General features: G+C 36.8%; 2 protein-coding genes, 2 long non-coding RNA genes and 2 pseudogenes across 4 annotated transcripts; 3 read left to right on the top strand and 3 right to left on the bottom strand.

Moving 5' to 3' along the window:
• Window positions 1-211,705: 211,705 nt before the first annotated feature.
• ZNF804B (zinc finger protein 804B) lies at window positions 211,706-723,709 on the bottom strand. The gene is made up of 4 exons (XM_058725168.1): window positions 723,241-723,709; window positions 310,902-311,045; window positions 221,284-221,414; window positions 211,706-215,434 (listed from the first exon to the last, which is right to left on the bottom strand). Exons 1-4 carry the CDS (start codon window positions 723,346-723,348, stop codon window positions 211,762-211,764), a joined length of 4,056 nt encoding a protein of 1,351 aa, XP_058581151.1. The 5' UTR covers window positions 723,349-723,709; the 3' UTR covers window positions 211,706-211,761.
• LOC131508324 (60 kDa heat shock protein, mitochondrial-like) lies at window positions 374,783-375,834 on the top strand (annotated as a pseudogene).
• On the bottom strand, window positions 546,823-547,041 carry LOC131511283 (U2 spliceosomal RNA; annotated as a pseudogene).
• TEX47 (testis expressed 47) lies at window positions 692,371-694,462 on the top strand. Its single transcript, XM_058725169.1, has 2 exons — window positions 692,371-692,528; window positions 693,180-694,462. The coding sequence occupies exon 2, from the start codon at window positions 693,373-693,375 to the stop codon at window positions 694,132-694,134; it is 762 nt and encodes a 253-aa protein (XP_058581152.1). The 5' UTR covers window positions 692,371-692,528; window positions 693,180-693,372; the 3' UTR covers window positions 694,135-694,462.
• A 4,750-nt stretch (window positions 723,710-728,459) lies between the features above and the next one.
• Window positions 728,460-758,526, bottom strand: LOC131509441 (uncharacterized). The gene is made up of 3 exons (XR_009260503.1): window positions 758,493-758,526; window positions 735,190-735,266; window positions 728,460-732,163 (listed from the first exon to the last, which is right to left on the bottom strand). It is a non-coding gene; the product is annotated as an uncharacterized LOC131509441 (long non-coding RNA).
• A 327,188-nt stretch (window positions 758,527-1,085,714) lies between these two features.
• LOC131509443 (uncharacterized) lies at window positions 1,085,715-1,095,537 on the top strand. The gene is made up of 3 exons (XR_009260504.1): window positions 1,085,715-1,085,829; window positions 1,086,803-1,086,993; window positions 1,095,415-1,095,537. It is a non-coding gene; the product is annotated as an uncharacterized LOC131509443 (long non-coding RNA).
• Window positions 1,095,538-1,153,433: the final 57,896 nt, after the last annotated feature.

The following is a 1,153,433-nucleotide window of genomic DNA, read 5'->3' on the forward strand; positions in this document are numbered from 1 at the left end:
CAAAGCAGGAAAGAACATCCAATGGAAAAAAAGACAGTCTCTTTAACAAATGGTGCTGGGAGAACTGGACAGCAACATGCAGAAGGTTGAAACTAGACCACTTTCTCACACCATTCACAAAAATAAATTCAAAATGGATAAAGGACCTGAATGTGAGATAGGAAACCATCAAAACCTTAGAGGAGAAAGCAGGAAAAGACCTCTCTGACCTCAGCCGTAGCAATTTCTTACTCGGCACATCCCCAAAGGCAAGGGAATTAAAAGCAAAAGTGAATTACTGGGACCTTATGAAGATAAAACGCTTCTGCACAGCAAGGGAAACAACCAACAAAACTAAAAGGCAACCAACGGAATGGGAAAAGATCTTTGCAAATGACACATCGGACAAAGGGCTAGTATCCAAAATCTATAAAGAGCTCATCAAACTCCACACCCGAAAAACAAATAACCCAGTGAAGAAATGGGCAGAAAACATGAATAGACACTTCTCTAAAGAAGACATCCGGATGGCCAACAGGCACATGAAAAGATGTTCAACGTCGCTCCTTATCAGGGAAATACAAATCAAAACCACAGTCAGATACCACCTCACGCCAGTCAGAGTGGCCAAAATGAACAAATCAGGAGACTATAGATGCTGGCAAGGATGTGGAGAAACAGGAACCCTCTTGCACTGTTGGTGGGAATGAAAATTGGTGCAGCCGCTCTGGAAAGCAGTGTGGAGGTTCCTCAGAAAATTAAAAATAGACCTACCCTATGACCCAGCAATAGCACTGCTAGGAATTTATCCAAGGGCTACAGGAGTACTGATGCATAGGGGCACTTGTACCCCAATGTTTATAGCAGCACTCTCAACAATAGCCAAATTATGGAAAGAGCCTAAATGTCCATCAACTGATGAATGGATAAAGAAATTGTGGTTTATATACACAATGGAATACTACGTGGCAATGAGAAAGAATGAAATATGGCCTTTTGTAGCAACGTGGATGGAACTGGAGAGTGTGATGCTAAGTGAAATAAGCCATACAGAGAAAGACACATACCATATGGGTTCACTCTTATGTGGATCCTGAGAAACTTAACAGAAACCCATGGGGGAGGGGAAGGAAAAAAAAAAAAAAGAGGTTAGAGTGGGAGAGAGCCAAAGCATAAGAGACTGTTAAAAACAGAGAACAAACTGAGGGTTGATGGGGGGTGGGAGGGAGGGCAGGGTGGGTGATGGGTATTGAGGAGGGCACCTTTTGGGGTGAGCACTGGGTGTTGTATGGAAACCAGTTTGACAATAAATTTCATATATTAAAAAAATAATAATAAAAACAAACAAAAAGAAAAACAAAAAAAAAACACAAAAAAATACTACATTAGTCTAAGCTTGGATTCCCTGAAAGCAGAGCTGGAGACAAAGATGTGTATGCACATCATTAACTTCCAAGTATCATCCCAAGGCTCAGTGATCAACCAGGAAACTGAAGCAGAGAATGGGGTAAAACAAATACAAAAGGCCCATTATTAAACTGGCCACTGTTACAAAGAAATGGCATTTATTTACACAGTCCCATGGGACCTTTTAAGGAACCTTTTGAAGTATGACTGGGGCATTACATTTTTAGAATGTATTAGTCATAAGTGAGTACTGAGCCTTTTCACTGGCATTTTATAACATAACCACAGTCTCAGAGCAGAAAATGCAAAGTTCATGGCATGTGTCCACAGCAAGGGGACATTAGGTTGCATGCACCAGTGTGAATCCAGTAAAATAAACCTTGGCTTGAGGAAGAAAGGAAACAGATGTACCAAATGGGGGATGTCCAACACAGTATCAATTTTGAATTTTCCTGTTTTATTTTGATAAAATTGGCTGCAACCAATACAACAACAACACATCACATATATTTAAAGTCCTAACCATTCACCTTCTGGTATGGAAAAGTAATAAACATTAATGCTAGTACAAATAAATTCTAGAAAACATTCAAAAAGTGAGGACAATGAGTGGATTTCAAAGGAGAGTCAAAATATAGGAAGCAATGGAATGTTTCATATTTTGTAACTGGGCAGAGCAACTGAATACACATTTTTCTAAAGACAGCAGACAAATAGTCAACGGGTACAGAGAGGGGCTCAACATCACTAATTGTGAGGAAAATGCAAATTGAAAGCAAAATGAGATACCACCTCACATTTGTTAGAATGACTGTCATCAAAAAGACAATAAATGTTGTCAGGAATGTGGAAAAAAAGGAGCTCTAGTAGTCTGTTGGTAGGAATTTAAATTAGTGTAGCTATTGAAATAAAGTATGGAGGTTTCTCAGAAAATTAAAAATCAAAGTACCATATAATCCAGCAATTCCACTTTTAGGTATATTGCCAATGAAATGTAAACAAGATCTCAAAGAGATCTCTACAGTACCAGGTATATTGCAGCATTATTCAGAATGTATATTGACCACATTCTGACTATTAGTGCCCTCCCGCGACCAAGGTGACACAATGCCACCAAGAGGGCTCCCCTAGGCCCTTGATCTCCCCACTGAGAATAAGAGTTCAAGATGAACATTCAGGTCCCCCATAGCTGTGGCTTACTTTCTGGGAGGCCCACTAGGGTCATGCTTCACAGGAAAATAGGTGGTAATCAATGGGGCTTGGTAACTGGAGAGCAGGTTATAATGGGGAAGGGTGGGACTGGCTGCAACCAATCTTGATAGACTGAGTTACTACTTGTAGGAGCACCTGAAGATAAATCCCTGACTGTGGCTTTGCCCATCTGCAGAGCTAAGAGGGTGACCCCACTGATCAGAGAAATCAGTTTACAGTTCTTGCTGGCCTTGGAGCCTGTTCCACCACTGCACCCAGGCAAGGAAGTTAATTCATATCCCTGTCTACTGCTGAGTGTCACCTGAGCCCCACCTGGCCAGGAAATCTATGGCCACAACACCTGGACATCTATGTAGCGCAGAACTTGAGTGGAGAGTCTGGCTAGCAGTTCTGCCCTTTTGTAAAGCCAAGTCAGAGGTTCTGTCTGACCAGGGAGCTCAGGTACTGTTCTGCCTGATTTGGGATCCCAAACACTGAGCCTTGTTAGACGAGGCTCGTTCTATGTACCACTCAAGCAAGGAATATAATCTGTAGTGCCACTAAGTCATGAAAACAGCCCTGGCTGACCAGGAAATCTAACCAGACCACCTGGAAAGCTGTGCAGTCCATCCTATAGCCTAACAGTGTAATAGAGCAGAGGCCAGGCAGCAGCTCTGCCAATCTGTAGAACAAAGGCAGTTGCTCTGTCTGCCCAGAGAGCTCAGTGAACATTTCTGCATGAGTTAGGTCCCCAAACCACAAGCCAGGTTGGCCTATGGTTTGCACTGTTGTCCTGTCTAGACAGTGAGGCTAATTCCTAGGCCTACCTACTGCTAAGTGTGGCACCCAATCCTATGTAAGAAGCCTGATCTGACAATCCAGGCAACTATAGAGACCATAATGCAGCCACTCTCATGCAGGGAACCAAGTCAGCAGTGCTATCCAACTGTTTCCATCGAATGGTACCATTCCTCCCAACCTCAGAGATTCAGCAGGCATCTCACCCAAATATAGACCTTGATAGCAAGACACATCTGACCAGGGATGTTGCTAGCTTACCCATCCAGAACCCTGAATTGAGGTGATTGGTAAGGCTCTGCAAAAGCAAACTTTTTTTTTTTAATTTTTTTTAACGTTTATTTATTTTTGAGACAGAGAGAGACAGAGCATGAACGGGGGAGGGTCAGAGAGAGGGAGACACAGAATCTGAAACAGGCTTCAGGCTCTGAGCTGTCAGCACAGAGCCTGACGTGGGGCTTGAACTCACGGACTGCGAGATCATGACCTGAGCCGAAGTCGGCCACTTAACCGACTGAGCCACCCAGGCGCCCCAAAAAGCAAACTTTTAAAGTAAGGGAAAGAAGACTCTTTACTCAAATGTAAAGATACCAATATAAGGAATCAAGAATCATAAAAAATCAGGCAAACATGATACCACCAAAATAACCTAATCAAGCTGAAATAACTGACCCTAAAGAAATGGGTATCTCTGAACTGTCTCACAGATATCAAAATAATTCTCATAAAGAAGTGAAGTACAGGGGCGCCTGGGTGGTGCAGTGGGTTAAGCGTCCGACTTCAGCCAGGTCACGATCTTGCGGTCCGTGAGTTCGAGCCCTGCATCAGGCTCTGGGCTGATGGCTCGGAGCCTGGAGCCTGTTTCCGATTCTGTGTCTCCCTCTCTCTCTGCCCCTCCCCCATTCATGCTCTGTCTCTCTCTGTCCCAAAAATAAATTAAAAAAAAAAAAAAAAAAAAGAAGTGAAGTACAAGAACACAGGCCAGAAGAGAATGGGATAATGTATGAATAGTACTGGTAAACAAACAAACAAAAAAACCTGTCCACCAAGAATATTATACCTGGCAAAGCTGACCTTGAGAAATGAAGAGATACTTTTTCAAACAAACAAAAGGTGAGGGAGTTCATCACCACTAGCTCTGCCTTACAATAAATGCTAAATGTAATTCTTCAAGCATAAATAAAGAATGTTGGGGTGCCTGAATGGCTCAGTTGGTTAAGTATCTGACTCTTGACTTTGGCTTAGGCCATGATCTCATGGTTTATGAGATTGAGCCCTTCATTGGGCTCTGCGCTGACAGCATGGAGCCTGATTGGGATTCTCTCTCTCCCTCTCTCTCTCTGCTGCCCCTCCACCTCAAAATAAATAAAAATTTAAAAACAAAAGAATATTAACATCATAAAAAAACTTATGAAGGTATAAAACTTATGTGTAATAGTAAATATATAGTCAAAGATTCTCTAATATTGTAATGCTGGTATGTAATTCAACACAACTTTAAGTTAAAAATAACTACAACTATAATAATTTCTTATTGTGCACTAATATAAAAAGTTATAATAAACATAATACATATAATACACATAATAAAAATACACATAGTATTTTTTATTAACAAGTGTTGCAGAGGATATACAGAGAAAAAAACTCTCATGCACTTTTAGTGGGAATGTAAATTTGTGCAGCCACTATGGAAAATAGTATGGAGGTTCCTCACAAAATTAAAAATAGAAACACCATATGATTCAATAATTCCATTACTAGAACTACCCTAAGAAAATGAAAATACTAATTTGAAAACATATATGCACCCCTATGTTTATTGCAGCATTATTTACAATAGCTAAAATATCTAAGCAATCTAAGTACCTATCAGCAGATGAATGAATAAGGAAAATGGGGTATATATACACAGCTATAAAAATGGATGAAATCATGCCACTTGAGACAATATGGATAGATCTAGAGGGTTTTGTGCTGAGTGCAATAAGTCAGGCTGAGAATGACAAATACCTTATGATTCTAATCATAAAGGGAATCTAAAAAATTATACAAACAAACAAAAAAAAGAAGCAGACTGATGAAAAGAGAGAATAAACAGATATTTTCCAGAGAGGAGAGGTGGGTGGTTGGGAAAAATGGGGTAAAGAGAGAGAGAGAGAGAGAGAGAGATACAGATGTCTAGTTATGGAATGGATAAGCCACGCATCTAAAAGGCACAGCATAAGGAATACAGTCAATGATATTATAATATTGATTTAACAGGATAGATGTGAGCTACAACTGTGGTGAACATAGCGTAAGTATAAATTTGTCAAGTCACTAAACTGTTCACCTGAAACAAATGTAACTGTGTGTCAACTCTACTAAAAAAATAGATAAATTGTAACATCAATAACCTAAAAGAAAGAGGTAAAAGTGTGAAGTTTAGGAATGCTATTGAAGTTAAGTTGCTATCAGCTTAAAATAGAATGTAAGAAATACTTTTTTATGTAAACCTGGTGTTGACTACAAAAGAAAAATCAGTAGTAGTTATGTAAAACATTATGATAAAGGAGTAAGAGCAAATTTCCACAAAAAGTCATTAAATTCACAAAAGATAGCTTGCACAAACATGCATCTACAACACAGTGAAAAAATGAAAAATCATGACAGTTGTTAACTATCAATAATTACTTTAAACATAAATAAATTAAATTCTAAAAAGACAGTATTATTATCCATAGTTGAATGGATAACAAAAGTTCCAGCAATATGCTACCTATCAAAGACCCATTGTAACTTTAATAACAAATAGAGTCAAAGAAAATGGAGAAAGATATTTCAAGCAAATAATATGTAAAAGAAAGCTGGTGTAGCTATAATTCTATCAGACAAAATATACTTCAACTTAAAAATGATCAAAAGAGACAAAGATCTTCATTATTAAGGGATTAATCCGTCAAGAAGATATAACAACTACACATATTTATGCATCTAACATATATAAAGCAAATACTGACAGAACAGAAAGGAGAAATAAACAGCAACACAAAAAGATTTGGGGACTTTAATACCTCACTTTTGACAATGGATAGATCCTCCAGTCAGATTATTAATAAGGGAAGAGTAGACTTGAACAACACTACAGATCAAAAGGACCTAACAGACACATACAGACATTCCACAGAATAGTAGAGTGTGCATACTTCTCAAGTGCACACAGAACATTTTTAAGACTAGATTATATTTTATACCACAAAAGAAATATTAGCAAATTTAAGAAGACTGAAATCATACCAAGTGGGTTTTCTGACCACAATACTATGAAACTAGAAATGAGTAGTAGGAGGAAAGCTGAAAATTTCAAAACACATGGAAATCAAATAACATACTTCTGAATAACGAATGGATCAAGGAAGAAATTAAAGAGGACATGAAGTGTCTTTAGACAAATTAAAATGGAAACACAATATACCAAGTTATGGTATGCAACAAAAGCAGCTTTAACATTGAAGTTTATAGACATAAATGCATACATCAAAAAAATAGACCTCAAAAAAACAATCTAACTTTATACCTAAAGGAACTGGAAAAAGAGCAAATGAAGCTCAAAGTAAGCAGAAGGAAAAAAAAATCATAATCATAAAAAAAATAACACAAATGACATAGAGTACAGGAAACTAATAAATAAAAATAAATGAAACTAAGAGCTGGCTGTTTGAAAAGATATAGAAAGGTGAGAAACCTTCAGCTAGACTAAAAAAAAAAATAAAGAAAAAATAGCACATAAATAAAGTTATAAATGGAGGAGACATTAAAACCAATACTGCAGAAAGAGGGTCATAAAAGACTATTGTGAACAACTATATGTCAACAAAATGAACAACCCAGAAGAAATGGAAAGCTTTCTAGAAACCTATAACTCACCAAGACTGAATCAGAGGAAACAGAACAACTGAACAGGCCAATAAGAAGATTGAATCAGTAATCAAAATTCTCCCAAGAAAGTGAACCCCTGAACCCTGGATATATAACTCCATTGGTGAATTCTACCAAATATTTGAAGAATTAACACTAATATTTCTCAATTCTTCCTAAAAAATTCAAGAGGAGGAAATACTTCAAATTCATTTTACCAGACCCACATTATCATGATACCAAAGTTGTAAGAGGGCACTATGAGAAAATCAGAGGCCAATAACCCTGATGAATATAGATGCATAAATTCCCAAAAGAATAACAAAATTTAGCAGACTTTAAAAATATCATACCCCATGATCAAGTAGGCTTCATTCCTTGGATTTAAGAATGGTTCAATATAGGTAAAGTTAATCTATCTGATAACCAATCTATCCAATATTCTATATCACTCTATCTCTCTATCTCCCAATCTATATATCCATGCTTAATATATGTGATATGTGATATATGCTTAATATATGTGATATACAATTTGATGAAAATCCTAAGATTATCTCAATAAATGGAGAGAAAATATTAGATAAAATTCAACATCCAATTATGATAAAAACTTTCAACAAATTAGGTATAGAAGGAAGGTATACCATAATAAAGGCTTATATTCTCACCAAAAAAAAAATGTGAAATGATGGATGTATATGTGGTAATCACCTAGATAGTAGGTATCCATACACAATGTATTAATAAAAGAATTAGAGATAGTAATGGGAAGTTTCAGCTTGTGATTTTCCCCTGGGAGAGGATCCAGTTGTTGTGGAGGTGTAGTGTATACCTGATGTCTGATAGGAAAAAGTCACCAACTTTCATTTCAGAGGACCACTGGAAAGGGATTGGAGGAAGTAAGATTTCTGAAGAGTCAAGAGAGGCATTTCAGAATGGAGAGAGCCAGAGAACTCCAAACATAAAACCTAAAAGTATAAAATGTCTAGAAGAAAATTTGATGGGATAAAATCTTTTTGATGTTGGTTTAGACAAAGATTTAACTGCAGTGCTAAAAGTATGATCCTTAAAAGAAAACAGAAAACCATGTTTGACTTTACCAAAATGAACTTTCATCCTTTCAGAGATGGTGCTGAGAATAAAAACCCAAGACACAGACTGAGAGAAAATATATGTTAATTACATATCTGATGTAAAGGACTTGCACCTAGAATATATAAAGTCCCCCAAATTCGAGGCTAACAACTCAAGAAAAAAAAAAGGCATTTGGTGAATACTCACCAAAGAACCTATATGAATGGCAAAAATTAAGTAATGTTCAAGATTAGTCACTAGGGAAATTAAAACCATGATGATGTTTCATTATATACCAAATAAAATGTTTAATATTTTAAAATGTCCACTCCAACTATTTGCAAGAATGTGCCACAACTGGAACTCATATACAATGTTGGTGGGAATGTTAAAATGAAGCAATTCTTTGTAAAACAATTATGCCATGTTTAAATATGTACCTATGTTAGCACTATTCTATTCCAGTGGAATAGATGGAAAATTAATGGAAATGGAAATGGAACAATGGAAAATAATGGAAAATTAATATGTGAATGGATAAACAAATTGTGGTATAGTCACATGATAAAATATTACCAAGCAGTGGAAACATGAACTTTGCGGTGGGGTGTATATTTCTTGTCTTAACAGCAGATAGGGTTTCAGAATGTATAAAAATGTAAAAATTACATAATTATAAACTTTTTACAGGTTTAGTTTGTTGTATATCCATATATTTCCAATAAGCATGCCTTAAAATAGTCATAGGATATAAACAAGTAAAGCTGAAAAAATAGAATTTATGCAATGTGAAATTCAAAATATTATTTCTAGTTTTCTTACTTTAAGAATCCAGTGTAGAGGGTAGAGAGATGACAGAATAGGTGGACGCTAATCTTGCCTCATCCCATGGATACAACTAGATAACACTAACATCAGTGTAAATAACCCCCCCCCCCCAAAAGACACAAAGACTGGCAGAACAAACTCCACAACTAAAGGTAGAGGCCACATCAAAGAAGATAGGAAGGGCAAAGACTCAGTTTGGGAGCAAAACAGACAGTGGTTGTCCGTGATGGGGAGGGAACTAGGGGGACAGAGAATAGCAAAAACCAAGACTATCACATTTTGGAGTCTGCATGGGGAAGACAAATTCTTTTAATATTTGTCCTTAAAAGAAGGGCCAATCTCATGAGTTCTTACAACTAGCAAGACTTAAACCCTGGAATTTTAAGTATCAGCCAGCTCAGATATTAGAGAGCCTCGGGGGTGTTAGGAAGCTGAGTTCATACTCTAAAAGAGATAGCAAAATAAAGAGCCGGCAGGGGCGCCTGGGTGGCTCAGTGGGTTGAGTGTCCTACTTCTGCTCAGGTCATGATCTCATGGTTGGTAAGTTCAAGCCCAATGTCAGGCTCTGTGCGGACAGCTCAGAACCTGGAGCCTGCTTCAGATTCTGTGTCTTCCTCTCTCTCTGTTCCTCTCCCACTTGTGTTCTCTCCATCTCTCAAAAATAAATAAATGTTAAACAATTTTTTTTAAAAAGATTCAGCAGAGATACTGGAAGCAGTTTTTGAAAAAAATGCTGTGGGTAGATGGGAGAGAATTATTTACTCATCTTAGATAATGGTCTGGAGAGACAGGGATCATGGGGATACTCCTCCAGGAACAAATGAGCTATCAAGTGCCATTCCCTCCCCTTCCCTACCAGAATAAACACACTGCCACCTGTGGTGACCAGTATGGGATTGACACCCACTACCTAACTTACATAGACCATGCCTTCCTCCCTCCATGCTTTGGTGTATTTGCCCTTCCCAGTCACATCTGCCTCAGTCCCAAGGCTGAAGGCCTTCTACCCCAAAAGACTGGTGGAAATATCACCAGCACCATGTCCCTGACCTGTACCATTTGCAGGGCCTTAGATTCAGAAGCAGTGGTGACAGGTAACATTCTGCAAAAAGGCCAGCACACAATTTGGTAAAATGCACTCCACCCAGTCAGGGACCAAACACTGGACACAACAAGCAGAGTCTCCACAGACAATAGGACTGAGGAAAAAGAGGCTAGAACTCAACAGTGGAACATATGCAACACACACAGGAGACATTCCTTAAATCAGTAGATCCTGAGGAACAGAGGACACTGCACTTCAGGGCGCTATAGGATATCTTCTTCATAAAGCCATTACCTTCAAGAGCAGGAGACATAGCTGACTTTCCTAACACACAGAGAAACTGACACAGAGTGCTAAACAAAATGAGGAGACAGAGAAATATGTCCCAAATGAAAACAGGACCAAACCATAGCAAGAGCCTTAAGCAAAACAGATAAAAGTAATATGCCTGATAGAGAATTAAAAGTAATAAGAGCACTAGGTGTTGTATGTAAGTGATAAATCACTAAATTCTACACCTTAAACATATATCACAGGATATGTTAACTAACTTGAATTTAAGAAAAGACTTGAAAAAAATATTGATCATAAAGATACTCACTAGACTTAAGAAAAGAGTGGGGGCCCTTACCACAGAGATAAAAAAGAACCAGAAATGAAAAACACAGTAAATGAAATTAAAAATAGACTTGATGGAATAAAAACTCAGGCTATATGAAGCAGGGGAACAAATCAGTGACATAGAACTCAGAATAATGGAAAGTAACCAAACTGAGCAAATAAGAGAAAAAAATATGCAAAGTGTGAAAAAATTTAGGGAATTTAGTGACACCATCAAGTGTAATAACATTCACATTATAGGGAACTTAGAAGAAGAGAAAAGGAGGCAGAAAATTTATTTAAGGAGTTAATAGGTAAAAAGTACCTGATCTGGGAAAGGACACAGATATCTAGATCCACGAAGCACAGAGATCTCCCCAAAAATTCAACCCAAGGAGGTCCACAACCAAGACCTATAGTAATTAAAATGGCAAAAAGCAGAGATAAAGAAAAAAAAACTTTAAATCAGTAATTGTAAAGAAAGCAGGCTTTTTTTTTGTGCAAAAAATAAGGATCTCAGTGGATTTTTCAGCAGAAATTTTGCAGATCAGAAGGGAATGGCATGATAAATTCAAAGTACTGAAAGGAAAAATCTCCAGCCAAGAATACTCTATCCAGCAAGGCTATCATTCAGAACAGAAAGACAGATAAAGGGTTTCTCAGACAAACAAACAAACAAAAAAACTAGAGTTCATGACCACTAAATCAGCCCTACAATTATTAAAGGGGATTCTGTGAGTGGAAGTAAAGACCATAAGTGAGAATATGAAAAGTAAAAAACACAAAGCAGTAAAAATAAATATTTCAGTAAAAATCAGTCAAGGGACTTAAAAATATAAGGATGTAAAATACCTAAAATTTGGTATATACCTAAAATTTGGTATATACCTAAAATTTGGTATATACCTATAATGCAGAGAGGAGAGGAAAGGAATAAAGAATGGGTTCACATTTAAACAACCATCAACTTCATATAGATTTCTGTATGCAGAAGATGTTTTATATAAGCCTAATGGTAATTCAAAATCAGAAACCACTGATATGCAAAGAATAAAGAGAAAGAATTGATATCACTAAAACAAGCCAGTAAACCATGAAAGAGAGCAAGAAAGGATCAAAGACTACAAAAGCCACAAAACCAGTAAAAAAAAATAGCAACAAATACTTATTTATCAATAATTACTTTGTAAATGGAATAAATATTCCAATCAAAAGATATAGAGTGACAGAGTTGATTAAGAAAAAAAAAATAAGACCCATCTGTATGCTGTCTACAAGAGACTCATTTCACAGACACATGCAGATTGAAAGTGAGGGATGGAGAAATATTTATCATGCAAATGGATGTCAAAAAAAAGCTGAGGTATCATTACTTATATTGGACAAAATAGACTTTAAAACAAGGACTGTAACAAGAGACAAAGAAGGACACTATATAGTTATAATGGGGATAATCCAACAAGAAGATATAACTGTATTTATGCACCCAATATGATAGCACTGAAATATATAAAATAGTTAATAACAAACATAAAGGATCTAATTGGCAGTAATACAATTATAGTAGGGAATTTTTAACCCTGCACTTACATCAACGGACAGACCATCAAAAGAGAAAATTAATAGGAATCAGTGGCTTTGAATGGCATACTGGATCACATGGATTTAACAGATACGTTCAGAACATTCTACCCTAAAGCAGCAGAATACAGGTTCTTTTCAAGTGTGTATGGAACAATCTCCAGAAGATATCACATACTAGCTACAAAACAAGTCTCAACCAATTCAAAATGATCAAAGTCATACCAGGCATTTTTTCTGACCACAACTCTATGAAACCAGATATGAGCCAGTAAGAAAAAAATCTGGTAAGATGACAAATACATGGAGGTTAAATAACATGCTACCAAACAACACATCAACCAAGAAATAAAAGACAACATAAAAAATAACACTGAAATAAATGAAAACAAAAGCAAAATCTTTGGGATGCAGTAAAAGCCGTTCTAAGAGGGAAGTTTATAGCAACACAGGTCTGTCTCAAGAAGAAAAATCTCACCCAATGTAACCTTACACCTCAAGGAGCTAGAAAAAGAAGAACAAACCAAACCCCAAAACAGAAGAAGGAAGAAAATTGTAAAGATTAGAAAAGAAATAATATAGATACTAAAAAACAATAGAACAGATCAATGAAATCAAAATCTGCTTCTTTAAAGATCAACAAAACTGATAAACTTCTAGCAAGACACATCAAAAAATAAATAAATAAAGGGGGGACCCAAATAAAATAATAAATGCAAATAATTATAATATTATAAAAATTATATGCCAACAAACTAGAACAAGTTGATAAATTCCTATAAACATGTAACATTACAAAAGTGAAACATGAACAAATAGAAAATTTGAACAGATTTTTTACCAGTAATAAAATTGCATCAGTAATCAAAAAATTCCTAACAAAAGTCCTGTAGCAGGCAGCTTCACAGGCAAATTTTACCAAACATCTAAAGAAGGGTTAATGCCCATTCTCAAAGTAAACTAAAAAATAAGAGGAAGGAAAACTTCCAAATTCATTCTGAGGCCAGCATTGCCCTGATTCCAAAATCAGATGAAGATACCACAAAAAGAGAGAATTACTGGCCATTATCTCTGATAAACATAGATGCAAAAACCCTCAACAAAATACTAGCAAACCGAATCCAACAATATATTTAAAACATTATTCACCACAATCAAGTGGGATATATTCCCAGGATGCAAGGGTGGTTCAATATTCACAAATCAATCAAAGTAATACAACACATTAGCAAAAGCAAGGATAAAAAACCCATTTACACTTCAATAGATGAAGAAAAAGCATTTGACAAAGTAGGACATCTATTATGATGAAACCCTCAACAAAGTAGTATTAGAGAAAAAATACCTCCTTTATATGAAAAACCCACAGCAAACACCATCCTCAGTGGTGAAAAACTAGAGGTTTTCTAGAACTCTGAAGGTCAGGAACAAGACAAGGATGTCCACTCTCACCACTTTTATTCAACAGAGTAGTGGAAAGCTGTAGAAATCTGTCAGATCCTATACAGTAATAATAAGGCTGCAGAGAGGGAAATTAAGAAAAAAAATGTTACTTAAAATTGTACTCAAAAAACAATAAAATATCTAGGACTGAACTTAATCAAAGAGGTGAAAGACCCGTACTTTGAAAACTTTAAAAACTGATGAAAGAAACTGAAGATCACACAAACAAATGGAAAGATATTCCGTGCTCATGAATTGGAAGAACACATATTGTTAAAATGTCTATACTACCTAAAGCAACCTACAGATTTAATGTAATCCCTATCAAAATGCCAATAGCATATTTCACAAAACTGAAATAATTCCAAAATTTGTAGAGAACCACAAAAGACCCCAAATAACCAAAGCAAACTTGAAAAAGAAAAACAAAACTGGAAGTATCTTAATTCCAGAATTCAAATTATATTACAAAACTGTAGCATGGTATTGGCATAAAAATAGATACCTAGATCATTAGAACAGAAAAGAAAACCTAGAAATAACCCCACAATTATGTTGCCAATTACTTTCAATACAGGAGAGAATATACAATGGGGAAAAAAAAAGTCTCTAACAAATGGTGTGGAGAAAACTGAACAGCTACATACAGAAGATAAACTAAACCACTTTCTTACACCATACAGAAAAATAAACTCAAAAGACCTAAGTGTGAGACCTAAAACCATAAAAATCCTAGAAGAGAACAAAGCAAGGGAAATAAAAACAAAAATTATCTATTGGGACTACATCAAAATAAAGTCTTTTACACTGTAAAGGAAAAAAATCATTAAAAGGCAACCCAGGAATAGGAGAAAATATTTACAAATGACATACCTGATAAAGGGCTAGTATGCATAATGTATAAAGATGGGGCTCCCAGTTTGTGAGTTCAAGCCCTGTACTGGGCTCTGCGCTGACAGCTGAGATCCTGGAACCTGCTTCGGATTCTGTGTTTCCCTCTCTCTCTACTCCCTCTCTTTCTACTCCTTCCCAACTCATGCTCTTTCTTTCTCAAAAATAAACATTAAAAAAATTAAAAATGAAACAAAACCCCCCAAAATGTATAAAGAACTTATACAAATCAACACCCAAAAAACAATCCAATTTAAAAATGAGCAGAAATTGGGGCGCCTGGGTGGCTCAGTCGGTTAAGCAGTCGACTTTGGCTCAGGTCATGATATCGCGGTCCGTGAGTTCGAGCCCTGCGTCGGTCTCTGTGCTGACAGCTCAGAGCCTGGAGCCTGGAGCCTGTTTCAGATTCTGTGTCTCCCTCTCTCTCTGCCCCTCCCCTGTTCATGCTCTGTCTCTCCCTGTCTCAAAAATAAATAAAACGTTAAAAAAAATTAAAAAAAAATGAGCAGAAAACATGAACAAACATTACTCCAAATAACACGTACAAATAGCCAACAGAGACATAGAGAGATATTCAAGGTTACTGATCAGAAATGCAAATCATCAACTGATGAATGGATAAAGAAATTGTGGTTTATATACACAATGGAGTACTACGTGGCAATGAGAAAGAATGAAATATGGCCCTTTGTAGCAACATGGGTGGAACTGGAGAGTGTGATGCTAAGTGAAATAAGCCATACAGAGAAAGACAGATACCATATGGTTTCACTCTTATGTGGATCCTGAGAAACTTAACAGAAACCCATGGGGGAGGGGAAGGAAAAAAAAAAGAGGTTAGAGTGGAAGAGAGCCAAAGCATAAGAGACTGTTAAAAACTGAGAACAAACTGAGGGTTGATGGGGGATGGGAGGGATGGGAGGGTGGGTGATGGGTACTGAGGAGGGCACCTTTTGGGATGAGCACTGGGTGTTGTATGGAAACCAATTTGACAATAAACTTCATATATTGAAAAAAAAGAAGCACAAAAAAAAAGAAATGCAAATCAAAACTACAAGGAGGTATCCTCTGTCACCTGTTAGAATCACTAAAATCAAAAACACAAGAAATAACAAGTGTTGGTGAGGATGTAGAGAAAAAGGAACCCTCTTACATTGTTGGTGGGAATGCAAACTGGTCTAGACACTGTGAAAGACAGTATGGAGTTTCCTCCAAAGGTTAAAAATACAACTACCCCATCCAGTAATTACACTAGTAAGCATTTACCCAAAAAATACAGAAACACTGATTCAAAGGGATACTTGCACCCCTATTTTATTGCAGCATTATTTGCAATAGCCAAATTATGGAAGCAGCCCAAGTGTCCATTGGTAGATGATTGGATAAAGAAGATTTAGTATATATATATACAATGGAATATCATTTGTCCATAAAAATAATGAAATCCTGCCGTTTGCAGCAACATGGATTGAGCTAGAGCATTATGCAAAATTAAATAGGTCAGAAAAAGACAAATACCATATGATCACACATATGGAATTTAAGAAACAAAATAGATGAGAAAAGAAAAAAAAAAAGAGAGACAGAGAGACAAACCAAGAAACAGACTTAACTGTAGAGAACAAACTGATGGTTACCACAGGGGAGGTGGGTGGGGGATGGGTGAAATAGGTGATAGGTGATGGGGATTAAGAATATACTTTACAGGAATGATGTATAGAATTGTTGAATTACTGTACTATACACCTGAAACTAATCCAGCACTGTATGTTAACTATACTGGAATTTAAATAAATAAATAAATAAATAAATAAATAAATAAATAAATAAATCTTTTTTAAAAAGTTTAAGAATAAAAACAAAATACAGTTTTGTAGCTACCCAAAGGTCATTCTTTCCTTTTTTTTTTTTTTTTTTTTTTTTTGTAGTGGTATACTGAATTCTGTGTGGGTTAATGGGCTCTCCTCCATTGTTGCAGTCCCAAAGTCTCCTTTCATTAAAGAGGAGAAACATAACCCAAATAGAGTTGTTAGTGGATTCCTTAATTCCCTAGGCGTTAAATCTTAAATAAAGAGATGTAAGGTGGGGGAAACAGTTGGAGTTCATGAATCTTGCAGCAGAGCCTTGAAAACCAAAACCAAAACCAAAACCAAAATAAAAACGAACAATGAAACAAAACTATCGATAAGTTTCTGTAACTAGAACTCTGAATCTTTTCCATTTCCTATTGTTTCTAGTTCTATAGCCTTTTTTTAATTCTATGAATGAGTTGCTAATTTAGTAGATTATTTTATGATTAATTTATCCAAAGAAATTTTTGATTACTTATGGAAAAACAACAAAAATTGTTAAAAGGGAAAAAATGGGAGGAACATGTTAAATTTAGTGTCTCTCAATTCAATATAATTGAAACATATCTTTGTTTCCCTTAATATTTTGTGAGTAAAACAGTGCATTTCTCTTTTTCTGTTTTGTTTTGTTTTGAGAGAGAGAGAATGCAAGCAGTGAATCAGGCAGAGAGAGAGAATCTTAAACAGGCTCCATGGTCAGTGTGGAGTTCAACATGGAGCTCAATCTCATGACCCCAGGATCATGACCTGAGCTGAAATAGAGTCAGAAGGTCAACTGACTGAGCCACCTAGGCACCCCAAAGCATTTTTGTTAAGTGAACTAATGAAGTTTGGTATGTTGGGAAGAAACAAGAGCTTTCAGCCATTCTCAAATAAGCAGGAGTTGGGTCAAAGACATTATAAGAATTCTTTCAGACAAAGACTATTTCTGCTGTTATTAAATTTTCATTTCTCTTATTTGTTGATAATGATGGAGATAAAGAATTTTCATGTATGTTTACCCATCATTCCTTACTTTGGAATACTTGCTTTGCTAGGCTTACCAGAAACAAAGCTAGAGATTTATACTAAATCCATGACCTTTCCTTAGTAATCTCCTTTGTAACTATCTTCCTTCACTTAGGCCCTCTAAGCTTACCTTTATACAGAATACTTCATGTTCCCCTTAGTTCTCTGTACACTCCTTACTTGTGTAACATCATCTAATCTTTGATAGCTATGTATGACTTGGTGACCCCTAAGTCTTTTTCTCCCTTAGATCACTTTCATGGCTCCAGACTTATTAAGCCACCTGCTTGTTAGACATCTTGCTTTAAAGGCAATATGACTAAAACTGAACTCATCATCTATCCCCACCATACAGCCTGACATCTATTCCTAACTTCACATTTCCTGAATCCAAGTTACTCGATCTTTTTTCACACCACATCCCAAAAAATCACAGAGCATTATAGTCTTAATTTATGTTTCTATTGCCTGTGGTGATTCACTATTGTATGCAGAGTATATTGCCTGAAATATAATGACTCTTCAATGAATGTCTCCTAAGTGTATTAAGGAATGTTCCAGATGACTATTTCAATTTCACTGGCCTACTTTGAACCAGCTATTAACCTTCTTCTTGACTGTTTTTAGTTTCATACTTTTCTTAAAGGTTTTCCATACTTTTTTCCAGAGTGATTTTATGAAAACAAATAAAACTGATCACTCCCTTTTATAAGGCTTGCCAATTACCTGCCAATTCCTGGCAGACGCCTTAGTTGGTCCTACCTGAACACTGTCTCCCTTTCTCTCTAATAATCTTGACCATCCTCCATTATGCCATCTGTACTTAACGAATTTAAGTTTCTTAAATGCTTCGTAGGTTTGTTTGTTTTTTTTTGCTTCAAAAATTATTGAAGATGATTTTTCCCTGCTAACACAACTGTATTTCCTGGAAAACCCTTATCATAATTCAGATATCAGATTAAGTATCATTTTCCAATCAACCATCTTAGATTTCATTAATTTAGTGAAGTATCTTCATTTTGTTCTCCTATAGCCTTTTGTATTTCCTTGTACTTAAATTAAATACCATTTCTAATTAACAGTAAGCTCCATGAGGACAGGGGCCCATCTTATTCACAGACACATGATGAGACTCTAATACAATGTCTGATGCAAGGCATTGCAATGCAAAGCATTAAGCTTTGTTGTTAAATAAATTATTCAAAATTATTTTAAATGTGTCTGTGATTGACAAAATTGAAAATTTAGATCATTTAAGATCTTTTACATTCTTCAATTTCATATGGTCAAAGTTGTGATTAGATCACTTTTCCTATTTTAATGGTGAAGTTTTACTCAGAAATTTGGATAGTAAGAAAATTATAAGAGCCATAAGAACAACGCACTTTTTAAAATCAAATATATTTCATGGTGCCTAGGGTTATGACAAGTGTTAAATAGGAGAAGAAATACACAAACGAATTGATGTGGTACAACTCATTCCAGTAACAAAATGAATAGATGTTTAGTCCAAACACAGAAACATTCTTAATATTTTCCCAGTGGTACTGAGATCAAGTGCAAAAAGAACTTTGTGAAAGTGGTGCAAGAGGAAAGGGCTAAAAAGTCAATTTCAGTGAACAAAGGAGTCAATAACTCAAAATCTTTTGATAGTTAAAACCCTCCAAATAAATAATCCAAAGTTCTACATATAGAACTTTAGTGCATTTGGTGATTCTTTAAAAAATCTGAAAATAACACAACTCTGGATACCACTGTCTTGCAAAAAATCTGTAACCCTCTTTTTTTAAAAACCAAAATGTTCAGAGTTTGATCTGTGCAACAGTCAAATGAACCAGTTCCCTATTAAATTATTGTGAATTTTTTAAAAAAAGATCTAGAATATAAAGAAAGGACTCTTTCAGTATTAACACGAAATGAATTATTTCAATTTATTTTCAAGTATTCTTATTCTGGGGAGTAATACTGAGTTCACTTTGAACAATTCTGACCTGATGAAAATAAAGCAAAACCATAGTAAATAAAATACAAAGGTCCCTTGTTAATTTCCTTATTAGAGTTGTGGATGAAGGAGTTGTTAAATCATAGAAATTCATAAATGTTTTTTTTTTTTTTTTTTTTTTTTTGCTTTGAGCTATTTGACCTCATCTCCAGTGGAAATTATCTCCGTTCTACCTCAATCATCCACTATTGTGTTTATACCCTTTATGTTGACACCATTATTAAAAGAACACCTTCAATATTCCAATTTCAAGCCCTTGCCTTCTTTTCTTCCCCTCTTCCTCCTCCTCTCATTCCAGCTGGATTAAATCACTCATTTTTTTCATGATCAAGCTTCCAAGTTAACTTCCAAGTCAAATTGTACATTTCATTACTAAAATCCTTTACTTGCAAAAATCCTTCTGTTGACATCTTCCCTCCTTTATGTTCACCAGTTGAACTGCAAATCTAAGTAATCTAACACTTTTCTTATATTATACCTGCAAGTAGGAAGCTAAATTTTGCTATAGATCATTATGCAGACATATTAAGTGGACTTTCAGTTCATAACCACAAGTCTCAAATTAGTACTCAACACTATCTAGACAATTTTGTTATATTTCCATAAGTGAGAATTCTCATGGACAACCTTTTATGCTACAACACAGCATTTGGCTCTTTTTCTTACCTTTTCCCAGAATAATATAAAAGTAATCTATAGTTGCTATCTCCTTATCTGCATTTTCTTTCAAATCCTTTTTGATCAGGCTTTTGTCTTCTCTACTTTGCTGAAATTGCTCTCATTAAATTCACTAATGATTTCCATGCTTCTCACTGGACTTGAACACAACTGGCAACTATATAATTCCTGCTTTTTTTCTTTCTTTTTTTGTTTTTTGCAACTACACTTTCTTGACTTTTTCTCCTTACCTTTTTTGATTGTTCCCTTTGTCTACCCAATCTTTGAAAATTGAAGTGCCTTAGAACTTGGTTTTAAACTCTATTCTATTATTTCTCTAAAAAGTCTTCCTCTATAATCTCACCCAGTTGCATTGCTTGAAATACCAGGAATTGGGCAGTAAATTCCAAACATACCTCCTCCTATCTAACTATTCCCCTAAGCTCCAAATTCATAAACCCAACTGTTACTTAAATGACTAATAGGCATCTCAAATTAACCATGTCTAAAGTATAACTTTTTGATTTGTGCCTCTCTTCCAATGACATGATTTTTCATCAATCTTCCCTATCTCACTAAAGAATATTATCTTCCACTCAGTTCCTCGAACCAAGAGGACCGTTGTCATTCTTAGTAACTTTATTTCCCTTACCACCACTCCCCTCAACACACACACACACACACACACACACACACACACACACACACACACAAACACACTATTAAATCATGTCACATTACCTCTAACACACACACCAAATTTGATTATTTTTTTAATTCTTTGTTGCCATCACCCTCATCTAAGACATCATCATTACTCACTGGGCCATAGCAATGGCATCTTAACTGAGTTTCTCACTTTGTAAACTTGGTTAGATAAAATTTATTCATTTAGAGCAACCAAATTAATCTTTTACAATGAAAGGAAAAATTAGATAATTTCAGCCCTTGCTGAAAACTTTTGAATAGTCTTTCTGGGCACTTAGAAAATCCGGATTATTACCATGGTTTATATGTCATTTTTCTTTAGGATCTTGCCCCTGCCAAACTCAGTCACCTGATTGCTCAACCCTCTCCTCTTTGTTTTAGGTATGTTGGTGTCTCATTGGTCTCTAAGTCAGTGCTCTTGTCCCAGCATCATACCTTTGCATTTGCCATGCCTTTTGCCTAGAATATACTTTCTTTTGTCTGTTCCTTGTCATTCATGTCACAGAAAGAAAACTATAAACAATGTGGCCTTCTCATGTCCTGTTTTATTGCACGAATTTAGTTTATTTACAGTACTTTTCAAAATCAAAAATCATCTTTTGTGTATTTATTCATTTGACATCTTGTTTCCTTCTTCCCCACCACTTCTCCCAAGATATAAATGTCTTAAGGGCAAGGACCTTGCCTGTTTTCTAATCCTATTTTGAGTGCTAACAACAGTAATAAAAATGAGTATAAAATTGGTATAAAATATGCAAAATTATGGACAAAAGACTTCTTACTAGGATGTCCTTCTCAATAACTAAGTAATCATACTTTGGAAACATTTGACAATTTAATTTTGAGCTACTAGAATTAGCCATTTCAAAGTTATATATTGTAAATGGGATGTTCTGTTTACTCCAAAGGATAATATTCTTAGAATGTATGGTACTTATGTAAAAATATCTTTGAGAAATTTCATACACACAGGTATATGCATTTATATTATATAACTCTTCTTGATATAATAGTTTCAAAATTTCTTAATTTTTTTAAAATTTTTTTAACGTTTATTTATTTTTGAGACAGAGAGAGACAGAGCATGAATGGGGGAGGGTCAGAGAGAGGGAGACACAGAATCCAAAACAGGCTCCGGGCTCCGAGCTGTCAGCACAGGAGCCCGACGCGGGGCTCGAACTCATGGACCGCGAGATCGTGACCTGAGCCGAAGTCGGCGCTCAACCGACTGAGCCACCCAGGTGCCCCAAAATTTCCTAATTTTAATGATACATCACAGGTATTTATCCCTTTATGATAACGTTCCATAGCATTTCAATTAATTTCCTTTGCTACCAGTAATAGATGAAGTGAATGACTTAAAAACAGACTTTTGAGATAAGCGCAAACATATACTTATGTTCTACTCTTATTGTAGCCATACCCACTTGGAGAAACAATGTAGAGAAAAACAAGAAGGAAAATTTTGCTTTTCTGCTTTTGTTGAAGTATCTTTAGAAATGCACTGTTGAAGGAAAGTAAAGCTTAGGGAAGGGAATCAAGAGTTACCAATCATGAAACATAATCACATGTGAATTTTGAAAATTTCTTAATGGCAAAGTTCCACATATTAAGTTACACTGGCACTTAAGTATTAAAGATTAAAGATAACATCTAACATTCAAAGTATATTGCAGTAAAGAAATTATTTTTAAAATAGTTTTTATTCCTTTTTAGCATAGATTATACTTACTCATGAAAGCCTTCATTTAAAATTCTAAATGTCATATCATCCCTTTCTAGAAGTTGAAAATGCTCAGCTCCTTATAGGACCTATAGGATGTGCCAGGAGGATATATTGTAATTCAAACCTATGGGAAGTTTTTTCTAGAAATGAGTTAAGGCATATTTGAGATATAAAATTTTTAATTTTCTGAGTTTTAAAAATTGATTTATCGAGTTCTGTTTTTTTAAAAACGATAGTAAATATACCTTTAAAATGTTTTTTTTTTTTTTTTTGCACCTGCTTTATTTTTATTCTTCAGGACAATGGAGATAAAAATATTATCGTCATCCAAAGAGACTTGAGCATGTTAGCCTAGCAAATAAATCTTGGAAACTTAGAATATTTTAAGAAAATACTTCATTTTGTAAAAGACACTTGGACAGCTTCCTTACTAATATTTGTCTAGGAATGCATTCAGCTCTTCCTCTGCCAAGAATTAGTTTATACCTATCATTTGGTTCCTCTATTTATTAAATTAATTTTGTTCTATATTATTCATTTTAAGCTAGACACTGATATAGGCACTGGGGATAAACACACACAAATAAAAATACTGTTCTACTGGAGAAGTAGTTTAAAATCTAGTAGTTTAAAATATAGTGGAGAGTTACAAATGTACCAAACATTGGACAATACTATCATTGTTACAATGTATGTGCACGTGGATGTGTATGTGCATGTGTGCATATATAGAATATGTAGATTATATTTATTATATATAAATACACAATGTAGTAGGAGCACAAGATTGGATCTCCTGATCTTCTCAGTTAGGGTAGTGTCCCAGAACCTGCTCACACCTGTGTAGCCCAGTCCACCATCCCTCATCCCAACAATGAGTTGTCTGCTCCAGTATGAGCTTATTGAAAAGGACTGGAGATGGCTTAAAGCAAAAACTGGGTAGCAAAGACATGCAGGAAAGCTAAAGAACAAAACCGCAAGAACTACAGATCCAAGCAAGTTGAGATTTCCATTGTCCACACCAGCGAGAAACAATTATGCAGTACGTAAGAGTTTAAAGAATGGAATCAGGATGGTGGTCAAATGAACATAGATGAAGTGGTGTAAGGTGACAGGTTTAGAGCACAGTCACAGCAGCTGGGAAACCACCATACTGGTTGGCAATTTACTGCTTGATCCTATCTACCTTGTATCTTTCATCCATCTGAGAACTAGCTCTGAAACAATGTGGTCAGGTTTCTTTTGATCACTTCAAACAACTGGGAAATGATAATATAGAAAGAATCAAACATCTTCCTTGCAAAGAGTTATAGTTATAAATAAGTAAAATTTGAAATCAAGGGCAGTATATACCACAGTAATCAAGTTCCAGAGATGTTGACTTTGATCTCTGTTCACTGTTAGATCTTGTTAAATACCTGGTAAATTCCCTGGCCTTAGCGAGACTCTCTATGTTCTGCCCATCAACCTTGTACATATTTCCACTCTGTTTAATTTTGCTGTCTATATTCTAGAGGATACTCAGAAACTGAACCTCATCTGAATGTTGTTATTGGTTGGTGCCTTCAAAAACAGCAATCTCCTTCCTTCTCCATACCCCAAAGAAAATGGACTTCTACCACTTATATAACCCTGGCCTGTGCCTACTTTGCTTGCTTACTCATTCTTTTATCTATCTGGAGCCAATTATTAATGTTTCTTTGGACTCCCACTCTGTTTTACATTTCTCCTCATCCTGGATTTTCACAGTGAGCAAAAATTTCTAATGTCAAATGACAGCCATTAACCAGCTGCTTGATTATATATATATATATATGTATATATACACCTACACACATGCATACCCATACACATACACACTTATATATAACCAAATATAGTGGCTGCCTCCCCTTGTTTAGCTGACAGTACTATTTTTCTTTTATTCTTCTGTAAAATAGTGCCTATATTACTTATCTGTACCAGGTACTACTGTTAGCAGTTTATGTATATTAACTCACTGAATTCCTATAACAACCTTACTGAGTTAGCTAATATTATTTCTATTTCATACATAGAAAAAAAAACCCTCAAAGTACTAGTAGGTTAAATGGCTTGAGAAGTTTCCAAAACTGCCAGGTAAGAGAGCTATGATTCACATCTAGGCAGTCTGGCTCCATGTTCAAAATTTTAAGGGTGACTCCATCAGATAGGAGTTTTAGAAAATCCTTACGAAAGCACTAAAAGAGGGACTGGTTTTTGGGGAGAGGGGGCTATGACAGGGAAGAATCAAAGTAGAGATTTGATAGCAGTGAGTAGCAGTGAGTCTACTTAAATCAAGGCAAAATTTTGAACTTAAGCAGTGTCATTGGAGATGAGAGGAGAAAGCACTGAGATGAAATCAATAGGACACAATGACTGACTAGTAATATGGTCTTGACTTGTCCTGACATTCTTGATGGCACAAGAATAATAATAAAAAAAAATCCAATGATTGACAAAATTTCTATCATGTCAAGGAATAATACTTTACTTAGTTTTGAACACTATTAACAATTCCATCTCCCATGTCCTTTAAGAATATGTTGATACTTTTCCCCCCAAGGCTTCATTTCTCGTAATCTGATTAAACCCTTCAAAATCCATTTCTAAAATAGTTTTCACATTCCAGCTTTATGTTGAAGAGGACTAAAAAGAAACACATGAGCAATAAATGACATGGCATTTGGGACTTGTCACTATTAATACATACTAGATACTATTTGCATACAAGAGTTTAAATTTAATAAATGTGTCATTTTCAAATATGTTTGCTTGTGGAAGACATATTATAGGTTCTATTATTTAATGTAAAATTATGACAAGGTAATAAATTAGTCATGATTTTGTATTCTATTACATGACAACATCATTCTTGTCTTATTTCTGTTAGGCATTTTGAAAAGACTTCTCCCTGTTTCCATATATGACACCTTTATATGCTAATAGTAGCTCAAGAGTATCAGGGAAATACTTGATTTTTAGTGGAAGTATACTCAGATATATGGAATAAAAAATGAGAAAAGTATGCCTACCTCACAACAATTACAGCACTTTCATTATTTCTATGAAACTGCTTAATGTATTTTTTTTTTTTAGTTCTTAAACTGTATTTCCCAGCAGCTCTCATTGATGTTTCAATGAAAGGGAGCATGGATTCTCATTTAACAATCCTCATATTATTCTAAGATGCAAATTCTTTTTAAAATAAGTTTTGTCTTATTTTAGAGCAAAACAGAATTTCATAAATTTAGTAAACAGTAAAAGATATTTTATTTTTTCAATATATTTTATGAAAATTTGTCATCTGTTTATAAAAACAAAGATAAAATTTAATCATGAATTTAACGTAATAGGACCACAAAGTCAATTTTACCAAAATCTGTATTCTTGGTGGTAGCACTTTATAGTCTACAACCTTAGGTAAGTTGCTTAAGCTTTCTATGCCTTAGTTTCATTATATTCAAAATGGAGATAGTACTGCCTGTTTTATGAGGTTATTTTCAGTGAGATAAAATATGGAAAGCATTCAAATAATTCTTGGGACATAATGGATATTAAAGAAAAGTTACCTACTATTTGTATATTATGGGGATAAATCTCATCTTGTAAATTGCTTTGCTACAAATGGCCATGAACAATATAAAAAATATTTCTTTAAACCTGTATTTTAAAAACTAATTACCTAAATGTATATTCATGTGCTTTATGAGAAATCACTGTGTTGCTAAATAATAGAGACTTTTCAGGTTTTTGAGGCAGGGATCCTAAAGAGGACACTTAGAAAAAAATGCTCTGGGATAAAGTATAATAATCAAGTATAAATACAGAAATTTATCCAGGAAAATTTAAGACACTAGAGTGTCCTAAAAAGTAAAAAGCATAAGTAGAGTGACCAGTATCTAGTTCTTATGGTTGAGCACATAGGAAGTCATGGAGGGAAGGAGGAGAAGCAAAGGTGTAAGAGCAAATCAAACAGAAGAAGGAAATCAGAAAATCATTTCAGTTTCCAGAACTTTCTCAGACAAGACAAAAGACACAGAATCAGAATACCAGAAACAAGGTAACTTAGCTTTAGACAATGAAAGGAGAGAAAAGTATTCATAATAATCTGTTTGTTAAAATAAGGTATAAATTCTTCAGTTTTTAATACAGACCCAATAAGCCCAAGCAAGTTATGGACCAGTTATAAATCTAGAACCACTTCCTATGGGGAATGATTAAAATCTCTGGAAGCACATCAATCATAAAAATTATCTGAAAGGGATTCTAACAGGCAGAGTGTTCTTAAATTAGAATTTTATATGTTGAATTGATAAAACTCTTTTTGAAAGAAAAATAACATTTTGTAAAATCCACACGTGATCATTTTTAAGTTTATAGGAACACTAAAAAGTAAATATTTATTAGCAAAGTCTTACACTTACACTATCCATAAACAACTGAATTTTCTATTAGGTAACTGCAGCCACCTCTCTAGAATTTATAAAAATAAAATAGAGATAAATATTGTTGATTATTGATTGATAACCATTGATATGTAGATAAAGGGAATATTTGAACTCTAGATAAAAATATACAATATTTAATTTTTAAAACGTTTAAAATTTTTTTGGAGAGAGAGTACATGCAAGCAGTGGAGGGGGAGAGAGAATCCCAAGCAGGATCCACAGTCTCAGTGCAGAGCCTAATGAAGGGCTCAATCCCACAAACTACGAGATCATGACCTGAGCCAAGATCAAGAGTCAGACGCTTAATAGATTGAGCCACCCAGGTACCCCTAATTTAAGAAAAAAATAAATTGAAGTATAGTTGATATACACTATCATTTTGGATGTACAACGATTCAACATTTACATACATTACAAAATATTTACCATAAGTGTCATGTGTCACAATACCGTCTTTACAATATTGACTAAGTTCTCTAGACTGTGACTTCCATCTCCATGACTTATAACTGGAAGTTTGTATTTCTTAATTCCTTTCTCTTTCACCCATACCTCCACAGTTTTCCCTATGGCAACCATCAGGTTGTTTTCTGTATTTATGAGTCTTTCCTAAGTGTTTTAATTTTTAACTTCTAAACATAGGTGAAATAATAGGGTATTTGTCTTTTTCTGGCTTATTTCACTTAGCATAATACTTTCTAGGTCTATCCATGTTACCATAAATGACAAGGTCTCATTCTTTTTCATCACTAATATTCCATTAGATATGTACACACTACATCTTTATCCATTCATCTATAAATGGATATTTAGGTTGTTTCCTTATCTTGACTATGCATATACTCCACAATAAACATAGGGGTTGTATATATCTTTTCAAATTAGTGTTTTCATCTTTTTCACGTAAATGTCCAGAAATAGAATTATTGGATACATTGTGGTTTTGACTTGTATATCTTTATATGTATCTAATAACTCCTAATAATTAACATTGCATATCTTTTTATGTATCTGTTGGTTAATCTGTATGTCTTCTTTGGAAAAGTATCTATTCAGGTCCTCTGCCCATTTTTTTTTAATCAGATTTTTTTGAGTGTTGAGTTATAGAAGTTCTTTATATCTTTTAGATATTAACCTCTCACTAGATATACTGTCTGCAAATATCTTCTCCCATTCAGTAGGCTGTCTTTTTGTTTCATTGATTGTTTCCTTCACTGTGCAAAAGCTTGCTAGTTTGATGTGGTCCCACTTGTTTATCTTTGCTTTTATTTCCCTTGCATGAAGACACCAATCACAAAAATATTGCTAAGACCCATGTGTAAGAGTTTACTATGTTTTCTTTTAGGACTTTTAAGATTTCAGGTCTTACACATTTAGATTTTTAATCCATTTTGAGTCTATTTTTGTAAATGGTGTAAGAAAGTGCTCCATTTAATTCTTATGAATGTAGCTGTCCAGTTTTTCCATCACCATCTGTTGAAGAGACCATCTTTTCCCTATTGTAATCTTGCCTCCTGTATTGTAGATGATGAATTGACCATATAAGCATGGATTTCTGGATCTATATTCTGTCTATTGATCTGTGTATCTATTTTTGTGTCAACACCACCACACTATTTTGATGACTACAGCTTTGTTGAAATCTGAGATTATGATACCTCCAACTTTTTTCTTGTTTCTCAACATTGCTTTGTCCATTTGAAGTCTTTTGTGGTTGCATAGAAATTTTAGTATGATTTGTTCTAGTTCTGTATAAAATGCTATTGGTATTTTGATAGGGCTTACATTTAATCTACAGATTGCTTTAGGTAATATGGGTATTTTAATAATATTCTTACAACACATGAGCATGGGACATCTTTCCCATTATTTGTGTCATCTTCATAGTTTTCAGAGTATAGATTTTTTACCTCTTTGGTTAAATTTATTCCTAGGTATTTTATTCCTTTGGGTGCAATTGTAAATGAAATTGTTTTCTCAATTTCTCTTTCTTTTAGGTCATTAGGGTATAAAAATGCCACAGATTTCTGTGTATCAGTTTCATATTTTGCAACTTTACTGAATTTATTTTTCTAATAGTTTTTTTGATGATGTTTTTAGAGTTTTCTATCTACAGTATTGTCTCATCTGTAAATAGTGAGTTTTACTTACGAATTTGGATAGCTTTTTGTATGATGGGTACTATAACTTTCAGTACTATGTTAAATAAAAGTGATAAAGTGGTGGAAGTGGACCTCCTTATCTTAATCCTGATCTTAGAGAAAAAACTTACAGATGTTCAGCATTAAATATGATGTTATCTGTGGCTTTATTACATTGAAGTATGTTCCCTCTATACCCACTTTGTTGAGTTTTTATCATGAACAGATGCTGAATTTTGTCAAATGGTTTTTCTTCATCTATTAGTATCAGGACTTTTAGCCTTCATTTTACTAACGTGTTATGCCATATTGATTGCCTTACAGATACTGGACCATCCTTGCATTCTTGGAAAGAATCCCTTAATATTTGTGGTAAATTATCCTTTTAGTGTATTCTTGAATTTGGTTTGCTAATACTTGGTTGAGGAGTTTTGAATCTATGTTTATCAGGAATATTGGCCTTTTTTTTTTTGGTTAAATTTTTGTTGTGTGTGTGATTTTGATATCAGGATAATGCTGGCCTTGTAAAATGAATTTGAAAGCATGGCTTCCTCTTCAATTTTTTTTGTAATAGTTTGAGAAAAATACATAGTAACTTTTTTAAACGTTTGTTAGAATTCACCTATGAAGCCACTAGGTTGATTTTGATCACTAATTTCATTACTATGAATCAGGTTGTTCAGATTTTCTTTCTTCCTGATTTGGTCTTGGAAGTTTGTGTTTCTAAGACTTTATCCATTTCATCTAAACTGTCCTGTTTGTTGGCATATAAATTTTGTAATGGTCTCTTAAAATTCTTTATTTCTGTGGTGTTGGTTGTAACTTTTTCTTCATTTCTGATTTTGAGTACTGTTTCCTGACAAGTCTGACTAAAGGTTTATCAATTTTATTTCTTTTCAGAGAACAAGCTCTTAATTTCACTGCTCTTTTCGATTGCTTTGTTAGTCTATTAGTTTATTTCTTCTCTGATCTTTATAATTTTCTTTCTTCTATTAACTTGGGGTTGGTTTCTTCTTCATTTCTTATATCCCTCTAGGTTTAAGGTTAGGTTGCTTGAAATTTTTCATGTTTTTTTTAAAATTTCTTTTTAATGTTTATTTTTGACAGAGAGAGACAGAGCACAAGTGGGGGGGGGTGGGCAGAGAGAGAGACACACACAGAATCCAAGGCAGGCTCCAGGCTCTGAGCTGTCAGCACAGAGCCCAACATGGGGCTTGAACTCACGGACTGCGACATCATGACCTGAGCTGAAGTCAGATGCCCAACTGACTGAGCCACCCAGACACCCCTGAGATTTTTCATGTTTTTTAATGTAGGCCTTGATCACTATAAAATTACTTCTTAAAACTGCTTTTGCTGTCTCCTAAAGATTTTAGACTGTTGTGTTTTCATTTTAATTTGTCTCCAGGTATTTTATTTCATCTTTGATTTCTTTTTTAACTCACTGGTTGTTTAGTAGCATGTTATTTAGCCTCCACTGTTGTGGGTTTTTTTCCATTTTTTTATTATAATTGATTTCTAGTATACCATTGGGGTTAGAAATGATGCCTCAATGATTTCAATCTTCTTAAGTTTATTGAGGCTTGTTTTATGTCCTAACATGTAATCTATCCTGGAGAATGTTTCAGGTACACTTAAATAATGTGTTATATCATGTTGATTTGCAGATATTGAACCATCCTTGCATCCTTGGAAAGAATCCCTTATGAATGTTGTTTTTATACAGAGTGTTCTATATAGATATGTTAAGTTTATCTGGTCTAAGGGTCATTCAAAGCCACTATTTCCTTACTGATTTTATGTCTAATCTATCCATTGAATGTAAGCTGGGTGTTAAAGTTCCCTACTATAATTATATTACTGTCAGTTTCTCCCTTATGTTTGTCAATATTTATTTAGTCACTCCAATGTTTCATGCATAGTTACACTTGTTATACAGGTTGTTGGATTTGTCCTTTTATCATTATGTAATGCCCTTTTGTCTTGTTAGATCACACAAAATAGATTTAAAAACAAACACTAAGTATGGCTATCCTAGCTTTCTGTTTCCATTTTATGGTATAGGTTCTATTCCTTCACTTTTAGTCTGTATGTGTGTTTAGGTCTAAAGTGTGTCTCTTGTAGGAAAACTATAAACAGGTCTTGTTTTTTTTTATCTTTTCAGTCATCCTAGGTCTTTTGATTGGAACATTTAGTTCATTTGCATTTAAAGTAATAATTGATAGGTAATATATTTAGTGCCATTTTGTTAATTGTTTTCTGGATATTTTTGTAGCTCTTCCCTGTTCCTTTCTGTTTCTCTTGTTCTCTTCCTCTGCAACTGATGACTTCATGTTCTTCTTGGATTCCTTTCTATTTATTTTTTTGTCTATCTATTATAGGTTTTGGTTGGTGATTACCAAGAAGTTCATCTAGAACATCCTCTCTCTATATAAAATCAATTGGTCTCTATATTTTCAATTGGTCACCCAAGTTTGAACACATTCTAAGGGCACACTATATTTTTACAAAGTTGTTTTATGCATACAAGGTCTTATCTTTATTGTATGCATCTTTTAATTTTTGTAGATAAAACCAAGTTTGCGAATTTTGTCTTTCAACCTTTATACACCAGCTTGAAGGATTTTCTTTACAACCTTTACTATTTGTCTGCTTTTATTAGTGATATTTTTCTTTTTTTTTTAACTTTTAGTTATGGCCATTTCTTTTCCACTTAAAAGAAATATTAGAGGAACTTCTTTAAGACTGTAAGACTGCTTTAATAGTAATAAACTTCTTTGACTTTTGTCTGGAAATTATCTCTCCAATTCTGAGTGATAATTTTGGTAGAGTGTTTGTAGTTATAGGCTTTTTTTTTCTTTTCAGGACTTAAATTATGCCATTCCCTTCTGGCCTGCAAGATGTCTGTTGAAAAAGCAGGTGAAAATATAATGGACTATCTAAAACAAATATAACACTGTCTTGTTGTGCTTATGACAGGCAAAATTCAGATGTATGAGAGACACAGCATAAAAGAGGACATGGAGGCATTGGAGTATATTGTTGCAAAGCTTCAACACTATGTGAAATGATACAATATTGTTTAAAGTAAATTAAGATATATTAATGTTATATTGTTTGTGTTGGTGAAACCATTAAAATTAAAAAAAGATAAAAGTAAGAAGTCAATAGTGGAAATAACACAGAATCATAATAACCATTTTGTTTTTCAAAATGATAAATAAAAGGGAAAAAGCACAGGAAAGACTAAAAACTACCAAGAAAAATTTAAATTGTAACAAAAACCTATAATTTTATATATAATATTCTAAACACCCAACCCAAAACATTGTCTAATTAAATTTTAAAAGACAAAAAAAACCCCACAACTCATACTATTAAAATATATCTATTTAATATATGAAAACATAGATATGTTAAATTAAAATGATGGGAAAGATGTTTAATAGCACTAGTAATTAGAAGAAAGATGGATTGGCTATACCAGTACCAGACAATGCAGATTCCAAACAAAAGATATTATCAGAGGTAAGAAGGGAAAAATCATAATCATAAAAAGAAATCATTAAGAAGATACAATTTTATGTGTATATTCACAGTTCCTTCAAAAACTATGAATAAACTGAGAGAACTGGTGAAAAAAATAATTTGTAATTATAGGGAGAGACTGCACTCTCTCCCAGAGAAAGGAATGCATGAAGACTATCATTAATCACCATGTAAGTGAATGTGTCAAACAACAACAGCACAACACACAATTTGAAGCACTCACCAAACTTTCACCAGTTTCACCATTCATAAACAAAAAACAAACTAGAGTTAGTAATAATTTAAAAAGATATCTTGAACATTCCTCAGAGACTTGAATGTTAAAAGGACACTTCTAAATAAGATTGGATCAAAGAGAAAGTCACAAGAGACATTAGTAAACATTTTGAATTAAATAAAAAATACATTTTTAAGCATGTGTGCAATGCAGCTCTAGTGCCTAGAGTTTATACATCATAAGCTTATATTAGAAAATAAGAATAATCTCAAAGTACATCTATCTCATCTTGTACCTTAAGAAATTAGCAGAAAATTAAAGTCAAAGCAGTAAGGAAAGAGAAGAAAACTTGGAGCCAACATGAATATAAATACAGCTACAAAAATAGAGAAGGATTTGCCAAAGACAATGATAAATGACTTGTATACAGAAAATATAAAGAACTCTCAAATTTTGCTGAAGAGAATATAAATATCCTATTTATTTATTTATTTATTTATTTTTAAAGTTTATTTATTTTGAGAGAGAGAGAGAGAACAGGTAGGGGCAGACAGAGAGGGGAGAGAGAGAATCCCAAACAGGCTCTACACTGTCAGCATAGAGTCCAACATGGGCCTTGAACTCACAATCTGTGAGGTCATGACCTGAGCTGAAATCATGAGTCAGACACTTAACCGACTGAGCCACCCAGGCACCCCAAACATCCAATTTAAAACAAAAATTTACAAAAGGACAGAAACTCACACAGACATGCTGGCAAAGATATGGGTAGCAAATACGCCTGTGAACCTAAATTTACTCAGTATCATAAGTCATTACATCCATGAAAATATAAGCTATAATGAGATATCACTACACATCTATTAGAATGGCTATAAAACAAAACCAAAACAAAAACAAATAAACCAACAAACAAACCCTGGAAATTCTGAGTTCTGGTGAGGATGAGGTACAGATAGGGCCCTCAGACCTATTTTTGAGAATCCAAGGGGATATGACCATCTTGGAAAACAGTTTTGCAGTACCACAAGAAGTACAACACACACTATGGTATGATGCAGCAATCCAACTCGTAGGAATGCCATGTTTCTCCAAGAGAAAATTTCTCCCAGAGAAATGAAATAAGACTTGCATACAAAACAAAAAACAAAAAAACTATTGGTGAATATTTTTAGCAGCTTTCTAATTGCCAAGAACAGGAGAGAATCCAAATGTCAACCAAGTGGTGAGGGGATAAACAGATTGTGGTGCAGCTAAATGATGATTTAACATTTAGCCAATGACACGAAATAACTATTAACACATGTAGCAACACTGAGGAAACCAAAGGGCATTATATTAAGTGAAAAAAGTCAAATTTGAAAGTCTGTGTGCTTTAAGATTTCATTTATATAACATTCTGTAGAAGGCAAAGTCATAGGCATAGACTTCTTACCAGTGGTTGTCAGGGGACATGAGTGGAGGGAGGGGATGACCACAGACTTGTGCTCAGGAACCTTTTGATGTTGCAAATATTATCTATATTCATTATGGTGGTGGTTATGCAAATTATTTGTCAAAACTCAAAACTATACACTTACAGGTAAATTTTACTCTAAGTAAAGAGTTACTGAAAAACATGAGAAAATGGGGAGCACCTAGGTTGTAGATATACAGGTTTTAATGTACATTTTTCAACTTTGTTCTATGCTTGGAAGTTTTCATATAAAATATTGAAAAACAAAAATTTTCCCCCCAAAAGAAAATCCTTATGATAATATCAGGAGAAAAAAGTTACTAATAAAAAGCAAAAAATTTTTAGATGAATTTAGCCTAAACAAACTACAAAGTATATAATTTTCCACTTCAGAGTCACAGGAGCAAGTAAATGACTCTAAGATGCCATTTTATCAGCATTCATCTAGTCATAAAAATTCACATTTGTATTTACCTTCAAGTTTATAAATTCAATGTTACATATAGGATCTCTTTTGACCTAAACAATAATTAAGTTGGATAAATGGCATTACATTCCAGATCTAGAAGCATCTACAGAGCAATTTAGTAACATGCATTAGGTCTATAAACCAAGACCAATGACTCCAAATCCTGTGTCAATTTTTTTTTGTAAATTTCTATATTGAAGCATAATATTCAGAAAAATGCATATATTGAAACAGAATATGTACTCAGAGAAGTGCACAGATAAAGGTACAGTTCAGTGGATTTTCACAAACATCCATGTAGCCAGAAATGAGATCAAGAACTGGAAGATCCCCAGCATACCAGAGGTACTTTAGTCTTTTTTAAGGGAGATCAGTGTAGGAAATAAAAGTTTCATAAAAATTTAATGCAGTGGTGCTATCGTCAATATAAATAACCCTCCCTTTAAGGGGTCTTTAAATAGTCAACTATTTTACTATATTTTAAATGATTACTTATATTTATTTGCATACAGCATTTTAGGAACATAGATACAGGCAGAGCAGTAGGAAAAAAACTCCCAAATAGCATCGATTGGTAGTCAGCATTTATGCAATTACAAGCAAGTCTATATAAAAAATTTATATTGATTGTTTTTAGCCATAAGCATGGTTAGAATGCATTGACTAATGGGATTCACTTCACTAGTCAAACACAATTTTTAAGATATTTATAAGCATAACCAAGATGACCTTAACGTTCTTCTCATTTTGACTAGACCTTAGACAAATGTCTTCCTGAGTATGGAATTAAGCACAGAAATAAACTCATTCATGTAAGGTCAACTAATATTTTGACAAGAGAACCATTATTCAATGGGGATAAGATAGCAACTTTAATAAATTTTCTGGGAAATTACCTCAAAATTAAGCAAAGACTTAAACAGGAGACCTGAATCCATAAAACTTTTAAAAGAAAACATAGGGGAAAAGCTTCCTGATCTGTTTGTCTTGGCAATGATGTTTTTGGATAGAACACCTAAACACAAGCTATAAAAATCAAAATTAAACAAGCACGACATGCAAAAAAAAAAAGAAAAGAAAAGAAAAAATGAAAATAAAAATAAAGAAAAACAGAAAGAGGAAAAAAAAAACCCCACAAATCACTCAACTTAAAAAGTGCAAAAGACCTGAATAGACATTTCTCTGAAGATATTCAAGTGACCAACAGGTACATAAAAAGGTGCTCAACATCACTCATCAGGGAAACACAGATTACAACCAGAAGGAGATCTCCCTTCATACCTATAAGAGTGTTTAGCATCAAAAACATAAGAGATAACAAATGCTAGTGAAGATGTGAAGAAAAGGGAATCCTCATACACTGCTGGTGGGAATGTAAGCTGATGCAGCCACTATAGAGAACAGTGTGCAGGTTCCTCAAAAAATTAAAATTAGAACTCCCCTATGAACTAGCAATTCCACATCTGAGTATGTATCCAAAGGCAACAACAGCGAAAATCACTATCTTGAAAATGTATCTGCACCCTGGTGTTCATTGCAGCATTTATAATAACCAAGACCTGGAAACAACCCAAGTGTCCAGGACTAAGAAAATGATTCACACACACACACACACACACACACACACACACACACACATTATTCAGCCTAAAAGGAAGAATTAAGTACTGCTATTTGTGACCACACAGATGGACCTTGAGAACCTAACGCTAAGCGACAGAAGTCATATTGAGAAAGACAAATACTGTATGACCTCACTTCTTATATGTGGAATCTATAAAAACAAAACAAAGCCCAAACTCATAGATACAGAGAATAAATTGGTGACTGACAGAGGTGGGAAGGAGGGTTGGGGAAATTAGTGAAGGTGATTAAAACATACAGATTTCCAGTTATAAATAAGTTCTAGGGCTATAATGTACAACATTATAAGTATGGTTAACAAACTGTCTATTTCAAGGTTGCTGACAGATTTAAATGTTTTCATCACAAGGAAAAAAATGACAATTACATGAGGTGAGGAATGTTAATTACATTTGTAACAATTTCACCATATATCAAATCATTTTGTTATAAATCTTAAACTTACATAATGCTAAGTGTCAATTATATCTCAATAAAGCTGGACAAAAAAAGATCTGGAAAGTATCTCTTGGAAACATAATCACCACAAGAAACAGAGCCCCTATATGCCAGGGTCTGTGGGAGGGTGGGGACCCAACTTTGATAACTGTGGATTAGTCAGCACAGATGGCAGTAACCACATGACCATCCCCGCTCCTCCAACACCCTCCAGTACTTTTCTACTAGCTCGCCCCCGTGCTTCACAACTCTCTTGCCTTTTGTTGCAGGGGAGTTGAATTTTCTCTCTCTCTGCTACTACAAGGGCCTTAAGGTAAGTCTTCCTTGCCTATTAATTCCTTCTTGCAGTTTTTCTTTGCTAAGCACCGCCTATATTCTAGGTGATATGCTATAAACTCAGACCTTGGATCTACTCAGGTAAATAATTAAGCAAATATAAAGGGGTGTGATCAGTGCAGTATTCACACATTTACAAACTTGCTATAAAAAAGCAGCTAAGACAGGGTCTCCCCTCAACCCCCACTCTCTGGAGTAGGAGGGGTGTTAGGAAGTTACAGATTAGAAGACAAAGCTGAACCATGAAGGAATTATGGAAAAAAGCTTCATCATATGAGGGGAATTTACCAAGACAATACAGCATGAATGACAACATGGGGGTGCAGCAGGATTCTCCCACAGAGGGACAGAACACCGAGGCCTTTCTTTCCAGGAAGCAGCTTTATACTTGCCAGCATAGGCTCAGTGGGCTAAGACCCCAAAAGGCTGAGCCCCTAGCAGAGTGGGGTATAGCCTTTTATGCAATTTCTACTTGTTTGTCTTTCATATATGGTGACACATTTAGTCTGATGGGACACGGTCCAAGTTACAGAGTGTGTCAGAGCTATGCGTACGTATATAGGAGTTGATTGGGTCACCTTGCTGTCCTTTGTTCTGAGAAGGCTTCCACCACATTCCTTAGGGAGGGGCTCTACCTCTGCCACAGGGGCACAGAACAGAGATCATGATGTTTGGGGAATAAGAGGTCAAGAGTCGCTGTAACATAGTGTTAGCATGTTGGTGAACCAAAGAGTGAGATCTTGTTGGGGTGGCTGGTAGACCGACCGCATTCAATTTATGAAAATTTAAGTAATCCCAAGTAGTCTGGATGCCAGGAATTGTAAAGGGAATAGAATTAGATCAAAAGTGATGAAATACAGGTGTCTGAATATTCCTCTGCTAGCAGTGTAAAGGTTTATTGCTGGTACACTGCATCTTCATTAGGATTTGGGTGGGACAAAGCCCTTACTTTGTAGGGCCTACAGATTTCCCTGACATCAACACTCCCACTGTGGCTGATTTCAAGCTGCCAAATGTTCAATAACCAGATTTCAGATCTTCCTTACTATTTAACAATTGTGTTCTCATGAGCCAGTGTAGTCCGTGCTAGAATACCACTGGTGTCAGGGGAAGAGAATGGGCTTTGTCTAGGTGAAATAGAGGAGAATATGGACTCATAAAGCAGCTGTGTTTATGGATAGGAGGAAATCTAATTAAGGGCATTATAGACGTGAAGCTAAGGGTCCACTAAGAGGTGTTAATCACATTATAAACAGTCTTTTCCCTAAGGGCCTTTTAAACAGGCAACTACTTAAAAGTCAAATAATGCACATCAGAGGTCAAGTAATGCACCCATGGTCACCTACTTTCTCAGTGTCAAATCCTGGATTTAAACTCAGTCTGGCGCATTCCAAAATCCTACACAAGGTTGAGGCGTTTGACTCAGGTTCACCTGGAAAATGAACCTAATGGGATTGTTCTAACAATTAACATACTATATATTCAAAACACCTAAAACAACACCTGATATCTTTAAACATTTATGAAAGGGCAGCTAGCATTAATATTGTAATTACCATTATTCTGGTCTTGCCACAACCAACATGTTTAGTTGAAGGTGTCAGGACAGTGACACAACAATACATCAGAAGGTGTTAATACAGAAAGCAATTTTCTGTGCTTAAGAGGTTTACAAGCTGGGGAGAATAGTACATTTAAAGTGAGGTGGGTTTTGCATTTTATTTGTTAATCCTCTCTGCTCCAAGTATAAACTAAATCTTATAAAAACAAATCTACTTAAATTGGAAGATCAGCTTCTTTTCTATCATCACAGTGGAATAGGCTTGACTGGTAATGGTCAGCTCATCACATTCCCTCAGCTTAAAAGCTAAGATAATGGCCCTGTAAACAAACATTGTTCCTTTTATTGTCCTGCTAAAATCAGAAGTAGAATTGAGTTTTGAATTATTCAGGTGATGTTCATAATCCTCAAGGAACTGAAAACTCTGTGTCCCGTGGATTATTTCCGACAGGAGAAAGACACCAACGTCCAGCCCAGCTTTGACCACTGGAAATTATATAACCTGTTGTCTATGTCTCGCACCACTGAGTTTAGCATCTGGGCAACGAGTTAGCTGCACTGCGGGTGAGATAAACCTTTTGATCTATGTACAAAGTAAGAATCTTTTTGGCCACAGCTTTATAACCTCTGGTGCTTTGGACCTACAAATAAATCACTCATAAAATAGAAAATCTGGCAGAAAATTTGGGACACTAAAATAGCCTGCAAATTATTTAATTTTAGAAATTCAATAACTGCTATCAAACACACATGATGAAGATAAATGTATCTCTTGCAATTTTCACAGTTTGGCACACCAGAGAATACCTGCAAGGCAGGGTCACCAGAGCTGGGATTGTGTTCACACTTTTGAAATTAAGTCCTTGATAAAGAAAATATCTTCGCTCAAAATTGAAACATACATTCACCAACAAGAATCAACACACAATAAAGTACTGCTTCTGACTGAACAATTCCTGATAGTACTCAATGCAAGTCAATGCCAAAAGAATGCATGTCACATTACTTACTGCAGAAAAATTGCTATGTTATGTAATTCCATTCTTTTTATATTCATTAGTTTTGTTTAATGTTTATTATTATTTATCACCCTAAGTTTCAGCCTTGGCATACACATTCTCACTGTGAAAACAGTGAGTCATTTGTTATTTTGTTCTGACCAAAAATAAACATACTACAGATTTGCAATAAAAATTATAACTGTTTTGCATGTAAGCATGAAAGGGATGTTTGCAACCAAAGCATGATGTTCCAAAAAAAAAACATTTAAATTCTGGGACGAAGGGCAAGTTGAATTTCTTTTCTCAGCAAAGTCTCAAGTGGAAAACAAATATTTGCCCTATCTCTGGAGTGAACTTTGATTCTGTTTGTTTAAAAGGAAAGGGGAGTCACATGATGAGAATTATGTGAAGTAAAATTTTATAGGGCATCTGTTTGAAATCTTTTTCCCCTTAACCACCCCCAATTGAAATTTTAATTCACATCGGTGGAGGTGAACTGCCAGTTGGCCTCACACCCTCTGTGGCATGACTCTTGAATCTATTTTCTCGATCTTTTGTGCATCCCTTATGGAGGGGATTGTGATGAAGAGATGTTTTAAATACAGCATGCTAACAAAAAGTTTTAGGGGTAGTGAGGTCAACAGATCAGGAAAACAACTGCTATTGAAAATAATAAAACAGTACTCACAGTTGCCAAGAGGAGGGGGCACAGCATGCCACGGGAAGCCCCACGGATGAGCAGGGAGGGGGAAGTCTGCCAGGGGGGCGGAGGTAGGGAGAGGAGCTGTGGGCAGGGGTCTTTATTGTGGTTTCCTCGGATAAGCACAGGTGAGGCAGGGCAAGCAGATTTAGCACTGGCTAGTTTGATATTTTCACTGGGCCCCGGGACCCTCGTTTTCTGTTACCGGGCCTTGGGGCTCATTAAGGCAGCTGTGTAATGGCCTGGAGTACAAGAGCCCAACTGGTTAGTCATATGGACTCTGCATTGGTTGGTCTGTATTTGAAAAATACATCCTTAGGAGGAGGACTCCTCCTGAGAGCGGGGCGGGGAAGGCAGAAGGACAAGGCAAAGTGATTTAAACATATTATCCACTTTTCCAGAATGAGGCAGGTCCAGCGCATGCATGCAGGGCAGCTATTAAATGGGGAAATTTACAAAAGCTACAAACACGGTAAATACAAGAGGGATGACTTACTGTCGTACAACCGAAGCATACGACACACGTAGAGGGTGCTGTGGGCAGACCACGTTGTTTCCTGTCACAGGGCTGTTGAACCAACACTGCTTGAGATCAGCTGCTAAGGGATCACAGCTTTCTCCCCTGGAGATGTGCTCTCAGCCAGTGGTGCTCAGACTTTGCTGTGTATCAGAATCACCTGAGGAGCTTGTTAAAACTACAGATCACTCGGCCCCACCCCCAGAGTTTCTGATTCAGCAGGTCTGGGCTGAGGTCCAAGAAACTATCATTTCTAACGAGTTCCCTGGCGATGCTGATGTGCTGGTCTGGGGACCGTACATTGAGAACAACTGCTCTAAACTGACAGGAGTCACCTCCACTGGGGATTATACCCTCCAGAGTCAAGGAATGAATGATAGGGAGTGTAAAAGTCCAGCTAACTTGCCTCAGATCAGGATAATTCTGTGCTGCGATCCATGCTCCAGAGCTCTACATGAGAACAGCCTGTGGCAGCTTACTCTGTATTTTTACCAGGTGTCTTGCCCCACCCAGAGCTGTTTCCCTCAGTCCCTTAAAGGTTTCTCCTTAGTAAACCATGGACGCAACACATACTACTCAGTTTTTGTTTTTAGGATACCCAACTTAAGAAAACAGATTTCTACACAAACTATCTATTACCAAAACTTCATCTAAGAATTATTTTATCATTTTAAAATGTGTTTATCCTCAATATTCTTATTGATCCTTAAACACAGCAATGGTTTTTGATGGTGGTCAGTAGTAGTCAAAATGCTCAGAAGGATGGAAAGTGTAAATAATGGAAAAAAATGGAGGTAATTGGGGATATTTGTAGAATAGAAAACAAAAGGGAGATTAGTTACCCTTGTCAAGAATATCCAGGATCTACTTACTGATGGCATTTTTTTTTTAACAAGGTGAATTAAAAAGAAATGATTCTACCTTCTGGCACTTTACACTATAAGGGATTGCCTGAAAATGAATTTACATTTTTGGGAAAGGATGAATTCACACACTGAGTATTAGGGGCAATGGTTTGATATCTAAACTAACTCCCCACAGTTGATTTATTTCAATTAATAAAATGTAATTAAATTATATGCATGAAAGAATAAATGAATTAATATACACTTAATAATCTAAATATATCAGATATCGAGCTACCCATTTTCTCCTATACCATTTATTTCATCCTTACGATTAAGGACTCTGAACAAGTTTTCAGAAAACAAAGAAATTTGGTGTATTTTTAAAAGATAAAGCAGAGAAAGAGCACAGACCCACTTAGTGTTGCTATTTTCCTGTCAATAATATAATGCTGTTAATACTGTTAACTGATTCTAATGAAGTAATATATGATTAGTGTCCTAATTAGTGTTACGAATGCATGAATAATTAATGTCATGCTTACCAATGATTTCAACAAAACAGTGCAAAATGTGGAACTACCTCTCCCTCACCCTCTTTCAAACTTTTGAACAAAACTTACTAAATTTAATTCCAGCTCCAGAAGAAAAAAGGACAAGTATTTTTGACCTCTACTTCCTTATCAGAAGCTAAAACATGTGATGGATGAGGTGGAATAGTGAGAAAGAATTGGAGTAGATATTTCTTAAATTACTACTGAGGACAATTCATGCAATGAATTTATGCAGTTCAGGAACGAACCTGTGTTCCAAGGCTATGGTTTAAGAAAAATAGTTTTGGTCTCATCAGACTGTTTTAAGATGCAGCATGTTGTAGTAGAATGAGTCCAATATCGTGTGTTCAAATTCATGTTTTCCCACCATTTTCTGTTTTATCTAAATCAAGTTATGATTGTTCTGGGTCTCAATTGCTTTATCTCTAAGTTGGTGACGTTAATGCCCATCTCGATAGTATGTTGCAAAGATAAAGTAATGTATGTAGAGTTTTATACATCATAGCCAAAATATCACAGGTTCACAATTTCCCCTACTTTTAATTTTGTCTATGGCCCCTTCTTTTAATCAATACATAATATGTGGTCCAGTCAAGCTAAACTACTATTATCTATAAACAAATCCTGTAGGATCTAGCCCTCCTACCTCTTTACACCTCATGCAATTCACCTTAATTGCTGTTCTATTTTTCCTAGCCTTTCTAAACTAGTGTCCACAATTCTCTAATGCAGTGTGGTTTATTCCTCCTACGAATATCCAAGGATACATCTTACATGAAATTTGGCCTATTTTGCCATGTATTACTCTTGTACACACATTATATCTTTGATGTTATTGAGTGCCGTGTTTTATTCTACCTTTTACAAGGGTGCCCTTTGTATACGTCCCTGTAGAAATAATGACATGAAAAAGCATGATAACTATGTTAGCAGTTGTCTGTTTGCCTCCCACACTATATCATAAGCTCTTGGAAAAGACTATGCATTTCTTCTATTTCTACGTTCTCTATTTCTCTACATATTCCTCTACATACTCTGTGTCTCTCTGCATTTCACCTCAGTAGTGCGCTTGCATTGGTACTTCCACTTTTGCAACCATATGGAAGTTCCATTGTAGAGGCATATATATCCAAGTCAATGTTTCATCTTGACAAATTTAGTGGAAGTTTTAATATGTTCAATAATTTAATGGCTAAAATCGGTAGCTACTAAGCTGAAGAAGGGACATTTGATACATACATGATGGGAGAGCCCCTATTGTGTTTGATCTTCTTAGTGAGACAATCACAGGTTATGGGTCCAGAGGCCATTAGATCCTAAGGGACCTGGAATCTCCAAGAAGTAACTCACAAGTCATAATCAGGTGGAGTTAAAAGTACCTACCATGTCATTGGAGTCAGAGCTTCCAGGACCCCTTCTCTTAGCTGGTGACTGTCCTATCTTCCTCCTGAATTTCCTCAACCTCTGTAGCTACTCTTGCTGATTTATGATTAGTGGATCTGACTCTAGTTCCCAGTATTACTCATCATGATGTGTTATCCTCATGTGGCCCTCCTGATCGCTTTATGTTTTACTCCAGAGTGAGACTGGTGTGATTTTGACCCTACACTGATACCTAATATCAGACTGCTTTCCATTCATCTTTTTTAGTACTGCCCGTTGTCTGACTGCTGAATCCTTCCTAGCATTACAACCAAATGTAATCTTTTTTTCTGTGAAAACAACCCTGTAAAAATATGGACATAGAATATTTCCACCCCTTTTTCCCCTAGACTTAGCAGAACTTGTTCTGACTTATTTGGGTCCTCCTTATCATCTTGCCACTGAGGCTTATTAATTTTGTGTGCAATGTCAGGAAAGAGAGGTGCACAAACAACACTGAGAAATCACCTCACACCTGTCAGAATGGCTAAAATGAACAACTCAGGCAACAACAGATGTTGGCAAGGATGCAGAAAAAGGGCAACGCTTTTGCACTGCTTGTGGGAATGCAAACTGGTGCAGCCACTCTGGAAAACAGTATGGAGGTTCCTTAAAAAATTAAAAATACAACTAACTTAATCCCAGCAATTGCACTACTAGGTATTTATCCAAAGGATAAAAAAAATACTGATTCAAATGGGCACATGCATCCCAATTTTGATAGCAGCACTATTGACAATACCCAAATTATGGAAAGAGCACAAATGATTATCAACTGACAAATGGATAAAGAAGATGTGGTGTGTTATATATAAAAATACACACACATAACGCAATATTAATCAGTGATCAAAAAGAATGAAATCTTGTCATTTGCAACAAGGTGGATGGAACTAGATTGTATTATGCTAAGTGAAATACGTCAGAGAAACATAAATATATGATTTAACTTTTATGTGGAATTTAAGAAACAAAACAGAGGAACATAGAGGAAGGGAAGGAAAAATAAAAACAAAGAGGAAGACAAACCTTAAGAGACTCTTGAATACAGAGAACCAACTGGGAATTGCTGGAGGGATATCGGCTGGTGGGATGAGCTCAATGGGTGACGGGCATCAGGGAAGGCAGTTGGGATGAGTACTGGGTGTTGTATGTAAGTGGTGGGTCACTAAATTCTACTCCTGAAATCATTATTACACTATGTTAACTAACTTGGATTTAAATAAATAAATGAATGAATAATGAATGAATGAATAAATAAATAAATAAATAAATAAATAATAAAAAGAGGGGTGTGTTTTTCCATGGACATCTCAAGGAATAGGGACTCTACAGGCCTCCCCAGGTCCTCATGACATATAACTTTCGGAACCAATTCACAGGCAAAACCTGAATCTGAATCTGCCATATAGAAGCCAGGAAGAAACATCTGGATGGATGTTTTGAAGACATACAAACTATAGCTATGTGTTTCAGGAATCACTCATAAAGAAGGCATAGGCAATGTTGTCTCTAGCAAGCAGAGTAATATAATTATGACACCTCTAACAACACTTAGACATAAATAGTCAACCTATGTGGACAGGTAATAGATCACACCTTTTGGCAGAAACAAAAGCAGAAAGTACAGTTGTTTGGTTTTCAGTAATATGAAATACCAGAGTTTTTTCAAAATTTTGGACTCCCAAAGAATATGCGTTGCACTGCTGGGGAGTATGCTGAAAATAAGTTTTCACCGGGTAACTAGAGAGTTGAGAAATGTAACCAGATGTTTCAAGCAAAAGAACATCAATCCAGTCAGAGATAATATGTTGGTGGGTTATGTCAACATGAGCTATAATGAGGCCAAGACCAAGGCCATACCCATGGAAAAACCATCAGGGATGAGAAACAGTGATGAGCAGGAGATGACTATATAATGATCCGTGCTAAATTGCATAACCTTTTTCAGAGAATAAATCTGGCATGCAAGAAAAACATCACCAAATCAAACAAAAATCCTCTTAGACACCTCCACACTCCAGCCTCAACAAAGTGGCCAATTTCCAATTGTTGGATATTGGATAAGCATGACTCCAAGTGTTCTGCATGTTGCATTTCCATTGTTCTGCCGAGCTTTGACTTTGTAGACAGATTGTCTGGGTCTCATTTGAACCTATAGGTCTTTTAATAAACATGTACATTCCAGTCTCTGAAATGCAAATAACTTTCATGATCACTCGGGAAACGTGAACTGCAAGCTATTTCTCTATTTTATCTCATTAGCAAGAATTCATTTTCCCTTTAGATATAAATATGATGCTTTGGTAAAAAATACAGGATTCTGTGAGATACATATTTTTAAGTTATATTTGCATTATAGTTATTTTTAAATTTAATTCCATTTTCAAAGGAAAATAAGGCAACCTGGTTCTTCATTGAGATATATTTTAACTTCATGAGTTTATGTGTCTTACAGACAAGGCTTGAATAATACATGAAAACTTGACTTCACCATTTGTTTAAAACTTGAAATCAAGATGCATTTTACTTTCATCTCAAGCATTAGTAGAAAAGGCGAGGAACATCATTTTCCTAACTCTAAAGTCCAACTGCATGGCCAATCAAGGTTGATTGATTGAAGATGTCAAAAGAGTGGCAGCCAATATCCTCCAGTCTGCTGACCTTGCTTCCAGAAGACAGATTAAAGCAGGCTGTCTTTTTCTAAATTCAAATGGATTGGGGGGAAAAAATCTTTGTGCCTTGATCCATTAGGGGGTCTGTGCTTAATTGATCTTTGACTCTACTGCAGCTGAACAACTTAGTGACACTGACATGAGCACTTGTTTACAAAATGGTAAGTTGGGATGATAGTTTACCTCCACCTTTTAAACAGAGTAACAAAAAAAATAAAAAAAAATAAAAATAAACAGAGTAACAACTTAATAAGGTGATGGAAAAAAACTATACAAAAACTATGAAACAGCCCCAATCAAGAAATATTCTATTAAATTGCCAACATTTAAAAGTTTTCATTAGCAGTGATTGGTTGCATACCTTGGTAAGCTTCATATCCATACACCTAGCATATTTGCTGCTGATGTTTTCAGTATTTAGCCTCAATATTATTTTCAATATTTAAAATCAGCTTGCTATAATACAAAAATAATTCCTGTATACCTACTGTACAGTGACTACAGGCAGTGTGCAACTCACTACTCTTCGGTTAAATAATGGGTTGTTTGCTACTTCAAGTTACATAAGAACTTCGGATGGCTGTATAACTTGAAATAATTTTTGGTGTCAATTTTTATTATAAAAACCAATTCTTAAAAGTTTTAAGGTAATATCCTGTTGTAGATTACCATGACAAAAAGCTGCAAGTGTTCTTTCATGGCAGTGATTTTCCTTTATTTATAGCAAATTGAAAATATTCAATTGCTTTCTATCAAGTTATATATTTATTACTTGCAAAATTTATAAGGATATTTTGAATTAATTTCCTTGGCAGATAGAGAAGTGAATTTTCATTGGATGTAATCTCAGCATAATATATTCACCATAAAATTATAAAGTTTGGATGTAATAAGAAACATACAGATAATATACTATGTGACTTTAGAATATCCTCCTCTTCAAACATATGTAGTGATTCATTCATTTTCTATTATTTTATGTTAAGAAAATAAAATTTCCCTCATGGATCCTTAAGCATTCTCAAGAAAGAGTGTTCAAATACTTAATGTATTTGATATGTGTGTTTGTGTGTTTGTGTGTGTGTGTGTGTGTGTGTGTGTGTGTGAGAGAGAGAGAGAGAGAGAGAGAGAGAGAGAAAGAGAAAGAGAAAGAGAAAGAAGGAATTATATTAATTTATCCATGTGTGTACTTTGTTGAATAGTCATCATAATAAATTTCATTAGATCTAAAACAGCATCAATTGCAAGATGCATTATTCTATTTACTAACATAAAAGATAATGTCTGCCAATTAAACTGTGACACAGTACTAAGCTGACATCAATTGTATGATACATTCTGATTTCAGGGATGTAGGACATGCAAAAGAAAGTACACCTTAGACTAACTGAACTATGGTAACTTCATCCTGTAGCTCACACAACCATGCTCTTCCCAGTGATTCCTCTGGCCAGTAAGAATGTGAACAAGAAACACACTATGCTGGTGTTCTTTCATTTGTGTCACAGTCTCCCATGTGGTGTCATCATCTTCACTGCTTCTGACAGTTGGAGTGTTCCAAAGTTCACTCCTCAGACTTCTCTCCTCTGCCTATTTTCACTCCATAAGTGGTCTTACCTAATTCTTTGCCTTTAATTATCACCTATGTGGCAGATGAATCAATCTTCAATTGTGAGATCATTTCCAACCTCTCTCTGACCACTGTTCCAACTACCAGTGTGATCCTTCCACCGGAGACCTAAAAGCCCCAAATTCTGAATCTAACACAGAATTCTTGGTGGCTGCTCTTCCCAGGTCTCCTAATCTCAGTAAATGGCACCAGCCATCCAGCAGTTTCGACCAACAATTTAGGAGCCTTTCATGATATTTTTTCTCAAGTCCCCTATCCACTCCTGTCAGGTCTAATTTCTTTTTCTTTTCTTTTTTTTTTCAATATATGAAATTTATTGTCAAATTGGTTTCCATACAACACCCAGTGCTCATCCCAAAAGGTGCCCTCCTCAATACCCATCACCCACCCTCCCCTCCCTCCCACCCCCCATCAACCCTCAGTTTGTTCTCAGTTTTTAACAGTCTCTTATGCTTTGGCTCTCTCCCACTCTAACCTCTTTTTTTTTTTTCCTTCCCCTCCCCCATGGGTTTCTGTTAAGTTTCTCAGGATCCACATAAGAGTGAAACCATATGGTATGTGTCTGTCTCTGCATGGCTTATTTCACTTAGCATCACACTCTCCAGTTCCATCCACGTTGCTACAAAAGGCCATATTTCATTCTTTCTCATTGCCACGTAGTATTCCATTGTGTATATAAACCACAATTTCTTTATCAATTCATCAGTTGATGGACATTTAGGCTCTTTCCATAATTTGGCTATTGTTGAGAGTGCTGCTATAAACATTGGGGTACAAGTGCCCCTATGCATCAGTACTCCTGTAGCCCTTGGGTAAATTCCTAGCAGTGCTATTGCTGGGTCATAGGGTAGGTCTATTTTTAATTTTCTGAGGAACCTCCACACTGCTTTCCAGAGCGGCTGCACCAATTTGCATTCCCACCAACAGTGCAAGAGGGTTCCCGTTTCTCCACATCCTTGCCAGCATCTATAGTCCCCTGATGTGTTCATTTTGGCCACTCTGACTGGCATGAGGTGATATCTGAGTGTGGTTTTGATTTGTATTTCCCTGATGAGGAGCGACGTTGAACATATTTTCATGTGCCTGTTGGCCATCCGGATGTCTTCTTCAGAGAAGTGTCTATTCATGTTTTCTGCCCATTTCTTCACTGGGTTATTTGTTTTTCGGGTGTGGAGTTTGGTGAGCTCTTTATAGATTTTGGATACTAGCCCTTTGTCCGATATGTCATTTGCAAAGATCTTTTCCCATTCTGTTGGTTGCCTTTTAGTTTTGTTGGTTGTTTCCTTTGCTGTGCAGAAACTTTTTATCTTCATAAGGTCCCAGTAATTCATTTTTGCTTTTAATTCCCTTGCCTTTGGGGATGTGCCGAGTAAGAGATTGCTACGGCTGAGGTCAGAGAGGTCCTTTCCTGCTTTCTCCTCTAGGGTTTTGATGGTTTCCTGTCTCACATTCAGGTCCTTTATCCATTTTGAGTTTATTTTTGTGAATGGTGTGAGAAAGTGGTCTAGTTTCAACCTTCTGCATGTTGCTGTCCAGTTCTCCCAGCACCATTTGTTAAAGAGACTGTCTTTTTTCCATTGGATGTTCTTTCCTGCTTTGTCAAAGATGAGTTGGCCATACGTTTGTGGGTCTAGTTCTGGGGTTTCCATTCTATTCCATTGGTCTATGTGTCTGTTTTTTTGCCAATACCATGCTGTCTTGATGATTACAGCTTTGTACTAGAGGCTAAAGTCTGGGATTGTGATGCCAACTGCTTTGGTCTTCTTCTTCAAAATTACTTTGGCTATTCGGGGCCTTTTGTGGTTCCATATGAATTTTAGGATTGCTTGTTCTAGTTTCGAGAAGAATGCTGGTGCAATTTTGATTGGGATTGCATTGAATGTGTAGATAGCTTTGGGTAGTATTGACATTTTGACAATATTTATTCTTCCAATCCATGAGCAGGGAATGTCTTTCCATTTCTTTATATCTTCTTTGATTTCCTTCATAAGCTTTCTATAGTTTCAGCATACAGATCTTTTACATCTTGGGTTAGATTTATTCCTAGGTATTTTATGCTTCTTGGTGCAATTGTGAATGGGATCAGTTTCTTTATTTGTCTTTCTGTTGCTTCATTGTTAGTGTATAAGAATGCAACTGATTTCTGTACATTGATTTTGTATCCTGCAACTTTGCTGAATTCATGTATCAGTTCTAGCAGACTTTTGGTGGAGTCTATGGGATTTTCCATGTATAATATCATGTCATCTGCAAAAAGCGAAAGCTTGACTTCATCTTTGCCAATTTTGATGCCTTTGATTTCCTTTTGTTGTCTGATTGCTGATGCTAGCACTTCCAACACTATGTTAAACAACAGCGGTGAGAGTGGGCATCCCTGTCGTGTTCGTGATCTCAGGGAAAAAGCTCTCAGTTTTTCCCCATTGAGGATGATGTCAGCTGTGGGCTTTTCATAAATGGCCTTTATGATGTGTAAGTATGTTCCTTCTATCCTGACTTTCTCAAGGGTTTTTATTAAGAAAGGGTGCTGGATTTTGTCAAAGGCCATCACGTCTAATTTCAAAATTAGTTCGAAACTGGCCAACTTTTTGGTCACCTCCACCACTCTCACTTGAGTCCTAAATTCCCTGTGCTTTCTCAGGTGCTGTTGTCTTGGACTTTCAGCTGGTCTTTGTGCCTCTACACTTTTACATTCTCCACAGTGGGGCCAAAGGGATATTTCTGCAAAGTCAATCTTATATTATACTTCTGCACAAATCCCTTCATTAGTTTCCAAACTTAGAAAAGTACAAACCTTTCTCTTCTATGGCATATAAAGTCTTACAGTATCTGGCCCATTGGTATCTCCTAGTATCATTTCCTAGAACTCACTTATGTACACACACACACATGCACACACACACACACACACACACACATACACACACACACAGATTCACTAGGACTACACTAGACTGTAGGATTCACAATTCATGACTGCTACTGGAACTTGTTTTTCTTATTTGCCACTCAATAGCCAGTACTTGAAACACTGACCGACATATAGCAGATATTGAATAAATACTGATGATGGAACGAATAAAAGAATGAGTGGATGGATGGACAGATAAAACAGGAAAAGGCTTTGTAAACGTGGATTCATTGTCTCCTCTTCCCACCGCTGGGATCTGGTGCAATACCGAGTGGTAACATATCTAAAGCTGAATCTGGGAGTGCTGAAGAAATGTACAGAGTTATGAAGGTCAAAGACTTGACTTTTGTCCAGGAATAGAGACGTTTTGGTTAAAGAACTGTCTTGAGACTACTGGTGTTTTTAGTCAGTGCTGCTAACGTCTTTAGTATAATGGTCAGTTACAATATTTGCTCCTAAAAGTCCCCAACTAACATTAAAAACATGCTCTTCTAAATCTCAGGCACTCTTCAGATGATCATTTCCCTTGTTTGTCAGCCTGGCAGTTGCGAAGTTAATGATCTGCCAGCTATCAAGCACCAAGGCGGGGAAGATGTCTACCAGACATTCAACTAGATTGCTGTCCAGACTGCTGAACCTAAGGCTAGGAATTTGATGTCAAAGCTCCTCACTGCTGTCTGGCTATTAGGCGTGTGAACAGCAGAATAACTGTTGTTACTGAAATTCATCACAAAACGCTCTGTCCAAAACTTATGCTGAGGCACTCAGTGAAATCTGTCTCTGTGGGGCAGAGGGTCATCTGTCATCTTGAAAGAAGCTTGTGTGAGCTCTGGTACTCTGAAAGGGTTTCTCTAATATGAAATATTTATGTGAGAATGGGGACTGGGTGTGACTCTGGGGCTGTGGAGCAAATGATGGTACTATTTTTGCTCTAAATCAGAATGTTCTGGCAGTAGATAAAGCAGTCTGAGATTCTGAAGCTGTTCCAGTCATGTGATTTTCTGGCTTCACAATTCCCACCCGATGCTGTGTGCTCCTCCCCCATGGCTGTGAGCTTATTAGCCTCTACCATTAAGGGAAGCTACCAGCAAATCACCGCAGGTAGAGAGACTCCATTTATGATGACTTTCTGTAATGAAATGAGCATTTTCTTCCCTTGGTAGAAATTACATTTCTTAATGGTTTGGTGACAGTAAGCTGTCTTTACACTGGAAATTGTGGGGTTTTTTGTTTGTTTTTCCACTTTAAAACCATTTCTCTTAGGTGGATATGAGAAGCTTGAAAGTTTGGAAAGATGGGCAACTAATGACCCTATCTAGGGAGACCTGGATGACTGATTTAGTCTCAGGATACCTAAGTCACAGAAAGAGAAGACAAAAGGTATCTCAAGAATTTCGTGGGTATTACAGGGTAACCAAATGATAAATATTAGCAGAAAAATCAACTTGACAGAAATGACACAGCGAGTCAGGATCACTTCTCAGAACTTCTAGGAAGTTCTAGGCTGAGACCTGATTTTAAAGTAATTGGAGAAGGAATTGTGTCTCACAAACACTTCCTCATGTGAAACTCCAGGATAATAATAGCTAATCCACAAAATTGTTGTGAGAACTCAAAAGAAGAAAACACACAGAAAAGCACCTGGTAAATTGTGAATGGCAAAATAATATTCAAAAGTAGTTTTTGTTATTACTTTTGTTGAGTGGGAATGAACCTCAATTACTGCCACAGCTAGCAGAGAGATGTTGAACTTCAACTTAAGGAGGAAATGGCTAATTGGACACATCCAGGTTTAGAGCATCAAACACAGTTTACATCTCTATCTACAACTCTAGATCTCAATCTCTCTCTCTCTCTCTCTCTCTCTCTCTTTCCCTGACAAAAAACATACATATACATATACATATACATATACATATACATATACATATATATATATGTACATATATATGTATATATATGTGTGTGTGTATATATATATATATGTACATATATATGTATATATATGTGTGTATATATATATATATATATATATATTTACCCTCTTGTCTCTTCTTGAAAAATAATAAGAGATAATTGGTCAGGGATTAGGATGTGTTCTGAAAAAGGAAATTTACTTTAGGTGAGCCCAGATCATAAGAAATAGCAATTCAGTCTTAGAATGTATTTAGAAGAATATTTAAACTATGTAGGTAAATGTCTCTAGCAAACATTGACAGCCTGTAGCAATGCATTCCTACTATACTCCTAACTTGAGGCATATTAAAAGTGACAATATGTGTACCATCCTCAATTGTAAAAAAATGAAGCTCCTCACAGCTGAGGGCAACTAGTTAGGTGATTAGTGGCACCTAAACTCTGCCAGGCAGCCTAAAAGCTGAGGAGATCAAAATACCGGAACACACTGCTTAGAGATCTCAGGCTTTAGATCTACAAAGCATCAGATGCTGGCAGCAACTCCTACTACCTTGTGAAAGTCACCTAATCTCTCTGAACCTGCATTGCCACATTTGTAAGACTCGGATAATAATCTTTTCCCCCAGGTACTCTACATGAGGTTCAGATGACATGGTGTTTGTGAAAGATGAGAAAAGTAAAGCAATGTATAAATTTTTGATATGGATACCAAAGGTAATTTGAGTTTTTCTGCTGATTTATCAAGGTTTAGATGCAACTGAGCAACTTGGAGCTGTGACTATACTTAAAAATATAGAAGTTCTATAATGGAAAGTGGTAAAAGCATATTGGACAGGGTGGAAATGGAAGAAAATGAGCATGATTTTGTCACCACATTTGTTGTTGAAGTTGTCGCCACCCAAATGAGATGGAATTTTGTTTTTGAAAATGAAAGACAATTATTTCCCCACATTTCCAAAATATGCAATTTCTGCTGTTATTTTACTATTTTATATTTCAATATTTAGGTCTCTGAATGTCAATCCAGAATATACCGTGTTGAAATGTTGGGTCAGTGTCTGAACCTTGTTCTTTTTCAAAGAGGACAATTGCCTAATCTCCTTTCCAGCCAAATGATAAAGTAAGGTATTCTAAAAGAAACAAGCTCAACTTACTGTATATTTAACACATGAAATATTCCTCTTTTGTCCAATTACAGAGCCAAAAGCTTTACTTTGGGAGTCAAAAAATAGATTTGTAGAATAAAAGACCTATTATTTACATTCTGTCCCTACTTTTTCTTACAATATCAGCAAAAATAATAAAGGGGCAGGGGATGGGGGAGAAAATAGGGAAAATAATTCTGTTTACATTTCTCTCAAGCTGGCCTGGCTGAAAATTCTAGCAATGGATGGCTTGATGGTTAAGAACACCAAGCACTATCTCCCTTGGCTGAAGATCAAGTCTTGTCTCATTTGTAATTTTCTCAGTACCCTTGGCTAAGGAAGAAGTACCGTGAGATTGAACATACCTGCTTCCACCCTGAGTCCCAGTGAGAACAACCTCTAACTAAGTAGACCCTCTTGCAGATGAGGATAAAAAGCAAAATATACCGGAACACACACACACACACACACACACACACACACACACACACACACACACGAACTAAAAACCATAGTAGAGAGAGCTAAAGAGAGATGACATGGTATTATTATTTCATTTCTCACTTCATGGAGAGTTATACTTTGATAAATCACATAGGCACTGTCTTTCAAATGTAGAAGGACTCTTCAGAGGTAAGGGAGAACATTTTTACTAATAAAAGCAATGATGAATTAATTATGTTATCAACATGAAACTTTAAGTAGGTGTTTTATCATATTCAGCCTTGGTATGTTTTTTTGAATTTGTGATAATGGAAAATATGAACTATACAACCTATATTCCAAATATATTTTATGGCATTGCTTTTAGGTTCTTTAAAATAAGAAGTATCATATTTTCACTGAACAGAATTAAAATAACATGTATATTCACAGAAAATAACCATAAGGAAGAAAACTGGATTATACAACATGGACATGGGAACATGACAAGAACAGGATAGGAAACCACACGTGGTGTCAAATAGTCAGAGGCCAAAGCAATCTTGTTTCTTTGGCAAACTGTTGGACCTTCTTTTTCGGGGTGCTCTGGCATCTCCCTTGCAAGTTACTACAGCACAAATCAAATTTTGTCATGTCTACTTCTAACAAATAGAAAGAAGGTGAAATTCTTGTGTGATGCATAGAAGGCAGCAGTGCCTAGCTAAAGATGACTGTGTTTATTTCCCATGTACAGATATAAGTGGGAAGGGAAACACAGTCCATAGGAATATTATTTTACCAGTTGACACATTTGTTGAGAAGGGTCATTTCTTGGTGATTGTCTTAATCTTATGTGATTCAACTTTTCAACTTTTTTTTTAATACTGTATCTGTCTTCAAGTTCTATGCACTCATGAAAACACCTATGATGATACAAACTAGAAAGATATTTCCGATGACCATTCTTAATCTTCTTTTCTCTTGTCTTCTGAATTTCTTTCTTTCCTAATTCCACCATAAAACAAACCTACTTTTAGAAGGATCCTAGAGGAAGTGGTTACTTAGGATAAGTGAAGACTCTACAATAGAAATGGGGACCAGGAAGGAAGAAAAACCAGGCACCCAGAATCAAAATATAATAAACCTTCTTTCTCGGGCTACTGAGGAGTTTTGCTTAGGCAAGTACATTCTGGAAAGTGACTGTGATTATTTATTTTAGTTTAACAAAATAGATATTCACTCTCAGAAAAGCGATGACCCAAACTGATGGGAAGTTACCTGCCTTTGTGAGAAGCTACATTGTCCAAAGGTACGGAATAGAGAAAGATAAGCAAACCCAGGCTCCCTGAAGAGTCTAATCACATAACTGACTTAGAAGCAACTTCAAAGCTGCCAGAGAAACTATTTGAAAAGCCTGCCAGTGTGTCAGATCCTGCTGCTAGCAAAAGGTCTTTCAAAGGCTGGCATCTGGGTCCTGTGATTGCTATTCAGAAAGGGTGGCTAGGACTTCATGCTTAATCTCTGGTGATCATGTGCTCTGGCCATTACTGGACTATTTGGACTGTGAAGACGGTTGTCTTGATTCACGATGAAAGCCTATCTTGTGGTTTCATTTCTGAATAGGATTCTTTCACACTGTCCTTTTAGTTTACTTACCATTTTGCAGTGACTTGAACATGTGTTTGCTCTGTGCCATGAATTGAGTAAACTCTCTTTTTCACAAAACAGGGTTAAAGTTAAAAACCCAGCCTTTTGCACACCTGTGGTTCAGAAATCTCGTAAATGATGAGCTTCATGTCCTCTCTTTTTAAAATACTATTTTGAGACAGTTCTTTTATTATGACAGATCCTCACATTTGTTTTATTCACAAATTTCTTTAATTCACCTCCATGTAGCAAGCAATATCATGTAGCTGTTACACACATGAAAAAGCCTGTCGTATCTCCTGTCCCTTCCCCCCACAATACTCCCTGCCATGTCCCATGTTGACATGGTCTCCCCTGACTTTGTGAGTAATGGAAATCCTCATGCCAGTATTTTGGGAAAAAAATTGTTCTAATCTATGTTAGGCTTGACTAAAGAGGTTACGAAAACTGTACTTCTCTAGTTAACCTTCGTTTAGCCACCCTGTGGAGGTAGCTTGCAGACAACTCATTTCACTCCCTTTTGTCTGCATGGCTCACTACCACTTTCACCTTCCTTTAGCTCACTTCTAATGACTTGTCATACAACATCCTCCCCAATTGTACGTAGTCCATTAGACAATTACATCTGCTTGGAATCCCTTCACAGAAGGGATTCTCCTTCACAATTCTCCTTCAAGTGCACGTACCAATAACTGGCCAATGTTTCAATGGTTTTCTTCCTCTTAGGTCTCAGTTTTATACTTGGCTACCCATCATCCTCTCTTTCCAAATATCAGTCTGTGGTTCTAACCCGTTGTACTGAAACAATCCTGGTCTTAAGATGAACTCCTGTGTGATTAATGTCACTAGCTTGAGGCTCCTGCAATAATCTTCATGCAAGTATATAAAATTCAGTATAAAACTAACACGTCGCTGAGAAAACTCTACTTGAACACTGGCACTTTTCTTAAGTCCGTTCATTATTTTTTTTGAGAGTATAATTATTATTCACAAAATTGTGGAGAATTCGTGAACCGTAGAGAATTTTGAAAGGATTACTGATTTCTAAGATTTTTGCAAACCAATATCCAAATTTATAGAATTATAGCCATGGGAAATGTAAATAGAGCTGTAGGCATTTGTTTATTTGTGTAAAATTGTCTGTAATGTTAACTGAAGTTTCGACTCATATTTAAAAGAGGAATAGAGCCATAGATGTGGTTTTGCAACCCTTAATTAAAATCCTTGATATGCTGGCATCTTTGGCTTTTCAACTACTATCATGAACACTTAGGCCTGAAGAAAAGAATAAGGGTTGATAAGCTACACTCACTTTTATAGCATGTCCAGCCAAGCTTTTAATTTTGATGTGCAACTGATGAGGGAAACAGACTTACATACATAACAGTGGAGGAAATACATACCTGATATTTAGATTAACCCAATTTTTAATTCATAAAATATAAATGAATGGTCAAGTATAATTAGGCAAATGAGGAAAATCAACAGCATATAAAAGAAAGACTAACCAGAACTGTTCACCCAAAAGACGAAAAATCTCAGAAGTAATTCAGGAAACAGAAAATATTTTTAAAATTCTAACTCACTTATATACACACAAATTTATAAAATAAGAGTCAAATGCTTTCAAAAGGTAACAAGGGAAACTTCAGGGAGCAGGAAAGAGTCCTTTGAAATTAAAACACACATATTAAGAGAGAGAGAGAGAGAAAGCGAGAGGGAAATGGCAGAATGCAAAAGTTAATAAAAAGGGGATAGAATCTTAGTTACAGAAGACTAATATAGGAAGTAGAAATCCAGCTAATAAAAAAATAGAAGGGAATATTTTCTAAGAAATAATTGACTTAATTTTTCATAGTTGAAGACAAATATCTTTAGATAATATGGTGCTTCATATTTTCCTACACTATGGTGTAGGAAAAATGAAGAAAATCCCATGTTTTGATAAAACCTAAACTGTCAGAGTGCAAAGATTAGAAAACACAAAAGATTGTAAAAAATTTCCAGAGAAACATGGCATGTCTCTGATAAATGTACAAGTAATCAATTTGCACTAGACTTTGTGATCGCTAATGTGATATGTTGAAACAAAGGAGTAATATCTCCCGAGTTTTAATAGAAAATGGTTGTATACCAAAACAGTAAATGCAGCCTGGGTTATTTCATTTAAAAGAGGTAGAGAAGGAGGATTTGTGGCTGTTTGTATAATTATATATAAAAATACAAAATATAAATATTCAAGAGAGTACTGAATCTTGGTTGGTGTCTCAGTATTACTGTTTAAAAGAAATAGTCTTTGGGGTGCCTAAGTAGCTCAGTCGGTTAAAGCGTCTGACTTTGGCTCAGGTCATGATCTCACAGTTCGTGAGTTCAAACCCTGCACTGGGCTCTGGGCTGACCGCCCAGAGCCTGGAGCCTGCTTTGGATTCTGTGTATTCCTCTCTCTCTGCCCTTCCCCCACTCCTGCTCTGTCTCTCTCAAAAATAAGTAAACATTAAAAAACTTTTAAAAAATAGCCTTTGTTATTTCATTAACCCCATCATTTTAGTTCACTTGTTCGTGAAGTGTTCCACTGGCTCACAGCATAGTTTTGAGGATGATGTGAAGTAATTAGTTTGAACATGCTTTAATGACTGTTAAAAACATAATTTATTTTTTTTTTTTTTTTTTTTTTTAAATTTTTTTTTTCAACATTTTTTATTTATTTTTGGGACAGAGAGAGACAGAGCATGAACGGGGGAGGGGCAGAGAGAGAGGGAGACACAGAATCGGAAACAGGCTCCAGGCTCCGAGCCATCAGCCCAGAGCCTGACGCGGGGCTCGAACTCACGGACCGCGAGATCGTGACCTGGCTGAAGTCGGACGCTTAACCGACTGCGCCACCCAGGCGCCCCAAAAACATAATTTAAAGATAAGTTTCTCACCTCTGTTTCTTATAACTCCACTCAACAAGCTACTCAGTCAACATCACCGTTTTATTTCAGGAGGATTCTTGGATAGAATATTTCTTGTGAAATTTTGATCTTTAGATAGTATATCTTCTGATACACTATGATGGGTTGGGAGCTATGGAATGAAAAGGGAAGGCAAAGTGTTTGTAGTGCTCTATTAATTATCTATGTCCTGTATCAGTAAAAAGTTTGATTTTTGTTTAAAAATTTAGGTTGCAATGGACATATACTACTGTTAATCTACTCGCTTTTGAATCTGTATTCCCTGATCTTTTTGCAATGAACTAATGAAAACACAGTACTTTCTCAGAAACCGAGATAATTCCATGGCCTAGGAGAACTTGGGTGGCTCCCCTTCTCTATGAAACATGTGCCTATTTCAGGGACAGTTTGGGAGCACATAATGGATTCTGGAAGTGATGCGGGTTGTTCAGTGAACAGTGAAATGCCTTTCTTTATCTCAAAACACTTGCACTGTCCCTGTTCTTTTATACATTGCTAGCCTGCTTTACTCAAGCCTGATGGCCAATTTCTCTGTTTACATCTTCTTTTCTGTAAGGTGAGTACATGCACATATTGCTTTCATTGAAGTTTTAATCCACTTTTTGTAAATACTATCCTAGCAGCTCCTATTTTCCTCTAAATTTCCATTATTTTTCACTTGAAGGGGGCACACTAGTGTGTTTCAAAATACACATTCCTATGGGAGTGCCAGTTAGTTTTTAATTATGAATGGATGAAAGTGTCAAATGGATTCTTTTGATTGAAAGAGTGCCAGTGATATATTGCTTTGTCATCAGAATTTAATTTCATTATAGGAATATGAGTGGCCACTGAACATTTTTCCTTTGGATGACTACAAGTGCAATGCAGATTTCAGCAGGTGGCTGAGTAGCATATATAAACTCTTATGATCAGAGTAGGGATTAGCTATTATGGATTGTCCATATCGATGAATAATTTTGCATATAAGTGATGTTTGTGGGAGTCTATGATTGCATACATCATTTCTCCCAATTAACTTACATTAAATTTCAATTGTCTTTTGAATTTCAGCAATCCCTGGGAAGGGGGTGTGGGCGTGTGTAGGTGCCCTTTGAAAGAAGTATCATTTAGCCTCTGCCTTCAAGTATAGAAACAGGGACATAATATTCTTTGCAATAAAAATAATCTATGTTGCAGCTATGTTCTTTCCATAAATGGGTAGATGGGTCACAGTAAAAGGGCTGTTTTGCTGTCCCTAAGAGAGGATGGAGTGGCCACAAGAAGTTTCTGTGTAGTGCCTTCAGCCACTCGTTTTATCAGGTGCTTTTGAAATGTGTATCAGTTCTATCTGCTTGTCTTTGTGCAAAGCATGTGTATTCACTTCTGCTTCTCTAGTGGTCACTTCTGTTTGAAGATTACCATATTTCTTTGTAAGAACTCTCCTGATCTGTTCCCTGTTATCTTCGTGTGACTGATAAGGTATGTTACTTTTATCACCCCTAAGACCTTTGGAAATAAATAATTTAATTTGCATGAATAAATTTCTTATGGAGATACATTAGATAGGCAGCTAAAGGAAGGTGACTTGGATAGTTAATTGAATCTGCTCAAGTAGTCACAAAATACATTTTTCAGCTGAATTCTTCTTGTGTATATATTATTAATTCCCTGCTTCTCTATGAACATGTCTGCTGCAACTTTAAAATAAAAGACATACAAACAGATGCTAAGACAAGAGTTAAAGACTAAATCAATATTATGTCCACTTCCTAAATTGCACAGATATGTTCTTCAAAAGCAGCTCAGATAGGGGCGCATGGGTGGCTTAGTCGGTTAAGCGTCCGAAGTCAGGTCAGGTCATGATCTCACGGTTTGTGAGTTCGAGCCCCGCATTGGGGTCTTTGCTGACAGCTCAGAGCCTGGAGCCTGCTTCACATTCTGTGTCTCTCTCTCTCTCTGTCTCTCCTGTGCTCATGCTCTGTCTCTCAATAATAAATAAACGTTAATTTTTTTTTTTTAAACCAGCTCGGATAGAATAGATGGAACTATTCACAGGAGTTATCTGTGAATTATAGTAATGTCAACAATTTAACTTTTTTTCTCCATAACTGCTGCCTTAAACATGCTCAGCAATGAGCATGCAAGACTTTTATGATCAAGATACTATTTGAATAATTTTTTATTTAAAATTTAAAGAAAGAAATTATTTGCAAAAAAGAAAGTTTACGTAAACACTATAAAAAATATGACTGGGTCAAGCCCTTGGGGTCCTCTACTACATAAATCACAGAAATCTTAGCATAGTAATATCAGATCATGAAACTGCTTCCCCCCCACCCAGGTGAGTAGACTGAGTAGGTGATAAAAATGTTAAATTACCTTTCCAATGTCTCAGTGGCTGGATCCAGGGTTCCTAACCTCTGACAAGAGGTTTTACATTATATAAGGCTCCCTTTTTTTTCCTTTTGAGTTTGTTTTTGAGAGAGAGAGAACGCACATGTGAGCAAGTGGGGGTGGGGGGGCAGAGAGAGAGGGAGACACAGAATCTGAAGCAGGCTCCAGGCCCTGAGCTGTCAACACAGAGCCCAACGTGGGGCTGGAACTCACAAATCATGAATCATGACCTGAGCTGAAGTCGGATGTTTAACCGACTGAGCCACCCAGGCATCCCTAAAAGCCTCCTCTTGATGGAGAAGATACTTCTAAGAATCAGACAACAACCTAAGTAAACAAAAAAATTCATCTTTCCTGCCTGACCTGTTATTCCTTTATTTCTTATGCTGAATTTTCATTCTCAAATGAAAATATCCCTATTTGTTGCTAGAACAGCAGATAGCATAGTAAATGGAGAAATACCACACTGAATCAATATTAATTTTTCCACGTATTCTCATCCATTTACCTCTTACCAAGTGTCTCAGACATGTAAAGCAATGGGTAATAACTAAGTAATACAGGACGACATGGGATATAACATGTATGTTGAGATGAATCCTGGAAAAGAAGCTGTTGGGCTTTGCTTGCTGGTAGGAGCTCTCTGAAGCCTCCAAGCTGGTGAGGTTCTGTCTTCTCTATCATTTCAGCAGAAGTTGCCAGGGAAACGAGCCAGCACAGACGCTGATAGCGTTAGTTAACTGCATAAATCGAGATGTTCTCAGGACCTGCACATTTCCTAGACTTTTCATTTGCCCGATCTTACAAGTTTCCTGCTACAGTTTATGATAAAGTGAGGGATTGTGTTTTGTTTTGATCACTTTTATTTAAAATACTCTTGACAAATACGTGGACTTTGTTGTCAGCTTCTGTGTTTGCGTGCTAGGGCTGCCAGAACAAACTGCCACAGACTTTATGGCTTAAACGACAGAAATGGATTGCTCATGGCTCTGGAGATGAGAAGGGCGCGATCCAGGTGTCAGCAGAGTTGGGTTCCTTCTGAGGGAGTGGGAGGAAGAATTTGTTCCGAGCCTCTCATTTCACTTGCTGGTTTGCTGTCAATCATTCATGTTCTTTGGCCTGTAGGTTTCTCACTCCAATCTCTGCCTCCTGTTCACATACTGTTCTCCCTGTTTACGGGTCTGTCTCCAGGTTGCTCCTTTTTATAAGGACACCAGTCACATTGGATTAGAGTCCACCCTAATGACTTTATTTCAACTTGATTACCTCTGTAAAGACCTTATCACATTCCTATTACATTATGAGATGCTGGGGGATTAGAATTTCAATATAAAAAATTTTGAAGGACATGATTCAACCCATAACAGCTTCTGACTGAAGCCCCAACTAGGCTATACCTTTAATACTTCTAACCTTCAATGAAATGAAGCCCAGAACCTCTCAAAATCTACATAAAGAGACCATTCTTTTATGCTCTGACACATTTTCGAGAATGACTGAATGTTATCCTAAGGTTTCCCTCCTTGGCTTTTAGTTTGCCTTCTCTGTTGCCAGGTTGGCCCACTCAGGCCTCTGTGCCTTGCTGGAGATTGGGTTCTCCAATCCGATTCTCTCATCAGTTCCAGGGAGGCATGTTGCTTGCAGGAGTTTTGGCTTCCACTGCTCAGTGAACCTGCTCAGGCAGCTGTTCTGCGTTGGGACCCAGCAACTGCCTTTGTATCGTGAGAGTATGGACTTTCTATGAAATCGACCCTACCTGCCAAGGAATACTATGTCAAACTCTAATTCCCCCTCTCTTGCAATTGCCTGCAGGTACTTAGGGTTAGTTTGACAATCTACCTTCTTCTACAACTGGATCAAGGGTCACTCTGTGCTTTCCCTTACGTGCCATCCCTCATTCCTACCACCCATGCAATGAGTCTGCCATTTTGTGAGCAGAGTGTTAGTCGTTTCTCTGTTTGCCACACCAGCGAGTTCTCAGGCACACACCTGGGAGCAAAACCAACTCCACTTGATTTAATTGCCATGTATAGCTTAGTTACAGAAACTGATATGTATTTGCTTGGTGAAACAAACACTTTCTTTCCCTCACTGTTCTGCTTTGAATTTATCATCTTGCTAAAGCTCACACAAACTAACTCTGTGTACATATAATCAATTAAACCCTTCAGTAAGAGTAATAGCGTGGAGTGCCTACTATATGTGAGGAAGTCTGAAAAACACTTCATAGATAACACAGCTTTAGTCTACAGAAGATCCTCATGAGGGATGCAGTATTGCTTACTGGTTACATGTTTTCCATGGATAAATTACTAACATTTATTGAAGGTTTACTATAAACAAGGCACAATTCCACTCATTTCATGTTTGTTAACTTATTTAAACCTTAAAAAAAAACCTTATGGCTATTATTTGTGTCATTCAGGGTCTCTGCAGGAAAAGGATGGCTCAAACTAAGATGTTTTAATGCAGAGATATAATGAGGAAATAACACTGAGGTACCCAGATCCTCTTGAGATGGTAAGATGTACCACCTCGAGAGCCAAAGGGACTAGGGAAGGAAGATAACTGATGTAGCCAGAAAACAATTGGAGCCCCCATGGGAGCTAGAGCATGATGTAGGGGTCGATTGGCAGGTGCAGAAGTCTGGAAGCGATGATGATGCCATTGAAGACAAGAAGGAGAGAAGAATGAGCAAATCATCTTTAAAGACAGATTCTTGAGGATGTGCATATTATTTCTGCTTCTGTCCCACTGATCAGAACTTAGCCTTGACACCATGCCTAGATGCAAGGGTGTTTGGGGATTTCAAATTACACTGTTAATTATGGACAGTCATGTACCTAAATCAAGTCTAGAGAGAGAGGATATTTGAAGGCAAAGGAGAGTTTCAAGCAATTGGATTGAAGTTAATTATTGCCTTAATTTATTCTGATACATTATTGCTCTTAGGATATATTAGTTTCTTCCCTCTAATATTTTTTCAATAATTCTGATTTGTTCCAACTCTTAAAAAAATTCTTCTCCACTCCCTTTCATACCCAATGTACTTTCTCAATATATATGTTTCCCGGACTTGTTTACTTTTGATTAGCCTCTAAGCACCTCCCCCAGGTAAATTACAGCTGAGGAAAGATACACTAAAGAAGAGAGGCCTTAAATAATTATAAATAAAAATGCACATCTGTATGCATTTTAAGGGCTCAGAACCATCTTAAAACTTTTTTTTTTTAATCTATTTAGTTACCTTTCACAAGTAACAGGTACTTGTCGGTAGATATGAGCTTCTTGTGCTGAAGGAAATCAGGGTTTATGCCTACTTATAAACTACTTTCCTGAACCCTGAAAGCCAATTTAGCATTTCATGTCACTTTCAAAGTTTTTCTCACTTCAACAAGAAGCACTCATGTTGTCTGGGATGTTTGGTAATTGAGTTTCTCAAGGAATATGTGACACATTGTGATGTAGTGTAAAAGGATTTTAGAGCTATCCATTCCCAGACCCTTCATAATCGGCTAAAAATATATTTCAGTGTCCCTTGCCTGTGCCTCAGGAGGCCCTTCCAACCTCATATTTCTTAATCTGATCTTATTTTCTGGCCATCAATTTGATTTCTCAGCAACTGGCAGTGCTTGGTCTTTTTTGAATAGCCTCATGTCTATAAATCTTTATCTCTATTTTTTCAATTTTCCTCCCAGTGTCTGTTGATCTTAACCCCTGAATTTTTATCACTTGTAGCCTGAATTACAGGTGACCTTTTCATTGCTCTCGGTCAAGTTTCCACTTAATAAGGTTGGAATGGCCCTTGTCATTTAAAAAAAGAATAATGAGCAGTCCTGAATGAAAGGTGGAGAATAGAAATACCCAGGAAGAGGGAGGGAGGCAGGGGGTAGGGGGAGAGAGAGAGACAGTAAGGGAGAGAGAAAGAAAGGAAAAAACCCAGTGCCTTAAAAGTTGAGAGCTTCACTGACTGTGTATTTTTCCTTCTTGTTTATATCTAATCTACTCCATTTCCTGTTTTCTGGAAAAATAGCTGAAAACTTGAATCTCATACTGAGCCACTGTGAATAAACCAAATATGTTATATGGTGAATAAACTACGATTTGAGGGAGAAAAAGATCAACACTTTTTCTGTTGACCTAAATGTACCTTCGTATAGTAGCAAAAGGTAAATCACTTATAATTTTGTATTTTCTGTGTGATTTTTTTGTAGTTATGGAGTTTTTAAAAAGTGCTTCAAAGAGGTAACTATTTCCTTGTGTAAAACATGTCTAGTCCCTCCCAACCTTCTTTGGACCTGAGAAATTTAATTATGAGGCTGGACAGCATCTGATAGACATCCATTTTATGCAAACAAAGTTTTCTTTTTAAGTGTTCACCTTCTCTCCTCCTGATTCTCCGACAAATCTGTCAGATTTGTAGTTTGTTGTTCCACATGCATGAAGCAGTTAGTCTATGATAACTGCTACAAGAATAAAGCACAGGTTTCACTGCCTAGGAATTTGGGCCCAAGGGAAATAGACATGCTGTTAAAAGAGTTCACCTGAGGATGGGAATACTTCAACTTAATTCTTTAGATACACTTCTTATTGTTTAATATACAAAGCAAGAACTTAACGACAATGCCAGAAGAAAATAAATCTCTGACATGATTCAGAATACTTTGGCAACATGAAAATCATGCTAAGTTAAGATAATGACAATCAATACCATTTGTAAAAAAAAAAAATGAAGGGATAAATACAGAAGAGTGACATATAGTATGATGTGCGTGTAACAGCCCCAGCAACGACTGCCTCTCCTGCTCAACACCATTGCAGGGTTTCCTCTCTTGAGTGATGTGGAAATGAAGCCACTGTGTATATTCCATTCAATGGGTGTATTTAGGCTTAGTTTGGTCTAAGAGATTAATAAAAGTATACTTTGAAAACTTTCTAACTTAAGTAACAACCTTTAGCAGCTGTTGAGGGAAATGACACACATCTAGAAAACTAGTTTTATATATATATATAAATATATACACATATATATATACATATACACATATATACATACACATATATACATACACATATATAAATATATACACATATATATATACATATATATATACACACATATGTATATAATATTATACATAACATATAATGTATAAACAATATATATTGTATAAATAACATACAAGATACATATGTATCTTACAATAGGTTATATTAACATATATGTGTATATGTGTGTATAGATTGATAGATAGATATACACATGCAAAAAAAATTGAGGACTCCAAACAAAAGCATCTATTGTTTTCTGGGAAGTCCCCTTAAATAATTAATCAAGATTCTCTAAGCTCAAGACAGAAGATTATAAATATATTTTAAAATGCTATCAAGGAAATGGTCTATTATTAAGATCTGTTAAAAAAAACATACTGTCAATTGAACTATTTCACATTTTCTTACCACAAAATTTCACTTTATACTTACTGAAAGATATATTTTTGTGGAATTTTATCCCATATTACTTCTGTACATGCATAAAAATATATGTGAAATAAATTAAAATTTTCCTAAAAATTTCTTCATATTTAGAGTTTCAAATTTGTAATCTTTGGAATCTAGACAGATTTTCTATCTAAAGTCATGAATGCCCACAATTTTCACAAAATATCAACCTCTGTTCCATCAAAAGCATCGGTGGCACAGAATTTCTTAAAATAATCTATAGAAGCACTAAAAGTCCTTAGAGATGACTCCTAAGGTGGCTTCACAACTGAAGGAAGTCAGCCTGCTTGCTTTCTTAATTTGGGGATAAAGCACAGCCCTCCACTTCCCCACATGTTCCACCTCATCCACAGTCTTTTGATTCCCAGGAAATACAAGAGGGCTATGGTACTGTCTGTGAGATTCTCTTCTAAGCCACTGACACCCAAACTGGACATTCTGATCTTACACTGCACGTGAGCAGGCGATGACAATTGTCACCTCACCACAAGTGTAAGGCACGCTGGATTTCAAGGGACATTAATATGTGGAGGGAAATGCACTGCAGAACTAATAATACACATCATTCCTTTTAAAGGTCAAGCATGGCATTAGAATGGGGATGCTCTGACCCTCAACCAAACATTCTGAAATCAGTGAGTGTGCAAAGGAATGACAGCAAATTTCCTTCAGTGAGCTTGACCTCAACACTTCTATTTTCTACCTAATGACAGAGAATTCCTTTGGGGGGGGAGGCAATGTAAGAGTAAAGCAGAAGTTTATCTGTAAGAAACAGTGTATCTAAAAAGGCATTCCTTCATGTATTTAAAATGTGAGTAATTTGTTTCAGATATTCTCAATACTCATCGCCAGGACTTGCCATTAGCTTTAGGGGGGTGGGGGGAAGTTGTTGTTGTTGTTTTTTTTGGAAGATCTAACATATTATAGTATAGTAAAAAAAAATTGAAACTAACATTTTGGATGTCTGAATCTTTTCTGCATATAGTGTGTTAAACAACAGGGACTCCTAACAAAAATTTAAAAAATTGTTTTCAACATTAATAAATCTACTTCCCAGAAATAAAAATGCACATGACTGTAGCCAACTTCTGTTTCCAAGAGGTTACAGTAGATGTAGTTTTTCCTATTCCTCTAAGTACAACAGAAAATTATACACAAAACATTATGTATAAAACAATCATTAGAAGATGCTAAAAGGTAGAGAAAACAAAGCAGACTGACTAAGAAACTTGCAACCTGAGGAATGATATTGTGCTGTGTTCCCTGGATTTTCTTTTTGCCTCTTATATCCCACAGTGGGAACTGAAGATGATAACAATCTGTAAAGGCCAACAGGTACATGGTAGGAAAAAAAAAAGCACCAGAAAAGTCTGCTTTTTTAAGCCAAGGGAACAAGCTAGGGCAGTCTAGTAAAACAGAAGACTCTTAGACAATAACTACTCTAGTCCAGCCATACACTGCAGAAAAAACCTGGGGCTCTCACCCCATTCAACCCAGTAATGGCTATGTGGTTAACCTAGACTTGCACCCTACGAAGTTGTAAAAGGTACCCCCTAACTCCCAGGTTCGTGTCAGAAAAGGTTAAGATGGGAGACTGGACTTCTTTTCCCGCCAACTGGTTAATGAAGCTCTCCACCACCTGTGACATCAGTGCTGACCATGTGGGTACTCTAAATGTCACCAGCATCTGGCAGTTAGGAGGTGTCCCTCTCCCTTACCAGTGGGACGATGTGAAGAAAAGGCCTAGTGGAACCCGTTAACTCCACTATTTGCTCTCCCTTCTTTGCCATCAAAATCTTCTAAGGGATGCCTGCTATCTCAAGAAACCTTGGTCTCTTTCATCTCTAGTCCTGCAAGCTTTCAAGGCTCTGCCTTTTGGTTCCTCAGTAGCCAGTACTATGCTTTGTCAAGTTTCATACGACACTGATGTCAACTCTAAGTACAAATAGTACATGTATTTTCTCTTTGTTGCCTACTGTTAATTGGATTTTAGAAAGTTTTGTGACTATATAGCCTGCAATGGCATTCTACTTTTTTGAGAATGTGTCTTCTCAAATGTCGATTACATTTTGTTTAATGCCAGTGTAAAATTTTGAAAAAAAGAAAAGAAAAGAAAAAAAAAACTGAGGTGAAAACTTGAGAAAAAAGCCACTTACTATAGAAGACTGAACAGAAGGCTTGAGGGAAGCTGGATTTTAATGGTTCCATGAGGACGACAGTGAAATACCAACTTCTTATGTACAAGAAGAAAATAAACTGATTAAAAATTTAAGACATCATTTTCCAGATTGTCTGTCACTTGTAGAAAAATGCAATCCTAGTTGATGTATCTGCCATTGTGTGTTCCACGCCCTCGCAGAAATGTGACTTGTTCACAGTGTTTCCCATTTTTAGCTGTTAAATTAAGGCAGTAATTAGATTTGAAAGTGCCCTGCAGGTATTTAGATATTCAAGAAACAGTATGAACAAGCTTTCTAGAGTGACTGCCATTTTCCACACATGGATTAGCATGGGGTATAGTTAAATCAAAAATGAGATGAAAGTCCTGAATCTTGACTCCATTTCAGAAGAGTAACATGAAACTGACATTCCAAAAGCAACAATTCTGTAATGGCTTAGGCTCCATCTCTTGATAGCAGATTGACAGAACTTACCATTTGTTGTTGGTCTGAACAAAACCAGAGTGCTCAGGGAGAAAGATGCTGTGTGGTCTAACGCCCTCTTGATTCTCAGCCCCTCACTTAGAGCAGCATATGGCTGAGAGACCTAAAAGCTTCTTCAGGTTGATACACGAATAAAGGATTATTGTGGGACTGTCCATAGGATTAGAGGGCTGAGAAACTATAGAATCCAAGTTAAAGGAAACCATAAATCATTTTATTCTAGTTTTAAATATTGAAAGGGTTTTTCATTCTCCCATAGGTTGTTCATTTCATGAAATAGTTCTAATTTCTTAGGAAATTCCTATTCCTTTGGAAAACTCCTTAGAAAATAAACTTCAACATGCTGCTTCACATTTTACATGTTTCCTTAGAGGAATTGCTGGTCACCTCATTTATTGGGTGGTACTGGGTCCAATAACTGTCACACTCTCTAATGTCATGTGTTCATTTCCTTCATGGTATTCATCATATTCTCGTTATTACACCTATTTTTCTACCTGTTTATTGTCTCATGCTTCCAACTTGGGTGTTAATTTTCTTAGTGAAGAGATTACATCTGATCTGTTCATCCTTGACTTTTTAAGTTATAACACGTAGTAGGTTCATGATGCATTTGTTGAATAAGTGAAGGCATGGGTTATTAAGCAAAAATGAAAGCCAGGATTTATGACATGCTATTAATTTCAAGAATAAATGTATAACTTTGGAATTACTGTGAAATGACTTGAAAAATTACTTGAGATCCTGACCTACCTGGTATTATAAAAGCTCACAGAATTCTTAGTGGTATAAGAAATGGAACGTTCCTGCCGAGTGACCACTGTAATCTTTGAATATGCTTTTTAAAAAACATTCTAAATGGCTTAATAATACTTTCAATTCTTGTATGTAGTTTTAAGAAACTTGTTAAGTTACCTGGATTTAGTCAAAAGAATGTTGTTACAATGGCCAAATATATCTCAGTTGGAATACTTTACTGCAAAGCTGCATACACAAAGAGACTTGAATGAAAGTGACAGTATACCAGCAAACGGTGCTTGATTGATTTTTCCCCCCAAATTCACCTGAAACCATGTATCTTTCCTTTGAATGCAGTCTTCAAATCCATCATACAACTTTTTAGTAAAAGAGTTTTAGTCTTATTTGAAAGCTCATGGCATTTCTGACAACTTCCAAAGGAAAAAAAATCTATTCAAGCTGGAATTTTAAAAAAATGCAATCCTACAGTTTTAGAAAATATTTTTAGAAAATATAAAAAAATTTAGAAAAATTTTTAGAAAAAAATGTGGATCATTTTTCCACTCGGGCAACATGGACACTAAGAGTCTATATTAGGACATCATTTTGCAAAACAACGAGGCTTCTTTTAAATGGGAGGCTAAATAATTTACCAAACCCTTGTATCCGACCATTACACACTTTCTGTTATTTTTTAACATTTCTCAACTACCACAATAACCAGCTGACATTGTTTTGTCCTGGATGCTAAATGGCTTAAGAATATGACCTATAGTTCTATTAATGTCACATTAAAGCCTCACCTTTTAAAATTTGAATTATAGTGTGGCCCAGAGGTCTGTGTTAAAATCCCAACATACCACTTTTGGAAGCATGATCTATTAAACGTGTTTGGCAAATTATGGTCCATTAGCCAACTCTGGTTCATTGCCTATTTTTGTACATAAAGTTTTAATGGAACATAGCCATGCCTGTTCATTTACAAATTGTCTATGGCTGCTTTTGTGTCACAAGGACAGCGTTGAGTAGGTGCAACAGAGACAGTATGGCCTCAAAACTGAAAATATTCACTATCTGGCCATTTACCGAGAAAACTGCTTACCCTGTATTAAAACATTAGTGACAGCTAACCTGAAACTTAGCTATGCTTATGAGATTCCATATATTCCACATTGTAGAGGACAAGACAAGTGAAAGTACAAAGGAACAATGTCTACTTATATCTACTTATGTGGCCCTGGGTACACCAATTGGGAATCCTGGAGAGGCACATGGAGTGCATGCTACCCCAGGGGTTAAATGAAGAAAGAGTTGAATCAATGGGAGTGCACCCCAAATCAACTTCAGCTACTCAATTATTTTGCCATCAGGGTTTTGGTAAACAAAGGGGTAAAATTAAAAAGAAAAACAATGCAGGGTCTTTAGTAAGTTTCTATCTGAGTCACTTTTGATTACAAGGGCTGTTCAATGATACCCTGATTATATATATACTGCTTCTACATGAAGAATGACAGCAACAAAATATCAAAAGAATTACACCATTTGGTTCTCTCCTGAATAAAATAAGAAGGAAAAAAAACCTGATTAAAAAATTAAACTACCATTATTTTACATTTTGGCATCTCACATTTTATTAGCTTATTCATAGTCATAAAAAAATTAAGAAACAGCTTTAGTTTTATAGCACTTTAATAAGCAATCCAAAGCACTTTCTATAGTTTTATCATAAAATTTAATAATACACAAAAATAGCATTTTCTAATGTCATCAACACCTAAAAACATAAGGAAACCAAGTTCAGATATGTGGTCTCATTGAAAACCCCCAACTAAAACTCAATTATCAGTTAGAAATTTACATCTCCTTTTGGGAGAAATATAAACATGTGCTTTACAATGAGATATATTTTTCATCAAATATGTGGAAGGAAAACTTTCAGTTTCTTGACGACCTCCCAGGAAAAGAAAAGGCAAATTCAAATATCAAAATAACAAACCAATTATGTATGAATTAGCAGCTTTAAATTATTGGCAAAAATTCCTAGAACTGAGACACATGTCATCCCACCAGAGTGCCATTAGGGTAACAGCAGCTACATGTGCTGTGACCCAGCAGGAAGATGGAACAGTCACAGCAGTTAGCCCACAAAAAGTTACACACATAAGCTTTTAGCAAAGATGGATGATTAATATGGACCAATTTAACTTCCTGCCACTAAGCAACTAAAAGCCAGTTAAATATTTGAAACAAAGATTCTAAGATATTGGACAGTAGGTAGTATAGAACAGTTATTCCTGAGAGAGAGGAAGCAAAAGAGATAAACCCTGTGATTCGCCTACCTTACCACATTGGGAGAGTTTCCTTTTACCTAAAGCAGGAATCCTCAAGGATCTTATTGTGAGACTGGGACAGCCAGGTCACAGGGCATCATTATCTGGACTTTAACTTATCCTGCAAGAGGTTGTATAAATTTATGCTCCCTGCAACAGTGCATGGCAGTATTTTTTCCCTATTTTAACCACTATGGGAGTAATATCTTATGATTTTGATTTGCATTTTCCTAATGACTAATACCTTTCACATTTTTTAAATGTGAAAAGGCTTTTATTTGGCTTTTTGTTTATTTGGATGTCTTTGTTCATCGGCTATTTGGATGTCTTTTTTGTAAAACGTCTCTAAGTCTTTTATACATGTTTTTCTCTGGGTTTGAATTATTATTTTTCTGATTGATTTGCAACAATTTTTGTGTGTTCCAGATTTGAATGATGTGTCATTTGTATTGCAGAGATTTTTCTCCCATTCTTTGGCTTGCTTTTTTATTCTTTCGATGGTGTCTTCTGATCAACAGAAGTTTGTAACATCACTAACACCCAATTTGTCATGTATGTTTTTTTCTTAATACATTTTAGATTCTGTTCAAGAAATATTTACCTATTCACACAGTGAGAGATTTTAAAATAATCATCTAAAAAGTAGACAGAAATTAGGGGCACCTGGGTGGCTCAGTTGGGTAAGTGTCCAACTTTTGGTTTTGGCTCAGGTCATAATCTCACGGTTTGTGAGATTGAGACCCACATCAGGCTCTGCACTGACAGTAAGGAGCATGCTCAGGATTCTCTCTCTCCCTTTCTCTCTGTCTATGGGAGGCTGGAACCCGGTGCCAGGCTGAGACCGGGTTGAGCAACAGCTCCCTGTTGACTCAGCCAATCCGGTGGTTCCCCCACCCATTCCCCCACTTGCAAAGGCATACGAAAGCCTTGTCAAGGCTGAGAAATCTAATTCCTGAAGCCTGTGGTCTGTGGGTGTTGGCAGTAATGTTACCCCCCTTTCTACCCCGGGTCAAATAGAAACAAACATGGGAACTGTGTTTTGCTAGAAATCTATCAACAGGACCTTGCTGTGACCCGTTTAGAAAGTTCACAATGTACACAGAACTAAATGTTTCGGTTGGCAGCGATCATGTGAAACCTGTTTATTCTTAGAATGACCTGACCCATAAGAGTCTTGATATAAAAGATTGTGTACAGCAATAATAAAGCCATCACTTGGGCCATCAGCCCAGGGGACCCTCCTATTCCCAAACTGCTTCTCTTCTTTTCTTTCTTACATTCCCCTACCCTCAGGACGCTGATCTCAGTGTTTGTTGCGCCAGTCGCGACACTGTCCTTTCCCTACTCTCTTGCATGTTCTCTCTCTCTCTCTTAAAATAAATAAATAAGGGGCGCCTGGGTGGCGCAGTCGGTTAAGCGTCCGACTTCAGCCAGGTCACGATCTCGCAGTCTGTGAGTTCGAGCCCCGCGTCAGGCTCTGGGCTGATGGCTCGGAGCCTGGAGCCTGTTTCCGATTCTGTGTCTCCCTCTCTCTCTGCCCCTCCCCCGTTCATGCTCTGTCTCTCTCTGTCCCAAAAATAAATAAAAAAACGTTGAAAAAAAAAATTAAAAAAAAATAAATAAATAAGCTTAAAAAGTAGACAGAATTTAGTAAGGATATAGAAGCTTTCAATGACAGCACAACTAACAAGTTGATGTGATGGACTAGTATAGAACCTTGTACCAAAGGACAAAGAAAATAAAATACTTTTTAAATATACACTCCTTGGGTCTATTTCATAATGGCTGGCTAATACCAATCAATACATACCAAGAGAGCTTAAATTTTCAACTACCTCTCCTAGTGCTACACATTCATTGAATATATGAATAACATGCAAGTTATAGCAGCTGATAGTTTTATTAAGTGTTTTGTTAATGTATAACATCGATTGTCACCTTTTTCACTTCTAGGACTATACCAATATCACCCCATATCCGCAATATCAGAATTGACTTATAATCCTATAGTAACACAAAGAACCAAAATCTTAATCGGTTAATGAAACAAAAATGTATTTCATACCAGTTCTACATAATAGTGCATGCAACTGAACATTGAGTCATGGTTATTATAAGAACATGGTAATACAGTACAATCTAAACTTCATGCCAACTGGTAAAGGCTAGAAATATTTTCTTTCAAAGTACTACTGACTACTGCATACAAGAGACATATAAAAATTAATCAAGTACTAGATTACATGTCATAAGAAATATCAAAGAATCTGAATCACATAGAAATAACCCAAAGTCACATAAATTTAAAAGTAGGGAATCAACAACTGAAAGCTAACATCCACTCCTCAAGATATTTGGAATAAAGATAATCATGTAAAATCTTCCAAATCAAAAAAACAGACCAAATAAGAAGTTTTCATAGAGAATGAAACATATTTAGAACTAAACTAACAATGAAAACGCAATATGTCCAAACTTGTTAAATGTGGATAAAACAGCAGTTTCACAATTCATAAAACCCTTTGGTCTTAAATGTTTAAATCAGAAAATAATAAATATGGAGGATGAATCTTAACTCAAGAAATTAGGGAAAAGAGAGAAGACTGGGTGGCTCAGTTGGTGAGTGTCAGACTCTTGATTTTGGCTCAGGTCATGTCCTCAAAGTTCATGAGATGAAGCCCTGCATGAGGCTCTGTGCTAACAGAGTGTGGGGCCGGCTTGAGAGTCTCACTCTCCCTGTCTCTCTGTCCCTCCCCTGTTCACTAGCAGTCTTTCTCTCTCTCTCTCAAAATAAATAAAGGTTAAAAAAATAGGAAAAAGAAAACAGAGTAAACCTAAAGAAAGTGATCATAAAAACTTAAAAATAAGAGCAAAAATCAATAGAAATTAATGAAAAAAGCAATTTTATGTATAAAGACAAAAGTGAAGTTGCTAAAAGAGACACTATGATAATATGATACCATTTATGCATATTTAAACTCTTTAAGCAGTAATGTGTACTATGTATGGACACATACATACAAATGCAGTAAAATACATAGACATGCCTGAGAATGATACACACCATCTATAGGAAAGAACATAAGGTGAAGACCAGAAAATGAACTGTTTGAAAGCATGGACCTGAGGTCTCTAACATTTTGTTTTAAAAGAAAAAAAGGATATCTGAATTAAACATGCAAAATGTTACAATTTATTAAATAAAATCTCACTGATGTGTGTTAGGTATCAGTTTTATTTTCATATTTCTCTATTTTAAGTGTTTGATAACTAAAATATTAGTTTTAATAATGATAAAATATATATATCAAAAGTTGTTTAAATGTTCCTACTATTAATCAAATAGTTCCATTCTTGACAATTTATTCTAAAAAATTAATCGTTAAGAAAACACTGAAGGGCATGGGGAATTAGAATATAGATACACATGTTAAAAGCAGATAAAAATATTAACATTACAAAGTAACGTGGGTTTTGTTTTGAGTAGTGACAATCAAGTTTTGGAAATGAAAACTTTGTTTCTCTGAGTTTTGATTCTACAGGAAAAGAATAGCGGTGTCAAAGCCCTCATCAGCTATTATTTGGTGAGGTAGGCTGTGACAAAGCAAAATGTTATTTTATAGCTGTAAGAAATATAATTATTACCTGAAAATACACTGAGGCTATAAGTAAGGGGAAATGAAAGGAAAACTGTGAGTTGCAAAGCTGATCCTTGTCCCAAGGCCTAGAGCAGAACAAGTTTGGTGACAGACTCTGTTATATGATTTGCTAAAAGTTTCCCAAACACAGCTTCTACACAGACAGCATGTAAAGGCCTCTTTCTGCTTCACTCACCATCCTAAACACAAGCACCAAATACTGTAATCATCTTTACATTCACACAGGAAGAACAAGTCCCTTGGCTTTCTACCCACACTCCAGTTAAATTATAAAAGTTGTCAGAATACTCTTTAGTACAATAGTTTCTATTGCTATATTCAGAGAGCCTAAAATGGAAGCAAACCTTTTCCTTTAAGAAAGAAATTAAGAGGATAAAAATTGAGTTTAAAATGGAATTAAAATGGAGACATCTCAGTGATGTTTTTGTTATTTCAACTCAATGAAACACAAAAGCTGTAAAGACATCAATAAAATTTACAGGAACTATGAAATTGATTTGACTTGATATAATCCTGAGTGATAGCTTTAGGTAAGCCTTCCTCTTTCTTATAAATTACCTTGAGCAGAACTCTTTATGAAATAACATGTCATTTACCAAAATCCTGTCATGTTATGCTGCTCTGCTGGTGAATGCCTCCCATTAAAGTTGGGCCAATTACAAAATACAAATGCTTGATTTTTTTTTCTTCTTGCCAACACAAAGGCCAAGTGTCTGAGAACATGTTGTGTGGGTGGAATTAATTTTCTTCTTGTTCCAAATGAGACTGTATACCTGTATTTCTTGGGATGCTACCAATTCTTGGAGAAGGCTTCTAAAGCCCATGACATCATTGTTACATCCTTCCTCAGGCTACAGCTAAGCAAGTGATGGATTAGCTATGAGGATTTTTTCATGATGTAGCAATCCCTGTACCTGGTGATACAGTGGATAGTAACAAAGGGATTTCCCAGAAAAGTATTGATTTTCCTTCAATTTGTAAAATTAATTGAGGAGAAGTTGTAGCTAGTTAAGATCACTCTCTTAGTACATAATTGATAGATTATTTTTATTAGTATAATTTCATGTAGTTGTATACTTAATTGCATAAAATTCTATTGCTGTTGATATTTCTTTGGCTAGAGTTTTTCTAACCAGAATATTTTATAGTATTCTGATCATTTTTAATGTGATAATTTCATGCATTCCAGTGATAGAAGATTTCTATTTCCTATTGGGAAACTGTGAAGGAAAAACTTAGATTTTTCCTTCCTATGTAAAGAAAAACACAGTTCTTCCCTACTATGCCTTTCTTCCCTGAGAATCTCCTTTACCACTCCCACGGAACACTTCTGACACTTCTGGTCACTGTGTGTGTGTGTGTTGTTCCCCCCACAACAAGTAAGTCTTCGACACAGGTGGGTGTTCTAGAGTTTTAAATTCTGACACTATCTACCTGGAGAAGCATCAGATCTCACAAGTAAGGGCTCAGTGCCCAAGACTGCCCCCTACCTCCATTTCAGATGTCAGTTACCACTCATAGTTCTGACAAATAGTTACGGATCAGCCTCCAACCATCTCCTATTCAGGTTTGGTGAATCTGCCAGAGAAGCTCAGAGAACTTCAGAAAGCACTTGCTTAATGTTTATCAATTTATTAAAAGATATGATAAAGGATACAGATGAACAGCCAGATGAAGAGATAAATAGGGTTCTGTAAGAATCCTTCGTGCAAGAGTTTCTGTCCCCATGGAGCTGGGGTACATCACCCTCCCAGTGTGGATGTGTTGGCCAAGCTGGAAGCATTCCAGACCCCCTACTATTGTAATTTTATGAAGGCTTCCGCATGTAGGCATAATCAACTATTACCTCCATTTTCTGCCTCTGTCCCTTCTGTGGAAGATGGAAAACATGACTGAGAATTCAAAGTTCTCCATAATTTGGCTATTGTTGAGAGTGCTGCTATAAACATTGGGGTACAAGTGCCCCTATGCATCAGTACTCCTGTATCCCTTGGATAAATTCCTAGCAGTGCTATTGCTGGGTCATAGGGTAGGTCTATTTTTAATTTTCTGAGGAACCTCCACACTGCTTTCCAGAGTGGCTGCACCAATTTGCATTCCCACCAACAGTGCAAGAGGGTTCCCGTCTCTCCACATCCTCTCCAGCATCTATAGTCTCCTGATTTCTTCATTATTTCTAACCATGACTTGGTCTTTCTAATGACCAGTCTCCATCCACAAGCCCACCAAGAGTCACATCAATAGAACAAAAGTTGCTCCTAATGCTGTTAAGAATTTACAAGGGTTTCAGAAGCCTCATGTCAGGAATTGGGTCAAACATAAATATTAGAACAACAGATATTCTTAATGTTCTTATCACTTAGAAAATAACAAGAGTTTTATAAGCTCTGTGCCAGGAACTGGGGAGATATATATATATATATATATATATATATATATATATATATATATATTATTATCATCTCACAGATACTAACTTCAACTACTTGAAATGATCAAACTTTTATAAATTGTATCTGAGACAAAGCAAATAATAAATAAAAGACTCCATATGTTTACTATGCTTGTTAGAGGTTAATTATTTCTACTGGGATGTGGTCATGAATAGATTAACATTTCCATGTCCATAGATACAAACTAGAACACCAAAGCAAGTGTAGGCACACCTTTAGTAAACTTCTGCAGCTGCTTTTTCCCATTACTGATGTATTTCCTTATTCATTTGTGAATAGACAGATTCAATGTTTCTGCCAGCAATGGATAGTTAGATACTTAATTATTCAATATAGCTTCATGTTTGAGTGTAAATAAACATTCCTGCCAATTCCTAAAGATAACTTTGTGAAGGCCCTTAAAAATGTGATGAAAATACTGTCTAGGGCAAGATGCGATTTCAGTCAACGCTGTCTTCCCATTGCTAATGGAGTACGGTGATAGCAGAGATAATCCAGGGCACAGGGATAATCCTATGTCCTAAAGATTTGACTTGAAGAACATCATATTTTATAAAGCAGATTTACTTTTCTGGTTAGCTGACTCATGGCTAACAATCAAATGTGTTGGTTTTTCCTTGGAGAGTGAAACCTGAACTACATTGGGTACCAGAGTAAACGAACTTGTCACTGCTACATCTGTGGTTCCCTGGCCACAGAAATGGATGGGCTGCATTTGTTCACAAAGTATTCAAAATATATTAGATGGTAATAATTTTCATTAAATTCATTGTTCTTAATGCATTTTATTTTATTTTTTTTTAATTTTTTTTTTCAACGTTTTTTATTTATTTTTGGGACAGAGAGAGACAGAGCATGAACGGGGGAGGGGCAGAGAGAGAGGGAGACACAGAATCGGAAACAGGCTCCAGGCTCCGAGCCATCAGCCCAGAGCCTGACGCGGGGCTCGAACTCACAGACCGCGAGATCGTGACCTGGCTGAAGTCGGACGCTTAACCGACTGCGCCACCCAGGCGCCCCTGTTCTTAATGCATTTTAAAGCACTTCCAAGATGATTTCATTTGGACCTTTCAATAAATTAGAGACGACTTAAATTTAGCCATTAAAAAAGAAATAATTTGGGAAAAGTTTTAGCATACGTTATGGCTATAAAAAATTCACCTTATTGTATGTAATATTGCCATTCTTTATTCTAGAAAATTCTTCCAAGGATGATACTAGTCATGATCACCAAATTACATAGCACTTTTAACATTTCATGTACTCCAAGAGTTTTATGATTTCTATTGCAGGACTATCAACTTTCTGCTTGTCAGCATCCAGTCATTTATTATAAAAAAACAGGCTATCCTTGTCAGGTGCCCATCTGTCAAACTCCTAGGGACATCGTGATTTACTCTCCTATAGAAAAAAGCATTATTGCCTACAACCATGACAGAGTTCAGATGTCACCCTTATTTAAGCATTCCTTACCACTTTAATAATAATTTAGAAGTTTCTTCTAGGCCCACTTTATAAAAATAGAAAGATTTGTCATTCTTAGGCATTACAGGTAAATCCATTTTAACTTTCACAACTCCTTAAATCTTCCGAGTCTTTCAATACTATGTTAAAAAAATATATACAGCGTCTCTCCCTCATTTGCTACAGGCTGTTTTCAGGCTCAGGCTTCAAAGAGCCATTCATTAAAATTAAGTCCAGCTATAGGTATTTATGCTGATATTTTATTTTATTTAGTTTAGTTTATTTATTTTTGAGAGGGAGAGGGGCAGAGACAGAGGGAGACACAGAATCTGAAACAGGTTCCAGGCTCTGACCTGTCAGCACAGAGCCCAACACGGGGCTCGAACTCATGAAACGCGAGCTCATGACCTGAACTGAAGTTGGATGCTTAACCGACTGAGCCATCCAGGTGCCCCTATGCTGACATTTGAAATACAGAGTCATGGGCAAATACTCTCATATGAATGAATTATCTTCTATTTAGCTTTATTTTTTGTATTTCCTGCTCTAATACTTCAAGGTCCATGATCTTGCATGTTCACTCAGTACCGCTGGTTCATATCTTCCAGGTGTCCTCTTCCTTCACACATTTATAGAACTGCTTTCCAGCTGACGTGAGATATACTAAAATCAGATTCTGGTTTTTGGCCTACAGGCAATATGGTGGTGAATTTCAGGAGAATGACAATATTTTACTAGACACTGGAGGTCTTTGCATTGTTTCCATATTGAATTCAGAGATTTAATAATCTTGGGCTCATCCACTCAAAATTTCCCATTCTAATGAACTTTGCTATTATGATGCTGGCATTGACATCAAAGATCTTTGGAGACTGCTAATTTAATATCGATGGTGGCCCTGACAGCCTTATGATTATAATCTGGGCCTGTCTTTAATCATAATCTGCTATGTGTCTGCAGTGTATTGGAATCTCCTTTAAACCATAAAAGTTGTCTGGTTTCCATAGCATCCCTTATGTTAGCTGCATTGACCTTATAATTTTATGTTCCAAGCTCTCTGATTTCATTAAAACAGATATCTCAAACCACAATCTTCATAATTATCATTGTCTCCTTAGTGATTAAATGATGTACCCATCCGATTTCCTTAAGCTTTAGATACCACTTGCATTCATCAAAATTAACCATGGGTCAAATTTTCAGTAGTTGTGGTGTTACTTCATGCCAAGAGTTACTATCATCTTGGAGTGCCCGAGTGGCTCAGTTGGTTAAACGTCGGCTTAGGCTCAGGTCATGATCTCGTGGATCGAGTTTGAGCCCTGCATTGGGCTCTGTGCTAACAGCTTGGAACTTGGAGCCCCGAGCTTCCTTCGGATTCTGTGTTTCCGTATCTCTCTTTGCCTCTCCCCTGCGTGTGCTCTGTTTCTCTCTCTCAAAAATAAATAAACTTAAAAAAAAATTTAAAAACCAAACAGGGGCGCCTGGGTGGTTCAGTCGGTTGGGCGTCCGACTTCGGCCCAGGTCATGATCTCAAGGTTTGTGAGTTCTAGCCCCGCATGGGATTCTGTGCTGACAGCTGGGAGCCTGGAACCTGCTTTGGATTCTGTGTCTCCCCCTCTCTCTGCCCCTCCCCTGCTCATGCTCAGTCTCTATCTCTCAATAATGAATAAATGTTAAAAAAAATTTTTTTTAAATAATAAAAAAACAAACAAAAAAGGAGTTACTATCATTTCACTTACCAAAAGACAGGTGAACAATACAATACTAAAATCAAACTCCAATATCTGCATTTGTGAGATATTCCTAGTACAAGTTGCTTCAACCCAGAATCCCTAAAGTGTAGAGCTTGAGGAATAGATTGTGAGCTGGGGCTTTGTGGGAACGAAGATGGGTAGTTACAGGAATTAAATTTACTTAATAGCTTTGGGCTATACAAATGATCTATTTCATATTAAGTGATTTGTAGTTAAATTCTGGTTTTCAAGAAAGGTTCCATTTCACCTAAGTTGTAAAATTTTCTTTCTCTCTTTTGCTTAGTCTTACTAGACGTTTGCCAATTTTTTTCATCCTTTTCAATGAGCCAGATCTTTATTTTAGTGTTTATTCTCTATGTTATTGTTTTCAAATTCATTGATTAATGCTCTTATTATTTTTCTCCTGCTACTTGGCTTAGGTGTATTTTGCTCTTATTCTCTATGTTTTTGAGATAAAAGCTTAGAATATTTCCTCTTTTATAATTTGTGTATTTAATACTATAAATTTTCCTCCCAATCCTACTTGTGATATATGCAAATTTTGATATACTATATTTTTCTTTATATACAGTTTGATACATTTTTAATATTTCCCCTGTGACTTCATCTTTTAATAACGAGTTATTTAGTGGTATGTTGTTTAGCTAAAAATGTTCATTAAATTAATATATTAAGCTGCAGCTACTATGCTATATACCTGATTATGGGACATCAAGTAATTATGCATGATATAATGATACTAGCAGGAATTGATCTGTCGATACATTATAATCCCGTTAAAGGGTTATTTTTAAAAATGGTGTGAAGGAACATTCTTCTAGTGGCTAAATTTGTGAGCAGTACACTTGAACATCCACTTCATCTGAAGGGAGAAACAGTCATAGATACAGATACATACTTGTGGAAAATAATGAATACCTCTGCTACTTGTCCAGGAGCCTGAAGAAAAACAATGAAATGAAAAAAGAAAAAGAAGCTTTTGGAAGAAGTAAGTGAACAGACTGACATAAACAGGCACAAATAGTCTTGAGGTCTTTATATCCTGTGTAGATGACTACCAGAAAGCAGATGCCATAGAAGGAACTCTCAACTGGATGGACAGAATAACCTGTCCTCTGCAACCTACTTCTTGGCAGTGTAGTGCTTATGTAATGGATCTATAAACGAAAGAATCATAGAGGCATAGTTGGAAGCTACACAGGCATACCTCATTTTATTGTGTTTCACTTTATTTCACTTCACAAGTACTGAAGTGTTGTTATTATATTTTTAACCAAATTGAAGATTTATGATAATCCTGCATGACTAAGTCTATCAGGGACATTTTTATAACAGTATTTGCTCACTTTATGTCTCTCTGTGTCCCATTTTCACAATTCTCATAATATTTCAAACTTTTTCATTATTGTTTGTTAGAGTGATCTGTGATCAGCAATTTTTGATGTTACTATTATAATTCTTTGGGCACCATGAAATGTGCTTATTTAAGACAGTAAACCTTGTCAATAAATATTGTGTGTGTCCTGACTGTTCCACTGAATGGCTGCTCCCTTCTTCTCTCTCCCTCCCCTAAGGCTTCCCTATTTCCTGAGACACAACTATATTGAAATTAGACCAATTAATAACTCTACAGTAGCCTCTAAGTCTTTTAAGTGAAAGGAAGAGTCACATGTCTATCATTTTATTTTTATTTTTTTAAGTATTTTTTTTTTTAATTAAATTTTTGAGAGAGAGACAAAGCACCAGCCAGGGAAGGGCAGAGAGAGAGGGAGACACAGAATCTGAAGCAGGCTCCAGGCTCTAAGCTGTCAGCACAGAGCCCTACACAGGGCTCAAACCCACAAACTGCGAGGTAATGACCTGAACCAAAGTCAGACACTTAACCGACTGAGCCAACCAGGTGCCCCACATGTCTCTCATTTTAAATCAAAAGCTAGAAATAATTTAGCTTAGGAGGAAGGTGTGCTAAAAGCTGAGACAGGCCAAAACCTAGGCCTCTTATGCCCAGCAGTTAGCCAAGCTGTGAATGTAATAGAAATGTTCTTAAAGGAAATTAAAAGTTCTACTCCAGTGAACATACAGATGATAAGAAAGCAAAGCAGTCTTATTACTAATATGGAGAAAGATTTAGTGGTTTGGATAGAAGACCAAACTAGCCACAATATTCCCTTAAGCCAAAGCCTAATCCAGAACAAGGTCCTAATTCTCTCCAATTCTGTGAAGGTTGAGGGAGGTGACCAAGCTACAGAAGAAAAGTGGGAAGTTAGCAGAGGTTGGTTCACCAGGTATAAAGAAAGAAGCAATTTCCATAATGTGAAGGTACATTGAGAAGGAGCAAAAGCTGGTGTAGAATATGCAGTGAGTTATCCAGAATGTCTAGCTAAAATAAGTAATGAAGATGGATACACTAAACAGTTTCAAAGTAGACAAAACAGTCTTCCATTGGAAGAAGATCCCATCTAGGACTTTCACAGCTAGAGAGGAAAAGTCAATGCCTGGTTTCAAAGCTTCCAAGGACAGGACGACACTCTTATTAGGGGCTAATGCAGCTGGTGACTTTAAGTTGAAGTCAATGCTTCTTTACTATTCCATAAGTCCTAGGGCTCTTAGGAATTATGTGAAATCTAGTCTGCCTGTGCTCTATAAATGGAATAACAAAGCCTGGGTGACAGCCTATCTATCTACAACATAGTTTGCTGAATATTTTAAGCCCATTGTAAGAACTACTTTTCAGAAAACAAAGATTCCTTTCAAAATAGTACTATTCATTGATAATGCCCCTGGCTTCCCAAGAACTATGATGGAAATGTACGAGATTAATATCATTTTCATGCCTGCCAACACTCATTATGCAGCCCATGAATCAAAGAATCATTTCAACCTTCAAGTCTTATTACTTAAAAAATACATTTTGTAAGGCAGTAGCTGCCATAGATAGTGATTCCATCTGCTGTATCTGGGCAAAGTAAAGGATTCACCATAGACGAATAAAGAACATCTAGATGCCACAAAGAACATCCGTGATTCATGGGAAGAGGTCAAAATATCAACATAAGCAGGACTTTGGAAGAAGTTGATTCCAAACCTCATGGATGACTTTGAGGGATTCAAGACTTCAGTGGAGGAAGCAACTGCAGATGTGATAGAAGTAGCAAGGGAACTAGAATTAGAAGTGGGACCTGAAGATGTATTCACCTGAAGTGAACTGCTGCAGTCTCATGATAAAACTTTAGTGGATGAGCACCGGCTTTTTTGGGATTAGCAAAGGCAGTGGTTTCTTGAGATGAAATCTTCTCTTGGTGAAGATGTCAAGATTGCTGAAGTGACAGCAAAGGATTTAGAATATTGCATAAAGTTAGTTGTAAAGCATTGGCAGAGTTTGAGAGGATTGGCTCCAATATTAAAAGATGGGTCAAATTCTGTCAAACATCATCACATGCTACACACAAATTGTTCATGCAAGGAAGAGCCCACTGATGTGGCAAACATTATTGCTGTCTTATTTTAAGAAATGGCCACGGTCACTCCAACTTTCGGCAACCACCATTCTTATCAGTCAGCAGCCATCAACATCAAGACAAGACCTTCCATTAGCAAAACATATTACAATTTACTGAAAACTCAGGTGATGATTAGCATTTTTATCAATGAAATATTTTTAATTAAGGTATGTACATTAAAAAACATAATTCTATTGAACAATTAATAGAATGCAGTGTAAACATAAATTTTATATGCACTGGGAAACCAACAAATTCATTTGTCTCACTTTGCTGCCATATTCACTTTATTGTCATGGTCTAGAACCAAACCTGCAGTATCTCCGAGGTATGCCAGTACCTGGCCCAAGCAACCTGAATTCCCACACCTACAATGATCTATCTATTGCTACTGATTATTACCCAAACCTCTGTAGCACAGATTGATACTTAATCTCTGATTTGGTATAATTGCTCAATGAGATGAAATAGCTTACTCAGTGAAAGTTTGATGACATTGGATCATTTCCACCATGGTGGAAGGGACACTTTGTATTTACTGGAACTGATACTGAATATCAGTGCCTCTACCAGTACCACATATTGAAATTATACAGAATACCAGATTTGGGGGGAGTCATCCTACAATAATGCCTCAGTTCAAGGGCTGATTTAATAACCAAGTAGTTCCATTAATAGATAGGTCTAAAGGATTTATTGGAGAAGCAGACAGGTGGATAGATGCATGGAACTGATTGCTAAAGACTCAGCTTTTGTATCAGCTTAGCTTAAACACATAAATCTTGAATATTATCTTCCAGGATTTGGGATATGATGTAAACCAATGGCCAAAACTATGTCTTGTGTCTGGACCAAATAGAATAGATGAGTCTAAAGCCTATGGATATAAGTAGGAATGATCTTGTCACTACAGTAGCTAGTGACTTTACTCATGGAATTTAAACTTTCTATCCCTGAAATTTTAATTTGTAAGCTCCAATAGAAGTCTTGATTCTTTGTCAGACATGGGGGGATACTTCCACCATAGAACATAATAACTCTGTTGATACCTGAAACTATCACCTGATTACTTTTGGCTTCTCATGCCAAAAGAATAGCAGTTATTTAACTGTAAAGGGAAGTTGACTTCAATCATCAAAAAGACCTACAGTTACAACTACACAATGGAAGCAAAGTCGATCCAGAACCCAGGTGATTCACTGGATGTCTTTTGGTACTTCTGTGACCAGTGAAATATGTGAATAGATCTCTGCACAGCTGAAAAAATCATGCTCCTCTGGGTTAGAATTTAACATCTAAGTCACTCTAGAAAGCAAGCAAGCCAGGTGAGAGAAAGTAATATCCAAGGAAGAGAGCAATCCTAAGTGGGCAGTGGAAGAAGGAGACAATAAATTTAAGTGTTGGCTGTAGGGCTAGCTGAGGCATTTTAGACTATAGTTTTAGTTTTCTGAAATTTGTGAATACTTTTAAAGAGATAAAACCTGTGCATTCCCTGTTAGAGATGATATGATTGCATCCTGTTCTCATGTGAAATCCAAATATCATAAAGGTTGTAAGCAGATCTGAAAGGCAACAAGAGACGGACTATACCAGACTGAGTTTGTCTCTTCAGTCTCAGTCTTTCGCTTGATGGAGAATACTGATGCCACTCTTTCATTTCCTCTTCTGTCACTACCCACAGTGGCAGCCTACCTTGGGAAAAGAATTAAAACTTAACATAGACCCTGTTGCTATCATCACAGAGTGGGCCAAAGCAACACAAATACTAAGTCTCATGAACTGGACCCACAGAGACTCTAGTCCTTTCCATCTCTTTCTGACTCAGTAGTAGTACTAAGACCTGGCATTTAACATGTAGCTTGTCCAGCAATTGCCTAGCCATGCTGCAGAACACAACCCAGAAGACCTTAATGCCCATGGAGAGAATATTTTTAAATGAAGGACAGAAAATTCAAGAATTCTGGCAGGTAAATATCTTTCCCTTCCTTCTCCCAATGGACTTTACTAAGGCAATGTGATTCTACATGGCTTTTCTGGAAGACATTTTTCATTACAAATAAACATCTGTTTGCTTTCCTTCCTTCTCACCTCACTTCCCTTTCCTCCCTAATCCTCAGCCTGGAACTGCACCTCTCAATAAAACCTTACCACAAAGCTTTTCCTCATGCCTTGTTTACCAGGGAACACTTGATAAAAAGTAAAATAACAGTAACAAAATTAATATGAAGTAAAATACGTAAGAAAGTAAAATAGTCAGTTTATCAAACAAAATATACATCTTATATTCTACAAAAATATTGGAGGTATACTTTCTAGAAGTAGACATAAAGAAACAAAATCCTTGCCTAAGCCACGAGTTCATAAGGTAATCAAAAACATAATAATCAGAAATTAACTTTACTCTGCAAAGTAGGTAACATCAGACAATCCTAGATTTCACAAATGACAGAAAATACCTGGTCTCCTCCCATTTGTTTAAATTTTTGAGAATTAATACTATGGAGTGGTATCCCAGAGAGTTACCACTTATTTTCAGGGAGATTGGAAAATAATCCAGAAAGCATTTTGTAATAAAAAATCAATTTCCAAAACTCTTGTGTTTTCTGCCAAGTGCTATAGTACATACTAGGTTCTGTTGAAACAAATATGTCCAATGTCAAAAACTCTTATAAACCAATGTATACATATATGTGTGTACATGTATAAAGGAGAACAGCATGGTTTCTAACACAAGTATGCCAAGGGTTTAGAGGGGGTACAATAAATGGATTAGTTAGTTCTGCATGAGAACAGCAGGAAACAGCCACTTCATCAATGACATGAATTGTATAATGAAATTTGAATACACACACACACACACACACACACACACACACGTGCATGCACACACACAAAGGTTTTAATTTTCCTGGCAAAGGAATCAGTGTGAGGCTTGACACCGTAACATTTTGGGAGATTTGATGAATTCAAAGTTGGATCTTGAGGTCCTGGAATACCAGGTGAATGGGAATGGTGAGAAATAATGTTTAATAGGTTAATATAGGGAAGATTGCCAGATAGCAAAGAACCATTTACACTCTGTCAAAGTTTAAACTTTCTCCTTGGGAAATGGGAGTGGTGATGTTTGACAAGTAAAGATAGGGCAGATGGCATAGGGCTGGTTATAGCATGAAAGGATCTATGCCTTCCTATTGGGAACCATTTAGGGGTCTTAACCAGTGAGCCATAACATAAATTTCATTTTGGAAAAAATCATTGTGACAGTAATATGAAGAACAGGAATGGCTTTGGGAAGAGGTGGCAAAACTAGGGGTAAGAAATCATGTGGACATTGTTATGATAATCAAGCCAAGAGATGACAAAAGCCTGAATTACGGTTAGTAATGAAGAGCTAAGAAAGGAGCTGCTGGGATGTTAGGCAGTTAATATAGAGAGAAGCAGAGCACACCTTGGATGCAAAGGAGAATTCTAACACTATGATGATCATCATCATAAAAAAATTATACAGAGCTCACTTTGTGTTAGGTATTGCAGTAAGCACTTTGCATAAATTAATATATTTATGTTTAATCTTAGTTTGGTGACCAGATGGATGGCAGTTCCATTTATAATTCAGTATACCTGGGAAAAACAAGTTTATAGGACAAACCACACTTCTCCTACTTAGTAGCAAAGTCAGACAACTTCTCTGAATCTCAGTTTTTATCAGCTGAGGATAATTCCAAACTTGCAAAATCACTGTGCTATTTTTTTAAATTTCTTTTTTAACATTTATTCATTTTTGAAAGGCAGAGAAAGTCAGAGCGTGAATGAGGGAGGGGCAGAGAGAGAGGGAGACACAGAATCTGAAGCAGGTTCCAGGCTCTGAGCTGTCATCACAGAGCCCAAAGTAGGGTTCGAACTCAGGGACCGCGAGATCATGACCTGAGCCGAAGTCGGACACTTAACCAACTGAGCCACCCAGGCACCCCAGTTTTTTTAAGGAGATACAATACAGAATGCACCATAACACATAGTAAGCATTCAAAAAATAGTGCCTTCCCTCCCTTCTTTTTACTTTTTAATTTAAAAAAATATATCTACAGCAGAAAGTGCTTTTTAGCAAAAGAAAGACTTTAATCATAATATTAAAATGCTAGATTATACTAATATTGTGCCATGGTTTTCAAATTTGGGTTCATGATGGCAATTCTAGGTATTACTTCTAGACATTTCAATTTGTTTTTTGGTAAAATTCTACTGGAATAATTTAAAAACTTAATACTATGAATTTTAAGTTCAAAGCTATAGCAAAGTTACTGCAACATTATATCCCAATAGGCAAAAGACAAATTTACTGTGATTATCTTACAGACTTTTTTTTCCTTTTTTAGTAATTCAAAACATAGCTTTGGGTAAGTCTAAACTATTATGTAGTCCATATATCTTATTGGAATTGCAATTTGTGTTTAAATAATTTTTCTTTTTTCTTTTCTTCCCTTCCCTTCCCTTCCCTTCCTTTCCCTTCCCTTCCCTTCCCTTCCCTTCCCTTCCCTTCCCTTCCCTTCCTTTCCCTTTCCTTTCCTCTTACTTTACTTTCTTACTTTAACATCTCATTAGCCAGTTCGATTTCTGTTGTACCCACTAAGCCTTTATTTAAATTTACCAGTTGGGCTGTTATGAAAATATGAGATACTGTAAAGCACCCTCACTGGGTGGGTAGTACGGCTTAATTGTCCAAAGCATGGATTCAATCTCCTTGAAAGTACTTCTGACCTGTGATAGCTCACTATTATTGCCAAGTAAATTATGTCTGTGTCTCTAGCACATGAAAATGTTAAGAATGCAGTACATCCATTTTGTGCATTTATTCCTGAAACGCTCATGACCTTGACTGAGAACAAACAGATAATTTTTACAAATAATACTTTTTGTTTGCCAACAATCCTCTGGAGGGAAAAGAAAACATTCTCTGGAGTCCCCAGGGATTATCAACTCACCACTGAGCTCTCAGCTATCCCTTTGCTGGCTTTTCACTGTTCAGAGATGGCCAGATTCTCCTAATATGGCAAGTATTCATTGAGATTACAGTATCTATTTTGGAATCTATGACCTCAAAGTACCAATTAGCACACTGTTGTCATCACTGACTATATCAGACACAACAAGGTTTTTCTGAAGACAACCAGTTCACAGATATTAACTAAAGCCAAACTGAATTAGTCACTCCATGTTCCTTAGGGCAGACATTCCAGATGTAATGAGGAGATTTCCAGGGGAAAGTCTATATCATAAATTGTCAGATACCAGAAAGAAAAATAAAAGCTTGAAATCAGCTAGAGACTTCAGACCAACAATGTTTTGCTGATACTAATGAAAGTGTCAAGTGTGAACTATCATATCTATGTTAAAAAATACAGACTGCCTGTCTATTTGATTAATATATTTACACAGCTAAGATATTTATAGGTTTAGAAGTTATAATTCTGAAAAAAAAATTGTTATCTCTCCTGAGCAACCTAACCTCAGAGTCAAAGTGTTTTAAGCATAAAGTTAGCTTCATATTTCGTTATTTCCAAATTGAAAATAGTTGATCAGATTTTTATATCATATGATTGTCACGCTTTTTTAAGAAGAAAAACAGAAGTTTATATACACTTTAGCTTTTATTATCATTATTGAATCATACTACACATTTCATCATTTTTTTTTATTTTGGCCAAGAATATCTGATTTATTAAGAATGCTTTTGTTGAGGGACATTTAATCTTTCTCCGATTTTTAATGAGAGAGCAAAAGAAAAAGGCAACTAAAGCGATCTTTCTGCTAGTAACAGTGTTAAAATAAAAACAACTATTTCATGTAAATACAGCTTGAATAATTAATCACAGATGGTGTTGAAGTTCCTGTTTTAATCAATGAGAATTTAGCCACAAGAAGAAGAAACATTTTGTGCTCCTGCTTAAAGGAAAATTTATGTTTTGGGAAGTTAGGTCACAGAGCACTAAGTTGTATTCTGTGTCAGTATCTTTTTCTTAAGTCTACGGCAATAATCTGTCACAATGAACCAGCATGAAACACCAGAGCCAATTTTAACAAGGTAAATTTGAGATACAAATTGAATGAGAATAAAATATTGAAATAAATAAAACAATCAGCCTGCTTTTCCTTAAGTGAACTATGGGTAGGAACAATTCAGATGGTGGGGGGTAGTATTTATTAATACTACCATTTTACACAGCATTTACTTCTTTCAGCTTTTCAGCCTAGAAAAAGAAAACTGCTAATAAATCTACCTCGCATATAAATTGGTTTTCTTGGTTTTTACAGAAGAGTTCCTGGTTTTGTTAAGAAGTCAATTACATTTTCTATAATGTGTCCCTTAACATAATAGACCTTTCATATTGTAGCTCTATTATAAGTACATTTGAATTGTATTTCACTCAGGTTTATGAAAGTATAATTAAAATATATACTACAGAGTACAGAGCTTTAATTTTCAAAATATCACTACTGGTTAAGATGTAAAGGAATCTGAATCAGCAGCAGAATTTTATTCCATGTGTGTCCTATACTATGTTTCATAAAATGATCATATATCTAAAAATAATATACAAGGACACTGAGGTATAGGAATAAATGGGACCAATCAAAATAATTACACTTATTGGCAAAATGCAGCTGGAGGTTTTACAGCATATATGCTAAATATTGGCTAATGGTGTTGATGCATTATTTTCTGTTAAAGGTATATTATTTCTTTTAAAGGTGTATTGTTTCCTTTCAAGTTATATTATACATCACTAATAATCTTATTTTAATAATTATATTTGAACCCCGTATACCTTTAAAAGAGTCCCAAACATGTACTTTTTCAGCAGTCCAGAAAATGACATTTTAAAAAAAAATGTAAGTTATAAATATATAAATTTTAAATTTAAAACTAATGCAAAATCCATATCATAACTAAGCTATGAAAACTTACAGGACAGTATTACCAAGTCCAAATCAAGGAGTCATATATGGAGAAGCCATTATCAAACATATTATAGCTGTTCAGATAGTGCAGGAAAGAGACATATGACACTGTTTTATAAAAATTCTTCCTTTTGGCTACCTTCATGGTGCATAGAATAGCACACCACAGCACAGAAGAAAAAAGAGATTTAACTTACCCACTTGTACAGAGAAAACATTTCCCTGAGTTTGGAATTATGTCAAAAATGTCTGGAAGTTTGGTCCTTGCTTTAAGGCAGATTCAGAAAGGCATCAATGCAGTCTATTCCCTTGGATTCTGTGTCAAAGTCTCCCTTTCCAAAATCCCATCTTCCTCCTTGCAAGATTCTAAAGTGTTTATAACATCTACAGACCTAGGTTCTTGATGTTCATGAGCAAAGAAAAGGAAGGTTTTATAGACAAAAGAGGGTTACGTATAACTTGCTGGTACTCTATGTACAGTAAGCAAAAGAAAATCCTCAGCATTATCATCAAAGTTTTCGTGAAAGGATTTGACTGGCTCTGGTATGAATAATCGGTGCTAGAATTGTTACCATACACAATATAAATGGAACAAAAGATTTGTAAACAGATTCAGTGACAACTGTATAAACCAACATATGTAATACTGAGATACGGCAATGGACTTTGTGTCAACATTGCCAATTATCATAGCTCCACTCGCTTTTTTAAAAAAAAGGAATGAATTTTCAAGAAAAAGCTGGCGAAGATGTAGAGAAATGGGAACGCTATTGCACTGTTGGTGGGAATGCAAACTGGTGCAGCTGCTCTGGAAAACAATGTGGAAGTTCCTCAAAAATTTAAAAACAGAACTAGCCTATGACCCAGCAGTAGCACTGCTAGAAATTTACCCAAGGGATACAGGAGTACTGATGCATAGGGGCACTTGTACCCCAATGTTTATAGCAGCACTCTCAACAATAGCCAAATTATGGAAAGAGCCTAAATGTCCATCAACTGATGAACGGATTAAGAAGATATACAACAGAATACTACTTGGCAATGAGAAAGAATGAAATCTCACCACTTGCAGTAACATGGATGGAACTGAAAGATATTATGCTAAGTGAAATAAGTCAGTCAGAGAAAGATACCATATGTTTTCACTCATATGTGGATCCTGAGCAATTTAACAGAAGACCAATGGGGGAGGGGAAGGGGGGAAAGTTACAGACAGGGAGGGAGGCAAATCATAAGAGACTCTTGGATACTGAGAACAAACTGAGGGTTGATTGGGGGTGGGGGAGAGGGGAAACTGGGTGATGGGCATTGAGGAGGGCACTTGTTGGGATGAGCAGTGGGTGTTGTATGGAAGCCAGTCTGTCAGTAAATTATATTTTAAAAAAAAGAAAAAGAATGCTTCAAAGCTTTTGTAATCAAATCAAATTATGGTTATGAAAGCAATTTGTAAATGTAAGCTCATATATAAATTTTAGCTGTTATTAAGCCATATAACATGGGTAGGGGCATCATACCCAACGGTTGACAACTTTAGCTATTCACATTACCTAGGAAGCTGTAAAAAATATTGGTACTTGGGGCCCACCCCCAGATATTCTGATGAAATTAGTTTGGGATGCAGATGGACATCAGATCTCTTGGTAATTCTAATATTCTTTCAAGGATGAGAACTTCATTTGAGTATATAATATGGGCTTATTAATTTGCCCATATTATTTCTAATACCTATCATGACTAGAAGTAACTATCATCCCCATGTTTGAGAATGAAGAATCTGAAAATCAGAGAAGTTAAGAAAAATTTCCAGGTCCACACTGGTAACAAATTCAGAGCCTGGAAATGGAGCCAAGTATCTTGGTCCTCACACTTAACCCTGGCATTTTGAAAATATCATACTACATATGTGATTATAGAGCAAAATATGTATGACTATTATTTCCTGGGTAAAATAAAAAATCAAGTGTTTAAAAGGCGAGAGTTTATTGTTATGCATTATTAGTGCAATGTGCATTGCTACGCTCATTTTGGAAAGTCATTTGCAAAATCTGTGAAAAGATTCATAAGTTGTTTTATAATAACTAACAGTAATTGCATGCTTACTCTCTGATGATCCATTCCCAGGCACTGCATGTGGATGACCTGATTTGCCTATCACAGGAAATTTATAATACAGATGCTATTATTCCTATTTTACAGATAAAATGAAAATGTTTTACAAAAAAAGCTTGAAGGGTTTAATCAACTACCTGAATATAATACAGACAATCAATGACAGAATTTGATTCAAACCCATCAGCCTGTAGTTTGACCCTATTTTCTTTTAACTAATTTTGTATTTATGAATATGTCCTAAGGAAATAATCCTGAATAAAAAATAAGCTATATACATAAATATCTTTACTGTAGTATTCTTTTTTAAAGGTAAAAAAATTGGTGAAAAAAATCAAAATATTCAGCAACAGTGGGACTGTCAACTATATGATGAATATTTGCACACCTAGTAAAGATAATGTTTACAACAATTATAAATGTGAACAAATGTTTATGAGGTCACTTCCACCTATACATAGGAAGCTAAAAATTGTAAAAACTGTCTCTTTTTCACTTGCAACAAGAAAAATCCAGATAATTTGTAGAATCATAATTTTTATTGATCTCGTAATGGGGCTAGTGAACCTAAATCAGGTTTACCAATTCCAAAGATGGACAAGCCTATCCAAGGAGACACGGGGCTCACAGAAGGTCTCTCCTGTGGCAGAGCAGGGTAGAAAGAGGCGGCTGCCATACAAATGAGTAAGAAGAAATTAACATTTTCATGAATTTTAAAACGTCGGGTATGTGCCAACTTGTCATTTGGTTGTTCTGGGACCCCAACACTCACTTCCCACTCACTTAAAAACACATCACTACGTGTATCTATCAGACACTCATTTAGGGCAATATGTAACACTGGTCAAGGTTCACTGATTTTGGTTGTTATTAGGTGAGTGGGAGACAAGAGAAGGAAATCATCTTTTTTTAAAAAAAATTTTTGATGTTTATTTTATTTTTGACAGAGAGAGACAGAGCATGAGCAGGGGAGGGGCAGAGAGAGAGGGAGACACAGAATCTGGAGCCGGCTCCAGGCTCCGAGCTGTCAGCACAGAGCCCAACGTGGGGCTTGAACTCACAGACCTCGAGATCATGACCTGAGCCAAAGTCAGATGCTCAATCAACTGAGCCACCCAGGCGGCCCGAAAAGGAAATCAGTTGAAGTGATTAGTAGGCATGCATTTTTGTGATTATGAACATCACTACCTAGTATAATATTATATAAACCGTATCATCCCATGATTTTGGTGTTGGCTCCTACTGTGTGTTCCATCAACTTCAGGCAGCAGAGCTAGAGGTACCTGCCTTACCAATGAAAGAATATTGACCCTTTTCAAAAAACTAATTTTTTTAAAGCCAGGTTTTAGGTTCACAGCAAAATTGAGGGGCAAGTACAGAGATTTCTCTTATACCCTCAGCCCCAACACATGCATACCTTCCCCCATTATCAACATCAGTCACCAGAGTGGTATGTCTTTTTATCAAAGATGAACGGGGCGCCTGGGTGGCTCAGTCAGTTGAGCTTCCGACTTCGGCTCAGGTCATGATCGCACGGTCTGTGAGTTCGAGCCCCGCGTCGGGCTCTGTGCTGACAGCTCAGAGCCTGGAGCCTGCTTCAGATTCTGTGTCTCCCTCTCTCTCTGACCCTCCCCCATTCATGCTCTGTCTCTCTCTGTCTCAAAAATAAATAAACATTTAAAAAAAAATATGAACCTACACTGACACATGATGATCACCTAAACCTCACAGCTTACATTACAGTTCATCCTTGGCACTGTATGTTCTATGGGCTTGGACAAATATATAACGCCATTTATCCACTATGATAGTATCATAGAGTATTTTTAGTACCTTAAAAATCTTCTGTGCTCCAGCTATTCATCCCTCATATCTGCTACCCCACCCCACGATCTCTGATATTTTTACTCTCTTCACAGTTTTGCCTCTCCTAGAATGTCATATAGTTGGAATCATACAGTAAGTAGCCTTTTAGATTGGCTTCTTTCACTTAGTGTTGTGCATTTAAGGTTCCTTTATGTCTTTTCATGATGTGATAGCTCATTTCTTCTTACTGCTGAATCATATTCTGTTGTCTGGACGTACCACAGTTTATTTTCTTTCACCTACTAAGGGACAACTTGGTTGTTTACAAGTTTGGACACATGAATAAAGCTGCTGTGAAAATCCATGTGCAGATTTTGTGTGGATATAAGTTTTCAATTCCTTTGGGTAAATACCAAGGAGCATGGTTGCTGGATCGTACGGTAACAGTACATTTAATTTTATATGAAATCAGCAAACTGTCTAAAAGTGGCTGGACTAATTTCACTTTCCCACCAGCACTGAATGAGAATTCCTGTTGTTCCACCTGCTCATGGCATTTGGTGTTTTCAGTGTTCTGGTTTCAGCCATTTTATTTTCTCATCTGTATATTTTTCTGGGAAGTATTGGCTTTTGTTTAAACTATATTTTTTCAAATCCACCTTGAAAGGAATTAGAGGTATTATAAATATTCGTAAGTATTATGTTCTAGGTTCTCTGATTCCATATTCTACAATGGATTTTGCCAATTCACAAGGGAAAGCCAGGCTGAATTAAATGATTGTTTACTATTTTAATTGCAACACGCATGTTGTGATTTGGCCCCTTAAATAGTTAATTATCCATTGATTTAATTCTGAAACTACTTAGGGTATTTTCAAAAGATGGTTATATCATTTCTCATCATATCACTTATACTCTAGTGGTGAGTGAAATGATTTCACATAGCATTTGGCTGTAAGACCTTTCATTTAGGAAGGCTAAGATAATTTTTCTCCATTTTGTTACATTGATGGGATAAAGAGGAGACGTACATATACACAAATTACTCACCCAAAAGGAAAATCACACATACAAACCCACAATAGGCATGTATAATGCTATACCAGCATGTATTTTCTTGAACTAAAGCTTTTCTACCACAGATTTTGGGTAAAACTATTTCTGCCATCTGTGTACAATATTTAGAGATGGTGAGATGTTGCAAATTCAGATGACAGTAAGTTCTGGTTCTTCACACTCATTGCATCTGGGAGACAGGTTTGAATTAATCTTGAGTAGCTTGACTGCCATGAAATAAATCTTCAGAATAAAACTGAATTGATTGTGTCTGTGTTTTTGCAAGTGTCTTTTCAGAATACAATTTGACACTTTTCCCTTCTCCTGGGGGTGGCAGTTTGTTGCTGGTTATCATTGCTGCTTAATGAAAGGGCTTTCAAATGAAGAAACTAATTACTGTATAGTTTCAAGAGGTTTCATTTCTCCCTTCCATTCCTTCCCCCTCTCCACATCCTACCCCACACATGCATTGTGGGAGAAAAGAGTTATGTTTACTTATAATGAATAGAAACATATTCTGGCAATAATGCATTTTTTGTAAACTTCGATGATAAGAGATTGAGAAGAGGTATATCACAGTTTCTCAGGAACCTAGGCTTGGGTTAAGCTCAGGGAAATGAGAATGACAATGGAAGCCTGCCTCTCTGGGTTCCTTTAAGACTCTTTAACTAGCAGAAACAAAATATACCCTGGGTTTCTTTGAGCTTACAATTTCAATTCTAATTCTGGCTACTCATCTTTGAAGAAACAGGAGGCACCCAGCTCAGGCCCAGCATGTAATTGGACCTAAGTCATAGCTTCTGCCTGTAATTATGTCCCTGAAGTCTGATGGTTTAAAGTGGGATCAGGGCCATGTTTTTAGCTTCTTAAATGTAGGCTTATATTTTTGGAATGAAAAAGATTGCTTGATTAATTTCTAGGATATATATCCTCTAAATATTTAAAAGTAGACTGTTAAATTATAATAATTAGTAAATTAGAATCAGAGGTGAGGGGTGTGAAGAATAAACATAGAGAAATAAAAATGAAACACCCCAACAAAAATGACACCTGCTATTAGAATTTACTTATTGGAGAAAAAAATGGCCATGGACTTCGTCAATATCAAGATACTATAGACTGGTAAACCATGCTGCAAGTTTATACTTGGAATGAGAGGTGGGAGGCTTTGGATGTGAGCTGGAAGGCACTGAAGCTTAGCAATTAATTTTATTAATATTGGATTATACTATGAAAAATGAACAGCCAATCCCCAGCCACAGAGATACCAAACTCCAGTTTTAACCCATTTTGATAGTCTTAGGAAAAGATTCTGATGAGGCCCCAAAAGATGCTTTCTCCATATCACCTAGAAAATTCCAAAATGGAAATAAATACTTTATGATAGCAAATTAAGGGAAAGCGTCAAGCTGAATAAACAAATGGGGAAGGAAGTAATGAGCATAGAGTTCAAAAACAAAACAAAACAACAAAAAAGAGAATACAGATGGCATATTGTCTTAGGATTCAAGCAAGGGATTGGCATGTTTTCTTAATCGGTTTTTGTTATAGTTATTGCCCTTAATGTAATACCCAGTGAGTGATTATTAAGACATAATAGTACTTACTCTCTGGAAAGTTCAGAATTTTAACTTCTAGGAAGCAAAAATCTAGATGAGCAGCTAAATTATCAAAGGCATTCTCCAAGGCAGGAATAAGATTTGAGTCTTTGTGGCTAGAATTATGTGCTCTTTATGAATATTCCATTCTGAAAGGGTTTATCAGGGTTGCATTGTATGTGAGGACAATAAAAATAATAACCCCTGAATCAGCATGGTGTATTTATGTATAGAATGTATTTTCATATGCATTCTCTCATTTGAGACTAACAGTGAGGCCACTGTTTAATGAAGTGACACTAGAAAGAGGTATGTATATCTTAGTGTTAAAGACAAATAATATCCAGAAAGAATGATATGATCCCTTGAGTTGGGTTAAACAGAAAGTGAGAATCTAATGTCTTCTAAATACCTGGGACTGAGAGTATTTCAACTCTAAACTTCATTACAGCACAGCATATCTCAATATACAGTATATCAATGCACCAACCTAAGGGGAAATACCATGACTTTAATTCCTGCTTATTCTGAGAGGCTTCTAGCTCAGTGGCCTTTTTAATAGTCCTATTTTTATCTTTTAGAAACTTTTACCCAAGGGTGTTCTGATGGCTAAAAATACTGAAACTCCTCTATATCTTAGTCTCTCCAAAAAAATAAATAAATTAGAAAAATATAAATCATTTTTGTCACATTGCAAATTAACTTAGAGATATCAGTAATGACTTAGACTGCTTTAACTTATTGCCTATTTATATGTTTAGCAATCTAATTCATGTAAAGTCTTTCTATTTGAAAGGTAAGATGGATGGGACTCCTGATAGGTTCAGATGTTTACAGTAGTAATTTTACATGAATAAAGAGAATGCCTTTACTTTTTGGCAACATCAACTTCAGGTAATATTGGTGTATATGTTTTTTTATATTAATATGAGAGCTAAACAAGAAGGGTTAACATTTTTGTGAAGGGAAGAAACTGTCAATCATCAAATCAAAAATATTCTATACTACTAATAAAATTACGAAAGCAAAAGACATAGAACAAGGTTTATGAACCAAACTTTTTCTTGGAATTGGACCACCTATCCAGGCTATAACCGGTTGCCAATTAGGAAGTTGAAAGGACACGTAAATGTTAGTGGTGTGGCAAATGTGTGTATGTTAATCCGAAATGCTTGGGCTTTCAATCTACGCTATATTTCCCATTAAAATACTGACTCAAGGTCATTCTTTTCCTCCCTTATCCCTCACATGTAGCCATCAACAAAAGGTTTTAATGAAAGTGATGCCACTTCAATAGATACACCAGTAGGTGAGATAGTATATGACAAGTTGTTTGAATTGAGTGAATGGAAGAAACAGCATAAGATCATGATATAAATTTCAGCTATATAGTTTATCATTTCTATTTTGAGACTTTGGAAAAATTAATCCAGTACAGGTGAAACAAATTGGTCAGAAGTCTGCTAACAAATTAGTAGAGACTTAATTAAGGTTTTGGCCTGTGGACTGTGAGCCTGTAGCTAAACCATAGACCATTCCTATGTTGAACTTCACTTATATCACTGCTATCTCATAAAAAAAGCATATTATTCTTCCATAGATTCCTTGGAGGTAGGGCTAGTATAAATCAAATTTTCCCCAGCTTCTGCTTCTCTTTTCGAATAAAATCTTAGGTTAAACAGAATAAAATAACCTCTTTACCCACAAGACATTTGGGGCTGGACCAAAGAGAAAGTTTAGATTAGGAAAGAAGTGAGGGGCTAACATTAATATTGACATTCTCCCTCTATCTCTTGCAGGTGGCATGGCGCTGGAGGAGGAAAGGCACTGTTGCAACTAAAACCTCAGATACTGGAAGACAGTTACTCTTCTTCAACAAATAGACTATAATTCTGGCTCCAGATATCTGTTCATTTTCTACTTCTTACTGGTTAGAAAATTTTGGCCAGTGACAGACCTAACAGGCTTCAGAAAAGAGAGAAACTCTAAACACAACATATCTAATGGTTCTTTTGCAAGTACTTCCACTAATTAATTTAGATGTATGATCTACGAAGTAACACATACTAATTTTTATATCTACAGTAATATGCAAGGTCCCTTTTAACACACCCGAGATAGGTCTGGAGTATCTGGTCATCCCACATAACTCAGCCAAAATCACTGTTGCTCATGTCTAAAGAGGTCATTCAGGACTGAAGAAGTTTTCTCACTAACTCTACATACACATTTGTCGAAGAAACTGTGGGTGCAACTCTCTCTTCAGGGAAGACCCTGAATGCCGCAGCTGCTGGGGGTGCTGACGGTAGACAACTTCCCCCTATCAGATCCTTCAGGGGTTGTCTTAGCTGCAGAGAGCTGCCATACCCAAGGTCATGTCCCTTCTTAGGATGACCTATGTACAATGACTAAACGACATGGGTATGTAAAAGCTTGGTTACCTTAGACCAACGCAGGACAACTCTGAGGCACCCTTCCAACTCCAGACCTCTCCAAGCTGATACTGTTGTTGGGATTCACAGCACCTTCATTTCTCTCACTGCTTGATTCTGCTTTCTTCCCTTCCCTTCCTTTCCCTTCTCTTCCGTTACCTTCCCTTCCTTTCCCTTCCCTTCCCTTCCCTTCCCTTCCCTTCCCTTCCCTTCCCTTCCCTTTACTTCCCTCCCCTCCCCTCTCCTCTCCTCTCCTCCCCTCCCCTCCTCTTCCCTTTCCCAGGCATCAATGGATGCTCAACTGCATGTTCAATTCTCTCCAAATCCACTTCCTGGCAAACATGCCTGTGACAATATCTCACCATTTTTTTAAATTTGCCTCAATTTCTTTGGGCTATGATCTACTTTTAAAAGCAAGTAGTTACAACTTCTGGATAGGATATCAACCTAAGCATCTTTGCCCATCTCCTTAAAATGATTCCAACAACGTTCAGTCCATACTTTATGTAATAAAAGGAAATATGCACCATAACTAGATTCTAGGGATTAGTGACAAGCAAAAATTATTAGCTTAAAATAAGATAATAAAACAAGTAATTATAATCCAGAACTGCAAGAGTGATTCAGTATTAGAAAACCTAACAATACCAGCATCCAGAGTTACATATTAATAGAGAAACAGTATACGATTTTATTACAATTGCAGAAAAAAAGCATTAAATATTTCTACAAATATTTTTAATTTAAATGATCATAAATGAGAAACAAACTTCCTTAATTTGATAAAATATATTTGTAATACCATAAAAAAATCTTACATAATTGTACAGCTTTAGACATAGTTGCATTAAAGTTAAAAACAAGTATGGGGTGCCTGGGTGGCTCAGTTGGTTAAGCATCTGACGCTTGGTTTCAGCTCAGGTCATGATCTCACAGTTCGTGAGTTTGAGCCCTGAATTGCTCTCTACCTTGGCAATGCAGAACTTGCTCTCTCTGTCTCCCTTTCTCTCTGCCCCTCCTGCTCCCGTTCTCTCTCTCTCAAAATAAATAAATAAACATAAAAAAAAACACAAGTAATTATATTAGTTTTCTATTGCTGTTTAACAAATTTTCATAACCTCAGTGACTTAAAATAATACTTCTTTGTTAGCTCACACTTCTATAACTCATCAAGTTTATTGAGATCTACATTTTAAAAATGAACATCATTCTACCCACCAGCAATACTCAACTAAAAATATAGTAAGTGAAAAATTATAACTTTTAATAGTATACATAATATTTTTATTTATATTATTCTATTTTTTCATGTTCACAAATAGTATTTTGAACATTTCTCCATGTTTTATTTCCCAGTAAATGTATATATAATATATATTATAATATATTTATATTACACTGAACATTATATAATAAACATACAAATATATTAATATATATATATATATACATAAATATTAAGTGGGAAATAAGTAAAACAAAGAATTATTAAAAATGCTATTTAGAAACATGAAAAATCTGTAATTTGGGGCTTATATCATTTCTGTTGATAAGAAACTCAATTGATCTCAAATTATTTGTGTATTTTATGAAACTAGGATCAAATCTTTAATTTTTCAAGGAACATGAAGAAATTATTTTAAAATTCATAGAGAACTGAAGTTCAAGCATCACTAAAGAGCAGACTCAAACTAACAGATCCCTAAATCCTTCTTAGAAGAACATACTAAAAACATATCTTTTCATGCTAAACTGTTAAATATTTCAACAGAAAAATAAGCATGTAATTAAAAGAAGAGGAAACAAGAATGGCCAATAAAGTTATGAGTAATATACAATGACACAGGGAAATACAAATCAAACCATTAATGAGACAATATTTTATACCCACTGAATATCCAGAAAGTGTAAAAATCTAGTAATACTAAGTATAGTTAAGGAGGTGGGGAAAGAGATAATTGTATATAGAGTTATATACAAACACTGAAGTCTATTCTGGAGAGTAATTCAACATTAGAGAGTATTTAAATATGTCTGAATGATTACCTAGGAATTGCATCTTGGAATACACTGGCGCCCTTCAGTATAGTAGTTACTAGTCACATTTGACTATTTAAATTAGATTTATTTTCAATACATAAAATTTAAAATTCCATACTATAGTCTCACTAGATATATTTCCAGTGCTGGTGGCCACCTTATTTGAGAGCACAATTTATAGAATAGTTCAATTATCACAGGAAATTCTTATTGCACAACCCTGTATAGACCCTGAGGAAATTCTAATATATGTATATTGAGCGTGTCAATATATAATGCTTTATATTGTCTTTGCTTGTAACTACACAAAAATAAATAAGGACAGAGGGAAAGGGAATGGAAGGGAAGGAAAGAGAAGGGAAGGGAAGGGAAGGGAAGGGAAGGGAAGGGAAGGGAAGGGAGGGGAAGTGGAAGGGAAGCAGAGGGGAAGGGGAAGGGAAGGGAAGGAACAAAAAAGGAAAAGAAAAGGAAGAAAGGGAGAGAGGAAGGAAGGAAGCAACCATGAACCAAAAATGTGGTGAGGGTTCAAAGAAAAGTAAATTTGGGGAGGAAGAAGATAGATATTGGTCATTGTTTTGGGGATGTTAAAGTTTGATATGCCCACTAATTGCCCTAGCAGGCATGCTGTGTAAGAATTACACAAGGTTAGAACTCAGGGGAAGTGTGATTTAAGTCCACAATTAATACATTTCCATTTGTTCATTTTTAAAAAAAAATGTGTATTAATTTATTTTGAGAGAGAGAGAGAGAGAGAGAGAGCAAGGGGGGAGAGAGGAAGAGAGAGAGAGAGAGAGAGAGAGAGAGAGAGAGAGATCAAAGAGGAGAGAATTCCAAGCAGGTTGAGCCCTGTCAGGGTGCAGCCCTATGCAAGGCTTCATCTCAGGAATCCTGAGATCACGACCTGAGCTGAAATCAAGACGCAGACCTTCAACTGATAGAGCAACCCAGCCTCCCTAGACAGCTCAATTTGTTCAACTAACCCTTAAGAACAAGGAAGTTTTCATGAATGGTTGTTATATCCCTATATTGTATTTTCAGTAAAATGAAATAAAAGATTAGATGTTTTATGAATGTTTCTCCCATCACTGTCAAGAGTTAAAGATTTGTGAGTGTGGTTGTGTTCGCTGAGGAGAATGAAAACAAAGTTAATAGTGAGACTTTTTTTTTAAGTGGATATATTGCAATGCAAATGCTCCAAATCTATTTTAAAGAATTTCTTTACATATAGCAAACTTGCTCAAATGCCATATACACAAAATGAAAAGGTCCACTGTATACTCTTCCCAAACATCAAAAAATTAACAATACCTGTTCTTTTCCTTATGAATGTGAGATAGATAAAAGCGATGGGTTATTTTCATGTTCAGTTATTTTCAAACATACAGGCAAAATACAGGAGTCTATTTCCATGAGGTATATATTATTGGAATAAAACACAAATCACTTTTAACCCCGTTTCAAAGACAGCCTAGAATTTTACATCTGCTTTGTAAGGCAGTTTCAAAAAGGCAGGCTGGCAGTATGTCTAAATAATATTATAAGAAATTCTGATAAAAGGCTTAAGGATGACTTTCCTTTTCACTATGAACAATGGTTTATATTGAATAATAGGTGAGTAAAATATAAACCTCTGATGTCTTACAATGTAACTAGGATTTGTTGGTTCTTTGCTGATGTATTCTTTGTAAACAGCTTCCAGAAATGTGTTCCCTGAGGCTAGATGCCACTGTTTCTCCCCCCCACAATAATAAATAAATAAATAAATAAATAAATACATACATACATACATACATAGATAAAACAGCAGGGGCTGCAAAATTCCATATCCCTTATTCTTATCTAGCTTTGGCCTGATGGAACTTTTGAAAATTATCATTAGAGCAAAGATTATTTTTGTCACTGTAGTCAAGTGTCTATTAGTATTTCCTTTCAAAAGTGCTTATGCCTCTGGTTTTTAAATTTAGGCCTACACATGCTGTGGCACGTGCCCCATAAAAGACTCTCCTGGTTTTCTTCAGATGCTTCCATCTGGTTGTATACTGTTCCATGCTAAATACAGTAAATAAGCTGTAATTATGTGTTATGCACAATTCACTATGCATCTTCATTTTGCAACATTAAGCAACAAAACAATGTGCTTTCTCAAAGGAACTTGCCATCTGCATTTTGCACTCCAAGATGGGAACAGTGAATGTAAAAGGTAATACGATGATAATGAAAATGAGAATTGTTATAGACCTAATAAATGACTGCAATTATCAGGCATTACTGCACTGCTACTTGTCTATACCATCTACAGAAATCTTGAGACCAGGAAAGGGATGGGTGCATTCAGTCAGAGGAGCAGAGATGATCGCGACCACAAAACGTGGCCTCACACCCCCGCTTCCTTGTTTGTGCACATTTTCCTTTTCCTTTTTTCCTCCTTGGTTCTCTTTCTCTTTCTGTGATTTCCTTCCACCTCCCCCACATCTTCCTCAAACACAAAACTGCATGTGTTATTAGGAGGCTAGGGGAACAATAATTATTGCTGTATTTTCCATCCTGACTTGGAAGTTCTGGGTCACTGGTGGGGGTGATTTTACAGTTACGCATTTGTTCTAGAAGTTTTTATCATCTTTCTGCAGCCAAAAATCCACAGGGGAAACAACATCCAGAAATGAGTTTCAATGGGAGGAAACCTCATCTCTGCATTGGAAGTGCTTCTTGTCAGTTCCCTTGTTATTCAATGGGTGGCATGTATTTCTTTTTTTTAGTTTCTCCTTTGGAAAACAGAGACTGGAATGACATAAATTACAGAAATCATTGAGAAGTGATTTTCAGTTTTTTCCCACACTTGGAGTTCTTCTGCCCATGAAGTCATTAATTATGTCATTTTCTTATTTTTTAAATTCATGAATAATTTGGTTAATAAGTTTAGGGGACATTAGCCTATCAGCATGAGAGTCTGAACATAGCTGTACTTAAAAAAATTTTTTTTTACATTTATTTAATTTTTGAGGGACAGAGTGTGAGTGGGGGAGGGGCAGAGAGATAGGGAGACACAGAATCTAAAGCAGCCTCCAGGCTTTGAGCTGTCAGCACAGAGCCCAACACGGGGCTCGAACCCACAGACTGGGAGACCATGACCGGAGCTGAAGTCAGACACTAACTGACTGAGCCACCCAGGCACCCTGAACATAGCTGTACTTTTAAGTCTTATTTCTATGTGTTATTAGAAAAAAAAATTCAGAATTTATGATCTTTCATAGCATGCAATGCAGGTAGCTCTATTTCCCATACATTTTTGGAAAATGATCTTATAATCAGTTTTGTCACAGAAGTGGGGGGAACAAGTAGCAGTAAAGCCAATTCCTCAAATATTAAAATATAATCTTTCACTCTTACTCATCGGCTCCCAGCTGTCCCTCATCCTGCCAATCAGTCTACTTCATTGTTTTGGGGGAAGGAAAGCCAGATTTTGTAACATTACACGTCCTTATTTTGTCATGTAAGCATTACGTGAAGGCCCACATCTTTTGATATTCCAAGCTAAGTTTTTTGAACTCAGAAAACTTTCTTCCTTTCAGAAATGTGTATGATTGAAAAATCAAAAAAAGATTTTAAAAGTGGTAACTTGCTATAAGTTATAATAATACATTTAGTTTCTCAGCTAACTGTCCTATTTTTACTGGGTTATTTTGTATCTCCCTATCTGGGGCAAATATGTGCTTCCTCAAGTAATGACAACTTTTAATTCAATAGGCGGTGGTTTGTGAGGCAATGGCAAAATTCCATGAAGGAACAGCTTATCAACCTGGTATTACATCCCCTGCCCCGTTAACATTGTCATAAGCCAGAGAGCTAATGGAATCATCCTTCATGAAGCTTTCTTTGCTATTCCTCCTGAAGGACCAAGGATTCTATAAGCTACGTATAGTGATCTCTAAGAATTGTGGTGGCGAATAATTGCTTAACTTCCAACTTACTTCCTATTTACATTATTTCTGTAAATAACAATTTCTTTTAGAAAATTACATCATTTTTATTACAAATAATCCATTGGGAAAATACAATTTCTGTAGTATATATTAAGTAGGCAATGCTTAACTGATTTGTAAAATAATGTTACAAACATTAATATAATGTTTGAAAATATATCCAAGTCTATGAATATTCTATTTCTCTGAGTTTGGGACATACATTTCAGGTGAGACTTATTACAAAGGGATAGACTTTAAAGAATAATTTCACATTTTTACATGTATAAAGATTGTATTTTTACAAGTACATGGAATGAGCAGTTGACCATTTTCTAAGTTCTCACACTTGTTAATGTTGACATCTTAAGTGCAAATGAACAAAAGTCTTTGTTGTGAAGGTTTCCCAGGATCTGATACAGTAAACCTCCTACAAATATTCATCTCTTAATTGTTTATTAATAGGGGGGTATACATTAAGCCCTAATTATAAACTTATACCTTATTAATTTATTTTCATAATATTGCTGGCTAGTAGCAAAGGTAAATAATTGTCCATTTTAGCACTCTTTTCCTTTCCATCTGGTGGACATAATACTTATTAATTAAATTAATACAATGGCAGCAGGTGATAAATACTAGTAAAGTTAGTAAAGTAAATAATAATATATAAAGTTGAATTATATGCAATTTAATCATTGAAAGCAAAACCCAAGAAATCCAGTTTATGAGTTTTATAACTTTTTAGCTCTCTTTTATGATAACATCTCTAGTTGTCACCTGAGATTGATACATGGTAAATCATGATTTTATATTTTTTATCAACAACATGGGTATTTTGCCAGGAAAAACAGCCTGGGAGATCTTTCGAAAGAAATTTGCCTCTCTGATGAATTTTACTCCCTCCTTAGAAAATGACCTCCCATCATCCCATGGTTTTTCTGTCTTCAAACTCCATTCATTCTACCTCTGTAATGTTCATATCTGTCTCCCCTTCGTATTTTCAGCATTAAAAATCTCATTTTTTATCTTTTAAGGACAAATTAGTGTAGTAGCTCCTTAACTAGATACCTTTCCTCTATCTTTTTATAGCCTATCTCTTTCCATTATCATCATCAACATAATCTTTCTACAATAGATTTCAGATGACTTCCCTACTTAAAAAAGGAAAAAGAAAACTTTTTTTCATCTTCCTCGTTGGGTATTGACTGAAGTCCAAACTTCTTAGTAAAGACATTTAAGAACTCTTTGCAATATCTACTTCATATGGGAACTTTTCCATAAGACTTCTGCAGTCTCCAGTTGCTGTAAATTATTAATTTTATTGCTTATTTAGCATTTTGATTCAACTTGTGCTTTACTTTTGTCAAATACATAAGACACTTTATATTATAACCACTTCAGTTATTGCATACCATACTCACCAAATATAACCTATTCAAGGACAGACACACACTACTATCTACCAAATTACATACTGAATATACTAAAATATGCTTAAATTTGCTTGTGTGTGTGTGTGTGCGCTCATGTATCCCAACCGATGAGGTGTGAAGTTTCATCTTACAATTTTAATATTCACTTTCTATACTATTTCCCAGAAATGGATTCATTCATCACTCATAAATGTTCATGTTGTGTTTATATAACTGCCTAAAAATATCTTTTTCTTTGCTACTTATGATGAGGTCGTTCGCATGGTGATGTTATAATTTGTACAAACAATAATTACCTACCAAAACGATAGGATTCATTTTCTCCTCCTACTTTTTAAGGTCCTGTTCACCATTTTTTAATTAATGTCATCATTTTTCCATTTCAAGTACTGAGCACTCAATATGTATCAGGCATTATATTAAATTATATATACGTATACATAATATTTTACATTATATACTATACATGCGTATATGTATACACATATATATACATATATATGTGTGTGTATATATGTATGTGTGTGTGTGTGTGTGTGTGTGTGTATATATATATATATATATATATATATATATATATATGTATATATAAAACTTTATCCAAACAATCCCATAACAGATATTATTCCCACTTATAGATAATAAAATTGAAGTTTAGAGAGGATAAATAACCGCCCCACATCACAGAAATGGAATTTGAACATCCATCTTTCTGGCTTCAGAACTTATGCTTAAGTTATGCGTAAACTCTCTTTTTATGATTTTCTCCTACTTCTATTGTCCTCCTTCCCTTGCTTATTTTCTACCTTATCCCATTCTTTTGTCACCACTCTGAATTTCATACCTAGTGGCTAATCCCTTGATCAAAACCCATCTTCTACAGAAACTGTCTCTGATTCTCTTAGTGCAAATGATGATGGGAATGATGGCAATCATGCCTTCACACTATTTGTTGAGTGCTTGCCCTGTGCTAAGAATTTTATATCCATTGTATTTTAGCATTTTCTTAAAATTTTGAGGATAATACACATATATCAGTTTGCAGATAAGAATATTGAGGCTTAGGGTGATTTTGTAAATGTCAATAGCAGACATACTTTCTGGTCTGGATATAAAAGTTTTATCTAACTACTGTTCATTTTTTATCCTTCTTTTAAACTTAATTGCTACCTAATAATTGTGTGTGATTTTAGCTTGATTGCAAAAAAATAATTGCAAACTCTCTTGGAGTCTAGCCGCCTTAGGGAAATAACAGGAGACATTTTACAATTTTTTGAAAAATGAGTTAAAAATTCTTATTTAGAGACACATTATGGACACACAACCACCTAAATACAGATCTCATTGAAAGTTGTAATTGTTAATGGTTTAGATTTTTAAAAACAAGAAAGTATACTTCTAGGGCTTATATAAGTAACATAAAGATCTAATGACAATGTCAGATTCGATTAATAATTTGACAGAAAACTAAAGGCAATGAAAACCGTGACATGAGTGATATATTTTTCTTTAAGACTGTGATTGATGTTTCCACCTTGTCATAGGTGGCATTCCTTCTATGTTACATCAAATAAAGACATCTTAATTTGTTCAGTCATACCTTCAGTAGAGGAAGTAGGGGTGCATTTGTAAGAGGTCTCAATGTGTGTGCAGCAAAGAATCTAGTTTCCCTGCTTCCCAGGCTAAAGGTGATTTATTAGCACAAAGCACATTATCAGCATTTACACAGTTTAAATATTATCAAGAACCTGGCATGCCTAGATGGCTCAGTTGGTTAAGTGTCCGACTCTTGATTTTATCTCAGGTTATGATCTCACAGTTCATGAGTTTGAGCTTTGTGTCATCTCTGCACTGCTGGTGAGGAGCCTGCTTGGGATTCTCTCTCTCTCTCTCTCTCTCTCTCTCTCTCTCTCTTCCCTACCCTCCCTCTCTCTTTCTCTCTCTCAACAACAAAACAAACAAAAAAACAAGCAAGAAGCATAAGAAGCTATTTCAATTCCTGTAAATAAGGTAGGCTGTGGTATAATAGCAACAGTTAAACCCCAAAATATCAGTGGCTTAAAAACACAGGTTTCTTTCTTGCTCATGTTATATATACTGGGCATCGAGCAGCTCTCCTAAGTAGTCCTCCTACAAGTGGTAGTTCATTAAGCCAAACCTCTCCCATCTGTAGCTATGCTACTGGAACTCAAGGTCACAAACATTACAGCAAAAGAGAAAGAGAGAGGTGGAAGATGCCGTGGGACGCCTTACATGGTCAGACTTGGAAGTGGCTTATGTTGCTTTCTCCCACATATGTACCTTTGATGAGCACTCTCTATGACACATTATATTAGTTTATTACTATTATAATAAATTATCATGAACTTAGCGGTTTAAGTAATACAGATTTAGTATTTCGCAATGCCAGATGTCAAATCCCTGAAATGGATTTCAATGGGCTGAAATTAAGGGGTCAGTAGGGCTGCATTCCTCCTAGATACCTTAGAGAGGAACCCACATCTTTACCTTTCCCAGCTGATGGTGGCTACCCACTGTCCTTGGCTTATGGCCTCTCTCCTCCGTCAATATCAGGCCAAGTCCTCAACCTACCATCTCTCTCAACTGCTTCCCTCTTCTAGTTTTAAGAATTCTGTAATTACATTGAGCCCACCCCAATAATCTAGGTTAATTTCCTTATTTTAAGATCAGGTAATTAGTAATCCAATTCCATCTGCAATCTTAATCTCGTATGCCAGGTTGCCTAACAGATTCAGGGGTCCTATGGATCAGAAGGTAGCCATCTTTGGAGGGTCCTTATTTTGCCCACCATACATACTATCATTTTACCCTAAATTTGTATGGTACATATTCTAGTTAAAGGGTCAAGATTGTCATATTGGCTAAAAATAAGTGAGACCAAAAATAGCCTGTCTATAAGAAATCCACATTAAATATAAAAACATAGAAATGTGAAAAGTAAAATAACAGAAAATGATATAACATGAATATACTAAATAAAAAAGAGCTAGAGGACTCAACCATACATACTTCAAAATCGACTATTACAAGAGATAAAGATATTTTCCTTTATTTTTTTATTATTTTTTAAATGTTTACTTACCTTTGAGAGAGGAAGAGACAGAGCATGAGCAGATGAGGGGCAGAGAGAGAGAGGGAGACACAGAATCCAAAGGAGGCTCCAGGCTCTGAGCTGTCAGCACAGAGCCTGATGCAGGGCTGAAACTCATGAACTGCAAGATCATGACCTGAGCCAAATTCAGACGCTTAATCGACTGAGCCACCCAGGAACCCAATACGTTTTCTTTTAATACATACAAACATCAAATATTTGAGCAATGCCGGGGTTACTGGTGCTGACTCCCCACAGTCAAAAGTCCATGTATAACTTTTTGACTCCAAAAACGTAACTACCAATAGCCTACAATTGAGTGAAAACCTTACCAAATACATAAACAGTCAATTAACACGTATTTCATATGTTGCTGGGTTTTATACTATATTCTTATGCTAAAGTAAGGTGGAGAAGAGAAAATGTTTTTAAGAAAATCGTAAGGAAGATAAGGCATTTTTACAATGGTGTACTGTGCTTATTGAAAAAAAAAAATCTGCATATAAGTGGACGCACCCAGACACACCTGGTTCAAACCCATGTAGTTTAAGGGTCAGGTCTAAATCAAAAATCTGTTGGAACTAAAAAGAGAAATTGATAAATCTATAGTTGTATTTGCAGAATTGAATACTCTTTTTTCAATAATTGCTAACATAGAAAAAGTAAACAAAAATCTGTAAGAGTGTAGAAGATTCAAATGACACTGTCGCTTAAAGTGTTCAAACAGATTTATAGAAAAAAAGTCTATCCGACAAAGCAGAACATGCATCCTTTCCAAGTGCACATGGAACATTCAAAAAGAAATACTCCATTCTGTACTATAAATCGCCAAAAATATTAAACATTGAAATCATACAAAGTGTGTCCCACTAATACAATAGAACCTAACTGTAAATCAAAAGCAGAAAAATATCTGGAAGATCTTCAAATGTTTGATAATGTCACAACATATGTCACCAGGGAAACTATATACCCTAAATAAATGAAAATATATGTTTACACAAAGTTATGTAATCAAGTATTCACAGCATTAATAGCATCTTTGTTATAGCAAAAAATGAAGAAAAAACAACCAATGTCTATCAAATGTACAATGGAAACGTTACTTAGCAGTAAGAAGAAATGAAATCTCAATATATGCGGACACATGGAGAGAGAGATTGAGAGAGAATGTGCACATGTTTGCATGTTTCTGGGGTAGGAGGAGGTTGAAAACTACTTGCTTTGGACACAATTTTATTACATACACATTTTACCTTAACTAGATGTTATGCAATTTTCCCTATTCTCTGATACAGAATATTCTTTTCAAATGCTTTGTTGCCATTTTGCTTCCCCCAAAGGACCAAGAAGAAGATATTAGTCCCCTTAAAAATTTCTCTCAGCTGGCACTTTACAATTTAATCTATTCAAAAATAATTTGTTTTCTGTATACAGGTGGGGTTTTACTTTGTTTTCAACTGCCACTTAGTCTACAGACATCAGCTTAATGGACTGAGAGTTCCAGCAACTTGTAGCTCAACTCACCCGTGGCAAATTGAAAGCCATTCTTGTCCCCATCAAATGATTGCTTACAGTCATGAGAGCCCTTATAATGTTTGCTAAGAATGGGAAAAGATTGTGTCTTTTAGATGGAGATAGGATTATATGTGAGAACTGCAGTTATTTTGCAGAGTATCTTTAGATTCCGTGCAGCCACTGGAGACACAAAGCGTACGGGGATGGATGGAAAACTTAAAATTCTTCAGCAGTAAGATAGGAGCTGCGTTGAGGTTCCTTCACCTTTGTTTCAGTTGCCATGTGTTCACTTGGGGCTATTTTTAGCTGCCTTAAACTTCTATACTTTGCAAAAATTATAATTCCTTGTTATTTCAACATGGCTGCGGTACCAGTTAGAATCAAATAGTGGGTTTATTTCATGAGCTCCTTTTCTTGAGAACCGCAAATCTTCTTACCCACTCATTAGAGTTTCACACATAGGCTGGTGGAACTCAACATGAAAACACCACAGCTCCAGTAAATTAAGGAGCAAGGACTTCAAAGTCATTTATAATTTAACAGCCCCACGCATGTACCCACAAACACGTACATCGCCACCATCAGCACCATCACAAACAACAACCAAAAACTTGGGTTTTGAAAGCTGAAGTGGATCTGTTTATTCAATATTTACAGTTTGTTTTTGTGAAGATATTTTAAGTACACCGTTTTTTTGTTTCCAGTTCTCAATGTTTTATGAGTTTTTTTGGAGTAAGTAACACATTTAAACATGCTTTCCAAACATTCACGAATTGTTGCCAATTTATGAAATAAACAAACTGGCAAAGTGATATTATTTTTTTTTCCTGTTGAACTTTCTTTATATCTAATTTTTTAAAGATTTCTTGAAATAAGTATTCAACAAAAAAGATACCCTCTTGCATGGCCAAATATAATAATGTCTACATACTCAGTCTGTTCAGGATGTCTGCCATATTCTATATGAGGTCCACAAGAGCTAGAGGCTGGGACACACACATGGAAATTTCCCTTCTGAACAATGTTCAAGGTCCCTTACCTAGGGATCCTTTATGATATCCCTCTAGTAATATCCTTATCCTATTCCTTATATAATCTCTAACCCACAGTTCCCTAATCACAAATCAAACTTCAAATATCAATATATCTGAGAATGGTGGTATGTAAAGGGTAGCAGTCAGAATTGAGCATAAAAGAACAGAATACGAGCATAAAAGACCTAAAGATTCTGAGAGCAGTAGAGAGGGTTTTAGTCTGTTGTGGGAAACAGCTCTAAATAGAGTCCTAAAGGGCCTGAAGTCAACTGTTAACTATCGTCAAGTTTGGTCAACATACAGCCTTGTCTAGACACGAATAACAGTAGTAGAGGCTGGGGTGCCTGGGTGGCGCAGTCGGTTAAGCGTCCGACTTCAGCCAGGTCACGATCTCACAGTCCGGTCCGTGAGTTCGAGCCCCGCGTCAGGCTCTGGGCTGATGGCTCAGAGCCTGGAGCCTGTTTCCGATTCTGTGTCTCCCTCTCTCTCTGCCCCTCCCCCGTTCATGCTCTGTCTCTCTCTGTCCCAAAAATAAAAAAATTAAAAAAAAAAAGTTGAAAAAAAGAAACAGTAGTAGAGGCTACTTACTCTCCTTTAAAGGGTTAATATTATGTAAAATATTCTGGCGTGGAGCTATCTTCATCTTTTCTTTTTCCTCCTCCTGATCTTTTTTCTCTTTTTATTTTTTTATTCCAGGCAGAAGGATCATGGTATCTAGAGGTATAGGTTAGAAATAGAGATCTCTATCTATTTCAAATTGCAAGTTATAATGGTTATTTTTAGAGAAATATATATCTGTGAGAAGATTTCAAAATGTTAGTAATAATCATAGTTATCACTTATTTAATATCTACTATTCTACATTCTTTATGCTGATGGATCAAATTAAATATCTCAACAACCCTGCCAGTCAGATATTTGTGGTTCCATTTTAAAGGTAAGGCAATTGAGGCTTTGTGAGACCGTGTAACTAACTGAGGCCACAAAGCTAGTACAAGTTTTGAATTCAGGTAAGTCTGTCTCTAAAAACCATACTTTCCCACTTTAGAATTTTAATTACTTTTTTCTTAATAAGTAGAAGACAGGATTTTTTTTTTAACATACTGAAAGTACCTATTTTACCAGGGAATTAGTTGTTGGTATTTTCATTTTATCTCTACTTTGGGATTAGCATGGATAAGTGACTCTCTCTAGAAGATCTCTTCTCATTCACAGGATTCTCTATAACTTTAACATTCACAGCCAAATTTTAGTGTTTTCTTTTATTATGCTTGAATGTCAAAAGGTTGTATAACCCAGAGAGAGGGGAGTGAGGATAGTGAAGCATTCCAGATGAAAAACTCTGGGTTTTTCAAGAAATGAGAGAATGTTTTACTTAAGAGACTATTCTTTTCTGGTTGGAACAGGTGGTGTGTGAAACTTACTAAAATGATGAATAATGAGTTCTTTTTCCATCTGTCTATATTAAAATAAGTAACTTAACTGAGATTAATATTATCAATTTTATTAGACCAACTTTATATATTTTAAAATAGAAATAATTGTACTCTTGATAAAATGTATTACTGTTATATTTCTCCCTAATGATCATGATTATAAAAAAAAAAAGCCTTACATGAAAAAGAGAGAGAGGAAAGGCAAGAAGGAGACAAAGATAATAAAAAAGAAAAAGCAGCATCCATGGTTATTTTATTCATTAGTATTGTATATTTTCCAATATTTAGGTCTGAGGATCATTGGGAAGGTGCTGGCTCTGGGACCATATTTAAGTTTGGCTTATTTTTTAAAAAAAATATTTATTTATTTTTGAGAGAGAGAGGGTGAGTGTGGAGGAGCAGAGAGAGAGGGAGTGAGGGAGGATTCCAAGCACGTTCAACGCTGTCAGTGCAGAGCCTGATGTGGGGCTTGAACCCATGAACCTGGAGATCATGACCTGAGCTGAAATCAAGAGTCTGATGCTTAACAGAATGAGCTGCCCAGGCATCCCAGAGTTTGGTTTATTTATAAAAATTGATACTACTTCTTAAAGCAGGAAGAAATCTGTGTTGGGAGTGAGTGAAAGCAAAGTTGTGAGTCATCTGAAGTCTCAACCTTAGACGCTCCCCTGACATCCCACTGCTAATTTCTTTTGTCCACCACACAGGGAGAAAACAAGAAAAGGAAAAGGAAGCCTTGATACTATTTTTCCTCCATTTGATCAAAATATTTTAAAATAAGTGACAGACCAATGATTATTATTTTATGTAGTATGAGTATCAATGACAAACTATCTTTTCAACAGTGAGTGGAATAAAAACAGAATATGAGCTCTACTTCCAGATTTAGCTCAACATGTGAAGAGTTTACAATCTGTCCCTCAGTCCTTACAACAGGAAATATTTGGCAAAACTCAAAATCAGTGACTTTTTCTTGGACTCATCAGAGAACTGATGTTAAAGGGAAAAGTATTACTGCCAAATCTGGAAAGGCAGACAATTCAGTCACAGGAGAGAACTGCTTCCCCAGAGAAGAAGCCCCTGGAGTCATAATCAGATAAGAACATTTAAGGGGTAATTCTGAGGAACTTCTGGAGCCTGAATGCAGTTTACCCTCAGAGTGAGAAACTCTTGAGGTCCAGGTTTAAGAGGTGTTACGTCTAGGAAGCAGATTCCAGCTTACCTCTGGCAGTGAGAAAGGAAGATTAATCATTGCAAAATATGCCCAGGACATTCTCCATTTTTACTTCCCTATTTTTCCTCTCAGTGTTTTTTTTAGGCTCCGTTTTTGATGCAGTCCTTGATCGTGGCTTCAGATAGCACATACCCTTTAGGGGGACTTCTGAGTTGGATTCTCTATCTGGATTTGAAAGCAATAGTGACCACGTGGCTCATGGTTAGTGGAGGAGGTAATAACAGTTGGTATTTAGAGAGAACATAATTACTAATGTTCTGACCTATGGTTAAGTGCAATTGAGTATAAGTAGAAGACAAGACATTGGAAAATCAAGTGGCTGCTTGCATTGATCATTTGATTGCATTGATCTTTTGGTAATACTGCAAACTTTGAGAAAAATTAAAATGACAGGCTTATAGCATCTATTTTACATATGAGCCAAAGTACCTTTATGGAAGCTTACAAAAAGGCTCTCACATATTGTTTCTCTAGCACAGTGGGCTGAAAATAAAGCCTAAGATCTGAATATAAAATGGCAAATCCAGAAAGGAGACCAAATGTGTCATCTTAAGAAGTCTCATATGTTAAACAAGGGTCCTGGCCAGGAAAGAATGGGCCCCTAAAATCTGGGATGGTTATATTTGAATAAATAATCTTGAGAAGACAATCTTGCTGAATTTTCCATAATATTCTTGGTCCGTAGAGACAATCCTAAAAGAACTTGTCAGAAGAAAACACCTGCCCTTTCCTAGGAACTATGTACTGACTTGACCTAAAGCAGGGGTCTGAAAAGATAATGTTTGTTTTCTGTAAAATATGTTCCTAATATGCTTCACTGGTTCCATACCAATCAAATCTCATCACATTCCAAGAAGAGAAGAATAGGTTTTACTCTCAGAAGAAAAGTCCTAAATATCAAAGAAATTAAAGGCCTGGTTAGTGTATGCCACCAGAAACCAAGGAACCAAATATGGGAATGGATCCTAACTAAAGGTTATAGACCATGAACGTAAGGGTGGATATGCTTCCATTACACAACAGAGGCAGAATACAGCATGTCTGCATCCTAGGAGATTCACTGGTGCATATTTGGATGTTCCTCTGCCCATTGATAATTGTGAATTAAAATTTTCAGCAGTTATAACCCAACAAAGCCACGTTAAGATTTCAAACCCATTAAAACGAATGCTGTGTCACTTCCTGAGATAAGCAACACTGATTTGTTGAAGTGCTGAGAGAGGGAAAGGGAAAATCAGAAAGTTTGGGTGAAGAAGCATGATGAGAAACATCAATTCTGCACTACCAGCAACAGTTTGAATATGGACCTGCTTTACAAACCTCTTTTAGTCTTTTCGGGAGATTGCTCCGACTTTGAGGAACTAGGTTTACACCTCTCTTCCCGGGGAAGAATTACATGTAGTGTTCTTATGTGAAATCTGGAGACGGTTAAAGGCTGTGAGTAAATGTAAGGGGTTTCTGCCTTCTGAATCTACTTGGCTTCACCTGATCCTCGAGTTTTGACAGTTAGCTCTCTGGCCAGAATGGGCTTAGGAATGACTCATGCCATGACCTCAATTATCAAGCCTAGGTTATTGCCACAGCCCTCAGTGCCATCACAACCATCACAAACCAAGTAATCCTTATGCCCCAAACACACACATACACACAATCTTGGAGGAACTGATTGCAACAAGCACTAGCTGGGCTGGACCTCTGGAAGCCCTCATGTTCTTCACACTTTCCCAGAGAGCCCAGGTGGTACAACCTAGAAGTGTAGGAGAATTAACTCATGAGCTATACTTTGGAAATAGGAAACAAATGATAAATAGGAATCAATAGGGAATTCACTAGCCTTTCCTCCCTGCTTCAACTTCCAAGAGATGGAGCCAACCACAAAGTTAACTCACCAAACAGAGCTATCAACTATGCTTCTCTTTTGTAAATTTTCTTTCTTTCTTTCTTTCTTTCTTTCTTTCTTTCTTTCTTTCTTTCTTTCTTTCTTTCTTTCTTTCTCTTTTTTTCTTTCTTTCTTTCTTTCTCTCTTTCCTTCCTTCCTTCCTTCCTTCCTTCCTTTCCTTTTTTTTGAGACACAGAGAGAGAGAGGGAGAGAGAATGAGAGCAAAAGTGTGTGCATGCTTGCTTGGGGGGTGGGGCAGAGGGAGAGAGAGAATCACCACATGGGGCTCACATCTATGAGATCATGACCTGAGCCCAAATCAAGAGTCAGATGCTTAATCAAGTGAGCCATTCAGGTGCCTCTCAACTATGCTGCTCTTGAAGTTGTGGTCCATGTGGTACCAAGCCAACTTGTATTTGTTCTCCTTCCATTATGGTCTCTCTTCTTTTATCATCCACTTTTGCTACCAGGAATTGCCCCCTCAGCTACTCCCATTAAAATATAAGGATTTAAGTTTTGCCTCAGGTTATATCTTCAAGGAAACTCAGATTAACACAGTCTTCTTTAGTCTTGGCCAAGCCAATAGTAAATCCATGTAAGGCTTTTAATGAAAAATAGGTGATACAGAGAGAGCAATGCAAATTCGCTCAATACCATTTTTTCAAAATTTCTTGAAAGTCAGTATTTCTTAATTTTATGTAGTTTAATACATTTTTTAAAAAATTTTCTTTTAATGTTTATTTATTTTTGACAGGGAGAGAGAGAGAGAGAGAGGAGAAAAATTCGACAAGGGAGGGGCAGAGAGAGAGAGAGACCAAGATACAGAATCCGAAGCAGTCTCCAGCCCTCCAGACATGGGCTCGAACTCACCAACCGTGAGATCATGACCTGAGCCGAAGTAGGACGCTTAATCGACTGAGCCGTCCAGGTGCCCCTACAGTTTAGTATATTTTAAATTTTAACATTTAAATTTTTTAAATTTAAATTATTTTCATTCTGTTTTCTGATCAGCTGTGGACCTTGATTTAGCTATCTCTATAGATAAAGATGGGTATTTAGAACTACATATATCTATATATTTATTGCTATATACATAGGTAGACTTTTAATTTTTTTTTTGTTTTTAAGAATATTTTTATGATTTCTCTTTCTGTCACTGGAGTATAAGTGAGAAATTAACCCACGTTAGTTTTTAAGTTTTTAATGTTTATTTATTTTTGAGAGAGAAAGAGCTTGAGCAAGGGAGGGGTTAGAGAGAGCGGGAGACAATAGATCCAAAGTGGGTTCCACCATGACACCACAGAGCCTGATGAGGCACTTGAACTCATGAACCATGAGATCATGACCTGACCAAAGTCGGATGCTCAACCGATTGAGCCACCCAGGTGCCCCAATCCATGTTAGCTTTAAAATGTTTGTTTTTAAAGATAAAGATGGGGGAGGGGGGGTCAGTAATACAATTTTGCGAACTATAGAACATCCAAAATGCAATTGTTTCTTGTGCATACACAGGTAATAAAAACATAATAAAAGACTTGTGAGATTTTATCATTAAAAAGGAGTTTAGATACCATTTTAATCTAGGAATAAAATCATATTATATAAATTTATTGTATTTTATATAAAAGGATAAATGACGTCCAGAAATAGGACCAGGAGTTAGGACTACAACCCAGCAGAGCCAGTTTGCTTTCCCACTTCTTGCCTGGCTCCAGCTTATACTCATACATTTTTGTTGCCATTATTTAATTTTTTAAAAATAGGAAAGAACAAGAGGCTTATTTCACAGAAATAAGACTTCACAGAAGTCTGATACTGAGAAATTGCTCCGATCTGTTCTTAGTAGAACAGCCACAATCAGAGTAAAATTGAAAGAATAGGTTTTCTTTTGTGGCAGCATTTATTAAGATTATTTAAATAAAAGACAAATTCAAGGGGGCAAGTTAATGGAGAATTCCTGGAAATATGTTGAGAAGTAAACAGCACTTCTAACAACAAAAACAGTCCTCACATCTACTATGCACTAACGATTATTTGAAAACTGAGTGACAGAAAGGTTTCCTCCATTAGGTGTATCAATATGTTTTGGTTTATCAGACAAGAGCATCACTTAATGCTAAAGCCAAGAATCTTCAGATTCTTCCAAGTGTGTAGACTAAGCAAAGTTTTGACAATATGTTTTAGGCTGTTTCTTCAAGTATCCTCATTTTCCCCCAGAGTCTGTTTCTCAAAGTAGATTAGAGAATGAACAATAATGTCAAAGCATTGGAATGTTTGGAATGTTTGACATTAGATTCTTTTTTTTTTTTTTTTCCATGAGCACTGCTATGTAATTCCCTTGAGTTCAGTGGTTTGTGAATTTTGGATTCTTCACCTAACTTTTTAGAGTTGCATATCCAAACCATGCTATCTCCTTCCAGGATGGGCAAGTTCATTTCACCCAGCCATGAAGCTGAGGAAGCTCCTAACATTTTACCCTAATTTAAAATCCATGCAGAATATACTGTGGCTGTTGCCCAACTTGGCAGCTTTGAAAATGCAGAGGGCATGGTGATATACACCCCAGGAAAGGCAGGCAAAGAAACAATTTTAACAATCGGCTCTCTACCCTTACCTTGACATCCATCCTGGGTTCTTCTTGTGAGCAGTGCTATCCAAATGGCAATTTGTTATGAAATCCATCCATTCTACAAAATGAACAAATTGAGATGATAACTTGAATATGTTTGGAAAACACCTTTAAAATGATTGCTTTGTGCAAGCTGGGTCAACAGAGCCAAATAATACTGTCCTGGTGGTTCCACTCCCTTCACCTAAGGCTGTTCTCAATTTCTTCCCCAGCAAGAGAATTCTATCACTATGGCACTAACCCCGGAAATGACAGTTATGTCTCCACTTTTGAGGAATAACACTCTAGGACTTTATCTAGTGTTGGGCCATTTATAGCTACACAAAGAAACTTCTGTTGATGAAAAAGTGATACTGTTTTCAATAAATCTCTAAATGCCCCTAAGTTTTCCAATGCCAGAATACTGACTCTACTTTTGCATACAGAGCATTAGGCAGGTCCCATTTTTGCCTAGGTCTTGGCAAACCTGATTATTTTCCTTTAAGTGCTTTAATGGCCATGGGAAGTGGTATCAAGCTGACCAACTGGACTGCTGAATGTTCAGTTTTTACATGGGCTGCCGTTCCTGCTGCACAGTCAATAAAATGATGTGGAAGATGGCTCCTCTTTCCAAATCCAGACTCACCAGTAGCCAAATATCAAACACAAAATATGCTTTTCACCAAATGTCAGTCAACTTGGGCAGAAAAATATTGAATTCACTATAAACTAAGAAGCTAAAAATTATTTCCTAGTATTTGATCAAGAGCAGGAAATGGGGTCTGGATCTAGCACCTGTGTTCTCTCTCTTACAAACTAAGTATTCACCAAATTTAAATCCCAAGAATATTTGTCAACCTAGCACTTATCCTCAGTGCCTGGCCACAAACTGATGGAGAAGTTGACTGATTAAAATGGCACCTACAGTACTTATTACAGAGAGATCTTGAGCTAAATATATGGAATGATAAAATCATACCATGCTCTGAAAATCCGATGAAAAATTTGCAGACACTGCATATTTTAGCACCACTATCTTTTAAATTCTCCAGAGGGAAACTCCCCTCTGAACTTGACATTTTTGAGATAGTTATACCTCCAGTAGGATCTTTAATGCCCAGAATATCTCCTGAAATGTCTGGGTACTGGTAGGGGATTAGGATACCAGGTAGTATATAGAGAAGAAAAGAAATAATATTTAACTTCAAACTTAAATGGAAATAATTCAAAGAAATATATTAAGACCTTATTCATTTCTTGAAGAACTATTAGCACTATCTTCTTTCTTTTGACTAAAACCACATCCTTTCCTTATGCTGTATAAATTTTGATGTTCTTAATGCCTCGTGATTTAGTTAGAAGTAAAAACAGTGAATAATATGGCAATAGGCTATCCTGATTGTGAACATCTTCCTCATTCCTGAAAAATGGATAGAAAACAATATCATTTAACAATGTCTATTATTTTAAAGTTTCAGAAAGAGATTGAAAGTTATCTAAATTTGATTGTATGTAGGATTATGAAAAGAAGTTCATGCTGACTTTTAAAAATAATACCAATAACAAAATGGTAATACTAATAATATTATTTCAAGTATCCACTATGTACCAAGAAATGTATTCGTTTTTTTCATATGTTGCATGAGATAGGAATTATTTCCACTTTACAGATGAAGAGTCTTTACCCAAGACTAAACTAACAGGTAAGTGGAAGAGGCAGAATTTGAATCTCTACATGCAATGACACCAATATATTATAAATCCTGCCCTGCAAAATAAGCTCACATTTATACTTTATTACTTAATGCAACACAAGGTTGCCTGGCCTATTGGATGTGCATGCCCCAAGACCACCATCAATATCTCCCTAGTGCTGTTTTATGCTAAGGTGCTGTTGGCACCCTTTAGGCCCATTAATGAAGTCTATGCCTTTCCCTCAAATCTTCCTTATGCCAGTAGTATTCTCCATTCAATGGGAAAAGTCTACTGATCATAGTGTTTTATCCAACATCCTCTTTATTTATAGTCCCTCATATTTTCCCTATAGCAATGAAATAGTTTACATAGTTGTTATTGTTTCATTGTGCAATGAAATTTTAATTTTTTACATTTCTTTTTAAAAATTTTTTTGACATTTATTTATTATTGAGAGAGATACAGAGAGATACAGAGCATGAGCAGGGGAGGGGCAGACAGAGGGGGAGACACAGAATCTGAAACAGGCTCCAGGCTCTGAGCTGTCAGTACAGAGCCCAACGTGGGGCTGGAACCCACAAACCATGAGATCATGAACTGAGTTGAAGTTGGATGCCCAAGTGACTGAGCCACCCAGGCGCCCCTAATTTTTTACATTTCTGATTGTGACCTCATCTCTACAAATATCTTTGTGGACCCATTATATTCCTAAGAGTTATATCTTTTTATTGGTTTCTAGTTGGCCAAAGCACTGGATGGCCAACATGTATACAAATATGTATTTCCTAATTTGTTTTGAAGTACTATGTGTCCTTGATGTTAGCTTCTGAGCTTTTCTCTCACTGGTATTTTCCAGAAAATTACAATGTCTACTAAACTTCCCTACCAGTTGTATTAAAAGTCAATATCTCAAGTTCATTCCCACACTATGTTCGGGTGAAGGACATGTGTTGATTTATTCCGATCAGCTTTTATATCTCCAGGTGCTTTGGAGAGATAGGGAGCACTAATATGACGCCAAGTTCAACAGAGATTCAAAACCTATGGGTTTTATCAACAGACATGAAGCTCTCAAGATATATTATGATAGGGAAAGTCACAGAAAGGTTTCTTATTAAACAGCGTTTTTGTTTTTATTTTTGTGGTTAAGATTAAGTATTATTCTAACCACCTTTTTCTCCTTGGAACTTCTCTGGCAGCTGTTGAGCTGTGCTGAGACAAAAAAAATGTAAAAAAATTTTTAAAAGAAAATTAACACATATAATTGTGTAATTTATAGGAAGCACCCTAATTTGTTCCTTAGAGGTAATGCCAAATTTAATATTTATAACAATTTTGTATTATTTCCCTACTTTTACAGATAAAGAAATAAAGTACTGAGCCTTAAAGTAAATTTTTAATGGTCATGTGGATACCAAAGGGCAAAACAAAAGCTGAAACTAGGACTGAGTGATTTGAAAGTTCATAGTCTTTCACTAAACCACATTGTTTTAACTAGAAGACTGAATCCTTATAAATGTCCAATTAATTCAGATTTTAATTCACTCTTCTGATAGTACATTGCTTATCAGTATAGATGTCAAACTTTTGAAACTAAGTGTTACCTAATTATAGAAGATATTTACATGAAACCTGTACCAAAAGGAAGTTGGGAAACTTACTCTAATTGTCCACAGATTTAAACCATCTTTAGAGCTTCCTGTAATAACTTTAAAATTCATGCAAAATTTGCATCCTACCATATATCTGTTTAACACAAAAACTATTTTTTTCAATATATGAAGTTTATTGTCAAATTGATTTCCATACAACACCCAGTGCTCATCCCAAAAGGTGCCCTCCTCAATACCCATCACCCACCCTCCCCTCCCTTCCACCCCCCATCAACCCTCAGTTTGTTCTCAGTTTTTAACAGTCTCTTATGCTTTGGCTCTCTCCCACTCTAACCTCTTTTTTTTTTCCTTCACCTCCCCCATGGGTTTCTGTTAAGTTTCTCAGGATCCACATAAGAGTGAAAACATATGGTATCTTTCTCTGTATGGCTTATTTCACTTAGCATAACACTCTCCAGTTCCATCCACGTTGCTACAAAAGGCCATATTTCATTCTTTCTCATCGCCACGTAGTACTCCATTGTGTATATAAACCACAATTTCTTTATCCATTCATCAGTTGATGGACATTTAGGCTCTTTCCATAATTTGGCTATTGTTGAGAGTGCTGCTATAAACATTGGGCTACAAGTGCCCCTATGCATCAGTACTCCTGTAGCCCTTGGGTAAATTCCTAGCAGTGCTATTGCTGGGTCATAGGGTAGGTCTATTTTTAATTTTCTGAGGAACCTCCACACTGCTTTCCAGAGCGGCTGCACCAATTTGCATTCCCACCAACAGTGCAAGAGGGTTCCCGTTTCTCCACATCCTCGCCAGCATCTATAGTCTCCTGATTTGTTCATTTTGGCCACTCTGACTGGCATGAGGTGATATCTGAGTGTGGTTTTGATTTGTATTTCCCTGATGAGGAGCGATGTTGAACATCTTTTCATGTGCCTGTTGGCCATCCGGATGTCTTCTTTAGAGAAGTGTCTATTCATGTTTTCTGCCCATTTCTTCACTGGGTTATTTGTTTTTCGGGGGTGGAGTTTGATGAGCTCTTTATAGATTTTGGATACTAGCCCTTTGTCCGATATGTCATTTGCGAATATCTTTTCCCATTCCGTTGGTTGCCTTTTAGTTTTGTTGGTTGTTTCCTTTGCTGTGCAGAAGCTTTTTATCTTCATAAGGTCCCAGTAATTCACTTTTGCTTTTAATTCCCTTGCCTTTGGGGATGTGTCAAGTAAGAAATTGCTACAGCTGAGGTCAGAGAGGTCTTTTCCTGCTTTCTCCTCTAGGGTTTTGATGGTTTCCTGTCTCACATTCAGCTCCTTTATCCATTTTGAGTTTATTTTTGTGGATGGTGTGAGAAAGTGGTCTAGTTTCAACCTTCTGCATGTTGCTGTCCAGTTCTCCCAGCACCATTTGTTAAAGAGACTGTCTTTTTTCCATTGGATGTTCTTTCCTGTTTTGTCAAAGATGAGTTGGCCATACATTTGTGGGTCTAGTTCTGGGGTTTCTATTCTATTCCATTGATCTATGTGTCTGTTTTTGTGCCAATACCATGCTGTCTTGATGATGACAGCTTTGTAGTAGAGGCTAAAGTCTGGGATTGTGATGCCTCCTGCTTTGGTCTTCTTCTTCAAAATTACTTTGGCTATTCGGGGCCTTTTGTGGTTCCATATGAATTTTAGGATTGCTTGTTCTAGTTTCGAGAAGAATGCTGGTGCAATTTTGATTGGGATTGCATTGAATGTGTAGATAGCTTTGGGTAGTATTGACATTTTGACAATATTTATTCTTCCAATCCATGAGCAGGGAATATCTTTCCATTTCTTTATATCTTTTTCAATTTCCTTCATAAGCTTTCTATAGTTTTCAGCATACAGATGTTTTACATCTTGGGGTTAGGTTTATTCCTCGGTATTTTATGCTTCTTGGTGCAATTGTGAATGGGATCAGTTTCTTTATTTGTCTTTCTGTTGCTTCATTATTAGTGTATAAGAATGCAAATGATTTCTGTACATTGATTTTGTATCCTGCAACTTTGCTAAATTCATGTATCAGTTCTAGCAGACTTCTGGTGGAGTCTATCGGATTTTCCATGTATAATATCATGTCATCTGCAAAAAGTGAAAGCTTGACTTAATCTTTGCCAATTTTGATGCCTTTGATTTCCTTTTGTTGTCTGATTGCTGATGCTAGAACTTCCAGCACTATGTTAAACAACAGCGGTGAGAGTGGACATCCCTGTCGTGTTCCTGATCTCAGGGAAAAAGCTCTCAGTTTTTCCCCGTTGAGGATGATGTTAGCTGTGGGCTTTTCATAAATGGCTTTTATGATCTTTAAGTATGTTCCTTCTATCCCGACTTTCTCGAGGGTTTTTATTAAGAAAGCGTGCTGGATTTTGTCAAAGGCCTTATCTGCATCGATTGACAGGATCATATGGTTCTTCTTTTTTTTTTTATTAATGTGATGTATCACGTTGATCGATTTGCGAATGTTGAACCAGCCCTGCATCCCAGGAATGAATCCCACTTGATCATGGTGAATAATTCTTTTTATATGCTGTTGAATTCGATTTGCTAGTATCTTATTGAGAATTTTTGCACCCATATTCATCAGGGATATTGGCCTGTAGTTCTCTTTTTTTGCTGGGCCTCTGTCTGGTTTAGGAATCAAAGTAATACTGGCTTCATAGAATGAGTCTGGAAGTTTTCCTTCCCTTTCTATTTCTGGGAATAGCTTGAGAAGGATAGGTATTATCTCTGCTTTAAACGTCTGGTAGAACTCCCCTGGGAAGCCATCTGGTCCTGGACTCTTATTTGTTGGGAGATTTTTGATAACCGATTCAATTTCTTCGCTGGTTATGGGTCTGTTCAAGCTTTCTATTTCCTCCTGATTGAGTTTTGGAAGAGTGTGGGTGTTTAGGAATTTGTCCATTTCTTCCACGTTGTCCAGTTTGTTGGCATATAATTTTTCATAGTATTCCCTGATAATTGCTTGTATCTCTGAGGGATTGGTTGTAATAATTCCATTTTCATTCATGATTTTATCTATTGGGGTCATCTCCCTTTTCTTTTTGAGAAGCCTGGCTAGAGGTTTGTCAATTTTGTTTATTTTTTCAAAAAACCAACTCTTGGTTTCATTGATCTGCTTTACAGTTTTTTTAGATTCTATATTGTTTATTTCTGTTCTGATCTTTATTATTCTCTTCTTCTGCTGGGTTTAGGCTGTCTTTGCTGTTCTGCTTCTATTTCCTTTAGGTGTGCTGTTACATTTTGTATTTGGGATTTTTCTTGTTTCTTGAGATAGGCCTGGATTGCAGTGTATTTTCCTCTCAGGACTGCCTTCGCTGCATCCCAAAGTGTTTGGATTGTTGCATTTTCATTTTCGTTTGTTTCCATATATTTTTTAATTTCTTCTCTAATTGCCTTGTTGACCCACTCATTCTTTAGTAGGGTGTTCTTTAATCTCCATGCTTTTGAAGGTTTTCCAGACTTTTTCCTGTGATTGATTTCAAGCTTCATAGCATTGTGGCCTGAAAGTATGCATGGTATGATTTCAAATCTTGTATACTTATGAAGGGCTGTTTTGTGACCCAGTATATGATCTATCTTGGAGAATGTTCCATGTGCACTCGATAAAAAAAGTATATTCTGTTGCTTTGGGATGCAGAGTTCTAAATATATCTGTCAAGTCCATCTGATCCAATGTATCATTCAGGGCCCTTGTTTCTTTATTGACCGTGTGTCTAGATGATCTATCCATTTCTGTAAGTGGAGCGTTAAAGTCCCCTGCAATTACCACATTCTTATCAATAAGGTTGCTTATGTTTATGAGTAATTGTTTTATATATTCGGGGGCTCCGGTATTCGGCGCATAGACATTTATAATTGTTAGCTCTTCCTGATGGATAGACCTTGTGATTATTATATAATGCCCTTCTTCATCTCTTGTTACAGCCTTTAATTTAAAGTCTAGTTTGTCTGATATAAGTATGGCTACTCCAGCTTTCTTTTGACTTCCAGTGGCATGATAAATAGCTCTCCATCCCCTCACTTTCAATCTGAAGGTGTCCTCAGGTCTAAAATGAGTCTCTTGTAGACAGCAAATAGATGGGTCTTGCTTTTTTTAGCCATTCTGATACCGTATGTCTTTTGGTTGGTGCATTTAGTCCATTTACATTCAGTGTTATTATAGAAATATATGGGTTTAGAGTCATTGTGATGTCTGTAGGTTTCATGCTTGTAACGATGCCTCTGGTACTTTGTCTCACAGGATCCCCCTTAGGATCTCTTGTAGGGCTGGTTTAGTGGTGATGAATTCCTTCAGTTTTTGTTGTTTGGGAAGACCTTTATCTCTCCTTCTATTCTAAATGACAGACTTGCTGGATAAAGGATTCTTGGCTGCATATTTTTTCTGTTCATCACGTTGAAGATTTCTTGCCATTCCTTTCTGGCCTGCCAACTTTCAGTAGAGAGATCCGTCACGAGTCTTATAGGTCTCCCTTTATATGTTAGAACACGTTTATATCTAGCTGCTTTCAGAATTTTCTCTTGATCCTTGTATTTTGCTGGTTTCATTATGATATGTCATGCAGAAGATCGATTCAAGTTACGTCTGAAGGGAGTTCTCTGTGCCTCTTGGATTTCAATGTCTTTTTCCTTCCCCAGATCCGGGAAGTTCTCAGCTATTATTTCTTCAAGTACACCTTCAGTACCTTTCCCTCTCTCTTCCTCCTCTGGGATACCAATTATGCATGTATTATTTCTCTTTAGTGCATCACTTAGTTCTCTAATTTTCCCCTCATGCTCCTGGATTTTTTTTATCTCTCTTTTTCTCAGCTTCTTCTTTTTCCATAATTTTATCTTCTAGTTCACCTATTCTCTCCTCTGTCTCTTCAATCCGAGCCGTGGTTGTCTCCATTTTATTTTGCAGCTCATTGATAGCATTTTTTAGCTCCTCCTGGCTGTTCCTTAGTCCCTTGATCTCTGTAGCAAGAGATTCTCTGCTGTCCTTTATACTGTTTTCAAGCCCAGCGATTAATTTTATGACTATTGTTCTAAATTCACTTTCTGTTATATTGTTTAAATCGTTTTTGATCAGTTCGTTAGCTGTTGTTATTTCCTGGACTTTTTTTTGAGGGGAATCCTTCTGTTTCGTCATTTAGGATAGTCCCTGGAGTGGTGAAGAACTTCGGGGCACTTCCCCTGTGCTGTCTTGGATAACTTGAGTTGGTGGGCGGGGCCACAGTCAGACCTGATGTCTGCCCCCAGCCCACCGCTGGGGCCACAGTCAGAGTGGTGTGTGCCTTCTCTTCCCCTCTCCTACTGGCATGATTTACTGTGGGATGGCGTGGTCCGTCTGGGCTACTTGCACACTGCCAGGCTCGTGGTGCTGGGGATCTGGCGTATTAGCTGGGGTGGGTAGGCAAGGTGCACAGGGGCGGGAGGGGCAGACTCAGCTTGCTTCTCCTTTGGAGATCTGCTTCTGGAGGGGCCCAGCAGCACTGGGAGGGAGTCAGACCCGCCAGAGGGATGCATCCGCAGAAGCACAGCGTTGGGTGTTTGCACGGTGCAAGCAAGTTCCCTGGCAGGAACCGGTTCCCTTTGGGATTTTGGCTGGGGAATGGACAAGGGAGATGGTGCTGGAGAGCGCCTTTGTTCCCTGCCAAGCTGAGCTCTGTCCTCCGGGGCTCAACAGCTCTCCCTCCCATTGTCCTCCAGCCTTCCCGTTCTCTGAGCAGAGCTGTTAACTTATAACCTTCCATATGTTAAGTCCCGCTTGCTGTCTGAACACACTCCCTCTGGCCTCTCCACTTTTGCCAGCCATACTCTGGGGCTTTGCTTGGCCGGCGGGCCACCTCTCTGCCCCAGCTCCCTCCCACCAGTCCGTGTAGCATGCACCACCTCTCCACCCTTCCTACCCTCTTCCGTGGGCCTCTCGTCTGCACTTGGCTCCAGAGACTGTTCTGCTAGTCTTCTGGTGGTTTTCTGGGTTATTTAGGCAGGTGTAGGTGGAATCTAAGTGATCAGCAGGACGCGTGGTGAGCCCAGCGTCCTCCTACGCCACCATCTTCCCAGGATCGCAAAAACTATTTTAAAGTTTCACTAACCATAAAAACACAAAAGCCAAACTAACTTGTCATGTTGACTAATGGGTTTCTGTTGTTAGAGTTCTTCTAAGGATTTTGTAAAATGGGCTGAACCAAGACTCAAATGTCATTCCATATATAGTAGTCCTTGATATGGTCTACAAACTCATATCTGCTTACCCCGGGCTATTCTTCAGACTTCATTTCCTCTAAATTCTTCTTGAATCAGTTCAGCCACATTACTTTCCTTCTCTTTCTGCCAAAACCTCACCTCGGGGATGTTTCAACAAAACACGTGCCTCCACCACCACCTGAGTTAACGCAGTGTATGTGGTGGTCACATGTTATCCCTAGACGCTCAACTCCTTAACTATGGGCTCTGATTTAACAGGAAAGACACTCAATGAGTTCCCCTTTGACTCTTGCTTCCTCTATTTGTTTATCTCAGGACCAAAGACCCGAGTGAGTGCACCAGATTAGCAAATTCTAGGTCACATGGCTGATCCCCAGATCAAGGGTGTCAAGAAAAGTGAGTTTCAAGTTTCTAACTTGAGAAATGTTTCTTCACATAGGAAATCCTCTAGATGGAAGAAAGCAGCTCAAAACATGTGGCATGGGCCAATAATAATAGTAATAGTAATAATAATAATAATAAGCAAATGTCATTGTCACTACTACGTTTCTAGCACCTAGAAGCACGGAACATACTTGAACCATTCCACAGTAGTTATTAGGTGAGTGAATGAACATATCATGCTCATGTTCCAGGTAACGTATTTTCCTCATGCTGGTGTTCAAATATTTTGAAAGTTCAATTTGCAGAAACTCATACATATATTAACAGTTTTTTTTCCACATTGTTTTGGAAATCCAAAGCACACCAAAGAAATAGAAAAGTGATGTTTTCAGGTTTCCTTCTGGTGAAAAGTTTTTAGTATCATCCTGCTGAGGTTCCAATGAACTCCACCATACGATGGCTGCAGTGAACCGAACTGGTGAGTCAGTCTCATTTATCATCTTAGGGAAACCCTCATCAGAGGGCTTTTCAGTATAGAAAGATAGATAATGATTCCTATCACTTATTTTGCATTAATAATCTGAACAGGTCAACAATTTCTTGTCTAAATCCTGTTGGGGCAGATATGTTTAGACTTTCAGAATTTTGAGATATTAGAATGTTTATGCGTACATACGCCATATATTACATAACATTCTCAGCTGAGTCTAGGGCTATAATCAAGCCTATTACTGCATGTTCACTGAAACATAACATAACCTACTTAGTAAGGTAATGACCCTAAATAGCCTTACATCTGTTCATATGAAGTTTTATTCTCAAATAAATGATAGAACCGATTTGGCTTTCAGAAGGTTTTGGATTTTGGAATTGAGAATAAGAGTGTACAGACCCATGAATGTATCAAGTGTCAAAGAACGAAGACACTCACATGTTTATTGTTGCTGTGATCAACGTTCTTCATTCAGCCATTTGACTTATTTTTAGTGCTCTGATTGGACATAGAAATTGAACACAGTCACTTTTTTTCCCTTTTGATTTATTCAGCTTAGAAAAAAAAACAATAAATTTATATTCCCTACACTTACTTTCCTCTCCTTAAATATAAAACTCAGGTCTTAACTAAAGTTTCTAACAGCATTCTGCAGTTTTCCCCCTAATTCTGCTTTACTTCATTCACTAGCTCCTATGAGTGCCTGCATGATACCATCATCAACATTTAGTTTTTTCATTCAGTTCTACTTAGGTTCTCACACTACCTTATTCTATTTATTATAAGATTATATTGGAATTTATTGTTTTTCATACTTACTAAAGTTCCCAGATGACACATAAAGAGATTGTTCAAAAAAATAACAAGTCCAAAATAAAATAAGGTTTAAAGGGCAAGAATGAGCAATAAAACATTATTGCACCTGTTCATTGCCCATCTAGCTAGAATCAACTCAAATAACACTGATTAATGTTCTGAAAATCTCTTAAGTGGGATATTATTTGATAAGAATTGCCTACCACACCATCATTTTTAATTATGATTTTCTTCTCTCTATAGTTTTCTTTCTTCTATACTATTAACAGATAATGACTAAAAATATCCCTGGATCCTCAATACTCAGTAAAAGGTATATATCTTTTATTTACAGCAATTTTTGTCAAATAGTATTAAACAATGTTCCCTGCTACTATCTGATCTCTACAAAGTACAGTGCTGTGTGAATAGGAAAAACCAATTTAATTGCAACAATAGGCTTGGCATCTAATATTTTTAAACGATCAATAGTGCAACAGATATTACAGTCTTTCCTATCATATAGAATTTCTAACTTTTACACTGACAAAAAGCTATTTTGGGTGAGCCTTCCAAGGTAAGATGACTACATGATATTTTTAGTTTTATTTACATTTTACTAATACTCCTCTTTTGTAACTAAAAATTAGTAGTTTTATTTACAGAGTCCTGAAATTTTATAAATTATATTTTTAGAATACAGAGAATTTAAACATTATACAGATACAGATACAGATATTTCTCTCCTTTTTTGGCAAAATTCTCAAAGAAATCTCCCTCAATTGTAGTGAATTCTTTGACCACAGTAATTGGAAGGGCAAGGGTAAGTAGTTAAGGGAAAAGTGGCATAAATCCCACCTGAATTCTCTGAATTCTCTTGAATTCAGAATATTTCAACAGACCAACATTACCTATTTCAAACACTGCCCAATGTCCTGAATATTAATATGTAAAAGATGTGGAAAGACTCAAAGGCGGTCACAGGTTTTTGATGTCTTCATTAAAGCCTCTCAGCATTAATAATTGGAATTGTCACTTTGTTCCTTAGAAGTTTTTAATCCCACCACCATGTAGCACAGAAAGTGTTTGACAGGCTGGAGAAAAAAAATGCTTTTCTTTTGTAGACAAAGAGAAGAGAAATTGTGAAAGGAAAAGGGGGAATAGAGAACCAACAAGAGACCTAGACAGTGATTGTATTTGTTAAGATGTAAATATGAAAAATAGAAATTTGAATATTGTCTTAATATTTATGCCCAAGCATAGCCCCTATGTAAAGGTTTTCTATAACCCACAGTATGTGTATCCTAATTTGAAGACTATGCTCTAGAATGAACTTTATCCTACATTTTAATCTATTCTCTCCCCTACAGAAGCCAACTCTTAAGTGCCCTGATTTAAAAATACTGGATTGAGATTTTTGACGTCAGCAGAAATTTATTTCCAGACTACCTAGCAGTGCTGTCATGTGTGTGGAACCCAGGTGTCATTTGTGTCTTCCAGCCAAATGGAGGTCATGTTCTTTTTACAATTTAAAATGAAAGAAAATAGATAAGGACTCTAACCCGTAGTTTTCTTTAACCCTCATCTCTCCTTTCTACTTTATGTGGTCATTCTCTTATTTTTCTGACAGGGCCAGTCACATCTTGTGAGCCTCCTTCCTTGGACTCCTTCTGGCTCTCTACTATGTTCCTGGGACTCTTCTCTCCATGATTCACCAGGTTGTCCCAAGAAACTAAAAATTCTTCAACTTTCATCATAGTAATTCAAAGATCTCTTTATCCCCATCTGGCTATGGAGAGGGGCACATATCATATCTTATACTCAAAAAGATTTTCTGTAAATATTCCTAAAGGAAAAGGAGTTGTCAGGGTGCGTGGGTGGCTCAGTCAGTTCAGAGTCAGACTCTTGGTTGCAGCTCAGGTCATGATCTCCCAGTTCGTGGGTTTGAGCCCCACATCAGGCTCTGCACTGGCAGCATAGAACCTGCTTGGGATTCTCTCTCTCCCTCTCTCTCTGCCCCTCCTCCACTCACACTCTGTCTCTCTCAAAATAAGTAAACTTAGAAAAAAAAAAAGAAAGCAAAGGGAGTTGTCTTGCTGGGGGGGAATTCCTATAAGCATATTCTGTTTATATTTGTGTCCAGTGTTAGTTTGCAATTTTTTCTTTCTTTTCTCTGTCATAACTCTTCATGTTTTTGTTTTTAGCTGAAATTATATAGACCCTATTATCCAGAGAATCTTCTTTTATTGCTATATTTTGAATAATATAAACTTTGTCTTATGTGGATTATATTAATAGACTTTCTAAGAATTTGGATATTTTTAAAATCATTTAGCCCATGCAAATTTGCTTCTTCCCCCCACCCCCCCAACCTTGATGGATATTGTGTTGTTTGGAACACTTAGTTTTTGTTTCCCATTGTACACTAGCTAGTGACTTTGGTTTGTACATCTTCAAAATATTTTTCTCCTTAAAAAAAATTGAAAACTAAAATGAGATTCTGTTTGTTTGTATACACTTAAAGATCCCTTATGGGAAGTTAATACTGAAATATAATGTTTGGCCTTTTCATTAGCCATGAAATATGGAGGGTCTAAATCCAAGAACATATAAAAATTAAAGTGTGGGTCTTAGACATATTAATTATCACCTAATAGTTTTGTCTGTTAATATGTTCTTTTAAATACTACAGGTGGCTTTCCTAGGTTGTACTCTTCCAAAACAGTATATTTCAACACTGGCTGCATATTAGAATCACTTAGGGTAAAATTAAAATACTACAAATACCCGAATCTACCCCCAGAGATTCTGAGTTAGTTGGTGTTGGATAAGGGCCCACATTTTTGCAGCTTTTTTGTTTTTGTTGCTATCGTTGTTTGTTTTTAACAAATTAGGTATTTCTAATGTGCAGAAGAATTGAAAGCAACTGTTCTAAAGTGAGGGTATGTTTCCATTTTTTCCCCATCATGGCAATTTCTAATTTTAAAAATTATCATTCATAATAGCATTGAGTATACAATGAATTTAGGAAATAGCAAAATGCATGCAAGAACTTTATGTACAAAATTACAAAATGTTTTTGAATGCAATTAAACAAGATCTAACCAAAAGAGAGACAAATAATGTTTGTGGAGAAGAAGGCTCAATATAAAGATTTCAGTTTCTTTCAAGGTGGTATGTTAATTAAATATGAACCCACCAAACAGGATTTTTTTTTAAGTTAGGAAAGCTAATTCTCAAATGTATCTGGAAGATCAAACACTCAAATCCAAGGCATTCTCAATGAAGACCAGGTGAAGGGATTCATATAAAATATCAATTGATTATAAACAGTAACAAAGACAGTTTACATGAGGGTGGTAACAGGCATGAAGACAATCAACTCAGTACAGTTTTACATCTTTTTAACACTTAATGAATTCTGGTTTTGTTTTAAGGTTTGGTGATATTGCAATACAGGACAAAACAACAACAACAACACTGTTCCTGTGGAGTTTAGGTATATCTGAGGAGAAAGCAGCAAATGAATTGAAAAGTAAAACATATTAAATGGTGATCGGTGCTCTGGAGAGACAATAGTGAGGAAAATGTGTAGAAAGTACATGTGTGTTTGTTGAAGGGGCAAGTGAAATTGAATTTTAGGTAGGGATACCAGCGAAGTCTCACTGGGCAGGTGATGCTGGACACAAAAACCAGTAGAAATGACAAATGACTGAGAGAACTGTGATGTTTCATGATGCACATCGTGGGAGAAATTATTAACTAGTTCTGAGACAATATTTGTATATATTTGTCTTCTATCTCATATGTATTTTTTTTTAATTTTTAATGTTATTTTTGAAAGAAAGACAGACAGAGTGAGACTGGGGGTGGGGGGTACAGAGAGAGGGAGACACAGAATGTGAAGCAGTCTCCAGACTCTGAACTGTCAACAGAGAGTCTGATGTGGTACTTGAACTTATGAACCGTGAGATCATGACCCGATCCAAATTTGGACACTTGATCGACTGAGCCACCCAGGCTCCCCTCATATATATATATATATATATATATATATATGAAATATATGTATGAATTATCCAATTGAATTCCAATTGATTCAAATATCCAATTGAATTAAAGGCAAGTGTGAATAACAAAACCTTCTAAGTATTAGAAAACAATATTAAAATATATATTTAGACATTGGAATAGGGAAGGATTTTAAAAATAAACCCTAAAAGGCCAAACCATAAGGGTGCAGATTCACATATTTGCTTACTTTAAAATGATTCCAAGATACTGTAAGGTGAAGACGATTTAGAGGTACAAGTTTCCAGTTATTAAATAAATAAGTCACGGGGATAAAAAGTGCAGCAGAAGGAATATAGTCAATAGTAATCCACAAACTTTGTATGGTGACAGATGGTGATGGTACTCACTGTAGTGACCCTTGCCTAATGCACAGAACTGTTGAAGCCCATGTTATACACCAAAAACGAATACAGCATTGTATGCCAACTATACTTCAATTAAAAAAAAAGGTACTTTTAAGCCATAAATTTGAAGGAGATATTTTAAATTTTTTAAATTAATTAATTAATTAATGAATATCCAATTTAGTTAGCATATAGTGCAACAGTGATTTCAGGAGTAGAATCCTTAATGCCCCTTACCCATTTACCCATCCACCCTCCCACACCCCCTTCAGTGACCCTCTGTTTGCTCCCTATACTTAAGTCTTTTATGTTTTGCCCCCTCCCTGTTTTTATATTATTTTTGCTTAAAATAGCATATTAAATTCCTCATGTGAGTAAAGTCATATAAAACATTTTTAATCAAAAAGGCACTAGAATAAAAAATCCATACTTTAAAAATGTATAAAAAGTCTTACAAATTAATAAGAAACCAACATTCAACAGAAACTATTTAGTAAGGAAAAGTTAAGTCACTCAAAGAAAGAAAAAAAGAAAACAGGAACAGGCATTTCACAAGAGAGGGAATAGGAGTGGTTAATCAAAATATATAAAGATACACAAACTCAGTGGTAATCAAGGAATGTAAATTTAATTCATAATGAGATACCCTTTTGGTCTGACTAAGCAAAACATAAATAACTCTGCCTATATAAAATTGTGGTCGGGATATTAATACCGGGAAGTTGTACTGTATTATTGGTAGAAGTGAATATTGGCAAAATCGCTTTAGAAAACCATGTAATACGTGTCCCTTCTTGGATATATTATTTTCCCTAATAAAAAATTAAATATTAGGTAGGGCTTCTAAGACATCAGGAAGACTTTGGCTCACCCATAGACAGGTGGGAACGGAGGAGTGGTATAATCTGACATACACTTTACAAGCACAGGCTGGCTAGCTGCTCTTTAGACCATGTACTCTAGGAAAGTTAGGCAGAAGTACTGTGATTAGCTGGGAAATGCCTCGCACTAATGTTGTAGCCATGGAAATAGTGAAAGTGGTCCAATTCTTAAAGATCAGATCTGATATGTAAGGCCAACAGGAGTTAAGAATAACTCCTTTTAGCTGAAACAGCTAGAAGATAAATTGGCTACATAATGCTAATCATACATTTTCCTGTAGCATTTTCTTCCATATTGTCTGCTAGGCTGGTGACAACCCATCTCCCTATGTTTATGCAGTACTAAAGAGATCAGTACATCATTTTAATGTTCACTTTAATGACACTGGTAATTAAATTTTAAAATTTCTCTAAATATGTAGAATTGTAGATAGCCACTACTAAGTTTGCTGATAAACCGTTTCTAACCTTGAGGATACACCAAGCAGTTAGGGAGAAAGAAGAAAAATGTTCTGTTCAGCTTTGCTTTGATATCTCCCTTTCAAAGAGATTTATCTTATTGAAAGGGAAGGACCAATCTCTGGGAATTGCTGGTGTCAGCTGCTACAGGCAAGGATGATTTCCTTCACTTGTTTCCAAAAGGTCAAGAGACTGCAGGCAAAACCCAGCATGGCAACTGACGTAATTAGGAGAGAAACAGCCTGTTCTCTAGAAAAGTCCATATCCCATTGGGTATTGTGCTATTATGTTTATGCCAAAACATTAAGACCAATATAGGGCATGACCCCATAGCCAAAGAGGCCAATTTGTGATTGGGACAGTCTGTTTTCTCGCTAATGGGTGTGCTTCAGGGGAGAAAAGGATTAGAGTCAAGGATAAATGAGATAATGTGATTGACTTGTTAGAGGCTATTTTACCCTCTTTTACTGTAGGCACTTTTTTCCTGACCCACATACTAGCAAACTGCATCAGAGTAGGTGCTCAATATTTGCTTTTATAAAAATAAAATCTTTTGAATAAATGTGAAATCAATTGGTGCTGTGAGTGCAGCAGGTTAGTATTTGGCCATGGCAATGTTTTCCTAAGTCATCACCATTGATTAATGTTGTTATGTGGCTCATTAAAAAAAAAAATAGCTTTCAGGTCTTCTTTACTTCACCTTTTTACATATCTCTGATGACTCCACTTTCCTGAAATTTCTTGATTGCTGCCTGAGGTTCCTTACTCTCTTCAGCCCTGCCCCATCCATTTTCTACTATAGATTAGGGCCCTATTCATTTTCATTGTACTTGTAATATTGTGTGTGTGTGTGTGTGTGTGTGTGAGAGAGAGAGAGAGAGAGAGAGAGACAGACAGACAGACAGACTGCTATGCCATCACATATGCTTCATATGTAACCACTCACGCAAAGTTTCTATTTCAACACTAATCCTTACTGACTGAAAGTCTCTTTCTTATTTTCTAAGCTATAAGTAATCACTTTTTCCCTTCTATATTAGATTTCCTCTCGGTCTCTCATGAGCAAAATATAAATCCAGTTCCAGTGTAGTCCAGACAAAATGAAAACAAAGGTGTGGTGACACAAGTCAGTAAGTAGATACTCTGAGGGGGCAGGGATGGAGGTGCGGGCATTGTCCCAGGAAGAAGAATGAGAATCCTTTCTGTAATGTTGGAAATGTCCTGTATCCTGTTTTGAGTGGTGACTTCATAGGTGTGTATGACTGTAGAGTTAACACCTCCACATTTTAATGTAGGTAAATAAAAAAATAAAAAGAATATAAGAAAATAAAACAAATTTTAATTATTTTCCATTTATCATTCTGCCTAATAACTTCTGTCTATTTAACTAACACAGCTACTTCTTCTGGTGTGTCTGTCGTCTCAAACATAGTTTTAGTCTCTGCTTCCTCCAGACAAACACTCAATATGTGGCAAATATAATAAACAATAAGTAAATTACTTAAAAGTAATTGTCATGGACCAAACATCTGAAAAGGAAAAAGAGTGTTATTGAACCTTCAAAATACATTTTATAACCCCACATGAGTATCATTTTATATGGAAGTAAAAATCAGCGCTGGGAAAATCTCTTATTTGGTAGCTACAAAAAGCTAAATAAACATAACCACCCATTCCTGGAAATGCCAATTTCCTTGATTGAGGATCAGGGAGGAAGTCCCCAAAATGTTTCCTCTAAATTTCTTTCTACCTATTTCTATATTCATTACTGTATTTGCTTTATCTATATAAATTTGCACAAATAAGGATAGAGATTTTGGAGTTTAGGAAAACTATTAGGAATTAAATACCTAAGGGATAAACATAGAAACAAACAACTGAAATGAACTGGAAGTCAAAGTCATTGGAGAAGTAAAGGGCAAAGAACTGAGAGGCCAGGTTATTAAAAATATCTTCTAAATAAATGTGGAAAAGATTTGGACCAGAAGACAGCAGTATCTTTGATGAGACAGAGTTCAGATTCTAAAGAAGAGGGCATTCTTTGGAATTCATGGCATTTAAAAATTTCTGGGTGAATAAATAGGACTTTTCATAGTGATGCATATCTGTTGGCAACAACTAAGGTTGATCAATCACACTGTACTGATCCAAGAGCTAAAATCATCATCACAGGTTTGTAAAAGACTGAAATGGTTCAGTATAGAGTTAGAGGTAAGGGGTGATAGAGCAACAGTGAAGGGAAGGCAATAGAGGGGGCAAGGTATACATCTATCTTCAGAATCAGTGACATAAAAGATGTGAAAGACAAAAATGACCTCCATGTGAAAGAACTCTAATGAGATATTCTCAGAAGGAAACCAGGTCTCAGTTCAAACAAGACACTGTGAGAAATATTCAGAAAAGAATAGTGAAGAAACACAAGATTGTGTGGATTATAATCTCTGAGTACTAAGGAACACAGTTGAATTATTAAGCACTTCAGGAAGGCTATAGAATGAGATCAGGTGAGGTGTTAAAGAACAGGGAATGGAACTTTTTTATTACACTTCTTGTGGTGCCAGGATAAAATTCACCAAAGGAAACTGTGGTGGTGAGACTCTGGGTTTGGAAAAAGGTTTGGTACTGGCCATGTTTCAAGAGAGAGAAAATGAATGAATGATCAAGCTATCACAAAGATAACATTATCAAATCAAACTCCTATAAATAATAGATATTACCCAGAAACATTATTTGCTACTTAATTCGAGGATGCAATTCAATCAAGACCCATAAACAAAGCAAGGAGAAGTTTGGAACATCAAGTACAGCTCCCCAAATCCTTCTCAAAACAGTCCTGTTGTACTCTAGCCAAGAGTAATAGATTTTATCTGTAATGAGGTGTATGAGTTACCTTATGGAACAGGGAGTGTTTAAGACATATGCTTCTTCTACCTAGATAGCTATATAGTCTATGTGACATTTTTCATGGAGCCATGGAAAGCTCCTAAATGCATAGATTCCAGATTTTCTACTGTGAGGAATTCTAAACCAGGAGCAGCCTGCTAAAAACATTCTACACCTAACGACTCTCCTCTTAGGAAACAAAAGCTGTCTATGTCAAGAAGTTCGGTTAACATCAAATTTAAAAGGTGACTAGCCTGGGACAACTTCTTTCCTTCCCTAGAGAGCTTATCTCCAGTGAGAGATAAATTGATCGCAAGAAGCTGCTTTAATGGCTTCCTCTAAGACTATTATTATTTTATGAGCACTTTTTCATTTTAACTTTCAATCCTAGTGATTATTTTCCCCATGAAGAGAAATGGTGAATGGCTATCTGAGAGTTTATCTCATTATCTCAATATAATTCCCATGTGAGAGCAACACAGAAGCTTCTTCTGATTTGGAGTCAGAATGAATATGTCATCTCTGCTTACAGTTGAGTTATCAAAAATGGTCTGCATTGGAATCTTTGGGGGAAATAAAACTAATTTCACATAATTTAATAACTCCATTTTAACCCCTTGAGAGTTCATTTAAAATATTTTTAAAGACAAATGCTTGCTAATTTAGGTTTTATAGAAGTGCCTGTAAGATTTTTGGGGAAGGGCAATGTTGTATTTTGTTTAAATATGTAGATTTGATGAAAAAAAAAACCGTTTTGTTTACTAAACCAAGATGGACAGTATTTTAAATGTTTTACAAATTTGTCAAATGTGGGTTGAAATATTGGGAACCCTTCTCTAATTTTTGATCATGCTTTATATTCTGGTTTAGTTTATGGCTACACACTTGCTTGCTGGATTCTCTGGCTAAATGTGTATATGTGTATGTACGTGCATGCCGGCATGCTAGACTAGAGCAAGAACCATTAAGACTTCTAGTTACCTTATCTTGATCATTGCATTACCATATAAATAGTTCAACCACACAAAGGTGACTACTTACTTCAAATGATGTATATGTTATAGTAAGATAAACAAAAATTATTAAACAGAAATTTACTTAAGAGCTTAAAAATTACACATCTTTACCTTCAGACATTAATTTCCTGCTTTTGCTGATACACATACATACTCATCAAAATATTTCACTCAATATAATAAACTTTTAGATATGGCATGGCCAAAACAATACTTTGAAAATCACAGTTTCCACTTTAAAATTCTCCACATGCAAAGAATATCCAGATACCATGGAGATATGCAGAATATCAAAGACTGAAGAGATGGGGAAATGTTACCCAGAATACACACAGGGAAGACTCAAGTTTTTATTCTGGTTTTGACCCTGAACAGTTATGGTTTGTGCCAATCAAATGCCTTTATCTGTTTAAGCCTCGGATTTTTAGTTGCTGTTGTTGGTCTGTTTTGCATTTTAATCCACAATCTGAGAGACTTGAATAGATTTGTTGTGATCCCCTTAAGCACTAGTATTGCATCCTTTGATAACCTGGAAAATACTGTAGCTAGCACAGAGGCATGAGCAGAGTTGATCTTAGGAATACCATGTAGTCCATGTCCTAAAAAGCACCCAAAATCACCTTTTGAGAGTCCATTTGTTTGTATCTTTTGGGTTAAGTCTTTGAGTGCTTTTAATAAATATGCCTGACAACATCATTAGTGTGTGTGAATACTCCAGCTTTCTTCTACCGAAAGCTTTTGATACCAGGAGGGTAGTAGAGAGATTTTTGAGATCCTGGATGCTTAAGGATTGTATGGGAAAGAACCAGAGAAGAGTGCTAACCCAGAAAGAAGGTGGGGAAAAACTTTCTCCCCATCTGATAGGTGTCAGGGTCTTCACGGAGATGAAGGGTGTCCTGATCCTTGAAGGGTGTCCAGCCTTGGCTACTGTCTCTGGCTGTAGGTCATTCTGCTGCTTTTGACCTCCCAGACCCACAATATAGGTGATGATATTCCCTGATGAGGAAGCAGGGGCTCACTGAGCAAGCCCCCTGTTAGAAGCATGAGTGGGAGCCACTATCTCATTCAAGGAAAAGGATAGCAGCTTGTGATTCACTGAAACTTACTGATCTGTACTAGGCTATCTGGATATATCAATTTCATCTTTGAAAAAGATATATCAGATCTGCTTATTTTTAGAACCCCTGCCACTCATTAGGTGACTGTGTATTTCCTTTTGTTCAAGCAAAATCTCATGTATCACCTGCTCCAAGCCCAAATAATAGTTGATTCTCATTATATCCAAACTGAAGACTGCAGTCACAAGGTGATACATTAATGATGTGATATCTTGTACCCTGAAGTACTTCCTCAATGCAGAAAATTTCTACTGTCTTATGCAGAGCACAGCGCACCTGCAGAAATTTAACCTGCTCAGCCTGGCTAATGGTAGAATGCTAATGGAGGAAATGTTAACTTTTCATTCTCTTTGCATGCTGGATAAAGAGTTGATGTATACTGCAGAGAGCTAATCAAATGAAAATAGAACAATAAAAGCTACCTAAATTTTGGCAATATCTTATTGAGTTGGTTTTTTAAATTATTTACTTAGAATTCATAAAAAATCTAACTTAGGAGAAGAAAGCATGTTTTAAAACTCACTTTCCTGGAAACTTTTGGGAACTCATTTTCAGTAAGCTGAACCATCTGGACAATTATCTCTCTGTAAGATAAGAAACCATAGAGAGGCCAGAAATGTTACTAAAAGTTGATATTTTAGTTTAATGGCATTGCACAGATTCTTAAACTTCAAAAGTATCTTTGATATCATCTTGTTTGATCTTTCAGTTTAGGAATTTCTTTCAGGACATCCTGCTGAAATACCTCATGTGACAAAGAACTCACCACCTTGCAGGACAACCCATTTTATTTTTAGATAGAATTTAGCAATTAAAACTATAGTTAGACCCACTTTCTTTACATCAAAACCAAGTTTCTTTCTGATCTTTTTTTTTTTTTCTCTTATTGGTTTCAGTTTGCCCGTTGCAATTAGGCTGGGTAAGTTTTATTCTAATGCTTGATTTCACTGAGTTATTTTTTCACTTTCTTGTTAAATATCTCCATTTCTTCCACTGGTGTACAGGCTTTCCAGATCCTCACAATTTCTACCTGGCTTTCCTTGGACACACTCATGTTGGCCAACCATCCTTTAAAAAGACAGCCTCTAGAAAATACTCCAAAGAGATAGGCATTTTGCAGAGTGTGATTTTTTTTCAAATAAATTTAAGTTGAAAATGTATTAAATAATTGCTGTAACATTGTGTTAGACCATGCACCAGGCTTTGCCTCTATTCCCCATTTCACACCATCTTATAATTTTCCTTGATTTGCATTCCCATTGTCCCTTCATTAACCTCATCTACTGGGATCATCTCTCTGATTTCCATGAGCAAATGACACACACACCACATGGTGCTTAGCTAATATACCCTAGCTGTATTTAGGGCCTCAGATCCTCTTGTCTGCAGGAGTTTCAAGGGGCTGAACCCAGAGAAAGCTAACCATAACTAAACTGGATCATTTATTTCACCTGTTGGTTAAAGCTCTGCCACTAGGCTCATCTTAAGATTGCCATCTGTTTAATTGTGTGCTAGAGTGAAAAGGCAACCGGTCTGGGAATCAAGAACCCAGGAATTCTGGTTTGACAGCAGTGTGGCCCTTCTTACACCACTTGAACTCTTATTTCCAGTAACATCGCTCTCTTTCTTGGTCTCCTTGCCACTCAAGCCCAGAGATATAATGGCACTTCACTGATGCTAGTGTTGTACTTTGTTGGTTTCCTTAACCTCTTCATGCCTCTAAAAACAGTTCCTTCAGCTACCCACCTGTCAATATTATTTGTTTCCTGATACCCTGGTTGATAACCTCTCTAAGCCACAGTTTTCTCATCTGCAAAATCACCTAACAATACTACTTACTTTACAGCATTGCCCTGAAGGTTAGTGAAATAATATGAATATGTAGCATAGAACCTGGTAATTTTGTAATAAATGTGATATATTTATATTATTGTTGTTATTAAGAATTGTTTACAGAGAATATAATGTTTTCTCTCTGAGAAATTTTGTTGGATAAAATGCACAGTCCTTCCAGCACAATGATTTATTATCTCACTTGTGATTCTTGCCCAACAAACAAACTCAGTTCTCAATATCAAAGCCTGTACTTAGTGATGACTGTTAGTTCTATCAGTGTCTTGCAAGAATGCTAGAAGAAAACTAAGTTTTTTTATGGGAAAAAAATTAGCAGCTTTTTTCTTCTTAGAAAAATCAATATGAACGTGTGGCCAGTTTCAAAGTCATGTTCCATGGAGAAGTGAGTGTGTACTGCCAGTTACAGTAATGATTCTGCTAAGTTGTATATGCATTTATAGTCTTCTCAAAATTCCAATCAATGTTTGATCCATGTTCTCAAATGAATAGCTCGGTTAGACTCCTGGTGTTATCACAATCATGATGTTTTCCTGTATATCCCAGGTAGTTTGAAGACCAAGGGAAGGACTGAGATCCAGGGCCCTTTCTGTAAAGTTCTTGTCTTTGCAGTTTTTCATCAATTTACATAGGAGTCTGCTCCCACTAATACTTTCTGCAAAATACATGTTATGTACTTCTCTTGCTAACCTGGAATTGCTTTCCTACATTTTATTCTTTCCATATGTATTGTCTGTTACTTTCAGTGCTTTCGCTGATGACTGCATTCTCTCCCTCCATTGCTGGAGCCATTGAAAGAAGAGCCATTTGGGGTCTGTATTTTGACTGAATGCAGAAGGTCCATTTCCCAGTACTAAACACTTCTGATGTAGGATCATTAAGCATTCCCTAAGCAAGAGTAGTTTAGGTGCCCTTCAACTTAGCCATCATGCCCATATTGTGGTGCTTTAATGGATACTTAGTGCAAGTTCACTGTGTTTTCACGTATGTGTGTGGTTATCACAATCTGAAAAAACAATGGGCCTCAATAAAAGAACTAAGAAAAGCAAAATCTCTATTGATCTCTGAAATACTGCTTGCTGTGTTAATGCTCACCTACTACACATGGCCATGTAAGAAGTCTGTTTTAAATATTGTAGTTTCCTGAAGCATCTTACATTAGGCATTCTGAATATAAAATATCCATCAGGAAGAATTCCTGATAATCCATAGTCCCTATTCTCCAAGCTAAATGTGTACATTTACTGCATATCACATTCTCCGAGAACAGTACCTAAGAAAGTACTGTTCTGTGTGGTGTGAGCGGTGTTTTATGACTTACTCATTTGAGGAATGGGTGTCTTAACTCCAAGACAGAGTCCATCAACACCAAATATCTCTATAACAGTATTTAGAAGGATTTGATTTATTGCTGTTGTTTTTAAAATTCAGACTGTTTTTAACATCTTTAAAAGCTTTTATTTATCTATTTTTTTAATTTTTAAATTTACTTGTTGTCAAATTAGCTAACATACAGTGTAGTCTTGACTTCAGGAGTAGATTCTCGTGATTCATCACTTACATACAGCACCCAGTGTTCATCCTAACAAGTGCCCTCCTCAATGCCCAACACCCATTTTCCTCACTCTCCCAACTCCTCACCCCCATCAACCCTCAGTTTATTCTCTGTATTTAAGAGTCTCTTAAAGTCTCTATGGACTTCTGTTAAGTTTCTCAAGTTCCACTTATGAGTGAAATCATGATATTTGTCTTTCTCTGACTGACTTATTTCACTTAGCATAATAACCTCCAGTTCCATCCATGTTGTTGCAAATGGCAAGATTTCATTCGTTTTCATTGCTGAGTAGTATCCCATTGTGTGTGTGTATGTGCACACAGTTCATAACTTGATGGACATTTGAGCTTTTTCCATAATTTGGCTATTGTTGAAAGCGCTCCAATAAACATTGGGGTACATGTGTCCCTATGAATCAGCACTCCTGTATCCTTTAGATAAATCCCTAGTGCTATTGCTGGGTCATAGAGTAATTCTATTTTTAAATTTTTGAGGAACCTCCACACTATTTTCCAGAGTAACTGCATCAGCTTGCATTCCCATCAAAAGTGCATTCCCATCAAAATTTCCCCTTACTCCACATCCTTGCCAACATCTGTTGTTTCCTCAGTTGTTAATTTTAGCCACTCTGACCAGGGTAAGGTGGTATCTCAATGTGATTCTGATTTGTATTTCTCTGATGATGAGTGATGTTGAGCATCTTTTCATGTGTCTGTTAGTCATCTGGATGCATTCTTTGGAAAAGTGTCTATTCATATCTTCTGCCCACTTCTTCACTGGATTATTTGTTTTTTTGGTGTTGAGTTTGGTAAGTTCTTTACAGATTTTGTCTACTAACCCTTTATCCAACATGTCATTTCCAAATATCTTCCCCCTTCCATCAGTTGCCCTTTAGTTTTGTTGACTGTTTCTTTTGCTGTGCAGAAGCTTTTTATCTTGATGAGGTCCCAATAGTTCATTTTTGCTTTTATAATTCTTGCCTTTGGAGACAAAGAATCCTTGCTAGACAAGAACTTGCTGCAGCTGAGGTCAAAGAGGTTGTTGATTGTTTTCTCCTGTAGGATTTTGATGGTTTCATGTCTCACTTTTAGGTCTTTCATCCATTTTGAATTTATCTTTGTGGATGGTATAAGAAAGCGGTCCACGTTCATTCTTCTGCATGTTGCTGTCCAGTTCTGCTAGCACCATTTGCTAAAGAGACTGTCTTTTTTCCATTGGATACTTTTTCCTGTTTTGTCAAAGATTAATTGGCCATACATTTGTGGGTCCATTTCTGGATTCTCTATTCTATTCCATTGGTCTATGTGTCTGTTTTTGTGCCAATGCCATACTGTCTTGATCATTATAGCTTTGTAATACAGGCCAAAGTCTGGGATTGTGATGGCTCCAGTTTTGGTTTTAGGATTTTTTTTAGGATTGCGTTGGGTATTCGGGGTCTTTTGTGTTTCCATACAAATTTTAGGATTGTTTGTTTTAGCTCTGTGGAGAATGCTGGTGCTATTTAGATTGGGATTGCATTGAATGTATAGATTGCTTTGGGTAGTATCGACATTTTAACAACATTTGTTCTTCCAATCCATGAGCATGGAATGTTTCTCCATTTTTTGTATCTTATTCAATTTATTTCATAAGCTTTATATAATTTTCAGCATACAGATATTTTACCTTTTTGATTAGGTTTATTCTTAAGTATTTTATTGTTCTTGGTGCAATTGTAAATAGGATCTATTCTTTGATTCTTTTTCTGTTGCTTAATTATTGGTGTATAGAAATTCAACTGATTTTTGTACCTTGATTTTATATCCTGTGACTTTGCTGAATTCATGTGTCAGTTCTAGCAGTTTTTTTGTGGGGTCTTTGGGTTTCTATGTAGAGTACAATGTCATCTGTGAAGACTCAAAGTTTGACTTCTTTACCAATTTGCATGCCTTTTATTTCATTTTGTTGTCTGGTTGCTGATGCTAGGACTTCCAATCCTATGTCAACAACAGTGATGGGAATGAACATCCCTGTCGTGTTCCTCATATCATGGGGAAACTCTCAGCTTTTTACCCTTGAGAATGATATTAGCTGTGGGTCTTTCATATATGGCTTTTATGATATTAAGGTATGTTCCTTCTATCCTGACTTTCTTGAGAGCTTTTGGTAGGAAAGGATGCTGTATTTTGTCAAATGCTTTTTCTGCATCTATTGACAGGATCAGATGGTTCTTATCCTTTCTTCTATTAATGTGATGTATCATGTTGATTGATTTGCAAATATTGAACCAGCCCTGCAGCTCAGGAATGGATCCCACTTGATCATGGTGAAGAATTATTTTAATATACTGTTGAATTAAATTTTCTAGTATCTTGTTGAGAATTTTTGCATCCATGTTTATCAGGAATATTGGCCTGTAATTCTCCCTTTTTGCAAGGTCTTTGCCTAGTTTGGGAATCAAGGTAATGCTGGATTTATAGAATGAGTCTGGAAGCTTTCTTTCCATTTCCATTTTTTTGGAACAGCTTTTGAGAAAAATAAGTATTTACTCTGCTTTAAATGGCTGGTAGAATTCTCCTGAGAAGACATCTGGCCCAGGACTCTTATTTGTTGGAAGATTTTTGATAACCAATTCCATTTCTTCACTGGAATTGTTCTTCCAGTGAAGAAATTGTTCTTCCCATTTCTTCACTGGGTTTGTTCAAATTTTCCATTTGTTCCCTTTTTAGTTTTGGTAGTGTGTGGGTGTGTAGGAATTTGTCCATTTCTTCCAGATTGCCTAGTTTGTTGGCATATAATTTTTCATAGTATTCTCTAATAATTGTTTGTATTTCTCTGGTGTTGGCTGTGATCTCTCCTCTTGCATTTGTGATTTTGTCTATTTGGGTCCTCTCACTTTAAATAAACTCTCTTGTGTCCCCCCTTGGAGCTGCTGCTTTCCATGCAAAGCTATGCACCCACATATCCAGCAGTTCTTGGAGCTCATCAAGAGTGAACACAGCCTCCCTGGATCCCAAGTATTGAGAGACAGGCAGGGCTTCCAGGTTGGGGATCTGCAGTCCATGCTCTGTATCTTTGAGTATTCAACTGATGGATTCCTTCAAGTAGCAGAAACTTCTATCTCATGAGCACCTCTGAGTCTGCACTTAGGATCTCAGTTGGGCCAGCTGCCCATTCCTCTCCTGAGGTGACTGCATAAACTGCCTACATGACAGGATGACATGAGGTGAATGATATAGGCACTGTGAGGTGCAGTTAGGCCACTATGAACCTTCTGATGACTTATCACAGAGGAGGTTGATGGGCTTCTGGACCTCCTCAGTAAATCCCAAGTAACTGAAAGTGCAGAAAGCAAAAACTTCCCCTAAGGGTGGCTGGGAGGGGGGGTGGTGGGGTGGGGGAGGTGGAGGGTTGGGGGGACAACAACTGAAACTTAGCAACAGCCAGATGGAAGAGACTTTGGGTGCCCTATGTGGGAAGGGCAGCTTCCTTACCCTTTTCCAGGACCTCCACATGAAAAATTCAGAATTTTATAAAGAAAACAAATGGTCAGTTACAAAATAAGTAAATTACCTATTGAAATGAGAACTGTTTCCATGTAAACATAATCAGCTTGATAGCTACAATGTACAATGTTATTGGAATACAAGCCACTGCCGTTGCAAAGTAATCTTCCTTTGCTCACAGCATTTTCTGATGTAATTGTACAAAGTAATCCTCACATCTCACTGCATGGTGGTCACTGGTGTAAGGATTCAGAAAAACTCCTGATCTAAGGGCAACCAATGTCTTGACTGAGTTATTATGATTCTTTCCCCTAGAGGTCCATAACTTAGACCAGACAAATCCAGTTAGTTTTCTCTGAGCAGCTGAACTAAGAAACTAAAGTCATATAGATCCAATGCCTGACATGATTTCATAGTGACCATTAGGAGGGATACTGTGCTATATATGACACTAGGCAGACCTGGACATAAAAGAAAAGAGGAGAAATATCAGAGAAGCTGAGAAAAAAAAATAGTTCCAGGTTCAGTGAGAGAGGAACAAAATTCCAGCCCACCCCTAATTTTATGAAGGCTAACTCAAGGCTCTCCATTTTCTGGGTTTTTTTTTTCCCCTTTTATATGCATCAGACAAGGGTCTGAAAGTCTCAGTTCCTCATCTTCTTGTCCAAAATGCCTTGATTTTCTTGTGGGTGATGTATATATAGTTCTTGTGTCATTCTTGTCTCTCAGGAGAAGTAACATTCTTATGCTGGGGGCCTTATCTATTTCTCCATAGGAATTTGCTTTAAAATTATTCAGGGATTATGATCTTCATACTTGTGTTTCCCAACTCATTTAATTTTTGCAGTGTTCTACAAAATGTCTAAAATTGACTATAAAAATATTAATAGATATAATATATAAAGAGACAAATCTCAAAACATAAAAAAGTATGTAGTGTAAATATATTCTTCTTTCACCCCTCTGTGCTATCACCACCCATGCCTTACTCCAGAGGCCACTGCTACTCTGAGACTTAGACAATATTTCCGGTTTTTATAGTTTGCTATTTTTAATATTTTGAGTATGCACTGCACTGTATTTCAAAAATGTAGTTATAAAAAATGCACAATTTCTTTTCTCTCACCCTTCCCCCTCAGTCCCACAACTTTCTCTTCCTGGGAGAAATTAACCTTACCATTTTTTTGTGTACGCTTTTAGAATTTGTAAAAATTTTAACAATGTTTTTAACCAGCTGTTTTTGATAAAGAACTGATATACATCACTGTGTAAATTTAAGGCATAAAGTTTAATTTACATATACTATGAAATGATTACCACAAAAGACTTCACTAACATCTATCTTTTCAAATAGTTAAAACAAAAAGAAAAATCTTTTGTTAATCTTCATTAAATATTTGGTTAAATTCACCCGGGGAAGCCATCTCATCCTAGGCTTTTCTTCATTGGGTAATCTTTGATTACTGATTCAGTCTCCTTACTAGTAATTGGTCTATTCGGATTTTCTATTTCTTCCTTATTCAGTCTTGGTGGGTTGTATGTTTCTAAGATAGTTTCCATTTCTTCTAGATTGTCCAGTTTGTTGGCATATATTTGTTCATAGTAGCCTCTTATAAAACTTTATACTTCTCTGGCATTATTTGTAATGCCAAATAATTGTTTTTCACTTATAATTTTGTTGATTTTGGGTCCTCTCACTTTTCATTGGTTAGTCTAGCTGTGGGTTTTTCAATTTTCCATATCTTTCCAAAGAACCAACTCTTAGTTTGGTTAACCTTTTCTTTTTTTTCTTTTCTTTCTTTCTTTCTTTTTTTTTTTTTTTTTTGGATTTTATTTTTTTCTGCTCTAATGTTTATTATTTATTTTCTTCTGCTAACTTTGGGTTTAGTTTGTTCTTTGACTATTTCCTTACTATGTAGAGTTAGGTTGTTTACTTGAAATATTCCTTGCTTCTTAGTATAGGCATTTATTCCTATGAACCTCCTTCTTAGAACAGCTTTTGCTGCATCTCATATGTTTTGGTATGTTGTGTTTTCACATCAGTTTATCTCAAGAAACTTTTTTTATTTTCCTTATTTTTTCTTTTGTGATACAGTGGTTGTTCAGGAGAGTGTTGTTAAATTTCTATGTGTTCATGAATTCTTCAGTTTTCCTTTGTTGGTGATTTCTGTTGTGTCTATTGTAGTCATAAAAGGCAGTTGGTAAGATTTCAGTCTTTTTGACTTCACTGAGACTTGTTTTATGTCCTAACATATGGTTTATACCCCTTCAAAAATGTTCCTTGTACACTTGGGAAGAATGTATATTCTGCTGTTGTTGGATAGGAAGTTCTGTTTATGTCTGTTAGGTCCGTTTGGTCTATGGCCTGTTCAAATACACTGTTTCCTTATGATTCTTTGTCTAGATGATATATCCATTGTTAAGAGTGAGGTATTAAATCCCCCAACTATCATTTTATTAGTTTATTTCTCCCTTTAGCTCTGTTTTTGTTTATATATGTGAGTGCTCCAATTTTGGTCAGATAAATATTTACACCTATTTTATCTTCTTGATGGTTGACCTCTTTATCATTATATAAAACTATCTTCTTTATTTTTACTATTTTTAGTTTGTTTGTTTCCAAAGTATAGCTACCCATGCTTTTCCTTGGTTATTATTTGTTTTGTTTTTTGTTTTTGTTTGTTTTGTTTTTTTGGTTTTTTCCCAACCCTTCACTCTTAGCCTATATGTGCCTTTAAGGTTAAAGTGAGTCTCTTTCAAGCAGCATACTATTGGATTTTATTTTTTTTTTATCATTTAGCCATGGAAATACTTTATGTATGTACAAGCAAATTGTCTCTTAGCTCACCCCATTGTTAACATGAAATAGTGATGTATTATGCACATTTATGTGTGCTTTGCTTTTTCTACTTAATATATCTTAGAAGTTATTCCATAATGATATATAAAGAGCTGTCTCATTCATTTTCATGGCGACTGCTTCCATGTATGGATTACTTAAATCGTCAGCTGACTGACATTTAGATTTTTTTCCTTCTTTTGAATTATGAGCAGTGTTTCATATGTTTAGTCTACATTTATGTTACGGTCATTTGTAATATTGATAGATATTAGTAAACTGCACTCTACAGAGGCTATACCAATTTACAATCCAACCACGAGTATGAGTCTATTTCCTCACAGTTCCTAATATAATAGCACATTAACTTTTGATTTATGCATCTATGTATTAATCATACCATATATCATATATTACTAGATATATTATTAGATATAAAATTATTCAATATATACTTAAATATTATATTATCTTTGCTAATCTGAGAGGTAAAATATTACATCTCATTGAATTATTTTGTTTTGTAATTGAGTCTTATTTTATATATAATAAAAGTGTTCAGCTCAAAAATTTTTACGTATGTATACACCTGTGTAACAACCATCCAAAATAAGACATAGAACCTAACCAGTACCCCAGAATCTCTCTTGCTTATTTTTGATATCCAACTTCCCCAGAGATAAACACATTCTGACTTTTACCACAATAGTTTTGTGTATTTTGTAATATAAATTATTGAATATAAATAAAATAATAAATATCAAGACTTTTGTTTCTGACTTTTTTATGCAACACCATGTTCCTGCAAATCTTGGAAATTCATTGTTTTATGTTATATATAAAATTCCATTTGTTAAATATATCAGCTCTGTCTTTTTAATTTTGTTTTTAAAATTTTGGAATTTTCTATTTAAGTGAGATTGATATCTTGTTTTTTAAAGACAATTTGCATTTTTAATAAACTTTCAGCAAGAGGTTTTTTTCCTTTTTCTATTAAGAATATGCAACTATATATATGATTAAGTCTTATCATATATGTATTATATAATCGTACATGTATTTAGACATTGTTTATGTCACAATTATTTTTCCTATTTGCCAATTATCTTTTAAATACTTCACCTTTCTTATATGATTTTCATCAATTTTTAACATTCTAAGAAAGATCTACATTCCAAGATTATTTTTAAAAATCCATGCTTTCTTCAGTGATTTTATAGTTTAATTTTCTACATTTAAGTATCTGATAAACTGTATTCTAGTAAAAAGTGTAAAGTATGAATTCAAACCAACCCCCTGACAATTTCTCTTTTTCAGAACCTGACTTTCAGATATTGCCTTACAAGAAAGTTGTGTGGACAGTGGTCTCTGTGTCGGCTACTTGTCACACAAAAACAAAATTGAGCCTCAATGTGAGATTCAGGCAGGGAAAAGACATCTCTTTTCCTCAAATAAATTTCAAAACTGTGTAATGCTGTGTAATTAGACCACAAACTAGTATACGATAATTGCTTATGAATGTTTTCTTCACAAACCCCACCCAAATGAATACAGAAATAAACAAACTTTCAGGAAGATACTACTTTTCTCCCTGCACAAGATTCTGTGCTGGCTCCCAAATCACTCCTTTACTAACAGTGGGGATTTAAAGCCGCAAAATATCCCTGGCAATGAACAATGGTGACTTTATCATGTAGTATAACACTAGATTCATCAATTTGCATTCCAGCAAACATGGTCCCAGTTAGTTCAAAATAAAACAAACCAAAAAAAAAAAAAAAAGTAAAGTAAATAAAAGTTTCTCAGTGGCTGAGAAAAGTCTTAAGTAATCAATACATTCCCCACAGAAACTAAGGCAGTGGAGGAAAGGAAAAGAGATGTAAATCGAAAATTGCAGGAGCATCACTCTGATGTAATTTATCTGGTATAAAATGGAATAAAAAGACCCATTATTTCAACACTTAACTGCAGTGTTGCTCAATTTCTCCAAGCTGCTCTATCTCATATTTAAGTAAGATGTACTTCTGAGAAGGCATATCATCTAAAATCATTCTGTGAGCATAATGACCATGGGCCTGTGGCCAATATGTTACAGAATGCACAGTACACAGAGGAAGAATGAGCCCCAAAATTTAGAGAATGCAACTCGCCTGAGCTAGAACTACTAGACCAGGTCTGTAAAATATTACTTTAAGTTTCTTAAACTAGGTTAGCATTTTTCTTATCCTATGGTCTCTTTGCAGTTCAAACTAGAGCAAAGAGCATTCTGCATATGAGATGTATATTAATAATCTGCCTTTTGCTGAGAAAGTCCAATACTAAACTGCTCAAATAAATACTTTAAGCAATTATCACCTTTAAATAAGGCTAACTTCTGAGTTCATCTCAAAAGCAAACTTCTTTAGTTTACCTTCAGGACCAATCTGACTACTTTGGGCAAAGTCTCTTATAGAATTTATGGACCAAGAGACAAGAAAAGTGCAATCATCAGAAAAAGGGGCCAAGTTAGAGTGAGTTTGCAAAACTATTAATTTCCCTTTTGCTAAGTAAATGCCTGTTTTGATTCCCAATATCTAATTATGATTTTTGATGAAGTCAATGAAAAAAGATGTACTAGAAAGTTAAACACTGTTCAGTGTAAAGGACAAATGACTCGTGAAAGTGATGACAAATGAACGCTAGTCAGAATTTCCATGTAAAGACACATATGTCATGGATCTAGATTCTGTGCCTGGAGCGTTGGACTCTGACATATTCTGTGACGCAGTAGAGTAAATAAATGGCTCTGTTTCATTATAAGAATGTGTGTGATCTGGAAATGAATAGTAATGAAGGAATGTTTAAGTTTGAAAATGATAAATGTGATTAAGTATCAAGATCTATGCTTATTAAATTTAATCATCTGAAACAATAAAATTCAATTCAGTGCAACTGACATTTATAAGGAAATTCATACATTTCATGCACTGTGCCGAAACTTTAAACTTAGAAACTATTTTTTTCATTATGAAAGTATTATGGTAATTTTCTATTTCCAGGAAATAAACTCATGTTCAAATCTCCCTCACCTAGATGCAACTTGAAAAATGACAGAAAATATCTGAAAATTAAGATTAGTGATGCACATGAAAACTTGTGAAAAATAAGAGGGATTCACAGGACACTGAAGCTATAGGACATCCATGACAAGTGATACTGGAGGGTAAGCCCAGTGCTTGGCACAGGCAAGCTATGCCAGTAAGGTGGCACAGTCCCATGTGGGAACACTTATAAGTCAACCATCCCAAGAGGTCACCCCACTATAGTCACAGAGGAAATGGCTATAGCTACTAGAAGACAGGATGTTAAGGATTCACGAAAATTAAGACAAAAAAAATCTGAGGAAGGCCAATATTATCATAGAGGCACAACAATAAAGAGATCTTAAGTTGAAAGAAATTAAAGTTATGAGAATAATCACAAGAAAGCTTTAAAATCTGTATGTGAGACGATGAAAGGAACCATCACTGAAATTAAAACAGGATGCTATAAAACAAAAACAGATGATAAGAAAGATCTAATGAATGAAAAATTTAGTTGTTGATATGAAAACAAAATAAATAGGTAAAGAGCAAATTATACATTTTGAAAAATTAGTGACCAAAGATCAAACTTAGAAGTTCTTCCAGAATCAAACAAAAACCTAAAAAACAAATTAGAACTGATAAAAAACAAAAGAGCAGAAAATTATGGAGAAAAGTAAAGGTTGTATTTGACAAGAACAATGACTTAGAAAATTTTCAATTTAATCACTGAGGGAGAGAAAAGACACCGGGAGTAATTACAAAGAGGTAAAAAACAAAAACAGTAATTAAGTACCAGTAGAAAAAAGAAGTAAAAATTAGAAGAACAATGTTGGTAATTTATACCAGTAAATTTGAAAAACTAGTTAAAATGAAACATGAACAAATTTCCGGAGAATATCAAAAATTATTAAAAACAAATTTTAAATATGAAAACATGCACACATACACAAAATTACCAAAAGTACAGATATCTTTATGGAATCTTCAAGGAAAGGACAATTATCATCTAATGCGAAATGTTTGAGAACACAGAACTAGCTCATTACTGACCAACTGATTTTACAAGGCATGATTTCAGAGTACCAATATCAACAATAGACAAAAACTGAAAAACAGAAAATATACAGCTTTTTCTTATAAACATAAGTGAAATGAATCCACAATTTTAAAGTGCATAGAAATAATAAAATTCAACAAGACTACTGTATACAAGTTCAACATACAAATTCAATTATTTCTACACAAAAGCAACAACCAACTAAAACTTACTTTATGCATTTTATAAATGTATGATACATTAGTTTTGTTTCATAGTATATAATAAGTGGTACAAGCATTTTATGGACACATTCCAAGAAGGTTTATAAAAAATGAAGAGTCTTAAAGTCTAGTTATGTAACTGTAGGGATGTGTCAGTTCTATGTAGAGATCAATTCTTGTAAATTGCTCTATAAATCCAAATTAATATCTTTTAAAATCCCATCAGAGTTTCATGGAACCTCACAACCTAGGTGATAAAATTAATTGAAAGGGTAATTATGTACAAATTAATCAAGAATTTTTTTTGAAGCATGAGGTTGAGTTGATATAAAGTCCTTTAAAGAAAAATCAAGATATGAAACTATGCTAATTAAAACAATAGTGTTACAGCAACAGTAGGAGAATAAATGTTGCTGATATTGCTATCAGTATCAATATGGGAGATATATTGTATGCATATGCATAAACAATCACACGTGGGTATACCTGCAATCTATATGAATCTATCTTATACTCTGACAATTTGACTTATTCTTCTCCCTTAAAAAAATGCTGCAGAACTCTACTGTCTGTGCCCATAACACTATTTCACTGCTTTTGATAACAGTGAAGTTATCCCATTTCATGGATATAACTTTACATGAAATAATTTCATTATTTATTTGTAATTACATTATTTTCAGTAAGTAACCTTGTTGACAATCTTACTACCTAATATGAAGAATCAGTGAGGAATATTCCCCTGAATGGAATTTCTGGAACAAAGATATACAAATTTTAAGTTAAACAAAACAGTATCCCATGTTCTTTGCAGAAGATCAAGTTTACTGTCCCACCAGCTGTGCTTATAATACTATTTAAGCCAAGTCTTTGTTTGGCTTATTTGTGTTGAGTTACACACAGAAACTCTCTCCTTGATCTAATGGTAGTTTCCCCATATGTTTTATTTAAAATATTTACAATTTACTTCCAGACGATGATAGGAATATGCCCTTACGTTATTTTTTCCCCATACAGCTAGATAGTCTTAAAAAATCGTTTATTGGATGGTGGTTAATTTTTCCACTAGTATGAAACACCACCACTCTTATAGCTAAAGAGCTTTGTAATTTTGAGCTATACTGTAAATCTGCCTGGTTTTCTAGTCCCAAATTCCTTTATATGGTGAAGTTTTGTCTCATACATTTTAACGAAAGGTAGGGCTACAATATCCTTTCCATTTCTACATTCATAAACCGATTTTTATTATCTTTAGCATTTTAAAAACTTGTAAAACAAATCCATAGCTTTATTTTCTAAAAATGCTAATTTAGAATATATTATAAATAAATGTTATATATAGTTAAAAATATGCCTCAGAATAAATCAAACAAAAATTTCAAAACCTATGTTAGAAAATATGTAAAACTCCACTGAAGTACATTAAAGGCAATGTAAGGAAAGAGAAAGGCATGTTTTTCTTAGAGAGACCAATAATATATTATGTCACTGATTTATAAAGCAATCAATAAATTCATTTCTACCTCCAATCAATGAGCAATGGTGTTTTTCACCTTGATAAAATGATTATAGTTTCCAGAATAACACACACACACACCACTAACAACAAAGGAAAAGATGGAATAATTTGATTACATTAAAATACATTCATGCAGTGACATCCACAAGATGGCAGAGTAAAGGGTTCCTCACTTGTGTTCCCCGTCAGGAATACTAATTTGGCAGCTATTCACGGAAAACAGTGAATTTGTGGGGGCTTTGGAATCCAGCTACCCTGCTACCCATGCCCAGGTAGCAGGCTCATAGACTGTGGTCCTAGTTACAGACCTAGAAACAGCACTAATCTCTGTAGATTCAGTCATAGCCTGTTTGACCTGCCACCAGAGCCATCTGCCAGGGACATGGCTGGGAAGAGTCATGTCCTATGTTCCTGGGCCCCAGGTAACAAGCCCTCCAAAATCTGTCTTTTGTTGTAGGCCCTGAAGCATCCAGTCACCTGGCTCTAGCTCCTCTCAGTCTTGGTCCAGAAGCAGTTCTATCCTTACAGGGACAGCACAGAAGATATACACACTGAGGCAGGCCCATCAAATTTTGTCTGACTGCGTATCCTGACACTGCTCTTTAACTTGGCTCTAGGCCCTCTCATCTGGAGTTGGGAGTAATCATGAATGCACAGGAGCCATGCAGGAGACACACTCATCCAGGCCCAGCGGAGCAGACCTGCTGACGTTGGTTAGATAGCACATCCTGGAAAGGCTCTATATGCAGCTCCTGTCCCTGTTAGTCATAGTCTGGGAGCAGTACTACCCCCTCAGGAACAAGGTGGAAAACACCTGAAGGCAGACACATAAGAATGCAGCATGACTTCAGATCCTGAAGCAGCCCTGTGAGCTACTGGCAAGGCCATCAAGGCAGGTCTGCCTATCCAGGGACCAGACAGGATCCATGCCCACCAGAAGCCCTGGAAACAGGTACACCAATCATGGATCTCATAGGAGACAAAGGAGGTAACCATATATAATTATATCATCAAGATAATATATAAGTTGTAAACATAAGTGCAACCACATTTAAGCACTTCAATGTATAAAGCAAATATTAACAATTGGAAATGTAATATGAAAATTATTTAAAAATAAGAACATAACTCTTAAAGACTAAGTGGGAATTTGGAGGTAACTAGAATTCAATTATGCTCACATTGTATTAATGTATATACGTCACATAGAAGAAATTGTTCCACTATTTGTCATAGTTCCAGAAACTTTTCCCCACGGCCTTTACTTTAGTTTCAAGTCCTGCTTAATCCTTTTCAGGGTTACTTTCTCAAAAAGGAAAGGCTGAAGGCATGCCTTAAAAAAGGCATAAGAAAAGAGCAATCAATTCTGCATTTAGTTTATCCAAAACAACAGAATATACATTCTTCTTGAGTGCACATGGAATATTCTCCAGAATAGATCACACAAGGGGTCACAAATCAGCCCTCAACAAGTACAAAAAGACTGAAATCATACCTTGCATATTTTCAGATGACAATGCTTTGAAACTCAAAATCAACTACAAGAAAAAATGTAGAAAGACCACAAATACTTGGAGATTAAAAAACATCCTAATAAGGAATGAATGGGTTAACCAAGAAACCCAAGAAGAAATTAAGAAGTACATGGAAGCCAAAGAAAATGAAAATGCAACAACCCAAAACCTCTGGAATGCAGCAAAGTCAGTCATAAGAGGCAAGTATATAGCAATCCAGGCCCTCCTAAAGAAGGAAGAAAGGTCTCAAATATACAAGCTAACCTTACACCGCAAATAGCTAGAAAAAAAAAAACAAAACACAACAACAAATAAAGCCCAAAACCAGCAGAAGAAGGGAAATAATAAAAATTAGAGCAGAAAGCAATGATATCAAAATCAAAAAATAGTAAAACAGATCAATGAAACCAGGAGCTGGTTCTTTGAAAGAATTAACAAAATTGATAAGCCCCTAGCCAAATTGATCAAAAAGAAAAAGCAAAGGACCAAAATAAATAAAATCAAGAATGAAAGAGGAGAGATCACAACCAACACCCCAGAAATACAAATAATAATAAGAGAATATTATAAGCAATTATATGCCAACAAATTGAGCAATCTGGAAGAAATAGAAAATCCCTAAAACATATAAACTACCAAAATTGAAACAAGAAGAAATAGAAAATTTTAACAGACCCATAACCAGTAAAGAAATCGAATTAGTAATCAAAAATCTCCCAGAAAACAAGAGTCCAGGGCTGGATAGCTTTCCAGGAGAGTTCTACCAAACATTTAAAGAAGACTTAACACCTATTCTTTTGAAGCTGTTCCAAAAAATAGAAATGGAAAGAAAACTTCCAAACTCATTCTATGAGGACAGCATTACTGTGATTCTAAAACCACACAAAGACCCAACTAAAAAGGAAAACTAGACCAATTTCCCTGATTAACATGGAGGCAAAAATTCTCAACAAAATACTAGCCAACCAGATCCAAAAATACATTAAAAGAATTATTCACCACGATCAAGTAGGATTTATTCCTGTGAGGCAGGGCTGGTACAATATCTACAAATCAATCAATGTGATATATCACATTAATAAAAGAAAGGATAAGAATCACATGATTCTCTTAATAGATGCTGAAAAAGCATTTGACAAAATACAGCATCCTTTCTTGATAAAAAACCCTCAAGAAAGTAGGAATACAAGGATCATATCCCAAGATCATAATAGCCATATACGAAATACCCACCGCTAATATCATCCTCAATGGGAAAAACTGAGAGCTTTCTCCTTAAAGTCAGGAACATGACAAGGATGTCCATTCTCACCACTGTTACTGAATATAGTGTTGGAAGTCCTATCCTCAGGAATCAGACAACACAAAGAAATAAAAGGCATCCAAAGCAGCAAGGAGGAAGTCAAACTTTCACTCTTCACAGATATCTCCACATGATACTCTATGTGGAAAACCCAAAAGACTCCACCAAAAATCGCTAGAATTGATCCATGAATTCAGGAAAGTCACAGGGTATAAAATCAATGGATAGAAATCGGTTGCATTTCTATATACCAATAATGAAGCAGCAGGGAGAGAAATCAGGAATTTATCCCATTCACAATTGCATCAAAACCCATAAAACACCTAGTAACAAATCTAAATAGGTGAAAAACATATACACTGAAAACTGTAGAAAGCTTATGAATGAAATTGAAGAAGACACACACAAAAATGGAAAAATATTCCATGGTCATGGATTGTAAGAACAAATATTGTTAAAATGTCAATACTACCCAAAGCAACCTACATATTCATTGCAATCCCTATAAAAATAACAGCATCATTCTTCACAGAGCTAGAACAAACAATTCCAAAATTTGTGTGGAAATACAAAAGACCCCAAAGAGCCAAAGTAATGTTGAAAAAGAAAAACAAACCTGGAGGCATCACGGTTCCAGACCTCAAGCTATATTACAAAGCTGTAATCATCAAGACAGTACGGTACTGGCAAAAAAAATAAAATAAATAAATAAATAAATAAATAAATAAATAAATAAATAAATGGAACAGAATACAGACCCACAAACGTATGGCCAACTAATCTTTGACAAAGCAGGAAAGAATATCCAATGAAAAGACAGACTCTTCAGCAAATGGTATTGGGAAAACTGGACAGCAAAATGCAAAAGAATGAAACCAGAGCACTTTCTTACACAATATACAAAAAATAAATTCAAAATGGATGAAAGACCTAAATATAAGATAGGAAGCCATCAAAATCCTAGAGGAGAAAGCAGGCAACAACCTCTTCAACCTCAGCCACAGCGACTTCTTACCTGACATGTCTCTAGGAGCAAGGGCAACAAAAGCAAAAATGAACTATTGGGACCTCATCTAGATAAAAATCTTCTGCACAATGAAGCAAACAATCAGCAAAACTAAAAGGCAACTGATGGAATGGAAGAGGATATCTGCAAATGACATATCAGATAAAAGGTTATTCAAAATCTATAAAGAACTTATCAAACTCAATATGCAAAAAAACAAATAATCCAGTGAAGAAATGAGCAAAAGACATGAATAGATACTTTTCCAAAGAAGACATCAAGATGGCTAACAGACACATGAAAAGATATTCAACATCACTCATCATCAGGGAAATACAAATCAAAACCACAACGAGATATCACCTCACACCTGTTAGAATGGCTAAAATTAACAATTCAGGCAACAACAGATGTTGGTGAGGATGCAGAGAAAAAGGAACTCTTGCACTGCTGGTGGGAATGCAAACTGGTGCATCTACTCTGGAAAACATTATGGAGGTTCCTCAAAAATTAAAAGTAATACTACCCTATGACCCAGCAAGTGCACTACTAAGTATTTATCCAAAGGATACAAAAAAAATGGTGATTCAAAGGGACACATGTCCCCCAATGTTTATAGCAGCACTATCGACCATAGCCAAAGTATGGAAAGAGCCCCAAGTGTTCGTGTTCATCAACTGATGAATGGATAAAGAATATGAGATACACACACACACACACACACACACACACACACTGGAATATTACTCAGCAAACAGAAAGAATAAAAATTTGCTATTTGCAACAACGTGGATGGAACTAGAGTGTATTATGCTGAGTGAAATAACTCAGTCAGAGGAAGACAAATATCATATGACTTCACTCACACGTGGAATTTAAGATACAAATCAGATGAATATAAGGGAAGGGAAGCAAAAACAACACAAAAACAGAGAGGGAGACAAACCATAAGAGACTCTTAAATACAGAGAACAAATGGAAGGTTGCTGGTGGCTCTTGGGTGGGAGGAAGGGCTAAAGGGGTGAAGGGTATTCAGGAGGACTCTTATTGGGATGAGCAATGGGTGTTACATGTAAGTGATAAGTCACTAAATTCTATTCCTGTAATATATATATATATATATATATATATATATATATATATATATATAATATTATATTATATAATACATACGTAATATATTATGTAATATATATGTAATATAATACACATAATATACACAATATATGTAATATATTATACAATGTATATGTAATATAATATGTAATATATATGTAATATATATTATATGTGATATAATATTATATATATATTATATTTTTTAAAAGTCATATCTAAAAAGAATCAAGTTCCCAATATCCAAGATGTTAAATCAGGAAAATATGGTGAAAATTTTTCCCATGGAAACACTGTTACATGTGGTTATTAGGTTCTTTAGAACTGTCAGTTCTATATCTCACAAATTTCTGAATTAAAGTTTTTGTAAGCCAGCTTGGGAAAAAATAAGTTGCATGAAGAACAATGGTATTAATGAAATCTATTATCATCTAATATATTTAGAACAGCCATACTATATAGTTTTCTCTCATTTATAAACAAATAAAACCCATCAGTTCTGTAGACAGGGAGCCACAGATATAGCAGTGACAAGCTCATTTACTCTGGCACCCAATATGGTTCAGGTTTCACCATCCCAAAAACAGTGAAATAGTTGACTGTTAGCCGCAACCCAGGGGAACCAGGAAAGTAAATCTGCTTTATAAAATATAGTGTTCTTCAAATCAAATCTACATGACATAGATTTATCCCTGTGTTCTTGATTATTTCTGCTATCACTATACTGCATTAGCAGCAGGAAGGGAGTGTTCACTGAATTCTCATCTTGTCCACATCCCCTATTTTTATGTTATTTTTCAAGGCCCTTCATGAAGTTATCTTTAGAATTGGCAGGCATGTTATTTACACTCATATGTGAAGCTGTACTGAATAATTAACTATCTAACTGTCCATTGCTGACAGAAACATTCAGTTTGTATGTACACAAGTGAATAAGGAAATAGATAGCAATGGGAAGTAGCCAGCTGCAGAAGTTTACTAAATGTGCCTGACACTTGCTGTTCTAGTTTATTTTTATGGAAATGGGAATGTTAAACTATTGGGGATCACATCCCAACAGAAATGCTAACCTCCAATCCAGCATATTAAAAGTATTGACTCTGTTATTCATTATTTCCTTTGAATCCTCTCAGATGGGATTATATAAATAGTTGATCACTTCGAGATGTGGAAGTTAGTATACAAATAGTAATAGAAATCTGGTATTCATTGGAATGAATAAAATCACCATGTAAAAATATTATCAGAACACTAGAATACATTCTGGTTGGAAAGACTGGCTGAATAGATGCCAGCAGCAGTAGAATCTTATGCAATTAAGTATAAACCTGCATGAAATCTATTAATAAAAATTAATATGTCAACTCTGTAATAAGATAAAAGATTGGTCTTAAAGTGCTACAGTTTCTCCTAAATTACTTTTGCAAACAGAAGGAAAACCAGGTTTGTGTTGCAAAACCCCTTTGTTACTATGCAATGTACCATTAGGTAGAAAAGTTGCTGTATCACACAAAAATCCTTGTAACGAATCTATCACATGTTCAGGGTAGCTGAAGAGTTATGTAACAGTGATGTTATGAGCTTCAAAACCCTTCTCCAAGAACTGGGAGCATACTAAAAAATACAGGTATAGAGTCTCATTTGGAAAAAGAAGAAAACTCATTCCACCCAGACAAAGATTTCTTGGGACATTTGACCTTGGTGTTGGCAGAAAGGGAAAAAAAAAATTAGACAGCATTTGTAGACTCTAATTGCCTCCACCTCAATGGAAGGCATTCACTAACAGAGCAGAACACCAAGCAGGATTTTGGTAAATGGCATGTTATTTCATAAGGAGCTCTGCTCAAGGTAATTTATAAGAAAGAGGAAGGCTTTCTTAAAGCTACCACTTAAGATTGTGTCAAATCAAGTCAATTTCATAGTTCCTGTAAATTTTATTGATACTTTTTCAGTTTTTGTATTTCATAGAGCTGAAATAACAGAAACATTTCTGAGATGTCTCCATTTTAAACGCAATTTTTATCTTCTTAATATCTTTTTTAAAAGAAAAGGTTTGCTTCCATTTCAGGCTCTCTGAATATAGCAGTAGAAACCATTGTACTAAAGAGTCTTATGACAACTTTTGGTATTTAACTCGAATGTGGGCAGAAAGCCAAGGGACTTGTTTTTCCTGTGCGAATGTGAAGATGATTATAACATTCGATGCTTGTGTTTAGGATGGCAAGTAAAGCAGAAAGGAGGCCTTTACACATTATCTGTGCAGCAGCTGTATTTGGGAGAGTTTTGGCAAATTGTATGATGGGGTCTATCCCCAGACCTGCTTGCTCTAGGCGTTGGGACCAACTCAGCTTTGTAGCTCAAACTTTTCCTCGTATCTATTAACATTACACAATCATTGCCCTAAAACTGATATTCCATTCATTTTCCTTCACTTGTAGCTTCAGGATAATTTTGGCTAATTATTACCTTTCTTGTAGTTATAAAATAAGAGCATTTTGCTTTGTCACAGCCTACCTCATGAAATAATAGCTGATGAGGACTTTGACACCGCTATTCTTTTCCTGTATATTCAAAACTTAGAGAAGCAAAGCATCAGGGTTGATTTCCAAAATGTGATTATCACTGCTTAGTCTGAACAATACTACTAGGCTAGGAAACCAGTGGGAGATGTTCTCTCTGTACCCCAGGAGAGCCTGAAAGGACCCTATACTTGGTTTCAGCACCTTCCAGACAAAGTCCACAAGCAATCCCCCTGGCCCAGAGACCAGGTTGGAAACACTTATGTTTACACCTCAACGAATCCTGAAAGGGTTCTGCATTCAGTTTCAGCCACTCCATAATCTGTTAATATATGCACAATATAAAAAATAGATAAAATATGACCTCAATAGCATAAAATGTGGAGTATGGAGAAGTAAGATTGTAGCATTTGTATGCAACTGAAAATCAGCTGTTATTAGCTTCAAATAAACAGTGAGATTTATAAGATGTTTCAAGGCAACCTCATTGTAACCACAAAGAAAAAAACTATAGTAATTACACAAAAGACAGAGGGAAAGGAATTAAAGTTTATTCTACTAATAACAAAAATAAGGGATGAACACAATCAGAAAATATTAACAAAATGGTAATTTTAATTCTTTACATATAAATGATTAATGTAAATATAAATGAGCTAAATTATCCAATCACAAGACACAGAGTGGCTACAGGGATTAAAAATAAGATACAAGGGGGGTGCCTGGGTGGATCAGTCGGTTAAGTATTGGATCAGGTCACGTTCTCACAGTTTGTGGGTTTGAGCCCTGTGTCAGGCTCTGTGCTGGCAGTTCAGAGCCTGGAGCCTGTTTTGGATTCTGTCTCTCTCTCTCTCTCTCTCTCTCTCTGCCCCTTCCCCAGCTCACACTCTGTCTCTCTCTCTCTCAAAAATAAACAAACATTAAAAATTAAAAAAAAAAAGATACAAAGATATGCTGCCTACAAGAGATTCACTTTAATTTTAAGGACACACATTAGCTGAAAGTGAAGGGATGGAAGAAGATACTCCATGTAAGTGGTAAATAAGAGAGACCTGGGGGAGGCTATATACATATATCAGAATAAATAGATTTTCAGCAAAACCAGTTATAAGAAGCTAACTAGGACACTATATAGTACAAAGGGGCTCCATTCATTAAGAGAATACAACAATTGTAAATATATATGCTCCAATATTGGAGCAACTAAACATTCAAAGAAAATATTAATAGAACTGAAGGGAAAACAAACAGCAGTACAGTAATAATAGGTGACTTCTATATTCCATTTCAACACTGTATGGATCATCCAGAAAGAAAATTAATAGGAAAACAGCAAACCTGAATAATACTATAGACCAAATGGACCTAACAGACATACACAGAACATTCTATTCAACAGCAGCAGGATACACATTCTTCTCAAACACATATGTGACATTCTCCAAATAGATCACAGATTTGGCCACAAAGTAAGCTTTAACAAATTTATGAAGATTGAAATTATATCTAGTTATCTTTTCCAATCACAAAGGTATGAAACTAGAAATTAATTACAGGAGGAAAATTCATGAAATTCATAATAGATGGAAAATTCACAAATATATGGAAATTAAAAACAATCTCCTGAACAGTGGGTCAAAGAAGAAATAAAAAAAAATGAAATCAAAAAGGATTTAGAGACCAATGAAAATAAGAAAACAACATATCAAAACTAATGGGATAAGCTAAAGCAGCGCTAAGAGGGAATTTTAGAGTAATAAGTGCTTATATTAAGAAAAAAGAAGTATCTCAAATAATTCACCTAAATTTACACCTCCAGGAATTAGAAAAAAGGAGTACAGACTAGGCTCAAAATTAGCAGGGGCAAATAAAAGTAATAAAGATCATAACAGAAATAAATGAAATGCATACTACAAAACAAATAGGAATAAATCAATGAAACTAAGAGTTGGTTTTTTGAAAAGATAAATAAACTTGACAAACCTTTACCCAGACTAACCAAGCAAAAAAAAAAAAAAGAGAAAGGACTCAAAATTATTAATGAAAGAAAAGACATTACAAATGACACCACAGGACTGCAAAGGATCATAAAGCTTACTTAGAATAAACAGATGCCAACACATTGGATAATCTATAAGAAATGGATCAGTTTGTAGAAACATACAACTTACTAAGACCGAAACGTGAAGAAATAGAAATCTAAACAAGCCAATTACTAGGGTTTTTTTAAATGGTTATTTATTTTTGAGAGAGAGTGAGAGAGAGATTTGTGAGAGAGGCAGAATGCGAATGGGGCAGGGGCAGGGAGAGAGGGAGACACAGAATCTGAAGTAGGCTCCTGGCTCTCACCTGTCAGCACAGAGCCTGACTCTGGCTTGAATTCACAAATCATGAGATCATGACCTGAGCCAAAGTCAGTCACTCAAACAACTGAGCCACCCAGGTGCCCCAAGACCAATTACTAGTTAAGAGATGAATCAGTAATCAAAAACCTTCCTCAAAAATATACCCAAGACCAGATAGTTTCACTGGTGAAATCTACCAAACATTTAAAGAAGAATCAACATCAATCTTATTCAAACTCTTAGAAAAATTAAGTAAGAAGAACCATTTCCAAACTCATTTATGAGGCCGTGATTACCCTGATGCCACAGCCAGATACAAGCAAGGAATACTCCATGCCAATCAATATTCCTGATGAATATAGTTGCAAAAATTCTCAATTAAACTCTAGAAAAACAAATTCAAAATTTCATTAAAAGGATCCTACACCATGATCAAGTGGGATTTATCCCTGTAGGATGGTTCAATGTATGTAAATCAGTAAGTATGATAACACCACATTAATAGAATGAAGGATAAAGAACATTTTCTGTCCATAGAGGCAGAAAACAACGTTGCCAAAATTCATAACATTTTCATGATAAAAGCTCTCTGTGGGTACAGAAGGAACACACTTCAACATAGCAAAGGTCATATATGACAAGCTCACAGTTGATATCAGACCAAACAGTGAAAAGCTGGAAGCTTCTAAAATCAGGAACCAGACAAGGGTGGCCACTTTCACCAACATAATACTGAAATTCTAGACAGAGAAATCAGACAAGAGAAATAAAAGCCCCACAAATCAGCAAATAAAATTAAAATGGTCTCTGCAGATGACAAGATCATGTACAAAGAAAACAGGACTCCACCAAAACACAGATAGAACTAACAAGTGAATTCAGTGAAGTTGGAGGATACAAAATTAACATACAAAAGTAAGCCACATTTCTATACAATAACAAATATTTGAATGAGAAATAAAGAAAACAATCCCTTTTATCAGAGCATCAAAAACAATAAAATATGTAGAAATAGATTTAACCAAAAGGTAAGATATCTCTCCCCTGGAAATTACAACACTGATGAAAGAAATTGAAGACGCAAATAAATGAAAGGTATCTGTGTTTATGGACTGGTGGAATTAATATCATTAAAACGTCCATACTACCCAAGCCATCTATAAATTCAGTGCAATCTCTATGAAAAATTCAGGGGCATTTTTCACAGAAATGAAAACAATCTGAAAATTTGTATGGAACTGCAAAAGACCCTGAATATCCAAAACAATCTTGAGAAAGAACAAAGCGGAGGTTTCACGCTAATTTCAAAGTATACTACAAAGCACAATACTTATAGTAATCAAAATAGTAGCCAAAAAACAAAACAAAACAAAAACTAGATATGTAGATTAGTTGAGTAAGACAGAAAGCCCACAATAAGGTCATGCATATATGCTCAACTGATATTTGACAAGGGAGCCAAGAATACTCAGAGGGGATAAGATAGTTTTTTCAGTAAATGTTGCTGGGATAGTCACATGAAAAAGAATAAAATTGAACCCATATCTTACATCACTCATAAAAATTAATTCAAAATGCATTAAAAACTTAAATGTAAGAACTGAAAAAAATAGCGTAGAAGCTCCTGACATGGGTCTTGGCTATGGTTTTTGAATATGACACTAAAGTACCAACAAGAAAATAAAAAACAACCAAGGGGGACTGTATCAAACTCAAAATCTTTTGCAAAGCAAAAGTAACAATCAGAAAAAAAAAGTAACAATCAGCAGAATGAAGAGGTAACTCATGGAATAGGAGAAAATATTTGCAAACAATATATCAGATAGGAAATTAATATCAAATATATATATACACACACACATATATGTGTATATATATACACACACACTAAGGATCTAGACAAAGTCTTAGGGAGATGATGTTTAAACTTAGTCTTGAAGGTTAAGTAAGAGCTAGGAGAAGAAGAAAGAAGGTGCAGAAGGTGGGCATTCATGCAGCCTGAAAAGAGGCTCATGAAACTGCACAGAAACAAGGAACAGCTTGGTATTAATGCATTGTTAAGTGTAAAGCAGAGGGGTTTGGGAAATAGAACTGGAGAATTAAGCAAGGCACCTAGAATGGAGAACCTCATGTGTGCCATGTTGGGAAGGCTGGTCTTTTTCTATTGATTCTGGGTAGCTAGTAAAAGGTTATAAGCAGAGAAGGGTCATGATCAGATCCGTCTTTCAAGGGACTGCTTGGGTTGCTCAGTCAGTTAAGCATCCTACTCTTGATTTAGGTTCAGTTGGTGATCTTGCTGTTCATGAGTTGAGCCCCACATCGGGCTCTGTGCTGACAGTGCAGAAACTGCTATTCTGTCTCCTGTCTCCCTCTCTCTGCCCCTTCCTTGCTTGTCCTCTCTCTCTCTCTTTCTCAAAAATAAAATAATAAACATTAAAAAAAAAAAGAAAAAAAAGATCAGCCTTTTAAACAGACCATAGAATTGAGAGGAAAGTTTGAGAGTCATGTGATAAAAAGAGATTATGGAAATAAATTTTTTTCTTAAGGTTTATTACAAGCTAATAAGGAGAAGTCATAAGAGATCAAAAGATATAAACAACATCCAGTTCTTGAGTACCCAGAAAGACACTTTTGCTTTTTTTTTTTTTTTTTTTTTTTTTTTTCACTGATAATGGATACATTTAATAAAATGGGACATAATGAAATGGAATAAAACCTACCATCAAAAGGCATTAAAATAAATATTTTATTTATTTATTTATTTATTTATTTATTTATTTATTTATTTTTTAATATATGAAATTTACTGTCAAATTGGTTTCCATACAACACCCAGTGCTCATCCCAAAAGGTGCCCTCCTCAATACCCATCACCCACCCTGCCCTCCCTCCCACCCCCCATCAACCCTCAGTTTGTTCTCAGTTTTTAACAGTCTCTTATGCTTTGGCTCTCTCCCACTCTAACCTCTTTTTTTTTTTTTCCCCCTTCCCCTCCCCCATGGGTTTCTGTTACGTTTCTCAGGATCCACATAAGAGTGAAACCATATGGTATCTGTCTTTCTCTGTATGGCTTATTTCACTTAGCATCACACTCTCCAGTTCCATCCACGTTGCTACAAAAGGCCATATTTCATTCTTTCTCATTGCCACGTAGTATTCCATTGTGTGTATAAACCACAATTTCTTTATCCATTCATCAGTTGATGGACATTTAGGCTCTTTCCATAATTTGGCTATTGTTGAGAGTGCTGCTATAAACATTGGGGTACAAGTGCCCCTATGCATCAGTACTCCTGTATCCCTTGGATAAATTCCTAGCAGTGCTATTGCTGGGTCATAGGGTAGGTCTATTTTTAATTTTCTGAGGAACCTCCACACTGCTTTCCAGAGCGGCTGCACCAATTTGCATTCCCACCAACAGTGCAAGAGGGTTCCCGTCTCTCCACATCCTCTCCAGCATCTATAGTCTCCTGATTTCTTCATTTTGGCCACTCTGACTGGCGTGAGGTGGTATCTGAGTGTGGTTTTGATTTGTATTTCCCTGATGAGGAGCGACGTTGAACATCTTTTCATGTGCCTGTTGGCCATCCGGATGTCTTCTTTAGAGAAGTGTCTATTCATGTTTTCTGCCCATTTCTTCACTGGGTTATTTGTTTTTCGGGTGTGGAGTTTGATGAGCTCTTTATAGATTTTGGATACTAGCCCTTTGTCCGATGTGTCATTTGCAAAGATCTTTTCCCATTCCGTTGGTTGCCTTTTAGTTTTGTTGGTTGTTTCCTTTGCTGTGCAGAAGCTTTTTATCTTCATAAGGTCCCAGTAATTCACTTTTGCTTTTAATTCCCTTGCCTTTGGGGATGTGCCGAGTAAGAGATTGCTACGGCTGAGGTCAGAGAGGTCTTTTCCTGCTTTCTCCTCTAAGGTTTTGATGGTTTCCTGTCTCACATTCAGGTCCTTTATCCATTTTGAGTTTATTTTTGTGAATGGTGTGAGAAAGTGGTCTAGTTTCAACCTTCTGCATGTTGCTGTCCAGTTCTCCCAGCACCATTTGTTAAAGAGACTGTCTTTTTTCCATTGGATGTTCTTTCCTGCTTTGTCAAAAATGAGTTGGCCATACGTTTGTGGGTCTAGTTCTGGGGTTTCTATTCGATTCCATTGGTCTATGTGTCTGTTTTTATGCCAATACCATGCTGTCTTCACGATGACAGCTTTGTAGTAGAGGCTAAAGTCTGGGATTGTGATGCCTCCTGCTTTGGTCTTCTTCTTCAAAATTACTTTGGCTATTCGGGGCCTTTTGTGGTTCCATATGAATTTTAGGATTGCTTGTTCTAGTTTCAAGAAGAATGCTGGTGCAATTTTGATTGGGATTGCATTGAATGTGTAGATAGCTTTGGGTAGTATTGACATTTTGACAATATTTATTCTTCCAATCCATGAGCAGGGAATGTCTTTCCATTTCTTTATATCTTCTTCAATTACCTGCATAAGCTTTCTATAGTTTTCAGCATACAGATCTTTTACATCTTTGGTTAGATTTATTCCTAGGTATTTTATGCTTCTTGGTGCAATTGTGAATGGGATCAGTTTCTTTATTTGTCTTTCTGTTGCTTCATTGTTAGTGTATAAGAATGCAACTGATTTCTGTACATTGATTTTGTATCCTGCAACTTTGCTGAATTCATGTATCAGTTCTAGCAGACTTTTGGTGGAGTCTATCGGATTTTCCATGTATAATATCATGTCATCTGCAAAAAGCGAAAGCTTGACTTCATCTTTGCCAATTTTGATGCCTTTGATTTCCTTTTGTTGTCTGATTGCTGATGCTAGAACTTCCAGCACGATATTAAACAACAGCGGTGAGAGTGGGCATCCCTGTCGTGTTCCTGATCTCAGGGAAAAAGCTCTCAGTTTTTCCCCATTGAGGATGATGTTAGCTGTGGGCTTTTCATAAATGGCTTTTATGATCTTTAAGTATGTTCCTTCTATCCCGACTTTCTCAAGGGTTTTTATTAAGAAAGGGTGCTGGATTTTGTCAAAGGCCTTTTCTGCATCGATTGACAGGATCATATGGTTCTTCTCTTTTTTTTTGTTAATGTGATGTATCACGTTGATCGATTTGCGAATGTTGAACCAGCCCTGCATCCCAGGAATGAATCCCACTTGATCATGGTGAATAATTCTTTTTATATGCTGTTGAATTCGATTTGCTAGTATCTTATTGAGAATTTTTGCATCCATATTCATCAGGGATATTGGCCTGTAGTTCTCTTTTTTTACTGGGTCTCTGTCTGGTTTAGGAATCAAAGTAATACTGGCTTCATAGAATGAGTCTGGAAGTTTTCCTTCCCTTTCTATTTCTTGGAATAGCTTGAGAAGGATAGGTATTATCTCTGCTTTAAACGTCTGGTAGAACTCCCCTGGGAAGCCATCTGGTCCTGGACTCTTATTTGTTGGGAGATTTTTGATAACCGATTCAATTTCTTCGCTGGTTATGGGTCTGTTCAAGCTTTCTATTTCCTCCTGATTGAGTTTTGGAAGAGTGTGGGTGTTTAGGAATTTGTCCATTTCTTCCAGGTTGTCCAATTTGTTGGCATATAATTTTTCATAGTATTCCCTGATAATTGTTTGTATCTCTGAGGGATTGGTTGTAATAATTCCATTTTCATTCATGATTTTATCTATTTGGGTCATCTCCCTTTTCTTTTTGAGAAGCCTGGCTAGAGGTTTTTCAATTTTGTTTATTTTTTCAAAAAACCAACTCTTGGTTTCGTTGATCTGCTCTACAGTTTTTTTAGATTCTATATTGTTTATTTCTGCTCTGATCTTTATGATTTCTCTTCTTCTGCTGGGTTTAGGCTGCCTTTGCTGTTCTGCTTCTATTTCCTTTAGGTGTGCTGTTAGATTTTGTATTTGGGATTTTTCTTGTTTCTTGAGATAGGCCTGGATTGCGATGTACTTTCCTCTCAGGACTGCCTTCGCTGCGTCCCAAAGAGTTTGGATTGTTGTATTTTCATTTTCGTTTGTTTCCATATATTTTTTAATTTCTTCTCTAATTGCCTGGTTGACCCACTCATTCTTTAGTAGGGTGTTCTTTAACCTCCATGCTTTTGGAGGTTTTCCAGACTTTTTCCTGTGGTTGATTTCAAGCTTCATAGCATTGTGGTCTGAAAGTATGCATGGTATAATTTCAATTCTTGTAAACTTATGAAGGGCTGTTTTGTGACCCAGTATATGATCTATCTTGGAGAATGTTCCATGTGCACTCGAGAAGAAAGTATATTCTGTTGCTTTGGGATGCAGAGTTCTAAATATATCTGTCAAGTCCATCTGATCCAATGTATCATTCAGGGCCCTTGTTTCTTTATTGACTGTGTGTCTAGATGATCTATCCATTTCTGTAAGTGGGGTGTTAAAGTCCCCTGCAATGACCACATTCTTATCAATAAGGTTGCTTATGTTTATGAGTAACTGTTTTATATATCTGGGGGCTCCGGTATTTGGCGCATAGACATTTATAATTGTTAGCTCTTCCTGATGGATAGACCCTGTAATTATTATATAATGCCCTTCTTCATCTCTTGTTACAGCCTTTAATTTAAAGTCTAGTTTGTCTGATATAAGTATGGCTACTCCAGCTTTCTTTTGGCTTCCAGTAGCATGATAAATAGTTCTCCATCCCCTCACTCTCAATCTAAAGGTGTCCTCAGATCTCAAATGAGTCTCTTGTAGACAGCAAATAGATGGGTCTTGTTTTTTTATCCATTCTGATACCCTATGTCTTTTGGTTGGCGCATTTAATCCATTTACATTCAGTGTTATTATAGAAAGATACGGGTTTAGAGTCATTGTGATGTCTGTATGTTTTATGCTTGTAGTGATGTCTCTGGTACTTTGTCTCACAGGATCCCCCTTAGGATCTCTTGTAGGGCTGGTTTCGTGGTGACAAATTCCTTCAGTTTTTGTTTGTTTGGGAAGACCTTTATCTCTCCTTCTATTCTAAATGACAGACTTGCTGGATAAAGGATTCTCGGCTGCATATTTTTTCTGTTTAGCACACTGAAGATATCGTGCCAAGCCTTTCTGGCCTGCCAAGTTTCAAAGGAGAGATCAGTCACGAGTCTTATAGGTCTCCCTTTATATGTGAGGGCACGTTTATCCCTTGCTGCTTTCAGAATTTTCTCTTTATCCTTGTATTTTGCCAGTTTCACTATGATATGTCGTGCAGAAGATCGATTCAAGTTACGTCTGAAGGGAGTTCTCTGTGCCTCTTGGATTTCAATGCCTTTTTCCTTCCCCAGTTCAGGGAAGTTCTCAGCTATAATTTCTTCAAGTACCCCTTCAGCACCTTTCCCTCTCTCTTCCTCCTCTGGGATACCAATTATGCGTATATTATTTCTTTTTAGTGTATCACTTAGTTCTCTAATTTTCCCCTCATACTCCTGGATTTTTTTATCTCTCTTTCTTTCAGCTTCCTCTTTCTCCATAACTTTATCTTCTAGTTCACCTATTCTCTCCTCTGCCTCTTCAATCCGAGCCGTGGTGGTTTCCATTTTGTTTTGCATTTCGTTTAAAGCGTTTTTCAGCTCCTCGTGACTGTTCCTTAGTCCCTTGATCTCTGTAGCAAGAGATTCTCTGCTGTCCTGTATACTGTTTTCAAGCCCAGCGATTAATTTTATGACTATTATTCTAAATTCACTTTCTGTTATATTATTTAAGTCCTTTTTGATCAGTTCATTAGCTGTTGTTATTTCCTGGAGATTCTTCTGAGGGGAATTCTTCCGTTTGGTCATTTTGGATAGTCCCTGGAGTGGTGAGGACCTGCAGGGCACTTCCCCCGTGCTGTGGTGTATAACTGGAGTTGGTGGGCGGGGCCGCAGTCCGACCTGATGTCTGCCCCCAGCCCACCGCTGGGGCCACAGTCAGACTGGTGAGTGCCTTCTCTTCCCCTCTCCTAGGGGCGGGATTCACTGTGGGGTGGCGTGGCCCGTCTGGGCTACTTGCACACTGCCAGGCTTGTGGTGCTGGGGATCTGGCGTATTAGCTGGGGTGGGTAGGCAAGGTGCACGGGGGCGGGAGGGGCAGGCTTAGCTCGCATCTCCTTAGGTGATCCACTTCAGGAGGGGCCCTGTGGCAGCGGGAGGGAGTCAGATCGGCTGCCGGAGGTTTGGCTCCGCAGAAGCACAGAGTTGGGTGTTTGCGCGGAGCGAGCAAGTTCCCTGGCAGGAACTGGTTCTCTTTGGGATTTTGGCTGGGGGATGGGCGGGGGAGATGGCGCTGGCGAGCGCCTTTGTTCCCCGCCAAGCTGAGCTCTGCCGTCTGTCCGGGGGCTCAGCAGCTCTCCCTCCCTTTGTCCTCCAGCCTTCCCGCTTTCTGAGCAGAGCTGTTAACTTCTGACCTCCCAGACGCTAAGTCGCGCTTGCTGTCAGAACACAGTCCGTCCGGCCCCTCCGCTTTTGCCAGCCCGACTCGGGGGGCTCTGCTTGGCCGGCGAGCCGCCCCTCCGCCCCGGCTCCCTCCCGCCAGTCCGTGGAGCGCGCACCGCCTCGCCGCCCTTCCTACCCTCTTCCGTGGGCCTCTCGTCTGCGCTTGGCTCCGGAGACTCCGTTCTGCTAATCCTCTGGCGGTTTTCTGGGTTCTTTAGGCAGGTGTAGGTGGAATCTAAGTGATTAGCAGGACGCGCGGTGAGCCCAGCGTCCTCCTACGCCGCCATCTTCCGGAACTCTCCCACTTTTGCTTTTTCTGACATTTAGCAATAGTTGTGATGTTTACAGTGACTCAACCACACTTTTTATCCAGTTTCCTATTTAGCCATTAACATATATTTATGAATAGTTTTAAATCATCAGTACTGTACACATTAGGTGCTCAAAATTAATTTTTTTTTGAGAGAGAGGGAGGGGCAGAGAGAGGGAGAGAGAATTCCAAGTAGGCTTTGTGCTGACATCCCTGACATGGGGCTTAATCCCATGAAATGTGAGATCATGACCTAAGCTGAAATAACCACTGAGCCACCAGATGCTCCTCAATAATTATACTGTTGATTTGTTGTGGTTGCTACACAGGGTTGAGCATAAGGCATGGAGCCATATAATAGTTTGGGTTTTTTTTCCCCCCTCTGTGTGAAGTTAATTGGACTATGTAGAAATTTAATTCTCAACTTGGCCTGAAAAAAAAAAAAAAGAACCCTCTCTTTTTATCATCTCAGTAGGAAACTCATTTTAGGCATTTTAAGCATACTTTCATGATTTTGACGAGATTATCATTATCATAATCATTATTATTATCCCTCATTAAGTTCCTGGAATACAAGGACATACCATCTTGAGACAGGAAGCTTTTTAAATAGCCTTCACCTTTTTTTTACTGCAATAATTACAGCAAATTTTGAATTCTAAGACCCTTTATATTGTCTAGGCTAAAATCCTTAGGTCCTTTGGTTAATATTTGTCCTCATTTTTTTAGAGATGTGTTGATAGCCTCAAGCAACCCAATAAGATTTTGTAAACACACACACACACACGCACGCGTGCACGCAACTAATAGCTACTGTAGAAATATGTATAATGTATGATTTTTATCAGGTCTTAAAGAATAGATTTCCTATAGCCCAAAATATGTTTCTAGTCTAGGCAGTTACTATACTGTACAGAAAATATATAACTTAGACCAACATTAGCCACACCATACAGGAAAAAAAAAAAACAACCTCACGTTCTTACTGAGCTCTCTGTACCAGGATTTCTGCTTTCCAATCTAGACTGCACATTGCCACCAATGAGTGTCATTTCTCTGAGGCACAATTCTGGACATGTACCTTCCCACAGTGGAAGACACTCTAATAGATCCCTTTTGTTCACCTGAAAAGGCTGGCATTCAAAGCCTTTTGTTGTCAGGTGGCTGCACATTTACTATCAGCCAGGCACTCCTCTGGGTGAAGTGGAGATAGCCGTGAAGAGGCCTGACTGGAAGGAGTTTGTATATTGTGGCCGAAATGGAAGGCAAACATGAGGAAACATAAAATGTGGTTCTGTGCCATGAGGACTACATGACAGGATAATATGGTATGACAACATGGGAGGTGCTTTAGTCAGGCGGTCAAAGAGGAATTTCTGAGGAGAGGAAATATGAGTGTGTCTAAAGGTTGTGAAGGAAAAGTACATGAAAACATTTGGTATGTGACATTCCAAATGCAAGTAGCAAAGAAGACTTTGATATGTAACACCCGCCCTAAAATTAAGGTAGAGGAAGGGCCAACCAAGTGTTCAGGAGGAGAGGTATTCAGCAGAGCTTATCACTGGGCATGCAAGAAGGAAAAAAAAATATCTTCATTGACATGATTTTCAACAGGCTATGGGTGATGAGGATTGCATTTAAGAGAACGCAGTGTAGCAAGAATCTTCATATTCATATATGGTTCGTGATGTGATACTTCTTGTGCAATCCAGCACATTTATCCTATGTGTGTAATTTTATCTTAGAAATACACAAAATAAGGGAGTGGTGGGTTGTGAAATCTCCCAGATGTGTTTGGAAAGTATTAACTGAAGAGAATTCACTCAAAGTGTCATCTGTGGTCCCATGAGAAGGGTGGTCAAAGATCCTAAGAAGTGGAGTTTTTTTTTCTCTCTCAAGACACTTCATATACCATTTTCTAACAACATGATTCACTCTTTTACAAATTTATGCATTAATTTAGTAAATATTGAGGGGTCACCACGTGCCAAAATCTATAATACTGTCTGGAGATATGACAGTGAGCAAAACAATGGTGGCTTATGGTCTTTTCTTCTGGATGTAAAAGGCCTTAACTTTAAGAATCCAATTTCATACCTCATTATGGTCCCCTATATTACCTGTTAGCACATTTATTTGGCAAGAACCTAATAAATGCTTGGAGGGAGAAAACCTGAATTAAAAAAAAAAATGAAGAACCAGAATGAACGTACACCTGGACTCAAATCTTATATAGAAATCCTAGGGAAAGCTGCTGGCTTAAAATCTCCTATGGTAAAGCCTGGGCTATTCTTTAACAAATGCAATGGGATTTGAGTGGAAGGACAACCTTTCTTAACTCATTGCTCAGGAAGTCCACAGCAGAAGAGAAAACTAATTGTGCATGGTAGCCACGATTCTTAGATGCCTTATTGATACTCTTGATGAGGGGACATTCGGAGCCCCAGACAGAATTTACTTCAGAAAAACGTTTCCATAATCAAAGAAAGAGGCATTCATGCCATTGGTTTAATTTGAAGAAAGATGCCTTGCAACAATATTATGGAGCCTTGTTCTTACCCTAGGTTTCTAGTTCTGGGGAGTTAATGGAGTTCTACAATCATTTTAGGCAGAACCATGCCCCTCCCACATTACACCACATCTAAACTAACAATCTAAGACACATTCTGATTAAACAATGTATGGTATTACCCACTGTCAACACAACTGACATATTCCACATGGCATGTATATTTTAATAGTATTTTTTTACTAACTGCATCAACTTGAAAATGCAGAGAATGCTTTGCTACAAAGAATAGTTCCCTGGTCTCTAAGTACAGATGTTTGTTCATGAAAAAAATATGCACATGCTAAAGGGCCAGGTTGGCCACTGTTATTGAAGGTAAGGCATGAAAGAAATTGGGAGAGCTTTGAGAAGCTTGATTCCAGCAACAGCAGATGCTATAAGACTGACCCCAGATGAGGGGGGGTGGGGATTCCCCTGGGCACTAGCAAGCCTGGACATGCGAGAGGGGCTGCTGCATCTTTTATATCTGGACATGTCCTCCTCTCAGGGGTGTAGAGGCACCCATGATTCTGGGGGGCTCCTGAATATTCCTGAGGGGTATGACTCCTGGAGCCACCCCCTGCTGCAACTCTTAGTTTCTCATTAGATGTAAAGGCAAAACATGAGCTTTTATTTCAGGTCTTGTAAAACATGTCATCTTGTGGTAATAGTGGTTTTGCTGGTAGGATTTTTCTTTGAAGTCTTTAGTACTTCTGACTGAAATCAGATAATTTGCATCTTGGTCTCACTGCTGCCTCATTTGCTGGAAGTGATTCCTATATCTGCATCTTAGTACATAACCCAATGCAAACTGCCACTGCGGGGGAGGGGGTTGCATTCATTGAACAATTTACTATAAAACTATCCAATTCTTGCATAACTTATGCTTAGCCACTTACTTTGCTGATGGAAGATTCCAGGTGCCTTACCACTGATAAACTCGTTATAGTTAGGAGAGTAACTAATATATTGTATTTGGATAGTATTTTATGATTTACAAAGCTTTTTAACTTGTATTACCTCGTATCATATACATGACAACCCAGAAGAAAGAAGATGCTTTTTCCATTTTGCCAGTAAGAAGCTAAGGTTCAGGAATGTTACATGTTCACAGAAATACAACTAGAAATTGAAAGGACTCAGATTCAGGCTAACAGACTTAGAAGTCTCTCTTTTTGCCAGTGCTACGCTGTCTTCCTAAAATGGGTACAGCCCCAGCAGATCCCTAATTATACCGTAACAAGCAGTGCACTTCTCTCTTTTAAGAGCGAAAGGGAGTCCTCTGGTTTATACCCTTGGCTCCAGGCATGAGAGGTGCAGGTTTTTCCTCTGGAACAGGGGGCATAGATACAGCCAGCATGCCATGACAGAGCAGCTCTAGGTAAATACTAATACTCTGGACTAGCAACTCCATATCAAGTTGCCTCCGAGAAGTAGTTTGAATGCAGCTTTGGCAGGCCCCTTTAGCTCTTTTTTAAAGATCAGATACTTATGGATGGGGTGCCTGGGTGACTCAGTTGGTTGAGTGTCTGTCTGACTTTGGCTCAAGTCATGATTTCACAGTTCGTGGGTTCGAGCCCCACATCGGGCTCTGTGTTGACAGCTCAGAGCCTGCAACCTACTTCAGATTCTGTGTCTCCCTCTCTGTCTGCCCATTCCCCAATCATGCTATGTTTCTCTCTCTCCCAAAAGTAAATAAACATTAAAAATAAATAAATAAAAATAAAGGTTAAGTACTTATGGAGTACCCACCATGCCCCAGGACTTGCTAGGCACTCTGAACAAGAGGATGTGGTCTCTGCCCTGGGGGAACCTATAATTTAGTAAACAGGACCAACACATCAGTGATGAAACTGGTTCTTGGCATGACAGGGAGGCAGAGACAGAGAGACATCAAGAATGACAGAGTAAAGGTTTCTCTGTACAGATTTGCTACTTCAAGTCGTGCTGCTGTGTTGAGATGCCCTGTTCTGTGTACTCTCTTTCCTAAAGACTTGAACAGTAAAATCTATTTTTTTTCCAATGGGAAGAAATAAAACTTGAGGAAGCCAATAGGACACAAACCTCAGATTCTCCAAAGGCTTGATATAACCCAGCTTTAATTTCAGAGCTGAGTTTTTATGATAAAATCAGACTACCTCACAAATAAATTCAGCATCGACTCAGTTCAAACAGGGAAAGTTCACAGCAACCTTCTGACAGATGTTCAAAAAATGCCAATGGTTCAGGAAGTAGGAATAAAACCAAAGATGGAAATGCAACATTAGGCTTTACAAGAGCCTGGTGAGACTGTCCAATCTGCATTTTAAGCAGTAAGTACTGAAGGGTGGTTCTTTCATGAGACCCTTCTTTCTGACTCCCATGTTTCATGGGACAGGGACCAACAGTGCAGTGGCCTCCTGTGGTACACTGCCTCATCCCCCTCGTCACCAGACCTCAATTTGCCCACAAGTGCACACCTCTTGGCTCATTTTTGGGCCTTGGGCCATGAAGGAACCTCATGCCTGGGCCTGGAGTAGGTGTGCAGCAGTCTTGAACCAGGACTCAAGTTGAACCAGAATGATGCATTTTTCTGGAGTTCAGGTACCTGCCCATGAGTATTTTTCACCTGGGGAGATTTCTTTAAAAGCTAGACCTATTGATCTTTAGATCTTGGAGAGCTGCAGCAAACTGATAGAAACTGAAGTATTCAATCAAGTTGGTGGAATGTACGTGTTAGAAATGTCATGATTTTTATTCTGTTGCTCTTTAACTTCATAATGTACCATGAACGTGGGAGTCAGAGGTAAAGAAGTCCAGAATAACCAGGCTATTTCCCTAGGGCATTGATGTCTCCAGTGGGGACCTGTCATTGTCAGATTTTGGTTCCTAAGTTACATTTTTCTTACATTAAAAGTTCAGAGTAAAAACCAATGTGTGTCTGTCTGCCTATCTATCATCTACCTATCAATCTATCTATCATCTCTGCCATCTAATCTAATCTAATCTAATCTATCTAGGTTTAAGGCATGTACCCATTACTATTACTATTAAAAAGGCTGTAGCAGGAACTTCTGGCTGAATTTGACACCAGACCAGCTTTGTCAATAAAGTCTGACCTTTCTATCTGAAATTGTATGCATGCTAAAATGTATTGAATTAAACAGGAGAAGCCTGAGTAAGCAATACAGTCATACAAGGCCAGTGAGGCCTCTGAGATGAAATTAAACATAAGGGAGGTGTCTGCCCTCTGCATAGTACTCTGTCCCAGCTGAGTATTGGGGTAGCAGCAGTCTGAGCTCTGCATAGTAAGTTCCCGCTGGTATTACCTTTGGCATCTTGTTGGAAAAACAATTGTGTGTGTGCTTGTGTATGTGTGTTGCAGGTGTATGACAAGCTGGATCACAAAGAGGTGTAACACTTGGGGCTCAGTTGGGTTTTGCTGTAAGATTTCACTGAATGAGCTTGAAACCCAGGCTACTCCAAGACTGCTGGGAAAGTCTGCAGAGACTTATATTAGCATCTGAGGCAGCAAGAAGGCCCTGGGACTCAATGATACCATACTGCATTCGGGGCATTGCTTCATGGTTAAATGCTTTAAGCAATAACTCTAACATCCTACTTTGGCTGTGGTGGCCCTGGAAAATAGCAAAACCAACAGACTAGGAGGTCAATGTCTTATCAACTGGCTTTGAGGAGCATCTCTGAAACCCCAATTTCACAGCATGTAACTTTCAGTACTAAAAAGAAAGGAAATGCTGATCTTTATAAAGAACCACCAGGGAATCAATGAAAGAATTTGAAAAAAAAAAAAAAAAGCAGAAGGAAAAGAATATACCTGTGGCTAACTTGTGAGGTATTGTCATTTGACCATGCTGTGAATGTTGACTTTATCACGGATTGAGATCTGAGGGTATAACAATTATGCTAGGTTATGGACTGAATGTTTGTGCGTAACTCCCCAAATTCAAATCCTGAAGCTCTGTCCTCCAATGTGATGGTATTTAGAGATGAGACCTTAGAGAGGTAATTAGGGTTGGACAATTAGGTCATGAGAGTGGTGTCACCAATGGGATTAGTGCCCTTGTAAGAGAAGATATTAAAGGGCTTGCTCTCTTTATCTCCCCCCATATGCACAAAAAAGAGGTCCTATGAGCAGGCTGAAGGTCACATACAAGCTCAAAAGCCACCGCCTCAGAGTGAAGCCTATTTTGTGGGTACATTGATCATGGACTTCCCACCCTCCAGAACTCTGAGAAATTTCTGTTGTGTAAGTTCTACCCAATCTGTACTATTTTGTTATGGCTGCCTGTGCTAAGCTGGTTTGGAGGGGAAAAAAACAAAAACAAAAAACAAATGTGATTCTTCATCTTATTTGGGCAAATAGAATTAATAAAACTAATTGCAAAGCACTGTGAAATGAGCTCTGAGTTTCTTTCTTTCTGTTTTCTCAAGCCAGAGACTGACGACCAATTCTTCTGCTCATAAACCATCTACAAAATTTACAAAATGACTACAAAATTCTACCACATCTGAATGTTTTAAAATGTTAGTGAGAAAAGTTTTGCCTGTGTACATTTAGAAACTTGTAAAGTATTGTCATTGATTTCAAGTTTAATGCTCTTTTCTGTAAAGTCAGTTTTGTAATTGACTTTATTGTTATCATTGTTCGTCATTTCTCATCATTGCTTAAATTAGGAAACACTGATGAAAGTGAAAACAAAACTCAAGGGAAAAAGTATTGTTTATACTGTGGGATATTTGAATGTTCATTCAGTTTTATAATCAGATCACAAACAGCATCAGTAAGCAAAGCACAATAGTAACGCAGACTTTTGCCTACTCCCTATTTTTTCACTCTGCTCTGCCTTTCTGGGTCTGTAAAGTTTCATGTCATTAGTCCCCTGCCACAATTTATCAGCCTTGGCAAAGATTTTAATGACAACTGGAGATCATCTCGCTCTGGGAATTGTTATTTACATTCTGTATCTCTAGTGTTTGGCTAATAGTTAGCCTTAAATGAAAAATAATTTAAACACCACAGTTGTCTTTGGAGTTTATTGTGATACAATCAGAGTCCTAAGGGGTGTTCTGCAAAATAATTTGAGATGAAAGAAAAAGGCAGAGAGAGAAAGCAGTTTAGGTGAGCTAAGACAAACTAGCACCTAAGTAAAGGGGGTGATAGGATTCTAGAATGGTAGAGATTCGTAGAGGAAGATTTCAAACATCAGGTGGTTTGATGGCCATCCACTATACTCTCTTATATTTCATCGCAGGGAGCATAATCGACCAATGGATCCAGGTGACATACTCTGAAATCCATTGATATGTCTGCTTGGGGGCCATGCTGCTTACCATGCTCTCACAGCCAGTGACTAAATGCTACAGGGATACCTAGCCAGGCCACTTCCTGGGGGATATGAGACTCCTATGACTGGTGACATTGGCTCAAGTATTCTTTGTTGGCTTTGCTAAAACTTCGCTTGAACTGCGTTTACAGTCTAAGACTTTTCCTACTCAACCTTCCTTGCTTCTTTCTTCCTTTCATAGAAATTAGACCTGTATCTTGCTTTAACAATTCTCCCAATCTATTCTGACTCCCTCTTGATTTTTCCTCATAGGCATTTTCTCCATTAAATTTCTTACACGGCTAATAGCAGCATGGTATCTGCTCCTCAGAAGACCCTAATTCACACAGGTGGGAAGGTAAAGATAATAAAAATAGTGTTGAATAATAAGATTCTGTGATCCTTGCTGTTATCAAGGATATCAGCTGACCCATCTAGGAGTTTTCTCCAAGATAATTAAGGCTGAATCTCGAGGATATATCAGGATACTATTTGATATATTCACACCTGTGTGATGTGAGTTTAAAGAAGCTGGTATGTTTGGAGCCTAGGCAGTCAAGGCAGCTGAGGAAAGCAGTAGTTTATTCTTAATCTTAACCTGAAGTCCATAGATCAACTAAGACACAGGGAATAAATGAGCATCAGAGTCCATCTAAGAGGGCAGAGAGGCTCATGGTCATTTTTTTAAAATACCAAACCCAAATTTAGGGTTTTTTCTCCAGTCTCATTACCTTGGTAAAATATTTTGTTTTTAAGTGGAAGGTAAGCAGTCACATCAATAGTCAATACTTACTAGCCCTTGTATGTGCCAGACACTCTAATAAGTGACTTAAACTACAATCTCATGAGGCAGAAATTATCATTATTATTCTGTGATAGATGGAGAAACTGAGATGCAGAGAGGTTAAGCAGTTTTCCAAGTTTCCATAGCTAGCAAAAGATGGAGATAGAATCTGAACTTGGGCAGTTGGAGCCTCAAGCTCTTATTTTTTAAAAGTCATTTTTTTAAATGTTTATTTATTTTTGACAGAGAGAGAGAATGAATTAGTGAATGAGTGGGGGAGGGGCAAAGAGGGAGGGAGACACAGAATCCGAAGCAGGCCCCAGGCTCTGAGCTGTCAGCACAGAGCTCGACTTGGGGTTCACAGACCTCGAGATCATGACCTGGGCCGAAGTCGGCTGCTTAACTGTTTGAGCCATCCAGGCGCCCCTACCCAAGCTCCTATTTTTAACACTATAAGGCATGTGTCTCAGAAGTTATATTTTCTAAGACACAATTTTGAGGGGAAAATAAACTAGAATTTTCAACTATCACATGCCAGTTTGTTTTAGTCAGGTTGTATACAAAACACTGAAGATAATCATTGTTATCTGTAGCTTTCTGAACCAGCATTGTTCCAATAACTAACATGGAGACACATTTTTGAGGACAAATACCCATCTGGCACAGACCACTCAGCCTTGAAATTAGCCATGAACTTGACCTGAATATATCCATTTTAACTTTTTTACATGCAATTAGCATATTTTGCAAATTTGCATGCTTTTGAACAGATGTTTTTGTTTGTTTTCTTTTTCCTGACACATGGCCCAAAGTCATTTTTTGTTTTAGTTTTTTTTTAATAATTCTCAAATTAATCAGAATGAAGAAACAAAGCTATATATTTTATAAAAGTGTGAGATTAAGAAACAGACACAACATCAAAATACTCTCTGAACTGATCTGAATCTCTTCAGTTCAAATTCTTTCAAAAGAAAATCTCGTATTCCCTTCCTTGGTCTTTTTTTAAATTTTATTTATTTTTATTTTATTTTAGAGGGAGGGAGAAAGATCATTAGCTGGGGAGAGGGGCAGAGGGAGAGTGACTCCCAAGCAGACTCCACACTCAGTGTGACTACACAACACAGGGCTCAATCCCAAGATCCCAGGATCATGACCTGCACGGAAATCAAGAGTCAGACGCTCAACCAATTGAGCCACCTAGGCGCTCCAACCCTCATTGGTCTTTACTTTAATCTTTATTTCTGCTTGCAAACAAGGTGTCATGAAATAAAATACACTTTACAGTATATCTTTGTGTGTGTATATATGTATGTGTAGATATGAAATCCTAAATGAGAAAACAAAATAAATGGATAATAAAAAAATATTTTGAGATTGTCTATAACAGACCAAGACATTTAAAATATATACTTTTTCTTTGAGAAAAATCATCACTCGGAAATATAATTGCCTTAAGTTCTGACCATGTATTATTATATGCCCTTCTATTAACTTTTTTATATTGATAATTCTAAGATACTATTTAAAGTAGGTTCTGAAAAAGTGTTGGCAATGTCTACATTTATCATCTAAGAATACACCACCTTCCTGGAAACCATTGATGGGGAGTAATTTTCCCACCTCCTCCCAGCCTTCTGGTCTTCACCTTTATTCTACATGGGTAGGCTTTGTTTCCAAGACATGAGACCTGAAAGATGGTTCTGAGTAATATTCTGCCTAGAATATGCTTGCCCCCAAGACAAGTCACATGCTGCAAGGGATCCAATGTAGCCGTGACATCCTAAGTGCTGATTTTAGAGATTCTTTCCTTCCTCAATGCAAGGGAGATGAAGTTTTCATTGAAAGGGAATTCAGTCTGATTCTATCTGTTCACTTGCCAGGGATTTTATATAAACTAAAAAGAAATATTGTAATCATAAGCAATGTTTGTCAATTATAAATATGTCATTTCATAGATCAATTGGACATGACTAGGCACCTACAAGTGAGAATTTTTTTTTTTTATTTTTAAATTTTTTTTTAAGTTTTATTTATTTTTGGGACAGAGAGAGACAGAGCATGAATGGGGGAGGGTCAGAGAGAGAAGGAGACACAGAATCTGAAACAGGCTCCAGGCTCCGAGCTGTCAGCACAGAGCCAGACGCGGGGCTCGAACTCACGGACCGCGAGATCGTGACCTGAGCCGAAGTCGGCCGCTCAACCGACTGAGCCACCCAGGCGCCCCTACAAGTGAGAATTTTAATAAAGCCTATGGTTGTCTATTGTAGAGTCTTTCGAAATAAATCTGACAGATTAGGAATTTTGCAGTAAAATACTCTCTTTTTCAATGAACTAGAAGATGTGGTATGGGAAATTTAGTAATTAATGCAATGTTTAAGAAAATTATATTCTGCAACAGAGCAACATTAGGTCTTTTAAGTATTTTTTTTTAAGTTTATTATTTATTTTGAGAGAGAAAGAGAGAGCGTGCAGGCAAGAATGGAGGGGCAAAGAGAGAGGAGAGAGACAATCCCAAGCTGAGAGCATGAAGCCCGACATAGGGCTTGAACTCACAAACTGTGAGATCATGCCTTGAGCTGAAACCAAGAGTCAGATGCATAACTGACTGAATTACCCAGGTGCCCCAAGAAAATAATTTTTTAAATAATATTTTGGAAGTGCAAAGCAGCAACTGTCAGAAAAAAATGTGGTGAGAGACAAAGCCTATATAACAGGCTGCTATAAAATAGATTCCTGGATCACTTTGCACTATTAGAACAGCACAATTTTCTATCCCCAACCCCAGGATTCACCCCTCTGCCCTTTCCTTCTTGCCAAATGATTTGGACTAAAGGAAGGAGAAAGAAGAGCAAGTATATGGATTTAGCATAAAAAGTAGAAAACACAAGGGACAAAAAAAAGGCAGGAGGCATTTTAAATATTTTGGTTTTTATTCACTAAGAAGAAATGAATATTTAAAATTGCCAGAATCAGAACTACTATTTCAGTCCACTTTAAGAAGTAAAGTAAGGCATCCAGCATGTTTGATGGAGCATTTATATAGGAATTTCAGCTTGCTCTGTGATGGAGCTTTTGTGTTTAGCCAATTTATTTTGTGATCTATTTAGGTTTCTCCCCACTCCCACCAGCGAAAATACTCTTTTAATTGGCTATAGGTAGCAGAAAAGTGTCTATAAATCCATCTTTTCCAAGGTATAAATGGCTGAAGTAATTTTGCATTTTGATAGGGAAATATGGAAGAAATGCCTATGGTGAATTTCTACAATAAATACAAAGCTTGAAAATTCTATGATGGAATTTTAGGCAAAAGGGGCCAGTTAATGAAAAGGAAAGATTTTTTTTTCAGTTGTGGTAGGCAAGAAGAAAGGAACTTTAATGAAATAATCAATGGGCATTTAATTGTTATTGACTATTTTCTGCTAGGACTTAATGGGCCTGCAAATAAACTATATGAAAAATTAACAATTAAATACCAAACTGCTGTCTTGCATTTTCTCTTCTCTTCTATAGCTATGCTATATTTCCCAGACTCCCTTGAAGTTGGATGTATCCATATGACTGAGATCTAGGCAATGGAGTGTGAGCTAAAATTATTTCTAGGCCTAACCTGTATAAATATTTCATATATTCTCCCCATCTTTTCCCCATACCCTGTCCAGGGAAACTACAGATGGTACCCACGGAAGCTTTGGGAGCTGTCAGTTGAAACCATTTAGCTTGGTTTCTTAAATACCATAAGAAGATCTATTTATTCATTTAGTAGTTCTATTGAAGGTAAAGTTTACTTAAAGCAATCTACAGATACAGTGCAATGCCTATCAAAATACCAACAGTATTTTTCACAAAATGATAAGAAATAATACTAAAATTTGTATTCAATCACAAAAGACCCCAAATACCCAAAGCCATCTTGAGAAAGAACAAAGCTGGAAGTATCCCATCCCAGATTTCGAGATATACTACAAAGCTGTAGTAATCCAAACAGTACAGTACTGGCACAAAACAAACACATATATCAATGGAAAAGAATAGAGAACCCAGAAATAAACCCATACTTGGCCAATTAATCTATGACAAAGGAGGCAAGAATATACAATGGAAAAAAAGACACTCTTTTCAATTATTGGTGCTGGGAAAACTGAATAGCTACATGCAGTAGAATGAAACTGGATTAACTTCTTATACGATATATAAAAATAAACTCAAAATGGATTAAGGACCCAAATGGGAGACCTTAAACTATAAAACTCCTTAAAACATAGGTAGTAATCTCTTGGACTTTGGCCGTAGCAACATTTTTGTAGATCTGTCTCCTTAGGCAAGGAAACAAAAGTAAAAACAAATGACTGGGATTACACCAAAATAAAAAGCTTTTGCACAGCAGAGGAAACCATCAACAAAACAAAAAGGCAATCTACTTAATGGAAGAAGATACTTGCAAATAATATACCCAAAAGGGGTTATATCCAACATATATAAAGAACTTATACAACTCAACACACACACACACAAAATATGAATCCAAATAAATAATGGGTAGAGAACCTGAAAGACATACAGAGGGCCAATGGACACATGAAAAAGTGTTCAACATCACTAATCATCAGGGAAATCAGAAGTACAATGAGATATCACCACATACTAGTCAAAATGGCTAGATCAAAAATAAACAAGAATTAACAAATTTTGGTGAGGATGTGGAGGAAAGGGAACACTTGTACATTGTTGATGAGAATGTGAATTGGCTCAGCCACCATGGAAAATGTTACATAAGTACCTCAAAAAATTAAAAATAGAAATACCATCCAATCCAATAATTCCACTACTAGAAATTTACCCAAAGAAAATGAAAACACTAATTCAAAAAGATATGTGCACCTCTATGTTCATTGCATCATTATTTATAATAGGCAAGATATGGAAGCAACTGAGTGTCCATCCATAGATGACTGGATAAAGAAGATATGATTGTATAGCAATGAAATACTACACAGCCATAAAAAAGAATGACTTCTTGCCATTTGTGACAACATGGATAGACACAAAGAGTTTCATGCTAAGAGAAATAAATTCGAAGAGAAAAACAAATGCCATATGATTTCATTTATATATGAGATCCAAAAAACAAAACAAATGAACAGCAAAAACAAAAAACAGAAACAGAAACATAAATACAGAGAACAAACTGGTGGTGGCCAGAGGGGAAAGTGGAAAGAAAGAAGGATGGGTGAAATATGTGAAGAGGATTAAGAGGTACAAACTTCCAGTTTAAAAAAAATTTTTTTGACCTTTATTTATTTTTGAGAGAGAGACAGAGTGTGAGCAGGGAAGGAGCAGAGAGAGAGGGGGACACAGAATCTGAAGCAGGCTCCAGGCCCCAAGCTGTCAGCACAGAGCCTGACACGGGGCTTGAACTCATGAACCTTGATTTCATGACCTGAGCTGAAGTCGGATGCTCAACCGAATGAGCCACCCAGGCGCTCCACAAACTTCCAGTTTTAAATTAAATAAGTCATGGGGTTGGAAAGTGCAGAATAGGAAACAGTGAATAATATTGTCTTGTCTTAATTATATGATGACAGATGGTAACTACATTTATTATGGTGAGCACTGCATAATGTAGAGTATTGTTGAATCACTATGTTGTAAACCTGAAACAAATACACCATTTTAAGTCAATTATACATCAATAAAAAAAGAAAAAAGAAACTTTAATAGTTTATGAAAAATAAACTTCTATTAAATTTGCATCATTATAATTTCTGGAGTCTAATTGTTATGATAGATCACTCAACATTCTAAACAGTGTGATACTCAGCTCAATTACAGGAAAACCAAGAGGTAAACTTTTTATTCCTTTTCTCTTACCAATAAAAATCAGACATAAATTTTAAGTGATTATACTTGTAATAGTTTTTATGGAAAAGGAGTTTCCAGCCTTAAGCTTATTACATTATAGTAAGAACCATTGACATTTGTGAGTGTGTCTATTTTACCACTTACTATATTCCTTTAAACAACTTGAGAAAATAATTTTTAAAAAAACATCTTATAGGGGGGCACTTGGGTGGCTCAGTCGGTTAAGTGTCCGACTTCGGCTCAGGTCATGATCTCACTGTTCTTGGGTTCGAGTCCCTCACTGGGCTCTGTGCTGACATCTCAGAGCCTGGAGCCTACTTCAGATTCTGTATCTCCCTCTTTCTCTACCCCTCCCCCTCTCATGTTCTCTCTTTCTCTCTCTCAAAAATAAATAGACATTTAAAAAAATTTTTTTTTAAAAGTCTATTAAAGGAGCCTGGGTGGCTCAGTTGGTTGGGGGTCTGTCTGACTCTTGATTTCATTTCAGGTCATGATCTCGTAGTTCATGAGATCTCTCTCTCTCTCTCTCTCTCTCTCTCTCTTTCTCTTTCTCAAAATGTAAACAAACGAACATTAAGAAAACATCTTACAGAATAGGCTATGGGTTAAATAAAACATACTATATAAATAAAAACCAGTAGTTATTATTCTTGATATTATATTCATCAGTCATGAAGAAAGTGACCATTTAATAATTACAATAGCTAACACTTGCAGAACATTTATTGCATACCAGTTACTATTCTAAGCATTTTTACATATACTGAACCATTTAATTCTCATAACTATGAGACACTGCAATGACTTTTGACACCAACCACCCACAATTGTGATAGACATCACAGATTAAGCACACAGTCCTCCACAACACTGTTTTGTTGTTCACACACCAGCTGCAAGGTCCGGGGCCCCACGCCACTCTCACTTCTGACCGATACAAATTTGAAGATTCCTACTACCTCTAAAGTTCAATAATGTGCTATAATATGAGGGATACATTAGCAAGAGACAAGATCCTAGAAGATATTTGATTCCTAGTCCATCAATTAGACCTTTGGATGGGGTATAAAGTATAGTCATGTGAGTCAACGAATAAAAACATGAAGCATGATGATTACAGCATGATGTTATTAAGCCTATTACACAACAAGAACTGCAAGCTCTCAGAAACATTCTCATTTCATGTAAATTTCCAGATGTATAACTATATAGTTACATTTTAAAAAGTAGGAACTATAGTTAGGATAATTTTAAAAAAAATTATAAGAAGGGGAGTGATAGGACCAAATGGCAACTTTGCTCCCCCTCAGAACTATTCCTGGAAAAGAGATCACTGAGGGAACACTAGAATACAGAGGTGAGGCTGAAGCACCCCCTGCATCATTGAGACCAAGACAAACAGCACTGGAAATGTAAGAAGAGGAGCTACGTGCTGATTCGACTGTGTCTCCCCCAGACAAGAAGAGCACTATGCAGAGGTCTTCCCTGAGCCTATGGTTCCTCAAGTGGAGGAAGAGAGCATCGGGTAGACATTCAGCTCCCCCCCTACATTGTGGGTTGCTTCTCAGAAGCTGTTGCTCTGACCTCACCCCATTGGGATTACAGGAAAATCCATAGGACTTAACCATAGGGAATTCGAGATAGAGAATAGGGAAGGGACTTGCAATAACCAGCACTAAAATTTTGGCAGACTGAGTTCTTACCTGCGGTGCCCAAGTAGTACTCTCAACAAGCAGCTTCTCATCACCAGAGCCAAAAGGGTGCAATCTGACCAGAAAACTTGGCGGGGTGCAGGCTTGCCTGATTTGGGTTTTCCTGCAAAGACCTCTGCCAGCCCTGGAGGCTCGTCAGCCATCCCCATACCCAGGCAAGTTTGCTGAGTCATAGTTGGGCCCACCATTAAGTATAGCTTCCGGCCTCTCCTGACCAGAAAGCCTGATGGGGAATACTGGAAGCTGCATAGCCCAACAGTGCTTGAGCAGAGGGTGTAGCAAGCAGAGCTGTTCACAGAACGAATTCAGTGGCACCATTTGGCCAGGGAAGGTGGAGGTTGGGTCAGTTTCAGTCAAAACCACAATCAAAAAACCTTGCTGGGCTTGGAAAGTTCCCTTGCCTCAACTTGGCTGGGGAGTGAAATCATAGCCTGGCCTGCAGCTGAGTAGTTCCCAGCCCCTCCTAACCAGAAAGCCTTATTGGAGGGGCACCTGGGTGGCTCAGTAGATTAAGTGTCTGACTCTTGGTTTCAGCCCAGGTCATGATCTCAAGGTTCTTAAGATCAAGCCCCACCTCAAGCTCTGCACTGACAGTGGGGAGCCTTCTTGGGATTTTCTCTCTTGCTCTCTCTCTGCCCCTCTCCCACGCTCTCTCTCACAAAAAAAAAAAAAAAAAAAAAAAAAAGGAAGCCTTATTGGAAACAGCTGGGAGGCAGCTTAGAGCTGGCCTTTAGGTCCCAACCCCATTAAAAAGCTGTCAGTTCTAATCAACAAATCAGTAAAGTTACAAAATACAAAATTAGCATACAAAAATCAGCTGTGTTTCTATCCAACAACAATGAATTATCTGAAAAAGAAATAAAGAAAATTATGTCACTTGTGGTAGCATAAAAAAACAATAAAGTGTTTAAAATTAAATAGAATAAAAAAAAATACTTGGAATAAATTTAACCAGGGAGGTAAAAGATCTCTCTACAGAAAACTAAAAGACATGGATGAAAAAAATTGAAGAAAACAAATAAACAGAAAGGTGCTCATGGAATGGAAGAATTAATATTATTAAAATGACCATACTACACAAGCCTTCTATAGATTCAATTCAGTCTTATCAAGATTCTAATTTTTTACAGAGGTATAAAAAAACCCTAAAATTTATATGGATCCATAAAAGACCCTAAATAGCTAAAGCAAGCCTGAGAAACAAGAACAAATCAGGAGGCATCACACTTACTGCTTTCAAGCTATTATATACAACTATAGTAGTCAAAACAGTATGGTAATGGCATAACAGACACAGGCCAATGGCACAGAGCCAAAAGTTCAGAACTTAAACCATTCATGTATGGTTAGGTAATAGTTGGTCAGGAAGTCAAGAATATTCAATGGAGAAAAGATGTCTCTTCAATAAATGGTGCTGGAAAAATTGGATATTCACATGTAAAAGATGGAAACTATTCCTCTATATTAAATCATTCACAAAAAAAATTAACTCAAAATAGATTAAAAACTTCAAATATAACACCAGAAACTATAAAAGTCTTAAAAGGAAACACAGGAAAAAAGTTCTCTGACATGAATTTTTGCAATGAATTTTTGGATGTGATTTCTAAGCCACAAGCAACAACATATAATGTAAACAAATGGGGACACCTGGGTGACTCCATCAGTTAAGCATCCAACATCAGCTCAGGTCATGATCTCACGGTTGGTGGGTTCTAGTCCCACATCAGGCTCTATGCTGATAGCTCAGAGCCTGGAGCCTGTTTCAGATTCTGTGTCTTCCTCTCTCTCTGCCTGCCCCCCATCCCCCACTTGCACTTGTCTCTCTCTCTCAAGAATAAATAACGATTAAAAAAATTAAAAACAAACAACAACACGTAAAGAAGTGGGACTAAATTACACTAAAAAGCTTCTGCACAGCAAACGAAACCATCAATAAAATAAAAACACAATCTACAGAATGGGGAAAAATATTTGCAAGCCATGTATCTGATAAGGGGTTAATATCCAAAATATGAATAAGAACTCATACAACTCAATAGCAAAAAACAAATTAATCCAACTAAAAATATGCAAAGGAACTCATTAGGCATTGTTCCACGGAAGATATATGAATGGCTTACAGTGCAAGAAAAGGTGTTCAACATCACCAACCACTAGGGAAATGAAAATCAAAACTACAATGAGATACCACCTAATACATGGTAGAATAGACATCATCAAAAAGACAACAGATAAGAAATGCTGGTGTGGATGTAGAAAAAAGGGAACTCTTACACCCTGTTGGATTGCAAATTGATAGAGCCACTTTGGAAAACAGTATGGAGATTCCTCAAAAAAATAAAAATAGAACTACCATATGATCTAGCATTTCCAAATCTGGGAATATATCTGAAGGAAATGAAAATACTATGTCAAAGAATTATCCACCATGTTTATTGAAGCATTATTTACAGTAGCCAAAAAGTGGAAACAACCTAAGTGCTCATTGGTGGATGAATGGATGAAGAAAATGTGATATAGAGAGATGATAGATGATAGATAGATAGATAATAGATAGATATCATTCAGTCATGAAAAAGGGAAATCTTGTCATTTATGACAATATGAATGGACCTTGAAGGTATTATGCTAAGTGTAATAATTTAGACAGAGAAAGACAACTGCCATATGATCTCACTAATATGTGGAATACTAAAAAAAGAAAAAAGAAAAAAAAAGGAACTCATAGAAAAGGAAATCAGACTTGTGGTTACCAGATGTCAGGGATGGGAGGAGGGAAATCAGATGAAGATGGAAAAAAAGTACTAGCTTTCAGTTATAAGATAAACAAGTACTAGGGATATAATGTATAGCAGGATGACTATAGTTACCACTGTTATATGATATACATGAAAATTAAGAGAGTAAATCCTAAGAGTTCTCATCACAAAGAAAAAAACATTTCTTCTTCTTTATATTATATCTGTATGAAATGATGAACATTGACTAAACTTACTGTGGTAATCATTTCACAAGAAATGTAACTTAAATCATTATGCTGACACCTTAAATTTATATGATATGTAAGTCAATCATATCTCAATAAAACTGGAAAAAAATTATTAAATAAAAATAAAAATAAAAATTTATGGAGAGCTTGAGTGGCTCAGTGGTGTCTGACTCTTGATCTCAGCTCAGGTCTGGATCTCAGGCTTGAGTTCAAGCCTTGAGTTGGGATCAATGCTGGGCATGAAACCTACTTAAAATAAGTTAAACAAACAAGCAAACAAATAAGAATTTGTAAAAACAAAAGGAATGCACCAACATCTTTTATCTTAAGTTACCATATCATTATGGCATAATAATAATATAGATGGAATATTAATAGCAGTATTAATAATAATCACTGGCAGAAGGAGGAAGAGTTGAATAAATTATAGTACACTACTGTCAAAAATTTTAATGTATTTCAGGCCTTGATAAAACTCATTGGAATTGAATTAGGTAGTATATTTTAAAAAAACCTAATTTATGTGTGCTTTAATCCCCATTTCCAAGATTTGAACTTAGATAGGTAATGATAAGAAAAAAACTACATCTATGAAAATGTTCATTGAAGGATCTTTTATATTAACAAAAAGCTAGAGAAGAGTCTAAATAACAGTAAAATAGGGCATTGTTGTGTAAGTTATGGTATAAACACTCCATGCAGTTTTCTGTGTAATTTAACATGCTGATTAAGAAACAATGTGGCATGAAAGAGTTATAATGGTCAAAGTAGGGTACAAAAATCACAAGGTATACCATTACTCTAGAGCTTGACAATCTTGACCTTGTCACAATGTTTTCATCATTCTTGTGGGTTTAGAGATGGGACTAATAGGTTGGAGCAATTGTCTTTTAACCTGCTGGTCAACCATGGTTGCTATGCTCTTTCCTGGAATCTGTCTGCACATCTCGATTGAGGAAATGTGAATAACACTGGCAACTTTTGGATTAGCTAACTCTACCAAAATATTTAAATGCCCTACTCTCTAGAATCTTCATTAATGACGGGTCCCTCAAATTGGCACCTGAACTCATTGCCTCTTAATGAGCACAGTCCCTGGCACATGATCCCACTTCAAGATACAAAGTAGACAAAGTAATGTGTGGTCCCAAACACTCACTCTTTGAGAATTTTTCTCAGTGTCACAGTAGGTTACCGAATTCTAATGCAAATACCACCTACACAACTTCAGCAGGCAGATTCATTCTCCACTGGTAGGGTTCAGGATACATTTGCTTCTTCAAATTTGACACAATGATTGTGAAAACTCAGCTCTGACAGGATTGGCATATGAGGAAAATTGATGAGGGCAGAAACAGAAAGAGAAGAGGCATACCCAGGATGGCCAGTGTAATGCTTCAAGGACATGCCAGAACTCAGCCTGAAGCACTGAAACATCTCTGTCAGTGGTGACAGAACACACCCCATGCTGCCATCAAGGTGCAACAGCTTAATTTGAAACAAAGGAACCAAGGCTGGTGCTGCAATTCAAAGCACGACCTTCCAAGGAGAAACATATGGATATGGACCCAAAAGACACCTTTGCCTATGTAACAAGGAAGCCAGAAAATCTCCTTTATCAGTCAGACTTTATTGATAACAAATTCCTTTATCACCGGCAATGACAATCAATCACAAATCAGGAAGAGACCTTTCCCAGTAAGCTCACGCTTTCACATGGGTGTTTTTTTGTTTTTTGTTTTTTTTTGTTGTTTTTTTTACGACTTTCATTCTACTCCTAGACTTAGGATAAAAAGGACGTTTGGCTACTACTCAAGCTGGTGAGAAAAATAAAACAATTGGGATAACAGACAATAAAAAAGCTTATGAAAGGGCTACTGGCTATCAGATATGTAAGAGAATGACTGCATGTCAAAGGCATATCTAACAGTCATGTCTTAATAAATAACAGCCACTAGGTCAATTGAATGACGACCTAGAATGCCTATCCTCTTAATGAAACAAAATTTGTCTGGAGAGTTTGCCAAAATCTAGAAGTTGGCTTCATACAGACTGCTTTTCTAAACCAGCGATCTCCAAAATCTTCACCTTTCTTTGAAATCACATTTCTCCACCTGGACATGCATTAATTGCTGACAACAGCAGCCTACTGCTCAACTCAAACTCAAACACATTAGTATCTATGTAAACATATCATCAGGCCATATATTACTATTACATCTCCTATGCATATGCAGCACATTTTAAATCATTCAATAGCAAGAGATCTTGCACTAGTGTAGTCACAAGACTCCAGTCTCAAGACTTGTATCTCAGTCAAGATATGTTTAACAGGAGTGACACTGAATAAAATTTAAAAGGAGCAGCCCATTGAAAAAAGATGTTTTTTCTCAATTCATCTTTCTTTGAAGGAACTAACCAAACAATTATCATTAATTAACCAGACAGTAATTTTTATCTTACGCCATTTCATGAAATAGACCAAATGTGGTTTTGGGAACAAAATAGGTACCTAGGTACAAATACAGGCTCTTTCATTATGTACCGAGTGCCATTAACTTCTTTAGCACTGGATGTTATTTATCCTAACACACATTTTGCTTTTTTTTATTTTGTTTTCTTTTTCCTCCACTAAAATGTAAGCTCCAGAAGAGCAGACTGTTTTGACTGTTCATGCACTGCTCTGTCTCTTGCATATAGTAGCTACTTCATGCATATTAGTAAAATGAGTGAGGAAATCACTCTCCAGAGAATTTCCAGCTTGTCCCACCACATGCACAGAGCAGTAGGGACACTATGTATGGGGAAGTAGAAATATGCCCCCAAATGATGTTAGTAATATTGCCTCTGACAGGATCAAACAAAATCCCTGAATTTATAGAGGTTATGTGATAAGTACTTTTACAAATCAATGTAAAATTTAAAATATGTTTTAACACTTTATGCATGTCTGTACATTTTACAACTTTAAGGAAATTTATCACAACCCATGGCTAATTTAAAAATTAAAATAACATCTAGGGATGCCTGGGTGGCTCACTCAGTTAAGTATCTGACTACCACTTAGGTCATGATCTTGCAGTCCATGGGCTCGAGCCCCATGGCTTTAAGCTGACCGTGTGGAGCCTGCTTGGGATTTTCTCTCTGTCTCTGTCTCTCTCTGCCCCTCCCCCACTCACACTTTTTCTCTCTCTCTATCTCAAAATAAATAAATAAACTTTAAAAAATTAAAAAACCATTTAAACAGCCTTTCAAGTTCGACAAATATTTGATCAATTAATCACGAAGGTTTTTTTTTCACTTTTACCCTTTGTTTGAAAATATATACTTTAATTTACAAATTATAATCTATTTGATAAATTCCATCAAACTTTGCACACTGGCCCTCAGTAAAACAACATTGCCTCAAATCAATCAGAAAGCTGAGAGTCTTCTTCAAGTTTTGCAATCATTATATTCCTCAAGAACTATTTATTGAATGCCTACTATGTTCCTGTATGAGTCTAAGAAATAAAAAAAAGTGTTGAACAAAAGAGGAAGAAATCATGCTCCCATAAGATTTCTTTTAAAAATTTATTTCTATGAATATGAATTTAAACACATATAACCAAAAATATAAAAGTAAATTTAAATAGAATAGTAGGGTATTTATTATTGTAAGAAACGATTCAAAGTGAATAGTATGAATAGTAAAGTACTCTTTTTATATTGGGTGGATAAGAAAGTCTTCTCTGATGAGGAGTTATTTTTTAAAACACCTGAATGAAAAAAGGGAAGGATTTGTAAGAGAACCTGAGAAAAGAACGTTCCAGTCAGAGAAAAGAGCAAATGCAAAGCTCTGTGTGGGAAATGCTTGGCTTGAGGAACTGCAAGATCAGAGACAGAGACAACAGAAAAGGAGGAAGTTGTAGAGATTGTCAGAGGTCAGACGAAATTGGATTTTAAAGTCTGTTGTAAAACCATTGGATTTTATTCTAAAAAAAATTGTGAAACTATTTAAGAGATTTTTATCTTTAGGATAGCACTGTATCTCCCCTCTGTGGTTCTGGCTGTAGAAACGGGAGATCCAGGGAGAACAGGTAGGAGGCTATCGCTATATGACAGGTGAAAGAAGATGGAATATACTGAGAAGGTAGCGATGGACATGATAAGAAGTCAGTTTTGGGGTATACTGTGTAGGTAAAACTGGCAGACATGCTGACAAGCTGGTGATAAGGATGTGAGATGTGAGTGAGAGACATCCAAGAGGATGCTCAAGAGTTTAACATGAGCTATTGGTGGGTCAACTGGGTGGCTCAGTCAATTGAGCATCTGATTCTTGATTTCAGCTCAGGTCATGATCCCAGGGTTGAGGCATTGAGCCCCATGTCGGGCTCCGTGGTGAGCTTGAAACCTGCTTAAGAGTCTCTCTCTTTCTCTCTCTCTTCCTCTGCCCTTCTTCCCATTCATGCATGCCCTCTCTCTAAATAATTTTTTAATTAATTGATTAATTAAAAAAGCATGAGCTATTGGGAGACAGATAGAGCTCTTTACAGAGCTGTGTAGCACTGGGGAAGGAAAGGATTTATGGAAGCAAACCAAGAGTTGCTTTTTGGACACCGAGTTCCTGATGACTAGTAAACATTCAATGGAAGTTTTGAGTGAGTCATCAAATAAGTAAAAGTAGAAATGAAGGGAAGGTCATACCTGAAGATATAAAGTTGAGAGCCACTAGCATATAAAAGGTTCTTAAATGCCTGATACTGAATCAGATCACATAGTGTGTATAATGGAGGTTAGACAATGTTTAAGAACTAAGCCCTTTAGTTATTCCAACATTTAAAGGTTGGGAGCCTAAGGAGGCTCTGGTAGTGAAGGTGGGGAAAGGAAGGTTGCATAAGAAAAAAAGAAAAGAAAAAAAACAGACAAGGAAAATCAAAGTGCATAGTATCCTAGAGTCGAAGAAAATTATTTCAAATAGGAAGAATAATAAATGCTGTTGAGAATAGATTGACTATTATGGAGTTTGAAAGGGACCTTTCTCAGGAATGTCCTGGTAGGTTGGATTATGATAAATGTGTTCATCTCATGTCCTTATGATCTTATGTCCTCATGAATTTCTTGACATTTGTTTATGCCGAAATTTCTAATATTACTTTACTTCATCTATTGAGCACACTGAGGCTTCAATTCTGTCAACAATATTGGCTTCGGATTGGAATAATGGAAGTTAATAGGCTTTATGGAATTTGTACAATCCAACAATTTATTTGTATACTTATATTAACATTACATTAAGTCAAGTTAAAGGAACTTTGAGCTTTGACTGGATAATGTCAAATTTGTCCAAATGTCATTGTCCAAAATCGACAGTTTGGTAGTAAATATTACTACATGAGATAAAGATACAATAAAAGTAAATGTTCTGATGAAAAAATGATGCAAAATTATTAGCCCCATCATCCTTTCCACCCATCATTTGATTTTGCCTTTGTTTTGGTCACTGCTGAACAATCCTCTTAACTGCTTAGGGAATGACTAATTTAAAGGGGGAAAAATCATGCTCCAGGTATTTCCTAATGATCTATTTCTACAATAAATTTTCTTTATTCTCTTTAGGTCTTGGAAATATGGGAGAAATCAATTTGCTCACAAACTATAAGTAATTAGTGATAAAGGACAAGTGTGTATGAGAATGTCTTGATAATGAATGAAAAAAATCCATGATACCATACTAAGATCCAGCAAATGAGGGCAGAGATTATTTAAGGAGTAACATTTAAATCATATTCCCACACTACTGGTCATGCTTGATTAAAGCAATTCCCTAGTGAGTTGAGTTCTTCTGAGAATAAGAGCTTATTGGGGTTATTATTTTCAGAGTTTACATTAATATTATTATAAATGTGCAGAATACCATCATGTCCATATTATCAGTTAGAGAATGCATTCCAGAAACTACTTATAGCAGTCTGTTAGAGCATTACTAAGTATTGTTAGTTTTTGAAACAAACAAATGGAAACAGAAAGACTTCACATAGTATTTATATAATAGGTGTCAACAAAGAATGCATCTATAGAACTTTTAAAATCATATTTATTTTTAGTTCAAGGAAACAGCTTTATTTTATAACACTAAAATTTTAAGAAATAGTCTAAGAAATCCCAGCCTTTAAATATATAATATAAATATATACAATAATAAATAAAATGTTAAATGCATTTTAAATTCAGCAGTGTAAAATACAGAATATTTCCATATCATTTTGATTTTGTATTTATATTTTGGTATGATTTTATTAGAAATGCATGACTAATACTCTTATACCATTAAGCTTTTTATTGAAAAAAATATTATTGCATTGAACTACAGTCCAAGTAATTTATTAAATAACCTAAAAAAAAGCTGCTTTGCATGTACAATAGTGCAATTTACTTAGCCACACTATAATAAAAAAAGCATTTTGTACAGAGAATACAAAATAAAATTATTGGATTATATATAATATTGCCAGACTATCATCCAGTTTAATTACAAAGTAAATACTTTAAATAGGACTGAGTAAGGTAGGAATTGGTTTTAAACAGCTACATAACCAATTTACATTATCAACTATTTTATAATCTCTCACAAGTGGAAGGAACTGAGAGTTTTTAGCATGGTAGAAAGGAAATCTTTCTTAAAGTTGATTGTTTCAATGAGTGAATGTGTTTTGGAAAACACTATTTTGAACTAATATTTCTCTTTTCAACAAAGAGAAAGGTCTACGACAAAAGACTGGAATATATTCATTAAGAACGTACACTGGCATACATAGTCACATGTACACACATACATATTTTGTACATTTCCAATTTGTCTGATTTATGTTTCTGCCAAGATGATCTTGCTATTTCAAAAAGGCAGTGAGGTGCAAAAGGAGGCAGTGACTTTGGGAAGGGAATTAAGAAAGTGGATTGAGAGGTTGCCCTCTGATACAAAGCTGCATAAAATGAAAAAAAAAACAGCCCCTTTGGCTTATCTCTCTAATATTGGCTTATTCTAAACCTTACCGATTCAGCCACTGCTTCCATTTTAATATAGCTTAATCCAACGCAATACAACAATCACCTTCAAATGTCTACCTAATAGAAGCAGTGGATAATATTTTTGCTGGAATGAAATGATAACCTTTGAAAATCCTCTAGACCCAGGTTTATTGGCTGGAGAACTCATATTTTAGTAGGAAACTCCTATCTTTTTGAAGTAGTTTCAGTCAGACTCAAAGAGAAGTAAACTCTTGACTACTATATGGAAGTGGTCACCCTCTTGCTTTTTCATAATTTTTCTGTTTCCCAACAAGAGCACAGTTCTCTTCCGGAGTTCACTCATTTAAAGATTCAAAATTAAATCTCTTCATGAGTCCTGCTAAGCCAGAGATAAGCACTAGGCCAATTTTGCCCCTAAGTACATTAGCTACGTACACTGATGTGTGAGATTTGGGTTCTTTCTATTGTGCTTTTAGAAAATTGGATATGACATCTACAAATTTCTCTTCAGAATGTTTAACCATCTCTCTGAAAACTTCTGGGGCAATTTTCCTGGAAAATTGAAAAATGTGCTACCTGTTTGAGATGACCAGCAATGTTATTTCACTAATAATGAGACAGTGAACTCGCCACGCAGCCTGGGAGGACATCTGGATGTTTCCTTCATATATATCTAAAACATTCAGATAACACGTGGTACCCTAAAGGCTAGAGCATCTCCATATCTCCAATTACTGTTCCAAATGCTTGGAAAGCATGATGGCATTTAATCGTTTACAAGTATCATGGTCAAGTTTAGAAGCTGTGTGACTGCCATCATTGGGAACTGTGCGAGTAAACAACAACTTCATGCGTGAAGGAAATAGCCCAATCCAGCAATATGAACCTGAGCACTTTTACTGATTAAATATTCCATTCAATTGGAAAGCTTTATAGGATTAATTTCTTTGAATATATTTCAATTCAAAGATACTAGGGAGATTCTGTTAAATCCTGGCAGAAACTGAGAAAAAAAAAGTCACCATCAAATCCAGGTTCTATAAATGAAATCAAAACTTTTTAGGGGATAGCTCTGTGAAGTATCTGCCTAAGAAAAGACGCTGGGAAGTCGGAGCTTTCCAAATTACTTCCTATTTTCTAATCATCTCTTATGTTTTATAACATATATAAAGGTGAACTCATAGAGAATATTGAAATACAGTTTTTGAATCCCACTGTATTTTTTCAAGCTGAGTTGGCAGGGAATTAAAAAGATAAACTTCCCCAAGTTTCCAGTTCTTCATACAAAGAATTATTTTGTTTAACCATACCCTGAGTCCAGGAAGGCTATCTATTGGTGGACTGGTTCTTAGTGTCTAAGAAAAATATATAGTGTGGATGTGCATGTGTGTTTGTACGTGTGTGTGTGTGTGTGTGTGTGTGTGTAAAGATTACACAGACTTTCTTAAAACATTTTCAGCTTTTAATTAAGCATTTATAATTTAAGACAGTTACAAAAAATACTTCAATGAGCCAGAAATGTGAAAGAATAATCCCATGAAAAGAATTACTCCATAAATATTAGACAATGAGTATAACAGACATTTAATGCTAAAAATCAACTATCAAATACTTATGTGAATGGAAGGAAACAGTACTGAAAATATAATTCATCACAGTGACATTTTTTAAAGGATCCATTTTAGAATTAAATATATATTTAGAATTCTATTTCATTTTCTTCCAGAGTGTATTTCACTTAAGTAAAAAAATGTTCAGGCCCACACTTACTAATTTTGAGAAAGAGGATGGCTCAGCATATTCTCCATAGCAAGAAAGGCATTTTGAGTATTATCAGAAGGAAAAATTAATCCCAAACTAAGCACTATAAATCCGCACCCTGAAATTTGGAAATTATCCTAGAGGATAATTGAGTAGATCATTGATCACAAGCAAAATTCTAGTAAAACTCTTTTGAAAATCCTTACACATTTTACTCAACCAAATGTACAAACATACTTGGATATTTCAGTGATGGAGATTTTACAACTTTATACAAACAACTCAGTTTATTAAGGTTTTCTTCATGTCGAGTCAAAACCTACATATTTATAGTATCTACTCTCTATGCTCTAAAGAGAATAGAGACTATCTTCCACAAACACACTTCCATGCTACCAACCAGACATGTAAAGTTAGAAGGTTAATTCTCATCTTCTTTCCTCGGCAAGTGTTCTTTTCTTTGGAATACACATAGTCTTTATTTTTCACATGGTATCTACCAGATTCGGTTCCTTAGAATATTAGTTCTATGGGATGGTCTACAGGAAGAAAACATATTTCTGACATTTTTATCTTTGGGAATTCAATCTAGTCTGCCCCCTCTCGTGGAAATGTCTGGTAAAATATCGCTTGTCAAATGGTCTGAGATATGTTGAAGTAATTAAATAACCATGTAACTCAACATTCTCCTGAAGTATATGAAATGGATTTTTTTCAGTTAATTTTTGTTAATTCACCAAATTCATGTTATTCATGAGTGTGAAAACATAAGATTCACCTGGTCTTAATTAGTCAAATCTGCCATTTGTGGACACACTTCAGTTTGCCAATAGTTCTCTTAAATTGTGTCCCAGAACAACACTTGGTTTTTCACAAGTGCTGTGTGTTTTCCAAGTTCTAGAAGAAATCCGTCTTCCAATTCTGTATGATTCCTTCAGTACAACCTAATAGGTCAAAATTTTTTCACCAGCCTTTTCACATCATTAGGTTATATGGAGTTGATAATCTACTAAGCCCTTCATTTTATTGATGAAGTTAGGCTGTATGTGTATAAGATTTTTTAATTAAAAAATGTAGGATCTGACATCTGTTCACACTCAATTTAACCTTTCAAATTTTGCCCTATTTTATGCTTTTAAAATTTTTTCATGTTGTATTTTGCCATTCACTATATTTGCTATTCCTCTTGGGTTTGTGTTTTTCTCCTCTTTGGTACAATTGTTCCATGATTTTGTCTATGTTTTATGGAGGTTTTTATGACTGAGTGCAATACAAAGCCTCATAACCAATCTCTACAACCCTCTCTCCAGTTTGGAATTAATGCAGGCTTTACTACTCCCTAGGTATAGTTGTTTGGCTATAAAACATTTATCGCACAGTGCTGACTATTATCCATAAGGATATTTATAAGACTCGTACAATGTCTCTCTGTAAAATTCCCCATGTATTTTACCATTTTTTGCCCCAACCACAATGTCTCTAGTAAGGCAACAGGTGAGCACTACATGACTGAAGAAATACTCAAGTTTCCATCTTCTTCTTGACTCAGCAACATGTGACAAAATTGATCATCCTCACTTAATTTGAATCACTTTCATTACTTGCCTTATATAGTTCTGATTTTTTCCTATGTAACTTGGAATTCCATCATGAGCTCATTTCTTAGTTCCTTGAACTGTTACATACACCCTTAGAGTGACCTGGAGCTCAGTCTTTGAAACTTTTTTCCACCCTACCTACCCCTAATAATAGTATTAAAGCTAATGGCTTTTATATACTTACTATGCATTGATGATTCACAAAAGTGTATGTCTTTTTCACACCTCTACTCAAACTTCAGATCCATATTTCCAACTGCCAACTCAATATCTCCACTTCTATAATAACTAGACACTTCACACAGAGTATTTAAGCTGATCCTCTCTTACTCTGCTCCTCCCAGTGTTCCCATTTCAGTTAACTGTAAATCCACCCATGTGCAAAAACTATTACAGCATTTCTAATTTGTCTCTTTCTTTTACACCTTACACTCAATATGAAGCACATTTTCTTAGCCCTGCTTTCAAAATAAATCTAGAGTCTTGTACTTCTCAACATTTCCTCCAGACTACTGCTGAGCGAGTCCTTGCCTCTCTTGTCCGCACTCCATCTACTAATTGGCTTCCCTACCCCAAACTTTACTCCCCTGGAGATTAGTCACAATGCAATAGCTGAGTGACCCTAGTAAAATCTAAGATGAATCACGTTTCTCCTATGCCAAAATCCCCAGTAGCTTCTCACCTCACAATAAAAGCTAGTCATTAAAATGGTGGACAAGATCTTACAAGATTTTGTTCCACAATTATTTCTATGACCTTATCTCCTATAATTCTCTCCCATGAAACCTTTCCCAGCCAGTGTTTTCCTGTTATTTCTTGAGCATGGTAAGCACATTCAGCAGCTTATTGAAACCTGGTCTTGTCTTAGTCTAGAATGCTCACTCTCTCACATCCTTCAGGTCTTTGCTGAAATAACACTTTCTCAGTGAAGCTTCCCTGGACTACTCTATTTAAAATAGTGCTTTACCTACTACCCCCACCTGAGTCACTTTATCTGCCTTTCCAATTTATTTTCCTCAGTAGCATTTATCATCATCTTTCATAATATATATTTCACTTGTCCATTCTGGTTTTTGTTGGCATGACTCAACTAGAATTAAACTATATGACATTATGTTCATTAGTTTGGATCATTACTATATCCCCAGCAGTTAGATTACTGTCTAGGATATGGCCCTAGGTATGTATTTGTTGAATAAGAATGAAAATAAAGTGGACAAATGAGAAATAAAATGCTTTTGTATTTGTACTCTTTGTTCTTAATGTACCAGTTATAGTTACCATATAGTTCCTTTTCATAAAACATTATGTTTCACATTTTATTCATAAATATGCCCACTTTTAAATCAGTAATATCTATATTCAACATTCCTCCCATTATAAAAGTAAAGATACTCCAAAGATATTCAAGCTTCTCTTCTATTCTGCATCTTTTCTCAAGGACAATTGATATCATGAGGGCCTCTTTAAGCAATTCTAGTACTCTATGCTGAAATTCTTTCAAACATGAAGATTCAAAATCATTTGTATTGGCCGGGAAATGATTTTCTTGATATGTTCCAAATTCCTCATCCATATTTGTCTTGTAATACTTTGAAAAACTTCCCGCTTAACAGAGAAAGTGTAATGAAATTAGATTTAGGTTACACTGCCATTTTGCTTTGTTAGTTTCATGAGATCATCTGCCCCTACCAGTAAGCACTAAGGAGAAGCAAAAATATTAACCTCTTTTGATATTTCCAATAAGTGATATATTAAAAAGACATTAACCTAATCTCTGTTCATTTTGATCCACGGATTTATGGCAGTTTAACAATTACTCTGAATGCTTTCCCCATTCAGTTCAGACTGGATTGTTTAAAGGACTAATTTTTTTTCCTGCTTATTCAATATTTATAATTGTAGCTTTCCTCATGTGATGCCACAACTTTTACAATTTCTCACTCTGGGGTACAAGTTATTTTCTCTTTAAATGGTGAAGACTGCTTTACCATAGTTCAAGATAGTATATCCAGTGAACATTTTCATCACTGATGATACAAGACAAAAGTTATTTCCATGCCATCAACTCATATCAATCTATCCTTATTAGTCAAAATGAAGTGCCCAATAGAGGTTCTCTGATCTGAGATTAAATTGTTGCAAAGACAATTACAAAAATTAATCAGGTACTTTCTTTCTCATAATAGGACTTTTAGTGTACTCCCATAATTACTCTGGCTTGGCTCTATGTGAAATTTGTAATCTGTTTTAGGAAATAGTCATCCACATTAATATATATTTTTTTAATCGGCCGGGCCATTTGTCATTTATTTTTATAATAAATATTCTATTTATTTCATTTTACTGGATTCACCTAATGTTTATTAATGTTCTTTTATAATGATTTTTATGAAGTTCCCTGCAAGTATACAGAGGATTTTTTGTTTTTGTGTTTTTGCTATTTGATGCCTTTCTTCCATTTTCTATTCTTTTTAGATAAGTTAGACATTCTCGCTGCCATATCTCAGTCAAAATCCCCATCTTGCAAGTTTCTGGTGATACCTAGGAACTATATATTTTCTTTATGTTACAATTTAAAAATGACATTATCTCCTTTCTCTGTCTCTGTCTGTCTCTCTCTATTACCAGTATCAAAGATATCCTTTCCTACTATTTACCAAGTATTAAGAATTTATCCTCTCAACTTCATTTTCCTCCTCTGTAGGGAGGAATGATAATGTTAGTCTCAAAATACCTTTGTGAAGATTAAATGGAATAATGTAGACCAGGTGCTTAGCCTGACTCTACATAATAGACACACAATATGCCTTCAATGAGGATAGCTCTCTTTCCTGGGAAGCCCAGGCTGAAAAAGATGCCCATTGCCCATCTCATGTAACAGAAGAGCTGACGTCATCATACACACAGTAGATGGCTGATCACTCCATTTCTGTTTAGTTGATTTTCTCTGAAACCCATGTTTATGCGAAACGTGCAGTCACATGAGTTTGTCTTTCATTTTAAGAATATAAAATAATAAATTTAACTGGGGGGCCATTTAGAATAGTGATGCAAGAAATGCAGATTCTGTGGACCAAGAAAACATTCTGAATAAGTTAAAAATATTTAAGATCATTTGCCAAATTACATTAATGGTGATTTTATTCATCACCATTCAATGTATTTTACTGATATATCTACTACAATTGAGTAAAATGAACAAAATTATTTATAAGATTTTCTCAATAACTATGATGTAAAAATTCTGACATTTCCAAACCTTTACCTCTCTACTTACACATACTATTGGCTGAACCCAGTAAGATTTCTGAGTAGAAGAATAAAGAAAACTTAATATTTTAGTCCCTGTAGTATTTGAAATATTAACCAATATATTTAAAATCTTGAGTATGTTTTATTTTTTATTTTGCATTATCAAATATTAATGCTAGCTTATATATGTTTTCTTATACCAAAATTATTAAACATTCTTAATTTAGATATTGGTGACTCTTACATTTACAAAATTTTCTTAACACAGATGTGTATGAAATGAAGATAACCCAGTTTCTCCAGAAACTCCACAATACAATGTGTGTGAAGATTGTTTTTCATTGAAGAGTAGCTTCCAACTTGAATCAATCATTTCCTATGAAAATATAAATTATTTTGATTGAAACAGATTATATTGATTGAAAGCCTAGACAACAGTTAACCATAGGAATTATTTCTCTGATCTTTTAGTATTGTCTGATGTATACAAACCAAATGTGCAATTCACTCACTTGCTCAACACCCCCTAGAACATACAATATTATGTTCCATTTGATTGTTTTGTAATATCAATGATTTGCCTGAATGTTTTCTGTTATCATTTTATAACATTATATGAGAACTCCTGCAAACAGACCCTTAATGCTTTTCCCTCTACCGTCCAGCAAGTTATTTTCAATTTGCTCTGTTATTTATGCAAGTTAAAAGATATTCTTAAAATGCTCCTATTTTAGTATTGGCAATTCAGTTCTTACATGTATATACTAGTCACATTTTGAGTGGCACCAATATTTTAAATCTTACAATAGTCATACCACTTTAAATATATCATTTTGTAGGTAGTGACAATTTGTTTTATTTATCCACAAGAGGGGCTTCGACACCTATCGGTTCAAGTGCGTTGGTACATTTAAGGCCTCTTTCACTCCGTTTAACTGCTGCATCTGACTGGAGCAAGAATGGTGGCAAAGATCTTGACCTTGAAACACTGGTTGGATTAAAGGATTCAAGTGGATGATAGAAGCCGTGGCTGGGTTTAAGTGAGGGCCAAACAATGCGGGGATCAATGCGGCCGAGGGCAAGGGCTGCAGCGCGATGTGCGGTGGGTGGAAGGGGGCAGCAGTGACCAAATGCAGCGGGTGACCCGCTAAGAAAGTGGGGTGTGCGGGGATGATGGTCGGAGTCAGAGGTGACAACGTGAACGGCGTAAAATGTGGCTGGGAAAGAGGATGTAGGTGAGCTATAGGGAGGGGACCACCATGGGAATTTATGGAGGCAGAAACAGCAAAATGCTGCAGGAAGGTGTGGTGGATGGTGGTGATGGAGGTGCGCTGGTGAACTGGTACCGTCTGGACCGCCGAGGCCGGAGAGAAGGCAGTGGGCCCCGAGGCAGGCACAACTCGACGATGCTTTGAGAGGAGCTGTTTCTGCACGTGCTGCTGGGCTTGTAGCTGTAAGAGCTTATATTTATCTATTTCATCAGGAGAAAATGTTATTGGCTGCTGAATTAAGGGGGGAGAGCTAGATTTATGGCACACTTCTAATTCATCTTCTATTTTGTCATGCTTCTGCAAAGTTCTGTCAGAGTAAGAGTTTATATTCCCCTCTACGTGATTCATATGCATGCTTACATCCTGTAAGTCAGGATTTATTTGGTCCTCTTTGGTCTCTGTGGAATCAGTAACACCAGTATATCTATTAGATGGAAAAGCACCAGGGAAATCATTTGGTAGTGGGTCACGGCTTTGAATAAAATGTTGGACTTCGCTAATTAAAGGTTTTACTGGTTCTTTTGTTGTTGGGTTCTTTTTCATGTTTGGTGACTGTGAATCTGCTACTACATGAATTATACCTTTAGAAAGGTGGTTATCACAATCAGGATCTACTAAAACATGAAAATTGTTTGTCTGTGAACTTTTGACTTTGTCTTTCTCAATAGTTCTTTGAATTGTAGTGCCTTTATCAATTCTCTGTTTACTTGTGTTCTGTGTTTTTTCAGACAAAGGCAGTGCGGGTCTGTTACAGCCCAGTGGCGTGAATTGAATTGTGCATTGAATTTGTGAATGAGCCTCTGATTCATTTTCACAATTCTTTGAAGAGACCTCAAAATTAGTTGATTGTTCCTGACACCTCTTGGCTTGCACTCTTTCTAAAAGGCTTTTGGCTGTCAGGGGTGTTCTCTCTCCTTCTGTAATGGCCAACTCTGTGCTTTCTAAAGGGCTGGTAGAACAATTTCTTAGAAGGCAGCTGATATTCCCAGAGTTATACTGCAGGGATTTTACTTTTCCTAGGTCACAAATACGAGGGCTGTCCAACGACTCTTGACTTCTCTCATTTTTACTTAAGCAATAAATTCTCTCTCTTGAGTAAGAGCCCAATCTGCTGTGCTGAGGTCCCTGGCAGTTTGGTGCTTCTTCACTATTTCTAGAACAGGAAACCTGTGAGCTAGGATCACAATGGGCGATTCTCCTGGATTTGGGCCCTGAAAACTGCTGTTGATTTTTGCCCAGTTTATATCTTTCTCTGCACCGACTGTATCTATGTTTTGAGAATTTTTCATTCTTAAATGATTCCCACAATCTGTAGTTGCGGTCTCTCTGTATTTCAGACGGCAGGCAGGTGCTCTTTGCTAACTCCTCAGACACGCAGAGGCAGTTCGGGTTTTGGTGTCTCCCTTTGTGCCTTTCAACTGGGTTGTGTTCTCTTTTACAAAAGTACAGCAAATTGCCTCTGCCCTTGTCACTGGACTTATGAACTGAACAAGTAGTTCTCAAGCTGGCTGTGCTGCCAGGGTATGTGTCTGAAGGGCTAGAAGTTCGATTCAGAGACAACTTTGGAGAGTTTCTCTTATAAGTTTGGTTTCTACATCTAGAAACCCTGCTGGTCATGCTGATGTGGTTCCTATTCACAATTACACTAAAGTCCTTCCCATGATCACTATGACCCCTCACTGGGTAAGGACTAGAATTCCAGGTAAATTGATTTGCATCTTCAAAATCTGAATGAGGATCGCAAGGGATCAGTTTTGGTTCTTTAGTCCTAGAGATGTAAGGAGAAAAAGATAGGCCCTCATTTACATCATTTAGAACTACCCTTTGGCAGCTTTGCCAATGGGTCCTTGAAGGTTCCTTAAGTCCATTATCACTATTATCATTGTTTTCTACACATTTCTTTAGAGAGATATCAAGGAAAGCAGGCACTTCAGGATTTTTCATTTCCAAATCACTTGCACTAAAATTATCTTTACTCATATTTGGCTCAGAATCACTGTAGCCCGAATTACATTTTCTCCGGAAACTTTCCCAATCTGGATTAGCTATCATCATCTTTGGTTTCAGAGATTGATCATTTTCTTGGATCAATTTCTGTTGGTCTTTGATTAAACCTGAGACTTGGCTCTCTATTGTAGTCTTCATTTCTGAGGGCTCCTTAATCAATTCTCTTTTTAAGTCCTCTGAATCACGGTCACTCTTTGTGTTCCGAGAAAGCTTAAAATCAAAATATAATGGGTTGCATCCGTAAGAGATACAGGGCTCCGTTTTTGTAAAGAGCAGAAGTTCCGTGGGCCACTGGAGAGTGGTGTGGCCATCCTTACTTTGTACATGGAGAAAAGGCAATGGTTTAGACTTCACGTCATGTGGACATGCTTCTCTTACAAGCCTTGTTGCATTTTTGCCAACTCTTTCTGTTTCATCTAAAGATTTTTCTCTCTTCTCCATTCTGGAGTTGGGATTCAGATGCACTGTACTGTTTTGTTTACTTGGCTCCAGTGATGGAAACTCATCCAGACATTCAAATATCCTGGCATCACTGTGCCTGTAAATGTTTGGTGAGCTGGAGGAAGCATTTGCTTGGCATGAGTGATTAATGCAGTTTTCTGAAGTGTTCTTCGGTGTACCTCGAATTTCTTTTTCTCTGCTGCAAGGAGTAAAAGCCACATCTGAAAGATGAATATTAGATTTAGAGAATGAAGCATGAATGCCAATCGAATCTTCCAGTGTTTCATCAATAGAGTCATTTTTGTCTTGCACGATTTGAGAGCTGATGGAAAAGGTATTGTGTAAAACATGTTCCAGATGGCTTGGTGTGATGTTTATGTCTTTTTCCTTAGTAAGAGGTACGTCCTCACTTGCAAACCTGCGGCACTTACATTTCTCTGCAGTTTCTTTTGCTTTATAGCTGGGGGACTTGTTACAATCGTGTGTTTCTTCTGTGTTCTCACTAAAAACTGATGCTGAAGACTCTAATTTTAGATGTACTTTTTTGGAAAAAGAAAATGATACTCCTGTCCTGTGATTTGCATTGCTGAGGTCTGAAGATGTCTGTGGTACCCGGTTTCCGAATAAATAACGTCTGTCCATTGGTAACTGGTGTCGATTTTGCATGGTGGGCCTCTGTTTATCAGAAATGCTTCTGGGGAGATTCTTTCCTTTAAGGAGAAGAGTGTTCTTCATGCACGACACCTTTCTTCCATTCTTAACTGGGAAAATTCCTTGCTGGAGTTGCTTTTCTATGGCTACCCTGGGAGCTTTGTATGCTGGTCCATTTCCAGAAACACTGTAGACACAATAAATATTTAAATGATTAAGACATTAGATTTGAAATCTCATGTATATGTGAACATTTCTTAGTGTTTCTATGATGAGTTATGCTATCTACAAACTATGTCTATTGGAATATCACCATTTCACTGTGTTTATATAACTCAGTATATCTATGTTTCATAGAGGCCATTTCTAAAATGCATCACTTAAATGTGCTCTTTTGAAATTAGCAAGAAGCAATAATAGGTGGATATCTATGCTAGTGCTGCAAAAGAAAATAAAGTACTGCATTTACATCCCAATATATGTCCTGCAGAACCTATCAATTTTTTTGGAAATATAGATTTAACATTCTTTCACAAGGAGTTTTTCAATCAGTGACCTCCCATTAAATAAGAAATAAAATGGAATTAAAAGTCACTTCCAAAGTGTAAAAATATATATATTTAATGTCATTTTTGTATAAGTGCTACCATTTCATAATTTTTGTTGCCTCGGTTTTAAAATTTCTTCATGTTTGCTTACTTTGGAAAAGTGTGACTATTTCTTTCTCCATGACTTATTACCATTTTGACCAATTATAACAAATGCATAAAAAAGTAACACACATTTACAAGCCATCTCAGTATCTCAATTATTTGAAATCTTTTCTTTTGCATCTTCCTCACCCAAATACTTTCTTTCTAACTTTCCCGCATACATTTGTTTTATCTTTTAACAGCTTTTGTAAAGACTATTCATTCTGCTGAGCTTAATTTGTGATTCAATCTGAGAACTAGGAATAGCAATACACCGAAGAGATGAAACTCTTTAGATTAAAATTGTCTCTTCTATGTTTACCTTAAAACCTCTACTACAAAACAAGGTTTGGGCGGAGGTGGGGTGGTGGAAGGCAACAGAAAACACATCATTTATCTGATCTTTTGCTTTGAGATGGCTTTCTTTTCCTTCTCCTTTTCTTTATCCACATGCTTGGATATGTGTCTGTTTGCTTCTTTCTAGTTTAGATTTTTATTTTATTGTATTCATTCATTTGTTACTTGAGTAAAGAATACTAATAAACTGGTATCTTTTCCATACGTAGCTTAAATTCTAATGGAGAGGTATGTTTTCTGAGCCCTTTTCTGAGAAGTTCTTTCTTGTTGCCTTCACCTATGACTGATTTGGCCAATCAGCACAGAACTCTGGAATCCCATTCCTCTTGTCCACCAAATCTCATATATATAAAACCTTGGTTTGCGATAATAATTCATTCCGAAAACATGCTTGTAATCCAAAGCAATTGTATATCAAAGCGAATTTTAAGAACCATTGGCTCAGTTGTTATCATGTGACAGTTGGCATCAGGTACTACTCCTATTGAAAGACACTGCTTGTTTATCAAGTCAAAACTCATTAGAAATGTTTGCTTGTCTTGCGGAATACTTGTAGAACAAGCTGCTTGCAATCCAAGGTTTTATGGTACTTTGCTTCATTGTCTTTACATGTTTAATATCATAGAAAAATACTTACTAATCCTCCTTTTATTCATTTTTGAAAGGAATCTGTTGTGCACTTGTGTGATTTGTAATTTTCTTTTTCATTTATATATATTTATAATATTTACAACTTACATTTTTATTGTAAGTACTATCCACAATATATTGTTATTTTAGATTATATATATACATATATATATATATATACATATATGTATATATATATATATATGTATATATATATATATTCATATATTAGATGACATATATATATGACATTTTTACCAGACCAGAGTTACAGATTGATTTCTTGGGTTAATTTTCACTAGTACTGTTGGGCACTTTCAATTCAATTTCTTTAGCTCAGTTGTATTTTCTTCTCTGATTTCTCTGATTATTGCTTCTTCTCTGTCTTAGCTTTTTATGCTGGAATTTATATGTTAAATGTGTTGGCTTTCATGAATATATCTCTAGGTCTTATTATTTATCTCAATACTTTAGTGTCTTTAGTCTGTTTCTCTAGTTCAGAAGGAATTTCTTGTTTTTAATTTCTGTTTTACTCTTTCAGTTTTTTACAATATCCAATATTTCATTTACTATGCTCATATGGATTTTAATTTATCATAGTTTCAGCCACCATTCACTTTTTAACAATTTCAGATTGTTCCTTCTTCATAAACAAATTTAGAATTATACTCGTCCCTTGAATCTTGTGGAAAATAAATTCAGAAAATTTTCAGTAACTTTTCCATAATGAAAACTTTCTTCTTACTCGTTACATTAATCTTCTTTTTGTGAATCATTTTTTTATGTTCTTTAGAGAGGTTGTTGAGGCATTTTGATATGAGGAATGGAAAGGAACACACTAAGATAGTGTATGGCTTATTCAGTATTTCTTTCAAACAGAAAGGAAAATAGAAAGCAGAGAGGTTAACTGTAGTTATTGGTCTTTTAAAATGCCTGCAGTCTGGGGATAGAAGGGTAAGGGAGCAGAAACATCTGCAGCTCAGAATTTTGCCTCAGTGTTAAAGAGTTTCTTTTCCATATTTAGTAGCCACACTTTTGCTTAAGTAGGAGCTATACTTCTGTTAAGTTACCTTCTCTAGGAACGTCAATTAATCTGATATTATCTGCACTTAGAAATTATTTCAAAAGCCTGGTGTATGGATATTAGCATTCTGCTTCTATGATTCCATTATGACACAGATATGTTACCATTTTTATATTATCTACCTATATTTTTTCCTCAATAATATTTTTTTTCTTATTATCCTGGCACTGTTTTGTGTATTTTCTTGCTTTGATTTATGTTAGTCTAAATGTTCTTTTCTGTATGGTTGTTTTATGTGACAATTTATCTCTCTAATGTGCAAGCTTCTCCCTTTTATATTCTTTTCAATATTTTTAATCATCTTTACTCTTATTGTTTTTATATTATATTTTGCTCTTCTTGTCCTTAATTTTTGTTCTTACTGTATAATCCAATCTACATTTATGATTATATTTTTTCACAAGTTGTAGCATTTTATCCTCATTATTAATCGTTTCTACCTCTAGGGTTTATGCTTTAAACTGTTTATCTCATTGCTTTCTAAACTTTAAGTTCCCTTATCATAAATCTAGTTAATTTTTGTATTTTGGAAAATCCCAATTTTCTATCTTTGTGGTTTTCAATTCTATTATTTTAATACTACTTTATGCCTTTTAACATAATTAAAGTTTAATTTTTATAGTTATGTCCTTACTTACAATTTCACTGTTTTCTCTAGAACTTTCTTTAATTTATTTCTATATTGTCTACCTAATTATTTTTTATTTATAATAAAAAAGTGACCATAAAGTTAGCCCCTTCATACTTATTAATAGATTGTCCATTCTAATAGGTCTCCCCAAATTCTAATTCTTGACAAATAAAAACATGCACTATTTAATTATCTTCTTGTAAAAGAATACTTTCCAACCAGGCAACAAAACATATCAAATATGTTTGATGCATATTTTCTTTAGATGATATAACATGATCCATCTCTTATATTCTCAGAATCAGTGATCTTATAATTTTTTAAATTTGGAAAAAAATGTCCATATCAATATGCACTATACTTAGATTTATACATGTAGAAGTTTACAAACCGAATGACTCTTCACCCCCATGCAGTAACTGGGCTTGCTAAGGAAACAGGTTGGGCTGAATTTCCCAAGAAATGGCCAAAGTTGACTGTCCTTTATAAGATTCATCAATAGTTTTCTGCCATCATTTTTTTTTCATCAGTCCAACTGCAATATTCTTACCACTAGTAAATTCTCCTCTCTTCTCCATAGAAATCATAGGAGAATTTTCTTGTTATGTGCACCATCCTACTGAGAAGACCTTGTTATGAGAATCATGGACAGAGAAAGGTTGTTTAGGAGAGGAATACAGATAATTTTTTTCTTTTTCATTTTATTTCTTACTTTCATTTTTCAACTAAGCTGCCAAAATGAAAATATTAAAGAATTCTATTAAGTGACTTCCCTTAGGCCATGAGGCTGCTTAAGCAAAAAGAACAATTATCTGGAGCGCAGAGGACAGGTAGCAGCAAAAAATGTAATAATTTTCCTAGTTCCATGTTTTGCATATGGAAAGCTTAACACCTATCATTTCCCTAACAATATGAGGGAAAAACAAACAAACAAACAAACAGAACCTAGAAAGACTGTCTATCCTATAAGGAATGGGCTTGAGTTTGTGTTTGTTTAGTTAATATGATTTTCAGCTCAACCTTAATCGAGTAGAATTTTTCATTTGTTTTAATTTGGAAAACACTTAACGGGTAGCATGGCAAACTCAGAATTTTTAAACAGAAGCATCATCATCATCATCACTATCACTATACCTCCCACAGGAAAATAAAGAAATGTAGAAGCATGACAACTTTCCAATAATAAAAAAGGATATATGTTTATTAAGGCTACTAAGATTTTTTGTTGCATGGGCTGAAAGGACCTATCTAAAGGTTGTCTCTCTACAGTAAGATTTGTCCCCTCTTTTATATTCTCATAATAATCTCATAATAAATCACTCAAGAATTAACATATTCCCCACATTTTTTTCCCTACATGCTACCATAATTATCATTAGACATTTCCTTCTCAGTCCTATTTTGACAAGGACAGTTTGATATCTTATTGACACTGTGTTCGAATAGCATAAGATCCTCATTGTATTGGCCAGTGGAAAGCTCAGTACCAGATGTGGGTCCCATTTCTATGATTGTGTAGGAGCTCAGGGCATACATTTTTATATTAACCTCACCTCTGGATACATGTGTTTTCCAAACTTCATTGTTTCCTTATACCAAATTTCTCACTTATTTTTAATAGGATTATCTTCTATGTATTTTTTTGAGTTAATTAAATTATTCTAAGATAGTGGTACAAATACCTAAATATGTGTAAGGTAAACACTGTGTTTTTACTCATAAATTGATCCTTAAAACAAATGTTTTCTTAGAATCAAATTTGAGGTCTAATATATTATGGTACTCAATTATTTGAGTCATTCATTCTCAAATTTATTGCATTTTGTTTTTCATTTCAACAACAGGGGTTTAAATTGTGGCACAGAGCTATAAATTTCACAATTCACTAGGTTGCTGCCAACTGCATTAATTAGCTACATTAGGTGTTTTACATTATGATTCATATGAACACAAACCACAATGTGCAAACTTAATTGAGTTCCAGGTAACAATCTCCTCACTTGGAAACATTCAGCAGTTCCAAGCTCATGAAAAACAGCGATTTTTCAGCTACAAGAATGTATTAGTATAATGCATGTTATAATTATCAATTTAAATAGCAGGGTGTGGTAAATTTAACTGCATTCACTACATCATTTTTTTTTTTTTTTTTTTTGTCATCCAGACAATGATAAGTGTCATTTATTCTAGGTTCAGGTATGTACAGGGAAATGCAGAGAAGATTTATTTCCTCCCCAGATAGATGCACTGTTACTTAAGGTTTTTAAAATTATTATTACAAAAAAATAAACAAAATAAACATTATTACAAAACTTAAAATAATTACTAAAAAGCTCTATGGGCCCATTTAAATCAGCTGGATAGAATAAGTGCCAGTACATGAGAATCATTCTTAGATCATTTCATGAAATAGCACATAAAATTAACAACAATGGGAAGGAAAAAAGTCAGATACCAAAGTAACTAATTTATTAGCCTTTAACTATTAAAACATTTGCCCTTAAGCATGTCTTTTGATTAATTATAATTTGCTTCCGTGTGACAGTAAATCAAGTAAATTTATCTTGACATTTCCCCAATGATTGAATAGACCTTTTTTTGGAAGAGAGTTTTGAACCATCTGAGATACCTCTAATTCTTACCATTCAGACTGTTGCCTTAACTCAGCCAGCTGGTGAAGCCGTTTAAGTGCTTTTTCTTGTTTCTTCTCATCTTTCCATGACTTGGAAGCTACATTTCGAGCAAACTCCCGTTGCTTTAATTCTTTCAGTCTCTATGGACAAAGAATAAAAACAGAAAGGGTACTATAAATAAGTAATATCTTTTCTACCTGTAAGTCTCCTTATTAAACTTTGTCTTGGGTGCACAGGTGACTTTCTGGATAGAGAGGGTAAAGCACTATTTCCATGGGTGTTCTTCTCTTCTCCAAGATAAAGTTAGTTGTCAACTGGCTTATTTATCAAAGCTTGTCACAATCACTACAGAAATGTCCTGCCCAGTGCTTTTTGGGACCACTGTGGCTACATAACTGCAATCATTTATGTGTCTATGAAAACATAAATGGCAGAATGTGTGATATATGAATGAGGGTGAAGGGAGAAGAGGTTATGGGGTGCACTTTCCTCTCCCTACTGCCCACAGTCCTCTCACTTGTGAAACATGCTTAGTCTTATTCATGCAAATTGATACTATTAAATATACTGGGTGAAATGAGCTTGTTTGATTTAAGAACATCTATTATTGGGAAAGATGCAGTTCAAAGCTCTAATGAGTGATTCTTAACTCTTTTTTTTTTTTTTTTCCTGGTGGAGGTATTTATCCAATGCAGATTTCTATATTGTATCCAGGAGGATAAAGATAGGTCAGGATTTAAACTCAGGGAAGATGGTTGCTTGGCTTTGCTTGATTTAAATTAACCTACCACTTCTTTTAATTAATCTTTTCTCTAAAACAATTGACTTACATGCAAATTGGATGTTACTCATTACCTGTTGGGATTTCTACTTCAGAATTTGCCATTAAGCACACCCATTGATATTGAACAAATTGAGAAACAGCCACAATCAAATGAGCATCTTGAAGTTTGGCATTTAATCCTGAATTGAGAATATATTTGAAGATTAGTCTCTCTTAACTAAATTATTTTAAACTGTCTGAAATCTATACCCATTCAATTTGTTTTCATTTTCCAAATCAAGTCTAGAAGATATTTCCCAGGAATGGCAAAAACCACATAGCTATCAAGTGAGGTTATAATGCTGTACTAGAATACTGCCCACCCATGAAGTGAGGGTACAACCTTTAATGGTCATTAACGTTGTTCCTGAAAGGGAACATACTTCTGTGAGATGGTGGCCAGATAACCACACCTGGGCTAAGTATCTGAAGAAGGAGGCAAGACCAACCTTTCAAAGAGATAATATTCTAGGCCCAATGAACAAGAGTTTCACAGAACTAGAAGCAGCCACAGGGGCAATAGTGGAGCCAATCTGAATTCAATTTTTGACAAATGCTTTACAGGCTTTAAAAAAAAACAGAAAATTTCAAGAATTAAAATTGTGGCCCATGTGTTTTAAACAAAAAAGGATCAACAGTTCTCTGGAGTCGATAAATAGCAGAGTGTCTAAACCTTAAGGAATAGGCATGGTCAGAAGACAGAGAGAGGCTTTTAAAATCTCCGTTACTACTTTTCCTCCTACTCACACTTCCTCAGTCCCCATATACATAATAATCTAGTCTTCCAGTGAAAGCTTGCCTTGTGAGCAAAGACCTTTTGGAAATTGTTCTACACAATTTAAGGGCCCACATAAAATGAAGTTCAACTGTGTCAAAGAGAGAATATGGCTACATAAGTAAAGAGCAGAGAGATTGTTTTTTTTTCTTTACTCTGTTACTACAGAACATAAAATACTCTATTATATATATATATATATATATATATATATATATATATATATATATACATTTAATTTTTTTTTAATGTTTATTCATTTCTTGAGAGAGAGAAAGACAGAGCATGAGCTGGGGAGGGGCAGAGAGAGAGGAAGACACAGAGCCCGAAGCAGGCTCCAGGACCTGAGCTGTCAGCACAGAGCCCAATGAGGGGCTTGAACCCACAAACCGTGAGATCATGACCTGAGCTGAAGTCGGATGCTTAACCAACTGAGCCACTCAGGTGCCCTAAAATACTCTATATTGTATTTAATATTTGATATGACTGGTATGTAAAACCTGAATAGCCTAGGAGAGGAAATTTGTTCATTTACTCACATCTGACACTTTACTCTCATTATTGGAATTGTGTTTGAAACTTCCGGGTATAACTCTCTTTCTTTAGCCCCCCAGTTTCCAGGGCTGCACCTTTAACTCTGAGTTATAGAAATGAGTGAAAATTCTGTCTTACTCACCCAACAACAAATATTGTCAACTACTACTATATAACAAGGATATAAAGTTGTCAAATCAGTAATTTTCCCTTCAGGAGATACAGACAAGGGAAGAGGTATTTTCACAAGACAGTTTTGTTTCTCAATAGGGGTGGACACAAGATGTGTTAGAAGCATATAGGAAAAGTTAAGATAGAAGGGGGTGGGTACAGATTTGTTGTGTTAAGGAAGTCAGCCAAGTTAACATGTGTCTAAGGAACACAGAAAACTAGAGGAGATTTTGTTTAATGACATCTAGCCATAGATTTGGCTTAGCAAATGCTGAGTGCACAAGGCTGCACAGAGGGGAAAAAAAACAAAACAGAGAGCTACAGAGAGATCCCGTCAAATTTTCAGCATACTGAATTACAGCACATGTATATGAAAAAACTACTCCAAGCCAAGAAAAGGGCCACCTGAAAGAATTAATGGCATCAGTGCCTGGCAGGCATATAGGGTCAGGAAGAGTGTTCTCACCAACAAAATGGAACAAACCCACAGGACACTGAGTATAGAATTCATGGAAATCTTGCCTCAGTAGAGAATAATTTGCTGTGGATTGAGCATTACTTTGGATTTGCCTAACGAATCATAAAAGCAAGAGCTACAAACATAAATCTGACCATAAGTAACTTAACTGCATTTCAGAACCAAATTTAAGGAAATTTATAGAAATATAAAAATATTCAGCAACAACAAGGAAAAAATTAATAACCTCTGACATGCAATCAAAGATTAAGATCAAAGATTATCAAGAAAGCACGAACTAAAATGAAATAATCAAGACCAATACAGAACCAATACAGAGGCTAGAGTTGGCAGAAAAGTACATTAAGACAGTTATAACTGTATCTTCTGTGCTCAAAAAGTAGAAGAGATGATTGTCAACTGGACAATTATGCAGTTAGAGTCTCTGAAGAAGGAGGAGGGAATATTTGAAAATATAATGGGTGGAAATTTCCAAATTTCCTGAAAACCCACAGATCTCCCAACATCTCAAGTGCAAGTAACATGAAGAAAACTATCCCAATGCTTGTTATTATCAAATTTTAAAAAATCAGTCAAAAAAGTGGAATTTTTAAAAGCACCTCAAGGGAAATGACATATTCCTGCACAGAACAAAGAGTAGGATGGCAAAAGAATTCTTCTTGGAAACAATACAAGTGAGAATACAGGGGAGCAGCACATTTAAATTCATGGAAGAAAATTAAAAACTTCTCGGAATAAAATTTTATACTTTGTGAAAATATCTTTTCAAATGAGGTGAAATAAAGATATTTTAAGACATGAAACACTGAAAGAATTCCTCAGCGCACCCCCAGGATAAGAAATGTTAAAGAATATCCCTGGGCAAAAGGAAAATAATACCAGATAGAAATGTGTGATTACACAAAAGAGCAAACACCAAAAATAATAACTACAGGATAAATAAGACATATTTCTTAGTGTTTAAATGTACTTAGACCATTTAAGCAAAACAAGTAGCTATGTTTGGGGCAATTTATAACAAATTATACATAAAATGTTTGTCAACAATAGCAAAAAATCCAAGAAGGAGAAATATGTTGAAAGGTCTTATTCAATACTGAACTGGTAGAATAACAATTGAAGGCGGATTGTGATAAGAAGTGGACAATATGGCAACCATTAGTCTAATAAAACAAAGTGGTTTAGCTAATAGGATAACAAAGAAGGTAAAAGGAAATCATTACCTCTACTCAATCCAAAAGAAGGTAGAAAAAAGTATAACAGGAAGGTAAAATAGATGGGACAGTTACAAAACAAACAGTAAGATAACAACTAAAATCTAAATACATCATTAATCAAATTAAATATAAATGGTTAAAAAAAACACTGGAATTGAAAGTTAGAGAGTATCAGTTTGGATTAAAAAGTGAGCTCCAATTATATGTTGATTATAAAAACAAACTTTAAAATACAGCTACAGTGGGTTAAAAAAATATAAAAAGATTTACCATGTCAACACCAGTGAAATAAAGCTGGCAGGACTCTATCACTATAAAGCAAAGAAGATTCTAGAGCAGATATACTATTAGGAATAAAAAAAGGGCTATTTCATAATGATATGGAGTAAATAAATCAGAATGACAAGATAAGCCTAGATGTTTCTACGTCTAACAACAAAGCTTCAAAATACACAAAGCAAAAGATAAAACTGCAAGGAGAAAAAGTTAAATCCACAATTATAATAGGAGTTTTTAATGGCCTTCCACCAAACAGAATGCTAATCGCAGATATATATTTCTGGAAAAGGTTACACCGAGGTGACCAAAGCTCTTAAAAAAAGACCCTTCCAACAATTGATTTGTCTAATGAAAAGAGAACTGGACAGATAAGGAAACCTTTCCAAAAACATATGGGTCAAATTTTGCCAACTTCGTATTTTAGCTTGAGTTTTCCCAAGTTTCTACTTTTCTTCTCGTGTCTACTTATTTAAACAATGGCATGCGCTAAACTGTCAGTAATCTTACTTAGTTTAAATAGAAGACAAACCAATTGGAAAATAATAAAAGTTCTTTGAGAGTATATAGTAGATCAGTCCTTACTGAGAACAACACAAGACAAACGTATTTCAGGAAAAAAAAAATTACTTACTCACACATTTACAAAGATCTGTAGAAAGCTCAGTGATGGTTAATGACTTGGGATGAACAGATCAGAGCAGGTGAGGTTGAATCTCCCTGGGGGAGTAAGGAAGACAGAAAGTAGCACCTAACAATAGGGGGAATTAAATGAAGTGTCTGCTTTCCAGAGGTGTGGGATGGTAGACAACACAGTATAGGGCTTAAGAGAAGGATTCTGAAATCAGTTAGACCTGAGTTTGTATACTGTCTCTGTCACTTACTAGCTTTGAGTCTCTAAGGTTACTCAATCTTCCCAAACTTCAGTTTACACATTTGTAACCTGGAAGACTATCACTATTTACCATGTAGAGTTCTTGGAATTAATATTTGAGTTGAGAAAAGTATAACACTGAGCACAGCGCCTGATACATACATTGCAAATGATCAATGAGTCTGAACTATTATCACTATTAGAGGTAAGGAATGGTCAGATTTTATGGAACTGTGGGAAGCAGCGTCAATAAAGAGCCCTCGATTTACCTGACAGTGGGGAGCCATTAAAAACACTTGATTGGTATTCTTACTGAAAACCGAGTGTTTAAGTAGTTTTCATCTGGATTTTACGAAACTGGTAGGTGTAGTCTTTTCTAAAGGAGACTACGGAAAAAGGAAGGAGGCTGGGTATGTCCCTCTTCCTTGTCTTGAACAATTTATACACATGTATTTTCTGTAAGTCCAAGATCATATGTCACTCCCAAAGAAAATTATAAATTTTGGATTAAAATACGATTTGTTGTCAGACTCTTTTTTGATAAATCTTATTTAAAGTTTGCTCTTGGGTACTTGCATTATCCAAAATGGATCTCAAGCAAGAAAGAGGGTAAAAGTATTTCCTAGAGGGAAATGGGGACATCTAGTTCATGTCGTTGTTATTTTGCAAAGGAATTTAAAGGAGAGATTGCAGAGCAGATGGTCTTCCTGGTTCTGAAGAGAGGCTACCTGCCATGGTCCTTGCCCAGATCAAAAGCAATTTAATAAAGGACAGATGCAGGGGTCAAGTCAAAGGAAATAAAGCAGCCCTCACATATCTTCTCCAGTTTCACAAGGTGTTTCATTCGCTCTCAACCAAAAGTACCATAAGGCTTATGGAGATATATTTGCTAAAGCACATTTATGAAATATTTGGAATTTAATTTTCTTCTTAGCTTCATTTTAAAAGCACAAACTAAGCAATCTTTATTTCCCTACCTGCCAACATGAATGCTTGGCACACACATTGCAAGTGGAGTTCAGCTGTGAATAAATAAATGAAGAGGCAAATTGATCAGGTCAGTGAGTCTCTATGTGCTCGGAATGGTAAAATCCCCACTATTATTGCATACCAGTCAGAATATGCATGTCAGCACCTGTCCACTGGGGTAACCACTCCCCGTTCATCTTCACTGGAGCAGAACAGCACATGTGAAACACATTTACTCAAGTATCTACTTTCTCCATGTCTTAAATAGAATAATTCCTTTCATTCCTGCACTTACATCCATAGATCCCAGGGTAATTTACTGGCGTTAATGTTTTTCTTCACAGAGGAACAAAACCCCAATGCAAAAGGTCAAAATTATTAACTTCCTTTTAGAGGCAAAGCAACAACATAGGGGGTTAAATGGCACGATCCACACCAAAGCAGACACCAAGAAAAGAACTGCGACTTGAAAACAGAATGTCTCATCCTCATAAAAGTCAGGAAAAGTCACAAGAATTTATGAAAAATTCAAGATATTTATAATAGTTTCATTTTGTGAAATTAAAAGTCTATCCAGTTCTGAGATATTGTTCATTGTTCAGAAATGTTTTTGCCACAATGATTTGGGAGACATTTATAGATAATTAACAATAATCTTAAATGGGAGAGGGCATAATGTGAACAATATGATCAAGACATAAGAATTAAATTCCATAAAAAGTCTTTATTTTCTACATGCTGAAATGGGACTTGCCTTATTTTCTGCTTTTTTGCACATCATTTTTAATGTGATCTGGTAGTCATACAAACACAGGGAGTGAAACAAACTAAAATATTTTAAGGTCTCCCACCTTAGAAGATACGGTTTGGGCCACTCACCAAGGTGAGTTCCCTGCTATCTTCCGGAATGAATGCATCTGCACATATTCCCTCTGATAGCATTTACTCCTCCAAGGACCAACAGAGCCACGAGCAAGCCAAAAACAGGTGAGACGAAATGAACCTGGAGCCACTACTCTGCCTCCACCCATTTCTTCACAAGTGCTTACAGCAGCATCTGGAGGATCCTTCATATCCCTGCTGAAATGGGAGTTGCCGGACTCTCAAATTAATTGCTGATGGCCAGCCCACTGTACTTTGACGATCAGGACCTAGAGATTCCTTGTTAGGCTCATTTTTGGACTCTTCAACTGGGTAAGCCCAATGTTCAGGAGAGACACAGGTATGAAGACACCACTGCTTAAGCATGAGTTTGGGGATGTGTCTAGATTCTAAAATTATCTGAAAATGTAGTTAACATAAAAGAGGTTTCTTTATAACCCCAAATAGCTTGAGATACCTCTGTTGCTAAAGGAAGGGGATATACTCAGGTGTGTAAGGTATGTGCCCATGGCAAGCCACCATGCCACCCCCTTCCAAGGCCCAGGATCCCCTGAGAAGTCCTCAAACAGCAAAACAGACAGCTGTAGTGTTTCCATTTCTTCTGAGCAGTTCCTTCCACCTTCTAGCTATTGTGGTCAGGATCCAAGTCAGCTATGATACCAGACACGAACCTTTTACTGAGTTTTTAATTGTAAGGTTTATTTACATTCTGTACTATGGCATAAAGTTTTTAGTACTTTGTAAGCCGTACTGTATCAGGCAAGAATATAGCCAATAAGATGACGACATCCTTATCTCTAGTAACTGTTGTGAAATGATGAGCAGTATTACAAAGGAAGTGCTTTGGTGACAAGTAAATGGAAGTTGCTTTTCAGACTGGTTTAGTAGCAAAATCAAGGAGCTTTTAAACTCCAGCCTTCTCCATGTTCACAGCATGATAAGAACCCATACACCATATTAGAATAGCATTAATTCTAATATGTGTCCGCACACATTAAGTGTCTGCAGAAAGTATGTCCAAGTTTGGAGAAATCCAGCATTTCGGGAATGAACAAATAGAAATTCATTAATTAAAGTTATGACTTGTGTAAACATTTGATTAGACTAATACTTAGTTAATAAGACCTCAGAAAAATAATTGTGCATCCCATCACAGTACACACCATGGTAAATAAATTCAATATAAGAAACACAAGAATGTAGACCAAGAAAATCCAGACACCTTTCCCCATGCAACAGGGTTTCAAAACTGCAACTATTTCCCTAGAGAAAAAGTAGAGAGTGTCAAAATGTTCCATACAATTTTTTTATAGTCTAGTATGTAAATTACTTATAGTTTATCTTTAAAAAATGTTATTCATGCCCCAAAATGTTCAAGTAAATTTTACAAATCTCTCTTTTAGAAACACTTCCAAGTGTCAAAATGTAGTTAGAATGGGTATCAAAGGGTTAATGAGTTAAAGTATCAAATGTGTTTAGAATATTTTGCTGTGTGAGGTTCATTTCTATCTGGCATTCCTAGTCATGTGTGGACTAGAACAAGTCCTTAAAGGAATATTTTATTTGTTTATTTTTTTTTTTTTTTTTTTTTTTTAAATTTTTTTTCAACGTTTTTTATTTATTTTTGGGACAGAGAGAGACAGAGCATGAACGGGGGAGGGGCAGAGAGAGAGGGAGACACAGAATCGGAAACAGGCTCCAGGCTCTGAGCCATCAGCCCAGAGCCTGACGCAGGGCTCGAACTCACGGACCGCGAGATCGTGACCTGGCTGAAGTCGGACGCTTAACCGACTGCGCCACCCAGGCGCCCCTTATTTGTTTATTTTTAAAGATCATGAGAATTAATCACATTCTTTGTGGGAAAGTTTTAGGAAATAAATGATGTGCACTGAGCCCAAAACGTCTAAAAAGGAGATCTTACAAGAAACCCATGGCAAACATCTGCCCTCCCAGAAGACCATGTGGTTGTTGTCACGATCCCATCTTTGTTTAGCAGTACCTAAGGAAACCCTGACCTGATGCACTCTGACCCAGCTACCCCACTGCTTCTTTAAGAGCAATTCCTTCTATTTCAGAATCTTGTACAACCTAACATTATATTGATTTTTAAAAGCTCTTTCAATTTCTACTTCATCCTCCCACTCTTTCATACCCTAGTTGTGGGTCAGTGACACCGCTGAGAACATTGCAGGCAGAATTATTTAATCTGAACATACCTGCAAATGAATACTGTCTTAGCACAGGGAAAGTGTTTTCGAGATTTCTTCAATTTCCTAACCAAATGCTATTTGGAAATAGAACTGTCTTTGAGAAGAAGCTATTAAAATAGAGACAGAAACAGAAATGAGACATTAATGAAATTAGAGTCTGGTGTAAAATTGAATTTTGGATCATGTTACACTTACACAATAAATAGAGATGATATTTTAAAGCTAAAGATAGAGCATTCACGTGGGTGGTGTGTTAGACACCTGACTGCAATGACTTAGTCTAATAAGGTTAATTTTATCCTGATCCAAGAATCTATACTCAAGTATACACCACAGTACTTATAACCTTCTCTAGAAAGGCCAGAATCCAATCTCCTTTAAGCTTTTAGTTTCCTCCAACTTAAACACATGACTGTCTCATCCTGGCTGCAATATAATGGAGAAATATCAGGCATCAAAACTGCATTCCAGGTAGGAAGAAAGGAGAGCTAAGGGCAAAAGCTAATTCTGTACTTTTTTTTTTTTTTTTTAGTCCTATAAACAACAGCTTTTTGGAAGCTGCACCAAGTAGATTTTAGTTGCATATCACTTGCTAGAAGAATGTCACATGCCATTAGCATTTAAATAAGGAGTATGGTGAATCCAGGATTTTAGCTAGGCATAAGGCCACCCCTCAAATAAATCCAAGTTTTGTTAGTAAGGAGAGAGGGTGGAATGGACATTGAATAGGTAAACACAGCGTCCCTTCTACTAAATTTGCTAAATGTTGACCAAAGGGATGGTTGCAGTTAGTGTTCATCCAAGTGCACTGCTTCTTTCAGACAGAAAATTCCTCTCTACAAGCTCTAAGCCACTGGGCTGCAAAACAGGATATGGAGAAGTTTCAAGGTATTGTAGTCTACATCTTCATAAAAGCCTAAATTTAAAGTTACTAATTCTCTTATAAGATTTCAGATTGATTTACCTCTTTAGTACATTGGGTTAGAAGTAGATAGAGGTCAGCAAACTAAGGCCCATGGGTCAAACCTGGCTCTACGCCTATTTCTAGAAATAAAATGATAATGAAATACAGCCATGCTTCTTTGTTGACATCTCATCTCTGGCTAATTCCAAGCTAAAATGGCAGAGTGAAGCTTATGCAACAGAGACCATAGGACTTGGAAAGTCAAATATATTAACTATCTGACCCAGAAAGTTTGCCAACCCCAGCAAGAGAAACAATCCTGTTTCTGTTCAAAATGAGGGAGGTAGTTAATTCCATATTTATACACCACATGGGATATTCTCATAGAGAGAAATAATGAGATCCAGGAAAAACAGTAAAGCAGATAGTAGCAGGAGAAAGACATAATGGTATTTGGAGGAAAATACCAGTTTTAATTAATGGACAATAATAAATCTGTAACTGTGAATGCAAAACTACCAGCGCTCACAGAATAACTTCTAGTCTTCCTATTAAGATCTTGATTTAGCTTTAACATTCCCAGTTTCCTATGGGAAGTCTCACTGAATCAAGCCTGACTTTGTTAACAAATCAAGCCCTGAATATTCTCACTGAAATAGGATCTCGCAGAGCTATTAAATGCACAGCTAATTTTCTGAACTCAACAGATTGTATCGTTTCTTATTTCAAGTGTTTCACTGATAATACTCACAGAAAACATTAGGCAGATATGAGATTCATGGCTTTTTTCTATACTTTTCCTATCTTTGCATGGAGGTACTGGTGAGGAAAGAAATAAGGAAAATATAGATCGTTCAGTCAAGAGTGTCCTAATGTTCCTAGAATAAGAAGCATCATATTTGAATAACACTAAAGAGACTCACTGGTTCTGGGGTAGGAGAGTTTTGCAAGTAAAACTGATTAGTCTTCAAATACTTTTATTCTGTTCTTGTTTTTCAAAAGTATAACTCCATTTACTAAGTGCATTGTGGGAAACTTCTGATAAATGCCCCCTTGCTAAATGCAGGAGCCTAGGGAAACCAAGGTTTTACTGAGCATACACTTGAGAAAAAAAAAAAAAAAAAGATTTTAGGCAAGATTGTGAAAGCAACTCCTTTAATTTGACCCTTGATTTCTTTACCTTCTTAAGTAAATTAGACTTGATTTTTTTAATATTTAGGGCAAAATTTATTTTCAAAGCTTACATTTCCTAGACTATAAAAACAAATATTTCTAAAAGCCCACTTTAGTTATTTTCTCAATAATTAATGCTTCTCTGACAAGGAAATAATTTGATTGAAAAAAGTGTTATTTTTAAAACTGGAATTATTTGACCAAAATTTCATCAATATCTATAGTTACTATTACTCCAAAATAGCATTTCATATGTTCTTTCTTATAGTGATTGCAAAACTTCTTGGAAAAGTAATCCAAATGAATGTATTTCCACTAAGATTACATTTATACTTTAATTTACAGTGACAATATACTTCATAAATCTTAAACTTCCAAAACACTGAAAGAATTGTCTTGTTTCCAAATTGCCCACTCTCAGATACTTCAGTAAAGTATAATATTTAAGCAGAATATAAACATAAGTGTGCATTTCTGAAAATTTACAATAGTTATTTAAAATTGGGCCAGTGTTTAATAGACTTAAAAAATTGATGAATGTATTCACTATTTCAAAATTATTACAACAAAGAATATTTTTAGTTGTGTTTATGCTTTTTCTCACACTGTATGCATTATTCATTGTGTATTTTATATCTTCAAACATATTTATTACATTTTTTTAGGTTGAACGCAGGGGCACCAAGAAAGGCTGCTAAGATTTACTTTAACTTTTAAAAATAAAATAATTTCATTCGTAAAGAAATATACTGTAACTGTCAAAGAAACCCCAGTTTTTCAATGATCAAACTAACGAAGTCATAATGTTTTACAATACCCAGTAGTGTTGAGTTTATGAGAAAACAAGCACATCCATTCACTCTTGGTGTGAGTGCAAACTGATGCAATCCCTTCAGAGGGTAATTTGGTAATAGCAATTCCATTTCTATATGTACCATCCTCCTGACTCAGCAGTGCTACTTCTAGAAACGCACCTCTCAGATAGAATTACACGTCTGAACAAAGTCTATTCCTTGTAATATTTATGGAACTAAGTTCAGGGGAAGAAAAAAAAAAAAAGGCTGTTTAATTCCGGAGTCCTTATTCTTAACCACTACTCAAATTGCCTGTGATAGCTTCTTTCTGGGAATGACACACAGTTATAACCATATTTGTAAGCTGTGTTGCTTTCTATTCCTTTTTTCTTTTTAAACTTTTTTTAACATTTATTTATTTTTGAGACAGAGAGAGAGCATGAGCAGGGGAGGGTCAGAGAGAGAGGGAGACACAGAATCTGAAACAGGCTCCAGGCTCTGAGCTGTCAGCACAGAGCCGGATGCGGGGCTCGAACTCACGGACCGCGAGATCATGACCTGAGCCGAAGTCGGCCGCTTAACCGACTGAGCCACCCAGGCGCCCCTATTCCTTTTTATCTAAGTCTCTTCCTTATACTTGGTCGTGAAATTAGTCAAATAAAAATTTAAAAATAATTAGAAAACAGAGAAAAAGTCTACCATATTACTTTTTTTTTGTTTTAAGAAATATTTGAGTATAGAAAAGAAATTATCAAACTCAGGGTCTAAAGAATCAGTGGCCTCAAAATTTACTTTCTAAAGGCCAGAGTCAAATAATGTCAGAGCTTTTGTTTTCTAGAAGCTTTTAACTTTTCTAGAAAATAAAACAGTGCATCAATTGAGATGAGGATGTTTTAAGGAATTGAAAATTAAGATTTATGATAGTGAGTCAATGTAAAGCAGAAATAAGAGTTGCAGGAGTCAGGCAGAGTAAGAGCAAGTTGAGAAATGGGCAACATCCAGGATAGGATTCTTGGCATTGGTGAAAATATCAGGGGGTTCTTTCTATTTCCTTCCTTTGAAGTGTTCAACCAGCCATTACATTCAAATCTCTAAAAAATATCACAAAGACACAATTTTAATGGAAAATTTAATGCGATTATGCAATTAACTGAAATCTGTGATTCAAGTAAAAACCTTCCACTTTGACATTTCAATTAGTGGTTGTTTGGGGACAAATTATGCCTGGAGATGAAATCTGTTTGGATAACTCAGTTATCAACAGCTATTTAATGATGCTGTTTATTTACCCCTTATTTCATTTAGCTTAGTTTTAATTGAATTCCATAAATCTTATTAACCATGGTAATTCAAAATTTGGACAATAAATTATTAAATTTATGAGTAGCAGTAACTTCAGAAGGCCACACATTTCAATTTTCCTAAATCAAGCCATCTAACCATTAGTTGTTTTACAAAGTGTTAGAATAAACATAGAGATCATTAAAAAGCACACATTGTTATTCAGTATAAATAAATAGATACGAAACAATAAGTGAATAAGTTTCATAGGAAACTTCAAATAAATACAAATGGGTCAAAAATATCTCCCTTCAAAAATTAATACCTGAAATAAGAAAAAAATGTAAATATATAAAATATTCCGCTGAAGACATATCAGCAAAGCCTTTATTTCCTTCGAGTTTATGTAATATTTATGTTTATCATATTTATTATCATGGTGAAAAATTGAAAACAAGCCCGAAGTCCAAGTATAGAAATCGGTTAAACAAGTCATGATACAAACATTTCATAAAACACTTGCCACCAAAAAAAATCTATGCTGAGGGAAAAAAACTTAATAACCTTGGAAATGTACATTGTAACAGATACAATGTTATTCAAAAATTACACCCTGTTGCAGCACCAAGGTGGCTCAGTCAGTTGAGCAACCAACTCTTGATTTTGGCTGAGATCATGATCTCACAGTCATCAGATGGAGCCCTGCATCAGGCTCCACTTTGAGTGTGGAGCTTGCTTGGGATTCTTTCTCCCTTTGCCCCTCTTCCCTATGCACTCTCTCTCTCTCTCTCAAAAACAAACAAACAAACAAACAAACAAACAAACAAACAAACACCCCACCATAACACCATGCTCCTCTTCCTCCCTGCTAACACATTTTTTTTAGGGTTTTATTTTAGTATTTGAGAGACAGAGCACAAGCAGGGGAAGAGCAGAGAGAGAGGGAGACACAGAATCCAAAGCAGGTTCCAGGCTCTGAACTGTCAGCACAGAGCCGGATGAGGGGGATGGACCCACGAGCGCAAGATCATAATCTGAGCTGAAGTCATATGCTCAATGGACTGAGCCACCCCAGGTGTCCCCTCCATTTTTTTTTGTTTTTTTTTGGTATTATGTGGCAATTTCTTGACCTCAGATGTACATGTGACGCTGATATCGCCATGGTCATAAATAAAGTCCTACAATTTGGCCATAAGAGAATCGTAACAGACTCAGTTCCCATGCTCAAATCAAATTGCCAAGTGACCACTATGTTCCTCCCTGAAATGTTTTAAAATATTTAATAAACATTAATCAGGACAGGATGGCAACAAAGTAGTATGCACAAGACCCAGTTAAAAGTATAAGTGCTTTAAAAAAAGTGCAAATGCTTTATGTATATTAATTCCCTTAATCTTCACAGCAAATCTATGACATAGATGTTATTACTGTCATTCCATTCTACAGATGAATTGAAGATGGCTAGAGGCAGAGTCAGGCCAGTTTAGAGTGTGGCTCTAATAGCCAAAATATGCCCCTCTAATGCAAATCTATCTCAAAAGCAATGGAGAGAAATTCTTTCTAGGTGAAAATATTTTGTGCTCTTTTGAATTTTTAACTCTGTACTGCTTTTCAGAACATTTTTCCCTTTCTCTTTAGATAGAGGAAAATGAGATCCAGGTAGGATGAAGACCACGTCTTTTGCTCTATGCCACTCTGTAAGGCAATAGTCAATAGGGACTTGGACATAGACTGGAGGTCTATGCTTTAGAAATCTAGCAGCTGTCAAGTTTCTGTGGCTGATGCTTCAACTGACCCCGACAACTGAGTTTTTGATGTTGGCAGCTTTTGCTGAAATAAAATCATTATAATCTAATCAGAAACAAGTTTGAGGGTGATGACTTTAAGAGAGACTGACCTTCAGTTCCTCTTCAGAATTTTTAGCTAACAAATATTTTTAGCTAACATTCTTTTATATACACATACATAGACATGTACACATACATAGATACATGTCTCAAAACATGTTTGATACATGCTCAAAAACATCCCCTGTATTTTCATTTTTACCATAAATACAATGTTTGTAGTATTAAAGGAAAAAAATGCACTGCACAAGCTAAACAAGAAGGAACACTTTATTCAAGACTATTGCAATAGGGGAGAGAAAATGAACACAGCTTCGCTGGAACAAAAGGAAGGATTTTCAATGGCTGGGGTAAGATAATGGAGAAATACTGGAGGACATTTTGGGGAGCTCTATCAATGTGATTAGGCCTTCTATGTTTGCTAATTGTCCCTTCTTGAAGTTAGTTTCCTATGTACCCACAGAGACTGAGAGATAGGAGTTCAATAAATACATTTCAAAGGCACAACTCCCATGGCCTGAGGGAGGCATTCTGGATTGTGGAAGATTTACATCTCTAAGTGACAGAAAGAATTTACAACTGCAAGTTTTCTAAAGTTAGTGCTCTAAGAAAACAGCATTCAGGGGCCTAAAGTCAGAAGGAAACCTGTCTAAAGTTTAATCAAGCTTAGGGGAACGTTAAGGCCATCTTGGTCAATGGCAAGTTTGGAAAATGCATGTAGAAAGAATTAAGAATATGCATTACCTTTACTTATTAACAAAGGTATCTATCAACATTTTGGTGTTTGCCCTTTCAGTGATTATGCATCACTTATTTATAAATATAAATTTGTCCTACATGCAATTTTATACTCTTTTCCACCCAATTCTTATCAGAGCCATGGAACAAGTGAAATCAGATGAAAATCTGTCTATAATAACTACAACAAAACAACAAGAAGCCCCATGAATTACAAGATTTTTATGTGTCAGGCATTCTGGTAAGCCCTTTACTTCAACAATCTGATTTAGTTTCCCCAAAAGCTTTTAAGTACAATTTGTACCCATACCCCACTTTTTTACATGAGAAAATTGAGTCTAAGAGATGCTGAGTAAGTTGCTGAGAATTATATAACTAACGGTCAGTTTTATAGAATTTATTTAGTATTATAGACTTTATAGAATATAGCTGCCTCCCTCCCAAGCCCTAGCTGGGAAGGCCTATACACTATTTTCTCTGACAGAATCTTTATGTACTTTGCAGCTTTTCATTAACCCTCCCTTAGAATCATGACATTGTCATCACCAGGACTTTTCAACTATATTTTGAAAGTCATATTTTCTACTCTACATAAACTGTATTTTATAAAACATACACCCATGAAAGCTTTGAAATGTTCATTTGGGATTTAGCATCTGAAATTTAGAATGTTTCTGTGCCAGCAACAAAGAAACATCTGCTTTTTCCTTGGTTAACAAACAAAACCTCTACAATGCAAATCAGCTTCAGAAAAATTATTATTTACCAGGGTACAATTACGATCCAGGAAGTATCTTTGTGTTTTTTTTCCAAATGCGTGCAACTTACCATAAGTAAAGCCAGTTATTTTCTTTACTATACTTCAGTCCAATTTAATAATTCCCAACTCAGGTTTACCATAATCCAGTAGGTCTTAAGAGAAAATCTCAATGCTGCTGAATTTCTCAAAGGAATTTAGTTTGAATTCACTTTTAAATAAGCCTAATCCAGTACTGTTAGCAATATGGTGTTAAATTCAAGATTATCAAGAAGTGGTAAAAATAACTGAGCATGTCTTGACTGTTAGTGCTATTCTGTGTGAGGCAATTGGCGAGGTGTTGTGAATGAGAGATGAAAATATGACACACAGCAAAGAGCATGCAAAGAGAAAGGAGATATGCACATGGTCTCCAACAAGAATGGTTTACTTATTAGCAACAGAAAATACTAAAACTAGGGATGATTTCTTGGAAGGGTACAAAGTATCTTACTCCAAGACCTGGAAAGTGTAGGTAGACTGAACAATGGAATAACAGGAACAAAAAAGCTGTGAACTGAGATGATTTTATCTGTCAATAGAAGATTGCATCCCTTCTGTGGGCACACAAATGGCATTATTCTGTCTCTGTCCAGCATGCCTATCTCTATTTTGGAATATATTAGACCTAGTATGGCCAGTCTAAACTAGCTGTACCATGACCCGACAGATCCTCTGACTCTGATTTCTAAGTCATAGAAGGAAAGAATGTACCTGAAAAAACTAAGGCCATAGGTCTATCCAAATCCCACTTACCTTGGACAGAGTGGGTGAGAGCTGTGGCTTAACTTGAATTCAGCAAGAGTTGCAGGTATAAACAATGTGAGAAAAGGCCATAAGCAAGTTCTCTAAAAATTGCATATAAGGCAGAGGAGAAAAAGTTCAGCACAGAAAATTATTGTGCACTTGTTACCTACACAATCTATTTATTTTTATTTTTTAAATGTTTATTTATTTTTGAGTGAGAGAGAGACAGAGTGCAAGCAGAAGAGGAGCAGAGAGAGAAGGAAACAGAATCGGAAGGAGGCTCCAGGCTCTGAGCTGTCAGCACAGAGCCTGATGTGGGGCTCGAACTCATGAGCCATGAGATCATGACCTGAGTTGAAGCTGGACGCTTAGCCAACTGATCCACTCAGGCACCCTGGTACATACACACTCTTAATGCACAGTGGAATGTGCTAAGTACTCAAGAGATGTAGACCTATTGTTATGATAGTGAAAATATAAAACATTATTTATTTTTGGTCATTTATATGTATATGTATTTATGTATATACACATATGTATGTACAAACAATTGTAACATGTGACATATTCAAGGTAATAACTCAAACTATTATGTCATGAGTTTTTCACATAGAGTTACAGCATTTGAAGTGAGCATTAATAAAGATATTGATATCTATCATTAATTTAGTGCCTAATTTATGTTGACACTTATGAAATGTGTTTATGCATTATATCATTTCATTTTTAGAGCAACACTATAAGTAGACTCTATTATTTTCCCCATCTTAAAGAAAGAGTAAATGGCTCTTAGAGACGATAAGGACTTGCTGGAGACCACATGTCTAAGTAACAGAGGCATGATTCTGACCCATATTTCTTAAACTAGTTCTCCTAATCACTATGCATTACTGTCATGCCAAGCCCTGATGCTCGTAGAATGTTTTTAGAGAGATGGTATTCTAATATGTCACTTGGAAGACTATAGGAGCAGACAAGAGGATGGGAACATTCTGGAGTATTCAAGGAACACAGAGGAGCTATTTTTAGCTGAAACATGGGATGCACAAGGAGAAGAAAGAGACCAAACCAAAAAGATCAATCTGGTTCTGAGCATGGTGGGTCATGAAAACCATGATAAGCAGGAGAAAAATTAAGTGAAATAATTCTTGAGGAAAGTATGATGGTAGTGAATAGGGTGGGTTGGGAGGAGAAAATACTGAGTCATAAAAATCTCATGAAACTATTGCACTGTCCTGTCAAGATCATCTACTGCAGTCCACTTTATTTAGTTGATGTAAATAATAAGCACCTTGCAGCCACTCATAAATGAATGAACTGTGTAGCCAAGAGATCAGCTAAACTAATAAGGTGAAAAGCTGTCAAAGTAAGTGAGTAGAAGCTTAGGATATCTATTACTGTTTCTTTTCTGTCATTTATTTCAGAAAAAAATGTAGAAAAATGCCATTCTCTGAAATTCTCTATCTAAATGCAAGGCAATTTTTCTCAACTCCCTATGCATCACCAAGTCCTATTTGACTCTACCTCTAAATTATAGTCTATATTAATAGTTAGTTTTTTGTCTCTGATGCTTCCACCTTAACCCAGTCATCATCATATCCTGTAGAGCATAATAACTTTCTAGCTAGTCTCAAAACTGCCAATTTCACCCTCCCTTACATCTATCCATGGTTCACAAAGCAAACAGAGCAGCCAGTTCAAAAAATCTTTCAGATTAAGCCTCTTACCTGATTAAAAGTTATCAGTGGTTTTGAAGTGATCTGAGACTAAAATCCAAAATCATTAGAAAGGTCTGTCATACTATGACATTGTTATTTATAAGAAATATGCATTTGGTGTTCATCCACAGCTTCTGGCACACAGCTCCCCAAATCTTTGAGTTTCCTGTGTTGAGAGTGACAAAGCTATCTTTTGTTATATACATGAAGTTGCTTTTGGGCTTCACCTAAGGATGGGAGCTGGTTGCCAGGAGAACTAACCACAGAATCCAGAGGTTGGAACTTTCAGTACCCCCCCGCCCCACCACCACCTGACCTCTGGAGAGGAGAGACGGACAGAGATAGAATCAAGTGCTAATGGTCAATTATTTTTTTTTTAATGTTTATTTATTTTTGAGAGAGAGAGAGAGAAAGAGACAACACAAGTGGTGGAAAGGCAGAGAGAGAGGGAGACACAGAATCTGAAGCAGGCTCCAGGCTCTGAGCTGTCAGCACAGAGCCCAAAGCAGGGCTCAAACCCACAAACCATGAGATATGGGCTGAGCTGAAGTCGGCCACTCAACCAACTGAGCCACCCATGCGTCCCCCAATGGTCAATTATTTAATCAATAATTTAATTAATTGCCTATGCAATGAAACTTCCATAAAACCCTAAAAGGAAAGGGTTCTAAGAGGTTATGGGTTGGTGAACACATGGAGCTTAGGAAAATGGCATAGCTAGAGAGGGCATGGGAGCTTTGCAACCTTTCCTCAAACATTGCCTTATGCATCTCCTCCATCTAGCTGTTCCTAGGTTAAATCCTTTTATAATAAACCAGTTTCTAGTAAGTAAAATGTTCTCTGGGTTCTGTGAGCTACTCTAACAGAGAGGTTATGGAAACCTCTGATTTATAGCCAACTGGTCAGAAGAACAGGTAACAACCTGCACCTGTGATTAGTGTCAGGGGGTCATGAGAATGTCCAATCTATAGCCAGTCAGAAACACAGCTAACAATCTAGTCTTAGGTTCATGCAACCTTGTCTGAAGTATGTGGGGACAGTCTTGTAGAACTGAACCCTCAATTCGAGAAGGCTGATGCCACCTCTGGATAGAGAGTGTCAGAATTGAGCTGAACTGTAGGTGTATTAAGCAATGCTTGTTGAAATGTTGGAAATTGGGGAGCCCTCCCTACCCACATTGAAACTGGGTTTAAGAACACTAACAAATACTATACGTGATTTAGACAGTCTGTACTTTTCCAGCTTCATTCTCTGTTATTCTCCCTGTCATGGTCCCCACATCCTATTGCTCTTCAGCTATACTGACTTCTTTCTATTATTTACATACTCCATAATCTTTCTCAATTCAGGAACCATGCCCTTGCTGGACTATGCTCAACTCTTCTTAGATGGTCAATGCATTCTCATCTTTAGAATCTAGGACTATGCTATCAGAGAGGTTTAACCTAACTGATCATTTAAAACAGCTTCCAAACTGTTTTAGTACATCACAGAGGAAGAGCATTCTTTAACCTATAAAGAGTGAAAGCTGCTGTATGGTGTTCCAGATCAAGGGAAGAACATACACAAAGATCTATACGTAAGAGAAGAAGACCTATGAGGCTAAAATATAGATTCAAGTAGAGTAAGGACAAAAAGTAGGGGAAGGTAAGAGATAAGGTAGGAGTGGTTATTGGGATATGCAGGGCTTTTAAAGCCAATATGATGAGGTTAGGCTTTATTTTGAACTGTTCAGTGGTTTATGAGAAGAAAAGTAATGAAATGTTTTCAGCAGGGGAGTGTGACCATGATTGCATTTTAGAAACATGAAGGGTACTAGTGTATAAGAGGGGGAGAGGGGTAGGGAAGACTGTAGACAAGGGAACTAACCAAGCAGGACATGATGGTATCCTCACATAAAAATAGGTGGCTGTGGGGTGAGGGCCTAGCAGAGAGGAATACTTTGCACACAGAATGAGGTGTTGGGAGATTACTCACCAACTAGAAACCTATTGCACTCTTGACACTACTGCTACTAAAACCAATTATTTATTTCAATGAGATATTCTGTTTATGTTTTTTGGTTAAGGCCATTAATGGTTTAATTAAATGAGTGCCTCTATTCTTATCATAATGAGAAGAAGATGTTGTAAATAGATTGATACACTTATTTTTAAGAGCTGAAAGGGAGGAAACAGTTAACTTTCAACTTAAAACATTATTTTAGGTGCTGGGGACTTGAGAGCAGTGAGTCGCGTCAGAGGTATGTAATCCAAAATGAAAACTAGATACTCCCAAAATGAGCAAATTGCTGAAAGGTACTCTAAATTATGCAGCTGAGTTTTGTTGTTACTGTTATTATATTGGAGAGGTTTTTTTTTTTCACATTTGATTTTGACGTTTTAAAAATATATCTCACTTCTTCTGAAAATGCTTTCACTTGTCATATGTGAATAAAACTTAAAGCAGAATCAGAAATTAGAATCCTAGAAAGGAGGAAGAAGCAAATATTTCCACTGTAAAGATCAATACAGATTTCAGGAGTGACATCATCCAGATGGGAGACCTCAGCCTCTAACCCCCTTCCAAAGATCAACAGTTAGATAGCCATGCAAGAACAAAAATAGCTGTAGATGGGGAACCTGGGTGGCTCAGTAGGTTGAGTGTTCGACTCTTGATTTTGGCTCAGATCATGATCTCACAGTTCATGAGATCAAGCTCCACTTCGGGCTCCATGCTGATAGCTTGGAGCCTGCTTGGTATTCTCATTCTCTCTCTCTCTCTCTCTCTCTCTCTCTCTCTCTCTGACCCTTCACCACTCACATTCTCTCAATCTCTCTCTCTCTCTCTTCAAATAAGTAAATAAATAAATAAATAAAATACACAAAAATTTTTAAAAGGCTCTGGGAGAGTTCTAGAGTCTACCTAAGAAACGTCAGTAACATGGTAGAACAAAATACTTGAGAATAACTGTGTAAAAAGGGAAGAAAGATAGCTTCATTTTGCTTGCATCATCCTATCCCCAAGCTGTCATTGCTCAGTGCCAAGAAGGGAAACCTTAGCTAGAAGGAATCCCTCCCAAATAGAGAGCACCATGAGTGGGCAGCTTTCCCAGCGTAGCTGAGATGTACAGAGCTATCTAGGAATAAGGGAGAAGAAAGAGGGGTTACCAATAGCAGTCACGAAATGAAAGATTTATAGGCCAAAAACTATAAGACAATGAGGAAAGCAGAACACTCAAATAACTTTTGTGTTCACAGATCAGAAGAGTTAACATCATTAAAATGCCCATACTACCCAAAGCCATCTATAGAGTCAATGCAATCCTTATCAAAATTCCAATGGCATTTTTCACAGAAATAGAAAAAACTATCATAAAGTTCATATGGAACAACAAAAAGACCCAACATAGCCAAAGCATTCTTGAAAATGAACAAATCTGGAGGCATCATACTTCCTGATTTCAAACTATATTATGAAACTATAGCAATTAAAATATTATATTACTGGCATAAAAACAGACTGAAACGTGATGAGGAGGAAGATAATTAAATGCACACAGTTCCATAAATGGATGGAACAGAATCCAGGACCCAGAAAAACCCATGTCTGTATTTGGTATTTGACAAAGTATTTTGTCAAAATAGTATTTGACAAAGTAGCCAAGAATACTCAATGGGGAAAGAATAGTGTCTTTGATATATGGTTTTGGGGAAACCATATATTCACATGCAAAATAACAAAATTGGATTCCTGTCTTATGCCATTCACAAAAATTACCTTGAAATTGATTGAGGTCTTAAATGTAAGACCTAAAATCACAACTCCTAGAAGAAAACAGGGGGAGAAGCTCCTTAACGTTGGTCTTGGCAATGATGTTTTTAATACAATACCAAAGTACAGCCAACACAAGGAAAAATGAAATGGGACCACATCAAACTAAAAACCTTCCAGGTACCCAAAGACACAATCAGTGAAACAAAAAGGCAATCTATTGAGTGGCAGAAAATACTTGTAAAGCATTCATCTCATAAAGGATTAATATCCAAAATATATAAGAACATATAAAACTCAATAGCAAAAGAATGAAAAATAATGGGCAAAGGATTTGAATAGATATTATACCAAAAAAGACACTCAAAAGGCCAACAAGTGTGAAAAGATGTTCACCATTACTAATTATCAGATACTAAGTATCACCATTACTAATTACAATTATCAAAACTGCAATGAGATAACACTTCACACCTGTTAGAATGGCTATTATCAAAAATACAAGAAATAATAAGTTTTGGCAAGGGCGTGGAGAAAAGGGAGCCCTTGTGCACTATCAGTGGGAAAGTAAATTGGCGCAGCTGCTATGGAAAAGACTATGGAGATTCCTCAGAAACTTAACAATAAAAGTTCCGTATAATCCAGCAATATCACTACTTTGTATACATCTGAAGAATAGAAATCATTATCTTGAAGAGATATCTATACTCACATGTTCATGGCAGCATTATTCATAATAGCCAAGACATGGAACCAACCTAAATGTCTGCTGACTGATGAATGGACAAAGAAAATGTTGTGTTTATCTAAAATGGATTATTCAGCCCTTACAAAAGGAAACCCTGCCATTCATCACAACATGGACACACCTTGAGGGCATTATGCTAAGTGAGATAAGTCAGAGAAAGACAAATAGTGTATGATCCTACCACATACAGAATCAAAACTGTTAAACTCATAAAAATGATACAATGGTGGTTTCTGGAGGCTGAGGGGTGGAGAAACTACGGTGGCGTTACTCAAAGTGTACAAACTTTCAGATGTAAGATATTCTGGAAAGCTAATGTACAGCATGATGATTAAAGTTAATGATGCTATATTGTATACTTCAAAGTTGCTATTAAGTACAGCCTTAATGCTCTCACTTTAACAACAACATACTGGTAATTATGTGAAGACTGTTAACTAACCTTATTGGGGTAAACATTAAACCATATATATGTGTGTGTCAGATTTACATTGTACACCTTGAACTTATACAGTGCTATATTTCAGTTATCTTTCAATAAAGCAAAATAAAAAAGCAACAAAGTTTCAATCTCAAAACAGCAAGAAAAAAAATTAAGGCTTTATTTTAAATTGTTAATGAAAAACCAAATCAATTCTATGGTGGTAAAATAATATGTTCCAGATACCTGGTGTTGGGGTTGTCTAACCCGATAATATGAAATAACAGAACTCCCAGAGTAACATATGAATAGTTGGTCAAAAGACCATCTTTCTTGAATATTAATTGCATCATTTAAGCTTGACATAAAAACTGGAAACCAGACAATTAACTCTTAAGATCTTAGACAAGAATGTACAGTGTTAGTAATTTATGTAATTGGTAGCTCATAAGCTTTGAAAAACAGAGAGGTGGAAAGAAGGGCTGAATATTTATTATGAAATTTGAGAAATCTGATTAGTACTTTTATCAAGGTATAGGAGTATTTTCTGTGAAAATGGGCCAGAAGGGTGCCCAAGTCTAATCCATTATTTTCTTAAGTAGTTGCTCTGGAATTACCCCAATTCCAAAACAAATCACTTCTTAGATTTATGTTTTTAACCTGTTCTAGAACTGGCCACTCTCATACATAACCGGTAGGAATGTAAAATGAACCTACCACTTTGAAAACACTTTTGCCTTTTTTTTGTAAAATTAAGCACACATTTACTCTACAATACAGCAATTTCATTCTCAAATATTTACTCAAAAGAAATGAAAATACATATATATATATAAAGTATGATAAAACTTGTACCAAAAATTTCAAGGTAGCTGTATCATAAAAGTCCAAAGTAGAGAGAAGACGGTTTCCAATTTAAATTGCACTCAACAGGAGAATGGACGAATTGTACATATAACTGAAGAGTATTTCACTTCATATATATATATATATATATATATATATATATATATATATACACACGTATACATATATATGTATATGTGTGTGTGTGTGTATATATATATATATATATATATATATATATATATATATAATGAAATACTCTTCAGTAATATAGATTATAAACAACTGGTACCTAAGAAAACATAGATATATTACAAAGTCATTGCACTGAGCTCAGGAAGCCAAACAAAAAACAACACATACTATATGTTTCCACTTATAAAGAGAGCTGAGATGATGGAAATGTTTTAGATCTTTATAATAGTGCTGATTACAGAGACACAGACATTTGTAAAACTCATTAAATACGCATGTGAAAATATTACCTAAGAAATAACTGAACAAATAGGGCACAGATTAGCAGTATTTCAAATCAGAGGAGACTAAAGAGACATAGGGGATTGGAAATTAGCGTTGATATCAGTCTTAAATTTCCTGACTTTGTAACTCTTCAATGTTTATGTGAGATAGTATCTTTACTCTTAGAAAATGCACACTGAAGTATTTAGAGTCAAAGGGGCATGGGATCTCCAAATTATTCTCAAATGATTTAAAAAATCACATCTGGGGCACCTGAGTGGCTCAGTAAGTTGAGTGTCTGACTTCAGCTCAGGTCATGATCTCATGGTTCATGGGTTCGAGCTCCACATCGGGCTCTGCGCTGACAGCTTAGAGTCTGGAGCCTGCATCAGTTGCTGTGTCTCCCCCTCTCTCTGCCCTTCCCCCCCTCTCAAAAATAAATAAACATTAAAAAATAATTTTAAAAAAGCCACATCTGTATTTCTATGGAGAAAAAAAGTTAATAAATACTATAGAGAAAGTAGAAAGAAACGGTGAATCTAAGACCTATGGGATGTCTTTGTGCTATTCTTCTAAATTTGAATTATGTTAAAACAAAATCACCCCACACATCAAGAAAATAAATAATAAATATGCAATTGAAATTCAGAGTTCTATAGCATATATAAAATATGGCAGAATTAATGTGAGCCTAACCCTTTTAGGAACTATTTTACAATTTACTTATCACAGACATAGCAGAATCTCAGACAATATTCTGAGGACTGTGCTTAATCTTACAGTTGGGTTTCCCAAACTAATGTATGATTGAAGTGAACAATTAATTTGGGAGAATATATTTCAAGGTTGATGACTGTACCTCAGTATAATTAATAGTAAATGATCATTAACCACTTAAATATGAAGACCAGTTGCCTCTGGAAATAATTTGTAGCTCCTAAAGAGAAAACATGTCAACAACACAACACAAAGAAACGCACGTATGTCTAATTTTATTACTTCAGGAAAGCATGTGTCCAATTAGTTGAACTTAGTAAAAGACCATTCAAAATGAGTTATAGAAAAGGGGAATTAAAACATAGTGCTAGTATTTTTTATAATACTAATTGAATAATATAATTGAAACTGTAACTTGGCCAGCCAAAGAAACTGGCTGCTACTGTACTAATACAATGGTATTAAAAGATTTAGATTATATGGAAATATGAAAAACTTAAGAGCTATGTTAAGTGTGTATTGTTTGCACACATAGCTGTTAGTTAATGCAAAGCAATAAAAGCTACAACTAGTCATATTTGACTCTTAAACGATTTCTTAACAAAGTATGTACAGAACAAATCAATAGTAAAATAGTTAAAACAGAAACCCACGCTCTCCTCATTTAATGTATGAGACAGGAATCTTGGGCCAACAGCTTATTGAGGAGAAATTCTGTGGCTCAAAAAAGTTACAGAGAGTTCTGGACATCCAAAGATTCCCTAATTAGAGATATACCCTCAGTTAGTATATCCTAAAATATATTTTGCTTTTAGCCCCTGACTATTACGAAGCATATAGCTTTTAACACTGAAAATTAGATGAAAAAGTTCAGGGAAAAACGAATGGAAATCTAGATAAAGTGAGATGATATCAATACGCCCAGAGTCTTGTTTGTTTTATCCTGAATAGTCCAATTTAAAAATATTAATTGATTTAATAAACAAGAAAGCTTAGTGTTCTGAAAAAGCCAATATTTATTATAAACAAATTATATGGTTTAAAAACCTTGAGACTGATTCAAATTTGCATACTGTTAACATAATCTGTTTTTCATTCTGCCCCAAATCCAGTGAAACGAGAGAAATGTAATTTTATAAAATGCTAAATTATTGATAAGAGTGGAAGCCAAATAAACAAGTAAAAAGCCCTATTAAGGGACTATTTTGACCACTTCAGGAAGATGAGAAATGGAGAGAAATCATTCAGTGGGTAATAGGAGCACAAAACACGTGCAGAAAAAAAAAATGACCTTCAAGGTGAGAAAATCTGCAGGTCATATGCAAAGTCGGAGTCAACAAGAGAGTTTTGAAAGTGAGTCACTGCCAAACTGCATTTTCAGCAACTGTGTTGCCCAACATCTTGTGCTGAACAGTGGGTGGAAGTGATATGTGTTCCTACATCAAGGACAGGGTGCAGCCAATGACAGCAGAAGTGTAAAAATGAGCCCAGAGAGCTACCGACTCTCAGGAGAAGCAAGAAGCTCTCACTTTCAAACTAAAAATGATCAGAATCCTCAGATAATAACACACTGTATCTACATAATTACCAGAGGCAGACTAAGACACATTGAACTACCAACCACAGACCAGTCAGCAGGAATTCTCAAATGCAAAAATTATATACTGCCAAGAATAGTCAAATAGTTGGGGAAAATTAGTACCATGAAACTCTTCACACAGAAGAACCTGAGAAAACACATTTCTCATGATCAAAATCAGTTTCTAGGCTACAATGGAGTGGCATTTCAAATGGTCTGAGGGAAGATGATTTTAAAACTCAAATTTTATACTTGGTTAAATTAGCATTCACTTGTGAGGGCAAAATGCAACTATTTCCAAAAACTTTTTGAATTAAAATCTAGAATAGATTTCTGGCATCTGCTTAGGTTACAACCTTGCAGAAGAAATTTGGCAAGGTCATTGTGTCCACCAACAATAGAAAAGACCAGAAAATCTCAGTAAAATTAATTTCCTTTAATTTCCTGTTCTGATTTATGTTTTTAGCTGTGTCTTTATTGTATTAGTTTCCTGTGGCTACTGTTAAAAACGACTACAAACATGGTGGCTTAAAACAACAGCAATATATTCTCTTAGAATTCTGACAGCTGGAAGTCGACCATCAATTCCATGGAGCTGAAATCAAGGTGTTGAGAGGGTCCAAATCACCTCAGAGGGTCTAGGGGAGAACATGCTCCTTGCCTCTTCTAGCTTTTGGTGGCCTGCCAGCCTTCCTTGGCTTGTGGCTACATCACTTCGATCTCTGGCTCTCTGATGACACAAGAAAGGAAGCTCTTTTCTTGTGTCACCCCATCTCACTGACTTCCCTTAGAAGGATGCATATACTTGCATGAAAGCCAATCCTGGTAATGCAGGATAATGTCAGCAATAATGCATTTCAAGATACTTACTTGATCATATCTGCAAAGATTTTTTTAATACAAATAAGGTTGCCATTACTGGTTACAGGGATGAACACCTGATATTTTGGGGGACAACTATTCAGTCTACTAAACTTATCATTTCATTTCTTGATGCTTTGGACATTTTTTTTTCAACGTTTTTTTTTTTTTTTTTTAATTTATTTTTGGGACAGAGAGAGACATAGCATGAACGGGGGAGGGGCAGAGAGAGAGGGAGACACAGAATCGGAAACAGGCTCCAGGCTCCGAGCCATCAGCCCAGAGCCTGACGCGGGGCTCGAACTCACGGACCGCGATATCGTGACCTGGCTGAAGTCGGACGCTTAACCGACTGCGCCACCCAGGCGCCCCGATGCTTTGGACATTTTATTTTGAGGCTTGCTGGGAGAGAAAAGCCTTTGTGTTTGTTGTTGTTTTCTTTGTTTTTGTCAACTCTTTCTTTTCTTCATTTCTTAAGTGACCTGTCCCTGGGTTCTCCAGGCTAATCAGGTCTTGAGGTAGCGACTGGCTTTTCTGTTCCATTGTGGTCTTTGCATTGTGACAGGCACATGGACATGCACCGTTCCTAGTGATTGGTTTGGGAGCACCCCTGGCTAACAGCTTGTTAAAAGCAATAGCCATAGTTTGTGTTTTGTCACTGTTTGTGTTATAGTTTTGCAATCCCTTTGACACTTTTCTTGCGTGAGGAAGCCTACCTCAGGGCTGTATTTCAAGCAGGAAGTTTCAGACTCCATCTGAGTGGATTGCATTACTCTTTACAATTGTGGAAATATTTCTGCTTGCGTTAGCACCACCCATGACCTAGCAGGATTATGTCACCTTTGTGTTTCTGGTCTGATTCTAGTCTACAGAGATATTAATTTCATTTAGAACCTTGCTATATCACTTGTTATTGGTGTTGTCTATGTGCACACTGTGCTTGGCATTGCCATATATTTGAAGCAGAGTGTTGTGTCATAACCTAGACCTACTATGCCGTCTATACAAGGGATTCTAGTTGATCTTATTGACTTGTGGTCTTTAATTATATTAAACTGTGGAAAAATGAGTATGAATTTTCACAAATTATCCTGGTTTACATTCACATGAAGGTCAGATATATATCCTTAGGCGTTCTACTGTAACTTAGCATTAGTTATGTGCATTTAAAACATTATCAGAGTTTGGGGTGCCTGGGTGGCTCAGTAAGTTGAGCGGCCGACCTTGGCTCAGGTTATGATCTCACAGTTCATGAGTTTGAGCCCTGCATCAGGCTCTGTACTGACAGTGCAGAGCCTGGAGCCTGTTTCAAGTTCTTTGTGTGTCTCTCTCTGCCTCTCCCTTACTCATGCTCTCTCTCTCTCTCTGCAAAAACAAATAAACATTAATTTTTTTTTTAAATTGGAAAAATAGGGGCGCCTGGGTGGCGCAGTCGGTTAAGCATCCGACTTCAGCCAGGTCACGATCTCGCGGTCCGTGAGTTCGAGCCCCGCGTTGGGCTCTGGGCTGATGGCTCAGAGCCTGGAGCCTGTTTCCGATTCTGTGTCTCCCTCTCTCTCTGCCCCTCCCCCATTCATGCTCTGTCTCTCTCTGTCCCAAAAATAAATAAAAAACGTTGAAAAAAAAATTAAAAAAAAAAAAAAGAAAAAGAAAACATTGTCATATCATTTAAGAAAATACTGGTGAAATTCAGTTCTCCAGAAGTTTCTGAGATTCTCACATTAAAAAAAAATAATACACAGCTATTATATTTTCTCCCCTAATAGCCAAATAAAAGATTAGTAATTAACATTTGAAACTCAACTTGGATAAGAAATTTATAACCATGCCAACCTATCAATTATAGCTATCATAATACTATGCAGACCTTAACAAAGTATCCCTTAAAGAAATCTATTCTACAATACAAATCCATGAGCACCAAGATATATGATTAGCTTACACAGGACACAATTCTACCATTAAATTTTTAACATCAATCATGAAGTCAAAGATGCAGAGAGTCAAGATATTTTTAAAGTTTACTACAAGGCATTAATGGTTGGACAACGATTAGATACTATATCACAGATACTGAAACAGAAGCATCTTGCAAAAATTCTCCTGTGTACATTTCTGATGTTGGATCTTACCATCACATATGACTGATAACACATACACACATACATACACACATACTTGCACACATTAGTACTAAGCAAAAAAGTTAATTAAATTTGAAAACCAACCAAAATTATCTTACATTATTTGACTACACATTTCTATGTGCCTATGCAAGCAAATTTAGGATACATATAGTCCAAACACACACACATATACACTAAAACACAGATATAATATTTTTCAGGAGGATGAAGAAACAACTTATAAACACTGTTTTTGTGATTTAGAGAATTCTATCTATACTGTTCAACAGATTGAAGTGATAAAAAGACTCTGAGGGGTGTTGCAACATCTGTGGATCCATACGAAGTACAAATACACAATAAAGTTTCAAAATGATAAGTTCTTGGGGCGCCTGGGTGGCTCAGTCAGTTAGGCATCTGACTCTTGGTTTCAGCTCAGGTCATGATCCCATAGTTTGTGAGTTTGAGCCCCACATCAGGCTCCATGCTGACAGTGCAGAACCTCCTTGGGATTCTCTCTCCCTCTCTCTCTGCCCCTCCCAGCTCACTCTCTCTGTCTCTCTCTCAAAAATAAATAAATAAAGTTAAAAAAGGATAAGTTTCCAAATATTTTAATACCAGTTAATTTAAAAATTAATTTAAATATGGTCAAATGTCCAATTAAAGGGGTACTATGTTATAATCAAATGTCTTTTCAAAGAGCCTCAAATTCTATTATAACTACTGGGTTAAATTATTAGGATTTTATTTTGACTGTCAAAATATATTTACTTTTTTTCTCTTGAAACATACATAAAATAGGTTGTATAATGTAACTTTAATTAACCTCAGAGTGTTCAATTGTATTGTACTCTCAAAAATAAATATTTTGTGGTAAGTTTGAGATTAGTTACTGTTTATGTTTTAGTGAATCTCCCCCATAAAAATACAATAGACCTTCTAAGAATTTGTGTCCTAAGGCAATGTAATCATCAACTTCTATATACTAGATGTGAGGATATTCAAAGTCTTTTATGTAAACAGGCTAGTATATAAGGACACATTTGGGTAATTTACACAAAGTCAATAGATCACTTTTAGAATGCCTAGTAGGTACAGGTAAGCTTTCTTAGATAGTGGAGATGTGTTAGTAACAGGAACAAAGAGTAATCTCGATCCTCATGGAGGTTACTTTCTGTGAGAAGAAGAGACAAATAAATAAATAAATCATTAAAACATATAGCATAACATGATAAAAATTATATAAAAAACAATAAAGTAGGAAACAAGAGATATGAAATAACAAAGGGATAAGTTGCAAATTTAATAGGCAGTCGAGAGAAGTCCCATTGAGGGCTGCCCGGTGGCTCAGCCTGTTGAGCATCCAACTTCATCTCAGGTCATGGTCTCACAGTTCAGGAGACTGAGCCCCACACTGGGCTTGCTGCTGTCAGTCTAGCGCCTAGAGCCTGTTTCAGATCCTCTGCCCCCCTCTCTCTGCTCCTCCCCTCTTGCACTTTCTCAAAAACAAATTAAAAAAAAAACATTAAAAGAAAAAGAAAGGTCCTATTGAGAAAGATGGAATTTGACTGAAGATCTGAAATAAATAGGGGAATCAGCTGCCTAGATATTAGGGCAAGAACATTCCAGGCAGGGAGAACTACAAGTGCAAGAGCCCTGAGGACAGAGTAGCTAGGAGGGATGCGTCAAGAGAGCAATGAGTTAAAAGAAAGCAGTAGGAGGGGGCAAAACCTTGTCAGCTTGGCTTCTAATTTAAGACAGACACAAAGGAGTTGGAGGGTTGTGATCCAAATAATAAGAATGATTTGATTATTCTTTTGAAAATAGACTAAGTGGAAGATGGGCAAGCAAGAACAGACGTAGATAGACTGGTCATAGGGCTATTGCAGTTACTTAGACAAGACCAGGGTGGTAGCCAACAAGGTGGTAAGTAGTTGCTATAGTTTTACAGGGACACACTTTCCTGATTTCATGACCAATGAGAGACAGAAAGAGAGAAGTCAAAATTTTTGGCCCGACAAGCTGGAAGTGGGACTTTACTTTCTGTGAAGGGAATGACTCAAGGAAAAGCGGGTTTCTGAGAATAAAGATCAAAAGTAAGATTTTTCATCTCTTTTAAGGCCATTTTAATTTTGAGGTGCCTTTTGGAAATCCAAATGCCCATACTAGTCTATTAATTAACATAACAGTCTAGAATCAAGAAAGTGGCTCATTGAGAAGCCATACATTTGGAAATTTTCTATTCCCTACCTCAAGAAGACCAGGAAAAATCACCAGGGACTACATAAGATAGAAGAGGGAGAAGAGTTTGTGGCTTGAGCCCTGGGACATTCCACCATTTAGAGATAAGCAAGAATCCTCAAGTGAGAAGAAAACAAGCTGTCAGTGAGCATGGAGAGAAATCAGGGTACAGTAGTGTCCTGGATGGAAAGTTTGAGTAAGTAGGTGAGTAGGAAAGAAAGGCAAAGAGAGGAGCTAACAGAAAACTTTTGGATGTACAGACTTTTTCATAATAACTGGAGTCAATGCTGAAGAGGTGATCAGAAGCAGGCAGGTGGGTTGTGTGGTACTAGGAGTTGGGGGAATTTCTCCTCTACGTGCACCTACTTTCTTAAATAGAAAAAACGTCATCAGTTGAGAATGAAGATTGGCGAGGTAGCACTGGAGGTTTTAGCAGAGAGATGATGTAGAATAGTCATCTATCGGAGTGGGAGAGCACATAAAATATGGACTTCTAGTATGACTGCTCTTTTTGACCCAGGCACAGATTTGGAAGACCCCTGTTTGGAATATGAGGTGCAGAATGTGGTGAAGAACTTAAGAAGCAAAAAAAATCTTTCCTCAAGATGAATATGTACCCTTAGTGATACAAAAAAGAACTGCCTCAAATATGTAAAGACGTTTTACCATTTTTCAGAGAGATGCCAATATTTTGTTTTGTTTCTTTTTCCATGTTTTATTTGTTGGAAGTACTGATGACCTAAGAAATGAGAATTAAATGGGAGCTCTGGGGAAAATGTAAATCCAGCAGCCAAAACACCCATCATGCAACTGCAAATCAATGAAACATTAACTATTTGAACCTTTATTATGTGCTAGGTATCAATGTGAGATCGGCAAAGGGAGCTTCGTGAATAGGAAAAATACACCAGAAATAGTAGATTAAGTCCCATTTATCTTTTTCAGTTGTCAATTTCCTAATCACGTTATACTTTGCAAATGAGAAGTATCAAACTGAGCAAATCGAGAGCTTCTGGCGGCAAATATTTATAAATTGGCTAAATGTAGATAAAATTCTAATATTGAATTAAAACCTGACCACTTTAAATAATATCAAGTTGGAAATTAATTGTAATAAAATGAAACATTTATTTAATCAATAACTCCACCTAGGCTTTTGCACTTGCCTTTTATCTGTAATCCAAGAGATGTCAGTAGAAATCCTGATGAAAGCATTCTTTGAAAGAAAGAAAAGAAATGTAGTGCCTTTCTTTCATTAGACTTGGCATGATTTCCATTTTGATGGCTGTATTGTCTCATGTTGCCTCTTTGTAGTTAGTAGCATGAGGTCACTGTTTTCGTCTGTCCTTTGAAGTTGAATTTTTCTTTTAAACTCTGGTTTTAGTAAAATATCCTCGAAATTGCTTGCAGAGGTTTGCTTACTTTGGGGACACCGTGCTTAGGGTTGTTATAAAAACTGATTAATTACTTTTTAAATAATTATCTACATCTGAGAAGCTGCCTTTTAAACAGCTGAAACATTTTTTAGAATCATAAGAAAGAACTGTTTTATTTTTTAAACCTAAAGCGACACAAGCATTTGAAATCAATTTAACAGTATTTGTTTTTCTCTGCTTCACAGTGTCAGGAAGCAGGAAGGCAGCATAAGTGCAACATTTGTCCCAAAATTGGAGAATGGATAAATGGAATTGGAGTTGGCCTTTCCAATGTTCTGAGATAGTTAATTAAATGCTTCTTCGTTTTCTTGATCCTATGGTGGAGGGGATATATATTGTTTCTTTACAAAAAATGAAATAAACAACCACAAAAACCTTCCACCTAAAATCTAAGAGAGGGAGAAAAATGAAGATGAAAGAATTTCTTCCTTCCACAACTCTCAAAGACTTGCTGTGTTACAAATAAAGTTCAAAGGATCATTTTAAGAGTGACAGGAACATAGCAGGACATAGAGTAATACAGAGCCACAAAACTCAATAGTTATTTTGTGGACTATGCTAAAAATCATACACTGAGAAGGTATCTGTTGTTTTGAAGCCTGCCTTCAACCTCAATTACCTTTATTTAGAATTACTAAAAACACCATCTCCATAACTAAACCATAAATATGTACATTTGGTTTTTTGGCTCCTGTTCTATTTGTGTTTATGGTACAGATTCACTACATTATGTATCACATTACCTCATCGTTAAGACATACAGTAGTCCCCCCTTATCCACAGAGGATACATTCCAAGACCCCAGGGGATACCTAAAACTGGATGGTACTGAACCCTATATATATACTATGTTTTTTTCCTACACATACATACCTGTGATAAAGTTTAATTTATAAATTAGGTATAGAAAAGATTGACAACAGTAACTAATAATTAAATAGGTGATTAATAATAATGCACTGTAATAAAAACTTGTGAATGTGATCTCTCTCTCTCTCTCTCTCTCAAAATATCTTGTTGTACTATATTTCCCCCTTTATCTCATGATCATCTGAGACGACAAAATGGTGAGGTAATGAGGTGAAGTGAAGTGAATGATGTAGGCATTATGATGTAGTGTTGGGCTACGACTGACCTACTGATGACATGTGAGAAGGATCATCTGTGTCCAAACTGAGGTGGACCATGGGTGACTAAAACTATGGAAAGCAAAACCATGAATAAGGGGGAACTACTGTACATTTTAGGCAATAAATTGTAATTGATTTTCAAAAACAACCTTCTTCATTTTGCCTGTGAGGTACTCAAGGCATAAGTTCTTATCCCATTTTAGAAAATATGAAATTGAATCGCATGAAATTGAAAATGAATGAAAATGAATTGAATATGAAGTTACTCAGGGCACCTGGGTGGCTCGGTCAGTTAAGCGGACAACTTTTGACTCCGACTCACGTCATGATCTCACGGTTCGCAGGTTCAAGCTCTGTGTCAAGCTCTGTATTGGGATTCTCTATCTTCCTCTCTCTCTGCCCCTCCCCCCACCTCTCTCCCTCTCCCTCCTACCCCCCCCAAAATAAATACATAAACTTTAAAAAACATTACTAATTCATATATATGTATATACTCTGTGCCAGGTACTTTCTAAGTCTTATGACCTAGAAGACTGAGTAGGAATTCAGTGGGGAAGGATGTTCCTGGTAGAGGAAACAATATGAGAAAAGATAGGGAGATGCTAAGGAGCAAGACATTTGGAAGTATGGCAGATACCTCAAGGTGGCTGAAATATGGAATGTGCAGCTGGAGAAATACTATGAGAGAAGACCGCTAATTGAAGAATTTAATACTAAGGAATTTAAACCTTATCCTATAAGTAAAAGGTACACATTGAAGGCTTTTAAGGATCTTCAGTTTCCTAGAAGATTGGTCTGGTAGAAAAATAAATCAGGTAGAATTATGCCTGCTGTGTGGAATGGGGGAGATAGGAGAGTATGGACACATCAGGAAGTTGCTGGCATACTTTAAGGGAGTATGATGACAAAATTGTTTCAACGTCGATGGAATGTAGGGAAAAGAATCTCGAGACATCTAAGACGGAGGTGGGTTTGCTAGCATTGCACATACAGATGAGAAAGAGAAAAACCAAACTGGCTCTGATCTTTGTAGGTGCTCTGAGAATTTGGTAAAGTCATGGGATGAGACAGAAACACGGGAAGAGGAAGAGATTTAAAAGTACTTATAAAAAGTCTAATTTTTTTTTTTTATGTGTTCCTGCTGATAGGTATTTGGAAATGCAGGTTTGTACTTCAGGGTGCTGTTCTGAGCAAAAGATACAGAATTTGTTCTTATTGTCATTTAGATATATTCACATATACAAAAAAAAATAATCAAGCACAAAGATTGCATATTGGGCTAAAATAATAGAAATCTAGAGAACATTTATTTAATAAAGAGATAGCAGAAGAGCAAAGGAAAATAATTCAAAAGCAGGTGCAAGTTACAAAGATATGCAGGATAGATATAATTTATAAAGACTAAGAAGGAGATAACTCTAAGAAAGAAGTAGTCTTGAAACCCTTTCAAAATTCTCTTTCAAATAAGTAACACCCCAAATTTAGGAGTATATTTCCATTCCAATTGATTTTTAATTTATTTAAATGTTTATTTATTTTTGAGAGAGAGAGACACACACACACATAGAGTGTGAGCAGGGGAGGGGCAGAGAGAGAGGGAGACACAGAATTCAAAACAGGCTCCAGGTTCCGAGCTGTCAGCACAGAGCCCGACTCAGGGTTTGAACTCATGAGCTGTGAGATCATGACCTGAGCTGAAGTCGGACTCAACCAACTAAGCCACGTAGGTGCCCCCCACAATTGATTTTTAAGATATCAGTGCAACTTAGTATATGCAGCTTTAGTCTGGTAAAATACTTTTCACTGTTCCCACTACACACACACACACACACACACAGAGTATTATCAAATTTTTGAGCTAATGTCTCACCTGTTTCACTATATTTTTTAAAATAAACATCTGATGAAAATGCTGCTTTTCCAAAAACCAATAATTTTGGGGCCAAATAAACATAATGAGAAAGGATGTATGGGTAAAGTGACAAATGAAGTACAAAGTCTAATTCCTCAAAGTAAAAATAGAGTTCACCTTGAAGTTAACTAACAGGTCCATATTAAGATAACATCTGTGGGGTAGTGACTCATACAAGAGGATCTTCAGAGTTACTTGGAGTATACTTGCCACTTTGGTTTCATATGCAGAACTCTATGTTAAAGAAAAGCATATTATAATTGTTATATCTGCATCTTTGTCCCTGTAAAGGATCATAGATACATAGCCTTCCTATAGTTCTTACTGAGGGATATTTACTTATAGTCAATGCTACTTACAAATTTGGGAGTTCATATTATTTATAATACACATTAACATCTGGCAGGGCAGAGAGTCAAAATTCTGAAATGTAAATATAACCTTTATCATGAGCTGTGTGAGGATGGGAAAAGAGAGAAAATAAGTCAACCTTGGGGCCAGACTGGCAATATCAGAAACGGCAGTGACAGGGGTGTTAGGACAGCTATTCTGGTGGCTTGTTAAAGACAAATAGGCAAGTTGCTCAGCGGAGGAATAGAAGTGGCCCTATTCCAGAGGTCAGTGAAAGCCCTGACTGACATCTTCAAGAATCTATTTGGAAACCTCAAATCCTCTGACAAATAGGGGGAGGAAAAAAATCTAAGCGTAGACAATGGTATTATACTTGCATCAATTACTTGTGCTCATGGCTGTAGAGAATCCATAATACCATCACTTCTTCCATTAGTCGAGATGTCTGCGATAGAATGGAGTGACCAGAGGTCTCTCCCTAAAAGGATTGCAGTTCGGGAACTTACGCTGAGGCCCTAGTGAAAATTAATGTAGCTGCACCCACTGCAAGGCCAGTTTCCATCTCTGCCGGCAACTACTGCCAGGGGTCAAGGCCCAAGCAGATGGTGGGTGACACTGCAGACAGAGATGTATTACTCCTGTTGTTCCTATTTCTTAATTAAAGTGGAAAAATAATTTGTATTTTCACACAATGTTTTGGTTTTCTTAGCAGAATCATTATTAACATTGTATCATTTTATTCTTATAATTATACGAGTTTTTGTTTTAGGTAAACTTAAATGGAATAAAAAATAAATTCCAGCAATACAAGAAAAGACAGGATTTGATCTTTTTGTATTAGTTTAAATACAAACTGTTTAAGTTGGCATGTATAGCCTTCACCAATTAGGGATCAACCTAAGTTTCTCCCATCAACCGCACTTGAACATAAGCTTCAGCTCTATGCACATTAAGCTTTGAGTTTCTCCTTATTATCACCTCAATTCCACGGCACTCCTTTCTGATTTTGTTTCCATTGCCTAAAACGTCCTTTTTGTGCTCATTTATTATTTACTATAATAATTTATCCCAAATCACAAACATATAAACATACTTTGTCCTCTGACCTTTATTCCATGCTCCTGGAAAACAGACTCAGGGACAGATACCCTTCTCCACAGCCTTGCCATTTTGTCCATCATCAATCACAGCAGTCTTTCTTCTGACTCTGGAGGTCACCTCCCTACGCTTCCCAACCCTGTTCTTTAGGCAGCGCCTACAAATCACTAGGAAATGGTGATTGAGATGAAAACTATTTTATCATTCTAGATACAATTTTATATCCCACACACAAGAATAAAATAACTGCTTAATTAGGTACAAAGATATGATATGGGAGGCACACAAGGAGCCTCTTGATGCTCACAATATTCTGTTTTTTGATTGTTTGAATAGTGTGTTCACTAAAACAGGTAAGAGAGTTAACAGGTTTAGAGTACAGGTAGGTGGATATCAAAGATAAATGTCAAAGCTTGGAATGTCCTTGGATCACCCTAATTAGATATGTGGGGTCACTTAGATGTTCAGGACTGAAGCTCCAAAACAAATTCTAACTTAAGAGGACATATTTCAGAGTCCCCCGTGTAAAAACTTAAGAAAAATCATGGGTATGGATGAGGTCACCCGGAGATCATGTAATGTGGGAAGACAAGAGAAAGAAAGATGGAACCTTAAATAAAACTCCTGATATTTAAGGAGGATCTGGGGGAAAGAAGCTTCTATGTGCTCAAGAGGGGACAGTTAGCCAACAGCAGAAACACAAGGGGAGACTGAGTAGAGATTGAATTTCTACACTGAAGGGCAGTGGTCAGAGTCTAAAGCCAGGTCAATTGAAATAAGAATCAAAAGTGAAAGCATATTTAGGCTTTGGGAACGTGAAGGGCACTCGCACCATTAGCTTTCAGAGGTGCGTTGGGCTCCAGAGACAGACTGCATTAGGTTGAGATATGATACAGAAAGGACAGTGAGTGCAGGCTACTCTCTCTCAAAAATTGGTCCTGAAAGAGAAACAGAATGTAGGACAGATGTTGGAAGATGATGTGTCAAACCTGAAGGAAGTTTTTTGGGTTGTTGTTTCATTTTGTTTTGTTTTTCTTTTTTCATTATGATTATTATTATTAAGATTGTTATTATTTTGGAGGAGGCTTGGCAATGTTTATATGCAAAAGGAAAATCTCTACTAGATTATAAAGTTGGGTCAGTTAGTAAAACAAAGGAGGAAGTGAAAGAGGGTTATACAAAACTAGCTTTCAACATTAAGAGGAACAAAGGAGAGGGGCGCCTGGGTGGCTTAGTCGGTTGAGCAACCGACTTCAGCTCAGGTCATTATCTCACGGTTTGTGAGTTCTAGCCTCACCTCGGGGTCTGTGCTGACAGCTTGGAACCTGGAGCCTGGAGCCCATAGCCTGCTTCGCATTCTGTGTCTCCCTCTCTCTCTGCTCCTCCCCTGCTCGCACTCTCTCTCTGCTCCTCCCCTGTTCGCACTCTGTCTCTCTCAAAAATAAATAAACATTAAAAAAATTTTTTTTTAAAAAGAGGGACAAAGGAGGTAGGTATGGATATAGATAAAAATACATTCACAAGTGATGAAATTGAAGAAGCTTGTGTGTTCCAGTCTTGATTTCCTCTGTTAAGTAGGAGGCAGTGTTTTCTGCTGCTATTGATATTGTGAGTATTCACGGAGGAGGGATCTGCATTAGTTTTCTGGGGATTCCATGACAAGGCACCACACACTTAGTCCCTGTAACCAACAGAATTTTATTCTCTTACAGTCTGGTAGCCTGAAGTCTGAGACCTTTTTCGCTAAAAGGGGATGCTGTCTTTCTAACAGTTTAGGAAGATTCCTTCCCTGCCAAGTCTTCCAGCTCTGGTGTTCCTTGGCTGTGGCTGCAGAATTTCAATCTTTATCTTTATCTTTCCATGGCCTTTTCTTCCGTCTCCCTGAGAGCCTCTTATAAGGACATTTACTGGATTTAGGGCCCCTTTATATCATCTAGGATGCTCTGATCTCAAGATCCTTAACTTTATAACAGCCACACAGAACTTTTTGTTTGTTTGTTTTAAATAGGTCTCATTCACAGGAGAGGGAGATATGGGGGGGGGGGGAACATATCTTTTTGGGGTCACCAATTCAACCACTATAATATCCAGTGAGTTCTGTTATAAGAAGGAAGACTTGAGGGGCGCCTGGGGGGCTCAGTCGGTTAATCGTCCAACTTCAGCTCAGGTCACGATCTCACAGTTTATGAGTTCGAGCCCCATGTGGAGCTCTGTGTGCGCAGCTCAGAGCCTGGAGACTGCTTTGGATTCTGTGTCTTCCTCTCTCTCTCTGATCCTCCCCCACTCACACTCTGTCTCTCTCCCTCTCTCAAAAATAAATAAACATTCAAAAAATTAGGAAAAAAAGAAGGAAGACTTGAATACATTTTATAGTTTTCTCCTGCTTCAAACTCATAGACATGATTTTATCATATATAAAAAATATATATATAATCTCACTCAAAAACAAAAAGGGGTCAGTCTGGATTAACTGGAAACCCTGGCAAATCCCTGAAAAAATAGAAAGCAAGAAGAAAAAGAGCCAGAGAGCAAACCACAGTGGCAAAATGTAAAAGCAACATTCTCATGGTCTATGCTGGGAAGGCATGGAGTCTGTGAAAAGGAGGGGGCCAAGGAGGGACACACAATGTTATTTTACTTTTATTTAAAAAAAGTTTTTAGGGGCGCCTGGGTGGCTCAGTCGGTTAAGCGTCCGAGTTCGGCTCAGGTCATGATCTCACGGTCTGTGAGTTCCAGCCCCGCGTCGGGCTCTGTGCTGACAGCTCAGAGCCTGGAGCCTACTTCGGATTCCGTGTCTCCCTCTCTCTCTCTGACCCTCCGCCACTCATGCTCTGCCTCTCTCCCTCTCTCAAAATAAATAAAAATTGGAAGGGCAGAGAGAGAGGGGGACATAATGTTTATTTCTGAGACAGAGAGTCTGTTGAGCCCAACAGACTGAGCCAGCCGGGTGCCCCAGGACACACAGAATTATTAGTTATGATATCAGAGCAGGAGCCACCAGGTAGGTCACGTTTAGTGAGAGCAATTGAAAGTTCTCCCGTCAGAAATGGTAAGTGAAACACTTTAGGAAAAGAGAAGCACACATGTCTCCTGAATGACTAATATTTGGTTGTGAGTACCCAACTTAAAAAATTAACTGCAAAGGGATACTGCTCTCTGAGTCACAGAAAAAGAGGACAGGCAGAGGTTAGCTTGCATGTATGTCTCTGAACAAAGAGGAGACAATCATACAGGATATCTCAGTTACAAAGTTAAGTGTACAAATAAGCTACAAATATTGAATAGACTCCTAAAAGAAAGACAGATGATCTAATCAATGGAAAGCTTACATATGACCAGAGTCAACAGCAATCAAAATAGAGTTTTAAAAATACACTTAATATATATTTATTATTAATATCTACAGAGAGATATGGGAAGATATCACATCCACAACAAGAATAGGTAATTGTGAAGTAAGAAATGATTACAAATTTTTGAAATGTAAAAAATACAGTTGCTTTAATTTAAGAAAAAAGTACAAAAAACAACAAAAACAATCAAACAAACAAAAAAAATACTGTGACTATAGAGACAAGAAAGGAAGATGGACACATCTGATAAATACCTAAGTGCCCTGAAGCACCAAGCCCAGGAATGTTTATAAGTAACACCAGAGGTTACATAGATGGAAAGCATGAAAGAGACATAGAGAATGGATGGAACATTTGCACATCTCTATAAAAGTAATCTTAGTTGTAATAAAAGCAAGTACTTACATACTATTTAAAATATGCCAAGCAGTGATCTAAGCAATTGACATTATACAAATGTATTTAATCCTCACAACTGGCCTTTGAAGAAGAGAAGTTAGTGACTCACCTAAGGTCACATAGCTAATAAACAGAGAAGCTGGGAAATGAACCTTTGCAACCAGGCTCCGGATAGCAGCTATTAACCATTATGTTCAGCTGCCAGAGCATGAAAATAGTAAGCACAGACAGGAGATCTAACTGAATAAGTGATAGTAGAGAAGCTCCCATAACTAAAGAAAGACACAGAGCTTCTTTGAGGACAAAGGAATTGAAAGATAAAACGAATCAAATGGCAAATGGCGCATCTCTAGTCCATATTTTATATTATTTATTCAGGGTTCCAGACTAATCAACAAAGTTGACAAGGATGGAAGATTGTTGTGTGTTTTGGTAATTCATAAGGTGTTTTTATTGTTTATTTTGGTTTAAATATTTATTTATTTTGAGAGAGAGAGAGAGAGAGAAAGCGCCTGAGCGAGGGAGGGGCAGAGACAGAGGAAAAGAAAGAATCCCAAGCAGGCTCTACACTGTCATCAGAGAGCCCAGTGCAGGGCTCAATCCTACAAACTATGAGATCATGACCTGAGCCAAAACCAAGAGTCAGACAGTTAACCACTGAGCCACCCAGGTGCCCCTGTTTTCATTCCTTTATAAGATTTTCTAATGCCACTTTCTTTATAATTAAGGTTAATTAGGGGGATATACAGAAGTCTTAGAGCTGTATTTTCCAAAAATATTTCTAGTTACTCAACATGAAAACGTAAATACAAGCAGCACAACGAACCCACAGAGAGTGAGTCAGAGGAAAGAAGGATTCCAGTGACTACAGTATAAAACACGATCCCTCGCTATACAGATGTCTGTAAATTTTATTATCTTCACCTGTATTTGATTCTCCAATTATAGTGTTACCTTGACTAGGAATAGCTACTTATTCAATCTACTTGATTTTTCCTAAATTATTTTGTTTCAACACAACTACAGGCACATCTTGTTTTATTGTGCCTCACTTTACTGCACTTCAGACATAAATTGTGTTTTTTACAAATTAAAGGTTTTTGGTAATCCTGTGTTGAGCAAAGCTATCAGCACCATTTATCCAGCAGTATTTGCTCATTTCACGTCTCTGTGTCACATTTTGGTAATCCTCACGGTATTTCAGACTTTTTCATCATTATTAAATTTGTTATGGTGAACTGTGATCAGTGACCTTTAATGTTACTATTGCAGTTGTCTTGAGGCACCATGAAATGAGCTCATATAAGGCTACAAATTTAATCAATAAAGATTGTGTGCATTCTGACTGCTTCGCTGACTGGCCATCTTACCGTCTCTCTCTCTCTCCTCAAAGCTCCCTATTCCATGAGACACAACAATATTGAATTGAGGCCAATTATTAACCCTACAATGGCCGCTAAGTACTCAAGTGAACGAAAGAGTCACACATCTCCCACACGAAATCAAAAGCTAAAAATGATTAAGCTTACTGATGGAGGCATGCCCAAAGCCAAGATAGGCTAAAAGCTAACCTGTGGCACCCAAGAGTGAACCAAATTGTGAATGCAAAGGAAAAGTCCTTAGAGGAAATTAAAAGTGCTAACCTAGTGAACACACAATGATAAGAGTAAAACAACCTCACTGCCGATATGAAGAAAGTGTGCATGGCCTGGATCGAATATCAAACCAGCCACAGCATTCCCTTAAGGGAAAGCCGAATCCAGAGCAAAGCCCTAACTCTCTTCCATTCTAAGGGAGGTGAAAAAGATGTAGAAGAAAACTTGGAAGCTAGCACAGTTTGGTTCATGAAGTTTAAGGAAAGAAGCCATCACATTAACGTACAGGTGCAGGGTGAAGCAGCCAGCTCTTATGTAGAAGCTGCAGTAAGTTATCCAGAAAAGTTAGCTAGAATAAGTAATGAAGGAGGCTACACCAAGCCACGGATTTTCAGTGTACACAAAACATCCTTCTATTGGAAGAAGATGCCATCTAGGACTTTCTTAGCTACAGAGTAGTCAATGCCTGGCTTCAAAGCTTCAAAGGAAGGCTAACTCTCTTGTTAGGGGCCAATAACAGCTGATGACTTTAAGTTGAAGCCAATGCTCAGTTACCATTCCCCAAATCCTAGGGTTCTTAAGAATTATGCTAAACCTACTCTGCCTATGTGCTATAATTGGAAAAACAAAACCTGGATGAATAGCACAAGTAATAATAATATAGTTTACTGAATATTTTAACCCCACTGTTGAGGTCTATTTCTCAGAAAACAATATTCCTTTCAAAATATTACTGCTCAGTGAAAATGCACCTGGTCACACAAGAACTCTCTCTGATGGAGACGGAGAATGAGATGAATGCAGCTTTCCTGCCTCTTGACATATTGTCCATTCTTCTACGGTTTGCTAGGTCATCCATTCTGCTGGGTCAAGGAGACATTTTGAATTTCAAGTCTTATTATTTAAGAAATACATTTTGTAAGGCTAGATATGCTACAACTAGTGATTCCTCTGATGGATCTGAGCCAAGTAAGTTGAAAACATTTTGGAAAGCATTCACCATTCTAGATGCCATGAAGAATATTTATAATTCATGGGAAGAGGTCAAAATGTCAACATAAACAGGAATGTGGAAGAAGTCAGTTCCAACCCACACTCATGACTTTCAGGGGATCATGACTTCAGTGGAAGAAGTAACTACGCATGTGATGGAAAGAGCCAGAGAACTAGAATTGAGAGTGGAGCCTACAGATATGACTGAATTACTGCAATGTCATGATAAAATTTTAATGGATGAACAAAGAAAGTAGTTTATCAAGATGAAATCTACCCCTTGTGAAGATGCTGTGAAGACTGTCAAAACAACAACAAAGGATTTAAAATATGACGTAAATTTAGTTGATCAAGTAGTCACAGGGCTTGTGAGGATTGACTCCAATTTTGAAAGAAGTTCTACTGTGGGTCAAATACTATCAAACAGCATCTCCACCTCATACTACAGAGAAAGGAAAATTCAGTCTACAGGGCAAATTTTTCTGTTGTCTTATTTTAAGAAATTGCCACAGTCACTTCAGTGTTTAGTAACCACCACCATGATCCCTCCGCAGTCATCAACATGGAGGTCAGACCCTCCACCAGTAGAAAGATTATAACTCACTGAAAGCCTAGATGATAGATAGCAATTTTTAACACTAATGTATTTTTTAAATTAAGGTATGTCTTTTTTTTTAGATATAACACTACTGCACACTTAATAGACTGTAGTGTAAACAACTTTTATATACACTGGGAAAGCAAAAAGCATTTTGACTAACTTTATTGGAATAGTTGCCTTATTATGTTTGTCGGGAACTAAACCTGAAATATCTCCGAGGTATGTCTGTATGTAGCCAAAATTAATTATACTCTTAGGCAATTGTTACACATAGCCTCACTGCCGTGGACAAAGGTCCATTTTCAATTAGCCCAAGTGAGCAGGATCCTGAGTAATTATGGGGAAAAAGAAATATTCTGATGTGATACCATTTAAGGTTGGCATATTTGGACGGGGTGACTTTATAAGGCATGGGGATCTATATAATGCACCTCAAAAAGATGTAGAGCATCCAACTCTTGATTTTGGCTCAGGTCATGATCCCATGATCCAGGTCAGGATCAAACCCTGTGTTGGGCTCTGTGTTGAGTGTGAAGCCTGCTTGAGATTCTCTCTTTCTACCCCTGCCCCTCTCCTCCACTTGTGCCTTCTCTCTTTCACTCAAAATAAAAAATTATTAGTAATTTTTTTCATGTATAAAGGGAATTGCTGTTAGCATAATTTCATGTGACTATTTACACAAAACAAGCTAGGGGCATTAGACACATGATGAAATTAGAATACAGAGATTATGTTTATAAAAACTACTATCAACTGAAATTATAATTTCTTTCCCAGTATTATTTCTGCTATACCATGAGATATAGTATTTTACCTAGAAACAATTAGAACTTTATATTTAATATGTTAATTTAAAAACACATTTTAAAGGAATTCATAGAAGGATTTTTGATAACTTCCTTTAGGAATTAGTGTTAGTATTTAATGTCACTGTGTGATTGAGGAAAATTTCTCCTGCTGCAGGAGATGATCCAGCCTCTTAATTCAGGTTATTATGTGTGTTTGTAATTAAACTCAGCACAGTTGATGAGAAGAAAACATCCTAAAATTTGCTCTTTAATGAGCCATTTTATAGAGCACTAACACGCTAGGAGCTATAGCAACTTGTCTAACTCAATCACCTGGCCCACAATAGCATCTGAAATTTCATATACCTATGCTACCTAAAAAATAAAAAAAAATAACCAATTCTGATATCTAACAAATTAAAAGTAAATTAAAATGAAACATATGCAGTTTAGAGAATAATAATTTTAAAAACACCTATGAAATCACCACTGGCTTTAAGCAAGTGAATACTGTGGGCACCATAAAGGCCTCTGTTCTAAAGAACTAACTACACTACCAGCCTAAAGCGTGTGTAAATCACTCACTTGACTTTCATTATAACTTTATCATCTATGTATGCAAGCCTAGACAGTATGTTGTTGCCTCACATGTTTTGGAGATTTATGTGAATGGAATCATACCCTATGTATTCTCCTATGAGTTGGCTTTCTTTGTTTGCTCATTATTATGTTTTTGAGGTTCCTCCATCTGACTATAGTGGTGACAGAATGTTTATTTTCAGTGTTTTATAGTGTTGCACTGTATAACTATTCCTCAGAACACTTTGTCAACCATTTCTGATAGCTTATTTGAGTTGTTTCCAATTTCTTGCTTAAAAACAATTTTTATAAGAATATATGCATCAGAATATATCCTTATAAATAGTCTGGCGGCAAATGTAACCAGAGTTATTCTAGTCTATATGCGTGGGAATGGGTTTGCCTCGTCACAAACATACCTGTGCCGAATTACTGGTAATGAAGATCACCAAAGGGTTTTTATCATTTATATTAGTCCTGTCAATAATACTGAATAAGTTTTTAATTTGTGAAATTTGGTGGCTTTGATTTGGAATTGGGTTGTGTTGTAATTTCAAGTTCCCAGACTACTATTAAAAGTTAAGGTTTTTAAAAAAATAAAGCTTTGAAACATTTGAATATCCTCCTCTGCAAAATGCCTATTTATTTCTTTTACTCATTTTTTTATGAATCATCTGTTCTTACTGCTTATCCTCTGAATAGTAATAATCTGCTATTTATAAATACTATAGATCTTTTATATATTATTACTTCTATTCTCCCTCTCTGTACGGTGTCTTTTAATAAATATAAGTTGTTTTTTTTTTTCTGTCATGAAAGTTATCAATCTTCTTTTAGGCTATGTAATTTTTATTATTTGATTAAAATTCTTGCTTCCACCACAATTATAAAGATATTTCCTTAGAGCTATGCAAGTAAGTCTTTAATTCATCTAATACTTATTTTGGTAGAGGGTGAAGTAGGAATCAATTTGATTTAGGTATTTTAATACATGACCAAGTTTTCCAATATTATTTATTGAATAGTCTCTCCTTTCCCCACTGACTTGCAATATCCACTCTTCTATAAATCAAATTTGCATTCATGAATGCAACAGTTCCTGGGTTTGCTATTTTGTTCCTTTGTTTACTTGTCTATCTCTTCATCAACTCCTCTATGTCTTAATCACTATACTTTTTGATAAGACTTGGTGCTTAAAAGGAAATTTCAGGGACGCCTGGGTGGCTCAGTTGGTTAAATGGCCAACGTCAGCTCGGGTCATGATCTCGTGGTGCTTGAGTTGGAGCCCCATGTTGAGCTCTGTGCTGACAGCTCAGAGCCTGGAGCCTGCTTCAGATTCTTCTGCCAAAAGAATTGATCATTATTTTTTAATCTAATTATTAGGTATTTTACATTTATCAAGTTATTGTCATTTTTATCCGTTAATACAGTTATATTCTCCAACTGATTTTTACTGCTGTAAAATCAGCAGTAAATGTTTCCTTTTGAATACTGTTATCTAGTAACATGACTGATTTCTAAATTAACTCTAATAATCAGTAAGTTCAATTATGTTATCTAGATTTAATGGCTGTGCTGTTTCTTCCATTCCAATTTTTATACATTTTACCCCCCTTATCTCAAGGCATTAGCTAGAGCTTTCAATGCAATGTTAAGTAGAAATTGTGATAATGGGAACCTGTGACTTGTTTCTAATTTGAAGAGTTTTCAACATATACCATTAATATGATGTTCATTGTGGTTTAGTGAGAATCATTTGCTGTGCTAAGAAAATTCCCTTCTGTTTTTAGTTTTCTAAGGATGTTTATCCTCAGTGGATATTAAATGTAAAAATTTCCCCAAATACCTTCTGTAGGAATAATGAGGTGATTTACATTAATTCACTTTGTAGTAATAAATGGTCTTCACATTCTTGGGATAGATCCAGCTTAGATCATGCTATATGTTTTTGTTTTATAAATTGCTAGATTTAGATGCAAATAATGTATTTAGGTTTTTGTATCTGTTCACGAATCATTTTTGGCCGGTAATTTTCCCCTTTTCATTTTTTATATTTTTCTGTTTTTGTTGTAGGCCTTTCCTTTTTTATATGGTGTGGAGAAGTTTGCATAAACTGAAATTATAAAAAAAAAAAAACAAAACAACAAAAACCTTGTGTTTCAAGCTACCTGGACCTGGTATTACCACAATGAGATTTTTTAAAATTGTGTCTATTGGGGCACCTGGGTGGCTTAGTCGATTAAGCATCCAACTTCTGTTCAGGTCATGAACTCACGTTTGGTTCCTGCGTTCAAGCTCAGCATGGGGCTCTGTGCTGACAGCTCAGAGCCTGGAGCCTGCCTCAGATTCTGTGTTTCCCTCTCTTTCTCTGCTCTTCCCCCACTCACACTCTGTCTCTGTCTCTCTCAAAAATAAACATTAAAAAAAATGTGTCCATTATTTTGACAATAATAGAACCATTCAGATTTACCAGTTCTTCTGGGGTCAGTTTGGATGAGCTGAGGTTTTATAAAATTCATTCATTTCACCTAATTTTTATATGTGTAAAGTTTTCATAATATTCTTGTATTAGGTGCATAATACAAATAGTATCTCTAGTTTTATCTATTTTGTCTTTCAACGTGGTATATGTTGGGAGCCTTTTTATTAATCATCCAGGGAACATATATATCATCAATGTATTCAAATAGCTCTCTTGGCTAGGTTGATCCTCCCTCTTGCACTTTTTATTAAATTTTACTTCTATGTTTCCTTTTTTCTACTTTATTTGATTGTCTCCTTAAATTATCTATCTTTTAAGTGGGATATCTGGCTTATTAATTTTTAGATTTATTTCTGTTCTAAATTAAGCTCTTAAGCTATACATTCCCCTTTACTACATTAGGACATGCCAGAAGTTTTGAAATGCAGTAATTTCATATTTGTTTACTTACAAATAAATATTTAGTATTTCCTTTTTTAATTTTGATGATTTAATTTGTGAGAATTTAGATATATATTTTCTAATCTCCAAGTATGTGAAGTTTTTTAGCTGAGACTTATTATTGATTTCTAATTTAATTCCACTGTGATTGAAGACTGGCCATTTTAATCCCTTTCACTACTTAAACAGTTATAGTCATTACATTTTATTCTTTTAGTGATGACCTTAGCTATTGTAACACACACTCTAAACTAAAGAAGCACTAAAATTAGTGTTTTTACTCTTCAGCTGAGCAAAACAAAGACTTTATATATTTCAACTTGAATCATACCCTCCTACCTTACATGTTACCTTTTGCCTTGTGTTTCAGTTCTTTGTTTCATTCCGTTTGGAAGGTATTATTAAGTATTTTAGATAGTGATTTTTCATAGAATTTATGCACATATATTTCAACACCTTTTTTCTAACTTGTTATTATATTTCAGACTTTACTTCTGTTATCATTTTTCTTACACCTGAAATTCATTCGCTGGAATTTAAATTCAATTTAGGAAGAATCTAAAGGCTGTAAATTCTCTCAGTGTTTTTTTTTTTTCCCTGAAAATTGCCTTTATTTGTCCTTTATTCTTGAAAGATAGTTTCACTGACTCTACAATTCTAATTTGACATTTATGTTTTCCACATATCAATAATAATTTTTCATTGCCTTTTGCCCTTTATTCTTGTTTATGAGAAGCCAGGCATTAGTTAAATTACTGTTCCTTTCTCAGTAAACTGGATGTTTTGTTTTGGTTTGGTTTTCACTGCTTCCTTTTATGATCCATCTCTGGTCATTTTGATGATTTTGGTTGTTTTTAAGGAAGAGAATCCCATGAGGGGCAGAGAAAGAGAGAGAGAAAGAGAGAAGCAGAGCTCACCCAGGGTTCATGTTTTACCTGAAGCAGGGCTTGAGCTTACCCCATGCGGGGCTCAAACTCACAAACTGAGATCATGACCTGAGCCAAAGTCAGATGCTTAACAACTGAGCCACCCAGGTGCCCTGACCATTTTGATGATTTTACATGTGATTTTCATTTTATTTATTTATTTAAAAAAATTTTTTTAAACGTTTATTTATTTTTGAGACAGAGAGAGACAGAGCATGAACGGGGGAGGGTCAGAGAGAGAGGGAGACACAGAATCTGAAACGGGCTCCAGGCTCTGAGCCGTCAGCACAGAGCCCGACGCGGGGCTCGAACTCACGGACCGCGAGAACATGACCTGAGCCGAAGTCGGACGCTTAACCAACTGAGCCACCCAGGCGCCCCCATTTTATTTTTTGCTTGGGCTTACTTTGTTCTTAAGTCGGATAAGTCTGTTTTTCAATAATGTTGAGAAATTCTTATTTATCATTTCTTCAAATAATAGATTTTTCCTCCCTTACCTATAGTAATTCTTTCTAAAAGTCCAATTTGAGACACCTTAGACTGTTGCAATCTCCCCTTGATGTCTCATATTCCTTTTTCATAATTTCCAGACAAAGGTCTCTATGATGAATTCTGAGTATTTTCTTCAAATACTTCTTTTCTAAATCTCTGTAAGGTCATGGCTAATTATTATTCACTGAGGTTATTATTATTATTATTACTATTATTTTGTTTTATGTCTAGAAGCTTATCTATTTTCCAAATATTCATGAATCTCTTTTCATTTGCCTGTAGTTTCATGCTATTCCTTCATTATAAAAATCCTAGTCTTAATTAAGTTTATAATTTGGTGTGTGATATTTTCAGTTTTACATCTGTGCGGGTATGATCCTAATGTTTGTTTTACTCTTTCTCATTCATGGAGACCTTTAGCTAGTGTACTTTGTGACTTTTGTCCATGAGTTGTTCATTCTCCTCAGAACTTTATCTTGGGGATGATGTGAGGCCAGAGTTTACGCTGCCATTCCTCCAGAAAAGAGTGTCATTTTCTTGTGTAAGTTGTCTGACATGATCTTAAAATAAGCAAATTTGAGATTCTTCAAATAATAAAAATTGTGAATTAGAATCCAAGAAGTACTTAAATTTATTATTATTTTTTTTTAGTCTGTACTCCTAGCACCATGGTATGGTGACAAGTTTCTTTGGAATGTCTTTGGTCCATACTTTGCAACACTTAATTTTGCCCTCTTCTCTCACCCTGCCCTTCCTCTACTACCACCACACAGAGGATAGAAACAATAAATCCCAGGTTTATTGCCTATGCAATGTACTTTAGGCATTCCTCAGTCTTTATCTTTTGTGCCCAGGTCCCACAAAGTTGTTTCTAAAAAGGTCAGGTTTCCAGAATTCCATACAATTCTTCGGGGAAAGACTATCTTGGATCCTAACTTTCCACTCAGGAGTTCTAATTTTCCTCACAAGCTGGCCTTTGTGGATTTCCCTTTTTTGTACAATTTTAGCAATGGATGTCTACCCAGCATCATCATTAGGAGGGTTCTATAGTGTATCTAGTGAAACAAACCATCTGAAAGGAGGTATGTATGCTATTTTTCAGATATATTAATATCATAAAACCTATGTATAATGTAATATTAAAGTAGATAATGTTTGCAAAGCTAAGAAGAGTGCCTCACATGTAGTAAGTTTTAAAACATTTCATCTATCAGGGCACCTGGGTGGCTCAGTCAGTTAAGTGTCCAACTTCAGCTCAGGTCATGACCTCACAGTTCATGAGTTTAAGCACCATGTCAGGCTCTGTGCTGACAGCTCAGAGACTGGAGTCTGCTTCAGATTCTGGTCTCCCTCTCTCTCTCTGCCCCTCCCCCACTCATGCTCTGTTTCTCTCTCAAAAATAAATAAACATTAAAAACTTAAAAGAAAATAAAACGTTTTATCTATGTAAGATCATTATAAGTGAGATGTGGTAGATGTTGAATCCTCTATGCACAGCTATATAGAAAATTCAGAGAGATCACATGTACCACTCCAGGTTTCACACCTCTTGACTATCACAAACCTACAGTGTTGAAAACAGCATTATAAATGTGCAAATTTGTGCTACATTTACCTTACTTACATAGTTAAAACAATTTGATGGGATAATATTGTCAGTTCTGGCATTCCTCCTTTCTAGGAGAAGTTGTAATCTCTACCCCTTTGAATTTATTACGCAATAGATATGTTAAAACTAGTTAAAATATCAACTCTTTCCAATTTATGGAATATGTATTTGAATTATAAAATTGCCCTGACACTTTATACTAAATAAAATTGCTCTTGAAGCGTTGTTCCATAGTTTGCCTTTCCAATGCTTATTTACCATGTGGTTTTTTTTTTTCTAATTTAGGTATAACTGACATACAACATTACATCAATTTCATGTGTACAACTATCATGTGAATTTCCAACTCCAAAATAAGTTTGTATTCTATATTCAATAGCAAGGGAAAGCTGAAGTTAGAAAAAAACAAAATAACTACTTCTTTTCCTATTAAGCTTAACATAATGGCTAAGATTGCACTTCCAACTTCCCTTGAAAATGTCTCAAACATATTTCTTCCTTTATGTTTCCTTAAATACAGGATAATAAAGTTATTAAATACTCAGCTTTTTAAAAATCCATACAACATCCTTTCCCAACATGTAGAGTTGCCAAATAAAACAGAATGCCTAATTACATTTAAATTTTAGATGAAAGATGACCATTTTTACAGTATCCGTATGAGCCATGCATATTTTTGACAGTCTATACGAAAAAGTACTTATCGTTTCTATGAAATTCAAATGTAACTGAGTATGTCATTTTTGTTGTGGTGGTTGTTTGCTAAAAACAGCTACCATACTATTATGGCAGCATCGTACATGTACACACTATAAATAGACTTTTTCTAAAGTACTAATAAATTACGTCCCCATATGCTTTCTCAAGTGTTTAGTGGGCCCCAAATGATTAATTTTCTTATTTGTAACAGCTTGACCTCATTTGTGTTTTAGTCATACATTTAAGTTTATTCACAGAGGCCAAGTTCTACAATATCAAGAGTAATGAAGGGGCTTCTTTTAATTAATTAATAAATAATTTTACAAAAGACCAGGTGTTTACATTAGAAGATTAATGTCAAGTGGGGGAAAACTATCAGATTACATTTTGTGATCCTGCAAAGTCAGCAAGTAGGATTCTCAAGCACTCATCTTGGTCTCTGTTAAAAAGAAAACAAAAACTTCTCTCATATAGATCATCTCATATATCAACAAGACACTCCATATAGAAACCCAGAAAAACTCCACCAAAAAATGGCTAGAACTGATGCATGAATTAAGTAAAGTCATAGGATACAAAATCAATTTACAGAAATCTGTTCCATTTCTATACACCAATAATGAAGCAGCAGAAAGAGAAATCAAGAAATCAATTTCATATACAATTTCACCAAAACCCATAAGATACCTAGGAATAAACCTAACCAAAGGAGTAAAAGACCTGGACTCTGAAAACTATTAAACATTGACAAAAGAAATTGAAGGGGACAAAAAGAAATGAAAAACATTCTATGTTCATGGATAAGAAGAATAAATATTGTTAAAATGTCAATACTACCCAAAACAATCTACACATTTAATGCAATCCCTATACAAATAGCAACAGTATTTTTCACAGAGCCAGAATAAACAATTTAAAAATTTTTATGGAACCAGAAAAGACCCAAAATAACAAAGCAACCTTGAAAAACAAAAGCAAACTGGGAGGCATCACAATTCTAGACTTCAACTTATATTACAAAGCAATAGTCATCAAGACAGCATGGTACTGGCACAAATATAGACACATAGGTCAATGGAACAGAAAAGAAAATGAAGAAATGAACCCACAACCATATGGTCAAGTATTCTTCAACAAATTAGTAAAGAATATCCAATGGGAAAAAGACAGTATCTTCAACAAATAGTATTGGAAAACCTGGACAGCAATATGCAGAAGAATGGAATTGGACCACTTTCTTACATCATACACAAAAATAAATTCAAAATGGATGAAATATCTAAATGTGAGAAAGGAAACCATTAAAATCCTCTAGAAGAACACAGGCAGTAACCTCTTTGACATTGGCCATAGAAACTTCTTACTAGATATGTCTCTTGAGGCAAGGGAAAAAAACAAAAGCAAAAATAAACTGTTGGGACTTCATTAAGATAAGACATTAAGACAATCAACAAAACTCAAAGGCAGCCTATGGAATGAAAGAAGATATTGCAAGTGACATATCTCTGAAGAGCTTGTATCCAAATTCTAAAAGAACTCAACACCCAAATAACAAATAATCCAGTTAAAAAATGGGCAGAAGACATGAATAGACAATTTTCCAAAGAACACATCCAGATGGCCAAAAGACACATGAAAAGATGCTCAACATCAGTCATCATCAGGGAAATACAAATCAAAATTCACATCTGTCAGAATGGCTAAAATCAACAACACAAGAAACAACAGGTGTTGTCAAGGATGTGGAGAAAGGGGAACCCTCTTGTGCTGTTGGTGGGAACGCAAACTAGTGCAGCCACTCTGGAAAACAGTATGGAGGTTCCTCAAAAAGCTAAAAATAGAACTATCCTACAATCCAGAAATTTGCACTACTAGGTATTTACATAAAAAACATAAAAATACTAATTTGAACAGACACATGCACCCTGATGTTTATAGTAAGATTATAATAGTCAAGTTATTGAAAGAGCCAAAATGTCCATCAACTGATGAATGTATGAAGAAGAAGTGAGATATATATACTCATTCAGTAAAGTCGTAGGATACAAAACCAAAGTATAGAAATCTGCTGTTTCTATACACTAATAATGAAGTAGCAGAAAATAAGTATAAAATATATATTATATTAATGGAATATTAGTCAGCCATAAAAAATTGCAAAGTGCCATTTGCAATGATATGGATGATGCTAGAGAATATTATACTAACTGAAATAAGTCAGAGAAAGGCAAATATCATGATTTCACTCATATGTGTAATTTAAAAAACAAAACAAACAAGCAAAAGGACAAAAAAAGAGAGAAACAGAGGCAAACCAAGAAGCAGACTCTTAACTGTGGAGAACACACTGATGGTTACCATAGGGGATGAGTAGGGGAATGGGTTAATTAGGTGATGGAGATTATACTGGATGTTAATGGGAATTTAAATAAAAAATTTTAAAAAGATATAAATGTTTAAAACTTAGGAGTCTAAGAATATAGGTAAACACCTGTGCTTACCCTATGGAAACTACAATGTGTATAATGTGCCCTTTAAGTAACATCTTCATTCAGTAAGATATAAGAGTTTTTACATGTATGTGTGAAAGCATATGGGAATAGCCGTGTGCTTAACTGGTTGATACTACAAAATATATAATTCTTCTTTCAAGTAACATTTTCATTCTTTAAGATATAAGGGTTTGTACATTTTATATAGGAACATGTGAGAATAACCTATGCTTATGCTTAACTGATTAAAACAACAGTGTATATAATATATATATGTATATATATATACACATATCACCTCAAATATATGTAATATAGACAACGTGTACCACATGTATACACTGTGTATATCACACATCATATACCACATATATATATACCATATAATCATGCTATATACCATATATATTATATATACATTATATGTTTTATCTCATATATAGCATCGTAATAGTCAAGTTGCTAATATATGAAAAGTTTGATTTTTTCAGAAGATTATTATTATAGTCTTAAAGCCAAAATATAGTTGGTAGATTTCACCTACAATCTTCATCATAACTAAACAAGTAGGTTCAATAAAGATCCAGGAAAACATAAACTTTACATATCATCCAAGAAATGCAGTATATTATATCAGGAATACCATCTACAAACATGGGTAACTTGAATTTCATATTATGTGTCTCTTCTGAACGTTCAGATTATGCCTAAATGTCAACATCACATGACAAGAACTGTTGAACCTTCTAGCATTTTATGAGTGTGTGTGTATATGTGTGTGTGCATGTTACACTTTTCAAATTATTTCATTCATATGAAAAGACTTTGTCTTTTGGCTTCCAATTTTGTTCAGTACGTTCACTTGAGGACAAAATCAGTATTATGAAGCTGTTAAAAAGTAGCATGACATTTCACAGGCTGCCTAGAAAGCTTTTAAATGTTAGCCAACCGTATTACGTCCCTGAGAGAAAGATTCAAAGCTACCGGAGGGTTTTTTTTCTTTTGTATATACATTTAGTGAGGCATAGTGTGGTTTTCTTAAGAGCATGTAGAGCTTTGTGCAGACAGAAGTGGGTTTGAATTCCAGCTCTCTCTTTTTCAGTATTTGTTACTACTGACCTTTCCCTTTGTGTGATAACACACCGCTGGTGGTTCTCCATTCACTCAGGGTGCTCCATACAAAAACTATGGCTAACACTTCCTTCCTTATCTAAATTTAAAATGTTGGAGTTCCTCAAAGCTGGGTGCTAAGGCCTCTTTTTTTTTTGGCCCTCTTTTGATTCAGTAGTTTCTCCCAGGTGATCTTTCGACTTAAATTATATTTAAATGCTGATGACTTCCAGGAATCCCGACCTCTCTTTCTAAAAGTCATTGTACATATAGGGCACCTGGGTGACTCGGTTGAGCGTCCAACTCTTGATTTTGGTTCAGGTCATCATCTCATGGTTTCATTCATTCAAGCCCCATATCAGGCTCTGCACTGACAGCACAAAGCCTGCTTGGTATTCTCCCTCTTCCCTACATTTTCTACCCCTCTGTTGCTCACGCTCTGTCTCTCTCAAAATAAATAAACTTAAAGTAAAAAAAAAAAAAGTCATCATACACATCCACACAGACCTTGAGCTGCACAGCTTGCTGCCTTTGATCTGTGATGTACAACCTGCACAACTGCACATGGAAGCCCTTTCTGAGATCTGGAACCGCCTAGGTAACTGAATTTGGCAGATGCCAAATGACTTGAAATGACTCCTAGGCAACTGATTGGTACTTAGATTTTTCGATCTTCATCTTAGGATGACAATCATGGCTTGGTTAGAGTTTACCAAATACAGCTCTCTACTCACACATGCTCCCTAGTTACCTTGGTGAATTAGAGCCATATTTTGCACATACTTAATATTCAAGGACAAACCTACTAGTCTCAGCACACTGGTCACTCAGAGGGCAAGTTTCCATTAGTTATCAGTTTAAGGTAGCTTTTCTCACTGAGACTTATAGAGTAGACCAAAAGTGCCTGGAGTATTGCAAGTGTATAACAAGTATGTGTTGAAAGAAATATTCAGCAAATGAAAATCTGACCAGGCCAGGGTTCTTGACCCAGCCATGTAGAGATATCAAGACCCAAGAGACAGGCTGACATGGTACCCTCACTGACATCTCAGGTCGTCTAGCTCTTCCTAGTTGCAAAACTATGATTCTGGCCAATATCAGAATAGCAAAAGGCTTTATTAGTGAGAGAACATATATGCAAAACCCCAAAAGGTCAAGGAGCAGGACAGGCCCACCTGTTTGACTAGAACAGCATCTGGGTCAAAACCTCAGTGCTTTAGGTAAACTTACTGTAAAGCTTAGCAGTTCACTGACAAAATGTAGAACGGTATTACAATAGCCATTCCTCTAGTACTGCCCCCCACCTAGTTAACACATCCATGACTTTCCAATTTGGATGTTTCTGTTTGGACTCTTTTGGAAGAATTAAAATCTCAGCACATAAACAAAATAATGAAATATTCTTTGCCAGTAAGGATGGTCATTCATTGTGTTCTCAGTATAAAATTCTGGCAATAGATTTCTGTAATTTCTAATACAACACAATACGAAGAATCATCCTACAATAATTTGACCATTGCTAACAACTATGAAATTAACTGTCCCGAGAATTTCTTTCCAATTTAAAGAGGGTTAAATTGCTCATTTGCATGTTGATTAGCATTCACTTTAAAATCTGGCAAATGTAATTCCTCTGCATCCAACATTTAATGACAAACTTAGCATATCTAACCATTAAATTTAAAGGGATCACTACTTTGTTTACTAGATATTTTTAGATAATAAACTCATTATTCCATACTGTTTCCAAATATTAAAAATGCTGATTTATTTTCTTTCCTTGACATAAAAAAAAATGTTCCCAGTGTAGCAGATACAGCATTTCATAATAAAGCCCAACTGTCTTCACAAATGTGTAGGTTTAAAATAAAGAATCGTGTAAGCTGACATTTAACTTTGGAATTTGTTGCCATAAGGCAAAACCAATCACTGGCCTGTGTTCAGTGGCATTTAATAATTAAAGTTTTTCTCCTATAGCACTGCTATAATACATAGTTATTTAATGAGCAAATAAAGAACATTATTTAACCCTTTATCAAACTCATAAGCTCTGTTTCAATACATAATTTAGAAGAACAATACATAATTAATAAATTTTACAAACATAACAAATAATTAAATGTAATTTTTATGTTATATATGTTTTAGAAACAGCATGCATTTTTTAAAGAATTTTTTTAATATTTATTTATTTTGGAGACAGAAACTGCATGAACTGAAGAGGGCAGAGAGAGAGGGAGACAGATAATCTGAAGCAGGCTCCATGGTGTCAGCACAAAGCCTGACCTGGGGCTTGAACCCACAAACAGAGATCATGACCTGGGCCAAAGGTGGAACCTCAACTGAGTCACCCAGGTGCCCCATTCATTTTGAGATCTAGGTTTTTGGGTTTTGTTTTTTTTTTTTTGCTTTTACTTAAACAGAGATCAAATTCAAATATGGTATAATTTTAAGTTGTCCTTATTTTTATATTATTTTATTTTATTTTATTTTATGTAGTTTTGGTGCAAGGGATAAGCTAAAGGCTTCTTGCATATAGAGTCAAAACTATCCACAGATTTACCACCAGCAAGTTCTATATTGCTCATACATTGGAAATAGGGAAACACAATTAATTGCTTTAGTGACATAAAAGCAGGGATGATAAATGAGAAGGCAGATAATTATCTGTAACCATTTGAAGCAGTGGGGGAGCAAATGTTCTGTAACTATATAGATTTAATTAAATCCACTTGAAGTTTTAGCAATAACTTATTTCCACCAATATTCATAAATGTAGTCATTATCTGACAGGTCAGTGTCTGTACATACTCAACACTGTCCTAGGTGCTAAAGTGGCAATAATAAATAATCCAGTCTTATCAATTTTGGATCTTGCTAGTGGGATGAACAGGAAGTTAAAAGTTAAGTAGCTTATGTGCTCTGAGGGAAGAAAGTACTGGAGACCATGTCAGTTTACAACAGAAGTGTCCAAAATGCTTTGAAGGATCAGGACAAGCTTTGTAGAATACCTGATAAATGGAGTTTTACAAGATGAGTAGGACACAGCCTGGCAAAGAGAAGTTGGTGGGAAGTATGGAAGATCACAGGGCATCGCTCTTTTAGGAGGAAAGTTAAAAAGAAAAAGAAAAAGGTGGGCTCTTCTACAGCCTTTCACTGAACATTATCCTCCTTCTCTACAGTTTTTGTAGTGATTCAAAAGGACTACAGGAAAAAGACATTTCCACTGGAGGAACATCTATGATTGGTGATGGAATCACAGACACGGACACAGACCCTCACATTTTGTCACACTGGTGACCGCTGCAGTGGCTCTGTCCACCCAGTGTGAGATAATTCACCCCACTGAGCTGCAGAGAAAACACAATCATATCTGGGAGAGAGTACTCAGCAGTAAAGGGTGACATTTCTTTTAATTAGATGCAATGGTAATAGAGTATGTACTATGAGTCAGGTTCTGTAGTGATTTAGTTCTCCTCAGATCTAGGTGTTTTTATCCTTTATAAATGAGAGAACTATAGCTGCAAGAATAGTGAAACAGACTGGCTGATAAGGACTGGAGGGCAAGTAGTGTATTGGGGAGGGCTGGGAAAAAGTGGCAGGGAGTAGGGCCAGGCGTACAGATAAGGGAAGAAGGCCAGTAAAGGGCATGCTATGAAACTACCCTAGGGAGCAAATGAAAAGCCCGGGAAAGGGAGGAAACCCACGTCTCAGAATTGTCCTGTCTATGGAGAAAGGGACTGGGATCTTTATACTCATGAGAGTCATTTGTTTGGGACTCTTGGGGGTGGGTGGTGTTATTCCAGCATCTTATCTCCTATACATAAGAACAGAATAGCCTTCTGTGGTTTCAAGTAGAAAAATAAAAACAAACCTCTCAGGCACAGACGTGTAGGCGCTGACATTTGGGAGCAAACCAGAGAACACTGAAAGGTCTGAGCAATGGGGACAGGGCACCACCACTATCTGTGACAGATACTCTACAGTTTAGAACAATCATTACAGACAAAATAATAAATAAACCATGACTAGGAACGATTTAAAGTTATGTGAGTCTCTCATGCCTTTAAAACAATATGCCAACCATATTTTGAAATACTAAAGACCCATCTTCTTAAAACCAGTGGCAAAAGCAATTACACATTACAATAAAATAGGAAAATTTTAAGTGTTGAGCAAGAAATTATGCTCTGGCCCCAAGGTTCACACTGTGGTCTAATATTAATAACTTGGAGCAGAGAGTTGAAGAATATGAATATGAAATCAGAAAAAAATCTAAGGTAAGAAAAAAGTAAAAGCAGTTGAGATGTACAAAATATAAAATGAAGACTATATGTAGAAAATATAAGAACTATGTCAATTATAAATCAAGCAAGAGGTCAGTAAGGAAAAGATTCACTTCTAAATTATAAATAGCAGAGGTTATTTAGAGACAAGATGCATGGTTAATAATTTTTTACTTAAAAAAAGTAGCCATAAGACTTAATGCTAGTGGCACAAAACACATACTTTTTATAGAAAAAGAGAAGGAAAGGCCTTTCACCTGACCCTGGGCTTTGTATAAACAATCATAGGCAAAGTTCACCTAATCATGAGGCAATTTATAGACATATTCCTTCTAAAAATACTTCAGAAGTAACTCACAAAAGTTGGAAGGAAATAAAGTGTGTGTGTGTGTGTGTATGTGTGTGTGTATGTGTATATATATATATATATATATATATATATATATACACATATCTCTGTCTATATCTAGACATAAGCACACATATGTGTGTGTATATATATATATATATATATATATATATACACACACACACACACACACACACACACACACACACATACTAGAAGTATAGGAAATATAGGCTAGGTTGTGTCAGTACTAACTAGCAAAATGACTTTGGAAAATTATTAAACATCTATAGACCTCAGTTTTCTGTTTACAAAACACCAGTTTGAGTGTGATGATTTGTACGGTAACATTTAAGAGGGAAGCCTTCCAAACATATTAGTAATTAGAACCAGACATTTTATTTAATATATTTATAGAGTGAGTAATTTATGGTAAAGGGGTAAAGAAGTATATATTTTAATTTAGAATTTAGATATGACTTACCAATGTGAGAATGTGTTTGCCCAAAATTAAACACTCATTGAATAAGAAAGAACATATGTAATGAAAATGGTCTCAATTAAACTTTGAGTATTTTCAACACAATTTTCAAAACCACTGGAATGAAAGTCAATCTGCTACATTCTATGAATATCAAGAAACTCCACATTGTTAAAAAATTCGTAAAAGTGTAAGAAAAACTTGTATTCTCCATGTCAGTGTATCTCTAGGTATAAATAAACTGGTCAGCACACAGGAGCTATTCTGGTCTATCACGATTACCAACCCCAGAATCAGTCATTTAAAATTAGTTTAGGGGCACCTGCGTGGCTCAATCAGTTAAGTGTCCAGTCCAGGATACGATCATGCAGTTTGTGAGTTTGAGCCCTGTATCAGGGTTTCTGCTGTCAGCAGACAGCTCTCTTTGGATCTTCTATGCCCTGCTCTATCAGCTTTTCTCTCTCTCTCTCTCTTTCTCTCAAAAATAAATAGACATTTAGGCACGCCTGGGTGGCCCAGTCAGTTAAATGTCCAACTGTTGGTTTTGGCTCAGGTCATGATCTCACAGTTCATGAGTTCAAGCCCCACGTTGGGCTCCGCACTGACAGTGTGGGGCCTGCTTGGCATTCTCTCTCTCCCCCTCTCTCTCTCTCTGTCCGCCCCTGCTCTCTCTCTCTCTCTCTCTAAAATAAATAAGTAAAACTTTAAAAATAAAAATAAATAAATAAACATTTAAAACAAAAAATAAATAAAAACAGTTTACATATCAGAATGCTTTTAAAGAGCCTAATTTGAAATTCAACTGATGCACACCTTGCCATGTTCATGAGCATAATCAGGCAGCCAGTTGTATATATTTGGGGTATTTTAAAAAGAATAGGATTGAGAACGGAACTTAGAAAAGTTAGAGTGTTATGATCCTCTGAGGAAAAAGGAAGGAGTGAAAAGTCAAGATTTGATAAAAAGCTGAAGCAAAAGGAAGAATGAGGATATAAGCTGGCCATGCTCCTGACCCCGGGAGTCGCAGGCCCTCTCTCAAGGCAGAGTGTCACTTCAAGAAGGAGTAGGGCTCAGGGAGTAATGCTGTGTTTCCATTTTGTTTCATGATACACATTTATGCTTGAGTTTTGCCTCTGCTGATCCACATACCTATTCCATAGACTTTGAGTATCTTTAAACTCACTCAATCCTGCCCTGCACAAACCAGCCCGTTACCATGCTTAGAGCTTCAGCTCATTTCTTGTACCCACCTTTACTAGTATCTTGGCCTTTGAGGCTCTCAAATTGAGATTCTACATTTAGACCCAAACAGATCCAAATGGCAACAGCTACTTTCAAATACATAACAAATCCTCATTGTACAGAAGTGATTTGATGTATCGTGTGGCACCAGAAGAGAGAACCATAAACAGATATTACATGTAGACATTAACAGAAGGTAAACTTGAGGCTCAGCAAAAAAGATATTTTCTAAAGATAAAGCTTCTTAAAAAGAGAGGATAACCCTACACCAGGCTAGAAACTCTGGTCTGCCACCTCTGACCTAGTCTCAAAATGCCAAGACGTCTTTGCTTCCCTAACAATTTTGCCTCCACGGGGTCCAGTTTCTAACCTTTGATCAACATCATGAACTCCTCTTTGTATTTGTGCTTCTGGCTTCCTGGAAGCCACTGGAGAAAGGCAAGGCATTATAATGATTAGCCCAATACAAATCTAAATTAGCAAACTGCATTCCAGCTCTATTTGCCTCTTGGCAACATTTTTATTCAGTTCAGAGATTCTCTAGTTCAGTGGCTTTTGGAATTTTTTTTTTAATTACACTCCACAGAAAGAAATCAATTTTATGTCATGACCCAGGATACTCATACATATCTATTTAACTGCAACAAAATTTCATGGAACAAAGCTTACCCTTACAAAATGTAGTGTGCTCTAATATTTTCTGTTTTATTCTATTTTGTTTTGAAATATACTAGTTGCAACCCACTGAAGTGATTATATGAGCCACCAATGGATCGTATACCCGTGTTTGGAAAAGTAGTAGTTTCATGATTTAGGCATGTATGCTTCAGTACATGACTCCTAAAGTCAAGAGAAGTCATAAATGTCATCTTTTTCTTCTACATTTCACAATATGCATTTTTTTTTTTATTAAATTTTTTTTTTTTTTAATTTATTTTTGGGACAGAGAGAGGCAGAGCATGAATGGGGGAGGGGCAGAGAGAGAGGGAGACACAGAATCGGAAACAGGCTCCAGGCTCCGAGCCATCAGCCCAGAGCCTGACGCGGGGCTCGAACTCACGGACCGCGAGATCGTGACCTGGCTGAAGTCCGACGCTGAACCGACTGCGCCACCCAGGCGCCCCCACAATATGCATTTTTACAAGCATTGTTTTACCAATGCTCTTGTTCCCCTAGTTCTGCCCCACCCCCTCCTCTCCAAATCCTCTTTGCTAGGCTTCGATGGAATCCCAGCCGGCCTACTGAAAACTTCTTCTTCTATTATTCCCACTCTCCTGGCCCCTAACTGCCCTTGTATCTTGTATCTCTTTCCCCCACTTCATTCTTCCCCTCTATAGACAGATATTTTTGGATCAGTTCTCTCCTATTTTGGCAAACAATGAAAACAACAACAACTTCCTTTGAGTCAGCCTTCTGTGAAGAGTAGCTATTTTCTTAACTCATCATTTGTCAATTAATTACTCTTTTGAAACTTGATAAGGGGTTTTAAACGCTTTATTCTCACTATAAGTTTTTTGTGTTTATTATTTCTCTGCCTGGATTGGAAATGCCTTGAGAATAGCAATTGCATGTTGTAGCTCTTTGGTGTGTAATTTCCCTGACTCATTTAGTGCATTGCAGGCAGCAATCAGCAGGCACTGAATGACTGGAATAGTTGGAAGATGTCATGACAGGAAGTTCACATGGTCCAGCTTCTCTGGAACATATATAACTCTGAACCTAAGGTTCTGCAGGTCGTACACAGGCATGGAAGCCACTGATTACCTCACTCCAGTTTTTCTGGACCGTTTTCATCCCTGCACCTCCTGCCTAGAGCTAGGATACTATACAGATAGATTTGTTTACAAAGTCAAGGCGATAAAAATAACGTTTTGTTTGTTTGGAAATGTGTGGAGTACTTTAGCATGAATCGTCTTAACCCATCATCATCACCTGAGCCTTCTCAGCAAAGGGGGCAGATCTATGAGCCCCACTTCACATCTGAGAAAACCAAAGGCATTCATTAAACTAGAAAGATAGAGCTGAAGTTACAAAGCTACCATGTGATCAAGCCAGGGTTTCAATCTAAGCCTTCTGACTGAAAGCTTGGCCTCTTCACTATGTCAAGTTTCGCCCTCAATCAAGAAACAATTACATGCAGATTTTCTTCTAATCAACTAAGTACGTACATATGTGTTTTGAAAACTACAAGCTCCACATAAACATTGAGCTATAAATGCTATTGCGATTCTTGTTCCCATAACACTTCTATTTTTAGAGTCCTCCTAGGTTTTTTTCACAATTACTCTTTCCCTATAGGATAAGCGAAGCAGGTGTTACGATCACAGTATTCAGATGAAGAATTGATGCTAAGAGAAACTATGTGGCTTCCCCAATTTCTCACTACTCAGTGGTGGTAGAGTCACAGTTGTGGGTGCACGTCGGGCGTTCCACACACTGTTCCACGTTACCTTTATAGCCTTCACAATGTTAAAACCCTCCCTAATGTTTACCATATAAAGTCTGAAAAACTGACTTGAACTTTAATAATTAATTATAAAAGAATATTCTAACCCTAAAAACAAGACTGCAGGATTCTAAAAGTGCTGATCAGAACATTTCAGTGGAACTGCAGAAAAATACATTATGATATGTAATTTACTAATACAAACCTCATTCGTTTCCTTATATAATAGAATCAGCTCAGAAATCCAAGAAAATTATTTTATAACCCTAAAATTATGTATATATATAATATATACTTTATATATTATATATATATATATATATATATATATATATATATATATATATAATTCTCATACACAGGAATATAATTTTAAATCTCACTGCAGTTAAGAGCCCTTAAAGCCTTGTAGTTTGCCAGGAAATGAACATCATGAAGCATATATTTCTAATAACACTATGAACAGGTGAACATCCTATGTACTTCAGATAGACTGGAAAACTCCACTTTTAATTATCGTGAGAGAGAATCAATTCTTTCTGTATGTATGAATGGAAGTTTGCTGTATGTTAGTGAAATGAATATTGATCTTGTTCTACTTTCTTTCAGTCTCCAAGGAAGTTTTTCTAACTCTCATAATACTTGGCTTAGTATTTTAGAATTATGTGCATAGTTGTCTTGCCCTCCTCTTCTCACCTCATTTCCCTCATTTCTCTAGGCATCTCCACGTTTTCCCAAAACTTCATCGGTTTCAAAAATGAGACCAGAAGAGTTGGTCATTATGTATATATAAGCTTCCTGAAGACTAGAGACATATCTTACTCCAATTTTCCTCTTGAACCACACCGGGCAGATTTCTGCAAATGATAGGCTAAATAAACATTGGTTGACTTTAATGAAATGTGAAAGCTGAACACTAATAATTTACTCATGGTTATTACCAAATGCAACTAGACTCACTACACATTATAACCTGATTTGTATTTGAGAAGCTACAAAAGCTTAGGAATCAGGTTTAAAAGTAGATATGTGGTTATGGAATGAATAAGTCATGGGAATAAAGGGCACAACATAAGGAATAGAGTCCATGATACTGTAATAGCATTATATGGTAACAGATGGTAGCTACACTTGTGACCACAGCAGAATGTATAAACTTATCAAATCAATGTGTTGTTTACCTGAAACTAATGTAATGCTGTGTGCCAACTACACTCAAATTAAAATATTTTTTAAAAATAGATATGTGACTCCCAATTAAAGATTCAGAAATAAAGTGGTTTTGAAGAGGGGTTTGATTCAAAATATTTAACAACTTTTATTTTTAATAAATATTTAATTAGTACCTATTACTGAACACTTACTCTGAGTGCAAAGCATCGTAGCAAGCATTGAAAGAAAACCATTTCAGTTCAGTTCAGTTCAACCAATCATTTAATTCTTCAAAAAACAATTTTGGCCCAAGTTAAAACCCATCAGTTTTTCCTGCATAAGAAGAATACGTTTGATATCCATAACAGCTTTTTTAAAAACTGCCATAAGGAATAGGTGGCTGTCACTGTTAGTATTGGTCAATTAAGTCATTTTTTTGATTATATGTCTTGATACGGAATGTTTTTGTAAAGGGAAGCTCTGATACGGCTCAAATTATGTATATCAGCATATTCAAAATTGAATCAAATGTATTTCAGTTTCCTTAATGATGCCTAGAACATATGGACTTCCATGAAGTCTGAGAATCATTCAAAATTTCAGTACAAATTAATCCCATATTTATCACCATTACTGTGTGGGAAAATCTTTTTGTTTACTTTCCGTTAGCTTTTGAATTTATGAGGACTTGGCTATGATGTATGGAATGAAAGCTCAATGTACTTGTCTTTCTGCCAACCTTCATTCAAATTTTATACCTTAACATACTTCACACTCATATATTTCTCTGGACAGACAAGTACCAATTTACAGTAGAGTGAAGCAAATTTTGACTATCTTTCTAATTTTGAGGCTTATCATTTGATCATCTCTGATGAACTAGAAAACTGAAACCCCTAATAGAAAATAGGAAGATAAGGATTCTATTACACATACAAATATTTTAAAAGCTTTGTTATAAAAGTGGTATTTGTTGTGTCAAACACAGCATTGAGCAACTTTATAATGGTATTTAATTTTATGGAAATCCTATGAAGTAGGTATCATTTACTGCTCAGAGAGGTTATATATATTATTAGATCTAGGGTTAGAACCTAGTTTGATTATAAGAGTCCTTAATTACTCTGGGCAGCGGTCATAGTAAATTCAATACACTTCCTCCTGTTAGACTAATTAAAATAAAACAAAAGGCACTTGCTCAAATTAAAAAAAAAAGAAAGAATAAGAAAAAAGACTATTACAAAATAATAATTCCAAGCAAAAGGAATAATTTTAAGTTTATATACTTCAACCATTAATGAGTTTATATAGGCAGACTTCTGGATATATTACCAGTGGTTCCAGACCAAGGCAATAAAGTGACTATTGCAATAAAGTGAGTCAAATTGATTTGTTTTGTTTGTTTCCCAGTGCACATAAAAGTTATACTGACACTATTCCATAGTCTATTATATGTGCACTAGCATTATGTCTAAAAAAACAATGGACATACCTTAATTAAAAAATGCTTTAGTACTAAAAAGTGCTAACCATCATCTGAGCTTTCAAAGAGTCTTAATCTTTTTGTTCCTAGTGAGTCTTGTCTCCATGATGATGGCTGATGACTGATCAAGATGGTGGTTGCTGAGCACTGGAGTGGCTGTGGCAATTTCTTAAAACAGGACAATAATATTTGACCCATCAACTGACTCTGCCTTTCATGAACTATTTCTCTGTAGTATTCCAAGATGTTTGATAGTATTTGACCCATAGTAGAACTTCTTTCAAAATTGGAGTCAATCCTCACAAGCACTGCCACTGCTTGATCAAATAAATTTATGTAAGATTCTTTTTTTTTATTTTATTTATTTTTTTTTAAACGTTTTTTTTTTATTTTTTTTATTTTTTTGGGACAGAGCGAGACAGAGCATGAACGGGGGAGGGGCAGAGAGAGAGGGAGACACAGAATCGGAAACAGGCTCCAGGCTCCGAGCCATCAGCCCAGAGCCTGACGCGGGGCTCGAACTCACGGACCGCGAGATCATGACCTGGCTGAAGTCGGACGCTTAACCAACTGCGCCACCCAGGCGCCCCAAATTTATGTAAGATTCTAAATCATTTGTTGTCATTTCAACAATCTTCATAGCATCTTCACCAGGAGTAGATTCCATCTCAAGAAACTACTTTATTTGCTCACCCATAAGAAGTAACTCCTCATCCATTAGAGCTTCATCAGGACATTGCAGTAATTCAGTCACATCTGCAGGCCCCACACCCAATTCTAATTCTCGGGGGATTTCTATCACATGTGCAGTTACTTCTTCCACTGAAGTCATGATCTCCTCAAAGTCATGCCTGAGGGTTGGAACCAACTTCTTCCACACTTCCGTTTATGTTGATACCTTGACTTCTCGTGAATCACAAATGTTCTTCATGGCATCTAGAATGATGAATCCTTTCCAGAAGGTTTTCAATTTACTTTCCCCAGATCCATCAGAGGATCTACAGGCTATAGCAGTTCTAGTTCATGAAATGAATTTTTTTTAAATAATAAGACTTGAAACTCAAAATGGCTCCTTGATCCCTGGGTGGATGGTGTGTTAGCAGAATGGATGTTACGTCAAGAGGCAGGAAAACAACATTCATCTTATTCTCCATCTCCATCAGAGCTCTTGTATGACCAGCTGCATTGTCAATGAGCAGTAATATTTTGAATGGAATCTTGTTTTCTGAGCAGTAGGTCTCAACAGTGGGCTTAAAATATTCAGTAAACCATTTTTTATTTATTTATTTTTTTTTTTTTTTTAATTTTTTTTTCAACGTTTTTTATTTATTTTTGGGACAGAGAGAGACAGAGCATGAACGGGGGAGGGGCAGAGAGAGAGGGAGACACAGAATCGGAAACAGGCTCCAGGCTCCGAGCCATCAGCCCAGAGCCTGAAGCGGGGCTCGAACTCACGGACCGCGAGATCGTGACCTGGCTGAAGTCGGACGCTTAACCGACTGCGCCACCCAGGCGCCCCAGTAAACCATTTTTTAAATAAAAATGCTATCATCCAGCTTTTGTTGTTCTATTTATAGAGCACAGTCAGGATATATTTAGCATAATTCTTAAGGACCCTAGGATTTTTGAAATGGTAACTGAGCACTTGCTTCAACTTAAAGTCATCAGCTGTCTTAGCCCCTAAAAAGAGAGTCAGCTTGTACTTTGAAGCTTTGAAGCCAAGCACTGAACACTCTCTAGCTAAGAAAGACCTAGATGGAATCTTGTTTCAAGAGAAGGCTGTTTTGTTTACACTGAAAATCTGTTATTTGGTGTAAACACGTTCCTTGCTGGTCTTACTTAAATCTCCTGGAGAACTTGCTGCAGCTGCCGTATCAGCACATGCTGCTTCACCTTGCACCTTTATGGTAACGTGATGGCTTCTTTACTTAAACCTCATGAACCAAACTGCTTACTTCCAGCTTTTCTTCTGCAACTTCCTCACTGCCCTCAGCCTTCATAGAATCGAAGAGAGTTAGGGCCTTGTTTTGGGTTAAGCTTTGCCTAACATTTGGGAATGTTGTGGCTGGTTTGGTCTTCTATTCAGACCACTAAATCCTTTTCCATATCAGCAGTAAGGCTGTTTTGCTTTCCTATCACTCAGGTGTTCATTGAAATAGCACTTTTAATTTCCTGAAAGATTTTTCCTTTGTATTTACAACTTGACTCACTGGTGCAAGAAGCCTAGCTTTCAGCCTTTCCCAGCTTTTGACATGCCTTCCTCACTGAGCTTAATCATTTCTAGCTTTTGATTTAAAGTGAGAGACCTGTGACTCTTCCTTTCACTTGAACACTTAGAGGCCACTGTGGGGTTACTAATTGCTGTACTTTGATATCGTTGTGTCTCAGAGAATAAGGGAGGCCTGAGGAGAGGGAGAGAGATGGGAAAATGGCCGGACACTGGAGCAGTCAGAACATACACACATTCATGATCAAGTTTGCTGTCTTATATAGGTGTGGCTCATGGTGCGCCCCACCCCCCCGCCTGCCCCGCCAATTATAATAGTAACATCAAAGATCACTGATCACAAATCACCATAAGAAATAAAGTAATAATGAAAAAGTTTAAAATATTGCAAAAATTACCAAAATGTGACACAAATACACAAAGTGTGCAAATGCTGTTGGAAAAAATGGCACCAGGAGACTTGCTCAACACAGGGTAGCCACAAACCGTCATTTGTAAAATGAAGGAAATAAAGTGAAGCACAATAAAAGATATTATGCCTGCATTTAATAATTCCATTTTGAGAACAAACTCATTATATTATCTAGGTATGTTGTTCATACTTTATTTTGAGATATAAGTCAGAAAGTTGTATCACGTGTTTTAAAAATGCTAAGGTTCGTCAGGCTCTGGGCTGATGGCTCGGAGCCTGGAGCCTGTTTCCGATTCTGTGTCTCCCTCTCTCTGCACCTCCCCCGTTCATGCTCTGTCTGTCTCTCTCTGTCCCAAAAATAAATTAAAAAAAAACGTTGGAAAAAAAAAATTTAAAAAAAGAGGGGCGCCTAGGTGGCGCAGTCGGTTAAGCGTCCGACTTCAGCCAGGTCACGATCTCGCAGTCCGTGAGTTCGAGCCCCGCGTCACGCTCTGGGCTGATGGCTCGGAGCCTGGAGCCTGTTTCCGATTCTGTGTCTCCCTCTCTCTGCACCTCCCCCGTTCATGCTCTGTCTGTCTCTCTCTGTCCCAAAAATAAAAAAAAAAAAACAAAAAAAAAACGTTGGAAAATAAAAATGCTAAGGTTATTTACTGAGATGAACTTATGGCTATGTCAAAGATGCAGCTGTCTTTTCTCAAACAGATACGAACTCATTTCTAACAGTTCTCTGTGTAAAACTAATAGAGTCACACTCCAATATAAAATATTCATGTTTTTATTCTCTGCACTGGAGTAGATATAAGACTACTTCTTCTGAAAAAATCTTGGCTCTGTTTTTCAAGTGTTCCTCCAACCTACACCTGAACAGAAACCCATCTCAACATTGATACAGACTTACTTAAGCTTTGTCTCTTTAATAATCAGAATAAAGCATAGAGGTATGTCTTTAATCCTTACATGAAATAGTTACATTCATACTTACCAAGAAATCCTCAAGGATTTCACTATGTATTCACTTTTCTGCCCAGAATTACTTTGTTAATCATACTGGCATGTAACTTTGTACCCTGGCATAGTTTTATTGGTCATCTCATAGAATTACCTTTAAGGAAGCCATCAATAATAGTTAACCTAAGCATTCAAGATTGGTGAAAACTCTTTTAGAAAAAAAGATGCTAAAAAAAAAAAAGATGCTAAATTTGTGAGCATAGAATTTTTCATAATATCCCTTTATTATCCTTCTAATATCCATGGAATCAGCAGTAATTACTGCTCTTTTGTTTTTAATATTAGTAATTTGTGTCTTTCTGTCTCCTTTTTTTAGTTAAACTAAAGTTTAATCAATTTATTGGTCTTTTCCTAGAACTAGCTTTAGATTTTATTGACTTCCTCTATTGCTTTCCTGTTTTTAATTTCATTGATTTCTGCTCTGATTTTTATTTCTTTTCTTCTGCTTGCTTTGGATTTAATCTGTAATTTTTCTCTATAGTTCCTAAGGTGGAAGCTTAGATTATTGTTAAGTCTTTCTTTGCTTTTTTAAAAAATTTTTTAAAATGTTTATTTATTTTTGAGACAGAGAGAGACAGAGCATGAACGAGGAAGGGTCAGAGAGAGAGGGAGACACAGAATCTGAAGCAGGCTCCAGGCTCTGAGCTGTCAGCACAGAGCCTGACGCGGGGCTTTAACTCACAGACCATAAGATCACGACCTGAGCCGAAGTCAGACGCTCAACTGACTGAGCCACCCAGGCGCCCCAGTCTTTCTTTGCTTCTAATATAACATGCAACAATATAAAATTGTTTCATAAGCTCCACTTTGGTTGTATCCCACAAATTTTTACAAACTGTGTTGTATTTTCATTTAGTTCAAAATATTTTAAAATTTCTCTCTGAGACTTTCTTTGTTTCATATCATTTAGAAGTGTGTTGTTTAATCTCCCATTATTCGGAGGTTTCCAACTATCTTTCCATTATTGATTTCTAGTTTAATTCCCTTTGGTCTAAGAGCAAATTTATATATATATATATATATATATATATATATATATATATATATTTTTTTTTTTTTTTTTTTTCTTTTTGGTAAGATATGTTTATGACCAGAAGATGGTCTTTCTAGGTGAAATCTTCACGTGAGCTTGAAAAGAATGTGTATACTGATAATGTTGGGTGAATGAAGTATTCCAGAGATGTCAATTGATCAAGTTGATTGATGGTACTTTTCACTTCAACTATCTTCCTAATTGCTTTTCTACCTGCTGAACATACCAGTTACTGATATTATTTTGAACAAATAGTTATCTGCTAAATCAATTGAGAGCAAGAGAAATATAAGACTTTATTTAACCTTCATTATTCCTTCTCTAATCATCTTCTTTTCTTTATGTGAAAGGAGTTTCTGATGTATATATTTTCTTTCTTTCTGTAGAATTTCTCCTAACAGTTCTTTTCAGGTAGGTCTACTGGTGACACAGTGCCTCAATTTTTGTTTGTCTGAGGAAGTTTTTATGTATTTTTTTTCTGTTTTTGATTTTCTGCAGCTTGAATATGATACACCTAGGTGTAGATTTATGCATTTTGTCTCCGATGTTCTGATTAGTGTCTCTGAGCTTCCTAGATCTGTAGTTTATTGTCCCTAATTAATTTTGAGAAACTCTCAGTCATAATTACTTCAAATATTTCTTCTGCTCGCTCTCTCTCCCTCTCCCTCTCTCCTTTCCTTCCTCTCTTCCTCTCTCTTTCTATTCATTCTGGTAATACCATTACATGTATTTTATGCTTTTATAATGTTCCCACTATTTTTGGATAATCTATCTTTTTCATTACATTTTTTTCTCTTTGCCTTTCAGTGTTGGCAGTTTCTACTGGCATTTTTTTCAAGTTCACTGATTCTTTCCTTAGTTCTGTCCAATCAATTCATGAGTCCTTCAAAGGCATTCTTCATTTCTGCTGCAGTTTTTAGAATTCTTATTTCTCATATTTTCTTTTATTCTTTATTAGTTTCCATCCCTCTTCTTACATTACCTATCTGTTCTTGTATAATGTCTACTTTTTCCACTAGAGTCCTTAATCATATTAATCATAGTTGTTTTAAATTCTCAGTCTGATAATGCCAACATCTCTGCCATATTTGAGTCTTATTTGAAGTCTTGTTCTGTCTCTTCAAACCGTGTTTTCTGTTATTTACTGTGTTTTGCAAGTATTTTCTTGAAAGCCAGACATGATGCATTGGGTAAATGAAACTGAAGCAAATATGCCTTTAGTGTAAGGTTTATGTATATCCAGCTAGGGATTTGGGTCTTTCCTCTTGTTGAAACTATAATTTCATCAGGGCCTAACATTTCATCTGGTGTCCATGTATTTATCTCCTCTGTTGTTTTCAGGCTTCTCTAGAGGCTTCTTGAATAAGATTAGAGATATGCCATTCTTTCTGTTGCATTCCTCTACTATTCTATGGATGTGGTGGTAAGGTGTTGGCGGGAGGAGGCGAAGTGTTCTGGAGTCCTGTGAATAGGTCTCAGCCTTTACTGACCTGTTGGGCTATGACTCTCTCAAGTGCTCCTCAGGGCTGATCTCTCTCTCCCTCATCACCCTTAGTTGAGACAGGAAGACTAGAAGGGGAGATGGGCATTTCTCTTCCCTGAGGTTGGCAAAACAGTTTTTTTTTTTTTTTTTTAGTTTTTTTTGAGGGTATGTCTTGTTAAGAAGCCCAGAATGCTCTGACACATTTTTAAATGATGACTTTTCCTCTTCTGCTGCTTGAAGCAGAAGGGGATTTTTTTTTCTTTCATCTTTAATTTAAGAACACGATAGGTCTCCCAGAGGTAAAATTTATAAAAGCATGGTGGCCTGCTTGAGACAGCCCTCTACCCACCCGAGTTTTACCTCAAACTTATCCACACTGAGGCTCCAGCAATTCTTCAGTATACTGCTAATGATTCCCTCAAAATCCTCACACTTCAGCTTTGCAAAGTTGTAATTTCTTATATCCCCTGGTCCAATTTTGGGGAAAGCAATTTGCCCCATAACCTCAGTTCACTGATGGTTCTAAATAGAGCTGTCGATCTTTCAGTTTGTTTAGTTTTCATCTGTTTCTGTGGATGGCTGTGACAACTTCCAAATTCTGTACATAATGGACCAGAAACTGGAAGTGCTCACTTATTTTTATATCTATAGAATACAAAGTACCTAGCACAAATGAGTTTTGAACAAATGACTGAAAGAGTGAATTACTGGATGATTTCCATATCTAATCGACAGAATTACATGGAAATAGGAAAGAAATAATTAATTAAAACTGATTTACGCATCAAGCATGGCTTTCTGTGGTCTGGCCTTATCATGAACATTTCTGGGCAGTGACTTCCAGCCATACAGTTCTGTAATATCTTGTTTTTTTGATTATAATGGGTATAATTTTATCACTTAAATAACCAGATTAATTTATGTTTCAAGGGAGGAGCTCACCTAGTGCCAGACACTTAACAGATAATACTTAATAGATAAGGAGAATAACATTGCCATTTGTAGATCTTCAACAATGCAATAATAGAAGCTATCATTAGACATTGTAGGATTAATTTTATGCATAATTCATTCAGCATGGAGCTACCATGATATGCTGAAATATTATGTCAAGAAGCCGTAACATAATTTTAAAAGAAACTAAAAAAAAAAAAAAAAAAAAAGCCTAGGAAAAGTAAACCTATAGATCTGTAAATGCAAAAAGCATATACATGGTAAAGAACCAAGACTCTGCTGTATGATTTTTCATGATATCTGACATCTGATATACATCAAAGTGAAGTTGCTGAATTGTATTCAGAAAGTAAAAGCCTGACATAGGTGTTATGGCTCCAGGGACCTAATGCTAGCAGCACATTATTATTTTTTCTTCACTGCCAAGTCTAAGCCTGAGATTAAATCAAGAGACAGAAAGTTGCATTTAACTACAAATTTACACAATCATAATTTCAGAGATAAAAAAATTTATTATTAAAAAATATTTATTATTAGAGGCCCTCCAGGTTAGCCTCCCATTTGGCGAAAGAATCCCTCAAACAGTATTCTTGAGAAATGAGCCCCAGCTTCCTTTGGAAACCACACTTTGTGAAACATGCCTCCATCTGCTCTGTTGAGCACTTACTATATGCTAGGCAATGGGCCAAGATTTTCATGCATTGTCCCAATAACTCTGTGAAGAATATAGTGTTGGTTCTATTTTACTAAGAAAAAAAAAAAAAAAAATATATATATATATAGGCCTAAAGTGGTGGGAAAGACAAGAGGGAGGAGAGAGAAGGGAAGGGACAAGTAACAGACAAGGTAGACCAAACCACTGAGGTGAGGACTAGCTGACATTAATCCAGCAAACTTTGGTAGAGAAGTAAAACTGGAAAAGTAGAGGTTGGGACTCAAAATAAGAAAACCAGTTAGCCCTTATAAAAGAGGAGATGGGCCAACAGATCCCCTAGTCTACTCTGGCAGAAAACTGAGGTTTGCTCTCTGGAAAAACTGAACCAGGTAGGATTTAGTCTTAAGAACATCTGATACAGTTTAGGGCTAAGCTATAAAACCATTTAAAATAAGGAGATTAAGTGAAAATTTGCATACAAGTGAGATTTCAAATTTCTTTTCTGTTCATGGCTTCTGAAAGCTTCACAGATACTGACCCCTGTAGGTCATTCACTGAAAAAATAATAATAATTACTACTTATCACACCATACTGAAGGTTGCCATCTGGTAAACTCAACCCATACACATAAACCTTCCAATCAAACTTTTGGTCCCTTAGTTATAAATAAGACTGTCAGGTAAACAGCCAAGTACTACAAAATATATGAGGAATGCCTCAAGCACATAAACTGTAGACCAAACCAAATGTGCATTTGCTTGCTCTCTCTCACTCTCTGTCTCTCTCTATTTCCCCCCACACACATACACACACACAATATGAAAAAATGTTCAGTAGAAAATCTGGAAGATAATATTGTGAAAATCTCACAGAATTTTGACCTAAATACTAAGACATACACATTAAGACATAAATATTAAGACATAATATTAACAGCAAGAAAAATAATAAGGAATTTGGAAGATTCATTCTGGAATTATAATATCCAAATAAGAGAATTTTGAAAGGGAAGAAAGAGAGCAGATGAGGAAATTATCAAATATAATATTTAAAAAATCCCAAAACAAATGACGAGATTTTCCTAATTGAAATATTCTATGGAATGGCCTGCACAGTGATTGAAATTTGATTCATAGAAAAGCAAGTCATTATAGGATGTTAGCATATTAGGAATCTTTGGAACAGTGTGCATGGTGTGATTTCCCAGACTTTATGTGGAACATTCCCTCTTCCTGGAACATTCTCCCTCAGATAGATGGCTGTAATCAATGGCTCCCTGTATCTTCTAAGTTTTATCATTGTCTTTTCATTAAGGTCTTCACTGAAGTCCCTAATTAAAATTCTGTTTGCCCAGAGCACCCCCTCTACACTCTACTCTTATTTTCCTCCATAGCACATAGGACTACCCAGTGCTCTGCATATTCTATTATTTTCTATCTTCTTTTTTAGAAGAAGATCTTATTTTCTATTTTCTGTCTTCTTTTTCTATTTTCCCACACTCACTGTGATGTCAGCTCCACAAGTATGGAGATGATTGGTTTATTACTGTATCCCCAGTAACTGGAATGGTATCTGGCCCATAGCTGGCTGTAAATAAATGTTTCTTGTGAGAAGAAATAATGAAGAGAAATGTCTAAATGTTTTCAGAAAGAAAGGATTGGGATTAAAGATGACATATGACTTTTCAAGAGCAACATTAAAGTTGAAACCCGGTTGAAAAATAAATCAAGTATAAAAGTAGAATAAGCACATTTACATTTACCGATACACGTGGGTCCCACAGTTTTACCTTGTGTGTCTTAGGAAGCTTCTGGGGACTAGGTTCCAGCAAAAGGAGGAAATAAGATATAGGAAGTCATAAGATCAAGAAAATGAGGAATAAAATCTTGGAGAGAAGCAAAAGCAGTCACAGGATGATGATAAAAAGAAGTCTTAGAACAATAGCTGTGCAGCAGGAGTGGAGAGCAACCTGTGGGGGCTGGGGTAGAAAGAGAGAGGTCCCTACCACCTATTTCTCTAAAATGGGAAGGAGGGGAATAAAAACCAAAACAGAAGTGACCTATTGCCTCATGTATCTGACATTTTGTATTAATACGTTGTTATCAGAGGCACTGGTGGTTCAGTCAGCTAAGCAGAACTCTTGATTTTGCCTCAGGTCATGATCTCACAGTTCACTTCAAGCTCCACATCAGGCTCTGCGCTATCAGCGTGGAGTCAGCTTGGAACTCTCTGTCTCCTCTCCTGCCCCTGCCCCTCTCTCACATGCTCTCTCTCTCTCAAAAATAAATAAATAAATAAATGTTAAAAAAAGACCTTGCAGGGCGCCTGGGTGGCTCAGTCGGTTAAGCGTCCGACTTCAGCTCAGGTCACGATCTCGCGGTCCGTGAGTTCGAGCCCCGAGTCGGGCTCTGGGCTGATGGCTCAGAGCCTGGAGCCTGCTTCCAATTCTGTGTGTCCCTCTGTCTCTGCCCCTCCCCCGTTCATGCTCTGTCTCTCTCTGTCCCAAAAATAAATAAACTTCAAAAAAAAAGTTAAAAAAAAAAAAGACCTTGCTATTATATATGGTACATAGTTCAGAGATAAATTTGTAATAGGCAGTGATAGAAAACGAGGCAAATATAAGAGTAAAGCAATTTCTAACTCCAGGAAAAAAGAGTTGTACAAAAAAGAAAACATAATCATAAGGTAATAATATTATATATGAAGCTCAGACAATTTAGAAGCCACAGTGACATAAATTCTGGGTATCGACTTACCACAATAAAATAGAAATCTTTATGGACTGACAAGATGTAAGTGAAAACATATGAAAGCAGAATAATATGTAAAATAAAATCACATTTTGTGTTTACATTTACTATAAAAGTTAACAATTTGATGTAAATGTTTAGACACTTATCTAAAAAGATAGGGACCAAATTGTTACTACATACTTTTACTCATTGTTCTATACTTCTGATTTTTAATTTTTGATACAAGCAAGTATTCAAGCATCTCTTTTAATAATTAAATTTTGTGTAAAATATAGATCCAAAATGCAATTTTAATTTTTACATAGTATTCCAGTTTATATGTATCATAATTTAGTCATTCTCTGTTTTTTTTTTCATTGTAGGTTTAGCATGTTTTCAGTATTTTTCTATTTTAAACATCCTATACATCAATCTTTGGAATTCATTTGATTATTTTTCTAGAATACATGCCAGATGGAATTGTTGATGGGAAAATTCCCATTTTAAGTCTTTTGCTAAATAATCCAAAACTGAACATCAAAAGATTGAAACAATTTATATCCTCATAAGGACTGTTTACCAGTGTTTGTTTTCTCACATCTTGTCAACACTGAGTAGGATCATTCTTTTATCATATTTGACAACCTTATAAAAAAAACTCTCCAAGTTTGTATTTAGTTGATTATTAGTGATGTAGACCATGTGTTCATGTGTTGCGAGCCAATGGCAATCGTTTGAATGCACCCCTTCTCACTTTCTCTCCTTGTCACTGCTATATAATGATTTCTGATCATCTCTCTTGGGCTTTTAGCCTCATATCTTATCACAGAGCCAAGCTCTTGCCTGGTGTACCATCTCTTAAACTGCTTTTAGATATATTTTTCTAAATCACAAATCTGATCATATCATTTGCTTGCTTAGAAGCCCTTGAAGACTAGCAATTTCCTACAAAATAAATTGTAAAATTCTTCAAGGGGCACACCAAATCAGCACGGATATGAGCTCAACTATTTTCTAAATTATAAAAATGGGTTTTTATGACAGCCTTTCTTCAATAATTATAAAGAATGTGGGATTAGGGGCCCCATCTTCTTTACTATAACATTCACTCTATCGAGTTAAGAAGCGTTTAAGGAGTGACATCACCAAGATGTCAAGGTAGGCTGTCCCTGATTTCACTCCCTTTTAAAAGAAGAACAGTTAATAACTGATTAAAAACAAGGTACTACTATGAGACTCCTAGAAAATGGCAATGAGGATGAAGCACCCCACCGCACCTCAGAGCCCAAGACAGACCACATTAGAAGGGAAAGAGAAGCAGCTAGACATTGATGTTATTGCCCTGCCCCCAGGCCAGTGAAGCACCACATAGAGAGATCTCCCCTGAGTCTCTGGTTCCTTCAGGAGAGACAGGGGAACCTAGGCAGGGACAACTGACCCCCACAGCACTGTTGGTCACTTGCAGAAGCCTCTACTCTGATCTCGCCCCACAAGTACTGCAGGGGAGTCTTTGGGCTCAACCACCAGGATGTGACAGAGAAGTGGGGAGGGGCATGGAAGAACCCGCGCATGAATCTTGGCAGGCACAGTTGATATGCCCAAGTATTAACCCAAACCAGCGGCTTTGCTAATTTGAAGAACCAAGGCAGTGGTGTACTCTGGCCAGGGAACTCTGTGGGGTATAGCTCTGCCTTATTTAGATCCTTAAAATGAGGAATTTGCTGGTGTTAGAGCTGAGTTTGCCCAACCCAGGCAGGGAGGTGAGTCATAGGTGTCCACCATTTGTGGAGAGTGTTTTCAGGCTACATCTGACCACCGCCGCTGGCCACAACTCCTGGAAGCTGTGCGTCCTAGTGACACTTGAGCAGAGCAGTGGGATGACAGAATGGATTGTCCCCACATCAAAGCTAGTACCCAGCAGAGAGGGTATCTGTGCTACACACAGGCAGAGGGATTAATTCATAGCCAAGCCTAAGGGTAGTCCCAGTTCGTCCCATTGGAGAACTTGTTTGAGAGATTGAGAGTTACCTGGAGCATCCCCTTCCCTGCCCACTCAGACGAGGGAGCCGAGACCCAATTCTACCTGCCAGAATAAAACAGGAATAATGCTCCTTGACATGGCTGTTGGCAATGGTTTCTTTGATATGACACCTAAAACACAAGCAACAAAATCAAAAATAAACAATTGGGACTAAGTGAAACTCAAATACTTCTGCAGAGCAAAAGAAACCATCAACAAAGTGAAAAGACAGCCTACAGAATGGGGGGGAAATCTGCAAGCCATGTATCTGATAAGGGGTTAATAGCAAATATATAAATAAAATTCATACAACTCAATTGCAAAAAACCAAATAACTCAATTTTAAAATGGGCAAAAGAACTGAAGGGACCATTTTCCAAAAAAGATAGACAAAAGGCCAACAGGTGCAAAATAAAGATGTTTAATATCACTAGACATTAAGGAAATGCAGATTAAAATCACAGTGAAATACCATCTTATGCCTGTTAAAATGTCCATCATTAAAAAGACAATAGTTAACAAAGGCTGGTGTTGATATGGAGAAAAGATAACCTTTTGTGCACAGTTGGAATTGTAAATTGTTATGGCCACTATGGAAAACATTATGGAGGATCCTCAAAAATTAAAAATAGAACTACCATATGACCAGGCGATTCCAGTTCTGGTAATAATTTATTTTTAAAAAACCCAAAAAACTCAAAAGACACCTGCACCCCCATATTCATACAAGCATTATTTATAATAGCCAGGACATGGACACATCTTAAAAATCCATCAACATTATACAATGGAATATTATTCAGCCATAAAAATGAGAAAATCCTACCATTTGTTATGTGGATGAACCTTGATTGTATTATACGAAGTGAAATAAGTCAGAGAAAGACAAATCTTTAAAAGTAATCTTAGTAAAAGGGATCAGAGTTGTGGCTGCCAAATGTGGAGGGTGGGAGGAGCGGGGATTGGAGGAAGATGGTCAATAGGAATACAATTCCAGTTATAAGATAAATAAGGACTAGAGATGTGATGCACATGATAACTATAGTTAACACTGCTATATAATATATAGAAAAGTTTTTAAGAGTAAATCCTAGGAGTTCTCATCATAAAGCAAAATATTTTTTCCTCTGTAACCACCCACAATATATGTAAATCAAACTATGCTGTATACTTTAAATTTACACATTAATATATGGCAACTATTTCTCACTAAAACTGGAAAAAATAAGTGATTTATCAACGGTGGATGAATATACCGACGTAGGACAGAGTGGTATTCACTTATTCTTTTTAAAACATATTTATGGAATCATTACTATGTGCCAAACACAGCTCTACACTTTAGAGAGACAAGGATGGATACATGGCCAATAGAACCAACAACACCCTCCTCTTCTCTTTGTGGAGCCAATGGCAGGGAGGAGGGGAGAGGACAAAAAAAGAAAAAGAAAAAATTGTGTTTACAGAGTAATAAGCAATGGTGTGCTGATACACAAACACTCTGGAAAAATCAAAAAAACCCAAGAAGCATTGTTTGTAGTACTTGTGTTTTCCCACCACAAACCATGGCTGATTTCAAGCTACTGATGGTTGAAGAGCCAGCTCTCAGAATTCTTATACATTGAACAATTGGCTCTGGAGAGCCAGCACAAATAGAGTCTGACCACCACTGAGGGCAAACAGAGTACTAAGGTTGGGAGAACTGACAACTGTCCACTTGAGGTAGAGTTACAAAGCAGAGATCCTCCCCCCAACCCCCACCCAGAGAAAGTGACATTGAACTACCACACAAATGAAGAGAAGAACCAGGAAGGTTCACATGGAAGAACATTACAGAGAGATACACTGCAAATGTCTTAAAGCAGGAAAGCACTTGGCACATCTGAGATACAGGAAGAGCTAGAATACAGATTTTTAATTTATTTTTTAATCAGGAGACAACCTTAAGATCAAAAAGGCTTTAACTAAAAAAGGTTGGCAGCAGCATTTTAGGAAAGCTGAATTGTGAGCCAGAAGCTAAGATCTTCTTTGAGTCTTTTGCACGTTTTTTGCTAATGGAGGTTCCAATTACTGCTGGGTAATTCCAGGGGGTGGGGTCAGTGAGGTGTGTATATATACATTTATATTCACATATACATTTACATATACATATGAATGTACACATACACATGCGTGCGCGCGCGCACACACACACACACACACACACACACACACATAGCAGAAAGCTGGATTATAGAATGCAGAATATAAACGAAGATAAGTAGTATTTTATTTCACTAGCATGCATGCTTCTGAGAATTTCCATTCCAGATACTTGAGTCTACATTTCATCACCTTTGCTGATCCTACAAATTAACTAGACCTTGAAGTTTTTTTTGCCACATTAAGAGGACTAGTAACTTAAACATATAATGGTGAAATATATTATCAGGACAATTGGGGCAGTATTTGGAGAAAATTAAATCCACTTGGGGCACGTGGATGGCTTAATCGGCTAAATGTTCTACTTTGGCTCAGGTCATGATCTCATGGTTTGTGAGTTCGAGCCCCACATTGGGCTCCATGCTGGAAGTGTGGAGCTCGCTTGGGATTCTCAGATTCTCTCTCTTTCTCCCTTTCTCTCTGCCCCCCACCTATTTGCATTTTGTATTCTCTCTCTCTCTCCCTCTCCCTCTCTCAAAATAAATAAGTAAACTGAAAAAAAATCAAATTGTAGGAGCAAAGCAAGGGGTAATTGGACTGAATTTGTTGAGCAGTTGTGGGAGTCTTCCTCTTGGAGACAAGACGGCAAAGGTGATTCTGTTCTGTTATTTTATCCTGAGCAGGTAGATTTGGGGAGAATCCAAAATCATATTTTAAGAATGAATCAGTTGGAGTTGAAATTCAGGCTTGACAAGTTCTCCTGAGTGAAAATAAATCCAGTCGTGAGGCAAATGAAAATTAGGAGGATTAAATGTCACATGTGGAGGATCTAAAAGTGGATTTGTTTTTTATTACTGAAGATATTTTCTTGGATTATTTGTATGGGGATCAGGCTCCTTTGTTTTTTCTAAATTGAGATGAGCCAGTATGTCTCTGAGGCAGGAGAGATTTTTATTGCATGTAAGGATGTGCAGTTTTCATTTCAGTATTATACACTTGTGGCTAACTGTCTTGAGAAAAGAATTATGACTTGTAGAGAGTCTCACAAGAAATTAGCTGTTATTAACATGTTAGCTATATTAATAGTTACACTGCTGTCTTTATCCAAGTGACTATAATTTGTATATACATTCAAACTGCTTTAGTGGTAATGCTCAACATTTACATGGAAACATAAGTTCAAGGCAATAGCTAAAACAATGGAGTTATTTCCAAAAATGTGAGTTATATATAGAGCTAGGTTGTTAAAGCTAGAAATTTATTTTTCCGCTTATTGAATATCTATAAAAAATTCAGCTTTTTTTTACTGACAAGAAATCTTTCTCTACCAATAATACCTAAGAAAAATATCTTTAAAAAAACTTTTTTTAATGTGTATTTATTTTTTGAGAGAGAGAAAGAGAGACAGAACACAAGTGGGGGAGGGGCACAGAGAGAGAGAAACACAGAATCTGAAGCAGACTGCAGGCTCTGAGCTGTCAGCACAAAGCCTGATGCAGGGCTTGAACTCAAGGACTGCAAGATCATGACCTAAGCCAAAGTCAGATGCTTAACCAAACGAGCCACCCAGGCACCTCACCTAAGAAGAATACCTTAATTTTTTATCAAATTATAGAAAAATTATATTAAATGCCCAATGGAATTAAATTAAAGCTATGACTCTCAGGCTATTTTACTTTATTTTTAAAGTCATATATTTTGACTTACTTCTCTAGAATTATAATATATCTCTGAATAATATAATCTTTATAATAAAATAACACAGGACACTGCTATTCAGGTACAAGACAATAAAAGCTTAGAAATCACTTATTCAACTGAAGGAGCCTAGGGAATAATAAAAATTCAGATTACCTTGCTTCTCATTCTAAGTCATTCTACCAATGAGTAACAGAATTCATTTCATGTGAATTTAGAGTCACTTCAAAGTATACCAAAAAGACCATACTGTTGGAAGTTCAACAGAAGAGGACAGATATTTTGTCTGAATCCACATGGAAAATAAAATTATAGAAGCTATTCATATTACTCAGGCCAAAAAATATTCTCAGCCAAATCCTCACCACTATCATTATAATCATCATCACAATCAAGAAGAGCCCTTACTGAAGCAAGAACCAAACAGACATATTTAGCTTTGGAATTTGAAAAAAAAAAAAAAAGACTTTTGCATGTTTTACTTTAGTAAATACTTCCTTTTTCTGTATATAAAATTCAGTTTCACTTAAAAGGGAAATTGTAAACCCAGCTTCATTTAAAATTCAAGCTATTGTCAAAATTTTAGGCTAAAATAAATCTTTAGGTAAAAAAAATTTCAACATTACACAAGAAAGGAGTCTTACAAGGTCTACAGCACATTTAATTATTCCATTATTTTCCAAAGTGGACTTTTGTACAAAATTCTGCACAATGTTAACAGATTTTGATCAAAGAGAATTTGGAAAATGCTGTCAGGTCACCTTACCATGAGATCTCAGCTCTTTGAATATCCAGGTAAAAATTGTCAATCTCTGCATTAAATACGCAGGAATATATGTTGAAATACAGCCACGAACGAGATGGGAGGCATCCCAGGCAGAGGGAAGATTAGGAGCCAAGATGAGCAGGTGGGAAAGCATAAGGCATCTTTGAGAAACTGTAGGGAAATTCTGGAGTTGCAGAAGACAAATCTGGAAATGGAAGCCAGAGCCAGACTGTGGACGTTTTGAATTGACAGGCTAAGTAGTTCAGACTCTTGAAAAAGTCAGTCATCACCCCCTGAACGTGGTCATTTAAGAAGATTAAATGGCCATAAATGGGTAGCCTGGTTTAGAGCAGGGAAACTACGGGAGATGGGGAGTCCAGTTCGAAGGCCCTAGCAAAGATTCAAAAGTGAGATTAAATACGAATGGTGAAAAGAGATTGCAGAACGAAGACCGAGAACAAGATCTACTGGAAAAGAATGAGAGGAATGAGACACAAGAGCTCCCCAGGATAGTGACGGTGACTTTAGTGGCCAAAGAGAGAGAATCTGTTGCAGTTTCTCTGTGGGTGGATCATGTTCTGGAACCGCCGCATGTCTTGATGTAGGTTTTCTATCATATAAGACCTACCACTTGTCACTACACAGTTAATTTCTAGTCATTCTTTAAGAATTCTAGCTTAATTGTCATCTCTTCTTTCGTAAGTCAGTTTTGTACACTTAGTATCTTAGGTATACAATTGCTAGTACACTTATGGTGTGTGGATGTGTCTGTCTCCCCAGTTGGGATGGCAGCTCCCAACTGAAGTTAGGGACCAAATGGGTCCAGTTTTCACAACTAGCACAACAGTACATAACAGAAGCTCAACGCTTGTTTGGTGAAGGAGCATACCCAGGAACATTAGAGCACTGATAAGCCTAAAGACACACAGAAATAGGGACACAGATAAAATAGAAGGCTGGAGGAAAGTTTGTTTTATCAACATGTTGGAAAGCCAATGGAAATAAGATTGAAGGAACTAATAAAAAGGGAAATTGATGAGACAGAATTCCAGAGTACAAGAGAGGCTGTAGCAGGTAGAGCAGGTGTGGAGAAATCACCCTCTTAGGAGTCCAGTGCTTTCTACAGTTTTGAAAACATGTCTCATGCCCTTCTATTTCCTCACCTTAGCTTCTTGTGTTTCCACTGTCAAGAATGCCATCCCATCTTCAGCCTCAAGTTCAACATCTACTTCTGCATGTTTAAAGCACAGATCATATGTAGCTATCCCATGAGAACCTTCTCTGGTTACTTATTTTTCTAATATATATATATATATATATATATATATATATATATATATATATATATCATATATATTACATATGTGTGTGTGTGTGTATATATATATATATATATATATATATATATATATGTATATCATCTCAAGACCACCTACATAAAATCCACTGAGAGTGATGCTTATGGAAATTTCTCTTTATAGACATATTCCATGTAATTAATAATGAATGGATGATAGAATTAGAATCATCATTTTACAACTTGAAATGAAGTAATAGATTTAAGCAAATGATCATCGATGGTTACAAAAATCATTAGTGGAAAAAAGTGAGGTACTTAATGATGGATGGATCAAACAGCTATTATCTAAACCCATTTCTCAAACTTAAAGTCATAAAAATAGAGGCAATTAGACATCATATGCCTCTTTACACAAGGGTACAATGTGCCTTGTATTTTTGCTAAGAAAAAAGTATGAACTTGAATTTGTCTAGATCTCTATATGTAACAATCAGTTTAAAAGAAATACAGAAGACAGAGGAAATGAGAAAAGACAGTATTGGATTACATTTAGCAAAATCCTGAATATGTCTAATTTTTTCAGCAGATAAATTGCAAGAAGTAAACATAAGGAGGGAATGAAAAACCTATAGTTGAAATATATATTCAAAGAAACTTAAACACGTGTCAACCAAAAGTATGGATATGTATGTGTGTATGTTTAGAGAGAGCAAGCACATGCATGCACTAGTGGGGGAGGAGCAGAGGGAGAGGAAGACAGAATCCTAAGCAGGCTCCATGCCCAGCATGGGGCTCGATCACAATCACTGGACCCTGAGATCATGACCTGAGCTGAAATCAAGAGTCAGTTGCTTAGTGGACTGAGCCACCCAGGTGCCCCAATAATGGATATTTTGGACCCTGTTTGAAATTCTCCATTTTAATCATTTTAAAATGCAAGTTCCTGGGCCCCACTCAGAACTATTGAATTAGAATACCTGAAGGAGAGGCTGGGTATCTGCATTATCAAGTTCCAAAGTGATCATTATGCACACTAAGTTTTGGGAATCACAGTCCTAAAACAGTTTATTCCATGTCCTTGCTCTTGACTGAAAAATACAATAAATTATGGATACATGCCACACCTTTAAAAATAGAAACTGAACCTTGGATCTCTCAAGGACAAATATTTTATATGCACTCAGTAAATACTAGGGATGTTAGTCAAAATATTTGTTGTTGTTTAGTCTGAATAAATATTTTAGGTCTAGATTATAGAAGAGTTCCCCACACATTCCAAGATATCAGATCCATTTGGCATCAGGAGTGTACACCTTCTCACAGTTGTGAGCCACAGTCAATCCTCTGACCAAGTGGAATCTCTTTCTTAGTGGATTTAACACTCCTAATTCTTAAATGGCCAAAATCTTCATACCTCATGCAACAAGGATAAATGCTAAAAGGATAAGAATAATAGCCTCCTCTTGCATAGAGAGATGGAAAGAGAGGATTATAGTAGCATGCATAGACTATCCAAACTGATAATGTATATATATGGCCCTTTAGGGAAAAAAAATGAAATGTTTCTATATGAATTACCTCTCAACTTAGCCTCTCAGAGTTTTCGTTTATTTGTTTGCAATGGTCCATTTATTAAGTAATCACTTTGACTTTCCTAAGAGGGTATTCTTTGGAAAAATGTAACCTTTTAATGAGAATTGTTTTCCTAAAGTCCTAGTTTTCGCTAAACCTCAGAAATCTTGAAAGAACCCATGGGGCGCCTGGGTGGCGCAGTCGGTTAGGTGTCCGACTTCAGCCAGGTCACGATCTCGCGGTCCGTGAGTTCGAGCCCCGCGTCAGGCTCTGGGCTGATGGCTCAGAGTCTGGAGCCTGTTTCCGATTCTGTGTCTCCCTCTCTCTCTGCCCCTCCCCTGTTCATGCTCTGTCTCTCTCTCTCCCAAAAAAAATAAAAAAAATAAAAAAAGAAAGAACCCTATAACAGAGTCTGTCCAGTGCTCTCCTTTTGCCACTATCTAGTTAGGTGATTTTGAATAGGTCACTCTTTTTACTGGGTTCTGGCTTCCCCGTATGTGTAATTCTAAAATAAATATCAGCCTGCTTTTAGATCTTCTTTAAATTCACCTACAGTTTTATGTGACTTCTAGGAAAAAAAAAATATTTTACCTAACATTTAAACAGAAAACAACCTTTCAAGAAAAAAAAAAATGGTTTCACCTCAGCATCTTAGATGACAATAAATAAGGCTAAATGCATACATTCTGTTGTGAAGGTACAAATCTAGGAATAAGAAAGATTTTTCCCACTCGGGCTTACCTGCTTATGAGCGTGATCGTAAGAATTAATATGATTGTCAAACTCCTGGTGCTTGTGATACTGCTTGTCACATAATTCACAGTAAAAGTTTGCTTTTACATCTTCCAGGGCCTTTGCTGTGGACTTCTCCTTTTCTGGAAAGTCCTTTAAAGGAGGAAAAAATGTTGGTTATATTTCTCTCTCATAGCATAACCAGATCTCACATTAACCAACTGGTTATTTAAATTTACTATGACTGAAAGAATATGGTGAGGCTCATTATTTTTATTTATTTACTTTTTTTATTTTGGAAATTCATGGCACACTGGAAATAACTTTCAACTCAGCCTCATTCCTAACTTATCAACAAACACAGAATGAATTCCCCCAAAGAAGCCCACAGTTGCAGCTTGGTCATTCTCTTTCTTGCCATCCATTTCCAGGTTGGTCTACTGACTCACCTAACTGAAAGAATCACCACAATTTCCTCTGCCAATCCAATGGCTGATCTCAAACACAAGCCTCCACTATGTCCTTGAAGCACCCATTACTCCAAGGCCTCTCTACTATAATATTTTATTGGGACATTGATGACATTGTTTTATATCATTCATTTACTGCTTCATGTGTTTTAGCCTCACTGAAACTGTCAGTGTTGGGACTTGCTATTCTATGCATACAATGCCTATTCCCACCTTGTCAAGTTGATGAGCTCCTACCCCTTTCCCAAGGCCCAGCCCTTTGTCCCCTCTGGAATGCTTTCCCATGGCTTTATCGGAAGGACAAAGTGCCCATTTCGTTTCTTGTTACCAAACACATCCATGAACATTCATAAACATGTCTTCTTCTGATATTATCCCTTACGTTTCTGTTTCACACAATTCCATCCTCAGCCACTGATCTATCTACTCCATACAGTCTCCGTGGATAACCTCCATTCACACTATAGCTAGGGTCATATTTATCTGCAGTCTCTAACTCCAGGCTAAGCTTCTTCGAGAAACATCAGTTCATGCTAGACACGGCCAATGGGTTTACCACATAGTTTTCAAAACCATTACTCTTATAATTTTGACTGTGCTTTATCACAGACAGAGTTTTGGCCACATCACTCCCCTGCTTCAAATCCTCTTGAACATAGAGAATATAGTCGGTGGTATTGTAACACCACTGCGTGGTGACAGGTGGTAGCTACACTGGCGGTGAGCATATAGAGATGTTGAAACATTATGTTGTACACCTGAAACTAACATAACGTTGGGGGTCAATTATACTTCAATTAAAAAAGAATAATAATCCTCTTGAATTCTCTTATTTCCTATAGAATAATAGCGATGAATACTTACTGAGCATAAGCTATGTGCCACGTAGTAAGCTGAGTATGTGGTGAATTATCTCACTTACTCCTCACACCAACCCTATAAAAATAAGTTCTCTTTTAATCTACACTTTACAGAGGTATCAATCAGCACTTAGAATCACACACTCAAATCACACACTCATGGCCACTGAGTAAGTGGAGGGGGGATTTGAATTCAAATAATGTATGCCTAGCGCCCTTGTTAATAAACAAGATGCTTTGCTATCTCCCTTGAGGCCAGTCCTCTTAATGTACCATACAAGCTCCTCCCTACCTCATCAGCGTCATATTGCATGAACCCATGCTCCCATATTACCCCCCTTAATTCTATAATCAGACGAAGTCACATGATATTAGATTATCTTTTTTCATGTCTATGCCCATACATCCTCTGAGGGCAGGAACTGTTTTATTCAACTTTGTGTCCACAATGCCAAACAATTGTCTAGTCCAGAGTTACCTATTTAGTATACATTACATAAATTAATGGATAATAGTAGCCTACATATTCACACCTTCTGCCATTCTGCAAGTCCTCTATTATCCCAGTGCCTAAAGAAAAGAGTGACTGGCACATAGAGGGTACCAAATAAATATGTATAAAGAATGAAGAGACAGGGGGTGCTGAGTGGCTCAGTCAGTGAAGCGTCTGCCTTCAGCTCAGGTCCTGATCTCAAGGTTTGTGAGTTTGAACCCCACATTGGGCTCTCTGCTGCCAGTGCAGAGCTTGATTCAGATTCTCTGTCCCCGTCTCTCTGCCCTTGCTCCACTCACACACACACACACTCTCTCTCCCTTAAAAATAAATTAATAAACTTTATAAAAAGGATGAAGAGACAAAATAAAGGATGGACTTTAGTTCTGTTTCTCTAACGTGACTAACACTCTATAGAAAGAAATCAGGCCATTAACCTGAATCACAGGACCATTGCCGACCAGATAAGAAAGCAAGCAAAGGGAATGTAGGCAGATCATCACAGGTTGGGCAACGTGACGGAGCAATGAATTTAGACATGGGAGCATAATGATTCAAGCCCAAATATAAGAGGCTAACACAACATGGCACAAAAAGCAAGCAGGATGGGAGTACCATTAGCAAACAACAAAACTAAACCAAATATCTGGACTGTCTATGTAAGAGAATTAAAGTAGCAATTTGGTTACATTCTAGGCTAATGGGGGATATAAAAACTACTGACAGGATGTATCCAGTAATGAGAACACGGACTTCAATTTCAGGACAAAAACCCAGTTGCTCAAAAAATTGAAATAATGGCTTGTTAACGTAGTCACTTGAGAACTGAGGCAGAGGTGTAACACTGAGGTAGAGCTCATTCTTTTGAACCAGTAGCCTTACAGTTAGAGGCAACCATTATTTCTCATCCCATCTTTCTCCAGGGATCATTTTACATGTCCTTTACATGCCCTGTCTAAGTTCAAAGACTGGGACTAGAGACTACTTAGGTTTACCCACAGTTTTTCTTACACGATCACGACACTAGAATAACAACCTTAGAAAAGTGACCATGTGCCTTGGATATGGAAAACCTCTGCTTCAGTGATCAGAAGTGCCTCGGCTTCATTAACTGGAAGTGGGTGGTAACTGAGAATTCAGGGGAGCTAAAAATAACCTCTCATGTTATTCCCGATTATGTGGAGGATTTTTTTTAATGTTTATTTATTTTTGAGAGACAGAGCAAGACCGAGCATGAGCAGGGGAGAGGCAGAGAGAGAGAGAGAGAGAGAGAGAGAGAGAGAGAAAGGGAGACACAGGATCTGCAGCAGGCACCAGGCTCTCAGCACAGAGCCCCACGCAGGGCTCAAACCATGAACCCTGAGATCATGTGACCTGAGCCAAAGGCAGACCCTTAACCCACAGAGCCACCCAGGCACCCCTATATGGAGGATTTTTATAACAACAGCTCAATGACTAGGGGTGAGGCTTCTGCAATTACTCTTGGTATCTTCATCTACACAGCATTTATTACTAAAAAATACTTTAATTATGACATTAAGTGAATTTCATTGCAAAATTTATAATTATAAGAGAGTTACCAACATTTAAGCCATCTCCTGTGAATGTCCACATTTCACCTTTATCAGACTAAACTGCATACCCCATTTCTTAATTCATTTTTCTTGCCGGGAAATGGTGCTGCTATCCCCATATTCCTTCCTTCTAAGGAATTAATGATATTCCCCAGGGCATATTCTAGTTCCCTTATTAAGAGAGGAGGAATACATATGTGGGAAATAACTGCCATTAGCATAGCACACAGAGGTCACAATCTCGGGTGTCTATCAAACCCAGAAGTAAGAGCATAAACTTAACAGCAGGTAATTGGGGGTCAGAAGTGGGGAAGCTGAGACCTGAGAATGAAAGTCTCAGGCAGAAGAGAATATAAGTCAAGAGTTGGATAGGGTGAGAGGAATCACAGAGGAAAAGAAAAAATAGTAATAATAAGGTTTGTTAAGCATCTTTGGCAAAATTGGAAACTGTGGTTGGCACTAGATCTACTTTTAGTAAAAGAACCATAATCCAGTGGTCCATGTGTGAGGTGGGCCTGTTCTCTAGTGTGAAGTTGAACTGTCCATGGAGAAGGAGCTGAGTTGGTCTAGCTGTATGTACCAGAAGACTGGAGGGCAAGGGCTCAGACTAGCAGACTAGTAAGGAAGGTATCGTGTAGTGTAAATCTACCAGCTGAAAGAGGCCACTGATGTTCAGTAACTTCATGAGCTCTAGAAAATCAGGCAATGGTAAAGCAGGGAACATTATCCACCGTGTCATGCTTCTTCACCCATCCAGTCATTCATTCTTCCCTCTAACCACACACTCATCCGACTAACCACTAAGTAGTTATACATTCAAGAATTGTTAAAAAATAGAATTACCCTCTGATCCGTTAATCACACTAGCTGGTATTTACCCCCAAAATACAGAAGTACTGAGTCAAAAGGATACAGGCATTATTGCATATTTACACTGAATGCCATGTTTATTGCAGCATTATTTACAGTTGCCAAATAAGCAGCCCAAGTGTCCATGGACAGATGAATGGATAAAGAAGATTCATACATACATATATACACATATGCGTACATACATTCACACACACACACACACACACACACACATATATATAATGGAATATTATTCAGTCATAAAAAAGAATGACACGTTGCCATTTGCAACGATGTGGATGGAACTAAAGAGTATAATGCTAAGTGAAATAAGTCAGTCAGAGAAAGACAAATACCATAAGATTTCACTCATGTGGTATTTAAAGAAACAAAACAAATGAACAAAGGAAAAGGAGACAAACCAAGAAACAGACTCTTGACTATAGAGAATAAACAAAAGGTTACCAGACGGGAGGTTGGTGGAGAGATGGGTGAAATAGGTGAAAGGGATTAAAGAGTACTCATCACGATGAGCACTGAGTAATGTAGAGAATTGTCAGATCACTAGATTGTACACCTGAAACTAACACAACACTGTATGTTAACTATACTGGAAATAAAATTAAAAACATATAATTCTATCATTGCCTTGCTAGTTATTCAAAGTTCTCTTTCACACTTTGCCTAAAAGGAGGCTTTAGAAGCTTATTTAACAGAAAAAAAAGTAACATTTATGAAGTAAAAGAAAGCCTCGTGTTAACCATTCTCAATGATTCATTAAAAGGTTGAAAAAGAATTATAAATTGAATATGACAGTTATCTTAACAAGAGTCATTTTTAAAACATTAGGTATTGCCAGTGGGCATTTTATGTTTCAGTTCAATAAGAATTCTGTAGTAATTAATTACTTTTAATAATTAATATTTTGGGTGCAGGGAGGGAACATGGACTTTTTCACACCAAAAATTTACATTCATGCAAATAACAGGGACATATCTAATGTGGCAAGAATTCTGACTAAAGTAATGCTTTTAATTGGAAATATGGCTATTTTGCTACCAAATTATTTTATTATCGTAATGATGATTACACAGTAACACCCACTGAGCATTCATTGTAAACTGGAAATCTGCTAAGCACTTCACACTTGTTAACTCCCTTAATCTTCCAAATAACCTGATGAAGTATTATCTATTATTATTCCATATAAAGGTATGGAAGACAAGGCACAAACATGTTTAGAAACTTGCTAATCACTGAAAAGCAGAGACTAAATTAAGAATCAGATCTGCCTGACTTCAGAACTATTAATCACCATGCTAAAGGCTGTCCCAATTACTTAGGTTTTATCCAGTTGCCACAAAATTTCAAGCTGCCTCTGCTAACATTTTGTGGATTTGGGATGATACCAAGGCCCTAGCTCCCAGAGAGTGTAAGAGGAGTAATTATAATTTTAAAAATCTATTAAGTTCTTGAAGCTGAGAGATAGGCACTAGGAAAATACAAGGTGGTAGTCTTGTTTCTGCTGGTTGTGAATATGTGCCCTGGTTATTAAAAAGGAAACGGAAAAAATCAATTGCTGCTCTTCATATCTCCTTGATGGTAATACCAGCTCAGAGCTTTGAGGATTGAATTCATATTCTTTGTATGAAAGCTCACATTTGACCTTTCACTATTATGTGTAAGAGATTGCTTTAAGAATTCTAATATTCTCTAACCTGTTCTATTATATTGTCCCCAAATAAGATCCTGCTTCAAAGACAGTGCATTCCCCTCCTCTGATCAAGTGGCTGTCATGGATTCGGAAAACTCTTTTGGTCCCCATTGTCTTCCTGAATCTTTGCAACAGACTGGATAATGGAAAACTCACTGTAGGGGGTTTTATTCATTGATTTATTTTATTTTTGTGATAGGGAAAAAATATTCCTTGGAGACTGACTAGCTTGAATCTCAGCCTCTCTCTTATAGAAGTTTCAGTTATTTCAGTATAAATTAAGGAGAGTAATGAGTAGCTTGCAGAACTGCTGTAAGTATAAAATGAGTTTATTTTTATGGAAGCACTTAGCATAATGCATGGCAAAAGTAGAACTTGATGTCTAGATATTTTGTGTGTATATGTAAACATGGATGCATCATTGTATGCATGTGACACTAGGAAATTATTTTTAAAAATACCATTCTCTCATGAGTCTACAAAGCAACTTTAATTTTCTGATGGAAATTTGAGCAAGTGAGAGGAGCCCATCTCAACCTCACTCGACCATCTCATCTGAAAGCATGATCAGTTCATGCTAGTCAATGCAAATTTGGTTGATGCAATTAGGAGATTCAGAGGTTTTTATCTCATGATAATTGTTTAAATTTTGGACTATTTTGGAATACCACACACAGTCAAGAGATCATCATATGCACTCATACTTGAACATTAATATTACTAATATTGATTTTCCTAAAGATGTCACTAGTTTCTTTATAAAAAGAATGCTCTTTGCATTATAATAGCATCTACCATGGCACTTTTTATTTAGAAAAACTCAATAAATACTTGTTGAATAAATAAAACTCATGAAATAAAAGGCAGAGAATGCCATTCCCACTACATAATAGATAGCATGGCCTGCCCTGGCAATTTAAGTCATATCATGGAGAATGGAACTGATGAAATGATGGCAGATCGGTATGATCCTAAACATATGAGGTTTTAGGAGTTTAGAACAAGATATATATATATATATATATATACACACACATTTTTTTTTTAATGGAGAGTCTAAGGTCTAAGGAACTCAATGAAGGATTATCCTAAAGTAAGGAAGGGTAGTTCTGCACACAGATTCACAACCAGAACTACAGATTCTTGACTTTCAGTACTCATCTGACCTTGCCATAATCAACTTTTCGCTTTACAATTCATTAAGAATCTGGTAATGGGTTACCCGACTTGGACTAGAAAATGACCAGAGTTATACCTTTCCATCAGTGCCCACGTAGGTGTGATGTCAGCCACTTCCTAGATTTGAACGATTTTCCCTTCTTATTAATAATTCATTTCAGGTACCCAGATTAGAAGACAAATACAACCACATTAAATATATGAACTCTTGCCTCTGTGTAGCATGTTGTGGAGACAGTTTGGCATCATTTCTAATTTGGAAAGAAATGACAAATTTCTGACTTACTGGCAAAATGGCAGAGTGAAGATTGCATTTCTGATCATGAAGTAACAATTAAATACTTAGGGTTTGCTTGTATAACTGCTTATTTTGGAAAAGCTTCCTAACTGGCTGCACTTGAACAGAGACTATTTTTGAAAAATACATGCATTTCTATTAGAACCACTGTTCATCAGCATTCTACACCACCAACTACATCTTCTTCAGCATATATTAATATACTTTTCTTCCACCAGAAAAACAATTTAGAAAGAGAGTAAGGCAGTCTCAGACACACCCTAAGATAATCATAACAGTAGCTGTTGCTTCATTGCTTACCTACGCTTGTCCACCATGAAGGCAAAAAGGGGGCCGGTATAATTTCCAGATTGCTTATCGATTGAATACAGGTGCTACAATGTACATGTTTTAAAGGTCATGAAATGGTTTGCAGAGGTTTTTAACAATCGACGAAATAGTAAAATACACAAAAGCTGATGAGCCTTGCTGGACACAATATATTAGCTCATCAAGATGCAAGGACTACCAAACAGTATACTTGGGTTGGGGAGAAAAAGAGGGTGCATGAACAGATATGCAAACTAACCCAGGGTCAGGGAAGTGGTTGAATCCATTAAATAGCAGTGCTTGGCCTGCTAACACCCATTAATGAATGCATGAATGAATAAATATATTGAGTGAAGGAATAAATACATTCGATTTCTCTTTCACTTTTTGTCTGGGTGCGTATTGTGCTATAAGGAAGAGCATTGGAATGCTGAAATGTGTATGGTGGTGTCAAAACCCATATAATTGTACAAATCAAGAGTGAACCCTAAGATAAACTACAAACGTTGGCTAATAACAACATATCAATATCAGTTTATCAGTTGTATCACAGTAACCTACCACACAAATGCAAAATAGCAATAATAAGGGAGATTAGTTGTAAGAGTTGAGTAGATAACATGGGGATTTTCTGTGCTTTCTACCCATTGCTTCTGTAAACCTAAAACCGTTCTTGAAAAAGGTGTCTCTTGAAAAAAAAAATGTACGGCAAAATTACATTTTGATAGTCCTACTTTCATTGCACTCAAAGAAAAACAATGTACAGTGTAAAATTAATCTGATCCGTGCTATATTATGCATATAGCTGAGCTTGAGGCTTGCCATGTGACAAATGCAAACTTCTTTGTATGGAATGATCTTGACACTCTCAGTTCCTTTCTGTCATTTTCCCTGAGACAAAGAGCAGCCCTTGTCAACCTTCAAGAAAGGCAACCTCCTGGCAGACCGTATTTACAATCATTAGATCCAATGGAAGATCAAGGGCAAGATTTCTACACTTGAAAGAAAGATCCTAGAATGTGTCTATTGTGTGGGTGTATAAAACATGATAAGAAAAGGAATTTTCTTCCTCCAGACTGACAATACTGTCCCATTTATAAAAGTAGTAATTACCACCCCATCAATTCAGCCCACAGATAAGTATAACTGTAATGAATATAGACATATTGCATTCATCTAAATTGAATACATTTAAATGAATACATCCATTGTGGATTAGACAGAAAGTGCCTTCATTTAGCCATTACTCCTGCTGTAACTACTTATTGTAAAAACGCAATTAATAGTGTCTGACATTTCATTTTCTAATATAAGAGAAATCAATGAAAAATGTCAGGTAACTAAGTTTTCTAGAAAGTTGCAAGTGACACCTGCTCAATTACAAGACTTTTTTTTTAATTCAATATTTCAAGCGGTTATTTAGGGGAGAAATGGTCATTAAGAGATGCTGATCTAGACACTGTTTCACTGTGGCTTGGGAACTGGCTTGCAAGTATGCTCCCTTAAATAGATTGAGGTGATTGTCAGGTAAGTTCTCATTCCCAGGGCTTCTCAGGTTCTTCCAGTACTAATCTGTTCAGTTCTAAAAAACTGGGTTTACTTTCCACATGTGCTAAAAACAGGCCCAGGAACTCCCGAAGTGATGTATGAAAAGAGGATAGTGCCAATGGCTTTGCTTTTAAGGACATGCAAGCCAGATAAATGCCAAAACTCCAAGGGCATTGTCTGTTTTCCTGAATGTCTGCTATCATGCCTGATAAAATGTCTACTACATTTGGTTTATTCGTTCTATAACCAGGGATGTTTAAAAAGTGACTGTGCTCACAAAGGCACTTCATTATTTCAAACTGGCTGCTTCAGGCTTCTCTCTATTGCAATTCTAATAGGTAATTTACTTTCAAACTTAGAGAAAACTAGCTATTGTGAGAGAAGTATGCTATACTGAAACTCTGTGACTCAGATCTTGAAGTATTAAGTGCAACCTGGGAAAATGTGTCAAAGTAAGGAAAACCTATTAAAATGCTAGCTTGAGAAAAAGGCATTCACATGGGCTAAAAGAAATGCTATAAACTAGATTATGTTCATTTCAGGATCATGAAATGATGCACAAAAGCTTGGCTCCGTTGTCATATAATTTGGAAGAACTATTTGTCATTTATATTTTATCTATTTATTATTAGTCTCACAGAACTTTGCAAAATATAGTTTAGTGACTTCAGAAATCCCTAAAAAGGAAATGTGCATACCAGTTTTATGGTTACACACTTGCTTTTTGAAAACAAACTTAAAACACTTGTCATTTGAAGTCATAAAGCCTGATTACCAGCTGGAAACTGGGTCATAATGGTAGCACCGATGGTACATCCCACCCACATTGTGGCCAAAAGACTATAGTTGCTACAAATTTTCAAAGTTGCTTGAGCACTTGGAGGATCCGTACTTATTTAACACCAGTACCAATTTAATAAGCCATATAGCTGTGCTCCAATCTATTATGTGTGTGCACGCACACACATAGCTGTATGCACTGCGGATAGAGCAGGTCTAAAATCAGAAGGTAGCTACAGTAAAATAGAAGTTGTGGGTCCATTGTAAAAGAAGGGGAACAGAAAAGTTAGAGTCATTATAGAAACATGTAATTGGAAGGGACTTCAGAAATTCTCCACATAAAGAAATTTAATCCAGAAGCTTTATGGTTTGCCCAGGCTGATGTAGGATAAGTAGCAGATTCAGGATGAGAATTCAAGTTCTTGACTTGTATCTCTGAGACCGATGGTAGAGCAATTAATTCTATTTCTTCACTTGGAAAATGAGATAGACTTAAGGAACTAGATTTTTGTGTCTCTGAAACACAAGAAGTACAAATGAATATTCAGTGTTTTAAGCTGATATAGATGTAGATATAGATACAGAATATTCCCTTTCTTAAACCACACAATCAAAATCTACTTAACAACATACTTAGAAAATTATGTTCTTGCTCTTGCAACACCAGAAATAGAAAATTTTCAGTTTTAAACAATCCCATACAGAAGGAGAATCACCCTCAAATGTACCATCCCCCCCTTCCCTTTATTCCACAGAGCTATGAAAAAAAAAAGCATTTAGAGCTTTATGAATCCATAGATCATTACAGATAGTTATCTGGGATTGAGCACTGAATTTAGCCAGTACTAAAGACTGGCTCTAGAAAGGAGGAAGTTACCATCTTTTCTGATATTGGAGGGATATCTGAGGTGAAAAGAAAGAAAAATCAAAAAAACAAAAGAATTCATACCTCACCTTTCTTTTTTTAACTTTTCTATGCTGCCCTTGAAGGAGTTTGGTACAGGGTAGGGATTTAGTTGTGCTATGAAGGTTTGAATTAGTTACTGTGCTATTCCACTGTGCAAGATAATGTAACACACAATTCCTATTTTCAAAGACTCTCAGACCACCTGCAGGGATAGAATTAATTCACAAATTGCAAGCCACAACACAAAGGGATATATAATCATTTGGCTGGGATTTAAAGTGCTATGTGTATTTAGAGAAGGGAAATAGCCATGCTGTTTGTAATGTGCCAACATACCTAAGCAGAATAAGCCTATTATGATAGAATTTTATAATGAGTTTAAATTAATAGTCTTGGATTTACTTTTACATATAAAAATGAATAATATTTGATGGGCTCTTTAATTCTGGAGTTTATGAAAGTACATAAGTATTGCTGAGCATGAATGAGCCCACATCTTGTGATGTGACTAATGCAGATTTTACTCTATGTGCCAATAAACAAGAAGCCACACAAACTTTAGGGAGGCTGTGATTCCTATCCTCCACTTCCTCTTCTATTCCAGCTGGTATTATTTCCGCTCAGTAGCTAAGACAGGAATGATGTTCCTGCTTATACTGTTCCTCTGTACACTGTTTGTGATTGTTTTCCCAGGACATCTCTTTTGGACTCTGCGTCTTGTGTCAGAGTCTTTACACAAAGTCTAAGTTCACTTTGAATGTCCAAAGCACAATGAAGTGATCTAAAAAAATTGATTCCTATAGAATGTTTTCCCTCTATCCATTATGTCAGAGAAAATCCTGACTGGCTGCTGTCTGCCTAAATACTCTGGAACCTGTATCCTTATTAATGGCTGCATTTATCAGCAAATCTCTAGTTTGTATTAGCTGCAGTGGTGGCAGGGGACATTTATACCCCTTTTAGTAGAAACAAGTCTCTTCTATAACATAAAAAGAAAAGAGAGCCTTCACTGATAAGAAACAACTTCTAATAAATAAATATATTAGGCATTCCCTAGGAGCAACAGCATAGGCTTAGGCAAGAGAATCCCTCTTCATTTACTGCATGACCAAATATCACAATGGCTTTATGGCTTTACTTTGGATTTCCCTGTAGGGTAGAATGCCAAGAGACAGAAAACAAAAAACAAACAAACAAAAAAAGTGGTAGTAAAACCTGCATGAGGAATATGGACAAAGACATAGAGTAAGAAAAAGAGACACATGGGATAAATAGAAGAACCTACATTCTCTCATAGAGGAGTAGGATACAAGGCTAACGAGGAGGAAAGAACCAGGTTTGTGGCACTGAAAAGTAAAATTTTAACATAATATATTGGAAGGCATAAGTCATAAATATTTTCCTTAGTCCTAGGTAATTTTTTTAGCCAATAGCTATTTGTGGGGGTCGAGAGGGATATAGCTCTTCTAGGATTGTCTATGATTTAATTTAAAGTATAGGAAGGTTGGGGCGCCTGGGTGGCTCAGTCGGTTAAGCGGCCGACTTCGGCTCAGGTCATGATCTCGCGGTCCGTGAGTTCGAGCCCCGTGTCGGGCTCTGTGCTGATGGCTCAGAGCCTGGAGCCTGTTTCAGATTCTGTGTCTCCCTCTTTCTCTGACCCTCCCCTGTTCATGCTTTCTCTCTGTCTCAAAAATAAATAAATGTTAAAAAATTAAAAAAATAAATAAAGTATAGGAAGGTCAACAATACTTACATTTCATATGAACCATCTTGACCTTTACATTCTTAGACTGACCAAGTTCAGATCAGTGTTCCTCAAGGGGAAACATTTTGCCATGGGGTATTCTTCAGGAGTCCACACGTTTTGTAGTAAATTTGTCTCAGTTGGAAAGTCATAGACCAGGACAGGAATTCAAAGATTGGAAATAAATATTTATTAAGTTCTTACTGTGTTGGTATTGCTGTGTTAGGTGCTGCAGGAACCGTATAAAACTCAAAAGGTATTATTATCCCTACACTAAGAGAATGTACAGTTAGCCAATGGAGGCAATATATGAGGGAAATAAGGAAGTACTTTGCATAATAAAGAGTAAGAGCATTTAGGAGATAGAGATTGGGGTAGGAGTCTGAAGCCTAACTCAAGGCCCTTCATTGCATTACCTAACTTCCATAAAACAAGAATAAAAATGTCATTGTCAGAGAATGAATGTAACAATGAAACAAGTTCAAACGTAAAAAGCCCCTAACGCAGTTTCAGGCACTACACGTAACTATAGTGTAGATGGATAGATGGAGACAGAGATAGATGTATGTGTCTATTTAGAATAAATATAATCTTAAATGTGGAGGAAGTGGGCAAAATGGAAAGATGGAGTGGGAATGGAGCCTAGGAAGGCCTGTTTTGAAACTAGTTATTAAAAATGGAGGAGGCAATATGTCCTTGTGATCAGGAGTATAGTTCTGTATCAGGCAGCCTGAGTACAAATCAAAGCTCTATTCTTCACGTGTATAGGACACTCATCAATTCCAACTACGTGTGTGCCTTCAACTGTGAAACAGGAGTGAGCGATAACAGTAACCCACAGGGCCACTGAACTAATTACAGAAACAAATCAAATGAAATACTTGGCACAGTACCAGCCTCATATTGCTATTTGTTACTTTGTGTATATTTCCGAGGCTTGGGAGTTTGTTTTTCACTGTGCTTTTACAGAGTTTAACAGCAAAAAGAAAAACATGGCATTGGATTTGAGTGTGATATATTGGGCCAGTTAAGGACAAACAATGGGCAAGTTATATAGTACAAGTGTTTGAGCTGGTAAAGGAGACTGGAGGAGAGTCTTTGAGGACTGCACCAAAAAATACTGGCTCCAGTAGGGATGGGGAGCTGCATGGCCCATAACCAACACCCAAACAATGTAAGTATGTAAGTATAGGCCCATAAAGTCCAATAAAAAGAATTTCTTCCCACAGGGAAGAGATGTTATCTGTACCCGACTGAGTGATGTACTGTGCAGATGACAAGTTTTTCTTCCTATGGGACCTGTCTTTCTGTTGCAAACTAAAGGGAAAAAATTCAATGCAAAAACAAGCGGAAGCTTCAGTCAGCCACTTAATCATGCTCCTATGAGAACACTAGTGCCCTTTATTGCTGACTCTTTTATTTCCAAACTCCCCGTGGTGCCATATTCCAGATAAGTTACTTGTTAGAAATAATGTTCTTTGCATTAAACATACATTTTCCTTTCTGTAAATAGACGCTGCTTTCTACTACAGATGGTGAGCTGAGCTGGCTTCCTGACCTGGCCTTTTGCTACTGTCTTTTGGATTTCTGCCTTTGGCACAAGTACAGATGGACTAATTTTTTTTTTATGCACTTTTGTTGCTATTGAAAAAAAGCTTTAGTTATTTTCTGTTACAGTTCTATTACTCTATAAAAATTATAATTTGAAAGTTTGTAATTTATAACATATAGTAATCTACCTCTCAGAGAAACAGTAAGTAATGTTCACTCATTCTGCAATGGCATGTTTTGACTTCTACTCCATTTATGTGAAAATATTCCTTAGGTCTCACGACAAATAATCTCAAGGTCACTTTATTTTTTATTTAGTATCAAACACGTGCTACCTTATACTATTTTTCACTAATTGCAACATGACCTAATTTCTTCTATATTTTCATTGAAAGAAAAAATATTCTTACAAATGATATTAATATTGTACAGAAAAAAGCACTCACTCAACTCAATGTAACCACAAACTTGGAAGGTGATTAGAATTCATTTTGAGCCTTACATATTTTATTATTAATAATAAAAATGCAAGAATCAATTTCATAGGCTCTAACTAAACAGGGTGCCCAGACTCATGCCAATTATTTTATCTCTTCAGCAAAACTTTCAAAATGTCTTATGTGTGTATATGTTTGTGTGGTAGTATCTCCATAAAATATTTCCTTTTCACCTATCTGCCTTAAATCAACTCATTATTTGATCAAGCTATATTATAATCAAACATGAATTTGTGAAGTTTTAATTATCTGTTGATTTTGTCACTTCTTCTGTTGGCCATTTAGTTAACATTTTCATGAAAACTTGGATACTCTAAGGTCAGTGTTCTATTTATCAGTCTTTAATGACCAGCTCTGTAGGTTGAAACACACCAATAAGATGTCATTATTTTACAAGATGTTTAGCAGCATCTAAGCATTCAATTTGCTAATCAATTGAAGAACAATTTATTCAGACAGAAATGAGGTCATGTTTCCTCAATATTTGAGATGAAAAAGTAGGAGATTTCCCACTTTCTTGTGTCTCCATTTAACTAACTTAAATTTAACTTCACCAACCTATGCATAAGCTGTCTTTTACAGTGTGTTGGGGAAAAGAGCAAGAACCTAAGTGTGTTCTTAAGAGCTAAATACGAATTCCAATGAGTAATCAAGTGGCAAGTATATTAAATTAAAAGCTAAGATTCCTGTTTCCTCATAAGTAAGTTTTCAAAAACATTTCTCCCCTTTTTATTTTAACACAGAAGTTATAAAAAGGAGATACCTTGTGCAAACTTTTAACGTATGCAACATGTGATTATAATCAGACAGCCCATGGAAGAAAAAAAGGAAAAGAAATGAGATATTACACAGATAATGTCTTTTGGTAGAAGATAAATTTGCAAAAAGAGGCCATCAACAAATGGAGAGATGGTGGTGTGCCTAAAACTTGTACCTATTTTGCATCTGCTTTTTAAAAAACAAAAATTAAATGTTTATTTATTTTTGAGAGAGAGAAAGGGCAGCACATGAGCAGGGGAGGGGCAGAGAGAGCGGGGGACAGAGGATTCTATCCTGGCTCTGTGCCTACAGCAGAAAGCCCAGTGTGGGGCTTGAACTCAAGAACTGTGAGAGCATGACCTGAGCCAAAGTTGACGCTTAACCAACTGAGCCACCCAGGGGCCCCTTGCATCCTCTTCCTGTCAGACTTTTGTGAGAATGTATCTTGGCTCTAAAGGAATTCTTAAGCTTGCTATAGTCAGGCACTAAGGACTTTCTGTTCTGTTTTGTTTGGACTAGGAACTGAAGAATTTGAGGCAGAATTCTTTTTTTAATTTTTTTAATGTTTATTTCTGAGAGAGAGAGTGCACACGCACAAGTGGGGGAGGGGCAGAGAGAGAGGGAAACAGAACCTGAAGCAGACTCCAGGCTCTGTGCTATCAGCACAGAGCCTGATGCGGGGCTCGAGCTCACGAACTGTGAAATCATGACCTGAGCTGAAGTCGGACACTCAACCGACTGAGCCACCCAGGCGCCCCTGAAGCGGCATTCTTAAACAACTCATACACCTTACCAAAAAACTAATTAAATACTAATGTTTTATTTTTTGTCCTAACAGTTTCCCTTTCTTATTATATAAATGGGATCATGCCATATGTACTCATTAGCTCTAACTTTTCACTCAGTGTCCTTGTTTTGGACACTGTTGTGTGTCCAATCCATGTTGTGTGTGTCACTGGCTCATGTTTATCAGAGGATGACATTCTATTATATGGCTTATATCACTGATGTTTATCCATTCCCCATTAATGGGCATTTGGCTTTTTTCTGGTGGTACTCTGAACCGGGGAAGGAGTAGAAGGGTTGTAGAGGTAGAAGGAAGGAACTATAAAAGGGCACTAGAAAACATTTGGTCATATATATTATATAATAATCAAATATATGTGAGGATATCTTGATTGTAGTGATGAAGATTTTGTAGGCATATATAATATGTCATAACTGATTGAACTGTGCATTTTCAATATGTGCAGTGTGAAAATAGCAATGATTAGTCTTTCTAATTTATTTTCCATACTCCTAATAAGAATTCCTTATGCTCCCATTGTTAAAAAAGGATATGGGTAGATATTATCCCAAACATAACAACATTAACATTTTCTTCCAGTATATAATTATTTCTTCTTTATCCCATTCTAAAAATAAAAATTATTTTCATAATTTTACATGAATGACAAAAATAATTTCATTGCCAGATAAAGTTTCCTTCACACATTTACCTTTCCAAGGGTAAGGTACAACTTAATACGGAAAATATGTTTGGTGGAGGAACTTCTAAAACTCCTGTTCAGATTTCTCCCCCTGCCACTTGGCTACAGTATTTTTATTCTGCTCCCAACATAATATTCTCAGGCAATGCTTTTTTTTTTTTTCCTTTTCCATGTGTCCTGCTTGGCCTGGTGATGTATGTTACCTTTATTTTATGGAAGTGATCAAGAATCCTTAAGTTCCTGATGTGAATACTACTGAATGTCATTCAAATTCTTTTTTTAAATATAGATTTCATGATTCATTACAGAGATTACAATATTACTGAAGTAATAACGAGTGGTTCACTTGAGGAGATAGTTAATTCCCATACCTTATAGGCATAGCCTTCAGCTGATGAGTTATTCAGCATTTAGTTAAAGGTAAATTTAATAATCCGGTGGGCTATCTTTTTTTATACTCTATTAGCGTTTATGAGGCATTAACAACATTCAGGTGATAATTTTGTGTTATAAAAGATAATTTCTCAGGGCTCCTGGGTGGCCCAGGAGGTTAAGCATCCAGCTCCTGACTTCGGCTCAGGTCAGGATCTCATGGTTTGTGGGTTCTAGCCTCACATCAAGCTCTGCAATGGTGGTACGGAGCCTACTGGAGATTCTCTCTCTCTCTCTCTCTCTCTCTCTCTCTCTCTCTCTCTCTCTCTCTCTCCCACTTATGTGCCCTGTCTGTCTCTCTCTCTAAATAAATAAGTTTAAAGAATTTTTTAAAAAGATAATTTCTTGTACCTTTTGGCCACTTGACAGTAAACGTGGAACATCATGGGCAAAAAACAATGAATTATATATTAAAATTAATTGCTCACTTGCATATTTTGTAGATTCATAATGAATACTGAAAATTAAAATGTTGATAAACACTGATATTATGATTCCCAAACTTTTTAGAAATACACATGATAATTTGATATGAAAATGAACATTTTACCTGTTTTATGTAATTTTTAATTAATGGTACTCTTGAGAACTTCTATTTAGGTTGGCTTCAAAAAAAATGTTTTTAGCAAAAATTTATCTTACCTGAACTGGACACATATTTTTTTAAAAGTTATTCATATAAGGAAAATGCAATAAACAGTGTGTGAGCCCAGTTTTGAAGCAGGAAACTAGGGAGACCTCAGTTCTGTACCCAGCTTTGCCTCCAGCTAAGACGTGTGCGGCATCCTTCATTCTCAGTTTTCCTGTCTTTAAAAGAGGGGTTTGGTTAGTTGACAAGTTTCTTTTGAACTCTAAGATTGTGCCATTAATTTTTGTGTTTTTGGAACAGAATTTTTTTTTTTTTTAAGTAGGCTTCATGTCCAACATGGAGCCCAGTTTGGAGCCCAGAGTAGAGCTTGAACTCAACACCCTGAGATCAAGACCTGAGCTGAGATCAAGAGACAGACACTTAACCAAAACTGAGCCACTGAAGTGCTTTTGGAACAGACTTCTTAAATATCAAAATGTATGTTTGAGGAGAAAAAGATGCAGTTAATAGACTATCCTGACAATAAAATGAGGAAAGAGTTTTGGGGGGGAGGAGGTTGAATTATTCAGACTTGCTGGTTTCTGCAACAATTTACTCAATGACAGAACCCATGGATACTTCTCCAGCCCTTTGTCACTGTAGACAAAGCCCAAGGAACAAGAAGACATTAAACCAAATGACACGTGTCATACATTAAGAGTTAATAATATCAAAACCTTCCAAATATCTTGAATCTAATTATTTCTGCCAAAAAAAGGCATCTGATTATATAATTACAGTTTAAATGTGTTGACGCCCACTTATTTAACCTGTTTTTTACTTTGTTTTTGTTTTCAATTTGTTTGGAGTTCCCTTAGTTTCCACTCAGTCAAGATAAATGACTAAAATAAATTAACATAACGTGTTTATTGATGTACTTGCACATTTGCAATCCGCTAGTGAGAAAGAATATGATGGGACTGAAATTGGTAGGGTGGAAAATATCATTTCGATTAAATGAGCTTCTGCATCAGAAAGCCAAAGAAAAAGATTTGGCACTTGAAAGAATCAATCCCAACCAGTAAGAGCTCAAGCTGATTCCCTGCCAGTGGTGGTGAATGCAGTGATTAGAGGAGGGAGGCCTTTGCATTTCCAACGTGGAGTTCCGCAAGCCACATTCCAAGTCTAGAGTGAAGAATTAAGCCACTTTCCTAAATAAATAAATAAATAAATAAATAAATAAATAAATAAAAATTAAAAATAATTTTTAAAAAGCCCCTGAAATTTGTGCTTTTTCAAATAAAATGCTGAGTAACTTTGGAATTACATTCTAAGATCATCATCAAGGTTGACAGAACCTACCATATTTTGACAGAAAGATTTAGAGTAGAAAGGCAGGAGTTAGAGAATTTGGTTTGTCCAATCAAGGTCCTTGGAATGATTGTTTCCTTGGAGATTATATTGCAAAGGGCTCTTATTATTTCTAAAATGAGCAGAAGAAAAGTGATTTTCTCTGTTTCCAAAAGATGTATTTATAGAAGCAACACAACTACTAAGCCATATCACTCAAGACTCATGTAGGTGAACAAATATATTGTTTTCTTTTTCTAAACATCTTTTTTAATCAAGAAAAGATTACTATTTGGGGAAGAGTTATTTATTTTAAAATCAGATGGCTTGGCACAGGGCTTACCAAGAGCTACTGCTCAGATAAGGACAAAGTTGTTTGCCCTTTTCTGTACAAAAAAAAAGAGTTGGGGTGGGAATTTAACCTTTAAAAGGAATACAAACAGAAGAAAAGAATAAATTCTGAAAGTGTTTATAATCAGGTGTTTGGTTTTAGACATTTGGCTACATGATAAGAATATTTTCTTTTCCTTTCTGTTTTCACTTATTTTGCCTCTTTGAGGATAATTCTTATAATATAGTCTTACCTAAATCTTACTATATTAAACAAGCAGACTTTTTCTATAAAAGAATAAAAATGTTGTTATTTATAGTGAGATATCTTATTTACCCAAAGATTAACTTTAAGGTACTGCAAAGTAAACTTGCTTTTAAAAAGTGCGTTCTTTTTTTTAAAACAGGAATTAGTACTTTATACTGTGTATACTGTCATTGCTAAGATATTTCCATTTGTGGAAGGAACGATGTGTTTTATAAATACTTTTACCTTGTTTACATATGTGTTAATGGTGTTTTTATAATTTAAAAAATTTACAAGGTTTATTTTTGACAAAGAGAGAGACACGGCATGAGTGGGGGAGGGGAAGAGAGAGGGAGACAGAGAATCCAAAGCAGGCTCCAGGCTCTGAGCTGTCAGCACAGAGCCTGATGCTGGGCTTGAACCCATGAGCTGTGAGATCATGACCTGAGCCGAAGTCAAATACTTAACTGACTGAGCCACCCTGGCACCCCAGTGATTTATAACTTTTATACAATATTTTATCACAATTTAAATTGACAATATATACATATTCTTACTGACTGTTAAATTGTCACATTTCCTTTTCTATAGTTAACTTTTCAAATGGTCAGTTGAACATACCAATATATGTATATAGGCACATACATTTTAATCTAATGATAGAGTTGTTTCACATACCTTCAATATATTTTTTAAATTTCCACTTCAGTTTTTTATTATTTTTTTAAGTTTATTTAAATATTTTGAGGGGAGGAGGGGCAAGAGAGAGGGAGAGAGAATCCCAAATAGGATCTGTGCTAACAGCACAGAGCCTGATGTGGGGCCCAATCCCACCAACCATGAGATCATGAACTGAGCTGAAATCAAGAGCCAGGTGCCCAACCGTCTGAGCCACCCAAGTGCCCCACCTTCAATATTTTTAATTCAGTAACTTTTTAAAAAATATTAATTTATTTATTTTGAGAAAGGGAGGGGCAGAGGCAGAGAGAGGGAGAGAGAGAATCCCAATCCACACTGTCAGCACAGAGTCCAACACAGGGCTCGATCTTACAAACCATGAGATCATGACCAGGGTTGAAATCAAAAGTCAGACACTTAACCAAATGAGCCACCCAGGCACCTCTTGAGGCAGTAAATTTTCTTTTTTTTTTTTTTTCAACGTTTTTAATTTATTTTTGGGACAGAGAGAGACAGAGCATGAACGGGGGAGGGGCAGAGAGAGAGGGAGACACAGAATCGGAAACAGGCTCCAGGCTCCGAGCCATCAGCCCAGAGCCTGACGCGGGGCTCGAACTCACGGACCGCGAGATCGTGACCTGGCTGAAGTCCGACGCTGAACCGACTGCGCCACCCAGGCGCCCTGAGGCAGTAAATTTTCTATAGCACAAACCCTAATCCAAATAAAAAATCAAAACTTTCTCCCTGATTTCCTGGAATAGTCCTAATATATAAAAATCTTGTTTGGTTATTCCTTAGGACAACCAATTTTAAATGTGTAAAATATGTTAATTATAATACTGATATTAAATAAGCATCTAAGTTAATACATATGTTGTGGATTCTTCAAATATGATTCTCTAGGGCGACATGAGTCTTAGACTCCAAACATGGTAACAAGTGGATAGAGTGGCCTGCATAAAGAGCAACAACAGAGTCATACAAGCTAGAGAACTCGATGAAATCCATGTCTGCAGTGAAGGAAGAGTTGGGAGTATTTTTGAAATACCACAGGAAAACAAGCACTAAAGAAGAATTATTTATAAATACTGAAGGTCCTGAAGTAACATGAGCACAAAATTCAAAGAGAACAGAACAAGAGAAAGAACTGATATTTAAAGTTGACACACCCTATGTTAAATACCTTATAAAGACCACATTACATCAGTAACCATTTATTCTTCTCTCTGGGAAGGCTGGGGGGAGGAAGAGATAAAAGAAAGACATTTATTCTTTTTCCAAACTGTTACATCATCCATGAAATGAATCTATAAATTGGATTCTGTAAGCCACTCTACTAGGTCTGCAATTTCCACTACTATTTATTAGAGGAAAGTTCAATATATAAATCAGACAAAAGTGTACTGCTTTAAATGAAGCGTGTGTGTGTGTGTGTGTGTGTGTGCCTGTATGTGTCTGTGTGTGTCTGCATATGGAGGATTGGAGTCCCGCAACCCGTGGGCTTGTCCAGAGCACTCTTGAGTGTCTCTGAACAACGTGGAGGCTTGCACTCAGCTAGGCCAACTCGAAGTGACTTTCGCCTCACAAACTCAGTGATTCCATGAAGCTGTTCTGGTCTTATTCCAAACTCCTTTCCATACATCTAATCTTAAAGCAGACCAGCCTTTTCAGGATGGAGAGCCAAGCAGTAGTTTCCCTGTTTACTGGAGTTTGTATGATTTCACAGTGACAGCAGCTCATAAAAAGGCTAACGGTATAAGAGGTTGGAATTAAGGGCCCACAAAAAAATGTGTTTTTGACTGTCACTCCTCCTGGCTTCCAAGTGACTCGGGCCTCCCAATAAGATCCCGCATTCGGAAGCTGCATTTTCAAATACCAGAAGGATTTAGACATGATTGTGCAGATGGCTGTATAAATAAAATGACTGTCACTGACTTATTTTTCTTCAATAAAACGAGTGCTATGATTCTGGCTAATCTTGTCATAGCCATTTTACCATTAAGGCAGGCATTATTTGAAAATTAAAAGCATTCCACTTTTCATTCACATCTGAAATTTGTTCTATCTGAACGTGCAGATGTACTTAGAAATGCAGGATGTGGAGCCAAAGAAGAAAAAAAAAATGATTAAGCAGGGGGAAAGCCTGCTACATCATTCCTTCCTTAGAGAAAAAAAAAAAACTATTTTTAAACAGGAAATTATTTTTATAGATTTTTTACTACCAGTATTAGCCTGACTTTTCTCTTGCATGGATGAGCAGACCAAGCTAGACTATTCCTCTGGGACTTTCAAGAGAACTTTATGTGCTCTAATATATCTTACATATGGTTGCCCAATAAATAATATCATTCGGATCACTTGCCTAATGAGCAAAATGCATATGCTCAATTCCTCCATGATCTAGCTCCAGTACACCTTGCAGTCTTATTTCTCATGGTGCTGCCACACACATCTGGCATCCCCATCCAGGTAAGTGACTCACTATTTACTCTCAGTATCTATTATTTTCCTTACTCTGTACCTTTGCTTTAACTCTTCTTCCCGGAATGCCATTCTTATGCTTCCTCATGTTTATATTCCAGCCAACATTCAAGACTGAAATCATTTGCTATATCTATTCCATGAAGCCTACTGTGGTCACACTTTCCAAATGTAATCCTTTGCCACGACCACCCCCCTCCCGCCCCCGCTGTTGCCCTTAAATACTTTTCATATGATCTGTGTCAATTCTACATTGCATATATACCTTTTCTTTGGTGTCTATTTCTGGAAAACATAGATCACACCCATATTTTGCTAGGATTTAACACTTTTCCTAGTACAGAGTAGACATTCGAAGTATATGTTTTTGAACTAACATGTGGGCAGAGAAACTCTGCGTGTAGCCAAAATCCAATCCTGAGCACAATCAGATAACAGTAGATCAAATCAAAGAATACAGATGAGCAATGTAAATATTCAGTCAACTCTGGTCATTTCTGCTGCAGATTAATTTTCCTATATTCATGGTGCAACTCTCTCTGCTTTCCACCCTTGTGGAAACAGAGGCAGAGAAAGACTCAGGGGTCTGTCTTTTAGTTTTCAGGAGAAAGAGCCAAACTTGCTTATTTACAAAGTTATCAAGAAAAAGTTTTTATTTTTGAGAGACATAGAAAGACAGAGCACAAGTGGGGGAGGGGCAGAGAGAGAAGGAGACACAGAATCCAAAACAGGCTCTACGCTCCGAGCTGTCAGCACAGACCCCAACACGGGGCTCGAACCCACAAACCATGAGATCATGACTTGAGCGCTTAACCAACTGAGCCACACAGGCACCCCTCTGATAGCTAATTATAAAGCATATCCATCCAAGAGCGTCAGCCAACAGCAAGAAGTTATTTCTTGAGTTTTTATGTAGCACATGTTTATCATTGACAGTAATTACAAATATACTAGGCCCCTCTTACCATGTCTTCACATCCATTGCACTAAATTTTTCTACTGCCATATATAATTCTCATGCACATTATAGTATGTTTTATTCGCTGAATTTTGATTACTGATAAGGTCAAGCTCAAATTAGCTTAGCCTTACTTTGGAGAATGTTTTAACAATACACCTAAGTGTCTCTTTACATGTTATCACAATTTTTAATTCATGAATGCTACCCGCAATACTATGCTTCCCAAAAATAGAATGGATAAAAGCAAGTGATTTAGTATCTGTAATTAGGTAGCATACCACTGTAATAGCATCTTTAAGAAAGGGCAATTTCCTATTTGATCTTGTTTGAATTAAATGTCATCTGCTCAAAGTTAATTTGTTGGAGTTTCTATCTGATTTTATCCTCAATTCAGAAAGCTTACAGGTTGAAATATTAAGAATGTACTCTATTGATTTGGTGGCTAATGGAGAATAAACTGGCACTTAACATGTCTCTTAGGGAGTTGCTCTTAGCAAGAACATTTATTAAAGTGTACCTTATTAAAACATAACTTGCAAAGAGTAAGGGAACAAATCATAAATTCAGCAAGTTTTTACAAAGTGGACACATCCTTTCAGCCAGCACTCAAATCAAGAACTGGATCATCATCAGTGCTGCAGAAGATCCATCAAGCCCTCTCACAGCCCCTGTTCTGCAAAGATAACCAATCTAACTCTATGACAGTCCAGTTTTGCCTGTGACAGATCCTGTTCCCTTTGAGCTGCCGTAACAAATATTATACACCGAATGGGTTAAACCGTATTTATTTCTCACAGTTCTGGAGGGTGGGAGGTCCAATATCAAAGCACCAACAAATCAGGGTCTGGTTGACAGCCCACTCCCTGGTTCATGGAAGGCAATTTCACTTCAGAAGATACGTTGAAAATATTCAAGGCAGTATTATGAGAGTTCTTGCTATGTCCTCAAAAGGGGAAAAGAGCAAGGGGTCTCTCTGGGGTCTCTTTCTTAAGGGCACTAACCCCATTCATGAGGCCTTTGCCCTTATGACCTAATAAACTCCCAAAGGCCCTACCTCCAAATACCCTCACACTAGGGATTTTAACATATGAATTTGGGGTGGATGCAAATATTCAATCCATAATAGATAGATGATAGATAGATAGATGGATGATAGGTAGATGATCGATCGATCGATCGATCGATAAACAGACAGACAGACTGATTCATCAACATATGTGCTTTTGTGCCTGGTTTCTTGTGTGCAAAATTATGGTTATAAGATCCATTTATATATTGCCTGTGATGATATCTTGTTTGTTTTCATTGCTCTATGTTATCCCAATAGAGGACTATACTACCATTTATTCATCCATTCCATTTTTGAAGCACATTTGAGTTGATTTCAGTTTGAGACTATATAGAATAGAACTGTAATGAATATTTTACCATACCTTATGAAGTGCAATTACTGGGTCTTATGATATATATATATATATATATATATATATATATATATATATATATAAAGTAACTATTTTTATAATTCTGTAATATTCAGTAGTTTATAACAGCTTAACTTAAATTACTCAAGTATTAAAATTTGGCTAAATATCAGTGATATCTGTATAAGAATTACAGGGAAGAGAGATTTGGGTAAATATCAGTGATACCACTATAAGAATTACAAGGAAGAGAGAGCACTATTGATTGGAGAGGACTGGGATATAAAGTAAAATTCTGTAACCTTGAATCACAATTTACAGACACATGTTTCATCCAGTAAGGGATTAACTTTTTGAGTGAAATAAGTAAGACCATTAAGTTTAGGTCCTTTTTTAAATAATGTGGGACAGAGAGAATTCATGGATTAATTGATGCCCCAGGAGGACTTATACAACAGTGTCAAACTGTAATCAGTGCCTTGAATTGTTGTTTCTAGAAACCCCAGGTCTCCATGGCATCACCGTTGGCATCACTCATTAGCTTCTGTTTAATGCATTCTCATCAAATACTGTGATAGAATTAGTGCTACTCTTCAAAATTTATTCATTTGAGGATATATGAGTATGAAATATACACTATCGCTATGTCAAAATGTTTGCTTAAATTTTTATTCCAGAGTCCAATTCCAAAACTAAGGTCATGTTTTATTACTTCAAAATCGGGTGGAGTGGCAGGGGTGAGAGTGGGGACAAGCCTGCTTTAAAATTTAAATTATGAGTGATACACAATCCCCTGAGTTTGCTTACTCACAATGAATTATGTTTATTTATAAACACATATATTTCAAATAATTTATTTTTTTAAGTTTATTTATTTGAGTGAGAGAGAGCAAGAGAGCCAGTGGGGGAGGGGCAGAAAGAGAATCCCAAGCAGGCTTCTCACTGTCTGAGGTGGGGCTCAATCCCCAGAACTGTGAGACCATGATCTGACCCGAAACCGAGAGTCAGAGACTTAAGTGACAGAACCACCCAGGTGCCCCAATATAAACACCTATATTTCAAATACCAAGTTCTACAAATGTCAATTAAGTATGTTAAATTTGCTACACTGCTATAAAACATACATGGTAAGAAATCTCAATTTTACTCTATTTAGGGGGCAAAATAATAAAATAAAAAGTGCATCTACAGTTAGTAAAACAGCTGACATGGCAAAAGAGAAAACAGATACATTGCAGGGAAGAAAATCAACAAGGATTATGCAGGTGACCTTCTATTTCTAGACTGAATTGACTGAGGTAGGCACAAGCACCCTACACGGAATTCTTGCTTAACTGAAGAGTTCGATGAGAACATCTAGCTAACATTTTGAAAGACAGACTCTACTAACTGCTATCACTTTCTCACTTCCCATGTGCTCTTGTTGCAAACTGGTACTTTTCTCCATCTTACACTGAAATGTTTCTCTCAGAAGTCATCCAAAAGTGATATTTTCCAAACCAAATGTATCTTCTAAATCCTCATTCAGATATTCTAGTGCCCTCCGTTTCTTCATCCAGTCTGTGCGTGTCTCAGTTACCAGTCCCTAACCTATCAGGCTTTGTTTCTTTGTCTAGTTTTATTTAAAATATGGTGACAAAAATTCAAAGTACCCCCTAAGTGCCAGGGTTTGATGAGACCATGAAATCTTTTGACAACTATCCCACACTGTAAGTCAATTACACGAGTCCAGTTCTGAAAGGGTCAGGCTTTCATCTCACAAAGAGCCCTTCCTGTGATGTCAAAACTCTACTGTCTGGCATTCCAGAATTCAAGTTTGAAATGACTCAATTATTATATTAGCTGGGGGGAAGCAATATACTTTGGATTAAGATCCTTTGAAATCAGATGAGCCGAGTTCAAATCCCATTTTTGCCACTACTAGCTATTTGCCTTTGAACAAATTAATCCTCATAGGCCCTGTTTTCCCCATCCATGATTTTATGGTCTGTTAAAAATGTTTCCTATATAGAGTTATTAGAAGGAAGAAATAAGGTAATGGACATAAAAGCCCCATGTGACTTGTACTCTTTAAACCCCAAAAATCGATTATTTTTGTTATTCTTACTGTTTTGTTGTCATTTTATTTTGAAGTAGAAATGGGGAGAGCAAAAGCACATTTTGTAAACTAAGCAGAAACCAGAGTTCAATTCAGGCTAGAATCAGACCTTATTAATCATTCATATAAACATTCTTCCTGGTATATTTTGTCCCACAGTATTAATATTACCATGAATAAACACAATATTTGATAATGTCAGATATTCCAAGGTAAATAAAGGAAGACATGTTAGAGGTGTTGGCCTGTGGGCTGATTGTTAAAAGGTGAGTTAAAAAAATTGGTGGGTTCAGGGCAGGTGGTTCAGTTGGTTAAGTGCCCGACTTTAGCTTGAGTCATGGTCTGAGTTTGTGAGTTCAAACCCAGTTATCGGGCTACGTGCTTGGGATTCTCTCTCTCTGTCTCTCTGTCCCTCTCTCTGTCCCTCCTCCAATTGCACTCTCTCTCTTCCAAAAATAAATAAAAACAGTTTTAAAAAAAATTGCTGGGCTGTTGAATGAGGGAAGAGTGATTGAGGCAGATGTGTAAATACTTCCCTCCTCTAATTCCCTCAGCTTCTTCATTCCCAGTTCATCCCAGGTATAAACTGGGAGAAATACACCTCTACTCTTTCTGAATTCATAGCCTTAATAAAAATGACCAACCCATGAGCAAGGAGGCCTAGAGATAAAGTTACCCACCATTTTTGTTCACTACAACAAAGAACAAGTTAGTGTAGCCCTAGTTTCTGTAACAAGATGTCCATTACTAAAGGAAAATAGATGGACACATTCATTAATTAGGCAAATCATTCTGGGCCATGACATCAAACTTAGCATATCACTACAGCCTGAAAAAGATAAAATACCCATTTCTTCCCACTTTAAAATGAAGAGTAAAATTCTGTTTCTGATCATACCTATTTCAACTCAGTATGTGTTTTCATATGAAACATATGACCAAGAAAATACTTTATGACTTCATTTTAAAATCAGCAAATACAGTGCCTTCCAAATAACTATTTCACAGATGTGTTCCATCTAGGTTCTAAGTATACAAACAGAAAGTTGAAGCACGTATATTTGAAGGGCGCTGAGGGGCGCCTGGGTGGCGCAGTCGGTTAAGCGTCCGACTTCAGCCAGGTCACGATCTCACGGTCCGTGAGTTCGAGCCCCGCGTCAGGCTCTGGGCTGATGGCTCGGAGCCTGGAGCCTGTTTCCGATTCTGTGTCTCCCTCTCTCTCTGCCCCTCCCCCGTTCATGCTCTGTCTCTCTCTGTCCCAAAAATAAATAAAAAAAACAAAAAAAAAAAAACAAAAAAAAAAAAACGTTGAAGGGCACTGAAATCTGGCTTCTCATTTTATCCAGAGGTCTTTAAAATTTTTCAGTAAGAGCACCCTTTAACTGATCTTTAAAGCACCAACCTGAGGGCTTACCAGTAGCTTCCTGTTCATTCCAGACCATGGAGCCTGAAGCCTAGAATGCGGTGAAGGCCTGCCCTAGCACACCATCCTCGGGCATTCGAATACTTGACCTCCCGGCCCCCATGCCATATGCTTACATAAATTATTCATATTTCTTCCCAACCTGATAATGCACTTGTTCTTTCTACTGCAATTATATCGCTTAATTGAATATGTCATATTGATAAAATATAAGTTTGAAACGAAGGAGCTGTTTCTATGAAAACCAGATTTAATCCTTCAGAAAGATCCAAGAATTGATGTTATTGAATTACATGTGAGGACAGTGATATTAAAATATTGGGGGATATAGCACAAATCTAGAAAGGTTTGGCATTCATATTGCTTCACAAGTAGCAATTAAATTCTCACTCTACTCTGAATAAGCCAAGGAAATTGAGGATGATGCATTAGGATATATTTCATGTAAGAAAGGGTAATATGCAAATCCACTCCAATAAGCAGATCCATGTTCAAAGGAAAGTACTTGGCTCTACTATAAAAGGTGAAGGAATATTCTAAATTAAAATTTTTCACCTCTGTATGTGTCCTGTCTCATAATTTCTGGATTTAATGGATAACTTTTTATTAACTAACCAACCAACCACAAGTCCCAATGGCATTAGCTAGTAAGGCTGCCCATTAGAACTCATCAGGCACAAGGCAAACAACATCAAATTCCCTCTTAAATGCATAAAATTAAAAAATAATTTGGAGGTATTAGCACAACTATAGCTCAATCCTTTCCTAATTTTTTTTTCCTCCCTCAATTTAGCTCTGATACGTGCTAAAATAATGTGGTAGAACAGTTTGCTCACGTATCTAAAAATAACCACTTCAGGGATTTCATTGTACTTCAGAAGGTCTGTGAACAAATACTTGTTTTCATGCCATTGGTTTGTGTTTTCTTAACAGGATTTCCTACTGAAAAAACTTACAGTAACCAGCATATAAATACTATGAAGACTACAAAAGGGAGAAATAAAAAGAAAAAATGTCCATCTTGATATAAGGTAATGGAGAGTTATTTTCTCAGTGGATAAGCCTATTTCTGTTAATAAGATTGTCAATTCCCCTAATAATTTCATTGAATACCATGTTAAATATAGATTATTAGTATTCAAAGTTAAGCACCATGTACAGGTTTTGTTTGAATGTGTACTGTATCTTATGTTAAATCTTGGTATCTGTGCTTTAATGACCATTTTATTTTACTGGTATTGCCAGAAGAGGTTTTTGGTGGTTTCTTTAGTTTGCATTTAAGATGCCATAAAACATGAAACTAAGAATAATAAGAGACTTTATGACAAGTTGTATAACTTAATGGTAACCACTTGGACCCCTCATTTTTCCGTTTGAGATTCAAGTCTATTTAAATAATGAATGCCATAATCTGCATTCTACCTGAGCTGAAATATGCAGAGTTCAACGAACTCTAAAGCATTTTTATAGCAGGACTTTTCTTTTATTCTCTTCATAAAAGTCATTCTTTAATTCTGGCAACTCTTATCCCAACTGTTCACAATTTTTTAAAAGCACTGAAGAAGCCAGTACCCTTTGCATATGTCCTAACTTTCTTGTTGGGAATGAGTTGCTTTGTTTAAAATACAGCTTGGTGACTCAGTTTCATGTGTTCTTGCTGCATAGAAACTCATTTCATGTTGGAATCCCAATATGCAAAAATGAATATCAATAAAATAATGACATATGAGGCAGTATAACCTGAAATCTTTGCATTTGTGGGAACCACAGGATAGAATACCAATCCAGCACCTCTTCTTTATGCAAAGAATTATGCAAAATCTATGGGCCCCTGGGTGGCTCAGTTGGTTAGGCATCCAACTTCACCTCAGGTCATGATCTCGCGGTTCGTGGGTTTGAGCCCCGTGTCGGGCTCTGTGCTGACAGCTCAGAGCCTGGAGCCTGCTTCAGATTCTGTGTCTCCTGCTCTCTCTGCCCCTCCCCTCCTCATGCTCTGTCTCTTTCTCTCTCCCAACAATAAAAAATAAATAAATAATTAAGAATTATGCAAAGTCTGGTGGCATTCTGAAATCACTTCTTTGGCAGAAAATAGTAATGTAGAAGTTATTTTATAAACAAACACAATGAAATTTTCAAGGCATAAATTAAAATGTCTTGTAAAACTACTCAAAACACATTCTGATTACAAAGACATGGGATGACAAGCAATAGGTCAACACTGACTTGCAATGATTGTATTTAGGAACTCATTCATTTCTCTTCTAAAAGCATCTAACAACATGATTGTATATTTGAGCTGTTTTTCTTCATAGTTTCTTGGAGAAGGTGAATCAGGTTTCTTTCTAAATCTATTTCACAATCATACTCTCTAACCAGAATCTGCTGTTCGGAGTGCAGGATTTCTTTAGAGACTGTATAAAGAAAATAAAAATGACTGCACTTAGTCTTTGTATTAATTTTCACTGGACATAGACTAACACATAAGGTATTTAAACATGTCTCTGCAGATGCTTCCAGATGTTGCCTTTTGGTGTCTTCATTCAGTTCTGGCTTAATTACCTCTTCTTTGGCTTCTTAAAATATGAAAAAATATTCCTGTATAGTGCTAAAATCTTCTTTCAGTGCTAAAACTCCCGTCTTGGCTTACTCCTGAGCTGTAAGTCAGAGAGGTTTCTGACTTCCCCCCAAATTACTAAAATCTCCATCATTGGACAATTATGCCAAAAAAGACTTCTCATTTCTCTTCATTAATTTTCCTGTTTGACTTTGCAATATTTTATGGTTTTGTTTTTGTAAAGTACAGATTAATCATTATTTTACCAATTCAATTTAACCTACTTGAGTATAACACTTTGTGACATTATTTTCTATTTATCTTCCATGCCTTGCATAGACCTCAGATATTTCTTTATCTGTAGAGACTGTGTCTCATTAGCAGGATACCTGAAATTCAGAGATAGGTCAGTGGCAAAAGGTAGTCTGGTGATACATATATTCCATATTGGAGAAAAGGCAGAAAAGCACTATAAAAATCAAACTACTTTTTCCCCCATAGCTTTCTGGTTGTAGTATGAGGCAAAATAATCAGTTTGAAACATAAACTTTGAATCTGGCAGACCTGGACTTAAATCCTGATTATTCTACCCATTAGCTGTATAACATTGGGTAAGTTATTAGATTGTAATAAACTACTATTTCCTCATATTTAAAAGTAAGGTAGAAATACATGTCATACATGGTTGCTATGAGGACTAAATGGCATAACATATATATATAATATGTGGTATAAAGGCCAACACATTGAAAACACTGTACAAACTGTCACTATTAAATTTTCCTTCTCATTATTTAGCATCGAGACAAACGGTTCTAAATACCTAAAGGTTATAGACATACGGCATCAATGTTCAATACAGCAAAAGAGGACTGAAGGATGCATCTAAACCATCAAAATTATATTTTTATAGTCTTCGAGAAAAGAGAGAAGTCTGTTAGAAACTTCAAGTTTGTCACAAAACAGTAAAGATAATGCTAAGTTTGGAACTGAATAAATACCTAAAGTGAACATCTTTTCAGTATTGTTTAAAGACACGATGAAGAGAGTTACCGGGAACATCAGCGTTGAGAATGACAAAAAACACGAATCACATATCTACTGCTGCCCTGTGAACATACTACTCAAAGTGCATCACTTAAGCTCCAAAGTCTTCCTGAAAGCTTACTTTTCAGTCTATGGCAACAGAAATGGGATCACTTAGCACTGTGCTTGTTCACAAAATTGACGAGCTATCAAAGTTGACTTGCTGACACTTTTTTCTAACTCCCCATGATACTTGCCTCAGAAATGGAAAGGTATTGGGCACTTGTGAGATCACATGATTCCTGACATACAACTACAATTGGCTCTGTTTAGTATTTCTCAAACTGCTGACCCTGAGAACACTGCCACATGGTCATAATGGGCAAGAAAAAGCGTCTTTTTGCAGTCAGTTATTCTCTGGGTCATTTGTATGCTAATGTCAATGAGAACTTCTACAGCAGATTATGCAATATTATCAAAACTCAATGGGGCGCCTGGGTAACTCAGTCGGTTAAGCATCCGACTTCGGCTCAGGTCATGATCTGGCAGTTCGTAAGCTCAAGCCCCGCGTCAGGCTCTGTGCTGATAGCTCAGAGCCTGGAGCCTGTTTCAGATTCTGTGTGTTCTTCTCTCTCTGACCCTCCCCCGTTCATGCTCTATCTCTCTCTGTCTCAAAAATAAATAAACGTTAAAAAAAACTCATTTGATAAGAAAATGAATATTTTGAGTGACATATTTTTTTAATTAAAAAATTTTTCCAGTTTTACTGAGACACAATTGACATATAATATTGTATTCGATTTAGGCATACAACACGATGATTATATATATGCTTATATACAAATGATCCCCACAATAAATTACCATCCGTCACCTCACAGTTACAATTTTTTTCCCTTAATGACAAGAACTTTTAAGATCTACTCTGTTAGCAACTTCGAAATACATAATACAGTATTATTACCTTTGAGTGATATGTCTGAATTTCAGGTATCGTGCTAATGAGACAAGAACATGTTTCCAAACATGTTCTTGAAGCATGCTTGAGGAAACATTGTTTGAAAGATACTAGTTTTGTTGTAAAAAATCCTTTCAAACTAAAGAAATGCAAATTTATTATTCTCTTGTGTAAAGGTATTGGCTGATATTTGCCAAGATATCTAGGGAGAAGAAATGGAGAAAGGAAAAGAGGAAGAAAGGAGAGAGGGAAAGAAGGACGGGAAGAAGGAAAGAAGAGAGGAAGGAAGAGAAGAAAGAAAGAAGGAGAGAAGACAGAAAGCAAGGAAGGAAAGAAGGGAAGAAGAAAGAAAAGGCAAGAACAAAGGAAAAAATGGAAGAAGAAACTGGTTCTAAGTGGTTAAAAAGACAATGTCTGCATTTAGGATAATCTTTTTTTCTTTGTTTCGAAGGTCTAGGTGGAAAAGGTTTATGAAGCAGGTAGCAGGTATAGATTCAACCAACTGCTCTACTGTCTACCCAAACTCTTGATCATACATTGAAAATCCATAAATATTTCATAAAGATATTTTTATTCTTGCAACTGGACAACATTTCAGTTATAGCTGCTTTTTGTTGACTAGATTTACTGCTGACAGCCTAGGAGTGATGGAAGTAAAATAAATAAAGGAAATACAGATAACACTAAATGATATAGAACTCACTTTTTCTATCTTCCCCCAAAAGGTATACTGTCATTGCATTGGCTGACTCTTTACCACTTTCTCTGCCTTAGAGAAAACAAATTAAGAGATTAAGCCCCCAGCTCCCAACCCCCCAAAAGAAAGAAAGAAAATGGAGAAAGGAGTTTCTTGATTTAAAAAGTAATGTACCCAAAACAAAACTTTTAAGGGAAGAAATACTGAGCTCCTATGTTTGTCTTTAACTGCAAAAGTTCTTTTTTTTTTTTTTTTTTTCAACATTTTTTTTTATTTATTTTTGGGACAGAGAGAGACAGAGCATGAACGGGGGAGGGGCAGAGAGAGAGGGAGACACAGAATCGGAAACAGGCTCCAGGCTCCGAGCCATCGGCCCAGAGCCCGACGCGGGGCTCGAACTCACGGACCGCGAGATCGTGACCTGGCTGAAGTCGGACACTTAACCGACTGCGCCACCCAGGCGCCCCATAACTGCAAAAGTTCTTAAAGCCACCAGTGGCCTCTGCTGGCAGCTGTGATTTCACTATAGGAAAAAATAAAAGTGGTTAGTACATACAAAGAATTAAGTAGGATTTTTTTTTCCAAACTAGAGGGAAATTTTACAAAAGATCTACATTAAGTTGAATCATCACACCGATTCATTACATTCAATCAACAACTGCATAATATTTTCCTAGATTCTATTTTTGGTTCAAAAGCTACTTAGAAGTTTCATTTTGGTCATATAGCTAAAATGCATTTGAAAAACTACTGGGTTAAGTGGTATCTTCATAGTCACCTCCAATCCCAAATTTGAAGTGCTGCATGTGTTCATAAGATGAATTTATAATAAAGCTTCGGAATTAACTGCAGAGTTGAACGTTTAAAAAAAATAGAAGGAAGGGCCCTAGGGAGATATATATCCTTATTTCTTATTTCAAAATGGTGACCAGTTGTAGCAAATTACATTTACATTCAATAAGGCTTCTCTCTTTTCTCCCAATAGAGATGTCATTCATATGCCTCAGAATACAGTACACAGACACAAAGCTGATTCCATAATAATAGATATTATTAGAATGTCACAAATAATATACCACATGATAAATCCTAAATATGTTCCCTTTATCCATCACGTTATGCAGTCATTATCTATAAAGGCCATTACCAACATGCTATGTATGAGAAATTTTATTACGTGTAATATATGTGGTTAAAATTCACAATCTCATATTGGTATAGAAATTAACCATTTTATACATCACTATCCTAATACATTTCCTACATCAGAAAAGGAACTGAAATGTAATAAATATATGAGTGAATGCTTTCATAATTTAACATCTCTTGAAACTGGAATTAATAATGCCCACTTTTACCCAGATTTTGAGATATTTTACCAGCTCTTTACAAAGAGACAAGAAATTCTTTACCAAAAAACAAGTTTCCTATTCAGAAAATAATACTCGTAAGCAAAAGCAATAAAACTTTTGTTTCTTCAATAATTATAACTGTTTTTACCACTTCTAAATTAAATACTAATAAAATCATGCATACTTTTTATTGCACTAGCCATTGTTTCATATACATTAGTTTATTCCAAGAGAATTGTTTTTAATATAAAATTGCAAAGCATCAAGTTCATGTCACCTAGGGAATGTTCTGTGGGCTTCCGTTTCAAAGCTTAGCACCAAATTCAGTATGTACGGGTTCAAGAAGAGTGTTGACAGGCCTTTCTCTAGATGAATCCTGCTGGGTTTTAGAAACTGCTTGATTTCAGAAGTCATGCTGTGCTACTAATCAGAGCACAATTGCACAATATGCTTTCACATGCTACAAAGGTCTCTCTGCACAGCTGTGGGAGTCAGTCCTGGGCTCTCAGGCAGAAGTCACAAGCCCTGTCCCTCCCAGGGAATGGAAACCTAACCATGAGGCAATCTCTCCAGGAAAAGTGATTTGAGTATTGCAGGATATGGTTTCCTGGCAGGATGTTCAACTTTGTATGAAGGGAACGAGTGAATAGCAGGACATGGAAATTGATGTGTTTGTAAATAGCACTAAATATCTGGATTTCTAGTCTTAGTTCTGCTACTAAGCTGTATTACTTTGGACTATGTGACTTTGACCTTGTTAATTCCCCTCTTTCAGCCTCAGTTTCTTCCCCTAGCAAAAGGAAATAATGATATAGGATGACAGCCAAGAATTTGTACTATAATGTGCTTAGCATGAAGAAGGTATTCAGTTCAGATATCAATTTAATAGCTATCTAAAAAGAAGCCAAAATCAAAAAGCCAACCAAAGAAATACATACAAATTAAGGTATTCTAATATCTGATAAATGTCTTTATTCTTTCTGATCAGTGCCTCATAGCTCTTGTCTGCTCATTCATGCAAAACAGGGTTCATCTTTTTTGCAGTATGAGGTATGTTCCATTTTGCAACCCTGTGTTATTTAATGGTTACTGATAAATTTAATGTGAATTTCTCTCAGTGCTTTTGGTACTAAAATTGTAAACTGTTTTTTTTCATGGCTGGACAATTTTATTTTGTAAGGTTTACTTCAACAATGGGGAAGTACACATAAGGTTTTGGAACCACTGCAGAGCATAATTTTTAAGCATTCTCCAAGATGTCACCACATATGGTTATTCATCACCACATCCTAGAGCATGTCAAATTTTATTAGTGTGACATGATGGAATGTGACAGGAGAGATACTATTGAGTCTGATTTATTGTACACATGCACACATACAAAGCGTAAACAAAGATGTCACACGAAGTGCTGTCTCAAGGCGCAGGTGCCAAAATTACAGGTTTTCTAAGCCAAGGTAAACTAGAATAATTAATTATCAATTAAGAACTCCTTCAGAAGTATGTTTAATAATGAGATATCCTATAAGATAATGTCCGCCTTAGAATTACCACTGTTTAAACATATCAAGAAGAAGAGAAAGTGATGAGTAGATATGAATGCCACGGCATCTTTCGGCCACACAAACATACGTCATCACTCAGCTAGCTAGCTATGTCTTTATATCAAATACGAGCTTGATCTGGATTCTTCTTTGCTTTGCATGCTAAGAAAATATTCCAATGACCCTGTTGGAAGGATGGCTGGCTGTCTGGGAACTTTTAAGTATTTTATAATCCTTAAATTGGCTCTCATTCTTAAGCCTTCCCTAAACCCATGCAATATTGTAAACCATAAACAGAGAGTTCTTACTCTACCGTGAATGTTTTCTTCTTAAAGAATTATTCAACAGGACATATGTAAATACTTCATTTCGAGTCAGTGAGCATATTCTACACCCATCATTAAAGATTTCATGAGTTAAGTACTAGAAGTAAGAAATTACTCATTTATGGAATATTACCAGATGTTAACTCATGAAGTTAGTGAAGATCACTAAGGGTCTGTAATAACAGGAGCCTCTGTTTCATATACATCCCCTCTGTTCTCTGCTTTACCTACACCATTGCCTTTAATTCTCCCAGTTGTTTATGGCACTGTAACTTATAACCACTTTATACATGAAGACACTTGGGCTCAAGCTGATCAGGTAACATGCCCAAGATCACAGAACTAAAAAATGGTAAAACCAGGCTCTATCCATCTCCAGGGACCTTGCTCAATTCAGTCCATAACATGGGTTCTTTGACGCTCCACAGATCTGTGGGTCGTGGGATTTCTAACTGCTCATCCACTTTTGGCTTCAGTGTGCCCGGGCCCAAGCTATCTCTGGATTGAGGTTGCAGATTGGGTCAGAGTGAGCTTGTGGACATGAGTAGAGAACTGAATGATTAATGCAGTTCAACTTTTATTTGGCCAACATTCACCAATGTCCATGTTTGTGAAAGATGCCATTTTTAAGGTTGGGGAAAAGAGATGCTGAAGCAAATCCATGGCACTTAAGGTTACTGGGAACCTCTGGGACCCTATCCCTTGGATAATAACTCAGACACTGACAATGGAGTCCTGGAATGTGTTTTTGTTTAAGAGCTATTCAAGTGATTCTGGTAATCAGTAAGTCAGGAATGAGCTATATACTATATGGCAAGATAAATATTTTCTAAAAGTACTGATGAAGTTCTCAACACGAAATGGTTTATCTTTGTTGGGCTTTTTAGGAAATGTGTCACAGGAAAGGAACCTTTGAACTAGTTCTTAAAGAATGATTCTTCTTTTCGTAGGTGGAGAAAGACATATGTAAGGCTGTGAAGGGGAATTTTTAGTAGAGGGAAATCGTTTTCAAAAACATGGAGAATTAAAAGTTGAACTGCAGAATAGAAGTACAGGAGATGAACTTAGGAAAATCATATGGGTTCTAAGATGATTTACATGATTTACTAAGTATAAACTATAATTCACTGAGGAATAAGTAGGCATTTTAAACAAGGGGAGAAGACTATTATTTTGGTGGCAGTTAGAAGGAGAATCAGAGTGGGGGAGAGCCGAACAAAGACACAAGTTAGAGGATCATAGCAATACTCAAACTCAGAGAAGATGAGAGCAGGACTGACACAATGGTCCTGAGAACACAAGGTGTTTCAGAGATGAAGCTGAAAGAACTTAGTAATGGAATGAGTATGGAGGGTTTGAGGAGGAAATAGGAGGAAAAAGTGGCTGAGATTTTTAGCTGAGGAGGTTATATGGAGAGCAGTAGCTTTAATTTAAAAAGGATACTTGGGGCGCTTGTGTGGCTTAGTCGGTTCAGTGTGCAACTTGGGATCGGGTCATGATCTCACAGATCGTGAGTTTGAGGCCCATGCTGACAGCTCAGAGCCTGGAGCCTGTTTCAGATTCTGTGTCTCCCTGTCTCTCAGCACCTCCCTCTCTCGCACTCTGCCCCACCCCCCAAAATAAACAAACTTTAAAAAAAATTAAAAAAAAAAAAGAGGATACTGTATGATGATTTGCTTTAGGGAAATAAAATTCAGTTGTAAATTGAAGAACTCTATGGAACATTTAGGAGATGTTTGTACCAGAGTCTAGACCTCAGAAAAAAGTTTGAAGCTAGAGCCAAGAAAGTAATTCAAACCAGATTCATACTGTGATGTCAGCTCAATATATCCTTTGTTAAGCCCCAAGAGTTACCTTAGGGTTAAGTTAGGCTTGTTGTCATAAGGAGAACACCCCTATGAGGCTTTCTGAAATGGACACATAAATTCCAAAATAGTAGAAGTGTAAGTTATTAATTTCTATTAATTATATTTTATACTATTAGTCATTAAGCTAAGTATATTTGGCAAGTTTATCCAATTCACAGTATAAACTTTGAATGTATTTTTCACTTCAATTTCCATCACTTATTCTCAGCCTTTTTTGAAAGGAATTTTTCAAGTCAAACCTGCTTTCCTTGATCAGACTTACGTTCACACCTGACTTGTCTTTTACCTTTTCTATGCAAGTGTGCACAAACAAGAGGGAAGCTGAAAAACATTTCAACTAGACGTCAGAGAAACATGTGGACTGATTTACCTCCTATCAACTTGGTTTATAAGTTTATTTTCAAAGTGAGGCACACATGGGGAGTTGAGTTAAGCACAGTGTGGTTAAGTCTAGGAAATCTCGAGATGTTCATCTATATGCAATCTATTGTGCAACACTCAGTCATTCGTTCATGCTGAAGGGTCAGTGTCAATTAGGTAAGAGGCACAGTATTAAACTTTGGAGGTCATAACATGATTACAGGGCTATGTTTATTTCACCACACACTGCCTTTCAAACACAGCCTTTGTATTTCAAAACCTTTCTTCCCTCAGCATCATGGACATTCTATTCCCCTTAACTTTACAATAACATTCACCTTTGGATTGGCTCTTCCTGACTCAGAGAAAGATGACTGCCGAAGATAATTACTCTGTTGTGATTAATGAATCCTTTTCAAAATTGCAGTCACCAGATCGGAAGTCAGATAACTTTTATAACATCAAAGAATACTATTATCAAAAGACTTTATTCCTTTTAATTTTGTTGAAAAAAAATCTGATGTCCTATTACATTTTAGTAGATGACAATATGTTCATCAAAGAAGTGTTTTAGTACATGCTTACAGCTTATAAAAAGCTTACAAAAATCAAAAGCTTTCTCACTAATTGTGGATGAAAATTGATGGTTGAGAAAGACGAATCACTAATTAGCCTAGGAAATCTTGACATTTCCTTTTTATTAAATAGGATGTGTTAATTAATTTGTATTTTAGATAACATAACTTTGGTTTTAAATGACTTTAAAGAATAAGAGAAATTTGGATCCTAACTATGTCCAACCCAAGCAAATCCCATAATTATAGGGTGCTACCCCGGGTGCTTGTTTTCAGCAAGTCTTGTTTCATGTGCATCCTGGGACTAAATATAAACAGCATGCCTAGCTGAGAGCCTGTCCCACAGAAGTTTGCTCCTGCCTCTCCTCTTGCATCTGTGCTACTCTCAAGTAATGAGGGTCTTTTGAAAGCCAGGTGTGTGAGATTGAAATGCAGAAGGGGAGGGGAAATCCCACAACTGCTTTTTCCATCTCCTACCTCCCTCCTTGCTCACTGGTTATCAGGTTCTGAATGGTTCTCACTGCAGCAATTAAATGCCCAGTAATTGCCATCCTTGGAGAAGAAAGGTAAGACACAATCACTTGAGTCTATTTTATCTTTGACCTGTATAGAGTTTCAGTCTTTAAGTGTACAGGTACCATTTACAGTTCTCATTTTTGCCAAGCTTAGAGATAACTCTACAGGTAACACAATGTCATGAAATTCGTATCTTTCAATAATCACTCTGAATGTAAATGGACTAAATGCTCCCCAATCAAAAGACATAGGGTATCAGAATGCATTAAAAAACAAGATCCATTTATATGCTGCCTGCAAGAGACTCATTTTAGACCCAAAGACACCTGTAGATTGCAAATGAGGGGATGGAGAGCCATCTGTCATGCTAAGAGATGTCAAAAGAAAGCCAGAGTGGCCATACTCCTATCAGAGAAACTGGATTTTAAAACAAAGACTGTCACAAGAGATGAAGGGCATTATATCATAATTACGAGGTCTATCCATCAAGAAGATCTAGCAATTGTAAATATTTAGGCCCCCAAATATATTAGTAACAATTAGCAACAATTGCAATTAGTAACAATTAGTAACAAACATAAAGAAACTCGTTGATAATGATACCACAATAGTAGGGGACTTTAATACCCCACTTACAACAATGGACAGATCAAGTAGGCAGAAAATCAACAAGGAAACAATGACTTTGAATGACACACTGGACCGGATGGACTTAACAGATATATACAGAACATTTCATCCTAAAGCAGCAGAATACACATTCTTTTCAAGTATACATGGAACATTCTCTGGAATAGATCACATACTGGGTCACAGATCAGTCCTCAACATGTACAAATAGACTGAGATTATAGCATGCAGATTTTCAGATCACAACAATATGAAACTTGAAATCAACCACAAGAGAAAAATTTGGAAAGCCCTCAAATACGTGGAGGTTAAAGAACATCCTACTGAAGAATGAATGAGTTAACCAGAAATTAAAGAAGAAACAAAACAAAACAAAACAAAATACATGGAAGCAAATGAAAATGAAAACACAACCATCCAAACGCTTTGGGATGCAGCAAAGGCAGCCCTAAAAGGAAAGTATGTTGCAGTTCAGGCCTATCTCAAGAAGCAAGAAAGGTCCGAAATATACAGCTGAACCTTACACGTTAAAGGACATATTTTTTTATGTTGTCTAAGAGAAGTAGCACAAAAGCAACCATTGGTTAAAGAAATTCATCATCATCGTAACAATCATCATCATCATCGTCAACCCTCCAGCAGAGGTAGGCTTCTCTAAAGATACAGACATAAGGAAAAAGAATCAATGCTTTTTGAATACCTACTATGTTCCCAGCATTTTCACATACCTTACCTCACACTACTCTTATAGCAATGGGCAGAAGTCTGTTCTGTCACTCCCATTTTATAGCTATGAAGTGGATTGTCATAGAAGACTATATGTAATATGATAATTTTGCACAACTGGAAAATGTCTTCCAGGATTTCAAAGTCTTCTACAGATACCATAATACATCTTATCAAAGAAGTATCCACTTCTCATTTATCCTCTTGTATTTTGGAAGGGGAGCAGTCCTAGGAAGCCAACAGTCAGTCACTTGGTCAGTCCCTGGCACCAAGAGGGGACTGATGAGCCCTGAAGATGGGGTGTGTTTTTCCAACTTCTTTGTTTGTTTGTTTGTTCGTTTGTTTTTTCTGTGCCCAGCTAAAACACTACATTTTTTCCGGTCCCCTTTGCAAGTACTAACCACTGTGCATGACTTTCAGGAAAGCACCTGAAGACTGAGAGGAACACCTCTGGTGGCTCTTTTTTTTTTTTTTTTCTTATTTTATTTATTTATTTTTTTAGTACCCATTAGAGTGTATGGCTCATCACAGGTCCTGAAATGCTGCCATAGAAATTCCAAAAATTATGCTGCTTGAATCCACTATAAATTCAAGGACTCTAACCCAACATTTTAAGCTATTGTTTGTTTTTTTTTCATTTTCCCAGATTACCTGTTGTCATTATGAATTCAAATTGTCAACTATACCATACTCTATGTAAAATCATAATGTATCGATCTAACTTTACTAATTCTAGGTCATTCTTTAGCTATAATAAAAATCAAAAAGTATTCTCTATATAGATATTTTTTCCTTTATTTAAATTCTGAAAAAATACCCTAACATGTTAACAATATAGGTTCCATTTATTATTTTTTTAGTAATGCATTTATGTTTTGGCCTTGTTAGAGAATTATACAATAAGCAAGTGATTTTATGTTAATCTATTAAAATAAAAGATAATTGAAAAAATTATGTTTCAATTCCTGAGCACCAAAACTGATCTTGAGCTCAAGAGAAAAATGTAAAACAGAAGTTATAATTTTCTCTCAATATTCTTAACTTCATATTTATTCATTCATAAGTTATATGTATAAATTATGATAAAATACTTGGCTAAAAATTCTAAATAATATTTATTGAATAAAAATTAAATGAGCAAAGTCCATTATGTATTATTTTTTATAAGACATGATTGCAGTTCAACTAACATATTCACATGAAAGATTTTTTTTTTAAACTTTTGACATCTTTCCCTCATTTTTCCCACTCTCTACCCTCAGGGAATTTATCCAAAAATGAAAACAGTAACTCAAAAAGATAACTGTATCCCTCTGTTCATTGAAGCACTATTTATAATAGCCAAGTTATAGAAATACAAGTTATGTGACCACCAATGAATGAATGGATAAAGAAATTTGTGGTACGTATATACAAAATGGAATATTCTTCACACATAAAAAAGAATACAGTCTTGCCATTTGCAACAACATGGATGTCAAGGACATTATCTTAAGTGAAATAAGTTAGATGTAGAAAGACAAATACTGTATGATCTCTCTATATGTGGAATCTAAAAAAGAAACATAAAAACCAAGGTTACAGAAAACAGATTGGTGATTGCTGGATCACATGCTAGTCCTAATTTTAATTTTTTGAGGACACTTCATACCGTTTTCCACAGTGTCTCCACATTCTTGCCAACACTTGTTATTTCTTTCTTTTCTTTCTTTCCTTTTCTATAAGAGACATTCAAACAGATATGAGGGATATCTCATTGTAGTTTCTATTTGCATTCTATTTGCATGATAATTAACATGATTAATGATGTTAAGAATTTTTACGTATTTGTTGGTTGGTCTTCTGTATGTCTTCTTAGGAAACATTTCTATTGAGATCTTCTGCCCATTTTTTCAAATTTTTATTTATTTATTTATTTTTTGCTATTGGTTGTATGAATTCCTTATATATTTTTGAAATTAACCCTTTATCAGATGTGTGATTTGCAAATATTCTCTCCCATTCTGTAAGCTGCCTTTTTATTCTGCTAATGGTTTCCTATGCTATGCAGAAGCTTTTTTAATTGACATAGTCCCATTTGTTTATTTTTGCTTTTCTCTTGGTGTCAGATTAAAAAAAATCAAGAGGTATACTGCTTATGTTTTCTTCTAGGAGTTTATGGTTTATGGTCTTCTGTTCAAGTCTTCAAACCATTTTGAGTTTACTTTTGTTTATGGTATAAGATAGTGGTCCAGTTTTCCCAGTACCATTTATTGAACAGACTGTCCTTTCCCCATTGAATATCCTTGACTCCTTTGTCTTAAGTTAAATTGACCACATATACATGCATTTATTTCTGGGCTCTCTATTCTGTTCTATTGATCTTTGTGTCTATTTTTATGCTGATCCCACACTGTTCAAACTACTACAGCTTTGTAACAGAATTTGAAATAAGGGAATGCGATGCCTCCAAGTTTGTTCTTTGTCAAGACTGCGTGGCTAATCTCTTTATGTTTATTTACTCATTCTAGAAAGATATTTTAAGTTTCTTTTCTACACAGGCAAATAGGGATTTATAGAAATGAAAAACACTATCTCTATCAGCAAGAACACTATTATCTAGGAGAGGGAATCAGGCAGATCAACAAACAAGTGAGTAACAACATAAATGATACAAAGGAAGTAATGCTAGAGCACAACAGATAAACACACGCTGGGGAATAAATTCTTCCTGAAAAAGAGAAGGTCAGGAAACATCTTAGAAGAAGCAATGTTTAAAGAAAGTGTTGGGGAAAAAAAATCAAGTGATCATCATCAAAGGCAGGCATTCTAGGCAAAGATCACAGAATACGCAATGACATGAAGACATGAGAGGGACTGGTATGTTTAGAAAACAGCAAGTAGTCAGGGTGAATAAGCAACTGCATGGTGGAGTATCACTGGGACAGAAGATTCGTGAGATAAAAGAGCCAGGGTTGCCTGGGTGGTTCAGTTAGTTGAACCTACACCTCTTTGGCTCAGGTCGTAACTCCAGGGTTGTGGGATTGAGCCCTGCATCAGGCTCTGTACTGAGTGTGGAGCCTGCTTAAGATTCTCTCTCTCCCATTGGGGCACCTGGGTGGCTCAGTCAATTACCTGTGTGACTTCGGCTCAGGTCATTATCTCATGGTTTGTGAGTTTGTGCTAACTCACAGCTGTGCTAACAGCTCAGAGCCTGGAGCCTCCTTCAGATTCTGTGTCTCCCTCTCTTTCTGCCTTTCCTCCACTCATTCTGTCTCTATCTCTCATAAATAAATAAACTTAAATTTTTTTTAAATTTTTAAATAAAAGATTTTCTCTTTCCCTATGCCCCTCTCCCCCACTAGTGCACATGCATGCTCTAAATACATACATACATACGTACATACATACATACACACATACATACATACCAATGGCCTCCCATGCCATAAACCAGTCTTGATTAGTAGAAAATGGAGAAAAACAGTGGCAGAGAACCAAATAATCAGGTTTTCACTTTTGAAGCATCACTGACAGCAGAGTGGAAGACAATTCTGGGGATGTGAGGCCGGAAGCTGGGTGACCTGATAGGAATCTACTGCAATATTGAAGACACACATGGTAAGATGTTCCACTAAGACAGCAGCATGAGTTTTGAGGTGAGAGATGATATTTTAGAGCCGTACACTTGTAGCATTTACAGAACTAGCAGCTATTTGAACATGGGGCATTTGACAAAAGGAGAAATCTGGGCTTACTCTCTTCTTTCTGGTTGGAGGATCAAATGGATGTGTTGGATTTATCCAGTGTGAAGTACCATGGGCCAGACGGTTAGAGACAGCAAGCCTAAGGCTGAATAACTCTTCTCTTTCAATTTTGTGATCTCTCTTGATTCCAAAACCTTCTGGCAGTCCAGCCTCCTTCCCTTGCTGTTCTTCCCTCACGTCTTCTCAGTTCCTCTCTCCACTAGAGCTATTGAGTCAGGGGATCTGAATGGAGTCCTCCACAAGGACGTTTCAAACAACATATGATGAAGAAATTTTTGAGCACATGTTATTTTTATGTTGATGATAAAATATAAAATATGGTAGTTACACACAAGTAGGCTTTTGAGTGTTAGTTTCTAATAATTTTCTGTTATCACACTTTTTTTTATTCTGGTAAATACACATAACCTAAAAGTTATGATCTTAATCATTTTAAGGAGTACAGTTCAGTGTTACTATATTCATTCATATCATTGTGCAACCGTCACCATCTATCTTCAGAATTCTTTTAATCTGGCCAAACTCTGTATCCATTAGACAATAGTTACCCATGACCCTTGACGACTTCCTGCCTTCCTTCCTTCCTCCTTCTCACCCTCCCTCCCTCTTTCTCTCCTTCCTTCCTTCTCCCTTTTTCTTTCTTTCTTTCCTTCTTCTTTCTTTCCTTTTTCGTTCTGTTTTTTAAATTTATTTTTATTTTATTTAAATCCAAGTGAGTTAAAATATAGTGTAATAATGGCATCAGTAGTATTTAGTAACTCATCACACCCATGTAACACCCAGAGCTCATCCCAACAAGTACTCTCCTTTTTAAATTTTTTTTAATGTTTATTTATTTTTGAGAGAGAGAGAGAGAGAGACAGAATGTAAGTTGGGGAGGGGCAGAGGGAGAGGGAGACAGAGAAACCTAAGTAGGCGCCAAGCTCTGAGCTGTCAACACAGAGCCAGACATGGGGCTAGAACTGTGAGATAATGACCTGATAATGACCTGAGCAAAAGTTGAAAGCTTAACTGACTGATCCACCCAGGTGTCCCTACAAGTGCCCTATAAGTACTTAATGCCCATCACCTATTTAGCCCATCCCCCTAGCTGGCACCCCTCTAGCAAACCTCAGTTTGTTATCTGTATTTAAAAGTCTCTTATGGTTTGCCTCCCTCTCTGTTTCTATCTTATTTTTCCTCCCCTTTCCCCATGTTCATCTGTTTTGTTTCATAAATTCCATATATGAGTGAGATCATATGATATTTATCTTTCTCTGACTGACTTATTTTGCTTGGCATTAATACAGTCTACTTCCATCCACCTTGTTGAAAATGGTAAGATTTCATTCTTTCTGAATGCTGAGTAATATTCCATTGTGTATAGATAACACATCTTCTTCATTGATTTGTCAGTCAATGGATATTTGGGCTCTTTCCATAATTTGGTTATTGTTGATAGCACTGCTATAAACATTGGGGTTCATGTGCCCCTTCGAATCAGCATTTTTGTTTCCTTTAGATAAATACCTAGTAGTGCAATTGCTGGGTCATAGGGTAGTTCTGTTTTTAATTTTTCGAGGAACCTCCATACTGTTTTCAAGAGTAGCTGCACCAGTTTGCATTCAGACCAACAGTGCAAAATGTTCCCCTTTCTCTGCATCCTTGCCAACATCTGTTGTTACCTGAGTTGTTCATCTTAGCCATTCTGATCAGTGTGAGATAGTATCTCATTGTGGTTTCGATTTGTATTTCCCTGATGATGATTGATGTTAAGCATCTTTTCATGTGACTGTTAGCCATCTGGATATCTTCCTTTGAAAAGTGTCTATTCATGTCTTTTGCCCATTTCTTCCCTGGATTATTGTTTTTTGGGTGTTGAGTGTGATAAGTTCTTTATAGATTTTGGTTACTGACCCTTTATCTTACATGTCATTTGCAAATATCCTCTCCTATTCCATATGTTGCCTTTTATTTTTGCAGATCATTTCCTCTGCTGTGCAGAAGCTTCTTATGTTGATGAGGTCCCAATAGTTCACTTTTGCTTTTGTTTCCTTTGCCTCTGGAGACATCTAGTAAGAAGTCGCTGTGGCTGAGGCCAAAGAAGTTGTTGCTTGTTGGTTCCTCTAGGATTTTGATGGTTTCCTGTCTTACATTTAGGTCTTTCATCCATTTTGAATTTATGTTTGTGTATGGTGTAAGAAAGTGGTCCAGCTTCATTCTTCTGCATGTCACTATCCAGTTTTCCCAACACCATTTGCTGAAGAGACTGTCATTTTCTCACTGGATATTCTTTCCTACTTTGTCAAAGATTAGTTGGTCATGCATTTATGGGCCCATTTCTGGGTTCTCTCTTTTATTCCATTGAGTTATGTGTCTGTTTTTGTGCCAGTACCATACATCTTTTGATTACAACTTTGTAATATAGCTTGAAGTCCAGAATTGTGATGCCTCCAGCTTTGGTTTTTGTTTCCAACATTACTTTAGCTGTTCAGGGTCTTTTGTTGTTCCAGAAAAATTTTGTGATTGTTTGTTCGAGCTCTGTGAAGAATACTGGTGTAATTTTGATAGGGACTGCTTTGAATATGTAGATTGCTTCAGGTAGTATCGACATTTTAACAATATTTGTTCTTCCATGAGCATGGAATGTTTTTTCCATTTCTTTGTGTCTTCTTCAATTTCTTTCATAAGCTTTCTATAGTTTTCAGCATACATATATTTTACCTCCTTGGTTAGGTTTATTCCTAGTGGGGTTTTTTTTTGGTGCAATTATAAATGGGATTGATTCCTTGATTTCTCTTTCTGCTGCTTCATTATTGGTGTATAGAAATTCAACTGATTTCTGTACTTTGATTTTATATCCTGCAAATTTGCTGAATTCAGCTATCAGTTCTAGCATTTTTTTGGTGGAGTCTTCAGGGTTTTCCACTTAGAGTATCATGTCACCTACAAAGAGTGAAAGTTTGACTTCTGCCTTGAAGGTTTGGATGCCTTTTATTTCTTTGTGTTGCCTGATTGCTGAGGCTAGGACTTCCAACACTATGTTGAACAACAGTGATGAGAGTGGATATCTCTGTCGTGTTCCTGACCTTAGGGAGAAAGCTCTCAGTTTTCCCCATTGAGGATGATATTAGCAGTGGGTCATTCATATATGGCTTTCATGATGTTGAGGTATGTTCTTTCTATCCCTACTTTCCTGAGGGTTTTTATCAAGAAAGAATGCTGTATTTTCTTTCTTTCTTTCTCTTTCTTGCTCTTTCTTTCTTTCTTTCTTTCTTTCTTTCTTTCTTTCTTTCTCCTTCCTTCCTTCCTTCCTTCCTTCCTTCCTTCCTTCCTTCCTTCCTTCCTTCCTTCCTTCCTTCCTTCCTAAGAGTTTTTTCCCCATTCCCCCTGCCCCATACCCCAGTCTCTGGTAACCATCATTGAATCTGGAGGACATTATACTAAATGAAATAAGTCAGACATAGATATGGAAGATATAGATATACATAAAGTCAAACTCATAATAATATAGCAGAATGGCAGTTGCCTAATAATAAAAATAGTTTATAATCTTCATTTAAAAAGAGATATGACATCTTAGTTTTTGTTGTTAAAATCTATGCATACACTCATTGATGATATCTAAAAGTCTTAAAGATTGAGGGATATGAGAGAAGGCCAGTCAGCATACATATGGCCAATGACCTAGAAAACTTCAGTTTACCTATTCTACAGCTGCTTGTCATCTGAACATGAGCAGGCAAAGTCTCAGAATATATGCAAAATGTCAATCAGCAGAAGTAGTAATTTAGACTACATTTTAGAACAAGAAAATACTTAGGCAAGTTTATTTAGTTGCTATCATTAACATCAAGAAAATAAGTAATTGTATCTTATATGTTTTATAAAGAATAACAGCTTTGCTGAAGAATGATAATATATTTATGAAAAAATTCAAGCCACAGAAAGAATCAAAGACTAAAATTTTAAATCACCTAAAACTGGGAAATTAACTATCCTTTAAAATTGTGTGAACATTATTTTGAACACCTCTTTCTGCATGTGTAAAGATAGTATAGTCAATGTATTGAAAAATAGGATCATATTCATACACAATTTTTAAACAAAAACATTCTAATTTTATTTGGATTTAGCAGAAGAAAGTACACTAAAGCTGAAGAAATTGCTAAACTTCAGACAAGTTTTTTTTTTAATAAGACCTATGAGTTCTTAAAATATCTCTCTAAAGTAAGGATAAATTTTTTGAAAAGCAAATTGGTAGTTTGAAGAAAAATGTGCTATAGTTTGGATCAGTATTAGTTGACTCCTTGCTATGAAAGATAATTAGCTCTTTTACATTACTTAAAAATATCTGGCAAAACTCTAAACAAAACATGACAAGCTAAATCCATATAAACATAGTGTAAATTATCTGTAAGTCAATATGAATAATATAAATAATAGTGCATATTGTCCAAGTTGGATGAATCCCAGGAACAGCAAGGTTTAACACTATACTTTTATTAGTGTAATTCATAGGTTAACAATTTAAAAAAACAGAAAACAGCAAAAAAATTATCAAAATTGACACACAAATTCCTGACACCTGCATGACAAACAAACAAACAAACAAACCAATAAACAAAACCACATCTGTGTCCTGTTGTGTGATCCTTACACAGCGTTTCTCCCTAAGGGTAAATATTCAACAGTAAAGATGGTCTATGAGTTGTGGGTTCTTCTACACCACCATCTCCCCCATATACCAGTGCCCAGGTTTATAGTTCCATTCATAGGCTCTTTAGACAGAGTTCCTGGCACTGTTTTCAGGTAAATTGCTTTCCACATAAGGCCAGAATAGGTTGACTTAGATGCTTATTCTCTATCACATCTTGTTCTATATTCCTGAATACTTAACAGTTTTATATTTAGTATAAGTTGATTTACCATCTTGTAGTCAGAAACTCATTATGAATGTTAAAAATTAATAATAATCATGAAAAACACCTGTGGTCTCTGTACTCAATAAAACAAATTATTTTCCATGAGTTCAGTTGTACGTTGGTGGTTAAATTATTTCTTGAGAAGAGACCACAAGGGCTTTTAATGTTGACAACTGTATTTCTAGATTGGAGTATGTGTATTACAATCACATGGGAACAGATGGATTATGACACCAATGACAGAGCAGATTAAGTAAATAAATTAATTAATTTGATCAAGGAGTTTCTAATAAAATATAAGTAGTAAAATCCCTATGCAGCCTTTACTAGTAATGAGATTTCAGGGGTCAAAAAATACCACACTTTGTTTTCCCCCAATTCTCACCTGAACCTCAAATGTAGTATTCCAAATTTCAGATCTGGTGGTGTGTGGGAAGGGGGGGATTATTTTGAGTCTAGTACTTTTTAATTACTTTAAAAATGGATCAAAATAAACATGACTTTGTATCACAATCCAATAATTTGATTTTCTGACCTCTTTAATCTGAACTTTTTTTTCTTTCTAGAATGTCTACTCCAGTGTACTTTATAGCTATTATACCAGTTCTGATGTACTAACTGCAATTGAATATTTAATAACCTGTCCTTCTTTCTTTAGACTGACACACCCTAAGCACAGATACTAATTTTTCAAGGGTTTAGGGTGTGCCATAGCTTCATAGGTAGAAACTCACCAAATAATATTTAAGGGTCTCAAAATATTCATACACCATCATACACCAAAGAGGATGCTATGTACCCTGGGAAAGATTAGCCCCCTCAAAAAGCCTGAGCCTGGTGCTCCTTCCTGCTCCCTTCTCTGGAATACAGCTCTAGTTTGATCCCTTTCAAACGTACCCCTTTTGTCTGTTGGGGGAAACGCTTAATATCCCAATTCCATCTCTTGACAAGTTACCCATGACCAACTATAGAAATATAACTTAAATGAAAGGGACAGAGGCACCTGGGTGGCTCAGTCAGTTAAGCGTTGGACTTCAGCTCACATCATAATCTCCTGGTTCTTGAGTTCAAGCCCTACATCAGGCTCTGTGCTGACAGCTCAGGGCCTGGAACCTGCTTTGGATTCTGTGTCTCCTCTCTCTGCCCATTACCCCCTCGCATTTTGTCTGTCTCTCTCAAATATTAGTAAAAAACATTTAAATTTTTTTAAGAAATAAATGAAGGGGATATTAGAAGGATCTGTGACCTCTATAGTTCTTAAATCTTCCAGACACTCTTAAAACCCTCACACTTTGCAGGTAAAGTGACATGCAGAGAACATTAAGTGACCTATGTAAGGGCAAAGATTTAACTAATGAAAAAACGGGACTGGAGGTTGGGCCAGCAGATTCCTAGCCCTGTGCTTCGTCTAACAAGACAATGTTTCTAAGTGCGTTCACTGGATCATCTTAATGAGAATCAATGCATGTACTTATACATTTGTAAATTCTCAGCCCCACCACACAATCATAGAATCAGTTTTCCAATGGGAGAGCCATCTATAATATTCAAAATATTTAACAATAATTATGGCACAGATATGGACTGTTCAAAATAGAATTAAATCTAGGTCCTAAAGGATACCAGCTGTCAACAATGGATGTTTGGTAGTGGTATTTACCAGATGAATATCAGGGCTGACTTGATATAATACTGAGAACCCTGCATAAGCCCCTCGCTCCTGCCGATTTGGTGCTCCAAAATGGGGATTTACTATTTGTCTCCTTGTGCCAGGACTGCATGAATTTTGGAAGTATGAACTCTCTGAGATTAAATACTTAAAATAAAAATAGATTTGAGGATTTTTCTCCCCACATGTTAAGTGATAAAACTCTTATCTCAAGTTTTAGATAATGACTATTTGACATTAAGATATGAAAAGTGCTTTGGCATTTTTACAATAGAATAATTGAAAAGACATAAATTACTGTCTTTGAATACTTGTTCACTACATGTTATTTACCAAGAAGAAAAATAATAACTCCACTGTCACTATTGACTTATTATCAATGCTGGCTAACTTAGGGTAACTGTAGGAATTAAAAGTAACTATAATCACTATAACTATAATCAACGGAATGGCAGATTTGTGACTTTCTTTATACAGTAGTATTTTTAAAAACTTAAATTCTTGGCCAAGGTTTTGTACCTTTATTTTGAATGGATTCCATCTGCAAAGGTAAGCCATGTAAGTTCAAGACTGACAGTTTAAATTTTGTTATTTGGGGTTTGTTTTCCTAGGAAACCCTTGGGAAATTGATTTGAAATACTGAATGGGAATTCAGTGAATAGACACTAAAAATTTACAATGGACAAATAAGATGTGACCCAGCCCAGAGAACAAAATGAAAGGTTCGTGCAGTAGGGTCAGTAGCTCTGACTTCAATTTCAGCTCAGAGGTAACCTTCTAATACCTTCTTCCATTGAGTGACAGGATAAGAAGCCAAAAGCAGAAAATCAGCCTAATTCTCCCAGGCAGCAAGTCAGAAATTTCCAAAGAAGCCCCGGGAGTGACTCAAAAAGAGCAACTAATTCTCATAGGCATCTGTCGACTTGATTGTTTATGGCTAGCTTGTTCCTTTTTTAAGGTAGTAAGAGAGAGAAACAGACTGAAACTCGAGATTTTTTTTTTTTTTTAAACAGGGATATTCATCAGAGAATAGAAAAGATTGAAGAGAGTTCAAAAACGGGACAGTTCAACAGGTGTAGTCAATACAACATCATTTATTAGATTCTTCTGGGTAGTGTCTATCTGATGATGGCCTGTGGTATGTGATTATTAAAAGTTCTATTCACAAACCTCTTAAGTGCCTGCATTTCAACAGCAGCAATTTTCTTGGGTAAATCAGGTTCTTTTGATTTCTTTGGAGAAAATATTGATTTAATTTTCAAATCACTTTTTATTTTATTCAGCAGACTACTGATATTAATATTTTTAAATAGATATTATTTTAGAGTTGCTTCAGTAAGATAATCTACATTTTTTCTTTGTTTATGGTAGAGAAAGTTAAAAGTAAAATACAAATAAAATAAGATTTAAATTTCCAGGAGAATGAACAACTTGCCTATTTCTGTTCTTTTTTTCTGCTCATATACTCTTATTTGCTATTTGTATGTCAGAGGTATCTGGAAGCCACACTGTATTTAGTTATACCATACACACTGGAAACACTTTTACTAGCAAACGGTATGGATGAATAATATTCAATCAGAAACGATAGCTAACATTTGTTGGGAAAGTACTATGAGTGAGTTACCCTATTAAACATTTCACAAGAAGTAACTTAGTTAACCAGTGATAACAATCCGAAGATATAAATCTTGTATCCATGCAGCTGGGAAAATTAAAATTAAATGATTTGTCCAAGATTACAGGCATCAAAAGTAGCAGAGTTAGACTAGGAATCTACGTTAGCTTGACTTCATAGAATATTCTCCATACTCTACATTTTCTCTTGCTATATGTAGGTAAATTATGTAATAATTACTAACTACTATATTCAGGAACTTAAAAAGTAAATGTATTTGAATCAACATGACTAAAGTTTTGACATTTCCCCCCTTAGTATTAGGCCACTTTTTATGTCATCTGCTAGTACTTACTAATAGGAAAACAAATGCAGGCACAAGACTAGGGCTGGAATCCTTATCATCCTTTCACTGACAACAAAATCAATAGGAATCTGGGCTCTGCTCTCCAATATCTGGGTTAGAAATTCAAATGATGATTGATCAGTGGTTGGAAACATACATACGGCATTCTTATAGTTTGATTTATTTTCAGGTCTGCTTGTAGAATCGCTTTGTGATCACATTTTTTTTTTCTATACTTTACACATTCATGTATAAACACTTTAATTGTACTATTTATCTTCAACGCTTTTAACTTAAACAGTTCATTTTATCCTCTTTCAACTGAGCCCCAGTATACACGTCTGTCCCAATTATAGTTACCTTGACTATTCTGCTTCCCTTAGTTCCAGAAACGTGCAGAATTACTTCTCAAGTATTTCAAGGTGTACCATTTTGAAAACTGTCTATTTATATGGCAGACTTTAGGAAGAAAAACTGTGAATGTCTGAATGGCTTTACTTTATTTCTATAAGTCTATAGGACATCTATAGGAAACTACCTCAGCTTATCATTTACACCCATTGCTGCATTTTAAATGCATTGCAATTTACATGTCTCCTAATTTCATTACAAGCACTCTTAGAAGTACTTGACTGGCAATTGCTATTGCCATGTTCATTATCCCTACATTTAGATTAATGTCACATCCTAATATGCTTATAAGTAATTCTGTAGTTTTATGGGTACATTATTGCATCCTACCAAATGGGCTTAAGCTATAAGATCTTTTTTCTGTCTCATTTCTGATAGATGTTCATTGATTTTCTTCATCATCTTTTGAGTATTTTTAAATTTACCAAAAAAGTGGATCCCATCAATATCTCTGACCACGTACTGATGTTTACAGATGTTCCATGGTAATAATGTTTCTAGGGGATGATATTTTAATGCTTCCCTGTTGGAGGATAATGAGTTTAAACATCATTTGGAAGCTCAATGATCTCTTTATTTGGAGACTGATTCAGAGTATGCTGAAGATCCTAGTTCATTTTGATTTTATGCCAAAAACTTTCTGGGAGTGGTAAATGCAGCACGGAATTCAGGAGCTAAGTGGAAAATATGTCTAATTTTTGTGACTTTAAAGATGAAAGAACAGATTTTGTTTTTTTTTAATTCCCCAACCTAAGCTTTACAGAACTGAAAATTTAAAAAAAAAAAAAAAAAAAAAAAAAAGAGGTTTTATCCTCTGGATTAGTGCACTGATCTCAAATCAATTATAATGAATGTCTCTGAACAACCTAGGGAAGGAAACACATTGTATTCATCAATTTGTTCACTAAAATGGAGCATAGGATCTGGTCCACAGTATGAAATAAGTACACATTTGTGGAAAGAATCAAGTTGTTAAAATGATTACATGATTTTGTTCATGATTACAATTAGTTTATAGAGTGTAAACGACTCCTTAAATCAAAATCTGATGATTTTAAGAGCTGAATAATGCTATAATCAGAAAACCAAAGAACTGGTTGTCTTCTCCTACCTAACACAGTGCTGGACACACCGTATATGTAAAGTAATATTTAACGTATGAATACATTAGTGAAGTCATCAAAACAAATATAACTTCAATGTTTAAACTATCACACTATTTGGTCACAGTATCACATGTTTATTGTTGAAATGATTGTCTTTTCAAGATATAACCATGGTTTCATTCCTGAATCCTCCCATGTGTTCATTTATTACATATGAATACTAGCTCTTTTTCTTTTCTTTAATTATCTATAAAACATTGTTCTTTGGTGACATTTTTTGAAATATAAATATATAATCATGTAAAGCTCATTTGACTTTTTGAAGGTCTAATGCCATTTTAGATTTAGAATCTTCTTGAAAAATAAAACTTAAGGCTTCTATTTCTTTTTTATTGCAATAGAATACTAGCAAATACCTACTAGATATTATTCACTTTGATCTATCCATTATTTTAAAAGAAAAGAATGCATATTAGCCTGGATCCTAAAGCTTACCACTATTTTTATGACAATTTTTTCCTTAAAATAAAATGACATGCATGAATTATAGGATTCATGGAAAATAAAGAAAAGTATAAAGAGAATTTTAAGTTCATATGACATTTCTGAATGAAAGTTTTTGTGTTTCTCTAAGCTAATTCAAATATATTTTCCCTGTTATTGGGAGATTATAAAGGTTTCATAAACCGTACTAAGACTTTAAAGAAATGAATATCTATACTTTTTTTTTCCATTCACCAGGAGTAACTATAAATAGATACTCTTCATACAAGGATATGAGTTGAATAGAATGTGTTTATCTAACGTTATTAGAAAGATTATATCTACATGCTAGGACTTCTATACCAGAAATAATTTAAGGCAATTTATACCAGCTCATGTTGGAATAATGGGAAGAAAATGACATATACTCACTGTGTTGAAATTTGTAGGAAAATGTTCTTGCAGAACTCCCATAAAATGTTTAATTTCAAAAGCAAAGAAAAATTTCATTCTCATTAGGATAGCTATTATTCAAAAAGAAAAAAGAACAAAGAAAAGAAAAAGAAAGAAAGAAAGAAAGAAAGAAAGAAAGAAAGAAAGAAAGAAAGAAAGAAAGAAAGAAAGAAAGAGAAAAAGACAGACAAGAAACTAACAAGTGTTGGTGAGGATGTGGAGAAATTGGGGCCTTTGTACATTCCAAAAGCAAGTTCAAAGCTCATAAATTTTGAACTATTTTTCAAGGTTAAAAATAATTCTAAGACAAAAATGCACTTGATATTTCTCAGGGGTTTTTTTTACTGTGATATGATCAATAAAGAATAGTAAGCCAAATGAGAGCTTCATATTCTGTTCATTTATGCAGTTTCAATGTGTTTAGAACATATAAAAATGACTAATTTTGTCATCTCCCTTTTGGTAAACACATCTAAGCTAGTGAGAAGCACATTTATATTTCCTGTCAGACAAAAATATGTGGAAAGATGTCAAAAGTAGACAGGACATACATGATACCTTTTCTCACAACTAAAATATATCTTAAAATATCAAATTTGGTACTGAGAGTAAAATGACATGAGCTAATAAAAAACCTTCATCTTAATACCATCTCTCTGCATCATATGGAGTATATTTTTTATGGAATGTATAAGAAAGACGTAAGAATATCTACGCATCTAATGACTTACAGAGTAAAAGAATTTATAACAAAGACCTTTGTGATACGAGTTCTGTTAGGAAATAGCTTAAGTAGCTAAAGCAAATGCTAATTAAAAGGTTTTAAAGTGAAAATGGGGAATGGGCTAGATGGGCAATGGGCATTAAGGAGGGCACTTGTTGGGATGGGCACTGGGTGTTATACATAAGTGATGAATCACTGAGTTCTATTCCTGAAATGATTATTGCACTACATGTTAACTAACTTGGATTTAAATTAAAAAATAAATTTAAAAAACTAAATAAAGTAAAAATGTGGCAAAACAAATTAAACTATGATACAGACAGAAGAACTATCAAGAAGTGCTGAGGAGGAGTCGACTGCTCACTTAGAGACAGGTTGCACAGACACCTTTATGCAATATTTGGAAAATATCCAAGATCAGCAAATACCTCAGTTACTTTCTTGGCTTTTACATGGCTCCATACCTCATATCAATATGCACCAGAATGCCCAACTTTGACATATTTTTCAAGTCAGAAAAATGCGCCCTGGGGATTAACATGTATAGATTTCTATTGGAGGTCAGGCATAAAAAAGAATGGTGATGAATACTTGTAATTCGATCCTCATTTATTTTAGCAGTTTAATTATCAAATATAATCAGTGTTTCCTAATCACTCCGTAGCTGAAAACAAGGGTTCATGTTGGATGATTTAACAGACCGTAATGTAGGATTTATAATCCAAATATCCTTTTCCTACCTCTGAAATACATATGTAAAGAAATAAGATTAGGAAAATGCACCTGTTTAAAAATAACAAATCTTAACCATTGGCCAGAAATCTGTGTCCATAAAGGACATGCTCAGTAGTTACAAAACACATTTTCCTTTGAAAGTGAACTACCAGGAGAATAGGATGTTTAGCAATCCATACAATGAAGAGCATTAAAAATGTGGGATATTACATCTTGGAGTAAAGATCAGACACACTGAGCTAAGTTGTTCTATGCAGCCTTGCGCAAAAAGATCACTGAAGAAGACAGGCATTAGAATCTTCCAGAACTTTGCTCCAACTTGAGTGATTTCTGAATCCATACACCCGAGACAAGGCAGGGAGTTGGAGATAGGGAGGATTATGGGAAAAGTGTGCAGAGAAGCACTTAGATCAGACTCTCTAGATGTGCAGTCGTGGTGGGTACTCTACTGAGCAGAATGCCTCCCAGACTTAGCGGGCTCTGTCCCAATTTCCTTTGAAGTCCTAAGAAAGTAATCGATCATTCTTGATTCATCATTTCTGGGTGCAGAGATCATGCTCTGGTGAGCAGGCCCATTTGTCATTAAGGTTGGCCTGAGACAGCGGAGGGCAGAAAAGGGCAGCTCGGTTCCCACTCTGTCACGCGTTTGCCTGGAAGCTGCAGCTTTCCTACATTTTCTCCTAAAACTGTCATCTTTCCCATCAAAAACTTTCACATAAACACGTGGTGTGTTACTCTAATGGATAAAGTCAATCAAATATATTCTGGTTCTAGTTGCATTTATTAAGTTCAAACAAGTCCACATAGGTACTGAAATATGTTAAAGGTATTTTGTTTGCTTGTTTTCCAGGGGGATTTTATTTAGCTTCCCCCTCTCCGCCCCCCGCTCAGGTTTAGTGACTAATTTCATGAGAAAATAGGCCAATTCACTGAAACAATCCTTTCCATGAAAATGAGAAATCCATTTCCATATAATGGCAAGTCACATTAATTCCCTGTGACTTAGGTCCTTACACAAAAAATTGGGAGAAAATGATGCTTTTTGTACGTTTCTCAGAGGTACTCCAGGTAGTAATGAGATGGTGTCTTTAGAGTCTAGGAGTTCCCTGAGGAGATGTACAATACAACTCAAATTACCACTCCATTATGATTTATCTTTGCTTTATATAAGCTGTTTACTGTTAGCAGCATTTTCCATGTAGAAACCTTTTATATTGCCAAAGTGCATTAGCCAATGTTTATTTCTACTCCTTGCTTGTAAAGGGTCGGAGGCTACAAAACAGAACTTTTAACTGCATTAGGTGTAACTATTGTCTTCCAGCACTAATTTGTCCTTCCTTAAATGACTTCTATACAGCAAGCAGCTTTGAAAATGTGAGCAAGAGCTCCCAAGGGACAAGTGAAATGCAACACAGCGGTAGAGGAAAGCTAATTTCCAGTCATGAAGGAAATGGAAGATGGGCCCAGCTAACATTGTAAAACATACAGAGATAAACAGCACACTCTCTCCACCGTGCCTGGCCTTATGTGCAAGGAGCTGAGGTCCCTCTTGCACCCTCTCAGCAAGTCAGCCCTCCGGGAGCTACCATTCTCAGTCATTGGGGCCCCATCACCAAGACTCAAGCTTACTATCTCTCACTTTCAGGGCCCAGGATAGTCTCATCCATTTTTTTTGTCTCCTGCCGAGTGAATCTATAGCACTGGTTCTTCTCAGGTCTCAGGGCTGCCATCTTAGTTTATTCACCTCACCTCTCCTAGAGTATTCCGGCTGCCACCAGCTACCACCAGGCTGTTTTTCCTGAACCTGAACCCATTTCTACTTTGAACTCATCTAGTAAACTTGTGTCCGACTTTTGCCTCAATCTCAGGACCCTCCATCATTTAAGTTAAAGCACTGTAATGGAGCAGTTTAAAACACTGGGGTGATGGCCAAAAGATTGCACTTCCAATTGCTGACTGTTCTTTACCAGCTGCAGGACTCTCCAGAAAATTGCTTCTTTAATTCTCAGCTCCTTCAGCTGAGAAGTAAGAGAAATAATCCTTCCCTCTCCCCCTCTCCAGGGGGTGGTTGTTAGGAATAAGAGACAATGTAGGCAAAGTGTTGAGCACAATGTCCATCACGCTATCTGTAACAAGTAGTAGTTGCTGTTGTTGCAAAATCTGGCTTCATTCCAGCCATGAAAATCACATCTTTTAAGAGTGGACAACAGTAAGGGCCCCTGGGTGGCTAAGTTAAGCGGTTAAGCATCTGATTTTGGCTCAGATCATGATCACACTGGTCATGAGATTAAGCCCCATGTGGGGCTCTGCGCCGACAGCAGGAAGCCTGCTTGGGATCTTGTCTCTTTGCCCCTCCTCCACTCATGCACTCTCTCTCAAAATAAATATATTTTTTTAAAGAGTATACAACAACACAATAATAGTGATAGTAGCTAACATTTGTTCAGTACTTCCTAGGTATCGGGTCTTAGTGTAAGTGCTTGACATACGTCAACCCATTAATTCTCAAAATATTCCCTTAAAATAGATATGATGGTTGCCTTCATTTTACTAACAACAGAAGTGTGGCACAAAATGATCACATGATGACTAGGTTACACCAGGAAGTGGGGGGGAGCTGGGACTCAAATCTAGTAAACCTGGATCCAGAGCCTGTGTTCCTGGCCTATGCCTCAATGGTTCCCCATTCCCTCCCTGGAACCTGTGGGCTGCTATTTCTCTTTTTTGGAATTTCTTCCCTTTCAACTCTAGAGTTCCCTATCTTACGCATTATTCGAGTCCCACTTCAGGTCCCCCTTTTCCCAGAAAATGCTTCCAGTTCTCACTGCATTCATTCTTTTTCTGAACTCTAACAATCCTGTGTTACATAATGTGGCACTTAATTACACACTGCATCATATTATTTTAAAATTTTTCTCACCCATGTTGTTTGCCCTTAGTAGCCTTCTAGGACCTTGAAAGCCACAACTCTATCTTTCCTATGCACAGCACAGTACTGAGTCATTGGGGTGGGTTCTCAAATCAAGACATGGAGATTGTTACATATTGTAATCTTCTGCATAATATTGCTTTGCCTGTATAGTGCTGTTTCCTGCATTTTATATATGCTACCTCATTTGAATTGCAGGCAATTATTCACATACAAAAATACTCAGTAAGTATTTGATAGGTCATGTTACCAGGCTTGAATGGAAAGCAAGCTTAGTATCTCTCTGGAACCCCTCTTCTAACCCAAACTCACACAATTTCTGAATCGTCCTCAGAAGAATGAGGAGCTGTGACAGATAAAAACAATTTTTCTAAAGTTTGAGAATACCAAGTTTGGGGATCCGCAGAATCCTTAGATAGATCCATTTTTTTTTTATTTAAGGCATTTTGAGAACTTATAATTTTCTAAGAAGACAATTTCCTTAAGAGTCATACATAAGTAGAGCTCTTACCACCAGGCAATTTCCTCTGACATTTTCTTTAAAATTTCGATCTTTCCTCTTTCATTGGATGACTCCTCCTTGCAGCTTTTGGTGTTTTGCTAAGTGCTTCCTTCCCCCTCCTCTGTGATTATAGCCTCTAACATGGCCAGGCGGTTATGAAGTCCACTCTTTAATCAACATTTGTCCATGTGAGGCATAATTGGTCTTTTCATCTTACTAGTGATGATGAGCTGCCTATCCAGGCTGGCAATATTTTATTACTTCTCAGTAATACCCCTCCAAAATGGAAATAATTTAATGTTTGGACTATTTTGGCAGCCTTTCTGACTCTCAAATAAATTGTGCTAAATATAAATCCATGTTTACTGAGAGACCTCCCACAGTGTTGAAGATATTTTGATTATCTTTGAAATTAGAACAAAGCCGACTTAGATATTGGGCTTTTAAAATGTAATTCTCTGTACAAGGCGCAGCACAAAGTCAATTTCAGTTCTATGTTCCCTCCAATCAAACATCTTCACAGAGAGGTGAACTTGCCTTTATCCTTTCTAAGGAGGGCAGGTAGCATTCCAAAGCCATACCACTTCTGGCTTCCCCATCAGGTTCCTAACAGTCCAAAGGAGGGGAAATTTATAAAATGTTTTCTTATGCTTCCATATAGAAAACATAAATGACTCAGATGACAAGTAGTTGATAGAACAGTTCTTCAAACTATACAGTATATCTGAGTTTTATACTTGGGCTCCTAAAAGGAATTCATAAAGCTTAATCCCTAAGTTCCTAAAATACAGGAAACTGGCACAACAAAATTTCTTTCATTTTGTCCTCTGGTAATAAAATACCCAATTTCCTAAAGGAAAAGACAAACATTTTTGAGTGCTACTGTGCCAAGCAGTTGGCTACACACTTTTCACAGATATTACCTAATTATACCTTAGATACTTTGGAGAAATTTTAAGCCTGTTTCATGGGTCAGTGAAATAGGTGACTATCTTTTCCTGTGACAGATTGTGAAGGTCACAATTTTAACATCGGTGTTTTTTAAGGGCCTTGAAAAACATATACATTCTAACTGTGACAATATTAGGGGTATTCAGTTATAGTTGTTGAACTAGGTCAGGGGAACCTAGAATAAATAAATAAAGGACAAAAAAAAAAGAATCAATAAATATTCCTTTTGGTTCTAGTTTTCTTTATTCATTTATTTTAAAATGTTTATTTATTTATTTTTGAGGAGAGGAGGGGCAGCGAGAGAAGGAGAGAGAGAATCCCAAGCAGGCTCTGCACTGTCAGCACAGAGCCTGACCTGGGGCTTGAACCCATGAACTGTGAGATCATGACCTCAGCCGAAATCAAGAGTCAGATGTTTAACTGACTAAGCCACCCAGGTGCCCCTCCACTTCTGTCTTATTGAAAACATTCAGTGTTTAAAGTTTTTGGTGTTGCTGTTGTTGTTGTTTGGTTGGTTTTGTTTGTTTGTTTGTTTGTTTGTTTTTTCCCTCTCCCTAGCTTGGGCCAGTCCCAGTCTGGTAAAACTGTCAATGAAGATGCTGCTTCTCTGTTATTCATTTCACTTCTTTCCTTCCTCAAAGTGGTATTTTTGAAGAGAAGCTTCATGCAGAATAGCAAAGCCTTACATGGCTGGTGCAGTCATAAGCTGCATCAGAGTATTCTCCAGGGTAGGTGTGTAGTCTCTCTTTCCTTCTTGGATGTATTTGTGGTGTTTTCAGAGGCACTTTCTCTGGGTCATCTTCTATATTACAATTCCCTTGATAAGTCAATGCCTCCTCCAGGAGGCTGCTTTGCTCCACCTGGACTGCTGGTTCCTCTCCTGGGTCACTTGTGATTGAGGTCATCCTCCAGGGACATGCCCCTTCAGAATGGCAGATGGGCCACAGCGTTCTAACATGAATCGCTCAGGGGGCCCCCCAGAATAGAGGGCCCCTCTTTTCCAATGAGATGCAGCTCCATTCTCTTTACTCTATAGGCAGGTATACCATTCCAGTTAATCTTTGGGCTTTTGACCTCTCTTGGTGAGAATCAGATACTAATTCCACTGGAACTGATTTCATAACATCTCAAGATATAACGTACCTAGTATGGTTTACTGAAGGCATGAAGTTTGATCGAGGTTATATTTCTCCATACTTTATTAATACATCAAAAGGTCAGAATGTGAATTCTAAGATGCATACATTTTATTGAGCAAAAGGAAAATTTCTAGTGTCCGGTCCTTTGCACCTTTTCTTGAAATTGCCAATGCTCACCATAAGCCCTTGGTCATAATTGCTGAAGATACTGATGGAGAAGATCTGAGCATACTCATTCTGAAATTAGCTAAAAGTTGGTCTTCAGGTTATAGCAGTCAAAGTTCCAGGTTTTGGAGACAAGAGAAAGAAACAGCTTAAAGACATGGCTATTGCTACTGGTGGCAGTGTTTGAAGAAGGACTGACTCTAAATCTTGAAGATGTTCAGCCTTACAACTTCAGAAAATTTGGAGAGGTCATCATGACCAAAGATAATGCCATGCTCTCAAAAGAAAAAGGTGACAAGCGTCCAGTTGAAAAATGTATTCAAGAAATATATTGAACAGTTAATATCACAATTAGTGAATATGAAAAGGAAAAGTTGAATGAACATCTGGTAAAACTCTCAGATGGAACAGCTGTGCTGAAGGGTGGTGGGACAAGTGATGTTGAAGTGATTGAAAGGAAACACAGAGGTAGAGATGCCCTCAATGCTATAGAAGCTGCTATTGAAGAAGGCATTGTTCTGGGAGGGGGTTGTGGCCTGCTTTGGTGCATTCCAGCCTGATTCAATAACTCCAGCTAATGAAGGTCGAAAAGTTCGTACAGAAATTACTGAAAGAACACTCAATATTCCTACAATGACCATTGCTAAGAATGCAGGTGTTGAAGGATCACTGATAACTGAGAAAATTATACAAAGTACCCCAGAGGTTGGTCATGACACTATGCTTAAAGATTTTTGGGATATGGTGGGAAAAGGAACCACTGACCCAGCTAAGTTTATAAGAACTGCTTTATTGGATCCTCCTGGAGTGGCCTTTCTGTCAACTACAGCAGAAGCTGTAGTCACTGGAATTCCTTAAGAGAAGGACCCTGGAATGGGCGGAATGGGTGGCATGGGAGGTGACATGTTTTAATTCCTAGAATAGCGCTTTACTATTGTAAATGCACAGTGAGAGGAAGGTCAAAGCAGTGCTCCTCAACAATAACTTCAGAGACATCAGCTGAAGGAAATGACTGAGGAAAAGGCTGACTGGTGGTTAAGAAAATCACAATACGGAGCCTGGGTGACTCAGTCAGTTGAGCATCAGACTCTTTGATTTCAGCACAGGTCAGGATCCCAGAGTCATGGGATCCTTCACTGAATGTGGAGGCTGCTTAAGATTTTCTCACATTCGCTCTCTAAAATAAAATTTTAAAAAGTCATATAACCATCAGTTACTAGTTTCAACTGACAACATTCAATGGTTTACTGCGGTCACCATATTACATGCCTACAGACAACTTATTTTGTGTCTTTAAATAAAAAGACATTTGTACGTTCCTGTACTGAATGCAAGAGCCACGTACCAACGTACTACTTTCAACATAAATCACTGGGGCATTTTTACGACTATTCTGTTAAAATCGGGATTTTAGTGCTTGCCATCTCCAGATGAAAAGTTAAGAAGCAGCCTCTCTGTGGAAAGCAAGAATAATTGTGTGGAAAGTAGCTAAATATCCAATTATGTGACAACCTTCGTGTAATTAAAATTTAAATTTTAAAAAGAAGAAGAAGAAGGAGGAGGAGGAGAGGAGCACATGTCCTGGAGCCAGGTGTCAGACCTGGGCTCAAATCCTGGCTCTGCCACCAACCTGCCAAATAATCAGGAGGAAGTTACTGAAATTCTCCATGCCTGCTACCCTAATCTGTGAATGGTGACACTAACTGGTGGTATTCTTTAACCTCATCAGATAATATGGGGGTATAATAAATATTAATGTCTTAGCACAGTTCCTAGCTTATAACAAGCACTCAGAAAGTGTTAATTATCACATACAGAAGAGTCTGGCCTCTACTATATTAGTCTCCACATTGGAGACCTCAAATCCAACTAGAAAGAAAAGATAGGTTTGTGCTCTGTTTCTGAGAACATTCTGTTACATTATTTTTCTTGAGTACAGCATATTTATTTCCATTCCCTTCCTGTTTCTCAAATGATTTGTGGTCATTTTTAATAAATGATAAATATGCAATAACAACGTTAAAATAAGGGTAAAGCGCTAACATGTAACTGAGGTAGATAATTATGTCCAATGTGCAAGCCAATGGAATTTTTAAAAATTGAGTATTAATTTTAACTCCAGACATAATGGAAGTCATAATGACCCAAGAAAATACGATGCTGTGTAGTTCTCATCCCACAAAGAGTTATCACTTTGCTGAGTTACTTGAACTTCAAGTTTTGAATATGTAAGACAGTGTCTCTATAAAGCTTCAAGTATAAAGGAAGGAGCACTGAAGATTAAAAACCAAACAGCAAACAAACAAAACAGCTTTCCAAAGGTCTCTTTTGATAGTACTGTCTTCAATATATGTGGGGACTAATATTCAAATATTAACAAAAGCACGCGTTCTCAAACTTCAGCACGTGTAAGAAACACCTAGAAATAGGGGTACCTGGGTGGCTCAGTTGGTTAAGTGTCTGACTTTGGCTCAGGTCATGATCTCACAGCTCGTGAGGTCGAGCCCTGTGTTGGGCTCTCTGCTGACAGCTCAGAGCCTGGAGCCTGCCTCAGATTCTGTGTCTCTGTCTCTCTCTCTGCCCCTGCCTCATTCCTTTACCCTCCCTCCCTACCCTCCACCCCCTCAAAAATAAACATTTAAATAAAGCTAAAAAAAAAAAAAAAGAAACACCTAGAGATTAAATGAAGATTCCTAGGCCTGCCCCTGAAAGAAATGGGGGTGCAGAGTGTCTAAGAATCAGCTATAGATGGGCACTAAAGTAAAGTTTGCTACAAGGAGGGCTCGGACCTTGCTCACAAACACTCAGCCAAATGTGGGCACAGCTGCTCTCACTGGACAGCAACCACTTAAGAACCACAGATAAGACACAATTATGAAGTTCTCATTTCCGTGCCTCAGACCCTCTTTGGAAGGCGACAATCTTACTCCTACTACTCCTAGCAAGAGAGTTAGTTTCAGAATTAAATGGGTGCTTTTTAATGATGCATCAGATGCAAAGACGATTTAGTTATTTAGCAGAAAACACAGGTATTTTAGTATTTAGTAGAAAATAAAGATAGTGAAAAAGTATCTTTAATTACAAAACGTTAATAACCATTCGAAAAATATGAACAAAGTCTATGAAAATGGAGGGGGGTGTTAACATATTCTACACAAGGGAAAAGAAATGGCCAATAAATACATGAAAAGATGGTTGACCTCATTATTAATAACATAAATTCAGACTGAAATAAACAACAGTTTTTTATGTATCAGACTGGGAAAGGAGAAAAGATCTCTGTTAACACATTCATAATGATATACAGATGAGCAAAAGGGCATTTCCATACACTTAGGTTGCAGAGAAAATTGCTACATTTTCGCAAAGGAGATCTAGCAATATGTGTAAATTTTTATACGTGCTAATTTTGGCTAAAACAATTACTCATCTTAGGGCTTGGCCCTGAAAAAAAATAACTGTGTATATACATTTACAATAATGTATAAAAATGTTAGTTTGGCAACGTTCATCAAAGTACTCTTTAGGAAAAAAGAACTTAAATGCCCAACAACTAGAATTAGTTAAAAATTATAATATTCATTACAATGCAATACTATGAAAATACTAAAAACTACAATGTGTAATTATGATGTCCACAAAAATGCCCACAAAAATATTTAAGTGCCAAAAGTTATGAAAACTTATGCATAGTCTGATCCCATTTTCCTATGGAAAAACTGATTGCATGGGGTAGAAAAAAATCCTAAAGGTTTTACATCACCATAGTAATTACAAATGTTTGTAGTTAAAATAAAAATGGACTTTAATGATTTTTTTATCTTTAACTTGAATTTATCATCAGAAAATACAATTACATCTTTTTTCTTAAAAATATATTAAATAAAATTAAAACAAATGTGCTTTAACCACGTAAAGTAGGTGATTTGTGTGAATCAAAAAGTATGTTATTCAGGAGTATAACACTATGGCTTTTCTTTGGCACCAAAAAGAACTACATATTAGCTGGGTTTACATTTCTTTCTCTTAACTACTTCCTTGGATATCTAGTCACTGTAGAAATATCTGGGAGTTACACAAAAATCAAAATTGAGTGCAAAGACACATTCTGACCTGTACTTTTAAAAGTACTATATAACTTTCCCAAGAAGGAAATATTCTGATCACTGAGACACTTTCAGTATTTTCTCTTCAATGCCTCAGAGACTTCCACTCAAAATAACTCTACCTTGAACAATACAATAACTTGGGGAAGAAAAAAAAAAAAACTGTTATGGGAATTGTGTTCCTCCAATGTGTAAGGAGAAAAATAGTCCAAAAAAACAAACCCAAGACCAAAAGGAAAAAAAAAAAAATCACCATTCAATTATTTTTACTCTCATAGTTTCTTGAAGAGTTCATTTCTGAATTTTTACAAAGCTCCTGAAAATCGATATCAATATTTACTTATCTCTTCTAGTGTTTTCCCAACATGAATAATGTTTTGAAGTAAACATTTGCCTTGACACAATATGTATTTGAGCCAGAGATGGTTTTGTCTCTGGTTAACTTATAAGCTGCTCTATTTTTCAGAATCCACCACGTACAATTGGGAATTATGATCATTATCATTATTGAAGTTTCTTGTCTTTGTAGGCTGCTTTGCAATGTATAAAACATTTTTACACGCAATGCGTCCCTTTCATTTTTATTTTCTGACATTCTTGTGAGGTAGGTAGAGCAGATATCATTTTCCTGAGAGAGATGTGAGTTATAAAAGGTAAAGCTATTTAGGTAAGATCTATTTATCTTGTCACCATCTCAGTACACTAATGGTGCTTTAACAACCTACAGGTCTTCGTGTGGGATCACACAGTGTATAATTTACAGAAGAGACAAAAGTTTAGTCTCAAATCTCGGTGAATAAAGAACCCATGGCCTTGGAACCTGTAGAAGGAGATGAACAGCTGGGCCTTTATGGGTTCCAAAAACCATAGTGTCACCAAAAGAAAATTGAACTTATTTTTTTAAGAAGTAAAAAGCCTGAAAATAAAAGCCTTTAAATTCCAACAATGTCATATAAAATTTTGATATGTTTTTGATAATAACTAATGATATACCCTTGACTAATATTCTTGTTTTCATACATGAACAAGTTCTAAAAATTATTTGTAAGGTGAGCAAAGATTATTAATAAAACAGAAGCTCATCAATCGGGGTCAGAATTACTTTGTGCTTTGACTGGAGACTGGTATTAATACAAAACTGGCATTAGCTTCACTTCCCAGAAGTTTTAAGACTGTTTAATCTAATGTTCCCCCAAAGGGTATTCCATGACCATGGAATCCTCTTGAAAACAGATTTAGAGTTGACTATTTTTAGAAAACCCAATATACGACACTGCCCTTTCAGACATTCATAAGGCAAAGTGGTATACTATAAACGGCCATAGAGGTTTATACAATATGCATTGCCCCAAATTTTTCAATCCCTTCTTATAAAATCTATTTTCTTCAATAAAACCTATTTAACTTTCAGGGAACCAGAATACCAATATGTTACTTGAGACTTTTGTTGTTGTTGTTGTTGTTATCACAGAAACAAACTAATTTTGAAATAATAACCAAAGGGGGAGCCTGGGTGGCTCAGTCAGTTAAGCGGCTGACTTCGGCTCAGGTCATAATCTCGCGGTCCATGAGTTCGAGCCCTGCGTCGGGCTCTGTGCTGACCACTCAGAGCCTGGAGCCTGTTTCAGATTCTGTGTCTCCCTCTCTCTGACCCTCCCCCGTTCATGCTCTGTCTCTCTCTGTCTCAAAAATAAATAAACGTTAAAAAAAATTAAAAAAAAAAAGAAATAATAACCAAAGAAAAATATCTCTTGTAAAATACATTTTGTTCTCTCATAAACATTATAGGATGCTCATTTTAAATTACCTTAGATTATTGGAATTTCAGCACAGTGCTCTAAAATTAGCGGTTGCAGTCACTTCGGAGCAAAGGAGGCAGACACAAAATACTGATTGTTGTAATTTACTCACTCTGTTCCATAACAAACATGTCAAGACCTAGAGGCAGGAAGTGTAGGATCACTCATTACTCTAGAAATAGCAAAAACTTACTCTCTAAGCATTCAAAAAAACAGTGTGCCCAAGTTTTAAATTTTATGTTTTAATTAAAAAAAAATTTTTAAGCTAAAACTGGAGCCAGGTTTCTTCCTTCTTTAATGAAACACTCAAGAATGTGTGATCATATCCAATATTGGTTAAGTAAGACTATTAGGATTTTTTTTTAGTGAAACTCAAAAACTAGAGATTTATCGATGTATAAATTGGTTTCTTTGAAAAAAGGATTAAGGAGAATAGCAAAAAAAGTACAATTTGTTTTGATAATTTCTATTTCTGTATTTATAAAAGGGGTGGTTCTGTAGCTTGTGTGTGTATATACATGCTGTGCATCATACAGATATATTCATATTGATATCTATATCTATATGATACAGCAGAATATGTTCATATGACCACTTCAGGAAATGGACTGCTCCTGTTTACAATGATCTTATTAGTATAACATTAAGTTGTTAAACCTCTATTTAGCTCTTCTTATGGCTGCCATCACAGATGTGACAGCCAGCTCATCACCAGAATCAGGCCCGTTGTTAGACACCCCCTTAAGCTTAAGAGATTAAGAAGGAAGCCACGTCATTTTCCTGATATTTGTCATAGTGACAAGCCAGAATTAAGTAGAGCTGGAAAGAACTAGGCAATCTTGTCTCTAGAGTTTTCTTCTTGAGAAGAATGAAGGTCGATCATTATGCCAAATATTGGTCATGGGAGCAATAAAAAACACAACACTACCCAACCAGTCCTGGATTGCCTACAAATGTGGACAAAGAGAAGGATGCTTAAATGAGAGCAAGTCTTTCTGAGATGAGACTGCTTCCCATATTTTCTTCAAGGACCTTGAAGTTATCAAAACGCAGAAAACTGTACTTTAGAATTACCAACCAGATCCCTTTGTGCATTTGGTCCTAAATAAAAACAAAGATCTCTACTTACCTACCCCCGTAGACCACACTGTAAAATCATGATCACTGATTTTTGAGACAGGCTGATAGAGCTTTACTATTTTCTCTTTATGTAAACTTTGATAAATGGCTTATTCTCCCTAAGCCTCAGTCTTCTCACCTATAAATGAGGGATCACTGTCATTTCACAGGATTGTTATGTCATTAAAGGTTATGTATGTGAAGTGCTTAACACATTTACTGGCTTACAGTAAGTGCTTCATAGTAACTAATGTTATTGTATTATTGGCATTCACATCTACCAGTCGCCCAGGCAGAGAGAGCACTAGGAAAACATCTCTCCTGTTATTTCACTATGTGTGTTCATCTGTGGTTCCTCATTGTCTTTCCCCTAAATTCCCCCCAGCCAAAGCTTCTTCCCTTGCATTTTCATCATTATCACCAGTCTTTCTGTTCAGGACAGAATTAATTTACAGCTAAACTGGGAAAGAGTTTCCTTATTTCTGGGGATGTGTTGTTACCTGGATTTGGTTGTTTTAAGAGAAAAACAGTGGGATTTATGATGGGCTATTTAAACCCAGAACTCCCTATCTACCCCCCCCCCATAACTGTGTTTACTGATGCTTTTCATCCAGCATAAACTATTAGACAGCCTACCATGACAAGTGATAAGGGGAGCAAACATACCCCGCTGGTAATTTCCACCTTAGCTCTCCCAAAGTCAAGATTTGCTGCACTTAGTGCGGCAAACTGTGGGTGCTAAATGATATTTACTCTCATTATCATCATAGTTATCTTTCTTTTGTGTGTGTGTGCCTTGTTCCTAACAAATAAATTTACCTCTTAAGGACAGATAAAATGTTTTAGTCATCTTAGGATCATCAGTTTCTAGCAGAGTGCTGAACAAAAAGAAAGCCGTTGATTATATTTGTTACACTGAACTGAACAGAGCCACAAAGAATTTCAGGATAACAATTTCTAATAGGTTATCAAACATCTGTAATTATCTGAGCATTAGGGAGGACCTTGACATACCGAAAAATTGATTTGCTATAGTAATACACCTCAAGTATTCTATAGTCTTGAACATGTAGCTGACATTCATACATTTCATTTTAATTGCTCATACTCTTGCCCCTCGTCCATTAAAATTTTCTTTAATGTTTATTTATTTTTGAGAGAGAGATAGAAAGAGAGAGAAAAAGAGAGAGAGAGAAAATGAGCAGGGGAGGGGCAGAGAGAGAGGGAGACACAGAATCTGAAGCAGGCTCCAGGCTCTGAGCTGTCAGCACAGACCCCGACATGGGGCTTGAACCCATGAACCGCAAGATCATGACCAGAGCTGAAGTTGGACGCTTAACTAACTGAGCCACCCAGGTGCCCCATCTTGTCCCTACTCCTAACTCACAAATAAGTTATTCAAAATAATAGTAACACTCCTTCCCTTCTTTCCTTCCTTTCCCTCCTTTATTCCACAAATGTTTACTTAGTTACCACTCTATACAAGCACTGAACCAAATCCTGGGGGCTCAGAATTGAATGAGATATTTCTAATATCTTCTAGGAGTTTATATTCTGTTGAGCATAAGAGAAAGGAAATCTACCTTTCAAGTACCAATGAAAAGTAGTATCAATACAGAATGCACCAATACTATAAAAGAGCAGAGGTGGGTCAGGGATGACTTTCTATACACATTGGGGTGGTTATACCCAGTGCAGATTTTGTGAAAGATAGACTGCAGTGGAATGAAGAATGACTGGGACACAAACAGACCGTGACCATGGAGTACTATTTCAGGAAATAGAATATAGAAAGAAATGTAATGGTTAAAAGTTGATTAGCGTTGTAAGACAAAGCCAAGGTACAAGAATGTGAATTTTTATAAGAGTAAGGCACAGATTGCTTAGATTTATGATGAATTGCCAGTAAGTGGAGAAAAATGGAGAATGGTTGATGGAGCATGTTCTCTCAGGAGATAGGATAACCTGGCATCCAAACCACACTAATCATAACGCCTTATTAAGGGGGTGAAGGAAACTTAAATCCCACCACATCCAACACTGTGCTATCCAACACTGTAGTCACTAACTATATGTGGCTATTCAACACGTGAATTGCAATTAATGTGACTGAGGAACTGTAGTTTTAGTTCCTTTAATTTTAATAAATTTAAATTTATTATAAATAACCTTTGTAGCCAGTGGCTACCATATTGGACATTGCAATTCTAATAACTACTGTGTTTTCTTCTGTGTTTCAATTGTATAAATAAATAAAATTTCAATATACATCTATTATGATTACACAATTTAATATGAAATAATTTATACATATGCATGTGTATAGCATTTTATTACTTATCTTTTAATAAATGCTATTGTGGATGGATGTTAATTCAAAGAATTCCTAGTTATACAGTTGACCCCAACTCATATACACCCAGGCACATACAATTTATTTTGAGAATAAGTTCATAGTAGTTTGGAATCATCAAAGTTTGTTTCTGTGCAGTTCATGTCTCTGTGACACTAGATCTGAATTTAAACAGTAATTTATAAAAACATACTGATAGCATAATGATATAAAAATAAAGAATCAGACATTGATTTACTTTAATTCTATGTTTGTGTATAACTCTTTGGAGTATGTATTAAAAATTTGGAAATTTGCAGAAGACTAGAAACTGAACTTGGAATGTCATAATCCACTTCTATGATAGACCACTGTGTGGATTTATTTTTTTGTTTTCTAAAAATACATTAATGTAATTTAAAAATACAACATATTACATTTTTGTACTATAACATTTATTTCTTAATTGCACATATTCATGTAAAAGTTCAGTAAAAATGTTTAACTGTATTACTTTTCTAGTCATCTTAATCATTTATTTAATTTCATGATTATTACTAAAAATAATTCTGTAATATAGAGGAAAATGTTTAAGATAAGCTGTCAAGTCTTCTAGGTACATTACCATATTGGAGTCATCTTCACAACCTATACACAGTCTTGACAGAATATAAGTCTTACTAGGTAAAATTATAGGAAGAACTCATATTATTCTTATATATGGATCTAACCCCTGCAGGAAACCAGAGACTTTCATGACTTCTAACCTAAAAAGCAAATATTTGGTGTAAGCACAAACCAATTGGTTCTCTACTGGTTTGTCATAGTCCTGTGGAGCAGACAGCATGGTGGTTTGAGAGAGCACATGCTGTGAATTCACACCTTGGCTTTGCCACTTAGACAAGTTCCTTAACCTTTCTGAATCTCAGGTGCTGCCCTTATAAGATGGGAAAATGACAGACATATTTTCTGATGACTAACTCAGATAATATCCATGCAATATCTTAGACAGTAGGTGCCACATAAGTGGTGGCTCCATTCTTATTAGAAAAGGCAATGCAACAAAAGTCCATATTTCACAGAAGACCATGGGGGAGGGGAAGGAAAAAAAAAGTTATAGAGGGAGGGAGCCAAACCATCAGAGACTCTTAAAAACTGAGCATAAAAAAAAAAAAAAAAAAAAAAAAAAAAAAAAAAAAAAAAAAAAAAAAAACTGAGCATAAACTGAGGGTTGATGGGGGGTGGGAGGGAGGGGAAAGAGGGTGATGGGCATTGAGGAGGGCAGCCATTGGGATGGGCACTGGTGTTGTATGGAAACCAATTTGACAATAAATTTCATATTAAAAAAATATTATCTTCTCTAAATAAAACTAAGACTGTATTCTGACCAAAATAAATAAATAAATAAATAAATAAATAAATAAATAAAAAGAAAAAGCAATGCAGATTCCTGAATTATCTGACTCAACACATTGGTCATTAACATCCTCAAATATCTTCCTCTATTGAGAAGACTATTTTAAAATTATAATCATTACTACTATTATTATTTTCCTTTGCAAAATATTTGAAGTGCTATCAAAAATTGTTTTTTTTTTTTAATTTGGGGGAAGAGTGGTGGGTTTTTTTTATTCTTCATTTTTTTAATTTATTTTTGTGTGTGTGTGTTGCAGCATTTATTTTTTTTTATTATTTTTTTATTATTTTTTTATTTTTTATTTTTTAATATATGAAATTTACTGTCAAATTGGTTTCCATACAACACACAGTGCTCATCCCAAAAGGTGCCCTCCTCAATACCCATCACCCACTCTGCCCTCCCTCCCACCCCCCATCAACCCTCAGTTTGTTCTCAGTTTTTACCAGTCTCTTATGCTTTGGCTCTCTCCCACTCTAACCTCTTTTTTTTTTTTTCCTTCCCCTCCCCCATGGGTTTTTGTTACATTTCTCAGGATCCACATAAGAGTGAACACATATGGTATCTGTCTTTCTCTGTATGGCTTATTTCACTTAGCATCACACTCTCCAGTTCCATCCACGTTGCTACAAAAGGCCATATTTCATTTTTTCTCATTGCCACGTAGTATTCCATTGTGTATATAAACCACAATTTCTTTATCCATTCATCAGTTGATGGACATTTAGGCTCTTTCCATAATTTGGCTATTGTTGAGAGTGCTGCTATAAACATTGGGGTACAAGTGCCCCTATGCATCAGTACTCCTGTATCCCTTGGATAAATTCCTAGCAGTGCTATTGCTGGGTCATAGGGTAGGTCTATTTTTAATTTTCTGAGGAACCTCCACACTGCTTTCCAGAGCAGCTGCACCAATTTGCATTCCCACCAACAGTGCAAGAGGGTTCCTGTTTCTCCACATCCTCTCCAGCATCTATAGTCTCCTGATTTCTTCATTTTGGCCACTCTGACTGGCGTGAGGTGGTATCTGAGTGTGGTTTTGATTTGTATTTCCCTGATAAGGAGCGACGTTGAACATCTTTTCATGTGCCTGTTGGCCATCCGGATGTCTTCTTTAGAGAAGTGTCTATTCATGTTTTCTGCCCATTTCTTCACTGGGTTATTTGTTTTTCGGGTGTGGAGTTTGATGAGCTCTTTATAGATTTTGGATACTAGCCCTTTGTCCGATGTGTCATTTGCAAAGATCTTTTCCCATTCCGTTGGTTGCCTCTTAGTTTTGTTGGTTGTTTCCTTTGCTGTGCAGAAGCTTTTTATCTTCATAAGGTCCCAGTAATTCACTTTTGCTTTTAATTCCCTTGCCTTTGGGGATGTGCCGAGTAAGAGATTGCTACGGCTGAGGTCAGAGAGGTCTTTTCCTGCTTTCTCCTCTAAGGTTTGGATGGTTTCCTGTCTCACATTCAGGTCCTTTATCCATTTTGAGTTTATTTTTGTGAATGGTGTGAGAAAGTGGTCTAGTTTCAACCTTCTGCATGTTGCTGTCCAGTTCTCCCAGCACCATTTGTTAAAGAGACTGTCTTTTTTCCATTGGATGTTCTTTCCCGCTTTGTCAAAGATGAGTTGGCCATACGTTTGTGGGTCTAGTTCTGGGGTTTCTATTCTACTCCATTGGTCTATGTGTCTGTTTTTATGCCAATACCATGCTGTCTTGATGATGACAGCTTTGTAGTAGAGGCTAAAGACTGGGTTAATCTTCATTTTTAAAAGAAAAGAAAATGGTGTACCTGAAGCAGTATTATTTTAAGAAAGGAATTATCTGTGATATCTCTTTTATGCCTCATGAGGGCCGTTAGCTCAATTTTACTAGTATCTCTATACCTTGTGCCATTTCTTTTTTCAGTCCATTAGAGGGGAAAAGATGCTAGGTAGGTCAAAGGAAACCAACTCACTTGGGAATGCATTTTGCTAGCAATATTGAACATGTTGAGTTAACAAACAAAAAACAGAGCAAGACCATCAAAAACTCATATTTCTTAAATTAAGTAATTTTAATAGGCTTTATGCTTTGGTAGTTTCTCATGTCAGGATTATCAAATTAGGTGAGTCCTGAGTAATTAGCTTGCTTGATAGAACTGAGTGGGCACAGCCAAGTGCTATGTATGTGTCCTGTTCCTTATTCTAATTTCTAATTCTCTTCACTGGAATTCCCTAGACCAGATGCTCTTGACTTACAGAAGGAAATAGTAAAGTGAGTGCAGAGAAGACAAACTAAAGAGTATCAGAGTTAGAGATGAGAGCCCTTTGGGTAAGTAGTTACGTAGTTTTAGGATTATTGATTTATTCTGATTATAAGAAGAATGAGGAAAAGCAAGCTGAATTAAGATTTCAATACCTCATACTTCATAGAGGTATTTTTTGCCAAAAAGGTTTTTCAGTGAAAAAAGGGCTCCCGAATTTTATAAACTGACCAGTGATAATACAGAGTAATATTTTTACCTTGAAGTTGACAATCTCTCCCTACCCCAGCTTCATTTTTTAATCCACTTGGGAGAATTACAAAAAAAAATAGTGATACCTGTTTCAGGCCTCTTGAAAGATCCTGATGTGATTTTTCTGGGGTGAAGTCTAGGCCAGGCATCAATAATTTTTAATGTCTCTATATAATCCTGTTGTGCAGTGAGGATGAGAAACCACTGTTAGTGACGCTAAAGACTACAGTGGCCACATGAGATCATGTATGCCAAGAGCCCAGTCCAGTACCTGGAAGATGGTAAGTATTCAAAATGTTATATTCCTTTACTCTTTCATTGAAGTGAGTCTAAAGATGATGCCCTAATTGACATGATAGCTTATAAAATTTAACAAGAGTGTATATGTTGAAAGACAGCTGACATTGACCTAGACAAAAGTGGGAATGGATCATAGTATTCTCCGCAGTTGGACTTCCTTTCGTGTCAGATTTGTCATTGTCACCTACATCACCATCATCACCATTATCATAGACCTCATCTAATCTCCTAGGGCTCCTTCCTGCAAGAAAACTCTAGAGTGATGAATGGTGGGGACAGGGAGTTGGACAAAAGTGTGACAAAGACAAATGTTAATGAGGATTTGGGATTTTACCTTGTTCTGCCCAAATACGTTTAAGCCTGCTTTTATTTTAGTGAACTAAAATAAGCAAAAGATAATAAACAGTTTGTTACTGCACTTTAAGATGGAACTTAATTTCATAACATTAAAAGTATGAGAACCAGGGGCACTTTATGTTATAGATCCTTTTCTTTCTCTTGAAAAACTCATTACTGTGTACTATAAAACTGAGGAGGTAACATTTTGCTTTCATTTAAACAATGCTGGGCTCTATTTCATCATTTGCTGAATGATATTTTTCCTGTAATTTCTGAGAGAAGACAGATTTTGCAATAACTAAGTGAAAATATTCAAAACTTCATTTCCTGTATATCAAGGTAAACAGCCTTAGAACTATGAAATGATTACAATAATTAATGGAATGACCATATTGTTAAGGTAGTGCTGAATGCAGATAGGAAAAACTACGTGGACCTGCCTCCCAGTTCTGACTCAGCACTCCAAAGGGAAAATATTTAATTGCTCTGAGCCTTAGTTCTTTTAGCTATGAGATTATAATACTTTGAAAAATAATTGTAAGATTAGGAGTTAATCATGTGGTAGTATTTTAAAAAGTATGTCAAACCTCAAAAAAGAAAGTTTTTACTCTGCATCATGTGACAGAAAGTACATCCAGTTCCTTTCTGGTCTAAAATTAGTTGTTCCTTGATTGCACTTTGCTGTTTTCAAATGCAAAAACATTCTTCGAAGCACAAAAGAATTTCTCTTATTGTATATCAAGCCTACAGCACAATCAAAATCTGCTGACACATGGTACATTTTCCATCACTTGTAAAGGTAGTTGAACAGAAAAAAAAAGAAGTATTCGCAAACAATCTTGAGAATATGTCACAAAACTCAAACTCTAAAATCTTTACTGGAATATTTTTAAAATCTCCAAGCATGATTTTATATTTATGTGCAAACTATAAAAGAAAGCATCATGATTACAACCTTTCAAAACTTGTTTTTCCAGTCACGTGGTTTATGATTATGGGAATTTGAATACTAGATTTTCTCACTGCCACAAATACCATAAGTTTCACATACCTACAATTCAGTCAAGACAGCATCAACAATATGGCTGAAAAGCATCACAATTTGAACCTCTTCAGACTTCACCCCATTGAGCAAATTACTTGAACTTATCCAACTGGGCGTCATACTGGGGAATGGCTGTATTTGGAGTCATGATTGGAGAAAGCCTTCAAAAAGTACAATCTTAATTATTTTAAAAGGTAACCAGGGAGTTAATCAGTTATGGTAAATAAGCTATAAGAACACAGAATGTAGAGTTGTTTTTTCTTTTCTTTTTTTTTTTTTTATGACAAACTTGGAAAATTCCCTTACCTGGGTAATACTCAAGTTGAAAGAAACATATGAGATTCATTCTGGCAGAACATAACCCAGTAGCTGTCATACATATCTTTCTCTGTAGATGATGCATGGGGCTTCTATTAGATTCCCACAGCTGCTGTAACAGATCACTACAAACTTGACAACAGAAAATTCAGTCACATTTCGGAAGGTTAGAGGTCTGAAATCAGTATCATGAGACCAAAATCATGTTATCAACTGGAGCACATTTGCTCTGGAGACTCCCGTGGATAATCTGCCCCTTGCCACTTCAGCTTCTAATGGCTTCCAGAATTCCAAGGTTTGTGGCACACTAGTCCAGTCTTCAAGGTGAGCATCTTCACATCTCTCTCAGTTCCATCTTCGTATCATCTTCTTGGTCTCCATGTGGTCCAATTTGACTCTTCCTCCCTCTTATAAAGATACATATGATTGTAGGCAGGGCCCATCATGATAACCCAGGATAATAGCTCTACCTCAATATCCTTCATCATATTGCAAAGTCTTTATAGGCGTTAAGATCTGATGTATTGGGGGCCATTAATCAGCCTACTACTGTGCGTTAATGGAATGCAGCCCATTTAAAAGTCTATTCTTGTTAAACAAGAGAGAGAGAGAGCTTCCAATTATTACCTCATAATTTTGTTGTTAGGAGGAGATATAAGGGACTATGTTGAAAAATAAACTAGGAATTAAGACTCTGGGTATAATCTCTTTCATGAAAATGAAGTTACTGTACTGTTAACCAGTATAACTGGTGAGGAGGCTTTATTATCTCTAGAAATGAAGACTAATCTTTGAATCCTTAAAATTAATTTTAGGTACAATATATTTCATTTCTCTTCAAAGCTGTACAAGAAATAGTTACAGGTAATTTTATTTTAATCACACTGATTATGAAGACTCACAATACCCCCTTTGGGCATTAAGGTCAAACAGAGAAATGGAGTCTCACTCTTCCTAGGACTTTTCATGTGGAGTGGGTGATGCAGAACACTCAGTTATAATGAAACTACCTTCTATTTTCCAGGTCTTTTAACTAAGGCAGAAACATAAGGTTTTTAATAAGCATGATTGTCATAAATCATATACATATTAAACCAGAGACAGCACAAATACTTTAGTTTGGTGTCTTGTCTTTCTATTCTCAATTTAAAAAATCCTTTTCATTGACCTCTTAATAATTGTTTAATTAATACTCACTAATAAGGAAGACTGCAATTAGCCTAGAGCTTGATTTCTCCATTAAGAAATGAAACAAGGTTACAATAGATAAAAACCCTGCAAAGAACTATTATTTCTTACTTAAGTTCATGGTACAATTATTATTTAAATATGCATAATTTATTAATGTAATCAAATGCCTATCTAATCAGAGAACTATGAAAAAGCTAAGGGAGAAAAATCATGAATATCCTAGTATATTTTAACATTGTCAAGTCTACTGGACTTGAGACAACAATACCAGCAGCCTAGAAAAATAAACATATCTCAGAAACTCTTTACTTATTATTGCCTAGAATAAACAGCATATCGAAACAGTTGAAAAACTATAAATAGAGAAAGAAAATTTGGCCATGCTGAAAAGACATCACTGTTGGTAGCTATTAACCTAAATGAAGAGGACACTGGACCTACGCTCAAAAACGATTTATTCTTTTGGGGCGCCTGGGTGGCTCAGTCGGTTGAACATCCGACTTCGGCTGAGGTCATGATCTCACAACTCGTGAGTTCAAGACCCACGTCAGGCTATGTACTGACAGCTCAGAGCCTGCAGCCTGCTTCAGATTCTGTGTCTCCCTCTCTCTCTGCCCCTAACCCACTCGCATTCTGTCTCTGTCTCTCTCAAAAATAATAAATAAACATTAAAAAAAATTTAATGGAGATTTATTCTTTTAATCCATTTTAACTGCACAGTTGTAGTTCTGAATAACATGGGAAGAGGTCAAATGGGAATAGACTGGTTCAGGTTAAACATATATACTTTATTATTATTTTTCCTGAAAATATGAATAATGAATCTGTATTAATGGTAAGGATTTCTACAGACAGAATTTGCACACATCTGTATTCATGTGCTACTTCAATAAACAAGTTTACTGAAAAAAAATCTTTATAAAAAAATCATAAGCATATGATGCCTTTCAGATCATTTAACTTTTTTCTCTCATTATGTCCACTGCGTATTTGGCAAATTTATAATACTAGTTTAATGCAATTTTATATTTGTAATTTAATTTATTTTTCTCTAACATAAAATATTTTATGGACCTTATATTTTTGTTTGACCTTATGTAAGGCAGAACGATGTTATTTGGAAAGCCAAATTATGTGAAAAATATTTATTTCCATTCTACCCATAAAACAAATGAAATGTAATAGTGTTTTTGAGGTAGTATGTCCATTAGTTGGCTGGATCTGTCATCCACTCAACACATTAAAAAGTCAGGAATCAAACACATAAGGGCTAGAACAAATGATTAATGCTTGTTTTGGGCCACAACTTCATTTATTAATAAATTATTATTAAAGGATATTATTAAGGATTGACATTAAGACTAAAACCAAACTACCTCTCATTTCTGGACCTAAGCCTGGGGAGGTGCACGATTTAAGCAGAGAAGGATTGTGCCCTATTTCCCATTGGGATATTTAGATCGACAGTGCCCTACACTCTTGTGATTGGGGTCATTACAGCATGGCTGGTTGCAACCTCAGAGCACCCACATAGGGGAAGATGGACATTTTATGGGAAGCCAGCCATGTATCAGAGGATAGCCACTGAACACATATCTTCACCACAGCACACACAGAAGGAGGGATATGAAAGGAAATTCTTTGCAAAAGGAAAACCACATTAAAATTGAATTAAAGTGGTCACTTCAAATTTCAAACTGATGACCTTTAAATTAAACACTTCAGCTCCAAGCTACCCACACTCAAATTAATAGGAATTAAGAGAAGAATTCAGAGCAAAGTGAAAACATTAGAGAAAATAATCATTTTCCCCTTTGCACGCTTTGGAGTATAAATTTTCACTTCCTTACACATATTTTAAAAAGTTATCTAATACAACAGCAATATTCAAAGTGAAGCATGCATGCATGTAGGTGTTAATAAAGACATCCCAAGGGCTATAGGGTTATGACATCTTTACAGGAATCAACTTTCAGGCATTCAAATTCCATGTGTCATCTTGCCAAAATGTATCTCTTTGAGAATACATCTGGGGTCAAGATGTCTTGCTCTTCTCTCCCACATTGCCTTGTCTCCCAGTGTACGATTACAGGCATAACTGCCCCTATGTGTTATCTTAATATGGTACATTTCCCTGGGGTGGGAAAAGCTTCAGGACAACTGATAGTGAGCCAGCACAAAACATCAGTCTCTGCAAATCTTCCCAAGAGTGTAAGCTTGTGGTAGATGTCTTCCTTATCTTTCTATTAAGAGCAAAGTCTGGCATCTGAAATTAGATCTTCTGGTCGATGTGTGCAATGTCCAGATTTCAAGTATACTGTTGCATGGACAGCAGGAGTGATGACAATTTTCACTCAAAACCCTTGTCTAGAATGTTTTCAAAGAATGCTCTTAGTGGAAAGTTCATCTTATCAGTCATAATTTGCCCTTAGTTGCCCTTCCTACTCCTCTGTGCTCTGCTGTGCATTTTAAGGGAGGTAGGGCCTCTCTCTAAGTCACACGTTCGAAATTTCTTAGCCAAATTCCTCCCACTGGAGGAACTCACAGGTTAAAGGAAGACAGGAAGATAGGAAAAAGACTCTCTAGCTGCTGGTCTCTAGACCGTGATAAAGGTAAATATTCAATGCTTTTTGCAATCCTTGTCCTTAAGCACAGAACCACATCCTTAGATGGAACATCAGTGCTCAGAGTCTCTCGGAACTCCGAGAACCTACCTGGGACTGCCTCTTCTCCATGCACTGGCTCCAGGAAACCCACCATGGTTCTGATCCCTAGTAACCTCAGATCCTGCCATTCTTCCCTTAGCTGTGATCATTTGTCCCTGCGGTTAAAATCTAAAAGATTTCTCTGTCTGCCTTTTTCAATTCCTTTCCTATCTATATAATATCAATCTTATGCATTAATTCTCTATGATTGTATCCTGACAGGGAGTAAAGAGAGCATCAGCAAGACATTAACATCAGTGGCACTAGATTCCATTCAAGGAACAAACTCATATTCAGACTCCATGCCTTATCCACCCATCTATCTGAGAACTGGACTGTTCAAAATTTGTAAATCTTGGGATTTACAAATTTGTGACAACATCTGACATTGCTGCATTGCCGTTACCCTCAGTAATGAGAAAAAGCTTAGTGACTTGTTTCACTGACCCACATCTCAATTTTACCTGCATATTTTGCATGATTTCAGGGAGAAGGAGTTGGAAATTTCCACTTTACTTCCAATAAATCAATGCTAAGTTTTAAAGTAAAATATTGGAAATAAGTTATTCTAATGTTTTCTTGAACATTTATTCAGGATCAGAGGGGAAATATTTGTATTAGCTGTTGTCATATTATTACATACTAGGAATTTATATTCTTTTTTTTACGATGGCCCACGTATCAAACTTGTTGTTATTCTTCAACCAGTTCTCCATTCATTTATTAATTGCTTGGGAGAAATTTTGTCCAGGTTAATTCTTTACATTTTGTCCAGATTACTTCTTGCATCTGTGCTGGGAATCATATTCCTTTACATTGCTTTGGGAAAACATCTCTGCATCTCTGTACCTTCCAACCTTTTCCTAGTTCTGTGCCCTCAATATACACACATTCCAATTTATTCCAGTTAAATAATGATGATCATAATAATGAAAATGACCATTGTGCCAAGGGTGGCAATTGTAATACTAATGCCAAACTGTTCCTCGCCCCTCTATCATCTCTCTCTGATTATACTACACCCCTGTCTCAAGGTAAGCATTTTTTATTAGCTGTATATATTCATGGCTTTAATTCATGTCCATGAATTATGGTTTGCCATTGCATTTTTCCTCTTTATGCCATTTTATTACATTTGACATTACTGACAAGTTTCTTTCTTGAAATTCTTTTGTGGCTTCCAAAGCAATCTTTTCTACTATTTATTTTTTTATTTTTTTTAAAGTTCATTTATTTATTTGGAGAGAGAGAGTGCATGCGTGAGCAGGGTAGAGGCAGAGACAGAAGGAAGACAGAGAATCCCAAGCAGGCTCCATGCTGTCAGCACAGAACCTGATGTGAGCTCAAACTCACAAACTATGAGATCATGACCTGAGCCGAAACCAAGAGTCAGACGCTTAACTAACTGAGCCACCCAGGTGCCCCTCTACTATTTATTGTTTAATTTTTTATTTCACCTCTGACATTTTCACTATGGTTTCTCCCTGGGCAACTTTTCCTATATCCACCTTAAATTTTTATATTTTCTTACATCGTAGGTTCTTTTTAAGCAACATCATGTATATCTATGGATTCAATTATATGCATGTTGAAGATTTCCACATCTTTATATCCTGCCTAGTTCACTGTATTCCAGATCCCTTTATTCAATTTTATGTTGGTTGTATTTATCCGGTTTCCATGTGGAAATTCAAATTCTAAATATTCAGTATCTAACTTATCACTATCACTTCAAGATCTTATGCCCAAATGAGTGACAAGACCCGTCTAGTTTCCCTTTATCAGAGAAGTAGAAGTAATCTCTAATTCCTGTATCTTTACTCTCCACTTAAAATAAGCATTGAGCAGTGCTTATCACTGCAACTAATTATTGTAATCTTAATATCAACAAAATTGTTAATATTGTTGGGATGTCAGCGCTTCCAACTTAATCTATTAGACACAATCCCAATCAAAATTCCAGTAGTTGATACACCTTATGTGTATCAAAAACACTGATTTTTTTTTTTCAACGTTTTTTATTTATTTTTGGGACAGAGAGAGACAGAGCATGAACGGGGGAGGGGCAGAGAGAGAGGGAGACACAGAATCGGAAACAGGCTCCAGGCTCCGAGCCATCAGCCCAGAGCCTGACGCGGGGCTCGAACTCACAGACCGCGAGATCGTGACCTGGCTGAAGTCGGACGCTTAACCGACTGCGCCACCCAGGCGCCCCAAAAACACTGATTTTAAAGAAGTTACAGAAAGGCAAAAGAACCAGAAGAGCCACCACAATATTGAAAAAAAAGAACAAAGTTCGAAAACGAACACTACCCAACTTCAAGACTTACTATAAAGATAAGATATAGTGATCAAGACAATGTGGTATTTATGAAAGAATCAACACCTGTTCTTGCTCAGTGAAACATAAGAGGATCCAGAAACAGACCCACACAAATCTAGCAAACTGACATTTGACAAAGGAGCAAAGGCAATCCAAAAGGAAAAGGATAGTTTTTTCAACAAATGGAAAAACTAGACATCAACATGAAAAAAGAAATGAATCTATACATTAACCCTAAACCTTTCACAAACATTAAGCCAAAAAAAAAATCACAGACCTAAATGTAAAATGCAAAACTACAAAACTTCTAGAAGATAACATAGGAGAAAATTTTGGTGATCTTAGGTATGGTAATGAATGTGTGTGTGTGTGTGTGTGTGTGTGTGTGTGTGTTGTGCGTGTGTGTGGACAGAGAGGGAGGGAGGGGAAGAGAGAGAAAGAATATACATAACATAAAATTTACCATTTAACCATTTTTAAATATACAGTTTGGTGGCATTAAGTACATTCACAATGTAGTCCTGGCAGTGAGTTTTTATATACAATGCCAAAAGCATGATCCATAAAAAAATTGAAAAGTTGGACTTCATTAAAATTAAAAACTTCTACTTTGAGAAAGACAGTGTTTTTTATATATACATATATTAATACCAAATGCTGCCGAGGATACGGAGTAACAAGAACTCTTACTTGTAGTGGGAATGCAAATTGGTACAGCCACTTTGGAAGGCAGTGGGTAGTTTTTTACAAAGTTAAATATATTCTTACCAAACAATCCAGCAATCACACTTCTTAGTGCTTACCGAAACTGTTAAAAACTTATGTTCACACAAAAACTGCACACAGATGTTACAGCAGCTTTGTTTATAATTGTCCAAATTTGGAAGCAACCAAGATGCCCTTCAGTAGGTGACTAGATAAAGTGTGGTACACTGAGACAATGGAATATCATTCGACAATATAAAGAAAAGGGCTATCAAGCCACTAAAAGACATGAAGAAACTTTAAAAGCACATTGCTAAGTGAAAGAAAGCAATGTAAAAAGACTACACACTGTATGATTCCAACTATATAACAAAAGGCAAAACTGTAGAGACAGTAAAAAGATCAGCAGTGTCCTTTGATTGAGTGAGGTGAGGGGATGAAACCATAAAGCACAGGGTACATTTAAGGCAGAGAAACTATTCTGTATGATACTGTGATGGTGGATGCATTACATTGTGCATTCCTGTTGATCCCCATCCCGTAAAACCATACCACACAAAGAGTGAGCCCTCATGTAAACTGTGGACTATTGTTGATAATCATGTATCAGTTTGGGTTTAGGTTCACCAGATTAGGTTCATCAATAGTAGCAAATGTCCATCCTAAAGTAAGAGGTTTAGGATAGGTATATTGAACTCTTAGTACTATTATTTTTAATTTTTTTTAATGTTTATATTTTTGAGAGAGACAGAGAGAGACAGAGAGAGACAGAGCATGAGTAGGGGAGGGGCAGAGACAGAGGTAAACACAGAATCCAAAGCAGGTCCCAGGCTCCAAGCTGTCAGCACAGAGCCTCACGCAGGGCTAGAACTCACAAACCACGAGATCATGACCTGAGCTGAAGTTGGACACTTAACTGACTGAGCCACCCAGGCGCCCCTCCATTCAATTTCTCTATAAATCTAAAACTATCCTAAAATGTCATCTATTAATTTAAAACACACATGTACACACACACACACACACACACACACACACACACACACACTGAGGTGTCACTTAAATCTGTTCCCTTAACTCCATCCATGCCGGCACTCCCTTTTTCAGACCCACGTGGTAGCTCACCGGTATTGCTGTAACAGCCCTCTATCTAGTAAATTTGCCTTTAGTTCATTCAACCTAAATCCATCTTCCACAAGGCATCCACAGTGTTTTCCTTCTCAATTGAAAATTTCATCATGCGGGGGCACCTGGGTGGCTCAGTCTGTTGAGCATCTGACTCAGGTTTAGGTCATGATCTCACAGTTCATGAGTTAGAACCTTGTATTGGGCTGGCAGTGCAGAGCCTGCTTGGGATTCTCTCTCTGTCTCTCTCACTCTGTCTAAAATAAGTAAATAAACATTAAAAAACAAAGAACACAAATTTTATCACGGTACTTTCCTGTTTCGAATCTTTTAGGACCTCTCCATCTGCTCACTATTTAACTGGTGTGGTCTTTGATCATCTGGCATTAGCAAACAAATTATAGTTGTATTGTGCTGTTCTATTTGACACTGTGATACTCCCAGCTCAACTACCCACCTGTAACAAGCCCCCTATGTACCAGCTAACTTTTTCTAAAGCGCTAACTTGTCCACTCACCTCTGTGGTATTCTTCTGAAGTCTAAGTTGAAATCACTAGTTTTCTCATCTGCTTGCCACACCAGACTGGTGTACTTAAGAGCAAATGCACCGAGGTTTTGCCCTTTTTCCCAGTTCCATATGCATCTTTATATCAGCAGGCCCTGAAACCAAGTTTGGTTCAAATATGCACATAATATATTCAGTTTCAACATGTGAATTAATTAAATGTGTACCACATTAGACAAGGGACCTCAGGTAGGACACAAACATTCTCTTTAGGGGCAGAGTGGCCAAATATTGTTTTTCCTCTGATAGAAGAGGAAAAAAAATCAACAAAAGGATAACAAAGATGAAGCTCAGACGTGCTAGTGAATTTTGGCAAAGAGAGAAAATGATTAAAGATCTGCTTGAAGAGGAGGAACGAGGTATTAGAGTAAAGGGGAGGATAAAAGAAAGACGTGTGACAGTTGACAAATTCCCTGACTTCAGCAATAACGCAAAAGCAGGGCAATGGAATCTGTGGCAGGGAAGTGACCATGAAAATGAAATCAGAAGGTAAAAGACTGAAAAGTTCCTGGTGACTGAGCCTAGGGACTGTGTTATGGCCCAGATCCTGCCAGGATGACAGCAACCAGCACTGGGACAGATGACAGCTTGTGATAGCACTGGCAGAGAAAGCAATCGTGTTTAGAGAGAAAGATTTTAATGTAAAATAAATTACTATCACGAAAGAACATTTAATGTACACTTAGGATGTTTTGGCTCTTATCATAACTGTAGGAGAACAGCCATTCCTTTATTACTTCACAGTATTCTTATTCTTCCTTCAATGTGCTGGTCCAACAAAGAGACAATCAAATACATCACAAGCATCATGTTTTCATTTAAAATAGGGAGATGCATTAAGTAGAATCATGTTGTCAAATTATTTGCCATGATCCAAGTATTCTCCCAGTAATTACACCTAATGCATGATTTATTCCAGGTCTATTAGTAGATTAAAAATATTTTTCTCCTTTATTGATGCTCTCTTACTAATTATACCCAAACATGATTTACTTCATGGTTATGAATAGATTATAACTATTAGTTGGACATTTTTTTCTCCAATACTAATGACACAACTCTGCAGGAAAGCTTTTATTTATGAAATATCACTATGGTTTAAACTTAACAGCAATTCACAAACTAGTTTTCTCCTCTCCCGCTAGTATTTTCAAGCAATCTCTCTCAATTGGCTTCTTCCTTTCTAGCCAATATTTTAAAGAGATTATTCTTTCTAACTCTTGCCCTTCTGCTAACCACTTCTTTTGGGGCACATTTCTTTCTTTGTCTTAGCCATATCGTCTTCTCCTTCCTCTTGCAATTTGTCTTCTGCAAGCCTTTCTATGAAAATGGTTTTCTAAAAAGTCACCACTGACCCAGATCTTGCCCCATCCCACAGAATCATTCTCCCTGACCTTCTGTGGCACTAGACAGACCATTAAAAAATGTCTTCTGTATTGTTACTGTTTCCAGATAAATATGATCATCTTTCTAGAGACGAACTTTGAGATTGCTTAAGGAAAGTTAACCCATTCTAGAATAGGAAACAGTTTCTAAAAATGAGGTCTTTTTGAGACAAGGGTGGAAATCATTGTATAATATTCAAAGTATCCTTTTCTTGAAATTCTTTGCTTATTCTCCTTCCTCATAGCTCATCCTTCTTTAGAAGCTGCTGATCTTTTTCTTCCTCCTCTCTCTTGAGAATCCCCTGAAGGATCAGGATTCAAGCCTGTGCTTTTCTCTGTGTGTACTTTCTAATATGTAAGCCACACATCCTGGCTCTCTATAGGTGGGAAGTGAGGGGGGCGGGAAAACAACTAATTAATTTCATACTATCATAACTAATGACCACTAATAAATAAAGGAAATAGTCCAGCACTTTTAATTCCATATTGCTTTTGCCTACATTCCCTGTTTTCTTTGTAAAGCAACATTACACTCAATTGTCAATTATTTGTATCAGTTCACATGTTTTATGGTTTCTTCTCTTCCCTCTGTTGACTCAGTCCCCTGTTTGACTACCTGGCTGTGACAGTTGTTGGAAATTGGGAGGTTTCCTTTGCTGGCTCCAGACACATGACCCACACTACAACCTCCCCAGGCTTAGCTCTTCACTCCAATCAAGAGACCTCCTGGGAAGGACCCACTCTCTGGCATCTCAATTCCCCACCCAACATGGAGCCCACAGGAAGTTTGCAAATTACCTCCCATGCCACTTAGTAACATCTGAGCCCTTTGGGAAGTTGTCTCTGGCCCTCCCTGTTTCTTGCTTTTGTATAAGTCAAGACTGAGACATAGGATACAACTCTGCCATTCTTACACTTCCAAGAGGATTCCAAGGTGTTCCAACCACCCATATTCAAGGGGTAGGAAACAGAATGCATGTGACCACACTGCATCTTTCTTTCTTTCTTGTTCCCCAAACTACCCACCCTCATCCCTCACTTTTCTCCAGTTCAGAGGACCAACTACCTTGTCTGACAACAAGAAAAAATGATGATTTTTGTGTATTCAAACGCATCCCCTAATCAAGTTGTAACTCCTGCCTTTTAAACTTAGAAGCTTAAAAATATAAAGTCTTTGTTCTCAGCTACAAATACTTCCTAAGCACTAAGAGTCCTTCTATAGAGCTTCTAATAAGGGTCCATCAGTGATTGAAAATACCAACTTCTATTTCACATAACACTCCATCATAGTTACCACACACATATGGAAAATGTTACAAATGTATTTAATGGCAGTGGTTAATGCCATATAAATTCATGTAAGATGATCAGGGAACTTTTATATTTCAGCAATATAGCCTCAAGTAAACATCCTCTAAGAGAATAAGCATCAAAAGAAAAGAAAAGAAAAGAACCATCATTATGCTAAATAGTGATTTTCAATATCAAAAGGATTGGAAACCAATGCACTAGTGAAATACATAAATTTATGACATCAATTATAAATAAAAAGTGTTTCACTTATTAACTAACATTTAAAACCAGCAGGCTCATTTCCATTTGGACCACATTCTTGAAAGACTCACCATTTGCTTCATTTTACTGTCCTGTCAATAACTAGGCCTTTAACTACTGGAGCTGCATCCCCACTTATGTACTTTATCTGAATTTCAGTACTATATTTACAACTCCCGTTGAACATTTCTAGGAGGAGTCACACAGCCATCAACTCTCTGAAGCTTCCAACCAAAGTCATCATGTTCCTTCCACCAAAATCCTGGTATCCTCACTATAGTTAATGATACCACCTGCTTCCTACAGTCATCACCCACCCCCTGCTTGAAAATGTGGTAGGTCCTTTATTCCTGTGCTCTGGCCCTTCCTCCATCTTCAGCTGGTTCTGTTTTCATCTATGAAACCACACTGAACTATCTCCACTCACAGTTGTCTCCCTTCACTACCCCAGTCCAGCCTTTGTTAAAACACATACCTGCATTTCTAGTGAAACCTTCTACCCAGTCTTCCTACCCTCAAGTCCCTCTTGGTGGAGGTAACAGGCTTCCTAAAATATAGTTCTTTCTCATTTTATTTCTCTTCCCTGGGATTTAAAATAGCTTTCAATTGTATTCTCATTTACTCATTCCGAGCTCTGAGAGTCAAGCCTCTCAATAATGGGGACCACTTCTCTCATCTAAGTCTCCAGTTTCTCTTTGTAGGAACACTACAAAGTGTTCAGGCTCAGACTAGCCCCCAGAAGCATCCACCATCATTTCCTCACCTCACTCCCCTCAGTGTATTATTTATCTTGCCTTAAAGGCATTTTCTTTCTTTTTTTTCTTCATTCTATTCCTATGTATTCTTTTCTTTTAATGTTTATTTATTTTTGAGAGAGGGAAGGGACAGAGAGAGAAGGACAGAAGATCTGAAGTGAGCTGTGTGCTGGCAGAGAGCCTGATGCGGGGCTTGAGCTCACAAATTGTGAGATAATGACTTGAGTCAAAGTCGGATGCTTAACCAACTGAGCCACCCAGGTGCCCTATTCCTATGTATTCTTAAAGACCGAATATTGCTTCTCTTCTAAATGCTATGCTGACTGATATAGAGCCTAGACTATGTGTGTCTTGCTGTATCATCGGATTAAACCACTTAAGATGTAGCACATAATACTAAAAATCCCAAGTAATACTGTAGTATTACAAACATTGGTTCCTAATACTTTAAATGATTATATAAAGTTTCACAGAATACCTCAGGATAAGTGATTATGCTTTTTAACATGTGTTCACTGAAAAAGCAGAAATATGTGACATTAAATTACATATCTCAAACACATTAAACTGTTTTTGAACTCATGCATTCGGCAAGCTTTTCTTGAGCGCCTACATGTGTTGGCTCTGTGCTAGGTACTAGGTGAATAAGACTGACACCACCTCTGCCCTCTTGGAACTTACATTTCATTTAGAAACCCTTTATTTTAATTTTGTTTTAATATTTACTTATTATTGAGAGTGAGAGAGCGAGCATGAGTGGGGGAGGGGCAGAGAGAGAGAGAGAGAGAGAGAGAGAGAGAGAGAGGGAGACACAGAATCCGAGGCAGGCTCCAGGCTGGCAGCACAGAGCCCGACGCGGGGCTCAAACCCACAAACTGCAAGAGCATGACCTGAACTGAAGTCAGACACTTAACCCACTGAGCCACCCAGGCGCCCCTAGAAATCTTTTTAAACACATTTGTAACACTATATAGAATCAAAGTGTGAAAAGCAATATAATTTTCACATTGCTTTTATACCAGCTACTTGAAATTAATTACTTTTGTAATTAATTACCAAAATTGGTAAATTTTTGCATATCTTTTTCTGTAGTGGGAAGGAGGACTTTTCGCTCCTTTTATAAATGTGAGTTACAGTTGTTTATAGTCCTCAAAGTGAAAAATAATTAAGATATTTGATTATTGTAAATAGATCTAATTTTATAATTTCAGTGAAGTGCCTATTTATGTTCACCACTAAAACTGCACTCTTTATCAAATAGAGAGTATCATGAAGAGAGTTTAAAAATAACTGTCAAAAGTGCAACGTAGCTGATAATAATGCAAAATATTCACTTGTGACCTGTCTGTCTGGATGCAGCCTTGCCAAATTGGTGATTCACACACCAAGCAAATAGCTCAGAGCTAATAAGTCGTGCTAGAGGGGCTGGTGCATATAATGAATACAGATGACTGAGTTTTGCTATAGTGACTGTGAGGAAATGAAACGCTTTTGAATCAGTCTGTGTGTACTAAAACTGCTACATTAAAGGATTTCACTCTGAAATTGCACTGCTTTTTGTATTCCATTAATGAATTCTGGTTTCAAGAAAAATGATTAAAATAGATAGAACACATTTATTTATTCCTGGGGGTGGTTTGATATGAATTACATTTGAAGTTTTCTGATGAAACAGTGGTAAAATCTAATATCTAATCTAGTATCTAATATCAATATAAACTTGATATATACACCGTATCTATAATATATACTCTTGAAACTACCTTGCTATTATGGTCTCCTGTCATTTTCCTAAGGGAAAATCTATTAAAAAGAAAAACACCTATGTTTGAAACACTGTGTTTAATCTGAGTTTATCTAAATGCACATCGTTAGTCTCTACTTGGATTTTAGCCTTCAGAATTTACCTCTTCTTTAGGAACCAACACCTAAAGTTTGAACCCTCTTTCAGATGAAAGGGGTAAAAACTGTTTTGTGTAACCAACTGGGGATTGGCAAGAGGTCATCCTTGCAGTTAACCTGGTCTGGATTTCACTGACACCCAGTTAACATATCCCAGCTTTGCATCTCTGACCCTGAGTTTTGTCTTTATAACTTGTCTAACACTTCTAAAACTAGGGGTCTGCCTTATTTCTGACAGTTGATAGTTCCCCTGGGTGAGATGATGTCTTACCTCAAAACCCCAGCCCAAACCCTACTGAGCATTTTCCCCCATGCAGAGATGTTTCAACCAGAAAATCATGGGCATTGACTTGTGCCTGAACCACTAACCGCCATGCCCATGCATCAACTCCAACCCTCCCACTGGAATGGTTTGATACCCATGATGCCTATTGTCTACCCACACTGCCAACTCCTCTCATTTGTCACATCTGAGCACCATTTTCCTTTTGCCAAACTGGATGTTTTCCCAGCCCCTACAACAGGCTCTATTTCCTAGTGGCTGCTGCTTCCCAGTGAACAGGTGGGTTTCAAAATATGTCTGCACACATGTAAGACATATTTGAAATGGAATTTAACATTTTTTTTTTTTTTTGGAAAATGCTTTGCCTCAGTCGGTTAAATGACCAACTCTTGATTTTGGCTCAGGTCATGATCTCACTGTGGTGAGATCCAGGCCTGCGTAGGGCTCCATGCTGAGTATAGAGCCTGCTTGGGATTCTGTCTCTTTCTCTCTCTTTCTCTGTCTCTCCCTCTGCCCCTCCCGCACTCACACATACACATTCTCTTTCTCAAAATAAGTAAATAAACTTAAAAAAGAAGAAGAAGAAGAACATGGATTCTGAACATAACCCAGGGCTTGAATCCAGGCTCCATTTTCTACCATGTATGACCTTAGATAAGTTATTTAACATCTCAGTTCCTCCTTCCCTTTTAAAATTGAAATATAAATTATTCCTTTTTCCTACCTCAGATGCTTTTTCTAAAAGTTTGAACTAGGGGCACCTGGGTACTCAGTCAGTTTAAGCATCCAACTTTGGCTTAGGTCAGGATCTTGCAGTCCGTGGGTTTGAGCCCCACATTGGGCACTGTGCTGACAGCTCAGAGCCTGGAACCTGCTTCAGATTCTGTGTTTCCCTCTCTCTCTGTCCCTCTCCTGATTGCACTCTGTCTCTCTCAAAAATAAATAAACAAAAAAAATTTTTTGAAAGAGTTTGGACTTGATAATATAAGTGCTCGTATCAGTACCCAAGCTACTGCCCAAAAACATTATTATATTATATTATATTATATTATATTATATTATATTATATTAATTAGTTCTAATTATATAACTGCTGAATGTCTTAAATGCTAACTATATGGCAGCTCAGTGATATGATGAAACACAGGCTTAACAGAGTAGGTAATTTTACTGGAATGTTTCATGAACAGTTGGCACAAAAACTGGGTAATGCGTTTGTAAAACACAACAAATCCTCTTCAAGAAGATGGGTAAAATAGACTTTCCGTCTTTGTGGGACTTCCAACTCAACAAAACCTCTTACAAACGTAAGCAAAGTAGAGTATTTCTACAGTGATATAATCAGGGTCCTGGGTTGGCGGTTTTTCACTGTTGTAATACATATTCCATCTCTTTCAAAATATAAGCACGTTATTATGTTTCCATTAACTTCTTGTTAGGTTTTATCTGAGTCAGCTTTTGTGATTTTCTATAACTTTCAAACCACATACTGATTGGACCGCTGATTCATGATTCTGTTTAACAGCCAGCCTCCAGCTTGGCTCTTTGCTCCTAACTCATTTAATATTGGTCTTCATTTAAGTTGATTGGATGCTAGCTGGCACTCTTCTGACTCAAACTATCTCCTCCTTGAATTGGGTTTCATCACCCTTCGTTATTTTCTCTGCTTCCAATCCCAGTTTCATCTGCAGACTCAGAAATTTTGTTTCAGTGCCATCATCCAACTCATTTAGGTATATTACAAATATCCATGCTGCTGAAATTAATCTATGGCCCACAGACAAGATATAGTCAGACTTCAAGTGAAATGAGCCAGCAAGAATCACAGAAACAGAGCTTATGCTTTTCTCTGAAGCAGGTACAACAGTCCTCAAAGTGCTTAAAGGGCAAGTGGGGAGAACCGAAGGAAGCAAGGGAAGGTCTACACAGCCATGCAGCTGCACGTTTCCCATTACTTTCGCTTAGGGACTCAGCATGAACCTGAATACAGGATTTAGCCCGAAGCAATCTGGGCGCCTTTCTGAAAGTTAGTTCTTGCAACTGAATGACTCTCCTGACAAGCAAAGATTAAGGATCAACAATGCTAGGGATGAAATCTAGGGAGTGAATAATTCAACACTGCAGGTGTGAGGACAATCCCAGGATTCGAGAACAGCGTCTGCTGGGAAAGTCGACCAAAATACCAAATTTCATCACGAAATTTCAACTTGATTTCATTTTACAGAGGCATAGTTCCCTGGAAAGGGCCCATCAGCCATTTAGAGTAAATTAACTAATTAATTAATCAACATAAAAAAGAAAATTATACATGTCATGAAAATTAACTTTGAAGAGGAATATGATAGGAAACCTACATTCAAAAAATATAAACAAAATCGATCATTTCAATCTTTAAAAGGATACAGAAAAGAGTAAGACATTTTTCTGAAATTCCACACATCCTTTCAGACCAGATTATCTTAAAATCAGGAATGGGAAAAAAATACCCATTCAAGGAACAACTGGGGAGGTAATGACAGTGAATATATGTCTCTCATTCCACAATGCATAGATCACTCCTGTGTCGAAAAGAAATCAAAAGATAACCAAAGACTCTGAGAAAGGCCAACTAAAAACAGCATTTCATAAAAACCACTGTGTGACATCAACCTCAGTATCAATTCCCCGACCAAGTGCCCCTCCAGTCTCTGGACAATTGTTACCTCCATGGTTCTTTTCTACCTATCAAACTTTCTCTTCTTCTCTCTCATCCTTGCCTAGTGACACTGTGAATTTCCCAACTTATTCTGCCCCTGCCTAGATCTCCAGATCTGCCACACTTCTTTCCAGGGCTCAGTTTTGACACATACTTGTCTGGCTAAGCCTTAGATTAACCATTTGTCATACGCTGGGATATTGATTTTTTCAAACTGGGTTCTACAGACATGAATTTGTGATTAGGTCTAGAAAGAAGTTGTAGGGGAGCTGCAAAGGTCTGAGCAAAGAATAGTTTTGTGTATCTTTTAAAGAGTTTACAATTTTGAAAGTAAATATTTTGTATATCAAATTTGAACATGTCAGAATTCTCATTTGCTAACTTTTGTACTTACCTGATAACTTAGTTGCAGGCAAAACTTGTAAGAGAGTATTTCCTGCCTTGCCATAGCATCCATTTAAGTTTTTGTAAATTTATCATTAAGAATACTAATGATTTACATTGATCTTTGTTTTCTTTCATACTTGTGCATATCTGTGTAATTATTTGTCCAATACCAAGCAAGGCTCAGATATATCTTTCAACACATGTTCTCACTTTGGCATAATTGTCTCTTGAACAATTGTGCACAAGAGAACACAACTGTATTGTGACAACAGCACCTTAGAAGAATTTTAATGTTTACATTTTTGGGGGAGACTTTTTAAAAAAAATTTAATCTTTATTTTTGAGAGAGAGACAGAGTGTGAGCAGGGGAGGAACAGAGAGAGAGGGAGACACAGAATCCAAAGCAGTCTCCAGACTCTGAGTTGTCAGCACAGAGCCCGATGCAGGGCTCGAACCAATGAACCGTGAGATCATGACCTGAGTCGAAGTCAGATGCTCAACCGACTGAGCCACCCAGGAGCCCGAAGGGTGGGAGGAGACTTATTTTTTTAACTTTTATATTTATGAAAAAACTGACCTATGCTAGATATTCCTAGAAACTTAATTTTGAAACAAGTATTAGTTACTCTTGCTCCCCTTTAAAGCTTCTCAATCAGTTTAAATTGAATCATATCCTAAAATTGCAAGGCAAACTATCTTTTTAGATCTGTTACCATATGTAATGAGTTTTTAATATGAATATTAATGTTATCAATACTTGTATAAGCAAAATAAAATAAAGAACCTAACCTATACTAAAATTGATATAAAAGTGCAATCATGACGTGTATCTTGGAAAAGGGACAGAAACTCAAAATGTATAAACAAAGCTTTGCTATTAATAAGAACTATGTTGTAGAACTACATTGCAGCAAGGGAGAAGGGTCCAACAGTCAGGGTCTGAAAATTACTATACCTCAATTACAAATGCATCAAAATTTCAGGCTTTTTAAAAAATATCTGGTTATACCCAAAATATCCTCCAAGAATTGTTTTATGGACATCAGGACAGTAGTGGAGGTAAGATCTCTTAGAACACTAAATAGGAGAAAGATGACCCCTCAGTGCTCAAAAAAGAAAAAAAAAAGTGGGGGCAACCGGGTGGCTCAGTTAGTTGAGCATCTGACTTCAGCTCAGGTCATGACTTCGTGGTTCATGGGTTAGATTCCACATCAGGCTCTGTGCTGACAGCTCAGAACCTGGAGCCTACTTCGGATTCTGTGTCTTCCTATATCTCTGCCCCTCCTCTGCTTGCACTCTGTCTCTCTCCATCTCAAAAATAAATACACCTTAAAAAAAAAGGTGAACCTAATTACTTAGAAAACTTGAAAGAGGTCATTGGAAAGAAGAACTAATAGGACATATTTTAAATGAGCCCAGACATATGTTTTCCTCCAGCTTTACTGAGATATAAGTGACACATAATATTGTGTAAGCTTAAAGTATGCAACATGATGACTTAATGCATGTATATACTGTGAAATGGTTGCTACATAAGTTAATTCACACATCTGTCATTTTGCATAATTGTAATTATTTTGTGTGTGGTGAAAACACATTAAAGATCTACTCTCTTAACAACTTTGAAGTACGTAGTAGAGTCTTGTTAACTATAGTCGCCATGTTGAATATTAGATCACCAGAACCTATTCATCTTATTCATCTGCAAGTATGTACCCTTTGACCAACATCTCCCCAGTTTCCCTTACCATCCAGCCTCTGGAAGCTATCATTCTACTCTGTTTCTGTGAGTTTGGCCTTTTTTTAGATTGAAACTGTGAGTGAAATCATACAGTATTTGTCTTTCTCTGACTTAGTTCACTTAGCATAAGCACTTAGCATAAGGTCTTTCTATATTGTTGCAAATGGCAGGGTTTCTTTCCTTTTTATAGGTGTATAATATTCCATTGTGTATGTATACACCACATTTTCTTCATCCGTTCATCTGTCTATGGACACTTTGGTTGTTTCTATACCTTGGCTATTGTAAATAATATTTCAGTGAACATGAGGGTTCAGATATCTCTTCAAAATATTAATTTCAGAAGTCAGAAGTCGGATTCCTTTATCATATGGTAGCTCTATTTTTTAGTTTTTTGAGGAGCTTCCATACTGTTTCCTATAGTGGCTGTATCAATTTACATTCTCTACAATAGTTCACAGAGGTTTTCAGGGAATCAGTCTTCTTGGGTTAGATCTAGTTATGAGGATGCTGCTGAATCTATAGTTGGCCAGCTTGTTTTCAGAAGTACAGGCAGGTGTAGATCCTGTCTGCTTCCGGATAGACAGAACTGCCTCTAGTATCCTGCTCAGTAGGATAGCAGAGGGACAATGGTCTGCTTCAGGCCCCACAGTTGGGGTCTCAGGTAGTAGGCCTATTATCAGATGTTCAGTTAGTGTGGCTCCCACTAGATCCATTGCAGGGCTGCTGCCTGGTCACTGCATGGGTCCCTGGATGAGCAGAACTGGCCCTGGAGCATGGCTGAGAAGGGCTAGAGCTGAATATAGGGCTCTTTCAGAACTGTAGCATGGGCACATATGGTAGTTTCTCCCTCTGGCACCCTGGAACCTAGAGTGCTGATGGCCAGTTGGAGACTGGGGCTTTAAGGAAGCTGGAGCTATGTGCGGCACCCTTTCAGGATCTCTGGGGACACAAAAAGGAATGTCTCCTACAGGATCCCTATACCAATAGAACCCTGAAGACTTGGGTGGGATGGGCTGGAGCCTAGTTACAGGGTCTTTCCAGAATCTACATTCTGACCAAGTTTGGAAGGCTTGCTTCCAGGGGCTCACAGACCACAAGACGAGGGGAGCTAGAGCTGGTTCATAGGCCATTTCAGGGCACACAGCTAGGAATGAGGTCTATATGTCTATTACCCTGCACACGGATGGGTGTGATTCTTCCTGGGTCCCTTGGCCTGTCTATGGTCCTGATGCCAGACCCAAAGCCAGACAGAACTGTGATCAAATTCTCAGGGTTATCGAACTGTTTCCATTTCTATAGCCAAGACCACAGCTGGTGAGTCAGCCACCTAAATGCCAATCTGCCTTCTCAAAATAAATAAATAAATAAATAAATAAATAAATAAATAAATAAATAAATAAATTAAAAAAAAAAAATACCTATCTTCAGTCTTGGACTACAGCATAGTTTCACAATGGCCCACTTGGATCTCAAAGTTTCACAAAGGCACTTTTGTCCATGGATGAATGCCAAATTATTGTGGTTGATGGGAAGGGTACTTGTGGGAGATACTTATTTAGCCATTTGTCAATATCGTCATACACATGTTTGAGAAGAGGCAAGTCTTTTGAAATATTTGAAAACAAAGGAAGTGACAGTATTTCTTCAGAAGAAGGCAGTAGGGGAATTGAGAATTTATATCTGTGTCATGATGTTGGTTCACCAAAATCATTGTTAGTTGAAATTTTTAGAACTTTTAGAATATGTGACCTGAAGGACCTAGAATATTTGCAATATGATAGTTTTCAATAAATATTAGCCTTCTTTTCCTTTTTCCATTCTTCCAAATGTGTTTGAATGACCGCTAGACCCTGTGTTTGATAGTACCAGAGAGTGCCTGTAATGTCCTTGATTAAACTATACCCATATATTTATGGAATTAACTAGAAAACAGTAAGCTCTGTATTACATGGGCTTCTGAGCCCCGCGTACTAGAGTAAGCTTCTAAGAGTAGTGAAAGGAGCCGTCCCACAACAATTTGAGTGGTTTCTCAAAGAGCTAACTCAGTTCCAGACAAATTGAGACCATTTGGGTTAAGTGCCCAGGTCCTGAACTAAAAGATGCTTTGACCTGAATTACTGAAAAGTCATCCTTGGACAGTATGGACATTTCTATATCCACTGATGGGCATCCTCCTCAAGAGGCCAGCTAAACAACTCTTTGACTCCTTCAGATACACCTTACTCCTATCCATACAAGTGTAGAGGTCAAATCCCCTTTCTATCTCCCAAGAAAGAACATATTCCTGGCCAATAATGAGTAATTAACAAATACTAGACCCTAAGACAGGATGATGTGAATATACACAGGGAATTTTGGGGGAAGTGCAACTATTCTGACAGGGTAGTTGTAGATACATGAAGCTAGCTATACATTTGTCAGTACCCACAGGCCTTTAAATAACAAAAAGTAAACTATAATGTAAACCAATTCTTAAAAATCATTTAGAAGTTTGAAGGAATTCCAGAATGGACTGCTCGATGTGATAAAAAAATCCCACTGCATTACAAATTATGAAACAATCTCTCTAATGACTAGAAGAATTAATTTGGGAAATGAAAGGAGACTTCAAGACTAAAGGCAAAAGGAATGGACATTGCACTGTACTCTAGTTGCTGTTGTTTTCCACGGAGGTAGAGATAACAGTTCTGAAATCATTTTCATGCATACTGGAATTGAAAAATTAAGTAAATGGATGGAGGATGGTTAGAGTTAGTTTTCCTACCATTGGTGTGGGAGGTCACACGTAAGTGAAAGGGAGAGGCTAGAATGATTTGAGCAGTGATGGTTAATAGACATAACAGGATGAACTATTTTTTAGTCTAATATAGACACAGATGGTTATACGGAGAAAGATTTATAGATACAAGTATATGCATCGCTTAGTATACACATACATATTCCCTTCAAGTTCCAGTTAAACTGGCAGAGAAGCAACAACATGTTGGCAATGAGTACACCTAACACTCAGATCTTGGTTTCTAATATTCTTTCTAATAAAAGGAACCAGGAAAATAAGGAGATATACAAGATAAGTTGCAATATCTTGCAGTGCAAGCAAGAAAGTGCTTAATATATAATGTTATATTTATATTTACATAATATATACTTATATATATACTTGTATATATATAACTTACATAATATATACTTATATATTATATAAATATATACTAGATAAATATATTTTATAAGTATTGTACAATATAAATATGTTTATATCATTTATTTATTTATTTATTTATTTATTTAAAAAAAATTTTTTTTTCCAACGCTTTTTATTTATTTTTGGGACAGAGAGAGACAGAGCATGACCGGGGGAGGGGCAGAGAGAGAGGGAGACACAGAATCGGAAACAGGCTCCAGGCTCCGAGCCATCAGCCCAGAGCCTGACGTGGGGCTCGAACTCACGGACCGCGAGATCGTGACCTGGCTGAAGTCGGACGCTTAACCGACTGCGCCACCCAGGCGCCCCATATTTTTTTTATTTTTTTAACATTTATTTATTATTGAGAGACAGAGAGGGACAGAGCAGGGGAGGGGCAGAGAAAGAGGGAGACACAGAATCCGAAGGAGGCTCCAGGCTCTGAGCTGTCAGCACAGAGCCCGACGTGGGGCTCGAACTCACAGACGGCGAGATCATGATCCGAGCCGAAGTTGGACGTTTAACCGACTGAGCCACCCAGGCGCCCAATATGTTTATATTATGTAATGTAGAGAGGCCCAAGTGCCAAGTAAAAATCTCCCAATAGCCAAAGGTGGAATAATTTGAGCAAGAAAATGAATAAAGTAAATATTGGAATATAATCCAAAAGATAAAATAAATATCCTAAGTCCATATAGATATACATAGGAAGAGGAGAAAAATTTCTAGCATGTAAGAATTCCACATGATTTATGTGGATACTGTCCCCCTCTCCCACCCCAAAGAAGTAGACTATAAGACTAAATAGGCATAGGATGATGAGGAAAAGCAAAGAAAAAAAATGCCTCGACCTCATAGTTTCACACATTTACTAAACCCTAAAGGACAGCCCTGACCAGACAATATTCCATTGGAAGGCACTGGATCCTTGCAGGTGGTTTCAAAGAGTGGGCCATAGAGGGGAAGTGAAAAGACAAAAGCAAGCCCATCACTGCTATGTATTATCTACCTTTGCAAAATAAGTTTGAAATTCCCAGAAGTCAAATGCTTATTTACCCTCTTTTGATCATAACCAAGCCTGTACCAGGTTTTCTTTCTTTCTTTCTTTTTTTTGTACATACTTTAGTTTGATGGAGCCTAGTTATCTACACTCTATTTTTACTGAGAAAACTAGTTTAAAATCCAGTGTCTACTCAAAACTCTCAGACTGCTCAACCCAAGAAACAGGCAAATCCAGAAAACAAACCATTTTCTTGTAAACATGATACCTATTATTGCACAGTTGCTTCTGATGCTGATTTTGCTCAGTCATATCATGCTTTAAAGGAAATTCTTTGTCTCTCTTTAGAATAGTGTACAAGTTACTCCTAATTTATATCTAAGTTAGCTAATTTGAAAAAGTTTAATTACTTTTTTTTCCCCTGATATTATTCTAAGGTGATTGGCATTCCTAAATCCATGAGACATGCTACAAATTACTAAGGACAATTCTTATAGGGTTTATTATTTTTTCTTAATATTTTTTTTTTTTTAATTTTTTTTTTTCAACGTTTTTTATTTATTTTTGGGACAGAGAGAGACAGAGCATGAACGGGGGAGGGGCAGAGAGAGAGGGAGACACAGAATCGGAAACAGGCTCCAGGCTCCGAGCCATCAGCCCAGAGCCCGACGCGGGGCTCGAACTCACGGACCGCGAGATCGTGACCTGGCTGAAGTCGGACGCTTAACCGACTGCGCCACCCAGGCGCCCCTCTTAATATTTATTTTTGAGAGAGAGAGAGAGAGAGAAAGAGAGTGACCATGAGCAGGAAAAAGGCAGAGAGAGAGGGAGACAAAAGAATCTGAATCAGGCTCCGCGCTGTCAGTGCAAAGCCCAACTCGGAAATCTAACCCATGTACCATGAGATCATGACCTGAGCGGAAGTAAAAAACTCAAGGAACTGAGCCACTCAGACGCCTCACCAATTCTTTATATTATCTAATGATAAGACTATCATCAAATTGTTCTGATAAAAATAAAGTAGAATCAGAAGAGGAAATGAGAGAGATAATGAAAATAAAACAAAGTAATACGTAAGATCGTGAAGGGGAACAAAATTTGCCACTCCATAAAGTGTCTCTGCCCTGTGGATTATTTTAGGCTGATTACTTTTAAAAAGCAAAGACTTCAGAAAAAGTCTCTAGAAGTTGTTGTTGTTGTTGTTGTTTTTCTTTTTAGTCTCCCTTCTAATTGCCTAAGATAATTTAGATAGAGGACCTGTTCCCAGAAGTGAGCTATCACCCTAGATAACTACAGTATAATATGAACAAGCTGTGGGTAGACAGGGAGGAACCCAGCAACGTCTGTTGTTAAAATTCATCTCTAGGTCCCATTGTTTCTGTGTGGCCCAGCAAACATTTGTTTACCAAACATTTTCTCTTTTCCATAGTCCTAAGAATTGTGTTCCTTTCAAGTCCTCTACTTCTCCTTCCTTCTCCTTAGCTCTAGATGGCATATAAGCCTAAACTGCCTGCTGGTGGGCTTCAGACTCTGTGGAGCCCCTTTATACAGTTAAATTGGATTTTCTCCTGTTAATCTGTCTTATGTCAACTTAATTCTTTGTTTTTAACATTTATTTATTTTTGAGAGGCAGAGCATGAGCAGGGGAGGCAGGAGAGAGAGAGAGAGAGAGAGAGATACAGAATCTGAAGCAGGCTACAGGCTCTTAGCTGTTTGTTAGCACAGAGCCTGACATGGGGTTCGAACTAATGAACTGCAAGACCATGACCTGAGCTGAAGTCAGATGCTCAACCGACTGAGCCACCCAGGTGCCCCTCAACTTAATTCTTAAACCAGCCAGAAGAACCTTAATGGGTAATGTAAATTTTTCCTCATCAGCGGTCTGCTCTTCTCTATTTAATGTATGCCTCAACTTTCCTCAAAATGTGACACTTGTTTCCTAATTCTAATCATCCCCTTTATTTTGAATTATGTATGTAATTCCTCACCATTTTTGCATTTGACTCAATCTGTTTTATTGTTTTTTTTAAATTTTGTAATGTTTATTTTTGAGAGAGTGACAGAGCACCAGTGGGCGATGGGCAGAGACAAAGGGAGACAGAATCTGAAGCAGGCTTCAGGCTCTGAGCTGTCAGCACAAAGCCTGCCACAGGGCTCGAACCCACAAACCATGAAATCATGACCTGAGCCAAAGTCAGATGCTTAACTGACTGAGCCACCAAGGGGCTCCATTAATTGTTTTTTTAAATGTTTTCATTCCATTTATACTTTGTGTCTGTGTCTGTGCGTGTCTGTGTTTGTGTGTGTGTGTGTGTGTGTGTGAGAGAGAGAGAGAGAGAGAGAGAGAGAGAGAGAGAGAGAGAGAACACAAAAGCATGCATGTATATTTGTGGTCATTCTACCAAGACAGATTACAAAATTCTTAAATATCAGAATAGTATCTTTGAATTTTCTGAGGGGGAAATGGAGTAAGAAAAAGCCTTCCAAAAGCTTTATAGTTGTATGGACAACCCAAAGTACTCAAATTACCAGTGAGGTAATTCTCTTCTTGATAAAGTGGACCGTAATGCTAGTTTTCTATTTTATCCACCTTTATAGTCTAATAGTCATCACTAGGCAAGTGAATATTTGGAGCAGTCAAGAAACTAAAACTCTAACTATATATGGTATTGTGGTTTAAAAGTATTTTATCACTTTTATGTTGGTAATGTTTTCCTATGTGCTAAGTACCGTACAATTCATTTAGGAGATAAACTACACAGTCATATCCTGAAAACGTTCTAAATAACTGCCATTCTCCCTTGACACCTTTTTAAATTTTTTTAAAATTTTTATTTAATTTTGAGAGAGAGAGTGAGTCCAAGCAGGGGAGGGGCAGAAAGAGGGAGACACAGAATCCGAAGCAGGCTCCAGGCTCTGAACTGTCAGCACAGAGCCCGACGCAGGGTTCGAACTCACAAACTGGGAGATCATGACCTGAGCTGAAGTCAGATGCCTAACCGACTGAGCCACCCAGGTGCCCCTTTCCCTGGACACTTTTTTTTCCTTCTTACATTTTTTTCCAAGACTTAAATAATTTTCATGTTTATTCAGGCCACAAATATTTACTGAGTACCTATTATATTCCAGGGGCCCTTCATTAGCTGCAGGTGTAGCAATGAACAAAACAGAAATTTTGTTCATGTGGATCTATTATTCTCTTCCCATTTAAATATTGAAATTATGATGAGAAAAGTTCAGTCCATGAAGTATAAATTTAATCACTCACCCATTACTAATTAATGATATAATAAGAAGAGAAAGCCCAATTGCCCACTAGAGGTTGAAACCTCGGAATATTTTTTGTGTTTAATTTCTTTTTCTTTCACAGTTGTGATGATCAGATACATATGTTTTGCTTTCTCTAAATTTAACGATTACTTTTTAAATCTGAGAAAGAATTCAGGCTTTTTTTTTTTCTAAATGATTTAAATACACAGATCTCTGGAAGGTTCTTCCCATATATTTCAGATAGCACAGCTTAGAATCCATTCTAAGTAAATACTATCTTGCTGAGGATTATTCAGTATAAATTTACATGAAAATCAGTACATGAACCATCTTTAGAAAGTAAAGTTAGCAGAAAATACCACATCTGCACTTTGAATATTCACTTGCCACCTGCACATTTGCAAGGAGTATCAAATTAAAATAACATTGACCTGAGAATGAATTGAATTCCATTTTAATTATATTTGAATAATTATATTCTAACATATTTAGATGTTTTGTTTGAAAGTGTTTCTGCTTTTAAGATAGGTGAGTATGCTGAGATGTGTGTGTGTGTGTGTGTGTGTGTGTGTGTGTACTGGGATGTGTGTACATGTATGTTGTGGGTGTGTATGTACCAAAAATTTTTTTTAAAGTTTTTTCCCCTTCCATTTAGGAAGCATTTTAATATGAAAATACTTGATTTAGACTACCACTCATTTTTATTTCACAAAAGGAGTTACCAGGAAATTTTTCAGACATTATTTCAGACATATTTTTTCAGACATTATTCAGAAATTAAACACAAAAAATATTTCATATTTAATATGAAAATACTTGATTTAGACTACCACTCATTTTTATTTCACAAAAGGAGTTACCAGGAAATTTTTCAGACATTATTTGCTGTCATAGCAAAATTCAAATAAGAACATTATATACTGAGGTGTATGATTCTAAATATGCCTATTTAGAGAAATGGGAAAATGTTTCCAAGACAGAGCAATCTATATGTAAGCACAGCACATTTTTAGGCAATAAATACAATAAAACATTATGTCTTGTTACAAAATGACAGTAATTTGAAATGTGTAGAATTTCTTCTTTAAGAATTAGCACTGAGCTGAGAAATAGTTTACCAAATACAACATCAATAGAAACCAGTTATTAAGAACAATTCTTGAAGGTCGCTGCATGTAATCTTCACAGCAATCAACGTACATTTAGCTTTTCCGCTCTGCTTTATTTATCTTTAGTCTCCTAAGTAAGAGAAGATGAGGCAAAAGCTTATGTGATAACACTTTATGCAGGAGCACAGGGAATGAAGAGTGAGAATAAAGGGGAGTGAGGTGGCAGCCAGGGGCAGGGGACAGCAAGTATAAAGAAGGAGAGTGCTGCTGAGGTGGCCACAGCTCTGTAACAGGCAGTGTTGTCTCACCAGCCATCTTTGGACAGGCATTACGTAGCTACTGCATGTTTGAAAAGTCTAGGTAGGGGTAGAAGAAGAAAGAAGAGATCTGCTAGTTCTCATGTCTCATTGTGCAAACTGCCTCCACACGGTGTTAATTCCCAGTGTGTTCAAGTGATGCAGAGCTGACCCGAAGCAGCAAGGTAACATGAGGTAGAAGGTATGGGCCACTGCAGAGTTTTGTTCTCAAATAACAAAAGCGATATTAGAGGCAGCAGCCATGACCTTTCTCCAGGATGGTGCAAGTCATTACCAAGGGCACCACGGCCAGAGAGCAAAGCAAGCGCAAGAACCTGGGGTAAAGAAAGTATAAGCTAAGTCCAGTCTGCTCTACGTGGGGTCTTTGCCCATAAGCCTAATGCAGAAAACATCTTTGAGCTTTTTCAGAATTAACTACAAATCATTCTTAAAAGCCAGCAAAAACGCATCAGTAGATAAGCAATATAAACTATTGTTTATAATAGATTTTAAGGAGTTATCATATATTCTAAACTTCTTAGTGATCTGAGATCCATTACTGTCTCCTGCTTCTACTGTCTTTATTCCGTAGGAATAAACTCCCAATGGAGTTGGAATGCTGGCTCCATCTTTTAGAAGTTGTGTAATCCTGAGGCATATTTTTCCTTGTCTCTAATACCAAACATACTGATCTTAGAGAGTCATGGTGAGAATTAAATGCATTCATATACAAAAAGCACTTAGGAAAGGAGAGGATGCAATACATGTGCTACAGTAATCTCTATTATACATTTGTTGAAAGATCTTTACTGCTGATGAGTTTCTAATCAAACATGGCCATCTCTCATACAATATCTTTTGATTTGCAGTTAGCCAAGGAGGGAGGACTGCCCAGCATATATTATCTGCCCAGCATATAATAATATGTTTCTCACAGTAGGTAAGAAGAAGAAAAAACAATTAAAGATTTAGAAAATGGAATGAGTGGAAAGTGGAACCAATCACAAAGTTGTGTGTGTTACATATGAAGACAAATCTAAGTGGAACACTTGAGAGGACCCACTACCAATGGGTCCCACATTTTAACACAATTTTAGTGACATCTAGTTTAACGTTTACAGATCAGTGGACACCAAAAATACAGAGTCAAATAAACAATTCTGTGGCGAGATCTATCAATAAAATCACTTATGTATCAGAACTATTTCAGTGATACTAAACTTGCAAATTCAAATACTTTTAATATTTACATTGATGTTGCAGGGGTTTTCTTAATGTTGAGATGCATTTGTTTCCTGTCTACCTAATTAGCCAAAGGATTTGGAGATTGTGACTTTTGGGATTTTGAAACCTTATAATCATGTTTACTTAAAATATGGAACCCTTTTTGTAATCAGAAAATATACAATAATTGAGATGTCATAATGCCATTTTGGCACAACTATAATTTAGATAAGGGCAAATCAAGAATTGGAAATAGTCACCGTTTGTCTTAGCCATTTTCATATTTATGCCTTAAACTTCTTTTTTTTTTTATATTACCAAAGCTGAAATCCATTTAAACTTCCGAGCATACATCAATTCTGTCTTGCCACTTCACTGGTGCATTCTAAAAATCAATATACACTAAGTTCTTTAAAAATTGTACTTCCTTTCATTTTTGAGAATCTATGCTATGAACTAAAAAGAATAATTTGGCACGGATTCCATTTCATACAAAGACAAATGTCCATTATAACGATATTGACAAATTACTTACATACAAGCTTCCAGGCAGAATTAAATTGTAAGAAAAGCCCTGGACTAGATCTCACTTTAGCAAACTTTGAAAAATCACCCATAAAATTTTGCATCCTGGAAGTGCACCATCTGCTGCATGATTCAGTGTTTAACCTTTGCCAAATAGCATTATTAAATGACTCAATTGTACCTGCGACTAAGACAGGACAATTTAATCCCAATTTATTACACATAAAAAGGCCCAGAAACTTTATCTTATCTCTACACCCCCAGTTTTTTGCACTTATATTGGTGATATAATTTTTATGTCAATAAATTATTCTCACCATCCAAATACCCTGATTGGCGTAATTTAGTAATTACGTTTCACCTGATAAAAGAGCTAGCTGGCAAGTGCAGGAGCTATAGAGGAATGAGCTATGATCTCAGGATATACATTTGTATGTAAATTGTCATTTTCATATGTAGAAGAGCATATGTAAGATCTAAAAATGCTCTCGTATAGAATAAATAATGGCTGAACATTACCTTTCTATATCATGAAATGCATAATAAACTATTTTTATAAATTACTTTTCATGCTATCACCAGACCCTAAAAAGGTTTACTTTGTCAGTACCTGAATCATCTCTTTAGGAAACTGCACAACGAAAGCCTATTGCTTGTAAATTAAAAAAAAAAAAAAAATCAAATCACAGCAGGCAAGCAGAACAGGAAATGATAACAGAATCTTTCCTCACTGCCTCACCAACTATCTCATATTTAGTCAGTAGATTAAGTCATGGAAGATTAAAGCAGAAGCTTGCTCAGGGCATGTAGAAAATGCAAAATAACTGATTTGCAAAAATGTAAAGTGTAAAAGAGGAAAAATGGGTTGGAAAAGCAATCAAGTTTAAAAAGTCCCTGAAGAATCTAAATATCACTCTATTACATTTTTGAGAGATTGCCATAGTTTGAAGATAACCCATTAAATCTATCAAAGTAACCGACGGGAGGGTAATCCAAATGATAAAGCCATTCTAATGAAATGCAAAGATTAAAAAGAATTAAAAGTGACAAGTAAAATCCATTAGAGAACAGCCTTTAACTACTGTAATCAGAAGACGATTACTTACCTTGTCAATTAACAGCTGTGTGCCTCCTTTGCACACAGACAAAAGATCCTGCAAAGTGTCACAGAGACACTTGTAAAATATACAAAATGCAGTCATTTGAGTGGTTCACAGAGTATGCGTGCTTCCAAGTGAAACATCCAAACATCATTGAATCTACCAAACCTACAATTAACTATGCTTCAATGGGTTAACAGTCACTCTTGCAGAGTGAACGTGGCAGATTTGGGAAGTAATTAAAAGCGGCAAAATAATTACATTTCGATTCATCAACTCTGCGTATGTTTCTCAACAGCTAGAAAAGCTGTACTTAAGTAGGGGGAGAGTTCCTGCCCAAAAGTGTTCGGAAACGTTAACCATGCATCCAAGAGAAACAATAATGAGATTCCTGATTTGGGGGACTATTAAACTAAGACTCCAATCATTTTCTTTGCCAAATTAATGTACACCTTAAAGAAGAAAGGGAAAGAAGGTAGAACTTCTCAAACACAGAAAACAGCTCAATTTATAAATGTTCACTGATTTTTCAAGAGAACTTTGATTTGGACAAGCATATCCTAAACCTACAGAATAAATGCTGAACAGGGTTATCTGATTTGGGAAGATTAGCCTAAGGAGAGTTCAAAAAAAAAAGAAATCAAGTACAAAATCAATTCATCCCCTTGAAATGAAAAAAAAGTGGTATTTTTTCCCAAAGCCCATATTTGTCTTTTCTATTAAAATAAAATGCTAGTGTGAATGATTATTTATAGAAATTGCCAGACTTCAGGTTTCACCATGGGATTTTTATTTATTATAAACTACTAGTAAATAATATTTTATTGAAGAAGCTTTAAAAATCTGATCTGAAAAAGAAAAGAATATATAAAATGGAAATGAGATAAATAATTAATAGTCAGATAACTCATTTAATTTAGAGAAATTACTTTGTTAAAAATATAACTATTTGCTTTATCTAAACATTTCAACACATTTATGGAGACATTATGAAGTCAGTCTCAGTAATTCATCCGGCTTCCCTGACCTTTTTGGTAACAAAATCTATGTCAGTTTCAGCAGTGCAAAAGTAAATGGCTAGTTCCAATACTGATGGAATAAGCCACATTCTGAGTGTCTTGACACTGAGTTCTCATACTCGGCATAGTTACTCCTCGCCATGTGTGAAATATGAATAGCAGCCATCACCTGGGAGAGTTTGTGTAGCCTGGCATCCCATGTGCCTGAGAGGGGGGCCCATGATCAATGGACTTCTGCTTAGCCCTATATATCACTGTTTATGCTCTATCATCCAATAGCTCTTTCAGTATCTCAGTTTCACAACTGTTGATTCTCCTGGGTTTGAGGTTCCTCTTGAAATCTAATCAGAATGCTAGATTCTGTCACTCTGTCTCCTCAACCACCCTCCATGCGTCACTTCCACTCTTGAGCCTGGCAACGGTGCTCACTGACTGAAAACTTCTCAGAACAGTGTTCATTGCATAACTTAGGGCACTGCCACTGTTGAGTTACTCCATCCTCTGAGCTCTACCTTTAGATCAAGTTACTTTGCATGCCCATCCAGGTTTTGAACACTTGCACAGCTCACCAAGACCAGTGAGGCCTACAAGCTATCTAGGTATCCTTGTTTTAGTCCACCTATCCCCAGCTTCTGCCATTTTTCCAACAGTTATCACAAGGCTTTATAATCAAACCCACAAAATACACAACATGGCTGAAATCATGGTGCTAGCCTTAGGCATCATAGTATAGGCTCCATGCACATATGAAATGTATTTGGAGCTCTTTAACCACCATTTTCTTCCCATTCTCTGGGGTTTAAAACAAAGATAAATGAGAAGTAGGTTTCCTTCTGAGGTATCAATTTAATCCACAGGTTACAGCTTTTAATTTCTGAAAACAAAAATATCTTCAAAGATGAAATGCCTCAACATGTGCCATTAAGCTTAGATTAAGTTAGAGGAAATTTAGTATTTATTTTGGTTGGAGTTCTTTTCAAGGTGTATGGGTTTTGCTAAGCATGAAATGTGAACTGGTCTTATTCAACCATATAAAGTTAGACACACTTTTCTTCAAACACATTTCTGAGTAAGTATTATAATAACCAATTTGGGAAGAAGTGAAAAATGAGAGTGGAGTGTAGAGTAACAGTCAATATCATTCATTCTTGGCTTGCTCCTTTATTTCTTTATAACACTGCTGAGTCTCAAACATTATAGCATTTTCCCCCCACATAATTAGAAACAAAGAACCAGGAGAATTCCTTTGGAAAGGAAGACACAGTCAATGAACTGAAATTATTAACAAATTTGATTATAAACACATACTACTTTTTACAGAGTTCACAACCTTTCATAAAGTCCAAATAACTGCACATATTCATTCAGGAAAACCTTATAATATTATACCTTTTATTGTGGTGTATATGTGTTTGTGTGTGTGTGTGTGTGTGTGTGTGTGTGTATGTATGTGTATGTACAAGCAGATTCCATACCCTACTACCATATTCACCCTTGCTAGGCCAATTAGCAGAATTTCAAATTATGTAAAAGCTAAAAAAAAAAGTTTTCTCTTTAAAGTCCTCTTTATTGTAAAGAGGATCTTTATGTCAAGAGTTTACAAAAATAAAACCCCCTTGGAAACTCCTGCTCCGAAAAACATTGAACAGAAAAACATCAAACAAAACAAAATTGCTACAAAAATGCTTTCTCTGTTAACAGTAGATACTAGTCCTCAAATTGCCAATAAACATGATTACCTACAAATTGAACATCAAGGGAATTATCAAGTGCTGCTAATTTAGTTGAAATACTAAAGATGTTGCTGGTGGGAGAGTCTAGGTTATGGGAATAGTGGTCTAGGTTGTATGGATTCCTCAGGAAAGATTTACATGGGATCGGAGCTCTAACAAAGACAGCCAGAAGGAAAACAGAGAGCACAAAGCAGTTTATTAAGGACAGTACACTCTCAAGGAGGGAGGCCAGTTAGGCCCAGAGGTCACAACTGCCCTGAAGCTACAGCAGTCCTTTCCTTTTGTGCGAATGGGGTCTTGCATCATGGACAGGGTGGTCTCTAATGGAAGTTGCTTCCAATCATTTGGGGGCCACATCTCACAGGTTTGGAGGAGGAGTTTTTGACCCTACAAGATTTGTAATGGAACCCTCATGACAGCCTTTCCCCCATGGGGTAGGGGGGCTATAACTGCCATGCAAATGCATTACAATGAGTCTAGGGGTTACTCTGCAGCAGAGGTGAAAGAGGAGAGGGCATGATCTGTACCAGTGGCTCTTGATCTGTTAGCCCCAGGGTTTTGGAAGCCACAAGGTCAGGATGCTGTGCCCTCAGACTTCCAATGTATAACCTATTTATCACCGTCCTTTCCTCCAATTCATGTCTAACTAACTGCCTACTCTATCATTTCCGCCCTCAAGGACTTGGGACTCTAGAATCTTTCAGATCAGAGGTATGAAGTCTCCTCAGGGCTTTCCTTCCACTGCTCCTATCTACCTTCTGCCTAATGAAATTATCCTTAGAGAGTTAATTTCCTTTATACTCCATGAGAATTTCCATTTTTATATTTAGATCCCTATGAATATTTTCCACTAAATAGTGCAAGATCCCTGGGTATCATATTTTTCCAAATAAGAGATATATATGACTTAATAATTTATTTTATTTTTAATCACTTAGATTAGCCCTACACATTAGCTCCATTGGAAGGAAAGTAACAGTGAAATTTCAGATCTAGAAACCTTAACCCCTCTCTCTCCCACCTCCATCCACAACCTGATGATGGCATTTCAGATGAAGACAGGTTTTCTTCTTTTTTTTTCCTTCACATGGGTCATATAAAAAACTATATAACACAATCTTCCACTCCTTAGTGTGAAAAGATTAAAAGTATTTTATTTTTGAATTCTGGATTTGAATGAAAAAAAATATAAAAAGATTATAACAATAGGTGCTTGTGAGAAAAAGAAAGTGTAAGAAATGCTTCAGACCAACTTTGCCCACTTTACAAGTTTCACTCTGAGTAAGGCTCACCAAGAAACATATGGGGATAAAATAAGAGGTATTCTGGATCTTTTATTATTTAAATGATCTCTCTTGTATTTGAACACACATTTGTATTTAAGTTTTGAACTAATTTTGGATGACTCATCAGTTGTCACTTTGTACTTATTCCATTTCACCAGTGCAATATTAGTTAGCATTTATTAATAATCTGAAGGGAATATTCACCCATGTCCCTTCATGTGACACTGGGATCATATTTTGATTGCTCGTGGAGAAATAATTGCTGTACAGTACATAAACAGTTGATATAATTTAAGTCCCAAAATTTACAGACAGAAAGAGGAGAGGTTCACTCCACACTCCATCAAGACATAATTCCTAGAGTTGGATAATGTTAAAGTTTCCAGGACACTTAGAAATCATTCAAGTCAATTCATGGAGTTTGGAAGAAGTTAAGATAATCCTTTAGATTTGCAAAAGAAAAGAAATAGTTTCAGACATAAGGGATAAAGTATAGAAAGTATACTAAAGTATTGGGATCCCTGTGTGGCTTTGTTGGTTAAGCATCTGACTTCAGCCCCTGTCATGAGCTCATGCTTCATGAGTTTGAGCCCAGCGTCGGGCTCTGTGCTGCCAGCTCAGAGCCTGAAGACTGTTACAGATTCTCTGTCTCCCTCTCTCTCTGTCCCTCCCCTGCTCATGCTCTGTCTCTGTCTATCTCTCAAAAATAAGCAAATATTTAAAAACTTTTTTAAAATAAGAAAGTATACTAAAGTATAGAAAGTAGGGAAGAGTCATTTGCTATTGATAAGTCATTGATAGGATGATCTGTAACACTACTAAAATAAAGCAAGATGAGCAATTTACTCAATAGAGATGAAAAAGTGTGAAGAATCAACACAGTTAGATATTTTTAAATGGTGAGGGGATAGAAGAAATATCTATTTTCCAAAGATGTCCATGATAGAGATCATGCAAATCTACAGCTATACCTCAGAATGCTCTTCATTTAATTTAAAATTAATTTGCTTAAATCTTGATCCTCTGATGATCTATTATTCTTCATCTCTCCCTGATTTCCTTCCACAACTAAGTTCATATATATACAGAATACTGTGCTTGCGCATAGAGTGCATAATGGTTAACAAAACCAGCCTTAGAAGAACTTATAAGCTTATAGTGGATTGGAAGTAAGCAATATTGATCAAATATCTGGATAAATGTAAATGTATTACTCTGATAAGAAAATATACAACGAGTTATGAGAACACTAAAGAAAGGAGGTATACCAAAGTAGGGGAGGTTGGGAAAGCATTTTTTTTAAGTTTATAAATTTTGAAAGAGAGAGAGTGTGTGTGCACAAGCAGGGGAGGAGCAAAGAGAGAGGGACAGAGAGAATCTCAAGCAGGGTCTGTTCTGTCAGTGTAGAGCCCGACACGGGGCTCAATCTCACCAGCTGCCAGATCATGACCTGAGCCAAGATGAAGAGTCAGTCACTTAACCCACTGAACCACCCAGGCACCCCAGGAAGGCATTTCTGAAGAACACATGGTCCTGTTTGGTGCCTTCCCTGTCTAGTTGGTAAATGAACTCAACACTACCTTTAATTTTGTTCATTTGTTTTTTCTATTTTCAAGACACTAAGTTTCAAATTTCTGACCTTCAAATTGACCAGCACCCCTGACGAAGGCTGATTTTTTCTCAAACATGAAGGGCAACCTTAGCTCTACTAGATAGACAATAGCAAAACACAGCTCATCTCTGTTGTTCCAACATCTCTTGGTTAACTGTTCCTGCCTCTGAAGGTCTAGATTTGCTATGACTATTGTAGATGTTCTTACTAAAGTTTATGTATCAAACAAAAGCATTCAGGATACATCAAACTCTCCCCATTTCAATGTAAAGAAGATCATCGGTTCATTAATTTTTGACAGATTTCTAACTGTGGATGAATTTGAAGATGTATTAGAGGTTTAGACATTTTCCTCAATAAGCTTAGGGTGTGTATGTGGGAATTCTTTATTATAAAAAAATAAAATAAAATAACACAACACCATGCTTTAGACATGTTACAAAATGCACTTAAAATTTATAGGAAGAAGACAGCTCTTTATCAGAGATCTCTTCTCTTATTCCTGAAGATTTCTAGATTATGAAGCTGAACTGAACTGGTCCACTCATCAAGAGAATCTTCCCAGGACACACAACCAACCATGAGGTAGCTGGATGTGATGATGTCCGATGGTGAAGGGCATAACCATAAAGTGTCAGTTTGATCTCTGCAGATTGTTATCCTTATTAATTAAAATCCTAATAACTGCAAATGAAAGAAATGTTCTTTGGACATAGCTTACTACACGTTTTCCTATCACAACAAAGAAGGATTACTTCCTAAAAGTGATGTAATCCTGCACATTCAGTCTTTGATATGGTGTGATTTTAACCAGAGTAAATGATCCAAATAACAATATCCAGTATTGATTTGATTCCTATGACTTGTGTTTCACAGAAATCCCATAAGGAAACAGAGCAAAGGATATGCTCCTTTTTCAGGTGGCCAGACTTAAACACCATGATTCTTCTTATAGGCTCACATGCACAATAGGCCTTTTTTTTTTCAAATTTAATGAATGTCAGTAGGATTTGATTGAAGTACCTTGAAAATATACCCAAATTCTGACTGCTTCCCACCACCGCCACTGCCACCACTCTGATCCAAGTCACCATATTTGTCCTCAACTTACTGCAATATCCCCTAATTGCTTTCTCTGTTTCTGGACTTGTCTACGTCCAGTGTACTCACAACCCAGCAGCCAGAGTGATCTTATTAAAAACCTTAAGTCAAATCTCATCATGCCTTTGCTCAAAGCCTTCACTGGTTCCCCACACCCTGCAGAGTGCTGAATAATCTAGCTCCCAGATGTGTCTGTTCTATCTTCCCACATTCTACCAGCACCCTCGACCTTGTTCACTACGCACCAACCGCGACGGCCTATTGCTGCTCCTTGACCATAACTAGTATTGACCTCATCTCAGTGCTGTTGGGTGTCCGTTTTCCTTTTTGGAAAGCTTTTCCCCTATATATCTGTATGGTTAGTTTACTCAAAAGTCACTTCTTAGAAGGGCCTTCTCTGGCCACACTATCTAAAATATTTATTATACTACATCAGTTCCTGTCCTGTTTCTATGTGTTTTTCCCTTGCACTTAATATCTAAATTCTATGTATTTTACTTCTCCGCTTTTTAAAATTACTTGCCTGCTCCAACTAGAATATAAGTCTCATAAGGGCAGAGTATTTATAAGTTGTACTCACTGTAGTTTCTGCATACCTAGTAAGAGCATTTGGCAGAGAGGAAGAGCTTAATCAGTATTTGTTGACTAAGTGAAGTTGAGTAAGTGAAGTTCCCAGATGTTAAACCACTGATGAAGGTCATATGGCTAAGAATGAAGGATCTTGTATTCATATTAGGTCTTTCTTACCTTATGGTGTTTTATTTATTAATTTGTGATGCCTGCCTTTCGTAAGTGGCACTTGCTACCTTCTAAACATAGAACTTCAGATAGAATGTTCAAATTTGGAATATTTACCCTAGAGCCTGACTTTGGTAGAGAAATGACGAGGTAATATTTTATCCTCCAGCTCCAATTATTAGAACACCTAACAGCCATATTCAAGAAGCACCGCCAGGCCTGTATTTTGATACCTCTATCCCCCAATTCTAAATGGGATCTCTACATCTTATGGGCCTTGACAAAAATGTCTTCTTTGCTTAAACAAGTATGTGTGGCTTGGAAAAATCAATGGAGATTGGATACACTTTCACATCAAAGTGACACTTACACTTTGAATCCTTCAAAGCTAGAAGAGTTGTGGATAAAACAGATAAAAACAAATAAAGCAGAGAAAAAGAGTCATAAGAGTCACAACTACTAGGTCAGAATTGCCATAATAAACAACTGGATCCCTACTCCATCTCCTTCCATCTCCTGAATGTATACAGTTGGCCTTGCTTTACCTTGTACAATCATGGTTTAAACACAATGGGCAATTATGGAAAAAAAAATTTTTTTGAAGGTGTACAATGGTGGAAGGGAAAGGAAGGAGGTTAAGATCAATTTTATTTCTCAGATTCCCTAACTCCTTCTTCTTCTTCAGTTGTCATTTTATCCCCTTACAGAGGAGCAAATAAAGGTGGGGATACTTTTGATGGCAGTTGAAAAAGTTTTCCTTAGAAAGAAAATATCTAAGTAATGAAATGTTAAAACACAGCTTTAGCTAAGCTGCAATACTTTTGTTTTATTTTGCCCTAAGACCTTTATTTAATTCATGTGATTGCAAAATATTTAGATAATATTTTAAAGAGGAAGAAAACCCTTAGGTTTTCCTGTCATAGTAAATATCCCTCACTGATGGGAATAAAATGTCATGAAAGCTTGTGTATTGGCAGAGAATAAGAAAACAAATACAACACAATTTCTAGCCAAATCAAAAAGATTCTATTTTCTCAACAATGAATTTCAAAGACTACTGCATACTTGTCTTTAGAGGAAATAGCAAGTTAGAAGCAAGACCAACAATTTCTAAAATTCTTAACTGAGTATTTCCATGAGTTCATGCTACACTAAAGGCAGATAAAACTTGGGATTTGTTTTTCTTAGCACACAATGTACTGATTAAACTTCATTCCCCTCAGCACTCAAGTCACTGAAGCAATAAAATATACTGAGGGACTGTGAAAGTCTGGACAAGTTAGTTTGTCTTCATGGGAAGATCCACCTTACTAATGAGAAAGTATTTAGACATTTGAGATACTCTAACTCATTCTCTCATTAGTAGGTTTGTAAACATTTAGTCTCCTCGAGTCTCCCAACTGCCAGAGAAAGCTTTTATTAAAGAGTAACGCCTCCTGAATATTGCTCTTACTAACCTTATTTATTCTACAAGAACTATTTTGATACAAAGATGGTTCTCAAAAGTGTGCACTCATTAACCTGAATAAATGTGAGAACGATAGTTCAACTAGGTGGCATATAATAAAGATTCCCCAGTGGCTTTTCTGCAAATATTTTTAAGGTAGATAGCACTCCAGGTGTTTCAATTAATGTTGACATAGTTAAATATTTTTTCAATGTTTATTCACCTAAGTTCATTGGAATCCCCTTAAGGAACTTAAGAAAAGGAGAGTTTGGGGGATGCTAATATAACACATGTCATTTAAATTTTTTTTTTTTTTGCTTTTAGGAAGAAGCAACACTAATAATATAATTAAAATGTTTTTAAATTTAAATGTGTCTTTTGAACTTGAGCAAAACATAAATTGCTATAGCACCAAAGACCATGTGGTTTTCTCTCTTCTTTCTGTTATTTTAAATTATTACTGAAGATTAAGTCATTTCATTAACTCACTTCTCACCCAATTAATATACAGGTTGCTCTGATTATTAAATGTGTAATTTTTGTAGATGTTATATCTTACATATCTTATAAACTTCTACATGAAATAACATCATCAGGAAGTGCAAATAAAAACCAGAATGAGATATCACATCACATCTGTTGGGATGGCTATTATCAAAATGACAAGCAATAACAAGTGCTGGTAAGAACATGGAGAAGAGAGAACCCTTCCTTAGGCACTGTTGGTGGGAATGTGAACTGGTACAGTCACTATGGAAAATAGCATGGAGGCTCTGCAAGAAATTAAAAATAGAACTACCATATGCTCAAGCAATCCCATTTCTGGATACATATCCAGAAACAGAAACCAAATTATTATCTTGAACAGATATTGATACTCCCAAGAAAACTGCAGTATTATTCACAACAGCTAAGGTATGGAAACAACCATTTAAGTCTGGAAACAGACTTAAAAAGGAAGAAAATCCTATCATTTGTGACAGCACGCATGAATCTGGAGAGCACGGTGCTAAGTGAAATAAGTCAAATAGAAAGAAACAAATATCACACGGCATCACTCACGTGGAAAAAAAAAGTTGAACTCATAGAAACAGAATAGAATGGTTACTGCCAGGAGCTGGGGAGTGAGGGAAAATGGGGTGAAATTGGTAAAAGGCTACAAATTTTCACTTATATAATGAATATGTTCTGAGGATCTAATGTATAGCATGGTTGATAATATATGTATAACCTTAGAATAATTAGAACTTATTGGCTGACATAAATAAACACTCTGATAGTTTTTTAGCCATGGTTATATCCAGACACTTAAATAATATCATCAGCCTTCTTTCTTTTAAAAAAAAATTTTTTTAACGTTTATTTATTTTTGAGAGAGAGAGAGAGAGAGCGAGCAAACAGGGAAGAGGCAGAGAGAGAGGGAGACACAGAATCCGAAGCAGGCTCCAGGCGCTGAGCTGTCAGCACAGAGCCCGACACGGGGCTCAAACCCACGAACCATGAGATCATGACTTGAGCTGAAGTCGGACACTTAACCAACTGAGCCACCCAGGCGCCCCAAAGCTTTCTATCTCTCTGTTTCTCACCTTCCTTCAGTGTTTTGTTTTGCGTTGTGCTGTTTCCTAAAGACTGCTGCTTGCCTTGTGGTGCGTGCTGGCCATACAAGCTGAGTAATACTGCAGAAAACCTGATTCCAAATGCCTGAAGTAGATTATGTGATCATCTCAGAATCCATCCAAGAGATGCAATTCCAAGAATGGTACCATCTTGGATAGTATGTGAACCTCTATCAGTAAAGCTAAAACTTTGGGGGGAAAAAAGAATGATTTTCTAATAATGAGTAAATGATAAATGATTAGTGATAAATCAATAGATCAAAAGTATTAAAAGATCTACAGACAAAAGTTTATTTTACAGCTGAGTTCTATATAACTTCTAACAAGAGGTAATTCTGATGCTATCCAAATTTCAGGTTTTATTTTGAGTCAACAAAACCAGTAGAACAAAACTGAAGATGATGGTGTAAAACAAAACAAAATAAATAATAGCAAAAGTTCTTTAAAAAAAGAAAAGAATTAAGCATCTAGAATGGGGCGCCTGGATGGCTCAGTCAGTTAAGCTTCAGACTCATGGTTTCCGCCCCACATTGACCTCTATGCTAACAGTGTGGAGACTGCTTGGGATTCTTTCTCTCCCTTTCTCTCTGCCCCTCCCCTGCTCATGCTTTATCTCTCTCTCTCTTTCTCTCTCAAAATAATTAAATAAACTTTAAAAAAAAAAAAGGAATCTTGCACATATCAAAAGCAGAAACATGGGCACCTATGGCTCAGTCAGTTAAGGATCTGACTCTGAGTCAGGTCATGATCTCAAGGTTTGTAAGTTCGAGCCCTGTGTCAGGCTCTGTGCTGATAGCTCAGAGCCTGGAGCCTGCTTCACATTCTGTGTCTGCCTCTCTCTCTACCCCTCCCCCATTCATGCCCTCTCTCTCTCTCTCTCTCTCTCTCTCTCTCTCTCTCACTCTCTCTCTCTCTCTCTCAAAAGTAAAGAAACATTAAAAAAAATTTAAATAAAGCAGAAATGGAAGAATGGCTGAATAACAAATGTAGTAAAATGAAGGGAATGATCAAATAATTATGAAAGTATATTCAGAAAACCCATTCTATATAAAAATAAGTCTATTATAATAAAATCTTTAGGTGGAATAGCACAGAATAAATTATTTTTCTACGGAAAATCTATTTTAGTGAGCATCTTTCTGGTAGCCCATTACATGTGAACACTCTTCCCCTATATAGGAAATGATTCACATTATGAATTCATGCCTCTGCAAGGTATAAGCTGAAAACATACTTTCCAAGCTTTAGTTACTAAGAGCTATTTTGCATAATATATACATGATTTTTACAAATCAATAAAGAATTCAATCAAAAGTGCTCAAGTTACTTTTTTTTTCTTCCTGATTTCCAGTGGTCACTGTTTTTAGTTAACAGTTAATCTTTTAAAAATTCATTAAATGTGTTTTGGCAAATTATTTTAAAATTTTCTGTAATTTATTATTTTATCAATTTTTAATGTTGGGTCAATAGCCATGACTTCAAACTGGCTCTCCATAATATCTGATTAAAGGTTTTTAACTGCTTCCTAATTCCTTTAACAAGATCTCTGCATACCCCGGCCTAAACACATTTAGAGAACCCATTTATTACCCAAGTGCATTTGTGAGGCTTCAGCTTCCTTTTCATGATACATAATAGAAGAAGATAAAAATAAGAGTTCACACCTGTGATTTCCAAGTGGTGTCTTTGTATTTTCTGTACATAGTTGAAACAAGAAAAAATAAACAAAAAAATAATCTCTAGACTTCTTAAATAACAGGTTATTATGTGCTGTCTTCCTGCTTATATGCATATAGGCTCAGATGACCACTCTTCTGAATTCATCCTTCTTTGAGGGCTCCTAGATCATTTTGTGTAAAGTCTATCCATATTCTTATGTTAAACCACTTATCCAGACACCTCTGTGGCAGTGGCCCAAATTTCAGGTATTAGCCTCGAAGAGAGGCTCAGATTGAATGAGTTAATGCAAGTTCATACTATATTAGATACCCATAAGTTTAAATACTACCAAAATAATATTTCAAGGATAGTCCAGTGTTCATTCTTTTATTGAAAAGGCATTGGTCGAGTATTTCTACAACCTGCTGGACAGGACAAACAAAAGTGGGGGGAAAAAGTCATGGTAGTACTTTCTACTCGTCTTGACTCCCACGAAAGTTTTAAATGATAGCTACCCAAGTCATTCTAACTGTGGAAAAGGAAGCGTACCAGAGACTCCGAAAAAACTGTAATCTAGAATGGAAGCACTAGCTATCCTTCCATTATTTATGTGAGTATCTCTCCTTTGCTGAGTGATCTCATTTCTTCTTATTTCAGAATGAATCGTTTTAAAGGCTGGGCCATGGAAATTACTCTTCTAAGTTTCAGATCTCCACCTACAGAGAAACTAAAATTCAACCCTTCCCTTTCCAAGTTCAAACTCTGGAGGAGGGTCTCTGACCTGCTTAGCCTACCTCAACTTCTCTTCCCCTTCTGATCACCTATAGCCAAGGGATTAAGTTTTTTGATTGACCACAATTGGGACAAGTCTCCATACTGATAAACTGGCCAAAACAATTAGGGTTTATAAGAAATAGTAACAAGAAAGACTTCATGATCAGGGTGAAAGAAAAAAGAACTTTTTAAAAGAATGTTCTTGGAAGAGAAATTAAATATATGTGTGTGAGTTTGTACTTTCTTCTTCACACTTGATAACCTTTATTTGAAAAGAATTGAAAATATTTCTCTTCATAGAAAAGCATATTTCCTTTTGTTAAAATGTGGTAATGTCAAACATTTTAAAGTGGAACTATAACAAAATGGACCTGAATTTGAGAATGAGACAATTGTGATCTAATGAGACAGAAAACAGGATACAAGCTAGTGACTGAATTGGCCATTTACTGATTATTGCTGTGACTAATGTTTGGTGGAAAGTACTGCTTTCTGATAGCAGAGTTTCATTTATAGTTTTTCTTGGATAATTATGCCTTTGCCTAAATTCCTCTGGCCCCAGCATCACATGAGATGACACTGTACAAACATTCTTAACTTATAAACGTGCTTAAAACAAACATAAAGAATTAATAATTAATATTGTTATCAAAGCATTATTTATGTACAGTAGTTTCCTGATTATGATGGTGTTCATATTATTTTGAACCCTTGATAAGTAGGAATTGGGACAATGCTATAATAAGACAGTAAATCGTTTTCCCTTTCTCTACAACTGGAGGTATGAAAACCCATTTGGGAGCAACGTCTTCTTGACTTTGAGGGAAAAAGAAAACCACATTAACAGGATATTTGGCTTCATAAAAGTTGCATCTACAACTAGCCACAGAGGCCATGAACAATGGTAAGAATTCTTACTAGAGGCCATGAACAATGGTAAGAATTGTTACATGCTCTACTTCATGGAGGTTTCACGACAAACAAGGAGGTAGATCCTATTGTTATCAATTTATAGATAAAGAAACTATGTGGAGAGAAGTTAGTTTGCTTGTTCCAGCTCACACAGCTAAGAAGGAACTGAAATGGGATCAGCAGTCAAAAGCCTAAGTCTAGTATTTAGCCTCTGGACTACAGCACTCCAATGATGTTCCATTGTATTCAGAACCAAATCAGAAGCTCCTTATGACCTGAGGGGGGTGGGAGCACCTCAAGGTCTGGCAGGCACCCTTCTGTCCCACACAAGCTTCATTTGACTTAGTGTGTCCCAGCCACTCACTGACTTTCTCTTTCTCCAATTCACCAAGCTCTTTAGCAAGTGAGAGCTTTTGCACTTGGCTCTACCTTCAAAATATTTTTTTTTCCTGTCTATCTGGGACCATAGTACCTAAAATAACTCTGCCCCCATCCATTCCCAGAAGTAAGGTTCATCTCCAGGACACTCTACCATTTTACTTCCTTCTCAGCACAAAACATGATCTAAAATATATTGTTTACTTTTAATTATCTCTGTGTTTGGAGATATACTTGGGCAGTAGGTAGCAAGAAACAAAGTATTCATATCCTTTAGAAACAATTGTTTTGCTTCTACCCTAGGGAAATGAACTCAATAATAATAGTTAACATTTATCAAGCGCTAAGTTGATGGCAGGCATCTTGCTTACTGTTTTAAGCCTATCATCTCATTTAACTCATGCCCTATCCCCTGCCAGCAGGAACTATTGTTATCTTCATTTTCAGAGGATGTGGAAACTATGTGAGGGAAATAATGCCCAGTCATGTCCAAGGCCATTCAAATAAGTGGCTCAAAATTGAATTTATCCAATTTTAGCATCTATGCCATTAAGCGTAATACTAAATACTGAAGAAAACGCTATAAAAATTATATAGCAATTATTTCCAATAGTGTAAAGATGGACTGTAGCATACAGATCCAAATATGACACAATCACAAAATGGAATATTGTGTAGTCATTAAAATAACGTTTATAAAGATCATAGAATAATATTCAAAATGCTTATCTGGGGCTCCTGGGTGGCTTAGTTGGTTAAGCATCAGATTCTTGATGTCAGCTCAAGTCATGATGTCACCGTTCATGAGATCAAGGCCCACAACAGCATGGGATTCTCTCTCTCCCTTTCTCTTTGTCCCTCTCCCTCCCTCTTTTTCCCTCTCTCCCTCTCTCAAAATAAACTTAAAAAAAATTAAGTTAAAGCTACAAAATCTTACATATGATATAATTACATAAGTGAAAAAATTAATTCTGCATTAAAAATATTGAAGGAAATGAATCAAACAGTGATTGTGTTTGGGTGGCTGGATTATTCATGCTATTTCCTTTTTTCCTTTTTTTTTTTCTTTTTTAAAACTCCTAATTATCCTTAATGAGCCTGTAATAGTAATGGTGTGAATTTTTAATTTCACATACACAGTCTTATCTGAGACATTTAGACTTTAATGATACATGAGTTTTCCTCATGGTGGGAGGGCTCTACCCTTCTCAAGCCCTTCACAGGACTTCAAACTCTATTTAACTGAATCCTTCTGGATAAAAAGGATTATATTTTCCAGTCATGACAGGAAGGCCTCACACAGGTTTCCTTCTTGCATAAACACAGCCACATGATTAATAAACAGGCCAACACTGGAAACACGACCTCTTTTGTCTTCTGCCTACTGGGTATTAATAAATCTCCGCTGGTTTAGCTGGTGTAGGAAAGGGCCTGCTCATCCTCTGTGTTATCCAGTCACTATTTACACTCAATGAGTCCAAATCCAGTCACCAGCCTTGAGCACCAGATTTAAGCCCATTATTTCAGAGGCACTGGCCTCTTCCCCTGGGTCAAAATTCAGCTCAGCATCCACACTGATCCAGATTTCTAGCTGCAATCTTTTAAGTGTCTCTAAGTGTCTTGTTCTTTACAGTTCAAAGTTTCTGGACTAGATGGGCCCACACTGACTCTTTTCTGAATTATACTTTCTTAGGTAAGTGTTGAAATTAATCTGTTCATATAGAGTTTAATAGTGAGATTCTCAGTCACAATGCAGATATTTAAATGGCAAAACACAAATTCTTAAAGATTCCAGATAGACCCCTTTTCCCCAGTACTCTAACACATCTAGTCCATACCTTTATTTCTTCCTCTTTCCGAACTTTCCTATCTGTTCCAGTTCGGTGCAACTAAAGCCTCACACAGCCCAGCATTTAGAAAAATGTAAGGATCATTTTTTTTCTTTTTCTAAACCGAGTGTTTCTTTTTAGAAATATACTAAAACTTCTGATCACATTCACTCTCCTTGCAGAGAGAACAGTGAATAGAAATATCTATAAATCAGTAATATCCCCAGGCAAACATTTGGTTTTTAGTGACATTGTTTCTACTTCATAAAATATTCATATATCACAACAGGGTACTTCATTAGGTAGAATATAATAAACGTAGTATCGAGCTACAGTAATATATAAAATACTCTAAATGTCATATATATGTAATATATAGAAAGTCACAAAATTGAGCATGTTGCTACAAATTTAAAAGGATAAGGGTCACAATGTTTTTCCCATTCACAACTACCCTGTCCTAATTTTCCAACAATAGTTATAAAAATGAAATGGCATAAATAGGAATTTATTTTGTTAGCTGTTTCTGAATATTTGATATTTAAAATGTTTTTAAGTACCAGCATTTACTACTTTGTCATCCACATTGTGTTAAATATTTTGCATGAATTATCTCATTGAAGCTTTTTAATTTTTTAACATAAACTCGGTAAGAAGTTATCATGATTCAGTACCTTGCCTAAGGTCACACAGATGTAATATGATGAAATCTGGATATGGACTCAGACTGTGTGACTTCAGAGCCCCTGTGGTTCACTATTGCTATTAAACTGCTTAAATTTGTAAGAATTTACTTGTTAGGATACACATGAAGCTATTCGCTATTATGTAATAAGCATAAATTGTAAGAGGACAGCCTTTCTTAATTATTTCAGAAGGGACAATTTTAGCCAGTAATACCAAGAATGTTATTATGGACTTCTGATGTTTCAACTTGACTAAGCTAAGTTGTGAGAAAGGAAGGGAGTCTGGCAGTCGTCTTGTATTATACACACAACTTATTTCAGTTATTCAATCAGACATGAATCTAGGTGCTGCTGCGAAGGTATTTCTGCAGATATAATTAAAGTCCCTGAGCAACTAACATTCAACAAAGAAGGTTTTCCTGGATGGCCTTGACCAAGGTGAGCCCTGAGAAGGGGCTATACTCTTTCTCATGATAGAGTCCACAAATAACAGCTTGTTCTGCAATTGCTGCCCCTTCCCTGGATCTTCCCTACAGATTTCAGAGTTGCTTAACCAGCTTCCATATACAATTACATAGGCCAATTACTTGTAATACATATCTCCCTAAAGATGATAGGTAGATAGGTAGGTAGCTATGTTGGTCAGTAGGTAGATAGCGAGATAGATCGATAGATAGATAGATAGATACATAATTTGCTTCTCTTATTTTTTTTTTATTTTTTTTTAACGTTTATTTATTTTTGAGACAGAGAGAGACAGAGCACGAATGGGGGAGGGGCAGAGAGACAGGGAGACACAGAATCCAAAGCAGGCTCCAGGCTCTGAGCCATCAGCCCAGAGCCCGACGCGGGGCTCGAACTCACGGACCGCGAGATGGTGACCTGAGCTGAAGTCGGACGTTTAACCGACTGAGCCACCCAGGCGCCCCTTGCTTCTCTTATTGAAGTCTGACTGATACAAGTTTTATCAGTATCAGGTTTTGGTTTTGTGGGGCCTGAAGCTTATAGTTTGGTGCATGAGTGGATCCTCTTTAAGAAAAAAAAAAAAAATATTTTAATTTTTTTTAAAAAAGAAAAGATATTAGACATTTAGATATGAAACTAAATATTTAAGATGATAAAAGAATCATAAGAAATAAAATTTTAAAAGCTGACAAATATCACAAACATCACATAACACAGAATAATATTTTTATTATGAACTGCCTGACAACTTTAAAACACTTTTCTATCTATAATTTTTAACTGCATACTCCTTAACTGCCTCTCCATATGACAAATATTCAGTACTACCATTTTCTATAAAGAGAATTTAAAAATAATCTGTCCTCCAGCATCGTTGATTGAAATCTTTTATTAATGACAGTTGTGATCAGATGTCAACAAAACCCAAATTCTTTACTTATAAGTTTAACCTATTGATGGCTACAATAATTTTCTACCAAATGACTTCAGGCTGCATGTATTTCAAGCCCTGATTCTCCTCTACTACCTATATACATAGATTTTGGGGCACCATGGGACATATTTTTATTGCAATATCATCTTTGGCACAGTACCCCCAAGGCACAAAAGGGAGAACTATTCCCAGAAGCCAACCCCACACCCAGCAGCAAGCTACACCTTATAAACACAAGGTCATGACTGTGAACAGCACCAACGCATCTCATTAAAACAAAACCAAGTCTATCTTCAAGTGAAACCCCTCTAAGAACCCAAAATGGCTGAAGCTACTCCGACACTACCAGATTTGAGGTGAAGTATAAAAGCAGGAGGTAAAAGAGATGACCATCTTAACTGTGCATGGAATATCTTTCTTCTACTAACTGTACCCAGACATAAGATCAGATTGTGGTCAACTGAAAAATGGCTGCCCAAGATGTTCACCACCCAATCCCCGGGCCTATGCAAGTCACCTTATATGATAAAAGAGACTTTAAAGATGTGAATAAGTATTCAAGATGGGCAATTCTCCAGGATTATGAGGTGGGAACAATGGAGTCATAATTGTCCTCATAAAAGGGAGGCAGAAGGTCTGAGGAATGGAAGGTGATATGAAGATGGAAGCCAGAGGTTAAAATGATAAGAGGAAGAAGCCATGAGCCAAAGAACACAAGCAGCCTTTAGAAGTTAGTAAAAGCAAGGAAAACAGAGTCCCCTGGGAATTCTCTAGAAGGAATACAACCCTGCCCACAGTTTGGATTTAGGCTCTTAACCTCCAAAACTCTACAACAATAAATTTGTGTTCTAACCATTTATGTTTGTGGTAACTTGTTAGAGCAGCAACAAGAAACTAATACACATGTACACATTGCTAGGCCTCTTCCAGGGCCTTCCAAGGAGACTGTGCTGGTGAGGGGTTCTGGGGCTTAAGCTTTATGTATCAAAAACAGAACAAAACAAAACAAAAACAAAATCAAATAAAACCTGTAGATAGTGCCATGAAGAAACCCTAAGCCCTGAGAGAGAGTCAAAGTGGAAGAGGGCTCTGGGCCATCTGGGTAATATGGTGCCCCTTTAAGTAATACATTTTGTTGAATATTCATGTAAAAAGAAATCTCAATGCTGGCCCCAGCAGGCTGCCATCAGGGCTGAGAAGAAAGGCAACCCATGGCAGCGCCACTCTGAATAATTTAATTCTAACTCAACGTGCCTTCTTCTAAACACATTTTCTACAGTTAATTTACTGACACACAAGAGAAGCTCCTCTCAGAGGGTCCTTCTTCTTGTCAGATGACTTCTCAAACTCTTGCTTCTAACCGCAGACAGTACTCATCTCTGAGAAAAATTATGGTGATCTTTTCCCCCAACTCATTATGTTTTCAGTAATATTTCAGTGGCCTTTGTGAGCCGGCACCCTGGGCAATTGCCCCTCTGACCTTCTCCCGAAGTCTGTTCTGGAGATAATCATGGAAACTTGTGCCCACCCTGTTTCTTGTTTTTCTGGACAGCTCTTAGATGGAACTAGTGTATTGCAGAAAACAGAGCATTAGTTTTTGATTCCACCAGACAATCTAATCCTGCTTCTCATACATTCTACCTGCTTATAGCATGGCCACTTCATGGCCCTGAGCCTCAGCATCAACTTCTTTAACTGATGCTCCTAATATCGACCTTACCACCCACATTTAGTGAGGATTAGAAATAAGCACAAGGGAGCTTCCAGTTTTCCATAGGCATCTGGTGGGTAAAATCAGAGATGCCACCAACACCCTGTAACGCACAGGACAGCACCCCATTAGGAAGGGAACCTAGGGTTTCAGAAACCTTTATCTAGGACAAAGTTCAGGACTTTTGCTCCATGGTTGTTGAAGAGATTTATTTCTAAAAAAAAACAACCACAAATGGATGTACACCCACCAAGATTGAAAGTCTAATCAAGCCACATTTAAGGTTTACTCAGCTCTAGAGTCTTCAGTCAGGAAGCCATTATTATTTCAGCCAATGTGAGTTGTTTTTAAGTTATTGCTCTGAAAGCTTCCTCACCAGTGCAGTAGATGTGGAGCTGTCCTGGACAGCTTCTCCTTCAACAGTGCACTTGCTAGCCCAGCTTCAGGGAGTGCTGTTGGTGGATCACCAGCTTTCAGTCCTTTGGGGATCATTTCTAATATAAAGAACTGCCTCATCCAAAGTCCTGCCCTCATGAAGCATACACACTCCAGTTACTGGTTGAGGCATGGGTAAAAAGCTGTCATTTGGACCCAATGTATGACAAATCTGAGTGGTCACAAAAGGTCCAGAGCTCTTTTGTGGGGTCAGCCACTGCTGTTGTTCTGGCCCACAGTGCAGCTCAGCCTCTCCCTCTGCCGAGTCCTGCTTCCCCCACCTTCCTTAACAAACATCCTGAACGTTAAACTCTCAGTTTGTTTCCTGGAGGACTCAATCCGTATTGCTGATACACCACCAGCTCTAAACTGTGCAATAAATATTAGCTGATAGTTTATTGAAAGTGGTACACAATGCTAGCAGTCCTAAACTATAATATTCCTGAGGGCAGAGACTTTATCTGGTTTATTTATTAACCATAACCAGCACCAAGACTAGTGCCTCGCTACTCACATATTAATTCAATCAATTGCGATGCAGTGCCTTTTACGTGCGAATGAATAAACAAATGAATGGATGACTGAATGAAATACTGACACCACAGATGTGAGCAATTTTAGTTAAATCATGTGGAAGCAAGTATAGTATTTTAAACTTCATTATGGCCCTTGTCTTTCTCCATTTTAGGGTATTTTTCATTCCTTTTGTTTGCTGCAAATTACAGAGTTTAGGGTGGTTACATATACTTTCCCAATTACCCACCTTATTCACTACCAGTGACCTTCCATAATAATGATCTGAATAGTATGAAGCATCCAGCTGGCATGATACCCACTAGGTACTTGTTGACTATTTGTTCTGCTAACTTTTCAGTTCAATTTGTATTTACAAATTGTAATACAATTTGTCTGTATTTTTCTTGTGCCACCAGTCTTCATGCCAGGATGAACAGTTTGAAGAGGATGAAACCATCTACTATGAGCTCCTTGACTAAGGATTCAGTCTCATATATCTTTATACTGTCATGGTTTAGCACAGCACCTGACATAGAGTAGGACCCTAAATGCCCCAAATTCAAGCCTTCTTATGATGATAGAGAATAAAAAAGTTCGTTTAGTTTGAATGGCATTTTCAAATTGCTCGTTCTCCATAGGGAAGAGCTTGTCCCCTGCAGTTAAGTAAATAATATTAATTGCTGACAGTTACAAAGTCCTTATTTTCGTATCCAACAGTGTACTAAGTACCATTAATGGATTATCTTCTCATAATAACCATATGAAATAAAGTTTACTATTAGGTTCAATTTTCAGATATATCTTAAAAGTTAAGCATCTTGCCTAAATTAAATAGCTTGTCAGAGCAAAGTAAAGGTTCAAAATAGTCTCTCCTCAGACCATATTGAATTTTCAATCATAGCAAGTTTCTTCAGATGATGTAAATGTACTGTTTCATAAGTGAATCATTAGAATATCTAAAAGTAGTAGAATAACCATAAAATTTGAGTATACACATATACAGCTGACCCTTGAACAACTTGGGTTTGAACTGCACTGGCCCACTTATATGTGCATTTTTTTTTCCAACAATAGAGTACAGTATTATAAATGTCTTTTCTCTTCCTTATGATTTTCTTAATAACATTTTCTTTTCTCTGGCTTACTTTATTATCAGAATATATAATACATATAACCTATAAAATATGTGTTAATCAACAGTTTATGTTATCAGTAAGAATCTGAGTCAACAATAGGCTATTAGTAGTTAAGTTTTGGGAAATTCAAAAGTTATACGCAGATTTTTAACTGTGCGGGAGGTTGGTGACCTTAACCCCGTGTTGCTCAAGGGTCAGCTGTATTAGGAATTACATGTCATGTTGAATTATTATTGATTTTACTCACTTCAGTTAATCTGGAAAATAAAGAGTTGGCCGTGTTATGTCCACTCAGTAGAAACTATTAAATCAGGTGATGATTTTTTTTTTACCATCTTAATTATCACCAATAAATCACACGATATTTTATTCACTAATTCAAAAGACATTTATGAGTGCCTTCTGTTTCCAGTTCTACTTTATGCACCAGGAAAACAAACCAAGGTTATTACAGGTTATTTTATTCACTAATTCAAATTATCACAGAGTATTTTATTCTCTAATTCTACAGACATTTATGAATGCCTACTGTGTTCAGCTCTACTCCATGTACCAGGAAACAAAAGTAAATTATCACTTTGCCCTCAAGGAGCATATAGTCAGGTGAAGACAAAAATCAACACATAAACAAGAAATCACTCACACACACACACACATACACACACAAATAGGACAAGTGCCAGATTAGAGGCCTTGGTTGCTAAGGAAATACATCTAATGATTCTATTTGAAGGTGGAAGGTGGACTGAAGTCAGGGAATCCTGAATAAGTGGGAAATAGGTGGATAAAGGAGAAGTAAGAAGGACATTCTGGCAGTGGGCACAGCAGCTTGATACAACAGAGTATATTTAATGATATGAGTATTCATGTAAATTTTGCTTAAGGCAAGGGTGTATGAGAAGGGAGGTGACAGGGTCCAGCAGGAGATGGGTGGCAAAAAGGCAAGAGGGTGCTGGAGAAATACCTACAGGGCTGAACATGAGTGCCTTGCACTTCCCATCCAGAAGTTCCAATGCTCTTTTGTGAAGAATGGAGACCCACCGAAGGATTACTAAGTAGGCAACTGACAACAGGATTGTGATTTTCTGCTAAGTATTTCTGAAAGACAGCTCTGGTGACAGTGTGAAGGATGGAACAGAAGGGCCCTCAGGTGGGAAGCAGAGTTCATCTGGAGGTTATTATGGTGGCCCAGCTTGGACGTGGCACGTGTCCAGCTTGGGCCTTGGCAGCTGGGATAACAGGAGGCATAGCTGCTGGACTCTCAAGGAACTAACTGGATGGGGCAGATGCATGGAGGAAACCAAGATTCCTGACTTGGCTAATAGTTGACACTGGTATGGAAAGGAGATGAGAGATGACGACACATACCAAGTTTAGGCATTTGTGAGACATCCCGATGGAGAACTAATATTAATGATAAATACTTACCTGGCACTGTTCTCAGCATTTCATAGGTATTAAGCCTTCTAATCCTTACACAACCTTGTGAAAGGAACAAAGAGGCAAAGTCAAAAATGCTTGCAACGCCGGTTTGTGACAGGGCAGCTAGAAGGATCTTCCAAAGCTTACACCTTATCAAGGGCATTTGGAGCTTTTGAACCCTTGTAAGTAGGGGTGTCATATTTCGATTGCTTTAAAGAAAGGTTCTTCTGTCCGCTGTGTGAACAAATGGCTACAGAGGTAATACTGAGGGAGCAGTTGTGCTTCTCCATCTAAAAAATTAATACAATTATAAACTGGCAGGACTTGCTTGACATGGGTCTTGTACCATTTGGTAATATGGGACAAGTAGAACTTGGGCTGGAGCCAAACACAATGCCTGGTACAAAGTATACATGTCATCTATGTTGGTTTCTCCCCATCCATTTCTAATTTCCTTCTTTTCTCTTGCCTTCTTAAAACAAAAGAAAAAAAGCTCCCACTTGTAAAACTTTAGTGCCACCTCTCAGAAACAGTTTGGCTCAGGACAAAGTGTGGACTCATTTGGATAAATACATTTCAGAATTATAAAACACACAGGTGGCAGGGGAATCTCTCAACAGAGAAAAGCTTAAACTCACATTCTCTGATGTGTCCTTTTCCCTGTCACTCACACACACACACACACACACACACACACACACACGAAAGGTTTCATGAGCACAGTCTCAATATATTTCCATGGGGCAAATGAATTTGGCCAAAACAGAATTATTTGGCCTGAAAAACAACAACAACAACAACAAAACAAAACAAACAAAAAAACCATTCCCTCTAAGAGTTCTGAGAGTTAGTTCTGACTTCTCCTAGTCCAGCACAACCTTCCTTTGTTCCTTGAACTTGCCAGACCTCCCTGTCATTTTGCATCCTCAAGATAAGCCTGGTAAAAGCTAAAACCTTAAAATGCTTGGTTTAAATAAAAGCAGAATGTTTATTTAGCAGGAATGCTGTAACATGCTACAGAGTGGATAGTATATTTTAGTAAAAATCCTAATCAGATGTGTGGAAAGTAAAATCCATTAAGATGCTCTTTTTGTGTGTGAATCATTTTATAGTGATAATATCAATATAAAATTATGTTATACCATAAAGGATCTTTCTCAAGCTTGTGCTAAATTTGCTGTTTTATGATCTTTAAACAATTAAAAAGCTATAAAGGTAGAAACCTGATGACAGTAATTATTAAGATATAACTGAAATCGTTAACCTCTACCATACCTAAGCAGTTTCAAAATGTCCCCATATTTCAACATATTATTTTATGTGCAGATCTTTAATATAGCGGTTGCTTTTCTAATAAATATAAGGAAGCCATCTTATGACCAGTTAATAAGGACAAGTAAGCATCTGGAAGAATGCAATCAAGTCTGTGAAATGGAATGCTAAATTAATGTTGTTTTGAAAATATAAAGCCTGAATATTGACCTTCCTCCAGAAACTACAACACCTGTCTCCTTTCCTGGGACTGAGTATTGATAAATGCCTCTATTTTTAGTGCAATTGTTGATAAAAGTTGTTCACCGGCACATGCACACTGAGTTTATGTCATCACTAGGGTTTGTTTCTGTAATGATGTACTTTTCTACCCACTCTTGCATTTCTTTATATTTGAAATGAGAATCCCTTGGCCTCATCCTCCAAGGATAGTTTTCTCTCAAAAGCACCCCAAGGCTACTCTACAGATGCAATCACACTGTTTCACTGGGGCTGTTTGTCATCGGCCTCCTTTCTACTTCTATCCAGGCCCCTCACTCCATCCCTCATCCCCCTGTTGCAACGCCCTACTATTAAACTGGATGTTCACGAAGTCAGAGATGCAAATGAAATTTATATAATAACGTAATTTCTATTTACACTTCTCTGTGCCCAAAAGCAGACCTGGTGGTGAATGCTTTTGATTACTAATTTGAAAAAAAAAAAAAATGAACAGAGTTCTGCATTACCACCTTTGTCCTTGAAGAAACTGTGACCCTCATTCTGGCCCATCCTTGGTTAGGTCTGTGCAACCTTTCTTGGCCTCCCTTTCTATTTAATCTCCTCCCTATTGCCTTCTGCTTAGAGGTCTGGTTGGTTTAAGGAATTAGGCAAAATCTGGTCAGATCCAACCTCTTCTTGACAGCTAATTAACCTTCCATCCCATTTCAGTGAAAGAAAAGTATTTTATTGATTGATTCTTTGAAATCTGCATGGTGTATTATTCCTGCAGACATTCAGTCCTGCCGATTTCTGTGTTACAACAGCAAAGATGCTTCGCACAAAAGACATCTGGGACTGGAGGAGAGACAGATTTTCTTACTGTATAAGAGGGCTACTAATTTTTATCAAAGCTTCTCCCTGACCTCATGTCTACCTCATAAGTGCTAAGAAGACACATGCTGTCTATTTTCCTCAAAACCCCCACGCCCACCACTCTGTTGATTTTACTTCCAAAACATGCATAGTACCTCTCTATTTTTCTCCGTGTTTAATGTCAACATCAGCACTTCCCTTATAGCTGGACAACCAGGGTGCCTGTCTCTGGGCTTCCAGCTTAACTGGGCCCAATTTTGTCCACCTCCATGTTCCCCCTTCCTTACAGGACAAGCAATCTGTGGGGCCAAACAATCCTACAACCAACACTACCACCACCACCACCAGCTCACAAGGCCAATTCTTACCCCTTTCTAAATACAAGAGACCATGGAATTTCCTGCCCAGATGGCTGGATTGTTCAGTAGCATGTGTGAGCTTCCCCATAGGCCAGAGCAAAAGGGGAAGGTGGTTTATAGCCCTAATCCTCCTTTTGTTCTCTTGCTCCAGGCCCCAAAATGTTTGAGGTGGGCCTGAACATCTTAATCCCAATGCTCATTCATTTAGCCTATGTCCTCATTGATCTCTCTGCTTCCGGGGCTGCTCCCTAGCAGCCCCTTCTCCACATAGCAGCCAAGCTGCCAAGCAGATCTCAGCATTTTGCTGCTTGTATAATCTATTTTTCTTCCCACTTAACTCACAGTGGCCTCCAAGATCTGGAAGATCTGTACCTGCGCACAGCTCATCTTCCACCATTCTCTCCTTAGATCCCATGTTCCATCCACAAGGGCCTCCTCCCCCAGCTCAGTCCTTCCTCACAAGCCTTTCTCCCTCTGACCTGGATCTTTACACAAATGACACTTCTGTCTTGTCCAATTCCTGCCTCAAAATACACCTTCTCAGGTAGATCTTCCATGGCCACTCAACATTCAACAACACCCCCGTCACTCTATGATTCATCACCCTAACTTTCATAGCAACAACCAATCACTACCTTAATTTTCTTTTCACTTCAGTATTCATTTTATTTTCATTATTTGTCTCCCTGATGTAAGATGTAATAACACTGTAGAGCAGGGGTGCCTGGGTGGCTCAGTCAGTTGAGCATCTGACTTTAGCTCAGGTCATGATCTCATGACTCACAAATTTGAGCCCCATATTGGGCTCTGTGCTCACAGCTCAGAGCCTGGAGCCTGCTTTGGATGCTGTGTCCCCCTCTCTCTCTGTTCCTTCCCCACTCATTCTCTCTGTCTCTGTTTCTCTCTCTCTCTCTCTCAAAAATGAATCAACATTAAAAAAGTTTTTAAAAAATAAGGCTGTATAGCAGCAAGGGCCTTACCTATGGTGTTGATGGCTCTATGCATGGTAGATGTTCAATAAATAATTGCTGAATCAAGGAGGAGACAAGAAGAAAGGAGAGGAGGGAAAGAGAAAGGGCAGGGGCTTGCAGGGAGGGCTGCCTGAGGGCCTGTAACTTTGGAGAGGTAAATATTAACCTCTGGAAACAACTGACTGCCTCCTCATCCCCCACTGCAAAAATAGATGAATGAAACTGATTGCCCTGTTCAGGTAGGCCATCTGTCTCTTGGAAGAATGGACAACTGGAAACAAGACCTGCCTCTCCCTACTAACCTACATCAATTGAGAAACAACAAAAATGAAAAAGGATTTACTCAGGGCTTGGTCATCCTTTCCTGCTTCTCATTCCTCAGTTTCCTTCACTTCATTTCTATGTCACAACCATTTTCTTAGCAGCAATATGGCCCAGGAATTTCTCCAAAAAAAAAAAAAAAACACCTAGTCTTTAAAAGAAAACTTCTGTTGCCATGATTTGTGCATTCATCAAATATTTATCAACCATGTGCTATATACGAGGTAGAATACTGGCATTAGTTTTCTTTCCTTCTTTTTTTTTTTTTTTTTTAGCCCCAGAAGGTCTGCATGGTTGTATTGTTATGCAGTAAACATATACAAGGTAGCAATTAATTTGGTGAAATACAAAATAAATGCCAAGGAGGAAGAAGGACATTGAGAAGAGGAGCAGGCTAATAAGGACTGCTTCCCATGGAAACTTCCCTCTGCCAGGTGAGCCAGATCCCCAAGGAGACCAGGCTCAGAATTCTGCATGAAACTTGGTGAAAAGAAGTTTTAGGTTTAATACCATATTTTAATACCATAAGGGCTATAGTTGTGAAAATGTAACTGAACAAGGTAAAAAGAGAGCAAAGCCACATCTGAGTGCTAAAATTGGACAGTAAGTGACATTTCAACATAGACAGAACCTATTCACTATGCTACCCCTATCCACAACAGTGCTACCGAGAGAGGACAAGTAACCAGCCAACCAACATCCAATTATTTTGGGACTTCAATTTCTACCTTCAATTCTCATATTACTCTCGTATTACCATATTCAGTCCAAGAGGCTCAGTTCACAGGTCTTGGGAACTTTTTTCTGATTCAATACGAATGTCAGATTTGTTATATTCAACAGAAAACAGAGAGAGAATGGGAAAGAAAAAGCATTGTAAAGAAGGAGAAAAGGGAGGAAAGAAATTTCAAAAAATGTCTGCTGTATGTTGTCACAGGAAAAAAAAATGATTACAGAAAAAAAAAATCCAAAAAGGTGTAAGCCCCTGTCAAAAATAGTGACATTTATGCAGGATTCTTCTTTGATCCCTGTTAGGAAGTTCAGATACAAATTTGACTACTTTTGAAATTAATATTATTCTTAATATTGACATCTTCTCTCTTTTTCAAGATTTTATTTTTAAGGAATCTCTCCATGCAACAGGACACTTGAACTCACAACCCCAAGATCAAGAGTCGCATGCTCTTCTGACTGAGCCAGCGAGACACCCCCCCCATATTGACTTCTGTAGAAATTCAAAATGAGTACTTCCAGAAAGAATTCACCCAAACCAACTTTCTTATTTAGCATAAGTCACCATTACATATTATTTTTCTAGATACTGGAGTTAAGCACAGAACCAAGAGCATCTGAGGTAATGGAGAAATGACAGAAACACTATTAAGTTCAGCAACAAGACTCCAAGTGTCTGTCAAATTAGAATTTATGACTATATGCTAGAAAGACAGTGAGGAAGTAAATGCAATAAGGGCACAGTTTTGAATAAAGTAATGTCACTTATTCATTCATTTGACAGACTTCCCTCCTGACAGCTAGCATTGTACTTATCACAACCTAAAATGTCTTTTACAAAATTCTCCCACCAGAAACTGATTGTTTAATTTCATAAAACCAGTATATTACAATGCTGTTATATTTATATCTAAATTTAATGGTTTGTATAAACTGATGCAAATATTTGATTTTGGTAATTTTTGAAATATGTTTTAATGCTACAAAAGGAACCAATGATTTTGTTAAGTAGGGTTGATTTTAATGAAACAATACATTTGAAAAGCAACTTGGCAATATCCATTAAATTTTAAATTCAGTAGCAGTAACTCTCCTGGGATTTTTTTTTCCTTTGGCTTTAAAAGCACATACACACACGCATGTGTGTACACACACACACACACACACACACACACACAATGCAGCATTCTCACAGAGGAAAGAAAACAAAAACAATCTGAGAATGGCTGAAGAAATTGAGGGGCGACTGGGTGGCTCAGTCAGTTAAACATCCAACTTCTGCTCAGGTCATGATCTCAGGGTTTGTGAGTTCGAGCCCCACATGGGGCTCTGTGCTGACAGCTCAGAGCCTGGAGCCTGCTTTGGATTCTGTGTCTACCTCTATTTCTGCCCACCCCCCCCCCCCCGCTCACATGCTGCCTCTCTCTCTCTCTCTCTCTCTCTCAAAAGTAAATAAATATTAAAAATTTTTAATGAAAAGAAAAACTTGATACATCTTTGTTACAGAATATTATGTAGCCATCAGGAAGAGTGAGTAGAATCTTTATCTATTGACCCAGAGTGACACCTATAATATATCTCTAAGTAAAAAGCTAAAGTTGGAGAATCAAGTTTATGGTATTCTTCTGCCTTAATAAAGTCTCAAACAAAATAATAAAACCTATCTATTTGTATATATACTTATGAGCTTAGAGAATGATGTGAAGTGATATGCATAGTGTCAAAGTTGTTACTACAAAGCTAATAGAGATATTAGCTTTTCTATTCATTGCTATCATTTCACTTGTTATAACAAGCAAGTTTTGTTAAATGAAAAATAAGCCCTATTTTGAAAAAGACAAAAGGAGAAAAATTATTAGTTATTTTATTTAAATTTTTTTCTAAGTAATATACTGGTAGATGAAGGCATTTAAGGACACTTTTAAAACATCAGCATCGTATTCTCTACCAAATTTTAAATCATCACAAGCAAGTATAGCATGTCAAAAGGAGTCCTGATGGACACCATGAATTGATAAAGTGCCTGGGTGGCTCAGTTGGTTAGGCGTCTGACATTGGCTCGGGTCATGATCTTACGGTTAGTGAGTTTAAGCCCCACGTCAGGGTCTGTGCTGACAGCTCAGAGCCTGGAACCTGCTTTGGATTCTGTGTTTCCGTCTCTCTCTGACCCTTCCCAACTTGTGCTCTGTCTCTCTGTCTCTCTCTGAAAAGTAAATAAATACTAAAAAAAAATTTTTAATAAAAAATAAAAAAAGATAAAGTGACTCTCTGATCATCTGGGACATGAATCCCAGGCTCATGCACTTGTGATATAAAGAATTAGTTGTAAAACCATTATCCATAGAGCAAGCACTGGAATTTTGCCAGTTTCCCATGTGAATTTTATTATAGATTTAAAATAGTGTGACTTTGTTTTACAGGAGCAATTATCTTAGACCACATGAACACCGATCTAAGACAGATTCCATGATTTTTTATGCAGCAATAAACTATAATCCCATTTCATCTGGGATGGGAAAAGAAGTTTTATAGAAAGTTCATGATGCTGTATTAATGGATAAAATTTCATATGTAAGTCATTTGGTAATAATAATGAAATTTTTTTGGTCCTTTCCATTTAAATTTTTTTCCAAAAATTTTAATTTTCTTCTAAAATATCCTTTTATATTGAAAGTATCAGCACTTTGAATCTAAAACAGCCAAGTTGTGGCAGCATGCTCATTTTTGGAAAACATTATTACTCCACAGGCTTATTTATGGATTTAGTGGGAAATGTTCAACTGCTCAAGAGGAATTATATCCAGAGTAGTTTAGTTCTAAAGTATATGTATAAATTCTTTTACTTGAAAATTGACACTAAATAAAAAAAAAATCTATTCATTGGCATCCTTGTTCCTTTTGGTAATAGCTAAATTAACCACAAACCAGATTTGCTCAATCAACTCCGGATGTCTATATCCTACCCCATAGTGATTAAATTTAGAGTTAAGTAACAATCACCTTGCCGCAGTAATGAAGTTGTGAAAATGAATCAAATACGCTAAAAATGTTGAACAACATGATCTTTGGGAGATGGAGGGGCAGAGGCATTTTCCAATTTGTGTGGTATAAATACTCACACTATGACCAAGTTCAAGCTACCAAACATTTAAATATCAGGTGACAAATTCCCCCCAGATTTAATAGTCAGCTCTTACAGGCCAATTCAGGCCAGCTCCAGCATATCACTGAAATGAATTGTAAAATTGTCCCCGCATTTCTTTTTTTTTTTTTTAAATTTTTTTCTTTTTCAACGTTTTTTATTTATTTTTGGGACAGAGAGAGACAGAGCATGAACGGGGGAGGGGCAGAGAAAGAGGGAGACACAGAATCGGAAACAGGCTCCAGGCTCCGAGCCATCAGCCCAGAGCCCGACGCGGGGCTCGAACTCACGGACCGCGAGATCGTGACCTGGCTGAAGTCGGACGCTTAACCGACTGCGCCACCCAGGCGCCCCTGTCCCCGCATTTCAACTGTGAACCATGCTAATAAGAAGGAAAGTGGCCATCTCCGTTTGGTGGAGTGTTGGGCTGAGTGAGAAAGCTGGATTCTTACCAGTGCATCCCAGATAACCTGCTCAATAACCTTGTACTAACCAAAGTGAGTCCACATTCTTATTGTATACATGGTACCTCAAAGAGTCCCAGAATATGGCTAATTATTAAGTATTCACATGACATGATTATTAATGACATGATAATGATAGACAACGACTAATTTTACAATCCCATAGAGGTGATTTCCATTGGGAAATCTAACTACAAATACATGGACTAATTACAGATAAACGAAAAACGCATTTCTATTTTGTGAGCAAGTGTTTCATAAAGAAGCATGCCCCTGAAACTGAAGCAAAGATCAAGACAATTTGTCATAGAAATTCCATATTTTAGACACTACTTTGCTATCATTGTACCTTGAATTTGGCCTTGATTTATAGTGTGATCCACAAAAAGAGGTCAAGCAAAACCATTAGTTAATACAAAGAAAGGGTATAATTAACAACAGTGGTGAGGGAATGGTGAGCAATGTACTATAACCAGGTAAGTAGAGTTCTGTAATACAAAAATCTTTAATTTTCTGAATCATCTTCACACAAGTTCTCTTATTTCAAGACCACCTTTCAATCTAAGTACCAGGCTTATATTCTAATTAAGTTACTTTATCAGATTAAATTAAGAACATGAGTTAAAATTTTTTTTTAAAGGCTTCATACCCGGCACAGAGCCCAGTGTAGGGCTTGAACTCAAGCCCGTGAGATCAAGACCTGAACTGAGATCAAGAGTTGGACTCTTAACCAACTGAAACATCCAGGTGCCCCAAGACTTATTTATTATTAAAATACATTATCACTCATTTTAACAATCATAATAATAATGTTACAAGTGCCAATCACCATATATATATTTACTTATATATATACACTAATATATATTACATATATTATATTATATATAATAATATAAATATAATTTAATATATTATATTTATTTATAATAATGTATATTATTTATTATTTATATATAGTGCCAATCATTATGTATATTATACATATATAATATTTTCTCTTATGAGTCGGTGGAAGATATCTGAGCTTGCAGAAATCAACTAACATTTAAAATCACACAGCTAGTAAGTATCACTACTCATATCTAAATTCAGATCTGCCTATTTTGATAGCCTAAGCTATATTTTGCAGTTCTTTTTTAATAAGAGAACTTGTTTTCTGCACTACTGAGATATACATTTGCTTAGTGGCATTTGGTTGCCTAAATCATCCAAAAGTCAGACCTCCAATATACCATAAAGTCCAAGATGTGCAATTCTACATTGATGTTATTTACGATTGTTATGGAATTATCTAGGGGTGCTGATGCTTGTCTGCAAAAAGGAGCGAAGTGAGTAATGTGAGATACAGTCTAAAAGTTGGAGTTAACCACAGATATTTAACATAACTTTAAGCCCCCAAACAAAGGACAAATTTAGCCATGTGTAAAAATCACCAGCCCTAAGGAATAGTCAGAAAATGAATAACTAAAGGTGCAAATTTAAGCTCATTAAGTTATTCAGGGTGTAGTCTCAAGAATATATGACTATGTCTAAATATACAAAGCTATTAAAGCAAGTGAGGAATAAAGTTGTAATAAATGAATTATAATTGATCATAATAACCAGACTAGAGCATTGATCTAATTAATTACATTCTAACTGGTGGGTATATTTGCATTTGAATCACTCTCAATGGAGACTAAAACACAAGATGTAGTAGGGTGTCTCCAACATCTGGAGGACTAAGAAATATAGAGGCAACCTCAAATTATCTCAAACTTCTAGTTCTTTTCTAATTGTCAAAATAGAAAAATCTAATCACAAATTTATAAGATCAAAAATATTCCTTCTAAACCATTTGCAATGACAATACTTTAGGATTCTAACAAGTCTGATTGCTTTAGAGAGATACATTTATCTAGCCACCTATCCATACTAACATCCACATATCTAGACATTTTTTTTTTTTTCAACATTTTTTTAATTTATTTTTGGGACAGAGAGAGACGGAGCATGAACGGGGGAGGGGCAGAGAGAGAGGGAGACACAGAATCGGAAACAGGCTCCAGGCTCCGAGCCATCGGCCCAGAGCCTGACGCGGGGCTCGAACTCACGGACCGCGAGATCGTGACCTGGCTGAAGTCGGACGCTTAACCGACTGCGCCACCCAGGCGCCCCTCTAGACATTTTTTCAAACAGCTATAGGAGAGTGGCCTTTATTTAGTCCATCAAAACCCTGTCACTCAGCTTTTTACTATTGGGTATGATGCTAGCTGCAAGTGTATCATATATGGCATTTATTATGATGAGTACATTTTTTCCATACCTAATTTTTGATAGTTCTTATCATGAAAGGATGTTGAATTTTGACAAATGCTTTTTCTGCATGTATTGGGATCATCATATGATTTTTACCCTTCACTTTGTGAATGTGGTATTTCACATTTATTGATTTGCATATGTTGCATCATTCTTGCATCCTAGGGATAAATCCCACTTGATCATGGTGTATCATTCTTTTATTTTTATTTACTTATTTATTTTTAATTAATTAATTTCTTATTTTTTAGATAGAGAGCGTGCAAGTGAGTGAGGAGCAGGACAGCGAGAGAGAGAGTGTGGAGCATGGAGCCCAGAGTGGGGCTTGAGCTCACCTGAAGTGGGACTTGAGCTCACTCAATGTGGGGCTCGAACTCACCAACAGTGAGATCACAACTTGACTCGAAGTCAGATACTTAACTGACTGAGCCACCCAGGTGCCCCGGTGTATTATTCTTTTAATGTGCTATTGAATTCGGTCTGGTAAATATTTTTATTGAGGAATTTTCCATCTATGTTGATTAGGGATATTGGCCTAAAATTTTATTTTCTTGTAGTGTCCTTGACTGGCTTTGGTATCAGAATATTAATGCTGGCCTCATAAAATGAGTTTGAAAGTATTCCCTCCTCTTCAACTTTTGGAAGAATTTGATGAGGACTGGTGTTAATTCTTGTTTGGTAGAATTGGGAGGTTTTTGATTATTGATTCAATTTCCTTATTCCCTATTTGTCTGTTCAAATTTTCTATTTCTTTATATTTGTTTTGGTAGATTATATGTTTCTAAGACTTTTTCTTTTTCTTCTAGGTTATCCAATTTTTTGGAATATATGTCCACAACATTCTATTATGATCATTGTATTTCTGTGGTGTCAATTGTAATATATCCTCTTTCATTTATGATTTTATTTCATTCTTCTCTCTTTCTTAGTTAGCCTTCCTGAAGATTTATCAATTTTATCTTTTCAAAAGCCCAGATCATAGTTTAATTTATCTTTTCATTTGCTATCCTAAGTCTCCATTTCACTTATTTCTACCCTAATCATTATTATTTTCTTGCTGCTGCTATCTTTGGGTTTAGTTTGGTCTTGTTTTTCTAGTTCCTTAAGGTCAAAGTTAGGTTGTTTGAGATCTTTCTTCATTTTTAATATAGGCATCTATTACTATGAAATTGGTTCTTAATATTGTTTTGGCTGAATTCCATTAGGTTTTGGTACATTTTTCCTAATGATGCTTTAGTTATTGGCTTTAAATAGGTATATGCTATACATATCTCATAAAGTCTGCTCTGATAAAGTAATCATCCTTCAAAAGCAAAAGTAAACATATCTTTAATTAAGGTAATTCAGGGACGCCTGGGTGGCTCAGTCAGTTGAGCATCTGACTTTGGCTCAGGTCATGATCTCGTGGTTTGTGAGTTCAAGCCTCGTGTTGGGCTCTGTGTTGACAGCTCAGAGCCTGGAGCCTGCTTGGGATTCTGTGTCTCCCCTCTCTCTGCCCCTCCCCGACTCATGTTCTGTCTCTCTCTCTCTCTCTCTCTCTCTCTCTCTCACTCTAAAAAGTAAACATTATTTTTTTTTAAATTAAGGTAATGTAGTAGTTAGACAAAAGTTTTAGAGGGCCAACCTTTAATAAATAAGCCTTTGATTTCAGAACAGTGGATGTAACCATAACTTGTAATTTTCTTATGGAAGGTGACAAGCAATTAAATTACAAGTGGGGATATTTTAAGAACTCAGACAAAATTATTTTTTTAAATTATTTATGTTTTCCAAAATAGCACCAGAACTCAGTCTCAGAAACAAAAATATGTAAAAACCTATTTACATTGATCACAGTATCGCATATATTGCAACATGTTGGCCTCCCAATTAGACCTTGATCTTAATTGTCCTCAGTCCCTTGAAATGAAATGAAATGAAATGAAATGAAATGAAATGAAATGAAATGAGATTACACAATAAGACATTCAAACTTTGCAAAAAGACTGTTCAATAACCACTCTCCTTAATATGAGCCATTACAATATGGCTGAGATTCTCTTTGTGCACTGGTTTTAGGATGTATTAAAGATCACGTAAAGTTTAAGAACCAGTCATCTTATCCCACCATGCATTCTATAGATACTTAAAATTTAGTCTCCTATTTATATTCCAGCAGTAAATTATCATAAAGTCAGAATCACAATGTAGGCCTCCTAATTGCCAGTTGATCTCTCAATCAATAAGTATGTGTCAAACAGGGCAAAATCAGAGTCAGGCTATGAAATACAAAGTTGAAGATGATAGTTATTTTGAGTATAGGAGAGTCAGGAGAGCAAATCATTAAGTGGTAATACAGTGGGATAATTAATACAAATCTGTCACATAAAAGGAGCTACAAAATACACAAACAAGAGACCAAATAAGTCTTTGAAGAGTGAGAGACAAGAAGTATAATTTGAGGTAAATTAAATAATGGATCTATTACCAGGCAGCAAAGACAGGAGGTCATCCAGGATGCACAAAGATCTGAAAACAAGAAGAGCAACAGGCAGCTGGAATGTGACTAGAAGGCCTGAGAAGGGCTGACTGAGACAGCAAGCAGGGCTAGAACAGACATTCAAGAGGGCCCTTTAGGGGACATACATTTATGTCCGAGTGCTGAGGAACTGGGACTTAATTCTGATAGCCAGGAAAATGATCAAAATTTTAAAAAGACATATTTGAGTCTGTGGGTCAAAAGTTAACTCTGGCTACAGTGTGGAGGATGGGCTGAAGAGGGAGTCACGCAGGTGAAGGGAGGAAAGCACAAGGGGAGACAACAAGAGCAGAAATGACAAGACAAATTCCAGATCCAGATGTGTCTGGATATGGAAGAAGACAGATGAGGATGGACTTCAGGATGACTCTGAACAGCTGGATACAAGGTGACACCTTACACAAAGCACAAGAGAAAGAAGAACTAACCGGCAGGGTCATAGAGAAAGGGCGGCATAGTGTGTTCCTTCTAAGGCTGAGGCACCAGTGAGAAATATGCTGATAGATAGATAAAGGCAACAGGAAATCCCTCCACACTCTTTTGATGTTTTCTTTTCTATTAATTTACTTTAGCTAATTGTCCTTTAATATGTATTCAGTGAAGCTGGTCTTACTACAAGGAGGTCGCTGACCCAGTTTGGAGCTTGGTTGATGCTCTGAATTTAAACAACAATCTTTACTGTTCTTAAATGTCGTTCTTGTGTTCAGTAAGCACCTTCCCCTAGCGAGATCAGCAGAGGGAGTGAATCATAACTGCTTTTAACTATAAACCACACAGTGCTTTTAAATACGAACCACGGTACATTTGTTAAAATGTGTTCCCATAAAGATTTATGGATTCAAAGAGTGCATTTGCAAAAGTTAATACAGAAATCCTTTGAACAGCTCTCAGCAAGTTTCTTATCAACCATGACACTTTCTGGCTGATGCTATATTATGTTTCTCAATGAAATCATTCATTGAGGCACTTTCATAACTCGATGTACTCTATAACCCACTTGGACATTATTCCATTCAATTAAACATAAAAATAATTTGGTGTATGTAATTAAAAGTAGAAGTTAGTTTTATTGTGTCATATTTGAAACAATGAAGGTTGATGATGTACAATGATATAACCACTATGTTGCTTAACTGCATAAAATTCACATTGAAGGAATTTCTGCCTCAGGCTGCAAATATTTGTCATTAAACAATATGGCTGGGACATGCATATCTTTAAAATGACCTTCATTGTATGTCGAGAAATTATTTTTTCTTGTTTTATCCTATTAGTATGCCTCAGAGAACCCTGGCATTAATCAAGAGGAATGTCAGACAAATATGAGTTTATTTAGAAGTTTTTTTTTTTTAAGGGGAATCTCAAGTTTCTACTTTCAGCATTTGACTGTAATTTATTTTATAGCTATCTTTGTTTTTCATGTTAGTTTTACACATACAATTCTTATGTGAAGAAGTTTACAAAAAGGGCATACTTTATATAATGGAGTATAGAAATGAATCTACTATCAAGGTTATTTCAGAGAAACAGAGAAAATCAAATCAAAAGTGTTATATATATATATATATATATATATATATATATATATATATATATATATGGTATGTGGTGTATGTTTGGTGACCTATTATCAAGATTTTAAAAACCTGCTCCCATCTCATATCCCCACAATACAAACATCATATATTTTGGTCTCTGAAAAATAGTGGTGTTGAACTACTTTTGCCTGAGAAGCAGGAGATGATACAACTCATTCAGAAGCTCTAGATTTCAATGCCATCACTGATTCAAATGGGGAGTCTAACAGGGAATGAAGAACTCAATAAATAGAGTACATTTCTATCCTATCCTTAAGAGAGGGGCCGGCCCTGCACTAGCCCCAAATTATGGTAGCTGAAATCTGAGCTCATTTCACTTTGAAATCTTTCTTCCCCCTAAGACTTAGAGAGCTTGCAACTGAATTATATAAGAAAACAAAGTTTAGAAATCATTAGGAATTAGAACCCTTAAATATTACTCAGTGCCACTAGTGAAAACTCTCATTCGGTAAACATTTTAGGCAAATTATTCTCACCATCTGAATCAAAATGAAATAGGCAAATCCTACCTTTTCTCCAAAGTGAGACAACTTTAACAATTTTCTCTATGAAAAATCCTCAAGAAACTCTTCAAACAGGTTTATTTCATCTCTCAAAATTAGAAGACTTCAGAGAGAACTTTCAGAAATATCCTAATATTTCGATATATTCGAATATATATTCGAAATATATATTCGGTATATTTCGGCAGGCACAAGCGAGTAAATATTAAAGCTGACAGAACTCTCCAGCTCCTGCTCTGCTTGAATCCAGGGCCAGAATCTGTGTTCTTTACCCAAACTCGCTACTATCTAGAGTTGAGCTAAACGATAAAAAGTGTAACACATTTCACAGCCTTCTTTGATCTTTTATCATATGTGAACTCCCCTGGCAGGAATAGTTTACTTAAAAAATAACTTTGAATCTTAATTTAACTCCTAAATAACAATATCACGTTCTAGAACACACACACACACACACACACACACACACACACACACGTCAACTTTCAAATTTATATTTAAATAATTTGATACATACATTAAAATGACTTGGTCCAATTACAAAAGATACCACACAATCAACAGCTTTTTCTAGTGTGGTAACATTTGTTATGTGCTGGTGAAACAAAACTAAAAGCAAAAATTTGGTCCCAAAGAACAACGTCAACATTAAACACTATGTGGTCTGCACTAGCAACATTAATGGTCAGTTTATTTTATTCCTACTGCTATTTTTTTAATGTTTTATTTATTTTTGAGACAGAGAGAGACAGAGCATGAACAGGGGAGGGTCAGAGAGAGAGGGAGACACAGAATCTGAAGAAGGCTCCAGGCTCTGAGCTGTCAGCACAGAGCCCGACACGAGGCTCGAACTCACGGACCGTGAGATCATGACCTGAGCCGAAGTCGGACGCTTAACCAACTGAGCCACCCAGGCACCCCCTTACTGCTATTTTTAAGAGCCAATGCTGGCAGGCCAGTTTGAACATAATTCTACTGACACTCAGACCTATGGGGACTTACACAGATTTTCTTTTTCTTTTTCTTTTTTTGGGGGCCCTAGGATGATTTATTGATACCATCTATCCCTAAATTTTCTTTAGGTTAAAATCTTCTCATCCATGTAGTGTGGCAAGTAATTAAATATATTCAAAGCTCATTTTGCAGGAAAATATCAACTATACGCACAAGGCATTTCAGAAGCTGACTGATGTGAGAAAGTACATCAAGCCTCATAGCAAGAAAATGATTTTGGTTTCCACACCTTTGCAACAGAAGGACAATTCTGACTAATTAATGTCTGACAACTTAAGCATATAGGTGTCACATTAGTCAACATCCAACTTAACAGCTTGGAAGTGACTCCAGCCAGGCCAAACATAGGCTACTTCAGCTTCTTAGTGATTGGAAAGGGCAGCATAATGCGCTCAATACACCACGTTCTGAAAGCTGACTTTAAAAAGCCTAGTGTGTCAGATTCCCAGAAAATCAGGTGTTCACACCATATTGTTTTAACACATTGCCATCAAAAATCCTTTTCTGTGGTATTCCTTAACACTAAGAGTTCAATTTCTGTGGAGGGTTGATAAAAGAAATATACTTATGTAGAATATATTCATGTGCCTTTATGAATGTCACACTTAAATAAAGAGCATGTTAGAGTAAAAGATTTCCCTTCAGTTTTCCCTGGCCATAAATGCTTTTTTTGAATTTTGTTGCTGGCAGAGGAAGGAGGAGGAAGAATCTCACTATATCACTTAATGTACTTTCCTTTGTCAGACAAGATTAATATTATTATGATTATTCATTATTATCGATTATTATGATTATTCATTGCTAATATTCATTGAGCTTATAATGGGTATTTAGAATATGTATAGTACTTAAGTGTCTTATATATAGGAAAGAAAAGCTACAATTCTCATAGCAGCCCAGGACAGTATTACTAAAATTATATTATTAAATATATTATATAAAACCATAGTATTAAATACTACATTGATTATAATTATTTTAATTGTATATATAAATATTAAAATGGGATATTGTTATCTCTTTTTATGCTTGAGAGTTCAAGGAGAATAGAAAAAGTTAGCAATTTGCCATATAGCTATTAAGTGGATGAGTCAACATCTCAGTCCAGGAAATGAGAGAACTATATATATCCCAAGATAGGTCCCATTTTGCTTTGGTTTCCAGGAAATTCATGGTTAAAATTGAGTGTTCAACAGCAGTGAGCACTGGGGGTGCCTCATCCTATGTTTTGTTCTGTTGCTTTTAACTGGAATCCCGTGTTTAGTTTTACAATCCCCATCAAAAATTGTAGCGAGAAGAGTTTCAAATGGTAAACAAATGAGTCCTGTGTATTTGGGATGACTGCAAAGATCCCAGTGTATTGTTTTCTTCCATATATTGTAGGTCCAATGTACTAACAAAATACAGTATTTGAGGGGCGCCTGGGTGGCGCAGTCGGTTAAGCGTCTGACTTCAGCCAGGTCACGATCTCGCGGTCCGTGAGTTCGAGCCCCGCGTCAGGCTCTGGGCTGATGGCTCGGAGCCTGGAGCCTGCTTCCGATTCTGTGTCTCCCTCTCTCTCTGCCCCTCCCCCGTTCATGCTCTGTCTCTCTCTGTCCCAAAAATAAATTAAAAATGTTGGAAAAAAAAATTAAAAAAATACAGTATTTGAATGTGTCCAGTATGCTTAAATCATATATTCATAGATTTTGGAATCTGCCAAAACTTTTTTTTTCATTCGTTGCCTTTTGAAATAGGACCATGCCAGCTAAGCAATGTCTGGAAGCCTAATTGATTGTTAATTGATCAAGAAACTGCTTTGGGATAAGAAACACTAATCAGAAGCTTGTCACTTAAAGCTTCACCCTGAACACACACTTTGCTCTCAGGCTTCAATTCTAAAGATTTATGTCTGGCTCAACTCATCTATTCCATCACGTGGGAAACATACACACACAAATTCCCCACTATCATCAAGATAAAAAGCCAATGAAGGTGATTAAAAAAATACACCATCTTGTTATTCTAATAACACAATTGGCTCCCGTGGCAAGAAATCAGAATTATGCCCTGGGGAGGCTTTTGAACTATAATGAAATGAAATTAAACTCTATTCATTACTAGTGATGGAACCTACCAAAAGAGTTCTTTATTGAATTGCTTGTGATACTCCCGCTCATATAACATCCCTCTGAATGGATAATTACAACAGCAATCATGTTTGCTTTTTCTTTCTGAGCAGGTGGGTCTTTTCCACATAGACTGTGCAAGAAAAAAATGAGATATCTGGTTTAAAACACTTGTTGTAAATTTGGGTAAAATCCTGTCTTCTCAAATACTGCTTTCACCATCCTATTTTTCCAGAACGCTCATGCACATGTAATCTCATCCACAAAATGTAATTATCTATGGTGATCCTGTGAATGTACAATATGCCACTGGAGAGATATAGTCCCTATAGTTCTCTCAATAGAAAATTTATAGAGGATAAACTATCAGATCAGAATTTTGTAGATGATAACATCAGGTAGATGGTTGAATAATCAATAAATTATGCAGGGACTTTTTAATTTCATTTTTCTGATAAATGATATAGAATAAAAAAAGAAAAGATGCATCAAGGTTGCTACATTATGTTCAGTGGATGTCATTTAATGTAGTTAACAACATTTTTCTAAAAACTTTTCTACCTGATTATAGGGCAGAGACTGCATGCTATTAATCTATTATTTTCAATCTCCACCAAACCTAATGCATGTAGTACTCAATAAATGCTTCTTGAGTGTATTAAACATAGGATAATTTTGAAAATTTTTGGCTGGGATTCAATGTCAAATAACTACCGCAGATATGAATATGTAGGAAGAAATTATGCTTCAAAAATTATTTTACTATATTTTATAGATTTTGTATGGGTGTGTCTTAAAAAAGAATAAACATGTGCTTATAAACACTGATGTTATACTAGTGATCAATAATACTTAAAATGATGCAATCAATGATGTTCATAATTAATTCCTTAACTGGTTAATGATTAATATTATAAATGATATTCCTGAAGGTAGTATTTGAAGGTTCAAAACAGAAGGGCTTCTCACCATTTATTAATAAATTCCTCTTTACTCCCTTATTTATATTCTTAAACCTAACCGTAACTACCTCCTGGAACAATTTTTCTTTTTTCAGATTTCTTTCATTATGTCATTCTAAGAAGGCAGTTTTTTCTTCATTGAGAAAATATTCAAATACACTTTTCACAAATTCATGTTTTAAATTTTGCAATAAATATAAAAGGAAATATATTTGTTTTCTACTAGGGAAAAGGGTTCAGCATCCCCAGGTGGGTCATGTTGGATAATTTCAGGTGGACAATTTCATATTTATCTTCTACTCACTGATGCCCATCCTGTTTTCAAACTGACTTGCATCCTGAAAGCTGCTCAATTAGTGAAGTTTCAAGCTTTCTTCCTGACCATGTAAGTATCTGCACTGCTTTTAACACCCATGTACTTTATGTACATTGTCACGTTTCTAGATGTGACACCTTTTTAGATATGAACACCCTTATTAAATTAAAGGTGATCTCATACTTTTCAAATGCTCCAAAACTAAGATTAAGGAAGGAAAGTAAATAAATCTATATTGTCTCCCTCATATAAAATGAAGACTCGTTATTCATATTTCCCACTAGTTCCTGACATCTAATATTTCCCTTAATATAGTCTCTCTATTCTCTCTCTCTCACTCTATCTCTGTCCTTTGCTCCCTCCTCCCTCCCTCCCTTCCTCCTTCCCTCCCTCTCTCTCACTCACACACACACTCTTCTGTTCCCTGGAATATATTATAAAAATATTTCAGGGCATACAATCCCCACAACTGAAGTCAAAAAGATCTGAAATCCTTTCTGGGCTTCTTTGAAATATTCCTATCACTATGACATAAAACTTGAGGGGAAAAAAAACAGCCTCCTAAAAATGTTGCAAAAGATTAGCTAGCACTATCATATTTAATAGGATGGGGTTTATTTCAACTCAAAATAAAATGGTTTGTGTGATCTTGGCCTAAAACTTAGCTAATATATTATTCATACTCCAGAAAGGAAAGCTTGCAAACAAATGAGGGACACAGTGTTTGCCTCCCAGCCACTGAACAGGTTGTGTCAGGGGGGAAAAAAACTAGTATAGAAATATTATAAGCATTTGCCAATAGGAAATAAAATCTAGCTATGCCAGACAAACCCATTCCCTTTATGTATCTCAGCCTTGGAACCACATTGATTTTTTAAAAGGTTGCCTTTTACCTAAAGACATAAATTCACCTTCAACAGTCCTTCTAGGAGGTAACTGACTAGCCTGAAATCTGAAATTTGCATGATATAATATAAATTTGAAAAAAGGTCATGTCAGTATTTTAAGAGGTGTAAAAAGTTTATTCAGTTTATTCTAGTGGTCTCAATACAGTCTTAAATCATAAGATATTTTTACTGAAAAAGGACTTGGATATTATTTAATTCAACTCTTCCTGTAAATCTGGGGAAAACAGAAGCCCTTAGAGAATATTTGCCTTTTCCATTTCCTATAAGTTTTCATGGCAGAGCAAAGAAGAAAAATAGGATGTATTGTTTATGTTCCCATTTATACCATTACGTTGGTGAAGTTTTTCATTATCTGGATTATATAATTTGTAAATTAAGTTCAACAAAATTTTATTTATCTTCTACCCTGTGTCCAGTGTTTTGGAGATTAAAGAGAGGGAGTTAAATGTGCTGTGCCCTTAAGTAGCTCAGGGTCTGGTGGTGAAAGTGTTGCACAAGAACATGATACTAAGGGGTGGGGGGGACTACTGTAACAGGACTGTGCATGGTGGCAAGGGGGGGGAGCGGTGCAAGAATAAGTAAGTTCAAGGGAGACCAAATCAGGGAGACTTTAAAGCAGAGAAAATGTCTAAACGGAGTATTGAAGAAAGAACAGCATTTGACAAGTGACGAAGGCCAAAGGAAGGACATTGCAGGAAAGGCTCACAGTATACACAAGGGGACATCAGCAGGAAGCTGAATGATACACTTAATAGCTACAACTATAGCTGAGCATAATGTTGGTGGGAGAAACCACAAGTCAGCAAGACTGGAGAGAGAGTCAAGGTCAGATCCCAAATGGCCCTTTATTAAGGGCCATTAATGTTTAGTGAGTGAGCCTAGGAGCCCAAGGGAGCAACTGAACAGGACTGATGTGACCAATTTGGGTTTGAGAATGATATTTTTCCAATATTGTTTAAAATAATTCAGGAAAAAGATAAGAAAAATAGGAAATCACTTTCCCTTTTCTAAAATTTAATTGAGAAATAAGGCAGGACCACATGGGGTAGGATGTTTAAGGTTAGAACCTTAGAACACAAGACTGATGAATGAGGGAGAAGCAGAAAAGGAGATCAATGTAGGAAACCATGAGGTTAAGTTAGTATTAATGGATCTACTTACGTTGCATCCTGTTTCCTTTGTTATAACTAAGTACACATGTTAATTAATAAATCAGAAAATTCTGTAACAAGCTAATACAGGATGGATACAATTAAATAGGAAAATCCAAAGTGCTATGAGTCAGATGTTTTTCAACCTGTATGCTATCTGCTGATATGATCACAGTGATTCATCTCATCAGAAGACTGTGTTTGACTTCCTGCTGCACTTCTTCACCCAAAGAACTTAATTAACTCTTTTCTGGCGCAGTCATGACTAATGCTTGCAGATGCTAACTTAAGCTTAACCCCGATATTTTTAGTTGGTTTATTCCCAAAGTAAGTCTCTTTATATATCTGATTTTTATATCAAAATCGAGTCATGTTTTTGTACAGAATTGCTGCTCGTGTTACTTATGCAAAAATTGGAATACGACTAGCACAGTACCATGTGCAAAACCTCTAACTCCAACTTCTCCCACTCAGAATAATTACATTACTGGATGGAGAATCTCATCAAAATGAAAGTTACACTTTATGAAGTAGAAAAGTCACTGTTACAAAGTGCTTTGTCTTATTTTAAGTCTACTAAGTGAAAGGTAAAAAGTGACCATGAGGATGACAATAGAGACCTGTGTTAAAGCTGGTGGCAGTGGTGAGAGTCATAACCAGAATTCTACCTCTTTAATGGAAGGTATATGCAATCATCACGACAACCCCACAGCTAAGCACCATTATACCGGTTTTGCCAATAAACAACCTGAAGCTGAGTGAAAGTTAACAACTTGCTCAGATCACCCAGCTAGAAACTCAGTCTGATTCCAAAGCCTGTGTGTTCATTTCATTTTCCTTTTCCCCACATTGCATCTCAAAATGTCAGTCATCTGTTAATATTAGCTTATTATATATATATACATATTATATATTATAATATATAATATAATATTATATATATATATATAATATATATATATATATATATTATATATATATATATATATATATCAAACACACACACACACTAGCTTACTCATTTGTAAGCTTACTCATTCATTTGTTCAGGGAACAATAAATGTGACAGCTCTGTACCAAACCCACACTAAGCTATTGAAAATATACAGACAACTTCGATAAGCACTACGCAGTCTAGTAGTAGATTCATGTAAATAAATGATGGAAATACAATTAAATGTAATGATTTTAACAAGAGCTTTGATAATGATAACTATTATGACTAATTTTAATTGAGCACTTAGATTGCACCAGGGATTACTTTAGGTTCTTTATGTGTGAACTCATTTAATCCACAAACAGCATTACAAAATAAGCACTGTTATTTTCCATGTTTGACAGGTAGGGAAATTGAAGCACAAAGAGCATAAGAAAACCACTGTGAAACAGTCACCACAAAGGGAGCATAATTTTACTCTTTACCACAAACATTTATGGCATGTCTACTGTGTGGCAAGCCCTGCTTGATAATTAGGAAAGGCTTCACAAAGAATAAAGCATACGAGTTCATTCCTCAAGGATCAAGTTTCATTTAATGAATAAAATGAAGCAGAAAAGGGCCTTCAAAGCCATGCAGATAGCGTTACGCCAACAGCATTGCACATTTAATAACTGCACGCAACCAAGGCATGCTGTCGCACTAGTCTCCAACCTCCACTGGCTTTGCAGGCTGCACAGCAGTCCTATTTCCCTTGCTCAGGCTTCCTCCTCAGTGTCATCTCATGCTTTCCCGTCACCTAGAAACCTCTAAATCTCCCACTGTCTGCTCACTCTTAGTACATAATTTTGCTTTCCATTTCACAGGAGCTAAGTTATTACCAACATTTGCATCTGCTTTCAATTGATCCCCAGAAAAATAATTTTAGAGTCTTGCCACACGCACACAAAATTGTCTTCTTGTCGGAAAACAGTTTCTTCCATGATACCCTCCCTTTCTGCACTGAAAGTCCACACATGCCAATACACACTCATCTGGGAAAGGTCCCCTCTTCCTAAAGGGCAGAAGAGCCATACAAATAATGTTCTCTATTTTGCCCACTGCACCCTCATAAATGGGTCTGCAGTATCAGTGGCTCGATGTCACCATTATAAAATTTAATTAGCATCATACAGGGTAGGAGGAACTGATGAGAAATATAAGCTTTGAGTTTTTATTTCCAATTGTAGGCTCTAAACCTACAATCCTAACTGTATCTATGCTTATTTTTTTGCTCTATCACCATGGAAGAAATACCTCTCCTATTGTGAGGTCCATAATTCCTCCTTTGTGCAGAAGTTGTCCTGTCCAACATCCTGAGAAAGCTAGCATTAAAGATTCTTCTTTCTCCATCTTCCAAACATTCCCTCTCTTTTGGCTTCTTTTCTCCAGTATTTAAACGTGTTAACTCTATCATTAGCTTACTAGCAAAGAATGAATTGCCTTTTATGCAAGCCAGTGGATACTTTTTAGTCAATGCTTTACCTTATTTGATACTCTTTGAAGTATCTGTCCCATAGATTTTCTGATTTCTCATCACTTTCCTCCTGCCTGAATAGTCACCCTTTCTTTATTTTATTTGTGAACTCTTTACTCCTTACCTATACCTAAGTATTGATATTTCAGGTGCTATGATCTTACATGCAGGAAATCTCAAAGACTACATATACACACACAATGTTAGGAGTAATAAAGGAATACAGTAAAGTTTCAAGACACAGGGGCGCCTGGGTGGCTCACTTGGTTGAGTGTCCTACTTCGGCTCAGGTCGTAATCTCACGGTCTGTGGGTTGTAGCCCCATGACAGGCTCTGTACTGACAGCTCAGAGCCTGGAGCCTGCTTTGGATTCTGTGTCTCCTTCCCTCTCTGCCCCTCCCCCGCTCACACTAGCTTGTCTCTCAAAAATAAAATAAAATAAAACAAAATAAAATAAAATAAAATAAAAACATTTTTAAAGTTACAAGGTACAAAACTGTTTCTATACGCTAAAAATGGACTATCTGTAAAAGAAATTAAGAAAACAATCCCATTACAATAATATCAAAAAATATTATACTTAGGAATAAACTTAACCAAGGAGGCAAAAAACTGGTACCCTGAAACCTGCAAATCACTGATGCAAGAAACTAAGGAAAATACAAACAAAAGGAAAGACATCCCCTGTCCATGGATGGGAAGGTGATATTGTTAAAATGTCCATACGACACTAAGTGATATACAGGTTCAATGTAATTCCCATCAAAATATCAATGGCATTTTCCACAAATATAGATAATCCTAAAATTCATGTGGAACCACAAAAGACTCTGAACAGCCAAAGTAATCTTAAGAAAGAAAGAAAAAGCTGGAGACATTATAGTTCCTGATTTCAAAATATTTTACAAAGCAATACTAATTAAAATAATGCTGTATTGGCATAAAAACAGATATATAGATGAATGGAACAGAATAGAGAGCCCAGAAGTAAACCCATGCATACACAGTCAACTGATCTGTCAAGGTCGAGTATGAAGAATACACAATGAGAAAAAGATAATATCTTCAAGAAATGGTACTGGGAAAACTAGATATCCACAGGCAGAAGGAAAAAAAAGAAATTTGACTTTTAACCTACACTGTACACAAAAATAAATTCAAACTGTTTTAACAATTTAAATATAAGACCTAGAATTATAAAACTCACAGGAAAACATAGGTAAAAATCTTTAGGACATTGGACTGGGCAATGATTTTTCTTGGATATGATAGCAAAAACCCAAACAAGAAAAATAAAATCAGACAAAAGAGACCATATCAAGCTGAAAAGATTCTTCCCAGCAAAGAAACAATCAACAGAGTGAACAGACAATCTAATGAGTGGGAGAAAATATTTGTGCTATATATGTGTGATATATATGTGATAACTAATTACTAATAAGAAATATACATGGAATTCCTACAACTCAATAGCAAAAAAAAACCAAATAACCTGATTTCAAAATGGGTCAAGGACTTGAATAGACATTTCTCCAAAGAAGATGATAAATAATCAATAAGTACATGAAACAGTTCAACATCACCAATCATCAGGGAAATGGAAATCAAAACCACAATGAGTTTCACCTCACACGTTAGGATGGCCATAACAACAACAACAACAACCACACACACACACACACACACACACACACACACACAAAATGGAAACTAAAATGTGTTGACCAAGATGTAGAGAAACCAGAACCCTTGTTTTGGTGGGGATGTAAAAGAGTACAGCTTCTATGCAAAACAGTATGGAGGGCTCTGAAAAAATAAAAATAGAACTACCGTATGATCCAGTAATCCTACCTCTAGGCAAAAATTCATCCAAAAGAATTTAAAGCAGGAACTCGAAGAAATACCTGCGCTTCCATGCTTATTACATATTATTCACAACAGCCAAGATGTGGAAACAATGCAAATGTTCATCAACAGATGAATGAGGAAAATGTAGTATGGACATCATTGCTTTAGAAGCATAAAAATAATGGAGTTTCATTTTGATAAACAGTGATAAAACAGAGCTATCAATATGATTCCCACCTTCTAACAGTGGTTGGAAATTGCTCCAAGGGAGAATATATGTAATTTTTTAAGAAAAATGTGTCATATTAAACATGTGAATAAACTCAGTGCAGCTTGATTTTATAAATAATGCATTAAAGAAACTTTTATTTCATTCTGGAATGGTCCCCTACATATAGTATCTTGAAAATCCCAAGGATAGCACATCCTTGTAGTATAATGTAACTAACAGAGTTTGCCTTAATTGCTTTGTAGCCTGTCAGTTTCCAAGGCAGATAATAGTTTCATATTAAATGACAAGCTAAGAGCTCAAACTATAACATGCTTAATTTATATTTAGATTCTAACTAATCATAAATAACACAGCCTATGCCACTCAACTAGTACAACATTCGCCCACTTGAGTTCGGTTTCCAAGCAAAAAGTCTATCTCAATTGCCATGATTGACTTGACCTGGCAAGGTTATAACATGTCTCAGTTCTAGTAGTTCAAACTCAGTTTATGAGTACTTAAGAGTCAATAAAATGGTTAAGACTAATCGTTAGATAACTTTTTCAAATTGTATAGTAATCCCCGAGAATAAAATTGAAAAGAGTTGTGAAGTAGTCTAACTGGGCAAATCATATACTATTATAGAGGGTTGTGTCACTACCTCACAAAGCATGATGTAACTAGCTATTTGAACGCTTTTATCTCTTCCCACTCCCAACATGCCCGAAATGGGGACCATAGGTTTCTCTTAAGATGCACCTCTTAATTGGTAGGGTTAATATAGGTACATACTTTATTGCCTGTTAGCACTGATCACTGAACCATTTTGGTGCTGGATAGCAATACCTGGGTATGGTGCAGAGATCTGAAATAATTTTTCCCCTAAGAGACCACCCCAAAGCTCAAAACCTGTCCCGACTCCTCCTGCCACCAAGCCTTTAGGGCTTTTTTTGAAAGACAACTCTAAAGGGATCTTAGGCCAAAGAAACATGAGATTTGTGGATATTTGAAGACTCAAATGAAAGCAAATGTAGTGATTTGATAATTCTGCCTGTGGCCACATTTCTAGTTATTGGTGCTTGTCACGGTATACCAGTTCTCTCAAACATTTCTTGAGACTGGGTTTTTACTTATGTTGTAAGAGGCAGGAGCAATTTCAGGTGAAACTCAGTATGTTTCTGCTTCTGATCCTAAGGTTGATAATACCTGCGACACACAAAAGGCTGTATTAACAACTGACTTTGGGAAATACTGACATGTCATATTCTGCAGCAGAAACTAGAAAGAAATTTCAGTTGGCATAACCTAATTTTTGTGGAATAAACATTGTATATTTCACCTAATTCCATTTGGTCATGTTGTCATCATCCAAGCCGCTCTTAATGGAATTACACCATGCTCCTTACTTGTGTTCTTACAACTCAAAATCATCTCTGAATTCCTGCTGTGAACTTGATAGGAAGATTAGTTTGAAAAGGAAAAGAAGGAAGATGTCAGAGTTGTTAAAATAGCATGAGTCCTTTTCTTATTTCACCTCTTATTTGGGGTTTTCTTTGTTTCTTCTTTTCTGGGGTAATTATGATTGAGACAGAAAAGAGCTCCAAAGATATTCCCTGTAAATATTAACATCTGAAAATCTTCAATATCATGACATGTATTAGAATGATGGGGAGTTGGCTGTGTAGACCACACAGCTACATGGAAAGTCTTATCAGTTAGGATTTCCAGACCAATGAAGGACTGGACAATCTCCTGGAAAAAGACAGTCCTAGACATTCTCAAACATAGAGACTTCTCTGAGAAGACTATGGAAACTGTAAAGAGAGTAATAGCTTTCTCAATGAGTCCCAGAAAAGAGGTAGTTACAGAGCTTCCTAATGGCTATGCCATTGGTTATAAATGAACAGCCAAAGCTATGTGAATCTGGTGACTGCCCAGTCATAGGAATGGATAGAGCCCTAGTGACAGCCACATTTTTACTGTGATGTGCCAAATACCATTTGCATGTGTCTTGATATGTAAAAGGAAAAGAAATCCCAAGTTAGTGGGCTAAATTGTAAGTTCAATAGGGAGATGCTATCAAATTCTATAATAATAAATTGGCAAGAGCTAAGCAGCAAAGGAGATTTCTCTCCACCTGAAATATTAGCCTGAAAAAATAAATGGTCATCTAATATTATCAATAAGAACATGGGGTAGACTCCACCAAGAAAAGGAATCAAGTCTGCTTTCTTTCGACCACAAGTAAATGGTTATTCAGAGACTAGTTTCACGGGGTCTAAGTTACATCTCATCTAGTCAACGGGATATTATTAGACATGAGAGCTCTGCAAAATCACAGCTGCTTGGCAAAGAAGTCCTCACTATTTTAATGTGAAATGTGAAGTATCTACAGACATAGTCATGCAGTGGAAGAAGACATATGGTGAGGGTCAAAGAACAGCCTCAAACACCTTCCACTTGGCAGGATGCTGCCCACAATTTGACAAAGTTAGGAATCCTACGTCAGTTTGGTTTCATTACAATTTATTCTCAGCTTAAAACTTCCTACTCCATGGGGGAAAAAGTGACAGGAAAAATGAGGCAAGAGTGATGCTGTGCTACAGCTAAGAGAACGCTGTGTACATGAGCAGCGACCTGAGAGGAAGAAGCAGCTAAAATGGGAATCAAAAATGGTCAGACAAGAAGAGATTTCATGGAAAAGCATTGTAGAGTCCATTACCTTTCCATGAATCTCCTGTGTATTTCTCACACAAATCTTCGTGAATCTTGAATGTTTTGGGTGTAAACAAATGGATTTGTCTCTATGTGGTGATTTGGAAAGACTTTGAGACTAGTGCAGACAGCATGCCCAGTAGGAAATTATTAAGTTTTGGTAAAATGCTCAAGTACGTTGACATGGTTCATAAAGATAAATTAATTAACATAAAGACCAAAATGTCATTTTTATAGGTATTTGTTTAGTTGGACTTCATGTATATTATTTTATACCTGCATCACCAATAAAGCAGAATTTTTAAGGTATTTTACCCTGAAGCGGAGGAATGATAATCTGTTCCTGTCAAGATGTACTGACTATTGTGTCAGGGAAGGAAGACATCTATCATCTTAACACATTTTCTCACTAGGGACTTAAACACAGGGCTTCAGTTTCCTCGGTTAGGTATTTGAACAAACTGAGCCAATCAAGCTCACGAGTGAGAAAGAACCACAGGAGAGATTCACACTGCAATGCACGCTGTTGGAAAATGCACCTGAAACAATATCTATAGTGGCCAGCCCTCACCTATCCCAATAGTCAAGATAGGGTGGTTGAACGGGCAGAGAAGTTCCAGTAATTGAAGGAACAATGTATTCCTATCAAATTATTATAGTACTTTGTTTTGAGATAGACATTTAGTATTTACGGATTCAGAAGCGGTATGTGCAGATAAGGCTAACTTCTCTCAGCATCATTAATAACAAAATTCTGTGGAAGTCAATTCTTTGAATACATGTTTATTTACTTATCTAGTTATTTTTTTTTCTCTTAGAGTATGTGGGGTTTGTCTTATGTATTAACATGGATTAAAGTGCGTTATTATTTAAAATACTAGATTCTCCATCACATTGCTTTCTCTAACTACTGTTTTCTTAATTTTGTCTTGCATTGTCTACACAGGGTACCCCAGGTTCTTTGTCACTGATGAGCAAAAAAAAACAAAAAAAAAAAGTGCATGTTAACAAGAGTTAAGTATTTCTTTACTATCTTGCCCTTATCTAAGAATTACGAAAGCAACTTATAAGCTTCCTGACAAAGAAGACACTCCTGATCAAGAAATCTTTACTTTAGGAACACGGACTCAAAGATCTGGGTGTTCTTCAGTCATCATTCAGGGCAAAAGTAAGCGGACATATTTAAATTCAATTTTCATAAACAACTTGGCATTTTTGGGAAATATAAAACAAAACAACAAAAACCTAAAATATGGCCCGACAACTAAGACTCTCAGGCATTCCTAATTGAATACAGAAGGAAAAGTCTTTCCACATAAATGGGGCCCTCATACTACTGCATAGCTGCTAGCTGTCTACCACCATGCAAAACTCAGAGATCACACTGGTAGACTGAATCTTCATTTGCATATATATATATAGATATAGATAGATAGATAGATAGATAGATAGATTTTTTTTATAGTGAGTACTAGCTTTCTAATTCCCACATGTTTCTTCCCTCTTAATTGCTCTCAGGAGCATGACTAACTTAAAGTTACCTTTCTCTGATAAGATCTTATTACTTTCAGGATACAATACTCAAATCACTGTATTTTTACCTTACCCAAAACTTTTGCCCAATAATAAATTTGTATACATCATAACATCCTGGACTTTTCCTGTGAAGAAGCAGAGAATCAAAATCTAACATTTTATAGAAGAAACATGTTCCAAAGTGGAATTTAAAAAGCTCTAAATTTTACATGACCTTTCCACAGTCTTAGACTCTAGTGTGAAACACATAATAATTTTAGCTCCCTAATGGTGGACAAGAAATGCAGCTCTTAAAAGAGAGAGCTTTGTAAGATGTAACTTCACAGCAGAGATATCTGCTCTCACTGTTTTGGGTAGAAAAATAAAGCAAGTAAATACTAACAAAAATTTTGCTTTTTTGGAGCTTAGTGAGAAAACCCGATTAAATGTTTTTGTGGAGACTATATTTTCAGCAAGCAAATATTTCCCAGTTAATGTAGAAGTTTCTCAAGTTTTCATTTTTTTTTTTTTTACTCTAAGAACGTTTTTGTCCCCTTCAGGAATTTTTCTGCTGCCCGAATATCAAAAGAGGGAGAGAATCCCCATACTAAGGAAGAATGAGTAACTACTCGCTTTAACTTAACATTTAAATATGGGTTTACATTTTTTTCTAGGTAATACCAATCTGATGACTAAGCAATTGATGAGTACTGTAATGAAGAAGCAATTGAATGTAAATTCAGGCAACACAATTTCCTGTTCTGTCTCCTTAAAATTTGAACAACCTTGAGCAATGTCCCTTGACTTCTCTAAATTTCAGTCGTGAGATTAAATTAGAAACTAAATGTTAGCATGCTTTGAAAATTATAAAGTTGTGCAATGTATTATTAATAATATTATTGTTTTTATCATTCAGTAGTTACTCCAAGGGTCCAAAGAAATGTAAGAGATACAGGCATTTTGTTCAAGCGGCCTATAATCTAGTTGGGAACTAAAATATGTATACACACAAATTAAAAACAATAAATATAGTCCTAGTCTAAGGATTTGGTGATGAAGCCGGGGCTGAGAATAAATTTGGGAAATGAGACTCAGTAACATTGTGTATGAGAAATTAAATGGAAGACTTCTTTTCCATGCGATTTGGAAAAACGTGTTAACATTGATTAAAACTAGACTGACCCAAAAGGAACTCCACATTTGTGAAGAGATATAGTGTTTTAAGTTTGCCATGAGAAAATATTCATCTTGTGAGTGATTGGAACTACATGCCTGGAATTGAGAAGTTCAGCCTAGAGACAAATTTTTGATTCAAGACTTGAAACAATGAAATTATGAGCATGGCTTACATTTAAAGAATGATCAAAACTCAAGAGTAAAGGCTTTAAGATAAATGCTGTAGTAACTGGATGAAGAGAGTGGTAAAGAGAAGGTAGAGAATCAGAAAAGTGCTGTCTCTACTGCAGACTTAAAAAAGAAAACTAAAAACAAAAATGCCAGCACTATGGGAGCTGGGAAAAAACTGACACTAGAGGACAGAGTAAGAGAAAGGAATTTTAGTAACAAAGCAAACCTTTTAAAGGGGAACCTCAAATGCCAGAATTATTTAATAATAAACAAGTACCTTGTGCAAGCAGGATGAGCTCTCACAATCCAGGAGTCCAGCCGGTAAATGAAGGGAAAAAAATCTTCACAGGGAGAAACGTAGCTGAGTTAGTTAAAAATGGCTAATACAAGATACACCTGAACATGTTCAAAGGTCAAAAGGAAATGGCCTTTGGAAGAGGAAAACTGAAAATACTTAAGAATGAGAGGTTAAATCTGGAATATACTCAACGAGGTGGGAATGGGAAAAACAGAGGGGTTTACTTGGAAGAGAAAGAAAATCTTCCTCTTAGCCTGGCTAGAATTCTGTGAAGAGGGTTCTAAGCTCAAGGTCTGAATACAAGTGGGAATTCAAGCCAGGTGGTCTCAATATTTCTCCTTAAGTAATGGATAAGGTCATCAGGTGCAGGTGAGAACGTGGCAAGTTACAGAGATTGGAAGCTAATGAGAGAGAATCAAGTCCACCCACCAGCTGTACCAGCTGAGCTGGAATCAGTGAATGGATAGGACAAAAAAAAATCTTATGAGCATCAATAAAGACCTGGTGAGAAATGCATGTCAATAATCTGTGTTTTTTCAGGTCAGCACAACTCTTTTTCTCAGAATTGATCTCAGACTCATTAGGATGAAATGTAGTCTGTTGCTTATAGAAAGCAAGGCTTTGCTGTGAAATTCCCAGTGAATGGCTAGCATACTTTGAGTATTTTTTGTCCCTTTTAAGTTCCCATAGGCTGGTTTTATACCGATTTAGGGGAGGACTTTCAAGAATCTGTTTTTGCCAAACCAAAGAATTATATATATAAAATAATTCCATGTATAAAAACACCATGTTTGTTTTTAAGAGAGATTGGTTGTTTGATGTAATACATGCAATCAGGAGAGATTGCCCAAGACTTGTAATTTAGCCAGAGAAGCCACTGGGTGTCATTTTAGTGGAATGGTAGACGTTGTCTAGCAGACTTTCTGGGGATTATCTCATTCAACAGGGATGAGTACCTTTAATTCATTTTTTGTTAAGCAGAGAATTGTAGAAGTTAATACGTACAAAACTGTCATGTAAATAATTATTGTCCATAAAAGTGCAAAGGTCTTTCATCTGATGCAATTGATTTCCCAGTTCTAGAAAACATGACATTTTATTGCTTTATAGCTTATTAGTTTTACATTTATTAGCAGACTTATTTTAACATTTCTGACTACTTAAACTTTTTCTTTTGAGCTTAACATCTTACTGAATCTCATTAATTTCTTTGCCTCTACACAGCCACACTTTCTAAATATTATAATGCTTTCAAATATTTAAAAATATAAAAGACATAGATTATATATTCTATGTTGTACACATATAATTGTACATACATATAATTGTCCCGTGGATAGCTTTATGGAGGAGCTTAGGTGGCTTGCATGGCTTGAAGTCTCTTGTAAAAGCGTGTCTCCTTACACAGTTGATGGTAACAGTGCTTGCCGGTCAGATAACTGTTTTTTAAAACTGTGGCCTCAGGGTGCCTGGGTGGCTTTGTGGGTTAAGCTGTTGACTCCTGATTTCCACTGAGGTCATGATCTCAGTTTCATGAGCTCAAGCCCCGTGTCGGGCTCCTCGCTGACAGTATGGAGTCTACTTGGGATTCTCCCTCTCTCTCTGCCCCTCCCTTACTCACACTGTCTCTACCTTTCTCCAAAATAAGTAATAAATAATAACTTTAAAAGAAAACTGTTCTCTTACCTGACTTTTATCTCATACAAGATGTACAGACATTGAAAATAATTGTTTGGAAACTTTGATATGGCTGTGGCATTCAGTCACATATAATTCTTATTATATATTTTTAAGTAAAATAATTAATTGATTACAATATATATCAAAATTAATTGTTTGGGTCATAAATTTCAAAGTAACATTCCATACAAGATTAAAAATTAGATCACCCAAACTCCGGTCCTTCACAGTGGTGGAGATGAATGAGGTTCCAACCTAATTTATATTACATAAACTTCTCATCTATTCTTCTGGACAACTTTTTATGTGTGGCCAGATAAAATATAAGGTGTTTGAGGAATGAACTGTATGATTCTCCCATCAATGATAAAAGGCATTGCTGTTACACCTCCAATACAAAGTAGAAGACAATTATTGATTCAAAAATGAAGAAAGGAGGAAAAAAGAAACTGAGACCTGTCTGGACTATAATCTGGGAGATTAGGCAAAGACTGTGTGGTACCCAAAATCATTATTTTATCTAGACCAAGTGCTCTTTCCTTGAGCTGCCCTTAAATCCAAAGGATTTGTAGCCAGATTCAAGCACTGTAAGATCTACTCTAAGGTAGTATATATCTTCTTATAAAATTGTTTTTAAAAATCCAGTTACAAAAAGAATCATTTTGAGACTGAAAGCAACTCAAGATTGTCTATTATTGTTCCCTTCTCCCATCCTGCCAAAAAGAATATCTAGTCCAATTTTCTTTTTCCTTCCCTAAATTAAAGAGCAATAATTGTGCCTGTGGACAACTGCCAGGTATGTTTATATAATGAAGAATTGGGGGCAGAAAAAAAACAAACAAAACACCAAACAACAACAACAACAACAAAACCCTCAGAGCTGATGGAGGAGCAAGTTTCTGAGGAGTGTTACAGGTCTGCCATGTCGGAAGAAGAAAGAATTTTATTAGTATTGTGCCTGGAAACACTTCACCCTTTTTCAAGACATGTAAGTAAAGATTTTAAACTATTTGATGCAACTTGGTTGTTTGGATTCTATTCCTTTGGTCGTAACACTGCTCTCCGATTGAAACCAGGGGAGGGTTTGTAAGAGGAGTTTTCATATAAGGAGTATTTTACATCTGCAATAACTAAGTTTTCCTTAGCATAAAGTCTCACTAATGAAGGGTTTTATTTATTAAACCTTGAGTATTTTGTTAATGTTACCTGAGAATAATAAATTGGCTCATCAAAATTGATGCCAGTAATTTGTGTGCACTTCAGACTACACACTCAGAAGTATTTTAACAGGACTATCACCTTTGACCTTGACTTTGGAATTTGGCTTACAGCAGAGTTCATAACTATCTAAAGAACAGAAACAAAATCTGTTATGTGCACTACAAAGCCTCTGAGTACCCCGTCACTCAGTGCTTTGCACACAGGCAGGGGGAATCCCCATAAAGCCAATAATGCTTCCAACTTAAAAAGTAAATAATTTTACATTTACATTGAGCCCTAGAATATCTGACACTAGGAGAAAGGCCTAGTTTTAGAAATGCCTAGTTTGTGTGATTAGAAAGAAAACAGTACTGTCTTGGAATGGAGTCAGGCCAAAAGGGTTAGTAAGAAGAGATGAAGTCAAGAATAATGTTAAGAAAGGCCTGAACGCCAGTCAGAAGGGCATTCCCATAATCCAGATGTGAGTGGCAAAGACCTTTTAAATAATGATGGTGTTTGTGTGAATAGGCTAGAAGGGGAAGCTTTTAGAAATCTCATAATAAAGAATAGCAAGTAACTAATGATTACAGTGAAAGTCTAGAGAAAAATTTTAAGAAATACAAATATTATAGCCTGGGAAATGAGGAAAATGGTGGCCCTGTTGAGAGACATTTTTTGTTTAAGTCAGAAGACTCTTGCCTCAAGCTTCCTTTTTGGTATTCCATACCTAAGTATCTAAAAGAAGGAAACACTATAAAATTATGAAACACTTTTTTTAATAGAAATGACTTATAATTTAGGTTCCACATTTTATAAGATCAAATAATAGAACCACTAAAAATATTCACTACTGCATAAAGAAGCAAAAATTGATTGAACAATAGTAGTAGTCATGGTTACCTACATGCCATCACTACACTATGATTATACAATTCATTTCTATGAATAACACAATTATAGTCTAACATAATACAAAATAATCTTGCAACGAAAGTACAAAAAAAAACCCACAGAAACTATTTAAATCAACGAGGCCCACAGCTTCTCAATATAAACTTGCATTCCCTGTGTGAGTAATCCAACCATTCTATATGCATCCCCTTCATTTTATGATCGCGCTTCATATAAATAATGACCAAATTATTCATGACAGCCCAAGGTATAAAATGTGGGGGGTTTTGGAAAAAATATAACCAAATTCAGAAGAGAAGCAAGAAACTCACCCTTTCCTAACTAGGTCAGCATTATAACATCAGCTATTATAATTAATGATGGTTATTTATAGATCATGTAATTTTTGTTGATTTGCTTTCCCTAATATATTTTCACATCTTTAAACATACATTACCAATGCCTAGTCCACCAATCCTTGCCTATCATGAAAATAAATTTTGATTTGTTTTAATGTCCTTTATTTTAAATTATCCAGTATTACATTTTTATATCATATTGTAAAATTCCTCTCATCTTGTTAGTTACTTGATAGGCTGAACATACAAATTTATGCACAATGGCAATAGAAAATGCTGCTTCTGAGACTGTGGTATTCACAGGTAGTCAGAGTGGACTCAATTGCATGTTTAAACATAATTGATATAATGATTGATATAGTGGTTATGAAAACAGAACACTATTTATAAGTTGAATAATTCACAAATTAAATTTGTGAAGCAGAGGTAGCTTAATATAAGAGGCAGCATGAGGTACTCAATAGAGCACTGGGCTTTGTATTTGAAAATCTAGATTCTTTTCTGAGTCTGACATCCATTTGACTTCCGGTAAGTGACTTAACTTATTTCAGCCTAGTTTCTTCTGAGGAGTTGATGCTAAATGACTCCTTCTGGTACTAAAACATTATGACTGAAAGTAATTCTGTATACTAGCTACATAGCTCTTCAGTTACTAGAAATCTCATGTAATGGTTTTGTGTATATCTTCTCTCTACCAATTTGTCTCAGCTCTTACATGCATTGGGAAAATTTCAGATCACAAATTGTCTCACTGAGTATTGTGAACCTGAAAAAATGCAGCATATACTCTTCCAAAATATACGGACAATGTCCAGCGAAACGACTAAAGGTATTGTTTGGGATTTCCAAAATCAAACGTCTGGACTCAATCTGCAATGACTTAATCCCATATTCATCCATAGTTCTTTCTCCTTTGGAGAACTATGTTACATGGCTGCTTCTTAAAGAAGCTAATGAACTTCTGAATAAATCATATATGTCCTTTCTGTGCTTTTGTAGTCCAGGAAAACTTCAGCTGATATGAAAGCGTTAACCATTCATCTGCAAATGAAATTGAAATGCATTTAATGTATATCCCTTTCTATAAGGCTGGCCTCTGAAAACTGGTAAGTCTCTGAACAAAAAGTACATGATAGCCAGGTGAAAGCAATTATGATTGGTGACCTTGTGCAATAAGTACCTCCAATCACCACTGCAGACTGCTGCAGAGCTATACTGGATTCCCATTCAAGAATGGAGTTGACTTCTATTTCAGCATAGACTCAAGCTGTGCCTATAGAAACCAGTTTGATCAGCTGATTTTTTTCTTAAAATTTTTTTAATGTTTATTTTTGAGAGGGGGGGAGGGGCAGAAAGAGAGAGAGAGAGAGGGAGACACAAAATCAGAAGGAGGCTCCAGGCTCTGAGCTGGCAGTACAGAGCCTGACACAGGGCTCAAACCCACAAAGTATGAAATCATGACCTGAGCTGAAGTTGGATGTTTAACTGACTGAGCCATCCGGGCACCCCAATCAGCTGATTTTTAACCACTACCTTCTTCATTCAACTCTACCTTTCTTTATTATATTGTTCCCAGTAACACATTAGGCTCAATTTCCATTCCCTGCCCCCTTCAGTCAAATGTTTACTGTTCATAGAGCTAGCTTGAAGGCATCTTTTAACATAAGACAAGAAGGCTAAACTGAGTTGGGTCCCTAAATACCAAAGAAGGGTTATTAGGTCTCCAAAAGGCAGTGTCCATAAAAGGTTAAGAACATGGTACTTGGAATTAAATAACCATGGATTCCAGCCCCTTCCCTGGGAGTAACAAAAAGGAACTCCTTCTTTTGTATTATCACTTTCCTCATCTACAAAGTGTTACCACAAAAGTTGTACTTACTCTATCAGTTTATGTTATAACCAAATGAGATAGTTCACAATACATGTAAAGTGCTTAACATAGGACCTGAACATAGTAACTTCTCAATATTAAGTAAAGTGGGAGACATGCAAACACGTTACTGAGGAAAACATATCAGTTATAAAATATTAGATTTTGTATATGAATTTCTGAAGCAACATATGTAAACTTGTTCACTGGGAAGCTCATTAAATCTTTCTATGTTTACTTTATAGCTCAACTAAAGTAAACACCAAACTCAAACGTCATGACCCTATCCATACATTACACTCAAAAATCTTGAGTGTATAGGATAGTGGCTTAAAAGTGCTTTCAATTTAAATATATTATTGAATTTGAACATTTTCAAATGCTGGTTCAAATTCACAGAATTTGACTGTTGTGCCCACTGACATAGCAACTTCTTTATCTATAGATCAACAGTACTTTTGGGTAAAATCTTTCATCTTCTCTTTGTCTGCAAGTGAAATTGCTTATTTCTAAACTGTCACTTGTTCATGGCGGTTGATATATGGTCTCCTGGCATTTTATGGTACATCCTGCTCATATTTCCTAAAATTAGCTGGCAAATGGAATTCCTAAGAGTAGCAATGTGCTTTCTGGTCATCATATGTAATGTACCATTATGTAAAGACATTCGTGAGAACCTGCAGAATCCAAGGGAAGAGAAGCGATTTGCCCAAGGCCACATTGGACTGTGCTAGAATTGAGATCATCTGGGTCCTGGACCGGCCAACCTTCCCGTCACATCAGCATCTTGCTACTTCCCTCACGCTTAGTGAAGAGGGAAGAATGATGCGTCCTCGCAGAGTATGAAGTAGTAATAATGCTTTCTTCCCATTTCATTTCAATGATCCTACATAAAGCAGAGAAGTAGGCAATCATCTCCTTTCTTTTCTACCTGGCTGTCTCTAGAATGTATGAGGTTCAGTTAGTAGGACATTCTTTCCCTATTTCCCATCCCTTCCTGGGACCGTTATAGAGCTAGATGTTAGCAGATAACTCAATTCACAGAGAGGATTTTCAGAGGACCAGAAGAGAACAGAACTGGCCATAGAGTCCTGAATAGTGCTCCAGGAGCAAGTATCTATGGAATTTTTCTTTCCACTCACTTGCTTTCCACTTAACCCCGTTACTGTGTTAGCAATAAAAGATCACTCCCTCTGTAGGATTTAATAGCTAAAAATTAGGAAAGGCCTTTTAGAAGATATATTGTGTAGCTTTCTTCAATTTATACTGCGTACATTATAGCTATTTTAGACTCTCAGTAAATATTTGTCAAATGAATGAGCAAATGCGTTTGCACTGTTAGCATTATAGAGCTAATAGCCTGCCTGCACTGAATAGAAGCTTGTAGTTCCCTGTATGGTGACACCACATTTCCACTGAAGTTTTCTTTATCCAGACTTTATCTTTTGTTATGATATATGGGACTAATAGAACACCAAGTGATATACTCAGTTGATGTTCCAAGTAGTAGAAAAATAGGTAACTATGACTAAAGATGAAAAAATTGGATTTGACCACTATTGACATAAAAAGAATTTGAAAAATCAATGAATTTCATAATTACAAATGACAGTGTTGCCTAAAGGTAAAGTAAGTGTTAAAAATGCATCTTTCTTCAAGTCAGACCCTGATAATCATAGTATATAAAACTATATTTTAAGACAAGTGTATTTTATTTTATTTTCAGTTTATTTATTTTGAGAGGGAAGAAGAGAGAGAAGGAGAGAAAGAATCTTAAGCAGGCTGTATGCTATCAGTACAGAACCTGATGGGGGGCTGGATCTCAAAAATCATGAGATCACGACCTGAGCCAAGATTGTGAGTCAGATGCTTAACCAACTGAGCCACCCAGGTGCCCCAAGACAGGTGTATTTTAAATCCAAAAGAACACTACCCAGAAACCTCACCTGTTTTTTTCTATTCATGTCATATATATGAAAATATATTAGGACAGAAGCAGTGAAAGGATATGTAGTAACAATTGTTGTAGATCCTGATGCCCTTAGGATCCTTTTGGGACAACCGGACTGTGTTAAATTGCCAATGCTATGCCAAGAGTCTTCTACAATCTAGGATTCTTTCTTAGCAAATAACTTATTTCTTCTTGCTCTTACTGGAGGAAAAGATGAGAATACTGAATATAAAGGGGATTTCTCATTTATGCATTGAGAAAAAAAGATATTTTAATGTTACGTATCACTGGGAGATGAAACAAAGAATCTAGTTGTTAACAAATTTTCAAAGGGACTAGATTAAGTAGAATATTAATTATGTTCTTAAAGAAAATATCTGGAAATAAATGGAAAATATCTGGAAATAAATATCTGGAAAGGAAGCAAACTTCCTTTCTGCTTATCCCTTTGTAATTTTTTAATTGGATGTTAAAAATTAAAGAAGTGTTTTATGAAAAGGAAAAACATTTTGAAATACTGATTCATTCATTCCATGTTCTCTGTAAAATGCTATTTTTAATTTCACACAGCTATTCACTTTTTACTTATGAAAATATCAACTATCTGAGGCATAAGGCAATAAAAATGCTTTGATTACAATTAATTGTTGTGTGCAATGAATGAGAAATAGAATTCTTTATTAGAAAAAAAATAATCAGGGGCGCCTGGGTGGCTCAGTCGGTTAAGTGTCTGACTTCGGCTCAGGTCATGACCTCACAGTTCCTGAGTTCGAGCCCCACAACGGGCTCTGTGCTGACAGCTCAGAGCCTAAAGCCTGCTTCACATTCTGTGTCTCCCTCTCTCTCTGCCCCTTCCCTGCTCATGCTCTGTCTCTCTCTGTCTCAAAAATAAATAAACATTAAAAAAAATTTTTAAAAAATCAAAGCAGTAGATAATAAAAAACAGGTTATGAAAAGTTCTTTAAACGTGAATTGCTCTTTTCCGTGTTTTTCTCTTTTAATAGTCCAGATTATAAATCCAATTGAAAAAAATCAACCAAAAGTGATATATAAGTGAATTATATTATTTTCCCCAAGTTTTAACATTCTCATCAAATATTCTAGTCTTTAGGCTAAAATAAGGATAGCAACTTTACATACCACTGGTATTGGGACATTTAGTACTGATATAAAATATGCATTATAAGAACTTTAGTTAAATTGTGTTGTGTTTAAATTTCATCAGTAGGGAATTGTCCAGTATGATTCTTTAAAAATAAATTGATAGTCTCTCAAACATAAGCTATTTGCTTTCTTGTAAAACTAATTGAAGTCCTATGGTTTTTCCCTCTCACAGTATTCAAATAATGTTTACAAGTTCTCTAAGGTAGGTTGAGAAACTCAGAACAGAAGAGAGAATAAAGTATATTGACAGTTAAATATTAATAACAAATGATTGCTTCAGACAAAAACATCCCCCAGTTTTCCATATGTTTTCCTTAATGGTTAAACATATTTAACTAAATCTTGGTAATCTGACTGTAAAAGCCCTTACTGAGAACTATTCACAGCGAGCAGAGTTAATGCAGGCTCATCAAGGAAGCCACAGCACTCTTTACATTAGGACTCTGCTCTGCGCCCCTGCTTTTAGCCCAATTATCCCAGGTTGTGAGATGACGAAGGACACTGCTCCCAATCTCTGATTCTCTTGATTTTTTATGTCTCTGTGACATTACCATCAATTTATCCAGGGGTTCTCAAAATTAACCAATCGTAAGGGTCATACTGGAGCTTCTTAAAATCAGATTCTAGGATCCTTCCACAGGGGGCTATGATTTGCTTTGTACGGGGTGGGTCTCCTAAATCTACATTGTAACAAATCGGTAAGGTATTTCTTATGATCAGGCAAATTTGGAAATAATATCCACTCCTCTGCTTTTCTTATCTCCTGAGGATGATGTCTCTCACCCCTTTGTCATTCAAGTCCATTGCACATTCTTTCCTGTGCACATCCGCATGTAATCTTTCTTCCATCTTTCTTCCCATTTCTGCATCCTTGGGTCTGCACCTATATGCTTTCCTTTTGTAGGGCAAATCTCACTTCCCCATTTTCTTCAAAAGCCTCCAGGATTAGAGTATCTTCCCCCAAAGCTATGGCATTTAGGAACAGGAAATGAGTAGAGGACCAGCAAAGGTTATATGGACAAGGAGCATACTAGAAACAATAGATGCTCAAAGCAGGAAGACTGGAGGAAAAAGACAGGGAACAGAGCAAGGACCTGAGCAAGAAGAATGCAAGTTTACAAAACAGGGTGGGAACCTAAGCCTGTGGCCAGTGACATTACATGGAGGACACAGTGCGCTGTGTGCCAGGTTAGGATGATAAAGGGCAGACAGTCTGTTTCAGGAGGGATAGGCCAACAGGGCACTAAGACAGGTACACAAACAACTGTCATTCAAGACGGAATATAAGGAAATGGTTTTTAAAAAGTCTTTTGGTACTAGCATCCTGAAGAGGGAGAGGTCACAAATATTTTAAAGGGTTGGGATCATCTTAATGGCAAAATGGCATTTAATCGAGTTCTGAAAGACGTGTCAAACTGTGAAAGGCGCAAGAGGAGAGCAAATTCTTTCATCAGAGGAAATTAATTAATGGCTGAATGAATTAATCAGTGAACAAAGGAAATGAGTTAAAGCAAAAATTGGTAACCCAGGGGTGCTGGGTGACTCAGGAGGTTAAGAATCCGTCTCTTGGTTTTGGCTCAGAGCATGATCTCATGGTTCGTGAGTTCAAGCGCCGGGTCGGGATCTGTGCTGACTGGGCTCCCAGCTGACTGTACAGAGCCTGCTTGGGATTCTCTGTCTTTCTCTGCCTCTCCCCCATTCCTGCGAGTGTGCACGCAACGCACTCACACACACACACACACACACACACACACACACTCTATCTCTCTATTAAAATAAATTAAAAAATAAACTTTAAAAACAAGTTAGTAACACAAATACCATTTCTAGATAGGTGATATTTTTCAGGTTTCCAGATGGCCTCTCCTACACATAAAATGACGCTCTGCAAGGCAATACAGATGTTTATGACACACAGATATTTTACACAAAATATCTAGGGATATATGTCCCATGTAATGATTAGAATTAGAACTTTAGTTCCTATCTAAAAATAGGAACAACTTCCAACAACCTCTTTATTAGGATTGTGTTGCTCTATCATTAAAAAAAAGATTATGTAGTAGTTTAAATAAAACTCTTTGCCTTTTAAAGAAATAGTATAATTTTCTTTGAAGCCCTAAATGAGGCTGAGCCGAGGTAGGGAACTAAGACTTGTGAAATTAACATATTTGTGAAATCAATCACATCCCGTATTAACTGAATGTAATGATAACTACAAAATAAGGCGACCCCTTTAAATAAATGATAGTAAAAAACAAGCATGTTAATTTAATGTTTGATTTGATGATCCTTAAGGTAGGTTTCAAATCTAGTTCTAGTTCTCGGTGAAACAACCGCTTTGTTAACAGTTTGGGATAGTAGCCCCCAGCTCACACTTTACGCACTCCACATGTGTGTTAGTAAAACACATTGTTTTTAAAAGTTACACAAGTACAGCATAGGAAATACAGTCAGTGGTATGGAAATAGTATGATACAATGGCAGATGGTCACAACGCTTGTGGTGAGCATCACATAACATACAGAGTTGTTGAATCGCAATGCTGCACATCTAAAACTAGTGTCACAAGTGTGTCAACTCAACGTCAATTTTTTTAAAAAAGATTAAAAACAGTTATGCAGAACAGGGTTTTGGGGGGCTTCTTAACCTTTTTACTTTAGTTCTACTTAGTTAATATACAGTGCTATGTTAGTTTCAGGTGTACAATTTAGTGATTCAACACTTCCATACATCAGCTATTATTTATCACACCAGATGCAGTCATTCATCGCAATCACCTATTTCACCCATCCCCTCACCCACCTCCCCTCTGGCAACCATCAGCTTGTTCTCTATAGTTAAGAGCCTGTTTCCTGATTTGTCCACTGCTCCATTGTTATGGTTCTTAAACTCCACCTATGAGTGAAATCATATGGTGTTTATCTTTCTCTGAATGACTTATTTCATTTAGCATAATACTCTAGCTCCATCCATGTTATTGCAAATGGCAAAGATCTCATTCTTTTTTATGGCTGAATAATATTCCTTATGCAGACTATTTTTCAGAAAGAATTGTATTCAATGCGCTATAGCATATACAGTTTACACACACACACACACACACACACACACACATACACACCTTTTACCAGGCGCATCTGTTGAATCAGAGGAAGGAAACGACAGATGTAGGTGTCTTCCAACCTAAATATGGTGGTGAGGGCCTCAGTTCTGGCTCAGTCTGAATCCTGTCTGTACTTCGTGTCTCACTATGTCAAGATTTTCAAATTCCTTTTGAGGCCATTTACATGTTTGCTACTTAATGGAGTACTGATTTTTTTTCTTGGTCATTCTATGTTGTGGATGTTTAAAATCCTTTTAATAAGAAAACAGCCACATTATAGCTTTAAAGTAAATAAAATGTGATAACCAGACTCTTTACATAGGGCACAGACTTTAAATGCTGTCTAATGTAAATTGTTATATTTCAACAGTATTATTTCAGAACCTCCCATTCAGAGTGATCATCCATAAAAACCACATACTGGTTCAAGTAGGCATGGTAAATGTAATGTTAACAGATAACTTAAAAAAACACCTGAGGGGAATAGATAACTGTATATGTTCACTAAAATGTGTCAGAAGGATACTCAAAGAACATTAAATATGAGGAGGAATTACAATCAAGAGCCAGTAAACAAGAATAAAAGAAGAGAACACTCTGGATGTAAACACTAGCAATGGAGTGGCCTGGCAGAAATTCAAGCAATAGTTTTCCCAAAGGACGAAAGCTTTAACCTTACATAATGCAAGTTCCTTTAGACAGAAACATATAATATAAGGTCACTATTTTATGTAAAAATAGTGGATGGAGTTAGAAGATATTTTCTCTGAAAATGCACATAATTTCTGGTCAGAGAAATTTTTCTCCTATTGTTAAGATCAGGTTAGAATGGTGCATTTGTAGAAATTAATGAACCAATGCTGATACATATTATCTACTACAGTCCACAGCTGATTAAGATTTTCTTAGTTTTTACTTCATGCCTGTTTCTATTTCAGAATTTCATTAGGATACCACATGACATCTAGCCATCATATTTTTTAGATGCTCTAAGCTGTAATGGTTTCTCAGACTTCCCTTGTTTTGGGTGACCCTGACAGTTTCGAATAGTGGTCAGAGATTTTGCAGAATATCTCTCAACTGGCAATCATCTGATGTTTTTCCCATGATTGGACTAGGGTTATGGGGTTTGGGGAAGAAGAACACAGGTAAATAGCCATCTTCATCAGGCCATGACAAAGGTTCACTGCTAATGTTAAACTTTCTCACATGGCTGAAGTGGTGTTTGTCAGCATTCTCTACTGTAACGTTACTCTGTTTTTCCTCCTTTCCATATTACACTCTTTGGAAGGAAGTCACCAAGCATAGACCAGACTTGAGGAGTGGGCAGGTATATTCCCCTTCAAAAGGGCTGAATCTCTGAATAAATCAATTGGGATTCTACTGCACAACAAACTTGTCTATTCTCTCACATATTTCTTTATTCAATCAGTTATTTATATCATTATGGAGTCATGGATATTTATTGTACAGTTTGAGTTAGAATCCACTACTACCTGATCTATTTTGTTTCTCAAATTATTCCAGTTTTGAACATTGGGAGCTATTTCAGTTGACTCCTGTCTCTGACATACATCCATCAGTGTGGTATTTTTGAGCACTTCCTCACTTTCTGGCCTAACAAGATGCCCCAGGGTAATCTCGTACGTTCCCTGCCCAACCCTAGAATTAGGCAATCAAGCATTTCTCTAACGAGTCTTGGTTTCTCTTATTGGAGAATGATACTAGAAATCAAGGTATGAGTGCTAAGTGTGCTCATTTCTACTGGGGCACCACTGCTTTCCAGTACCTCTCATGTGACAAAACAAGAGAATGTGTGCGTGTGTGCGCTAGCCTGTATATGTGCATACACACATGTATGCCTAAACGTACTTCTCTCCTTGCTCATCTGTAGTCTCCCACCCCAACAGAAAGAAATCAGGATCCACCATTTGCCATCCATTATTTACTTAATTATCCAAGGCTCCAATGATTAATTTTAAGGTTAGAGCCAGATCCTATTGTTTCTCAAATCTGTATTGTGCTTAAACATCATATAACACATAATTTAAGGATTTAAATAGAGATATACCCCCTTCATTCTCTCATGTCCATATCACCAGCAACACATGGTTTAAAAACCAAGCAAGTCAAGGGGTACCTGGGTGGCTCAATCACTTAAGCATCTGATTCTTGATTTTGGCTCAGGCCATGATTTCATGGTTCATGAGATTGAGCCCCATGTGGGGCCCCATGCTGACAGCACACAGCAGCTTGGGATTCTCTCTCTCCCTCTCTCTACTTCTCTCCCGCCCCCTGCCACCTCTTTTTCTCTCAAATATAAATAAATAAATAACTTTTAAAAAAGCAAGTTTTGCTCTGGGGTTTGCTCTTGACCTCAGTTAGTTATATAACCAGTGGGACCAAAATTACATATAGGTTGTGCTCTAAGTGTTTGCCTTCCAGTCAGTCATTTAGAAGTTGTGGCTTTTCTTTTAATTGAAACAAATTTATACAACAGTAAGATTTCTAGGCTAGCCCACAAAGGCCTATTTAGCCCAGAATACAGTTGTAAGAGTATATATTCGCAAATTAAAATAATAGGAAATATAAAGGGAAAACATTAAAACAAATAAGAAGTAGTCTTGTATTAATCTTAGATATAGATATTTAGGCAAAGCAGAGAGAGGTTGGGAGTAGCAAGTCCATTACATGCAGAGAAAACATCTGTGAAAGAGAGAACGAGCATGGTGACTTCTGAGATTGCTGGAACACACAGGGTGTGATGTAGAGTGGATTTTAATGAGCCTGGACAGGCAGGCAGTGATTTCATTATTGTAGGCTTTATATGCCATGCTAAGAAGATTGGATTTCAATTTAGAAGAATGAGGAGCTCACGAGGAATTGTATGCAAAGGTATGGCAGGGTCTGAGTTGTGTCTTAAAAACATTACCCGGATGAAAATCTTTTTTTTTCCAAATGTTTACTTGTTTATTCTGAGAGAGAGAGAGAGTAGGGGAGGGGCAGAGAGAGAAGGAAAGAGAGAATCCCAAGCAGGCTTCGCACTGAGCTGAAATCAAGAGTCAGACACCAACTGAGCCACCCAGCCACCCCTACCCTGATGACAGTCTTAAGGATGAATAGGAAAGGGGTGACAATGGAGGCAGGATAAATTAGGAAAATATTGAAATGATGAAAAAAATAGATGAAGGCCTGATATAAGTTAATAATCCAACAATCTTGAGGAAGAGTGGCCAGGCATGAGAGATGATAGACACTTTGTTAATAACTAGTTGCTGTCACTGCAGTGAAGGAGGAACGAACCTCTATGATTTCTCTTTACTGGTTTGAGAGATGAAGAGGTTAACGTGGGCATCTGTTGGTGCATTAATCAAGAAAGAATATGGTAGAAGTTTGGATAAAAACATAACAAGTACTTTAAAAACCTGATTTCCATACAGAGAAAGACAGATACCATATGGTTTCACTCTTATGTGGATCCTGAGAAACTTAACAGAAACCCATGGGGGAGGGGAAGGAAAAAAAAAAGAGGTTAGAGTGGGAGAGAGCCAAAGCATAAGAGACTGTTAAAAACTGAGAACAAACTGAGGGTTGATGGGGGGTGGGAGGGAGGGCAGGGTGGGTGATGGGTATTGAGGAGGGCACCTTTTGGGATGAGCACTGGGTGTTGTATGGAAACCAATTTGACAGTAAATTTCATATATTAAAAAATAAATAAATAAATAAATAAATAAAAAAAATAAAAAAAAAATAAATTAAAAAAAAAAAAAAAAAAAAACTGAGAACAAACTGAGGGTTGATGGGGGGTGGGAGGGAGGGGAGGGTGGGTGATGGGTATTGAGGAGGGCACCTTTTGGGATGAGCACTGGGTGTTGTATGGAAACCAATTTGACAATAAATTTCATATATTAAAAAAAAAACAAACCTGATTTCCACCAAAAGTAATCTTAAGCATTCAAGTATTTTTATACTAATTAATAGCAGCAGTGATTTCCTAGGATATCTGGCAGAAAATGGCAAACAGAGAAGAGTACAAAGGTGTTATGGAGAATTCATATGTATTTAGAAGGAAAAATTATCAAAGATTTACTTTCATAACTCTAAGCAGTGCCAAACAGAAGAAGTGAAGTGAAGATAGCACACACTGGATGTCCCTGAAAAGTAAGGAAAAGGTCAACAGACACCCAGTGAGTCACCAAACCAGGCTCCAGCCAGGAGTTGGCACCTTCAGTATAGCTGGAGCATACTGGAATTTGGGGACAGAATTGCCTAGGGGAAGAAATGTGCAGTGGGTTATTTCTTCATATAAAATCAAACTTGAGTCACATGCATTTTTTAGGAGAGTGAAATAACACCATGAATCATTTTAGTTGTCATTTCTACTCATAAGGGTTTCCTGGGGATCTTCTTGGGGTATAATTTAATAAAATTAAAATCTGCCTCACCAGTTAGATAGTATGTCTGTTATAGGTCTATAACTGCAGTGTATTCCATTTGTGACTTAAATTTCATAATTACTTGTAATAATTTTTTAGACCAGAAGTCAATTTTCTAACCACTTAATCTCATCTCTGATCCACTTTCCTACTTGCAAATCAAAGACTTTCCATCTATGACACCTCTATCCTCCCTCTCTCATTCAATCTCTTACTGCTTACCACACCTGTGGGTATAGAGAGAAGAGAACCATGGCAATAGGAAAACAAATAATGTGCCAAGATCTCTGGAAATCTGAAGCTCTAGAATGACCAGTCATCACTTAGTACATACTTTTTTGTTGGTAAACAAAATAAAGCAAATGACATTATCAACAACAAAATCAAACCATCAGATCTTTCTTCATGTGTATTAATTGATTCCAATTCAGAAACTGATATGTAGCCTGGAATTAATGTTCATATTTTGTTCCTTTTCTATGCAAAATAGATCCACAGGAAATTGATGAATAGGTGAAGTTTTTATACACTTCACTTATGTTAACCTTATTACACTAATGAATGGGATAAAAATAAATGAATATGGTTAAAACAAAGCAAAAAAAAAAACAATTTGAGAAACTGTGGTGGCATGGAAACCTGAGAGAACTTGTAGTGAGAAAAGTGATAATGCGCATGCACAAGACATGGTGAGAAACTGTGGTGGCATGGAAACCTGAGAGAACTTGTAGTGAGAAAAGTGATAATGCGCATGCACAAGACATGGTGAGACAAAATGTCAGACAGTGAGACTGACTAGTTATGTGGGTTGATATGCATTGTGCAAGACCTTGAACCACCAAACTAAGGAGTGTGGCTTGTGCCCAAGCTCTAAGTACTTGAGGTATAATTGTATAGATAACTTAATCATTTCACAAGATCATTTTTTGGGGGGTAGGTAACTATGTGAGTAGTATGAAAAATGAGCTGATACTAAATGTGGAGAAAAGTATGTGAAAGAGAAGATTGAGAAAAGGAAACCAGGCAACCATAGCCAATGACCTATTTCTCTGAGGCTGGGACAACCTGGAGGACTGAGGAGATAAGACATTCCCAGTGGTGCTAGAAACTGGCAGGGCCCTGTCCTGTCAGGATTCAACAGTACTCACATGTGGGTGTTGAAACTTATAACAGACTAGTGGAATTAAATGTAGAGCAAAACATCATGTGTTTTGTAAAACTGTAACTCTCTGACAAGTGGTGCTATATGAATACTTAGAAGTACCATGGACACACCTCAGTGGCCACCAGAGAAACAAAGGGGCAGTCAGCTGGGGGATCAACTCTGAGATGTACAATTTTGCCGCCCTTGCTTCAGTCAATGTAACTCCTTTGCTACTGATTGTTTTTTAATTTTCATACAGGACCCCTGATTAAGAATTTGATTAAAGAAATATTTCTGTGGTTAAAAAAGCAAAATTAAAAACTAACAGTGTGCAAGGCCCATATTTTCCAAAGCAGATTAAAAAAATTCCTTTGTATAGAATTCCTAAAGGATTCTTGATCCCAAGAGATTCATTTACTATTTTCTAAATTAGCTTTATGAAACACTTCCGAATTGTCTTCAATTTTCTAATTTTACCACAAAGATTTTTCCATGAACCATAACAGATCTACGGACAACCACTGAAATGATAACTTTAGGGTAAACAAAACATTTGGACCCCACTCCCCAATGTGATATTTACAGCATGGCCCGACAGTGAAGATCAAATGTTTGGAGTACATTGCCTTCAATGTCAAGATGCTTTCAGGAGCATTTTCTGAAAATAGGCTTCTCAGGTGAAATCATGGTTTTGCCTGTATCCTAGCAAAATTTTGAGACAAATTAAGTAATGTCTATGTCACTGCAGTTGTCCTATCTCTAAAATGTGGGTCATAATAATATCCCCTACCTAGGGGGACAATGGGGATTGAATATTTGGAACAGTAACTTCAGGGAGAGGAGCTCTATTACTGTTAGCTATTATTATTGGCATTAAGGTAAGCCTTGGGTCTTATTAGGAAATTGAGCCAGCTTTTGGACTTTCTTTATCAGCATCTGCTCAGACTAGTATGCCATCTGGCAAGTTGTTATTTGCTTATTGCGTGTCTCTCCCTGCTGTAATGTATGCTCCTTGAGAGTAGAGTTTCATCTATTTTGTTTGTTGCAGTATCTCCAGCTTTTAAAAGGGTGCCTGGAAAATAATAGGAACTTAGTAAACATTTCTTGAATGAATGAGTGAATAAATTCTTATTCTACTGAACGAGTACTAATTCCAGTGTCCTTTCCATGTCTCACGTATTGATACTCCTGGAAATGGAAAATAAATTACAAAGTCTGGGAAAGTAGGGAGACAGGTTTTTAAAAGAGAAGACTGGGCAATTGCCTAGATGAATGAAAATTTGGGGCCAAAATCTTGAGGGTTTTTGAAAAATGTGCTGGAATGCTCTGTTCCCCATCTCTTCAAGACACTTTGGTAAAAAATTAAATTATTTTACAAGATTTTGGAAATTCTGTGGCATAATATCTTTGGAGACATGTCCTTGCCAAGCTGATCATCAGATGGCAGTGACATGGCTGCTATTTATTTATTTATTTATTTATTTTGCTCCTGTTGTCCATGATTGGCTTACATTCAAAGTCTACTTCAAAATTTTCTGTATCATCAATAAAATAAATATTTAGGTACAGTAACTTTGGATGAGAAGACAGAAGGTCTGTAAGCTTTTAGACTATTTTCAATTTTCTAGCTTTTTTACAACTTGAGCAAAATTGCTACCCTAAGTTTTCCCTAAGAACTGGTCAATTTTTGGAATTAGGTATTTAGAATCAAATTGTCATGAGATAATGTAAATGTCATGTAAATGTCATGAGATAGTTTAAAAAACAATTGCACTTGTATGTTTTGATGTGTCAAAAGTACATAAAATACATGCATAGCCATCATCTTGGCCCATTTAATGAACATGAAAGAACTGTTATGAAAATAGGGAAGAATTTTTTATAATAATACTGCCATTTCATTTTACATAAACACTCCATGTCATGTTATATTTCAAAATTTTCTAGAATTGAGTTCATTTGGCAGAAGGCAATTAAATCAAATAAATTAATTGGGAAGAGTCAGCATCTGATGAAAGAATTAAATCACTCAGATTTAAAGACATTAACTCAAGCATAGCAAAAATTAAGTGTGAGATAATATTATTTACGATGAATTTCATGTAAGATGAAGAATCAATGAGGTAAAACTGATTTTATAAAGAAACTGTAATAGCATACGAAAATGCTTGTTATAATATTAAGCAAATAAATCAGCCTATACATATATAATCAAAACTATGAAAAATCTGCTTAGGAAAAAAGGCTAGCATAAAAACATCTAATATTATATTGATAGTGAAAGCTTGTTAAAGAGAGCCTGATCACTTGTTTCTCTTCAAATGTTTTGTCTCCGTTGCTCAGAATAAATACCAATTCATTTTAAAATAAGAATAAGATCAAGTAAATAAGTGTGTTTTAAAGGAATAAAACAGAGCCTTGATCTTGTAATGCCATTGCTTTTCTCAAAAGCCTCTATGAGACCCTATATTTCTATTTATACATTACAGACCTGTTCCAGCAGGCATGTGGATTTTCACTTGTTCAAAATGAGCAGATGCTCATTTCTGGTTGCTTTGTTAGCAATTTTTTGGGCAGCTGGATGGTAGCTTTGTACGAATATTTGGGAGATGACAGCAATTCCACCTTATCTTTAGTGCATGAAGGAACAACTCTTTTTTGGATCACTGACTTTTTTCTTGTTCATTGAATTATGCAGGCCAACTAGCTAATACAAACGTTAATATTTCATTTTACTAGTTCTGAATTTAATAAGCTCTTCTTTTTCTTAACTTTTGTTGTTGTTACTTCAAATGTCAACCTAGCTTCATCCAATCTTTGCAAAACACTAATCTGATCTTTAAGGATTTGGTAAAGCTAACAATCTGGCTCAAAATTTCTGAACTTCGAAATTCTTAGGAGAGAAAGGTGATTCAAGTGATTTGTAGATTAATGAAAACAAAAATTTATATAAAGAAATTACTGTAACTTTTTCATACCCTCCTCTGAATTGTAATAAAAACATTTAGAAAAAATAAAAGCAATGTCTCTTATGTTTTGAAAGCATTGGAATGAAATACCCGATCTCATAGTGCAAAAAAAAAAAATGTAAATAATACCAAAAACCTAAATGTTTTATAAACTAGTATGTTGTAATTAAATCAGGCATTTGTTATGTGACACTATTTTCCTTTAATAAATCATGTGGGGTCACCTGGATGGTTTAGTCGGTTGAGCCTCTCACTCTTGATTTTGGCTCAGGTCATGACCTCACAGTTGGTGAGATCGAGCCCTGCTTTGGGTTCTGCGCTGACAGCATAGAACCTGCTTGTGATTCTCCCTCTCTTTCTCTCTCTCTTTCTTCCCTTTTCCCACTTGCACACATGCTCTCTCTCCCTCAAAATAAATAAATAAATAAATAAATAAATAAATAAATAAATAAATGTTTAAGAACTACATCATGTGGCCTTTACAACAAAACCAACAATTAAATACAACAAGAAAATTATGTTTATTTTCACTCTAGAAGTTTAAAAAGTACAAATGTTATTTTATGACTTGAATAATCTCTTCACAAATTTCTATGAACTCTGAGAAGTACTCTATGGCTATTATAAACAAAAGAGTTATACAAGTCCCAGTGATTAGTTTTCTGATTTCAAATAAGAAATTGTTTTATTTCTAAAAATGACCCACCAAGAATCTGTGCCCTAATTCCTAGGACTCTGAGTATGATGAGACAATCACATTTGATTTGCTACATTACACAGCAAAAAGAATTTTATAGATGTAATTAAAGTTACTCATCAATTGACTTTGAGTTAAAGAAAAATAAGATTATCCAAATGGGCCTGAAATAATTCCATGTGCCATTTCAAAAGAGAGATTCTCTCCTACTGGTGGCAGAAGAGGGAGTCAGATAACTTATCCATTGCTTAGATAGATGGGACCAGGAAATAAGGGTCTGAAAGCTGTTCCTGGCCAACAGGCAGCAAGAACACAGAGACTTAGGTCCTACAACCACAAGGAACTGAATTCTGCCAACAACTTAAATGAGCTTGGAAGCAGATTTTTTTCCCAGAGCCTCTAGGTAAGAACCCAGCTGGGGCGACACCTTGTGAGACCCACAGCAGAGTACCCAACTGAGCTCACCGTGAGTTCTCATCTACAAAACTGTAAGAGATAATTAGATGTCATTTTAAGTCACTAAACTTGTGTTGTTCTGTTAAGAGACCACAGGAAATTAATACAGAAATTTAGATTATTTAAGCCCAGAGAGGACCTTAAACAACCATGTAATTCTCTCCTCACTGAAGATGCAAGGAAAAACTGGCAGGATGGAGGTGACCTCTGACCAGGACAGTTAACAGAGCAATGCAAAGAGAAAAACAAAAAAAAAAAGTTAATATTTAACCACTGATATTAAAAATACTGTCTTAAAGCAATACAATATACTTAAAACCAAATTTTTGGAAGAAGGAAAGGGATTGCGGATTTTCTAGGGTTCTTTAGCATCACTTAACACATCAATGGCCAGTTAGTGTATTAAATTTTTTGCCAGAATGTCCATTCCTAAAATTGGAATCAGAAAGAAGGAGGAGTTGATGTAGAGGAAATAAAAGAATAGCCAGGGCCTTATGACCCCTGAGGATTGCTGGGAGGATGAAGCAGAAGAGTGAGATAAGGGTAAAGAAAGAGAAATGTCAGGATACTCATTTTTTTTCTCATTTTCAAAACACTATCTCCAGAATTCTTCAAGTTTAGCTCTTTATTTCAAGCTATTAAATGATAGGCTGACATGGTTGTGGCCAAATCATATGTGAATCTAGAGGTGTGAAATGTTGAAGCAAAAAGGCATGATATTTAGCACTCTTGACCTTTTTTTTCATTTTTGAGAGAGAGAGTACACATGTGTACATGTGTGAGCAGGGGAGGGAGAGAGAGAGAATCTTAAGCAGGCTCCTTGCTCACATAGAGCCTCACACAGGGTCAAGCTCAAGATCATGAGATCATGACCTGAGCCAAAATCAAGAGTGGGTTGATTAACCAACTGAGCCACCCAAGTACCCTGTCCCATTCTTGATTTCCATCTGGTGGGATAGGATCCTAGATCTTCTAAGAGTCTGGCTAAAGAGGCTGGCTTAGACACCTACCAGATAGGCTGTGAGGGAGGAGCCAAGTACTCTAGCAGCAAGACTGTAGGATGGATTACCTATAAAAGGTCACAGAGTCATGCCCGTGGGAGCATCCAGGTCATCTACCGAGTCTGCTCAAGAAAGTTCCAAAAAGAACTCTGACTTCAGTCACAATGTTTGCATACTGCTCAAGGGGACCACATCCAAGAGGACTCCATTCACATGGTAAATCTTTGCATTCATTATGACAATTTTCTGACAGGTGAAAATCAAGTGTCTTAAGAAAGGGGTATCTTTTTCTAACACATATAAAGACATCATAATTTGTTTCCAAACAAAATTTGGAAAATAACACAGCACACTTTTTTGAAAAATACCCAAAGACCTAAAATAAGTCACAATAATTATTTAATCAGATTTCATGCTTCCCATAATGTGCTAAAGATCATACTTCTACAATAGATACTCTAATAAGTATCAAGATTTTGTACATTGAAAATATTTATTATATATTTGTTAAATGAAAAGAATGTCATAAAACTGTACAATACCATATTAATATCTTTTTAAATACTAGAAAGGTGGACAACCAAATAATACTAGTTATAACTGACTGGAACCATTATAAGTGATTTATAATCTTTTTATTTCTCTGAATATTCCAAATTTGCTATTACTATATAAGAAAAATTATAGATAGATAGATGATAGATGGATTAGATAGATAGATAGGAAGAAATAATGACAAAATCTCTTGTACTATCATCATAAGAAGAAAGATTAGGGAGAGGGAAGAATGAGGAAGGATGTAAGCTCAAGTGACCAGTTTTAGGATTTCCAAGTGATTGCCTTGGTCCGGGCTCCATTCTGAAAATATCCATGATGCTAGTTCATTAAACTAGTTTGGGAGTTTTCCAAGGGTTCACATCAACTCTGTTTTGATTTCTTCCCTCTGATCTCACAGTTTGTGGGTTTGAGCCCCACATCATGGTCTGTGCTGACTGTGTGGAGCCTGCTTGGGATTCTTTCTCTCCCTCTCTCTCTCTCCTTCCCCCACTGATTCTCTCTCTCTGTCTCTCAATAAATAAACTTTTTTTAAAAAAGAACAAATTTGTAGGTTATCTCTAGATATCACTAGACAAATGGTTACTGGAGACATCTGACTATAGTTATGTCCATATTCTAAATATATCAGCTTAGAGGACAGACTACATTCTTTATTGCTCTTCTTGCATAGCCTTTTCATGCTCTTGAGTGGAGCGACAAGCACTACAGCTCAGATTAGTCCTTGAGAGGTTAATTTTGGGAGTGTTTTCAGTCTTCTGTGCCCCTAATGGAAGGACACTAATGCAAAGAGGCCAGGATAAGCCTGATGTTTACTCCTCATGTTCATGGGCAATTAAGGTTGAGGTTTACTCACTCTTGACATGGTCAAAGTAGAGTTGCCTTTGAAATGCAATGAATAGCTGCTCTGGAGATACAGTAAGACCTAAGGAACTTATAACTGAATCAGAATCTCTGAGGACAGGACCTAGATATCAGCATTTTATAAAAATTCTCTAGAATATTTTAAAGTATGCTTAAAGTTGGAAACCAATAATTTAATGGGAGGTGTACTCGTGTGCAGACAGAGAACAATATCAACCCTTGCGGTATGAACTGATGTAATCAGAAATTTCTTCTGTCTCTTCCTCAAGTTTCCTTTAGTCATGTCCATATCAACTTTCCTTCTTCCTGTGGAGATAAACGTCTTTGTCTTGTGTCATTCCTATGTTCTGCAGTTGCAAAAATAACATTTGCAAGATTTCATTAACAATCAATTTCTAAAGCTCCACATCATTTTGTTGTTGTTTTTTCAAGAATACTGAAATAACTCCTTGTAATTGGCTTAATTCCTCTTAAAAGATTAGCTGTGGACTTTCTACTCCCCTTGTCTGCTCTCTGCTACTTTTGTTATTCTAATAAAGCTTTGCAGTAGCTATTATTATAATTAAGTATTTATGCTGTATACACATCAGTGAATGCATAATGCTCTTTGCCTATTAAACAATGGGGTTTAAACTGTATGCTCCCATATCAAGTATCATTATATGCAAAAGAGAGGAGAAATCTCTCTCTTGTTGACAAACAATTCAGACAATGACTCTGAACAACCAAATCTCCACATTTTCAAAGGAACAAACAAAGCTTTGATCTATCCCTGGTGATATTTTATTTTCATTCCACATCTCATTTGTTAGTCATTTGAATCCATTCTCTCAAGATACAGAGAGCTTTGCTCTTTTTCTTTTTTATGAATGATAAGGTTTTTAGTATGTTCTTACTTTTTAGCCTACAAATAAATTTTGTTTGATACACTAATAAAAAATGTGTTCTTATAATAAAATTTGAGTATGAAAAAGGAGATTAATGATTCTTTATAAAGTTACACTGTTGATGTTTATTATGTTCCTATCAGGGAGCATCCAGAAATGTTAGTTTTTTTTAAGCAACACAGAGACATATGGACATAGTTGATTTCCTTCTTGTGTTTGGAGTCCAGTTCAGGAAATTACATTTGAAAATTATACACTTGAACATTCTCCTAAGAACGATGTAATATAAATTCTGCACAAATCAAGCTTTAGCATATCCACTCTAAAATAATGGCTGTTATCATCAGGGTGTGCTTGATCACTTTGTGAAGGGAACCAGAACTGAAGGATACTTGGAAAGAAATATAAAAATGTATTGATAAAGAATAAAATGTCATAAAAGTGTAATAGTCAAGCAGTTGAGAGTCATGTAAGTAACCACCTCATGAGAAAAGCATGGTAAACAAAACAGATTATATTACATAGAACTATTTAAAAAAGAATTTTGAATAAAAGACCCAAGGAAAGGAATGACTCCTAATTATTCAAGTTAAAGAATTATCCATCATTATTTCAAAAATTGATTTACTTGGAAATGAGATACTTTTTTCTAAAAGTCTATTTAGTAAGTATTCTGCTCTGTTCAACTTTATTCAGCTTTGGGCCCACTTTTCTTTTGGGGCATGAAATAGGCCTGACATAAGGCCTCAAGTTCAAGAACTAGGTTGGGGAGTAGAAGAAATGATAGCTACTTAAAGACCTAGATACAGCTCACGATGAGGGCAAAAGCAGATTGGTATCTAAGGTGAGTCAGAAATGAATGCCAGAGGAGGTATAGCAAGTAAAAGGGAATCTAGGGCTGGAAGGGGGCATGGGGGGAGGGGGCCGGGGGGCAAACAAAACAGAGTATAAGATGGAAGACAACAATAGGGAAGAAAGAAAGCTACAAAGCAGAGCAATGTGAAACATGGAATCAAGAATTTTTATGTACTGGGATCCCTGGAGTATATTTTTACTGGATACAAGGTTCGTAAGTATATCAGGTGGAGTGAAATACTCAGTATTTGTGTAGCCAGTAAGCATTAAGCACTTTGGGAGGGAGATCCATTTTACTTCTTTGGATAAAAAGCTAGATACAATGAAAGCAAGAAAATAAATGAGTATCCACAATTGCTAAAAAGAAGGTGAATCACAAATCATTAGTAGTCACTAGCTCCATTTTGCTCTAAAGAGGCTTGGAGATATGAGAAGAAATAAATTAACTGAAGGTGTTGAAAAATAATTACTGTTGGAATAGCACTAGTAAAGGCAGAAGGAATTTAAACAATTAGGCAGTCTGTCTTGGCTCTGTTGCTTTGAATATTACATTAATGTATTTTATGCCTATCAGGGCCTGTATGTTTGCCAGAACTTGCATATGCCCTGCCACATTTATAAATGGAGGACTCATCCAAAAAAATAAATTATTGTAAATTATATTTCCAGTTATGTGGGGATTTTTGAGGCACCGGACGCATCATTTTGAAGGAATATAGGTTTATTGGTTCCTACTAGAAGGAAGTGTACCCTCCCATAATGACATGGTTTACATCTGAATTTACTTCTGCTTCCACTCCATTAATCTTGGCAAGTATGCAGTTTGTCACTGAGGAAGAATCAATAGATCACCCATGGGGCTCACAGAACATTTCTATACTTCCAAAGGTACATGGTCCCTGTGCCTGTTAAAATCTTCTAGCACATCTGATTCTTGCCTAGGTAGAAGGCATGCCAATTTACATCTTTCCATTAAAGAAGATCTAACATTTTAGAGTTTGAATTTTTGTGTTTCTTCCTTCTCTCTGTAATGGTAATCTTACTAAGCCAAAGAAGTAAGGGTAACTAGCTGATACACATGAACTGTCCCTGATGGAGTTTCTGCTGTGTGTTACACACAGAAAGACCTGCAAACAAGGGGGAGCCATCAGATTCCCCTCTCTGCCCTTCATGCCTTCTACACTGTGGCCTTCCATCTCAGACAAGCAGTTCTCTCCTTTAGTCCACAGATTTCTGCCAAGTAGAGTCCACGGGAAAAAAGAAACGCACCATGAGGGGTAGTATTATGATTTCTTAAATAAAAATAAATTTATATATTCAAAAGTTGGTTTTATCCTTTCTACACTTTAAAAATATTCTTCATAAAATGACAGAGATAATGGATGGCCATTTTTCTTTTGGTTAAACAAACAGAAATATTTAATGGCCTTGTATATAGAGATATAAAAAATCCAATTTCTAGTATTTTTTGGAACATGTTAGTCCATTAATCTATATACCTATAAACCACTACTATAGACTTAGGACTTTTAAAATAGATATATTCAGATATATCAAAGAACAATAAAATGAAAATATAAATAAACAAGAAATATAAATAAAGGCATATAAATTAATATAAAATATTATGAACCCAAGGTACTCATCCTGTCAACTGAAACTGAATGAAGGCAAAGAGTGTCTTTGATAAATTTAAAACTATTTTAACATTAGGATTAAGTTCAAGGCAGACCATTTATTGCAGGCATATATTTTCCTGGGCATATATGTATATGTATATTCCCTGTCCTCAAGAGGGTCACCTTGTAATCAAGGAGATGGACAGGAAATGGACAATTACAATAAAGTTTAAGTGATATCTTTAGAAGTATTTTTTAAAGGCTTACAGGAATTCAGAAGAGGAAAATACTGCCTACTTGTTTATGGGAAGCATCATAGAAATTTTGAGTCACATAGCTCCAGAGAGATGTGTTGGAACATAAGAGTCAAGGATTTTTTTTCCATTGACACAATCTGTTGCTTTGAACCATTATTTGCATTTTGACCACTCAGGACGTCATAGGCAAAAAAGAGCTACTCAAAAATCTGGTACAAATATAGAAGAAAGAGCCAAAGTTTGAGTCCAGTTATACAGAATGGATGTGCCTCTATTAAATAATAACTCTAAAAATAGTAATGGTACAACATAGCCAATGGTGTCCCACGTCTGAGAACAGCTTTAAGTTGACATATCAGGAAAAGGCAATCATAGTGTTATAATTCATTTAAAAAGTACTAACCCTTGCAACATGAAGTGTTAGATTTCTCCATTGAGAAGAAATGATCGCTTTGTTGCCAGACATGTTTACCCTTATGTGAAACTCCTACAGACTTGAACCTACACAAATCGGAGCAGTTTCTGAATGATCAGTAAGAACACAGTCTGCATGTCACCTACTAGATGGAGGGGAGGCTGCACTAGTGGAAAGTGGAAAAGAGTGGACTTTGAGGTCAGACGAATTTGTCCATCCATTTCACTTGCTAGTCAGAGAACTTCTGTAAGTTATTTCTCTTCATGTTCCTCATTTGGAAAATACAGATACCTACTCCATAGTATTTTTGTGATCAAACAAGCCATTGTATGTGTAACCGAGAATGTTAAAATTGTAGGTGCCAAGATCTGTTAGATGTGGCATACCAGAGCATGATGCATGACCAAATAATAACTCTGCAACGTAGATGACCAAGAATCAGTTTCAGAACCCCCTCTGGAGCCTCTGAGCCAGATGCAGATTAAAACAAAAAGAAAGCTGACCAATAAAGTCATAATATGAGCCAGATACATAATTTTAAAGTTTCTAAAAGTCACACTAAAAATAGTAAAAATAAAAAAGGTAAAAGGAATTTTAACAATACATTTTATTTAACTCTCTTTACAGTTAAGATACTAGCATTTCAACACGAAATCAACATAAATATACATGTGATGTGTTGCATTTGTTCCTACTAGGTCTTTGAAATCTGGTGTGTATTCCACAGTTGCACAGAGAGGGCAGGACACATTTCAAGGGCTTGATGATACCATGTGGCTGTGGCTGCAGTATCAGACAGTGTGGGCGTGAACATGGTGGTTCTCAAGTGTGATTCCTGGACTGGCAGCAGCAGCAGAAGCACACAGCTTGGCTGGAAGTACAAATTCTCAGACCTCATCTCAGATCCACTGAATCAGAAACTGGAGCTGGCACCTAGACTTCTGTGTTTTAACAGGCTCTCCAGATGATTATGACACCCACTGAAGTCTGAGCACCACTAGTCTAGAAGAGCACGCTTCTCAAATGTTAATGTGGACACACATCACCTGAGGATCTTGTCACGTGAAGAATTTGCTTCTGGGGGTCTCATGTGGGACCGGCTTCATCTCGAACAAGCTTCCGGTAATGTGACTACTGTTGATCCAGATAACACTCAGAAAGGTGGAGCAGTGGTGCTCAACCCTGACGCAACCCGCAGGGTTGAGAACCACAGGTCTAGAATCTGAAAGGCGGTGGGGAGAGAATGACAAGACAGATTGTTGGAGGGAGGGCTGCAAATCCCACCCCTTTCCCCAGGCAGGCTAGAGTGTCACTTTTTTCACATAAAGCCCAACAAGAGAGACTTTAAGGGGAATACGTGAAGAGTTTGAGATGTTTCTCCCGGGAGTTTGGAGGACTCAGCAATCTGGCATCAGATTCCCATCCTGGGTAGCAGAAGGGATGGCAGCGAGTTACTCTGGCAGAGAAGCCAAGGTGGGTTGTGCTGTGTCTGGGAATAAATTTTCTCTTGAGGCTGGTAAATGGATGCTTATGGGTTTCCTCTGGTCCAATGTGAACCCAGAGCAAAGAAACGCAACCTCAACCTTTTTAAGTCCTGACCAAGGGAAGGCATAAAGAATCCAAGAGATTTCAAAGCAAGAGCTGGGTGTAGTGGAGCAGCGAAAACTGCAGGCTAGTGGAGGGTGGTCCATCAATGAGGAGACCCAGCCCAGGTCTGGGACTTGCTCCTGGAGGGTGCTGCAGGGTGCTGTGACAAGTCCATGATAGCATACATGAGGGAAGGAATCAGCCTGAATATTTTACATTTCATAAAAGAGTTTACATTTTATTCATATAGGACATATACTTCTCTATCTATAAAATATGAATTATTGTATATTTGTTTAGTATTTTTAATATTTTTACATGCCCAGAGAGTTCAACTAAGAAACAGTCTGAATCCCTTTCCTTCAGTCCCTGCATTCCAAATTGGGGAGGGTTTGTAATGACAGTTAGCAGGTGGGGCAAAAGAGGAGGGAGAGAGAGGAGCCATGTGCCTGCCCCCCACTGCAAGAAGCACTCTATGAGAGGGGACACTATGTGACACTAACCATTTGTCTGAATTATTGTTAGAAATTGGACATTCAAATGTCACAAATGTCCCATGATTGTGATTTAAAGTAAATCCAGGGCTTTATAATTTCTAAGAAATTCCAGAGAAGTCATGAACTTGGCAGTATTCTTACACAAATCGGAAAAGGGACTGTGAAGAATGAAATGGTAGTTGTGTCCACGTCTTGATGACATTTTGTGCCTTGCTTGTTCAATACAAAGACCATGCATTGTGTAAAGTCCTGTATGCATTATCTTCACATTTCTTTTCTTCAAATAAGCAAAGCTAGATGAAAAAGGAAGCCAATGATCATTAAGTCAATTACAAATAAAAGTCGGATCCTAGAAGCAATGCTGAACTTTATCATGGCATCATGAATAATCAATAAAATACACATTTTCTCCCAAGATCAAGAGAGTAGATCACTATAGCATGAAAAGACTGCAAATTATTTACTTTGAAGTCTCCTGTTAACAGCATATCTACATTTCATAGCTTTGAGTCAATAACTACTTCCTTAAAAAAGAGAGAAAAATCCCTTTCAAAGTGCTCCAGTAGAAAACATTGCCTGTTAGGAAATTAAATAGCACAATTAAATAGGTTTGCAGGTCTCATAGATGAAGGTTGGTTTTTTTTGATCACACCGTTTAAAATGAAATACATACATAGTAAATATACCAGGAATGACCTCTTTTCCCTAAACATACTTCTTGTGGCTTTTAATTGCTACTATTCCATGTCTTGCAAGCTCTGAAGCAAGCCACCATGATGTCATCTTTATTCACAAACTATTCACAAGGGTGCAAGTTCCCTCCCTAGAGAAGATAACTTTAGTTTGCTACACAACATGATGGATTACAATCTGTAGAGAAAAACCCACCACACTATTTCAGTGAATACTTGGAATTGAAATCATCTGAGAAATAACTACTATGGGAATATAGAGTGGCAGAACTTTCTTCAGGAGAAAACCTTAAAATACTGATCATTATTTCAATATTCAATCAATAATTTGCATTAATCTCCTGCTAGAGTATATTCACATGTTGGGCACTGTCTTCAGAAGATATAAATATTTACTTTTTATTATTTATTTATTTATTTATTTTTATTTTTTTAGAGAGGGAGAGTGAGCAGGGGAGAGGGAGAGAGAGAGAGAGAGAGAGGGAGAGAGAGAGAGAATCTTAAGCAAGCTGCATGCTCAGCACGGAGCCTGATGCAGGACTTAATCCCATGACCCTGGAATCATAACCTGAGCCAAAATCAAGAGTCAGATGCTCAACCAATTGAGCTACTCAGGTACACTGAATATTTTCCTTTTAGAAATTATGAAATAATATAATAATAACATCTGATATCCCATAATAAGGCCCAGTTATCCTAGAAGTTTGTAGAAAACAATCTGCAAGTCTACCACTCATAACCCTATACTTATTCAAATATATATCCTTTCCCCAATACTTATTCCCATTTTTATTTAAGATCAGGTGTACTAGAGGGGCATTTCGGTGGCTCAGCTGGTTAAACATCCAACTCTTGATCTCAGCTCTGGTCTTGATTTCAGGGTCCTGAGTTCAAGCCCCACCATTGGGATCTGCACTGGGCGTGCAGACTACTACAAAAAAAAAAAAAAAAAAAAAAAATCAGGTATACTAGCAGTACAGCAAATTATGTTATACTAGCAGCAAAGTGAAATACAGAGGCTCAGCAGTCTTCAAATATTATTGACATTATCAAGCCTAACCAAAAATCTTTTAAATTATAATCAACTCCAAAGATGATTCAATTTTCATCTAAAAGTAGTCTCTCAGAGCAGCATATTCTATTTTTCAAAAAGATGCTATATTTTGTAGTTGAATGTGTACTTATGAGAAACTGATAATGAAGTGAAGTTGTGTTTCTCAACCATATTCCTCCATTAGTGTTTACTAAGGGTCGATGCTATGCCAGGAGGGCACCATGTTGGAGTCCGGAAGAGGTGGGGTGGGGGGGCGGAGAGTGAAACAGCTTCCTTGCCTGAAAAAGCAAACAATTCAGGAAAAAAGTTTGACAAGTAAGTACATAATTCATAGTAAAATAAGTTAGGTATTGCTACCAAGAGACGAATAATGGACTATTTTAACACAGAGATTGGACCCATTAGCACTGCCTGGAGAAACTGGAAATGGCTTACAAAAACAGTGTTTTACGCAGGAAAGAAAAGAGGCTGTACAGGCAGATGAGAGCACATTTGTGATGTAGAATGAATGAAAGACGGAGAATAGGCACACAGTTCGAATTCCGTGTTTACTGAAGCTTCAGGCTTGGTGTCATCACTTAGCACAGCACCGGACATAAAATAGCTTCTCCATGAAAACCTAATGTTTGAATGATTTCAGAGGCAGGAGGGTAAATAAATACTGACTCCTCATCCTGTCCTTGTATCTGCTCACCAAATATGACCTCTGTTAGAAAAACATGAAGCCCTTAAGCCACAACTCTAGGGAACAAGGAAAGAGATAAAAGAGAGACCAGGTGAGAAGTGAAAAGAGTTCTATTTAATCACTTCTACTCCAGGCTCCAGAGTATCCCTTTATTTTTTTTTCAAAATTTTTAACGTTTATTTATTTTTGAGACAGACAGAGATGGAGCATGAAAGGGGGAGGGTCAGAGAGAGAGGAACACACAGAATCTGAAACAGGCTCCAGGCTCTGAGCTGTCAGCAGAGAGCCTGACGCAGGGCTGGAACTCAAACTCACGGACTGCGAGATCATGACCTGAGTCGAAGTCAGCTGCTTAACCAACTGAGCCACCCAGGCGCCCCAGAGTATCCCTTTGATTAACACTGAGTTTGTTCTCACAAAGCACATACTACTAGAAAAAAATTCTGCTGCAACACAATTTCTGTTTAAAGCAGTAATGTTAAAAGAGGAGGAAGGAGGAGGAGGAGGAAGAGGAGGAGGAGGAGGAGAAGGAAAAACATGTATCTTGAATTTAATTCTAAAAATGTGTGAAAGGGATACAGGTAGAGGATGCAAAGAGAAAAATAAGAATAATTGTGCCAGTAAAGCCAATAATACTATTCTTAACTTATAGCTATGTGTCTCATTAGCTATAAATTTTCTTTACATATCTCAGAAGGTTTAAAGAACAGTGATTTCAGAAGTTCAAGGCTAGTGCTTCACTCTTCAGAGAATTATTACTTTGGAGAGCTGGAAAGTTGAAAGGTGCAAGTATGGCTTTTGTAGTACATCTTGCAAACTGTATGAGTAATAGAATGATCACATCTCTAGTAGAGTTTGGCACATTATATTGAAATTTCTATCTGTGCATCTCTTTATCATCAAGGGCTATCTTAATCAAGTTTTGTTTTCTCATCATCTGGCAAAGTACCTGGCAGATAGGAAATATCTAAGAAGGGTTAAAAAAGAAACAAGTGCCTAAATGATGAACTATCTATATATTATGAGGCAGCGACCTTCTAACTAACGATATATGACAGTACAGTCTTTGGTGATGAGGTCAAAATATCAAGATAAATGTATGCTTTTGTACAGTGATTGGCAAACTTCTGTTATTAAGAGGTAGAGAGTAAACATTTCAGGCTTTCAGAGCCAGACGGTAACCATTGCAACTACTCAACTCTGCCACTATAGTGTGAAAAAAGCCACAAACAATAGGCAAAGAAATAGATGTGGCTGTGTTTCAATAAAACTTTATTTACAAAAACAGGCAGTGGGAAGGATTCCCACCCCAATTCATTAGGTCATTTTCTTAAAGATACGGGCAAGAAATAAAACTTAAAATATTTACTGTTATATCATTAAAATCTATTCTGATTCTGAAAAAACAAAACATTAATGTTAGATCTACAAAATTACTGAAAGAGATTTCAGAAAAACCCGTTTGATTATTATGAGATGTTTGGAGTATAAAGTTTTTCTTCTCCTCCTTCTTTGATGTAGAGGTGTACATAAGAAAAGTACGATGCAACATACTACCAAATTATGTTGCTTACATATCTATTCTCACTCAAAACAAACATAGGCTTTGCACTTTTAATTACCGCACTGTAGAAGAAAGCTGCAAAGAGTGCAGCAATGAGCTAGGCAAGGGAGGAGAGAGAGGGCAAAGGGAGCAAAGGGGGGAACAAACAAGAGGACAAGCTGAGTTGAGTGTTACCGCTTTAGGTTTTACATCTGCACTCCAACCTATGTGCTGGTCAAGATTCACACTTTGAGAAATAACTACTTAATGTTCTGTTACAATAGTAAAGCAAGAGGATTTTTACAACCCTGATATTTACGCAATGTATACAGAAAGTCTCTATCTTGTTTCACAAATTGGAAGAAAGTGACTAATGCTATGATACAAAACACAGCGTTCCCTTTCTCGAAGCAATCCTGTATGTGGCAGATAATTTTAACTAATAAACACAAAGTGTTCCAGGTGCAGAACGCTGGCTGTGAAAATGTATTGGTTGCTTCAGCTACACAAGCATAATGAGTTTGACTCAGAGGCACGGCAATTCAACGTTAGAACTAAACAGTTTGTCCTCCTTTCTTCCTACCTCTTGTTTTTCTTAGATTTGACTGGGGACAGAAGGAAAAAATGTCACTCTAATGACACTAATTGTTGCCTAATGGCAAGCATGCTGTCAAATTAGCCTAAGTGTCCATTTAAAAGCAAACTTTTATGTGGTTTGCTAAACTATTAAGGCTATTAGTCGAGACATGGAATTGATTTATTTTACCCATTGCATTAACCTCATCTTGCATACTCATCAGTTTCTTATAGAGGGCAAAGTAAATGCACCTTGATGCTTTATAAAATTGAATTTAACATCCAGCCATTCACTTTTAAAAGCTACACATTGCTATAATGACAAGAGGCTGACTAAGTCTGCCAGAATCTTCATTACTAGCAACTAAATGGAGCTTCAGCAATAGACTCATGGAAAATGAATTTCATGTCACTGTATACTAAATGTAATCAGTAGCAAGAAGGCTTTATTTTGATGGGGTTACAGGGTCTTTGACCCATAAAACCAAGAGATAGGCACTTTTTACCTGAACTAAAGGAAGCTAGAGAAAGATCAGCTACTTTAATAAGAACCCAACTTTCACCTGACCATGAAAAAGGAAACAGTTGATTTGATAAAGGGTTAATATAAACACAGTGTATGCAAGACAATAAAGTAATTATGTAATTGTAAAAATATAAAATGTAAAAAATATGTCTGTCCCAGAAAAATTGTGTGTATTCAGAAATAAAATCTAACCCATGTAATATGGATTGAGGATGTACACAGGATATAGTCAACTACCCTTGGTATCATAGTCTGGTCATCATCTTGACTAGGAAACAATTTAATCTTTATCAGTCCAGTCATACTGCTGTGAATAAATGTTATAGAGCAACACTTTCCCCTTTGAAGAACCTCCTTACATTTGTAACTTATACATCTTGCCTTTCTATAAATACATTCATTCATTCATTCATTTGTTCATTCACAACCTAGCCCATTCTTTGAAACCGCATCCATTCTAGGCACCATGTTTCAGGAACTTAGCATATCAGTCTAAACTAAACAATCTTGTAAGTAAGGAAAGATATGTAATGACAATATATAAAAGTGTATAAAACTGTGAACATGAATAAAACCAGTTAGATAATAGTGCAAATATTTGAAAACAGTGGGAGACATTCACATTTACAGAAAGGCTAAAAGGAAACAAATTAGTGACAGGATCAAAGAAGATACAATTAGAAAAGGAGATGATTAATCAATTGCATCATGGAAGGTAGAGTTTGAACACTGATTTCTGACCATTCAGGGCTTCATTGCTGCTTTAAGAAAACTTATTGCTTAAAAAAGCTTAATACTGTTAGGAAATTTCAACATAATGTAAGGCCCCTGACAACTTAATTATTGCCTTATTAAATATCATTAGCATGATAAAAATCTAATATTATTTTCAGTAGTTATTACTGGTGAAATAAATTGTTAACACTGACTTAAATGTTATTATTAATCTTCCAGTATATCAAGAAAGGACTTCCCCAATGAACTTATTTTAGAAAGGTTAGAAGACTAAGGTCATATTATTATTTTTTAAATATTTTATTACTCTAATAAACTTAGTATTAGAGAAGGGATACAATATCCTGCCACATACTTCTCCAGCTTCAGAAACATTCTAGGGTAAGAGTGGTTGAAGAACAATTCAAAATTTATGCTGTTAAACAAAAACAATAAAATATCAAGGAATAAGCCTAACCAAAGATGTAAAAGACCTGCACTCTGAAAACTATAAAACACTGATGAAAGAAATTGAGGACAACACAAAGAAATGGAGAGACATCCCACGTTCATGGATTGGAAAAACAACTATTGTTAAAATGTCTATACCACCCAAAGGAATCTACCTATTTAATGTAATTCCGATCAAAATACCAATAGCTAAGACAAACAATTCTGAACTAATTTAGTTTAATACCAATGGCTAAACAAACAATTCAAAGAGCTAAAACAAACAATTCTAAAATTTGCATAGAACCACAAAAGACACCAAATAGCCAAAACAATAGTCTTGACAAAGAAGAGAAAAATGGAAGCAGCACAGTTCTGGGCTTCAAGTTATATTACAAAGCTGTATTAATCAAAATAGTATGGTCCTGGCACAAAAATAGACACATAGATCAACAGGACAAACTAGAAAACTCAGAAATGGACCTATAACTACATGGTCAATTAATCTTCAACAAAATAGGAAAGGCTATCCAGTGAGAATAGTTTCTTCAACAAGTGGTGCTGGGAAAACTGGGCAGCAACATTCAAAAGAATTAAACTGTACCACTTTCTTACAAGATACACAAAAATAAATTAAAAATGGATTAGAGACCTAAATGTGAGACCTGAAACCATAGAATTCCTAGAAGAGAGCATTGTCAGTAACATCTTAGACATCAACAGTAGCAACTTCTTACTAGATGTATCACCCAAGGCATGGGAAACAAAAGCAAAGATGAACAATTTTGACCTCATCAAAATAAAAAGCTTCTGCACAGCAAAGTTAACAATCAACAAAACTAAAAGGCAACTGATGGAATAGGAGAAGATGTTTGCAAAAAACCTATGTGATAAAGTATTAGTTTTCAAAATATATAAAGAACTTGTAAACCTCAACACCCAAAAATTGAATAATCCAATTAAAAATGAGCACAAGACATGAATAGACATTTTGCAGAAGAGGACATACAGAATGCCAATGGACACATGAAAAGATACTCAACAACACTGACCATCAGGGAAATGCAAATCAAAACTACAATGAGATATCATCTCACATCTGGAAGAATGGCTAAAATCAACAGCACAAGAAACAACAGATGTTGGTGAGGATGAGAAGAAAGGGGAACCCTCTTTCACTATTGATGGGGATGGAAACTGGTACAGCCACTGTGGAAAACAGTATGGAGGTTCATTAACAAGTTAAAAATAGAACTACCCTACAATCCAGCAACTGCACTAGTAGGTATTTACCCAGAGAATACAAAAATACTAACTCAAAGGTATGCATGTACCTCAATGTTTATAGCAACATTACCTACAATAGCCTAAAGTGTCCATCAACTTTTGAATAAAGAATGGAATATAGAATATTACTCAGCCATAAAAAGAATGAAATATTACTATTTGCAATGATGTGGGTGGAACTAAAGAGAATTATGGTAAGTGAAATAAGTCAGAGAAGACAAATAACATATGGTTTCACTCAAATGTGGAATTTAAGAAACAAAACAAATGGGAAAAGGGAAAAAAAGAGAGAGAGAGGCAAAAGCAGGTAAGACTCTTAACTATAGAGAACTGATGGTTACAAGAATGGAGGTGATTGGGGGGATAGAAAAAAAAATTTCTGTTAACTTGCCTATCCATAATCCTATTTTTATACATAGTTCTTTTGGCCTATCAGTTCTAGCCATCATTTATGGCTTCCCACCCTGAAAGATAAGAACATGTCCATTTATATCACTCATCAACAGCTCTCTCCTGCCTCCTCACTGTTTTATTATTCTTTTACTGGTAATTTTTTGGGTACCTTTGTAATTTTAATCATATACTTAAATCTCTGCTTCTTATATCACCAATGTCAGACATTAACATGAAGCTCTTTTCCCTTGCCAATCATCTCCTCAATTCTCCACCCAAAATCTATTCATTAACTCTTTTCCTTTTACACTACTAAAGCTGAAAATTATACATTTTAATCTGTCAGTTCAATGTTATTTAAACTAAAGAGGATCCAAGGTAACCATTTAGAAGCTTGATAAGTGTCCCCTAGACTTTAGAGGACATCAGGAACTAGTGTCTGATCCACAGCTGAAAAATCTAGAATGCTGGATTCTGTGGGTAGCAGTCTTCTCTGATATGCAACAACCAACCATTCAATCATTACACACGTAACTCTGACCACAGCTTACTTAGAGATATTTAAATATTACACTCGTCTGGAAATATTAATAATATTCTGTGTGTCGGTATATGTGTGTGCATGTATATATGTAAGCAGATGACTTATATTATTTGAAAATGACTCAGCAAATCACATAGACTACCCAAAACTCACACACAGGAAAAGAATAGCTCTTCAGTGTTAAGTTTAGAAGGACAAGAAAATAAATAATCCTATCTTGCCTCATTCATTCTACCTACGGGTTATAAGAATAACACCTATGTTAGGGCTAACTATCTAATACAGAAATTCTGAAGTATCACTTGTATATAAATACATATTAACTGAAGAAAGGAAGTGAAAATTTCCAGAGTCCTTTTAAAAACACAGATGAGGGGCCACCTGGCTGGCTCAGTCAGTTAAGCCTCCGATTGGATTTCAGCTCAGGTCATCATTTAATGGTTCATGAGATGGAGCCTGTGCTAACAGCATGGAGTCTGCTGGGGATTCTCTCTCACCCTCTCTCCCGCTCTTCCCCTCCTCCCTCAAAATAAATAAGTAAACATTTTAAAATATTTTTTTTTAAAAATGCAGATGATGCTTAGCTTCACCTCAAACTCACCTAATCAGTTTCAAAAAGTAAAGTCTGGACATATTGGTCTTTCACCAGCTACCCTTGTGATTTTGATGTACATTGGTTATCATAGTTATAAATAAATGTTAGAATCATTTTAGTTAATAACTATTTCAAATTGTGCTCCACTGGGGATTATGAACTTATTATGGACATTTGAGAAATGTCAAAGGATACTAGTTAATGGCCGTATCAATCACTGTTTGCTTTGTATTACTTGAGGATAGAGGATATGCTCTGAGATGCCAGAATTATCCTAATAAGTAGCAAACACTCTCCATTCACTTCAATAAGGGAAAGCAGTGGCAACAATTCACAAATGGCTTGTAAGGACAAAAGTTATGAAATGCTAGAGTGCTCTTAGATTTCAATTTACATGATTGACGCTTCTTTCAAACGCTCCACAATTCATACAGACAGAAACAGATGGGCCATCTGTTTTCAAGTTTCTCATCTCTTTATAGCTCAGACATATTTGTGATAGCCAAACATAAAGGGGAAAAATGGCAATCCCCATATATGGTTTGCCATCTCTTTACTGTCTCCCTTTCAAGGTCAAACTTTTTTGTGCAAGAATATTCCAACTTCTAAGAGCAGAAAATAGCTTCTACCCATACATTACTCAAAGTGTGGATTTATACAGATTTATGTAGGACTATTTTGCATAATAGTGTAGGAAATCCCATTGATTCAAATTTCCAAAACAGAGAAACCATAGAGAATCACTTGTCTCCAATTCCTCTCAACACCTTTTAGTCCATTACAATATGAGCATGGCAGGGAAGTTATACTTATAAGGAAAAAAGTGCTAAGTCAAGGTGAAATGTGTGATGACACCATGATGAAATAAAGGCAAGATTTTGATAGGGTCTTATTAAGAAAATCAACTCTATTAGTTATATTAGTTTCTATCTTTAAACATTTAAAAGTTTGTGCTCAAATTCCTTCCTGGGTTATTAAAACAAAATTCTATTCAGGTACTGACACTGCCAATTACAAATCTTCATATCCTATAAAATCATTTCAAACAGAAAAATCTCACCCAAGAGTTATCTTCAAACTGCAATGAATACCTAGGCAAATCATGGTGGAAAATTTGTTAAGAAGCTTTACACAATTGTCTCTTCTTTAAAAAAAATTTTTTTAATGTTTATTTTTGAGAGTTAAAAGAAACAGAGTGTGAGCAGGGGAGGGGAAGAGAGAGACAGAGACACAGAATCCAAAGCAGGCTCCAGGCGCTGAGCCGTCAGCACAGTGCCCAACGTGGAGCTCGAACTCATGAACACTGAGATCATGACCTGAGCTGAAGTTGGACCCTTAACCTACTGAGCCAGTCAGGCGCCCCCAGTTGTCTCTTCTATATGCAGAATTCCCTTGTATCTGAAGAGTTCTGCCTTCCTCAACTTCCAGATAAGCTTTTTAGGGCCATCATGTTCCACACAGTCCTACAGAGAACCAAGAGCCTTAGTTCAAAGATGTTAGGTCACAACACTGGTTGTGTTAATACCAGAAATATTGCTTCACATGTGTCTCCTTGTTTTGTTGTTGTTGTTGTTGTTCTCATAGGTTAGTGTGTGTGTGTGGTAAAGTATATATAAAACGGAACATTTTAAGCATGTGTATGTGTACAATTAAGTGGAATTAAGTACATTCACATCTTTGTGCAACCATCACCACTATCCATCTCCAGACCTTTTTCATCCTCCCAAACTAAAACAATGAAACTATTAAACATTTCCTCTCCATTCCCTCTTTGCCAGTCCATCACCTGATATAACCACTACTTTTTCTGTCTCATCAACTTGCCAATGTTAGGTATTTCATTTAAGATAATGCATACAATATTTCTCCTTTTGTATCTGGTTTATTTTACTTAGTATCATGCTTTCAAGGTTCATTCATGCTACAGCATATATCAAGATTTCATTCTTTTTTAAGACTGAATAATATTCCATTGTAGGCATAACCACATTTTGTTTGCCTATTTATCTCTAAATAGATAGTTGGGTTATTTCTACCTTTTGGCCATTGTGAATAATGTGGCAGTGAACGTGGGTGTACAAATATCTGTTCACATTCCCTGTTTTTTTTTTTTTTATCATTTCGGGTGTATACTTATAAAAGTGGACCTGTTGGATCCTTTGGTAACTATATGTTTAATTTTTTTGAGAAACTGCCCTGCTGTCTTTCACAGTGGCTGCACCAATTTACATTCCTGGCCAGCAATGCATAAGTGTTTCAAATTCTCCACATTTTCACCAACACTTGTTATTTTCTGTTTTCTTTTAGTATGTTAGCCATTCTACTAGGTGTGAGGTGATATCTAATTGTGGTTTTCATTTGCATTTTTCCAATAGTTAATGATATTAAATATCTTTTCATATTCTTACTGACCATTTGTTTCTTAGGATAAAAATCTTTTCAAACCCTTTGCCCATATTTTAATAGAGGTATTTTTTTTGTTTCATTTGAGTTATAAGAGTCCATTATGTAATATAGATATTATTCCCTTATAAGATACACAGTATGTAAATATTTCTCCCTCTCCAAATGTTGTACCTTTACACTCTCAATAGTGCCCTTTGATGTAAAAAACAAACAAGCAAACAAACAAAAAACCTTTCTAATTCTGATGACATTCAATGTATTGATGTTTTTCCTTTTGCTGTGCTTTTGGTGTCACATCCAAGAAATCACTGGCAAATCTAATGTTATGAAGATTTCTCCAGAGCTTCTTTCTAAGAGTTTTATTGTTTTCATTTTTATATTTAGGTCTTTCATCCACTTTGAGTTAATTTGTGTATGTGGTATAAGGTAAGGGTCCAACTTCATTCTTTCGTATGTGAAAATCTGTTTTCCCAGAACCATTTGTTGAACAGGCTGCCTTTTCCTCTTTGAAAGGTCTTGACACTCTTATCAAATATCGTCTGACCATGTAGGTCAGGGTTTATTTCTGATCTCTCTACTCCTGTATGCATGTGTCTTTATGGCAGTGCTACAATGTTTCAACTATTGCAGCCTGGTAGTAAGCTTTAAAATCAGAAACTGTGAGTCCTCCAACTTTGTTCTTCTTTTTCAAGATTGCATTAGCTATCCAGAGTCCATTGAGATTTCACATAACCTTTATCATGGGTTTTCTATTCCTGAAAAAAAGAACCTTTGGAATGTTGATAATGATTACATCAGATTGGTAGATCTCTTTGGGTTGTACTGACATCTTAATATTAAGTCTTCTGATAAATGACAATGGGATGTTTCCTCCTACTCTTCTTTATTTTTGAGACCATCCTGGACATTACCTTTTTAGTTGAACGCATTCCTATAATTTCCCATTCTCAACATGATACTTGTTTTTGTTGTTTTTCTGTGACATTAATAAAAGTGATCATAGAAATAGCTGTACCTGTTGGGTGGATACTTTTATATTAGCACTTTATAAATTGCTCTATTACAGAGAAAACTACTAAGTTAATGTTTGGATGAAATGCTTTCTCTCTATTTAAGATACTGGAATATTCAGGGGCACCTGAGTGGCTCAGGTGGTTAAGTGTCTGTCACTTGATTTCAGCTCAGGTCATGTTCTTACAGTTCGTGAGTTTGAATCCTACATCGAACTCTATGCTGATGGTGCAGAACCTGCTTCAGGCTCTCTCTCTCCCTCTCTCTGCCCTTCCTCCACTACCTCTCTCTCTCTCTTTCAAAATAAATAAGTAAACTTAAAAAAAAAGACACTGGATGGGGCGCCTGTGTGGCTCAGTTGATTAAGCATCCAACTTCAGCTCAGGTCATGATCTCGCAGCTTGTGAGTTCAAGCTCCACATTGGGCTCTGTGCTGACAGCTCAGAGTCTGGAGTCTGTTTCAAATTCTGTGTCTCCCTCTCTCTCTCTCTGCCCCTCCCCCTGCTCGTGCGCTCTCTCTCTCAAAAATAAATAGACATTAAAAAATTAAAGAGAAAAGATACTGGAACACTGGTATAAATAATAAATGACAATAAAATTCTACAAATAAAATCTGATGTAGTATCAACACAAGCTGAGATCTCTCTGTGTGTGAACTATTCGCATGTATGTAATATTATATAACAAATGTATATGAAAAAAAGAGAGACAACAGCCCCCAAATAGAATCACTTGTGCTAAGCCCCACATCAACAAACCAAGACTTAATATCTAACTTTATTGCTGTTTCAGCCTCTCCCAGAAACATGACATTTAACTTAATCCAGAATTACCTGATTAGCACTAGTGAGGTCATCAGCCTGATTGACCACCCTTCTCTCCCCCAACATACACACTTCCTTTCCCTCAGAAACTTCCTTTTCCACTGTTTTCTGCCTATAAAAGCCTTCCATTTTGTACAGTTCCTGGGAGCTCCTTTCTATTTGCTAGATAGGATGCTGTCTGATTCATAAGTCATTGTAGAGAGCCAATTGGATCTTTAAATTTACTTAGCTGAATTTTGTGTTTTGTAAACTATATATGGGTGTATAAATACCACATATAGTATTTATGTAATTTTTTTATGTTTGAAGGTGTTCAGCACCACCCCCATCCCCAGCATGTATCTTTCTTCCTGATATATTTTTAAAATTTTACATGTTTAATCATATGTATAATTTACATATAAAATTAAATATTAAATTGTATATAAAATTAAAATATAATTTTAGGAGCACTCAACAATCACTAAAAAGCTGATAATGCCACAGAGGCACTTTTCTTTCTTTTTTCTTTTTTTAAATTTTTGTAATGTTTATTTATTTTTGAGAGGGAGAGAGGGAGAGTGGGGGAGGGGAAGAGAGAGAGGGAGACCACACAATCTGAACCAGGCTTCAGGCTCTGAGCTGTCAGCACAGAGACCGACTCGGGCTCAAACCCACAAACCATGAGATCATGACTTGAACCGAAGTCGGACGCTCAACTGACTGAGCCACCCAGGCGCCCCTGCAGAAGCACTTTCCTTAATTGTACACATCTACAAATGAAAGAAAATTTTAAAAAATGGTATATATATTAACATACTTTAGACATACTTCCTACGTGAATAATGCTTCCTCCTAAGTATTAATTCATGGTCTCTGTACCAGGCATTGTTCCTTTTCTGTACGTTTTGAAAAATGAGCTAAAATGGAGGCATATTGAGTTGAGTGATGAGAAAGTTCAAATCTGACCATAGCCCACACTACTACACCTTTACAAGAAACTGAAGGGTGATATATGACTGTTATTTTGATACAGCTACATTTCCTCATTAGGGTCCAGCTTGTTACATACACTGAAACATGAGATGGTATAGTAGAGAAGAGCCCTACAGATGCTGTGTAAAGAAGCAATACAATGTTCTATCCGAACATTGTTCGACATAAATTTTACAAAAGGCAACTTCCTGGTCCTTAAGGAAGTGAGTATGGAGAGAATGCATTTCACATCTATAAAAACCTCAGGACAATGAATTGTAACTACAAGTTTCTTCAATGCAATTAAAGATATTGCAGCCAGATACCATTTTGACAATAAAACTAGACAGCTTTTACTAGGAGAAGCTTTTCCAGGCAGCAGAGTATGTTTTAATCAAATTCCCCCTAAAAGCTTATGTACTATAGAGAAAATTCTAAAGTAAAATTTAAAAGCCAACTTCTTTTGAAAAATTTACTATTTGGCATTCCCTAAGTGACTATGAAGTCCCCTTTTCATAGGAAAGAGTACTCAGAAGAGATTGATGAAATGTGGCAGGACAGCACCAAGGCTTTCGGACCTTTTATTTAAAATGCCTTTCTCTTGCATCCTCTGGTGTAAGTTGCTGACCAATCATCATTTTATTTTACCTTTTGCTTTTGGTAATATAGTTGGTGTCATGCGAGGATCATAGTTCCCTGACATTAACTATGAACAACTGAAATCTACTTTTTTACCTCATGCCCATGAGGGCAAGTTCTGAGAAGAGATATGAGATCAACTGAATACATGTGCTCTTCTTGAAGAATTTCATTTCAACTCAGTACTTTACAAACCAATGCTTGATTTCCCGCCCCCCCCCCCCCCATAATAAAAGCTGTAAAAGAGGTCACTGCTACATTTGGGGCTACCTATTGTTGAAAACTTCAAAAACAGAATAGTCACGTAGGAAAAGAAAAGGGTATCCCAAAGATACCTCACTTGTGTGTACCTCAAAGTTAAGTTCAGGGCAACAATCAATTTTCATCTAGCATCTAAACATTCATAGATCACACAATCAATGAGACACAGTTGGAGAAGACCAGCAGCAATCCACCTTAAAAATCAGAAAAGGATATTCTTACACATCAAAGAAGATATATACTTTCCTTTTAAAATCATGAGACACTAAGCATTCTAACAGTAATTTTTAAAGATGTGGATAGGGGCGCCTGGGTGGTTCAGCTGGTTGAGCGCTGACTTTGGCACAGGTCATGATATCACGGTTTGTGGATTCAAGCCCCTCATTGGGCTCTGTGCTGACAGCTCAGAGCCTGGAGCCTGCTTTGGATTCTGTGTCTCCCTCTCCCTTTGCCTCTCCCCAACTCATTCTCTGTCTCTCTCTCAAAAATAAATAAATGTTAAAAAAAATAAGAAAAAGTAAAGACGTGGATAAATATTTAAACATAATTATTCTGCATTTATAAAACTTTTCTTTGAACTGCAATAGGTAGTTTCAATTTCATGTCAAAAGTTCTAGCCCTTTTCTTATTATTTAAGCATGCCTTAGACCATATGTAATAGAACTGGTTAGGGTTGGGGGCAGGGATTGACTCACATTCAATTATTTAATGTCTAAAATATATTTCACATGCTAAAACTCTCTTAAGTAACTATAAGAGTTCTTATATTGAATAAATCTTAATCTTCTAAGGCTATTTGTAAATGACCAAATCAGTGGCACATTCAAAAGTGAAAAAAAGTATCAAAACATTTGTTTTGCTTTGGCCCAAACAGAAAACTAACAACCAATTTAACATGTTTTTCAATGGATATGTATTGTTAAAAATCAACTACACTCTGCCAGAGGAGCTAAAAAGTTCTACTCAGAAATAAACACTATGTTGTATGGGTAACTTTTCAACTGAATCTATTTTCACAAAGTTCACAGGATTCAATGCTCCATCTTAGAAAGGATAATGACATCTTGAGTTCATGAGAGTAATAGAAGAAATTGAATTTAAAAAAAAAATCACAGAGGCAGTATGTTAAGTAAAATGATATCTAAAAAGCTAATGATGCACTGTGTATTTTTAACACAGCGTTCACCTAAAAGTCACCTAAGAGCATATTTCATCTCATTTCTCCTCATGCCCCATTTCTACATTCCTTGTATCCTCTTGCTCTCCTTCCTTCTCATGCCCCTATATCTCAGATTGTCACCTTCTCTAAGAAGTTTCTGGGATCCCTCTGCTTCCCTTCCAGCTCAGACAACCTATGGGCACTTGCACACTATCTTTTGGCCACAGATCGCTCATATAGCTTAAGTTGCACTACATCATGTCAGTTTACTTGTCCCTCCAGCTCAGTAGACTCAGCATTTTGAGGGCACAGTTGAGTCTTATTGCTGGTGCTGTCTCCCAGAACCTCACACATCACCACCCATATCCTAGTGACAACCAACAAATACATTTTAAAAAAACTTTTTTTTGATGTTTATCTTTGAAGGAGAGAGAGAGAGAGAGCATGAGGGGAGAGGGGCAGAGAGGGAGGGAGACGCAGAATCCGAAGCAGGCTCCAGGCTCTGACCTGTCAGCACCAGAGCCTTACACAGGGCTGGAACCCATAAAACATGAGATCATGACCTGAGCCATCCAGGCACCCCCCAACAAATACATTTTTAAAGTAATTGATGAACAAACTACAAGGACAAATGTGTAACAACAACAACAACAACAACAACAACAACAACAACAACAACTAACATAAGAGCACAAGAGGATTTACATAAAAAAATGCGTACCAAAGACACTTTTATAAAAAGGAAAACAAAGAGCCCTTTAGGAAAATACTTCAATGTTCGTTTTTGTTTTATTTTGAACAAGTGAAAAGTCAAATTTTCTGCGGTAGAGACTGAGCTAATTTTTGTATACAATAAGCCATCAGGAAGTTTGGGGTCAGAACTTGGAACTAGAGAAGAAGGAAGAGAAGAAGGCCAGAGTGGGAGCATGCCCGTAAGAAGTTCACCCCAACATGGAGAGATTGAATTTTTGAGCGATAGCTGATATTAAATTCTAAGTTGTTGCCCATACTGAATAGGGTTGTAAACCACTTCCATTATCCAAAATATTGAGTAAAATTTCGACTACATATAATTATCGTGAGTTGTGACATGGAAGGTGGGAGGAGATTAAGGTGTTTATGAGCAAAGAGTGTGGCTTGAAACTATCAAAGAAGCAGAGGAAAAAGACTCAGTGTGAGTTCTGAGAAACTGACAAAAATAGGATATCAGAGCAAGAGCTGAAAAAGAGAAATGACAGATTTCAGAGATTCTTAAGGATATTCTCAAGCAAGCAGAATGGAGATTCTAGCTTTTTGATCATTATTAACATTAAAAATAAGAGTTCCCAGGAGGCTAAATGATTTGAGGATAGCAAGGCTGACTTGTAAATACACAGAAGCTTTTAGTCTGAGAAAAGTTTAAATGTGTTTAAGGGGACGTTCTGATTAACAGAGCATTCCTACAAATAACCTGAACCCACATACTGGTTAAAGTAGTAAACTGATATATAAAATGTATTAATGAGATAATGTGATAAAGTTGAACTGTCCTCTTCTCAAAGCACACTTGAAAGGATAATAAACTTGCCAGGGACAGTGACAATACATGAAACATGTGTGCCAGGTAACAAGAAAAATATATGAATCTCACTCACATTGAAGGAGAATACTTCAGAGGGAATGATCTTGGTATGTAAATGAGAAGTCAGGGACTAGGCAACCTCTAGAGTGACGGAGTACATGAAATGGTATACAAAGCTCAACACATCAGGCTGGTGAACAACTCTCAGTGCAAAGGAGACTGAACTCTTTTTTTTTCTTTTCTTTTTTTTTTTTTCTTTTTGTAGTCATAGATGAAGTAGGCCCTGAGAAGATACTGCATCTCTATCTCGGAAGCACGAATTCACTTTCAGGGATTTGGTTTGAATCATAATTCCTCTGTGGGCAGACAATATAAAAAAGAGAACATGTGTGCCTCTCCATTTTTCAGATTAATGCAGAATGGAACGGGTGCAGCCAAATTCTTTCCAACACCATCATTAATCTGCATTTGTCTTATGCAAGGGAAAGACAATGAATAACATAGGCATCTTATATCATGAGAATCTGCATCTGAAATGCAAAAAGTTACTGTTGGATGTGACATTAAATCTGAAAGTCTCCAGAGGTGAATTGAAGGCCATTCTGTGTTATCAAAGTCAAAACTATTATTAAACATATGGTAAGCTACAAGGTGGCCGGCCATTTTAACAGTATTATACATACTTTACAATGACCACAGTGAACAGATTAGAGCAAATTCTCTGAAGCCAGCAATATTTCATGTTGACATCTGCAGATGACTCTGTGTATCTTATGCCAGGCCATTTTCTCCTTTAAAAAGCCAAAAAATAGTTGTGTAAATAAAATAAGATATATGAAAACTTTGGGTCTTTGAATGAAAGATATAACATAAGCAATGGCATTATCATTTAAATATGTGTTTTGTCATATGTATGAGGGAGTATTCATTTTTATGAATAGTTTTCAGGAAGCTAAGCCCTTTGGTTATATTTCTACATGTTTGGATCTATTGAATTTACAAAATAAAATATTCATATGAAAGAAATGAAAACATATGAAGACAAATTACCAACTGTCATCATCAATTGAACTTGCAAGGAAAATTCTGGATCCAATGGGCTTCAATTGTTTAGCTGGTGTTTTCCACGATAAATATTTATGATTTGTGTCTTTGAATTGGTGACTTACTTTTGTTACTAAGAATTCTACAATGGAATGAACTGTTTTTAGATTCACTGTTGTGGGATAAAATCTGCTTTTAAGAAAATGTTGTCAGCTGTTTTTCCATTTCAAATTGAATAAATCCATAACTACAGAATGTAAGTAGTACTCTCTCTCTCGGCATATATATATATATATATATATATATATATATATATATACACACACACACACACACACACATTCATATGTGTATTTATATGAAGGTAGAGACTAGCTCAATATTTTAGAAGTAAATTACTAATTATAATTTCCTTTTAGGTATATTTCTGTGCTTGGAGAAATTATCTTTAAAGATCAAGCCCCAAAATAAAACTTAGGGACCCAGAGAAAGAAGAACAATGAAATAACTCAATAAAATCAGTTTACATTTGTGTTTCTCCATATATTACATTAGGAAAATATTTGGTTCAAAATAATAAATAGATTTTTTTTCTCAAAATCTTATCTGACTAAAAGCCAAATTCCTTCAAACAGCAAGAAGGGTCTAAAAGTCTTGAAAAATTTAACCACATTTCTCTTACATATATTATGTTAGAATTCCAGAAAATAAATGTTTTTAGTTATTACAAACCTTGCATATTTCTTTACTTAATTCATATGTTTAATAACTTCTGCATTAAAGAAACACACACACAGACATTACCCTTCAGGTAGTATTTATACAATAACGCTATATGCATGTATAATTGTGCTTGAGGTTATGTACATTAATTCACTTCAGCCTCTTTATTCTGCTTATAAATGAGCACAAACTGATTCAGAAAGTATTATTCTCATAGAAAATCATAATACAGTTTCTTAGGGCGCCTGGGTGGCTCAATCCATTAAGTGTCAGACCTGATTTCGGCTCAGGTCACAATCCCAGGGTTGTGAGATCGAGTCCCACATCAGGCTCCCTGGTGAGGGTGGGGTCTGCTTGGGATTCTCTTTCTCCTTCTCTCTCTGCCCCTCTCCTGCTTTCTCTCTCTAAAAAAGAAAAAATTCTTAATTACTAAATTGGAAAGAGAGCCAAGTTGAAGATAGCTCAGTGAATACACGCTTTGAGTGTACGCTCTTATTATACCACAGAATAGGTCTTGGGAACAAACACTAACCTCACAGAAGAGAAAGGAAACAAAGTACCAATGAAGCCAGAGGCTTCATAATTCAAGTGGGCTTTCCACAAACACTCAGTATTAGTGCTACATCACAGACTGAGGAGAGGCAAGGTGACATGTTCCAAGTTCAATCACTGACCTTTCCACTCCCAATTCAAAGTGTTTAAAAGGAATTTCTTTTACCAACATGAGAGAGTATCAGAACTCTCATTTTTTTTTAGGCAATAAGCATCTGCTAAGAAGGAAGTTGCTCTAATTAATGCAGCATGAATAAGACAATGAAGAGAGTTGGCCACGTCTTAAATGGAACTTTCATACCATGAGAAAAGCAGATGCAACAAAGCAAAGCAAAGAGAGTGACATTAGCATTTACAGAGAGTTAAGAACTACTGAACGGCATGGAATCTTACCCATATGATTTGCACAGTAGGAGATAACATGTACAGAGTCAGAGTAACTTTATACAAACATGCTCATAATGAATTTCAGAGGGAAGTGAAATCAACTACATTTAATACTTCTCTTCTCCCTCTGCCACATTAAAAAAACTATATTCAAGGCAGACAGCCTCTCCTCTGCTATCTCGTCTGCTCCTCCCTTGGGGTGTATTCAATAAACTTCTATCTCCTTTAACACAAAACAAAACAAACAAACAAAAAGCTATATACAGGTTACAGGTAGCCCACCTAAGATTTATTTTTTTTTTTGCTTTCAGATTAATTTAACTTAGGAAAGTAAAAATTTTAGATGGCAGGAATTCCTCTAAAACTTAAGATGTTATCACTTTTTTTTTTACTTTAAAATGTGAAGCTAAAATTTTGGGAGTACAGAAATAAAAAGCATCATGAAAATTGTTATTGTTACATTATTAATTTAAACCTTATAGGCAAAGTGATAACAGCCAGGTTATAATTTGGTTGATGTGGAAGATACACAACATAGACTTACAAACATTCTTATTATTTTTCCCCTTAAGATTAGATCAAATAATAGAGACTGTAAAGCATCCTAGGGTCTAAAAATAGGAAGGAGTCTAAAAACTCAACATCTCCCACAACACCATCTAGGCAGAACTATACCCAGTGCAGCTGTGCCACAGATATATAAGCCCAAACTAACAAACAAAAATATTGACTCAGACAGTCACTTTGACACTCTAATCCAGGGTTCCAGAAGATGAAGAAACAGCTTGACAGAGAGAAAATGACTGACTGATACAATCATCTAATTGAGAAAGTCAATGTCAGAAGATGTGTAAGATCATAGTGATGAAATGGTTTTATCTGGGGGGAGGGGGGAAGATTAGAAGGAACCTGTCACTAGACAGTGCTAAAGAGATGGGTATAGAGGAAAATATCACATTTGATTCCTTGTTTACTTTTCTAATTAATAGACTTTCTATTTTAGCTTTATATGTGCATGAAAATGGCTCAGGTAGCACTGAAAGTTCTCATATACTATGCTTCCCCTGAACATAGTTTCCCCTGATATTAACATATTGCATTAATGGGGTACATTTGTTACAATTAACAAACCAATATTGATCACTGATGATTACTAAAGTCCATAGTTTACATTAAGGCTCATTCTTTGTGTGTTACAGTTCTATGGGTTTTGATAAACATATAATGTTATATATCAACCATGTATCATTAAACTAACAATCCCTTGTGTTCCATGTATTCATCCCTCTTTCTCTCCCCCAAGCTCCTAGAAACCACTGATATGCTTACAGTCTCTAAAGTTTTTTTTTTAATGTTCTTTATTTTTGAGTGAGAGAGAAACAGAGTGTGAGTGGAAGAGGGGCAGAGAGAGAGGGAGACACAGAATCCGAAGCAGGCTCCAGGCTCTGAGCTGTAAGCACAGAGCCCGACGCGGGGCTCGAAGTCACAAACCCTGAGATCATGATCTGAGTGAGATCATGACCTGAGCCTAAGTCAGATGTTTAACCGACTGAGCCACCCAGGCACCCTCAGTCTCTATAGTTTGGACTTTTCCAGAATGTCATATAATTGGCATCATATGGTTTGCATATGTTGATAAGGAAGCTTGGAGTATTATATGCATTGAACCGATGAGAAACACAGATATTGTTTCTTACTGGTATGTTTTGAGCCTGATTTTTGCTGAACTTCATTTAAGAATAACATAGCAAACAAGAACAAGAAAGAGTGACAGCTTCAAACAGTTCATATCCCTATTTTGGCTGAAATGAGCATATGGTAAAACAAATTACTTTTCTCTGACTCCTCTTCTAGGAAAAAAAATCAATCTTCTTCACTTTAATAATGCAGTTAAATTGAAATTAAAACTAGAAAGGTAGACAGGTAGATCTAAATTTCCTCAACTTTTTTGAAAAGATGTTTTTCCTTGTAAGTGTCTAAAACATAAGTATTTTGGCATTCAGAATTTCAAATAATAACATGGAAAAAATTCAAAAAGGGACCTACATCTTAATATAGCAATGTTATTTCAAGGAATGTAACCTAGAGAAATATTTAGAATTGTACATAAGACATGTGTACAGAGATATCCATGGAGGGGACACTCACAAATACAGAAAAGATGGAAAAACCCAAAATATCAAAAATAAGAGGTTGGTGATTAAAATATATGTTATATTCATGTAATAAAACATGATGCAGTCATTAAAAATCATGTCATAGTATAGTATATATTTACATTAAGAGGAAAATCATCATTCATATTCTCTAGGGAAGGTGGACAGCCTTTGTGTTTTTCAGAGTTAGGACTCCCTCATTTTCCTAAGGGAGTGTAAAAGGACTCCTGAGAATCTTTGATCCGGAACTTTTCTAATAATCACACTCATCCTATTGGATAACCAAGCTCTAGTATCCAACATTCATGTAGCATTTATTTATCAGTCACTTTCTCTGTGCTACATTCAACTAAACAATGAAAACACAGAAGGGAGTGAATAAAGCAAACAAGCTTCCTATTTACATGGAGCTTAAAGTCTAGTATGAGAAGGAGGAGGGCAGTGGGAGAGAATCAAGACAGACAATAAATACATAAATAAAACCACAAGGCAATTTTAAACAATGTGTACTAGTTGAAAAAAAAAAAAAACATGAGGTCAAAGAAAGGGAAGGTATTGACTAGACAGTTATTCAGAGAGGGTGGCCAGGGAAGGCCCATTTGAGGGGTGACATTTGGGTTGAGAACTGGTAAAGATCAATGAAATGAGCATTCCAGATATTTTAACACAGCCAATAAGCCCTGAGCCAGTAATGAGTTTGACATGTTCGAAGAACAAAACAGAAAGAAGGCATATATAATGAACTCATACTGAGCAAAACGGTAAAATGACAGGGAATGAATTGGGAGTGGAAGCCTAGAGCCAAGTGATGTAGGGTCTTGTAGGTTATTTAAGGTCCAAGATAAGAATGTAAAGGACAGGAAAGATCAGAAAAGTTCTAAGTCTGGGAGACTGGGCATGTGACTCAATTCTGACACCATTGTAGAGTTGACATGAGGCAGTAAAAAGGCATGCATCAGGGGACTAGGGAACCAAGATATGAGTGATACCAGGGACAGCAGAAGCATGCACAAGCAAGAGGACACATCCAGGAACCAAGGTCCGGGGTGATGGACCAATGCATCTGATTTCATAGCTTAGCAGGATTCCTTCAGTTGCCTACATTCAAAGATACTGCCTACAAATCAACCATAAACCATATTCTTAATATATCTGCCATTCTTTCATTTATCCTCTCATGATGTGATGACTCGGTCCAACAAAAACCTAGGGATAGGGTTCAAGTCCTCACACTTTAAAGATCCAACTTTATTGCTACAGTGTTACTTAAGCTGGGAAATACAAACAGATACAAAATCAGTGGGAATAAGTGGTTAGAGGCAGTTTTATCTGAGATTTTTTGCTCCAGTGTTTTCCAAGTTTTCTGGCATTACAATGTTTTATTTTGGTAATTATGAATAAAAGCAGTTAAAAAATCAATCAGTAAAAGAAGCCTTTCTACTTCTTTAAGCTGGTTTATTATATGATTTATAAAAGCCTGGACAGGCTGTTAATAATAAGCTTTATCCAAAAACTAAATCATAAGACGAGACAGTAACAAATAAGATAAAGGATGTCATAAACCAAAAGTGCACATACACAAACCAAATTCGTTGTGTTCTGAACCACATCATTACAATTTGGACTTCGTATTTCTCCAACTTGGACCCGAGCATGGTTATTAATAAAATGCTTTTTTTCTAAAAAATAAAAATGCACATGGTCATCGGTTTGAGGCCTTACCAACAGTCTGCCCCTCTAAAAGCTCCAAACAAATCCAGAGAATAAGAGGAATACATACATATTAGTTATACTAATGACAATAATTCTATCAGTGTGCATATGGCATAAGCCCAGTCAAATTATGCACACAGCCTGGTCAACAAAACCATCAGGACTTTATAAGACCCATTAATTTGAGAACTGAGCTTTCCAGTGTTGCCAAAGTGCAGCCACATTTCTCTGCCTTGCACTCAGGGACTCCTCAAAATGACATTTCTGAGCTGGAAACGCCATTGCTCGTAGCTAAATGAATATTCCCCTAAGCATTTGCTTTTCAAGATATGAGTTTCCAGGAATGAGATACCACCCACCACCAGCTGGGAACAGATATAAATAAAGAGAAATTTACCCTTGGATGAGGAATTCAATTTTTTTTTTTAGTGTTTATATATTTAAACTTGGAGTTTCATCATTTTTTTAAGTTGTCCTTTTAGAAGTTATTCAGAAATATGTTGAAGAGTGAATGACTTGCCTACATTTGCATTAATTAGTATTTTTAAAAAGTGCTTGAGTTCAACACAGTTGGTCAGTGCCCGATGGTCATGCTGCTCATCTCCAAGTGCCTGTCTTGTGTCCATGTGTGTATTGTTCTATATCTTCCCAGAAAACTTTTATAACAAAAAAGATATGCAGCATTTTATGTAAAAATATTTTCAGTCACACAAAGTAAGGACATCTTAAAATTTTCAAATACTTTCAAAGAGACAATCAATAAAAGGTATTATTGCTATCATGACAGAATCAATGACAAAGATAATAATAGATGCTACACATATACACATTTCAGTATATAGATAGTGTGTGTGTTTGGTGTGTATGTGTTTATGTTTACGAAATCAGTTGCCATTTGAAGCAGGAATGTAATAAGTAGGCTTCAAATTCATTTTCCACTTCAAATCCAAATTGGCATAATTATTAACCAAAGTTGCTATCTTAATAATAAGTGTCGAAACAAACAACCACAAGTGGATACTTACATATTTTTTCTTTACTTTTCTTTTAAAAGATGTTTGAGAGAAGACAGAAGAAGGTTTAAGCTGCCATAGCAAAGACCAAGCACTAACACAGGAAACAAACGTTATCCTTTGTGTATATGGTCCTAGACACATGAGACCCACTGAACACATTTTTTATGAGTCCTCTAAATATTTATTTTCTTTTAATTTTTAAATATTTATTTATTTTTGAGAGAGAGAGCGCGCGCGCCTGAGTGGGGGAGGAGCAAAGAGAGAGAGACACAGAATCCAAAGCAGGCTCCAGGCTCTGAGCTATCAGCACAGAGCCCATGTGGGGCTTGAATCCATGAACCTGAGCTGAAGTTGGATGCTTAACCGCCTGAACCACCCAGGCACCCTTAAATATTTCTTATTCAAGAGAACTTACACACATTTTTGCAAAGTATAAACATTTCTTAAACACTATGTACATTTGGATGAAAGGCATTTAAAAGATGAGACTCTTAATCTCCCAGGAGCAACACTTCCATAATTGTTTACTAATTTTTTCAAAGGTACTTTATGTAACAGTAACCAGCAGCAAAAACAAAGCTCATTTTCCTTTCTTCTTGAAGCTTTGAAGGTTCTGTGGTAATTTTCTGCATCCCTAGAAGCACTGCCAATTCAAAAAGTATTTATGGAGTATATACTGCATGTATAAACCATATTACTAGCATTTGTCTCTCATCTTACAACTCAAAATATGATTTCATATACATCATCTAATTTGACCCTTGTAAGAAATATAAGGCTTCAAATATAGCTAGCAATTTTTTTCAAACCTGCAAAGATATTAAGAGAAAAGATTTATTTTTTTCACATACATATAACATAATTCTCTTACTACTTTGATTGAACATCTGTTGCTGTACAAAGACATACAAATAACACAGAGACTTACAAATGAAAGGAGAGGGCATTGAGTTCTAAATGTTTTCTGAGCTAAGATCTACACATAAGCCACTGAGAAGAAATGAAGAATCCTGTCTGTGTTTCCATAGACTCAAAGTTATGTAACTGTTATTTAGACTCCCAATATAAAATAAGTTAATAAATGGCTGGATAGAAAACATTTTAGGGCAACTAGGTGGCTCAGTTGATTAAGTGTATGACTTTTGATATCAGTTCAGGTCATGGTCTCACGATCCTGAGATTGAGCCCCTCATTGAGCCCTGGATCGGGCTCCACACGGAGCATGAAACCTGCTTGGGATTCTCTCTCTCCCTCTCTCTCTTCTCTTCCCCTGCTCACACTCTCTCAAAATAAGTAAACATTAAAAAAAAGAAAACATGTTAAATCTTGTAATTTAAGACATTTTAGTAAGCTATCTTACTAAATGACCTATTTTTGAAAATGCCTTATTGAAAATTACTTAATTGATGACATAATTTATAGATAATGATTTAACAGACAGTATGGAAATATTTCTATGACCACAGATACAATGTAAGTCTTCTCAATGGGGAAAAAACTCCCCCCAGCAACATATAGATATATTTACTCTATTTACAGAAATATGTATCATCAGTAATTATTTTAAAACCTTATGAAGAATTTTGTTTATGACCAAGAAAACCCTAAGCAAATACTACTCCCACCCTAACAATAAGGAAAAGCTGGGTAATTTGCAAAATCATAATTATTGTTGAGCTTATAAGAAAGCTAAAATTGATAAACCATATAAAATAATTACAATCACACAGAATATGTTTTCTCATACTGTAAAAAAAGTAATTTAGAAATCAATAACACACTTCTATATATTCATAGGTCAAAATAGAAGTCAAAAGCAAAATTAGAACATATTTAATTGGATGAAAATTAAAGTACAACTTATCAAAATTTTTGAGATGCAGTTCTTAAGGAAACATTTATAGAATTAAATGTTTATCTTAGAAAAAAAATTAAGTGTCAAATTAACAACAAAAAGTTCTTGGGGTGCTGGGTGGCTCAGTCAGTTAAGCGTCAGACTCAATTTCCACTCAGATCATGATCTCATGGTTCCTAGAATCAAGACCCACATCCTTTTCTGTGCTGATAGCGTGGAATCTGTTTGGGATTCTCTCTCTCCCTCTCTCTCTGTTCCTCCCTGTCTCATGCTCTCTCTCTCTCTCTTTCTCTCTCTCTCAAAATAAATAAATAAACATTTTTTAAAAAATCAAAATTTCCACCTTAAGAAAGTAGACAAAAAAAAGAAAACTAGACAAAGAAGAGGAAATTAAATCCAAAGCAAACAGAAAGAAGGAAATAATAAGGATATGAATAAAAATCAATGAAATTATAATACTGAAAAATAGATGAAATGAAAAGCTGTTTCTTTTTTTAAAAATCAGTAAAATTGACAAATTTCTAGTCATATTGAACAAAAAATTACCAACATCAAGAATTAGAGAGTCATTACTGGTGACAAGGAAAATGATAATAAAGATATATGTGAACTAGTGCCAATAATTTTGGCAACTTAAGAAATGAACAAGTATTTGAAAAACAAAATGACAAAAACTCACTTGGGAACAAATATAGTGAAAATTTCCAAAATCACTCATCATCAAGGAAATACAAATCAAAACCACATCGAGATACCCCCTTACACAGGTCAGAGTGACTAAAATTAGCACCCAGGAAACAACAGATGTTGGCAAGAATGTGGAGTAAGGGGAACTCTTGCACTGTTGGTGGGAATGCAAACTGGTGCAGCCACCCTGGAAAACAGTGTGGAAGTTCCTCAAAAAATTAAAAATAGAATTACCCTATGACTCAGCAATAGTACTACTAGGAATTTATTATCTAAAGGGTACAGGAGTGCTGATTCGTAGGGTTACATGTACCCCAGTGTTTACAGCAGCACTATCAACAAGAGCCAAGTTATGGAAAGAGCCCAAATGTCCATCAACTGATGAACGGATAAAGAAGATGTGGTTGATATATACAATGGAATAATACTTGGCAATGAGAGAGAATGTTACCATTTGCAACAACATGGATGGAACTGGAGTGTATTATGCCAAGTGAAATAAGTCAGTCAGAGAAAGACAGATATCATATGTTTTCACTTACATGTGGAACTTGAGGAACTTAACAGAAGACCATCGGAGAACAGAAGGGGAAAAAAACAGAGAGGGAGGCAAACCACAAGAGACTTAAAAACAGACAACAAACTGAGGGTTGATGGGGGAAGGGCAGGAGATGGAGAGGGGAAAATGGGTGATGGGCATTGAGGAGGGCACTTGTTGGGATGAGCACTGGGTGTTGCATGTAAGTGATAAGTCATGGGAATCTACCCCCAAAACCAAGAGCTCACTGTGTACACTATACATTAGCTAATTTGACAATAAATTATACTAAAAAAAAAAGAAATTTTAAAAAGTTGAAAGTCTTCTCATAAAGAAAGTTTCAATTCAGAGAGCTCTAAAGTAAAATTTGAGGAAGAAATAATACGAATGCTACACAAACTCTTAGAGAAATTTGAAAACACTACCTGATTCAATCTATAATGCCAGTATTAATCAGATACAAAAATCAGATAAAGACATTACTAGAAAACTACAGGCCTAAACTCCTAATAAATATAGACTCAGGAGATCCTTAAAATATTTGCAAATATATATAACCAAATGAATCCTACAAAGAGCATAGCACTGATTTAATATTCAAAATTAGGGGGCGCCTGGGTGGCTTGGTCGGTTAAGCGTCCGACTTCGGCTCAGGTCATGATCTCGCGGTCTGTGGGTTCGAGCCCCGCGTCGGGCTCTGTGCTGACAGCTCAGAGCCTGGAGCCTGTTTCAGATTCTGTGTCTCCCTCTCTCTCTGCCCCTCCCCTGTTCATGCTCTGTCTCTCTGTCTCAAAAATAAATAAACGTTAATAAAAAATTAAAAAAAAAAACATTCAAAATTAGTTATTTACCTTACTAAAAAGGGACATGGTACTAATACATACAGTGATATGGGCAAATCTCAAAAGAATTATGCTAAGTAAAAGAAGTCAGATACAGAAGGGTATATAACTGTATGATTCCATTTATATGGCATTCTAGAAAATTCACATTTATAGAGGCAGATATTAGAACTGAGTTTCCCAGGGACTGGAGACAGGAGGAGACTGACAATACAGGTGCCCAAAGGAGCTTTTTGGAGTCATGGGAATATTCTGTATCTTGATTATAGTGATGGTGATCCTGTCTACATTTGCCAAAACTCATTGAAATGTATACTTAAATGGGTGAATTTTACATTAACTCAATAACCCAGACTTAGAAAACAAATAAAAACTAGGCTTTGGTTTTCCTATAAAATTGAAAAATCCAGATGTAAGAGAAATTAAAGCTGAAAACTTGTATAGTTCATATCCATTATGCTGTTGTATAGCTGGGGACCATATATAGTTGAAAATTACAAAGAAAAGTATATCAGTATAAGTAAGTTCTTGCTAACAGTAAAAATAGAATGCATTGCTTAGAGAGGATATTGTGGTATGTTTTATGGAAACCAATTTGACAATAAATTTCATATATTGAAAAAAAAACATATTTTAATAGCTGTAACAAAGAAAAAATCCCATGGTCAAGAAATTCTATACTAAGTAGATATTTTCTTTGCAGATTCTATTAGAGCCTTTGTATGCAATGTGGAATCCCTAAAAGGGACTGCAATATCACCACAGAGCGTAAAGGTGAATGTTCTAGATGATGGTGAGATTAAGCGTCCTTTAAGGTTCTCTCTAACGCTAAGGCTTAAGTTTAAAAATATGCATTCAACATCTTACACTGTGGCTTATAAATAAAGAATCATCAGAAATATAAATTCTTAATAGCAAGGACTTGTAGCATTCACAGTGGCAGGGACAATATGTTTTATTTCTTTTCTGTTCCTCATGATATTATGAAACAGTAAATATTGACTGATTTAGGTATGAATAAAAGTTCCATCAATACTTACACAAACCAAACACTGAAACAAACTTGTACTGAAAGATGATGTGGTATAGAATACACTATTCTTGCTATCTTTCCTAAAACATGTTTTCTGTTATATAAATTGTCTGTGTTCTCAGCACTGTTTGACTTTGAAAACATGGAAATGAATCCACTTGACTCAGTATGAAGAGGCACATCTTGGGGAGGAAATCTCATTATTTCTTGCTTCTCCAATACCTATGCTGGTAATCACACCCCTGTAGTTTATACACCATGACTTTCAGGGCCCAGAGAGGGGTGGAGGGGACTACTGCTAGGTAATGAGCTCCAGCAGAGATAAGATTCCAACTTCAATTATGTAACATAGAGAAATATCTTTTCTGAAACAACATAAATCTATTAAATCCTGATAAATTATTTTTGATATTCAGTATTCAATAAAGCTAAGTTAAAGCAGACAGAAAGAAGCTTTTTCCTCTTTATAATTTGCTCTATTAGAATTATTAGGGATTGTCTATGACTTTGTTTTTAGCTGGCAAACATAATGATGGTAGAATTCATCAGCATGCATGACAAATCACGCCCATACATTTATATACACAACTGTCATTCTCACCTTTGGGAAAGAATTCCATTAATGAACCTTATTGCATGTAAATATTACATGACTACAAATCAATACAGGTTAATATTGCCCCTAAAAATAAGGTCTGCAATAGCCACTACCATAAGCTACTTAGTGGATGAATATAAAAAAGGCAGTAAAAAACACACTTGAAGGAGAATGGCAAAGTTTAAGAAAAAACTTCAAGAAGAACCAATATACATAATATATAAGACCTCAAGACTAAAGAAGATCTTTTAATATTTATTTTTACTTGATGGTAGTAGCACTTTGTCTAATCTAAATACCTTTGGTCTTTTTTCTCATGTGACTCTTTGTTATTTTATACATTTATTTAAAATTGTTAATTGGGCACCTAGAATATCCTAGGCTTTGTTTTTTCTAGGATGAAGAGATACATCAATGAATAAGACAAAGGCATTACAATAATTTAATGCAAAAACAAAGCAAAAAATAAAATAAAATAAAATGCAAACACCTACTCTGAAACACAATCTCTCCTTACTCTACCCTACTCTACTTCAATCTCTACTGAACACACTTTTTTTCACTCACACACATTCCAGAGTGAAATCAAATTACTAATTTTAACGAGATTCCTAAATGGTCTTACGTGTATTAGGAAATAAGTGTCTGAGTACTACTGGTTAATTGGTGCCACATTTTACTGAGGAAGGAAGGAAGGAAGGAAGGAAGGAAGGAAGGAAGGAAGGAAGGAAGGAAGGAAGGAAGGAAGGAAAGAAGGAAAACTCTAAATCCTAGGGAGGCCTAAAGTCTTAAAACGATTATTAGTTGAATTAACTTCCAAATAGAATGAAAATAATATTTCTTACTTATTTTTAAAAAGTATTGTTATTATTCAAATTGAAATATAGCTGACACATAATGTAACATTAGTTTCGGGTGTATAACATAGTGATTCAATCTCTATACATTATGCTGTGCTCACCACAAGTGTAACTACTATCTGTCATCACAATACAACACTGTTACAATAACCACTGACCATATTCTCTATGCTACACCTTTTATTCCTGTGACTTATTCATTCTATAACTGAAACAAATTTTTTATTGTTTTTCATAAAAACATACAGCCCTACTAAGAAAATAGAGCAAATGCATGTGTATATATATATATATATATATATATATATATATATATATATATATATTTCTCTTTCCCTCTGGAAAGCATCAGTAGGTCTGGAAATAAAGTTTATCACAGTCTAATGTTTTCTTAACATGTTTCAATTGATCAAATATAGTCAAGTGTTTTGAAGTTATTTAAATATTGGATTACTGTTTCTTTTATTCACTCACTAATTCATTTGACAAATATTTACTGAGCATTTGACTAGGTATCAGGAAAGGTGGTAGGGTCAGGAATGATGATGTACAAAATTCAACTCAGCTCTTGATTATGCGGAGCTTAGAAATCAGATACAGAAGACAGACAAACATAATAACACATGTAAAATTATAATTGCACTCAGAGCTATTAAGTAGTTTGTGCCAGATTATATGAGGGAGAACTGTCCTTTTCCTTATTATATTTTTCAAAAAGAAAATATATATTGTCAGTTAACACAGTATCAGAAATTCATAAAATTTCTTTCAATGATGATGGGATGGTCTTCCTTATGCTCTGTCTATAACATCATCTAAATAATAAAGTAAGTGGCCTTTACACATCAAACTGCAGAGTCTAGTAAATTCAAAAAATAATAACAGCAATTATTATAGAGACACATGCATAAAATCTTTGTGCTGAAACACTAAACTCGTCTCAAATATAAATACCAATTATTTACCTTTCTGAATTATCATGCATGAGTTAACCATAGATTTGATTTTATGGTTTCATTCCTAAATTTAGATATTCTTTGCTAACATTGTAATGATTTTATGAAAAATTTTAAGCCTTATGGCAAAGATGCAGCTTTCCCAGGAAAGTTTATACTGTATATGCAACTCCTACAACAAGAACATCAATAAAACTGACTCACTGAGGCAAAACACACACATCAAATTCCCCTGAGCCAGTGACAATGTAGACAGGTATGCAGAAACTACTGAATTATAAACGCTATGGTTCAATTCCTAAGCTACTGACCAAAAGGAGAAGGCCAATGTAATGGCTAGTATTGGCTGGACTGTATTATCTACTGATAATAAGAAGGACATTTTCTCATAGGGAAAAAGCCTCCAATAACTATTATATCAGCACTTGCAGCATAATCTCATAGATATAGCTATAAAATAAAGGAGCATCTCTATGACTCTAAGTGGTTGAAAGAGGAAGATGATAGACTCCTTAATTTATTTGATGAATCATAATGCCAGAACCCTCAAGTTTTTCTTTTCCTAGTGAACACTCCCTTGAACAATCCACAAAAGGTCAGCATGCTAGGCCATTAATTCTCCCTTTCTCCCTTATCAATTACCACAAAACATAGTGTCTTAACTCAGTGTGCATACACATCCAATAATTTCCTCTAATGGTAGTGAAAGTTCAATACATTAATCATAAAGATAATTCAAGAGACATGAATCAAAGAACTTTTCAAATCACTCTGAGACTTTTTTTTTGCAACTTAGGTCTAGATTTACATTCTGTTACTTGTTCAACTAGAAAATATGGCTGAATTTTTAAAATATATATTTTTCTTGGCAACTATGTGTCTGTATTACAGATGATCAAGCAGGTTGCCTTTTAAGTTGTCAGAGTGATAGTTGGCTATTTGTGTTGAAATGTGACACAGAAACACTTTCTATTTCTCCTCAAAGATGACATACATCACTTACCAAATATCAATATTCCTGAGATTCTTACTTGTTGCAACTGTATCTAGTAAGCAATCAAATTAATTTCTCCTACTAATGTACTTTTTTTAAGTAGGCTTCAAGCCCAACATGAAATCCAATGTAGGGCTCAAACTCACAACTGTGAGATCAAGACCTGAATGGGATCAAGAGCCAGACACTTAACCAACTGAGCCACTTTGGCGCCCCTCTCCTTTTAAACATGGTTTAAAGCTTCAGACATTTGTGACAAAACCTCAAAACAAAAACTAAGAAAAATACGTAAGTAATATTTAATGTTGTTACCGCTACAATTCATCGCCTCCTGTGCTCTGAAACCCTTTCAATAAGTTCTGTAAGAATAATAGATATGCAATTTTTTAAGATTTCTGTAAATTTTTACATGGACACTCCACAACTACACTGAGTGTAACTCAGACATACATTTCCCTGAACCCTATTTCCTTAAACGGATTTTAAACTAAATGCACTTTTGGAAACTGGAAAAAATCTTGGCTCATCAAAAGCTTGAAGTGATTTTGGAGTCATAAATATATTAAGGATGGATTTATGATATTTGTGCATAAGTTGAATTCTTTGTAAACTTAACTCACTAATAAAAGATGAACACAAAATTGTAATCTCTTGAAAATACTTTAAAATCATCATTACAGTTCTGATAGAATCACAGTAGAATCCATCAAAAAGATGGTTTCCAACAGAGAAATATTTTTCGCTGTCAAATCATACACTCTCTTGCCAGCTAGAATCAGGAAATGTTGACAGCTACCTAGTGCTATCACAAGAAGAGAATGAGGATTCCACACATATAAAGAGAAAGCAGGAAGTTCCTCTAGGAAGTCCTGGGTGTCAAATGTCCTTGTACAAACTGTAAAAGATGTGACATGCATCTGTCATGGAAGCAGTGGTTTTATAAACCTTAGCACTATCAAAGTCAGAGATGATAACTATATAAAGATCTGTTCATGATCAATACATACCTTTGAGCTAGAAAGCTTTATTAGTTAACAAAACTCTGGTAAATGTGTAAGTTTGAGATCCTTAAATCACAATTTAATTATTATGTTTTTCTTTTCTCAGGACCCTAAGGACATAAAACGTAAAAAAGTAGGATCTGCTAGGATTTCTTGACTGGTTACCTCACCTTATACAGGAGTACACTCACACTGGCCTCAATTCTTCCTCTATTTCTACACCTATTGGGGGGTTTAATTTCTAGTGATAGCCACAGAAAAATTTTCAGCCTAAGTTTTGCATATTATATTCAAGTTGAGAACGGAAGTCAGGAAATATTCTCAGAATTGGTTAATACTACAACTAGAACAAAAAGATAAATGTATCACATTTTATTTTTCCTTGTCTTTCATTCTTTATTCACTGAACTACTTAAGAGAAGAATTCAGGTGACCATACTGTACAAAATATATGTGCCAGATGTGAGCCAACCAAACAAATTAGCCAGAAGGTTGGTAATGATTAGCCAATAAAAAGAACTAGAAAAACAATAATCACAGCATTAACACTCAGAGCTGTAACCAAAGAACAAAATACTTTAATGTTACTATCTGTGATTTCTCATTCATAATCAGATAGTATATATCATTTCTCTTCCTAAGTTTTCCAATTATCTATGATTCAAGACTAATGGCAGACATCCTGACAATTTTAATTTGAAGGGCAGAGGGAAAGGAGAGAGAAAACTTCAGAGATTACGTTGTTCACTAAAGGCATTTCTGTCATTTTCCTTCTTTTTTTAGGGAAACACCCCTGGATCTCTTCAGAAATCAAAATACAGACTAAAAATAGGCCATCCTAAAAATATGTGCCAGATGTATCATATCTAGGGCTTTTCTCACCCCAGGGTATTTGCCAACTCCCACTTGACACATCCCAAATATTTTTAGCACTTCAAAGTCTCTTACTTATTGCTTGCACAGCTGGTAGCTAAAAATACTTACTCTGTATAATGCTACTTTACATGTCAAAGATTATTTTTCTAAGTACCATTTATGCACAATATGCTTTCATAATGAGAGCTCAGGTAAAAGCAGTTCAGCTCAGAATGGAGAAGGTCAGAAAAAGAAGCCCAAGAAAAGTTAAGTCCATTCTACAAGAATGAAAATATGGATAGGACTCAATTAGCTACATTTTCAAAAGAATCCTAATGACTGGGTAGTCTTGTGCAGCCAGAGTGGACCTAGCAGCTTGGAGACCTACAGACAGGTAATGATAACTCTGATGAGGTTTGGTAGGAGACATGAGGGATACAGTAATGGATAAAGTGGGGTTCAGGGAGAGAGAATACAGGCTCTTGGAAGGCTGGACCATAAAATAATTCAGCTATGAGAAGAATTAAGCAGGTAGAGCAAAAATGTAAATGCATGGTAATTTAAGGACAAGGTTCAGACAAGGTACAGTTTCTATTACTATAAATGAGGAGGTAATGAGGATATGACTGTGAAACCATCAAAGGGGGCAAATGTCACTAGGAAATATGCATACTTGAAAGGAAAGTGGTGATCACTGGGGAAAAGGCTAGAAACCAATTACTGGAGACCGTGATATCCAAATCACAGAGAGAGCCAGGGAGAATGGAGAGAGGGGAAGGAGACAGAAATTCTGCCGTCAATGAACTTGTGTTCTATGATAAAACTTGTCTTAAGGACTGGAATAAGGCAAGGCTAATTTTCAGGCTGCCCCTAAGATGCAAAATACATACGGTCATGGATTTGAGCAGTTCATTACATAAGCTTAACTTATGATTCCAAGTGAGCACAGTGTCTCGGGCCTTCAACAAAGCAATGGCCCCTTCACATATTGAAAGCATCAAATAAAAAAAAAATCCACCAGATTGTTCATGTAAACCACAAGACTGTTTTCTAGTACAAACACCAGCCATTTGTTCCTTTACTAACGTGAGTCTGATTTTCTCAGAAATGCATCAGATTTTCTGAACTTTGTCTTGAGCAAATATCCTTATCTCTACATCTAATTTAATCAGAGTTGTTAATGGCATTCGATTCTACAGAATGAGTATTCACGCCTGACTGCTCCAATGCTCGTTTTTAATAGGGCATTTTTGAAAGCTGGCTCCGACTTACCTTATCCAAATTATAAATTCTTAAAATTCTAAAAAGACAAATCTGTCAATTTTGTCACCGCTTTTATGATGGGGGCACACCCGGGAATACAGGAACATTTCCAACAAGATCTTGAAGGACCCAGTTCCTCTTCACTAAGTCTCCAGGATATAGGAGCTGCCACTCACTTTTTTTTCATTCTTGTGGGGAGATCTGAGCTTGTGGAACAAACTGCAAAGCAGCTGTTTCTTTCTTTCTTTCTTTCTTTCTTTTTTTTTTTCCTGGCAGACATCAAGCTCTAATCTATAATTTAATAGAAACTAAGAGGTAAGAATAAAGCAGCATGGTTTTTTTTTTCTTTTTCATTTAAGGAAATCAGAAACATAAAAACACTTAGCAAAAATACAAGTTCTACTAAAAGCAAGTTAGTGTTTTCTCAGCTTGGTGTTACAGGTAATTCTGAGATGCAATTAAGAAAATCACCTCATGGCTCCTGAGTGGCTCAGTCGGTTGAGCATCTGACTTCGGCTCAGGTCATGATCTCACAGTTTGTTAGTTCATGCCCCGTGTCGGGCTCTGTGCTGACAGGAGCCTGTTTTGGATCCTGTCTGTCTATCTGTCTGTCTCTCTGTCTCTCTCTCTCTCTCTCTCTCTCTCTCTCTCTCTCTCTCTCTCTCTGCCCCTCCCCCACCCACGCTCTGTCTCTCTTTGTCTCTCAAAAATGAATAAACATTAAAAAATAATTTCAAAGCAGATGCCATCATCAACCTCCGGGAAAAGAAAAAGAAAGAAAATCACACACAGCAGTGATATCATGGACATTTCAATGTTGGACTCAGGGGGAAAGATGAATTAGGAAATGCCAGCTAACAAGACTAGGGTAAGATATTACTCTCCTCCCACCTCCAATGAGGATATTGTAAAGAACTCATAGGATGTGGACAATTTATTTGGCTTTGAATAAAAGAATGGGGCAGAGTTAACTATGTCTGCCTCAGGTTCCCCAGGTTTCATGAGTGAAATCACGGGTGGTCTTATCTTTCTTCTCAAGCCGTACCTGCATTAGGTTTACAAGGTACTTCAGCGTGCTGTCTGGAATGTAGTGATGAATTCTAAATTGTCACTCATTGCCACTGTCTCAGTATTTCCTACTTGCTGCCTGCCGTGATGACCTCTTTAGAATGGGGTTTCTGCTTTAAGGTTTTGACCTAGAAAACCCATTACTTTCCAAGACCTGACTCCAGTCTATAAGGCAGGTCCTTTAGCACCTTGCCTAGATTTTCCATATCATGCCTTCTATTTCACTCTGCCTACTGGGGATCATGATCACTCACAATCATGACCTTGCCACTTATCCTGATTTTAGTTTTTTCTATGCCCACGGCTTTCTCTTCTGCCATGCTTTGCCTTGCCTGCTGGGTCAAAATCCTTGCCACTGACACCTGACTGCTTTTAGCTAATGTACCTCATCCTTTCTTTTCTGTGTGTTCAATGGCCCAGCTGCTCCTGCAGGGGCCAGATGGGCTTCCTTAATCTCTCTGAGAAGGGCATCCAGCAATGAGTTTTTTCTCTTTTCTATTATCCTTGCTTTTTTAAGTTTCTAGTATTCTTCGTCTATGAGCATCTCCAACTATAATAAAATAGAGACGAACAGGCAATTCTAAACTCAAATATGGGTTGTTTTCAGACTAGACATTCAGGAATGCATTTTTCTCTCAGAAACAATGCTTTAATTAGTACTTATATCATGTTTTCAATTTACTATGTGATAACCAGAATATTTAACCGCTGAGAAAATGACACTGTAGGTATTAAGGGATACTGCAAAAGATTCCTGGCTGTATCACTAGTATCTAAAGCCACCACATACTTTTCCTTTTATTCATAACCCCTTGGAAGCTAGGCTATCCTCAGTTGCCATCGCTGCCCCCACAACACTGTGTGCTTAAGAGTGACAAAGCCTCCCCAGACATCCATATCAGAAAAATCATAGTCATTGAGAATGAGGCCCATATATGACTCCAGGCATTATGCTTTGTGTCCAGTGAAAGAGCAGGGATGTGGCAGTGTATTAGTCTGCCAGGGGTGCTATAACAAAATGGCACAGACTGAGTGGCTTAAACTATGGAAATTTCGATTCTCATAGCTCTGGAGGCTAAAAATCCCAAGATCAAGGTTTCAACAAGCTTGGTTTTTCCTGAGGACTCTCTCTGAGGCTTGCAGAGGGTCATTTTCTTGTGGCGTCCTCACATAATGTTTCCTCCGTGAGCACAATTTCCTGGCGTCCCTTTGTAAAATTTCCTCTTCTTTTTTTTTTGTTTTAGTTTTTCTAATGTTTTATTTATTTTTGAGAGAAAGAGTGTGAGTGGGGGAGGAGCAGAAAGAAAGGGAGACACAGAATCTGACGCAGGCTCCAGGCTCTGAGCTGTCAGCACAGAGCCCGATGTGGAGCTCAAACTCACGGATGTGAGATCATGACCTGGGCCAAAGTCGGACGCTTAAAGGACTGAGCCACCTAGGCGATCCTCGGGATTCTCTTCTGATAAGGACGCTGGTCAGGTTGGATTAGGGCCTAACCTAATGACCTCCTTGTAATGTAATCACCTGTTTAAAGACTTTATCTCCAAACAGTTACATGCTGAGGTGCTAGGTGTTAGGAGGGACATGAAGTCAGCCCAACGTGGCAGAAAGCACCAGTCTCTCATATGGGTGGCACCCTGGCATGGCAGGATCCATGTCTAAGCCATGTATAAGTGATGATGGCCTCAGAACAGAGCAGAGAAGTGGCCAGGATACTCATACACAGCTACAAAACCTATTTATTGCTTAAAGTATTACTGATGTGAGACAAAGGAATCATAAACAATATTCACAGGCAGATCATTGGTAACTACACTTGATCTTAGCCAAAAGGCCGAGAAGCGATAGATCATTGGTAACTAATGTTAAGCAGTACCTATATACATAAGGATTTGTGAAGAAAAGAAATGTAGATCCATAGTATAGTCCTAGGTCAGTTTTTTTACAAGTTATGTGAAAGATTTTAGTGACTTTCAGATATTGTTTAAAACCATAGTTATCACTCATTATACAAAAAAAAAATATTTTACTCATCAAACCTGAAGTATTTACTGCACAAGGCAGAGTTTCAGATGCTGGTTGTACAGGAGTAGACAAAACAAAGACATCCCTGTTCCATGGAGTCTATTGTATAACAGAGATCATGAGCAGAAAGGTAGATATGTATTCACAGTAATGAGAAATACTATTTCTATGAATAAAAATAAAGTTGAATGTAGACAAAGAGTTACAGTAGTGTTATTTTCATCCTAAATAAATGAGGGAGTCATCTGCACCTCTTGTGCAAGAGCTTTCCAAGTGGAGAGTTTAGTGGGTGCCAAGGCTTGGTTGTTTGAGGAATAGTCAAGAATTAGAGTGGTTGGAAGCATGAGCCAGAAGCAGGTAAGATATAACCAAGAAGAAGTAAATGGTGCCTTATTATGAAAAGAATGTATAGGGGAAAAAAATCTTTGCCAAACATGTAACAAATAAAGGGTGTTTTTAGTACATACAGAGCACCTGTGAGATGATGATAAAAGGAACAACTAAGGCATAAGAATAGGCAAGGCAGAGACAGGGAAATCTAATAGAACAATCATAAATGCATGAAAATATCTCCGAGATATCATACAGATAAGGAATTGCAAAATTCAAATAATAATTGGATATGATACTTTTTCACAAATCAGATTATTTTAGAAAAGGAAGAGGGAAGACAAGATAAGAAATGACACTATTAAATGGCAAGAATGCATGTAATGGACAGTCTCACAAATGACCAGTGGAGTTATAAATCACTTTAGTCATTTTTGAAGACAATCCAGCAATCTTTTTTTTTTTAATTTCTTTAATGCTTATTTTATTTTTGAGAGTGAGACAGGGCATAAGCAGGGGAAGGGCAGAGACAGAGGGAGACACAGAATCCGAAGCAGACTCCAGGCTCTGAGCCATCAGCACAGAGCCCGATGTGGGACTCAAACTCACTGAACTGTGAGATCATGACCTGAGCCAAAGTCGGACACCTAACTGACTGAGCCACCCAGGCCCCAATCTAGCAATCTTTTAAAAGTATACATATCATCTGGCCTAGCAACTCAATTCTTGGAAATCTACCCTAGAAGAAAAGTGTACCAATTTGAAAGTTATCTCTTGAAACATCATTTGTAGTAGCAAAGCAAAAACACAGCTAGAAACAACACAAATGTGTATCTCCAGAACAGCCACATAAATCATGGTACATTCAACTTATGAAATACTATACAAATGCTTAAAATAATGTTTTAATTGTTTCTATTAACCTAGAGGAATATCTATGATATCTTAAACACACAAAGAAAACTTATCTGCTACAACCCTTAGTAAAATAAACTTAAAGATACTTCCATTTTATATATTTCTATACTTATTTCTATATGTTTGTATAAGGATAGACTAAGGTGGAAGAATATATACTATGCTGGTTATATTTATTTCTTCAGACAGAAAATGAGGAAGATGATAAAATTAATCACTATTAATTTTTTTAAGTTTTAATTTAAATTCCAGTTAGTTAACATGCAACATGATATTCGTTTCAGGTGTACAATATAGTGATTCAATGCTTCTATACAACACCTGGTGCTCATCACAAGTGCATTGCTTAATTCCCATCACCTTTTTAACCCATCCCCACCACCACCTCCCTTCTGGTAACAATCAATTTGTTCTCTATAGTTTAAGAGTCTGTTCCTTGGTTTGCCTCCCTCTCTCTTTTTCCTCCTATTCTTATTCCACAAATAAGTGAAATCATTCAATATTTGTCTTTCTCTGCAGACTTATTTTGCTTAATATAAAACTCAACACCCGAAAAATTACTAATCGAACTAAAAAATGGGCAGAAAATATAAATAGATATTTTTCCAAAGAAGACATACAGATGGCTGACAGACACGTGAAAAAAATGCTCAACATCATGGATCACCAGGGAAATACAAATCAAAACTACAATGAGATATCACTCACACCTCTCAGAATGGCTAAAATCAGCAACACAAGAAACAAAAGGTCTTGGCGAGGATGTGAAGGCAGGGGAACACTCTTGCACTGTTAGTGGGAATGTAAACTGGTGCAGCCACTCTGGAAAAGAGTATAGAGTTTCCCCAAAAAGTTAAAAATAAAACTACTATACAATCCAACAATTGCACTCCTAGATATTGACCCAAAGAACACAAAAATACTAATTCAAAGATATACATGAACACCAATGTTTATAGCAGCATTATCTATAAGAGCCAAAATATGGAAACAGCCCAAGTGTCCATCAACTGATAAAGAAGATGTGGTATACACACGCACACGCGCACACACACATGCACGCACGCACGCGCACACACACACACACTGTAATATTACTCACCCATAACAAAGGAATGAACTCTTGCCGTGTGCAACAATACAGATGGAGCAAGGGACTACTATGCTAATCACTATCATTTTTTAAATCAAAGTAAAATATGTTTTCAAGAGACATTTGCACTGAATTATATCCTTTCAAGAGACTTAAGAAGGAAAACATTTCAACCATATTTCTGTTTCCATGGCATGCCGTACAACTAGATTGAACATTGCAGTAAACTGATCATTTTGAACAAGTTAGTTACTTTGTCTTAGATAAATGCAACCATAAGTATCTAAATATAAAAGAGGGGTACATGACTTTTCCATTTATTCTGACAGAAGAAAATTTAGAAGACAATTGTCCATAATTGACCAGTGTGAATCTAGTTTTTTTTAAAATAAAACCCACCAATAAACAGAGTGTAATATGGAAATGGACTTAATGGTATCTATATCCACTGATAGGAAATTATTATCAGGCAGTCCTATGGCAAAGACCCAAGATGGCATTATAGATGTCTATATGCTCTCTTATGTACAAACACAGTAATGAACACGTTCTCTCTCTCAGATCTCTTTATGATGTGGGTCATCTCGTGTCATCCATGATGCCATAACAGAAAGCCTGCATCCATCTTATCTTTGTTTTCAGATACCAGTAATGAGATTGTAATATTCTGAACCTTGTAATTAAATGAGAATACAAAATGATGATGGACAGGAAATCTACAGAATATAAAGTGCTTCTCTGTGAGTTACTTTGTCCTTGATAAGTACCTAATCTATTAGAATCGGATGTGGTTTAAAATAATGCAGTTTTGGGGCGCCTGGGTGGCGCAGTCGGTTAAGCGTCGGACTTCAGCCAGGTCACGATCTCGCGGTCCGTGAGTTCGAGCCCCGCGTCAGGCTCTGGGCTGATGGCTCGGAGCCTGGAGCCTGTTTCCGATTCTGTGTCTCCCTCTCTCTCTGCCCCTCCCCCGTTCATGCTCTGTCTCTCTCTGTCCCAAAAATAAATAAAAAACGTTGAAAAAAAAATTAAAAAAAAAAAAAAAACGTAAAAAAAAAATAATGCAGTTTTACTTGGCAATGAGAAAGAATGAAATCTGGCCATTTGCAGCAACGTAGATGCAACTGGAAGGTATTATGCTAAGTGAAATAAGTCAGTAAGAGAAAGACAGATACCATATGTTTTCTTTTTTTTTAATTTTTTTAATGTTTTCACTCATAGGTGGATCTTGAGAAACTTAACAGAAGACTATGGGGGAGGGGAAGGGAGAAAAAAGTTACAGAGAGAGACGGAGACAAACCATAAGAGATTCTTTAATACTGAGAACAAACTGAGGGTTGATGGGGGGTGGGGGAGAGGGGAAAGTGGGTAATGGGCATTGAGGAGGGCACCTGTTGGGATGAGCAGTGGGTGTTGTATGGAAACCAATTTGTCAATAAATTATATTTAAAAAATTAAAAAAAATAAAATAAAATAATGCTGTTTTATATGTCCTTTTTCGATACTCAAATATTTTTTTCTTTCTAATTTCAGAAATATGAGATGGGTAACGTGCATCTAATTTATTATAAGGCCATATTGAATTTATTTTTTTCCTCAAACTATAATTGAAAGCAAAAGACTTTTAATCAGCCTTTTAATCAATCCATTGCTCTCATGAAAATAACAATTGTATAAAAGATTGATTGCTGTCATGTTGGTGGTCATAAGGATCACACTATACACATTTCACAAACTATACAACATATTTATCCATGAGGCAAGTTAGAAAAAAATATTAATTGGAATTAAAATCAGTGTTATTTCTTACAGGATTTGAGAAGAATTACTTTTGTGACATGAATGTCATTTTATACATATATATGTATACATATGAATTATACAGATACCTCAACTCTCCTACCGTCTTATCATAATAATTTTAGAACTACAACAGTCTAGTAAACATTCTTAAAAAGTGAAGTTTCAAGGGCTAGACCGACTTCAGAATTGATAGTTCAGATGACCATACGATAAAGTTAAAGGGACAGTGGGTCTTGTAGCTAAAATATCAGGGAGAACCATTTTCAAATCATTATATCTGAGAAATGTGACAGTGTCCAGTAACAACCGTTGATAAACTATTCCCATGGTAAAGAAAAATAGTGAGTTCTAAATGCACACCTCATGCTTTACTTAGGATCTTAAAATACAAACAGACAGTAACAGGATAGCAAAAACAGACGGGGTGGGGAGATTCTGAAACTTGTTGATCTTCAAGCTCTATCATAATCTCGTGCCACATCTTTCTCACTACAGACTGTTCACAGAAGGTACCACCCAAGCAGGTGTTCAGAAATGAGTTAGAAGTGTCAACTTTGAATAGCATGCATTTTCTTTTAGAGTGTTTGGCATTTTTTAGACTTTAAATTCTTCTTTACTCAGTGAAGGGCAGTGAATTCTGTATCAGTGGAAACCAACTCCAAATTTGAAAAACGTTGCTACTAAAAGAGAGCCGTATCTCCAAATGATATCCTCACTGTCATCTTGTTACATCATATTTATTCTTAAATTTATATCTTCTTCCCTAGAAAGAAAGGTCTTTATCAACTAGTGTGTGATTCATGTCTCTATCTGTTACTGGGGGCACTTATAAGAATAAGAGAAGGCAGGTTGACCTGGTCTAATCTTCTCATAAACGTGCTGGTAACTGAACTCCCAGAAGCAAACAAATAGCATGTGTTAGGAGGAGAGTCCTAATCCATGAAAATCTTTTGGTAGGTGGTCCATGGATCGGAATTTCTAGATTTCATCTGGGAAGCAAACCCAGAATATATGGACTTACGAAGTATGACCCCTACAAATGTCACACAAGCTATACAATTATTTGTGTATAAAAAAAAAAGATGTTTCATTGTCCAAGATGGTCTCTGCTGAATGAAGCAAACCACATACTTCACATAGATACATATATTATTCTGGGCCAGAAAGCGCATCTGATGGGAGAAGGAAGGACCTTAAGAGCTAAGCATGGAGTCCTAGAGACCTCCAGGATTTACCCATGTCTCTCAATTGTTTCTATCTTATAAATTACTAGCAAACTTGAATATTTAACTTGACCATCCACCTCTGTGTTAAATCATTCCTCCTCTTCCACCAGCTGCTTATTTCCTTCTCTATCCTTACCTTATCCATCTACTAGTTCTTAAGCACCATCTAATCCCCCCATCATTTCACCTCACGCTCACCCTTCTCTGATAGAACAGAATCTTAACAACGTTGTACAGCCAAAAAGGCCTTAGTGACCATATAATTCAGTTTCCTCATTTTATCAATGAGGATACTGGTCCCTAGAAAAAGTGTGTGACCTATGATGATAATTTCAAGTACAGAGCTTTACACATGATTTGTAGCTCTTGTTAACCACGGACTTTGAAAATTTATTCTCTGTTGATTTGGGTTTGCATGCAAATATTTACGTATCTCATGTCTTTAGACTATGATATCTTATATAGGAACTACATCTATTTAATTTTTATTGTTCACAGACAATTATATATCTACAATAAAATGTTCAATAAATATATATGCAGATGAATGAATGAAAAATTTTCTTGATCTATAAAATGAGTTTTGACTAGATTTTGGACTGCGTACTTAAATAATCATCAAGGAGCGCCTGGGTGGCTGTCGGTTGAGCGTCCGACTTCGGCTCAGGTTATGATCTCATGGTCTGTGGGTTCGAGCCCTGTGACAGACTCTGTGCTGACAGCTCAGAGCCTGAAATCTGCTTTGGATTCTGTGTCTCCCTCTCTCTCTGCCCCTCCCCAACTCATGCTCTGTCTCTCTCTCTCTGTCAAAAATAAATAAACATTAAAAAAAATCATCATAAAATCCCCAAGTAATTTCTAGTAAAGTTCAGTTTTTGAGTTTTTTTTCCCAGTTTTCTCTTCCCAGCTTCCTCCTCCTGCATGCAACATACTCACTTCCTCCAAGTAGATTAAATTCAATAGATTGTGGTAGAGCCTGACAATGTTTTATTTTATAATACCTCAGGATATTCTGATGATGAACCAGGTTTAAGAGCAAATGAACTAGCTGATTCAATAAGCTGGCTTCTAAGATTAAATTTAAGATTTATCTGATTTACTTATGGAAGAAAGTATTCACTAATGTAGTGGTTTATTCTACACTACGTGCTATTTATAAAATGTGTTTCACTCATGAGGATCTTCAGATAAACTAATATAAGAATTTTTATTATAAAATAAAATATTTTATAAAATATTATAGAATAAAAATATTTTAAGTTTATTTATTTATTTTGAGATAGAGAAAGAGACAGAGAGAAAGCACAAGTAGGGGAGAGGTAGAGACAGAGAATCAAGCTAAAAATGGAGCCTGACGTGGGGCTCGATCTCATGATTGTGAGATCATGACATGAAACAAAACCACAAGTCAGACACTTAACCAACTAAGCCCTAGGTCCCCGTGATTACAAATAAAATCTTAAATGTGAATTTCCTATTGAAAATAGGTTAGAAACACCATCTATATATAATATATTTGCTTTAGGATTTATAGTAAGAGATATAATATAAATAGTTATTATGTTATATTCAAGGGAAGGATTAAATGTTTTCCTGAAGTTTGTAAGTTATGCTTGTTTCCTCTTACTTAATCTGCTATATGTAGGGCTGGGGGTGATTTGATCTTTGTCATATCTGAACCTATGAAGTATATTTCCTATACGAATGTTGCTGAACATCTATTAAAATTATGGTTTCCTTTTTATTAGGCCCATAAGAGAAATATCTCTTATGTTTTGGTATTTCTAGATAACTGGTTTGTTTTGATTTGGTGAGTAGAATAGAACAATGGATCCTATTTCTCAGTCACACTATTCCCTAGGGAACTAAGAGTTAAATATAAGGCTCACCTCCAGCAAAAGTAAGCACTTTTCGGCAGGCATGTGTTTTGCTAACTTCCCTCCTTGTAACCACATTTCTGTATCCTCTAGATTTCTTCCTATACTTACCTTTTCTCATTTAGTAACATAATTTTGCATACTGCCTTGAACACTTGTAGAATAAATAGTACAAGGACAAATAAATTCATTTATTGCAAGAGTCTATCAGAGACTGTATCTGAAAACCAACTTTTGGTTCAGTTATCACAATGAACTGTAATCTAACTCATTTGGGAGTCAGCCCCACAGAAATGACCTCCCCCACCAGATCAAAAGGTGGCTGTAGCCATTTAACACACAATCTTGAAAGTTACTAGGTGAATGTTAGTAGTAATGTTATATTAGTAGTAACAATCTTTGACATGATTCCAGTTATGTACAACTAATACTCTAAAACCAGGAGCTAATTTCCAGCTGAATTATTATTACTCCTTCTGAATTATTATTAGTACACTTTTATACACTGAACTTTCTAAATTACAAGAAAATTATTAAGGAGGATCCTAATTTATGATTATTTTTTAAAATAGTTCTAGATATTAAAGTTTTTTGAGAAACCTTCTGTGCTAACTTTAATACTCATGAGAGTTTTCTGTTAGTGATTGGAAGTAATGCCTTCCTTTATTAGGCTTGAATTGTATTTATCTAAAGTTCTTCTTTCTACATCTGTCAGGCTTCCTTCATAACATGCAGGCAAAAGCTTTTGGATGTTTTCTTTTTTGAACTGCTTTGAAGGATAGACCTTCACCTCTGGTGGGTTCTGTACTTAACACATGTCTGAGTGCAAATTCAACTACTTTTCTTCTCTACTGATCTGTGTAATGATTAGGATATAGGAGGTCCTGACTGACATTTAGAATGAGGCATGTCTTCGAATTTAGGCTGTTAATCAGAATTATTACACTAGGGAAATCTATTACTTTTGCAGTTTAGGTAATGCTATGATAGAAGTGTATCTGGATCACAGATTCGGAGTCAGTCTAGGACCAGATCTATGTGACACAGGAAATAGACTATACTAAAACCACTTTCATTCAATTTTCAAATTTTGGAGTCACAGGAATAAAAATATAGCTCCTTGTGAGCCAATATAACAATTTTCTTCAAAATAATACTCATTCTCTTGCCATATATATACTTAGCATAATCTTAAATTTTGTACCGAGAGCGCTTCTTTTGTAAGGGACCAAATGATGCTGAAATGCTATGCTTTAAGAATACTGTCTTTCCCAATATATAGGATATTAACACTCTTTTGTTCCCAAGTACAACATCCTTTTCTGGTTAATAATTGAACTTGACTTCCATTTTCTCATGCATCACTAACATTTATTTTCCTCTCTATTTCAGCGATTGAATCTGTTTCATATTACCCAGTGCCTAAGTCGTAATTATTTTAAGATTTTTTATTTCACTACATTTATTTGTAAGCAATTATGGCTTTTAAAAACATCAACTGGTTTATAAGAATAAGCTCTTTCCAACATTCTCCAAGCACAGAAAGGCCCTAGAAATATAGATAATAGAAATTCAAATGATAACTCCATATTTATACTTAAATATGAAGCTCTAAGGTGAAATATAACATATCCATAGATAATAAATAATATGACTGAGTTTTGAAAGCTGCACAATGTTAAGATCCCCTCCCCCAAATTAAGCACCATCTTAACTAACTTGATTTTCACAACCCAAGTCAACTAAAAAATTTCATTCCTCTGTTTGCCTTTTGCTGGGTCTCATATATTCCTTTGGTGTGTTTCAATTGCTTTCTATAAGAAATATAGCTAGAGAATTCACTATAAATATATATATATATATATATATATATATATATATATATACACCCAAGTTCACAGAGAAACACTTGTTTAACTAAAGAATCAGGAAGAATCCCTATTTTCTCCCTAGACCTTACACATAGAAGCCACGGAGCATTTCAAGATGAAATACAAATTCATCTTGACTTACCAATGTATGTACAACCAGTCTAACTTCACTGTGGAAACACAGTGTTGGATGCCTGGTCTCATTAATTACATTAACTTTTGAATAAGAAGAGGCATGAATGACACTGTACAATTCATTTTTCATCATGAGATTTTAAATCTTAGTGCACAATTTCATTTTAATGTAAACCTTCTCCATAATTATTGAAAATTGAAGTAGGATTCTAGGAAACAAGACACTCTTACTTCTCAGCCCTGCTCAGAAAGTAGAGCAATAACTCATGCAAAGAATCATTATGAAATTTAATGTAACAGATATCCCTGGAATGAATCAGTCAGTGATGCTCCTGAATTTTGACTTGCTACTGAGAGATCGAAAATCTCCTCATCATAACTGAATCCAAAAAAAAATCCACTACAAACACAATAGCTTATATAATTCAAATATTGCCAATAATTCTAATATTTTATTACTTCTTTAAAAGCACATGTCAATGGGGGCACCTGAGTGGCTCAGTTGCTTACGCGACTGACTCTTGATTTCAGCTCAGGTCATGATCTCACAGTTCCCAAGCTTGAGCCCTGAATCAGGCAATGCGCTGGCAGCATGGAGCTGGCTTGGGATTCTCTCCATCCCTCTCTCTCTCTCTCTCTCTCTCTCTGTCCCTCCCCCATTCGCGCTGTCTCTATCTCTCTCAAAATAAATAAATAAAGCTTTTTTTTAAAAGAAAAATCACATGCCAATGGATTCTCACATTTCTTTAAAAGGATTTACTGAACTAAGAAACCAGAGCTAGGATTCCCTAACCGTTCCTGTTGTCCTTCCTGTGCCACATTAACAGCACTGCTGATGGTTATCTGGCTGAGTCTCAAAATGTGCTAAGTGAAGGAAAATTCTATTATCTTTCCGAGAGAAAATTATTCTCTATTATTACTCAAGTTTCATTACCAAGGTAGTGTTTGCTGATAATAATGCCAGTGTATCTTTTTACCTTAACTTATCTTTATTATTTTGAGGTAAATAAATCTCAAATTAATCATTTCTTCCCTTAAATGGTACTGTCTGCTCAAACAGATATTGACTAATTTTGAATTCTCCTACTCATTTCCTGATCTATGTATTCTGAACAACTCTCATCTTTAAATTATCTCTGGATTTCTCTCAATTTGCTCACAAATTTCTTCTAATTAAAAAGTAGAACAGAATGGAAGAAGTGGCAGAAGGTTTTCAGAGCAATATCCCCAAATCCCGTGGCAAGGAACTACCCACCCACACTTTTTTGTAGTATAGCATCAAAAGTTAGTACTCAGAGATTACATTGAGCTTGGCAATCTTGATGCGATTTGCAAGATCCTCAGAAAATATTTAATAATCATCATTTTACTAAAGAAATAGTTGAGTATGTATGAGAGTGGTATAATGGGTGTCACTCTATTCTGAGAACAGAATCTTGGTCTCCTGATTCCAAAGATGCACTTAAAAAGCACAAGCTGTTGAATCTCTTATTTCCATTTGAATCAAAGAATATACCAGACACTATGGTATACACAACTGTAGAAGATCCATAACAGAAATGTTCAACCGTATTTTCCATATCTCAACATGTGTAGTTGTAGCCTTTGTACAAACATTAGCATTTTAACATGCTCCAACAGCAATGTCACTACTGTGTTCAGTGTGCTCAGATCATTTAAATACTAATTTATTTATAGCACATTGTATCTCAGCTAGTGTTGTCAGGTGAAGAATCTAGGCCTGAATATTTGAACAAATAATTTCCCACTGAAAACACTAAAAACAGTATATTACAAATCATAAATATACATATACCCTTACTATGAGTCATACCATATTTCTTCCAAAACGATACTGCATAATTTTCTTAAATTCTGAGTAGATGTTGGTGATTCATAATGCAACATGTGTCTTAAAATATAGAGTATTCTGTTTTATAATGTAACATACTAAAGTGTTACTAGATGAAGGACTCTAACATTCCAATGTTATTATGACAGAAATAAAAGGCACAGAAAAATATGATATAATCTAATTTGTATATATTAAGTAGGCATTCCTCTAGACTTCTAAAGAGCAAAAGACAAAGAGTAGTGCTTGATGTTTACACTTTATTCTATAGACTCAAAGACATAATTGCCACCAATCTCTAATTTTTCTTTGTCAAAGGAAGGCTACCATGATGCATGGAATCCAGGCAGGCCAGGAGCAACAGAGCACAGTGACACAATTATAGTCAGTTGGTATCACAGGCATTGCTTTCATTACCAATATCATTATGACACATTATAATGTATGAGATGCTCAGAAAATACCTTATACCTACCATTTACATAAGAAATTCTTGAGTATTTACGAGAGTTAATGATCATAATTCATTCATACTTAGGAGGTGAGTTTTGACTGTTCAAATCTGAGCTGTCTATTTTGACTCAATATTTGATACAACTTTCACAAAGAGACTGGGATCTACTTCTATACATTAATTTTTATATAAATAACAGAATATATAAACTCAGTTGCCTCCCATATTCTTCCTCCCAAAGTCAAAAAGGCCTTTGAAGTCAGGACAGCTCCATAACTTTTCCTATAAAAGAGCTTTCACTTTAAATGACCGTCTGTTTTTTAAGCCCAGAGAAATATTTTTCTTTCTTTACAAAATAAATTTAAAAGGATTTATAATCTTAAATGTATGCATTCCAAATATATGTTATTGGAGCCATATGAATTATTTTGATGCCATTAATTAACTAAACATTTTTTTTCTTTTAGTATAGGGCTTAAATTCCTTTATAACATTTTTCGGTATATTAAATATATTACATCATAGGCTTCCTGCAGTACTCATATTTTTGTGATGAACCTATAATTTCAGCAAGTGTCTAATTTGGGTAATGCATCTTAAATACTACCGTTAAATAAGTAACTACATTCCTATTCTTTCAACTCTTCTCTATTTTAAATATAACACTATTTGAATTTTTTCCAGATTTTTTTTCTGGATCATATTGTGAAGTTCCAACTATTGAAAATAATTCAGTGTCCATTAACCTGCACCTCAGGATTCAATTCCTGCAAGGTCCTAAAATATAAAAGGTAAATTTGAAACAAAAAATCTATTTCTGAAAATTAAATAATTCATAAATAGATACCTAATATAATTTTCTTCCATTACTCTTACCTTCCATTAATAAATGCATAGGCCATTTCAGCCATTAAATTTAGCTATGTAATTTGTTCATAATGTGTACTCATTTTTAATTTTCTGGTTATGGTGGAATAGAATCTCTACTGGGAACATTTGTCCAAGAGCATTTCATGCATAATCAGTAGCGTTTTAATATGTCACTGATTCTGTTTGTGACAATATGCACTTTGGGAATTTAGAATTCACAAAACAACATTGCTAATCAGAGCAGGTAAAATTATTGGCAGTATTTAACGTAAGGACATGTACCTGGAAAATGTATTGTCAGGAAGTTATTCTATTAAAATAAACATCAGTGGTAGTAGAAACTCCTATTAAAGATAAGCAAGTTATTTTTCTTTTTAAAAAAAAATTTAATGTTTATTTATTTTTGAGAGAGAGAGAGAAAGAGAGAGACAGAGCGTGAGTGGGGAGGGGCAGAGAGAGAGGGAGGCACAGAATCCAAAGCAGGCTCCAGGCTCTGAGCTCTCAGTACAAAGCCCAAAACGAGTCTCTGAACTTACAAACCACAAGATCATGACCTGAGCTGAAGTCGGATGCTTTGAGCCACCCAGGAGCCCCTACAAGTTATTTTTTCTTAACACTTGGTTGATATCAAAATGGTGTCCAGAAACCTGAAAGTATGCATAATTCAATTCTTGTTAGTAGATCAATAAATAATAACTGCTTGCTAAAAAAGGATGGGGAGAGATAATGTGCTATAGATATTCTAGTTTTTAAAATATGGATTGGGTTAAATCTAAATCTTTATATAACTCAGAAATAAGGTCCCTGGTGGAGAACATTTTAAATTCTAAGAATACAAAATTTTTGGCATGAGAATGCAATCTTTTATATGCTAATAAATCCCCAGATTTGTGCTTTTGTCTTCAAGTTGCTTAATAAACAAAAGACATAAACCAAAATAAAAATCATATTTAAGTTAAAACACAATCTATTTGTCAACAATGTCTTTTGAAAAAATAAACCCAGACATTTAATTTACAAAGTGTACTATTTCCATTTTTCATTTACCTATTAATGATTCTCAGAAATGTTTATGTAATTTAAATATGAGACATAATCATTAAAACATATGTTAGTGAATTGTGCAAAGAAGTCAAAATTCAATATTTTCTGACCATTAGTTATGTGTGAGACTTTAGTTAAATTACTATTTTGGTGGTTTAGCAGTCAGAGGGGTTACTAAATATCTCACAGATTAATCCAGCACTGACTAGGATAAAAGACTGTTGTTCCACATCTGGTACCGGTCATTTGTCTCTAACAAAGAACATCTTCTGGGCCACATTTATCTCATTTGTAACTAGATGAGGAGGGTTAGCAGGGATATTAGTGAAAAAATGGAGGGGCAAAAAAATACAACAAAGGAGAAAGGTGAGGTTGTGCCAAACATGGACCCTTTTAGTAGCTAAAATGTCCTATGAAGTCCTCTGAGAAATTCTAGCTTGCCCTTGAATGGAACACAATGGGAGACAAAGTTTGCATTGAGGAGCTTCATTTCCATTTTTTTTTTTTTTTTTTAGTATTTATTTATTTTTGGGAGAGTGCAAGCAGGGGAGGGGCAGAGAGAGGATGACAGAGAATCCTAAGGGGGCTCTGCTCTGACAAGTTGACAGCAATGAGCCCGATGAGGGTCCAGCTGGAACTCAGTAACCTCAAGATCACACCTGAGCCAAAGTGGGATGCTCAACTGACTGAGCCACCCAGGTACCCCTTCATTTCCATTTTTTTGAATTTGTCACCCTTAGTTACCTAAGTCCTGAATTTAAAGAGGAACTGGTGTAAAGGGAGTTGTAGAGAGATAAACAGGCAAAACATCTGCCCACAAAAGCACCCAATATGGAGCAAGCCCTTAGGCACATTCAGTGAGAATTGGTAAGTCCTTTTCCTAGAATCCGGACTTCAATTACAATCAGTGCCTTTGGTTTAGTTCTCCTTCTTGGAAAAGTCTGCAAGTTTCCCATGGCAACTTTGCTCAGTCAGCTCTATTTACAGCCTGCCCCTTTAGCAATACTATAATGTCATACCCCTTAGAAATCCTCAGGCACTCACAAAGTCAAGCTGAGCTTCTGGGAAAGCAGGTTATCTTTTACTATTTTTGCTAGAAATAATTACCATTTTGACACTTAGCTAAATGATTTCGTCAGTAAATCCATTTGTGTCATATAGACAGGAGGACAATACACTTTTTAAGAGTGCAGATCATGCTTAAAATTGCATCAGATTCTAAGCTCCTTAAGAATAAAAATGATACTGCTCTTTGTGCCATTTCTAGAAACTGGCAGAAGTCATGAATTCAAATAATGGATTTTTCTAAATCCATTATATCTGCATTTTTCACAAAAAGAGGTATAGTATTTTTCAAGTACATATTTCAATGATTTCATTAACTCCTTACATTCCAATTTCATCTCTCCAGGAATCATACAACAAAGTGAGAGTTAAGCAAATGAAAATATATCCCATCAAAGCACTGAGATAACTCTACCAGATACCAAGATTTTGCTTGTGAACCCACTTCTTTTGTGTTACTAGAGGACTATAGTCTTCATTTGAGCACAAAAGTATCTCTGTTGATACTGCAAACAATCTTATCTAATGTTTTGAAAATATCAATACCAATCTAAATTCAGAAGTTTCCTTCTGACTGCTTCTGAGAGAAAACATTTAGTAAATACTGATCCTTCCTCTTGTAACATTCTCCTTTTGTTCCATCCATAACTCTATTAAAACTTATGATTCACTTTAACAAATAAATCAAGATAGGTAAAATCTAGGTGAGTAAAACTAAGCACCTTAAGCCTGGTAGCAATAACAGTAACATTAATGCACACAGCATTTGGAATCATCATTTCAAATACAGCATTCATAAAAGCGCAAAGCAAAATACTCCTATGTAAATCTACACCATGAAAATAGAAATAAATATGAAAAACCAGCCTTTGTCCTCAATAGACTTACAACTATGTTGAGAAGCTAAGGCTTTCACACTGTTGGTGGGAACACAAACTGGTATAGCCCCTCTGGAAGAGAGAAGGGAGTTTCCTCAAAAACTTAAAAATAGGGGCACCTCGGTGGCTCAGTAGGTTAAATGTCTGACTCTGATTCAGGTCATGATCTTGTGGTTCATGAGTTCAAGCCTTGTGTCGGGCTCTGTGCTGACAGCTCAGAGCCTGGAGCCTGCTTTAGATTCTGGGTCTCTCTCTCTCTCTCTCTCTGCCCCTTCCCTACTCATATATTCTCTCTCTCTCTCTCTCTCTGTCTCTCTCTCTCTCTCTCTCTCCCCTCTTTCTCTCTCTCAAAATTAAATAAACATTAAAAAAATTTTTTTAAACTTAAAAATAGAACTACCCTATGATCCAGCAATTGCACTATTAATTATTCATCTAAAGGATACAAATACAAATTTGAAGAGGCACAAGCATCCCAACGTTTATAGCAGCACTATCCACAAAAGCAAAATTGTGAAAAGACCCCAAATGTCCATCGACTGATGAATGGATAAAGAAAATGCTGATACACACACACACACACACATACATACATACATACATACATACACACACACACACACATACACACACACACAATGTAATACTACTCAGGCATCAAAAAGAATGAAATCTTGCATTTGCAGCAGTGTGGATGGAACTAGAGTGTATTACTAAGCAAAATAAGTCAGTCAGAGAAAGACAAATACCATATGATTTCACTCATATGTGGAATTTAACAAACAAGACAGACGAACATAGGGCAAGGGAAGGAAAAATAAAATAAGATAAAAACAGAGAAGGAGGCAAACAATAAGAGACTCAAACACAGAGAACAAAGTTAGGGTTGCTGGAGGGGAGGTTGGTGGGGGATGGGCTAAATGGGTGATGAGCATTAAGAAGGGCACTTGTGATGAGCACTGGATACATATACATGTACGTATGTATATACATATGATGAATAACTAAATTCTACTTTTTAAACCAAGACTACACACATGTTAACTAATGTGAATTTAAATAAAATCTTGGAAGGAAAATAAAAACAAAGAAGATAAGGCTTTCATGTGAAAAGCTGACTAACACAAAGAATAAAGAGGTGATTAACAAATTTGTTTTAAAAAAAACCCACAAGGCTTAATGGAGATAAACTTAGATCTTTATCTCATTTCATACACAAAAATTAATCTGAGATGGGGATAAACAAAACATGAAGTTCAAAACCATAAAGCTTCCAGAAGAATACACAGAAGAACATATTTGTGGCCTCAGTGTCAGCAAAGGTCCCTTATGCAGGACACATAAAGGATTAACCTATAAAAGGAAAATATGTAAATTGTACCTCATCAAAAATATCTGTTCACCAACAAAAAAAAAATTAAGAAACTTGAAAAATTAGTAAGATGAAGAAGCATGCCACAGATTGGAAAAAAAAAACATATTCAGTATACATATCTGACATTCTGGATCATAAAAAACTTAAAAAAAAAAACAATGTAAAAATAAGCAACTCACTTAAAAATAGACTTAAGATTTGAACAGACACTTCACAGAAGAAGATATACCAATTACCAGTAAGTACATATGAAAGTATCCAACCTAGTCATCTTGAGAAATGGAAACTGACAGTGGTTTCACAACCATTAATATGGCTAAAATGAAAAAGCCTACGAACAATAAATGTTAGCAAAGATATGGAACAGCTGCAATTCTCATACATTTTTGGTGGGAGTGCAAAATAGTACAGCCAGTTTAGAGATTATTTTTTCTATTTTTGTGGTTTCTTATAAAGTTAACACATACCAACAATTCTCTAACTGGAAATAACACAAACATGTGACACGAAATGACTAAGTAAATTTCTGTATATTCACACAATAGAATGCTACTTGGTAACAGAAAGGAACAAACTATGAAACATGACAACAAAGATGAACCTCAAAAATATTGTGTAGTGCAAACATTAATTTGAAAGATACATGCACCCTTATGTTTACTGCAGCATTATTTACAATAGCCAGGATATGGAAGCAACCCAAGTGTCCATCCATAGATAAATGGATAAAGAAGACATAATGTGTGTATATATGTACATTAACATACATAATGGAATATTACTCAGCCAACAAAGAATGAAATCTTGTTATTTACAACAATATAGATGGATCTAAAGAGCATAATGCTAAGCAAAATAAGTCAGAGAAAGACAAATACCATATGAGTTTACTCAGAAACAAAACAAACAAAGAAAAAAGGAGACAAACCAAAAAATACTCTTAACTATAGAGAACAAACTGATGGTTACCAGAGGGGTGGTAGGTGGGGGGATGGGTGGAATAGGTGAAGGGGATTAAGAGCCCAATTTGTCATGATGGGCAGTGAATAATGTATAGAATTGTTGAATCACAAAATCATACACTTGAAACTAATATAACACTGTATGTTAACTATACTGGAATTAAAATTTTTAAAAATATATATTATGTAGTTTAAAAGAAACCAGATATAGAGGCACACTATATATATATATATATATATATATATATATATATACACACACACACACACACATATAATCATATATTTATAACACAAAATGTACATATATAACCAGAAAAACTAATCTATAGCAAGAGAATTCAAAAAAAGGGTGGGAAATTCTCCACAAAAGGATACTCTTCGTAGGCCCTTTCTAGGGCTAGGTGTGGTTATATGGTTATACATGGGTGTGTATAACTGTCAAAACTCATCAAACTGAACACTGAGATATTTTTTTTTGTATATTAATTATACTTTAATTAAAAATAGCAGCAAAAACAAAAGCCTGCCTCAAAATAGTGAAGGATTAATTGTTAAATGAGTAGACCAGAAGAGATATACACTGGGGTGGTATAGATTTACAATTTATTAAGTTAATAAAAGCGAAATATATAATGAAAGATAGATAGATAGATAGATATAATAAGATATAGATACAATAAGATGCATGTTTAATGAGATATATATAAAATGAGATATACATTTGTGTTGGGTCTTAAAGAAAAAATAGAATTTGAGCGGTAGAATACAGACTGAAGGCTTTCTTCAAAGAGATAAAAGAAATAAGAAACATCAAATACTTAAAAGCTTCATTTTGTCATTAAAAAAATCCAAAGACACCATCTTATTAGCTGTTCAGGTAAAATTCTACTTAGACTATGATTCTGAACTTTCCACAAGTGCCCTTTCACACTGATGTATATTTCTCTATTTTAGGCTCTAGTGCCCATTGTAACCTCTCTACCTCCAGACAAACTGTCATGCAAACATGATTTTGCTGGTTCCTTCTTTTATACCATAGCCTCCATAAATTTCTTCCAGACTGGGAATAAGACCACAAATTATATCCTCTAAATTTCCCATTATTATATGAGTTGCATGCGGACTACTCTCTTACCTTATCATATAAATAGCAGCTAAAATATTGCTTCTATTCCAAAGTTATTTCAGTGACACAAGTATTTATTACTCTCCTGGAGTGGAAATTTTTTACTGCTTATGGCACATGGAACACTCAGGCAAGAAGAAAGGATTGCTGAAGGAATATTGTGAGTTTTCATGGTTGATAAGATTACCAAATGTAGACAGACTCTAATCGCATTTTGCAGAACATCTGATTCTTTGATCACACTTGAATTGGATCTAGTCTCCATAAATATTGAGCAAAAGGGAGGATTATACAACAGTCAGCTTAAGGTAGTGAGCAGATGAAACATACTCTCACCTAAATACAGAGAATGAAAGTGTAAGATTCACAGTTTGAGTCTCTCAAACTGTAAAAGAAATCCAAGGACAATTTATCTACACTGAAGGAGCATCTATTATTTACCAACCACTGAATGAGACCCTTTGAAGAATTAATTTTCCATGCTTTTTAAATATTGTAGGTTTATTTGAGTGTTAAAATATTTATTAAAGCATGACAGTTTATGGAATTAAGCAAAGCATTCCTTTAATCTACTAGACAGACATCCAATCAAGTTTCCCAGAGAACTACTAGAAATATGGTATTCCAAAGAAGCTTCTACTTCACCTTGATGAAATTTAAATTGAGGGACCCTTCAGATGCTCTGAAATATGAAGAGCTCATTCCGTTTATCAGTGCTGTCTGAAATTACTTTCAGAAACAGAGAACAGTTTTAGTGACCTAGTTTATCTAAAAATATGAAAAAAAAATCTCAATGGAGAGAGATAAAGCTGATGTGCAGGTTACCCATGCTGTGTTGTAAGATCGCCTAAGGCTATCTCCACAGTCATCTGTATCTACCAACTCAGTCTTTCCCTTGGTTATGTTTTTAATCTGTTGGGGATTTTTTTCCATAAATTATAATGTATCTTACAATAAAATATATATATTTTTTACATTCCAAGTTAGAAACAAAGCGAAGATAAAGTCAAACTGCCGTCCATATTGACAGCAAATGTATCAAGCCTGCATTAAAGACGTTATTATTTACACGAAGCCATTTAATAACAGAAATGTGAAATATGTGAATAAAACCAAATTTGCATGTGGACATGAAGGTAATTAGCACATATACACAATCTTGCAATATCAACAGGTCGGGAAGTAAATAGCAATCAAGTCAAATTGATTGCTAGGAACTTGAAAAAAAAAAGGGACTCTAAATGAAATTCAAGTGAAGAGAACTTCCTAGGCTGCATAACAAATATCAATCAAACTAAATGGATTGCTAGGGAATAAGAGCATTAACAAGGCAATCAAGTCAACTCCAAGCCTGTGCAACATTAAATCTTCTGAATTAGAGAAGGTTGAACAAGAGAATTGGAGAATGGCTTGAGTTAGTAACAAAACTCAAGCTAAATGTGGTATTAGAATATTTACTTGGAAATACAATGAAGTCTATTCTGTAATTTTAAGAGGGGAAGGCAGAAGAGGAAGACGAAAAAAAAAAAAACATCACCTACTTAATGGCCTGCCCTGCCATTTTCAGCCTTTTCAGTACTTAGCAAAGCAAAATGAAATATACTCCAGTAACTCAGGAATCTTATCACTACACTTTCCATCAGGTTTAGAAAAATAATTAGCAATTTGATCCTAACAACCCACAGCAGTCAAAGAAATGGTATTTTTCATGCTTGTTAATCTTCTCACGCAGAAGAGGAAAGATACTTTATCATCCAATGAGCATATTTTAAACTATGTCACCTTCTTAACTAAGAACAAAACTACAACTGAAGAAATGCAGGGAGAGAACAGTTTAGTTAGGGGGTCTGTAACTGTTCTGGGAATGTCTGACTGTATTTTGCAACCAATATCTGCTGTGGACTAACCATCAATTTCTTTCAATTAGTAAGTTTTCAAAAATAAATCTTGGTTATTTTTTTCCCATCTACTTTCACTGAATGGTAATCCATTTGAGGTCAGGATACTTGTTATATAAACCTTTAAAGTTCTTGTATCAGCAATGGTATATAGCTTGTCTGGGAGTTAAGAATTCCCCATCCTCACGGTGCTGGGGTGGCTCAGTCAATTGAGCAAAGGCTTGTTTTTGGCTCAGGTCCCAGGGTCATGAGATTGAGCCTCACACTGGCTCCATGCTTAGCATGGAGCCTGCTTGAGATTCTCTCTCTCCTTTCACCACTCTCCCCTACTCTCTCTCTACTCATTTGCATTCTCTCTCTAACATAATAAAATAATAAAATAAAATAAAATAAAATAAAAATAAAATAAAAATAAAATAAAATAAAATAAAATAAAATAAAATAAAATGAAATGAAATAAATAAAATAATGCCCTGTCCTCTTCCAAGTCCTTCTATCTGGACTAAGAATCAAACTGACATTTAAAAAAATTAACAGGAGAAAATCAAATTTATTTTCACACACACAGAGAATCTGCCGAGACATGGAAGTTCCACAGACAGGCAAATGAGGTATGTATGTCATCCTGAGTTAAGGAGAAGGTAGGGTCTGGGACTTCAGAGAAAAGGAATGTACCTCACAATGTGATAAGAAGAGCAGATATTTGGGAACTAGATGCCTGCCCTACCATACAGAGGGTGATTTAGATCCAATTTATCTCTAGTAATAGCCCTTACTCTGGGAAAGACCCCCAATTTAGATTCTTCCATGTGGTTAAAGGAGGAGTAGATTTTCTCTTGAACCTGCAGGATCTTGATTGTCTTCAACTCAAAATAGTCCGCATGCCAAAGAGAGCTATCCTGGGGCCACCTGTCTTTGGCCCCTACAATCTCAATAAATACTTCAAACAATGATAAAATTTTATGCTTTGGCTTAATCCAATTACTTATTAGATAAACTGAAGTGTTCAGGGAGAAGCAGAATTGCTCCTTATCAAACTGTAAGAGAGTGGCAGACAGAGGATGGACGGGAGGGACTCCCTACTTCCAAGGCCATATTACTCTCATGTCATGCTACCTTGAATAAACGGTGAATAGATTTTCATAAATAATCACATGATATTCGTGGTAGGTGAAATGCTTCCCTTCTTCTCAAAAGTCTTCTATAAAGTCAACAGGTTGGTGGCAGAGTGTGGGGTGTGGGGGGTGGGGGTAGAAATGGCAAAGTCAGCCTTAAAAGAAAAAGTTGTTCAACAGACAAAATTTAAAAATAAAGATAAAAACAACCCTAAAGCTTTTCTCAAGTTCTAATAGATTCTCTTTGAAAATGATTACTGAATGCATGAACAAAGGTAGAAATGTTTCTAGTCAGTTTGACACACATTTCAACAATCTTTATTCTGTGAAAATAAAGGAAACTTCATTTAAAATGGAGACACTTAAAATGAAGAGGGAGCTCTCACAACACTACTCACAGCAGCCTATGTAACCATCAGGAAGAAGGAAGATACTTGCTTTGACCAAGTTGAACACTTTTTACATGAGGATTTATCTCCCGACTTTAAGAAAAAGAAGAAACACCCTTCCCAGTCCCAGCAACAACTAACCATTGCCCACAGCCAATGAGCAATGTCCCTAACTTCAAACTCTTGTTCTTCTCCCGTGAACTTCTACTCAGGACCATCATGCCCTGTTTCCTCCTAAAATCTAAATAAGCTGACTTTCCCTTTGTCTTTTGGACTTGCCTCTGCTTCCCAAACCTTGCGTGTCCCGAATTGCAATTCCTCTGCTATTCCAAATAAACTCATTTTTTTTTACCTTCAGTAAAGTTGCTCTTTGCTCTATTTAAAGTTAACATTACAGATAACATATGTGTTTGCCCAAGGTTAATATTATTGTTTTTAAGCCATCTGTGAAGAAAAAGCTGTGATATTTATGTTGTTGTTGTTGTTGTTTTTGTTGTTTTTGTTTTTTACAAATTATAATGTGCAGGCATTAATTATTTTCCTTGAATTAAGTATCATCCTTAAAAATAACAGGACCAAAAAACTAGAAAACCAACCAGAGTATATCACATATATCCATTATAACTAGAGTATGGAAACTATTTTTTAAAATATGGCTTGTCTACTGTTAAAATCTCAGAATAATATCACCAATTAAGCATCTGTTTCAAAGGTTTGGAGATCAAGACTGTTTCATACTAGATTTCAATTACTTTAGCTGGAAAGACCAAATGTCTTACATACTTTCTTTGTTCTTTTGTCTTCCTAACCTCTCTGCAAGGAAGCAAAATATACTACCCCAAAATATGCCCTTTAGGCATACTGATTATTTTAATCAGTGACTTTTTTAATATTTACTTATTAATTAGGAGTGCGTAAGCAGTGGAGAGCCAGAGAGAAGGGGATGGAGGATCTGAAGCAGGCTCTGCACTGACAGCAGCAAGCCTAATGTGGGGCTCAAACTCACAAACCCCAAGATCATGACCTCAACCGAAGTCAGGTACTCAACTGACTGAGCCACCCAGGTGCCCCTATGTTGTTATTTTTAAGAAAACAGACACTGCAGAAACTCTGAAAACTGAGTAGAAGTTACCCTTTTGTAAGAAACATTTATATATACAAGGGAAGTCTCCATTTGTGTGGGTGTCTCCCTCTCTGTACCAAGAAGAGGGGGATAATTCAATCCCTAGAAACTCTAACCAGTAGAGAAGACAAGACTTAAAGCCACATAAGAACCTTGCTGAGCTTTTCTGGTAACTACCTACAACCCCACACCCTTAACATCCTTTGTCTTTAGCTGAAGATTGTATTTAAGCTAAAGATGATATACAAGTATACATGTTATCAGACTTGTTTCTCTTTTTTCCTGTTAATCCTTTTATGTCAATGTAATTATTGGGCCAGCCAAAGAACCTAGAAGGGAAGAAGAGAAAAATTTCTTCCCCTACACATCAGAGGGCATTCAAGTAAATGTTATGATTGACTAATGAAGGAATCTTACCAAGATTGCTTGTTCCCAATCTTCTAATTCATAATAAAACTATTTTTGCATGTAGTCCCAGTCTATTTAGTCAAGTGATCAACAAAGTTAAAACTAAAGTTAAAACACCTCTTTGATTGAACAGACTGATTTTTCTGATGGAAAAATAGTCCTTCAGTTAAGAAGGACTTATTTAATAGGTGAATAAAATTTATCTCTTGGATAATGCATGGGTTCAGCAGAGGGTAAATAAAAGCTAAAATTCAAGCACAAGGGATTTAGTTTCATGTTTTGTTAAAAAAATGTGGTATTGGGATTGGTTTAGACCATGAACTCTGGAGCAAGTTTACCTAGTCTTAAATGTTAACATTTACAAAGTTAAAGACCTTATAACCTTGGACTAGTTAATTAATCTGCCTCTGTCTTAACTTCATGCTCTACAAAATGGACATTAGTAATAGCACCTCACTCATAGAGGGATTTTCAGGCTTAAATGAATCCCTGGTACATAGTGCTATGGTAGTGTTACCTTCTGTTATTACTATTAGGATAGTAGTAGCACTAGTTTATTAATATAGAAGAAACAAATAATTCTTAAAAATCACAAACTGATATTCCACATTTGGGACAGAAGATTCATACTGTTGTATTTGTATTGAAAGACAGAAAATGTCATCTTGGAATTTACTGGTTTTGTTTCATCTTTTGATTGAAACTTAGAAATAAAAGCATACCCATATTTTAAAAGAATGTAGCCACACTCTTATTCATTAAAACACATTTTCAATTACAAATAGAGTATTTAAATTTGCTTTCAGAACTGATGATATTTAAGTAGAAAAGAAGGAGGAAATTATTTTTCTCTAATAAATATAGGTTTTTTTTTTTTAATTTAGGCTCTTGAAAAAAGTTAATCACCCTTCCCTTAATGGACTCACCACATTAACTTTTACTCAACATCAAAATATCTCTATTTAATGCATTTTACTGAAAAAAGGCACAACCATATTTTTATTGACTAATGCCCATGGCTTCTGCTCTGTGTGAGTTATGTACATTCAGAATCAGTAGTCTCCGTTTCTCCAAATAATTTACCTTTTATTCTAGTATTGCATTTATATAATTAAATTGAAAATTAAAACTATGTACTTATTTGAGAAAAGGAATTCTAGTGTTATGGTATTAATTTCAATACTTTGGGAAGACTACAAAAATTAGTTGCTTCATAAAAGACTTATCAAACAGATGTGAATGAGATGATTACGAAATCTTTTGGAAACTAATAAAAATGTAGAATTATATCCTAAGATTGCTTCTCAGACCTTTATTTCTCTCCACTTTAAATAAACAAAAACTGAAAACTTATATATGATGTATGAGGGATGTGCAACAATGAGAGTCTATGTGGCTGTCTCAAACTCAAGAGAAAGACCCTAGATCTAAATCAAAAGAATGAAAAATGTAGAAACATTCATTCAGTTATGATTAACATTAAAATATCTAAGTTTTGCATATACCTTTTTATGATACTATGCTTTGGGTGGCTTTGACCCATTAGTTAAATGATTTTGTGCTCTGATCATATTTTATGGGTCTTTCTCTGGAAATGTAGTAAGGACATAGGCTCAAAAACAAGTAATTTTAGGCTTTAATGTCATATTAACCTACCATTATTTGAGATAGATTGGAAAAGCTTACCAGAATAAAACATACTTCTAATAACTCATTATTATGACTCTATCAATACTAGAAAAACTATGTGAATTCAGTCTGAATCTTTGCAAACTAACTCAAGTAAAAAACATGTAATTGAGGAATCAATTCACTGAAGGCCCATAATTTCCAGCTTTACCACCTAAGAATTTGCTTTTGGACCAAATCTAGCCCAAAACAGCTTCCCCTCCCAGACACCCACCCCACCTAGTCTATATAACCAATATATTCTATTTAACACCAAATAAATAGCTGGGTGAGTGATAGTAACAAAGGAGTTATCAAGAGATTCCAAAGATCTTTTACTTGAGCCTAAAGCTGTGTATGAGAGTGGAATACAAACAGTGAAGTTGTGTCTGCTATCTCGTATTTGTAGGCTTCATTTATGCTAGTAATGTTATATATTCTATGGCATAAAGAACAAACATTAATTCCAAGATTTGGTGAATTCTATAGGAACTCATTATCTTAAAATTCTGGAAATTTATCAGTATAAATGAGGTGAGAAAATGAATCGTCAATACACTAAATGGAAAATAATTATTTTATTTTTTTAATTTTTTAAATGTTTATTTATATTTGAAAGAGAGAAAGAGAGCATGAGCGGAGGAGGGCAGAGAGAGGGAGACAGAGGATCCCAAGCAGGCTCCACACTGACAGCAGGGAGCCTGATGTGGGACTCAAACTCAGGCACTCAAGAACATGACCTGAGCTGAAGTCAGTCGCTCAACTGACTGAGCCACCCAGGTGCCCCCCAAAATAATTATTTTTAAAACCTTAGGTTTACACAACTTCATTTCAGACTAGTAAATGGGATTAATGTTCTTGGTCCTAAATGATTAGTTACATTATTTCAGACTTGAAATGCTGTTTGGGGAAAAAAAATATTGAAAAGAGATAAAACGTTGAGATCTAATTCTAATGAATTATATTGAAAAATACCTCACTCATAAAATTTCAAATTTTTTGTTGAAAAAAAATCATTAGTTCAATATGATTATATCTCTTGAGTACCAAGAGAACGATCTGGAAGAAGGCTAAATCCACTAACAAACTGAAAAAAAAGCAAGAGAAAATGGAGTAGATAGATAATATATTGAAAATATGAGGTCATAAACCACTAGAAATATTTTTTAATGTTTATTTATTTTTCAGAGAGAGAGAGAGAGAGACAGAGTGTGAGCAGGGGAGGGGCAGAGAGAGAGGGAGACACAGAATCTGAAGCAGGATCCAGGCTCTGAGCTGTCAGCACAGAGCCCGATGTGGGGCTTGAACTCACGAACTGTGAGATAATGACCTGAGCTGAAGTCAGATGCTTAACCGACTGAGCTACCCAAGTTCCCCAACCACTAGAAATACTTTAAAATTACTTTTTTTGAGTGATCTTATAGGATGACTGTTTTAAACATGTATTTTGCCTTTGTTTTGAACATAAAGAGTAGGACAATTTTATACAAAGATTTTCTCCATGGGTCAGTCTGATAACAGTTAATCTCAGTAAAAGCTAACAGAAATGCAACATCCACATCTTTACTCATTTCCATTTAAATATGTTTTAAGGTATCTGAATGGTTCATCATGTATAATGACTTTTAATCCAAGCTTCAAGTAAAACAATCTAAATAAAACAATCTAAATAAAAATGTAGACAAAACTAACAGTAAGGAAAGTTGTCAAGTTACCTGAAAATTTATCATTGTGTAAGTTTCAAAGTTATCATGGATCATTTTACATATGCTTTTTAGTTATTACTAAACACATCAGTTTTAATGTCGGTACAAGGTCTTTATTTATATTCAAGCTTTTAAAAACATTGTCCTATATGTTGTAAGTTTGTACATCCATGGTGATCGGATGGACATAAATATTTATAGCATACAGATGATCCTTACATCTTCAAAGGAGGCATGAAAAATAGAAATCTAAGATGCCATGCTCACTCTTTCACTTATTCCATCTATTCACCCAATATTTATGGAATTCCTACTGTGTGCCAGGCCTGTGCTAGATGATATATATACAGCATCAAACAAAACAGACAGAGCTTGCTTAGTTTATATTCTAGTAAGGACAGGTGGTAAGGTATATAGTATGTCAGAATATAAATGCTATGGAAATGAAAGCTTTGGAAAATGAATAAAGCAAAGGAGTTTTCTATTTACATTGCTTGTTCAGGGATCACCTCACTAAAGTGCAGATAGGTAGGAGATGAAAATGTGAGCCATGAGAATATATGGGGAGAGTGGATTTCAGACAAAAACTTAGTAAAGAGGCAGGAGTAGGTGTGGTGTGTGTTTCAGAAACTCCAGGAAGGCCAGAGTGGCAGAAGCAGAATGAAGGAAGGGGATAGAAGATTAAGGCAGAGGGATAATAAGGGCCAGGCTGAATGAGTCCTGGCAAAACAATATAAGAATGTGCACTTTCACTCTCAGTGAAATGAGAAGCCACTGAGGAGGACAGATATCATTTGACATTCGTTTTTATATTTTTTTAAATGTTTATTAGTTTTGAGAGAGAGGTGGGGAAGGGGAGATACAGAGAGGGAGGGAGACACAAAGGGAAGCAGTCTTCAGGCTCTTAATTGTCAGCACAGAGCCCGATGCAGGGCTCGAACCCACAAACCGTAGTGAGATCATGACCTGAGCAGAAATCGGATGCCTAACTGCTTAACTGACTGAGCCACCCAGGCACCCCTTGACATTCATTTTTAAGTAATAATCTGCTTCCATGTGAATAGACTGTAGCAGAACAAACAACCAAAGTTGTTAGCACCTTAAATGTTTATTTTTTTCCAACATCCTCATCACTGTAAATTTGTCACATTAAATTTTTCTTATATCAAATCCCTATATGATGCAATATACTAATTTTTAATCCCTCCTATTGTAGAATTTAGATTATGTATATTTCATATACAGTTGCCCCTTGAACACCATGGTTTGAACTGAGCAGGTCTACTTGCACACAGATTTTTTTATATAAATATGATGCAATATTGTAAATATATCTTCCTTATAGTTTTCTCAACAATATTTCCTTTTTTTTTCTAGCTTATTTTATTGTAAGAGTATGGTGTATAATACATATCACATAAAAATTTGTGTTGACTATTTATGTTATCACTAAGTCTTCCGGGCAACAGTATGGTACTAGTCACATTTATGGGGAATCAAAGTTATATGTAAAATCTTTACCATGGTGGGGGAAAGGGGGTTTGACGTCCCTAATCCCCGTGTTGTCCAAAGGTCAACTGTATATGAAATACATGTGGATTACATATATATTTCATTATTAGAGTGGTATATTTTTAGAGATCAGCTGTACTCATTTGAATTTGTCTCAATGACACAATACTCCCCACCTCCCACCAAGTCTCCCTGTTCTGCATCATTTTCTTCTCTTTGTTGTACTACACCCTACTAGGATTCTACCTTCTTATGTTCTGGCCACTTTCTCTTTGAGCTTGGCTATCATGAAGGCATCTGATTTATTTCCTTACTCTCAGAAGTAAGTGACTGATATGATTCAAAATACCATCTTCCCTAGGAGCCTGGGTTAAGAGTTATGATTTTGGCTAAGGTCATGATCTTATGGTTCATGAGTTTGAGCCCTGCATCAGACTCTGTACTAAACATCAGGCTCTGTACTGACAGTATGGAGCCTGCCTGGGATACTCTCTCTCCCTCTCTCTCTGGCCTTCCCCCTGCTTATGTTATCTCCCTGTCTCAAAATAAATAGGTAAACATTTAAAAATAATAAACTAAAATATCATCTTCTCATAGGGCAATTTTTTTTTCATTTTTTTTTAAATCAGGGACAAAATCCATTTGTGGCATAAGAAAAAAACAGTTTCAGCACACAGATTGGAATGAATGCTCTGGTTGTGTAGGAGAAATGGAGGAAATAGGAGGACAAAATGCTATGAAGGAAGGCAACTTTTTCAGTGTCTTTTTTTATCCTTCTCCTGCCATTCCCAGATATCACTCTTCTGCATATACATGTCCTCATAGTTACATAGTTAAGTTGAACAAGAGTATCATGGCTCTGTATAGCCCTACAGTCAGGAGCTCAGAACCTACGGTTCTAAGGCTGCTATTTCACACTTTTCAAAAACTTACAAAATTATATTATTGCCTGGTAACAGGTTTTCTGATAGCAAATTTCACTCCATGCATGATACCAGCAATGCATTTTTACAGCTCAGTAGAGGAAGAGTTAAAATGTTAACCATTAATAATTAAGAGGAAAATTACTCTGCTTGTTCTTACTTAGTTTTGAATTTCAATGGAATTCTAACCCACCTGCACACTATGCTCTATTGGGGTAAAAATAAGTAGTCAAGGTTGAGCACATGATTGAGACAACTGCTGTTACCCATGTTATCTAAGTAACATTTAGCTAGAACATTCCATCAGCCATACATACGTGAATGAGTTCTATTAACAGACTATAAAAATGGCAATTTATGAGTCCATTCCAGTATGCCAAAATATTTAATAACACTCCCCCGAGAGAAGGAAGGACTCACATTTATGAGGGCATGACATGCCTACTGATGTAGATCTGCATAGAATTTGCATCAAAAGCACATGCTGAGTATTTTTAACCTCCCTTTATAGGAGTCCACTATAATTCAGAATTGGCTAACTTACTTGAGGTTACACAGCTAGACTCACTTCCAGGCCTATCACTAAGTCCAGGACAGTGTCCTCTGTATCCCAGGGAGTCAATTTGCACAAGAGCTTTTAGAATTCCATGTACAATGTGAATAGAGTTTGCTCAGATACTGTAATTGCTTTCAAATTCTAAGTCAAATATCCTTCTTTGTTTTCTGCCTTCTGTGTCTCAACTTTCACCATCTACCTTTCTGCTTTTTCCTATTCCAGTCCTTGCTTCCCATGGTATTTTTCTTTCCTGTTCAAAATCTCCCTTTTACTTTTCCCTTTCTTCCTACAGATAAGAAAGAACTTGAGTGAAACAATCCAGGTTTCAGTCTGTAAAGCAGCCAAATGCCTTTGGATTGAGTTAGTTGGCTCAACTACTAAGAGCAAACCTTTCAAAGAGCAAGGAATTCTAGATGGTCCACAGGACCAGAAGACCTCTTCTGATTTCTTTTCTCTCCACTCCTTCTACCTGTTATTAAATCTCTGCTTTTGATGTCCTCTTGCAGGTAACACATGGTCTTGTAGATTTCTCTCCTTTCACCTTTGTTTTTAAAAATATTTTTTCAGTTCTTTACTGGTAGGATAAAAATATCTCTTATTCTTCAGGTATAGGTACACATTAGCTATATTATTCCTCAGTAGGGGTATGAGTCATTAATAGCCAATACATACAAATATGGATAAAAATTATCAAATTTCTTGAAGGAGAAGAATTTTTATCTGTAGATCTAAGTGAGCTTAGTTTCAGAGTGAAAAAGTGATAACTAACATTATGTCTATTGCATGAAATCAAGTTGTAACAACTGAAACATATGCATAAAATCAACCAAACTTAACAAACATGAATGGTTTCAAAATAAAATTAATTTTGAGAATGTTTAACACACACATACTAATTTTTTTACTGGATACATGGCTATTCACTGAACTAGTTTAGTCTTAGCCAAAACACAAAAAGACAATTAACATAATAAATGGGTCCACTATCATTTAATTCTTTCCAATTTACTTATTATTAAATGAACATATTATAAAAGGGAAGAAATAACTGCTTTTTATTGGTTTCATAAAAACTGGGTAGCAACGTGCAGTATTTCCATTTTAATGCACTGTTTTTGTAAACTACAACCCATCACCTACTAGATGGTCACAAAATCAATTTAGTGGCTCATAGAAGTATTTTTAATTATTTAAATATGTACATATTCTATATTGTAGTTAAATGATAAAAACAATTTTATATTAACTTTGGCTTTATTTTATTATATATCAGTTAAATATTACTTGAAAGTTATTTCAATTACACAGTATACATATACATAAACACATATATATGTGTGTATATATATATATATATATATATATGAAGGCATTCATATTATATATGAAGGTAGGAATATGTATCATTTGAAATATACAATGTATTCTTACTAGACGTCTCAGACAAAATAAACAGTCTTGTGTGCTATGTACTAAATATGTAGTAGAATTTATACGACTTTGTATAGAATATGTTAATAATTCTTTGTAGTTTATTACAAAATCAACAAATTATGGAAGGTATTAAATTTTAAGGATTAAACCAACATATTGAAAAGAGTAACAAGTAGGACTAAAAAGAGAATTGAAATACTTTCTTAAGCTAATGTGTGTAAGAATATGCCAGGTAAGAGGTGCTCTGTGATCATGGCTGTTACTTACTAGCATATTTATTTTTGTGTTTTGTTCATAGAAAGATATAGAACTGAGCCCATAACATTATATATTTTTCAGAGGTACTCGTTTGCCAGAAAGGGGAATACAGAGTAGGATTTGGGAAGAACTGCTGGAAAGAACAATAATTAGAATTCTTCAGGGAAGGTGTGCATGGAGCCTTGAGTTTCTGCACTACTTGGTATGTCATTTCTCCTGTGACTCAGTGAAGACTACGGTGAATAAACCAGGTGCTCATAGATCTACATCAATGACAGTCCTTGTCCAGACACCTGTATCAAGAAACCCCTGGGCTGAGAGACAGCAAGGCTCATTCTAGGTGGTTTCTGTCTGCCAGTTTGTGTTGCTAGTGATTGTGGCTGCAATCTGTCACTCTCCCTGTTTCCTGCTGCCACCAGAGAGTATCCAGCCTGCTCAGAGGGTGTTATACAGGGAGTGAAACCCTTTTTTTCCTACACCTAATAAGCCTCTTCATGTCTATCTTGGAATGCCGCTAAGAGCACAGATTTTCTCTACTTGTTTATCTCTAAGAATATTTATTTATTCCTGCATTCAACAAATGCTTGCACATTTCTTGAAAGTCTGAATGTCCAGATCGTACAAGACATGAGGGATGTAAAGATGAGCTCAAAATTCCAACATGATCTGTCACGATATGCACTAGTGAACTAACAACGAACTTAGAAAATTCAAAGCAGGCTTCACTGGGATGTGGTGGGGAGAAGGGGGGCAGGACCAGTATTTTTAGCAATATAGGAGCAGAATTAGACAAAGCAATCAGATAAGGTGAAAGCAGAGATGCAAAATATATGCAAATGGTCTGATAAAATAAAAACCACAATGCCCTTGCTGTCAGTCTTATTTTGCCCCGGTGTGCTATCTGAATTCACCAAATACCACAGTGTTTTCCATAACTATACTGGCTTCTCTGGCCATAGTTCTAAAATAAGATTGATATATTAAAACTACATATTCTTCACATGTTTATTCAAATTTTTATTTGGCATTCTGGTCTATCATAACTTCAGTTCAGGTTTGATTATCGAACATATAATTATCCAGCCAGCTTCTTTGCATCTGGTTTTCCTTCTCACTGCTGTGGGCTATTTGATCATGTTCTGTCTATGGATAGCACCATCAGAGGGTAAGCAAGGCAGCCTAGCTAAATTATTATTTGTAGTTGGACAATTTTCTACTTATTTGTTGATCACCTAAAAATTCTGGTAAAGAGGGAATGACTAGAATCTTAAAGTTAAAATACAGTTTTGTTATATGAATTTTTCACTTAAGAATAATAGTACCTGATCTTATTCCTGTGGGCAATGAAAACATTAATACCTATATTTTTCCATTTATTGTCCCAACAAAGCGTCCTCAACATGGAGCAACACAATACATTTTCATGTGTAGTAAAAATCTACATATTCACTAATCTTAGCATGAATGACTTTATTTTTCTTATTGACGTCACTAGCATTTAAATAGCCTATGTTTCACCAGAAAACAGTTTTCTGTCTGAGATACTTAGAGCCTATGATGGACATAAATATTTCATAAGAGAGACAAAGCTCAATTAATTAGTGCCACCTTTACTCTGAGGATATATTTTATTTTAACTTATTTTTAATGAATTGCTTTGGGCTAATTCCCTTCTCACTGAAGAATATAACAACCAGTTCTTTAAAATCCATATATTGTTACTTGGGTGAATAAATAATTCCACAGGGAAGACACTCTGAGTTATTTCCTAAACTACCTTTGATAGTATAATAAATCTATTCAGGATACATCTTTGTTTACTTACAATCTCGATGTTTCATCTCATAAATCAAAAAAGAAATCCAAACCTTTACATGTAAAGTAAGTGTACTAATTCTGTTGCTCTCAAGTCAGTTTTTAAAACCTGTATCTTGCTGTGGTCTCAAAAGAAATTGGAACTCCCAACCTACAATTTTACATATAGCCTTAGAAAATAAGCTTATTGTTTCATTCAACTATCCCGGAAATTTGAATTTTGAGAAAAGCCAGATTCACAATACTTTTTGTCCCATAAACCTCAGTGTTTCGATCAGAATGCATATGAAAGCCATATGTTAATTAAATTACATAAACTATGTGAGCTAGCAATGTGGAAGGTAAGGACTTGTATGTTTTTCTCCTTTTAGAAAACATGTTTGCGGGAATGCACGTACTTTGGACCAATGGATTTTATGTACACAGAACTAGATTTGGATAATGAGGATGGGAGTTCACACTGGAAAGCAACCTATAGCCCACTTCCAGATGACTTTATATTGAAGTTTGTTGAATTAACATGAAATTGATCCCATTAGTAACGAAAACTTTTTTAAAACTTTAAGCAGAAGAGCCAATAATGATTCTGTTTGTTTTGAAAAGAACTGTCAAAGTAGTGGACAGATGAAAAGAGGAGAGTCAAGAGGCAAGAAAAGTGGTTACATGCTGAGGCAGTGTCTCAGGTGACTTGGATGTAGACTTGGATGAAAACTCATGCCGAAGAGGCGCAGGGAAAGTCAGCTGAGAAAGAGAGCTCTAAGTTATGCAATCAAGACACAAGTTAAGATAGAATGCCAATGAGGCACAGTTCCTCATTGTCAACTGTCTTGTCCACATATGGATATGAATATATTCAGGAAGCAGATTTTTCTTATCATACGAGGTTACATAAGGTGACAAGGTAATGACTGTCCTTGGAAAATTCTACTAGGATCAGTTATTCTATTTATTTTAGCTGTTCCTTTCCAATATTCTTGATGTGCATGGAAGTGTGAGAAAAAAATTTAAGATACTATATATGAAGAACCCAATCTTTCCAGGAATAAAACTTGTTTTAAGAACAAAATATTGATCTCTCCCTCTCACACTGCTCAAATATCAAAAGCTATGTCACTGCAGACAAGGTTGGTGTCTGAAGAAAAGAAAAGGTCCCTAAAATGGAATTCACCATAAGCTGGGTGGTAGGGATGTATATCTGAGTTGTCGACTTGGGGTCAGAACTGGAATTTAAGAGTTGAGGTTTGGTTGCTTCTGGAAAAGACTCCGGTTAAGACTGCATGCGTTCAGAACTCAGCACCTTGGCCTGTATGTAGGTTTCTAGGAAACAACATCTGAGCGTAATGAGTGAACCAAGGGACCACAACCATGGAGCAGGAACCCACAGGCTCCTACGGACTGTACTGAGACCTGGGTCAGCAATGACACCAATGTAAACAAGCACAGAGAACACAAGTAAACAAGCACCTAGGCCCCTCTTTAGCAGCAACATCACAGGTAGTCAGAAGTCACATCTAGCATTTAGAAGAAAAAGTGAGTCTTTCTAAACCAGTTTCTGTAATAAAAAAAAAAAAATCCTAAGGAAAGGTAAGGCCTAAAGAGGGAGATTATCGGAAATACTTTTAATAATGGTAGGAGAAGCTTCTGGATTGTGGGGGAGGGGAGTGGGGAAGACAGTGACAATATAAATGAGATGCGATGCCCATATTTGGATTCCAAGTGAAGAATTTTACATGTGAATTATTAGGTTTCCAGGATATGTATACAACAGAAGGGAAAGTCATGTTTCCCCAGGTTTCTAGCTGGGGGTTGAAGGAGAAGAGAGGGGGCAGAAAGTGTCAGGTGGATGGTGAAGCTATAAGAATTAGAAGCAATATAGGAGGTGGGGCAGATTTCAGAGTTTGGATAATAAATTAAATTTGAATTCAAAAGTTCAATAAAGTTGAGTTCAAAATTTTGAACATATTTGGTTTTTTAAAAGGCCTTCAGGCTGTTTAGGTAGATCTGGAGATGTACTGCCAAATAGCCCAATTCATTTACTTCCCATGACAAAACTATGGGTTAAGTACTGTTAATCTACCCATTTGTGGGTAAGGAATCCTAGGCAAAAGGGAGTGTGTTTCCTTCCCAAGAAGTTAGGCAGCTTTGCCTAGGAATTGTTAAGGGAGGATTCCAAGAGAGGCAGCTTAGCTCCAGGGCCAGTGGCTGCAGCAGAGGTGATAGACTTGAATGAGTCTAGACTTTAGAGGAAAATGAACCTGGAATGAGACCTCAGTGTTGTCACTCACTAACAGAGAAGCTGAATATATTCCTTAATTGTGCTAAGACTCTACATCATTACCTACAAATTGAGGAATCGGAGTCCCAATTTAAAGAATTCTTTTGCCTCCCTGGTTAAATTTACCCGTAGGTATTTTATTCTTTTTGATGCAATTGTAAATAGGATTTTTTTTATTAATTTCATTTTCTGTACACTGAGAGATATAAGACACTGATAAAAGAAATTGGAGAAGACACAGATAAGTGGAAAGATATTCCATGTTAATAGAGAGGAGGTAGTAACATTGCTATAATGTCCATACTACCCAAAGCCATCTAGAAATGCAATGCAATCTCTATCAAAATCCCAATGACATTTTTCACAGAAATAGAACAAACATGCCTAAAATTTGTATGGAACCACAAAAGATCCCTAATAGCCAAACCAGTCTTGAGAAAGAAGAGAAAACCTAGAGGCATCACACTCCTTGATTTCAAACTATATTACAAAGGTATAGTAATCAAAACAGTATGGTATTGGCATAAAAACAGATAAATGGATGAATAGAACAGAATAGAGAGCCCAGAAATAAACCCACACTACATGGTCAATTAATTTATAACAAATGAAAAAGAAACTTACTGAATGGAAGAAAATATTTGCAAAATATATGTGCAATTAGGGGTTAATATCCAAAATATACAAAAAATTCATACAACTCAAATAAAAAAATTTGACTAAAAAATAGGCAGAGAATCTGAATAGGCATTTTTCCAAAGAAGACATACAGGTGGCTAACCGGTACATGAAAAGAAGCTCAATGTCAGTAATTATTCGGGAAATGCAAATCAAAACTATAGTATCACCTCACACCTGTCAGAATAGCTAGTATCAAAAAGAGAGGTTGGCAAGGATACAGAGAAAAGAGATCCTCGTGTAGTTTGTGAAATGAAAATTGATGCGGGCACTACGGAAAACAGGATGAAGATTCCTCAAAAAATCATAAATAGAATTAACATATGATCCAGCAATTCCACTTAGGAGTATTTATCAAAAAAATTTAAATACTAATTTGAAAAGATATACGCACCTCCATGTTCACTTCAGCATTATTTGCAACAGCCAAGACATAGACACAACCTAAGTGTCCCCCAGTGGATGAATAAAGAAGATGTGAGACAGACAGACAGACACACACACACACACACACACACACACACACACACTACTCAGCCATAAAATAGCATGAATTCTTGCCACTTGCAACAGTGTGGATAGATCTAGAGGGTATTATGCCAAGTGAAATAAGACAGTGAGATAAATAAAAATACCATATGATTACACTCATGTGTGGAACTTAAGAAACAAAACAAATGAAAGAACAAAAAAAGAGACAAACAAATAAAGAGACTCTTAAATATAGAGAACAAACTGGTAGTTGCTAAAAGGGAGGTGAGGGGGAATGGATGAAGTAGATAAAGGGGATTAAGAGTATACTTATTTTGATGAGCAATGAGAAATGCACAGAACTGTTGAATCATTACATTGTATTATATTATTTTATATATTTTATATTATTTATATTATATTTATACAGATATACATATATTAAATATGTATACATAATATACATATTTACATAAATATATATACACACATACACACACAGCAGAATAGTACTCAGACACAAAAATAAGTAAATCTTGCCATTAGCAAGAACATGGATGGACCTGGAGGGTATTATGCTAAGTGAAGTAAGTCAGAGAAAGACAAATACCATGTAATTATTACCATGTAATTATCTCACTTACATGCAGAATCTAACAAAACAAAACGAACCAAGAAACACAACAAAACAAACTAAACCTGTGGATACAGAGAACCAAGTGGTGGTTGCGGGAGCAGGCGGAGGAGGAGTGGGAGAAGGCGGTCAGGAGGCACACACTTCTAGTTGTGAAATGAGTAGGTCGTGGGGGGTGCGGTGTGCAGTACGGTGTGCACGGTATTGTGCATATTTGAAAGGCTGACAGGAAAGTGGATCTTGACAGTTCTCAGCCCAAGAAAAGAAATTCTTTTGGTAACTTTTTATGGCGATAGGTGATGACTAGATTTATTGTGATGATAATTTTGCAGTATATACAAGGTCAAATCATTACATGGTAGAGCTAAAACTAATATAATGTATGTCAATTATACCTCAATATAAATGAATGAATTAATTAATTAAAAAGCTACAGAGTTCTGGTGGGGTTTCACGACATAATGTATTAGTTCCCTATTGTCTTTTGTAACAAATTACCAGAAACTTATTGATGTAAAACAGCATAAATACATTCCCTTAAATTTCTCTGTATCAGAAGCTCCAAATCAGTGTCAGCAGAGCTGTGTTCCTTCCGGAAGCTTTAGGAGAGAATCAATTACCTTGATAAGTTACTTTATCAGCTTACAGAAGCTGCCTGTATCCCTGCATTCATGGACCCTTCCTCAATCTTCAAAGTACAACATTAACCACTGATTCTACTGTCACTTCTTTTTTTCTAACTCGGTCTCATTTTGCATCCCTCTTATGAGGATTCAGGTGATTACATTTGGTCCACCTATATAATCCAGGATGATATCCCCATTTTAAGATCCTGAACTACATCTCATCTGCAGTCTCTTACGCAGTATAAGGCAAAATACTCACAGATTCTGAAAATGAGTGCATGGAAAATCTCAAAAGGGGCACTAACCATCCTACCACAATGTATGCACAGTGGCTGGGTGAATATAAGATTAATAATAATATTAATACTAACAACAGCAATGAAAGTTTATTGAACATCTCTCTTAATTATCAATTCTCGATGTTCAGCCCTTGACAGGAGTTGGAAAGCAGTCAACTTGCGATTGAGCTGATAATAGGCATAAATAAAACGTAGCTATTATAAACCCTGTAAGCATTATTTGCTTTTATGAAGAGAATTAATATGCACAATTCTCAGAGCATACTCTTTTAAATGCACTGCCAAATAAATTTCTCACATCTGAAGGGTGACCTTTCTAACCTTCCTCTCAGAAGAGTACTGGGCAAAACACGTAGTGCAGTTTCATACTCCATCTTCAAATCCAAATTGATTATAACTATAGCATTCCAGTTAAATGTGCTGGCCAACTGAGTAAGTATTGCCTCCCAGAAAAACCTCTGTGATCAGCCTACCCCTTAAAATGTCTTCAATCTCCGTGCCATTTCTCTTCAGATAATTGTTACTTTTTTAAAAGTTGTCAAACATGCATACAAAATGTTATGTGACCTATACATGAATATTAAAAATAATACAAATAGAAATAGCATCCACTAAATAAAATACAAAATATTACAAATCTTTGTGAAGTTCCCTAGGTGCCTTGTTCCTCAGGTAATCGCTATCCTGAATTTTGGTTTCAATAATTCTTTGATTTTTCTGTGCAATTTTAATAAGCTTTTTATTTGAGAATAGTTTGCATTTACAGAAAAGTTGCAAAAGTAGCACAGTGTTCCCATCTACCCCACACCCATTTTCCCATATTATATTAGCATCTTACATAAGTCTGTTAGACACAACTAAGAAGCCAATCTTGATCATTATTTTGAACTAAATGCCATATTTTATTTATATTTCCTCAGATGTTTTTTTTCATGGTTAAGTGGAGTAGTGGATGTGGGGGGAAAAGACCACAGATAGTGCCATTTTAGCACAGCATATGACGTTAAGCTTAATAACCTGGCTGGGGCAGAGTCTGCCAGGTTTCTCCACTGTACTCTCTCTACCCTCTGCCCTTCAAATGCTCTACTCTTTGGAATGAAATTGCCATATGCAGCCCACATATAAGAAATAGGAAATTATGATCTATCTTTTTGACAAGAAAGTATCTACAAAAATTATTTAGATTTCTTCAGCATGGGAAATTTGTCTATTCTCCCCATGTATTTAATTGTTCAATCATTTATATCAGTATGGATTCTGGATATTCATTTGATAAATTTGATTACAATCCAATATAGGCTATTTTATTGCTCACATTGTTTCAGCTCTAACCACTGGGAGCTTTTCCACTTGCCTCCTGTATCCCTTTGACACATCCCATTGTCTTGTTCATTGAGCACTTCCTTACTTCTTAGCACTACAAGATGCTCTAGGCTCTTCTACATTCCCAGCCCTAGCCCTAGAATCAGGCATTTCTTCCACGAGCTCTAGTTTCTCTTGCTGGTGAATAATATTAGCCACCAAGATTGTGGTGCTGAATATGCTCTTTATTAACAGGATGTCCCTGCTTCTAAGTCATTTCAGAAGACAGAGCTAGGAAATTATATATGTACACTAACACACGTCTATAAACATTTCCATGCATATGCTTCTGTATCCATAGCAAGCTAAACATGAAATCACACTGAAGTCTCTAACTCTAATCCTTCAGCACCATGTTCATTTTGGCCTTCCTCCTTTCTTATCTGTAACTTCCCACCTCAACAGTGAGAAATCTGCCTCCCACCATCTGCCAGCTACTCATTTAACTGTTCAATCCCCACACAGAAGTATCATGGTTCTGGAATTGTTAACCTAAACTCCCTTGGGAAATAACTTTATCAACTATAGTATAGTATTTATGTATAATTGTTTTATAAATATTTAGTATTAAGTCTCCACCAATTTCCTATGTTACTTACATGAGTTTTAAAAAGTAAAAACAAACCTTAACACCTGCCACCAGTTAGATTCTTCTGTCATTCTGCATTCCATCATGGACACTGTGATGTCCTAATTAACTTTTAAATGTATATACATTAAGGTTCACGGTGCCACCTAGTTTTAGAAGTGTTTTAAAAATGCATCAGAGGCACATATACAGCAGTTCAGTATCATCCAGAATAGGTTTGCAAACCCCCCCCCCCACAATTCCCTGTGTTCCACCTATTCATCTCTCCTGGCTTCCCCAACCCAACAACCCATTTCCTGTCTCTATAACTTCACCTCTTCCAGGATGTCATCTAGTGGAATCGACTAGCCACTTTCACTTAGCACTGTGCGTTTAAGATTTTTCCATGTCTTTTTGTGGCTTGACAGCTCACTTCTTTTTCTTTTTAATTGTATTCATTTATTTTTGAGAGAGAGAGAGAGCATGAGCAGGGGAGGGGCAGACAGAGAGGGAGACAGAGAATCCCAAGCAGGCTCCACACTGTCAGCACAGAGCCCAATGTGGGGCCCGAACTCAAGAACCCATGAAATCATGACCTGGGCTGAAATCAAGAGCTGGATGCTTAACCTACTGTGCCGCCCAGGCACCCCTATTTCTTTTTATCACTGAATATCATATCAATGAACCACAGTTTGTTTATTCATTTACCTATTCAAAGACAATCTTGGTTGCCTCCAGTTTGAGGCAATTATAAACAAAACTGTTGTAAATATCTGCCTGTAGATTTTGTATCAGTATAAGTTCTCAAATCAATCAGGTGATTATTTAGGAACATGGCAGCTGGATCGTGTGGTCAGACTAGGTTTAGTCTGTAAGAAAATGCCAAACTAGCTTCCAAATTGGCTGTACCATTTTTCTTTTGTATTTCCACCAGCTATGAATGCGAGTTCATGTTGTTCCACATCTTCAGTAGCAACTGATATGGTCAGATTTTTGGATTTCAGCAATTCTGACAGGAATATAGATTTTCATACAGTTTTGTAGAATGAAAATGCATACATTTGCAGGATGTATAATTAACGATTTAAGATTTAGTTGCTGCTTCTCAAAATGTTATAAATGGGACCATGTTGTGTATAACCTCTGTGACTTCTTTTTTTATTTAAATATATTTTGCAGAGTCATGTAAGTTGGTACATACAATTGTAGGTCCTTCCTTTTCATCATTCCATATTATCCCACTGTATAAAGTTCCTATGCATAAAAATTATCTAGCCTATTGTTATTGAGGACATTTGAGTTGTTTCTGGTTCTCCACATATTCATGACACATAATATTTCCATGCAAGTCATGTACATGTAGATTTACTTCTAGATATAGTGACCTTTTGTGTGCTTAGTACCTTTTCAACTTTTCTCAATTCTCATTAACTAAATTATCCCCCTGCTCTCCAACAGAATACAGGCTACGCAAAATCAGACACTGTGTTATTTGCCAGTGTATCGCTACCACCCACAACAGTGCCCTCAATATTTATTATTTAATATTTAATGATATAAAAATCATATGTTATAACCTAGATAATGTTTATTAATTCTATTCTCCCCACTGATGATAGCTATATCCATTTTGCTTTACTCTGTTGAGGCTGCTCACATTTGTAATTCTCTCTTCCCAGTGGAACGTAATTTTAATCAATATGTATTAATTCCTAACTAAGGTTGCAGTTGAAGTCAATTTTTCCTGATATTGTAACAGCTACACCCATTTTACTTTGTTATTTGACTATCATATCATTTTCCACATGTTTATTCAAACTTTACATGTCCTTATGTATCGTTTGTGTGACAACATTCATGGGTCTTTTTAATCCAATCTGTTAACCTCTGATTTTTATCTGAAAAATGCATTACTTTTACCATTACTGAAATCCCTGATTCAGTTGAGTACAAATGTGTTATCATTTTTAGCTTTATATTTGTCCTCGTGTATCTAAGTTGATTTTTTTTTTTTTTAATTCTGGCCTACTCTGGTCAGTTCTATTCCATTTCTTCCTTTTACTAAGTTTTGTAGTTATTCAATGATTTACTGTTTTTGATATTTACCCAAAATATTTTAATGTGTAAATTTAACATATATAAGTCAACAAAATGTCCTAATGTGTTATATCCAACCACCTTCTTAATAACTTAAATGCTTTCATTGGTGTTATTGTTTGATAGTGTTTAGATTTACATATTTTTTTTCCCAAATCTTCCTTGATCTCCATTTTTTTCTAGATTCTTAATTCTTTCTTCACAGGTAATTTTATTCTTGAGATACAGACATTTATGTAGTGCTTTAGGAAGTGTTAGTGTTTTAGATTTATTTATAAATAGTTTGCCTCTGTATGTAAAGATAGTATTACTTTCATTCATGAAAACGTAGTTTTGCTGGAAGTAATACCTCTAGCTTACTAGCAATTTTATCTTATCGATACTATTATCTTCTGTCTTCCAACATTTTTGTTGGAAAGTCATTGTCATTCTACGTGTCAATCATTTGCATGTAACATCTTTTTTCTCTGAATCTTTTTAAAAGTTCTATAGCCTCACTACCTTTTGTCTCATTGTAGACCTCTTGAAAAAATTTATCCTTGTCAATGTTCATTGGATTTCCTATAATGATAAATTAACATCGTTCATCAATTCTGCAAAGTCTGAGCCATTATTTTCTTTAATATTAACTGTTTCTCTAGCCTCCCTCTGAATTGTTATCTCTTCTCTCTATATGTTTCTTAAACTTTCACATCTTCTCTCTCTTTGTCACTTTGTTCCTGGCAACACCCATTAGTGGGAACACTAATTTGGGATCAATTAAAATAGAATATTTTTTTTGAATTATATAGGTGTTGTGACTTTTAGCCCCACATTTGTTTAAATGTAGGATTATGGTCAGAAATTCTTAAGGGAAACTTTTTTCTACTTCTCTCTTTGTTTTCCTTGTCAGAGCGGTTTTTTAACTAGTTTGTTTGCAGATGTTGCCCTTTACATGGAGTTTTGATGGTGATTTCAGATTTGACCTATTTGCTTGGGTTCCAGGTTTTGCTTCATATCTCTAGAGCACTTTGGTCATTACATTCCAGAATCGAGGTCAGCAACTATCAAAGATAAACTCCAGGGTAAATGCCAGTTCCAGCATTTGCTTTCCATATGGATCACTATTTATAGTATCTGACCTCTGAGGAATATAGCTGCTTTCTCACCACGTATGCCAAAAATTTTAAAGTCTGTTTCAAAATACCACACATATCATTTTGGAATATGCTTATAGGAAATGGACTAAGCTGAATATTTGTAATCCATATTGCTTTATTGTGTTCTTCTTAAATTTAATTTTTGAAATGATGAACACATTATTGCATATAAACCTCTTTAAAATTAGTTTTAAAATAATTAGATGTATGTGTTAAATATATACCTTTTCTACTTCTAGTTTTCAAAAAGTATGTAAACTATAATATAAAGTATGTAATCATTAATACAATAATATTTTGGTCATTAATCAAAATACTTTACATACTATACAGTATGTAATCATTAATATAGCTCTAAAATATCAAAACTGCATTGTAGAAAGTAAATTACCAAACTAGAAACGGACACAAAGAATACATATCAAAGTAGGGTGTTCAACTTAATAGAATGCAACTTAAAAGTGTGGTCATCAAAGGGTAATGGCAATCAAGAAACATAACAAGGAAAAGTACTCAGACACTTGTTCTTCTTGGCATTTACCTGAAAATCTATGTGTAATATGGATCTTTATATGATGAGACCCCTTGAAGAACAACCAACAACAGCATCCAATAGTTTTCTTGAGTGGCAGAAACAGTAATACATAACTGTTTCTAATTTCCATTTTCAATGTCCATCCTAGCGTTTGAAATTACATTCATTGTAGGCATTCTTACACGAAGCTAATTCAATATGGACAAGGGATGGAACCTTCTGATGATTGCTTTAAAATAGGAAAAGAGCATGAAAAGTTAGATAAATTTATTATTAGCAAGTCCCTAAAATAAGCAAGATCTACATCGATCGATTGATCTACCTGTCTACCTATTTACCTATTGTCCAAATGGACCTTTCACAAGTATTAAAGAACAGTTAATTTTATATTGAATATGATAGTTGTTTTCTCAGTTGTGGACTTTAATAAGTGAAATGGAAAAACTTACAGCAATAAAATGTATTACTGTCAGTATTTAACTGGAATATGTTAAGAGAAAAATGTCTAATAACACTTTTTTGTAACTTATCCTGTATATGTTCTTTGTCTCCTCTTCTGGCTTATAGGCGTCTACAAATCAGACACTTGTTTCTACAAGTTCCTTTAAGTTCTCCATAGCTTCTTCATACTTGTGTTTTTTACAAAGAAAAATTCAACTAAAAAACTGTGTTAAATTATAAATTTTGAAATAGATCATTGAAATATTTAACACATTTCCGTATCATTAGAAGTTAAAATCTAATAGTTGACAAAAAATTGTTGCAAACATATAAAAGTTTATTCCCTCAGTTAACTGCATCGATTGATTGATAGTTTAACCTAAAAAATGCAAGGCAGTTGTGTGCATTTTACTTGCAAAGGTTATTACTTGAGCAATATGGAATTTAAACTTCTCAGTTATAAGAATACAAAAAACAATTTATTTACTCTCATACACACCAATGATTTTAAAACTTTATGTTAAAATTAAGAAAATAATATGGAAAAAAGTTGAGACAAAAATATATAATTATTTGTGAAGAATATTTTTCTATCTGTATGAGAGTGTTATTGCAAAATTTCTAAAATTACTCCTAATTCAAAATATATTACAAAATAATCTACTGTCACTGTAAAATTTGAATTTTTAAAGTTTACAATAGTAATTTTAATGAATAGCATTCTCTATCTCCAACTAAAGCAAGGAACAGGGATCAACAACCAACCTCTCCATAACACATCACATAAGTAAAATCACACAGCATGTCCAAAACAATAAAATGTTATTTTTAATAAGGTATTCTTCAACAGGGCTACTATAAAACTGGTAAAGAAAATGTGACAATAGGCATACATCAGCACTGAAATTTTCCATATTTTTTGTTGAAATCGCAAATATCAGATATATATGTCTTTGTATATAGTATTTTCCTGTGTTTCTAAAAATATGCATATATATGTATATATAAAACTTAACCATATCAATGTATCAATGTTCTGTGTGTGTGTGTGTGTGTGTGTGTGTACACTGGGTAGATTGTAGTGAGGAGAAAGAAGATGTAGAACTAAATCTGTACTCTTTTTTGCAATGAACATATACAGAGTTTATTTTCATACTCTTTAAAACATAAACTGGACATGTATAAGGCTGATCAATATTCACAGTTGGGATTTTCAGAAAGAGCTCATCTTTTTTAAGGGGCAGTAGAATGATGGTGCTAATAGGGATTTATGAAATGCGCCCCTCGGAGTTGGGGCCCACAGCTGATACAGGCCAGGCTTATTCTGTCTGCAAAAAGCTATCAGGGTGAGACAGATTCAGGATCTGCTAGTGTCATATCTTACTTTTAGTGTCTAGGTGGGAGGTGAAATGACAATAGCAAGGAGAGTTGGAGTATTTTGACTGGTATCCTAGTACTTAGATATTGTAAGTATTATCATTTATAAACCAATCAAATGACTTTGAGACAAGGAGACGGGTTTAAGGCTGGATTAACCACTGGGTACCATCAGTAGCTTTATCACTCAATTATATGATATGCGTATGTATATATAATACATAAATACATTATACTTGGAATCTTTTCCACTTTGTAGGACAAAATTACACGTTTCTTGCCCAGTGAGCCTGGATGAGCAGGAGCTTCTAGAGCTGCCTGAGGTGGGAAAGCAATGACGAGAAGGAAGCGCAGTCACCAGAAACAGGATCGGCATTCACCTCAGGCCTGTGCTGTGGAGGGAATCACGGGCCCCACATGGAACACCTATCAGGAACATTATTAAATCATGGCTTACTTTTTGTCCCAGGTAATCATAATAGAGACAACAGCATCATTTTTTTGACAAGGTCCAATGTTGATGGAAAGGGATGACTAAAACATATTTCATAGCTTAGTATAGATATTTCAGAAAGAGCTTGTGTAAAAAGATGCAGATAGCTCTGTAAATAATAACTCAATGTGCTAAGTTCTGGAAACTCAAAGCAGCAAATGATATGCTCCTAGATGTTAAGGAAAGCTACAGTTGGGAGGTTCCCTTAGTAGGTGATGAGTAGGTGACTGAGCAGAGAGGCAGGAATGGTGGAAACAGCAGCTCACAGACATGAAAATGAATAACACATTCTCAGAACAGAGGACTACATTGTGGCTACACGGTAAGCTGTGCGAACAGGAAGAAAAAAGGTAAATAAAGGGGTAAATAAAAGGGAATCTATGTATGAGAGATTTTCAAGCCTCTTCTAAGAAATTTGGACAACATATTTGGACAACATGCTCCTGCATAACATCTGTGCTTTCGTGAGTCAGACAACCATGTGAAAACTCCATTTAGCAGCAAAATGAGAGTCAGGAGAGGAGGACGGAGAAGCCGGATGCAGAGGAGTTACGTACAGAAGGAAAAGGAAAGGAAACCCACGTGAGCAATGTTTAAGTGCCAGGGACCATGCCAGGCTTCGTTTGAGTATATGTTCACTCACTCTGCACAGTACACCCATGGGAGCAGATACAATGCCCATTTTATACACTAAATTTCAGGGACGTAGAAGTGAGAGCCATACTCAAGTAATTTAACTAATGCCACTTGGCAAAATTAACCAAAGTGACTTCTTCTGCTATGGGATAGGCAATATCTCCTTCCAGAGCAGCAGACTGACTTATGCCTGGCCAACTACCTTTCACTGAGTTCAAAAGTTATGGTTCATCAAATAGAGTGTGAAGGAAAATAAATAGCTAAATGTATCTGATGAGAATGAGAGAATTGGTACGTGAGCAAAGTATAGCAAGACAAGAGGAAGAGGAAGACTGTGATTTTAAATATACGTGGTGGGGAAGGAAGACAATTGACACGAAAGGAAAAATGCCATTGAGGGTCATCTGGGCGGCTCAGTCAGTTAAGCATACAGCACGGGCTTGAGTCATAATCTCATGGTTTATGAGTTCCAGCCCTGCTTCGGGCTCAGTGCTGACAGTATGGAGCCTGCTTGGGATTCTCTCTCTCTGTTTCTCCCTACCCCCAATCCCGCTCTCTCTCTTTCTCTTTCTCTGTTTCTCTTTCAGAAATAAATAAACATCAAAAATATGATGGAAAGACAGCAGTGGCCCCCAATGGTGAAAACAAGAAGATTTAACAACACTGCCATACAAAAAGCATGTCTTATGGGAGTCGTGTAGGGACACTTCAAATGAAGGAGTTATATTCCCTTCCTGAATTTACATGGAGCAGAAACAAAAGAAAAGTCCCAGAAGAGGCAAGATAAGTACAAGGAGAAAGTTCTAGTCAGAGGAGACCTGGAAAAATTCAAGATTCTCGGAAGCTCTCAGAGATAGGAGGAGAGTGGAAGGGCCCGGGGATCTGCACTAAATGGAGTTCAAGCAAAGTTTATACAACTATCAAAAAAAAGCAATTCCCATTAACATCTGGGTTTTTATAAGGAAGGCAATGGTGGATATTCTGGTTAATTTACCAAATGGGCCTGAGCACCAGGTACTTGTTAGCAAGCAGGGCTTCTGAATAACATGGACAGCAACCCATGCTCACAAATCCCCTTTCCCTTGAAAAAGAGAAACTCCAGAGGAAAGCGGCATCCCTGATCTCTCTACCTTCACCATTCCATCCCCTATTTCATCTGCACTTTTGGAATAAATGCCTGTTACAATTGTTTCTTTATTTGTGTTAACAACCCTATAACTATACATTCTATTGTGGTGGACTAACCCAGCCTCTAAATTCTTTTAATACTTTATGGTCAAATTTAAGATATGTATATATCTGCAGTTGATGGAAAATTAATAAGATGTCTCAAATTCCTGAAAAGGAAACATACATATTCAATTTAGACTTTCCATTTAAGTATTTTCTCCAGTAATAAATTTCAGAGCAAAAGGTTAACTTGGAAACTCAGTAAAGAACATTTTATTTTCTCAGTGACCTGAGTGCTAATATAATTAATAATGCATCGTTTTCTTTCACACAATATATGAGAATTAATTTCCAATTTCATTATAATGTTTCATCAGGTATAAACAGATGCAGATTAAATGGCTTTTATATGTTACAGATTTAACTATGAAAAAATAATTTAGATATTCTGGAAAGTAATCTTGTGAAAGCTTATGGAAAGTAAAAATCTAATTTCTGAAAGAGGCAGACAGAGCTATAATTCAGAATAAACTTATTCTTTTCAATAGGTTGCCCATATCTGGTATGTTATAAAATTGCTCATAGTTGCCTTTCGTACTCCTGCATTTTTAATATAGTCAACTTAGAAAAGATAGACTATTTCAGGCAGAAACACAAATTCGCTAATAGGAAATGTTATATGCTTGTACTGAATTATCTGATATGGTTCTCCTTTTAACCAGATTTCAGCAATTTTGTATTGTCCAACCAAAATCAGATCAATACCTCACTGAAACAGAAGCAGCCACAGAAAAAAAAAAAAACCTGTATTATTTTACGAGAAAAGATGAATTAACACAATATATGCAAGCTAGTGTTCTCATTTACCGATCTTCACTCGAAGCAGTTCAATACTCTGTTGAAGAAAACCAAAAGACAATTTTTATCCCAAATCAAAAATCCCTGCCCTGAGGGGAAAAAAATGGCAGGTAGTGTAACATGATCCCCAACTATTTTCACATTGATGAGAGGATCCTAAGCACATAAACTCTGGATTTCCTTCAAAATAAGAATTACCAAATATGGGATAACTAGAAATGAAGCACTGCATTTGAGGTTGAGATACAATTATATATGCATTAAAATGCTTTCTCTTTTGCATTGGTTGATGGGAGGATTTAGTGTGGTAATACATTCAGGAGCATTTTGAGCTCAAAGTGGAAAAGCATTAAGGGAAAATTATTATTAGTATCCTTCTAGGAAGGAAATGTGCGCACGCTGATTCAATGGTTAAGACTAATATCCATAATTGTAGACTGCTACCAGGGCAACTTCCAGTTCATGGCAGTAGCATTCTGATGAGAAGTCGTTTCACAGTAAAATAAGAAGTATCTATAGAAAGCTGTTAATTATAAAGGGTTTTTGCACAAGCTTTAATATTTTATAGACAAAAGAATACGAACGAATTCTAAATTGCAACACAATTTACTAGGTGAATGATACTGGGCAAGCAGGTTTTCACGTCTAAATACTTTTACTGCATCTGTCATACGGTATGAAACATAAGTGGCTATGTCAAATATTGAATTTATATAAAATGCCAAGCCATTTGCCTGAATGTATAATGATTCCTCAACATGCAAGCAGGAACCACTAGAGGGAAATCAAGCCCATTTAGGTGTATAGAGTATCGTACCTTTTTTTACACTTTAAAGAGAAAAAAATGGAAAGTTATTTTTTTTAAAGATGCAAAACTAACTCACTTAGGTCAAGCATGTAAATGAGTAAGGTACATGCATTTCACATTTGAAAATCTCTGACATGTTTAGGAAATTGAATAATACCCTCTGTGTTTAAAATATATAAATAAAGTATATATCTGGAAATAAAACCTAAGAATTATTTTTTTCCATAATACTGTGCAGTATTAACATTTATCAGGGTTGTATTTTGCTCTCTTTGTCTTCTAAAGGAGATAAAAAAGAGAGAGAAGACTCAAAAAAAAAATCAAAAGAAATCATTACAGAGATATAAAATAGTACCTTAAGGGAATGGTTAGTATTATTTGGCTTGAGATAAAGTAGCTAAAAAAAAGTAAGATTAGACATCTGCTTTCATTATGATCTGAACTGAGCTAAATGATTTCTTGAGATCCAATTTCCTTTTTCTATGATCTATAATGCTACTTTCTTCTAAAGTAAATATATATGTATATATAGATACAGATGTAGATATAGCTTCTTAGGATATGTATAATTGGTAATGTGAGCATTAAGAACACTGCTTATTACTTAAACATACACATACACACACTCAGTGTTTCTCAAAGTGTAGACCCACAATCACACAAATCAGAATCACCCAGTTACTTTTAAAATGCAGATTCCGGAACACTTCCCCTCAATCTAATGAATCAGAATCTTAGGTGGTATGATTTGAGAATCTGTAGGTATAATAAGCACCAAAGGTGATGTGTATGTGCCCTGAAAGTGGAAAGCCACGGACTGATAGGAAGATGTCTGTGCGTGTTTTGTTAACTTTTGAGGTGACCATGCTGGTCACTTCATGTAAGCTAGCCTGCAAAGGAAAAAGAGCTTGGACAAGTGTGTTGAAGAATTATGAGCCAGAGTTGATCTGGCTCACATTCTGTGGGCTACAATTCAGTTGGATAGCCACGCATTACATAAGGGTGTCCGGGAAATCTAGTTTCGTTGTGTATACAAGAAGAGGAGACAGCGAGTCTCTGCCCAATTCTAACTACACGGAAGACAGAGAAAGAAGATTCTTTTCCAATGTTTCACAAAATATGGTTGATATAATTCCTGGAGTTTCCTAAATACACCCTGACAGGATTACCAGTGGGGCCTAAAAATAATCTTTTAAAACAACTTTCTCATGATACTCTCATACATCCTGAAATTTGATGGTGACTCTTAGCTAATGCTTCTCTCTCTCTCTCTATTTCTATCTTTCTCTCTCTCTTATTGTGTCCCATGTTTTCTCCTAAAGGTAATTTTTAAAATTTTCACTTCTGCTTTTCTAGGAAAAAAAAACAGCCTTTTAAAAAATTATTTTGAGTACATGTTTTTTTTTTTTTTTTTCAACGTTTTTTATTTATTTTTGGGACAGAGAGAGACAGAGCATGAACGGGGGAGGGGCAGAGAGAGAGGGAGACACAGAATCGGAAACAGGCTCCAGGCTCCGAGCCATCAGCCCAGAGCCTGACGCGGGGCTCGAACTCACGGACCGCGAGATCGTGACCTGGCTGAAGTCGGACGCTTAACCGACTGCGCCACCCAGGCGCCCCTTGAGTACATGTTTTAATGAAGAGTTGTACCAGTATTAACTCTTAAAATGAAGACCTTCTGTGTATAGACAATCTTAAATACCAAATAAAGAAAGAGGTGCCCATAAGCTAATGCAGAGCCCTTAAAGCTTCTGTTGTGTTTCGTCCACAAAGACCTTGCTCTGTGTGAAAGGGAGAATAGATTCAGAGTAATGGCTCTGTTTCTGTTTTCCCAGCACAAACAAATTTCTATTCCTACGTTAGCGACTTTTTCTGCTAACGAGCTCTTCTAAGACAAATGCTAACGTCTTTTGCTGAGGAATGGTTATATGATTCTTCCTTTCTAAAATGAGGCACTTTCCAATTGTTCACTCGGCCTTTCCACATACATTTGGTGAGAAGAAAGTTCCTACAACATCAGATGTGCACAGGATCTAGTAATTCCAATTGTCTTGTCAAGACCCGCACCTTCAAAATTGACTAGAACAAACATATAATGAAAAATTACAAATCTGTGATGCTATTTTTGGAAAAAAGATATCTCCAAGTTTACGAATTCATCTTCCCCTTCCCTCTCCTTCCCCCTCCTCCTGTTCTTTGCCCTAATGTGAAGTGCAGTGCCCGAGTGTTCTGCAAGCGATGCCATGGGTTAATGAGGAGAGCATGTGTAAACTAAAGCATTTTAATGTTTTCTCAGTAATCAGTGAATATTTTGAAGCATGTTCAGATGCCTCGAACTCAAAATCTTCTTTGTGAAAGCAGTAAGATAGTTAGACTAGATTCAAATTCTAACAAATACTGATGGAGAATCTAGTATGTGCCAGGCGCCTGGCAGAGGAAAAATGTAGAACACTGTCCACATGGGTCTAAACAGGCAATATATTTTCCCGGTACATTCGTAAATACAGACTGAAATCCTTATTCAGATCTAGTTTTCATTGTTGAAAAAACATTACTTGTATGATAAAGGTAGTTGTATGAAAAATAGCATATTATAAATTTTCTTCCAAACACAATCCGTTTATACCTTTTTATAAATTACCTACACTCCATTAAGAATCATTTTTTGCTAGCAGTCATAATTTAAAATGCACTACAGTACTTTAATAATTATAAAGATATTTTTATTTTATCTTTAAAATGCTATTTGAAAACTGGGGAGACCAATATACTAATCATATAATGAAAGAAAAAAGTGATGGGATGTTCTTTGTTCAGTGGTTAGACAATGATGATACAAGTCTTTAACCAAACAGCATTAATTTGCTTCTATTAATCCACCTCACTAAATGCTTTAGTGTTCAAGGAATTTTCAATTAAAATAATGCTCACTGGCCACTAATTCATGCAATTAATACTAGAACACTATAAGTATTAATACATGTAAGAATCACAAAAGAAGCAAAATTTCTAATTACCATATTAAAAATAGAAAGTCATCAATTTTTAATCAAGCTGCCCCACCACATATAACAAAAATTTAATTAAAATTCCCCTTCCTGATTTGGCCCATTGTATATAGTGTCTACCCTTAGGTTATTCTGTCACATTTGGTAAATTTGGCTGCATCATAAATTAAACTACAAAATGGCAAAAAGAAAACTAACATTGAATTTTAAAAAAATAAAATGAAAAGAACAAAGCAAATTGTTAAAAAGAATTTAAAATACATATTGGATCAAGCAGTGTTTTCTTTGTTTACAGATGTTTTTATATATCAACAAGAAAAATGACAATCCAACAGAAGCTGTCAGACAAAGAATTACGCTACAGCATGTCAGGAAAAAAAATACAAATTAGACAATTTGTATAGAATAAAATGTTCAACCTCTCTCAAAATTAATTTCAAACAAAACAAAAAATGATGTAACGTATTTGTAAACATTAAAAGATCCCTAATATTTAGGTTTGATTAGCACATGAAAACATGAAAATGTGCAAAGTCTCAAAAAGTATGGGTGAGTGTGAAATCATACACAAGAATCTTGAAGGACAATTGCCAACATCTACCAAAAGTTGAAATTTACCTGCTAATTTGTAATTCCATTCTAGGATATACTTTTACATTTAGGCAAAGCAGCTCACTAGTTCTTGTCTTCCTTTTCCTGGATTAGTTTGCTTGTTTTTCTTTCTTTTTTCTTTTCTTTCTCTCTTTCCTTATTCTGCCATAGTACATTTTGAAATAGCTTTCTTGAAATAGGTGTGTGGGAGACAGTTTCCTAGTTCCTAGCATATGTGAAAACATCTTTGTTTTGTCCTTCTAAGGGAAAAATTGTATCACTAAGATACATTCAAGGGGGAGAGCATGTTCTTAAGTAGATGGAGATCATCAGTCCAGTGGGATTTCAGCAACTTCTACAGTGATTTTACTGCCTCATGGGGTTTGGAGATTCTTGTGATATGTAAAGATATTTGAGAAAAAGCTGTTTTTAAAAGAAAAGATCAGAGAGACCTTACTTAAGCATGTAGCTCATTGCTAAGATTTGGTCATTAATTTTTTTTTTAATGTTTATTTTTAGAGAGAGAGAGAGAGAGAGCTGCAAGAGTGAGAGTGGGGGAGGGGCAGAATGAGAGGGGGCTAGAGGATCCCAAGTGGGCTCTGCCCTGAGAGCAGAGAGCCCAATGTGGGGTCTGAACTCAAGAACCACGTGATCGTGGCGTGAGCAGAAGTCAGACACTCAGCTGACTGAGCCACCCAGGCATCCCTCATTAAATTTAATGAAATTTGGGCAAATACCATCTACTGAAGGACAGACATGTGCTCATAGGCAGAGATCATGGCTCCAGAATCTATATCTTTATTTTCATTTTCTCTCTATCTCTTAATTACAAAATATGTTAACTCTGCATCTCCCCAGTGTCCCTCCTCTTCCAAAGCCCTGCTTCTTCCTGTGTTATATCTTTAGGGTCCTATAGAGTGTATCAGTCAGTTCCCTTGTTATCCCTATGGGCTCTGACATCCAGAAGGTATTAGGAAAAATGAAGCCTTCCTGATGGTACTGCCTAAAGCTAAGCAAATATTGATCTTCTATTGGGAAATTCCTTATAATTTATTACATTACAGAGTATCCCAATTCACAAGGTTGCCTATATTCATTGTCTCCAGTTTTTAAGTGCAATTTCCTCCTCAATATACTCTAATCTGCTTTCAACCACCCCCCCTCCCACCATTTGCTTTACCAAAACAGCTTTAAGGAAACTAATGATCTCCATTTTATTAAATTCAATGAATATTATAATGAAATTCTTCAACTTCTCAGCATAATCAGGAACTATAAAATTCAAACTCTAATCGGAATTTTTTTTCTTGCCTCTGCTAGCAAAATACCATATTTCCTGGTGTTCTGAATTATCCTCTACACCAATTTCTTTGGGAATTAATTCCACAGGACCCTTGCTCATTATATATGCCTCTCCCCAGGTCAGTAGCTTTTAACCCTGGCTACCTTTTACACTTAACTTGGGACAAGTTAAATCTCATTTAAAAATGAGATTTCCACAGAATGGGGCCCAGAAGTTATTTTAAACCTCTCCAAAGGACCTTTATGTAAAGCAAGATTTGGAAATTATTGGACCTGATGAACTTGTTTATGCACATGCCTTCAATTCCTATTTGTACATGACTCCTAGAGGATGGATGATAGACACACAGAAAGAGAGAGAGAGAGAGAGAGAGAGAGAGAGAGAGAGAGATTGAGAGAGAGAAAGGAGAAGGAAGGAAGGAAGGAAGGAAGGAAGGAAGGAAGGAAGGAAGGAAGGAAGGAAGGAAGGAAGGAAGGAAGGAAGGTTGGTTCAGTCTGCAGAGAGTATATCTGTCAGTATATATTCCCCTAAGATTATTATGAAACCGTGCCCCACAGGGTTAATGAGGTTGAAACTAGCAACACCTTTAAAGCTTGTTTTTCAGAGAAGTATCCCCCCCCCCCCCCAAACAGCTACTGTATCTTTTCAAACCCTACCAACAAATCCACTAGTTGTCTCCACAGAAGCCTGAATTCAAGGTCAACAATATGGTTCCAGCCTTGGAACAAGCAAGGCCCTGCATTCCTTACCAGAGATGAAGACCAAGACCACATTCAATTTATATTGCCTCTCAGAGCATGCCCACAGCCCCCTCTCCTTGTCCCAAGATAACCTCCTGACATTAGAGGCTGAATTCTGCCTTGATCTGACGTTAAGTCTCCACCCCAAAATGAACATGGGATACATGTTACATATGTTTGCTCAGTGCACATGTTCCACCTTTCCTCATGAACAGTCATCAGTTTCCTCACCCTTTTCATCAGTATGTATGTAATCTCAACCCCTGTGATTATTAAAAATTAGTTTTCTCCCCCTTCTGGGAGGCAGAGGCAGATCTGAGGCTTGCCCTCCTATATTCTCCTTTGGCTGTCTCTGAAATAAACTCTTTCCTTGCTGCATACCTGATGTCTCAGTGATTGGCTTTGCTGTGTGTCAGGCAGACAGACTTGGGTTCAGTTACATCTCAGTATCTTTACCTAGATCTATCTGTCCCAGACCCCTTATTAGAGGTCTGGGCCTCTTTAATACCTTCAATCTTTTTTTTTTCTCATTACCCACCTTTCCCAAGGAGGCTTATAGACATTTTTTACCTACTTGTTCCCATAAAATTTTAGTACCATATGTACTATCTGTTTGTGTGTTATATGTATTTCTGTGTTGTGAATAAAAAGAGTAGGATTTTTTACCACCCAAGGAATAGTTTTCTCTCCTTCAGGGGTGGTATCACCTCCATTGAAACATATGGATATGATGTATTATGGGAATTTTTTTAAATTTTTTAATGTTTTTTTTTTTTTTGAGAGAGAGAGAGAGAGAGAGAGCATGAGCGGGGGAGGAGCAGAGAGAGAGGGAGACACAGAATCTGAAACAGGCCCCAGGCTCTGAGCTGTCAGCACAGAGTCCAACGGTGGGGCTCGAACTCACCGACTGAGAGATCATGACCTGAGCTGAAGCCGGACGCTCAACCAACTGAGCCACCCAGGCGCTCCTGTCATGGGAATTTTAAATTGTACAAACACCACTGTTTCTCCCCAAATAAGATCCTTCCAAGAATTGTTATACATCAGTAAATGTCACTAACATCCAATCAGCTTCAAGCACCAAACATTTGGAAGGCATCCTTGTCATCTCCTGCTCCCCAAATTCCTGTGCTAAACCACACAATCCTTCCTGTACTACTCCCTGAATATCTCAGGAATCTGCCAGTATTTCTCCATCTCTCTTTCCCCATCCTAACACTGCCTGCATACAGCTAACAGAGTAACTTTTGGCTGTGATGAACTGAAGCATAAGTATGATTGGGACTGGCAGAGAAGAAATGTAGGGTATTTGGACATAACCACATATATTAAGATCTGGAAACAGGAATTTAAGTGGCATATTAGGAAAGGGTGCGGACAAAAGATCACTGACAAAGAGGGCAATTATATCACCACCATTAGATAGCATTTAAGTATTAAAGTACTTTCTAGTTCTTATCAGTCAATATCTACATAGAATCCTATTAATCATTTTGTTTTAATTACTATATTTTCCCAAATATCCTCCTTATAGTTACCTGTACTACCTCAGATGATGTTTCAGGGTGAAACTCACTGTGATATTTTCTCTCTAAATTATTTATTTTTAAAATTCTTACCTCTAACATTCCAGTGTGATCAACATTTATTCTACATCCATTTTAAGTGCTTTTAAAATGCTATATCTTTTACTACCAATTCTAGATTACTTATTCAAAGATTTCATTCGAGCAAAAGTACCATATTGACACCTCCTGGAAGCTGGCATATGTGGTAGGCATTGCATGTAATTAAGAATAAAGAAAATACCACGGTCCATATTTTTAGGGAGCTTACAGCGTCTTGTAGGAGAGATGATTAAAATCATAAACTTAACAGCAAATGATATAAGACAGAATTTTGCTAAGTGCAACAAGAGAGTACAACAGTGAGGAAACCAGTGGATTATAATGTATAATTGACTTGGTCGTCAGAAAATGCAATGATAGAGAAGATAAGGTCTGGCTTGGGGTCACCAAAAATGCTTAGGATTTGGTCACTAGATAAATGACAGAGAGACAGACATCTTGGTTAGAGGGATAATTGTAAACAAAGACACAGATGTTAGAATGATCATCATTAGTTCATCTGAATTCCAGAATCCTAGGCTCATTAGAGGGAACTGGAATGCATTGAGAAAAATGGAAAATAAATTCAGCTGAATTAGATGCAACCATATCTAGAGGATTTGAAAAGAGAAGTTTAGATCTGATGTGACAGAAAAGAGTCACTCAGGGAACCTGTTCAAGAGAAAGCAATGATCTAGCAGGCTCACAAAACTGGATGGAGTAAGAAAGCCTTGAGTTCAAGATGTTATGATAACCCCATTTGGGTAAAGTGGGAAAGAAGAAAAAGAAACGGATTTAGAAAAATAAGAAGGAGAAGTGGTTTTCATCAGCCAGAATGCAAATCAATTCTTCCTAGAAGGAATTAGCAGTTAGTATGGTTAAAAAAAAAAAAAAAGTCACAGATTCTAAAGAACTACTTGAATTTTTCCTAGATCTGCTACTCATTAACTGGTTTTGACTTGTTTATTTAAACTCCCCTGAATCTCAGGCCACCTGGGTGGCTCAGTTGGTTAAGCATTGGACTTTGGCTCCAGTCAAATTGGGTTCAAGCCCCATGTTAGGCTCTGTGATATCAGCACAGGACCTGGTTTTGATCCTCTGTCTCCCTTTCTCTCTGCTTCTTCCCTGTTTCTCTCTCTCTCTGAAAAAATAAATAAACACTAAAAAAGAAAAAAAGAAAAAGAATAAACTCCCTGAATCTCAATTAAATCTGTTTACCTTTTTTATAGTGTTTCAATAAAAAAAAAAGCATGCAAAATTCCTAGTTGAGTTCCCATAAGACTCAAAAAATGTTGTTTGTGTTTTCCAAATAAAAAAACTTAATTATATTTGACTATGAGCATGGTTCATCATGGAAATCAATTATATACCTTCTGTAAACCTTAACATTTCCTACATACTATTTATTGTACTTCAGTTTTCACTTTTATCATAGTTCTCAAGTAGATAGGGCATTCTCAGACGGTAATTTTGAAATTTGAAAATAAAAAAAAATCCCGGGGTACCTGGTGGCTCTGTGGGTAAGCGTCTGACTTGGCTCAGGTCATGATCTTGTGATCCCTGAGTTTGAGCCCTGTGTAGGGCTCTGTGCTGACAGCTTAGAGCCTGAAGCCTGCCTCAGATTCTGCGTCTCCTTCTCTCTCTCTGTCCCTTCCTCACTCATACTCTCTCTTTCAAGTATAAATAAACACTAAAATATTTTTTTAAAAATAAAAATATTTAAAATAAAATAAAAAATAAAAATAAAATAAAATAAAAAATAAAAAAATCCTAAAAAATAAATAAAATTTAAAAATCCTAAAAGTAGCATATTTTTAATGGAGTTTACTTATGTTTCTTTGTTATATTTATATTTTCCTCAGATTCACTAGGGTATAGTATAATTTGCCTGATATATATCATTCATGCATTTTGTATTACTTTTTAATTGCTATTAATTGAAAAATTTTAAAAAGCGTATTTACTTCACTGTTTTCAGGACTTTGGTATTGCCTTCTTTTCCTAAGGTCAATGGTACTTATACTTTTCTAATACAATAACAATATGTTTCCTCACCCTTCCCCCAAGGGTGAATAGCTCATTAGAGATCAGAGAGATGGTTCAAATTACCATACTTGATCTTACTTAATCACCTTAGTGAGAATGAAAGGTAGCATGTTTTGTTTTCCAAGTACCTTTACCTCATTGCAAAAGCCAATTCTAGGTATCAATTAGTTATTTCTCAATGGCTCCTGAGTTTATTAAAAAAACAGTTTATATTGTTCTCCCAACCTTGCAGACTTGATCTAAAATTTCCAATCCTCTTATAAGAAATTGTTTGATATTAATATTGAATTTAATATAATGAGAAACAAATGATATTAAATCATTATCAATAAATCTTACTAACACAGTTAATATCCTTCCTTATGGCAAACATATTAAATGTTAATATCCAGTCACAATCATCAGTAACAAATATAAACAGAAAAAAAATGTTAAAAATAAACAGAGTAAAGGTCCAAAAGTCATGTTCTAGTTTATATAACAAATGATTTGGGAATATTTTGTTTATGTATATAATGCTTCCTTTTGCAATGTGTAACTGTTTAGATCAGGGGAGGTAAAAACAGTTCTTGAGCACTTGCATTTTGAACAAAACATTAAGACTAACTTCCTTTGGCATCTTTTCCAATACTTTTGGGTACATTGGGGCACAAAAAGCTAAAATCTACATTGTCAAGACTCCCTTGTAACTACATCTCTGAGAATGACTTAGGTTCTGAAAATCATTTGTAATACATTTATTTGGATTTGAATTAAGTTTGGGGATGGAGGCAGTGGCTCAAACACACATATTTTCAGCTGATATGGTTCTAACAATATGGCAGGATGGTTTCCTGATCTCTGAATCTCAGTGAAGACTAACAGGAAGCGGCCATTTTCCAAATGCCTAGCTTTCTGATTGGTGACAATTGGCAGAATACATGAAGAACCTACTCTATACTGTGGCGATGGTGGCCAACCCAGAAACTAGTTCTTCAGCCCTTCCAGCTATTTTATAACTGTTTATTTCCTTATTTTTATTCAATGATCTGAAATTGAACTCTGCCTGATGCATCCCAAATCCAGGGGAAGCCTAGATAATAAGAAAAGTCTTGGCAGATTCTGTGACTTGCTCCTTCTACACAGACTAAAGGCAGGGAGTTTGCCTTCTCCACAACACCATTCTGGTCTCCACACCACCATTACCTTCAGACTTATCCTTGGATTAAACATGCAATTCCAGAGGTCCTTTATCCTCAAGACACCTTGCCACACATTTTCTAATACCAAAAAATATATTTAAAAGGGACTAAAATATTACATTGCCACAATTAAAACTTATAAAGAGAAGTTAAAGTACAAATTTTGGTAAAGTACATATTTGGTTTATAAACTATTTATTTTTGGCTTATGATTACACAATGGAAAAATAAATGATTGTCAATATTCTTTTTCTTTGTCTTATGGGGTGCAAGGAGGTATTAAAAAGAAAAAGAGAAAGTTTTCTAACATCTAAAGGAAGAAGTCACCAGAGATGGGGGATGTTGAAAAGTGTCATAAAGATCAAAGGAGAGCTGATTAATAACTTGTTAGTTCTGCCTACAGAAAACATTGTTCACCTTAAAAGTGATGGGTTATTGCTGTGAGCTGAAAGACCGAGGGATGAGTCCCAGGATAGGTTTGCCTGGTGGGGAATAAAAGGGACTGGAGGGAAGGTGAAAATGCATCAAAAATTAATTCATATTTTATAGTTGTGGCTGATGCCAGCAGTAGTCTCCAAGGGATTAGGGTGAAAAACTTCCAAAAATATTCATAATCCAGTATGCGTACTGAAATATGTTTTTGTCTCATAATTCTGATTAAGAATTATTTTATTACCAAGACATTCTCTAAGATGAAAGCATGTGGCTTTTACAAACATCTTATTTCTTTAGTATGTGATAAGGTTGAACTTAAAGAAGAAAAACAGACTAAATATGTGTATATAGCAAAGCATCTTCAAAACATGATTCTTCCCACTTCACTAAAAAAAAATAAAATAAATGTGTTGTACTTGTGATATACCTAGACTTAAATCATTAAAATGAGATTTCCTTCTTTTTTTCCCACATGGAACTGACATCTAAGGAAGCTTTGAGTTCTTTTCAGACCAGTATTTCAAAAGCTACTCTGCTAGCTGAAATCTAGATTTGGCTTCACAGATTCAACCACTGAGTTCAAAGATAGCTCTAAATTTGACCCAACATGTTTTCTTGTCTTTAGATATGCTGTAAAGCGTCTAAGATTAATGGGAAACATGAAATAAAAGGTCTTGGAACCTGAAAACATCAATAAGGGCAGTCGGCCAGTTTAAGCTGGCAGTGGTTGGCCATGGTGTTAGTCAAATAAATTGCCAATGGCAATGAGCTGATGGATGGCATAGTATTTGGCATGTGTGTATGTGCCTGCATGGTTAAAATCCATTTCTCCAACCCCTCCTATTCTGGTCTCTGTATCACAAAGTGATACACAAAAAAAGATAAAAATAATTTTCCCTACTTGGTAAACTAGGAGATAATAATTACTAGCTAGCATAATACTGATGAACAAATAATAGATTTCACTATATTCAAAATGCCTTTTCTGTCCTAACATCAGATTCTTGCTCTACAGTAATAGAGATACATGAACAAGTTGGTTCATGGGCTGATCAATGAGCAGTGAAGGGGACTGGAGAAGTTCATTGTAATTACAACATGCAGATAAGGGATGCAAGGAGGAAAAGTTAGATGTGGTCAGGCTATCGGTAAACAGATGTCATTACCAAGGCTAATTACTACCTCAACATTCCAAAACATCTTGGAATGGCAGTATATGTTGCTAAGGAAAAAAATATATAATATATACTTACATATGTACAGATAAGTTTATGGATATTATATATACATTAAATATATATATATATATAATATATAGTATAGGTTACTATATAATAATTACATATTGCACAGCTAGTAGTTAACACTGAAGGTTCTGAAAACCTAGTTCCAGTCAGACTGTATCTCTTGTTGTGTAGCTTGAGACAGATTACTTAACTTCTCTGTATTTCAACTCCATTGACAATAAAATGAGTTTAATAATAGTAACCATCTCATATGATTGTTCTAAGTATTAAATGAGATATTATTTACTAGACACAAATAAAGACAATAAAAATGCATGTTCTTATAGCTCTTGTCTTTGCTATCATTACATTGTACAAATTATTAGGGACTTGTATGATTTCAAGTTAGAGCAAATTTATGTTAATTATGTCAATGCTTTTCCTTTACCTAGAGGCTCCTCAACCAGTTGCTGTTTTCTCATATTTCTTCCATTACTCCTTCTTCAACTAATGAGAGTCTCCTTTTTGTATATTACCACTGGGCAAGGTGTGTAATTCTGTTGTGCCCATCTCACGGTGCTTTTATAATGTTCTATTCACAGAAATACTCAATGGTCTCTTATAAACTGAATGAACATGGTTTGCCATAATCAAAGCTAAGGCCCTTATCAGAAATGAATTAACCAATAGGGGCGCCTGGGTGGCGCAGTCGGTTAAGCGTCCGACTTCAGCCAGGTCACGATCTCACAGTCTGTGAGTTCGAGCCCCGCATCAGGCTCTGGGCTGATGGCTCGGAGCCTGGAGCCTGTTTCCGATTCTGTGTCTCCCTCTCTCTCTGCTCCTCCCCGTTCATGCTCTGTCTCTCTCTGTCCCAAAAATAAATAAAAAACGTTGAAAAAAAAAATTTTTCTAAAAAGAAATGAATTAACCAACAAACCAACCTTTTTACTAAGTTGTAAAGTTTAGATTTTTAAAGGAAAGGCAAAGCTACATATGGTAATTTGGTAATTATTGATGTGCAACAAATGACGCAAAATTTTGTAAATTAAAGGAATGATTTGTAATTTCCTATGGTTCTGTGTGCTGGGTGAGTTCAGCTGAATGGTTGTTCTATTGCAGGTGGCTTTGGCTGACATTACACACTTGGGTGCATTTCACTTGGCTACAGGGATGGGCTGAGAGCCACAAAAGGGCTTCACTCACCTATCTGGTGATTCGATATTCCTTTATGCTGCCTCTTTTTCTCCACATGACTAGTCTTCTGATAGCACGGTGGTGTCAGGGGAGACTACCACTTACGCTGCAGCTAAATACCCCCATGGTGAAACTGAAAACTTTTAATCTTCTTACAGACACCTCTTCCATATTTTGTTGACCAAAATAAGTCATAAACCCAGCCTAAATTTAAGAGGAAGGTAAATAGACACCACCTCTTGATGGGAAAGCAATATACACAGGAAGGAAAAATAATTGATTAGGCTCATTTTTAAAGACTCTATCATAGAGAGTCATTGCTTTAATACATTTTTAGAAAATTATTTTAATTATAATAATTAAAGCTAGAGTTTACTTTATTAGTGATATGGTGAAATTAGAAATATTATTTCCTGGTCTTTTTTTTTTTCCCCCGGGTAAAAGGAGATAAGATAAAAAGATTTATCAAGATTTGTGTACCATTTAATCTTACTAGTATAGCTTTGTTTAACCAACTGCTCATTATGAACTAGACATTGAACCAAATAATTGATATATAAAGATGAGTGAAAAAAGTGAAAGAATTTGATCTTATAATATTTTGGGAGGAATATATAAAACATACCATATTAGAACAACGTGACAAATATTATAATTGGCGTAAGGGCAAAAGACCACCATAACTAAGAGGAGAAGCACAACCAGCACTCAGACTGAATTGGAGAAAGGGCCACTGAAGGTTCTTTAGCATGGATGCCATCTGGACTGAGTCATGAAGAGACAGAGAAAGAAGCAGAAAAGATCATTCAAGGTAGAAGGGACAGTAGGGTCAGAGCCTAAAACCACTTACGAGCACAGGAGGACACAAGGATCTAAAGGGGACCAGGGGCTAGCACTGCAAGGGGTGTCAAGTGTGAGACACACAGAAGCTAGACCTAAGTTTTGGCAAAAAAGAGAGAGAAAAATAGTGTAGAACACAGATAAATTTAAGGTCATGGGACTTTGTTTCTTATTTTTAATTTTGCCGCTGTTGGTGGTGGTGGTGGTGATTTTATTTTAGGGTGACTGAAATATTCTTATGGGCTGAGAAGAAGGAACCCAAAAGGAAATAAAGTTTGAAGATCTTCACTAATCACTTCTCAGCCACTTTCCGAGTCCCTCAGCTTCACATGTATCTCAAGCCCTTGGTCATTCGCTCCACTGTGGTTGCCACAGTGACTGACCTTGAGTGGGCCCACAAAGGCCTAGTGCCTGAGGCCAACACCAAATCTCTGGTTCTTCCCATTGTATTTCAGACAAAGCACAAGCATGGGATTTAGCTTCCCCAGAGGCTACCTAAAAAAGCAGGTGATGGGGCGCCTGGGTGGCGCAGTCGGTTAAGCGTCCGACTTCAGCCAGGTCACGATCTTGCGGTCTGTGAGTTCGAGCCCCGCGTCGGGCTCTGGGCTGATGGCTCGGAGCCTGTTTCTGATTCTGTGTCTCCCTCTCTCTCTGACCCTCCCCCGTTCATGCTCTGTCTCTCTCTGTCCCAAAAATAAATAAAAAACGTTGAAAAAAAAAATTTAAAAAAAAAAAAAAAAAAGCAGGTGATCCAGAAGGGGAACATCAGTACATTGACTGTTGGAAATTGGGAGTGAGAAGGAAACCAGTAGATGAATTCTCTCTCCATTCTCTGTGATGAATACTCCCCCAAGGGTACATTTTCTGTACATCCCATCTGGAGATATCTCATATGGCTAAGCATCTAGCGTGTCTCTCTGGGAGCCAGCTGTGTAACATCAACTCCTATTTGTTTCACATTCTGCCTGCCCTCACTTTCTATTTCCTTGGCCCTGAGATTGCATATCTCAATAAATAACCACACTACCACTTAAGTCTTACTTAAGGTTCTGTTTTCCAGGAAACCTCAACCAAGACAAAAACTGAATCCTTAGCACAGATAAGGCATGTATACATTCAATGTCTCATTCACAGCAACAAATTTTTATTGAATGCTGATTAGCTTATTATGCCAGGCATTTAAGCTAACCACTTGAAATGTGTAAATGAATCCAAAAGTCCCTATTCTCCAGACACTGTTAGAAGGGAGAGAGGTACAAAAACAAGTACAAGTAATTATTCTTCATGTTAAAAAAAAATATGAATGCAGTAGAACAGAATTACAAAGAGAGATGGCCAAGTCTATCCAAGGAGTCTGCAGGCATGTGTCTATGTGGTGGGATTGGGCAGAAAGAAGGAGGGGAGACATCAAAATGTGTAAAACCAAGATAACTGCTGAGTCAAGTTTTAAAATGGGATTCAGGAGTGCAGGAGGGTAACAGAAACTAAAGGAGTTTGTGACCACTAAACCAGCTAGGTAAGAAACAATGACAAAACAAGTAATAAAATGGCAACAAATACATATCTATTAATAATTACTCTGAATGTAAATGTACTAGATACTCTAATCAAAAGGCACAGGGTGACAGAACGGATTGAAAAACAACACTCTTCTATATGTTGCCTATAGAAGACTCCTTTTAGACCTAAAGATACCTGCAGATTTAAAGTGGGGGTAGCTGGAGAAACATGTATCACACAAATGGATGTCAAAAGAAAGAGCAGCAATACTTAACATCGGGCAAACTAGACATTTTGTTCTTGTAGTATTTTTATCCTGTTTTCATATCAGGGTGGTAGGGGCCTCACAGAATGATTTTGAATTTGTTCTCTCTATTCTATTATTTGTAAGATTTTGATTAAGATTGCCACTATTTTTTTTTTTTTTAATGTTTGGTAGAATTTGCCAATGAAACCATGTGGTCTAGACTTTTCTTAGCTTGGAGATTTTTGATTCACAATTCAACTTTCATTCTTGTCATTGGTCTAAGAAGATTTCCTGTTTCTTGAGTTCAAGATTCATGATTCATGTCAACTTGTGTGTTTTTAGGAATTATCTGGGTTCTTTTTTTTTTCTAAGTTATCTGATTTGTTAGTATATAATTGTAGCAATCTGTTGTTATCACACTGTGTAATCTGTGGTATCTGTTGTAGCGTTTTCTTTTCTACTTCTCGTTTTTGGTTTTTGAGCCTTCTCTCTCTCTCTCTCTCTCTCTCTTTTGTTAACATAGTTAAAATATTGCCAATTTTGTTTGTTTGGAAAAACTGGTCATTACTATGTTATGTTATTATTTATTCTGGTCTCTATTGTTTTTTAATTTTTTTTAATGTTTATTTTTGAGAGAGACAGAGACTGAGTGTGAGTGGGGGAGGGGAAGAGAGAGAGGAAGACACAGAATCTGAAGCAGGCTCCAGGCCCTGAGCTGTCAGCACAGAGCCCCATGCAGGGCTCGAACTCACAAATGGCGAGATCATGACCTGAGCCGAAGTCAGATGCTCAACCGACTGAGTCATCCAGGAGCCCCTCCACTTTATTTATTTTTGATTTTCCTTTATTTCCCTCCTCTACTGTATTTCAGCTAAGTTTCTTCTTTTTCTAGTTCCTTGCAGTGTAATGTTAAGTTGTTTACTTGAACTTTTTTTCTTAATGCAAGCATATAGCATAAATTTCGCTCTAACATCTGCTTTACCGCATCCCATAGGTTTTGGAATATTGTGTTTTCTTTTTCTTTTGTTTGGAGACATATTTTGATTTGCCGTTTGTTTTCTTATTTTAGCCCATTGCTTGTGCAGTCATGTGTTATTTAATATTTACATATTAAATATTTAATGTTTACATTGTAGATTTTCCAGCTTTGTCTTATTGTTGATCTTTAGTTTTGTACCATTGTGGTTGGAAAATATACTCGATATGATTTCAGTCTTCTTAAATCTGTTACATCTCTTTTTATTCTTCTGTGTGTACTTGAAGAGAATGTGTATTCTATTTTTCTTGGATGAACTATCATGTATATGTATATGTATATGTATATGTATATGTATATGTATATGTATATATTTAGAACCTTGCATTCTAAAGTATGCTTCAAGTACGAAATGTTCTTAAAAAAATAATAACTTGAACTGAGGGTACTCATTTAAAATAAAGCATATCAGGGGCACCTGGGAGGCTCAGTTAGATGAGCATCCAACTTCGGCTGAGGTCATGCTCTCACGGTTAGTGACTTTGAGCCCCATATTGGGCTCTCTGCCGTTAGCACAGAGCCCACTTCAGATCCTCTATTCATCCACTGCTCATGCTCTCTCTCTCAAAACTAAATAAACATTAAATTTTTTAAAATAATTATTAAAGAAAGCACATCGGGTGAGTGGAGGAATGGGTAAAATAGGTGAAGGGGATTAAGAGTATGCCTATCATGAGGAGCACTGAGTAATGTCCAGAATTGTTGAATCACTACATGGTACACCTGAAACTAACATACCACTGTATGTTTTTACTGTACTAGAATTAAAATTGTAAAAACTTTAAAAAAATAAAGGAAGAAAAATAAAAACCAAAATGTGATTCAGTCACTATGTTGTACACCTGAAACTAATGTAACATTGTGTGTCAACTATACTTTAGATAAAAACAAAGAGAAAAGAAAATGTGATTTAGTACAAGAAGCCTCAGAGATAAAGGAGATGTAGTCTTACACTTCAGACACCTGCAGTCTAGTGAAGGAGGCAGGCACATGATGGTGATTTTTAATTAAATCTCCAACACTGGTCTTCCTCTTCTTCCAGCTGCCAAGCCTGCTGCTGCCTCCAGAATGTTCACTGGCCTTTCTCTCTGCTTAGAAGTTCTGCTGCCTAACCTCAATATGATTTGCTCCCTAAGCTACCTCATATCACTTTCTTCCAAATCACCTTGCTTTATTATTGTATAGTTGTACAGCAACTACACCTATATGAAATTGTATTTTTTATTATTTTCTGTTCCCAACCATTAAAAATGTAAGCTCCATGAAACATGAGAACTTTTTTGTCTTACTCTTCAGATTAACTCCAGTGTATGACACATAGTAAGTGGTCAATGATTACCTGCTGAATGACTGAATGAGATTATTTTAAAAAGACAAAATAATTACACGTTGAAATTCAAGTCATGAATGGGTATGGCAAAGGCTAGAAAGGTAACCGGGCTTTTCTGGAAACAAGGGAAGAAGTTTCTGAGGAAGGGTTTTTTCGAGATAATATCAGGAAAAGTAAGCATTACGGAAGCCAAGAAGTGGAGAGCAGAGGGACACGGAGTATCAGAGCATTCCAGGGAGAAGGAACAGCATGTAAAGAGCCATGATCTGGGAGGCAGACTAATGCATTCCAGAATCTGAAAGTAGGTAGATTTGGCTGGGGTACAATGAGCTAAGAAAAGGCTGGATGAGACGAATCTGGAGGGAGAGGGAGGGATCAAGCTGCTGAAAGGTCTTACGCGATGTCATAGGTCTTTTTCATGAAGGCCATACTCTGACTGCCATGAGATGTAGGATGATGAGTCAGAACACTGCATCCCTCCGGGTGTAAGACAGCAGATCCTCAGAATGAGACAGGAGGTACAGCAAAGTGAAAAGTGGTGTGGGATAGTGAATGGTACAATTAGCAGTATTAATGATGAAAAGATAAAAAAAAATAGGAGAGTGTACACATCCATGAATAAAGAGCTCCACAAACTGGGTTTGTAGTTGGCATCTGAGGAGTACAAGGGGAAAGGTTAGGTCTGTTTACAAAAATAAACGGATAAAAGTAAAATAAACATTTCTCTGACTGGGAAATTACTAGTTTGTCCTAGACAATGCCACATGGAAATTACAAAGTGATTATGCACGTTATAAAAATAATACAAGTAATGTAACAAGTAATCTATAAGGAAAGATTTTCAGACACATGGAGTATATTATCACCCAGAACATTCCATTACTTGCAGTTTCTACATATCTACCATTCGTAATACTGTTTTCTATATTTATTTGGTTTAAGTCGCTCTTCTATCATCTGTGTTTTCCATTATTAATCTTGAGGCTGTCAATTGCCTCATCATGAGTAATTAGATGTCCCACAATCAGTGGGATGATGGCATCACTGGCTGAATGATGCGATGCGGTCCTTAAGGGTCTTTGATTCTTTGGCATTCCTAGTGCCAGACACAGTGCCTTGAATCTATGAAGACTTTTGGTTTGGTTTTGTTCTTTTTTTCTTTTTTTCAACTTTATGAAGACCCAAAGGGACTGGGTAACCCTGAAGTCGATTATGAATGATCAAAGAATATTTAAAATATGAGCTGCATAATTTTTTATTACGTCTTTTTATCTACTTCTTTGAAAGCATATAATTCTATCTCAATGTTACGTTAAACAGAATATTTGATTTTGTAAAACACTCCATTCCCCAATCATGCTAGATAGAAGTCTGCTACAGAATCAACTGCTTAAGTGTTCGAGTGAGGCTGGCTATCGGGAGATGGAGAAGTGACAGTACGTTGTCCTTACTACCGTCTCTCCTCCCCAACACACTGCTGACTCTCACCCCAGGGCACTACGTTGTGTTTTCTTCTTGTACCCCTGATTCTAGTGTTTCCTACTGAAAGTACCCAAGGGATATGATGGCCACTGGGACACTTTGCTTCTGTTCTCCCTTTTATAAAATGATTATAAAGTATACTCTATCTACCTCAAGTTCTGCTGAGAATAAAATTAGATTTTTTTTCATTTGAAAGCATACTTAAAATGTAAAGAATAAGTAAAGAGTTAAGATATGAGAAGGATTGCTATTATAGTGAAAATATACTAGAGATTGTGATATCAAAGTTTTTAGGAACCACAGGAGGAAACTTGACAGACCCACATGAGAGACTGGTAACACCCATACAAAGAAAAATGTAGTGTGACCTCTCATCCCTGCTAAGGATAAAGTCCAAAATCCTTAGCGTCATATACTAAATGCTCTACAATTAGATATTAATAGATATCTGTACTATTCAGGTTCCAACCTCCATGCCCTTCTGCAATCTGACCTAAATGTCTCTCCTCAGGAAAAAAAAAATCTTCAGCAGGCAAATTCCTCCTCTTCCAATACACTGCTCTCCTCTTTTTGAAGCCTCCCACTCCTACCTTTTTCTTTAGTTTCAGGGTACTGTGTATCTACCCACACTATGGAAATATTAAAAAATGTAATGACATCAGTTAATAGTGTCTGCTATATACCTGGTGCTTCACATGGTAACTATTCATGGTAAAAGCCTGTTGTTTTTCATATACAGAATTTACCCTTCAGTAGACTGAGATTCCCATGGGGATAGAAGGAATCTACCCAACTCTGAGTTCCCTGACACTTAAAACAATGTCTGCAACACTCTTGTGCTTCAGTATATATTTGTTTTTGAAAAAAAGAAGCTGTAGGGGCACCTGGGTGGCTCAGTTAGTTGAGCGCCTAACTCTTGATTTCAGCTCAGATCATGATCTCAGGGTCATGGGATCAAGCCCCTTGCAGGGCTCGGTGCTGAGTGTGGAGCCTGCGTTAGATGCTCTCTCTCTCCCTCTGCACTCTTCCCCACTCACACTCTCTTTAAAATAAAAATTCTAAAAATAAATAAGTAGGTAAATAAATTAATTAACTAATAATAAAAATTTTTAAAAGAAACTATAAATAAGGTAAAGACTTGAGGTTCCAGAAGATGGCGGCGTAGGAGGACGCTGGGCTCACCGCGCGTCCTGCTGATCACTTAGATTCCACCTACACCTGCCTAAAGAACCCAGAAAACCGCCAGAGGATTAGCAGAACGGAGTCTCCGGAGCCAAGCGCAGACGAGAGGCCCACGGAAGAGGGTAGGAAGGGCGGCGAGGCGGTGCGCGCTCCACGGACTGGCGGGAGGGAGCCGGGGCGGAGGGGCGGCTCGCCGGCCAAGCAGAGCCCCCGAGTCGGGCTGGCAAAAGCGGAGGGGCCGGACGGACTGTGTTCCGACAGCAAGCGCGACTTAGCGTCTGGGAGGTCAGAAGTTAACAGCTCTGCTCAGAAAGCGGGAAGGCTGGAGGACAAAGGGAGGGAGAGCTGCTGAGCCCCCGGACGGCAGAGCTCAGCTTGGCGGGGAACAAAGGCGCTCGCCAGCGCCATCTCCCCCGCCCATCCCCCAGCCAAAATCCCAAAGAGAACCAGTTCCTGCCAGGGAACTTGCTCCCTCCGCGCAAACACCCAACTCTGTGCTTCTGCGGAGCCAAACCTCCGGCAGCGGATCTGACTCCCTCCCGCTGCCACAGGGCCCCTCCTGAAGTGGATCACCTAAGGAGAAGCGAGCTAAGCCTGCCCCTCCCGCCCCCGTGCACCTTGCCTACCCACCCCAGCTAATACGCCAGCTCCCCAGCACCACAAGCCTGGCAGTGTGCAAGTAGACCAGACGGGCCACACCACCCCACAGTGAATCCCGCCCCTAGGAGAGGGGAAGAGAAGGCACACACCAGTCTGACTGTGGCCCCAGCGGTGGGCTGGGGGCAGACATCAGGTCGGACTGCGGCCCCGCCCACCAACTCCAGTTATACACCACAGCACGGGGGAAGTGCCCTGCGGGTCCTCACCACTCCAGGGACTGTCCAAAATGACCAAACGGAAGAATTCCCCTCAGAAGAATCTCCAGGAAATAACAACAGCTAATGAACTGATCAAAAAGGATTTAAATAATATAACAGAAAGTGAATTTAGAATAATAGTCATAAAATTAATCGCTGGGCTTGAAAACAGTATACAGGACAGCAGAGAATCTCTTGCCACAGAGATCAAGGGACTAAGGAACAGTCACGAGGAGCTGAAAAACGCTTTAAATGAAATGCAAAACAAAATGGAAACCACGACGGCTCGGATTGAAGAGGCAGAGGAGAGAATAGGTGAACTAGAAGATAAAGTTATGGAGAAAGAGGAAGCTGAAAGAAAGAGAGATAAAAAAATCCAGGAGTATGAGGGGAAAATTAGAGAACTAAGTGATACACTAAAAAGAAATAATATACGCATAATTGGTATTCCAGAGGAGGAAGAGAGAGGGAAAGGTGCTGAAGGGGTACTTGAAGAAATTATAGCTGAGAACTTCCCTGAACTGGGGAAGGAAAAAGGCATTGAAATCCAAGAGGCACAGAGAACTCCCTTCAGACGTAACTTGAATCGATCTTCTGCACGACATATCATAGTGAAACTGGCAAAATACAAGGATAAAGAGAAAATTCTGAAAGCAGCAAGGGATAAACATGCCCTCACATATAAAGGGAGACCTATAAGACTCGTGACTGATCTCTCCTTTGAAACTTGGCAGGCCAGAAAGGCTTGGCACGATATCTTCAGTGTGCTAAACAGAAAAAATATGCAGCCGAGAATCCTTTATCCAGCAAGTCTGTCATTTAGAATAGAAGGAGAGATAAAGGTCTTCCCAAACAAACAAAAACTGAAGGAATTTGTCACCACGAAACCAGCCCTACAAGAGATCCTAAGGGGGATCCTGTGAGACAAAGTACCAGAGACATCACTACAAGCATAAAACATACAGACATCACAATGACTCTAAACCCGTATCTTTCTATAATAACACTGAATGTAAATGGATTAAATGCGCCAACCAAAAGACATAGGGTATCAGAATGGATAAAAAAACAAGACCCATCTATTTGCTGTCTACAAGAGACTCATTTTAGGTCTGAGGACACCTTTAGATTGAGAGTGAGGGGATGGAGAACTATTTATCATGCTACTGGAAGCCAAAAGAAAGCTGGAGTAGCCATACTTATATCAGACAAACTAGACTTTAAATTAAAGGCTGTAACAAGAGATGAAGAAGGGCATTATATAATAATTACAGGGTCTATCCATCAGGAAGAGCTAACAATTATAAATGTCTATGCGCCAAATACTGGAGCCCCCAGATATATAAAACAGTTACTCATAAACATAAGCAACCTTATTGATAAGAATGTGGTCATTGCAGGGGACTTTAACACACCACTTACAGAAATGGATAGATCATCTAGACACACAGTCAATAAAGAAACAAGGGCCCTGAATGATACATTGGATCAGATGGACTTGACAGATATATTTAGAACTCTGCATCCCAAAGCAACAGAATATACTTTCTTCTCGAGTGCACATGGAACATTCTCCAAGATAGATCATATACTGGGTCACAAAACAGCCCTTCATAAGTTTACAAGAATTGAAATTATACCATGCATACTTTCAGACCACAATGCTATGAAGCTTGAAATCAACCACAGGAAAAAGTCTGGAAAACCTCCAAAAGCATGGAGGTTAAAGAACACCCTACTAACGAATGAGTGGGTCAACCAGGCAATTAGAGAAGAAATTAAAAAATATATGGAAACAAACGAAAATGAAAATACAACAATCCAAACGCTTTGGGACGCAGCGAAGGCAGTCCTGAGAGGAAAATACATTGCAATCCAGGCCTATCTCAAGAAACAAGAAAAATCCCAAATACAAAATCTAACAGCACACCTAAAGGAAATAGAGGCAGAACAGCAAAGGCAGCCTAAACCCAGCAGAAGAAGAGAAATCATAAAGATCAGAGCAGAAATAAACAATATAGAATCTAAAAAAACTGTAGAGCAGATCAACGAAACCAAGAGTTGGTTTTTTGAAAAAATAAACAAAATTGACAAACCTCTAGCCAGGCTTCTCAAAAAGAAAAGGGAGATGACCCAAATAGATAAAATCATGAATGAAAATGGAATTATTACAACCAATCCCTCAGAGATACAAACAATTATCAGGGAATACTATGAAAAATTATATGCCAACAAATTGGACAACCTGGAAGAAATGGACAAATTCCTAAACACCCACACTCTTCCAAAACTCAATCAGGAGGAAATAGAAAGCTTGAACAGACCCATAACCAGCGAAGAAATTGAATCGGTTATCAAAAATCTCCCAACAAATAAGAGTCCAGGACCAGATGGCTTCCCAGGGGAGTTCTACCAGACGTTTAAAGCAGAGATAATACCTATCCTTCTCAAGCTATTCCAAGAAATAGAGAGGGAAGGAAAACTTCCAGACTCATTCTATGAAGCCAGTATTACTTTGATTCCTAAACCAGACAGAGACCCAGTAAAAAAAGAGAACTACAGGCCAATATCCCTGATGAATATGGATGCAAAAATTCTCAATAAGATACTAGCAAATCGAATTCAACAGCATATAAAAAGAATTATTCACCATGATCAAGTGGGATTCATTCCTGGGATGCAGGGCTGGTTCAACATTCGCAAATCGATCAACGTGATACATCACATTAACAAAAAAAAAGAAAAGAACCATATGATCCTGTCAATCGATGCAGAAAAGGCCTTTGACAAAATCCAGCACCCTTTCTTAATAAAAACCCTTGAGAAAGTCGGGATAGAAGGAACATACTTAAAGATCATAAAAGCCATTTATGAAAAGCCCACAGCTAACATCATCCTCAATGGGGAAAAACTGAGAGCTTTTTCCCTGAGATCAGGAACACGACAGGGATGCCCACTCTCACCGCTGCTGTTTAATATAGTGCTGGAAGTTCTAGCATCAGCAATCAGACAACAAAAGGAAATCAAAGGCATCCAAATTGGCAAAGATGAAGTCAAGCTTTCGCTTTTTGCAGATGACATGATATTATACATGGAAAATCCGATAGACTCCACCAAAAGTCTGCTAGAACTGATACATGAATTCAGCAAAGTTGCCGGATACAAAATCAATGTACAGAAATCAGTTGCATTCTTATACACTAACAATGAAGCAACAGAAAGACAAATAAAGAAACTGATCCCATTCACAATTGCACCAAGAAGCATAAAATACCTAGGAATAAATCTAACCAAAGATGTAAAAGATCTGTATGCTGAAAACTATAGAAAGCTTATGCAGGTAATTGAAGAAGATATAAAGAAATGGAAAGACATTCCCTGCTCATGGATTGGAAGAATAAATATTGTCAAAATGTCAATACTACCCAAAGCTATCTACACATTCAATGCAATCCCAATCAAAATTGCACCAACATTCTTCTCGAAACTAGAACAAGCAATCCTAAAATTCATATGGAACCACAAAAGGCCCCGAATAGCCAAAGTAATTTTGAAGAAGAAGACCAAAGCAGGAGGCATCACAATCCCAGACTTTAGCCTCTACTACAAAGCTGTCATCATCAAGACAGCATGGTATTGGCATAAAAACAGACACATAGACCAATGGAATCGAATAGAAACCCCAGAACTAGACCCACAAACGTATGGCCAACTCATTTTTGACAAAGCAGGAAAGAACATCCAATGGAAAAAAGACAGTCTCTTTAACAAATGGTGCTGGGAGAACTGGACAGCAACATGCAGAAGGTTGAAACTAGACCACTTTCTCACACCATTCACAAAAATAAACTCAAAATGGATAAAGGACCTGAATGTGAGACAGGAAACCATCCAAACCTTAGAGGAGAAAGCAGGAAAAGACCTCTCTGACCTCAGCCGTAGCAATCTCTTACTCGGCACATCCCCAAAGGCAAGGGAATTAAAAGCAAAAGTGAATTACTGGGACCTTATGAAGATAAAAAGCTTCTGCACAGCAAAGGAAACAACCAACAAAACTAAAAGGCAACCAACGGAATGGGAAAAGATATTTGCAAATGACACATCGGACAAAGGGCTAGTATCCAAAATCTATAAAGAGCTCATCAAACTCCACACCCAAAAAACAAATAACCCAGTGAAGAAATGGGCAGAAAACATGAATAGACACTTCTCTAAAGAAGACATCCGGATGGCCAACAGGCACATGAAAAGATGTTCAACGTCGCTCCTTATCAGGGAAATACAAATCAAAACCACACTCAGATACCACCTCACGCCAGTCAGAGTGGCCAAAATGAAGAAATCAGGAGACTATAGATGCTGGAGAGGATGTGGAGAAACAGGAACTCTCTTGCACTGTTGGTGGGAATGCAAATTGGTGCAGCCGCTCTGGAAAGCAGTGTGGAGGTTCCTCAGAAAATTAAAAATAGACCTACCCTATGACCCAGCAATAGCACTGCTAGGAATTTATCCAAGGGATACAGGAGTACTGATGCATAGGGGCACTTGTACCCCAATGTTTATAGCAGCACTCTCAACAATCGCCAAATTATGGAAAGAGCCTAAATGTCCATCAACTGATGAATGGATAAAGAAATTGTGGTTTATATACACAATGGAATACTACGTGGCAATGAGAAAGAATGAAATATGGCCTTTTGTAGCAACGTGGATGGAACTGGAGAGTGTGATGCTAAGTGAAATAAGCCATACAGAGAAAGACAGATACCATATGGTTTCACTCTTATGTGGATCCTGAGAAACGTAACAGAAACCCATGGGGGAGGGGAAGGGAAAAAAAAAAAAAAAGAGGTTAGAGTGGGAGAGAGCCAAAGCATAAGAGACTGTTAAAAACTGAGAACAAACTGAGGGTTGATGGGGGGTGGGAGGGAGGGCAGGGTGGGTGATGGGTATTGAGGAGGGCACCTTTTGGGATGAGCACTGGGTGTTGTATGGAAACCAATTTGACAGTAAATTTCATATATTAAAAAAAAAAAAAAAAAAAAGGTAAAGACTTATATTTTAAACTAAGATAGCCAGCATCCTGGGCAGCAATTTAGTGTGAATGATTAGTGTGATTCCATGATAGACTTTCACCAAATTCTAATTCTGCCAAGAATAAATAACTTACTTTGAATATGGAATGAAAAGCACAAATGGGCACTACCCAAAACAACATTTTGTAATCAGTATTCTGGTGTTATTTTTTAAATTGGCCTTTGGGAAGATGCCAACCAAGACCAGAAAAAAATTTTGAAGACCCATTGTTTTATACAAATTAAATATTTTGATTCACTTACATCTCATATTAGTTAATATAGTCACTAACCTATTTCTTTCATTTGTGTTTTCCTATTTACATTCATCAGGTTTCTTCTTTTCTCACTCCCTTTTCATTTTTCTGTTGTTAACATAATTCTTTACAAAAGCAATCCAATTATTTCAGAGACAGGCCTATAAATATAAACCTTAGATTCCCATAACTCAATAATCCTACTCAGAAAGAGTTCACATGAACTTTGGGTAATTTGTTTTCATCCAATTATGGAGATTATTTATTTCTGAACATGGAAAATAAAAAATGTATTGGAGCCCAGGATTTCCAAACATGGTTTTGCTACTCACTACAGCATGCATAAATATATTCAAATAAAGCTCACTTTAATTCACTTTTTATATATTAATAAACACATCACTTGTAGTACTTTATGGGAAGTAGAAAGTACATTCCAGTATTAAGCAAACAAAAACTAAAATATTAAATCTGCTGAATGCCACATGTATACATTGTAAGCTTAATTCTATACCTATTTATATATTTTTCAAAGAAAAAATTATCAACTATATCATTATCATCCAGAATATTTCATATGATAATAATCTAAAGCCAAATCTCAAAGAGCAAGAGAATTTTCTGTCAGATAAAATCTGATAAATTTTCATTTTCCAAATAATAACAAAGTAGAGTTAATAACTGTATCTGAAGAAGTCAGTGTAATCAAATTTTAAAAGAATTATGGACATAAGAGGGGCATCTGGGTGGCTCAGTCAGTTAAGAATCTTACTCTTAATTTTGGCTCAGGTCATGATCTTATGGTTCATGAGTTTGAGCCCCATATGAGGTTCTATGCTGACTGCACAGGGCTTACTTGAGAGTCTCTCTCCTTCTCTATCTGCCCCTCCCCCACTCCTGCATGCTCACTCTCTCTCTCTCAAAATAATAAATAACCATAAAAAAAGGAAATAGGGACATAAGATAACACTATAATCTAGAGTGTGTATACAAAACATCAAATATTAATCTTACTTTCTCTATAGTTCTAAATCTTTATAAATTACTGATTTTCTCAATAGAGAAACTTACACTCTTGGTCTGACTATAACTTTATTTTTTTGAACTAAACTAGGAAATTTAGATTAGTTTGGTATTTAAAAATGAATACAATAAATTTTAGAAAATATTCTTTTGATTATAAGCACATTTTATCTTATTATTCAAAGATCTATTATGGAATATTAGTTTACTTACTAGATATTATTTTACATGTAAATAAAACTATATTTGCATGTTCATATATGGATACATATGTAAATATTTACTTGGGATTTTAGTTGCACATAGTTTCTTGTGAAAATATTTTTGTCTTAGGGGGCCTGATGATTTATCAACAATTCTACAAGTTATTATACCCAAATTATAATATCTAAATGAAAATATATTATTTATATGTCTATAAATTATAATGCCAACATGTCATTCAAACTAATGAGTGAGAACATTAAAGAAAAGAGTGCATTCTTATTCCTCAAATAAAATTTTGCTAAGCTACAAAGCTAAGCTAAAGCTAAAGCTAAGCTAAAATTTTGCTAAGCTAATTTTGCTGAGCTACAAAAATTGCCTCAACTAACTACAATACTAATGCCTGATAATATTTTCAGTTAGAGGAAAGTTTGTGCCCTTTTATTTAAAATATGGCTTATATTAACTTTTGTAAAACAGATAAAAAGATGGCTTGACCCAATTTTTGTACTTAATTCATTGATTTTGGTCATTAAGTTGAGTTGTTTTGTAATATTTACAGATAAAACACCACCCCTAAATATGACCTAAACGGAAACATATCACACAACACACACACACACACACACACACACACACGCTCCTCATATAATATCCACACATTCCCCTACTCTTATTGATGGAAGAGTGTTATCTGCAAATAAACCCAATAAAGTTTATCTGCTCGTTGGACAGAGAGGCCTGATGTTAAGCAAATATATACTTATGTGACAATATTAATATTTAATGCTTTCATAAGACTGTTCATTTATGTATGTATCCCTAGACATTCAGGAAATGTTTATAAGTTTCCCCATTAATAATCTCTGTCTCAAGCTATTTTATTTCAAAAACCACTGTTGACAGTATGTCTATCTTACAGCCACGGAACCAGAAGAATGAAATAAATAGATTTGGAAAATATTGTCATCATTAAGTCTACAGTTGCTGCTGTCGTATTATCCCAAATGCATAATGGGAATGATTATTTTCAAAATTATTATTCTTTGGAACATCACTGTATTTTTTATTCAATAACATTTCTAAGACTTCCAAAGGATATGTTATTAATTTTATTTTAATATAAGTACAATTCATTATGGTCTTATTGTTAATGGTTTTCTTTATCGTGTCTATAACTGCCTCCAAGTCCCTCACTTCATTCACTGCATCCTAGGACTTCAGTTTTCTGTATTTTTCATCTACCATAAAATACTCATCAAACAAGTTGCATGTCCTAGTCTCTCCGTCCCATCTTCAATATTACCACTGTATAAAAAGTGGTCCACTTTCATCCCAGAGAAGGAATGATATCCCCACCCCCATCTCTATTCCTTGACTTGAAGTTATATGAGTGCTTACATTTCATTTTTTTTAAAAAGTTACTTTCTATCTTTTGCAAGAAAGGATAGAAAGTTTATCAGGTTTAACTCCTACTGCCAGAAGAGACTTTCTAGTCAAGAAAGAACCTTGAAGAAAGAAACTTAGGTGAGTAATACCCACCCAGAAAAGGCCAGAGACCAGCCTAATGTGAGGACGAAGGAATATTTAGATCTCCTGGTTATTTATTAATCAGAGAAATTAGAGCTCAGGAGGAATAGATTAGTTACACGGAGAAAAACACAGTACTTAAGAACATAGTCTCTGGAATCAAACTTCCTGATTTTAAGCTTAGTTCCCAGTATTTTATAAATGTATAAAATCTTGGTTCCCAGTGTGTTTCAAAGTGGACAAATGACAACTTCAATGAAGCATCCATTTATCGTATATAAAAATGGAAATAAAATATTAAATTCATCACGGAATTACTTGAGGTTTATACAAGATGACTCTTGTGACAAGTCAGGCACATCGCCTGGCTTATAGTAAAACTAAATGTTACCTACTACTTACATTAGGCCAGAGGACCCATGAGTTGTGGAAACCATAGATTTCTTGCACAATTTAAAACGTTTTCTCCTGCAACTTTAGCTGCCTGTGTATGGGATCAAATTCTGGGGTGGATCATTTGCAAGGGTTAGCAAGATATCCACAAATTAAATCCCACATTTAGTTTAAAAATAAAAGCAGTTGAATAAAATAAAAAAATACTATTATTATTAGCTATGTATCCTACATATTTCCTTCATAGGATTTCATGCTTAAGGAAAATGTGCTAGGTCTACTTAAATAGCTTAAAAACATTTTAATATCTTGATCATGATCATCATTAAACACACATACATTAATTCCCCATGTGTGTTTAAAGTTTTGAAAGTTAGAATTAAATACACCACCTATTTTCAAGAAAGTCACACCATCTTAATATCTATGGCTCTTTGCCTATTCATCATTATTATACATTGGTCAAATTCTTGGCCAAAAGTCAAATGAAAAAAATTTGAAAGGCTTGCTATATTGCCAGCATATGTATGAAAAGCATATGTATATGCTTATGAACTATTTGAGAGGACGCTATTTCTGTATCTTTTGGGATACTGCATTTTAATCTGATATATCACTTATCCTATATTTTAAGTGTTTTAGAAATAGATATTGACTCTGTGGAAAACAGTAAATGTTTGCACAGAATGAGAAAAATTAATGTTAACATAACCCAAGTAATTCTCAGTCACCAATTCTTTGAAACTGGCACTTCCTCATTCCCCAGAATAAATCCACTTTACTAAGAACTCTTGGAGAGCAACACAGATTTTAGTTAAGATCTTGTACAGACCTGACATCACACAACCCTCCCCAGATAACTGAATACATTTTTTGCATACCTTTTCTGCCAAGTCTGTTGGCTCTGCTTCCAAGAGCATTCCTCCTTATTCACCCTTCTCTTGCGTTAGTGAATCTAAAAGCGTCTCAGAGCCACTATTTTAGCTTGTCCTAGCCTATGTGTGTCTGAATGATGAAAGACTAGTATTCTAATTCTAGCAGAGAATAAAGCAGGTTATCTTTTCTCCAGATAACTGAGTCTTTTAACAGAGATACTAATTCACAGAATATGGTGAACACACGTGCGCACGCACACATACAAACACAGGCACACACATCCCTTTAATGTCTTTCATTCCTCCTGAGATTCAGTTAGAGAGAAGTGCAGGGGGTAGCCAGCAGGGTAGGGTAACTCCTATGGTACAGAAAAGAGAACAGCTATGTCAGTGTGGAGAAGAGGCAGTCTAGTGTAGGGATGAAAAGCATAACCTTAGAGCCTGACTGCCTGGTTTGAATCCAAGAGCCATCATCTGCCAGCTCTGGGAAGCTACACAGTTACATAAGCCTTTCAGTCACCTCATCTGTAAAATCATGATAGTACTGGCCTCACAGGGATGATTTAGTGCATGTGTGAGAATTCAGTGATGTATTATGTGTCAGCTGCTTACAATCGTGATGGAACAGAGCAAACACTAAGTGTTAGCCAACCCTATCAGAAATTGCCTGTGGTTCCCAATGAGAACACAGAATACATCAGGTGCGCATCTTGGAGAGTCAATGAGCCCTATTTCACACAGGATCATCCAGGTTTAATCAGAGTCTCTCTAGGAGTGGAAAGGTAACTCCTGAGTGTGGAAAGCTAACAAGAATTGGGCAGAAGTGCAGTGTGAGTGTTGGGTACTTACAAAATTCAGGGACTTCATCGATCCAGGCAAAAATTTCCCTCACTTGCCTTAAAAACCATACGTAATGAGTATGTTCAGAGTATATTCTCTGAAAGAATATATCCTAAACTGCTTATCGGTCACTTGTAGGGAGGGAAACTAAAAGCCTAGGGGATGGAAGTGAGAGAAAACATCTTTATTGTACATCCATGAGAGTTTGTGGCTTACCCAGAACATAAATTAAAAAATTTTTAATGTAGCTAAAAATTAATTGCATACTTATTTTCCAACATAACTTAGTTGCCTAATTTCAAACTGCTATGCTGCAATGACCTTGCATCATTCCATTTTTATAGCCAAGGTCAAGGACTTTAACTCCTCTCAGAGCACTGGCTTTCAAACTCTTTTGACTGTGACTCACAGTGAGTAATATATTTTACATTACAACAAGGATATATGTGCGAGGTGGAAAGCTAGAGACCAAACAGCACTTTATTTGTCCCCAAATTTTACATCGTGATGCACAGCCTTGGGGGCGCCATGCCTCAGTGCTGCCTGTCTGCAGAAAGAACCAGATGCCCAATTGATCTTTTGACTTTTGAGTTCCTTCTTTAAGACAGAGTTTTTCAAACTTCTTTCATCGTGGGTCTCACTTCTTCCACGATGTTTACCATGATGAACTCCCTGCCCTCCCTCCACCAGCACATGCTAATTAGACTTGAAAACACTGTCAGTGGAAAACAGAGATGATCCTTTATTTAGAGCGGCATTTGAGTCTCTGAGGTCATTCGTACTGGATGGTGCTCATTCTGAAGAATGACTGCACAGGAATGATCACTTGGGGACAAGGTCACTCGTTGTACTCTCCTTTCTTCCAGGTTTTTTCTATAACCCATTTCCTAGCATATCTCTGAGAGAATGGAATACTGACTCTTTAAAAAGACAAAATAGATCGTGGCTTCTCTCAATACTTGAGGGGGAGAAAGAAAATATCTCAAACAGTTTTTTTCTATAATTTGACCTCTGTCTCCTTCCTTCCACATTTCATAGAGCAAAATATGCTCTGAAAAGTAGGGAAGAATCTTTTTTCAAGACTTTTAATCCCTGTTTTCTTCAGTGTTTTTGGTTTATAAGCCAAATGGCATGTAATGTAAATGCAGAATTTGCAAGGTGGCCTCTGTGCCACAATCTAGGACATTTCTCTACATGCCTCTGTAAGGTATTTAGAAAAGTGTTGAAAATGCACCGTGATGGAGAATCCAGGCCAGTTATGAGATTCAAACAAGACCAGCCTGTAGGAGCTCCATGCCTCCCCACAGCCCACATACCCAATGGGGCTTCACATGGATTAGCATGAACATAGTACATTCATCACCATCCTTTTACTTTTTTATTCATCCTTTACTTTGAGCCTATTTGTGCCTTTACTTTTAAAGTGGGTGTTCTATAAACAGCATTTAATTCTTTTCTATCCAACCTGACGTCTGCCTTATGTCTTTTTAGCTTAACATTTAACGTGATTACTGATGTGATTGAATTTAAAAATACAATCTTCATATATTTTTCTACTTGTCTCAACTTTCCATCATTCCTTTTTTCCTCCTTTTGTCCCTTTTGGACGGGGTATTTTTTTCTAACTTCATTTTATCTTCCTAGCTATAATTCTTTGTTGTGTCATTTTACTGGTTACTTCAAGATTCATAGGATCCTTAATTTCACAAAATGTATACCATCAACTGGCATTATATGACTTCACATACAGCGTAACAACCGAACCACTGTGTGCGTGCACCTATTTTTTCCCTGCAAAACCTTGTATTACTGTTTTCACACATTTCACTTCTGCATATCCAGTAAACTCCATGATGTATTATTATTAGTGTTGCTTTAAACAATTATTTCTAGTGAAATTTAAATAATAAAAAAATTGTTATATCTGCTCACCTAGTTACCATTCCCGTGATCTTAATTTAATTTTTGTGGAGATGCAGATTTCCCTTTGGTAGTGTTTTTCCATTCTTGTAGTGTGCGTCTGCTTGTGATAAATTCTTTTAGCTTTGGTATGTCTGAAAAAGTTTTCATTTCACCTTTGTTTTTAAAACATATATTTTGAATTCTGGGTTATGGCTTCATTGTTTCAGTATTTTAAAGATGTTGCTCCAGTGTCTTTTAGCCTGCATTGTTTCCAAAGAAATCTGCTGTTAACATTACCTTTGTGCCTCTGTTTCTTAATGTGTCTTTTTTCTTATTTGCATTTCGGATTTTCTCTTTTATCATGGGTTTTAAACAATTCGATTGTGATGTGCTTTAGTGTAATTTTCTTCATGTTTCTTGTGCTTGTTGAGGTTCTTGTTATGGGAGTCTATAGTTTTCATCAAATTTAGAAAATATTCACCTATTATTTCTTGAAATATTTTTATGCCTTTAACCCAACTTTGGGCACTTCAATTAGGCATATATTGGAATATTTCAAGTTGTATCACAACCCATTAATGCTTTATGTATATTTTTAGCCCTTTTTTTCCTCTCTGTGTTTCCCACTGGATATTTTCTATTGCTGCTTTCAAGTTCAGTAAACTTTCCTGCAATGTCTAATGTGCTGTTAGTTTCAATTAGTATGGTTTTAATCTCAGACATTGAAGTTTTTCATCTTTAAAAGTTCAATTTGTATCTTTCATGACTCTACTTAGCATGTTCAACTTTTCCTCTAGCTTTTTGAACATATGGAATAAAGTTATAATAAGTTTTTAAATGACATTTTACTAATTCTATCATCTGTGCCATTTCTGGGTTAGTTTTGATTGCTTGATTTTTCTCATACTTGCCTGCTTTTTTGCATGCCTTATAATTTTTGCTTAGATGCCATTCATTGTGAATTTTAGTTTACTGAGCACATTTTTTATTCCTGTAAATATTCTTGATCCCTGTTCCATGGCATAATTGAGTTTCTTAGAAATAGTTTGATCTATTGGGGGTCTTGCTTTCAGACTTTTTAGACTTTTGTCTTGGGTAAATTTTCACTGAGACAAGAAAGTTCTGAGTACTGTCTCCTGTGAAATACAGAATTTTCTACTCCGTCTGGTAGGATTAAGCACTTTTCACAAATTTTTTTCTAATCATTTTGGGTGATTCTTTCCTGAGTCCTGGGTTGTTTCCACACACATATGAACTGACCAGAACTCTACTAAATAATCACAAGGCACCCTATGCAGAAATCCAGAGCTGTCTGTGTATTTCTCTCCTCTCTGGAACTCTTTCCTACAAAGTTTAGCCACCTTGGGTTCCCTGAACACCCAGCTCTATTTCCTTAAGTAAAGAAAACTTCCAGACTCGACTTGAGCTCCCTCTTTTTATGTTATGCCCAGAACTTTCTCCAGGCAGTACAAAGGCACTCATGTGGGACATGCTAAACTTCTTTGTTCCTACTTCATAGGGATCTCTGTCTTCACTGACTGACATAAAATTTCTGCAGAGTAATTGTTTTAAATATTTTTACTGTCTTTTGTTTTGTTTTGTTTTTAACTTGTTTCAGACAGGAGGTAAATATAGGCTATTTTCTGATCTGGAGGTCTCTTCCTTTCTTTAAACATTTAATCTGTCTGGAGCTTGTGAAAACACTTTGCATTGATTCACACTCAGGTATTTTGCTGGTGCATTTTTATTATATTTGTAACACAAGGCAGAAGGATGCCTGATTCTTTCAACTATGCAAAAATCTGAGAACTTAATGCCTCAGGTTGAAAATAACCTTGCTTAATTGAAATTATTAATTCAAAATATTTTATAGATTCAAGTGAGACTTTAGCTGAAATGGCTTTGAATAAAGACTGAAGGCAACCTTACATTTTGAAGAAGTAATTTTTGACATAGTGTGTTTTCTTGTTCTCCTATTTGTCAATGATTGTCAATGATTCACATGTTACCCGTTCAGTATTTATGATAAAAACATAAAATGTTAGGTTGAGTCTACTCTTATTTTTTTTATCTTGAATTTCTTTAAAAAATTAAAAATATATGAAATGTTTCTTTTTGAATAGACAATATCCTTCCCTTTTGGTGAGTTCGATCTGAATTTTATTAGAATGCAGGCATACCTTGTTTTATTGCACTTCATAGATATTGTATTTTTTACAGGTTGGCATTTGTGGCAACCCTGTGTTAAATACATTCACCAGCACCATTTTTCCATAAGTATTTGCTCACTTCATGGCTCTGCGTCACATTTTGGTAATTCTCACAGTTTTTCAAACACTTTCATAATTATTATGTTTGTTTTCACAGTAACAGTGATCATTCATGTTACTGCTGTAATTGTTGTAGGATACCATGAACCGTGCTCATGTAAGATGCAAACCTAACTGGTGAATGTGTGTGTTCTGACTACTCCATCAACCAGTCATTCCTCCATATCTCTCCCTCTCTGTAGGCCTCTCTATTCCCCGAGACACAACAATATTGAAATCAGGCCAATAAGTTACACTCCAATGGCCTCTAAATGTTCAAATAAGAGTCACACATCTCTCATTTCAAATCAAAAGCTAGAAATGATCAAGCTTAGGGAAGAAGACACATCAAAAGCTGAGATAGGCTGAAATCTAGGCCTCTTGCACCAAAAGGTGAGCCAAATTGTGAATGCAAACAAAAAGTACTTGAAGGAAATTACTATTGTTACCCCAGTCAACACAAGAATGATAAGAAAGTAACACAGCCTTACTGCTGATATGGAGAAAGTTTAGTGGTCTGGATAGATCAAACCAGCCATAACTTTCCCTTAAACCAAAGCCTAATCCAGAGCAAGGGACTAACTCTCTTCAATTCTATGAAGGCTGAGAGAAGTGAGGAAGCTGCAGAAGAAAAGTCTGAAGCTGGTGGAATTTGGTTCATGGGGTTTAAGGAAAGAAACCATCTCCGTAAGATACAAGTGCAAGGTGAAGCAGCAAGCGCTGATGTAGAAGCTGCAACAAGTTGTACAGAAGATCTAGCTAAGACAATTCATGAAGGTGGTTCCACTAAAGAATGGATTTTAAATGTCAGTGAAACAACCTTACATTGGAAGAAGATGCCATCAATCACTTTTACAGTTAGAGAGAAGTCAATGTCTGGCTCCAAAGCTTCAAAAGATAGGTGATTTCTCTTGTTAGGGGCTAATGCAGCTGGTGACTTTAGGTTGAAGTCAATACTCAGATACCATTATGAAAATCCTAGAGCCCTTAAAAATTACACTAAATCTATTCTGCCTGTGCTCTATAAATAGAACAAAATATGGATGATGACACATCTGTTTAAAACATGGTTTACTAAATATTTTAAACTCATTGTTGAGATATACGACTCAAAAATAAGATTCCTTTCAAAATGTTACTCTTCATTGACAATTCATCTGGTTACCCAAGAATCCTGATGGAAACTTACAGTGGGGTTAATGTTGTTTGCATGCCTGCTAACACAATGTCCATTCTGTAGCCCATGGATCAAGGAGTCATTTTGACTTTTAGTCTTACTAGTTAAGAAATACTTTTCATAAGGTTTTATTTAGCTGTCGTAGTAGTGATTTTTGAAGTATTAAATTAAAAATCTTCTGGGAAGGTTCACTGTTCTAGATGCCATGAAGAACATTCATGTTTCATGAGAAGAAGAAAATATCAACAGGAACAAGAGGGTGGACAAAGTATATTCCAGTCCTCATGTATGACTTTGAGGGGTTCAAGACTGCAGTGGAAGAAGTTACGGCAGATGAGGTGGAAATAGCCAGAGAACTAGAATTGGATGTGGAGCCTGCAGATGTGACTGAATTGTTGCAGTCTCGTGATAAAACTTTAAAGGATAAGGAGTTCTTTCTTATGGATAAGCAAAGAAAGTGGTTTCTTGAGATGAAAAATACTCCTGGTGAAGATGTTGTGAAAATTGGTGGAACCCCAAAAAAGGATTTAGAATATTACATAAATTTAGTTGATAAAGCATTGGCAGGGTTTGAAAGGAATGACTCAAATTTTGAAAGAAGTTCTACTGTGGGTCAAACGTTATCAAACAGCCTCAGATGCTACAGCAAAATTGCCTGTGGAAGGAAAAGTAATTGAAAGTGGCAAACTTCAGTGTTGTCTTTATTGTTTATTTTAAGAAATTGCCACAGCTACCCCAACACTCAGCAACCACAACCCCAATTAGTCAATGGTCATCAACACTGAGGCTAGACCCTCCACCAACAAAAAGATGACAACTCACTGAAAACTCCAATGATGGATAGCATTTTTTAGCAAGATGGTATTTTTAAAGTAAGGTATATACCTTGTTTTTTTTATATACATAATGCTATTGCACACTTAAGAGACTAGAACAGAGTGTAAAGTAACTTTTATATGCACTGAGAAAAGACAAATTCATTTGATTTACTTTATTGCGGTGGTCTGGAACCAAACCCGCAATATCTCCAAAGTATGCCTATTCTCAGGTCAATGTGAATCATGGTAAATGAAGTGAGATATGAAACAACAAAGTTGGAAAGAATACAGATGCAAGAGTGAAATAAATCACTGAAGTGTTGGGAAATGTGTCCGATGAGGAAAGGCCAAACGACTAAGTGTATATACCTAAGAAAATTGAAAGGAAACTTAATAGCACATTTCATGTATATAAAAGAAAATTTTATGGGTGGCAGTGAGCAGCTATTTTGTTTGTAAATTGAGGGCAGAACTTGAATAGTCTCCTAGATGATCGTGCTGTCACATGCCTCATTTTCCTCATGCTATGATCTATCTAATACAGGGTTGGAAACACAGTATTACTCGAAGGCCATTTTCATTCATTTCTCTCCTATTCAGGAACTTACAAGGACTCTTTCTAACTGACTGCATCAAATCCAAACTTCCAAAAACTAGCATAGAAAACCCTCCATCAAGTAATGCTATGTTTTTCTACCTCAACGCTCAATACTTCCATTCTAGCCCCTCTGTTTTAGCCAGACATTTCTATGGCATAATTCAACCTCTCATCTCAAGATTTTTTCCCATTTTTTATCTATCTACCTGCCCTTCCCAATCCTTTCTGGTAATCATGCCTATAATCTCTAAAATTAGACACAATATTGTTTCATAAAAAGTTTTTCACGTATTAAACACCATCTAAACCTAAATCTACTTTACCATCATTCCAGCTTGTGTGATTTCTTTAGTTTCTTCATGTTTCATAAATGCGAACAGACTTCTTCACTGTGGCTGGTCGTGAAGGTCATTGCTTTGTGCAAGTAACTCCGGAGGAGACTACATGCATTGTGACCTGTGTGGACACACTCCCTGGATTTGGGCCCATGTACATCTAAGCAGCTGTATGTTTGAGCCTGCACCTTGCCTTTAATCCTTCATCACTGCTAATACTCATGCTATTAATTTGTTCCTGAGGCTGGTATGCAGAGCCACCCTAATCCCCCAATATGTGGACATCGTCTGCCTCCTCTTCTTTTCCTTCTCCCTCTCTAACTACCTCAGCTTCCATGCTTCAGCCAAGGCCTTCCCAAGCTTGGCATTATTGACATTGTGGGATTGGGCAATTTTTTTTGCTGTGAGCAGTATTCTGCCTGTGCCGCAGGATGCTTGGCAGCATCCCTTACCTCTCTCTCCCCCGCTAGATGCTGTAGCATTCCTTCGTAAGAGCCAAAATTTTCTCCAGCCATTGCCAAATGTCCCTGTGGGGGCAAAATCACTCCTGATTGTGAGCCATACCGAGTTAGTAATACTTCCCCAAGCACTAGCCACTGATTCATGTGTCTGTGCCTCTGTCAGCGTGAATCCTTCTCTCTTTTACATTCTTCCTGTATGTAAAACTTGAGTTTTATCCACACTTAGAAGACAAACCAATAAAAAAAAAGCAGCAACCAAAAAAATGCCAAAATAATAGTAGTTTAGGTGTCACCACAGGTACCTAGGCAGAACTTACTTCTCTTCTCTTCGTTGTCATACATTTAGAGGACAAGCAGTTTCCTACTGCTGCACTTATCACATTTCTTCATAATTTATTTAGTGAAAATCCATCTCATCTAATATAACACAAACTCTATAAAATAATGTAAGCCCAAAGTATCCCCAGAGCCCCATGCCAGGCACTTATGTAATAGTTATTGAACATAACATCGAACATTACTATTCAATTTGCACTATTTCTCCAAATCAAACCACCTATACACACATTATTCCAAGCTTATTGAAAACCCTTACTATTTATAATTTTAATAACACTGGTGTTTTAGAAATTAAGCTTTAAAAATGAGTATCTATAAAAAGACAAAATGGTTTAAAAATGAAGCTTCTAATGTTAAATTGTTTTTCTTAATAATTTTGCTGAAGAAAGAAAACTTTTTATCTCTTAACGCAGAATTGCAAACTCAGTTTCTGTTCAAATATTAAGTGAATAGAATTTTGCTGAAGAATTTTCTGTGCTTTGCTTTTTCACTTCCGTTATTATGTATGTGAATACTATTTTATTATATTTTCTAAAATATAGGTCATTTTGCTAAATTTAATCAACTCTACTTTAGGCTAAAAGCATCTTCACGTATTCCAGATCCACTGTCAAACTGAAAATATTACTTTTGTTACAATCTTTGCCAAAAATCAAAGGATTGTTTTCTGTTTCTTTACTGTTATTTTCTATTTTCTTCTAAGTTTCTGGGGCAATATTTGTTAGCTGTCCTTAAATAATTGTGTGTGTGTGTGTGTGTGTGTGTGTGTGTATGCCGTATTTCCACATATAGACTGCTGCTTATTCTTTTTCATTGTCCTATTGAAAAGAATATGAGGCTAAAGAAGAAATGAATCCCCATCCTTCAAGTTCCTCCTCATGCCTTGGAAAAGAAGTGTTTTGTGAGTAGCTGAGCTCCAATCGGGTCATCCTGCTCCCAGTTAATATCTAACACTGCCACGTTCCAAGGCATCCAAAGTGAGGGTGAAGATAAATGTCTACTTACAGATTCTGACCTGCACATCCCTGAAGACACTGAGGGAATACCAGATAACATTTGTCTTTTTGTTTTTTGGGTTTTTTTTAAATGTTTTATTTATTTTTGAGACAGAGAGAGACAGAGCACGAGCAGGGGAGGGGCAGAGAGAGAGGGAGACATAGAATCCGAAGCAGGCTCCAGGCTCCAAGCCATCAGCACAGAGCCCAACGCAGGGCTTGAACCCACAAACTGTGAGATCATGACCTGAGCCGAAGTTGGATGCTTAACCTACTGAGCCACCCAGGCGCCCCAACATTTGTCTTTTTGGAGCCTCTTGTCCCTCACCCTAGTTTCCTCTCCTTTGTAGGGGCTCTGTAAAAACTTTCAGAAAGCTGGAGACTTTCTGGTCTCTCCTTGGGATCTTTCTTTCATAAATATTATTTTGGCCGACAGTTATTTCTGTTCAGTTCATTAAGCATGTCCAGTACTTACTAGGGACTCTGGGAAGTTTTATGAATACAAAATGCCTTGGACTCTGCTCCAGTATATCACACTCCAAAGGCTGCTCATATGAGAATTTAAAACAATAAGGGATTTCTTGGGCCTCAAGAATTATGGGCATTATTAAGTTCCTGTCATAAATTGTTAAATTAAAAAGTTCAACTTAATACAAAATGTTCTGCCTGTGTCAGTGTTGTCTTTGACTACCAGGTCCTTTCCGCACTGGAAGTTGGTGATATTCCAAAGCCAGAGCTTAAATCAGATCTCAGACCCCTGTTATCGATTACTTCTCTCTCTTTCCCCTCTTTTCTCCTCTTTGCTCCTTTCCAGTGTTGGAGAAACTTACAATTTTTTTAACTCATGCATTATGCATATATTTATTGCTTACAGGACTCTAAGAACTGACTAACAGAGATGAAAAAGACATGGTACCTGACCCTGAGGGCCCCTCAGTTTAGAAAGAAGACAGTTACACCAACAAATCAATTGCAAACTGGTAAGTTCTGTAATAAGAAGACAGAAGAAGGCTGAGGGAAGGCTTTAGAAATGAGACAACTTGCATCCTACTTGGGAAGAATAACTAAGACTTACCATGGCAGAGAAAGGAAGAAGAGTAGTCCCAGAGAGAAAAGCAAAAGCATGAGCAAAAGCCAGCAACTTGAAATTGCCAGTCTCTTTTGAAAAAATGATGAAAACGTGTTATGGACCATGCCTGGAGCTAACACTAGCAAACTTTACGTGGCTGCCTACTGCCCCTCATTTTGAGAAAGCTGCGATTGGGACTGCCAGCTTCTTCCTCAGGGGTGATGCCAACCGAGTGATTCTCTGGCTTCTACACCATGTACCAAGATCCAGACGAATAAGTTACACTTTTTTGTGAGCACCTACCGCTATTTGTGATGTATGAATTTGTGTGCTTTTACTGTCTATAACATTCAACATTTTAAACAAAATTTTACGTCCAAGTCTGACATAAAATAGATCTGATCTGGTTGAAGAGAGAAGCACTCGTAGGTGCTTTTCCATAAAATCCACCACTTGTGTTATCTAAGCATCTGCATCTTCCCCCTATAAGTTTTCCAGAAGCAAACCCTGCTCTGCTTTTTTCTGGAATTAGAAAAAAGGAAGAAACTAAGTTCTTTCAAAAATAAACCTGCAGGAAAGGATTTGTATGCTGCTTGTGCTTTGCAGAGGGAACTTGCAGTCTGCAAACCACAAACATGATGAGCAGTTTTATATTTTTTAGAAGTCTAAATTAGAACATGGCCAAAAACAATCGAGGATTAACTCCCATGTCTCCTATTATAAATCTCAGAATTATGCGTTGTCAAGCTAGGGAAAATATAAATAGAATGAATACAGTGTGACTGGCAGAGATTAGCATGAAACTCAAAGTTAAAAATGTATAGCCTCCAGTTGTGTTCTCCACAGCAAGATCCAGATGGGGAACAGAAAAGCACACTCTACCATGGCAAATCCAAGCTGTCACCACCTAAATCCACAGATCACCCAGCAAACTGAATAATGGGACAATTACACTTTGTGTGCCTCCAGACAGCATCACTTACAAGGGTTTCTTCCCAAGATCCTTTAACCTGATTTTAACCAAACTGCTAAATCTAACTTCCTGTTTATCAGTAAATAACAAAGGGAGTAGAGGAACAAGTCACATGATACTATGAGGCAGAGGAAATCAAACATGCAGTTAGTGGGACCAGCATTCAACAAGTCAATGTTCACAAAAAGGTGGGTGGGGGTAGGATGGTGTACTGGGACTAAAGAGATCAAAGAAACATACAAACTACAAACTAAAAACCGTGCCTTACCTTAATTGGATCTTTGGTTGAAACAAATGAACTTTAAAAGATTTTTTTGTTTAATTTGTAAAATTTTTAAATGCGATTGATATTAAGGAAATTTGCTCACCTGTTGGGTGCAATAATGATACCACCTGGTACTGTAATGGCAGAAAAAAAAGTCTCATTTTAGAGTCAATACAAAAATAGTTAGGTTTGAGATACCATATCTGCAACTTACTTTAAAATTATTTGACAGGAAAAAAATGAAGGAAGTAAATGTGGAAAAGATCAGCATTTGCTGAATCTAGGTAATGAGTGTATGAGTCATTTTATAATCTATATTTTTCCACATATTTGAAAGTTTTCATAAAAACTAAGTTTTTTTAATTGTTGTGATTATAAATGTGATACTAACTTGTGATGTTAACTTGTATTGTTCAACAGTTTCTTTGTTTTTTTTTTTAAGCTAAATGAACAAAGGGCATCAAGAGGATGCTTCTTATATAAAAGTGTTTCTGAAACAGCTAAAAAAAATTTTATAATTGCTGTTGTGATTTAGAGATGATGTAATAATGAGTTTGACATTGACCTCATTTGTTCATTCATTGCTCATTTATTCTCCTCACTCAAATGAGTTCTAGTGGTGTCACAGAAAAGACATTCTCCAGCGATCACTGTTTTTTTTTTTATTTTGATTTCTCGTAGACCTGTTGGCTTAAGTTACCAAAACAACCTGAGGTTCAATTTGTCATCTGTAAAATAAGAATATTAATAAATTTCTCACAATTACATGAGCAATAAATAAGACAATAAGGAGTAAGTGCTGAAATTCAGTGACAACTAAGAGACTGGTGGAGTCATTACAAATAGTGGTGTCACTGACATCAAAATATAATTATAAAAGTTTTCTCAGTATTTTCCAAAACATTCTGTCTGCTTCAGAGCAACCCCCCATTGAAGAATCACAGCAAACTCTACAGCATATGCTAAATTCGTTATTTTGTAAAGAGCAGAATTAAAATTCTAATGCTTCTTATGATTTAAAATTATAGCATTTATGAGTATAGGCACATTTCAATGGAAGATTTTTTTTTTCTGTATTCCAGAATCCTTTAGATTATTTTTGTTACTGAGCACATAAAATAAAAATTATAAAGTGCTCAGGAGTTTTTAGGAGTAATTCACAAGACTTCAATTACATTTTGAAAGGGTACCAGATGAGTTCCCCTAAAACGCTTGGGCCAGAGATTACATAATTGATACAAAGCAGTGCAATTAATTTCTTATGTATATTCCTTTAAACAACAGGGCCCAAAGAATCCCTGTACTTTCTAAGTAAAATACCATGCTGATTTTAAAAAAGTCTTAGTTTCCAGAAACATTTGATTTCCTAAAGAGACTACCTGATTAAACAGATTATGTGCAGGGAGATGAGGTGGCAACCTTCCTTAACTGATTTCTAACAATTCTGTAACGACAGTGCTACCATGTGTGTGGCTGTAATTAAAGGCCCAGTGTTTCGATTTCTACTCTTCCTTTTCTGACCTGTTCAGAAATATCTGCCGTGGGCTGACGCCCACAGTGCAAGGTTTTATTAATAAAGGATCTGAAATATAACTGTCATAGAATTTACGCTCCCCCAACAGAGTCGGCAGTGTTCCACTTCATGGGAGAGCTGGGTTCTGCAATCTCACTTCCCAACAAATGACAAGAGCTGCAGCACAATGAGTGTGAGCTAATCAAATGGAACCAACCTAACTTGGCTGGCTCAATTCATTTGTACGATTGATGAGGACACAACAAAATAATTAGTCTTACTATTTGCAGGTCATTAAGACAACGTTAGGGAAATTCAGACAGAGAAAAATTTCCCAACATGGTAAAAACATAAAAATTGAGATGGGCTTGGGATATGCTACCAAAATATCTATATTTTATCACTTAATGAAGAAGTGAATAATTTATATTGTATAGTCTAATCAGAATGCAGAGCATGGCTGAAACTATGACATATTCCTATCAGTGAAATATCTGGAATAATAAAACAATCGAATTTCAGCTAGACATGTATCGTAGGTAATCAATAAATACTATATTACTTGAGTGTTTGATTATCTTTTCCTAAGAAATAGGATACACCCAAATTAACAATAAAACTCTACTAACTATAATGTATGCTGAGAAAATTCAGAAGGCAATTCAGGATTTAACCATGCTTCTAATGTTTAGTAAAAATACTCAGAGTTGGCCAAACTGTGACCTTTGAGGGAATGGTCCCCAATGCTGCCCTAACTTCTGACACCAACTGCAAATTCAGGGAAGTTCCCCAAACCATTTTCAGGTTCTAGAAAGACCTATACAACTTCCTGAAAGCTATTATATTTGCACTTACTATTTATTATAGGGAAAGAATACAAAGTAAAATAAGCCCATAAAAAGAGATGCATGAGTAACAGTTGAGGAGGAGTCCAACCACGAAGTTTCCATTGTCCATTCCTGGCACCGGTGTATAAAATTTGCACAGAGTATTGCCAAAACAAGAAAACTCATCCAAATTTCTGTGTCCAGAGTGTTTATTGAGGCTTCATTATGTAGGCATGATTGATTGAACACTGACATGGTTGAACTCAGTCTTTATGATAACTTATATCACTTGACTAAAAACTCCCATGCTAGGTCACACTATTGGTCTTTCCAGTGGGGTTAGCTCACAAAAGCTACAGGAGGGTGACTGACTCCATCCTAAGATCCAGTGTAGTCGGTTCTATACCTTAAAGACACTCCTGTCAGGTATGAAATAGATTACCTTCCAGAAGCTATGGTAAAGACTAGATCTTCTGGGGGCAAGGCCAAATTCTCTACTACACAATGAATGTTAAAGATCACTTTAATGATCTAAATGTGCAGTTAAAGAAATATGGAATAGATAAGTGTATTGTGATATCTCTACTTTTATCCTCTGTGATTATTTTTAACTAACACAGCATAATCATCCACTATTAGATATTCTATTCCCTAGCAGTCAATGACTATTTTTTTATGTACTTTGATGCAAAATCCTTCCACACTTGGGACTTCTGAATCTTAAGCTCAAGGCATTTTATTTTAGTCAACACTTTTTTTTCCTTTCTTTCTTTCTTTTTTCTTTTTTTTTTTTTTTTTTTATAAATCCATGTCTTCTCTGAGGTGTTTTCTAAAAACTCACTAAGAAAGAGTTACATCATACCACATACCACTCTGCCCCACCTCCCCAAACACAAATGGTAATCATTCAAAGTCTTGGCTCTCCCTCTGTCCAATCCAGTGGCTTCTCAGTTAATGTATTCAGTTCAGTCTCATTTCAATTTAAAACTATGCCTAGGAAGATAATTTAATCTGATAGAAAGTGAGTTGATGTCCATCAAATAGAACTGAGTTCGTTCACTATTTTAGGCTTGTAACTGAATCTGACCAGTTTCAACACATGATTACTAACACTCCCATTTTTAAGGAGAATGTCTAAAAAAGGATTAGCATTTTCAAAACTAGTAAGATTATCTGGTGATGCCTCTGAAAATAAATGAAATACAAAGCATTATGATTTTATAAATATGGCATAAACAAAACTATATTATCGCTCTACCACGTAAAATTCCATTTAGAATATATTTACCAAGATGGGGAATACTCAGAAGAGGACCCAGCAACAGGAAGAAATAAGCTGCCAATCAAGCAAACGATCATAGGAAGAAAACACTTTGGATGAACAACTGATTGCAGGGTTGGGGCCAGAGCATAGCTTTGCTACGTATGGAATTGAAAAATACCCTGGTGTCTGTGGAAGGCTGTGCGGATGCTGCTTCTGTGACAGAACTCAGTACTTCCCTGTAGGAATAGGTTTCTCTAAAGTCTGTCTCCGAGGTGGATATCAGTTCATATTATACTTCTCTATAGGATCATCTAAAATGCTTTGGTATTCACCATGGAGGGGCCAACACGTGAAGGAATGAACACTTAACAGTAATCTTGAGGACATATGGCTTCTTTGGGAACTCTCTTTTAATGGAAAATAGCTATGACCCAAGTAGTCAAACTAAAAATAGTCCCAGTTTAAGGGGTACAATGACATATGTTTAACACTTAGTATATGCTGTGTGCTATGTATATATAGTTTAATTGAACCCCCCTGACCACCCTATAAACAGGAGATTATTATATCTATTTTCACTATCAGATGAAGAAATGAGGTATGCAAGGTTTCAAGAACCTGATCCAGGTTAACCTACTAGATTGGTAGCTGAAGGATTCAATACCACTTTATAGTACTCCAAAGATGGTGTTCCTTCCCACACTCTTGCCTCAACTGTTGCAGGAGCATAACAAGAAGGCCTAACTGCTCTGGCCTCAGTACTGTAAACAGCCTTATTGATGGAACTAATTATGTCAATATTTTTCCTTCAGGCTAGGAAAGGTAAAGATGCTACTAGCTTTCAGGAAATGAGATGTTCAGCCTCTCCTTCAGGGATGAGATGGTTCAAACCTCTGATCTGAAACTTACTAGCTCTGTGACCATGAATATATCACTCAACATTCAGAACAATTCTTCCTCCTAAGTCAACTAGGCATAATGTAACCAACTTTATAGGTTTACTATACAGATTCAATGAGAAAACGTAAATAAAGCTCTTAACACAGTACCTGACATTAAGTTGTGGGACAGCACAGCAGCCTCTGAGGTGCCAAATATAAAGGAGGATCCTTTACTAAAACTGATCACAGAGTTGATCAGTCGCTAGGAACTCAAGTTTTTCTATTAAAGTCCTTAAACAATAGGCAAACAAAATGGACACAGTTCTGTCCAAAAACAGAGTGGAGATAAACCACACTTGGGTTAATCTATCCGTTCAACATTTTTTTAAGGCTAGCAGGAACATTGAGTGATAAAATTGCAAAATCTTTGAAAGCATCCAAGTATCAGACATTGACGATGGAACGCACAGTTAACAGAATATTTGAACTGAAATGTTGCAAGGTCAAGTTACACTTAACTGAAATACTGAACCCCAGATATGTAAGGCGTGGTTCTAAGACATTTAGCTCTCCTTAAGTTATAGGAGTGACTGCCTTACACTACTTGCTTAAAATCATAAAAACAGCTCAAGCGTATTGAAGGCTTACCATGCTGCCAACAGGGTTCTAAGACTTTTATATGTGTTAAGTCAAGGAGTTCTCACCAGTTTCTTAAAAGGTAGTTTTTATTATTATTTCAGTTTCATGGATTAGGAAATAGGCACATAGAATTTAAATGACTTGCCCGAAGACCTCCAATGTCAGAAACAAGGAAACTTGAGCCCCTGTTATCACCGCTATATCATACTGACTCTCCAAGTTAGGAGTGGTTGAAAAATATAAAACAAAAGATATTTAAGTATGTTACCCTACTCAATACTATTGGTAACAAATACCTATTTCAGGGGTGCCTGGATGGCTCAGACAGTTAAGCATAGGACTCCGGCTCAGGTCATGATCTCAGGGTTTGTGGGTTTGAGCCCCACATCAGGCTCTGTGCTGACAGCTCAGAGCCTGGAGACTGCTTCAGATTCTGTGTCTCCCTTTCTCTCTTCCCCTCCCCCACTTGCGTTCTCACTCACTCGCTCTCTCGGTCTCTCTTAAAAATAAACAGTAAAAAATTTTAAACCTATTTCAAATTTAAAAATATGTATATACATTTTATTAATAGAAAAATTACTTTCAATGCCCTTCCAAATAAACACAAAATTAATATTAAAACACTCTGACAAGGAAGTCCCGTATGTCTCTTTCTGGACTTGGCACACTTAAATTCTGAAAAGTGCTAATACAAGCAGTAAAGATTCAAAATCTACAGTTGCTGTTGTTTTGAATCCTATTTTTCACAGAGCACTTTTTACCCTCCCTTAACTTCATTGTGAAAAATTTGAAATGACAGTACTATAAGTATGGGTATATCTATACACCCTCATCTAGATTCATCAACGGTATCATGTGGCCATATATATTTGTATTTTTCTACACACACACACACACACACACACAGTTTGGGTTGGTGTTTTGTTTTGTTTGTGTATGATTTGCTCTACCATCTGAGACTAAGCTGTAGACATAATGATATTTTACTTCAAAATGCTTCCTCACGAATCCCTTAAGAATAAAATCACTTGGTGCTTTACTGGAAATGGTGTTAATTTGATTCTCTGTATCCCAGTTTTATAAGTGAGTCTAAATCAAGAGATACCCAAGTATTATAAATCTTAACTGATTCAAGGAAGTTAGAATATGAACAGAATGGCCCTTGCGTGCAATTGCTAGAGAAAGTATCTGTGAGTCTTTAGTAAGTCCTCCTGCCATGGTCAAGTACTATCATTATCCTCAAATAAAAAAAGATGTACAAATCACAGGGTTGGTATATGCTCAACTCAAGTACAGCTCAAAGCTCTTATGTGATTTGCCATCATTTTTAGAATTATGTCTGGGATCCAGATGGTGCTTGTCCTCAACACTTCAGCCTTTGTAAATGGAGAGGAACACTCACTGCTCCCTCAACGTGGATATTCAGCATATTAGTCTTAAAATTCCACTAACAAATAACGTATCCCAACCATTAAACTATCAATATTCCTCAATACATACTCGCTAAAGAAAAATAAAAACTTGTGAATCGGACAAATTAAATGACCTCCAATATTTAAAAATTGGTTACAAACTTAAACACCATTAGTGGAGATTTTATTTTAAATAATTCTAATTTTTTTTTGAATATTGAAACCACTGTGAACTTTAGACAAAATATAGCACATAAATATAAAATGGCTTTTCAGAGTGAAAACTATACAGCCATGTTACCCATGTCCAAATTCTGACTTTTTCCATTGAATAGCTGTGTCTTTGGGGAGATTGTACCTCATTTTCTTTAACTAGAAAGAGGAGTTTATAATAATATTTATATCATTACTGTATTGTGAGAATTAAGTGATTGAGAATATATTAACAGAGCTTTGATAGCACCAGGCATATGGTACTTGAAAATGTTGGCTATCAAGTGGTGGCTCAGTTGGTTGAGCATCTGACTTCAGCTCACGTCATGAGCATGTGGTTCATGAGTTCAAGCTCCACGTGGGGCTCTGTGCTGACAGCTCAGAGCCTGGAGCCTGCTTCGGATTCTGTGTCTCCCTCTCTTTCTGCCTCTCTCCTTCTCATGCTCTGTCTCTTTCTCTCAACAATAAATAAAGGTTAAAAAAAACTTTTTTAAAGAAAATCTTGGCTATGTCTATAACACCACAATGATTAGAAAAGTCATTCTCTACCTCTCTGGTCTCTAACCCCTTGGCTGAGAGTCTCACAGAGCTATTGTTTTACATTTGTTATATTTGTCAGTGTTTACCATGTATGAATTTTTTCTTACCATGTACAAAATTAAAGTTGAAATATTTTAGAAGGAAATGGCTATATTTTCTCTCCCTGAAATAACAAGAATGGTACTATTTTACATTTTTGCACATCTCTTTAGAGTCTGGCTTCATAAAAGACAGGGAGATTCTCCTGTTTGCTTCTGTATTCAAAGTGTTGTAATACACTCTTTTGTATGAAGCTTGTGAAAATCCAGACTCACACAGAAATAGAAAGCTGGAAATAAGAGAAGTATTTTAAAGAAAGAAGTATTTAAAGAAAGTATTTAAAGAAAGCTGGAAATAAGAGAAGTATTTTAATAGACTTTCCAGAAAACGTTGGATATTCTTCTTGATACTAGACCAAAACTCAGTAAGTGGCAGTCTATTCAAGCTTCATTGCAACATGCAACCTGAAACCAAATCAATGAACTGCTAAATTCTGTTACCTCTTACTCTGTTACATTAAATGCTCTATATTCATTTTGGTCTTTTACTCTGACATGATTTTATGTTATTAACCAACTTGAAAACTATTGCTTCACGAGTTGTGCATTTCTTTCAAATATGAACATATTTTTATTAAATAAAAATATATTTGTGTATACCACCACCATCTTTGTAAGAAAAGTTTGAAAAGATTGGGAAACTCTCAAGCTCAAAGTGGCTGTCACAAGTTTTCCAAAGTCCTAATTTTCCCTTGAAAGCTTGAATCGTGTCATTGGCAACAAATATCAGTTGATTTCCTTTGAAGTGACAAGATCACTTCTTTCATTTTTAAGTAAATATTTGCCAATACCCAAGTATTGAAAAAACGGTAGTTTGTCTGTCAATCTTTCAAGTAAAAATTGTGCCTAGTGAAAAGAACAGGATTGTTCAACTCTCAATTCAAATGGACAAAGGTTTTTTTTTTCTTAAGAAAATCATAATATTTCAGTATGCAGTAAACATGCTTTTTGTGTACTTCTCATTTCATCCCACAAAATATCAAGCAGACACGTGCTCTCCTGCTTCTGGACAAGATAGACTGACAGGGGCAGGATTTATCTTCCCCCATGTAACAACAGTAGCAATAACAAAAAACATAACAGACAAGACGTATGAATTAAGAGTTTTCAAAAACACTGGACATCAGCCAATAAAGAACACTGATCACTGACAGATGGAAAACAAATGAACCCAGTGCTTCCAGTGCCCTACTTCATTCCCTAGAGACTGGCCAGGTCATGACACACGGACAGGGAATGAGGCAAAGCCAATGGGCTCCCTGAGTTGGAGTCTGAGATTCCAAGTAACTAAACGTTGATAGGAAAGAAGAAGAATGAACTTCGCAAAGAAACAGCCCTGGATATATTCAGAGGGTATCCCTCAAATGTTCAGTAGGGTGCTGATCAGCAATTTATTTTGTATTTGTTTATGTATTCATCCACTCATATCGTTATTATATTACTATTATTATTCCTAGTATTATACCTTCTTGAGGGTTAGTATTTTAACTAGATATTTATTTCAGAAACTTCCTGGAATAATAATAATATCACTTTTTAAAAATAGAAAGAACCCTAACTCAGATTTAAATGTCCTTGCTGGTTCTTGTTTAAACACCAAGTAAATCTTTGTATAACCCAGATGATTTGATTTGCTGCATCATGGGACAAGTCCAGTCTTTTCACATCAGTTCCAGAAAAGATGTGTTATTTACTTTTCAAATAGTCAGTACTACCTAAGTCATCACCCTTGTGCAGTTACCTATACAAGTCTTTTATTATGATTAAAAATTATATATAACTTAAAATCATTAGACTGTTCAGCCATTTTATCTTCTGGAAAATGGAGGTTCAAATCTAACCCAGTAATTCTTCCCTTTGGAACATTTGGCTGAATTATCCTGAAACATGATGTTAATTAGTTAGTTTGTCTGACTACCCGAGTTGATCATCTATGGACAATCTTTCTACCTCGTTATGATATGCTGGAATTATTTGGTAATTAGGCATCTGCTAATGTCTTGCCTTGTAGGGTTTTCGGCAGAATTCTTACCTTTACAGAGAATATCCGGCCTACTCAAAATGAGTCCTCTTCACTCTTTCTTAAAGATTACGATTACACACAGATACATACATACATACATACATAACCTGCATACCCAGGAAAAAAATAAGCTCAAAGTATTTATACCTGCTTCCTTTTTCAGACATATGTTTCCATATTGCTTTTCAGTGTTAACCTTCTATATATAAACACTGAAACAAAGATATATGTATATGTAGAAAACATGTGCAAATGCATTCTGTTCTACTTATTAAAATCAATATAAACCAATCATCTACTTTCAAGGTTTTCTTTTTTTCACATTACAATCACTTGACTGCACATTTCATTTTCACTTTTACTCTGAGATTCATTTTGAGCTCGTGGCCATTTCTAAACTTGAATTATTTCAATTACTTATGATTTCGAGCTTGTATTTTCATCTCTTAGCTGGTGAGAGCCTCCTTCAGCTGGATTAGTTATCCATTTGGTAATAGCCCTGATGTAAAGCTTTTTGATAATAATAGAGAGCTTATGCCCATTCCGAATTATCTCTGTCCAAAATGGAATCAAATCTTCTATAAGTTCTGACTCCCTTTTTTGTAACTAGGGTTAAAACTCAAACTCTTGGCACAAGGGGCACATCTGAGTATTGGCGGTGTGAAGGGATAGCTGCTTCTGTCATCACCTTCAATTTTAAAGTAATATAAAAATCAATTGATTACACCAAATGAGTACTACAGTTCTGTTCCAGAGTGAGAGTATACCAAGAGTCAGGGGTATCTTCTACATGTGCTTGCTTGCTTGCTTGCTTTCAGCTGTTTCTTTTCTGTCAACCTTATTTGCATTTTCTGTTTAAAAGCATATGGAAGAATAGCATAAAACCATTCAATGTTTTTTTTTTTTACCCATTCAGTGACCTCAGCAGTGGGTGCTAAAGGCCATTTGTTAGTGACAGGCTGGGTGTGCCTGCCTTCATTGTGAGTTGCTGTATAAGCACAGGGGACACCTTCCCCCTTCAAATAAGTTTGTGACCTCAGGTTGAATAGAAGCAAATTAGAGAGCAGAGTCTACTGACCCTGAAATTCTTTCTTGGTCCCAGCCTTTTCACCAGTGGCCTGATCTACTTTTTCAATCTCTTTAGGCTCTCTGTAGAAGTAGAGATCACTTGTGACCTCTCACTGGTATTTACTTGGTGCCACATAAGCACACAACTTCCTGAGCCAGCATCCAGCACATCGGACCCACTGAGTGAGCTCCCTTGTTGTAGCACTAGAAGGCAGTGTCTACACAGTGCAGAAGAGTCCGTGTTACACAGAGCTAGCTGTGGCAAGCAGGTTAACATAAGATGCCTCTGTGAGAGGGTGGTGGTCACCCCTGGGATCAGTAACCAATGCAAGTTGAGGTTCCTGGAAGGTTGCCTGGACCTGGTTGGTGAAGGTTCCAGGAAGGAAGTGGCTTGCAACAAGAATGGCTCCAATGGCAACAGCAAACTTTGAGTACAGCTTGTTGGCCAGTACTCCTGGCAGGTAGCACACTGATATCAGCCAGGCTTTCAGTGGTAACAACGGCACAAGCTACCTGCAGAAGCTCCTCCCACGATCTCTGCAGATTTATCATGTATATGTCATCATTTTTCCCTATGTACATGTACCGTTCCATTTGGAAGTCAAGATTGTGTGCCAGCTAGTGAATCGCCACACCAAAGAATTTGAAGACATCCTCCTTCACTTGCAGGACATCAAGGGTCTGGATATTGTGAAAGTCTCCCTTTAAGTTATGAAAGCAACTCAGAGCAATGCCATATAGACCCCTCTTTGGGGAGCACCTTGTACAAAATGCTGCTACTGAACTCTGCAGAGAGCTGGTGACTTCCACAGATATCAAAATGTTATCATAAAGTGTTCTAAGATATATTGAAAGTACTTCATCATCCCTTGTATTAAGAATTTATTAACTGCATTTATTTCCCAAAAACTATATTTCTAATAACCAAAGTATAAGGAGCTGGGAGACTGAACAAGTAAAAATAAATGGTTTGGTAAACAGAGCATCTAACGTCAATACCACATCAAATTTCAACTTAAACTAATGTTTTGTTAAATCCACTTAAGGTATAATTTATATATAATAAAATGTGTACATTTTAAATGTACAGTTCAGTAAGTTTTGACAAATATAAAAGCACATAATACTGCAACTACAATCACAAAAATCTATCAACTATTATAAGGTAAATGTCACTAAGGGGATTGTAATTTTCTTTAAGAACTTTTTATTATTTTAAACCCGTTGTCACATATCTTCTCAATTCTACGTTCTTAAGATTATTAGAATTACTTGTCTCTTAGTCAATTAGAAAGGATTAGTTCATTTTCCTTATATAGAATTATTGGGATTCTGAAACATCAACTAAAGTGTATGTTGGGTTTATTGTCTGAATATAGTTTTCGCCGTTAGCTAAATGATTTGGGCTATAATAGCTGTAAGAGCCACAATTAAAAAATAATTCATAATATAGTCTATCTTCATTCCTCTGTCATTTGTATGTAATTATAATCACATTTATTTAAAATAATTGTCATTTATAAAGAGATTTTTGTACACAATTTTTCTTAGAAGTTTTTTTTTCTTTTTTCACATAGAACTACCATTTAGTCTCAAGGTACCTTTGGTTTATGGAGTTCAAATTATTTCTGATGATAGCCTCTCATCTGAACCTATACTTCAGAGTGGCTAGAGTTTACTGGTATGTATTCAAAACTAAATAAATACTAAAAACTAGCCCCATTCGAAAGAAGAGCTCTTTATAATTTTTTAAAAATTATATCATTCACCTGAAAAACTTCTGATCTCATTTTCTTCAAAGTGTTTCTGAGAAGAAAAAAAAAAAAACATGAGTGATTTTGGATTCAGTGTCGAAATGCATAATAGTCTATAAAACAACTAGGAAGTTGGATCTAGCCATGTTTAGTTTGTCACTAAAACCCTGAGAAAGTCATCTCAAATCTATGGTACTCAATTTCCACCCTAGTGGTGTTTCACAAATACAGAATCAACCCTTCTTAAACTTTTTTTTCCTTTTTGGTTGTGTTTTACAAACAGCATAGACAATTTGAGGACCTTGGCCTTCTCATACTAGATCAATAGAATCAAGGCTCTTGGTTAACTTAATAGTGAAACAGTCAATCAAATAGGAGGACAAGGGAATTTTTTTCTCATTATATTATTAGCAGAAATAATGCAATTGAAACTGATATGAGGGATAGAAGCAGAAAAATGTTCACCTCATCCCAGAAGGCTGACCTATAGCCTGCATAATTCCAAAAAGGAACAAAAATGTGCTGGTTGCTGCATTCTTTTTTTAAGTTTATTTATTTGAGAGGCAGAGAGAGCATGAGCAAGAGAGAGAAGGAGAGACAGAATCCCAAGCAGGCTCCATGCTGTCAGTGTAGAGCCCAAGATGGGGATCAAACTCATGAACAGTGAGATCATGACCTGAGCTGAAACCAAGTCAGATGCTCAACCAACTGAGCCACCCAGGTGCCTCTGTTTGCTTAAAGGGTCTCATCACTGTCTATATATTTCACCAACAGTTAATATTAAAGTGAATGATAATCACCACAGAAATTTTGTGAAAGTAGTTTTACAAGTAGAAATGCGAAGAAAACATTTATGATCTAATACTCCCTTCATGTCCCCTCCCCTTGAGCACTAAGCATATAACCACCAGCTTCCTACAGCAAAAGTGCAGCTCTTTCTGCCCATGGGTAGAATAAATAAACTTACTAGCTGCACCATACAAAATCTCAAGAATTCTTCCTTGGCCATTGTGCTTGATGACCCAGCAACAAAACTGTAATGCCCTCCTGGAACCAGTCTTTTTCAAACCCTCAGCCTTTAAGTTGCATATCCTTTATTAGATTTAAAAACTTCTTGAGGGCTGAGTTCCTACTTTCACCATCTTAATATTGCCATATACTACCAACAGGCCAGGCATATGTGATCACTTAACTTTTTAAATACATGAACTGAAGCACCTCAATTAATCTCACTACCACCTTAAAAGATAAGCTGTTTCTGGGGTGCCTGGGTGGCTCAGTCGATTAGGCATCTGACTCTTGATTTCAGCTCAGGTCATGATCTCATGTTTCATCAGACTGAGCCCCATGTGGGGCTCCACCCTGACAGGGCAGATCCTGCTTAGGACTCTCTCTCTCTCTCTCTCAAAACAAACTTCAAACAAACAAACAAAAAAACCACAAGCTGTTTTTAATTAATTTTATTGATTGGAAAAAAGGATCAGAAAGGTTAGGTAATTTCCTCAGAATTCCATGGATTGTAAATGACAGAGTGTAGAGAGCAAAATGGAATCTCTTGTGTCAAGCAGGGGGCTGTGTCCAGCAATGACACAAACAGATAAAGGTAGTGCGCTAGGAGAGATAGCTGGAACCAGCATCAGCTGAGACCTCATAATTGATAACAGGCAGAACCAGAGGAGGTCTGCAGGGGCCCAATACTGATAAAATCTCTTTAAACAGGTGAGGAGTAGTGCAGCAATCTATCAGATTCTTAAGACATGACCTCCCTATATCTGACAATTTAAAAAAGACAATTGCCACCAAAGGCCCTGTCCAATTGATTTCTGAAGAGAACTGAGATCCTTCACAGCTTGAACATAGTAAGAAGTAAGTGCTGAGAGCTGACCTGAACTGGACAGAGGCCTTGTCTCAACTGAGCACTCAAAGACTGACTTTGCCTTTGGTTAACTTCCTGCACCCTTCTGTCATCTCGGTTGTTGTGTGGTTTGTCTTACATCCTGATCCGTGTGCTGTGTAAGAAGCCAAGTTTAATCACATCATAAAATGTCATTGAGTTGGGAATCCTGAACCTGCTTTATAATTGTAATTAACTTTGCTTTATGATTGAATAACGCTCACACAGTGGAAAGACACGACTTGTATGTATGCCTTCACAGCCTGCTCATGACACAGAGTTAAGACTGCATCCTCAAATCTTCTAAAGTTAGAAAAGGTGGATAATTATGGAGGCAAGCTGATTTATTTAATATCACCAATAAAATATATTGGTAAAAAAGAGGAAGATAGGAGAGAAAAAGAAATCAGGAGGGAAACATTGAAAGAGGATAGGAATTGTAAATTTGAAAATTTGTGTTTCGCAAGTATAAATTCATATCAGGTTAAAAAATAATGGGATGTTAGCACTAAATCATTTGAATTGGCCCAGGATCACTCTACTAATAATACTGATATGTTTTCCAGCTGACAGTCAAGCCTAATTCCTCAGAGTTTATGGTTGTGCACTTAAAAATTTGTTAAGAGGGTAGATCTCATGTTAAATGTTCTCATTGCAATATAAAATTCTTAAAGGAAAAGAAATGGTTTGACCAGTTATAAAGCAGGTCTGCTTCTTCATTCTGGCTATCAGATCTCTTCCTATGGAAAATCTGTTAAGAAAAGATTGATTTCTTTATCAGTATTGTTTTGCTTGGCTTTTCCCCAGAGTCAAAGTGCAGGTGCAGGGGACTTGGGCTGTGTTCAGCCTCAGAGAAATTTCAAACAGCAATGACTAAGTCAGTAACTCTCTTGACTGATTTAGAAAATGTCAGATGATCAACATGAATGTTAGCAGTAATCCTTCCCTTGATTTTTTTTTTTTTGGAGTGGGACCAAGATTATTTGTGGCCTAACTATAGACCTGGACCATAAAGAACAAACAAACAAAAATCAGCTCCTGCTTTTTTCTTGGTTCTAGAAAGATAATATTTAGTGGAGGTCCAAAGTTCTTTGATTTTTCATAAGAACTTAAGAACAAGCTATGCTCATCTTCCAAATAGATCTTCAAATCAATTTGAAATTATATTGAAATTAGTTTGGGTAGGCAATTGTGCTGGTTGTCTGAACCTTTAAAAAAATATTATGTGTGCCATAAAGTAAAAAAAAATGATAGTTAATATGAGATCCTAAAATTAGTAAATTCTAGTAATATGCTGATTTAAATAACTTTAAGCAAAAGCAAAGGCATGTGATAAATTTTTGTACTTATGGGATGGGAGAATAGTGGACAATTTTCACTAATGTGCTTTCCGAGCAGAAATAGTACTCATTAAAGCTGAAATGCATTGGAATTGCCTTCTATAGATGCATATGTCAGAACTAGTTAATTAATTGGGGACACAGAGAGTCCTACCTAATATTCATGTTAAGTCAGTAAGTTCCACATATATTACATGGTAAAAAGGAAGAAAAAAAGAATGAGAAAAAAACATTTATTTAGGTGTGTATATAATATATGTACCTTTTAAGATTGAAGCACAAAATATTGGGGTGTCTGGCTGGCTCAATAGATAGAGTATGCAACTCAATCTCAGGATCATGAGTTCAAGCCACATGTTAGGTATGGAGCCTAACCTAAAACTTTTTAAAAAATTCAATCTTAAAAAAAAAAAAGCACAAAAGAGTGATAAAGATGTTCATACATGTTTCAAAATCTGTACAACATATAGAGCAAAAACAAAAGTAAAAATAGGCAACCAGTGAAAGGAAAATTGGCAATATATGCGTAAAAAATTGTTAATGTATTTTACAATTAAAGAATCCTTAGGAATCAATAATAAACAATCATTTCAAGTTCAAACAAATAGCATGAATGAGCAAAAGGCATAAATGAGCAGTCTATCATAAGAAAAATACAAATATCCAATAAACGTTGGGAAGAAAAATTTAGAATCTGTTATTCAAAGAGTTAGAGGCACCTTTCAAATAAGATACTATTTTTCTAAATCTCTAATACCAGTTTTCGGTAAAGGCTCAAATTAGAAACACTTTTCAAATGTATTTTAGCAAAACGTGACAAAAGCTTTAAAAATGAGCTTATACTTTATACAAATAATTTGATTTCTTAAAATTTACCTTTCAGACATGAATAGAAATCCAATAGGATGTTAATTAACTATCACTTATAATGTGAAAATTTGCATAACCTAAATACTTAATGATCACTCATTACTTAAATAAATATTAAAGCATTACTACCATAGAGTACAATGTAGACATTTCAAAATATATTGTATGAGACTAACTAAAGATGTAAAGAGAAACTTCCAGAATAGGCAAATCCTTAGTGAAAGAAAATAGGTTGGTGGTCGGCTAAGGCTAGGGGATTTGGGTAGGAAATTGAGAGCACCTGCTAAGGGCTATGGTTATTTGGGGGGGGGTGATAAAAATATTCTAAAATTAATTGTAGTGATGGTTGCACAATTCCACGAACATACAAAAAAAAACAATGAATTGTGAGCTTTAGATGGTTGACATGTATGGTACGTGAAATACATTTCAATAAAGCTGTTATTTTTTAAAACATCATTTAAAAAGTCAAAGACAACTGAAAACCTGGAGAGAAATATTTGCATTATATATCACAAATAAAGAGTTAATATTCTTTTTTTAAAAAAAAATTTTAATGTTTTTATTTTTATTTTTGAGACAGAGACTGAGCATGAGCAAGGGAGGGGCAGAGAGAGAGGGAGACACAGAATCCAAAGTAGGCTCCAGGCTCTGAGCTGTCAGCACAGAGCCTGATGCAGGGCTCAAACTCACGGACTGTGAGATCATGACCTGTGCTGAAGTCGGACGCTTAACCGATTGAGCCACCCAGGCGCCCCAAGAGTTAATATTCTTAACATGTAAATAACTCCTGAAGTGTTTAAAACCTAAAACCCGTATTAAAAAAAAAAAAAAAGGCAAAAACCATCAACAGACGTTTCACATAAAAAGATGCCAAAATCAGGGTGCCTGGGTGGCTCAGTCGGGTGAGCGTCAGATTCTGGATTTCATATCAGGTCATTATCCCAGGGCTGTGGAACTGAGCCCTGCTTGGAATCTATGCTGAACATGGAGCCTGCTTAAGATTCTGTCTCTCTCCCTCTGCCCCTCTACCCTGCTCACATACTCCCTCTCTCTCTCTCTCTCTCAAAAAAAAAAACACACAAAGTAAAAATGATGCTTAATCTTAGGAAAAGATACTTAACTTCATTCACCATAAAATACAAATAAAAGCTACAGTAAAAATAAAATTACACACACACACACACACACACACACACACACACACACACACACAGAATGTATATAAAAACTGGCAAAATCCAAACGAGGTCTGTCATTCAGTCAATACTATTGTACCAGTGTCAATTTCCTGGTTTTGATCATTATATTCTGATATGTAAAATGTTATCACTGGGGGAAAATGAGTACAAGATACACAGAAAATGTACTATTTTTACAACTCTTATGGATCTAAAATTATTTCAAAATAAAATCCTTTAAACATGTAAGGAAATGTTAACAACATACCAAGTTTAAAGGGAAGTTATACAAAGACATGCATATAAGGGTCTCAACATGTTGAAAACAAATTGCAAACTAAATAAAAGGATAGGATGAAAATTTATATTATCTTTAAGTGATTGAATTTTAGATGGTTTTTATTTGTGTGTGTGTGTGTGTGTGTGTGTGTGTGTGTGTATCCATGGATGACAGGGATTTCTGTACTTTCTAAAATTTCTAACAACTATTTTTTTAGTAGGCTCCACATACAGCATCGGGCCAAAAACGGTGACCCCAAGATCAAGAGTCACATGCTTCACCAACTGAGCCAGGCAGGCACCCCCAACTTGACTGTTTTTATAATGGGGGAAATTTCTATTAAAATAACAGAAAAAAAATCCATAAGTGCTATGATTATAAGTTCACCTGCATAAGAACATTAAGTGAACTGGACAAGCTCTTTGCATTTGTTTGTTTTTTTTACTTATCTTTCTACAAATCTATAATAAATCAGCTGAAACATATTATTTTTTAGACAAATCAGAGCTTGCAATTGCTGCTAGAATTTCCAGAAGGAAATTGTATTACATATAAAATAACATACAACTGACTTCGATGTTCTATGTCCAGCACACTACTTCAGAGACAACCTGTTCCCATCATTCAATTTGACATGCCTTTTCAAAAACATAACTTTTCATCCTGATGATAGATCACTTTGTGCTCTGGTTAATTTGATCAGCATACACACTTTACTTACATAATCTGAGTTTCCCAATGCCCTTTGGCAACACAAGCCTCAGTCTAATTCCTTTTTAGTAAGCAAATATGATTTGGTTTGTAAGAAATTCTTCAGAAATACCTGTAGTATTTTTTTTCTCCCTCCTTCCAGCTGCACTCATTTAAACAAGGAGCACACTCATTTAAACAAAGCACTGTGCCAAAATATCAGTGGGCACATGAGAGATTAAAAAATCATAACTCAGTGATGAAATAGCATCTTAACTACTGTTCTTCAACAACTGAAATATATGGTTTACAGATGTATTTAAATATGTGGAAAAAAACTTAAAGACGTAAGATCAACTAAGAGTCAAAGATGTAATTGATTATACTGTTAAAATCACTATTGCCATAACATACTCAGAGTAAAATATTATAGCACAACTTATGATTAAAATAAATAACACGTTTTTTTAATTTCTATCTCAAAGAGGATTTTATACAAAATAACAAGTGTCTTAACTCTTTAACATTTTAACAAATGACTGTTTCTAGAATACACAAGATCTTTGGGGAGTTCATGAATAAGTCACACAAGTCATAATAACACATTACCAACTTCTCTTTATTTTTAATAAATTAAAACCAATTGTGGCATCTTAGCCAGTTTTATTACATGAAACTTCCTTAGGTTTCCTCAGAAAAGAAAATTATTTAAATTATCAATTGCAAAGTTTAATCTCAAATTCTGGTTAAAAATTTTTTTTTAACTTTCCCTTTAATAGAACCATACTGGTTCACTAGTTACTCCTTCAACTGTCTTCCTTTGCGCCTTATGATTCATTACTGCCAGAAGGGATGTCTCACCAAGGAAGCATTCCTGAAATGATTGATACTTAATTAGAAAAGAGGCTTAGATCCATGTGGCTTTGGCAGAATAGATTCAGTACTTTGGTCGACATAACCCTCACAATGACCTCACAGACCATTAAACAAAAAAGGACATCTAATCTCCACAATAGATATTTGATAAAAGATCACAGATAAGCCCCAACAAAACAATTACCTCTTCTTTCTCTTCTCTCTATCCTCCTAACAGTTTAGCAGCTGAATCAAGACAGACTTATTCTGTAGGGCAGTAATGGGAACAGAGGGTCCCTACAACTACAGAATATTTTATCTGTCAGATAATCTAATTCACTATTTTTCCTAAATCTTACCTTTGATAACATCTTGGAGAATTCAATGACCAATAATAAACTAAAGAACAAAACAAAACAATAAAAACAAAACAAAACAAACAAAAACTACAGCTCTCTTTATGGTTTCAGGAAATTGTTAGAAAGAACACCTTTAAAACTCTCATGCTGAATTGGCTTTTTTTTTTTAAACAGGCCAGAGCTGTTAACCATTTTTCTATGATTTTGTTACCAAAAAATCCTATTTTTCAAATGAACTTACTACTCATTAAAATAATAACTAATATTTAATGAGTGGCTACATGGCTAGGCACACTTTTAAATAACTGAAGAAATGGTATTTAAACTAAAAATGGATAAATGAATAAGAGTTGGTACGCACTTTTAGCATGTGTTTGGGGTTGGGGTGGGGAGAAGTGTCCCAGGCAGAGGAAACAACATTGGGGAATATCCTGTATCTTCATAAATAGATCAGGGAACCTACCATTGAACTGAGAAAAACAAACAAACAAAAATAAAACAAAAAAACAACTCTGAATCATGGAAATCAAAAGGAGCTGGGGTGATGTTTGAGGTTGCCCGAGATGGCACTCAAGGGAATTTTCTAGGCTGATAGAAATTAACCTATATCCTGATTTAGATAGGCATAGAAATTTGTCAAAATTTAGCAAAATGTGCATTTAAAATGGTTCCATTTTTATTTTATATTAACTATATCTCCAAATTGATTTAAAAACTAGAAAGGGAATTTGACATCAGAAAAGTATGGAGTGGTAAGCATCATTTAAGGCCTTGTAGGCCATGTTAAAGATTATGTTATTTTCCTTTAAGGAAAAAGCTATGAGAGGACACTGATAGCATTTGTGGGGTTTTTTTTTTAATTTAAAAAAAAAATTTTTTAATGTTTATTTATTTTTGAGAGACAGAGAGAGACAGAGTGTGAGTGGGGGAGGGGCAGAGAGAGAGACAGGGAGACACAGAATCTGAAGCAGGTTCCAGGCTCTGAGCTGTCAACACAGAGCCCAACCCGGGACTCAAACTCAGAAGCCGGGAGATCATGACCTGAGTCAAAGTTGGACGCTTAACTAACTGAGCCACCCAGGTGCCCCGTGTTTGTGTTTTTAATATTTGATGTGACAATGAGAAAAATAATTTGGAAAAGTACATATGGAGAGATAATTAGCAAACTCTTACAACAGTGCCTAGGAAGGACTCAGTAGCTTAACCTATGCTTGTTGGCAGGAGAAAAATGAAAGAAAATGAATCCAGGGATGGGTTCAAGAGATGCTTAGAAGGTAAAATCAAAAGGATGTAATAATCAGTGGGAAGAATGGTCCCTAATTTTCTGACATATACAATAAGATGCTTTGTGTTTACCAAGATGGGGCATGTTAAAGAAGGAGCAATCCTATGTCTTGGACATTCTGAGAGTTGAATGGAGGAGGTGGGCAATGGATAAAGAATTTAAGTGGGGTTACATTCAGGTGAGACAAGTAAAGTGAGATAGTAAAGTTCAGACACTAAGTAGGCAGCTACAAAATGGATCTAGAGAGACAGACCAGAATATCAAAGGCTAACATCATCATCACCAAATTTCTTCTATATATTTGCCCAAATGCACGTTACACACACACACACACACACACACACACACACACACACACACACATACACACACACACACACACACACACTTGCACGAGCATGTCAAACCAGAAATATTTTTATTATTTTTTATGTTTATTTATTTTTAAGAGTGAGAGAGTGTGAGCAGGGGAGGAGCAGAGAGAGAGGGAGACACAGAATCCAAAGCAGGCTCCAAGCTCTGAGCTGTCAGCACAGAGCCTGGCACAGGGCTCGAACTCACGGACTGTGAGATCATGACCTGCGCTGAAGTCGGACACATAACCGACTGAGCCACCCAGGTGCCCCTCAAACCAGAAATACTTTTAAACTGAATGTTTTATAAGATAACATAGACCAGAATTTAAAAATTTATGCTATCATCCTTTCTTTATAATTTCTAAACTAAATTTTAATCTGATCAAAATTTTGAAAGTTTCCACTAAATTTATTTTTAACAACTGTGTGCTTTGTTCTTCTCTTAGAGACTAACAGTATCTATCTCTATCATGCACTAGAATATTAAGGCTCCTAAACATTCTGTATTTAAGATATGACTTAATTTTGTTTAAACCAGTGTTTCTCAAATTTATTTGAAAACAAAGACCATTTTTGAGCAATGGATTTTTGTAGATCTAAGTTGATAGAATATAATTTTTAAAATAGTAATCTATATAATTTTCAAATTGCTTTCTGTTTTGCTACTTATTTCTCTACATGATATCTTGCAGGAATAATGGAAACAACTCATTTGTCTTGGAAATAGGCTCTGTTTTATTATTTAATCCCCAAGTATTTCTTTCTTCCAGAAATTCTTCATACAAAGTCTTCCAGTTAATGAATCAGGTCCTTACATTGCCTTATTTTTAGCATTGTTCCTGTAACAGTAAGTCTGCATAAATTTTCCAGAATCCCTTCTGGCTCTAGAATTATGTACCCTATGCAAAATATATTCATCATTCTCCTTTTTAAAAAATTCCTCATTGACAGAGTCTTTCTATACTATGAACTTATAACAATAAATTGGTATGACTCTATTGTAAAGCAAAAATATTAAGGCCATGAAATAAAGATGCCTTGGGGTTCACCCAGGCTTAGTAATATTCCTTAAAGCCACCATCCAACTAAGACTCATGGGAAAGACCTTAGCATAAACTGAATTTATATCTAAAAGCCTTAATTAGACCAGACCTCTTTCAAAGCCATTATCATTAGGTTTTTTATTGTGCTTGCTTGCTAAAAGAGTTGTTCTCACTGTGTACAATAAATGGAAAAAAACATCAAATCATAACATTTTTGGACAGGAAGGTACCTTTGAGATTAGCTGTTTCAACTTCTTCAACTTATAGATGAGGAAAAGAATGTGCAGTGAGGTTAAATGAATTGCTTAGAAGTAGTTTTCCAAATCTAAATTTGTTATATGAATTTACAGTATATTGTGTGAGCCATTAAAAGGTTTTCAAATGTTACAAAATATTTCCTCTAATCAAATACGTAAAATCATTTGTACAAAAGAAAAAGAAGAAAGAGAAGTACCAAACTCATTAGATTTAAGTATGATGGCAGAGATGACAATGTTCATTCCCAAGTATCTTCTTTTCCCACAAAGTTCATTTGTGATCACTTCAAGCACATAGATCACTAAACTTCACAAGAATATGGACTCACCTATGTTACGAGAAATCTTCCTATTTTATTAAGAAGCAAGCTGACCTGTTCTCAACAAATTATTTGCTGAGTTTGCAGTTCAAAACTGAATTTTTAAAAGGCAGACAAGCAAATAAAATAGGTGCTCTTCATTCTATATTGCTCTGTTTTAGATGCAGGAGGAATGGGCCAAGTCAGTGCTGATTCAAAGAGGAAAATGAGTCAAACCAAATTTGGTGGATATTGGTTGAGACAAAGGATAGGCTTAAGTATTAGGCATCATTACATAGGTACAAAATGGGACTGAGCAAGATTTGTTCAAAAGTTCATAAAGTCAGTGATCCACAGTATTGGAAAATGTGAAAAGTCATCTAGAATTGCCTTCTAAAACTGATGAGGAAACTGAGGTCCAGAAAGGAAAAGTAACTTGGTTGGGTTTCATACTAGTCAGTTAGATACATCCAAGCTAGAGGCCAAGACTCTTGGGTTCTAATAGAACACTTTGACCTCACCACACTGTGGAGACCAAAGGACCAAGATATCTGTAAGTTAACACTTATGTAGAGAAGTCAGAGATAGAGTAAGAAGTCAGGAAGTATCTGGGCTGAAATCTGAGTGTGTCTCTGGGGTCCCAGAGTATCTAGTTGGTATATCTGCTTCTCTGTATACCAGATGCTCAGAAGCTAGTGCCTTGTGATGTTTGGATCCCATAAGTTAGTCATCTCTTTCTCTTGCAATAATGTCTTCCTTAGTTGATTGTTGGAGATGACTGAGAGAGGGTTCACAGTGCATAAGCTGTGGTATTATCACTATCACCAGTGCCAGGACCTGTAACTCTGCCCCTAAAGTACCTGACATGCTGAGAAATGTGATTCTGCAAAATAAGATCAATACCTTTGCTTTTGCACTATGATCATCTCTAAGGAGACCTCACTCAGCCTCTCCTTAATCCAGCCTTCCACCTGCCTTTAATTTTTAAAAACATTTCTAATGTTTATTTATTTTAAGAGAGAGAGAGAGAGAGAGAGAGAGAGAATACCAAGCAGTTTCCACACTGTCAGCACAGAGCCCAACTCAGGAATCAAACTCATGAACTGTGAGATCATGCCATGAGCCAAAATCAAGAGTAGCATACTTAACCGACTGAATCAGCCAGGCGCCCTTCCATCTGCCTTTTATAAATAATGATCCTTTGAATGTAGAACCAGATGAGAACAAAAATTTACCAGAAAAAAACTTCACCATTGCTTTTTAGACTTGGGAATTTCTAAAGTGCTTGTTCACCAAAACCAAGACCATTGGATTTGCTTTCAGAAATAAGGCTATGCCTGATTAATCTTGCCTTGTCCATTAAGAATGAGCCATTTGTCCTAAACTTCCTTCCTAGACTTATTTGAGCATTACTGCTGTGTAAATCTCAGCTCATATTATTTTGGCAAATCCACTCACCTAAAGAAAGGACAAACTTAACTTGAATTCTGGGATAGGGTTCCATGCTCTGGGATGGGTCAGACACATTCTAAAAATTAAGGGCAATGCCAAAAAGCCAAAGATAACACAAAAGGGGATGTATTCAGCATCAGGCTTATAGGGGATTGCAAAGGAGCAGACAAAAGATAAATCTAGAGGCCAGGGACAGGTCAAAAGTGCTGTTTAAACAATATTAATTTGAAGGTGTAGATAAGATTAAGTTCCTACATCCCCTGAATTAGTACTCTTCATGTATCAGTACTCAGTCTTCCCACTTTCTTTGTCTTTTCAACTCCTCTCAGAAAAATAGAGTTTGTAGAGAAGGTTACCATGCATTAATAAAAACCAGAGTCAGAATCAGCACACTGGTCCCCCTGCTGTAGCTGTCTCTCTCTCCCCTCTCTCTTCTGGGCATCAAGGCTACTGCTTATTCTTTCAGAGGTCACCACTGTGGGAATCCCTGTGTGCTTTTCTTGTGCCTGGGGACTCGATAACTCAATCAGTAGTTGTATTGTTTATCAAACTTCTCCTCTCAGCTTTACCTCAAAACAGTAAGGAAACACCTTCTTCTTTTAGTTTCCAGGCATCAACAAGCTTATCAGCCTCAATACCAGAAGCTATCCTTGTCCATCTAACATTTCTCAAGTTTTTCAATACTCATAGTATCTAGGGGCTGAAGGGAGTTGTGGCCAAGTGTACTCAGCTCCTACATTGGAAACCACTGCCATTACTCATCAGAATCTCCTCCCCACTCCCCACTCCCCACCCCCCACTCCCCATTCAGGCCCTGATCCTGAGCCTGGTGCCTCCTTCCAAACTTCTAACATTGTCATGGAGACCTTCTGTTCTTAAAAATTTCTTTGCTCTATCTTGAATTGTGGTTTCAGTCAGGAGATAATGATTTGGAAATAGAACAGTATATATCTGAACCCTGAAGTGTGAAAAGACTTCATAGTCTTATATCTGCAGGAAGGACCACTTCCCAGGCTTGGCTACAGCTCGACAACAGCTATCATGGTGAAGGCTTTGAGTGTTGCATTGTGAATGTTTTGCACTCCATTGCCACCTCTGATGTGTACATGCACTGTGTTGTTATTGCACTTTTATGAACAGACTCACACAGGCAATTCTAACCACGCACCTTGCCACTTCTCACACAATTCTTTCTACCAAGTAAATGCTTGATTAGATAACTCTTGATTCTCAAGATCCAATGATGTCACTCAACCAAAATGGAAAATCATTTATATGGTGTTTGCTTATTGTATTTGTATTTACAAGTGGCATGGACAGAGCTATTCTTGGAATCTATGTCACTTCAAAATCGTGTTGCTACTGTCAAGCCTCATCGAATTGTATCATTTTCCACCCTGCTTCTCGGTTGGATTACCTCTTTTTCTCTCTACAGTATTGATTAAGAGGATCAATTTTACAATTGAGAAAAAGCATCAGACTAAATAGAACTTTGTTCAATTGTTCCCAAGCTAAAGCTCACTATCTTTTCGCCCATACTTTTCCAAGCTGAAAGAGATAATTAAACATTTTAGAATAAAAGGTCTTCACTTTTAGCACCAGCTGGCCTGTGGGCTGCATTGAACGATAACTATAACTAGGGGTGGCAATAATGTTAATGAACTTTAAGCAGAGAAAGTGACTAGATAAATAAGGATTACTTGTGGATAGACTATCATGAGGCTATCTAATCAATGTTTAGAGTCTTTTCTGCTGTTGTTCCCATAAAAATAGAATTTGTCCTTTGTTGTTTCACTTTTGTAAAAAATTCTCTTTCATAAAACTGAGGATTTTTCAAAAGTCTCTAATAATACCATTAAAGACTTTTTCTGCATGGTACCACTGCCTTGAGAACTCTGATTAAAACATCACCATGGTAAAACAAAACAAATAAAAATAAGACCTTTAGCTGGTCTTATGCTCACATAGTCTTTCTAAATACTATTATAGCTTGGTTTGGAGATGAATCAATGACAGTTCATATGAGCACCATATACCATGGAGAAAATTTTGGATTTTCATCTATAGCAAACTATTGCATTGTTATAACAATACAATGTTTCCAAAACCCACTGGTGCTCCAGCATTCCTTCTCATAATAAAAAGAGCCTAAATAAAGCCAGACAGTATAAATTATGTAGACGAAAATCAGTAGGGGGACTATGATAAAATTTACTTTCCCCAAGTGGCATGGCAAAAGAATAAATATTTTCTTTAAGAATTTTAGTACTTTTTTTCTTGATTTTTATAAAAATAATATTGGTCAGAAATAAAATTTTGAAAGACAAGAAGCCAATTTTCCAGAAAGAATATTTGACTTTGGCACTTCTCCTTCAGAATTGCCTGTGAGGGTTGGTTATGAGGCTATAATTCTAAATTTGCGCAAGTGTGTGGTAACCCAAGGATACTGTTTAGAGATAAGAGTTACTACTGAGGAATTGTCTTTGTGTTTGGAACTGCAACCCCTTAGCAGCACCAGTTTTGACAATCCTATATTTTTCTCATCCCATAGTGCTGTATATACAAGACACATTTTTAAATTTAAAGTAAATCTGTGTTGGAAACATTGGGGACTTATGAATTCCATTTGTGGTTGCTGAAAACAACAGAAAAACCATTGATAATATTGCACACAGTCATGGAGATTCTTTTTATCTGGTCATTTCTTTAAAGAATTCTTTCATTTGGAGTAAGATTTCAGCAAATATAAATTGCAGTTTTGGAATTACTGTGAGCATTTACTGAGCCCACTAGACCTGGACTTACTGCTGATTTGACTTGGCTAGGAGCTACCGTGACCAGAGAATTATGGTTTACCACAGTTTCTTTATAAACTCATAATACAAAGGTGGTTCTTGACATTTACAAAACAGATACTTTTTGTTTATTATAAATCCATGTCCTAAACCACCTTTCATGGGCCAAATTTAGAATTTCATACTAAAATTGACTGAGAGTGATTTAGAGAAACCCAGGGAGATTTGGGCAAGGGAACGGAGGCCTGCCTTCATGATGTGGCTGTGGCATTTGTAAACTATTATTTGCAACAGCACCAGCAAAGCCAAATAACCAGAATGTTCTCTGACTATGTTCACGATAGCATGCCCAGTCTTTTTTATCCTCCCTTTCTCTTCCATGCTGAGGAGTCCTATGAAGATTCTTAGGACTGTAGGATGCCCCAAGTTATCAGCACATGTGTCATCATCATCCACAGCCAGTGTCCTCTTACCCCACCTCTCTTCCCTTCCCTTCCAAACCTCTTCTTCCTTAACTCCAGGCTATGAGAGTGGCAATAAGAAGAAAAGGTAACTGGCAGCACTCCTGTGGAGGCAGATGGGGCGTCTCGTCAATCCAGGTGGCCCCATGCATAAGTGTGAGACATGTGCCCAACTGTCTTTTGTCTTAACCATGCTCCAGAACACTACAGGCATCTAGTCTAGGTAATTTAAAGACTAAAAGGCACTCAACATTGCTATGGAAGCAATCAGACAGAGGTAGGAGTGGTGTGAGAGGGAGGCTCATGGTTTGATGTCTCTGGTTCCCAGGAGGGAGCTGGCAGGTTCTCTTTTATAGTTGCTTCCTGTGTGCCTGTGAAGGTTCACACTCACCCACTGGAATGCCTGCAGGCATGGTATTTAACAATATAATATTAATTTTTAGCTTTCCAAAAACAGAATACTACATCTACTCCTAAAAAAATCCACAAGCACTTCAGTTATTTTCCAGACACTGGCTTTCTCAAACATATTTTTCAAGAATGTATTACATACCGAAGTATGGGCTACTTCTATGCTGCAAAAGATGTCACCAAATATGAATCTATATGACCACCTTAGAGTTCTTAAATTATTTTGTAACTAAGAGAAAGACTTCTTTCATTTTGGGTCTTACCTATCCTACTAAAAAATAATTAGAAAAAAAAAACCTTTATTTATCACTTTGTCCTTTCATACATTTGGAACAGCTTTCACTACAACCTAAAATAAGACTAAGTTCAGAACACTGATCGAAAATATCTAGAGAATCTTCAAAAGTTACCTTCAAAATGTTAAACAGGACAAACCGTACTTCCTGAACAAACTTGGATCAGTCTGTTGACCTTGCCAAAACATATGGGTTAGCCATTTTGTGCAATCTTCAATAAATGCCAGACTGTCAATTAAGCAGGAGAATCACACTTCCTTCCAGTCTTCAGAACAATTTTGCTAAGCTTATTGGAGGACAGAACTTTTTTTACTCATTTACAGATTTTTATAATGACTTTCTACCTAGAATCTTATGTGCTTCATATAATTGTTCAGGGGGAAAATTTCTAATAGATTTTTTCCATCTTTATAGATTTTTACAACTTATGAGAAAGTGTACAGACAAAGCACTTTTGGGTCCCTGGGACAGGTCGGTAAGGATGCAGTGTTCTAGATGTGTGTTTCTTCTAATACAGCAGCAGAAGTTGATGGGATACATCAAGTGGTGTCAGTCCTAAAATGTCTCAGGTGCCCCACTGTTCACTGGAACCAAGAATAATTGAAGGAGATGCAGAAAGTGAGGACACACTGTCATGGACTACCACAGTGAGCAGTAGAGAGAATAAAGCCAAGCATCCTAATGTCTCTTCCTGCTCTTTACCTACACAAGCTTTATTTTTGTTAATACTGACGTTTAAAACTACATGAAGAGCCTAACATGTTCTGATTATGTCCACCTCATTGTTTCTGACATACATCTAAATAAACAACATGCTGGTACCAACAATAAGCAACACGGTCAGCAATTTTATTTAATATTTTGATAGACCTAACATTCACTAAGTGATTTCACAAGCATCACTCCAATACAGATGCACAAATATAATTATTATCCCCATTTTACAGATGATACAATGTAAAGTCAGAGACACAACATAGCATCTGATATTAGGAGAAACAACGTGGCTGAGAAGAAAGTTGGCCAATGTTTCCAACTCAAAGTCCAGCATTCTTCTCACTCTATCCTAAGCTACAGAATCCCTTGAAAATGAATTAAAACCATCTAATCTCCTGTTACAATTTGCCAGTAAATGTATTTTCTACATTATCAAGCCATTATTCCCCCTCAAACAAAATATTTGTCCAAAGAGAAAAAAGGAAAGAAAAGTAACATTTGTCAATCACACACTATACGCTAGGTGGGAAATTTTTATGACATAGGTATCCTTACAAATGCATTATAATTCTCTCCCATCCCACATTAAAATAATTTTGCCTAGGAACAAAAAATGACATAATTCCTGTTATCACTTTGCTTTCCAAATGATTGGCTATAAGTTATTCATTTAATTAGGATAAGCTCAGATTTCTCAGCAATCATTTTGTAGAAAGCCTAACCTACAGATTGTTTTCAAATATAATGACATTTTTATGAATACTAAATTTAACAACTCATGAAGTTGACATAATGTTATGCTTCATAGACATTTAAGAAAGCATTTATCCATTTAGATTCTGCCATTTTCTTTTCATAGTTTCCAGGGAATGATTCTTTCCTTGATCTCAACATTTTTTACAGGCCACTGAAAAACCTATAGCCCCCTAACACTATGCCTCTGGTGCCTGAAAAATAAAGTGGCCCAGACCTTATCTCCTCAGATTATCTTATATAAAAATGCAAGTTAAAAAAGCATGCTGGGTACAGATAATAGGTTGCTATAACAAAACACCAGAAAATCTATACATAAGAAGGATGATCTCCAAGGGAATTCCTAACACAGCAACAATTTTAGTTTTCTTCTATTTGAATAACAATTGCGTCCTGTGGGAGAAATTGCAGTGAAGATAAAGGGTAAACTGAAGATACATGGACAAAACCCTTCTCTCCCCTTTAAAAATGTTCCAAAATGTTAATCCAGGGTGGAATTAATTTTATAAAAGTGTGTCAACATAGCTCGTTAGTTGTGACAAAGGTATCACACTAATGTAAGATCTTAACAACAGGTAAATTGAGTGTGAAGAATGCCAAAATTCTCTCTACTATCTTTGCAATTTTTCCACAAACCTAAAACTATTCTAAAATAAAAGGTTAATTTTTTAAAAAGGCAATTGTAATAAAAGTGTTTCAAACAAACAATAATAATCTTCTCTTTATGCTTTCCCTTTACAGACAATCCAGTCATAAAGTCATTAGGTGGGGCAGTGCTAACCACCTATGCAGAGGGCAGCTCTTAAGAGAATGATCAAACTCAAAGATGGTGAATAAGTAACCTACATGGAACAAGGCACCAGGTTTCTTGTTAAGTGTGTTACAAGTAGGGAGAGAGAAAACTAGAATTCACCTTAGATACTTTTAAGTAGAACTGATACTTTTAAGGATCAGCATGAACTGATGGTTTCTAATATACAGAAATAGATATTAGCGTGAGTGAGCATGTGAGTGTATGTGTGTGTGTGTGTGTGTGTGTGTGTGTGTGTGTGTGTGTGTAAACCGTCCACTGAGAAGGAACTAGAATCAGTTTTGCCTCAGTAGCAACCCAATACCCAAAGACTAACTTCTAAATATCATTCTCAACTAAAAGAGACTAGGGCTCTTTAAAGAAATTGCAGATACAGGGCTGGGGCAGGGAAAGTACAAGACAAAATATCTATTGTACCAGAAAACAATGAGGGGGACATGTCAAAAGTATAAAGTAGTCTCCTTGCGTGTTCTATGCCCAAATGTGGGATGGTAATAAATAATAAAGCAGTAATGAATAAATAAAGAATCCAGGAGTCTATACTGATATAAATTTAAAAATGAATAAGTCTAAATTTGATGAAGAATAAGACATTTAAATAGTTTTTAATTACCTCCCAGGATAGACAGAGTGAGCCCCCCACATACACACACTCCCTGGAAAATGACCATGCTCTTGTGATTTGTATCCTATTTGTGTATGTTACGTTATATGGCAAAAGGAATGTTACAGATATAATTAAATTTACTAATCAATTGGTCTTAAAATTGATGATCTTGTGTTGTCTGGGTGAGAATGACAGAAATTCCAAATGTGAAAAAAATTTGACTCAGTTTCTGGCTCTGAGATGCAGAGGCTCACATTCCTATGAACCAGCCAGAGGTCTCCAGGAGCTTTGCTATAAATTTCAGATTGTGTCAAAACATATATATGTTAGTAGTATATAATATATAAATACATTGTATTTATATAGTTATTTAATATAGAACATAATGTATATAATTGTGTATAACATATATAACATACATTAACTAATATATATCATATAATGTGTTATATAAAATATATAAATATATTAATAATTTGTATACTTATATATATATTTTATGATCCCATAATATAATTAATTTAATTTATTTATTAATAATAACCTATCTTGACAATATTTTTAACTTGTAGTCTAAAAAGGAAAGAGTTTGACTTGAAAAACTGTACTGGGTTTCTGGTATTTAATACAGTAAGCCAATTTGCTATGCTTAGTTTTTGTCCAAGTTATATTCTGTTATGCTGAATTTCTTCAAATAATGTGAAGAGCATAAGCTGCTAAAGGAAAAAGAGTTTATATTAAAAATACAATGACATTGCCCTGTGTAAAAATAAGCTACATTAAAGGATTTTATTTAGCCTAGATAAGAGAATACAATAAAATAACATTTTATATGTTTTATGTGTATGTGTGTGTACGTATGTATGTATGTGCATATATTTAACTAAGAAACCTTCAGGATAAGTTTAATTTCCAACAGGATAACCAGAATCCATTCTACTAAAAGCTGAGGATGAAAAACAGGTTACTGTCCAAATTTTTTCCTCATATTTCTTCATTTAAGAACCAGACAGCCTTTTTGGTAACATAAAGGAAAGCAAGGGGAAATAAAAGTGAAAACAATAACTCTCCCTATAGGGAATGAAGGAAAAGAAACATGACTTTTATTGGATGTCAGACATAGCACTAGGCAATTAATTTTGTGTTTTGTTCTATATAGCAATTCTAGGTAGGCATTGCCAACTATTCCCATTTTAAAAATTAGAAAATTATCTAAGAAATTTAACTCATAGTTTAAGGATCTAGTTATAATAAAAAATAGAGGCAAGATCTGAATCCAAACTTGTATTCATGTGAAATCCGTGGTCTTTGCAGTGAACTAAGTTGCTTTGATTTAACCTTATCATAATCTTATATGGTGAAAAATGCAAGTAAATCACCATTAACGTGTGCATGTGTGCATGTGTGTGTGTGCATGGGTGCGTGTGTGTAAGTAAAAAAAAAAACAGACTGAGTTAAGTCTTTGTAAACATATAAAAACACATATAAAAATACTTCTAAAAACAAATACATTATACACACAGACACATACATATACTTAAACATATACAAACATTAAATAACACATGTAAACAGGAAAGTTATATAACAAACTTAGTACTTCAGAATAAAAACAGTTTGGGAGGTGCCTGTGTGGCTCAGTTGGTTAAGCATCTGACTCTTAATTTTGGCCCAAGTCATGATTTCATAGTTCCTAAATTCGAACCCGCTGTCAGGCTCTACACTGACAGCGTGTAGCCTGCTTGGGATTATCTATCTCCCTCTCTCTCCTGCACCTCCCCCACTCGCATGTGTATATGTGCACACATGTGCTCTTTCTCTCAAAATAAGTAATAAATAAAATAAACTTTAAAAATATTTTTTTCTGTATCAGAGTCATATAAGAATTAAAATAATACATTATTCTATGAATTCTATATTCTTTCATATATTATTCAATCTGGTTAATTAGCAGCCAAATGTACATTTTTTTCTAAAAACTGATTTTAGTAATCATGTATAAGAGTGTGTACACTATTTTTAAAAGACACATGACATACTCTTTTGACAAAAAGTTTCCCAATTACAACACTTAGCTATGTGATATTAGACAATATCCATGAGCAGACTATAAAAGATATTAGAGTCAAAAGTAAGTACTATAAGTATCAATTCTGGACACTTTTCCTTGAAATCAGATTCTTCCCAGATTCAAAAATGCCTTCTATTTCTTTTTTGTTTCTGAGTATCACCAATGGTACATTAGCCATGTGTGTCAAGGAGTATAGTATAAAACGTGTGCTAGTTCACTATTTCTATTTAGTACTTGGAAACCCACGTAATGATACATGTAGGACTTTGGCTCAGGGTCTTAGAGTAGACATATTTATAAAAACTACATAATTCATTTAGCATCTTTAAAAGATAAAGTATTGTGTAGACAAGAAAGTACATAAACTTATGTGGATCCTGAGAATAGGTCTAGTTTATCTTCTAAAAAGGGAAAGAGTTTCACTTGGAAACTGTACTGAGTTTCTGATATTTAACATAGTAAGTTTATTTTCTAAGCCTACTTGTTGTCCAAGGGATATATTTTGTTGTGCTGAATTTTTATAAAGTAACATGGATAGCACTGATTGCTAAAGGGAAAAGATTTTGTATGAAAAACATAAAGAAATTGACCCTGTATAGAAAGCTACGTTAAGGGACTCTACTTAGTCTAAATAAGAAAATACAATAAAATTTTAAAATGACATTTAAAAAATATTTTTAAACTTTGCACATGGGAATTGGATACTTTTTAAAAACTTTATATGATAATGGGTGTGGGAAACATTTATGTTAAGGGTTTTTCAATTGAGATATAATTCACAATACACATAATTCATCATTATTTTTATTGTGGTAAGAAACACATAACATAAAATTTACCATTATAATCATTTTTCGCTGTTAAGTATATTCCCATTATTGTGCAACCAAGCAAAACTGAAATGTTATACCCATTAAACAACTCCCCTTTAGTCCCTCATTCCCCTCAGCCCTTGGTAACCACCATTCTATTTCTGTGTCCATGAATTTGACTACATTAGATACCTAATAAGTGGAATTATACAGCATATGTCTTTTGTGATCAGCTGACTTCACTTAGCATAAAATCCTTAAGTTTCTTCCTTGTTGTAGGATTGTCAAGACTGCCTTCCTTTTTAAAAGTCAGTAAAATTCCACTGTATGTATAAACCACATTTTGTTTATCAACTCATCTGTATATGTACATTTGGGTTGCTTTTACCTCAAGTGTTATGAAAAATACTGATATGAACATGGGTGGGCAAATATCTCCATGAGAGTTTGCTTTCAATTATTTTGGACATATACTCTGAAGTGGGATTTCTGGCTAATATGATAGCTGTATTTTTAATTTTGAAGAAATTCCATTCTGTTTTTCATAGTGGTTGTACCATTTAACAATTCTAGAAACAGTACACAAGGGTTCAAATTTCTCTACATCCTTGCCAAATTCCTTGTTACTTTTTTTTGTTTGGTTGTTTTTTAAAATTATTTTTAAAAATTTAGTTACAGGATCCTGGGAAGATGGTGGTCTAGGAGGACCCTGGGCTCACCACTCGTCCTGCTGATCACTTAGATTCCACCCACACCTGCCTAAAAAACCCAGAAAAGCACCAGAAGACTAGCAGACCAGAGTCTCCGGAGCCAAGCACAAATGAGAGGCCCACGGAAGAGGGTAGGAAGGGCGGCGAGGCGGTGCACGCTCCATGGACTGGTGGGGAGGAGTTGGGGCGGAGGGGCGGCAGGCCAGCCAAGCAGAGCCCCCGAGTCTGGCTGGCAAAAGCGGAGGGGCCAGAGGGAGTGTGGTCCAAAAGCAAGAGGGACTTGACATCTGGAAGGTTATAAGCTAACAGCTCTGCTCCGAGAACGGGAGGGCTGGAAGACAACAGGAGGGAGAGTTGTTGAGCCCCAGACTACAGAGCGCAGCTTGGCAGGGAACAAAGGCGCTCGTCAGCACCATCTCCCTCGCCCATCCCCCAGCCAAAATCCCAAAGGGAACCAGTTCCTGCCAGGGAACTTGCTTGCACAGCTCAAACACCCAAAGCTGTGCTTCTGCGGATCCATCCCTCTGCGGGTCTGACTCCCTCCCGCTGCCACAGGGCCCATCCTGAAGTGGATCACCTAAGGAGAAGCGAGCTAAGCCTACCCCTCCTGCCCCCAATGCACATTGCCTACCCACCCCAGCTAATATGCCAGATCCCCAGCACCACAAACCTGGCAGTGTGCAAGTAGCCCAGACGGGCCACGCCACCCCAGAGTGAATCCCGCCCCTAGGAGAGGGGAAGAGAAGGCACACACCAGTCTGACTGTGGCCCCAGCAGTGGGCTGGGGGCAGACTTCAGGTCTGACTGCGGCCCCGCCCACCAACGCAAGTTATTCAAGACAGCACAGGGAAGTAACCCTCAGTCCTGCACCACTCCAGGGACTATCCAAAATGACAAAACGGAAGAATTCCCCTCAGAAAAACGTCCAGGAAATAACAACAGCAAACGAACTGATCAAAAATTATTTAAACAATATAACAGAAAGTGAATTTAGAATAATAGTCATAAAATTAATCGCTGAGCTTGAAAACAGTATAAAGGACAGCAGAGAATCTCTTGCTACAGAGATCAAGGGACTAAGGAACAGCCAGGAGGAGCTAAAAAATTCTATCAATGAACTGCAAAATAAAATGGAGACAACTACGGCTCAGATTGAAGAGGCAGAAGAGAGAATAGGTGAACTAGAAGATAAAATTATGGAAAAAGAAGAAGCTGAGAAAAAGAGAGATAAAATAATCCAGGAGTATGAGGGGAAAATTAGAGAACTAAGTGATGCATTAAGGAGAAATAATATATGCATAATTGGTATTCCAGAGGAGGAAGAGAGAGGGAAAAGTGCTGAAGGTGTACTTGAAGAAATAATAGCTGAGAACTTCCCGGATCTGGGGAAGGAAAAAGGCATTGAAATCCAAGAGGCACAGAGAACTCCCTTCAGACGTAACTTGAATCGATCTTCCGCATGACATATCACAGTGAAACTGGCAAAATACAAGGATAAAGAGAAAATTCTGAAAGCAGCTAGAGACAAACGTGCTCTAACATATAAAGGGAGACCTATAAGACTCGTGACTGATCTCTCTTTTGAAACCTGGCAGGGCAGAAAGGAATGGCAAGGAGATCTTCAATGTGATGAAGAGAAAAAATATGCAGCCGAGAATCCTTTATCCAGCAAGTCTGTCATTTAGAATAGAAGGAGAGATAAAGGTCTTCCCAAACAAACAAAAACTGAAGGAATTCGTCACCACTGAACCAGCCCTACAAGAGATCCTAAGGGGGATCCTGTGAGACAAAGTACCAGAGACATCGCTACAAGCATGAAACCTATGGACATCACAATGACTCTAAACCCTTATCTTTCTATAATAACACTGAATGTAAATGGACTAAATGCACCAACCAAAAGACATAGGGTATCAGAATGGATAAAACAACAAGTCCCACCTATTTGCTGTCTACAAGAGACTCATTTTAGACCTGAGGACACCTTCAGATTGAGAGTGAGGGGATGGAGAACTATTTATCATGCTACTGGAAGTCAGAAGAAAGCTGGAGTAGCCATACTTATATCAGACAAACTAGACTTTAAATTAAAGGCTATAACAAGAGATGAAGAAGGGCATTATATAATAATCACAGGGTCTATCCATCAGGAAGAGCTAACAATTATAAATGTCTATGTGCCGAATACAGGAGCCCCCAAATATATAAAACAATTACTCACAAACATAAGCAACCTTATTGATAAGAATGTGGTAACTGCAGGGGACTTTAACACTCCACTTACAGAAATGGACAGATCATCTAGACACACGGTCAATAAATAAACAAGGGCCCTGAATGATACATTGGATCAGATGGACTTGACAGATATATTTAGAACTCTGCATCCCAAAGCAACAGAATATACTTTCTTCTCGAGTGCACATGGAACATTCTCCAAGATAGATCACATACTAGGTCACAAAACAGCCCTTCATAAGTATACAAGAATTGAAATCATACCATGCATACTTTCAGACCACAAAGCTATGAAGCTTGAAATCAACCACAGGAAAAAGTCTGGAAAACCTCCAAAAGCATGGAGGTTAAAGAACACCCTACTAAAGAATGAGTGGGTCAACCAGGCAATTAGAGAAGAAATTAAAAAATATATGGAAACAAACTAAAATGAAAATACAACAATCCAAATGCTTTGGGATACAGCGAAGGCTGTCCTGAGAGGAAAATACATTGCAATCCAGGCCTATCTCAAGAAACAAGAAAAATCCCAAATACAAAATCTAACAGCACACCTAAAGGAAATAGAAGCAGAACAGCAAAGACAGCCTAAATCAAGCAGAAGAAGAGAAATAATAAAGATCAGAGCAGAAATAAACAATATAGAATCAAAAAAAAAACTGTAGAGCAGATCAACGAAACCAAGAGTTGGTTTTTTCAAAAAATAAACAAAATTGACCAACCTCTAGCCAGGCTTCTCAAAAAGAAAAGGGAGATGACCCAAGTAGATAAAATCATGAATGAAAATGGAATTATTACAATCAATCCCTCAGAGATACAAGCAATTATCAGGGAATACTATGAAAAATTATATGCCAACAAACTGGACAACCTGGAAGAAATGGACAAATTCCTAAACACACACACATTCCAAAACTCAATCAGGAGGAAATAGAAAGCTCGAACGGACCCATAACCAGCGAAGAAATTGAATCAGTCATCAAAAGTCTCCCACTAAATAAGAGTCCAGGACCAGATAGCTTCCCAGGGGAGTTCTACCAGACGTTTAAAGCAGAGATAATACCTATCTTTCTCAAGCTATTCCAAGAAATAGAAAGGGAAGGAAAACTTCCAGACTCATTCTATGAAGCCAGTATTACTTTGATTCCTAAACCAGACAGAGACCCAGCAAAAAAAGAGAACTACAGGCCAATATCCCTGATGAATATGGATGCAACAATTCTCAATAAGATACTAGCAAATCGAATTCAACAGCATATAAAAAGAATTATTCACCATGATCAAGTGGGATTCATTCCTGGGATGCAGGGCTGGTTCAACATTCGCAAATCAATCAACGTGATACATCACATTAATAAAAGAAAAGATAAGAACCATATGATCCTGTCAATCGATGCAGAAAAGGCCTTTGACCAAATTCAGCACCCTTTCTTAATAAAAACCCTCGAGAAAGTCGGGATAGAAGGAACATACTTAAAGATCATAAAAGCCATTTATGAAAAGCCCACAGCTAACATCATCCTCAATGGGGAAAAACTGAGAGCTTTTTCCCTGAGATCAGGAACACGACAGGGATGTCCACTCTCACTGCTGTTGTTTAACATAGTTGGAAGTTCTAGCATCAGCAATCAGACAACAAAAGGAAATCAAAGGCATCAAAATTGGCAAAGATGAAGTCAAGCTTTCGCTTTTTGCAGATGACATGATATTATACATGGAAAATCCAATAGACTCCACCAAAAGTCTGCTAGAACTGATACATGAATTCAGCAAAGTTGCAGGATACAAAATCAATGTACAGAAATCAGTTGAATTCTTTTACACTAATAATGAAGCAACAGAAAGACAAATAAAGAAACTGATCTCATTCACAATTGCACCAAGAAGCATAAAATACCTAGGAATAAATCTAACCAAAGATGTAAAAGATCTGTATGCTGAAAACTATAGAAAGCTTATGAAGGAAATTGAAGAAGATATAAATAAATGGAAAAACATTCCATGCTCATGGACTGGAAGAATAAATATTGTCAAAATGTCAATACTACCCAAAGCTATCTACACATTCAATGCAATCCCAATCAAAATTGCATCAGCATTCTTCTCGAAACTAGAACAAGCAATCCTAAAATTCATATGGAACCACAAAAGGCCCTGAATAGCCAAAGTAATTTTGAAGAAGAAGACCAAAGCAGGAGGCATCACAATCCCAGACTTTAGCCTCTACTACAAAGCTGTCATCATCAAGACAGCATTGTATTGGCACAAAAACAGACACATAGACCAATGGAATAGAATAGAAATCCCAGAACTAGACCCACAAACATATGGCCAACTCATCTTTGACAAAGCAGGAAAGAACATCCAATGGAAAAAAGACAGTCTCTTTAACAAATGGTGCTGGGAGAACTGGACAGCAACATGCAGAAGGATAAAACTAGACCACTTTCTCACACCATTCACAAAAATAAACTCAAAATGGATAAAGGACCTGAATGTGAGACAGGAAACCATCAAAACCTTAGAGGAGAAAGCAGGAAAAGACCTCTCTGACCTCAGCTGCAGCAATTTCTTACTTGACACATCCCCAAAGGCAAGGGAATTAAAAGCAAAAATGAGCTACTGGGACCTTATGAAGATAAAAAGCTTCTGCACAGCAAAGGAAACAACCAACAAAACTAAAAGGAAACCAACGGAATGGCAAAAGATATTTGTAAATGACATATCAGACAAAGGGCTAGTATCCAAAATCGATAAAGAGCTCATCAAACTCCACACCCGAAAAACAACCCAGTGAAGAAATGGGCAGAAAACATGAATAGACACTTCTCTAAAGAAGACATCCGGATGGCCAACAGGCACGTGAAAAGATGCTCAATGTCACTCCTCATCAGGGAAATACAAATCAAAACCACACTCAGATATCACCTCACGCCAGTCAGAGTGGCCAAAGTGAAGAAATCAGGAGACTACAGATGCTGGCGAGGCTGTGGAGAAATGGGAACCCTCTTGCACTGTTGGTGGGAATGCAAATTGGTGTAGCCACTCTGGAAAGCAGTGTGGAGGTTCCTCAGAAAATTAAAAATAGACCTACCCTATGACCCAGCAATAGCACTGCTAGGAATTTACCCAAGGGATACAGGAGTACTGATGCATAGGGGCACTTGTAGCCCAATGTTTATAGCAGCACTGTCAACAATAGCCAAATTATTATAAAGAGCCTAAATGTCCATCAACGGATGAATGGATAAAGAAACTGTGGTTTATATACACAATGGAGTACTACGTGGCAATGAGAAAAAATGAAATATGGCGTTTTGTAGCAACGTGGATGGAACTGGAGACTGTGATGCTAAGTGAAATAAGTCATACAGAGAAAGACAGATACCATATGTTTTCACTCTTATGTGGATCCTGAGAAACTTACCAGAAGACCATGGTGGAGGGGAAGAAAAGAAAGAAAGAAAGAAAGAAAGGTTAGAGAGGGAGGGAACCAAAACATAAGAGACTGTTAAAAACTGAGAACAAACTGAGGGTTGACAGCGGGGGGGGGGGGGGGGGGGGGGGAGGGAGGGGGGAGTGGGCTCTGGGCTCTGAGGATGAGCACTGGATGTTGTATGGAAACCAATTAAACAATAAATTTTCTATTTAAAAAGATAAAATAAAATAAAATAAATGAGAAAGCATCATTTCACTCAAAAACAAAAAACAAAAACAAAACCTTTGAAAGTCACATAGCCTATATTCCAAATGTATTCAGATCCATACCTAAGTTTTAAGTTAGATTAACTTTCATCCTGCTAACTAGATCACTAAATTAAATCCAACATGTTCAACCATTTCATTCAGTTCTGATTTTTTTTTTAGATTCTTCTTTCCATTAGGACTACAGTTTCTACTGATATTACACATTTCATTGAATTTTGTGTCTCTCTCACAGCTAGCGGTCACGACATCTAAAGTCTTTCTCCTGACAACTGTGTATGTATTCACATATATCTTGGAGACATAAAGCAGGAGTGAAAAGAAGGCTAAATCACTGGGAAACTGTTCATTTTGGGGACACACAGACCTCGTCTTCTTGCTACCCTACCTTCTATCCCAGGAAAGTTGATAATATAACACCGATAAAGCCTAGGAAATAAGTTCTACTTTTAAAATACATACATATTTATTTATTTTTTAAAAGACCAGACCGCTTCTCCAGCCTACCTTTTGGAAGAAAGAGAGTGTATTTAAGTGGAAACTCATTGGCTCGGTCTGCGATGTGGTGTCATATGGGCACATGGGGTCAGTGGCACCAGAGCTGTCACACTGCCCTTCAGCCTGTGGCTTGCCTTGACAGTGGGGTCCTGACACCAAGAGAGTTTTAGTGCCTTAGTAGAGCCTTTTTAACTTGAGTTACGGGAACTCTGTGGACTAGAAAATTTAATAGTGAATGAGAAAAATTAAAATGTTGCCTTATGTTTAGAACACCTTGCTTGTACCATGCCCAGAGCAGGAAGGTAAAAGAGAATTAACTGTGGTCAAGGGTTTAAAAAAGAAAAAAAACATTTACTGATTTCCAATCCCAAAATAATGCTGAAAAACCGCAAAAGCAGTCCATCACCCTACAAAAGAGTTCCAGCTGGAGATCCTTCATACTGTAGTTTTAACTGCACCACGAATAAAAAGACACCAGCCTCCAGCACCAGGATTATCATCTACCTACTCAGAAAAATGATTAAGTTAAGATAAATAGATGCTGGCTTCAGACACACTGATTGCATTTCTCAGATACTTTTGCAGCAACACTCAATCATCTCAGATGTTATGAAGTATTCAGAGGGATTATTCTTTTCTACTCATATAACACAAAGCATTCGAGATTGAATCTAGCTCCCTGTATGGTAGAGTTGAATTGTATTCCACTTTACCATCACCCTGCCAACAGAAATCTCTTCTTAATTTTCGTTTTCATAACATAAACTTCCTTTTGTTCTTTTCATTGCCCACCTTTACATTTCATTATATTAAAGTGGCTTAACTGTAAAATATAATAGGAAAATGATGCCACTTAAAACACATTAATAAGTCAAACAGAAAAGACCAATCACAACCTGATAATATTTTTTTAATGTTGCAGAGCATGACTATGCTTTAGTTTTCCCTGAAAAGATTTTAAGATTAGCTTTTTATTTATTTTTTGAGAGAGAGAGAGAAAGGGCACAAGTGAACAAGGGGCAGAGAGAGAGAGAGAACCCCATGAGGGGCAGAGAGAGAGAAAAAGAGAAGGAGAGAGAAGGAGAGAGAGAGAAGCAGGCTCCTCAAAGCAGGGCTCGTGTTTTGCCCAATGCGGGGCTCAAGCTCACCAACCGTGAGATCATGACCCGAGCCAAAGTCAGATGCTTAATGACTGAGCCATCCAGGCACCCAAGATTAGCTTTTTCAAAGTATAGGTTATAAGTGTAAAGTTATCTTCAGTCAAAAAAAAACTACTGATTTTTTAATTCTTAGTTCACAAAGAAAAGAGCTAGTTGAAGGCAAAAAGGATGTGCACTAGGCCATAGAGCTGCACTTGATTCCAATATAATAATATCACGACCGAGAAGAATTTCCCTCTTTTTATGAGGCACAGGTCCTGGAGAATGACCTTATAAAACATGTAAGACTAGTCTGGTTCTCAAATACATCACTGGAAGCAAATTTCTAACAACCAAAAATGTGTTACTGAACACAAGTCACACCGCTGGCCTCCACCTCTGGAAATTCATTAAACATCACTTCCCACAACCCGGTGAGCCTGGGTCCAAAATAGACTTTAATCAAGAGCCGAAGCTTAAAAGTATGCTTTCTTTTTACTGCTGCACTGTCTTATCATTGAAAAGGCACACACGCAAACACACACATGCACACACACACACGCACATGAGATAGATCTTAAATACAGGTCCATGGTAGCTAAGTACAATATTTTGTGAAGTAGACTGGAGATTTAACCCATCAAGCAATGAAAAGGCTAGGATATTTCTGTACCTTGTAAAAAGGTTCCCTAAAATTTCCAGATATGAAAGTTATGTTATACTTTCAGCTCTGTTTATGATAAAAACAAAGTTATCCTTCCCAGAAAACCGTAATCAAAAAAGTGTGGCCTCTCTCAAAGTCAGACTGTCCTTAATGAAAAATTATAATCATAAACAAAAACAATTATAGCAATCAATACTCAAGTTGTTTGGCTAAAAGTTCTAAGAAGTGACTGATCCAAATGACATTACTTTTTGACAATGAAGATTACTGGTGCCGGAGAATTTGGCCTTTATCAGTATGCTTTTATTCATCTTCTATTAATAGTGAATTTTTCTGAGTATATAACACATAAATAGTAGAAATGGCTCAGCCCAAGAAAAGTGAAAAGTTGTGTGTCAATATAAAATATTCACAGAGAAATCATAATTGTTTCTATTAACTAGATCATTGGGTTAGAAATTAAGACCTTCTTGGTTCAGCCATAATCTTATCAAATGTGATGCTTAGAACTTCTCAAGGCTAACAGAGGGACAAAATGATTACCCATGTTTCAGCACACAAAGGCACAGAGTACAAGACAGCTTTGTCTAGGGACTCTCCTGGAATAAGTATTCATACCGAAAAAGTTTTTCCATGGGGTCAAATGGTGGCACATATGTAGCTGAGCGGTGCCTGTCATAGAGACAAAGAACTAGGGTGACAGATGAGGCATGGACCAGAAAGGCATTCATGCATCTCTAGCAGATGCCAGTGCTGAAGAATGATGATGGAGCACCAGATGCCTACACTTCCCCGCTGTGATGCCACGGTAGAGCCTGTGAATTTGTCCTCCCAAATGAAGTAATTACCCAAGTATATGTTCATTTTCTATAACTTCACAAAAAAGTGACTGTACCTTATGATTACATATATTAAAACAATGGTGCATAGTCTCTCATGAGGCTGTCAAACATCCACAACTACTAAGGTTGGTGGGTGTAGCTTCTGAAAAAGTATGAAATTTCCCTGAATTAGGATGGGCAAAAGGGCTTTAAATTTAGTGTAGGCTGGAAAGGTTGCAGGATCATAAAGATATGGATAAATAAAGGAAAATCTGTTTGGATACCTAGGACATAGCTAATCTTTAAAAATATTTCACTATGTTTTTTTTTTTACCTACTGCTGCTCTGGATACATAAATTAAAAATTATATAGTTACTTAGACTTGGAATATTAACATTACTCTTCATGTAAACAGAAATACTTTCCAACGTTTTAAATTATAGCCTGAATCTTCATTACATGTATGGGACATAACAATATTTTAGTAGGCATTTCTGACTCTAGGATTTTCCCTCCCCAAATATCCTAAATACACATTAAAACCATTAAGTGTGGCACCCTTCAGATTACTTCTCTGTGTAAAAATATTGCCCAACTCCTTCCTGAACACCACAAAATTCAGATTCCTGTACCTTTTTGGAAGAGCCATAGCACAACTCTACTTATTGAAATATCTATCGTATTTCCTGAAAAGTAATCTAGTAAGAAGTATCATCTCACTGCTTCCATATTTCATGCGTGTTGTTTTTGTCAACCTTGATATAAGGTAAGCTACTTGATGGCAGTAATATCAATTGGCGTCTTTGTGCCATGTTTTCCTTAACTGAAAAAGGAATATGCTATGTCAGTGATGCTAAGTTTCCTTCCAATTCTAAACTTCTTTCAGTTCCATTTTCTCCATTCTGCACAGCACATTGATCAAAATTAAACCAAAAGCCAAGCACTAAAATAGATATTAGCTTATTGATGATGTGTTTTAGCATAACAGATGATGTGAACCAAAGTAGATACTTGCTCTGAAATTACAAAGATACTACTCCAAGCATAATGACTTTTCTATGTGGAAGGCAACTTTGTTATTAGAACTCAAAGTTTTTAAAGGCATGAAAAACTAAGTTAAGACTTGTGTTTAGATCACTGACACAACGTGCACCAAATGTTAGTAATTTGTATATCTTTGGGGCTCTTCTGTTTGCAGAACATAAATTTGATAAAGGAGGAAGAATAAATACAATACAGAGTTCAGGGCTATTTATGGTCTCCAAAATCTCTGTTTAAAGCTGACGATCTAACAATATTTTCAAAGCTTACAATATAGCATTCGATTTTCAGACTCCACCTTCCCGGCTGGACACAATGGCAGTTAAAAAAAAAAAAAAAAAAAAAGAACAGTATGCAGTATGCTAGTTTTTAATAGAGAAAAACCTAGGATCACTGTAGGATAATTACCCTATAATCTTCTTCCTCTGTAATTTACTACCAGAGTGCTTTCATTCTTCTTACTGCCAAATGTTTGGGAGTAGACTACTCTTTGACCAGTTATTCTGTATTGACTCAAGTCAACCACTGTAACCTGGCTTCCCTCTCATTTTATTGATTTTTTTTTTGTTAAGTCTCTATGACACTTGCAATTGCCAATACTAGAAAGTCACTTCAGTCCTCAAGTTTTTTTACCTCTCTTTAGAATTTTACCACTATCACTCACTTTTAAACGTCTCTCCTTAATTGACCTTCATGGCCCTGTTTCCTTAGTTTCCCATGCACCTCTGATGTTCTGTTGCATCTTTCACTGGCTCTCATTTGCCCACTTCTTAAAATTAAGTGTTTCATATGGTTTTTTCTCCATCTTCTTCCTTTCCTGTCATTACTTCACAAGTACATTGGTGCCCATGGTTTCAACTTTTCCCTGAGTGCAGATGATGATCAAATTTGCATCATGATGCTGACTTTCTAGATCTCTGGGCTCCTAATTGCATTTCTACCTGGATGTTCTTATGGAAAGTCCACTTCAACATAATAGTTACAAATTATTTTTCTTCCCAAATCTGGGCTTTCTCCTTTATCCTCCATCTGTATTTTAAAAATAAGTCTTCCCAGCTACTGACCTTCACATTCATGAACCTTCTTTAAATCTTTCCATAGCTCACCCCCACATCCAATTGGCCAAGTCATGTCTACTTTGGTGATGATTTTCATACAGTCCTCATTCTAAGCAACTGCCAAAATCTTTAAAGACCCACTTTCTCCCAGTGGTAGGCTTTAGGCTACTCATACAAAGAGGATCTCACTTTATGCAAGGTGTTTCTAAACTGAAGCTCCTGGACTGTGTCTTGATAAAAACTCCATCTTCTATCTCTGTGTTTTCCCATTCTGACTGCCAATCAGTAAGCCCAGACATCCTGAGTGCTGATCCTTCTTGTTCCACTTGGTCCAGAATCTTCCCTTGTACAGCTTCTACCCATCAGCAGCCTCTCAAACTAGACTATCCCAGTCCACAAACAGAGCAACACAGTATTACCTTGGACCAAACCAGTACCACAGCCTATTGGGTTTTTTAATGTTATTTTTTTAATAGAATAGTAATGTAGACATTCTTAGAGAAATTTTTTAAATGCAAAACAAATATCGCCATCAAATTCCACCATTTTTAACATTTGGTTAGATTTCTCTCTGTGTTGTCTTTTTTAAAATAAAATGGGGATCACATGTTATATGCAACTTAGTATATTATATTATTTACTTTGAGAGTAACTGTTTTCTGTGCATTTAAAATATTCTTCAAAAATTATTTCAGGGCATCACAGTATTGCATAATTAATATATGCATTCAGTTTTTCGAAATTCTCTCTAAATTCCTACAATAACCATCGTTGCAAATATTAAAATGTTTGTCAATAATTTTATTCATGATATGTACCCAAAAGAGGCATTAGAGTATGAAAATTTTAAGCTCATGATCCATATTACTATATTACTTTTGAGAAGAGTTAAACCAATTTACTCTTTGACTATCAGAATAGGAGAGCACTCATTCGCCAGCTGCAGAATTCTTAAAAGTATTCTGGCTGCCTCCACTATTTCCCGTCTCTAATTCCTCTGCACTTCACAAGCAACTTTCTAAAACACAGTTATGATTATAGGCACTCAAAAAGTCCCAGTGATTCCCTACCACCCACAGAGTAAAATTCATACCTCTGAGTGTGGCATCCAAGTCCTCTGCAAAAGAGTTGCAACTTCTTTTTTCTCCTTTTCATGTCTCCCTTCCATTCACCCTCCAACCTAGACCAGCCGTTTCACTCGGGGCTATACTTAGAATCACCTGGAGAGGCTCTCACAAACACACATGCTCGAGTTCCTTTTCACACTAATTAAATACAAATCAGGAGCTGGCTTCTTCTTTAATTCTCCACCAGATGATTCTAATAGACGGCCAGTGTTTAAATCACCACAAGCTAGGCCATTCTTCCTTAAATGGAAACACTGGAAGAATTTTTGTCAAAAAGGCAAATTTTTGGACCACACTTCAAGTGTACTAACTCTGACTTTTTAGGGTTAGAGACCAGGAATCTACAATTTAACAAACCTGCAGATTCTATAGCTTGAGAACTACACTCTAGTTACACAATACCACTGTCATTTTCTTACCGAAGTGCCACATTTCCCAGCTCTATAATATATGTCCTCTTTATACTTCTTGCTTATAGAGTCTGTTCTGTATCTTCCTTAATCCCCATCTCTTCCCTACCCCACTCCGACCCCCCCACATAAATCATATCATTTTTCATGTCCAACTTAAATACTAGTTCTTCAAGTCAGGTTTAACTGTTCCAGCATTTTTTTGCTTTCTGTGTTTGTTGTTTATGTCCTTATTATATTTCTCCTTGCCAGTCCTGTACTAAGCGTAATTGTGTAGACTTTAAGATCTACTCATAGAAATGACTCTTTCACATGTAGATACAACATCTGATTTACAAGAACATCTCCACAACGTCTGGTGCATTTTTCTACATAGAGTAGATATATGCTAAATGTTTGAATTGAATAACAAAGTATTTTTAGCCTGTGCTCTCCGTGATAAATAATTACCAAACACTACTCCATAATGTTTTTGACAAAGAGAAGCAATGCTGAAGGAGGTAATCTAGTTTTCTTTTTTTATATATAAATCCTCAAATTTCTCATGATTTGATAATATCTTTTTTGCTCTGCTAAATCAAGTGGGGGTTTTATTGTCTACTTAATAGCTTACACATGTGATCTTAGTGAAAGGCTCTACCCCAGTTGTTAGCCATTTATTTAGAACATGAATTTTCATGCTAATCATTTAGATATATGAAAACACAGAAAACGTTAGTGGCAATGATTTAGAGTTTTCTGTTTCTCTAGTATATGAGCACTGGTGAAAGTTTAAAGTGGGATCTGGTATTCCAGAGAGAAAAGAAGCAAGTCAGTCAGTGCACATCCTCCCATTAGAAAGAAATGAATTCCAGAAACATTCACAAAGCCACTTTCCAGCTCTGTCCCCCTGGGAAGGCCATGCCCAATAGAAGCTCATTCATTAAGCTTTCCAGAAAACCAGAGGCACCCTTTCTACCTCAGTGCTTCTAAAGCACTGAACATCATTCACACCGTATATATTATGTCTTCCCCTGCCCAATGGTCATTCGTGGATATCTCAACACCTCTTACCAGACTCTAAACTCCTAAAATTAGGGACCAGGTGTTTTCCATGTTTGTGTTTCTTACAATGCCCATGATGTTACCTGGCACACAAAACGTGTAGATAAACCTGAGATAAATGAGGGATTAAAGACAGTAAATCAATTTTGTTGAATTACAGGTATGAGGTAAGAGTTTTCAATATCATTTATCCAAACCACAAGGTAGCCTTCATTTCTAGAAAAACTGTCACATCATAGAGAAGCAAAGAATGGTCCTGTGAGCGTGGATACTGAGAGGGAATAATTTTCCTGCTCTTTAGCTTAGGTAGACAGAACAGGGAGGTTGCTGAGAGCATGTGTGAATTGTGTGTAAAGCACTTAAATAGCCCATGCTTTAGTTTCATCTTCTGTAATTGTGGGCTAAATTTCTACCTGCCTTAGAGGGTTGTAGTGAAGATTGAATTGCTTAATATGTGTAAAAGCATCTAGTGTAGGACACATGGTAGATAATCAATTAGTGGTACTTAATTGTTCTAATCCTTTCTTTCTGTCTCACAAAGATAAAGGATCCTGGGAGTCTGTTTTTCAGAAACACGTGGTTCTAGAAAATAAAACCAGAGCATAAAGTATATAGTAAATATTAATGTGCATGCTTGACATGAGTAACAAATACACGCTGTGTACTTCTGTGAGATGGGCTGGATAATAAGAGTGGATAGTAGAAAATCTGAAAGAGGACTCCTCAGCATTATCAGTTTCCATTCAGGTTCTGCTACTTGTCGGTTGTTTGAACTTAGATATCTATTCTAACAGACAACTCTGGGAAAACAAACACCAATGTCTTATCCCATTGGACAGACAGAAGAGCTCTTCTGCTTGACTTGCCACCTGAAGATAAATAACTGGCCTTTAATCGATGGAACACAATTACTGTGGCATCTGAGAATTCAAATGCCAAGTGTCCGTCACACAGAGCTTGTACAATTATCAAGTATAATTACATACAACCAGCCCATACAAAATTGCCCACACTGTGTGTTGCTTCTATTCCTATCTTCTCAAAACTTTACTCTTGACACTTAAGAGTATGATTGATGAAAGGCAAGAAAACAAAGTAAGTTGCCTTTAATTGTGATGTGACAATGAAACTAAAATGTGTAAGCAACAACCCAGCAACTAAACATGCATCAAGAAATGGAAAAATACATTGGGAAAATATATGCCAAGCTATTTATTATCGCTGGTGGTAAAAACTACTGATTCTAAATGTGTTCTGTTGAACCACACAAAACTTAGAAATGTATAGAATTGCCCTCTCCTAGCATTCTATGGAGGGAAGTAAACAGGAAAGACTTTATTAAAAAAAAAAAGTAGTTCCTGAGCTTTAGGAAGCAGATGTGTCATGAGGTCTTAGAGTTTCATGTTCTTAGCTGAATAGGCGAGGTGGAAAATACTGAGGGTGGGAGATTCTTATTAAAATCCAAATAAAGAGCAAGGATTACAGAGAAATCAACAACCTATGATACATTTCAAAGTAAAAAGTAAACAGACTTAATAACAGAATAGAGTTGGGGGATAATTTTTAGGAAACATGAAGAGATAAGATCTAGGATGTTGGCCTTGGAGATGAGAGAAAATTGTAAACTGAGACACATATATTTGTAAAAGGAAATATCCAGAGAATAATAATAAAAAATGTTGGCATTTTAAGTCTAAAAGGTTAGCAGTACATCCAAAGATAAGAGTTGTAAATAGGATTACAATTTAGGAGTTCTCTGTACAGAAAAATTACTGCGATGGAAATTCCATTTTTTTCTTCTTTCTCAACCCCAACAAACTAACTGTATCTGCCTTGAGACTTATATTGAGAAGGAGTCCAAGTCCATGGCTGGACTGAGCAGGAATGGCTCCATGGTCAATCAGCAATGTCGATCATTAAATTTGGAGGCAAGAGTGACATTGAGGACCACTCATCCGCCCTCACAAAAGATGGTGCTAAGCTACTTGGGCACGGATGAACACAGAGCCTCAGCTCCCAGAGCTGAGCAACCCCACAAACAGAGATTTGGCAAGAAATTCAGGCAGGTCCAGAGTCATAGAAACCAAGGGAGGAGAGAAGGCCATATAGGAGGTTGTGGTGAACACAATCACATTCTACAAAGTAGCAGGGATGATGAGCCTGAAAACAAGCCCTGGAGTGAACAGTGACAAGTTTCCATGTGCCTTGGGAAAGACTGTATCATTTCAGGAAGCAATGAAATGGACCCTGTAAAGAATTAGTTTTTATGTACCACACAATTAAAGAATTATGAAGTCACCTCTTATTACTGTATGTCATTAAAAACAGATCGTAATGGGGCGCCTGGGTGGCGCAGTCGGTTAAGCGTCCGACTTCAGCCAGGTCACGATCTCGCGGTCCGTGAGTTCGAGCCCCGCGTCAGGCTCTGGGCTGATGGCCCGGAGCCTGGAGCCTGTTTCCGATTCTGTGTCTCCCTCTCTCTCTGCCCCTCCCCCGTTCATGCTCTGTCTCTCTCTGTCCCCAAAATAAATAAAAAACGTTGAAAAAAAAAATTAAAAAAAAAAAAAAAAAAAAAAAACAGATCGTAAGTTTGGATACCAGAAACCTTAGGGGGAAAAATACTCTAAGGTTTGCTTTTTAAAAATTGAATAAGGGTGTTTTCTAACCTTGTTTTAAAATTATGGTTAAAGCCCCAATGAATGCAATTTTAAGATATGGTATTATTATTTTTTATTATAAAAACTAACAAATTTACACTACATTAATACCTTATAGAAGAATTTTCTTAAAGCAGTCACCATTATACAGAATCCGACATGTGTTCTTACTTAATTAGTGCATAAATAGAGTAGGGAGGTTGCTTTAAAATTGTGTGCAAAGTATATAACTACTCCATGCTTTAATTTTCTCTTCCAGAAATTGTGGACAAAAAGTGAAAAGAAAAGACAAGAATATGTCTAGGAAGATGTTCAGGTCCGCCATCTGTCTGACTACCATAGGCACCTGGCTAAGAATAAGCCATTTCCAGAAAAGAAGCCCTCATTTCCTCACTGTGATGTTGAGGTGTCTGTTGAGATAACATCATTAAATTAAGAAATGGTACTTGCCAGTGTGCTCTGGCCCTTTAACACCACTGACGTCCTGACTCACTAAAGCACCATGGAAACGAGAATAGAACATACGAACAGCTGGGAGCACCCAAGACACTGGCAGTTGGAAAAGTGATGGAGGACAAGTAGGACCTCGGGGGCAAGTAAAAGCAAGAAGCACTTGAAAAAGGAAAGAAATGTTAAGATGACCTGGAGGGAAGAAAAAGAGATTTGGGAGAAGAGTAAGTTAAAAGTCACACAAGTTATTATTTGATAACCACAACAACAACAACAAAAAGAAGGAAAAAGAGCCATTTCTGATGTTTTTTAGAGTAAAAAAAAATCAAAACTACTTCAAAAATTTACTGTTATTATACAAGCAATAGTATTAACTTTTAGTATACTGAGTAAAGATTAAGAAATTAAGACTTAAGAATTTCCCAGATTTTTTTAAATTTCACTGACCAGTTAAATTTATAGAAGAAATTGGGAAATTACCATAAAATACCACTTTTTAAAAATTTGACAAATTAAGGACAATCTATAATTATCATTACATATATGAAATTTTAATGTGATGTCGATGCTATGGTCAGTGACTGTCAGCAGCTATGTTCCTGTGTGTGTGTATATGTATGTGTGTATTCATGTGTGTGTATGTATGTGTGATTCAAGAATGGGGGCTGAGAAAAAATGCACTATAAATTGAAGGAGAAAATAGTAATGCAAACAAAAACAGAGTTTAACTTACTCTAAAGTATGTTCTTTCTTCTCCCCACTCCTCAGTGTATTAGAGGGTTTTTCCCTACAATGTGAATGTTAGTTATTTCATTATAAACTTAAAAAAAATCTCTATAATTTGAATCTTGTTTTAACATTCTGTTTTATTTCAGAGACAGTATTGTTGATAACACTGGGAAGGGATTTTGCTATACATTAGTATTTGACAAATGGGGGAAACTTTATTTGTTTGTTTGTTTGGTCAGAAGAAATAAAAAAAAAAATTCATCACTGAAGAGGTATCCTGATAATGTAAACACTGTGATAAGCTAAAAACTGGAACCATCTAGAAGAATAAGACCCATCATGTCCTTCTCAGGCCATGCCCAAAAGACCAGCAAAAGGACTTTTCCAATGGAATCTGTTCTAATGCCCCAAGTTCCACGTGGCAATTACTTGCATCTTCAGGAAGAGAAGCAAAGACTACAGCTCAAGAAATTCCTTCTTCATAGGATGTTTCTTGTGGCCAAGATAACAGCAAACACAGAAAAAAAATATATTGCTGACTACTATGAACAAGTGCTTCAGTCAACTTTAAAACTTCACATAGGAGAAGCAGTGACAGGGTTTTTGCTCATCTATCCTACTTCTATTCTGCATATCCTTGAGTCCTCCAGTGATATGCTTTACCAAATTCTTTTAGATCATCTTGACCAGAAAAAGAATGATACAGAATTTTTTATCCAAGGGATGAAAATTATAGTTGTGTCCCATAACATCCCGACAAGACTCTTCATGCAATGGCATGTATCAGAAATAAAAGCTCCAGTCATGTATCTCGATGATGTCACACAGACACAGTCCCTAGAAGAGGTCATCACCGAGTTTCTCACCCAGACTCATAAACTGGCAATTCACCTTTTAAAGACTGTGAAAGTGAGTGCTAAAGGACCAGGGGATAACTTGCACCAACTAGCACCTGAATTGCTCATCCCAGAACAAATAATAAAGTACTTGTGCAAATCTGAAGAATTCATGGATCCAGAAGCTTTCCTAAACATGTATAATAAACCCATACATATCACTTTGGATTCTGAGGTGGTATGGCCTGCTCCTTCCCATTTCTAGGACTGAGAGAGATGTGGTTAATGTGGTCCAATCTCTCAAGGAATTGATGCTACTTAAATAAAAAGAAAGCACTTCTGAGGGGACTCTTCTCTTTAAAAAAGAAAGGACCATACGCCACAATATACACAAAGGTAATACATGAATCTTTACAGAGTATGTTGAGCTAAACTTGAAAATATACATTTATTCTGATAGCAAGTTCAACACATTGTTTTAATAAGTGGATGGGGTTTAATAAGTTAAGGTTTGCTCAAAATTTAACATCATCTTGATGAAATGACAATTTTTTAAAGAGAAGTATAGACAATAAAGGATACATTCAGATTCATATTCTCACTCATTCTTTCAACAGTCAATGAGAAGCTGCACCACCCAGAATCAAATTTCAGGAAAAACAATTTTGTTCTTGGAATATAAAATTTAGGGGGGAAATACCATCATTGAGTTGCTTGCAACGTACATTTAGAGGAAAGTATGTGTAAAAGTAAATATGGTATGATATATGATCATTATTTTAGTTAGTAGTAAAAGTCTTAAAGGAATAATCTCTATATTATTACTGAACTCAGAAAACAAAGTCTAAACTTTGAAAATAGTTCCAAAGTTCACATATTCTGAATTGTCTAATCAAGAATATTGAGGCCATTACAAAGCTGAACAACAAAAACTGAAGAACACAGTAGCTTTTTGAAACAACCAGAAAATACATTGTCAGAAGGCACTACATCTTTCATGCAAAATCATTTTTTGAACACCCTTCATGTGACAGACATTTGCCAGATGTTAGGGATATGGCAGGGTGCACAGAATGCATGATTCTTGCCCACTTGCAAAACACTTATGATTCCACATAAGATACACAAATGATTTTTTTTCCAGTTTATGTCCTATAAGGCAATTAATGATATGTAGTTTCTATATGACCTATTTTAAGTTGCTCTCTCCCTTCCCTCACCCAGGATTAATGCTTTTTTGAATATTTAAAATTTTGTAGTTTGTTTAAACAATTAACATCAATATCTTGACAACTTCAGTGATATCTATCCAAAATTATTTCAATGTCTCATGAAACAGGCTTTGGATTTAGTAGAAGAAATATGGTTGCATCATTTCACTTTTTTATTATTTGATCTTCAGCCTCTTCAAGGGAAAAAGAGCAATCTCCAAATACACCTCAGATTTGTCATATGCAGATAATTTGTCATCACTTGTTCCATATAAGAATCAAAATTCAGGAAAGACTTTCTATTTTTAAATTCTCTAATATAGATTTAGACACAGAATGGCATTTTTCACCGTTAGCCGAACTCGAAGTTCTGTTCATTTAAATTTAGTAACTGAAAGGGTACATTCTAGATAAAATGTGAAGTAATTCTTCTGGTTAAGAAAGATTAATAACATACAAGCATTTTATCAATTTAGTAAATATTAAACACCTAATATTTGTCAGCAATGTGCTACTTTTTGAAATGTGAAAAAGACCCAAGCATCCACTCATTGAGAGCAAGTGTTCAGCAACAAAATGAGTGGAGATAGAAGTAAATGTTCTCCAGGCCAAAACAAAACAAAACAAACAAACAGAAACAAAAACATAGAGAAAAAACTTGGTAAAGAAGTAAGCCATGGTCTAGGCTTGTGGATGTGAGGAGAGGTTGGGGAGGGCAGATGAGAACAGAGAATAAGCAGAAACAGGAAGGAGAAAATGAGCCCTAAATGTTCATTGGATCAGGCAGAATTCCTTCAGCAAGGTAAATTATGCTTGTTTGGGAACAGTACTTGTTTAAAGTTTAAAGTGAATAGAAGAGCAGTTTACAAATAAAGTTACGTATTTCACTTTTATTGGTCAATAATACTTTCTGATATGAAAAATATCAAGCGAAAATTAATTTATTAAGACAAAGACATTAAAAATCTGAGTCATTTTTAGAGGAAGTTATAGAAACTATCTCAGTGGTAATACTATTAATTTACTTAGTATACTGTTATTTTACATTTAAAGGATTTAAAGTGTCAATCATGAAAGTAACTGGAAAATAAGCACAAAGCAAGTTAAATAAATTACTTATATACTTATTTATCTTTTTTAGTGAGCACACCAGAATGAATTTATTCGAATGAAAGTTATCCATCCTAGTAATAGCCACATCAGGAGGGCTTATAACTTATTTCTGTCACAACATCACTGCTGAAAACATTTAGTGACTTTTAAGTGACAGATGAATTAAGAAGGTTTATAAATCAAAGGGAGTGTAAATAGTTTAGCTACCTCTAGTTTTTTGATTCCCAAATAACATATACTCCAACTTGACTGGTGACCTTAATATTCAGTCTTCATTCATAAAAACTTTTTTTTTAAACATTGCACTCACTCTCAAAGGAAATCTGCTATCATGAAACCTATTAAAAGAATGTGACACTGTCTATAAGGGAGAACACAAATATGTTTTCAGTAACTGTTGCATTATTGAGATTCCTATATAGCTCACTGATATCATGTCTTTAAAAGGAAGACACCCATGTACTATATGTTTGGGTATATTTGATAAAATGCTGAAATATTCAGACCTTATGAATGTAATTTAATTTGACCAGGTAAAAAAATGTGACTTATTAAACTTTAGGACAACTCATAAGGTAATTCTCAGTCCAGTGAGAGTTATGGTTTCATTACAGTAAAATTTTCCATAAAACTAGAGTACAGAAAGAAGTTAACCGAAACAGAAAATGAGTATCTTAATACTGAGCATGTAGCATTCAATGTTCTTATAACAACGAACATAGGACATACTATATATATGTGTGTGTGTGTATATATATATATACCAGTTTAAATGTGACATTTAAACTGGTGTGGCCTGTGCCATTCTAATTCTTTTATTTTGATATGGATATCTTTACAGTAAACAGACATGCCAATGCTCTTATGTTCGTTTCAGAGTAACCAAGGGCTTTCGGGAAGGTTATAGTTTTCATGAAGGTTAACTAAAATAATGTTATTTGGAAGGAAAAATCCTCCCAGGGTGAATTTAAAATTTTTACTGTCTTCATTTTAATTAAAGAGGCATCTGGATTCCTTCATGGAGAATTATTGTTTGATACAAATAGATTTTTACATTCAGGGACTTTATCGTAACTTTAGTGACACAAAACCACATTTCAATTCAGTTATTCCCACAATTCAATTCAGAATTCCCCCAACTTCCATGAGGAAGTAGAAATGAGACAGCCCATCACCAACTCTGAGATTATTTCATAGTGGGGAAAATGACTTAATATAGAATTAGAGTTCTCCCCCTTGTGGCCAATTATGTAAATTTCCAGATTACCTGCTGATGGGATTTAAGCAATAAACAGCACATAGTTGTTCAGAAAATATAAAGGGAACCCTCAAAGGCAATTTTCAAATGTCTGCTCTACTCTACTTGTTTGGCAGATAAAGATTCTGAGACCCAAAGACATGAAGCGTTTGCACGCAGTGAAAGCAAGAATTGATAACACAGTGTCCTATTTCCACTTCACTAATTTACATAATTAGCTGTGGTCACAGTTAGTTTAGGGGGTCTGGATTTAATTCTGAGTGGTCTCTTCACTGCTGCACATTACCCTTCCTGTGCTCCAGCCCTCACTCACATACTGCCTTCTCCAGATGTCCCACTGCCTTTCCACAGGCATCTCTATCTCCATAAGCTCTAGATGGAATGCATCCTTCCCTGCCACCACACTTCCTTTGATTTCCCTCCCCCAGCTGCACTCTCTGTTGCTATAAAATGGACGTCTCTCCACACAGTTGCCAAGTCAGAAACTTGAACTTCAGCCTAATTACCCTTCCTCCTTTTCATCAGTGACAGCCAATCAGTGCAAGCCCCACCCACCCTCTTTCCACAGAAAGTATTTCTAGTGTCTGGCCTTGTCTTTGGGCTTTCCTTTGGGATCTCCCTCACTCCAGTCTCCTCTTCCTCCTCTTTCTCTTGCTAGTCCATATAATATTTCCATCAATGTCAAAAGAAGCATAGCACAAATTTAAGAGAGCCACCTCTGGTATCAAATTGCTGTGTTGAACTAGCTCCAGAACTTGAAGTGCTGTAATTTGCTGCTTCACCTTTCAACACCTCAGACTCCTCACCTATAAAATGAGTGTGATAACAGTACCTACATTATAAGATTGATTAGGGGTATGTTGCATGAAATAATGGTATAATAATTGTGCATGTAGTAAGCATTCAATAAATGTCATTCCTCCAATCAGAATTCTTCAATGACTTCCATTTCACCTCCAGGATAAAATGCAAAATTCTATCATGATCTGCAAAGCTTGGATTCCCAATATTCCATCTCTCTGTCTTTATCTTATTTCTTTACTTCTCTTAGCAAAATTCTGCTTATTGATCAAATTATATTTCCTCTGTGAAGCCTGGCAAACTTGAGAAACCCTCATTGTAAACTTGGACTAAGAATACCTTCTGGAAGTGATTCAGTGGAACTTTTGTATTTATATGTTACTATTCACTGAGCCAAGAATAGGAACTCATTCCAATTCATTGGATTAAAAATAAAAATACTCCTTCCTGTTGAAGCATCTGAGCAAGCTACTAGTAAGGTATATAACCTTTATTTCATATTTTAAAGCTGTTTTATGTTCTTCGAGGCCTTGTTTCAGTAGCCACACTTAACTGTTCTTTGAGAGATACATGATTGAGAAAGCTAATATTTATTACCTAAATTTTCTTAAGTTATTATAAAAGTATAAATATGATTCCATTTTATTCATACACTTCATATTTCTAAACTGTTTCTAAAATATTAACCATTTTTAAAGATCCTGTTTCTAAAACAGTGCATTAAATGCAAAGCCTTGATTTACGGAGAAATAAATGTCTGAATATTGAACATATTTACATTTTACCAAAATGCATTCTAGTGTAATGACCTCCCAGGGGAAATCTCTCACTCATGTCTCACCTTCTTTCTGTCTCTCTCTCTCTTGTTTATACTAGACTCAGTTTATACCAGACTTTACTTTTTGAAAGCAAGTGTAATAGACTACAACAAGGTTTATTTTATCACAGGTAAAACTACACACCTTGTAATATTTTGATTCATTGATTCTTCACTTTCTATCCTATACAGTGGCAATTCATGAGTATATTCCAGCCACTATCAAAATGACAAAATGAAAAGAACATTGTAATGAGAAGACTTACCTTTGTTATGCACTCCATTGCCAACTCATAATGTGGCCCTGAACAAGTAATTTGTTCCTTCTGGGTTCTCTGTTCATCTACATTGTAGCATCTCTGAGCATTATAAACAAGTCCCTGAAGCCCTTGAACTGTTAAGCAAAAATGTGTCTGAAAAGAAAGACTTCTTGTTTTAGATCACTAGGAGGAAAAGATTAAGATTTTTTTATTAAAAATCTGAAGCCTAATGTGTGAATGAATGAATGAATGAATGAATCTACCTTATCAGAGAGTACCCATGGACAATACCCACATTTTCCTTTAAAAATTCCATCCTGGATGTATCCATTTTAGTGCAAGGATGAATGGGAAACTGACAAGCCAGAAATCTATATACAGGATTATGACATCTAAATAGCAAGTTTGGTAGCACTTATGAAGTCAGAAGAAACTGTGAAGAGTGGAACATTTTAGTTTAAGGTTGATGGGAAGCCATTGAAGATTTTCAGCAGGGCATAATCAGACCGGTTTGGCTGCTGAGTGAAGAATGGACTGGAAGGAGACATGTTGACAGACAGCCTTCTTAGGAAGGGGTTACAGGTCTTCTGGGAGGGGATGATAATAGTTCCCACCAGATTAATGACTATGGAGATGGATCTAAAGGGACCAGTTTGAGAGATAATCAGGAGGTAAATAAACATAGGTTATGAGGGAGTGAAAAGTGTCAACTATTTTAGGTTTCTAGTTTTTACCACAAGACGGTTCCATTCCCGAGGTAGGAAATATATAAGGAGTATAGAGTTTTTAAAGGAAAATGTGCTTTAAATTACTGATATATTACAGTTACATCAGGTTGGAATCACTTTTGTTTGATTCTTCAACTATTAATATCTTTCGGTGAGGTATAGAGAATGTGTTTCATATTAAATCTCATACTTTGTTGCAATGGCTAAGTACTAATATGCATCTTCTGATAAGAGCAAGTAACTTCCAGGAAAGTTAAAACAGTTTGATAAGTTAAAATAAATCAATCTAAAAGAGCAACTGCCCCAAAGATTATCCTGAGTCTGATATTCACTGCCATGGCTCCCCTTAATATCATATCTGCATTCAGTTGAGCCAAATATAAAACCAGCAGCTCTTAGGAGCTTAATTCCTTCCCTTAGTCAAATAAAGCTCATTCAAAATACTAATAATCATTTATTGATTCCCAAATAAATTTATTCAATGCCATGCCATTGTCATTTATTGATATGTACAGTCATGTGTTAAGGGCACAAACATATAAAAGCCTCCATAGGGCCCTTCCAAATTCATTGGCATACTATTTATTCCATTTGCAATAAAAATGTAGGTAAAAAGGTGTCTTTTGGCATTATATTGAAATGACTTGTCCTCTGTTTCTCTCAGTTAGTTGCAGGACAACATGACACACACTGAATTTTACTCTTTCTCCGCATTTAATCATTCAAGTGTGAACTGACAAAGTGTGTCAAACACTTAATCAGGCATGGAGGTGTGTGGGTGCCATGCAATCATGAGCAAATAATATGCGGTCTCTATCTCCCTCTACCCCAGACACAAAAAAATTAAAGTTACAGTAATTATATTAATATGTAATAATATATAATTATAATTATTGTTATCATCTTGAATATACAGGTTGCAATTATTTTCTAACTTTACCTAGGGTAAAGAATTAGGGGATGCCTCTGAGGGAAGAAAGATACAAGGATTTCTGGAAGTTACATAGAACTGAGTCAAATAAAAGGCAAGGAGTAGGAGGGGAGTGTTCCTGGTGGAGGATACCAGGGATGTGCTAAAACCCAAAGGCCAGAAGAGTCACACTGTGTTGGGTGGAAGTTGAGAAAGAATATCAATAAGGCAGGGGTTGAAGTACAAATGAAGTACTCTTATGAAGTACATAAGAGATGAGATTGGATAGGTAGGCCTGGGACCAGATTATGCAGACACTTAGAGCTACATAAGCTAGATAAGCTACCAAGATTTCATCTCAAGTGAAATGGGACACAGTTTTGTTTAAATCAGAGAAATGCCACGATAAGCTATGCATTATAGGAGTACCACTTTGAATTGAGAGAAGAGATGAGAAGAGTACTTGGTAACTAGACCAGGTACACCTATCAGGAGGCCACTACAATAATCAGGTAAAGAGATGAAAGGAAGTCTATACAAAGATAACGACAATAAGAAGAGAGAGTGCTGCCAAAAATCAAGAGATCTATATCTTGGTTTCTGATTGAAAGTAGAGAGTGTGAAGAAGACAGAGTCAACATGAGCCATGGTGCCATTCCCCAAGATAGGCAATACTGGAAGAGCAGCAGCTTGGGGTGTGTAGGGAGTGAGGTGAAGTTTTCTGCTTTGAACATGCCGAATCTGAGGTTTCTGCGAAACATCAATGTTAAACTATCCAGTAGAGATTTGGATATATTCCCCAAAGCTCTGGACACGGGTCTGGTAGAGATAGAGATCGAACATCACCACAGATGATGACTGAGCTTTCAGGAGTAGTACTATCCCCCAGCACAAGAAGATAGTGAAGAAAGAAGACAGTCTACTTCAAAACCCTGAGGAATGTCCCGGGAAGAACAAGGACCCACAAAGAAGTCTAGGAAGACATTGTTTAAATCGCCCAGAAGCAGAGAAAATGAAACAGATAGGGGAAGTGTCAAGGAAGCCAAAGGAAAAGCACATTTCTTTTAAAACAGAGTACTCGATAGTATCCATTGTGGTCTCAAAGTCAAGTAATAAAAGGAATAAAAAGTAAATCTAATGACAAAGAGATCACTGGTGAGTTGGAACAAGTGACTGGAGACAGAAGCAGGATACAGTAGGTCGAGGAGTGAGGGCTGGGTGAGGAAACAGAACAAAGTATAAACAGCATTTCTACAAGCTTGGCTATTGACGTAGTTGTCAGTGAATCTGCAGAATCAGTTTAGGAATGCAAAGGGCCTTCTTGAGATTTTAAAGTTTTTACTAAAAGAGAGCCCATCATTTATTCTGGTTCCAAGAAAGGAATCTGTCCTCTCATGGGAGATTAAACATCCAATCATGGCCCAAGAGGGAGAGTTCTACCCAGATTTGAATGGCAAAGATCTGGTCTTGTACCTTAAAGGTCCTCAAGTGACTATTTGTACAGTTCTGGAAAAGAATGATTGCTCAATAAACATTTTGTTTAGATAAATGCACTAATCTCTGGGAGAAATCTAACTATGCAGAAAGTGGCTTTAGAATATATATGAGCTCAAATTTCTGGTTATTCCATTGGTGCTTCCATGGTCAAACTTTTATAGTTGACTGCAGATTATGCCATGTGCTTTATCTACTTTATGGATCAGCCCCATTACATTTGTAAATTTTGCTCTGACCATTATCCAGACTGCTTCCTTCTTTGCTCAGTCAGGGCATGCTAGGAAATTGCAAATTACAATCAAATCTCAATTTTCCAAACTAATGATTTTAAAGAGCAATAATGCATAATCCAAAATGATAGTGAATTCATGAACCATTTATCTCTGTAATGTATATTCATTAAATTTGACTATAAGTACATCTTAGATGTCATTCACAATGAAATGATGAAGCATTTCAACTGAAATGGCTCAAGAGGACTTGCAAGGTTTTCTAATTTCTATTTCTGCTTCCTCCTATATCCTATTATTTATATCACCTTTTATGTTTAGGTGACTAAAATAAAATAACATACCATGTTTTTAGGATGGAGGAAATAATAAGCAGCACTTCCTTACTGTTGCCATCATCCTCTATAGTGCTCTCTCTCTCTCTCTCTCTCGCTCTCTCTCTCTCTCTCTTCCTCCCTCCCTCTCTCTCTGAAAAGTTTCATTCAAAAAAGTAACGAGAACAGTATAATGAACCTTCAACAGTGATCAGCGTCTCTTTTTAAAATTTACTTTTTGTTAAGTAACATGACTATGATCTCTGAGATACCATAGATTAAGAAAGGACACAGGAGCACCTGGGTGGCTCAGTTGGCTAAGCATCTGACTTTCACTCAGGTCATGATCTCAAAGTTTGTAGGTTCAAGCCCCATGTTGGGCTCTGTGCTGACAGCTGAGAGCCTACAACCTGCTTCAAATTCTGTGTCTCCCTCTTTCTCTGCCTCTCTCCTACTTGCGTTCTCCCCTACTTATCTCTCTCAAAAATAAATATTTAATTTTTTTCATTAAAAAAAAAGAAAGGACACAAGTATGATAACTAGAAGGAGCTTCATTACAAGGTGTATTACAGTCTCGTCCTTCAGTGATGAAAATGGAGCAAGTAGGGGTTCAAAACACAGCACTGACTGATGGTAAGGCAAGAGCTAGACATCATCCACATCTTGCTTATTCTCTCCAATGAAATTAAGGCTACACCTCTACTGCCTTATTCTTGGTACACAATATTTCCAAAAATCCACATATTATTAAATGCTATTTCCCACCATCTTACAATGTGCAAACTATATGCAAAAACTTGAAGGGTTTTAAAAGTCTGCATATTAGCCACATGATTATCAGGCTGAGTTTTTAGGGGTGAACAGCTGAGTGATGAGTTGTAAGAAGCAAAGAAAGTTCTCACGTCAGTTGTTTTTTAAAAGGATATCATCCATGAACGTACTCAGTATTTATCTCTTTATGGGATGATTTCAGCAATTCCTGTATTCCTTTCACCACCCACAAGGGGAGGTAATTAGCAGCTTGACATTTTCACTTTTGACCTTCTTATATAAGCAGCAAATGTTTTTCTAGACTTGAAGATGTTTAGGGATTTCATATAATATTAAGTCGAAATGAGTATAGTGCTTTCCTCAAGAGTCCTCCCGTCCATAAAAACTGCTTTGTGGGATAATTCTTATGAGGGCCACTAACTCATGTCTGCTGCTAAAGATGTTTACTCAAGGGATAGTGCCATGTCAGAGATGCTGGAGACCCACAGCTTACAGGCAGGCACGCTCCACTCACAGAAGTGCCATTTCTTATCTCTGGCACTACCTGGCTCTCTTTGTTAATATTAACCAAATGATAGCTGTGTAAGCACAAGTAATTAGTTTACAAATGACAAAAAGACAATGCTTCCCCTTTTGTATCATAGAAGAGACACCAAAATATCTCTTTGATGAAGATAACTCTCAGTTGATTAGCAGGAATAAAATGCTTACATAAATAGAATTATATGTGCATATTTGGAATAGAATTATAAGTTAGACATATCAGTACACACACACACACACACACACACACACACACACATGAGTATATGCACAATGCTCTTAACCCAAACTAGAGAAACCAATTAAGATTCATGAAACTACTCCCAATCAAGTGGGAGAATCAGGGATTTAACTATCAAAGTTTAACAGAACAGTACAAGAAAATCCTTTTGTATAAATAATACAGATCATTCCGTTACCAGATATGTCCTCCCATCTCCTCTCTGACTCCCATCTGAGAAGCTGCCCATCAAATTTTCTCAGAGTGTCTCCTCCCACAGCTCCTTGTGTGGGTCACAGACTGCCCTGCACCTTTCCTCCCACCCAATCTCTCTCTCTCCCCGTTCCATTAAGTACGCACACATGTACACACACAAGCTAGACTAATCATTATCAGATGCAGAGAGAGGCCATTTGTAAGGCAGCGATTGATGAAGCTGAAATAAGAAACAGATGAGATATCTGGAAATACCAGAGACACAGTCTCCTCAACTCCTGATTCCATTTCCTAGCCCTGACTGAGGCCCTAACATTTTCGAACCAGGAATCTTCTCTTTTGTTTAAGTCAGTTGAAGTAATTTTGGGGTTTTTCTTTTCCTTGAAGCAAACAATTTCTTAGCAGCCTGACAAATGTTTTTCAAAGCAACCCACTCACACACAGTGCAGAGTTCTAGGTTTCGTACTAGAAGATTTGTGTTCCACTCTCTTATTTTCTGCTAGCTGTGACCTTAAGACAGTTATTAACCTCTCCGGGCCTCAGTTTTGTTGCCTATAAATTGAATGAGCATCCAAATATTAAATGAGATAAATCATACATGAAAATAACCAGTAACTCAATAAGTCATTATTGAATTCATCAGAGTTTACAGTGTTCTCTGCGAGTCTGCAGTTTTCATAATGCAGTTATGACAATACGCTTTGTGACAAGGACATGAGATGGTTTGAATTCTGACCAGCAGCCTAGGGAGACCTCAGGGACGTCAGGCCAATTAGTCAAGCTGCTGATACATAATGCTTCTGCAGCAAGCCTCCAGTCGTCTAGAGATATTCTAGAAAATCCCCTAGCAGGGTAAAGCACAGGGTTAGTCCTTTAGCTGGCTTTTGCTCCTGCCTTTAATATTTTCTGGAAGAGTCTGAGCTACTCTTCCATAAATGCTTAAATACCACTTCAGACAACTGGACCCTGATAAGTTAATTAACTTTTATTAATATGTGTTATGAATACTCGACTTATACTCTTCAATAATAATGTGAAGATTAGAAAATCACTCACCACTGTAATTAAATGGTTTAATATACTTATGAGGGAATTTATTATTATTATTTTTAAAAACTCGAATTCTAATAAGATGAAAATGGACTTATGTAGGTTTTATGAGTTTTGTTTCTATTACATGTTTCTAAGAAGAAATTGGTTGCTTAATCACATGTACCTGAAGGGATAAGGTAATAACACCATTATGCATTGTCACCTGACATACATAGATTGATTTTTACTATTCATAATTATGAGGAGAATTAGGGTATGATAAAATAAGAAATAGTACATAATAGTAAAGAAAGTAAATAAACATTTTTATTTTCTCCTATGAAGAGAGATAATTTGGGGTCTTCACCTTGAAAAATTACATTATTTGCAATTCATATGAGATAAAAAAAATTCAAAGTATCCATTTCACTTTTCAATTATTATGCATTCTTAGTGTCTTTGGGTTCTTGGAAAACACCTTTATAATTTTGTGTAATTGCCAATAGCGAGCTTTTATCATTAGTTTTTTTTTACTAAAACCTGAACATTAGTTAATTATACCTACACTTTGACTGCAGTACATACGGATATTGTGTCGAAGTTCTATCTGCTAATTTTGCCATGTGTGCAGGAACCCAAATTTTACACTTACTTTAACTTTTTTTAAATGTTTATTTATTTTGAGAGAGAGAGAGAGAGAGAGAGAGAGAGGAAGCAGGGAAGAGGCAAAGGTAAAGGGAGAGAGAGAATCCCAAGCAGGATCCACAGTCGGGTGGCTTACAACCCTGGGATCATGACCTGAGCTGAAATCAAGAGTCAGATGCTCAACCGACTGAGCCACTCCCCGCCTACTTTAGCTTGATATATTCATTTTGACCCACTCTAGGCAACTATGACTCAATGAATGAATCCAAGAATGACCAAGGGGACAGAGTTTTATTGAATGCCTCCTGAACTACAGACTCTGCAGTACCCAGGTGCTGTCATTTAAATGGCAGTCTCCTGCTGCCAGGAGACTCAAAGAAAGAAAAACAGATATGTGAACCAACAATTTAAGTGCCATTATATTGTAATAAAGGGATGTGAAAATCATCATGGTGGCACACAGAGAGAATAATCAATTCTCCAAGAAATGCTTCCACATCTGAGCCTTGGAATCTGAAGGTCCTGGATCCAAGCCCAAGCTCTCTGACACTCAGGAGTTGTGAAATGGGGAGCTTCATATCTGCAAAACGAGGTCAATAGTGCCAACATTTTAAAATTGTTTTAAAAATTAAATAAAACAATGTATGAAAGGCTTGCTTCGGCCTAGTATGTCTGACATAAAATGAGTGCTTCTAACCTGCTACTGTAACTGTGACCTGGGAATTAGGGAGGTATTTAGAACTCCAGGGCAGCTTCATGGAGGATACTCACAGGACTTACCAGTGGGAAAAGGAAAGGACAGAGAGTAAGAAAATCACAAAACCTTCCTCTGCCCCGGCCTCTGAATTACAAATCAAGGCAGCATTGGTGAGTGGCCACTGGTTCACTAATTCCCTATTGTTAGTGTGTACAACACACTCATGGGCTCCTTGTTTAAAGTGCAGATCCCCGGCCCCACCCCAGGCATTCTGATTCTATCAAGTCTAGTCTGGGGACATCAAATTCTGCAGTTTAACCCCTTTTAGACAGTAACTGAAGAAGAGGAGCTCTACAGACAGTTCTAACTTGATTTTACTACAAGTAGCTAAATTGCCATATTTGGCTTGTAATTTAAGTCTTATCATTCATCTTTATGTTCTAGAATCAGGAGAGAGTGACACATATACACACAAAAAAGTACTTACTACTGATTGCATTTAAAGCAGCCAACTTGATGGCCTTTCTCTAGAATATTCACATTTTAACCCCAATTTTTGAAAAATGAACCATAATGGCAAAGATTGGAAATGTCCTCTTCTGAGACATTTGTCATACAGGTTTATTTGTATAATGTGTGTTTTCCATTCTAGACTGCAAATTCCATTGAGGCAGACAACAGGGGCACCGGATTTGCATCAGTAGCCCCCTCAGCTCACACAATGCCAGACAAAGTTAATCAAGAAGCATTTTGTTTTTAAAAAAATGGAAAATGTTGGGGCGCCTGGGTGGCGCAGTCGGTTAAGCGTCCGACTTCATCCAGGTCACGATCTCGCGGTCTGTGAGTTCGAGCCCCGCGTCGGGCTCTGGGCTGATGGCTCGGAGCCTGGAGCCTGTTTCCGATTCTGTGTCTCCCTCTCTCTCTGCCCCTCCCCCATTCATGCTCTGTCTCTCTCTGTCCCAAAAATAAAAAAATAAAAAACGTTGAAAAAAAAAATTTAAAAAAAAAAAAAAAAAAAAAAAAAAAATGGAAAATGCTTGCATTCTTTGGCAGGAGGAAGAATGGCAGAAGAATCACAGGGCAGGAGTAGACAGGAGAAATATTTAGGAAGTACAATGAGCAGGTGTACCGATCTGATGAGGGATTAAAGAAAAACACTCTCAAGCTTCAAGCCTATGTTGTTGGATGAAAACGATGTCCCCAACCAAGGAAGAACACACTTGATGGAAGATATATTTTTAGAGGTTATGTGTCTGAAATGTCTGTGAGAGATAATGAGTGAAGGACTACACATGTATATGAACCTAAAATTCTTTTTTTTTTTTTTTTTTTTTTTTAATTTTTTTTTTTTGGGGACAGAGAGAGACAGAGCATGAACGGGGGAGGGGCAGAGAGAGAGGGAGACACAGAATCGGAAACAGGCTCCAGGCTCCGAGCCATCAGCCCAGAGCCTGACGCGGGGCTCGAACTCACGGACCGCGAGATCGTGACCTGGCTGAAGTCGGACGCTTAACCGACTGCGCCACCCAGGCGCCCCGAACCTAAAATTCTATGGTGTGGTGAGCAGAATAACAGCCCCCATCAATGCCCGTGATCAAATTCTCAGAACCCATAAATTCTATCTCACATGTCAAAAAGGTCTTTGCAGATACGATTAAAACTAAGAACCTTGAGAAGAGGAGCGATTCCTGGATAGATAAGTCCAGTCTAAACACGTGAGTCTTTTAAGGCAAAGAGTTTTTTCCAGCTGTGGAGAATCAGAGAGATGGTACCAGGAAAGAAACTTGCTGGCTTTGAAAAATGGAGGGGGGTAATCATAAGGCAAGGAATACAGGCAAATTCTAGAAGCTGGAGGAGGAAATGGATTCTGCCTTAAAGCCTCCAGAAAGGAAGGCAGCCCTTCCTATCCCTTGATTTTAGTCCATTGAGATCTCTGTATGACTTCTGACCTACAGAACTAAGGAATAATAAGTGTATTGTTTTAAAGCTATTAAGTTTATGGTAATTTATTAGAGCAATAGGAAACTGATATACATGAGGTCTGGGTGGAACATAAACATTTGAACCCATTCTTCAGATTTCTGTATAACAGATATAAAATAACTTCCTTCCTTAGTTAATGTCCCTCCCTCTTAGTTTCTGCAATCTTAGAGTACCCGGTTTCAATGCAGGGCTGGGTATTTCTCTGTTGTCATTCAGCTCTACACTTACCATTCATACTCTCTTCTGGGACTGGAAGCCACAAAGCTACAGCTGGCCCTTGAACAATGTAGGGCTTAGGGGCACTGACCCCAGGCAGTTGAAAACCTGTGCCTAACTTTGACTCTCCCCAAAACTTCACTCCTTCTGTCGACCAGAAGCCTTACTGATAACAAATAATGAACATATTTTGTATGTTACATGTATTATATACATATTTATTCTGACAACAAAGTAAGCCAGAGAAAAGAAAATGTTATTAGGAACATCTAAGGAAAATACACTTACAGTACTATATTGTATTTAGCAAAGCAAATCTGTGTATACGTGGACCAGGAAGTTCAAACCCATGTTGTTCCAAGGTCAACTGTACTAGCTGGAGACGTTTAAACTACATATCCATAGAGCTCCTTGCCAGCCATTCTGGTTAGGTCTGCCAATGGAAAGCACCGGTGGGAGAGTGGAATTAGGAAAAGGAAAGAAGCCATGAGCTTCTTTCACCTACTTCTGCCTGAAGCTGCCTTGGCATCTTAGCACTCCTGGGTTCAGGTAGCGGTGGCAGCCACACAGCACAATGGCTGGCCTCTGCGACACAGCACAATGTAGCAGCAGCCAGCAGTGGTAGGCCGGCCACTCGGGCAGGGAGGCCAGCAAAGAGAAGACCTGCAAACTCTTAGATGTTCACAGAGCAGAACCTTTGGCGGTTTCAGAAGCAGCAGCAGCAGCCAGAGAACCAGAGTAAGGTTTCCAGGGCTTAGAGAACACCAGTCCCCTTTTGCTCCTCCAGTCCCAGGAGCTATAGTGACTTCCTACAATTACTAACCTCTGGGTATCACAGCACCTTCCTCTTTTGTCTCCCTCAGACCATTCAACACATTTGGGAAGAATTCCTTGCATTGTAAACCCTCTGTCTGAAAAGCTAAGAATGGTTTCTGTCATCCTGACTAGACACTAATACAAATGCTTTTTGCAACAATGATAAACATTGATTGAATATTTTCTATATGTATTCTGTGCTAAAAGCAGAATGTATGTGTATAAGAGCTTGTATCTCCCCACAGACCTTAATATTTGCTCATAATGTGATCTTATGTAGAACATACACAACCCTTAGCCACATACTATTTCCTCCTTTCAAATATTTTACTGTTAAAGTAGGTTTTTAATTGGGGAGAGAAAGTGATGGACGAAAAAACACCCGATTGGTTCACTGTAATATCCAAAGTCAGTGAAAGATATTTAAACACAATAATGAGGCTGGATGCTTATCAGCACAGAGACAGCAGTTTTAGATTAAATATCTATCTCAAATGGAAAAAAGGAGAAAAAATTCCTTCCACAAGGCAGCAAGATCATAACAACAACTCATCTACTTAACTCAATTTGCTTTGACAAAAACAACAGGAAAATGTAGCATTGTCATGAATTAAAGCTGTATCAGGAAAGTAGGGCACATTGAGCATTTTCATTATGAAAGTTGTGAAAACACGGAGCTGCTATTGGCAACAGTCATGTTAAACACAAAGCTAACTGGCCTCCATGCCCGTGCTTCTCTTCCCAAGAAGACAATTCTAGTAAAGAGCAGTCTGACAGGGTTATTCCAAAGATCAACAGTTTCAAGTTAAAGTTGAAGCACCAACTTCAGCATCACTCTCAGTCAGTGCTGAAAACATTTTAAGGGGTCAAGGACACCTGTTTGTGACAGAACAAGCCAGCTGCTCTAGGAGAATCCATCAGCTGCCATTCGCTGTTGCACTTACTAAGTGCCTGATACTTTGCTAAGCACATGATATTCATTAGCTCGTTCACTTCGTACGATGGCCCTAGAAGACCATAACGTCACCAGTGAGCAAGTTGAGGTTCAAAGTGGCAAAGCAGTCACATAGTTACTTGGGGCTGGAGAGGGAGGTCACAACAGGACAGGTCAGTTCGACTCTAACATCAATGTGGCCTCAGGACTTCTCTACACTGATACAAGAAGGGAAAATGTTCATGCTCCCACCCTTAAACTGTAGGGGTAGGAGGGATACATGCATAAAATAAGATAAAATACATGCATAAACAACACAACAAAACCCTAAACACAGCACAGTTGTTACCTTCAAATTTCAAATAAAGATAAAAACATGTAGCCTTTGTCACCAACCAACACTAGGAGGGACTTATCTTTTAGTGGGCACACATGCATTTCAGAGATCTAAGGAAATTATTATTGTCTTGGATCATCAAATTTATTATATTATACCTTTGATCAAATTTCCTTAACAAAGACAAAATGAGTTTCTGTAATTGATTCAAAACCTTCTTTAAAACCTCCATTTTCCTTTGCTTTCTTGATGGAAATGTTCTATACCCTTAAAGCAAGGAAACTCTCCTGTGGCCAGACCACCCCAGATTACCCTAAAACAGCAAAGAGGAATATTTTGGGTGAACTTTAAAACATATCGTTCCTGTGTATATATCTGAAAAGTGACTTCTCAGTTCTCTTCTTATAAGAAAGGGACTAATTATAATGAACTTACTCCACAAGTAACTACGTTACTGATAATTCGATTTTGGTGCTCTTATTTTCTTATTTATAAATCATTTGAGTTTGTAACAACAACAACAACAGCCATGTTACCTATCTCATTTGGCACAACTCATAGAAAGTAATTAGAAGTTCTCAAGCCAGAACTACTCGAGTGTATCTAAAATTCTGTAGTGAGATTAAAAGCCACATTTTTTCCCCAGATGATTTCCTCATTTCCTTGTTTTGCCTTGCTCCTAGGATTTTCTTTGAACAAAGCATACACATCATAGCTTCAAAAAACAAAACTACAATCTGAAAACAACTGGTCAAACATTAGTGAGTCGTTTCCCAAGAGGGAAGTAACATATTTAGAGGTTGCAGTTTCTTACCACACTTCACCAAGCACAGCACTCATCAAGATCAGAAACTGAATCCTAGGACTAGCCTGATCTTCATGACTTAATGAAGAATTTAAAATTTTACATACCTAGATTTTTGTCACACAAGCAGATCACACATTGTATTCCAGTTACTGTCTGTTGGGTCTAATTCTAAGATCTTCAGATTAAGTGATGCTTATATACTGTATAAATCCAACCAAGGTCACTCTATGAATATCTTTATGCCAATTATGATCTTTCCCTAGTTATGCTTTCTCACCTGTTCTATTCCCTGTAGAGAACTGGTTTTCTCTATCACTTTCAAAAGTGGAGTCCACCCTGATGATCACAGAGTATATAGAACTGACTATGGCTTAAAAAAAAAAAAAAACATACAAATTCACAGCAAAGTGACCTACTATTGGAAGGGACACATAAGGTAGATTCATTGCTCTTTATTACTTTTTTTTATGATGATAAATCATCAGTGGCTGTCACCAAAGATTTTCTAGCAACATTAGACAGAACTCTTAAAATCATACTGTATAGCAAATGGATATTGGAAGATGAGCATTAAATTTCATTGAAAATATATGGTCAGTTATTTACATATATTTAAATTCATTGAAATTAGGATTGATTAATACAGGCATTGTTTGGGTTTTATCTGTAAACCTCTTGGCAATAGTCCTGTTTCCATAGTAACACAAACTTGTATTTTATCCCCGTGCATGTGCGTGAAATTATAACAACTTTTGTAATAAAGTTTCCACATCATTTGCACATAAATTTCATTTTTTATGAAAAGTCCAAGCTAGAGGTTTATTTTCTTAAATTATGTATTGTTATCTTGCCACTAAATACATAATTCACATCTCCCCTCAATGAAAACACACCAGAGCCATCCCTAACCACTTGCAAGAGACTACTGAATCTACATGATGGTCGGATCTTTGAATTTAAACATGTGATATTAAGGAAAAGATAATGAAATATTTCACAGATGTCACCCTGGATATAATCTGTGTGTTTTATTAGCATAAATCCATTCATTCTTGTCCAATCAGAATTCTTTTGTTCATTTGTTTCAAACAGTTAACAAGTTTGCTTCGGTCACTCAAAGAGAAGTAGAAAACAAAGCAGCTGAAACACTGGCATGCCTATCCGGACCTAAAAAGAGGGACTTAATTCAACAGTTTTCTGGTGGCTAAGCTGCAAATTCATGCGTTCTTTACTGAAACTCATTTTGACATCATTTAAAAAAAATACGGCAGTTTATAATCTGGTGTTCGGACTTTCACCGCCTTTGGGGTAGGTGGTACTTGAAAAGGGGGACATCTGGGGCTTCCAGGGAGGTGTGATGTTCTCTATCTACATCTGAGGCATGAAAAAGCTGTACGCTTATGATCTGTGACAATTCACATCTTATTTTATTCTTCGACACGAAAGTTAAAAAATAACTTTCCGTTCAGATACCACTGTGCCTAACATAGCAAATGTTGGGGATTTCATGAAATTAAAATTATTACTTTAATTGATCTCATCACTTTTTATTTAAAACTCATGGCTTCCCCCTCCTAGGAATTAGGACGTGTCTAAATCAAAGACTAAAGAAATTATGAAAGATAGCCTCAAGATGTGCCTTTGAGATGATCTGGCTTTTGTGTTCTTAAGTTCATCTGCTGTAAAGATGATGGATATGATATAAAAAGGGAAATATCTGGGAAAGTAGTTGAAAGTGTGGACAGTATTTTTCTAAGTGTATGATAATGTTTTGCCAAGTTTACCATCTTTCAAGAATATAAAACCATAAGTATGTTATATTTCAAAGCCTGGATTACATTACAAAGTGTAATAAATAAAGCACTTTGAGTTGCAGAAAATTCAATTAATGTGTAATAAAATAACGCAAATGATGTACAGGGAAGATTAGTTAGTTCTCACAAAGTTTTCAGTCCTTGACATGATTTAACAATGGAAAACCACCAGCTGTCTCTGAATAGTTGAAGGGCTGTCACGTCCTAGAGGGGATAGATCTATCCTCTTGCTTCCAAAGGGCAGAGTGAGGAACAGTGACTAAAAGCAAGAGGGAGGCAGAGGCATTTGGGTAAAAGCAAGAGGAGATTCAACCTTGATGACATTAGTTTCACAAGAGGATCAGTCACTCTGGTGAGCAGAGGGCCTCCCACCATTGGATATGTTCACCCATGTTAAGAGTGGTTGTATTAGTTTCCGATGGGTGCTCTAACAAATTACCACAAATTTACTGGCTAAAGAGAATACAAATTAATCATCTTTCAGTCCACTAAGTCAAAAGTCTTACTGGGCTAAAATCAAGGCACTAGCAGGGCTCTGATTTTTCTGGATGCTCTATGGGAGAATCCATTTAGGTGCCTTGTTGAGCTTCATTCTTTGACTTGTGGCCCCTTCCTCTGTCTTTAAAGCGAGCAGCATACCATCTTCAAAGCTCTCTCTCTGCCTCTGACATTTCTGCCTCCCTCTTACAAGGGCCCTTGAGATTGCGGTGGGTCCATATGCATAATCCAGGACAATCTTCTCAACATCCTTAGTTTAGTCACATCTGCAAAGCCTCTTCTGCCATGTGAGCAACAGATTTGAACGTTTCGAGGATTATAACACAAACATCTTTGGGAAATTATTATTCTATCATCGTGATATATTTAAAAATTTATACTGGGAGATTAAACTAGATTGCTAAGGGTCCTTCCAATATTAATATCCTACAAATGAGGCAAAGAAATCAAATATCTGTTAACAAGTGTGAAAAGTTTATTTGTATAAAGAAACTGAGACTACAGTAAACCGGATTCTTTCCATTCCATATAGTATTACTATGTCTCTGTATCTCCATAATAGATGGCTGGATATTTTCGCTAAAATTCATTGTTTAGAAGAAGTCCAAGCTTCTCTTATTGACAGTGGCCACATCTTGGCTGATCCAAGAGACAACAAAGTTGTTGGAGAGTGTGTGACTAGTAAGTTCAAGCAATGGGAAAGTATTGGCAACTATGCAAAAACCACCCTGTGGCTGCTCCAGGATGGTACTTCCTCAAGGGCTTTAGTGACCAGTGATCAAAGAATTATTGTCTCTCTTTCAAAAGAAAGAAAAAAATGACAGAGATAGAAAGAGAGAAGGATGAGGAGGAGGAGAAGAAGGTGGAAGGAAGGATGGAAGGAAGGAAGGGAGGAAGAGAAGAAGGGAGGAAGGAGACAGAGAAGGAGGAAGAGAGGAGACAGAGAAAGAAAGAAAAGGTGTAAGAACCCCTGTTTTTTCTCCTTATTATACACTCCTAAATAGGAAGGGAATAATCAAGTTCCTAACTTGAATTCATTTCTCAGAAGCTATTAAATATATACCAATGAAAAATATGGCTTAACTAACTCATGTACAAATTTCATCTATTCACATATAGCCAATCTTCAGTCTCTTGTGGCCTTTAACAAAAATGTTCTGAAATGGTTACATGGAATAAAGCACTCTGCAATTTGGATTAATAGGAAGTATTAAATTATACTCGAAGCAATTGACCAAATGATCTTGGTAGATGTTAAAGTGAGAAGCATTACCATGAAAACAGTGACCACTTAATCCATCAGTATAACAGTGTGCATTCTAAAAGATTCTGACTAACTAACTTGGGAAAAAAGTCTCTAAGGAAAAGTTTTCTTCATGGAGCTACAAGCAGGACCAAAGGGAACTGTTTACACTAATTAAATTTCCACTGAAATCCTTTTTTTTTTTTCTATTAAAATCAATAGTAAACCAGAAGCTGTGCTTAGTACTGGGGATATAAGGATAACAGCAGACATGACCCCAAAGGTCTCACATTCCATGGCCAAAATGGAAACGAATAAACAACTACAGTTCAGTAATAATCTAGGTAAGTAATAGATGTGATGGCAGCCTGAAAGAGAAACATTTGACTCATGGTAGGGAACTCAGTGTCAACTCACATGAGAACCCAACTCTTTAGTTAGGTCTGAAAGAATATATACGACATGGCCCAACAAATGAAGGCAAAAAGAGGATTTGTGCCAGAGGGAACAGAATGTGCAATGGCATAAAGGTCTAGAAACACCTATCATAGTCAAGAACTCTGAGTAGTTCGGTAAGGCTAGAGCATAATAGGATCAGGTGGAGAAACAGAGTTAAAACTAAAGATGCAGGTAAGGACTGGATCATGAAGACTCTTCGATACCATCCAGGGACTTAGAACATTTTAAAGATAATGTGAATGTAATTAATATGGCCACCAGGGTATCTTTCAACTTCACATTTTGATGAAGCAAATCAATAAGAAGGGCAGACTTAAGTAGGGCTTCCAGCCCCTCCATCATTCAAAAAGGGGGTCCAATGGTTATTTTCTGTTTAGAATATGATATTTATTTCATCCACAAAGAGGAAACGCATTTGGCTTTGCTTGCCAAGAAAAATGTTAGGGAATATAATTATTCATTGCAAAATGGAGATCTGGCAAGGATACATGTGTGTGGGGGGAGGTACTGACTGTATTTGTTGCTCAGGAGGTAGATAGGACAAGTCAAGTGCTGAGTAATAGCTGTGGGAAGGTGGGCAGGGGAAGAACACTGGGAGGTAGTTCTGAATGGAGATAGGCAGGAAGCTCTAAATGCGGAGGGTGAACAGAGAAGAAACGTGTCTGCTTGGGCTGGGAAGCAAACAAAATGGCATGCTGCTCACCATTTGCAGGGGTTTGTACCTCCAGAGTTAGACACATACACCAACATTTGTGCATAAACCAAAAAAGATATTGAAAAAATTGATAATCATGTTAACAAAAGGAATAAGGACCAAGGACAAGAGGAATAACAGGGAGGGGAAAAGATTGTTTGGAAAAAAAAAAAACTGGCAGTATCTGTTTCAAAATAAACTATATCCTGCCTTAACACCCACACTAAAGTGAAATAAAATTTGCCAAGAGAAATTTGCCAATTGTCAAAGCAAAAATTGGCAGCCCTAATTATGCTTGTTACAAATGAACAAAATGAATGTTCTCTATTCCATGAATCGTGGTCAAAGTCTGGATGACCAGTACAAAATCCTGAGTGGCATCCTTATCTTTAGGTATTCTATATTTTATTATTTATTTATAGCCTGACTTATTTTCACAACAGAACTAAGTCATATGAAAGAAACTTTATACATGAAAATGATCAAATATAAATTTAAATGAATGAGAGCCATGGAAAATAAAATTAAAATGAAAGCTGAACTGGGAATAGGAGATGAGCAAGGATGCGGAAATCATGTTGCTTTGAATGCCATCATCAATTCCCATGACTTTGTTAAGCCACAGATTTCTCTCTGAGTTTCCTACCAGCCAAAGAGGAAAAGAAAAAATAGCTAACTCTAATAGCTGTCTTTATTTGTGAAGAACAGTATATTATCAGTTTTTCAGAAAGATATGCTTAGATTTTAGGTATCAAATTCGAGTGAAAGAGGGGATTAGTTCAAAGCATGTTATCAGGGGTCCATCTCAGGAAAAGCAAGATCATACATTAGTAAATATTTCTAAAAGCCCTTTTTCATTTCATATGCCATATAATATCTTTTTGCATTTTTTGTTTTCAATAAATTGACAAGGTCTTAGTTACAAGTGAGAATACTGTCTAAGGTATAAAGTAATTCAACTCTCCAGAATTTCTCTTCAAGTTCAGCATGTACTTCCCATGCAAGAGATACTGTGGAAGCAGGGAACTGGCATATTCCTTTCATTATTATAACTACACCTTGTCATGAAAACATATCAAATATTTAATTTCTCTCTCCACACCTTATCCACTAAGTAAACCTGACTCATAATATCTAACTCCAAAAGGCTGTCACCTGCCATTTTATAAGGATTATCTGAAAAAGTATACTTGTTAAAACCAAGATATTTTCAAGCAAAGTAGCATTTTTATTTCAATTTTGCTTCAAATTACTTTCTACAAAATATGTATGTATATGCTAAGGAATTATTCTGACAATGTGCATTTTGAACAAACCAAATTCACACTGAAGTCAATGACTTCATAAAGTTATTTGAAATATATATGCTCCTGCTCCTTGCTCCCAATACAGCCTAAAACCTACCTACATTTCAAGCTTTGTTAATACATAACACATGAAAAACATGTATCATCATGCCTACACATTGTACAACAAAGTTTTCATAGTTACTCTTTCCACTACAAATGATTATGTTCTATGTTAAATTCCACCTTCATTAAGTCTAAACATGATGCCAATATGTTTTACTTTTATTTTGTTTCCAAATTATGGAGTAGAAATTTAAATTAGAGGTTATCTTAATTGTATATCTAAAAGAAAGAAATTGAAGTATTTGATCTATCAAATTTTAACTATGAAATAAATACAGTATAATCTACTAAAAGTCATGAATTATAGCATTCAAACACTCATTTGATTCTTCTTACTATGGAAGCTTTCTAAAGTCAGATAGACACACATTTAAGACCTAGAAAGTTGACACTTATATTCGAAAGCATAAATGCCAACTATAAGTTTCTGAAATCGGTTAGTTGAAAAAAAGAAGGGTTGAAAAGGCAATGAGAAGAAAGGAGGTTACACACTTCTTAAAAAGTATCACCCTAAGCTGCAAGAGAGTGGTAATATGCTAAACATATACCATCGATCAAATATACAACTACAAATATTATTATTTAATCAATCGATAACCTGAATGAGTCATACTGTTAAAGACACAAATTAAGTAACAAACCATACTCAAATCTAAATTGAGACAATATTTTTCTTTTTTTTTTCAATTTTTTTAACGTTTCTTTATTTTTGAAGGAGAGAGAGACAGAGCATGAGCAGGGGAGGGGCAGAGAAAGAGGGAGACACAGAATCAAAAGCAGGCTCCAGGCTCTGAGTTGTTAGCACAGAACCCAACCCCAATGTGGAGCTTAAACTCATAAGCCAGAGATCATGACCTGAGCCGAGGTCTGATGCTTAACCGACTGAGCCACCCAGGTGCCCCAAGACAATATTTTTCACTACAAAAATAACTAAGAACCGATTCAAACACATTTTTGACACTATAGAGAGAATATTTTTTGTTTTACTGAATTCAAACATGGGGATAGAAGAACTTGGAAGTTCACAAAAAAAAATGAATTCACTTATAGATTGTTTTCTTAATGAATACTTCAATTACTGTAACAAAGTTTTAGAGTTAACATATATGATGGTAAAAGACTTTATAACATAATGCATAGTGACTTCTTATGTTTGAGCACCAATAATAATGTATCTGTATCTAGGTGCATGTGTGGGTGTAGACCTGTGTGTGTGTGCATATGTATCTCAAACGGATCTTTTAAAATCATCGTTCAGTCATTTTATTTCAAAGTTCTGACAGGGTGAGGGATAAATATTCTAAATTGTGAGGACGCAAATTTATTTTCTAAAATTAGAGACTTTTACCATCAAGTACTATGTCATCATACTAAATGGCCTACACAGTACTATGTAATACTCTGTCATTTTTCTTTTCTTTTAATGTATCCCTACATTTAAAGTAACATAAACTATCTAAAATCAATTATTCACATTCTAATTAGGATGAAAAGCAGTATGCTATTTTTTTCATATCAAGTCTCGATGCAACAGATAAGACATTTGCATGTTTTTACTTTGAAGATAGGAGCTGAATTTTACTCTAGGATTTTCAGTTTGCTGATCTGTGAACATTGTTTGGGGGTAAAATGCTTTATTTATTTCTCAAGTATCCCACTAAGTATCTGTTACAAGAACTCCATGTAATGATTCAATGTTTTCTAAATGAAATCCTTTGAAATAAAAATGCATATAAATATAATAATTTTCCTTATATGGTCAGTTTAATGTCATATGTTCAGATTCTACAGACATGTGATTTGAACATGACAAATGTATATAACTACTTTAAATATAGAACTGAATAATTCTATCTAGAAGACACCAATTCATATTAAATTATATTATTATTAAAAATAAATTTAAATTATATTAAATTCATATTATCCAAGTATATGTGTGTATGTGTGTGTGCGTGCATTATATATAGATAGATAGATATAGATGATATAGATATAGATATAGATATAGATATAGATATAGATGGATATATATAAATATATATCAGAAGAAATTCTTGTTACATCAAAAAGGAATTGTGGCTTTGCTCCTTTCTGTAATGAAATTACAGAATATTCGCATTTGATAATTGTGTTATGTGCTACTTTTAAAGAGCTCTATTAAAACAGAAAAATATGGATTAAAGTAGAAAGGAGGGACACTTAGATTAGAAAAGTAAGAACCAAAGTTGAAGTATCGCAGACCTTAGTAAGAGTGAGTAAAATCAGCTAATGGTTTCCCAGTCCAGAGTCCCAGATAAACTGCATCTCAGTGAATTGAAATAATCCAAGTCAATGATGTAGAGGTCAATTTGAGACTATTCAGGGTACTAAATTTGAAAAACAAACAACAAAAAAAAGGTATTGTCAGAGTAGAAATGTGTTTTAAGAAAAAAATTAATGACTATCTTACGGATCTGTGAGTTTCATATTTATGTTGATGAAAAAAATCAATAAATTTTAGGTCAACCTGAAACTAACTAGGGTGTGTGTATTGCTCAATAGAAAAAAAAAATGACGTATAACCACAGTTTTCAGCCTCATGGTTCACAACTCATTAATAAAGAAGGCAAATATACACTCTTATACACTAGGAAACTCTTACTTAAGTGCTCAGGGGACTAAGGTCCAGAAGGTAGTGACCTATTTTAATTTAGGAAGAAAGGCTAAGTGTCATGTAATGTGAAGGCAGTGACTTTTTTCAAAAACCTGCCTGTGACAGAGAAGGAATGAACATCAATTTTTCACACACTGCCTAGCTCATGTGAGAAACTACTGAAACCTTGAAAAAGCCATTCAAATTCCATAGTAAAATGTAAAAGAAGAAAAAATAAATCAGTTGTAGGAAGCCCATATACAGACTAACAGATATTTTTAAATGATGCAAATGTAATTTAAGCACACTCAAATGTGTTAATACTGAAGAGAACAATCCCATGAGTCAAAGTGTAGCACCTAGATAAAAGTAAATGAATTAGTATTTTAGTAAAAATGAGCCCAGCAGTGAAAACGAACAGTGTCCTGTGCGTGTGAGCACCTGGTCAGCTAGCAGAGCCATGTGGATTATGGGATGTCTTGTCACGTCCACACTCATGTGTCCAGTCCCTGGGGCATTAATCAGACTTCTGGGATATGAATGACCAATAGTGAAGGAGGGAGGACACCTTCTGACCATGTGACAGAAATTTCCTCTGCAAGCCCCTTAGATTTTGGAAGATTAACACCATATTCTAAAGCAACTTCAATAGAACTGAACACTAGGAACTAGGAAATAATTCTTCCTTTATCCTGTGAACTACTAAGGCATACATATACTATAACACACTACCCAGTTCAGATCTCCATAATCAAAGAGAGGGTTTTGGAACACAGCCACAAAGATTATTGAAGCGTTGGAAAATAATAAAAGGTGGAAAATTCTAGGTTTTCAAGATGAAATGAGCTTAAGGAAAAATTTGATATCTTTAAGTTTGCTATAAGGAAGATTCTGACACTGTGGGTTGTTAAACATTGAGGTGGTTTGCTGAGACTGCAGAAACTCCAATCCTGAGAATCTTTAAAAATAGAAAGGATTCCGACCAGCTGCTCAGAAGGATTGAATGTGGGCTTTATTCAACTAAAACTCTCCAAGACCACTCTAACCCTAAGAGTTTATTTGAAAGTGCCAATATAAACAGTATATTCCATCTAACGCTTTTGATTCAGTACTGCGTAACTGAGGAAGTCGGAGGGATTACAATAACCCCACACTTCCAGTGCATAAAAACATGTGAGGCAATAGTTTGTCATAATTAGGACTTAGTGATACCTCTGGGCACTTGGACTTTCTGATTTTAAATTTCTCATGCAAATCACATATAGTGCTTAATCAAAAGTTTTAAAGATATATTGCAGTTTTGAATAACTCATGCTAATGAAGCATGAAACCATGATGAAAAGTACAAAAAGTAAATAAAGATCAGGCAACTTAAGTTTTCACTCGTTATATCATACAGACTTAAAATACTGGTTTTTGTATTAAATTAGAAACTTGATCTCAGTCATTTATAAATAATCCAAAATTTTAATATTTCATGACATTTTTTGAAACACATCTGAATCTGTAAAACAGTTGTCTATAATACGTACTAATTAGTAAATTAATAAGACTCTCAGAAGTCATAGAGTCTGGTCAAAATTATTTCTTTAAAAAACATAAATAAATCAAATAGTAAACTAAATTGAATAGTATACTAAGTTGAGCGATCAGTCAAATGGCATATAAATACATTTGTACCTAATACCACAAACTATCCACTTCATCTTTCCACAAAGGACTCTTGGGGTTTCCTTAAAGAATGTATACAGTCAAGCATTAGATTTAAGCAAATTTTAACATCTAAACCCTTTCCGTTTGCCAGTGCTCTGATGCGAAATCTTTAAAGAGTTTATTTTCTTGTAAAGTAACAGCAGCATTATTTAACTAATCCCAACTAATGACTTCACCAAGCACGGTTATAAAGTGCCACTCAAACTTTCTACACTGCCCAAATCAGCAGATTCATAACTTGACAGAGCACGCTAGAGCTACCTTTACAGCCCTGCAGTTAACTGCATTCAGTAAATATTTGCATCCACAGCACTATAGATGTTAATAACTGTGATGAACATATATACACATGTAAACACACACCCCTCCCTGTGTAACAGTCTACCAATAAACTGTAAAAAACAGACACAATATACTTATGGGTAAGGTAGATATCCACCAACCACTGATTGTACCAGGACGATATCTCTTTTTGTTTATCTTGATTTTCAACGTGTGTGTGTCTGTGTGTGTGTGTGTGTGTGTGCGCGCGTGTGAGCAGGTTACCGGAGAGGGAGATCCATTCTTGCAGAGGGGCCCTCGGAAGACTCCTTTAATGCCCCGGTAGTGCCCATTGCTGAGATGTCTCGAACTGATGACCAGGTAACAAGCCATGTGGGTCCAAGCAGGAGGCGCAGCGTCTCAACTCCGCACCAGACGCCCAGCCGTGGAAATGCGGGCTGGTTTCTCAGCAGCAACAGTGACTGCCACCTCTCGAGAAGAAGCGACCAGCGGCAAGCAGGGGACGCGGCGGCCGCGCGTCCCCGCTCCTCGCCCCGCGCGGGGCTCCTGCTGCCGGCAGCGGCTGCTCTGACGGCGGCGGCGGCAGCGGCAGCCACACAGCGCTTAGGGGACCCGGCGAGCCAGTCCACATGCTGCTCTGACGAGGCGGCTGCTCAACCGCGGGCCGGCGATATAATTTTTTTTTTTTTTTTTTTTTTTTAAGGACAACTTCCTGGGTCCGCCAGGGAATCAGGAACTCCCCCGCCCCCTTTCCTCCCGCCCCCCACTTTCGCACCCAGTGCACGCCTCGAGATGCTCCGGCGCGGGTCCCGGTCGCCTGGCCGGGGTGGGGAGGGTGGGGGGAGGCGTCCGCGGGCTGGGCTGCGGGCAGGGGACTGCGACGCCGGGCGGCGGCAACAGCAGTCGGCGCGGGAGAGCCGCGGGCAGCCCCCAGGAGCGCCAAGCCGCTGCCCCCGCTGCAGTGGCGGGGGCGGGGTCGCAGGAGGCAGCGCGCGGGCTGGGGCGAGGCCCGGGACGTGTGGACGCGGCGACCTGTGAGCGGGAGCAGTCAGCGCCCCCGCTCAGAGCCGTCGGCTGGGGGCGAAGGGCGCGCCGGGCGGCCGCGCGGGGAGGTGACAGCAGCCGCGGTGGCGCCCCCGAGGCCCCGGCGGCTGCGGGATGCGCCGCGCCCGCTTCCTGCCTTCAGCCGCCCCAGCCCCCTGGTCGCTCCGCGCGGTCTCCGGGCCAACTTTGCACCGGGTTTGCGGGCGGGAGCCCGGGCGCCTGGGGAGAGCCGCGGCGGAGGAGAGGAGCAGGAGGAGAGCGTTTCCTTCACTCTTTGGCTGCCTGCTCGTCTTCAGCGTTTTTCCGCGCTCCGGCTGCCGGCGGCATTGGCGGAATCAACAGCTCCCCAGCCGGCTGGCTGTTTGGAGGAGCTGAGCAGCCCCAAATAAGGCAGATTGATTAGATGCGCGATGTAGGGTGATGGATGCAGGAGGAAATAAGTTTTAGATAGAAAACTTATGTAAGGAATAGAAACGAAATTTGCACTCGTGTGTGTGTGTGTGTGTGTGTGTGTGTGTCCAGAGTTACAAACACTTACAAGTCTTTCTGTATCTTTAAGGAGGCAGATACTTTGGACCTGTCCAGGACGTTTGCGTGTCCACAACCCTCAACAATCGCCCCTCAGCGGTGTTTCTTAATGAACGTTAAATCATTTGCTGTAAATGAAGCCACCAGGGAGCGAGGTGCACGGAGAATAAATGACCTGTGCAGATACGTGTTCTGAAATGAGAAGGAAGCCTTGCCGGAGTCAGGAGGAGGTGTGCCCTTTCCACCCCGCGCTGACCTAGTGCGGTTCTCTCTCGCCCCACTCGCCCAGGTCTGTGCTGGGGAGAAGATAAAAGGGGGGGGGGGCTCCTTTCCTTCTTGCTTTAGCACTGTAATTAGTGTAAGGTTAAGGCTAATGCTCCTAGTCAGCTCCCAGTTTTTTCCCTCTTCCGTCTCGCACAGTGCTCCACTAGCACCCTGAGGACCTTTCACAAATGACATAAACAGGTCAAAGAAAATAGGTAATTCAGTTTTTCCTATTGAGGCAACTCATAAAACTCTGAAGCGAACATATATTCCAATTAATATACTTTTTATAAAGTATAAAGTATAAAGTCAAGTCAATAAAGATGACTTTTTGTTCACATTACTACAATAGTTTATATCCTTAATATTTTATTAAACACATAGATGTTTTTTAAATGTTTCAGATAGTCTTTATAAAAGCGTTTATATAAGGCAAAATGCCGATTCTTTGCGAACTTCGAATTGAAAACTACTGAAACTGACATAGTGTAATATAAATCTTGTAGGAATTGTTTATTTTATAACTATCTTGTTGGTAAGAATGTCTGAAATAAAAAATAATAGAGCAGTGACAATAGATACAACATAACCATATTTTCCTTTCTATTAAGACTGATGTGCTTAACAATGTGGTGTTTATTGAACTTAGAGCTGTGAAATGTTTCCTGAAGCTGAGAGTAAGTAATATTAGTCATGTATAGACAGTAGATACATTCTATACCAAGAAAACAATGTATTTGCAAATAGCAAAATTTCAAAATCAGGCAAAAGCTTTGCCAAAAAAATGAGTGAAGTGAAATTTTAAAAGGAGATAGTGCAGCTCAGTCTATAACTACTATTTCACACTTCATAAATGTAATAAGCATTGAGGACATAAGTGTAAGCATCCTGGAATGGACTAGAAAAATGAATGATGTCATATGCTGTGAAAAACAACTCCAAAGATACTATCCCTTTTTAATTAGGCACATTTAATTCCTAATAATGTTTAATCACTAAGAATCAGGTATACTCTCCTAAAATGAAAGAACTGACAAGTAATCAAAAAGTATAACTATTTGGCAATGAGAAAGAATGAAATATGGCCTTTTGTAGCAACGTGGATGGAACTGGAGAGTGTTAGGCTAAATGGAATAAGTCATACAGAGAAAGACAGATACCATATGTTTTCACTCTTACGTGGATCCTGAGAAACTTAACAGAAGACCATGGGGGAGGGGAAGGGGGAAAAAAAGTTACAGAGAGGGAAGCAGGCAAACCATAAGAGACTCTGAAAAACTGAGAATAAACTGAGGGTTGATGGGAGGTGGGAGGGAGGGGAAAGTGGGTGATGGGCATTGAGGAGGGCACTTGCTGGGATGAGCACTGGGTGTTGTATGGAAACCAATTTGATAATAAATTTCATATAAAAAAAGTATACAATTCACATATACCATCTTATTGTATGATTTTTTTTATTCAAAGTATTTGTTAGCTATCCTGATATTCTAGTTCATTTGACTGTTCTCCCATGTGCATTTGAGTTTTCCCATAGGAAACAAAGTAATCCCTTTTTATAGTATTTCAAAAACTGTAGTAATTTCCCTAAATTTCTTTAAAATTATTTAATTTTTGCAGTCTTTCTTCTTTAAAATGAATGATACCCGGGCACCCGGGTGGCCCAGTCTGTTAAGCATCCAACTTTGGCTCAAGTCATGATCTCTTGGGTTTGAGCCCTGCATCAAGCTCTGTACTGATGGCTCAGAGCCTGGAGCCTGCTTCATATTCTGTGTCTCCCTGTCTCTCTGCCCTCCCCTGTTCACACTCTGTCTCTCAAAAATAAATAAACATTTAAAAAATAATAATAAAATGAATGATACCAATTCTGTTTTTTGCCATATTTTAAGTCAATTATGGTTGTTCTGTTCTTTGCTTTCTAATTGTGTCATCCATCTTAAAATGTCAAGGCAAAAATTGACACATTTGTTACTCTCAGCCAATTTTAAGAATAGTTTTTAAAATAAACAACAATCACAAAAACAATTTTCTTCTATTCCTTGCCAGGTTGTGATTGATATCTATCTGTGTGATGCTATCATATTCAACAACTCCCCATCATTGCTGGCCTGTATTTTAGATGTGGTTTGCCCAATCTAATTAATAGAAACCGAAGTGATTTTATTCGCAGGGGTGCTTACAGACACAAAGTTGCTCAGTTGTATTCTCTCTTTGCTAAACGAGGCATTTTCTAACTTTAGTAATTAAAAATTTTCAGAGGAAGTGAAAGGAAAGGAAAACACTTTAAAATAAGCCTATGGTAAATGAATTTTAGATACAGGTCAAATTCTATTACAACAAACATTATGTGCAGTCTTGCAAGGCCCATTTATAGTAAAGTAATATTGATCTGATGAGTTTTCATCTCATGGAAGGAGATGTGAAGAACAAAGGGCATGGATTTCAGCCTATGATCAATTTGACATTTCCATGTATTTCCAGATTCATGGCTGTATCACAGATGGTTGACAGAATGAGAATCCCTTCCTTCCATTACCTTTATCAAACACATCTCAAATTGATCTCCTTATTTTCATATCTGCTGTCCAACCTTAGTCCAGATCCACATCACCTCTTGCTTGGACTATTGCAGTAACCTCCTAACCAATCTCCCTGCTTCCATGTTGCTTTCATACATAGTAGATTCTCTTCACCCAACAACCACAGCGATGTTTTTAAAACACAGATCATTTCCTATCTTATTGCTTTTTATTGCTGGAATAATGGAATATTTTAACAGTATTCCAGTATAAATTGAATGGTACCTCTCCCCCCAAATACTAAAGTCCTGATGCCCTGTGAATGTGACCTTATGTGGAAATCGGGTCTTGGGAGATGATCAGGTTAACATGAGATCGTCAGGGTGGGCCCCACTACAATATGACTGTGTTCTTATTAAAAAGGGGAAATTTGGACACAGAGACAGAGGCACAGGGAGATTGCCATGTGAAGACTGGAATTATGCTTCCACAAGTCAAAGAATGCAAAAGATCACCAGCACACCACCAGCAAGGACAGACACATGGAGCAGATTCTCCCTCCCAGCCCTCCGAGGTAACCAATAAGGCCAACATCTTGATTTCAAACTTCCAGGCTTCAGGACTGCGGGACAATTCCTGTTAAAGCAACCCAGTTTGTTGTACTTTGTTCTAGCAGTTTGAGGAGACTAATACACCTTGTACAGATGTGCCACAGTCTGTTTATCCATCACCTATTGAAGGACATCTTGGTTGCTTCCAGGTTTAGGCAATTATGAATCAAGCTGCCATAAACATTCATGTGCGGGTTTCTGTGTGGAGATAGCTTCACAGCTCTTTCGAATAAACACCAAGGGATGCAACTGCTGGATCTTATGTTCCATTTTGGGAGATACTGCCCAACCGTCTTCCAGGGTGACTGCGCCATCTAGCACTGCCACCAACAACAGATGACAGGTTGTGGTACTCCACGTCCTCACCGGCATTCGGTATTGTCAATCGTTTTGTGTTTTAGCCACTCTGACAGGTATGTGGTAGTATTTCACGATTGTTTTAATTTGCAATTCTCTAATGACATACAATGTCGAGCATCTTTTCCCTTATGCTTATTTGCCATCTGTATATCTTCTTTGGTTAGGAGTCTATTTATATCATCTCCCCATTTTTTTTAATTGGGTTGCTTTTTTCTTATTGTCAAGTTCTAAGAATTCTTTGTATATTTTGGATACTTCTCCTTTATCAGATATATGTTTACAAATGTTTTCTCCCAGTGTGTGGCTTTTTGGGGTGCCTGGGTCGCTCAGTCAATTGAGTGTCGGATTCTTGATTTCGGTTCAGGTCATGATATCACAGTTCGTGTTCAAGCCTGACGTTGGGCTCAGTGCTGACAGTGAGGAGTCTGCTCGGGATTCTCTCTCTCTCTCCCCACCTCTCTCTGCCCCTCCCCTACTCAGCACACTCTCTCTCAAAATAAATACTTAAAAAATATGTGGCTTTTCTTGTCATTTTTTAACAGTATCTTTTGCAGAATGTTATTAATTTTAATATCGTCCAATTTATTTTTTTCTTTCATGGATTGTGCTTTCAGTGTTGTACCTAAAAGTCACCACCAAACCTAAAGTCAATTGGATTTTCTTCTATGTCATTTTCCAGGAGTCTTATGGTTTTGGCACTTTACATCATGGTCCATGATCCATCTTAAGTGAATTTTTTGTGAAAGGGGTTTCTGTCATATTTCTGGTTTGCATGTCGATGTCCAGTTGTTCCTGCACCAGTTGAAAAATATTGAATTGTCTTTGCTTCTTTGTCAAAATGAGTTGACTGTATTTGCGCGGGTCTATGTCTGTATTTTCTAGTCTGTTCTGTTGATCTCTTTGTCTACCCTTTCACCAATACCACAGTTTCGATTACTATAAGAATCTAATTTTAACACTTTAAACTTGTAGATGTTTTCAAATTTTTATTGTGTATCTAGGTATCAATTAGTTCTCATTCTTGAATGACAACTCTGAAAGCTGGGAACTCCTCTATTTTGTCCCCTCTCTGGTTCTAACACCTAGACGAGTACCTTGCCAATGCAGAAGCTCTTAAGTGATATTTGGGAAGGGAATGAATACGTGTTTTACGTTCTAACCTCCTGATAACTACAGTTAAGGTTTTTTCCATATAAGTATACATGTATATGTACATACACACACACATACACACACGAGAGAAATTCTGAAATTTGGGTTGCAATATTTTAGGTTTCTTAGGTCTGCATTCTAAGACACATTTGGTCAAATTCCACTAATTCCACTACTTAAACTGAAATAATTCCACTATTATTAAACACCTTTTGAACTCTTAGCTTCTCCCAAATTCTATGCGTTGTATTCTGATTCTTGAAAAAGAAACTATTTTAGAAAGTATGTACTTAATTGCACTAAAGTATTTATTATTTGGTGGCCAGAGATTTGACATTATTAAGTATGTGATCCCCAAAAGACATGTGTTATCCCTCATACTGATTAAGTCTGTTAATCCAAAAGAGGTCTGGTTAGCAGAACTCAGGCTTTAAAAAAGGAGACTATCTCAGAGCAGGGTCCCATACTGGGTGCCTATTGGACTAGGCTGGTAACGTGAACCCATGAACTATGTTGGTATAGAAAACAGAGAGCATGGTGGGCATCTCATGTGGGCAGCTCCAATAGAGTCTTAAGTATATAAGATCTCAAGCAGGATGTTTCAGAAGTCTTACAGTATTTTAAAAGATATCTGAAATCCAGATATTTATATAAAATCTCCTAGTATTTAAATATTGGTAACTAAAAGAACGTATTTGTTCAATACTATGAGAATTCTAAACAAAAGCACCATATTATGAATGAAAGACAAATTTCCCTGGAGAAGATATAGACAACATAGAGATACAATAAAGAAGTCCCATCTACAATACATAAAGAACTCATATAAATCAGTAGTAAAGAATTAAAAAGTAAGACAAGGACTTTAGAGACATTTCACCAAGGAAGGTATTGATACAGCCAAAAAACAGAAGAAAATATGTTCAATATAATTACTCATCAGAGAAATGGAAATTAAAACAGCAATTACATATCACTATACAACCCCAAGAATGACTAAAGATTAACAAACCTAAAGCATAAAATGGTGGCAAGAGTCTGGAACTCTCTTACATTGCTGATGGAAGTTTAAATTGGAGAAACCTATTTGGGAAACTATTTGGCAATATTTGCTAAAGCTAAACTTATTCTATGACCCAGCAATCTTATTCCTAGGTAAACACCAAAGGGAAATGAGAACTTAGGTTCACCGAAGACACATACAAGAGTATTTACAGCTGCTTTGTATCTAATAGCCAAAAAATATAACAATGCAATCTCTTCATCACCAAGAGAGCAGATAAATAAAATGAAACATATTCATTAAAAGGAATATTATACTGCAATATAAAAGGAAAGGTGGCTGTTGTGTAAAATAACACTGATTAATATTACAGGCATAAAAAATGAGCAAATGAATTGAGAGCTGAGTGACTAGAAATTGCATGATTCCATTTATATAAAATTCAAGAACAGGGAGAACCAATCTCTGATGGAAGTCAGATAGTGGCTATTTCTTGGTGGGGTGCACTGACTGCGAATGGATACAAGAGACCCTTCTTGAGAGTCGTGCCAATGCTGTTTTGATCTGGGTAGTGGTCATGTGTGTGCGTGAATGTGCATGTAAAAATTCTTTGAGTCGTATACTGAAGATTCAATGAGATACTAGTACACATCCACCCAAATGGCTAAGATTAAAGAGACTCACAGTACTAAGAACTGGCAAGGATAAGGAATAAGTGTAACTTTAACATATTATATACTTAATACAACAACTCTAGAAATACTGTTGGCAACACCTAGAGTTGAGTGTTCGTATAACCTGTGATCTAGCAATTCCATGGCACATATACATGTGTTATCACACCAAAATACACATTCAAGGATGTTCACTGAAGAATTATTCATACTAGTCCCAAGATGGAAATAACCCACATCTTCATCAACAGTGGAATAGATAAAAACTGTTTGTACGTTCATACAGTGGAACAGAACATAGCAGTAAAAACAAGCAAACTGCTCCACAAAAGAATTGAATGTATCCCATGGAGATCTGGCTGAACAAAAGAAATCAGATGCAAAGAAGTATATAATGTATGATGCTATTTATATAAATTCAAAAACTGGCAAAAACTCATCTATGATGTTGTAAGTCAGGTTAGTGGTTACCTTTGGGGGTTAATAAGGGAAGGGGAACAAAGGTCGATCCTGGGGGGCAAATAATATTCATCATATGATTTGCTTATTCACTCAATGTATGTTACAATCAATTTTTAAAGTATATTTAAAAAATCAAATCCCTCATATTATAGATGAAGACAGTAAGGCCTAGGGAAGCTTAAAAATATTCAAGTGAAGCAAATTGGAAACACAGCTAGTCCCCTACCAGCTGGCTCTCTACTGGGTTTTTTGTTTGGTTGGTTTCTTGGGCTTTTCTTTCCTGCGACCAATCTAAGTTAGTTAATTTATTTATGCCAATCTTCTTCCACAAGCAAAGGAATGGAAGACCAGTACACTGGTCATCATTTGATACAAGTAAAGAAGGTGAACTTGAAGTCCCGTGCACTTTTCTCATCCATGTCCAGAGTAACAATCCAAACCAGTGCTGTGGTCTCAGGGCCTCGGAAGTGATCCCAGGTTCTCTTTATTCACTTTCATCACCAATGGGCAGTGGATTCACATGAGGGTTATGAACAGAATATGGTTACCATCTCCCCAGGAAAGGGGCTGGACCTGATGTGAAAATGGAGGCAAGTGATGAACCTGGATGTCTGGTACTCTTCAGGGAAGCATTCATCATGCTCAGTCCCAGCCCAAGAAGCATGATGAGGTAGGTAAGGTCTTTCCTTCTTGCTGTGGGTACCACTCAACACAGGCTGCCTCAGCTGTAGCCAGACCTCGCTAGCAGCATAGAAACCCAGGACCCAGGTGCTGTCAGCGTGCTGACCCAGACCACCGCAGAGCCAGAAAGGGAAGCAGGTCTGCATTTTCTGATTTCATCATACATATACATAAAAGAGACTACAGATAGGCAATTCTGATTTTCACTAAAACAAATTATCATGGTAGCATGACTACGAAAAATGATACAATTTTTAAAATAAATTCCTCAAAATTAACACTTTTTGAGAAAGTCTTCAGAAGCTACAAATTGTAATATTTTTCTTTTCCAGACATTTCTTCTACTGATTCTTTCATTCTAAATTGTCTTACTGATTTGCTAATTGCATCTCTTCTCTCATATTGGCCTTTTTCACTTTTACAGGTCTGTTCCATTTTACCCTAATATTTAGCTTAATAGAGGTTTAAAGTTTTGAAATAAGAAAAAGCAATGTTTTTCAACCAGTTAGTGTCTAACTCCGCTTATGTCTCCAAACAGAACTAGTCGTTCTTTGTGTTTGCCTCTAATCAGCACCTGATCCAAACTCCAGCCACAACTCCAGGGAACTGGCCAAACCCTGGCCAGGCCAAGCTCACCAAAAGGCTCAAATGAGAAGTTTGAGGCTTACCACGTGCCTGACTCCAAACCGCCCCAATTACACGGACTTTTTTTAACCAATCTCTCTTTTCCTAGGTCTTAACTGTTAGTGAAATTTTCTATGAAGGGTAACTGTTTCAAACTAGTTTCTTACAGGCATAATTTACCTGCACCTGCATAGGAAGTCACGGTAAAAGATGAAAAGCCTTAGCATTTTCACAATTGTAAATCTAAAAGTAAATAAAACTTTCATATGCCAAGTTCTATCTGAGCTTAAAGCATACCAAAAAAGAAAGAAAGAGAAGAAGCAGGGGAAGAAGGAGAGGATGTGGGGAGAGAAAAAGAGAGCAATTTTTTTAGCAGCATCTTTAAAATCCTTAGGAGAGTGACGTTCCCCCCTAAAATGAACCCAACAGGGTTAAAAAGTGGATTGAAGAGGATTAAAGGGTCCTGCAGTCCCTAAGGCAGAAAGTGTACTGTTTTTAGTCCTGCCTCATAGCAGATCAAATAACAAAGACAGGGATGATTATTTAATCAAAGTCAAGAAAACAAATTAGGGTATGAGTCCCTCAGACTTAGATTTAATAACTAATTTTGCAAAACGACACCAGTAAGTCAGAGAGCTACATTTATACTGTGAAACATGAGAATACAGGGCAAATGATAAGAAATCAAACAGACCTCATAGATTTATTTAAAAAGTATTTCCAAGATTTGCCTTCAAATGAAAAAAAGTTTCAGTTTAATTAATCAAAACTACAGCATAGAGAAACCTCTGAGGCTGATCGCTGTTGTCCTGAGTCATCAGAAGAAAGACCTCGCATTCCCATTAAAATTCAGAAATTCATAACCAAAGAAGACCTATCCATAGCCTCCCACTGTAAGGTACCCAGTCCCATTCCACCCTCTTCCTCCTCATGGAAAAGCCCCAGAAGCACAGGAGGTAGAGAACAACTTCAGATGACAGAATAAAAAAAAAAGGGAACCCACAGTCCCTACTGTTCACACAGCATTTTGGAGTTCTCATTTCCCTATTTCCAAAGCTTTGGTCCAGTTTGATAAAACTGGAGAGAGAAGAGAGTCTTGCCTGCCAGCAAATGGCAAGAAAGGGGGTCATCATCACACCTGTTGGCATTCAGAATCCCAGTAGAGTCTGGAAGGATGGGAGGGTAATTCATTGTAGCTGTGACCCTCTTCTGCTTTTCCTGGAGTTTTGCCATGTCACATTCAAGGGCGGAAACCATTCGTTTACACATAAGGTGCCTTTTCTAAACTTTACTGTTTCTGATTTCCAGGTGCCACAGTTTCAAAATACAACCTGATTGTATATACCCTTGAAATTTAAAGTGAATCTCAGTATACTTGATATACTATAAAATCTGTTAGCACTTTGGAGATGATACAAGACAAAAAGGTTTTTTAACACTGGCAGATAGAACATTTCCTTTTTTTCTTTCTTTCAATCTCACTCTACATATTGGGAAAAAAAAACCCACTCTCAGCACACATTGAGGGAAGGATGGAAAGAGGAAATATTTATGAATTGCCATCCACTTGCAAGGTTTTTTACATTTGTCATATCATTTCACCTTTACAACAATGGCTTTATTGTGGGTAATATGGCTACTTTTTCAGAGAAAAGGACACCGAGGCACAGAGAATTTAAAGAGAATATCTAAGGTCACAGAACAAAGGTGGTAGAGCTAGGATTCATGCACATATTACTTAAGGCCTAGACTCTTTACACCACATTGCCTTTTATCCTGTATCACTCAGCCTCCTTGGACGATCAAAGGAGGATAAGCCACAGGGGCTCCAGCTTTCATCAAGTTGAAAATTCTCTGGAGGAAAAATAGGAAATACAGATGTTTTTGCTAAATTAGTAGCATGAGAACCAAGTGGAATTCCTGATTCTGGATTGGACGCTAGGTTTTAAAAAAAAATCTATAAAAGATACTTCAGGATAGAGATATTTAAATTGGAATAATACCTGAAAATATTATTGGATCAAGTTAAAATATCATGGATGGTACCCAGGTTATACAGGAGAATGTTTTTAGAAGACACAAGCTGAATTATTTCAGGGTGAAATGTCAAAACGGCTGTGACTTATTTTCAAATGAAAATAATTTTTGTTATTTGAAAATTGAAATGAAAATGACTTATCTTCATAAGAAAAACGTGTGTGCGTGCATGAAGAGGGAGAGAGAGAGAGAGAGAAAGTAATGGTGTACAATGGTAAAGACCGCTGAATCTAGGGGAAGTAGATAAGGGTACTTACTGTGTTTTTTTCTGTTTTAGGGTGAAATAGGAGATTACGTAATATGGCTTGCAGTTGCAACAGCATTCACATAGTTTCTAAAAGGAAAAAAAAATTGCATGAGTTGTAATCGAAAACAGGTGATGAAGGAGGGCACTTGTTGTGATGAGCACCGGGTGTTGTATGTAAGTGTTGGATCACTGAATTGTACACCTGAAAGTAATATTATACCATATGCTATCTAACAGGAATTTAAATAAATTTTTTTTAAAAATTACATTTCATCAGGAAAAAAAATTAAGTTAAAAGACATGACCAGTAGAAAATCATACCAGTCTACCCTTGATAATTTCTCTTTGTGAACTTTAAGGGTAAGAAAGTATAGAAGGAATAGTAAATCATAGATTTTTGCAGAGGGCTGAAGTTTTCGGATTAAGGATAACTGATAATCTTAATATAAGAGAATATTTGATTATAGCTCCATAATTTGCAGGGCTCAGTATAAAATGAAAAGGAGGGAACTCTTATTCAAATGTTATTAGTATCCTGGCATTATTAATATCAGAACATTAAACCAAGTGTGGGTCCCTTCACAGTGGGACACCCTGTGCAACCACCCAGGTCTCATGTCCACGAAGCCCATCCTTATTACAAGTAAAAAAATGGTAAATATGTCACAGCTTTCTCCCTGTAATTATAAAAAATCAATAGTCACTCAACCAGAATAGAGATTGTATTGAACCACTGTAGCCTGTGTCAAGAACTATAGTTGAAATAAATGAGCTCTACAATGCATCCCTTCCACATACAAGTTCCATAATTTATTAACATTGTTTTGCATTAATAGTATTTATTAAATTTTGTATTCAAAATATAAATTCGTATGTTAATCTTTCATATCACATGACCTGGGGCTATTATATGAAGCTATATGAAAACATTTGTCATAAGCCACATAAATTATACTATGTGAGCTGTAAACTGGATCTTCTCCAATGTGTCCATGAGAAAGTAATCCAGCAATTTAATAATAATATACGAGAAGACGTAGGTTTTTACTACGTTTATTTTCACATTTTCAGTTATTTGCACATGAATTGGTTTGTAATGTTTGCATTTGTGCTGTCAAATTGTGCTGAACTGGTTATTTGCCTGTGACTTTTGTGCAGTTTTTAGAAAGAATCGGGACTACCAGCCTCTGTCTTAGAAAACTCATGCCAGAGGTATACAAGTCAAACTAAGGAACACTGGCTACTAAGTTTATCTTATTACCATTTCACAGTTATGTTGTGTCACAGACTTCCAACGAATGGGGGTTTCTGTTGTTGAAATGCTTACCCCATAAAATGTTCTTTCATTAGGATAATTTTTCATTTTCCTGTACCTGTTAGACTATTTCTTTAGTTATCATTAATCATGCTTTATGCAAATCAACTGCACAGGCAAACTGCCAACACAAAAGGTCTTAATGAAAATTTTAATCTTTATTTTTTCATAAAATACTTTCATTATGAATTAGACCATATTGGTTATAAGGCATAATATCTAATTAACTTCCAGATATAAATATAGTTCCATTACTCAAAAAAAAATAGCTGCATTTCCTGACTTCTTATAATATCAAACATTTCATGTTAACCCTTGAGCTTTTAAGACATTGTACCAAATCTTCTTGAAGTTTTCTGGATTTCCGTATTAGAGGAAATGCAGAATATAAGACAATACAGTTATCAGGGAAGATGGGCATATATCTGGTGATATTTCAAGTAAGGGAAAAATCCCTACAATGTGTATGTATATTTGGATTTACTAATAAAGGAGATGCTTTCATATAATACTATTTTAGTTTTATTTTAAGCAATAATCACATGTTTTTTAGTTCTCTTTTAAAAATACCTGTTTTTCGGGCGCCTGGGTGGCGCAGTCGGTTAGGCGTCCGACTTCAGCCAGGTCACGATCTCGCGGTCCGTGAGTTCGAGCCCCGCGTCAGGCTCTGGGCTGATAGCTCGGAGCCTGGAGCCTGTTTCCGATTCTGTGTCTCCCTCTCTCTCTGCCCCTCCCCTGTTCATGCTCTGTCTCTCTCTGTCCCAAAAATAAATAAAAAACGTTGAAAAAAAAAAAAAATACCTGTTTTTCAAAACAAAACAAAGAATATCAAGCTAATGGATACAGAGAAGAGACTGGTTGTTACTTGAGGTGGGGGATGGGGGGTGAGCAACATGGAAGAAGGGGGAGTCAAAAGATACAAATTTCCAGTTACAAAATGAGTAAGTCATGAGGATGTAATGTGCAGCACAGGGACTACAGCTAAGAATACCATATTGCATATTTGAAAGTAGTAAGGAGAGAGGGTCTTCAAAGTTTTCATCACGAGAAAAATAATTTTGTAACTCTATATGGTGATGGATGTTAACTGGACTTACTGTGATCACTTTGCAATATGGACAAATATAAAATCATTAGGTTATACATCTGAAACACAGAATATTATGTCAATTATACTTCAGTAAAAAAAGAAAAACCCACTATTTGTTTTATTTGTTTTGTGTTTTTTTCATCACTTTTTAAAAAAATGTTTTAATGTTTATTTATTTTTGAGAGAGAGTGAGTGAGAGAGTGAGCAGGGAAGGGGCAGAGGGAGATGCACAATCCAAAGCAGTCTCCAGGCTCTGAGCTGTCAGCACAGAGCCCAACACGGGGTTTAAACAGATCATGACCTGAGCTGAAGTCAGACGCTTAGCCAACGGAGCCACCCAGGCACCCGAAAAACACATTATTTGTAAGCAAAATACTTCTGGAGTATTTTATGATTCCTCCGCAATGGAAATAGTGACCTACTGACCAATACTTTTTAAAAGGTGCTTTTACATAAGTTGATCTGTGGAGTTGATACCATGCCCATTAAATGAAAGAGTTCCCATTTGTTTTCTTGCCATTTGACACAACTTATTTAAGTTGCACAAAAAAAAAGGAAAAAAAAAAGAGGTTATCAAAAATGTTTTTAGTAGAAAAACTAAGAAGGCTGACAACCCAATCAAATATCAAGTCACATTTCGAACAGTTGTAATCAAAACAGTATGCTCCTAGAACAAAAATAAGTTTCATGAAGATAAAAAGAATATAGTGAAAATGTCTGAAACTTTAACATTTTTATTCGACATAGGTAACATCTGGAAATAACAGAGACAAGAAAATTAATAAATGAGAATAATTAATTAGAATTTGTGGAAAATTTAACTTAGGTACATAGCTCACATACAGTATATCAGTCTAGTTCCTGATGGATTGTTGAATTAAGTAAAAACAAATCTTAGAAAATTTAATTAAGTACAGATCACTACAAGGATGATCCATCTGTAATACATACAATTTATTCAAATCAAGACCCCAACAGATAAGTGAACAAAGATAATAAATAATTTACATTAAAGGAATTTGAACCCGCCTAGAAGCTATAAACTTCAATAAACTTCAATATCTGCCTATAAACTTTAATTTTGATACAGAAGAAATGCAATTAAATGAAAAGTAAGGTAACATTTTATTTTCTTTATGTTGAAAAAAAACTAATGCTAATATCAAAACACAGGATATTTGACTTTGGGGTCAAACTGGCTTACTCTGATGAAACTGTCTTTACATATTCTTTATGAGAGGCAAACTATGATCCTTAAGAACAATTGTAGATTTATTGCTACTAGTGATCTGAATTCCCATATTTCCAAGAAATTCATGCAAGAAAATAACTCAACTTTGCAAATCTATACATACAAAACAGTTTATAACAGCAACATAACAATAAATAATTAGAATATATGTACGTTTCAATGATGAAAGAATGCTAAAATTACTAATTTTACATCAGTTGCACCCTTAACCATCTCCTTTAAACCTTCATAGGAAAATTGGCAACATGATTATAATGGTCATGTAGAAGAATAAATGTAGGAGAATCTCTAGAAAGTATTACCAGACCTTTTCTAGTAAATATTAAAATTGACTGTAAACATTTGAGTATAACCTTGGTTAGAAATCATATGTGCAATCTAAAAGAAACAAAAACCCTCAAACAAACAAAAAGCAGAATCAGACCTGTAAATACAGAGAGCAAATGAATGGTTGCTGGGAAGGGGTGCGAGGTGGGCAAAATGGGTGAAAGAGAGTGGGAGATAGAGGCTTCCATTTATGGAATGAGTAAGTCATGGGAATAAAAGGCACAGCCTAAGGAATACAGTCAATGATACTGTAATAGTGTTGCATGGTGACAGACAGCAGCTACACTTTGGATGAGCACAGCTTAATTTATAAACTCATCAAATCACTATGTTATACACCTGAAACTAATGTAACATTGTATGTCAACTACATTCAAATAAAAAAAAATGTTTTTAAAGAGAGCAGCAGGGATACCCTCACTGCTTAGACTTTGAGTGATGTAGTTTAACAATATGTATCAAAGCTTCTAAAACAAGTGTATTACTTACCATAAAGCAGTATTTTTTTAAAGATCCTAAATATATAAAGGCTCAAGACCAGTATCTTTCACTCGACCAACCCCTGAGATGAATGTTCCTGGTTCAGTTAAAGGGTAGCTCGCTCCACATGGTGGCTAAGGAGCACAAATTTGTTCTGTCCTTCATACCTCTTCCTCTGCTGCCTCCTGGCACCCCAGAGGAAAGAGGACCTGGAGGAAGGAGATCTGCTTGTCAATTATCTTAGTCCAGAGATGGCACAAAAGAATCATACTCTTCTATGCCACTGACTAGGACTCAGTCACATGGCCACACCCAACTGCAGGTGGAACTGGGAAATGAGGTAACTGGTTCCTCGGAAGCAGAGAGAAATTTGGGATATGACTAGAAATCTCTGCCACAACATATACATCATATGAGTCAGAAAATTTATCTTTGAGAATTAATCTTAAAGAAATAATGATACACATTTATAATAATGTATGAATAAGTATATTCACTATATATTAGTGCTCATTTTACTAGTGAAAATAATCTCCAATGATAATAATTTATAGGACATCAAAACAATGATGTACTATATAGATAGAATATATATAATAATGATCCTAGTATAAAATAAAATGAAAAGTGCAACATAATATTAACTGGAGAAATGAAAAAATCAAGGATAGAACTACAGGGTATGGTTCAAGATTTGTTATAATCAAAAGTATAAATAAATGTGGATGTAGTTATAGGTATATAGATTCATATATACATACAGACATAATCGCATGAGAAAAATAAGGATATGCCCCCAAATTGTTATTTTTTTTCCAGTAGAATCAGACAATCAATTTTTCCTTTTGTAAAAAAAAAGTTTGTGTTTTCTACAATGACTAATCATTCCATAAATAATTAAAAGAAAAAAACAAAAAAATAGTGAGTTTTGTAAATTGTTAAAATATTGAACAGACTTATTAGATGCTAAGACTAAGCACAGTATACAGTTGTAAATAGATGAGGATTAGAAATATGCATTTTTAGGGGCGCCTGGGTGGCTCAGTCGGTTAAGCATCCAACTTCGGCTCAGGTCATGATCTCGCGGTCTGTGAGTTCGAGCCCCGCGTCAGGCTCTGTGCTGACTGCTCAGAGCCTGGAGCCTGTTTCAGATTCTGTGTCTCCCTCTCTCTCTGCCCCTCCCCTGTTCATGCTCCGACTCTCTCTGTCTCAAAAATAAATAAACGTTAAAAAAAATAAAAAAAAAGAAATATGCATTTTTACATATTCACATACATACACAAAGATACAATGGCATTTGTATAAATATATACAAATTTTTCTTTTTTTTATTATAAGTTTCCCATATTTAAAATGTTACATTATTTGTAACCATTTTTAATGGGTTGGGTCTTTTAATGAGAAGAAAAATGTCATGTAAAATCAAACTGTAGCGGCACCTGGGTGGCTCAGTTGGTTGAGCCTCCAAGTCTTGATTTCAGCTCAGGCCATGATCTCATGGTTCATGGGATCAAGCCCCGTGTAGGGCTCCACACTAACAGCACAGACCCTGCTTGGGATTCTCTCTTTCCATCTCCCTCTCCATTTCTCCTACTCCTCCCCTGAGCACGCACTTGCACGCACTCTCTCTCACTCAAAATAAATAAAATTTAAAAATAAAATAAAATAAAATATAAAATAAAATAAAATAAAATAAAATCTAACTGTAATTTGCTCTAAAAGCCCTAAAAGTACAGAAGTATTCTGGAGGACAGAATTGGTCTTCCTCCTTTAAATTGGGAAAATACTTATATTGTCTGCCTCTCATTGTGATGCTTGAGAAAACCAGAGTTTGCTTAGATTGAGCCTGTGCAGCAGGTCAAATGACAGCCCCCCAAAAGAGAAGCCTATTATCTTAATTCCTGGAACCTCTGAACGTTCCCTTTTGCAGACAAAGCTTATTTGTAGGTATTTTAGGAATCTTGAGATGAGATCATCATCCTGGATTACACAGTGGGCCCTATCTCCAATGACAGTCTCCTTACAAGAGACAGAAGAACTGGAGAAAAGAAAGTCACAGGATGAAGAGACTGCCATGATACAGCCACACACAGAGACTGCCCCGAACCACCAGAAGCTAAGACACAAGGAAAGGAATATCCCCTGGGGCCTTGGAGGGAGCATGACCTCACTGACACCTTGATTCCAGACTTCTGGCCTCAAGAAGTGTGAGAGAATGAATGTGCTTTGCTTTGAGCCACACAGTTTATGGAAATTATTACAGCAGTCGAAATAAATCACTCTGTGTAATAAAGTAGCAAGAATAGAGAATCTCTTCCTGATTGTGGAACAGCAAGTTTGAGGGTACCTGCATGGGGAGAAGAGGATTTGGGAAGTAATCTCCAGAAAGAACATAATGTGGCACAAAGTGGCGGGCAGGACTGAGGTGCGTATGACCAAGAAGCTATCAAACTAACAAACTTAGTTTCACTTTGATGTTATTATCTATGCTGTGCTGTTCCCTAGCTTAACCTTTATTCTTCATCCCTCCTTCTTCAGTGAAAGTGTTTTCCTAAAAGAATGGTGCTTTGGAGAGTGAGCAATCAGGGGTTTGCATTCCGTCATGGAGAAGCAGGGTCAAGGGAGAACAGTACAGGGAAGGGGCGAAACAAAGAAGGATTCCAGAAATCAGCTGTGGCATGCCAACAGTAATGAGTAGTGAGAAGGAAAACAAAAACCAGACAACCTACAGTGACCTGGAGGAGGCAGGGGACCTTTCACAACACAGAGCATTGGATCCAGTGAGTGCATGTAGACAGTAAAGGAGAAATGACCACAGAGCTGCCAGGGGCTGGAGAAGTACACAATAGCCACACACAGACAAACAGGGGTTTGGATTACAAAAGGAGAGGTCAAAGTCAATTTCAAGCAAGGTTAAAATCCAAGTTTCTTTCAAAACCAGCCACCTGAGGGTTGCCTGGGTGGCTTAGTCAGGTGTCCGACTCGATTTCAGCTCAGATCAGGATCTTAAGGTTCATGAGATCAAGTCCCACTGTCAGGGCAGACCCTGCTAGGAATTCTCTCTCTCCCTCTCTCTCTCTGCTGTTTCCCCCACTCACACTTTCGCTCTCAAAAGAAATAAACTTCAAGAAAAAAAGCCACTTGAGGCCATAGCCTTTTCCCTCTCTTCCTTCTCCATCTCTTCCATGTTATGATATGGATTTTTCTTATTCTGGTATATAGTAGGAATAGTCAAGTTAAATCCAACACCAGAGGCATGCTACCGCACTGCAGGACTGATCCTGTGACAAAACAATCAAAGCACAGAGAGCTTGTGAGGACTCCACATGAGGAGGAGTGATGAATTAAAGTAGTTGTCTTTCTTTGAAACAGCGAGGAGGGGAGGAAAGTTGAAAAAGGAGAGATGCAAGCAGATGAGAACAGTAAAGTAACAGAAGCTTCTGGAAATGGGTGGAGGGATGATTCAGGAGTAAAAGAGTAAATAGAAGTGTGGTTAAAATCAAACAAGGAGGTCAGGAAAAGTTGGAAGAGATGGAGAAAAGAGCTCAGCAGAAAAAGAAGTAGAAGCAGAGAAGAAGCAGAAAGAGAGCTTTGAATACAGAACACTGTATCGTCATAATAAGGTAGTTTGTATTAAACGTGAATATTTTTAGAGCCTATATAAAATCATTTCAACTTTCTGGCTTTTAATGAGAAGTGTAGTCAATTTAAATTTTAATTTAAGTAACACTTCCCAAAGACCATAAAATTTCGGACTCCATCAGGATTTATTACCCTCTAGGAAAAGTTAGGTACTTTAGAAATGCATTAATTCCCTTACGACATTTGGCTTTTGCCACAGAACCAGTTTCTGGCTAAATGACTCTGTGACCTAAAAGAGCTCATTTATTTCTCAGAGTGAATATTCACTTTTACGGAGCATCTTTCATATTAGGGGGCTCCCGTTCGGGTTTGTGGAGAAACACTAACGAAGAAACAGGACTTGACTGCTCCTATTTTGAATAAATTATTAGCCCCTTCTAGTGTCAGCACTAATTTTATTATTTATGTGAATTAATATAAACTCTGAAAAACAAACCATTCCATGTTATGAAGTTTGAAAAATGTGACTTTGGAAAACTTATAGTCATCCATTTTAGCTTTATACGAAAGAAGTTCTTTTCAGAATGATGAGATGTGGAGGTGATAAATATGTAATAATGTTTTCATACACTTGCCAATTTAATGTGTTTGCATAAATATTTAATACATCAATCTTTTCAAGAAGAACATGTTCTGCATTTCAATGTGTCTTTTCTTTTTCATTAGATTGACCTATTTCTAAAGTCCCCAGAGAAAATTTTTTCATTTGGTGGACATTTCCAAGACAATGATCAAATCTCCTTTTTTTGTGAGCGTATAAGAAAATGTGAATTTTGTTTGGACTTTATGCAAAATCATCATTATATATATGTATATGTGATTTATAAGAGTAAAATCCACTTTAGTGGATTTGTATTATAAAAAGTATGGAGGACATAATTTGAGACAAATATTTAAATGAAGCAAATGTGTTGAAATGATTTTAATTTAATTAAAATAAATTTATAAATAATTTATTTAATCATTTTAGTTATTTTAATTTGAGTCCAAAGTAGGAAAGTTTGGTAATGGTAGGAAATGGTAAATGGTGACCCCACAACTTTGTCCAAGTTTGAGATATGTGTGTATAACACATGAACTTTTTTCAAGAAATTCACTAAGCCTCCATTCAAATTATTATCCTTTTAAGGTCTGCCCAGCTAAACACAACTCCTCATTAAACCAATCTCTCTAAATATCATTCAAATTTGGTTATTTTTCCAGTGTGCCTTCTCCAATCATATATATACCTGATTACTGCATAGATAGTTCCTCTCAACTACACCTTGCATTGTTAGTTTATTTCTTTACATGTGGTCTTTGGGGTTATATTTCATATACAGGTGCTTGCTGCTGTATAAGACTATTTTATCTCACGATGTTGCTATTCTTGTTTCTTTTCTCTCCATATATTTCTACTGGGGTATATCATTTTGAAACGATGCTAAAAAGGGTTGTACAACTACGCACCAGATATCAACTACTGAGCATCTGCCCAGGTCTTCTGAAGCAGAAGAGGCAGCCCTCTCTCACCTTTCAAGTTTCCTGCAAGTCCTGAAGGTCAGCAAGACACAGCTTACCCTCCCAGGACTGGGTAGGTAGGCAGGTAGGTAGGCGCTGCTTTCCCCCTGGGAAAGTCATTTACTGGGCTAAAAGGCCGAGCCCCTCTCCTCTGAGTGGCAGAGTGTCCTTGCTGTCTCCTTCAACAAAGAAACAATTGAGAGGTGGAGAGTTGACAAGCATTCAGGCTGCCGTTTTCCTCAGAATTCCCTAGTAAAAGCGTTAGCTTAGTAGTTGTAAAATTTGAAGAGATGAACAGGGGACGAGAGAAGGGAGCAAACGAACAAGAATATCTACACTGGAACGTAGAACATAGCGTCTCAGGGAACAAAGGTTTTTGTCTAGTTTCATATTCCTCTGTGGTTAGAAATGAGCCTTGTACATGCTAAATGCTTAATAGTTAGTTGTAAAATAAATGAATCAAAGGAAGACAATAATTTTTCAAGGGAAAAAAAATGGTTTTGTAATATGCCATTTATAAAATCAAATAATAGACTGAATATCTAATGGATAATGTAGATCGAGATTCAAATAACTCCAGGGTGGATTTGGTAAAACTCTAGGGATTTGGTCTTCTCTGGGAATATGCTACCAAGTAACAACAATCTCCTTTTTTTTGTATTCCAGAAGCTTTTTTTTCCCTATCATTCTATTCAACAAACACTTCAATCAGAAGAAAACACACAATTAAAATAATTGAAGTTTAGGGAACGTCTATTTCTGACAGACTGTTAAGAAATATGTGTAAGACACCTTTGAATCATTGAGGCTGGAAGGAGAGCAGTCCTTAAAAAATAATAGACTTTTAAGTGAGTGTGCAACCTAAACTATGTGTTATGAATGTGGTCTTGCATAAATCACTTGCACTTCTTTCAAAGGAAGATTCTGTAATTTAAATTAAGTCATGTATTTTTTGAATAAACATAGTAGTTCTGTTTCCAGAACTTAATGAGTACTGTATCACAGGGACAGGTAAGACATACCAAAACCATGTAAGCAACCTGGTTACCATGAATTGTATGTATATTTATGGAAAGAGGAAGAAGTAAATTACTTTTAATTTTACTTTTGTATTTTATATTACTTCTAAAGAATTGGGAGACACAGAATCCCAAGCATGGCCTTCTACAAAAGGACAACTTATTAGAAAATTCTTAATTATTTAGTTGAAAGGCTGATAACTTTCCCACAGATTACTTGTAAGTCACACAAAAATGCTAAGATATGAAAAGTAGGAATTGATAAATGGCATTCATTAAATATGATAGAAATTGCTAGTGACCCAAATAGCCATTAATGTATAATTCAACAATTAAGGTAATTCAACCCAATAGAAAACAATTGTTGTCATCAAATATAATTAAAATATTCCATTACTTATAACAGAAGTCCATAAACTTTTCCTATAAATGATTAGATACTTAATATTTTATGCTTTTTGGGTCTTACAGCTTCTGTTGTAACTACTCAACTTTGTTCTTCAAGGATGAAAACAACCACAGCCATGCATAAAAGAATGAGTGTAGCCATGTCCCAATAAAACTTTTTTTTACAAAGGCAATCAACAGTCCAGATTTGGACCATAGATCACTGTTTGACAAATCCCATAATATGGCACAGAAGACTCTTCAGAATATAGCAAAAACGTATAGGATTCCACATTTGAAACATAGGGGGCCACTCCCAAATTTACTACTTGTTCATATTTTCTCTCCCCCTTCCTCTCCTCTCCCCATTTTTTTACTCTTCCTTCCTCTGACCTGCTGTATCACAGTTCATCAAGGGCAGGGGTGAAGGTGTACAAAGGGAGTAACCTATGCCAGAGGAGAGGAGTATTTTTTGATGCTGTTTAAATTGCCAATTCATGGTAATAATAAAAGCAGGCTGACTTTTTGTTGGCCTTACTGTTGTACTGAAATCCCACATCATTTTTATTGCCCATGACTGCCCACTCAAGGCAGTCTGCTGCCACGATACCCAATGCTCTTCTGTATCTTAAATGGAAAATATAACTGTGTATGTTGGACTTTTTTCTGAATTAATAAATATTCTTTAACTGTTGTCTAGAGGTTATAGGATGCATCATAACTTAATAAAGCCTACATTGATATATATTTAAACTATTCCAAATGTTCTCTGGTACAAATAATGCTTCACTGTATATATCTCAACACTCTTCTTTGCACACTTGTGGGAGTTTTATTTGAATAAATTCCTAGAAAGTAAATTGATGACACGTTTAAAATTTTAACATATATTGCCACGTTGCACTTCAAAAATTCTGTGTCAGTTTAAACTTTATCCAAGTATAAATGAATCTTATGAATAAATCCATACTCTCCAATAGAAAATAAAATCAATATTTGTAACTTTTGCCAATTTTTAACTCAAATGTGATATCTCATTTTATTTCAAATTGCATTTCTTTTCATAAATTATCAACCATTTTTAAATGTTTTCCTCTGAAAATACTCTTCAATATATAATACTGTATAATTTGGGTTTAGTTAAAGGGAGTGTCCATAAAGGCAATCTTACAAACAAATAAAGTTTAATATGTTCAAGTAGAGTACATTAAAATTGTACAGCTTGTTAAGCTGGATTAGTCTTGTTAAGATTATTTAGCCTCATTAGTTAAATGTGTTCGGACATTTTTGTCTTGTTATATTTCAAAACTCTCATAGGCTCCTCAATAAACTTTTTGTATTTTTGTCAATAAGAAATAATTATTTGAAGGAGGACCCAAAATAGCGGAACAGCATGGAAGTTTTTTGTGTGTCTCACGTCCATGAAATATAGCCAGACCAACACTAAACCATCCAATACACCTAGAAAACTGATTGGAGGATTAACACAACAATCTGCACAACCTGAACCACAGAATTCAGCAGGTACACAGCATGGAGAGGTGAATTTGGGGAGCGAGAAGCCATGAAAGGTAGGGAACCACTATTGTGGGCGGAGAGGGGACAGAGACTGGGGGGGAGGGGGGAGAATACGGGAAAAGCACCCCTCCTCAAAAGCAGCTGAAGAGAAAGTGGAAAATTGGAAACAGCCTCAGGGACTAAACTAAAAAGGGAGAAAGGAGAAAGGAGAGTGTTAAATTCCATTAAGACTGTAAACAAGGGGAGCACAAAGGCTGCAGCTCCTCAGCTCGATACCTGGTGGTGCTCTGGTAGGAAGGGCGAATTCCCAGGAACAGAGTGGAGGTGGAGGTTCTCGGGTCACATGGGGAAAAGCGGTTCCACTGCTGGAAAGACATTTGGTAGAGACTGTTGAAGCCACCTGGTCCCAGCAGACCCCAGAAAATGGCCACATTCGCTGGTGCTGGAACAAGGTTGTTAAGGGTGAAGTCTGGTGCCAGATGTGTGTTGTGATTTTCCATAATCCCTGAAACACTGCTGCTACACTGTCTTGCAAACTTTTTCTGGGGCAGGCTGACACCTGGCCGCAGTCTCTGGGCACTGGCAGCAGCAGGGTCCAGCAAGCGTTCCTGGGTGCAGCCGACATTCGGCCATTGCTCATTTGGCCATTGCTCGGTGAGACCCTCCCACAGAGGGGCTGAACAGGTCAAAGCCACAGTCCTTCAGAAGTAAGGGGCTGGGGAAAACAGCCGCATCTGAGATAAAACTCAGGAGAGAAGTACTGTCTGGGGCCTGGTCACGGAGAGTGAAAAAGCAGGGAATGAATGAGAGCTGAAGACAGAGGACAGGTGTGTGATTGCTGACCCGGGAGAACAGACTGGGTAGTTGGGTGGCACCATTTTCACCGCTCCCACACATGCGCATATGCACCTACAAGCACCACAACAATCCACCCCAGTAGGCTAGTAGCGCCATCTAGTGGAGAGTGGAGCTGTTACACTGATCCCCGCCCAACTGGGCCAACTTCGCTCTTCAAGAACGCAAGTCTCATCGCCAGCTTAGTTTATGGACTATAAAGAGCTACATAGTCTGACTTCTAGGGGAAAAATGAAAGAATTTCAGTCCTCCTTCAATCTGTTAGCAGATTCATCTATTCAATTTTCTTTCTTTTTCTTTTCCTTTTTTCTTTTTCTCTTTTACAATTATTCTCTTTTTCTTGAATACAGAAAGAGAAAAAATTCATTTTTATTTTCAATTTTTATTAAAAATATTTTTCTTTAATTTTTATTACTATATTTTTTACGTTTGTGAAATTTTTTCAAATTCTGTTTTACTTCCATCATTTTATTTTAGTCTACTTCAGTGTATTCACCTATTCAAGTTTTCAAAAAATTTCCTTTTTTTAATTTTTCTTTTTCTTTTTTCTTTTTTCTATTTTTCATTTCTTTTACTTGAATGTAGAAAGAGAAAAACTTCATTTTTACTTTCAATTTCTATTAAAAATATTTTCCTTTACTTTTATTACTATATTTTTTACTTTTATGTACATTTTTTTCAAATTCTATTTTACTTCCATCATTTTATTTTAGTCTACTACAATCTATTCACTTTTTCAAATTTTCAATTTCCTTTTTTTCTTTTTTTATCTTTTTTCTTTTTCATTTCTTTTCTTTTTTCTTAAATACAGAAAAAGAAAAAATCATATTTGTTTTTAATTTTTATTAAAAATATTTTTCTTTAATTTATTTCTACTGTGGTCTTTATTTTTGTGTATATTTTTTCAAATTCTATTTTACCCCCATTATCTCATTTTAGTCTACTTCAGTGTATTCATTTTTTCAAATTCTCAAATGATTTCCTTTCCCCCCCACTTTTGTTTGTTTAATCTGTCAAACCACTTTGAACATCCAGACCAAAACACATCTAGGATCTAGCATCATCTACTCAATTTTGTGTGGGGGTGTGTCTTTAATTTTTAATTTTAATATTTTTTTACTTTCAATTTTTCTATCTCATTAACTGCTTTTCTCCCTTCAAAAGGACAAAACAAAGGAATTCGCCCCAAAAGAAAGAGCACGAAGAAATGACAGCCAGGGATTTAACCCACACAGACACAAGCAAGATGTCTGAACCAGAATTTAGAATCACGATAATAAGAATATTAGCTGGAGTCAAAAATAGGTTAGAATCCCTTTCTGCAGAGATAAAAGAAGTAAAAAATGGATGGGTGCAGCAGCAGCAAGGATGGATGAGGCAGAACAGAGAATCAGCGATATAGAGGACAAACTTACAGAGAATAACAAAGCAGAAAAAAAGAGGGAGATTAAGGCAAAAGAGTACGATTTAAGAATTAGAGAAATCAGTGACTCATTAAAAAGGAACAACATCAGAATCATAGGGGTCCCAGAAGAGGAAGAGAGAGAAATAGGAGTAGAAGGGTTATGTGAGCAAATCATAGCAGAAAACTTTCTTCACCCGGGGAAAGACACAGACATCAAAATCCAGGAAGCACAGAGGACCCCCATTAGATTCAACAAAAACCGACCATCAACAAGGGATATCATAGACAAATTCACAAAATACTCAGGCAAGGGGAGAATTATGAAAGCAGCAAGGGAAAAAAGTCCCTAATTTACAAGGGAAGACAGATCAGCTTTGGAGCAGACCTATCCACAGAAACTTGCCAGGCCAGAAAGGAGCAGCAGGATATAGTCAACGTGCTGAATCAGAAAAATATGCAGCCAAGAATTCTTTATCCAGCAAAGATGTCATTCAAAATAGAAGGAGAGATAAAAAGTTTCCCAGACAAAAATTAAAGGAGTTTGTGACCACTAAACCAGCCCTGCAAGAAATTTTAAGGAGGACTCTCTGAAGAGAGAAAAGATGAAAACATAAATACCAAAAGAAACAAAGATTATAAAGGACCAGAAAACACCACCAGAAACTCCAACTCTACAAGCATCATACTGGCAATAAATTTGTATCTTTCAGTACTCACTAAACGTCAATGGACTCAATGCTCTAATCAAAAGACATACGGTAACAGAATGGATAAGAAAACAAGATCCATCTATATGCTGTTTACAGGAGACCCACTTTAGACCTAAAGACACCTTCAGATTGAAAATAAGGGGATGGAGAACCATCTATCATGTTAATGGTCAACAAAAGAAAGCCAGAGTAGCCATACTTATATCAGACAATCTAGACTTTAAAATACTGTATCAAGAGATGCAGAAGAGCATTATATCATAATCAAGGGGTCTATCCACCAAGAAGACCTAAGAACTGTAAACATTTATGCACCAAATGTGAAAGCACCCAAATATATAAATCAGTTAATCACAAACATAAAGAAACTCATCAATAGTAATACCATAACAGTAGAAGACTGCAACACCCCACTCACAGCAATAGACAGATCATCTAATCGAAAAATCAACAAGGAAACAATGGCTTTGAATGACACATTGGACCAGATGGACTTAACAGATATATTCAGAACATTTCATCCTAAAGCAGCAGAATGTACATTCTTCTCCAGTGCACATGGAACGTTCTCCAGAATAGACCATATACTGAGACACAAATCAGCCCTAAGTATGTAAAAAGGATAGAGATCATACCGTGCATACTTACAGACCACAATGCTATGAAACTCGAAATCAACCACAAGAAAAAATTTGGAAAGGTAACAAATACTTGGAGACTGAAGAACATCCTACTAAATAATGAATGGGCTAACCAAGCAGTTAAAGAGAAAATTAAAAAGTACATGGAAGTCAATGAAAATGATAACACCACAACCCCAAACCTCTGGGACTCAGCAAAGGTGGTCATAAGAGGAAAGTAGATAGCAATCCAGGCCTTCCTAAAGAAGGAAGAAAGATCTCAGATACACAACCTAACCTTATGCCTTAAGGAGCTGGATAAAGAATAGCAAATAAAACCCAAAACCAGCAGAACACAGGGAATAATAAAGATTAGAGCAGAAACTAATGCTATCGAAACCAAAAAACAGTAGAATAGATCAATGAGACCAGAAGCTGGTTCTTTGAAAGAACTGAGGTTCTTTGAAAGAATTAACAAAATTGATAAACCACTAGCCACTTTGATCAAAAGGAAAAAGGAAAGGACCCAAATAAATAAAATCAAGAATGAAAGAGGAGAGATCACAACCAACACAACAGAAATAAAAACAATAATAAGATAATATTATGAGCAATTATACGCCAATAAAATGGGTAATCTGGAAGAAATGGGCAAATCCCTAGAAACATATACACTATCAAACTGAAACAGGAAGAAATAGAAAATTGGAACAAGCCCATAACCAGTAAGGAAATCGAATTAGTAATAAAAAATCTGCCAAAAAACAAGAGTCCAGGGCCAGATGACTTTCCAGGCGATTTCTACCAAACATTTATTCCAAACATTTCTACCAAACATAATAGGAAGAGTTAACACCTATTCTCTTGAAATTGTTCCAAAAAATAGAAATGGAAGGAAAACTTCCAAACTCTTTGTATGAAGCCAGTATTACCTTGATTCCAAAACCAGACAGAGACCCCACTATGAAGGAGAACTATAGACCAAATTCCATGATGAACATGGATGCAAAAATCCTCAACAAGATATTAGCCAACTGGATCCAACAATACATGAAAAAAATTATTCACCACGACCAAGTGGGATTTATACCTGGGATGCAGGGCTGGTTCAATATCCGCAAAACAATTAACATGATTCATCACATCAATAAAAGAAAGGACAAGAACCATATGATCCTCTCAATAGATGCAGAGAAAGCATTTGACAAAATACAGCATCCTTTCTTGATAAAAATCCTCAAGAAAGTAGTGATAGAAGGAGCATACCTCGAGATCATAAAAGCCATATATGAATGACCCAACGCTCATCCTCAATGTGGAAAAACTGAGAGCTTTCCACCTAAGGTCAGGAACAAGACAGGGATGTCCACCCTCGCCACTGTTATTCAACATAGTATTGGAAGTGTTAGCCTCCGCAATCAGACAACACAAAGAAATAAAAGGCATCCAAATCGGCCAGGAGGAGGTCAAACTTTCACTCTTCGCAGATGACATGATACTGTACATAGAAAACCCGAAAGATTGCACCAAAAAACTGCTAGAATTCATTCATGAATTCAGCAAAGTTGCAGGATATAAAATCAATGCATAGAAATCGGTTGCATTCCTATACACCAACAATGAAGTGACAGAAAGAGAAATCAAGGAATCGATCCCATGTATAGTTACACAAAAAAACATAAAATACCTAGGAATAAATCTAACCAAAGAGGTGAAAAAACTGTACGTTGAAAATGATAGAAAGCTTATGAAAGAAATTGAAAAAGACACACAAAAAAATAGAAAAAGATTCCATGCTCCTGGATAGGAAGAACAAATATTTTAAAAATGTTGATACTACCCAAAGCAATCTACATATTCTGTGTAATCCCTATCAAAGTAACACCAGCATTCTTCACAGAGCTAGAACAAATAATCCTAAAATATATATGGAGCCAGAAAAGACCCCAAATAGCCAAAGCGATCCTGAAAAAGAAAACCAAAGCAGGAGGCATCACAATCCCAGACTTCAAGCTATACTACAAAGCTGTAATCATCAAGACAGTATGGTACTGGCCCAAGAATAGATACTCAGATCAATGGAATAGAATAGAGAACCCAGAAATGGACCCACAAATGTATGGCCAACTAATCTTTGGCAAAGCAGGAAAGAATATCCGATGGAATAAAGACAGTCTCTTCAGCAAGTGGTGCTGGGAAAACTGGACAGGGACATGCAGAACAGTGAACTTGGACCACTTTCTTATACCATACACAAGAATAAGCTCAAAATAGATGAAAGACCTAAATGTAAGACAGGAAGGCATCAAAATCCTTGAGGAGAAAGCAGGCAAAACCTCTTTGATCTTGGCCACAGCAACTTCTTACTCAGTATGTCTCCAGAGGCAAGGGAAACAAAAGCAAAAATGAACTACTGGGACCTCATCAAAATAAAAAGCTTCTGCACAGTGAAGGAAACAATCAGCAAAACTAAAAGGAAACCGACAGAATGGGAGAAGATATTTGCAAATGACATATCGCATAAAGGGTTAGTATCCAAAATCTATAAAAAACTTATCAAACTCAACACCCAAAAAACAAATAATCCAGTGAAGAAATGGGCAAAAGACATGAATAGACACTTCTCCAAAGAAGACATCCAGATGGCCAACAGACACATGAAAAAATGCTCAACATCACTCATCATCAGGAAAATACAAATCAAACCACCATGAGATACCACCTTACACCTGTCAGAGTGACTAACATTAACAACTCAGGCAACAACGGATGTTGGTGAGGATGTGGAGAAAGAGGATCTTTTTTGCATTGCTGGTGGGAATGCAAGCTGGTACAGCCACTCTGGAAAACAGTATGGAGGTTCCTCAAAAAACTAAAAATAGGACTTCCCTACAACCCAGAAACTGAACTACTAGGCATTATCCACGGGATACAGGTGTGCTGTTTCGAAGGGACACATGCACCCCCATGTTTATAGCAGCACTATCAACAACAGCCAAAGTATGGAAAGAGCCCAAATGTCCATTGATGGATGAATGGATAAAGAAGATGTGGTTTATATATGTGTATACACACACACACACACACACACACACACACACAATGGAGTATTATTGGGCAATCAAAAAGAATGAAATCTTGCCATTTGTAACTATGTGAATGGAACTGGAGGGTATTAAGCTAAGTGAAATTAGTCAGTCAGAGAAAGACAAAAATCCTATGACTTCACTCATATGAGGACTTTAAGAGACAAAACAGATGAACATAAGGGAAAGGAAACAAAAATAATATAAAAACAGGGAGGGGGACAAAACAGAAGAGACTCATAAATATGGAGAACAAACTGAGGGTTACTAGAAGGGTTGTGGGTGGGGGGACAGGCTAAATGGGTAATGGGCACTAAGGAATCTACTTCTGAAATCATTGTTGCACTATATGCTAACTAATTTGGATGTGAATTTAAAAAAAAATAAAAAAATAATTAAAAATATTTAAATTAAAAAAAGAAATAATTATTGATATTTTTGTTTAGTGTGTAGTGTCAGTAATTTTACTCTAATATGGGTAAGATATTTTCTAAAGGCATACGTCCTCTCCAGGAAATCCTACCTCTCTTCTTGGACATTAGGAATGAGGATAGAGTATACTTACACATAATCACCCATACTATTTAATAATAAAATATATAATTTCTAATCTAACTTCATAGGTGCAGAGTTTACTATCTGTTTGGTATGACATGATAACCGTAGACAATACATGATGATCTGAAATGCTTTTGGACATTTGGCTTTTATTGGGGGGGGGGGGGTGTTGAGCTGTTTTTAAGTTTTGAAGTACATCCTACCCATGATATGTGCACTCAGCCTTCTTGCATTTTGGCAGTGGTACAGCTTTTGTCTTGGCTTCTTCCCTGTGACCCTCCCCATTAGTTTCTAGCCACTGCTCAACCCTCTCCACTCAAAGAGGAAGCTTTATCTCTCCTTTTATTTCCTTCCAGTTCCTGTTAAAAAAATAGAGGCCTATTATTATCCTAATTATTATGCATAAAAAGATAATATTTTACACCAGAAAAAAAAGTTCTCTGTCCATATTACATCAACTCAGGCAGAACTCTTATACCCAAATAGTATACACTCTGTCTTCTCCCTGGTTCCAATGAGTGAACTGTCAGTGCTCTTCTCTAAACTCAGGTGTTCTACTATTCACCAGATGCCATCTGCTACTGACTACTCAAAGAATAACTTCTGTAGTCGTTCTCTCTCTCTCCCTCTTGTATCACTGTATGCAATGTTGGCATGCCCAGGGCTCTGCCCTGTACTCTTCACATCTTGGTCTACAACTGACCCCTAAATGTTCTCAAATTTAGACTTCAAATACGCTTCATCTCTTGAAAGATTCATCACTTATATCTCAAAGCCAAACCACACTCCTAAATTCTAAATTAATATATTCAAATTGCTTACTTAACATCTCCAGCTGCATAACTAAGAGGCATCTTTAACATATTTAAAACTGAGGTCTTGACCTTCCCTGTATCTTTTCTTCTCAAGGTTCCACATCTCTGAAAATGGCAATTCCATGTTTTCCAGTTGCTCAGATCAAAACATTGGAGGCACAACTGAGTTTTCTCACTTCCTCATAACTACATAACAACCAACAACAAATACTCTGAACTTTTTCTTCAAAATATATCCATAATCTAATAATTCTGAATAATCTAATTACTACCATCATTGCCCCTCTAGTCAAAGCCACTATTATCATTCACTTCAACTACATGGATTCTCTCCTTCCACCTTTGTTTCCATGCAGTCTGTTCTTTACACAGGAGCCACAGGCAGGTCATGGCATGCCTCTGCTTCAAAACATCCCATGGCTTTCCAGCCTCCTCAGAGTAAAAATCAAAGTCCTTGCCATGGTTTACAAGACCCTATGTTATCCAGCCCAATAAGATCTCTCTCCAATGTCATCTCTTACCCATTCCCCCCTTGCTCACTTCTAGTCACACTGGCATGTTTCTATTTTCTAGAACACATCTGGCCCTCAGTCATCCAAAGAGCCTGTGTTCCTTTGCCTGTGGATCACCTTTCCACGTGGATCAACAAAGCAGACCTCTTCACTGTCTTCAATCTTCTGTTAACTTATCATACAGGTCTGACATAAAATAGAATATTAATAAAGGCTAGAACATGCATAATAGTAAATGCTTGCTACATCCATCATTAGAGATTGTATTGGATCAGATATGATATATATTTAGAGAAATACAGTTTCACTGTATGAATGAAATCTAGAAGATTTAAAACAATAAATATCTTCCATGTAACTGTGAAAGAGAAATACTAATTGCTAACACTTCCTGAATTCTATTTTCCTGGCCATTGTGTTCCTTATGCATATTAAATCACTTAATCTTTAAAATTGCCCTGGGGAATAGGTAATATTATTTCCATTTTAGAGATAAGACACGTGCAAAGAAAAGTAATTTGCCCCAAATCACAAAGAACAGGAGCTGGGATTTCAAGTAAGTGATATCTTCAAAACTATGCCTTTCACCACCATGCTCATTTTCCAAACTATATCCATAATTTCAGGTTTCTTCATGAAACAAAATTCCTTAGGTTCAACCTTGGTTTTTTAAAAGTACCATTCTTAGGAGAGATGTTGATCATAAGGGAGGCTGTGCATGTGTTGGGGGAGGGATTTTATGAGAATTCACTATACCATCCTCTCAATTTTGCTACCAATCCCAAGCTTCTCTAAAAAGTCTGTTAAAAATTCCTTTAGAAAAAAAGTTAGAATGCTCAAATAAATTGTAAATAAGATTACAAAAGTAAAGACAAGTACGGTTGGCACAATTCTAATACCCTCCCAAGATTCTTGCCCCTTGGTGTACACGTCTGCATGATCCTCTCTGTTGTGGGTAGGCAGGCTTTGTAAATATGATGGAATGGTCACTCCAATGCCTGGATAATGCTACTTTGCACAGGTGACCTTAAGAAAGAGTGATGTTCCTCGCTGGGCTCCAGCATAAGTGAGCATAAGTTCAGGGAGCCCTCTTCCTGAAAAACAAAGTCAAATTCGGGAACACAAATTTTATGTGCAGGAAGTTTTCCATTGTTGGCTTTGAAGATGGAGAGAGTCATATGGCATGGACCTGCGAGTATGTAAGTGACCCTCTAGTAGGTTTCTATCAAGTAACTGAATTCTGCCAACAACTTGAATCATCTTGGAGGAGGACTCTGAACTTCAGATGAAGACACAGCTGAGAACCTAGCTTCTCTGTGCCTGGATTTATAACCCACAAAACTGTGAGATCATATATTGGTATTACTTGAAGCCATTATGTTTGCAGTGATTCCTTACTTGGCAACAGAAAACTAAGACAACAGGCATCTCAGTTATATCAATGAATATAATTCGTTCACATTCACTCAGAAAAAGAAACTACTTTGTCTGATTCGGTTTAAAGAAAATATTTTGCCTAGAAGAAATATATATCTAAAGCAAAATGCTGTAGAAATAGAGCAAAAAAGTGGCAATATTAATAGAGTAGATTGAAAAAATAATGCAGAGGCACTAGGATTTATATTGACCAAAGGGTTATAATCTACCAGATAGGTAATACAGCCATACACTTCTATGTGCCTGCTACACAAAATAACAAAATGAAACATGAGAAGTACAAGATGAATTTGAAACAAAGATCTTGTGAGAGTGTTCGATACATCTTTGTCAAGCTCAGATGAGGTTCATAGAATTTGTGTGCTTAAGAGATCATGGAGGTTGGTGGCAGCAAGAACAGATGAGAAGCAGCATGGAGAGGGATTCCTGCTGATTAACTGTTGCTTAATTTCAGTTATGCCCTTCGTGTAAGAGCAAACTTCAGGTCAGAACCTGAAAGGACACCAATTTCTTGCTCTTTGCCCCATTATCTGGTTAAAGTATACTGAAAAACCTGAGTGTTTAAAGTATATTCAAGAATCCACATTTGACTTAATTGTATACTTTATCCTGGCTAATATACGGTTATGTCAGTATTTGGATGAACATTACCAACAAAATATTGAACGAAAAATATATACAGTGCGATTGTTTTTAATATGAAACTATTGTGACATTCAGTTTATTGTGGACTTGACCTACTTTTATTAAGATTTTTATTGTTTCACTGAAATTAAATACCTTACCAGTTGATTCGTTTTAACTGGACTGCCAAGTTAAAGTTATATGATCAATTTTGTCATATTTAATAATTATTTATCAGCCTCTTAACATGTCTATATTGTTCTGACCACATGAGACCTAATAAAAATTGCATTGGCAAATTAATTATGAAGATATGTCTTAGTAATTAGACATAATTCTTTTCATAAGAAATTTTAAAAATTAATTTTGAATTATATACCCATATTTATTGTAGGGAATTATAATAAGGTGATCAATAAAAGATACTAAATATAGAATATTACATTAAGATAAAATGTTATGAAAGTTGTATAACAAAACTCAGAGATCTAGGATAAAAAAGGTATTATATAGAATTCCTAAACATAAAAAGAATGAGTACTTTTTAAAAAGTAAATGATTGTAGGGGTGCCTAGGTGGCTCAGTCAGTTGGGCAGCCGACACTGGCTCGGGCCATGATCTCATGGTTCATGGGTTTGAGCCCTACATCAGGCTCTGTGCTGGTAGCTCAGAACCCGGAGCCTGCTTCAGATTCTGTGCTTCCTTCTCTGTCCCTCCCCTGCTAATGCTCTGTCTGTCTGTCTCTCGCTCAAAAATAAACATTAAAAAATGATTAAAAAATAAATTATTGTGAGCATGAGATCACTGATATTTAGGTTCAATCGGACATTTTTAAGAGAATTATCTAGATGTTAATTTTTTTTATTTTTTTTTAAATTTTTTTTTTTCAACGTTTTTTATTTATTTTTTTGGGGACAGAGAGAGACAGAGCATGAACGGGGGAGGGGCAGAGAGAGAGGGAGACACAGAATCGGAAACAGGCTCCAGGCTCCGAGCCATCAGCCCAGAGCCTGACGCGGGGCTCGAACTCACGGACCGCGAGATCGTGACCTGGCTGAAGTCGGACGCTTAACCGACTGCGCCACCCAGGCGCCCCTCTAGATGTTAATTTTTAATGAAAACAGTTGCAGTCTGTCAAATTGCATCATTATGACTATTTAAAATTTTGATTAAAAATTTTAGCTATCAACTTAGACGTGCATATTGGAGAGCATATTTTTCACAATGTATTAAAGACAATATGAGCAAAGAAGTTTGAAGGCATTACCACAGAGCAGGGGCTTTGGATTTGGTCGTTCCTGGGATGTAATAATTTCTTGTACTACTTTCTAACCAGAGCATATTTCATCAGCAATAAATTAGGATTAATTCCTCTTTCAAGATTGCTGAGAATAAATAAAATAATGTCTATAACTGACCTACCCTGTACTTAGTACCCGTACCTCCCTCATATCTTCCACTACAGGGAACATGGTGCCTAACCTAGTAAATGTGTTGACTTAATTTCAAAAAAAAAAATCAACTTTAGCCATAACAATACCCAGAGAAAAAGCTTCTTGTGATGACAAGGGGAACCAGGTCTCTGACCAACATCCCAAGACATGGATGCCATTAAAACAGACTGCTTTTCTGTTTTTTTTTTTTTTTTGATGTTCATTTTTGAGAGAAAGAGAGACAGACAGACAGACAGAGAGTGAGTGGCAGAGAGAGAGAGAGAGAGGGAGACACAGAATCCAGAGCAGGCTCCAGGCTCTGAGCTGTCAGCACAGAGCCGGATGCCGGGCTCAAAGTCAGGAACCGCAAGATCATGACCTGAGATCAACCAACTGAGCCACCCAAGCACCCCTTGCTTTTCTTTTAATTAGGATTATGTGCCATGTAGATGAATTCAAATATTATAAGGAGAATTTCTGAACTTTACACATGCTTGTCATTAAGTTATAAAAACTAATATTTTACAAGAAAAGGCATACAGATGTTTTCTTCAGGGAATACTAGACTTACCCTTAAAAAAGGTCCATTAAAAAAAAAAACACACTCCTCCCTTGAAATTAGCATATTCTATTACAGCTAGTAGAGATTTCAATACAGAATATCTTTTTTAATTTTTTTTAACGTTTTATTTATTTTTGAGACAGGGACAGACAGAACATGAACAGGGAAGGGTCAGAGAGAGGGAGACACAGAATCTGAAACAGGCTCTAGGCTCTGAGCTGTCAGCACAGCTTAACCGACTGAGCCACCCAGGTGCCCCGAAATTAACTGTAATTTAATATTCAAGCCTTCCTTTGAAAGTTGCAACCTTCAGTATCCTCTAGAGTTCCTAAATAGTTATGTTAGACAGATTCTGCCAGTATAAGTGTTACCTCGTTGGGAAGACAGATTCCTGGTACTTTCTACTTAATACCTTCTCAGAATCCTGTCACATTCAGTTCTCTTTTATAGCTTTTTATTTCATCTCCAAGAATTGCTTTCTTTTTCTCATTGTGATCATATTTTTATTGAGTTTAATTATAACAGTTATTTAGAATTCCTTTTCTCATAATTTCAAGACCTGTTTCTTTTTTTGATTGGGTTTCAGATGATTTTTTTTTAAGATTCCTGATTCTTTATGAGTCAAGTAGTTTATAATCATGTCCTGAGCATCCTGAATTTCAGGTTGTGGAGTCTCTGGATTTTGTTATATTTCTAAGAAGCGTGTTGATGACTTCTTTCAGTAGGTAATTTGGAGTCAAATTGAAAACTCTGCCTCTTGGCTGGATATTTAAATCTCAGGTTTTTTTTGTTTGTTTGTTTGGGGTTTTTTTTTTTTTTTTATATTTAGACATACTACTTTGACTTTTCCCAGCGCATGTATAGTTTGGGGTCAGCAAAACATATGGACGAGGTATTTGAGCAGAATCTGTGGTTTATATTTCTGGTTTTTTAATTTCCTTGATTTTACCTTCATTTTTAAATACTTGTGTTTTCCCTGAACTTTTTTTTTCTCATTTCTTGGTGTAGAACGACTGTGGGTTTTCTCTTGAAATTTTAGCCACTTTTACACTGCCAATTCCAGTCTGCACTCAGAATAAAAGCCATAATAAATGAAAACTTACTCCTTTCTCATCCCTTATGGTTCTGTAGAAACTTAGCCATTCCAGAAGCCTTATTTTACAGTATATTCTAAAATTTTGTGGACTTTAAAAAATATTTTAATATCATAGTTCGGAGTTTTACAGTGTCATTTCATTTTATATTCAAATGCTGAATATTTAATGATGATTAAATCTTTCCAAAGACTCCTTCAAACACTTTCCAAAATTGGATTTTTCCAGATTATATTCAGATACTGATAGAGTGATTTTACAACTTCCAAAATAGAATGCTTTTCACTTTGGGAATTTAAATTAACTAACTGCACGATTAACCTCTATTAGGATGCTAAATATGACAAAGCAAACTAAAAGTTTATGAAGCAGGTATATCAGTATTCACAAGGCTTCAATGGGAATTTTGTCTCTGTAAAGACCAAAGATTTGTGATCAATGTTGGTGGTGACCTTAGCAGAAAAATCAAGGGAATAAATTATTGTGTCAAAATTACCTTTATAGGCAATGTTTTTGCTGTCATAAGGCAATCTATGCTTCCCTTTCTTCTTATAATTGTATCAGTTTCTCATTGTTAAAGAATTCCTCATCCCAAGCTACTCTATTATTTCTGGAATTTGTAGAAAGGTCAGTGAGTCTCAGGAGTTGTGATTACTTTTTCTAGCTGACATTTATTGATCTCATTACCTTCATGCTCATATTTCAAAAACTTTTTTTTCATTCTGTTACCATTTCAAAGATGACAGAAATGCTGCAGTGCTCACTGTATTAGAACTGTATGTAATTAAAATTTGTACTCTGTGTTTCATCACAGTTTCACTGTCAGAACCATAGTATGTATTGTTTATAAATTAGAATGTTATAATTAGAATACATAATGTGCATAAAGTCAATTCTGAATATATATGCTAAAATATATTTTACTTATTTTCATATAAATGAATGTTGTAAAACCTTTGGGCATAAACCTTTTGCTTGTGCTGAAAGGTTCACTTGACTCTTTTGATGGCCAGTATTTAGTTTTAGATGACTGCTTTCAAAAGTTTACATTAAAAAAATTTTGACGTTTACTCATTTTTGAAAGACAGAGATAGAGCATAAATCAGGGAGGGGCAGAGAGGGAGAGGGAGACACAGAATCTTTCTTAAATTCCACATATGAGTGAGATCGAATGGTATTTGTCTTTCTCTGATTGACTTACTTTGTGTAGCATAATACACTCTAGTTCCATCCATGTTATTGCAACTGGTATGATTTCATTCTTTTTGATCACTGAGTAATATTCCATTGTACATATACCCTATCTTCTTTATCCATTCATCAGTCGATGGACACTGGGCTCTTTCCATACTTTGGCTATTGTTGATAGTGCTGCTATTAACATTGGGGTGCATGTGCCCCTTTGATTCAGCATTTTTGTATCCTTTGGATAAATACCTAGTAGTATAAATAAATAAATAAATTACAGTTAATTTCAGTTATTATCACAATAGCAGGTACCCATTCCTCTCCTCCAGCCCTATGGCAGGTACACATGTTCCTAAAACAGCCAGCACATAGCTTGTAGGACCCACAGTGAGCACATGTATGGGATCCTTAATAAGTTTATCACCAAATTTCTCATCAGAAACTTTGGAGGCCAGAAGGCAGTGGGCAGATATAATCAAACTGCTAAAAGAAAAAAGCTGTCCACCAAGAATCCGATATCCAGCAAAACTGTCCTTCAAGAGTGAGGGTGAAATTAAGACATCCCCAGATAAACAAAAGCTGAGGAAATCCATGACCAAATATCTGACCTGCAAGAAATACTCAAGGAAGCCCTGAAGGGTGAAATGAAAGGACACCAGACAGTCACTCAAAGCTACATGAAAAAATAAAGATCTCAATAAAAGTAAATAGGGGAGGGGGCACCTGGATGGCTCAGTTGGTTAATTGTCTGACTCTTAATTTTGGCTCAGATATGATCTCACGATCATGAGATAGAGCCCTGTGTTGGGCTCTGCACTGACATTGTGGAGCTTCTTGGGATTCTCTCTCTCCCTGTCTCTCTCCCCCTTCCCCATTCTCTCTCTGTCTCCCTCAAAATAAGTAAATACATTTTTAAAAAAGTAAATATCTTCTCCCATTCTCTCAGTTGCCCTTTAGTTTTGCTGATTGTTTCCTTCTCTGTGAGGAAGGTTTTTATCTTCACGAGGTTCCAATAGTTCATTTTGCTTTTGTTTCCCTTGCTTCTGGAGACATGTCTAGTAAGAAGGTTCTGTGGCCGAGGCTAAAGAGGTTGTTGCCTGTTTTCTCCTCGAGTATTTTGATGGCCTCCTGTCTTACATTTAGGTCTTTCATCAGTTCTGAGGGGTTTTTTGTGTATCATGTAAAAAAGTGGTCCAGGTTCATTCTTTTGCATGTCGCTGTCAGTTTTCCCAGCACCATTTCCTGAAGAGACTGTCTTTTTCCCATTGAATATTCTTTTGTGCTTTGTCAAAATTAGTTGGCCATACATTTGTGGGTCCATTTCTATTTCTCTATTCTGTTCCATTGATATATGTTTCTTTTTGTGCCAATACCATATTGTCTTGATGATTACAGCTTTGCAACACAGCTTAAAATATGGAATTGTGATGCCTCCTGCTTTGGTTTTCTTTTTCAAAATTGCTTTGGCTATTCAGGGTCTTTTATGGTTCCATACAAATTTTAGAATTGTTTGTTCTATCTCTGTGAAGAATGTCTGAGTTATTTTGATAGGGATTGATTTGAATGTACAGATTGCTTTGGGTAGTATGGACACTTTAACATTATTTGTTCTTCCAATCCATAAGCCTGGAATTTTTTTTCCCATTTTTTTTGTGTCTTCTTCAATTTCTTTCATAAGCTTTCTATAGTTCTCAGTACACATATCTTTTATCTCTTTGGTTAGGTATATTCCTAGGTATTTTATGGTTTAGCATATTCACAAATGACATATCAGAAAAGGGTGAGTATCCAAAATCTATAAAGAATTTATCAAACTCAACACCAAAACACAAATAATCCAGTGAAGAAATGAGCAAGAGACACTTTTCCAGAAAAGACATTCAGATGGCTGAAGACACATGAAAAGATGTTCAACATCACTCATCATCAGGGTAATACAAATCAAAACTCCTGTCAGAATGGCTAAAATGAACAACTCAGGAAATGACAGATGTTGGCAAGGATGTAGAGAAAGGGGAATCCTTTTGCACAGTTAGTGGGAATGCAAACTGGTGCAGGAACTCTGGAAAACAGTATGGAATTTCCTCAAAAAATTAAAAATAGAACTACCTTGACCAGCAATTGCACTACTACGTATTTATCCAAAGGATACAAAAATGCTGAATCAAAGGGGCACATGCACCCCAATGTTAATAGCACTATCAACAATAGCCAAAGTATGGAAAGAGCCCAGTGTCCATCGACTGATGAATGGATAAAGAAGATAGGGTATATGTACAATGGAATATTACTCAGTGATCAAAAAGAATGAAATCATACCAGTTGCAACAACATGGATGGAACTAGAGTGTATTATGCTACGCAAAGTAAGTCAATCAGAGAAAGACAAATACCATTCGATCTCACTCATATGTGGAATTTAAGAAAGAAAACAGATGAACATATGGGAAGGGAAGGAAAAATAAGATGGCAACAGTTAGTGAGGCAAACTATAAGAGACTCAATACAGAGAAGCAACTAAGGGTTGTTGGAGGGGAGGTGGGTGAGGGGATGGGCTGAATGAATGATAGGTACTAAAGAGGACACTTGTTGGGATGAGCATTGGGTATTATATGTAAGTGACTAAATTCTAAACCATTATTACACTATGTGTTAACTTTGATTTAAATAAAATATTTTTAAAAGTAAATGAGTGGGCAATTATAAAAGCTAGTATTATTATAACAATGTTTTGTAGTTCTACTTTTTTCCTACATTATTTAAGAGAGTAAAATATATTGTATTAGTCTAAAAATGTAGTATTATTTTAACTTTGGTTTGTAATGCCATACTTTGTTTTCTACATAATTGAAGACTACCACATTTAAAAGAATTATTAGTTTATTGTTGGGGGCATACAACATATAAAGTCATGATTTGGTCACATGAACAACTGAAAAGTATAGGAATGGAGCTGGAAAAGAGCAGAGATTTTATATGTTATTGAAGTCATGCTAGTTTAAATTCAATTTAAGATGTTATAACTTTAGGATGCTAAATGTAATTCCCATGATAATCACAAAGACAAGAGCTACAGAATATACACAAAAGGAAATGAGAAAGGAATTTAATCACTGCACTACAAAAAATCAACTAAAAACACAAGAATAGAGTAATACAAAAAATGAGGAACAAAAATATGGGGCATATAGAAGCCAAATAAAATAATTACAGATGTCTCCTTTTATCAGTGATTACTTTAAATAAAATGGATTACACTGTCCAAAAGACAGAGATTGCCAGAATGGATAAAATCATAATACAATTATATTCTGTTACATCTATAGACACAAATAGATTGAAAGTGAAATGATGGAAAACAACATTCCATGCAAATAATAAACAAAAGAGAGATGGGGGGAGCCATACTAATAACAGAACAAAATAGGCTTTAAATCGAAAAAGATTACAAGAGAAAAAGAAGGACATTATATATTAGTAAAATGTTCGATACAGCAAGAATTTGTAACAATTATAAACATTTACACACCTCATAACAGGCCAACAAAATATATAAAGCAAAAACCGACAGAACCAAAGGAAGAAATAGAAAACTCTATGACAATAGAGATGTCAATACCTCACTCTCAAAAATGGACAGAACAATCAGACATAAATTAAGAAAGGAAACAGAAGACTTAAAAATATAATAAACTGGGATGCCTGGGTGGCTCAATTGGCTGAGCGTCTAATTCTTGATTTCAACTCAGGTCATGATCCCAAGGTTGTGGGATGGAGCCACACATCGGGCTCTGTGCTGAGCATGGAGACTGCTTAATGTTCTCTCGCTCCCCGCCTCTGTCCCTCTCACCGACTCATGCTCGCTCTCTCTCTTTCTCTCTCTAAAATAATAATAATGATAAAATACAACAAACTAACTAGATCTAACAGGCATATACAGAACTCTACCAAACAACAGAATAGACATTCTTCTCAAGTGCATAGGAGACATTTTCCAGAACAGCTCATATGTTAGGCCACAAATTAAAGTCTCAATAGATTTTAAAGATAAATATCATAGAAACTATCTTCTCTGACTACAGTGGGATGAATTTAGAAATCAATAATATAAGTAAAACTGGAAAATTCACAAATGTGTAGAAATTCAATAGTATACTCTTAACCAATTGATCAAAAAAAAAAAAAAGAAATCACATAAAAAAGTGGAAATCCTTAGAGAAAAGTGGAAATTAAAACATAACATACCAAAACTTTGGGGATGTAGTGAAATCGCTGTAAAGGGGGAGTTTAAAGATTTACAATCAAACATTAATAGAGTTCCAGGACAAGATGATTATATAGGAAGATCCTGAACTTACCTCTTCCTACAGACATACAGATTCTACAGTTATATATGGAACAATACCCTCCAGGTGAAAAAAAAATCCTAAAAGCTGATGAGACAACCCCTTTACATCAAGCAAACAGAAAGGAAACCACATCGAAGAGGGTAGGAAAAGCTGAGAGATAATCTAACCATAAACCCCACCCACAATGCAGCAGCTCTCAATCAGGAGAAAACTCAAAACTTAGAGCTTCTGAGGAGTAAAGGGCTCATACGCCACATTGGACACCTGAACTTTTAAGACCAGCATTAGAGAGACAAGTCCCCAAAACAATTGCCTTTGAGGACCAATGGAGCTCATACCCATGAGACATGTAGGGCTGTGGTGAACTGAGAAATAGCTCTTGAAGGCTCTGTCCACAGATTGAGCCATCCCAGGGCCCAGCACAGAAGCAGCCCATTAGAAGATTGCCCAGACAGGGGCGCCTGAGTGGCGCAGTCGGTTAAGCGTCTGATTTCAGCCAGGTCACGATCTCGCGGTCCGTGAGTTCGAGCCCCGCGTCAGGCTCTGGGCTGATGGCTCGGAGCCTGGAGCCTGTTTCCGATTCTGTGTCTCCCTCTCTCTCTGCCCCTCCCCCGTTCATGCTCTGTCTCTCTTTGTCCCAAAAATAAATAAAAAACGTTGGAAAAAATAAATAAATAAAATAAAAAAAAAAATAAGATTGCCCAGACATTATGTGAAAGGCTGATTTGCTAATTTTAAAACATTGGCCTGAGGGGCAGAGGCCTGCTGAGATACTCTCCAGGGATGGAGGCTGGTGGGTGCCATCTTCTGCTCTCAGCTTGCTAAAGTCAGCAGGCAACATCTTTTTCTCCTTTTATTTTCTTTTTATTCTTCTTATTTATTTCTTTTATTCTTACATTTATTTATTTATTTATTTATTTATTTATTATTTATCAGTGTCATGTTTGCACCCTGCCTCTGACCCACTCCAGCCAGTGGGTGCCATCCACACACTCTCCCTTTGTCTCACCCCAGAGTGCCATTATCTCCTGGGGGAAGGTTCTACTCACATCTGACTTTACAGTTTTTATGTCCAGTGACACAGTATTTGTGGCTGCCACCCAGGGGACACCTGTTAATTGTCTGGATCCAAAGACCAGGGAGGGACTTGTATTCCTAGGTCTCATGGGACTGTAACAATGCAGAGACAGGTCTTGGCAGACTACCACTCCCAGTCGTTGTACAGACAGCAGATTGAAACATATCCCCAGCCGTTCTGTCAAATAAAGTCTATTTGTTTATCCAGAAGCTTTAGCCTGTTGGACAAATTATGCTTTGGCACACTTACAGTGGCTTATGAAGGTGCTCTCAGGGAACAAAGGCTGGTGCACATCATCTTTTTACTCTCCCTCTGCCTTGCTCTAACTCACTAGTGTCTTCCAGAGAGGAGCTTATACACTTAACTTGTGCCCTGAGTTTTGAGGCTGCTGCCAAAAATAAACACCTACATTGCTTGGCTCTGGTGGCCAGCAGGGCTTATATTCACAGGTCCCACAGGACTGTAACCAATGGAAAAAGAGCTTTTGAACAGCTGTCAAGCCCAGGACACAGCAAGAAGCAACAGACCCAGGAGCTCAATTTGTATGTAAAAGAGGCCATTAGCTATTCATTATAGCTACTGCTTGAGGGTCACACTTCAAATTAGGCATACATCTAAGGACTGGATGTAAATTCTTCCTGAGACCTCAGAGAGAGGGGCTACCTCTGTCCTTTTCTTCTACTGCTACAGAACACCAGCATATCTTGGAAGAGACCTCTTACAAGTCTAGTACACCAGTCTTTACATCTGGTACTCTGGTTTTTGAGGTTGCCACCCAATAGATATCCCTTGATCACCTGGACCTAGTGGCCAGAAGGGCTTGTGCTCCTGGGGCCCATGAAATTGCAACATTGAGAAAGACAATTGTGGCAGACTACCAATTCGAGGTTACTGCACAGACAGCACACTGAAACACATCCTCAACCATTCTGTAAAAGAGGTCTACATGTTAGTCCTGGAGCTTCATCTTTCGAGACAGGCTTCAGGGTTGGCACACATTAGGGGCTATTGAGGGAACATAGGTTGGGATACCATCACTGTGCTCTCTCTTTGCCTCTCTTCAGCTACAAGCATCTCCCACAAAAATGCTTATACCCTTATCTGGTGTTCTAATTTTTACAAGAGCAGTTCAGGGAACACAACCAGATTGCCTGGCTTTGATGTCCAGTGGGGCTTAAACTGTGTTACCACAGGACTGAATATATTTTTATTCTTCAAAGGCTGTCACCTGAGGGTTTGGCCTCCATTCAGCCTACATCTAGGTACTGACTGAAATCTACCACTTTGGGACACTGACTGGTCTTAGCATACCCTCAACTCCTGGGAGTTATTAAAAATAAAAAAGGCTGCCTAGACAATCAAAGAGGTTAGAAAGACAATAAAGATCGAGAGCAGGGTTGAACAACAAGTTTCATCTCCTATATAAGGCCAACCCACCAAGACTCAGAGAAATGGGTGTTTCATCTAATAGGTAGAAACTAAACAGAGTCAAGCAAAATGATGAAACAAAAAAATATGTTCCAAATAAAAGAAAAAATAAATAAAAGCTCAGGAAAAAAAAAACTTATGAAACAGAGATAAGTAATTTAACTGTTAAAGAGTTCAAAATAATGGTATTAAAGACGCTCCCCAAACTCAGAAGAAAAACAGATGAACACAGCAGGAACTTCAACAAAGAGATGGAAAATATAAGAAAGTACCAAACAGAAGTCACATAGCTGAATACAATAAATGAACTGAAAAACATTCTAGAAGGGTTCAACAACAACGAAGCAGAAGAAAGGATCAGTGAACTCAAAGACAAGGCAAAAGAACTCATCCAATCTTAACAGCAAAAAGAAAAAAGGATGAAAATAGTGAAGACAGTTTAAGGGACTTATAGCACAACCTCAAGTGATATAGCATTCACATTATAGGAATTCCAAAAGTAAATAGAGAGATGAAGGGGAAGATAATTTATTTGCAGAAATAATGGATAAAAACCTCCCTAACTTGGGAAAGGAAACAGACATCCATATCCAGAAAGCCCAGAGTTCCAAATAAGATGAACTCAAAGAGACCCAAATGAAGACACATTATAATTAAAATATCAAAACTTAAAGACAAGGAAAGAATCTGAAAAGCAGCAAGAGAAAAACAATGTGTTGTGTAGAAGGGAACCCCTATAATACTAACAGCAAATTTTTCATCAGAAACTTTGGAGGCTAGAATGAAGTACCATGATATAGTCAAAGTACTGAAAAGAAAAACTTCCAATTAAGAATATTTCTACCTACACAAGTTATCGTTTGGATTTGAAGGAGAGATAAAGAGTTTTCCAGACAAGCAAAAGCTGAAGGAGTTCACAAACAGCCCAATAAGAAATACTAAAGGGACTTATTAGACTGACAAGAAAGGGTGCTAATTAGTAACAAGAAAACATATGAAAGTGTAAATCTCACTGGTAAAGGTAAATATATAGTAAAGCTAGTGGATTAATCACCTACAAAGCTAGTATGAAGGTTAAACACAAAAGTGATGAAAAAAACCCTGTAACTGCAACTAACGATGTACAAGATGAAATGATCTAAAATGTGATATCAAAAACATAAAACATGGGAAAGGGGTAAAAATGCACAGCTTTAGAATGAATTCAAACTTAAGCTGTTATCAACTAAAATAGAATGTCATAAACATAAGTTGTTATATGTAAGCCTCATGGTAACCACAAATCAAAAACCTATAGTCAATACACAGAAGATAATGAGAAAGGAATCTAAGCATATCACTAAAGAAAGTCATCAAAACAAAAAGGAAGTCAGAAAGAGAAAAGAAAAAAAGAAAAGAAAAACAGAAGAAATACAAAAAGAAAGAAATTATCAAAATGGCACAAAGTACATACCTATCAGTAATTACTTTAAATGCAAATGGACTAAATTCTCCAATCAAAAGACACAGAGTGGCTGAATGGATAAAAAAAAATAATAAGACACATCTATGTGTCACCTATAAGAGACTCACTTCAAATGTAAGAAATTATATTAACATCTTTTCTGGCCATAAAGGTATGAAACTAGAAATCAACTTAAAAAATAAAATGAAAAAATTAAAATAGGTAACATGCTACTGAACAACAAAAGGTTGACAAAGAAACCCAAACCAGAAATCAAAAAATACCTTCAGACAATAATGAGAATAAAAATAAAATATACAAAAACTTACAAGACACACCAAAAGCAGTTCTAAGAGGAAAGTTCATAGAAACAAAAAAAAAATCTCAAGCAAAAACCTAACTTTGCACCTTCAGGTAATAGAAAAAGAAGATCAATTAAGTCCAAAGTTAGTAGAAGGAAGGAAAAAACAAAAATCAGGGCAGATATAAATAAAATAAAGACTAAAAAGACAATAGAAAGACCAATGAAGCCACGAGATGGTTTTTAAAAAGATAAAATGAACAAATTTTAGTTGGACTCACTAAGAAAAACAGAAAGAGGATATAAATATATAAAATCAGAAATGAAAGAGGAGTTGTTACAACTACTACTACAGAAATATAGAAGATCATAAAATACTTATATGAACAGTTATGCATCAGCAAATTGGACAACCTAGAAGAAACAGACAAATTCCTAGAAAATACAATCTTCCAAGACAAAACCATGAAGAAATAGAAAATCTAAACAGACTGATTGAAGATCTAAGGAGACTGAATCAATAATCAAAAACTATTCTTGGGGCACCTGGCTAGCTCAATCATTAGAACAGACAACTCTTGATCTCAGAGTTGTAAGTTTAAGCCCCACATTGGGTGCAAAGATTACTTAAAAATAAAATCTTTAAAACAAAACAAAACTTCCCAATAAACAAAAGCCCAGGACCAGATGGCTTCACTGATGAATTCTATCAAACTATTAAAGAACAGTAAGACCAATTCTTTTCAAACTCTTACAAAACCAAAATACAGAAGAAGGAACACTTCAAACTCATTTTACAAAGCCAGCATTATACTGATATGAAAACCAAACAAGGACACCACAAGAAAAAAAATCATAGGCCAATATCCCCAATAAACATAGATGCAAAAATCCCCAACAAAGTATTACCAACCTAATTTCAACAACACATTAGAAAGATCAAAAACCACGATCAAGCAGGATTTATTCTAGCATGCAAGAATGGTTCAACATCCACAAATCAATCATAGTGATACACCACATTAACAAAGGGAGAAAAATCATTGATCGTGCAGAAAAATTATTTGACAAAATTCAACATCCAGTTATGATAAAAATTCTCAATAATGTGTATATAGAGGAAATGTACCTCAACATAATGAAGGGTATATATGAAAATACCATAGCTAACACCATTTTCAATGATGAAAAGCTGAATGCTTTTCCTCTAACATTAGGAATAAGACAAGGATGCCCACTATCACCAATTTTATTCAACATAGTACTGGAAATTCTAACCAGAGCAATTAGATAAGAAAAGAAGGAAAAGTTATCCAATTTGGAAAGATAAAAGTGAAAGTGTCACTATTTGTAGATGACATGTTATTATATATAGAAAATTTTAAGGACTCCAACAAAAAACTATTGCAAGTAATGAAAAGATTCAGTAAAGTTGAAGAATGCAAAATTAGCAATATACATATATACATATATATGTATATACATATACATATGTATATATATATATATATATATATATATGATATATATATATATCAAATTGTTATGTTGTATACCCCAAAGTAATATAATGTTGTAAGTGAATTAACCTTAATTAAAAAATGAAAAAAGGCAGACATTAAAAAACAAGAAAGATCTCAAATCAACAACCTACCTTTACAACTTAAGAAACTAGAAAAGAACAAATTAAGCCCAAAGCTATCAGAATAAAGGGAACAATAAGAAATAGAGCAGAGTTCAACAAAACAGGGAATAGAAAAATAGAGAAAATCAATGGAACTGAAAGTTGGATCTTTAAGGAGATCAGTAAAATTGACAAACTTTTAGCTAGATGGACTAAGTAAAAAGAGAGAGAGAGAGAGAGAGAGAGAGAAGATTCAAATTACTTAAATGAGAATTTTTAGTGGACATTTTTATTGATTCTGCAGAAATAAGAGAATTATAAGAGAGTATTATGAACACCTATATGCCAACAAATTGAATAAACTTGAAATAGACAAATTCCTAGAAATACAAAAGCTATCAAGACTAAATCATGAGGAAATAGAAAATCTGAATAGACGCATAACTAATAAAGAACTGAATCAGTAATCAAAATCTCCTGACAAAGAAAAGCCCTAATCCAGATAGTTTCTCTGGTGAATTCTATCAAACATTTAAGAAACAATTATTACCAGCTCTTCTCAAACTTTTTCAAAAAAATGGAAAAGGAGGGAACACTTCCTAATTCATTCTATGAGTTTTAGCATTACCCTGATGCCAAAGCCAGACAAAGACACTACAAGACTACAGACCAATATCCCTTATGTGGCTATGAACATGAGTGTACAAATATATCTTTGAGATCTTGCTTTAAGAATTTTTTAAAGCAAATATTACATTATCTTGTGGGGTTATCATGCATATAAAGGTAATACATATAATAGCTATAGCATTGATGAAGGAAAGGGAGACTAACATAATTACAAGTTTGCTACATTTTACATTAAATAATACAATCGTATTTACAAGAAATGCATACATTAATCTCTAAAGAAACTACAGAAAAATAATGCAAGAGAGATAGCTAAAAAGTCAATAGTTAAAATAGTTGCAAAAATTATTCAAAAAATCTAAGAGAATGCAGAAAATGGAATAGAGGAACAAAAAACAAAGGGGAATTAAAAGAAACAAATGGACTAAACATGCCAATTAAAAGGCAGATATCAAAATAAATTTTTAAAGAAGAGCAAGACTCAAGTATACACCACCTATAAGAAATACACTTTAATATAAAAACATAGATAAGCTGAAGACAAGTGGATAGGAAAGACCATGCAAACAATAAACATAAGAAAGCTGATGTGGCTACATTAATATAAGACAAAATAAACTACAAGAGTATTACCAGAGCTAGAGTCACATTTAATACCAGTGGGAGGATCAATTCATCATGAAGATATAATAATCATAAATATGCTTGTGCCTAAAACCAAAGTTTCAAAGTATATGAAGTCAAAAGCCATAAAAAAGAAAGTCTCAAATTCTGCAAAATAATGTACCATTGGACTAAGAGTCAAGACACCTGAATTTAGCCATTTACCAGCTGACTGCCTTGGACAATTCATATTATCTCTCTCAGGCATTGTTTATTCATCTTAGAAATAATAATAACACCTATAGTTAAGATTTGTTTTGCGGATTGAAAATAATGAAAGTGAAAGATCTAGGATAGCATCTACAATCAACTAGAACCTAAAAAATGCTTATCACACGTATTGAATCAGAATTCTTTTCTATTCTTACCACTGCCTAAATCAAGGTAAGAAATGAAGACTGAATAAACAGTAAATAACATATTAAACAGTAACACTGCTGAAACACTTTTGATAGGGCAGAGGGACAGATGGTCTTTACTAGAATTATTGCAGAAGCAACATGGACCTTTGTATCTATTTCTCAGCTGAGATCCTAACCCAAAAGGGACTTTTCCTATGAAAGGGATCTTCCTGGCCACATCTGTCTGTCAGAAACTAAAAACAGAGTACACATTTAAAATAAAATGAAAGCTTCAGGGCCCTACAGAAGCCAGTCATGGGGTTAATAAACAACTTGGGTGGGGGGGAGGGGTAATAAACAAACTGGGCAGCCACCATTTTCTAGAGCAGATTAGTAGGAAGCAAAATTACTGGAGAATTTACCTATGTTGTAGTATTTATAATTTTGAGAACTTGTTAATAAAAAAAATGAGAATTTTTGACAACTGATAATATAAAGAACGACTATCACAGTATCAAAATGGAGTATAAGCATGACATGGGATGCATACAGGTGGGAAGAAAAAGACAGAATTTCACAATGAGAAACACCACTTAAAAAAAATGGCAGTATCATATTTAAAACCTAAAAGGATACATGAGTACTGATGTCAAAAAGTGCCCTTTTTGACAGTTTATTGCATATGTTTTCATTTATATCAATGAATATTAAAAATAACATGGGTTTATTCCTAAATACTTGTTCACTCTCAACTACTATTTTTGTTCTCTTAATAAATTTTCAATATAGATAATTGAGCCTATTATTGATATACCTGGTTGACCCTCTACCTGAAAACAGCAGAGAGTCTGATGCTCAGAGTTATCAAAGACAGAATATTTTCACAATGCTTTCTTCTTTCTGAGGGTGCTATACATGGCAAATGAATTTTCCCCCCAAAAAGGATATTTTTAACACAAGAGAATATTCCTATTCCAGAGTCATGTCTGATAGTTCTTACATGACTAAAATGATGAAAAGTTAGTATTAATGACAGGACACTGAGGCTTATACATTAACCAAATGTTCCTAGTGCTTCTAGAAACTTAAAAGATGTTATAAGTCAATCTCTACTTTTCTATGGAAAAGATAATTACCTGACATAAATGCAACCTCTGACAGACCTTGGGGAAAAAACACATACATCAACCTGTCATACTATGATTTCTTGATAGGTCAAATTTCACTCCCAGTGGCTCGCCAAGTGCTGAGCATATTACCACCTGGTACAGAAGTGTAAAATAATATTAGCTTCAATAATAACTCAGGCTCTACCTGTGACATTATAGGAAATCAAGCCCATGACAATTTTTCATGAATCTGAGTTACTTATTCAATGGGAAAATTATAATTCTACCATAATAATTTATATACAATATTAATATTAATGACTCATTTCCTGGTAGTTAAAAAAATACATGCTTAAGTGAATAGTCATAAGCAAAGGAAGAATGTGGTTCTGTCAATCATGCCGGTATTGTGTTTTCTATATGTCAGTAATTTAAAATTGTCTGAAAATAGCCAATGGATTTCCATCTAATATACACATAGGCCCATGTGATTTTCTGCATCAGAAAGATCCAAAATTACAAAATCCCTTAGAGATATTAATGTAAGACAAAAAAGACCATAATGTGATGGCACTCATCTGTTGAGTGATGAACTAAAGAGGATTACCCTAAATGTGACCAATGGAGAAAATTTATATTTTTGCATGAGCTTAAAGCCCACAAATGAATCACTTGATCACATTAATATGGCTGCTAGAATTTTTATAAAAGTGCTACTAATAGACTATACTGGCAAACAGTAACCATAGATACGGCGGCTCTGTTTGAGTGTAAATTTCAGGCAACCTGAGGGGCAGAATCAGTAGCAGGTTAATAGGAACTTCATAGGTATGAGTGACATTCACTAAGCAAAGTACTAGATTATACATCATCACTGAACACTTTAGACAAACCTGGAGAAAGTATAATCAACAGGAACATTTCTATATGGAATAACATAGTGTATGCATAGATAAAATGCTATCGAGTTTTGTAATTGCCACTTACAACATGGAGGAATAAGGTCAGCAAGAATTAAATGTCCAATTTCACACAGCAAGGCAGCCATGAAGCTGAAACTAGTCAACAGAAAATTTATAGCTTTCAAATACCTGAAATATACCTGATGTGGTATACAGTTACTGCTTCATGCTGAGCTACCATTTGTTCTTGATGCAGGACCGTAACAAAAGAAATTAAAATTTAAAAGATTAAAAAGTTAAAACAACCCACCCACAGAGACCTCCACCAAATGCATTATAGCCTTTGGATTTCCCTGGGACATAACCATTGGAAATGTGCATTTCAGCAATAAACATGGTACTTTTCTTCCATGTTCTCAGTGCTTTTGTTTTGAAAAAGCTACACATTTTACCACAGATGAACCCTTAAAGAAAGGAAGTGCACACATTTTCCTTTGAGTTCCTTTAGTTCAAGTGGCATTAGGTATATAATTATTGTGTTTGCGTATACTCCAGTAAATGCTCTCTTAAAATTTGCCTGAAAAAACTATACAGCATTTCACATTTCAAAAATGAAAGCTCTTTTTTAAAAAGTCAACCAAGATAGTCTTTTACCTATAATAACAACAGGCAAACCACTTAGACTTAGAACTCAATTACAGTACCCTGACATTCTAAGTTCACTTTTTTATATTGCTTTAATTCACTACGTTTAAAAAATAGAACGACACACAAAAGAAATACAGTTACAAAATAAAAGGAAAAAAATAACTTTCTTATTATAGTAGCAGCAATGTGTTTAATGATTAGATGCTTTTAGGCATAAAAATGAGACTTTATAACATTTGCCTTCCATACAAACTATAAATATTATATATAATAATATATATTTATTATATAATTTTAAATATAATAAATATATGCAAAATAGTTGCTATTCTTTAATACACTAGCCAGTACAGCATCCCATTATAGTACTTCCTCCTTAAATTAGTACCTTAATGAAATTTTTTTGCAATTTTTTATCCTATCTGATACAGCAAATAATATTTATATATATATATATGCAAAATGGAAATCAAATGACTATTAAAAGAAAAGTTATTTTGATAAAGGTGTATAATAGAAGCATGCATTAGCTTTTTCTTTGTTTCTTTCTTTCTTCCTCCTTCCTTCTCTCCCTTTATTTTTTAGAGGGAGGGAGGGAGAGAGAGAGAGAGAGTGCACAAGCAGGGGAGAAGGGGAGGAAGAGAGAGAGAGAGAGAGAGAAAGAGAGAGAGCGAGAGAGAGAGAGTTTTAAGCAGGCTCCACACTCAGCATGGAGCCAGATGCAAGACTCAATCCCAAGATCCTGGGATCAAGATCTGAGCTGAAACCAAGAATCGGAAGCTCAGCCAACTGAGCCACCCAGGCAGCCCTCGTTTTTTTTCTTACTATCTACTTAACATAATTTTTTTCAATTATTAGAAACTATTTATTATACGTCCATATTTATATGTCCATATTTGTACAGGTTGAATATGTAACTCAGATTACTGAAAAATTTGTCATTAACTTGATATCTCTAAAAATCATGTCTAAATCTTGAAAAATAACTGATGAATAATTACTGATGAAAACATTATTTTACACACAAAGATGAAAGAATACTCAGCACTTTACAAACCATTAGTAAATAAAGTTTTACCCACTAAGAAATCAAAATATGACAGTTTGATGTATATCATTTCTTGAGTCATTGTGGTATTTATTACAAATTAGGTAAATGCTATTCATGACTGATCTATGTAGTATACCATACCTTTTTTTCCTTTCTTGCACAAATTACTATTGGCCTAATAATCTGTATATTTATCACTATTAGTCCTAAACATAATGCCTCAATTATGTAAATCTTCACTCATCATATCTAAACCCATCAGGAAGCCTAACAATTCCATTTTCACAGAGATATTTCTCCCAGACACCTCTGACTTGCTCAATCTGGTCAAGTTGCTCGGCAGTTATTTTCATATATCTCTTCATTCCCATCCTGAGATTCCCTTCCCCTCTCCTTGTCCCAGATCTCCCATTTATTGGATCCTGCATATTTTTTTCTCAGTTTACTCCCTGCTTTGGGAAAAGCACGTACTTCAGTAGTTTCCTGGAAGAGAATACATGTAAGATTCTTTTTTCACCTATCTTGCGTGTCTGAAATGTCCTATTTTTACTCTTATGTCTGATTGATAGTATAGAATTCTAGATGGTAAATAATATTCACTGGAAATTTTCAAGACCATCATCTAGCTCCAGCATTGATGAGAAGTCCATTATCATTCTGATCCTTAATCTCTCGAAGGAAATATATTCTTTCTCTCTCTCAAAATTTGCAGTTCCTTCATGGATCGATCAGGTGACTTCACTTGAAGAGATAAAACAGGAAGCATATGTGATCAATTGTCTCTCTGGCCTGTGATTTGCCTGTTTTGGCCCTCTCAATTTGTTTGTGTACTTAAAGAGAGAAGCCAAAGAGTTAATTTATGTCTTAAACATCTCACAAATCAAAAAACAAATGATCTCAGGGGCGCCTGGGTGGCGCAGTCGGTTAAGCGTCCGACTTCAGCCAGGTCACGATCTCACGGTTTGTGAGTTCGAGCCCCGCGTCAGGCTCTGGGCTGATGGCTCGGAGCCTGGAGCCTGTTTCCGATTCTGTGTCTCCCTCTCTCTCTGCCCCTCCCCCGTTCATGCTCTGTCTCTCTCTGTCCCAAAAATAAATAAAAAACGTTGAAAAAAAAAAAAATTTAAAAAAACAAATGATCTCAGAACAACACACCGTAGCTAAGGCTCTTGTCCCAAATCTCCTCACCATCAAAACCAGGGCCTGTTCTTTATTAGACAAACTCTCCACTAGGTTGTTACTTCGAGACTTCATACTCATTGGCTTATTTAATCCTAAAATCCAATCAGAGGCACAGAGGTCTATTTTGGGAGAGCGGAACATTTCACTGTGCTTAGAAACACAAAGCTTAATAATAATTTAAGTGGCCAGGTCATGGTGACCATTTAAAAATAATCTCTAAATCACTCTCATAATAATATGCTGATCATGACTTGCAGGGCCCCTTTTCCCACAGAGAAACATTCAAAAAGATTTTTTTTTTACCTTGCACATTAGTTTTTATTGAAGTGTAGTTGACACAATATTATATTAATTTCAGGTGTACAACATGGTGATTCAACATTTATAAACATCATGAAGTGATTGCCAAAATGAATCTAGCTACCATCTGTTACCATACAAAGTTGTTACATATCATTACATATTACCAAAAAAGATTTAAAAAAATACACACACACACAGAAATTGTAATGCGGGGCACCTTGATAAAGGACCATGATATTTTTTATAGGAATGTTTCCTCAATTTTATCTCCAAAATTATGAATTTTTACATGGTTTCAGAAGCTGCAAAATGATGTTCAGGATAAAGAATCAGAAAATAAACTAGATATGACTTTGAGATTCGATATGTTTCATTTGCTTTATTGACTATATTCTTTTTAAAAATTCCAGACGAGGGAGTTGAACTATGTACCTCAGAACTCTTAATCCAGGGTTTTTATTATTGAGCATAATTAAAGATATTAAACCATATTATCTTCTGTACAAATGATCATGTTGGTGTTGGGGGCAAAACAATGAACCTTTCCCTTTTCACAGTTGTGTGCAGAATTTTCTGTATACCTGGTTTTCCTTATGCCTCACTAAAATCTTTATGTTCATGAGGTAACATTAAAGTAACTCACTTGTGGGAGTTTTTCTAATTATCCAAAGAAAAGATTTTTTTTTTTTAGTTTAACAAATACTATATGGTAGGCACACAATAGAAGTCATCTTCATTTGTCCACCTCATAATAATTAGTTCTCACTTGATTACTGCATAGCAAATAATTTTAGCCACATTTGACAAATTTAAAAAACTGAAGCCCAGACATATTAGGTAACATGACCCACTTCCCAAAGTTATAAGTGACAACATTAAAATTTACACCAAGTCTTCTTTAACTCAAATTCTTATGCTTTTCCAGTTTTGATGAGTAGATTTAAACAGAGTATGATGATGTTTGCTTGACTGTCACTAATAGAACATTCAAACGTTTAAGACATTTTCCTTCTAACAGGAAAAAACGTTTAAGTTTTAAAAATTGCTTTAAAACTTTACAACTATTATGAAAATGCACAAAAGTCCTTAATAATAATAAATGGTCAGCTATATCACTTTTATAATAGAAAGCATTTGTTTCAACGTCTGCTTCTAAAACTGGTAAGCCAGGTAATTCAGGTAAGACCCTGGCTAAAGATCCAGACTGAGAACAAACATTTTTCCCAGAGAACCTAATGAAATACAGTACGGAAATAATCATCAGGAATATGAGTATGGGGTATCACCAGTAGGCCAAGAAATTTAACACATTTCTGGAAGACAGCATACTAGAGCATTTCTCTTGATAAAAATGGGAGTGAGAATACACTAAATAGAAACCACAGGGCCAGAGTTACCCCATTTGTCTGTTGAAACCCCAAACGCAGCAGATGTAATAAGGGGTAAGGTGCAATGCGAGTCTGAAAACAGTAGAATTAAGTGAAGATATGTGTACAGAACAACAATGAGGGTCAGATATTCCCTCATTCTTTTCCTCCACCCCAACTCAGGACACAGGCATCTGGTATTTAGCCCAGTCTTATCCCAATCCTAAATGGCTCCTCACTTAAGAAATTATCAAAAAAGCTAGTGTATATACTAGCTCCCTAGAATAATATTCTTCTCGTTCTGACATCTGAGGGCCTATAGCCTGATCTCCAATTCCCAACTTGTTCATTCTGTCTATCTGGAGTCAGTACAGGGAATAGAAACCATTCTACGTTGGCTTTTGTGTGTGGGGGGGGAGGGGGAGGTTGAATAAAGGAAACTAGATGATTACAAAAGCAATGGAAGTGATAAAGTAACAAGATCTAAATCAGCTTTCAGACAGGACCCTCACAACAGTACAGAACTGATCTATAAGAATAGAAGCTACTTCTGCCAAAGTAAAACTATGAAAACTACTGAGTTCATGAACATACAGATTGGAAAACAGGAACCAGGAAAGAGCTGCTGCGTGTTCTGACAAGCTCCAGAAAGCTGGAGATGAGAGCCTGAAACACTCCTGCAGAGGTGCACCTCCAACACCTTTACTGCCAGCAGGAAATGGCCAAAAGACAAGAGGGAGAAGATCTTTTCTATAGTGTGCAGAACCTACTTGGCTTCTAGAAACTTGGCCACTGGTGATTCTAGGGAATAGTATCTTGTTTTCCAGTTGGTGCAAAAAGTTAAGACTCAACAGAAGGTGCAACTAGACCATACCCCACAAACTCAACCCCAGGAAGAGCATGTGAACATTAGCACTTCATGACTTACCCCACAAGGAACTCCCAGTCAGAATACCAATCACAGCAGAGACCTGATAGGAATCCACACCTATTTACACAATAGCACAAAACCCCACACCACCGACCCATCCCTTCATAAATCATCATTAAGGACAACCAAAGATCATGAGGCCTGAGAGGAGAACCAACATTGTAAAAGAGAATGATGACCAAAATAAGAAATTTCACATCACCCAGGAAGCAGAAGAGACACCTCTAACATGATCAGGGAGATTAACGTAAGCTAGGATTCTTGGGGAAAGTGTTAACTAGAGAATGTGAAAGCATTCTTAGAGATTTATGTTAAAATTGCTACAATTAAACAGCATAAAATATTTGAAGTGTAGAGACGAAAATATGGACAGAAAATATGAATAGAAGGAGGTAAATAAAAGATCTATACAAGAGATACAGCCTCCAAGTAGCAGGAGTTCCAGAATAAGAGAACATACTCAAATGCATCCCAACCCAGAGAGCATCCAATCCAGACTAGAGCAGGAGGATAGGGGGTCTCCAGGAGGAGAAAATTCTGGAAAAAGGAGAACTTCTCACATTAGGTAGTATAATGTAAAACTCAAGAAACTAAAAAAAAAACTTCTCCTAAGAGTAATACAATTTTGGTAACACTATTCCTATAGAAATGTCATCCTAGCACACATTTGACAATGACCAACAATATAAATGCTGCTCACTACAGTGAAGACACTTTTAGAGTAAACCCAAAATTATCCAGATTTTAAATGTCAGCTCAAACGTATAAAATATTACATGGGGCAAATAAAACAAACACACAGGATGAGTCCAGGCCACAGACTCCAACCATCAGCTGACAGAACCGTCAAAATGGTGGTGTTAAGCCAGAAATTTTCAAAAGTTTCATTTTATTTGAGAAGTTTGTAGTCATTACCATGTTTGATTCAGAAAGTCAGGCAGGGGAGGAAAAGCATAAATACTATGGCTATGGGTTCAGAAAAAGTATATAAATGTCAACACATTAAAAAAAATTAATCTATAGTTGATTGATCATGGCAGGCAAAAAAGTGGGGAAAGGTGAAAAAAAGGATAGGGAGACTGGAGTCCCTACCTTATGAGTGGGAAGCCAAGAGATACTGTTGGTAGTTGAGAGCATATGCACAAAAAAGAGAAGTGTAAACATAACACGAGAAATGCAGAAGAGATCAGTATAAGAAATTAAAATAGTTTAAATATTTGAAAGGAGGAGGAGAAAAAGTGAGCCAAATTCTCATGTTTCAGAGAAGGTGTCAATAGATGTTTATTAAATACCTACTCCATGCCACACACTAGGCCAGGTGCCAAGGATGCAGTAATGCACACAGGAACAAGAGGGGGAAACTGAGGCTTGAAAGGTATCTCATTGTTGTTCACCCTCTCTCCTCTTCTAGAATGCTTTATTATTCTTGTTTTCTGGAAAATGTCTATTCCTCCAACACAAATTCATGCTTAAATGCATGGAATCTGACCACGACTGAAGAAACAGAGGTAAAAATATATAATCTAAAGCTATGGAAGTAACCATTAAGAAATATAAAAACAAAGAGTAGAACAAGGTTGCCTACGGGTAATAAATAGCATTAGTGATGGGATGGGGAGTTGTGGAGGAGACTGTTCCTTTCCTTGAAATGCTCTTTGCACTAAGAGGCCACTGTGACTGAAACATGGCCCCTTCAGTGACAGATTTATTGCCCTGGCTGCTGGGAGTGCTGTTCACCATCAACCCCTTCAGCAATTGTCTCAGGTGCAGAAAGTCATTCCTCCCAAAGTCAGGCAGCTTCCCAGGCAGCCATATTTAATGACAGACTGATCCTGAAGTTAAGGTTGGCCATCTCAACCCAACTTGGAACCAAGAAATCTTCAGAGCCATTCTAGCTTCTGCGAGTCACATGATATTGTCACTGGGCCTTCACTTGTACATATTTCTGCTTTCATTCCATTCCACAACGGTTAATCCCAATAGTGTTCAGTAATAACCCATTCACTAAACTCTCTCTCACAACTCTCTATGACAATTTAGTGGAGGTATTGCATTGATAAACACAAGTTTAAATGCTAGAGGTGTGCCAGTGATGGTTTATTCAATGTAATACACAACAAATAATTAGCCAGTAAAACAGAGAAGATTTGTGACAATATAATTCACTTTCACTTTTATTAATGTAAGTTTCACTTAATTTTATTCCACTTTGTTCTCTTTCGTATTTTTGTTAAGGATTCTCTGCTTTCTACCTAATATCTAGCCCAAACATGAAACTGGAGTGTCATTTTAAATACAAAGAAAACATTAGTAGTTGTTTATTACTGTGTTTCCTTTCTATTATACACTTTAATTTCATCAATACTTCCTTCATGACAAGGTATCGTTACTGATTGGGCAAAAAAACACATCTCAGTTTTGAAATCTATTAGCTCATATATTTTTATAAAACTTTACCACCAAGTGATAGTAAATTCTTTTTTGCAGTGTATCTCGGCAAAGCAAAGATTGTGTAGCTACATTAGTTATGTATCTGATTCCTAAATATTTTACATAAGGCAGATGATCAATAAATTTTTAAAGCATGAGTGAATGAATGAATGAATGAATGGACTTGCTTCATACATTATTTCATCTAGAAATCTTTATACAATTATTAGCACATGTTGACTTCTTGCTATTTTACCCATGATATTCTAAGTTCTAGGCATGTCAATCCTCCTGCAGTTCCTATACACTCCAAGTCTCTGCTCCTCAATCATTAAGTTCATAAGTATTTATTAAATACGTACTCTGGAACAAACTGAGTGTTGATGGGGGGTGGGAGGGAGGGGAGGGTGGGTGATGGGTACTGAGGAGGGTACCTGTTGGGATGAGCACTGGGTGTTGTATGGAAACCAATTTGACAATAAATTTCATATATTGAAAAAAAAAATACGTACTCTGTGCCCAGGTAGTATGGCAGGTGCTGAGGATACAATTACACTCGTGGTTTGAAATGCATCTTGTTGTTCACCTTCTGTCTTCTGCCTGGAATACCTTATTGTTTTGGTTTTCTGTCAAATTTTTATTCTTCCAAAATAAAGTCGTGGTGGAGAGTATGGAGTCAGATGACCAACATTCAAAGCCTTGCCCAACAGTTACTATGAACTTGACTTTAACCAAGTTCCTTAACCCGTAAGTCCGTTGTTTTCTCCTATTTAAAATATGGATAATAATTACTTCTGCTTCTTACCAGTTGTTGAAAGGTTTAAGTGATACAATATATGTAAAGATCTCAGGTTAGCCCCTCTTCATAATTGTTTAATAAATGTTAGCTATTATTGCCAATATTACTGGGTCCCGCTGCTAGAAAAATAGTTGAATGCTGACAACAAATTCCAAGCTATATTAGCTGCCACCAAAGTAGTGTGATGTTAGAACATCAACAGATCTTTTACTCTTTTTATGAAACTTTTCTAATCTGAAAACATAAAATATTGTCTAGTATGTACAATAGAGAATTAATAATCAAGCTAACCTATCATATCCAGAAATCACTGCAAAGTTGTGGAAACTGTGGGAAGAAGAGCAAAATTTGGAAAGGAACAAAGGAAGGGAACTCACATTGTTCTAGGTTTAAGGAAGCAAGTGTTTCAAAGCATATCCATTTTGCTTTATTTTTTTTTTTTAATTTATTGTCAAATTGGTTTCTGTACCATTTTGCTTTATTTGGTTCTTTGGCCACTTCTATGAACCAAGTAAAGCTTCCACAATTGTCCTCAAAATTCAAGAATTGAAAACAGTAAACTGTTTTCATATTTTCCTTTTATTATGGAATAAAACCAATACTAGAAACCAAAATATATAGCTTCTTGTCAAATGTTCTCTCAAGTATCCAAAGTTCTTAATATGCACACAAATAATTTTATTTTATTGTTTTAAGTGTTTATTTATATTGTCTGCCAGCACAGAGCCCTACGTGAAACTCGAACTCACTAACTGTGAGATCATGACTTGAGCTGAAATCAAGAGTCAGACGTTAAACTGACTGAGCCACCCAAGCACCCCCACAAAGGATTTTAAACCAAAGCCTTTTATTAAAAGGTTCTTTCCTGTGTCAAACTTAAATGATCTCGATAATCACTGTGGTATCACTTATGTGAGTGCATGGATGTGCAGCCTCTCCACCAACAAAACACAGAGTTCCACAGGAGGGATAAAGTGGAAACAAGTGTTGCCACAAACATAGTGAATTGATACTCTTTTCTGCCTCCTCTTTCAATCGGGCAATCCATCAGCAGCATACATTAAGCACCAATCATACACTCATTCTATAGGTAATCTAAGATATTGAACCTGATCTTATTTACCTGAAATTTAAGTGAATGCCAAACTTCTGTCCATGCAACAGTGAATATTCTAGGGTTGAACAGTTTTTCTACTTGGAGATCTTGGACTCAAGTGCCTTAAGTGTAATAAAATCAACTTAGTTCCAGAGTTGTTGTGAAGATTAGCTGAGATACCATATGAAAGTCACTAGAGCGCTGCCTAGTGCATAATAAGAGATTGAGAAATAGTAGCTAGTGCCATAGGTAATGTGCATATCTGTAGTAGTGGACAGCTAAATTTTCAATAGTTTAAGCCTGTGGGTTCAAACGGTAATGACGTGCTTATGGAAGCCTTAATGTGTATTAATTAGCTGGATGTCCATTTTTGGAGGAAGAGCTTTTTTCCCTAAATGAAATTTTACATTCCGTTTTAGGGCCACCATATCAAAATAACACAGACTGAGTAGTTTAAACAAGAGAAATGTACTTTATCACAATTCTGGAGGCTAGGAGTCAAAGGTCAAGGTGTCAGCAGGTTTGGTTTCTTCTGAGGCCTCTCTCCTTGGTTTACAGATGGCTGCATTCTTGCATGTTCACCTGGTTGTCTCTCTGTGCGTGTATGTTTCTGGCGTCACTTCTTCTAAGGGCTCCAGTCATAGTGGAAGATGGCTCACCCTGAAGACCTGGTTTTAACCTAATCACCTCTTGAAAGACCTTACTTTCAAATATGGCTACATTCTGAGGTAGTAGGGGTCAGCATTTCAATAAATGAATTCAGGGAGGACACAATTCAGACCGTAACACCTTTGCAAGGACACATAGCCTCACAGGGATGGACTATATACAACAAGCTTTATTATTGCCTTGTCCAAGGAACCCAGTGGAAAAGAAAAGAAAGGATCCTTAGCCAAAGTGAGAGAGATAAGGGCAAAGTCTGTGACTATTGCAGAAGAATGTGACACACACCTAAAGCATGAAAGAGTAAACAGACACTCTGTGGATGGATGTGCAGATTGAGTCTAATTATACAGAGGAAAGAGGAATGGAATTTCCCTCAGTAGGTCTCATAAGGTTTAACTACAGGGCACAGAATGAGAGTATGTCCTAATACCTCAGTGTCTGGAGAGATGATTACTGGCACAAGCCATCTCCTTCCTACAGGCCAGCATTGCTTTCTTTTCAGAGTCAACAGGAAACAGAAGAGGGTGTCTAATGTTATTTATTTGTGGTGTCCATGCACTCAGGGTCTAGAAATGCCCAGGCAAGATAAATATGCCAATACTTTAGACTGAATGATTATGAAAGTGTCATGGAAGATGTCACTATGAAGTACTATTTTCTGGAGCAACCTTTGACACCAGCAACATGGTCTTGCTCCATAGAAGCTATAATATGTAATGGTTAAGACTCTAGGCTCTTGCTCCAAAGTTGGCTGGCTCACAGTCAGAAGTGATACTTACTAGCTGGATGACTTTGGGTAAATTCCTTGACCATTGCTTCTCAACAACTTCATATCTAAAATGGGAATAATACTGGTTCTTTCATCATTGGGTAGCCTGGGAATTACCTGAGGTAAAATGTGCAAAGTGATAAGAATATTTCATTACCAAGGAATCCAGAACAAAGAACTCAATCTCACTAGAGGGGATGAAATTTCCAAAATTTTCATTGTCAGATACAGCAAATAAAAATACAGGATTCCCAATTAAAGTTTATTATCCTATAAATAATGACTATTTTTGGAATAAGTATGTCCCCAATGTTACATGAACACTCTTATACTAACAGTTTATTTGTTGTTTATTTTAAATTCAAACTAACTGGACAGCTTGTATTTTATTAGGCAACCAGAAAAGAAACGTATTGAGTGACATTGACAAAGAATATCAAAGAGCACAATACCTTGAATTTTGAAGTTGTTTAAAACACACATACCTTAGGGCTGACTGAATAATTTAGTAGAGCCAAAGGGCTACAATGTAGAGAACCTGTGAAAGAAATGGAGCATTCAGATTGGGATTGCATTCGGAAAACCGGGTAGCTACAAAATAGAAAAATGAATTACTAAGTATCATGAAAGTAGCAACTGAATCATCATCTCAGTTCAGCAAAATTTGTGCACTTAGAAGGTATTCAATAAAAGCCTGACACATGAAAAATTAGTGAATGATTAAACAAATAAAGAACACAACTATTTGAATGAATAAAATATTTGATAATAGTAAATTAGAAAGTATGAGGTAAATGAAAGGGATCACGGATTCAGGGAGATAAGTTAGGAATGGCTTGTGGGACTCCAGCTGGAGGGAATGAAGAACAGTCTAGAATAGATGGAGTTGAAATGGAGAAAAAAAGGTTCTAAAAATATTTCAAGATAAAAGTCACAGGACAGGGGAACTACGCACAAGCTTTATTACCATCATCCAGCTGAGAATGCTCTCCTCAAAAATGTATCAGTTCACTGTCAGGATGGCTAAAATTAACAACACAAGAAATGACAGGTGTTGGCCAGGATGCAGAGAAAGGGGAACCCTCTTGCACTGTTGGTGGGAATGCAAACTGGTACAGACACTCTGGAGAACAGTATGGAGGCTCCCCAAGAACTAAAAATAGAACTACCATACAATCCAGAAATTGCACTATTAGGCATTTACCCAAAGGATAAACAATACAGGTTCAAAGGGGTACATGCACCCCAATGTTTACAGCAGCATTATCAACAATAGCCAAACTATGGAAACAGCCCAAGTGTCCATCGACTGATGAATGGGTAAAGAACAGCAGTCTACATAGATATAGATGATATAGATGATATAGATATAGATACAGATATTGATATAGATATAGATAGATGTATATATAGATGATATAGATGATATAGATGTAGATATAGATATACACATAGATGATATATATATAGATGTAGATATACATGATATAGATAGATATAGATGATATTGATATAGATATGGATATATATAGACAGATATTACTCAGCCATCAAGAAGAATGAAATCTTGCCATTTGCAATGATGTGGATGGGGCCAGAGTGTGTTATGCTAAGCAGAATAAGTCAATCAAAGAAAGAGAAATACCATATGATTACATTTATATGTGGAATTTAAGAAACAAAACAGATGAACATATAGGAAGGGGTGGGAGCAAGAAGAGAGGGAAACAAACCACAAGAGACTGTTAACGATAGAGAACAAACTATGGGTTGATGGAGGGAGGTAGGTGGGTGATGGGCTAGATGGGTGATGGGTACTAAGGAAGGCACTTGCTGTGATGAGCACTGGGTGCTGTATGTAAGTGATGAATCAATGAATTCTACTCCTGAAACCAATATTGCACTGGATGTTAACTAAAATTTAAATTCAAAAAAAGGTAAAGGAAAACCAAAACCAAAACAAAACAACAAAAAGAAATTCATTGGTTTGGATGCTTCAAACTTTGTGGGGTTTTTTTGTTTGTTTGTTTTTGTTTTTAATTTTTTAAATGTTTATTTTTGACAGAGAGAGAGAGAGACAGAGAGACAGAGCATGAGCAGGGGAGGGTCAGAGAGAGAGGGAGACACAGAATCTGAAACAGGCTCCAGGTGGGAAGCTGTCAGCACAGACCCCAACACAGGGCCTGAACCCACAGATAGCGAGATCATGACCTGAGCTGAAGTCAGTCGCTCAACCGACTGAGCTACTCAGGCACCTCTGTTGCTTCAAACTTTGTTTAACATGCATTCTAGTGGGCAAAACCCTTCCTATGAATCCATCAAGGCTTTCCATTTCAAAGATTGTGGGAAGAGTACAATAATGAAAACCAAAAATTTGTTGCTGTTGTTGTTGTTTTTTTTTTCACAAAAGAAGTTTAATCGTAATCAAAAGTAAATATTCATTAGACAGTGAAGAGTCACATTGTCTAGAAGCAGATTTTTAAAAGTAAAAGATAGGACATGTATACATAAGTATTTGAGAGACCCAATGTAAATAAGCTTCATCTAAGAATGTTGTTCCAGTATTCTGATCTGTACACATACCAGACACATCCGAAGACTCCCTCCTCTTGAATATAATACAAGAGAAAAATACAAGTAAACCTATTCGAAGTGGCAAATCACAAAGGATTTTCTCTTTTAACAGGTACACACAAAGTGCTTATTGATGCTGTATCAATAATGCTCATGCGTGAACCAAGAAAGGAATAAAAAGAGTTGAAAGAAAGTCAAGTCATTATAAGGCTTATTTATATAAATGAAGTATATCTCTCATTAGCACAGAAAGGTATTGAATTTTTCAAATTGTTAATATTTCTCTAAGCTTCACAGTTATGGAAAATCTGCAGCAGGAATAATCTTATATTTACTAGAAATAAGTATTACCATTAGTGTGACTGAGTGTTTTAGAATTCATGGAGAAATTGCAGGGGTTTATTTTGTTTTTTAATGTTTCATGGTTTTGGCATGTCAGAAAACAATTTTTAAAGGCATTGTTCCCTAATTTTCAAACTCATTTATTAAAAAAAAAAAAAGATGTTTCTGATGCAATTAACCCTAGTTCAAATTTTTGAACACTAATTGGTCTCATTAACAAAGAGATTTTTTCCTTCTAACTCAGAGGGGGACAAACTTTTCCAAAAAACCCCCAAATAGTTATACAGGGTTGAACTTTGAAATGTTCTCTGTGGAACTTCTACCAGAAAAGCAGGTTGTCTAGTACACGCCATTTAGTTGGATGGCATGAGAGCAATGCCACAGTCCCCAGAATGATCAGGCCAGACATTCACACCGTCCCACTTTCACCCCGCTCACGCTTTCGCCAAAGGATGCTGTGCTCCCACTGTTACATATTTAGAAACCCGTTTTCATATTTTCTGAGTATTCTATAATCCAGCACTTCAGGAATATGACTGCAGTAAGGATAGAACAGAATTAGAGCAAGAGCCAAACGGAGACACCAACAAGAGTGTTTCCACCACTATTTCTCCCTCAGAAGCAAGGACAGATTAAGAGTCTGTAGCAGTGACGTGAAAGCAGAATGTTCAAGTTCAGCCTATACTCTATGGCAAAATTAAATACTAACATTAGCAATATTCAAAATGAAAAGCTAATAGGCAAAATACTGCAAAGAAAAACATTTCTTTCAATTCCTTAGTCTTGTTATAATCTTAACACCTAATGGGACTCCACAAAATGCTGAGTTACCTCACAAAGAATTGATAATATTGTTACAAGAGAGTCAAAAGGTAATATTAGCAAGTAACCAAGCTTTGTTTTTATTCATTCAATATTTATTAAACCATAATTCAATGTGCTAGGAATTACAGGAAGTATATTAATAGAAGCATATTAATCTGTTACATTAAGTACAGCTCATGAATAAGTCTTCATGTGGTTCCAAGAATCTATTAACATAAAAACTAGTTAGAAGATGGAGTGCCTGGGTGCCTCAGTCAGTTAAGTATCGGACTTCGGCTCAGGTCATGATCTCATGGTTCATGGGTTCGAGCCTAGGGTCAAGCTCTGTGCTAACAGCTCAGAGCCTGGATCCTGTTTCAGATTCTGTGTCTCCCTCTCTCTCTGCTCCTCCCCCATTTGTGCTCTGCCTTTCTTTCTCTCTCTCTCTCTCTCTCTCTCTCTCTGTCTCTCTCTCTCAAACATACAATGAACATTAAAAATTATTTTTAAAATACCAGTTAGAAGCAAACACATGATGGTGGTCATGATTGCCACACTATGAGGGAAGATGCTATGTACATCTACGAGGTTTAGCTCTTGGCCTGTGGAAAAAGTCAGAATTAGTTACCTAAATTAATGCATTTTCACAAATTAAACAATTTAATTTTTTAATAGAAATATTAGGTTCCTAAATCAAACATAATAAGCCAAAGAAGAAAATTAAAAAATGATATCTCCTCAGCTTGGGGGGAAAGACGCTCACATTCAGTATTACCTAAAATCAGAATCATAAGTCTTGCTTCAAATGAGTGTATAGTTTGTCAAGAAAAATGACTGATATCTAAATAGCTATAATACAAGCTAGAACATGATTAAATGCCATATGTGAGGACCAGAGTATGACATGGTAGTTCAAAGAAGGGAGATAAAGTATACTGTTAGGAAATCTGCCATACTCCATAAGGCAGACAGTATTTGAGTGTGTGTCCAAGTCTTTGGGAGGGTTAGGATCCACTGGCCTGAAGAGGGAGTTCTACATAGAGGGAATAACACAAGCAAAGTTGCAGAAGTGAGAAATTCTGAGACATATACCACCAGGTCCAGAGAACGATTCCATTGGCAAATGCTATGCATAAAGGGGAACTATGAGTAATAATAGGGAAATAGTGAGAACACATAGGGAAATAAAATTTCCCTGATTTCTCAGTGCTCCTGTAAAAAGCTGGAAACATAGAAATAAAAAAGAAAAATGCTTGCTTTCACTTTCCCTAGAAACATTTTACCTTCCATATATCATTAAGATTAGATCTGCACTTATTTGTACAGTTAACTGCTCTGATCTGTACATATGATAAAACTTCTCTTATCTTCCCTAGAGAGCCAAATGCTTACAATCTGGATTAGGCACCTAGATTAAGAAATCAAGGTATCACGAAGACTTTTTCCCTAGGAATTTGTAATTCAAAAGGGATAAAACCCAGACATTGGATACATCTTTTGGTTATAAAAGCTGTGGATCCCAGGGTTTACATGTTCCTTGGAAACATGTATTTATATTCTAAAAGGTTCCAGTGAGTGACAATCCAGAATCCTTTCCATTCCATTTCAAAAGATCAAAGGGTTTTTTTCTCCTTTCAGAAGGAGACAGGAACAGTTAGTTGTCTTTCTCCTCCTGAACAAATCCATTGTTCTCCATCTCTCCTCTAGGGAGTGAAACTCATCACTTGCCTTGAAAGTGTCCATAGGAGTTTATGTTCCCTCAGTCTAGCTGTGGGGAACGAAATGTCACAATGTTACTGTTGATTTGGTTGTAAGTATCAATACAGAACTCTTCCCTCACCCAGCTGCCTCCTGTTCTTGTATTAACATATATATACACACACACACACACAGAGACACACATATATAAGTCTAAATATAAACACCCATATACATAGATATGCAGCATTCATGTACACAAATACACACATAAGGGAGAACATCTCAGAACCTTCATCGTTTTTGACAAAACAGAGATCATGATGAACATTCACTGGCAAGCCAAAAGTTTTAATTTTAAAATGCTTCCTTTTGAACTGCAGGAAACACCTTCCAAAAGCTGCAGGGAAGTGGTGTCTTATCCCTGCAGACATTACAACTGTTTCCAGCGTAGTATCATTTCTTTGAAAGAACGGCTCTAAAATGTCACTGCAGCCCACAACAGAGAACTTAGAGGCAGGTGAAAATCCAAACAGAAATTGAAACCTGAGACAATTTAGTTCAACAAAACTCAATTCTATTTAGTTAACTCTGCTCTTGGGAATTTGAGGATACTAAAAAAGATATTTTTCAAGACGGCTTCCTCCAAGGAACAGACTTTTTTTTTTCTCATGAGACAAGACAAATACACACTTGAACTAGACCATGCTAATATTTTTAATTTAGACAGTAGTTGATAAAAATGGTTAGGAAGAGAAAACTCAGTGCATTTAGGAGACCGTATTTCTGAAGGTGTGTTCAGAAAGACTCTTCCTTCCCTACTTTGTAAGTAATTAGCAATTTCCTTATATTGTGGTTCCCCAAATGGAACTGGTAACTCTATAACTACCTGCCTGCAACCCTTAACAATCTCCCAAAGCACCAGATGTCAAAGAAGATAAGGATGGAAAGCCTGGGTTTACCAGGGTTAGAAATCATTTATAAGAGCATCTAGAATTTGCTTGATTTTCTCATTCAAGATCTTTGTACCTCTTGACTTTGGAGTGAAATAAGGTTGAGTGTGATCTTGGACAGTTTACCTAATCTCTATGAGATACAATGTTCTCTTCTGTGAAATAATGAAGCTATGCAGATGAAATGAGATGCCAGGTATAAAATAACCATCATATCATCTGACTCACAGACACTCAATAAATATTGTTCTCCTGAAGCCACTCCTCTTATATATTCCTGATTCTAGAAATGGCTTTCAAGTGAAATGTGGGACAACAGGGATGTCATTGTGTTGAGCAGAGGTGGATAGTCAGCAGTATATAAGAACATAAAATTGCTTATGATTTTCAGCTTTGGTCATAAATATGAAAGGTGACAGACACAGGAAAAATATTAAGAGAGAGTTCCCTATGGCAGTGCAAGCTGCAAAATCAGGCAAAACATGAAAAGCAAGTGTTTGATTGAATTTTTCTCCTCAATGAAAAAGTAATAGCAGTGACAGGCACACAAGTGGGAAAAAGCATGGATCCAACTGAATTTTTAAAATATGTAAACAGGATTGTATTCAATTATAGGAAAAGTATCAACAGCACATAGTGTGATCAAAAATGTTTCTAAGTTAGAGGGCAAAAAATTAAGAATTCATGATTTTTGAAAATTTTAATAATGTAATTGGCTCAGATTTTCAATAAATTGCAATGTTTTCTCAGGAGAAAGAGCAAAGAATAGAAATTAATCAAATACCAAAAAGTGAAAATTACATTTGGTTGAACAACAGCAATGAATCTCAACATGTGCTGGAAACTCAGGAAAGTTGATTCACCATCAAGCTTCTTGAATGATTGGACCTGGGTGAATAATCTTTTCCGATAATATTCCTTGTGTCTTTTACTTCTCAGTGTGTGATCACTGTCATCATTTGATAACGAAAAAGTTTTTAACTGTAACAAATCAGTGTGTTTTCATAGTGCTACCTGGCTGCAAATCTGAGGTAACATCAGGCACAGGCTCTCTTTACTGATCTTAAAGTTTGGAGAAGGCAAAAATCAAGTTCTGTCTGAATATTGTGCTTTTGTTTTTCAAGATAAACTATTGCTGTTTGAGGGTTTTGTGGGTTTTTCTGAGTTTGCTTTATATACGTTTCTTCTAAAAAATATATTGATCTAGGGCACCTGGGTGGCTCATTCGGTTGACCTTTCGGCTTCGGCTCAGGTCATGATCTCGCAGTTTGTGAGTTGAGCCCCGCGTCGGGCTCTGTGCTGACAGCTCAGAGCCTGGAGCCTGTTTTAGATTCTGTGTCTCCCTCTCTCTCTGCTCCTCCCCCGCTCGTGCTCGCTCTCGCTTTCTCTCTCTCTCAAAAATAAATATTAAAAAAAATTTTAATATATTGATCTGACCGATATGATACCAAGATTTTGCTTTCTAAATAGGGAATTTTTAAGCTTCTCCTTTCTCATCTGATTACAGTTGCACCTGTTGAGGACAGGAATTTCATAGCTCACAGTTTTTCCCTATGTACCATATACCCAATAATAAGATTCTTGGTCAATTTCCCTCCTAAGACTTCAAGCCCCCTGAATATGTGGAATGCATTCACTGCTTCCCTCTGTCTTGAAAAAATAGAAATAACAAATTCATTATGTTAATTACTTTCTCAAGTATACTTACCAATTTGCATAAATTTCTCAAAAAATAAATCTGGCATTTTTTAATAAGCTTGCAAAGTTCCAATTAGAAACAATTTGCCAAAAACGGTACTAGACTGCTTTTAAATGGTGTTATTAAAGAGCGGAAGGGGACCTGTCCATTGAACCTGCTTCAAATGAGGTAATAAAATTATGATTAAATGAAATCAATGCCAAGGGAGGCTACGAGAGATCTTAGAACACCTGCTCCTGCCTCAGACATTTTTTTACCTTTTTATTGAAATGTAACATGTGTACCGAGAAATACACAAGTCATTAGTACATAATTCAAAGAAATGCCACAAATTTAATGTGCCTGTGCAATAAAGAGCCTCTTGTGAATTACTGTTCTGGTCACTACTCCTCTCCAAAAGAAAAACGACTATTCAAACTTTTAAACCATAGGTTTATTTTGCTGTTTTGAAGTTTATATAAATGGAATCATACAGTATATGCTCTTGTGTACAATTTATTTTGTTCCATATTAGGCTTATGAGATCAACCCACCTTGTAGGCATGAGACTAGGTTTGGGCAAATCTGTATTTTCTGCCTCCTCAAGTGGTAGACATTCCCAACCTGTAATATTCACATAAAATGCTGAAACCAGTAGAGTAATAGCTTTAAATTCTGTGAAATGGTCAACTTATTATGAAAATGAAGTATATACAAAAGTAGAGAGAAGAATGAAATGAACTCACACGTAGCTAGCATCTAGTGGCCACGACTTCGTCGGCTAAGGAATTCTTATTTCATCTAAAATTCCACTTGCTTCCCTCTCTTCAATTCACAATGTGGGGTTATTTCTTAAATACCCAGTATCATTCCATCTATAAACATTTCAGTGTTTAACTCAGAAAACAACAAGTTATTTTAAAATTTAGTTTAGGGGCTCCTGGGTGGCTCAGTCAGTTAAGCATCTGACTCTTGATTTCGGTCCAGGTCATATCTCATAGTTCATGAATTCGAGCCCTGGGTCAGGCTCTGCACTGACAGTGCGGAGCCTGCTTGGAATTCTCTATCTCCGTCTCTCTCTACCCCTCCCCCATTCACTCTCTCTTCCTCTCAAAATAAATAAACATTTTTAAAAATTTATTTTAAATACTATTATCATCCCTAAAAATAAAAGAAATTCTTAGTGTTCTGGTTAGCATTCAAATGTCCCAATTTTGTCATTTTCCCCATGTTTTTTGTTTGTCTGGTTGGTTGCTTAAAGCAGTGTCCAAAGTCCACGTGCTTTATTAATTAATTAATTTGTTTATTGAGAGAGAGAGAGAGAAAGAGAGAGAGAGAGAGAGAGAGAGAGAGAGAGAGAGAAAGGGTGCACATAAGCAAGGGGCAGAGAGAGACAGACAGAACTGGGGACCACCAGAAGTGGGACTCGTGCTCAGGAATTATGAGATCATGACTTGAGCCTAAGTCAGATGCTTAACCAACTGACGACCCAGCCACCCTTTTTTTATTATTATTCCTTCCTTACTCCCTTGAGAGAGAGAGAGAGAGAGTGCAGGGGAGGGGCAGAGAGAGACAGAGAGAGAGAATCCCAAGCAGTGTCCATGCTATCAGCACAGAGCCCAATGGAGGGCTTGAATTCATGAACTGTGAGATCAAGAACTGAGCTGAAACCAAGAGTCAGATGCCCCAAAGTCCATGTGCTTTAAATTAGGTTAATATGTCCCTAGCCACCCTTAATCTTGTTTTTTTCCTTGCAATTCATTTTTTTTTTAAATTTAGAAATGGAGTGGTCTTAAAATTTTGCCAAAGTATGGGTTTTAATGCTTGCCTTCCCTTGGTGTCATTTTTCTTTTTCTTACTAGATTAGCTAGTGGTTTATTTTGTCTATTTTTCTCCCAAGGAAATTAGCTTTTACATTTATTCTTTAGTTCCATTGTTTTTATGTTTTTCAGCTCATTAACTTCTGTTTTATCTTTATTAACTCTACTTTCTTTTACTTTACTCTTTTTCTAGTTTATTGAGCTGTTTAATCTATTTCTTTTTTGTGTTACTTAAATAGACATTGTACTCTACTTTTTTGTTAGTCATTCTGCTGGTGTCCCTGCTGGTACCCTGCTGGTATTTTTTTATGTCATGCTCTATAATTTTGAAAAAATTTTATAATTTTATTTTTTTAATTTGACCCAAAAGTTTCTTAACATTTTTTTCCTTTAATTTCTAAGTTGAACAACCTACTTGGTTTCTGTTTTCTAGTTGTTGTTGTTGTTGTTTTGGCCATTATTCTTTTGTTTTAGAAGTTTCCCCATGTACATTCTCTGTCGAATCTCTTGCATTTTATGCTTTATGAGTTATTGCTGTGTTAGTGTACACATAAATATTAATAACTATTAAATTTATTGTGATTCATAGCCTTTAAGATTATAAAATATACTTATTTATCTCTTTGATGATTTTTGGTCTGACTTCTGCCTTGAAAGGTATGGTTGTGAGCCCTGCTTTCTTTTGATTTGTATTCATCTAGTATATCTTTGCCCATCTTTTATTATTTTTAAGAAGGTTTGCTGAGACATAATTTACACACAGTAAAATTCACCCTTTTAGGTCTACAGTTCTATGAATTTGGACAACCATAAATAGTCATGTTGCTGCCACCAATCAGGACATAAAATAGTTCTATCACCACAAAAAGTTGCTGTTTTTAGGCAACTAGTTAATAGTTAACCTCCTCCATCCCCTGACAATTACTGAGCTGATTTTACCACTACCAAATTTTGTCCCTTTTTTTTTTCAAAGTTTTCATTTAAATTCCAGTTAGTTAACACACAGTGTTATCTTAGTTTCAGGTGTACAATACAGAGATTCAACACGTCCATACAACACCTGGTACTCGTCACAAGTGCACTCCTTTATCCCTAACACCTGTTTCACCCATCCCCCACACCCCCCAACCTCCCCTGGTAACCATCACTTTGCTCTCTACATTAAGGGTCTGTTTCTTGGTTTGCCTCTCTTTTTTCTTCCCCCTGTACTCTTTTGTTTTGTTGCTTAAATTCCACGTGAGAGACATAATATGGTATTTGTCTTTTCCTGACTGACTTATTTCGCCTAGCTTTACCCTTGCTTCCATAACTTCGCATAAAGCTTTTGAAAGCTATCCACATTGCTGTGTGGATCATGGGTACATTCATTTCTGGTACTGTGTGGTATCTGTTTTATGGTGTACATAGGTGTTTATACATTCACCAGTTGAAGGACATTTGTGTTATTTCCATAACTGGGCAAATAGTGAACAAAGCTGCTATAAATATTCACATAAAAGTTTTGTGTTAATAGCCTCATTTTCCTTTAGTAATTACCTAGGAGTGGAATAGCTGGGTCACATGGTAAACATATGCTCAGTTTAATGAGAAACTGCCAGACTGTTTTCTAGAGTGGTTGTACTACTCTGCATTCTTATCAGCAATGTATTAGAGTTCCAGCTGCTGTCAGTTGTATTTTTTCCCATTTCCTTTGCTTTTCTTTACTTTCCTTTATTGCCCTTCCCTCCCTCCCTTCCCTTCCACCCCTCTTTTCACAATTCTAATTGGTGTAACATGTTAATGAATTATGGTTTTAATTGGCATTTCCATAATGGTGGTGATCATTTCATGTACTTATTTGGCCATTGGTAGTTCTCTGATAACTGTATGTTCAAATTCGAAGTCCTGCACCATTTACTTTATTTTTTTTTTTTCAACGTTTTTTATTTATTTTTGGGACAGAGAGAGACAGAGCATGAACGGGGGAGGGGCAGAGAGAGAGGGAGACACAGAATCGGAAACAGGCTCCAGGCTCCGAGCCATCAGCCCAGAGCCTGACGCGGGGCTGGAACCCACGGACCGCGAGATCATGACCTGGCTGAAGTCGGACGCTTAACCGACTGCGCCACCCAGGCGCCCCTGCACCATTTACTTTATATGGAGTTGTGAGAGTTCTTATATTTCAGATATCAGATCTTAGACATTTCTTTTGCAAGTAGTTTCTTCCAGTCTCTGGCTTGTCTTAATTTCTTAACAAAGAATTTAGAACAGCAGACGCTTTTAATATTTATGTCCAATTTATCATTTTGTTTTATGGTGTGTGTTTTTTGGTGTATGTGTTCTATCCAAAAATCTTTGCCAAATCTAAAGTCACCAAGATTTTCTCATGTTTTCTTCTAGAAATTTTACAGCTTAATTTTTACAAACATTTCTATGACTCATTTTGAGTCACTTTTTGTGTATGGGTGTGAAGTACAGGTCAAGGTTCAATATTTTTGCATATCGATGTCAGATTGCTCCAGCACAACTTACTTAAAGACCATTCCTTTCCATTGAGATGCCTTGGAAATTTGTCAGTGTTAAGTGATATTGGTATGGGTCTATTTCTAGACATTCCACTGTCTTCCATGGTGTCTAACTTTCACTAATACCACATTCTCTTGATTATTGTCACTTTCTAGTAAGTATTGAAATCAGGTGTCTTTTTTTTGTTTGTTCTTCTTTGGGATTGTATTGAATCTACAGATCACTTTGGGGAAAATTGGTATATTAGTAATACTCAAGTTTTCCAGTCCATGAACACAGTGATTTGTCCATTTATTCAAGTCTTCTTTGATGTCTATCATCAAAGCTTTATACTTTTTAGTATAAAGTATTTCACATATTTGATAGATTTATCTGTATTTTCTGTTTTTTGGTGCAGTTGTAAATGGGACTTTTCATTTTTTAATTGTTCATTGCTAGTATATAAATTTGATTTTTGCATTATGCTTATATCCTGTGACCCTGCTCAAGTCACTAATTAGTTGTAGTGGCTTTTTTCAACATCCTTTGGAATTTTCTAACTCAACGGTCATATTGCCTGCAATGTGTCTGTAAATTTATTTCTTCCTTTCCAATCTGTATGTCCTTTGTTTCTCTTTTTTGCTTTATGACACTGGCTAGCAGCATCTATGAGACGTGAATAGAAATGGTGAAAAAAGACATCCTTGCCTTATTTCCAATCTTGGTTATAAAACATTCACAACTGAGTATGATGTTAGGTGTAAGGCTTTTGTAGAGGCTCTTTTTCAGGTTAAGGAAGTTCCCTTTTTCTCCTAATATAATTCCATTATGATCATAGGTCATATTTTGTAGGATTATAATCCTTTCATAATTATTTTAATGGCTCATAATATGATCCATCTTGTTGAATATTCCATCATATATTTGAGAAGAGTGTGTATTCTCTTGATATTTATTATTCTATAAATATCAATTAGGTTAAGTTGATTGATAGTATTTTTCTACATCCTTGGTGATTTTCTATTTTATTGATTACAGAAAGAATATTACATCCTCCCTGTCAGTTTTTGCTTCATGTAATCTGAAGCTTTATTGTTAGGTGCAAACACACATAGCATTATTATGTCTTTTTGGTGAAATTAGTCCACTTGGTGAATTACTCCCCCTTTATGTCTAGTAATTTCCTTGTTCTGAAATCTACTTTGTCTTACAGAAATATATTCCTCCAGTTTTCTTTTTATTACAGTTTGCATAATACATCTTTTCCACACCTTTTAAAAGTTATTTTTGTTGTTGTTGTTTGTTTTCTTTTAGAGAGAGAGAGAGAGCACTTGCAGGAGCCAGGGAAAGTCGCAGAGGGAGGCGGAGAGAGGGAGAGGGGGAGAGAGAGATAGAGATAGAGACAGAGACAGAGACAGAGACAGAATGAATCTTAAGCAGACACCATGCTCAGTGCAGAGCCAGACACAGGGCTCAATCCCATGACCCTGGGATCATGACCTGAGCCAACATTAAGAGTTTGACAATCAACTCCCTGAGCCACCCAGGCTCAAAATTCTTATTTTGAAAAACTTAGAATTACAGGAAAAAAAACTAAAGGGAGTGCAGGTAGTTTCCTTCCCCTTCCACAGTGTTAATATCATACAAAACCACAGAATAGTAATTAAAAAAAAAAAGCAGGAAATCAATGTTATACAATAGGAGCAACTAATACACAGCTCTATTATTTTCTGGCTTCAATCTTTCCTTTCTTTTTCTGGTACAGGATTCAATTCAGGATCCCACATTTCAAATAAATGCTGTCTCATTATTCTTCAATCTGTGGTCTTGCTTAGCCTTTTTTTTTATCCCCCTGTGTGACATTGACACTATTGCAAAGTATTGACCACTTATTTTGTAAAATTCCCCTCAATTTGACTGTGTAATATTTTTTCATCTTAGACTGAAGTCAATTTTCCAAAAACAAAAAAACACAGAAATAATATTGGGCCCTTCTCTAAGAATACCAAGTGGTAAATGATGTTGATATGATTTATTACCAATGATGTTAATATCGATCACTTAGTTGAGATGGTGGCTCTTATGTGTCTGCCCTGTAAAGTAACCCTTTTCATTTTTATGTTTTTAAAAATTTTGTGGGAAGATGTTTCAAGTTTATGCAAATTTTCTGTTTCTCATCATATTTTGGCCCCCAATTTTAGCATTCAGTTTTGATTCTTGTCTGTACCTATTATTACTGTGGTGTTTGACTAATGGTGGTTTTTATTTCCCTCATTCCATCTACATTTATTAATTGTATTCTACTATAAAAAGGTATAACTTCTATTTATTTATTATTTATCCAGTCATTTGTTTATATCTGTATGGACTTATGTACATGTAATTTTCTTCTGAGTTATAATATAGATTTTTTTCTCAACTTGTCCCAAATTTGGGCATTTGAAGTTGGAAACTTTGTTCAGCACATTCTCTCATTATTTTTCAATTCTTTGTTATTTTCAGAAAACACACAATGTTCCAGATTCATTTTATAATTTACCTCATTCATACTTAAAAACTTCAAGGAGCCCTGGTCCCTTTTATTGGGAAATATTTAGAAACCATGTCCTGGATGTACCATTTGCTTATTAATATTACTTTAATAAATTTTATCAAAATTCATTTAGGAAATTGTCCATTTCATCCACATTTTCAACTCTTTTTTCATAGATGCCTGCAATGTAATCTCATGATTTAAAAAAAAAACTTTCCTCTGATACAATACTTACCTCTTTGTTTTGTCTTAGTTTCTGTGTACATCCTTCTTTTCTTTTTTCACCAAGTTAACTAGTGTTGTGTCTTTTGTGCTCACTTTTTTTTTTAAATGAGATTTTTGAATTATTGACTAGGTCCACTGTTTTTCTCTTCTTGACCTCATTAGCTTTTTATCATTATTTATTTCCTTCCTTGAGTTTTGTGGTAGGCAGAATAATGTCCCTCCCAAAGATGTACATATTCTTATCCCCAGAACCTATTAGGTAGCAGAAGGAATTAAGGTTGGAGATACCATTAAGGTTGCTAATCAATTGATCTTAAAATAGGGAAATTTGGGGCGCCTGGGTGGCTCAGTCGGTTAAGCGTCCGACTTCAGCTCAGGTCAGGATCTCGCGGCCCGTGAGTTCGAGCCCCGCATCTTGCTCCGTGCTGACGGCTCAGAGCCTGGAGCCTGCTTCTGATTCTGTGTCTCCCTCTCTCTCTGCCCCTTCCCCGTTCATGCTCTGTCTCTCTCTGTCTCAAAAATAAATAAAACGTTAAAAAAAATTTAAATAGGGAAATTCTTCTTGGTTTATCTGAGATCATGTGCGTTGTAGGGTTGGTTCCTTCTGAAGACTTATGTTGTCCTGTTGGCAATCTCCAGCATTCCCAATTCAACCTTCATCTTCACTTTCCCAGTGAATTAGGGACTTCCCTTACTCCAGTATGCCCCCCTCCTATCTTGACTAGTTACATCTAGAGAGACCTTATTTCCATGTAAGTTCACATTTTGAGGTACTGGGAGTCAGGACACAACTGAACACACAACTAAGCAATCTTGTGTTCCAAATCCAGTCCATTTTTGAAGTTTTACCAAATATACTACTTTCAGGTGATTCCTAACTGATGACTATAAACTTTAGGAGTGGATTTGTTCTTTATTAAGCAACAATTTAATTCTGAGATACATTCTGCTATCTTTTTGGATCAAAAATATTCAAATTCTACCATTAAAGGATTGAGTTGATTCAGAAACTTCATAATTCTATGTTGATTTGCACTCATGACCTTGGAGATACTGAGATAAAGTTTAGGAAAGATTTGCCTAAAGTATAGCCTAAAAAACAATATACATAATACCCAAACAGGCATCCACAATTTAAAATAAACATTAAATAACTTATATTAAATACATTTCAATTATTTTAATTATAAATATTAATTTTATATAAATATTAAGTAAATCATTGTACATATAATTAAATGAATTAATTTAAGATTTTGATAAGACTAATAAAATAATGCATATTATAAATTAACATTAAGAAATACTTATACAATTTTATATTGCCCATAGATATCTGGAAAGGGGGTCTGAGAATCAATAGGATTGGCAGGGGTTTCCCCAAATGATTAATGAAAACTGTGGGTAGAAATGTCCAAATTGCATTACCATGTCAAAGAAGAGTAAGCTCATGTCATGAAACATAATACTGTGTTTTGGTTCCCTGTAATACATCTCTCCAGGCCACTGTTCCTTGTGTAGATGAAGATTCAGGGTGCAAATGAATGGTTTGCATTCATTCTAATGGTTATTATATATCTCACTTTCTCTAAAGTGTTCTCCTTCTGTCTCAAAAGTTATATACGTATATAAGGGTTGATTATGAGGTTCCTCTCATTTGAAGTGGTTAGTTAATACATGGAGGTAACACAAGTAAGGAAGGATAGAGTGGGGTCCCTTGGTCATTTGTATTACATTGCCTCCTATCTGTGTTTGAAACAAGTTCTGGTACAAACAGAATGCCTGGCCTCTTAGGATTATAAGCAACCCCACTTAACTGCCAAAGTAACATGCTTGCCCTGTACTCTCTCTGAGTCTTGTGACTCCCATGAACTGTTAATCCGTAGGAATTTTGCATTAGCGGGGCACGCTGAACACTATATGATAATGGAGAGCAAAGGAACACTAGACACACTATCTTGCATGTACCTTCTCTGTTCACATGCATGCTCCCATAATTCTCTTACAAATCACAAATTCAAAGATAAAATTAAGAATGTCAAGAATGGAACTGGAGGGTATTATGCTAAGTGAAATAAGCCAGGCGGAGAAAGACAGATACCATATATTTTCACTCATATGTAGATCTTGAGAAACTTAACAGAAGACCATGGGGGAGGGGAAGGAAAAAAAAAGTTATAGAGAAAGAGGGAGGCAAACCATAAGAGACTCTTAAGGACTGAGAACAAACTAAGGGTAGATGAGGGCTGGGGGAGAGGGGAAAGTGGCTGATGGGCAGGGAGAAGGGCACCTGTGGGGATGAGCACTGGGTGTTGTATGGAAACCAATTTGACAATAAATTATATTTAAAAAATTAAAATAAAAAAAAGGAATGTCAAGATGACAACAGGAAAGCATTAAACCAAGCATAGGGTCCTTCTCACTGTGGAATCTTGTGCAGCTGCTTAGGTCAGATGCCCACAAAGCCCTCTCTACTCCCAAGTTGGTTGTCACATACTCCTGACAAAGTGATAAAAAAGGCATATCATCTGTATATTATTCTGTCTAAAAGCTCATAATCCCAGTCCGATGCTGAAATATATATCAGACAAACCAAGATTGAAGGAAACTACAAAATACTTGGCTGGCACTCTCAAAACTATCAAGGTCATCGAATACAAGAAAAAAGCTGAAAAATTATCAAAGATCAGAGTACACTAAGAGACAAGATGACTAAATGAGATATGATAGGCTAGACTAGAATGTGGAAGAAAAAAGGCATTAATGATAAAACTGACAAAATCCAAATAAAGTGAAGTATTTAGTTAAAAGTAATGTGCCAATCCTGGTTTCTTAGTTTTGACCAATGTAGGGACAATGTAAACTGATAACATTGGGGGAAACTGACACCTGATGAGGGTATGTAGCAACTCTCTGTACTATATGAAATTCTTCTGCAGATCTTAAATTATCCCAAAATAAAAGTTTATTTTTAAAAGGTATTTTATCCCACTTTCTCTTCTACCTATTATCCTCACTTTTAACCTGACAAATAAACAATGATAATGATAATATTATGTTTTAAAATAAACTTTTCAAGGTGCCTAGGTGGCTCAGTCAATGAAATGTCTGACTCTTGATTTCAGCTCAGGTCACAATCTCATGGTTTGTGAGGTTGAGCCCCCCATCAGGTTCTACACTAACAGTGCAGAGCCTTCTTGGGATTCTCTCTATCCCTCTCTCTCTCTCTATCCCTCTCTCTCTCTCTCTCTCTCTGCCTCTGCCCTATGACTGCATGTTCTCTCTCAAAGTATATTTAAAACAGTTTAAAAAAAAAACTTTAAAATGAACTTTTCTCGAAGAATTTTAATGGCAACTAAGCTAATAAATGGAAATACAAATTAGAATTTTTTTAATGTTTATTTTTGAGAGAGAGAAAGATAGAGTATGAGCGGGGAGCAGGGGGGTAGCAGAGAGAGAGGGAGACACAGAATCTGAAGAAGGCTCCAGGCTTTGAGCTGTCAGCACAGAGCTGGACATGGGGCTCAAACTCATGGACTACAAGATCATGACCTGAGCTGAAGTTGGATGCTTAACTGACTGAGCCACCCAGGAGCCCCTAAATTATAAATTTTTCAAAGATATGATTAAATTATGCAGAGAAAGGGCTCCTGGGTGGCTCAGTCAGTTGAACATCTGACTCTTGGTTTTGGCTCAGGTCACAATCTCACAGTTTCATGGTTCTGCATGATCTCACATCAGGCTCTGTGCTGACAGCATAGAACCTAAGTAGGATTCTCTCTCTTTCTCTGCCCCTCCCCAATTCATGTGTGCATTGTGTGTGTGTGCATGCGCGTGTGCTCTCTCTCTCTTAAAATAAATAAATAACTTAAAAAAGAATAAAGTCTACTAAATATCTTAGTTACAGAAAAAAAAACAGCATTCATACAAGAAGCAATAGGCTCTGTTTAGGTAATAACTTCATATCTGCAACAAATATAGGAAATTCACATTACCTCTTACTTACCATTCTCTGTCTTTGAAATGGCAAATCTCACATTAATATCAAAATGTAATAACAGTTCCTTAGACTATTTTCATCTATGTTTCAACAAAAGCTATTGAGATAACTCTAATACACAAAGAAGTACTGTTCAAGGTTAAGAAGAAAAAATGTGGGATGAGGATAAAACCTTTGTGTCACCAAGTTTTATAGCTGATAGCAGATAGAAAAATACTGTGCAGACCTTCTCAAACTGGCATCTCAGAAATCCTTTGTGTATGACTAACTGCCTTGATAAACTGCAATTACATTTGTAGCAAAAGGTCCTGGAGAGGAAAGGTACCGACCCAGGGAAAATGAAAAAATCCCAAGGCACTCGTTGAAGGCCATTTGTGGCCAAACTTAAATAATTACAATATGAGCCCAGCTTTTTAACCATATAACTCTTCAATTCGTAAGCTGAACCACAGGTGTATAACATAGGTTAATACATCTTTTATTTAGTAAGAGTATAGCAAACAATTCAGTAACATGAAAATCAAACTATTATGTAAAAATATTATACTAGTGCAAATTTTAAGGTCAACATAATTGTTTGGGTAATGCAAAATAGTTACTTTTGTGATAATGGCACTTATAGGTGATCATTTAAAATTTTAATTCAATGTTTACTAATATCAAAGTTACACATGTTCATAGTTTCAAGACTCCAACAGATTGTATGAGGCTTATCATAAGAAACAGCAGGTCTCCACTTGACTCCATCCCTATTTCCCAATCTTGAAATATTCAAATTCACTTTTTTTTCAGCTGATTCATTAGTATATAATTCTGGTAAGTTTTTTATATCTATACGCATTTTTTTTATCTCAACAATAATACTGGGTTTCTGTATCAGAGGCAGACCAACTGTTTACTCACAGAATATCTTGCCTCAGTATACGCTATGCTCCATTTCATCCACAAGGCAATTATTTCTCAAGTTTCATTGCAGGCTCCGTTTTGAAGAAACCAATATAAAACAGGGTCTGTCTTCACTTTACGTGCAGGGATTCTGTACTTCCGATTCCAGAAATTATGAAATTGGGAGAGTATATCGAAGCTGTCACATCTACCCTCTCCCCTACAGTAAGAGACACAGAGACAGAGACAGAAAGCCTTTCTTGGAAGAACAGGGAAAAGTGTAAGCATTTGGCTCTGGGAGAGATAAGAAAAGTTTTGTTAACCTATTGTCCTTCGAATGGGGGCAGAGGGCTCTGCAATGAAGGATAACTGATTACAGGTCAAGCAGCCTTAGGGATGTGAAGACCAAATGGGTCTGGGGGGAAAAGGAGACATTCTCTCCGCTTTCAGCAGTCAGCTTCCATTGCTCAGAAAGCCCTGACCATGCAGAAACACGAAAATATTCATATTGCTTCCTGACGTATTTCACATTTATAAATACCATACTTATATTGCTGTTTCTAACTTTTAAAATTGTAGGCACTACTTTTGGCACCTCACTGTTTCACATGCCCCCAAATGAATACTCTCTGCCCCCACAACTCTAAATGGAGTTATATCATAATCCTGGTTAGCTCAATATTCAACATGTATATTATTACTGCCATGTAAATGATACTCACTTTTGATGCATGTAACACACTATGATAGCTTTTGATAGCTTTCCTATATTGCTCAATAATAGTCTTCTCTGCAGCTAATAATGTACTTCTCCCCTCCCCCCTATTATTTAGTACTCTATTTACTTACCCACTAATTTAAGGCCACACTCTCCCCTCACCTATCTTTACTTACTATGTTAGGTAGATAGTCTACCCGGTTCACCTTGTTGAGGAACTCTTCGGAAGAATTATGACGTGCAGTCTCAGAGAACAACTCTGTAGCCATGAAAGTCAGGGATCTGTAGCAGTCACCTTTGCTTTCTCACCTCAAATTGTCTCCCCTTGTGTGATTCCAGCTGCAGCTGGAACAGACCATGCCCTGTGATTTCAGACTTACCTTGTTGTGGCATCATACCATCTCAAGCTCTCTTTGTACAACTTTCTGCCCTCTGACTAGGCACCTTAGCTGACTCCCAAATGTGGCCCAGAAGTGAGGAGGAGTCAACCTTCCAGGCGTAAGATCAAACAACTGGGATGGTGGCCACTGGATGAGAGTTTCAGCCTCCTCTCCCGCAAGGGAACAATTCTTGGGGCCACTTTAGATGCTTCTCTGGAATGGAGTCTTAGTTGCTTACAGTGACACTAATACAGGCATTTTTATATTGTTTTTTTTTTCTCTTTCTTTTTCCTCACTTCTCCATTCCCTCACTCCTACTCCCTGGGATTATCTCCCAACATAAGGCATTACCAAGTTCTTGTTCCAAGGAAACCCAACATAAAACAGTATCTCCCTTCACCATCATCCTGGCATTTTTTCTCCTCCTTTCCCTTTGGTTGTCATCCCTGCTCTATGGATCCGGTTTTTTTTTTTTTTCTCTCTCTCTCTCTCTTTCTTGGTTTTACCCTCTTTTTTTGTGAAGCACACCCTTCCATAGTCTCCTGAGAAAGTATCTTCCTTAGAATTTTGAAGACATTTTCCAATGTTTTCTGGCTTTCGGTCATGCCTCCAAGACATCCAATGCTTTGTAACAGATACTGTATTAAATATATTTTCCTCTCAGGGCACCTGGGTGGCTCAGTCGGTTGGGCATCCAACTTCCCGTTCAACGGAAGTTGAACTCACAAATTTCAACATTTGTGAGTTCAAGCCCCACATCCGGCTCTGTGCTGTCAGCTCAGAGCCTGAAGCCTGCTTCAGATTCTGTGTCTTCCTCTCTCTCAGCCCCTCCCCTGCTCACACTCTGTCTCTCTCTCTCTCTCTCTCTCTCTCTCAAAAATAAAGAAACATTTATAAATAAATAAATAAATAAAATACCCCTCTCTGGAAGTTGCAGGATCTTTCTTTTTTTTCCCCTTAGTATGCTAGAATGTCACTTATATGGTTGTGGCTATTATCCATTCACTTGGGAAACTGATTGAAAATTCTCATATTCCTACTCTAGAAAATTTACTTGAATTTTTTAATGATTTCCTTTCCTCCATTTCTTTGTCCCCTTCTCTAGAAATCCTATTTCACAGATGCTGGACTTCCTGGAATAGTCTCCTGGTTTCTTTACAGTTCTCTGTATAGTGCTCTTCTATTTTTCATCTCTTTCTCTCTCCCTCTCTCTCCCTCTCTCTCTCTCTCCCTCTCTTTTTAATTACTGTCTGGGACAGTTCGTCAAGTTTATCTTGCAATTCTTTTATTGCAGTTTTAGTTTTCACTGCATACTTAAAATTTCTAGAGCTCTTTTTGTTCTATGAATTATCCTTTTTTATTTCACCATGAATATAGGTCTTATTTATGGATTCTGTGTCATCTTTCATCTCATCGCATATAATAATAATGGGGGCAGAGGGTTTTTCTTTTTTTTTTTTCCCTCCCTGAAATTGCTTCCTCAAAGCTGCTGTTGTTGATTTTCTCTCTCTTTCATATTTAATGTTGAAGCATTAGAAAGCTGACTGGGCCCTTCTGTTTGTTGTTCTCAAAAATTTCTGGAAGGTAACAAGGTTGGTAATTTGGGAAGTGTATTTTCTCTTTTGCTGATCTGAGCCAGCATTGGAGTGTTGACCCTCTCCTACCTGGAAGGTTTAGTGTGTCTGCCAATGCTCTGGACTAGAGTAGAAGAAAGCTGGAGGTCTCAGACAATGCAGAAATTCTTAGTTTTATTATCTTGAGAGAATAAAACTTCTCTTTTCTGCTTGAAAGGTAGAGGAGTAGTGAGCCCTGCCGTCAATGGAATGGGAGAAGGGATCTTGTGGACCCAATTGTTTGTTAAAGAATTTTTCAACTAATCATTCTGGTTTTAGCCCCTCCCTTATCTCTACAACTAAGAGTAACAAATCAGTAACAAGAAGTAACCAAAACCTGAGCCTCCTGGGAAATTTTATTTTTAAGTCGTTACCTTCACCACTGCTAATACAGAATTCAGCATTTTTGCATCTGCTAGGGCATTGGTCACTTTATCCGCTTTCTAGTTAATAAGATCTTTTTTACTTTCTCCTCTCTGAATTCTTTGTCCACGTGTCTTACACTATTTTAAAAGTCCTATACTATCATATTAGTGCTATTTTAGGAGGCAGTGATATACAATTGTGCACTCGCTGCCACAGTTTCAATCAGATGTGCTATGTTTAATAATTCATAAAATGTTCTTATATAGAAATATCTACTCTCTTGTCTTTGTTTTCTTAAATAGGGTTTATCATAAACAATTTTACTTTTTTCCTAATTTATGGCAATTTGATTGATCAATTATATGATTTTGGTACAATAAATTATATCCTCAACATTTTATTTCATAATATAGAGGCTACTTATCTTAAACTAGGTAGCCCCCAAGTTTTCTAATTTTGCTTAATTTTATACTTTTATTCTATAATTATTTGGTTTATTTTTAATTAATCTTTGTATCTCATTCCTGACAGGATGAATTAGTGGCTTCTATTCCACCTATTTTACATACAATATGGAAGGCTAGAGTGGTTCTACTCTATAAAGGCATAAAATAAGAAATTACTGTTTCTCCTCTAGGGTTTTGATGGTTTCCTGTCTCACATTCAGGTCCTTCATCCATTTTGAGTTTATTTTTGTGAACGGTGTAAGAACTTGGTCTGGTTTCATTCCTCTGCATGTTGCTGTCCAGTTCTCCCAGCACCATTTGTTAAAGAGACTGTCTTTTTCCCATTGGATATTCTTTCCTGCTTTGTCAAAGATTAGTTGGCCATACTTTTGTGGGTCCAATTCTGTAGTCTCTATTCTATCCCGTTGGTCTATGTGACTGTTTTTGTGCCAATACCATGCTGTCTTGATGATTACAGCTTTGTAGAAGTTGTGGTTTATATATACAATGGAATACTACTTGGCAATGAGAAAGAATGAAATATGGCCTTTTGTAGCAACGTGGTTGGAACTGGAGAGTGTTAGGCTAAGTCAAATAAGTCATACAGAGAAAGACAGATACCATATGTTTTCATTCTTACATGGATCCTGAGAAACGTAACAGAAGACCATGGGGGAGGGGAAGGGGGGAAATGTTAGAGAGGGAGGGAGGCACACTGTAAGAGACTCTTAAAAACTGAGATTAAACTGAGGGTTGATGGGGGGTGGGAGGGAAGGGAAAGTGGATGATGGGCATTGAGGAGGGTACCTTTTGGGATGAGCACTGGGTGTTGTATGGAAACCAATTTGAGAATAAATTTCATATTTAAAAAAATAAAAAATAAAGGCATAAAATATTAAAATAAATTTTTATAGGTACTTTGTTGGAGGTCCTAACCCTCTATTTTCCCTCTCTTGCTTACATTTTTAATATGATTGATATTATTATAATATGGTCTTCGAATAAATGAGGCCTTGTTGTACCTTAATAACAATAATAAAGATGATGGTGGTGGTAATAATCAAAATTTCTAAAATTTATTGAGGACTCACTTTAAGAACAATTTTAAGTGCATTATGTATATGTCTCATTACAATCTTACAAAGAAGTAGTATTATCTCCACTGTTGTAGCAAAAGGAAAACAGAGGACTACACCAAAGATACTGCCTATTCTTAGAGTGAAAAAAAAACGAGAATCTGGGATTTTCCCTCCAGTTTGACTGACTCCGAGGTCTCTGTTTTCCCATTACCATGCTATACTGACTGATTCTGCAAAGCAGCATAATGGATATCACAAATGGACAACAGATATCATAAGCGCATTTTTGTATGATTTATAAAGTTTACATGCTGGCCAAGATTAAATCAAGGACAAGAAGCTCAATGAAAAGAGTCATTGCGGTCACAAGGTGAATGCATGTGTAGCGGCTGCCAATCCCCAACCCTGTATGTCACAAGCCTGCTCCTGAGTTTACAGAGAATCTGATACCAAAGATATTTAACATCCACTGTGACACTTCTTAGATCAAGGCAATATGCACTTATTCACAATTCACAGTGTACCGAACCGAGGTAACTGAAAAACTGGGGATATAAAGAAAAGATATATATTCTCTGCCTACAAGGGACTTACAGTCTAGTTGGAAATATAAAACTCGTATGAAAATTCAAAGAATTTCACAGTATAATAAAATTTTTTAAAGGTTTGAAATGCACGCAGGATAGCATTACTTCAGAAGAAAGAGCTTGGTAGGGAACAGTTTGAGATGAGTAGTGGTGTGCAGCAGCCAATTCTTGAATATAGACTGAAGGGTTATAGAGCTTTCAGACTGACAATGAGGAGTCACAAGGTTTGCTCATCAGGTGGAGATACCATATGAAAGACAGAAATGAAAAGCATACATATAGTTGCAGAGCAGAGAGGAAGAGACACAGCAAAGAGGATTCCTACCTAGAGAGGGGATTGTGAGCAACGCAAATAGAGGCAAGGTGGTATAGTGGAACTGTCTCATAGAGGGGGCCATTGCATAAATACTAGTCAGGATTGAAGACACCAGGCAAATCAGGCTGAGCAATCTGGGCAGTATCCTCTGGCTAAAGGGGAGATTTCTTAAGTTTTTTCTAAGAAGAATGACATAATGGATCCTTAGGAAAAATAATCAAAGTGATATATAAGAAGGAAATAGGAAGAAGGGCAGGAGCCTCTCATGGCTGACAAGACATCAGAAGAAAACCGCAGAAATCTGGGCTTGAGGTTACGATTGCCTAGATACATGAGAATGAAGAAATGCACAATGGGGGCCTACTCCTTTATAAAGGAGACATTGCCAGGTGTCATGGCTAGTAAGAAAAGAAATAGAAAGTTAAAAAGAGTGCTCGGGTTTTCAAATCAAATTATCAGAATTATTTATGAAGCTCCCAACACTCAGGATATGTAACATCTTAGTCATCCCCCATCGAACAGGCTCCCTGCACCTCTGAACTGAATTAGTATTTTTGATTTGGGCCCAGCTGGTAGTTCTGGGACGTTTGCCAGAGGATCTGCTGACCAGCTTAATAATTACATGTTTATTAGAATGTGTAATTTATGAAAACAACTTGAAAAATGAAACCCAAGACTGCCTTGAATGAAAGAAACCTTATTAAATGCAAAAACACATTTAATTTATTTATTTGATTCTATCCTGGAAAGGAAAGAGAGTAAACTCTCATACCTATACAGAAAACCCAATAATTATTTACTCATTTAACTAATTGCTCAATTAAGTCAATAACATACCCATTCAACAAATATGACATGGAGCACATACTACTTGCCAGGCACTGTACTAGGTATTGAAGATAGAAATAATAGTAGAATAATATCCCTCCCCAAGAGGCTCATAGAGTGGTCAAAAGAATAATTCAGGATGTTGGGGAATCACAAAGGGGTGGCAGTTACCCACATCACCTCTGAAAGTGGCAGGAATAAAAATGGGCAGTACTCTGATGTGGAAAAGGGCAAGAGGTGCTTCATCATTTAAGTGAAATAAGCTTTGCCCCTTCTCTTGCTCTAGAGTCATTTTTGATCTCCTTCTTTCTTTACACCCAACATCGAATCCATTAGCACATTTTATGAGGTCTACCTTCACAATCTATCCCAAATCTGATTGTTTTTCTCATGCTATCTACTGCTCTGTAAGCAGCTAGTTCCAGTTCCAGTTATCTCACACATGGACTAATGCAATGGTCTTCTCACTGGTCTTCCTGCCTCTATTATGGCCTCCGAGCGTCTCATCACCCAAATTCAGAATGGGCTTTTTGAAGTTAAATCAGATCTTGTCACTCCATTGGTTAAAATCGATGCTCACTTGGAGTATAATGTGAAGTTCTAACCATGCCCCATAAAGCCCTACACCGACTGCACTTATCTCCAATCTCCTCCCCATTCTCCAGCCCAGCTTCCATGTGCCATATGGCCTCCTTGCTATTCTCCAGAAAACCAAGGGCACTCCCACCACAGGCTTGCATGTTACTGTTCTCTCTGCATGAAACAGTTTTCCCTACATAGCTGCTTCTCTTCTTTTTGTCTTTGCACAAGTATCACTTAATATAGCATCTTCCCTAAATCTTTAGTCCTATTACTGTTTTATTCTTCTTGTTTATCACATATTTGTTTATTGTTTGACCCTCCCTGCTGAAATGAAAACGTCACAAGTACAGAATACTTGGTATATTTTTGTGTGCTGCAGTATCTCTAAAATAATGTGTGGCACAAAGAATGCCCAAACACAGACAGTATTAGTTGAATTAGCAAGTCAAATATAACTGAAATAGCTCAGGGATTTTTCTTATTTTCAGCCTGCTTAAGTGGGCAACTAAACAAAGGATAAGTATTGAAATGATAACCCTCATTTGTAATCATCAAGTCTTTAACCTGTAACACCTGTAAAGTTTAAGGGGTCTATAGGTTACCTTCATTCAAACAGGATTGTACAGAGATTTCAGACTTATACAGATCATTTTAGGAAATTTTTAAAAATAGAAAAGTATGGGGGCGCCTGGGTGGCGCAGTCGGTTAAGCGTCCGACTTCAGCCAGGTCACGATCTCGCGGTCCGTGAGTTCGAGCCCCGCGTCAGGCTCTGAGCTGATGGCTCAGAGCCTGGAGCCTGTTTCCGATTCTGTGTCTCCCTCTCTCTCTCTGCCCCTCCCCCGTTCATGCTCTGTCTCTCTCTGTCCCAAAAATAAATAAAAAACGTTGAAAAAAAAATTTAAAAAAAAAAAAAATAGAAAAGTATGCCTTAAAAAATCAGCTAGAAATTTATTTCCCCAGGTTATCCATGGCTAATATCTTCACGTGGGTGTCATAATGCATGTACAATTTTATACTCTAATTTTCATTATCCAATATTTAGGCTTTTCTTAGCACTAAACAAAATTCTTTGAAGCTATATGTGTGTATATTTGTGTGTGAGAGAGTTTATACACAAACTGCTTTCCAGAAAGGATCTATCAATACACACCTCAGTGAACACACATGGTATGTCTCTCCTTGCTGGTGCTGAGAACTCAGAGGCAAGGTAGTAGCGTGGTTGAGAGCTCAACAGCCAAAGGCACACTGCCCAAGTCCAACCCTAGCTTCGCCACTTACTAGCTTTGTTTGGGAAATGTGTGTCATCTCTCATTGCCTCACTTTTCCTAGCTATAAAAAGGAGCTAACAACAATACCAAGCTCACAGGCTTATCGTGAGAATTAAGTTGGGTAAACATAAGCAAAATGCTTAAAATAATGCCTAGCAACTACTTAACATATACAAATGTTAGCTGGGAAGCTGAAGAAAATAATATTCAATATTGTATACGAACATTTAAGCATGAGGAAAAAGTGATAATATCCCACTTATCTTTGGTTATAAACATATTGACTAACTTTTTATTTCTTGATCATTTTTTCATATTTAGTCTAAGTCCTTTGCTTATAATTTATAGATTCATAAAGGTTATTTATATATTGAGATTAACTCTTCACATATTTATTGAAAAATTCCTGTAATCTGTTACATCATTTGTTCATTAATATTATGCATTTTATTGTAATGTAAAGAAAAATTTTAATTTATATTATCAAACCTATCAACTTGTGCTTTCAAATTTTATCCATTATTTTATGCTTCTACATTTTCTCCAATATTTTATGACTTAGAATTTTATATTTAGCCTTTTAAGTTATATGGAAATTAGTGTATGATAGGATGTGAGAATTTACCTTGAAGTTTCTATGGAGCAAATTTTCTCAATATCATTTATTTAAAAATCCATCTATAGCCATTCTTTTATTATACTTCCTTTAGACTAAGTTTATATGAATTTATAATATAAGTTTATTAAGTTTATATGTATATCTATATACACACACACACCCATATACATATATCAAAATTAAATTCTCTATCCTAAATATTATTTTACATTTTATGTCAATATTTATAGAATAAATAAATGAATTTGAGCTGAGTGGACAGTAAGGATAAAAAGTACATTGGCAGAGTTTTCTTTTGTCTGTCCAAATAAGGCTAAATATTTCCTTCATAGGGAACTTTTCATACTAAATTCCAATTAAAGGTAAAAAGCAGTGTGTGAGAACCTCCTGCAGAATTTGCTGCACGCAGATGATCTGTGCAACACTAATAGCTTCACATACTCAATGTGATTGTGCATGAGCCTGTTACTAATAAGCCCACTCAAATAAGCTGGCTAATGTATAGCACAATAAATAGAACAATTAGAAATGTCACAGCGTCAACCAAAGCATTTCTGAAATTCTAATCTTTGTTTCTAACCATTTGGGCTTGTTTCCCTGCTGTTGTTTCTAAAGCTCACACTCTCATTAACACAGAAAAGAACAGAAGCTTTCAAGAGTTCTGTGGAAGGCCTGCTGCTGATCACTTGCCCCCATATTTTTTAACGAGCCTGAACATTTGAAAGTAAATGAATTTTAAGTGCAGCATCTTGAACTCATTTCAAAATGAGTATGTAGATCTCATTTCTAGTCCTTCAGTTATTAGAATTAGATAAATGAATGAGTGGATGGATAGATAAGTCAATCAGGTAAAAGGCCATCCATTTCCTGCCTTGTACTGTTGGACGAGATGACTGCAATTAACTGTCTGAGGTCCCTCTACTAGGGAGGAAGCACAGTCTTCCTCTGGGCACCCAGCAGGAGAGATGCTAGGGCTGAGGTTAACGTGTTTTTGGATCACAACAGGAGACCTCAGTGAGATAAACAATTAAGTTAAGGACATTCCAGATCATTTTATCCTTGATTTCTTTTTGACCAATTTTTCCTGGTCAAAGTTGCTATGGTAAGATAAGCTTGTCTTCTACATGATTTTTTATGAGGTATAAAAGCCAACCCTAATGCTTGTTTTCATTTTATGGTCAAATGTCTTTAGTGTTTTCGGTAGATTTATGTGTTTTGGGAGACATTATTGTGGTATTTTTTTTTCTGGTTTCACTTGTATTTTTGCAAAGATTTGTGACCCATTTGTCTAAAGAAATGTAGCAATAAAAAACTTTACTTTGTTAAAATCTTCTTGGGCTCTATTCTTTGTTTAATTCAAAATAACATCATCTGATACATGGATAGACTCCAATTAGGTAAAAACACAGAGCATCTATTTTAGAAAATAGGTATATACTGTATAAACCAATGCTAACATCCAGCTTGCTAATTAGGAATACAGACTGTCAAAGATCAACTTAGAGAGACACATGTCACTCAGAACTCCCAGGGTGCCTGGGGTGTTCAGTAGGTTAAGTGTCTGACCTCGGCTCAGGTCCTGATCTCGTGGTTTGTGAGTTCAAGCCCTGCATCAGGCTCTGTGCTGACAGCTCAGCACCTGGAGCCTGCTTCAGGTTCTGTGTATCCCTCTCTCTCTCCCCCTCCCCTGCTCGCACTCTGTCTCTCTCTCAAAAATAAACAAATATTAAAAAAAAACTCCCTACAAAATAAAGAAACTACCATGACATCATACCACATTTAATCAGCAGATGATGAAGTCTATTTACAGTAGAGTTATGACTATTATATTGTTATGCTATATTCATAGGGTCCAAAGCAAGCTCTGAGGGAAAACTGGGACATCTGCAGATGTGTCAAATGGCTAGCAGAAAAAGATCAAAGTCTTTCAAGGTTGTGGTTATGGAGGCTCGTAATCCTGTGTTCCTTCCAAGTACAATCATATCCTGGCTACAACGTGAGAATCTTGTGAAAGCTTGGAGTGAACTTCAAATAAGGCTCTTGCGTATGAATCACATCCACAGGCTATAATAAATAAAGTATTCCATTTTCCCAGGAGAAAAGTATTTAAATTATTAATCGCGTTCAACCTATGAAGAACTGGCCATCAATACTACTTCTACAGATACTAAATTATCTCTCACCAAGGAATATTCCAAATTTAAACACCTCACATATGAATATCTGTTATCTTTTACATGTTCTGATGTGTCAACAGGCTTTCTAGGATTGAGAATATGATTGATTGTTTCAGTGAGGTGCTAATCATCAGGGTAACAAAAATAGAGAATGTCAGAAAGAATCATTCACAGAATCCTTTTTCAGTTTACTACATCAGGAATCCAAGTGAGAAAAGAGAAATAGGAAATCAGACCTGTCAAGGGAATCATTTTAATTAACCTCATCAGCACTGCTTTGGTTCAAAAATGTGGAAGATACACAGTTCCTTTGACATGTTTTCCATATTAAATATTTAAAACAATGATGAAGAGGCTTCCAGGATCAGCTATGACAAAGAGATTAGAAATTACCACCACTCCATCCTTAACAAGAAAAAGCCGGACAAACTGAAAATCAATGACTTGTTTTGGACCCATCAGAGAAATGACATCACAGTACAAACTAAAACCCCATCATCTAAAGAGATACATACACCCAGAGACACAGGCTAGATCAGCTCCCTTCAAGCAAAAGCGTCTGGGGCCATAAGTCAGTAATTCTGATGACTTGTTAGAGGCTGAATACTCCTAGTTTGTCCATTAAGACAATAATAATACATAAAATTAAATTAAAAATTATGCAGTTTGGAAATGAAGAAATAAAACCATTTTTATTCAAAGACAGCATGTTGTTTATGGACAACACTCCAAAGAATCTATTAAAAAAAACTATGAAGAAATTCCCAGAACCAATAACAAAAATGCAAAATTTCAAGATACAAAGTCAAAATATAGAAGTCAGTTGCTGTATACCAGCATTAAGCAATTGGAATCTGAAAGTTGAAAAGCAATCCCTTTTACAATAGCATCCAAAAACTGAAGTACTTTGGCATAAATCTAATACAGTTTGCACAGGATATATATAGCAAAGTAAAAAAAAAAATAAATAGAAACAAACCAAAGAAGAAATCAAAGGATCTAAAATAGTCAATACAAAACTGAAGAATAAAGTTGGAAAACTTACACTACTTGATTTTAATGTTTACTATAAAGCTGTAGGAATCAAAACAGCACACTACTGGAGAAAGAATAGATCTATATCAATGGAACAGAAGAAAATCCCCAAAATAAAACAGCAATTCAATAGAGAAAAGGTAGCCTTTCCAACAAAGTGCGGGAAAAATTGGACATCCCTAAATAAATAAATAAATAAATAAATAAATAAATAAAATTTTGCAAAACTCTAGACCCAGACCTTACATCTTACACAAAAATTAACTCGAAATAAATTTAAAACCTAGATGCAGAACACCAAAGTATAAAAATTTTAAAAGAAACAGGAGAAAATCTGTTACCTCAGTTTTGGTAGTGAGTTTTTAGATAAAATACGAAAAGCACAATCCAATTAAGAAAAAACTGGTAAGCTAGACTTTATTAAAAATAAAGTTTCTGCTATATAAAAGACACTAGTTAGAGAATGAAAAAACAACTCATGGATTGAGAGAAAATACATGCAAAACACATGTCCGATAAAAAGACTTATACACAAAATACAAAAAGAACACCTAAAACTCAACAATAAGAAAGCAAACAACCCAATTAAAAAATACCCAACAGATCTGAACAGACACTTCACCAAAGAATAAACACAAACAACAACAACAAAAACAAAGTATCATTTGCCATTAGAGAAGTGCAAGCTAAATAACAAGAGCTCAACAATTAGGAGACTAGCTAAAATCCAAATTTTGACCATACAAATTGCTGACGAGAATACAGAGCAACAAGAACTCTCGTTGGTGGAATGCAGAATGGTTCAGCTACTGTGTAAGGTCATTTAACAGTTTCTTACCAAACTATACTTTCAACCAGACAATCAAGCAATTGAGCTCCTCCTTATTTACCCAGCTGGTTTGAAAAACTTATTTCCACATAAAAACCTGTACTAGAATCCTTACAGCAGCTTTATTCATAATGGTCAAACATTTGGAACAGTCAAATGTTCAATAGGTGAATCGATAAACAAACTGGTACATCCATATAATGGAATTATTAGTCAGTGTGATAGTCAGCTATCAAGCAATGTAAATAATAAGGATGAATCTTAACTGCAGATTTCTAGTGAAAGAAGCCAGTCTCAAATGACTACCTACTACATAATTCTATTTATATGATGCTCTGAGAAAGGCAAAAACAATAGCATTGATAACAGATCAATGTTTACAAAGATTCAGTGGGAGGCAGGTGCTGATTGGTGGAACACGGGAGTTTTTAGAATGATGAAACTCTTCTGTGTTTACTGCAGTGGTAGCCACGTGACACTATGGATTTGTAAAAATTCATAGGACCTCACAGGATGAAAAGTGACCCTAACCGATAGCTATTTTTTTTTTTAATTTTTATTTTTATTTTTGGGACAGAGAGAGACAGAGCATGAACGGGGGAGGGGCAGAGAGAGAGGGAGACACAGAATCGGAAACAGGCTCCAGGCTCCGAGCTGTCAGCACAGAGCCCAACGCAGGGCTCGAACTCACGGACCGCGAGATCGTGACCTGGCTGAAGTCGGCCGCTTAACCGACTGCGCCACCCAGGCGCCCCTACCGATAGCTATTTTTAAAAAATCACTTAGGAGGGATCGAAGGATGGAATAAATATGGTGACAAAATAATCTAACTGTATCACAAATGTATGAAACAATGTCACTGAAGTGGATAGGGAAGAAGGATGCCCTCCCAAGTAATTCTGGAAATGAGTGGAGATTGTAAAACTAATGTCAAAAGAGGTATTTCTTAAGTCCTGTGCTATAATTGATAGTTTTTTTCCTTCACAGGAATATAGATTAAAATTTCCAAAACTACTATAAATATATACTTCACTTTAATAATTAGGTAAATATATGGCAGATGGTGGGAGCCAGGTTTCTCAAAGTTGACATAGAAAATTAAAACTAAGTAAGCATTAAGGCTAGAATGATCCATGCGATACTGGATTTGAGTTGGAGATATCAGTAAAGCTCATGCTTAACTTAATGAAGACACAGATAACATGCATAAAGAAATATAGACACTTATAAATACATGGGTTAGGAAGGAAAATACAATGGTACATGGGAGCCAAGTAAAAGAGCTCCTCACAACCAAAGTTGGAATACTTTTTGCTCAAATAAATGATATTCATACTAAAATTATAACTCTAATAGTAAAACAAATATCTATAGGTCCATACTAATAAAAATAAATTATTGAATAAAGAAATAAAATGGGAAGAATGGGAAGAACAGTTTATGTAGCAAATCCAAAGAAACTTTGTAGACGCTGTATGTTCAAGGAGCTGGAGCTCGACTCCCTACTCCTTAAGTGTAGGTGGTACAATGACTTCTTTCCAAAAGACACAGCATGAAAAAAAAGGGGGAAAATAACTTTAACTGTAGAGAAATTTAACAAATGCTACCTCAACCAGGTGATCAAAGATAACAACAGTGAAAAGTCACAATGATAGTATGTACCCTTCATATGATGTGACAATAACAGCACTTACCTCCCTGCTCTTCCTCCTAAAAACCCATAACCCCTGTAATAATCATGAGAAAAACATCAGACAAAATTGATTAAGAAATATTCTACAAAATACCTGACTAGTAATCCTCAAAACTGCCAATGTCTTCAAAAATAAATAAAGCTTAAGAATCTGTCACAGCCAAGAGGGCCGAAGGAGATATAACCAAATGTAATGTGGTAGCCTGGCTGAGATCCTTAAACAGTAAAAGAAAATGAGGTAAAAGGGAAGGAAATATGAATAAAATGTGGAATTTAGTTAAAAATAATGTACAATATGGTGACAGATGGTAACTACACTTAGTGTGGTAAGCATAGCATAATGTGTAGAATTGTCAAATCACTATGTTGTACGTCTGAAACTAGTATAACAATAACTATACGTCAAAAAATACTCGAATATCTTTAAAATAGAAAAAAACACATATGGATATAGAACAAAAATTAATTTTCTAAAAAATAATAACGCACAATACTGGTTCATTATTAATAGAGGAAATTGGGTATGAGGTATATGAAAATTCTCTATATTATTTCACAACTTTTCTATAAATGTTTATTCTAAATTTTTTTGTGGTGTTTGCACTCTTCTTTTTTTTTTTATTTTAATTTTTTTTTTAATTTTTTTTTATTTTTTTAATATATGAAATTTACTGTCAAATTGGTTTCCATACAACACCCAGTGCTCATCCCAAAAGGTGCCCTCCTCAATACCCATCACCCACCCTGCCCTCCCTCCCACCCCCCATCAACCCTCAGTTTGTTCTCAGTTTTTAACAGTCTCTTATGCTTTGGCTCTCTCCCACTCTAACCTCTTTTTTTTTTTTTTTTTTTTTTCCCTTCCCCTCCCCCATGGGTTTCTGTTACGTTTCTCAGGATCCACATAAGAGTGAAACCATATGGTATCTGTCTTTCTCTGTATGGCTTATTTCACTTAGCATCACACTCTCCAGTTCCATCCACGTTGCTACAAAAGGCCATATTTCATTTTTTCTCATTGCCACGTAGTATTCCATTGTGTATATAAACCACAATTTCTTTATCCATTCATCAGTTGATGGACATTTAGGCTCTTTCCATAATTTGGCTATTGTTGAGAGTGCTGCTATAAACATTGGGGTACAAGTGCCCCTATGCATCAGTACTCCTGTATCCCTTGGATAAATTCGTAGCAGTGCTATTGCTGGGTCATAGGGTAGGTCTATTTTTAATTTTCTGAGGAACCTCCACACTGCTTTCCAGAGCGGCTGCACCAATTTGCATTCCCACCAACAGTGCAAGAGGGTTCCCGTCTCTCCACATCCTCTCCAGCATCTATAGTCTCCTGATTTCTTCATTTTGGCCACTCTGACTGGCGTGAGGTGGTATCTGAGTGTGGTTTTGATTTGTATTTCCCTGATGAGGAGCGACGTTGAACATCTTTTCATGTGCCTGTTGGCCATCCGGATGTCTTCTTTAGAGAAGTGTCTATTCATGTTTTCTGCCCATTTCTTCACTGGGTTATTTGTTTTTCGGGTGTGGAGTTTGATGAACTCTTTATAGATTTTGGATACTAGCCCTTTGTCCGATGTGTCATTTGCAAATATCTTTTCCCATTCTGTTGGTTGCCTTTTAGTTTTGTTGGTTGTTTCCTTTGCTGTGCAGAAGCTTTTTATCTTCATAAGGTCCCAGTAATTCACTTTTGCTTTTAATTCCCTTGCCTTTGGGGATGTGCCGAGTAAGAGATTGCTACGGCTGAGGTCAGAGAGGTCTTTTCCTGCTTTCTCCTCTAAGGTTTTGATGGTTTCCTGTCTCACATTCAGGTCCTTTATCCATTTTGAGTTTATTTTTGTGAATGGTGTGAGAAAGTGGTCTAGTTTCAACCTTCTGCATGTTGCTGTCCAGTTCTCCCAGCACCATTTGTTAAAGAGACTGTCTTTTTTCCATTGGATGTTCTTTCCTGCTTTGTCAAAAATGAGTTGGCCATACGTTTGTGGGTCTAGTTCTGGGGTTTCTATTCGATTCCATTGGTCTATGTGTCTGTTTTTATGCCAATACCATGCTGTCTTGATGATGACAGCTTTGTAGTAGAGGCTAAAGTCTGGGATTGTGATGCCTCCTGCTTTGGTCTTCTTCTTCAAAAGTACTTTGGCTATTCGGGGCCTTTTGTGGTTCCATATGAATTTTAGGATTGCTTGTTCTAGTTTCGAGAAGAATGCTGGTGCAATTTTGATTGGGATTGCATTGAATGTGTAGATAGCTTTGGGTAGTATTGACATTTTGACAATATTTATTCTTCCAATCCATGAGCAGGGAATGTCTTTCCATTTCTTTATATCTTCTTCAATTACCTACATAAGCTTTCTATAGTTTTCAGCATACAGATCTTTTACATCTTTGGTTAGATTTATTCCTAGGTATTTTATGCTTCTTCGTGCAATTGTGAATGGGATCAGTTTCTTTATTTGTCTTTCTGTTGCTTCATTGTTAGTGTATAAGAATGCAACTGATTTCTGTACATTGATTTTGTATCCTGCAACTTTGCTGAATTCATGTATCAGTTCTAGCAGACTTTTGGTGGAGTCTATCGGATTTTCCATGTATAATATCATGTCATCTGCAAAAAGCGAAAGCTTGACTTCATCTTTGCCAATTTGGATGCCTTTGATTTCCTTTTGTTGTCTGATTGCTGATGCTAGAACTTCCAGCACTATATTAAACAGCAGCGGTGAGAGTGGGCATCCCTGTCGTGTTCCTGATCTCAGGGAAAAAGCTCTCAGTTTTTCCCCATTGAGGATGATGTTAGCTGTGGGCTTTTCATAAATGGCTTTTATGATCTTTAAGTATGTTCCTTCTATCCCGACTTTCTCAAGGGTTTTTATTAAGAAAGGGTGCTGGATTTTGTCAAAGGCCTTTTCTGCATCGATTGACAGGATCATATGGTTCTTCTCTTTTTTTTTGTTAATGTGATGTATCACGTTGATCGATTTGCGAATGTTGAACCAGCCCTGCATCCCAGGAATGAATCCCACTTGATCATGGTGAATAATTCTTTTTATATGCTGTTGAATTCGATTTGCTAGTATCTTATTGAGAATTTTTGCATCCATATTCATCAGGGATATTGGCCTGTAGTTCTCTTTTTTTACTGGGTCTCTGTCTGGTTTAGGAATCAAAGTAATACTGGCTTCATAGAATGAGTCTGGAAGTTTTCCTTCCCTTTCTATTTCTTGGAATAGCTTGAGAAGGATAGGTATTATCTCTGCTTTAAACGTCTGGTAGAACTCCCCTGGGAAGCCATCTGGTCCTGGACTCTTATTTGTTGGGAGATTTTTGATAACCGATTCAATTTCTTCGCTGGTTATGGGTTATGGGTCAAGCTTTCTATTTCCTCCTGATTGAGTTTTGGAAGAGTGTGGGTGTTTAGGAATTTGTCCATTTCTTCCAGGTTGTCCAATTTGTTGGCATATAATTTTTCATAGTATTCCCTGATAATTGTTTGTATCTCTGAGGGATTGGTTGTAATAATTCCATTTTCATTCATGATTTTATCTATTTGGGTCATCTCCCTTTTCTTTTTGAGAAGCCTGGCTAGAGGTTTGTCAATTTTGTTTATTTTTTCAAAAAAACAACTCTTGGTTGCGTTGATCTGCTCTACAGTTTTTTTAGATTCTATATTGTTTATTTCTGCTCTGATCTTTATGATTTCTCTTCTTCTGCTGGGTTTAGGCTGCCTTTGCTGTTCTGCTTCTATTTCCTTTAGGTGTGCTGTTAGATTTTGTATTTGGGATTTTTCTTGTTTCTTGAGATAGGCCTGGATTCCAATGTATTTTCCTCTCAGGACTGCCTTTGCTGCGTCCCAAAGAGTTTGGATTGTTGTATTTTCATTTTCGTTTGTTTCCACATATTTTTTAATTTCTTCTCTAATTGCCTGGTTGACCCACTCATTCGTTAGTAGGGTGTTCTTTAACCTCCATGCTTTTGGAGGTTTTCCAGACTTTTTCCTGTGGTTGATTTCAAGCTTCATAGCATTGTGGTCTGAAAGTATGCATGGTATAATTTCAATTCTTGTAAACTTATGAAGGGCTGTTTTGTGACCCAGTATATGATCTATCTTGGAGAATGTTCCATGTGCACTCGAGAAGAAAGTATATTCTGTTGCTTTGGGATGCAGAGTTCTAAATATATCTGTCAAGTCCATCTGATCCAATGTATCATTCAGGGCCCTTGTTTCTTTATTGACTGTGTGTCTAGATGATCTATCCATTTCTGTAAGTGGGGTGTTAAAGTCCCCTGCAATGACCACATTCTTATCAATAAGGTTGCTTATGTTTATGAGTAATTGTTTTATATATCTGGGGGCTCCGGTATTTGGCGCATAGACATTTATAATTGTTAGCTCTTCCTGATGGATAGACCCTGTAATTATTATATAATGCCCTTCTTCATCTCTTGTTACAGCCTTTAATTTAAAGTCTAGTTTGTCTGATATAAGTATGGCTACTCCAGCTTTCTTTTGGCTTCCAGTAGCATGATAAATAGTTCTCCATCCCCTCACTCTCCATCTAAAGGTGTCCTCAGATCTCAAATGAGTCTCTTGTAGACAGCAAATAGATGGGTCTTGTTTTTTTCTCCATTCTGATACCCTATGTCTTTTGGTTGGCGCATTTAATCCATTTACATTCAGTGTTATTATAGAAAGATACGGGTTTAGAGTCATTGTGATGTCTGTATGTTTTATGCTTGTAGTGATGTCTCTGGTACTTTGTCTCACAGGATCCCCCTTAGGATCTCTTGTAGGGCTGGTTTCATGGTGACAAATTCCTTCAGTTTTTGTTTGTTTGGGAAGACCTTTATCTCTCCTTCTATTCTAAATGACAGACTTGCTGGATAAAGGATTCTCGGCTGCATATTTTTTCTGTTTAGCACACTGAAGATATCGTGCCAAGCCTTTCTGGCCTGCCAAGTTTCAAAGGAGAGATCAGTCACGAGTCTTATAGGTCTCCCTTTATATGTGAGGGCACGTTTATCCCTTGCTGCTTTCAGAATTTTCTCTTTATCCTTGTATTTTGCCAGTTTCACTATGATATGTCGTGCAGAAGATCGATTCAAGTTACGTCTGAAGGGAGTTCTCTGTGCCTCTTGGATTTCAATGCCTTTTTCCTTCCCCAGTTCAGGGAAGTTCTCAGCTATAATTTCTTCAAGTACCCCTTCAGCACCTTTCCCTCTCTCTTCCTCCTCTGGGATACCAATTATGCGTATATTATTTCTTTTTAGTGTATCACTTAGTTCTCTAATTTTCCCCTCATACTCCTGGATTTTTTTATCTCTCTTTCTTTCAGCTTCCTCTTTCTCCATAACTTTATCTTCTAGTTCACCTATTCTCTCCTCTGCCTCTTCAATCCGAGCTGTCGTCGTTTCCATTTTGTTTTGCATTTCGTTTAAAGCGTTTTTCAGCTCCTCGTGACTGTTCCTTAGTCCCTTGATCTCTGTAGCAAGAGATTCTCTGCTGTCCTGTATACTGTTTTCAAGCCCAGCGATTAATTTTATGACTATTATTCTAAATTCACTTTCTGTTATATTATTTAAATCCTTTTTGATCAGTTCATTAGCTGTTGTTATTTCCTGGAGATTCTTCTGAGGGGAATTCTTCCGTTTGGTCATTTTGGATAGTCCCTGGAGTGGTGAGGACCTGCAGGGCACTTCCCCCGTGCTGTGGTGTATAACTGGAGTTGGTGGGCGGGGCCGCAGTCCGACCTGATGTCTGCCCCCAGCCCACCGCTGGGGCCACAGTCAGACTGGTGTGTGCCTTCTCTTCCCCTCTCCTAGGGGCGGGATTCACTGTGGGGTGGCGTGGCCCGTCTGGGCTACTTGCACACTGCCAGGCTTGTGGTGCTGGGGAGCTGGCGTATTAGCTGGGGTGTGTAGGCAAGGTGCACGGGGGCGGGAGGGGCAGGCTTAGCTCGCTTCTCCTTAGGTGATCCACTTCAGGAGGGGCCCTGTGGCAGCGGGAGGGAGTCAGATCCGCTGCTGGGGGTTTGGCTCCGCAGAAGCACAGAGTTGGGTGTTTGCGTGGAGCGAGCAAGTTCCCTGGCAGGAACTGGTTCTCTTTGGGATTTTGGCTGGGGGATGGGCGGGGGAGATGGCGCTGGCGAGCGCCTTTGTTCCCCGCCAAGCTGAGCTCTGCCGTCCGTCCGGGGGCTCAGCAGCTCTCCCTCCCTTTGTCCTCCAGCCTTCCCGCTTTCTGAGCAGAGCTGTTAACTTATGACCTCCCAGACGCTAAGTCGCGCTTGCTGTCGGAACACAGTCCGTCCGGCCCCTCCGCTTTTGCCAGCCAGACTCGGGGGCTCTGCTTGGCCGGCGAGCCGCCCCTCCGTCCCGGCTCCCTCCCGCCGGTCCGTGGAGCGCGCACCGCCTCACCGCCCTTCCTACCCTCTTCCGTGGGCCTCTCGTCTGCGCTTGGCTCCGGAGACTCTGTTCTGCTAATCCTCTGGCGTTTTTCTGGGTTCTTTAGGCAGGTGTAGGTGGAATCTAAGTGATTAGCAGGACGCGCGGTGAGCCCAGCGTCCTCCTACGCCGCCATCTTCCGGAACCTCCTCTAAATTTTTTTAAGTATTAATATATTTTAGATACAACATGAACCCCTCACTCAACTGATTGTTTGCAAATATTTTCTCCCATTCAGTAGGTTGCCTTTTCATTTTATTGACTGGTTTTTTTTCTTTGTAGAAGCTTCTCAGTTTGATATAGTCCCACTTGCTGATTTTTGCCTTTGTTGCTTCAGCTTTCCGTATCATATCCAAAAAATCATTGCCAAGACCAATATCAAGGAGTGTCTTCCCTATGTTTTCTTTTAGGAGCTTTACAGTATAAGGTCTTATATTTAAGTTATATAAAGAACCCAAACAACTCAATAATAAAAATAAACAATCTGATTATAAAATGAACAGAGGAAATGAACAGATATTTTTCAAAGGAGACATCCAAATGGCCAACAGATACATGAAAAGATGTTCAACATTACCAATCATCAGGGAAATGCAGATCAAAACCACCAGGAAATACCACCTCACATCTGTTAGAATGGCAATCTATAAGAAGACAAAAGATAAGAAATGTTGGCAAAAATGTGGAGAAAGGAAACTCTTATGCACTACCTGTGGGAATATAAATTTGTATAGTCACTAAGGAAAAGAGTATGGAGGTTTCTCAAAATATTTAAAATAGAACTATCAAAGGCTTTCATGCAGACGGTTTGGAAAAAAACCAGGGAATAAGTGCCAAGCCTTAGCCTGTTCCTATGTTTTAAATGTGTTTCTTGACTATCTCATTTTCTAACTTCAAGTCTAGAATGGCAACTACTTCATTGGTAATTACTTTGAGTAGAAATGCCTGAGTCTTGTACCATACTTGGATATTGGCTAGAAGTCATGCATCATCCCTCTAAGCAGGAAATGTCAGCACAAACGATGCAGATTACAAAATGAGAAAATCCAAAACAAAAGTTCATGTGCAAATCTCCCAGGTATACAAAGTGGGACATTGAATGGATGAGAAACATCATGAACAAAGATTCAAAACCTACATGAAATGGCAAGTTCTAGAGGTTGAGAAGTTGATGAGAAAGGTGCCCACAGACTGGTATCTGGTGAAGGACACTTCCTGGTTCATATATGGCCATCTTTTCACTGTGTTCTCCTCACGTGGTAGAAGAGAGCCAAGATATTTCTCTAAATCTTTCGAAGGCTTACGGATTACAGACATGGTGATGATCATGATCAATGGAAAACCTCAACTACTTTTCTCTGAATTTGAAGACATCATCTATCATGTTCTCTGTCATCTTCCCTAACCATAGTCCCTGAATGAAGACAATTCTCTACCCCTTAGAAAATGAAAACAGGAATATTATTATCTTTATGACTAATTCCTCCTTTAATTTTAAAGATGGGCATCAAATAAAGTTTATTGGTATCAATGGTTTGGACTATAATCTATAAAAGTTTAAATTATTCCATATGAGGCAGAAGTACATAATCATCCTCTGATCCTAAGAATGATCTTAAAGCAATCAGATTGGGGCATCTGGGTGGCTCAGTCGGTTGAGCATCCGACTTCGGTTCAGGTCATGATCTCATAGTTCATGAGTTCGAGACCCACATTGGGCTTGCTGCTGTCAGCACAGAGCCTGCTTCAGATCCTCTGTCTCCCTCTCTCTCTACCGTTCTCCTACTCAAGCTCTCTATCAGCAATAAACATTAAAAAAAAAAAAGCAACCAAACTTATAGATGAGAATGGGAAAAAAAAGAACTATCATTGAGGTAACCATCCTACTTCTGGGTATATACCCAAAGGAAATAAAAACTAAATTATTAAAAAGTTGTCTGCATTCCTATGTTCGCTGCAGCATTATTCACAATAACCAAGATATGGAAACAACATAATCATCCGTCAACAAATCAATAAAGAAGACATATGATATTGTGATATATCATATGATACATGATAGAAAGATAGAAATCCTACCATTTGCAACAACACAGATGGACGCTGAGGGCATTATGCTCAGTAAGATAAATCAGGGAAAGAAAGATACTGTATGAAATCACTTACATGTGGAATCTAAAAAATGTGAACACATAGAAACTGAGATTAGAATGGTGGTTACCAGGAGCTGGGGAGTCGGGGAATTGAGAAGATGTTGGTCCAAGATTATAAATTTGCAACCAGAAAATGAGTAAGTTCTAGAGATATAATGCACAGCATCGTGATTACAGTCAACAATACTGCATTATATACTTCAAAAATGCTAAGAGATGAGATCTTAAATGTTCTAACCACAATAAATAAATAAATAAATAAATAAATAAATAAATAAATAATATTTACATGACATGATAGAGATGTTAGCTAACGCCATAGTGATGATCATACTACAATCAACACTTCACACATCTTAAACTTACACAATTATATGTCAGTTAAAAGGTATTAATAAGATGCACACAATATTGAAGATTCCCCTGTAGCTTACATAGGTTTTTTCTCCCATCAATTTTTATAATTAGTGTTCAGGATTCAAATTCTAACTCAAATTAAATATTATTAGAATGCATTTTAAATACATTTTTATCAAGTTTAATTTTGACTATGAAAACACAGACCTTTTTAGTATGTACATACAAATATATATATAATTGTCTTTTTATTTTTCTGTTAATTTTACTTGGATGTTCCAAAATTTCCATTAGGTGGGTCATTTTTGGAAACCAACAGATCTCATTCAATAATTTCTCCTAAGTGAGAATCACACAGATGCATTTGCCACCCCCCCCTCCCCCACCAACACACACTCACTACAGTTCTTTTAATTCACAAGCTCTTGATGAATTTTTTCTTTAAATAATCAGCATATTTCAGTAGGAAATAGTACAGTATGGTGTTCTGACCCTATTTCTTTAAATAAAACTGAAAATAGAATTGCAAGGTTGAGGCTTGAATCTTTAATAGATTTATCATTTTGACAACATTATTTAATGTGGATTCCAGAACTCCAGGCACACCTTTACACATAAGAGATTCTGTGTGAAGAGAAAAACATATTACTTCAGTTTCAGAGTTTTCAAATTGATCTTAATGTGTAAAGCTTTTATACCTTCCTACCATTGCTACAACACCATCAATACATAAATACTATGCAGTGTGTTTCAATCCGAACTTATTTTTTAAAGGGTTCATCTCCCATATGACTATGCCACCTCCACAGTTTGTTTTGTTGTTTCTTTCAAATGACTTAATGTTTCTCAGCATTTCTCTTAGGAGAGTCTAAGTGAGAAGTAAGAAGAGTTAACTTTTTTAAAACTGATTTCCTACAGACTGGTCTTTCTGAGAGGTGGTGGCTGCTGGCAGAGCAGAACCAACTGGAAATACAAACCACTCCACAGAAAAGACATACAAACAAGTACTAAGGAATTCAATTCTATAAGAATGCTAAGGCAGTAGTGGATCAGGGTTGGAAGCCAAGGATTTGTTCTGTCATAGATCTACAACACAAGGCATGGACCCAAGTCTCTGATCATAGCAGCTAGGCTTATACTCTTCCAACCAAAAATAGTAATATGGCAAATCAGTGTGGATGGTCAAAGTTCTATCAGATCATAGGACTATGACTACAATACTCAGCCTGCAGTCCAAACCATGTGATAGTACTTCTTCTGCCAGGAGACCAGCTCTTAGAGTCTGATATCTAACTGCCTTATATTCCTGTGGGTTCCTCCAGAGTGCCTTTTCAGGCTGCACTGCAAATCTGCTAGTCCTCCTATATCACAAGTTTCTCTTTACAGACATCCAGGCGTGGTGGGTGTGTTCTTGGGTCATTTATCCTCATCTGTTTGACAATTTGGTGCAGAAAGCTAGACATCTTGCCCCAAACTTACCATAGGCTTCAAAAGGGGAACCAAGGGATTAGAGATCAAGAACATATCCAAGGAAGGTTAAGAAATTATTCAGGGGATGGTGGGATCTATCAATGATGAGAATTTGAATTACAGGTTACTAATTTGTTACTTATCTCTTCTGTTGATTGTATCATACACCAGGGACCAAAGACAACCTTCTTTTGTTATTATTAATGATCTTGAAGGGATTTTCCCAGAAATGAAAAGTCTCCATGAGGGAGAGAGGGAGATTAAAGCTACAATTTGCTAACTGATATGGGAGAAATAATGCTCTTTTGATTTCATCCTTTATCTTCTTCTGAAACTAAGTACATTAGTCCAAAAACAAATAGTGTTGCTAGGGTGCTCCACGTGCTCCACATTCTGTGTATACAGAAATTAAGATTAAAAAAGGCCAAAAACACACGGCCCTCCCATTAGAAAAGTAAGTCACATCTAAAGGTACCAAGTAAACCTGACAGAGTCACTCGATATACTTTTTTAAGGAGTCTCCCAATTATAAGGCTATAAAATAACTTTCAGATATAGAACATGAATATGATGAGATCTATGATGTTCCCAACCTTAATTTATATAAAATAAAACACTGGAAGGTGGGAATGGGGGCATCCTTCAACTGACCAAAGAACTGGTGGGATTGCACTAACTGCTTAATACCTAAGCTATGGGATAAAGAGAGGGCTCAGAACTTTCTAAAAATGGAGACAAAAGGGACTTCAAAACTATAGCTACTCCCTATGGTTTAAAGTTTATAAAGTGATTGGTCCTGCAAAGTAGCCCCTCAAGAGTCACCAGTCAGGGGCATCTCATTTGCAGAACCATTGCCTATCCAACTGTGGATACACCCATATAGTTTAAGCACTAGAGACATTGTTCTATTTACCATTGGACTATCCAGATATCATCCAAACAAACAATGAAACACTCTTCAAAGATCTGGAAATACAACAGTCTAGTTCTGGTAGGGGAACTACTATCATGCTCTGCTTTAGTCACAGAGTGCAGCACAAAGGAGAAACTTACTCCAAAACCCTAGAACTCTGCGTTATGTTCTCTTTGGGACATAGCAGAGCCTCCATGTAGCATCCCCTTTTATCCTTTAAGTGTAATTGATCTACTGGGTCAAAGCCCTGAAATTTCAACTTGTTGCAAATCCTTTTTTTATTCTGGGACCCTTTCAAGATCTGCAATTAATCAGTAAATGAATTGAAAGAGCATCTCCAAGTATGAAGTATGTTGACTTTGATATTCAGAGAAGCCCACCAATTGTGACTCTTTCTTTGTATGGAGCGGTACGAGGTAGAACAATCCCTTTCATTTAAGGAGCTATCTTAACATTTCTGAGATCATTCAATCCTTAGAGACTTTACCAATGCAGCTGCCCCCTGAAATTTTATTTCCCATCCTCTGGCTTGTGTTTCTTACTGTTTCTTACTGAGATAGCTAGGTACTTGCTCATTTCCTTTTCACCAACATAGTGTCGTACATGTAACGGACCATAGTGAGGATCTATAGGATGATCAAGGTCCCTGTAGACTTTTATGATTATATTATGAATATACAGAATATACAGATATTCTACTAGACCTACCTGAATTTTCCACAACCAAATAGACCTAAATATGGACATTTTAAAAAGGACCATCTCTGCATCTTTCAAGTATTAAGCCCATTATTCCTACTGAAATTAGCGAACTCAATCCACAGTAGTATCTTCCATCGTATTTTATTTACCTTCTGCTGTGAGTAACCAGGACAAAATGATACTCCATTCCCCAATGTAGTCCTTAATTTCTTGGTGAAGGGCATGTCTGCCAGACGCTCCTAGATATGTAGTTAGAGAATGACTAAACTAGGTGTATACAAATATGTGTACTTCAATATTTCTATTTCACTAATTGTTGGGACTTGGTCCTCTAAAATATAAAATGGAAGCCCTTACATCTCACCTCACTCAACTGTGGGCAACAATTGTGTCCAGGCTTCGATTAACCAACCCAGTATACATAATCTCTCTCCAAATTGCCAGATCCAACAAATCTTAAATTCCAGTTAGCATACTCACTAATAAATCAACCTAATATATGTGCAAATTTTATATTCTTTATTGATTGGTCTAAGATTTTTTCCATATGTGCTCCCAAGTTACAATAGAGATGGCTGGAATCCATAACTCCTATGGTATCTAGGCTACCTTTTCCAGGAGAAGGGCTGGCAATTATTCCTGAGATACAATGGTATCAAATAGCTGCTATTGGCCTAGCAATAGATGCAATACAAAATAAATGAATAAATTTTTGTTAAATCTAATATTAGACTGTAAAATTATATTAAATAATTATAATTATTATAAGAATTATATTAAGTAAAAGTAGTATGTATATATATATATTTATTATATATATATTATATATATATTTATTATATATATAATATATTATATTTAAATATATATATAAAATATATATATATATTTTAGAGACAGGGCACACGAGCAGGGGGAGAGAGGCAGAAGGAGAAAGAATGTAAAGCAGGCTCTACACTCAGTGTAGAGTCCAATGCAGGGCTTCATCCCACAACAGTGCAATCAAGAACTGAGCTGAAATCAAGAGTCAGCCAAGCCACCCAGGTGCTCCTTAGAAACAAATAATAAGGAAAATGAAAAGGCTCAACGAGGGGCGCCTGGGTGCCTCAGTCAGTTAAGCATCCAACTTTAGCCCAGGTTGTGATCTCACAGTCTGAGTTCAAGCCCTCCATCAGGCTCTGTGCTGACAGCTCAGAGCCTGGAGCCTGCTTCGGATTCTGTGTCTCCCTCACTCTCAGCCCCTCCCCTGCTCATGCTCTGTCTCTCTCTTTCTCAAAAATAAATAAAAATTAAAAAAAAATTTAAAGCCTCAATGAAAAATTAAAATATGCAAAAATTCTAATTTTCTTGGGGGGAAGGAATAGTGATATTGTAGGCAAATGAAGAATTTAAGAGAAAATACTATTTTTCAATATGAGGGTTAAAAGAATGTAAGGATAACTACAAAAAGATACAATCTGTAGCATCCAAACCAGCAGTGGAAACAAAAAAGTTTAAATAAGAAAAAAGTTATCAGATTCACTTAACAGAACAAAGGAAAGAAGATGAAAGCAAGTTAAGAACATGGTAAACAAACAGGAACAAAAACAACAACAAAAAACTATGGTGGAAATAAGTCCATACCTTGGGGATATTGTTATTTCAGTTCCAAACCACCACAATAAAACAAATATTCCAATCAAGTAAGTCAAATTAATTTTTTAGTTTCTCAGTTAGGTTTACACTGCACTGTGGTCTGTTAAGTATGCAATAGTATTCTGTCAAAAGAACACAATTTTTATTGCTAAAAAAATGTTAACCATCATTTGAGCTTGCAAGTCATCATCACTGATCATATATGACCATAACAAATAAATAATCAAAGAATTTGAAATATTGCAAGAATTACTAAATGTGGCACACACATGACATGAGCAAATGTTGGAAAAATGATGCTGATAGATTTGCAAGATACGAGGTTGCCACAAACTTTCAATTTGTAAAAACACAGTATCTGCAAAGCACAATACAGCAAACTCACTAACAGGAAGTATGCCTGTAATAAAGATAAATGTAAATGACCTAATATTAGCTATGAAAGAACAAACATCATTAGAGTGGAAAATTCACTGGTTGCTGAATTAATGAAATCTATTGTTTTGTGACATCTTTACCAGGGGGCTCTTAACAGTGTTTTTTTTTTTTTTTAATGTTTAGTCATTATTTTTGAGAGAGAGAGAGAGAGAGAACAATCAGGGGAAGGGCACAGAGAGAGGGAAACAGAGGATCTTGAAGTGGGCTCTGTGCAGACAGCAGAGTCCAACATGGGGATCGAACCCATGAACTATGAGATCATGACCTGAGCTGAAGTCAGACACTTAACTGACTGGGCCACCCAGGTGCCCCTCTACTCTCTACTTGAAACAGAGTCAGGACATTTCACTTAAATTATATCAGCTAGGAGAAAGAGCTATGTGCTATGCATGTCATTGCCACTAGGGTTCAATATAAATAACGAGTATAAGTTGCAATGTTTAAAGTTGGGTTTGTCTAGAGAAACATCTTTAGGAAAAAGAAGAGGAGAAGGGGCAGAGGAAGGAGGAGAAAAAGAAAAAGAAGGGAGGAGGACGAGGAGGAGGAGGGGAACAATTAATCAAAGGCTCATGATCTCCTTCCCAACTAGTGGCAGTCAGCATAATTCATAATTAAATTACTAAATTTGAAATGCTGTTTAATGGCAGTTGCTACATAAATTTGACTGTTGTACTAATTTGATTACAGATATTAACAAATAGTAATTGGTCCTGGATCCACTTATAGTGTCTTTTTGGTTTGTTTTGAGAGAGAGAGAGAGAGAGAGAGAGAGAGAGAGAGAGAGAGAGAGAGAAAACGAGTGCACATGGGGGAGGGGCAAGACAGAGAGGGAGAGAGAGAATCCCAAGCACAGAGTACATCTCATGACTGTTAGATAATGACCTGAGCAGAAATCAGGCATCCCTTGTGTTTTCTTTTAAACTATCCACCCACTCTTCATTTTTTATACCTCCCAGTTGTTGAGTCCTGTGGTTAGTTGTCTGTGTTTTAATGTTTATAAACATACACACATTAGCCTCTTTTGCCCATTATATGCATGCTCCTTGAATTCTTAAAATACATATTGTTCTTGTATTTCTAGTGTAGAGCTTTGTTGATAATGGATGCCTTTTTGCTGTTTCTAGAGGTGAATAATAACAGCAACATTAATATTTGTGGTGGGTGTCCACTGGAAAGCCTCATGCCCTGTAAGACTTGCTTTACTTCACATGAGCAAGTACCACTATCACAATGATTTACTTACCTTGCCTCTACATGGGATTATACCCTGTGGGAATAAATATGCATTTAAAATCCTAAATAATGGCAGTGAATTTGCCTAGAAATTATGCATGTGGGTTGTATAATGTTTTGGCATGCCTCAAATTCATCATAATAGGTTTGGATACCTTTTCACAATAATTTACTTAGAAAAATACATTCAAATTTTCACAGCCTTGGATAATGCAATTCGTGTCAAGAAAAGGATTACTAATTCCCTTAATGATTCATTCGATACTCAACTCTAGAGAATGCAGGAGTCTAGAGGAAGGTATCATTTTGCAATAAATGTCAAAAACATGTTTTATCTAAATAGCTCAACATACAATACTGACAAAATTTAGTTAGAGATAATTTATACCCTTCAGTGGCCAGAGTAATCTATGGGTTTCTTCAAATTGCTTTTGTCTATAAAATAAATTCAATTTGCTTTACCACATGAAGCACAAATTTAAAGCAATATTTCATAAATCTCTGTCACTGAAGATTAAAGTAATCTTTAATTTACAAATACTGCCATCAGCCTGTGAGCTTTATGTTGCTGGGGTCTGAAAATTGAGTTAGATAACATAAAGCTGATTTTCAACCTCACCTGCTAGTAAAGGCGAGATTTCTAATAAAATAAGAAGAGATAAGCCACTATTAATTGTCCCCAAAGATATCCTCTGTGCACGAATATGGTTCTAAACTCTTGTTTGTCTAAACAAGTTTCCTTTAATAGAGCACTCGGGGTAAGGCATTTCAGATATGTCCACAGTTGTCTGTCTCAGTAACTCCACACAGTAAATTTCATATAATGTTTACATCTGCTGCATAAAATCAAAGACTTGTATAAAGTCTTGTATAAGGTCTTTCAGCCCTTGTAGGAAAACACATATTACCAATAGATTCCCTCATCTAAAATGATTGGTTCAACACTACACATCAGTCATAAGCCCAGTGTGAACTGTAATGAAATTAAACTTTATACTAATGTATATATTAAATTTCCAGCAGGCTAGTGTCTAGCTACATCAAAAAAATCCATTTCAAAAACCAATGTAAGAAAACAGTTCAAGATGGCAGCCAAGGAAGATCCGGAACTCACCTTCTACCACAGACATTAAATCTACAGCAACATATGGAATAATTTCCTCTAAAATAGACCTAAAAAGTAGCTAAACAGCTTCTTCTCAATAAACACTAAAAGTCCCATATCAAGAGGGGTATGAGCAGCAGAGATATGGTTTCACCAAAAATCTACCTCTGGCATGGTAAACTCCAATCAAGGGGAAATCTCACAAATCTATAGCTTCTACCTGAAGAGTAAAGGTACCCCACATCAGACACCTCAACCCTTAGGACTTACATCAGAGAGATGAGCCCCCAAAATGCCTGGCTCTGAAAATCAATGGGACTTCACATCCAGGAGATCCAAAGACTGTAAGGGACTGATACACTTCTCTTGAAGGGCTCATGTGCAAACTCACCTGCCCCAGGCACCAGCACAAAAGCAGCAGCTTGATAGTACCTAGATAATATATAGAGATTCATTTTCCCACCTCAAAGCATCTCTTTGGGGGGGGGGTGGTATAGGGGTTGTTGGGACGTTATGGGGATAGAGGTGCTGATGGGAATCATTTCTGCATTCTCCCCCTACCTTGATAGTGCTGGCAAAAACAACCCTGGCCCTATCTCAGCTCTATGCTGCCACACACACCCCGGGACTAAGCTCTCCTGCTGCTTTGCTAAAGCCAGCAGGCACATGCAATCCACACAGGAGATATTCCTTAATCACCTGGCTCTGGTGGACAGAAACGCTTGAGTTCCTGGGTCCCAAAGAACTGTTAACAATTGGAGAGACAGTTATTGGCAGACAACCACCAACAGGGCATTGCACAGACAGCAGACTGAAACACATCCTCAGTTTTCCAGTGAAAAAAAAAAAAAAAGGCCCATTTACTTTTCCTAGATCTTCTGCCTGAGGGTCAGACTTGAAGTGTGCCACACATCTAGAAGCTACAGTGGAGTTCTCAGGGAATGTAAGCAGGGAGACACCATGCTTGTACTCTCCCTTAATCCCACTGCAGCTCACTAATACCTTCCAAAAAGGAGCTTAGACTCTCTCTGAAGCTCTGATTACTGATACTTCCAGAGGATATTCCAGAGGATACTTCCAGATCACCTGGTCTGGAAACCAGCAGGGTTACAATGTTGTCTCACAGGAATATGTGTGTGTGTGTGTGTGTGTGTGTGTGTGTGTGTGTGTAGACATAGATATAGATATACATAATATATGATATATGATATATATACACATATATACACACATATATATGTATATATATATATATACATATGTGTATATATGTGTGTGTGTATGTATATGTGTGTGTGTGTGTGTGTATATATATATATATATATATATATATATATATATATATATATATATAGTTAAGGGTTTGGCATCCAATCAGCCAGACCTATCCTCAACAACTGGGACCTATCCAGAATAAATTACCTTGCTTAGACAATCACAAAGGTTTGAGAGACAACCAAGAGCTAGAGAAAGGTTGAAAGATAAGCTTCATTTCCTACATAAGGCCACTCCTTCAAGACTGGGAGAGGTAGCTGTTTTGCCTAAGATATAGAAACACACAGAGTCAAGCAAAATAAAAAAAACAGAGGAATATGTTCCAAACAAAAGAACAAGATAAAAATCTCAAAAAAAAATCTTTAATGAAACAGAGGGAAGTAATTTACCTGATAAAGAGTTCAAAGTAATTGTTATAAAGATGTTACTGAACTTGGGAGAAGAATGGATGAACATAGTGGGAGCTTCAGCAAAGAGATGAAAAATAGAAGAAAGTACCAAACAGACTTTATAGACTGAAGAATACAGTAACTGAACTGAAAAATAAACAAAAGTGGTTCAACAGCAGACTAGATAAAGCAGAAGAAAGGATCAGTGACATAGAATATGAGGCAGTAGAACTCATCCAAACAGAGCAACAGGGGCGCCTGGGTGGCGCAGTCGGTTAAGCGTCCGACTTCAGCCAGGTCACAATCTCGCGGTCTGTGAGTTCGAGCCCCGCGTCAGGCTCTGGGCTGATGGCCCGGAACCTGGAGCCTATTTCCGATTCTGTGTCTCCCTCTCTCTCTCTGCCCCTCCCCCGTTCATGCTCTGTCTCTCTCTGTCCCAAAAATAAATAAAAAACGTTGAAAAAAAAAATTTCAAACAGAGCAACAAAAGAAAAAAGAATTAAAAGTGTAAAGATAGTGTAAGGGACATCATGAAGCAGAATAACACTTGCAATATAGGGGTCATACAAAGAGAAAATGAGAAAGGGAAAAAACCACCTTATTTGAACAAATACTGGCTGAAAACTTCTCTAAAAGAAACAGACATCCAGATCCAAGAATCCCAAATCCAAGAGTTCCAAATAAGATGAACCTGAAAAAGACCCACACCAAGACATATTATAATTAAAATGTCAAAAGTTAAAGACAGAGAATTTTTAAACAAGAGAACTTATTGCATACAAGAAAATCTGTAAGGCAAAAAGCAGATTTTTTAGAAACTTCACAGGCCAGAAGGGAGTGGAATGATACATTCAAAGTGCTGAAAGACTAAAAAAAAAAAAAACCAAAAAAACACAAAACTTCTAACCAATAAAACTATACCTAGTGAGTTATTATCCAGAACTGCAAGAGAAACAAAGAATTTTCCAGACAAACAAAAATTAAAGAAGCTCATCACTTCTAACCTGGCCTTACCACAAATGTTAAAGGACTTTCTTTAAGTTGAAAAAAAAAGGCATTGATTAGTAACAACAACAACAAAAAAAACACATGAAAGTGTAGATCTCACTGGTTGAGGTAAAATATAGTAAAGGTAGAAGATAATCACTTATCAAGCTAGTATAAAGGTTAAAAGGCAAAAGTAAAAATAGATGTAACTACAAAATCAGTTAAGGAACATACAAAATAAAAAATGTAAAATGCAGGGCACCTGAGTGGCTCAGTTGGTTCAGTGTCCGACTTCAGCTCAGGTCACAATCTCATGGCTCACGAGTTTGAGCCCCGCATCAGGTTCTGCGCTGACAGTTCAGAGCCTGGAGCCTGCTTCAGATTCAGTGTCTCCCTCTTTCTCTGACCCTACCCTGCTCGCACCTCTCTCTCTCCCAAAAATATATAAGCATTAAAAAACATTTTTAATGTAAAATGTAGTATCAAAAACATGAAATATAGGGAGCAGGGAGTAAAAATGTAGCATTTAGAATGTGTTTAACTCTCTCCCTCTGTTTTTCTCACACTCTTGCAGGCTCTTTCTCAAAAAAGAAGAAGAAGAAGAAGCAGGGCGGGGGCGGGGGGGCACCTGGGTGTCTCAGTCAGTCGAGTGTCCAACTGTTGATTTTGGCTCAGGTCATGATCTCATGTTCATGGGATCAAGCCCTGTGTTGCTCTGTGCTGACAGTGTAGAGCCTGCTTGGGATTGTCTTGGGATTGTCTCTCTCCCCCTCTCTGCTCCTCCCCTGCTTGCTCACATGTGCTCCCTCTCTCCCCCCCCCCAAAAAAAAACCTTAAAGGAATTCTCAAACTTCAGTTGCTATCAACTTAAAAAAATATATAAACATATTATATATATAGGCTGTTACATGTGAACCCCACTGTAACCACATAGCAAAAACCTGTAGTAGGTAAACAGAAGAAGAAAGGAATCTAAGCAGAACCCTAAAAAAATAATCCCACCACAAATGAAGAGAGTAAGGAAAGGAACACAGAACTGCAAAAAAGCCAGAAAATGATCAACTAATGGTAACAAGTACAGCCATAAAAAAGATGGAATCCAGCCATATGCTACCACAGGGATGGATCTTGAGGGTATGTGGGGTTATGCTAAGGGTAATAAGTCACACAGAGAAAGATAAATACCATATGATTTCACTCATATGTAGAATTTAAGAAACAAATGAACAAAATAAATGAACAAAGGGAAAAAAGAGAGAGAGGCAAACCAAAAAAAAAAAAAAAAAACAGACTCTTAACTATGGAGAACTGATAGTTACCAGAGGGAAGGTGGGGGAGGGGGGGAAGAATGGGTTAAATAGGCAACAGGGATTAATGAGTACACTTTTTGATGAGAACTGGGTGTTATATGGAAGTGTTGAATCCCTGTATTATATACCTGAAACTAATATTACATTGTATGTTAACTAACTGGAATTTAAATTAAAACTTAAAAAAAAATGGCTGTACCATTTTTCATTCCCACTAGCAACGAATGAGAGTTTCTGTTGCTCCACGTGGACAACAGCATTTGGTGTTGTCTTAGATTTTAGTCTTTCTAATAGGTTTACAGTAGTATGTTGTTATTTTAATTTGCAATTCCCTGATGAAATAGTATGTTGAATATCCTTTTATACACTTATTTGCTATCTGTATATCTTCTTTCTTGAGTTGTCTGTTCATGTGGTTTTCCCATTTTTAAATTAGTTTGTTAATTTTCTTAATATTGAGTTTTTATGTGTTTCTTGTATATTTTGGAGACAACTCCTTTATTAGATATGTGTTTGCAAAGATTATCTCCATGTCCGTCATTTGAATCCTCATTCTCTTAAAAGAATCTTTCACATAGCAGAAGCTTTTAATTTTAATGAAGTCCAATTTATTTTTTTTATTTCTTTACTTTGGTTTGTATATAAAAAGTCATCACTAAACCCAAGGTCACCTAGATTTTTTCCTCTGTCATCTTCTTTAAATGTTATATTTTTGTGAAGCACTTGGGTGGCTCAGCCAGTTAAGCATCTGACTTTTGGTTTGGCTCAGGTCATGACCTTGGGGTTTTGTGGGTTTGAGCACCACATCAGGCTCTGTGCTGGTTGTGTGGAGCCTGCTTGGGATTCTCTCTTCTCTCTCTGCCCCTTCCCCACTCACACTGTCTCTGTCTCTCTCAAATAAAATAAAAAAATATTTTTAAAAAAAGAAGGAAAAAAACTTTTAAAAATGTTATACTTTTGTATTTTATGTTTAGGTTTGTGATTGTTAGAAAACTTTTGTTGACAGTGTAAGATATCTGTCGTTGTTGTTTGCATGTGAATGTACAGTAGTTCCACCAACATTTACTGAAGACTCTACTTTTTCCATCAAATTTTTGTCATGAATGGGTATTAGATTTTTTCACTGTCTTAGTTCCTCTGTCAAAAATAAGTGGACTAATTTTTGAGGCTCTCTATTCTGTTTCATTATTCTATTTGTTCTTTCACCAATACAATGCAATCTGGTACAGTAGCTCTATAGTAAGTCTTGAAGTCAGATAGTGTCAGTCCTTTGACTTTATTTTTCTTCAGTACTGTTTGACTATTCTAGATATTCTGCATGTATATATAAATTTTCAAATCAGTTTGTCAGTATCCACAAATTAATTTGCTTGAGTTTCACTTGGGATTGTACTGAATCTATAGATAAGATTAGGAAGACTTGACATCTTAACAATACTGAATTTTCCTCTCCATTAACATAGAATACTCTCCATTTATTTATATCTTTGACTTGAGTTTTCTAGTTTTTCTCATGTTCTTTAAGCATTTCATTTTTGAAACAAAGTGTTCTATTTTTAATTTCCATATAAACAATGTTGTCTTTTCAATTTCAAATACAGTTGTTCACTGCTAATATATAGGAAAGCAACTGGCTTTTGCATGTTAACCTTGGGTCCTGCCACTTTTTTATAATCGTTTCTTAGTTCCAAGAGTTGTTTTGTTGATTCTCTGGGATTTTCTACATAACCACTTTATGTCATCTGTGAACAAAGATAATTTTATTTCTTCTTTCCCAAACTGTATATTTTTATTTCCTTTTCTTGTCTTATTTCGTTAGCTAGGACTTCTAATACAATATTGAATAGGAGTGATGAGAGGAAAATCCTCCCTTTTTCCTAACCTTAGGGAGGAATTTACCAGTTTCTCATTATTAAATGTGATGTTACCTGTAGGCTTTTTGTAAATGTTGTTTATCAAGTTGTAGAATTTCCCCTATTTTCCTAATTTACTCAGTTTTTGTCATAAATGGATGTTATATTCTTGCTAATATTTTTCTGCATCTATTGATATGATTACATGATTTTTCTTTTCTAGCCTATTGATGTAATAGGTTATATTATTTGATTTTGGAATTCTGAGCTAGTCTTGTATACCAAGGATAAATCCCACTTGATGGATAATTATTTTGTTTTTACTTTTCTATATTTATTTTGAGACAGAGAGAGAGAGAGAGAGAGAATCCCAAGCAGGCTCCACACTGTCAGCATGGAGCCTGATGAGGGGCTCAAACTCACAAACCGTGAGATCATGAGCTGACCCAAAATCAAGAGTCAGACACTTAACTGAGCCACCCAGGCACACCTGGACATTTCTTTTTGTACATTATTGGATTTAATTTGCAAATATTGTGTTGAGGATATTTGCACATAAAGTTCATAAGTCCTATTCATCTACAGTATTCCTCCCTTATAATGTCTTTGTTTGGTTTCAGTACTGGAGTATATTTTAAAACCTTAATCTGATTTCAGAACCCATGGTTTTTAACTACTATATTCTACTACCTGAATGGATTTTGACACTTGACTTTCTACCATGAACCAGGGATTGTTAGGTATTTTCACATATATTGTCACATTTTCCTGAACCAGATAGAAGAAAAGATAATCCTGGAAGAAATAAGCCGTTCGGTCTCATTCCTAAAATGAGTATAATCATAATGTCCCCTCATGAGGTTTTTATGAGGAATAAACCATGCAATGAATAATAAACACTTAAAGTATTTAAATAATTCACATACAATGTGTTCTTTGGATGATAGTGCTCTAAATGAATACCTATCCTATTATTAGACATTTCTGCTTTGATGATGGATAGGTTCTTCAGAATCAGCCTTTCTAAAATTAAATCTCTATTTCCATTTCTAAAACCCTGTTACCTTCTCTTCCATGTTACCTTTCTCCTTTAACAGTTTATAAGCTGACCTAGACATCAAGCTATAAAATGTGGAGTTACCATTTTTATTTCTCCTTTACCCAAAACTAACTGTTTTGTTTCTCTTAACTATGGGAAGTACTTCCTAGGGCATCTCCCTACCTTCAATATTTTACTCAACTCATTTTATACCCTCCTAACAGAATCATATTTCTGACTAAGGTCAAAACTAATTCATCTCACGATCTATTTTATTATAGCATTCAACAGCTTTATATTTTATTATATAAATAGCCAATATATTTTATTATAGTATTCAACAGCTTTATATTTTATTTTTTTTTTCAACGTTTTTTTTTAATTTATTTTTGGGACAGAGAGAGACAGAGCATGAACTGGGGAGGGGCAGAGAGAGAGGGAGACACAGAATCGGAAACAGGCTCCAGGCTCGGAGCCATCAGCCCAGAGCCTGACGTGGGGCTCGAACCCACCGACCGCGAGATCGTGACCTGGCTGAAGTCAGACGCTTAACCGACTGCGCCACCCAGGCGCCCCAACAGCTTTATATTTTATTATATAAATAGCCAATATATTTTATTATAGCATTCAACAGCTTTAGCAAGCTAAAGCAAGCTTTAGATTAGCTACTTATCTAGCCACATATCTTAACATCTCAGCTTCACACTTTCTACTCAAGCCAGACTATAATACCTCCCTTTCTCATTAAGTACATACTCCATATATGTATTCATGCTATTTTTTTTTATACAACATGGCTTGGCTTTCTCTCCCACTTTTAAAATATCCCATTCATCCCTACAAGCCCAAAAAGACATCTCTTTCTTCCTGAAGATTTTATACACATTAATATAGCTCCTGGCTTCAGGCTTCCATATTTTCCCTTGAACAATATAGCATCTAATACACTGTTTTATAGGTTTATGTGCCTGCCTTCCTGCTACACATGAGTTCCTTGAAATCAGGAATTACCTACTTGAATTTTGTATCCACAGTGCTTAGCATAGTGCTTGACACATAGTTGATATTCAACAAATCTTGTTGAGTTGAATACGTAAATATTTTAAATAATACTCCCAAATTTTACTATCTTATTTTTAAAGCAAAATTTAAAAATTAACTATTACTATTAAAAATGGTGATGGCTAAAGGAGAAATATAAAATCAAGTATTTAAAAATGTAATTAAAAAAAGAGATGATCACATTTTCATGATGTAAAATATATACATGAATTTCATTTATCACTGTAAATATCAAATAAGATACCTTTTTTAAAGAAATGTAAAAAAACCTAGAAGAGATTCCACATCACCAAAATTAAACATGTAGAAGATGTCTTTTCAGATTAATTACAATGACATTGTAACAGAGTTTAGAAACTTTTAATCAATATATATTTTCAGTAATGTATTGATAAAAGCCATGGATGAGCAAACTGATGCTTCCAGAACAGTCATATTATAACACTGTAAAACATCTTCTCAAGTTCTACCATCACTGAAATAAAGCACCATAGGAACTCTGCAGGCCCAATCACCCACTTTAGAAGAGGCAGAAGGGGACCATACCACTGTTCTTGCTGAAATTTCAACATGAAGCATAAGTACTATATTAAGATCAAACAAAACAAGAATTTTTTACCCATGAACTAATTGTGACCTCTAGTCTTCCTATTCATCAGAAAAAAAAAAAAAAAGGAATGAGATACTCTAGAGCAGCAAGAGAAGGAAACCAACTATGTACAGCCTATAGCCTATTACTGTACAATAATCCATGAGCTAAGAATACTTTTGATATTTTTAGAAGTTTGTAAAAAGAAGAAAAAGAAAAGCAGGGGAAGAAGAGGAGGAAAAGGAGAAGAAGTATAAGACATAAACCATGCACATCCCACTAAGCCTAGAATATTTACTATATGGCCCTGTGGAAAAGTTTGCTAATCCTTCCTTTTGAGCAGTACTACCTAACAAAACTTCCTGTGATGGTAGATCCCTCTGTATTTTTGCTGTCCCGATACAATAGTGACAAAAAACCCAAGTAACTATTGAGTCCTTGAAATGTTATTAGACAGTCTGGTGGCTACCACACTGGATAACACAGCGCTAAAGCACAAATTTTCCTGTTCCAATAGTTCTGAACCTTCAAATGCCATGAGCAATGAACAAAATAGAAACCAAGCCACTATTGCCTGATCAGTATTGAGTTATTTAGTTAATCTAACTCCTCCTCAAAGATTTTCCTTTCCTTCCATTTCATACCCTTTATTATTCTATCTCCCTATTTCTTTCCAATGTATCTCCAGCCACCTTGCTAACCCATTCTCTTATGTTTTATTTTTTTTTTTAATTTTTTTTTCAACGTTTTTTATTTATTTTTGGGACAGAGAGAGACAGAGCATGAACGGGGGAGGGGCAGAGAGAGAGGGAGACACAGAATCGGAAACAGGCTCCAGGCTCCGAGCCATCAGCCCAGAGCCCGACGGGGGGACTCGAACTCACGGACCGCGAGATCGTGACCTGGCTGAAGTCGGACGCTTAACCGACTGCGCCACCCAGGCGCCCCTCTTATGTTTTAAATTGAAAAGTAGAACACAAGGACAACCTAGGATCCTACTTCAAAGATAGATCTATTTCTGTAAGATTAAGTCAAAATTCTAAACCATTGCGCTTAAAGGAGTATAGTAGAAGGAGTTTAATTTTTCTTTTTTGGTACTTGGTTAAATCATACAGATCTGACAGACACATTATGAACTGGCCTAAAGATCCAACTACCATGTATAATGTAATTTCTGTAGAAAATTCTATTCAGAGTTCTAAACACCTAAACTAAAAACTTGCCACAAACTTTATGACAAACTAGGAATAAATTGTGTATAGTGTAACAATAAAAATCACTTACCAGTTGTGCAGTACTATGAGTCATGAAACATATTTACTTAAGCCCTATGGAAATTTTTATACAACTTCATATATAATACAAATACTCTGCATTTGGAACTAGCTAGTGCCTTAATATTTGCTTGCCCTTGATAATCACCTCTCTTCCAAGGCAGTTTTATTCTATCACAATGACACTTCCAAAATTAAACAAATCTTCCTCAGCATACAGGCAAAAACTTTTATTGCAAAAAGAATTGGACTACAATATCACCCTTAAAACATTTTCCAAAGCTGCATTCTTTTTAGTATTTTATTTTATTAACCACAAGGTTTAAGACAAGTTTTGCTGTGTAATATATGTACATTATTTCTTAGAACTTAGAATTACACTTCCAGTTTGCTAATTTCAGATCAATTCAGAAAGTGAAAATTAATTTTTGTGCCAAAGGAATTGTTTTTGTTAGATTTTCCTTTGGACTGTAAGTTAGCAACCTTTAATACACTTTTTTGTTAGGTAAAAACATAAAATGGGCAATACATAAATGCTGAGAATATCATTCAATCATGTTTTTAAGTAGCTATCAAATGCTCTCTTTAGTAAGCTTCTTAAAGGGAAATGACTATGTCTAGAGTAAATGATACCAAGCATCATAAAAATACGCCAATGATTTTTTTCTGTCAAAAATGGCTAGTAAAGGAAAAGTACAATTTCTATGGGCAGGAGAGGGAAAGAAAGACCTATTCCTCATTATCTTTATTATTCCTTAGAACCTTTATTTTTTCTTTTCAATTTAAATTTCAATTAGTTAACATACACTGCAATATTGGTTTCAGGAATAGAATTCAGTGATTCATCACTTACATATAACACCCAGTGCTCATCACAAGTGCCCTCCTTAGTGCCCATCACCCATCTAGCCCATCTCCCACCCACCTCCCTCGGACAACCTATAGTTTGTTCTTTATCACTAAGAGTCTTGGGGTTTGTTTCCCTCTCTTTTCTACCACCCCCTTCCCATATGTTCATCTGTTTTGTTTCTTAAAGTTCACATATGAGTAAAGTCATATGGTATTTGTCTTTCTCTCATTGACTTATTTCACCTAATACATTCTAGCTCCATCCATGTCATTGCAAATGGCAAGATTTCATTCTTTTTGATGGCTGAGTAATATTTTATTGTATAAATATACCACATCTTCTTTACCCATTCATTAATCAATGAACATTTGGACTCTCTCCATAGTTTGGTTATTGTTCACAATGCTCGTATAAACATTGGGGTGCATGTACCCCTCTGAATCTGTATTTTTCTATCCTTTGGGTAAATACCTAAAACTATAACTGCTGGATTGTAGGGTAGTTCTATTTTCAGTTTCTTGAGGGACCTCAATACTGTTCTGCAGAGTGGCTGCACAAGTTTGCATTCCTACTAACTGTGCAAGAGGGTTCCTCTTTCCTTGCATCCTCGTCAAAACCTGTTCTTCTGTTGTTAATTTTAGCCATTCTGACAGGTGTGAGGCGTTATCTCATCATGGTTTTGATTTGTATTTCTCTGATGATGAGTGATGCTGAGCATCTTCTCGTGTGTCTGTTAGCCATCTGGGTGTCTTCTTTGGAATGTCTATTCATGTCTTCTGCCATTTCTTCACTGGATTATTTGTTTTTGGTGTATTGAATTTGATAAGTTCTTTATAGATTTTGGATACCAACCCTTTATCAAATATGTCATTTGCAAATATCTTCTCCCATTCTTTTTTTAAAAATTTTTAACATTTATTTATTACTGAGAGACAGAGAGAGACAGACCATGAGCAGGGAAGGGGCAGAGAGATAGGGAGACACAGAATCTGAAGCAGGCTCCAGGCTCTGACCTGTCAGCACAGAGCCCAACATAGGGCTCGAACTCACGAACTGCGAGATCATGACCTGAGCCGAAGTCGGACACTTAACCGCCTGAGCCACCCAGACCACCCTTTTCCCATTCTTTAGGCTGCCTTTTAGTTTTGTGGATTGTGTCCCTCGCTGTGCAGAAGCTTTTTACCTTGATGAAGTCCCAATAGTTTATATTTGCTTTTGTTTCCCTTGCCTTCAGAGACATGTCTAGTAAGAAGTGGTTCCAGCTGAAGTCAAAGAGGTTGCTGCCAGTGTTCTCTAGGATTTTGATGGTATCCTGTCTCACAGTTAGGTTCTTCATCCATTTTGAATTTGTTTTTGTGTATGGTGTAAGAAAAGTGGTCCAGATTCATTCTTCTGCATGTCATTGCCCAGTTTTCCTAACACTGTTTGTCGAAGAGACTGTCTTTTTTCCATTCAGTCGTCTTTCATACTTTGTTCTCTATTCTGTCCCACTGATCTATGTGTTTGCTTTTGTGTTAGTTCCATACTGTCTAGATGACTACAACTTTGTAATATAGCTTGAAATCCAGAATTGTGATGCCTCCAGTTTTGTTTTTCTTTTTCAGGATTGTTTTGGCTATTCAGGGTATTTTCTGGTTCCATACAAATTTGAGGATTGTTTGTTCTAGTTCTGCAAAAAATGCTGGTGATATTTTGATCAGGATTGCATTAAATGTGTAGATTGCTTTGGGCAGTATAGTCATTTTAACAATGTTTGTTCTTTCAATCCATGACATGGAATGTTTTTCCATTTTTTTGTGTCATCTTCAATTTCTTTCACAAGAGTTCTATAGTTTCCAGACTATAGATCTTTCACTTCTTTAGTTAGGTTTATTCCCAGGTATCTTATTGTTTCGGGTGCAATTGCAATTGGGATTGATTCCTTGATTTCTCTTTCTACTGCTTCATTATTGGTGTATAGAAACCCAACAGATTTCTGCACGCTGATTTTATATCTGTGACTTTGCTGAATTCATGTATTAGTTATAGAAAATTTTTGGAGTCTTTTAGGTTTTCTACATAGAGTATCAATCATGTCATCTGCAAATAGTGAAAATTTGACTTCCTTGATGATTTGGGTGCCTTTTACTTCTTTTTTTTAAATCTGATTGCTGAGGCTAAGGTTCCTGACCATAGGGGAAAGGCTCTCTGTTTTTACTCATTCAGGATGATAATAACTGTGGGTCTTAATTATGTGGCCTTTATGATGTTGTGATATGTTCCATCTATCCCTACTTTGTTGAGGATTTTTTATCAAGAATGGATGCTGTATTGTGTCAAATGCTTTTTCTGCATCTACTGACAGGATCATATGGCTTTATCCTTTCATTAATGTAGTGCATCACATTGATTGATTTGCAAATATTGAACCAGCTCTGCAGCCCAGGAATAAGTCCTACTTAATAATGGTGAATAATTCTTTTAATGAACCACTGAATTCGATTTGCTAATATCTTGCTGACAATTTTTGCATCAATGTTCATCAGCGATATTGGCCTGTAATTCTCCTTTTTAGTGGGGTCTTTATCTGGTTTTGGAGTCAAGGTAATGCTGGCTTCATAGAATGAGTTTCCAAGTTTTCTTTTCTATTTTTTGGAATAGTTTGAGAAGAACAGGTATTAACCCTTCTTTAAATGTCTCCTACAATTCCCCTGGGGAAGCTATCTGGCCCAGGACTCTTATTTATTGAGAGATTTTTGAAGACTGATTCCATTTCTTTGCTAGTAATGGGTCTATTCAAATTTTCTATTTCTTCCTGTTTCAGTTTTGATAGTTTGTGAGTTTCTAGGAATTTGTCCATTTCTTCCAGATTGCCCAGTTCATTGGCATATAATTTTTCATAATATGTTTTAATAATTGTTTGTATTTCTTTGGTTTTATTTGTAATCTCTCCTCTTTCATTCATGATTTTTCTATTTAGGTCCTGCCTCTTTGATAATTCTGACTAGAGGGTTATCAATTCTGTTAATTTCTTCAAAGAGCCAACTCTTAGGTTCATTGATATGTTCTACCGGGTTTTTTGTTTGTTTACTGCTATATAATTTATTTCTTCTCCAATCTTTATTATCTCCCTTCTTCTGGCTTTAGGCTTTATTTGCTGTTCCTTATCTAGCTGTTTTAGATGTAAGGTTAGGTGTTGTATTTGGGACTTTTCTTGCTTTTCAGATAGGTCTGAATTGTAGCATACTTCCCTCTTAGGCCTGCCTTTGCTGCATCCCAAAGGGTTTGGACTGTTGTGTTTCATTTTCATTTCTTTTCATATTTTTTAAAATTTCTTATTTCCTAATTAACCCACTTATTCCTTAGTATTCCTCCATGTGTTTGAGAGCTTTCTAAATTTTTTCTTGTGGTTGAGTTCAAATTTCATAGCATTGTGATTTGAAAATAAGCATGGTATGATGTTTATTTTTCTGCACTTGTTGAGGGCTGATTTGTGATCCAGTATGTGATATATTTTGGAGAATGTTCCATGTACATTCAAGAAGAATGTGTGTTCTGCTGCTTTAGAATGAAATGTTCTTAATATATCTGTTCAGTCCATCTGGTCCAGTATGTCATCCAAAATCATTCATTGTCTCCTTGCTGATTTTCTGTTTAGGTGATCTGTCCATTGCTATAAGTGAGGTGTTAAATTCCTTTACCATTATTATATTATTATCAATTAATTTCTTTATGTTTACTAGTAATTGATTTCTATTTTGGGTTCTTTCAAGTTGGGACACAAGTATTTACAATTGTTATATCTTTTTGATGCATAGACCTCTTAATTATGATATAATGCTCTTTTTCATCTTTTGTTACATTCTTTGTTTTAAAATCTAGTTTTTCTTACCTAAGTATGGCTACTCTGGCTTTCTCTTGAAATCCATTAGCATGACAGGTGGTTCTCCATCCCCTCACTTTGAATCTGCTAATGTCTTTAGGTCTCAGATGAGTCTCTTATAGCCAGCATAGAGATGGATCTTGTTTTTTTTTTTCCATTCTGATACCCTATGTCTTGATTGGAATATTTAGTCCATTTGCATTCCGAGTGATAATTTAAAGATATGACTTTCATGCCATTGTGTTACCTGTAGAGTTGGTGTATCTGGTGATGCTCTCTGGTCCTTTCCAGTCTTTGTTGCTTTTTGTCTTTTTTTTTTAACTCCACTCAAAGAGTGCTCCTTAAAATTTCTTGTAGGGCCACAAACACTTTCAGTTTTTCTTTGTCTGGGAAACTCTTTATCTCTCCTATTCTGAATGATAGCCTTCCTGAATGGAGTATTCTTGGCTGCATATTTTTCCATTCAGCAGGTTGAATATATCTTGCCACTCCTGTCAGGCCTGCCAAGTTTCTATGGACATATCTGCTGTGAACTTATCTGTCTTCCCTTGTAGGTTAAGGACCTTTTTTCCCTTGCTACTTTCAGGATTCTTTCCTTATGTGTGTATTTTATGAATTTGACTATGTTATGTCTTAGCATTGGATGGCTTTTGTTGAATTTAATGGAAGTTCTCTGTGCTTCTTGGATTTTTATGTCTGTGTCCTTCCCCAGATTAGGGAATTTTTCAGTTATAATTTTCCCACATAAATCTTCTGCCCCTTTTCTCCATCTTCTGGAACTCCTATGATATGAATGTTATTATATTTAATAAATTGCTGAGTTCCCTACATCTGCCTTTATGATCACTGACCTTTGTTTCCCTCTTCTTTTCAGCTTCATTATTTTCCATAATTTTATCTTCTATATTGCTAATTCACAACACTGCCTTGTCCATCCTTGATGTTATAGCATGCATTCAGGTTTGCATTTCGGTTATAGCAGTTTTAACTTTGGCCTGACTAAATTTTAGTTTTATTTCTTCAAAAAGGGATTCTCCAGTGTCTTCTATATTTTTTCATAGCTCAGATAGTATCATTATAATCATTGTTTGAAATGGTTTGATGTTGATCTAGCTATGTTTGTGAGACAAGACAAGCCCAGGATCTCCTTACTATTCCACCATCTTAACTCCTCCTTCTCATAATCTTTTAAATGAGTTTTTCATGCAGTACAATTGTATGAAAAAGTGAAGTGTGTGCCTACATAAGTGTTTGGAAACTCCAGAGTCCTTTTCATTAGAACGACAATGTATCCAGATAACTGACTGATTTTTAACGTTCTCAGGATATTGTACTATCATTAATATTTATCCAAATTGTCCAAAATATGCTTAACAACAGAAAATATTAAATATCTAATATAAAATCTTCTGACAGATTTAAAGGAGTACTAATCACTGGCAAATTATTGGGGAAAACATTATATATAGAAACATATCAATGATAATTTTGAGTTTAAAATTTTCTTGAGGAACCTAAGATCCTTCAAAGTTCACATGGTTTTCCATTACCTGAAAATTACCAGATTTTATTAAACTCTGTATTATTTTGGCAGATAGAGACTTAGAAGAATTCTTATTTTTGTTGTGCATACATCCTGGACAAAGAAATTCAAGGCATAATACTTCATTTAATATTCTCTCACAGATTTAGTGCTATAAAAATGAGAAATTCAAATGAATTATAACTAGCATTCAAGGAATAATAATTGAATGGAAAAGCAGTAATAATTTTGGCTGGACAGATGGCAAATCTAAATACTCTGAGATTAAGAAGAGAATTAAAAAGGATCTTAGAGATCGAATAGTCTGTTTTTGTTTTAAACCAGTACACTGATTCCTTCCTTTATATCCTATATACTGTTTCAGTTCCAATATTTCAATTAACAAGGAGTTCTCTAACTCCCAACCAGTCAATTTTACCTTTGGAATATTCTAAATGTTATAAAAGTCTTTTTGGCAAAAATATAAACTACCTATAATTTTCTCCTTGTGTTTCTCTCTTTAAATTCTAGTTGGGCTCTATCAGCTGCCAGTCGTAATTCAAGGAATTAACCTGAACTCTGAAATGGAGTGTCATAGAAGTCTACTCTAAGGCCTAAGAGTCCACTACAAAAATAATGGGCTCTGAGGATTGGGGATACAAACATGGTCCATTTCACGACAGGTTAACACAATAAAGATTATAAAAAAAATGTTCACTGGATAAACTCTCTTCTGTGCCTATAATTTTAGTTTTGACTTTGAATCTCATTTGCAAACTCTTCTGAGGAAGTTATTTTCTCCCCTCACAGAGTGTTGTTATAAAGATTTGATAAGAAGATTAAAATACTTAGAAAAATAGGTACTATAAAACCACTGATGTTGTTATTTACTACATTGTAATGGTAGTGGCAATGATGGGCTTGCTATTTTTATCAGGATTTTCATAAGAATAGAAAACAGATTAATCAAGATGTGGAATTGGCAGAATAAAAACCCAAGACTGGTGTATCTTAAATCATAATGTACACAGAATTATTTGGGAGCCTCTTTTAATGCAGACTCTCTGTACCCACCCCCATTGATTCCCATTCATTAATATGTGGTCTGCACTGTACTCCCAAATGGGATGTAATAGGCCACATTTGGAGAATCACACATTTTCCCCCAAAATAACAGAGTCTAACTCTAACAGAAAACATAAAAATGTTAATGATGAAATATATTTTGTAAACTTTAGAAATAGAGGAGTAATTTGGGAAACAAAAGTCTTATTTTTTTTTAATATTTTTAACGTTTATTTATTTTTGAGACAGAGAGAGACAGAGCATGAACAGGGGAGGGGCAGAGAGAGAGGGAGACACAGAATCTGAAACAGGCTCCAGGCTCTGAGCTGTCAGCACAGAGCCCGATACGGGGCTCGAATTCACGGACGGTGAGATCATGACCTGAGCTGAAGTCGGACACTCAACCAACCAAGCCACCCAGGCACCCCAAAAGTCTTATTGATAAGTATAAATTTCTACATATGGATGCACAATAATGTATAGAAATGTAAGGCTGTCTACCAATTTACAGATTATAAAAATATATAAAGAGATCAAATGTCCTTTTAATTATCTTAATATTTGACAGGGACTTGAAAAACCAAGTACACAAGGAATTAGGAGGAACATCCAAATGAGAGGAATGACAACATCACTAAGACTAATGCTGGCTCACTTACGTGGACAATATCACTCTAATAATAGGGCAGATTTTTCTCAAAGACCCTCAAAAAAACAAAAATAATCCATGTGCTTCAAAAATCTCACTCTGGATGAGTCACAAGTAAAGCAGTAGAGTAGTAGTATTGGGGAGAAATTTATATCAAAGGCTGGATATAAGAATAGAAGTTAATGCTACTATTTACCCTCTATGTGACCATGAGCAAGTTGCTTAGCTCTTGGGAACCTCAATTTTCTGTCTTGTAAAAAGGCGATCACAGTATCTGTCCCCTTTAAAGGTATTGTTGCATAAATCAAATGAAAAATAAGTGAGAAAGTACTTTCAAAATTTATAAACACTACCAAGTGGATGGCATATGGGTATATGCAGAGTCTTACTATATAACCACCATCAAATCCATGGAAGGGCAATATGGCTTCAGGAGAAGTAATGACAGGTTTTGGATACACTTTTAATCTTAAACATTTCTGTGAGAAAGGTAGGAATCAATGAGAAGTATCACTTAAGACATGCAGACACAAAACAAATTTTCACCTTCTGACTGAGTTTTTTAGTGACTTCTAAGGTGCATTTAATGAGTACATCGCCATAACTGTAAATGATTCTGGGAAGAACAAACACTAGAGTACCTTGACTACTAAATTCTAAAATGTATCCAAACCATCTGCCATTATTATGAGGTTCTCATTATTCTTATCCATTCTCACCAAGGAGTACTAGCAATACTCCATGTATTACTAGTGATGAACAGGGCCTTAAAGTTCTCCTCAGCTTAATTAAACATTAGACAGGCTTATTCCTGACTCTGGTACCTTTATCTTCCTTTTCTTTTTTTCTTTTTTTCTTTTTTTTCTTTTTTCTTTTTTTTATTTATTTTTTAATATATGAAATTTACTGTCAAATTGGTTTCCATACAACACCCAGTGCTCATCCCAAAAGGTGCCCTCCTCAATACCCATCACCCACCCTGCCCTCCCTCCCACCCCCCATCAACCCTCAGTTTGTTCTCAGTTTTTAACAGTCTCTTATGCTTTGGCTCTCTCCCACTCTAACCTCTTTTTTTTTTTTTCCTTCCCCTCCCCCATGGATTTCTGTTACGTTTCTCAGGATCCACATAAGAGTGAAACCATATGGTATCTGTCTTTCTCTGTATGGCTTATATCACTTAGCATCACACTCTCCAGTTCCATCCACGTTGCTACAAAACGCCATATTTCATTTTTTCTCATTGCCACGTAGTATTCCATTGTGTATATAACCACAATTTCTTTATCCATTCATCAGTTGATTGACATTTAGGCTCTTTCCATAATTTGGCTATTGTTGAGAGTGCTGCTATAAACATTGGGGTACAAGTGCCCCTATGCATCAGTACTCTTGTATCCCTTGGATAAATTCCTAGCAGTGCTATTGCTGGGTCATAGGGTAGGTCTATTTTTAATTTTCTGAGGAACCTCCACACTGCTTTCCAGAGCGGCTGCACCAATTTGCATTCCCACCAACAGTGCAAGAGGGTTCCCGTTTCTCCACATCCTCTCCAGCATCTATAGTCTCCTGATTTCTTCATTTTGGCCACTCTGAATGGCGTGAGGTGATATCTGAGTGTGGTTTTGATTTGTATTTCCCTGATGAGGAGCGACGTTGAACATCTTTTCATGTGCCTGTTGGCCATCCGGATGTCTTCTTTAGAGAAGTGTCTATTCATGTTTTCTGCCCATTTCTTCACTGGGTTATTTGTTTTTCAGGTGTGGAGTTTGATGAGCTCTTTATAGATTTTGGATACTAGCCCTTTTTCCGATATGTCATTTGCAAATATCTTTTCCCATTCCGTTGGTTGCCTTTTAGTTTTGTTGGTTGTTTCCTTTGCTGTGCAGAAGCTTTTTATCTTCATAAGGTCCCAGTAATTCACTTTTGCTTTTAATTCCGTTGCCTTTGGGGATGTGCCGAGTAAGAGATTGCTACGGCTGAGGTCAGAGAGGTCTTTTCCTGCTTTCTCCTCTAGGGTTTTGATGGTTTCCTGTCTCACATTCAGGTCCTTTATCCATTTTGAGTTTATTTTTGTGAATGGTGTCAGAAAGTGGTCTAGTTTGAATCTTCTGCATGTTGCTGTCCAGTTCTCCCAGCACCATTTGTTAAAGAGACTGTCTTTTTTTCCATTGGATGTTCTTTCCTGCTTTGTCAAAGATTAGTTGGCCATACGTTTGTGGGTCTAGTTCTGGGGTTTCTATTCTATTCCATTGGTCTATGTGTCTGTTTTTATGCCAGTACCATGCTGTCTTGATGATGACAGCTTTGTAGTAGAGGCTAAAGTCTGGGATTGTGATGCCTCCTGCTTTGGTCTTCTTCTTCAAAAGTACTTTGGCTATTCGGGGCCTTTTGTGGTTCCATATGAATTTTAGGATTGCTTGTTCTAGTTTTGAGAAGAATGCTGATGCAATTTTGATTGGGATTGCATTGAATGTGTAGATAGCTTTGGGTAGTATTGACCTTTTGACAATATTTTTCTTCCAATCCATGAGCAGGGAATGTCTTTCCATTTCTTTATATCTTCTTCAATTACCTGCATAAGCTTTCTATAGTTTTCAGCATACAGATCTTTTACATCTTTGGTTAGATTTATTCCTAGGTATTTTATGCTTCTTGGTGCAATTGTGAATGGGATCAGTTTCTTTATTTGTCTTTCTGTTGCTTCATTGTTAGCGTATAAGAATGCAACTGATTTCTCTACATTGATTTTGTATCCTGCAACTTTGCTGAATTCATGTATCAGTTCTAGCAGACTTTTGGTGGAGTCTATCGGATTTTCCATGTATAATATCATGTCATCTGCAAAAAGAGAAAGCTTGACTTCATCTTTGCCAATTTTGATGCCTTTGATTTCCTTTTGTTGTCTGATTGCTGATGCTAGAACTTCCAGCACTATGTTAAACAACAGTGGTGAGAGTGGGCATCCCTGTCGTGTTCCTGATCTCAGGGAAAAAGCTCTCAGTTTTTCCCCGTTGAGGATGATGTTAGCTGTGGGCTTTTCATAAATGGCTTTTATGATCTTCAAGTATGTTCCTTCTATCCTGACTTTCTCCAGGGTTTTTATTAAGAAACGGTGCTGAATTTGGTCAAAGGCCTTCTCTGCATCGATTGACAGGATCATATGGTTCTTCTCTTTTTTTTTGTTAATGTGATGTATCACGTTGATCGATTTGCGAATATTGAACCAGCCCTGCATCCCAGGAATGAATCCCACTTGATCATGGTGAATAATTCTTTTTATATGCTGTTGAATTCGATTTGCTAGTATCTTATTGAGAATTTTTACATCCATATTCATCAGAGATATTGGCCTGTAGTTCTCTTTTTTTACTGGGTCTCTGTCTGGTTTAGGAATCAAAGTAATCCTGGCTTCATAGAATGAGTCTGGAAGTTTTCCTTCCCTTTCTATTTCTTGGAATAGCTTGAGAAGGATAGGTATTATCTCTGCTTTAAACGTCTGGTAGAACTCCCCTGGGAAGCCATCTGGTCCTGGACTCTTATTTGTTGGGAGATTTTTGATAACCGATTCAATTTCTTCGCTGGTTATGGGTTATGGGTCAAGCTTTCTATTTCCTCCTGATTGAGTTTTGGAAGAGTGTGGGTGTTTAGGAATTTGTCCATTTCTTCCAGGTTGTCCAATTTGTTGGCATATAATTTTTCATAGTATTCCCTGATAATTGCTTGTATCTCTGAGGGATTGGTTGTAATAATTCCATTTTCATTCATGATTTTATCTATTTGGGTCATCTCCCTTTTCTTTTTGAGAAGCCTGGCTAGAGGTTTGTCAATTTTGTTTATTTTTTCAAAAAAACAACTCTTGGTTGCGTTGATCTGCTCTACAGTTTTTTTAGATTCTATATTGTTTATTTCTGCTCTGATCTTTATGATTTCTCTTCTTCTGCTGGGTTTAGGCTGCCTTTGCTGTTCTGCTTCTATTTCTTTTAGGTGTGCTGTTAGATTTTGTATTTGGGACTTTTCTTGTTTCTTGAGATAGGCCTGGATTGCAATGTATTTTCCTCTCAGGACTGCCTTCGCTGTGTCCCAAAGCGTTTGGATTGTTGTATTTTCATTTTCGTTTGTTTCCATATATTTTTTAATTTCTTCTCTAATTGCCTGGTTGACCCACTCATTCGTGAGTAGGGTGTTCTTTAACCTTCATGCTTTTGGAGGTTTTCCAGACTTTTTCCTGTGGTTGATTTCAAGCTTCATAGCATTGTGGTCTGAAAGTATGCATGGTATAATTTCAATTCTTGTAAACTTATGAAGGGCTGTTTTGTGACCCAGTATATGATCTATCTTGGAGAATGTTCCATGTGCACTCGAGAAGAAAGTATATTCTGTTGCTTTGGGATGCAGAGTTCTAAATATATCTGTCAAGTCCATCTGATCCAATGTATCATTCAGGGCCCTTGTTTCTTTATTGACTGTGTGTCTAGATGATCTATCCATTTCTGTAAATGGGGTGTTAAAGTCCCCTGCAATGACCACATTCTTATCAATAAGGTTGCTTATGTTTATGAGTAATTGTTTTATATATCTGGGGGCTCCGGTATTCGGCGCATAGACATTTATAATTGTTAGCTCTTCCTGATGGATAGACCCTGTAATTATTATATAATGCCCTTCTTCATCTCTTGTTACAGCCTTTAACTGAAATTCTAGTTTGTCTGATATAAGTATGGCTACTCCAGCTTTCTTTTGGCTTCCAGTAGCATGATAAATAGTTCTCCATCCCCTCACTCTCAATCTAAAGGTGTCCTCAGGTCTAAAATGAGTCTCTTGTAGACAGCAAATAGATGGGTCTTGTTTTTTTACCCATTCTGATACCCTATGTCTTTTGGTTGGCGCATTTAATCCATTTACATTCAGTGTTATTATAGAAAGATACGGGTTTAGAGTCATTGTGATGTCTGTATGTTTTATGCTTGTAGCGATGTCTCTGGTACTTTGTCTCACAGGATCCCCCTTAGGATCTCTTGTAGGGCTGGTTTAGTGGTGATGAATTCCTTCAGTTTTTGTTTCTTTGGGAAGACCTTTATCTCTCCTTCTATTCTAAATGACAGACTTGCTGGATAAAGGATTCTCGGCTGCATATTTTTTCTGTTTAGCACACTGAAGATATCGTGCCAAGCCTTTCTGGCCTGCCAAGTTTCAAAAGAGAGATCAGTCACGAGTCTTATAGGTCTCCCTTTATATGTGAGGGCACGTTTATCCCTTGCTGCTTTCAGAATTTTCTCTTTATCCTTGTATTTTGCCAGTTTCACTATGATATGTCGTGCAGAAGATCGATTCAAGTTACGTCTGAAGGGAGTTCTCTGTGCCTCTTGGATTTCAATGCCTTTTTCCTTCCCCAGTTCAGGGAAGTTCTCAGCTATAATTTCTTCAAGTACCCCTTCAGCACCTTTCCCTCTCTCTTCCTCCTCTGGGATACCAATTATGCGTGTATTATTTCTTTTTAGTGTATCACTTGGTTCTCTAATTTTTCCCTCATACTCCTGGATTTATCTCTCTTTCTCTCAGCTTCCTCTTTTTCCATAACTTTATCTTCTAGTTCACCTATTCTCTCCTCTGCCTCTTCAATCCGAGCTGTCGTCGTTTCCATTTTGTTTTGCATTTCGTTTAAAGCACTTTTCAGCTCCTCATGACTGTTCCTTAGTCCCTTGATCTCTGTGGCAAGAGATTCTCTGCTGTCCTGTATACTGTTTTCAAGCCCAGCGATTAATTTTATGACTATTATTCTAAATTCACTTTCTGTTATATTATTTAAATCCTTTTTGATCAGTTCATTAGCTGTTGTTATTTCCTGGAGATTCTTCTGAGGGGAATTCTTCCGTTTGGTCATTTTGGATAGTCCCTGGAGTGGTGAGGACCCGCAGGGTACTTCCCCTGTGCTGTGGTGTATAGCTGGAGTTGGTGGGCGGGGCCGCAGTCCGACCTGATGTCTGCCCCCAGCCCACCGCTGGGGCCACAGTCAGACTGGTGTGTGCCTTCTCTTCCCCTCTCCTAGGGGTGGAATTCACTGTGGGGTGGCGTGGCCCGTCTGGGCTACTTGCACACTGCCAGGCTTGTGGTGCTGGGGAGCTGGCGTATTAGCTGGGGTGGGTAGGCAAAGTGCACGGGGGCAGGAGGGGCAGGCTTAGCTCGCTTCTCCTTAGGTGATCCACTTCAGGAGGGGCCCTGTGGCAGCGGGAGGGAGTCAGATCCGCTGCCGGAGGTTTGGCTCCGCAGAAGCACAGAGTTGGGTGTTTGCGCGGAGCGAGCAAGTTCCCTGGCAGGAACTGGCTCTCTTTGGGATTTTGGCTGGGGGATGGGCGGGGGATATGGCGCTGGCGAGCGCCTTTGTTCCCCACCAAGCTGAGCTCTGCCGTCCGGGGGCTCAGCAGCTCTCCCTCCCTTTGTCCTCCAGCCTTCCCGTTTTCCGAGTAGAGCTGTTAACTTATGACCTCCCAGACGCTAAGTTGCGCTTGCTGTCGGAACACAGTCCGTCCGGCCCCTCCGCTTTTGCCAGCCAGACTCGGGGGCTCCGCTTGGCCAGCGAGCTGCCCCTCCGCCCCGGCTCCCTCCCGCCAGTCCGTGGAGTGCGCACCGCCTCGCCACCCTTCCTACCCTCTTCCGTGGGCCTCTCGTCTGCGCTTGGCTCTGGAGACTCCTTTCTGCTAATCCTCTGGCGGTTTTCTGGGTTCTTTAGGCAGGTGTAGGTGGAATCTAAGTGATCAGCAGGACGCGCGGTGAGCCCAGCGTCCTCCTACACTGCCATCTTCCCTCCAACCTCTATCTTCCTTTTCTTGAAGCATTTACTTTAAAAACTTTCTAACTGCAAATTCCTTCTCTACCGCCTTTGAGATACAAATTTTTTAAAGTGTATTGTGTTCCAATCCAGGACTATCTTTCTCCAGGATCTGGCAGCTAATCCTTCCAGGTGTAAATATCAAAGAAGCTAGTGCCCCCATCTCCCAATCCCTGTGGGAGAGGACAGGAGCCTAACTTCAGCCCTCTTCCAAGTTAAAACTACCGCCTATCACAAAGATAAGAGAAAATTTAACTTTCTTTTGGATACAGCAAATCAGCAAATACACATGGCCTGTGTTCTCTCTCACACCATACTTACAAATGTCCTCACCCTTCGTTTCATAAATAAAATAAATTTAATAATAATAATAATATTAAATTATTGTTAAAAAATAATAACAAATCTTAAATAAAATCTTCCCTACCTGTTTAACTTCGTCCAGTGCAATTTTTGATTCAATATTGATGAGACTTCTTAGGACAGAAAAAAAAAAAAAGTTTCAATTTGCAATCATGGAAATTGCAGACTAGAAGGAATGGTAACACGTGATAAAGATACAAGGTAAACAAACTATCCTTCCTGAAAAGGTTGCTACCAGTCCTATGAATTAACACAAAGCTTGGAATCATACATGTCTAAATATAATTGGTCTTGGGCAGGAAAAATTTTTGTACAAAATTATAACACTGTCTAAAGAATCTGGACTGTGTTTTCCAGATTGCCAAAACTCAACACAAGGCTGATAGCTGCTGCTTTGGCAAACGTGAAAGAATGCTAAAGAAAATGTTGCCTTCTGGTAAAAGAGAGAAAGGTGGTGGTCTTCAGTCTTTATTCTTTTTTATGAGACTTTACATACATGGTTAAACCAAAATGAACATACCCAGATAGAAAAAAGCCTACATTTTTATTTTAATAGATATAAATATGAAGGAATTCATTAGGTTACTATACTCTTACCATTCTTCCATTATGATTTTTAACAAATTATATTTCCATGTCATATGTTAATGAAAACATGATCTGGTCTGTGTGAGCACAGAATGTGAGCATATGTACTGGTCTGTGTGAGCACAGAATACAACTGTAACTATTCATATAGCATGTTGCCTTTTCATTACTATAACTGTGTTTGAATATATTCATGTATTACATGACTGATGAGTTTTAACTAAGCCTGAATATAAATCTCAAGTTATTTGAAAATTATGTTGTAAAGCCTCTATCCCTTTTTTTTTTTTTTTTAATTAGTGCCACACCGTTCAACCTCATTACTCAGTAATGGCAGTTTGTCCACTTCAAAGTCATTTAACTTTGCCTCCTTCTGTCATGTTTAACTGGTAGGGGGAGTCATGTTTCACAGTTAAAGACTGCGTGTGATTAATATCCATAATTATAAGATATGACTGAATTAAAATCAATAACCCTTTTATTTGCAGTAGATATCTCATAAGCCTTAATTGCTGATTTAGTAGTTAATTGAGAAAATCCTTGTTAATGATCTGATGTAGCTCTGAGGGAATGTTGAATGAGTGAGAAATTGTTCTTTGGTAGAAACAATTTTCCCAACTGTGTATGGCTGATCCTGGAGAAATGTGAACGGAATGGGCAATGGAATCAGCAGTTCAATTTCTCTCAGCCACACAGTTACCCATGACAAACAGGCTGAAAATAATTAGGAATTATTCTTCTTAGTGAGAATCCTGATCAAGGGCACTGGTAACATACAAAAAACCCCAAAAAACTCAGAATAATATTCCCTAGAACTTATTTCTTAGGCATGCATGGAACGCATTCTATTAAAAGAACACCTCTTCGTTCATATTTTCTACATTCATCTGTCTTTTGCTTGTCTACTTCTTCTGTCTGTATCCCTCAATGCTTACTTTGCTGCTGAGATAATTGCTCCTGAAAAAGAGATTGTTAATGGTTCTGGCGGCATAAATTCTTCAGCATTTAACATCTCATCTCATCTGCGTTAGCCTCCTTCTGCTAATTTAAAAATCATTGCCCTTCACAGCCTTTACAGAAGGATCTCTCATTTTAAATATGTGTTATTTAGAAAAGAAGTACAGTCAATTCCATGAGACAATCCCTGTTTATAGAGGAAGGAGGAAAGAAAACACTCAGTGAAGCCCAAAGGGTGCTGTGTACTGTCCTAGGTATTTCAAATATATTATTTATTCTAATTCTGACAGCCACCATGAAAAGTGCTTATTTACACATTATAGATTAAAAAATAAGAAACTAAGGCTCGCAGATGTTGGGTAATTTGCCCAGAGACCAATAGCTAGTGAGTAATGAAAACAAGGATTTGAAACACGACTTCAAATCTATGCTTTCTTCTTCTATTTTTTCCCCAGCAAAAGGATGCATGTATAAAATAATCTGAATTTGGAATAAAAACATCAGTGTTGAAAAACATGTTTTGAATAAGTACGCTTGCATGCAAATTGTAATGTATTCAAGTCAAAACTCTTGATATGTGTCGTATAATGTACACCAATGTTTCCCAAACTGTGTAACTGTGCCCTGGGATGTCACAGCAAATTCACCAGGAAGTATGGAGTATCTTAAATTTTTAAGAGAAAATACAGTGATACTTGACATTTGTCAGATTGCTGCAAACTAATAGCTTGAGGTAGTTCAGTTTTGGGAGTAGATTGTGCTAAAATCCTTTCAATGGCATCTCTTTGCATAGCTGGATTTTCAGTGATTGCTGTGAAAAGAACCAAATACTAAGCAATAAACAACTGTGGAAGAGTTTAAAAATTAGGGTCCTGGTGGCATCTACTGTGGTTCTGATCTCTTAGATGTGTGCCATACTCAAATAGAGACATATATCCCATTAGTAATTGTACTTATCTAAAAATTAAATGATATTATTTTTTATAATCTACATGTATTATTTTCCTCAAATATCAAATAAGTGGTTAGGACCTAAGAATTTACTAAGTTATTTGGACTTCACTGCTTAATAAACGAAACTTTGAAGTATTTCTTTTGGTCTTAGGACATAGTTACAATATGAGTGAGGACTAAGCACCCCATGAAACAAGAAAACTTGGGAATCTCAGGAAACATTCAACATCTTCTTCCTCTATAATAAAGAGGTCTTGCAATCTGTACATATAAACTAATCATGTGGGTAAGCCAGAAATAAATGAAGATTTGTCTGCTCATGCTTCAATTTGTTGTATTTTAGAGCTAAAGTCAAGGTAATCTCACAGAAGACTGTATTTCAAAGGAATATGTAATTCAAAACATGTCTTAAGGTGACCATGTGGCCACGCCCTCTGAGGCTTTGAAATTGGCAAATTTACCTTGTGAACTGGGTATTGCCATAGGTGCTGTATAGTGTAAAGGACAGAGGACTTGAAACCCAATTCCAGTTCTGTCATTTTTTACAAAACTTGTCAAAAAATTAGCTATGCCATCCTTACCTGAGAATGAATAGAATTCAATGAGAAGCCCTACTTCCTGTATTTCTATTGTGAAAATTAAAATTAATATGAGCCAAAGTCAGTTCCAGGCAAAAACTAGATGCTTAATAAACATTACTGCTTTCCTCCTGAGTTCACCCTCCCGCTTCATAGAGGATCAATAATTAATACTTATACCTCATACCAAAGGATTGCCAACATTTCCTTCTATTTTATTCTACCCTGAATATGTTCTACAGATTAGAAAAACTAGTCTCAGAGACTCTCTCCAAGGCCTTATTCATTATTCAGTCAAGGTTTATATTGATTCTCTTTGGGTCATTTCTACCATCTCCCAAGTGACACTCCATTCGTAGTCTATTTAATTATCTGTCTTTTCTACAAATATTAGACCAATATCCCCCAAACATATATCCAAATATATCACCTACTTCTACTCAAAAGTCTTTAGTAGCTCCTACATATTGCCTACAGAATTACGTCCAGATTACTGAGTACAACAACACGGCCCTCCATTAGAAATCTCCCTATTTTAGGGGCGCTTGGGTAGTTCAGTCAGTTGAGTGTCCAACTTCAGCTCAGGTCATGATCTCATCGTTCGTGAGTTTGAGCCCCGCATCTGGCTCTATGCTGACAGCTCAGAACCTGGAGCCTGCTTCAGATTCTGTGTCTCCCTCTCTTTGCCCCTTCCCCACTCATGCTCTCTCAAAAATAAATAAACATTAAAAAAAAATTAGAAATCTCCCTATTTTAAAGCAACTTAGTCCAAGGGTTGAGAGCAGACTCAGTTTTGTGAATCAGAACTTTGTGAATACAACCAAGTTATTATCCTTTCCACACCTCAAATTGCTCATCTAAAAATGGAAAAAATAATAGAACCTACCTGATATGATAGTAAATGAATAAAGATAAGTACTTAGAATAGTACTTGGCACAGAATAAATCCTGTTTAAGTGTTACATTATTCATTCTACTATTCACACACTCCTAATTTCAACAAACAAAACTGCAGGATATTCCCCGAACAAAGCCTACATTTTTGGATGTCTATGATTTTTCTTTCGTTTTCCTAGTATTTAAATTCCCTTTCTAAGCATATCGCCAGCCCACATCTTTGCAAATTATATCAGCTCATCAAAGCCTATGAAGTTTCCCCATATATCTTTCTTTTGCTTCTTATGGAAATTAATTTCTACCTCTCATTTTACTGTTCACTTTCCACCCTGTATTGTCATCTATTTTCTTCACAGCTCTATTCACAATTTATAAGTAAATATTTCCTTGTTGGCTAATTATAATTATATTCTTGGTATATTATTAAAGTTCCAGACAGTTACATGTGTGTTTTGTTCCCCTTGCACACACAGCTCTCATACAGCAATACCGAAGCAGCCCTGAGCGCGCTGGCCAATGAAATGTAAACAGAAGAAAGTGTGAAACTTCTACAACACGCCCTTTCTGCTGGCTGAAGTGAGGATGCAGTGTTAGAACTAGAGCAATCATCTCTTTCCATGCGGTTATTTTGGGAACTGAGGTCTTTGCAGAGCAAAAGAGAAGTCATGTGGTTTTCAGATTGTGTGGACTATCACACCGTCTTTCTTTCTTTTATTTATTTATTTATTTTTGGGACAGAGAGAGACAGAGCATGAACGGGGGAGGGGCAGAGAGAGAGGGAGACACAGAATCGTAAACAGGCTCCAGGCTCCGAGCCATCAGCCCAAAGCCTGACGCGGGGCTCGAACTCACGGACCGCGAGATCGTGACCTGGCTAAAGTCGGACGCTTAACCGACTGCGCCATCCAGGCGCCCCTATCACACCGTCTTTCAACTGACTACTTCCAGACTCTAAGAAAGAAAGAAATTTCTTATTCTTATTAAAACCAAGGTTGTGTGCGATATTCTGCTACTTGTAACCAAACCTAATCCAATTAACACACATCTCTAAGCAATCAGATGGTTTTAGTCTTTTTTTCTTTTATTTAGAAAAACATTGTAAATCTAATATCAACAGAGATACAAAGTCCCCTAAACTCTTACTTATGATGCAGTTATTGTATGACCTCCAAAAATACTCTGGTTTCTCTTCAGATCGCATAAATCTTTCGCCTTGTATGACCTCCAAAAACATAATACAGTTAACCATCAAACAATGTCCAGATTCAAGGTGACAATCCCTCATGCAGTTGAAAATCTGCATGTAACTTTTCAACTCCCCCAAAACTAAACTGCTAATAACCTACTGTTGATTGGAAGCCTTATCAATAACACAGTTGATTAACATAAATTTTCTGTGTTATATGTATTTTATACTTTGTCCTTACAATAAAATAAGCTGATAAAATAAAATAGTAAGAAAATACCAAGGAAGAAAACATACACTTACAGTATCATACTGTATTTAATCAAGAAAATCCACAGATAAGTGGACCCACACAGTTCTAATACGTGTTACTCAGGGTCAACTGTAACTTGAGACTTCATTTGTTTAAACTTGGAATGTATTACCAACGTCTTGAATTAAAATGAGAATACTTTATATTTTATTTGGTATACATTAAAAGTATTTTGCTACTTCAGTTGCATCTAACAATTTTATTCAGAGGAAATACTGACTCCTAGTGATCTAAGCTAGACCAATCTTATTCTTTTCCCCGGGAACTAGAAGGTTGAGCAAAGTGCACAAAGTTGGAAAGTGGTAGCTGAGTCATGTCAAAACAGCACTGTAGCAAAGAGCCCCAAGTTCCTGCTTCTGTGACCCCAGGATGCTCACATTCCTGTTGGTGGCAGAAATTTTTGGTTGCCTTTCCAGAATTCACTTTCCCTTCCCCAGTCCTAACAGTACTTTATTGCCCCATTCATGTAGGTGAAATGGCATCATCTGATCTCTAATTCAAGATGTGTCCGCATTTTCTGAAGCCAACAGCATAATTCACCCCATGTCATAGTTTCAGAATTAGGGGTAGTTATGTAACCTAGACCCCAGGCTAGGTGCATGGGAGCTGACTCATAGCTGCTCTTCAAAGCCAACAGCAGTCAGTTACTACATAAAGTTGTCATTAAAAATTAAATTATGAACTCGTACTTAAATTATATGAATACTCAAAATATATCAATTCCTATTCATTGTATATTATTTTATTATACCTTCTTAGCATTTATCTTCTTCAGATTGGTAGAAATTCTACATACTACATATGCTACTAAGTATGCTACTACATACCGTTTCCCAACTCTGCAGTCAGTGACATCACATTGGTAGCCAAGTAATATATGTTGTTCCAATACTTGAAAACTACTGTCCCAATGAACAGGCAGTTCATTCACATAATCAATGAATGAATTGGTGAGGTTTCCCAACAGCTAGGATGTTTGCAAATCATTGTTGGATTGCAACCATAGGTTGGCTAGAGATACAAGAGTTGGCAAGTTAATAAAAGTATTCTGTGAGTTTTAATTAGTTATAGGGAATTTACATTGAAGAGTATTGTGTATTTTTTATTTGTGGATTATGTGCTAAACACCCTTTTCATGAGTAAAATTTATAATGATCTTACGTACATAGATACATGGTTGTATTTTTTTTCAGAGAGCTGATTTTAATCATTTAGCAGCAAACCAATGCCTAAGCTAAGTAGTTAGTGTATGACTTTCCATGAATGAACAAGTGCTAAAATTAGTCCAGTCAGAGTGGAATCTTGGGATTTTGATTCAATGATTGAAACAGACATTTCTCCCCCACACCTCCCTCCCTCCTTCTCTCTCTCTCTCTGTCTCTCTCTCTCTCTCTGTCTCTCTCACACACACACACACACACACACACACACACACACACACACACACACTTGATATAAACCAGGAAGAATATACCCTAAGTAGCCTGTGGCTGCAGTCCTATGGTACAACAGAGTCGATGTCAGAGGGGTACAAAGGAAGGAAGGAGAGAGAGAAAGAAGCTAATTTCTTGCTGAAACTTTGAGGTGCTGGATCAAACCAACACTATGGCAGGCACATGAGCCCATTAATTTCCTCTTTGTTTAAGGAAGTTTAAGTGGGATTTTCTGTCCTTCCTTAGATCTAACTATCTAGCTATTTAACTTTGCAAACTATCTCACTTCCCTTTCAAGAGACATCCTTCTTTTTTTTCCTCAAATTTTTTAAACAAAGTTTGTGACTCAGTCTTCTAAAAGATTAGTCACGAGATTTGGAAAGGGAAAGAATTATGATATATTGTTCTTATGAAAGGTACAATTTATTGTGAAATACACAAAAGATTCATTCTCAAGAGAATGTACTGGGAGGCACAAAAGTAAAAGATTTGGAATGAGTGCTGCTTTTCAAGAATCTCCAGATTGTTGTGGACAATATACTTAGTTTGGTAGAGATGATATTCTCCTACTCAGATCCTAGACCCAACAGGTCTTAGGAAGCCACAGGAAGGCTTACTTACCAGCCTTTTATACCATCAACTTAATGTTCCTGAAATTATAATATAACAATATTTTATGATTGTGAAGTCACTTAGCAAGCCAGGTCACCTGTATCTATTACCCGCAATTCATGTACAATTTTGTATTATGCCATTGTCTGCAGATTATAAAGTAATTAAAATGTATATTATTGTGTTTACCCAATATGCAACATAGCTACATCACGATGACCAGTCTGGGAATGTAGCATCAAAAGGCCTAACCAGGTACCATCACAATTGTGTCTATTGCTTTCATTCACAAATACCTTAACAGACAGGGAATTAGATACTGGGAGTAGGGCAAAGGCAGCAGATCCTCAGAGAAATTTATCTGTTTGAAATTTGTGATGTAGTTAACATGGAACAAAAGCACTGGGATATTCTCCCCCTTTCCACGATAGGAAAGTTCCAGCCCATGATGGTACAGAGCAGTCAATTAGCCAATCAAGTTACTGATTTTGGTTATTAGATAAGCAACAAAGGACAAAAAATTCTAGGGCTACGATATTATCTTTAGTATATCTAATGGTATAGAGTGATTTAAAATGAGAGAACCCTAAAAACTAACCTTGAAAATCCTACCTCAAGGCTGGGATTGATACTCCATTCCTGTAGGTTACCATGCTAAAAAAGAATCTTCTATTTCTTATAACCATAAAGCTGAAGCTACTAAATATCAAATACAGAAACTGATTCTCTGGGACGCTTAACTACAATACCAGCTAAATTCATGACCTCACTAATTCTTTTATATGAAAGATATGATATTGATAGGAAATTAAGGGTATCATTGAAATAAGGGTATCCCAGGAAGATTCAAAGGATTTGGAAACTCTCACTTCTTCAAAATGCTCTATAATGTTCCCACTGTGTCTTTCTTGCCATACAGATCTAATAATTTACCCAATTCAAACATTTATAGCCTCTCTACTGTTCCAATTGGTGAAATGCAAAATCAGAATAGAGAATATAAGTATTATACCCAAAATAAGTTTTGTATATTTAAAAGTTTATATTATAAAAAATGGTATTTTGTACAGGAGTATTTTGGGAACACTCAATCATGAAGAATAGAGTATGATTTTGGATCAGGCTTACGTCTTTGTTACAGGTGAACATACAACAATTTGGAATTCAACAGCTTGCAGGTAGCTAATTGTGATTCTAAGAATTTGTTGGTTTAGTCAAAGCAAAACTAGATCAACAGGTGGCTTATGCTAGGTAATATTTAAAGTCCCTGCTCGCACTCTCAAATTATGGAAATAAATATATAAATATATATTTAATAATTAATAAATAATATATTTAATAAATAAATATAGCCAAATTATGGAAAGAGCCTAAATGTCTATCAACTGATGAATGGATAAAGAAATTGTGGTTTATATACACAATGGAGTACTATGTGGCAATGAGAAAGAATGAAATATGGCCTTTTGTAGCAACGTGGATGGAACTGGAGAGTGTGATGCTAAGTGAAATAAGCCATACAGAGAAAGACAGATACCATATGTTTTCACTCCTATGTGGATCCTGAGAAACTTAACAGAAACCCATGGGGGAGGAGAAGGAAAAAAAAAAGAGGTTAGAGTGAAAGAGAGCCAAAGCATAAGAGACTCTTAAAAACTGAGAACAGGGGCTCCTGGGTGGCTCAGTCGGTTAAGCGGCAGACTTCGGCTCAGGTCATGATCTCACGGTCCATGAGTTCGAGCCCCACGTCGGGCTCTGTGCTGACAGCTCAGAGCCTGGAGCCTGGAGCCTGTTTCAGATTCTGTGTCTCCCTCTCTCTGACCCTCCCCCATTCATGCTCTGTCTCTCTCTGTCTCAAAAATAAAAAACAAGGGGCGCCTGGGTGGCGCAGTCGGTTAAGCGTGCGACTTCAGCCAGGTCACGATGTCGCAAGTTCGAGCCCCGCGTTAGGCTCTAGGCTGATGGCTCGGAGCCTGGAGCCTGTTTACGATTCTATGTCTCCCTCTCTCTCTGCCCCTCCCCCGTTCATGCTCTGTCTCTCTCTGTCCCAAAAATAAAATTAAAAAAAAAAATGTTGAAAAAATAAAAAACAAAAACTGAGAACAAACTGAGGGTTGATGGGGGTGGGAGGGAGGGGAGGGTGGGTGATGGGTATTGAGGAGGGCACCTTTTGGGATGAGCACTGGGTGTTGTATGGAAACCAATTTGACAATAAATTTCATATATTGAAAATAAATAAATAAATAAATAAATAAAGTCCCTGCTCTGATACAAAAGAAGGAATTCAAAGACTACAGGAGAAAGTAATGTTAGATAGGATCCATCCTGTACATATCCCCTCCCTATTTTCATTGCCAGGGTCCAGACAACTCTTAACTCTTTTTTTCAATTAGGAAAAGGCTAATGATGGAAGTCCTAGTTTCTCTGAAAAAAAAAATGCTCTACTTGGCTCTTAATTCTAGTAAACAGAAATAGAATAAAAATGTGATCCCTGATCTCACCAGGATTAGCAATAAGCCAAACCCAGCAGGGCCAAGACTGTTATTAACCTCCAGAAAGGAAATGTCACCTGCTAGAAGATCACACCGTTCCTATGGCCTCCATCTTCCAGATGTTTCCGCTCAAATTAAATCCCAATGACAGTAAATTTGATTACTCAAATGTGGCCCTGGTGTCTGCCTGAGAATTAATCAGTCATGAAGAAATAGGGCTTGATTACGTTCACTAGAGCATCACTTTGAACATGATGGATCACTCTCCTTTGGTCTATTATGTTCTTTTTTACTTGGTCCTTAACCCATGTACACAACACAACACACACACACACACACACACACACACACACACACCTTTGTTCCCTTAATCCAAAAATGTCACCACCAAATAAGATCTAAACTGTCCCCTGCACATGTACTTCCTCCCCACCAGTGTACAATGTCCAGTTATACCCTGAAACCCAACTAGTGTTCTTTGCCCTATAGAAATAATCCAAAACTTCCACTTTTCCTTCCCAACATAATAACTCATGTTAAAAATTAAAGGGAGGGCTGCCTGGGTGGCTCAGCTGGCTAAGCATTAGACTTTGGTTCAAGTCATGATCTCACAGTTCATAGGTTTCAGCCCCACATCAGGCTTTGCAGACACTTGAACCTGGAGCCTACTTCGGATTCTGGGTCTGCCCCTCTCCCTGCCCCTCCCCCACTCATGCTCTGTCTCTCTCTGTCTCTCTCAAAAAGAAATAAACATTTAAAAAAACTAAAAAAATAAATTAAAGGGAGACAGTATAAGGATTTGTTATTTGCCTTGTGCTGGTAAATTGTTAACAACTTTCGGGGGGGGATAGGTCTTGATTTATAGTGTTTGCTGATTTCGATAAACACTTCCACTATGGCCAACTTTGAGTTACCAAAGTAAAGCCACTGAACTGCAGAGGGAAAGAGATGTGTACCATCAGCTCTGTAAGTCAATACAAAATGGCTCCAGCACGCCTATACAATTTTACAATCAGGAATTGGGGAGATTCTGGAGTTTGAGACCCTATTGATTCTTGCCGCAGGCATATTTAGGTCATTTGCATTTATCTTCTGACCCTCAAAATCTCCCTTACTGATAAAATTCACTGATGTTCTGTAACATAAGGAATTAATCAAGTATTGAGCCAGGATCCAATTGTCTCCCCCAAACTTTTTTATATCTCTTTTTTTTATATTTAGTAAATTAACTCATCCCATTTGAAGAAAGACTGGATCAATTTTCATAGTATATACATTTAGTGTTACAATAGCATCATTTTCTTAAGCTTCCTCTTTTTCAAGATGGGGAATGGCTCAGTTCAGAAAAATAAATAATATACGAGTATCTGGTTGAGTCTCAGATCTCTTTGTCAGACTGTGATTTTTTCCATTAAGTTATTTCTATATATATAAATTCAAGTTGGTTAACATACAGTATAGCCTTGGCTTACAGAGTAGAATCCAGTGATTAATCTCTTACATACAGCACCCAGTGCTCATCCCAACAAGTGCCTTCCTCGATGCCCATCACCTGTCTCTCCCACCCACTTCCCCTCCATCAACCTCAGTTTGTTTTCTGTATTTAAGAGTTTCTTATAGTTTTCTCTCTATTTGTACTTTTTTCCCTTCCCTTCCTCTTTGGTCAGTTATTACAGTTTTCATATTCCACATATGAATGAAATCATATGATATCTGTATTTCTCTGCCTGACTTATTTCACTTAGCATAATACCCTCTAGCTCCATCCACATTGTTGCAAAAGGCAAGATTTCATTCTTTTTCATCACTGTGTAATATTCCATTGTGTGTGTATGTGTGTGTGTGTGTGTGTGTGTGCATGCACATGTGTGTAACATCTTTATTCATTCTTCAATCAATGGACATTTGGGCTCTTTCCATAATTTGGCTCTTGTTAGTAGTGCTGCTGTAAACATTGGGGTGCATGTGCCCATTTGAATCAGCATTTATGTATCCTTCAGATAAATATCTAGTAGTGCAACTAGTGGATTATAGGGCAGTTCTATTTTTAACTTTTTGAGGACTCTCCATACTGTTTTTCAGAGTGGCTGCACCAGTTTGCATTCCCACTAACAGTGCAAAAGAGTTCCCCTATCTCCGCATCCTTGCCAACATCTACTGTTTCCCGAGTTGTTCATTTTAGCCTTTCTGACAGGTGTGAGGTGATATCTCATCAAGGTTTTGATTTGTATTTCTCTGATGATGAGTGATCTTGAGTATCTTTTCATGTGTCTGTTAGCCAGCTGGATGTCCTCTTTCGAAAAGTGTCTTTTCATGTCTTCTGCCCATTTCCTCACTGTATTTTTTTTGGCTGTCGAGTTTGATAAATTCTTTATACATTTTGGATACTAGCCCTTTATCCAGTAGGTCATTTGCAAATATATTCTCCCATTCTGTCAGTTGCCTTTAAGTTTTGTTGATTGCTTCCTTTGCTGTACAGAAGCTTTTCATCTTGATGAGGTACCAATAATTCATTTCTGCTTTTACTTCCCCTGCCTCCAGAGACATGTCAAGTAAGAAGTTGCTACAGCTGAGGTCAAAGAGGTTACTGACTATTTACTCCTGTAGGATTTGGGTGGTTTCCTGTCTCAAATTTAATCTCTGATCCATTTCAAATGTATTTTTGGTATGGTGTAAGAAACTGGTCCAGTTTCATTCTTTTGCATGTTGCTGTCCTGTATTCCCAGCAGCATTTGTTGAAGAGACTGTCTTTTTTCCAAATTGGATACTGTTTCCTGCTCTGTTGATGATTAGTTGTCCATATATTTGTGGGTCCATTTCTCGGTTCTCTATTCTATTCCATTGGTCTGTGTGTCTGTTTTTGTGCCAATACCATACTGTCTTGATGATTATAGCTTTGTAATACAACTTGAATTCTGGAATTGTGAGGCCTCTAGCTTTGGTTTTCTTATTCAACATTACTTTGGCTACTCAGGGTCTTCTGTGGTTCCATACAAATTTGAGGATTGTTTGTTCTATCTCTGTGAAGAATGCGCATGTTATTTTCATAGGGATTGCATTAAATGTGTAGATTGCTTTGAGTAGTATCAACATTTTAACAATGTTTGTTCTTCCAATCCATGAGCATGGAATGTTTTCCATTTCTTTGTGTCTTATTCAATTTCTTTCATAAGCTTTCTATAGTTTTCAGCACACAAATATTTTACCTCTTTGGTTAGGTTTATTCCTAGGTAGCTTCTTGTCTTGGGTACAACTGCAAATGGGATCGATTCATGGATATCTCTTTCTGCTGCTTCATTTTTTGGTTTATAGAAATGCAACCAATTTCTATTCAATGATCTTATATCCTGCAACTTTGCTGAATTCATGTAGTTTTTAACAGTTTTTTTTTTCTGAAAATCCAGTGGAGCTTCATTAATTCAATCAAGTAGAAACAGTCAATTTTATTTCCTTATAACACATGATAAACTGACTGCAGCAGACATCCCTTACCAGACCATGTGCTACTCTAGGAGTATTGCACTCACTTTACTCCCCATCCCCATTATGTAACTATATACCTGTCTGCTTCAATTTATGATAAATATAATATAAGCTCCCTAAAGGGATAAGTGTTGTATGTTTTGTTCCAAGGATAGTTTCTGGCATCAAAGAGAAGGAAAGAAGTTAAGAGGGAGGGGAAAAAGAGAGGGGAGAAATGTTAAAAGAACATCTAATATGATAAAATCATAAAATCTTGAACCTTAAGAGTATCCAATGTTACCTCATCCAACAGCCTCATTTAGAGATTAAGAGATGGAATCCTGAAGAGGCCAAAATATTTGTCCACGGATAGTACATCTATAATTGCCAAATCATAATACAAGTAATAGAACATAGGTATCCTCACCTTATAAAAGGCAGTCTGCTCTTAGCCTTTCAGTTAGAAAATTGAGATAAAAAAATGGCAAACTGCCATGGAGATATGCAGATAAGTATACAAATAAAACAAAAAGCTAAAGAGATTATTTTTTTATACACCACAACTCTGTAAAAAGCATATTTTTTAAGTGGACTAGATAAAGCACACCAAAACTCTTGGATTATTGTTTTCAGCTTTCTTATTCTAAATTAACCTTAAAGTGATCAAGTTGACAATAAAGTTTCTTTTACCAAAACACAGATGACTTCCCTCCATGTGGCTTCCAGCACATTCTGTGGGGAGAGGGCATCTCAAACTGTGTTATTTTGGTATTGCACTGTTTGAGGGTCACAAACCCTTTCATAGAAGCAGTCAGAGTACATATGTTTGAAAAGCAAATGTTTTTGTTATCTTTGTTATCTTCTCCTTCACGTCTCCTGCATAATCCAAATTTGTATACCCCATAATGGAAAGAAGAAAGAATCATCTGATTCTGTTCAGTAAAAGAACATTTTTTGAAACACAAATAATATAATATTTAAATATCACTAATAAAATACTATAATAAAATAAATTGAATTTTGTTTCTATAGTTTGATCTATGAATCAAAATCTTTATCTCAGTGAATAAAGTGATTTCTGAATGTATAAATCTTGCTTTATCAAAATGCTGAATTAAAGAAAAACAACTAAGTCACTTTGAGTATCAGAAAAGACCCAACTCTCTCAATCTCATCTGATGATGAAATGAACCATATTATCATTGCAGGATAGAACATCCAATTAAGCTTTCTTAGAATTTGGAAGCTTCTGTTCTGGGGCATAGTTCTGTAATGACACTCAGTAGATGAAGCTTTCACTTTCTCTAGTTGAAAGCTGCTTTTTCTTAGAGATGAAAATTGTGCCAATCAAATTTGAATTTTTCTAGAACAAGTAGGTGATTTAGGAAAAGACCAATGCATATCATCTGTAGCACTAAAAAATTATGTTATTTCAGTCATCCTCTCAATATAACTTTAGCTGCAAATGTACACAAAGGGTCTTAAAAAAACTGAATAAAAAGGGGTGGTTATATAAGTTCGGGAAAGGAATGAGTTATGGCTAACAAAAATGACACACTGGGAAAAGTTTGAAAATTTGGGTAATAATTCACCCAGTCTTTCTGTGTTCCAGGTAATCCAGTTTCTCATTTATGGAATGACGATGAAGAGAAGGAAAGAGAATGAATTATTAACCAAGCACATACTCTGCAAGATACTGGGTAAGTTACAAATCTCTCTGACATGAATACAATATTATTGAGAATATATGTCAAAAAGATAAGATGCTAACAAAAAAGAAGCTTTGTAGGATGAGGCATTTAGATAAACCTTGACAGAATATGTAGAATTGAACTAATCCTTGAAAGTTCAGTAGGATATTTAAAGCCAGTGAAGCAAAGGGAAAGGGTCATAATATTACAGCTTGGAGAAAAATAAAAGGGATGCTGTATATAGATCCCACTTATATGGATTCAGAATCAGATGCAACTAAGTTTGCCCTAAATAAGATACAGGAACCTAGTTACTTACCCTCAGTGTAAACTAATAATAATAATAATAATAATAATAATAATTAATAATAATAATAATAGCTAATCAATAGTAAGTGCTTATTACCTGCCAGTGATTGTTTTAAAGACTTCTACATGCATGAATTCATATAATATTCATAAAATATGTGAATTCATTAATTTATGATCATGTCCTTTTTGCAGCTGCTGGAATTGAGACATACAGATGTTAAAAAATTTGCCGAAAGCCCATTCAGCGAATAAGTGGTGCATCAGGACTCCAACAATAAATGGAAATAGGTTTTTTTTACTTAAATTATTTTAAAATAATAAACTAAAAATCTCTATAAGACACAGGATACAACAACTTTTCTAATCAAAAAACTCTGTAAACTCTCTAAAAACTGTTTTTGTTGTAGTTCTCCCATTTTCTTCACTGAGATTACTGCATTAAATCTCTCTTATATAATGACTATTCAAAAGAGAGCAAGTTACATGGAAATGGAAATCAGGCAAAAATACTTATTTAGCTAGGAGTCATTGTTCTTCTTGAAATTACTAGATATAGTAAATTAACCCAGGGCAATATTGTACTGCTGTATCAAAATGATACAAAATGTGAGTAATTTCACGAGTCATTTATCAAATGCAGAGCTGAATAAATTACTGAGAGTTCAAACAAACTTTAGGCACCACATGTTAAGAAAAAATTAACAAACGCTTAAGAAAGAAAACATTCAATATTATATGCACATATATTTGTAGGGTGTGGGTGCGGTGTGTGTGTGTGTATGTGTGTGTGTAAATTCACAGCAATTAAATGCACATTACAGATTGTCTGTAAACTTTCATATTTTGAATTGATTATGACATACAGTGTTTTGTGTGCTTGCTTCTGAAGTGCTATTTGTTCTTTTCAACCACATAAACTAGGAGGATCAAGAGAAAGCAACTTAATGACATAACTCAACTAGATATAAGTATGTAGAAAATATTCATGAAACCCTGGTTATCTTCATCAGTTCTGAACAAGAGTTCCAAAAGTAGCAGTCTGCTTACTCTTAACAAAGATAAAATTTGTCTCTTCATTTAGGACACTTTTTCATATTTAAGGCAAACTGTATAGTAATTTCCTAGTCACGTCAATTATTGTACAACAGAATGGAGGTTATTTTTTTTTTAACCTGTTGAGATCTAAAAAGTATTTCAGTGTCTCCCTTTAGCTTTCAGGATAAAATGTGGAATCTTTGTCTGTAACTAATAACCCTCCAGGATCTGGTCCTCTGACTACCTTTCTTAGTTGCAGCTTCTGACATTACCCCATAGTCACTAACAGTCACTGTTTTGATGTATTATTTGTAGCTTCAAGTATGCATGAGTACTGGCACATGCTCTTATGACATTCTAAAAATGCTATCCTTCTCCCTCTTACTAATCTGGCTAAGTCATGTTCATCCCTTTACCATGGTCACCCTTTTCCAAAAGCCTTTCCTAACAGTACAGTACGATTCTGTCCATGGTTCTAAGGAGTCTTATGTATCATAGCACTTGCATTATGTGGCATCACAGTAGTGGATTTTTTTTTGGTCTCCTTTACAGAAGTAAGCTATTCAAGGACTTATGTCAAAGACTTACATCATATTTGACTTTGCCCTATAAGGCACCTGGCTGTTGCAGAATGATTTACTGACTAATTTCAATAATTCAATGTCTGGTTTGATTCTTTATAACCAGTCTACAAGGATTCAAGTTATTTAAGCATGTTTTTAAAATGGATCCTTATGGGGCGCCTGGGTGGCGCAGTCGGTTAAGCGTCCGACTTCAGCCAGGTCACGATCTCGCGGTCCGTGGGTTCGAGCCCCGCGTCAGGCTCTGGGCTGATGGCTCGGAGCCTGGAGCCTGTTTCCGATTCTGTGTCTCCCTCTCTCTCTGCCCCTCCCCCGTTCATGCTCTGTCTCTCTCTGTCCCAAAAATAAAATAAAAAATGTTGAAAAAAAATTTAAAAAAAAATAAAAAAATAAAAAAATAAAATGGATCCTTACATGTCCATTTACTGGATATGTGCATGAAAAGAGCAAGAGAGAAATGGTAGCACGTCAATTTCTCAGTCCTTGCTTCTCCACAAGAACTCCATTTCACCTTCTTTTCCTCCCTGGTCACTTTCTTCCAGACACTAATGAGCCTGAGCATGCTTTCTGGGGAAATATTGTAACAAAGTAAAAGTAATGTCAGTGGCTCACCCTTAGTACAAGGATCTATCTTACTAATTGTGAAGAGAGTAAGGTTCTTTCATGAGGCATCATCATAATAGAATAAATGTCATGCCAAAGGCAGCCAACTTTTCTAACAACCCCTCAGAACTCTTGGGCGTAAAAGTGGAATTAGTTTCTCAACCAGCCTCTCAACCTAATGTTGTTACCTCGGGAGTAGTAGCTGAAATGCTTATTACTTTTTGATACATTTCGTTTTAAAATCTATTGGTTCAAAAACTTTATCAGTGACTTTGAGAGATAGATTTAATAAATGGGAACATTCTTCCAGCTGGGACCTTTTGAAACAGCATAAAGTTATATTTAGTTCCTGAACACATTTTGAGTCAAAATATGATTATTGAAATATTAATATTGTTTATTCTATCTTTCCCTTCTATCTTCTTATCTTCCAAAAAGAGATCCCTTACATAGGCTGACTATGGTCAACTTCTTCTTCATAACCGCCAGAGTAAGATAATCAAAAACAAAATACACAGAAATATTATTTTCTCTACACCCTATTAGACACCTTTACTTTCCTAGATAATTTCTTCAGTTATGGAATCATAACACCTTCTATAAAATAGTATCAATTTGACATTGATATTGTTCTTGAATCAGTGCTTAATCCTACGCCCTAAGAAAACAATTCTGGAACAACTGTTAGAACAAGCCTCACCACAGCTGCTTGTCAGTAATGTTGATATGGTTAGTATTACATAATGCATCCCCAAATACAGCAAGTGTATTTGCTCAAAAGGTATGTTATAAAAGATGTACTCAATAAATATTTCTTGAATAAAACCTGAGTAAACTACCAGATAAACTTTAAAGGAATTGCACTATAATTCCAAATCCAATATACACCATTTCATATATTAGTTCTTAAAAATGTTTGTGATGAAATTCAACCATGCTTTTTTTAAAGAAAATAAGGGCTTTTAAAAATTAAATGAATGTTTTTATGGAGCAAATAACTACTCCCCGATTTGTTTCCTTTATATAACTTCTATTCTCTATTCTTACATTTATGATTACTCATTCTGTCTGCTCCATACTAGGGGATAAGTAAACCTACAGGGAAAATAATTTCTGTTTGTCTTGTATAATTAGGTCAAGGATAGAAAAGTCATGAAGTTTTGGAAGATGGCAAAGAAAATATATATTAACATGAGCATTACTCTTCTTTAGTGTTTGAGGACATGAAAAGGGAATTTATGATATTTGGGTTGTGGATCAGGGTATCTTTTCTTCTGAATAGGTCAACATGCATCTTTGAAAGAGTTATAAAATTCTGGGATTTGAATGTCTCCCAAATGTCAGAATATTATCATCTATTTCAAGCTTTATATACTACAATGCTTTTTCTTTTACATAATTTTACAAGATAAAATTCTGTTACATTGCTGTCAGTCATTTTAAATTTCAGTGATTGTCATTCAGTTTCAGATTCTCACATGAAATTTAGGCAAAGGTTAACTCTTCCCTATCTAAAAATTTGCTATTCAGAAGTGCCAAAAAGCATACAGAATGCTTTCAATAAATTACTTCAGGGGTGCATGAGTGGCTCAGTCGGTTAAGCGTCTGACTCGTTTCAGCTCAGATCACGATCTCATGGTTTGTGGGTTCAAGCCCTGCCATGAGGCTCTGCATTGACAGCGTGCAGAGCCTGCTTGGTATTCTGTCTCCCTCTCTCTCTGCCCCTCCCCCACTTGCTGTCTATATCTCTTTCAAAATAAATTTTAAAATATAAAAATAAACTTAAAAAAATAATTTACTTCAAAGTAAGAAAAGAAAGGACCTTACTAATTAAAAGCCAACAAGTCACAATTACATTGCTTAAGTGTAAATACTGGCTACACAGGGACAGAAAGCTGTGGGTAACTTTTATTTTTTCCTACTTTTTGATTTTTATAATTTTCTTTAATGAAAACTATGCCATTATTATTATTCTTCCTCTTTACTAAGATGATTTCATTTCATTCTTTAATGAAAATTTGAAAATATGTGTTTTAAACAATCATCTTTTTCATTTCTATGATGAAAAGCAAATACAAAATTGGTATATAACTTTTATATAAGCAATATGAGATATTTAGAATCTGCACTATGAATATTGGCACAGGTCTTTACAATAAAATTCTATTGATACTATATACACTGAAATACTAGAAACCATGTGGCAGATACTGGCACTAAGAAATCATCTAGTGGTAGAAAAGTACCAATAATAAAAAAGAACATTCAAGTAAAAAATGAATGTCCTTTGCAAATATGTAAAGGTGACAATTATGTGGCCAAAATACTAGATCTCAGCAGTTCAGAGAAATGTTAGGATCATTACCACCACTCTAATCCTTTTTATTAATATAGACTATAAAGAGTTCATGTAGCAATCATGGTAACTTTTTTTTAATTGTTCAAATTATCAATTCCTCACTCTTGGGGTTTGATGGCTTTATGAAAATGTACATAGCTAAGGATTGAAAGATGTCCTAAGAAAGAACAGTATCATTTTTTAAGTAAAGTCCACGGGTCTTGGTTTCTGAACAGAAAAATCAAAACCAAACACTGAGTTAAGAAGAAATGGTAAGGATAAAAAGCATTGAAAACAATCAACTCTGGGAAGAAAATAAAGAATCCACAAGGGTATAAGGACTATGTTCTCAGAAAAGAAGAGAAAGTTGGGGGGAAAAAGTCTTAAACAAAAATTAAGCATTTTTTCTGGAAAAGACAGGAGAAGATACCCCAAAATTGTTTATTCATATAATAATGGGATACAATGATGGAACTAATTTTCCCAACATTTTCAAATGGAGGGAAGGATCATAACATTAGCTAGTTTTATAGCAAATACGTATTTCCAAGAGGAGGGTGAGTTGTGGCTCTATTCCACAAAAATGTCTATGTATTAAATTTATGCTGTCAAAGCTGTTTTATCACCTTTTCCTCTCCAAAATTAAACTCTTCTGGCACAACTAAACCCAATTGGCACACGTAGAAAATGATTGATTTTAGCTTTAGTTCGTATCTAAATACATAGCGCAGTGAAAATAAATGAAGAAACAACATATAGTGTGTTATCTGATGGGTATAATAATGTTAATTACCACTTTGCACTAAAAAGTAACAGCACTTAGAAACTTCATATTATCTCCTTCATTAAATAATATGTGTGATAACCATAACAGAAGATTTTATTTCTTCAGACCCCACTCAGCATGATGTAGGCTTAATCTAACAAAATCAGTGGGATCCTTGAACACTTAATTCATGCTGTCAGAAATGTATTAGAAAATAAATGAAGTGTGATGATCATTTTTAAAGTAAACTTGACAGGTATCAAAGAGAAAATGTAGTATCATTTAATTAATGAATTAAACATCTAAAAATTATAGAATCATAAATTTTAGAGCTCAGGGGGACTTTAAAAATCATTTGGAGCCAATGTCTCCATTTTCTCATTGAGATAAAAACCAGAGAGGTAAATTTACTTTAAACAGATCACAGAGTAACATTTTGTGCTTCCTGTATACTAAGAGCGAGTGACAATCAAGAAGAAACCAATCATAGAAAAGAGTCCCTTCAGAAATATCACATTTGTTAGTTTACCTCCTTTTATTTATTTTTTTAAATTTTTTTTAAATGTTTATTTATTTTTGAGACAGAGGAAGACAGAGCATGAACAGGGGAGGGTCAGAGAGAGGGAGACACAGAATCTGAAGCAGGCTCCAGGCTCCGAGCTATCAGCATAGAGCCCAATGCGGGGCTTGAACTCATGGAGTGTAAGATCATGACCTGAGCCGAAGTCGGATGCTTAACCAACTGAGCCACCCAGGCGCCCCAGTTTACCTCCTTTTTAAGTTGGAGTCACATTTATGAACATCTACTTGATGGTGGCAATTGATATGATATGGATCATGATTAGGAAATTCAGTGTCCTAAGAGTAGATCTAAGAAGAAAGAACCTCTAACAGGAAAATCAATCTGACCCAAAATCAAGACACTTCTAATCCGAAGGCATCCTTTTTCACGTTAGTTGTCTTTTCTTTTTATCAAGGGGATTGGATCTAATTGTTGCAGGACGTATTATGCACCGCTTTAAAATATTAATTCCCACCAATAATTATTTGTAAAAGTACAGTCAAAGAAAAGCCTTTACTTGGACCCAAATTAAGATAACTTTTATCGAGCCAACACCCTCTCAGGAATCTAGACCTATTAACCATTTGCTTAAGAGGAAAAAGTATCAGTGAAGAGACTGATGCACAGGTTCTATGGCCAGCAAAGAGAGAAGGGAAATGAAGAAGACTTCCCAGCCTCTATCCACAGTTCAGGCTCATGGACTGGATCTGAAGCCTCAGAAGGAAAACATATTTATAGACTTGTTCTGATGCAGGAATTTTAGGAAACACGGCACAATATTTGCATCTCAAAGGTCTACAGCTTGGGAGTTCCAGGAGACATTATTTGACCAGGGTAGCAACTGGCCAGCAGTCCCAGCAAAGCTCTGCCAGATGTAGTGGAGGTAAGTGTCCATGAGAGAGGCACAGTGAGGAGCTCTGACTGCTGGGCAAATCCAGGAACTTCCAGAAATACACTGGTGAACCTTTCAAAGAGCTGAGGTCTGTTGTGGAAAAATAGGAGGACTGTGTTCAGTGAAATCTGGATAGAAATGCAAAAACCTTATTTGGTGAGGCAGGTGAAGAAGCCGAACCCAAATACTACTTTAAAATACAGATGTTATGACCACAGGTCACTAAAGCCGAAATGGTCTCTATAGGTTATATAGTTCAGCCCCATTTGATTTCAGATGAGGAAAGCGAAGTCTCGAGACATTATTTCCTGCTCAAGTTCATACTCTTTAATAGAGCCAGACCTTATGATCTCTGCTTCTAGTCAATCATGGTACAGCTTTCTTTCACTGTTGGTCTGTTTCACTTATTTTAAATAGCTTTGCATTTAGCATCTAGGGTTTTTTTTAATTTCTGAGAAGTGAGAATTTTTTTAATAGAATGTGAGTTTTGCAGTTTTAGAAATACTAGTTATTGTAGATACCAAATGTTTCCCTGAACTAGCTCTTTGAAAGAGCTTTGATATAAAAAGTTCTTTCCAAAATAACTCCTTTGTAATGCCATAAAGAGCATCTGAGGACAATTTATCTTTTCTATGCCATTCATCTTATATCTTTACATTTAAAGTGCTGGTACAGAGTTTTGATTATAAAGACAAAAATGTTGAAATCGAATGCATCATTGAGCTGAAAATGTGTCCAGTGAAATCTTGCTGCTGCCTGGTCTTTTTTTATACTTTCAGAATGAAATGGTTTAAAGTTAGAAAGAGGAACGCCACATGCTGACTGAGAAGTTAATGATAATTTCAAATTAAGTACCATATGTTAATGTGTAGTTAAATATTGAATTGAGAAAGATGTGGCCACCACATATATATGGAAGCACAGACTTCCTCTGTATTATATAATTAGCAGAGATTATCTTCCTTATCACCATTAGAATAAGAGTAAGAATTGTGAGTTTTAATTTTAGCTCACTTCCTAACTGCTTGGTTTTCTAGAAGAATATGTATGTAGACTTTCTCATCTAATAAAATACAGCACCACAGACACTGTATTGATTCATGAAGACAACAAATGAGTTACTGATGTCGAATGTAATATGGACTAATATTATCTCATACAAATCAAGAATTGTTTCAGGTAACCAAGGAATAATTAGTAGGTGAATTTTTCCGACCATATGTATTCACTTCACAGTGTGAGTTTTATTAGCAATCAAATAAAATATGTGGAAGTTTACTTTAAATTTTAAAGTTCCATTGAAATATAAGTTGTTGTTGCTGTTGCTAACTACTGAATAAACATTCCCATATAGCTATTGAGGCTATTCTACCAGTAGTCCCTTCCATCAGTGTGCTGTGGCTTGCAGTTGGATAGCATTGCTCTCAAGGTAAAATAGAAGATATGTTATTTCTATTTCATACTGAATTTATGGGATGCTGATAACTTGGCCAACTGTATCTTGACTGAGAGACACTAGTCTATTCTCATAAGATCAACTTTGTGGTCACTTCTCTCTCCAAATCCTAACATTGGCATTGGGTTTGAATTTTTTAAATTCTATTTTAGATAAATAACTAATAATTTTATCCCAGCACTACTTAAGAACCAAGAGCAAAGGAAAAGACAAAGGAGTGCACCACACCTTACTGAGTGGGAGAACAACAAGACCCTAACATAAAACAGAGAGCTATAGGGAGAGAGAGGAAGAAGACATTTTTCTAATTACTAGCTCAGAGGAGAAACAATCCATCTTAAGCCCCATCACATATACAGACACACAATATGGTAAATTCAAAGAATCATCAACCCATGGCCTCTAGACAGCTGACCAGAAAAGTTAAGAGCTCTCCTCACAGAATTCCAAACGGACTGTGGTCTGTTTCTGCCCCATTTTGAAGTTGCTCTTCTTTCATTGGTCACCTGTATCACTTGATACACAAAGTAACAATCAAGAGTCAAGCCCATTAACATCACTCTACAGATAGATGCTGTGCCTTGCCCATTTGTCTAGGAGGGCATTCTCTCAGATACCTAAGTCTGTCTTGACTGATGGTTTTTATTATGTACTATAAACAATTTTCTATCTAGCAATATATCAAAATCCTCTTCGTGATTAACATTTTAGCCAATACCATGTTCTATCATCATTTAGGTAATTTAGAAGACAGCATGTGGATATCACTTCCTATTCTGTATGGTATGTGCACTCACGTTTTCTACAAGCATTGACTTCTTATCTTTAGTAGAGTTCCAATGAGCCAGACTGATTATCCTAAATTAATTTTCCTTCTTCACCTACTTTTTTTAAGCAGGAAGAATAAAAAGCAATGGCAGAGAACAGTTAGCAAGCATTCTGCGATCAGTCCTCTGTGGAAAAGAAGACTCAAGTTTGAGCTAGATATGGGTATTCAGAGTAGAGAGTTTACATAATTTACAGATATGTATGTAGAAGAGAAAGTTTAGAGGTTGTATCCTTAGCCTCTCCCACCTCAAGTACCTGGGTAGGTCCTCTTTGGGGATGCTCCCCACTTCTAACCTACCAGAGCTTATTTTTTTAATTAAAGTAAAATTAACATACAGTATTATATTAGTTTCAGGTTCACATAGTGATTCAACAATTCTGTACATTACTCAGTGTCCATTAAGTTAAATCACACTTAATCCCTTTCATCTATTTTATCCATCTCCCCATCCACCTACCCTCTGGTAACAACCAGTTTGTTCTCTGTATTTAAGAGTCCTTTGTTTTTTTCATTTGTTTTGTTTCTTAAATTCTACATCATATGGGATTTCTCTTTTACTGACATTTCACTTAGCATTATACCCTCTGGATCCATCCATAATATGGTAATATTCTAGTATGTGTGTGTGTGTGTGTGTGTGTGTGTGTATACACACACATATATGTGCCATTATACACATACATATACATGTATAAATATATATACAGCTACACATACATACCACATCTTCTTTCCCATTCATCTATGAATGGACACTTGCATTGTTTCCATATCTTGGTTACTGTAAATAATGCTACAATAAACATAGGGGTTGCATTTATCTTTTCAAATTAGTGTTTTCATCTTCTTTGGGTACGTGCCCAGCAGTGGAATTACTGGATCATATGGTAATTTTACTTTTAAATTTTGTTAGGAAACTGCACACTGTTTTCCACAGTAGCTATACCAATTTATATTCCCAGAAAGAGCGCACAAGTTGTTCCTTCCCATTTCTCCACATCCTCGCCAACAGGAGGATTTATTTCTGTTTTTTCTTTTTTTTTTGCCATTCTGACAAGTGTCAAGTGATATCTTATTGCAGTTTTAATTTGCATTGCCCTTATAACACAAATACATGAAAGATAAATAACATACTACTTAGCAATGAATGAGTCAACCAAGAAATCAAAGAGGAAATCAAAAAGTATGTGAGAATAAAGGAAAATGAAAACACAAGGGTCCAAATTCTTTGTAATGCAGCCAAAGCAGTTCTAAGAGGGAAGTGTATAGCAATATAGGCCTACTTCAAGAAACAAGAAAAATCTCAAATAAACAACCTAACTTTATACCTCCAGGAACTGGAAAAAATAAACAAAGCCCTAAGTCAGTAGAAGAAGGGAAATAATCAAGATAAGAGAAAAAAAAAAAAACACAATAAAACAGATGAAACTAAGAGCTCATTCTCTGAAAAGATAAACAAAATTGATAAATTTTTAGTCACATTAATAATTAAAATGGAGAGAGAAAGTACTCAAATCAAATCAGAAATAAAGGAGAAATAGCTAACACCACAGAAATACAAAGGGTTATAAGAGAATATTATGAAAACCTCTATGCCAGCAAATTGGGCAACCAAGAAGAATGGGTAAATTCCTAAGAACATAACTTTCCCAAACTGAATTAGGAGGAAACTTGAGAGCTTGAACAGACTCATTACTAGCAATAAAATTGAATCAGTAATCAAGAAACTCCCAACAAACCAAAGTCCCAGTCAAATGGCTTCACAGGTGAATTCTACCAGATATTTAAAGGAGAGTTAATACCTATTCTCCTCAAACTATTCCAAAAAATAGAAGAGAAAAGAAAGCTTCCAAATTCATTCAATAAGGCCAGCATTACCTTGATACCAAAACCAAATAAAGGCACTACAAAAAAATCTGCAAACCACTATCTCTGTACAACACCAACACAAAATCCCCAACAAAATATTAGCAAACTGAACCCAACAATATATTTTAAAAAATAATTCACAAAGAGCAAGTAGGATTTATCCTTAGGATTTGCAGATGACATGATACTAGAGAAAGAAAACCCTAAAGATGCCACCAAAAAACTCCTAGAATAAATGAATTCAGCATAGCTGCAGGATACAAAATTAACATAAGAAATCTGTTGCATTTCTATACCAATAATAACGTGGAAGAAAGAGACAATAAGGAAACAGTCCCATTTACAATTGCACCAAAAATAATAAAATACCTAGGAATAAACTTAAACAATGAGTTGATGACCTGTACTATGAAAACTAAAACCATGATGAAAGATACTGATAATGACAAAAACAAAGGGAAAGATATTCCATGCTCATGGACTGAGGGAACAAATACTATTAAAATTTCCATACAAACCAAAGCAATTTTTCACCGAACTAGAACAAATATTCCTAAAATTTATGTAGAACTACAAAAGACCCCAAATAGCCCAAGTAATCTTGAGAAAGAAAAACAAAGCTCAAAGTATCACAACCCCATATTTCAAAACATAGTACAAAGCTATACTGACCAAAACAGTATGGTACTGGCACAAAGACATATCATTCAATAGAAGAGAGCCTAAAAATAATAATTATATGATTATATGAGCAATTAATCTATGACAAAGGAGGCAAGAATATGCAATGGAAAAAAGACAGTCTCTTCCATAAATGGTGCTGGAAAACTGGACATTTACATGCAAAAGAATGAAACGGGGCCACTCTCTTACACCATACACAAAAACAAACTCAAAATGGATTAAAGATCTAAATGTCAGACTTGAAACCATAAAATTCCAAGAATATAGAGAATAGTTTCTTTGCCATCAGCCATAGATAACCTTTCCTAGGGAAACAAAAGCCCAGTTAAACTATTGGGACTGTATGACAATAAAAAATTCTGTTGCACAGCAAAGGAAACCATCAACAAAACAAAAAGACAATCCACTAAATAGGAGACGATATTTGCAAATGATCTAACCAATAAGGAGTTAATATCCAAAATACATAAATAACTTCCTTCACCTATTCTTAATGAACCCTAGCTGATCACTGTCTTCAAAAAGCAAATGAGAGATATGAGAAATCTCCCCCATGGAGAAAGCAAGAAAACTGAAATTATCTAAAATGGGTACTATACCTCTAATAGAGCCAAGGATCAGCTTGAATTCACCCTCTGAACTCTCTTGACACTGTACTCTTCTGCTGTCCACTGTATTCTTTAAGGCTCAGTTCCTTGTGTACTTTGTCTCGTTTAGCAGCCTCTTGGACAGAGAGGAGATGTCTACCCGCTGGGTAAGCCCGCAAGGCACCCAGCAGACCAGGGCACACAGTAATTGTTTGATAATTATGAATTTAACCTTTTGCACTTACAGTAAGTTCATGGATAAACAATTTCTTATACTGGGCTTATAATAAGGTTGCATACAAAATTATCTGATGAACTCTCTTATTAAATAAATAATATAAAATAACTCTGTTTAGCCATATTTTCATTTGAAATGACCGTTTTATAAATTGCCATCTGCGAAGCTTGGTAAATGATTCCTCAGTGTCAAGAATTAGATAATCTGCATTCAATAAGTGAATCATTTTATCCCCTTCTCCTCCATACAATCAGTGTCAATATAATATCCAAGGGGAGAGAGCATAAAGCATGTTTGGATACTGCAATAAATTCGATTACATTAACACCAAATTAAGCCTATCTTCATTTTGATATTATAAAAAAGCAGCAGGAGGTTTGACTAGATAACTTGCTTTTACTTTATTAAATTCCTTATGTTACAGGCAGCGGGATTGAGTGCTCCCTAGGAGTGAATTAAGACATTTGGGCCTTGTCTTACTCAAAACAGTGTGGCTCCAAGTCAGGCTTTTACAATTCACTTTACTGGGGCCACCAGAGGGAGATTAAGGAGAGCTCCCTAGTTTCTTGGCTGTTTATTGCCTTCTTTATGCAGAAGGGTTTTCCTCCTACTTCAGGGCATGAAATATCATGCTTCGGCATGAGGCAAGCAGAAGACTGACTTGTCCCAACAGGACCATCTTGTTGTCCAGGACAAATGTTATATAAATAAGAGAAGTGTCCTCATCCCTGACCATTTTAGAGGGAACTAAAACCCTACAGCCCTACCTCCTTTCAATCAACACATATTTATAGCTGTTTTGCTCCACCTCAACAATGCTAATTAATTAAATGTTTGCTTAGTGGCCTAAAAGAGTATACCTTCTAAAGCTTCAGACAAACACGAAGAGGACTTAGATTCTGGCTATAAAGGAGAAAAGTCATTTCTAAAATGTGACAATCCTAGAGCACCTGGATGACTCAGTCGGTTGAACATCCTACTCTTGATTTCAGTTCAGGTCTTGATCTCACAGTTCAGGAGATTAAACCCCACATGGGGCTCGGTGCTGACAGCGTGAAACCTGCTGGGGAATCTCTCTCTCTCTCTCTCTCTCTCTGCCCCTCTCCTGCTCATGCTCTTTTTTTTCTCTCTCTCAATATAAATAAATTTGAAAAAATAGTAATAAATAAATTCTAAAAAGATAAAATGTGAGAACCCTTATTCACAATGCGATGCTGGTAAAGAGGGCACCTAAATAAAAGGCACCTAAATAAAACGGACTCAACTTGAATCATCCTCAACAGTTCATACAGCTAACACCTAGAGCATCTCCGTCCTCAGCCAAGTCTAATGAAAGCTCCAATGTGCAGCTTTCTAATGATTCTTCCACTTTCCCTTCTCAGCTTCTTGCTTCTCATTGTGGTGTTCAAAATCTGTTTCTGTAGTCAGGTTGGTATTTTGTTTGATAGAACTTGGCACATTTTGCCTGATTGTAACCACATTATGAAGTCGGCCACACATTATCCTACCATCAATTACCAGGGACATGAATCTTCTCGTCTGTTGTTAAGGATTTCATTTCCTCTAGTAAAATGTGCTTTCCTGTGGCAGCTGCAGAAGAGCATTCATCGCAGCTGAAAAGGGAAGGCTGAGAGGCAGGGCCACCTACCAGCTGGAATCCACAGGGACCACTGGGGAGTCCAATGGGGCACCAGTCTTCCTTACCAAGACACAAACAACATTTTTCTCAATGTGTTCCCTCTCAGTACATGCCCTCTAGATTTTCTGCAGGGCCACATTCTGGACTGGAGAAGAGGAAGGGTTACTTTCCTGCTCAAGACCAAATCAAGAACAAATTTTTTAAGTGATCGGTCAAACTGTAGAGAAAAGGCTCCTGATACCTTGTAACATAGACCATAAACTTTAATTGAAAAAAGCACAGAAAAAACAACCCTCAATTTTTCATAGCCTATTTTATATGTTTGCAGGTGCGACACATTTAACTAGGAAAAGGAGACATCACTGATTTTGATACACATCAAAAAAAGGATTATGCATTGATGGAATACTTTGGGTATATTATAAACTGTGCTGTGTAAGAATACTAAGTGGCATGAAACATTTTCACGTCACATAAGAAAAGAGAACATTCACCGTAATTGCTAATCACTCCTTTTCAATATTTTTTTACATTTATTTATTTTTGAGAAACAGAGAGTGAGCAGGGGAGGGGCAGAGAGAGAGGGAGACAGAATCAGAAGCAGGTTCCAGGCTCCAAGCTGTCAGCACAGACCCGACCTGGGGCTAGAACTCACAAACATGAGAAATCATGACCTGAGCCGAAGTTGAAGTTGTCCTATGCTCAACCCACTGAGCCACCCAGGTACCCCATTAATCACTCTTTTTCAAGGCCCATCCACTCTCTTGTTCTCTGTCACACCCAGTTGACATAACAGGAGCCCTGCTTAAAGCCACCTATCTGCCTAATCCATGCCTGCCCCTGGGCATCAGAGAATGCTAATGAAAAGTGCTCAACCCTACTGACAGATTTCCCCTAGTACTTTTAAGCACATACCTCCAGTAAACCCTCAGCATGTCTCTAGTCATTTGGTTCTCCCATAATCCAAGATGTTATTCCAGATGTCTTTATTCAAACTGCCAATAGTCCCTCCCTCCCTCTTAGTCCAAGACCATATTCTCATCACCCAATCCACCTATTGGCTTCCCTATGTGTATACGTAAATGCTCTTCTTTCTCTCCAATTCTAATAAAATGTACTGTCCCTAAACCTGTATAAGTCCAAACACATACCTCCTTCCCCTGATGCCAGCCTATCCTTCCTCGTTCAGTCCAGGACTTTGCTCCTGCATTTTACGTCTCATCTACCTGCAAAACTCTTTCTTTCTCAATCTCGTTATGACCCAGTCCCATAACTGAAGTACATGTATTCAATGACAATACAACACACAATTTCTATCTCCAGCTCTGACTTCTCCCCTGAACTATGTAGATTTGTATACATAAATAAGAGTTGCATTAACTGCGCATCTTTTGTATACATTGGGCAGCTCGCATGTATTAAAACCACAAGAGAGGGGCGCCTGGGTGGCTCGGTCGGTTAAGCGTCCGACTTCGGCTCAGGTCATGATCTCACGGTCCGTGAGTTCGAGCCCCGCGTCGGGCTCTGTGCTGATTGCTCAGAGCCTGGAGCCTGTTTCAGATTCTGTGTCTCCCTCTCTCTCTGCCCCTCCCCTGTTCATGCTCTGTCTCTCTCTGTCTCAAAAATAAATAAACGTTAAAAAACAAATTAAAAAAAAACCCAAAAGAGAATTACGTATTCTCCACTTCCCCCCTATATATCCTCCCCACCATTATTTATCCTTCTGAGGAGATGGTAATATCATTGTTCCTATGGCTCACACTAAAAATCCATGGGCCATCTTTTATAATCCTCTTTTCCTCAAAGCCTAAATCCAATTTGCTAGCAAGAATTGTATAGTTACACAAAATAGAGTCTAACGGCAGCCTTCATTACCTACCACTTAAGTTCAATTTATCATCATTTTTCATCTAGAGTAACTTTCTAACTGGTCGAGCTTTTCTACTTTTGTTCCCAAAGGTCTCTTCTTCACAGTATCCAAAGTGATCTTTTTTATAAAATGTAATTCAAGTTCTATCACTCATATGACCAAAATCACCTAATGACTTCATACTTGTAGTAATGTTAACCACTTAGTTATATATTTTTTTAATACATTCATGGTCCTATGATACGTACTGGTCTGAAATGTTTTTTAAGACTAATTAATTCATCCATTTAGAAAATATTTGTCAAATACCCACAATGTTCCAGGCACTATTCTAGCCTCTGGAGATAAAAAGATGAAGAAAAGAATCCTATAAGGAGTTACTCTATTTCCTTGGATGTTCCACAGCACATAAACATTGACTTTTCCTGCTGACAAAAATAGTACATGTTCACTATATAAAATTTTAAAAATACAGAAAACAGAAGATATGTAATACACTACATGCTTATATTATGTTCGTATTCCTCCTATGCTTTTCTGTATTTTACTGAACTGTATTATCCCTGTGGGCATAGCCTATGTTCTCTTCTTTCTTTAGTATCCAGGTCAGGATACTCCATCCCTGTTGACTTTTGGAATTTACTTCACTGCCAAGTTGGCTTCTCAAAGTCTAGAACATTCTTTCTTCATCAAGGTCTCCTGCTCTGAGGGCTCAAGGACGAGTTTCTACCTGTCTTTCTAGAGAATCCTCCCTTAATGTATATATTACTCCCTTAATGTAATGTATATATTACCTCTCAATCAAAAAAGCAAGAGGAGCCCCACGCTTCACACACGTGTCTTCCAGTTCTGTTAATGTAACCTCCAGCATAAGAAAAGGGAAGAACTTGGTAGGGGTTGTTTTTTTAGGGAGAAAAACAAAACGAAACAGTCAAATCAGAGATCCTGGGGAATTTTTTGGTTGATTCTAATAGTGTCAGCAAGTTTTTGCTGCCATTCATAAATATTAAGAAATAGAAAAGTCAAGCAAAAGCATGAAAACTTCAAATAAAAATCAAAAGCCCTGTGAGAATGTAGTTTTACCATAGAACCACTGCACAGCCTGGAATCATAAAGGGAAGCACCAGGGAACTGATTAACTAGGACTGTGGTGACAGTAAGTTAGAAAATACATTTTCTCTTCCAATGCAGAGCATTTGATGGCCCTGAATGATACAGTGCAATGCCACACACCTCAGGGACACCAATTTAAATCCAAGCAGGGTCATTTGTCAGAGCACAAGTCATTTGTGCCTAATAGCATTTTATTAGCCCATGTGAAATGTTCAAAGTTCAGAACCTAGTTCTTAGGGGATGTGACTACATTATCAAGCATACTACTCAATTTGCTCCCACTTGGTACTTCCAACGATAAACCATGTCCACATAAGACAAGAGAACAAAGCAGCAAATAATGGCTATCAGAGCAGATAATTTTATAATTATCATAGCAACAGCAACAAAACCACCTGGTATTTAGGTAGTACCTTATACAGAGTATTTTACAAAGCACTTTTATGTTTACTATTTGTCTTTTTTAATGAACTTACGAGATTGACTAATTTACAAAGTAGTACCACTTTTATTTTACAAAGGAGGAAACTTGAAGTTCAGATTTGCTAAGTAACTTGTACGTTGATTTATCACCAGAACTCAAATCCTAACCATCAAGAGAACTGAAACAGGACTCTAAACTGGGCACTCAGATTTCAAGTCTACCACTGTCTCCTGGACAGCATGTTATCTCTTTTAAGAGTCTGACAATTAAGTTCTTTAGGGGCACCTGGGTGGCTCAGTCGGTTAAGCGTCCGACTTCAGCTCAGGGCATGATCTCATGGTTCCCGAGTTCGAGGCCCGTGTCTTCAGACTTTGTGCTGATGGCTTGGAAACTAGAGCCTGGAGCCTGCTTCAGATTCTGTGTCTCCCACTCTCTCTGCCCCTCCCCAACTCGTGCTTTCTCTCTCTCACTCGCTCTCTCTCAAAAATGAATAAACATTAAAAATTTTTTTTAAAAACACAAGTTCTTTAGAATAAAGTAATTTCATCAACTGAACCATTTAGAGAATAAATGGTTGTCCAGATGTTTTTTCCTAGTGTAGAAATGTATTATTTCATAGTAGAGCAATTATGTGGTACTTTTAGGATAATCAATTGAGCATGCTAAGATTACTCACAGTGGAAAACTTACATTTGTTCTTTCTTCAAGTCCATAATAAAATTAATAATTTTATAGCAGAAAACATTTATTGATTGGTTAACATGTGACAATCTTTCTTTTTAAACCTCATACCAGCTTAACAAAATGAGCATTATAACCCTATTTTTCATATAGAAACTCAAGCATAAAAAGGTTAAGAAACCAAAACAAACCCAGAAAAAGGAATGGAACCACTGGGATACAATTCCTATCACTCCAGCTTCAAAGCTTGCTCCTCAATCGTTATACTTTCACCAAGAGGATAAGCACACAGCAGAATCATTAAGGAAACGTCTCTGAGGAAGGTACAAGGAAAACTAGACATTGAAAACCTGCATTACTATTTAACGGTTCATCTGATCAAGAAAAAATGCACAATACTGTTTTCTCAAGTACTATACTATTGTCCCAAGAAAATTATCAAAGGGTATATATTTTACAAATAGAATTATCATGATATACTAACAGAACAAATGCAAGCATGATACCCATTTAACAGTAGATATTCAAGGAGTTAGTATTGAGTGCAAAAGATACCGTGAACTCTGAGGTCTTAGCAATACAAGGAATTTAGGATTAAAAAAGAAAACGAAGGGGGCGCCTGGGTGGCTCAGTTGGTTGAGTGTCCGACTTCAGCTCAGGTCATGATCTCACAGTCCATGAGTTCAAGCCCCGCGTCAGGCTCTGTGCTGACAGCTCGGAGCCTGGAGCCTGCTTCAGATTCTATGTCTCCCTCTCTCTCTGACCCTCCCCTGCTCATGCTCTGTCTCTCTCTGTCTCAAAAATAAATAAAAACATTAAAAAAAAAAAAGAAAAGAAAACGAAGAAGAATATACACACCTGCAGTCTTGGAAAGCCCTGGGTGGAGCCGCTGCAACCTACAACAAACTGCAAATGAAATAAAAGCTGTGATAGCCATGGTTCTCAAACTTTAGTGAGCATTGGAATCACCTGGAGAACCTGTTCCTGAGTAGATTCTTGCACTTCACCCCTTAAGCTCCTGATTCAGAAGGTCTGGGAGGGGTGTGAGAATTAGCATTTCTAACAAGTTTCCAGGTGATGCTGATGTTTCTGGTTCAGGAACCACGCTCTGAGAACCATCTCAGTAGAGGTTCACCAGAATTCTAAGAGAGCATAGAGTAAGATGTAATAAGCCTTCCAAAGCAGGAAAAAAAAAAAAATCATGGAGAGCTTAGTCTTTGAACTGTAATTTGACAAAGGAGGAGAATTTCAGCTATTGAGAGATAATGTGCTTCTGTCTCCAGGGAGGCATAATCCTTCAGGGTCACTCATCCTTCTCTCATCCTAGTGATCTGGTGGCCTCACTCTGCTCGTGCAGAATGGAATGAAAGTTATAAAACCATCTCTCTCTCACACAACTCAATATACACTGATATTTTCTTGGCTTCATCTGGGGTCCTGACATTGCAGAAAGGAATGAAAGAATACTTTTAACATATTTTAAGCCCTATTAAATTCCTTCTTTATTCCATTTCAAATAATCTCAATTTCCTCTGAGACTATATGTTTTGTATTGTCCAAACCTGACTTTCACATTCTAGGAATGATCAATAATGTGGATGAAATGTTGGTCAAGTTTTCTTTCATACATTTGTTTGATTGATTGTAATGGCTGAAGTAAGTCACAATTCCCCAAGTAAGTGTCCTTCCTACTCTTATCCCAAAAGGCAAAATAATAAATGGAAACAATTCTAAAAGCCTTTTAACTGTATGCTAGAGCTAGAGAATAATCAAAGGGATAATGTACTGACTCATGAGGATAGTTTTATTCCCCCTTCCTCGATCATTTTACCACGTGATCTTAAAGAAATCATTTAAATTCTCACTGCTTTAATTTGCACATTTGTAAAACGGTGATAATATTTGCCATGAGGTTTAGTTAATGCTTGAAAATGCTTTTGAGATCATTGGAAAAGGAGAGAATAAAATAGTATTACTCTTCACTGAACTTTGGAACTCAAACTATAAAACAAGAGGATCTACACTCCTTCAGCAACCAACCAGTAGAGAAGGAATTTTTCTACAACTAAGCTGCTCACTGTCATGACAAATGTATATTGGACTCCAATATTGTCAAGTACTTTACAATCATTCCTTCTAATGGTTTTTATTCCATTTCTCTTGCCGACGGAACAACTAATGGGAAGATAATTCAAATACTATCTGTCAGTCTAAGAGTGAAAAAAAACCTTTTCCATAAGGGCCAGGTAGTAAATATTTTAGGCTGTAGGACACATATGAGCATAGAATCACATATGACCATGATTATGAGTTATGCTTAAAGCTGGGATAAGTAATCATCACTAGTCATTATCATTTTAAATTTTCCCCTAAAAACCATCAACAGTTCCTTCCTTCATTTTATTTTATTATTTATTCAGATTTGGAGACTAAAACATAGGTGAAATTTGCTACCTAAATATTTGCTTTTTTAGTTGAAAAGTGGACCATTAAAAAGATAATACTGGTGCTTTCAAGTTCTGTTTTCCCAAAAACAATTTATTAAATCAAGTTAGTTGATTTTAGTACTCCAAACACAAACCATTCTGTTTCATTCACGTTTTCTATTTTGTTTTGCCTGCTGCTTCATTACTTGTGTTTCCTCATGAGCCTTTTGAGAAAATAATGTCATTTCTTCAGTTGTGCAAATTGAAAACCTATTTTTAAAGAGCTGTGCCCTAGCTGTTTTGATTATCCTACATTCCATTCCCCTCTTCATTTATTTAAAAAATAAAGAGACTATATATAAGTCCCCATGTCTCTCCTGGGAGTTACAGAAGCCGGTTTTATTCTTATTAACACTTTTACACACATTTTGTTTTCTTATTGCAGTGATAGTTTACCTTTCTGTTTACTTCTCTGTTTACATCGACTTTAAGAAGTTTTGTCTAAAGCACTCTATATAAAGATTCCTAATCAGCTCTCCATTTAAAACTATATAAGGTAGAAATAGTGAGTTTCACAATTTAAGTTACCACAGTTTACAAAATGGAAGGTAGTTGAAAGGTTTTTGCTTCCTTGTGGTTATAATTAAAAATTTTAAGATTAGGACTTCTCCTTTAACTGAGATGAACTTCTACATAAAGTTCCTCGCAATTATGTTTAGTCTTATGTTATAGAAAATGAGAAAGGCAGTTATTTTTAATATATGACTGTAATCTCACAACTTAATGTATTTAAAGCCATTTTTTTTCTGGTTTTTCTTTCCCTGCAGTGTGTACTTCTAAAATAAGCCAATCAGTCTTGACACATGGAAGTCACACTGTGCTGTTTTCCTCACACTCATGCCATAATTAGAAATCAATCAATCATAGAACTGTCTTCCCAGAACTATGATTTAGCATGATGTCCTCAGCTTTTATTGAGGACTGATATAATAAAGTACTCTATGAAGAAACTTTCTGTAGTTCTGATAAAACTGCTATTAAAGATACCACCCATTATATTATTCAATATCTTCACACACTCACATTTTATGGGATTTTTCCAAGGTTCCAAGCAAGAAAAATATTTTCTCTTTTGATTTTATTTGGTCTTTTATAATTTAAAAAACAGTATTAAACTAATAAACTCAGCACTAAGTTGTAGGATACAAAATCAATATATAAAAACTAGTTGTATCTCCATATGCTAACCATAAGCAATCCAGAAAAAAAATTAAGAAAACATCTCCAGGGAAACACAATTCAAAACCACAAAGTAGTATCACCTCACGCCTGTTATGAGGGCCATTACCCAAATAGCAGAAAATAGCAAGTGTTGGTAAGGATGTGGAGAAGTTGAAACATGCACACTTTTGGTGGGAACGCAAAATGGTAAGGGCACTCTGGAAAAACAGTATGGAGGTTCCTCCAAAAATTGAAAATAGCACTACCATATGATCCTACACTCCCACACTGGGTAGATAACCAAAAGAACTGAAAATAGGATTTTGAAGATATATTTGCACTCCTGTGTTCATTAAAGCATTATTCATTATAGCCAAAATGTAATCAACCTAAATATCCATCAATGGATGAATGAATAAATGTAGTGTGCATATACAATGGAATATTACTCAGCCTTTAAAAAAGAAGAAAACCCTATCACATCCTTCAACACAGATGACCCTTCAGGACATGATGCCGGTGAAATGAATCAGTCAAAGCAGGACAAATACTGCATGATTCCTCTTATACAAGTTATCCATAACAGTCAAACTCCTAGAAGCAAAGTAGAATGATGGTTGCCGAAGGCGAAAGGGAGGACAAACATGGTGTTGTTAAATAGGTATCACTTTTCAGGCATGCAAGATGAAAACATCTAGGCTCCTGTTATACAACATGGTGCCCATAGTTAACAATACTGTACTGGACATTTGAAAATTTGAGAGGGTAGACTTTATGTGTTTTTTACCACAATAAGAAAAATTAAACTACAGGACTTCTAGAGGAAAACATAAGAGAAAATCTTCATGACCAAGAGTTTAAAAAATATATCTTAGAAGGACAAAGGCATGATTCAAAAAACAAAAAACTGATAATTGAATTCCATCAAAATTATGTACTTCTACTCTTTGAAAGACACTCTTAAGGGGATTAATAGACAAGCTGCCAAGTGGGAGAAAATATGTGCAAATCACTTATCTAATAAAAGACCTATATCCTGAATATATAAAGAACTTTGAAAAAACAAGAAAAATGGGGAAAATGTTTGAATAGACAGTCTACCAAACAAAATATACAGGTTTAAATGGAAAGCACACCAAAGACACACACACACACACACACACACACACACACACAAAGCATATAAATATATACTCACTAGCATTAGTTATCAAGGCAATGAAAAGTCACTATACATTTCTTATAACTTCTTAAGTTAAAAATTTCCACTCTACAAAGTGATGGTAAGGCTGTAAAGTAACTAGTGAAGTAACGAGAACTGTCGTATGCTGCTGATAAAAATGTGAAATGCCACAAACATTTTTTAAAACACTTGGGCAGTTTCTTAAATAGTTAAATACATACACTCCATATGACCTAGCTATTCCAGTCCTTGTATTTACCTAAGAGAAATGAAAAAATATGTTCATACAAAGACTTGTATGTCATTCAGAGAGGCTCTATTAATATAAGCCAAAACTCAAAACATCCCAAATGTCCATCAACAGGTAAATGGATAAACAAAACTGAAGTATATTCATAGAATGGAATACTACTCAGCAAATAAAGGGAACAGGCTCCTGGATGAATGTTGATATAATCAAGGTGAGTGAAGGAAGCCGGGAAAAAAAGACTATATTCTGTATGATTCCATTTATATAAAACTCAATGAAATGCAAACTAATCTGTCGTGACAGAAAGCAGAGCAGTGGTTGCCTGGGAATGGGGATGGTGTGCAATCAGGTACAAAGGGCTAGAAATGATTATAATGGGGCACATTGGGAAACCCTTTGTCAGAGGGTGATTGGAGGCAGCGGTTATGTTCATTATCCACATTCTAGTGAAGAATCTACAGACGTATACATATGTCCAAACCCATCAAATATCATACTTTAAATGTGTTTAGTGTGTTATCAATTATACCTCAGTAAAGCTGTTAAACATTTTCCTCAGGAAGCTCTGAAATGATCTGCGTTGTGCTTGAAAAGGGTGACTATGATGCCACATTCTCTAAGATAAAAGGGAGACTGAGGCTAGGAGCTCAGTATAAAGGTATTTTGCAGTAGTCCTGTGAGAGGTCATAAGAGACAGGGTTGGACAATTTGTGTGGAAATGCAGAAGAATGAACGATTCAGTACTGTTGGCTACCTGACAGGATATCCCCCTATTCCACAAACAAAAGCTGAAAGCAGTTTGGTCTCAGAAAGTCCATTGTAGTTTTATAAAGCATGACAATTTTTTTCCTTCAAGTTCATTCTCAAGTTTAAGATAATTCTTGGGAGTCCAGAAAGGCAGAGGAATATTCCATAACTTCATCATACTAATTAGGTTCACGATCATGTATTAAACCAATGAGTATCTTCTGATCACCTGCTGACTCTGGGCAAGGCTCTGGACTAGTCACTAAGATAGAGGGAATTCCACACACAGGTGCTGGCGCAGAGGGGTTGCCAATGCACTTAGCAAGACGAACAACAGAATTAAAAGATTGCCTCTCAGAGCCAGAAGTGATTTATTGCTCTGGTGTTAATGCCCAAGGTTTCCAGATTTGGCTTTTAATTTGCGTCCTATGTATTTATACATATAATTTTTAGGATATCATGTATGTACCAATTACCATGGTGACAGGTATAGTCCAAAAGTCCAACATCTATCTTGAGTGAAAGCTTTGTGCCCCTACATCAACCTGTTTGTCATAGGCTGGCCTCAGGACAAATAAAATTACATATAAATGCACCCTGACTTTTATTTCCCATCCCAGGTTCTAAATAATTTCGCTGTAACTCTTTGGGGATGACATTCATGAAAAACCCTATAATCTTCGTTATTGTATTTCTCGGCGGCAGGTACTTCCAAAGCTGTGATTTATCTAAATTGTATTTTTGTCAAAGGGTTATAAAGGGGATAATGTGAAAAGTCTATTGGGATATTGTTAGTAAATTTATAAAATTACTTTCTATATCCAGTTAGACCAAGTAATTTTTTCACTCGTTGCTTTTAGGGCAGGCTTATGGATCATTGAAGACTTCAAGGGAATAAAAGTTAAGCACCTAAACTAAAGATTCTTTGTCTAAAACCATGCCCGTTAGGACAAGTTTATCATTTATGGGACTCGAGGATAGCCTTTAGATGAATGATCTGAGCCTAAAGCCACAAAACTACACACAGATATTTCCAGAATTCTTCCTCTTGCCCACTTTACACTGGTCCTTCAGATCTAGTACTGAAGTATTCATCCCAGTACCATATATGCACCACAGAAGCATATTCTCACTGCTGCTTGATCCAACCAAGGTGGCAGTCCATCCTTTGGGGTTTACTCCAAAGAGAGGTTGGTCTCATGTAATGGATGTTCTTTAGCACTGTTACCTCATTCGGTGGCCAAAAGGAGCCGATGGTACAAAACACCGAGGAGGGTCTGACTTCCTCTGGTCTTGTGCACATGGGGTCTATTAGCAATGCTAGAGCACCAAAGAATTTTGGAGTCTCACCTTACTCTTCGATGGTGTTATGCTGAGCAGTTGGTGAATAGGAAACATTTGAGATTCTGAGTTCTGGAACCCTTAACCCTACGTCTGGAATCTTTAAGTCTTAACCATCCAGGAAATTTCTGTGGATCCAAGAGAAACATAAAAGGCCTATGAACCAAAAGTAGGTAGCATAAAGTCCAAACTAAAGCTAGCTGGGACTAGCAGCCAGATAACCATGTATTGCAAAGCAACAAACTTTTAGCAACAATTAGAACATTAAGCCGGGAAAATAGCAAAGTGAGCGAGCAGAAGAACTATCAAAATCAGACTAATTCGGGGCACCTGGGTGGCTCAGTCAGCTAAGCATCTGACTCTTGATTTCAATTCAGGTCATGATCTCATGTTTCATGAGATCAAGCCCCACCTCAGGCCGCACACTGACAGCACAGAGCCTGCTTGGGATTCTCACTCTCCCTCTCTGCCCCCTCCCTCACTTATGCACACTCTCTTTCTCAAAATAAATGAATAAAAATAAAAAAATAAAAAGACTGATTAATTTCCTATATTCTAAGATATTTCAGATTAGTTCATTTAGTTGCTGGGTTACAAAATTGAATAAAAAAAAAAAAAAAAAAAAAAGGAGGGCCTGAGTGGCTCAGTCGGTTGAGCGTCCGACTTTGGCTCAAGTCACGATCTCAAGGTTCATGAGTTCAAGCCCCGCATCAGGCTCTGTGCTGACAGCTCAGTGCCTGGAGCCTGCTTCAGATTCTGTGTCTGCCTCTCTCTCTGCTCCTTCCCTGCTCATGTTCTGCCTCTCTCTCTCTTTCTCTTTCTTTCTCTCTCTCAAAAATAAATAAACATTAAAAAAAACAAGGAAAACTGGGGTGCCTTGGTGGCTAAGTCAGTTAAGCATCTGATTCTTGATTTTGGTTCAGGTCATGAGATCAAACAGGAATATGCATCAGGGTCTGTGCTGACAGCGCTGAGCCTACTTGGGATTCTTTCTCTCCCTCTCTCTCTGCCCCTCTCCTACCCAGACATGCAAGCACACTCTCTCTAAATAAATAAATAAATAAACAAACAAACAAACAAACATTAAAAAGAGAAAGAGACAAGGAAAACTGATAATTTGTCCCAGATCAGCAGAGACTAAGAAGACAAGGGAACTAAATGAGTGTGGCATCCTGGACTAGATTCTGGAACAGAAGGAAATTAATGGTAAAACTGGTGAAATCTGAATAAAGTTTAGTTCATAGTAATGTATCAATGTTAGTTTCTTAGATTTGGCAAATATACCACAGTAATGGAAGATGATACCATTAGGGAAACTAAAATTGGGTGGGGGTTTTAAACGGATTCTCTGTGCTATCTTTGCAATGTTTCTGTAAATCTAACATTATTTCAAAATAAAAAGCTTGTTTAAAAATGAATAAGACAAGATTCTTATCCTGGAGTAGTTGGAGCACAATTGGGAAGACATTAGAGTAAAGACACCAACTCAATTCTAGCACTAAATGATTTAATGAAAAAATGCACAAGGCTCAACGGTGCACAGGACCTGCAGAGCTCCTAGACTAATCTAGGATTTAATGAAATACCCAAGATCAGTCCTAAAGGATATGTAGGAATGGCAGGAAAAGGAAAAAGTGACCAGAATTACAGGTAGAAGGAAGGGCATGAAGTGTATGGAGAACAGAAAATCTGGAAGGACAAAGGGTAGGACTAGAGACAGGACCAGATCAGACCGTGTGAGGCTCATGTGCCTGGAGCTCCACCTGGAGATGATGGTGAATAAAATCACCAGATCTGCAACAGCATACAGATATATTTTTGGAGGCAGAGCTGAAAGTAGGGACACAAATTGAGAATCTTTTGTAATGGCGTGAATTAGGCAGAAAGAGTAGATATGGAGAGAGGAGTATAAATTGAGAACTACATAGGAAGTAAAACAAGCAGGATTTAGTAAACCTAAACGGAGGCCATTTAGTATACGCAGAAATTACCTAGCAGACAAAAAAAAAATGTCTTCAGGTTATCATTGTGCTATAACATGATACAATAATTTTCAAACATAAATATCTGACTTGTGAAGAAAAGGTGAAAGTAGGCTTGGTAAACTCTACTGCAGATACCATACAAAAACTTGCAGTCGACAAGGCACCATAAATTCATGCTTTTAAAACCTATATGCTTGAAACATAATGGTAATTGATAAAATATTCAAGGGGAAACCAAAAACACATAGCTAGCTTGGAAATAAGCTAAGATCTCTGTGAACCAGAACAAAGACTCAAAACCTCTTCTTTAAAAAAAAAAAACTTTTCTAAAATGCAAAGTTTATGTTTTAAAAAAAGGAAATAGGAAATGAGTTTAAAAGAAAACAATAAATCTGAATATGGGAACCAAAATCACAACATATATTTTTAAAAGCAATAAATAAAGGAGAAATTTTCAAATTTCAAACAAAACATTTGGCCAAAGTAAACAGAGCATAAGGGTAGAAACTGCAGCCAACGTTGTGCAACTGAAATTTTATATGTGAGTGGTTATATCCTTATCTGTTTATTTCTTTGGGAAACTGGTCATTTCCATATCTTATGACTCTTTTAGGAACCATCAGTACCAGGATCTCTAACTGATAATAAATAAATGACAGCAATGAGACTCCAATTCCTTTTCTTGAAATAAAGTGCTGCAAAACTAAAAATGCTGCTATATGGGCATTGAAAGCACTTCCATAGTGTCTATCACACAATAAGCCCTCAATAATTCCATTATGCCCCTAAGCATCAAATATATATATATATATATATATTATTATTATTATTATTATTACCATCATTCTTCCACATTCTCAGCGTTAGAGATGATACAAGGTATATGATAAACCATGACCCCTTTCCACTCTCTTCTATGAAGATCTACCAGCTCTAACTTGGTTTTGATTTCCAAAGACCTCTGAAAATTCCCTTGTCATCATTTCATTTCACTTTGCAAAACACGTTCCCTTTTTCCCCTTTATTTCTTGTTTTCCCAATAATAAGAACCCCTTTTGATTACTTTGTTTCTGTAAACAGTGCCATCATTATTCCAGGCTTGAAACCTCAAACTAATCTTTTAATCTTCTATCTTCCTGTTCAATTCAATTAACCATCATCCAATAGAAAAACAAAATGTGTCCTTTAAATCTCTCTCACATCTGTCCATTTCTTTCTGTCATCATCACCAGCTTTAGGGTTTTAGAAACTCATTGCTAGCTAGCTATTAGTACACCCTATCTGATTTGATTCCCCACGTCTCCTTAACTAAACCTTCCCCTTTACACAACAATTTGTAAATATTGTATTCAGTGAGCTGGACTCAATAAGGTGCAGGTAGAAAACAGGATTATTTTTTAAAATTTATTTATTTAAATTCAAGTTAGTTAACATACAGTGTAGTACTGGTTTCAGGAGTAGAATTTAGTGATTCATCACTTAGATATGACACCCAGTGCTCATCACAAGTGCCCTCCTTAATGCCCATCAACCATTTAGCCCATCCCCCACCCATCTCCCTTCCAGCAACCCTGTTTGTTCTCTGTATTTAAGAGTTTCTTATGGTTTGCCTCCTTGTGTTTATCTTATCGTTCCTTCCCTTCCTCTATGTTCATCTGTTCTGTTTTTTAAATTCCACATATGAGTGAAACCCCAAGATATTTGTCATTTTGTTCTGCATTCAAACATGCTGAACTAATTCTCTCCCTGCATCTACCATAAGTCACAGGAACATCACAAAATTTTCTAGGCTCTTTTGATCACAAACAGTCTCATTCTGGTCCATAACAATTTAAAAAATCTTCCTCTCCTTCTCCCTGCCCCTGAGAGAGTCTTTATCAGATTTAAGCCCAATGCAGGGTTTCTTCTCTACTTCTCTGTCACTTTCTTCTCTACTCCACCTTTGGCTTTTCTAAAGGACACCTCAAGAGCCAGGACCTTGAAACAGGGTAATTAGAGATAAACAGAGTCGTGTCACGTGGTTAACAGAGGCGTTTCTCCTTCTGGATATGATGGATGAACAAGTACTGTTTCATTTCAATTCCTTTCTCATTTGGGCAGCACTTTGATAGGTTTTCCAAAGACCTCTCTTAGCATTGCTGACTGCAGTTATCCAGACACAGAACATAGCTCCCCTACAAGGGCAATAGGTGGACATATAACCTACAGGCACCTCTGTCCAGAGAAACTCCCTCTGGTCTGTTCACCCTCATACATTTCAAAGATGGAAGTGAGCATTCAGGACACTGGCAGCAACAGGTCTCCAATCCACTAGCATGCTAGGCACTGGCAATCGTGCGGGATTCAAAGCAGGTATGATGTGATCCCTCTTATTCTCCATTTCCAGTGAAAAGTTCCTTTTTTATAGTTTGTTAGTTTTTTTCAATTCACACTTTTATGAAAAATCATCATATGCTCATAAGGCCCATAGGCTATTTTCTTAGTCTAAGATTCTTAATCTAAAGCTGTCTCTAATCTTCTCTGCCTGGTCATTCTAATCTATTCCCTACTACTGAGCGAACCTGGACATCCTCTGCTGCCCCAGATTTAATCATTAGTTTCTAAATTCTGGACTTCTTGAATCTCCAGCCTCTACCCCACTTTCCACTCCCAGTCAGGATTCTGTTTTTAATCTTTATTTTCAATGAAACTGTGAATTTGTTTAAATCACACAGAAAAGGAATTAATTGGAGGGATGGTGGAGAGTTCACAGAATCAATTGGAAAGCTAGAGAAGTATATGTGGAAGGAAATTATGAAAGGAAGAAATCCAAGATTACATAACAGGGATGACCTGTTGGGGAGGCCCTCAACATTATCAAACTCTCATCATTATAGCACTGGGCCTTCCAGTCTTCTGTAGCCACAGCAAATGATCTCTCTCCCTGGCCTTTTTTCCTTTGCTTTATTTCCACAAGATTTAAACTGCCAGGCAAAAACACATGCTTAGCCATCACTGACTCAAATGTCTACAACTCAAAAACCATGGGGCAAGGAAAAGTTGCTTAGCATTAGAAATTAGTCAAATGTATTATTTGGGGCACATAATATGATTGTTTTTATAAAATCCCAAGAGGATATATTAAAAGTAACTAGAATTCTGGGAATGCAAGCTGGTGCAGCCACTCTGGAAAACAGTATGGAGGTTCCTCAAAAAACTAAAAATAGAATACCCTACGACCCAGCAATTGCACTACTAGGCATTTATCCAAGAGATACAAATGTGCTGTTTTGAAGGGACACATGCACCTCCATGTTTATAGCAGCACTATCAACAATAGCCAAAGTATGAAAAGAGCCCAAATGTCCATCAATGGATGAATGGATAAAGAAGATGTGGTATATATATACAATGGAGTATTACTCAGCAACCAAAAAGAATGAAATCCTGCCATTTGCAACCTATGTGGATGGAACTGGAGGGTATTATGCTAAGTGAAATTAGTCAGTCAGAGAAAGACAAAAATCATATGACTTCACTCATATGAGGACTTTAAGAGACAAAACAGATGAACATAAGGGAAGGGAAACAAAAATAATATAAAAACAGGGAGGGGGACAAATTAGAAGAGACTCATAAATATGGAGAACAAACTGAAGGTTATGGGAGAGGTTGTGGGAAGGGAGATGGGCTAAATGGGTAAGGGGCACTAAGGAATCTACTCCTGAAATCCTTGTTACACTATATGCTAACTAATTTAGATGTAAATTAAAAAAAAATAAAAAATAAAACAAGTTAATAAAAAATAAATAAAACAATAGTTAAGTTTAAAAAAATAAATGTTTAGGTACTACAGGTAAAATCTGGCTTGCTTCCTAGCCTCAGGACTGCAAATAATAAGAGGCTTATAAAAGTCCAATCTGATATTACTCATAAAAATTTCTATCAAAGCAAACTTCAGAAGACCATATGGCAAATTAACACACTTGCTGCACCTATGTAAATAATCAGGTCAAATCTAATGAGACAAATCATATTTTGTGACGAAGATAATCTTTCTTTGAGATTGTTTTTGATCAAAGGAAGGTAGAATTGTAATAAAGAAATCAGGCATGTCTGATAGAAATTTAACTGACTCCCCCCACATCCCCTGAGAAAAACAAGTTTTGTCTCCATTTGCAATTCATTTCACCATTCTTTTACCCTATAAAAATGTTTGCTTTTTTGACTTTTCTTTTGAGTCAGTTATATCTGCTTGGTTTCCTCATATCATGGGAGTAAAATAAAACTTTAACCCATGTTTATTTTTATCTATAGGAAAGTCATTTTTTTACTTTGTTACCTTTTAAAAGTATATTTAACTTTTGAATACATTTCTAAGGTTAGATCACACAGTTGATATGTTATATGAAGTATGATTTAACAAAAAAGATTTATAAGAAGTGCTTGGCTTGCATTCGCATATAATCTGGGTGACAACTTAAATAGACCTTAAGTATCATTTCAGTTTCATAGTCTATTCCTCATCCATTTTCCACTATGATTCCCTCTAGCAAACAAGTCTAGAGAATCAGAAGCTGTGCAGAGGAATTAAGAAATGACTTCGGCTATCACACGCTAGTAAAACAAGACAAACTTTTCTGGAAGCCATTTCTTGAAAATTTGCCATATGCAATTTATCCCCTAACCAAATCATATTTCACTCTCTTTACTTATGCCTCATTTCCGCTTTTTCTGGTTGTGTATGGATATTTTAAAACTAATGTTTCTTCTCATTAGCTTAGAGAAAATTATTATATTGTCTACTTTAGTTATATGAAACTAAATAAACTCTCATTACACTTTTGGCTTGCAAAACAAGACTTATTATAGTTGCTGGTATTTGGTAAGACTACGTATCTTCTTAGGTCCCTCGGCACGGATTGTGTGTATGTTAGTGTGTGTGTGTAAAGGGCTGAAGATTCTTGATCTCATTCCTATCACTGTGGCAATGGATTCCTAGTATGAACTATTCAGAAGACAGGAAAAGACAAGGAAATAAACAGTAGTTGATTCCGTAACCTCAAGTGCAGTTATGAACCCTAGGTCTTCCTATAAAATGTGGATTATTATTGCCTACTTTCATTAAGTCTATTGTTCATCTATTACCCATGTAACCCGACAGTACTAAACTTTACAGATTAAAGTATCTATGTAGTAAAAAAAAAAATTAGGATTCAAGGGATATATCCACAAAGCAACTGGACACAAGACATATACGCAAAAACTCAGTATCCCTCTTATATACAAAAATAAACAAAACTACAATGACAAGGACGTCAGTGGCTTAAACAGGAAAAACGAAACATAGAAGAAAACTTATGAAGAAATCTATAAACACTAATTCAGATGTGTAACAGAAGAATTTAATAAAAACATTATTTTGGGGTGGAAAGACTGAGTATTTTAAAGTAGCTCTTTTTGGGAGTGTCTGGGTGGCTCAGTTGGTTAAGCATCCAACTCTTGATTTTGGCTCTGGTCACAATCTCACAGCTGGTGGGATCAAGCCCCATATCTGGCTCTGCATTGGCAGTGTGGAGCCTGCCTGGGATTCTCTCTCTCTCCCTCTTTCTCTGCCCCTCCCCTGCTCATGCTCCCTCTCCCTCTCTCCCAAAATAAATAAACTTAAAAAAATAAAAGTAAAGTAGTTCTTTTTTACTCTACCTATAATCCAGGATGAATCTGGATTATGATTTGTAACTGTGCCCCTCCTTATTGAACAACAGGAATTTGGTGTGTGAATTTAAATTGGTTAATTTGACTGAACCTATTTATCTTTTTATGTGGGGAAGGAGTGGTGTGTGTGTGTGTGTGTGTGTGTGTGTGTGTGTGTGTTCTAGAAATGTATTTGAAATTGGCATATAGACAAATAGAGAATTACGGATACTTAGACTAACAAACATACTTGATAGTAAACATAAAGTAATTACACAGAAAAAATAGCTAAGTTCATGAAAGAATCGTGGCATCCATATTTCTACCCAAAGAAATGTTCATATTTTAAATCTGAAATCCCACTAAGGAAAGAATGTTAATTTTTAGCTTATTTTCCAACCTGTCAATCATTAAATATGGCCACTTATTCATGGGCAATTTCCATTGTACCTTCCACCTCATTCAGAAACTATTAGGTTAGATTATTCTTAGTTTTTTGTGCCCCTTTGTTCTGCTATTGGGGGTTTGGGCAGATAAGAATCGATGGGATCTAAGAACATTAAATTCTTAGTTGAAGAACCTCCCATCTAATTATCAGGTTATACTCCAGACACAATGCCATTACTGATGGAGATTTGATGAGGGTTGGGAATTAGAGCAAAAAATAAATAAAGTTAAGAACAATTAGGGAATTATTGCAAATTGCTGGAACATACAGAGTATACAGTGGATGTCTAGACCAAGACTTGTTTTTTACTCCCCTGCCCCTCACAGCTTCCCTTCACCAACTCCTGTGATTGAAAAATATCAGAATGTCAAAAGTCCCTTGTAACCATACGGAACCCTGAAGCGCTGCCTCATATCACTGTTATTGCTCTCAAGTGTTTCTGCTAGATCTCCAAATCCCCACACACTGTCTGCTTGGTGTAGAGCCACTGGGGGAGGCTAACTAACCTTGCTGCACTCCAGTTTGTCCCAGTCCTCATTTCAGAATAAAGTCAATGTGCTCTCACTATTCATTTTTTTATCTTGATGAAGTGACATGTGGATTTGTTTACAGAAAAAAAAATGAAAACAAAACAGAGACAAATAAATAAAATGGGAGTGTTATTCACCTAAACATCTTCTTGCAGATACAGATAGACTCAAGTGAATCTATTGGTTAGTTAAGTCCTTGCTGGTAATATCCCTTGACTGAAAAGATAATTCTTTCATAACTAAGAATATTTAAGCTCCCTTTGTTTGGAGACAGAATATAATGTAAAATGTAAATATAATGTAAAAATGTACCAGAACCAAGTCCCCTTTTTCATGGTGATCTAAGTAGTCCCTGATATAGATAAGATGTCTCTCCCACCCACCCATCCATTCAGAAAGACAAGGCATTCATTCACTCATTCAACAAACATTTACTGGACAGGTACTAGGGCCAAACACTGCAAACTCAGTCTTGATCAAAAAAGACAAAAATTCATACCCATGGACTTGTACACTCCCGTGGGGAGAGACAGACAATAAACAAAATCAACAGATAAGCCATTCTCTGGCTCTACATTAGCCTACTTCAACCACAGTGTTCCTTGAGGCCACAAAGTTTATGGTGTCTACTGACTTTGGGCTGGTTGGGATCTTGTTTCTAATAATTTTCTCTGCTACTTTTCCTTCTTGCTGGCCATCTCTGCTCCAAGCGTTTTTCTTTGCTACTACATCCAATTCCAGAAATGTCTGTGATTTAATGAGTTTCTGCTAAAAACAGTACTACCCCCAGCAAGGCCCATTAAATACACAGAGGTTCAGTGACTGGAAAAGAACCATTGTTTATTATATTTCAAGAAGAAATAAGCCGGGGATGTACATTATTTATAAAATGTTTATGATGTCATCTAACACTAACATAAATACAGACTGACAAAATATAATAAACACGGCAGCTGTTTCCTCTACCATTTTAGTGTTTGACTCTTATTTCAGAGTTCAGGTTTTCATATTTTCATTCTTCAACCTTTTATGCTACTGACTGGGCTAGTAATATGTTAATTAATCTTCATGCAAGATCTCATTACATAGCCAGTTAAATACAATAAATCATACATTCAAGATGTAAAAAGATAACACATATTTTTGAAACAACTTTGTTAGAAATGAAAGTTATAAAACTTATTGGGCTCTGCAAATAAATTTGGTGGGTGTGAATGCTCTAAGTCTGAACTCAAAAAGCTAAATTTCTAATTTGGTTTTCTTTGAAGTAATGGAGCTTCTGTCTATTTTAACACCTCTGGTGTTACGATAAGTCTTTGTAGATTCAGAGATTAAGTAAACATTGATTTGGAAGTATTTGTACTTCATCTTTTTGGTAAGTGTGTTTTAAGAACAATAAAGAGGGGCACCTGAGTGGCTCAGTCAGTTAAGCGTCCAACTTCAGCTCAGGTTATGATCTCACGGTTCGTGAGTCTGAGTCCCACATCAGGCTCTGTGCTGACAGCTCAGAGCCTGGAGACTGCTTTGGATTCTGTGTCTCCCTCTCTCTCTCTGTCCCTCCCCCACTAACACTCTGTCTCTCTCTGTTTCTCAAAAATAAATAAATGTAAAAAAAAATGAGATTTATTTGTCACGTAGGAGTGAAAATATTACGAATGCCCTTACTGCTTTGGTATTTCATTAAAGACAGTGTATCTATTGCAGATGAAGCCTGAAAAGAGAAGGAATGGACAAAGTCTATTGAGCAACAGACAGTAGGGCAGGGAGGGGAGCAGAAGGGACATGACACATCCTCCCTTTATCTTTTCCTAATAGACAAGGTATTTAGGAAAATCAAAATAGCCATATACGTAAGAGACTGTCTATTTAAAAAAAAAATCATTGATGGGACTCCTGGGTGGCTGAGTTGGTTAAGCGTTGGCTTGGGCTCAGGTCATGATCTCATAGTTTGTGAGTTCAAGCTCCACCTCAGGCTCTGTGCTGCCAGCGTGGAGTCTGTTTCAGATCCTCTGTCTCCCTCTCTCTCTGCATCTCCCCTGCACTCTCTCTTTCAAAAATAAATAAACATTTAAAAAAGAAATTAAAAATTCATTGATTATGGTATTTTTAATAGTTCTATTGTGAAGGGCAATCATTTTTCACATTATAATTCTGTACTAAGAACTCTGCTTTAGTGAAAATATGGGCTTGTCATAACATGTTAATTATAAATTTATCCTGACTATAAAATTAAACATGTTATTGATTTATGATAGAGAAGGTGTTAATAATGACCAATAAACTATTTAGGAGTCGGAAATGGGACAGTAAATGTCATTGTAAAGAATAAATTTGTGCAAACTTATCTCTCTTTTCTGGGACACTAACCTTCAAAACACAGTAAGAGGTGATATAAGTCGGCACTACCCACTGTGCTGCCCATGACTATTAACTACAGGTCCACAACAGGATAGGGGAGGAGCTGAGAGGATGGGTTTCTAAACTTTTATAGTTATTTGGTAGAGTAAGATTCTATCTGTTTAATCTAATGAGAACTATGGACCCATATTATTTATTTTGCATATTTCATTTTTCTACTAATTTATTTTACAAAAGTATCTCTCTGAAGTATACAGAAATCAAAAATAAAGAAAAAGAAGAAAAAGGACATGCCTTCACCAAACTTAGAAAACAAGAAGAAAAACACCAATCAAACAAAAAGAATAGGTATGGGGAAACAGAGGTTGGGCTTTGTTTTCTTTTACTTGCAAAGGGAATTTTTTGGACAAAAATTCTATCACAGATGTTAAGACAACTTTTTGGAGGATTTTTTTTTAATTTGTTTCCTCCTCTCCAGTCCCCGTTTTCCTTCATTGTTGGTAACTCACTCTAGCATTGATTTGATTGGGTCAAATATATTGCTTTCATAAGCTTCGACAAGGCACACTTTTTTCCATTTTATTTTAATTTGTCAATAACCTCAACAACTGTCCTTTAATTTTTTCACATATGCACATACTTCTAATAGAAGTTTAGGACTTAACCAGAGTCAGTTTGAGATCCTTGGTGTTACAGTAGGTAATTGGTTGCTTATCTCTCTTTTTCACTCCTGCCATAGATTTATCCATACTCAGTGAGTGTCAGTGGCAAAATGTGGCTGGTCTTTGTCAAGCTTTCTTTTCATAGGCTCTTGGTGGCTTAGAATTGGAACTAATGGAAAAATTCTTACAATCAAGAGACTATACTCCCACCACTATCACATCAGCTTAGCGACAGAAGCAAACAGTCATGTATGTTTAGTTTTTCCCTCTTCTCCAGCTTGTGTATTACCACAGCTGTCTGTACACGATAAGTATATTGAGGGAGCAAAGAAAAACAACAAATAAGGAAGGCTAAATATTTTCAACCCCATGAAATAATCAAGTTCTTTACCTACTGAGCAAATTCCTGTTGTAGAAAGCACAAGTGAAAGTTAAAGTCTGAAGGACAACTAAGAAAAACACCCTGAGAGAGCAGATCCTCATATGTGAAAATTCGGTGAGAAAAAATCTACCTATCATTTTTTCCGCACCCTGCTTAAAAAAAGCTATTGATTGGTTTTATTCCTTTTATTTTGTTTTATAACCTGTTTTTGTTTTTTATTTTTATGTATTTTTTCAAGTTTTTATTTCAATTCCAGCCAGTTAACATACAGTGTTATATTAGTTTCAAGTGTACAATATAGGGATTCAACAATTCCATACATCACTCAGTGCTTATCATGACAAGTACACTCCTTAATCCCATCATTTATTTCTCCCATCCCCCTAGCAACCTCCTCTCTGGTAACCATCAGTTTGTTCTCTATAGTTAAGGGTCTGTTTCTTGCTTTGTCTCTCTCTCTCTCTCTCTCTCTCTCTCTCTCTCTCTCTGTTTTTCCCCCCTTTGCCTGTTTGGTTTCTTAAATCATTGGCTTTACTCTTGAGCAGAGATAAAATTACAGGAGCTTTCAAAAGGCAATTCTTTAGTATTGGCAATAAAGAAGACTGAACTGCTGATACTCGCAACAACATGGACGAATCTCAGAAACATTATGCAGAGTGAAAGAAGCCAGACACAAAAGAGGGTACACAGATTGGATTCACTTATATGAACTTCTACCAGAAAAACAAAATTTATCTTAATAGTAAAAAACCAGCATGAGGATTACATCCTGAGTGTGAGGGGTAGAAGTGCTGACTTACCACAGAATTTTCTGGAGTCCTTATAATATTTAGTATCTTGATAGGAGTTTGGATCACACCTGTGTATGCATTTGTCAAACCTCATCAAATGGTACACTTGAGATATATGCATTTCCCTATATAGAAAATGTTATATATGTATGTATATTAAAAATAGCAACATAACAAGTATAGAACCCATTGATTATATGCATTAATTAAGTTAGAATTAAGTGTACAAATGTCTATAACTCCTTTTGAAATTCCATTTAAAAACTGAGACAGGTAGGTAGAGATTAGGGTAGATGGACAGATATGCAAATATCCATAGATAAGCAAATATAGAAAAATATTAATTGTAGAATCTGAATCTACATGAGGACTATGGGTGTTCACCGCACAATCCTTTCAACCTTTCTGTATGTTTGAAATTTTTTCATAATAAAAGTTTTATTGGCAGAAAAGCAATTTTGGCCTCTCTGAGCCTGAATGTATCTCCCCAAAACTCTGTCAGGTGCTTTGAAATAGTCCCCATTAAGTACTACAAGATCATTTTCCAGTATCTTTCACTTGAAATGAAAACTCAGATGGGATGCAAAAAAATACTGAGAAGAAGAAACCCCATGATTCATATACCTGGTACTGGCAGTATTTCATTTAATTCTTGAAAGAACTTCTTAAATTCGGTATTGTTTTGAGTGCCAAGATCATGTTTTTTAGTAACAACACCCTCTTAAGTTCCATGGTCACTTAAAAGAAAACAGAAATTAATGTTTCACACAATGCTATAGATTTTATTGATGTCTTGATGCCTTTAGGGGTAATGGGGGAAAAATTTTTTTTTTAATTCTAAAGCTCGCAAATAAACATTCTGATGAATCATTTAAAAAGAGAAAAAATACCTTTCTCATACCATTCTCATAAGAATGCAATCCCTTCTCTTTGACAGGGAATACCTTAGAAGACCCTGTTCTGTCTTCTGGTGAGCCTCAGCAATGTATGGCATTTAAGTCAATATCTTGGTGCTTGATATCACAGTCAAGCCAAATATTAATCTTTAAGATACAAGAATTACAATCGTACAATGTCTTTCCTCTGTTTATACCTCAGACCCTGGAGAAGTGCAAGTGCAACTAGCTCCAAGCAAAGGAACAAAACGAATGGAAGGAATGATGTTCCATGAAAAACAACAATTTGGTTTGGGAGTTAAAATGTTGGCTGAAGCTCATAAAAATGGGGTAGAGAACAGATTCTGAAGTTCATAGCTCTCCAAGTTGGGTATCTAGAAAGGCATGCAGTCTTCCAACTTAAACCCATAAATAGCTATCATACAGAAATTTACAAAGAAATCACAGTTTAGAAAACATTCTTAGAACCACACAGCTAGCATAGGGAACCGAAGCTCAAACATTGAATGGTTTTCCTCTGCACCAAGTTATGATTTATACCATGTGAACTGGTTTACTAGATCAGGATCCAGATACGTTGCTAAAAACTAAGCACTGACAATAGCAGCTCTCATCTGAAAAGAGAACAATATTGGCATGTGAAACCCTACCAGGAGATGGTAGGACTGGATGGAGTGTCAGGAGAGTCAAGAACACAGAAAGAAAACATCAGACAAGGTGTAAAGACCGTAAAAAGGAAAAGACAAAGTAAACTTCATCCATTTCCCAGTTACACATTATTCTAACTGGTTATTTCCATAGCAGAGATAGGATCAACATTAACCACAGTTTGTCCAGCACAGTTCTGGTTTATTCCTTTGGTCCTCTGGATTATAAATTTCATGGATACCCTATTTAGAAAGCAGAGATTTATACTGACAAGTGATTCATTAGAAAAAAAAAAGAGGGGGGGCTTATGAGAAGGGGCCTTTTTAAGTCAAATGTAATTGTAATTAAACTGTAGCCCATAGTATTTTGTGTAGCTATCTTTTTAGTAACCCTGCTGTTGACTCATTGGCTTATTACTTCTTAGAGAATCAATCCAATCAGGATGATGTTTTATGGGGAAGCTTTGAGCTCACAGAAATTTTGTTCTTCTTTCAAAAAGTGGTCTCTCTGGTCTAGGCATATTGCCCAGATTCTCAGGTAATTTTTCCCCAACTATCATACTTTCATTATTATATAATGTCTATTTCATGTTCAATATGAATTTTTATTTATGCTTTCAAATATGATATGAAATCTGCTTAAAGAATAGGAAACCATCATCTCTGGTTCTTAAATTTCAGTCCTCAATTTACCTTGTACTTATCGCTTATTTTACTTATGTGGTGAAATAAATACAATGATTTAAAGATGAAATAGACTGAAGAAAATCTCATTTAACTTCCTGCAAAACCAAGATAAAGGTTCTAAGTTTGTTGAGCTATTACATAGTGACAATTTATTACAAGCCATTTATACTTTGTCAAACTGCTACAAAGATGTGTGTTATCTGCATCATGCAAACGGACTGCCTTGGTAGAGTTCAAAATAAATTGATTGTGCAAGCCATGTCACTGATAAGACTGATAGAGGAAGGGAATGTGGGTGTGCATCCCCCTAAAGGATCTTTGTAAGAATTGGAGCCTCTCTTGTATACATCACAGCATTAACTAACTATATAACCTTGGACATATCATCACAAGACTCTAGATGTCAGTTTCCTCATTTGCATAATTAAGATGTTAGGTTTGAGACCTTTTCCAGCTTGGGTGCCTGGATGGCACAGCCAGTTGAGCATCTGACTTTGGCTCAGGTCATGATCTCACCACTCATGGTTTCAAACCCCATGTTGGGCTTTGCATCGACAGCGCGGAGCCTGCTTCAGATTCTATGTCTCCCTCTCTCTCCACCTCTCCCTTGCTGGCACTCTCTCACTCTCAAAAATAAATAAACACTTGTAAAAATTTTTTAAAGACCTTCCCACCTGTGAAACAAGGTAATATTTGGATCACAATTTGAAAAAAAAATCATTCACATGTCTTAGGCCTTTTGAATCTTGAACAAAAAATATATATAACTTAAGGACACACTGAATGCTTAGTGTGCATCAAACATTGTGCCCGTACTTTCCTTATGGTGTAGCATTTGATATTTAAACTAATCCTGTGAAGAAGCTGAGGAGGGATCACATACCTGAGGGTAAGATACTAAAGCAAAAAATAGAACAAATATTTACAAAATCACCCAACACCATAGAATTAGGAAGTGGCGGCACCAAGCATCAAGGCCAGGCCTCTTAATTCCAAACCCAATGTTACTAATCAAAAGCATATCCTGCTTCCTTTCCCTCTAATTCCGATGCGGGCATGTGGAGTTGGCACTCTGAAGAAAAGCTATCTGTTGCTCTGACAGTAAGTAACTAAATAAACTCTGACAAGACTTTTCCCGGGACCACGGTTTCCTCATTTTTAAGTGACAGACTCAGTAAGATGGCTTCCAAGACCTAACCTTCTGTGGCGATTGTTTGACTGCATACCATGTCTAATCTCAAGTCCTTTTCTGATGCCAATAAAAACATGACTTAAGTTACATAATTCACCTCACTATTGCAATGACCTGAGCAAACAAGTGGTGGTAGTTCAAAACTGGTTTTTTTTATAGTGAAGATGGAGAAGAGCAAAGAAATTTGAAAGACATTTTGGAAAAACAAGGTCTACAGACTTCAGTTACAGACTGGCCATAAAGCATGAGAGAAATTGGAGGAGGAAGGACCCTTTGATTTCTGGCTTTTATAAAAGGCTGATGCCATGTGATTCACAGTTGGCCAAGAGCGTTTGATAAAGGGACAAGAGTATTTAGTATAGATCTAATTTTCAATTTCATAGTTAAACATTTGCATCTGACATAAGATTTGCTGCTGGCCCTTCCCAGCGAGAGAACAGCAGGCCTTGTGGGAAAATATATTTGCACAATAATCTGAAGGAGTAGAGCAGTAAGGGCACCTATGAAATAGGAAAGAAAAAGTCTTAGTCCTTTCTCGTCATTCTATAAATATGCTTATATAGATAGATATAGATCACATTTATATTTCAAAGATCCACAATCAGAGCCCTATGCACATGGTTCCTGTGTTCAGTCTAGATTCTCTCTACAGCACAGCCATCCTTACGTGCTGAGTATGTTTTTGGGGTTTGGCATAGACTCACTCCCAGGCTGACATGAAAAAAACGGAACTAAAATTTCACTGATGATAGGCGTTTATTGGTGCTTTTCTTCTCTTTCACAGAGCTCAGTCTAAATGTTTCAGATTTTAGGTCATAATCTTAAATCTATTTTCATGGGATTATGTTCTCTTGAGGAATATGCAAGAGGAATAAGATGATTGTCCCTCTAGGCCTCAAAAACAGAAAAAAAAACCCTCATAATAAATAATACTGGCAAAAGCCTTCTCTATTTCAAAATTTCTCCATAAAATCCCCCATGAACATTTTTCTTCAAATCCATTCTCTTACTACATCCTTTATTTGGGCCAGGCATAATATGATAATTGATATTCAAACTTGGCAGCTGCTTAGGAAGGAAGGAGGATTTCACTCTGTAATTCTACAGCTGTTATAATTGCTGCTACAGCAGTTCACTATTCCTGATTTTCAGCAAAATAAAGATTCAATACATAGATCATTGTCTCTTAGTTCTCAAATGTCATTTTTGATGGTGTCTAGAGAATATTTTTGAATTATACTTTTTAGAAGTTGCTAACAGGCAGAACCTAGTGGTTTATGATTCTCTTTTCTATAATAGCCAAGGGAGCATTAATACCAGTAGTAGGAAACAGCACATAATGTTAACACACACAGTGTCATTGATATAGATACATTCCAAGTGTATATAATTTATATCATCTTTATTTATTGCAATATTCATGTATACTTTTACTATTAATCTTTCTGACTTAATATATTAAGATCAATATATTTATGAATATGAATTTATTATAAAAATGAAAATTATATCATTATAGTTTAAGTTAAAAGATGAGTTTTTTCCAAAGATGTACTAAAATAAACTTATACCTATTTCTGGTAGACCGCTTTTAAAGATGACTCTCAATGATCCCCACTGCCTGATGTTCATGCCCTTGTACAAGCCTCTCCTCTTGAGTATGGATTTGACCTAGAGACTTGCTCCTAATGAACAGAATACAGCAAAAGTGATATGATGTCACTTCCATGACACCCTGGCAGCACCTTGACCAGCACAATTAACTCTTAACCTTTAGAGGTGGGACCCATGCATTAGTATTTATTTTTAAGGTCTCTTGGTAATTCTACTTGCAGCCAAAGTTGAGAAACACTACCAGAAATTTAGGACTGTGCCAAGGAAGGGCCCTTGAACCTTCTCTTTTCTCTATTAACCATTATTCCCTTAGTGATCTCACCAGAGAGTTTCACTGCTCTAAATACTATGCAGGCACCTAAGACTCATTATCTAGATATCTGTATTTCCAGCATGGATTTCTCCTTGAAATCCAGACCTCTATAGCCGACTACCAACTCAATTGCATACTATTCCAAATAAGCATTTTAAATCTGTGCTCTTGACCTTACCCCCCAATTTTTTCCTCCACTAACTTCCCCTCAGTAATTGACAATCCCACCCTTCAAATACTTGAGGAAGGAAATGTGTATCTCACATATACTCAGCAAATCTGTAAGTTCTATTTTGAAAATATATCCAGAATTCAACCTTCTCCTGATTCTGCGGCTTCAGGCTCCCCTAGGGATTCTTGGATCTCTCCATAATCCCCCCTCCCAAAACTTAAATGTGAAGACTATAATCCAGCAATTCTACTCATAAGTGTCTACCTAAAAACATACCTGTGTATGTGTACATATACTTACAAACATGTTTACTGCAGCTTTGTTAACAGTGAAACATTTAAAATAAAACTGGTGCATTTATTCTTGGGGGGAAAAAGGAGAGGTGCCTGGGTGGCTTAGTCAGTTGCGTGTCTGACTTCAGCACAGGTCATGATCTCAGAATTCATAAGTTCGAACCCCACATCCAGCTGACAGCTGGATGTGTGCTGACAGCTCAGAACCTGGAGCCTGCCTTGGATTCTACGTATCCCTCTCTTCTGCCCCTCCCCCACTCGTTCTCTCTCGTTCTCTCTCTCTCTCTCTCTCTCTCTCTCTCTCTCTCTTTCTCTCTCTCTCTCTCTCTCGGTCTCTGTCTCTTAAGCTACTACTACCCGGGTCCAAGCTGCTGTTATATATCACCTGATATATAGCAAAAGCCTCTTAAGTGCCCCATTGCTTCCTTTCTTTCTCTTTACACTCTATGATCCACACTGCAACCAGAGCAATCCTTTTAAAATATGTTAAATCATTTCACTTGTGAGATCAATGGTTCCTACTCTCACTAAGAATAAAACTCAAAATCATTACAGTGATGTAAAAGAACTTACAAGATCTACTTTTCCCAACCATGACCTCCCGGTCTTCATCTTCTATAACGTAAGTCCAGCCACCCTGGCCAACTTGGCATTTACCACACACTCCAGGTTTACTGCCACCTCATGGCCTTTGCTATGATCATACTGCCTGAAACATCGTTCAGAAATCTGTGTGTGCATTTCCTTATTGTATTCTTCTTCTTTATTTTTTTTAAGTTTATTTTGAGAGACAGAGAGAGAGAAGGGGTTGGGGAGGGGCAGAGAGAGAAAGAGAGAGAATCCCAAGCACGCTCTGCCCTGTTAGCATGAAACCCAATGTGGGGCTCAAACTCACGAACCATGAGATCATGACCATGAAACCAAGAGGTGGATGCTTAACCGACTGGGCCACCCAGGAACCCCTCCTTATTGTTTTCTAATCTCTGCTTAAATGCCACCTTCTTAGTGAAGCCTTTCCAGACCCTCTTTAAAACTGCAAACCCCCTCCATATCACCCTTTCTTATTTACTTTTTCTTTATAGTCCTTATCACTATTTAAACATGTATACACACATACAAACACAAACAGATATGTATGTATATATACACACTGTTGGGAAGGAATAATTTTTTCTTCTATTCTTGAGGTTCTTTTGGCTGGTCTAAAAATTAAACTGACACAAAACAGGTTAACCTGAAAAAATTACACTTAGTTGTATACATATGGGGAATCCACATAAACACAAGAGATGCCAAAGACAGGCAAGATGAGGTATGTATGTTATTCTGGACATACATAAGAGGTGGAGTCTGGGGTTTCAAAGACAAAGAAGAAAATTCATAGGAAGATGAAAGAGTAAACGTTTGGTAAAGGAATATTTGTTGGGCCATCCAGAAACAATAGGACATAGGACTTTGATCAAACAGGCCTTGCTAGGTTCCTTCCTATCTATCATATCTGTTCATATTATACTGTAGTTATCTATCGTGATAGCTCCCACCTTGGAGAAGTTCCTCTGTCTAAATACTTCTGGGCAGTTAGGTGAGAAGGCAAAAAAATAAAAAAATAAAAAAATAAAGAAAAAGGAAAGGAAAGGAAAGGAAAAAAAAATTCTTGAGTCTTCTTTTATTTAAAAATAATCAGCCTAAAATAATCCACAAGCCAAAGAGGTATATTTTGGGATGGCAAATTTTGCTCTCCTATAACATACATACAGACATACACATCAATATTATTGTCTGCCTCTGTCCATAAGAATGTAGAAATCCAGAAGAGATTTCTGCCTGCTTTGTTCACTGTCAGTCTGGTTCACAAGAATAGTGTTTGGCACACAGTAAGCACTTTATTAATAATATTTGCTGTATTATTAGTGACAAATCTTGTTTGCTTCGGGAAAAAAAATGTGATAAACATAATTTTACTATTTCCTAATGAATGGCAACTACATAAACTTGGGGGGAAAGGTATTTTACAATTTAGAGATAGATTTTATTACATTTTACTTAGAACCATTCATGAATTTTTAGTAAGTCTTTCCTTTGAGACTGTGGCCATAAACTGTGGGACAACTTTCCATTCTCGTGGAAAGTTATATTATATTATATTATATTATATTATATTATATTATATTATTATATATTATATTCCTCCACCACAGATTACATTGCTAGGGCCATCTATGGAGCCAGGCATTAAAATAAATCTATATAAATGTTTAATTACAGCCAGCTTCCCATTCCTGTCTTGTGAAGTACAAGTTTTTGTACAGTGAAGAAAAATGACAACAGCCACACACTTTATTATTAATCACCATTGATTCTTTTAGGTTCCTGACTTGTCAGTAACATCGTTTTTCAACCTGATAATGTTGTACTCCAAGTAACTAAGCCATCACCTTAAAACCCAGTTATTTTTCAAGGTTATAATCTTTTTAAAATTTTTTTAATGTTATTTATTTTTGAGCGAGAGAGAGAGAGAGAGAGAGAGAGAGCAGGGGAGGGGCAGAGAGAGAGGGAGATACAGAATCCAAAGCAGGGTCCAGGCTCTGAGCTGTCAGCACAGAGCCCAACTCAGAGCCTGAACCCACGAACCATGAGATCATGACCTAAGCCGAAGTCAGAAGCTTAACTGACTGAGCCACCTAGGCACCCAAGGTTATAATCTTTAAAAATTAACTATTTAAAATTCTGCCAAGCTATCCACTAAGTCAAGAGGATATGTTTCTTATTCATTTAAATGTTATTTCTTACTCTGTAATGTTTAATAAGGACATAAGTCCTTTTTTGTCTGAAAAGCCAATTTTGTGATAGAATGTTGTTGTCAAAAATCCATTTTAACACATAGTTAAGTGGTGGTTTGCACTGATAGATTAAAGTTTTCCAAGATAAATTATTCTGAATAAAAGAGGTTGACAGAATGATTGCATCTTTGCAAAGAGACAAAGAGAACTCATTTATAATATAATGATTACAATTTAGGTAATGCTTAATATATGCCAGGAACTTCATACAGATTTACTCATAAAACCCATGCAATATCTGGAGATGAATCGTATTATCCCACCTTCTAATAACAAAAAACAAGGCTTGCCAAGGTCATATATTCTATATGATATCAAGGTTTCAACAAGTTTTCTTTCCAAAACTGCTTTCCCTTAGTCACTATGTTAATTTCATTGCCAAATTCAACAAATAATTCAAAAACAGCTAAGGAGAGACTTGGTTACTCAAACTAAAATGTATGACTGTATTGTTATTAGAATGATTTACACCAAAAAGTTCCCCACTAATTAAAATATTTTGAGTCTCTGTATAATTGAAGGTGACATAATCTAAGCAAATCAGCAATGAACTTGGGCACCATTTCAAATCAACTACTTTGGTACCATGCAAAAGGCAGAGGCTCTCCATTTGTGGTGACAATGTCCTCACCACAGCTTTCAAATCCTAGATATGATTTTTAACAGACAGAATTCTGATGCCACTTCCTGCTAGTATCTTCCTTGGTCCTTCTCTCACCTATTTCTGTCTCACTTAAACATTTATGAGGCCAGAGTCAGCTGTAGTAGCAACGAAGAATTGGACTTTTGAAAGCACATCTGAAGTGGGGCTAATTTTTCCCAACACGTGTTTATCAATTAGGAGTAATAGAAAGAGGCAGGTGGGTACTTGGTTCGGCACTACAAATCTCACCTGCAAGTAGGTCCATAAATTAAAGACCCAGTTCTTACTAACAATGCAGGTCTGTGAAAGTAAAAATTTATACTGGTGGAGAAAAACAACAACAACAACAACAACAACAAAAAGAAAGCCTCCTTCTAAAGGATTTCTATTAACCACAGAGATTTGTGTAGGATTGTCACTGAGCTCTAGGGGGCTTTCCCAAAGAATGCCAAGGTCTCAAAGGAGGAAGCCAGGTTCAAAACAGAAAGAAATGTGACCTGTTCAAAAGATTGGACCCCATGGCAGTGGCCAAGAATCCAGTTTTCTGATAGTGTTCAAAGAAGCATAGTGTCTCTAACCAAATGTATGGGTGCAAGATGAAGAGTCCCAAGAAGGTTTAGCTGGCCTCCTCTCATGAGTTCTATAGAACAGAGTTCTTCCCCATCATATAAATTATTACAATCTATTAACAACAACAACACTAAGAAATTACTATGTATTGCCAGATATTGGACTACATGAATTATCTCATTAGAGGGGCCAAAACAGAGCTCTGAGAGAAGTACGGATAATATCCCATTTTACAGATAACAAAACCAAAAGAGCTTGTCTAAGTTTATAGAGCAAGAAAGTTATAGAGGCAGAATTTGAAATGAGGCTATCTGACTCCAGAGCTGAGTAATATACTGTATGGTAGCATATTATACTTATTCATCTTCCCATCACTAGATTCACAGCATCTGGCAATGAGCCTAGGAAGGATTCAAGAAAGATCAACTGAACACATAAATGACAGAGGCAATATCCGGACCATAACATGTAAAGTGTCAAACCTTTATTCCTTTAAATAACTTAACTCCACTAAAGAGCAAGAAAAAAAAAAAAAGGCTAAACATATACTAACATACCCAGAGACCACCTCTAAAACAGGGGTTAGCACACTTTTTCCATAAAAGGCTAGACAGTAAATGCTTTAGGCTTTGCAGGCAATACAGATTTCTGTAGCAACCACTCAGTTCTGACATTATAAGAAGCCTATGTATTATACAATACACAAATTAATGAGTGTGGTATGTCATAATAAAACTTTATTTATGGACACTAAAATTTGAATTTCATGTAATTTTCACACATCATGAAACATTATCCTACTTTTGATATTTTTTCAACCGTTTTACAATGTAAAATGCATCCTCAGTGCGTGGGCCATGTATCCCAAAGCCAGGAAGCAGTCTGGAGTTGGCACACAGGCCATAGCTGGTTGGCCCCTACCTTAAATCACTTTTGCAATCGCCTTACCAATAGAAAGATTTTGAAAGGCAACAGAGATGTGACTCAAAATTAAGTGAGATTCACCCAAATATGCTGTGTTGTTTTGGGGTCTTTTGGGGAAGAAATGACTGACATACAGAAAGTAGAGCCATTTAAACATTGGAGTTGTGCAGATGAACAAGTCAAAGAACAATGAAGTAGTAAAAGTGAGAGGAAGAATTCTGGTCTCCAGTTAACTAGCAGGAATTATGTCATTTATAAGATAATGAGAGAGGGGTGCCTGGGTGGCTCAGTCGGTTGAGCGTCCGACTTTGGCTCAGGTCATGGTCTCATGGTTCATGGGTTTGAGCCGCGCGTCGGGCTCTGTGCTAACAGCTCAGAGCCTGGAGCCTGCTTCAGATTCTATGTCTCCCTCTCTCTCTGCCCCTCCCCTGCTCATACTCTGTCTCTGTCTCTCAAAAATGAATAAACGTTAAAAAATTTAAAAAAAAAGATAATGAGAGAGACAAGAGGACACTTATTTTAGGCACCAGACACATTCAGAAACAGGTCAGAAAGATAACATCGGTTACCTAAGGCCTCACTACATCTCCTTCAGCCAAGATGGCAATTAAATGATCTTTTTTAAGTGAGCGAATTCAAATTCTTCATGCTCAGTCATTAAAATATACCTAAATAGTTAGACTGTACATAAGAAGAGAGAATACAGATCTGGGTGTTCTATTTTTCATCTACACTGGAAGACTGAAGAAGCCTCCATTTCTGTCAAACCAGATTTCCCCCCCGTCCTTTCAAAAGAATTTCTGCAGCCAGCCCAGACAGCTGACTGGGGCCAGAGAAAACCACATAGTCATGCAGGTGGAACAGAGGCAAAACCTTTTATCCTCCCCTGGTCACATCCTTCTCCCTGTCCTCACAGAAACTACACAGAGTCCTTCACCTTTCTCAAGTGCTAACCAACCCCCTCTTCTTCTCCAGCTCTCCTCTTTGCTGATTTCCTTGTTTCTGTGGCACAGAGAATTTGGAGCTGTCAGGAAGAACAGCCTTCAACTTCCTGCCCTCTGAGTGACAAACATCAGGATCTCATCCTCACTCTTCCTTTCAAGTCTCAGAAGCTGAAATGTTTCTTTGCCTTGTTTCAGGCAAGTCCCTCCACCTGTGACCTCCATCCAGCTGCCCCCACCCCCATCTCATCTGGCATAAGGACTTTGTTCCATTTCTCTACCCTCTCTTCTGCCTTGTCACATGTCCCCCCTTTCACTGCTCTGTCTGCACAGCTTGTAAATACACAGCTCTCTCTCGGGGTGTAAACAAATTCAGGAACCTGGATCCTGTCCACCTGGCATTGGCCTGCAACTCTGCTTGTACCTCACGGAAACTTCACATCCAGTCCTTCAGAACATGCAACTTTCTGTCCACATCCTCACCTCCCATTCACTCACGAGGCCCCCCGCAGCCCAGGCTCACCATGGCACTAAAACATCTCTGGCAAATATTCCCAAGACCCTTCCCTCCCCTGAATTAAATGTGTACTTTTATTGCTGTACTAATGGAAAATGTAAACATAATCCTCTATATGTTTAATTCCTAGGTTTAGTTATACTATTTTAAAGTTCTCATTAAATAATTCCAAACTGAAAATAAAGGTTTCATGTGGCCCTCATAAAACCTCTGATAAAACACGAAGCAATGAGAACACGGTAAGTCCATATCCATGTTTTCAAGATAATTTCAGGTCTCAAATGACCCAAATTTGTACCCCACTAGTTTTACCATAAGAGATAGTCAATCACTCATAACACCCGTGCTTTAAACACAAATAAAGCGAACAAAATATATTATTTTCTCCCTTTTTTTGAATTCCTCATTTTTCTGTTTTTTTCAGTAATGATTATAATTCAATATAAATGCAGAAAGTAAAAGTCTTTCCATACTCTGTCCTCCCCAAAACATCTATTATTATAATTGCCACTAAGCTGCCTAGACCTCCATCCATAAAGAACATATGTGTATGTATGTATGTGCAATCTGGTCAAAATTCTAATTCTCTTTGGTCTCATTTTACCCAACATCTTCTTAACATCTGACACAACTGATTCCTTCTCTTTTCTGGACACATTCACTTCTCTTATTCAACGAAATTGATTTTATACTTAAAACACCTTCTTTCCTTTAGCCTACTTCTCTTACACACCGAATTCTAACAGATTAGTTCAGGAAGTCATGTTATCTCAGCTGGACAGCTACATTCAACTTCTAACTGGTCTCTCTGCCTCTATTCTTGCCCATCTCTAATATATATTTCATACTGCTACAAACATAATATTTTTCCAATGAAATATGATCATGTCACTTCTCCAGCTGAAGGGCTCCAATGACTTCCTTGGATGAAACTCATACTGCCCAACACAAAATGTAAGACCATACATGATCCGACCCCCATTTAACTTGTCATCCTTAGCATTTACCAAGTCACCTTCTCACACATCATGATTTAGCAAAATGAAACTATAGTTCTTTGAATTTGCTCCTTCTACCTGGATTACCACTATCACATCCTCCCCTATCTCTACAGTCTGCTTAAGAGACAACTCACCTTTGAATACTCGGTTTAAGCTATACCATTCTGATGAATGCTTTCTTTCCCCTAAGCCTTCAGGTAAAACTCAACATGCCTGTTTTATAGTTTCTTGTATTTTTAGAAAAATTTTAAGCCTACCTGCACCTAATGAATTATAAGCTATTTGAAGGAAAAGACTGAGCCTGAGCTGTTGCTATATCCCTAACAAATTTTTTAGGGATACTTTGCTCATTTATGGAGACTATTTACTGAGCATCTATAATGACTTGGATATTATTCTAGACATCTTATATTCATTATCTCATCTAATATTCACAATTACCCCATCTCTACTTTACAGATCAAAAACCAAGGGATGATATAGTCTAAATAACTTAACCAATGTTATGCAGCTAGTAAATGTGGAGCCAGAATTCAAGTATGGCCATGGTAGTGTGGTTTCTTCTCCCACAAAGTAGCTCTGACTTAGCATTTGATACTGTTATCATTTGTTCTGTCCTATGTGATTTATCCCCAATTTATGCCCCATCCTCAATAAGAGACGATGGATCCTCCTCCCTTCTTTGGGCTTGAGAGAACACTCAATATACAATCAATACAATATAATATACAATATATTGTATAATGTATTATACAATATAAAAAGAAATTTTTACCATATCTGCCTACATAGAAATCAAGAGAGATGAAACTTCCTTTATAAATCCAAGATCGTAGGTTGCCATATTCTAGCTATAATTCCATTGTTCTACATATGCCCTGGTTTGGTTCTAATTTGTCCATTATTATTTTATCAGAAGAGCAGCTAAGTTGCTGGTAGATGAAATATTTCTGTTAAGTTCATGTCATAATTTTGAACACTTTGAAGTTTGGATGTAGAGTAACTGAAGCTACAGAAATCTATCTTTACAAACTTCTTGGTGGTTGACTGATATTTACTAAATACAATTCCTCTAAAATTATATATTATCTCACCACTCTTGCTGCGCCATTAAATCATTCATAAGATTGTCTGTACATGTACAGACCTTGGACCCTAATACTCCAGCATGGACATTGAATGTATTTATATTTATAGTATCAAAAAAAGGTATAGAAAGTATTTATATTTGCAAATGGGAATTACATAGAGAATTGCTCATTTCCAATAATGTGCAATATCAATGTGCCAAAAGAACACCAATTATTAACTAAGTATAAAATATACTCTGATGGGCGCCTGGGTGGCTCAGTCAGTTGAGCGTCCGACTTTGGCTCAGTTCATGATCTCGCGGTCTGTGAGTTTGAGCCCCACATCGGGGCTCTGTGCTGACAACTCAGAGCCTGGAGCCTGCTTCGGATTCTGTGTCTCCCTCTCTCTCTGCCCCTCCCACACTCATGCTCTGTCTCTCTCTGTGTCAAAAATGAGTAAACATTAAAAAATAAATAAATAAAATATACTCTGAGTTGAGCATTAAAACAATCCACTTTATTCATAAATATAAAGTAATTTTCTTTAAAATATAAAATTAAAAGGAAATTAGCAACTGTTCTTTTATTTATAAGAAAGAAGTTAACTGTGTTGTGTGTAAATAAAAAGTTTAAGACATAGTGTAAACACTGCAGTGTAAAGAGGGAAAAAGCTACCAGAAGACACAGTGGATCTGATCAGGGCTTACAAAAAAACATAGTTGTTTATATGTAACTTTATCTCTTAACCTCAGGGGTAACCGTTTCATTCTGAAGAGGCAATATACTTTGCCAGAAAAATCTGTTTTCCATTATTGATCTAAAGGAATCATTAAAAATTCCATATCCTTAAAAAATGTGCTTCCACATTCACTGAATAGTTTCTTATGCACATTTGACTTGTTGCCCAATACATTACACACACAACAATGACTATCACATGCCTACTAAGTATCTGGAATTTCTAAACCAATGCTTCTGTGTATTTCTACTTTACGTCAATTTTTTTTTCCTTTGATATTGACTGAATGTCGTCTCAACAGAAGACAACACAGTCAAAATGCCCTTGCAGTTTAAGCACTGGGGTCAAAATACCTGCTATGATCAACCACTGTGCAAGGGCTAAAGTCATGATATATTATAAATCTGACCATCCAAGAGCCTTTAGTGTTGTTGGGAGTAGAGAAGTAAGGCATTAGAGAAGTTGGCTGTTACACAAAGCAAGAAGCAATTCAGGTGTTGCTCAAGTCCTCTCAAATCACAAGTCATTAATTTGAGCAAGAAATTCTGAGCTGGAATAAAATAAGTTTGAAATAAAATAATTTTAAAAGCCACAACTACAGTCTTCAAGTGGCCATTTTATAGCAGTCTATTTCATGAGGTTCATTCAGTATCTACCATTAAATAACTAATTTACAGATCAACAATTTTGGAGAAAGTTTCTTCGTGTATGGTATTTTTAAAAATCTGATGGTTTTAGTGATCTAATATTAAGAAAGCATTTTACATGCTGAGTAGGAAAAGATTCACTTCTCCTAAGTGTTTCTCTTTTTCTTTCAAACTACTACCACACTCACAACGCTTCTGACACCAGATGGGTGGGTTTTGTTCCCCACACCAAGCAGTCTTCTGTGACACCAGCTGGGGGGTCCTACAATTCAATTCAGTTTTGACACTAAAAAGAATTAGTGCAAACCCCACGGGGTAAGGGCTCAGTCTCACAAGACTGTCCCACCCCCACTTCAGATACCAAGCCCAAGTAGTATGTTCCCAGCTTACCCACAACTTCTCAAACTTGGTTCCCATGACCCCCTGTTTGGAATTGATTATTTGCTAGAATAGCTCAAAGAACTCAAGGAAACACTTCCATTTACCAGTTCTTTATATAATAAAGAATATGATAAAGGATACAGGTGAACAGCCAGATGAAGAGATACATTGAGGCATTTTAGGATCCTGAGCACAAGAGTTTCTGTCCCTGTGGTGTTGGACTCCACCACCATCCCAGCAGGTAGATGTATTCACCAACCCAAAAGCTCTCCTAACCTCTTACTTTGGGGATTTTTATGGAGGCTTCATCATGTAGGTGTGATCAATCATTAACTCCATTTCCAGCCCCTATGCCCACTCTGGAGAATGGGAGATGGGGTTGAAAATTCCAAGCTTCTAATTATGGCTTGGTCTTTCTGAGGACCAGCTCACATCCAAGAGTCCACCAAAAGTCACCTCATTTGAACAAAAGACACTGCCAGCATCCAGGAAATTCCTAGGGATTTAGAAGCTCTGTGTCAGGAACCAGGGGCAAGGATCATTATATACACATATTTCTCATTATTTCACACATGCCTAAACAAATTATTTTTAGGCCTCAAATCCATCAGCTAACATACATACAATTCATACAAATTCTTAACCACAGCTTCAAAAATAATGTAAAGAATACTTGCTCTGTTCCTAGCACTATGTATGAGCTTTACCTCTAACTGTATCTTTGAAAGCCTCTAAGAACCATATGAATTGATACAAGTACAGCCCCAATTTTACAGATAATGAAAGAGTCAAAAGGCATAGAGGTGGTTTAAATTTAAATTTTGAACCCAAGAAACCTGAATCTCATAGCCCATGCTGTTATTCAATATATTATTCTAAGAGCAACCCAACAGCCAAATGAGGAATATATAGAATCAAAGGGTTGTATGATAGATAGATAGATAGATAGATAGATAGATGATAGATAGATAGACAGACATGCCTGCCGACATTTAAATTTATTTATAAATTTCTTTTTTATTGTTTTATTTATTTTTGAGAGAGAGGGTGAGGGGAGACAGAGAGAGACAGAGACAGAGCATGGGCCAGAGAGGGATAGAGAGAGAGGGAGACACAGAATCTGAAGCAGGCTCCGGGCTCTGACCTGTCAGCACAGAGCCCAACACGGCGCTTGAAGTCGTGAACCGTGAGATCACGATCTGAGCCAAAGTCAACCAACTGAGCCACCCAAGCGCCTCTATATATTTTTATCATATATACTCAGTTGCCAAGACCTATCAAATACGAGCTCCATACTTTATGCTTAATAATATACTGAGAAAATATTCAACTTCAGCTTTTCTGAAAAAAAAAATCCAAAGGTTTTCTGTTCTATGTATTGTTTGCCTGACTTAAATTATTATTGCAAATGAAAATGTTAGTTACTATATGTAAATCTGTTTATATTAAAATTTAATAAACGCAAAATGCTACATTACAAATATTCATTCAACAAATGCTCCTTTTAAAATCTTATTTTATTTTTTTTAATTTTTCATAAACCTTTTTTCAGATAGGAAAAAGCAAACCAGATGACCATTAATCACGTTACGTTTTGACATTCTATGACAAAAGTGAAAGCTCTTTTTTTTTAATCTAGTACTCTGTTGAAGGAAAAAATAAAAGAAACTAGTCTCCCACCATATTAAATATTAGACAATTATAATAACCAATATTAGAAGCTATCTGATAGTTGTCAAAAATCAGCAATAAACATGAATTTTAGCTGGCTCTTGCCATGCCTGAAACTTATTTAAGAACCTACCAGAACAAATGAAATTTTGTTCTATTTCTTAAGGCCCTGTTTCAAAAACCTGTTGCCTCTGCTGACATTAACAATAGCCCTTCAAAACCTCATAGCCATCATCTAAAACAGCAACTCTCAGAGTGTGCTCTTATGACCCCCCAAGACCCTGTCTGGGGGTCGGAGAGCTCAAAACTATTTTCAAAATAATACTAAGATATTATTTGTATTTTTCACTCCCATTCTCTTCCAATTATACAATGCAGTTTCCCAGAGGGCTACATAATGCGTACTACCATGACAAACTAGTGCAGAAGGTAATGTGAGAATTCAGTGATCTTCTATTAGTCGGAGATATTAAGGAGAGCTGTAAAAATCTAAAACAATACCCCCATTATGACTATTTTTTTTGTTTTGAAAACTATAGTTCTTTTAAATAAATATGTCATTTTGACATTAACAAGCAATGAAGGTATTATTTTGAAATGAACATATAAATTTTGAATACATATAAATCTGTATTAACTTTTCTCAGTTTCAATTACCAACACAGAAAATATAGATAGATATAAACAAAAGCTCTTTGAAGTCCTCAATAATTGTTAAAGGGGATCTTGAGAACCACTGATCTAAAGCACTCATTATTTGTCCATTCCTTACTCTTTCTGTGCTTAGCTTATTGACTATTATCATCCTTGATGTGTTGTTCCATTTTTGGTTGTCTGTTACCTTACAAAATCTAAGACAGTACAAAGTCTTCTGATTCCTACTTTTGAACAGACAAATTAGTCTCAGTCAATGATTCCATCTGAGGGTATGATACATCAGATGGTGCTATTCCAAAGACAGGCTTGACAAAATCTGTTCTGAACAACACGATGCTTTATCTGGAATATGCCATGCCATTATGGAAGTCTGGGAACTTATTGTTAAAGAAAAATTTGTTAAACTTTATTGTTAAACTTCTTGATGTCTGGGAATTTTCATGTTGGTATTATGTAAGATGATGAATTATATTCAAAGCATTTAGACCCTCAACATATCAGACTCCATACTGGGCCTTCCACAGGTTCAATACTGATAAGGGCCAGCCCAGACCATCCATATGCCTGACTTGGAGCCTGGCCTGAGTGGCTCAGAACAGAGGAAAAGGAATTCCTCTCTGCAGCTTTGAACACTTTTAGCCAGTCTCTCCATTTCGAAACATTCTCTCCCTTTATGATTACCCCACCATATCCCTCTGGTTCTACTCCTATCTCTAATTATAATTGTCCATTCCCTAAACAAAGGTCTTTCACAGTGATTTCTCCTCAGCCTTTTTTACTAGTCATCCCATAGGATGAGAACTTCCATACCAAAGTGTGCAGATATCAGCCCTATCCAAATGACCTTCAAATCACAAGTCTAACCTTGACTTTGCTCATGACTACAAGACCTCAATTCCTAATGGACTATTAAATGGGTGTTTTGCTAGCTTCTCTCATAACCTACAAAATCAAACTCACTATTTTCCCCAACAAACAAAAAACACTTAAAATTGCTCCTCTCCTTCTATTTTACTCATTCTCAGCTATAGGAGATTTTTCTAAGGGACATTTGCCAACATCTGGAGACATTTTTGGGTTGTCACAACTGGGGAAGGGGGTGTTACTTGCATCAGGTGAGTAGGACTGCTGATGTTACTAAGTATCCTACAATACACAGGACAGCACCCACAAAAAGGAATCATCTGGCCCAATGTTAACATTGCTTAAGTTGAGACATACTGCTCTATTCCTATCATTCATCCATCGTCCGTCAAGCCAAGCAAGTGATCCATGGCTCTGGCACAGATGTGGATCCCAGGAGCCTTCACAGCTGGATTTGAAACTCAAGTAGCTCGAGGTCCTGAAGCAATAAGGGCCTGAATACAGTAGGTTGGCCTCCACGGTGAAGGTGGGTTGAAAATCAAATGGACGGTAACTGAAAGCAGTGTTAAGTTGGAAAGTTCATCTGAAATATCAACACATGATAAACACTGCATTGGAAAGGGGATGCTAGACTATATGTCATTTTCAAAAGGTTGAGTTAAGTATTAATTCCACGATTCAAATATCTCAGGCATGTTGAGAATTAAAAATAGGCATGAGAACAGAAATAGAGAGCATTTTCGTGCAGAAGGTATCTTAGATTGCTGCATCTGTACCTGGGTCCCACCTGTTGAGGAGAAGATAGAAGAATGATGGATGCCTGCTCCTTATTTCAAGCTGGTGAGAGAGAGTTCATAGAGATCACTCAGAGTTTTTTTGGTTTATTGTTTTTATTTGAGAGAGAGAGCGTGAGGAAGGGAGAGAGAGAGACAGAGACAGAGAGAGAATCTTAAGCAGACTCCACACTCAGCACAGAGCCCATCATGGGGCTTGATCCCACAACCCTGGGATCAAAACTTGAGCCAAAATCAAGAGCCGGACGCTCAAGTGACTGAGCCACCCAGGCATCCTGAGATCACTGTATTGATGTGATCTTCTGTATTTGATGTGTCTTCTGAATTTGTGGAGAGGTGGTAACTTATTGTTGGACTCCTACTTGGGCAATCAAGAGGTTGAGATGGGTTGGACAGTAGTTTTAGAAGCAGCATGCTGCTGACTGAGGATAAATTTGTTTTCCTAAAGCCTGTCTTGACCAAAAACGTATTCATGCCTCCCATCGACCAGATGAAGATCAGCCAGCATGTGAGCTGTATTAGAGCCTCTCCTGTAAAGACTGCCTGTGATGAGCTCTCGGCAGACACGTGCTCAAGATGCACCAAGGAATTGCTAAGAGCTGCAGAGGAGTAAGTCACTAGCTGAAATCGGAAAACTTGCATCTGCATCAAGGAAATTATAGGTGAGACTCTCCTAGATATGCAAGGGTCTCTAAAGATCCCACAAAAGTGTTTACAAGAGAATCAATTTTAATCATCTGATAGGCTGAGAAGGCAAAATCTTGTTACAATGGTAGCGAAAACACAAAACTTTTGCATCTCCCTTCTCTCTCCTTCCTCCCCCTGGATCTAGCAAATTAAACAAAGAGAAGAAATTCCAGCACTGAAGCCACCAGCAGCCATTGCAAAGCATGTCCCAGCTTGGCAAGGGATAGTGGGAGAAGACTTCAACTTTAAATCACTTTCTGAGTGTTATTGTTATTTGACTGAATATTCTTCTTATTGAACCGAGACAAATTATTTAAAACAACTCTAATTCTTACTCTTATCTAAGAATGAACAGAAAAGTTATGGAGTCTGCTCATGTTTGTATCCAGTGACAGGGAGAATACTACCCCTACTAAGCAGTATAAAAAGATCAGTGGGGGGGGGGGGGGGCACCTGTGTGTGACTCAGTGGGTTAAGCATCAAACTCTTGATATCAGCTTAGGTCATGATCGCATGGTTCATGAGTTCAAGCCTCACATAAGTTTGAGCCCTGCATCTGGCTCTGCGCTGACAGCATGGAGCCTGCTTGGAATTCTCTCTTTCTCTCCTCTCTCTGCCCCTCCCCCACTCATGTGTGCTCACATGCATGTGCTCCCCACCCCTCTCAAAATAAATAAACATTTTTAAAGAGATTAGTGGGTCACTGTTTTTTTAATGGGGTTGCTCTTATGATTACAGTTCCCACATGTATATCAATTCTTAGGTGTGGGCAGTGAGGCAAAACCTAGATTTAACTGAGGTATCTGGTGCCATTCAGCCCAACAATACCAATGCATTTGCAAGAAGCAAACTAAAGAAGGGATCCAGGACATTCCCTGTATTTATGGGAGTCATTGAGCAACTACTAGGTGAAGGGAATATAACCTTAAAATGCTAAGATTTGGATATCACCCAAGTTAGAGCACCCAGTCCCCCCCTCACAATCCGTATGGAATCAATCATCAATCAAATCTACCTCCAGAATATTCTACAGCCACTCCTCTCCATTCCCACTACTCTGGTTTCGCTTGTCAAGTTCTCATTCCTGGATCTCCCAGCTGGTCTTTCTTGCACAGGATCTAACCATAGTCATACTTGACTCAGTTTCAAGAGAGTAGAAATGTGGTTACAGCAGGGAGACAGAGGAAATGGGAAGATACTGGTCAAAGGGTCCAAAGTTGCTGTTATGTAGGATGAATAAGTCTAGAGATCTAATGGTCAGAATGATGACTATGATGTATAATACTGTATTGTACACCGGAAGTTTGCTGAAAGAGTAGATTTCAGGTGCTCTCACAACAGACACACACACACACACACACACACACATTAACAAATGAATATGCCAATTAGCTTGACTGTAATAGTCATTTCACTAAGTATATCAAAACATCATGTACACCTTTCATATATACAATTTTATTTAAAAAAAATAAAAGAGCTACATTCCTTAAGTTTATTTATTTATTTTGAGAAAGAGACAGTATGAGCAGGGAGGGGCACAGAGAGACAGAGAGAGAATCCCAAGCAGGCTCCGCACTGCCAGCGTGAAGTCCAAGGCAGGTCTTGAACACACAAACCTTGAAGTCATAACCTGAGCCTAAATCAAGAGTCAGAAGCTCAACCAACTGACCTACCCAGGTGCCCCAAAAGAGCTATATTCTTAAAGCCCAAGTCTGAACATGTCACTCTTCAACTTGACAACCTTTAGGGGCACCTGTTTTAGAGGACAAAATCTAAACACTTTACCATGACATTCAGGGCTCTCCATGGTGTAGCCTCAATCTACTCTGCAGTATTCACACCACAATGCCTAACCATTCTGGACTGTTTGCCATTGCCCAAATAGGTCATGCATTTTCTCGTCACTATGCTTCTTCTGATATTTTTACTTTAATCCCAATTACTCTTTCCCCAGTCCCACTGTCCATTGCCTTCCTCTCCAGCTTTTAAAACTCTACTCATTGTTCTGGGTCCAGCTTAATGTAGAGCTAGTAAAGCACTATCTGGCCTCTGAGTCAGAATTACCCCCCTTCCTCTGAGCCCCAGCTATTTTTTCCACACTTATTTGCACCACTTGTTTTCACTCTAACTTATAATATAGATCATTTATGTCTGTCTCCCCCAACAGTTAGTAAATCTCTTGACAGCTTACCTACAACAGACAATCAATAGGTTTTGTTGAACTGAATTAAAAGCTACTGACCAAAGTCCTTTCTTCCAAACTTTTAACTTTTCTAGAATATGCCATTCTTAGGTTTTATTACCCACTGGTCACTCCTGTTTCAGCTAAAATGACCTAGAAGAAGCAATTTATTTCTTTTATAAAGAACCCAGGACTAACTTTTTTTTTTTTTAAACGTTTTTTTTTTTTTTTAATTTTTTTTTAATGTTTATTTATTTTTGAGACAGAGAGAGACAGAGCATGAACAGGGGAGGGTCAGAGAGAGAGGGAGACACAGAATCTGAAACAGGCTCCAGGCTCTGAGCTGTCAGCACAGAGCCCGACGCGGGGCTCAAACTCACGGACCTGAGATCATGACCTGAGCTGAAGTCAGATGCTTAACCGACAAGCCACCCAGGCGCCCCAGGACTAACTTTTTTTTAAAACATGGAGGTGAAACAGAATTTTTTAAATGTACCTTTTTTAATCAAGCACTGCTAAAGCTAAATAGATGAATTTCTAAGAACAGTGATGTGTTTCTCTTTTTGAAGCATAGGTCTGTTTTTAAGGGAAAGCAGCTAAAAAAATAAATGATCTAGACTTGATTTTAAAGATACCCAATAATTCTGACCACATAGCAAAACAGTTTCTTTCCCTTAATAGATCAGCATTCTGTCTTCTTTTTTTCTTCTTCTTTCTTTTTTTTTTTTTTAAATGTCTGACTTAGGTGTTACCTTTTAAGTGGATGAGGCAAAGATTATGTGATTAAAAAAATTCAATGACTTTAGAACTCCAAAAGCCTCATGATCCATAGCCCATTTCATATGTGCTATTTTCATCCTGCCCCAGCAGAAGTAATAACCCTCTCCTCCGTGGCAAGCATGGAACTAATCTCATCATAGCAGAGTTCTATGTTCTTTTTCCCTACTGAACTTTGGATGCCCGGAGGGCAAAGACTGCCCTATTCACATTTGTTCCCCTACCACAGTGATTAACATTTTATAAGCACTCAACAAATAAGTGCTAATTAAGTGAAAGACAAAATAAAGACAATGAAGTTTAACAGCAATTTAACATCATGGATAAAAGATGGTCTTTGGAGTCAAAAGACTTGAGTATAAATATTATTTCATAGTTTACAAAGAATTTTTATAAACAAAACCCAAGAATCCTACAAAGTGATAGGACAGCCCTCAGTACTGTTAGCAAGATAGATATTTCTCTCTTCCATATTTATAATAGAATAGCATTTCCTGGCACCCTTGGGATTGAGTGGGACCACATGACCAGCCAATGAGTTGAGTATGCAAGTGACATCTGTCACCTCCAGACTAGACCACTTAGTTGACAATGCGATATTCTTGAGCCTTCTCTCTGTCCTCTGGCATAGAGAAAGATAGCATTCCACACGCTCTGTCAGCTTGAGTCCCTGAGTGACTATGAGAAGAACAACCCCACTCTCTCCTGCAAATCTTTAAAGAACATGTTGCTTAGGTGAGCAACAATTTTAAAAGGGTTCTTTAAAGCCACTGGGATTTGTAGGTCATTTGCTCGCACAGCATAACCTACCCTATCTGACTGATACAGGCAGGCAAAACAAGCACTGATTCCACAGTTAATAGGTAACAAAACTGAGTTGCAGAAAAACCAAGGGACATTTTTAAGATTGTATTAGTCAATAGCTAGAAGGGTAGTAAGCAGCAGAAATAGACTTCATTGCAAGGATTTCTGACTGCAAATGTAGGGCATTTGTATACCTGGTTTAAAGGAAAAAAATGTTTGATGCATTTATCTAATTGAACACAATGGTATATGTATGTATGTATGTGTTATATACATATGTATACACATATATACACTTTTAGAACAGGTGTAGGATAAAATGGAAGTAATCAAAATAATAAATTCTGGTATAATTCTTTTAGAATATTTAATTTTAGTCTTCTTTAGTGAAAACTTTTAAACTTCTTTTTAAACCTAAAATTGTTTATAATTTTAATTAACAAAGAAAAGTCTGAAATTTTAGAATTGTTTATACATGCCAACTATCTTGAGTTTTTGGAATGATGTTTAGAAAAAAAATACATTTTTTTGTTTATTTGGAAAATGGACTTTAATTCTAATTAAGCTATCTGAAGATTATTTCCAGTAATTAGACACCTTATAATTATATACTCTTGTCAAAGTTACTTGCATCTTTAGAATTACTACCAGAAAAACAAGAAACATTTTCTATATTTACAATTATTAAACTGAGTATTATGTGGATTATGAACTAAAATAGAATTTTCTGTTTATGTCATGTAATCTCAGAATTTGCATGTCTTTGCTGAAATTCATTGTGCTTTTTCTTATTCTCATTAACTGTGACAAATAATATATAAACAAACTAATCTTTGTGTGGAACAGTAAAAAGTATTTTCAAGAACGGTAATCAAATATCATTTATACTTTGCTGTGTAGGCTACTATCAATGTCCTTCCTCTTTCCACCAGCAATTTTTATCTTCAGGGAACTGAAAACGTTTTCTCTAGTTTTAACCTCATTCTTCAAGCACATTAGACAAAGGGACTGGGGAACAGTGTACATCACTGAGAAGCCATTTCAACTCAAATATATCCATACACAAAACATGAAACCCTGGATGGTTTTCATGATTATTGTATTCCTCTGAAAATTTTAACCACTTAATGATCTAGGATCAATTGATAAAAGTACCTGTACAGATGCTTCAGAGAGAAAAAAAATCTACAAAACAATAATTATCAAATAAGTAATTTATATTCCCCACTATGATAATCATATCCAGACATAACAATGTCAGAACACTAGAAAAGTATAACACCAGAAAAGGATGGTAGGTTGAATCAGCTAAGGATCTTTGACTGAAGGCAGCAGAAAACAACCCTTATTATCTTACAAAAATTGAATGTATTGGAAGGATGCTGACTATCTCACAGAATGCCAAGGGAAAGTTAAGGTCTTGGGAAAAATAAGGACAGATAGTTGAGGGGTGCTTCTAACCCATAACAAAAGGAGTTGTCACCACTACTGAAATGAATTGATTCAAAACGTTTGCTGTCCTTGTGACAAGGTCAAGATTCCTACAAGGAAAAATCTGATTCTCCTAGCCTCAGTCACATCCACAAACTCTGGCCAGGAAAGGCTGTGTGGCTCTTCCACTCCCTGTCCTACCATGACCAAGCAGGAGAGGTGGTGGAGGAAAGACAATTCTCAGGGGACAATTGGGATGTTCTAGCAAAATAAGGAGGAATAGATGCTCAGCGTTCAAAAATCTGATGTTCAGCTGTTTTAGAGTCTAAAGCAGAAAGAGAGTTCTTGGAGGCTTTATTAAGTTCCCATCTTAATCCCTCTGTGATACCAACAGAGTTTTGAAAAATAAGACAGGATAACAGATAGGGTTCAGGTACATAGAAGGCTTATCTTCACACATACCTGCCCAATAAGATTCACCTTTAGGATTCTGTGGAAGTTAACAAAAGATGTGATAAGTAATGAAGTCTTCTTTCCACGGGTCAGTTACCTAGTGAACTCTGGGATTTCAGCTGAGGAAGCACTTAGCTTACTGGCAATGATCCTATTTCCAAGCAAGGTCACATTCTACAGTTAGGACTTCAACATATGAATTGTGAGGGGGTCACACTTGAACCTGTCACAGCAAGATTCTGGCTTCAGGATGTACCAGAAGTGATATTGCTCTTGTTATCCAACTTGTAGCAAGTAACCAGTCATGACAGCAGATGATCCGTGGTCTCCTGTACCCTGTAGTTTTGACTGGACATAAGGCATGTACTAACATTTTACTCTTTCTAGCATCCCCCTTTTACAAACTAGTTACCCTCCCACAATACTTGGCTGGTGTATATATCTATACATATATATGTGTGTGTGTATATATATATATATATATATATATATATACACATGTATATATATGTATATTATGTATATGTATATATAAGCCATATATATATATATATATATATATATATGGAAATGTATATATATATAGCCATACATACTGGCATCCTTTAAATGCACCAGTTAAAAACAGTTACAAACAAAGAGGAGGGCTAGGACTAGACTCCGGGGAAAGTATTCAAATTTTTAGATGAGGCTGATAGGGAACTGACCTCTTGCATATGAAAAATGTCTAACTTTCCACAGCCACACTTCTGATACACCCATCAGGTGCTCACTCCTCTATTCAGGTACAAAAACTACAGGCAATCTCTGCCACCACTGAGAAATGCCCAGTTTCCTCATCAATGTTGACTTCTCACAGACTTCATAATCTCTCAGGGCTGTTCAGAGTCATAAAAATTACTAAGCCTTCATGCCATATCTACCAACTATTAGAGTCACTGCTCTAGAAAACAGCAGGTTAATATATAAGAACATCATGAACATCCATTTTATGGATGGATATGCATTGCAGAGAAAATTTCTCAAAAGTTCAAATTTTGCTGTTTGAATCCTTTACATGGCTCTTCATAGAATTTCTGACTTTGTAACATGTGAATCTTTATACTCGCATTAGAATGGTATCACTAATAATGTTTAATTTATTCCAGTTGCTTAGATATGTTTTCAGTGACCAATCACATTGAAAGAAAAAAATTCTATTTTAATATGTTGAATACCTTCTAGTAGAACTTCTCCCTCCAATTTTTTAATTTATTTTTTTAAATTTTTTTTAATGTTTTATTTACTTTTGAGACAGAGAGAGACAGAGCATGAACGGGGGAGGGGCAGAGAGAGAGGGAGACACAGAATCGGAAGCAGGCTCCAGGCTCTGAGCCATCAGCCCAGAGCCCGATGCGGGGCTCGAACTCACGGACCGCGAGATCGTGACCTGACCTAAGTCGGACGCTCAACTGACTGAGCCACCCAGGCGCCCCTCCCTCCAATTTTTTAAACAATCTTATAAAAAACTTTTGAACTTCTTTGTGTGAAATTATTAAAATGTTCAAAATCTGTGTGGCCCTTTCCAGGATTAGAAGAAAAAGGGGAAACACAACAGAGAAAACATTCTACTTATAATTAGATCCCAGGGAAGCACTTGCACTAAAACTCAGATTACTTGAAAAGATCCTTGCTTTGGCTTTGTACCTGAATTTGAAATCATGAAGACTGCTTCTGATTAGTTTTAAAATAGAACTGCAAGATTAATTGCTATATATATTCACTGGAGTTTTCAAAGGGGAGAAGTTCCATCAAATTATTCTAAAATGGAAAAGTAAGTGAAATGGCTTTATTCTACAGGTGCCATTTATGGGTCAGTAATTGTAAGTCATCTTTGTCAAACACAAATGTGAAAGATATTGGGCTCAGATCGAACTGGGGATAATTTCATCCAGATGCAGTAAGAATTAAATCACATAACTATATGTATACAACTTGGTTAATCACATTCATTATTTTTGTGAGTTCACAAAGAGGTAAAGCATATATTTAAACCTAATACTTCATTTCATGATTTTCAAAGTGTCTTGAATAATTTTCCTTAGTTATTCCTTACCATTCAAATTCAATTGTATAGAATTTAAATGCTTTCAATTTTACTTTTTCTTAAAATAAATAAGGTTGACAACATAATCACAGAGTAAATCAGGATAACTTTCATCTTCCTCTCAACAACCACTATCCATTTTCATTTTGTTCTGTGCAGGTAGAAGTGTCAAAGAAGAGCCACTGACCTGGATCGTGACATTGACATTTTCCTGTGGACTCGACCAATATCAGGCACCACCAGGAGATGGCAGGAGGGAGTGGAACTGGTTGCAGGACTTCTTCCCCTAGTTTCCTCCTGTAGGGTTGCCAAGGGCTGACTGTGTCTGTCCAACAAAAACCCAGTTCCTGTCAAGCAGCCCGCTCCATATATGTACAGCTGTCTCTACGTTCAGGTACTGGGAATCATACACTCTCTTCACACCTTGAGGCCAGGATTAGGAAAGAATCTTCTTCCTAGCTATAGCATGCTGTCCTTTTCCTTGTGGTGTACCTACATTCTACCCATATCTTTGAGAATAGTCCTAAATGAAACTCTATTCAAAATATCCTAAGTTGAGGATCCCATCTAATCCCTGCTGGAACCAGGACTGATACTGTAATCAATCTAACAAGATATACATCCCAAAAAACTAGAGGAAGAAGGGTTATTCATTTAACAAATCTGAGAAAACTGAATCCTAAGAAGACAGTGGAGTAAACAACAAAGAAAAAAGTTTACATGGCAGTATCTTAAAAAGTAGAGGTGAAGATACGCAAAACTAGGAAGAAAGATTTACAAATCTGTTAAAGAACCATCTGGACTGACAGATCCCATCCTCCCTCCGCATACAGGCTTGTAGCTGCCCCTCTCCATCCCAGCAGAGGACCAGGGGTTTGTGGAAAAGAACCCTTCAGGCAGGAGTTTAGAAAATCACTTAGAGAATCCAAAAAGCTGCAGAGAAGAGAACCCAAAGACACTGGGAGCAGGAATTTCTTAAGGAAAAGGTAAATCTAGAATTGCCCTACAGAGAATTCCACAATTGCCAAGCCCCATCCATGAGAACAGAGCCACCAATGTCTTTTAATATCCCGTTATTAAACATGAACATATATAGTCAAGTAAAGCCAGATTTGATAAGTCTCTCCTATGAAAGTCAAGGATAACAACAACCTACAGAAATAAGCAACATGGAGATAACAAAAATGATGCATAGAAGCCAAATCTAAATAAGCCTATCAGTCATATCTTCCAATAGGTAAGAAAAGAACTTGAATCCCTGAACAAGAACAGAATGCTATAAGAAGAAATATTCTGAAAACAAAAATATGAACACTTGGACATTTAAAATACAATAGCAGAGGGGCGCCTGGGTGGCTCAGTCGGTTAAGCGGCCGACTTCAGCTCAGGTCATGATCTCGTGGTCCATGAGTTCGAGCCCCGTGTCAGGCTCTGTGCTGACAGCTCAGAGCCTGGAGCCTGTTTCAGATTCTGTGTCTCCCTCTCTCTGACCCTCCCCCATTCATGCTCTGTCTCTCTCTGTCTCAAAAATAAATAAACGTTTTAAAAAAATACAATCGCAGAAATAAAAATTCTTCTGGAGAGTGTTAGAGGATGAAGTTGATAAACTCCCCCCTCAAAGTATAGCAAAACACAAACAAATTAAAAATAAGAGAGGAAAAATTAAAAAAAAAAAAAGAAGACCAATGCAGGAAGTCTAATATATATGAATAGTAATACAGAAAACAAAAAAAATGCAAAATCAGAAATCATCAAGGAAATTATTTAAGAAAATTCTCCATGGTGAAAAATATGAGTTTTCATGCTAAAAGGAACACATTGAATAACCAGAGCATTGGATCAGAAAGAGACCAAAGCACATTTAGAACACCAAGAATAAAGGGAAACACTACAAGCATGCAAAGAGGGGAGGAAAGCGGTTATAAAGGTCTCAAAAATTATGTTATAAGACTTCTCAACAGCAACCCTAGAAATTTGAATATAAAAAGCCAATGCTCTCAACAATGTAGGGCGAAATGTTGTACAGCTTAGAGTTCTATATCAAGTCAAATTCAGATATTCAACTGTCCATAGAGGGCAACCAGTCTGAGGAGAAGCAGTTTAGAATGCCTGAGAAGAACTTCAGCAGGTGTTGCCAATATACCTGAAGGGAATGAATACTTTGAAAATAAGAAGTTCAGATATGTGGCAAAGAATTTGAGATTGAATTATTGATAAATATGTCTTCAGAAATTAAGCACAAATGATAGATTCATTAATACTATGGAATAGGTGAGGAGGTATTAGTGATAAATATGTTTTAAAATTAAGCAAAAAGAAGGCTGCCTGGGTGGTTCAGTCCGTTAAGCATCCAACTCTTGATGTTGGCTCAGGTCATGAATTCACAGTTCATGAGATCAAGCCCCACATTGGGTCCTGTGCTAACAGCACGGAACCTGCTTAGGATTCTCTCCCTCTCTCTGCCCCTCCCTGATTTGCATGCGTGCGTGCACTCTCTCTCTCTCAAAAATGAATACACTTTTAAAAATTAAGCAAAAACAATACAATTACAATTAAGTAAAAAATAAATACAGTAATGATAGTTTAGTACATGGCCCCATTCTAGATAATTTTCATATTCTGAGAAGACACATATGAATATTAATACACCAAAAATGATGATAGAAATATATTGAGACATTGGAGAAATGGGAGGTGTGCATATGAGTAGTGGTAGAATACTGGAAAATTCGGAAAAACAGAGCTAAATCCTTAGTGGAAAGGCCAAAGATAGAGCCTACAATTTTAAAAACAATGAAATAGCAGTATAAGCACCTTATTTAGAGACATAGAAGTTACCATCAAAAGAATCAACCAACAAATCATGAAAATTTCAGTAGCTGATTCATTATTCCCACTTGGAAATCTTGAACTAATTACTCTCAGCCTCCCGCTGCCTTCAGTCTGCTCAACCACCTTTCCTCCCTTCAGAACAAGCAATGGTTAATTCAACCCACGCTTTCCAACCCAAGTTTTATGAGCCTAGATCTGCAATGAAAGTGATTTAATTGAATTTATTCATTCATTAATATATTTGAATTATGAAAATGTATTTCCTCAACCTAAATTAGCTCAGTTGTAGTCAAATATGGAGAATCCAGCCACTATTTATGCCCTTTCCTAAGCTCTCTGCCATCTGACTTTTCAGAGTTAGCATAATGCTATTTGGGAGTTGGCCTTGTTAACACACTTCTCCACATTTCCTACATCATAAGAAAAATTTACATTGGTCTTTCTTTAAACGCCAAGGGTTGGGTTTTTATGTAAAACTTTTTTTGATGTTTGGAAAAGTTTTGTTACCCTTCATATAAAAGTCGCAATATCAGAACGAGAAAGGGATTGCTCCTAATCCCCATACTAAATGGGGTATTATGTCATCCATGAAGGATTTTAACCAACAGTCAAAAGATGAGAGGTTCCTTAAGAGGAGAAATGTCTCTGCCATACACAAGTTATTCAGTTCCTCGTCATCAGGTAGGAGTGTTACAGTGTCAGACTTCGTGAGCAGAAGATGAACAGCTGGGAATAAGCAATGCATAAGAACTTTCCCTAATGTATAGTCAACCCACTTTCTGCCTGCCCCTAACTTTACATATCTTTCCATAACTCTAAGACCTGGACGTAAAGTGCAGTCGTCAGGGATATTGCATGGATTTATGGTCTTTTCTGTAGCACTAGGGGATTCGTGCCCTGGCCAAGGATTATAATCATTCATATATGTAGGGTTTCTTTTTTTCCCTCTGTGGCAGATGTAACATTGACTTCTTATTTCAGGAAGTCAGTTAAACATGATTCATGTCAAAGATATAAGTGAGAAACCTATTTAACTATTTCTTAGCCCAAGTACAAAAAATACACTGGATGAAATGAGGGACATAAGATGGCTTTTGTAGCAGGTGGCAAAGCCTTTAATGAAGCAATAATCATAGTTTCCCTGGGGTCAATTACCCATGGATACTTTAACATAGGGTTATGCACTTTAACCCCTAGTTCTTACACAGAAGCTGGTGGGGGTGGGAGGAGACAAGAGAGAGGGGGAGGGGTTAACTTTAGTATTTGCCAGCTTCAAGTTCAAGCCAAATCCAAACATGACACATTTCATGATATTCCCCTCCAAATCCCTAGGGCCACATTTATGGTACTTACACATTCATGGTGCAGTGATTCTGCAAAGAAAGCAAACACTGTATTATTTAGCCCATTATGATCCATTCTGATTCCTCAACTGATGTATCAGTGCCAGGCTCTGATCTGGGCACCTCACATACATTATCTCAAGTAATCTTCACAATAATCTTTGAGGTAGGCACTGTGATACTCACTCTATGTATGAGAAAAATCAGTATTAGAGTTGAGACCTGAGCCATGATCAGAAATCACTTTGTTATATTGCCTACTCCTCACACATCAGTGATATAATCACTGTGATCAGTGATGTAATGTGGCTTTTTTTTTTCCTGAGCGAAGTCACATCTACACAGATTGCTGCCTCAGAAACCCACCTCAGAAAGACACCTTGTCTCCTCCCTGAATACCATCCCTCTTTTAGCTTGACGACTTCTAGGAACATAGAATATGAGAAATAGAAGGGAAAATAAGGTTGGTAGATACCAAGGATGGGGGGGGGGGGGGAAGGAGATGAGGGAGAAGAGTTTAGATTTTACTTAAAAATATGTAAATAAAGCAAAAATAGGAAGCAAATATGGAAAATATTAGCAAATGCTAAGTAGGTGGCATATTGGTTTCTGTTATATAATCTTTGTACTTACCTATATGTTTTGTATTAAATTTTAGAAAACATGTATTTATTTTTTTTTTTAATTTTTTTTTAACGTTTATTTATTTTTGAGACAGAGAGAGACAGAGCATGAACGGGGGAGGGTCAGAGAAAGAGGGAGACACAGAATCTGAAACAGGCTCCAGGCTCTGAGCAGTCAGCACAGAGCCTGATGCGGGGCTCGAACCCACGGACCGCGAGATCATGACCTGAGCCGAAGTCGGACGCCTAACCGACTGAGCCACCCAGGCGCCCCAGAAAACATGTATTTAAAATGAAAAGTAGGTCTGGGCCAAATTGGAATAAAAATGTTAATTCCACACTGATGATTTAGACTGTGGTCTAAAAGAAATAGTCAGTGAAGCTTTCTAAGAAGGAAATGACAGTCTTGGGACTCTGATCATTCTCACAGCTGAGTGAAGAATGGATTGGAAAGGGGAAAGATGAAGGTCAGGGAAATAAGTGACAAAGCCACATGCACAGTTATGATAGAAGGTGACAATCTGAGGCACAGTGAGGGCAGAGGGAATTGAGAGGGAAGGATGGAAGTGAGAAATTTCCAGTAGTGAGCTCCCTGTGACTTTGTGACTGATGGTCTGTCAGGGCCAGGGGTAGACAGAAGAGTCAAACATAATCCTAAGATTCCCAGGACAGTTGGTTAATCTGACATGAAACCAAGGAGAAAGTGCAGAGGTCTGGAAGGAAAAGTCACAGATTCAGTTTGGCACTCCCATTTAGAAGTACTGTCAGGGTACCAGAAGTGAGACATTCATAGGCAATTAGGAATGGGGGCCTAGAGCCCTGGAGAAAGATCAGGGCTGAAGACAGATAACCAAGGATCTTCTGCACAGATCTGCTCATCCAAGCCATGAAGCTAAATAAGGGTGTTCAAAAAAGGGAGCAGAGAAAAAAAAAAAAAAGCAAAATGATAGAGAATGGGGGGCAGGGGGGAAAGTCTGGAAGTCTAACAGCACAATACAGTTCAGAAATACCTGTCTCACGTAAACACACCCTCAGCAAGGAAATTCTCAGGACCTTGAATACGTCCTCAGTGAGTCGGGGCAGGAGAGAATTTCCAATATATCCATTATGTCCCAGGAACAGCTGTAAGTGTTTCATAGGGTAGTATTTTTCCCTCACAACAGCTCTCTCCAAGGTGGTAAGACGATGCCAGTTTTATAAAAGAGAATCTTGAAATTCAGAGATAAGTCAATATTTACCCAAGTTCACACAGTGAATAAGTAGCAGAGCTGGGGTTCAAATCCACATTTGAGGGCACCTGGGTAGCTCAGTCAGTTGAGGGTCTGACTTTGGCTCAAGTCATGATCTCACAGTTTGTGAGTTCGAGTCCCACATTGGGTTCTCTGCTATCAGCACAGAGTCCACTTTGGATCCTCTGTCACCCACCCTCTGCCTGCCCCCTGCTCATGCTCTCTCTCTCTCTCTCTCAAAAATGAATAAACATTTTTTTTAAACTCCACATTTGAATGATTCCAAATAAGATATTCTTTCCTATGAGTTCTGAAACAATCTGAGGAGCAATTTATACGTTTCTGATAGGTCATATGTTTTAGAAGGACATGGAAAATCTGTGTGTGCTATATTCCTTAAAACATGACAAAAATACTTCATTAACACTTCAGATAACCATTTGTTTGGATTTCAACAGTTATGATTTAGTCATTTTAATCTGTTTTTTTAAGAGGTGGGTGATTATACAAAGAATTTATGCGTTTGGTCTAGATATTCGTTTCTCTAACAAGAGAATCCCAGTAAAATATTTGTCTCAAATAAGTTTTCCTTCCATGCTGAGGTAAAGTGTTTAGTCAAAGCAGCAAGTGAGCAGCAAACTTTGGAGGCCTTACTCAGTGCTGGCTCCAGGCTTGCTGGCTGCACACAAGTAAGTAATGAGTGAGAAAGTGTTAACTAAGGTCTCGGAATCAGGAGGAGTAAGTGGATGGACTGTGGAATAGCCTGATCTTTAGCAGGTGCCCAGCAAGGACACCAGCCACTGTAACACGCCCTAAACACTGTCTGTAATCCTCAGCACAGAGAACTGGTGAGAAATCTGCTTTAGAAACAGCAGTGTTAGGTGCTGTCTCTCACAAACAGAGTGACAGGTTGACACCATGAGTGCCTAGGTTAAAGCTGACAATGACCATTTACAGTGTTGAGTCTCAACCCATTCCAAGTAGTTCACTGGCAGCTCATAGTCAGGTAAAGGAGGTAAAACAAAAAAACAAAATCCAAATCAGTACCATTGTTACCATGGAGTCGGCAGGCAAGGTATACTGAGAATCAAAGCTCTGAACGATCAAGAGAGATAACAGAGTTATGTTCTAAATCGGTGCTTAGTTCATGCTACTCCATAAGAGGTGGCATAAAACTGACCAGGTCTGAGCTCTCCATATCAGCACTCAGTCAGAAACAATGCTTTTTAAATCCCAAATTTTAAAAAGTCTACTAAAAGATGTCATTTTAAAAATCGACAGATTTTGACAATGACTCCTTGATATTGCATTGTCCTAAATATCCTGAAACACTGTGTCACCTGTATTGCTCAGGAAAACTATGAACCTTAGCCAATCTAGATACAGAATAAATTTTGCACACAGAAGCAGAAAATATCCTGTACCTTCGTCACTGACCTTGAAGGATGGAAATTATGAGGAAACTAAAGTTCTTCAAGTATGTATTTGTTTACTATCATTCTAGGTGAGCCTCATCACATATGGCCTAGAAAATATTTAAAGGACATGGAATGGATCTGGCAGAAGACTATAAAACTAAACTGTTGCCAACATGATGTTACTAAAAGTACACAATTCTTTCCAGACAGACTAAAGAACTATGCAAACATCAAGTCATTCTTTTTCTCTCATCTGGTGTGGAAGTGATAAACAGACTGAAAATCAACCTTGTGTTGACTTCTCGCTTTAATGTGCTGACTTGTTAATCTAATAGCTTAGTTTTATGGGCTAGCTATTTCAAATCAAGAGTCGCACTCCACAAACCCATATATTACAATACCAACTGTGCACCAGATATAAACAAGTACAGTAAGCACATGAATCAATGAGACACATGAATAAACATGTCCATGTGGCAGCAGAATACTGTTAAAAGAAAAGGAAACAGTAGTTGAAGAAAAAAATAACTCTGCTTAGGAGAATTTATATTCAATCTTCCTCTCTTTAATGGTTTTGAAAATTGAAAGCAGAAAGATACGATACATTACCAAAATAGTAAATATTCCTATGTGATGTGTTGCATAAACTGTGTATATTCATTTTGATTTCTTTAAACCTCTTGTTCTTATAAACACTGATTCAAATCAAAGGAAATACTGACACATTCAAGGTGCCTTGCAGAACTTATTTTAATGTTTTAGCTTTACATTAATGAAGTACTTTTTGTAAACTGTATGCTCTGTTTGAAGCCAATTCAGTAAACTATCATGCACTCATATCCATAAATACGTTTTTTGAATAGTTTTTAAAAAAGTTTTGACTTGCAGGTGCCTTAGAAAAACATCAGAATTTGAATGTGGATTGAAATTCAGTAACTTAATATTGGTTTAGTCTCAGGACATAGTTCATGTCCATGATTAAGGCACATTTTTGTGGAATGTACAATCCATACTAATTTTCCAGATTTGGTGACTTGAAACAGAAGCTTATTGGTACTTCCAAGAAGTTTTGGGAAATCATTAATACAGCTCAGAAATATGGATGGTTTTGCCTGCTGCCTTTCTGGTTTAATCTCAAACTATCCCAACTCATGGGTGAAGGAAAAAATCAGACTCATCGATTTTATTACCATATTTCATCAATTCTAAGACATTTTTACATATTTAACCTCCTGAAATTGTGATGTGTCTTTAATCTATAGCATCTTAGAATTAATTAGAAACATTTTTCTTGCAAAATGGCATATAAAATAAATGTGTATGCTACTGCTGTTGGCATTTTGGATTAGATGAAATATGATATAGTTACATCTCACTATTTCTTGGTATAATAAATATCATTTCAAATTAGTGAAAAGCAAAAGCTCTGAATTACAGAGTGTTTTTAAAATATAGTTTTATTACTTTTAACTAGTCTTAGTTAAAACTTTAATAGCAGTTTGCAACTTAAAAACCTTACAGGAATTTTAAAGTATGAATTTGCCAGAGGGATTATATTACAGTAATAACAATAAATATAATAAGTGTTTAATATTTACCAAAGTCTATATTATAACCTTCCTGGATGCATTTTTCTTATTTAGCTCCCTTAGCTACTTGTAAAGGGAAACAAAAACTTTATCCATGTGTAAGCTATGAACCAAATTGAAAAACAAAACTAAAAGTAAGAGAGACAGGAGATCCAAATACTACCTTTGCTATTGATAGGGCTGATCGGTGAGAATATGGCCTGTCTGCAGATAACAGGACTGATACAGAAAGAAATAGTAGGGCTAGAAAATACATGTTCCATATCTACACATTTGAGGTAGGAATAATATTTCTACGATAAAAAAGAAAACTGAGGTACAGAGAGGTCTGACTATCAAATGCTAGAATGTATAAAGAGTGACTTTCCCAAAATCCTGTCAACAGGCTCTCTAGTTATTAATGCTTCCTAACTTCTTCTACTGATTCTATTACTAGAATTCTATTAATTTGTCCTAACAGATACAACGAGGATGAATTTCATGCCTGCCCTCCTAATCACTGGACAAGTTGCTTAACCTCTCCTTGCCTCAGTTTCCTCATCTATGGAGAACATTAATGAGATCTACCGCAAAGGGATGTGATGAAGAAGCTGACAGATAACAGATAACATGCTTAGAAGAGTCTGACAGTAGTAAACATTCAATAAATACCAGCTACTAGTAAGTTGAACCATATAAACTTGCCGTTTTAAAATCAATAATGGCCAAACATGAGCAATTTCTTAGAGTTCAACTCATTGTCATCTGAAAGAACCGCATTTGGCTAACATTTCAAGGCTAAACATGGACTCACTGGAGAATCTTTGTTATGTTATATTTGTTATATAGTATGTTATATTTACAAAAACACTTCAGTTTTCTTCACTTTTTCAGAATAGAAACTGGCAAAGTCAGAGTTGAAACATAATGAGAAGAAGCCATTCTAATGTGATACAATCCACCCAAATTCTCACCAGAGGGTGAAACTCTTGTGATTATTAGGTTTCTACAGTTAAAGGGGCTGGCATCAAAGATCGGCATGAAAGCCACTGCCCACGCTGTATTGTAAACCCTAACAATTTAATTAAAACACTAACAAGTAAACATAAACTTTCCATTAAAAAGTTTTATGTGCTCCCAGTTTGGGGAAGAAAATCAAATATGAATGATCATTTAAGTTATTTTCCTTATCTTCTTCAAATTTGTAAAAATAAAGTAGAAGAAATAAAAACATTTTTAAAATTCTAGAAAGGTACTTAAAGACCCCTCCCCTTAATTGCCTTTTTGTAAAAATAATGCCTGATTTTTAATAAATTTACTAATGTCTGGGGCACCTGGGTGGCTCAGTCGGTTAAGAGTGCAACTCTTGATCTCAGCTCAGGTCATGGTCTCATGGTTCGTGAGTTTGAGCTCCAAGTCAGGCTACACATTGTCAGTGCAGAGCCTGCTTGGGATTTGCTCTCTCTCCCTCTCTCTCTCTGTCCTTCCCTCACTCACTCTCTCTCTTTCAAAATAAATAAATAAACTTTAAAAAAAAAGATTCTCTCTCTCTCTCTCTCTCTCTCTCTCTCCCTCAGCCCCTTTCCTCCGCTCTCATACTCTCTCTCAAATAAAGAAAATTAACTTTTTAAAAAATTGTTTTGGAAGAATAAATATTGTCAAAATGTCAATACTACCCAAAGCTATCTACACATTCAATGCAATCCCAATCAAAATTGCACCAGCATTCTTCTCGAAACTAGAACAAGCAATCCTAAAATTCATATGGAATCACAAAAGGCCCCGAATAGCCTAAGTAATTTTGAAGAAGAAGACCAAACCACGAGGCATCACAATCCAGACTTTAGCCTCTACTACAAAGCTGTCATCATCAAGACAGCATGGTATTGGCACAAAAACAGACACATAGACAAATGGAATAGAATAGAAACCCCAGAACTAGACCCACAAACGTATGGCCAACTAATCTTTGACAAAGCAGGAAAGAACATCCAGTGGAAAAAAGACAGTCTCTTTAAGAAATGGTGCTGGGAGAACTGGACAGCAACATGCAGAAGGTTGAAACTAGACCACTTTCTCATTCACAAAAATAAACTCAAAATGGATAAAGGACCTGAATGTGAGACAGGAAACCATCAAAACCCTAGAGGAGAAAGCAGGAAAAGACCTCTCTGATCTCAGCCATAGCAATCTCTTACTGGGCACATCCCCAAAGGCAAGGGAATTAAAAGCAAAAATGAATTACTGGGACCTTATGAAGATAAAAAGCTTCTGCACAGCAAAGGAAACAACCAACAAAACTAAAAGGCAACCAATGGAATGGGAAAAGATATTCGCAAATGACATATTGGACAAAGGGCTAGTATACAAAATCTATAAAGAGCTCACCAAACTCCACACCCAAAAAACAAATAACCCAGTGAAGAAATGGGCAGAAAACATGAATAGACACTTCTCTAAAGAAGACATCCAGATGGCCAACAGGCACATGAAAAGATGCTTAACGTCGCTCCTCATCAGGGAAATACAAATCAAAACCACACTCAGATATCACCTCACGCCAGTCAGAGTGGCCAAAATGAACAAATCAGGAGACTATAGATGCTGGCGAGGATGTGGAGAAACGGGAACCCTCTTGCACTGTTGGTGGGAATGCAAACTGGTGCAGCCACTCTGGTAAACAGTGTGGAGGTTCCTCAGAAAATTAAAAATAGACCTACCCTATGACCCAGCAATAGCACTGCTAGGAATTTACCCAAGGGATACAGGAGTACTGATGCATAGGGGCACTTGTACCCCAATGTTTATAGCAGCACTCTCAACAATAGCCAAATTATGAAAAGAGCCTAAATGTCCATCAACTGATGAATGGATAAAGAAACTGTGGTTTATATACACAATGGAGTACTACGTGGCAATGAGAAAGAATGAAATATGGCCTTTTGTAGCAACGTGGATGGAACTGGAGAGTGTGATGCTAAGTGAAATAAGCCATACAGAGAAAGACAGATACCATATGTTTTCACTCTTATGTGGATCCTGAGAAACTTAACAGAAACCCATGGGGAGGGGAAGAAAAAAAAAAAAGAGGTTAGAGTGGAAGAGAACCAAAGCATAAGAGACTCTTAAAAACTGAAAACAAACTGAGGGTTGATGGGGGGTGGGAGGGAGGGGAGGGTAGGTGATGGGTATTGAGGAGGGCACCTTTTGGGATAAGCACTGGGTGTTGTATGGAAACCAATTTGACAATAAACTTCATAAAAAAATTAAAAAAATACAAAATTGTTAATGTCCATTTCCATCTTCCAGGCATTTTTATTTCTTGTTTCTTTAGAATCTTAGCAACTGGAAACAACTATTTTGCAACTTCAGTGATGATGTGCATCTTTGAAAGCTTAAGAAAAGGTTATGCTCACACCATTTTTCTTGTCACAATATTTCTTTACCTGATTTTGTTATTTTCATTAATTCCTTCCCCCATTTCATTCATTTGTTGGTTGGAGCAAAGTGTATTATAAATTTAAATACTGAAATACACACCATAATTTTTAAGATCTCATTTTTTTGTGTAACTAGTAAATTCAGTATTAACTTAATGGAAAGGGACTCCATTTTATTTTATGCTTCACCCCTTGTCAGTAGCCATATTTATGTAAGAAAATATGACACCAATACTCCCTTTTCACTCTTCTAGCTAAATACACATTTCATATCTTCTCTCCTAATATTTATCACCATTCATTATGGCAATATTTAAAAGTGGAAGCCTTTGAAAATTTATATTCCCCATAGAAATGAGCAGAATTGCAGCATATTTTACATGCCCAATCTATACTCAGTGAATGAATCTGCTCTCAAAAGATTCCATACAGCTGAATCTGTTGGAGAATTTCACCCGGTCTAAGCAATGATTTTACAAGGTGACTTGGGGGTTGGTTTCCTGGAGGAAATTATCGTTCAGTGGCATTTTGAACATCTGCAGAGGAAAACGAAAGCCAAACATGGGAGAAGGAGGAGGAAATCACTTAACAAAAGTATCAAGAAAGACAATATAGCCATGAAAAAGTAAAAAATCATATTGGAATGAGGTGGCTGGCCAAAAGGGTTAAAACGGGGCCATTCTTTAATGGAACAAAAGATAAGGGGCCATGGAAGATGAGGTGACAGGATGAGACAAACAGAAATGTAGAGTACTTAATACTTAGCAAGCATTATACCCTTCCAGCAGCAGCATGGATACGCTGAATGAATGTCAGGCTGATTGGAGCAAACACCCATCCATTTTACTCGAGTAACAACGTGGCACTGACAACATTGCTTGATTTATGGGTGCTGCCATCTGGACTTTATCACTGTTCTTTTGTTGTATATTTCTATTAATGGTGTGTTTTTGCCGAACTCTCTCACAAATTTACTGGTTTGGGAGCTGTTTACATGGGAAATTTTAGAAGAGGATTGCTTCTGTATATTAGCTTTGTGTATGGGTTTTGTTTTTTTTTTTTTTTAGATATAAAAATGCAAACCAGAGTCTTTGGAAAAATTTCAGATACTAAGGCACTTATTAGTGTTGTTAAAGAAAACTCTTCAAGTTCTAACTTGAAACCAGATTTTCCTATAGAGTATGGATATAGCCAAAGGACCTCTCATAATCAATTATCTAGAATAGCTAACATTTCCTTAGAGAAGCAGTATGACAAAATACATCCAATAAATATTCATAAATCATATTGTCTTATAAATTTGAGATATTTTAGATAGAGAGGGGTTCTCTACACTAGGAAGAATAGTATTTGAAGTATTCCCCAAAAAAGGCTATCTATTGAGAGCATTTTTTTCTGGTTGTACAACTCAAAATAACATGCAAAGTAGCAGGAAGTATTGCTTACATAATGAATTGAACCAAAAATCTTCAGAAGCCAGCTGAACTTTGCTCCCTTCATGTTAATGCTTTTGGCTTTGAGGACAACTCATGTTTATATACCAACTATGTCCCCTAAATTTCATTAGGAAAACTGTCATCTCCAAATGCATACACTAACTTAACAGGACAGCATGGTCCCTTCATAATTTGTTTATAATTTAAATAGAATAATAAAGGGATGAGACTTAGACACAACAGAATTCTGAATGTGGCTGACACAATAACTTCGCAAGCCAAAACCTTTAAATATTTTTATTTTTAATTTTTATACTTTACTATTTTATTTTTTATGTATTATTATCAAACACAAAAATAGCAGAGGTAAAGTTACTCATGACCTAAAGAGATGCTTAAGAATGGCAAAGGAACCAAGATTTTGTGAAAACTACATCATTGTTCAACATCTATTTCCATCTTTGTACTTAGTTTCCTATAAAATTTGGCCAAGTTATTTAAGTTTATTTTTCTATAGCTCTTTCTTCACCAAACAGAAAATTGACAATTATCCTGTGAGCTAGTACTATGTGGTCAGCAAGAGAATTTGGGTTAATAAGTGAAATTTTAATCCCAGATAATCCAGTGACCCTATCTCTGTGTATAGGGATTTTGCATTAGTATAGGGAAGAACAATTAACTTGCAAAAGAGAGATGGCATTAGATTACAGATAACACCACACTCCTCTAAATTATGCATGGAGGTTAAATGAAAGGATAGTGCTATTTTAACTCTGATATCTTAAAAAGCCTCTGTAAATTAAGTGGCCAAAAAAAAAAAATACCAGACACTTGTTTAAAATTTACATTATTTTAGGAGACCTCAAAATATACTAGGCTTTACACTCACTCAGCTTGGTATCATGTATTCAGAGAAACTATGCAGTTTGTCTTTCTGATTGACCCTGATTCTACTGTCTCCAGGTGCCAAGCCTTGGCGTTGATGACTCCCACCATAGGAATGCAAGCCTGTCGTGAGACCCACCCATAAAGGCATGATCTTATGGCTCCCTACCAAACACATATTAAGAACCCACTGGGGCACCTGGGTGGCTCAGTCAGTTGGGTATCCAACTTTGGCTCAGGTCATGATCTCATGGTTTGTGGGTTCAAGCCCGTGTCCGGCTTTGTGCTGACAGCTCAGAGCCTGGAGCCTACTTAGGATTCTCTGTCTCCTCTCTCTCTGCAGCTCTCCCACTTGTACTCTTTCTCTCTTTCTCAAAAATAAATAAACTTAAAAAAAAAGAACCCATCATTTTCCAGTCCCTAGGGTTGCCATTGTCAATAAGGAGCTCAGTTTCAATACTTTCCTCTACATACTAAGATACAGCACTTGCCCTTATGAAAGTCACAAGAAGAAGCTCATCTACTAGCTGAGTGCAGGTGGATATGAAGTCATCTGAAGTAGCTAAATGAAAATAGGCTCACCAATCGCTGCCACTGAGAAAGGGGTCTCTCTGCATGGCCCAGGACCTTCTGTGGGGTCATGCAACAACTTGGAGCTCTCCATGGCTACACTGCTCTGAAGATTCCTATTACATTATAGGATCTTTACACAACAATACTGTGTCCTCTCTGATTTTAATAAGTTTCTGGTGGGCCACAAAAAGTGTTGCTCACACTAGATGCTCCACACATTTTATAAGCATCCATGGAGAGACTACATGCATAGTGCATACACTAGGTTTGAGGACAGGGGATACAAAAAGGAGTAAAAGTGAGTCTCTAAATCATAAGGGAATTACATGTAAAGGAGGAGAGACAGAAAAACAATTATGTGATATGAGCTACTCATTATGGGGTTACAGAGTAAAAAGTAATTGTATTTATTTGTGGGAATTTTGTTTGTGGGGCAGATTTATGAAAGCAGCAGCACTGAATTGAACATGAGGGAAAGGGCAGAATTGTGCTAGGTAAATAAAGAGGCAGGACGTGCCAGGCAGAGAGAATGCCATAATTATATTTACGGAGGTAGGACAGCATCAGATGTTTCCAGAGAAAAAGAAATACCGTATTTCCTTCTGGCTGCTTAGCAGCAAAAAAAAAAAAAAAAAAAAAAAAAAAAAAGAATGCTGGGAATGCAGTCTGGAACCAAAGCAAGAAAATCTTTAAATGCCGTGCTTAGGGACGTGTATTACACTGTACAAGCAATGGGAAATCAAAGCTAGAATCAATCTTTTTGCTGGGAGCATTCAGCCCACCCCTCATGGTGGAGATAAAAGCACTAAAGCCAGAGAGTGATTTGGCTGACGTCACACAAATGATTAACAGTGGAACCACTGAATGCTTTTCAGTACAGGGTGGTAATGATCTGGTTCTGCTTCTAGAATGTTATTCTTAGAACATGTTATGGAACAAAGTAGAATAGGGAGAAATGGACAATGGGAGAAACCAGTTAGAGAGATCTATCTTTGACTAAACAAGACATAATAAGAACCTGAAACAGGATATATATGAAAACAGTAAGGGGATTACAGATGATGGTGATGATGATGATAGCAAACTTGTGTGAATGGTGATTACTGTACTAGACACTATTTGAAATATGTTACATGTTAACCCATTTAGTCCTCACCACAACCCTACAGATAGGCGCTATTATTCCCCTATCTTACAGAAGAGGGAATATAATCACAAGAAATAAAGTGATTGCCAAAGTAACACAATTTCAATGGAGGACCCAGGATTCAAACCTGGCATTCTGGCTCTAAAGTATAATTTCCAAACAAGTGGATGTGAGAAAACTTATAGAACACAGTCTACAGGCAGAACTAGGTATTGATATTGTGGCAGAAAGGAGATTCAAAGCTATGATAAAAGATTAAAACCTGAATGCCTGGGAAAATGGTATCTCTTTAAAAAATGAAAATAGGGGGACACCTGGGTGGCTCAGTCGATTAAGAGTGTGACTCTTGGGGCGCCTGGGTGGCTCAGTCGGTTAAGCGGCCAACTTCGGCTCAGGTCATGATCTCATGGTCCGTGAGTTCGAGCCCCGCGTCCGGCTCTGTGCTGACAGCTCAGAGCCTGGAGCCTGTTTCAGATTCTGTGTCTCCCTCTCTCTGACCCTCCCCCATTCATGCTCTGTCTCTCTCTGTCTCAAAAATAAATGTTAAAAAAAAAAAATTAAAAAAAAAAAAAAAAAGAGTGTGACTCTTGATTTCGGCTTAGGTCATGAGCTCACAGTTCCAGAGTTTGAGCCCCAAGTCGCATCAGGACTCCCAGCTGGCAGTGCAGAGCCTGCCTGAAATTCTCCCTCTCTCCCTTTTTCTCTGCCCCTCCCCCTAAACACCCACAAGCTCTGTCTCTCTTTCAAAATAAATAAACTTTAATAAAAAATGAAAATAGGGTTGTCCTTAAAAGAGTATTTGAGATATGTTTGTTTTTGCATGCTGGTGTGATGTCAAGGGAGAAAGTGAGGCATTAAGAAATAGAAAAGTAAAGTTTAAGAGAGTGATTTAAGATAAGCAGATGACAGATTTAAGAAGAACAAACACTGGAAGTCAACCTTGGAGAGGTGAGAGTTTAAATCCCAGGCATGAATGAAATCCTCAAGGAAAAAGAACTGAAAAGAACTTATCACTAAGGAGTGAATGGAAAAAGAGTTCACGAAAGATGCTGAGATCCTTTCAGAGAATAAGGGAAACCAAGCAAGTGCAGTGTCATGGAATCCAGGAATAGAACATTTTGGGAAAGGTCACGTGTTGAGTAGAGACCAATCAGAGAAGAGAATGAGAAAAGGTGATGTGATTGGTAACTAGGAGTCACTGGTGACCTCTGGTGGGGCTGGGATAGGACAGCTGTGGGTGCAGAAATCAGATCAGAAATGATTTAAAAGGTATTGGGAGACCGTGGTATTGGACACCACGGTCAAAGGGAAGGAGAGGGGTAGGCCGATGACTTGAGAGCAGGAGAGAATCATGTGAGGTCTCTGAAACTGTTGAGAGCCACTCATATCTGTAGACAAAAGATGTCTGTATTGGCCATATGATTTTTTAACATACCAGCATTCATATAAATCCTAAAGAAGGTACCCAAGTTACTGAGTGAATTCAGAGAGAACCTAACATATCTAGACAATAAAATACTTGTCAAATGAAACTACCAATGAAGGAATGATGATATCAATGCATTGCTTAAAAGCAAAGTCCCTAAAGGAATTTTAATTCTGGATCAATCAGTATGGTTTCTGCACAAAACAGAGTATCAAGGAATACAATAGAACATGAAATATTTAAGGAAGCAAAACTAAAATGGCCAATCACCGTACTGTCCTCAGCAGCAACATCACACCCACCACCAACCTAGGAAACTGTCATCTTTCCTCTACCTCCAACATTCTTGTAGGACTGCATCACCAGCAATTCTACTATTCGATTCTTGCTTCAAGCAAAACTGTCTTTTTCATTCCCACTGCGATACTTAAAGAATGTTTGCTGGCTTGAATTATGCCAATTAGAACAGACTTGAAAAGACCAGCTCGGTGCTTGAGACAGAAAATGTAGGGTGCCTGAGTGGCTCAGTCAGTTAAGCGTCCGACTTCCACTCAGGTCATGATCTCACGGTCTGTGAGTTCGAGCCCCGCATCGGACTCTGCTGACAGCTCAGAGCCCGGAGCCTGCTTCGGATTCTGTGTGTCTCTCTCTGCCCCTCCCCTGCTTGCACTCTGTCTCTATCAAAAAATGAATAAACGGTTAAAAAAATTAAGAAAATGTAAGAACCACAAGTGCTCTCTGCCGAGGGCTTTTATTCCATTGAAAGAAAATATAGTATATAGTATGTAGGGGCATCAGCAATGGTATCAGAAAGAACTGGCCTCAAATCCCACCTCTCTTCTGCCTATATAAGCAACCGTGGAAAACTTATTTAATTTCAATAAGCCCTAGTTCCCTTATCTACAAAATAAGGCTAATAGGGTTAATGATAATCCCTTTTTGACAGGACTTTTGTGAGGACTATATGAGGCAATGAGTGTACAGTGTTTAAGCACCGATCCTCACACATTTTAAACTCTACCACTCTTACTTCTTACTTTTCCCCTTTTGTCCTGACAATAGTACTGTGACATATCCTGACACATCACTTCTGTGAACCATCTCATCATGTTTTCTTCTACCGCTCTCTTTGCCGCCACCCCTCCTCTTCTTCCTCCTCCTCTTCTTCTTCCTTTTCCTCCTCTTCATGCTCATGCTCCTTCATTCTTTCTCCCCTGCCCCTGCCTCCCATTTTTCAAAAGACATGAGTATCATAAGGTTTGGTTAAAGGAATAAAAGGAAATGTATTTGTTTGCTCAGGCTACCTACCATCACAAAAACCACAGACTGAATGGCTTTGATCAGAAATCCATTTTCCCACAGTTCTGGAGGCTAGAAGTTCAAGAACAAGATAGTTTCTCCTGAGGCCATCTTCTCACTAGGACCTCACAGCAATGTGGCCTTCCTTCTCTGCAGGCATCCCACGCCTCTCTCCTCTCTTATAAGGACATCAAGCGTATTAAATTACAGCCCCCTCCAATGACCTCTTCTAATCTTCATTACCTCTCTAAAGACCTATTTCTTTTTTCTTTTAATGTTTTATTTATTTTTGAGACAGAGTGCAAGCAGGGGAGGGGCAGAGAGAGAGGGAGGCACAGAGTCCTAAGCAGGCTCCAGGCTCCAAGCCGTCAGCAGAGAGCCCGAAGCAGGGCTTGAACTCACAAACCATGCTCGAACTCACAAACCTCAAGCTCATGACCTGAGCCGAGGTCAGACGCTCAACCGACTGGGCCACCCAGGCACCTCTAAAGACCCTACTTCTAAATACACTCACATTCTGAGTGCTGGGAGTTAGGGCTTCAGTATGTGAACCTCAGTGGGATACACATTTCAGTCCATTACAGGGGAAAAAATAATATTTTCCCTTCTTTGTGCCTATATATTACTTAAACTAACTTAGGTAGGAAGAATGCCACTTTTATATTTTTTGAAGTTTATTTATTTTTGAGAGAAAGTTAGAGCAGGAGAGGGGGGAGAGAGAGAGAGAATCTCAAGCAAACTGTGAGATCATGACCTGAGCCAAAATCAAGAGTCAGACACTGAACAGAATGAGCCACCCAGGCACCCCAAGCATGCCACTTTAAAAAAATAATGCTGAATATTGTTAAATAGATCATTTGTTTCCTTTTGGTCAATGTCATTGTTTATAATATAAAATACATATATAAAGAGATTGGATATAATTTCTTTATTGTAAAGAAGTATCCATTTTATATAGCATGTTTTAATTTAGCTTAGTATTTACTTGGAAAAAAGTATAATGGCATTAGTACATTTAGAACTATATCAGAGATATTGAGATGAATTCCTAAGAACATTGAACAAATAGATGGTTGCATTTCAATTATACTTTGTTGATCAGTGAAAAGAAAATGCCAGTGTAAATACATTGCTTAAATATAAAACATCAAAAAGGATTTTTTTTTTTATGTACAACAACTGGCAAAGTGTAAACACAGAATGTTGATGTTTTTCATGTTTCTCTTAAAATGCTGAATCAAGTTCAATGCCAGAGGCAGGGTGCCAGGCTACTGGCTTTGACAAGCTCAGCTGAAGTAAAGCTGCCTTCCAAATGGGAAGGGCAAGGAGCCCAGAAAAATACCTCATCCCTGAAACTCATGAACACTTGAAGCACTGGACTTTTTCTTTAGATACATCAGCTTTGTAGCATACCTAGGGAAATGATTTTAAATATGAATATGCTTCTTATAAATGAATAAGTGAATCTTATAAATGTGCTCTGTATTTATTCAACACTAGGCATTCAGTAGGGAGTATCTTCTAACCTGAAATGGAAAAAAAAAATCTTTAATCCAACCTTTAAACTTTTCCATCATTTAATCAAAATTAAGTTTTTAATACATAGTTTTCTTTAAACTATAGCTTGACTCTATTTAGTATTGTATTTTGAAGAACACCTAAAAACTAATTCTGGAATATCGAAAGAAATCACAAAATATGTAGCTCTTGATGGCTGCTTATTAATGTCAGAAGAGAATTTCTCACACAACCACAACAAGAACAACAAAACAAAGGAGAGAAAATTTGGCGAAAGCAAATTTTAAAAAGCAAGTGTAAAGATGATGTTTTTGACGGTAAATTTTTTTTAATTGAATGTCCACCAAGAATCTTTTTTAAAAAGTAGAAAGGTCTTAATTTGATCAATTTCCCATGTAAGCAAAATCATTCTACATTTAAGTGAAAAAATTTAAGAATAACATTAAATGGCATAAGATAAAATTCAGCTGGGAATTAAAAGTTTGCTGCAATAAAAACTACTCCTGTTAATTTAACTGTACAAAGTTAGGAAATTCCACTAGGGTACACATGCCTAAATAATAATTGAATATTGAGAGCTCAATTAGCAAAACAGATCAATTATTTAGAAGAGTCATCCCCTCACGACTGCATTATCTCATCTCTCCAATTCCTTTCACTAAAGCACTGAAGCTTTTCAAAGTAATTGGACTCTCCAAATGAGTAACAGGAGAAGCCAGTGTTACTGACAGGTAGTAATCAGCCAAAATGGGATTTCCAGGCAAAAAGTTTATCAGCCTCGATCACATCCTCGATGGAGGCATATAGTCTTCAGATTGTTTCACTGATCCAGCTTTCGGGCCAGTAAAAAATGATAAAGGAAAACAGAGTGGGAGGGAAAGAGAGGATCAGAAGGAAGAGGAGAGGAAAACGTCAGCTCAGATACCCAGAATGAAATGACATGTTGAAAGTGACTAAGTCATCCACAGACCTTGATGTGTACATCATCCAGGCTTGCTATGGTTGACACATAGAAATGGCAGAGGGTACCCATTTGCATGTTGCCAAAGGCAACATTGAGCCTCCTGGAAGCAATCTTTAATCAGCAATTATGCTCAGGAATGTAAAGAAGATGGTATGTTAAAGCAACCTAGCTAATAGCATGCACTCACTCAATGATTTATAATAGACCAGTAACAAACAACGCCAATTCAATTTATTTAACTGTCTGTGCGTCTCCTCAGGGAAGGGAAGACTTACAAATTTTGGTAGGCTGATAAATGATTTGTACTTATTTGGAAGCCTGTGTTAGGCTGTGCATCGTTTCCCCAGCTATTCCAATTAGAAGCACCCTAAGCAAGTGGAATGCCTAAAATGTTCTTCACATCTTTCACATATGAATTCAGGCTAGCTTGAAATTTGGCAAGGTTGGTAAAGACGATTGGACCATATGGGAATTGCTCTAGCAGTGACCCTGATATTCTAAATTTAACAAATTTACAGTTCCAAATAAATTTTCTGAATATTTATTCACATTCACACACACACACACACACACACACACATGCACACACTTATATTAGACATTTAAATAAACACAGTTTAGGGGCACCTGGGTGGCTGAGTCAGTTAAGCGTCTGACTTCAGTTCAGGTCATGATATGGTTTGTGGATTTGGGCCCCACATCGGGCTCTGTGCTGACAACTCAAAGCCTGGAGCCTGCTTTGGATTCTGTATCTCCCTCTCTCTCTCTGCCATTACCCCACTCATGTTCTCTCTCTCTCTCTCAAAAACAAATATTTTTAATATATTAAAGAAACACAGTTTATTCATTCAACAAGTATCTATTAAACATCTCCTAGGTGTCAGAGGAAGTACTAGTTGCTAGGAATAAATTAATTAAACATGATTCTTGTCTTCAGAGAAGGTGAAAGAGAAAGGGAAATATCATATATTGAGCATCTGTCATTCCACCCAATGTATATAATCACAGCACTGTTGTGAAGTTGGTACTACTTTCCTCATTTTACTGATAAACTAAGATTCAAGGAAACTGCTTATTTATTATTAATTACCCAGTAAAGAACAAAATCAGTGTTTCAACCAAGATTTGTTGAACTGCAAATTCCAAACTCTCTCCACCAAACTGCCAATAGTCCAAGCAGAGAAGATAGGAAAGTAAACACTAATAATAAAAAGTTTATGGGATAATGGAAATATGTATAATATAAAGTAATGGCAAAATAAGGGAGTAAATCCTACTTGGGGTAAAGGAAAAGGATCAAGGTCTGCTAGATCTTTTCCAAAGAGACATTATTAGAACTCTGTCTTTAAAAACAGATAGTAGGGGGCGCCTGGGTGGCTCAGTCGGTTGAGCATCCGACTTCAGCTCAGGTCATGATCTCACAACTTGTGAGTTCAAGCCCCGTGTTGGGCTCTGTGTAGATGGCTCAAAGCCTGGAGCCTGCTTCGGATTCTGTGTCTCCTTCTCTCTCTGCCCCTCCCCATCTCAAGCTCTGTCTCTCTCTCAAAAATAAATTAATATTAAAAAAAAATAAAACAGACAGAAGTTCTCTGTCACTATTGGGGCACACAGTGCCATGCTCCTATTAAATCTTTGCAATCCCCAAAATACACCACATTCTTCACCCTATTTTCTCATGGTCCATACTGTGTCCTTTACAAGAAATCTCATCTTTGTCTACCTGGTGAATTCCTGCAGTGAAATCGAATAGACTTACAGAAGGGAAAATTTATGTAAAAATTGCCCAATGATTTATTCATTTAGCAGATATTTATGAGTACCTACTTATATACTGAACGTTAAAGACAAGAACCAACAAATCCTGACCCGTTGAAAATCTAGTCAAGGATATAGAAAATTAAAATGATTACTATAATAAAATACTTGCTATATTAAACAGAAGCACAAGAGATGTGACAGAACAGTGGAGGCCACCAAAGGAGTTTTCCCATAGAAGAACACCCTGGTCTGCATCTTAAAGACCAAGTAGTTGTTGATATGCAGAGAAAAAGAGAATTAAAACAAACAAACAAAACACCTAACTTCTTGGTGTGTTTTGTATTGTTGAAAAATATCATTCAAGTCTTGGCAGCACTGATTGAATTCTTAATTATGTAATGAACAAAAGAGCTGATTAAATGCATGAGACCAGCAAAATGACATACAAAAACAGTTCCACAGTATAATTCATGTCTTCCCTATTCACCAGGGAGAAACCTGACAATGATGTGTTTATTGGAAGAAAGATAATTCTGAACCTAAGACTCCATCACACTCAATTTACTAGCAACATCGATTTTCTGATATAATCTGCAAATAAAGGGAAATGTAGTTGATTGGCATCAGAGAGGAGAAATAATCATGACTCCATTGACAAATGGAATGATAACCCTATTCTGACCTGAAAGACATGTCTATGTGAAGAACTTTTCTAGAACAGGTTAGCCCAACAAGAGGACATTTATTCCATATTCTGTGTTTTTCTCTTCCTCTCCCTCTCCCTCTCCTTCTCTCTCTCTCTCTCTCTCTCTCTCTCTCTCTCTCTCCTCTCTCTCTTTAATGCATATTATATAGCATGCATTTTATATATACCTGTGTGTAAACATATAACACACACACACACACACACACACACACACACACACACCCCTACCTTTCCTTCTTCATATTCACTGAATCACTGCAGTTAATAGTGACTGGTGTTGAACTATCTCAAGCCAGGAACCAAGTTGGCAGTATCAGTGATTTCCTCACTTTCCAATGTTCCCAACTACAGCATTCACCTTGCAGCTAAAAGGTCCTCTTTAGTATGAAGTGTATGTGGTTTCTTTTTTATTCAAAAATATTTAGTTGAAAAAACACTGAAAACCTACCACAGGCATGACATGTATATAGGCTTACTGTATACCCAGTTTTATAAGATTAGTATCTTGCCCTTACTGTATTCCCAATTACACACACAACACACACACACACACACACACACACACAATTCTGCTTTCTTGCATGAAAATATCTTTTCAAGAATATATTGATAAGAAGCTTAAGAATCTATTCTGTCCTTAAGCTAAATGACAAGCCAACAATTTGACAATGGAGTATTATAAAAATCTGGTCCTTTGATTGTGTTTGCTGCATATGTTGTTTTTTTTTAATCCGATACTAAATAATAAGAAACACTGGAGAGGGACTACCTTCTTCTACAACTTTTACTTGTCTTTATCATTTTAATCCACACAACCACACTAACTAGGTAAGCATTGCTATTATCCCCATTTTACAAACAAGGACCTGAGCTACAGAGAGGTTAAGCGACTTGCCAAAAGTCACAGAGCGTTCAAAAAGGAAAAACACATCTTCAGAAAAAAAAAACTGGCCCTGATGCTCATTGCCTTTCCCAAGTGAACTAAGTTCACTGAAGGTAAGTAAGGGTTAAAAAGGAAAATGACAGAAAGACAGTTTGTATCCTAACAACAACAATTTCCTTTGGATTTCTCTTATCACAACCTAATGTTAAGCACCTTCACTTTCAACATGCTCAGTCTCAAATAGCTTAGGGCTCTTACACCTGAATTCTAAGAAGAAGCCTGTAATTCACACACTTTTTCAGTGAAACATAGCCTAGCTTTCAAGCTTTTCACCTTCAGGTTTAGATTTTCAATTATGATGATATTCCATTTTTTTAGGCTTTTTTTTATTATCAACAAACACTAGACTATTTTTCTGATCAAGCACTTTTCTAAATAAGTGTGCAAATTATTTACAAAAACACCAGTGTGTTATAAGGACTATGGTAACACCACTTCAATTCTATCATAAATATCTTCATCAAGTAATGAATCTGTATTCAGATCTATGCTAACAAAGTAAGGTATAATTATAAATCAATTAGTAAAATTCAAAAAAGGGAAGGGAGTGAATAGCATATAAGTGCTGGAACGGTCTTCAAGAAATACTTAAACAAAAAAAATGCACATTCTGCTTAAGATAGCTGGATAATTCCTTCAAATCTTTGTTTTCTTTGCTGGTGTAGACCTGCCCCATATCTCTAAGATCACTTTATATTATTTTTTCATGAAACATCCATGATAAAATTCTCATTACTTATGCTTATTTTTTTTATATGTTTACGTAAAAGGTAAAAATGAAAAGCCTCAATTTTAGGATTTTGGAAGGAAAAATTAGCTACGTCCTCCAATTAAACAAGAGGTTTATTTTACATAGTTATATTTTAAAAACAGGACACCTGCCTGTTTATAGAAAAATGTCAAATTATCAACTAAGCATTAAATAACCAGTACAGAATTTAAAATCTGGGAGGATTTCCATAAAAAACTGAATCTTAATAAAGTGCTGGTATATTTTTCCTTATAATTTTAGCACTGAAGTATATTATCTACTCCCCAACATCTTCTTAGTGCTTAGACTTACATTCCTACTGATGTTCTTCAGAAAGACAAACTAAGACATGGGTTGGCAGCTTCCTGGAAAGATGAAAGAGGCTTTGGAGCCCAAGCTGTGCACCTGGCCAGATTCCAGATGAGTGGTTTCTTCCTGAGCTGAGGCTGAGTCAGCCAGGAATAGCCCAGAGGCAGTAGCAGTGAATGGCAAATAAGTAAAATGCAGTAAAACGACAGAAGATTAAGGGAAAGCATAATACTTGATCTCTAATTTTATACCAAAGACTTGTTAATTATAAAAATCTGGTCCTTTGATTGTGTTTGTTGCATTTATGTGCAGAAGCGGTCCAAAGGAGTGAGAAATGTGTGTTTCACAGCAAAACTCAATGAGCAATGCATTTCTTCTACATCCTTTCCTCTCAGAACGAAAAGATACTCATTCTGAGAAGCAAACATAAAACTGGTTTATAGGAGTAGGCCCATGGTGCCAGAAAAGAGTTTGTCTTCATTTTCCAAAATAGCTGTTAAAAAATCATCAGCAAGTGTATTAGAGTTCTCCAGAGAAACATGAAGTGCACATGTTTTTTAAAGTACTGATGATACATATGGATATATATATAAAGAGTTTTATTATAAGGAATTGGCTCACACAATTATTGAGGCTGGGAATCCCATGATGTGCAGTCAGCAAGTGGGAGACCCAAGAGAAATGATGGTGTAGTTCCTTTCCATAGGCCTAAAGACTTGAAGCCCAGGAAGAGCCAATGTTTCAGTCCAAGTCCAAAGGCAGGGGGAAAATAAATGTTCCAGCTCAAGGAAGACAGGCAGGAGGAAATTCCTTCTCATTTGCAGGAGAGTTAGTTTTTGTGGTTTTTTTTTTGTTGTTGTTCTATTCAGGCCTTGAACTGATTAGATGAGGCCCATCCACATTAGGGAGAGTAATCTGCTTTACTCAGTCTACTGATTCAAATGTTAATCTCATCCAAAAATACCCTTATAGACACACCCATAATAATGTTTGACCAAATATCCGGGCAGCCCATGGCCCAGTCAAGTTGAAAAATAAAATTAACCATTACAGCATGGTAAGACACAGCATGGTAAGAAAAATAAGACTGCATGTAACCTAGTCAAATCTCTTTTTTTTTTTTTTTTTTTTAATTTCTGAAAGCTGAACCACCCGCATATCAAAGGATTTTAGCTGGAATCAGATCACATATGCCTAGACTCATAGCACTATGCAAATTACACCACACTAGCTTTCCAAAAAAGTATACTTGAAACTTGAAAATGTTACCTTTTTCTTTTTTCTCTTTCTTGATTTGTTCTCATTAAATGCCAGAATATTTTCTCTAGTATTTTGAAACAATTTTAATCTGCTTTCTAAATTCACATTGACCATCTTTTAAAACTCAGAAAAGAAAATAATAACTATTGACAAGCAATCTCATTGGACTGCTACCAAAAATCTCCTCTCACTAAGATAAAGTGCATTCTGACGCCGAATGTAACAAATGCCTGTATTTAGGCCAAGGTGGTATGTTATTCCTAAGAGTCCAAGTACCACACAGGAGACAGAAAACCAATTTCAGTATTTGTTTTTTACAGACAAAAAACAAATGATGCAAACCCGTCTGAACAAATGACTTTATCCAAGCCTCAGTCCTTTCTCTTCCCTGGATGATAACAGGAAGCTACAACAGGCCAGGTGGCTGTGGCCACACTGACTTGAAGGAAAGGCCCACAGTTCATACTGTCCATGCCGAAGTGTCACCCCCATGTGTTCAATCTTCTCCATTCCGCTGTCTACAGAGACCATAATCAGCTCCTAAAATTGCCACAAAGGTGACCAGCAGGCCTAGAAGACCTCTGAGCAATTTGGACCTGGGATTTGCGGCCCCTTTCTGTGCACCACCACTACCAGTGGTGACACTGAATGGGAAAGAGTAAGCATATCTCTAACACAGTAACCTCCACCCCATAAATTCCCTCATGTCCACCCAGGGCTGACCATGCCCGGGCTCCTAGGTCAGCATTCATTTTGCACTCACCGCACAGAAACATGAACGGTATCCAAACTTAGGATAGAATAAAATGCAACAGGATGCCCAGAAGAAGAGGATGTTTGCTGTTGTTTATTTGTGTATTTTGAGAATTCAGAAGAAGGCACAGCCTTATTCCTTGCCTGGACATAAAAAACATTTTCAGCAAAATCTTCTTCACATGGTCTAGAAGGTTCTTCATCATCTGGTCAGCAACCAGCTCCAGCCCCATCTCCTAGGAATCTCACTGTTCCCTTCTCTGTTCCCACCACACCGGCCTTGCTCCTTCCCACCTCAGGGACTCTACATGCTGTTCCTTCTGCCTGGAGTATGTGCCCCTCCACTCTGTGGCAGGACAATATATTTTTAAATATTCCCTGATGGTATTTTTCCTTGTCTGTAATTTGAATTTTTCTCTGCAGCTTCTGCTATTAAGACAAGTATGACTTTAGTACTTGTTTCTTTAAGTAGTGGAGGGGAAATATCTCTCTGGGAATCAGAAGGAAATGATTTAGGACATCCCTGCCTGACAGGAAGAAAAAATGAAAAGAGAAGTCTGGGGCGGGGGGGTGGGAAGAGGGAAAACCCTACACAACCTTCCAACACAGCCCCAGAGTCAAATGGGGAGATCGGGGATGGGGTGAGGAGAAGTTGTGACTGTAAAACTATGCAAATAGTTCATCTGAATTCTAGAATAAGGGAATTTGCTTGCATACCCAGACACAGTCTCCAAAGGCACACGCCTTTCAGAGGAACCCTGAGGGTGTTGGGGGGCCATATGGGAACATGGTACCTGAATGATAAGAATAGAAATGACTGAGTGGAGGGGCCAGGTGAATGTGCTAAAAATAGCTCTCTATTTCCTCTCAGCCTGTGATGGCATTTAAGGGGTACAGAAACCCCTCTGTGATGTACTGGTGGACTCAGAAGACAGCTGAAGCTGCAAGTTCACCATGAAAGTTGGGACCCCCTAGCAGAAGGACACACGGTCAGCTCCCCAGTCCAGGAATCAAAAGGGAGGGCTCTGGGAGTGTGCGTTTCCAGTGAGAAGTGGTGGCCAATCTATCTGGGAGCAGTTAGCATGGATTGTATGTGCTAAGAAAGGAGAATACAGGTCATACCTGCCACCAACAGGTCAGCAACAGAGGCAGCAAGGACAGAGAGCAGTGTCCAAAGAGCTGGCAAGAGGAGCTACACCTCACCGAGAAGTGGAAAGGAGCCAGTGAGCCCCACTCCCATCACCACGATGTTCTATATGCTTCCCCCTGATCCTGAATGCTGGCAGGAGATGGGGCTATGGTAATGGTGAGATACAGGCTGGGAAGCAGAGGGAAGGACAGAGAGGAAAAAGGACAGAGAGGAAAGATCCTGAGAAACCGAGCACTGACCCAAGAGATTGAATTCACCAAAGAGAGACTGTTTTAAACTTGAAGGGACTCAAAGATGTTCTGTGACAAAACCAAGGTTTTTCTCCATTGTTGATAACAGTGACTGAAATGCTAGTCAAAATCCACTAGGGAAAAGAAAGTAAACCTATGTGGCAAATAATTCATCATGTGTAAATTTCACCCCAGCTCTTACTGGTGACCCTATTCAAGTGTCTTAAAAGTCTATGAGGGACATTAACTTGCAAATAGGCTATTTACAAAACTTAGACTTGGAACCCAGCCATCTTCAGAACAGTAAGATGACGCAGTTTAATAAAAAGCAGACATAAATACAATCTATGTAAAGGCAAGAAGGAAGGAAGGAAGGAAGGAAGGAAGGAAGGAAGGAAGGAAGGAAGGAAGGAAAGAGAAAGAAAGAAAGAAAGAAAGAAAGAAAGAAAGAAAGAAAGAAAGAAAGAAAGAAAGAAAGAAAGAAAGAAAAAAGGGAGGAAGGGAGAGAGGGAAGAAGGGGAAGAAAGAACGGAAGAAAAGAAAGAGGGAAGACAGGGGAGAGGGTGGAGGGAGAGAACAGAAGAAAGGAGGGAGGGACACAGGAAGAGGTTGGGAAGATGGGAGAAGAGGAAAACAGGGAGGAAAGGGGATAAAGGAGAGGAAAAAAGGAAGGGCTGAGCAATGGAGGAACTTGGGAGATGTTGGTCAAAGGGCACAAACTTGGAGTCAGAAGATGAACAGGTTCTGGAAATGTAATACACAGCACTGAGATTATAGTCAACAATACTGTATCATATACTTCAAAGTTGCTAGAGGACTAGATCATAAATGTTCTTACCACACACACACACACAAAACATAATTATGTGGGGGGATGGAAGTGTTAGCTAATGCTATGGTGGTAATTATATTGCAATATATAAATGTATTATATCAACCGTTAGATACCTTAAACTTAGTGCTGTCTGGGGCGACTGGGTGGCTCAATCGGTTAGGCATCTGACTTTTGGCTCAGGTCATGGTCTCGTGATTCGTGAGTCCGAGACTCCACAATGGGCTCTGTGCTGACAGCTCAGAGCCTGGAGCCTGCTTCGGATTCTGTGTCTCCCTCTCTCTCTGCCCCTCCCCTGCCACTCTGTCTCTCTCTCTCAAAAATAAACAAACGTTGAAAAAAAAATTTAAAACTTAGGGCTGTACATCAGTTCTAACTCAATAAAAAATAAAAAGATGGGAGAAGTGTAGATCTCTGTAATAGGGCTGTAATATTAGCCATTAAAACGTAACCAAAACCTGTTGTGTCTGAGAAAATGAACTTCCCTCAGTGTAACCACTGTTTGTGTTTCTGTTACCTGCAGCTGAACTTATGTCTTAACCAACACAATAGCATTGACTTTTCATTTACTTTTTTAACCAATCAAGGGTTTAATCAATATCAGCAGACATTCATGGGAGTATGGTGTGTGTGGATTTCATCAGTCCTGGGTGGTACAACCAAAAACAAAGTACAAGGATTTAAATATGATGTCTGAGCCTGGACTCACTGAACAATGAATTTTACTCTATCATTTTCTGACATTAGCGAAGCCAGATCATTTTAGAGGTTTTTACATTCTTCCTAGATGCTATATAATTCTTTAGAAGATGAACAAAAAATAATTTAACAGTCTACTAACTCTCTTACTTTCTCCAAGTAGTTGGTCATTTCCTTTTTTGTTACTATTATTATGACTATTATTATTAAGATAGAAAGTTCTTATTAAATTTAATGTTTAAAATGTTAAAATTATGCACTTTTCATTATCACCATCATTTAACAGATTTTTTTTTTTTTTAAATTGAGATTCAAAGAAGCTAAATTGTATCTAAGCTCATCCCTTAGAAAATTTCAAATGTGTTCAAAACACGAAACTCTTGGATCTTGGTTACTGGACCCTGGGTTTTCCTTATTCCAAAGAATGCCTTAAAAGGTTTTTTTAAAATATATTTTAAACAATTTGTAAGAAAGTCAGTTCCATCTGAGCATTTTCCCCATATTACTGGTCATTAATGGATATGCCTTTTACATTTATTGAACACGATTTTTTTTTTACTTTCTCTTTATCAAGATGCTCACTACACTTATATATATCTTAACCCCTAGAACTTTCTAAGCTTAAAAGTAAAAGGGGACATTACAATGGAAATGGTAGATATAGTTATCTACATTGGAAGTCTAAAATTATTTTATTCACTAAGAACATATGAAAAGCAAGCAAAAAATGAGAAAAATATCCTTATTTTAATATTTCCATTAAAATACTTGCATTAATATAGCAGAAAACATCCATAATAGATGAAAAACTCATAAAATCAATTTTATTTTTTTTTTAAATTTTTTTTTTTTTCAACGTTTTTTATTTATTTTTGGGACAGAGAGAGACAGAGCATGAACGGGGGAGGGGCAGAGAGAGAGGGAGACACAGAATCGGAAACAGGCTCCAGGCTCCGAGCCATCAGCCCAGAGCCTGACGCGGGGCTCGAACTCACGGACCGCGAGATCGTGACCTGGCTGAAGTCGGACGCTTAACCGACTGCGCCACCCAGGCGCCCCTCATAAAATCAATTTTAAAACCACTAAGACCACACAGGATAAGTGGGCAAAAGAAAGAACAGATGCCTCATAAAATAGGACATCGGTTTGTGAAAAAAATATTTACTCAACATAGTAGGAACTTCTGGTTCCTGCCCATATGGCAACTTAACATGGGGCTTCTGGCTCCCTCTGTAAAATTAACCCTGGAATAACTACAGAAGTGAGGGGAAAGTGGATTTCAAAAACTAACCTTTCCAGAGAGATACTAAGCAGAGTTCATGGATGTGTTGAGGGAAAGTAGTTGTCTGAAGCTCAGGACAGAGGACAGCTGAAGGAGCAGTGAGAGGTTATGTTAGAATAAAACTAAGTATTGGGGCACCTGGGTGGCTCAGTCAGTTAAGCCTATGACTAGGTCATGATCTCACAGTTCCTGAGTTTGAGCCCCACAATAGGTTCTCTGCTGTGAGAGCCTTTGTCCCCCTCTCTCTTTGCCCCTACCCCTGCTCACGCTCTCTCTCTCTCTCTCTCTCTCTCTCTCTCTCTCTCTCTCTCAAAAATAAATAAACATTTAAGAAAAAAAAAAAAAAAAAAACCTCTAACTACTGTGTCAGCCTTCATCTGCTATACTGGCTTGGAGTTTCTTCTGCTGCATTTGGGTCAATCATTTCCTATGCCTGCACAATAAAAGTCATTGGCAACCTTTCAGATGTCACTGCATGTGTTCCAAGGTATATTCTAACACAAGATTGCAAATACCCCACCAGGGTGTGCACTCCATATAAATAGGCACCCAGTGAGCTGCTGCACCCAGACATTCACTTTTACCCCCTCCCTACCCAATCCCCCAGGGCTGGTTACAAACTAAGTTACAAACTAAGGAAGTAGCCTCCTAAAGCTGCTTCTCTTTTTTTTTTTTTTTTTTTTTTAATTTTTTTCAACATTTTTTATTTATTTTTGGGACAGAGAGAGACAGAGCATGAACGGGGGAGGGTCTGAGAGAGAGGGAGACACAGAATCGGAAACAGGCTCCAGGCTCCGAGCCATCAGCCCAGAGCCTGACGCGGGGCTCGAACTCACGGACCGCGAGATCGTGACCTGGCTGAAGTCGGACGCTCAACCGACTGCGCCACCCAGGCGCCCCAAGCTGCTTCTCTTTAAGGCTTTCCAAGAGGCAGAACAGACTGTGCAGGACGCAAGAGGAGAGTAATCACGACAGGGTGTGTTGTGCCTGAGGCTCTCAGCACTGCGGCTTAATCCTTCCACCCTCCTCAAGTTCACCAAACCAGCAAATGCTGGAAGCCAGTCGTCAACCCTTCCTCAACTCATATTACTAAATACAACAACGCATCTTCCAAGGGATTCTCGAGTCAAAATAAGAAGCATAAGTATCTCAATGAGTTTTTTTTTTTAACTGGATAGAATATGCCAACTGAACTTTTTCCAAAAAGTAGGTCAAAAACTTAAAATAAGCTTGAAAATGTATTGAGAAGATAGAGAAAGAGTCTCCCAAATTTAAATAAAAGACTGTGGATTGAAAGGCTCACCAGGTTAGAGACAAGCGAAAGTCCTACAAAGACATGTCAAAGTCAATGAGGCAACTCTAAGTGCTTCCAGAAAGGGTAAATCTTTTACAAAGAAACAAAATTCACCTTGCCATCAGATTTCTCAACCATCATCTCTGGATGCAATAACACAATTGAGAAATATATTTTAAATATTAAAAGAATTTTAAACTTAAAGTTCTATACCTACTGTCTCATTTAAATGTAACCTTTAAGGGGCGCCTGGGTGGCGCAGTCGGTTAAGCGTCCGACTTCAGCCAGGTCATGATCTCGCGGTCCGTGAGTTCGAGCCCCGCGTCAGGCTCTGGGCTGATGGCTCCGAGCCTGGAGCCTGTTTCCGATTCTGTGTCTCCCTCTCTCTCTGCCCCTCCCCCGTTCATGCTCTGTCTCTCTCTGTCCCAAAAATAAATTAAAAAAACGTTGCAAAAAAAAATGTAACCTTTAAAAAAAAAACAGCATAAGAGCAAACTAAAAATACGTTCAGGAATGTGCCATCAGAATATTTACTACCAAAAGCCCACACTGAAAACATTTTTGCCGGAAGTATTCAAATAAAACAAAACAAAACAAAAAATCCGGGAGAGGCTATAAGAGATCTAGAAATTAGGGTTTATCAATACCTTGGTAAATTGATTGCTATGTTTTTGAAGCTAAGATCAAAGAACAGGAAAATAGAATATATAAATAATACCCCTAGCGTTGATTGTGATAATGTTGGAGAGTAATTGGGAAAATAACAATCATCGTCCAAAAACTCCAATATATATAAATAGGTAATTAAAAATGCACACATGCACACGTAAAGCTAGCAAGCATATCACAAGATGCTAAAAATCACTGACATTCAGAGAAATGCAAATTAAATCTATGAGACAAAACATATTTTAACCAAGTGTTGATGAAGACGTGGGTATAGAGAAAACCTATTGTACTGCTTATAGAAATAAGTGTACAGTTCTATTTAGTCAAAGTAACTACTGCAAATACAACACTGAAAAATTCCACAGAAATTTTCACAAAGGTCCATATGGGAATATTTATAAGGGTATCTTATGTACCATTTATTTTTTGTGATGGTGGAAAGATGGAAGGCACGCTAGAAATCTATCATAGGGAAAGAGAAATGGGAAAAATGTGGCACACTGCTGAGAATTTTGCAGGGGTTACAGATAAGGATTTGCTATACAAATAACGACATGGATAGATCTCAAAACTTTTAATGGGAAAAAACAGGAAATAGGATGAGATACATAATAGGATTAACATAAATTAAAATACATATGTACAAAACAATACACATTTTACAAGAAAATTTTCAAGTTGAAAGTTATACATGAAACATAATAAAATGGTTATATACAACTCTAGGAGAATGGGAGTGAAGTGTAGAGATCCATGGGAACTGATATGTAAGTACATATACATACATGATGGATGGATGGATGGATGGATGGATAGATAGGTAAGATAGATGGATGGGGGTGTGGATAAATGATTAGATGGCAAAGTCTTGCATACATGCATAGTAAGAATGTGCCATGATCCAAAAAGTATAATTAACTCAAAAACTTGCACCTGAATCCCAAAATAAAATGTTCATTCCCACTAATAATTAAAGAAAGGCAAAGAAAAGTAAGATACCAGTTCCTTCTTCTGCTGTGTAATTTGTTAAGGATAATAGCAAATTGACAGGAGTACAGAATAACTTCATTTATAAATATGGCTGATGGAAGTATAAATTGGTACAACCTATTGAGGGACAATTTGGTAATAGGTAATAAAGCATTAGAAATGATCATGCTCTATGATATAGTAATTCTTAAAATCTACCTTTATAAAATTATCATAAGTTGAGAAAACTTTATGCACAAAAGTGTTAGTCATGGAAATGTTTATGAAAGCATGGAAGACATCCAACATAAACAGGGTGGGTCATAGCAAAGACACAGGAAATCCAAAAGGATTTCCACTGATCAAAGATGGACAATTGGATTATCAAATTGTGGTGTGAAAGTACATTGATTCATAACAAAATTAGAAAGCAGAGCTATGACTCTGAAAGACTGAATTTGCAGGCGCCCCAAGAGGAACCTTGATGGATAATACAGAAATGTGGTGAAAAATGATACAAGGAGTGCCAGAGTTCTTTATTTAGGATGAAAATTGGATCATGTTTAGAATGACCTGATGAGCAAGGCATATTAGCAAGCTGACTTGCTCAGGAATCAGCAAAATACCTCTTTGGTCACCATTAGAGATTATTCAGGCATTAACTCATCAGAAAAAGTGAGAAATAAAGGGAAAAAATCAGATCTCGTCAATACAAACTATTGCCTGGGGAGACCGAAAAATAAGAACAATTAAGGGAAAGTTCTTCGTGGATCATAAATGCAGAAGAAAAGGTAGAATTAGAAAATTAACATTTTGCAAGCCCTAACGAAGTTATGGATCTAGTCAATCCTCATCAATAGGTGTTAAAACAATTTAAAAGAAAGACTGAGGAAAGCTCTATTGGGCTGACAACACCTGATCTATCTTAACATCACTAAGTGTGGGCAACCAGATGGCACGGGCTTCTGGAGGCAACACAGTAAGGAGGCAACAACAGAAACTACATTCTTGACAAAAAGAAATTGAACCTGATTTCAGTCAAGTCTCTAGATATAACTATCAGTTTACAGTAAATACAGGGGTAAGAGGCAGGAAAACAAATCATGATGAATCCGTCAAATCAAGAATGTGGAACACACTATGGAACGAATAACCTGGTCTCTTTTCAAATAAATGACATAAGCAGGGGGCTTAAGGCGCCTGGGTGGCTCAGTTGGTTGAGTGACTAACTCTTGATTTCAACTCAGGTCATGATCTCACTGTGGGTTTGTGAGTTTGAGCCCCAAGCATCAGAATCTGCTCTCACAGCCTCACAGCATGTAGCCTGCTTTGATCTTCTGTCTCCCTCTCTCTGTCCTTCCCCCAACTCATGCTCATGCACATGTGTGTTCTATCTCTCTCTCTCTCTCTCTCTCTCTCTCTCTCTCTCTCTCTCTCTCTCTCTCTCTCTCTCAAAAATGAAAGAGAATGAAATCTTGTCATCGGTAACAACGTGGATGGAACAGGAGGGTATTATGCTAAATGAAATAAGTCAGTCAGAGAAATACAGATATCATGTCTTCACTCATGCGGAACTTGAGAAACTTCACAGAAGACCATGAGGGAAGGGAGAGAAAAAAAATAGTTACAAACAGAGAGGGAGGCAAACCATAAGAAATTCTTAAATACAGAGAACAAACTGAGGGTTGATGGAGGTGGGGGGCGGGGGAGGGGATGGGGAAATGGGAGATGGGCATTGAGGAGGGCACCTGTTGGGATGAGCACTGGGTGTGGTATGTAAGTGATGAATCATGGGAATCTACTCCTGAAGCCAAGAGCACACTGTATACAACCAGGTGCCCCTTTTCTCAAATTTTAATTGTTTTTCATGTTGATTAATCCTTGAGCCTATTAATAAAATTTATAACAGTGAAAAAAAATTTTTAATGGGGGGCTGGAACCTTGTTATAATTTAAATGAGATTTAACAAACCTAACAACCAAATGCACTGTGGCTTCTATTTAAACAAGCCAAGGGTAAAAAAGGTATTGAGACAGGTAGAGATATTAGAATATAAACTGAGTATTGGATAAATTAAGAAATTACTGCTACCTCCTTTAGGTATGATGGTGGCATATCCATAAAAAAAACATGTATTAGATACATATTAATGCCAAAACTTGGGCATTTGTTATACTGTTTTCTCTATTTCTATGTGGGTTTGAAAATAACTATTAAAAGATTTTTTTTAATAATAAAATGAAAAGTGGTAAATTAATTTGGTAGCTTCATATGCTCTCCAAAAACAGCATTTTTATCAACTTTAATAATTTGATGAAATGTATTTTCTATAATGATATGCCTTTTAAAAAGGCAGAAAACTAAATTTCAGATGTTCTCATGTATTTAACAAATAAATTCACATAGGAAAAAAGGGGAGCTCAGAAAGAAATCTAAAACATATTCCATTTTCAAATAGGATAATGAGTAATATTTTTTACTTTTCTATATAATTTTCTGTAGCTTCCAAATTTCAAAGTTTTTTACTTTTATCATCAGAATACACTTTTAAGAATATCCTGTATTTCTTCTCATTTGAATGGACGAAGATTGTCTAATTAGGATTTTATTTCTAGAATTTCCTATCCCCCAAGAGCCATATATTTTTAAAATCCTCATCATGGCAAAATACCTATGTTTCTCTGACCTTTTTGGAACAGGATTTCTAACGTCTCAGCTATAAGTCAAAGTACCTTTTAAAATCCTTTACCTAGTGTATTGTGTTTCAAAATTGCCAGCTCAGTTCCTCCTGGATTTCTATGACTTCATATAGCAAATTTTCCATAGTAAATGAGTGAGCTACAGAACCACAATTTCTATACACTATTATCTGAGACATCAAAATTACAACACTGTGTACTGTTGAAATACATGTTTGACCCACACGGGTCCACTTATACCTGGATGTTTTCTGATACACAGAGTACAGTACTATATGTATATTTTCTCTTCCTCATAATTTTCTTAATAACATTTTCTTTTCCTTAGCTTATTTTTTTTATAAAAATGTGATATATAATACATATAACATACGAAATATGTGTTAATTGTTTATGTCATCAGTAAGGCTTCTGGTCAACAGTAGGCTATTAATAGTTAAATTTGGGGGGAGTCAAAAGTTATACGTGGATTTTCAACAGTGTAGGTGTTGGTACCCCAACTCCTGCATTGTTCAAAGGGGTCAACTGATTTTTCTTTCAGTCAATAGCCATCTTTTAAGTCCTTAGCTTTATAACTAATATACATTAACTAAAATGCTATGTCAAGATAATAAACAGGATGTCTGATAGAAATCCATTCCTAATCAACTCTCTGTCAAGAAATCATGTAAATTTAAAACTTAAAACCTATCTCTAGGAGTGACTGCATTTATTCGGTTGTCTGAAGACCTTTCAGCAATGTTGGGACAGCACTAGTGAGATATCTGCATGATAAAAACCCTGCCATTCCCTTAGCTAAAAAAAGTTCTGGCCTGAAACAACCCTTTTCTTTTGCTAATAACTTTCTTGCCCCACCTTTTTCCTATAAAAACCTTCCATTTTGCACAACTCCACTGGAGCATCTCTCTACTCGCTGGATGGGACGATGCCCGATTCATGAATCACTTAATAAAGCCGATTAGATCTTCAAATGTATGCAGGTGGATTTTGTTCTTTAACAGGCTGCAGACTGCTGTGGGTGTGTGAAAATTTATAATTACATATTGTTTATGTTAGTCAAAACATACACATTTTATCTAGTATAAATTCCTTTTTCTAAACAGCCCAAGATTAGAGAGAAAGGCATTAGCTAAAGTATTAACTGAAAATATTAAAGCATTAACTAAAATATTATACTATGATAAAAATTTTATATAATAATAATATGATAAGGAAAAAAATGAGCTAAGGAGAAAGTGAGGGAGAGAAGCACTTAGAATACTGAAAATAAGATCTGCCCTTAAGTCAGAGGGAAAAAACACAAAATGGTATTCTTGTTACCGTGTTGCAGGATTCTTTACCTCAATACCTGGGATTTGTTGTCTTGCCGCTTCGAAGAATGAAGAGGTGGCCCCAATAAAATGAGCAGCAGGCAAAAGTTTATTAGAATATAAGATTAAAAGTAAGAATAGTATGAAAGCTCTCTTTATAGAGAGGGGACATTCGGAAGTGAATGCCTGTGACTACAGGCAAGGGACTTTGCTTTATAAGGTTTTGGATGCCCCTCCCCTTCCCTTCCCCCTTGTTCTTTCTCAGGTTCTATCCTTACTGGCTTGATCACTCCAGGTACTGGGTTGTCTGTTCTTGATTGGCTCAATTACATTGTGTGAGGAGTCCGATTATGGTCTTATTGTCCCTCATATAGCATAAGGTTTATGGTTTACTTATTTTAGTGAGTATTTTGATTGTCAAATTCCTGAGGGGAACCTGAGGAGGAGTAGGTGGTGCCTATTACATTCCTAAGAGGAACCTTATGCCTGAAATGCCTGAAGGAGTTTGCTCAATTCTGACGTTCTGCACAAAAAAATGTTTTAAAATACGTGTTTTCCCCCACCCAGGGACCCTCAAGCCCTAGCCTCTCCCTTTCTACCTACTGAATTCTATCTTTCCCTATCAGTAGGACTGGTTTGAACAACTGTCTCAAAACATAGGCTTCTGCTTTTCATTTCATATGTCAAATGATGCCCTTTGTTGGGGGAGGGGTCTATTGGGGTGTTCTGAGACCTAATTTCCAATTGGCAGAGGGGTCCCTACACCAAAAAGCGATGTTCTGATATTAGCTGGGTGTCCTAAAATACAACTCAATTGTGATATTATCTACCTAGAGATAGCATCAGATCCTACAGGTTAAGGCTGAATCCTACAAGACTGTTACCTCACTTCAGATGTTAGTTGTAAGTCCTAGTCATTACCTGCACTTTTGACCAACTGACTGTAAATCAAACGTTCCCCAAACCCCCTCAAGTTCAACTGATTTGCTAGGATAGCTTATAGAACTCAGAGGAACATTTTACTTACCTGATCACTGGTTTATTATAAAAGGATACAATTCAGGAACAGGTAGATGTAAGAGACGGGTAAGGTATGGGGAAAGGCCATGGCGCTCCCATGCCCTTTCCGGGTGCCCTTCTCTCCCACATCTCCATGTGATCACCTATTACTATTTATATATTTTTATAATATAATATGTATATTATCTATACACTATTATTTGCTACCCAGAAGGTCTCTGAAACCTGTCTTTTTGGGTTTTCATGGAGGCTCCATTACCTAAGTCCAATTGATTAAATCATTGCCTGCTGGACATAGAACTCAACGTCCAGCCCCTCTCCACTCCCCCTCATGTTCAGTGGGGGACTGAAGTTCCAACCCTCCAATTATTGGCAACCAGCCCCCATTCTTAGGTGCAATCTAAAAGTCACCTCATTCACACAGCATAAGGCTTTTTTGTCCTCATCACTTAGAAATTTCCAAGGGTTTTGGAAACCCTGTGCCAGAAATGGGAATGAAGATGATAGGTAGATAGATAGATAGATAGATAGATAGATAGATAGATAGATAGATATCTTATTACAAATCACAGTATCACAGGATAACAAACCAGCTCAATGAGATCGCTTTGGGAGACACGTTTACCTGTGTCCTTACCTCTCAGAACAGTTCTACAATTTTTGTAATTTCTGCATCCTTTGAGCCAAAGATTAGGAAACACACACACGGACATCTTGCCCTTCCTATTTTTATTATTATTCTCTATAAAAAGAAGAATGGAAGGGGGATAATACAGGGCTTAAAAATGTTTAAAGAAGGCTTAATCTTCATTTCTAAGTACTATAGGAACAACTCATCATTTAAAAAGGAAATTGCATACCCTACTTGGGATTATGGATTTAGAATTCAAATCCAGTTCAAGAAGACATAGGATAACTTTAAGTTATAAAAGATGGGCAATCCAAGAAATTCATATACCCTTGCTTATCAGTATGTACTTGGATACAGTTTGGGAGGTTTTGGTTTGGTTTGATTTTGTCTGTGGTTTAATTTGGTTTGGTGTGGCTTATTTTTTTTTTTTAATTTTTTTGATGTTTATTTACTTGTTTTTTTTTCACTATATGAAATTTATTGTCAAATTGCTTTCCATACAACACCCAGTGCTCATCCCAAAAGGTGCCCTTCTCAATACCCATCACCCACCCTCCCCTCCATCCCACCCCCCATCAACCCTCAGTTTGCTCTCAGTTTTTAAGAGTCTCTTATGCTTTGGCTCTCTCCCACTCTAACCTCTTTTTTTTTTTTCCTTACCCTCCCCCATGGGTTTCTGTTAAGTTTCTCAGGATCCACATAAGAGTGAAAACATATGGTATCTGTCTTTCTCTATATGGCTCTGTATGTAAGTGAACTTAGCATCACACTCTCCAGTTCCATCCACGTTGCTACAAAGGGCCATATTCCATTCTTTCTCATTGCCACGTAGTACTCCATTGTGTATATAAACCACAATTTCTTTATCCATTCATCAGTTGATGGACATTTAGGCTCTTTCCATAATTTGGCTATTGTTGAGAGTGCTGCTATAAACATTGGGGTACAAGTGCCCCTATGCATCAGTACTCCTGTATCCCTTGGGTAAATTCCTAGCAGTGCTTTGCTGGGTCATAGGGTAGGTCTATTTTTAATTTTCTGAGGAACCTCCACACTGTTTTCCAGTGTGGCTGCACCAATTTGCATTCCCACCAACAGTGCAAGAGGGTTCCCATTTCTCCACATCCTCTCCAGCATCTGTAGTCTCTTGATTTGTTCATTTTGGCCACTCTGACTGGCGTGAGGTGATATCTGAGTGTGGTTTTGATTTGTATTTCCCTGATGAGGAGCGACATTGAGCATCTTTTCTTGTGCCTGTTGGCCATGTGGATGTCTTCTTTAGAGAAGTGTCTATTCATGTTTTCTGCCCATTTCTTCACTGGATTATTTGTTTTTCAGGTGTGGAGTTTGGGGAGTTCTTTATAGATTTTGGATACTAGCCCTTTGTCCGATATGTCATTTGCAAATATCTTTTCCCATTCCGTTGGTTGCCTTTTAGTTTTGTTGGTTGTTTCCTTTTCTGTGCAGAAGCTTTTTATCTTCATAAGGTCCCAGTAGTTCATTTTTGCTTTTAATTCCCTTGCCTTTGGGGATGTGTCGAGTAAGAGATTGCTACGGCTGAGGTCAGAGAGGTCTTTTCCTGCTTTCTCCTCTAGGGTTTTGATGGTTTCCTGTCTCACATTCAGGTCCTTTATCCATTTTGAGTTTATTTTTGTGAATGGTGTCAGAAAGTGGTCTAGTTTCAATCTTCTGCATGTTGCTGTCCAGTTCTCCCAGCACCATTTGTTAAAGAGACTGTCTTTTTTCCATTGGATGTTCTTTCCTGCTTTGTCAAAGATTAGCTGGCCATACGTTTGTGGGTCTAGTTCTGGGGTTTCTGTTCTATTCCATTGGTCTATGTGTCTGTTTTTGTGCCAATACCATACTGTCTTGATGATGACAGCTTTGTAGTAGAGGCTAAAGTCTGGGATTGTGATGTCTCGTGCTTTGGTCTTCTTCTTCAAAATTACTTTGGCTATTCGGAGCCTTTTGTGGTTCCATATGAATTTTAGGATTGCTTGTTCTAGTTTCGAGAAGAATGCTGGTGCAATTTTGATTGGGATTGCATTGAATGTGTAGATAGCTTTGGGTAGTATTGACATTTTGACAATATTTATTCTTCCAATCCATGAGCAGGGAATGTCTTTCCATTTCTTTATATCTTCTTCAATTACCTTCATAAGCTTTCTATAGTTTTCAGCATACAGATCTTTTACATCTTTGGTTAGATTTATTCCTAGGTATTTTATGCTTCTTGGTGCAATTGTGAATGGGGTCAGTTTCTTTATTTGTCTTTCTGTGGCTTCATTATTAGTGTATAAGAATGCAACTGATTTCTGTACATTGATTTTGTATCCTGCAACTTTGCTAAATTCATGTATCAGTTCTAGCAGACTTCTGGTGGAGTCTATCGGATTTTCCATGTATAGTATCATGTCATCTGCAAAAAGCGAAAGCTTGACTTCATCTTTGCCAATTTTGATGCCTTTGATTTCCTTTTGTTGTCTGATTGCTGATGCTAGAACTTCCAACACTATGTTAAACAACAGTGGTGAGAGTGGGCATCCCTGTCGTGTTCCTGATCTCAGGGAAAAAACTCTCAGTTTTTCCCCATTGAGGATGATGCTAGCTGTGGGCTTTTCATAAATGGCTTTTATGATCTTTAAGTATGTTCCTTCTATCCTGACTTTCTTGAGGGTTTTTATTAAGAAAGTGTGCTGAATTTTGTCAAAGGCCTTCTCTGCATCGATTGACAGGATCATATGGTTCTTCTCTTTTTTTTTTTGTTAATGTGATGTATCACGTTGATTGATTTGCGAATGTTGAACCAGCCCTGCATCCCAGGAATGAATCCCACTTGATCATGGTGAATAATTCTTTTTATATGCTGTTGAATTCGATTTGCTAGTATCTTATTGAGAATTTTTGCATCCATATTCATCAGGGATATTGGCCTGTAGTTCTCTTTTTTTACTGGGTCTCTGTATGGTTTGGGAATCAAAGTAATACTGGCTTCATAGAATGAGTCTGGAAGTTTTCCTTCCCTTTCTATTTCTTGGAATAGCTTGAGAAGGATAGGTATTATCTCTACTTTAAACGATTGGTAGAACTCCCCTGGGAAGCCATCTGGTCCTGGACTCTTATTTGTTGGGAGATTTTTGATAACCGATTCAATTTCTTCGCTGGTTATGGGTCTGTTCAAGCTTTCTATTTCCTCCTGATTGAGTTTTGGAAGAGTGTGGGTGTTTAGGAATTTGTCCATTTCTTCCAGGTTGTCCAATTTGTTGGCATATAATTTTTCATAGTATTCCCTAATTGTTTGCATCTCTGAGGGATTGGTTGCAATAATTCCATTTTCATTCATGATTTTATCTATTTGGGTCATCTCCCTTTTCTTTTTGAGAAGCCTGGCTAGAGGTTTGTCAATTTTGTTTATTTTTTCAAAAAAACAACTCTTGGTTTCGTTGATCTGCTCTACAGTTTTTTTAGATTCTATATTGTTTATTTCGGCTCTGATCTTTATTATTTCTCTTCTTCTGCTGGGTTTAGGCTGCCTTTGCTGTTCTGCTTCTATTTCCTTTAGGTGTGCTGTTACATTTTGTATTTGGGATTTTTCTTGTTTCTTAAGATAGGCCTGGATTGCAATGTATTTTCCTCTCAGGACAGCCTTCGCTGCGTCCCAAAGCGTTTGGATTGTTGTATTTTCATTTTCGTTTGTTTCCATATATTTTTTAATTTCTTCTCTAATTGCCTGGTTGACCCACTCATTCTTTAGTAGGGTGTTCTTTAACCTCCATGCTTTTGGAAGTTTTCCAGACTTTTTCCTGTGGTTGATTTCAAGCTTCATAGCATTGTGGTCTGAAAGTATGCATGGTATAATTTCAATTCTTGTATACTTATGAAGGGCTGTTTTGTGACCCAGTATATGATCTATCTTGGAGAATGTTCCATGTGCACTCGAGAAGAAAGTATATTCTGTTGCTTTGGGATGCAGAGTTCTAAATATATGTGTCAAGTCCATCTGATCCAATGTATCATTCAGGGCCCTTGTTTCTTTATTGACCGTGTGTCTAGATGATCTATCCATTTCTGTAAGTGGGGTGTTAAAGTCCCCTGCAATTACCACATTCTTATCAATAAGGTTGTTTATGTTTATGAGTAATTGTTTTATATATTTGGGGGCTCCCGTATTTGGCGCATAGACATTTATAATTGTTAGCTCTTCCTGATTGATAGACCCTGTAATTATTACATAATGCCCTTCTTCATCTCTTGTTACAGCCTTTAATTTAAAGTCTAGTTTGTCTGATATAAGTATGGCTACTCCAGCTTTATTTTGGCTTCCAGTAGCATGATAAATAGTTCTCCATCCCCTCACTCTCAATCTGAAGGTGTCCTCAGGTCTAAAATGAGTCTCTTGTAGACAGCAAATAGATGGGTCTTGTTTTTTTATCCATTCTGATACCCTATGTCTTTTGGTTGGCACATTTAATCCATTTACATTCAGTGTTATTATAGAAAGATACGGGTTTAGAGTCATTATGATGTCTGTATGTTTTATGCTTGTAGCGATGTCTCTGGTATTTTGTCTCACAGGATCCCCCTTAGGATCTCTTGTAGGGCTGGTTTAGTGGTGATGAATTACTTCAGTTTTTGTTTGTTTGGGAAGACCTTTATCTCTCCTTCTATTCTAAATGACAGACTTGCTGGATAAAGGATTCTCAGCTGCATATTTTTTCTGTTCATCTCATTGAAGATCTCCTACCAATCCTTTCTGGCCCTCCAAGTTTCAAAAGAGAGATCAGTCACAAGTCTTATAGGTCTCCCTTTATATGTTAAGGCATGTTTATCCCTTGCTGCTTTCAGAAGTTTCTCTTTATCCTTGTTTTTTGCCAGTTTCACTATGATATGTCGTGCAGAAGATCGATTCAAGTTACGTCTGAAGGGAGTTCTCTGTGCCTCTTGGATTTCAATGCCTTTTTCCTTCCCCAGTTCAGGGAAGTTCTCAGCTATTATTTCTTCAAGAACACCTTCAGCACCTTTCCCTCTCTCTTCCTCCTCTGGGATACAAATTATGCATATATTATTTCTTTTTAATGTATCACTTAGTTCTCTAATTTTTCCCTCATACTCCTGGATTTTTTTATCTCTCTTTTTCTCAGCTTCCTCTTTTTCCATAATTTTATCTTCTATTCACCTATTCTCTCCTCTGCCTCTTCAATCCGAGCCGTGGTCGTTTCCATTTTATTTTGCATCTTGTTTAAAGCGTTTTTCAGCTCCTCCTGACTGTTCCTTAGTCCCTTGATCTCTGTAGCAATAGATTCTCTGCTGTCCTCTATACTGTTTTCAAGCCCAGCGATTAATTTTATGACTATTATTCTAAATTCACTTTCTGTTATATTATTTAAATCCTTTTTGATCAGTTCATTAGCTGTTGTTATTTCCTGGAGATTCTTCTGAGGGGAATTCTTCCGTTTGGTCATTTTGGATAGTCCCTGGAGTGGTGAGGACCCGCAGGGCACTTCCCCTGTGCTGTGGTGTATGACTGGAGTTGGTGGGCGGGGCCGCAGTCCGACCTGATGTCTGCCCCCAGCCCACCGCTAGGGCCACAGTCAGACTAGTGTGTGCCTTCTCTTCCCCTCTCCTAGGGGCGGGATTCACTGTGGGGTGGCGTGGCCCGTCTGGGCTACTTGCACACTGCCAGGCTTGTGGTGCTGGGGATCTGGCATATTAGCTGGGGTGGGTAGGCAAGGTGCACGGGGGCAGGAGGGGCAGGCTTAGCTCTCTTCCCCTTAGGTAATCCACTTCAGGAGGGGCCCTGTGGCAGCAGGAGGGAATCAGACCCGCTGCCAGAGGGGTGGCTCCGCAGAAGCACAGCGTTGGGTGTTTGCGTGGAGCAAGCAAGTTCCCTGGCAGGAACTGGTTCCCTTTGGGATTTTGGCTGTGGGAGGGGCGAGGGAGATGGCGCTGGCGAGCGCCTTTGTTCCCCACCAAACTGAGCTCTGTCATCCCGGGGCTCAGCAACTCTCCCTCCCTTTGTTCTCCAGCCTTCCCGCTTTCGGAGCAGAGCTGTTAACTTATGACCTCCCAGATGCTAAGTCCCGCTTACTGTCGGAACACAGTCCGTCCGGCCCCTCCGCTTTTGCCAGCCAGACTCGGGGGCTCTGCTTGGCCGCCGGGCCGCCCCTCCGCCCCGGCTCCCTCCTGCCAGTCCGTGCAGCGCGCACCGCCTCTCCGCCCTTCCTACCCTCTTCTGTGGGCCTCTCGTCTGAGCTTGACTCTGGAGACTCCCTTCTGCTAGTCTTCTGGCAGTTTTCTGGGTTATTTAGGCAGGTGTAGGTGGAATCTAAGTGATCAGCAGGACGCGCGGTGAGCCCAGCGTCCTCCTACGCCGCCATCTTCTCCCGATCCTCTGGTGTGGCTTATTTTTAATAAGAGGTTTATTCTTTATCTTGGGACTAGCCACTTAAGGAGTTCATTTTCCAATTTTGAGTAAACATATAGCCACTCCTCTGAATTAGAGTGTAACTGAGGGATGCTACTATCTGCAACCCCTGTACTCAGAAATTAGTGATAAGGAAAAATAAGGCCAATTTGTAGGACCCAAGAATCTTTTAGAATTAATAAGTATTTAAAGCCTAATTCCTACAGTGTGAAATTTTAAAGCAGGGCATTTTTTTCAGGATATATTAAAGCTGCTCACCCCTAAAATAATATGACCATCCAGGCTGGTGACACTAGTTTCATAATAAGATTACAGGGGAAGAGTTGATTTCTGAATAGTGCATTTCTAACGCTGGAAAACCTTCAGGGTCCAGCCAGTCTGGTGGGGTGACTAGGAACAATGAGGAAAAATGGCTAACCGTGATAAGTATACTAAAGAGCTGTGGTCCTGGGAGAAATAGTGTATAGGCTCTTAGGCAGTGCTTAGCACTTGGTGGTGGTGATGCGGGGTTCAGGGGGATGGGTGGAGCTCAAGCTTTCCCCACAGAAACACACATCTGGACAAGTGTCCATGGGGCCATACAAACTCAGCATCAACAGTGACACCTTGATTGAGTTCTCAGGTTCCTGGAACAATATGGCAAAGGAGACTGTGGTCCTCATGCAAATGCCAGATACCCTGCTAGTAGAGAGTTCATGGGTCAAGGAAGTACATATAATAATAAGAGAAGTGACTGTATTTGTTTTGTAAATTTCAGAAGCAGGCAACATTGATCACACACACAATTTTGACTCTTCAGTAGTCCTCAGTATTATTTTTTAGACATGACTGAGACTATCATTGACTATAATTATTGGCTTCAACAACTATTGAGGCATGAATTCTATATATGATCACATAATTTATGGTATAATATACCAGTTGATTCAAATGAATCAATATTGGTAAAGACTGGAAATGTGCCAATACCTAGTAAGTTCTATATAAGCATTTGCTGTTATTTGCTACATTTGTTTGTTCATGCTGTTATGAGTTTGAAGAAAACTGCCCACAATGCTCAATTAAGTCTTTGATGTGTTTTAAAACAGAAAGTCATAGAAAACCATCCATTGTGTTCTACTTTGCTTGTACTGGTGAATACTTTTATGACTGATACAAGTGGAATTGAATGTGATATATATTCTGATACCTCAATAACACTTAATAAAATTTCATTCCATGAATTATTTGATAACAGGCATTGAGAAAAGGACAAAAGATTTTTAAATGATTACCTAGGCTGCTTATATTTTTTAAATGCACTAAAAATGTGTAAGAGGAGCAAGAAGCAAGCTTCTTACAAATCTTAAATAATTTACACCAGAAAAATAAAATCATCTTTGGACTATTACACATATGAACCATCTGTAAGTGTCCTAAATGGTTGTAACATCTCTGGTTCTAGATAAAGGGTTTTATAATTTACTGAAGTCCTAAAATGTCATTCACAGACTTAGTTTTTAAATGTATTTCCACTGACAGAAGACAATTATTTCTCAGCAGTTTCTAAATGTTTGGTACTTTTAAGTAAGGTCTGGTCTAGTTATTTTAAAACACTACTCCAGTTGGGGCACCTGGGTGGCTCAGTTAAGCATTTCACTTCAGCTCGGGTCATGATCTCACAGTTCATTGAGTTTGAGCCCCAAGTCAAGCTCTATGCTGACAGCTCAGAGCCTGGAGCCTGCTTCAGATTCTGTTGTCTCTCTCTCTGCACCCCCCCTTCCCTTAAAAATAAACATTAAAAAAATTACAAATAAATAAATAAATAAAATGCTATTCCAATCTAAGAAAAATAGTCCTGCGTGTTAGAGATTCTTAGAGCCATATACACAAAAAGAAATGTTCAGTAACCAACTTAATTTAAAATATTTTTATTTTTATTAACTAAAAAATATGTTTTGCTATTACCGTAGTTTGTCTTCGATCTGAATTTATAAGGTTGATCATAAAACTGCAGTCCACACACAGGGTATAAGATGATATCTAAATAATAATTGGTAATATATACTTGATAATGAAGAAACATTCCTAGGGTGTGCCTGGGTGGCTCAGTCTGTTAAGCTTCTGACTTCAGCTCAGGTCATGATCTCACGGTTTGTGAGTTTAAGCCCCTCGTCAGGCTCTGTGCTGAGAGCTCAGAGCCTGGAGCCTGCTTGGGATTCTGTGACTCCTTCTCTCTCTGCCCCTCCTCTGCTCTGCTCAGTCTCTCTCTGTCTCTCAAAAATGAATAAATGTTTAAAAAAAATTTTAAAGAAAGATTCCCAACTAATATAAAATTAAATTTATCTTCCTTCCATGAAAATATGAATTTCTACCAAGAAGAAGAATGTTACTAAAATGAATAAACAATTCTTTTTTTTAAGTTTATTTATTTATTTTAGAGAGAGAGAGAGAGAAGGGAAGGTGTAGAGAGAGGGAGAGAGAGAATCCCAAGCAGGCTCCATGCTGTCAGTGCAGAGCCGGACGCAGGACTGGAACTCACGAGCCATGAGGTCATGACCTGAGCCAAAACCAAGAGTCAGAAGCTTAACTGACTGAGCCACCCAGGCGCCCCTCACACAGGTAAATTTCTAAAATGATAATCTGATCATGCCTCTTTCCTGCTTCTAGCACATCACTAGATTCCAATTCCCTACCGACTAAAGTCCAAATTCTTCAGAACTACATGGGGAGTCTATCATGATACGTCCAAACTTACCTCTGCTACTCTTCTCACACTTCATGCTCTAGCAATTCAGAACAGCTTACAGCATCTCAAGAATACCATATTTCTTACATATCCACATCATCGAGCATCTCCTGTTACTTACAAATCACGTTGCCTCTCCTGAAGTGCTCACCTTTACATGTTCCGGTCCCAAGCCACCCTCATATATACACCTGTGTTCTGTCTGGATCATCCCTTTTCCAACTGCAATATCCAGTTCAAAAGCTGCCTCTTTCCAAAAGGCTTTCCTGTCACCTGCCTTCTGGTAATTCAGAGGAGAAAGAATCACTCCCCACTCTATGCAATCTTTGTTTCCTCTACATGTGCTAATGAGTATGTTCTCTCTCCTGCATTAGAATATGAGCTTCCTGCAGGCAGAGCCTGTGCCTGATTTGTATTTACCCCAGGACTTAGCCTAGGAGCACAAGGAGGCACTCTGTCCTGTGTCTGCTTGAATGGCTAGATTCAAGGGAAACTTTACAGCATATTTTCTTGCCTTGTTGGCTTCAAAGTCACAAAAGAACCCTGAACCATCAGCAGGCTCTGTTGTTCTGTATGAAAAGGCCTGTATCAATACTGAGTCATTTAACAAAGAAGCTCTTTCTGAAAATATCTGAACCATCTTCACTTATTTAAATTTCCAGAAACTTACAGTAGCAAGCTTTCCAGTCGCCTCTGAGCAAATTACACAACCTAATTCCATTTCTGAACTTTTATAATTTCTAAGGGCAGACACAAGGAGAGAAATACAAATGCTTCTTCAGATAAAGGTTGTGAGTCTGCTTTAAATCACTTAGAAGCTCTGCTCTATGGGGCAAAAAATCATAATGAAACTAAATATTTTTACCAAGAATGGAATTTCTAAGATACTACATCCTTCAAAGTGACAACATAATGGCAAATTATGACCCGCCAAACTCAGAGGAGCAACATTATGTCTGAAGAAATACAGACAAAATCAGTGCTAAGCAGTGAGACTTTTTCATGGAAAATTAACAAGGTAATCACTGAGGCTTCTGGGTGCTGAATCCCTTAGTACCTGATGGAGGACCAATACTAGAGAGGAGCAGTGAATCATCTTAGAATGCTCCAAGCCAACCATGAGTTGATGTATCACGACAGGGGTCGTCAAAAACCAATAAGCAGATGTTTATGTATATGCTGAGGACTGCAGGAGGAAGGTCTTGTGAATAATACCCAAGTGATATAAAACCTAATCCCTGCCTTCAAGGAGTTTATAGTCTGGAAAGGGAAATGGGGCTTAAACAGACAAAATCACATAACATGCAAATAATGTGATTTTCAAACACAATGCAAGGTAATAAAGGATGAAGTTTCTGCTTGACTTATTCCACCAACATTGATTGAGTATAACTGAATACCTAATACTTTGCCTCAGAGTGATACAGACAATAGGAATAAGGAGATTTCAAAGGAAGGAGATGTCTATACATTCATCTGTTGTCAGAAAACTGCAAGGAGAGATGTGAACTGAGTATTCAGAGGCAGGTAATATTTAGATTTGCAGAGAAAAAGAGAAATGGCCCAAGGTGGGGAAATGGGTGGGAATTAAAACACATTACCAGGTGACATTTTTAATTTTTATTCAAATTTTTTAAAATTTTTTTAATGTTTATTTATTTTTGAGAGACAAAGAGAGACAGAGCATGAGCAGGGGAGGGACAGAGAGAAAGGGAGACAGAATCTGAAGCAGGCTCCAGGCTCTGAGCTGTCAGAACAGAGCCCGATATGGGGCTCGAACCCACGAACTGAGAAATCATGACCTGAGCTGGAGTCAGACGCTCAACTGACTGAGCCACTCAGGCGCCCCAATTTTTATTCAAATTTTATAATGACCTATGGTTTGAGGTGTTTCAAGTCCTTCATTTGTGCATATATACATCATGCAACTCTCCTTTCCTTCATGCTTAACACTGATTCCTTCACATTACCGTGTTCTATAATTCTACACACTTTCTTGCCTCTTTAACAACAGAAAAAGGACGAAGAAATCTTTCCTGAATTGAGAGAAGATGCACTCTATAAATGACTTGTGTGTTCATGGAGTATATGAAGAGAGACGGATACACAAAAAAACCCTGGTTTATTTGCTGAAAATTTTAAACATCCCCTGTGGCTAATAGGCTCATCTAATAAACATATTCAACACTTCAATAAACAGCATGTATTTCTTCTTGCTTCTTGGCAATTGCTTTCATCCAACTTGCTCAAAGCTCTTCAAAGACAGGGAGCCAGATTTTCCACAAGTCACTCCCTGGAGGTAATTTGGCTGGTTAAGGAGGCACATTAATTCTTTCAGGCCACAAAGGGCCATTTATTGAATACAGAGTGAAAAACCAAAAGAGAAACAAAATTCCTCTGAGCCCCAAAGATGGGTGAGAACTCTTCCCTGGGCCTTTGGGGAACATCATACTCCCTAAAGCACGTTGATTATCAGCACAGAGGAAGTAGAATTCTGCATCTTGGTTTTAATAAACCCAAGGAGAATGTCCACCAATGACTGACACTCTTATTCTGAAGTAAATTATTTCTTCACTATTTAAATGTGTATAAGAAAAACTTTCAGGATCGCCTAGGTGGCTCACTCGGTTAGGCATGTGACTCTTGATTTTGGTTCAGGTCATGACCTCACAAGTTCATGAGATCAAGCCCATGTCAGGCTCTGCACTGATAGCATGGAGCTTGCTTGGGATTATTGTTCTCCCTCTTTCTCTGCCCCCTCACACTTGTGCTCGCTCTCTCTCTCTCTCTCTCTCTCTCTCTCTCTGAAAATAAACATTTAAAAAAAAATAAAATAAAAATTTCCATCTATGACTGTAACTGTAGCAGCCATTCAAAAACATCAACAATAAAGATGAATTAACACAACTTCAATGTGAAATTGTACCCAAAGTTTAGAGATAATAATTTTTTTGTTAATTGTATTGTTCCTACACTTAGATATTATTTTGCCTTGCTTAAATATAAGGCAGTTTGCAAAGATGATGACCTACCCCAAAGGCCTCCTAGAGACATGTCAAGGGTTTAGAGACTTATTCAATTCTGATCTTGAAAGCACCTTGGAGTATCATTTAGCCTTGAGAAAGCAGATCCAGACAAGTACACACTGAGAGAATAAAAAATTAAGATCCTCTTCTCCAGCTGGATTTGTGCATAACTCCTGCTAAAGCCAGGGCAAATTTGAATCATAATGAGAAGATCATGTCCTTCAACTAGTTTCTGGGGGCAGAAAAACATTAAGATTTATGCTTCATCCTAGACCCCTACTCTTGTCTTGTCAGGTCTATTTTTAAATCTCAAATCATTAGAAAATGACTATTAAGAATTTTTGCACTTAATTCTTTCAAATATTTATAAGCATTGTTGAAACCACGTGTACTAGGGAAAATATAGAGAAAATGATGGGTTTGCACCTACTTTTTGTGATTTGTGATTCCACAAGATTTTGTTTTCAAAAATCACTTTGAGCTTCTTAGAATTAAGCTGTTCCATTTTGGAAAACACAATTTTATCAAAATAACCAGTGATAAGACTCACCATTTATTTTCTATAAAACTGTTTAAAAGACATCTAAAATTAGGATTATCCAGTATATCATTAGATTATGATGAGGAAAACATAATCTAACACAGCCATCTCAATAGAAGGTAGCCACTTACAGAGATGTGGGAAGAGATGAAAACAAGAAAAGTAAAGGTAACCAGAAACTAACAACAGCAGGAAGTTGCTACCATTTTTAGGGCAAGTGAGCAAATAAAGCAGATGGTGTTATCAGAGGCAAGGAGGGAAAACCTGCCCACAGGAGCTGGAACCAGGCAAAAGCCACTAGGAGGGAGTGCCTTTCTGACTGGATCTAGAACCATGGAGGAGGTGCAGCCACTATCTTAAACATCCCCAGAAGCACCACCAGCTTCTTCCCAACTCCTCCTGCCAATGTTCTGGCAATTCCTCCCTTTGTTTAAAGCTAATCGGAAACCAGTGGGCAATGTGGTTTACAGAAATCGGGACCCTTGTGAACCAGGTCAGTGTAGAAGAAGAAAGGGGAATGGATCTGAGCTTAACAGGCAAATGTTTAGCACAGTGTATCCTGTTTGCTCTCCAGCATCCATCCTCATGCTCCACTTGTATTTAAGTTTCCTACAACAGGAACTACTTATATATGCCTGTCATGGCACAACATCCTTCATACGAACTAAGCTACCCTCACCTTCTCCAGAGAGGGATAGAACGTCTCCATCAGTGTTGATTTCTCATCTAACTCAGTCGAAATCCTACCAGGGTATTCTGTACTGAAAAACTAATGAAAGAATTAAGGACAACACTCTTTATGCGAAAGAGTAGATAAAGGGAAAAGAGGAAAAGAGAAATGTGTGGTTAATATTGTCCATGTCCTTCAGCCAAACACCGCCAGTTGAACAAGGTGAATAAGTTGGGTTTATTACTTGCTGCATTGAGGGAGAACTAGGATGAGGATAAATCCATAACTGAAAAAGCAGCAGCAGTCACTCTTACTATGTGGGAGAAGGGGACATTTGGTGGTTTGTGGCTTGATTAGTGTTCTTCCTTTTGTCTCATTTGATTATGGTCTCAGAGTCACCATGTCCAACATTAATTTTCTGTGAGATTATGTCCAATAGGAGAAAAACATGGCTTACTTAGGAGCATCAGACCAGTTACCAGATGTCAGGAGCTGCTTTTTGTCTTTCTCAATATACACAGAACTTATATTCATAAAATATTTTTAAATATGTAAGTAAAATATGTATTTATATGTAATATACATAATACACATCTTTTCTGTTCTTCCTTCTAGTAACGGATCATCATGAGTGGTAATTAATATTTTAACACATCCTTCTTCTAACACATATTCCATGTTCCCCTTGACCTTAGCCACCACCTTGGCAGTAGAGATTCTCCACCTGATGCAGTGACCTAGACATTATTCTCTGCAGAAGCTAAGCCTTTGGTAGTCCAGCCTTTATTGGCTTGTCCTAACCTCCCATAAACTTTCACTATTAAAGTCCCCAGTGAATCTTCTAAGTCCCATCTCAAGAGCAATCCAATTTTCCTTTGTCAACTGGAATCAGGCATGTCAACCAGGTTAGTAACCTCTTTATCTATCTATTATATTGGTTCAGTGGTATGAGGAGCCCTAGATGGCCAGGTGTTAATCTAAACTGTAATTCAACTCAAGAAAACCATCTTTACACCACCCCACCCCCCTGCCCACAACTCCAGTAGTTGTGAGAGTAGCCTACTTTCCTGGTAACAAAATCCTCTGAAACATCTAAACCCAAGGCTGTAGGAATGAGAGCAAAAATCATTAGATAAATGATGAGATTTATAATGAGATAAAAATCATGAGGGAGGGAGGAGTTCTTAGCTACAGTAATGAAAGGAACCATTCCTAAGCCTCTTTCTTTGACTATGGGAGATTTGGCTATGGGAGAAGGAGCACTGGATATTAGCTACCAATTCAAAGCACAGATGGCATCTTGTAGGACAGCATCACCAACTCATGGTGTATCATACCACAGTTGTAGACATACTGGGTTTTTAGTAAGCCAGTTCACAGTTCAACAACGCCAAGTTTTTCTGGGTGACAAGGTAGATGTATGACTGGAGGATTCTGTGGCCCACTGGCTCACTTCTGCTGTGAATGATTTCCTTGGTCACATACACTATTGTATGAGATAACTTTATTCTGAATAAGTCATTCCATGAGTCCACCAATGGTGTACTGTCAGAAGTATTTTTCAGAGAAGCTGAATGAAGTGCATGAGGAACTCTTTGCACTATTTTTGTAGTTTTTTTGTTAAGTCTGAAATTAATTCAAAATTAAAAGTTTAGAAAAGAAAGGTTAAGTAGAAGAAGAGGAGTTGTTCCCATTAACAAGGAGACTCAGGAGGAAATAGAATTCAATGTTTATCAGATTCAAGGAGAAATATGCTATATTAATCAAAACTGCATACCTTCTTTATGTTCAAAATAAGTAATTGTTAAATACACTGATATACCATAGCATTTCAACTTATTTGAAATTGCTTTGAATTACTAACATTTTTTCCCCCATCAGGCCTATATGTTTAATATTTTTTTTCTTTTTTTTATTTGGTTTATTTCTTTTATTATCAGGGCAACATCTTCTCTATAGATTTTGTTCTACAAGCATGTTTTTCTTAAACTTTTGAGAAGGATTTTTTTTTTTTTTGACAGGGGCACATATTTTCCAAAAGAGCTTAAAATTTAAATACAAAAACAAACCCACTCATTCCTAATAAATTCTGAAGGAATTTGTATTCTTTTCTTTTTTCTTTCTTTCTTTCTTTCTTTCTTTCTTTCTTTCTTTCTTTCTTTCTTTCTTTCTTTCTTCCTTCCTTCCTTCCTTCCTTCCTTCCTTCCTTCCTTCTTTATATTTTTTACAGTTAGCTGCATTTCAGCTGCTTGTCTGATTGTTCTCTGGGTTGGTAATCTGCCCTGTCACTTCAACTTGAAACTTGAATCTGCTCTACCCACTAAAAAGCACTCACTGGATAAACCAGTGTACAGTACCTATGCTGTGTTATATTTTTATTTTCATACAAGGCACCATCTCCTTTGGCAGAGGGAGAAACACTTTTTATTTTTGTCTAGCCATGAAAAAACTTACACTTAGATACCTGAATTAACTGGTTCCATATTTCTAATTTATTCTAATCACATTTTATCATCTTCCATTGGCTGGTACCTGGAATAACCACCCAACTGACTACTCCTTAGTTTGGCATTAGTGAGAAAAGACTCCAACTATGAGACTGAAACAGTCCAGTCCCTGACACCATTTGCCCATTTAAAAAAATATATGGCAGCACCCAACTTGTGTTCACTTGAGGTTCCTTGACAATCCAATTCTTAAGCCACAACAGGATAATTGGTGAGTGACAAGGAAGGCAGAACAAGAAAGCCAAGATGACCAAATGATGAAACAGCTGGCAAACAGTACTAAATGCACTGAGGACTTTAGATTTGCACTTGATACACTGAAAAGCCAGGAAAGGATATGAGGCAGGGGAATAGTTTGTCTGGCATTTTCAAAATTTATTAAAAATTACAAAGTTCTTTTCAATATGCAGGTATACATGAGAAGTTAAGTCTCTGTCATTCAAACTTGCTGTGAGCTATTTTGATCTGATAAACAGAGGGCTGTTGGAGAGGACTTTGTTTTAAGGAGGTGAAGATGGACAGTGCCCCAAATAGATTTTGTCTAGAGCCTGCTGTCTACAGCATATCATGCCGGAAAATTGTCTCCAGTCACCTGCAGCACTAGCTAGAAGTTGTATATGTCTATGAATTTAAGGCCAGTATGCACAATGTTGCCCCAGGATATGGTCCTAAGACCACTATCTTGACTTCATTTTTTAATTAAATTAATTTGGGGATTAGACTGATTGGAATCTGATTCAATAAAAAATATTATGAGTGAGGGGCCCTAGGTGTACAACCTGGCTCAGAACAATACCTAATCTGACCTGCTCATACTACCTCTTCAAGAGTAAACCCTTCCCTGATATAAAAAATATACTACCAGTGTACTTTTAAAAGCAGGATTTCAAAGAACAAAGCCAGAACCTGTGTAAGCCAGATCTGATGTCTTTTCAAACAGTCACTTTGCTGAACTTTAAGAAAGATTAACTTAACTTAAATTTAATTTAATTTGATTTAAAATTTTTAAAAATTGGGGGGAAGCACCTGGGTGGCTCAGTCAGTTGAGCTTCGGCTCAGGTCATGATCTCATGGTTCATGAGTTTGAGCCCTACATAGCGCTTTGCACTGAGAGCAAAGAGCCTGCTTTGGATTCTCTGTCTCCCTCTCTCTTTCTGCTCCTCCCCTGCTCACATATGTGCTCACTCTCATGCTCTCTCTCTCTCAAAAATAAAATTTAAAAAATATACACACACACATATTGTGTGTATATTTTTAGCCTTTCTCTTTCTGTCATCTTGGAGCCTGTGGAGGCCTTCTGGGAATAAGACTCTTAAAACAACAAATATGTCCAGAAGGCTGTGGTTCAAGGCCATTTTTGCTGGCTATAAGAGGGCCTCCAGAACCAGAAGGAGCAATTTTATTCTTAAAATTGGAGGTATTTATGCTCTAGATGAAACCTAATTCTACCTAGGCAAGAGATGTGCTTATGTGTACAAAGCAAAGAACAACACAGTGACTCCTAGTGGCAAACCAAATGAAACTGGAGTAATCTGGAGAAAAGTAATTCATGCTCATGGAAACAGTGGCATGGTTCATGCCAATTTCCGAAGCAACTTTCCTGCTAAAGACATTGGCCACAGAATCCATGTGATGCTGTATCCTTCAAGGATTTAACTTACTGAAGAGTAAATAAATAAATGTGTAGATCTGCTCTTATTAAAAACAGTTTGCTTTGGGGTATCCGGGTGGCTCAGTCAGTTAAGCGTCCAACTTCAGCTCACGTCATGATCTCGGATTTGTGACTTCAAGCCCCAAGTCAGGCTCTGTGCTGACAGCTCAGAGCTTGGAGCCTGCTTCAGATTCTGCGTCTCCCTCTCTCTCTGCCCCTACCCCCCTCACATTCTCTCTCTCTCTCTCAAAAATAAACATCAAAAACAAAAAGGTTTTTTTTTTTAATTTACTTCCTACACATCATTTCCTGAAAAAAAACCAAAATGTCTCTGTGATACCTTTATAAGCAACTCTAATTTTGAACTGATAATTTGTGCATCCACATTATGCCCAGGAAAGCATGAATCATATAGATCCCATTATGTGATTATGCAAATGCACACTAAATATACAATTACAAGCATATATGGGCAGTGAAATTTAATTAATTATTATGACTTAGCTCACTTGCCCAACGTAGTTTTATTAACTAACAGTCCACAGATGTGTTTCCTCTCTTGATTCATTTACATTTTAATACCATGTAGAAATGATAAATTATCGTAACAGCAGATGATAAAAACAGATGGAATTAACATAATTGAACCCAAGATCATTTACATAGGTTTGAATTGAACAGTTTGTGTATTTAAGTCAGTATTAAATGCTTTATTCTTGTATGGTGGCTATTTAGGAAGAATTTCACAAACACATACACGCAGACATTAAAACCAGCCAAGGACATTTAAAAATGCATATTTAAAGGCTATTAAATAGCTTTTAAAGTGATGAGCAATCACTAATTATACTTAAAGGTATAAATATGAAAAGAAAAATGTGATCAAAAAGATCGACAGAGTAACACAGAGGTTATAAAAATTATCAGTAAACACTAATGCTAAGTGAAATGAACATTTGACAAATTACTAGGTATCACTGAAAATCTCAGCCACTTATAGATTACATTGGCCCCCTGAGGGCTGCATTCTAAACTTAAATAATTGATGATCTTTCTAAAGACAAAATCTAAAACCATAGGAATCACTTCATTCCATTCCAAAATAGTATTTGTATGTTTGTGTGTATGCATCCACAAGTCTTTTAATGGGCATATATCTGAATTGACATACAAAACTATTACTCCCGTTTCTTTGAAATCCCATCAAATAAAATTGCAATTACATTAAAAAGTCAATATTTGGGTCATCAAATTTCTCCAATATCAAAAAAGAAAACTTGTTCCTATTTGTCAAAAAAATCATTACAGGAATAGCATAGGACATGAACTGGTTACCAGACAATAACTGCTCAGTGGTCCATGGAGAGCCTTCCTTCTCTCATTTATATCATGATATTCCTGGCGGAATCCTCCTTTGGTGGGAAATAGAGGATTATAAATGTGTGGACTTCACATTACCTTCACTTTCCTCGAATAGTTTTTTTTAACCATAATTCATCTCTCAGGGGGGTATCTTCAACCTTAACACTTTACTTCTAGCTTTATGTGTGTGGTGCTAAAAGAAAGAGCCTAAAATTGTGTGAATAAGAAAAGACCACTTCCAAAAATTGAATTATTGTATAGCCAAATATGGGAAAAAAATTTAAAACATTGGGGTAAGTATTTTTATTCAGAGCTTCATCTTGCCATACTGCAGAAAATGACTTTTTTTTATCCCAGGATTGCCTTTGGGATTCAGAGATATTTGAGATCTGGGTTTACCCCTTCAGGTTAAAAAGGCCAAGTGTGTCTGCCATGAAGTCATTAAGGCTAATCAATATTGAAACACCAGTAGAAGTGGGCCTCCAAAGCTATACCATCTAGGGAAGAAGGGGAGGAGCCAGAGATGAGTCAACTGCAAAGGATTAAGATACAGTTTCATCAGAAGAAACATGACTAAAATGGGTGAGAATCAACCACTTGGCTGTCCACAGACAGGGATTTTTTGTTTTATTTTGAAACTTCCAAGAAATTATAAAGCTAAGTAGGTACAGTAGAATAGTCTCACTAGAAAGAGAATAAAATCACATAGTGTTCCTCGGCACAGTCATCATTTGTGCTTGATGTAAGTATAGTAGCTTATTTCTTATTTCTAATTAGATTTCTGAAATAAAAAGATTCAATGCCACACCTCTCTCCATACCCACACCTCAAATCTGCATTCACTGCCCTTGTAAGCCCTTCCTTCACCATTTTTATATTCTCAGGGTCATCAAGGAGCCTCTTCAATGGTTAAAAATAAAATAATTGTATTTATAAACATAAAATGGCTAGTTAACTAGCTAACTTAGAACCTCATGAACAACTTAAAACCTAGTAATTTCTATGCTTTATATTTAACCCACATTGTTGGCAAATATGTGTTTATTAGCTTATCTTTCCTGGAATAACCATAAGAAGGTCTTAAAATCCTGATAAAGTTTTCTGGGAATTAGAACACTTTTCAGTGTTATATACTATTAAGCCACTTTTATTGGTAGCTATGAAAATTTTATACCTTCATAAATTAAAAATATTTTTATAACATCAAGTCCTTACTCTCTACGGTAATATTTGAGTTCTAGAAACTTTGATACCCATAGTGAAGAAAGAAAGTTACATTTGATGGTGATACCACACCACATCTGTGCCAATGCTCAAGAGCTGGGCGAAGACCTCCAACCAATGGCCAATACAACTGCATTGACTGCTCTGCAGAGGATCATGAATCACATTCTATCTATACTGTTAATCCTGCCTGCATTTGCAGTAACAATTGCCATCCCCACTTTACCATTCTAAGTGTGCTCAAAATGGTTTCACTGTCAACCATGGAAAACACTACCTTGCAAATTCCCTGTTCACAGGTATATTTCCAAACCTTTTAGTGAAGCAAATGAATTATCTCTACCACAGAATCCTTCATTCACAGAAGTTTAAAATACCGGTGTCGCAGCACCTCTAAAAATGTAATTCAAAACCTTGGTTGCTGTGGGAGGCTCCAGTAGTCAAGCAATCAGCCTGCAGATTATATTGCATATACAGCTTCTCTTGAGCTCCATAGGTTTAATAACTCTGATAATTGGTCCTAATTTGTTTTGTGGCTGTTTTACTTTCTAGTTGTTTGGAATTTTTGTTGATTTCTGTTTAGAGCAAATTGCTTTCCTTGTTAGATATCTTAGCTCTACATTTTCTATGATTTAATGGGCTAGTTCTTCTTGGTTGTCTGAGCCCTTCAATTTACCAGAATTTTTAGATTTGTTTTTAATCCCAACAGAAGACCAGAAGAGCTCCAACTCATCCATAGTTAGAGATTTCTGGACAACTACATTCCACCCCCCACCCCCCACCCCCCCCCACTGAGCTCCACATTAGGTATTTCACTCTGAACTACTTGGCCCACAATACCTTGAGGGAAACTGGGGACATAATACTGCCATCCTATTTTCTAGCTCAGTTGGATGCACGTTTGTTGGCTGATTCTTCACCTTCAACTTAGTCATAAATGAGCAGCCATGACTCCCAAGTCAGTGATGTGATTTCTGTGCACTGTGTGCTAAAATGAGATACCTAACAGATCTGTGCTGAGTGTTTAACATGCCTTGTTTACCATCTGATCACAGACCATCTCTAGAATTCCACCTCTCAGTATCCTCCTGCTGTATGAGACTCCAAACTCCTGTGGCCACGTTTCCTTCCTTTCACAAAGGAAGTTCATTCCTGCTCTAGAGCCCCTGCAGTTGCTGTTTCTAGAAATCTCTTCTCCAAAATCATCCTGACTTGTACCTTCCTATCATTTAAGCCTCAGAGGAAATGTCCGTGGTGCCTTATCTGATTTCTCATTCAGAGTGCATAACCTCACCTCCTCGCACACATCACACAAATAAGGAGGCTTCCAGAGGGTTCCCAAAGAGAAGGTAAGAATGACTAGCAGCTTAGGCTGGCAAACAAGACATTACTTTGCAGAGTCAAAGCTCTGAAAGTTAAAAAACTTTTTCAGAGTTTCAGAAGTTGATATAAGGTTAAAGTCTGAGCTTTTTCATGACATAGTCTTGAAGTGCCTTCTGATAATCCATACTATTTTCATGATGAGGCCATTTGATTTCATTTTAATACTTTCCAAAACAGCATTCTATGTGACAACTTTGATAAGATGCAAAATAAATCTGAAACAATTTGTGAGGGCACCTAGCCTGTGCTTAGGACACAGCAGGTGCTTAATAATACTTCTTGACTGACTACACATATAGTATATTTTAAAATGACAATTATCTTCTCTGACAGATGCCAGGCTACACAAGTCAACTCTGCTGCTACCAAGAGTATGTCATTTTGAAGTCATTCCCTTCCTTTTCTATTAGGGACCTCTTTTTGAAAGGCAAAGACTTAAGGAAATTGTAGCAAACCGCTGCTGGGTTGTATAGTCAGGCTCTCTTCTGCAAGAAATCCCCCTTTGACCCCAAACAATAAAGGGGTTCCTGAAGCCAAGTGTCTCTGTGATTTTGCCCTAACTAGGCCAGTGAGATTTCTTCTTCCAAGTATTTAAATTTCTGATCTAAAAGATACAAAAACTGCAAGTTCCTAATACCTGTAAGACAAACAATAGAGTTCTTCATCTGTTCCATACAGCAACCACTAGTTGTAGGTAGTTACTTAAAATTAAATTTCAAATTCAATTAATTAAAATTAAAAATTCAGTTCATCAGTTGCATTAGCCATATTTCAAGTGCTCAATATTACAGGCCATTTCCATCATCACAGACGATTCTATTAGACAGATTTGCTCTAGAAGAAGGCTCAACTAACTACATCCCACAGGCCAAATCTTTCTGTATAATTAATGAGATGAGAAGAGGTTTTTTTCATTTTTAAATGGCTGGGAAAAAATTCTTAAAGGTGAATATTTTAAGATATGTGAAAATTATGTGAAAGTCAAATTTCTGAGTTCACAAATAAAGTTTTATTCGAACAAAGCCATGCCCATTCATTTGTGTATTACAGATGGCTGTCTTCATGCTACAATGGCAGAGTTAAGTATGTGCAACAGAGATCATATGACCAGCAAAGTCTAAAATATTTATTTTCTGGCCCTTTATAGAAAAAGTTTGCTAACTCCTGCTCTAGAGAGAGGTGCCAAGGACTCTAAAGCTTTCTCAGATTCTGAGAGTTTATGAAAAGACCAGATAATTCTTACACTGAGGTGCTAACAACTTGACAGGCATGTGAAAAGGTTTTCCATTTCTGTGATGGAGATTGGAAAGGAGAAGGACCATTGTGAACAGGTGGTATTGGAGGGAATAAAGGGGAAGAGTGCCTTCTTCCCCAATGTCAACAGACAGGTACCAGAGCATCATATTTTATTGCGCTTAGCTGCAGTATACTCAGACCTCCCACTGCCTAAAAAGGAATGGTAAAAAAAAGAAGCCCTAGCATTCCCTAGTCTAAACAAGGGGCTCCTAGATCTCCTCTGCGAGAATCCTGCTAAGTTCCCTTTAAGTGAACACAGTACCAACTCTCCCTGAAGCTGCACAGCCAGACATACAGGCCAGAGCTGATGGGCATAATTAGGCCTCAAACCAGGTGTAAGTGCAATCGGAGTGGAAAATATGCGACAGCATCCTCGGTGAACTGTGAAGGCCTCCCTACACCAAAAGGAGGCACGCTGGTTATGTGTGAGTGTTTCTTGAAAAGATGTCATTACATAAGGGTAATCACAAGTCAAGAAATGTCCAGGGTCATCCACACTGCATGAGTTATACTTTACTGGGACTTGCCATAAATTGACAGAACAAAAAAGAATCCTAGGCAGAAGAATTCAAGAGATCAAGATAGAATTCCTGAAATGGGTACAGATATGAAAGTGTCTAGGGGCTCAGAAGAAAGGCTGAGCTTCACAGAAATTCTGGGTCACTTGCTGTGACAAGTAATTCTCGACTTAGGACTCTCACAATAGGAGACTCCAGAGAGTCTTCTCTCTAGTAATGAGCCTGACAAATCATGTTTCATTTTCTCAAGGAGGTGCCAGGTAATCACTTTGCCTCTAGCTCTAATATAATCACTATGGGAAAGTGGGTTAGAGCACCAGCATGACATCAGATGACCTGAATTTGAATCCTGTCCCCACCACTTATTAGTTGTCTCATTCTTCTCAAATGTAAAACAAGATACTTATAAATTTGTTTTGGTGAATAACCTATATACTTAAAAACAACAGCTTACCTGAAATACACAAGAGTGTAAATATGGATGCAGATTTAGAAGATATTACTAATGGCCTGGCCAATGGCAATCACTGCCACCACCTTCGTTGCAGACTCCTGAGAATGTCTGGTCACTGTCTAGTTCCAAGAAATGGATCATGATATGTTTAAATCCAATCTGACAACCTTGTTCCACACTTTCCCAGTCACCATTACATTTAGTGCTTGTCAACTGTTCCAGTTCTGGCCTACCAGACCTTTGTAGAAAGTGCCTGTTGGAGAGATGGTGGGGGTGGAGGTAGGCCTGGGAAAGCTTTGGTTTGCTCACTTGGAAGGGGACAGTGAAGTTAACAAATATGAAGAAAAGGCCACAAGAATTCCAGAGCCACAGCCATAACACCCCTTAGCCACTGGACCAATAGCCAATACTCCAGAGTCCCCACGTTGTGAGAAAAATAAACCTCTACCTATTAGACATCATCTAACTTTCACCCATTCTTAAAAATGGATTAGATAGAATAAGGTACCCAAACTGCACTGACCATTTTTTTTAATTTCCCTAGAAATTTACCAGTCACCCATATGGAAAAAATGGGAAAAGAAAGAAGGGACAAGTGTCAACCAGAGTTTCCATCCCTTGCAATCACCTCCTGGGGAGTCCTTTAAGCCCTAATCCTCTACTACCTCATTAGGAAGTCTACAGTGTCACAGAGAAGTCATCATAGCTGCCACAAGCAGCCACATTTTCCTTGGTTGGAACCATCTAATGCTGCCAGTAGACAGACACAGTATAACAAAAACTGACACTTTTCAAGCACTTACCACATACTAAGGACTGTTTAAGACCATTATACCCATTGACTTATCTAATACAATTATCCACTAATGTCACTACTATTACTAACCCCATTTTATAAAATGGAGAAACTGAGGCACAGAAGATTTGAGTGATAGCCAAAAGGTGATGGCCCCAAGATCCAAAGTGAAGCAAAATGAGTCTGTGAATTTAAGCACTACATGCTAGTACCCCTTCCTCTGAGGTGGCAACAAACCCGAGGTTCTGCAAGGTAAGGAGTTGGAACTGACTTGGTAAATTGATGGGGCAGACCTTTCAAAAACCCCAATCTCTTATTCTGCCTAGTCAACTCTTTACCAAGCTCTTCTACCTAGAAGAAGTAATAGGTCAGACAGTTAGCCAACCTAAATGCCTACCAACCACTACAAAGGAGTGGAAGGTGTTAGCTTTGAAAACAATGATGAAGAGACCCACCTGAGGGGAGAGAAACTCCCCAGAAGAGAGATATAAAGATAGCACTTTATATATATAAAGATATAACGATAACAAGATAGAATTTACAAGGTGAGATACCATTTATCCCCGCCTGGACCAACACTCAGACTGTCAGGATGTGGCTCTTACTCTCACATCTCCTCTGACCCTGATACTAAGTTGGTATCTGCCCAGCAGATCTGTGGCATCTCAGCATCTAACCTGGGTAACTGCTTAAGCCATTGTCTTGAAGTCGAGCAATCCAAAGCTCATCTAACTTGACACAGGCCTATTACTGGGGAGAGAGACACAGCATTAGTTTGGGGCTAAGTTGTCCTGTTCAGGATGAATGACTCAGCTGAACAACTATAAAATTTTCTTTTCATATTTTACCTGAAGTAAATTATATGTAATTTCATTAAAAGAAAGGAATGGCTTAAGTGACCAGTAAAAGCATCTTTTGGTTCTACTGGTTCTTGGTAACCACTGCAGCATTTCTAAGGGAGCCCACATTTGTGTTTGTTTACATACTCATTTGTTTAAGATACAAACTACTGAGTTCTTGCAATGTGACAGGCACAATGTAAAATCATATTAACAAAGCAAGCAATGTGCCCCATATCCCTTCAATTTCCTTCTAGAGGTTTTAGGAATGGAAACTACATTTAATGCTGCTACATTAATGTATCTTGTATTTGCCTGTCCTGTGAAACAGAACCTTGAATTCTCTGATAAGCATGATGGCAGCAGAGTACAGATAGGCAGCTCTTCTGGAGAGGGTCTATTTGGAAAGTGATTAGCATTTGAATTGAGAAATGATTGATGACTGAGGACAATAAAGTGTATAAGGTAGGGGTTCCAAAAAAGGAAGGCTGACTTTTAAAGCATTTGATAAATGTCTGACGGATTTCACCTCACAGATCCACTCTTTCTTATTCTAAAACGTCTGTTCCTTCCTTTATTCCATGCCATCCCCCAAACTGTCTACTGTTCCCGGGTACACACACACACACACACACACACACACACGCTCAAACACCAACTGTCACCATTCACCCTAACCCCCTCCCCCAAAAACACAGATTTAGGGTATTAAAAATTATTTTTTCCTCACATACACACACACAAAACAAGTCTGCTGAATTAATATCATTACAAAATTGTCTGTTTTGATGGGTGATAATTGTTCTGAAGGAAACTGTCTGCATGTATTTTATCGATCACCTTTAGGAAGCCCAGTAACCTACAGAATTCCAGATACTTTTTAAGGAAAAGAAAGAGGTTCTGATATTGCAAACTGTGAAAGGCCACACAAGTGTTATTTTTAAGGAAAAAAACCCCACATTTTATACCTAAAAAAAAGACACCATCCAAATTAATGTTTAAACTAGGTAAAAACACACAAATTAAACTCAGATCCTCCCCCCCCCCCTTTTGACATCAAGAAAAGGAAAGGTTTCCAGGTCCATGGAGAGCACAATTGCCCCTGATCCTGGAAGAATGACAGTGAATGAGATGAAGAGACCACGTGGCAAGTCATAACACAAGTTTATCTTCCATCTGGGAATTATGTGCATGTGTCTTTCACTGAAGCTCTGTGACCATGATTTGGTCAAAAAACCTTATGACCTGGTATCATTTCCTGAAAGCACAATGTAAAAGGTTTTTTATACCAACCCAGTAGACGTTTTCAGCTCTCATGGAAATGAAGGAGGCAATTCAAGAAGAAAGCTATAGGTGGTTACACGGTTCACCTCTCCTCTGGATTTACACCAATTGCTTTGTGTTCAGGTTTTCAACCCCTTTGGCAATGCCACTTGCCAGAAACCCTTAATAGAGCTGAAGAGAAGCAAAACTGTCAGCTGCAATAGAAGGCCACAACAGATGAATAATATATTTCCAAATTAATTGAGTATGAACAGTTGGCCATGTCTGCCAGGTTTATTTTATTGTATGATTTGCAGGCTAATAATGAAGACTGAGTTCTTAATTATAGGATTTGCATTCCTCTACTCCATCATAAAAGCTCAGACAAAAGCTGTTTTTTCCTTTACTGAAATAAGGATTTGAATGCATGATAGAGAAGTGGGGATGGGTGGCAAACGTAAAGCCTTCCTAAATAGTATTTAAGGTCTAAAGGTCCCTCTCAAGTTACCAAAAACTATCAGTAATAAAATTCAGCTCTTGGCCCCACAAGTCTAGATGCTCCATTTTTTGTACTACAGGCAGGAAAGAAAATGTGGAATACTTTTTTTAAATATGAAGAAACCCATCTTAGGGGAAGATGGTGGAGTAGGAGGACCCTAAGCTCATCTTGTCTCATGGATACAACTAGATAACACCCACATCCATGCAAATAAGCCAGAAAACAGCCCAAAGATGGGCAGAACAGACTCTCCACAGCTAAATGTAGAGAAGAGGCCACACCCAAGAGGGTAGGAAAGATGGAGGCATGGTCGGGACCTAAAGGGCCCTGTGGGACTGTCCACAGGATGGAACAACACAGAAGCCAAGAAGGAAAAGAAATAAACCTTAACACCAGGTACCCAAGGCATGGGGAATCCCCATAACATTTGGTTTTGAAACCCAGCGGGGCATAATTTCAGGAGTTCTTATAATCAGCAGGTCTTAACACCTGGAACCTTATAAATCGGCAGGCTTGGCTCTGGGAAAGCCAGGAGGGTGATAGGAAACTGAGTTCTTGCCCTTAAAGAGACAGCACAACGAACAGCCCCACTGATATACAGCACGGAAGCAGCAGTCTGGAAAACCCCTGGGGTACACCAAAAAGAGATTTGTTTACTAATCTCAGAGTCTATGCTGGAGGAGCAGAGATCATTGGGAAACTTCTCCAGGAACAAAAGAGCTGGTGGGCACCATTTCCCTCTCCCACCTTCCAGCCTGGACGCATAAACACCTGCTGAACCAGGACAGTGCCAATACTCGCTACCTAACTTGCTAACAGCACACTCTGCCCACGTATTCTCCTGCAGACCAGCCCACTCCAGCTAGGCCCACATCCTCTCCCACAGCACAACTGTGCAAACCTTGCTAACAACATGTGTCCAGACTCTGCCTTCTCCTGAAGACCTGCCCTCATCCAATATAACATTGGCTAGAACCCATCCAAAGTGATGCCACAAGCCTGGAAGTGTGCAAACAGCCCCTACAGGGACCAGTACCATTCCAAAGTGACTCCTGCCCCAGAGAGAGAAGAGGAAAACCACACACACCAGTCCAACTGCAGCCCCAGCAGTGGACCGGGGACACACGTCAGGTCTGACTACAGGCCCTGCCCACCAACAAAAGCTTTTCAGGGGACCACACAGGGAGGGCACCCTGCAATTCACTGGAACTGCAGCTCTGGCAAATGCCTCATCTGACCCAACTCAAGTCCAAGGCAGTCCCGGATTGGCCCATTAACAACACAGGGACCAAACCCTGCACAGTAGACAAAGAGAGCAATTGCAGATGAAGAAACTGAAAGAAAAAGTGGTTCAGCCACAACAGCAGGGTGCATGCAACACACATAGGAGATATCTCAGAGGCACTAGGTTCTGGTGAACAGGGGACACAGCACTACAGGGCACTAGAGGATCTCTTCTTCACCAGGCCACTACTTTCAAGAACAGGAGATGGAGCTGCCTTTCATAACATAGAAAATAGACACAGAGAATTAGACAAAATGAAGAAACAAAATATATATATATATATCTAAAATAAAAGAAGAAGGGGTGCCTGGGTGGCTCAGTCGGTTAAGCATCCGACTTAGGCTCAGGTCACGATCTCATAGTTCATGAGTTCAAGCCCCACGTCGGGCTCTGTGCTGACAGCTCAGAGCCTGGAGCTTGCTTCGGATTCTGTGTCTCCCTCTCTCTCTGCCCCTCCTCTGCTCATGCTCTGTCTCTGTCTCAAATATAAATAAAACATTAAAAAAGTGTTTTAATAAAAGAAGAGGACAAAGCAAGGGAGCTAAACAAAACAGAATAAATTAATATGCCTGATAGAGAATTTAAAGTAATGGTCACAAAGAGACTCACTGGACTTGAAGAACGAGTGGAAGACCTCAGTGAGACCCTCAACAAAGATAGAAAACATTAAAAAGAACCAACCAGAGATGAAGAACTCAATAATTGAATTTAAAAATATATATATTACATGAAATAAATAATAGACTAGAGGAAGCAGAACAACAAGTCAGTGGCCTGGAAGACAGAGTCATGGAAAGCAATGAAGCTGAACAGGAGAGAAAAATTAAAATAGACTTAAGGAACTCAGTGACTCCACCAAGCATAATAACATTCACATTATAGGGATCTCAGGAGAAGAAGAGAGAGAAAAGGGGGGAGAAAGTATATTCAAAGATATAATAGCTGAGAACTTCCTGAATCTGAGGAAGGAAACAGAAATCCGGATCCAGGAAGCACAGAAAGCCCTCAACAAAATCAACTCAAAGAGGTCCTCATCAAGACACACAGTTAATTAAAATAGCAAAAAAGTAGTGATAAAGATGGAATTTAAAAAGCAACAAGAGAAAAGAAAACAGTCACATACAAGGGAAATCCCTTAATGCTATCAGCTGATTTTTCTGCAGAATTTTGCAGACAGATGAGAGTGACATGATATATTCAAAGTGCTGAGAGAAAAAAACCCTGCAACTAAGAACTCTACACAGCAGAACTATCATGGAGAATAGAAGGAGAGATAAAGAGTTTCCCAGACAAATAAAAATTAAAGGAATTCAAGCCCTACTAAACCAGCCCTACAAGAAATATTAAAAGGGACTCTGAGTGAAAAGGAAAGACCATAAACAGTAGTAAGAAAAATAGGAAGCAAAAAAGCAGTAAAATTAAGTATACCTATAAATATCAGTCAAAGGATTAAAAAAATAGAATGATGTAAAGTATGACACCATATACCTAAAACATGTGGGAGAGAGGAGAAAAAAATGAAATTAAACTTACATGGCCGTCATCTTGATATAGACTGCTATATGCAGAAGATATTATATACAAAACTGCTGGTAACCAAGATCAAAAATCAGTAATAGATCTGCAAAATTAAAGAGAAAGGAATCCAAATATATCACTAAAGAAAGCCAGCAAACCATGAGAAGTGAGCAAGAGAAGAAAGCAACACAGAAGAACTACAAAAACAATCATAAAACAGGTAACAAAATGGCAATAAGTACATGCCTATCAATAACTGCTTTGAATGTAAACAGACTAAACACTCTAATCGAAAGACATAGGGTGACAGAATGGATTCAAAAAAGCAAGACCCATCCATATGCTGCATATATGAGATTCATTTCAGACCTAAAGACACATGCAGATTGAAAATAACAGGATGGAAAAAGATTTATCATGCAAAAGGAAATGAAAAGAAAACAACAATAGCAATACTTGTATAAAATACTTTAAAACACAGATTGTAATGACAGACAAAAAAGGACACTATATAATCATAAAGGATCCAACAAGAAGATGTAACAACTGTAAACACTTATGGACACAACATGGGAGTACCCAAATACACAAAGCAGCTAATAATAAACATAAAGGAAGTAATCTAGAGTAATGCAATAATAGTAGGGGACTTTAACGCCCCACTTACATCAGTGGATGTAAACAGAAAATCTAAACAGAAAATCAAGACAGAAACAGTGGCCTTGAATGACACAATGCACCAGATAGATGTAAAACGTACACTTAGAACATCTCATCCTTATACAGCAGAATACACACTCTTTTCAAGGGCACTGGAACACTCTCCAGAATAGAGTACATATTAGACCACAAAACAAGTCTCAACAAATTCAAAAAGATATGCATCTTTTCTGACCAGAACTCTATGAAACTAGAAGTGAGCCAAAAGAAAAAATCTGGAAAGAACACAAATACATACAAGAGTTAAAAAACATGCTTTTAAACAATGAATGAGTCAACCAGGAAACAAAAAAGAAAGAAAAAAATAAATGAAGACAAATGAAAATGAAAACACAATGGTCCAAAATCTTTGGAATGCAACAAAAGCAGTTCTAAAAGGGAAGTTTATAGCAATACAGGTATACCTCAAGAAGCAACAAATATCTCATATAAACAACCTAACCTGATACCTAAAGGAGCTAGGAAAAAAACAAAAAATAAAACCAAAATCCAGTAGAAGGAAGGAAATAATAAACATTAGAGCAGAAATAACACAATAGAAACGAAAACAAAACAAAACAAACAAAATCAATAGATCAGACAATAAAACCAGGTGGTGGTTCTTTGAAAAGATCAACAAAATTGACAAAGTTTTAGTCAAATTCATCAAAGGGGGGGTAATCAAAATCAGAAATGAAAGAGGAAAAATAACAACTGACACCACAGAAATATAAAGGACTGTAAGAGAACATTATGAAAAATCATATGCCAACAAATTGGACAACCTAGAAGAAATGGATAAATTCCTAGAAAGTATAACCTCCCAAAACTGAGTCAGAAAGAAAGAAAAATCTGAACAGATTATTAGTAACAAATTAAATCCATAATCAAAAAACTCCCAATGAACAAATATGGTCTCACAGGCGAATTCTACCAAACATCAAAAGAAGAGTTAATACCTATTCTTCTCAAACTACTCCAAAAAACAGAAGAAGGAAAGCTTCCAAATTCATTTTATGAGGCCAGCATTAGCCTGATATCAAAACCAGATTAAGACACTACTAAAAACTACCAAAAAACTACTAGAACTGATTAATGAATTCAGTAAAGTCACAAGATACAAAATAATATACAGAAACCCATTGCATTTCTATACACTAATAATAAAGTAGCAGAAAGAGAAATTAAGAAAAAAAATCTTACTTGTAACTGCACCTAAAATAGTAAAATACCTAGGAATAAACTTAACCAAGCAGGTGAAAGACCTATACTTTGAAAACTATAAAACACTGAAGAAAGAAATTGAAGATGACACAAACAAATGGAAAGATATTCCATGCACATGGACTGAATTAACAAATATTGCTAAAATGTCCATACTACCCAATGCAATCTACAGATTTAATGCAATCTCTATCAAAATATCAACAGAATTTTTCACAGAACTAGAACAAAAAATGCAAAAGTTTGTAGGGAAACATGAAACACCCCAAAAGAGCCAAAATGGTCTTGAACAAGAACAAAAACTGGAGGTATAACAATCCCATATTTTAAGATATAATAGAAACCTGTAGTAATCGTAACAGTATGGTATGAACAAAAAAATAGACATATAGACTAATAGAAGAGAATAGAAAACCCATAAATAAACCCATGATCACATTGTCAATTAATCTTCAACAAAGGAGGCAAGAATATGCAATAAGAAAAAAAATAGTCTCTTCAACAAATGGTGTTGGAAAAACCAGACAGCTACATGCAAAAGAATGAAACTGGATACATCACTTCCTCACACCATATACAAAAATAAATTCAAGATGCATTAAATATGAGACTGCAAACCATAAAAGTCCTAGAAAAGACCACAGGCAGTAGTGTCTCTGCCACCATACTGACATTGTTCTTGATATGTGACCTGAGGCAAGGGAAACAAAAGCAAAAGTAAACTATTAGGACTGCATCACAACAAAAAGTTTCTGCACGGCAAAGGAAGTAATCAAAAAACTGAAAGACAACCAACTGAATGGGAGAAGATATTTCAAATGATATATCCCATAAAGGGTTAGTATCCAAAATATATAAAGAATTCATAGAACTCACTACCAAAAAATAATAATAATAATAACCCAATTAAATAGTGGGAAGAAGACATAAACAGACATTTCTCCAAAGAAGACATACAGATGGCCAACATGAAAATATGCTCAACATCACTCATCTTCAAGGAAATGAAAATTGCAACCACAATGAGACATCATCTGACACCTGTCAGAATGGCTAAAATCAAAAACACGAGAAACAACGTGTTGGCAGGTTGTGGAGAAAAAGGAACTTTCATGCACTTCTGGTAGGAATGCAAACTGATGCAGCCACTGTGGAAAAGAGTATGAAGTCTCCTAAGAAATATTAAAAAAAGAATTACCATATGATCCAATAATTCCACTACTGGGTATTTACCCAAAGAATACAAAAACACTAATTTGAAAAGATATATTCACTCCTATGTTTATTGCATCATTATTTATAATAGCCAAATTATGGAAGCAGCCCAAATGTCCACTAATAAATGAATGGATAAAGATGTGGTATAGATCTACAATGGAATAGTATTCCAGCATAAAAAAAATCTGATATCTTTCCATTTGCAAAAACATGGGTGGATCTAGAGAATATGATGCTAAAATGAAATAAGTCAGAGAAAGACAAATACCATAGGATTTATTCATACGTGGAATTAAAGAAACAAAACAAATGAATAACTTAAAAAGAGAGAGAGAGATCCCAATGGTTCATTTTTGCTTTTGATTCCCTTGCCTTTGGAGATGTGTCAAGTAAGAAATTGCTGCAGCTGAGGTCAGAAAGGCTACTTTTTCCTGCTTTCTCCTCTAGGGTTTTGACGGTTTCCTGTCTCACATTCAGGTCTTTTATCCATTTTGAGTTTATTTTTGTGAATGGTGTGAGAAAGTGGCCTAGTTTCATTCTTCTGCATGTTGCTGCCCAGTTCTCCCAGCACCATTTGTTAAAGAGACTGTCTTTTTTCCATTGGATATTCTTTCCCGCTTTGTCAAAGATTAGTTGGCCATACTTTTGTGGGTCTAATTCTGGAGTCTCCATTCTATTCCATTGGTCTTTGTGTCTGTTTTTGTGCCAATACCATGGTGTCTTGATATGGATCCTGAGACACTTCACAGAAGACCATGGGGGAGGGGAAGGAAAAAAAAAAGAGCTAGAGAGGGAGGGAGCCAAAACATAAGAAACTCTTAAAAACTGAGAACAAACTGAGGGTTGATGAAGAGTGGGAGGGAGGGGAGGGTTGGTGATGGGTATTGAGGAGGGTACCTGTTGGGATGAGCACTGGGTGTTGTATGGAAACCAATTTGACAATAAATTTCTTATTAAAAAATAAATAAATAAAATAAAATAAAACAGAGAACGAGACAAACAAAAAAACCAGACTCTTAATTGTAGAGAACAAATTTATGGTTACTGGAAGAAAGCTGGGTTGGCAATGAGTGAAACAGGTGAAGGGCATTAAGAGTACATTTATCGTGATGAGCACTGAATAATGTATAGAATTGCCACATCATTATATTGTATACCTGAAACGAATGTAACACTGTATGTTAACTGTAATGGAATTAAAATATATGGAAATAAACCTATGTTATCTCCATCACTTGAGAGAGGCACTGAGTAATTTCATGGTGTGAATTTTAGTTTGAACTAAACACCAAGTGAAAGTGATTTAAAGTTATGAGGTGACAGGTTGAGAACAGAGATATACTGCCCAAACTCCGGAACAAAATGGATCTAACAGGTTCATAGTTAAAGAGAATTCAGAGGGTTAACCTCCAGAGCCCTTTGATGCAACATGCTGAGCAAATGCATACCCCTGCACTTACCAGCGCGGATGTACTGATGCACAAGGTATAGCCTTACACAAACGTGTGGGCTAGACCAGTTGTGGTAAACCAAAGCATAGGGTTGGCTATCGCCAATATTTTAGGAAGATACAAAAGGAAAGAAGACACAACTTGCTCCAGGCAAGTGGATTTCTTTGGGACAGAGAACTGGAGAGAGGCCACCACACAAGAAGGTTCTTGAGGGTAAAAGAAATTGGAGTTTGCGAAAGGACTGGATTTTAAATGTTAGCTATTGGTTAAGGAAAATGTTGAATAGAGAGCAAGAATGCATATCTGTCAAAGTGGCTGAAAAAGAAGAAGACTGGAATATCCATTTCAGTGGTTCTCGAACATGAGCATGCATCAGAATCTCTGGGCCCCACTCTGATTGGGAGGCCCATATTGAGGCTCAAGAGTGTACATGCCTAACAAGTTCCCAGGTAATGCTGAAGCTGTTGGTCTGGCACCACATTTTCTGAGAACCACTGACCTACATCAAGGTTTCTCAATCTCAGCATTATTGACATTTGGGATAATTCTTGTTACGGACTATCTTCTACATTGCAGCTTGTTCACCAGCATCCCTGGCCTTTACCCACTAGATGTCAGTAGTGACCCCTGCACATGTGACAACCACAATGTCTCCAAACATTGCTAAGTGTCCCACAGTGAGGAAAACTGCCCACTGAGAACCACTGATCTTGATAGATAGCAAAAGTGTATCTTTTTTTTTAATCTCTGAATGCAAATTTTTCTATCTCTTCAACGTGAGAAGGTTAACCCTGGTCTTATTTTTATTTTTCTAAAAATCTATTTGGTAACTAAATAGTTCTTTTATTTAAAGGTCAGATGGAGAGATAGGTAACATTTTTTCAGACTAAGAAAACAAGACTGATGTCTCGGTTCTGATTTATTAGGCTACAAAAGGACACAAAGCAACATTTAGCTGCTCATTCTATGACATACGGTCTTTCCCTAAATCTCAGATATCTGGGTATGACTGAGATGTATTCTTTAAAGTGCTTTCAAATTCAAATATTTTATCCAACCTAGAGTAATCGCTACAGAAAAGATTCTAGACTCACCTAAAACCAGGAAAATGATGCCGAACACAATCATGACAAAAGAAAAAGAATTAACATACTTTTAAAAAAAATCCCAGGATGAAAGAATATTATCCAAGTCAGGCAAAATGTCTAGGAGGGAGGTAAAACACACTGACACTAAAAGCAAATATAATGCAACCGTTCATACACAAAACTTTTTATTTAAAAAATAAATCAAATGTAAACATAAGTCTTTGGGATGGAGATACTACTGAACACATTAAATAAATAAATAAATAAATAAATAAATAAATAAATAAACTCCAAACCAATTGCCCTCAAGTAACACAATATGCAAACATTTCTTCTTTTAGAGTTCATAAAAATGTTAATTTAATATTAAATTTAATTTTAAAGATTATAAAGATTACTGGTAAAGAGGACACCAAAAGTCATTCCCACAGCTCACAAGACAACAGCAACAAGATTGTCTGTCCATCCCTCTATCCTTTCTAGCACAAACTTCTGGTTTTGTTTGATAGAAGGGACTAATAAGGTTTACCATTACATTAGGGTCTTAGTGTACAAATTATGCTAAAGAAATAGTTTAAATAGGAATTCCATTTCTAATTCAATAGCTTCCCAATCACTCTCTTTTTTCCTTTACTTTGGAGCACTCCTATTTCATAGTTTGCTCTATTTTCCATTATTTGTTTGGTCTGTTCAGTATAAGTGAACACATTCAAGCCACACAGTGAAGCCCTATAAGATTAAACAGCAGGGTGCCTGGGAGCCTCAGTAGGTTAGGCGTCTGACTTCAGCTCAAGTCATGATTTCACAGTTCTAGAATTCAAGCACCACGTCAGGCTCTCTGCTGTCAGTGCAGAGCCTGCTTTAGATCCTCTAGCTCCCCGTCTCTCTCTCTCTGCTCCTCCCCCACTCTCTCTCAATAAATAAATAAATAAATAAATAAATAAATAAATAACATTAAAAATATATTAAACAGCAAACATATCAAGCCAAGGTTTCGAGAGATGCCTTGAGGCTATATCTAGACTATAAACTGGTGACTATAAACTATAATTTGGTGACTTTTAAAAGAAGAGAACTTGGGAGAAGGATTTAATTTTTTTCCTGCATATACAGATTGGCTACAATGCCCAGAAAGAGTGGTTGAACAGAAGAGTGAGCTCTGTTCAGAAGAGATTTATCAGAAGCTTTTGAGGAAAAATAAGAAGACAAAGGATCCACAGACCTTAATGGACCTTGGACTTTGGACCCCATGTAACTTATCATCTAGTGATACGGGATTGAATGTCAGAACTTATGGCTCAAAACAATGGTTATCAGTGCGGCAGGTGGAAATAAGGGTGAAAGGGAAGGTAGGAGGGACCATCCATTGTGTGTAGTGCAACTGAAAACTATAAAAGATATTTTATATACGCTGTGCAACTGAATTATTTTAAAATATCTCATTTTATTTTAAAAAATCAAGAATTCTAAACAGGTCTTTTATCAGATGCGCCTGCACCTAAGTGGATCCTGGCAGCCACCAGGTCACCATACAGCTTTTCACAGGAAAAAAAGACTGTTGGTATTAGTATCCGTTTGTAACACTGCTTGCTAGATAAAAGGGGGATGTGGCAGCCATAGAATTTACTTCCTAGTTACATATGTATCATATTCAGCAAGTACAACATACATAATATTGCTTGAATGCTTTTTGATCTTTGAGTGTGGATTGATAGTTACAAAAGATATTAGTGGATATTATGAAATAAATAAATAAATAAATAAATAAATAAATAAAATAGTTTTATTATAAAATAGTTTTATTTTCAAATGGAATTAACCACTGAATTAAACCAATTCAAAAGTATTTCTTCACTGCACAAGTTTCAGACTTTTAATATCTTAATTATCCTTCAAGAGTGATATATATTATGTAAAAATTCCCAAAATCATTTTATCATGAACCTCTATTTGTTTAAAAAAAAAAAAAAGGCATCCTGGGAGACCATATGCCAGCAGAACACAGCCTAGAAAACACTGAAGGGCATATCTTTGATTGCATTTTATATTTCAATGCCATTTTCATGTTGGGGACAAAGTACGACAATAGTGCATGTAGCTTTCAGTAAATATTAGCTCATATATTTCCTCTTTTGTCCACGTAGGATCTTATCCCTGGCCTTATCCTGATACTCTTGGGTGTACAAGATTAGTGCTGAAGAAAGTGAGAATTTTGTCTGTGTAAGACTTTCTGGATTGGACCCAGAGGTTTTTAACTGCTTTAGTCAATTACTTGTTCCTCAAAGCCTGGGGCATCACACCAAAATTGTTTAATTGAGTTGAAAAAGGTTATTTACAGTATTTTCCACATAACTGACTTTTTCAGCCAACTGATTTGCATATAGTACAACATTGCTAATTTATACTAATGACTGAGAGAACACTGGAGATTACAAATTTAAGAATTAGCAAGTACAGTAAGTGAAAGCATGAAATTAAAAGCAATTAGAGCTGTCTCATCACAAAGGGACTTGATTAGTCCATGCTTATTATTTATGGTAGTGATTTATAATACACCATCATTTATTTTGTAATGAAACCTTTCACAATGTGACATTTTACTATCATCCTACAAGAAAGATGGACAAAGCTGCCAGAGAGTTGGTAAAGCTTGTCAGATTTTCTGACGGGCCCATTCATTCACTCAGCATTTACTGTACTATGTTCCTGCCCTGTGGAAAGTACCTTTAAGCATAATTTTAACAGCTTTGGTCTATTACTGTAAGACTAATAGGCTTTCACTAGAACCTCAAAAGCACTGAAAATACAAAGAAGAAAATAGAACAAGAGCAGCAATAATCCCATCACCTAGCGATGACCACTGCTAACATTTGCTATGTTTACTTTCAATATTATCCTATGTATACATGTGAAGAAATTGTCAAGTATGTACATATCTTTGCATAACTGGGATCATGTTTTATTTTTAATTTTGTGTTCTTGTTCTTCAGTTAGCTGTTGATGAGAACATAGCAAGTTATATACATAACTTAATTATTGCTGCACATTTTAAGTGGATTTTAGCGGCTCCTGGGTGGCTTAGTCTCTTGGTTGAGCATCTGACTCTTGGTTTCAGCTCAGCTCATGATCTCATGGTTTATGGGTTCGAGCCCCGCATCCAGCTCCACACTGAGAATGGGATTCTCTCTCTCTCCCTCCCTCTCTCTCTCTGCCCCTCCACTGCTCATGCTCTTTCTCTCTCTGTCTCTCTCTCAAAATAAATAAATAAATAAATAAATATCTTAAAGTCATTTATGTCAGCCCAGTCAATACTTAGGAATCAGCAGTTGGTTAGCTCCAATTGTTTGAAAATAAATTAAAACAATTCCAATAGTCTAAACTGGTTTTACATCATTAGAAGTATGTCATGTGTACACTTTTCCGAATAGCTGAAATTGACTCGGTTTGGAAGCCTAGACAAATGCAGTTCAAACGTGGTATTCCTCGCACTTGCTGCCAAATATTCCCTGTGTGAGCAGCAGCAACTTCAGGGAAACAGGAACAGGCCCTGGCTCCGTCTATACTTAGCCCTCTAATGAAATCGGGCTTCCTCAGTAGTTAAGCTGTGCTATAATTTCCATAGTCAATTTCATCCCACTTCTATTTTGGGGAACTTCCATTAGAAGTTCCAGAAAAGTAAGTCTTATTTCCATTGTTACTATTGCTAATTCACAGGTGAATTAATTGCGGCACTAAGTGGTAGGTGACTTTTTTTTTTTTTTTTTTTTTTTTTTTAGTGATAGAAAACAAGTTTTTATTATGTTTTTTTTTTTTTAGTGATAGAAAACAAGTTTTTATTATGTTTTTTTTTTTTAGTGATAGAAAACAAGTTTTTATTATGTTTTTTTTTTTTAGTGATAGAAAACAAGTTTTTATTATGTTTTTTATTTATTTATTTATTTATTTTTTTTTTAATATATGAAATTTACTGTCAAATTGGTTTCCATACAACACCCAGTGCTCATCCCAAAAGGTGCCCTCCTCAATACCCATCGCCCACCCTGCCCTCCCTCCCACCCCCCATCAACCCTCAGTTTGTTCTCAGTTTTTAACAGTCTCTTATGCTTTGGCTCTCTCCCACTCTAACCTCTTTTTTTTTTTTTTTTTTCCCTTCCCCTCCCCCATGGGGAAGGTAGGTGACTTTTATAGGACCGCATTGGAATTGAATTTCTTGGCATTCCTAAGGGTTGTGGGTTGTTTTTTGTTTTTGTTTTTGTTTTTGTGTTTGTGTGTTTGTTTTTTATCCTAGATGTCCTACACACTCTCTCAACTGAAGACTAAAGTTGTGCCTAAAGGAAACAGATGTGGTGCAGTCATTCTCAATAGAAGCTATAGCCACCACACGAGAATAATTGCCATTAATTAATGTGTTTAACAGCTTTAAGCTGACTATGCATTTGCACAACTCCCTAAAAGCTTCCTAACAGCATCCTCTGAAGTGTACCTAACAATCTCTCTGAAAGTCCCTTAGAAGTTCTTCAGTCATCTCGGTAGAAATATTTTGCCCACTGTAATGAAAGCGCATTAACGTTTAGTAGTTCTGGAATTCACGAGGCCCATCTCCTCTATGTTCAGTGCCACAAAACACCTAAAAGCCTGCTTACAGTAGGTTCTCAATAAATATTCACAATCACATATTCTTAGTGGAAATTTGAATGGCTACTGGGTTCTTTTCAACTCCAAAATTGATGATTTGCAGTCTTTTCATTTATATTCCCTGGAAAGTTGCTATAGTCTTGTAATTTCTATTGTAAATCTGAGGCATTCAGAGTTAATAAAAGAGAAGCAAGAAGTCTTTGTTCCATTTCTTCCAGTTCATCAATTAATCTCTTTAGTGTATGTTCATATGTTCAGGCAAGCTAAATTCCTCTGTGATACCCAGGAAATAGTATAACATGAGTAATGAAAAGCATTCTTTATCAGGAAAAGAAAATTCACCCTTAGTGGTCCTGCTCTGTGCCTGCCTTGGGCTGGCAACTTTATACTTACCATTGAGTCCACAATGACTAACAGTGCAAAGAAAGGAAAGCTCAGGGGTGTTATGTCCAGAATCTGACCTGATCCTTCATCTATATGACTTCAAGTTGTCTTCTTTCCACATGGACCATTTATCATTGCTTAACCCAATAGATTCCCAATGTCACAATCTATGCCTTGTAACCATGAGGTCCAAGGATCTGGCCACAAAGGAGATCCAGTTGGTACCCCTACACCCCAGTAAGTACGTTCTAGAACCTGTGTCACTTTACAAGAATGTGAGGTCTAGATAAAGTCTGGAGCTTTTCCTATCTATGTGTTAAAGCACCAGAGAGGGTGCTAAACATGTGGAATATTTTTGTAAAATCTTAAGAAAAAAAAAATTGTAGTCTTCCAAATGAAAAACATCCCAAGCCAGGAATCCTTAAAAGTCCCCCACAATAGACATTGACTTCCTCTAGCAAAGAATCATGTCGTAAGAAACTCTTAAGGACTGAGAACAAATAAGGGTAGATGGGGGGAGGGGGGGTTGGGGAGAGGAGAAAGTGGATGATGGGTAGGGAGGAGGGCACTTGTTGGGATGAGCACCGGATGTTGTATGGAAACCAATTTGGCAATAAATTATATTAAAAAAAAAATTTTAAGGGATCATGTCAGCCCAGGAATAGATAACCTCAAGTCCCAAAATACCCCAATGTCACTCCTGTCTATATTATAACTGCATACCTAGGGTAGCAAGGTTCCTAGAATCACTTGTTCATCCAACAAATATGTTTTGAGCAAACACATTTTGCCTGCTATAATTGTAGGCACTCCGGATATTCTGTCAGTGAACAAAGAAGATTCTAGCCCTTGAGGGGCTTACATCTGGCAGGATAGAGACAAGGAACAATAGATATAATAAGTAAGCACATTACACATCATATATCAGGAGGTAATAAGGGCTACAGAAAAACATCCAGTATTGTAAGAGAACTTGGGAATGTGAGGGTGGCACAGTTTGCAATTTCAGACAGGACCATTTTAAATAGGACAGTCAGAGTAGACCCCATTAAGAAGTTGACATTTGAGCAAAGCCTTAAGTGAATGAAGTTAAGTGGTTAGCCATGTGTACTTCACGGGGGAAGAAACTTCCTAAGGGATGTACAAAAGCATTAGGACAGAAGCATGCTTGACTTGTTTGAAGAGGCAAGGACGCCTGTGTTGCCAGAGTGGAATGGACATGAGGTAGAGCAGTAAGATAAAGAGAGAGAAGGGGTCAGACTATGAATTGCTTTGTAGGTCAGTGTAATAACTGGGTCTTATCCCAAACAGGATCTATTGCTAGATTTTGAGCAGAGAAATGATATGACTGACACATTAAAAAGACTCACTCTGGGTGCTGTGTTTCAACTGAACAGTAAAGTAGTGGAAGGTGATTAAGGAGATATGGGCAGTAGTGGGAAGCCCATGTTACAAGGCTATTCTAGTAATTACAGTAGGCGGTAATGGCACCCTGGACCAGTGAGAGCAGTTCATGTGGTGAGAAGTGGCCATGTTCTGGAATGCACTGTGGAAAGAAGTAACAGTAGGTTCTGATAAACCAAATGTGGGTTGTGGAAGAAAGAAAAGTAAAAGATGGCTCCCCTAATCCAGGCCTGAGCATACGGAAAGATGGGTTTGCTATCACTTGACAGGAAGAACGGGATTTCTCAAAAGGTAGGTCAGACGTTCACTTTTAAATATATTAAATTTGAAATACGATCTAAGCATAAAAGAACTAAGCAGCCAAAAAAAAAAAAAAATACCACTTTGGGTGCAGCTGGCTCAGTCAGAGGAGTGTGCAACTCTTGATCTCGGGGTTTTGAGTTCGAGCCCCACATTGGGTGTAGAGATTAGTTAAAAATAAAATCTTAAACACTTTGGAATTAGTAAGAAATGTTTGATGGGATGAGGCAAATTTGCAAGTGATTTTTTTGTTTGTTCATTTAAGCCACAAGATTGCATGAGATCAGAGATGCAGTGAATGCAGACAGAGAAGGCATCTCTGGAAAGACTACTCCCTGGGCATGCTAATATTAAGAGGTCTGGGAGATGAGGAGGAAACAGTAAGGCAGATGAGAAGGAGTAGCCAGTGAAATATAAAGAAAACAGAGAGCATGGTGTCCTGGTAGCCAACAGAAGAAAGTTTATTAACAAGAAGAAAGAGATCAATGTGTCAACTGCTTCAGAATTAAGATGAGAACTGAGAACTGACCACTGTATTTAACAACAAGAAAGACGTTGGTAACCCAGACAAGAGCAGTCTGGGGACAACGGTGAGCATAAAAGCCAGACTGAAAAGAGATGGGAGTAGAGAAATTGGGAACTGAGTTTAGACAACTGTGCTTCAAAGAGTTTTGCTGCAAAGAAAATTGGCAATAGGTGCTGGATGAAGCAAAGTCAAAGAAGAGAGGCGTTTTTTGTTTTTGTTTTTGTTGTGGGTTTTCTTTGCTTCTTTTTATTTTTCTTTGGTTTTCGGTTTTAGTGTGGTAAAAATGGCCATGGGTTTGAATGCTGATGGTAATGACCCAAAAGACCAGTAGAAAATAACAACAATAACAAAACCTAATAATGTCAGAGAAAGAGGGGAGAATTTCCAGAGGAATGTCCTTGAGTAGGCAAGAGAAGATGGAACCTGGTGACTTAGATCGGGGTACACTCACCTCTGGTCACAGCTGGGACGGCAGAGTGTGGGGGTGCACACGCTGGAAGGCTTCAAAAGGACATGTCATGAGAGACTGTGCCAATCCTCTTCCAACATTTTAAATTTCTCCATGGCAGTGAAGGAGGGGATGAAAGTGCTGAAGCTGCCGAGGAGGAAAGGGTAAAATGGGTGTTCGGAAGAGGAAAGAAGTGAGTGGGTTAGCAAAGCTGGGCATGAATGTCAGTGGGCACTCAGAGCCAGCTGACATTCAAGGTCACGAAAGTAAACACAGGCTACTCAGCATGATTGTATACTCTTCCAAAACCACATGGGTGCTGTCCTGGAGAAAGTCAAGAGCTGGAATTAATCCATTATGGTTTGGAGAAGATGAAGGGAAGGGGACAGAAGGGAGATTATAGCCACTGAGCATGAAAGTTGGGTTGGACATGGGACAAGTAAACGTGGCAGATCACTGGTTGATTAATTTCTCCTCTTTGACAGGTTCTGAGAAGGAAACCCAAGGTGGCATGTGTTACATTCCTGAATAATTTGTACCTTCAGCCTCCTGGACCAAGCCCACATAGGTCTGCTTCTCATCCAATGTGTGAATTTGCCCAAATCACATCATCTTTATGCACTTTTTTTCCCTCCCATCTACAATTTGGAGACAATGACTTCCTCGTATGATTCTGAAAACTTAATGAAAACGTGGTAAAGACTCCAAAATCCTTGAATAAAAGCATAAGTATTATAAGAAGTTCAATTAAAAATTAAATTAAGGGGCGCCTGGGTGGCGCAGTCGGTTAAGCGTCCGACTTCAGCCAGGTCACGATCTCGCGGTCCGTGAGTTCGAGCCCCGCGTCAGGCTCTGGGCTGATGGCTCAGAGCCTGGAGCCTGTTTCCGATTCTGTGTCTCCCTCTCTCTCTGCCCCTCCCCCGTTCATGCTCTGTCTCTCTCTGTCCCAAAAATAAATAAAAAACGTTGAAAAAAATAAAAAAAAAAATTAAAAAAAAATTAAATTAAAATGCATTTATATTTGCATTCCTTGAAAAAGTATGTTCTCCACATGGTTTGTACAAAAGTACTTTATCATTATTATTTGTATGAATAAATCTTACTACTGACGTCAATTGTTTTAAGTGCCTTTCTTTTAAATCTCCTTCATTTTTGCCAATATAACATCTTGCTGATGCTGACATGCCAAGAATTAGGTGCAGAATTTAGAAGAGACATATGAGTTTCCTGGCAGATTTATTACATTAAAAAACAAAACAAAGGTAAATGCTAGTAAATGTGAAGCATATTTTTAATATTCAATTTAATGTTCAAAACTGGGCTATGGTATCAGTTTCATATTAGTATCAGCCTCGTTTCACAACGAGAAAACTGAGCTCAGAAAGAGTCATTTGTCCAAAGACACATCAATTGAAACTGGTGAACCCAGATTTGAACACAGTTATACATTATTCCTTACATGTTGTTCTATTCCAATACAACTCTAAATGTATAAAGTGGATTAAGGCTAATGTGGTTCTGCTTTACAAAGAGTGTTCCCAACATGTAGAAACTGAGAATTCAAAAGAACCCATGCTACACTACTCAGGGGAGCTTAAATTGTTAAGTTCCCACACAGACTGAAGTCCGATAGCCTCTTTCCCCACTTAGCTGTTCCAGGCATAATCCCACCACACAGGAAGAGGATCCTCTGTGAATGGAAGAAAAAGGAAGTCCTCACAGAAGGAAATTCACGGAAGTGCTAAATACTAGTAATACAGGAAATTGTGGGATTAGTTGGTGGTCAGGCCACAGTCAGGAAAGTAAACCTTGATTTTGGTACAGGTCTGTACTCTGGCCAGCACTTAGCAATGAGTACTTAGTGAAGATCTGCTCAGTGAGGGAAAGTACTGGTCACATTGGTGAAAAGATAAATGGAAACATGAGTTCAACCTGTGTGAGCGATTTGAGATATTTCACACACTGAATTCCATTTCGATTTGGTTTTCGTTGTCGTCTCTTAAGGATGCTTTATGTCCTTGAATGTAAGGGCTCTGCATCATAGACTAGTAAATAAGGGGGGAAATGTCACAATTGGGGCCAGCAAGTTTCCCAAATAGCCGCAGCCAAATGCTGAAGTGTTTATAATTGTGAAAAACCTAGCTGAAGTAAGTGAGGCTGGTGATAGGGGAGCTAGCCAAGTATAGTCTTTTATAGTAATTTACAAGAATTTGAATAGTGTGTCTAATTCTTAAAAACCAAAACTTCTTTCCTAAAGCAACGAGCTCTCCCTAGCAAATGCATTCATACATCTTTCATGTATCTGTCAATTTCTAAACATTTAACTCTAGGAATAACAACGTTACATCTTCCTAACAAAGTGCACTCAAAGTGGATTCTATTTGAATAAAGCAGAAAACCTGACACAGAATGAAACCATAGCTGTTTGAATGCCTTTTAGTGGAGCATTAAGGTAAGAGAAAAATTAAGGGATTTGGACCACCAGGTTGCTGCCATGACATTCATTTTATAAAACTAGAATTTCCTTAGGAAAGGGAGTATAAAAATCAGGACTTTACTACAGCCCCTCTCTATCCCAAGGGAATAGATTGTATTTTATGTTAGAAGTTACTTTAGAAAAGTTATCCCACAGTTGTCTGCAAGAGGGAAGAGCCCATACGGGGCAAGTGGGGACTTAAACTATGTGTTGCTTCACTGCCCCTACATGTAGACAATCACCTGCCATCCCACAGTCCAGACACGGTGCCCACCTCCTCTGAAATAGCACATGGATGGATTGTGTCAGCAAAGGCACATTTGTGATGCTCTCATCGAGCAAACAGGTCATTCTACCCAGCCACCCCTGAAGGAAAGAACTCAGCTTTTAAGCCCAACCACATCGTTATAATTATGACACCTTAAGAAAACCTGCAGTGAGGAATAAATCTTTGCGGTTCGAAGCTGCCATCTCCTCATTCTTAGCAAATGCAAGGGTGCTTCTCTCCAGAATTTGTGCTCCAAGCAGAGAAGTGTCTTTTCAGCACATCCTTGAATCAAATCAGCACATCAGTGCAGGCAGCCCAGGGAGCCATGAGGCGCCACTTTGCCATCCTCATCACATTCTCCCCCAAATACATCCCTAGTGAGGCTCGAGAGCCCCACAAAAGTGCTATTGCATTCAGTGTGCAGCACAAATGGAAGCCCTGTCATTAAAGAGGAGGATGTGCTCATTTCTTACCAGTTCCCCTGCATCTGAGGCCCCATTCCATGAGGAACACCTATTATCTTGAGAGAAAATGGTATAAACTTAGGAACAGCAAAGGCAGTTTTCTGGGCCCAGTGGTAAATCTCAGTTTACACTGGGTCTGGCCACAAAACTGGCTCACACGCTCCGGACAAAGCATCCCTGAGGTTTGTGAGTATTCGTCTCCGTGTAACAACACAAGTGTATGGTGATTCATAGGATCTGCAGCTGACAGTGCAGTTGTGTACAGCAGGGAATGATGAGGTCTGGGAATACAGCAAAACCCCAGCCCCCTCTCATGATTCCAGGCACTCATGAATCGGAGGTTTCCTGTGGTGCTTTGTTGACTGCTGTGTGATACTGTTTGTTTTCTAAGAAGCCTTAGTGCAACTGTTCTTAACCTAGTGAACAGATGACATAAAGTAATCTTGTATCACTGTCAAGAGACTCCAATGATGTAAAGGGTTTTTCTTCAGAACCAACAATAGTTCCCACAAAATATGGAAACATTCTAACCAAAGACTGTAAAAAGAAAAAAGAAAATGTATTTCCAAAGTCTTGGATGACTCCTGGTGTAAATATCTATGGAGGGGGAAGAGCAAAATGCCAAGATTTAGAGGATTAATAAGAGAAAGGACATTGAATAAAGTCAACTGTTGGAGGAAATCTAGCCCCTTAATCCTTGTACTCAAAAGAAAAAAAAATTAATATCACTCAGAAACGACTGTCCCGGCCGATAAGGATATGGCACTCATGGCTTTGAAATAAAATCAAATCATCTGGGGGGAAGATTGGATCACAGCAAAGAAATATTCTGAAGAGAATGGGGGGGGGGGCTGGAATAGGATAGTGATTCTCTTGAACAAAAGAAACACTTGCCTGACTTCTCAAAAGAAAAAGCCAGTAAGCACACGATGGATGTGCAGCCAGAGAATGGGTGTATACACAATGCCCAGAACTGGATGCCCAATTATTTCACCAGTATATTGTGGCTTTCTTGTAACCCACTGTTCTGAGGGCAGCAAACACAGGGCCAGGTATTTTACAGATAGATGATAATGGCTTTCAATGTTTCTCAAATTGGCTCAAAGCCCATACTGTGTAAATTGCTAAAAGCCCATATGTAATTCTAAATTTCTTGCAGGCCCAGAGACTCTGTGTGCTGGTAATAATTACACAGACTGGATAATTAACTCCTGACATAAAAAGAAATGAAGGTGACAGAAGAAAACGCAGACCTTATCAACTTTTACTTAAAGCTAGGGCACAAACTGACAAAAACCCTGGGGCATTCATTTAGGGAAAAAAATCACTGTAGTCTGTCTCTCCAATGTTTTCCTACGAGAATGGGAAGAAATTTCTCCACATTCACATGATTGTTCTTTTCTGATATTTCCCAGTGTTACAGTCTTATTCATTTTAATTTTTGTTTAGACAATGTTGCCTCATCAATTCTAGGATTCCTTTCAGAAGACATAGGCCCAAAGTACATGAGAGCATGGAGTGGTAACACTCCCACAGGAACAGAAGATTGACCTCCGCCTACAGTGAGCAGAGAAACTGAAATGGAGCCCTCTATAAAACACACTGCGTTGAAGAGCTGTCACTTCCATGAAGAAAGAATTCGAAAAGCCTGAGGAAAGAGCAAGAAGTCTGCCATCTGTCCAGGGCTCTGAGGGAGGATAAAAATAAACTCATGAGACATCCAACCCCAGGAATGTGGGGTCTCAATCTACACTAATTATAAGGTAAGGCATCCTGAAGATAAGAAATTAAGATCCAGACCTCTCCACAACCACTGAAAATGTTACGGCTCTGGAAGAAGCATCCATAAAACTGCTCTTCCGGAATGGTTTCACAACCAGCGTCTCCAGGGACTCCCATGGGGGAAAGTAGCCAGATGAAAAGGAAGTCACAGCAACAATTTTACATCACCTAAGGAAACAAAGTGCCATGAGGGACAGAACAGATTCCAAAAGCAGGTGAGGGTGAACCCTGAGAGCTGAAAAAGACAATAAAATTAACTTCTTAGAATTATTAAGATGCTACAAGAATAAATAGAAACTATAACGAAAGAACCAGAACACTATGAAGACAGCTCCAGCTGGGCTTTAATAACGAGACAGAACTTCTGCGAATGTAAAAAATGGAGTCATTACAATTTAAAATTCAATAGATGACACTAATCTTCTCGGCAGATTTGGAAATACATATTTTCATAAGTAGAAATAACAGCAAGGTAGAAAGCAGAATGGAGTGAGAGATCTCATAAGTAATAGCACTGAAAAACATGAAATACCAACAACGAAACCATTATGAACAAAACTTTAGAACACCACTAAAAGACATAGAGGAAACCATGACCAAATGGAAAGATACACCATGTTCTTGAGAAGAAAGACTCAATATCATACTCTTAATTCTCCTTAAAGAAATGTATAAACTTAACACAATGCCCCCAAATTTACTTTTTTTTTTAACTAGATGAGTTAATCTTAAAGTCATTCGGAAAAATAATCAGAATAGTCAGGGGAAAAATATATATATGTATATATGTAAAATATATACATATATATATCTAAGAGGAGATTATTATTATAAGATATTAAAACATTTATTAAATATTAATAACCAAATCAGTGTTGTACTGGTACATGAATAGACCAGTGGTGTAGAAAAGAACACCCAGAAATAGACTCAAATATCTATGAGAACTCACTGTATGATAAAGATAGAATCTTACACTGGTGAGAAAGAGAGACTAATCGAGAAATGAAATCATGTTGAGACAATTCCATTGTTTTCTGGGGGAAAAATATAGTGAAATCTGTAACTTCCATATCACACTAGGGAAAATTACAAATGGAATAAAGATTAAAATAATTTTTCTTTTTTTTTCTTTTTTTTTTAAATGTTTTTAATATTTATTCATTTTTGAAAGGCAGAGAGAGACAGAGCGTGAATAGTGGAGGGGCAGAGAGAGAGGGAGACACAGAAACAGAAGCAGGCTCCAGGCTCCGAGCTATCAGCACAGAGCCTGACACAGGGCTCGAACTCACGGACCGTGAGATCACGATCTGAGCCGAAGTCGGCCGCTTAACCGACTGAGCCACCAGGCGCCCCTAAAATAATTTTTCAATAAAGTAATAAAAGTAACAAAAGAAGATATGGAAGAATTCCATTATAAGGTCTTTTTATCTATGACTCAGAATCCAGAATCTGACATGAAACAGGTTAATTTTAAATACCTATGGCAATAAAAATTATAAGCAAAGTCAAAAGACAACTGAAAAAAACAGAAAAAGGTACTTTGCAACTCATGTTGGAGACAAAGAATAACCTCTCTAATATATAAAAGGTTCTTAGAAATTGATAAGGAAAGAAAAATTTATATAAGAATGGTCAAAATATATTAACAAGGAGTTCACATAAATATAATGATTCTCAAACATATGAAAAGATGCTCAATTCACTTAAAATAACAGAAAATTATTAGAAATATAACAGAAATATATTTAGAAATGTTTTCACTTATCAGATTGGCAAATTCTCAACTGAAGTTTCATCAAACTTCAGTTAGTAAGATTATGAGGAAACAATACATTCCATGTATTTCTTGAGTAAATTGGTACAGCACCTAAAGAGGACAATATGACAATATTCATCAAAATTATAAATGAATATACTTTCTGACTCAGCCAATTCACTGCTGCACATTTGAAATGACTCATGTCAAAGTCACGTATAATAGCTAGAGTAAGGAAACAATCCAAGTATGTACCTGTAGGGGTTGGTTAAATAAAGTATGGTACATGTGTATAATGGAATACTATACAGCAGTGAAAAACAAATAAGGGACCTTTCTATGTACCATTATAGAAACAACTCTGAGCTACACTGTTATGGACATTAGGGTATGAAATCATGAACAAATATGCTAACTTTGATGTACTAAGGGGAAAGGGGGATAGAAATCTGGTGAAATACCAGTATTATATTCAAATATACATACAGAAATTCTGGAAGCAGAGAAATTAACTAAAAATAGTGATTACTTTTGAGGAGATTGGAATTCAAGAATGGGGGGGGAAATTTTTCTTTTAAAATAATTAAAATGCCTTTAATAGTTTCTGGTTTTTGAACAATGTTAATGTATTACCACATTCAAAAATGTTTAAACTCAATGATAAAAATAAAATTAAAATTAAAACAATGATATACTACCTATACCTCTAAAATTTATAATTATTGTTAATGACCATTTGGCAACGGCCTAACAGAAAAGAGCAAACTTATATACAGTGGCAATAATACAAACTGACACACTCTTTGGAGCAGTGTTGGCAAGATTTTAAATCTTTATACTTGCTGACTCATCAGGTAGGGTTCTGGAAATTTATCCTAAGACAAAATATGCACATGGATTAAGATTTTTTTTATGAGAACATGAGGAGGAAATGGAAATTAGAGAGGTTAGGATCCAAATGATGCTTCAGTTTTATCTGTAACATTTTATTGAAAATAAAATTATGAATTAAATACAGTAACATGGCAACACTTGTTAAATTCAGGCAATAGGTATCTGGCTATTTGTATGTTATTCTCCATACATTCTGTATGTTTTTGTTTTATATTTAACTGATTACAATTGTCCATGTAAATTAACAACATAGCTTTTTTAGTACATACAATAAGAATTTTACTTCAGGATGAAAAGAACTGTGATATATGCATATTTACTATTAGATATTATATTATGTTATGTTATGTTATATTATTTATTATACATTATTTAATACTGTGTGGATATCTCTGAAATATTAAATACAACATTTAACACATTTAAGTGCTGGTTTCAAGCAAAGAAAAATGAAATAACTTGAAATTTATGGAGAAGAGTAGAGGTGATCTAATGCTTTATATCTCAAACACTTGTGAACACCAGCAATGGTGTTTCTACGAATTTCAAGATCCAATATCTCATCTATAAAATCTGTTCTTCAGAAAGATAGGTAGGCAGTATTTAACAACAACAAATTCGGGGTGCCTGGGTGGCTCAGTCGGTTAAGCATCCGACTCTTGATTTCAGCTCAGGTCATGATCCCACAGTCATGGGATTGAGCCCCAGGTCAGGCTGCACACACTGGGTGTGGAGCCTGCTTGAGATTCTCTCTCTCTCTCTCTCTCTCTCTCTCTCTCTCAGCCCCTTTCCCCGGCTTACTCGTGTGCTCTCTCTCTCTCAAAAAAAAAAAAAAATTAACAAACTGCATTCCAAAGTCTGAGGCTCACTGTTTGAAGATATAGAATAGGACTTCTTGAAGTATTGAAAAGCAACACCTCCATTGCTTGAAAACATTACAGATTCCTTGATCCTACCCAAGATCCTTCTCGTTTATCATTCTGATGCTGGTGGCCTCAGAATCAGATTTTTAACAGGTACCCTGGGTTATTCTGATACAAGGTTTTAGAAATACTGGTATAGATCATTTTTTTTTCTCTTAGAACAATGTTCAAGATACTGCTGGAGGGATGAAGACTAAGTATAAGGCAAGAACTGATTAAATGCCAAAAGGTATTTCCAAAGGAGGTTATAAAATCTACTGGTCTGAAAATGCTGAAAAAGGCAGTCTTGCTTAGTAGCAGAAGGCTCTGGACTTCTGGAAAGCTTTCATAGCCCTATAAGTGTGTTGAGATAAATTAAATGCACAAAGGTAAAGGAGAATAAGAGATTGAATTGGTTTGGGGATGATAAGTTAATAATATAATAATGGGCTAGGCAGGGACGACTTTGGTGCATCCTCTGAAGCTGCATAATGAGTTTTCAAAACCTTTAGGACTAAAGAAGTATGGGAGAGCACGTGTGGTACCTTAACCTTCTTTAGTGACCCGTTGAGACAGCAGGCGAATGGGTGAGCAGGTAAGCAGAACCTGTGTTATGCTTTCCTTCAGCTGTACAACTTGTCCTGGCCTGAGCTGGTTTCACCATTGTTACCTCACCTTTCCCTAAGCATGACCACCTGTGGGTCCTGGCAAACACAGCATACACACACATCCAGAGCTGTCCCATGAACACAATCTAATTCACACACACACACACACACACACACACACACACACACACACACATTCAGAGCTGTCCCATAAACACAATTTCCCAAGTCAATGTGAATGGCCTAAAATCGAGAGAAGGAAGATGTTAATTTTCATTAAGCTCAAATTTTTTGCTGCCCTGCTGTGACTGTATAAAGGGGTTATCAATTTCAAGCAACCCCCTAACCTCTTTCTAAACTTTATGGTATCCATGCACACACACACACACACACACACACACACACACACACACACACACCAAGGAGCACATTTTTTGAAAAACAAAAGCAATTGCACAGGAGTGAGACAACCAATCACACGTCCCTTCCAACCCAGTTATTTCTGGTTTCAGAGACTGAAAACATGAGTACATTGTGTCATAAAGGAGAGAAGACTGGACTTAGAATCGAAGTTCTGAGTATAAATGCAGATTCTAACCTTCACTAGGTATACCATTTATTCCCTACTACATGTATGCAATAAACATCTTTAAAATGCATTCAGTGCAAGTATTTTCAAGAATAAGGGAAGTGGAGCAAAGATAAAATAGGAGCAGAAAATGAAAAAAAAAAGTCACGGTATGATCAACACTCAAATAATAGCATTATTACCTTATTTTGTGATCGTAGGTCACAAATTTGGTTCTGAACCCTCTAGAAGGCAAGGCAAGTGAAAATGCATGCCCAGTTACATAATTTACAGCGTCCATAAGACTAAAACAAAGTTTTTCATTAGGAGTGCAACTGTTACTGTCACGGAGTCCAGAGAGAAATTTTTCCCATTGGGTTTTTATAATGAGGGCTAATGCAGTGAACAATGTCCTCCAAATAGTCTTAGAATAAACCCAAGAATGAGTTTCTTATCATGTACCTCATGTACCTTGATGTAAGCTGAAGCACAATGTTCTAAAAGCACGATGTCATAAAACCAGTTCTACAAGAGACTAAGTGATGTGTTAGGTATCATTCCCTGAAGGGGACTGGAAGCACCTGAAGTGGAAATCACAAACAGGCAGAAAATAGGCTACATCTAGCCCCCACAGGTGTATTTTCCTTGGTCTATGTGGGGGTTGTTACTATTATTGTTTCCCACATTTAAACTGAAAGTTCCAAATAAGATCCATATCCAGTGTGTGCTTGTTACTTAGTGCGTCTTACCCCCACCCCCCACCCCCGGGCCACAGCCCCACATGAGGATGTCACTGGAAACGGGAAAGCAGCTGTCTCCTGGTCACTGCCCCCTCTCTGACCACCTCAGCCTTCAGCTCTGCCTCCTCGGCCTCCTTAACTCACATGAATCTGAAACCCCCCACTGGGAGGAATGGGTAGAGTATATTTACCTCAGACAGTGCAGCCTCAATATTTCTCTCCCCAAGCTTTGAATAAGGATCAGGCAGCAACGACATTCACTGTGTGGCCTTGAACAAGGGACTGAATCATCTCTGAACGTCTGTTTCCTCATCTTCAGAAAGGAACTAATAATACCTATTTTTCAGAGTTGTGAGAATTAAGTGATATATTTTCAAAAACACTTAACTGCTAATAACTATTCAAATGAACCATATTATTACCAGAAATTATCCACAATTTACCTCATCTTATTCATAATGGATTTTTGAGAATACTTTCTTCACCAGCTTACTCCTGGCTTTTTCATAATCAGAGGCTGCTTGGGCTCCACTTCAGATCTTCTTGGTCTACCTTTTGCTCCAGCCCCTCTTGCAATGACAAGTTCAGTGGCAGTTTCACCAGCTTAGTACAGGTACTACCTGAGACAGCTTCACCTGGGATCTGCAGGATATACCTCCTGCTTCCTGCCTCCTCCAGCATGCACCATGGGATGCCATCAGAAACCAGCTTAGCCCTGACATGCACGTCTCAGAAGTTAATACCCTTGGGACCAGCCTTAACAAATGGGTGATTGACAACCATTAGCAAAATACTCACTCCCTTTGTCCCGCGGATGAATAGTTCTTGAAACACATTTTATAAAGCTCCTCAGAAAGTCCCAGCAATAATCAAGTAACAGCCCCCCATATCCGTGGCTACCTCAGTTACACATCATGCTTTTGTCTTTCCCTCCTTTCCTGGTCCCACTTCCTTCCTTGTTCCTCACTCCTGCTCCCTGAGATGACTTCTCACCAAATTACCTGCATATAAGCTTTGTCTTCAGCTTTGCTCTGAATAAAGCCGAGGTGCAAGTATCCTCCAAAATATGTTCTTAAATAGAAATTATCCTTCAGGGGCGCCTGGGTGGCGCAGTCGGTTAAGCGTCCGACTTCGGCCAGGTCACGATCTCGCGGTCCGTGAGTTTGAGCCCCGCGTCGGGCTTTGGGCTGATGGCTCGGAGCCTGGAGCCTGTTTCTGATTCTGTGTCTCCCTCTCTCTGCCCCTCCCCCGCTCATGTTCTGTCTGTCTCTCTCTGTCCCAAAAATAAATAAAAACCGTTGGGAAAAAAAAAAAATTTAAAAAAAAAAAAAAAAAAAAAAAAGAAATTATCCTTCAAAGGACTCCATCAAGAAAACAAAAAGATAACCCAAAGAATGGAAGAAAATGTTTGCAAATTATAGATCTGTTAACAGACTTGTATCTAGAATATACAAAGAACTCTTATACTCAATAATAAAAAGTAAAATAACCCTAGACATCTTTCCAGAGAAGATATACAAATGGCCAATAAGCAAATGAAAGGATGTTTAACATCATTAATCTTCAAGGAAATGCAAACCAAAACCACAATGGGATACTACACTTCACATTCGCTAGAATGGCTATAATCAAAAGTCAAATAATTAAGTGTTAATGAGGATGAGGAGAAATCAGAATGCTCAGACACTGCTGATAGGAATACAAAATGGTACAACCACAAGGGCAAATAGTCTGGAAGTTCTTTGAAGTTTAAAAACAGAGTTAATATATGATCCAGCAATTGCACCCCTAGGTAAATACCCCAAAGAAATGAAAACATATGTGCACACAAAAACTTGTACATGAATATTCATAGTAGCATTATTCACAATAGCCAAAAGGTGGAAATAACTCAAATGCCCATCCACTGATGAATGAATAAAGTGTGGTGTATCCTTAAAATACAGTAATCAGCAATGAAAAGAAATGAAATACTGATTCATACTACAACAAGGATGAACCGGGAAACATTATGCTAACTGAAAGAAGCCAGTGACAAAGGACCACATATTGTTTGATTCTACTTATGTGGAAGGTCCAGAGTAAGCAAATCTATATATATACACAGAGGGAAAAAAAGCAGATTGGTAGTTGCCTGGTGCTGCTGGGGATGGAGGGATAGAGGGGAATAGGTAAGGGGTGTAAGGTCTCTTTCTGAGGTAAGGAAAACCTTCTAAAATTGTTTTGTGCTGATGAATGCACAACTCTGAGAATATAATAAAAGTCATTGGTCTGCACACTTTAGATGGTTGAGTTATATGGAATATGTATTAGATCTCAATAAAGCTATTAAAAAATAGAGGTCACCATAATTTTTAACCTATGACGGCCAAATAAAATGCTGCTCATTTTTACAAAACACCACTGAATTCTCCATTTGCCTTTTTCTTTGACTGTGGGTAATTTTCAACTACTTCAAAGAGTAGCATCCAGAACAGAGAAAGTTTCTGCAACATTGTTCATTTCTACCTTTCTAGCTTTCTCATAATCCTGTTGTATTTCTGTTGCCTATTATATAGGACATCTGAAATTTGAAAACAAACTCACCAAAATCCTAGCTGAGCATTATACTCACTAAACTAAAAGACAATCACATCTTCTCACCCAGCCCGTACCATGCCCACATGGTCATCCATAATCACCCTCCCGTCCCACACTCTAATGATTTAATTCATACTCACAGCTCCCTCCCCCCTCCACACACACACAATTAAATTCAGGTTTAAAATACTTTGAGACTAGGGGTGCCTGGGTGGCTCAGTCGGTTAAGCATCCGACTTCAGCTCAGGTCATGACTCCCAGTTCATGGGTTCGAGCCCCGCATGGAGCTTTGTGCTGACAGCTCAGAGACTGGAGCCTGCTTCAGATTCTGTCTCTGTCTCTGTCTGCCCCTCCCCCACTCATGCTCTGTCTCTCTCTCTCTCTCTCTCTCTCTCTCTCTCTCTCTGTCAAAAATAAATAAACATTAAAAAAAATGGCTTTTAAAATACTTTGAGACTATTGTTCCTGACTATTGAACCTGTAGAAGTGAGTGATAAGATAGCTACACATACAAATCCCAAAACACGAAATAAGAAGCAAGGTAAACAACCCCATTTAGTCAATATCAGAAATGACACGGGAAAGATGTAGAGGTTGATGAAAATTCATCCACCTTGGTTTCACTATACGTCACTCTAAATAAATCTTATGTCTTAGGTTCTGCTTTGTATCTCATTCTTGGTGGAAAAGAAAATAACGAGTGTTCACCCTTTCTGGAAAATGATTATTTTACCATGTTTCAGCATTAACAACAGACATTTCTGGAATTTTTCTTAGTCAGATCTGAATCTTCTGAAATTCCATTGATGAGTATTCTCAGACTTCAACTGGAAGAAATTTATACCAAGACATTATTGTCACAGTAGAAAAATAAAAGATGTATTGCCTACAGTCTTTGCTCTTGTAAAAGAATAGTTGTATTTTTAGATAGTTTGAGAATGGCATTGGACCTAACTTTTTCAATTTTAATATCAGGAAATATTGTTCCAACAGTGATCCCACATATCCAGTGAGTTAAAATGAGCTGACTTAACTGCTCAATGTCAGCATGTAAGCCTGATCCAGGAAAGATGTTCAAGAATTATGATGTTTCAGTGGATAACACTAGTTATTACTCCTATTATCCCTAGTTTCTGAATTTCCTTCCATCCTGGGCCTTAGGCCAGGCCTGCTGGGAAACTATAAGAGAGAAGAAACAAAACTTGTTTATCATAATCTCTTTTCAAGCTGGGTACAGAGTTATCACAATTTTAGTTCAGAAATAGCCTAACTTAACTGCATGAAGGAGGCCTATCCCTCACTTCATCTTTTCTAATCTCGGGCCAGGAGGGTTTAGAAATACAATTTGCAGCTTTTCAACTTCTCTGAACTTAAAAAAAAAAAAAACCTTTAAAAAAATTCACCCCATCAGAAAAATAACCCTTCACTCCTCATATATAAACACATTTATTTATAAATCATATATAAATTACTCATGTATACTATCAACAGACACAAAACAGAAATCATAAATGAAATGATTAATATGGAATATACAGTATTTATGATCTATTAATAGTACCAAACTGTTTTCCTCACACTAAAAATAATAATGTTTTAGTGAGGTAAAATAACACAGTTAAAGAGAAGTCAAACCACAGAATAGGGAAAGTGTCTGTTCTGCCCTTTTCTTGCTGTTCATTTGTGTCAGGATTATCTTCAATCTATAATTGCTTTCCTAAAATATTATTAAGTCATTTAGCCATTTTGTAAAGGTTAGTTTAGCTAAAACTAGAGAACATAATCCATGATTCTTCTTAACCAACACAAGCAACATGCTAATTGTTAGAATATGCTAAAAACAAACCAAGAATGGAGGTTGTGACCACTAATGCTTCCATGTTGTAAAATTTTCCTTAGGATGCATGATTGTTCAACATACAGTCAAGGTACCACAGTCAATTCATTAATTAAATACGAGTAAATCTTAACTTGTATATGATTATATTATTATTATTAGAATTTTTAAAAGCAATATTCTAACATTTTCCTCCTATATCCCAATGTATCTTACACTTACTATGGTATATGTTTATTCAGTTTGGAAACCACTGCTTTAGAGGTCAGCCTAGCTACAAAGTAACAACTCTTTGATTATATATCAAATCCTTGGAATAAATACACATGTGTCATCAGAAATGGATTTTGCTGCGTGTTACAAAATGGACAAAATAGAGTGGCTTAAACAAGACAGTTCATTCCTCTCTCACATAAACAAAGGTTGGAGATAATCTATAGCCAAGAGCTAAATTGGCACTCCATGATGCCTATCTCCTGTCTTGTTCCTCTTCTGTCCCCATACATGCTTCCCTTCATGGTTCAAGATGGTTGATGGGCTCCAGACATCACATCTAAATTCTAATAAGCAATACAGAGAAATGAACAAAGAAAGACATTTCATAAGTTTCACCCAATAGTTTGACAGCACCCATTTGAGAGAAATTACACCAAAGTCTACAACTGGCTATAAGAAATAAACAGGGATTCCATTATGGAAGAGGAGAGCCAAGAGTCTAAGCCACAATGCATAAAGATGTATCAATACATACACAAAGAAACAGAGGAGAAGAAATGTTAACAAAACTCCAGTCCAAGATAGCAGTGTAGGAAGACCCTGAACTCACCTTCTCCGCAGAGCACAACAAATGATACTTATTTATGGCACAGTTCCTTCTGAAGAAGAATGGAAGGCTGCCAGAACAGCAGGCGAAAATATGGAAGAGAAAGAGAACAGCAAGAGAGAAGGAGACTCAGTAACAAAGGGAAGCCCCACCCCCAATGCTACAAACTGCAGTGGGAAGGGATAGTTAGGGACCAAGAACACATTCCTCCGTCATTGGACACAGGAAAAAACAAGCCATGTCTAAATGAGCAACTAGTGTATAAAAGATCCAGCCCTAGAACTGTACCAAACAGTGGAGGAGTATCTACAACTCTCTCTGGGTCAGAGGGTCTGGCAAGCGACATGGTTTACACTGCCCCCTCTACCTTGAAAACTCAGACCAGAGCAGGGTCCAGGTGCCCTAACCAGATTGTCACCTCAGTGAGGTCCAAGACCCTAGCCTACACCTGCCTTTGCTGTCCCACAGTACCCACAGGGCTGGTTAGCACTCACCACAGCTTCAGACTTCACACCAAGGTAACAGGTGCAGAGCACCCTGGAACACTCCAGGCCCATACCACTTCAACTTCTGACAGTTTGCTAGGGCATTCCCACAAGAGCACTCCTGGACCTCCAAGCTTACACCTGTTTTGGATCCAGCACCTTGAAACCTCAGACCATGTGTGCTTTGGTTTCAGCCATCCTGCCAGGGCACCCCCTACGTGGAGCACACCAGATCTTCCACCCATGCCAACCCTGGCTCTAGTCACCTGGCCAGGGCACCCCTTGCAATGAGCACCCCACGATACCCTGGCTTGGACCAACTTCAGCTCCAGCTATCCTGCCAGGGCACTTACTATGTGGAGTACCCTGGGACACTCCAGCTTGTGCATACTTCAGCTTTATTTGTCTTGCTAGGGTATCTGCTGGAGTGAGAGCTCAAACACTACACCAATCTGTGCACACCTCAATTTTAGCTGTCCTGCCAGGTTACACACTGTATGGAGAGCCCTGGGATCCTTAGCCTATGACAGCCACAGCTGTCAGCCATCCAGCAAAAGCCAGACAGCAAAGTTACCATGCACACACATTCCACATAGGGGATGACCATACACAAAACCATTCCTTCAAGTTTAGAAGTAGCTATTCTAATAATCCATAGAAGCAAACACAGAAAGTCAAGCAAAATGTGGAGACAAAGGAATATGCTTCAAAATAATTAAATGAAATGGAGATAAGCAACCTGTCTGATGAAGAACATAAAGTAATGGTCATAAAAGCGCTCACCAGGCTGGAGAGAAGAGTGGAAGAACTCAGTGAGACCTTCAGTAAAGACAAATAAAATATGAAAAAGAACCAGTCAGACTAGAATACATAACTGAAATCAAAAATACATTACAGGGAACCAACAGCAGATTAGAAGATATAGAAGAATATATCATCAATCTGGAAGACAGGGTGAGGGAAAGCACCCAAGGTGAAGAAGACAAAGAGAAAATAATTTTTTTAAATGAGGATAGGTAAAGGAATTTCCTGGACAATGTCAAGAGAACAAACCTTCATATCATAGGGGTCCCAGAAGAAAAGAAAGAAAGGGACAGAAAACTGATTTGAAGCACTAATGGCTGAAAACTTCCCTAACCTGGGGAAGAAGAGCCCAGAGAGTTCCAGATAAGAGAACCACACCAAAACACATTAAAATTAAAATGTCAAAACTTAAACACAAGAAAAGAACTGTAAAAGCAGCAAGAGAAAAACAACTTTTTATGTACAAGTGATTCACCATAAGACTATAAGCAGATTTTTCAGCAGAAATTTTGCAGGCCAGAAGGGAGCAGTATGATATATTCAAGTGCCAAAAGGAAAAAACCAACAACTGAGAATACCGTACCTGGAGAGATTACCATTCACAACTGAAAAAGAAATAAGAGTTTCCAAAACAAACAAAAGTTAAAGAAGTTGATCACCATAAACCAGCCTTAGAAGTAATGTTAAGGGGCCTTCTTTATGTGGAAAAGACCATAATTAGACTAAGAAAATTATGAATAAAAAGATGTAAAATATGATAGCATATACATAACACAAGGAGGAGGGAGTAAAAACAAATACATAAAAGATGTTAGTTTAGAATGTGTTTGTACTTAAATGACCATCAACTTAATATAGACTGCTAATTATTTAGAAAGTTATATATGAACTTCATATATGTATGTAAACACAAACCCAAAACTTATAATAGATATACTAAATAAATAAATAAATAAATATAAAGTCAAACATAACACTATAGAGACTCATCAACCACAAAGAGACAGAGCAAGGCAAAAAGAAAAGAATAGGGGATAACTACAAAACAACCAGAAAAAAATTTAACAAAATGTCAATAAGTCCATACCTATCAATAATTACTTTAAATGTAAGTGGTCTAAATACTTCAATCAAATGACCTAGGGTTGCAGAATGGATAATAAAAACCAGACTTCTCTGCATGTTGCCTACAAAAGACTCACCTTAGACCTAAAGACATACACAGCCTGAAACTGAAGGAATGGAAAACATTTACCATGCAGATGGGAGTGAAAAAAAGTCAAGGTAGCAATACTTATATCAGACAAAATAGACTTTAAAACAAAGACAAAGAAGGGCATTACATAATGACAAGGGGATCAATTCAAAAGAAGATATAGCAATTGTAAATATCAATGCACCCCGCATTAGAGCATCTAAAAACATAAAGCAAATATTAGCACACATAAAGAGAGAAACTGATAGTAATATAATAATAGTAGGGAACTTTAACATCCTACTTATATAAGTAGACAGATCATTCAGGCAGAAAATAAATAAGGAAACATGTCTTTGACACATTAGACTAGATGGACATAACATCTATACGCAGAATATTCCATTCAAAAACAACTGAACATATGTTCACATTCCTTTCAAGTATACATGGAACATTCTCCAAAACAGGTCAGATGTTAGGTCAAAAAACAAGTATCAATGAATTTAAGAAGACTAAAATCACAGCATGCATCTTTTCTGACCACCTGGTATAAAACTAGAAATTAATCACAAAAAAAAAAAATTGGAAAAAGATATTAACACATGCTGGCTAAGCAACATACTACAAAACAACCAATGAGTCAACAAAGAAATTTTAAAAAATACATGGAGACAAATTAAAATGGGGGAACAAATGCTCCAAAAGCTTTGGATGCAGAGAAAACAGTTCTATGAGGAAAATACATAGTGATACAGGCCTACATCAAAAAACAAAACAAAGAAAAGCTCAAATAAACAATAGAAACTTATATCTAAAGGAAAAAGAAAAAAAAAAGAACAAAGTTCAAGGTGAGTAGAAGAAAGGAAATAATAAAGAGGAGAGCAAAAATAAATATAGAGACTAAAGAAACAAAACAGAAAAAAATCAATGAAACCAAGAGCTGGTTCACTGAAAAAATAAACAAAAGTAGGAAACTCTGGGGCGCCTGGGTGGCGCAGTCGGTTAAGCGTCCGACTTCAGCCAGGTCACGATCTCGCGGTCCGTGAGTTCGAGCCCCGCATCAGGCTCTGGGCTGATGGCTCGGAGCCTGGAGCCTGTTTCCGATTCTGTGTCTCCCTCTCTCTCTGCCCCTCCCCCGTTCATGCTCTGTCTCTCACTGTCCCAAAAATAAAAAAAAATGTTGAAAAAAAAATTAAAAAAAAAAAAGTAGGAAACTCTTAGCCAAACTCACCAAGATTGTAAAAAAAGAAAGGACCCAAATAAATAAAATCAGAAAAATAGAGAAATAACAACTTATATCACACAAATACAAAAGGCTATAAGAGAATTCTACAAAAAATTGTATGCCACCAAATTGAACAACCTAGAATAAATGGATAAATTTCTAGAAACACATCATCTTCCAAAACTCAATCAAGAGGAAATAGAAAATCTGGGGTGTTATATGTAAGTGACAAATCACTAAATTCTACTCCTGAAACCAATATTACACTATTTGTTAACTTACTACAATTTAAATTAACACTTAAAATTAATTAATTAATAATTAATTAATTAAAATAGAAAGAAAATCCAAACAGATCAATTACTAGTAACAAAATTGAATCAGTAATCAAAAACTACTAAAAACTAAGTCCAGGACCAGACAGACTCACAGGTGAATTTTACCAAACATTTTAAAAAGAGTTAACGCCTATTCTCTTTAGACTATATCAAAAAAATAGAAGAGGAAGGAAAGCTTCCAAAAACATTCTATGAAGCCAGTATTACCCTGACATGGGTAAAAACACCACACACATACACACAATAAAAGGCACCACAAGAAAAGCTAGAGACCAATAATTCTGATGAATACAGATGCAAAAATCCTCAACAAAATATTAGCAAACTGCATTCAACAATACATTAAAAGGACCATTCATCACAGTCAAGTGGGATTTGTTCTGGGAATGCAAGGATGGATTAGTATTCAAAATTAATCAACATGATGCAGCACATCAACAAAACAAAGAATAAAAATCACACGATCATCTGATCAGATACAGAAAAACATCTGACAAAATTCAACGTTTGTTTATTATAAAAACTCTCAGGGCGCTTGGGTGGCTCAGTCGGTTGAGCGTCTGACTTCAGCTCAGGTCATGATCTCGAGGTCTGTGAGTTCAACATAATAAAGGCCAAATGTAACAAAACCGCAGCTAACATGCTCAGTGGTAAAAAAACAGAGCTTTTCTTCTAAGATCAGGAACAAGAGAAGGATGTCCACTTTCACCACTTTATTCTACATAGTACTGGAGTCCTAGCCACAGCAATCACACACGTAAAAAAATAAGGGATTCATATTTGTAAGGAGGAAGTAAAACTGTCACTATTTGCAGATGATATGATGTTCTATAGAGAAAATCCTAAAGACTCCACCAAAAAACTATCTGAAGTAATAAATGAATTCAGTAAAGTTGCAAGATACAAAATCAATACCCAGAAATCAGTAGCATTTCTATATACTAACAAAAACGTAGCAGAAAAAGAAATTAAGAAAACAATTCTGGGGTGCTGGGTGGCTTGATTGGTTGCATGTCCAACTCTTGGTTTCAGTTCAGGTCATGATCTCAAGGTAGATGAATTTGAGCCCTATGTCCAGCTCTGCACTGACAGCTCAGAGCCTGCTTGGGATTCTATCTCTCCCTCTCTCTCTCTGACCCTCCCCTGCTTGCACTCTCTCTCTCAAAATAAATAAATAAACAACTCCACTTACAATTACACTAAAACTAATAAAATACCTAGGAATAAATATAACGAAGGAGGTAAAAGACCTGTACTCTGAAAACTATAAAACACTGAAGAGGGGCGCCTGGGTGGCTCACTTGGTTAAGTGTCTGACTTGGGCTCAGGTCATGATCTCAGAGTTCATGAGGTTGAGCCCTGCATCAGGCTCTGTACTGACAGCTCAGATCCTGGAGCTTGCTTCAGATTCTGTGTCTCCCTTTCTCTCTGCCCTCCTTGACTCACACTCTGTGTGTCTCTCTCTCTCAAAAATAAATAAACATTTTTTAAAAATGTAAAAAACAAAACCAGTGAAGAAAGAAATTGAAGATGGCACAAACAAATGGAAAGATATTCCATACTCATGGATTGGAGGAATTAGCATTGTTAAAATGTCTATACTACCCAAAGCATTCTACAGATTTAATGCAATCCCTATCAAAATACCAACAGCATTTTTCACAGAACTAGAATAAATGATATTATAGTTTGTATGGAACTGCAAAGACCCTGAATAGCCAAAGCAATCTTGAGAAAGGACAAAGCTGGAGGCATCACAATTCTGGATTTCAAGTTACACTACAAAGCTATAATAATCAAAACAGTATGGTACTGACACACAAATCAATGCAACAGAATAGAAAATCCAGAAATAAATGCACATTTATATGGTCAATTAATCTATAACAAAGAAGGCAAGAATATACAATAGGGAAAAGACAAGCTCTTCAATAAATGGCACTAAGAAAACTGGACAGCTACATGCAAAAGAATGAAACTGGGCCACTTTCTTACACCATACACAAAAACTAATTCAAAATGGATTAAAGACCTTGGGGCGCCTGGGTGGCTCAGTCGGTTAAGCGGCCGACTTCGGCTCAGGTCATGATCTCGTGGTCCATGAGTTCGAGCCCAGCATCGGGCTCTGTGCTGACAGCTCAGAGCCTGGAGCCTGTTTCAGATTCTGTGTCTCCCTCTCTCTGACCCTCCCCCGTTCATGCTCTGTCTCTCTCTGTCTCAAAAATAAATAAACATTTAAAAAAATTAAAAACAAAAAACAAAAACAAAATGGATTAAAGACCTAAAACCATAAAAATCTCTCTAGGAAGAACAGTCAGTCATTTCTTCAACATGGGCTATATCAACATTTTTGTAGATAAGTCCCCTACAGCAAGGGAAACAAAAGCAAAAATAAACTATTGAGACTACACCAAAATAAACATCTTTTGCATAACAAAAGAAACCATCAACAAAACAAAAGGAATCCTAGTGAATGGGAGAAGATATTTGCAAATGATATAGCTGATAAGGGGCTCATATCCAAAATATAAAAAGAACTTATATAACTCTACACCAAAAAACAATCTGATTAAAAGATGGGCAGAGGACCTGAATACACATTTTTCCAAAGAGGACATACAGATACCCAACAAAGACATGAAAATACGCTCACCATCACTAATCATCATGGAAATGCAAATCAAAACCATGATGAGATATCACCTCACACTTGTCAGATCAAAAACATAAGAAACGCCAATTGTTGGCAAGGATGTAGAGAATAGGAAACCCTCAGGCACTGTTGGTTGGAAAGTAAATTGGTATAGCTGCTGTAGAAAACATTTTGGAGTTCTTTAAAAATTAAAAATAGAATTACTGTATGATCCAATAATTCAATTTTAAGGTACTTACCTTAAAAACTGAGAATACTAATTCAAAAAGATATGTGCACCCCTATTTTTATTGCAGCATTATTTACAATAGCCAAGCTATGGAAGCAGCTTAAGTGTCCATTGTTAGATGAATGGATAAAGAAGTGATGTGTACATAAACGCACACACACCCACAGACACACACACACACACACACACACACACACACACACGCACGCGTGTGAGATGGAATATTACACAGCCATAAAAAGGATGAGATCTTGTCATTTGCAGCAATATGGATGAAACTAGACAGTACTATGCTAAGTGAAATAAATAAAACTGAGAATGACATAGATCATATGATTTCATTCATATGTGAAATATAACAAGCAAATGAATATACAAGCAAAAAAAAAAATCAGACTCAGACCTATACATACAGAAAACAAACTAATGGTTGCCAGAGGGAAAGGGGTGGTGGATGGGCAAAATGCACGAAGGGGAGTGGTAGATATATTATTAAATGAATTATTAAATGAATAAACTTAATTTAAATGAATAAATCACAGAAATAAAGGTACAACATAGAACATAGTCAATGATGCTGTAAGTGCATTGTATGGTGACAGATGGTAGCTACACAGCACAACATATAGAGATGTTGAATCACTGTGCTGTACGCTTGAAATTAATGTAACATTGTATATCAACTGTATTTAAGTAAAAAATAATATATTATTTTAAAAAAAGAAACAGGGGAGCTCTACCCTATAAGTATCTTTTTACTCTACCACTATGGTCCATCTGAAAAAAATCCTGATCTGCAAAAACTATCTAGCCAAAATGGACTGTGGACAAGGATGTCTCTCAAAAAAAAAAAAAAAAAAAAAACCAATCCAACAGTGAAATAATCAAGTTACACAAAATACATTTATAGTTCTCTTGACTGCAGTCTAGTCTGAGAACTATGGGATTAAACAGTAATGGAAAACTGTTTTGTTTTGTTTTTCTCAAAAACAACTTTATATGCCACCTAGGGGAGTACAAAGCTTTGCTTTAATAAGCACCTTTCTGAGCTTGGGTATACAACTTTACATGTGGGAGTCAGGCCAAAACTGAATTAATTGCTCCGTATAAGAGGGCAAAGGTGTCAATTGAAGGATGGCAGGAGGCAGAATCCAGTAGGAAAGGAGAGGAAATCTCAAAGTAGAGCACTGACTGGGAAATGCCCAAAGAGATACTCCCCCTGGCAGAACTACTGAGGAAAGACTTTGCTTAAAATGGATTTTACGTTGTTTTCCGTGGAGTGCAAGACATATATGCCCCCCTTCTTCTTTCCTCCTTCATTACAATCTGCTTTGCTTACTTATGCATTTCTTGTAACTGAGACAAAGTTGAAGTTATGAATTCTGTGTCCAGTTGACTTTGGGCTCCAATAGACACAGAAATTAGAAGACAAGGAAGGATCAACATGAGAATGACAATAATAATGTGAAAATAGAGACTTTCCCATTCTCATTAAAGCCAAATTTACATATGGTTAGGTAAAATTGGCAAGAGATTTTTCTTATCTTCCATGTTCTCACTAATAGATCCAGAAATTAAATATAGATCTACTTACCTGCTTTGAAACATTTTTAAATGCATTTAAAATTTACATTGAATATTTTGCTTTAGGTTAGAAAGCTTCACCATGCTGTAAAATCTTCAGGGTTCATTTAAATGAATGTACTGTAGTTTAAAACATTGAATACAAAACTTCCTATAAATAGGAACTGACTGAACAGAGCAGAGACAGGAGAAAATGGGCAGAGAGAAAATGAGGCGAATTCCGGGCAGGAGGGAGCAGTAGTACACTTGCAGTAGGAAGAGAGCCAGGCAGCTCTGCACAAGTGAACTAAAAGTCGGAAAAGCCCACAAATCTGTGTAGGATCAGACTGGATCTTGGTCAGAAGGGAGATCGCTTCCAAGAGAGCTAAAATAAAAGGTCAGCATAGATAAGCTGAGGGCTAGGACAAACGTCCCAGTAACTCAGGCACACTGTCTGTGCTGACACTGCTAGTTGACCAATCCAACTTCTATCCACAGCGTCCCTATCCCATCCAGGGACTGGGCTACTGATGATCATGTGACAAGCCAGTAAGATAGCAGCAGGTGCTGGGTAGGGCTTTCAGAAAAGCTTTCTCAAAGGGAGAGAAGCAGATGGTATGCATGTTGCCTTTCTCTTTCTCCCTAAAAAGTAAAACACACAAAAGTCATCTTATAACCATGTCAAGTAAAAAGCACATGCTAAGGATGGCAAATCCAGAAGACAGATGGAGCCTGGATTACTGAGACCATCTCTGAGTAGCTGCATTACCCCTTGGACTATGAATATCCAAACACCCAAAACAAACAAAACCCTTACCTGTTTAAAGCAGTATTAGTTTGTATTCCTGTTACTTAACAGCTGAATGAATTAGTAAATGATTCAGACAGAATTTGGTGTCCAAAAATAGGGTAGTGCAAGTAACAGAACCTAAAATATAGAATTGTCTGAGAGGAGATATTATCAGACACTAAAGACCCAGATATCCCAAGCTGCAATGTAGAGGACTTTGTTATGTGGTGGCAGAACACTGGGCCACACTATCTTGACCAATTTTGGAACGCAGACCCAGATTTCAATACAGGATGTAATTTAAAAATGGTGGAGACATTTCAGAATGTGTAAATAGGAGGGTTAGTTGTCGCAATTTTCAGCCAAGTCCTACAACAACAACAACAAAAAGACAAACTGAGACTACAGCAAGCCATTCCACTTGCACAAGTGGAAAGTAATACAGCATTACTGAGATACACTCTTCCTTCAGCAAGCAATCTAGATTGACTGAGAGCCCCCAGTTGGGATTCTTGCAGGGTGAAAAAGCCAATTGCTTCTGTACCCCATAATGAAACTCTTACAAGTTGTGAAGTGCAGCCTTGACAGAAAATGAGGTTGGTGACCCTGGGCTTGCTAAGCACATCCCATTAAAAGTTCTCTGGCAGGAAGGATAGCCTACAGTAAAGGTAGTCATTCCACCCAAAAAAGATATTTCCAATTGTTATAAAGCAGCAGCCATTAAGCTAATGAGGGGGTCCAAACAGAAGCCAAAAGCCAAAAATTCTCAAGCTCCAAACTTAAAAAAATTTACTGTAGCTCCTCATACTTAAATCTACTGGAGGGGCACCCGGGTGGCTCAGTCGGTTAAGCGTCCGACTTCAGCTCAGGTCATGATCTCGCGGCCCGTGAGTTCGAGCCCCGCGTCGGGCTCTGGGCTGACGGCTCAGAGCCTGGAGCCTGCCTAAGATTCCGTGTCTCCCTCTCTCTCTGCCCCTCCCCCGTTCATGCTCTGTCTCTCTCTGTCTCAAAAATAAATAAACATTAAAAAAAAAAAAGATCTACTGGAAACAGCTACACTAGAAGCCTACTAAGTTTCTGGGGGATCCAAACTGCCAACTCTCACTGGCAATGACTAGTAACAATATTATTCCCAGATAATCAATCAGGACCATAAATGAGAATAGAATGCCATCAACATAAAAGAAATTCAAGGAACAAAAAACGAGAGAGAGAGAAACAGTTGTTTAAATTTCAAACATAATAACAAAATTTTTCAAAAACTTAATAGAAGAATCAGAAAGGTAAATTTGAAGAAATGAACCATAAGAGAATTTTGTAAAAAAGAAAAAGACATAGAATGGAAAATGGGAAACAGAAAAATCAAATACTAAAATGATAAAGTCCAGAGAGTCCAAGAATCAAATTATAGAAGAACCAAAAAGAGAGAACAGGGTAAGGAAAACAAGTATTAAAGAAATTGTTCAAAAAGTGGTCAGAACCAAAGACCACGTGTCCAAATTAAAAGAACCCATCAAGTTCTCAGCACTACATGAAAATGGATTTCCACCAATGCATATCATTACAAAGTTTTAACACAGGAAACAAAGAAGAAATCCTCCAAGTGTCCGGACAGAAAAAAACAAAACAAAACAACAAAACAAAACAAACAGATCACACTCAAATGATCAGGAAGGAGAAAAACTTCAGTTCAGAAACTGGAAGCAGTCCTCTTCAGATTCTGCAGGAAAAGTTATTTCAACCTAGAATTCTCTATCTAGCCAAAAATCCAGTCCAGAGTGTGTAGGCAGAAATAAAGACATTCTCAGACTTGTAAATCTAAAATTTTAACATTATGCACCCTGGAAGGCACAAAGGATGAACTTCATCAGAAAAGAGGGAGTAAATGTAAAAAGAGGAATGTTTAAGGTACAGGCAACAGGAAGTGCAACACCAAAGAAAAACAAAAGAAATCACATATATAAGAATAAAAGGAGATCCTAGGACACCATCTAGGCTGCCTCCGGGCAAAAGGCCACCATCTAGTCCATACTGGAGGAGGTTATAACTCTCTGGGAAAGAAAGGAAGATGAATTTGATAGAATACATCATATGAATGAGATTAGAAACCTGGGAAATAATTTGAAGTTGAGTTATTGATAAAGACATAGAAAACTAAGCAAATCAAGGAAAAAGGCAAGTTTGAAAAAAAAACCACTTTCAACCAAGAGACACAATAAAATTGTTCAAGAAAGGAAATTAATCATAATTTATCTTAAAATTTATCTCTTAAAATGCATTATCATAATAATGCAAACAACAAATACTGATTTAACAAAAATTATGTGTAAATACAGTATGAGAATGGAGACATGAGCATATGTGTGCTGGGGAAAAAATGGGGAAAAGAGGTGTATCTTCATATCCCATAGTGGAAAATCAATTGACTAGCGTGTTTTAGACATGCAGAAATAAATGCCAGAAAAAGTCAACTCTAAGAATTGAAAATGGTTGCCTCTGAGGAAGAGGAAATGGAAGGGCAGGAAGAACAGGGACTACTTACTATCTTTAACAAACTATTCACTTAGTAACTCCTTAAACTATGCGCCTATGCAACTTTGATTAACAATAAATACATTAAAATTCAATAAGAAGACAAACATCATAGTAGAAAAACAGGTAAGGGATTGAGACATTTCACAAAATAAGAAATGACATAAATGCTACGAGATACTTTTCATATTACTATATTGAGAAAGAGCAACACCAACAACAATAGTACTTTGCATAGGGTATATAGAAACATGATCACACTACTGATACACGTAGAAATTGATATGGCTCTCAGTAGAGTTCTTCAGCAGTATTTACGAGTCTTAAAATGTTCATATCCTTTCACTCAATAATTCCAGGCATTGCAATTTATCCTAAAGAAATAATAAGAAATGTGACAAAGATTTATATACAAGGATAGTTATCATTACTTTGTTCATAATAGTAAAGAGCTGGAAACAATACATCCAACAAGAGCAGAATATATAAATAGAAAATGCAGTATTTTACTCCTATTAAAAGTGATAATGTCGATCGTATTGGCCTGGAGAAATATTTACACAAATTTTAGGTGAAAAAAGATTACAACATCATATACATAATAGGATCTCATTTTTGTTAAAAAATAACTGCAATATTGCAGAAGTAAAATCAAAATATGTACAACAAAACTCCTTGTGCCTCTGTACATAGTGTTTCAGATTTTTTTTTTAGTTAATATATGTACAACACCCAAAATAGTACCCGGTATACAGCAAGCACTACCCACAGATGTTGGCAATGACTAGCTATCATCATCTGTAGAAAAATCAGAAAATTTTTCTACAATGACTACTTTTTATTTAGGCATTTAAAATTGAAATGGAAATAAAAAAAATAGCAAGGATCTCAGTAAGCATATAATTGGCATTCCCACCTCAGAAATTTTGATATACAGACAGAACACAGGGAATCCCATGTGCATGAAGACCATGTAAGTCCAGAGAGTAAATGATGACTGACTTATGATAATCATGACTCTTTTGAGCATGAAGACAAGGACTACCCTAATGACTGCACTAGAGAAGTTAGACAGAAAGAAGTAGAAGAGAATACAAAAATAGGTGCCTCTACTAATCAAACTCCTGGTAGGTAACAAATGGCACAATCAAATTGAGTAATTAAGGGCAGTTCATTAAAGCGATCATTTACAAAAGTGTGGGCAAGGCTTAGGAAAACAAGAAATGGTGCAGTGTCCCAGGCCAGCAACAGCACAGTGTTACTAGGACACTTAAGCCAAAGGCATGACAAGAGGGAGCAGTTACCAGCACCCTGAGAAAATGGCTATCAAGAGGGGACCAATGTAAAGAGCTGTGGCTTTGTGTAGAAAGTCACAACCAACCCACAACAACTTAGCCATGATAGAACCAGCAGACTAAGTACAGCTGTTGCTTCTCCTATCATTATTGATCATTTGATGGGGCCTCCCATTGCCCACACTTAATCAGAAGCCAGAGATCAAGGCAACTCATACAGGTCAGATTCCCTGTGCAGAGAGTAGCATAGAGAAGAATACAGAATGCTTCTGGAAGAGTAAACGTATTCAACAGAGTATCGATGTTGGGGTATGGGTTGCATTAGAGAGGAAGGTACTTGTCCATCCCTCAGTAGTAGTGTAGGTTGTTGCCCCAAACCTAGCAGGATACATCAGGTATCATGTAAAGGAAACATTCTGCCACATACCTGTTGTTTCTCAAGTGACCTTACTAGCATCCTAATAGTTACCTCATTTGTTTCCCCATCTTTGCAGTAAAAACCATTGATATCATTTCAATCTCATTAGCTTGATGTAAGATCCAGGTACTCTTGGCCTTGGCCTCCAGTTCTTTCCTAGGTATGCTTTCTTCTCTCTTAATGGAAAAATATTGCTCTTAGCTCAGCTGAAATCACGTACAGGCAAATGCCTAAGTGACCACTCCAGCCTTGTGCATGGGACTGGAACATGCCATCCCCTGCTGATCAGCCAGGATAAGCTAAGTCAAAGTATGCCAACATAAACACCACAATCTCAATGGCTTTTGACAGCAAAGTTTATTGCTTGCCTACTCTCTCATATGTAAGCCAAGGAACTATGTTCAATGTTATCACTCAGGAACCCAGTAGTCGAAGCCTCTTTCTTAACACGTTTTCCATGATCTCAGAAGCAAGGAAAAACATGGTGAATTATAAATGGCTGTTAAAGCTTCACTTCATGGCAGTGACAAACATCAATCATTCTGCTCACATTTTATTATGCAAAAGAAGTCACATGACCAAGGCTAAGTTCAAGCTGGCAGAGAAAAACAATCCCACTATATACTCACAGTGAGAGAAATTTCATTTTTGAGCAGACCCTAATGACTAACTTGTCTGTTCTATTCGTTCCGTGTTTTTCTTAGGAGACCATAACATTGAAAAAAATAAAATAAAACCACACTGTGAGGTCAAAAAATTGTCCTTAAAGCAGCAAAAGTTAGAAGAATTTATTATAGGTGTCAGCAAACACTTGAAACTAGTGTACCAAGCTGAGAGATGTGTTAGAAGCTATATAAGGTCAAAAGACCTTTACAAACTAGTTCCTCCCTTCAGATTTCTCTTGAATGCAATAAATATTAATACCTTTGGTCATTCAGGAAGGGGAAAATCATGGGTAGAAAATGTGTCCTTGGAGAATAGGCCTTAGAATAGAAACAGAAGGGGTCATACTATTCTCTGACTTAACGGGGTGTGGAAAACACGGACTCCCCCCATCTCCATGTAGCAACGGGACTGACTTTCTCACTCTAGGCCTCAGCTGAAATGTCATTTGGTCAGAGACACCTAACTGGCACACTTTATACCCTATGGTAACCCTTCCCACGATTCCTCAATCTTTTCCTTCTGCTTAAATAGGCTTTGTATTCATAACACTTATCACCACTCTATATGTTTTGTATTTATCTCTTTCTTCCTACCCACTAGAACATAAACTTTGAGCACACGGAATTTTATATATCCCCAGTGCCTAGAAGAGTACTTAGCACATAGAAGGCACTTATTAACTGTTTGTTGAATAAATGAGTACATGAGAGCTCTATTAGGTGTTTACAGGAAAGGCTAGTCCTTACCTGTGGGAGGGACTCAGCAAGAAGACCTCTTTCCTTTGGAAGAAGCACATGCAATGAGCCTTGGGGTCACAGACTGAGTGCATCTATATTGAGCATACCATTGTAAGAATTTCTGAAGTGTAAGTCGTATACACTGATAACCCCATGCCTACACCAGGGCCTTGCTAAACTATTTAACCTGGTTTCAACTATTCCACTTTATTCAATGGAGAATAATGAGATCACAATATATGCTTTTATTACTCCATAGAAAATGGCTCTGGAGTAGAGCTAGGTCTGTAGCCAATGGCTCCCTTAACACTGTGCCATTCTCCTACAACTTCCATTAAACCTACAATCTTTCAAGTCTCGCCACCTTAAGAAGCATTTTCTGAACCCCAAACTAGGTCAAGTGCCAGGACTAATGCTCTTCTCATGCCTTGTAAACTTCCTCCATTGCACATTGCATACTTGGAGCTCCAACAAGTCAGGAACCAATCTGGTTGGCCTCCTCTCTATACCCATCACTTTACACAGTTTCTAGCATGTAGTACATTTATGTCAATATGTGTTAAATGAAAAGTTAATGTGGTGAATAAATGAATGATGAAGAACCTAAAAGAATGCATGTGCACATCAGACACTGTCTACATAATGAATATTTCCCTTACATATATGTGCTACTGTTATTCAAATGTCTGGAGATGCTTTTGATACTCATGAAACACAAATTTACTTTAAAGGTTTATTGAATTGGTAATAACATTTTGAAATTATGTATTTTCTCAATTAATGAGTGCTAAAAACACTACTATCATGTGAGGATTCCAGCAATGTTTTGATTTTTTTTTTTTAAAGATTATTATGCTTGAAGAAGTTGCTAAATTAGTGAGCTAGGAGAAGACAATGAAACTAAATTCACATATAGAAAGGTGTGATATGGGCTGAAAATATACTGACCCTACTAAATATGCATACGAAGTTTACAGAAAATTAATTCAGTCATGATTTGACTGACTCAGTATAAATGGAGAAGGAAACTCATGTTAATTCCTCTCAAAGACTATAGATTTTCATTTCCTTTAATGGGAGTTTCTCAGAGGCAACACAGTTTTATATATTTTCTACTAATGAATCTAACAATCTCCTCTTCACCTCCAACATAGACAGACACACAGCAGTAGACTGTTACGCAGTCTCACATATGTTATAACCAAACACAAACTCCTAAGGCACTGACTACAAAATGAGAGGATCTAGCCAGATAATGTTTAAGGTCTTCTTTTTAGGTTTAAATTTTATAAATTCCTACGAAACCGACTTGAAAGGCAGATTTCATTATTACTCAAGGGAGTTTATCAATTAAAGCAATGATAATATGGTTAATCCAAAATTATTATAAATCCCATGAAAATAACCACATAGATTATTTGTTCCCACTATTCTTGCCTTGATCCTAACAGAATGGAGCCCATGAAAATAACCACATAGATTATTTGTTCCCACTATTCTTGCCTTGATCCTAACAGAATGGAGTCATTTTATCAGAGAGGTGGGACAGTTTTCATCAGCAAACTACTAACAAACTTTGTAACCACAGTGGTCTGTTGGAGTAAAGCAGTTACTAAGTACAAATTTGGAATCATGCAGACCAAGACTGAAACCTACTTCTCTGTCACTTACGAACTATTGATTATTGGACAAATCACTTAAGACCTCCAGGATTATTTCTTTCACTACAAAATGGAGGTCACAATACCTACTTCACAGGATATATAGCACAGTACATTGCACTTGGGAAAAAACTAAATAAACGGCATCTTCCTACATATCTACCAAATATATTTTAACTTTATCTAGAGCAGATATAATAGAACACCTTACCTAGTCAGTTCCTTCATTTCTAAGCTATAGAATAAGTTGCCACTTTCAAATCTTGAAATGAGTACTGGTCGTTTTTAAGTTCCTCATCAATTATAAATAAGTTCAAATTATGTGAATTACAGGACCCTCCTCTGAACACTTGAATAGAAAGTACACTTTGTGCTCTGTATCATCATCCCCTGGATTGTATGTTCAGAAGACTCTAAAAGGAAGAGATTCCTTTCCTGCTGGTCTGATATCTTCTCATTGAGAGAGGGAGAAAAAAAATCCCTTGGAAGTTTTTACACAGAAGTCTAATATTTTAATGCATGACCTTAATGAAGAGACAATCTCCACACCCATATTTTGGTAACTGTAAGAAGACATACTTGAAGTCACATACACAAAGGTATGACATAGGCTGCAAATGCGCTTTGTCTCTACTGAGTAAAAATATATGGATTTTATAGCAAATTAATTCAGTCGTGATTTTGATAATTGACTCCATGTAAATGGAGACATAGTCACCTGTAGAGTTAAATGATGAATACTTATATTTTCATGTCTCATCAACAAACTACAAGATTATTTACTGATGTCTTACACACACACACACGTAATTTTCATATTAAGAACTGTCCATAATAGCCTATAAATCTGTATGTACAGGAGTTTGAAAACTAAAATACCCTAAGAGAGAATTGTACATCCCAGGGATGTTTCTTCAATTGCTCAACTGAGGTCTTAAAATTGGAAGCCACCACTGGAGGCCCAAAGTTACATAAAGGAATCAGGTGAGTGAAATCCTTTTTGCAGAAGGCTCTGGCCAGACTATGCTTGTGGGAGAATCAATCTGAATTCTAGCCCCAAGGCTAGAAATGGAAAATAATAGAGCAATTTTTCCCTGGAGGAGAAAGCTTTTGATCCTAGCACCTATAAAATGCTATTGCCTCTGTTCTTTGAAGATTCTGATTTATCCAGGCTCTGAAAGGTCTGACTCTCAAACACAGATGAGGTAGCCAGGTTTATCAAATACCTGATGCTCCTCTTTTCTGTGCTACCTGCAGTCCACTGGGTTACTTTTAATGGGTGAAAGTACTTAGATGAGTTAAGAATAGATCCCAAGTTTATTTTGAGCCCAGTGGTTTTCAGTTTTCTCCCTTCTGACAAATATATCTTCCTACTACTGCATTCTGTTAGTTTTCTAACATTCAGACATTTTTAATCAATTTCTAGTTATTCCTATATTGGGATTTGACCAAGAAAATGAGTGTGTGTGTATGTGTGTGTGCGTGTGTGTGTACTGTATTCAGTGTATTCTAAAAAAAGGATTCTAGCATTTCAAGTTCAAATTCCTCATTCCAAAAGGGAAATTCCATACAAAGAATAGGTTGCTGAAGGCATTTAATAAACAGCAAAGGAGAAAATGAGAAAAATCAGACATTTAAAGATTAGGACATTGGCAAGTTTGATTTCTTACAGTTCACCTCAAAGAGAAGCAGGTCATTTTGCCAGAACAGAAATGTGTCAATGTCAGCTAAGTAAAGGGAATTCTTAATAGAACACGTTGAGAAGAAAAAGTAAGAGTACTGGACAAAAGGATATTTCATAAGGAAATAAAACATTTTGAGGCCACTGATCAGTTATCTAAATTTGTTTAATAGTTGTGTGATTGCTCATTGGATCTATCCTATTGGTTATTATACAGTTAAATTTTAAAGAAAAAATAAAATTTCAAATACAAAATATTCTTAAACATACTAGCTACATAAAAAAGGGATTTAAGGCTTTTTTTGTATTGATTTCAGTGAGTGATAGCCTATTACAAAGATTGTTTCATTTTAAACATTAATGAAAGCATACCATGTTTTACAAGGCTTCTATTTCATTATTGTCTGTTCTAAATGCAGTATTTGTGTTCTATATAATGTACTCGTTGACTGTATTGCCAATTGATAGGTGCACAATGTACCATATAATTATGCATATGACGTATTCAATTACAGTGAGTTATTTACTATACACTGTCTCCAATTTGCATCACCTGTTTAATTTTAAAACATAGCTGTGTTTCCATAAATGTGAAATCATCACATGATTTCAAAATAAGGTACTGGTATCAATTGGGCCCAACACTAGTGAAAATGTACCTAATCTCCATTGCTATGCTAAATGAAAGAATGTATGCACATTAAAATGGGTATATCAGGGGTGCCTGGCTGACTCAGTCAGTGGAGCTTGCAACTCTTGATCTCAGGGTTGTAGGTTCAAGCCCCACACTGGGTGTAGTGGTTACTTAAAAAAATGAAATCTTATAAAAATAAAGAAATAAAATTGTTATATAAAATCTATGGATTTGGAACTCCGTGATGGCAGATCAAATTAAATTGAGCAAGACACAGATTAGCATATATGCTTACTCAGTATGTGTGCACATAGAACCAGAGCTTTCCACCATGGTCACTGACCAGAATCTGCTACATGGGAGCTCAATGAGAACAAATATTTAAAGAACATAGGGAATGTAGGGCACCTGGGTGGCTCAGTCGGTTAAGCATCCAACTCTTGATTTCAACTCAGGTCATGATCTCACGGTTCATGAGAACAAGTGTCAATAGAGCCCCATGTTGGGCTCTGTGCTGACAGTGCAGAGCCTGCTTGGGATTTTCTCTCTCCATCTCTCTCTGCCCCTTCCCCCCTCAAATAAATAAATAAACCTAAAAAAGAACAGATGGAATGTAACTCACCAAGTTTCTACCCAATACTGTGTATTCAATAATGATCTTATTAAATACATGGACATAGCTGAAGATCATCTAAAGAATTATAGTTATTACTACTTTCCTCGCATTAGGTTGTCAATATAATTAATATCATTATTTGCAGGCTTCTACTTCTAAATTTTGGTGATAAACCATGTAAAGTAAACATATTTTATATACATATTCATGGAAGTGGATATCAGGATACTCTAACTGATCACTGTGTGAATCCTCTAAAGTTTACCTCCCTTAAAAAATAAAGTAAAACCCTTCTAGAAGTGGGGTATGAATGTGGTGAGAGAACAGATGCACTTAATTATCATTTATTCTCTCAGGCAAATAGTCCACTTCAGAAAGAAAACACCTTCTGTCAAGGCAGCATACCTCTATGGTAGAAGTTTAAAATTTTAGAATGTAGAATTCAGCCTATTGCCTGCCTTCTACTCTACTTGTAGTCTAGTCTTCTGTCTTTTCAGGCTCCCCAGCTTCTCCACACAGCTCTAACTTCTGCCACCGCCCACATACAGCCTGTTTCCTACGGTGTGAGTTACATCACAGCATTATCATTTCATTTATTATTATCCAGAAGCAGAGGCATTTGTAGTTTTCAACACGGAGCTATTAAACATACATGCATTTCATGACCATTACGTGTCAGATACTTTACTTGTCACTGGAGACACAAATGTAAACAAGAAACTTTGACTTGCTCTGATGGCACTCAGAAGCTATCATGGCAGTGGGGCTGGGGAAGAAAGGGGAGAAGACGGGAGCAGTGATGTGTGGAGCCAGAAACCCAGCCTCCATCTACAATGCTGGGAAGAAACCCAGTGATGGCAGAATGTGTGAGGCAGCTATTGCTGCTGTTGGCTGGCTCTGTCCTTTTTATCCACTGAGTTGCCAGGCCAGACTTCTAGCGTCCCCTGAAAAAGGCCTTTAGCAGTATCCTTACCCACAATCTGGATTTCCAATGCCAGCCATAATGCTAAATATCAAGTGTCAAGCACCTTCTATATTCAATTTAATCTTTAAACCATGGCACAAGAAGGAACTAAGTCTTCAACTTCTTTTATAACTTTCCAAGCAACTTCATTCAGTTCCCCAGGCACATTCCCTAGGGATATAATAGATGTAACTAGTTACATTTTTTAACTGGGCTTAGTTGAGAAACAGTTTGAACTCATCCAGTTTTACATTAATTTAGATCCTGGAGTTCTATCTGAAACAAAAATATCTACTGAATGTAGATAGTGATAGATATTCATGGATACTTGAACTGAGCTGATAATTTTATTTTATTTTATTTATTTTATTTTTTTATTTTTTAATATATGAAATTTACTGTCAAATTGGTTTCCATACAACACCCAGTGCTCATCCCAAAAGGTGCCCTCCTCAATACCCATCACCCACCCTGCCCTCCCTCCCACCCCCCATCAACCCTCAGTTTGTTCTCAGTTTTTAACAGTCTCTTATGCTTTGGCTCTCTCCCACTCTAACCTCTTTTTTTTTTTTCCTTCCCCTCCCCCATGGGTTTCTGTTAAGTTTCTCAGGATCCACATAAGAGTGAAACCATATGGTATCTGTCTTTCTCTGTATGGCTTATTTCACTTAGCATCACACTCTCCAGTTCCATCCACATTGCTACAAAAGGCCATATTTCATTCTTTCTCATTGCCACGTAGTATTCCATTGTGTATATAAACCACAATTTCTTTATCCATTCATCAGTTGATGGACATTTAGGCTCTTTCCATAATTTGGCTATTGTTGAGAGTGCTGCTATAAACATTGGGGTACAAATGCCCCTATGCATCAGTACTCCTGTATCCCTTGGATAAATTCCTAGCAGTGCTATTGCTGGGTCATAGGGTAGGTCTATTTTTAATTTTCTGAGGAACCTCCATACTGCTTTCCAGAGCGGCTGCACCAATTTGCATTCCCACCAACAGTGCAAGAGGGTTCCTGTTTCTCCACATCCTCTCCAGCATCTATAGTCTCCTGATTTCTTCATTTTGGCCACTCTGACTGGCGTGAGGTGGTATCTGAGTGTGGTTTTGATTTGTATTTCCCTGATAAGGAGCGACGTTGAACATCTTTTCATGTGCCTGTTGGCCATCCGGATGTCTTCTTTAGAAAAGTGTCTATTCATGTTTTCTGCCCATTTCTTCACTGGGTTATTTGTTTTTCGGGTGTGGAGTTTGATGAGCTCTTTATAGATTTTGGATACTAGCCCTTTGTCCGATGTGTCATTTGCAAATATCTTTTCCCATTCCGTTGGTTGCCTTTTAGTTTTGTTGGTTGTTTCCTTTGCTGTGCAGAAGCTTTTTATCTTCATAAGGTCCCAGTAATTCACTTTTGCTTTTAATTCCCTTGCCTTTGGGGATGTGCCGAGTAAGAGATTGCTACGGCTGAGGTCAGAGAGGTCTTTTCCTGCTTTCTCCTCTAAGGTTTTGATGGTTTCCTGTCTCACATTCAGGTCCTTTATCCATTTTGAGTTTATTTTTATGAATGGTGTGAGAAAGTGGTCTAGTTTCAACCTTCTGCATGTTGCTGTCCAGTTCTCCCAGCACCATTTGTTAAAGAGACTGTCTTTTTTCCATTGGATGTTCTTTCCTGCTTTGTCAAAGATGAGTTGGCCATATGTTTGTGGGTCTAGTTCTGGGGTTTCTATTCTATTCCATTGGTCTATGTGTCTGTTTTTATGCCAATACCATGCTGTCTTGATGATGACAGCTTTGTAGTAGAGGCTAAAGTCTGGGATTGTGATGCCTCCTGCTTTGGTCTTCTTCTTCAAAAGTACTTTGGCTATTCGGGGCCTTTTGTGATTCCATATGAATTTTAGGATTGCTTGTTCTAGTTTCGAGAAGAATGCTGGTGCAATTTTGATTGGGATTGCATTGAATGTGTAGATAGCTTTGGGTAGTATTGACATTTTGACAATATTTATTCTTCCAATCCATGAGCACGGAATGTTTTTCCATCTCTTTATATCTTCTTCAATTACCTGCATAAGCTTTCTATAGTTTTCAGCATACAGATCTTTTACATCTTTGGTTAGATTTATTCCTAGGTATTTTATGCTTCTTGGTGCAGTTGTGAATGGGATCAGTTTCTTTATTTGTCTTTCTGTTGCTTCATTGTTAGTGTATAAGAATGCAACTGATTTCTGTACATTGATTTTGTATCCTGCAACTTTGCTGAATTCATGTATCAGTTCTAGCAGACTTTTGGTGGAGTCTGTCGGATTTTCCATGTATAATATCATGTCATCTGCAAAAAGCGAAAGCTTGACTTCATCTTTGCCAATTTGGATGCCTTTGATTTCCTTTTGTTGTCTGATTGCTGATGCTAGAACTTCCAGCACTATATTAAACAACAGCGGTGAGAGTGGGCATCCCTGTGGTGTTCCTGATCTCAGGAAAAAAGCTCTCAGTTTTTCCCCGTTGAGGATGATGTTAGCTGTGGGCTTTTCATAAATGGCTTTTATGATCTTTAAGTATGTTCCTTCTATCCCGACTTTCTCGAGGGTTTTTATTAAGAAAGGGTGCTGGATTTTGTCAAAGGCCTTTTCTGCATCGATTGACAGGATCATATGGTTCTTCTCTTTTTTTTCGTTAATGTGATGTATCACGTTGATCGATTTGCGAATGTTGAACCAGCCCTGCATTCCAGGAATGAATCCCACTTGATCATGGTGAATAATTCTTTTTATATGCTGTTGAATTCGATTTGCTAGTATCTTATTGAGAATTTTTGCATCCATATTCATCAGAGATATTGGCCTGTAGTTCTCTTTTTTTACTGGGTCTCTGTCTGGTTTAGGAATCAAAGTAATACTGGCTTCATAGAATGAGTCTGGAAGTTTTCCTTCCCTTTCTATTTCTTGGAATAGCTTGAGAAGGATAGGTATTATCTCTGCTTTAAATGTCTGGTAGAACTCCCCTGGGAAGCCATCTGGTCCTGGACTCTTATTTGTTGGGAGATTTTTGATAACCGATTCAATTTCTTCGCTGGTTATGGGTCTGTTCAAGCTTTCTATTTCCTCCTGATTGAGTTTTGGAAGAGTGTGGGTGTTTAGGAATTTGTCCATTTCTTCCAGGTTGTCCAATTTGTTGGCATATAATTTTTCATAGTATTCCCTAATTGTTTGCATCTCTGAGGGATTGGTTGTAATAATTCCATTTTCATTCATGATTTTATCTATTTGGGTCATCTCCCTTTTCTTTTTGAGAAGCCTGGCTAGAGGTTTGTCAATTTTGTTTATTTTTTCAGAAAACCAACTCTTGGTTTCGTTGATGTGCTCTACAGTTTTTTTAGATTCTATATTGTTTATTTCTGCTCTGATCTTTATGATTTCTCTTCTTCTGCTGGGTTTAGGCTGCCTTTGCTGTTCTGCTTCTATTTCCTTTAGGTGTGCTGTTAGATTTTGTATTTGGGATTTTTCTTGTTTCTTGAGATAGGCCTGGATTGCAATGTATTTTCCTCTCAGGACTGCCTTCGCTGCGTCCCAAAGCGTTTGGATTGTTGTATTTTCATTTTCGTTTGTTTCCATATATTTTTTAATTTCTTCTCTAATTGCCTGGTTGACCCACTCATTCGTGAGTAGGGTGTTCTTTAACCTCCATGCTTTTGGAGGTTTTCCAGACTTTTTCCTGTGGTTGATTTCAAGCTTCATAGCATTGTGGTCTGAAAGTATGCATGGTATAATTTCAATTCTTGTAAACTTATGAAGGGCTGTTTTGTGACCCAGTATATGATCTATCTTGGAGAATGTTCCATGTGCACTCAAGAAGAAAGTATATTCTGTTGCTTTGGGATGCAGAGTTCTAAATATATCTGTCAAGTCCATCTGATCCAATGTATCATTCAGGGCCCTTGTTTCTTTATTGACTGTGTGTCTAGATGATCTATCCATTTCTGTAAGTGGGGTGTTAAAGTCCCCTGCAATGACCACATTCTTATCAATAAGGTTGCTTATGTTTATGAGTAATTGTTTTATATATCTGGGGGCTCCGGTATTTGGCACATAGACATTTATAATTGTTAGCTCTTCCTGATGGATAGACCCTGTAATTATTATATCATGCCCTTCTTCATCTCTTGTTACAGCCTTTAATTTAAAGTCTAGTTTGTCTGATATAAGTATGGCTACTCCAGCTTTCTTTTGGCTTCCAGTAGCATGATAAATAGTTCTCCATCCCCTCACTCTCCATCTAAAGGTGTCCTCAGATCTAAAATGAGTCTCTTGTAGACAGCAAATAGATGGGTCTTGTTTTTTTATCCACTCTGATACCCTATGTCTTTTGGTTGGCGCATTTAATCCATTTACATTCAGTGTTATTATAGAAAGATACGGGTTTAGAGTCATTGTGATGTCTGTACGTTTTATGCTTGTAGTGATGTCTCTGGTACTTTGTCTCACAGGATCCCCCTTAGGATCTCTTGTAGGGCTGGTTTCGTGGTGACAAATTCCTTCAGTTTTTGTTTGTTTGGGAAGACCTTTATCTCTCCTTCTATTCTAAATGACAGACTTGCTGGATAAAGGATTCTCGGCTGCATATTTTTTCTGTTTAGCACACTGAAGATATCGTGCCAAGCCTTTCTGGCCTGCCAAGTTTCAAAGGAGAGATCAGTCACGAGTCTTATAGGTCTCCCTTTATATGTGAGGGCACGTTTATCCCTTGCTGCTTTCAGAATTTTCTCTTTATCCTTGTATTTTGCCAGTTTCACTATGATATGTTGTGCAGAAGATCGATTCAAGTTACGTCTGAAGGGAGTTCTCTGTGCCTCTTGGATTTTAATGCCTTTTTCCTTCCCCAGTTCAGGGAAGTTCTCAGCTATAATTTCTTCAAGTACCCCTTCAGCACCTTTCCCTCTCTCTTCCTCCTCTGGGATACCAATTATGCGTATATTATTTCTTTTTAGTGTATCACTTAGTTCTCTAATTTTCCTCTCATACTCCTGGATTTTTTTATCTCTCTTTCTCTCAGCTTCCTCTTTCTCCATAACTTTATCTTCTAGTTCACCTATTCTCTCCTCTGCCTCTTCAAGCCGAGCCGTCGTGGTTTCCATTTTGTTTTGCATTTCGTTTAAAGCGTTTTTCAGCTCCCCGTGACTGTTCCTTAGTCCCTTGATCTCTGTGGCAAGAGATTCTCTGCTGTCCTCTATACTGTTTTCAAGCCCAGCGATTAATTTTATGACTATTATTCTAAATTCACTTTCTGTTATATTATTTAAATCCTTTTTGATCAGTTCATTAGCTGTTGTTATTTCCTGGAGATTCTTCTGAGGGGAATTCTTCCGTTTGGTCATTTTGGATAGTCCCTGGAGTGGTGAGGACCCACAGGGCACTTCCCCTGTGCTGTGGTGTATAACTGGAGTTGGTGGGCGGGGCCGCAGTCCGACCTGATGTCTGCCCCCAGCCCACCGCTGGGGCCACAGTCAGACTGGTGTGTGCCTTCTCTTCCCCTCTCCTAGGGGCGGGATTCACTGTGGGGTGGCGTGGCCCATCTGGTCTACTTGCACACTGCCAGGCTTGTGGTGCTGGGGAGCTGGCGTATTAGCTGGGGTGGGTAGGCAAGGTGCACGGGGGCGGGAGGGGCAGGCTTAGCTCGCTTCTCCTTAGGTGATCCACTTCATGAGGGGCCCTGTGGCAGCGGGAGGGAGTCAGATCCGCTGCAGGAGGTTTGGCTCCGCAGAAGCACAGAGTTGGGTGTTTGCGTGGAGCGAGCAAGTTCCCTGGCAGGAACTGGTTCTCTTTGGGATTTTGGCTGGGGGATGGGCGGGGGAGATGGCGCTGGCGAGCGCCTTTGTTCCCCGCCAAGCTGAGCTCTGCCGTCCGGGGGCTCAGCAGCTCTCCCTCCCTTTGTCCTCCAGCCTTCCCGCTTTCCGAGCAGAGCTGTTAACTTATGACCTCCCAGACGCAAAGTCGCGCTTGCTGTCGGAACACAGTCCGTCCGGCCCCTCCGCTTTGCCAGCCAGACTCGGGGGCTCCGCTTGGCCGGCGAGCCGCCCCTCCGCCCCGGCTGCCTCCAGCCAGTCCGTGGAGCGCGCACCGCCTCGCCGCCCTTCCTACCCTCTTCCGTGGGCCTCTCGTCTGCGCTTGGCTCTGGAGACTCTGTTCTGCTAATCCTCTGGCGGTTTTCTGGGTTCTTTAGGCAGGTGTAGGTGGAATCTAAGTGATCAGCAGGACGCGCAGTGAGCCCAGCGTCCTCCTACGCCGCCATCTTCACATTTCTCTCTGAGCTGATAATTTTATACGTAATAGGAAGTTCATCCTGTACCTAATTTGTGGACCTCTTTTGTTTTGGAATGGTCTGTACTCATTTAACCTATTAAATGAGTATTAATTTAATACTATTAAATTAACTATTCAATCCCTAACTATTAAAAACACAATGGCACCCAGAGAGATAGACAGTTTGGGAACCACTATTCTTTCCCCAATTACAACAAACAACATTAGAAGTTAAGACATGTGAAAAAAAACATTTGGGAATGTGTATGTATATCTGCTGAAGGCAAAATGACTAGAAATGCCTTAAAAATGTCATGAGTGGGCCACTTACATTCCCGGAATCATGGATGTTTTTTAAGCCTACGACAAACTTATTTTGAGAATAAAAAAAAAAAAAAAAAGGTGCTATATTCAAAATTTATCAACAATTCCAACTTCAAATTTATATGTACAAAAGTTTCTAATTTGGGAGCATAATTAAACTTATTGTTGCTGCAGTCTATCTAACATTTTATATTATTATCCTTATAAAATATGTAAGGAAATGGTACTTCATAAAAAATATTTAAGCTTTTAGGGGTGTGTGGGTGGCTAAATCAGTTGAGCATCTAACTCTTGATTTTGGCATAGGTCGTGATCTCACAGTTCGTGGGATTGAGTCCTGCATCAGGGTCTGCACTGTTAGTGGGATTCTCTCTTTCTCTCTCTCTCTCTCTCTCTCTCAAAATCAAGTAAATAAACATAAACCTTTAAAATATATATATATATGTGTATATATATATATATATACACATATATATATATACATATTTAAGCTTTCCTACAATTTAGCGAGAACACCCATACCAAAAGTGGCACAAAAGATCTTTTCTTTTTCTTTCTTAGATTAACTTTATTAACCTATAATTTACATAAAATAAAATGTATCTACATTATGTGTGCAAGTCCTATATGTTTTGATACATGTGTACAGCTAATCAATATCAAAATCCAGACATGGAACATTTCCAACATTATACTTCTAGGCACTCAGTCCCCAACCCCCAGGCCCAGGATACTAATAATCCACTATGTAGATCAGTTTCACCGTCTAGAATTTCATATAAATGGAGTCACACAGCATGTATGCTTTATGTCTGGTTACTTTTACTCAACATAACATTGTTGAGACTCACTGTTGCATGAATCAGTAGTTTACTCCTTTTCATGGCCTACTGGTATTCTATTACATGATATGCAACAATTTTTTTTTATCATTCACATGCTGATAGACATTTTGGTTGTTAGGTAGTGGCATTCTGTCATTGTTCTCACTACAACTGCATGCACACACATGTGTGTGGGCTATAGTGAAGGGAGAGGTATGTGTGTATAAGGTGTGTTTTTGTGTAGTGTGGGAGATGCAGTCTTTGGTCATGTATAGGCTAGACGGAGAGTGAAAGCGAGGAAGGAATATTTCTAGTTACTCTAACTGTGGAATTTCTCCCCCAAATTACACTTCTGGGGAAATTCCCCAGCCTTTGACTTGCTTAAATGAACTAAGAAGTCTTTTTGTTCTAAAGGTTTTACCATTGGTGGTTCAGGAGAGCAGCCATGAATGACTGGGCTAACATCAAAGTGTAATATGCACCGAGTTCTAACATGGTGGTCCCTAGATGATCACACCTGATGCTCTCCTAAATGGTCAATGGTCACTTCTTTTTTTAACAAATAAACAAATAAAAAAGTTTATTTGTTTATTTTGAGAGAGAGAGAGAAAAAGGATGTGTGCATGTATGAGCAGGAGAGAAACAGAGAATCTTGAGCAGGCTCCTCAATGTCAACGCAGAGCCAGACCCAGGGCTCAATCGCATGAACTGTGAGATCATGACCTGAGCCAAAATCAAGAGTCGGACACTTAAACAACTGAGCTACACAGGCACCCCTGAGATGGCCACTTTTAACTGGTCTTTCAGGAAGGCTATTTGAAAGGGAAAAAGGGTTAGTTTTCCATAAAGAAATCTTGCCAAAGACCTGAGGATGCCAACAAGGTTGTTTGCTGACCCACATGGAATTTTTCCTTTTCTGAGACCTTTTAGAGTAGGTGATGGTCAGTTCACTGGGCCTCTATATCAATTTCCTAGGGCTGCTGAAACATATTACCACAAACTGAATGGCTTAAAACAACAGATACTTATTTTTTCACAGCTCTGGAGGCTACAAATCCAAAATCAATGTGTTGGTAGGATGGCACTCCCTCCAGAAGCTCTAGAGGAGAATCCATTCCTTGCCTCTTCTCACTTTTGGCATCTATCTGTGTCATTCCTTGGTTGTGGCCACATCTCTCCTTGCTGCAACCTCATATTACCTTCTCCCCTGTGTGTCTTGTGTCCTCTCTCTTTGCTGCTCTCGTATAAGGACACAAGCAATGGCATTTAGGACGTCCCCCTAAACACTCCAGAGTCATCTTATCTTAAAATCCTCAGGGTAATGACATATATAAAGACCCTTTATTCAAATAATATAACATTTAAAGTTCCAGGAATGAGGTCTTGCTATCTTTGGTGAGCATTATTCAACCCACCACACCCAAGGCCAGTTTCTCTTGTCTCACAAAGTCACTGGGCCTAGCTGAAACTCAGTGCTCTCATGTACAAAAGGTAGTCCACATACAGTTCTTTACATACCAACAAGTTAGGTTCCAAGTTCATCTGTTTATAGTTCAAAGTGACCAGAGACAGATTTGATTTTGCAGGCCCTAATGCATTTCTACAACATAAGAGTGTTAGTTTGTTCCTTCAAAGCTATATATACATAACTCCATCCAAATATAGTATTTTCCTCCTTACTGCCAGGTATATATTAATTTATTAGTTCATTCCACAAAGACTTATTTTGCCTATGTTTTGCCCAAAACTCTCTGAGGCACCAAACAAACAAGATTCCTGCCCTCAGGGAGTTTATATTCTAAAGGAGACAGTCTCTAGGTAATTGTGCTCTCAGGCAATTGGGTAAGATAGGAAAGGAAGAAAAGCCAGTGAAAGGATGTAGCTAGAGAAATGGGGGCTCTGTTCTGCCAGAACTGTCAGGAATGCATCCCATCATTGCCCAGTAGAAAGACAGGAGCCTGGAACGTTGATCCATGGGCTCCTACCCACCATTAGGGGAGGGTTATCTCCAGGATATTAACTTCTGTATACTTTGGGCTGCACTTAGGTTCAGTGTGAGCAAGCTCCTGCCAGTCCAGAGAAGGTTCTGGGACAGAATACATGTACTCTTGAGGGTGACGCTAGTATGTGAGGTGAGTCTGTGCCAGCACAGACTGGGGCTGCAGTGTGTGTGCAGATGTGGCACACACCTGCAGACTGTGGCTGCAATGGAAATCAACACTGGACTGGGGGGGACATGACAGGGGCACCAGAGGCATCTGCTACCCTCACCTTACTGGCATTTTGCACATTATCTCTGCCTTTATACTTTCTGCACACAATATAGTTAAGAATACTTGTGAAAAACTCAAAACTAAGCACAAAGACTTCGTAACAGTGGACTGTGAGCAGCTACAGAGGACCAGAGTGGCTTCATGGTGCACAACCACCATCGCCATCTGTTGGTGGAAAACAGAACTGAAATGCTTTTATTCTGCAAAGTAGCTCTGTTTGGATTCGGAAAGGTTCATAATTAAAAGTTTGTAAGCAGAGAAATCTCTGTCATTCTTTTGTCTTACAGGGTTTTGGTGAGGCATAAATAATATGATTCATGGGAAATCACTCTGTCTATTATAATACATTATATAGGGTGCCTGGGTGGCTCGGTCAGTTAAGCATCCAAACTCTTGATCTCACCTCATGTCATGATCTCAGGGTTTGTGACTTCTAGCCCCACACTTGGCTCTGTACTGTCAGCGCAGGGCCTGCTTGGGATTCTGTCTCCCTCTCTCTCTGCCCCTCCTCTGCTTGCTCTCTACGGCTCTCTCAAAATAAATTAAAATAAACTTTAAAAAAAGATTTTTAAAAAATATTATATAAATGCTAGGTTTTACCAATATGTAGGAGGGTTTAAAGCCTCACCTCTGTTCCTAGCTCAGATTAAAAAGCCATTGTAGCCAGATACTCAGAAGGTATCCTAAAGTTTATAGAATGCTTCTCTTATTGCTCTTATTTTTTTGCCTTCTGCATGGAACATCCTTTGTATGATATCCACTTGCTAAGAATCAAAGTCCAGATCAGATGTCACTTAAGAAAATAGATCATTTCTTTCCATTTATTCCTTTTGCATCATCATGAACAGACCACTTGCCATAATACACTGTAGTTCATTATAAACATTTCTCTGGCCTCATTCAATAGTGAACTTCTTGAAGGCAAGGACTATACCTGATTCCTCTTTGTATGCCTGGCACGTAGCATTATATTTGGCATATAGTATGCATTCGATAAATGTTTGTTGAAACTGTTGAATTAATTTGCCATCACATAACAACAGCCTCCTTCCTACTTAGCTGTGTCTCACAGCAAGCAGCCAGGCCCAGCAGGGTGGAGGAGATGAAGGGAATTCATCTAAAATCAATTTATTTGGGGAAAAAATGTACTGTATTCAATGAAATGATTCGGTTTCATCTTTCCTGTACACAGCTCCAGAGCTGTACATGATCATAATTTTATGTCAAATACCAAGTCCCTTAAGTCATGTGGAGATATATTACTTTTTGTACACAGTAGAACCCTGTAAAAATAATACTAACAATCCCACAGGAACTAAATCCCAGAATTATAGGAAGTGAAAATATTAACAGCTCACCTGGCAGTAGCTGGATTTTATATTGCTTAAAAAAATAACGAACTAACAAAAAGCTCCTACAAACTTACAGATACTTAGATATTGCACATAGTCTTAAAATTATCAATTTTAAGAAAATGAAAGACATCACTTCCAAAGCAGAGAAAAACCTATGGTTCACTTTAAAATCGGTAGGCTCCATTTTAATTAAAATGATTGCAGACCAGAAGACCACTCAAGGTTGTTGTGATGACGTCATGAGATTCTTCCCCATCTCTTCTTAGTGAGAAATACTCAGGATATGTCAAGCCATGGATGAGAAAAATCTGTAAACCTGACTGCGCGATAACAACTTTGAACTGGAGAAAGGACACGTTGAAATGAAGCGTCCTAATTGACTGGAATGACGCCCAAGAGGAGTTAGTTTAATGCAGCCATGCTAGAGAACATGTTTTCTTACCAGGAGATGAAAACAGCTGCCAAGTAAGATTTAGAAAAACAGAAAAAAAAAAAGATTTTTTTCCCCCTTTGAAGTTCAGTGATGGTCTTCTCTGCTCAAATATCAAGGGCTTGGCTAGTTCATTTGCAGTATCATTTTAATATGGGCAAAATCAATGGCTATAAAGAGTAACCCCACCCATCCGAGACAAAGCTGTGATGCAGGTGGCCTTCTGTTCACTCCTCTCCCACTCCTGTGCCTTCATCTGTCCCTCCGCTGAAGAGGGGCAATGGCAAAGCCACTCCACTCCTCACTCTCTTCACTCCTTCTCCTACACCTCCTGCCCAAATGGGCTGACTTCCTTCATGGTTCATGCCGCAGTCCCTTTCAACTTACAGCTCCCTGCACTGGGCATGCTGTTATCAAGCAGGCATTTGCTCATGTGCTATTGCCTCAGAGGCAGCATTTATTTTTAATACAGGTTTCTCTGGAAACCGTCATTAGAGTCATTCCAATGACAGCTTCAGGTCGAGGCAGTAAGGAAGATATTTTCTGAAAGTCCTTTTAGCACCCGCCAGGTCACACCATAAACAGCTTGTCCTTCTCCCTTCTCCCAGGGGAGACTACTTGATCAGCCAACAGAAGGACAAATGTTCTCAGGCCTTGATGACTCTCCAGGAGCACTCTGGGGGAGGCCCCGGGACAGTGGTCCCCATGTCCTTGTCCCAAAGGTCTCTTTATTATTTTCATCCCACAATTCGTGCCAACTATTCATGAGGAAATAGTGAAGCAGCTCCTGAAAACTTGTTAATAAAATTACTGCCAAGAGTCAGCCAGGAAAACTCACAGGCAAAAATAACTCGTTGTTTTCATGAAGTAGCATCGGGAATGATTTGGGGACAAGGGACACATATTCCACCTTTTCCCCAGAGGAACAAAGGGAATTTATAGCAAATGCAACTATTTGGAAAATGTTATCCAAAAATCAAACAAAAGAATTCAGGAAGAGGGAGTATCCTTTTTGTTGTTGTTGTTGTTCTCCCTGAAATCCCTTTAAAGGGATTGGTAGCTCATTCATGGCCCTGGTTCTGTTCTCTGAAGCAGTCTATCGCCTGTTTTCTCTCTTCCTTCTCCGCAACTGCCTCTGCTTTCTTCACATCAGCTTTCAGAACTTATGGAAAAGGCTGGATGGGAAACGGAGTTCTGGGGCTAAAAGGGGCAACCATACCCTTCATAGAATATGTGCTCAGACCCAAGGCCTCCACACATGTGTCCCTTCTACAAAATGTGTTAGCCTCCCTCTGCCTAGGGTTCAAAGAATTCTAAAAAGAATGTCCGTGAAACACTAGAAACACCAGAAACACTAAATTCAAACACAGAGAAAGAGTTATCTACTCAGGGAAAAAGAACTTTGCAATTATATTTCACTAAACTGAAGTCAGCCAACTGCATTCTGACCTTTCAGGAAAAAGACAGACAGTCAATATAAATATATGCAAGAAAAAGTGAAACCTGAAGAAACTGTAAGATCCTAAGGTGACAGATTCCCAGGACTTTCCAAGTGAGGACACTCTGAATGTGACCAAAAGGGGTACAAACAGTTGTCTGGACTGTGGAAACTGATTCATCAACCTTCACAGTGGTCTAGAATAAATATTTCCTTTTTTTTTTTCTCCTGAATCCAGGACCTCAAGCATTCTTTTTGATAATAAAATTGAACTAAATTTTCTAAGTCCCTCAATACCAGAAAAACAGATATTCTGAATAACATACACAAGCATTCTATCATTGGAAAAATGTTACCACCCTTAGGGTTTTTATAAACCCCAAGTTAGCCATAGGGTTTATACACCTTCTCATGTAAGCTTGGTTAAGTCTGTTATCATGATACTCTGATTTTGTTCCTAGTTCAAAGCTGAGGACCATACCCCTAATAACTTCCCCAAGAAATAAAAATAGCTACCATTTGACTCTTTCTTACTATATGCCAGATATTCTCTAAGCAATTTATATACATTAATGTATTTTACCCTCACAATCATCCTATACAGTAGCAATTATTATTCCCATTTACAGATGAGGAAAAATGAGGAACTTACTTATGATAACAGAGCTGGTAAGATCCTGTGTCCTTAAGCCCTAACCAATGCTGCTGTTAAAGGGGCATGTGCATTGGCAGCCCTTGTCTGAGCTGCTAAATTAGTTTATTCAAGTGTTGCACCTTAAGTTGTGCAAAATTTTTTAATAAAACATTTGTTAAATTTTGAGTAAATATTATAACTGACATGAAAGAAGTAAAACTTTTCCTCATGTTTTACTTGGTAATATTTGATACTCACAAAAAAAAAACATATGCAGCATTGTAAGCCATAAGCGTAATCATCCCTACTTGATTACAATATAACCTTCACCACCGCATCCATCTGTGTGCTCTGTCTAGATTCCATTCCCTTGTATGGGGACCCCCCCATTTCCACCCCATAAAAGAAATCACTATACCAAATTTTGCATTAGAATTCCTATCTTTTACATTGTAGTGTGTGTGTGTGTGTGTGTGTGCATGTGTACACATATACATGTAAATATACACGTTACTGAGCTTTAGAAAATAGTATGTTGCATGTATTTTTCCTTTCCTTTTCCATCCAAATTTATTTCCAAGTTTCATCCACATTGGTGCATGTTTGTCATACATTCAGTTCACTAGCATCCCCTAACTATTCCCCAGTCTGAAAGGTTAGGTATAAGTGATTTAAATACAAGTCAGCTCCTTTATAGAGATTCTATAATGGAGGAATAACTGAGCTCAGTAAAAGATAGCTGATTTGTTTAAATGGAAAGGAAGAAGGTGAACATTTGAGAAAAAAAGAGAGAAGCATAATACAAAGGCAGGAAAATTCAAGACCTATTCAGGTGAAAACACGTTTGCTTAGAACAGTATGTTGAGGCTGGTGGAAAACAGTCATGGTGACTGAGAAGGAACAGTCAGAGATGTGAGGAAAACAGGGAGTGCAGTGTGTGTGGAGCAAAGCGAGGTCTGGTTCAAGAAATAAAGGACAGGGGCGCCTGGGTGGCTCAGTCGGTTGACCACCTGACTCTTGATTTTGGCTCAAGTCATGATCCCAGGGTCGTAGGATCAAGCCCCGTGTCAGGCCCTACACTAAGCATGAAGCCTGCTTGAGACTCTCTCTCTCTCTCTCTCTCTCTCTCTCTCTCTCTCTCTCTCTCTCCCCTCCCTCCTTCTGCCCCTCTTCCCTGTTCACATGCTTTCTCTCTCTCTCTCTCCCTCTTTCAGAAAGAAAGAAAGAAAGAAAGAAAGAAAGAAAGAAAGAAAGAAAGAAAGAAAGAGGAAGAAAGAAAGAAAGAAAGAAAGAAAGAAAGAAAGAAAGAAAGGAAAGAAAGAAAGAAAGAAAGAGGAAGAAAGAAAGAAAGAAAGAGGAAGAAAGAAAGAAAGAAAGAGGAAGAAAGAAAGAAAGAAAGAAAGAAAGAAAGAAAGAAAGAAAAAGAAAAAAAGAGGGAAAGAAAAAAGGAGAAAAGAAAGAAACGAAATAAAGGAGATGGTCAACTGAGCTGAAAACTGCCGATAAGAAAAAAGTATCCCTTGGGTCTTCAACACTACCGTCAAGCCATCATCCATTTAGCACTCAATTCATCTACTGCTCCTTGTTCTGATTCCATAGTCACCCAATCACTCTGATTAAGAACTGATTTTACATGCAATTCTTGTAGAGGAAGAATTCATCCAGAACAAGGACCTCAAGTATCTCTAGTTCCTCTGCGAAGATATCTTATAATAAACTAATAAAGCAGTTTCTGAATATGAATGCTTCCCATACATGATTACAGGAGTTTATTTGTTTCCTTGGGTTGCTTTAATAAAATACCATAGACTGGGTTACTTTAAAAAAAGATATTTATTTCTCAGAGATCTGGAGGCTGGAAAGTCCAAGATCAAGATGCCGGCCAATTCAGTCCCTGATTAGAGCTCTCTTCCTGGTGTGTGGAAGGCCACGTTTTCTCTGTGTCCTCATATGGCAAGAAAGAAAGTGCTCGCTCTTCTTCTCCTTCTCTTTCTTCTTCTAAAACCACTAACCCCACCATGAGGGCCTCACTCTCATGACTTCATCTAACCCTAATTACTTCCCCAAAGTCCCATCTCCAAATAGCAAAACACTGGGAATTAGGGCTTCAACATATAAATTTTAGGAGAATAGAATTCAATCCCTATCAGGGAAAAATGTGGGTATTCCCATGTGGCCATAAAAGCCTCAGCACAAACTACTACACAGGCATCTGTGTTCTAATCAGCACTGAATGTATAATGTGAGCTCATCTCAAGTCCTGATCATTCTTTTCTTGCAAAATGCACATCTCCGAATTCATAGTGTTAGTAAAATCTGGAGTTTGACACCTGAACAAAGTCAGTACCAGGTAAGAGCTGACCTGTCTTCAAACAGCTTCCGATTGGTAACAATCATAGGTGAAATCCATCTACTGAACTGTAGAGAGCTTCAGCCTCCTTGCACAACAAGAATTATACACATTTCCCTATGTATAAATACCGCTAGGACACAAGAAGTTCTAAAGCCATTTTCAACTTGCATTCATGAAGGAATCGAAGCAGCCCCTCAGTCACAGCAATCAGAGAAGCCTTCTCTTTCTGGATCTATAGTCCTCTACTTGGAGTTCTGGTGATCATTTTTGTGTGTTGTGTGCAAGTCCAATTCTAAGTTCTCTAGCAAATGACACAAAATGTTTCATTGTTGCTTATGCATGCTTACAGTAAAATCCCTAAGCACCAGGTTTTACTAACTGATTTCTACTCTGCCTTCCTCTAACATGTTCTGCAAAACACTGGCTTCCTCCTCTACTTGCCAAAAGAAAAGGCTGAATGAGTCAGTGACTTTGTTTTCCCCAACTAACCTCAGTATGTTCCATCTTTGTTCTCTCTGCTCTGATCAGCATTAGCATTCTTCATATTTTGACCGTACCAAAGCATTTTTACCCTTTTTTTGCAGGAAATGTTACTTCTTTGATGTCAAACCCAAAATGCTTTATTCCCCCTGGTTCAGCATCTGAGTATTTGCATTAACCAACCCTCTGCCCACAATACCCACACCCACCCCATACCTGCCAACAGGGCTCATAGGGCTCAGCAAAGTTTCATTAATATATATATATATATGTTAATATATATTCATATTTCATATATGTTAGTATGTTTTATTTATCTCAAAATCATCTATTAAAAATTGGCTTAATAATTTCATTCCTAGACTCTTGGAAGGCTACGTCCATGCATGTTCTCATAACAACACGGTTTTGTACTTAGTTGAGCAACTTTTTTTTTGTTTTAAATTTTTTTAACGTTTATTTATTATTGAGAGACAGAGAGACACAGACCGTGAGCAGGGGAGGGGTAGAGAGAGGGGGAGACACAGGATCTGAAGTAGGCTCCAGGCTCTGAGCTGTCAGCACAGAGCCCGACGTGGGGCTCGAACTCACAAATTGAGAGATCATGACCTGAGCCGAAGTCGGTCGCTCAACCAACTGAACCACCCAGGCGCCCCAAGCAACTTTTTTTTAATAAAATTTAATAGAATATGTCTTAATTTTTCTGCACATAGACTTCATTTATACATTTCACTCTTGGCTGGCTAACTCTCTTAAGTTTCTACCCCCTCTGGGGTGCAATATTTTGCTACTTCCTCAGGATTCACCCATAGCACAGAGCTGATCTGCCCATTTTTCACGCCTTCCATTCTGAAGTTACTGCTATTTCTTAAGTTCATAAATTGCATCAATATTCCATGTCTCAAATATTTATCTGAAATATAGTTGTATGTCAAGTCTATTTTGTCACTGCCAAGATTTGGTCATTGCACAACTGATTTAGACTTAACTGGTGTCATTCGTTTTGCAGAAGCAAGGGGCTATGACAGTTTCTTGTAACAAAACTAACACTGCTTACTGGTAAGGAAATCAGATTATGAAATGCAGCTTCCTTTTCTTCATTCTAATGATGCTTTTTCTTTAACTAAAAATCAACTGTAAGATTTCATTATTTATCTTCTTAATTAAGTATATTCTTCCTTCATGGTTTCAGCAACTGGTAAGCAAACTGTACTCCAAAGCAAGAAGTCTAGTTCTTAGAATATCTGTTCCCATAACCCTACATAACCATGCTCATTCTGATGCTTGACTCTGTTGAGAGGATATAATATCACCCATATCCTGGTTTCCAAATGCCTTTTCTGAATAAAAGGAAACAGGAATCCTTGGAGAAACAGCTGAATCTCACAAGTGGAATTCAAAATACATTCAGAGAATCTTGTGCCAGAAAAAAGCAAAGTGACCCCAAAACCATGAGGGAGTAACCAGATAACACAGAAGCCAGCTTGACAGGACTCTCATAGCTCAAATCAAGGAAAATTTTATCATGAAAACAAATATACCAAAAACCCACACACGAGTATTCACAGCAGCTTTATTCATAATTGCCAAAACTTGGAAGGAACCAAGATGCCTTTCATTAGGTGAATGGAAAAATAAACGGTGATACATCCAGAAAATGGACTATCATTCAGTGCTTTAAAAAAATGAGTATTTAAGCCATGAAAGAACATGAAAGAATCTTAAATGCAAAAAGAAAACAATATAAAAAGGCCAGGCAGTGTATGATTCCAACTCTACAACATTCTGGAAAAAACTAAACTATGGAGACAACAAAAAGATCCGTGGTTGCCAGGGGCTGAAAAGGGAAGGGAGGAATAAATAGATGGAGAGAATTTTTAGGGAAGTGAAAATATTCTGCATAATACCTTAATAGATACATGTCACCATGCGTTTGTCCGAACCCATAAGAATGTACAACACGAAGAGTAAACCCCAATGTAAACTATGGACTCTGGGTGCTTACGGTGTGTCAGTGTAGGTTCATCAATTATAGTAAGTGTACCACTCTAGTGAGTGACATTGATAATGAGGATGCTTTCTGGGTGGGGGGAGGGGGATAGCTGGGGTATCTCAGTACCTTCCTCTCAATTTTTCTGTTAACCTGAAACTTCTCTTTAAAAAAATTTCAAAATAAATTAAAAATACAGAGGGTAATACATTATAACACTGAATTCAATAGGAATCTCTGGGTCCTTGTTTATAATAAACAAATGAATAAACAAATAAATGACAGAAAGGAAAATTCTTTCTTACAGTAAGATGCCAACTCATAAAGAAGCAAGAACAGAGTTGAAAAATCACCACTTTACAAGCATTATAGTAAAAACTGATCCAGGCAAGAATCATCAAGAGGTGCTAAATCTCCTGGCCAAAAATTTAAAAGTAACAGGTTATTTATGTGGTCTCAAAGTATTTTCCCACAAAGTACATATTAGTTTCAAAAGAAAAAAACAATAACAGTAGAGTGGAGGGACTGGCAACAGCTTAACTAAGTGATCAAAGTAACATACCTAATGAGGTGTGCTTTCAAATGTGAAAGGAAAATAATTCGTATGTAGTATTCCACCAAAAATATGTAACCTGGATGCAATCAAAGCAAACATCAAAGACATCCAAGTAGAAGGCCATGTTGTAAAATAATTGTCCTATGTTCTTAACAAACATCAATGGTATGAAAAACAAAGTTGAGGAGTTCTTCCAGTTTAAAGAAGACTACCATATGAAGACATATGATGACTAAATGCAATACATAATCTTGAACTAGGGGAAAAGTTCTGTAAAGGATATTGTATTTGCATTCTCCAGAGAAACAGAATCAATAAAATGTGTGTGTGTGTGTGTGTGTGTGTGTGTGTGTGTGTGTCTATATTGAAAGAGATTTATTATAAGGAACTGGTTCAGGCAACTAAAGAGGCTGGCAAGTCCCAAAATCTGCAGGGTGAGTTGGCAAGTAGGACACCCAGGAGAACCAATGGCATAGTTCCAGTCTAAAAAACCTGCCTGCTTGACAATGAAGAAGAGTTGGTGTCTCAGTCTGAGCCTAAAGGCATGAAAAAGCTGATGTCTCAGATCATCAGACAGGAAGAATTCATTCTTACTCTGGGACTGTGAGGGTGAGTTGTTGTTTTTTTTTTTGTCTAGTTCAGGCTTTCATCTGATTGGATGAGGCCCACCACATTAGGGAAAGCAAACTGCTTTATGCAGCCTACTGATCTTAATGTTAGTCTCATAAAATGAATGCATGCATGAATAAATAAATAAATAAATAAATAAATAAATAAATATTAATCTCACCCAAAAACACACTCACAGAAACACCCAGAATAATGTCTGACCAAATCTCTGGATACCCCATGATCTAGCCAATTTAACACATAAAATTTTAACTATTGAAGACATTACTGGAGAAATTGACAAAATCAAAATACAGTTTACAAATGAGATAAAAGTATTATATAAATGTTAAGTTTCCTTAATTTTATTGCTATAATTTGGCTGCATAAGAGAATATCCTTGTTTTAAGGAAATACGCACTGAAAAGTTACTGGTTCAAGAGGCATGCTGTATACAACATATTTTCAAAGCAACCTATGGCATTGGAGAAAATATCTGCAAATTATGCATCTGATAAGGGGTTGATATCCAAAATAAATTTAAAAATCCATTCAACTCAATAGCAAAAAATAAATAAAATAATTTGATTTTAAAATGAGCAACAGATCTGAAAAGACATATTTTCCAAAGAAGATATACAAATGATCAACAGAAAATAGGAAGATGTCCAACATCACTCGTCATCAAGGAAATGCAAATCAAAACCACAATGAGATGACATCGCACCCCTATCAGAATGGCTAGTATCAAAAACACAAGACATAACAAGTGTTGGTGAGGATATGAGGGAATGGGAACCCCTGTGCGTTGTTGGTGAGAATGTAAATTGGTACAGTCTAAAAAGACAGTATGGAGGTTCCTCAAAAAAATGAAAAATATAACTACCATATGACCCAGCAATCCCACTCCTGGGGACATATCTGAAAGACATGAAATCACTAAGAGGTAACTGCACCCCCATATTCACCGCAGCACGATTCACAATAGCCAAGACATGGATACAACCTAAGTGTCCACTGACAGATGAATGGATAAAGAAGATGTAGTATATACACACAATGGAATATTATTCAGCCATACAAAGATGGATATCCTGCCTTTTGTGACAACATGGATGAACCTAGAGGGCATTATGCTGCGTGAAACAAGTCACAGAGAGAAAGGTACGTCACTTAAGGTGGAATCTAAAAAAGCTGAACTCATAAAAAAATACAGAGTAGAATAGTGTTTGCCAAGGGCAGGGTGGTGGGGGACATGGGGAGATGCAGGACAAAAGGGTACAAACTTCCAGCTATAAGATTAATAAGTTATAGGATCTAATGTACAATATAGTAATTATAATTAATATTACTGTAATGTATATTTGGAAGTTGTTAAGAGAATAGATCTTAAATGTGATTACCACACAAAAGAAAAAATGGTAATTACATTAATGGATGGAGGTGTTAACAAACCTTATTGTAGTAATCATGTCACAATAAATACGTGTATCAAATCACCAAGTTGTATACCTTAAGTTTATATATGTTACATGTCAAGAATATATCCATAAAAGCTGAGAAAATATAAATGCTAAAAAAATAAAAAATAAAAATTATCAAAAACAAAAAACCACATAATTTCAAATAGTTCAGAAAAAAATAATATATAGAGAGATAAACCAAATGTTGTAATATGTCAAAAACTGTTGAATGTAGATTAAAAAAAGTATAACTGAGTTTCTGTAACTTTTATGTCAGATTTAAATTATTTCAAAACAAAACGAAAGAGGAAGAGAGCCAATCCCAGATCCCTAGAATCAGTAAGTTTCTTATTTAATTGATTAGAAGTTCTTATTTAATTGATTTGGGTTGAGGCTATATGTGGAGTTTTTTTAAAGCTCTCCAGGTAATTCAAAAGTACAGCCAGATTGGGGTGCCTGGCTGGCTCAGTGGGTTGCGTGACTTTGGCTCAGGTCATGAGTTCGAGCCCCATGTTGGGCTCTGTGCTCACAGCTCAGAGCCTGGAGCCTGCTTCCGATTCTGTGTCTCCCTGTCTCTCTGCCCCTCCCCCACTCACATTCTGTCTCCCTCTCTCTCTCCGCCCCTCCCCTGCTCTCCCTGTCTCTCTCACTCTCAAAAATAAACAAAAACATTTTTAAAAAGTTGAAAAAAAAACAAAAGTACAGCCAGATTGAACAATCATGCAACTAAAGGTACCTACTCTCACCTGTAAAATGGTCCCATGATATGTTAAATTGAGTTTAAGCACTAAATCTACTCCTCCCTCCTACCAGTTGTTTTAATAAGATCAAATTATTAAGTATATATAATCGGCAAAAAGTTTAATAAGGCAGACACCAGAAAATCCATTTCTGGGGCTTACTTCATATATGAAATCCAGAGTCTACACCCACCTGGCATCTGTGAGTCTTCCTCTCACACCACCCATGGGGTCATTAACACACAGGCTGAGCACTGAAGCCAAATGCTCTGTATGGACTGAATTTCATCCCGAGGGAAGAGAATTGCCCTAGCTTGAGACTGTGTGAGTGACAAGACCTCGTCTTCCTAAGCATGACAGTTAATCCCGAAACAACCAGCTGCAGACAACCCAGTGAGTAATGAACTTGAGCAGGTCAGTAGAGGACCACATGATTTATATTCATTAAAACTAATTAAAACCACAGGCAGGAACCAAAAGCTGGTGACTTTTATAATCAACAATTATTGGACTGCATCACAAACTACTAACAACTCTTTCAAAAACTTTCTTCTCTAACCAGTTAACTCTCTGTATCCCACACCCCAGACCAGAGTTTAGTATTGCATTTTGCATTCTGCCAGGGAGGTTATTTTATTATTCTGGAATAGAGACCCTAACGATAATGACATTTATCTCCAGTGTCAAATGTAAACAGGCTAAGCAGAGATCTATGACTTCACCTGATCCAATGGAGATGTGGCGTTTCATACAACCCTTCATTCTTTCTACAAACATTTGTTGAAAACTTACGCTCTGAAAAGTATAATACAGTTATATTTGTGATCCAAGAGCCAGTCTTTGCGAAGTATGCAGATGGCCTCTGAGGCCACCTGTGAGGACCATTAGATCCACTTTCCTGTCAGTGCTTCAACGTACAGGTCTGGTTTAATCTCCAACTCAACATCATAATCAATCCTCAAGTGAAGTTCTTTGACTAGATAATAAAAACCGGCACTTTCCATTCCAACTCCAAGATCTGCAATGAATGTTGTAACGTTGATAAACTCAAATGGTGCATTCCAGTAAAAACATTGAGTATTCAGTGCTAATGATTCTGTACTTTTAAATAGATATTCACGGAATGGTGTAAGAGGTATGCTGTGGGAGTCATAAGAGATAAAGTAGAAAGAGCAGTTTAAGAAGATGACCAAGCCCTTGGAGTTCATCAAAAGAGATGAACAAACTGTGTTATAATTTACCACACACTGGACCTCACAGTTTCCTAACAACTGTATGACCTGTCATACCTCTGTTCCTTGACACATCCTATTCTCCGACTGGGAATCTCCTTTCCCTTCTCTCCCTGGACAAAATCCATCCCAACTGAAGTGAAGTCTCCTTACTTAAGGCAACTTCAGTAACTCATATTACACTTAGCGGTTTTTGGGTTTGATTTTTTTTTTTTTTTGGTTTTGTTCTTGAGAAGTGCCTGTCACCCATATATTATTAGCTCCTGTGGGACTGGACTGTCATATTCATCTTCATAATCTCACGTGACTAGCAAAGTGCTTGGGGTACAGGGTAAGGCCCCAATAAATATCTGCTAAATTTGAATCAAACTGAAAGGAATACTATCATCCTGAATTACTAAGGCAAAGATTTTTCAGATCATTGAGCAGATGCTGGTAGAGAAGAAAAACATTTTTTTTAAGTATTGGCCCCCAGCTTTTGACAAAAAGAAAAGGATGTGGTAGCAAATATTGCTACTGTTCAGTACAATTAGCGAGACATATACACAACACTATACACAACACAGTGCTTTCAGAGACTCCTTAAGGAACGATTCAACTCCTTTTCCCAGTGAGATGTAGCATACAGTTAGCGTTAAACAACAGTCACACTGTGGTCTGAGGCAAGATAAGCATTTAATAACACCTGTGCCGCAGCAGGCCGCATCTTTCCACCTTCAGGCTGCAGATTCAAATAAAGAAAATCAGTTCCACGTCCCCTCTAGGAATCAAACCAAGCCAACATTATTAATAACCCTTCGGTCCTGGAATATTTACTGATGCGCCACTTCCCTTAAGCCAACAATAAATATTTAGCTGGTCCCAAAAAACTAACAATCTGAGAGTCAATCATAGTTCTGTCAATGGTCAGAATGGTCAAACAAGAAGCCATTTTTTGTTTCTTTGGCTTTTTTTTTTTAACGCTTTCTGATTCTAGCTTGCATATCCTATGACTGTCTCTTCAAGTCAAAACTAAAGATGCTAGTTCAAACCACTTCTGTGAATATTCTTTAACTTTTCCAAAAAAGAAAATTATCAACACTCTTTAATTTTTCCCAAAAGATATTACATCCAAGCACTCATTTTTACTCTGTTCTATTTCAAACTTATCTCCATGGCCAATTAAATGGTCTTCATCATTTGGAAACTAACACGGTTTTACAGAAAAACATTTTCCTACAGTTTCTAAGAATGCCATCTTTCAACGCCAGGTGAGCGTATTGTGTTCACTTAAAAAACTAAAAGTCCAGTTTCTACAGTTTTACCTGGCTACATTATTCATATTGAGAAATATCAAATGACCTTCAAAGATCTAGTATCATCCCATAATCCTAACCAAACACTAGTTATTCATAAATTTACTTTGGTGTCATTATAGTTTGGTATAAAACATAAACTTATTTTGCAATCAAAAAATTTTTAACCTGAAGAACATGAGGAATATGATCAACAAATTGGTTAAATGCCAACATTTCAGATAAAATAAAACATTACAATAAGAAGGAAGCCCTATTCTTTATCAAGTTCATGCTGAACGATGTATGTCACAAGTGAGAATTCATTACTGCATTACAACTGGAGGAAACATTGAATTTCTTTCTTCTGTTCAATTATTTTAATGACCTGAATTGATTGCCATTTTTTTCCATGCACCCCACTTCTGCAAATCGATATCAGATCATGGTGAAAAAAAGGGCCTAGACAAAATGAGAGATTGAAATTTATATTCCTCAAATATATTTTTGTGCCCTTCCAGTTACTCTTAACTTCAACTGGTTAATTTGCACCACACAACAAAATTCAGTAATGAGAAAATTATATATATATATATATATATATATATTTTTTTTTTTAATGTTTATTTTTGAGACAGAGACAGAGCATGAGTAGGGGAGGGGCAGAGAGAGAGGGAGACACAGAATCGGAAGCAGGCTCCAGGCTCTGAGCTGTCAGCACAGAGCCCGACGCGGGGCTCAAACTCACGGACCATGAGATCATGACCTGAGCCGAAGTCGGACGCTTAACCGACTGAGCCACCCAGGCGTCCCGAGAAAATTATATTTTATCCATATAATTCCTACACATATTTTCACTTCAAATGTGAAACTGGAAAACGACCACTACAATATTCATTGCAATGAAAAATTGGTTGAAGGGAAAGAAGAAGAAAAAAATTAACTAGAAGTGTATGGGATTGCAACGAAGAGTCACTGTCAATTAAGCAGAAGTTAAACTCTAGGAGAAAATATTCCAGGCTTAAGTGAGCCATCACAGCTTATAATTTGTTTGAAATATTTGGCTAGACAGTATTTAATCCAGCGTGATAATAATAATAACTAACCACTCTAAATGCCTCACAACAACTGAAAAGGTAGGTACTATCACTACTCTTGCTTTACACATATGGGGGTAAGTTCAGAGAGGCTAAATAGTTTGCCAAAGGTTCTATGAGGGAGCTGAGATTCAGGGTCAGAGCACCTGACTCCAGAAACTCCACTTCTTACAGTCGTCTAAATCACTTCCGAACCACACATGCTCAGATCAGGCCCTGCATCTAAATAACGAGGTCCCAGAAAGTAGGGTAGTAGGTACTCGGGCACACACCCTCCGCAGAAAAAGAGAAGACAGTCATCTATCTGTCTTGGCTTTGACAACGCTAGCCTTAGATGATGTGAACCAAGAATAATTAATTCACTTAATTTGTTTTCTATCTCAAACTTGACGTCTCTGGGTCTTTCTGAAACCCGTGGGTCTACACAGTATTTATTCTGTGTAGTTTTACGGTTTGTGAAAAAGGAGCCCCTTTCTTTATAAGAAATATTGTACTCCGAAAATCTTTGATTTATTGATCTGAATCCGCATGTGGGCAACATGACAAGAGCTTGTTATTCGTGGGGGGATTCAATCGATCAAACTGCTGCCACATGGAAGGGATTTTTTTTTTTAAGAAATAATTGAGAACAGTAAAGGAAGGAGAGGATCTTCAGAGTTTTCAGGGCAGGAATAAGGAACAGAGAGACAGATTTATGCTGATTGCGGTTACGAATGAAGAGACCTTTAAGGGTGTGTTGGAATCCTGAACTACTCTTGCTGCAGCAACGGTATAAGACACGTGCAAAAGTGCACTAGAACAGAGGAAATAAATGGACCTGAGACTCATAAAGCTGTGCCAAGCACTTAATTCAATCCGCCACTGAAATTGACTGTATCTCTTTGAATAGACAAAAGGGCAGAATAGATGGTATTTTTAAAACAGGAAAGAGAAAAACCGTCAGATCATTTCCTGACTCCAGCAGTGTTAGTTGTTGCTAAATTAACAGAACATTTAGTACGTGAGCAAATTATCAAATCTCTAAATACAATTACGGCGCATTTTAAAATATCAGTTCTAATTATGTTTTCTTTTGACGAAGTAATTATACTTCAAGGAACTGTGATCAGAACAATTTTTTTGCTGCCGAATCTGAGAACAGAAGGTGGAAAAGGTGCATTTAGATTATCTTACGAAAAGCTGGCTAAACTTTATATAACCCTCTTTCCTAGCCTTATAAAAGAAAGGCTTAAAAATAGACCAACAAACAAATTTTAATCTTCTTTCAAGTCACTCATTGATTTGTAATTTCATGTTCTTTAGTACAATGGTGGTCACATACTGTAGCCTGCTTTTCCCTCTACGGCTATTTTTTGTTCATATTTAAAATCATAGGGTAGAGGGGCGCCTGGGTGGCGCAGTCGGTTAAGCGTCTGACTTCAGCCAGGTCACGATCTCGCGGTCCGTGAGTTCGAGCCCCGCGTCAGGCTCTGGGCTGATGGCTCGGAGCCTGGAGCCTGTTTCCGATTCTGTGTCTCCCTCTCTCTCTGCCCCTCCCCCGTTCATGCTCTGTCTCTCTCTGTCCCAAAAATAAATAAAAAATGTTAAAAAAAAAATTAACTTTAAAATCATAGGGTAGAGCCAGGAGCTTTTTTGTGTTATTAGTCCAAAACAAATGAATTGAACCCTAAGCCCTCTTTTTCCCCAAGAGGAAGCAATACAATGCCCTTGGCTGGTACTTTAGATTTCAAAATTTCCAACAATATCTCCTCCCAGGACTCTATAACTATTTCTTTCCTTCTGAGGTCTTCGGACCCTTTCACTTCCTCTCCCCCTCAACTTCTGTCTTAATGAATAAATGTTTCTCTCTTCACCTGAACGGGATTCATTCTGCCTCTCTGCCCTGAAATTGCTCCCTCGGGATCCTATCTGGCTCGCCCGCAAAATCTTTTGCACAGTTTAGGGGCAGCCCACAGCTACAAGGTCTAATATTCCTCAGCTTTATCCTTTTGTTGGTAGTTTTTCTTCCCCGATAAGGGAAAAAAAATCTATAAAATGCAAATGTGTAATGAATAAACCAGAGTGCAGACATATTGGTGAATTTGCTGGCACAGTTTTTTCTCTCTGTAGTTAGTGTAACTCTGAATTAAATTCACCAAGAATTTAGCAGTAAATATTAAGAATGACCTGCATCTTCTGAATTAAGAAAACGGTTATGGAGAAGGATAGGAGAAGCACAGGCCACACTGATGGGGGCAAGGGAGGAAGGTAAGGAAAAAGAAATGTAAGACGTCTCTGCCCCCGGAGGCCTCGCAATCTGGGAGGGGATATTTATATGCATGAAAACCTTTGAAAAGGACAGAAGAGAGCATATAAAGTACCAACTTATGCAATACTTGGCTCTTTTAGGTGGGTCTAGACATGTAAATAAGCCTCACTAAACTATCAGCTGCTTCAAGGTTGAGAATGTTCTCTGCTAAAGATACAGGGAATTGAGGCTGACACAAACCTGAAAGGGAAATGGAGGAGGAGTGATTTCAATTCCAGGAACTTTTATCCCCAGCTGAGAGCAAATCATTGGTCAGCATACCAATGACTTACAAGTGGTACAGAGATCCTGGATTAAAAACTTTCCATTCCTACACTGCTGAAGACCATAAGTGACAGTGTATTTTCTGCACATGCGCTAAGAATAAAGCACCCTGGAGCGGGAATGATGTGGAAAATTTACAGCAAGCAATAAACTTTGCTTATTTGACTGCTCCTAATCATCTTGGTAAATGAGTCTATTTCATTTTTAAAAACCCCTAAGTATCATTATCTTTTTCCTCTTTCTATACTTAGAGGTGTTTTGCACGTCAGAAAACAAGTTTGGTCTCTCTTATCCTGACAAGTCCTATACTTTAGAAGACAATACTAAAATTTGAATGACATACTGGTTTTTCTCCTCTTCTGTCATTTGTATATAATTTGTATTCATGACAAACTATAAGGAAGTTATTCATTTTTTTAAGTCTAAAGGAGGAGAATCTTGCTTAATCTTATTTGTACTCTCTCTTCAATGCAAAGCACAAACCTAAAAATCTCCTCCTTGATGTATGACAGTTATTTTATTATGTTCTGTGAGTTTGTCTCTTACTCATATGATTTCTCTCCTGAATAGGTGAGATGAGAAAAAAAACAGTCTCCTTTTGGTGGGAATCATGACTACTGGGTGTGTCAAGAAAATTTTAGTGCTTTCTTGGTTAAATTTCAGGGATTTTTTTTACACATTCTGAAAAGTCTAGCACAAGTCCTAAAAAAAATACAATTAACATTTTTTGTCCTTTACCCACAGGAAAAAAGTTATTGATGATGCTAAGTAGATCAATTATGTCATCAAGAAGAATTCAGTGAGGCAGGTTCTCAAAATACGTAAATTCTCCTAACGTCATAAATCAGCCATCTAGGAAGCATCATGGATTCAGTTAAAGTACCTAGGCTACTCTAGAGCAAATGGAAATGTCACATACTAACTAAAGGGTAGACTATCCCTCTTTGACAATCCTAAACATACACTATCTTTTCTACTATGATTCCTAACACTTCCCCAAGAAGTGTTTCCAGGTTGGATGGAATACACTTATGGTGAACTTTCTCTTACTGTGAAACCCTATTGCACCTTAGGAACTCACCCTGCTCTTTATTATCAGGTATTTGCCTTGGACTCATTCTCAAACTCCTCCATAATTTTGTCTTGTGCTCCTCAACTAGACTGTCACGGGCAAAGAAAAATTATGACATCTTTTTACTCCTCACAGATCCTAGCAGAATCTGGGACCAGCAGTCATGCTTCTGAAATCATGGATGGGTAAACGGAATGAAAGGACATATTGACTATTCTGAAGCCTCAGTATGCTAGTAACCCTGTAGGAATAATACTGCACAATGTACAGCTGAAAAAAGTCTGCTTTACAATATATTTTGATTTGTTTGACTTTTTGTGTGTTTCATACTATCAACCTAGGGGGGGTGACAAACAATGGGCTTTGTTCAATTTTTTCACCTTGCTTTGCTGTCACCTATCAGCATTTACATACTTATGAGGTTTCCTATTGAAGGAAGATACACAGTTGGCCTTCATGTTGGGTTAAACCATGATCAAATAACAGTAATCCCATGTGGCTCAACCTAAGAACTTCTTTTTTAAGATTTTTATCAGTTTCAGCCCCACCACACCACCTGTGGGGTGTGTCTGTGTATATGCGTGTCCTAGGGAGCAGGAGACTGGATGAGAAAACCTAAAACTTGGCAGAAAGAGAAACTGAGGAGAAATGAAGTAATCTGCTCAAATACTACTCTGTTTCTAAGATTGAAAAAGAAAACCAGCAGATGAACTTCTGCCATGGTCTGTTGTATAAATTGCATTGTTGTTGCTGTTATTGCTTATTTTTATATGTAGTTTTGCTCCCCTAAAACATTTTCACACTCAGTCTTTTCCCATAGGATGCAAATCAAAAGCAACGGGAAGAGAATTCACACAGGAGTCGTTTAGGGTCCAGAAGTCTGATGGAAAGGAAGCCTGGGGAAGATGTGGGAGCCGCAGAGAGTAAAGGCACTGATCCCGCATAGAGCCAGCTAGGGTAGACATACTCCAAAGCTGGGCTGTCCCTGCTGAACAGATAGTTTAAAGTTCTCTGGTGGTTATGAGAATGCTGAAGCTGCGAAACTGCTATTAATGGGTCGGAAAATCTGTTTAAATTCCTATAAGACTAAGGATTTTTAACTGAAAATGTATGTAGGCTCCTGAAGAAGCCTATTCAACGATGATCTGATAAAGGTAATTTTTGCCTTGAGTTTTTTTTTTTAGTAAGTTAAAATGTGTTTAATTTAGTTTTGTTTCCTAAAGGACTCATTAATTACCATATTATGTTCTTTTTCTTCTAGCCATTGTGTCATAAAATTAGTTCTAATATATTTATGGATAAGCAAAAATGCTATTTGATCTCATGGGGTTTTTTCAATCATTAAAGCCAAATGTATTAGGATTACCTTAATGATCTTTAAATTCATTATATGTTCTATTTCAAGATGAGTATTTATTCGAATTGCTAAACATCATTCTTCTGTGTCTAATTATGTCTAATTAAAGCTTAAAATAGCATTCCTGGAAAATGGAGAAAAAGAAATTCCTATTTAATAAAAGGGGAAATAATCTACCAATTAGCCCATTAAAATAAAACAAAAAGAAAAGATGAATAAATTGCTGATTTGGGGAGAAATGCACATCTTCACAAATAACTAAACAAACACAAATCAAGATCATTTTTAAGTGCCATTACATAGTCATTAAACAGCAGAAAGGAAATAAAATTTAAAAGCCAACACTGGAAAGATCAAGGGAATGAAAAAGGTTGGGGATTCTGAAAATTGTTCACTCTTTCTGGAGAACAATTTGGCACATGAAAATTAAGGGCAGAAACCACATCTCTTTTATTTTTAAATAATCACCATCATATGCCCAGCAGCTAGCACAAATTCTGACATATATCAGGAAATGAATAAATATTTGATGAAAGAATGAGTGCATAAAATGGTTCCTGCCCATTGCCTTGTTAATTCCACTTTGGGGAATATGGACAAAAGAAATAACCTACAAGACAAATTAAGACTTCACACAGCTATTCATACTAGTAAAAAATTGGAGACATTCCATAAGCCCCAAAATAGGAGAATATACAAGCCTGATTAAATGTTACCTGTATCATGGTATATGGACCATGTTTAAACAACAACAAAGTGTCCGCATAGGTTAATACTGAGTCTCTTTGGAAGACTGAGGGAGCAAAATGGACAGAGCGAAGAAGGGAGTCCAGGTGAGCTCTGTTTGGGCGTCCTGATAAGAAATGTCAATGGCCCAATGAAATAAATTTGAAATGTTCCAAAATGGCTCCAGTAAGTCTAGGATAGACAGTGTACAGCAACATTGACATTTGAGAAAGAAAATTTCTAACCACTGACAACAGAATGGAAGGAAGAAGTGGAGCATTCTCATGACTCACATTACCCTGAGATTATAAAGATTTCCTTACCTTTGATGACCTACCTCTGTAGGTAAAGAAATTTTTACAGAGTTGAAGAGGAGATTTAAACTGAAAAACTAAAATTGAACTGCTGAGAAGCTATAATCCACAATCCACCCATTACTGGATATATCTTGAAAGCAACAACTCAACTCCAAGTTTGTGTAAAGTGATACCTCAGATGCAGCAAGGAATACATTTATAGAGCAGGCACAGTAAGCCTGCTAAATGTTAACAGTGATCATTTAAAGGGACGTTGATTTTATTCAAACAATTGATGTGTTGAAGTATAACAATGGAGCTGGAGGCCCATTTTCAATTAATTTAATGTTATTATAATTCCCAATATTTAAATAAATTTAGATAGAAATTTTTGTTCTTTTTGACACTAAGATAATAAAAATATTTGAGACTAACAATAATGGGACACTAAATGGCATCAAAATCATTAAGCCTCTCATGGTTACTCTGTATATTTTAGTTCAATCAATCAAATAGTAAAAGAAAAGGGATATATTAAAATAGTTCTGTAGATAACATACAGGAATTAATAAGTGTAAACATTTCTTTGCAGTGTTTGATAGGTGCTATCAAAATTTCACAATAATATGCTAAATCATAATTTGTTAAATCACTTCAAGTGTCCAGACAATTCTTGAGCCCATTAAAGAAATTAAAATATTTTACTCTATTTCTTCAGTAAGTTAATTTAGATAATCTAATGATTATCCTTTTCTTTATCTTAACCTATAGCAGATCTTACAAAATTAGTTTAGCTCAGCCATAAACACACAAATCATGTGTTTAATACAGAAGGTTAGGAAACCATTTATGAAATTAAAGTCCAAGGCCTTTAATACTGTGGATTTCTGTTCATGTTATGTTTCCTCAGGAAGGTAGTTTATTTGCTCCTATATTGAGTAGATCCAAAGCGAAAGGGAAATTTTTGTTATTTTTAGTACATGACTCCTATTTGAGAATAAACTATTTATGCCAGAATTATCTCAAATCTTTTGGCTTATAAGGATGAAGAGAACATTCTAAAAGTCAGAGGTAGGAAGAGTCATTTAGCCAGGACTCGACTGTAGATAACAGAAACCATTCTGGCACCATTCAATTCAGGAATAGATGTAATGTTGGGAATCAGGGCCTTACCACATTGCTGGAAGGACCCAAGGAGCAGGAATGACTTCCAAAGCACTGTCACCGAATTGCCCGACCAAAGAATCTCTGATCACTGCTATAACCGAGAACAAGCATTTAGCAAACTCCTCAACAAATGTAAAGATAATTGATTATCTTTATTCATGGTAGTTATGTTCTATAAAGTCACTGTGGACGCTGAAGTACTGAATGTTCCTTGGGAAAACACAGGGTTAGATTCTTGCAAGCCTCTGATCACATTTCCATCAACCAACTGACGCATAACCTTGTTTTATGTGTATTTCAGATTAAAAATGCCTTTTTAAATATATATTAATGATTCATTAATGTAGAAATCACAGCCAAAATGCTTGAATAAAGTTTACCACACACATTATCTCCATAAGGCACATTACAGCCTTCTTGTGCATAGGAGCACAAGACAGTATTTCAGCAATATGCTTAGGGTCCATTTTAAATCACCAACAAAAAGCACAAAAATGCAAAACACATGACACTAAACAGACAAGGCAAAGGATGTGTGGTCGCAATACAAAAGCTAAATCAAGAAGGCAAAGTGGTCGGCCTTGTTTGATCTCAGGAACATGTACATGGGCCAACTCTAATTTTTCACACACATGTCTATGAATGACCTCAAAAGTGCCATGAGAATTGATTTTAGGGTTACAAATAAATTCCAGTGAGTAGGAGAATTCACAAAAAATGGAATCCATGAAAAATGTGGATCAATTGTACCTGAAAGGAAAGTGGAACCTCACCCTGATTTTCCAATAAGTTCTTAAAACCAATACATAGTCAATACATTTTAAGAACAAAGCAAGAATACTTAGGGATGGTACATTAAGGGGACATGAAAAAATATATAATTTCTGAGAAAACTTAAACCTCATCCTCTTTTCTAATGGCCTAGTGCACAGAAACAATCATAAATATTTGTTGAATGAATGAATAGAGTTGAGAACACCGCTTCCTTTAGCAAAGCTAATTACAAGGCTGGTGGACTGGGAATGTTCAATAAAATTTCAGTATTTGGGTCTCCCCAGAATCTGCAATTCACATCATCAGGAAAAACCATATGAATAAATTTTACATTTAAACTTTCCATTAGAAAGGAATTTGCAAAACATCTTTGGTTATAAAGGGAAAATCTTGAAAAACTGTCTAGGAAATAGGAAGACAGCTTTGAAAAAATGTTTTAGATGTACCTCTTTATGTATTTAAAGCACTTATTCAATGGTGCCCGTGGGTGGCTCAGTCAGTTAAGTGTCCCACTTTGGCTCAGGTCATGATCTCAAGGTTCATGAGTTTGAGCCCTGCACTGGGCTCTGTCCTAGCAGCTCAGAGCCTGGAGCCTGCTTCAGATTCTGTGTCTCCTTCTCTCTCCGCCCCACCCCTGCTCACACACTGTCTCTGTCTCTCTCAAAAATAAATAAACATTAAAAAAATTAAAATACTCATTCAATTAATTCTGATTCAATTTCCAAAGGGACAGCTTTTTTTCAATCTTTGTTAATTCAATCTTCTTTTTCTATGTGAACTCTGAAAAAATAAGATGTCATTTTAAAAACGGATGAAAACATTCTGCTAATTCAGATTCTTTCACTAACCACTGACTTAGAAAACGAAGCATTTCCTATATGATCTCCATACTCCAACATCCCACGATCCTGTGATTTGTCCACATTATTGAGGTCATTTTTACATTGACTGTATATATCTATAATAAGTTTCCATCCTCTGAACAGAGATTGCTTTCCCTTTGTCTCTAGCCCCTATGTAGGTTTACATTTGAAGGTATTTTCTCCTCCTTCTCTCCTCCTTTTCCTCCTCCTGTTACTCTTCCTTCTTTCCAGATCTGAGATTAGTTCTAAAAGTACATATCCATTTCCAAAATCTTAACTACATTTCTAGTTTAAATTCCTTTTTTTTTTTTAGTAATGTTTATTTATTTTTGAGAGAGAGAGAGAGAGAATAGGGGAGGGGTAGACAGAGGGAGACAAAGAATCTGAAGCAGCCTCCAGGCTCTGAGCTGTCAGCACAGAGCCCAATGCAGAGCTCAAACTCACAAACCGCGAGATCATGACCTGAGCCAAAGTCAGACACTCAAGCGACTGAGCCACCTAGGCGCCCCTACATTTCTAGTTTAAAAAGAAAAATCTACAAGTCACAAATTCAATAACATCTGTAGTATATGGGATTAACTCATATTAATAAAAACCACTTTCCTTTATTAGACACATATATTATATGCCATCACAACAATTCAGAAAGAAAGGCGGGTGATATTCGTATCCCCACCCTATAGGTGACACAAGTGCAACTGGCCCAGAAAGACTAAGAAATTTGTTCTAGGTCTCGCAGCTAGGAAGGGGAAGAACACCCATAGGTTGTCAAAGCCACTAATTTAATCACTATGCTATTCTGCTTCTGGACAGACATAGGATATGGGTATTAAAGGGATGCTTGATCCCAGTGCTTCATTAATATTCCTCCTACTAAAGGGAACATCATGATTTTATCTCCTCTTAACGTATTACTTACAAGGTTGTTTAAGTCCTTTAAAATATTAAATATTTAATTAGTCCTATTACAGCATCTCCCTGAGGCAAATAGTTAGCCTGTATAATTGTTATGTTGGTTAAAAAGAAGAGCAAAAGGAAGCTTGAGCATAAATTAACAATAATAAAACAGATCATTACATTTCATGCCTGGAGATTAACATGGATAGCTTGCTTCAAGTAAAATTGTAAGGTGATTATTAAGGTTAGTCTTTACAGATGACCTTAGTCATTACACTTTAACTGGGTCTCCATGCAGCAAGAATGACCAGTCAGTCCATTAAATATAAGGTTACCATTCTCACCCATTATCTCTCAAAGTGTCCACCAAGGACTCCTGCTTTTGAATCCCCTGGGGATTTTGTTTAAAAATGGAGATTTTGGTCCTCAACTGAATTGCTTTTCCACATTTTTAGCAAGCATTTTCAAATGATTCTATGGTAAAATATCAACCAGTTTCTTAGGGCTATGTCCTTATTCATAATATAAATTTATAAGATACTATTTCTAATTAAATAATAGTTAAGAGAGTTTTATTCCCTTACCAGTCTGCAAATACCTTGAGATTTGAGACCATGCTTTATTCAATAATTATTCCATGTTAACAAAGAAACTGAAATAAAATTGAACCTCAAACTGTTTAAAGGTGAATGGCCTTCAACATGGTTGACTGGATTTTTTATTTATAAAATCTTCTTTTAGGAAAAAACATATATATTTATATAAACCACGTAGCCATAGTCTTTAATAATCATCCATAACAATTCTGGGAAAGATATTTAAGAGTTGCTTCTTTTGTTACAGGGTTTAAGAGTCACCTATAAGCTCTCAGAAAATGGTTTCTTCCATTATCTAATCAGAAGACATTTGCAACAGTGAAAGTTTCCACTAAAAAGAGAAAAACGCTTTTCACAATGGGATGTCAACATTTCTGCCAACATGCCTGGTATTCTAAGCCTCCTTGAACCAACAGTAGAACATTTTATTACTTTACCCACGTCTGAAAATTCAAACTTACTAAGATCTCGTATGTGCCAAAAGCCCACTTCAAAAGCACCTAATGTAGGAGGGAGGCTCAGTCCAAGGGACATATTAAATTGCACACTTAAATAAGGCTCTCAAGCTCTTCCCACTATATTCAGCTGTTTGATCTTCAAGAAACAATATACTACCATCATATTATTTTCATTCTGTCCCAAAAATCATTTTGCAAAATCTAAATTTCATGACCTTAGCGTTTTCTGAAGACTAATAAGAAAGGTATATTTTTAGAATGCGTTTCATTTTCTTTTGCAAAGTATGACATTATATGTTACATTGCCTTAGGAAGTTTTATACAAAGAGACACCTAATATATTCCTCTTAGTATTCACTAGTAGGAAAATGTGTTTCTCTCCAGATGAACATGAATGATCCTATTTATTTTACGTCGAGAACCCAACAGCCTCTTACACTTCCCTGTTTGACTTCACTGCCCAAAAGATGAGAATTAAATTCAATTTTCAACTACAGCAACTAATCATTTCTTACTCAAGGTATAAGAATGTTTCACTTCTTAAACTTATTTCTATAATTTTCCCAATTTTCTATGTAAGATAAAACTTGCTTGTTTTAAGTGGGTTTTATCACTGCAAGTCACTTCTAATGGTTTGAAGAAGGAGACAAGGAAAAAGCCAACATTCTTTTAAAGAATTAAGCAAAGGTAAGTCTGGAGGGGAATGTGACCAGATTATCTTTGGGCTCTGTGCTGACAGCTCAGTGCCTGGAGCCTGCTTCAGATTCTGTGTCTCTCCTGCTCTCTCTGCCCCTCCCCTGCTCGTTCTCTCTGTCTCTCTCTGTCTCTCTCTCTCTCTCGCTCTCAATAATAAATAAAATTTTAAAAATCTTAAAAAAAAAAAAAGGTTAAAAGTTTCACACTCCCTGTACTGATTACTATATCACCAAAACCTAGGGTGCAATCCAAATTTTTATTTAATAACCAAGAATCTCTATGTAAGGTAAAATGACCATGACCTGCAGGGCAACTGAAAAAGAGGGGCTCCATATTTGAGAGAAAAGACAGGCCGCAAAAGCAAGAAATTAAACAGCATTCCCAAACCCAGGATTATTGTACACGATTCTTAAATCCAAGTTCTCACCTTTGCATTCTTAAACAAAGAATTTGTCAACTTAACAAAGGGGTTGTCAATTTAAATTCTTTGCAAAGCCAAACAAGACATAAATCATTAAATAAATGAATAGAATTTCTAAAACTGCACAGAACCATATTAATAACCCAGGTAGTCAGATTAGTTAGTAATGACAAGAAAACTGTTACGAGAAAGTGAAAGCTTTCTCAGCACTCATGACCAATTTTTGCTGGCTTTTCAGTTGATTTTTGACATGGGGTTTGTATTCAGGGTCAGGAAAAACATTTTTTTCTGCTTTGAAAAATCAAATATTGGCCTGAAGTAGACAGAAACCTTGGAGAGTTTCATTCTAACAAGCAGAAATGGTGGTATTTTGCTACACCTAAACTATGATGAAATCTCTCAAACTGCATAGCCAGAAGCAAAAGCCTCATGAGACTAATAACACTTTAACATTTCCAGTTCACATGTGAATGTTAATTCCACTCTCTGAAGAGAACTACCAAAATGGCATTCATTAAGATTAAAGCCACGTTACTATAGAAAAGGGAAATTTATATGTATGCTTCCTATAAAATGCAAATATTGCCGAAGAATGGGTCTCCACTGAATTCTCCTTACACCTATTCCTTTAAAAAGTTAAATCACACCAGTGAAGCACTTATTAAAGGCAGTATGAGATTCTGAAGTAGCAGGTATTTCCTGCTCTGATGCTGAGCATCAGCCCCATAGGCCGTTGACGACTGTGTGTGCCCCTGATGAACGCCTGCTTACGGAACCAGTACAGGGCCCCAGTGATGGAGGTGGACAGCAGATGTTTCAGAATTTCAGAGGCTGGAAAAGTGGAGGTGGCTCCTGCAAAGCACGACTTGTGATTGGGGTTGTCTTGCCCTGGAATCAAATGTCTTACCTGATTAAGTCCCTTGAAGAATGTGATTTGCAATGGCTTTTTCCCATGACTGCAAAAAACAAAAACAAAGCAAAACAAAAGGTTTCATAAAAAACAGAAAATGATAGAGCTCTATTTTTCCCTCTGTGTTTTCCTAAGGGAATATTTTCAACAGGTTACCAACAAACTACAATAGACAAATTAATGATTAATTACTGGGACTGTTTGGTCTAAGGGAATAAAAAGGAGAGATGGGAAAAAAAGATAGGTTTGAAGAGGGGGTAAAGCATTAGAAAAAAATAAGGAGTAACAGTAGGAGCTAAAAGTTAAATGGTGCTTTATATATACTAATTCAAATGATCCTCCTAAGAATTCCACAACCTGATAAAAGCTGCATCATCCTGATTTCACATACGAGGAAACCATGGCACAAGGTGGTCAAAGAACTTCCATGAAGCCCGAAATGCAACCTGATTCCAGACTGTCTGGCTGCTGAGACTCCACTCTTAAACACAAAACTCTTCTGCTTCTATTCCCTGTAGTATTGCTGGGTGCCGGTCACGTATCAGTGCTCAATAAATACTGTGAAATGAATGAGAGATTTTACAACCCCTGGGGGCCATCATCTCCTACACAGAATGTCCTTGAGAGGAAGGGCTGTCTTTACTCATCTTGTCCTAAATGCCAGCATCTAACTCAATGCCACGCACATGCAACAGTGCTCAAAGTTGTTTTATGAATGAATGCATATAGGTCCAAATAGCTAGAAATAATAAGAACCATGAACACACAGAATCACATGGTAAAATGCAGACAGGTGGGTGTGATAGTTCATGTGGTAGTCTAGAATAATGAACACAGCGATCATTATTATCTAGTTTTTCCTATGTCAAACGGCTAGTAGATACGGAGTAGAAATTCTGAATTCCTCTTTGTACAAATCTCTCCCATTTTTGTGATACAGTAACAGCAGATCCCTGAAGGAGCTCCTGTTTCAAAAACATGGTAAGGGGGGCCTGGGTGGCTCAGTCAGTTAAGCGTCCAACTTCAGCTCAGGGGATGATCTCATGGTTCGTGGGTTTGAACCCTGCATTGGGCTCTGTGCTGACAGCTCGGAGCCTAGAGCCTGCTTTAGATTCTGTGTCCCCGTCTCTCTCTCTGTCCCTCCCCCACTTGCACTCTCTCTGTCTCTCAAATATAAATAAACATTTAAAATTAAAAAATAAATAAAAATAAATAAAAACATGACGATATGACCATTTCCACCTGAATGAAAACAACTAAGGTGATATCCATTTCAAACCCGAATAAAAAATTAGGTACCCACCAGTGCTTCTCAACTCTGTCCGGTAAAGTAACCTTGGTGGCACTTTACTTTCCTTTGGGACCCAGCTAAAAGCAGCCCGCTTCAGTGCAAAATTTCAATAGGGTTCATATTTTATCTTAAGAATTCACCAATTTTTTTTGTATTCTGCTTGTTTTCCTCTTACCACAAAAATAACATTTTGATTATTGACCATTATGTAAAATTCAAAGGCCACCATTTTTATCCTTTAGCATTCAGTACCCTGTGGAATATGTTAGCCCATTCTGGAAACCAGAGACCACAGCATCTGGTAAATATTCTCATTTAGAAGTCCAAACATTTAGAAGCAAATTATAAATACATTAAGTGAGATATAAAGACAGACCCAAAAGGAGTATAATGAAATTAGGATATTTTGGTGTAAGATTATGGCATCTAAGCACTTAGCAACTACCTGCTTTTTGTTTTTTAATTTTTTTTAACGTTTTTTCATTTTTGAGAGACAGAGAGAACAGAGCATGAATAGGGCAGGGGCAGAGAGAGAGGGAGACAGAATCCAAAGCAGTCTCCAGGCTCTTAGCTGTCAGCACATAGCCAAATGCGGAGCCTGAACTCACTGACCACAAGATAATGACCTGAGCCAAAATCGGGACACTCAACTGACTGAGCCACCCAGGCGCCCCCCGCCCTGCCTTTTCTTAAAATTTTTAAATATTTATTCATTTTTGAGAGACAGACAGAGACAACAGAGCGTGAGCAGGGGAGGTGTAGCAACTACCTTCTTAAAAACTATTCTGGAGGCACCTGGGTGGCTCAGTCAGTTAAGCATCCGACTTTGGCCCAGGTCATGATCTCCCAGTTCTTGAGCTTGAGCCCCACATCGGACTCTGTGCTTACAGGTGAGAGCCTGAAGCATGCTTCAGATTCTGTGTCTCCCCTCTCTCTGCCCCCCCTTGCTCGCACTCTCTCTCTCTCTCAAAAATAAATAAACATCATAAAAACATGAAAAAAAAACTATTCTGAATAACCACATACAAAAGTAAACAAACACTAAAGTTGGTTGTGATAAATATTGCTCATGCTCAGGAATATTTCTGCTTCTCCTACACAACAGGAAAAGATTAAACCTCCCTTGGTCCCTAAATCTGGAATGACCATGTAATTTGCTGGGCCAATGACATGTTACTGGAATTCATCTATGTCAGTTACAGGTGAGAGCATGAAGGAGTTAACATGCAATTTCCCACGTTCTCTTTTCCTTGCCACACCAACTAACAAGGCCATATGATGCACCATGGCCATAGGATGTACTTGGAGCAGTGCAGCTCCAAGATGAGGGCACCTTCTTCAGCCTGGAAGGCAGAATTGTCATACGTAGACAATTGTCTGGGAGAGTCACTCAGATGCACAATGGACTCCAAAGAAGAAATAAACCTTTGTTGGGTTAAACCAAAGATGTTACTGTAGTACCACCTAGCCTGTACTGGCGGGTCCTCTCCCACATGTTACCCTCAAATTCAAATAGACCAGACTCATGAACATTAAACGGCCCTACCTTCTTTCTGTTTTATTACTATAGAGCTACAAGGACAATCTACAACCAGTATGATTATTTGTATTCTTTGCCCAATAATTGTGGCTAAATTGACTCATGAACTGCTCTTGAAAAAAATTTCAGGGCGCCTGGGTGGCTCAGTCGGTTAAGCATCTGACTTCGGCTCAGGTCATGATCTCACGGTCTGTGGGTTCGAGCCACGCATCGGGCTCTCTGCTGACAGCTTGGAGCCTGGAACCTGTTTCAGATTCTGTGTCTCCCTCTCTCTCTGCCCCTCCCCTGCTCACACTCTGTCTCTCTCTGTCTCTCAAAAATAAATGTAAAAAAAAATTTTTTTTAATTTCCATCAAATTGGGCATTTATAAGTGTGTGAGCAAGCAGTCAATTGACACTATTCTTTTCAAACCACTTCCATTGGTCAAAAAGGGAAAAATTTATAGCACAGTACAAAGTTCTCTACTGACACAGACCATATGGGTGAATATATGACATTAAATACTCATTTTTACTTTACTACCAGTAAGTCATGCCACAAAGCAAATACAAATTACCAAAAAACATTTTTAAGTCACCGTAAATTTTACTAATTTTCAAAATTTTGATGTCCCATTATTTAACAGCTCAATCGATTTTGTAAATTGCCTGAACTTAACTATTTTTTTCAAGGTTCCATCCATTTAGGCTAGGTTTCTTTAACTGTGGCACCATTAACATTTCAGGCTGGATGATTTCTGTTAAATAATCATGGCCTCTGTTAAATTTGGCCTCTGCAAACTAGATACCAGTAGCAACTTTCCAGTTTTGACAACCAAAAAATGTCTGCAAATATTTCCAAATGTTTCCTGGGGGACAAAATCACCCCCAATTGACAACCACTAATCTACTCCAGTGGTCCTTTAAAAAAAAAATGTACTCCATTCTTCGGCCCCACTGTTGCCTCACTGAAGCGACTTAACAATAGTATGTAAAGGTGATATGATAAGATTTTACTTCCTTTTCTTATTGCATAAGGAAAATACATATTAATTGTTAAACATTTTTAAATAAAAACTTGCAAAACTAACAAAATAATTATTTGTAATCCCATCGCGATTAGCATGTTTACAGACAGGGCTCTCTGGATGCATTCATTCAACAGTTAATAAATGACTGCTTTGTGGTGGGCACTGTACTAAATATCAGAGATAGAGCATTGAGTCAGACACATTCTTGCCCTCCTGGAGCTCACAGCTTTATGGGAAAAACAGATTACGGACCTTAAATATCAGTGGCAAATGATGGTACAGATCATGAAGAAAAGTGCAGGCTCCTAAGATATCAGTATTGGTTTAAGGTGGCATCTCAGTGAGGCATCTTTGAGGAAATAATATTTTAGTTGAGAACAGAAGGATGTAAAATATCAATGGCTAGCATTTGAGTATTGCTTACTACCTGCCAGGTATTTTTCTAAGCTTCTATGTATAATAACTCCTTTAATCCTCTGAACAACCCTGTGAGGTACCTGTAATTATCATCCCTGTATTAAAGATAGAACATGGGTTTGGAGAGATTAAGTATCCTGCCCCAGATCACAAAGCTAATATGTGGAAGAAAGAGAACTGGAAGCTGGTCTTGACTAGGACAAGCACCCACACCCCCGAAGTGAGACAGGCAGAGCAGAAGGAAGAGGGCTCCTGATAGACACGGCTGTATTGCACTATTCTCCTGGGCAAGGAGGAGTGACCTTCCAGTCACCAAAGAGAGGATACTGAAATCCACCTCATTATATATTTATGGTAGTTTCCTAGTTAAATGCAGCCTCCTTAAATCCTTTCTTGGGAGAAGATGGGGCATAAATTATTTACAAATTAATTAATTATGATGGGAATTAAGCAACAGAACAGTCTCAAACTGAAAATTGAAAAGAGAGGTAGAAAGTTCCAAAAGGCTGAATTCATAACAGCAACTCACTCTAACACATATTTTTGATTAGTCAGGAGGTTTAACAGTGCTTCTAGGCTAATAAATTAGTATGTTCTGAGCTAAAATGAATGCTCTCATTTAGGTCCTATAAATTGTGTGTTTGCAAGAAGCTGAGGTGCACTCTCCTAACTAAAATTATTTCCAACAACTTAAATGATTTAAGTCACACACTGTGATGATAACACAGTTAATCTTACAAACATAAGATCATTTCAGGATGATAAAAAGGATTCCGATGCTACTGAATATGTTCTTTTTATTGCTGTTATTGTTTGAGGTACTATTGGTTTAATTTCTGCATGACCATATTATATATGAATTTTAAATGTCACCAGGCAGAATAATAAAAGTAACTTCTTTGCTTTGCAACTCACTTCCTATAAGAATGATAGTTCTTCTCAGAATTTACAATATATATAATCATCTGTTGGTTGGAATGCTAGGCTAATAAAGCTATGTTTATGGATTTAATGCACATGTGATTTTGCTCACCGAACATCGCTGCTTTAGGTACCTCAATACATAATATTAGCAGATTCGGAAATTTCATATATGAGGCACCTTGTAGGCACCCAAATCTCAGGGAATGAGCTACTCTGATTAACTGCATTTTCTAGATCATTGAGAAAAGCCTTAGCATCTCATCCTTATTAAAGCTGAAAACATTTACAGAATATACTGGTAGATGTTCTTGCCTTAATAAATAATACTTTAAGCTTCATGTAGGAATGGACAATACAAAGGGTGATCAGATGGAAATTTAAAAAAATATATGTTTACAATACTGCAAATGGAAGTGAGAGAAGAACACAAAATTGAGTTGAATGTGTACTCAACTCCGGATATAGCCTAACAATTGCTTTTGAAAAAAATACTAATGTTTATTCATTCCATTATCACTTATCCCATTGTGAGAAAATGAATTACAGAAGAAAACAAGCTTGGGGCGCCTGGGTGGCGCAGTCGGTTACGCATCCGACTTCAGCCAGGTCACGATCTCGCGGTCCGTGAGTTGGAGCCCCGCGTCGGGCTCTGGGCTGATGGCTCGGAGCCTGGAGCCTGTTTCCGATTCTGTGTCTCCCTCTCTCTCTGCCCCTCCCCCGTTCATGCTCTGTCTCTCTCTGTCCCAAAAATAAATTAAAAAACGTTGAAAAAAAAAAAAAAAGAAGAAAACAAGCTTGATTCTTGCTAGTGTTACTGCATGATGAATGACTGAGAATGATAAAAAAAAAGAATATGATAATTTAATTCTCTTATTTTTACTTCCCACAACAAAAAAAAATCATCTTTCTTTTCTATTACTCTTATTTAATGTTTATTTATTTTTGAGAGAGAGACAGAACGTGAGTGGGAGAGGGGCAGAGAGAGAGGGAGACACAGAATCCAAAGCAGGCTCCAGGCTCTGAGCTGTCAGCACAGAGCCCGACGTGGGATTCGAACCCACAAGCCATGAGATCATGACCTGGGCCGAAGGTAGATGCTTAACCGACTGAGCCACCCAGGTGCCCCTCTATTACTATTATTAAATGTAATTCTCAGCTATTTTGAAAATCACACAACCATCTCTACCATAACTGATATCCCTTAAGTGTATTGTGGCTTATTTATCAGACAATTAAGAAGGAACATTATATTGGATTAAAAAGTGGTATATGTGCATGCATTTTTATTTTTAAGCTCACTCACATGTGCTGCCTAAACTCAAGTCTTGTTGGGACTTTTGCAACAATTCTCTCTTGCTTTTACCCTCCTGTGTATTTTTTTTTCTTTTTAAGGAAAAGGGTATTAAATCATTTTGTTGAAACTAACAAAAGACATTAGTTCCCTTTTTATGTTGTATGTTGTAACTATTTCCTACCTACATCTTACAAAAGTGACTGTATAACTCAAAGGGCAGTGGCATGTTTATAATTACACCCTAAATGCACAAAGTTGAATGTGGGCACTTTTAGAGTCATTAGCCGAGTGAGTCTCAAAATCTAGCCAGAGACCAGCAGCATTAGCGCTAGCTGAGAATGTGTTAGAAATGCACATTCTCAGGCCCCATCCCAAACCTACTAATTCAGAAACTCTGGAACTGGGACGTGACGATGGTTTACTAAGCCCTTCAGGTGATTCTGATACACACTGGAGCTTGAGAGCCATCTAGTTTTCTCTAAATTCATTAGGAAGGGAGAACCAGATATTATCCAGACTACACTCTCGTATGATACAAATTTCCCCAAATAACTCTGAGAGAATCTGGTCATTCTCCTCACAGCTATCTTCCCCCAACTACCTCACTGTGAATGCCTCTGCTAGGCCTACAAGATGAAGATTAGTGTTACCACCGTTGTTGCCAATTAGTGGAACTTGACCTGAGTTTCTTAGTTTGACCAGATTTTTTAAATGTTACAAAATAATATGCATATTCTTCTCATTTACATTGTTTCATGCAAATAATATTGTCATTACTAGAAGAATAAAATGTTATCAATGAATTTCAATGTACTTTAGTAAATGGAACTGATATTCCCAATGAAACTGAGAAAGAGCATAATGCTCTTTGTATCAACTGATTGGGAAAATGAGTCAGAAAAGGCTTTTTGACAGGTTACCATTTCAATAAATGACAAATACTCAGTTATGAAGCCAACCAGCTACATGGTTTGCTTTTCAACTGCTCTCCTCTTGCTGGTTGGAAGGAAGCATGGGATGGAGAGGGAGGTGAAAAGGCAGGATTCCAGGCCCACAGAGAAGGGGAGGCAGGAAATCAGGTAGATCAGGACCTTAGAAGATCTGTTAATGGTGGAGGGTAAATTATGAGAGAGGATCAGTCAACCTACGAGGCCAGAAGTAAGCAGGGGCTTATCAGGAAGGATAAAGTGAGGATTTGTTCCAAAAGGCAGTCAGAATTCATTATAGGATTTTAAGACAGTGAGGTGATCAATCTAGCATTATAGTACAATCACTTTGCCCACAAAGTAACAGAAGGATGGAATCTAAGGAGAAAATGCTGAAGAGCAACTGCCGGCAGGAGAAAGGTGATAAGAACCAAAGCCAAAAAGCAGTGTCAGTGGAAACAGGGAGGAGGAAATGAGTTCAAGGGATCCATAGGAGGTAGAATAAACAAACCTACTAAAGAAGTCTACTTAGGAAATAACAACCGTGGGCCTACAGTCTTCTCTCAAGAGTCCCCGCATTAAAAACAACTGCCTAAAAGCTTTTTTTTAAAATGTAACTCACTCCTCAATTACACTCACATGTAAACATATGCTTGAGAGGAAAGAGCACACCCTCTGTCAAACACAACCAGATTTTGAAGCCTAGTTTTGACTCAACTTGAGAAACAATTCCCTACACACACACACATACGCACGCACACACACACATGTGCTCATACACGCACACATGCTGGAACATTAGAATATGGCCTTAAAATGGAGTTTGGAAAGGTGTCTGTCTACACCACAGTCTGGGCATTCTCTTTCCTCCTGAGCCTCCCCGACCCCTATCCGAGCCAGTTCTTACACGGTCTACTGGACTTGCTTTCTCTGTTGGCTGTGCCCCCCACGCCAAACAGAGATTTTGATTCCTTCCAGTTTAACTTTTAAAATGCCGTGATCACTTTAAGAAAAGAACCTGCCGTGGGCATAATTTTGTAAATCCCTTTTCCTTTCAATTCCCTCCACTCAAGATTATGCCCTCGTCCTTCCCTCTTTTCCATCTTTTCATTACCAGCTAGTTGTTTAGAGCTTCCACAGGTGAGAATGGGGGCAGTTTCACTGTGTTATTACTGTTGGACACTCTGATTTTTGAGTACTATTTGGGCGGCACTCATGGTTGGTTGCTAAGGCATGGTTACCATGGTAACATCTCCAGATAACATTATTTTTTTTTTTGAATAGCAAATTAAAAGCTTGTTTTAAATGAAATAATGAGGAAGTAATGAAAGCCCATTCAAGAGTCAGTTACTACCAAGCAATTCCCCTCTCCTGGGCACACAGTATTTATTTTTAAAGCAGTCATTTTCCAGTGGAACATTAAAGATAAATAGTCTGCTTATTTGCTTTTGACTTATCTCACCGTGTATTTTTCAGCAGGGAAAGTTCCTGATGTTTTGGCCCTTAGCCTTTGGTGTGGAAGGTATTATGTCTGCTCCCCCGTAACATTGCTGGTGAAACATCTCTGAGCATTCCTCTGGCTCAGGGTGCAATTTTGCAATCCTAGAACCTCTCAGAAATTTTCTCAGCCCTTCACTAATTTACCTACTCTCGCAAGAACTTCTGTTAAGAAATCCCACTACCTTGAAACCTCAACAAGGGAGAATAATAATAATGAACACGTCAGTCCCCTGGCAGCTGATACTAATAGCCGGGCTTATGCAAAACTAATTTCTTAGGTTGAAGTTGGCTTATTGTGTGAGTTATGGTATTATATAATGTAATATTTAGCTGTCCTGTTTAATAAGAATTGTTCCTATTCTTGGCAAGTAAAAGTTTTATAATTAAATTATGCAATTTCCATGCCGCTCAATTTCTTACGTGCCAGTGTTCTAGAAAATCTGATTTAAAATATAAATAAGAGAATATTACACTGTGTACAAAGAGATATTCCAGAGTGATCTGAACTTTTTTTTTTGCTTTTTAAACTATATATCTTTTGAATGCATATGTGGACCGCTCCTGCATTTTCATAACGTCTGAATTCTGAAATTCTAAGCAGCAATCAAAACTGCAGGAGCTGACCTACTGCAATTTTACTGCCAGGGCAAAATCAGCCCCTTTATTCTAAGCTACATATTTTCAAAGACAGTCTCAGCAGTATGCTTTTTTTATGACTCCAGTTTATGCAACTTTTCCTTAGGACCTTAGCTCATCCATATATCTGAGAATCCTAAATGCAGTGAGCTATCAAGCAATAGCATTATTTTCTTTTTCATCAGTAAATTATGAGTACAGAACAGCCTATGAGTAAATGGGGGTCACAGGGGCATGGCAGGTATACATCCTCTATGATATTTTCAATCCAAGTTATGAAAAGGTCGAGCTGACACTTGTACATTTAAAGGTGTGTACACTCAAAAGGAAAAGGGAATAAAAATCACTGCCAAACTAGGGTTCTTTGTGAACGAAGGGAGAGAAACCCTGATGGGCATTGCGAGCCAGAAGCTCACACAGTGCGACAGCTGAAATTAACAGTGAGCAATTTCTAAGCAAGACCTCCAAGGGGAAATGACTGAAAAGAGGAAAATCAGACTGCACACATTCTTTGACTCCTCGCTGGAAAACCGAGGTCTTACCAATTCACTGAGATGTCCAACAAGAACACAAGTGGGATTCTTCCACTGGCTGAAAAATCAAAAATGACCATGTGGAAAGGATGAGAAGGGGGCTTCTTAGTTAAGGGGTATAGGACTGGGCAGGACTATTGGGGTCAGAGACAAAAATGTTATCCTTTGAGTAATTATGTACTATCCGTGTTCCTGTGGTGCTTGGAACTATAAAACCAATGCCTACCAACATAATTCCTATACATTTTGGGAGACTTCTTCATGTTTATCTTTGTCCTTAATTAAGCATTCATTTGGAAGGGCCAGTGTCAGTAGAGTTGTAGGAATATGAGCATAATCCTTTCCTCCACCCCCCGCCCCGCCCCAGGGTCTGGAGAACAGTGCAGGGTCTGGAGGAACTTCACCTGCCACAGGTAGGACTCTCCAATAATTTGCAATTCTGGGAACACCAGAAAGAGTTTCAAGGGAAAGGAGTTACTCATCAAACAGACAAAATAAACATCCGTTCAACCCAGCAGTGTGAGAGCCGAGCAATCCACTAGAGTGAGTAACTCAAGAGGTCATCATTTTCAGGGCCACTGGTAAAATCCAATTTCATCTTTCAGCAACTTGTAGTTGATAATACTTGTCACCCGGATGGCCTACAGATGTGTTTTAAGGATAAAAAAAGACACTGAATTTAATTTACATTTTTTTTCCTAAAACTAAGAGAGCTCCTTCTGAAGTTGACAGAAAATATAACACTGAGAAACAGAACACATTCTCAGAGACAGACAAATGTTAATTATATGAGCAAACCAGAGGAATTGTTTATCTATTTCAGTTAAACTGTCTTGGCCTTGATTATGTAGCACGCACATAACTGGTTAGAATTTTCGAGAAAGTAATTTAACTGTTTCAGTTACCTACTACCTTTTATCATTCATTTGCCCTAAAGACTGGGAAGAACTTGAAAAATAATAGAGCTATCTGGGGCACCTGGGTGGCTCAATCGGTAGAGTGTCCAACTCTTGATTTCGGCTCAGGTCATGATCTCACTGGTCGCTGAGCATGGGGCCTTGCTTGAGATTCTGTCCCTCCCTCTGCCCCTCCCCCGCTTGCAATCACTCTCTTTCCCTCTCTCAAAAAACAAAAAAATAATAATAAATTAAAAATAATAGAGCTACCTGTTAATTACTCATGGAAAAGTGTTAACAGTAAGAGAATCTGTTTAAGTTTCAGACTTCCATTGCCACAATTAAATAGAGATATTAATAGAATCATTTGTCAGTTACTCTCCTGCCATATATGTATTTGTGATCTTTTGCTTATCATTTTAAATCAAAGTGTTTTATCATCCATCCGACCTGGTGAAAAGGATAAAGACTATCTACCTTATGTTGGCGATTTGTGTTTCTCCAAAAAATGACACTATCAAATCCCAAAATGGAAGCCAAAAAGCCAGCTGAGTTAATTTTCAGTTAGATGATTGGATGTCCTGTATATAAAGTTTTTATTTCCCACGCATTTCAATAAAATCACTGACAATCAAATAAACACACATTAAGACACTAAAACAAATAACTGTGGATTACCTACACAAATGCTACTTTCCCTAAAGGAAGACAATCCAAAATTGATTTTAAATAACCGTATATTGATTGAGCATATATTCTACATGATAGCCTAGCACACTAAATACTAAAATTTGTTTTATTAATTCGAACACTATTCTGGAGGAGGGAACTCATCAATGATTAGCTTCGCACGAATATAAAATTAAGTAGACTAAATGCCTATATTAGTCCCATGATCTTTCTTCAACTAGAGGATGTCTCTGCATTTCATAAAACTATTTCACCTTACTTAAATAATGTGCTGCTTTTGATAAATCGTGTTGTCATATTGAAATTAAAGGTCTGTAAACAAACAGAGCTTTTCTTAATATTACAAAACAAAGATTTTCATTCCATATTTGCAGTATCAGGTAGGTGTATGTTTGCATTTGAGAATAAAAACTGAGCAGAATAAATTTTCAGAATTGACAAATTAAATGATACATGTGTCCAGACGTGGAAATAAATTGCTGAAGACAGTGTTATTTACCACGGAACCGCATGACTCATTTTGCAATCCTTGTGCTTGGGGAGGAAAGGGAAGAAAGGATGTGTTAATTATAGGTGATGAATGATTGTCACTTCCCGGGTGCTAGGACAAAGATGAAATTTTGAAAGGTTTTCCTGGGGGGGTGTATTTCATGCTTCAGATAAATACGTGTTTCTTCATATTTTTACATTTTAAAGACTTTTAATAAAGATGGCAGAAGCACATTATAAATTTTGGCTTGTGGAAATACACGCAAACACACACGTATGCGCGCGCGCACACACACACACACACACACAATTACTTATATTCAATTATTCTCAATATTCGAAGAGTCAACCCCCCAGTTTCTATAAGCAAGACGGATGGCCCCATTTATTCATGTGCTTATGATCATCTAATGAGTCTATTTCTCTCTCATGTTCTAGATGGTAGCTTGCACCTTGTTGGTGTTTCATATCTCATTCAAAAAACATGAATAACAGGCTCCAATAATATTGACACATATGGTAACATTATGATTACCTATAAGAAAAGGGATGGCAAAAACAAATCTCACATCTGAAAATGTCATTATCCCAAAAGGCTACATCCAAGCATTGTATCAATATTGACCTTTGTCTTAAGATCGCATTGTTTTAAGACAATTAAATCTATTCATACATCTGCTACTTCCGAGACAATAAATTCAAACTATCCCAGAGTTCTTTCCGTGAGCACATAAAAAGTTTTCATACAATACATTTGGAGACCTTAAAATCCCCACATCCTAACCAATTCCCTTCTTCCTCCTTCCAGCTAAATTTTTAAAATGAAATTTTTATCTCTTTCCTATGGTCTTGTCTCAGATTTCAGAGGCTACATTGTAAATATAATAATGGATGTTCCCAACAGAGAGAGACAGCAGTTGATAAAGAAAACGTGTTCATTCCAAGTCATCATGGACACCCCAGGGTGCCCCCTATATCCCTGCAAGTAATTTCCTAATCAAGTAGATTGCAATATACAAGGCCCGGCTACTGACATTTTTTGCTCAAGAGGTTGTTCCGTGATATGCAGTGCTGAGATATTCTTGAAATAATGTGTGAGGTTGATTTCTCTTCCTTTTTCTTCCCTCACCTCACCACACCACCTCCACAATTAATTCATTGCCCATCACCACAGCTCTCAAAGAGAATGATTCCAGGAAAACAGTAGGCTAACCATGTACCAGGTGTGTGGGCAACGTAATCACCCCTTTTGTCTTTGTCCACCTCTCTCCCATGAGCATCTAAGAGCAGGCACCATGTTTTACTCTATTTGGTACTGACAGCATGCAGCATGGAATAGGCACAAAATAACTGCAATCTGAATGAATTGAAGCCACTATTTAAAGCAGTATCTACTGATGCCTATGTAATACTTCCACAAGCTTCAAAACCAAAGAACACAGGGACTCTTCCCCTTATGTGTAACTTGCCAATGAGCAATGAAAAAGCCGCACTGGACTGGGCAACAATTGCAACTTCTGCTTTACACAGAGGGCTCCCTGCCTCAGGTCCACAGGGACCCCATGATCCTTTCGCCATGGGAGGTGCGGAAGGGGTGGACAGGGTGCAGGCCAGTTCAGCGGTGCAGTGCAGAGAAGAGCAGGACTGGCCAGCTGCCCTGGGGAGGCAGATCCGTGAGACGGAAAAGGTTCCTGTCCCGGAAGGCTTCCCAACCCCAAAACATGCCTGTTAACTCTGCTCCATGCAGGAAAAGCAGAGAAGAAAGGCCACATTTCCCCATTTCTTCACACCCCTGGGCATGGAGAACAAGGTGTAAGTTAAATATTGGCATTTAGATGTGCTGCTGTTTCTAAGTAAGAACCAAAGTTTGTTTCGTTTTTCCATTCATTTTCAGGTAGATGCATCTGTGAACACCTAGGAAAGTACTTAGAGGTCTGCCTCCTTTGTTTTCTCATATCACTATCCATGTACTTCCCAATTAATTTATGGGTGAAAAGTTCACGGAGAATGAAAAAAATTAGGCCAAAATACAGAAAGAGGAGGCAAGTGGGATTTAAATAAAGATTTGCCTCTCACACCTTGCTGCAATTATACTGGTTTAACATGTCATATTCATCCCAAGAGGCCTGCATTTTATAACTACAAGAGTTCCTTTCCATTTGTTATAGAAAAACTACTCAAAATATCACTTTCTGTGACTTCCCTATGATTCCTTTGGTAGGTGCTTCTTTAGGGCACCAACTTTCACTAGAATCTGGTATCACAAGGCACTGCACCAGGTATCAGGGAAAGCGCACCTCCTCTTCCCTCTCCTCTTTGAAAGTCAGCCGTCTTCGACAAGACTACTTATGCTGATTTTTTAGAAAGTACCAGAATTCTCCTACTGAGAAGCTATGTCAGAGTGGTGTGCTTGTGTTGTGCCCCTGAGCTTCCTGTCTGTCAGAACTTTGTGACCAGCCCTCCCTCGCCCAACACATTTTGTCAGGGAGAAATGGAGATTAGGCACATTCTTTCATTTAAAGAGCAACATATGAAAAGCTGTTGGGATGCCTAGTAACTGCCTCAGAGCCTACTAATGTCTCACATTCTGATGATGCATGCCGTTCAACTTGAATAAACCAATCTAATTTGTATTAGTATCTCCTCAGATTCAAATTGGGCCATTTTCCTATGCGTCACGTTCTGTGCTTTACCACGTTTGCGGGTTTAACCTGCGCAACCGCCTAATAACAGAGGCACCGCGGCTTTGTCCAGACTACAAATCAAATTTCAGAGAGTGCATCTACCTTCCTCAAGAACACACAGCAAACGTGGGATTCAGATCCAGACCACACAGAGTTCTGAGTATGAAGTTTAACCACTCTGCTCTCAGGCCACTTTCTTAAGATCTCTCCATCTGCAAAAAAAAAAAAAAAAAAAAAAAAAAAAAAAAAAAAAAAAAAAAAAAAAAATCATTGGTTTTAAAATACTAAAAGGCTGGAAAAGAAAAAAAAAAAGGAAATACTGAGAGGCCAATCTCCCAAGAATGTTTGTCTTTTTAAAAATTGATGTGCTAAAAAAATAAAATAAAATAAAATAAAATAAAAAATAAAATAAAAATTGATGTGCTATATTACACATCCTGCTCTCCTACATTTAAGTAACTATTTTTAATAGGGGTATACACTGGCCTAAAAGTATAAATTAAGCATTTATGTGAAGCGCATAATTAATAACTTCGGTGAATGGGTACTGCCACCTTCCACTCCGTGTGCGCGGACCATGAAATCCGCTGGGTGCTGTGGCCACTTGCGCCGGCGGCGGTGGGAAGTCTGCGCCGTAGCGCGGTGCTCCTCTGCCACCTAGAGGCTCTGCTCAGAACAACTCCGCGTCACGTCCTTCAGGCTAAATGAGCTCTGAAACGCATCCTTGCGCCTCTTTTCTAGACTATTACTCTGTTCTGAGATTTTGGTCTCCTGTTCTCCTTTAAAAACAAAATTGCTTCATAAGTCTTCAAACTTAATACTAGAAAAGTCCAATTGTATTCAATAAAATATGATGTTGTTTTTGTATGATAATGAATTTGTTTAGAACAGCAATCATGGGGAAAATATCTCATTAAAGAGCTCTGCCTCTGGGGGGCGCCTGGGGGGCTCAGTCCGTTGGACGTCAGACTTTGCCCAGGTCATGATCTCGAAGTTTGTGAGCTCCAGCCCCTTGTTGGGCTCTGTGCTGACAACTTGGAGCGTGGAGCCTGCTTTGGATTCTGTGTCTCCTTCTCTCTCTGCCTCTCCCCCAGTTGCGCTCTGTCTCTATCAAAAAGAGAAAAAGAAAAAAATTTTTAAAGAGCTCTGCGTTTGGCATAGGAATACATGCACTACTTTGCGTACAAAGTGATCAATTAGTAGAGCGTGTGAGCAGTGATTCATCCCTCTTTGAATTCATCTAGTATTTGCACGTTCCTCATATAAGTTGCTAGATGTTTTCAAATAGCAATTAGAAATAAATATTTCTCAAAAACAAATAAGTAATTAAAAAGAAAAAAACAAGACCTAATTTCCTAATTTTTGCCTTACATGAAAAAATCAGAGGAAAAATTGCTAGTGGCTATTTTAGCTGATCATTCATAATAATAATTATAATGATAAAACAACTAAAACATATTGAGTCCTACTGTGTTGAGATAGTTTTATATGTTCACACATTATTTCTAACCTCATGACAATTTGAAAATTACCAGGATCATCGTTTGAGAAATAAACTGAAGCTCAGATAAATATAAGGCTGGTGAATTACAAATGATAATTGATGAAACTGGTATTTAAAACAAGATTCCAAAAACCCACTCTTTCCCACTAAGTCATGTTAATTTGAAAATAATAGATATTTTTTATCCAGAGTAATAAGTGATACGTTAATATCATTAATCTAAGTATTTTGCATTAAAGAGAACCAATAAAATTACTTAACTCGTCCAAAATTGATTGAAAGTCACTGAAATAGGATAAATTTTTAAAATGAGTTTACAGGTTTTTTAAATTATTTTTTTAATTCCAGTAAAATTAATGTACAGTGTTATATTAGAATCAGGTGTACAATATAGTGATTCAACAATTCCACACATCACTCAGTGCTCATCAAGACAGGTGTACTCTTAATCCTCATCACCTGTTTCACCCATACCTCCCGCCCCCCACCTCCACTCGGTAGCCACCAGTTTGTTCTCGATACTTAAGAGTCTGGTTTTTTGTCTCTTTTGTTCTTTCTTTGTTTTGTTTCTTAAATTCCACATATGAGTGAAATCACATGGCACTTATCTTTCTCTGGCTTATTTCAAAACTGAGTTTACAGTCTGACCTACTGCCATGACACACGAAATAGCTTAACCTGAAGAATAACCCAGGGTGAATATAACAGAGATCAGAAGAGGAGTATGGAGAACCCCCAGGTGAGGGTGACTTGATAAAGTGATACTGTGTAATGTTCATAAGCACCTTGCAAAAATAAATCACTGCATCCAGGTTCATAGGCAGGTGTCCTGCCTCCAGAAGAAGAGTTGGACTATAATATCTGCCATCTGAGGGATGCTGATCCTTCCATAGCAAGGGTCTAGATATTCCTAAAGAACACAGCCCATCATCACATTGTCTGCTTCTGACATCCTTTCCCCAGACACTTTGGCCTTCTCCAGAACCTGTCTATTATTAAAGATTTCTGCTGAGATTTATATTTGTGACATTTCACTCACTTATATATACTTCAACAAAAATATGTCATAAATGCTGAATAATGTCCTAGGAGATTTTTTAATGCAAATGTTTACATATAATGACAAATTCTAATATATCACTGTGGAAAATGCATGTCCTGCCATCTCCAGATGGGAAAAGAATGAATATGAATCCTTAGAGAGGTATCCACAAAAGGGAGGGGGCAATTATTTTTGTTAGTATTTAAATGTGGATTCTTGTATATTTTTTTAAATTGTAAAAGTAGCATATGGGCATTATGATCTTAGAATGTCAAAACTAGAAGGGATGTAAATATCATCTATTCTAGTCAACATTACATTTCTCACAGATGAGAAAGCTGAGGCCCATAGAGATGAAAGAACTTGCTCGATCCAGCAAGATAAGGCCAAATCCAAGAATAGAACTCGGTGTCCCAATTGCCAGTTGATCTTTTGATAGATTGCACAATATGTGCTGTCCCTTCAAAGTCCCTTCTACCCACACACAATGTAGGTAAGATTGATGAATACTCAAATGTCTTTGCTGGCCTGCAACAGACAATGGTAGGTCCTATAGCAGTGCCTGGCACATAGTAGGCATTCAATGAATACTGGATGAGTGTTGAGTGCCTATATGAGCACATTCACATGTTGACGTTTACATCCATCTATATAAGAGAGGATGCAATGGAAAAGAGGATATCCAAAAGATCATTTTTGATAAGAAAACCCTCAATTTTTTGTTCTTCATCTGATGGAAACGGGGGGAGAATTGCAGGTTTGTGATAATAGAAAATAGTACTCTTTAGTCATAATTCCAAAGAACTTACACAGGAAAGAAAAAATGTTTGGCATGATGAATGAAAACAAATGAATTAATAAAACAGGTAATCTTAGGATATGTAAATTATCTGAAGAAAATACAAACTCACAGTTATGAAACTCTCATTTAAACATTGAACTATCTCCAAGAGAAAGAGAGCCACACATGAGGTGAGCTGTGTCAACTTTGATATCCAAACACAATCACTGGTAGCTGGAGGGTCCTACATGGGGGCTGACCTTCTGAACAGCCCCCATATGATTTCATGTTGCCTAAAATTATGAGAGTTCAAGGGGCATAATCTAATAGGAGTTCAGAAGAAACAATCAGGATTGGATGATACATCTCGACTTCATTCATAAAAAAAGAAATGTGAATTAAAACTACACCATTTTTACCTGCCACCCTGTTAGAACTTTAAATTGTGATAACACTCCGTTGGCCAGGCCGTGGGGAAAGAGTCACAGTCCTACGTCACTATTAAGATTGCCTCTCTGGAAGGTGATTTTCCAAAATCTATCAAAATTACAACTGCAGATACCCCTTAGCCCTGCAATTTCACTTTGTGGATTTATCGTTCATATATCCTTACACTTGTGCAAACCATAACGATGAAGCATTTTTCATTGCTGACTACTAATGATAGTGAAAGAATGGAACAAACTCAAATGTCCATCTACAGGGGAATGGTTAAATAAAGTATTGTGCATTCATATAAAGAATAATATTTACAACTATAAGAAAGGGTGAACAGTAAGCAAGTGTCTTGGGTACAACTCTGGAAAGGTCCCCCCAGGAAAAATTGCTAAGCGAAAACAGGAGTGCATTGCACAGCACCAACAACCTCCTCTCTTTTGTGTAAGAAATAGAAGAAAGTACAATTTGCTTGTACGTGCGTGCGTGTGTGTGTGTGTGTGTGTGTGTGTTTTAATTCTGGAAGGACACATAAGAAATTGCCAACAGTGGTTAACTGTGACTGGGGGAAGATAGAAAATGGGCAGATGGGAGATAATAGTGGGATGCAAGGTTTTCACAGTACTTTTTATTTCCTGTAAGCTGTGAAAATGTTGAATTGTCTTGAACTTTAAGAAAAGATGGGGGGGCGTTAAGATGGATGGAAGAAAATTAACTGTTCAACCCAACTTGTTGAATAGGGAGTATGTCAGGATGTTCAGACTTTATGTGGGGCAGCTCAGTGAGGAGCCCTGGGCAGATCAGCAGCTAGAAGAGTAAACGGGTGCCCTGCTGGGCTAGTGCACTCCCAGAGAAAGCCAAACCACTGCATTCATAGTGGACCCCAGATTGAAAGGGGAAAGGAAGATGAGTGACCTATTGTAATTTGGGGATATTCTGACTCCTGACATGTGCTTTGATACAGAATCTGGATCTGGATGAGTTTAAACTGCGCAGGTCTTGCAGAAAGCTTTTCCTTTCAATAGACAACGTACTTGCTCTAAGTGGATGACACTGTAAGGGAGAGGATTATAAATGGGTATAAAAATGAAGGCAAATGGCTGTCCTCCCGAGAATGGATGCACACACACTCTCACATATGCATAAAAGTCAAGGGGTGCCTGGGTGGCTCAGTCGGTTGAACGTCCGACTTCGGCTCAGGTCATGATCTCGCGGTCCGTGGGTTCGAGCCCCGCGTCGGGCTCTGGGCTGATGGCTCAGAGCCTGGAGCCTGCTTCCGATTCTGTGTCTCCCTCTCTCTCTGCCCCTCCCCCGTTCATGCTCTGTCTCTCTCTCTGTCTCAAAAATAAATAAATGTTAAAAAAAAAAATTAAAAAAAAAATACTGTCTCTTTAAAAAAAAAAAAAAAAAAAAGTCCAATCATAAGGCCACTGGCTGTAAAGCCTAAACCCAGTATATTGTGAATCCATTTTTATTTAACTGTAGAGAAATATAAGTAAACTTACCAAAAAAACACAAAAGGAAAAACAAACCATATACATGAAGATTTGTTGACAGAAGCATCTTAACGACACCAATACTCTCACTCATATACTTGGATACTATAAATAAGAAAATCATGTGGACAAAAGGATGAAAATAGGATTCTTCACTGCAACATTACTGACAAAAGGCACAATTTTATTCCCATGGTCTTTGGCATAGTTAGGCATCCCTAGAGATTTCCCAAAGCTGTTGACAACTTGTTTCTCTCTAAATCTAAATGTTATTTTCTGCTTTGAAATGAAGTCAATATGAGAATTATACAATTTCCACTCCATTTACCTTAACCATAATTTTTAAAACATGCCATTGAATACCATGGGCTTTAAAACAGAAAGGTCTTATAATCACTACTCCTCTAAGTGTGTCACTAAATCCTAGCACAGAAAGTTCACAAGAAGACCTTTTTTCTAGCCACTGTCTACCAGGTAGAGGATACAGTTCCTTTAAAAAAAAACAAAAACAAAAACAAAAACAAAAAAAAAAAAAAAAACACAACTTCCTAGCAAAGATTATGGATCTTTCAAATACTCTCCATGGGTAAATTCTGCTTTTAAATTCTAATACCGAATGTAAGCATAAAACCCGGGGGAGCTGTTAGCATACTGGTTCCCCACTAGGGATGGCTTTGCCCCTTCCCCACACCCCCAATGCTGGGACTTTTGGCAATGTGTGGAGACGATTTGGGGAAAAGGGGGAAAGCTGGTGGTTCTAGCAGCATCTATAGTGGGTAGAGACCAGGGTTACTGCTAAATACCCAACAGTGCACAGGACAGTTCCCACAACAAATCACCTGGCCCAAAATGTCTATAGTGCTGAGGTTGAGAAACCCTGGCCCTGTGTTACATACGAGGAATAACTGCGTTTACGTTTCTCAAATTAATCTTGGAATTCTAGAGCACACACGTGGCTAGAGCACACACGTGAAGGATGTTTCTGTTATCGTATCCATTCCTAAGGTTAACTGTTGTTTTCAGTATACCTTGACACCAATACTTTAGAAAGTGAAAACGATACTGCATTTTTTAATGTGCTTGAGTTTAACGGGTTTTGCTTTTTTCACTAGGAAGCACTTTCGTTTGTTCACAATCCTGATTCAAAGGATGATAGCCTTGGGAACAAGGGGAAAATAAAAACACGTCCTAGATTTTACTAATATTTCTTCTCTGCTACGAATCACAACCAAAATTGTCTTTAGATGTGACACATGTATCTGTATTGTTTTACAATTTGGTATGTTATGCCAGATTGCACCCAAAACATTAGCCAGGTATATACCACCAAAACTTAATGAGTCACTGACACTGACTGTGGTTCGCAGAGTGGTAAGAAACAGAGCCTAATAGACATGTTTTCTTATCGCCATTGAAGCCAAGCAGTGAAACTGTGATTGAACAAACTAACCATGTGGACTTAAATCAATCTCTCTAAAATTACATAGATAGAATTTTCATAGTCACTTTAACCATCCCTATAACATTACATTTCCTTTTCAAATAACTCCTCCTGCCAAAAATCTTGACTTTTTAATGTAGGTCAAGTGGAGATAAAAAGTAAACAAACTAGCAACATGAGAATCCACTGACCTCTATTAAACTTGCTACACTGGGGAATCTGGAATTTACTAAATGAAGCAGGGGAGGGGATGAGAAGACAAGAATGAACATGAGAAAACCCAGAACTTCAGATTTCATGGTTTAGACAAATGTCTTTAATCAAATAGTATGTGTTAATAATGATACTTGATTATTTTCCAGAAATAAGAGGTAGCAAAAATTCGACCAAAACCTGCAATTTTCTAGCAAAGTAACTATGAGATGAATATGAATGGGGGCTTTCACAATCATGTGGGACACTGTTTCTACCTAAATTTAAATGTGTTGTTGAGTTTGCAACCAGTGTCATGAATATCAATCATTCACAAAGCAATTCAAAATATATCTGCGACCATGTACACTCAAAACAACTGTTTTCCTTTGGATTTTGTGTGTCATAAAAAGCACTTTACAGGTCAATGAAAAAACAAGCCTCACATACAGAGTTGCATCTTTTTTTCTAAATTGGGAAAGACAACACAGATGACTTCCTTGCCATGACTCTTTCACTTTATAAAAATGGATCATGGGGCACCTGGGTGGCTCAGTCGGGTAAGCGTCCGACTTCAGTACAGGTAATGATCTCACAGTCAGTGAGTTCGAGCCCTGTGTCAGGCTCTGTGCTGACAGCTCAGAGCCTGGAGCCTGCTTCGGATTCTGTGTCTCCCTCTCTTCTCTCTCTGTCCCTCCCCTGCTCATGCTCTCTCTCTCTGTCTCAAAAATAAATAAAAACATTTAAAAAAAATTTTTAAATGGATCCTGAAAGTCAAAGCATATAAAGTTCAAAACCTAAGCTGACATCTGTGGCATGAGTCACCTTGACAACTGAAGAGTCTGGCCCAGACATCCAGAGCCTCCAAGCTCTTTTAATGTCTCTGATCCTCCAGTACATGGGTTCCCCTCACTGTCACTGATTGCTCCTATTGTCATCCCTGAAGAACAACATTTCTTTCATTTCTGTACCCTGCAGCACAGCCCTCAAAGACTAAGTTGCAGCTCAGAATATATGAGCTGAATTTTTTAAGTTCTCCAAGAGTGAACCAGAGAAGTCCAAACATCAATTAAAAAAACATGGAAACAACATGATGCCCTGTGCCTCTTAAAGGTTCTTTAAGAGAGGTTTTCCAGGATGTTGTGTAAACCTTTCTTCCTCTTTTCAAGATTAATTAGACCATGCCCATGTCTTATGGATGGAAAAAGAAATTTTTTTAAGTTTATTTATTTATTTTTGAGAGAGAAAGAGAGCATGCATACAAGTAAGGGAGGGGCAGAGAGAGAGGGACAGAGAGAATCAGAGGCTGGCTCCATGCTGTCAGTGCGAGGCCTGATGGGGGACTCGAACTCGTGAAACGTGAGATTATGACCTGAGCCAAAATCAAGAGTCAGATACTTAACCAACTGAACCACCCAAGTGCCTGGAAAAAGCAATTTTGAAAAACAGTGATACTGTGTCACTTGTTTTCAGTAACTTATGATTTGCAAATGTCTTTCAATCCTTGTAACAAGCATATATAATTAGGTATCCCTTGCCATTATTAATTATATTATTAATATTATTGTTAATGTTATTTCTGTTGCTGACAGGCAGCTCTAATGGACTAGCCAAAATAAAGACTTAAATTCATAATTGGCCAAAATAAAGACTTAAGTTCAGAAGATCTGAGACTGTATTTTCTGTACGGCTTACCTGTATTAAATTCAAGCGAACTACTTTCATCTTGAAGATCTCTCTCCTCATCAATAAAATTGTCCTAAAATAGATATAGCACAGATTTACAGGGAAAATTAAGCAATATATACAAGTGGAAGTGTCTTACATAGTGCTCACAATACTGTTTATTTAATCTGATTTTTCTATCTCATTTTTTAATGACATCATGGTATCTCAAAGAAATTAGGGGATTTTCCCAAGCCTCACAGATTATCATAGAGCAAAATTGAAATTTAAGTCTTTGAAGTGGACGCTATGGTGAACCAACCAGACTCTCCCTCTGCCCACAGCACACGTCAGGAGTAAAGTACTCACTCCCCCAGCTGCTGATAGCATTGGTGGCTGAAAGTTCACAGAAGCAGCTTTCTCCAGGTATTGCCTTAGGCCTAAGGGAGCTAGCTGCCTCTCCCAACAGGAGCCCCCTCCCCATCCTGGTCACTGCAGGGTACAGAGGCCTGGCCCCCTTGCCTCACTTCTGGATAACACTGAAGGTCCACCCAAGCTGCAAGGATTCCTGTAGGATCAGCTGAAGGTTACCACTGCATCGTACTTACCCCTCTCTCTCCACAGTGTCTTATTTCCCTCATGCCTCACAGGTGCCAATCTCCAGAACACTCCCCAATAAACCTCCTGCCCACAAATCCCCATCTCCCAGTTTCCCAGGAACCAGATTTAATATAGTCTCCTGGCTCCAAATTCCATGTTCTTGGCACAGCAGTACATGTGAGAGTGGGCAAAACTTTCTTCACAATAAAACTATATCTGCCTGCCAAGTTATCAGCAAATCTTTTAAGAATGTAAAATAGAACCTGTAATTTTAGATAGTTGTGGGGCAGCTCCAGGATCATGAAGAACAGGGCCTGAAGCAAAATTAAACACCAAAAATATCCCTTACCCTTTACTTTGTGCAAGGAGGTACAAAATGGAATAAAATTGGCCCTTATTGTCAAGCACTTTGCAACCAAGTTGCCCAGGATATTAACTCTCCATAGAGAATGAGAGCAGAGACATAGCTACTACCCAGAAGCCCCTGCTTCAGCGGTCTGCCTCCATCAAAGTGCATAAACAAAGCATATGGGTGATTGGCCACTGACTAGTCACATACCACTTCAGGAAAAGTTATCTGTAAAGTCTGCTCTTTGGGAACCATGCACCATACCCACAGGGGTCTTAGGGCACTTGTGTTTCTGCTGCCTTGTCCCCTTGACTAGAATTGATGGGTTCAGAAGATGATACCTGAGTCAAGCTGACCCAATCAAATTCTCTTTTCTAGTCACTTAGAGTTTTAAACAAAGGGACCCTGAAACTGTGGGTCTCAATACTGTTGGTGAAACTGTAGAAGAGGGACCACAAATGGCTGCTGCTGAGGCCCCTGGAGCAGCCCTGCTTCCAAAGGCCTACATGGACCTTTTCCTTGGAGTCTCAAAGATACATCATTAATTTTCCAACGAAGTTTGTTAAAGTAATCTGAGATGGAACTCTGTTATTTCAAATCCAAAAAACTTCACTACTCCAAGGCCTCTGTAAAGTTTTATAAAAAGTCCCAGAAATTTTAATTATGCCTCTGGCAGAGAAAGAACATTTATCTAATCTAAACTGTCCCCCACATGGTGATGTTGACAAAAGCAAAAGAAAACTTGAAAAAAAAAAAAAAATCTCCTCCTGTCTCAATGCCACAGGACAAGACCATGAAAGCAGAATTAGAAAAATCACAACAGCAACCAAATGTTAATAGGTCACATCATTTCTTTATCAAAAGCCTTCACTAGCTTCCTACCACATTTCAAATAAAATCCAGGCTTTATGTCATCTCGACTCTACATAACCCCCCCTTACCTGACCTTTGACTATCTCTGACTCCCCCAACCCTCCTCTTCACTTACTCCACCCATCACACTGGCCTCTTTGTTCTTGTCAAGCATACTCCTACCTCAGGGCCTTTGCACATACAGATATCCTACAGATATCTGTATGGCTTATTCTCTCTCTTTCAGGTCTCTACTGAGATCCCACCTTCTCAGAAAGACCTCCCCTCACCACCTCTCTCTCTCCCTTTTTATCTTCACATTCCACTTAATTTTTCTTCATAGCACTTGCCACAATCTAACACTACATTATGAAAGTGCTGCATATTTGTTAATTATCTGCTATTCTTACTAGATTATAACTTCCATTATAGTCATGAATTTGTGTATTTTCGAGCAGTGTGGAGTTCACACCCTTTAGAGGTACCTGACACATCGTAAATTCTCAATATGTATTTATTAGTTGGATGATAAATAAGCAATTAAAATCTAAGTACTGAGATATTTCTACTTGGAGGCAAAGTGTCAAGAGTGTACGTTCAGGGTTATGAATGACTTTACTTCAGTCCTTCATGTCTCTTGGGTTGAACAATGACAGCAGGTGGAACTCACAGGAAAACAATATAGGCTGAGGCCCACAAAGGGAGCCACTGCAGCACACCCCCACTATGGGATCGGGTGATAAAAGGGCCTTGAGCCTTCAGGAAGACAGAAGGCCTCTGTGAAGTAGAGAGCCAAGTGGCTTTAACGGCTGCAATCCAAGCAAGATGGCAATGAGAACAGAGAAGGGCAATCCCAGGCTGCAGTACAGGAGTGAGAGATGAGACCTGGGGAGGGGTCAAAGGAGATGTCAGACTAGCAACTCTATGGAGACACTTGTCCCGAAAGTTGCAAGGTTTCTCCTACAGGTCTTTTCCTTCTTTCCAATAGCCTTTCTAATAATTCTGCATACATTAACCAGGCACATGCTCTTCTAGTTTCAAAATGTAGCCAGAAATGTGTATCTTCACATTTGAAGATGTCTTACCCTGTAGTTTCACGTCCTTTAGACTCAAAGGACAAATTAAGTTCCTACATAGTAAACTTTATGCCTTGCAAAATGAATTTGGTTTGAGAGTTTTCTCTCCTTAAAGCCCATTGGCTTGCAAGAGAATGGGCCAAAGAAGTAGCACAAGTGCCATTCTGACTCACACAGCAATGAAGAACTGGACTGCATCATGATCCCTAAACAAATAGGGGCGTGGTACAGCCCGCTCTGGGACATTCATGCCACATAACGGCAGGTGCTTTCCCTGCCATTCTTACACACTGGACACAGGGGAAGAACTAGGTTACAAGGGGCTCAGGTAAGAAAGTGTGAGGACAAATGCATGACATATATGCGTCCTTATGTTATTTTCCTCGACAGATTGATCCTTATTTTACTTAGTGTTTGGAGATCAAACTAGCTGACAATTGAATATAAAACTCATGTTGCCAAGAGCAACAAAGCTATTAAAATATACCCTTAGAGACTGAAAATAGGTACAATCTGTTTGAGAGAAAAATATATCAAAAGCCTCAAAAATGTACTATTCTTTGATCGAGTGTTTTTTATTTCTGGGACATTAGACTAAGATAATAATCACAGATGTGCAGAAAAATTCAGTTACACAGATGTTGGCATTGTATATAAGCATAATCATGAAAATTTGGAAATGACATAGATGTCTAATGATAGGGGCCAAGTAAAACATGCCATGAACATCCATGCAGGGATGTGATGAAGCCAGTACCATGATATTTAAATATTTAGAGGTTTTAAAGAGTAACTACAATACAGTTTTAAGTTTAAAATATATTCTTGTTTAAAAATAAAATAATTTACAATACCACAATGCCAATTTAGTTAAAAATAAATGTGCAGGGCTTCTGGATGGCTCAGACAGTTGAGCGTCCGACTCTTGATTTCAGCTCACGTCATGATCCCAAGGTCATGGGATCGAGCCCCACGTTGGGTTCTGCACTGAGTGTGGAGCCTACTTAAGATTCTCTCTCTCTCTCTCTCTCTCTCTCTCTCTCTCTCTATGCCCCTCTCACCTGCTTGTGCTCTCTCTCTCTCTGTCTCTCTCTCTAAAATAAAAATAAATAAAATAAATTTTCACTCAAACAAAAAATTCTGGAGGGAAGTACACCAAACACTATTAGTAGTTGCCTATAACTATTTGAATTACACATAATTTTTATTTATTTTCTTTACACCTTTCCTCCAAAAATCAGCTATAATGAACGGATATTGCCTGTTAATTAAAAAAAAAATCCTATTTGTCTTTAAACTATGTGATTAAGAAAATGTAAAACAAAAACTGAAGGAATTTGTCACCACGAAACCAGCCGTACGAGATCCTAAGGGGGATCCTGTGAGACAAAGTACCAGAGACATCACTACAAGCATAAAACATACAGACATCACAATGACTCTAAACCTGTATCTTTCTATAATAACACTGAATGTAAATGGATTAAATGCGCCAACCAAAAGACATAGGGTATCAGAATGGATAAAAAAACAAGACCCATCTATTTGCTGTCTACAAGAGACTCATTTTAGATCTGAGGACACCTTTATATTGAGAGTGAGGGGATGGAGAACTATTTATCATGCTACTGGAAGCCAAAAGAAAGCTGGAGTAGCCATACTTATATCAGACAAACTAGACTTTCAGTTAAAGGCTGTAACAAGAGATGAAGAAGGGCATTATATAATAATTACAGGGTCTATCCATCAGGAAGAGCTAACAATTATAAATGTCTATGCGCCGAATACCGGAGCCCCCAGATATATAAAACAATTACTCATAAACATAAGCAACCTTATTGATAAGAATGTGGTCATTGCAGGGGACTTTAACACCCCATTTACAGAAATGGATAGATCATCTAGACACACAGTCAATAAAGAAACAAGGGCCCTGAATGATACATTGGATCAGATGGACTTGACAGATATATTTAGAACTCTGCATCCCAAAGCAACAGAATATACTTTCTTCTCGAGTGCACATGGAACATTCTCCAAGATAGATCATATACTGGGTCACAAAACAGCCCTTCATAAGTTTACAAGAATTGAAATTATACCATGCATACTTTCAGACCACAATGCTATGAAGCTTGAAATCAACCACAGGAAAAAGTCTGGAAAACCTCCAAAAGCATGGAGGTTAAAGAACACCCTACTCACGAATGAGTGGGTCAACCAGGCAATTAGAGAAGAAATTAAAAAATATATGGAAACAAACGAAAATGAAAATACAACAATCCAAACGCTTTGGGACGCAGCGAAGGCAGTCCTGAGAGGAAAATACATCACAATCCAGGCCTATCTCAAGAAACAAGAAAAATCCCAAATACAAAATCTAACAGCACACCTAAAGGAAATAGAAGCAGAACAGCAAAGGCAGCCTAAACCCAGCAGAAGAAGAGAAATCATAAAGATCAGAGCAGAAATAAACAATATAGAATCTAAAGAAACTGTAGAGCACATCAACGAAACCAAGAGTTGGTTTTTTGAAAAAATAAACAAAATTGACAAACCTCTAGCCAGGCTTCTCAAAAAGAAAAGGGAGATGACCCAAATAGATAAAATCATGAATGAAAATGGAATTATTACAACCAATCCCTCAGAGATACAAACAATTATCAGGGAATACTATGAAAAATTATATGCCAACAAATTGGACAACCTGGAAGAAATGGACAAATTCCTAAACACCCACACTCTTCCAAAACTCAATCAGGAGGAAATAGAAAGCTTGAACAGACCCATAACCAGCGAAGAAATTGAATCGGTTATCAAAAATCTCCCAACAAATAAGAGTCCAGGACCAGATGGCTTCCCAGGGGAGTTCTACCACACGTTTAAAGCAGAGATAATACCTATCCTTCTCAAGCTATTCCAAGAAATAGAAAGGGAAGGAAAACTTCCAGACTCATTCTATGAAGCCAGTATTACTTTGATTCCTAAACCAGACAGAGACCCAGTAAAAAAAGAGAACTACAGGCCAATATCTCTGATGAATATGGATGCAAAAATTCTCAATAAGATACTAGCAAATCGAATTCAACAGCATATAAAAAGAATTATTCACCATGATCAAGTGGGATTCATTCCTGGAATGCAGGGCTGGTTCAACATTCGCAAATCGATCAACGTGATACATCACATTAACAAAAAAAAAAAGAGAAGAACCATATGATCCTGTCAATCGATGCAGAAAAGGCCTTTGACAAAATCCAGCACCCTTTCTTAATAAAAACCCTTGAGAAAGTCGGGATAGAAGGAACATACTTAAACATCATAAAAGCCATTTATGAAAAGCCCACAGCTAACATCATCCTCAACGGGGAAAAACTGAGAGCTTTTTCCCTGAGATCAGGAACACGACACGGATGCCCACTCTCACGGCTATTGTTTAATATCGTGCTGGAAGTTCTAGCATCAGCAATCAGACAACAAAAGGAAATCAAAGGCATCAAAATTGGCAAAGATGAAGTCAAGCTTTCGCTTTTTGCAGATGGCATGATATTATACATGGAAAATCCGATAGACTCCACCAAAAGTCTGCTAGAACTGATACATGAATTCAGCAAAGTTGCAGGATACAAAATCAATGTACAGAAATCAGTTGCATTCTTATACACTAACAATGAAGCAACAGAAAGACAAATAAAGAAACTGATCCCGTTCACAACTGCACCAAGAAGCATAAAATACCTAGGAATAAATCTAACCAAAGATGTAAAAGATCTGTATGCTGAAAACTATAGAAAGCTTATGCAGGTAATTGAAGAAGATATAAAGAAATGGAAAGACATTCCCTGCTCATGGATTGGAAGAATAAATATTGTCAAAATGTCAATACTACCCAAAGCTATCTACACATTCAATGCAATCCCAATCAAAATTGCACCAGCATTCTTCTCGAAACTAGAACAAGCAATCCTAAAATTCATATGGAACCACAAAAGGCCCCGAATAGCCAAAGTACTTTTGAAGAAGAAGACCAAAGCAGGAGGCATCACAATCCCAGACTTTAGCCTCTACTACAAAGCTGTCATCATCAAGACAGCATGGTATTGGCATAAAAACAGACACATAGACCAATGGAATAGAATAGAAACCCCAGAACTAGACCCACAAACATATGGCCAACTCATCTTTGACAAAGCAGGAAAGAACATCCAATGGAAAAAAGACAGTCTCTTTAACAAATGGTGCTGGGAGAACTGGACAGCAACATGCAGAAGGTTGAAACTAGACCACTTTCTCACACCATTCATAAAAATAAACTCAAAATGGATAAAGGACCTGAATGTGAGACAGGAAACCATCAAAACCTTAGAGGAGAAAGCAGGAAAAGACCTCTCTGACCTCAGCCGTAGCAATCTCTTACTCGGCACATCCCCAAAGGCAAGGGAATTAAAAGCAAAAGTGAATTACTGGGACCTTATGAAGATAAAAAGCTTCTGCACAGCAAAGGAAACAACCAACAAAACTAAAAGGCAACCAACGGAATGGGAAAAGATATTTGCAAATGACATACCGGACAAAGGGCTAGTATCCAAAATCTATAAAGAGCTCACCAAACTCCACACCCGAAAAACAAATAACCCAGTGAAGAAATGGGCAGAAAACATGAATAGACACTTCTCTAAAGAAGACATCCGGATGGCCAACAGGCACATGAAAAGATGTTCAACGTCGCTCCTTATCAGGGAAATACAAATCAAAACCACACTCAGATACCACCTCACGCCAGTCAGAGTGGCCAAAATGAACAAATCAGGAGACTATAGATGCTGGAGAGGATGTGGAGAAACGGGAACCCTCTTGCACTGTTGGTGGGAATGCAAATTGGTGCAGCCGCTCTGGAAAGCAGTGTGGAGGTTCCTCAGAAAATTAAAAATAGACCTACCCTATGACCTAGCAATAGCACTGCTAGGAATTTATCCAAGGGATACAGGAGTACTGATGCATAGGGGCACTTGTACCCCAATGTTTATAGCAGCACTCTCAACAATAGCCAAATTATGGAAAGAGCCTAAATGTCCATCAACTGATGAATGGATAAAGAAATTGTGGTTTATATACACAATGGAATACTACGTGGCAATGAGAAAGAATGAAATATGGCCTTTTGTAGCAACATGGATGGAACTGGAGAGTGTGATGCTAAGTGAAATAAGCCATACAGAGAAAGACAGATACCATATGGTTTCACTCTTATGTGGATCCTGAGAAACGTAACAGAAACCCATGGGGGAGGGGAAGGAAAAAAAAAAAAAAAGAGGTTAGAGTGGGAGAGAGCCAAAGCATAAGAGACTCTTAAAAACTGAGAACAAACTGAGGGTTGATGGGGGGTGGGAGGGAGGGCAGGGTGGGTGATGGGTATTGAGGAGGGCACCTTTTGGGATGAGCACTGGGTGTTGTATGGAAACCAATTTGACAGTAAATTTCATATATTAAAAAATAAAAAATAAAAAAAACCACACACACAAGAAAATGTACTGTATGTGCAGCAGAAGATTGGAAAGAAAAGCAGCTGTTCCTTGCAATGACAGAGAATAATTTGTGTATTACCTCTTGGTGATATAGTTCTATCTTGCCACCTTGAAATGATAATAAATAACAACTACTCTTACACTGAAGTGGTGTCAGAGTGCTACAATGGGAAGCCAAAGTAATATTAATTGTCTCAAAGTCGTATGTCAACCAAATGCAAAAGTTCCCCAGAGACTGATGCTGGTAGAATAAATCATCGAGAATAGTAGACAGTACCTCTGGTAAATAGTGTTTTTTTGTGAGGTTGCATAAACAGAGTTCTAACAGCATGTAAGATATTACTCATGATACTAATTTTGATGCACAGTGATAAGCATTTCAAGAGTTATGTTATTAGATTCATATAGTCACCACATAAAGATTTTGTGAGAAGAAACATTTGGGAATTGGGTCCACATAACCACACTTAAAATGTATTTGTGTTAAAGCATTTATAAAAGCATTGTACCTGCAAGTTTATGAATATATTTACCCTTCAAATGTAACTTCCTTTAATCTCTCCCTACCCCACCTGAGCTTACGTGCTCCCCAATACACACGCGCACACACACATACACTCATTCTTATCACCATGATAATCAAAAACAACTCATATTTCTTTTCACTTTTACCTGGCAAATTTTCTGCTGTCTGGTTATCCAGTTACAATAGAGCCTAAGTTTTCTATTTTCGCTACCTAGGGAAAATCCAGAGGAAATTGAGTTTCTTTGATTCATAAAGCCACCGCTAAGCTTATGAGCTTCTCTTTTTCATTCAAATCACATCGACAGTAAATTGATCAAAGAAGAAAAGTGTAGGAGTAAAGTTTCATAGAAATATTCACCTTTTACTCACTCACTGCAAAGAGGAATTGAATCAACTCTGCACTTTCCTCCCAGCCTAAGAGGACAAATTTTTCTATGCCTAACAGTTTAGGAAGAGATTCTTACTGTCATGCTGGGGGAGAACAACGAGCATGTATGACACTTTGATTGGGGGAATCAGGAAGTTATGTCAGCAGAGCAGAGAATGTTCCAACCTGTGAGCTTGTTAAGGCCAAGAGCACTGTGGGATTGTTCAAATGGGCACAGTCTGGGTTTTGTACTATTTCTTGTCCACTGCCACTTAACAGCTCGCAATCCCTAAATAATCCTAAGGAAAAAGACGTCAGTGAATGTAAAAATTAAATACAGAGTGTTTTAGTTTAGGCTCCCCAGGAAGTAAGGATCTGAGTGAACGTTTCCTTGGGAGGTTCAGGAAACTCCAGTAGCAGAGTAGGAAAAGGATAAAGGCAAGGGAAGGCAACAGACAGTAAGTGGTTAAGCAAATGCGTTGGTTAGTTTGTCCCACATAACAAGCCATTCCAATGCTACTGACTTTAAAATTGAACATGTATAGTTTCTCATGCTTCTGTGAATCATCCAGATGATTCTTCTTGTGTGAGTGGGCTCAACTGATCCCTGCATTCATCTGGCAGATCTTTCAACGACTAGGTGTCTTCTGTGGTCAGACACATACTTCTAATGGTTGGCCTAGGCAGCTCTAGCTAGATAAGCTCATTTCTAAGTCAACTCTCATCCTCCAAGAGGCCAGCCCTGGCTCCTTTAGGTGGCAGCCTCAAGTTCTAAATGCTGCAAGCAAACAAGCCCCAGCAAGCAAGCACTTTTCAAGCTTCTTATTGGGTCATATTTGCTAATCTCCCAATGGCCAAAGCAAATTCACATGACTACCTAGATTCAAGGTTAGGGGAATGGATTCCACTTTTTGATGGGAGATCTGCAATGTTGCATGGCAGGAAGGAGGATGATTTGCGGTTATTTTTCAAATTACTACCACCAGCAGCCACACTGAGAGGTGGGAATTTAATCCAATATACAATTTCTGAATTAATCTATGCTTCAGAATTAATTCATCCCACCCAAAGAAGGGAGGAGGAGCCTGGGGTATTTATACACCAATCCCCACTGGTCACTGGAAGCCCAGTGCAGGGTTACTAACACTCCAGTTCCAGCTGCCTGCACCAGACCAGCTAGATTAGCTCACTGATCCAGATACTGGCAGTCATGACTCTTCTGTCACACCCAGAAACAAGCCCTCAAGATAAAATGAGACCATGTCTGTGAATGCTATACACAGCATATATTTACCATTCAAAGTGATTCAAAGCATCCAAGGCTAATAGTTTCAATCAGTTTGTAATTCTAGTTCTGCTCTGTGTGAGGTTTCTGTTGCTGTTGTTGTTTGAATTCCTGAGACAGTTAAATGCCTGACAAGTGGCATGTAATAGCCCTCATCTGATTTCTGAGGAAAACAATGGCATAGTTGCTCTCTAGTGCCTCATTAGGCAGCCAGTTACCCACCAACTGGAAATGTCTGAGAATTTGAACTAAAAAGTCAACTTGTTCAATGAACACTACTCAGTGTTCAAAGATACCCTTCCTCTTTACACAGAGAGGAATGAACTATAAGAAGCTAGCCTAATCTTAGTGTCACACTTTATCTTTGCACCAACACCAATGAATAAGGATCAAGTCATTGGCATGTATTTTCTGAAATGGAATTATCAGAGAAGAGCAGTGATAACATTATTTCAGTCACTTTGAATGAGATGTTACCAAAGACTCAAATCCACAATGAGATCCTAAAAACGTAACATTTTTTTTTTACAAAATACTTGCATTTATTATAGGGACAGGTACTACAGAGCAGTGGTCAAGATCATGATTCTGAAGTCAGATGCTTGGGTTAGAATCCTGACTTGGCCACATATTAGCTACCAGCTTGAACAATTCATTAAAGTTCTCAGTGCCTCCATCCTTTCAACCAATAAAATGAGGATAATAACGCTTCCTATCCCAAAGAATTATAGTAAGAATTAATACATATAATGTTCTTAGAACAATACTGGACAATATGATTACTTTAGTAGTGAATTACTATTTCCACATACTGACTAGTGCTCTATTAACTCGAGTTAACAACAATTATTTGAAAACAGAAGTAAGCTAGAAACAGTTTACAGGTTTGATTTAATTGCACCTAGATGTTAGTTAATACCTTGAGGAAATTAGACTCTAAAACTCAGAGACAAGCAGTTCTGATTTCAGTAGATTCAAGCTTTTCTCAATGACTTCTTGGTAAGCAATGAACTGCCCATTGCACACAGACACCCACTTACAATACCTACGTCCACACCCACACATACACACATAAACTAATATACTTACACATATACACCTAAAAAATGTTTCATGAAGCAACACTCATTGTGATATTCTCTACTTTCTTTTATCTCAGTTTATTAAAATGTTGGTAATAATATGTCACTGATTTTGCCATCATTAATGGGTCATGACCTCATGTCTGAAAAAATACTATATGACCAATCCTTTCAATGAGATAATTACGTGGGAAAAATATGTGCTCTTCCCATTTCTGGCCACTCTTCAGCCCACTCCCGTCCTGTAGAACTGGGATAAGCTCTCCTTAGTACAAAGGGAAACAGAGACTCTTTACAGACTTTCCCTACTAGATCAGACTACCGCATCTCTAGCCCTGTCATCAGCTACTCATTCTTCTCAGCACGCTTCTGAACATGCAGGATGTGGGAGATGAATGCTTCTGCCTGGGAAAATAAAGACAACTCTAAGACCTAAAGTTCTTCTGCCTATTGTGGACGTGGGAGACATGAGGTTGTAGCAAGGAGAGGTCATCAAACCTCTGGAGAGCTGTGAAGAGCCTCTTTCCAGCCCTAGAATAGAAATTATGACCGCTGACCTATCATCCAATTTGTGACCAAAGCGGCACACAGTACAGCATCTGATCTAATCCTTGACAATTAAACACATGACAAGATTTTAGAAATGGAAATTCTGTGGGGACAAGGTCAGGTTGAGTTTATTTTTAGATAAATGGTGCTTATCTCCAACCACAAAATCACATGAAACACAGTCCACTTGCTTTTTCAAAAATCTCTTTCCACCTGTGCCAACTGCACTTCACTTTTAGTCATGATTCACTTTTTTTTTTTTTACTTTATTTATTTAGAGAAAGAGAGAGCACATGTGCACTCATGAGTGGAGGAGGGGCAGAGAGCAAGGGGGAAAGAGAATCCCAAGCAGGCTCCATACTCTCAGCGCAGAGCCCAACACGGGGCTCAAACTCATGAACCCAAACCAGGAGATCATGACCTGAGCCGAAATGAAGAGGCAGACACTTCACTGACTGAGCCACCCAGGTGCCCCAAAGTACTTCTACTCCTTGATTTTTACACTTGGTAGGTTGAACTAGAGGTGTGAGAATTTCACCTCACAGAACAATATTAAATAAGAGTTCTAGACAAAGGTGGTGGCGATTTATAGTATGGCAATGTGAATGTACTTAATGCCACTAACCTGTACACTTAAAAATTATTAAGATGGTAAAATTTATGCTATATGTGTATTTTACCATGAATATAAAATAATTTTCTTTTAAGTATTACATAGAAGTTTTTGAATTCAGGTTACATATTTAGACCCTCCTCCTACCTCACCCCCTCATTACTAAAAAAAAAAAAAAAAAGAAAGAAAGAAAGAAAAAAACACAAGCAAGTGTTACATTTTATAGTTTGTTAGTCAAGAAATATTTAGTTAGCTATTTAAATCTTTAAACCTAAATGTCATCCGTCACCACTTGCTAATGTCTGTGGTTTTGGGGATAACCAGAGGAAACGGAAATACCCCTCTTGATATCTTATTCACCCAAAAGTTTCCACACATCCAAACACCCCATCCCTGAAAAAGTTCTTCATAATAAACATGTCTCCAAAAATAGACTGATATTTCTACTGATGCCAGAATTGACATATTAACTTAATCTTTGTGTTCAGGAACCTACTGACTTCACTCAAATTGAGCAGTCAAAAGTAATAAAAATATATTCAAAGAATTATATAAATACGCTATTCCAAAAAATATGAAAAATGGAGGACTTGTTTAAAGCTTGTGCTTGACTACACCTTGAAAATTCAAGAAAGCAAGGACATTTTACTTGGATGTCTCTAGTAAATGAGGCCTTGGAGAAAACCAAGGGAGCAGTTCGTTGAGCATGTGTTTCTCATTGACCTGGGGAGATATCTGTCAGCATCTTTAACAAAAGAAAACTGTGAATAAGTATGGTCTCTTACTGTTGAATTTTGATGGCCTTAGAAGCCACTCAAGCTTCACCTTCCTGGTTAATGTATCATCAGAACCTATTTCTAGTCATTTTGTGGATAGCTTTGTTGTAGCTTTCAATTACCATACTATATACGCTTCTCTCTCTTGCCCACCTTATTACCCAAACCAAACACTCTACTTCCTAAGAACAAACTTATTTCATGTAATATTCATTTTTAAAATCCTTTACATTAGCCTTTTATCACAGCGCTTGAATGATGCATGTAACATCTCTGTCCTAATTCTAATCCTGAAATCGACCTTATTCAAACCTAATGGCATAACAGTACTTTCATGCCCTGCCCCACCCCTCCTAATTTTCCAAAATAATTGATTACATAGGAAATATAGTATGATTGAAGTCATGAAGAAACACTTAAATTTTAAAGCTAACTATGCAAATGCCTATTTTTCAATAAACAGTTCTGCTTAAGTTAAAAGCATTAAGTAAAGAATATTTTGTGGCATTGTCCTAATCCAGAACTAAAAGGAAGTTCTAAACATAAACAGCAAGTCAAACTTTCTGATCAAAAGTTCTGTTGTTCTGTTCTATTCTATTCTGTAGTACACAACCACTGTACTACAAAGAGTTGAAGAGAGTCACATGTACCTAGAATTTCAGGAACAAACAATACAAACAGCCCTGACAAGATCATTTTCGTGTAACTACCAATGACCAAATTACATCAACAAGAAAGATTTTTTAATTGCTTAAAGAGATTCTGAAATTAACATAATGGTCAAAAGATGAAGATGTATACGTGCATGCCTTGCATAGTGTAAACCTCTTTGTAAATAAGGAAATCTCAACCTTGTAGCCTCGAATTCCTAAATCTATAAACAAGAAAGTGTAGCTCACCCAAATGTAACTGGCATTTTATTTGCATTAAACAAAGAACTATCAAAGAGCAAAGAAGGGTGAAATGATAGCAAATGCATTTCATACACAGACCAACTCACATTCCTTTAATCTTCGGATACTCCTCCTCCTGAAACCTTTTCGGCCCACATCCAGGAAGCCCTTTCAAATGACTCCTGTATATCAAACTCTTATTATCACAGTCTACTTGGCTTAATCTATGACTTCTAAGAACTGTTACTTTTTCAACTCCCAAACCTAACTGTACTACTAACATTTCCTACCACCCAATTCAAAAAGAAGAAATGGCATCAGGAAAGTAAAAAGAGGAAGGAAAAAGGGGGGAAATGTGAGGAATCAAGGAAAAAAAACAAGTAAAATCATGATTATAATAGGGCAAAATACCTCATTCCATTATTTTCCTTTTCTCCAGCTTACTAAATTCAGTAGAAAACTTTTCTAGTAATAATAGCTGATGTTTGCAGAGAAGCTATTATGAGCTGAGCATTGCTCTAAGCACCTTACAAGTATTATCTCACTTAATACTCACAAGTCAATGAGGTAGGTATGATTAAAATTCCATTTTACAGACAAAAACTCTGAGACCCAGAGACCCAGGTCACAGAGCTAGTAAGTACCAGATCCAGGATTCAACCCAAGCAAAACTACTTCTGGAGACCATATTTTCACCCAGTTCTGTGTAAGAGAACCTGTTACTGCATCCACTTGTGAGTTCCATTGTGACACTACAAACTCAGGGGGGAGGAGATCCTAGTAATTTGTTCCTTCAGTAAACATTTATCATGGGGGCCCCTGGGTGGCTCAGTCAGTTAAGCATCTGACTGCTTCAGCTCAGATCATGATCTCATGGTTCTCGTAGGTTCGAGGCCCATGGTCAGGTTCTCTGCTGTCAGCACAGAGCCTGTTTCAGATACTCTATCCCACCCCCCCTCTCTCCCCCACTCATGTGCACTCTTTCTCTCTCAAAAATGAATTAAAAAAATAAAAAATAAAAACATTTATCATGAACAGACTCTAGTTTCAGCTTCTTGAAGGGAATACAGAAATGAACAAATCATATTTCCAGCCTTAGATAAACTCAGTCTAGTGGAGGATATGTTATTACAACACAATGAAAACAGTGCTTATAGAGCTCCATCCAAACTGCTACTGGGGATATGGAGTGGAATGACTAACTTTGTGGAGAATGTCAGGGGGATATCAAAGAGAGGTGATATACAATCTAAGTTTTTCAAAGGACAAATAGAAGTTTCCAGAAATAGGATAGAAGAAGTAAGTAGGAACCAATGTTTTCAATAATAATGAAGACTCATTTTTTAATAAAAAAAATTTTTTTTTGATGCATACACATACACAGGATTTAGTCCTCCTCGTTAGTGTAGTGGTGAGTATCCCCACCTGTCACATACACAGGGTTTAAGCCAAGTCCACAGAAGACATAAAAATAAATTACAATTTCTCCTTTCAATAACTAGATCACCTAGAAGGGAGGTAACACACAAATGAATATTTTAAAGCCATATATATAATGCTGTAAGACATCTAGGATATGCCCTTTAGATGACCTAAGAGCTTCTTAGAATGAATCTAAGGAATTCTAGGAAACTAATGCCTATTCTGCATCTATAAGCCTGAGTTCAGGAATGTAGTTGGATCAGCTGAACTATCCTCAAGGACCCAAGGGTAAAGGATGAGAACTGAATGTACTGCTTCAATCACATTTTGCACTCTCTAATTTTGAGATTGATGACCTGGACCAAGTAAGGACATATCTGCACATACCCAGACTAGACAATGTGCAGGCCTCCTCCAGCCTTAAGCATAACACTGGGCATGGAAAGGGACAAGTTATACTTCTAGAAAGACTTACAATCTGCACTCACAATGGTGTAATCCCTGGTTAGAGGGGGTTACTAGGAAGCTTGTATCTTTGTACTGGATGCTGCTACTGACCTTACCACCATTATCCTAACTCCACTTTGTACTTACTGCATTCCTAAGATAAGTGAAGCGTGTCTGATTTACTCAAAGAGAGAGGGATGAAGTAGAAGCACAAAGAGAATCAAGGAACAGACACAAAAAGAGTACCCAGTGGTTGTGCCACCCTTTGAGACCTTACTGTACCTTTGAGACCTATCTATACTCTTAGTGCTGTATTCCATTTCCTTCCATGTAACTTGAGTTGGTTTCCATTACTTAAAACCAGGGTCTTAAATAGTAATATTGCAGAATCTGCAGAAGGCCAATTAATATTATCCCATTCACTAGGATACAGTGGCCAAAAGAAAGAGAAGGAAGGAAGAGAAAAAAGGAGAATAGAAAGAAGGCAGGGAGGCAGGAAGGGAGGGATGGAGGGAAAGGAAGAGAAGGGAAGAAGAGAGAGAGAAGAAAAACCTCCCATTCTGCTCCCCAATAGGAAAGGGAGTAGATTCACAGCCTGAGTTTTGAAGATAAGTGCATGTGCATAAGAACAATGAATTTGGTGGATAAAACAAACAAAAATTCCCAGACTAATCCTAACAGTGCTTTGGGAAAATGACCTGGTGAATGGGTTTAGGGGTGGTGTATGGAAGCAGGGGGGAAAGATAAGAGATATCATTTGGGAATTGAGAATTAACCTTAAGAAGGAAAGGACTGTACAAATCGAACAGACAAGAGGAATGCAATTATGTGTCATTCCCAAGTTAATTCAGGAAAAAATGGTATGAAAAATGCTGAGAAAGAAGACTGGACAACACTTAGCAACCAACAGCTGTGTGGGATAATGGAAGAAAGGAGGAGTCAAAGGTAACTGTCCCAAGTCTGGGGGCTGGGTGGCTACAAGAATAAGACCAGTGAGTCCATCACAAATCAGGAGGAGCGATGGTTTAAGAGGCCGGAGATCATGCATATGGGAGGTACCTGCCTGGCACTTTCAAATGACTCACCCAGTGGGGGTGTCCACCAGTCCAGGAGAAAGACAATACAGTGTCTACAGATATGGGGGTTGGTCTTCTGGGCTGACAGTTGACATGAGCTCACTTAGGTAGAGCTTTACAGAGAGAGAGAGAGGGACCAGTAAGGCCTGGGGGAGGAGCGACATCTGGGGATGGACAGATGTGGGCAATAGGACTACAAAACCCCAGAGAAATCAAAGGAAATCAGGAACTCACAGTGCCAGTGATACTAAGAAAGAAGACAGTGTTCAGGAGGCGGCAGTCCACAGTTTAAAACAGCTCGGAGAGGTCAGAAAAAAAATTGAGAATTTGAGACTAGCCATCAAAATTCACATTAAAAAGTCACTGAGCACTTTTCAGTGGCTTGATGAGAGAGAATATCAAATGACAAAGGTCCCAGGAGTAAGTAGTTACGAGCAAGTGAGAACTCTTCCAAGGGTGTTTGGAGATGAAGAGAAGCAGACAAGAGAGGCTTGATCATGAGTGTTTTTTTTTTTTTTTTTTCTCTTGTTTCTGTTTGGATGGTGGCTTTGGACTGTTGGTTGTCAATGTTTTGAATAACGAACACCTAATTGTAGGTAATGGGGAAAGGACCAGTGACCCCAGACATTAAAAATGCATGAAAGGGAGTAAAATTGGTAGAAATAAGATCGTGGAAGGGAAAAACAGCACCAGTGTTCCTGAAGAGAAAAGTCTGATTTGGAGAGGGAGATTGTTAAGTGAGGTCTTCCATTCTCTGTAAAGTCACAGGAGAGGCCTACCAAGAGAGATGGGCATGCTAGCACGTGAAATCACAGTTCAAAACACAGGCCCTGCAGCCAGTCAGCACGTAACAAACATTTGTTGAATGAATAAATGATTCTCCTACTCCAATATGTATGTGTGAATATAGACATAGATTTTTTTTTTGAGTGACAGAGAGGGAGCAAGTGAGTGAGGAGCAGAGAGAGAGAGAGAGAGAGAGAGAAGTGGGGGTCACTCAAAGTGGGGCTTTTTACCTGAAGCGGACCTCATGCTCACCCAAAGCGGGGCTCGAGCTCAGCAGATGGGGGACTTGAACTCATAACCATAAGATCATGACCTGAGCCAAAGTCAGATGCTTAACTGACTGAGCCACCCAGACTCCCTGTTGCTGATGGTTTTTGAAAATTAGTTCTGAAAAAAGAGAGCATTCTATAACCAATAACCCTAAAGAGAGCCAAAAATAACAATAAGCTCCACTTGCCTTGAACATCAGAGAAGAGGTATGCAATTATGTGTCATGCCCAAGTTAATTCAGCCACACCTATACACTCAGAAGCCGTAGCATCAGCAGAATAATTTTCCATGATGAAAGGCAAAGTAGTATAAACAGCATTTTCATTTCCATAAAGGAAACTCCATGACACCCTTTCCATATGACCTGCCTCTAATGTCCCTGTTTTCTCATAAATGACTTCATGTCTTCCAGCACAAACATTCTGAGGGTAGCATGCACCCCATCTCCAGTTACAAGCCAAATAAGGAAGGTCAGTATATGACCAAGGCAGAGTAAAGATGATCACGCATTCAGAATCAATATCGAGAGCTGCAGACGACTAATGATAATAAAACCCCTCTGCAGAAAACTAACAAGACGTGTTCAATGTGGCCGCCAAAAAAGCTGGTACACAAGATGTAGATGTAAATAAAATGTAAAGTAACTAAAGAGAACAAGGGCTTGGTCATTTTTGGAAAACTGGAGTGTTACTTATTGCTATTTGTCTATGCCCTTGAAAGGAAATGTGCTAAACAACCCAGGTTTCCAGAAGCAAATGATTTAATGGCCTCAGACCTTGGTCGTCTTTCTTTCTGAGAGCTAATGCACGGGTTCTTAAAATTTTCTGTGCTATTGACCTCTTTGGCAGGCTACGGAAGCCTATGGACCCCTTCTCAGAATAAAACTGATAAAGGCATAAAATAAAATAAGTTTACCAAAGCAACTGAAATTGAATTACAATTGAGTTTCATTTTGTGTTTAATAAAAATAGAGAATTTTTGCTGTGAACCTGAATTCACAGACTCCAGGTTAAAAACCCTTGGTTGTCCCTTTTATGAATAGAACAAATGTAATTGGCATTCACCTACTGTGATTACTAACTAAATAAACACAAGCTTTGGCCTTCTAGAACTATTAAGACTTCAGCAAGTGATCAGAGAGCAAGGACCTAGAACCGTGACTGCAGCAAGCACAGGAAAAAGATTCAAGTTCACGGATGCAGAGAATCTCTGATACACTCTGACAAAATTCACATCACCACTACCCTGGCTCCCGGAAGGGCCCTGAAGAAGGATGAGTGAAGTGTTCCTTCAGTTATTCCAGCCTAACATGATTCACTCTCTGTGTCCTGAAAACCTATAACGTGCAAATGACAATCTTAAACTGTCTAAGATCATGTTGCTAAGTATGTTTCTCTTTGTATTATTTTGATTAAAATTCTCTCAGAAAGAAGGTATATTTCATCAAAATTCTAAGTTAGGCATTGTTCATTGAAATATTGCTAAATACATGACAATTACAATTTTTATAATAATACACATGAGATACTTAAAAAGAAAAACCACAGGAGCACAGATTTTTTAATATACTCGGGTGGTTGATTGTTGTTGGTATTGGGTTGTCTTTATTGCAAAGGTTGGGAGAAACCACCTTTTACCCAGGTATACAGTGAAAGTGGGCATTTGACGATGTATGAGACAGGAAATAACCATAAAGGAAGCAATAATCAGCAATAGGTAAGGATCTTCTTGGCATTGCTCAAGCCATGAACTTGTTATTTCCCCACTAAAACCAAGTGTTTTAATTTCCTACAGGTGCCATAACAGGTTACCTCAGGACTGGTGGCATAAAATAACAGAAATTTATTATCTCACAGTTCCAGACAGCAGAAGTTGAAAATCAAGGTGTTAGCAGGGTCGGTTCCCTCTGGAAGCTCTGAGGAGGAATCTGTTCCAGCCATTTCTTCCCGCAACCCTCAGCATCCCTTCACTTGGGTGTGCATAACATCTCTTTACTTCGGTCTGCTTCTGTCTTCACCTGGCCTTCTTTCTGTGTCTCAAGTCTTTCTCTTATAAGGACACAATTTATTGGATTTAGAGCTCACCCTAAATCCAGGACGATCTCATCTCAAGATCCTTAACTAACTACATTGGCAAAGACCCTACTTCCAAATAAGTTCACATTCACAGGTACTCACAGGGCTGGGGACTGGAATATATCTTTTAGGGGAACAGAATTCAACTTACTACACCAAAGAACCTTAAAATTCCAGACATGCTAGCTACAGAGGCTTTTGGTAAAAGATGATAGGAGGCAATGCAAAGTATAAAGCGTTTTTTCTTATACACAGTACCAGTAGATACTTCTATATTTTTTTTAAAAAATGCATATCATAAATTCTTAGCACTGCATATCTGTGCAATAAACACAGGGAGTATATGTAGCTACAGAACTGAAATAGAGTTGGTGCAGACTGTGTAGTTGAAACAGAAAGTTAAGATATTTTAGGGACTTAACTTTGAGAAATTATAGACACATACCAGAAACTCCCGGTGATCATCTCTGAAATGAGCTGTGCCCAGGCCAGTCCGGGAAGGTGTGGGCTAGTGTAGGATGTAAAAACAGGATGAAGGCAGATGTCTCCTTAGTCACTGCTGCCTAAGGGTATTCCTAGTTCTTTAAGGAAATAGGCTGAGTATCACCCAACCCATGTTGGAGCTATGACTGAATTGTTTAAGATATGCTGTCTATATTTGTTCTTAAATTACCACTTTGTGAGTTTTCAAAAATGTATAGTTCATCTAGTGGTATGTGGCCAACTCTACTAAATTAAGGCTTTTGTGTTTACATAAAGTCCTAAAAAAGTGGGGAAGAAGACACTTAATGTAGTACAAAGAAAAATGGTATCAGAACTGGGAAGACCAACTGATACTTGCATTCAGAAAGGGGATTCTGCTTGATGCCCAAATATGAATATTCTTATTTGGATCCAACACCCTTAATATATCCTAAGACTTTGAAAGCCAGGTGCCAAGGTATGGTGATATGGCCTTTATCCAAGTAATCTAACTTCATGAATATTTTCCATATCTTCAAAATAGAAAGAATATTGTCACCTAAAAACTAGAAGTATGCAAAGGTGTAAATATTTTATAAATTTGTTCATTTTATTTAATGATATTATACACTCATTTATAGATGTACAATCCTTAGACTTACTAAACATATTACTCCTGTCTTTTCCGAAAGGACCCCGTCTTATTCTTCTTTGGTATCTCTCACAACACCTAGCACAGTTCCTGGGGTGTAGTGTATCCAAGATCAGTGGTGGCTACAAGATTGCCTGATACTTTATGCTAAATGGTTGTTCCTTCTTATGGAAATGACGACCAGCAAATGTGATGATCTGAAGGGATTTAGGTTAGATAAACACTGCTCAACATTTTCCCCACTGAGGCAACAATGAAATCTAGGTTGGGAAATACCTAAGTGTGCGGGCATGTTCTGTGCCTCAGTTTCCTCATTTGTTGTACTTGCTTCAGAGGGCTGGTGTGAGGCTTAAACAAATGTTTGAAAAGTGTCCAGAAAATGTCTGGCACATAGAAAGTTCTATATAAGCATTTTTATTAGCAGTGGTGTTCATATTATTGTTTTTCACTAGCCTTCCAGAACTGGATTTGTTTGAAGGAGAAAACACAATAATACATCTTTTATCAGCATTGCTGGGGAACAATTTCTTCCAAATTATTGTAATTACTACCTTTAAGTAGTCAATCAGTCAATCCATCAGTCAGTATTGAGCACCTATTGAATGCCAGTGACTGTTCTCTGACAATACAGAACACGGTAATGAAGAGGCGGTTCCTGGACTCCAATAAGCTTACCCTCCAGTGAGAACAGAAATACATAAACACATCAGTAAGAAGCTAGGCACTCTCAGACACTATGTACCATGAGGGAAATAAAATTATGTAATGTGACATATGGTGCCTACCTGAAAGGTGGTAGATGGGAGAGCTAATCTGAGCTAAGAGGGTCGTGAAAGGCAACAAGATGAGAAGCTGAGCTGAGAACAGAATAATGAGGCAATCACTTGTAGATCTGAGCAAAGTGCTTTCTTTCCAAGCAGAAGCAGCAGTAGCTACAATATGCAAACATCCTGTAGCGGAAACAAATACTCAAGGTTAGGACAGGAAGACATTACTTGAATGCTATCTGACATAATCCAGGGCACAGGGATGAACCGAAAACTGGGACAAGGAAGAAGATAATTGGAGGAGTGGTCTTTTTGAAGGTACTTCTGGGTGAGATCCAGAGTATACCAGGACAAAACGGCCTTAGGGGCACATTGGCAGAATGTGTAAGTATGAATATGGGGGGGCTCTTAGAATTAGTGGTAGGAAAATGAGATCTTGGTAACATCACAGCATGTGATTGAGTAGAGAAGGGAAGAAGAGGTTTAAGGAGTCATTTCAGAGAGTGAGACATTGAATCTGCTTGGCAGACACAGCAGGATGGCACTTAGTGTGGTATGCCTTTGCCACGTGTGTTCATGGTTTTGAAATGACTGTAGTCAGCATGACTGTGATTTTCCCCAGCAACAGTTACCTGCTTTGAGTGGAGGTGCAAAGTAGGCAGTTAGCTAGGGGAAACCGAGGTTGAGATTTTGCCAGATAAGGAAAATGGACAAAGAGATGGCCAAGGGAATCAAAAAGCATTTGTGAGCAAAGGGTCGCGGGAGTAGGTGGAATCTCGGCAAGGTAAAAGAAATGAAAAGACAGGGGGAGCAGGAGCAACTGAGGAGTATAAGAGTAAGCAAGAGCAGAGGTCTAGATGAGGTCAGAAACCAGCAAGAGTGGGACAGACAGGGTGAGTGGGCTGGATGGACAGAGGTAATGATGAGAAAATCAGAGTGAAAATGGAAGTGTGGCAATTATTAGTTATGAAAAGGTGGATGCAGGTGACTGTGAGTGGTTTCTCAGGAGGGAGGGTGGGTCAGTATTAAAAACTCACTTCATGACAATCATTTTGGATAGAAATGCCATTAAAATGGTTTTTATACCATTCCTTGTATTATGGAAGCACACTAAACATAATTTTTCTTATAACAGGGCTATCAATATAAAGATTAATATATTATAACATATATAGTAATTCCTTCAGCATATCCTGATTGTTTTGCTCCTATAATAAAGTATCCCAGTCATATTTTGAGTCTTGGGTCTGCTTTTTAGAGTTTTCCTGTCTCTTCCTTTTCCCCTTCCAAGTAGAGTGGTCTAAAAACTGGTCTTAGACTTAACTAAAATGTCTTAATGGCACTACATTTGAAGTCCATGAACTTGACTGAATCTGTTTGGGTTCCCTTGGCGTCCTTAACTGGGCTTCCTTCCCTCCCTCTGGTCAAATGAGGATTTATTCTTTGAAGAGGAGAAGGGGGCACCAGGATCGACAGATACCACCCTCCCCTCCAAAAATAATAAACTTTTATTTCTAGCAAGTGGATTTTGACAAGATTTGATAAACTTCTTTTCTCTACATAAATTTCTATTGTTTAATTAAAATATTTCTCTTGCTTATGAATGGTATTCTTAATGAATGGCCATTAAGTTATGAATGGCCCTGGATTTAAGTTCAAAATTAAAACAGTTCTGATCTAAAGTATTAAGTAATTCACATTTGAATGACATAAAAAATTATAACCTACCTCCCCACTGCTTCCAAGTATTCTTTCCCTTGTGGCTTTCCTTGTGTGTAAAATCTATTATGTAATCACTGCCTTACCAAATGCAAGAAAGCATAAATTAAGAATATTCCCGGGGCGCCTGGGTGGCGCAGTCGGTTAAGCGTCCTACTTCAGCCAGGTCACGATCTCACGGTCTGTGAGTTCGAGCCCTGCGTCAGGCTCTGGGCTGATGGCTCAGAGCCTGGAGCCTGTTTCCGATTCTGTGTCTCCCTCTCTCTCTGTCCCTCCCCCGTTCATGCTCTGTCTCTCTCTGTCCCAAAAAATAAAAATAAACGTTGAAAAAAAAAAAAAAAAAAAAGAATATTCCCAAATAGTCACTAGTCCCACCAAACCAGATTATCTATCTAAAGAGGATCAGTAGAATAAGCCATTTATTTTGTTTTTCTCCACCTCCTCTTTTTTAATGATTTCAAATATTTTCTACTTACACCATTTGAAAGCCATCTGTCCACATCTCTTTTCCCTGCAATGGTTATATAAAAACAAAGGTGACATTTCTGAGGAATCAAAACTCTTTCAATGGCTCCTGTACAGTCCTAAAATGTGAAGAGGGTAGTCTTCCCTCCCTTTCCTATAATGAATGCTGGACACCCTTCCATGGCCTGTTTACAAGTGCTAATTGCTGGGACTTTGTGCAATGTCTCACTACCAAGACACTTTCAGAAAAAAAGACCCAAGAATTCCATCACATTTTCACAAAATGCTATTGCAGACTTAGGAGATACGGAGCTGGGAGAGAAGTAATTAAATGAAAAGGTTATAGCTGCAAAAGAAGTCTGAAAAAAAAGCAGAACCCTGGGAATAGCAGGAGAGAAGTAGCCAGAGGCACTGGCCTTTTCTGAACGAGTTTAGCACAAAAATGTTTGGCCATCAGTAGAGGCAGTTAATTGAGCATTCCACTTCCACTGGTGAAGAGCGGATTTAACCACATCAATACAGTGTTTACATGAATGGTTTCAAAGATCTTAAATTTCCACATATCTCTCTTAGGGGTTGCTACCAGTCCATCATTGTTCCTTCGAAACATATATTCACTTATTCATTCAACAATATTTACTGAGACCCTGCTACGTGGTACCAACCACCATTCCAGGTGCTACATACACAGCAGATTGCAAATGACACAAAAATGCTTTGTTCCCGTGGCTCCTGCAATCTAGGGGAAGACAAACAATAAACACAGTAAATCATTCCATTACAGTGTGATAGAAACTAATGAGTGCTATGGAAACAAAGCAGAGAAAGGGGGGAACAAGTAAAGGAAGCTAGGCATGTACCGGTATAATTTTAAATAGACCTGCCTTGACTGTTCTTTCTGAATGATCTCTAAGTTGCACCGTTAAGTGAGAAAAGCAAGAAGTAGAATGTGACTAGTAGGCTGCCGCTTGGA

Source organism: Neofelis nebulosa, chromosome 4, assembly GCF_028018385.1.
Source record: "Neofelis nebulosa isolate mNeoNeb1 chromosome 4, mNeoNeb1.pri, whole genome shotgun sequence".
In the NCBI taxonomy this organism is placed as follows: domain Eukaryota; kingdom Metazoa; phylum Chordata; class Mammalia; order Carnivora; family Felidae; genus Neofelis; species Neofelis nebulosa.

Excerpts from the sequence above, each read along its gene's own strand:
- TEX47 (XM_058725169.1), top strand. The coding sequence starts at position 693,373 with ATGTCCTTCTCAGGCCATGCCCAAAAGACCAGCAAAAGGACTTTTCCA.
- ZNF804B (XM_058725168.1), bottom strand. The coding sequence starts at position 723,348 with ATGGCTTGTTACCTGGTCATCAGTTCGAGACATCTCAGCAATGGGCAC. Across the intron at positions 311,046-723,240 it reads AGAATGGATCTCCCTCTCCG|GACTTTCCAGAAAAGGAGAA; the intron begins GTAACCTGCTCA and ends CCTCCTTTAAAG. Across the intron at positions 221,415-310,901 it reads ACGATCACGCTCATAAGCAG|AGACTGAAAGAATTAAAGCA; the intron begins GTAAGCCCGAGT and ends CTTTGTCCATAG.